The sequence below is a fragment of the Venturia canescens genome, chromosome 8, assembly GCF_019457755.1.
Source record: "Venturia canescens isolate UGA chromosome 8, ASM1945775v1, whole genome shotgun sequence".
In the NCBI taxonomy this organism is placed as follows: Eukaryota; Metazoa; Arthropoda; class Insecta; order Hymenoptera; family Ichneumonidae; genus Venturia; species Venturia canescens.
The window spans coordinates 18,991,375-20,125,413 of record NC_057428.1 but is presented as its reverse complement, the minus strand read 5'-3'; the positions used below and the strand labels follow the sequence as shown (position 1 = coordinate 20,125,413).

Sequence of the window (1,134,039 nt, the reverse complement as noted above, 5' to 3'; positions counted from 1 at the left end):
ACTGGAAATACACTCGAGGACTTTGGATCGATGTACCCGTGAATGATGAACTCGCGAGGTCTCCGGTATCAAAGGATTTCAAAAGTCGCAGAACGTTCGGCGCCCGGGGCGAGGAGCGATGAGAAGAAAGGGCAAAGAGGATGCAGCAATAAGGGCGAATAAATAAGGGCGACGTGAAAATGGCTATGGTTATTTCCCCGAGGAACAAAATAGTTACGATCGCCCTTCTTATTATCGTTGCCAGCTTGATCGCACTTGTTATAACGGGATTCATTGGGTTATGGCGGGATAGAGGGCACAACGAGTCGGACCCGAATGCCCCTATTCCGAAGACGATTAGCAGTAAACTCCGACAATTCACGGGATATACGGCTACGAAGCACGTGAGTAAAGAAAAATTCAATTCTCGAAATGAAATTCTCTTTGTGTCCCGGTGGCGAGTCATCGCCCCGCGTGGACGCTGCATTGAAACTTCCTCGCTACAGTAAAAAAACAAAAGTGTCTCAACGAGCGAGTTTTCGTCCGAGGAATTCAAACTTTCTCATGATTTTTCGGACCTCCGAGTTTCCTCCCTTTCAAAAGGTTTCGAGCTTGAAAAGTACGAAAAATAAAATATTCTCGAAGCATTTTTTTCTCATTCGAGTCCCATTAATAATAAAAAAGATTAATATCATCGCGACCTTGTTATTCCGAAAGAAGAATGTCGAATGAGCAATCGTGCAAAAATGCGCAATGCTGAATTTACAAAAAAGTAGGACAACGCGTGGCTGCACGTTGTTTACGAGCGACAGAAAATCGATCGCGCGTTGTCGATCAATTTTGACAGAAGGTGAACGAGAACCACGGAGCCATGAATGCGCGGATTTCCATGCGTGAATTAGAGGCGATTGTGAGCATTACAATTCGCCTCGTATAAGCAAACAGAGGCGTAAAGCTTTCTCGTTGTCGTATTTATATGGTGCATGCTCAGATGAACAAACCGATTGAATCGCGGCCCGTGGATGCGCCAGCGTGTCACGCCAGTTATGTATCCAGGTAAGGGAGAAGGGAATTCTCGTATCGTTGGACATGTAACACAATGAGAGTGGCGCGAATACGAAGGTTATACGCGTCAAGGAATACGTTCATAGATAGAGAGAAGCGAGTGCAAGCGAGCGGGTTAGTGTGGTGCCGGGAGCAGGGAGTCGGGGCTGTCAACGAGACAAGAGGAAGCCCGAGCGAGAGAGAGCGGCCTCCCCTCGCGACGGAGGCAAAGTACAAACAGGCTATGGGAGGAGAATAAAAGTCGAGGTAGGAATGGTCCACGGTTCTCATCTGAGTGTACGGTAAATGTGACCAAGTCTGAATGGGTCTCCGGTGCACGCTTTGTACGGGAGCGTGTCTCGCTTCGACCCAGTCGCATATCGCGTCGCTCGGCAGCACTCCACATATTTCGTGCTATTCTCTCTCTCCCTCTCGGTGCTCCGCAGGATGTGTACTACCGAGTTATACACAGAGTTGAATCACGGAGTAAGGTTTCTCGGCTACGAGTCCCCTACGTAGGAACAGTAGTGCACGGAGATCGAGAGGGAGCCGGGGAGGGTTGAAAGAGGTTACCAGGATACAAGAGAGCGCGGCTGCCGATAGAATCCCATTGGGAACGATGCCGCGTGCAAGAACGAGAGACAGAAACGAGAGACAAGCCTCGCGCGGAGAACTAGTTTTAGAAGAGCGACGAATCGAATTATCTATGCGAGCTTTTCTCACTGTCCGGCACGTCGGGCGAGCCCCAGAGCTCCATTATTATAATGGAGGAGGAAGCTCGCAGGACTCGGACGTCATTATAACAGAGAGAGAGAGAGAAAGTTGGAGGCGGAGAGTGAGAGCGAATGGGAAAGAAAGAAAAAAACGGAGAAATAAGTGTATGCGAGCGCGAAAGCGTCAAGTGGACGAGTCAAAGCTGTCCCCGTGGTGCAAATGCACGTTCCTGCGCACACGTATTTACCTGTATATGCCTACGCTTGTATTAATATCTAGAACCGTATGACAATTCTCCGCACTGCTTTTCCATTGCGAAGAATGTCCCTCGCGATTACTCTTCTTCCCGAACATTTGACTCTATTATATTCTCACATCGGAAAACGCATTAGCGTACCTCCGAATAATTCAACTCACTGACTTTCGTCCACAGGATAATTTTGTTCCGAATTAATACGTGCGCGCACTGCTCACGCGCCAACTTCGTCACTCAACCGACTCGCTTTTCCATTTTTCTTGCTGTTTTATATGAACGAACATGAAAAATTCCTTTCGAATATTATCCCCAGTTTTTCAATCAACGATACATTTTTTCTCGTTTATATTTTGAGTCATAATCAACCGAGCTGCAGCGCTGCTGCTCTTTTCGGAGCTAACTCAACGCCCGCGAAGATGATCCCTTCTCCGGATAAATAACCTGCTCGTCTTTGACAATTTTCTCACTCTCGTTATACGCCTTCCCTTTTTTACTAGAGAATTTCTTATAGATATGTATTTGCCGATATTTTTACTCGCAAATTGGCTCAAACGCCTGATGAGAAAGCCCCATCGAAATTATAATCAAGAGCGTCGTTAGTGGCTCACTCCAATCGGGCCGTTTTCAGCGTCGGTCCGGTCTCTCGAATATCAGTGAAAACTTTGGCTTCACTCGCTCGATTATTGATGGCTTTCGCATGGAGAGGGGAGGAAAGTGACCTGGCAGAACGCTCGATTATCCGTTTTGCGTACCGAATGCTGAGCGCTCCCCTTATCTTCGAAATCTCTTCACAATGCTCAATTATGCCAGAGTTGTAAATATTTCGTGGCGCCCAGGCTGTTGCACCCCCGGTTAACTGGGTCGCGCGAAATCGTCGCTTCGAATCGCCTTATTCCACTACGACTATTCCGTTATTTAGCAAAATTAATTCACATCGGAGTGCGCGGGGCCGTCGCCGAGGGGATTCCATTCGACGAGAAAAATCGAATTGTTTCTAACCGCCGTTGCCGCGATTGGGGAGCCAAGCGACGAATAGCCTCGTTTGACAACTGCCACAAACGCAATCGATACAAGCTCATCTGCAGGCTCGAAGTTGCACGTTTTTCAGGCATTTTTGGCCCTGCCCCGTAGCACACTTTACCGAGGCTTTTGGGAGCAGCCGATATACCACAGAAAACTTGGAAGAAGACATTCCTTCGTGCTAATTAAGATGCAGCAGAATACGCCCCGTGTCTATGGGAAAGAGGGCAAACTTTGTTTGATATTATTTGAACGGGGGTTCGACCGGAGGGTGCGGGCGTGCGGGCTCGATAACAGGCTACCGCGGAGTTTGTCGGATTTCGGGGCTGGGAGCAGAGAGGCCTTTGATTCGCCGTTGTGCATTACACGCGCGTGCATAGGATCGGGATATAAACACAGATATAGATCGGGGCGTAGACAGCCGTCGGTGTTCCCCAGGTGCATACTCGTTAAGCGGTATAACTGGCTGTCACTAACTTGTCGGATCTCGTGACGAGCCGTTGATTCACGAGTCAAATGTTGATGCACGCGAATGTGCCAAGAGATGCCTCGTCATCTCGTCTCCTTTCCTCCGCGCCGCGGAGAGCTCTCGTGTAGCGCGGACATGCACGAGCTCACGCGGAGCCCGACCGATACGTGGGCTTTTCACGAGTTCACAAATCTCCGCGCGCGCGCGCGCGCGAGCGAGCGCGCGGCATTCTTTTACTCGATGAAATATGCGACCCGATGTACACTCGGGATATGGAGAAAAATTGCTCCATTTCGCTCTAGCCCGTGAGCCTAGATCTTCGCTGAAGAAAACTCGCAGCTCCTTTCGCGGCGAGGTTTTCGTGGGAAAGAACGCGCGCGTTGATACGAGCAATTATAAGTTCGTTACGAAAATCGAGAATGAAACTGCCATAAATACTCGCCTTATCCTCCGCCCCGTTGTAATACGTACGTGAAATAAATATAATAAATAATGCTCGTGCGCATCGAACTAGTTTGTATGTGTAAACTCGTTCGGGCAAATGGAAGATAAGCGAGGAGCCGGATATTTATTGCACCGGTAGGACGTCTATTCATTGTTGTAGCCGGAGACAAATGCGCGACGGATCGAGAAAGAAATATATATTTTTTAATGCACCCCCACAAGTCTGAGCAGGTTATTTTTCGTCGGGGAGAAATCTGATGGGGAGATATTTTCTTTATTCAAATTGAATTATCGAATGCGTTGGAGCTCCCCGGTGCTGGAATTCCCGATGCGGCGGAGGCTCGCCAACGCGGCTAAATTCCTTCATCGCGGAGCTTGTCCGCGATGATTATTCCTGCGCTTCCGGAGGAATAAATTTGTATTAACGTGGGAATCGAGGGGCACTGATGTGAAATCCTTGATTATCATCGGACTCTATCGAACTTTTAATTTTATTAGTGAAGAAATGAAATATTCAGATGAAAACTCTCGGGCCGATATCGCGATGAATTAATGAATAATTCGCCGCAAGCACACTGCACGAAACAGAGAGATAATGGATAGTCGCGCGAAAGGTTTGTAGCACGCAGCACAGCAGCCAGACACCGGGGGCCTTTGAAATCAGCGTTCTTCCTAATCCCGTCTCGATCGAGCTGAAATTTCATTAAATGCTACTTGTTTCTTTGAAGGGTCTCGTTCAATCGTTGAAACTCTATCCGGGACATCCGCAGGATCTTGTCAGATGCACGACCGATTTCGAGGTGAGTTGCGTAAAACTTACGAATTACGTGTGCTCGAGAGAGTCGTTTCCCGGAGTGTGCTCGAAGCGCCCGGGGGAGGCGAGGCGTACCTATTAACGTTGCTTTTTTCAGCTTGAAATATTTCTATTGAGAATAAAGTGCGCGCGGTTTCGCTCAGGTTCTCGTTGGATAAGTTATGAAAAAAGGATAAAAATAGTTGGCCGATAGAGCGCCACGGATTTATGAAAATGCATCCGCACACGCAATTACGAATTTCCATCACTCTATTTTCGCATCCTCCCATTAGCTAGACTCTCCTCGCCACGATTTATGCGCGCATCGTGATCATCAAATTGGAAAATAAGCTCGAGAAAGCAGGGAGCGGGGATGCCCCGCGCGTTACTTTAAAAGAATAAAATAGAGCAATATGAGAAGGAACGAGGAAAATATAGGAGTCGAGCACACTCTCGCAGGAGTACGAAGATTGGAGCCCTCTTCTCCTTAATGGTATAATGGTACAGTATAGTACGGCTATAAAGAGTCGCACGTGCGCTGATTTCGTAATTTAAATAAGCTCCGCTTCGCACCACCGCGCTCCGGCTCCGGAGAAGATGCTCCTTCGTATAATTAGCCTTAAGAAAAGGTGCTAGAAGGTAAGAATCGCACGACCTTTCGCGAGAGCGTACCGCCACCCGACAATTTTTCGATCCAAATTTCCCGTTTGTGTGCACACACATTCGGGGGCTTTGTGTGTGCGTGCCCTTTTTCCCCTCGATGTAAAAATTACACTTATTTTCGTCCGCCGAGGATACTCGGGTCTGCGAAGCTCGATAATTCGCGAGAATTTAACCCGAAGTCGGAGCGTAAGTCGACGAAGCATTTAACCGGACGATCCGCATTATGCGGGGCCGCCTCGCGCGAAAACGTTCCGTGGCTTTCCTCCGTGACGCAGGAAACGCGAGTCTCCTTTAAACCGACACGTATTTTAGACGCTTCGCAAAATGGTCATACAATTTTTTGCAGTACTGCGTTTACTTTCAGTTCTTCCCAATAGAGTTTGGCTCGGGTGACGAGACCACGACACTCGACGCTGCTTCAGGATACATTGACTTTGACCAGGTAGAAAAGCTCTTCCGTCCTGGGATTTAATACTTTCTCGATATGTCAAAAACATCAATTAAAACGAAATAAAGAGAGGAATGCTTTATAAAAACGTGACACGGATGGGGCTCGCGCGCGGAGCCGTGCATCCCGGACGGCTTCTGTTCGTCGTCGCTTCTTTTTTTTTGTTTCTTTTTTCAACGACATTTTTCATACATCGCCAGCTAAAAGTTTGATCTGATGGAAATTCCGATGTTTTGTCACGCGATGAAAAAGTTATTGACGAATTGTTGAACGAACGCCGGATTTCCGTTGCTGCTTTCCAGCGAAACGGATTTCAAAACGGGATGCGAAACTGATGAAAAAAAAGGAAGAGTTCACATACGCTGGGCCTCAAAGCCACTGATTTCTTAATGAATTTTTTCAGAGCTCGAACAAACGAATTTCTCATCGTGCAATTACGTTTTCCTGCGATCGCAAACGTCTCTCTCATCTTCATTATTTATTGTTTCATACTTTTTTCGTTCGTCGAGACTGCTTACTGTAGCATTAATACACGCACTTTTTCACCCGGAGCAATTAACCTCGTGTGATTGGAGCGAACGTCCAACCGGCTATTCGCGTATGTTCCTTATTTTTTAATATCCCCGTAGGAAATGTGTCGATCCTTTTATTATTCCTACAGAAATCAATGTGCTGGCAGCAAACACGTGTTCTTTAACCAGCGTGTTCTCTCTTTGACCCTCTGACTTTTGACCCTTTGCTCCGATCCCCCTCTTCGACACTCGATGTTCAACCCCACGGAGAACAAACCTTGTACATACTTTGCATATTCGCCCATCACCCCTCCTCCCCGTTGGAGGAACCCAAATATAGCGGTTTTCATGTTCGATATTGTTGAGCAGTTCGGCCAAGAGGATAACGACGAATTGGATAAGGACGACGATGCTAATCCACCCCCGCTCATCACACCACCGCCTCCGAATACCGTCGGTGAGTATTTTGCCATAAAAGTTGATGGAAATATTAGAAAACAATGGAGAGAAAAAAACTAGAAAAATGATCTTGATATTTACAAAATTAATACTCAACGTATCGGCACAAGTTTGAGAGACTTTTAAATATGAAGATAAAAAGTGGCGCTAAGAGCGAGGAGCGTTGTTGATACGAACGCGCACTTCCATGTGTTTGTAAAAGCGAAAGGACCGAAAGGCGATAAAGGAGATAAGGGGGAAAGTGTTCGCGGACCACCGGGACCACCTGGACCACCGGGACCACCGGGTTCAACCGTGTACGATCCGGTCGAACCTCATCGGGTACGCGAAAATTGATTTCTCGCGTAGCTAAATATATAACGAAACGAAAAAAGATAAACGCTCGTTAAGATCACGCGAGAGAAATTTTTTAAACCGCTTCGGTTAAAAGACAAACTCGTTTTGGAACGCAGAACGGAAATGGCGAGGAACCAATTAGAGTTGGCCCGAAGGGGGAGCCTGGAGCATGCTCGTGCAACGCGACTGATCTACTGGCGAGTTTCACAATGCCGAAAATGATTCAAGGGCCGAAGGGAGAGCCGGGCTTGCCAGGGAAAGAGGGCAAGCAGGGCCAGATGGGATTGACGGTAAGGGAGCGTCACCGTCCCCTGGAAGCCCGAAAAATTCGATTTTTCATGAAAAATATTGAAGTTTCTCGACTTCTCGATCAACGAAGGATTCTCCTGAACGATTTTGTACTCGTTGGCTTCAGGGAGCGGCTGGAGCACCTGGCGAACGCGGGGGACCGGGACCTCCAGGGGAAAAAGGCGATCAAGGCAAAGTCGGCTCGCCGGGACTCGAAGGCGCTCAAGGTCAGAAAGGCGCTCCAGGAAGGGACGGGATTCCCGGTGAAAAAGGCGCCCAAGGACCGCCCGGACCTCCTGGCAAAGGCGAATTTTCTGTTCACGATGTGAGTCCAGAATTATTTCGTTGCGATGCAAAGCTTCTAATTCTTTTTCCTCCTTCAACAAACAAATTAAAGTTGACAACTTGCCTGGAAACTCATTTCTCGTGTCTTCTGTAAACGATATGAATTTGCGACTTCAGAATTCTCTCGAGAACGAACATTTTCTTATTTGCTCATGGAGAAAAAGCTGCTTGTTTTGGACAAATAGCGCTCGTGTAAATTTAATTAAAAATGCTTTTTTACCTCCTGCTTCAATACATTAATGAAGAACGAAAGTGACACGAGCTCGAGAGACATTCGTTCAGGACAAAATCCCTTTTCCTCTGAATTCGAAAGCTCGGAACGTTATTGCTTTTTCCTCGATCACAATGCGACGACAAATAAATTCATAAATTCGAACGCAGCCGAGTTGGACGCCGCGGGGTATTTCGAGGGTGAGTAAATCGGAACAAAAGATAAACGAATGAGCGAGTCTGTTTCTCGAGCTTTTACGGAGCTTCATCACTTTCATGAAATTAGTGTGGTTTACCGACGAGACGAAAATTCTTGTCTTTCGTAGTAATGCCAAGTTTTTTTTTCAACGTTCTTCGTCTCTGCAAATTAGATCGAACTTTTCGCCGAGTTTTCTCGCAAACTTTGGTTTCAGTGTCTAGGCTTCGTGAAAGAAAGCTCTAAAATTGGTAAGAGAGAAGAGAGTTATTGGCGAGAATTCGAAAGGGCTGAGCTTCGAAACGGTTCTTCGCGTTAAGCTCAAATATCTAAGTAAGCAGGGAATGTACAATATTCCTTTGTATATTGAAATCAGGATGGAATTACAATGAGGCCAGGATTACCGGGGCAGAAGGGAGAGCCCGGAACGAGCGGGAGCGTGGGCTCAAAGGGTGAGCCGGGAATTCCAGGTGATAAAGGTCAAAAGGGTGAGTTGGGTGGGAAAGGATCAAAGGGCGATCACGGCAAGGACGGTCCGCGTGGAAATCAGGGCTTCAAGGGCGAGCCTGGAGTTCCGGGAATTGCGGGAATCGCGGGCTCGCCCGGGGAAAATGGCCGGCCGGCTGAAAAGGGTTCCAAGGGTGACGCCGGCCCGGAGGGGAAACCGGGACCAGCGGGGCCTCCGGGACCCCCGGGTCCGGGAGGCGGCGACGCTAATTTTTCCCCGGATGCTGGAGCCTTCCGCAAAGGTATGAAAAAAACAGCTGATCGCGTGTTCTCCGGAAGATCGATTCGGGTCTTTGTCACCTTGAAATTACTTTCTCCTTTCTCCGCGTTTGTTCGATCGTTCGCCAGGCATCTTCGGAGCGAAGGGCGACAAGGGCGACCTCGGTTACAAGGGCGACGTGGGCCCGAAGGGCGAAAAAGGCGAGAGAGGCGAATTCGGCAACCCGGGCGTCCCTGGCATAAACGGCGTTCAAGGTCCCCTCGGGAACAAAGGCGAACCAGGCAGAGACGGGATCCCGGGAGACAAGGGTCACAAGGGAGACCGAGGCGAACGGGGCCCTGCGGGCGAAACCGTTTTCGCTGGATCCGGCGATTACATCGCTATCAAGGGCGAGAAGGGAACCGAGGGCAAGAGGGGCAGACGCGGACGTCCCGGACAAACCGGACCGATGGGACCACCTGGCATCGATGGAAAGCCTGGACCACCCGGCTGGAAGGTTGGATTTATCGATATTGAATTATTCTTCTGAGCATCAAATCTCGAAACTTTCGCCACTGAACGAATCTCTTGTCGACGCGTTACTCCAAAATTCCCACTTTCAGTGCATTACAAAATTTCTAAATGTCAAAAGTGATCGAGCAATTTGGAATTGATGAAAATTCAATAATTCCTTCAATTTGAAGGTAAAGTATCATTTTTATTTGGCATACGAACAGGGTCCCCAAGGAATCCCTGGTATACCCGGAACTCTGGGGCCCATAGGATTGAAGGGTGAAAAGGGCGAGCCTTGTGACACAAGCTCGATGGGCTCAGGTTTGGGGGTAAGTTTTGAGGAATTTTTTCAAAATCAATTTCAAAGTTTTTCTTTATTTTTACCAATTTTCACATTGATTTCGCCTCGTGCATGCACAGCCCATTTTTTCAATTATTGAATAAAGTTGGAAAAAATTTTCCAATAAATTGCATGGCGTGTGCGACTTGGCTTGAACCGCGAATCGACGCCGTTCGTTTGCACAGATTAAAGGAGAAAAAGGTTCGGACGGTTTCCCTGGGATTCCGGGACCACCCGGTAGGGACGGACAGCGAGGACCTCCCGGTCCTCCGGGACCGCCGGGTTTACCGTCTCAAGGTAATTACGTACCGGTTCCGGGGCCACCCGGACCTCCCGGTAATCCCGGCTCCCCTGGAATCTCGCTCATTCAACCTGGCGATCCGGGAATCGGGAGAAGTCGCATATTCGAAGATCGAGATTATTACGCCTCGAGACAGGGTAAGTCGACGCGTGAAGCTTGTCCAGAAACTTCATTCACCAATATGGTTACGTCACCGTCGAAATTTTTGAACGAAATTGCTTGAAAGCATGATTCTTGACGTTTCGATTGCGGCGGGCTCGAGTTGCCTTTTGTGATTGTCAGCGATCACAATTTTCACACAAATCTGTCAAATAAATTTTACGAAATTTGTAAAAAGCTCTGCTTTTTTTTTCTTGGATATTTCCAAAGTTGTGAAATCGATTGGTACGACGTTGCAAAGGTCGTTCGATCGAGACGATTTTTCGTCGTTAATTCGTTATAAAAAAATCAAAAGTCCCGTGACATTTCGACGTGTTCGTAAGCATATGAAAACTGTAACCACAAACATGTAAATATTTGCAATTCGTAAATTAACGGGAAACGTATAACACGCACAAAATGCTGCAAGGAGCAAGAATAAGTGAACTCAAAGCACTTCAAGAATTGAAACAATTGAAAGAGTTGAAGGAACATTTGGGTAAGCTCTTACATTGGTGTTTACTGTGTTCAACGAACGAAATTCGATGCGTCTTCGAGTCGAGTGTAAACTTAGTGCGAAGTTGAACAAAGGAGTTTCATAATTAGCAAGGATTTTGGTTGTTCGAACAGGGAGTGGTGGAGGAGCTTCTGGGGTCTCAGGCTCCAGGGCTATTACAGAGGCTTCAACGCGAATTGTACCCGGTGCTGTTACTTTCCAGAACACTGAAGCGATGACCAAAGTGCGTGAAAAATGTTCATTTCACACGAAAATACCTTAAATTCGGTGTAACCGAAAGTCACTTAAATTGCAATTTTCATTCAGATGTCAAGCGTCAGTCCGGTTGGTACGCTCGCTTATATCATAGACGAGGAAGCTTTGCTCGTTCGAGTCAACAATGGATGGCAATATATCGCGGTTTGTATTACGAAAAATCCAATTTTTCATTGCTTTTCGCGTCCCCTCTCTCTTCTCCAATTATTGAAATTCGATCATACGAATGTGGAGAAACCTTCCAAAAGTATTGGAGCAGCGCCGTTCATTCGGGCAAAATACTCCGTGCAATTGTAGCGTCCACGATTAATTCAACACGAAACGATCCTCAACTCCCATGACGTTATCAACCGCTTGATATCGACGAGGCTCTCCGCGTTGTTTACTCCACGAGTCACTGAATACTTATGAGAATATAAAACAGAATTTTGTGCACACGAAGAGTTCAATCGCGTTTTTCCCCTCTCACTGATCGATCGAGCCCATTTTTCCTACTCTTCGGCGATCAGCGTGGCATCAGGCTTAATTGAATTATTGTCTGCAGCTTGGATCACTTTTGCCCATAACGACACCAACACCACCGACGACAGTTCGGCCAGCCCCGAACCCTCCCTTCGAGGCTTCGAATTTGATCAATCAGATACCGATGAAGGCTGAAGGCACAGGGGTGAGTGGTGCTTCTCCCAATAACTGGATCTTTGGTAGAAAGAAATCGTCGAATAAATTTTAAAATTTTTTATCTTAATAATTCATTGAATTTGATGTTAATTTGTGTGAAAATGCATTAACCCGGCTGAATCGTCGATGCGATTACGGCAGTGGTATCCGAAGATGGTAATTTTCAAGTATTATACTCTAAAATAATATCCTCAATAACAAGATAACAGAAATGAGGAAACTAAAAAAAAAAACAAATTTTTAAATTAAAAATTGCATATCGACAGCTGAGAATGGCTGCTCTGAACGAACCATCGACTGGAGATACTCACGGTGTACGAGGAGCGGACTACGCCTGTTATCGACAAGCCCAGCGGGCCGGTCTTCGAGGAACTTTCAGAGCTTTTCTGAGTTCGAGAGTTCAAAACGTCGATAGTATAGTTCGCCTCAGTGACAGAGATCTGCCAATAGTCAACATCAAGGGTGACGTTCTCTTCAACTCTTGGAAAGATATGTTCGATGGCAGCGGTGCTTATTTTTCCCAAAATCCAAGGATCTACAGTTTCAATGGGAAAAATATCCTCACGGATTTCGGATGGTGAGTCCAAAAATCCCTCTTTTCATTCGGTATCTCGAACATCGGTTATAGAAAAGAAAAGTTTTTTCATTATATCGAAACCAAGAAATTGCTCTGTCAATCGAGATATTCATGAAAAGTTTCCGGACAATGTTCTCACGTAACGAACAAAATATTGAAAAATTTTCACACTTCAACGATTCCAGAAGAAATTTTAAAGGGTTTTTCCTTCAAAAAAAATTCTCTGTGAATCGAGGCAGGAAGCATCGATGAGAAACGTGTTTTCATGACGAGGCTTCGTAAAACGAAGCGTAAAAAATATTTTTCGATCGTTGAGACTTGAGAATGTTTATCCCAACAACGATCATAAGGAAAAATAATGGGAATGGAAAAATAGTGATCTCGAAAATCACAATCGTGTATTTTGCATCGCAAAATGATTGGAGTAGAATTTTAAATGAGTTTTTTTCAATGTTTCAACATTTCAACTGAATTGAGATGAATAAAATGAATAAAAGGACGTTTCGATCAACAGGCCTGACAAAATAGTATGGCACGGTTCGCACAAGTTGGGAGACCGTGCAATGGACACGTACTGTGATGCCTGGCACAGTGGTGGTTCCGATCGTTACGGTCTAGCCTCGCCGTTGACGGGTGGTCGACTTCTCGAGCAAGTTCGTTATTCGTGCGACAAGAAATTTGCTTTGTTGTGTATCGAAGTGACGAGCGAGACGTCCCGAAAGCGTAGAAGTTTGTCGGAGCAGGAGGAGGAGGAGGAGATGGACGAAAGTCGTGAATTGACGGAGGACGATTACGTGAGACATCTCGACAAATTAATGGCACACTGATCGATCGGGATGGATCGATTTTTTCAACCCAGTCATAAATTATTGTCGCACACTAAATTTTAATAATAATTAAGATGTTTGTTAATAATAGTCATAATCCTCGTTGTCACCGTCGTCGTCGCTAAACGATAAATGAAAATAATAAGAAAAACCGAAAAAAATGCACGTGTAACTGCACCGGAGCTGCTATAATTGTTCAATGTTCTATTGAAAAAGACTGACTGTGCGTTTGTCTCATATCGAATATAAATCTCGCTTCATTCAGCGAATTTCATCTCAGTCACTGTACAATATGCTCACTAATTCCCAAACAAGAAACGAATCAAATGTTTATCGTACTACTCTGAGAAATAATAGGATCAATCAATGACACCATTTTCGTCGTTCCAAATGTTAAGTCAACGCATTCTGTCTGTAGCTAGGAGCTAGTCGAACTTTTTGTTAATTTTCTCATGGACTCGAAGCTGAGAAATATGTAAAGAAAAAAAAGAAAAAAGAAAACACAAAAGGGAATCTAACGGTGTTGTAATTTGCAATGTTGAAATGCAATCAACTTTTTTTAGACACCGTTAAAGATCGGATCAATAGACCTTTTACAGTCTTATTTGAAGATCCAAAGATCGAATAAAAGAGAAAAAATGTTGAAAATACCTATTTTTTGCATTTCAATCATCCAAATTTCAATACTTCCTCGTGTTCCTCTTGATCATCGGACAGATCGATATATAATCGTTGATCGAATCGACATGTATCAAATATTGACATACACTGAACGTACTTTGCCGATAATAATCCGATTTATTTTTATTTACGACTTGAGTATCGCAAGAGCCTCGGTCAAGTTCAGACCTTCGAGAATATACATCAAATTCTCTACCGACGCGTCCTCATCCTCTTCCGCCCAAATTTCCAACGCGTTTTTACACTGCTCGTACGGCGTTGGTTTTCCTTCGAAAAATATAATCTGAAATAATAAAGATGCATTTTAGAGTACTGCTCAATTCAAATTCTCATCGTGGATCTCGAATAGCCAAATTTTCAGTGACGCCAATTATAATGGACTTGTGAACAACGGTATTAGGAATTTCAGATAATGGCAGAAAAATTATGATTAAATGATATTCTTTGAGTACCTCTTCCGGTGTGTAACCAAGTTTCGGTGCCAATTTTTGCCAATCGTCTTTAAGGACCTCGGATAATCGAGCTATCATATCCGGGGTCACGTGGTTAAGTTTACCAACTTTACTCTCAGCATTTTCGGAATCGACCTGTTCGGCTTCTTGTTTCAACACATCTTCGTTGAATTCTTGGTCGTTTGATTCTGGCGGTGGGGTTTCTTCGGTTTCAATTTTGGCGTCGGAATGAGCTTGCTGCAAAGTCAACCGTGCAAAGTACAGCCTTATAATTCTTATAAATTCTCTTTTGTTTGTAAAATCAGAAAACACCGATTTATTTGTTTCGGATTTCCTCTCCGAACGTCCGGAAAATGGTGTTCGTGTTTCAACATATCGAAAAATCTGTCAGCGTTACTTACTGGTCTGTCTTTCGCAATTTTTTTTATCATCGTTTCGAGATACTCGGGAAGTTTGTTTATAGGATAATTTCCGTGAACGAAAAAGTGCGGGCTCCGCCTCGCTAGCAATCTCAAAGCTCTCCAGCCAAAGTTACCGTCGTTCACTTTTCTAGACAAGTTCAACGCATCTTTAATATTTGAACAAAAGAAGAGAATAAAAACGGGTTTGTAAATATGCATAATAAAAACTTGCGTACTTATATTCGTCGTCCACCATCGCTGATGGATCTAATTGTTCTATGGCTTCTTCGAAATAAGTTTCCAAAGATGGAAGGAAATCTCGATCCTTGGATTTGCAGGCTTCGAGATTGTTTGGGCAAAGATTCCACAATTTTGTTAGTTCAGGGCTAAATTCATGAGAAACAAAAAAAAATTTTTAGATACAGCAACAAAATTGGAGATTTGTTGAATGAACACTCACTTTCCCATGTAGAATTTACCGACGCTCTCAGCGTCTTTGATCACGTCTCCCAGTCTTCGACGGGGCCTCTTTGTTCTTCGTGGTTCTTCGCTGGTATCTCCAGAAGCACTAATTTCTGATACTGGTCTTTTGAACGCTGGACAACCTTCGTTTTTCCAGGCGTTCCAGTGTTCCTCCCTCCTCAGAATATTTCTTACACTTTCCGAAAAGCTTGGTCCGTCGGGCGGCGTCTCTTCCAAAAGAGCATAAACTTGGCTCGTCGTTGACTTCACCCAATCAATTTGATCAGGTTTGAGCTCATGACTTTCGCTACAAAATAAAAATTTCCAAATACAATTGTTTCACAATTTTTCAAGGACAATATTCGATATGGAGGACTCGTAATACTCACGCTTTGAACTTGACAGTACTATTCAAGTACTGGAATATTATGAGGAATTGTAATAACACGTAACGACGGAAATTTGAGTCTGAAAGTTGGAGCTCAAGCAGCTTTTGATTGGTAAGATATTTGGCAAAGTAGTGAGTTTCTTTGCGAGTTGCATCCGGCGACAGAGTACATCCTCGCTGATCCTCTAACTTGAAAGACGAGAAGGCAGCCAAAACATTGCTCGCATGCTGAAGAAAATGAAATTAAAAAATCATTCAGGTGTCTTGCTTTGTGGAATTCTACGATCGATTCCTTATCAGATAATGTGCGAAAGCACGTTTTTGGCCATAGTGGAAATTTACTCACCGCAGAGAAGACTTTCCAGTGAACTTTGTTATAACACTGATTAGGATTTCTAAAAAAGTCTTGCAAGGCCCAAAACTTTCTATATAAATTATAGTCAATGAGTATTTTATTTTCAAGCGCTTGCTGTTCACGATTGCTTTCATTGAGGAGATCCTCATCCTGTGATTCATCATTGCCAAATTCTGTGCGGTTTTCCAGATTGAATTCACTGACAATATTCAACCCGGAACGTTCTGAGAATGGGAAGAACTTGGCAAGGAAAAGAAGAATTCTTCCACAGAATACTGTTCTTTGGGAACGTGACAAGCGTCTGAGAAGGTCGTTGCACATACGGAGTAAATTGTTTTTGCATGAACTGAAAAAAATGTCTTCTTTCCATACAGTGACGTTGCTTTCGACGAAAGCAAAGAGTAGTTCGCATCTATCCAGAGTCATTGCTGCAAATATGTCGCTTAGCAACATTACTGGCATACTCGCCGTTGCCAAATCCTTGCGGCACATTTCGATGGAAAATTTAATGTATGGCTCAGGATCTTGAACTCTGCCAGTTTTATCATCCCGTATTATTGTCAGCAAATGATCGCGCAGGGCCTGATCAACAGCTGCTTTTTTCTCCAATTCTCCTGCATTGCTGATTTGTGAACATTTTTTTTGGAACTTTGTTACGTCCGAGGCGTCACCGGTAAAACATTCTTTGAGATATTCCTGAGGAATTACAAAATTTGTGATATTCTGACTATTTGGCACAATTATGATGCTGCTGGATCGAATTGCCTTGATCGCCGGTAAGTTAACCCCAAAATTAAACGGAATTGACGAATACTTCTGCGATTGAATACTTACGCTGTATTGTTTCCTTAAATTCTCGAACAACGCCATGGTAAATAGACCGATTTCTGGTCGGATGGACTGTTTATCGAGGCAGAATATTTAGTTATTAATTAAAAATTATAAAATTAAAGATCAACACATCGACTGAGCACTGACCGACATTTTTGTTTTGCTTATGGGCGCACGGCGCATGCGCGCTGCACGTGAGTCTCTTCCCGCGCAAATTGGTGCTGCGACCTAGTGACCGGCGCGGAAATCCGTTCAGTCCGTGAACATGTCGAGCGGGCGGTATCCGGCAAGTTTGAGTCGACGAGTCAAAGTTTTTATAATTAAGTTTTAACAAGTATTTACCTTAAGTTTTAATATTACACCGTACGAATCATGTTGTCGAAAGTGAATATTTTTGTGTTAGTCGCGGGTGTGTTAGGCTCGGAGATCATGTGGCAAATTTGGAAATGCATACAGAACCGTAGTGTTGTGAAAAGTAACAAGTCGAACAATGTAATTCCAAACAAAGAAACTGTGACAGCTGATGACAATGAAATACTAATGTTTACCGAAAAAGGTAAATTGTGCCGCAGTCATGCGATTACGAGGATTCCGTGCAAGAAAAGCAACTGTCCAGTCGGTTATATAAAGTAAGTATGTGTTTATTATACTGCATGGAAAGAAAATGTAAGATGTACGGTCCGTTGCCGAATCGGCGCGATAATTTTTTCTCAATTTTCCTCGACTGTAAGCGAAGTAATCTTTCGGACCATAAGTATGACTATCCACTCGATGTAAAGCGAGTTATACACGCTTTTGCATGGCATAGCACAACGCAATATAATAGTAAACAGTATAAGAAATTTCATTTAATCACGTAGCACGTATTTCTATCAGCGTCCACGTATATCGTGCTATGTATGTGCGCATGCATCGAGTAACGTGATTGGTTCAAATCACTTATCCTGCGTGTGCCAGTATATAAAAGCGATTTTAATTGGCTGAAAATGCAAGGCTTCCTGGAATTAATCACGAGCTTTAGCGCGCATTACTTCCAATGAATGCCTACCCCAAAATAAATTTTTCAAAACAATAACGAGTTAGATCAGAAATTCGTCGAACTGGTCAGAGTCCGTCGCAGCCATATTCGTATGCACGTTTTATTCTTTTTATTCATGATAATTATCCTCTTTCGAGGAAGCGAGTTTCGTCATGTTTTCATCACATGTGTTTACTGAGCCGATATTTCAACGACGAATTGCCGCTGCCTCCACGCTATAAACAAGACCATCCACCAAAAAAACAAAAAAAAAACAATTGCATTAGATGTTCGGTCGAACCGTGTACTTTTTTTCCAGGAAGTTGGTATCGTATTTGAGCCGTGCTTCAAAAACATTGGACGTTTGCTTGTACATCATGACCTGCGATGATGTGACGAACGCCATTATAATGGCCCACAGACAAAGCGCACGCGTTAGGGTCATTGTTGATTCGGGAATGAGCGAAAATCCCGCCTGCAATAATCAAATATTACGGATGCGACGAGCTGGTTTGTTTTCATACAAATATATATATCCCCCATCCACGTAAATTTATGTATAACCACGTATTTAGAGATGTTTACTAATAATATAACGGTTCACTGATTCAGAATGTGTTTTTTCTATTTTTAAAATAGATAAATTAGAATCTATTTGAAATCCGATTAATGAGATATTCTACTTTTGGTTCAAAACCCCAGACGCTCGTTTTTCATCACATAAAATAGACGAATCGGATTAATTTAATTCAATTGAATGAATATTTCAAGTACCAAGTGCCGTAATAAATTAAATCATAACTAAATGAATCACGGAATAAATGAGAATTCTTGAAAGATGGATAATTAAGAATAATTCAGTCGATAGTTGACGAATAAATGAGTTGAAGAAAAGTAAAAAGAAAAAATGACAGAACGTTATAGAAATACGATTTTTCAATTAATTGATTTTATGACTATTTATAACAGGCATAGAAATTCGGATGAACGAATTTCAACCATCGAGTCTCATGCATCATAAATTTGCTGTAATGGACGATGAAATCGTTCTGTTTGGGAGCACCAATTGGACGATGCAAGCATTTTATGGAAACAACGATTCGATCGTCGTGACAAACAACAAAAAATGCGTTATTGCATATTCTAATGAATTCGACAATTTGTGGCGACACTTTTCCCCCTAAGCAGACTCTGGATTTTACGTAAGTTGAAACACACGAAAAATTTATTTATAAACATCAAAATATTTCGAAATATCGACGAATCTAGACAAGACGAAAATTCGACGAATTTTTATTATTTTTCAAACGCGCGTCATGAAGCGTTCGTCGATAAAAATCCTACCGAGAGTACACCGAAGGTCGGTATTCTTTCACGATTTACCATTCGAGTGACTTTTTTTTTACCAGGAGAGTCGAAATGTAGAAATAAGATTTGGAATTTTCATAATATCGTCGTCGTTGGTTTCAGTTCCTGGAAGATGGCGATTGCGATGAATCCTAGAAGCTATTTTTAAATTTTTATATGAAGTTAAGAATTACAAGAATTACATTGACTACTTTGTCGCGGAGTCAAGAGGATCGATCCAGTCGACGAACCTCACTTGGAATTTCCGAAATACGAAATTATTTGACACAGTTTGACCGATTAAAAAATTTTTTTAATGCCTTTTTTTAATAGGTCAAACTGTGTCAAATAATTTCGATTTGAATTTGAGATTTTTGTAAAAACTTTGTCAGACAAAGTTATCTCCAGTTTCCTTCGACTTCCTTGATGGCCAAACTCTTCAAAATTCTTGCATTAATTTTGCTTTCCAGTGCAAAGTTCGAACAAAAATTTTGTATTTTGCTCGAAAAAAAAAAATTAAAATAAGTCCAACTATAATTTTAATCCCCAATTTATTGCACTAATATTTCATTACATGACCGGTCTAGCATGCCTTGGTGGATGCAAAATTCCTATCTTTATAATATTTATCTTTATTCATTTTACAAAAACATTTAAACTGGGTAATAAAGAGAAAACGAATTTTTTTCGTTATCCTAAGCACTTATGTGGGAATAAAATTCCATTAAAATTTTCAAGTGTCGCTTGAAAATTGGACGAACTATGGATCATCCTGTTTTAACGGCCGAACGAAACGGTGAACAAATTTATATTGTTCGATGTGGTGATCATAGCGTAGAATGGACGATTCACGATGAAGTTCGGCAGTTTATTAGTCTTTGACTCATCCCGTATATGATTTGGTGCTACAATAAAAAACAAACATACTCTATCTTAACGAAATTGATCATTGAAACACGGGAAATGATAAGTTAGCTCGGCAATTGCATTGGCTGGTGTAAATTGTAGCGATCAATTCATTTTCAAGCTCACTTAAGTATCTAGAAGTGTAACGCGCGTCGAGCGAACCGAAAAAACCGTGTTTGAGGTTATCAGTATTGAAAATTCTTACCAGTCCATTGTGATTGTTTCCTTCGACGAACGGCATTGCATCCTGAGAAATGTACAAGAAAAATCGTGGAATAAAAAACATCGTTTTATCGAAAACGCATACGAAAAATTCTCACCTATCGCTGATACAGCCTCGACTCCTTCCTCGTCCACATAAAACACATTGGTTTGTTCCATATCATCGCTAAAAATAGCTCCTCCGCCCATATAATTCGTTCTACCAAGGAAGTCTTTTGCGTTCGGTTCGAACAAACCATTTAGGCCTAGCTGAAGAAAATGTTGAAGAAATACATTTATAAAGAATGAAGTACTGGATGAATCACAGTGAAAAAAACCTTGTGACGAAAAAGTAGCTGCGATCTAAAAGTGTACAGTGTACTTACTTTTTCTAAGGACTTTTTCAATGTACTTCTATATGGAATTACAAATCTCGGCAGTTCGATATTAATTTCTTCTTGAGCTGGTCGATTGGACACGTATTGACGCATGACTATTTTAAAAGTGCTTAAACTCATCTTATTTGTTGGAAACACGACAACCATGCTGATGTCTATGTTATGTCGTACGTCACGCTATGACCAAAAATGAAAAATCGTTTTTTTAAAGTAATGAATCGAGCCATCCTTCGTTTGATAATAAATATTCTAGCTTTTTAAGTGTCGAAGTACTTGTAGAATTTGGTTTCGCGCGAACGAAAATTGAACGATTTTTTATGCTATGATTTCAGACTAGTAATACGTACCTTTAATGGCAGTTCAACTATGGAGTACAATGGAGTCATTTTGGTACGGAATTTTCCCGAAATTCTCATGGTGGGCAGTTCCTTTACCGTTCCATTGTTGAAGTAAAAAGGACGGAGGCGGGTTTCTGTGATATCGAATTTTTGAAGCCATGTGCCCTCGAAGGACACAGCGTTCATCACTGAGAAATGTTTATTCAAGACAACGTCGGCTGAATCAAAGAAAAATCACTCGTTAGATTTCCCTTCTCGTATAAGTGGAAAAAGGAGGCATCAAAAATTTTACCTAGTTTCAAACGATTTGCTATTCGGCAGCCAGTATGTTTCTCGCACCACTTGTTCATTTTTTCGATCAATTTGACTGTATTTGCGAAACTGGTATTATGCACCTCTAAATGAAAAGCTTTCGGAATTGCACTAATGAATTTGAGTTTTAAATTTAGTGCTGAATCAACGAAAAAGCTGTTGGCTATCCGAAGCGCAGACTGTTCCTGGAATAAATTTTTTAGTCAAAGTCGTTCCTTACCCCATACGACGTCTGATTATTTTTTAAGTTCGAAAACGTCGATTTTATTCGTTATTTCAGCATTGTCTTCGCCGTCGTGAACGGTTCTTTCCTAGATCGTTTTGATATCGATATTCATCAATACTCACATTTAACTGATCTATGACATTGCCATATCCATTTTTATCAAGATTGTTGGGGTTACGGGATAACATGTAGTTTACCCTCGCTTTAAGATATCCATCCAATCCGAACGATATCAGAAACAAAACGAGATTAATGCCGAAAGGAGAAACAGCGAAACTGGACCGAGCGATATTACCGATTGTCTACACAAGAAAGAATATTTATTGGCATGATTTTATACTGTTTTCAGTTAAATTAGTCAAAGCGTTATGGCCTCTGTACACTGCGCACGATTAGTGATGAGCGGATCCGATGAGCTCTGGAAAAGCAGAGCTCTCATTGGCTATCGCTCGTCGCTCATCGCTAATCGCGCACAGCGAGCAGAGGCCATTAATCCTAAGAGTACGTCGTAGTTTTCGACTCTCGTAAGCTACTATGTCGTTTGTTCGACTTTAATAAGTTGTGTAATTGAAAAATGTTGCCATTTCTGAAAACCACTTTTTGAATAGACATTTTATCGAAATTCGATTGGCCGTTCACAAGATTCGGCGTAAACACAACAAACGACCTATGAACAGAATTCTTGAATGAGAAAAAAAATAGCGCGAGTTCGTCACCGGTTTGACATCGTCAACCATGGTAGTTTTTAGATTATTTTTATAGTTATACCTGGATATACTCATCCGCAAATTTAGATGAGTCTTTAAGAACGGCTTCCACAGCAGTTTGTTCACTTGTAACGGAATCCAATGATTTAGTAAAGACTGCGACGGATAGCAGGCTCACCATTCCCAGCAACGAAACTGAAACTGTTTTCCCCAATTCGGAGAGATCGAAATAAATTTATCTGACACATGAATAAATAATGAGAAAACATTGTTTTTTTGATGCTGCGACGATTGACAAAACTTCAAGCTCGATTTTTTTACTCACGGTGATACATTTTCGGTGTTTAGCTGAAGTCGTGACAGAAGGGAACGATCAATCGATGAGGATCAAATATTGAACACTTCTCACAGTCAGCAGCAGTTTCGTCGTCCAAACTCTTTAACGCTTGAGAGTCATCGATCTTACGTGGCAATTCAGCATCGAGGGTAACGTCTCTCTTTAAGAAAGTCTCAATTATTTTCGAATCGGCGCTAGCGTACATAGCTTATAGTAACCAGCATACATAGTAATTTTTTGTGAAGCATAAATTCGATGAAAATTGATGTGTGGTTGAAGCTCGAACGAAATTCTGCCGTAGTAAATTTCTCAACACTGGCGAATCATCGATGCTTGTGTTCAAGCTTCTCCTCAAATTTGACTGTGTTCAACCTCAAATTTCGATTGTGAAAACTTTTCTAACCATATCAAAACGGCATAATAATTCTACTTTACTGTTCATCATCGAGTCAACATTAATTTTACAATGTTTCCTCGGTGAACTAAGTAGGAAAAAATAGCACAACTTAAACTTTTGTCAGAGCAAAGTACACTATTTAGAAGTTTTAATTCGAAATTTGCTTGGAAATTGCAATGTTGTTGGTGAAAACCTCCCAAATGGGCGATATAGAATCCTAACGCTGTCATAGCAATCTTTACAATTTTTTTCTTCGTGTTCAAGCGCGAATGAAATTCTGCTATGTACCCTAGTAAATTTTCAAACATTTCGTCGGGTTGGCGATATTTGTATTCGAGCTCTTGGAATTTTACTAGGCTCAATTGTAAAATAAGCAATTGGAAATTTTAATTAGGAAACGACAGAGTGAAAAACGAATGTTGGTATGGCAGAATATTGGTTTTACCGCTGAGGCCAAATCCAATGTGGCGACTTTTTTCTTTAAGGAGGGTGGCTAGGGACGATACAATGTTGCCATGCTAAACCATGTAAAATACATTAAAAGTTTCAAAATGATAAGAATTTAATAAAATTTGGTGAACATATTCTTTAGAGTTAAATTTGAAAATACAAATTTTTAAAGATTTTTCTTCTGTACAGTTATCTAGTAATTGATCACTAAAGTTGACGTGTATAAGCATAGCGTTTCCATGTATATAGGTATACATTCCGGGCATAAGAAATCTGCTTTAATGCGTAATTACTCGATAACTAAGCAGAAGAAAATTTTGAAAAAAATTGTGTCTTCGCACTTGATGTTGAAGAACATTATCACCAAATTTGATCAATTTCTTATCAATTTGACGAACGTAGCGACCCTCCTTAAAGTCCGTGGATCTCTGATTTTTTTCAAAGTTTCACGATGTGCGTTTATAGATATACTCGTTTGAGTATCGAGACCTCGAGAAGTATTGCATTTGTATAGTTGCGATTGAGGAAAAGTATTGGAAGTCGTGGACAATGAGATCTAAGATTCTTTATACACTCTTCAATGAAAACAAACGGTTAGTAAAGTACAATAGTAGAATATGATGGAAGGATCTAGGATTCTCTATATATTCTTGATACAACGCAAGGTGTTAGTAAATTACAATAATGTGATATAACTTGGTATAATACGTGGTACGTTACCGGAGAGGTTTCTTCGAACTTTTCGATGCGCGGTCGTTGTTGAATTTCGTGATCGTCCAGAGTTTAAGTGTAAGACGACTAACCGAATGACAACCAAACTACTACGAACCGTACAAACGTGACTCTAGGTACGGATCGGAATGAGAGTTGTGCCGCATATCTCGGTCCTTTCGTAGGGCTCGATTTGGGTCGATCTGTATTTGTTTTCGTTACCTTGGGCACAAGTGTTCTGGGTTCTATTTATCGGGACTTATAAGGAAAAAACATCTGTGTTATCAATCGACGAATCCCCGAAATTTAGGGCAGTAGTGTTCGGTTCGAAGTTTTTGTGGAAACCAGAACACTTGCGTACACAACGTAAGTCGGGGCACGAGTATTTGGTAATGAGGTGACCAATATTTTCGATGTCTTGATTAGGTAATATGCGCACTTAGATCGAGATCGTTTTAGTTAAGTTGCAAATTGGAAAAATAAAATAATCAAAATTTAACGCCGGCTGTGACAACGTCATTCGATTCTGAATCAAATGGAACGTGTTTATGAACGATCGTGGGAGGACTTTTTCTTAGTTTTTTTCATTTTTCGAAAAATTTCAAAGCTCGCGGACCTCTGACTTTTTTCAAAGTCCCACGACTCCTCGGAAAATATATTTTCTTTTGTCATTACGATGCCCCATTCAATCGCATTGGAAATCGACTTTATTGCTGTTCTTTTCCTATTTTTTTCATGCAGTCTCAGCCAAAGTGACACGTGATACATTACCTAACTCTGGTATATCAATTTCGTAAAAGCACCCTACTTAGAAGCGTGTTTACTTAACAATAATTATCTTAACTCTTGCGTAAACCATATTTTATCGGATCTATGTATTTCTAGGGCAAACACAGAGGCAAACAGAGGAAAGATCATCGCTGTATACACGGTCGGAAGGAAGACGCAGGGGAGGCCGATTTACCCGTGAATATTACCGTGACAAAGTCCTCGCGCGTGTTCAACATGTAATCCCGTGGCGTCTTGCGTTCAATCTGAGAAGCGTATCGTGGACATAGCGACACGTTGCACGCAAACGACTGATCCTCCTCGCCTCTATTATTCCTGTCGCATCTTGGATAAAGATCCATATACATACGTTACACTGCTCGCCTCCGAATTTGCCTCTGAAGCTCATTTCCCGCTTCAGATTTCCCGCTTCGGAATGGACGGAGATCGTACAGGCTGTAGCAAAAGCTAATAACAAAACTGGCTCAACGGAATCGTGCGTGATTTCGAGAAGAGTTTTTTTTTCGTGTCCGTCTCAACATTCGTTGACTTTTTCTCGACACGACTTCATCGCCTAGGATTCAAATTTCTCCGAGTTTCGATCATTATCGTCTCGTACACGAATTAACATTTTTCGATTTTGTTATTCTCGATAATAGAACGGGAGCGAAGGGCACTGAAGAATATCGGAAAACGATTTATTCCGATGCAGTTAAAACCGACTGGAAGTGCAGTTACATTTAGTTCCAAACGGCACATTTGGATCGAAATGGCTCGATGGTAGGAACTGAGGATTACGAGATTTCGAAAAACTGGAGAACACACAATTGGTTTTTAATGATGGAAAACTCGAGAAATTAAGTTACTCGAACTTTTGCATTGTGCTGCTAATGATTTTGGACGAAGAATTTCTTACAGTTTAATGACGTGGATTTGAAAATTTTCGGGCTTGATAGAACATTTCGTATATAACGGTACGATTTATTTGTAACGTTGGTAGGCAACGTCAAAGGAAAATAATGATCAACAGTAGCAAAGCTTTCCTTCATAATAGATTTAAATAGCGGTGCATATCCAGAGAAGGCTTTCCGATCGACGTTTTACTTGTGCAAGTCGTAACAATCCCTCGAATTATCCGTTGGTGCAGCGTATATATAATCGGGTTACTTCATCAATTATCCGAGGTTGGTCGCGGCGTCAATTAACAAGTGTACGACGAGAGCGACTACAAATCGCTTTCGTGCCGTTAATTAAGCGAGCTACCGTCACGATTATAGAGGGTAGGATGGGAGTATAAGCGATGGATGAAGCCGGCGGTAGTAGCGAACCGTAAAGGGACGAGAACGAAGATGAGGAGGTTTAAAAAGAAGAAAAAGAAAAAAGGAAAAATTCCTCTCGAGTATATTGAAGCTCAAAGAGAGCGTACTGAGTTCTCGAGAACCTCAAATCCTCGAGTTATGGATCGTCACACTTTATCGAGTACAGCTCACAAATTTACTCCAAATCCGCATACTTTATCACATTACATTGGGGCTCTTATCGGTTCCCGGAAATTATCCGAATGAATTTTACGTTGCATTCTCACGTCAAAAATTGCCTTTAGAATTCGAATTATTACTTCGGACTCGATATTTCAATTTTTTATTTTCGCTTCGTAGACTCAGTTTTTTAATTTATCGTTCTGGGTATAAAAACAAGTTGACAATTATTCATTTGCAAGCACCGGGAAATTCGTATAATCGTTGGCAAATGCGCGCTAGATTTGGTGGTGACTTTTTTAACGAGGAAAATTCAGGACTATAAAACACGCTGGAGTCTTTGTTTCTCGTCAACTTATATATGAAGCGATCGCAATCAAAGTTCGTGAATACGAAATGAAGGAGAAACGCAGTCGCGTGAAACACGAAAAAACACTTGCTTCGTTCAGAAACATTTGCCACATTTCGAATTTTCCATTTTCCTCAATGGACTCTATCGCTCTTTTATTTCCTCAGCCGTTCCGGACGAGTTTTATATCGGTTAAATTTATATTCCGCTTGCAGCTCATTGTACGTTGGCCGCTTCGCTCACATCCATTTTCGCGAGGCTTACAAAAAGAAGAAATACTTTCACGACGCTTTCTCCCCACGGCAGGACACTTTTTGAGGTTTCAACGAGTATTCCCGATTATAAATCTCTACGGAAAAGTGCAAGAAGAGCAAGAAAGGCTGAATTTCATCAAAAATCAGCTTCGTTGAGAGTTACTTCTTCGAGAAATGCACGAAAACTGCCAATTTTTTATGGCAAAGTTAAGCGAGTACGCTAAAAAGTCTTCAATTTGACGGCTCAATTGAGGTTTTAAGTGATTTTCAAATTTCAAACCTAAAAGCTGTGCAAAATAAAAGTCAATTTCGCGAGTAATCGCCGTATTCGGAGCGTTTGCTGGGGCCCGTTAACCATTAAAGATCGCGTCGACGCTTGGTAAAACCGGAAGCAAATGGAATAAGCGAACAGCATTTGGTTCATCTCAATTGATGATTCATAAAGCCGGGTCGTTTCGTTCGCGAATAACACGAGGATTGATATAGAGCGTTTTCGTAGATATATGTCGTGAGATAGAGTAGCCAAGGGTTTAGGTTGTTGGTGCGTGCTCGGCCGTTCGGAGGGTGGCTTCGCCAGCAGGAAATTAATTCGCCGAGTTGGGAAGCATTTCCGTGTTTAGCCGAAATTGGTCCCCGTCGTCGCATTTCAACTTTGCCTCGAGCCAACACCTCGCATAGCGGTTTCGCATTCGTGCAAACCATAGAACACGGAGAGAAATTTCTCTCTCTCTCTCTCTCTATATATATATGACATTATGACATGGGATGGATGCTGGAACGCCTCTCTTCCAATGAACTGCGAATGTGTACAGTAAATATCTCATCTTGTGAGCAAACACGTGTTAAATATTATATGTATCATGCTAATTAGTTTTCGAGCGGGCAACGGAATCCGATAATTAGTCGATTCCGGGCATCCCTCGGTTTTGGGCCTAAAACCAAGATTTTTCGAGCCTTTCACTCCTTACATTCGCCAACCTCGCACGATTCTCATAGTCCCTTGATTCACGTGTTCACGTTTCACATGTTACGAACGTGATGAACGGTGTTTATTCGTCATAATTAGTATCGCGAGCAAGGAGCATGAGACAATGCCCGTGAGTTCACGACCGAACCTCCGGGGTAAGTGCTCACGATGTATAATCATTGCCAACGGACGTTTCCTCACTTTCTTCTCTCCTAACGACCATAACCGGCTTCCCTCTTTCTCTACTTCCTTCCCCATTATCTTCTTATGACGAGACCTCTCTTTATCTTCCTTTTTTTCGAGGCTTTTCATCTGATTATTTGTAGGATTATCGGGCGGATTTAGTGGATTCTGAGCTTTCTCTTGGTACGGGCACCGGTTACTCAGTACTTGGATCCGATGCCCGAGGCGGAAAGTCTTTTGATTTTTGGATATTCCGAGTTTCTTTCATCTCGGTTAAGCCCAAGGATCGTGCTCGTGTAAAAAAAATTAGGCGATTCGTTCCCACTCTTGACACTTTAGTTCAGGAATTTCATTGAAAACACTCGGCCTACTACGGTGCATTTGTTTTCGAGGCTAAACTACTGAGAACAGGTAGAAGCGGTCAAGAACTTTTTCGTAGGAAATTTCCTGCCCTGGAAAATTGGTCCTCCAGACTTTTCTCTATCTCCTTCGGGTCTGACGGTAGGATCGCTGAATACAAACAGATTCGGTCGTTTTTACTAATATCTCTCCCAACTCACTTGTTTTCGTTCGTGTTCATGATTTTTTGTATCCATTATCCAATGAACTTCCGGCTCTCCGGTAGAGCCGAAATTCGTATTATGATCATTGAATTATACAAAAGCTCCTTATGCACGCGATGCGATATTTGAAAATCGATATTCCTTCGTTTCGATGTACAAACTCATTTTTAACGCACGCGTGTATAGTCAACCTTTTGTTCAAGGCTACTGAAAATTGCGTGGTATCGAGCGAAATATAAACTCGTGCGAAGTGTTTTTTCAGTTCTTTTTTCCACGGGACGGATGAAAATAACTCATTCGATCTTCCCTCTCGAAGTGAGAGTCGTTAGTGAGTTTTTGCCCGAATTATTAGTCGGGTTTCAAAGTAGTTGAACCACGGTGAAGCTTTCGTTCGGTCGAATCATTCACTTTATCGTGAATTCCTGCCTCTTTTCTCTCATTTTATCGCCCTGCTCGTCAAGTTGGATTAATTAACTTATGAATAATTAAACTTGTGTATTTGCCAAAGAGATTTTGTCTTATAATTGATACGCCGACTGTACAGAGGAAATGGGGAGAAGCCACATCTTACTTTGATGCAGTGATGAGGTTGTAGGCGTGGGAGTAGGGAAGGGAAAGTGCTAGGGATAAGAAGAAGACAGAGCGAGAGAGAGAGAGAGAAGGAGGAAGGCATGTGCATGGCCCAATATATCTAGGAATTTGTGGAATTTGGGAATGCAGAGGAGGAGTCTCTCAACCGCATTATCTCGATTTCACAAGCAATTGTGGTGCAGACGTTGTGCTTATCGAGTGTAATTCGTGACTGAGACTCGCTGGTTCTCTCCGGTCTTGGGAGCTTTGTGCGTGGATATGTGCTCGGGGGAATAATTTACCATAATTAATAATCAGGTGGATGATGATAATTTGGGAAGAAAGAAAAAATCCCGAGAACGGAGGTACAGAGTGCCGAGAAAATCGTCTTCAAGAATGATTTTCGATTCAAGCGTACCCGGCGGAAGCGCAATATTTCGAGGTGGCAATGGGAGATTCGAGCGATGAATATGAGCGGACAGCTGAGCCGAGGAAAAGGCTGATTTTTTGAGTCCCCGACGACTCGTGATCGTGGCAGTCACCGATGCTCGATCGTTTTGCTCGTAGATGTGGCTAGTTTCATGCGAGATGGAACTCGGTAAGATACATTGGTGCGGAGGAGAATAATATTAGAAGATGGAGAAGGACACATTGCCGACATTGGCACGTCGCCCCTGGAGGCTTACAGTGTAAAAGCTTGGAACAACTCGAGAGCCAACGGGCGGGTTTTCTGCTCGGTTCTTCTCTGTCTATCTAAACTAAAGGGCTGTACATGCAGTGGCTGGAAGAAGGCGGCGACCAGGCTGAATAGGAGCGGGCAAGAGAGCGAGCGACAATTGAATCGACGAGAGTACGTGACCCGAATGTACTGGCTACCGCTGTCTGCTATTCGTTCTTAAATGTTTTTTTTCTCTCTCCTCTCTCTCTCTCTCTCTCTCTCTCTCTTTCTCTCCCTCGTTCTTCTTCCTCTTTTTGTCTTTTTATTGGCTTCTTCGTCGTTTTGGCCTTATCTTTTTCTTCCTTATTTCTCGTTGCCCGAGTGCTGGTGATGGTGGTCATGCACGTCCGTCGCGCGGGCTTTCGCGTCTCAAGTTCGGCTAGTATTCCGCGCGTCAAGGCATCTCTTTCCTTCGCTTCTTCTCCTCCTCCTCGGCTCTCGATCTTCAGGTAGGTCGATCCATTTATCCCCTGTACCGGGGGTGCGTTACGTGCGGCCTGATCGTGTGCCTGCAGCACGGCATTTTCCCTTCATTTCTTCTTTCACTATATATTTGTGTATGGACTTGCCTTGTATACAAATATAGCGTGAAGCTCCCGGCACAGAAAGATCGCGGCTACCGATGGAGGGTTGACGTGGTCGAAGCTGCTCGTGCAGAACCGTCCCGGCGATATATACGCTTCCTATTCGACTCTTTATACCTGTGTTTTCCTATCTTTTATATACATACACTAAGCCTCAAAAGTTTTGGGGAGCACCCTTATTAGATAACTCATTTGTTTTTATTCCTCGAACAATAGAATCTGAGCTTCTGTTATGCTCAGTAGGAAGTTTGGGTTTTCGATGAAATTTTGTTATTGTAAAGTTTTTCGTTGAAACTGGATCAATTGTGGTGTGATTTCAAGGCAACGTGTGTTCGTATCGTTTCGAAGGTTGGCGGATTATCGAAAATCGCTCGATTCGCTGCCTCGTAATATAAAATCTTCTTTACAAACTCGGAATGGTATTAAAAGTTAATGATTCCCTTTAATTAAGAGCCTCGAGGGATGCAGGAATATTCGTTGGTTAATAAAGCCCTCGTGCAGGCTTCTTTCCGATGGATTATTTCCACTTTTCTCTTGAGGCTGAAAAACTTTTGAACGTTAGTGTTTGTATATAGCGATTTATAGAATGCACAAAAGCCTGGACGACACGCGGCCAGGCCTCGTGCTTAAGCTCCTCTGTGAGCCCCGGCGTTTCGGCCTTCCTTGCAGTTTTATCATTCCGCTCCTTATATTCTCGAGATTCCGAGTACAGATTGGCGCTGCTAGACTTTAATCCCTTATCCCGCGCGGTATGGTGATTAATCGGATTCGCGATTAAACGTCGGGCCGGCGCGAGAGCCCCACCCTGCACCAAAGGAAGGATCGTACACTCGCACGATGGGCAAATCACGCGAACCTCCTCTTCTCTCCTTCGACAAAGCCTCCCGACCTGCTGCCTCGTCGCGGTTAATAAAGTCTTGAATCTTACTCGACTGATTTTACGTGTACGAACGCCCCTGTGCACAGCCCGCGTGCAGCTTCGCGTCAAGGGACTTTTTCTATGTGAATCGTATATGCATGAAAAATACACTACCGTTCAAAAGTGTGTAGAAAATTAATTTTTTCTTCGCGTTTGCAAATATCCGTATATCAACTTGTTCACCTTTTTAACGTTTCGTTGCACTGCTTCTTTCTTTCCCTGCGTCCTTCCTAAATCGATCCAGGACTCTTCGCGACCTCCTAACTCCAAGCAGAATCGGTATTTTTGGGAACATTAAAAAAAAAAAAAAAAAAAAAAAAAAATAAATAGATAAATCCACAATCCTTGAATTATGTATAACGACGTGAAATCCAAAAAGCGGTCAGATCCGTGTTGATTGCTCTTTAAATAAAGTCTCATTAGCTTTCCCCAAAAATGCGTTCGCAGCACACCTTTTGTGGAGCGAACCTCCCCGAGTATTGATTTCTATCTATAACTGAGCTGTAAACTTGCCTTATTAATACAATTCATCTTCTTTCATATAGAAGCGGAACGTTAAACCCGATGACGAAGCTGGCAGTGCTTTTCGAGTGATACAGTAAATACAATAGTTGTGGATTGGATTGTCGAGGACGTATTTTGTGCAACGTCACGCCACACACGAGACGACCGCGTATCGGTGAACGCATAACTGGCTCCGCATGGCTTGTTACTTCCCTACGATGGACTTTTTAGCGTGAAATTTTCAGCTCTTTAGAACGGTACATGAAATCCCTGTTTTTTTCCTCTTTTTTTTTATTTTTATTTTTATTTTTTTTTTTATTTATTCCAGCCCCTCTCTCCCGATGTTTCTGTCATGTACAATGGAACGAAACTGCGTGCGTGCATGCATTCACGCGCACTTAGTACGTTGTATACGGGGGAATATAAAGAGGCATGAGGCTACCGAACGTTGGGCTAAAATAAAAGAAGCTTTCCAAACCGCAGTCTCGCGTAGATATAGAAAAACAAAATGAAAAAAGAAAAAAAAAGAGAGAGAAGAAAAGGCAAAAATAAAAGAAAGAAAGAAAAAAATAAAACGGACAAAAATGCGTCAAAAGGCACCACTGAGGCGCGCGTGCGATACGCGCGACGTGTGGACGAATCCAAAACAATGCACGTCACGATATCTCGTCACTCAGTTGCAGTCTCTTGCAACAGGCATCGTCCCGCCACCGCTATCTCCCACTTCTTTTACTTTTTTCTCACCGCACCGGCGTGCGCGCCTTCCGTCGCGCCACCATGCCTTTTCGCAGGTTTTTCTCTTTCAGTTTCGCGCGTATACTCTTCTCCGCGATATGTCAAATTCGGCCCTTTTCACGTGAACACTCGGACACACGATGCCCGTTCGTCTATTCCAACTGAGGGGCCCGCATTGTTGAAACGAAAAATGAGAAAAAGTGGAAAAAACAAAGGATAGCAGGGAAAAACGTACGTTACTCACCGAGTTTCCCACTTTTTATGCTTTTCCCGACGTTTTTTCTTCCTCCTTCGCAAACCCTATCCGGCTTTGGCGATCCCGCGCTTCTAATGAGACCGGCGTAACATTGTGCATCGAGCCTACCACCAGCAAACGTCGGCAACCATCGCTTTTCCCACCCTCTCCCGTTACATCCTTTTACACACTATTGTCCAGAAAAATCTTCTCCCTCCTTGCCTCCCCTTTCATCCCATCAGACTCTGCAACCTTTGTGGAAATATTCTACTCTCTCGGATTGTGCGGTTAACTCGAGACATTCTCGAGAATTGAACTTGTTGAGCATGGAATAGCAAATTGAGCGGGCGATAGCCGAGATGATAAGATATTGCTTCGTGGCTGAAGCTTACGCCCCAATTCCAACTATTCAATAGTACATATGCAGCTCCTGAATATCTCCAACAACTGCAACAGCTCTTCCGAGTTTTCCCGCTACGATTCAATCCTGCGTACAGTCTCGCTCCCTTTACCTTTGTTTTCCGAGGGTCCAACTCTATCGTTGCTTCATGGCAAGGCTTTTCCAACGAGTTGTTCTAAGAAGGAGGATAAAATCAGGTTATAAATGGTTAAATACAGTAATCGATAATATTCGATCGTTTTTAGTCACTGATTCAATATTCCATCAACTTGTTTATCTTAAAATATCTCATGAAAATTTGCTTTTCTATTTGAAGGTGACTGTACACTGCTTCTTCGAGTGAATAGCCGAGAACAAGGCTCTCTCGTACGAGCTCGAAGCAACCTCCTCATCAATACGACGTGTTCTCATCGTCACGGGATTCCCTCGGCATCAAGTTCTTACAAATTACAAGAAATGCATGTAGACATGTACACCGTATGCTCTGAAGAGCATTATTCGCACCGGAATACGTAACAATTTCAGGAGAAATGTCTCGGGCACGAATCTACGTAATTTTTGAAATTCGCATTACATTTGGAGAATTGTGGCGTTGCTTCGTTCACTATTTCCACTGGGAAACGGGACAATATGTCATTTGGAGTAATTAGTAATAATTGCGTCATCGTTTTTAGCCAATTTTCATCAATTCGTATTTTCAAGAGTCTCTCATTACATTTGGCGAATTCGTGTATATTGAGCAAAGCCTTTTTCCGCTCAGTGTCGCAATTAATATACGATTTCCGACCTATTTTTTGAGATACGAAACTGTAACATTTACGAAATTCGTATGAGTTATCGATAATCGTTGCCACAGCGAATAATGAATTCTTTACGGCACAAACGTATTTGTATCGAATTATGAGAGCTCGATGGTCTAATTAAGGGTATCATTCCGTTCGGAACGAGGAATATTTATCGGCTTTCGAAGATAATAAATGGCGACCAACATCACCGAGTGTATATAGCTTGCGAGTTTATCGATCGGTTTTTTCGTCCGCTGGCGTTCAAGTGTGCTCATTATCGTCCAGAAAAAAGTCTACATTTACGAGGCAAACAAATCCTTTTTATTGTTAACCGCTATAAAAGTGGGATGGTCGACGTTGCAAACTCTCACGGACGCTGTCCAGTGTCGGAAAGTTTTTTCCTCAACGATTATTACCTCTGTTGACTGACCATTTTCTGGAAAATCACCGTCCAACTTTTTCTCCTGAAACATCGAAGCGTTTTATGTGTCTCGATGCTTTACCATTTTTTTATTAATCGTAAATCTAACCAATTTTTATATTCCCAGTCACGTTTTGTTTAGACAATTTTTTTTCATAACCTTTCGACATTGTTATCGTTGCAAATCGATATTTAAACGATCCCCGAGTCCGCTGAGTTTTCTCTTACTCTCATTCGATCAAAGTTTCAACGTGGAAGTGTTATGAATAACTTTGAAAATGGGGCTGATGAAAAATGCACGTTTTAATTGAATTGTTGAAAGTTGTCCTTGAGGTTGGACAACTCGCCCGCTCATCCTACTTTTTTAGATGCATATCGTCGACTATTGCTAGCCTCTCCGTTAATATAGTAGGCCAAGAGTCGACGTCGGCCATCAAGAGGAAGCCAAGACAAGTGCAGTCAGTTGTAAAACCCTCCAATTAGTAGGAGCTTCTATAAACGAGAATGCAAGTGGACCGTGCGATTCGTTTCCTTTTCTTTTTCCATTCTGTCTTTTTTTCCTCTCGCTCCCCTAGCGCGATTAGCAAGTGCGGAATTAAAAGAGTCGCTAAGAAAACCTATGTACGTCACTGCGCCTTTACACTGTGCCACGTACTTTTCTCTACCATAATTGTAGGAAATACCAAATTAGAACAAATTTTCTTCTTCCATTTACGTAACATTCAACTTTGAAAAATAAAACTCATTTTTTCTTCCGCACCCCCGAGTCCGCCAAATGGACTAGTCTCTTTTGCGGTCTTGCTCCGAGCTCAAAGTATTGCTCACAGCGAATATGCGACTAGTCAGAACACAAGGATTAAATGTAAAGAATTCTGTCAAAATTCGTCTTGTACTTTACCGTTTTTACCAGCACGCTGGAACCATCGTTTCTAGGAAACGTTCGTTACTCTTTGATACGTCAAATGGAAACTGCTGAAATATTCTCGGTAATCCGATTCCCTGGCGCTATCCAGCTAAATATTTATCTCACTGAAAATTCTTTGTCCTAAAAAAGTGCGTTCATTTCCTGTAAAATCTGAACGTTCCTCTCGCATCACGGCGATGTAAATTCGACGAGACTTTATTCCTGCGTTAGCGCAGAAACCGCGAATTTAAAAAATCCTGACGAAAATCTAAGAACAAATTGTTAAGTGCGTTGTATAATGCAGCAGGTAAAATCGCGTATTCCCACTATTTATTGATGCGATATCGTAAGACCAATACGAGCGAGCAATGAAATATTCAGTGTTGTTATAACTGTATGAAATTTTGGTCTATAACTATGGATTATGGCGGTTGTTGAAGTATCCAAGGAGAGTACAGTGGTCGGGTTGAATGTAACATTATTGTGTACACACTGGAGGCACTCTTACATGATGTGGACGGTAATAGGCGTGTACGTGCGCTGTACGCGTATCGTACGCACAGGAGAGGAAGAATTCGAGAACACATCGCGCAGTGGAGTTGAGTCTCTTGGTGGTGGCTGTTTAATTTAGGTGCTCTCGTTGGTTGTTAGGAGTTGCCTGCCACAAATATACTGGGTGTGCCTTTATGTACCCTGGAAACCATAAATTTGTAGTTGAAAGAAGGCTGACTCTGCTTTTTTTTTTTTTTTTCTTTTCTCAAGTCAGCTCAAGAGCTGCTTGTTAATTGAGAATTTTTCGGGCGTAGGAAGAGGTGGAAAAACGCACAGTATGCGACATATAAAACAGAATTGGGGTAACAGTTGGTCGATTTTCTCAAATTTCGTTACTCGATCAGTGATTTTTCGGTGTGTGTCTGCCATTGGAAATTTTGAGAGCATTTTCCACAAACGTAAAAAAAACAGAGAAAAAGCTCAGTTTAATTAAGCACTGAAGAACCAAAAGCTATTTAATTGCGTAGCTCCTCGCATTTGGACGACTTATTTATCGCTTTTTCCGTCATAAAGAGCACAAAATGAGTGTTAAGAGCGCGTTACAAAGATGAATGGAGTTTTTCGATCCTCTTGAGGCTCGCAGTGACTCATTTTCGATTAAAGCAAATTGCACTTGTGAAAATACCCGTGAAAGATTCAACCGTTGATGAAATTACAAATTAGGCCAGGTCACCCTGTACGTGGGAACATAACTCTCGTAAAATGTAGCTAGAGCGATGCTCATATACACGTATGCGCATGAAACGTATGTACACACGTATTTATGTACGTATATCTTGCAGAAAGGGTGTGCGCAAGTATTGAACTTGGTGGGACAAGGAGGGGTGAAGAAGGGAAGCGAAGGTAGAGCTAGATCGAGAGGCAGCCAGCACTACTGCCTACTTCTCGTAATTAAATGCCAGCACAGGCAATTTGGAAGCGGTATCGTGTCCGTTCGACCAAGCTTCCGCTCTCAACGCACGCCTCTTGCAAACTCAAAACATTCTTCGAATTTTAAGTCACACGGAAATTCTTTTTTTCCCCCCACCCAATTTCATCACTTCAAAAGACAACGGTTCCTGATTAAATCGTTAGAAATCATTGGAGGGTCAAGATTTTTTGGCAAAAATCGAAGTTTTTCTTTTTAGGCGAAATATCCCCACCAGATTTGGTGTGAACGTTCGAATGATTGGGCGAAGAGCAATCTTTTGGAAGATTTCATCGATCATAAATTTGTGCAAAACGCGAAGGGATTTATCGTGGAGCCGCTGTTGCGAGTGAGGGTTGTCTGGCGCGCTGAGCTTTTAGCCTACGCATCAATATCCGAGAGCGATGTGGGAGGACGGAACGTGTGTAGAGCGAGAGAGACGTTAGACGTAACGTTTGGTCGTGAATTGGACACGCACGATGTCCCATCCGTTTAAATGCATGGTGCGAGAGAGCGTCGCAGCCAAAGCCGAAATATGTACAGTGGAATATTGGAGAGATGAGAGGAGAGTTTATGAGTTGCTACGAAGACTGTTACGTTCGTATTAAGCTCGCGATATGTGTAATGCGATGTATGCTATACGTGCGACCTCTTCAAAGTGTTTCCTCGACTTGTCTCGAGAAGCTGAGGTGAGGGTTTTTATTTGTTGACTCCCGAGAGGGAGTGTGAGAAGTCTGCTGGGGAGGGCAACGAGTGTGCGAGGGAAGCTGATACAAAAGTGGAGAAAGGAAAAAGAGGGCGACGACGATGTGCTGCCCAAACGGAAAGAGTAGTCGAGAGTTACGTCGAAAGTTGTAGAGTCGCAAGCACACTTGTACGGATTCGCGTTAACTTCAAACTCTCTCTCTCTCTCTCTCTTTCTCTCGAACACACAAACACATAGATTTTGAGGTAAAATGAAGAATCAACTGGCAATGGGGACCCTGACGACAATCTCATCACCTCCCTCCGCGACACAGCGCTATGGACGATTTACAGAAAAGCTCATGGTTTGCTACTTTCGTACGAACGTGCGAGGAGGGAGCACGGGTAACCGCACATTATGTGATTTCTACAGGGAGCGAGCTAACTTTGCGATTGAATTGTCAAGCGACAATGGCAATCTGCCAGCTTTTCCACGATTTTCTACCACCTATATATAATGTATAGATCTGTACGTACTATATCTTCGATCGATTTTTCGTTTGTATATTTTCCTCCCGAGCATTTCCGCAGTGGAGAGTACACACGGATACGAATACTAACCCAGCGCGAATGTTTCTTTTCAGATATTCCACCGCTTCGCTCCGCACGTACTCGGGGAGAGCCAGGAATTCGGAATGGTCGATCTTCTCTCCGCTCGATCAATATATCGATGCAATTAATACGCGACTCCCATCGACGCTCATCAACGATGTTGTCTGAACAAACAGATTATCGTATAATTGAAATCCACTTGTGGAACAATGCATTACGAAGGACGACTCGTCGGAGGACTTCCGGGGAACGTTTTCGTCGAAATAACTCACTGGGAATCAAAGGACAAAGGTTTGAATCGAAGCACAATCATCAATCAAGTTTAATAGCAAAAAGTTGACGCAAGTTCTGCTTGACCGTCGAAGAAACCTGCGGCCTTACAGGGGACTTGTCAAGTCGATTTTTTGCACAGTTCTTTTCATTTCTAAGAGGATGAAATCGGTAATCGAGGGAATTCAGCCTGAAAAATCCAACATTTCTGATCCCGCGAGGGCCCTTTTCCCCTCATCTTGACGATCGCGTACACCGGTCCTCCTCTTATATTGCGGTCGCAGCACGGCGCGGCGGGCGGTTTCAAGAGGTAGGAATTACTCGAGGAACGCGAAACGGCCAAGTACGTTAAAGGGTGGAAGGGAAGTTGTGCCAACTTATCGGTGAAACGTGTATAATCGTACTGGTTCGCTCTCGACGTACGCTTCGTGAGGGAATCGATATACACTTGGCCCCTTGGCTCGATCGTTATTCGCGCGTATACGCTCCACGCGTATTTAGTGGTGCTGGTGTTGCTGGTTTTTCGCACAACCGCATCTACAGCAGCGCTTTGAGAATGACTCTACGTATATGCGGACGCCTCGCACACGCGAGCTCCACGCCAGGCGTACACATTAGAATTTCTAATGGCTCTTTGCCGCGTGCACTCGTTATTCTCCTCGCGAGCTGTACAACCACCATCTTTTTCGCATGTGCACACGCGTACGGACGCGCGAGACTCTCCTATGGCTACGGGCTTGTATCCATCAGGGCGAACCAACCGAGAGGATCGTAAATTAAAAACGCCTGCAAATTAAATTTGCACATCGCCCTCTCATTCTTCAGTATCGTAACCGAACTGGTATATATTCTTTAACGGAGAACCTCAATCAATTTTAACATCCCCATTGAGCCAACTGGAGCCGATGCCTTCCCTCGAAACTTGAGCTGCATTTCCTGGGCTCTCGAAGAACAAATTTCTATGAGGTTCCTTTCGGCTGGTTTTCTCCATTTTTTTTCGAGATTTTTGAGCTCATTACGAGTAGACATCCCCCGTCACATCGTCGATCGCAGAGTTTCGGATCGCTGGGAACAACAATGTGGTTTGCTCCTCGACCTCTTTTCGGGCCTGGATTAAGCTCGAAGACTCTTCATTTCTGCTGATTCCGACCTTGGAGTGCCCATAGAAATGTGGGCACGCGAAGGATGAGTGGGCAAATGGCATTCTTCGAATGCGCAGTTTTACATGTTCGTGGCGAACTCGAATTTCTATCGATTTTATTGATTCGCGGATAATTCAGCGACGACTATTCCGTCGACAGGAAATATCATGACTCGAACGATCGAACGAGGCAACGCGATTAACAGAAATTGAAGCTATCGCGAGAATGAATCCTACGACCCAGTTGAGCAGAAACTTGCCTCTTTGTGTACGTGCTTTTATTCCGAAATGCAGCGCGGCGAAGCACAGAAAGAATTGCGAAGTAAATTTCACGCTAGAAATTAGCGCGATACGTCGGAGCGTGCAGGAGACAAGCGCGTTAAAACTTTATTCGTTACTAATTATGAAGTTTTTTTCCTTCACCTCGAAGCATGCAAAAATTCGAACGTACTATCTCATTTTTATAGTTTCCACAGAAATAGCTATTCGAGGAATTTTTAACATGAAAGACAATAAAATTTATGTCTTGCGCCCCGTAAAAAATTCTATATTCGTATTGGTATTTTCATGGAAAACACGACATGCTCACCTTACATTTTTTATCGATACGACGTAACTCAGTCGACGATGAAATTTGACTTATATCGTGTGTGATTTACGGCGTTTAAACTCTCGACATTTTTTACCGTGCATCTGAATTCAATGGCTCTTCAAAAACCCTTTTTTTCCTTTTAATCAACGACCACAAAGTTTTGTTTAATTTCCACCCAACATCGAATCAGAATCGATACAGCATCAGAAGATTCGCAATGTTCCTCCCTGCTCGTGATTCCCACGCCAAATTTATCACTGGATTGGAGATTGAATGTTCAGGCAGAAAAAAAGTGGTAAACGCAGGTGAATGAAAAACTTAAGATCGGCTGTGAGGGTGACTTTTGGAGCTTCCAGACAAGGACTCCACTTTTCTTGGCGACGACGAAGGCCACGTTTCCCCCTTTCCCTGTCGTCTCTCTCTCTCTCTCTTTTCTAAACCGTACAGTACTTGAAGTATGCTTAGCGAAATATCGAGTGGGCTTTTATTTCGGGTCAAGTTGCACGAGCGTGCAGTATTTCCAATATGTAGGCTACGCGTGTGTATTGCGAGAGGTGAATGTGTGGTAGAGCGACGGCGGGGCCCGGGGACGAGCGGGGGACGTGGTGTTGGAGGGACGTTAATATTTTACTTTGGCCTCTTTTCCTGGTTCCTCGGTGTCGCTCTTCGGGCGCTGGCGCCACCATTCCCGAGGGAACTAACGCGGGAAGAGAGTGAAAGCTTGTTCTCTCTCCAATCGCGTATGCAAGTCCGTGTATATTTTCGCCTGTACGCGAGCCGGGCTGTGTGGGAGACTGAGAGAAGGAGACGAAGAGCGAGTGAGAGAGGATGGGGCGGAGGTGAAGAGAATACGAGAGATGAGGATCTACAAGGCGCCCAGATCTGGATGTATAGCAAAGTCTACCGAGAGGAATATAGCGGGGGTCATGGGCGTGCAGCAGCAGCAGCAGCAGTCTCTTGCTTCCTCGCTCGAATGCATTACGATTTAAAGAGAATAAGATAGAGAGAGAGAGAGAGGCCAAGCAGGATAGAAAAGAATAGAAAGAGACAGTGGAAAGGGGAGTAAGAGAGAGAACACCGATTGTTTCGGCGGCGTGAGCCAAGTGCAAACGAGCTGTTTCCGCCAGGCTCGAGCCATTGCCCTCCGCCCTATCGTCCTTCTTCGAAAGAGGCAGTGCTCCTCAAACATTTACGGACGTTCTTGAACTACTCTACGTAGTTGCCTGTTTCTTCCATTCCACTCCCTTCCTCTTCGCATATGTAGGTATTAGTGCTATCCAACACTGACAAATCGCTCCACTATTCGCGCTCCCTCATTTCGATCGATTCGCGTCCGAGTTCCCATATTCTTTCCTCCTTTCTCCACGCTACACCTCATGCATGGATAAGCTCACACCTTTCCGTCCGCACAGGCTTTAGACACTCGTACATCGAACGCGAGACATAAGTTTTCGCTCCGCGGCCAAACGTCACACTCGAGTCGTACCGCCTGCTACGTTACGTATGCAAAACGGCGTATATAGTCGTTGCCGAAAGTGTTGAAGCGTCCGGTTACTTCTCCTGACGAAATAACCTTCTAGAAACTCATCTTTTAGCTGCTTTTAAGCCCTTTGGAATATCTCCCGTTGTCTAGCCTCGTTTTCCAAAGTTCAACGAGTCGAATCGACTCGCCGGACTTGTGCTCCGGAGAGATATGATTTATAAAAGCAATTATAACTATTGCGTGGTTCAAGAATACTCGATTTCAGTTTTATTCGAATGCTTGTTATCATTGTTCAGTAATAATTAAATGGTAGTCTAGTCTGTGTCATTTGTACACAGCTCACATTGATTAACTATTGATAAAATATGTTTCGAGTCAACTACTATAATAGACAGCACATCCCTGCCTGCTCCTCTGCACAGTTGGTCACACCAGCATCGTTTCCAAAAGCGTCGTGTGTCTCGCTGGCATGCTTCTTTCTATATTTGTTTTTCGTTAAGCGAAATTGCTCGTCCTTGGGCACACGAGGGCATTCTTCAAGAGCTTGGCAAACTGTGCTAACCATCGACTGGCATAAACGTGTAGCTTAGGCCTTGTCGAGCTGCCATGAACCGTGTACCTCCTATGCTACACGGATGCATGCATAATTCCCCTCTCTATCAGATGCTATTTTTCTTTTTTCACTTTCTACATACAGACGCTCTCTCTCTCTTTCTCTCTCTCACACACACACACACAACTCTTACGTGCCCTAAATTAGATGGTGAATTCCAACCACGCGATCACGTACCATTCATTCTTCTAATACTATACCGCCGCGTTCGCGATAAAGGAGTTCGATTGATTTTTGATACGTGTACTTATTCCGAGCAACCTCCAGTTTCCGCAATTTCTACTAATTGCTATTTACACCCGCAGCTCCAATTTATCGCCTCTTCCACGCTTCCATTATCCAAGAATTTTCATCTTGGCACACCGCTTAATCGAACCTTTTATTCAATATCATTTTTTCATATATCCTCGTTCGATTTTCCATCGCGAACGGTTTTTTTTCCGGTTGGCGGAACAGGCTGAAAGAATGCTCGTCGAGCCGAAGCCCTATTTCTTTGGAGGAAAATTTAGTTGATGAACGGCAGATTTAGTTCTTTCGACTAAATCATCAAAATTTTCTCGTTGATGCCAAATGACTTGGTTCCAACAACCTCAGTTTTATCTCAGAAATATTTCGTTGGCATCCAAGTGAATATCGAGGTTAGAAGGAGGGATCCCGGAGGGTTTCGGTGAACAGAACTTTCTTCTCGATTCCAGAACGAATCCACTTACTGGTAGTGAACCCCCCGAATTTTTGGGCCAAAGAATTCCTCCCTGAATCAATGAAGCGAGAGCAGACTTATCACTGTTCCAAGAATCTCGTGCTCCTTTTCTCTCCCGCGTCTATCCATCGGCCTGTGTAAATGTATGCAGCTCTCACCGAAGCTTTCTCGCGGAGTCAAGTACCCCTCGGATAAAGCAAAGATCGCACCGGTGCATATACTTTGATTGTCGACACAAAAACCTCTGTATAACCGACGGTATATATTCGGGTTGTAAGCGCACGAAAAAGGGCGTCCCAGGGCATTCAACAATATCCGCAATTCGATGGGTATGACGCGGCGATCTTTTTATCGTTTTATCTTATTGTCGTCGACGTCGATGACGACGTCGCTGTCCCGTCGCACTTAACCATTCTATCCGCATCGCTGCCAACATCGTCGATCCTTAACTCCGTGCCCTGCGGCCGCCCTCGCGCCTTCGATCCACCGAGCCACCATCCTCCTGGCTCTTACATGCCCGGCTATATATGCCGACACTTCTTGAGAATCGAATCGCTACGGGGCCAAAAAATGTCCACCCTTTCATTCCGCATTTGCATTCATTGCTGACTCGGCGTAATCGTCTTTCAGTTTTTTTTTTTTTCATATTAATCCTTCGGTCAATTATCCTGTAACTTCATTCGTAAGTGACCAAGCCAATTTTTAATGTTTCATTCAAAAACCCGGCTTCGCAGGATCTGAATTAATAAACTCAGAATCACTGATAAATTCACGAAGGGCTTGTGCTGGTAAAGCAAAATCAGGATCAACAGATTTTCTGGGTTACACCCGGTCGTTAGTTTGCAGAGTTGTTACGAATTCGATGAGAGAGCTTAGAAGCCTCCAACTCTACGCAGTATCCGAGGAATAAATCATTTCAAATCTCTCCTTCATCCATGTCATTTTACAGTGAATCGTATGAAATAATAAAACCAGGGTGAAAATAGTCTCCGAAGAATTGCATTTTTGTCTCATCTTCAAGGAGTTAATACGTGAGAAAATCGATTCATTTCTACTGCACACTCCGACCTGTGATAATTCTTTTTTCAGTTGATCCGCGAATAATGATATGTTAAAAGGCTAAGTATTACGTGCTAACGAATACGGAGATAGCAGAATGAATGATGGTTGACGAGAATCCAATAAATGGATTAGACGAAAATAGCAGTTTTTATAATCTGACTCAGGTTGTGAAAATGTGAAATACCGGTGGCTGTAGATTCGTTTTCTTTTTATTCGGTAGCCTCACCAGACACGATTATGTATGGCCGAAGTACAGTCTTCTGGTTTATCCGCTCGTATCGCTTCTGTTACGGCGATCCCACACACGAGAATGTCCTTCGATGTGTGTGAATGTGCAGAGAAGAATGCGAGAGTGAGAGAGAGAGAGTCTAGGTCCTAACGTCGCCTCGAAAGCTCAATCTTCTTCGGCGTTCCAGGCGGGAGCGATGGTTTCGTATACTCCGGAAGTAGGATCGAAGAGTCTCGAGTTTTTGAGAGAACGTACCGGAGCAGAAGGCCAACTCTGGGCAAGCAGATCGAAAAAGCATGAAAAAAAGAAGGGGCAAAGGGACAACATCGTGGAGTGACTTTGTATCTGTATTCCCTGCTGAGACACTCGTCTCTCCTTACCTGCTGCATTTTCCATGTTATATTCTCCCTCGCCTTTCCTCTATCCTTTTGGCGCATTATCGTCGCAAAATACTGCCTAGCCGACGGGATACCTGATCCAGGCCTCCGTCGCATAGTGATTGCTCCGGACATCTTCCTCTTCCTTCTTCTCCTTCTCCTCCTGTCCTATCTTCTCTTTCTACCTTTTACCTGTGCTTACAGATATACTTTTATCTACACAGCTATAAGACGCTGACTATCTTCACCCATTATCAACAATGATATATTGCACGCTCGACCTGCTGTCAGAGTTCCATCGAACATGAGATCTAATGGCGCACTCTACGCTGGTGCAAAATATTTTCATATTTATTTTATCGAATTTCAATATCTTTCTTAAACTATTTTTCCTTGGCTTAAACGTGAAATACGTGTGTGAAAAAACCAACGGAACCATCCTCGTAATAGGATATTTCAAGAGTCTCTGGGACCAGTTTTTTGTATTCAGGCATTCCCTTTCTGGCTGATGAGGATCTTCGAACTTCTGGCCGAAAGAAATTTCGCTTTGAGATTCCTCCTCAAATTTGCTGCTTCCTCTCATCCTATTTCTATTTCCTGATTAATAACTTTTTCCTTTTTTTATTATGCCTGTACACTCTTCCGGGTCCCCACGAGTTCATCCAACTGCTCGAGAGTCTCTTTGCTCCCCTGACTTTACTGGTATTTTTACTGTTTCTGCAGAACTCTCCCAGCCACCACTCGACGCCTGATGTACTACTGCATTGCATTTGCACCACAGCCAAGAGAAACTAGAAAACTCGATCGATACAGACCGCATTTTGACTGTAATTCCAGCCGGTTGGGGGGGGGGGGGGGGCGGGCGGGCGATCAGAAACTCAGGAAAAGCGAAGGCCGAGCGGTCACCCATCCAAGTAACGACTTGCCCGAGGCTGCTTAACTTGTGGCATCGGCGAGACCACAGCAATTGCTCTCGATATTTTCCATGAATAAATAAACATTATCGAAGCTTGGAGTTATCGATGCTGCGTACTTCTTTGTATGAGATCCATTAAATTGATATTCCATGGAATATCAATTTAATCGTCGATCAACGTTTATACCACTATCGAGTTTATTTACTCGAACACATGTGTTGGAAATCGTGTACACATGATAAATACGAGTGAGGCGTTTTAGTCCGGAGTAAATTGGACGCTCGATCGTGTGATTCTTCGGCCGCGTATGGGCTCTTTTCGAAAGTCGCGTACGTCCGTAGCGTTGACCTGCTATAAAAGTTCATCCTGCGCGATTCGCTCTCGCACCTACATAGGCAACGCTTCAACACGAGGGAGCATCGATAACAGGCAGATTTAATTTAGGTGTAATTCAATTGCGAGACGCCGAGACCCAAGTACATTATTTCCAATCCGATTATTCGTCGAACGAGTTTCCGAGTTTGATACACCATGAATTATTCTTATACTCCGCATTGTCTTATAAGCGGAACAACAGAAGCTAAATAAACGAGCGAGTCTCCAATTATTATTGTAATATTTTGAATTTTGCAAAATACTCTGCTTCGTATCTTTGGACAGTTGGCAGCTTTATACAAATTTAACGACGGAAAAAGGGAAAAAAACGTAGAAACGTTCGACAGCTTTGCTGAAAGTTTCGTTAAATTTTTCACATACGAATATAATCTCTTTATTTATTCATTCGAATAGAATGGAGCCTGAATGAAACGAGATCTCTCAATTATACCGTCAAGATAATTGGATGACGAGTCCGGCGATTTGCACCCAAAAGTAGAATCGAATATCTCGGTACAATGTTTTCCATTGACACGAACCTTGACGAGAAAAATATGCTATTCGCATGAAGTTTCGTCGTAACTCAACGAAACAAGTTGAAATTTCATCGGATATATGAGAAAGAAAAAGTATCGATGCACCCTCAGCATAATAGAAATGGAAACGCACGTTCCCATCGTGATTGATACCATCCCAATTATAATTATCATCGAATCGAAAGTTGTGTCCGATCGACGGCATAACAATGGCAAGGGCGTTTCGAATATTTTTATGGAAAATCGGAGAATGGCACTTGCTTTTTATTATACACACATCCGAAACATGATACACGCTCATGCGAGCATTCAGCCGTTTAGGTTATTACGAGAAATGGATGTCCGCAAGGGGAGGAGAGCGGCGTCGTGTCTTTATCTGCTCGAAAAATTGATTACGGAAATTGAGTAGGCGATGTATGTTTCACGCGGTTGTACAACCTCGAGCTCTCGGGGCAACCACGGAGTAGTGCACACATGTAAGCACAAATGTATGGATTATGGTGATACACGAGGATTCAAAAGTCTGAAAATAATGAAATTTGCTTCCGGTCAATAACGAAGTGAATAATTAATCATCGATTTCGAAATGAGTGGGAAATTCTGTGACCCCTGATGACACTAATTCGATAAATACAATTAAAATCGTTGGATGCTTCGTTCAATCGAAATGCTGGTCTAGTTTCGAAAAGGCAGCAATCGAATTGGCAGCAGCGGTTAATTCAATGACTAATCAGCATTTATATTTTTTAGGTTTCCCCGAAGCAAAGAACTCGAGCAAACGAAGTGAAGAAAAGTTGAATGTAAATAGAGATTGAATTAACTAAAGCAATGAAAGTGCTGCGAAACTTTTGAACGGCATTGTACGAGTGTACGAACGAGGCACGAGCACACGTGTGTGCGTGTCTGCGTCTGAAGGTGTAACACGCTTGTAATATACGGAGGTGTACACATGCTGGAAACTCGCGAGGACCAACGCGGCAGGGCGCTCCTTCCATTCGCAGAGGAAAAGTGTTCTCGTGCTTGGGGTCAGCGGGACTTATTTACGAGGAGCAGGGTGTGGCTGGTGGTCCGTGAAGCGAGAGTGAGAACGAACGAACGACCGACTAAACGACCAAACGACCGAACGACCGACTTTCACACCCGCACGCTAATTCGAGAACCCTCTTGCCAAGCGTGAATGCCGCTTTCGTGTTCGGTATTCCACCTCCACGGTCTCCCTCGACTCCCCCATCCGCGACGTCCACCCACCACCATCGCTAGCACCATCAACTGCTGGGAGCCGCCATCGGCGCTGCCGGTGACTCTTAATCAGATTAGGCTGATCGATTTTTTTTCCACTCCACCACATGGCCCGGGTATACGTGCTTCCGCACCCACACCAATATCAACCCGTCCTCCTCCTCGCACTCAACACACCCTCCAAACCCCCTTTTTAGTTGCGCTGCTACACAAATTTCTCCAAAACTCTCGTTAATTGTCACTCGTCCGATATTCACGATATACAGATATGGATTATCCCCCTTTTGTACCTATGCGTTCCCAAAAATCCTCCATCATTTCACTCCCTTGCACAGGACACCCTCCGACCTCTTAATACTACCCGTCAATATCCACTATTTTCATACTTGGATTCTGGGAGTGGTCTCTCCCTCTCTCTCTCTCGAACAAAAAATATGAAGATTGTTAGCCCTTGGTAACGACACATTCGTCGAGCACGAGTGAACCGACCACGATCCGGCGATTCGAGGCTCCACACTTTTAAAGTCTCGCACGAATGATCGAGAAGTAAAGTAAATGCAAACGAATGTTTTTGGGAAACGTTATTTCGCTTGGTACGAATTCGCACTGACAACTATGCCGGAACATGAAGATTTTATGCGTCAAACTTGTGCAATGGGCGAATGCTGGAATGTCAATATTCTGGTAGCTGTGAAGGCTAATAAACAGGACCAATCAATCAGTTTTTCTCTTTGGACATTTTGAAAACTTATTTATTATCAGTGTGTCGATTTTTTATTCATTTAAATCGCGATAGCCCGTGAGGTTTGGTGGTTTACGTCGAGGTAGAGAATTTTGGATTTTGTGGAGCGCAGAACGAACTGGGGTCATTCCGATTGTTCTTCAATGGAAACATCTCGAATGGAGAATTGTTATAAATGCCGAATTAGTGGAATGTTGTGTAAAAAATGCTGGAAATTTCTTGGATTCCGTAGTCGAGATTGATTCCAACGTTATTTAATATCACAATGAATTGAATGAATTTCATAATATGAGGTTCGTATTACGAACTTCAATGACCTGTGAAAAAGGGAGGTTGAATGTACTCGTGCATTTTGGTTCTGGTACGAAAGATATTTGTCAAAGATTCAAAGGGTCCATAATTTGATTGACGTGTCTCAGCGAGGTTTGGAATTTTCGATATTTTGTTTTACGTTCAAGCGGATAAACAATAGAAACGGATGGTCGCTCGGAGTTCATTCCCGAGATAAATGAAAGTTGTTGGGTTGCGTAGTGAAAATTATAAAAATATTGCACTCGAATTCACGAGGGTTTGAAACAGTAAAAACCTCGGGGAGTCGTGAAAAGTAGACTCATTATACGGCGTCCGAAAGTTTCGTTCTGACAGAGTAATTTTCGCGCGGTGATTTCTAGCCGTAGCTAGAATAAAATAATCCCATAAAGAGGAAAGCTTTATTCGAACAAGTTGAGAGAGAGAGAGAGAGAGAGAAAAATGATGAAACACCGTCAAAAGGAGCTAACGAACGGAGGTGATTAGAAACACCGGGAATAAGGAGGCTCCGCGCGCGTTCTCCGTGAATCCGTGAGTTTCGTCCGAAATGCAGTGGTTGATGAGCCCCGGAGTCACACAAAGAGGCTGAAACACCCTTGGGGCTCGAATTCTCTAATGACTGGCTAATTTTCGGAATGTAAATAAATATTTCCCAGCTGGCCGTCCGGGAGACGGAGGGTCGGAGTTGCGGAGGCGGCAGAGAAGCGCGGCGTAGGATATGCGTGCGAGGCGTTTGTTCCCGGTGCGGCGGGATTGGTGGTGGGATCCGCAGCACGGTGGCTGGGGGCGATGCGACTCGTAGTCTGCATTCGGCCCTCCGGGAGAGCGAGAGCATACTCCGCGTGGTATGAAGATTTACCGTCTTTGGAGCATGCATTCGTACTCGAGTGGGCGAGCATATGATACAAACATAACGATACATTAGTATATCAGGAGCATTGTGTTGCGAGGATCTCTTTTCCAGGATCCATACACAGAGGTACATTTGCTGTGCGAATATTACGCTGAGAAAGCGACAAAGAGGATGAGAGCAGGAGAAGGAGGAGCAGCGACAACAGCGACAACGGAAAAGCGATAACAGTAACAGTAACGCGGTGACAAGGAGAGAATAAGCGTTGTCGAGGGGCGGGGGTGGGAGCAGGGCAAAGAAAAGAGGTAACTCTTTCTCAGGAGACTAACCGGGACGACCCTCTATTGGTTTCCTCGAGAATATGCCTGGTGGCAACGTGTCCGTTAGGTAATGAGAAAAAGTGATAGTCTCGAGAGTCTCATCGCTATGCATCAGCCTCGAATATTCTCCTACGGCTTTCCGGTTCAATTGGTGTTCATCATAGAGACGACATTGCGAAAAGCGTAAACTTTCCTATCGACTCGCCTCCGTTATTCGACTTATCGTCAATCCAAATATATTCTCTGTCCATTCTTCCACGTTTCTTCGCGAGGACGTTATCGGGTCTCTTGGAATGAATCAGAGTTTTATTATGCCACGGAAAAAACCAGGGGGCACAACAAAAACAAAAGGCCGAGGCAAGGCAAACGAGAGCACGATAAATGTTAGTAAGAAGCTATGAAACAATAAATAACAAGAAGGAAATAACAAGAATAACAACAAAAATATGAAAAATAAAATAGTAGGGAAATCCGTATTAAAACATCGAGGTTGAGGCGCAGCATTCGAGATTCTTCGCGGTCTCTATTCAGGAGAAAACGATTCTGGATTAGCGTACTGTAAAAATATAATTTGCTGCACCCTTTTCCAAGCGCTTCCGCATAATTCTCCTCATTTATTGTAAATCCGATGTTTACAGGCGTGCAAGCCAGATGTGTGTTTTTGTGCCCGGAGGAGCGCAGCAGCGAATGCGAGACGACGAAGCAGGAGCAATAGATTGCGCACGTATCGGGATGTCAAATGGGGAAATTTACCGGGTCTCGTTAGCTGCTCTCGTGCATAAACTAACGAACGCGGCGGGGGGATGCTTGTGTCGAATCTCGAATTATCGCGTACGCGAGCCTCTCTTTCTCCCCTGCAGCAGGGGGGCATAAATACGTGTGAGTTTACGTGGAACAGTGTCCTACATGGGGAGATGGACAAATGCGAGAGTCTCGTCCGAATTTATCCACGTACGGGTTGTGCTGTGTTTCGTACGTGTACGGAGAGTCTCGCGAATGGAGAACGGGGGTTGGCGTGGTTCGCGCAGTCCTGTGGCTGTCGCGCTCGGTCCGAGTCTCCACCGTTTGGAGTACCAGGTTGGCGAGCGCATTCGCCCTCGAGCTTGTACGTATACGAGTTGCTCGAGGTTGAATAGTCGATAGTGCGAACTTGAACGGGGGTTTGGGAGCCAAGTGGCAGGGCAGTTGACTGCTACTTTGGGTCAGTTTCACCCTGAACAGAGCTTCATCCTGACGTCGACGAGGCTGCGGTCTTTCGGGGAGCGTAGCGTCGTAACCGTTCGACTTGGAGGAAAGATGCTCAGGACTGATTTTTTAGAGGAGAAAATTTCCTAGAAAAAAGTCCCCGGAGCCCGGAGCGTATCTGGTGAAAATAAGGCGGCAGACCCCCCGGAATCCGGGTCAAAGTTTGTCGACACAAATGCCCATTAGAGGCGAGCTTCCAGCACGGATACTCTCACACACATGCACGCGTACACGGTATATCCGTGGCGAACGAGATGATGGACCAATTACTCGCTCCCCCGGTCCGGTATGCGCGCACCGTTCCCTTTTAACTCGGACACTTGGCCAAGCAGCTGGCATACCGTGCAGGCAGAGAAGAGGAGGACTCTCGCCTCGCGTCGGGACGATAGATGTCCTTGCTCCACGTAGATATATCCTCCTACAAGAGCGAATTGATTCCGCTCGATATCTCGCGGGACTGTCGATACGTCTCTCCGTGAGATAACGTTTGACTCGTGTACATGGAAGGCTGTTGTATCTCTGTATATGCGGGGCTAGCTATCGAAATAGAGGCGGCCCGATCTTGGTGGAATTCTGTGTACATCATCAACGGACCGCAGACCGACTATGCTCCCGTCCGAATCCCTGCTGTCTCGACGCGTCTCGTTGAGATCCTGTGTGCATGCGAATGCGTCAAAGTACCTATCGTCGAGCTGATACAGAGAGCATCATCCTCGTCCTCGACAAGTTCGTCCCCTAGAGTCGCGAAGTCAACGACGCGTATAAAGCCACATCGTTGTTGGAATCAAAGCAAACGTGAGACGGATGCTGCTCGGTGTGGGCGAGAGTCTCTCTCTCTCTCTCCACGTGTTTTCTCTGGCGATGCGTCATTGGCTTTAGGACACAAGACAAATTCCGTCATCCACCGTCCGGTCTATCGATATGCGTCTACGTTCCAAAGAAGCGTGTTCGATCCATAAAATTCAATCTCGCCGAGCAAAAAAGCGTTCCGCTCTCTCAATCCGACGTCATTCGACTCCGTCGGGTTCTTTGTACCTCGCCGAACTTTCCGATGATCAAAGCAGCCAGTTAAACGTCTGCCAGACTTCCTCTACGTTGCCTCTATTTTCTCGTGTCGTTTGTTTTTTACCCTCGAATCTCATTGACGCATATTTTGCTCTCGTCACGTAGACCTCGGCACACACAAAGCAAACGAGAAACGAGGAACGGACGGACGATCGTTTACCGTCTGCCACGTAGATGACGTCCATAGTTGTCCTCCCCCGAGTCACCCGCCACGTCACTCATCCTTCGTAATCGCATATCCGCGCGCGGTTTAAAACTATTCGAATAAATCAATTTCCATCTTTGACAAACCCTCGACGCTTCATCCACCTGTTTCCTCGAGTATTCATATCCCTGCTCGGTGTCCTCCAGCACATCGAGCTGCGAGGACATCCGCGTATATCGTTCATCCAGCACACAAAGTGGCATTTTCGTAACGTAACAGCACATGCAGCGAGGCACAGAGGAGTCAGTGACCTGCTCCTCTCTGTTGTGGTTTCGACGATGAGAGCCCCACCGGGTTCTCACGTCGCACACACGGAAATGTCGGCTATTCTATCGACATGCACACCGCACCAGGGTCGAAGCGAGACCGCGGTAAAGGCTCCCTCTCTGTTTTTGGTACATCGTCGTCCTCCACCACCTGCCCTTTTTCCTCCTCGCCCTCCTTCCATCTCCCCGCATTCGTGGCCGTGTATCAAACTCTTCTCGTTACTCGAGCTTTTTTTCTCCTGTCGATACCAGGCTAATTGCCGAGACCCTCGCGTTCTTAATTAGAGTCTCGCACCGGACCGTTTATCCTGCTGAGAAAACAATCGTTGCGTTCCGCCTTATTTATGAGCTCCCTTCTCCTTATCTAAGCAACCATTAGAATTTCATTGAACTTATTTAAAACTGCACGAGTTTCCCGAACCTTGGGTCGCTTGCAGTTGTCGGAATTTCGATTCCGGACCGCGACGTTTGGTTCCGCTGAAACTTCTTCCAAGTTTCCATCTAATTATTTCATTCCGAGTTATTCCCGGTTGCTTCTGCGGGCTCGTAATTTGACAGAAAAATCGAGCGAAACCCTCCGGAATCTTCCCTTCAGACGCCATTGTGCAAACGCGATCGCTTTTTTTTAAGCGAAGCAGCGCGCTCATCACTAACGAGCTTACGTCTGTCCGGAGAATCGCACTGTACTCGCGCGCTCATTTCTGCTCGAATGTGCTAATGGCTCCACCTATATCCGCGTTGTTCTCCTCAATTGTTGTGCCTCACTCGCAAAATCGCGAGCGAGCGACTATAAATATTCAACAAGGAGGCCGATAAAAATACCCGCATTTGTATAATGATCGTGTATACGTGCAAGGCGAATCCGTTCGTGTGTAGACCCACTCTGAAAACCTTGATGCACTACCGGGCGGCTGGATCGAGAAGAGAAAAATGCAGATGGATCGACGAACCGACGAGTACATGGATGAGGCTGCGTGCCTTCAGAACTCCCAAACTACACGATCCTCTCGCGCATTAACAACCTCTCTCGTTAGCCTTCGTCATTTTGGACTGTGTGCGAATATCCGGTATGCTGCAACTCTCCCGAAGGGTTTCCAGTCTCAATGACAAACAAGAAACCACCCACAAAACATTCTTTCTGTCCCTCCCTCCTGCTCCTTTTTTTCGATTCGTGTTACGGTCTCTGTTTCGTATACCGCCTCTCTTGCATTGAACCTCGACAAATTCCATGAAACCATTCTGTAACCCTCCGAATAACCCCGCGACCTGCAACATTCTGTGTAACTGCTCGGACCTGCGAGAGCAATTTTTATCGAACAAACGGGACCATCTTTTCCTCTCTGTGCTTCCCAACCGTCTCCGATCTCCGGGGTCTACATCGATCGTTGTCAACTTTGCAGCTCCGGAGTCCGATAGGCACGTCTCCGTGAAACGAATGACTTTTGTCAAGTTTTTTTTCCTACCCCAGAATCCATCATCGATCGTTTTCAATTTTGTAGCTCCAACGTTTGCTCCGAACTTTTCTATGAAACGAATCATGTAACTTTTGGTTTGTACACATTTTTGGGGAATCGATAACGTTGCTTTTGTCATCATCTTCTTGTAGGATCATTTTTGTAAAATTCCGATTTACCGTTAAATACTTGGCCTCGAATTGATATAATTTTTAATGCTGCACGTAACTCAAATGGAAAATTTTCTCAATTCATTTGCTTGTTAGAGAATAAGATGAGAAGAACGGGGCATTGGCTTCCAAAATGTTTTCAATCAAGCGTGATTCTTCGGTTCTTCATTTCTCATGTTCTATTTGAATTTTTTTTTTTCACTCTACAAAATAATTACAGATTCGTATTTTTTTTTTAATACAATGTTTTTTCTTGATTTGTTACATTTTTTCTGCATTCTTTTGTTCAAATTATTTGCAGTTGGTTTCACAATTTTTTTTTACACTTTTCGTGATATGATCAGGAAACAAGGGGCCATCGACTTGTCCCAACCTTTTTTTTTACCTACTGGAATTTTTGAGGTTTTTTCTTGCAGGACCATTTGTAAAATCGAAGTTGATTAGAATTTTTCTCAACTGCGAAAATTACGACAGTTTCATGTCGGTCAATGATCGGGGTTGAAAAAGCTTCCAGATCGTTGCAAACTTCTTGGCACTAAACTTTTCTACGGGCACGTTTGGCTTTATTCTCAGAAAAATAGCTAAACCAATCGGGTGCGGAGTACGCTGAGAAGAAAGTCAAAAGCCGTTGCGTTATTGCAATCATTTTACAATTTTTGTGCCAAAGAAATACGACTTTCGTTAAAATCGATCGAAGGGTTCGAAGACGGAATATAAAAAGGTGAAAAATGATGACGAGGATTTAGTCTTATCGACGCAGGAGACTGGCATTCACGCAGCTCTATTATTTTCGGTGAATATCACGAAGCTCGTGTGTATATCGACCCCACAAAACTGCGCGATGTTGCAACGAAAGTTTGGAAAGAGAAATATGTGGGAGAGCGCTACGTATAGAGATATATCGAGCGACTGTTGGCGCACTCAGAAAATTGTATATGTGTGTAATGTACTAAAAAATTGGAGCGTTTGGCGATGGAGATGTTGCAAGTATTGTAGTTTTTTTATAAAAAAACAAAAAAGGAGGAGAAAAGGAGCAGAGTTTTCCGCAGCCCGATGAAATATGTATGCATGTATACGGGAAGTCTCGAGTTGAATGATCTCGTGATAAAGTTGCATTCAAGACGAGAAATGCTTTCGGAGGGAAAGCGAAAATGTGCAGGCACAATGTTCTCGAGCACAAAATCCTCCGCGGAGCTTCGTCGATAGCTTTTTTTTAATTAAGTAATTCGTCCGATGATGAAAAAATAATTTTGAAGCTGGCTACTTTGTAGAGAGATTTTCAGGCGTGAACGCCCGAAAATGGAAAAAATCTGTTGGGGCCTTTTTCGTAGGAAATTTCGCGCTCTACGACATTGGTCCTGCGAACTTTGGCTCTATCTGCGAAAGTTCCGGCGATATTTTCAATCAAAGTGCGAGTGGAAATGTTGTCACATGCAATTCAACATAAAAAGGGCCGGAGAGCCTTCGGATTGGGATTGAAAGCTCGGCTGAAGTCCATTCCAGTGACTTTTTCAAGCCCGGGACACCTTTTATGTGAAAATGTGAATAAATGTATACGAAACTGCCGAATTTCTTATGCGGGTATTCTGCAGGGAAAGGAGAAGAAAAATTGTGCGACGTGCTGGCCGGCGCAAGGAAATTAAGTATGCAGCGTCACGCCACGCACCGTGGGAGGGATCGCGCCGTAGTGTGCTACAATACAAAATGAGGAGGAGGCAGACAGGGACAGAGAGAGAGGGAAAGAGCGAGGCTAGGCAGGAGGTTCAAGTGCCAATTCGGCGTGTAATAGGCGTGTGTTAATTAATACCGAAAGTTTTTCCTGCTTATCGAGACCCGACTTCCGCATTTCGTCTGCGTCGGGTAAATAAAATGTTTCGCGATAAAAAAAATAATAACGAAAAACGTGGTGTGGCCGGGTGATCGAAAAGCTATACGAGGGTGCGCGTACGCCACACCGCGAGTATCCGTTTAATGAATGTTCCAGACTCGTGAACTTCAGCCGGGTTCAAGAGGCGAGAACGCCCACGAGCGAGATGTTAATTTCTCTCAATTAAACGAATTTAAAGGTGTGCACGTTTATACATTTTTTTAGCCTCGATTTAACACGATTTTTATGTAACTTCCCGCGAGAAGGAAACGATACACGCCCTCGAAGCCTGATTTTTTTCATTCGATTATACCACGAAAATTCCTCTTCTGCGCAATAAACGATCCAATATGAATAAAACAAATTTTCATACATTATTCACGAGACTGTATCGATATGCTCTTTTTCCTTTTTTAAATCGCATCTCGTTTCTGATTCCACCAACGATCTATCCATTGCACCTGCTCGCCCTCGCCCCGAACCTCGAGATAAACGAAAGCATGGAAAGTCTATTTCGAGGCTCATCGGGCAGGGCGACGTTCTTGTCAACGAAAGTGATGCACTGAGGAACAAATCTTTGGAGAACAAAATCTCACTAAGCTGTACAAAAACGCAGAGGATCCGGGTCAATTTTTTCAGGCAAATCGTTATGTTCGGTAAAAAAAAGTGCTCGGATCCACCAGCAGATTTTCCTCGAACTGACTGAAATGTCGATGAACTAAATTTGTTTTTCAACGCGCGATAAAATAGCAAAGACAAAAGAAAAAAACGTTTTTACGTTTGAAAAGTTTATTCGATCGAGTTCTAATCGAGAATGCGATTTTACTGACGAGTTTATTGAAATCTATTTAAAGATTGGAGAACGTGCCAGTCGACTTCGATGGTCGATACTGCTCCACTGCGAACATGGGAATCAACTGGAGTCGAAGTTCGCGAAAGTTCAGAAGCTTCGGATATATTTTATTCACTCTCTGCGTGCCCATACGCTTTTTTTGTACAAAGTTTGCTGCATTGAAACTTTTCCAAATATTGACATTGCCCTTGCCCACTGAAAGAAAGTTTGCTCTGAATAAGGTTTACGCATTAACCGGGCGCGTTATGTTCTAATCATTTCGTCACGTTCACGGAGTTTTATTTCTGAAGAGGGTCAATTTGGAGGGTGACTCCTCGAAGAGAGTGGTTTTCGGGAAGGTGCGATGTAGGCGATAGAACTATTGCCACCTTCGTTCGTGACTGTCTTGACGAATCGAACAAACGCGAGAATAAAGCGGAGCGCGAAGTAGTTAATTTGATGAATGAATTTTCATATTCGAAACATTCATAGCTCGACTCGAAAGTAGTTGGAGAATTTCCATTCGGTGCCACGAAAATTCGAGTTTTTCGTATTACATTATTTTCATTACTTTTCTATTAATTCCGATGAGGGAACTCTGCGTGGCATCAGGTTTGGACGATAAATCAGTATTTACTTAGGCGCGGCTTTGCCCGGAGCTGCGGAGGCCCATAAAAAATGGAGGTTGAGAAAAAAAGCTGATTTCCGCGTGTAGCACAAAAAGGCGGTATCTGATTTGGTATTTGTGGGCGAAATGTCGAAAGAGTTTTCCATTGTCCGGTGAAAAAGTTTGCTTCCTTCGGGCTGATCGGGAGCCTCCGGGAAGGTGTGATTATTGTGGTTAATAATTGAGGGGCCGTGGGGGCGCGGAGAGCACGAGGCTTAATAATCAATCATAGCTACGAACTTTGATTTTGTGAGGCACGATTTATTTCGTAGTAATGTATGCGATGGAGAAGAATAGAGGAAAAAAATAGTGTTGGCCTGTCGTTGAGAGTAATTATTACGCCGGTTGAGTGGAGATCTCAATCAATGGTTGAGCGACGGTGAGGCGTGGGTGGTCCGCGATTCCCACTAGACAAAAGCCGCAGTAGCAGGGCGGGAGGGAGGTAGAAAATCGGTCGAGTCCTGATTTCTTCCTGGTCGTTTGTACTTCCCATTCCTTTTTTATTTAACGCTGCACCTGCGTCGAGGAAAGAGAGTTATTGCGGGGACAAAAAGAAAATCGCATGACTGATATTATCTGACTAAACGAAAAATTATGGTCGGTGCGGTTGCGGCGGAGGCGAAGGCGAAAGCGCGCCGGGGCCCGGACGATTGCGTCAGCTGACACTTGCTCCCGCGTTTTCCGTGTAATTTCGTCCCCACGCAATCCCGCCAGCCGCAACCAGGGGTACGTGAGCTTTGTGCAGTAAACACGCGTCCGTCAGACTGCCTCTCCAATCTTTATCGATGCGAGACGTGCCGCCCATTATTTTTATGATATTTATTAGCTACAATTCACTGGGCGCGCGCGAGAAGCCCCGATAGCGATCGAGGCTTCGAACTCCTTTTTACTTTTTTACTCGGACTTTTTGCTCGCTCATTCACTCGCCCCCATAGATACATATCTGTGCCGAGAACCAATAAAAAGATCGGGAGACTCCGACGACTGGATTGAAAACTGCTCGTTTATTCACTCACATTCGTATCCTCGATCGTGAGAACATTTTCACGTGGTCTTTCACCAAAATTCCTCGAAAAATAAACGAGAAAGAATCGCGAAGAACCTGCCGGCTCGGCGCACAGCTCATTTCGGATGATTAGCTTCTTTAAAGAGTTTTAGCGAGCTCAGGAACTCGTTGCGCCCTTCGCAAGCGTGTTTAGCCTTTGCATATCGAATTTGTCTATCCCGCATGGATCTCTTTCTTCCCGCACCGCGAGTCCGTATATTCGGCATGAAATTTTAGTACACACGACGCGGAGAATCGCGGGCGAGGAGTCGGAGGCTTTTCCGGGGGAGAAGGTACAATTTGTGCACGGTTGAGGTTACACGGGGATCTCGGGGAGGTGGATATAAAGAGAGTGATAGCGAGAGAGACTCGGCCGCACACAACAGCGAGTTGCATCGCGAGCGGATGAACCTTGAGATAACGTTTTATTTTATGCCAAGGCTGCAAACGCTGCCTGCACCTGTAACGGTACATTGCGCAAAGTCACGAATGCCGTAATTGAAAATCGATAGCACTCTTGGGCTGTTCGTGCGGTCGCGGAGCCCCGCGTACGAAACGACGCGGACTTTGCGTTGGAAACGCCGGGGGCCGGGGCCGATCGGAGGGTTGAAGAGGGAACAGAGAACCCCTTTGGCTCCTGCTGGTTGTTCTTCCACATCGGCTCGGAGCTTTTCCTTCTCGACGTAACCAGTCTCCCTTTTCGCTCTTTCCATGCTTCTCCCTCTCCGCGCACGTATTACTTTCGTTGCTCGAACCTTTTCGCAAGCCCGTCCCGCACCGCGCGCTGGCTCTCTTTCTCCTTTCGCGCGCGCGCGCGCGCGTGTGTGTGTGTGTGTGTGTGTGTGTGTGTGTACAGGAGCAGATAGGGGTGAGAAGGTTTTTGCAGGTTAGTCTCGACGTCGACCGATTCAAATCTCCCGTTGTGTTCCTGTACAAGCAATCCCCTCAAACTGTATTAATCCTCAAACTGCCCGATGTCACGAATATTTTTACCAGCACTTTTGTGTATACTTGCATGCTCTCCTCTCTCGCTCTGCGTATCACGACGATCTGATAAATATTAACGAATGCTGTATACACCGACGCACATCCCGGGGATGAACCGTCGCGATAGAAAAATTCAAAGTCAGCTTAGGCGAGCCTCGTAACGCACAGACTCGCTGGATTCGGAACAGAGTCGGACGAAAGCACAGTTTTTTCTCCTTCAAATCCTACCTCTTGTCCAGTCCCTCAACAGTCCGTTATGCCTGTATAAGAAATTAAAACTCTGCGTAGTGAAAGGCCTGCTCAGAAGTCACGATCGATTCTGTAACCGTGCAGCTCCGAGGAACGACAAATTGCACCATTGAATTTTCGATCCGAATTCGTTGATTTTTTGAAGAAAATTTCATTTCGTTGTTGCTCGGAAAGAGCGACGATTTTCGAAGGAATTGAATTAGTTAACAAGCGTATACACCGCTTGGCACAAAAATATTGTCTTACCTCGCGGTATCGAATGAGCGTTGAGTTTCGCATGTCTGGGAAAAACAATGAATAAAATTAGTGTCCATAATGTATTCGGGTTGCTCCGTGTCTGGGATATCGATTGGAATAAAAAAACGTTAAAATTGGGGAATTAGGGTGTGGGAAGATAGGAGGAAAAAATGCTGGATCGCCGAGGTCGACGTGCAATGGACTTGGGGGCTTGATACACCGTCGCGCGTTCGCGGATTTATACCTGATACGAAGTTGATGTAGCTGTTTCTTTTTGTAGGCATATATACATAAAGCTGCATACATTGAGATACATAACGAGTATACCGTGCCAGGGCTGTCTCTCGTTAGCGCACAACCATCAAGGTGAAAGCACGAGGGCGGGAGGGAGACAGAGAGGATGAATCCTGACCAGCGGGAGCTTGCCGCATGCACGCGACCCTCTCCCGTTTCCGGAGCACGGAACACGCGTATTCAGCGCACTCTCGATTTTCCTCGAAACACAATTAAACCACGTCGTGTTTATTTGCGTGTCTCGCGACAATCGGTGACTGGAATACCAAATGGAAGAGAGACATCCCCCCTCCCGCTCGAACCCGCTCCGCCGCCTCCCCGCCCCCGTGAAGCACCGCTGGAGCAGGCCGAGGGAAGGAAAAAGAACGAGTGCTGGGGCTCGCGCGGTCCTGTAGCTCTCGCTCCATACGCGCGTTCTCGCCTCGTAACCTAGGAGAGAAATGAGATTCGCGGGAAGCATGCGTTCCGCGGCGAGATATGGAGGTCGCTGGTTCTGCGTCGGCGGGGAAGACCGCATGCAATAGCGTCAATGCTGTCAATAGTGCTGCTGATTATCTGAACGCGTGCACATTTGGTTATCACGCGGAGCCTCCCCAGCCTGCGACGCAATTGTTTATTCACTCGCCTCCATAACTATAGCCATCGACGCGCTCGTTACCCACGCGCATTTGTACATCCCCGCGACCTCCGCTACGATAATACGTCGAAAACGTACGAAATCATCGCAAACATTGTCCTTTCAGTCAAGATTTCATAACGCGAGTACTCTCCGAACTCGCGGACGCAAATGTTTCTTCGTTCCCGTTCACCCAGCGGACTTTGCACTACCTCTTTTATTCACCTGCTCGCTTTTACTGCGCAGGAAGGCAAGGATCTTTATGTCGTTGAAATATGTTTTTAAAATTATCGATCCCTGCGAGCATGAATTATTCATTAGCCCGAAATTCTTTATTTCATCGAGTTTTTCATCGTCCCGACCTATTCGTGGGTCTTCGAATAGTCCGCGAGGTCACGAGAATAGAGCACAATTTCGAGGATCTCATATTACAATTTCGTTCTTGTTTCTGAAATACTCGTGCAATTGACAGTTATCAGCACTCGAGAGTGTTATCAATTAAACGTTCTGGCTAAAGGTTGAGAATACAAGAGTGTGACGTGACAGTTATAGTCTCCGTGATTGAAACGGAGGCTGATCGGACGAACGGCAAAAACTGAAATACAATTTCGAGGCTAATTCCACGTGGGGCGCCGGTTTGAACGATTTTTCCGAATAATTTTCGTCGCATCGAAAGCAGGTGCCGGAATAAAAGCTCGTAGACGAGCCCCTAAGAATTTATTGTTTTCTTTGAGCTACATTTACATTCATATAAACATTTTGCAGGGCACAAAAGTGGCTCGCGGCGGAAGGCAAGGAGCGGAGGCTTTGAAGGGTAAAGCATAATAAAGCTTACCAGCAAGGGGGAAGTATGATTTCGTGACCCTGTTTCGCGCAGCGTCTCTTTTTATCGCTGTCTTTGTCCGGGACATTAGAATAATTTTAATAACGCGAGGAGCGAGAAGCTCGGCGCGCGGTACAGCGAAGAGACGCGTCGCGCGACGTACCCCCCGGAAACGAAGCTGGGGGAAATAAAGGGCAGCATTCCTGGCAGAGAATAGTGGAAGATGGAAGAGTCGTGCGGAGGAAAACGAAGAAGCTTTTGCGCGTTTCCGCTCCCCCTCGCTTCACCCCCCCTTTTACCCGCAGGCATTTGAATACGCGACGCGTATACCGAGTTTTCGCGGAGTCCGCGTCCCAGAGTCTCCTCGCTGATATTAAAAAGAGTTCGTCACTCTCAGATTTTCAGCCCATTCTCGAGATTTTCATGGCTGCAATAACACACCATCCCGACGCGACCCCCGGCCTCCCTACACTCCGACATTCGAGTTCAGGACTTGCTTGAATCATTCCCAAGAATATACTTAAGTGAAGCCTCCCCCCCGTCTCTTTTTCACTGTCACATTCGCGCCTATCCTTCCTCATCCTTTGCGCAACGACCCGATGGAGCTTCCGCGTATACTCAACGCGTCCAACTGATCCTCTCGAATCTAATCAGTCACTGCGCGAGAGAGTTTTCGCTCTCGTGAAACGCGAGACTCGCACCAGCGAGGACAAAAAACGACCAGCTGGAAATCCTAGCTTCGCTCGACGTGCATTCTGAGCAGACGAAGCTACCAATTTAAGCATTTCTTCGCGCGACTGTCCTCGGCCAAAAACACCTTGAAATCCTCCTTGCGACGCTCCACAAAAAGTGGCAAAACAGATCCTCCTTTGTGCCCGAGTTTGTGCCATTCCGAGGCTCAGATTTCTACTGAAATTCGAACAACTCAAAAACATACGAGAGCCGACCGAACGATCTTTCGCCCCTTCCGCTCCCAATGACCGGAGACACAATCAAACAAGTTTCTCCTCTTCTCGACCGAATCATTCCTCGACGCACCAACAGCCTCGCAAGGGGTTCAGGTATCAAATAAACTTAGACGTAAAGCTCCAGTGATTTTCCTCTTTATTTTAGTCTCTCAACATCTCTTCATTTTTCTCTCTCATTTTTTTTAAAATCTTCATTCAATTTCACGGCGTTTTAATGTCTACTGTTCCAAACATTCATTCATCCCCCGCGAAACACCTCGAGTTATTATGGTACATTGTGACACTAAACTAGGAATAGGTCGTTCATATTATATACATTAGGCCACACAAAGTCAGCGTTACAGCGCATTTTCTCGAATAACATCAATACCCTAATACATCGCAGGCGAGACTTGCATTACCTTCGCCCGATTATTTTGCGGTTTTAATGTTGATTAGCTACTCGGGAATATGCGAGAGTATCAATTTTAGTCTCCGTCATATATATCGCGCCTACGAATACGTATACGGGTGGTTTAATCGCCATAGTTTCATAGATATACACGGATTTATATGTATATATGTACATTTCGTTTGGTTTTACACTTTTGTGTACGTACGCACGTACAGTGCGCGGCTCTGTGTGAGCGAGTGATAAGAAAAATGGTAACGATCAAAGAACAGCCATGAATTATTAAGGGTTTCGTGATAAGACGGATTTTTATCAGCCGCACTCCGTGGAGAAGGGCGAGACACGAATTTGGGGGTGAATTAGTCGTTGGTACCAAGGGAAATGGCAATAAAATGGGTTTTAATTGAATACGTAATGTTTCCATTTGTCGATAAGCAGCGATAATAAGTCGGCTGAAGTGCCCGTTTTTCGAAAGACTGAGAAAATCTGGGTTTGATTGTGAATTAAGTGTGTAACTTCGAGTGGGAAAAATCAGGATTTTTCTTCGACAGTGACGAAATTTTTCGGTTTTTGTTTTGTTTTTGATAAACGGATTCGAAGATCGGGAAAGCACGGAATCCCGGGGTTGGAAAATCCAATGTAAAATTGGATTTTTCCTCTTTCCAGTCTCTTCCTTCGTGCTGGGCTTCGTGAAGAAGCGGCAACGAGAGTGCGTGTTTTCAGCGCGGTTGCCATTTTAGCTGAACTCGCCCACCGCAGAGGAACGCACGTGTAAGTGGGCGAAAGCTCATAACCGTTGAAGAGGATCGCGGTGGGTTTATATATCGCGAGGAGTTTCATGCTCGGGATATACACACTTGCCGTATATTTTCAGTTCCTTCTCCGGACCGTGTACTGGCTTTTTTCGCTGCGCGTCCGTCGCCACGACTCCCTGCTTCTGCTCTCCGCGTTCTTGACCCACCTGCGTGGCTCAACTTTTCTCACTTACAGTTTACTTTTTCGGCAACACACTCCCACACGCACACGCGCACACACACACACACACACACGGCAAGCCCGACGCTCGTCGCACACGCCCACCCAAAAACCATTCACCGTATCTACAAAACACGCAACAGATTGCAACAAAAATATATCTCTCGATCGATATATACTTCGTTGGAAAACTTACTCGCTCCCTCGCTCGCTCACCGGCGTGCCAAACTTTTCACATCTGTACATGCCTGTATATCGAACGAACTTTCGAGTCGATCGCATCTTCGTGCTGCGGCTGCTTCAAGGCCCCCGTACATACGCCCCTTAATGATCGCTCGTACGTACGAATATCGCATGTACAAAACATGCGTACCGATGCGAGTGTAGCCGGAGCCTGGAACTTCAGAAGCACTCATCTCACGACTAAATAAATCATTTTATTTCAACAAACACCAGCAATATTCCGTTCTCATAGTTCCCGAACGCTCTTCATACAAATCCGAGTTTCTTCTTTAAGCCTTCTACCCTAGACGAACTACATTCGGGGCTGTAGACCGAGGGGTTGGAAAACAGGAACCGTACCAGAACGAAAACACAATTCTACCGAACGTAGAAGCTCATAAAACCGTAGGATCAATGAGGATTCGAATTTGGAACAGTTCCCGATAATCAACTCGTTAATTCTACGAACTAAAAGATTCGACTGCCCCGGAACTTTTGAGCGCGGCTGTACGCTTCCTCGCGCGATCCTTTCAAGTTCAGGGACGAGCTTACTTTGGAAGCGAATGAAAGTATATTAAGGGAGAACGAGGATGCACATTAATCAATTGGAAGTTGAACACACGGTTGGGGGGGAGGATGAGGCGAGTGGCTCGCGCGACGTTGGACGTTACTGAGCGATCCGCGCGGCTGACGAACTCCGGCTTTCGCGACATTCATAAAACAAGTACGCTCGCGCGTGTATGTACGTTTGCTTATGGAATGGCGAACAAACAGAAGAAGAACACACGAGGCGCGATAATGCTCGATCGCCACCGCGATTCAGAGACAAAAGCAGCGACGCGGGGACGACAGACTCGTAAAACGCGACTAAGCGGTAAGCTTATTCGTGCATTTTTCTCACAACGGCCTTTTAGTTTTCGCGTATTCGATACGCGGCCGCTTAATAACGATTAATTAACGTGTCTATATATATATATATATTTATATATTTATTATATAATATATTCATATTTATATTCGTATAGTTTAATATTGAATAACTATTCGACTTAAGGGCGTGCGCGCGTATTATTTCTCTGTGAAAATCGAGGGAAATTATCTCTTGACGGAAATTCAACTTCGATTGGATGGACGCGCGTAAACGCATTGAATTTTGGCAAATAGTTGTTCGGTATATTTAATTAAAAAAAGGAAGAGTTAAGGCCCAACGCGAGCGCTGCTGCGGCGATACGTGGGAAATCGATAATGAGATCATTCAAATGATAGAATTCATCTTTCCGGGATAATGCTCGCGATGCGGTTTAACGAGGCTCGCGAGAGCGATTCGATCGATGCCAGGATGGAGGGGGGCGGGGTGGTGGTGGTGGTTAAATGCTACATGATTGTCTCTTTGCCGAGAGGCGAGGGGGGTGAGAGGGTGTGGAAGGGGGGGATGGAGGGTTGTCCTTATTAGCTATTTACTGGGGTTGGTTAGCTCGCGTAGTTGGCTCCTTCATCGGCAGCAGATCCGCTGGATATCCGAGCGCGCGCGGCGTCGAATGTGAGCCGGAGATGAGAAGTCTTCGAGCTTTGTCCACGAGTTTTACTTACAGCAGTTTGATCGTTTTCTAACTCAGGGCGAGATGAGCTATTCGATTGACGAGGAACGCTGCGAGCAGACCCCACACATCCGGTCTCATGGTGCTCCCGTGACCTTGAACTTTGAGAAAAGCAAATTGATGATGAAAAATGTGAGGCGGACGAGAAAATGCAATTGGCGGGTGTCATTTCTCGTTTAAATTCTCAACCGAACGGTTTATCGACGTTTCAATTGTGCGTAATGAAAATCTCAATAGAACACCGAATGCCCCGGCCTCGCCGAACAGCGGCATCCTTAATCGAATAAAATGTGACCGCCGCGCGCGCGTCCAATTGCTCCGTCGAACGAGGGAATTTTATTTCGGGAGCTTGTTAAATTTTCACGTACTTACCCGGCGATGGTTTATTATTTTCAGACACAGCCGCGCGCGAGCCGGATTCTTATTCTGCGGCGACGGGATTAAAGGCTCGCGGAGAATGCATATAATAAATTATGTTAGCGCGTATGAGAGGCGATGGGCGGAGTGGCGAGGCCCAAGGGCGCAGGGGGTCGCGTAGGTTTGGTTTGGTTAATTGATAATCCCATTAGTGCATCGAGGCTGTAAACTCTGTTGGGTTGATTGAATTTACCGGTACCGATCGAAGCTTTGAACCGAATTCAGGCCGTTCCCACGAGTGTGTTCTCCAGCCTCCTCCCCCCTCGATCTCTCTTTTACTCCCTTGTTCTGTCTCGTTGCTATTCTCCAATTAGAGAATCGATCAGTAACGAGAAATGACAGGATCATTGCTCTCTCGGCATCGCTGTATGCACGTGACTCCTCATTTCGCATGCTCTCGACTGTGGCACAACGCTCAAAAGCACCGGAAACTACCCCCCGCACCCGCTCCTCAACCGCCCGCTGCTTCGTTTCCTCGACGATTTTGATTTCGCGCTAATTCATATCGCCTGTCGACAAGCCACCAGTTAATTCGATAGTTTTTATTGACTCACCGAACACTTGAGTGTCCCTCAAGTCCTTGAGCTTGTCGCTGCTCGAACCGCTCGTCTCGACGACCGCCTCGCACCTTTTGCCGATGAAAAATTATTAGATGGGAAGATGAAAAGGGTGAATGAGAAAACGAATTGGATGACGCGCGATAAGACAGTTTTTGAACAAAAAAGCACGAATTTATTACTTTCGGCGCGGCAACGTTCGAAGTCGCTCCTCGCGTTTTGCTCACCTGACGTTTATCCGACCAGCGGAGAGATGATGAGGCCCGAGCTCGAGCCGCAGACTCGATACCGTCGACAAAAGCTCATCGTGCTCGTTCGTTATTACACTGTCCGGTTCGACCTGAAAACAAAGGACCATCGTCCTCGTTCTTAGCCTTTTTTCGCCCCGCGTTCCCATCACCGAGTCCGAATGATCAACGCTTCTTTTTATATACGCACGATCGATTAATCAATGTTTCGAGAAAAAAAAAAAACATTTTCATGCCTCGTGTTATCACCTTTTGGCCGTTGATGAACCAGGTCAGTCGCGCTGCCGGGTACGACTTGTCGCTCGTACAATTCAACGTCAAAATGTCACCGCTCGCGTATATCTTTTCCTCCCCCGTTATTCGAGGACTCGTTCGCGGAGGCACTGCAATCATAAACGGTATTGAGACGAGGGCCATTCCGCTTACCCCCGAGAAAAGCACCCCCCCAATCTAAGAATGCATATTCAGCCTTTTATCACCGCCGCAGCACCGCAACGCTTATCGTTCAATTTATGAGTTCGGCACATCGACACACAATAATGCGAGATAATTATCGCCGAGGAAATAGCTATGGTTTACGAGAACGTTGATAAGGGGATGAAAAACGTATTCGTAAAGAATTTGCAGGTTTTTATTCCTTCTAAAATACCAAAACAAGGAAATGAGTTGAAATTTTATTGAAATTCAAATGCAATTTCATCGGCTTTTTCTTTAATCAATTTGACGCAACAAGTTCCTCACCCACAACCTCCATAAGCGCTTCCGCCTGAACGGAAGGGAAGTTGGAAGCATCTGCGATTACATCACACTTGTAAACGCCCCTGCTCTGGAGGTTGACGTCTTCGAGAATAACTTTCTGGCCGTCAGAAGCGTGATGCTGTAATAATCGAAAAATGGATTATCCAAAGGGGTCGCTCCGCGCCGAATACGCGCGCGTCTTACTTCTTTCTGTGCGCGCGAGGCTGCATTAAGGGCGCGCATAAAAGAGGCGATCGCGAGGACTCGCGGCAGCCTCGAATCATCGGAGGGGGAGGAGAAAAACGAGCGAAGGGGAGAAATAGTGAAAGACGAGAGAAAAGGGATAGGAACTGCGACAAGGAAACCCGCAATTCCCCATAGAGTAAGCCCATTAACGGAAACTGCAACTTGGCAACTTTGTTACCATTCTCGTTTCTCTCGTTCTCTCTCTCTCTCTCTCTCTCTCTCTCTCCCTTCCCTTGCCACTTCGTGTGTAATCTATTTCCCTTATTTTCTTTTTTTCCCTTTTTACTCTCTTTTCTGTCGCGCAAATTTACGCCCAAGAGGATTTTTTCCTGCTGGCGTATACTGAAAATATTTTTCAACTTGTTATGTAGCTCTGTAAGCTCTTCTATTTTCAAGAGAACTCAATGAAATATACGTTCTAGTAATTCAGACGCGGTTATAACGAGCGCCCTGCTTTTTGAGTCACTCCCGGCGACGCGAGCATCGTTCGACTTTTAATGTCTTTCGTTCCCGTCGTCGAGTTAATCCTCAACAACAAAAAAAGCTCGAGTGTCATCGAAACAATATTTCGAAAGCACTCGTTAAATTTCCCAGTCATTTCGCTTTCCGAGTCCTTACAATTTTAAACGATCATCCCCCCCCCCCTTCGCCCCGCTCATCAGTCGATGCTAACTTACGTTGAGTTTTACTCCTTCCACCGGATGACTTATCTGATTCTGCCTCGCCTTTGGCTCGTATTTGTAAAACTCTTCGTTATCCTTGTACCACGTAACCGAATAAAGCGTGTCCGATTCCAAATCGTACCTGGAAGCAATCCACGTCGTGCATGACTCCAATCATTTATTTTGTTCGCATTATAAAAGGATTCGGACGAATCGAATGAAAATTGAGATTTTTGGCTCGAACCGTATAGTCACCGGACTTCTTTTGAGGTCACACACTTACCACACTGGGGCAAATTTGCACTTGGACTTTTTAAAACGTTTTTATTTCGTCCATGAACGTGTGGAATTGATCTTACAACGAGACTTTTTCGGGGTCAAAATTCTTTAGTAATCGATTGCAATGATTTAAAAAATTGAAAAATTAAGTTTCGTTATAGAGATGGCCAAATCGAAGAAAGGAATTTAGTTCTGGGCACTTGAAATTTTCGTGGGTGCAAATTTACACTAGTGTAGTGTCTAAGGATTAAGGAAGTTGAGGCTGTACAGTCATTTTTTTTACCCAAAAGTTATGACCTGTACCTCTCAAAAGATAGGCCAGTTTACAGTTGGGCAATGTTGCATACAGTTTAAAGAAAAGTTGGGAAGATAAAGACGAAAAACTGGTGAAAGCTCAGTCGAAAACACGAACGGTGACGATCCTAGTCTCAAAAAACTGCACGGGAAACAGATTATTATTAATATAATCTCAACAAATCTCCTAATAAATCTGAAAAAAAAATTACATTATTCGGTAAGCCTTGCTCATGTTGCCCAAAAAATTTCATATTTTTAGCATCATTTTTAACGGAGATATCACTGAATGTGTCTTGACTTACATAAGATTACATGTTATTTGGCTCAAATTGTTATTGATTTTTCTCAGCAACGACGCTCCTAGACTGTCTGAAAATTTAACTCATTTTTTTTTATACTTCACTTTATAAGATGCAATCGGTTTAAAAGTGATGACATCATTTTCATTCTAATGCCTCAACTTCCTTAATATTGTCATCGACGGATTGGCGTTGGTTGTAAAAAAATGATATTTCGACATTTTTCAATTGAATTTTTCGTCCAAATTTGTAATCTTGGAAGAAAACATTTCGAGAAAATACTCGTTCCTTTCTCCGAGATGGGGTCAGTTCAGAAAAAATTGTGTTATCCATTGTTCGTTGGTTTTTATGGCGGTTTGTTTTTGCTTATTTAGCGTGGAAAATCAGGTTGAGAGATGTTCGGAAGAAGAAAGAGGGCTGTCGGCTAGTAACACGGAGGATAGCACACAATATGGGATCGTAAGCAAAATAGCGTGTTGCTGGAATATTATAGCGCGGTTACGACGAGGGCTTCAAAGGGCCGAGATTATAGAAAGCCAGCAGAAGCCAGATTGGATATAATATGCGTACTGTAACACAACTTTGTTCGCGTGTACTTTGCTCCAGCTACATGTTATAATTATTATTGAGGTTGTTGTTATTATTATCATGACTATTAACAAGATTGCCGAGTTCCGTGAGGCGCCTCGTGACTGATTGATCCAGCTGCACACGATAATCAATATTTTCTCTGACATTTGTCTGGTTGAATAACGCTTGAAACATTTCTGAGACGATTTCTTCGTCCAAATTCATAACGTTGTTACGACATTCCAATTGAGATTTTATTTACTTTTTTTCTGAATATTTTTTTTCAGTGGAATGAAATTCAATTCGATTCCGCGGCGAGCATCAAACTCTGGGAAAGCATATTCTCTGATGCGTGGATTTTGGCACAATTAGAATGCCCGTAAAAAAATGGTATTGAAATGTTTGAAATAAGGGGTTGAAAGTAAAGTGACTTGTTGAGCGAACGACATGTGTAATTACTAGAAAATCGTAGATTTTCACGTTTGATAAAGTTTCGATAGATTTCATCTTTGTATGAAAATTTGGATGAGTTGCTGGCAGTGGGATTCGCGGGATCGAGGGGTTGCTAGTGCGTTATAGAATTTCTATTCGGTGGAATTAAAGGACAAAGAGAGGAGGAGGTCGTTTACGTGCTCCGATCCTCTCTCGTGCTATATTTTCTGTCCACTCATTATTGTTACTGGAGCCCCTTTGACGCAGCTCTTTTCAGTCGCTTTCAAGTCCGCCTGCCTTCAACCCGACCCTCGCTACCCTCTTGATGATAAAAAAAGGCGAAAAAATAAATGATAAACAAATCGGATGAAATTGGCAGCGAGAGGGCGCTCCGAGGGTGGATTTTTACCTGCATTCCAAATGCGCCTTCTTGCTGCTGTAGGTGAACGTTGGAACGATCAACCGTCGGATTTTCAGCGCACCCACTGCAACATAAAACCAAAAAAGCAGTGATTTTGGAGGTCGGAATCGAGGGGAACGAAAAGCACTAAAAACCACGAGAAATCATGAATTTTTCTACCCCCCCTCCCATCGATCTCCACCCCGAAAAATCTGCATCGCAAAATCTCCGACAGTCGTTCCCCCAAAACCAGGAAACCCGCGCACCCCGACAGACTACAAAAAAGAATAAAATTTCGGCGAATCAACGACTCCCGATGGTATCGCCGCCCCTGCCGCAGACACTCACCAGTTCGTAAGAATAATCACGTGACATCATCAGCGAGTGTGTTTCTTACGAGAGCATGCACGAGGCAGATACATAAATATCAGGATTGGTGTTGTACCGGAAACTTTGGACGGTTTTTAAGTCGTTGTGAATGAGTCTCGAGCGAAAGCTTTACAGAGAGCTTTATCGCGTGTATAACGAGTATCGATTTTCTGCCAGAGCTCACAGGCCTCGTAAAGCCACTCCAGCATGGGATGGACTCCTGGTTCTCGGTATATACCTTTACCAAGAGCAGGCTTACTATTTCTACGGCGGCGTTCGCTACGTGCATGACGCACACCGTGTTCTCTCCTCATTGTCGTCGTTCGGCCTGCTGGTGTCTGCCGGCGTTCACTCACCCACACGTCGCTCGATCTCTATAATGCATAAGGGCACTCGTACGTGTGCCCTTACGCGAAAGGCAGAACCGAAACGCGGCGCGGCGCCTAATGAGAACAAGAATATCGGCAAAGGGCGGAGAATCGATGTTGGCGAAACGACGAGAGGTGACCGACGACGCCAGTGAGTCAGCCAAAACACGCCAACGTAACGCGACGGAGAAACATTAATATTAATTGGTGTACCACTCGACTGTTGAATTTATGTAGAGATAGAAAATTCATTGGCGAGTATTTATACTCGGTACGTGCGGCCACGATGCCGAAATCCACTCGCCCTGCTCTATCGGCCTGCTGTGCGCAAATGCGCGCACTCGTTCGCACACAAATATGCGTATTTACTGATGATACCAAAGCTTTTTAATGTTCACCAAGTGCGTATTAGCCCTGCATATGGATTTTATCGAGCAAGTTTGTACACATTTGTGGTCTTTCGTTCTGTCAGTGAGTTCTGGCTCAAATGTTGCAAAAATAACATTAACGATGAGTCGGGAATGCGCGGTGATTTTATTCGTCGAGTGATAGCATCGGTTTTCCATGAATTTTTATCCATTTTGTCTCTCATCGTGCGACGATTTTATTATCTTCATTATTTCTGCCATTGCGATGTGAATTACAAAACGATGGATTTATTCATGACGACGTTCTCGCGACGCTTGGAGCACGGGCGCGCTGATGAGTATTATTTGGTTTTTTTGATGTTTCGAATATCGTGAGTATTTGAGGGAAGTGCAACCGCTCGATGATCACTCGGAACAGCTTGAAAGGCTTTCGTTACATTTTACCTTCGAGGCAACAAAGCTCCTCGGTAATTTGAATTCTAAAACTCCCCGAACAGCGTTAGGGGCTTTGAAAACGCGCGAAAAGCAATTCCACTTGGACCAGGAAATTTCCTTTTTTCGAATAGCCTCAAAACGGAAAATCAATCTTGATACTTCTCACTCGTTATCGCAGCGCGCGGTCTATCGATTCGGAGGTAAAACGAGAATTGGCGACGAATGCGTTCGAACGAATGTGCACGGGGGGCCCGAAACCTCGAAATTCGTTAACTTTTCTCAGTGACGTTTGAAAAGTCGGAGAAAATTGTCCTCCCACGCAGGCCGATCCTCCGTTTTTTTCCCTCCGCATTCTTTTCATGTTTCCTTTTGCGAATATCTCATCGAATTCAAGCAGAGTCCAAGGCAGCGTGTACAGAGCCCGCTAATCGAGGGGGCGAATCTCGATGAAAAAATTATTCGAACCACGCGAAAAGACACGCGGAGACGGACATTTTTTTCGTTGTTTTCTTTCCCCTGAAATGTTTCCACCCCTTAAAATAAGCGTCGGCGAATACTTTCGGACCCTCCACCGTCCACGGTTACATCCCGCTATAATATCGTAATGACAATCTCTTGGGGTGATGCACTCGCAAAATATAAGCGGTTTATCGGTGCGCCAAGTTTCGTTTTGCGTTGCATAAAACATCACGGTTGATCGAACGTAGTCCATCACGCGGAGAAACACGCGATAGAGGGATTCTTGTCAAATTGATTCTAAATGGCGAATCCCGCGGTGATCCTAGTTGCCACAGGAAATTGAATAAAATCTAATATCGTTTTGGTACCGCAACTGCAGCACGCATAAATATCGATCGAGTGGAACCGCGCGCGCTCGAGAACATTTTATATAGGAGAGGCGACTCGAACGTTTCGCCGCAGAAACGCGAGCATACATTTAGCCGCTCCCACGAGCTCGCTCGTTCGCGTATAAATTCATCAGCGATATCGAGAAAAAGAACACGCCAATTATCGTGCGACTGAGGAAAAAGGGAGTAAAAATCGAGCACACTTTCTCGATTTGCGTCGGGAATGAAAACAATGGTTAATCGATTTCCTGGGATTATGTCATCCGAGTGCATTTGCGGAGAAAAAACGTCGAATAAAGGTTTCTTGAAAAGTTCCAGAATAATTCGATTCCCGATCCCAAATCGCGAGGGGCATTTTCGAAGAAATTCTTCCCCGAGATACCGAGCGATCCAACAGAGCCTCTTCTTGATCCAAACGCTGTAAAATTCGCGTTAAAAAAGAACCTCGCGTCCGTTTCCTTCGTGGGACGTATTCCCCGATATCCGAAAACCGTGAAACCCTTAATCGAGCATGATCTCGATTGCTGAAGTACCAAAAAGCGAGAGTCGAATAAATTAAAACCCAGCTGAAGCAGTTTTGCCCAACTTTCGGTCGATCAATTGACTCGATGAAATCCTCATGAAGGAAAAACCTTCCGAGATCACCGAGGAGTATTTAAGTCGAGGACGGTTGAAATTAGCAGTGGAACATCTCGCTGTGAATATTTTCATCGAAATCTTTTTGAATGCTGCACGAGCAGGATTCACGTGCCTTCTATTTTTACAGCTCGACCAGCAGGATTCCTGAGATAAATAGCTAATGCCGTGATCCCCGGAGAGGGTCATTTGTAAATGAGAATACCGGTGAGATCGCACAGTTTATTCGCATAAAGGGCGCGCTCATAAACCAATGCTTTCTTAGTCCCGAAGCATCGATACTCCCCACGAAAAATCCCCTTTCCGGTGCGCAAACTTTGAGAAACTCCCATTAATAAAACAGACAAAAATTCATAATGAGTTAAAAATGTTTAATATACAGAGAAAGCGAGAGGCGGATTGTGGGCTGAGCGTGTTTGAATAATGGCCGGGATCCCGTGTGGCTCGCGTAGACGACACTACATTACATGCAATATCCGGTGGTGCGCAATGGCCTTACGTTTATTTACGGCCACTTTATGAAATAATAAAAAGCTAACGAATGTTACGGCTAGTACGCAAAGTGCGAGTGGGCAAATATGAATGGCAATTCATAAAGTTAGAGGAGCGGAGTTTTTCGGATTAAGGGAGGTCCGAAGAGACGCTGGGGCGGGGGCGGCAGTGTCTTGGAAAACCAAAGCAAACTCCCGTCTGGGAGTTTACATACGGGACGAAAGTATCGAGGTTTATGCACACGAGTATATCAAAAGCGGATGTATAGTTGAAACGACAGACTCGTGTCGGGGACTTGCCAGCAGGATCGGCAAGAGTAGCAGCAGCAGCAGCAGCAGTTTGTGCTCGCTATATATGAGACTGAATGAAAAGCAACGGGGAACTTAATTAACCATGCCCGTAATAGAGCCTCCGGCAGGCGTTCGTTAAATTTTATTCAACGCTGCAATTACGTCGAGCTCGCGATTAAAGCGCGAGACGCGCACGGCCCAAGTTTCATTACGGGCAGGTTCTGCCGCCGCCGCCGCCGCCGCCGCCGTTTCGTCCTGTGTTGGTGCAACGCGAGTCGCGGATCTCGTACCCTCCGTGTGATAAAACCGAAGCGGCTTCTGAGCTCCTATATTTGTGATACACAAATAATACATGCTACGGATAACTGCGGCTATATGTACCTTCCAGCGGAGACGAACTTTCGAGAGGGAGAGAGAGAGAGAGAGGGGGGAAAAAAGGCGCAATAAAATTGAATAAAAAATTCCCGCCGCCCATCCACTCTCCAGTTCCTTTATGTACACCTGCGTTTTTCTTCATTTTACCTCTTTCACATCTCCCATTCCTTTACCCCTGAAATCCTTACTTCACTGCTCGCTACCTACGATCTTTCTGCTTGTACGCCTCCACCAGAAATCCCACTTTGTATTATTAAATTCTCCGATGTTATTAACAACGGAGAGCTCACCGCTGCGCACATTCCAGTTTTTCTTTTACAAAAGTCATCCCTACTCATTCGCAGTCGCAGGTTTCCCTTGCCTCCGTTGGAATATTCACTGAAGCTGTTCAAGTGGAAGAGACCCAGCAGCGTTGCGGAATACCTTGAAATTACATTTTAACTACGATCTTCACTGGCAAATCGATACTTTCGTGATTTTAACGGTTGTTTCTTAGAAGTTGGGAATATAAAGTTTGATAAACAATCGATACTGCCACTCGACACGGGGCTCTCGAGCTCACCAGCCTCTCCGGTGACCCCCAATATTTCTTGCTGTTATCTTGGAGCGTTGCGTTGCCAAATTGACATTTTTCCGATCGATACTTCAAAAGGTACGATGTGAAAAAGGGAGCACTGCGAGGGAAGGTATAAAGTACATTTTTAGTGGAGCGACTGAGTCGCCAACGAGCCAGAAAGGGGGCGAAGGTTATCGAACTTGTGCGAAGGCGAAATTCAGTTTTCGAGAGAATCGCACACTTTTTCGAATGCATTCACGTAATATCCTGCTGGGGTAAAAAAGCCTGAACGCTTTTTCACGAGCTCGGAATAGCGTCTGGAGAAAAGTGGGCGATTACGGAAGTGAATAAACTGGCAAACGCGAATCATATTTTGCGAGTTTCCAGGATGGCGGGGGGATGTCGATCTTCTGCACTTTCGTTTATCCTTCCAGTCGCTTGTGTCATGCTCTGAACGGTGCTAAGCAGAATGCACTCACCTTGCTGCTCTTGGACAAAAAGTAGCTGAAGCATCAGCAGCAGAATCACCGGCGAGATCGAAAAGTCCATTTTCAAAAGCGTGATAAACTCCTCCGGAGAATTAGCTCGGCGATGGAGCCTCGAGACAGAGGCAGAAGGTCGAGGAAGCCAGACTGAGAAACGTTGAAACTTGAAATCCTGTACGCCCAATATCGCGCAGCGTCACTATCATTGGCCCGCCCTGATCGGCTAGGAAAAAGCGCGAAATGACGCGTGACAACAGATAAACGTAACGCGATCGAATATCTTCGCGATCCGAGTGCTCCCCCGATCTCGTTTGGGATCCCGCGGGCGCATTTTCCCCGAGTCCTCGGAGCTCGTTAGCCAGCACCAATCTTTACATATACATATTTATGTGCAGACTTTTTCTCGTATTCTTCGGAGCTTCGATATCGATTATTCGATTATTCACCAGGCGCGCGGCAAGAAGAAGAAGAAGAAGGGAAGAAAAGCACGGCGAGGGAATACCGGGCGCACTGTGACCCTCCCCAACATCGGCTGCGTTTCTAAACCATGCCGATGCTTTCCTGCTACACGTACAGGCACACAAACGTGTACAAAAATGTACGAGCGTGTATGTCTGTGTAGGAGAGACGTAGCAACCCTCGCGAAACTTAATAGTCTACGTCATTGTTATTCTACTGTCAATTAAATTTAACGACTACCCGCTGAAGTTTCTCGTTGTATTTTCTTCCGCGGGTGATATTACAGATCGAAGCGTTTGACCCGGCGCGCACGAAACTCGACACCGCGAAGATGATCGTTTCGCTGTTCGAGCGTAGCGCGGGAGAATCTCGTAGCACGATCTTTGAGAACGTTTCGTTTATTTTTAATCACTTCAAAGTGCTGCTTTTATCTCTTTTGCTTCTTTCCAACTGCACTTTTCATTAGTTTTTAATCGGAATTTTATGCACCACAATTAAAGCGAATGCAACAGCATTCGCTCTAGTTCCAGAGCGACGCACACTCTCAACTCGGTGATCCGGTTGCTTCACGATTTATAAATAGCGCCGGGCACGAGGCTCCACTCATTTATTTCTCGACGCATCCGACCCCCGCTCTCATAATTCCACCATCACCAACACCGCCGACCCGGAGCAAACGGACTAGCCCACGAAGGAATTTCGAATGCAACTTGTTGCGAACTGGTCGGCAAACCGGCCTGCTGCTGCTGGCATACCGCGAGAGAATTCACGACGCGCCAACCCTTCGGCTCTATATGTATGCGCGGACATTTGTTCCCCAATGAGATAACTCTTCGCTTTCAATGCGCCGCGACTGATTCTCCCACGAGGTTTCCATTCCCCATTTATCGTAAGCGTATGAACAAACAGCACGTGTCGAGAGAGTCTCGCCTTTCCGCTCACTCGACGCGGATTAACACACTTTTTTATTCATCCCCTCAGCGTAGTTAGGCGCACGTTTATTTCTCCGCGTATCTTTTTTATACCAAAACGAATACACTTTCGATAAGAATTCGCGCGAATCGAGTCGTCGAATTCTTTCAAGTATTCCCATTAAACTCTTCTCCAAACGAAGCTTTCGGCTTCGAGGACCCTAGAAAGTGGCCACTTTCTTCCAAGTTCCTCGACCGCAAACCAGCATCGATGGAACGAGCAGCACGTCGAATCGTTCGTAGCAGCACGATTATTCGGCGGGAAAATTTTTGAAAGTTTGCAAAGAAAGCTGCGAGTTGCAGTCGATCGGAGATCGACTCGCGCTCGTTGCCTGCCACTTGCGACCGCTCAGCGCGTGGATTCGATCGTGAAGAGATCGAGCTGGTGGCGCGAGCGGCTGGTGCCGACTACGAAGCTCGAGGTCGCCGTCTTTTACGCTTACCTCGGTTAACACCTGGGCGCACGCGCTTACGAGCTTCATTCGCTCGACACACGCGGCTGCCCCTCTTCTCCGCGCTCGCTTATAAATACACACACGAACTGATACGTTTACACATGCGAGCTTCAGATGCCGCACACACGCACACCTCGAGTTATACATTGCTACGTATTCCCATATATCCTCGTACGTATTCGAGCTCACATAGCTCCGTGTGGCCATAAACAATCGTGCGGTGTTCCATACCATAATGCACTAAACTTTCCACATTAGTTATCCCCGGATTTCATGCTTTTTCTTTATTTTCTCCTAACGAACCTCCTCCTCCGGCCTGCTCTGCAGCTTGTTAATTATACTTTCGGGGCAAAAAAACGTTGGTTCTTCGAAAGCTGCTGCACCGTTGCTGGCTTCGTAGATTTGGCGATGTTCGAAGATATTTCGAGGGCTTCCTTTGGAGTCTGAGAATCGAACGTGTTGCTTCTTCGATGCAAAGTAAAAATCGTGTGGGAAGCAGTTCATTTTTGCTCTCGATTCAGTCGATGCTATCGCGGGCTCCGGATCATTTTAACGAGTTGAATAATCGCGGTGTGAACTAAAATTCTGCAACTTTCCTTCTAGCTTTATAATTATGCGAACGAAAACTATTTTTACACTCGTTTTCAACATGTTTCGTTGCAACGACGATTCTTTTATTCCCGCCCGGAATATTGACTTTTTAATTGTTTTTGCGTGAGCTCCGGAGTGCCAGCTCGGTTTTATATTGTTTCGTAGTTTTTACATCGCTTCGTTTTCAGCGACACGAGATGTGGAACGATAAATTTCAAAGAGTTCGAGTTTCATTTTTCCTCGACGATTTTGCGGTGCGAAATAATTATCGATCGTTGACCCGCGACGAGAAAATACGTTCGAGCTGGAATAGCGGTACACGAAAGTCCTTTTTTCCGAGTTCCTTTTACATCGATGGATTTCCATCAAACGGGGCTTGACAAAAGATAAAAATACAATGCGTCTTTGGCAGTGTTTCGAATTCTTTTTTTATTTCATTATTATTGTTAATAACGTCGTCGTTGTTGTTATTATTAACATTTTTTATCGGTAATACGATATACGAACCTTTACGAGGGACCGGAATAAATCCCTCTCGAGGCAGTAATGTCCACGAAGGGAAACGAGGATCGAGATCAAAGGTAAAGAGTTTCTCGCAGCGCGCGATGCCGGCAACTCTCGGCTCTGCGCTGCCTCCTTCTCCGCAATCCGGCGTCTCTACTAAATCTACATATCTCAGGGTATAATAACACGCGAGGAAAAGAGTAATAAAGTTTCCGATAGATGAGCGAAGTCGGATCGTTTGAGTTGGCTGAATTTCTCCTGGTTTCGATTTATTTTTCTTCGAATTTATCCGCAAGTACGTTTTCATGTCTGCTGGTCGGACATTTCTCGTTGGCTCTATTTTTAATATATTCATAATCGTATTTATGAGTATCGTGCTGGAAGAAATTATAATTACCGAAAATTACTTTTTCGTATTCGCAGCCATCGCACATTTCTTTCGCTCGATTCTATCGGCAATATTTATTCGCCCTTACGCGAGGTCGATTTGTCAAAGCACGCGCGGTGCTCTTATTTTTATTCGGAGAACTCGGGAATCGTGGATTTATTTTCATTTTGGAAATCTCTTTGCTCTCTATACGTTCCCGTGTATATTTACACATTTTCAATTACATTTACCTGATTCGCGCACCACGTGGATTTGATCCACGTCTCTATCCGTGCGCCGTTCATTCGCGTTGGAAAATATTACAGAATTTCGGTCCGATTTACTGAAAGGGAGATTTACGAAAAAAAAGAAGAAAAAAACGCGCGTCGGTACGCCCGATTGCTGGAAATCATGTGGCACGTAGCGAAGACGAAACTGCACAAAAAACGGTGCGGAATGATTCGCCGAATCAACAAAATCCTTTGAGTTACTTTGACTTTATCGAAGCGCAAGAGGTTCAGAGTCGAAAAATTCGAGCTTTGATGAAACCGCAGGAAAAGTAGGAGACGAAAAATGAGAAGAAAACGGCCGGACGGCAGAGAAAGTTTGAATGAATTGCGCGCATGCAATTAGCTTTCCGTTGAAATAAAGTGAAAAGAGACTCGCCGGTGTATTTGCTGGTCAGCACAAGAGAAATTTGCGGAAACAATGTTGTTGGAGCTACTAATGTCAGAGGGCTCTGGTTTTGAGAATGAAAGGAGCGAGAGCTCGTGTCGGGCATGACACCGCACAGAATAGAGAGGCCTCTGTAATATTATTGTGGTGGAATTGTGTCTGGGCGATATAGAAGAGCTTTATAACAACAGAGACTGTTGGCTGGCTTGCCAAACAGTCTTTAATCAATTATGTAAAACGCGGACGTACAGAATACGAGCATCTCGAGCTCCGGAGCCGGGACACGCTGCTGCCTTCCCACACCATCGATATCTTTCCATCGCCCTACGATTCTCAGAGTGTATGAATTTTCTCGTTCGGAGCAGAGCGCGCGACGCTGCTCTCGAAAAACTCACCGAATTTCTCGTTCGCTCAACCTGCTTCCCTTCACGAAACAAGCCTCACAGTTTCCTCCAAATTCAAGATATCAAATTTCCGCCAAACTCTCCAATCGTCCGAGGCTTCAACGCAACTTCGTTCTCTAATGAGCCTCGCTCTCATCGCTCTTCACTATGCACGACCGTCTGCTCCGGAGAGTTCGAGCACATCGAAAAATCCCAATACATCGAGCACTCCTTTGCGTTCTCGCAGCTGCTCTGTTTGTCGACTAATTACGAAAGAATGATCACCAAGTGCGAGGAAAGTGACACCGTTCAAAGCGCCACTGAAAAGTGCTTTCGATATCGAATTCGGTACTCGAATGTCGAACACCATTCTTGACGCGAAGCAGAGCATTGGAAAATTAAATTTACTTCGCTGCAGCGATAGAGACGGGAAAAGGCTTCGAATGTACGCAGCTTTTTACAGTGCGGATTTTTATATAAATTCAAATCCTTCGCTTATTCCTGGAAATTTTATTCCATATTCGTGAAAATTTGCTCTTCGCAGTGTCAAAATCGTGATAATTTCACTTTCTTCTCGCGGTTTCTATTGCCGTAACGACGGTAATTTTGAACTTTTTATTCTGTCGTTGGACCCAAAAAATTCGCAGGAAATTATTAATTCCTCCACTTATATAAGCGTCTTTTTGAATTTCTGACTGCTACGGAAAGTGAGCGCTGCTCTCACGTCACCGTCGATTGAAAATAGTCGCTCAATTTGGCGACTTCGAATACACGTGTTCAAGAAGTGCTGCGTGTGATGTGGAAAGCAATGAGATATTAATTAGCTTCGAGAGCCTCGAAATAGCGATAGTTGAGGATTGAGTTGGAAAATCGAGGGTGTTTTTCGGCGCAGTTTTCATTCCGGTGACTTCGATAACGGTCTCACGAGAGTTTGAAGCGGAGTGTGAAATATGCGCGGATAGGAAAAATGTGAGGGCGAGTAATAAGCGAACTGGGGATAGTTTTCTCCCGGTTTGCTCTTCGCTCGCGAGGAAACGAGTGTGGGAAGGCGTGGTGGAGAGGGTTTGCGAAGAAAAATAAAAACTCGGTGGATTGAAGTGTAGCGATTTCGCTGGCTCAATTTATACTCGCTCGAGATGAAAAAATGTGGGAAATTTTCTTGGGAGAGGTACCTGAGAACGGAAATGGGTGAAAGAAAAGCACGCTGAATATTTATGAGAGGCGAGAGGAGCCTCGTAATGGCATGTGACGCGTGGTTCGGGGATCGCGATATTGTGCGCGATATATTTTTGTTCTTCTCCTCTGCAGCACATGTTACTCCGCGGAAGGATTAAATTGTCCCCGGTAAAAGGAGGCGCACGCACGTGTGCCGAGCGTTCGTTCGGTCTGGAGAGGGCGCACATAAAATGATTAGCAGGGTTCGCGGTAATTCATTGAATTTCGGAGCTGATGCAATAAAGAATTTCTGATAATCTTGCCGGGCTTAATCGTTCGTTAGTGCGCGCATGATAAAAGAGGCAAAGGGATCCCGCTGGTGGGGAAAACGCTCGCGGTGATTGGTTTGCGCGAATGTTATAGCGTGTAAACGTTATGCGATTCGAAGGAGGTTGAATCTTGGTTGGTGGAAGAGAAGAGCTCGTCCTCGTTGGAGCCTCATTTCTTTGAATTATTCGGGTAATATCCCCTCCGTCTCGGTGAGAAATCAATGCGTCTGGCTGGCTGGGTGAATTATTCATGACGCTTTCGTGCTACACTCAGATGAGAAGATCGAGGATTAATAGCCACGATCCTGATCCAATAATACACCGCTGATCCAACACTTGGCTCTGCCCTATTTTTACTCCGTCGATGTACTTCTTGCTCTTCGTCCTCGCCCCGTGCAGCGCGATCCCTTAGACTCGAGGAGCGTGCACCGTGGCGAAGTAGAGCTGCTGCTGCTGCTGCTGGGACAAGATGAAATCGATAATCGATTATCGATAATTGAGCGCTTTTTCAATTATTTTCGAATCATCCGGGCCAATGTGATCAATAACACTCGATGCTGCTGCCGCTGGAATATATTTCGGAGCGTGTGACACGAAGTTAAGTCGATACCATCGATACGATGAACCAGAAAGCGTCGATCGTCATTCGTTTATAGAGAGCCCAAACCCAAATGGGGATCATAATCGACTTTCAAATACGAATCCGATATTTTCTCGTGTCACAGGAATCTCACTTCATTACAATAAGTTTCTGTTCCTGCCATTTGAAATAGACCTTCCTTCCATATCGCACCGTTAGAATTATTCTTGCATCTGTCATACTCGCTGTTCTAATGTATTCGAATGGCGCGTGTGTCGGCTGATTAGCGAAAAAATTCGTTTGATCGTATACGAAAAGGTCGGCTCGAAAGCTCTCTTTTACATTATTTCGGCGGAGTGAGAATCGACGCGAGTCGCGAAGGAATCGGATCATTTAAATATCCGTTGAGAAGCCTCTGACCCAGACACATCCCCCCATATCGCAAGGTCTCAACTTACAACAGTCCTGCGAGGCCTCATCAATAATAGAGCAGAATTAAGGGGTCGAAGCGCGGCGACAGGACTTGCCTCCCGTTCGGAAATCGAGGCCACGAGAAGATCTGTAAGCGCGCGATGAGTGAGCGAGATGAGAAAAATTAAAAAGAGCCGATGCGGCCGGCGATGAATAAATCATCCTCGGCTATTCGGAGCCGCAATAATTGCAGCTGCGCTCGTAGCAGGGGGCGACCTGGGCAGAAAGGGCGCTGCTTGCATCACCGCCATCGAGCGGATTCCTCAGGATATGTATGCACCGGTCGAGCAAACACGAGACACGGACGAAATGAATATGGAAGATCTGTCGAAGCGTCACAGGGAAACAAGCGGCCGCGCGGGAGCAGCAGAAGCGCGGCGAAGAATAAGCGAGGGATCGTCGCCTGGAGAAGCGGAAACGAGGCAAGAGCGCGGATAGGCTGATAGCACTTGTCGGACTCGTCGAGGACGGATAGAGACACCGCGACTAGACAACAGTATCTGCACGTGTGCGTATCTGCACATGCACGAACGGAGAGAGAGGAAGAGATAAAAAGAGGACGATGAAAGGGGGAGGGAGATAGGGCGTTGTATAATGGCCGGTATTACGGGCACTTGGTCACTTTTGTGCAACGCCCGGCATTGTTCCAAGACAAAAGATGGAGAATCCCTCGAGGCCAATTCGAGTCTGTCCCATACGAGGAAAACGGAACGAGGCTCTTGTGGAATAACCATGCATACTCGGCTTCGGGGGCTAAAATTAAGCCGAGTCCATTCACGTGCTCGGGACAACAGAGAGGAGGGAGGGCCGGGGCTGTGGGCGCGCGAATGCAATGCTCCTTTTACGCTACGCCACCGGCGATGTGAGCGGCTGAGCTTCCCTCTATCCTCTGTGCTCTGCGCACACCCTCCCATTACTTTTACCGTGCGTAATACACCGTGCCTCCCTCCCCGTGTGTACGGATGCATGATCACGGATCCCGCATCTGTACGCGTATTAGCTTCTATCTCCCTCATAAATCCAAGTACAGAGATTCTCCCGCTGCGCCTGGCTCTCGTCCTCCCAATCCGTTCGACGCCAAGCCCCGTTCAATTATTCCACCTCCCAAAATCTGATCTCGGTTTTATCACTTTTACCTTCTCCGGGAAAAACTGGATCAATCGTTGTCCCGCGTCCCGGCGATGTTCTCCGCAAAAAAAGAAGTCCGAAATCGCGACTCCTTTTTTTCGGATCTGCACCGCGATGAAGCCCACGCACTCCTGCGCGGTTCTTTGGCCATAAAATTGAGCAAACCTCCTCCAGGCTTGCGAACACCGAAATGACGAATCTCCGGTTGGAGCTCAATGGAGAACCGTTCCAACAATGGAACTTAATCACAGCTAATTTTAATCCGAGAGTCCGTGTGTTGCGAGGGTTTTACTTCGAGCACTCGCGCTGTCTACGGACGCATGTTAACGTTTGTACGCGGATATACGCACCGTACACACGTAACGGGTATTGTAGCGGAAACGCGTGTTGGGATGTAGCACTAAGTACATCTTAGCCGAGGCAGAAGCGTACAGGGCTTTACACAAACGAAGATGGAACGGGGAGGTTCGGGGAGGAAGGGAGACGCTGAAGCAAGCATCAAGCCTTTCGCGGATGCTGCAAACGCGCATTACGCACGCGCCTGCTTTCACATCGAGCTGATAGTCATTGTGCCATCCTTGTTAGCGGTATTCCTTTGTTGTTTTGTTCCATACTCGCGAAGCTTAAATTCACCGAGGGTGTGCTCTCTCTGGCTCATTCGAGTACTCGTGTCGTGTATTTATGAATATGCGGGCGTGTGTGCCCGCTCTCTGTAGGCTCGCATGCCTCCCTTTAACACCAGCCGGTGCGCTCTCCCCGAGACGCGCGACGAGGCTCCGTCAATGGTGTATTTGTACGTGGAGGAATTTACAATATACCGAGGAAAGTCGTTGCGACGACGAGTAAAGGCTGCGCCTCCGTTCCGAATCGCCCGCAGGCATCCAACTCCGTGATATAAACCGCGTGTACCCCACTCGCGGACTAACCGCTCGAGGATGCCCGCCACAGCCAATCGCTTTACACTCGAGAAAATCTGAATCTCTACGGAGAATATTAGACGAATGAAAAATCGCTTTCTATTCGTGTGGGCAGTGTTCGCGAATGACGGATTCTTCGAACGGGAGCTCTTGGAAGAATGCGTTGGTTTTGCGGAGCTTCGGAAATGTCCGTTTCTAACTCTCTGTTGATATGTCTCGAAATATTATTGGCTAAACGGAAATAAAGTCGTGTGCGGTGGCGAGGCATTGAATTACTTAAGGGCACGAAAACTTTTCAACCGAGTTGTTCCACATTCGGAGCTTAACTTTGCGCTCCTTTTTTTTTCTTCTCTACAAACGAAAAGTTCGCATCTAAGAATCGCATCGGTCCAGAAAATTTTCTCCAAAGTTGTTCAATTCCACGACTATAAAGTGAAGCAAATTTGTAAAAGAGGAAAAAGCATTCGACAAACGGATCTCCGCAGCTTCGCCTCTCTCTCTCTCTCTCTCGCTTTCTCTTCTTTCACTCCCTTTTTCTTTTTTATATACCCTTCGCTCTCCGGTTATATTCTCGACGAATTGGCCTCGAAGTATTGGCAAGGACGAGCGGGGTGCCGGGCACACGCCAAATCGAGCCGCGCTGCTCTCTTCGACTCGAGAAACGACTCTCCGTCGAGAGAGAGAGAGAGAGCCCTTTCATCTTGTACATAGAAAGGCAATTTGAAAAATTATGGTGATTTTTTCAAAGAGTTCAAGCAATTCGATCTTGAACCTCGTCCTCTTCGCGAACCCACGTGCGTACGTTTGCCCCCTCCTATGACGTCTCGACTCCCCCTGCTTTGTCGAACACAATCGAGTTACCTTTTATTCGCTTTATTACCGCGCTCTATCGCGTGTGTATACGAATGCTCCGCAGGAGGGCGGCAGCGCCCGCTCGAGCCTCCCTTTCCTCGAGTCCGCTGAGTCTCATCCTTAAAACGACGAAAGATCGATATGACGAATCTGATTTTGCCATCGATCGCAACGACTCGTTCTCTGCGAACGGAGCTCCGCAAAGTTTCACCGTTTCGCGATGATCTTGAGCCGTTTGTACGATATTAAAACAGCGATGAAAACTGTCGCTCTGAATGGGCTCCATTTTTCCACATTTTTTCCATTTTTGTGTCGTTTGCAGCTGTCAAAGGGATGATTATTGTTCCACAAGTTCCTCTGCTTCGGGCGTCTGCATCCGCGACGGTACAGTAATTTTCAATCTTTTTTTCGTTTATGTAGCAGGATAATTGCTCATTATTTCAGGCTCAGATCGGAGCATCTCGCTCCGTCTGCCATGTAAATTCGAGAGCACATGAGTTGATTCGTAAATAGAACGATAATGCGACGAGCGTTTGTTGCGCGAGACGAAAATGGGCAGCGTGACATTTCATCCGGCGACAAAATATACGCAGGACGAAAAACGTACTCGAGGCAGAAAATATATCCGCAATGCGAAGCATCCTTTATTCGTTTGGCACGTATTCCCATCGAAAATATACAATTATCCCTCAATTAAAGAATTATTTTAAACCACAAGTGTCCATATGAGGAGGCATGTTTACCATTCGATGTTCAATCTCCCCCAAAAACTCGTTTCAACGTCATGGAAGATCATCAGCAAAAGTCAGGACGCTCAGCATCGCTCAATACAACGCCGAGTTCCTTTGTTCCGTCGCAGCACTTTTTAGAAGAAAAGTTAACCACCGGGAAGCGAGGAATCTTTGAAGTATTTGTGAAAAAATGAATTTGGATGGCGCAGTGAAACGATTGGCATTGCACAGTCAATATTTTCGCTTTTTCCCCCAAAGCACTCCATTTCGCAGGTACCGAATGGAAGATCGATCGGACACAAGCCAATCGATCAGGAACGAATTACAACGAATACTCCATCTCAGGGCTGATTACACTCCTTTCGATATTCCTCCTCAGGATATGGGAAACCGAGTTACGAGAAAGTGGCATAACCCGTTAATCCAATAGCCTGGAAAATACATTAATTAGAATGCTCATTAGTTTTATTTAAAAATATATTTATTCAGTCTTCAGTCGTAGCGGGGGGAGGGAGGAGCATTAGCAGAAGGATTATTGATGGAGAGAGTTCGTTATGACAATAACTGCGAGCTGGATTCAAAGCTGGATAGATTGATGGGATACGGAGGAGATATAGGTGGATGCGCGCATAACATACATACGTATTTCGATAACGACGAGAATTCCTGTTGACTCGGAATAAGTGCGAGGCTGAGAGAGGCCTGGCTTGGCTACACAGCGAGGATCGTCAAGCCCTGAGTCAAACCACCTGAATCCACTCGCCTGGAACGAGAGATCCGTCCGCACGGGCCTCCTCGACTCCCCCCGGCAACCGGCAACCAGCTTGTCGTCTCGCGGATGCGCCAAAACCCGCTCCCGACCAATTAGTGTTAATCCTCGTTAATCCGCGTCCCTGCAATCTACATTCCTTTGTCTCTTGGTTGGGCCATCATTTCGAAGGGTAGATGGAAAGCCGTATGGATGCGCGTCGAGCTTATTCCTTTGCATCGACGGAACCGCGAGCGCCCTCTCTCCCTCTGACTCCCGGAATCCCGAAGCTTTTCCATCGCTTCGACACACCGTGTTCCAATCCATCCGCGCGATGTGCTAGAAACTACAATGACGATAACGTTGTTAATTCCTCGGCGCATCTAGCTTCGATTCCTGGCTGGAATATATTACGACTTTGCCTGTTGTACACTTATATTCCTGCAGCTTCCATCCGGCTATAGATTTCTCGTCGAAAATATACGTTTGCCTTAATTATCATAACGAACGGTGACAATCTCTGTTTTTGTTCGATCAACCCGATTCGCAATGATTCGTTAATCGTATTGCGGAGCAATCGATGCGTCGATTCACCGATGTCAACGTTTGGCAAACTTCCATTTTTTAATATTTCTATCAGTAATTGGATGTGCGAAATAAGGAATCGGAACTCGGCCTGCTGGCGTGCTCCGGTGGAGAATAATCAGAACGTCGCGACACTCACGATTTTAGGTTTTGTAACGACACTTCTGTATCCGGACACACCCAGCACAGTTTCAGAAATTCTTTTCAACCCGTAGACACGACACTCCCTTTGAGGTCACACGGTCATCGCGCCGGTGCAAATTTGCATTTGGACTTTTCAAAACGTTTTTATTTCGTCCACGAATGTGTGGAATTTATCTTACAACGAGACTTTTTAGGGGTACCAATTCCTCAGCAAACGAAAAATTGATAAATCGAGTTTTATTATAGAAAAATGGTCGAAAATTGAAGAAAGGAATTTTCAAGTTCCGGACACTCGAAATTGTCCTGTGCGTAAATTTGCACCGTGCGGTGTCTACGGGTTAACTACAATCTTATTATCGAAGAAAATGTAAAAATCTTCTTCACGATTGTACACCGCGACGAGTGCATTTCTCTCGTGCTCGAACCGAGGCTCTCGCGATTGCGAGAGCAAAAACTCGAGTGATTACATTCGACTATGAGAAAGGATTCGCAATGTCGTTTGATTAGCCAATTGCTCGAGATGAAATCGACGGCGGCGCATACCCTCGGAAATATTGGGGAGCTTGCAAAAAGATAAAACGTTGGCAATGGGATTGATGTTTTTTTTTCTCATTTTGATGTAGTGGAAGGAAGAAATGACATTTGTCGGATGACCTGTTTGCGGAACTCGGAGGTGAAAGATGCGCGGCTCGCGGGACGCGGAGAGGGAAGGAGCGAGGGGGCCGTAATCTGGAAGGGCAAAAGGGGTGGGATAAACAATGAGACTCGGTTATAGGGTTGATATAAAATATCGCGTGACGGGCTGGCCTCAGCCAAACTAAAGGTTTCTTTGGCATCTGTTTCAAATCGAATTAAATTATCAACAGGCACGCAATCCGTGGTGATCTAAGCGCGCAGAGGCGAAGGGAACGCAGCGGTATAAAAAGGGATGCTACTATTCGTGGAGTTCAAGTGAGTTGCGGAAAGCATTCCCCACCTAGGCACCGCGTCTCACTTCAAAGTATCGCAGTCCCAATAAGATAATATTCTCCTGGGTTAGATATTGCTTTGCCGGCGGTTTGGTGTATGATTAAACGGCCAATCGCAGCGAGAAACGAGCAAGCTTTGCTAACGAAAGACCAAATATTCGATTATACTTGAAAATCTATACGCGAAGCGTAATCGCGCCCATCGGATCCGAGGCAGTTTTTATATTTGCACTGCACTCTGCTCTCCGGCCCGTGGCTCGAGGGAACTTTGTACATACGAAAGAGAGGAAGGGACTCGCGGCCAACTCGAGCGCTCTTTATCACTGAAATAAAAAACCGAGACACGAGAGCATCGCGGAAGAAAGGGGAAAGGAGGAAGAGTCGCAAGACAAAATAACAGGATCAAGATGTACTTCAACGAAAGCACCCTCATCAGCCCGATGCAGGCCTTCGTCGGAGGAGTCGGAGGCGTTGGGTGGGTGCACTTGATTATTTCTTTGATAATCTCCCGTCATTGTGTCTCAGTAAGTACAGAGAGGCACGAGTGCTTAAGATTTTTCGATCTGTGCGCGCATATACGCTCCGTTTTTGCCAGCGGCACTGGAGAATGTTCCTCGAACCCACGGGGTGAGAAAGCAAGGGACAGGACGACAACGCGATGAAAGACATTGACGAGACGGAGAGTAGCTGAACGCGGAGGGGCTGAGGAGTCGCGATGTGGAAAAAAGAATGAGCCAACTATTCCGGCGTTGATGTCGAGGAAGCCTGCCATCGGAACACTGCTTTGATTCCAGCCTCTCCTCGTTGCTGTATCTATATTTTGAAGCGCGATCCGAACTAATCATTTCGTATTGTCAGCTCCGCAGGGAGGGGCAGGGACGAGCAGAATATTCTCTGGCGTTCTCATCACCCCTCGGCTCAGCCACTGCGACAGACATCAAGGACTCTCGTTCTTTCCTATCCCTAGCTTTCTCGCTCCCCCCCCTCGCTTCCGTGCTATTGACAATGATGCGTCAAGCGAACGCCGCGCACCGAGGGGCCTCGTTGTCCACCATCAATTTGCCATTCTACTTGAACCCCGATGAATTAATTAATACCGTCCGCGTTATTGCGGAACCATGCTCACTCAAACAAACTTCTCGCTTCCGATGATTCCACTAATTGCGTGTTGTCGATTGTATTATGGGATTGTGAAATTTTTGCACTTTTCTAACCCCTCGCCAGACCCGTCCAGGGGATGCAAGAACGCTTGTTGGGATGGAACATTCCACCGGAACACTCGGAACTCGTTCATCCACACTGGCGAGGCTTCCTTGCTCCAGGCAAATACTGGCACATTGGTCTCGCACTCCTCTACTTCATGCTCATGATACTTTCCGCCGTTGGAAATGGCTGCGTCGTCTGGATCTTCACGACGTAAGTTCACAAGCCAAACACACTTGCGGCCTCGCTCATTCAGTTTTCACTCATCACCACGAGGAATCGTCGCGCTTTTGACAGATCGAAGGCCCTCCGGACGCCCTCGAACCTCTTCGTCATCAATCTAGCGCTCTTCGATCTTGTCATGATGGTCGAAATGCCAATGCTCATTGTAAACAGCTTCCTCGAACGCGTCGTCGGCTGGGAACTCGGATGCGACATCTACGCAGCCCTCGGAAGCGTCTCCGGCATTGGATCGGCCATCAACAACGCCGCGATCGCCTTCGATCGCTACAAGTACGAGAGCCAACTTGGCACACGTCAAATTACAATTGCCACATATTTTCCATTCGCTTTTATCGACTTTTTCAACTTCCTCCGTGCAGAACCATTTCGTGCCCGATCGACGGAAGGCTCAACGGAAAACAAGCCGGCGTGATCGTGGCCTTGACGTGGTTCTGGTCAATGCCGTTCACCATCTTGCCCATGGCAAGGGTTTGGGGCCGCTACGTACCAGGTGAGTCTTGGCAGGAGCTCCGCGAACACTTTCACCTGCGCACCGCCTCAAATTTTCCGAGGTATTCTCACGTTCCGCCTTCCCTTTCAGAGGGCTTCCTGACGACGTGCAGTTTCGACTTCCTCTCCGATGATCAGGACACAAAAGTCTTCGTCGCTTGCATCTTCGTCTGGGCGTACGCCATCCCGATGATGCTCATCGTCTATTTCTATTCACAGCTCTTCAAATCCGTTCGCAGACACGAAAAAATGCTTCGTGATCAAGTGAGTTTGCTTGTTGGTCGAAAATCTCTGGAACCCCGGAGGGAATTAACGCTCGATTTTATATTTGGCTACAGGCCAAGAAAATGAATGTCAAATCCCTGTGCTCGAATCAAGACAAGGAAAGGAGCGTTGAAATGAGAATCGCCAAAGTGGCGTTCACCATCTTCTTCCTTTTCGTCTGCTCGTGGACACCTTACGCGATTGTCGCCATGACGGGAGCCTTCGGCAATCGGTAATTATCCACCTTTGCCCTCCTCGGCCTCCCGGATAATTGGAAATTACAGGCGACTCTCTTCTCTCTTTTAAACAGTGAATCGCTCACTCCGTTCTCGACGATGCTGCCAGCCGTCTTCGCCAAAACGGTCTCGTGCATCGATCCTTGGATCTATGCCATCAACCATCCGAGGTATTTCCACATTTTTCTTTCGCTGCTTCCCCCTCCCAAGAGAAAATCGATTTTCCGAGTTTGCAACTTCATTTTCCCTCTTCCTTCGAAGATACCGACAAGAGCTGCAGAAGCGTTGTCAATGGATGGGCATTCACGAGCCCGAAGCAACCGTCCACGACTCCACTTCGGCTACCACCGAAAAGGTCACCGGCGACGAGTCATAATTTACACATTCACATTTCTGAACTCGGTCAACGTGAGTTAAACTCATTTTCTTAATCCTCAAATTTACAGAAACTTTCAGCATTTTTCCAATTGTTCCAAAACAAAACGAGAAGGACGAAAGAATTTTGCTCTTTTTTCATATTTCGAGTAGATCACGGATTCGATAAAGAAATCTTTTGCATTTTGTGTAGAAAAATCTTTTGCAGAAAATTTTATAATAATTTCTGTTCGAGCAGAAAAGCGAATAAAATTTAACGACAATTTGAGGAATTTCGCTCGCAGCTTCAGACAACGGTTCTCGATCCATTCGTCTCCAGAACACCGAGTAATCTGAAGAATTTCTTTTCTCCGGTTTTAACGACATTTTTACCTTACAACTCTCATAAAATGGGAAATGTTTGAGCGAAATTCCGATCGTAGATGTCTCGTTAAGCTTATTGTTACAATAACAAAGAGTGTTTAACTGCTCGGTGGGATTAATGATCACGAGTTTAACAGAATGCAACCTGTTGAGCATCAATCACCGACACAGGAAGGTCGGGCGAGGCCTGCGCTATTGATCAAGACTACGCGATCACCACCACCGGCGGAGGCCTTGCCGTTCGCCGCTCGGTGTCGTATTTTATTTGATTTTTTTTCATTGTCCCTGGCAAATCGAGTTCACATACGAAGACGATTATTGGCTACTCTAAAATGAATAACGATATGCCGAAAAAGTGAAATGCCACGAATAAGATCGAAGCGATGTTAGGCTCGGCCGAGATCTGCTATTGGCCGAGCAATATTCTTGTATAAATCAAATGAAATAAAATTATTTTGAAGCAGTAAAAAGCGTTGGTATTTCGGTGCAATTCCCATCGGCTATTCGCGCACGGTGAAAAAGCCACGAATAGAGAAGCGACGACAATTTATCGTGGGGGCAGCTCGAAGCAAGTTTCTCGTCGAATTTTCTTCCGCAGACTTTTATCAGGTGTCGATGAAAGTTTATTCACAGTCGATGCCGTTGAGAACCTCGAACGCTGTCGCGTTCCGCGACTTTCTTTCTTATCGCTCGTGAATTCGGCTTCGTCACTTCCGGTGATCGGTTGCCGATAAAAAAGGGTAGTTTCGTAAGGGTAGTTCCGGGAAATTCCGGCGACCGGAGAAAAGCAGCATGTCGGGGAGAGCCAGCTGCGAAAAGCTCGGCGATCCATAAAGAAATTTCATTCGAACGTTCGAAAGCAATCGGATCGACTTTTTCGGAGTTTCGTTTGATTTGACTTTGCTTGGTTTTTTGTAACCGCTTGAATTAGCCATTCAACGCACGCGCTATTTTTTCGTCTTGCGTTATTTCAGCTCCGTGATATATCGCGGCAACTTTCCTCAACCTCGTGCTCCACTTCCGCTCCCTACGAGCAATAATTCTGTCCAACACATTGTACGTTCCTTGTAGGAAATAGTGGCCCATTACTCAAAAAAGGTTTCCGGCGTACGACGTTTCTGCACTCGTTTCTCCTGCACTTTTTAACCACCTCCCGTTACATTTTTCATTTGTTGTTAAAACAAGTTGATTGCCCTCTAAAAAGCTACGAAACACACTGATTGCGCTCTATGAAAATTAATGTTCCGTTCCTCCCTCCTTTTTTTTCTTGCATAAAGAAACCATCAAATTTTATGAAGACCTGCCTCGAAATTTCGGGCTCTCCGTTGTCAGCCTCCAGCTGCATGGATCTTTACGTCGATCAATGCAGCGAACTTGTTTGTCTTCAGTGCGCTCCAGGACTGATGAGATTTTTCAAATCACTCCAAAAACTTTCGTTCCATTCAAAAAGATTTTTCACGACGAGACCATTGAAAAATAAATTTCTCAATAACTTTATCCCGCACTCGCGTCCCAAGTCGGTTGAGAAATCAGTTCCGAAATACTCGAGTCCGAGAAAAGCTGATGGTATTCAGCAAAGAATCGCTTTCCCAACTCCAAACTTTCCATCTATTCGGGAATTTTTTATGGCGAGACCACTGAAAAGCAAATTTTCTTAAAAACTTTATCTACTTTCCGTCCCAACTCAATTCCAGAGTACTCGAGACGAAAAATCTCCAGAAATACAGGAAAAAATCGGTTCTCGCGTGACCCTGAAATATCCGTGATTTGCTGCCTCTCCCCCCAAAGACGAAAATTTCCAATCGTACTTTCGATGCAGCAAACACGCAACGAGAGAAACGCTCAGAGAAAAAAGCACGTGTAAACGGACCCAAGGGAGGGGATGAGATTATAGGATGATGGGTAGATCAGCGTAAGAAGTCCAAAAATGAGGGATGTGTAAAAAATACGAACAAAGAGGGTGCGAGATTCATCGAAGCTGGGGGGGCACGAAGGTGTGCTGGGGGATGATAAAGGGTGGTGCGAGTGACGGAAACGAGAGGCGAACGCATAGAGAAAAGAGGAGAGCATGCGCACCGGGTTATTGGACGTTGCTCGAGTCTCAGTTAAGCCCCGGCCTCACAAGGAGTTAGTCGGGTTTTTATGTTAGTTGGTGACAGCGTGCTTCTTCACCTCGTTCGACGTGGTTATGTAGAAAGTACGAGAGTGTTCGTGGCCAGAGAAAGAGAGGGTGGCGAGGGAGGAATCGAGGACAAGAAAAAAGCGTGCGAGGAGGCTCGTAAGTGAGAGAGGACGATGGAGGAAGAATCTCGGGATTCGGAGGGATGAGCATAAGAGCGTCAAAAGCCAAATAATTCGATCAAGTTCGCGGCCTCTATCGAAACGTTTCTTTGCCTTGCTCTCGGAGTCCAGGACGCATACCGCATCAAAGTACCGCATGGAAGTGTTGACGAACCGATGTTTTCGGGCTTGAGGAGAGTTCCGGGTGCGGAAAAAGTCGAGAAGCTCGATCGGGAGAGGGATGAGGCTGACTGGATAACGAGGAGAGACACGTGGTGCGGCTAATTGGAGTATTTTACATCGGAGCGAGCTCGCTGAGCCGCTTCCCGCGCGCATCTTTCGCTCTCGCTCCTGTAAACTCGTATTTTATCCTCTTGCACCGTGCCCAGAGACCGTGAGGACAGTTCTTACTAAATTTATAGCTCCGAATAAAAACGTATACACGAGAGAGCGAGAAAGAGAGAGAGAGAAAGAAAAAAATGAAGTTTGAGGAACTCGCTCGTAACATTCTGCAATGTTTCATGGCTGCTGCTGCTGCCGCTGCTTCGCTCAGCGAACATTTCGCGTGCGAATAACCCGTCACAAGGGAGATTCGTGAAAAGCATCTCGTTCGTCACGTGCTCCCAACGAGGAAACACCATGTGATACAGTATCCGCTCGCTCTCTGACTCTCGCTCTCTCTCTCTCTCGATATATCCTCTCACGGATTCTCAACAGCTTAGTCGGCACCCGCACACACACACATACACACACACCAACGGCTTCGGCCAACACCGGTGAGTCATGTCGTAATCCTCACCCACGTGTTTTTCTATTTATTTTTATCTCCAAAGCCTCCTCAATGTTCTCCATTTCATGTTGATTCGTCTCTCGCATTTCAATTGCTACGTTTTCATTAACTCTGCATTTACGCCTCCAACTTAATTTTTCCTTCTAAATCCGGCTAATTAACTCTCACTCGTAAATCTAATCTTAATGAGATTCCCCGCTACTTGCTGGCATTATGGGAGCTTACCAAGTCCTCGAATGCGTCTTATTTATTCGCTCGGGCTCTAGAGCATCCCTTGCATGATTTCGTGGAAAGATCATCCGCAGTGAGTTGCTTCCTGGATCTTCTTATTCCATCAAATTTTCGTCGAACATTGAATTTTTGGCTGTCTTCCATTCGCGTATTCGTTCGCAGAAGCGGAACTGTCGCGTTTATTATCGCAGGGATTTGGCACCAAACGAGGTTTTCGTTTGATTAAAAAGGGAGATTGATGCCAGCAATCGGAGGGCCCTCGATCACGAAATTTTTCTAATCGATGATTAATCCTCCGAACGCACGGGCCCGCTCCGCGTGTGCCACGAATCGGCCCACTTTTCATATCACGGGAAACAATGATTTTCACGAAAAATAGAACAAAAGAGCGCGAGAGCGCACCGGGGAGGATCGGGCTTATGACGAATTTCGTCTATTCGAGAGGCCTCCGCGAGCAGGACGGCACGAGGGTAATAAATAATTCCGATTAATACGGAAGTTTGTAGAGGGACTCGTACAGAGATTTCGTAAATCAATGGACAGGATTCGACAGGATGGGGGCGCGGAGGGTCGGAACGCGGCGACGAGGGCCGCGAGGCGACAGCAGGGACATTAATCTCATCGACACGGTTGGACGTATGCGCGGTGATTATGATTGCTCGATCCGAACACCCGCTGCGTCGCCGAGCACTCGCACCTACACCAGCACTATAACCTTTCGATTTCCCCTGCAGCATCGACTATACCTCTCGAACAAGCTATGACGCCGCGTCGACGCTCCTGTATAAAAGCACAGTGACCCACTGCTCTCGCTCTTTCGCGTGCAAATCCGTTTTTCTCTACTTTTTTCCCGCCCTCGGCCCGCCCTCTGGCTCGAACCGTGAACGACTCGTCGCTGCGGAAAAGCCAAACGAAATCTATTTTCTATTTACTCACAGCTACCAACTTCTCACGGAGTCGAAGCTTCAAAAGCTTCGAAGCAGTCTAATTCCATCGTGGAATAAAGACGAGCGCGTTTCTCTGCGCCGTTCAACTCGATTCCCTCAACGGAGTACCCGATAATCGGCCTGCCGGAATTCCTCATCGACTAATCGATCGAATTTACAAGTAAGTTTGCCCCTCCTCGCCCCCATTGAAGATTTAACCGAGCCATCGAGTTTTCGAACTAACGAAATATCTCGCGTCGATCGGAGTCGTTATTTTTCTCAAGGGACTTCTCAACTCGAGTATTTTCCTCGATCAAATAGAATTTTGACGACTGAATCGACCGCCCCCGCTCGGTCCTCGCCTTACCAGCGTTCTGATTGATTTGCTGTGACGTCCCGCGAAGCTCGCGGGTCGCGTCTCGTGTACGCGGAGTCCGAGTCGTCGGACGACGACTCCAAAGTCCTCTCGAACGTCGCGATATGACGCTTGAGAGCGAATTGGAAAAACGACGGGGTGGGACCGAGAAGCAAGAAGCAGCATAAATTGGTGCGCAATTTTTGTTTACTCATTAAAATTGCGTGTTGCGTCTTCCGAGAGCAGATCTCGAACAGGAAGCCTCGTCAACGGTAAACGTGCCCGAAGCCTCACAGAGAATTTCGTAGGAAGAGCATGAACTCGCGTTTTATTGCTTGCAGCCAACAGAAGTTATTAATCGAATAACGCGGTTAATGAAATATTTATTTTTCGATCTTGTATACGCGCGCGCAGCTTGGAAAAATCATGTTGAGCTCGAACGAATAAAGATCCGCGCGCGTATACTTGCTTCCCGTCGGGGTGGCCCTTCGTTATTCATGAAGCTGAAATCGGGTGAATTCTGTTTTGAATTGATGCCTCGGTAATGTGGAATCGCGCGAGTCGTCGGGCGTGTATTTCTTGGAGATTCGGATTTGGGGTAAAATGCTTTTGTCTTTTTCGGAAATGCTGCTGGGAAAGCGCGCCGCGACGGTGGCGGTGGTGCCTGCGGGTGAAGTTGCATCGGCGTTTGTCTGCGCGCGGGATCGCTGCGAGGGCGAAACTCCCGACTCTATAAACATGCTTGGGAATCGGAGCTCAGGCAACAGCTGTGCGTGCAACTAAAGTATGCATGAGCCGGCAATGTTTTGTATCGTGCTATACACTTTGTGGCGAAGTAGACAAAGAGTATATACATATAAAGGGGGGCAAGGCGGGGACGAGGGTGCGGGAAGCAGGAACGAAGAAGAAATCCATGCTCGTGCTGTGAGGCATGCACGAGCGAGAGCCAAGACCACAAGTGCAGCGAGGCATGCGCGCAACACTTGCGCATTTAATTGTTCACGTGGGTACGCTCAGCGCGAATGCTCCTTTTTTCACTGCTCTCGGCAATTATTACTTTTGACAATTCTTCTATAATTACGTCGCAAAGGATCGTCGGGCGAAGGGGCAATTCCAATGAAATTTCCAAGTTTCCCGCAGCCAGCATCCTCTCCCGCCGCTTTATCGAACGCATCGATCATTCTCGCTTAAAGTCCCGGACATGTAATTTCCGGAGCAGCACAGATTCGTTCGAAACGTATACCGACATTTGTCTTGAGACATTACCGCCGCCGTTTCCATCTCTCGCTCGCGCGATCCCCGCGCGTACATTTCGTCCGTCCGGTACTTTTAATTTATGGAGCGGCCGCAGCCTCAAAATATGAAGTCGTGCGGGAAAAGAAATGTTGCTCACAAATTTTCAAGATTACATACGCCCCGAAGGCAGTGGAAATTGTAGCTCCGCGGAGTCGGACAGCCAATTTTTTCCGGGAAAATCAATCTCGGGCGCCGCGCGGGAGCATCGAACTTTTTCGGCGTCTCTTCCAAACGGCGGTTTCACCCCCGCGACGCCTTTTTTTTTTGAAATAACGCCGCGCGCGTTCGATCTCGGAATAGAATCCGAAGGGGAATATAAAAATAGAGTAAATCAAATGACCCCGGAAACGTGCTCAAAAATCAGTGGAGCGTGTGACTAAAAAAACTCGATTTTTCGCCCCCAAGCCCCGCCGCCGTTTAATTGATTCGATCAATTCGGACGAGCGCCTCAAAACGAAGATCCCCGGGAATAATAAAAGCTTCCGATCCCAGCACCGGACCTATGGGATTATCCTATTAGTCATATTTGCGTGATAATAGAAGAGAAAAAAGCCACATCTGCTTACACGCTTTAGCGAGCTAGAACAGAGCCCCTCCCCCCGCGCTTAATGCGCAATAAAATCGCGTGTGAAAGCGGGATGTCGACGAGAGTTGCCCGAGAAAAAACGTACAAAGCGAAAAGCTGCATGAGCGTAATGTACGATATTGGTGGAATGTGTGAGATACGCGCACGCTGCAATCCGAGTAGAATCAGGCTTTTTTTGTCCCCGCGATTGTGGAATTTACCGCTGTGTTTTGTCCCTCGGCCCGCATGATAGAAAAAACTTGTGTAATTTTTCGATATTTTATCCCCTCGCGTTCGCGTTTGAGTTATAAATTGCAAAGAAAAAGCATTGAGAAATCGCGAGGAAAGGGCCGAGTCGAGGATGAAAAATATCGTGCATTCGGCGTGGAATTCCGCGTGTGAATTCACACAGTGAAAACAAACGCGTAGAACACACGAGAGCAGGGGCTCCCCGTATCGCGCACGTCAAAAAGTAAATGTTTTATTATCAGTCGACAATTATAATTGAAATTGATGCCCCGGTATCGAAGGCTTTTATCAGAACATGTCGTCGTTTTTTCATTCGTCTTCGAGAATTCCATAGAAACGTATGTGAACGTATCGACTGGCTTCTCGATATTTCGGATAATCGATACGAATCTTTTTCGTATACCGATGCTACTGCTAGCGATGAAGTAAGGCATTTTTTCCAGATCAAAAGCCCCAATCCTGGCTTCCTCGTCGCAATGTTATATAGCGTCGATACGCGTACCTCGATGGCGGACAGAAAATCTCATTCCCTAATTAAGGTAGCTCATGCACGAAACGATTTTCTTGAAAAACTCTTGAAATTTACACAGAGTTAAAGTACACAATAAAAATGAAGTTGGAACAAAATTTAGTAATAAATATTACGTTAAAGATTTAACGAAATTGATAAAATGAAAACTCGCGCGACCTCACATTTGCTTATACTTCAGCATTTTGTTTCTTCTTGGAGCCCATTCCTGTCGTAGCCTTCTGTCTTTTTATTAATGCATCTTATAAAGTGAAGTGTAAAAAAAAAATCAGTTAAATTTTCAGACAGTTTAGGAGCGTCGTTGCTGAGAAAAATCAATAACAATTTGGGCCAAATAACATGTAATCTTATGGAAGTCAAGACACATTCAGTGATATCTCCGTTAAAAATGATGCTAAAAATATGAAATTTTTTGGGCAACATGAGCAAGGCTTGCCGAATAATGTCAATTTTTTTCAGATTTATTAAGAGATTTGCTGAGATTATATTAATAATAATCTGTTTTCCGTGCAGTTTTTTGAGGCTAGGATCGTCACCGTTCGTGTTTTCGACTGAGCTTTCACCAGTTTTTCGTCTTTTTTCCCCCAACTTTTCTTTAAAGTGTATGCAACATTGCCAAATTGTAAACTGGCCTAACTTTTGAAAGGTACAGGTCATCACTTTTGGGTAAAAAAATGACTGTACAGCCTCAACTTCCTTAACACTTTTTTTCTTGATCCATTTCCCCTTGTGTTTTCCCTTTGCGCTCTCTAATGCGATTTTTAACATAAAAACTATAGTATTTCAGCAGCCAGGGACGAATAAAATTTGGGGTTCAGTCATGCAGTGATTGGATCCCCGTTTAAGGATATTTAGTACAATGTTGCCATGCTAGACCATGATAAAACCACAAAAAATTTCAAAATGATCAAAATTTTATAAAATTTGGTGAACATATTCTTTAGTGTCAAATTTGACAATACAAATTTTTGAAGATTTTTCTTCTGTACAGTTATCGAGTAATTATTTAATGCGTAATTACTCGATAACTAAGAAGAAAATTTTGAAAAAAATTGTGTTTCCGCACTTGATGTTGAAGAACATTATCACGAAATTTGATAAATTTCTAATTATTTAGACTTTTGTGCCAAACCTCCTTAATCAATGGCCTGTAATTCCATTCGCCAAGAGATAAGTTGAAAAAATGTATTTACAATTTTGAATTTATAACTCGAACGTTAATTTAGAATGATATAATATCAGCTTTAATAAGAAATTAAAAATCGAGCTACGAGCATGATCTACCTTAAATGCCGGCGAGCTTCGGGCCGTTTTTTCTTTTCCGATGACACAATAAAACACGGCGCTCTTCACAGTTCCAGACAAAAACGTCCCCGTTCTTTCTCACGCTTCCAAAAAAAAAAAAGTCGAAAATGTTCTGAGCATTAATTTAAATTCTCTCGCAATTCGCATGCGATGAGACAGCGATGAAGGAACGCGCGCGAGAAGCGTTCCGGAAATTCCTCCGTTTCAATACTTTCCGCATCTGCAAGTATCCTAAGATATCAATTTGTCCTATGCCACTGGCTATTATTCAAGATAATTAAGTGAGAAGTAACGTCATAGCTCTCGGTATCGCGATGGAGATATGTGACGTGTTCGAACGGCTCGGATAGCCACGAAAACGGAGGGAAAAAGGAGGAAAGATGATGTTTATATTCACGAGGTCGTGGCTGTGTGCTCCGCGTCCGTGCAGCGCGCCGCGGTGGAGCGAGAGCGAGTGAGAGAGAGACCGGATAACTTGACGGACCGCGAGTGTCGGTTGATAAATGTCGAGCGTGCCGAGGAGCCGGAGATAGCAGCGAAGCACACCAGCCAGCTAGAAAAGTCTTATCTTGTCTTGGTTGGATAGCCGCTCCACCGCCGCGAGGCTAGTTCATCCCAAGAGCCATCACCGCGAAACGAGTCCATGCAACCAGTCTATCTCTGTCTCGCGGGCTTTCTCCCCAAATTTATCTGCATACGTTTCTATATGGATGAGAGCCCTCGCGCGCCGCTATTCCTAAGCCTAAACAACCGCAGCCCGAGAGACCAGAAAACTTTGACTTTTAGCCATTTTTCCGCGAGGAAAGATCGAAAATTCCAAGTTTCGCGGTGGACTTTTCCGAGTCGAAAAATCACGTTTCAACTCGCAGAGCTTTCGCCCGAACTCTCTTTCGACGCAGCGCACTTTTGGGGTCGTGGTACCCTCGCGCGAGTCATTTCCAATGAAAATTCCACGCGCTATTTCCGTTAAAACCCCTAAAAAATTCAAAGTTCCGTTTTAATTGAAACGCAGCAAACTGCTCGGTGTCTATTCCGAGGTCCAAACTCGACGTTTGTCATTCGACGAAGCTCACGCCTCAAGAAATAACTGCGAAAATCGTGAGCAAGAAGCGATCCGAATGGGGAGGCTGGAAAACGTATAGAATAACTTGGGGAAGCTGCTTCACAAGATTTCGGGAAGAACCGGTGTCCGCGATAATTGTATCTCACGGATGAATTCTTATCTCGGATTAAAAGTTTGGAATAAGTAATGAAGTTCGAAACTGCATCGGTAAATGTGTCCGGTAATCGAGATGCGGCGAATGCTGAGACGGAAAGAAATGGAAACGTGCAAAAACGAAGGTGGAAAAGTTTCGTTCCCCAGTCTTTCGTCGCTGTTTTATTATTTATTTTTCTACCGGAGGAGATGAGTGGGTTGGAGGAGGCCGGGGGGAGGGCTGGATCTGTGATGAAAAATAAGAATTTCAAATCCAATTTCCCGAGGCATATTTAAAACAGTACGCGGGCGGTGAAGGTGGTGGCCGACGAAAACGCGAGCGCAGGCAACTCCATATATTCAGAGGAATACACGAGGGCGCATATATATATTCATAGCTCGACTTTGCCTCGGCGCGGCGGCGTTACCGGTATTCCGCAAACAAGTACAAACGTCTATGGAGAGGCTCGGTTTGTGTTCGTGAAATTTGACTGTGTGTATCAAACGCTCGAGCTTTTCTCGTGGGTTAGTGCGTTACCGGAAAATGAATAATTGAAGGATTCGTCGGGGGGCGGGGGGCGGGGGAGGGGGGGGGGGGGCACTTGCGGGGATGCGCGTATGTTAGAAGCTCGCTTTGTGTGTGACCGAAGAGTTTAGCATAACGGAATTTTAGTGGGATCCTCTTTGTTCCAAACGAAAAGATTTTTATATGCGCTCAATCGCTCAGGGCTGAATGAAAGCAGGATGATTTTAAAAAAACTGCGTCGATCTCCGCTTCGCCGCTCTCGTATCAATCGCGATACAATGAGCAATCGCTGCAATATTCATTCGTGCGTACTATTCGAACGCTTTTTTCCTGCTCCTTCCTTTTTCCCCACTAAATATTCCCCACGCTATTTCAACGGGTGAAATACCAGCCGGCTTCAAACTATGCTGATGAATGCCTCTCCCTTTATTTCGCCCTTTACATCGCGCCCGCCGCACAACCCATTAAGATACTTTTACGTTGCAATGCTCCAAAAGAAAAATAGCTCATAGAAATCGTGTCGCTCTTCAAAACATAATTGCTCCTCAACCTTTCAATACCCCAACCCGCTTTTTCCAGTGCTCCGGTACTGCGCGACTCTCTGTCCGCCACCCAACCGTTTTCTTTCGCTGATTTATCCGATTGCGACTCGACGCTCGTCACCATTTTTTAGGGGGAAATATCGGTGTGAAAAAAAGATAAAATCGACTTTTTTTTGCTTAAACGTGTTCTTCGACCTGGTTGACAGCATGAATCGGTCAAATTTTGTCCAATCGACTTCATTTGAAAAGCATTCTCTTTGGAAAAATTATCGATATCGTCGCGTCGTAGAGTTTTTTTAAAATTCTTTACTCTCTTATTTATCAACAATTTACTGCAAAATTTTTGTATGTGAAATTCGATTTTTTTAAAATCGCCGCCATTTCTTTTAATCAAAATTTTCAAATTTACAATTTAATAATGCCGTCAATCGTCGGGGAGTCTTTTTTGAGACGCCGTTTTGCGAGCGCTCCTCTGCTTAATAAAATGTAGATACTAAAATTAATAAAAAAAAAAATCCTCGTATACATCATTACTTGAATAATTGATACACAACATTTTAAATAATTTTGATCAAGCCATTTAAAAAAAAAATCCCAAAAAATACCTCATTTTTCAGCCCGTCACACTGATATTTCCCCTTAACGAGGTTTTTTCCCTTAGTATTTTGTAATTTCTTATAAACAATCCTGATTTATCGGTTGGGAAGCGTCGTCGAATATTCGGAAGCTGATCGGATCAGAGCAATTCGAGTTTCCGTAACCTAGAAGCATGCACAGACCTTTCGGAAGTTTTTCATCGCTCCGGTAAGCGAATCCCAAGCGCAAAGCGTTCCAATAGAAGTCGAATCATTCGAATCGAATGTCATGAATCTCGAGAAGTCATGGAACGCCGAGGTCGCGGAGAGACGTGAACGGGGACGAGAAATGGGAGAAAAAGTTCCAGAATAAATATTCGCTCTCTGACGAGGCTATAAAAGTGATAGAAGTGGCCGCCGGTTAACTATTGATGAAACGGTGGGAAATTCGATCATACGATTTATCAAGTTTCTCGTGGTAAGCGCGCGGCTTGTGCGACAGCCCAGCAGTTTCCATGGTTACCAGCAATTTCGATTCGCCCCTCATCCCTCCGAAGACATTGCTCAAGGATCGTGGCTCGCAACCTCGACCCCGCGGATTCAAACTGTAACTGTTCTCTCCTCTTCTGTTATCGCGCGATGTCGAATTCACTTTGTTGCTTGATGAAAAAATCCCTCGTAAGTCAGCCTGGAAAATATTGCAGCTTTTCCTCTTCCTCGCTGCTTATCTTTGAGTGCTTTTAAGGGCTCATCATTACTGCAGTAATGTTGTTGGAAAGTTCACCGTCTCGAGGCGCCCTTCTGCTCGACAAAGTCCTTTGATCATTGGCCAAAACAATCAGCCACGAGTCTTTCAGTGAATCCATTTAACTTTCAATGACTCGAACTTTAACGAGGATTTTATAACGATGGACAGCAACGACTCTGCCGGCGGGATCATGTCGCGAGTACCCGAAGCATAAAGAACGAGACAAAAGTCTGCATTACAAATTTTCCTTCAGCTTTTGTTTGTTTCTCAACTTTTCCCCGAGCTCGATCGTAATGATTATTGACGTCGCGCCCACCAGGTAAACTGTTTCGAAAACTAATAAAACATTCGGGAGATGCGAAGAGCGAAGTTGACGTTGAACTTGACCGTTCCTCCGCCCTCCCCGGGCAGCTTTTTCCCGAGCAGTCTCTCGATCCCGATGAAAATTTGAGTCACACGCGCGCCCCGTCGAATTTCAATCAAGCCTCGTCGCAGTTCGCCTACGATAAAAATTCGTCGGTTTCCGGACTAAAACGAAGAAATTCCGCGATCGAATACAAACGATTGTCCACGAATCTGCTCGCCCCGTCGATCGACAAACTCGCCTCGACCACGCGAACCCTCCAAATTTCCGTTCACATCGATCCGCCCCCCCCCCCCGAAAATTAATCGCACAACTATTTTTTGCCAATGATAATACCCGCGCTGCACACGCGTGCGGCCCATTAATAGAGCGACATGTTATTGTATTATAAGGAAATTAGATTTAGCGAGGTCGGTTACGTATTTAACCGGCGTGTACGACGAGAAGCGATGAATAAACGTCGCGCGAGCAGGGGTGTCCCTGAAATCGATACGTGCACCGGCACAAGCTTTGGCAAGCTTTTGTCAGCGTGTTTGGCGCACACACGCAGGGAGCTCGGTACACGCTTATATCCCTCGTTATCCACACGTACAATTGTCGTAGTTTACCAACAGATAAAGCCCATCGGCCTAAATGCAGGCATGGGGATCGCGGATGGATATTGTGTTTCACAAATTCGTGCGATTCGAGTATCTTCTATGCAGTTTAAACACGAACGTATTCAACATAATAAAACGAGCCGAGATATGTCGGCGGCGGGGCTCGCTCGCTCGAATTCCGTTTTATCAAAGAGCCCGCGCGCAATGAGCCCAAAGACCTCGCGAGCGGAGGCTTTCGCCGTTGATAATTTATCGATTCATTGAATTATTCGACCCTCCCCGAGTATCGGGGAGTGCAGCAGTCGCCTATCGACTCTGCGAAACGTCGTTATGGAGCGTTATCTTCTATTCTCGAATGAGCAAGCCAAAAGGATGCTTCGGCTCGTCCCTTTGCATAAGCTTCGCAGGTCCGAGCTCCATTTATCCCGGGGAAAATAACGCTCGGCCTCGCTGTGTGCTTTCCGAGCCAATCGAAACGAGACTTTTCTTACGGAATATCCCACGATTTTTATCTTTATTTTCAAAGCTGCGACTAAGACGAGCTTCTCTTCCGATACGGCGTCTCCCCCAATCGATTTTCTCTGAGTTATACGAAAAGCTCGCGCTCGCCTCCTCGTCGGATCTCTTTCTGTCGAACACCTCCTCCCCCAGAGTATGAGAAAACATGCGGACTTTCAGTCGCCCGGTACGAGGACGTCACGTAAGTGAATAAAATCAAAACTTCTCCAGCCTCGTCCGACCAAACCTCGCAATTGTTAACTCCCTTTTCATCTTAGACCAGCACTGCTGCATTTTTGATATTCCGACTGGCGCGTGTATCCTCGATAATATGGGATGCCAGCTGAATCGAATTTCCTCTAAATCGATTGCAGGTATCTATGCCGTCCCGTAGCGGAGGCCCCGCGAGCACGCACGTTTCGTTGCGCTAATTCCTCAGTCGGTAAATTCTCCGCGCAGCCATAAAAAAAGTTGTTCTCCACTTTCATTACGTTCCTAATCCGGCTCTCGACGTTCTTCAACACTTCGCTGCTTAAACGTCTCGAAACTTTCTACTTTCGTTGTATAATTCATGAAAAAATCTTTTTCTTCGACTCAAATATATTCCAAATAGTTTTCACCCCGTCGAACACGCATGAATTTCATGAATTACTCAATAATAATGTATTTATTTCAAGCTCTGATCGAGCCGACAATTATCGCTCTATTATTCACGACAACTGCCATTTTCGGCGAACCAAAACTCGCTTACGACATTAATTTACATACATTACATACGCGACTCGAAGATCTTGAGGTATTTTAACTGTGGCTACGAATTTTCTCAATTTTCGAATCATTCATTCCAATATGAACGATAAAAAGCAGTCTCTCTAACTCGATAAACTTAAACTGACTAAAATAGCTATTTTTCATTGGACAATTTGCTTCGTTACCTGAAAAACGCACTGAGAAACAAAAAATAACATTTTTTTCAACAATTTGATATTTTTTTTCTACGAAAAATTACGGAAAAATGAAAAAAAAACGCCATAGGGCCAATGTACAACCCTTAAAAAAATGTAATTTTCGTGAAAAGTTGGAATTTTCGATTCCCATTAAATTCGCGTGAACTTCCTTAAAAAAAGAAATATGAAAAAAATGAGAATAATATTTTTGTTATTTTCTAACGATATATTTGAACGAAGAATCGAATTACCACTTATATTTGATTGAAATCTTATATGCTAATGTCATCTGTTACCCCAGTGGCTTCGCAGAGTTATGTAAAGTGAAATGAGAAAGCAAAAGGAATGCCCAGATCGATAATATTGATTAAGATGAAGGCAGGGAAACCTCAGTTAATAGGATTTCCGATTGTGTTCGCGCGGTTACGATTCCCGGCTGAATCAATTTCCCAGATATATATTGGAGTTAATAAAATTATTATGATGGCGAGGAACTCTCATTATATTTGATTATCGAAAAATTAAAGAATATAGTAAGCGCAGTTTTATTATAAAAACTTATAATTTTATTGGTGTCGGATTAATGCGAGGTGGGCTAATGAATTCGATGATGATAAGTCGATTTGATTCTTATGGTAAAACGAGAGAAAGATTTCTTGCATATCGACTGGATAGCGGTTGCGTCGAAGGGGGGTGAGAGCGTGTAGTTGGCGAAGAGTGTGTCGCAGATGCCGCTGGGATCGCTCCGTCTTCGTTACAACATGGCCGCCCAGTGGCTCCTCCTGTCATGGATATTTTCCTCTGACTTTCCGAAAGATTGAAATATTTATAAAATAAAGTTGGAGCTAATAAAAAGGAGTTTGATAAGCCGCGTGAGTTAGTTAGCTCGTGAATCGAGGGCTGTTGAGTGTTGTAAATTGGCAAACGAGATGAGAGGAAACTCGAGAATAACCGTTTAACGCGTACGTTTTGCGGCCAATAAAAGCTTCGGCAGAACGAGGGGTGAGTACCGAGTGTCATTTGGCGTTGTCCGATTCTGCCTTCCTTCACCAGTGTGCGTGAGTGTTTTTTTTCTGCCTCGTGTGTGTCCTGGGGAATAATCCTTCGAGGATTTGACAGATTGTGTTCCGAGGAAGCCGCGTATTTCCCGTTGATTCGGCGGACGATTTATTCCCCACGCAGCGCTTCCCGAAAGCACTTTTTCCTTCGTTTTCGTCGGTTTCTTTTTCATCTTTTGTGAATTAAACGTTTCGCGACAGGGTTGTCTCCCGATCGAATCCCATGCTAACACGACCCACCGCGAGAGTTGTGTCACAGAGACACACGCGCCTACATTTTTTCTCTCGCACAAAATATATCGTGGCTCCTCGCATCAACGATCTTTCGATCGCCCGTCGAATAATCAACAGTTTCGTGTCTCGTGCATATACACAAGTCTTCGATTCTTATTTGGCGATTGTGTGTTTTGACATATCGAACGTGGATGGCTTGCAGCAGCATCAATGTTTTTGCTTTCTCTCCAACGTTATTGGTTATTCCCGTACTGTCCTCCCTCTCTTCACGTTTCTCGATAACTCCCACATTTTCTCCGGCATCTCGCCGCCGCTCACCGTCGCACACACACACACACATCTTTCAATGAAGTTTTGTATACGTACATACTCGACCCAGGGCTACGTGTGCGTGGCTCTCTGTACAAGTTCTCAGTCGAGTCTCACAGTGAAATTTATCCGCGAAAGAAGCAGGCCGAGTGACCCTTATATCCAAAAGCGAATCTACGCTCCCTTTTTTCTCTCTCTCTCTTTTTATTCTTTTTCCTCGCAGCCATAACTCCCGAAGCCCTGACGTAACGCATCGAGCCGCAATTTTGCCGGCAAATCTATACGCTATTTTCTTCTCTCGGCGCTGTTAAATCCACACACGGACGTGACCTCCTCGCTCGCGAGTGTTTGTCGCTGTGAGGGATTCATCATACGCGGGAAAGAGATGTTGGCGCATCGTCTCCTTCCCTCTATATCTGTATACGTTAACAAGACAAGTTGCTGCTGCTGCTGCTGCTGCTGCACCCTTCCTACCTCGTGGACTCCTATGTTTATATACCTCCGCGAGTCTCCGTGTGTCTGGGCCTCTGTTTATGATTATGCATGGATATAAACGCATGCACGGACCTACTGCCGTGCCCATGTGTGGGCGTCTCTCCTCGGCGTGTGCGTTTCGTATGCAAACCAGAGCCGACTTATCGCACTGTAAACGAGAGCGAGAGAGAGAGAGAGCAAAAGAGATCGGCGGTGCTAACGATTCATTAGAGAGGCCAACGAACACAGCTTTTCCGTGCATCACCAACCGCCAATATTTTCTCCCTCCCAATCGACTCGAACGCTCTTTTCATCTTTGGATTATCTGCGAGCTCAACAGATTTTTTTCTTTTCTTTTTCACCTATTTATATACGCTTTGAATATTTCCGACGAAATCCATTTTTTTCCTATCTCGATCATTGTCGCTCTCCTCCTCACTCCGCTGGACTCTGCGGACGATTCTGGGCCCGTGGAATAAGACGCGCGAAATTTTTACATTTTTCTCAAAAATATTCAAATTTATTCACATTTTTTGACATTCTCAGCTTCCGGTCAATATGACAATGCTTTTTCTGGTTGAAACGAAGTAACCGTTTTATTTTTTTCGTTTTTTGTTACAGAGGGACACTCGGACGAGGCGCTATTCTTGAGAATATTTTCAGGTATGTACGATCGAGTATTCAATTATTATTCACTTAATTTATTGCAATTTCCTGTTATTTTCATTCTGCTAACAACATTCACGAATTAATTGATTATTCTGCTCTTGTGCCTCAAGCCGCTAGATATCTCGTCATAAATTCGTGCGATATTTTTGGCTTACTGGAAAAACCGTGAAACTGAATGTCACTGGAGGCACAATCCATGAATAATTTTATTCTTATCTATTGGTTTCAATTTATCGACAAATCGTTCATCTGCGTTGGATTTTGCATTCGAATAACGTAAAATATTCAACGTCCATCTAATTTTTTTCATTCAACGAACGAATGTCAAGAATCCAACGTTAAATTTTCGTTTCATCAAGTATACAAATAATCCCTCGACAACACGGAGCACTAAAAATACCATTTTTTCAAATAAAATATTCTATTCAACGTTTCTTCGTCACGCACACTTTGGAAAAAGGTTTTTTCCTCTAAAACCGGTGGACATGCCCACCGATTCTCATAGAATTTCTTCAAAACGTTTCGAACTTGATTTCAAATGTTAGTGTTCAAGAAAAATGATTGTTTGAAGTGACATGAATTTTTACTCCGATCTCAGATTCCGTTTCACTCCGCAGGATGTAATAAAATAATGAAAGTTGCCCGTAGAAATGTTCGATCGTCGCTCCCATAATTCATCACCGCCGCAGAATTAATGTGCGTAATTAGCGAACGCGTTGCAAAGAAATGTCGTTGAAAATTCAACGAGTGAACGGAGGCGAGCAAACAGTGCGGATTTTCTGTCCATTTTCTACCGCTGCAAACTCGGCAATCTCTCACGAGCAAAAGCTTGCCGCGAAGGCTCCGCGCTCTACTTCACCGACTGACGGAAACCACTCGGAGCTTTCTCGGTCCACGGTACGTCTCTCGACATGGTAACCGACCGCTTACCATCGGGGGTGGAGCTTCGCTCCTCGAGCTTTTTACCCTCTGCCGAGGACCGTTCGGCCGAGGGTAAATTGCTGAACTCCCGTTCTACCGCCTTCAGATTCGGGTAGCTGGAGCTCCCGGTCTCGTTTCCGAGTCCCGAAACGCACCGAGAACCATATTTTTGAGCTCATTTTCCCAACTTTCTTAAAGTTTCGACCGAAACTCGCGAATTTCGAGTTCGAGTCGGAGAAGTTCGTGAAATATGAAAAAATTTCGGCGGCCCTCAACGACGACGGAAAATGCAGGAAAAGGGAGTTAAAATATTGCGAAATTTTCAATATTTTTCTATCGTTACAATTATTTAAACGAAACTTCGATATGCTGCGTCTTCGATCTTCGAATCCTCGGCTCCGTGTCCCCGGAAACTGTGGACAAAATCGCCCTGGCTTTAGTCCGCATTTACGTTGAGCGTGAACCATGAATCTTCGAATGACACGCATCTGAAAACTCACCGCGTTCAACGACCTCGTCGGTCGCGTTTTAATTTCTATGATTTCTCTCCATTTTTCCTCTCCTCGATGTACATTGCTCGTTCCGCGAATCTAAAACAGTAGAGGAAGGGATAACGAGTCGATCGAGACGACTCCAATTTCGCTCGAGTGCATTTACTTTTGTTCGCCAGGAAATCGAAGACTCGATCGATCGACTATTATTTCGAGTAATTAGTTCCAGCAGATGAAGATGGAAAAAATAAATAAATCCGGCGAATCATGGGTCAAAACAACGTTGAATTTCAGGGGAGAAATTAAATTTCCAATAGCTACGAATCCAAGCGAAATTGCACGAGGAATTCGATCGAAAATCGATGTTAATTGAACGCTCCAATTTTATTTATCTTGCATCCCAGGAAATCTCACTTTGCAGTAGATTTCGGTAGCTCATTTTCGTACATCCGTTTGCCCAATTGACGAAACCGACAAGCGGCTCTCGCGGTTCGAATCTCCGGCATTTTCTAGTCCGGAGACTGAGGTTGGCCACCTGCAAAAAAGTAATACGAAAAAGTGATTTTTCTTCTCCGGAAATGCAGACAAAAAATGGAAATTAGTTTTTCTTGTCGAAAACAGAGCAAAACCGATCGCGATGAAATTCGTCGTATTTTTGACAGCAAGACTTGGGTGAAACGTGAGCTCATTAATACGATTTTTCTGCTACAATCAAACAGTGAGTGACTATTTATCGCACAAAGGGTACGTTGAAACGGAGAGAAGAAGCTAACGGAAGTATGGAAATTGGGGGAACACGTGGTTTTGAGTTTCCATCGCCGAGAGCGTTCGCCCGGAGGGCGAATGATCAAATTTGTATACACATCGAGAGCGCGAGCAGAGCTCTGTTCGACATGGTTCCCAGTGATTAGTTTGTCCCGAGCGTGCATTCGCGTACGCGCGGGGCGCGACGGTTTATTTACAAAAAAAGCGTATTTTTCGCGCATACCGAGTCGTCGGAAGCTTGCATTTCGGACCGCGCGCACCGCGCCGGAAAGACGAGGGTCGTGCGTTTGACGCGATCACTCGATTTTCAAGATGTTTCAGAGCTCGATATTTGCAAAAAAGAGAAACAAAATGCCTGCGCCGAATCCCGAGCGTGGATTGGTCTCGCTGAAAAAACTGTTGACGCGATTTCGTTTCACGGGAGCAAATAGAAATCACCCGCTTTAGCGCTTTTTAGGTAAACGATCGAGAATTTAAAGAGAGAGAAAAAACAAACGATAGAATTTAAATGTAGAAAGGGAAAAAAGTTTTGTGCGACGCCAAAACGTCGAGAGAGGACACCGAAAAAGTGTCGTTCGTCGAACATGCGCGCACTGCAAAAGTAAAGGCCGCCCAATCACGAATCTTGAGCCCCGACGGCAGGGGAGCTCCACAAAAAAAACGTTCATTCTTTGTCGAGCCCATGAAAAAAAGCATTTGAGCAGCATTAATCAGCCGGTTTTAGCACGTCATTTGAACCGCCGATAAATTTCAAAGCAACACCGAGATTACGCGCGAATGATAATCATTCACGAATTTGTTCGACGGCGAATAAATACTGTCAAGGCTCTGGTAAGTAGGGAGTCGAGTGTGCTCAACGAAGAGAGAAAGAGCAAAAAAGCAGAGAGGATGAGGCTCGAGTCGCGTGTGCGTGATGTACACGCAACGGTATATTTTCTTCGAGCACGGCACACCGAGTACGTAAGTCCGGGGGCGTGGATATGGACATACACAAATATACGTACGTCCTCGGCCAAGAGAAATGCCGGGAAGGGGGTGATAGAACGATAATTGCACATCGACTGTAACGTGGCGGTTGCTCGGGCGTTTCTTCGAGTTGTGCTCGCGGTAACGAGAGCCACCTTATTGCTTGCTTTTAACGCGAATATACGCGCGGTCTGTATTATTAGGTGCGGGACGTCGGGGGCCGAGTTTGTAGTGCGGGATAAAGCACACGCGGCCGTTTAATGCGGTGCGGCATCAACGTGTGCGCGGAGTCGCGCAGGGCGGGGTGGGCGCTTCGAGGGAGACTGCGGGCCGGAGTTACAAATCGGGAATTTCGCGTATGGAGAGTGTGCATGCGAAAACATGGGAAAAAGTGTGCGCGAGCGAATGTGAAGGAGAAATAATGCGGCGATCACGTTTCTGACGAGACGTCGCGCGTGTCTTATTCCCGATAAGTGGCTCTCGTCGGCAAATTTATTTTCGTTGCTGTCAGACCTCTTTGTTATATTTGTCTGTTAGTTTTTCCGGGAATTTTGTGAGCGCTCGCGCGCGCCGGATGAAGTTGAGAGCACGCTCCGCCCGCGGCTGAGCTTCCTGACGATCGGAAACCCTCCGCCGAGTTTCAAGCGGCCCGCAATCTCATCCGAGGCTGCTGTCCTTGATATATAGCTGTGAACGAGTCGACCTGTGCAACCGCTAATTACCAGAGTTTCACGAATTGAGGAAATCGTCTAATTAAGATAGCAAAGGTCGGCGGCACGGGCGCTCCTCCCCCGGCCCTGCCCCCGCTTCTTCTCCTTCGCGCACTTGATCGCGCCGCCTCCTCGAGTCTGCTCCATATCCTCATAGTTAATATCCGTCTAACTCAACGACTAATTAAATTTATTCGTTCCCGAGGCCTCGCGATTGCGATACAAATACAAACTCTTACGCCCCCGCCCCCCCTTAACGTCGCGTAATCTTATCCTGGCAACTCTCGTCAATTGGAGGAGCCTCCTTCCTCGGTTCGTGTTATATCCCGCGACGAATTCATTATCGCGTACACGCCTCGACGGCACATACTTTCAATCGCGCGTTTCTATACACATTTTATTGACTCTTTGATCCGTTAATGGCCCTCGCTCCGTTCATGAAAGACTCGAGTTTTCCTCGATATTCAATCCCCGTGTATTTCAATGCCAGTTAGACGCCAAGAGGATTTCCAATCGACTGAAAGTTCGGCTGTCGAGTTGTCGAACGACCACGGAAAAAAAATAGCGACTCGATTGATTTACGGGCGAGTAATAGCCCGCGCAGCTATTACGAGTTATAAACATTTCTCATTCGTCTCAAATTTCCCGTGCGCGCAATTCGTTACTTTTTTTTTGTTTTGCTTTGTTTTACCCGCGACAGGAAACCACTGGAGAGAAATTAACGTCGTTAAGCTCATTGTGATTTTCGTGCGTGGGCGCCTGTTGGCAAAAACCTTAAACGTCCGTTCGGATTTACATCGGGCATGACGTTTATCATTCGAACCTTTTTTGTTCCAACGCGTGAAACATCGAACTGCAGGACGAAACGATACTGCGAAATTTTCTAGGGATTTTCCAACTTTGCGTTGTTCGCGTTTTCAACCAAATGAACTCTCGTTCGACCCTCGGAATTGATCGTGATTCACGCAGTCAACTCGATTCCTCGTTATCGAACTCGAAATTTAACACCCTTTCGGAATTCCCCTTCGTCCAAACTGCGCATTCGACCCACAGCGTTGAACCGAAATTTTCGTATTTATACCCAACCATCAATTTAAAAGCGCAAAAGTAAACTGTGCTGGCAAAGGGATAGTCCGCGAGCGTCCAAGCGACACGATCGTTCGACGCCGAAGGAGCTGACGGAGACTGCGAGATCGCCGGCGATCCGTGCAAAGCGCGGAATATCCAGTGGTTCGATCTCCCTTGTACAGATATACGTCAAATGTAAGGCAACCGTTGAGCAGAGATGAGCGATGCCGGGTTTCTACGTACGGAGATAGGGCTTCGAGCATACATAAGCGGCGTGACGATTTAATATAGTATTTTGAGAGGTTGGAGCGCGGGCCGTAAATCTCTGGGATTTTCTCGAGTTACACGACCCATCTTTCTGACGGAACATCATTTAATCCGAGATCCATAATTCTCTGAGAAGTTTCTCCGAAGGGAGAGAGCTCGCGCAGGGAATCTCCTTTGAGGGGAATCCTGTGGAGCTCGGCGACGACGCAAAATACATTTTTCATATTGCCAAATGAATCATGGACGTTCCTCGAGTTTACGGTGACATTTGTATCGACGAGGAGAGAGTGCGGGGGAGGCGGATTGAAACACGCGCTTAACACTAATCGTGTGCGATCGTCAAACTATCGGTTTGCACTCGAATGATTTTCCCGGAAGTCACAAGAGCGATGATAGTGCCCTTTCGGGCTTAATGTGTGTTCAACGTACAGAAAGAGGGAGAGGAGCCATTGAGCGGGAATGAAAGGCGAGGGAGGCAGAGAGAGAGAGAGAGAGAGAGAGAGAGGCGTAGAATGGCGTGATCGAAATTACTCTCAAGCTGCACTAGCGCCGACCCCACGCCAGCAAACTCGTTTTTTTTTCAAACGAGTCGCCAAGCCTCGCGCGTCACGCGTTTACTTTTATTTCCTCGGAGTTCTCCGATTACGAGCGTATCTCTGTGCACGCAGCTACTGCTGCTAATGCTCGTGTACATTTCTCGGAAGTGACGCGATTTCCCTCTAGCATCGCGCCGCCCATTTTCATGTGCATATTATTCGGCTGCGTGTTATCGTCGCTGCGCTTCGTGTCTTGACCATCGTTCGACCACGCTTTTCTTACCCCTCGCCCCGCTCTCTTCGCCCACCCACACTTTTTCTTCGTCCTTTCAACCTCATTTGTGACATCGAATTGCCTCGTAATCGTACGACGAGGAGCTCATCGACTGCGTTCGACGACGACGTTTCTCAATTATCTGAATGCAACGCGACGTTCCGATGGAATCGCTATTTCTTGGATTTAACGCCCGTCTACCATTTTTTGGCTCCATAAAAATCGGAAAACTCGATAATTCGTGACTCGTCCATCACTGTTTTCGATTACGAAAAAATGAGCAAACTGTCGATCGTCAAAAGTACTTGATTCAAGGCCTCGTGTCTATTTGCAGCGGGGAAAAAACGTGATTTTTCTTGATTTTTTTTCGACAAGAGAATAAACTATGAACGTTTTTCATTAGTGTTCGTGTAAATTTATACCACTTTTTTATTACAATAATAGCTCGGGCCTGAACGAAGGATTTGTAAAAGTTTTGATTTTAAAAAATCAGTTTTGACAAAAGTCATTTTTCGAGGTGCTAAATTTTCGTTCTTTTTTGTTACAATTTTTTTCTCCAACAAAATACGAAATCCTTCGTCCAGGCCTTAGCAACAATTACAATAAATAAGTGGTATAAATTTGACATGGATCGGATTAACAGTTTTTCAGTAATCGTGATTTTTCGATACGAATCTAACGTTACGCTCTTTATGAAATTTGGTGAGAATATTCTTCAAACTATTTTTCCTTCAGTCCTTGCATTCTTGATTCCATCCCGCGAAAACTCGCCGTCGAAAAGTCTGAGAGAAGCCTGACAGGTGGAATTCACACGAGAGCGGTATGCAAAATCGGAGAAATCTCGTTGAATTTTTATCAACGAGAAGATGAAAGTCTTTAAGCCGGTGCACGCGAAACGGAAGAAACAAATGCGATCGTAAGGCTACAAAATCGCAGAGTCCCTCGGTCTCTCTCTCCGTTGGTAACAAAATGTTTCGTGGCGAGCGTTCATTCGAGCGTTCTTTCTTCAGTGTAGTTTATCGCAAGAAATCGCATAATTTTGACGACACGAGTCGTTTGTTGGGTTCCTGGACGGCCCATTACAGTCGTCTCGCGTCGGAAAAAGCCTTTCATCATCTCCGACGGAGTAAATAACTCTACGGGATGTAATCCGCGATGGTCCGAGCCGGGGGAGGCTTCTTTTCATACGCAATTCTAGCCTTCTTCGTCGCAGGTCTCTGTGTAAGCTTTACCTTTACGGCGTACGTGTGAATACACATGGATAGAAAGCGAGAGGCGAAAATATTCGTGTGCGTTCGGTGAACGGGCGGGGGATGGGGTGGCTACGAAATAGCCACGACCGCTGAGCACCCCTCCGAGTTGGCTTTATATTCTTGCGCCCTCTTGAGGCGTGACGTCATCTCTGAAATACGTGAGATGCGTCTAGGATCTCTGGTCTTTCTTTGCTCGCTCAGCAACCGGATAAAAACGAGGCATTCGCTTCGAACCACGCTTCGCCATCCCTGGGATCCTCCTCCTCGGCTATTTTCCCATTCCGCTCTTTCATTTCTCGCTTCCTGTGTATAACCTCCCCGTACACATATTTTACTCGTGTATACTCGCACCCACATTCGCACCCTCCTATAGTCGCTGCGTACCTATCAATACACGATTCCTGAGTCCATGCTGATCGAACGATTCTTTGTGAAACGCCCATTATATCGTACCGAACTCAGATTTTACTAGCTCTCAATCTCCTGCTTTCGTTTCTCCATGCTTCGTGATACTTTTAACTCGGACCTGATTCATGGGCGTTGTGTGGCCCAGTCATTTGTTTCAATTCGTTTTGTAGTGCTTCGAGGTTAAAACGAAAGTTTGGCATGTTCGAAAAGAATCTTTTCCTCTCGCGAAACTGCGAATTCTTCCCAATTCAAGTATTTAACTTATTCTTGAATTTGAACTTTATTTTTATTTCGTTTCGACCTCCATTCATTCCAGACCCAGCAGCATTCAGTGCTCTCAACTCTCGGCTGTATGTTTATAAAATGATTAGCATAACGAAAAAACTGTTGAATCGCATTGATTCGACCAATAGAACAGCAGGCGATGTCGTCGTCATTTATGCGTCTAGTAACAAACTTCATGCGGTTGCTGCTTTTTTCAAAATTTTATTCAATAACAGGTTACGTTGTTTTTTTCTTCGTATAAATGGAGAATTATTGGACTTGCTTTTAATAACAACCCAAAATGCTGCTACGCAGTTCATTTTTCCTCATATAAATGAAGAATCTCTGAATAAGAAAAGGAGCCGTCTTCTAAAAGTACAGCTTAATTCTATTGTAATTATTGTAACATTTATGAATTTTATGCTGTTTTTGTACAATTTTTTTTATCAACAAAATATGTTTTTTTTCAAGTAGATTTTCCAGCTATTTTTGTTGAGCGATTTGCTCGTATCAACTGAATGATTTTCACTCTTTTTGATGTGCTTTTCCAACATGTCACAGTCGTGAGTTTTTCTATGTTTTTTCAAACGCAATGTCGATGCTTTACTTTGGTATTAACAAAATCGAGTCGATTATTACTTGGATATGGGTGGTTGGAAATCTGTTTTTTAAGCGAGTACAAGGAAGAGTAATCTCACTGAAATTTAGCAAAGTCGGTTTCCTAATGGCCGAAGGCTCCTGGCAAGAGCGCGTATAAAAAATGAGATGAAAATCGATCGTTGTTTCGGAGCTACAAGTGCTGGGATCATATTTCCGGTAGAAGAGAGCCGAGAGCCCAAAATAGTGGCTGCATAATGTTGACAAGAGAAAAATAATGGATTTCGATATCTCAGGTGACAGGCGAACTCGCTCGTGAACTTGTTAAGCTTTACAGATTGTGTTGCCAAATCTCGGGCGCAAGTAAATCACGAAAGTTAACGTCATTGAGTGGAGTCTTGCGGTTGGATATATTTCACGCTTGTGGGGTTGAGCAGCGTGCGATGCTAAAGCCCGGTGGCCGCAGCATCCTCAGATCGCATCCGGCCCCTTCCAGGGTTATAGATATTTTGATAAATATTGCATGATCCTCAGTCGCGGTTATGTTTGGGGATTCAATCGTTACCGGGGCGAGGAAACTATCGTGTAAATCGGTCAGCCTCGATGTGTCTTCGGATTAACCGGGATAAAAACTTTTCCCCCGTGTTCAGAGAGCGTCGTCTTTAATCGAGTGCTTTATATGCGTCGGGCGAAGAATATTGTCATGCATTAAGGGGCCTGTCCGAGCGCTTGGCTCGATGGATGATGCGAAAACTTTTCGCTTCTTCATCAGTTGCTCAACTTTATATTCACTTTCCGGAGAAGAGTGACGTTTCCGTGTGGCTTTGCACTCGTCGTTGCTTCGAGCCGGGACGATTTTTCATTTTCCGTTACCCGAAGATCGCCCCCCCCCCCCCGTGTTGAAAAAGCAAGTTCGGCCGAAAGAAATAAGCGGATTCCGAGGGGGGAATAAGATCGTGTGTTTTTCAAATGAAACTAATATTCGCTCGCTAAGGGGCCAAGCTTCGTGGCACAGGAAACAAATTCCGAAGTAAGCTCTTTATTGATATATATTTGCAGAGGACTCGAGCTCGTGATTCTTTTCCCATTAGAAAGTTCGGCTCGCACGAGATTTTTCACTGGCGAAGGTGACTCCAAGTTCGTCGTATTTTCGTATCGGTTCTATGAGAACGAATGGAAATTGTGAGAGGAGCGATAGCTCAGCTTTAAGGCTCTCCGTCTCAATCTAAGCGACGGTTCTAGTGGCGGAGCAGGTAACTCAGTGATGGAATCATGTCCGGTGACACTCGCAATGTGCACAATCGTTGATGGAACGTCTGAAGTCTAGACGCGGGCTGTTGCTCTCGATCGAGTCACTAAATAAAGAGCGCGATTCCCTCAAAGATCTCGAGGGCCGAGCTTGACGTCGGATTCGTGTAAAGTTTCATGAAACGAGCGTCAAAGTAATGTATGCGCGTTTCTGCAAACAGTGTGTCGTACGCGAGCGCACGATATCTTCTGTGAAAGGCTTTGCCGAGGAGCAGCAACAGCAGCGAGCGCCGTTCTTACATCCCGTGTTCCGGGTGAGCCAAGGTTGGAATGTTCGCTTACGTCTGGAAACTCACTTTTCCAAAGGTAGAAATTCTCCGCCACGATGCATTACGGTTTACTATATCAAGCTTGTTTCCCTCTGCACCCGCCATATTTCTCCTCTCTTTCTCGCGTGTCTCTTGGCAACTCGCTTCAGAGAGTATCATCACCGACCGATTCTCCGGGATGCTGGGGCTCGTGCTCGAGGTGTGCAGTTCCAATTGGAGCTTCGCGTTTCCTCATATCCTTCCGCTTCTATGTCACCTGACAGTGCACTCGGTGTTTGAGGAGGTAACCCGACGTTCTATGAATTCGCGCAGGAAGAAGAAACTTCGTGCGAATATAGTGTGTGCGGTCGCGTTGCGAATTTAAACTGAAAATCGTTGCCGCTTCGTTCGCTACCGACTATCAATTACCGCTGAGAAACACAAGCGTCATGAAGCGAGCAAGGGGAGCTCTTTGGCATTGTTCCATTCACGAGGAGCCGAGACGGAGGAGGGAAGAGTGCTTCACTCCGAAATTCATTCGTTGAATGAAACATGACCGGGCGTTGCGAGGGGATTACATTGTTGGAAGGAAGGAGATCGAAGGCGCGAACCTCTCTTTTTTAATCACCGGATTAGTGAGAAAAGAACTCGAGAAGGAGAAAAAAGAGCGCGGCAAGGACGGTCAAGCACGTAATTGCTCTGATTGAGTTAATTGAGGAGCTCTGCCACGACGATACATCGAGGGATGCTTGGCAATCATTGACTAAAAGCAAAGTTGCTCAGTCGGAGAGAGCTCGGTACTTCAAACAACGTGGCGATAGAATCGAAATAATTGAAATGGCTCGGTCTTTGGCACGATCGTTGTTCGCACTCTCTTCCCCGGTGCACCAGAACATTTAATAATTTCGAGCAGCCCGGAGGCTAACTTTGATATTTCTCTTTATGAAGGATTTGTTGTTCGCTGTTTACCGAGAAGGTAACGTGCCTGCGACCAATATATTCGGCCCCGGGCTCCGCCAAACGTCACCGCAAGGATAATTGATAACGCGGAGCGGACGCGAGTCGTCCCGCAGCTACTGTGACAGCCTTTCTTACACGATACCCTCGTCTTGGTGTCCCCTCGAATAGTTTATAGTACGTCAGACATTTATACATCCGCAGATAAATAGATTGAGGCTCGTATGAGGCGAGGAGGTCGCCGCGGCGCTTTTCTGGCCAGTGTCACCGAAGCAAAACGTATGTGCAGGGCTGCGACTGTTCCCATATTTTATACGTTATTCATTAGCAAGCTTCTCGCTTGTCTTTCGAGCGACTTGTTTTGCAAACGATATTCCGTGGACTTGGAGATTCGGTGGACACAATCTCCGTTATTCATTTCGTTGTCGACGCCGGTCCATCCGCCACCTTCCTGTTTCTCTTGTCATTTAAAACGCCCGCGCGTCTCTGTGTACACAAATCGATGTACAACACACGCGAGCCGCACACATCTACGGGAGGAAGAGAAATTCGAGAGTTTAAATTTGCACGTGAGTGACGTTCCTGTGCGAATTCTTCTCGCGGATAAACCGATGGAATCAAATTTTAACGCTCCATGGAAATACATCGTGAACTTTTGACCCAACTGTACTCGCCATTCGTCCGCCTTTTTTCTCTCTCGTACATCCGCCGTTATATATTTACACTAAAATGGTTATTCCGTCCCGAGTCAAAGTTTCATTTCGCTCGCGAAAATCTCAAGAAAAATGATGCTTTTCTCCGATCCGTAATGCAATTACGGCGCGCACATGCCCAGTTACAGAAATCGCGAGGACCGCGTGGCCGTGCTTCGAGACTCTTTTTGTTTTCTTTTTCGAGCCTCCCTCCGAGCATCGGCTTTTTCTGATAAAAGACAACCAGCATATGCGCAGGCCGTCAATCGCTCTCGTAAAAGCTCTTTGTGTATCAAGCCCCCCCGCGTATGTACCCTCTCGCGGTGGTAATGAAGAAAAAATCCTGCGCAAGGAGTATACGGAGAGGAAGAAAGATTGGGAGAGAGTAGTCTGCGTGCAGCCAATATAAGCCAGGTCAGTTTATTAGACACCCAGAGTGGAGTTTATTAGCCACTAGGCGTTTAATACGAACATCGTGGACGGCGAGGTACCGAGCGAGCTATATTATGTGAGTAAAGTATCTCTTTGCCGGCACTATACCTCCGCGGGCATCGCACGAGGGCTTAATGTCACACGAGGAGCATGGAGCACGCTCCAGCCTCGGAGTTGTGCGAGCTATTTGACCTTTTAGTTGGCTCGTATAGTGGCGCGTCGGTGGATAACTTAATGATTCGAGCGTCGCCCGAAGCTTATCATTTTTCTTTTCATAATGACTATATTATGCAAATTAACAGTCTTTGGAAGTGTTTTTACTTGGAGGTTATTGAATCGTTAGTCTCTGTCGTTAGTCCCGAGAGCGAGGGTGCTCCGGGATGCGTTTTGAGGCTCCCTGCCAATCGGTCTGACGAAATTGATCGACTGTCCTCATTTCCAGGATAAATAGCAACATTATATTATTGCACAGTTATTCCGATAGATCGGTGGAGAAAGTCGGGGCTCGATTAGCCGCGAGGCCCCGGCAGAGCGACCTCCGGCGCACATCCGGCGAACTCATCCAAGCGTTCTCATTCAGTGCTTCCGCGGGCGGCCAGCTCCCCGGAGATTTATCAATAATTGATTCATCGGGCGAAAATCGTGGGTGCTCCGCGTACCCGCCTCCTCCGCTCCCTCGGTCTCGCAACTGACGTAAAATATCCGTTACCCTTTGGGAATATTGTTACCGATGAACGGAGAATTAATCGAAAGTACAGGTATGTATGCGCGACGTTCCCACGAGCATTTTTCTCTCCGATTCGGTGGCCCGCTCTCTCGTTCGCCTCTCTTCCGGTACAATTTAATTTCACTTGCCCGAACAGCTTCACGGCCATTTTACGAACCAACCGTGCACACGCCCACCAAACTCCCCGAATCTTCTCTTTCCCTCGAGCACGCACGCGGTGGAACACTGAAAAGTCGGCTAAAATTCGTCACCTGTGACTCTCCCCTTCCGGTCCAAAGGAAGTCCTTAAACGCCAGCGCGATGAGTTTATTCTGTTAAACGCTCGCTGCCTTTTCTGCACCCGCGTCATCCTCATTTTGTTAACGGCACTTTCGACTCCTCCCGCATTCGCAGCGACGCCGAGTTGGACAGCGCCAATCGGATCGTCATCGAGTATGGCCTGCCGAGACTTGCACCGGAATATCTTAATTCCTCCATGACACTCTCTCCCTTTGAGAATTACTGACACCGTACCATTCACCCTCGAGGCAAGGGAAACCCCAAATATTCCCGTCACAAGTGCATCGTGAACACTCGACGGTGGCTAAATAGTCATTAAGCCTGCTCTTACACCGTCAGCGCCCGAGCGCTTTGTAGCGTAAACTTTATTCCATCGATGATGCCACTCCAGGCTTACTTTGAGACGGTTTCGCCGATACATCCGACAAGAGTACGTACCGCGTTATATGCTCAAACGGTAGAAGATGGAAGTGATGTTATAGATGGCGAATACGAGGCGATCCTCATCACTGAGTCATGATGCTTTTATCCTTAGGACCCTGTCACCCTGCTCGCATCTTCCGAGGCGAGCCGACCTCGATCCTATAGATAGCTCGCATACCGCTATTCTATCCGGTTACCTAAGCTCGATATTGTCGTCCCACCGGGCTTTTTGAGGACCATCACCAAATTATATTGTAAATTCGAGCGAAGCTACGGTTAAGGTTTTGTCCCTCGGGTCTCATGCTTTGCCTTTTCTCCTCAACGCTCGTTCTTTCCTCCTGTGCGCGACGTTCGACTTTTCAAAAAAAAATAAACAACACGAAAATATCATTCATTATTAACATTGCACTTTTGAGCTTGTATTCGCGATACGAGCCGGCGTCCCGGCTGCACCTTTATCGAGTGAGCATTGTGCCTTTATATTTCACGGGGGAATGTGTATCTGCGAGGCTTTGAGACCGTTGGCATCTTCAACGTGCAGAGACGTCGATCTCTGGGGAAGGAAGAGCACAATTTTCCACTGTTTTATACTCTCGATTCGGTCGAAACTATAATGTGATTAGACCACAGTCCCCGGGAAGAAGGGGAATTGAGAGACGAAAGCGGTGAAAGAGAATCGGAAATGGATTCATGACCGTGCAACTTTGAACTTCCGTCGCGAGGCATCTGGCTCGCGCCCCAGCTCGAGTTCCGCCTCCCGCATCGGGGGTATTCGAAATCAAAAGATCGACAGGAGCTCGGGGGATCGGATGCGCGTTTTCTCGCGTCGTGGAGTTTTGTCCCATGTGATTGGATCGCAATGAGCGTGTTCGCGGAACTACAGGACGCCCCGAGTGTACGCTGTAGATTCGGTATCAACGCTCCACGGCAAAGGCGAGATCACGGCGCAGTGGTGACAGCGCGTTTCCGCGATATCGAGGAATCCAGCGTAATAGCGGGGATCGTGTATGGTGGTTGAGTACACGCGTATCCCGGTACAACTCCTCTATTCCCTCTATACGTTTCCAGGCAAGTAGTAATTGCCTGTTTAGACCGTAAGCTGGGTATCGTTGAAGCAGCATCTTTGATCTCTGTTGAACGAGGAGTCGGCAGCGGGAGACTGTAGACCAAAGGGACTCACAGATAGCCTGTGCTCTCTAGCCAAATACGACATCAGCCTTGCGCGCTGTCTCCTCCGTCGCGTATATACCTGCATCTAGATCGAGCCTGCGAGCTGTACACGCAAAGGTAGATTTTGTGTGGATGCTGAGAGCTGGGACCCTCTTGAATCAATCGACGCTGCGAGCGTCGCCTCTGTCTATCGATCGGCGTGGCGCCCCGGCCGTGTCTCGATGTCCTTGCTCCGACCTTCCACGGGAGAATCATCAGCCCCGAGAAATACGACGATGACGTAAGAAGGTGCTAAATTACCGTGTTATAAAGTTGCAGCCAGCGATCCTCCTTCGACCCTGCTCGTTCTCTCTTCCCTCCGACTCGAGCTTACTCCTACTTTCCTGCATTGGTCGGCGCCTCGTTTGATGACGCGACTGCTCGAACTAACGCACCCTGCCACGAGCTTTATGACACCTGCCCCATAAAATGGATACAAAGAGCTGCTATATTGCTACGGCATAAGCATAGCGTCGTGCCTCGGCTATAGAGACTCGCGAATCTGCATATGGAACGCGAGCATTAACTTTCTTCCTCATGCTTCATTTAATATCACGTCCCCGTACAATGCACGCGACAGCGCACCTCGGATAAACAGATGGCGGCCCCCGCGTCTCCCTCTTTCCATCCTTTCGCGCATCTTTTCTCCGCACTGTATTGTCAACTGCACACGTTTCTTGGGGTTTCGTTCATTAGCGAAATCCCTGCACTCTTCCACTTTTCACCTCCTCTCCCTGCTCCCTTCCCCGTCAGCCTATAAACCGCTAAACATCCTCCGGGATGGACAATTATTTGGGATAAAAGTTTTAAACGATCTTCAACTTTTCATCACATCGTATTCTCGAGCTCAGCTCGCTCGAACGATACCGAATAATAACGTTCTGTTTCGAGATTTACTCGCAGGGAATCGTGCATCACGAGAGTTTCGAAGCTCACTATTCAAATGAGCAGCAGTCATTGGGAGTTACGGTTCTATAAAGACGAAAATAATGCAAAGTTTCAACGGGAATTTTTGTTTCCGTCGAATGCGCCGTTTTGCCGAAAAATTCTCGAGGCGTGCACTCGATAATGTCACATTTGCCAGGCTTCAAACGAGCACGAATCCTCGAGCCCTTTTGCCCTTGTGCGCTGCTATTTTATACTCAAAGTCACGGAGTTGTAACACATGCACAGAGTTCTAATCGATTAAATACTTACGCCGTTGGCAGGATGCGTCAGAGGAAGTCTATTAGTACATTCTCTCTGCTGGCTCTCTGTCTCGCGTCTAAAACATCAGCACGTATGACATAAAGCCCTGCACGTATTCAGAGGGTATGTTCTCTGTCACTTTAAGCTCGGAATTTCATCGAATTTCGAGCTCATATTGCAACGGTACGAGAGAAGGAGTGATACGGAAAAGCTAGAAAATGAAATAGGTCGAAAGCTTTGTACGTCGAGCATTTGCCATTTTGTATTTTCGTAGTTTGTCTTCTCCTGCGCGCACGTGAAATTCGCCTCGGAATTTAGAAGCGAATCCCTCCGAGTGGAGCGTGATCCTAGGGCTGGAAGGAAAACACGGGAAGAAAGAATACAAAGAAAAAGAAGGAGAAGCGAGGGAGCGCATCGAAAGTAATGGACAAGTGGAAATGCGTGCAAAATGCATAGAAGCGTAACGCAGAGGAAGTGGAAGAAGCACATCGAAAGGGATGAGGCGGAGCGGAGCCGATGCGAGGTTTTGTCTCAGGCGTTTTCGGTTCTCCGTAATTCTCAATGACGGAACAAAGAAAAATTGGATCTCGAGCGAGCTTTAAAGGCGAAATACCTTTCAGCGCGCAACGGTAGTGCAACTTTACAGTTTTTATCTTTTCCCCTTTTCTCTCGTTCCTTCTTGCCTCGACTGGCTCACCCCGATAGCCCGTAATATCGTATGATTTAGTGTTCGAAGTAACAACGCTTTCGAATCCGGGGGTGCTTCATCGTGGGAGGGAGCTGGGTGCGGGAAAGCGTGAAGGCGGGGGTCGCCCCGATGCACCAACGCGAAATTAAACTGCTTCGGGACGAAACTGCATCTTCATATTCCTCGGTGTTTACCTGCTTTTGTTCGAGACTTATTGCCCTCCTTTCTCAAAGTCCTTTTGCCCCCGTTTTTCAAAAGCTTTCCTTCATCGTTTTGACATCTTATCCGAAGACACATAATATCGAGCCTCGTATTAATGGGAGCAGATGATTTTCCTGATAAATCATCGTTCACTCGAGCCGCGTTGTTTCGAGTTTCCGAGGCGCCCTCCTTAGTCACTGAATAATTGGCCATTTTCGATGAGATATCGGCGAGCTCTTTCGCGTTACGAGTTCAAACAAAGCGGCCTCTTCCTTCATCAAACTCGCAGCTCATTTGTTTGCCTCGTCTCATCAAAAATGCGACGTTGTCGCGCGGCTAAACGGCATCGAGTATGTAAACGTAAAAGTTTGGATGACGCGAGTGTTTTTCGCGGATAATAAAAGGGCCGGGGGGAGGGAGGAGGACCGAAAAGCGATGAGAGAGTGACTGGCAGGAGGAAAAAAAGGAGCATTCGAATAGCCTCGTTTGTCAGGGGCGGGGACGGCATCCATTACGCTGAAAAATCGAGGCTGGTGGGCAGCCCATAAACAAACGGAATTATACCGCGCGGGCTAACACGCGGCTGGCTGTGCTCGTCCACTTGATTCTTGTACAACCTGTCGCCTGTTTCGCCCGAACGCATACATCCTCCGGCTGCTTCGCTTCCTTTATCGATCGGCGGCGATAATTATGCGTCGTAGTTAGTTTACATTTCGGTGACGCGTCACCGTGCTAAATCCTCTTGGAGCATCCTCGACCAAAATGACTTGGCGAACGAATTGAAAGTTTCTCGAAAACCCCGAGCGATTTCGCGGCCTCACTGCGCCGGCGTTAACTCCAACTATATTTTCGATTCAATAACCGATCAATTTCCAGGTCACGAAATTCTTTCGCTAAATGTGTAACAAAGGAAGAACGAGGAGCCCTTGACTCGATTGGATATTCGACTAGAAGCAGCCATTTCTCTCTCCTCGTAAGAGACACCAAAAGTGTGCGGTATTTGTCTTTCTTAAAGAGCGAATAAACTCGAGAATCTTCATAGCTTATTTATGCTCTTTACGGGGGTATCCAGATGCCGAGCTATATGACATTTGTAACAAGAGAAAGAGAGACAGAGTTGGAGGGGGGAAGCGGATAATCGTACGCTTATAATAGATTCAGTATAACTTTGGACATTGTTGAAGAAGAGCGAAGGATAATGCGCGGTTGAAAACAAATATCGTGCAAGATTGCGCAGGAACCCACCGTAGCGGAGATTACAAGTTTTACGCTATGAAAGAGCCCCAGCACCAAAGGGGCAAAGCTGTCGGTCCTGTATGCTTACGATTTTACGATCTCCCCTTCCCATCTCGAAACACGGAGAAAGATCCCTCGGCCTCCGAGCCCTTCTCCTCGGCCTTTTTTCCCCCAAGGCCTCCCTCGCTTCACCCCCTCCTGGGAAGTAACTCGATGAAGAAGCTGGATAAGTAATGCACACGTTGGATATATTCGTGTGTATAATACACGTCGTCCGCGATGGAGACGCGCGCAGCATCCGCGCGAACACCCTCCCGCTGTCCTCGCTTTCTTCCTACACGGGAATCCTCATTTCGTCCCATTTATTCTCTCGCCTTCTCTCTTTATTTGCTCGCCCGTGAGCGCTTCCGATATATCCGAGTATATACTTTATCAGATATAAAGCTCGCCCGGCCTCGCAGCCTCGCTTCCTTCTTTCTTTTTTCTCCCTCTCTTCTCGTATGAGTTAAACTCACACCCGAACTCTCGTATACGCTCTATTAACTGGGTGTTGTTGCAACCTGTGCGCGGCTCCGCGTGTAATTTTGCGAATGTGGTTTCCTCCCCCCCCGTTGCCGCAGACAGTGGCTCCAGCCCCCGACGAATTATCGACGCTGTTTTACTTCCAATATTCTTCGAAATATTTTATCCGCATTTGGGAAAGTGTTTTATTTTATTGGACTCTGGTTCGCGCAGTCGGAAAAGAGCCTCCTCGCAACGCTTTTGTTTCGTACACTCGAAGCAGGTCTCCTGAACTCCCAACGTCTTCTCTAGTAATGACTGCAATCAGTCGAGTTTTTACTCCTCCCTTGGAAATACATCTTGCCTCCAGAATGGGAGAATTGACTTTTGCCGAGTTTTTCAACGTTTCGCAGCGAAGCGCGAGCTCTGGGAGGCTCTACCCCGGCGCAAAACCAGCAACTCGGAAATGGTTATTTGAGTATTTGACGGGGTAGAAATGACGAGATGCGAGAAGATTGAATTAGTTCGGTGAACGCTTTCGTTGATGAGTCTCTTTGACAAATACACGTTCGCGGCGGCAGAGTTCGTTCAGCCAAGTCAAACGACGAGAGTTTTCTTGTTTTCGCCTTGCCTTCGTTACAATGATGAAAATAACGAGATTAAGCGTATGCTTGTTTACACGTGAATTCACATTTTTTCCTCTCCTTGAGACATTTCGAAGCCTCCGGGACGCACGCGCGCCGCAAGCGAGCAGGGCGCTCTTCAACGACGCCCTCTTTCCAATCATTTTTATCGGAGCTTTCTCTCTCCCGCGGTTCCTAAACACCCTGCTGCTCCGACCTACGACCTGCTTACACCGCAGACGAGCAGAGAAACAATTTCCGCTAAAAGGCTGATTAAATATCGTCAAGTGTATGTAAGGAGAGAAAAGTTTTCCACCTCACTTTGAATATAACGGGACTGCGCCAGGGCGGACAATACTCGCGCGCTCTTTCTCTCCCACCCCCCCCACGCTCGTCTCTCAGGCTTCGTGTAACTTATATTTAATTACCGTCAGTAATATATTAGATTTAAAGACTTTGCTGTGAAATATCGCGACATTAAGAAAACGGAGGTCGCGCGCTCCAGCCTGGAAAAAGGGTGCAATGTGTATATCGATTCTCCCAGGATCGCAGCATGCACCGAAGCTCCGCGTCCCCCCCTCCGCACAGTTTATTCATGTCTCTATCTTGCGCCGTTGAAAAAGTGCCCTCTTCCTCGAACGTTGTTGCATTCGAAGCGTCCAGTGACTTTTCATTAGAAATACGGGGGCTTAAAAATATGAAAATATACCGGAGATTAATGTTCCCAGGGATTTTAAAAGTTGTATTGAAAATTCGAGCATTGAAATGCAGCCCGAGATTCTTTATTCCCATCCAATTTCTTCATCCTTCCTATCTGCTTTTCTTAACGTCATTCACTATTTTCGTGGCCGCTGAAAACTCGAGAAAATCCTATTTATACCTCAAATCGATATTTATACTGCGAATGTGTGTTTCGCTTCCTGACCTCGGGAAATATATGAGTTTAAGTGAAAATGATAAATGCTTTCCGAAGCAAAATGACGTTATCAGTCCGCCCAATCAGGGCGAGCGATCCCGAGCTTTTTCTCTCCTCAACTCCCATTTTCGTAGGGGGAATATGTCCGATGAATTTTCCGGAAGCTTGTACACCGAGAGCAAGCCTGCTGGGAGACTCGAATAATCCTTCCGTTGGTTATTGAATATTCGAATCGTCGCGTCACCGCGTCCTATGCATGCAACTTTCTATGAATTCTCCGGCTATAATTAACGTTCGATTTTAAGGTATTGACGACTTTTATTCCCTTCAATTGTGTCGACGTGCTGCTGCGAGGGTAAAAACGAGGGGATGGAAAACGATTGACCGGCCTCATAAAAAAAATGGAGTTTTCCTATTTCCAATGAGCCTCGATCCCGCCCGGTATCGAGGGAATGCAACAAAAGTAACCCCCGGCAAGTTGCAATTTTGATGATCAACGTCGAGCTTCGTCAAGCCTCCGAGCTGGGTTTTCAGCACCGACAAATAAACAGTGAAATCTTGGTCCGTCTGATTTGAATGAATTTTCAGCTTCGCAGACGTCTCCGAATGATTGAGTTACGACGGTCCTTCGTACGATCGAACAATGAAGAGGGGGACTCGTCGGTCGTCGTACTCCCTGGAGCGTAACGTCGGATATTCGGACACGATAAGTCCGACGAAATAAAAGTTTTAAAAGGGTAGCAACGATACGCTGAAATTTCGGGCTCGTATAGATCGAAAAACGGAGCTCTGTGCTTCGCGGGGAGAGCGTAATACTGCTGCTTTTTTTTCCTCGCTTTTTGTTTTTCATTCAGCCGACGAAGCTGAGAAGCAGACAGGGGGTTCGGGCTATTGAAAGCGTAGCCTGGTGCAGCGTTTGAGACTCGACGCCATATAGCGAGGAACGTTGAACGTTGGAGATTCTCACTTTTTTATAAATTATTCATTGTATAGGAAGACTCGGTAGGGTGGTCGCGCGTCGTTGCCGCTACTGAAAGCCTCCGCTCTGCCGCGAGAGTACAAGAGTCCTTCCTCCCTCGTTCCCCCCTCGATTTTTCGCTTTCTCTTTCCCTCCTCCTTCCGCCCGCTCGCTCATAGTCTCTTTTCAACGTGCGCCTCTCTGTATGGATTTCATAATCCCCGATGAAAACGAAGCAAGCGAGCGAGAGGAGCGACAGCCTTTTCATCGGTCGCTTACCACAAATGTGTTTATCCAACGCGAGGTGGCGGCGCGGGGGGGCGAGTTGGCCGGTGGGTGACGGGACCTCGCACAGGTACGTGCCAACATGCGCACCCTCGCGACACCGGCCCCCACCCCGAGCCGGCTCTGCTCTCCCTTTTTTTATTTTTCTCGTGTACTACCGTGCGCGGAGTAAGATAAATCTTTGTCATTGAGGCAAGACGAAGTGCACTGGTTTGGCCTCCCTCATCGACTCTGCGAGCTTCCTTCCTCTCGCTCCACCAGGTTCGTCCTATTGGAAAAACGAGTCAGACAACGATATGCGTCGCCCCACTTCCCCCCGGCTGCTTCCCTTTCAGGCTATTCTCGTCAACGGATTCACTGACTCTCAGCTCTCTACCCTCTCCGCGCTGTATTATTCAAAATAAGATTTGACGTTTCCGCTCTTTTCACCTTATCAACTCGGCATTTAGTCGCCCCGCGTAATGCCCTCGAGAAACCTTTTCCCCTGTTGTGTGCCCATTCGAACGCGATAGGACCGAATGAAAATTATGAATGTTCCTATATCAACGCGCTCGTGCAGACTCCGCTTTATGACTTTTTCAACTTTTCGTTCGAGCCAACCGCTCTTCTCAATGTCGATTCTCAATTGCCGGCGACTCCCTCCCTCCTGCTCTTCTCATACAGCGTTGTAAGGTTCTGGGGCAAATTTATCCATCGAGCTGTAAAAACATCGTATTGTGCCGAGTTTCAACGCTTGCAAACCACACGCTAATGGAAAGTCTTTAAACTTATTTTCCGCTCGATGAAAACAAGTACATGTAGGGGGGGGGAGGCGTATTTTTGACACAGTTTTTCAATCATCGTATTCTGACGGAACGTTTTCATCGCGCGATGAAAAAAAAGGGAGCCTGGAAAATTGCCTGGTTTTTCTTACGAAGCCTTTCAATGCTTTTTTTCCTAACAAACGTTCGCTATTATTCTCCATTTTGTATGAAAATTCATTTCACTTTAGAGGATTCGAGTTATTCGATTTTTTATCACTTATTGATCGTTAGCTCGTAATGGTTAGGGTAAATATCTGTCGAAGGATAAGCGAGAAAAAATAGTAACGTGAGCGAAGGTGAAAATGTAACGTATAGCGAGCAGGACGATGGAAAAACGAGAGAAGCCGGGGGGAGGACGAGGGCGGGTTGCCGAGATAGCTATAAATCTTCACTTCGCTCTGTTCTGAGCTAGGTCGCTATCGCGGCCGCAATAATGATAATACCTTTGAAAGGTACGCCCATTTTGTCCCCCTCGCGTTCTTAGTACGTTTGCCTCTTATTTCGTGGAACAATTCTCTTCTCTTGACTTCGTATCTTTTTTCGCTCGTGATATCCGCAGCATCCTTCATCTTTAGGCTTTTATTTCTGATCCAGAGAGAGGGAGAGAGAGGGCGGGGGGGATGTGAGTCGGCAGGAAAGGGAAGGGAGAGTTGTGTAAGAATTTAATTGCGATGATTTTGCATCGTCGTTATTTCTGCCCACAAGCCGTAGTAGTTGAAGCCCGGAATATCGCACTGGCGCAGAATCCGCGTCAGGTCGATGATGAAATCTTTTCTCTTTTCATACATTCCCCATGTATTTCTTGAGCTCTTCTTTTTATATATTTGCCTCCCCATTTTTTTCATCTTTATTTCCATCTTCTTTCTGGCCGCTCGCAGGGATCCTCGCGCGGATGATACGCGGTCTGGCAGAATTCTTTCAAGCCCCGAGCTTTGGATATCGCTCCTGCTTCGAGGTTGGCTCCCGGGTTAAAGGCTGGGGATGGAAAAGCGCGAGGAGCGGGAACGTCTCTCCCTCTTCGCTTTTCGCTTTTTCTTCTTTCCCGTCGTGGCAATACGGTGGCTCAAGTTTCCCAAGCTCCTCGCATCACAGGGAGCCGACGGCGCCCCCACCCCAGCGCTAAAGGCTTTGCACACCTCCAGTCCCTCTCGCACGACGTGTGTATACGATGAAAGAATTAATAGACGTGCAGAAACGGAAAAGCGTCAGCGAATTCCACTTTCAAACTCCCCGGCCCGTCCTTCCTTCGCGTCAAGCGATCAAGCGACAATCTCCTCCTGGTCTATGCCCCGAGGCCCCCGCTTCCATCTCCTCTTCGCTTCTTCTTCTTCTTCTTCCTTCGCGGATGTCTCATCTTTCCTCCTCTCCCATCGACAAATTCTATCGACGCGCTGCTCATGGCTTCCTCGAGCTTTGTTTCTTCTCGTCTTCATCCCACCCGCTCGCATCCTCTTTTTCTCCTTCGCCTTCGCTTTTCGTTATCTTCGCATGTCCATGGACACGAAAATTAATCGTGTCCCCGCGCCGGGACTCTTCTCACCCGCGGTTCAAATATCCTCCAATCATATGTTTTCCTTCTCGGCATTCTCCTCGCGTTAGAGTTTTTCGTTTCACGCGCGCTTTACTTAAAAAATGATCCCCATTTGAGCACCGAGCCAAAGGATTTTTCCCATTTTTTTTTTTTCATATCACGATCCCTCGGGCACCTTTTCGCTCTCGTGGCTCTTCAACGAAAACCTCAAAATCATCCCCTCCCCGCGAGGACTTGAATATGAGCACAAAAATTGGCCAACAAAAGAAAACAAAATGAGCGATACAAAGTCAAATAATCCCTCGGCTTTTGCAGCATCGTTCGACGGATTTTTCCCCGCGCTTTCTCCTACCGCGGTCTATCTTGAAAAATAATTCGACGCTGAAAACGCATGAAAAGGAAAAAAACGAAGGAAAACATAGTTCCATAGATATTCAGAAGAATATTTTAACTGCTCCGAAAGAATGGCTGAAAGGGGGAACGAAAACAGTGCAAATATCATGAAACTGGAGGTAGAGCAGCCATGTTTTGAGAAAGAACAAACTCCGTTGGAAGAATTTTCTGTCAAATGTAGTAATCGTCGAAGAATGAAAGGACTGTTTGCGTAATTGTTCCTCGGTATTATCATTGTAGTTTGGAACGGTTATACAAATCGGTGTATAAATTAACCACGGTAAAAAGCCGAACACAGAGTTTTGCAAGTTTGGTAGCCCGTCGACAAAAGTCGATTTACGGAAAACTTTTAATTAATACGGAAAACAAGGTTAACAATGGGCGAAGGAAGTGTAAAGAATTTGGGGACAAAGGGGACTCGATGGTGGAGAAGCCGAGTGGAGAAAGAGGAATTAGCGGAGGCGAGAATTGTCGACGGTCCTTGTTATTACGAGTGTCGTACCGGGAGAGACGAGAGAGTACTATTCGTAGCCCGAACGTACGTACAGTGTGGAGTACCGCACCGGCTTCGTGACAGTCGGAAACCTTAAGGAGCGGGATGAACCGTGAGAGGGGAACATAACAATAGTTTAAGTATCAGATCTTGAAAACGTCGGGCGAGTTACGAAAATTATATCTTCCCTCGAGTTTTTTACGTGTACGTACAAAGGACGTTTCTATTGTGTCTTTCTCCAGTGGCTTATTTTGTTACGAACGAGCGGGAGCAACTTCTAACGACACGTTTCTCGAGTACCAATGTTGTTTAATATTCGGGCTAAAATATAACGAAAATTCGAGTCAACGTATCCGGGATGCGGGGGTACGAGAAAACACTCGAATGATGAATATTATTGCGGATTAATGTATTCTGCGCGATCCCTTTCTTGAAACAATAATACACGTTTCGAGACATTAAAAAACAGAGCGACGTGAACGTTGCCATGCCACTTTGTGGAATACCAAGGCTTCCTTTTCATCGAGTGACACAAAAACATCTCGAATTATTAAAGAACGAACGATGATTTGTGCGAGGACAAAAGAAATCGTCGTGTATCCAAACTTTTTTCTACTCGAATCACGTTTTCTGTCAAATATATATTGAAAAAAAATCAATCGAATGTTCGAGAAATCCTTTCGCAGGTACAGAGAGCGAGAGAGAGAGAGAGAGAAACTGCGGGTAGGTCTGATACGAGTCTGTCTCTTCGTTGTTGGGTTCTCACGCTCAAAAGATTTCGAGGGAAACTCCAGGGACGGAGCAGTAGCTGGCTGGCCTCTGACAATTGGATTGCCCGTGCGCGCTACTCTCGGCGAGTTACAGATTTTCTTTTCCTTTTCCTGAATTTATATCGTACCTTTGAAGTCTCGCACGGCATGGTTTGCCTCTCGGTGCAAAACTCGCTTCTAACGAAAGCTCCTTATATACCACTTCGAGACCTATTGCCAAAGGTTGCTTTTCTGGCTACGAATAACCTCCTCAGCTTTCTCTCCCTTTCTCTCCTCATTGCCATTCTATTTTATGGCTCCCTCCCCGCCTCGCTCGCTCTGTATAACTCGCATATTTTTTACTTTATTCCTCCCGCGCGGTAAACAAATAATATTTGCCCGGGCCGCCAATTAAAGTGTTTGAGACATCGCGGACCTCGGTAACCAAAACCTTTTCCCTTCACTCTTTTTCTTGCCTCTCCTCTGGCCTCTCGGCTTCGTTAAAATTCGCGCATGAATTACGATCGACCGCGTAGCTCTTATGCCCCGACAATAGTGATTGACTAATGAGCATGAACAAAGAAAACTTTGAGGAGGTTAAATATACGTGTGTGCGGGGCTGCTGGGCATAGACGTCTATTATTTCCCCGAGCGTTGAGTATCGTCGTGTTTCATCCTTTGGCTAGCACCTGTGCTAATATGCTTTGGATACACTTTACGCGGAGGCCCTCCCATTCGCCTATTATTAGAAGCCAGCAGCACCACCGCCACCAGCAGAGCGGCAACAGTCAAGACGATTTTTAACTATGTTTTCGTGATGGAAGACATTAGGGTGGCGGCGAAAAGTCGAGTGGGTGTTCGAGGTCCGGGATCGGGGGGAGGGTTAAAACACTGTGTGTATATACACGCGGGCTAACCGTAGCGAGAGAAAAGAGGGAGTTTATGCCCTCTTCGTGTTCCAACTTTGGCGCTCTCGGTGTACGTACGCGGGAGGGAGCAGGGAGCTCGAGTGAGCTTGAGCTACGAATATTTACCGAGCTACCGACGAGAATAATGTTATAAATAAAAAACGATCTTTGTTGGTCTTGTCAAAACTGTGCGCTGCTCCCTTAACGACCTTACGATCGAGGAGCATGCTTGAAATATGATATTGTGCGCATCGGTCGTCGATTCAATACAATTTTACACTCGTTTCAACGCTCCTTCGGACGCCAGTCCCAGAGTTTTAACTTCTCCTCGGTAATTCCTTGCATCGCGGCCTCTTCCAAGCCGACCAATTAAACCCCGAGCATCGAGATATCTAACGCCCGAGTCCGGAATTCCCGGAAGCACACAAAATGCAAATCGGTCGTGATGCGAGGAGCGACGTAAACTTGGAGTAAGCATGTAATAGCAGGTGAAACGTTACACGGTGAGAGGCGGGCTTGTAAACGTTATTAGAAATTTGCTTTCATGAGCCCTCAAGTGGGGAGCAATCATCCGATACACGAATGTCGTTTCGCATTGTAACGGTCCGTCGAGAAGGGCGAGCAACGAGGAGCAGAGCCGCAGCAAGGGGCGAGAGAAGTTCAGCTCGAACACACAATAACTCGTGAATTCCAGGGCGCGTTTGAGCATACGCTTGAGTTCGTAAGTCACGCGTGTGTACATGCAAAAACGTCTGAATTCCGCAAGCTCGGAAAATGAAGAGAAGAAGATAACAGCGCGGTGGAACAGCGGCTGAAGAAGACGGAGGCGGGGAAGGGCTGGCTCGTGGGGAAAATCGGCGAGTTGGTTTTGCTCCGAACTCCCGCGAGTTCCCTTCATTTCTACTTCTCTTCTTTGCTCCTCCGGGCAAACCAAACGGGAGAGAGTTCAACCGCCAAGCACACTATGCACACAATGTATATGCGGCACGACTAGGAAAGCCAAACCTCGCGCAGCAGCATACTTCTCGTTCCCTCCTCGCGCGTACACGTTGCATATCTACAAGCTTCTTGTATTTCCACCGGTGTAATTTTCCGCCGGCTTGTCCCGGCGAATGTTTATTCATAAGTCGGACGAATGCACCTCGCCAGAGCCGATTGTCCAACGAGCAGAGCCCCACCGCGCCAACTGACCTCTGCCATCCTCCTCCCCCGCCCAACCGCGCCTCGACCGTTTCGTCCCTCACAGATACGCTGCTCCACTTTCCCTCGCGTGTCGCTGATCGTCCGTTAACCCTTTATCGTATCTACGCGATATTGTCGTAAGAGAAGAGAGAGAGAGAGAGGGAGAACAAAAAACACAGGTGAAAGCGTTTTCTGTGTTTCGAGTTGTCGAAAAACGAGCCTTCCATATTTATGCTTCCGAACTTTCGATCGTTCCCGTTTAAAGAGACCTTTTTTCTTTATTCCCCGATCACGTAAGCCTCGAAAGCGGGGCACTCGACTACGAAAACTCATCGATTTTTGCTCCTATTTATCTAAGACGAGCCAAACAGGTTGGTTCATTGAGAAATTAGGTGAAAAAGCAGCGAAAGGAATTTCGTTGCACTCGGAGCCTTTCGCTCCAATTTCACTGGGTAGACGCTACTTCGGGAAGAGTAGAAACTTCTGTGGGCGAATGAGCGCGATTACGTCAGAGCTTAGTGGGGGATGAAAAAAGCTTTTAGCTCCCCCCCGCGTACACGGAGCATCATAATCGTCTACTTCTTTGTACGCTTCATGAAGATTATCAGACTCTGATTCAAGATTTTGCCAGGCTTTTTCTCCGAGGCTGGAGAGCGATAAGGATCGAGAGGGGTCGAGAGGAAGAAAAAGAGAGAAAGAGAAATGAGAAGAAAATTATTATCAGTTATCGTACGTTGTTATCTTTTGTTCAACTTGAGAATATGAGAAAAAGGGAATAGCGGAGGCTGGCGCAGGAGGGCCAGAAGAGTGAGATAGAAAAGTCAACGTGGAGTTAAAATAGAGAGAAATATGCGAGAATTTATCATCGGCGGACAGCCTGCTGCTCGCTCATGCCCATTCGCTGCGTTATTAAATTAAGTTACCTGCACCTTGGAATTTTTCCTCATTACACAGTGAGGGGAACAAACCAATGTGAACTTTTCCAGTATTTTCGTTGCCTCTGGCGTATACCGTTACTATGTACTTCCTATCGTAGCCTGCTCTTTTTTTTTTCTTTCGTTTATTCCCTTTTTACAAGTTCGTTACTTCCTCTCTCTCTCTCTCTCTCTATTTTTTACTTTTTTTTTAGTTTCCACGAAACCCAAGTGCGTTTCGGCTGTGTAGAAATTACGAAATAATACTAGAACGATACTCCTGCATGGAAAGAGCACGAGAAAGAGAGACGAGAAAAAGAAACGAGGAGGGCCGAGGGGGGAGGCGGCGGTATAGCGTTACAGCCGTTCTGGTAATTGCAACGGGGCTTGCAATACAACCGTGTAAAACGAAACAGGTTTTAGAGGACCGTTACCGACCACCTCTGCTCTTTGCTCTGCCCTTGCATATCTGTTCTTCCTTCTCTCTCCCCCGTTCTCATCTCCGTTCCCTCCGCGATGATTCTCCCCCTAAAAATTTAGCAATCGCCGTTTCGGTTCACGCGGGAAACCCTTTAATTTCTCAGTCTCACAGTTTTTCCTTGGTTCATGTAAATTCGCGTGGGAATATTGTAGCTACAAAACCGACAATAATTTCTGGCAGGTCGAGCCTTCAGAAGGCACGCGGGACTCGTGAATGAAACTCCCCGGGACTACTCTCGCATGTGTCAGGCCAGCACAACTGGGGCAAGGGTGCAACGGAAAAGTCAAAGAGTCGGAACAACACGTAGGGAAAACGTGATTAAAATAATTCGGCCGGGAAAGCCTCGAGGAAAGGAGGCCAAGCTGTAAACTTTGCTCTAAGCAGACACACACGCGGGCGCGATTTCATTGTTATTTTCAAATGCTAATGATAGCTCATGCCCCGTTTGGATGTTTATGGAGAATTCATGGGGCGGAACAAAGCTCCGAGTGCGCTGCTGTTATGATTCGGAATTAATGTTGGAAGGATCGTTCCGTATTGCCTGGATTGTAAACAAAATCATGTTATTTCTGGTCCCTTGAAAGTTATTGCACGCGGGAGTGAGGCAGGACGCAGAAACGGGGACAAATGTGATGAGGTTAAAAGAGCGATAATAAATATTGACGCGGATGTGGTGGATCGGGAAAGAGACACAACTGGCCTATATAATAATCGCGAATAACCGACTGAATGTTTGAATAATACTGCTTTTCGAAAGGTTGCTCTCGCATTTTGTTTGAGTTATGCGATTCGACGAAGCGTTATGCGCCAGAAAGGAGGGAGGGAGAATTATTTTGTGTCCGGAATAATGCGGACACGTGTGTTATTTTGACGTTTGTTCGGAGGTCCGCTGACAGCCTCGTAATGGGCATGTTTCTCGTTCCGCATTTGCAAACGAGCGAGAGTGTGTTCGGTTTATTAGTACGGTCGTATGTGCGGAAGCTCGAGTGGGTGCCGGTGTTCGCAGTGATCGTCGTGTGTGTCGAGGGCGCGGGAGTGGGAAGAGAGAGTGCGACAGATAAATTTATTCTCAGAAGACTCACCGTTCGTGAAGGAGAGAGGAGTTTGAGTTCGGTAGTCGGGTCGGTCCCCTCGCGCGTAGCTGGTTCAACCAGGAGGCTCTCACTCGGCAAAAGAGAAAAATCGGGCCGCGTTCGGTCGCGATCCGAATCCGCGAGTCTCGCGATCCCTCGGAAAAGAGCGGAGCGATGAGAGAGGCTCCGAAAACTCGTAAAATAAGCGGCGCTGGTGAGCCTCTCGCGTGTTCACCACGCCGCCGGGACTAGCGATCCTGGAAGAGAGTCGTACGCGGACAAACATCGGACCAGTAACTGCGATACGTCGAGCAGTGAGAGCGGCTTTGCCCCCGAACAACCGCCTGTCGTGCTCGCTCTGCTCCCTCCGCTCGCGGCGAGCGCATGCTCCGAGTATATTTCACCGCCGAAACGAAAACCCCTTTTCATCCCCTTCGCTCCTCGCGAGCCCGAGGACCTCCTGCCTCTCTCCCATTCCGTCCTATAAACCACCGCTGCTTCCCTTAACCTCTCTATCTTTCTTCACTTACGTACAAACACGCGGGGATAAAGGCTGCACGCGCACACAAACGGATCATCCTTTTAGAAGCTATGACCTCGAGGGATTCATTCCAGTCTATTAGCGCGAGCCTTAGTTCGCGTCGCTCTCGCAGCAGGATCAATGCGTACATCCTGTTAGTCAAAGGAGCTACAAAAATAGTGGAAAACAACGTATTAAGCGACATTTACAAAGCGACCCGAGTCGCTGGGCCGGGAGGCGAACGGCAAGGGAGGGGGAGTGAGTCCAAAGCCAGCAGCAGCGTGATGAGAGTCGAAGATGTAATAAATATAATAGCGGTACGCTGATAGGAATTCGAAGGGGTTCTGCGTTGAGGGAAGCCAAAGGACTCGCGGGCGCTTGCGCGAACCGGCTGAAAACGTGGGGGTGCACGGGGGTGAGTCAGTCAGGCCGCAGCGCGCGCTCAGAAAAGTACCCTTACGCGGCTGCAGGATACCGCCGGCACGGGACGGCGGCACACAGTACCGGCACGGTAAAACGCGGGGCGGTGCGGCGCGGCCAGGCTATTTTCACCCTTCTCTCTCTCTCTGTCTCTCTCTCTCTCCCTCGCTCCCGTGCTCACGCGTTGCCCACTCTCATGTGTATATACATATAAATACGTACACGTAGCCGTAAGTGCGTAAACATTTGTATGCGTGAGCCTCACGCATCTGTGTATATGTAAATACGAGAAAGAGCCTACGGGTGCTTGCTTCGAGCGAACGAGACGGAAATCGCGCTTTCTTGGCTCCCACTCGAGCCACCGATCGCACCAAAGCAATGCGGGCTCTTATCACGAGCTGACTCCGGTCAGAGACTCCCTTAAAACAGTGTTTCCACTTGGACGACCTCGACGCTCCGGAGACTCGAGAGTCCCTTCGAAAGCCTCGTCCCGGCAACGTCGCGAACGCGCTCAGTTCACCAAGTTCGAGTGTTCCTTACGGATTCGCGGGAAGAACGTCGCGCGCGGCTGTTGACCTTAAGCAAAGCTCCGAATATACTCGACTCCGCGGGCGAAGACGAGATTGGGACTCGCCGCACGCAGTGGGTCACGACTCTTGGGCCAAGTTTCACTCACACCGGAGTGAAGCTTCCCACTCGCTGTGCGAACGGTCGCTACCACTCCTGGGATTTAGTGCAGTGGCGATTTTCAAACATACTTTTGCCGCGTACAAACTCTGATTGATTTACACCCCGGAAAGCCAACTGGCTATCCAACACTCTCGATAAAACTCGCTATTATCGGAACACCCCAGTGTCCTCGTACCAACGTCAAACCCTATCGCGATTCACTCCTAATCGCGATGTGCTACGATTGATCCGCTTGCAAACGAGTGGAGGAATACGGAATATGAGATAACGAACAACGAGAGTGCGTTTGTGCGGGTACGCAGGCAGGGACGAAATGCAGCGAATGCCCGAATCCATTAATCGTTAGTCGGCTCTGACTAACGTTTTTTCAACGCGAGCGTCTCAGACGCGAATTATCTTCGAATATATTTCAGTACCTGATTCTCGAACTCGCGATCAGACACTGGGAAAATATGGAATGGTCGTGGAATCACAGGAAAAAAGCTCATACGTTGCTGCTTCGTAATGTTACGCTGAATTTTCACTCGAATCTCTCACGAAAATCGAGATAAAATAACATTTCGTCGCCCCCCGCCCACCACCCCACCCCCCTACAGGCACAGACGATTTTACGGTTATTCCGCGAGAGTATATGCGAACGGTCCGGCTCTGTGCAGTGAAAATAGATATCGAAAAGGGGCGTTAAGAGGGAGAGGGAACGATAGGGAGCCACGGGTTGGGAGATCGAGAGGGAAAAAGCAGATTTATGAGAGTGAGAATTAATCAAGTTTCCCAATTATCCAATTGCTTATCATAATATGGGAAATAATTTGGTGAACGATAATCACGATGATACAATGCTTTTAACGTAAACGTGATTTCCGTACGAGGTTTCATTGAATAATTATATTTTGACACGTTTACAACGCACCGGACGAGATATTCGCGCGAACGTTAGTATTTCGAGGTGAACGAAAAGAGAAGGAAACTTTGAAATCGTCGTTTAACAGGATTAAATCGAGGCCGGGGAATCAGGAAGAAAAACATCGAGCATCGTCCGACGGGCTACAGCGATTCGTCTAAAAACAACAGAGAAGATTTATCTTGCAACGTTATAGTGTGTTTCTTCGTTTCTTCGTCCGGCAGAGCCCGGAAAAGTGCGAATTTCGTGTGCTTCTTTTATTCCTCCTTCTGTTCCATCTGACATTCGTGATTTCTTTTTGTTCTATAGGGGACGAGAAAGGAAGCCAGAAGCTGGCTAAAGTTCGCGGTGAGAGAGAAGTGCGGTGAAGGTCGACGAGGACTGAGATAGGCGACGGAGGAAGAGGGTGGTCAATATGACTCCCATCTTTCTCCTCCTGTTGGTGGCGATCGACTCGATTATCGCCCAGAATCATGTTGGTGAGTAAACGATCGGTTAATATATCAAATGAAGCGTGCACGATGCAAGAAGACGTGAAATTACGCAACGATAACCAGAGAAAGTCGACCAAGTGCTGATCCAAAGTGGCGACCTTTTAACTTGGACGAGAGACACTGAGTGAACGAACTTTAGTTTTTACGAGTGTTGCGATGATCAGTATTCAAGAACGATTTATCGGTGTCAATTGTTCGGGTCCGTCACGACTCGATAGCGATCGGAGCTTCGTTTAACCTCGTTTTTTCCTTTCCCTGGATATCATCTCGTCAATTAAAGAGCGTAGTTTCGTTGATTAATCCTTTACCGTAAAACTCTCGAGCCAGCACTTCCGGGAATTTGTTTTTTTAATATGTAACAACAAAGTGCTGTCGCAGCCAGATTTCGCGAACGATTTTCCCGACCGAATGAAGCTCGCAGAGCCCGATCGCACATTTTCCAATAATGCGCGACGATAATCCACATTTTTTTCGCGATCAGTGCGATAGAGGATTAATTAACTGTATAACGAGCCTCTGAGCAGAGAAAATCTGCATTCCCGCGTTTGCTTTCGCCCGGGAAGCCCCGACGCTATCGAAGCGTGTTTCGGACACCGTCAAAATCTCAACTTACAAAACGCACACGTTTGGCTCGTTACGCGAGAAAAAGCGTATCGTGACACGAGGGCGTGTGTTCGTTGAACGACCAGCGGCATTCTCAGTGGCACGAATCCCTCGACGAACTGAATATAACTCGCCCGCTTTGTCGAGCATCGTGTAACGCGTGTACAGATAATCGTCGTATTTCCAACCCCCCGAAACAGGACAGACCGCAGCTTGAATCCATCGACGAGGAGCCACGATCCCCGCGGGCTTCCGCGCCCTTTTCCTCCTTCCTGAAAATTCTTCCCAATTCCTGCTCGTGATCTGATTGAAATAGAAATTTAGAGAGTGCGTCGTAGCCCCGGACACATCTCGTCGTCGTCGCGGTGAATCTTCGTCGAACATTTCAGGAAGCCATTTATATCGGAGCGTTATGATTCTGCCATTACGTAGCACCGCATTAAACCCATTGAGCCTTATTACCCAGGCTTCGGTCTCGTAACGATGATGTATTCTCGGAATTTCAGTTTAGTTAATTACGTCGTACTCCCTCCCTCCGAATAATAATCCTAATTCCGCGCTCGGATATTCGGCTTGGATTAGGCCGGGAATAATGCCCTGGACCGAGAGCTAACTCTCTTTCTCATTGTATACACGTAGTAGCTATAGGCGCGAGGTGTCCAGGGATAGAGGAGCTTGCATCTCGGCCTGTAGCTAGAGCATTCTGTTCTGCTGTTTCGTCCCCGTTCTACCAGCAGCAGTAGCAGCAGCATCCTATACAAACGAGTACCACAAACATCGGTTCCCTGCAAATGGGACCAGTGTCTCTGCCCCTGTACCCGATACATAAAGACCAACATCGCCGGAGTACCGAAACTCGATAAATATCAATTTCAGGGCTTCAATAAATATGTACACAAACAGACATTTCCGGATGCTTCGTTCGTCCGGAGTTGCTCCGGACTCTCCGTTCTCCTGCTCGAATTTCTCCAATAAATTCATCACTTTTCCTGCGCGCGTCTGCGAGGGCTGTGTCAAATGAGACGAATAAAATGTGAGAGCGTTGATGAAAATTCGTTGGATCGACAAGCCACCGGTTCGATGTTTATCTCTGAACGATGCGAGCACATATACCCCGGAGCTTAAATTACGTCGTGAATTTCAACGCGGTGTACACGCCCCGAGACAGCGTCGAATCGCGTACATTAAATTGGTTATTCTATTCTAATATTGTTACGGTTAATTAGGTATTTCAATCGATCGTGTCTTTCCCTCCAATGAACTGGCTAATAACGGGCGTGCGTGGAACGGTGTATTTTTGATTGTGCCGCATCCGTACTGGCTCGCGCGCGCGCGATCGGGCACCTAAAATAATGAAGTATTCATTCATCGAGGCGTGCGCCTTTGTCGAGGGAGTTTGTACTTGTCAATGAAATTGATATGCGATTCTCTTTTCATTGACAAAACGCTTTGAGCGTTTCAGTTCATATTATCCAGGAACGTTTGCAATTAATTATATAAAAGGAGGCGCGTAATTGTAGGTGCAACTATATTCTCGACGAAGCTGACTGTTGACGCGAGGTCGAACGCAGCATAATTACACTCGCAAGTCTCGAGATCCAGCCCGAGCGTATATCTGTAGATTTTCTTATCTCCAAACGGTTATGTCTGTACAGACTTCTTTATAAATATGTATTTATACCCGCACGCACACACGTAAAAACATCGTATATGAGCGTATATAGCCGGATTCCTTTTCATAGTCGATGCAAATTTTTTTCTCACGCCTTTCTCCTGTCAGGTCGCACGTTGCACGTTCCGCAGTGTGCCGCTCGAGCTCCCGGGGGCGTCACGGAGATTTCCTTGGAGCTTTCCGCACACCGACGTAAAAACATAAAAACAACGAGGGTGAAAAAAAGTGAGGAGAGAAGGAGAAGAAAAAAAACGACATTTCGGATCTATCAAGCGAGCTGCTCGGCGCTCGAGACTTCAACCGTGTTTATACACGCTTTTTTCTCTGCTCCCTTACACGCTTCTTTATTTTTCCCTTCTTTTTAATCGGACCTAAGATTCGCACGTTAAAACCCTGCTTATCCGATCACTCTACGGAGACCCGCGAAATTCCATGTTTTCCATATTGTCAGCCAACGCCCATTTCCCGTCTGTTTTTCAATGCTTTTTTCGCATCGCCTGTTCTTTTTTCTTTTTATTATTATTATTATTATTATTGTTTTTTTATATTTTTTTCATCTCCCGTTTTCATGTTTTTAGAACAATAACTAACCGGCAAAGTGATACGTTCGTATCCACAGCCATGGCTGCTGCTTTTCATTATGAAAAACTTCAATCCTTTTTGTATTGTTGAGAAAATGACGAAAAATAGTATTATACCTGTGAAGGATATACGGCTGTAATTAGAAATTCCATGTTTCTCGCTTTTTTGTCTCGTTCCACTTTGCTGATGGGCTCCTTTTTGTCTCACTTCTTCCGCGTGAATCTCCCAGATTTAATCAGCGTTTTACTCCCCTCGGCCAACGTATCGCCTCGTCAACGAGTCAGTTTCGGTCTTTGTTCAATCGAAGAAACTTTCGTGGCCCGTAACTCCGATCAAAATCCAGCCGCCACGAGCTACGGGAATATTTTTCCCTGCCTGCTCCAACTCAATTTAGAAAGTCGCTCCGTATATACGAAAGGGGGGCACAAAAAAGAAGCTTGAAACAGCCCAATCTTCGGGACACTTGACGCAGCCTTTTCTCGACAATCTCTCTCGCCGATGATACGAACTACACCAGGCCTCCGAGGTATTTTTTTATTATTAAACATCGCCTTAATGCATACCTAATACTTTCAAATCCACACCGCATTTTACGCTCCCTTCTCTCACCCGAAGCTTCCTTCCTCGCTCCGCTGTGTGTGCGATGCGCCGCATGAATCTCTCGGCTTTTTCAACGCTCTCGCGCAGCCCGCAGGAGAAGAAAAGAAATTGTTTTACACCCTTTTGCCGCTGCTGGTCGTGCTGCTGGAAAAATCGTAAAAACCAACCAGAGATTGTACCTCGATGAAAAATACACGCGTGTATACTTTACGCTTTCGACATACTTCTCGTGCCAATCTCTCGCGTTTTATTTATTCGCTAACTTAATGAATTTATAACGTTATGTTCACAACAATAACGCATTATCGCTTGTGAAACTCTAAAATCATCGACTCTTCTGGCCTTTCGAGTCCCAAGACATAAAAAAATTGCAACGACAGCTTTGGATTTCGATCCAACAAAACCCTGAAAATTCTCCATTTGTTTTGCAACGACAAAATGTTGTTCCAGGGGAATTTCAGAAACCACTTTTTTGCGGTGAACGATAGTTTAAGGTCCCCTGATAACGATAATGAGCACACGATTTCAGACTCACGTGCTTTCATTCGTCCAGTAGCTTCGCTTTTTATTTTTTAATGAATCGACCATTATTTTTTGTCGGTGTCATTAGACCGATATAAACTTTCTTCCGCACGCTAAAAATGTTCCCTAGATTGTGTGTATTTAAAGTGTCGAACTCAATCATTAACTGGTCAAGTTGAAGTATAAATTTCATCTTTTATGACATTTTTAAAGCGTCTTATTACACTCGTGTGATAAAAATATTCTCAATGTAAGTGTTTATTAATTTTATTAATAATTTAGACTTGAATTTAATCAACATAAAGTATATTTGCAGACTTGATTAGGCACACAGAGCGGCCGAACTACTTTAAAAAGGTTGAAAAGCAGAGGAATAAAATACTTCAAAGCGAGTTTCTCGATATGTCAAATCGAGATGAAACGACACGACTTTGATCACCTGCTGTTCCCCTTTGTTCCCATGCTCGCAGTATTCTCCGTAGGTATCATTTGTATTTCGTTTGTCCCCGAGCCAGTATTTCTCTTAGCGTTTTTCCATTGCTTTATTTTTTCCTTCAGTTTTTCCCCTCTCGCGGTTCTTCATAGCGTTCCGATCACAAGGTAACGCGTTCGCGTCGGTGGAACATTCGACGTTATTTATCGTCATTCTCCAGCCCCGAGAGATCGAATAATTTACATATCTCCGTGTATATACGCGCGGGGGTTCTGTCTATGGATATTGGGCCTCGGGGGACTCGCTTTTTTACTCGTGTTCGAACCGTCTCTCCCTATTTTTATTTATTTCGTTTGCTCATCGTTTTTTTCTGGCGGCTCCGGGGAGGGGCCGGGGCGCAATAATTAACAAAGTGGACAGATAGTGCTCGCGATGGGAGGCTTGATATCGAGCGTCGATGATGGAAACCGGTGGCAAGTATCCACAAATGGGTGATACATTGAGCCGCAGAGGCGAGCACACATCTGAGCCGCGGCGCATTTCCATAAATATATACATGTATAGAGATTTCGTGAGGTTAAAATGTGAGCTATCAAATCTTTGGGGTTGTGCCACCGCGACAGATAAAACCGAGCGTGTATCGCGATTGCTCGCAACTGCTTGAGGGAGCGGGGCATTTGAGGGCGCGAAAGGAAAAAGTAGCATGAATTATTGTCATTGGGAGGGTAACGAGCGAGGATTCGTTGATTAAAAAATGATGGGAACAGAGGGTTGCTGGGCAGAGCCACGTTCTCGGAGTAGCAGGAAAAGAGTGAAGAAATTCAAAGCGTACGATTGAACGGGGCTCGGGGGGGTGAAGAAAACGTTCGATATTTAAACAATAACTGTATAAGCTGACACGGGGAAGGGGGGAGTCTCTTGAAATTGGAGAACCGTGCACCGAGGCTCGAACGAGAGCCAAAATTTATGAAACGTAAGTGCAGTTCAGTGTTTCGGGGCGGGGCAGGGCAATTTTTATTCGACATGCACTCTAATGCTCGAGCGCTGACCGATAAACGTACACGAGTGGAACAGAGACACACGCACACCCACACACTGGCATGCACTCCGGGTAATTCGGGAATTTTATTGAGTTTTGACAGTTGAAAAGGTTTCCGTAGTCGCGGTTAATCGCGGTTAACTCTTCTCGGCTGCACAGTTTCAATGAGCGGGAAATTTCGACGGGGAAGACGCAGGGGAGCTTGAAATATGGCGAGCATCGCGGAATGTTAGGAGCGAGGAGGAGGAGGCCGCACAGTAAAAATGAATCGCACGACCATTCGGTTTTTCCGTTCAAAAGAATTTGCTTATCGATGTCCCCACTACGATTGCGGCAAGGAGTAAATTACTTTGAGAATTTAGCGGAAGCTCGTGCTGTTTAGTCCGAGAATTATATAGACACGCTTATCTCGCCATCGCGCTTTTCTCCCTAGTTTTCTCGCTCACGCAGTATTGCCTTTCAGCGAGAGAGAGAGAGAGAGAGAGAAAGAGAGAGAGAGAGAGAGGGAGAAAGGAGTCCTCTCTACTTTCTTATCTTAACAGTCGATCTACATTGTCTCGGGAACGTTATTCCTCTCCGGCTCCATCCCCCGACGAGTTTATCGTTAACGTAAACAATGCGTTTCTCTTTTTCTTCTTACGTGTGTGTCTACGTTTTTTCTTTTGTTTTTTTTTTTGTTTTTTTTTAATTTATTCGGGCTAGTAGTAAAGGCAGCAAGAGAAAAAGGGGGGAGAAGGAACGAGTGAACGGAGAACTGCATGGAACACTCGGTAAGGGGCACGTCGCCCGGTACTGCGAAGGTTAGGAGGGCGATTTTCACCTGGAATGCCGATAAGAACTCCGAATCGTCCGAGCAACGGGGGCCTTTACACCATCATCAGTCTCGCAAGCTAATGTACCTCTCTTTTCTTACAACACTTTTATATACATGACTCGCTTCTGTTTGAACAGGCGATCATTCTCTCGAGGTGACAGTTTTTTCTCGACTTTCCTCTTTCTTCGTCTCTCTCTCTCTCTCTTGCCTCGATCTCTCCCGGTCGTTCACGCTCATTACTGAGCTTTTTATTATATGTGTACAAGTCTTTCTATCTGTGGCCACAAAAACACATACGCGATTGAAGCCACCGAGATACTCGCCCGGTCACTGCTCCATATAAAATCAAGCGAGAGGCCCTGATACGCACGTGGCCCGACATACGTGCTCCCGCGTCACTTACGAATTTCTTAAGCTCATTGTCCCGGAGAATTCGGAGAGTCAAGGAATACCGAAATTTCGCTCCCGCCTAGCGAAACCCGAATAACGCCGAAGACGTTCCTTCCCCAGGGAACGTACCCTCGACCTCGAGACCCGAAAGTGACCGCAAGGAGAAAGGACCCCCCCCCGTAACTCCTGACGATAAAAATTCCTCGCTACCAACGTGTTTTGACCTTTCTTGCCCATCTACAAACGAGGGAAGGTGATGCTTTATTCTACCCAACATTGAGTGCCGAATTTGTATTCCTTTTTTACCCAACTGACACACGACTTTCCACCTTATTTTTATTCTCTCCCGTGCCGCTCGCCCTTTTTCCTTTTTATCGCGTGTATGGGATTCACACATTCCAATTAAACGTAGCCTGGTCCTCCGGAATTCTTGAATAAATCTCCATTCGCCCCGGCATTCGTATAAGTAGCGTGTATAACGAGGTCTACGCTTGTGGAAAAATCGACAAAATTCATGGTAAGGTGCTTCGGGTTTTCTAATCGTTGGACACTCCGATCGTGGAACGTGCTCCAACCAGTTCGAGGAAACTCGACCCTCAGGGGCTATTCGAATACTCCGATTTGTTGGTCAGTCAAAATATCGAATTCCCACGAAAAATAGTGGCGCGAGCGACGGCATTTTCGAAAGTCCCCATAAAAATTTCAACCCCCCTCATCGTCGAGTTTCTGAACGACCAAAATTAGCACGAAAAGCGATTTTTCTATGCAGCTCGACAGGCAGGCTCGATTCGTCAGTGTTTCGCAAACCATACTCAAAAGGAAAAGCGCACGATCGATCATTCGATGAACGTCGATGAAATCGTCACGGATGTTTGAGGAAGACAAAGGCATTGAGAGCGAAGGGTAGAAAACAAGGGGTTCTGGTATGGGCAAGGGCGAAACGAGCTTATTGTAAGTAGAGACAGAGAGCGTGTATGCTGGGCAACGCTCGAATCGTATCTGATATAATTGTCGGTTGGAACATTGTGCCCGAGATGGTGGAAGCGAGTTTTGCTATACACGTACGCTCGTTGGAGTGGGGACATCCGCAGATTGCCGGCAATAATAACATTAATAATGGGAGTTACCTCCGAGACGTTATATCGGGATTATTGAACAAGTGTTTGGCCGTGTATAGCGAGGAGGGCAACTCTCGGCGAATTACGTATCGAGAGAAATTGCATGCAGAATACGCGCGGTTGTGTGCGAAGTTTCCTACACGAGGGAGCGTACACGGACGACATTATAATCATGCACGTTGATCGTGCGGGGGGTGGAGGGAGCGTTGGCCTCGCCACTGTCCGTGTCAACCCTTAACATGCGCTCTATATAGTCGGTTTCTCAGTCAAACTTCCGGTAATGGCTGGCTCAGCTTTGCCACTGTGGGCGAGAAGAGGATCGCCGCAAGATACTCGGATTGGAAGGTGGTTCTCGGTGATTAGGAAATCTGCATTGTTCGAACGCGTCGAAATTCTTCGAGTACTTTTCGGAGGGGGATTTATCGGGGTGAGGATCGATGCTGGGAGCTTCGGAGCAGCTGGGAATTCGGATCGCGGTTGTGAGTAAATAATAAAGGCGACAAAAAGGAAAATTCGTGGAGGTTGCCGGGGGTGGAGGTCGAGAGGACCATTTCCGTCGGTCCACAAATTCTCCTGCTGGTGAAGGGTGCAGTTCAGGAGGAGCCGCAGTCGCGACTGGCTTTGTTTGCTGGTTCATTTTTTCGTCCGGTTCTTTGCCGCGTCCTCTCGTCTTACGTACTGCGCTATCAACTATTACGACGCTCGGTTCTCCCCGGCGATAGATGTCTCTGGAGAGCACGGGCCATTCCACTCGGCAATCGAGCTTGGAACGTCCGCGCCGTCAAGTTCGTTTTTATCTCTCGTTCTGGTCGTCACGGGGGCGCGCGCGTATCCGTTCGCATTTCTCGAGCTTCTCAAGGGAACGCGTAACCGGCCTCTCCGATCAATTCCTTTCTTGCGCTTCTTTCCTCACTTTTCTTCGTTCCTCGGCTCCTTTTTTCCACCGGTTTTGACCGCTCCGCACTTATCCGCCCTCGCTCCATCTCACTTTCTCGCTTTCTACCGACTCCCTGATAGATTTCCAGGCTCAAGAGCACCGGGAGCCGGAGAACGCTCTCAAAAACGCGTGATTTTTCTTCGATCAATAAATCAACGCGATTTTATTCGCTCTTGATTTATCCTCACAGCTTGAGAAAGCCTCTGGAAACTATTATTGTTAGCCTCGAATATATTTTACTTCTGGAGAGCCTCCCTCCGGGCGTATCGCCACGAGAAATTTATTTCACACGGTCATCAATTAGCATCAAACGTTATTGGAGGTACGCCCGTACGTGAGTACGTCGGGGGCTGCGGCTGAAAAAGAGCTGAGGTGAAGCGATAACTTGGAATCCCCACCGTCTCGGGCTTGTTCTCGCCCAGTTCTTTTCTCCATTTTATACGGCGTGAGGGCACAATAAAAGTGGCGGTTTTACCAGTCGCTGTGTGTGCTCACCGACGATTCTGCGGGGCGACCCGTCGTGTCGCGCACGCGGTAGCTTACCTTAAACACTGTTAAACCGCCGTCGCCGCTGCCGCTGCCATTGCCGCTACCAAAAGCACTCGTTCTACTATCGCTGTGGGGCTTGACACGCGAACGCGCTTGTTGTTGAGAATCGCGTGTCGAACCATTATATCGAAAGCACACAAAGTTCACATCGAACCTCCCGCTCCGTACCCAACAACTGAATTACCCCTTTTCTATCTATTCATTCGTATTACCCATTTCTTATCCTCCGTTCGCCAATGACCCAGCAACCGAGGCTGCTCGAGAATCGATACCAATTAATTTGCGTTTTACTCCTCGAAATTAACGCTCGATCGCGGGAGTCGATCGACCATTTCGGACTTGTTTTCGTAAGCACGAAAAAGAAGAAGAAAAAAAAAAAACGTCAACTTGCAGTATTTTCTGAAATATTGTAATTAATTAATTATTAAGGAAACAAATTTTGATAATTTTTTAATTCGAAACCCCAACGCTCCGCGTAAGGACTCCCTGCGGCAGCGACTCTCGTCATGACATAAATGTACTCACAGTCGCTGCCGCGATTTTACACATTCAATCATAAAAGTTACTGCGAAAGTATGAAAATCATAATTTTTCCTTGCCCTTTTGTGACCGGCGGGTTTGTATTATTAATTTCGTTCACTTAAAGCGAGTCATATTAAAAGCTGAAAAGGTTTTTAAATGAAATGAATTCGCGATATGCTCTTGTAGGCCCCTTCTCCTCGCAGTACTTTTTCTCAGTAGAATTTTCATTTACTCCGAGAATATTCGAGTGTTTTATTTGATGTTTTTCCTGCGAGATTTATACACGAATTTGGCCCGTTGGTACTCTTCACTGTACGGGATTAATAATCTCTGGCCACGTATCTTGCCGGCCACGAGGATCCGCCTTCTCTTCTTTGCTTCGGCGAGATAGTTTCGGTGCGGCGACTACTGTATTATACATATAGAGAGTCTCGTATTGTACAGTTTGGTAACACTGTATAAGTAGAGGGCGGTGAGCGCGAGCTCGGGCAAACTTCTGCGGAGGAGCGACAACGGGACAGTTATTAATTAATATGGCGTGTACCCACAGTATGCTCATATTCCCGGCTTGCAAACCGCTCTTACTCACCGCTCTCGTGCCTCCTCTTGCTTTCTCTTTAGTCCTGCGCGCCTCCCTTTGATTAATTTTCTTTTTCCCCGCGCGCGCGTACTACACTTTGTGCTGTTTCGTATGTGCAACTCCGGGATCAGATTCGTTCGCGGTTCCACTCGAATTACTCCGAACCCACCACCCTACATAACTTACAACACTTTTTTTCATTTCTTTTTTGAACCTTATGAAAAACTCGTTTCCGACGCGGTACGAAAGCCCCGAATCACGAATATTATGGGCTCGCGTGGATCAAACATTCATGATAATGAATTATCAGGAAATCACTCGTATTTTTACCTATTTTTACTCACTCCATACCCGGTACGAACAGGGCGAATATTAAAAACGTTGCTCCAATTCACGCTCTATGAATTCGCAATGGTATCAGTCTGGAACAAAAACGATCTCGTTACTCTTAAACTCCTTAATTCGCTTCACTTATCAATGAAACACGTTGCCAAACTCCCGCACATAGTTATTCGTGTACGAATCACAAAAGCGGCAGAGTGGCTCGTCGACTCCCCTTTCAAGTTTCGAGCCGGAGTACGCGAGGGTCCAAAAGACCCCTTCGCATTTGTTTCGCTGAACAAAATCGCGCTGTTACAAATATCACAAACGGAACCACATTGGTGTGTACGAACAATGACATTCGTTGAACAATTATTCGAATTCGTTTCGCGTGCGTGCTCATTTATGCGAGTGCATTATAATTTCTATGAATCGCTTGATAATTGGAGGGCTCGGAATCACAACGGCGAATTTAACAGTCAATTGCATCGGGTTACCTTTTTTCCTCAAAAGTGTGGTTACCGGCTGAATATTGTTATCGGAAACAACGTTGTTTTGTTTCGGATTCATTGGATTGATTTTGTATCGCGATGTAAAAAATGTGAATGCGGTATTCAGGGGTGATTTTCCGAGCCGATTGTTCGTTCTCAATACACGAAGCACAATGAAAGTTTGATACGTTTTCCCCATTGACGTTTACAAATAAAGCGATGACGTTCACCGTGGAATTTCGATCGCGATTATGGCTCGACGCGAGCCTGAAATTGGAGCAGGGAGAACTTTGATTCAGCCTTGAAACGATATAAATCGAGTGCACGTTCCGGATCGTTAGTTCTGGAGGAGCGTGAGATAGTGCATTAGGGTGCATGAATGCTTCGGAGTCGGGGAGCAGCCCTCGGGCTTCTGTCGATAAGTATGAAAATATAAAAGCCCCATAGCAGTTTGCCCTAGGCTAATATGAATCCGTGTTTTGATAATTTGAAATTACATATTTTTTCTTCGTCCTTCCAATCTGGTCTAATTTTCCAGAAAAGTAACGAAGAGGACATTCAAAAAATTCGAAAAACAATAAAAAATAAATAAATATGAGAAATTCTGGGGGGAATGAAGAGCGAAAAAAATGACAAATTTGAAAGAAATATCATTTTTTGACAACTTTCTAAAAGAAGCAATCAAGATGCAAAGGACGAAGTTTCAAAGGCTCCTCTAAAAAGCGGAATATTCCCTTCGGTAGTCCGTTTTGCCCCCTTCTCCTCTATGGATGGTTCGTTGAAAACGTATAGGCTATTTGGCCGTTAGCCAAACGCGAGCACTCCGCGTTCACAGACCTTGGTGGATCGTCTTCTCCGTCCGGGCTGCGTGCTGTACCGAGAGTTTCTCTTTCCCGTTGGCTCTCTTCTCCGGCGAGGGAGCGGTTCTCTTCATTGTCGAATGCATGACCAATACGCGGGGGTGCTCGCAGGTGGCTGTAAACTCGCCTCGAACGAGGGAGCGTATACGGGGGTTTGCCAAAAGTTGAACACGTCGAGGGGGTCAATCGCTGCGAGTGTGCACACACACACACACACAGGCAAGATCCTGCTCGAGTGCTTTGACCCTTGGGAGCGGGACTTGCCGCGCGGTTATAATTCTTCGGGGGAGCAGCGAGAGGAGGTTTATGTGTGTTTCGTATCGGAGATAGAGGCCGGCCACAAACCACCAAATCAAAACGTTCGAGGCTCGGACACGGCGGGGACGATTCTTCCCTGGATTCGTTGACTCTTCGTTGAAAGTTATCGTTTGACGTTCATTCGGCTAATACAGCGAAGCTGTGCGGAATCGACGTGTATACTCGCGTGCGTGGGCATGCATGGAAAACTTATTGCAATATATTATTACGTATGGTACAAAGTTGCAATAAAAATCCAGTCGGAATGTCACGTGGAGTAATTGAATGGTATTCGTAAAGCGGGAGAATATGGTGGAGAGGTTAGCCGATAGGGAAATGTATTGTTCGGCGCGAGCGGAGTGGGCGGCGAGGGGCCGGTGGTTATAGGGACGTTTTTCTCCTGTGCTCGGGCCGGGAGAGCGAGAGAGCGAGAGCCCGACGCGGGGAATCGTCGGAGTGAGGGTAGAACCGCACACCATTCACCGAGCAGCCCGAGTTGATTTATCGGTGGGTAGCGTGACACCGTGAATAAATAGAAAGGTGATCGAAAACAAAATCCCACGGAAATGGGTATAAATGGCTGGCGAGAACGGGGATCGAACCTCGTCGCCAGCCGGCCCGGGGTTGCCCCTGCAAAAAGGCAAAAACGAATCAAGCTGAAGCAAGTAAAATAAATAAATAAAGCTCTACTGAAAAAAGGCGGAAGAAAAACAGCGATAACAACAACGGCGAGGGGGGGACTCGGCTCTGCGAAGACACCGTTCGACCGGACCATTTTTCCTTTCGTTTCGCAAAATAATTGGCTTTTTATATGCATTAGCTGCTCCGATAGGATGCGCGCGAGTGCTACACTTGATTTGTGTCAATTAACGACAGTAGCGCTCCCGAATCGAGTTCTCGCGGGGAATATGTGTTATTTAAACAAGTCTTGTGAATATGCTGGACGCGGAACGTCTGATGGGCTTGTTGAAGATCGATTGGGAGGAGCGCTCGACTCGGAGGAACGATATCACTCGACGATAAAATCTTGATGAAAAATGTTTGTTTGAACGAATGTCATAGTGGATGAAATAATTTCATACTCAATTACATTAGGTAACTGAGGAGAGAGGCTCTCTCCGTGCACTCTCGAGGATGGATGCGGGAGGAGGAAGGATTGCGAGTGGTGTGTGAGTGGCTCTTTCAGCAGCGCACGGAGCCGTTACAGTCGAGACCGGTAGGCGGGTTGGCTGGCGGTTAGTATAGTTTCGTAGGTAACCGACCTACGTAGCACCGATGTGGGGGGAGAGCATACCGAGTGCACGAATGAAGCAGCAGGAATAGAGCGGAGTGAGAAAGAGACGGTTTTGGAGCGAGGGAACCGCACCCGGGGCGCCCAAGACTCAACAACCCAACAGCCGAAGAAGAGACCCACCTTCATAAATATTCACGATGAAATCTACCCCTCGATAATAACGGTCTGGCCGCTCTTTCCACCTGACTCTGAAATATACGCGATAAGTGTGCGGCGGCGAGGACGCGCGGCGGGGCGGGGAGGCGAGACAACGCGCGACGTGGATGCCAAGCATTTCTCGGCAAATATATTCACCTTTGAAAATTCCGCGGTGATAAATATCGAGGGAGCGAGGAGACTGTGCGATTGTGAGTGATCCTGCGATCGCGCAACGGAGACGGGAACTTTTGGCTTCGGCTTATATTCGGCTTGGCATGGAAACGAGATCTTTGAGTACGCGACGTTTCGTTCCTTACGCGTGTGCGTCCAGACTGAAAGATCGTGCGAAGCCTCGCGGCTCGATTGGCCGGAGGGAGGAGAGTAAAGTACGACAAGAAACGAGAGGCTGCTGGATGGACAACCCTCTTGAAGCAAGAGTGGGAATTGCTTATATGTAACTATAATGAATCTCGCGAAGAAAGAATCCCTCGGTGGCTCTCACAGTGCCAGGTGGATTTAGTGTGGTAAACGGAAGACAGCCCGAGCCGAGCGAGGGATGGAGATACACATACGAAGAATAGAAGACAGAGCCGGCGCTGCTACCGCTGGCAGTGCACGGCTCGGTTCACGATGCTGTCCAGCAAAGGAGTAAATTGGTAAAAATGTCTGGAGGTTGTTTGGGGAATGGCAAACACGAGCGAACTATCCTTCGTGGTCTGTCTTCCTGACTGTAGCTGCTGCCACGAGCCACTCTCTTTCTCCCTCGCTCATTCCCTCTCCCTTCATTCGCTTCGCTCGCGCCATAGCCGAGCGATAGCAAGCCCAGCCGGCTGGTTCGCTCTCTCTCCAGTGCTGGCAGCTCGAGAGCAACCTCGAGCCCTGGGCGTCCCCGACCCACCCGTATAGGTGAGCCGAACCACACCGCATCTTCCAACGCTGCTTCCTCTATCCGCTCGCTCCACGAGGACCAGCGCTGCAAACTGGCGACGACGACGACGCTTTATTCCATTCTCTTCCTGCTCCCTCTTTTTTCTCTTCCAGAGCTTCGTACTTTTCTCTCCATTCTTTTGCCCTCTCTCTCTCTCTCTCTCTCTTCTCTGCTACCACTCTATTTCCACATTTCTGTCTTACTCGCCGGATACCATCCCGCGCTGCACCCCTCGCGAGCCTTCTCTATGCTGGGCGTATTTCGCTGGCAATGGTTCTTCTCACGAGCAACCTACACACGATCCCACCACCCTCCGACTGTCTGCGCTAGTTTTTCTTTTCTCCTCGACCCTTTTCCTGCGTTACCTCCATTTTTACACACTAACGCTGGAGCACTATTCGCCCAGAAAATAGAGTGTTCCAGAGCCCACACGCCGAAAAACACACACACACACACACACGCTCAACGATCTTTGTTGCGTCTTATCCAACCGAAATTCTTTAACGCCAACTGTCGAGTAGACTCTCCTTATTGTCTAACATCGTTGTTTTCAGCCCTGAAACACGACGCCGCTATTGACTTGCCACTATTTTAACGAATTGACTGGCAACTTGGATCCTCCTCGGCAGCTTCATGGCTATACGAGATATATCCTTGATAACGAAAGTGATTACGACAAAAAGCCTTTTGTTCTTATCACGAATACGGAGCCCGCCTAGTTCCAGCCTCCCTCCGGGTCTCGACTCTCTCTCTCTCTCTCTCTCAAAGACGCGCTTCCTCTTTCTCCTTTGCTCCGCGCGCGTACTTTGTCACCGTGCCCGCTGACCCATTTCGTATCCTTTTCACCTCCAACTTTGGATTTTATTTTAAAGCCAATCCGATAATAGCCGTGCGCCGCGAATATCGACGCGAGTATCGGCTTCGCTGTTACATTTCTGGGACGCGGAATTATTGATATTTTATTTTTACTGCCCTAGTGGGGAAGCGTGTCAATTCTCCTTACAAGAAAATCTCTCGCGTTACTGCAGAGCTCCATAAAACTTTACTCGCTTCCCGGCTCGTTAATTCCACCGGATTTTTCGGTGAATTCACCCGGCACCGAATCTATGTGAGATACGAAATGAAAACTACTACCTCGCATTTGTACATCCGAGCTGGAACAAAGTGTGCCCTCGTGGACCGAGCGCCGCGACGTTGCATGAGAAACAATTGACGCGAGCTCGAAAACGTACAATCCTTCGCGAGTGGACAAACCCCAGGAATTCAATCTCGACACAATGCACTTTTTCAAGGGCTGCTGACACTCTCCTCCCACCGAGCTGCACCGCTGCACACACGCTCTGACGTTCTCCCATCTTGGGGATGAGGCTCTCGACGTGTCACGTGTCTAAGGCTTTTGAAGCATTTCCTCATTCGTGTCGAGTGCAATCCCGTATCTTGCCTAGTACCTCTCGCTTGAATTAGATACCTCTGGGTACATCTTGCCTTGGGACATCATTACACAATGCGAGAACCGGATTATTTGGCGTTCCAACCACATGCTCAAGACCGCTCGTTCAAACGGTTCCGCACGAGCTTCCTCCGCCCCCAGCTCCCGCCGAACGATCGAGGCAAGTGTGAGCCCCCAACCCCTCGCGTATAACCAGCACCATTGCAATTCCGTTCGTACGTAGCCGAGTGCGGAGAGGGAATGCGCGGAATAAAAGCAAATAGAGCATCCTGATGTTTTGTTTCGAAGGGACGAGGCGAGAGCTATACACGAAGCTACATAACGGACCGGATAATTATGTCGAAAATAACGTCGCCGCGTGACGCGGTGCTCCTGAGACTTTGAGCCATTAAAAGTCGCACGACCAAGCCCCTCTTTTTCCCACTGCGCGCGCTTTTATCTCTTGTCATACAAGTCTCTCGTTTTTCGCTCATTCGGTAAAGCCAGTGAAGCGGCGGGTTATGCGCTCGGTGCGCGGAGTGCAATTTTGGCATTGATTATTTGTAACGTGTGTACCTCCCGAAAGTGCCTCTCGGAGGAAAACCTCGTTTTTCTGTGACTTCGAAAATCACGGAGTTTGTTTAATCGTTCGAAACGATAGCTCGCAAATTAATACAAAGAAATGTAACAACATCGATAAAGCTACAGTTTTTTCTCGTTCGGCTAATACGAATCGTGATCGGACGGAATGAAAACGGATCAATTGAACGGACACTCCCCCCCCCTCCCGGCCCTCGAGAACTCGCCCGCGTGCTTTCAATACTTGCACGTAATCGATAAACACTATCGAGATTTTAGTTTGTGTACGTTATTACGAAGCCCCGAGGAAAATAGTCGCGCGACTAGCCGCGATGGAAAAGATTGGCCGTACGTGTGCTCGTGGCATTCGCTCCGCGCTCCTCTATACGTACTAATTAACTCTCGTCGATTCGGGAATGCGAATGGCCGGGGAGGGGGGGCTCCGTTTCGTTATCACCAGCCAGCAATGGGATGCGGTTCGTGTGGCCCCACCCTCCCTTATTGTCCGCTGTGTTTAATTTTAACGGTATGAAGGTGCAACTAGACTTGGGAGAATTCGGAAAATCGATCGGCGCTCTCGTCAACAGGGGAAGGGAAGTCGGCCGTTGTGTGTTTTGGAATAGTTGTACGAAACCGTAGCTCGACACAGGACTCGGGGCCGGGGATTACGGTTACGCGAGGCCTGATAAACACGTCGACCCTATCTCCGTTTCCGACGACTTATCAAATCAATACGTTCGCTTTCCAACTTCATATCTAAAGCTAAATTTTCCTGTATCATTAAATTAAACGCGGGCGCTTGCCTACGAGTGAGTCTCGAGCCTATAATTTCTGAGATAGGAATCGAAAAGGGTATCGAGTCCTTTCCACTTCGAGTCATTCGTATGGAAATGAGGAAAATTAAAAGCTGCTCGCGCCCCCCCTCATTTTGATCCCCTCGACTCTGGAAAGCTCAAATGTTCCTTCCGCTCGCTCTCACACTGGTATCATAACTTTCAGCACATCGAAGAAGAAGAAATTTCCAAGTTCGGTGGATGAAAGTTACGATGAAAATGTTCAATATGTAGGTTGTGTAGACTCGAAGAGAAAAATAAAGTGATTTTCGCTCGATCCTATAGCTCCTCGCTTAATTTTACCGGGCTCATCCATTGCACAGAGATATTTTTATGGCTGTTTCCTTTTCATGGGGGATACCGATCGTGGAATCATTTCAATTATATGTACGTACCAATGCTCTCCTCCCTCACTTCATTCTCGCTCGCTCGCCCTCGCCGCTTCCATTGCCTCACTCTACTTTTCCTCCGAGAACATCGCTATACATGGAAAGCTTGTAAAACGCAGAGAAACGAGGGCAGGAGGGATAGAAATGGGAGATGGATAGAGATAGGGAAGCTTGGCAGTCCCAATCGCATTGGCACGGCGCATTTTATCGTGCCGTAACTCGAAATTGCTTGTCTTCGAACGTTATAAAATCCGAGGGAGTTGCTTCGGCGGACGGAGGTAAAAAAATCGATTCGATCCTTGGCGGGCTCGACGCGACCGCGGACCTCCTGCATGTTGAATCACCTCCGCAGACAACATTCGACGCTTGTAGCTGCGTTCACGTATTAGCGAGTGTGGCTTACGGTTGAGCGGGGATCTCGGTGAGTTAATTCGTCGTAAATGATGTCGGGAGAGTAATTCTGCAAGTCGAATAAACGCGTTGGCGAATCTTGCTACAAAAGTCGTCCCGCGTCATTCCTCGGAATGAGAAACACACAAAATTCCTCCGGACGAGGCAGTTTCGTCGATAATTTCTGGTAAAAGAGTTTTTCCCGAACTTTAACGATTCACGGCCCGACAATCCGACGCCATTTCTTCGCACAGGCTCTCCCCCGGAAGCTCGTAATACCTGACGAGTAGACGCGCGGCTGACAAAGGCACGGAGAGCGAAAGATCGTTGAAGCAGAAGAGAGCAAAAGGATACGCGGATATGACGACAGGGCTTGTGCTCGCTCTCGGCACAGCGTTGCCCAGCGGAGTATTGCGCCTTTGCGAACATATATCGCTGTCAGTCATCCCTCCGTCCGTGCGGATAGGTGGGCGTTGATATTGGGCACTTGCAACCAGAGATGGTTACGTGCGCAAAGCCGAAGCCTGGGAGTGGGACTGTGGGAGTTGAGGCCGGACGGAGATTCTCGACGGATTGCTCGCCCGGACTGCTCAAGGGACACGAGAGCCCTGGAACATGTCGTACATACGGACGAACGATTCGCGTGGTCACTTGAGGGGCCGAGGGAAAGCTTGTTCATTTCATGGGCCGTCAGCTCGTGCCAATCCAATGGACCATGATGTGTGATTTTTTTTCCTGCCGTATTTCCTCCTGTTTAATAGGAAGCGACAAAACAACTGTTGCAAAATGAACAATCCGAGGGCGAATCCGCTCTCTGGCTGCTTTTCTATGTCGTTGGTACGCGTTACGGGAGCTTCGAGGACGGAACGAGAGACGCGCCCCTCCGTCGGGTAATGCCGCTCGAATTTTCTCCGTCCGGTGTCCGACTTTTCTAGGAATATTCGAGCGAGCACCCGCTCGAGAATCCCAGCCGTCAATCGTCTCTTGTCCCCCTGCGCCGCGATGCTCCCCGCGCTAATAGATATTGCGTTCTGTCCATCACGGAACCGCGCCGGCTTTGGCTTGGATTAGTTCGGAAACGTCGGGACGTTCGACGCGTCAGACGACCGCCTTTCTTCGTGGCGGATAAGATGTGAGCGCGTTTTATTTTATGAAGCGTAGCGATAAACCCCCGGTCATGAAGAAATGGAGGATCGCCACACAAAACGCGGCGCTGTACGTAGCCGGATTTCATCTCGCATTCTCCTTCTCTCTCTCTCTCTATCTCCTCGCGCTTCGCTTCGAGAAAGAAATAAGTAAGTGCGAGGCGGGACGTCGGGCGCGGCGAGCAGCTCGGAAAGGTTACGCCACTAGCACTCGGCCGAGGCGGGCGTGCGAGCGAAATAGAAAATCGAAGGCACTTAAAAAGTGGCAGATACTCAGTGTACAAAACTCCACTTGGATGTAGACATTCTGAGAAGAATGCTTTCGTGCCGAGGCACTTTCCGCCCAACTTCCAACTTCCTACCTTCCCCTCCGCCTGCTCCTCGCCCGCACACGCTTCTCCCTATTTTCACTCCTTTTCTCCCGCTCCCATGAAATCCCGTTCGAACAACATACCCAGCGACGTCGATGAGTTCATATACCGCATCCAGAAACACTCGACAGCTTCGCCCAAAAAAAGGGACCGACTCAATCTTAGCCACGATCCAATCGAACCGCCGGTTTTTCCCTCGCGAATATTTAAGGCGGCAGCCTCTCCCGTTTTTGGATGCCGTGGAGAATGTGCTCGAGCAAACAGACATGCTGGGAATAAATTCAGTTGCGTTATTAACGATCTATATCCATATATACATAATAAGCGTAATGACTTGACGTGGAAAAGTCTTGAGTTATGTTGTGAGTTTTCGCTGATGTAGGCGGTAGTTTAGGTAGCCAGGTACTTAATAATACTTTGGTGAACCGCTAATCCACAGTCTCGAGGAACCAAAGTTTTCTCTATAAACCTCTCGTTATTCCGGCGTACGGAGCGGCGCCCGGGGAGGATAGCGAAGCGTACAAGGGCCGGGGGGCTGGCGGTGTTGAAAGAACTGGGAACACCGGCACTCTTAAGCTCAACGAAGCTACGGCCCTATCGTACTTAGCGCGCTAAGAGAGAAGCCAGCGCTCGCTACCCTTCCACGGCCGAGAGCCTTCCATCGAGTATTAAAAGTTCAACAAACCTAACGCTGCAGTAAAACGAAAGAAAGAATCCTTGGCACTTGCAATGAGATTCCGTACCATTATAAATGAGGAATAGCGGTAACTGCTACTGTTACAGCCACTGTTGCTCGAATGATTGCACCGAGCAAACTCTCTTCTTTTTTCTCATTCTTACCTTTCTTTCCTTTTTTGATGCCTTATATCCGAAGGCTAATCCCAAAGCCCCGGGTGCGACACGCGATCCGAGAATTATGGGCCGCACCATTTTTTCCCCTCGCTCGCTCCCTCCCTCACTTTTTTAACTTCCTCGTAGTAACTTTGTTTTCGTCGGAGAAGAAAAAAAACGAGGCGATGAAGAGAGGAAGAAAAATCGAGATCTCCATGGGGTTTGGGGGCCCTCAAAATGTTTTATGAATTGCCGGAAAGTCAATGGGAACGAGGAGAATGTACGTGCTAAGTACAAAACCCCGAGGTTTTCCTCCTCGCCCTCGATCCGTACGAGTTTATTGAATATATACGTGCCCCGTACACGAGTGAATCTATCAAGCCGGGGAGATTACCGAGCAAAGATCTGACGCTCGCTTCAGGGCGTTGGTCAGTGACGAACCTCGGCAGAAAAGTACTTCGTCTTTATTGCCCTCGAGTCTCCTGCGCGCAAGTTGCTCATATCGGCATTTCCAATCCCATCTCGTCCTCTGCTTCTTCTTCTTCTTCTTCTGCTTCTTCTTTTTCTTATTTCTCCTCATTCTCCTCCACCTCGCGCTCCATACGACCGAGAAAACTTCAACCACCAGCCCCCTACAAATCCTCTCAAGTTTCACATTTTATCGCTGTTGCAAAGATATTTAATTTTTGTTCTGGGAGCGCCTTTATGACGATCGCTATTTCGCGGACGCCTTAAACCACCGCTTCCTATCATGGAATCCCGACTCGCCTCGCCTCCAGACAGCCAATTAATTCTCCATTCGTATAAAAACAGCTGAGAAATCGAAAACCATTGGTATTTTCTTATTACCGATGTCATCGCTCTACTACTTTTTATCGTTCACCGGAGACCCGTCCAGTGAGAAAACAAACATGCTTCTCTGCTCCCTCCCTCCCTCTGCGAATTTCTGCTTCCACTAACGCCGAGAATTAAAATATGCTAAAATCCTCGCACCGAGAACTTTCGGTTTTAAAAATAAGTCAATGCAATACTGTTGAATTAAACTCCGGATTTATTCGCCTCATTACCACCAACGATCTAGCCACGGAGTCCAGCTCTCGAGGCCGGCTCTTTTTATTCTTTCCAAGCGACCCTTTTATTTACCACATTCGCCAAAAAGTGACGAAACTATTGATGAAAAAAGTTTATTTAGTAAACTCGCTATTGATAATTGGTAATTTTCTTCAGCGCTTGCATATTTATTGTCTCGATGGCGAATAGTTTATATTTCCCAGCGGCTGCTCTCGCGGAACGAACCCTTTTCACGGAAAGTCGGAGTCGCGATTCGCTTCGCGCAATTTCCCTAAAACAAAGTTTTCGACCATCCAGCAGTGGTGCGTCGGTATATCGAAATATCGAAACTTCGATCAAAACGATTCTCAGATCCTCGCGACTACTGTGCCTGCCGCTCGCACGATCGAGCATCGCTTATTTTCTTCGGCTGCGTCGCCCCGGCGCGTACACCGTGAAGAAAATCAATAGAAAGTCCTTGACATCGCGTGCACCCAAGTGCCTGAGAAATTAATATCTTGATGTGCCGGTCTCTCGAGGATGGAGCGCTCGAATGGGAATATATGGGGGAAGGAAAAAATGAGAGGGTTTGGGCTCATATCGCCTCGTTTTACGTAACGCATATATTTTCGCCTCGATTTGACATTCGACGAGGCGTGTGCTCGGTTTAATTATGCCTACGGTGTCCTGATTACTCGCTCCGGGCAATATAACTGGATCTGATTACCGTCCGCCCGGTGATATATATACTCGACTTCATCCGTGCTCGTTTCCGGTACGAATGGGGAGACGTCGGGCGTGTTTGTCGCGCAGCAGCAGCGCCAATTTTTCGCGATTGATGTCTGCGGCGATGGAAAATCGACGTTGGAGCATATTTTCTGAGGTCGAATCGCGTCCCGTTGTCCGGAGGCACTTTTCACCCGGTGGCATGGTTAAGCGAGAGGGAGGAACAAATAAGCTGAGAATTTCTCGTGTATTGTTTGTGGTCGAGGGGATATGAAGCGAGGGAAAAGAGAAGCGTCGTCGCGACGATTGGTTCGGTCGAAAGTAAAATGATTCCTCGGTGTTGCGCAGCGGTTCCTTGCGGGTCTGGGTAAGCTCACGGCAGCCAGCGACGAGGAAGCTGACAGAATACTCTCGTTGGCAAAGAGCGGAGAGACGAGCTTACGCTCCGGTAATCCTCTCTCTTGGAATAAACCGAAAGGAAATATAAAGCAAACGAATCGAGCGAGAGACCTTTGACGGGGGAGATGAATTGGGACGTCGATTGAAGAATCCCCACAACAAATTTTCCATTGTAAGACCGTGTCCGGCAGTAAAAATAAATAGACTCGGAACCAAGGAAGCGATGACGGGAAAGCGGAAGAAGGAGAAAAAAGGTGGAGCGATGCACGGAAGATGAAAAAACGAGAAGAAAACGAGCGAAAAGGTATGCAAGCCCGTAACTCGGAGGAGGGCAGGAATCAACAAACACATCGGGATTATCTTCTTGTCTAGCTCGCCTCGCCCGGGTCGCCTTCCGCTCCCGTTCTTTCGCCTACGCGGTATTCCCTCGACACCGAGTTGGGACTTGGCGCGGGACAGAAACGAGGCTGGAACCCCGGAGCGACGCTCGCAATTTAGTGGCAATCAACGGGTTGAAGGTTTTGTAGCTACCAAGGGAGATTCAAGATGCACCATTCATTTCTTGTCATAGAAGAATTATAATAGTCCCAGGTTGCTTGGTGAGCGGCTTCGGTTATGCGGATCCCACCAATTCTCTACCGCTCCGCCGCGTAATCTTGTATTCGTTAAATTTATTTACCTCTGCGCTAGCAAGAGAATGAAAAGGAAAAAACGAAAAGGTTAAAACCGAGCAAAAGTTCCATTCAAATTTACATCCTCGAAACACCCTGAATTTTCTTTAATGTCTTCGTCTACTTCGTTAGACGAACAATCCCGCGAAATGTTGCTCGCTCCAAAGAAATAAAAACTTCGTTTTCTTCCGACAGGCTTGCACCTCGGAGAAATATTTTGTCATTAAACGCAGAGAGCTGTAGCTCCCTTCGTAGCTGTTGAACCGCTCGCCAAAATTCCTGCGAATCGTCTGTCCGTGTTCGCTCTTAACGAGTTTTATAAACAAGCCCACGAATTATAACTTCTCATTGTTTTCGTGGCTTTATTCTCGGAACGCTGATTGCGTATTCCCGGTACAATAGCCTTGGTCCAAGTGGATTCGTGTTACCAAAGATATTGAATGTCGCGTCGCATTGTTAGGAGGCAGTGCGAGCAACGCCTTGGCTTTGCATTCGCGCATATTATCCCCCGTTTAACCAAAATGTAGTTCGAACAACGCCATGCAGTTGAAGAGTATTCAATTTCGAAATTGAAAAAGCACAGAGCGAAGCAAAAGTCGGTTGTCGCAAACGATCGTTTCCGTTCATCAGCCCCAAGAAGGAATCCCGCGTCGTCGAACCCGCGGTGCTTAAACCCCTCACAATCTTGTTGTCCCGCTGCCTTTGCGGAAGCGATTCCTTGTCTGGAATAAAACTCATCGAAAATACTTAGCGAGAAAAGATAAGAGAAGATCGAATTGCGGTTGCGGAGAGGATTGTGCGAGGCTTGGCCTCGCTTGACGAGGGTGAGAGCCAAGGATAAAGAGTAGAGAGAAGAGAGCCTCGAAGGGTTGATGATCGTTAGCCCGGCTCCAATACTTGAGATGGCGAATATATAGGCAGGCGAGGAGACAAAGGGGCTATCAATCTGGCGGTAAGGGCCTTCATAGAATCGTGGTGCATATGAAACCGGTGGCCAGAGCTCCGGGCGTACGACCTCGGCCTGCACCTCGAATCCCCGGGCAACCGGCACACACCGTATAAATGGTAGTATTATAGCCCAGCCGTCGCACACGGGACGAGGGGAGAAAACGGTCGCCTACAGCGTTGGGCTCTGTAACCTGCTCTCGGGCTCCCTCGTCGTCGTTGCCGCCGCCGCCGCCGCCGCTTTCGCTTTGCCTCGCGCGATCCTCCTCCACCTTTTGCCCTTCCGCCCCTTCTCTCCGCTCCTTGCACCCCGCCTCTTCTCGCTCGCGCTTCAGCTTTCAATATTTCAAACACTTATCGTCCGCGGGAGCTTCGCGGAGAGAAGTCAGCGGGAGAGAGAGCAGACGAGGGCGTACGGGTGAAAACGGGGTGACCCAGAGGATGCCGTGCGGTGAGAACTCCTCCCCCGGCCGCCCGCCCTTCCACCGTATAATACTCGCATTTATATCATCTCCGCGGGCTCCGATGGTTTTGACTTTATAATTTAATGTCGGGTACCTGAAAGGGTTGCGAGTCCACCGCGTACCACCGCCGCCCTCGTCGCTGTACCGCGTCCCAGATGAATTATGCGCAATCGTATCTGATTTCGGCTGCCTCCTGCGAACTCTCTTTCTCTCTGGCTCGCTCTCTTCACGGATGAACGAAGCCGCACAATATTATAGCGTTATTGAGACGCTAATAAAAAATTGCTCGTGCGCTTCTGGCATCACAACAATCGAAGAATATTTCAAGAGCACACGCAATAAACGTTCGAACGGTACACTGACTTTGGGAGATTCATACGCCCGGGAGATACCGCGCGGAGAAAGAACGCTCCCGGGCTCACGGAGACCGATGTAGTACGTCGCGCTGCGGTTATCGTAATTTCACTTTCCATCCTTCGAATTCAAAGTTTGAAGGAATATTGCTCGCTCGCGCGCTCTTACGACGCACTGATAAGTCATGCTCGACTTTGAAGACGCGCGGATAAGGTGGAAATACGTGCGCCACCGCGGCTCCCTTATCGCGAACTTTTCTCTTACCCCCCGCCTGCGAAAAAGCCATCTTTAACCCACGATGCTTGTTCTTTTCGCAGTCTTACTTTCTTGTTATGTGAATAACAATGAGCTTCGGTTAAGCGATTTAACGCTAACCGATCGTTTCTATGCATTGTGGAACGTTGCTTATTTCAAACGCTTTTTTTCCACTTTCCCGCTCCTCGTACGCAGACGCGCGAGCACCAATAAATCTTGAGGAAACCTATTCCGTGGGAAGCTACATCGGATTTTCTTCAGATTTATTCGCCTTATCGATGAATAAAAGATTATTTCACTCGAAATTCTCTGTTACGTTGATTTCACTTGGACACTAAGAACTCGAGACACTCCGTTAACATCGCGAACAACGCTGAGACCCATCGAAACCTCCTGAAAAAATCGTCCCCACAAAATGCACCGGTTTTATCGACGCTGCCGAAGAATTCGGCTCTCTTTTCTTCGAAATGTACGGATCCAATTTGGAACTGAAAATCGAGAGGTTTCTATCAGCTCAGGTGGGAAGAAGAAATCTCGATGAAAAAAAAATCTCAGAAAGAGAGAGAGAGAGAAGCGTAGATTTGAATCTGTGCGTCGTTCCACCTTGAGGATAGACCACTGAAAGAACAGCCGAGAGTTTACGACGGCGGTGGACGCCGCGGATACGCTGCTCCTCGATCTGAGGAATTCGATCAGAAAACCTGAAAGACGCGTATTGTATCCAGCGAAAGAATGTAAAGGTAGTTTGCTCGAGGTTGCCGTGGAGAGTTGCTGCTGCGGGCTCGAGGAAAAAGCTTTCGATTTTTCTTAAGACGCGAGGGAAAAACCGAGCCAGTCGCGCTTCACCTGCGGAGCACATTCGCCCGCTCCTAAAGCAGATTAACCCTTTAACAGAGGGAAATCGGATCGCGGAACGAATATTCCATTACTCTCGGATGAGTGGAGAAAACCTTTTCCACTTACATTTTGCGTGAAGGTGAAAAAACTTTTTGTTTCTTTACTAAAACGAAACAGGAGAGGCACGCAATACTCGTCGCAAGATTACTTCGCTCGTCGAAGCTCTCGAAATTTCTTAGTTTCCTAGCTCTGCAAAGTAACGTCTCGAAATCCATTTTTTCAGGACATTTTATCCGTAAATTGCAATTGATGATCTCGAGCACGGCTTTCTATGACTAGTCAAGTTTGCAGCTAACTTTATTTTGATTAAATCGATTAAAGAGTGATTGAATCAAAAACTAAAGTTTTTTCATGTTTTTATGTTTTTTTTTTTTTTTTTTTTTTTTTTTTGAAGAAACGGAATCTGTGGTAAATTTTTTTCGCGGTATAAACTTTCCCAAAGCTCGAACACCGTACAATTGTTTCACAATTAATATTATTGTAAGTTCTCTCATGAGATACCATGTAAAAAGCTCAAAATTGTGAGTGTAAATTCAAAATTTTGCTCCGTAAGAGGTCTCGGAAACTGCGCTTATCGTTATCGGGGGACCTTGAACTATCGTGTACCGCAACGAAAATTGCGGACCTTCACCTTACCTTATTGAACCGATGAAAAGTGAGTTCAATGTGTTCCCAGAAACAGTATACACTAAACTTTGAAGAAAATCAGGAAAAAGTATGTTGTAAGTTTTCCGAAAAGGACGTCAAGAAAGTAGCCAAAATGGCGTTCTTCGGATAACTCTTCATTACACATGTAAAAAAGGATTAAAGTAATGTTGCTAACGCAACGTGAGGTAGTGTGTGTACTTAACGAGGATATTCAGTAGAATTGAGGACAGGAGCTAATTACGAACTGTGGAAGGTACAAATCGTCGCATTCGTATATTCCCATCGAGTGTATCATTATAGTGCGGGCAAGTTGTAAAGTCTGCCTTTACAGTAGTATGTACAGTGGCGCGTTATATTAGCGTGCGTATTTACTCTAAAGGGAGAAAGCGCCAAGCGATGCGTTGATAAACAGATAAACGCATACGAGCGTTTCAGCTGGACGTATTGGCTTGTGTGAGTGTGTCGAGCAGCGGCAGGAGGGGAAGGGGTTGAGACGCGTGTGTTGCTTCGGCGTCGAACACTCGTGTGTATGCCCGGGGCAAGCTGGCTGCATGAAATTGCCTCCTAAAGCCCGTTTCATTCGTTCATCCACTGTACTAACACCAGTTCAATCGCTAATTACGATTTTAGTCGAAGCAACAAACAACAGGAGTAAATGAGTAATAATGTAACGTAGGTTGGGTGTCGGCGTTGCTCTCGGAAGGAGAGAAAAAGGGAGGAATATACGCGCTCGGAGGGGGATGCTCGGTGGAGGTGTAATATCGGAGTCAAAGGGAGCGTGACCGGGGGGAAAGGAGGGTGCGAGATACGCGAGAGCGATATCGCCCTAGACGAGTGGCGGCTCGTGGTGCCTCGTCGCCGAGTCCCTCATAATTCGAAGGGGTGAGTTTGGCCTGCGGCCAGCCGGTTACCCGGCTCGCTCGGCGGCCTTGAGCACGCCGCCTGCCGCTGCTGCTCGAGATACTCTAGATCTTCGGAGAGAGCGCGCGCGACGCGCAGCCGACCCGGGGGAGTTTACGTGGGGTAGCCCTCTCGTAACACCACCTCGGTATTTACGATCATTTTTATGGTCAACTCTGGCCCGCCATATAATTGCTCGTTGTGGGTAACCCCCTCCAGGTTCTGGCGCCTTGGCGTATATCACGCTACGCTCCCCCGGGTAGGCTACTCCGGGCGAGCCTCGACGCCGTTGCTTATTCTCGCCCTCCGAAACTCCTTCTGCCCTCGCAGAATCGCCCTGGAATTGAACTCTTCATTTCTCTCTGCCCAATGTCAGCCGAAGCTTTCTACTTGGAGAGTGAAAAACTGCGCGAAACACACACACGCGCGCGCGCGCGCGCGCGACTGGGAAGCACCTACGTGCTTAATCGCTACAGGGCCGTTACGCCTTAAGTAGTTTTCAACTATTTCCAGCTTATTTCGAATTTACTCGCGCTCTCTCACATCCGTAAACTCGCGTACTTCGTTCACTTTCGCCGCTGCTATACTCTTATCTCCCTTTACAACCTTCCTCGCTCTACACGAGCCTGCGACTAACCTCGAGCGTTTGAAAACTCGTGCGAAAAGAAACAGTGCCTGGGACTTCAAAGTCTGGCCGATACGAGCTTGCTCCACTTCGATTGGTCAGCTCTGTGAACTGCTGCGAAAGTAATTGCAATGGGAAATAAAAGAGACTCGAAAATTCATCACATTTTACTGAAATGTCCGAAAAACTATGGCTTGTCATCGCGGGCCCTCGTGGGAGATGACGAAATCGCGAGTGGAAACGAATTGAATAAAAACAAATGTAAGCTCTCCCGGCTCTGATGCTAATCGCCGGGGAGCGAGGTGTTCGTCGAACCGGGCTGTGGGGAAAGAGGCGAGTAACGAAGTCAATCGTGTCATACAATGGACGAGCATACTCGTCAAATATTGATATCGTTTCAATATTGGGAATTACGATTGTTTCCACGCGAGCGCGGGGGCTCGTACGTGGATGAGCAATCGTTCTAATTCTTACGTCGTAGCTCGACCCCATTAGCTTCGTGGTTTTTTTTTCACGTGCGGTTTTACCCGTTGAATTGTCCCGCGGCTCAAATATTCGTTGCCAAACGCTTTAGTTCAGAGCAGAGAAAAGAAAATGCGGACGAAACTCGTGTCCGCTCGATAAGAATCGCGAATGCGTTTTCCTCCCCCCGAGTACGATACCTAAGCTCGACCGAGCTCATTGCGATTAGCGTGGAAAAAAAATGTTTGATAATCCCGTTGGGTTGTTTCCACTCCGTTAGTAACTGCGAGTATATTTACACGCCGCTAATCACACTCCCGGGGTATTCCAGTCGTAAAAATCAATGTTTGCAAAAAGGCCTCGCATGTCCAGGAGAAATCGATATTTATCTCGAAGACCGCATGCGGAAAGGGCTCTTTTTATGCACGTCCACCCGAGCTGCTAATCCGAAGGGAAAGGAACCGTTCCGGACTAATTCGAGTTCTCATCGCCGCAGAAGCATGGCGATGAAGAACCCGTCGTTGGATCCTCAAGGAAATAATTGCTGAGCGAGAATCGCTCGACCGAGCCCGATGAATATTCGTCATTAATGACGCGCAATACTCAACTCCGTCGCGCCTCCCTTTGTGTCTTTCTTATTTAATTTGCTGATGCGACAAGCGCCCGGGGAAAGCAGGAAAACGGTTAACGCAGGCACACCAGGGTTTAGCGAGACCGGCAACACTAACCGGCTGTTTTCCAAGCAATTTCATTAGCCCGCGATCGGCAAACTCGGCGCTCGTTCTCTCATATTATTTTATGCGAGCAGCCGCTCATCGGCGAGGGTAGCAATCTTACTAATGGCCGCAGCACGTAACTCACGCATATACCTACCCCTGGCATCCTCGACCGATGCTGATGCCACCACTCGAACTTCGTAATATACCTGTCCGCTATACGTGCGCGGCCTATATTGACGCGAGTTATACACACGCTTTTTCTCTCTCGCTTGTCGCTCCTCCGTCACAAAGTACGTGCCGGCTTGGTACACACATGTCGCGCATCATGCGGCGCACATGCTTCACCGATATTTTGCCTCTATTACCTCCCTAAAAATGAAACATTGTTCGACTGGCTAGTGCGGCGGGCGTGGAAAATTGGGAGTCTCTGGTGGGGGGTTAAAACTTGGAAAAAGCGAGTCTCGATCGGTATCGACGCCAGGCTCCGAGTTCGGAGGGGTTTTAGGATAGTAATCGAGCTACGGTAGGGCGATGAAGATGCGGCGTTGCGAATGCCCGTAGCAAGCAGGTTGAGCTTGAAAAAGGAAACTCTGAATCGCCGTCGAAGCCATGCTCCGAGGTATTTTAAGATCGCAGTTGGGCCACGAAGGTGCGGTGAATAAGATGCAAAATTGCGAATGCCCGCAAAGAGGTTGAGCCTGAAAAAATAAAGTTTTAAGTATCGAAGCCGTGCTCCAAGCTCGTAGGTATTTTGAGATCGTAGCTCGGGGTCATGCTGGTGCAGGGAAAATGCGAAATTGCGAATGCCTGCAAAAAAGTTGGAGCTTCTTCGAAAACGCGATGCTGGATCATCGTCCAAGGTATAGAATTGCCGATGGTTGCAGGAAGGTAGAAGCTTCGAAAAGGGACCCTCGATCGCGGTACCAAAGCGACGATGATTTTGGACCGTTTCATTCGAGTTTTCACTAGTTTGCAAACTTCAATAACTCGCATCAAGAATGCTTGGTCTCGCGTTGAAATAGCGCACACGCGCGCGCCCCCGTTGCATGTACAGGGGCATAGCGTGATTGCGATGCTCGGAGCTCGGTTACACACAACCTCAAATGTAAACAAGTCAAACCCCAAGGATCATATTTTCTCGAGCAATTACAGTGTTATTACGATCGACCAAGTGCCTGGGATGCATTGCCAACGTCGATAACAAATTTAATAATGGTTTTAGTGCTCCGCACGAAACGTCCCGGCTCCGTCCGACCGATTGAACAATTCGTCGGAACGCTATTCCCGGAAGTGGCAGCGGGTACACTCTCCCCTCGACAGGCTTCATTCACGTATTTTATTTGTAATCGCGTAATGAATACGAGAACGTAATTGGAGTCGATATTCGAACTCGGAGGCTCGGGGGCCGAAACTTTGGCCCGAAAACGTCAGCAGCGAGGGGCCGCACTGGGACGTTTAATTGACGTTAAAAATCCTGATAAATTACACTCTGGCCGCGTGGGTTGAGCTGCGAGAAGCCGAGAGCGACACGAATGAAAACAACGCTGGAAGACTGGAGGCTCCGCATTGACTTGATTAAAGAGCAATAAAGTTGAAGAAAATCCTGAAGATAAAGAGGAGCACGAGATCGAAATGGAGGCTTATGCATTTGTAGATAACCGAGGCCAGGTTGATAGAAATTGGCCGGATGATTCGTGAAAAAGCACGTGCCCGAGGACATAAGTCGCGTGGGCGGAGGCTGCCTCGAGGATGTCCAATAACCACGATAGCGAGAGAAGCGGTGCAACAATCCTTCAAAAAGTTTTCCACGTTGGGTGGGCTGCTCGTGCGAGTTTCGAGTATACGGCTGGTTCTCGCATTTCCGGTGTGCGGCCATCGGCCCCATTTTTTCTTTATTCCTTTCTTTATGTCTTCGCTTCATCATTCGGGGGAGGGGAGTCTCGTGCCCCGGTTTTAAGTTGTCCCCGATGTTGTCGTTCCGCTCGAGCGGTTCTCCGCGTCGATAAGTCGAATATAAATCTCGGTGTCGAATTCGATTACCGTAGTAGGAGCGTCTAGCGAAGACATTGGAATGGAAGCGGCTTCGAAATAAGTTGAACCCCCGGGTTCGCGTGGAGGTCTGTGATCGTTTGTGTTTACAATGCTCGAGAAGGCGGAGGATTCCTCGGAGCGCGGGTGTAACGCTCATTGTACTTTATCGTCGCGTATCGGACTTGAGGACTGTTCGGTGCCCAATCTAGCCCCGCCGATAAATAAGGCGGCCAGGATCCTTGAATTTCTCGTTTTAATCGTTGGAGCGTTCTGTGCAAGAAAAGTTGTCAAGTTAAAAGTGTGAGAGGGAAAGAGAAAGAGCGCGGTGGAATGAAAAGCCGGGATTTTGTGTAGCGACAACGTGGCTAGAAAGCAGCCAGCAGCCTCCCCGTAGAATAAGTTTGCGTGCGACGACAGCGGGCGATGCCGAGAGGGTGGGCATCCCCGCACAATAGCTAGTTACGGGACAATGGACGGGGTGGGAGAAATTTGGCCGAATTTAATTATGAGACGCCTTGGGGAGCGCGGAGCGATGTGCCGTCGGCCGTTAAAGTCTCTCTGTCGGTAGGAGCACGTTGGCCTAGCTCGCTTATACGTATAGTCACGTCATCCCGCCTCAGCGTGCGCCCCCCTTTATCCTCGTTCCCCCCTCGCTCTCTCACCCCCGGGAGATATTCAATACGGACTAATTTTCACCACGATACCGCCCTATAGCGATACATCCGCCAACTTTCTCGCGTCTTCTTTGCTCGCTTCCCTCGCGACTCTCGTTTCCAGGCATCATTTTTCGACCCGGTAACACAATACGCCCGCAGTCCGATTCTCCTTGTTAAAACACAACATCTCATCAATTTTACAAAACAAACTTCCTATAAGCCAATTCAGGGCATAACGTAAACACTGTTTATCAAGTGTACTTGTTACCTCAGCTCGCTTTGAACGTACTCTGCGACGGCATGTTCTCTCCCGATCAACGGTTTCCCGGAACCTCTCTGTGACCGAAAGGGAGCCAGAGAGAGAGAGAGAGAGTATTTGATTAATTAAACTAATACCACCAGCTGAGGCTCTTATATTTTGTATTTACAGCACACATCGTTTGGGTTCGCCAAATAGTTTACGCTCGTGCAGTTAACCTCGATCGAGTGACGACCTTCGAGGAAGAAAGTCTCGGTATTTCGCTTGAAATACGATGAAAAATGGCGAGGAATTGGCATTGTGTGCTGATGAATAGCCGACAAATCGACAATAGAATCAAAAGATACGAAGCTGAATCGTTTATTGGCGTAGCGCCGTATTTCTTATGGATATATAGAAGGAGTGAGAGACGAAGAGAAACTATTCATTTATACCTTTGTCGCTGTAGCTCTCTCGCCTTTAACGATCCCTCGCCCATCTCACAATTTCCCGCTCCGAAGATATGAGCAGCAAACCCAACTTCAAGTCACTCTATTATAGTTGGCAAGTCTGCAGTAATCGTGTTAGATATTTTAATAAGCGAGAGACCTCGCACCAGGAAGAAACCGGATCTTCCGCTGTCTTGCTTCGGCCCTTGTTTTCCACCAGTCCTTCTCTTTATTATCTTGGACCACCCCGTGCTCCTCTTCGCCTGAGTTTCTTCCCGGTACCTCGTCCGCCTCTTCCTCTTCCCTCGACATTCCCTCCCCCCTTTACATTTACATTTATATCGCAACTCATCTCGTAATCCTGTTAGCCCTTTGTTCGAACAGTCAAGGCTCCTAGAAATACATCTTACGTGCTCGCCTGAATTGTAAATGCGCCAGCGGTGCACGTATTCCTGGTCCCTCTTCAATCTCGTCATTCGAGACGCGATCGCTTTCCGTTGTGTGGCATAAAAAGTTTTCGAGCCCCGCAGATGATCGCAAATTGCGATCGCCGCGGGACGAAGGCACCTGATCAATCGGGCTCATTTTATTTCGGATTTGCTACAATTTAGATTTCAAATGGTCGGGGGCTGCCGGAAGATTCACTCGTCGGTTATTCGAGCTTAATAGAAATAGTGAAAAGCACAACATTGAGAAATGTTCGTGAGGATCGGACGACGGCTGTCGGGAGGTACGAGACCGATTGGATGTCCTTTCGAATGCTAAGATGCTGCTGAGAGTGTAGTTGCCGTCCTTCACTCGGGTGGATTGACGTCGCGTGCTGGGCTCTCCGGCTCTTCGCACATGTATTCGAAAATCTACAGAATAGAAATGCTCAGTCGATAGCAAGCAGCCCCGAGCCCTGAGCAATCTCGAAAAGCTGCAAGATTTCTTGGTGTAGCTTCCTCGGAGGGATCACGGGGCTATTCATCTTGGATCCCGTGCCGAGTGCTATCACTGCTGCGAAGACGCTACGGCGGAGTCTGCAAGGCACACGCGGAAAGGTCGCGGGTTTAAAAGGAGCAAAGCAGCGGAGGCGGAGGGGCGGGGTGGGGGGCTGAGTTACACGAAGAAAGAAAGTGCAATGGGCGGACGCGCAAAGAGTAGAAAAAGAACGGCACGACCGGAGGGCGCGGAGTGCTGGTGCAGCGAGCTGGAAGAAGAGAAACAGAGAAAGAGAGCCCGGCCGAGAGAGAAAGGACGCTGCGTAACATCCCTGCTCAGACAGCAAAGCTCAACCGCGGCATTTCCTATTTATAAGAAAATACGAACCTCGCGATATTCCCGCGGGAATCGCTCGCGGAACGAGTCACCCCGGCTATGTGTGTTTGTCTCGTATACTTTCCGCTATCTGAATCTTTCGTTCGTAGAAAAAACGAGCTCGAGCCGCCCCCGTGGAACGAGGGACACATAAAAGGGGGGTGCGCCGTACACGAGAAGAATGCAACAAAGTTATGCTTCAGTTTCCTATCTGCACCTGCTTCTTTCTACTCTTGTTCGTGCGGCTTTCAAATGATTAGAAATCCTGGTAGCAGTACTCCGGGGCAAACTGGGAAATGATTCTGCCCTTCGTACATCGCTCATCCGCCGCTCGATTATAAAATTCACTCGGCCATCGTGGGACTCGAGCAAATAGAGAGGAAAAGAGAGCGAGAGCGTGGAAAAACGAAAGATGTAAATGACGAGGGGAAAGTTCGAACGAGTTTAAATAACGGCACGTAAATGGCAGGCTGCTCCATTGAGGAATATCGTAATATCATGACGGCCTCTCGCGCTATATATATTTAATGAATTTAAAATACCAACTCGACGAGGCCTCGGACCCGAGGTCGGGCAATTTTTCATCGTCAAGCGCTAATTGAGGCCGGCCCTTCGGTGAAGTTGGACCGGTCGGGGAGGCTCTTGTACGTGTTACGTGGCTTGTGTGTTATACCGCCACCACCCACAGCTAATATCGTATAGGATAAACTTTGAGGAACCTATTGGAAGTTACGAGGACTATACACAGAGTGGCGGCTTCCCTCCCGCGACCCTCCTTCGCCCTCGGGCTTTTGTTACCCTTTTACCCGGCTCCTGCACAGCCATTCGATCCGTTTTCATTTCCGTACGTTCTCGGGATGCTCCTGGTGATCTCTACTATCCTTAAAAGCTTCTACTCTCTTTGATAATGTGTCTCGCCCCCCCCTGAAGCTGAGGGCATCTGTTCGTTGGGGAAAAGCGTTGGGAGAAACCGGAATCTCTTATTTCTATGGCCAGGTTCGATTTCCGCGTTACTTATCCTCGCATTTTCCACGTGCTTTTCCATCTCCCCTCGACATTCCCGTCACCAGGAATGTCCAGGTTCACTGCGAACAACAGTCCTCATCGATAGTGCCGAACGGACGATCAATCGTCGTGAACGAGTTGTCGCTCCTCACGAAAATCTCGCCCGCGAATGCTCCTCGAGCAGCAATCAACGTCTGACTAATGACTCGCGTCCTCCACTGGGAAATACATCGGCGGCTAATTTTTTGCCGCAATCTCGAGCACGGACACGGACTCGCCGCTCGCCGGTAAAAGGCCGTTGAGCTTCCGATCCGCGGCGTGATAAATGAGAGCTAATGGATATACCCAGGCCTGTTGTAACGCTCGCCAACGACTCTACTCATATTCTTCTACGCCTCTTTCGATCAACGAAAACGAACTTTGTATAGGGTCAAGCCTTTTTTCAGCAAAACCGCCTCGTTCTTCGCCCCGCGTTTTCAATGAATATCGAAAAAACGACTCGAAGCTCCTCGCCAGACAACCGTGTACTCGCGGAGATCCAGTTAAGGCCGATTTTAACAGTCGACGAATCTGAATGATTACAGAGCACGCGAAAAGGGCTTGTTTCGAGATGAGAGCCAAGCACGAAGTAGCATTCCCGAAGAGTCAAGTCCCTCTTATATTCCTTGGGAGTTTCTCTTGTGCGATTGACGTCGGTAGTGGTGCCCTGTGCCGAGCCTTGGACGTTGGGTGTCCTCCAATTTCAAGTTCGCACGGAGAGACGAGCGAACTTTGCCATCTAGTTGCAGTAGCTTGCGGGACAACTTTCCTTTGCCGATTGTCTCGCGAGGGTGTGAGAGCATCCTGGGTTCGGCTGATGCTGGGAGTAGCAACTTTGGCCGGTAGAACAAGAGCCAAGTCCTAGGAAGCTTGTCCTCTCGCGCGACTCTCACCCGGCTCCTTCAATAATGTATTTTTTCACCTGAATCTATATTTTTCAGGGTGCACGAGCATCGACGTGGCACTTCCATTTTCGACTCGCAGTTCCATTGGCTTTTAAACCGCGAACAGATTCCATTGATGTCAGACCAATGACTGATTCTCCAATTATGTCGCAAGCCCTATTTTCCGAGCGACATGTGCCATGAGGTCACACCGCACGTGCCTTTCTCTTGTTTAAATCCGTCAAAGGTAGATCGACATATAAAATGAACGAATTGGCTTTACGTCAGGTGCCTGGTTTCTCAGCCCGCCGGACTTTCGAACTTTCATATTTGATTCGTCAAACAACGAAACTCCCTTTCATACGCGGTTTGTCGTTCCCCGCTTTCCTGAAAGCCCCAACCGTTTGAAGATAACGTTTAATTCCAGCCTGCTGTTTCACGTGTACGCTAAATATCCGTTGTGTGTTCGAGCCTATTCCGCAGCGTTTCTATTATTGATACATGCGCGGACGAGGAGGAACGACAGAAGGAGCGAACCGCCGCGAGAACGGTGTCGTGGTTCCACCACACGAGCTCTGGCTAATATAAAGTGCTCGGAAGGAAACGGATCTACCAGGAATGTAAGCGTTAACACAGAGCTAGTGAGTTAGAGAGAGAGAGAGCCGTGGAGACCTGCGCAGGAGGCACCATCGACAGAAGCTCTTCTCGTATTCCTGGAGGCATAAACCAGCCTTACGATCGGCCCTTAATCAGACTTCGTTAGTTAAGCCACGTTTTTAACGAGGGTATTTCGCCCGAGTATTACGTCTCCGTATCACCTCTCGGAACCATTCGCGAATGCTTCTATGACGTGTCACTGAAAGCTATCTCGCTATCTCGTACCATTTCCGCACTCGACACTCGTCCACTATTTTCGTACTCGAGCTTTTTCCAACTCATCTATATTCCGCTGTTATTCTCGATCTTCCAACCATAAAGATTTTTTATCTCTGTCCCCCTGCCACTTTTTACATAATGGGATTGACGTGAAGATTGGAATGAAAAATGTTTAAGATCAATATTATTAGATTACTAGCGATGCATTTAGTGAATTGAGGCGACTGCTCGATTTCCAAATTGAGCCATCAGCGATCGATGGAGGCAGCCTGCAAATCTAACGCTGCTCCAGCTTCCACCGCCAAGTAATCATTCGAGCCTTGATGAATCGAGGACTCCATTTAACCAACGTCCTCGACGCACCGTGCCCGCAAGCCGCAACAGAACGATCGGTGGTTTGGTGGACACGGTTACCGGACATGTCCGCGGAGAAATTGTCTCCAAAGGTCAGCACGAGTTGCCCCATCTTGCCGTGCCACTTTGTGTTTTAATTTTTTCTGAGTAAACAAGCACGTGGGGGTGGGGCACTCGTGATGGAAAAACTTTGCAAGAAACGAGAAATCTTCCGGTTTCTTCCTCCCAATTTTTCCTTCCCATTGATGCGTAATATGATGGAATTTCTTGGAAGGAACGAAAAAAAAACTTTCGTAAAACAGCAATCGACGTGTTCCCCCCAATCAGGTTATTCCTCGAATGAAAAGTTGCGGCTTCTTGAAAGCGGACTTTTGACCCGCGCTCCGGTCAAGTTACCCGCTAACTGGTGAAAGTTGGATTGAAATGAGTTATGCTTCCAGTTAATTTTCTACAGCAATGCCAGTATTTCCTGGAACCGAATCGATTTGCATATCGACTGAAGGGCATACGAGCTAACAGAGGTTCGGCGTTCCCTCGCTCCCATTTCCCTGCCCGGCGAGTTTTTTCCTATCCCACGTACATCCGGAGGAGCCTCGTGTCATCCGAAAAATCAATACCGAACTAATTGCTCGATCCGCGATAAGATCGGAGCCGCGGTTCCTCGAGCGATTCTTCGAACAATACGCGTGTGACCTCGATACATGCGAAGATAAGAGTGCCCGCGAAGGAGCTGTAATACCGCGACTCATTATCGGATCAAACGAAATGCAAATGAGAATGCGGAGCTTCGAAAGTAAAGGTAGAAACTCGAAGAGGAGGAAGCATCTCAATTGAGATACGGCTCAATATAAGATACGGAGGTCTGGGGATCGCTGCTGGATACGAGAGTGCCTCGTGGTTGGTAGAGTGAACGAGAGAATGCGCCGCGACGTATGTCTGTATTTAGAGGGAAGCAGAGCACATGATGCCGCAGGGCCAAGGGGTCATCTTCTTCCTGATTTACTATACACAGTAATCTCTGTACCCGGGCTCTCCCTCTCTCTTTCATTGCTCTTTCTCCTCCTCCTCCTGCTCGTTCGCTCTAATAAACATCTGTTTAACCGGCTGCCCGGCCTCTCGCCTCTCCCTCGCTCTCTCGGCCCTACTCGGTTGCTCTGACCGCGCGAACGATGCCCTTTCCGGCACTGTAAAATCTCGTACACCCCTTTGCCACGTTTTGCGAGCTCGGGGGGAGTTTCTACGAGAGCATATGGTTGAGCCGTAATACCTGCATACCAGGAGAGCCGTACACGGGTGATATATTAAAGCCAGGAAAGTTCGGTAGCGGTCTCGGCTTCCCTAGTCTCACTCCCGCCCCGGCGCAGCCAGTAGAAATGTGTATTAGCTATCAGTGGAGTAGCTAACGTAGGAATTGCTGGTGTTCCGTCCTCTTCCTCTAGGCTTTTCCTCCCGCAGCCAGCACCGAGATGATGGCGGGGAAATCGCCCTAGACACGTATCCACGCTGAATATCTATACGAAATACACGCGCGTATCGATATATAGATACGAGAAGAGTCAAAAGCAACTCGCTCCGTCTCCGGTGTGATGGTGGAACATGCACGCCCGAGAAACCCGACGATGCTACTCCTCCACCAGCTACCCGGATCGGCTGGGACGGGCGTGCCTCGCATAAGTTTACATTATCTTACCATCAGATAGGGTCTACTCGCCGACCGCACCGCCAGCCCTGTTCACCGACGGAGAGAACACTTACACGGGGTTTTCGCGCCAAGCTCAACTACCCGATGACGTTCGGTATACCTCCGTACTGAGCAGTTTACCTGGGTACGCACCATCGCGATATCCTCGACACTGCTGTTGCGATATGCTGGATCTTAGCCCCCCGTTTCTCCTCCCGGAACTTCTCCTCTCCCTGCTCCCTGTGTCTAATATAAATACTACATGCGCCCTCGTACGGGAGCAACCGCGCGCAGACGGTATCGAATTCACGATCTTACGCTTCCTCCGCACACCCCATTAACGTTGTTGAAGAAACATTTCCTAGGAAATGTACGAGCTCCTGTTTGCTTAATAAGTGTTGGGAAAATAAAGGACTATTCGATGAGGAATCTTACGCGAAGATGCTCGAGGGTTCGTCTTGGAAAAGGGGGATGCACAGGGAAGTTGGATAAACACTTTTTTTTAATAAAAGTTTGAATTTTCGCGAGATTAGTATAATGGAGTTGTTTGGGAGACTGCGTCGTGATGCTGCAGTTGGTTGTTGCGGTGCACGGGACGTAAAGTGAGGGGAACACGAATCACGGGCGCCGAATACTTTATCGGCGCTCTCAATTTATTTAGTAGAATGTTCGTTAATGTGATCGAAGCACTCGAAAGAGACGCCATCGCATCTTGGAAAGATGCGAGCTATTTGCTCGAGCTTCAGACCGGAGATTCTCAAAGAGCAAAAGCTGCATCGCTAATCGTTTATCCATCGGGAATCGTTTCGTATTCGTCTCAATGGTAACTGCGCGAATTCCGAACGAAATTATCCACTGAAATGGAAACTCGGTCCGTTCGAGAGCCGGCGAAACTTGGTGCTAAGCCAAATATTCTTAATGCAGATTTCGAAAAGCCCTCTTGGCTGCGAGGCAGGTGGGCTGACAAATCGATTTATCGGGGGTAAAGTCGTCCTTGATAACGGGGCAAAAGGAAACGAGAGAGAACAAAAAAAAAAACAAAAAAATATCGAAATCAGATAAAATTGCCAAAAGAGGATCAGAGCTCCGATCGATATATTTAAAAATTAACTAGCCAAACTCGCTCCAAGAAAGTTCGATGAAATATGCAAAGCGGCTTAAAACATTAATTTTCATGGTAATACCACATCCCCGCGTTGAATTATTCGTTTCCGTAAAAAAATGTATTTTTTTCGTGCGCTCATGCGCGAATTGGAACGTCGAAAAGTTTGTCAGCAGACACTGTTGATACTGAAAACTGGCTTTTTATCAAAAGGAATAGCGGTTTCGTCTTGGCGTAAATAGTTCGACGACCGCGTATACACGGACTCGTGGACTTTGGTCAACGAGCCATTAGCCAGAGTAAGCTCATTTTCGGATTTATCCTTCTCCACAACACTATCAGCATCGTTTACAGCGTAATATTCAAACTCGTTATAGCTATTTTAGCAGGTGTCGATACACAACGTAGCCAGGAATATGTAATTTCGTCGTATACAACGAAACAATATAACAGCACACGCGAATATTCAAAAGTAAATTTGACAGAGTGAACACGACGACCGCGCGCAAACCGGATGTCGAATAGTCACTGGGATCAAGCTCTGAAAACGTGTTAATATCGGAGCTTAATGGCGAGCCTGACGAAAACAACACGCTATTGAGTAATTAGCTCTCCTCGTTAGCAAATAATGCTATTCGACGAAGTCACACGTAGATCGAGTGGTGGTAGGGCTCCTCAATGACAGGCGGGATATCCAACGATGGTAAAATTTTTGTGGAGGCAGCAATTTCGTGGATCGAGGCCACGGGGCGCGAGTGACTTAAATTCGGGATGTTCTCGCTGTCGTATGACTTTTTTGATAACGTGACAATATTCAGAGACACGGTACGCGATGCTCTCTGTTTTTAATACGATTTAAATAGAAGGAGGGAAAGCTCGAGTCGGATGTTTCGTCGCGGGGAGGAGGGTGATCGGGGCTAAGCGAAAGTAAAACGTCGATAACGCAAAGTGACAGAAATCGCGAGTACAGAGGTATAGAGGGATTCCGGGGATCCTCGTATTTTTGGTTTTCACGCGGAGACAAACTGAAGAAAGAGTGAAGGCGTGCCAGCGAGCGAGGGAGCGTTTGCTTCGAGGAGTAGCGAAGCATAATTTCTTGGTGACAGCGTGGCGCCGGCTTTTCAACCCTTATAATATCTTCAACGCCCGCGCCCCGCTCCCCCGTCGCTTTGGCCTGTAACTCTGAGCATTCTGCGCGTCCCGAGATTCTCCTGTCCCTCTATCCCTCTTGGGAATACATTTCCATGCATTTTCCTGAGGCAAGTTCTCTTTGGCAGAAGCCAACGTTCTCTCTATCCCGGCCCCACCTCCTTACGACTCTCCCTACTACTTTCGTTCCCGGGTACTATGAACTAGCCCCCGCCCTCCCGCTCCCTTGACTGATCCCGTTCCCCAGCGCTCGTTCCAATGCCCCTTCGTTCCCTCGCGATGCTCTTACGCGCCCGCGCGTTTACTCCTCTTCCGCGCCCCGGTGGAGCTTTAATTACCAACTTTTCCCTGTTTTCCGGAAATTCGAGGGTGAGGCCGACCAGATTTTTCTCGCCGACAGGCCTCTGCTCTTGCTTTTAGTTCTTCATCCGCGGTAATTCGCCCTCTTTTTCCTTTGGACACCACACGGACTCGGGCGGTATTCTTGTTTCACCGGGCACGACCGCGAGTTTCATTCATTTCCTTCGTCCGCCCTTGACTCGACGTTTATATTCAAAATGGGTGATCGTAACACCGATCGTCGGGGGATGAAACATCCTCGGAAAGCCTCGGGGACGATCCTTTGTAATGTGATTCACATGGCGAGTCCAGCGAGTTAGGAATTCAAAGCCCGACGATCTTGGAGGACTCTCGAGTGCCATGTTCGCCGTAGTTTCGTCCGAGCATTGATTGTCGAAGCGATAAAAACTCGCCCGAGCCTCCCGCAACCGCCAGAGCATTGTTTCCGTAACGAGATATCTCGGAGTTCTAATGAAATTACCATCCGCGCGATCCAGCACCTCTCGATCCATAAGTTTCATCGTACCGCTCGTGCGAGCAGCTCACAGAATTCGTATAGGTATTTATATTTATCGCATACAAAGCACGGGGGAGGATTGACCGTGAGGTATGCGGTGTCTGGATAGCTGTGTAGTGGGGCGTTGGGGCGAAACAGGTGCAGTCCAGCGCGCTGTACACGGAAATTGCAAGCTCACGTCCCGCAGGTGCTCTTCGTCATCATAAAGCCTATCCTAGTAGCGTGTACTGTATTAAACCCGAGCTTGCCGCACTCTCCCCCGCGCTGTTTCTGCCGGAGAGCCTTTAGCTCGGTTAACCCCTCTGCGGGGGGCGGGCTGGACCATCCTCGACGAGAGTTTCACGTACAAACATTTTCCCCGCACATTTACTCGGCATCCAGTTTCGCATGCCCTAAACCTCTCTTCTTCGGTGCACCGGGCGTCAGAGCCCAACACAAAAGCGTTCAGCAAACAACCTCCCCTCTATTTAATAATCAGCATTTACGTCAAAAAGTTAGAAATTAGATGGGGAGTGGGAGCTTCGGGGAAAAGCTGAATTCGTGTTTTCTTCTACTCCGAAGGGCCCACTTCATTAGGAGCCATAAATGAAAATTTATTGCCCGTTATATTTCCAGCGCGTGCAATGATTCTCGCTGAAACACGAAAAAAGCCTCCGTAAGAAGCCAAGAATAAGTCGTTACCGCTTAATTCCCTTTTCCCAATGAAAATGGGCCGGGGGTTACGAAGCATGAAAAATGAGGCGGCCGTAGACACACGTCGATTATAATGATTTCTTACGCGAGTCAATGTAAGCACCGATCACCCCGCGCGCCCGACTCTCGAGAACTCTGCCATTGTTTTTCTCAGGAGTACTACTTCGGCGAACACGCGAAGAAGCGGATCCTCTATTACCGGGCTTGTACGTCGCCGACCTCACTTGCAAATATGTATACAGAGCGTAGAGAGTCTCGAGTCGCGGGTGAACTAGCTCGCGTGTACATCGATCCGCTCGCGGTCCGACCCCCTCCCTCCTGCCAAGCCTTCCCTCCCTTTCGCTCTCTCTCTCGTTCTTCTTTCCCTAACACACTCCCGTGGCCCATGGTGTGCCACTCTCGCTGCTTCCCGCATGCTACCACTTTCAATCCTCACCTCGATTCCCCCTCATTCGCTGCTCTCTCTCTCTCTCTCTCTACCTCTCGCTTGCTCCTCATTCCCAGCGGATTTAGCCAACATCACGCACCACTTTTCTTAAAGACTCGAACACGCTATGTGTACCTACAGCCTGCAGACGATAGTAACACCAATTGCTATGCGCGCCCGGTCTCCCTGCAATCTTCTACAAGTCCCCGCCGTTACCGTGCTGCGCGATCGCTACGAGAAGAAAAAAAGAGGAGGAAAAAAGAAAACGCCAAACGAAAATAAATAAATGTTGAATAAAACTCTACGTCGAGTGTAACAACCGGGAATCGGGGCTTTCGCGCTCGTTCCGAGGGCTCGCACAGCCCTCGGACTCTCTTCAAACGGTCGCACTTTCAAAGAGCAGCTCATTGAATGACCGTTTCGCGGGGTTTGAAAGGGTGTGCGAGGCTCGAACGGGCTTTTCATGCGCGTGATTTACCGTAAGCGTCTTTCTCCCCGATTAGCGTCAAAGACATTGCTACGTCAATGCGCGGCGCCCGGGGATGACGCCGATCCGTAAGCGGTCCCGGAAACTCGTTGCGCTTACTCCTCGCAACTTTTTTCCCTCGTGACTCTCGCAGCGGGCTAAGCGAAACTTGAATCTGTAAATAAGGAGACTCGTGGACAAAAGTGCGGGGCGTGGTGTCAAAGACTTACAGTTATTCCTGCAGAGACAGCGGAGAGCTCGGCCCTCGGCGATCCAACGAGCCCGGCTAGCAATCCTTGCATATAACGACTGTATTTCGAAACACGAGCGGGCCATTACCCGCAGGCGGCGTCACGCGGAACTCGCGGCTTTCGGGTCCCCTCTATTTGTCCGCCTCTTCCTGCGAGAAGCCCTTTGCGTTCGGAGTTATTGCTACGTCACTCAAGCGTCCACTAAATGCTGGGGGATCACGTCAAAAGAATCCCTATTTTCTCGAAGATTCCTCGACTCGACTTTAATCAAATCTCCGTCTCTCCGCAAGTTTTTGAGGGCAGCGAGATTTTTCGCTTTCCATTAACGCGCACTGCGCTATTCCCTTTCCATTCGATCGATTCTCGCCGCCGAGCTCTCCACGCCTCTTCATTATTCGTTCCATCCAGTTGATGGAAAATTCAGCGAGATGAATTGCGGTCGCAGACCTCGAAAACCACACACACGCGCGGTATCTGCGAAATTCTCGGATCTACGGAACACGCATTGAGTACGCGCACTCTCCCTCGAAGAGAAACTATGAAACACTCCGGCCAAAGACCGGCGGCTGGTTGATGGTGCGCTTCACTGAATGGCTACATGACACCCGCCGCCAATTATTGTTCCCGGCATCATCATCGCGGAAACCAATGCCTTGGGTCAAATAGTCAATTCATGCCTTTCGTCATTACGACCCCGTTACAGCGCACCGACGCTCCTGCTGCTACTCCGCCGCTTCCTACCGCGTGCATTCGCACCGATACAATCTCCGGGCAAAATACATGATGATCGCTATAAACTGGCTCATGTACTGTCGCCTTCTCTCTCTCTCTCTCGCTCGCTCCGCTGAGTGCATTCTCCCTCGTATATTACCTTCGTTCCCCCCGAGTACAACACCCGTCCGAGGCCGTGTACGCGCGGCCATCAAACGCGGCGCATGGACTACAATACACGCGTTATGCGAAGGATCATTGCCGAGGACTCGCCACACTGGCCGGGCGCCGGTATTATAACGCGAAACTTACATACCTTTGGCCTTAATGATACCACAAACCTCTGGAGGTGTTCCGCGCTCGGTTCGGTGACCGTTGGCCCGGAATGATTCAGTGCTAGGTGGACCAATGGCACGGAATATGGACTCGTAAAAATGACGCATTGAATTAACTGCTGACTGGGTTGGAGTCTGGGAAAATATGCCGAGTGTGCTATTCAAATGAGCGAGGAACGAGGGACCGAATATTCCTACGAGCGAGCTATTCTTGACGCATTTTTTGCCTCCGTTCCCAGACACTGGATTCACGATTTTTATTTTTTTTCGTCGCATCGTTTTTTTTTAGTCATCTTTCTTCCAACTGCGGGAGGAAAAACAATTTCGTGTACTTTTCTCAAAACTTGATGAGCACGGCGCGAGTAGTTCGACAAAGTGCGAGAACTCACGGTCATTACTTAGTCCGGGTTGAAAGTCCCTATTGGAGGAGCAAGAAAAAACGGAAAATTCCGAGCTGAATGCTTTACAAGTTCTCGCCGGGCGCGGGGCGAAACCTCGGGAAATAAAGCTACGAGGGATCGAGGTCAGTCGAAAACCCTCGGAGTACAATCTTGTGAATTTTCCTTATTATTAACTCGGGGTATCAAAGTTTGCTTCGCCACAAAACTGCCTCGGGTGCAGCTGAAATTGTTCCTCTGATTGCGGCGAATGTAACTCGTGTCTGTGACCAGTTCATCCAACTCTATTTTTGTCCACTCGCGAAACTCGGCGGAACGGGGCTGGAGAAAAAAGTTTCGTTCCCATTTTGACGAGGGGACAGCAGTGTTGAAAATCTTGGGAAGCAAATATTTCGATGTCGCGTATTTTGCTCCCGTTGCGAAGAGACGAATGAAAACATACGAAACGCAAATGGCGGGAATTCGTGCCTCGATAATAGCCCTCGATAAATTCTTCCCCAACGAGATTCGTTCGGTGAACTTCTAAATTCTATTTCTGACTTGAACGGAATTTCAATAATTATGAAGGAAGGATGAAGCGGTCGATAGTTGATTTGTCAGAAGAGCTCGTTTTATTTCTTCACTCGCGCGTTTCTCTTCTTGTTTTTCTGCTTCCGCCTCTTCTTGAGAAAGTCCCGAGAGAAAAGGCGCCTAGACCGGGGGCCTCGATCGCTCCCTCGTAATACTCGGCTTCGACAAGCACATTTTCAGCCCTCTTTCCCCAATCAAAGCCATTATTAAGCCGTCTAGTGCCCCCAGCCTGTGGCTCTCGCGCCACTTTGTTCATAGCGCGTGAAACCGGAGTAGACGCCGGAGGGGCTAAAGGCCCATTCTGGCGCGGGATCGTTCTCTGCTCCGAAGGACTCGGGGGCTTGGTCGTTGGCGCTGCGCCAGCGTATTCATTCCAGAAACTAGAGCCCAATCTAAGGGGCCAATTATTTAATCAATTCCACCCTCTTAGCGGTCCTGACGGCGGTGAGTCTGCGAGGGTTAGACTCTGTGCGAGTCCGCACGAGTTGCTACCTCCGAACCTGGGGCTCTCGCCACAGTCGACGACAATTGAAATCGCTTTTCCTTCTCTACTCCGAGTTCAAATCGTTGTCCTTTACTGTGCCAATTCTATACGTCCGATGGAATTCTCTTTCGCACAGAAGACTCCCCCGCCGGAGCTCGGAGCAGCCAGACCGATTAAATAGAGACTGTAATCGCGTACGATCCTGTTGCAGTCGCGCCGGGTTATTCCGCATATCTACATTTATACTCTCAACTTTTAGCCAAATATATTCGCGATCTCTCGTTACCCTCTTCAGGGACAGCGCATTTCGAAATGGTAAACGCGACTTTTGTCCAACCCCTTCTCGATTCTCTATCAAATGCAGGTGCGATGCTTATCGCGCGGTTGTTTCGTCGTGGAGTTCGAATATCAATGTGGCCACAAACAGCTCCGAGCGGAGGGATGAACTTTGATACATTTATCAAGTAACTTTTCAATCGAGTAGTTTAGTCAAGTCGAGGAGAGAACTAAAGCGACTTCTCTCCGCTCGTAAATCGCCGTTTACCAGCCAATCCCGCAGAGGCTTTCATATCTCGCCGCGCAGCGATGACCAACATCCGGTTTTATATCATTTTACATCGCTATCCCGCAGTCTCGTACAATCCTCGGCCTGTGAGCCTAGCAAACGACATTTCCGCTCAATTTCCCATAGCCACGGCTCCGAAGAACCGTACAACGCGAGCATCGGAAGCTGCTCGTGGAATTTGCCGACGTGCCTCCTCCCTCGTATCTGCACAGCCGCAGAAACGAATCGCACAACGTGCGAAACCCTCCGGAAACTTGCTTCCTTCCACGTAATTTCCTTTCGTCCGTCGTCTTGCATGATCTCTGCTCGAAGCCCGCGCGAGTTTATTTATGAGCATCGCATACACGCGCGGATGGGCTCAAATTACGGGATTCCTCAAGGCGTGTCGTCGAACGACGCTCCAAGGATTCATCGGCTAATTCGTCGTTCGTAAAAATCGCTAAATTGCTTTTGAAATTTCATTCCTTTCGAAACCCCAGTACTCCAAAGCTCCTCCTTTGACATCTTGCATAAATAAGCATCGCATCGGAAAACCGGGCTTATAAAAGCGTACGCCGGCGCTACGCCGCACACCCAAGTCTCGCAGCAGCTTCAGGGACGTTCGTTTGCATAGATAGGGAGAAGATGACATACGAGCGGCAACCGCAGCGAGTCTTGTGACGATTATTACAGGCGCAGATATATATGCGAGAATATAAGCCTTCTCGAGCGAGCGAGGCATCTCCATCTCGACGAGATCTGCCTAATAGGAAGCAGCTCAGGTCTGGTGTTCCTCTCGAGGTAGGCGGAGAGGCTTGGCGAAGGTCGAGTGATCAGCATAGCAGACCGCACCCGAGCGAAGGACAAATTTGTGTGGGGTACAGGGAAACTCTGTGTCTGCCGGTTAACCTCGGCGTACAAAATCAGCGAGCGTACACCCGGCAAATTCTGAGGGCGCATTCGTAGCAGATGACACGAATCGTGATTTTCCACTCTCCAAGTTCGACCTCGCCCCCGGCGCATCATCCGCTCTCCTTTGTACAGGCGATACACGAGCGAGCGGTCATATCGATCGCGCGCGCGCGCGCGCTCTGCCAAAGTAGCAGCAAAAACATAAGCGTTTCGCATCAATAGAAAAGTCGAGTGAAGCATCGTCCGAACGGTTGGGAATAAAAAATAATATTCCCCAGCTGGAAAATAAGTGCTCGCCGCGCGACGTTGGTTACCGCCGTTGGTAAGGCACCGAAGCACGCTTCTCCCACAGATCACAATCACTTGACTTTATGAGGCAATCACGCCGCGGGCTCCATATAGCTTTCAACACCCCCTCGGACTCGTCCGCGCACCTATATACGCCCTCGCAAATGTGCATATACCCATTTGGGCTATACACTTTCTGTAAGTGCTGGTACGTACAAAGGCGCCTCTCCCTGGGAGAGAGCGAACCGCGTCATTCGCACCACGACTTTCCAGGTGGACATTACGCCTCGGCTCCTTCTGTGATAAGTACCGTAATTTTCCTCGCCATTCCCAGTAAAATGGCTCCGCAACACGTATGCCCGTTCGTGAATAGTCAAGATGGCACCGCAACCGGCTGGCGAAAGATACAGCGATAAATTATTCCTCGCGTCGCGTTATACTTCATAAAATCTGTGCCCGCTGCCGCTCCCCGTGTCCGGATGAAAGCCGCTGGATTTTTTCGTGTCTTTTTTCCTTTTAAACTTATTGTCACAGGGCACAGCGTTGCTGCGGCAGACCGAGCGCCGCCTTTCTCCGCGATCCTTTTCGTGTTCTCCAGAAATGAAAATTTGTGTGTTGAATATTCCTCGAGGGTCCGGATCCCTCGGACGAGTCCGGGTCAACATGCCCTCCTCGCGTAAAAGCTTGCCGAAGCTGCGTGCCCTCGACATTCGCACGAGAGAATTAAACGTGTGCACATATGCGAGAGAGAGTCGACATACTGCGGTAGCACAACGTGCTAACGAGACATATAGCTCCAGCCTGTGAGTAATAGATCCACATTACCGCGAGTCTCAAGCCCCTCAGTTGTTCTGGCAACTCGTGACGTATTGCGCCACGATACCCTCGCCGACCATACGCGTTCGCCCTGGCCAACCCCTGGCCTCCTGTAATGAGCCAACATTATGCTTTATCTTGGCACTATTGCCTCGGCTACGCGGAAAGAAAACTTCCTTCCCTCCGCTCCACTCCCGCGCGAATAAATCCACATCGAAACTGCGAGATTCTCCTCGTGGATGATTAAGCTGCGGCCTGTCAGGGCTGGAAAGCCTTCGGCGGGTTCGAACGTCGCGCGGCACCCGTACGAGCAAACTCGAATCTCATCATTTCAGGAAACATCAGCGACTCACAGTTCATCACGTACATGACAAGTAAGTGCTACTACCAAAATACGATGAAATACAAGAAAATTCAATTTTTAAGCTCGTTCTTTCGTAATGTGATTTCGTACACTATTTTATTCTGTATTTCCTCTTGAATTTTTCATGCTCTCAGTGTCCACAGGAAATGAGCCACTTTCCACGATGCTGCCGATGTAATATATGTCACTCGTTTAACACGATATCGTTTCTGTTAATTACATATTATTTATTTGTAACGTTATTCACAGGGAAATATCAGTAATTTGATAGCTAATTGATAATAAGCTATCATTAATTCTTAATGTTATTAATTCACTTGCTAACACGATAAAACTCGAGGCATATTTTTATTTATAATCTTTCATCTGTTGGAGAAATGTTTAAAGTTTAGTCCTCGGAGTGTGTGTGTGTGTGTGTTTCAACGTTACAACTGTCTCGCCGATTCGTCCTGTTCCGATCGTAATCTTAATAAACATGCAAGTATACAATTGGAGAATGAGAGACACGCGACGTGCGCAAATTCGGGACATTCGCAGCGCTCTTTACCATCGAAATGAGATGTAAATGAGTACGTCACGAAATCCTCCCATAATCTACAAACTTTGCTGCGCCGGGCCATTATATCCTTCAAATTCCGTAATACATCACCGGTTTAAAGTCATATTTAAACAAAATCTCGATGCGAATACGTGCAAGTATATAAATTGCAAGGCAAGCCCTCTCTCTTTCACTCTCTTCGTTCGTTCGAGCGTGAGATTTTTTTCCAGCCAGCAGAGAAGGGGCTGCAAGAAAGCGGGGATGAAAAATAAAGTTAAAAATTCGTTGCGCTCTAATATACGTGTTAAATCGAAAAATTTTATGGGAGCTATTTTTCTGCCGAAGCTCGCATGAATTCTTTCATAATCGGATTGCGCGACTCGTAGAGAGTAAAGCGGATAAGAGGATCGATGAAAGTAGGTGGGAGGACGAAACAGAGAGTGAGCGGGATGGAAGAAGCGAGAAAAAACGGGGGTGGGAGCGATAGAATTGCGAGCGCAAATAATCGAGAGGGCAAAGAGGGCGCGGCGATAATTGGAACGTACAAAGCTTTGTTTCGTACCAACAAGTGAGAGTGCAACATATTCGTGAGCGAGGAGCAGAAGGTGACGAAGGGCCATGAGCAAACTTTATTTTTCCTTCTGTATTATTCTTCGGCTATGAGAAGGGAAGAAAGATTAGAGAAATAAAGAGAAATGGAATAAGAATTGTTCGTTTCTGGAGTAGATTCCTTTGGGGACTTTGCGCGATGGTTAGAGCTGCAGAAATAGCGAGATCCTGGTGTGGCAAATCGCGTACCTAATACATCTTCACCGCCAGAGTGGATGGATATAGGTAGTAAGTACCTGTCCCATCCTCCTCTCTTTCTCTCCCTCTGTTGCTATTACGAACGTCGAGTGGTATAGTGCCGTCGCGGCTGAGCTCGCCTGGAGGCTCTTCCTCGCTGTGCTCGGTCCTTCCTATAGCACTCCGCGACTACTTATTTAGAATATTGCCAGCATACATCTGCATAAATTGAGTGCAGGCCCGCTAGCATTCTTGTTTCGCGTCGCTCCCGACTGTCCTATTATATACTCTATGCAGCTATTTCTCCGGGCGCGCGCGCGCGCACGCGGCGTCGGTGTTGGCTCTGGTTGAACGATGCAGAAAGGCCTATATTTTGATACGAAGCTCGCGCACATTTGGCTTCGTCATCACACCGTGCCAGTTGCTGAACCAGTAATGCTCTTTTTACTCGTTCTATATAAACACAGAGCTCGCGGCACAGCCTCCGGGGTATCAATGCCGCGAGGGGTTGTGCAAGAACACACCCTGTTTCGAACACCGCGTTAAACACGACCGACGCGGGCGGGCTTCGTCATCGCTCAGGATTCTGACATTCCACTTTTTCCCTCGAGCAGCAGAGCATCGAACCTCACAAATTCATTTTTTCTTCTCTCTCTCCCTTCTCCATTCTTTCTTTTTTCTTCTTCCTGTTTTCAGCTATTTTGTAAAGCTAATCCAGAGAGCTAGTTAAAGTGAGTTTCTTCATAATGAAAAAGATGCATGGCGGAGCCACGAATAATCGAGCCGGCCACGCGTAGCATAAGGCTCTTCAAGCTGCCAGAGTGGGATTTCTCACAATGCTGAAATACATATTCAAATTGAATTATCCGGGCTACCAGACACGTTGATTCAAAATGATTCGACGGGCCGGCCCCTGTCGCACCCTTCTACCGCTTCAATCCTCCGCTCCTGGCTTATCAAGCCACACGAGCCTCTCTTTCTCTCTCTCTCTCTCTCTCTCTCTCTCGTCCACGTATCTGTATGCATATACATTTATTTTAGTGCTCACCTGACTGATGGAAATTCCAGGTTCAACCAGAAGTTGGTTAAACGCAATTGCTTTGCATACGTATCGAAGTCGACATGATTCCGTGGGAAGTGTTGGCCTGTCCCATCGACGCGGTTATCTGCCGAGTTTATCGTAGCTATAGTTTTCTCGCGCGTCATCTGGCGTTTCTATTCCATTTTGGATTTGGGCTTGTGCCGCTGTGGGCGCGAGGCGCGCGGCACACGCACACACCGATCTTGCAGTACCTCCAAGCGCAAGATCAATTATTAGCTTCCTTGCCGAATGGTATTCCGATTGGATTGCATTAATTGAATCGTCAATAGAGGAGAGTACAACAATATGGGGATTCGTACAAAAACAGATGCGGCAGAGGATTTGTGTGCGTTAACGGGGATCGAAAATCCATTTAAATTAAATGAATGTTTGACATATGAGTAGACGCGCTCGTTCAGCGGAGGCTTCCCTTCCGCGTGTGCATATCCACATCCGTGAATGTGTCCGCACGCCCGCCCTTTTATTTACGCCAGAGTGTAAGTTGGCGCGCGCCCGCGTCGCAAAGCTCCGTTGCCGATAGCAGGGGCATATCGCTAACAAATAAGCATTGCTCTCGCCTCCCTTCGCTTTCCGGCAATCGACGTATAACTGCGCGATCAAGCCTCGCATTATGACGCCTCCCTGTATACAACGCATTCAAGTTGCACTCGCTCGAGCAGCGATCCGCGTTACCGCTCCAACGACTGAAATACGAATAAGGTAGCAGTGCAATTATTTATGATAAATCGAGTGCTGCTGTCGCAGTGCACACTCTCTCGCAGTGACGTTGCGAAAACGGCGAATTGCGCGTCCCACGTTTCACATGACTGGCAAGCCAACCGAGACGATCCCAGTTTGCTGACGCAGCGAGCTCATCATACGTAACGGGAGGGGGGACGAGATAGCCACGTTTACAATCAGCAATGCACCTCTGCGGTGCAACGTGTGCGAGAGAGCTTGCGGACTCGTGCCAACCGAAGCCTATTGCCGATCGAATATTTCACGCCTCCGTCTCCCTCCCGCGTCGCTGTCCATCCTGCTCTCGCTCTCCTTCTCCACCCCTGAAAACAAGCCTATATCGTTTACCATCGTCGCCCTCGAATTTCGATTAAAATCAAACGAGTCCCTCGTACACGCGCAAACGGGGGCGGCTGTTCCGCATGCGAAATGAAGTCTCGCAAACGCGGTGAGAAAATTCTCGGTAGGTGTATATGCCGTTGGTACACAAATACCGGAGCTACTCTCCATTCCGTACGGTCCAATGCTATAAATAATCGCGCGGAGGGGCCGTTTTTTCTCGCTGCCGGACGCACGAAGCAGCGGAGCATATTTGAAGACAGACCGGACGATTGAATCGAGTGAAATTCCTCACCGCGAAATTGCAAACTGCGACGAAGCCGGGGCGTTACAAACTCAATGATTCAATCGATAACGAGCGAAACTGCGCGATTAAAAAACGCTCGGGCCGCTTTCTCCGGAGTCCACAATCGCGTAGCTTAACCCGCGCAAGCTTATTTGCCTTGCGGAACGAGGCGTTTTCCACCGACCGAATACACGAACGTCCGAATTAACGAGGCTTGTCTCCGGTCTACCGTGCGCACAATAATTCCATTAAAAAGTAAACTAGTAACCAAAGAGAACCCCCTTTTCCCGGGTGTTGTTGTCTCGAGCATAAAGCATGTGCGAATGCGTCAAGCGCTTATGAATAACGTTGTTAGGATGATGCTAAATGATGAAACATCGCTCGGACGGATCTCTCGTCGCGAATATCATTTGTACGGGTGAGGAGAAAAGAAAGCGAGAAAGAGTCTGGCCCGGGAAGCTCGAGGAGGATGGGAAGGGAGCTAAAGAAAAAGAGACGAAGCGAGTGGCCCGCGTATAGATCCGAGTCTCTGCCGAGAGCGCTTGTTGCACTCGACGAGCACGCTTTTACACACATCGGAACGAGACTCGGGACATTCATTTTGCACGCAGCTCCGCGCTCTGTTTGTTCTGGCTCGGCATCGCACTCGCAATCTAATTTTCACCGGCGTTTAATCTTTGTGTGCCGGTTTTCCCGGCACCCCTCCGTACCCTCCTCGCCGCGGTACTCCCTGGAACACTCGTGGCTCGCCTCCGCCCCCGCTGGGCTGCCACCCTTCTCATACCTTTCCGGCACGCGCACGGCCTTTTTTTGAATGCCTCGCTCCCTTTGGACTCTCGTCGTGTGCGCCCGGCGCCTCGCACGCCCACGTGTGTTACTTCCCCTTCGAAAGCAGTTTCTCTCTCTCTCTCTCTGTCAATGCCCGAGTCTGCGTGCCTCGCACTAATGCACGAAACTCTCTCGCGGTCTTTTTCTCTTCCACTCCGCGTGCAAACCTGCATAGGTATGTATTCCTGGTCCCGCAGGAGTTGGCTCGTTTCCTTTCTCACGCACGATTCCGAATGCCGCGCGTGTGGCAGCTCGTTGCAATTATTTCCATCCTGTTTGCCGTTTGTCCCGCGCTCCTGCCTTCGCTATGTATTCCAACGTTTGTAACCCCCTCGCACAAACGCTCGGCCCGTTAATGCCGGCCGGTTGTCTGCGCCCCCGCCTCGGCGCTGCCCTTTTTCCCCCAGTTTTATTTTATTCTATTTTATTTTTTTCTTTCACTTCTCTCCACCGGCCCGGCACTCCTATTCTTTGATTTAACAGAGACCGTTGCGGGGGATGCACAGTTGCGTATAAACAATTTGATTTCATCCTACGATCGTCCCGCGCCCACCCTTTGTTCGAGCCCGCGACTCGTCACGAGAGCCACAGACCGTTTTTTTTACAAGCTCCACCGTTACGAGCCCACTAATGTGGATTCTTATGGCCTCGTGTGTGATTAAAATTTTTCACTTTTTTCAACGGAAAGGGCTCGGTCACCGTTTTTTCAGCATACGTGCCACGTTCCACAAACCCTTTTTGCCTTCTCACGCCTAATTTATCTAGTTATTCTAAAAATCTCTTGGAAAATTTTAATCGATCCCACTTCGGTGACCAGAATTCGACGCATTATTGGGCTCCATACAGATCGATAACTCGCTCATTAATTAATCACTCATTATTGCAACGCTCCGCGCGAGCCTCCTGAAGGATTATTATGTTTCTTCTTTCAGTTCAAGGGCTCGCTTATACCTCGCACTAATGAAAATAACGAGTATACTTGGCAAGTGAAGCAGTATCTGGTTAACTTGGCATTTCAACATTTCACATGCGCTGCTAGCTCGTTCTCGAAATATATTCAAAATGAAGCTTATTTAAACTGCTGATTATAGCGTTACGGAAATATTCCTCGCTTGCAAGCAGGTAGTTTTGACATACGGTGTACATTCGTGGGGCACACGCGTGCGGGGGTCGGTTCATAAACGCTACAGCTATAAACGAAGAACATATTATTTGGGAAGCGCCGTACGGATAAACTGAATTCCGTATATTATCGTATTAAACGAAGGCGAGCATATAATTATCGAGGAACTCTTGTTTTTTCGGAACTTTCGACAGGGGTTTTCGCAGCTCGCGTTCGAATAGGTGGAAGCTCTTTAATTCGTCGATAAATTATAATGGAGAGCGGCCGCGGCAGGTGCGGTTGATCCGTCGAACGGCCGCTTCGCCGAAATAAATATTCTATATTTCGTAGTACTTTAGCGGATGAATCACCGGTTGATAATCGCCTGGTATATAATGTAGAACGACGAGAGCCCCGCAATCCAGGCATTCCGTTAGCTCGTACGGTCCTCTCTCTCTCTCTCTCTCTCTCTCTCTCTCTCTCTCTCCTACGAGGGATGCTAATTTTCCCTCATTTTCGGGAGCATGCTTTTCGCTTAATCCCGAAATCCCATTGGCGGTCGCGCGTTACATTTTCCACTTGCTCGCATCAGCAACAAGCCTCGGTGTATCGATGCTCGAATTTTCTATAGAGTTGCAGCCCCGAATCGATTGGCTAAACACTCCGCGTTTCGGTATCCCCGATTAATAATACTATCTGGCCTACTATTTTCAATGTACCTAATTACATTCGCCGAACTTTTACAACTTTGCGTCCACGCGACTCATTTCACATCGATTTTCTCTCACGCTCGTACATTCGCTCTGATGAGTTTTGAATTAACGCTATTAACTCATGCTCGTGGATAACAGTTTGTAATTTCACGCGGTTCGTTGCGCGATTTTCAATCGTGAGAAGAAATAAACGCTCGGGATCGCGAGCAGGACTATCGGTGATGATTGTGGGAAGGATTCGATCGCGATCTCGATGCTGGATCGGGATCGAGTCCCGATCTTCGGCGAGGACAAACTTGCATTTGGGACGCCCGAAAAAAGCTTTGTCGAAACTTTCTTTCAGGCGATTACGCAAATACGGCGAGAATCTGTTGGCGAATCCGAGATGCGAATTAACCGAAGTGACGTTTCGCTCGTTTATTTGTGCCACCAGGTCCACCGAAGATTCTCGTGAGGCCTCGTTCGCAGGAGGTCAAGGCCGGGGGGATCGCCAGTTTTTATTGCAGTTCCCACGGGACTCCGTCGCCTCAAATTCATTGGCGGAAGAACGGCAAGAAATTTTCTGGTGAGTTGTTGAAACTTTGGATCTCCGCGATCCAAGTTGAATTTCGATCGAGAGTCTTTTGCCGCTCTCGCTACAAGCTGAATCGGGGATGATACATTTAATTGGATAACTTTAATGCTCCATGAAGCATCGCAGTCACGATACTTGACGCAAACGTATCCGAACGGAGCTCTGCTCAGGATCAATCCAGTGAGATCGGGCAGGGACTCGACAAATTGGGAGTGCGTGGCTGAAAATGGAGTCGGGGATCCAGTCACGGCAACTGCTCAGCTCACCGTCTACGAAGGTAAGTTTTTACTTTTTTCTTCCTTCGACAACGTTACTTTTTCTCTTGTGCGTGCGTGTGTGTGTGTGTGTGTGTGTCAGCTCTGTTAGCTCGTGGGACCACGTGAATCTCTGCGACTCAACAGAGTCGACAAATCTTCTGGGAGGGGAGGGGAGGGGGGGGGGGGGGAAATGCGAAAGAAAAAAGGAAACGTAGCAGCTGGTAGTGTCATCGAGGCGCGAGTTTCACGTATCACGTTCTCTCCTCGCGAATCTCGCCAGCGAGTTTCCCTAACTTTTTCAAGTTTCTTTCTCGAGAGTTATCGCGCATAAGCCTCGAGAAGAAGCGATCTTTTTTGCCACCCTCTGTGAATATGATCGTGATCGACCATTTCTCTCTCTCTCTCTCTCTTTACTTTCCTCCCGCCTTTTTTATATCGTTCTATAGATAAACTCATCTCGCCGAAACCCTCCCCGCTGGCGTCGCACTCTATTTTAACGGATGGACGAGCAGGTTAATGGTGCCCAGTCGGGCGACCAAACGGAAAGCAGTTTAATGGAAAAGAAGTAGCCCGGATTCCGTAAGGATTCGTCCGAGAGCTGCCAGCCGTCCTGTACATATATACGCGTCCCGGTTTATATACATATAAGCATCGCAGCTATTCTCCGGGCGTTTCGCGCGGATTCACATTCGCGGAGAAATTTTGTGGCGTGGCTTAATTGCTTTCTCCGACTTTTCATTCAAATTAAGGCGATAGGTCATGCTTAAGTGTAAAAGAGAATAAAAAAGGCGATTGTATATAACGGCAGGCGGGGGCGGGAGGAGGAGCCACAAAGAAATAGGGCAAAGCCCGTTCTAATTAATTTTCACTCTTCGCGCCTCGTTCTCGCTTTCTTTTTCAGCGTCTATGAAACACTTTTCATAAGATTTTTGTTTTTTCTCCATGAAAAACTTGTCCCGGCCGATGTCCGCGTGAAAATGTTGCTCCGCCGAAACGTTCGGAGCTTCCAATCTGCCGAATATCCTCGGCGCATAAAGCTCGTCATAAGAATTTAATTTTTATGGAGTAGAACGACGCGAATGAGGGATGCCAGTTGATGGGTAATTGCAGTAAAAGTGACAGTGGGAAGCTCGTGACGCTTGATAACGAAACACTGTATCGTTGGCTGAATACGCGGCCGGGAGGGGGGCTGAAGGAGAGCGGGATGCTTCATTTTCAAATCTATATGTACATGTTTGGGTAGATCGGAGTTGCCACGAGGCCGATTGATCGGAGTTACTACCGGCTGTTTTGTCTTTCGGTCTGGCGTTTCCCCTTCAGCACCGTTTTCGCATTGGCGTTCGACGATCCACGTTCGCATTCATCGGCATTCGGGCCATTAACCGGACGAAACGTAAATTGAAACTCATGCAGCCGGCGCGCGTTTCCTCCCTTTTCTCCACCTCTGCTCTATGTAATCTGCCTCGCTGGCGAGGTGCCCTGAAAATCGGTCACCCTCCCTCCCTCCCTCCCCTGCAAGCTCGGTCACGCTGTTGCTGCTACTGGTTTTAATTAATCCGAGGGATCCGTAATTCGACGTCTATTCCTAATTATTCACCACGTGAATTGCCTAACGGAAATTCTACACAAGCATTTGGGCTCTTCCCTCATTCCTGCACGAAATATACACGCGATTTTACCTTACCGAATCCGTTCATTAATCGACATATTCCTAAAATAATCTCTCGAACCCTCGTCAACCACGAACGTTTCGTGCGATTCCGCGTAAGAAATAAACCAGGCAATGCCTCCACAGTCCGATTTATTCTCATCCGACACGGAATTCTCGGAATATTTTTCAATTTTTTGTGCTCAACGTTGTTTTGCATTATGAACTAAGACTACAATAATAGAAAGTGGGTCATTGATTTTGAGCGGCAGGATCGACCGCGTCCCCGAACGACCCGATGACGGAAATACTCTCGTAAAAACGTCGTTCCCTTATAGTTTTTACAGATGAGGCGAATTATGAATAATTCGTGAGGCTTTTCTGTCATCGATTGACGTCAATTTCCCGAGACGCTTTAGTGGCTGCTGTTAATCGTTGCTTTCCGTCTAAGGGTCCGAGTGCCTTTGAATTTACGACGAGAAGTAGCTATTTCTGGTGAGATTACCGAGACAGAAATGAAGAAAAGATGTTTCGTTTGGTTTTGTGTCGGGGAAAAAACGTCCAATGTAAGGATTCGCGGACGCGCATTCCATTTGACGCTCTCACTAATGAGAAAGGCAATAATTCGTGAGCGTTGCATTGTGATTAAACGAACTAATGGTGGAATGATTGAGAAATATCTCATGGCATCGGCGCCCGTTTCTTTTGCCAAGTCGAGGCTATGGAGTCACTGTAAACGAAGAAGAAGAAGAAGAAGAAGAAGAAGGATGAAGAGGAGGAAGGAAGTCGACAGCGACGAGGCCGAGGCGAGCTAAGGCGGAGAAAAACAAGTTCGACGAACCGTTAATATTAACAGCAGCGTAGTAATGCGAAAGTAAACCGTTGATGGTGCGAGGGGACAATATTTATCCAGGAGAGTGAAGTTGAGTCAGCCGAGCTAAGAGGGGCGAAGGGGCATTGAGGGATTTCTGTTTCAAGCTTGAACTCTTTTGTTTCGAGCTGGGGCGCTTTCTTTAGGAAAAGCAGGGCGAATCTCCTTTCGCCTGGCTTTCTCCTTGGTTGTAATATAAGTCCGTCTCACCCTTGCTTTCGTACAGTCTCGGCCACGAACCTGCCCCACCCGCCGCTTGCCTCGCGCTCGCTCGGGCTCGGTGCACGTCAGCGCGCGGGGTCCGCCGCCACCGCCGCGCGTCAGCCGTTGTTTGTTTTCTGCTTTTCCTCTCTCGGACCACTCAACCGACGCTCGTTGCTTCAGAGACCCCGCTGTTCCTTCGTCCGTTCCGCCCCCCTCTCGCGCTACTTTGATGCAGGCTGCGCGCTCTCCGCGAGTCTTCTTTACGGCCGAATTTCTACCTCGGAATGGCGAGAGCATCCGCGGCCCTGTCGCGCTTCCTCCGAACCGCAACGCACTGCTGAGGGGAGGAAAAAGAGACGTTTGTAGCGATTGACAGAAGGCGATCGTAGCTCGACGCTCAAATCCTTGCCGCCACTGATTTAACAACAAGAACGAAAAGAAGGAAAAAAGCCACCACGACGGAGTCGCAGATCCCAGTGAAACAGGAAGGAAAAACGACGACGAGAAACCGGGGACGATTAAAGGCAGACTCGGTAGCAGATAGAAAGAAAAGGGAGGCCAAAAGTTTCGAGTCTTCGAAGAAGTAGCGTCGAACGATCACGTCGAGTCTCCGGGGCTCTGAGATTCTCTCTCACAAGTTGAGCCAAGTACGAGCGAACGCGTGAGAGGAGAGAAGGAGAGGAAGCGATACCGAACCAGCAAGACCAAGAGCAGATGACTGCAAGAAAGAAGGACATTCCGGATGACCCAAGAGAGAAAGAGAGAGAGAGAGAGAGAGAGGAAAAAAAAGTATGAGGGCCGAGAGAAAAAATGGGTAAAAAAAATAAAAAGTAGTAGAAGAAGAAGAGTCAACTTGGGAGAAAAGTTGCTTGTTCGAGGAACGAGGCAGGGGGGCGAAAGCAGTGAGCCCGACTCGGCTGGATGGGACCCTCTCGCAGCGCACAAAGTATAAAGGAGGAAGGAGAATTTAATTTGGCCGAAAAAGCGCCGCCTTAATTAGCAATTAATTGGCACATAAATTAGCCGCGATTTTTCGGCTACCGGGAAAGAGTTTTTGCCGCAGATACCGCAGGAAGCCGAGAGATAGTTGCTTCCCCCCCGAAGTTCGGATGCCGCGCCACTTCCCGAATCTTCTCTTCCCCCGTTGCCGCGGAGCGAGCAACATGACTAACAGCGGTTCTGGCTCGTCCCCCGATAAGAAAGCCGCTCTATGGAGTCGACAACTATTTCAGCAATTTAACTTTTGCACCGAAGCCTCGCGCCAGCATCAACGCCGCGCGACGTAACTCTCTTCCTTCTCATCGCTGCAGAAGGCGCCCCGACGACGTTACCCAAGAGCCTTCTCACTGCCGCCAAACTCCCCGCAACGACATCCGAAAGCTATCTCTTCCTCGAAGACGGACAAGCCGCGGGGTGATAAAGTGTCGCAGGAGGCGCCTTCAACGAATGCTAAGTCCTTCGGCAAACACTACTTCACCACGCCGCCAGACTTTTCTTCTCTCACTTTTTTTCCTACTCCACTTCTACTTCTTATTTTCGCAGCTCGCAGTAAGCGTGACATCTAGACAGCCGATCCCTTATTCATCGACCCAATATTGAAATACCCGATCCTCCGGCACTGATTCTCCTGGGCCAACCTGTGGATTCTCAAGGCTTCGAGAGCGTCTCTCTTTCACCAGTCACTCACCCCCTTGTTCTCCTCTCTTTACGTCTGTCAAGGCGAAGAAAAATCTGCCCCGAAAAAATCGATTTGGTGAAAAACGTCTCTCACTTCGTTCCCGCCTCAATCATACGTGGCACGGACGACTGGGGAAAATGGTTATTCCCACTCCGCGTGAAAAACTCGCTCCCTTCAGCAGCTCCATAAAACGTCTGCTTATAAACTTATTATGCATGAGAAAGAAAATATTCAGCGTCCTCGCACTGGCCCACGAACTCGAGACCTCCAACCAAAGTTTCCTTCAGTGATGAATTCACTCGGCGAATAAACTCTCCCAGCTCCTTTTTCCTCTCGTAATCATACGAGAATTTAATAATGGATGTTCCACCTCCCAGTTGGACAAAGCCCTAAAACTGTGCCAGACTCGAGATGACCGATCTCCCGAACAATCATTCCGCTCCCAAAAGTCTCCAAAGGCTTGAAATATGATCGAAAAAACACCGAGTCGATTTACCAACCGGTCGGGAATTCAGTCCGGTGCTGTCTACCGCACGGCAGCACCATTTTCTCTGGGGGTTTTCATCTCCGAGCTCGAGTAGCGCCTCCGAAGCTCCTTCCCCCCTCGCCCGGCCTCTCGGCCCCTCGCAAGCTCTTTTATTCAGCCCGACGATATTCCCTCCTGCTGCCAGAGCTACGATTCCTCACCTCGTTCCAACGAAAACGTGTTTCTACCTCGGTGCCGTCCGGTGCACGAAATTTCAGGACGTCCTCCTCGCTCTCTCTCTCTCTCTCTCTGTCTGTATCCGTGCATCTTGAATGAGTGGAAAAAATACTTTTTTCTCCGATCTCTCACGTGGGAATGAAAAACAGAAGATTCGGATGACGAAAAGCGAGTATCAGCATGAAAACAATAGCGGATTTGGGTGGATATTCCAGCCTCGCCACAATCCCTTCGAATAAAATGAACATCTCCGTTAGTTTACGATCAATCCAACCAACAAATATCCACACGAAGATCCTCGAGCTTTGCATCATCGCACCGCGACTACCAGCATCGCTCGGTTTCCCTAGATCAAAGAAAACCCGAGAATTCCCTTTCCAATTTGCCTGAAACGCTCGCGGACCATCGATTTTCCCAGATGCTCGAATATTCTTTTATTTTTCTTTCCACAACCAAACAACATCCCCTCAGTGCTTTTTGCCATCGATTAATTATATTCCCTCGTTCCCTCGGTTCGCGTAGGCTGCTCCCATTACGCCCAATCGTCATCACTGTTCGTCACATCGACATGAGATAGTTTTCGGTTCGATGGAGCTCTACGTGCTCCCTCGGTTCACCCGACCGGGCACTTCTCGAGATTCCGTACTTTACTATGCCATCTCTATGTTTGCACATGTATAATTATAGAGCTCCACAGTGTGGAACACGAGTTCATTATAATCAAGAGCAAATTCACTAGAGAGCCCCATGGTCTGATGTAGTCCGCATAAATCTGAGGCGGAAGTACACGCCGACCACGTTTCTCTCTGTAACGAAAATTCATGTTCCAAGGATCGACGTGATTTTTGAGTAATTCAATATTTTTCGAATTCCGGACAATCCGAAGGCGCGCTTCCTGCTTCGAAATCAGATAGGTTTTCCATGCCGCTCATTGGCGCAAGTTTCATTAGGAAAATGGGCGAAAAATCATGCGAAAAATGTCATTTTTTTTTTATTTAACTTCGAAAACCGATGTTTTCGATCCAGAGCACATTAGCATTCACTTTTTAGGAGTCCACTGACCCCCCGGCTGGCTCAGCACACAGTAATATCGAGTCTGAGGGCGATGCGCTCCATCAGACTTGGTAATCTCAATCAAAGTTCGACCACCGGACGGCAAATAGTGACCAGAGGTATGAGAGACGTGGCTTTGGCACGGAGTACACGTACTACCAGCCAATACCTGTCGTGACAGGGCGTCAAGAGATCGTTGACGCGATTCCAGAGACCACGATATTACGCTTTCCTATCATCGATTAGCCGGCGTCCTCTGATCCGTAGAATGTGTATTTTTCACTGGCTCGTTATCCGTGAGATGGAAATATGATAATTCGGGCCGAGCGGGTTCGCGGGGCTGTGCTTTTGACGCATAGAAATGTTGAACGAGTCGCGATATCGACTGACGGAAAAATAACGAGAGTCTCTCCATCGCCAGTTGAAAATTTCAGAGCCCACTTTCGATTCCTGACACGTTGATAATTTCATTCGTAAAGGCATATCCGCGAAGACGCTGGAGCTACAAAAGAAAATGTTCGACGTGCTCGTGGATGACGACGAGCGAGGGGGGTGCGCGGCCGAACGGCCGATGAAGTGGGTGGATAATCATATTCGATTAGGATCATCTTCGTGGTCGGAGCCTTTGTCCCGGACGAATGTTGGGGGTGGTGCGGAAGATCCGAGGGTGGTTAGCTTAACGCTTTCAAGCCTCGTCCTCTCCAGAGGCATTCGAGAGATCCTCTTCTCGTCTCTAACTCTCCTACGTAGATACTATTCTAGTGAGGTTGCCGCTATCACCCTCGCACTCTCGCCCCCATTCTAGCTCGCTTAATCTGAATCACGTTCCTCTACGTTGCTGGGCTCCTCGGTGGCGTCCTCTGCTCGCGCAATTCACATCGATCTCTCGGTGGTGCGGAGCCGAGAGCTCGAGACCAGGGGAGACTGTGTCATAACCACTTAAATTCGACTAATTGTAATCCAGTGGATGCGGACGCGTTGATTCGGATCTTGATTCGTTGGGTGTACGCGCGATCTCTGATCAGAGGCAATTCTCAAAACTTCCGGTCGCCCCGCGCTCGCGGTGTCAATGTTTTTAGACCGCCGGGCGTCTGGCCGCCGTTGGGTCGATGCGGAATGTGAGTGACGGAAGGAAACACGCTGCCATTGACGAGCCTTCCGAGTGGAATTGAACCGCTGTAAATTAGCGAATGTTTGCGGCTCTCATTTGCTTGGAAATAGACCCGGAGAAAAAGGAAACTCGATGGTTTTTAAAAAACCTCGTAGTTACAGGCTGCGAGCTCGCGTCCGTCGCAGTACGAAGAACGGCAGACACAGGCGAACCATTTGCCGGTGAACCGCGGGGAAATTCAATGGACTCACGGGGCTACCGATACTGTCAGTCTTCTCGCGGAGTCGTCCTGAATAGCCCGCTTGACAAGGAGCCGTCATAACGTCGGGCGATAAATTTGTTCGTGGAAAGTTGTACACGGCAAGGTACTCCCTCGAGAAAATATTTATTCAACGGGACCTCGGACCGTGGGCATACCCGAGCGGCGCACACGTGTGTTATCTCTCACTCCGCTCTGCATTGAGCTGAACTTACTACCACGATTCATTCGTATTGCTATAGAAATCGTTGTTGGCATTTGGAAACTTGCGGAGAATTCCAACTGCAGTTTCACTCTCTCATACTCTCTTTCGCCGCTCGGTAATACACAAGTATACATTGAGCACATAAAACTGTGTGCTTAATGTGCCAGTTCGTACGTATTTTGAGTCGAAGAAACTCGTGCCACGTTTTTTACTGCGGAGGCATTTCACAGAGTGTACTTGGCAAAAAGATGGAGAGAGAGAAAATAAAAGAGAGTAGAAAGAGGGAAATGGAGGAAGAAAAAAATGTTGGAATTGGAAACGTTCGATGGGATAGGGACAGATAAGATGGTGAGAGAGGAAACTCGAAATAAGTAGCAATGTAAGAGAGCATCGTACTTTATACGGTTGCTCGTCGAGCCCGCATCTGCCACGACTCTCAAGATACGGGTAGTTCTCCGGCATCAATTATACTAATGGAGATCGGGTGGTCGGAGAAACTTGGTACAGCAGCAGCAGCAGCAGCAGCAGCAGCAGCGCCTGCAGAACCGGGCCAGGAAGGAACGCCTGGCGCCGGAGTACCAGCGCGGGGGGGCCACGAGTTGAAGGTGGCTGCTGGCATCAGAGGTGAAAATAAAGAAAAGGGCGAGCAGCCGAGCGAGCAGCCGAACGAGCTTGAAGGAATGAAAGATACAGAAAAACTGAGAGAGAGAGAGAGAGAGAGAGAGACGGGAAATAGACAGCAAAGTCCAAGGGTGAGCGAGGAGGATGCTTTCAGGGTTAGATTTGGTAAAAGGAGTGGGCTTACACAGACTATTCCACGAATACGCCCGGAAAGAGCCGCTAGCTTCGGCAGGTCTTTCGAGTGGTTGGCCGTGTCAGTCCGCGGTTCCAGGTTCAGTCTCCCGAAAATAAGAAGAGCATTAATGAATGAAGCTGGAAGGGACATCAGACAACTCGGAATAGTAAGAAACCCTACTCCACCGAGAGTTCAAGTACGCCAATAGCATTCAAGGCTTGCCCGCACATTTCTCTTTCTCTCTCCCCGTCTATGTGCGTTATCCCCTAATGAAAGAACCTACTCAACCGCGACTTTGATCTTTTGTCCTGAAAAGAGGATGTGGAACAGCCATCTTTCAAAATGTCTATTATCCTGGGAAGATGCTCGCGCCCTTTTCCAACCTGGAGCATCGACGAGTGGATCATTAAATATTTATATTGTAAATCAGAGCTTTTGTTTTTTCCCCCATCTCGGTGCTCGGGGACCGAACAAAAGTATGTAAATCTTCTTACGGGAGCCATGCGGGTTTAGCTCCGTGGCATCCACCACTTTCCGGCGTTGAAAAATCCCTCCCGACTCGAGCCAAGTGAAATCTGCGATAAGTGCAGGATAAACGATTAAAATTTATTTGTTCTCTGCTCGCGCCTATTACGAATAATGTTACCAGGAGAACGAGCACTCCGGGCATAAAGCATGCTCGAGTTTCCTCGATTCTCGATGTGCATCAACGACGCCAGTTACGTATCCGAGCAGCTCGCATGCCACGTGTAAATCCTTCACGCGTGTATGCACTCGGTCTAATGAGCCGGAACAAGCCGATGTCCCGTCGAACCTCGACCGAAGCGTGTTTGCGCATTAAGCCCAACCCCAATGGGATACCACCTACGAGCTGACTTCACCACCCTCCGACAAGCCCAGCCTGTTCCCCGGCCCCGAGCACAGCTCCCTTTCGACAATCCCATATCCAGCGCTGTGCGCGGCTCGCTCTCTCTCTCTCTCTCTCGTCTATTTACATCTGTTACACCGGAAGAATTATTAACTTGATTTAACGCTCAAACGGAGGTTCGAAATGTCCGTTGCACTCGAGAAAGTAGGCCCGGATATAACGATCCTTCGAGAGCATAGCTCTAAATAATTGTACTATTCGAACGATCTCTCCCTCGGCGTTTCTATTTCGAGGCTCGCTGTCAGACGAGTGGCCATCTAACCAGCATTTCTCGATGCAGAATCCTCCATTTTTAAGGTGACCCCGATCGCATATATATCCGGTGAGAATCTCACTTTGTTCCAGTTCGAAAATCAATAGTTCATCGAGTGTGTAAACGAGTAGTGCGCGATCGTGATCACCTGGGCTGCAGATCGCCGTGCACGTTACACTGGAAAGTGGCCTATTTATCGAGAGGCTCGATGTTTCATCAGAGCAGCCCCGTAAAAATGACAAGTTGATTTATAGACACATTGAGCCCCCGTCTGGGTATTGCCACATATTGAAAAATATGACAGACGCCGCGGTACATGCATTTTGTATTCACATTGATATTTATACAGGTAGCCCCGGTGCTTCTCGTACTCCGCATAGCGAGCGAGCTTTTACACTTTATGTTGCGAGAGTCTACAGAGATATAGATCCGGTGGGGGGCGTTCGCCACGGCGGTATAAGTCAAAAGCTACTCTCCCTAATGGCGCACTTACGCCCTATCGCTCGAGGTTAAACCTCCCGAGAATATAGAGAGGAAATGTTGTATCTTCAGCATCAGCTGGAGGAGGCGTTATGGAAAAAAGTCTCGCGCGTATCGCGCACTCGACACGCCATCCTATGACATCTGACGTCGGGCCTGTCTCTTCGACTTTGCCAGCTCGTAATCTTCCTCCTTTTCGTGTCAATATTAGCAGCGATCGAAACTGAGAAACCCCATTAAGTGCAACCGCAAGGTCACCTCCCTCCAGGCCAAACTCGCGGCTCGCAGTTTCTCCCTTCGCATAAATACACGCCTGTAATATTAAGTGTTGCAAGTAGACAGGGGTGGTGCTCCTTTACGACTGTGCGCTAAGGCCACCGCCCCCTGCACTCGGCTTTGGCCACGCTCCTCCCTGCATAAACAGCTGCACCCCTTTGAGCTCGTTCGCCTCTCAAGGGCCACTTCAGAAGTAACCCCTGTGCGCTTATTACTTCAAAACTCTCGATCACGCTCAATAACTCGTTCGATTTATGGCGGTGCCGTGCATGGAACGATATTTGCTGGTGCCACTCTCCCAATACCGGCGGAGCAGTCACTTGTCAAAAGCATTTGTTGAAAGTTTCCGTCTGTGGAAATTCGTGTACCGAATGCGAGGGAAAATTCTAACAGTTTTTTTCACTCCGTTACTCAACTGTGCCAACCTCTCGGTCATTCATGCCGGTTTTAATAGCGAAGGTAGATTGAAATTTGATCGATGCTGATACAACGATCCAGCCAACAACAATTAACTCCGCGTTCCAACTACGTCGATTTTACCCCGATGCTCACAAAGTTTCAGCCCCGAATGCACTTGTACGGAGTGAAAGGCGAACGGCGTATTTGTCGGTATCGCGTTGCACCGTTGCACCACTGGAGTGTATCGAGGCGCGGTTCGTTTAGCGATAATGCTCGAAGGGGGACAAAATAGCTATAATCGTTGCGAGGTTGTTTAGCCTTAACTGCGATTAGAGAGTATCGCGCAGGCGGCGGAGAGGACGAGGGCGAATGTTTGTTTTCGCTCAGGGTGTCCCATGCTAGATAGTAAATTTAGTCTCCCCTCGGACGAGGGGGGAAAGAGAGAGAGAGCGTGCCGGAAGGCGGTGGCAGGCGGAGAGCGTTCCGGAGGGACAAACGAGGGAGAGAAGCGTGCCGTGGCCGCTGCAGCTGCCACGAGAACCCCCGCAGAGTCAAATACACTCGTCCGCCCCGTCGCTAGTCTCGCACGAGACTCGCACACCACGTTTTACCCAATTGGGGAACCAACATAATTGCATAGCCACGATTAATAATTAGACGTGCAATTGGGCGTCAACCGGCGGTACGCGTGATTCGATTTATCGAAACGCTCGTTGCGCCGCTTCACCTCACCCCCGGAATATCGATTCCAGCGCGCCACCTTCGCCCTCCAGGAAACAACACGAGCGTTCCCTCGTGTTATATGGAGTCTCGAATCAACTTGCCAGCCAGATTCGTGATGCAACTTTGGGCTCCCGCGCCCTCACCACACGAAATACGGCGCTCCGCAACATCCTCCAACTTCTCAACCTCGACGTCCCTTGCGCCTTGACCCTTCCGCAATCATCTTTAATATCGCCCGGAAGGCCCGGGCGTCCATTTTTCTCATAAAAATTCTCAGAATCTGAACGGGGCAAATATTGAGAAACACTTCGAGATTCAAACAACTTCGTTTTACTCAAATAATTAGGTAGAGGAGCCTGCATATTTTTTCAGGAGCCTTCAACCGTGAGATAAGGCAAAATAATATTGGCAAAGGGATAGAAAAGGGTTTGATCGCGCATCTTCGAGGTAAGTACGCAGTTACGGTAATTCCAGTGACTGCACACTTTTTTATTTCGAGCAATTCGTTGAGCAAACATTGGCCTTTTAGTCAGCATATCGTTCTTTTGAGGGGGTTTAATCACTGAAATAGCTAAAGCCGCGGATCGGGAGCTCATTGATTTTGTGAAAGGCTCGATTCTGCGGCGAGGATCTGCGGCGAAGGCCGGGGGGGGTTGTTGCTCACAAGTTTTGCTCCACAGGTTTGTGTATTTCACATTCTCTATCGCATCCCACATTTTTATTCATTCGTACTCTTTCAATGGACACTTTTCCATCAACGGCAAATACACCGCGAGGAAAGAGAGATTTCTCATCTCTGCGAATATACCGCTCTCGTATAAAGGTCGAGCTGGTGGGCGATGATCGAGGTGAGCTTTTACACGAGAGATGCATAATAACTTGGGAAAGCGGCGCGGTGAGCTCTGAATCGTCGCGAGAGTGTGCGTGAGATCGAAAGTCGAATAGACTCTCGGCAATGACGCTCGACGAGGTACATACTCGGCGAATATATGCCCGGAGAATCGCAAATACGTACATAAAACGCGGAGGGGGGAGGCGCAGTCTGGGCGTCTTGGAAGAAAGTTTAAGCTCCAAATACTCGTCGAAGCTGGAGGATCCCGAAGCCGCGACTGAATATTTGCCAGCCTCCTGTACGAGAAAACTCTGCTAAGGTGTTTGTGTGCTTATGTATAAGTTTCGAAAGGGGATGATCGTGTGCCCTGGCGCGTCGGGTGCGCGGTGTCTTTCCACTCGATCGAGTAAGGGTCACCCGCCGCCGCGCGTTCGTGCTAAAACTTTGGCGAAACTTGTTGGGTCAATCTCCTCCACCGCGGTGACGTGGCCCCACATGGGAAGATACTTGGATATAAAGATCGATCGTTTCACTGTTTTTTCGCAACATCGAACCTCCGGAGAATCTCTCCGAGATGCTCCCCAACTATATTCTTCGTTTATATATACGTGGAATTTGATATGGTTGATATATAAGCTGAAAATATAGTGGATCTTGGTGACCGGATGATACGAGTGCCTTCCAACCGAGTAGCTTCGACGTTGAGATTTTTCTTGCCTCCCAAATTACCGAGATCTCATTTCACCGTAATCTTATATTCCGGGATGTTTGTAACCTCGTGGATGTTGGTTGGTGGAGGCGAGGATCGAAATCCGAAAAACCATGACGACGTATATCGAGTTTAGTTGGATAAAAAGAGGCAACGAAACACACACGAACTCAATTCCATTTGGATCGAGAGAGCTTTTCGAGAGAGGCAAAGAAAGGATATTCCAGCGCTGTGCCACTCTTCTTATATTATCCGGGTTATTTACTTTTTATTGTTCCCGATAAACACCATTATCCATTTGGAAGTGGATAATGAATGGATCGGTTCTTCGGTCTTGTCACGCCGGCGAGTCTCTCTCAGAGACAAGCACTGAAATGGATGTCTTATTGGTTTATCCGCTGGTTTCATTGAGTACAGTAGCCTGATCCGACAGCCTGTAAGCATGGAGAAGCTTCTACCTTTTCTCGTGGGCGGCGGTGCTGGTCTCGTCTGCTTGCTTTTATTGATATACAGTTATAACACGATCCCCCGTTCATCCGCAGAGGCGATATTATTTTTTTATGTCTCGGTGAGCAGCCAGCCTCTGATTCGATCTTGTCCCAATCCGCCAGGCTGCATTTCTCTCAACGTCTCCTCCAGCGTAGCCTGGCGGCCCTCTTCTCTTCGCAGGATGAAAGAAAATGAGGGAATTACGATTGACCGCGACACTTGTTTATAAATAATTCGATGTTTGAGAAAGAGATGGATTTTCTCATGTAATTTATTTCATCCTTCAATCCCCCCGCCCTCCTCGGCGTGTAATTTATTGATAATGGAAGATAAAATAATGGGAATTACGTTAAGTGCTCGGCTCCTGCAGTGCCGCCGACCTGCTTTCTATCCTGGGCACACTAGCCCTAAAGAGTTTTGTTCGCGCCATGTGCAGCCTCTTTCTCCCCTTGTTTACAATGATTGGACTATTGTCGGGAATAGCACGCCCGAGAATTAGCGTAATGCCGTAGAAAGTGTGTGCTTGGATTCCGCGAGGGGAAGGGCGAAAGTAGTACTGGAAGTGAGACGCGCGCGACCTCGCCGCGCGCTCTTCCGGCAATAGCAAAATCGTACGATCTCAATTTCCAAGTTGCTCCCCTCGGAAGCTCTCGTGGGAGAGAGTGAGAAAGAGTGAAGGAGGGTTTTGCGAAATAAAATATAAGTTCGGTGGGCCTGTTTGAAATTCTCTCGCTCCTTTCATACCTCTCAATGCCTTATCTCGCTTCCCTGCCTCTCGACTTTGCCAGCGCGCTCTCCGCGCCCCCGCCCCCGAGCCAACTCTTTCCCTTTTACGTTCCTCGTTCGATTGCCCCCTCCTCCGGGCTTCCCTATTTTTCTCGTTTTCTCTCATCGCTCTCCTTATTCCCGCACGGCTTCCAACTCGGGCAATAACCTTTATAATCAGGAGTTTTGCTCTCAAGTACGCTGGGCCTGCTTCTCCCGAGTCTGCGTGCCCTCCATCCGACTTGCAGTGCAATTCACTCGAGGCTTCCGGCCATTACGAGACGGCACTGGGACCTCGGAGTATCGGTGATGCTGGCGGAAAGGTTTAACCCTCCCATCTACATCCCCGCCACCAGCCTGCTGCCTCTCCCTTTCTCTCTCGTTACCCTGCCAAATTACCGAAGCCAGCGATAAAAAGTTTATCGCCCGTTGCAACGATGGAATAGCGAACATCCGGGCGATTCGTCGAGTTCCGAGGAAGACGGTGAGCTCCGTCGATCCAACGAGGAACAATTATATCCTGTATAAAATTCGTGTACGACTCCTGAATCTTTGCCATCATTTTTCGCGTCGTACCGAGCGTGTACCTCTGCGAGGCAAAAGAGCCTCAATGAAGAATTCTGCAATAACTACGAGTTAGACTGTAGTACGAAACGAGCAGAGTTTCTCCACGTTGATATTATTACTACTCATATAACCGATAGGAAGTTTAATCTGCCCGGAGAAAAGTAGAAGGGTTGCCGCCCCCTCCCCCCCCCCCCCCCCCACTCCTCGCGTCTGCCCCGGAGCCTCGCGGAGCCGTGATAATTATTTGTTTCGAAGATTGAATAAAAAATTCAAATGAGTTCTGAAAGAAAAGTTTTAACATGCCTCTGGACAAGAATTGCGTTGAGCTGCTCTGCGGTGAAAAGCGAGGCTTTTCAAAGCCAACTGAAAGCTCTTCGTCAAGACGAAGATCCCAAGTGCTCCTCTCCTCCGTCTCCTTTTCCTTCCTCCCGTGGTACACAAAACTTTGATCTCGCGTTATTGCAATCTGCAGAATTATGGAGGTCAGGCAAACGTATTACCTTCTTTTAATCGAATATCTCCAGACTCGTGGCAATATCGCGCGCTCTGAATGAAAAAATCTACTTCTCGTAACGCCCGAATTCATAAAAAAAGTTATTGAGCAAGGGCGTGCAATTGTATATTTAGCGAATGGCAGGAAACAAGAAACGTACAATAATCTGCCTTTCCAAGCATTTCTTCGCCCAACGATCCCCAAATTTCCTCGTCCTTACGAGCCAAAAGAAAAACCAAAATTACACCTTAAAGCCAGAGCTCGGTTGTCCGGCGGAGGAAATTATTTCCTTCGTCTTCCGCGCCAACGAGCACCGAGGTAACATCTTCGGTGCCGAGAGAAGTGTGCTTTTCACGGATTAATTAAATCGTTCCCGGAATACCCACCGAACAAATAATGCCACTCGAGCCAGTCTCTTTTCTCTCTCCCTTCGGCCCTCGAACTGTTTGAGTAAGACCAAGAGCAAAGATGCTGGCGAAACGGCGTGGCCCATTCCTCTTCGAGCCTCGCAGAGATAAAGCTTCGCCTGCGCCCCCCTCCGGTAGGACTAGATGGTCAAGTAATCTGAAAATCATGGACTGTGAAGCAATTTAGCACATACACAGTCGAAAGGCAATGTTATAAAAGATCCACCGTAGAAGAACACGAAAATTAAACAGTTTTTAGTTTGTTTGGCTTTGGCTCACAGTTCGCGGACGGAATGTTCCGTCGTCTCGAGTTTCACGGAGCTTAATTCCTCGAGTAATTGCTCAAGATCGTTTCGTCCCTTTTCCTCGCTGGTTAAGCTGACGAAACGGGAGCAAAAGCGTTTTTAAATTCGAATCGATATTCCTGTTCGTGCGTCCCTCTCTTTCTTCTTTTCATGGCACAGCCTTAAATAGTAAGAAGCATTTGGAGCAAGTTCGAGCGACTTTTTTCTCGCTCCTTGCCAATTATTTTCACATTCGTCTCTCTTAAACTCCTTGATCCCTTATATATGTTTAATATATGAGAGAGAAAAGAAAAAATAAAAGAGAGCTGACAGAGCACAGATGCAAGGAATATGCAAGCTCGACACACCAGCGGAGGCTGAAATCGAGGCTGCTCCGCGAGCTGTGAGCTCGTCCTGTAAATAAAATACGACAGGGCCATAGAGAGGGCAGCGCGTAGGTGCTAGGAGCCAAAAGAGGGTGGTTCGTAATGGTCCGGGGAACGGGTAATGGCTACTGCACTCTGGCATCACCGGAGATAAATGTAAATGAAGCCGAATGGCTCGCGGAGAATGGCCGCGCGTCAAGAGCTCCGACAGAGAAGTATGTATATAGACTATCGAGACGCGTACATTTTTACCGAACAAACCAGCTCCATGAATAACGGAGTGGGCTTCTATTTGCGCATTTTCCAGCTGTAATAGGAAGGTACACGTCGTTTTCTTTTCAGCATCACTTTTCCCCCCTTAGTTCGACTTCTATTTAAGTTTTTCCTCTATCCGCATCTCTTAGTCGGAGGGATGCCTTTTATCAATGGTAGATACTCATCGATCAATAAAAAAGAGGAACGGATGCGAAACACACACACACACACACACACGTGAAACTTCTTATTTTGCGGGAGTCAAATTGCGTTTAACGTGGAGCTTTCATGAGCTCCGCGAGCCGCTCCGTTTCGCTTTCAGACTTGGGCTCTGCAAATATTAATATTTTATGTCCGCGCGCGGCGAGTCTCGAGCGAACAATTTTTCATTTTGAATTTCTTTTTCGCGTGTTTCTGTCAGTCCCCTTTTATTTTGATGCATGTAAGCATAAGCGTATCAGATTAAATTCGTTATTATTGATGTTATTATTATCGCTTTTGAGTACCCCTGGAAGCCAGCCAGCCAGCCAGCATTTCCCCAACGTGTTATTCCCCCCTGTGTGGATTCGCGCGCATGTTTCCGTCGATCCCATTTCTATGGAAAAATAGCACCGTCACTAGGTCCGTACAAGCGAGCGTTGGGATCGAAGGAAGCTGCTCGATCGATCGACGTCTTGACGCGTAACGATGCTTCAAGCCCGCTACATTGTCCTGTCCATCGGTCATAATTCGATTATCCACCGATAAAAAAGCACACACAAACTTGATAACGAGTCGTTTTCCTCTTTCTCGCTCCGATCGATACCACCAACCAAAAGTTACAAAGTCATTAGAATTCGAGGTTATTTGAGTCTATGCGAGTTTAATTAACGATGTGCTCAAATGCGTTAGTTTACATCGGCTCGTGTGTAACGTGTCAGGGCGTTGTATATCGTTCTGATATTATTTTTGTTCAAGCCATTTGTTATCGAAGCCGTAATAATACCCCTACTGTTTTCTATGATAGTGATCATTAGACTCCAGGTAGACTCGTTGCACGATACGGCCAAGAATTCCAATAACAATGATTAACGTTCCGGACGAGGTGGAGGACGAGAAAGAGAAAGAGTAAGGGCGAGGGGGGGGGGGGCGGTAGGTGGAGAACGAGGAGGGTGAGAGTGAGCGTAGTTTTGAGGTTCGGTGTATGGCGCATCGGTGGTGGTCTTACTGCACGAACGTGTCGTGGCGTGCGGAGAATGGGGTAAGGGTGAGTCAAGTGTGCCACGAGAGACCGACAAGACCCTGTACATACACATGCCCACGGTAAGGTCTTGAAATAGCTGCTAGGCTCCGGAGTCGTCTTGGTGCTGCGTGGTGCACTACGACGACGACGACGACAACGACGACGGCGACAACGAGGAGAACAACCAGTGTAATATTCGAGTAGTACGTGTGGGAGAGACGAAGGAGTTGGGCGGAGGAGGAGGAGGAGAGGTAAGGGGTCCCGAATCGATCGGCCATTCGTATGGTAATGTAAGCAAGCAAGCAACTACCGGACCGAACTGCTTGCGGTGGGATAGAGGCTCTCTCGCGCGCCCGCCAAGAGAGCCCGGTGTTCGTGGGAACCGGGACGAACAACTGCTCGGTTGCCAGCACCGGCTGGGCTCCGAGAACCCGGGCGAACCGGAGGAGCGGACCAACCGGCGAGCTGCCTGGCTGATGACCGGACAACCAAAACGCCGAGATGCCAAGAGAATCAGGAAACCGAATGATATGATCTACCGAGCTGACAGGGCGATAATTTAACCCCAGCTCGGATAAATCAGCCACGAATGAGTGGTGCGCTGACTCCTCGTATGGAAATTCACCGGGGGAGCCTCTACCGTTAATCACCAAGCATCTATGCCTCCGTATCGATCCTTTCTTACTCACCGAACTCAAGCCAATCTCTGACCTTGAATATACTCGAGCCGAAACGACTCGCACTTTGGATTATCAACTCGGATCAAATGTCCTTGTTTCCGAGATTTTAATGACTCGATCCAACAGCGAACAAAGGACGTTTAACTCGGACTATAAACCCGGAGGATTATCGGTCAATGGGCATACGATCATACAGAATATCTCAAGATTCTACTAAATCATTCAACCCACCCGTCTTATCCTTGTAATACGCTCGATCCCTCCGCAGCTAGCCCATCAGCACGCCCCTCCTTCCAGCCTCCTAATCTCACGAGCACATCCGCGTATGCGTGTCTTCGTGAATAAGCGACCACCACCACCCATATTGGCTAGTTTGTCTGGCAATATAGTCGGAGCAGCGTAGTTCGTCGGCGATGAGCTTACTGCATACAAGAGACAAGCTGGATGGTTAGGCGGAAAGAGCTGACCGGCAGTGACCTCGACGGAAGTCTCTCTGCTGGCTGCTGGTGAGCGCGCAGATCCACGCTTCTGGACGAGCTCGGAGCTACTGCTGCACGAGGAGATTCGAACCCCGCTGGAATAGAGTTATCGTGGCAAAGTGCACGGTAACGCAGTTACCGTTCACAAAGCGACCCACTCCCCCGCGCGTCGAGCAACGACCACAACAACCTCCATGGAGCATGTACTCCCACCACCGCCGGCGCCACTCTTCTCTGGCTTGTTCTCGATCCTGGGAGAGAGCCGGCTTCTACTTCTCACCGCTTTTCCCAAATCCCATGGGTCGCCTGATTGCCGACCAACAATACCTCGCTGCTATCGTGCCGCCTGCTTCGTTGTCACTTCTTCTCTCATTCTCCAATCTCGTTGCCACCGCCGCCACCGCTCTTCTGACCATCAATACACTATGAAAACACTCGAGTTGTTACAACATTACGAACAAATATGAACTTTTATCCTCGCAGCGACGATCCCTCGTCGAATCTTCATTGGAGATAATTCAACTTGCCTCTTCCACGCGTCTCGGCCTCGGGATCCGACTTCCCACTTACTTTTATCATCATCACAATGCTCCACGAAAACTCTCAGCAATCCTCTTACCCGCGGTGACTGAATGTAATTACGGCAAATATGCCTACGTCCATAGGTTTATGAGCCAGCCCCCCCCGAGGCAGCTTCCCAGTACATCCCTCGGTGTCATCAGAGATGTGTAAGACTTCGGAACAATCCCTGCCAATTTCGGTAGGAAACCTGATTACGCGCCACATGCCCGCTTGTAAACTGGATACGTGAAATTAATTATCAGAGCAGCATCGCAACGAGGGCGATGCGCTGCTCCGGCGCTCGACGCGCGAGAGCATTCGCAAACGGCTCCAACCTGTCGGTGATGAGGCCATCTTGTTTTGGGACTCGGCTCGCCTGCTGCTCCTTCGATGAACCACGTGGAAACGAGACTCCGCGTTTCCTCTCTATTCTCTCCAAATTATACCGTTAGATGAGCTTCCGTGATGTAACGTCTCTCGCTTCCCCCGCGCGCGCTCTTCATTCCTCTTTCTCCCGAGACAGCTCCGCGTCTCTGGATTTTAGCTGTGGTTTTGGACTAATGATGCAAATACTCGAGGCAGACGTCACCCTCGAAGATTACGGAGGGAACCCCCCCGGCCTCCTCGCCTCCCGCTGCGCGCCGCTCCGAATAACTATCTCGGTCCTACACTCTCCGCCTCGATAATTCTCTTCCCCTCCCTCGCCCGTTAGCCTCATTATACAATTCGGCGTGTTACAACGCTCCAGTAATATTATCAATTTCTTCAAGCGCCTTCCCTCTTCGTCATTAATCTAAGGCTGGCATGCATTGTTGCGCGATCCCGCGCGATAGCCCTCAAATAAATGGACAGGTTTATTGCGCCCTCGCGAGCTCATTCTCGGCCGATATGAAAGTCCATTTGTTCTAAAGTCAAAGATGAAAAGCCCGTACGACGGCAATTATTGTTATTGCTATTGATGAAGATGAAAAAAAATAAGCTTGTCGATAAGAAATACCGACGTCCTTCATCGTTATATAAATTACGAGCCGTTCGATCTCACCTGTATTCTCTACATTTATCTGGAGCGAAGAACAATACTGTGTGGAAGTTTGCACTCGGCCGACAAAAGTTTCTTCGTGAGCATTGATGCCGCGACGAATGCGGAGGCACGCGGAGGGATGCGGCCTGACTCGGCGAAACGTTTGTTTTCTCGCACCTTCTATACTCTCTCGTTCATTTCCTTTTGAGATTTCATAATGAAGATTTTTTCTACTGCGCGTCAAACCAATGTGTGAATATCAATGTTTCAACGCTCCGGCGTAATTGCTATTTGCTTGCCTCGCACAAAGCCTTTTTCCTCGATACACGCCGCCTGAAAGGCCGATAATTAAATTCTTTATTCGGTGCTTCAAAAAGAAAATGATCGTCCCGGACTCGTTTGATTTAATGCACGCGATGTTCGAGTCCGACATTCATTGGACGAGCTCCTGGCTAAATTGATGGAGAGAAAGGAAGACTTTTCCGTTATTTTTCAATTCAGTGCCATTTTCATCAAGGCTTCAGGGTTTTTTTTCAAATTTATCTCTTTCTCTTTTTTTTCGCTTTCACCCCACTCGCCGTAATGCCATCGTATCCATTAAAGCGTCTGCGTTATTCGAGAGCCGAATTCATCATGGCTAAATGGATTATTTTGAATATCGGCTCGTTTGTGCAGTTCACTTTAGTGTCAGTGACGACAGCTCGGGATCGCGCGGATGAACGGATCGCGCGGTGTATTCCACAACGGGCCAGCCAGAAACAACCTCCGTGCCGGCGCGGACAATTCGATATCACACATCTGCATTAAGTCCTAATCTCCGGCTGCAATCATCAGCTTTCCTCACTCACATTTACGCGGAGGCATAGTGCAGCCGATAAATGACCGAGTGAACGAGCAAAGCGCCGAAACAAACCTGACAAATAGAGCTCCGGAGTGAGAGGCGATAAGTGATATCGCACGAGGCTGGGCGGCGGAGCGAGGACGGAAGAACCTTTTTATTTTTTATTCCCCAGCACTTCCCGTCGCTTATTTAAGCCACGAGAATGCATCAGCGAGGATTGTTCTGCGGAGATCCAGGCTCTGAAGTACGGATTTCACAGTCGTCGACCAATCGAGGAGCAAAGAAAGGAGAATTCCTTTTGAATTCGTACAACGTGAAACTCTATACGGGAACGACTTTTATGGAGTGGTGCCTCTCGACGTCTATGAAAATTACAGTGAAATGATCAGGTGTGTTTACAACCTCGATTCGTTGACGAATTTCTACTTGGCCGGGCACGCCGATCCCTCCCGCGACAAAGAGAAATGGAAGCTCTGTGAACAATTCGACAAAAGAGACGACATGGATTCTCAGGCGAAAGCAGCAGCAGCAGCAAAAAAGCGGAAAAAATGAGAGCTCAGTCGAGTCATCGTTCGGAGAATATGGTACGGGATTGGAGAAAATAGCGTGGGATGAGAGGCGAGCGCGGTAACCCGGCGGCTCGAGAGTGAGGAATAAATAAATATTCTCTCGTAGCGCATTTCTGCAAGCATGCCCTTATATTAGTACACAGAAGATCTGTCTCGGTTCTCCAACTGTGGCCGGGCGCCTCTCTCGAACCTTTCACAGACGTCTCGCCAAGCTTCAGACTCCATATAAAGGCTCCAGAGAGAGAGAGAGAGAGAGAGAGTCTTTCTCTACCCTCCCCGATATTAGTTTCACCCTCGCTTCTTCCTTTTTTACTTTGTTTTCTTCTTCTTCCTCTTCTCTTCTTCTTTTTTGCCTCTTTCCTCTCCCCCGCTCCTCTTTCACTCTCAGGTTTTATTCGCTTCAACCCATCCCTCAGCGCGTGTTCCTATCACGACGCATCAAGCCAGTACGATTCGTCAGAGCCAAGAGTAAAAATATTACGGCGATGTAGAAGCGGAAAGCAATTCGAGAACTCGAGCGGCTTTCTCTTCTATTCTCTCCCCTGCGCTGGACCCACTATATCATCGCGCTCCCCCATTTTCATCTCCTCGCTCAACACACTCCTTTGATTTACACATTCTTACGCTCTGAGAAAAGGAACAAGAAACTCTGGATTCTTCCGCTCTTTTCATCGCACTCATTTTAGCTCAGGTATGAAATTCAATTTTATTTCGGATTATCAGCTCATCGAATTTTCGACGCACTCGAAATTGGGGAAAAAAATGAGAGTCGATTTCTCCCTTTTTCGACGGCTCTGCTCTGGCGACTTTTCAAAGCTCGGACTCGTCCCCCAATGGACTTTTCGAGTCCCGGGAATCCTTCAATATCATTGAACAGTTAGGCTTTTTAATCGATTTAAAATGGTGAATTTGGTGGAACGTTAGCGAGGGAAAACCGCACGGGAATGGATCGCGAGCGGAAATCAGAATCGTCGGTTAAATCATTGAAAAATGTATCGATAAAACAGAAGATGAGTGCGCGCGTAGGTACGTAGCGGGACAAAAGCTTTTTGCGCTTTCATGAATAATAAAGAGGGCAAAGTGCTCGACCGGCCTCTGACGTGCCACGATCGTTTCCCCCGGAAGCGGCGTGTTTTTCATCTCGTCAAAATGTGCTAGCCTCAGGGCGAGCCGATCCTCGAGCCTTGCCGGAGAGCAAGCACACACAATCTCGATGACTCATCCCCTTCTCGGCCGCGGATCATATCGTGCACGATCCACTGTTGAACCAGCCGAGCGACCGCCCGCTCGACGTACCGACGAAGAACTTTCTCGCCCTCGCCCCCGAATCTACCAGAGTTTCAAAAGCTTCTCACATCATCGGTCTTCGCGAGCGAAAGGAGTTGCTTCAACTTGTTCGACATTCCCGTACAAATAACTTGCCGAAATGACACTTTTCTCGCTTCCCTTTATTAATTCAAGAATATGTATGAAGCGGAAAAAAGCTTCCTAAAATCCGATTTTCCTACTCGCTACGTCGCTTCGCAAGAGCGCCTAAAAACATATAAAAAATCCAAAATCCTCGGCTCGAGCTGCCTTTTTTCGATCCTCGACATCAGAGTTGCCGCTGCTCTCCATTAATAAAAGTTTCAATAATTCATTAAACACAACGAAGAATGTTTTTTTTAGCGACTTTAAGCGTTCATTTTTATTCTACGTAAACGAGAAATCGATGAGCTAAAATAGCAAATTGGATCAGAGAACGAACGTTAAAGATCCGTTAATATGTGATTGTTCGTTTAATAATGTACGAGTATTGTCTCGGTAAGAATTTCCGTCAAATTGGATAGCGATGGCAAGTTGTATCGGGTCGGTGAGATTGGTGCGCGATGCTGGCGACACGAACCGAGGTCTAACAGCTCTGTGTATTTTCGTCTTTTTTTCTTCTCCTTTTCGACTGGAATGGCGGCATGTTCGAGACATCTCGGAGGGTTTTCCTTATCACGAAATTCGCCTCTCACGAGGCCATTACAGGTGGATCGAGGGTGAGTCGATTCGGTTGGCGTGGTAGTTCGCCTCGTTACCGGACTTGTAAGAGAAAATCTAAGAGACAGGAGGAGGATTGGAAGGCGTAGGCGGGAGTGTTGCAGGACGAAAGGAGGACAATTTCAATTTGTACTCGTGCTTGCTTCTGCTCGAAATAAAAGACTTTTTTTCGGAGAGGAGAAAACCGGGGGAGTTTGTGTGCGAGGAGGTCTGTTTAAACTGGAAGGTGGTTTGATTAATTCGAGTATAAAGTGACTGGGTTCGTCGTTTGATACGTCGAGCGAAAGCGGAAAATACTGAGAGAGAGAGAGGGCGGACCGAGGCAGGGAAAGACGAAGGCCGACGAGCTAGTTCGCTTTTACCGAAGCGACTGCTTTCTCGATTAGAATACTCTTGAAATCTGTTTAACGCCGGGAGGACGGAGCTCTCGCGGCGACCGCTGGCCCCGGCTGATGGCCAATGTACTTTCCTCCCTGCGTATACGTGCACAGACTTTTCCTCTCGCACGTATACACGTTCGCGGACATTTGAATTTCGTCGAGGGGAAAGAGAGGCTTCGGTCCCGAGGCGGCGGCGGTGGCGGCGGCCTTCCAATGGAAACTGGAAGGACGAGCCCAGCGCATCCACCAGGCCAGTAGTTCGCCTCTGGTACTGTAGAAATGACCGGTGTATGAGAGCTTGAACGAGTGACGCTGTTATCAACGGACCCCGGTCCGGAGTCATGGAGCAGCGGCAGCAGCAACGGGGCGACGGCGCCGTTTCGACGTGTTACATTCACACGCGCATACACACAGCCCCATGCGCACACACTCAATTGACCGTTCTCGAGGGAGCATGGAAAAGCTACGACCCGCAAATTTCATTAACACGTACACCGCCCGAGATATCGTTGTCCATAACTCGTTGAGCCGCAATTCCGCGAGCACCCATTAAATAGTCTACCAGGTTCCCTCGGCTTCTTCTTTTTCATCTTTGCCCACTCTCGCTCCGGAGCTTCAACCAAAACAACGAAAAAACCCTCGCCTTCGTCATTCCACGTTTTATTGATGGAAAATACAAGCAATTACCGTCTCGCTACTTTATTCTATTTCATTACTTATGTTCCAACAACTTTCCCAACCATTCGTTTTCGTCTATGAAAACGTCTCCCTATTTTTATCGAGGATTCTTCGCCGTTTAAATTCGAACTCGCCTGCCCCCCTATGGACAACGAACATTCGTCCGCGGACTCGTGCTATTCTCAATCCGAGCAGGGAATCTCCGTTAAAGAGACTTTAGTCAAAATGCTGATGGATTAACGGAAGAGAGCAACGAACGGCGCTCATATGAAAAAGATAACAATTCGTATGTGGGTTATTTATCATGAAAATACCCGAAATACCGGATGTCCATTAATACGTAATGCGAACACCAGAGCTTCGTAAGCCTGCTGAAAAGCTTCCCTCCCATTGTACCGAGTGCACCTGTGTGCTCGTGCGCTCGAGTGTGCATGTGCAGGATGAACCCTACGAGTGAATACTCCCTGCTCGAACCCCCTCCCCCGCGCCTCTCGCCCAACCGTTAATGCATGCTCTCCTCTCACCGAAATCCAACATGCGAGAGCTCTCTCCTTCCATCTCATCTCACGTTCGGTATTGTATCAGCTCGAACATATTTTCAATCAATTTACTGATGGACTAATGAATTTATGGTCGAGATATTACAGCAGTTTCGAGTGAATCGCGCCGTTCAATATTTGGCTACACTATCAATGGCTTTCACCATCGCCGCACCGGCTAAGAGGAACCGTTTATGTGTCAAAAGTGTGTGCGCGTGTGAGAGAGAGAAAGGGAGAGAGAAAAAGGAAAAAGGGAGCCGAAAAACGGGGGATTTGTCGCGCGATAATCGCGGGCCAGCTTTTAACCTTTTAATACCATTTAAAATGACGAATCTCCTCAACGACGTTCGATCATTATTTTAGAAGCAAACGAAGCGCACGTCCGCACACGTACACTTTGGTCGAAAACTCTGAATCTGGAGCACCGGATCTCATCGTTTAGTGAAAACGCGGTTACATCATATACTATTGAAAAGTAATCCATTCGCCGGTTCATAGCCTCCACGAGAGAATCGACAAAATGGTTCGTTCGCTTAATTCGTGGAGAGCGATTCCCCTGTACAAGATATAGAAAATTCGAAGTTTCGCGTAACCCCCCGGCTCGACCGGAGCGAGCGCTCTTCGCGTCGATGACCGTTCGACACGATTCGCTCGATAGCCTCCGCGTCCAAAGGCTTTTTTCGTAATTGCGATAATTAATGAGTCTCAACGAGTCTTTCGAGCTTATTCACAATCGGTACACTGGCGAACGTCGAACTCGTGACGCGATGCGACGATTTTCCTCTCTCTCTCTCTCTCCGCTCCACGGAACACTGCTCCGAAAGCTCAAGAGTAAAAGCTTCCTATCGCACGAAACGGTATGTATCCGCGCGTCGAACAGCCCCATCCGTTCTCCCCTCAAAGTTTCCTTTTGACGATATTATCGGTCCTAGATTCTCCGATGTAAAGGCACCAACCCAAGCCGCTCTCTCGAGTTTCCATCCATTGACCATGAATCCATTTACGAACCGGAGCACTCCCTCGGACAAACTTTCCACCAGGACCAAAGCTCCGGAACAGTTGATGAACGGAGACGAAGTGCAGAGAGACACCGACCCTCCGAGCATCCGCTAGATATGTTTGTCCAACGTCATAAATGCTCGAGTTTCTTTTCCTCGTGAGTTCATCCCTTTTTGTCCCTTTAAAAGGGAATTTCTTGTTCCAACTATTCGACTCTGGCACATCGAAATGTCACTGATTTTCTCCTGACGATGAATTATTCAAAGAAACGAGAATTCGATCGTGGCTCGTACTGCCAAGATTTCCGCAGTCGCTTCCGAAAATCCCGATCCACAAAGCCGCTGCCTATCGATTAATTAACGGGGCTCTAAAACATTTGCGAAATTTCGCTTTCCGGCAATAGAAGCTTCCATTAAGTTCGTTCTTTACGCAAACACACACACCGTCGAGTCGCCTTTATCGCAGTGATTTTCTCCTTGCCAATTAGAATATAATTATTTAAATGGCATGGTGTGCCAAGACAGTGCGGCGTGATTCCTCGACGACAGCGAGAGAAAAGAATGCACTTTAGTTAGGAGCGAAGGAGATTGAGGATAATTTAGGTTAAATAAAATATGCGTCTGGGATCCGAGATCGCGAGCGTGTCACTCGTCATTATACGTTTCTCCCGTGATACGACGACCGAGGGAGGTTAAGGGGGAGGAAAGAAGAAAACGAGGAAATTGTAACACGAACGCACCGCGGGATGAAGGAGTATATTAAATTACGGGGTCGCCTGCAGTCGAGCGATGCTACAGCGTCCCGAAAGCCGCCGGACCTAATTATGTAATTAAGATGGGGAAACTTGAATGCGGTCTTTTATTCGAGTTTCATACGAAGGCTGCACACGGTGAGGAAGAGAGGGGCAGCCAGGGCCTTGGGAGTGCATCACATTCGCGAATCCATTGAAACTAAGCTCACGACATGCGCCTAGTGGAATGAAGAAAATGTTAAAAAAGCACGTAGACAAACCGCGACCAAGACCGTTTCGTCTTTTCAAGGATTAGCGCGCGCGTGTGCGTGTTTTATATGAATAAAATAGGAAAGTTTTCGCACCCGTGTGCCAGGGCAGATTTGAGTTTCGTTAATAATGAGCTTCCAGAGAGGAGGGGGAGGGAAGCACGCTTATCCCTTCAAAGAATAGACCTCCGAAGGCTCTCTGACCCCAATCGTCGAGCCCTTAAAGCCTTAATTTGAAGCCTCCTGCTCTCCTGCGCTCGTTGATATCGACAGATCGCGTCTCGAGATAGCCACCCAGCAAGCCTTCATGTGTAAATTGCTGCTAGGATTCTCTGGCACCTCCGCGAGTATCAACTCACGACCATCTCATAATTATTATGTATTAGCTCACCATGCGCGAATTATGACGAGACCCGAGCTCGGAGGAGAGCGAGTGTATGGAGATTAAGCCGCGGCCCCGGCGCCCCGCGCGCTCCCGCCGCGTCTATTTTCTCACTCGACGTCATTTGGAAAATCAATATTATTTCTCCGTATGCATCCGGCGGGAGACCCCTGGGATAGCGAAGCGAGAAAACGAGACGAAGCAGAGCGGAGACAGCGCGTTCTTGGATATGTTTAAAACCGCTTTTTTTCTCCTCTTCCGCTGTTCTCTCCATTTTCGCAGCTTTTACGATATTTATTATTCACTCCTTTTTTCCTCTATCTTCACCGAGACGTGTCCCCCGGAATGGATGCAACGACTGAATGCAGAAGTGAACACCGGTAGAACGAAACAAAAGGAGATAAGTAACCCGCTGCAGATTCGCGCTCTTTCCCAGCTCAACTTAACTTCCTCCCAGAAAAAATGCTCTCGCATAATAATTCACGAACGAGCCTTGGCTCTCCACGATTCAATGCTTCCTTCCGCGAATTTCCAGTGCGATCTTTCCTCCCAGAAACTCTGACGCGTGCCTCCTTTGGCTCCATCGCCCCCGCGGCGATCTCCCCCAAAATCTATCAGCGAATGTTGTCCACAAAAACAAATGCGCTCGAGAAAATGAATGGAAGACAGAGTTCACAGTTGTTTCGAGCCCGATAACATTGTCGGAACGAGGCTGCCTCTGCGGCTCCGACTCCCCATTATATGCCGCGTATCTATAAACTTTGTTAAAAGTCACGAGTTAAAGTGTTCCCTGTATACGTTGTTGAATAATCGTAGGCGCGGCGAATTCCGATGCGAGGGATGGACACACGTCCATCCGTGGGTCGCCGCCATGCCAAGAGGGTTCGGTGTCTCGTATCACTATTATTATTGAGAATTTTTGTCGCGAGTACTCGCTGGTGCTTCAGTCCGCTCGTACAGTTGAGGCTGATAAAGGAGTCGGGCCACGGAGGGGGGAAGCGGCGACGATGAAAGAGCAAAGTGCACAGGGTAACTCGTGTAACCGGCTAGAGGTAATACAGCTCGTTGCCGTAGCGGAGAAAGCTCGTACGGGAAAAGAGAAGTACCGCGCGTCATATATGCTCTCCCGTACACAGCAGCGGCACCAACACCAGACCGTGGTGGTAGTACGTACGAGTTCATAGCCGAAGAGGTAAAGGACATACACGGTGTTACAGCTGACGGCAAAGCTCCGTTTATATAGACGAAAGAGAAAAGGGAGGAAAAGGGAGGGGGGGGGGGGGGGAATCCCTGTCGGGCTCTCGTGTACACGTATTCGTACGTACAAGAAATTCCTCGTTGCATGTCCATCTCTTTCTCCCTCTTGCTCTCTCTCTCTCTCTCTGTCTCGCTGTACGGACACGCTTTTGCTTCATCCCTCGAAAAGTTTGGAGCAAGCTCCCACGGATGTGTGTCTCTGTACGTGTACTTGGAGGTACAACGCACCCACGTGGCTTCGCTCTCTCTCCCCGAGGTCGCCAAAGGTCGCAGAAAGGTCGGAGCTACGAGAGTACTTGCCTGCTGCCTCTATCTCTCGTATGGAAACTAGCCTACAGGTAGTCGCGCATCAAGTTTGCAAGTATCATCTAACCGGAGTCAAAAACCGGAGTAACATTCACGGCTACGATCGCTCACTTCGGCCCTCTTGCGCACGATACTTGACAAGTTAAATGCGCGAGTGCAGACTGCTTTTGGACGCTGACAGTGTGTCGTGCGTCGCAGTTGCCTTGGGATCAGCGGAGGCTTTCCAAAGAGGCATTTTTTATATTTTCATGAAATTCGCCTTATTTTTGTGACGAGAACAGAAACGTGCTTTGATTTTCATGGTTTTTGGTACAAACTGTCAATCATTTTGGGGTAGCAAATTGATAAAGCGTTGGCCAGAGGAAAAGTTGTAATCCAGAGCCCATTGCGAGTGGCTGGACGCTAAAAGCTTTTGTTCGTAATATAATTTGGAAGGTAGGATTGGCTGCTACAGGCGAAAATGTTAGCTGTCACATGAGCCGACGAAATTTGAATGGAATATTTCATGTTATTTGAGCAGGGAAAAGGAAAAAGTGTAGAACGAGCATTGAAATAACCGGCCGATGCGTCGACAAATCTTTGTTAAATGGAGCCGTCCGCTTTTCGTGCTGCTAATGTCAGCATTCTCTCGGGGCAGGGCCGCGAGCAGTGCGGCGAGAGGATTGAAATTTGAGCCAGCATGAGCCATAATCAGGCCGGACTATCCGACGAGCTTTTGACGGGTCGGCCGACACGTGAATCAATTCACATTAGGATGAATCCATTCGGCTGGCGGCAAGCCGACGTTCCATTTTTTGCCGTTGAGCGCAGCATTTTTGCCAAATCCGAATTCGATTTGGTGAAAAGTATTTGCGGAGCCGTACCGCGCGCACCCGTCGCGGCTTATCTGCGCTCTTCGCTGCGAGAAACGTGATAGATAAAGCCGCGAGGCGGTGCGCCCCACTGCTCGCGGGAAAGACTCGAGGTAAACGCCGACTTATTTCTTCCCTCGGAAACATCCTCGTGCCCCCCTTCTTCCTCGAGGGCAACGCCAGGGACTCGGAGGAAAATAGCTCCGGACGAGAGCCCTTTACCTTGCTTCGCTTCGCCTTGGAACGAACGAGTCGAAATGATCCGTAGCGTCGTACTAAAAACTGATCTCTGCTCCCACCTGCGCTGGCAACCACGATTCTGTTGCTTCCTCCTCATCCCGAACGAAGGAAAATCGTTTTGAACTCTCCCTATTATTTCCCTATGACTTTAAATTCCGACGCGTTCGGAAGACCCGACGCACACAAAACGCTCAGCTTTCTTTTAAGAGCCTTTCTCATCCCCTCGCTTCTCCTCCCCTCCGGGCCGCCCGCCGACGAGAGCAAAAGGCTTTACCGGCAGGGGGAGGCCCCGGAGGATGGAAAAGCATAGCTCTTCCTCTATACGCCGATCTATACGTTCTCTCCCTATATGTAACCGGACCATATTTCAAGGGGTTCCTCCTATTTCTCTACATACACCGGGAGCGTTGGCCCTCCCAATTCGCGCCGTAGAAGCATCGCCAACGGGCCAGTCAGCCAGCCAGAAACGAAGCCACAGCCGCAGGCTAGCATAGCAAAATACGAGAGTCTGGGATTTGGCCGGTCTCGTAGCGTTTTTTTAGTTGCCTACATACGCGCGCGGGACGGTGAATCGAGCTCGTATACCACATCAAACCGGCGCTCTGCATCCTCGAATATCGATTTTTCTGCTCCACCGTCCACTGCGAGTGACCGAGCTTCCCCGAGTCGTCCCGAGTCTGAGATATATAAAGCAACGAGGCTAATACGAGCTGAAATAATCAGGACCAAATGTGATGAACGCACTGGAGAATCCGGACCGAAATTGGCGGACGCTCGGGCGTATCGTGCGGCGTCGAGATCCTCGGTAAAAAGCAGCTTTCCCCGACGAGATTTCGTGATGATATCTCCTCGTCGAGAACAACACGGGAAAGCCGGAATTGTAAAGAGCCCCGGGACAAAATGCACGACTTCAAAGAATCAACGAACATGCACGAGTCCGGTATTGATTCGCTGTCACAAATGCTATGCTCATGATGAAAAGATTAAGGATTGAGAGAAAGGTAGAGTGAAAAAGGAGGAACAAGAGCCCGTTACTCCTGCCGGTTTATCTACATTTTCGTTTCGGTATATGACGAGGAGCAGGGTGTACGCAGGTGGGCCATCACGTATACGTACGGAGAGCATAGACCGCCAGGAAATATCCCGGGAAAATAGATAGAGACACAAGGGGAGTATGCGTCCATGGGGAACGGTTAGTAATTTCAGGAAGCACATATATTTCATGACTGGGCAAACTCGGGAAGTCGACCCTCCGCGAATACTAATGGAAAAATGAACGTTCAAAGTTTTTCTCCAACAGACTGCCGAAATCCCTCAGGCATCGCTCTCCCCCGCGTTCCTTTTCCATTCTCACTCTCCCCCCGCACCTTTCTCCCCGTTTGCACGCGTATATTCATTTTTTCTCGCTCCCTCGCCTGCTCACCTTTTCTTCCGTATACCGGAGCGCGACCCGGAGCCCCGAGCTCGGCGTGATTCTTATTGTCGAACGTGGATTTAACTCGACCGAAGGGCGAGAGTTCATCCGAGTGGGGGTCGCGACTGCGGAGGAACGGCGTGCCTGGTTGGGAAGTAACGAGTGGAGCTTAAACTCGTTATTCAATAGGCCCCGCACATGCGAGAGGCGCGTGAAGCGAAAAGCTCGAATTCTTAATCCCGAGACGCGCACGTTTTTACGGTTTTGTCACAGCCCCTCGAATATGTGGATTAATACGGGAAATTAATAGCACTGGAATTTCGTTATGATTCGAGCTTTCGTCCACGCACCATCGACGTTAATAAGCGCAGGAAAACAAAAGCGCAGCAGGGGGCCGAATTCACATTCGGCCACCTATACGATTCTCATGTACCGGAACGCTCGGACGAATACAAATTCCCCTTGATTTTCACCCTCAACATGATATTATTCGTAGAAAAACCGAGAACTCTGTCAAAGCTACCCATTCGCTGAGCATTCCACGGATTCTCGACTGCTACACACGTGGGCTCTGTTCCGCGACGTTTTTTTCACGTTGATTAAAAGCCACGCGAAATCGAGCTTCACGATTCCATCAGGAGCCTCGGGTGAAATAATTTTCAAAAAGGTCGATTCCAATAAACATTCGATCATGCGCAGGCTCCTATATAGAGATAAACGCGAAACTTCGATCTCTACTAAACGACGCGCGCGCGCCATATTTATGTGTACATAATGCGATTTGTGTTCCAGTGGAAGATTTGCCGAGGGGTTTTCCAATGATAACTCAATCGCCGACGACAAAAGTGGTGGAGAAAGGTCACAAGGCGTTGCTCCAGTGTGCGGCGATAGGTTCACCGCCGCCGATAATATCCTGGATCCGGGATATGGTGCCCATCAATACCTCGAATCCTCGGTATACGGTTCTCGAATCCGGTAAGTATTCGTTCTCGTTTTCGCGATATCATATTCCCAATGCAAATGAAAGAGTTCTTTTGTGAAGGGAGGAGAGGTGGATGCACGGAGTGTAGATAAATGGGAAGGCGAGGGGGTTTTGTGGAACGGATCGAGGATGGAAGTTCGCTCTGGTGCAGCGAGCGAAGAGGGTGCGCTGCAGCTCTCGTGAGCGAGCTGCTCGCCCCGCGGAGCAGAGTAGTCCCAGCTACGAGCGGGGGATTGCGAGGGGGAGGAGTTAGGCAAGCAGCCAGCAGGTGCGCGTAATATCTCTACGAGTACCAGGGCGGCGGGACGTGCGTAAGTCACTGTCAGCCGCGGCAAGCGTTGATCGAGTGGTCACGCGATATGGCAGCGTTCTCCATATCTATCTCGCGTTTATATTCACGTCCTCCCTCGTCATCTCTTGTTCTCCCCCTCGGGCCCTGCCCGCTCTATCTTTTGCCTCGGCGATGCGCTGCCTCGTCGCCTGGGCGTTCGATTTCTCGCCTCCGCTGCATCATTCGGAGTGAACTCTTCGCGTTGTTCGTCATTGCCACTCTCGCCGAATTTCCGACTGTCGAATTATCCTGGAGTTTGTACTTCGATCCGCTCCGTGTTGCATTTCCCGACTCAGGAGCAAACTCCGATTACTCGTTCTTACGAGTTTCACTGTAACTCTCGAAACGCCGATGATACCATGGAAAATGCAACGGTCCGCGGTAAACTGCTCGGTGAATCGGTAACGCAGCATCGGAGTGTACATAAAGCACTTTAATTAATGGATCGTCCGCGGAATCGTGGATTTTCATTCGTAAACGCACTTATGAACATAATGAAATTTGACAATTAATAATACAATATGATAAGCGTAACAAAATAGGGGCAAATGTATGGGATTCCCACGGCTCTTTCGCCCCGTCGGAATATCCACGTTTCGTGATCATAAATATTCATCGGGGCCATTACTACTCGCTATTTATTTACGATCTTGAAACGCGTTTTGATCATAACGCCGATGTTTTGTCGGTAATAATTGGGTATATGCGCGTGTACAACGGAATAGAATTGCGTGTGCGGTTCGAAGATAGAGTTTTGTTTTTGTTATTACGCTCTCTCCGTTCGAGCGAGTGCGGCTCGTTTTGTTTCAACAATCGTGCAATAGCGGAATGCAGACGAGCATGGATCATAGAAATTACGTGAATTTTCGCTCTCGCTGCTGCCCCCTGCTCCCGAAGCAGGTTGCTGGGTAAACGTTGTGTATCATTCCTAACGTTATCGCGAGGTTCGGGTACGTTGCTCGTTCCTCGTTGCCGCATATATATGCAGTTGGGAACATCAACGTGTCCAACGACGCGCGTACGGTTCACGCCTCATCGTGATTAACATGACGCATCGACGACAGTTTCGTCGTCGTCCATGCGCGCATTTGTTCTTTTTTTTTCCACCCCCTCTCGTCGGCCTATCGCGCGTTTATCGTCCTATACAAGTGTGTGTAACGATGATGCAGAGATTCATCAGAGTATAAGAGCCGACGCGTGATGTCGAGGAGGGAGCGTGCGAGGGGCACGAACTCCGAGCTCTCGCAACGTTTTGTCGAGTGCACTAGACTGTTGAACTATTCACGAGGTCCCTCCTATTTATGTATTATTCACGTTCCGGATACGGTAGGGAGGGGGGGGGGGGAGATTTGAGAAAAGAAAGAAATGAAAGACGAGAGGAGGAGGGGCAGGAGAGCCCAACGAAGTAAGAGGAAAGTTGAGGAAAAATTCGACAAGCAACTCACGCAGCTAGCGGGACGAGAGAAAATCGTGTCCTTCGTTTTTCTTTCTCGTACTCTTAACCCCCGCCCCCCCCCCCCCCCCCTCTCGCTTTTTCTTCACCGAGAACATACTCTTTCCACCCAGCTCGCGACTACCAGGACCTCTGCTTCTGTACGCCATACTCACTCAGTCATTCTCCCTGTGTCAGCATGTGGAGAGATACTCGTGTACTCGCCTCCTAACTTTATTCGGCCGTCTCCCTCGCTGATGTGCCGCGGAGAGAAGCTCGCAGGAGCCTTTCTCTTCGTCTCCACTCTCTTTCGCTATCAGTTACTTTGTCTTTCTTCGCCTCGCCCCCTGCCTGCCTCCGTCTAACTTACTCTCTCGCCGACTTCTCTCGGTGCATGCGAGGAGGGAACACGCTCGTAACTGCACCAGCGCCCTGTCTCTGTGTGCGAAGGAGAAAAAGAGGAGGCGAAATCCTGCTGGTGTGCGCTCCGCGCGCGTTCGCAGTGCCGACGTCTAATACGTAAAAGCAGCACATATCCGACGTGTGCCATAAAGTATATGACGTGTAATGTATTGCAAAAAGAACGTAGGAATATCCTCCGTGCGGAGCAGGACACGGGAGACGAGAGTGCTGCACCGCGGGCCGGTGAAAACGTGGCGAAAACGCCCCAAAAACTCGGACTCTTTTTGTCGCGCGGCGTAAAAAGTACCTGCACCGACGCGCCAGACAAGAATAAGAATAAACTACGTCTCGCACGAGCGCCGAGAAAGAGAACAATGCGGGGAACACCCCTGCACGGAACAAAGTAAGGAATAAAAAACGAGCGTGAGAGGGGCTCGAATAAAAAGTAGGGACGGACGAATTCAGCCGCGTGCGAACTCCCCGCGCTGCCTCCTCTCGCTACGTAACGCTCTCGCGTCCTCTCCGACAACAAGCGCGACACGCTGCAACGGAAGTTGCGGAAAAATTCTCAAAAGACTCGGGAATCTGCGCGCCATCCAGCCTCCCCGGAGTCGTGCGTCCTTGGCGCACGACCTCATCCGCGCTCCTACACTTTTCTTCATTCTCCACTCTTTCGGTTAATCCCTCGCGTGGGGCCACTTTCCCTTCTCTCGTCAAGATTTTATGCCTATGTACGCGTATTTATGTTCTCGTCTCCTCGTGTCCTGTGCGTTTCTCCGATTACGTATATTTCGCAGTGTCGCGGGTACCCTCGGGAGCCAGCGGAAAATCGTCTCTATTTTCATTTCATCAGCTCGCAGACTCCGCGTTATCTTTTCCACGTATATTCTCGTCCCACATTAGCGACTACACCGGTGGATTTGACCTCTCGAAGCTGGGCTTTCGAGGGCGGGACACTTCCAAGAGAATTTTCTCTTTTACTTTTCGGGGAAAAAATGTCGTCGAGAGGTGCGAACGGATTTCAAGCTCCGGGAGGAAAGAAAATGGGATCCGGAAGAGCGTACGAATCGAGGAAATTTTGCGAGAATATTTTCAATGATCCCGAGGGGGCGAGCATCGATCAAATAAATACGAGTCGATATTATTCTGACGCATGCGAACGATAAAAATGAAAGTACGAGCGCGAAGTACGGGCTCGTAAAATTTCGTCCATTAAGCTTTCGGCGAAAGTTTGAAAGAGCGCGAAGGCGATCTGGGGGCGAGAGAGGCGCGGAGCTCGACACCTGGGGACTCGTAGAGGTATCGGCGAGGGCTCAAATTCTCAGCGTTGCTTCTCCTCGGGTCTATCAGGTTTCGGGGCCGTCTACCGGTCTCCTAGATGTACAGAAATACAGCGAAAAAGAGGGAGAGAGAAGTACGCGTGGTTTGGTACACACGCGAGGTGCTGTTGGCTCGCGAACGAGAGTATTGGTGTTATAACATATACAACGGTGGGTTCCGCTCACCTACCGCCTCTCGGTTTTCCGAGCCAGCTCTCAAGGACCATTAGACCATTCTCTCCCGGGATGTACGCTACGTTGACTCATGCTCCTCTCTTTTCCTCATTCTCGCTTTCTCTCTCAGTTTCTCCGTGTACGAAGGGAGAGCCTGAGTGAGTTACTTTACGGGGCTGAAAGCGAGGACCTTCTTTAGCCTTCTCCGACTCGCACCGCGCCTCGCTTATCCTCCTTCTTCTCGCTTTTTCATCTGTCCATCCATCCCTCTCTCGCTCGCCCTCTTTCTCCGGAGCCAGCAGACTCCTCTTCTTTTTCTTTCCTCTTCCCAGGTCTCTCCGTCCTCTAGAGCCCGTTATCCGATATATACCAGAATCCCGCAGCTCTTATGTACCTCACGGAGGGACACATCGCGTCAAAGCTCCGATCCAACCTCCGCCCTTCTCGTTTAGTCTTTACTTTCCCGAGACCGCTGCGCGCACCACCTCCGCGCGAAAGCTTTCTTATCTTAAACGCTGTCTCTCGTCGTCCTCCGCATCGCCGATATCTATATATTTATACACGTACATATATTTCCGTGCTACAAAAGCTCGGATAGATTTTTCAAGCCTCCTCGCTCGCTCCTTCTCAACTTCTCTACCAGACTTCCCAGCTCCTCCCATGTAGTCATCCTTCTGCTCATCCTCCACACAACCGCGTGAGGTCAACATTCCGCATTTGTTCCACCTTCGCCTCGGCCCCCCCGCAGCACTATCAACAGGGCCATATACTTAAGGATTTATATATTTATATACATCGACGCGTCTCTGTGTGTTTACACATGATATACTCGTGTACCCTTCGTCATTCCCCCCCCTCACCCATCCCTCGCTCCTCTCGCGATCTTTCACCGTGTACGCGTCGTATCGCAATTTATCATCGTTTTCCAGAGCCCTCTCTCGATACGAGATAAATAATCTTTCGCCGTTTTTCCCTACACACTTTTATGTTTCTCTCCGTCTCTCTCCGTTTTTGAAGAGCGCTTCTAACCGCGATTATCAAACAAAGATGCAATTCGTCAGTTTGTAAGTATAAAGGGAACGAGGGCTCTTGATACCGAGGGACTTTGGGGAGGATGAAAGGAGGTTAATTTTTGATCCTCTTTGAATATTCGATGCAGCAAAGATTTATTTTTTATTCAATCAATCGATTTATCGATTCTCGAGTTTAATGTGTATATGGGTTGCTGGCCGATCGGCAGGTCGACAAAGAATGCGCATTAATGCGTCGCGGGAGTGCAGGGAAAATGTTGGCGGTGTTTTAACGCCGAGGGACCCGTCGCCATAGCAATGTGGGAGGAAAACTCTTTGCCTTTGGTAATAGGGACAACGATTTATGCCTCGATTGGAAAAGATGGTGTGCGGTAAAGCGAATCCGAGGGAGCAGGAATCGAATTAGTGGAATTGTGTGATACTCGTGCAAGTGGGCGATGATATTCTCGCGTCGGAAGTGTCTCGCGACTCGCCTCCCTCCTCGAAAAATGTCGCGTGTGTGCGACAAGTAAACGCGACACCGAAAAATGTAATACACGTTATTTAGACGATACACGATACGCGTATATATTCGCCGAGGCGGGTTTATTTACATATTTCGATCGAGAGCGAATCTCGCCGGCTGGTGTGCGGTAGCCAAAAGCGGAGGGAATGGAAACAAACAAAAAGTCGAGGATTTTTTCGATTCTGTTTCGGTGGCCGATGTTGTCACCGGGGCCAGAGGGAAATGGAGCGGGTTCGGTAAACATATTTTCTATTTGTATTCTATTTGTACGAAATCCTCACGCTCCGCGAGAGCGAGAACGCGCTTCGCGGCCTCCTCTCCTCTCGCTTCGGTGCAGCATCCTTCGTTCATCTCTCGCACTCTCTCTCTCTCTCTCTCCCCCCCTCCGTTTCCAATCTCCCTTTAGCTCCTTGTTGCCTCTTACCGCGCATCATCCTCGGTGCCCATGCGACGAGCTTGCGCGCGGCAGCTTTCGTCCAACCACACCCTCGCGGAGCTCTCCACATCGAAGCGACTCGCCTTTGAAGCTCCGATACGCGCATACACGCACGTGCTGCTTTGCACTCATTAATACGAGCTCTCGTGTATCCAGCAGCCACGGATTCGGAGAGTCGAAAAGTCTCGTATCGCTTTTCCATCAGGCATTCGCCTCTTCGAACGAGTTATTAAATGTCAAGGTTTTACTCCCGATCCCCCAGTTTACTATGCGCGTTACCTCCAAACCGGCGCGGCTTTCCAAACGCTACGACAAACTCTATTTTGTAGAGCATGAAATTTACTACAAATGCGTCTCTCCGCAGAATTTTTCTATCTTTGGTGCGCGGTTTAGTTCTCAGAGCCGCTGAATAAGCGACCCGTTTTCGGAGCAGCTCCGCGAGCCTCTTTTCAAGATTCTATTGAAGCGCGCGCCCGCCCGTTCTCAGGAGCGAGAGCTCCTGAAAACATGGAAATATACGAGCGCCACGTATTTCCTCGAATATTTCGTCCCGTGCAAAATGAGTAGCCCCGTGCATTTTCCCTCGATCTCCAAACGTCCGGACGATCCGAGCGCTACCCCGCAGCGGTTCAATTCCGATACCGAGGAATCGCGCTTACCGAAACGCGGTTCCAGCAAAAAACAGCACCAGACATTCGCTCCCGAAAGTCTCTCCCCTCCCCGACTCGCCTCCCAAGGCATCTCGAGCCACGATCTTGAGTTACAGCGACCCCGCAGAGTGTCCGCGTCCGAGGCGCGACACAGAGGGAGGAGGAAAAAAGCCGCGAGCGACGCTCGACACCCCGCGAGCTCGTCTTCCTCCCCCTCCAAAGATCCCAACATTTTTATCATCGTTCCGCGAATACCTCGAAGACGCAGCCGAGATGGAAAATGCCGAAGGAAGGAAAAAGAAAAGAAACACGCGAAACGGAGAAAACAAACACGAATGACCCCCGACGCGAGGCTGTTTTACATGCGCGCCCCGGCGCACTCGATGCGATATTAAATATGAGGGAACGCGCCCCCATATATATTTCAATGTAGAATCGGTTCGCGACATTGCTGAAGCCACGTATTCGTACACGCGCCCATACATGTACGAACTTTATACCGTTGTATCGTCATACACGCTCCACTATATTACACACAGATAGATAGAGAGTAGACCGAGATCTCGTGTTTGCGAGAGTGCTCTTTCCCTCCGCCCCTCTCCCTCCCGTTACCGACATCTTTGCATTATACTCGGGCGTCATCCTCCAGAGATACGGGTCTTGGCATGCTGGCACACTCGGTACTTCGAGAGCACGTGTATGTACATGCATATTGAGATAAATATAAGGAAGAGAGAGAGAGAGAGAGAGAAGATCTCGGCACTCGAGAGAAGAGAAACATGTTTGTCAATCTTCCTCTCCGCTGCTCGGATGATTACATCCCCTCATGCCAGAATTTATAGCCGCCACGCTACCAAAGCCGAGCCCCTTCTTCTTCTCCTTATGATAAAACCATTTGTCTCAAAACTCAACATTTGCACTCGCATGAATATCAAAGGATTCCGCAACGCAGGAAATCCGCAAAGAATAATCTACTGCGCCCTCGGCCTCCTCGCCAGGCCGGCGCGTTCTCCATCGAGAAACATATTCTCACGGTGCTTTACGAAGTTATCCAAATCCCAATTCTCGAGAGACCAACTTTTCGATCTTATCGCCACCGCACCAAGGAGAATCCGAGCTTCGTCGGGGCTCGTTTTTCGAATTTCTTATGCGAGCGGAACTCCCGCGGAAAAAACAAGGCGCGATTCTATTCATCTCGGGCGATCTCGACTCGATTCTTTTTTGATGAGTTCGATTCTCGTTTTATCCAATATCGAATGAAATCGTCGGGCCGCCGAACCCCTCCCCAGCTGTCACCGGGTAAACGCATCTTCGAGAAATCCGTTTGCTTGTACAAGCACGGGACAATGTGTGCACAGAGATTGTTGTCTATAGTGTGACCTCTTTTCCGGGAATTATTGGGTCGGAGACGAGGCTTCGGTTGATCGTCGCACAGTTCATCCGAACGTGAAATTTATTATGTATGAGGGAAGCCGTACACCAGCACGGTGGCCCATTCCACCATGCCAAATCTTCCCACGTAGAGACTCCTAATATCAACAGATATATTGATTAATGGGTTATGCAACGGGTATAGCATTGCGACCGATCGAAGCTACGGAGAAATGCGATCTTGCAGCTCTGCTCTCTAGCCATCGATGGCAGCAACGACTCTTCGAGCTCTTGACATCGTTCCAACGCTTATTTCTATCTCCCCAGATATTCCTTCATTTATTTAGCTATTGCCTCATATTTAATGCAGCATCTAATCGAAAAGAGTTATTTTCGGGCTCGAGAAGCCTCGTATGCGAGACCGATTCTCCTTTTCTTTACTCATAAATCAATTTTTCTCGTCGTAAAGGGGCTCTGCAAATTGAAGCGTCTGATGTCGACGATCAGGGACAGTACGAGTGCGTCGCGAACAACACCGTTGGCACGGAATACTCCAAATCAACCACACTTTATGTCAGAGGTGAGTGTGTCTAAAGTTTGTGAATTCTCGGAGTTTTGAGAAGAGACTAAATCTCGTTGGAAGAAGCTTTGTGGAGCTCGTCAGGAGTCAAAGGAAACGAGAATTTTTTAGTTTCGCAGAAACGTTACGTTCCCTTCGAATTTTCCTACACCGAGACAAACTCACGAGCTCGATAAATAATTCATCACCGAATCGGATCAGCAACATTGACAAACCACTGAGAGCAGCTCTTCTAATTTTTACGACGTCTTTTCTTTTCTTTGCTCCCCTCCGTAACAAGATCGACAGCAAGCCAATAAAATAACTATAAAAAACGCTCGTATTTTCGAGAGGACCTGATACATAAATATTTCAGTACGCCGGGTCGCGCCAACTTTCTCGATTCTACCGCCGGCAGTGAGCCAAGTGACTCTCGGCGATTCGTTGAACCTCACGTGCGTCGCTGTTGGCTCTCCCATGCCATTCGTCAAATGGCGAAAGGAACCGGCCACGGATTTAACTTCCGAATCTAATATACCCATTGGCAAAAATATACTCATGCTCACCGACATTCAAGAATCGGCGAATTATACGTGCATCGCATCCAGCGAAATTCGAGTCATCGAGACCGTATCCATGGTCAAAGTTCAATGTGAGTCAACGCTTCAAATTTCAATTCAATCGCCGCTTTCTTGCTTTTTGGATATAACGAATAATTTCGTGTCTTATCGCATTTTGAAAATATTTGAGAAAAAAAAAACTTGAAAAAATGTACATTCAAAGTATTTTGCAAAAAAAGTCCCGATTTCGGCTCCACGATTTTTAAAATTAAATAAAATCCTTCGACCCTTCCCACCATCCAGAAAACCAGTTTGGCCGATACTTTTCTGCATTTTTGCGTCTCGTTTTACTGTTTAATTGACGTGAATAATTACGCTTGGTCGGTACGTTTGTTCAGCTCTTCCACTGGCACCCGAGAACATAGAAGTCTTAGAAATAACGGCAGAGACGGTGAAGCTCATGTGGTCTTACAAGGGCTCCGACGAGATCCAGTACTACGTGATACACTACAAGCCGAAGCAAGCGAATCAAGCGCCGACTGAAATATCAGGAATAACGACCATGTTTTACTATGTCAGGAATCTCAGCCCTTACACAGAATACGAGATGTACGTGACCGCGGTCAACGCTATTGGACGTGGCCCTCAGAGTCTCCCGGTCATCGTGACCACAGGCGAAACCAGTCAGTATTATTATTTTTTCCAACCTTCTAAACCAATAACAGAAAGCGAGTGAACGAATGAGCGGAAGTGCGCAAGTATACGTGAGCGGGAAATTGTTTGAAAGCGAATTTCACAAAGTCCGAACGCGTCGCGAGAGGGTCGCGCATAAACAAATGACGTTGATTCGTGCATCGTTGAAATTCCGCACAAGTTTTTTCCGTATCAATCGAATCCGGCTGTGAACGATGGCAAAATCGTCGAGCGACTTTTGTTGCAAAATCTCTAAAATCTTTGACAATCGATCATGAAAGTTGAACGAATCCTGGAATGGCACATTCGGGTCCTCGGAGTTTCGTCTAGCTTTTCAATAATTGCCTTTACATTTTCCATTTTCGTTGATTCTTCTTTTTCAACAATTTCCATTTCCAACAGAACGAAATTCGATTCCCCAAGGAAACGAATGTTTGCAATTCCTTCATAAATTATTCTTCAAAATTAGCATTTTTCGAAAATTATCATCTTTACTATTTTGATTGATCAACGTTCCTTAAATACATTTCCAAACGATTGAATAGGCGGTAAAGGGAGGATAAAACAATAAAAGAAAAAGAATGTGCCATTTCACGTTGATAATATGACGCTACGTCATCCGAATTTTTTTTTCTCTTCTTTTTTTTTGTTATCATACTCGTCGTTATTTATTTTATTGTCCATAAATAATTGATCGACATGGTCGTACCGTCTCGTCGACTTACGGACCGACAGGGGTTTATAACTCTTTTATGTACTTTATATTCTTTATGCACGGTATTACCGTGTACTTCGTCGAGTCGCGCGCGATAATCTTCGATCACTAACGATCGTTCAGCCGAATGCAAAATGGGGCGAGCGAGGCTGCAAAGATTTTTTTGTCGGCAACTACATTTTTTTACACCCCTGAAAATGGGGTTCCATTTTTTCGCACCGTTTTTTGAGGAAAATTTTCTACTTGTTTTTTTTTCATGCTGTCCGTCTTGGACACGTTTGTCACATGTAAGTGGAAAAAGAACCAAAAAATCAACAACAACGAAAACCATATTTTCACACAGATTATGTCGTCCCCTCACGCTCCTCCTGTCTCTCTCTCTTTCTCTCTCTCGACTTTTATCCTCTACCACTTTTTCCTCATATTCGAACGGTGAAAAATGTGCAATATTGCATTAGGAAATGACACAAATTTGTCTTGAGCTTCAATTGACTCTAAAAATGCAAAAAAAGTCGCTTTTCCTGTTTTTTGTAATATTTCCGAAGAGATAAAAAATGTTAAAACTCCACGACATGGAAAAACAGCATAAAAATAGCCTCGAGTTTCGTCTGCAAGCATTCGAGTTTCATCGCAAGCTGTAAAAGCTTTGATCAATTTTTAATGAGCATCGATACAGCGTACAAAGCTTCAACTTTTCATCATAGCTGTCAAATATATTTCATAACGAAAGACCCATTACAACGGTGGTTTTTAAAGCTTTATTCCAATTTTCACATGAATTCGTCAGCATCCTCATCACCATGCATCGTACTTTTCCATCATTTTCATTCTTCACCCAAAACATCCTACATCCCTTCCCACTGTGTGTGTTGCACTCGATGAATATGTTTTTTTTTCTGTCCCTCTTTGATTCTCGCTACGATTTTTCGCATAGTTTCTCTCTCTCCCCCCCCCCCCCCCCTGCCCGACCCCTCCGGCCTGCCCCCTGAAAATGTATGCATACGTAAATGTTAACGCGCGTGTGTATGTATCTCTCGTACAGGAGCACTGGAGCATATCGCGATTTCGTATTGTATCACCGATGGCACCTTTTTTTTCCTCCAATTGCAGCCGCACACAATAACACAAATTCACAGACTCATAGAGTTTTCTATGTCAAAACACCACCTCACAAATATCAATATTTATGTGCATCATACGTTTTTACAAAATGTATTACATACAATATTCAATGTATATTTATATTAATATATTTATGTATTTATATATTTATACATTTACAAGTGTATCTTGCACATGAATGAACGAGAGACGAAAAAATTTCGAGAAAAAGCACTTGTTATTGTTCACCAGTAGATTACGTGTATATGGATTTTGAAAAGAAATTTCGCTCGAAAATCGATAATAATTGACTCGTTTCTCCCATAGCGGAATCATCAAATGGAGGTTCCAGTAAGTCGATAAATACATTACAAAGGATTGATGCAGTAGCTCGTAGCGTCGTAGACACTTTGATTCTCAATGGTCTTCATCACTACTTTTCCAGCACTCGTTTCAGTTTCATCATTTTCCGCATCGGCGTATATAGAAATTTTTTCAGTAAATTTTGCAGAATTATGTAGTTCGTCTGTTTCGAAAGTCGCTCGTAGTCGCTCTTTTATATCGTTATTATTGAATTCATCAGTTTTTTTTATTTTCATTATTATTATTTCAATGTAGAAGGGACGAAACTTCGTTCCGGGCACACGGTTCGTACACGGTAGATTTGCTATACATACGTTTTGTTTACAAATTTGCACAACGATATTTCGCATGGATGTGCGCTTTGTGCGACGAATAATTTTCGAAACAGCGTATTTTTATTTTTTTTTGTTTTTTTTTTATTTGTTTTTTTTTTGTAATGTTTTTTTTTTTATTGATGGGAAAACGAATAGAATATTCATCGACAAAAAGCCGGTGGACGAACGAAAACGAGCTTCCCCGAGCGATGAATTATTAAGTTGGACAAAACGACGGGAGAGAAAGAGAAAAGCTCATCGGATTTGAAAGAGCGTGTATTTAACTTTGTTTCGAACGATCTATCACGCGTTAAATCGAACGATTTTTACTCGTCGATGAAGTTTTTATTTCACATCGTCAAGATGAGTAAAAGCATGGCATAAAAAACGAAGCTATGGACGCGCGGCATATAAAAATGGGCGGGAAAACCTTTTCGGTAAATGGACTAGGGAGAGTTTTGTGGAACGTGAAAAAAATGGAGATAACTGTATTAAAGTCTCTATCACGTGTACAATGTTCCCGAGCAAAATTCACTTCACCAGCGAACCTTTTTACCTTTTGTTCTTCTCTCTCGGTGCGTCTCTAAACCATTAAATGAAAATTACTCGAAAATCGACGGTAAACTGGTAATCGAAGTTATCAAAACACATGAATTTTCATAAAAATATTATGAATTCTCTAACGGGAAAATGAAAGACAAAAATTTTTCGAAAATATTGTTGTTGTTGTTATTATTATTATTATTTTCGCTATCCAAGAGACTCGAAATTATTGCTGTAACTCTTCAATCATTATATTCAAATGGCCATCATAAATTTCGGGTTAAAGCTTCACCAGGAATAATGAATTTTTATTATGATTGATTTTTAACGTTTAAACCACCAAATTGCCGAATTTTATACCGTTTTTAGCCTCTGTCTGTACATATACGAGCAACATTATACGCTTAAACGTATGCACTCATAGGCGGAGCGCAAATTTGTCCTGTGGCAATGATTGACGCTGGGTCAACTGTGCATTAGCTTTGTTATCGAAAACCGTATATTCAAGTGCAATGCAAAACACACGTACACGTAAATCTCGTTGTCGAACGAGCCTAGATCTATTATTAGACGTCACCCTGTTGACAGCACGTACACGCGGTACAGCACAATGAAAAAAAAAACACACCCACACACACGAAACAACGTGAATTGCAGCTTCGTCATGTTGGGACGAAGCACATATCAAAATTATATTCGAATATTTGCTTCATGAGAAGGTCGCAATGTTGCAGCAGTGGTTTGCACGAATGAAGAATTGAAGTATGAAGTATGACAAAAAATATCGTACCATTAGCGACCGAAAATGAGTCAAAAATTCTCTTGTATCATGAAGCGAAAATTGTTTTTTTTTTGTGTGTGTTTTACTGTTTTCCTGTCGAAGTTTTTATTGAAATTTGGGTCGTTGAAACGTAACGAAAAATCCCTCTGGTCGCTGCATTATTTATCGGATGATTTTTTTTCGAGAATGACCGCAGCTCATCTCCATTTCGAATTCTTTTTGAGAATGAATTTTCGTTAGCATTTCAACGATTCGGCCTCCAGCACCGGTTGATTCGATCATTTTTATTCACCGACTGACTCGAAATCGAGGATTCATTTGGAGACACTGAAATATTCTGATGCAACTATTTGTGTTTGTGCAGAACCTGGTTCTGCGCCACGCCAGGTCCAGGTCCGACCACTGAGCTCGAGCACGATGGTGATACAGTGGGACGAGCCTGAAACACCGAATGGTCAAGTCACGGTAAGATCGACGGTCCCTCCGATCTTAATTATCCGATGGAAGTGCGCGAATGGAACGCAAAAAGCTGGAAATATTCGATTCACTGGATTTTTCACTCGATTGAATCCATTCAAACTTTTCATCCAATAATTATAAAAGTTTTTCCAATCAAGCGACTCAAGCTTTACGACTCAAGGATGAACGAATTTTTATTTTTTCATTGCACAGGGCTACAAAGTTTATTACACGACCGATCCTAACCAACAAATGCAATCGTGGCAGTCACAAATGGTCGATAATAACAAACTCACGACAATCATGGAACTTACGCCACACACGATCTACACCATTCGGGTACAAGCTCTAACGAGCGTTGGTCCAGGACCTCTCAGCCCTCCGATCCAAGTCAAAACCCAACCTGGCGCACCGAGCCAACCGGAAAACCTTTCGGCTATTGACATTGGGGAGACCGAGGTGACGCTCCAATGGAGCAAACCGGCTCATGGCGCTGAAAATATTATCAGCTACGAGCTCTACTGGAACGATACTTATGCTCGGGTATGTACATCCATACGAGATTATCTCTTTGCCATTCTCTTAATCGCAACTTGCATAGGAAAGCTCCGGAAAATTACAAGAACCCTAAATCATTCGTATTCTCCTCACAAAATTATTAAATTCGTTGGCATTCCAGGAGAATAAAGTTATTATTAATCGAAAATAGTGCTCCGTTCAAGGAACTACTGAAAATGTGATTTCGAACTGTCGCAAATGTATGAAGTAATGATAAGACGTTGATCGATTTTTCGAATACGATATTTCTCGCTTAATTCGATTGTTCAATCTCAGCGCTATTCCCGGAATTCAATCTTCAAAATGCATCGAATCGATTGCTCACGCCAATTTTGAGTGTTCGTTAATTGAGAGATTGAACATTTTCGATGTAAAATTTTGATCGAACTGTATTCCGCATCAAATTCTTCGCTCGCTCGAATGAGTATGCTCGAATTACCAGAACGTATGGATTTATTTAATCGACGTGATGCCTGACACTCGTTTGTTTATTCACGAAATTCTGTATTATCGGAACAATACTTTTCTCATATTTCCATCAAATGATTGAATCGCCCCATTGAAAATATTCATGTCGAACGAGTTTCCAGCATCTGTTGGACTCTGATGAAAAAAAAAAAAAAAACTCAATTAATCAATAAATGGCAGATTATTATAATAACAGGTGAATCAACAAACTCTTTCATTATTCAATTACCGATCGGTCACAATCGGACAAAAAGATTCTCGCAGTAATTAGACCGCGTGTGAACTTTCGAAGGGTATTGTATACACGAGAGCTACGAATATTGCGTATACGTATCGATAATAAGCGAACGGACAGTTTTCCGATACTGAGCACTCGATCAATCAAAAATCCCAGGAACGAAAATCCGTTAATGCCTTTGGCTTCCTCTCATCAAACTTATTCGTTGTTTTCCCTATCGTTTGTTTTCCGATGGACGAAAAAACCAAAACGTAACGGTTCGAAAAACATCAACGATCTCGGAAAAAAAAAAAACAAAAAAAAAACAAAAACGATGAATATGGAAAATGGAAAATTCAGGAGAAGCATCACCGGAGGTTACCGGTTACGGAGAATTATACGTTGACGTCACTGTACCCGAACACTCTGTATTACGTGTGGTTGGCAGCGAGGAGTCAGAGAGGTGAAGGAGCGACGACGATGCCTTATCCGGTTCGGACGAAGCAGTTCGGTAAGCAAAAACGTACACGAGACACTAAGAAAAGAAGGGAAAAGAAAGAAAGGGATGAAAAATGCCTAAAGTTAAAAAGCAGCGAGGAGAGTGCCATATAAAAGAAATAACACGAATACACGAGCATCGAGATGCTTTTCGCTCGAATAATTCTCGCTCGTCGCTCCTCATGTGCGATCGTAGAATGTTCGCCTTGAGCAAAAGCAAAACGAAAACATACATGAAATATTAAATAAGACAAATGGGCACCGCAGGTAAGGACAGTTAAACGAAAGCCCCTGAGAAAGGGACCTTGTCTTTTTCTTTTGTTTTAATTAAAACAAAATTTTTTAAAAAAGTGCCCGCGTAGCGCTAGATACTCCCGCAAAGTAGATTAAGCTGGAAATAAAGTGCCCTTTGCACCTTAATACCGAGTACAGTAAAACCAGTGAAAGCAAAAAGAAAAAGAACAAAAAATTACGGTATCAAACGTAAAAAAAGACAAGTCGCGATGACGTCCCGACGGTAAATGCGATTTTTTGACATTTTTGTTTTGTCGATTTGGGGATATCGTATCGATACGACTCGAATGATGGTTAAAGTGTATCGTTCACATCGTTACAAACGTTACCACGTCTGGGAGAGTGAGAATGGCTGCATGCGTTGAGACAAAAAAACCGTTTTTGGATGCCAATATATATATTTATATATAAATTTATATATTTATATATATATATATAAACTCATATATATATTTATCAAAATGTATATTCAAAATATATATATATATATATAAATATAAATTTATTTATATATACGTATATAAGTACATATATAATACATATAAATTGCACTAAGCACTGCATCATCGATATATGTGTGCATTTTGAGCACCTCTCTTTTATAATTCTCGATAATCTATATTATTATAGTCCGTTATTCATTTGGATTATTGAAATTTTTTTCATTTTTTTCATTTATAATATCTCGAGGGAAATACTCTCTGTAACATACTCAATATGCTCGAACGTCCTTTCGAGCTCCAGGTACTATTTGAGACTACGTATCCAAGGACGTATCGCTATATATCTAACGTACCACGATATATATTTTCATGTCTCACGAGCGACTCCACCAAACGCTCGTATTATTCGACGATAGAAAAAAAAGCGAGCTGTGTGTACATGTTTCTTTTAGTTTTTAGTTTTTCGTTTGTTGTTTTTTTTTCTTTTTTTTTTTTCGTTTTACTTTTCGCCCCTTTTACAACGCGCTCAATGACGGTTCTGTGCATGCGACGACCCAAGTTCCTTGAATAATGAAATTTAGCGATGTGTCTCGCGCAGTATCGCCAACTTTCTTCTATTTAAACGGTTTGTTTTTCCATTTTTTTTTTTTTTTTTTATCTGTTTTGTTCGAATTCGTAACTGTAGTTGGAAGAACTTTTCGTAATCAGAAGGAATATGAAACTCGGTGAATGGTTTTTTAATGAAATCGATAACGAAGCTTCGATGATGAAATGCTCGAATTGGAGTGCGGATTTTAATGGACCGTCATTAGGCGCTTCGCCAAAACGAACTTGATTCCTCTTCAGGTCCTGTTTTAGTTTGTTTCCTTCATTCTTTTTTTTCGTTTTTTTTTTTTTTTTAATTTTTATTTCTTTCGTTCCTTGTTTTGGTTTTTTCCTCGTCAATAATTGAGTGTTATACAGTACCCGGGGCTCCGCCTCGAAACATAACTGGCCGAGCGATCAGCCCCACCTCGATTGAGGTTACCTGGGCACCTCCACCAACGGAAAGCTCCAACGGCAAGATCATTTACTACAAACTACATGTCGTCGAGCATGGACGCTCTGACTCTGAGGCAAGGGTCGTCAAACTAAACGACACAAGATTCGTGTTGGACGAGCTCAAAAAGTGGTGCGCTTATCGGATTTGGGTGGAGGCAGGGACCAGCGTAGGTGACGGCCCACCGAGTTATCCTATCAATGTCAGAACTTCCGAGGACGGTATGTATCCACTGAACACAGCCTGCAATTTTATCTGTGTGTTCGAGCTTTCCAAAACTTGCCACCTGACCCACTCAACCCCCGACCCCCCCTTGCACCGATTCTATAAGCCCCCGCTTCTTTCGTACGAGGGCATCCACGCCGAAGTGCTGCATGAATATTTATTCGTGGTCCTCATACCAAAACCCAAAAATTTCTTTCGACCAACGTAACTGGATCACCAGACTTTTCGACATTCACGTCGTGCTCGTCGTGTAAAATATTGAAAAAAAAGCATTCGGCTTACAAATATCAATTGGGAAGGTTGCGAATGTTTTAATTATTTGGTGAATATGCAATTTAATGAGAGGAATAAGTGTTCTGGAATTTTGTAACGCAGTTGGAAGAACAGAAACACGATAAAATGGACAAGCTTGATGGGAAAGGTGATACGAAATGATGAAAGGCGTTAAAATTGATACAAGTTTGTACTCCAGTTACGGTGATCTAATCAGTTGGAAGAACGTTGAAAAACGATCTCAGGATGATTATTCGTTGAATAGTTTGAGTTGAAAGATGCCTAATTCCACGAGAAGCTTCGTGACATTTTGCCCTCGTACAAAAAGCGAGAATAACTCGTTCGACGAGGAAATGTCTGAACGAGGATGAATCGTATCTGTTAAGCTGTTTTGAGATGAAGGCGTCGAGGTGAAAAATAACAAAAAGCTTCCGATCAAAGAGCCCAAAAATATAAAAGCCCGCCAAGCAAATATCTGGGACTGCACGCGAGGTAGCCGAATGTAAAAAAAAACGCGTGAGGCGATGCTCAAAAGCTCGATTATCTTTGTCAAGCAGGACTTTGGATAATGAAAAAAAAAAAAAAAAAAAAAAACGGACCAAAAGAGCGGCCATAAAGTACTTCGATCGTCCGCAAAACCGCTGCTATTAATTCCTGTGTTACGAGATTTCCGTTTCAGACTCGATGTTCAATTTAAAAAAACGGTCGGTTATCCGAATCATTGTAAACTTATTAACAACAATAACGGAATACCGAAAGAAAAAAATAAAATTCGACCGACTCTCGCCTCTTTTCCTTCCTCATTAGATTTCCATTCGTCTCGAACCGACGTTTCGATCCCTCCTCCAATATTCTCCCATCAAAGTATTTTTCGTACCATACGCGATTGGTAGTCATTAACACTCAAACAGTTTTCAAGACACACAAACAAATGCGAAAGCAGGTGAACAGATCGTCGAAAAATCCCGTTGCAAAGTGCCCCCCAAAAAAATGAAAAATAAAATAAAAACAAGACATTTGACTCCTGAAGTTGTAACCCACAAAAATTCACACTTTCAGTCCACTCAAACCCTCTCTGTGTATCATTATGATTTTCCAACGTTCCCGCGACCGCGATTTTTTCGATCGAGTCAAAAAAAACGATAAATAATCGGGAGGAAAAAGATTTTTTGAAGAGGTGAAAAAACGGCCGCACGTGTTGCCCGATAGTTCGTTTTTTCTAAATATTTTTATCCTCCGAATCCGGGTCGATTAAACGATCATTTTTGGCTGGCGAGATTTTATATTTTTGGAATTTTTGTAACCCAGCAGCAGCATGAGCGAGGAAAAGAAAGCTTCAAAAAGCTAAATTAATCGGAAGAAGATGAAGAACAAAAGATAAATAAAAAAAATAACCGAATAATGTGTTCTTTCATGCAACTCACTCAATTGTCGCACCTTCTCGGTGTGTGCGTGTGTGTCTTTTGTGTGTGTTCGTGCACGCGGGCCGCCGCGTGCGTGCTACACGCGCAACGTTTTTTTTTCAGGTGCAATCGCAGCCACGGATTTTTCGGACGCTGATAACTATTTTTGAAGTCAGCTGTTGTCTTTTTACTCTCACCGTATTTTACATTCTATTTATCACTTTATTTTATTTTTTCTTTTCTTCATTTTCCCACAGAATCTATGGGAGAGAGATTGACATTGTCGTCGGACACGTTTTTTTCTCCAACAACGATATATCGACGTTTTTCTTCTCTCCATCGTGTTTGATCACAGCTCCCGCGCAGTGTATGAATTTCTCTCTCCCATATGAGCTTTTGTTTCGCCGCTGTTCTCGTCAACAGCGATCTCTGCTAATCGACATTTTTCTATTGTTTGTTCGCCCTCCATTCTTCTCCATCATCGTTTCTATCATTTTTATATTCATCATCATCATTATTATTATTATTATTATTATTATTCTTGTTGTTTATTATCTTCATAGCTCGGAAAACAATTTCGTATTACACCCAATGAAATTCATACCTGATACTCACTCAACTGTTTTTTATCTTTTTCCTTGAAGCATTTGCAGGAGGATGTGTCCAGGTTTTCAAACAGCTATTAGTACTTAAGAATATTTTCATTAACGCTACGTTAATTGTATTATTAACAAGCCGTAATAATATGTATATCCCATATATTAATAATCAATGTTATATTTGATGGTGGTTAACGTGGTTCAGTAAAACATCAACGTCTTCAATTTATTATTATTATTATTATTATTATTATTATTATTAGTTTCATTTCGATTTTATTATCGGCACTTTGACTCCATCGTTTTTACTATACAAACACATGAATCCACTGTTTACAAGCATTCATATTTAACGACACTCGTCACAGACATGAGCGTAACGTTAAAAAGTGTGAAATCAACGGGGCAGTCGACCGGGTCGCTGGTCTCTGTCGAGCGGATCCAAAATCCAGCAAATCTTGGCAGAGCTGACTCGAGTGCTCGTGAAGAATTTTATTTGAAAAAAACAATATTTTAATGGAACTTTGGCTGTTCGGAGAGCACGAGTATGAAAGGAAACCGCTCGAAAGTGATCGGCAATCGCGGGCTCCCTGAACACACGAATTTAAAAAACAACTTGGCCAAGGATTATTGCACAAATGTTTGGAACCACGGCTCACATTAATCGAATAAACATTCTCAACGCGAACTCTCACCCACGAACAAACGCACACATTCTCAACAATCAATATACAAATATACGACACGATATAACACGAACTCTCATGATCACACGAATATTATAAAGCACTTGAATCTTTTTTATTATTCGAATTATATTACATAATATATATTTCTATATCTCTGATATATAAGGCTCTATACTGTCTTTAGTTGAGATTTAGTTTTATCGTTTGCACATGTTAGAGCATGCACTCAGTTTGTTTAAAATTATTTCCTTAAAAAGCAGCCCTGCCAAAAGTCCCCAGTCCCAGGAGCACTCCGTCCATGCATTCGCATATATGAATGAATCTACTGAAAATCTCGAGGAACTTTGACTCCGAGGACTCGTGGAATTTCGGATCGAGTTGTTTTCGAATCGAGGGTTCTCCGAGCGCAAAATCTCGAGCTCGACTATTCATCGTTTGATTAAAATACCAATAAAAATGGAGCGACGAAGCCACGGAAAGGGCGCATGGTAAAACTCGAGGTTTTGCACGCTCGAGATTTTGTGCCCGTGGCTCTTTCGGGCCAATCTTCTTCTTATTCTCCGTACATTCATATACATATATACGCGGGAGAAAACCCTCGGGGAAACTCTGGAGTTTGCCGGAGTAACCGCACCTCGGAAAGACCTAATAGCCTCGCCTCGCCGATCACCCATTGTACTACTAATACGCGACACGCTTGCTACCGGCCGCACCGCACCGCACATACACGGCATATCTGTATTGCTATGCTCTTGTGCACATGTACGTGTGTATGTACGTCGTGTATATTCGATGACGAGCCCCGGCGAGTGCAAACTCGCGTAGCCGAGTCTGCAGAAACAAAGTCATCGGTCGCTGCTCCGTTTTCAAAGGATCGCGAACCCGTTTCTCCCTCTCCCGACATTCCGCAACATTAATAAAGTCCTTTCAATCTCTCAGTATCTCTTTCCGTCTCTCTTTTTATATTTCACTCGCTCTCGATCTTCGCCTCGATCTCTCGCTCTTTCTTCCGACTTATCGACGCCCGGATTATTCACGATCCCCGTTATATTTTGTCCGTTTGATCCGATGAATGGCATGCCGATGCATGGGACGATTCAGCCTCCGATTTCGTTCTTCTCCTTCAACTTTCATCCCTTCGTTCATCTTCTCGCGCCACCGAATCCCCGCCGCCCGATCCTCGCTCCGAGCCCCGAATGCCCAGCACGCGGACCCTGGCCATAAGACACTCGTACGCGCCCAATAATTCCGAGTTTCCCACCGAACGCTCAGTCTCAAATAAAAGTCTGAGTCTCAAGAGTCACGATTGTCGCGCGAAATCCCGAGGTTCCTTCCCGAAGCAGACTCGGCGAGTCGACGCGACCGACCACTTTCCTCACTCGTAGATAAAATTCCAAAAGTTGCACTCTAGAGAACGTCACACCTGAATATAAGGGCGCACACAATAATCACTGTCTCTCGCTCTCACGCCTGCGATATCGACAACTTTCCGTCTACGAGCATCATCGTAGGTATTCGAAAAACTATAATAAACGACGAATGACAAACGTCGAGAGGAAAGGAACGGTATAAAACGAAGGTAATTGTCCCGCAGTGCGACATTTGTATCATCTACGTGCACCTCAGTCACTAATATCTCGTTAGCACCGCACATTATAATATTTCTATCTCACTTTCTCTATATATATGAACGCACATAACACTCGAATTTCACGCCACTTTCCGCATGCACGTAAACGCATATCCATGGAACGCGGCGAACCGCGCGCATCTGTACGGCTACGACGGAGCCTCTAATTTCCCTCGAGTCAAACGGGGATTCACGAGTAAGAGATTAACACTTGAAGAATTAAACGTTCCCTCAAAACGTTCATCCACAGCCGCGCCAAGAGGGTTTGTTTTGATTTTAATCATTTTTTTCGCATTTTCCCCGTTTAATGCGTTACGTTGAGCGCTGCATCTTTGTTCACGAGTTCACCGTTATGCATTGAAAGCACATTTTAATCAAGTGCCAAAAGCACCGCGAGCACACCGTAAGCACCGTATATAAAGCACCCTCACGGCCACCCACTTAACGCCTGTTTCGCTATTTCGTCTGTGTGCGCGACTCCGACTGTGTGTGTGCGTGTGACTCTGTGATTATATAAATGTTTATTCACGTACATACAAATATGAATTTACTTCTCTTTGTACGTATGTTTGTAGAGGATTTATATAAAAATTGGACTCGCCATCGCCTGACGTTTCGCCAACATCGTTCAATGATAATCATTTTAAATTATCGGAGAAAGCGCGCGCGAAATCAGCGACCCGCAATCTTCTCGTCCGGATCGACGGACGTCCGTCGATTTCGCTCGGAGACGAGAACGTCAAAGTTGCAACGATCGAGGAGATTCGTCAGGTGAAACGAGCCCACAAAATTAGTGTGTGCGACTCCGGATGACGGTCTCAAGGACGTAGGTTATCGCTGGGGGGACACGATACAACGCTTCGGAAAGTTTCTTGACGAGCTTCGTGAACGTCGAAAATTTTCTTGGGCCCTTTATTTCGAATCGGACGGGGGGAATGGAAAATACACGCGGATAATCGTCCACCACTCGAAAGCAAAGAGATTATCCGCGCGACCGGGTTACCGTCGATTCGATATTGCCACAGGGCTTCGATGCTCGCATTAGAAATAAGAAAACGCCGGTTATTATGAAGGGAATTAGGAGGAAATAGGAATGAAGGTAAATTGAAGAATGTAAAGGGTGCGAAACGCTGCGGAAAGGAAGCGTAAGCGAGGCAGGAAAAAGTTTTTTTTCTTGTGGATAAAGAGCTTTTTACATACATTTGAATACCAATACAATCTATTTATTCGCATTAATCTCATTATTTTATATAACCTCGAGCGACGTTTTTACGTCTGCATCCAAGGCGAGCTCTGTGCGTCTGTATACACAACACACATTCGCACGTGCACACCAACAATTATCGTCTTTCTACACATTTATGCACCGATGAAGACGACTCGGCACCGACGGTTCAAATATTCGAGCCCCACTGGGCTATGAGATCATCCAAAAAGGGAGAAACCTCCGACCTCGTTTTTCAAAGTTATTTAAATTTTCACAAATTCCATTATCCCTGCTCGCGTTTTATGTTAAACTTCGTTTTTCATGGATTTTGTACTTTACTGATGCACTCCTTGATACCAATTTTCAAATATTCAACAGCGCCAAGCAACCAAGCTACGGTCCAAACTCTCGTTGTTCTTTATTCTCCAATTATTTAGTTCCACGCTAATTATTCTTATTCAAACGAATCCGATGTTCGCGTACATGCAACCAAAGTTTTCGTGTATTTATTCAAAAAGCTCTTGACGTCACTGCTCAATTCCAATGCTGAATAAAATATGCTGAAAACAAACTCACCAAATCATATATTTTTCGAGACGAAATTTGAACATGCACTTCGTCGTGCCACCGTTGCAGGGCACAAAATCGATGAACAAAGCCATGCTTTAAATAATCCTAATTAAAAACGAATGTTATATTTTCATGGAATATTTCTTTCTCATTTATCTGGAAAATTATACGCTAAAATAGATGAATTTTCCAGGAGAAACGAAACTCCTGATTGACGAGTCGAAAGGCTTTTGCTTCGAAATGCGATGGAATAAAATTGCAGAATCGACGTTGAATCCGTACACTGAAAAGGTCGACGATCGGGGTTTCTCCCAAGGGGTGAACAAAAAGTGGCGTAGAAAACGAAATAGAGAAAGAACATTCGCGCACGCAACTTTTGCAGTATCGTCAATAATCGAGGAAATCTTACGAAGCTACATTTGTGAGTGCGAAAGAAAAATTTACCGTTTGGACCTGCTGCCGTTCCATTCAAACGTACGTGCACCAGCCCCACACATATATATTAATACATGAATATACATTCGGAAAATATTGTTATATACGTTGCAGTTCGCTCTCTGCATGCGACTCCGACCTCTTTTCAACTTTTGTACGTAAGTCTTGTCACACATTTGTATACACACACACACACACACATGTATATTTAACTATCTAGTTTTCATAAATCATTTCTTTCGTATTCGTCTCTGTGCGACTAGAGTAAAGATGTGCAACGCCTTTTTAAAACTTATTCGAACCAATTTTGCCCCCTTTATCGTCGCAATCCATGTTAATACAGACTCGTGAAAAAAACGCATTTTTAGAGCTGTTTACTCGGGGTAGTTTGTCACACGATTTTCCCCGAATAAAGTGCAGTGTCTCTCGAGCTAATTTCGTGCGTAACTCCAAATTTTTCTGGATCGGTTTCGTTTGTATAACGAGAATAAAATTGCCCCCGGTTCCCTCGCTTTGCGGATGTGTCGAACGGTTTTTTGACTGATACATCATTTCAAGTACGCTTTCAATGTTTCATTCGAAACTTAATCGAATTTGAGTACGATTAAAATGAGAATAGTTTGATGGACGAGTCTCGCTGGTTCTTATTAATTTATCGCGGTGCCAGACCATTCAGGAGGGTTAATAATGGAGATGGAGCGTTAATTTGAGCTGAAAATCGATGTTACACGAAGATTCGTCCGTAATTGTTTGCAAAGCATTCCTTTAGTTTTTGGAAGAGAAAAGAAGTAGAGAAAATCGAACGAGCTTTAAAATGTGAAGCACCACGAACAAAAATGCGAATTATTTTGTCGTCAGGATCTCGCACAGTCCCTGAAATGCATGCGGATACCATAATTTTCGCATTCTTTTCGTCCCTTCAACGCCGATCGTGGTGCAGCTTCAACAACGAAAATTCCGCAACTTCGTGAAGAAACTTCTCCATGAAGTTGATAAATATGCACAAATATATGTGTGCAGCGATCGTAGCCTCGATTTCTGGCGTATTTATGCCAGAAAGCAGAACAAGCCCAAGTTACTCGCGACACTAATTTCAAGCCGGAATCCAAAAGAAGATAAAACAAAAGCAGAATCTTTGACAGGCGCGAACAGAGCGTGAAGGGAAAACGGATTTTTGACTTCCCGCAAAGTGATTTTTGGTGTCGCTCCTTTTCGGGTCGCGAACACCGGACGTATCCTCCCAAAATCCTCGGCATTTTCCCGAGCGACATTTTTTCAAGCAGTCCGGCAACACAGAGAACAATAATAATGAACAAAAAACTCCTCTTCATTGGCTCACTCGTTACTCACGATTCACATTATCGAGAACACTTTCCCAGCCCCGTTTCGCTCCGGAAGCAGGATCTCAGTAGCTTTCAACCCCCTGCCCCGAGCCCTTAACTTATTTTCAATCCTCTTCAATCATTTCTTATTTATCATTTATATTTTATTCCATTTCGTAAGCATATATTACATAGGTCTTTCTTTTCTGGTCGTCAAGGATTTTGGGCGTTTCGTATAAAGCGTGATTCGGCTACGAGAGCAATAAAAAGAGAGTTTTGCCAGGATAATAATTGGAATAAATGAATATTACTCGCGAAGCAACGAGATTTGAGCTCGTTTCCCAGAATCCGTGACGCTTGGACATGAGCCTTTAGTTATTTCATATTTGGAGTAGTGATTGAGCATGCACAAAGATGAAAAAAAAAAAAAAAAAAAGAAAAAAAAGAAAAGAAAAAAACGAATATTCTCACGTCTCCCGCCTCTCTGCGATAATGAAGCGAACGCGAGAGAACCATGCGAATAACCGATCAAGTATAGAGAAAAAAATAATCGATCAGAAAATAATGAAATGCGTCGCCGACGATCGTGCGCATTAGTGGCGAATAAATGAATGTTCGTGGGAGTGTGATTGAGAGATATCGATTGGTGAGACATCGCGAGACCAAATAAAGTGAAAGAGCAACAAAGTTGTGAAATTTATAGAGAAATAACGGATGTTTTAATCGGAGCTAAAAGTACGAAAAAACCGCGATGAAAAGCGGAGTCAAATGGGATGTTTCGAGAGTATTTAAAGGGGATGATTTTCTCGACGCTTGGAAAGTCGGCAAAAAGAAATTGCTGTTTTTTTCACTCGCTGATATACCGAAACCAGGCAATTTCCATGAAACTACCCTTCGAATATTCTCGCTGCAGTTGATCGAAAAACCTCCGTGGCTCCCCGTGTAAATATGAATATTTGTGCAAAATCTCAAGATTTTTAAATCCCACAACCGTTGCTCAATAATTGCATTTTTTCAAAGAGATTATTCCATTTTAATGACAATCATAAACGCAGATATTTTCCTATTGAAGATTGCGAGAATGAGTGCGAGAGTGGAATATCGAATGCGAGGAAAGGCCACACGATCGTGTCGACCGATACGTCGACGAATACGTTAATAATCATTTTGAAAAATGCGTTTTTTTGTTTAAACAATACGATTTTACTAAAGAATAACATTGATGAAAAAGAGGGAGAGAAATTAAATGCTAAACAAACAAACGAAACACGTCACTCTCTGTATTTTTAACTCAATGTACGGGTGAAGATGACACGAATTTTTACGAGACTTTTTTTCCCACTTTTTGGCGACTTTTGGGGCGCAGCAGAAATACTAAGTGAGTATTCAATTTTAGCTCGATTAATCGAGCTCTGAAGCGATTTTTCATAACTCCCAATCCGCATTTTTTACTTTTTTGTCGTCTCGAAAGGAAAATACAAAAAATATCGTTTTTTCTCGCTCTCTCTCTCTCTCTCTCTCTCTCCACTATTTTATATTTTTACTCTCGTTTCCCGGGGTTTCGAGAGTCCGCCAAATTTTTCGATACATTTTTCTTTTTGTTTTTCTCTCATTTTCGTTTATTTTTACCGCGATTCACACGAGCTCTACACTTTTTCAATTCCTCCTACCTCAATCTCTCTGTACAAAGTATTTCTATACATGCGAATATTACAAAAGTAGCTAAGCAGTGTGCTCTCAATTTGGTTTACCGTTTATTTTATCCTTATCTCGTTTCCATCGTCGATTTAATTTCCGACCAATCGTATTTGCCCTGTGCATAATATTTGAGTTTCTGTATTCAGATTAAACGAAAGAGTTCACTAGAAATATTTTCCCTTCTCACGATGAATCCTCGACTCTTGTTTTTTTTCGTTGCTTCTCATTTTTCCCTCCTCCTCTTCCTCCTCACCTCGTTTTATCTTTCCTATCGTTTGCTGTTTTACGAATAATCATGAAATAACACACCCACTGATTGCCGTAGTAGCTTATCGTTGATAACAAATTTTTAAATATACAAAAACTTGTTGTTCTCCTTACAAGTAGTAGGTAGGGCAGTTATCATTTTCCAAACGTTTCCTCAATCCAGTCAATCAATATTTACATCGAAAAGTGTATATTTTGAGTTAAATCATTTTCTCGTTTCTCAACCACCGGATGTTGGACCGTCCATGGCGAGAAAAAACGTAGATTATTATCAAATAATTATAAAAAAAAAAAAAAAAAAAAAAAAAAAAAACAATTAAAAATGAAACACTCGATGATGTTGCGACGAATACGAACCCCTCGAAAGCACTGCTCTTCTCATTCCTTTTTCAAACCCATGGACTTTCCTGCAACCACATGCTACTGTCGAAATAATAGTAAACCGTGCGCACCCGGATTTGTTGATACACGCATAGTATACAAAATCGATAACGCCTAAAGAGAAAAGCAATGCAACTAATGAATTATTGGTATTCAAATGGAGGATATATATTTATATATTATACAAACGATGGATATAGCGACAGGGGTAAATCACTCGGTTTATTAATTGGGTATGACACGACGTGTACACGCCCCCTGGGAATAGTTTAAACGTCGTCTCGTCTGAGTGTGAATGATTTTAATTTTTTAATACTTTTTCATTTAATTTTATTAACGAAAATTATGATTTATTAAATCGCTTGGAGTGGCGAAAAAGTTTATTTTCAGTTTCCATTATCTTCTGAAATTATTGGTTTTTTATAATAATTTTTCAGCCTTTCAGTCACCCGGCCCAGTAGCAGTTGAACGTTTATTTCGTTTCGTTACCATTTTATTTCGATTTCTTGTGATTTTGTTTTTGTTATTTCTCAAGTTTTGTCGTCCTCCTGCCCATTCGATGGGGATTATTGCTCTTGTTTTATGATTTGTGTTTCGTTATATTACGAACGGTACGAATGCTGGGGAATCTGTGAGCGTGATTAAGGTGGGCGAAGGGTTCACAAATTAATACGAGTTTGCGTTACAGTGCCGGGAGATCCACAAAACGTGAATGTCACGGCCATCAATTCAACGACTATTCACGTCGAGTGGGCGCCGCCCGGAGCGAACGAACAAAACGGCGTTATACGAGGTTATCATGTTCACGTGCAGGAAGTCAGGGAAGAGGTTCGTACCAGCATTATCCGTGAGATTATTGACAACGCAGATTTGAGACATCAAATATGTTTAGAGGAGTTGGCGCGTGTTTGGATGAACCGTTAATTTTTCATTGGTCACTCGTTCCTGGGAATCTCGATTCGAAGGCCTGGAGAGAAGTCGAAAAGGGCTGAAAAAGTTCTTGCGGTTTACGCTGGATTTGAAAATTGAAGGATTTTTTTAAATCCTCCATTTTCGTTGAGATATTTTCGACTCGAAAGTTCGTCGATCTTTCACTCGATTCATCGAAGCCTATCCCTGATGCGGGGCATTTGTAAAATGACACAAATTTGTGTTTCCCGTTGTTGTAAAATTCGAATTAACGAGTGCAGAGAATTCGAAACGAATTTGAAAGGTTCTGCGGAGGCTGCGAAACCGGCCGATCAATCGATGGGACCCGAGCATTTTGATTATTCATCGCTGTTAATCGAGTCAGAGTGGAATTAAAGTGAACTGGGTCGCCGACCTTTGACCACTTCTCTCGCACCGCTAATGATTTTCCACTCGAAGGAAAATTTGTGGCGAATGAAAAATCCATGTTCGATCGCCTATATTTGAATCGCGGTCATTGTAATTTAATTAACGTCACGCCAAAAAATGACTCGACTTTCTAGTTAATGTTTCAGTTCGATGAATCTATAAAGCCGCTATTTGAAGCGAGATTCTTTCGGCTCGAGTGGTCCGGAAGTGAAAAAAAAATCGAAATTTCACCAACCGCAATTTACTTATTCAAACACGTGCCACTGCGCTTCTGCGGAGATGAAAGAGTGAAGCAAAACTGGTGCAGCTTAAAAATAATCTAAAAATTCCAAATTAACGATTCTGCATCTTTGAATTTTCATTTTTCATCGAATTTTTCTCAATAAAAATTCCAAATTTCTCAAATTCCAATGTAACAAATCAAATGAAATCCCTCTGCATTTCTCGGGCCAAGTGTTCGTCAATAATCCATTTTTCATCGTCAGGGCAAGGCGCTATTGAACGATCCAATCCGGCGAGATGCCCTGGAGGGAGTTCTGTCATTGAACGTCACTGGCTTACAACCGGACACGAAATATGCGGTGCAAGTTGCAGCCCTGACGAGAAAAGGCGATGGGGATCGTTCGCCTCCTGTGCATATAAGAACTCCGGGTGGCGTGCCGAACCGGCCCCAGGTCAACGTCAAGTAGGCGATTTTTCATAAATTTTCGTGGAACTTTACCGAAACCTTGGTCATTTCAAAAAATGACGTTTAATCCATTGCTCCAGGGTTATAAACCAAGATCCCATAGTTTTGGAACTCGAGTGGGCGAAACCGAGCTCCACGCAGGGACAATTGACTGGCTACAGGATAAAATATGGTATCAAGAATGAGACTCTCCTCGAAGAATTCATCGCTGACACGAATCAAAATACTTACAAAATCCAGAACGTTGGTGAGTTCGATTTTCATACGATTCTCTTTATTCGCGATACTGAAAAAGCCTTAACTGTTCAAAAACCAAAAATCCTTATTAATTACCATGGAAATAATGGATCGAGATTTTGTCCAAATTTTTGCTCCTGCAACGAAAATCACACGAGCCAGTGTGGCCTTCGAGTTTATTATTTCACGATGGATCCTAACGAAAATTTGTCTCTTCTGTTTCTGCGAACCTGGGGGAAAAAGAGCGCGGTGTATATTACGAATTCAGAGTAGCTGGCGAGAACGAGAACGGCGTTGGCCAGGAATCAGTCCATTATTGGGAGAGTCCGGAGAGCGAGCCATCGGGGCCACCGACCAATTTATCCTATCACTTCCAAACGCCTGATACAGTTTGTGTGACGTGGGATCAGCCGTTGGAGCGTCACAGGAACGGCAAGATAATTCTGTACGACGTGCAGTTCCACAAGAAGAACGATCACAGTAGTTCCGAGGACAGAAGTACGAACTTGACGAGAGCAGTTTTTACGAACCTGGAGGAACACACGGAGTACGTATTTCACGTGAAAGCGTATACGTCAAGAGGGAGCGGTCCGTTTTCGGAGAAAATAACGATACTGACGGAGAAGGATATCGGGCGTGCACCGATGTCAGTAAAGGCGGTCGCGACCTCTGAATCCAGTGTCGAGGTTTGGTGGGAGGCTGTGCCCAACCGGGACAAAATAATCGGCTATCAAATTTTTTATACAATGACAGCCGTCGAAGATCTCGACACGTGGAAACAGAAGACTGTGGGACTTACGGAATCAGCGGACTTGACGAACTTGGAGCGAGACACCGCTTACGCGATCGCTGTCGCTGCCAGATACAAAACCACGCTTGGTCGACTGAGCCAAAAAGTCACTGTCAAAGTCAAGCCCGAAGACGTGCCTCTGAATCTGAGAGCAACGGATTTGTCCACTCACTCAATGATTCTCACGTGGGACGCACCCCTGCGCTTGAATCCGACCAATTATCGCGTTTCTTTCGACGCGATCAAGGAATTCGTCGACTCCCAAGGAATCACTCAGATCCAAATCGTCCCGAGAAGAACTCTGCTCCTCGATCCGCAAACCAGCTCGACCACCATTCACGAACTCCAACCTTTCACTTCGTACAACGTTAACGTCAGCGCCGTTCCTCCCGATGGCCAGTACAGACCACCTGCCAAAATAAAAGTCACCACCCAAATGGCCGCTCCAAAACCCATGGTCAAACCCGATTTCTACGGAGTCGTCAAGAGCGAAGAGATTCATGTCATTCTGCCGCAAGCCTCCGAAGAGTACGGACCCATCGCTTATTACTACTTGATCGTTGTGCCCGAAGATAAATCTACAGCTAATAAACAACCGGACGAACTCACCGAAGACATGATCACCGGGAACGGGGGAAAACAGGAAAGAGAAAACGCTCCTTACATCGCAGCCAAATTCTCTCATCGCAATATCCCTTACACTTTCCATCTTGGCAGTGGAGATACGTACGAAGGTTATGAGAATCGGAAACTCGAAGGGAACAAACGGTACAGAATTTTCGTCAGAGCCGTCGTCGATACACCTAAAAAGGTAATTCATCCTTTCGTCGCTCAATCACTTTGGATTAATCGACCATCGATAGAATATCCTTATTCGATATTGACGCGTTGAGGCTGTGATTCAGGCAACCTGGAGTCTCAAAACTGCCGCAGAATCTGAAAAACTACGTTTGACGATCACGAATAACAAAAATCAACAACCGTTTTAACCGTTTCTCACTATTTCATCATCCAAAAATAAACTCGCGCTTAATGTTTTTTACATAGCTTCTGTTATGAGGCAACCGTCACCGGGAGAGATACCGAGACGTCCGAATCCAGACCAGCTTGAATCCCATAGAAAATATAAGAGTCGAAACTGACCGATGATCAGATACTTGATAATACTTTTCTCGAGGTCTCGCCACAGTACTTTCATATAAGAATCTTTTCCAACGTTGACACGTTCATAATTCTGTTACGTCGAAACGTGCAAATTTTTTTCGGCTATTGAAAGCCAAAAAATATTGCCTTCCACAGCTACATATACGACAATGTTTTTGAAAAAATTTCAACAATTATAACGGCTACGCTTGAGCAGTTTGGATTCATGGCGAAGCTTTTCCCTGCGAGTTCGTACGTTTTTAGTGCTTATTTTCGAACGTGACTGTGGCGAGACTCTTACCTTAATATTGAACAAATATTTTGTAATGCTTGATTAGTGGAAACTGGTAATTTTTAATGTCCCAGTCTATGTAGTTTCTATTTTTTTTGTCGTTTCCCTACTCGAAACGGAAAGTTGAAAGGAGAATCTCTCAAAATTCCTCCCCAAAAAGGCACTGGGACGCCAGGTTTGGAGCTCTGTAAACTTTCTTTATTTCGTGGGTTATTTTGCCAAAGAATGTTTTCAAGCTTCGATGGGATGAGACGTACTTAAGAGTGATCAGAACGATATTGATTTGCTAATCAAACTAACCAGGGAGAAAGAAACAGCGAGATTTTTTGACACTAGCTGAGTGAGGCAAATAATAACTGCGCAGAATTACGATTTAGTCCCTCCCTCTCTAGGAACGTGGCAAAATTGTGAAGAAGCATCAAAATTAATATTCGAATAAAATAAGTTGCAACCAAATCGATCGATCGAAAATTTGATTTGGCATGAAACGACGAGAGCCAAATCCTCGTTTATTTCACTTGAAATAAACAAAAATCTGTGTGCTTTCATAGTCTTTTTCAAAGCTTAGTGTTTTAATAAGCAAAAATTGAATTTAATGGTATTTGCGTACTGAAAAAAGTGCCGAAAATAAGTGCAGGAGTGCGGTGGTAAACATTAAAAAAAATTGTTTTTTCATCCTTCCCCACTTTATTGATTTAACAACCGATACTAAATTCGTAATTTATTCGTGTTTCACGCAGCATCTGTACACATCGTCACCGTTCTCGGAGTATTTGTCACTCGACATGAGGGAGGTGCCACCGGGTGACCCGCCGAGTCGTCCAAACCCGAACAACCCCGTTGACGGGAATCCAGAAGTCTCGGTTACAAACAGCGGCCAAGAACCCGGCATGGTTTGGGTCGTTGGTCCAATAATAGCGGTTCTCATGGTGTGCGTTTGCCTCGTTCTCTTGTCCGTCATAAAAAAGTGAGTATACAGACAGCGTACTTGGATTTAAGGATCTTTCCGAGGCTACGAAAGGAAATAATATCGTCGGACTGATCCAAGATCGCTTGGAATTCTAATACGAGAACACAGAGACTGCGGCTGTCAGACATGAGAAGCTCTCGGGTGGGGAGGCACTCGTACATTACTATTCAAAAGTTTCGAAACTTTTTCAAATTTTCTCACAACTAACGTTTTCACTCGCTCATTATTTTTCCAAACTTCCTCGTATTACGCTTGCCATCCCCAACTGAATCGAATTCTCCCATTATTTTCTAGTATTCGAAAAAACTTGACGAGTTTGATAAAAATTTGAGAGAATTTCTCGAGGCCATAAAATGTTTTGAAAGTCAATGAATTTCGCTGTTATGATCAAGTTTATAAAGTAAATGAAAAATTTGAAAAGAACCGAGGATTAATCGTTGAAAGTAGATTCGATTTAATGATGCGGCATTATTTACATCTATCGAATGATTCGTTCGATGGGTGAGCGTCGAAACTTTTGAGAGTTAGTGTATGTATGTGTTTTGGGGAGAGAATACGAATAAGATGTGACCGCGAAAAGTCGAGAAATGCTGAGAAGATGGAAGGGTGAAAGAATAGGGAGAGAGAGAGAGAAGAAAGGATGAGAGTTTGAAGAATCTATTATTCATGATCTCGCAACACAATGTTGGTAAAACTAAGTTTCCTCTTTCTCTGTTGCAGACGCAGACAGCCGTGTAAAGCACCGGATCAGGCAGCCGTGACAAGGCCTCTGATGGCAGCCGACATAAGTTCGAACCATGCACCGTTGGATCCGGTTGAGATGCGACGTATGAACTTTCAAACGCCCGGGATGATATCGCACCCACCAATACCGATAAGCGAACTGGGCAATCACATAGAGCGTCTAAAAGCCAATGACAATCTGAAGTTTAGCCAGGAGTACGAATCGATTGAACCGGGCCAGCAATTCACGTGGGATCATTCGAACATGGAAGTGAACACGTCGAAGAATCGTTACGCAAACGTCATAGCGTACGATCATTCTCGAGTTATTTTACAGACGATCGACGGTATCCCGGGCTCGGATTACATAAACGCGAATTATTGCGACGGTTACCGAAAACAAAACGCTTACGTCGCGACCCAGGGACCGCTGCAAGAAACGTTCGCTGATTTTTGGCGGATGTGCTGGGAATTGAGAACGAGCACGATCGTAATGATGACAAAATTGGAAGAGAGAACGAGAATAAAGTGCGATCAATACTGGCCAACCCGCGGGGCTGAGACTTACGGTCAAATGACCGTAACTATAAGCGACGTTCAAGAACTCGCGACTTATTGTATACGCACCTTCCAAGTCTGTCGCAACGGTTATTCGGAGCGACGGGAAATAAAACAGTTGCAATTCACCGCTTGGCCCGATCACGGTGTCCCGGAACATCCAGCTCCTTTCTTGCAGTTCTTGCGACGCGTTAGAACTCTCAATTTACCGGATTGCGGACCGTTGGTCGTTCACTGTAGCGCCGGTGTCGGTAGAACCGGTTGTTTCATCGTCATCGACTCGATGCTCGAGAGAATAAAACACGAAAAAATGATCGATATTTACGGTCACGTAACTTGTCTCAGGGCACAAAGAAATTACATGGTACAGACCGAGGATCAATACATATTTATTCACGATGCACTTTTCGAGGCTGTTTTATGCGGTAACACCGAAGTACCAGCGAGAAATTTACATTCTCACATCCAAAAACTCATGCAACCAGAATTGGATAACATCACGGGTATGGAACTGGAGTTCAAAAAATTATCCAACATTAAGGCTGACTCGACGAGATTCATATCTGCTAATTTACCCTGCAACAAGCACAAGAATCGTCTCGTTCATATTCTGCCTTACGAGTGCACCAGAGTCTGTCTACAACCGCAACGCAATATCGAAGGCTCCGATTATATTAACGCCAGTCTCATCGACGGCTATCGTTATCGGGCTGCTTACATCGCCACCCAAGGCCCTCTCAACGATACGACCGATGACTTTTGGCGCATGCTCTGGGAACACAATTCTACGATAGTCGTTATGCTTACTAAACTGAAAGAGATGGGGCGTGAGAAGTGCCATCAATACTGGCCTTCTGATCGCTCGATACGCTATCAGTGCTTCGTCGTTGATCCTATCGCCGAATATAATATGCCACAATATATTCTACGTGAATTCAAAGTGACGGACGCTCGGGACGGTGCCAGCCGTACCGTCAGACAATTTCAATTCATCGATTGGCCCGAACAAGGCGTACCCAAATCCGGCGACGGTTTTATCGACTTCATCGGCCAGGTACACAAAACTAAGGAACAGTTCGGACAGGATGGACCAATCACTGTTCATTGCAGCGCCGGCGTTGGACGCACCGGCGTTTTCATTACTCTCAGTATCGTTCTCGAGAGAATGCAGTACGAGGGCGTCGTTGATATCTTCCAAACTGTTCGGATACTCCGGACTCAGCGTCCTGCTATGGTTCAAACTGAGGTCAGAGCCAATTCTCTTGCCAAATATTTTCTATCTAATTATATCGTTGAAAATACAATTTCATAATAATGTTTTCATTATTTATACTTTTTCAGGATCAATATCAATTCTGTTACCGAGCGAGTTTGGAATATTTAGGCTCGTTCGATCATTACGCCAACTGACAAGCGGAAACTCGCGAGCCGAGAGAACAACAACAACCTTCTACGAGGGACCGAGGAGATCGTCAACACGGCACAAGAATGAGAGACAGCGGTGAACGAGCCAAAGTCCGACGAGTTTAACGAGGCTTAAACGAAAATATCGAATATCGTGTACGATTTCTCGGTCTGAATCTCGAAACTATCGAAGTGAGTATTCAAGGGGAACGATTTTTTCTCGAGAAGGCCGCGCGTTTTCGTTGTGTCTGTGTGTCACGAGCTCGCAACGACAATACTAAAATCACACTCTTGCCCGCGATACATATATAATGATAATAGTATATGTAAAAAACCATTGATGAAACAAACAAAAGCGAATGGAAGGAAGAAAACAAAAAGAAGAATCTAGGAGCGATATAGATTCGTCGTTTCACCGTAAAAGATACAAACGTCTATCGTTAATTAATTAGCTTTTACCGCGATGATTAATCAAGGAATCGAACGGTGTAGATTTTGACTTAGCGTATACGGTGTTGTTATATAACGAGAAATAATTATAGTGATAATTATAGGTAACGAAAAAATTCACGATCGCTTCGTTCGATCTTCAATGACGGAGTAAGACTGCCATTTGTATTAGGCAACGTATCCTCCTTTTTATCCTCATCCTCATTTATTTCTCATTCCACAATGTCATCAAATTTGTTTCGTTGCAATTCAAGGAAATTTCTTCCTTCTTTTCTTCAACGATAGCCCATTATTTTGGTGTAAATTTGAAGTACAAAAGTTGTACGAACGTTGGATTCCTGAGGGCACCCCAGAACATTTTTCTGGTTTGGGGAAAATCTGCCACGACGAATTCGTGGGCATTTTGCCGAGCAGAAAACGTGTCGGAGGGGAAGAATTTTCATTGCATTCCAAAGATTCGAAATTCCAGTGTCATCCCATTCCCCACATCGTCGCGTCGAGTTTCTTTTGAAACGAAGCCTTAAATGAATCATCGTTAGACGCGAAAGATGCGACGAAAGATTGAGAATTTTTTGCACCCGTGTTCTCAGACCTTTTCGGCGAAGGTTTGACCTTCGTTTATCTCGTAAAAGCAACGAGATGCCAATCGAGTATAAATTCAATGCTGAGGACGTATGATGTGCAACGAATTTTCAAACCAGGATCTCACGAATTGTCCATTACAAATGAACCAAGGTAAAATCCATCCAGGATTACCTCTCGACATTTGCCGAATGTCGCATCGCGTTTCAAATCGAATTCGCTGAAGAAAAAAAAAGAGAGAGAGAGGGATAAAAAATGAATGAAAATAAGGACAACGTTTCGGACGCACTCATGACTCATTGAATCGAAACACATATCTGTGAGTGCGACGAAATCGTTTGATCTTGAGCCTCCTTCGAAATATAAAAAAGAACTTTTTGAAATACTTTTTAAACACACACACGTACACACAAACATGCATACACGTAAAGCAAACGTAAAACGTTTTTTCCACCGTTGTTGTTTTTTTAATGGACTTTTTCTTCTTTTTTAATCTCGCTAGCCTAACTCTAAGATAGACTGACGTTGATATTACGTATATATAAATTGTTACCATGACCTTAACTTTTTTATTCTCTCTATTCCAACGAAAACAGAGAAAACTACTAATCCTCGACGTTGCCTCTCGGTTCTCTCTCTCTCTCTCTCTCTCTCTCTGTCTCTGCCTTTGTCTCTCCCAAACTCTCGGGCATATTCCTCAGATACTTAAGGGCTGATTAATTATAAAAATCATCATTACTGTCATAAGTCTGACGATAAAAGTTACTGAGATAATGCTCGATCAACGTTCTACCAGAAATTTGCAAAACGGGTTTCATCCTCAAACACCACACTCGTCGTTTTATGAGTAAAATCATGAAATAAAATAAGATTGTTTTTCTTTTTTACAATCAAATTTACACTTTCTAGATATTGCTAGAAAAATATTCAATGCAATGGATGATTCAGAAGCGTTCGAAATCAAATTGCAACATCACGAAATACGTATTTCTAGATTTTTTTTAAAACTCAATAACTTTTTCTGCATTATTGCAATCAACTAGATACATTTCTCAACGAGGAGTTGAGAGTACAACAAAAATTCAAGCTCGTTCGAAAATGTTCCTCCAATTAATTCGTTTGGAGATTCTTTTTATAAAACTTATTGAAACACTAGAAAACTATAACAATTTCTGATTATTTTAGATTGAAATATAGGAAAAAAACGTTCGCATAATTTTGAACAAGGTACTGTCCTGGGACATTGCTAGTATTTATTCTAGTGTTAGACGATTCTCTTCCTCCTCGTCCGATGTATCGATTATCAACAAATCGATAAAATTGCCGAATTATAGGGAAATAAATGAGTAATAAAGAATATGGCTAAAATAGTGTGGTGTTCAGGGGTCAAGAATGCTTCAAAAATTCGTTCCCAAGCAAAAATTCATTTCATATAAATTTTAGTAGGTTGCTGCATAGCAAAAATCCAAAAAAAATCACGTAAAAGACGAACGAAATGATGCTTTATTAAAAAGAAGTCTATTGATTTCAAAAAAAAACTGCCAAAAAGTATATTAATAAATTAATTTCAACGTGAAAGAGCATTAGAATGAATTTCGTTGATTCGAACGTATCATCGTCGTGTTAAGTGAACCGACCTATGAAAATGAATTTTTATAAGAACCATCAATTTTTTACATGTGTACAAGTTCCACGTGAAGTTAGAGAGCGAAATTCCGCCTTACCGATAACGTTGCTCGATCGCGATAGTGTGAAAGGCTGCGGAATGAGCATTTGCATTTACGATCATAAAAATCCTTCACGAATGTATTTTTTGCCGGATTCATACGCGATTTCAAAGTACTTGAAAACCCCTCCAATTTCCAGGTGAAACGTATACGCGAGGCATTCTCAAAAGAAACATCAACCGAATGAGAGCTTGTATCGAAATTTCGAGCGAAAGCCAGAGTCTGAGAGAATATGAATGAGGATGAGAAAGAGTAGTAGAGAATAACTAAAGAAATGGGATAAAATAAACGAAAAAATAAAGCATATGAAAAGAAACAAATGAAATCAGCTCACTGACAAGCAAATTGCCATACTGCCAAAATCGACAATTATATCAATGCTGTGTACCAATTACGCACGACTGGGGGTGGATCTTCTAATAATATCCTACCGTGAATTTAATTAAATTTTAAGCGAGAAAAACAAACATTAACCTTGTAAACTTAGTCGTAAGGGAGCCCTTAGGTAAATTATAAAAACTATTCATTTCGATGAAACGAAAATCGAAGTTTCGAGCCACGGACCTCTGAAACTTGTGTATACATAGATGCGTGTGCGTGTGTAATGTGAGTGTGCGCGTTAATGCGCTCGCAACTAATATTGTTGTAAAGACTCGAAAAACCGTGTGGTGTACATTTCGAGCGTTTGACCGAGCGAGAAAGAGATTGCGAATTATGATTATTACTATCATTATCATTATTATTATTATTATTATTATGTATGAAATAGAAAAGCACTGTACGTTGAAATTCACGCAATGATATATCCCGCGCCCTCGAGCTTGAATATTCTCATTTATAATGCGCATATGTACAAAGTTTTCGATCCAACAAACCCCATTCTATCCGCGCGATAAACCCGTACGTACAAACTTTTACACCTTATTTTATCGACATCATTACTGAATGTCGAATAAACTTTCCTCCCCTGGCCCCCTCCATGACTCCCCAACGGCCCTCTCAGCAGTCAGACCGACACGAGTGACCTACGAAAATAAACATATGAAAATTAGTGGTTCGAAGTTTTTAAAATACAATGCCGATCGCAATTGGTAGTACAAACATTTTGCTCGACTTCTCTTCGATGAGGTCATCGTCGTTATTGTGTTGCGTTCGAAGATTAGTGTATATTTGTAAAATCAGTATTACAACGTTTTTCTTTTTGTTTATGTAATCATTAGAAATTTTAATAATGTACGATGAATCGTTTGGAACGCGGATTTATTGCTGATTTGACGTTTCACAATCGTCACGGAGAACTCAACGTTCTTTTCTTAGTTCAGGTACAATCCTATATGCGCGAAATCGGGTCCTGAGTTGCAGAGGACTCGAGGCTAGAAGAGCAGCTTATATTTTGTGAGGCAGCAGGCAAAATATTGCGAAGAAAATCGATCAAGATTATTGAAATATTTAGTAAGAGGTCTGAAAACGTGAGCGCAAGACTAAAAGGGCAGCTTGAATTGGGTGAACGCGACACAGTCGTCAAAAAAGTCTCGGAAGGAAATCAATAGAGATTTTTTATATTTAGCAGCTATTTCGAAGTAGCTTTTAATTCATTTGAACACTACTGAAAGTCGGAGAGTATTAATCACTGTGAAAAAGGCAGGGTAAATGAGAAAATAGTCAAATTATAATGCAGTGGAAGGGTAACGTTGAAAAAAAAAATCGAAACAAGAAAACCACCAATGGTCATCCTACGAAATAGCAAAAATGCAGGGTTTATTTAGCAATTAGTTTTAGTTTTTATTTTGGCACATATAATTTATAGCACCAAGAATATAAACGAATTAGCGGAAGCTTCCAATATAAAAACGCGTTGAATGCTATTTATTTTTGTAAACATTTCCTCGTTGCTTCGAACGCCCAATACGACGAACGAATCATTGATAAACTAAACGTCGGTTGAATGAATAAGAAAAGGCAAAAAAAAAAAAATCTCTTATAGCGACTGTGTAAATGACAATAAGCGAGCGTTTATTTACAGCGTCTCGCTTTTCGTACGTCAGCATCGTACAAATCGTCACTCGTGTCCTTAGCTGTGCCACAAAGTCCCTTAAACGTAAAGACTTTTGAAAAGAATACAAAAAAAGATTTTACGCGATGCTAAAATCCTGATTTATCTTATTACATATTTCTAAACTTTTTTCTCTTCCTCATTACGTTCATTTTGACCGAGATAAATATCTATATCTATTGCCGTCCATATGCGTTTATTACCACACTATTTCGCTAGCGATCGATCTTCTCGTACTAATTTAAATCATTTTCACGCTCTATACTCTTACATCATCCATTTAGCACCAAACGAAACTTCACTTGGAGCGCGCGTATATCTGACAATATGTGAACAAACAATGCCTTCGTACGATGTCCATGTTAATATTTCATTTATAGTTATACGAACCCATTTTTGGACACTGTGTGTCTCCGATTATGCGCTATGATGAGGCAAATAAGCCAAGTGAGGGGGCCGGGAATATTCACGACTATGTGTACATAAATGCACCGTCTGTCATTGATAGCATTATATAAATATATATACTTTATACATAAGAAACTTAAAAAAATAATATATATATATATATATAAATATAAAGAATAATTAAAAAAATTAGTTTTAAGTATAATTCTAAAGCGAAGAAGAAGAGGAGGGCGATTTTACGAACAATTTCAACGTTCCGATCTAAAATTTGCCCACATTATCCAGGATAATAAGCGTTGCAATATAAAAACAAAAAAAATAACACTTAAAAGATGATAAAAAAAAATGGCGGATGGATAATATTCGCAAGCGTAAACCGAATCTATTTGTACATTTAACAGCCATATATTTTAATGCGTTTCGACTTCGTTTGTTCTTTATACTTATCTGTTTAAACATTTGAACATGTTTTTTGTTTTTTTTTTTTTTCCTATCCATACGTTCATTTTTTTACATTTTTTTACGGACTGAATAATCAAGCAGTGTACGTGTTTTTAAGGATATCGTTTAGATTTAAACAGCCGGTTAACAGACGCGTTGTTGCATGTGATAATGTTTTGATTTTTCACTTTGAAATGAAAAAAAAGAAACGTTTCATTCTTTTCGATGTACACTTTTGGCAGATTTTCGAAAGCAGACTAAAAATGTCTCTTATTAGATTTATTACGTAGGATTTTACAATTTTTATTGTAACGAGGAGAACGACTTTTAGGACGTAAAGAAACTCGTCGGTCTCACGAACCCACTTTTCTTTTCCAATTGATCATGTGTCTTTTTGGTCTAATACTCGCAAACACGATGAACAATCTTCTCTCGTAGAGACACATACGCTCGAGGGAAAATGAAAATAAGAAACAACCGGGCCAAAGCCTACTTAAAACTCGTGCGGTTTACTTATAATTATTATACGTTTTTCACATTCCGAGATTCGATTATTTCTTCGTATTATATAAATATAAATATAAATGTAGTATGTAACACACGTACGCGCAATTGCCGCATTTATCATCTCTATTGTTAAGGAGCTATACTTTTACCCAAATACCCTTGATATGAGAGAAACAAAAAAAAAGGAAGAAGAACACACTAAAATCACTTACAATACGTTGATCGACTTTTCGCAAATTTCTGGCTGCTCCATTTCTCAACGGATCTGTCTGATTACCAATATTTCATGATATACAAGCGAAAAACAATTCTTACTCACTACTGAATTCAGGGACACTCGTCACTCTTTCGAATCACACTTACTTTTTCTGTACTCTTCATTTTTCAAATTATCAAACGAAAATCTTGTACTTTTTGGATCGAAATAATCCGTAATCAATTCTTCAATCGTGTATTTCGTGTCGTCACTGCGTATAATTGAACATTGGAACAGTAGAGTCATTTCTTTCATGGATTAATCGGTTAGCTGAAACAAAACAAAACCAGTTTTTGAAAAACCAATTGAATTTAATGAAAATCGAAAGAAGATTTCGACAAATTTTGCTTGTTCAAATGGAAGAAAAACATCTTCCACGGGGTCATGAATAATGGTATGCAGTGACGAATGCATTAAAAAAATATTTAGAAGAAAACATTCTTCCAATTCGAATTTACGTTGAACAAGTAACAAGTTTATTGAAAGAATTTTGTCTACAACTTAAAACTTCTAAAATAATGGAAAAAGATAAATGAAAAAATTTGACTGGGCTTTGAAATCGTAACGAAATGGAAAAATAATCTCGTGTGCAAAAAAAAATGTCAATAACCGAGATTAATCCGCGAAACAGAGGATTGGAAAACTATAAAGTTGGTATTGATCTTGACTCGGTCGAAGGGATAGAGTTTAAATTGTACACATTTATACACGAAGAATAAAAGAATTTTAAAAAACAAGCAAATGACACACACACACAGAGTGCGAGACGCCGAGGAGGAAAGAGGAGAAAAAGGGGCGGAGTCAAATACTAAATAACGTTGAGATAATGGTAAATTATTTTGTGATACTTTCTTGCCAGAAAGAATACAACAGGCTGAGGCGAAAATAATAGTAAATACGATGTTACTGATTATAATAAAAATAATTGAAAAAAAATGATGAAAAAAAAAAACAAAAGAAAACAAAAAATATACATAAATTAATTATTGTGTAATAGGACGAATATGTGAACAAGGAGAAATACCATGTACATTATGTATTGCCCAATGGCATCAAATATAGTAGCGACTGACAGTGTATGATTGACATTTCTTGTTTTCATTAAATCCATTCAATTTTTCCATCTCAACGGGGAAGATCTTTCTCAATCGAGAACACGGAGATACTTCGAAAATGCAATCGAGATACGCTTCCAGCTTTCGTACCGTCAAATCGAACCACTGACGTTCAGCTCACCATCAATGAGCTAGAGATATTCGTGCATTCGTATTTTTCCTGTGACACAAGAAAAAGTAAGAAAAAGGGAGTTGGGAAATTGTTCAAGTCGCTGTCTTTTCAAATCAACGGACTGATGTTTTATTCACTTTCAATGGGTTGAGATATTCATAAAGACGTATTTTGACTCCATGATAAAAAAATAAAAAGACGTAGATGACAAATTATCGAGTTTTTGTGTTTTAATCGACAGAGATCGATGTTCAATTTACATTTACATAGTTAAGAATATTTATACACACGTATATTAGCGTTGAGGAATGACGTAATGACTTTGGAAGGATTATATTACATTCATGGAAAGTATGCTCCAAATTTAAATTATATTTGCTTGTTGACTCGGCGTTGTAGTGGGCGGACTCTTCGCCATCATCGATGCCATGACCTGCGAATTCAACGACGAAGCATATATGGAATAAAAATTTCTCAGCATTGAGATCGCAAGAAAAAGAAAAAACTTTTAATCAGCAACGATATAAAGATTCATGGTTGTTTCTGTATTTGAAATGAATTAAAAAGTTGAAAATCCAATTCTCTATGTCTTTGAGAATCAAAAAATGTTGAATTTGAATCCATCAAAAATTCTCTTCCATTCAACAACCTTTGTTTGCACTTTTTTATTAATTGTTGAAATTTTACTCACGTTTTGCATCACTTGTTTACGCAGGAAATCTTTTGTAGCTGTTGAAATGTTCTGATCATTGCCCATTTTGCATTTGACATATCCGTAAAGATTTGCACCGCTCAGAAGGATGGCGATGCACACGAGAAGCAACCATTTGAACTTGATACTGAGAAGAGCAACAATGAAGAAAACGGACCAGAGGAGGGGGCAGAGAATGAGAGCCAGCCAAAAGATTCGTGATTCTGAAGGGTTTATACGATTCTGTTGAGAGCCCTGGAACAAAGGGCTTATAGCAGCTTCGACTTAAAGGGACAAAAATGCTACCCAACGTGTTGAGCTTCGAATACACTATTTTCTTTCTGAAAATGTGCTAACTCATTTCTTGAACAAAATCAATCTAACCTTTCTTGATTCAAAGACCCAGTGACTTTTGCCATTATCATCAACGTAGTTCCACCATCTGAGGCCGACCATTAATCTTCCAGTTATGTTTTTAACCGTCCAAAAGTCCATGGACAGCAACAAAACGACAGTGACAAAACTTGCTATAAAACTATTAGAAAACCAGCCACAGAACATGTAAACAACTATGGCGGAAACTCTGAATAGCAAATGAAACAGCGTGACGTATGGATGCCTGTAAAAAATCAACCGTTTGTGAGTAAAAAACTAAAATTATATTTTTAGGAATTGGAGTAGGAATTTGGGATTGTGTTATATAAAAATTAATTCCAATAATATCAATCGAAAATCATAATGGAAAAATAATAATGGATGTGTGATTATTATACTTGAGTTTGCCAGATTGATTAACTTCATCTTCTTCACCAAAAGCAATGGTATCGTCATCCATCAGTAGAGGAACCTGTAAATAACACAACCATCATCTCGAAAAGAAAATTTAGGCTTCAGGCATGAAGAGGTCGACTTTTAAACGTAGATACACGAAATATGTTAAAAAATATTAATTTCTCGATGAACGATAACTTTTGGCTTTGGTAAACATTTTACTATTGGAGACGTTGATTCCGATGTTTCTTTTTGGTTATCTTCGTGTTTATTCGATCGTCTATGAACGTTTCGCATATGAATTATTGGTTATCATAAATCCTTATAAATAATCAAATAGATTATAATATAAAAATAAACAGATATTGATCGGATAAACGAGTGAATTTATAGGAATTCTTACAACACCAAAAAAGAATCGGCCGCGTGTCTGCGGAGCTGTCTCAAATACGCGGTAACTCAGGAAATGCAAGGGAAAAATATATATTCAAATAGCAAAATGAAGCCGCAAACCCTCGTAAATACTCTACGCCATTGTCAAACTTAAATTATAATGATGAAAAAGCTGTCAATCTTGTAAAAAAAAACTTACCGAAGCCGAGGCCATTTTTGACACTTGGCCGATAAACACGTACACTCACGATCGCTGCCAGCGCCGCACAGCTGTTGATACTTGATATACCAGCGCCACAAACGGCCACCGCCAGAACTTCGTCCGTAATCTTTTTCACGAATTTCACGTAGGCCGCGTTATCGTATATTTTTCATTATAAGACTTGTCAATTAAATAATTCAGTATTCAATCAAATATTCGTAGAATTGAAATTCTTTTTTAGTGATCTCCAGAACCGGACGGCGCAATTTTATTAAAAAACGTCATGTAATTATTTTTCTAAGAACAAAGTGTTGAAAGTGTGCTTCGATAAATGCCGCATTCATCTTTTTCCATTATCGCAATAAATTTCGTTATCAAATGAATGTAAAATTGATAGAAAGTCGATTTATGCTGGTAAATAATTTTGTGAAGTGTAGTTTCGTCAAAGATGCATCTTTTTTAGGTTAGCCACGAATACGTTGCTATTTAATACACCTCATCATCAATAATAATACACAGGTATAGAAGTTACGTGGCATTCGTACAAGCGTCAATATCTCCTCGCTGCATATAAGCGCTTTGTGTGAACGCGTACACGTCAATGACCAATCACCGCAGGCCGTTCGTTTCAACCATAATACATATAGGAAAAATAAAAAGTGATAAAGCTGAATAAAATAAATAGGAAGCGCGTGCAGTGGGGTGTGTGTTAGTGCAAATAAGTGGAAATGGAAGTTGCTTGAGATAAGCGCGGGGAACTGAACCCAGCGAGAGACCGGCGTGACTTTTTCGTCCTTTCTATATCTATACACCGAACGTCAAAGCAAACTCTCAGTTCGTTCAAAGACTTCATACAAGTTGGCTACATTTCCATACACGCATGTCGCTCTTCTACTGTTCTCCGAACATTTCTTCATTTGTTTTTCAATTATTATATCAATAAAAAAAAAAGTCCAAAATGATCAAGGAATATTCACCGATTGCGCAAACTCTGCTCGGCACATTACTCACATGGGCCTTGACAGCCGCCGGTGCCGCTCTTGTCATTGTCATACGAGGCAAACAAGTGAGTTTTATTAGTATTTCATGTTTTGTTTTTTTCGCATACAATATTGTTACTTTGTTTGCCGGAAGCGAATCAAGAGATTTGACTTTTCCTTTCATAAATTCAAATTCGATTTTCTGAATCCGCGCGCGGAAAAATAGCAGACGCGTGTCACTCGTTCCATCAAACATACGAATGCGAAAAACTTTGTCATTGATTAATAATGAGCTGTCATAGTGACAGTTGAGAATAGCAAAATTTTTTATTTACGTCACTGAATTGCCATTTTTATTCCATAATATTTTTCATCGTCGAAAGTATTTCTTTGCATTCTCTGACCCGCACGTGTGTCGAAAAAATCTTCAAAACAAATTCGACAGTTTCATAGACTGTGTCGAAGAAAATCACATTACAATAATATAAATCAAAGAAATTCTGTTGTATCACAGTGAACTTTAACTGCAGTCTGATTATCTTGTTTATGAAGCGACAGAAACATCTACTAATAGCAGAAAATGTTCATGATCCCAAAGTTTGCTCGATGGGAATGCAACAAAATTCGTTTTTATTTTTCAGAGCCTGAAATTAATGGAGTGTTGGGATTTGGTGATCGTACAATGTTTTATTTCGCTCAATGAAAATAGATCCCACTTGTAAAATCCAATCGATAGAAAAATGATAAAATAATCATTGATGAAAATGTCATTCGCTGCTTCGCCCTCAAACAAATTACAAATCCAAAAAATCTTAATTCGAACATAATCTAATCAGCTTCTTCATTGTTTCAGAGAAAATTATTAGATGTGAGCCTCGGCTTTGCGGCAGGTGTGATGATAGCGGCAAGTTATTGGTCGCTTTTGGCACCGGCGATAGAAATGGCATCGGAGAGCAAGATTTATGGTGAAGAAGGAGAATACGCATTTCTGCCAGTGGCAATGGGATTTCTGGTAGGAGCAGCGTTTGTGTATGGAACGGACATATTGATAACCTCCCTGGGAATTCAGTCCCCGAATGTGCTGTTAGCTATGCAGTCAGTCGGTACGAAAAACAGACGAAGAATCCATGAAAAATTAAAAAGTGACGAGGATGTAGACAATAAAGACGCAATTAGTGGTGTTAAAATAGCCGGTGGAAAGATGTATACTAATATTGAGTCAACTACCATCGATGGTACTTTGGCTTTTAGTTTTCATTCGTTTAATTTTCTTCGCACAAATTATGGCAGAGACGATAACACTGGTCAATTTTCATTTTTGTCCCATGAAAATGATTCTGCGATTTCAATTATGACGAACCAAAACAAAATCTGAAGTTTTCATTGTTACAAGTACAGCGACAAAAAGCGATGACAGTACAATTTCACTGATTAGAAGCATGGTTGAAACTTTCGAAACTCACCAAGGCTTCCTTACAAAATCCATTGACAACATAAAATGAATTGACAGAAAAAACATTCATGCGACAAAATAGAAGATTATGAAGCAGTGTTACAAAATCAGCGTACATTTTACGGGATTATAGGATCAGAGGATCATTTCCTGGTTGAAAAACCAACAAAATCACAACTCTTTAGTTCGAAGGCTCATATTTCTTGTTTTCCATAAATGAAAAAATTCTTGAACGATTCGAGGTCTTTCCCCGTCGTTTTTTTTCTTTTCAAATATAATACACAGACACAAACAATGAAATACTATAATTGACATCTTTCTAGCTGGAGTATTGTGATGTAACAGCGTTTTTCGTTCCTCGCTCCTTTACTCCAGCTTGGCATTGCTGTAACGTTTGCTCTTATAATCAGCAGCAATTAACCAATAGTTTATAAACTCCGATGATTTTCATCCCTCTCTCTCTCTCATTTTCTCTCTAACGGAATTGACCATTATAATTGCAGCAATGTCACGAGCACGCAAACCCACAATATCGTTTTAACATTCTGTGTGTGCCTGTGCGAGTGTCTGAGAGTAAATAACTCGAACGTGTGTGTGCTAGACTCGAATGCATGTACTTGGGCTCCAATGAAAGAAAACTCGACGATTGTTAAACCGTGAGAGACGATAAAAAACAAAACTGCGTTTAAACGAATCGGTGCCTTGGACAAATGGCCTAAAACCTATCGGTAAAAATCCACAGGAAAAATCTCTATTTTTCCCTCGCCTCGTTATAAATAAACCTTGGAAATGCGTAAACGGTGAAACCAACTAAATATATTATAACTACGGCGACGTTCGCGTAAATACCGACTCCGTTACATTCGAACAATTAAAAACAATACATTCGAACTAAATCTCTACTGGTGCGCGAAAATCTTTAAATAGAATAAATCACGAGCACCAAGTATTTGCAGGAAGTCAAACACCTTTGTACGTTCGACTGATCCAATTCTTTAAGAACGCCAATCGCAGATGGACTGAAGTTGTTGTTCAATCTTTTGTCTTCTCTTCGAAAATATTCTTGCTCCTTTTGCGTTGGACCAATTTTTCATTTTCATTCGTTATTTTACAATTTGAAATAATTATTACCGATCAGATCTTTCGCTGGACAATATTATTCGGAATTATTGACATTTTAATAATTTATCTTCAATCGTTGTTTATTGTTAAGAGAAAAATGTAAAAATTCGATCTTTCAATTGTTTTCGTGTCCAGAGCATGAGCTCTCTATTTTGGCGACAGTCGCGAAAAGGAGAGTCGACGAAAGTGCCTGATCAATCATGCATGCCTCGAGAACCAATTAGCGACGAAGATAATTGAATAATTATACGTAAAATAATTTGAATTTTTTGCAATATTTGTAAAGAATGCTTGTCTTATAACAAATGAAAAAAGCAAGGCCCTTCCAGCCACCGATTAATGCACCCGGTAATTAGCCTTGTCTAATAAGCAGTAGAACAGCGAAATAAAAAAGAGCCAAGCGAATATTATTTATGGCTGGATTGAAATGCGTTTATTGGAACACGAGAAAAGGGAAAGCTGCGTTTAAATAATCGTGTGACCCTCGTGGGGACACTTGGCCTTTGATTTTTTTTCTTACAGGTTTTTACGAACAAAATGCTCGAAGAAGGCCGGGCGGTGTTGGAATGGTGAGATCGACCGAGATCGATGACGCTGGAACGATGTACGAGGACCCGGTCAACGAGGAGAAAAATAATCAGTGGAGGCGAATTTTGCTTCTCGTTGTTGCGATCACGGTGAGTTCCCAGTTTCGATTGACGCCCTTATCAACTTCGATTCTCAACGCAGATCTTTTCTACCCTTTCTCGAATCGAGTCCGAGTCGCCGCAATCTTATTAGGCCTGAGTCCTCAATGCCAAGGGTCTCTGGGACCCGAAGAATTAGCTCTCTCATAACTTCCGAACGAGTTCAGATTTTTTAACACATTTTTTTTTCAAACGATCGTACCAATTCTGGCTGAGCGACTGGCACAAAATTCGATGTCGAGAAAAGTTTCGTCGCACCGCTACCGAAGTTTGGAAAAGCAGAAATAAAATTAATCGAGCCAAATTCGAAGAATTCCGTTTGAGCGCTTAATAAAATTAAAATTCATCTCATTCTCATCGGGAATAGTAAAAGTGAAAGAAATTCCGTTGCATTCGAGTGGCGTAAGCTTTGAAATCCCACGATTGCACAACGACTAACCCGCAGCAATAAATCCAACTTTATCTCTCGGCGTATCTTCGATTTAACTGTAAATGCCTATCGATTGATATCCATGATTTCTCTTCCTATTTCGTGGAATAAAAACCAACACGTTCTCAAACAGGTGCACAACATACCCGAAGGTCTTGCCGTTGGTGTGGGTTTCGCTGCCGTAGGCAGCAGCGCGTCAGCGACGTTTGAAAACGCAAGGTAAATTGGTTGTTTCTTTTCGCACAACATTCCTCGGCATTCTTGAAGCTCAAATTACGAATAAGCAAAACTCTTTTCTTCGTAGCATCGTAGTACGAATTTTTGAAATTGCGCTCCTCGAGAGCAAATTTAATCTGCGATATTGTTGGAAATATTTTTTCACTTGGCTTCCAACGTGACATCAAATCTTGAGAAGCCTTGACAGAGCGATAGCGAAATTAGATAAGACTCTCGCATTAAACGTAATTCAAAATTCAAAACATATTGCGCACGCGAATACAATTTGCAATGCAGAATTCACTTAATTACTTTTTACATGGTATTTTCGTATGTTTTTTTGCATTTTTATCGCTATTTCTTTCAACGCTTTTTTCATTCATTGACGGAGTCACAGAATATTTTGAGCCGCGTTGTTAAAGAACGCGAAAAAATGCTTTTTTTCGTTCTTTCGAAAGTCTGTCAAGAAACCCAGTCAAATCACCTTGCGCATTAAATGTATTCCCAAATTCGCGTGAAACGGAGATGGCAAAAACTTTGGAAAAACCGGAGAAAAGGTTGTTTTTCTCCCGAAGACGAGCGAGATCGAGGCCAAAAAGTGGGGAAACTTATTGTGTCGAGAAGTGAGGAAAATCCATTTCTTCGTTATCGGCGAAATTCTGCCGAACCCACAGCGCCGAAGGACGAAAACTTTGTGTCGGAAGCCGCGAGATGGCTTCGGACCGGCCCGGAGATCCGCCGATTCGGTGGCGCTCCTGCCAGCGGAGAATCTTGCTATGACGGGAAGCCCGACCGAGGGCGGCGCGGGGGGAGCGCGGGGCTCGTATGAATGAGTTTCACGGTGGTCGCATGCGGTAACCGACCGAAGGCAAAGTTTATTGGCGCGACTGGCCCGAGGGTAGCCGACGTTGCTTTGTACAGGCTCGGCGAAGATTCCGCGGGACGCGAGGGGTCGAAGGGAGGAGAGGCACGTGTGGCCCTGGAATCCAACGAACCTTAGGCGCCTCGCATTCCATCCCTACCCGCCGCGCGGCCTCCTCGCTACCTCTCTTTCCAAACTCGGTGTATCTCTCCGAAATTCGAAGCTTCTTTTCTACGGAGAGCCGCATTTTTGGGCTCGTCGCGTCGATACGATTTCTCTCCTCGTTCCCTAAGCTCGCGCGACTCTTTCCCGTCCTCCTCGCAGCGTCCAAAGTCTAATTGCTTGTTCGCCAGCTCCGAGAGGTTCTCGCACATTCCTCCTCCTCGTCGTCCACTTTCTGGAGTCGAACAATTGTTCGCAGCCAGTGACCACGGACTTACACGGGGCTGGAATGCCGCAGCAAAACTGAGCGAAAAATCGAGCCCGATGATTCGGAGCAACGCTTCCAAGGCTCGAATCCCCGGTCGAGGATCCCTCGCTCCGATCGCTCGAGTCGAGAATCCGAGGCTGTGGAGCAGGTTTCGAAATTCGTCTAAATTCTAAAAGTCTCTGTCGAATGTGCGCGCACGTTTGTCGAAGCTGACGCGAGGATGCTCCAACTGGTGGTTGGCATTGAAACTATTTATAATAATAATCTCGCTCTCCCTCGTCTCGATTTGTTAGGTGATTCGTTTCGGTGTAAGTGCTCCTCTCCAGCGTAGCTCGTGTCGCGAGAGACCAACACTCCTTTGAGAAGTGATAATTCCGCGGACCACGTGATCCCCGCGCCATTACAGATTGCCGTGAGTTTACAACGCGCCGAAGGGGGACCTACATATTTTTCAATGACCGAGGAGCCCCCGAACGCGCTTAGAAAACTTCGTTGTGACGCTCACGCTGGCGCCACGTTTCTCGAACCGACCCATATCGGATCGCTCGATTCGTAGAATCCCGACGATCTTCTTTCACGACATCCCGAAGGTATCTCCTCTCAATTTTTGCCTCACTGACCTCCTTTTTCTCCATTTTTCAACGCAACGACCTCGAATTTCCGTCACCAAGTCCAGCTCCGTTGGCAACCGAGGCGGAATCTCGTTCCTGCTCTTTCCTCCCGGAATATTCATCAGAATCTACATGAAAAGTGATGAAAAGCTGCTATTTCGTCAACTAAAAATGCCCGAAATTTTCGTGCAGACTTCGGCAGACTTATCCCGAGGGATTTTCTCGAAGAAGAGAAAATCTCGAGAAATTCTTTGGGACGATGAGGCCGATGGGTTGAAAAACGATGAAATTTTTCGTAGTTTTGGAGCATTTGTTATAAGAGTGAAAAAAAAGTGATTAGCTCGGTTTTCGCGTTGATAATTCAGCCCCGATTCTCTTACGCAGGGCCCAAAGGTTGGGCTCCCTGGAACGTTTGGTGAGCGCGCAAAGTCTGCGAGCTCTTTTGCCTGTTGGCCTGTTCGCTCCGGGTCCGGCGTAGCGGCATTCCAGCGTGGCTACAAGCACAGTGAAGAACGCGTTCCTTCGCTGCTTCGTATCTGTGGCGCGGGCAATGTCGGTGGCCCATTAAGAATCTTTGGAATGAATGGACCGCGCGATCTCTCTCTCTCGTTCCATCTCCCCCCTTTCTTTCTATTTATCTATGTATCGAGCCCATCGCTATAATTGAGAAATTGTGTAGAAAGTATACGCTCGCATAGTAAAGCCCTCGTTTCTCCGTCGCCGTCAGCATCACTCGTCGTACGAGGTCGTCGCGGTGGGCTGCGTCACCGCGCTGCTGCTTAACGGCTTGTTATAAAAGAGGGCGAGATAGGAGCTCAAAAAATCACGAACTCTTTTCTGCGGTGTTCCTCGGTTTGGCAACATCGGTTGCTGATAGCCGCGGAGCGATATCGGCCCCGAAATCGCCGTCTTCAGATCGAACATTTGTTCGGATTATTTTTTCCGTCGTTTCTTCGAGCATTGCTCCCCTCGAAACTTGGGGATAAGCGTTCATTCATTTTGTTCATCCCGTTATCTCGGGACTGTACATTGTGGGGGGAGCGTTTGACCTTTGGGAGTGCAAAAACAGTGGATTTCGTCACCAAGCAAGACGCTTACTTCTCGAGACTCGATTCTGGATCCGCGTCGTTGTTTTTCGCTTCGGTTCTCGATGCTGTTGAAATATCCGCTTTGGAGTTGAGAATAAATATTTCTTCGAGACTCCCCATCCGCTTCCCGTCGACTTATTCGACTCCTCGCGACTCCGCGTTTGTTTAACGGACTGCCGAAGAATCCGAGAACCAACGCCCATTGGAGCGACGTCATTTAACGCGATTCACCGATGCGTCACGCTGCAACGACTTCTGACGGACGTGCGTCATCTTTGCATCAGGATTCCCCTGGCGCGGGTCACGTTTTTCCACTCCTCGCTCGCTCCGCGGGATCCGCTCGAACGTGTAATTCGACAAATATGTTGACAGTGTCGCCGCGCGAGACTGGCGAGTGCAATCGTTCGCCAGGTTCCCGGAGGAATTCGTCTCGATCTTTCAATCCATTCGAACCCTCGTAGAAGGATCGATCGACGCGCACGCACTTGTCGTTTTCGTTGAAAACGGTCCCCGAGAATTTTTATCGTCGTGCCAGCCAGTACCACGCTTCGAATTGCATGCCACTCGCTGTGCGTACGAGCTTCGTCACATTTATATGCGTTTATTTACACGAGCCTTTGTGTCGCGAGGAGCGAAGAGGCGCTCGCCGCACTTTTATCGTTTCCGCACGAGGAAAATTCGATTTTCAGGAAATCCCCGAAGCGACCTTATCGGAAGAGAGTTTCGTAAAAAAAAGTGTAATTCGCCGGTTGATATTTTCTGAGGATTTTCGTACGATTTTTCGAGGCTCCCAGGATATTTTAGAGTTTTTGACTGTCAAATCGTCTGTATGAGAGTTTTTGGATGATCGATGTAAAAAGGCTCGAAAAGATCGACGAAAACGGTTCAGTTTCGAACGAAGGAAGCGCTAGATCGTAACGAGTGATAGCAGCGACTGATTTTTCGTGACGAAAGGAGGCCAACGACCGTGAGAGCGAGGGCTCTTACAGCGAGGCACATAGCGGGCAGGATTTCCCTGTCGCGTAGCTTCATTTCGTACGCGTTTTCGAGAGTTCCGGTCGCGAGCCTCGGTACAAAGTCCGAAAGAATTATCAATGAATAGGTTTTGCATTCTCCAGCAATTGGAGCGTGCTGGCAAGAGAGAAAGAGAGAGAGGGGGGGGGGAGAACGAAGGACGAGAAGGCAGAGCAGCGTGCCGAGAGTCGTCCGTCTCTGTCGCGCCCGCGCGCGTTCACCCATCGAGTAAAAGCTCAAGGAGATCCAGTAGTGAGTCAGCCTTAGCGCTATGCCATTTTTTCTTCCTTCAAATCTCAAAGCATTGATTTTAAAAAAGTTTTCATTATGATTATTCGTAGCTCGGTGTGTCTCCGCGCTGTGTGAGATCACTTTTCCGCCCAGCTGCAAAGGCGCTCTGGGCGAAGGCGAGCGCGCGCGCGCGCGCTCGTCGCTACGTAACACAGACTCGACTCTCGGAGCGCGTACTTGTACGATAATCGTAAACGAGTATAGCGTGAGAATCCAATTGAACAAAACAGCCGGTATCGAAGCGCCCCGGGTCGTCGGGTGCAAAGGTTGGCTGAAAAATAAAAAAAGGGAAAATTCAAGAGAACGAGGAGCGCTCTCATCCTCTTTGTATTATAAAAGAGGAGGAGAGAAAAGAAGAAAGAGAGAAGGCGAGAGTGTACCCGAACACCGGTTTTGTTGGGCGACGTAGACGAGGCAGAGCCCGTGTTAAACACGCTGTAGCATTGAGGACAAAGCTCCCGATAAAACCATCTCATTTTCAGCCCTTTCCTCGCCTCCTCCTTTATTTTTTTCCCATTTAACCAAAGTGTTAGCTCTCCAGCTACTTTTTATTCGTCTCTCTCTCTCTCTCTCTCTCTCTCTTGCAACGCGCGTGTCTGCGTTTGGTGTACACGCGTGTGACAAACTTCGCCGGTCCAGCTTCCACTTCTCCTTGGCCATTTGGGTCTGGTTGCTCCTCGCGCGTAGCTCTCGCGGGAGAAGCAGAAGCTCGACCGAGCGATTACCCGGCCTGCAAGGCCGCCTCTGCGCGGAGCAGCGTTCGCGCACATCCCCGCGCACACTTGCTAACTTCGTCAAGTACGACGAAGGACTGCTGGGGAACGCGCATATGAGGCAACCGTCGCGCCTCTTTCCTGCGCGAATAATCCAAAGGCCTCCCGAGTGCACAGGATCGCCCGGCGACCGCCTGAGAAATTTCTGCTCTCGCTGCGAGAGAACCACGGACAAAATATTTCTCCACTTTTTCCATCGCAGCCTCCCATTCACGAGCGAAGAATCATTGAACTTTTCCAACGATTCCCTCCCCACGACACTCCGCGCTCGAGCTCCTGCAGACTTCGCGGAGTCTGTAGATCCTTTGCCAACGCTCGCGAACCGTCTTCGCTACGCGGACGCCTAGATACGCTTCGCCGATGAGAGAAAGAGAGAGAGAGAAGGACGCGAAGGAATGCGAAAGCCGTAGGAGGCACACCGAGCGAAGAAACGATGTTGCTGGCCGCGGCTGCGCGAGCGAGCCAGCCAGAGACGGAAGGCTTCTTCTCTCGCAACGTGTTGCCATCCTGGGGAGAGACGGAGAGAAGATGCCGGCCTCAGGTTCTCTCGGAGTAGTATTACCTAGAAGGCGAAGTCGACTCGGGAGATCGCTGCCTCGGTGAAGCGGCAGATATAGCACAGCATCCGCACTATCGTCTTCCACGTCCTGCGCGCTCTCTCGCACCAGCTACCAAGCACCGCGCGAGAGCCCGATCGCGGACAAGGCCGAGAATAACGAGCCGACTCGGACGAGACGGAGAAAGAGCGCAGAGTTATACGTGCTTTTACATGTTGCCTCCGCGAACACGCCGGGGCTAAGAACCGAGTTATCGGCAGATGGGAACGAACGAGAGAGAAACGAGCAGCCTGGAATGCGACCTCGAGGTGCGTACTCGCGACCAAACAATAATCCCTGCAAGCGAATTTTACTCGGCGTGCTCCCAATTGCTTATTCACCGGGGATCTCTTATTTTTATGGAAGAATTTAAAGCCCCCGCCCCTCGTTTTCCCGTCTCGCGACTGGAACTTCGAACGCGACCTTTTGGTAGCTCAGCAGGAACCGGGATCGAGCTTCGACTCGAAGAGTCACTTGATTTTTTATCTCGAGTAAAACCAGCTGAAATTTTCATTAGCGGTTCTCAGTTTTGCGATCCGTCGCTCGAGCCTTCTCCAGGGGAGGCATTTTCGTGGATTTTTTCGCTTCCCGAGGCGAGCTCGGTCCCGCAGGAGTTTCCGTAGCAACGAAAAATCGACGCAAACATCGCTCAACTGGGCTAAAAGTCGTTGCGGGCTCTTCGGACGCGTAGAAACAAAGTTTCGTCTGAGCGTCGAAGTTGAGGCCGCGCTCGTGTGTGGGTCGCGGAGGTTGCGGCGGGCCGATCTGCGTATCGCACGCAGAGAGCGCGTACACGAGACGGTGCGAGAGTACGAGAGCACGGACTTTATAATCATTGAGGCGAAGCGCGCGGGCCCGAGAGAACGTCGAGTTCTGAGAACTCGACCCTTGAGACGCGCGCGCGTTCTCCAAGCGCTAGTGACATTCCATGCCGATATGTACATGCGCGCGGACAGAGGCACACATGTATTTTCTCATCTCATATTACTCGCGCGCTGGCCGGCTGGCTGGCTCGCGCGAACCTATCGCGTCGCGTTCGATTCGCGAGGGGAGAGCTCGGGATCGCTTTTTATTGCAATTGAAACCGAATAATCGATCGGTCGCGACGTTGGTGCGATTGCTACCACGGAATTTCTCCATTTTCGCGAATTCGGAATGAGCCAGAGAGAGAGAGAGAGAGAGAGACGTCGTCGAACGACTAATTCGTTCGAGATAAAAAGAGAGAGGAAGAGAGAACGAAAAAATATGAGCTTCGGCACAGATGCTGTCCGCGTTGGAATGTAGCTGACATTACGCATGCGTCGTACGTATCTTACTCGGAAGAGATTGGTCGAGCTCCGTTATACGTCCTAACGCGACACGGGCAAGCTTGCCCGATCGCGAGCTCGGGCAGCACACACGCGCGAGTCTCTTAACTCGTCTGCCGCCACACTTGTGAAAATGTATTCCACCTAGCGTGCACGCTGTCCGAGAAAATCATTATTTCATGCGCGTCTAATACGAATACAAAGATAAACACCTATAGGTAAAACCGTTGCTTCGTGTCCCGAGGAATTTACCGATGGGCATAAACAAATCCACGAAAGAGACGAGAGAGCGGAATAAAGCAGAGGAATTTCGAGCTGCGCTCGCGAGCGCGAACAAATACCAAATAATGTACTCCGTTAATGGCTTAGACGAGCGTAACCTCGCGAATTCTGCATCCCCGCGTGATCCCGAGAAAGCAAACTTTATATATATTTACGAAGAGCTATAGAAAGAAAGAGAGAGAGGCGACTTCCTATCTAGCTCGTCGCCATTTGTAGATGCGCTAGCGTTGCCGGCCAGTGCAAGTCGATGACCTCATCTCTCCTCTCTTGTTGCGGCAGCGAGTCGTCGCCGAGGGTTTCTCGGTTCTCTTTCTCCCGATGAGCAGCAGCAGCGGCGGCGGCGGCGGCTGGTTCGTTCGCCCGCGCGCGAGATGCCATCGTCGTCAGCGGTGCTTCTGGCCCCGGCGAGAGAGAGCGCTCTCTCAATGCGATCTCGCGCCGCGGCATTTGATCGGCCCTTTCGCATCGCGGAGGATCCGCGACGGTTCGCCCGCGTGGCCGTTCCCCGGCGTCGAAGAATTTGCGGGAGGAGTCCTCGCCCCGTGCGGGCACGGGGAGCGTTCGGATTGTCGCGAATCGCGCCTCCGCCGCGCAGCTCCGACCTTATTTTTCTTCCTTCCATGCCCGTTCAGTCCGCACAACTATTCATCCGTAAGAATTTACACGCGCGTATAAATCACCGGGAAACAGACGGAGCCAGCCACGCGCCCCCGGTCTCGGTGCAGCTCTAGCGCATTGCTTCATTCCGGCTTGATGCCGCAAGGTCGGCTGGTGACCCCGAAGACGGCCGCGGCGCTCGCCGCGGCTTGCCTTTCTCGCGCTCCCCCTCCCCGCCTCTCTCTCTCTTTCACCTTCCAGTTCTCCGGGCCTCGCGAATCCTGCTTCTCTTCCCTTCGACTTTGCTCGCATCTTTTTATCTCGGGAGCCTCTCGATTCGTCGTCACTGGACCCTCGACGCTCCTGAGACATCCGTAGTCCAAATCCCCCGGCTCTATGACGAGCTTGAAACAACCCCGCGAGAATTCTCCACAACCGCGTATAGACTCGCTTTCGCCTCAAACGAAGGAAAGCCGCGACCGAACATCGCCGAATGCGCATTCGCAAAGAAACCCCGTAATCTCGCTAATAAGACTGACAGCCCCGGTCGCTCCTCCTGTCCCACCTCCGCGAGGATATTAATTCGAGAAACGAACGAAGGCCGCAGGAGGAAGAAACGACGCGGGGGCTGTTGGTCTTTCAACCCCGCAGGACGCGAGCGAATGGGGCGCGAGACCGGAGAACGACGGCGAGGAAGCGGCAGGGGGGCGCCTCTATCTCGAGGCGGTCCACGCGAAGAGTGCGAGAGTTCTCTGGAGGATATACACCGCGCGGTGGCGATGTGGCACGACGAGAAGCACGGCAATGAGGAGATAGAAAATGAAGAAAGAGGAGGAGGAGGAGGCGAGCGAAGACGTCGCTCCGGTAGAGAGAGGCTCTTGAGGTGGCGCGGAGGAAAGAGCGGCGCGGGGGCGAAACGGCGAAAGAGACGTGGCGATGTTAACCGGTGGGGGTAAGGAATGCATGGGAACGAGGCACAAGCGGTCCGACCGCGATTTGCCCGTCCCGCATTCCACTACAACGCCGTCCGCGCACCAGCGGAGCCTCGATCTTTCCCGAGAGTCCTCTTTCTCTCTCTCTCTCTCTCCCCCCGGGGCCACCGACCACCGCTGTATAATATAACGCCATGGAAATCACCCGAGAAACCCACAAGAGAACATCCTTGTCGTCGTTTGGTCCCCTATCGCTCTTCGATATACGGACATATGTCTATTTGCATAATGCTACACTCCCATTTAACCTCATCCTCCTCCTTCGCCTCTTCTTCGTACCCGTTCACATTTCTTCCACTTTTCGCTGACACATATATCATACGATTTTTTTCCTACGCACTGGCAGCCCCCCGCGTTCGTTTATTCAATCAAAAATTCCTCGCAGACACCGCATCACCCTGATCTTTTCCTTTCGAAATTATATTGATGTATATAATAAACACGTCATTGGCCAAAAGCCCGAGGACTCGTTTCCACTCGCTTTTTTTTACTCTCTTCCCTCCCTTCCCCTTTCTCTCTCTCTCTCTCTCTTCGTTTGATTTTTTTTCTTTCAACCGAGACAGAAATCTCTCACCAAGTTTTCGAACTCGTGAGACTGCTCGACGCCGCTCGCCTTTTTTCTCCTTCTCCTCTCCTTAATAACGTCACTCTCACAGATCCGTGTCAATTTGGCATCTTCCCCTGTCGTGACCTCTCCTACAAACTTCACTCCCAGACTCGAAACGCTTCGGCATGATTTTCACTCCGACGATCAACTAACTGTACATCCGCTTATGTACTCAAAGTTTCTCTCCCTCCCTCCCGCTTTTGCCTCTCTCGCAGACTTTATTGGAATGCACGAACTGCTCGAGCAACCGATTCGACGAATCGGCCGTGCATCAAACGGTACGCCCGGAGCTTCGCCACCGATTATTTTATCACTCTATAAAACCAGTGCCTTCGTCTATCGGGTTTTTAAAGGCTACGGTTAGCCCCAATTGATAACGGAGCGATCAACGGGCTCTCGAAACTTTCTCGTTTTTTTTTTAGGATTCGTCGATTTTTCAATATCGAATCGAAGAAAAGTCTTCGATGATATTTCTTTTTTTCTCACTTTACACTTTTCTTTCTCGTTTACAGAAACTTGGCCATCGGCATCGGGATACAAAACTTTCCGGAGGGTCTCGCTGTCTCGCTGCCTCTTCAAGCTGCCGGCTTCAGCACCCTCAAGAGCTTTTGGTATGGCCAATTATCGGGAATGGTCGAACCCGTCGCCGGTGTATTGGGAGCTGCCGGCGTCAGTCTCGCTGCTCCGGCCCTCCCCTACGCTCTCGCCTTCGCCGCTGGAGCGATGATCTACGTCGTAATCGATGACATTATTCCGGAAGCTCATCAAAGGTTGGTCGGGTCTCGGGGATGCGATTTTTTCAACGAACTTTGCAGGCTTTTCTCGATCCGGGAAAGCCAGCAATTTTTTTCGCTCTTCACGCCTGAAACCGATCGCCGAATTCTCAGGAATCCGGACTCGCCGTCCCTCGTCACTAATTCGAATAAATTTGTTTCGAAATTTATACGCGTATATACTCGAGTGTGAAAAGTTGCTCGGATTTCTCGGAACAAAAAAATTCCTCGCATTCAATTTTTCCTCCGATGGAAGCTCGCATGGGAACTTTTTATTTCTCAAACGTGAGTTTTGCTTTTTTCAACTGCGCGTTACTTTCTCAAGTATGTGGCGCAGACGCAGAGCAGACGAAGCCGTGAATTTATTTGTTCCCAGAGTTTGCCTCTAGCGCTAACAAGCATTGTCATTATAATTGGCTCCTTCTGCGTATTTCACGCGGGATGAATACTAGTAACGATACCAGTCCACGGGCTCCTTTCTCGCACTCACGTCCTTCTCTTTACGTTTCACTTCCCTCCGTTTTTTAATCCTTAAGTAACTGGGGCTTCACAAACGAAATCTTTTTTCCTCGTTCAATGTATTGTTCGTTTCATTTTCACTCTCCAACCAGCCCTCAGCTTAAACCGAATCGTAGTATCGTCTCACTGGATTTAAATCTTGACGGAGATCGATCTCGTCGACTCGTTCGATCAAAATTTTCCTCAAATTTCGAACGAAGAAGAACAAGAAGAGTTGAAAATTATTTTGATTTTTGAACAAACTGAACAGCGGCTCGACTATACTCGGATGCTTTTTCTTACATGGAAAGTTTTTTAAAATCATAGCAATTTCGCGAGGCTCATAATAATTTGAAAAATATTCGATTTTCGAGACGAAGATTGAGGAAAAAATGGCCGAATTCCCCTCCGCAATATCGAAATTTTGTGATTTTTCTATTCCAGTGGTAACGGCAAATTGGCGAGCTGGGGGGCGATGTTGGGTTTCCTCATCATGATGTCGCTGGACGTGGGTCTAGGATAATGGGACCTAGAAAATAGGACATCAATAGTGCGCAAAGAAAAAAGACAAAAACTGAGAGAGACGGAACGAGCGCAAAGCAGCGCACACATTGGATCCGTCGAGAGACCGACGGATGTCTCATCGTAGTTGCCAATTTTAACATTATTTTTTTATCCACTGGATCGACGATCGATACGACGTTGACGAATAAGATTTAAAATAGGAAATGAGCCCGCGAGGCTGAGAACAGCGAGGAAAAAACATTTCGTGAGACGTAATTTTGTTCTCGGAACTCTTTGACTCGTCTTTAGCGAACTTTATTTTATTTTCCCACTTTTCAGACAAATTACTTTTTTCCGTTTCATCATTCAATACCGATTAAATGTACAATCATTGACGCGGTTGATCGCGATAATATTGTAAATTACAAGAAGAAACTTCATCGAGTATCTCGATACACCGCGTAGCTCTTTCCGAGATGCGAAGACCTCGAAATTCGCATCGTTGGGGGGGCACCGAAATGAACGTTTTTCAAATCGACTTTTAGGGGATCGAGAAACTCGGTGAAGATGAAAAAAATTGGGACAATTTTGAAAACTACAGAAAATCTGTGAAAAACGTTTTTTTCGTTCGGTTACAACGATGCGAAATTCGATACCTTGAGACCATACGTACATTCGGCAAGAAACGCCGATCAGCGACGACGGTTTATATTAAACCATAGCTAACTTACGAGGATTTAAAAAAAAACTTAATTAAATTTAACGTTCAGACTGCAGCGTACTTTTTGATAAGATTCGCGAAAAAAGCGATCAATCATTGTCGAGAAAAAAGAGCTGGAAAATTTCTACACTTTTGGAAAGCAAACGTCAAAGTTGTGGACGAATTTTCTCATGAAAATTCTTCTTTCAACGCAAGACTTTACTTAATCTTACAAATCGCCTTGAAACGTACTAATAAAAAGTGGTGAATTCCTTCATTCCCAGAGCCAATATCGAAGCCGGTCTCGTAATTTTATCGTCCTTGAGTAAATTTCCTCAGAGTACACTTTCCGAAGAGTTTCTTCCGAATAAACTATTTTCTACGACACGAGCAGATTCGATTAAATTCACATCGGAATAACGTCAATTTCAGAGCGATCTTTGCAGCCGACTCAAACTCGAAATACGAAAAAAAGGCGATTTCGATCTTCCTCCACAACTGAATAATATTTCTGTGCCTGAGAAAATCCAAGACGAATTTCTGTAAATAAAAATCATGTGATTCTCACTGCTGGCTCAGACTCAAAGACGCGAGCTTCTCCAGGCTTCTTCTCGTCTTATTTATTCGCCCTTCCCACAATCCGGTGAACCCGTCCAAGTGAAAAAGTCCTCAGTTCCAAAGAATATTTACACACACCCGAAAAACTCGAAATTTCATTGATTTCCTCTTGCCACCAAGAAGGTCTCAGTCGTCGAACTTTTTTCAATAGTTTGCTCGAAAATGCGATATCAAGGAATAAAGTTTATTTCGAGGCCCCTCGAAACTTTCGTGAAAAATTGATTTTTCGATGCATAAACTGAAAAAATTCATCGAAAATGTCCTCCTCCCCAAAAGCCATCGTAGACCCGATAAAAAAACTCGAAAATTCAAAAGAATATTCGCCTCGAAAGAATAACTGAAACGTATGTTTCTGTACATGGGCAACGAGTAGAAGGAATTCAAGGTAACACGCATAACAGAGCTGCAGACAAGCTCGAAGCTGCATCGCACACTCCGTATATTCTCGGGTCTGCATTATCGGTGGGTTCTCCAGGGTCCCGAGTTGCATAAGCGAGAAGTGCCGAGCGTGGCATGAATGGAGCCGAGAGCGCAACGGCGAGACGATGGAATGAGAGAGAGAAAGAAATAAAGCGAGCGAGAGAGAGAGAGAGAGGGCGGGAGGGAGAAGGGGAAAGACTTTCCGGCCATGCAACGGACAAAGGCCAAAGCTCGTCGAGCTGCGAGAGAGAGAGAGAGAGAAATGGAGACGAATAAAAGAAGAAAAAGAGAGCTGAATAGACAAGGAGGCTGATGAATTCCAGCGCTCGTCACGAGAGGCGTAAAACAATTCGAAGCAGGAATAAAAATGTATCAAACATGCAAAATGGAATACGAAAAAAGCGAGCAAAAGGGAGGCACAAAGCGTAAGATTAAAAATACACGAGGAGAAAAGAAACGAATCGTGGCAAGGGAGTAACGGGGGAAATAGACGAATCGGAACGCAATAGAAAAAGAGGGGGATAGGAGACGATAGGGAGTGTATAGAAAAGTCGACCGTACCGGGCCATGACGACTGCACGACGTCGGAACGCCACCAGTCATTCGATGCAGTTCGAACCGATCGCTCCGTCACTCTTTTTTATCGCTTCGCTCGCATCTCATCTTCTTCATCAAAATAATCCGTCGAATTATTTCACTATTGCGTTCCGTTTGGATGGACTTGTTTCGGGAAAAGTGGAGGAAAGAATACGTATTCGTGGCGATTTCGTCAACGTCGAAAACGCTCGTTTTTATTGGACGTCAAAATTCAATGCTCGAATCCATGAAATTTTGCTTCATTTTCATGAAATTACGACTTTGTTCGAGTTCTCGTCCATTCGGTATTCGGTGGTAGAGTCATTTTTTAAGGGGCGCTTTTTTTCCGCGTGGGAAAAGCGTTTTTCACAGTTCGCTTGATCCGCGTTCCTCTTCATCTGGCAAAACAATTACCGCCAGCTCGGCTTCTCTTCGCTCTTCAAAATCGTCCATCAGGATCACGGATCGGTTCGACTTTCCCGCATTCCAACGCCCCGCCAGTCGTGCCAAGTGCTGCGCGCCCCGCTCTATCCGCCAAACTCAGTGCACAAGTGTTTTTCCGTGCTTTTCCTTTGCGCAGTCTTATCCCCCCGTCCTCTGGAACACGAGAATCGACGGTCGGAAACGGATCCGTCGAACAGGGTCGACCGGAAGTGGAGAAACGGACTTTCCGAGCCCACGTGCGTCGAAGCTCCGACCTCGTGAGTATGCCCATGCAATTCATCGAACCCTGAGCCTCAAACACCTTCGAATTCTTGTTCAACCGACTCGGTGGCACGTAAAATAAAAAAAAAAAACTCAATATTAATTTCACCAATACCAAAAACCATTAAACCCCTTGCACAAAGATAAATTTTCAAACGAAATAAGTCTGAAAAGCTATAAAAATAATGTTCTCAAAAGTGCCAAACCGCTCAAGAGTCAAAGCGGCACAAAAAATCGTAGAATTTTATTCCCCCCTCCCCAATGCCGATTCGGATGATTTCAAGGTGACGAAAACACCGAAAAAACGTTGAATATCAGCGCCCTACGGTCCAGATATCTCCGGGAGTATTTACGTCGAGTCTGACGGAGATACAAATTGACGTAATATCGTATACTTGGAACGTAAGACAGAGAGAGAGAGAGAGTATTACACCGGACACAGTGTACTTTGCAGCTCTCTCGAGTCATGAGCAAATGAGGCGAGAGGAGAGCGGCAAGGGGGCGGTGTGGGAGGAGGGCGCGGGGGGGGGGGGGGGCAATATTGAAGTTTGTATCTATAGTTAGTCTTTCCTCGCGTCCATATATCTATGTATATAAATGTAAGTTAATGCATGTAACGTAGGCGTACAAAAATAGCCGTGGCGGAACAGCACCGGAAGCGAACGAGTTCCGCCCAGGGCTAGCTCAAGGGTCACCGTCCTCTTGGCTAGGGAAAGAGCAAGATTATTTGAGGATCGCCGCGCCTCGCGTACTTTCCATTGTCTCCTCAGGAGAATCCTTAAAATTTGACTTTCTCGCTCGTTCAAGCATTTCGGGGATCGTGTCGAGCGGTAGAAATTCGAATAAAGCGAAAAATCACGTTGCTCGATCGCTAGCTGAGAATAGTGTAGAAAAGTCACCGCAATTTTAGCGGTTTTTTCACAAATTTCAGTGCACTCGCTGAAGAAGAGCTGAAAGAGGATTTTCGACGTTTCGTAACTACGGAAATCGGGTTAAATGGAGATCGAGTCGGAATTTGGAAAATTAGGAAAGCTTCGTTGCGTAGAAAAATGTTCGCGATGGGCAGGGATAGCGACGGAGTCGGCGGTCGCGGTGCACTTTATGAATGAACTACTACCGGTCATGCGTCGGCGAGAAGCGTGTACGCGTGTTTTCACACACGCGCGCACACGCAAAGGAGCTACGGAGGAGCATGTGCAGAGAGGAAAAATGGAAGCTCGTGTGTAGTATTTTATTGAGTATGTTGGTATACGACGGAGTTGGGGGTTTGCCTCGGTGGCTTGTTCGCTTGCTCGATCGTTCCAGAGCACAGCGTCGAGATAGGAAGGAAGTTACTAGCTCGTTCAAGTATTGTCCCTTGACACGATACTCGTCCGTAGCTTCCGCATTAGTCGTTACTAGTCAACACTTGACCGGCAGGAAGCTTCGTTCGAGGAAGTATAACTCGCATGTTCCTCTCCCGCTCCTTCCCCTCTCTGCCTCTTTCTCTCGCATCAACCCTCTAATAGTGGCGATGCATCCTGCATTATTCATCGTTCAATTAAAATGGTGCTTCGATCCCCATTTGGCGTCCCTTCCTTCAGCTATTTTAATCGTCGAATATCGCCTTCGTTGTTTTTTCGTATAAATACTCTTGACTCGGATCGATCGATTCGGAGCCTCGTTCAAGGCGGATTCGGAAGTTTCTGGAAATTTTTCAAATGATTTTCGAGTGAATTTGTAACAACGAAGACACCGAATCGATCTCGACTTTTCAGTCTCGCTGCGCGTCGACGAATATTTGTTTTGAATTTTTGTTTCGTCTCTCTCTCTCTCTCTCTCTCTCGAGCGAGAATGAAAAACTCCGAAATAGCGAGACGCTGGATTCCTGGGACGCATTCGACGAGCTTGTCAACACTTGAACTCTCGCCCGAGTTATCTCACAACGAAATAAACGAGGGCGAGAGAGCAGCAGGAGGAGGGAGCGAGGTGCGAAGAGTGTACGCGGCGCGCTTATCTGCGACACTTGCGCGTATGTTAGCCGACGCGTGTACAGTCCCGACGCCGTAATAAAGCAAAGTAGCGAAGACAATCGCGCGCGACGGTTCGACGAAGGATTCAGTTCGAAATATATTTTTCATGCCTGAAAATAATATTCGGCGAGCACACCGAACAGCGGTGCGGAGACGTCGAAACTTCGATCTCCAGCGCTATTTTCTCATCGAGTTTGAACCTTTCGAATACTGGCCCATCGGGGTTTTCTATTTATATCAAAACTCGACCCGCGCTCGTCTGCGTGTCACCGCAATTTTATTCGTCTACGATATTTCGAGACTGTGCCACGATCGCACAGGCGCGAGTCGAAAGAGTCCCGTTCGACTGGTGTGTCGAATCACACCGACCGAGAGGATGCGACCGTCCGAAGGCTTCGTTACGTGTTTTTATTCCTTCAACAAAGCCCCACGAAATACCGACTTCCGGTCCGCGCTCCTCGTTCCTCAATAATCTCGGGCGAGTAAACAAAAAGTTTGTTTTCTCTTCGGAGGAGTTCGCCGGACGATAAAAGGAAGAATCTTCGTGATCGAAGGAAGCGCGAATTCCTTGGAGGAAAAGGTGAAAAGCTCGAATTTCCAGCTCGATTCGCGGCGCTCCTCGGCCCCGCTGGCAGCGCGCCGCGACGCCAGGGATTCCCCTTCCTCGCCTCCTCCTTCCTCCTCCTCTTCCTCTCGCGCATTCTCTCATTCTTATTCTTCTTTTCCACACGCAAGAAGCAGCGAACAGTGAGCAGAAAGCTGAGTAAGCAAGGAACAACAGAACGGCAGCAAAGCCACCAGAGCTCCCTGTCACGAAGTCGCGAGACGAGAAGGTACTTGGGACGTGGCGAGGGGTTTTTCGACCGCTCGGGAGGGATTCGCGCGAGTTTCGTGCCGATCCTCCTCGTCTATTCAGTCCTCGCTCACCAGCCAGCCTCGTTCGAGCTTGTCTAATGTTCTCGAGGATCGTTCGTTCGATATCCAGCCCTGAAGACCCGTCGACAGTGTTTTTTCCTCTCGAATCATAAATTCATTAAAAATCCTCTAAACTCGTTCATTCACTTGCTAATTCGGAGCTTTTTCGCTCCCCTTTTTTCCCACGGTCGAAATCGTTCTCTCCTCGTAACAGTGAGCGTTGAATACATTCGGCAGATCGGTGATATAATCCGAGTTTCCATTCACTCCATTTCCGCCGAGCGATAAACACACACGTGCCGGATCATTTGGCTCTCGCATACACTTATAAGCGCATATTCGCGCGTACGTCATCGAGTTAAGTGAGTGTGACCATCGCAATATTTTATTTCTTACATGCCGAACTGAAAGTTTCATCAATTTCGTTGCTTCGATCCCGTTCCTATATTATGCGCGCGAGTTTCATTCAAACCAGCATTTTTCAAACTCTTTCGGAAGCTCGTGCTCCGAGTACCGTCGAGTTTGTCCCGTTCGTAGACTCCTGCGAGTGTGAAAGTTCCTTCGAAAACAGGACGCTCAGTTTTTCGATCGCACCTTCCATAATATTTGGCTACGAGCTCGAAGATCACAACGAATTCGTCGAGGCTCCGAGAGTTCGAAATCGAGGTACGTTGAAGTTTGACTTTCTCCCTCGAAACATTTTTTTCTGTTTACTTTTACCGTGGAATTTTCGTTCCTCGCTTTAAAAATATGTGGCTCGAGGCTATTGAAATATTTGAAGTATTGAGTTATAAAAGGCTAAGAATTTTCACGAGCGATCAAGGAGTTCGAAGAAAATGAAATCGAGCCACGCTCTCGTCTCGTGTGCTCGCTTATCAGCTCGCCCCCGACCGCGCCGTTGCCGCGTTCTTTTTCTACTTATCAATTCTCCTACGGGTATGATAATAATTATCTTTCGAAAATCGCGTGGTATGCGGGAGGCGTGAGCGAGTACGTACCACACACACACACACCCGAAGAAACACCGAGCCGCGTGCACGCGCGCACACGAAACCCGAGAACTTTGTACATAAACGAAGCATTCTCTATGAATTTCGTCGTGTTTTTTCCATCCGATCTCGCTCATGGGAACATTTTAACAGTCGCCTCAAACTCGCTCGGAAGACCTTGGTTACTCGGAGTCTTTTATATTTCCCAGGCCAACCATATGGGATTCGAATTTTCTCCGATCGCCTCACAACTCTTTTCATTTTCAAGCTTCCTCGTCGGAATTTTCATTAGGGGAATGGAAAACATATTTTTCTCGCATTTTTTCCCATTTTTTTGGTCGATAAATATTTTCCGGGAACAAATTCTTTGGGGGGAACTTGAAAACCTGCGATTTCGGGGCGAATTTAAAGTTTCTATGAGCCTCAACTTTCAAATGGGAATTTTTACACAAGTTTCGAATAAAAATAATCGTAATTATGAGTAAAAGCAACTTTCAAGCCCTTTTTTGCTGGAAATATACTAGGGAATTCTCCCTCGTAGCTGCGCCTGCAAAAAAAAGGATTTTTCTATTAATTTGAATTAACACGACGATAGCAAGTGGCACAGAGAAGTGGGAGGTATTACGACTGGCCGCGTTCCAACGTGGCTAGCCGGAGAGTTCTCGCGCGAAAGGGGCCGCCGTCTATTTTCGTTAATTATTCGCATCTACGTGAAAGCTTGATCTCTGTGATACTTACAAAGTCTGTTGCACCACTCGTCGTGGCCTCTGAGTAAATGCATTGCAATTTATAACGAAGAATAAAATTGAAACGCGCGTTTCGCGTTAGCACGCGTTATAAAAGCTTTCAATGCAATCGACTCGCTGGGAAACGTGCAAGTTCATTGGTAGCTGAAACCGGAGATTCAATTTTTTATTCCTTGCTGGAGCGAACTTTTTTTTCGTTCCAAATTTCCATCGAAAATTTCGAATCGAAATCCTCGCTTGCGATTTTCTGCGCTCCGAAAGCAGAAGCGAGGAAAAGCTCGAGAAAATAACGAGCGTAAAAATGGCGTGGCTTTTGAAAGAGTAAAAAAATGCTTACAGGGATAAAAAAATCCTCTCGCAATTTTCGATAATGAATAATCTCGTTTATAAGATTGGCTTCGAAACGTCGTTCGAACGAGGTTGCCCCTTCGTAGTACGGTGGACTCTTCGCGACGCGTGTTTCACGTAACTCGTTTCTCGTGTACGCGCGTACAGCGATGGAATTTAATCGCTGAGCTCGCGTTAAACTGAATAAACAAAAGGAGAATTCGAGCGCGACAAAAGTGCGAAGGAAAGGATCGATTGGAGGGAGGCTCGTTTCACATTTTTGTATAAACCATTAAAAGCCACACAAAACAAATGCACAAAAAATCACCAAAAAACGAATTCCTCGATCGAAATAACTGAAAAACTTAACGAATAATCGTCGAACAATTCCAACGACGAAATCCCCCGGATACGATCGCGAGTCCAACGAAACGAAAATTCCCAAGTTGCTGCCCCGATTGAGAACCTCTGCGGCGAGAGCCTACATCGAGAAGGAGTCGCACACGCGGGCGAACCTCTGCTTCGCGGCTCTTTAAAGTTTAAAAGCCGGACGGAGGCGACAACGATGTTGTATAGAGCTCTCGCGATCTCTGATGTATTACCAGACGCCGTAGCTCGGCTTTTCTTTACTGATACTGCTCGTAAAACTATTGACTCTTGAATAATATATATGCAGACAGAGGAGCGTGGATGTGTGCGAGAATTTGTGTTGTTCGCGACACACGAGCGGCGGGCGAGGAAGAATTTCGGTAATTTTGACGGTGTCGAGCTCGCGATCGTTCCACGAGCGAGGTACATCGCCGCGGTGGCTCTCTCTCTCTCTTTCTCTCGATTATGCAAAATAATTATGGTGGAATGCGGCCACCTGACGTCACCGCTGTAAAAGAGCTGCCCTGCTCGCGGTTCGTAAATTATTATCAGTGGATACGCGAGATTATTACTTTTCACAGACAGCAAAACACATTTCTAATCTTTCTTATCGCGGAATCGTGATCGCGGAGCGCTGGTTTTACCATTTTTCGTTTCTTCTCTCTCTCTCTCTCTTTCTCTCCTCTTTTCAATATAAAAAAACGAATCAAAAGCGTTTAATCTCGAGTTGCCTGCAGACGGTATTTGAATACCTTTATATACATCGATACATCAGCGGAGATAGCGAGACAAGCACGGTGGGAGTGAAAACGCGTTACACGAGACCTTTAAAAAAGAAAAAAAACGAAGAAAAATTAGCGAACTCGCTTCGCCGGGCGCGTGGGTTCGTTCAACTTTGACCGTGTCTCTCGCAATTCCCTCTCTTTTTCGCCTTTCTTTACCCCGCGCCCGAGCTATTTTATAGTTAAAAAATAGCCCTGGGAGTCGTCGAGGCTCGCTCGACCGTCGTTTTTCCGATTTTTCCGAAATCCAAGTTTTTCACGTTGGACATATTTTCGCGTCCGTCCTATTCGACCTTTCGCATTTTGAACGTTCGAAAGCAGCGCGATTTCTCTCCGGTTTAGCGAAGCCTCGCACTATCAATTTCGAATTAATCGCGATCAGTGTTCGTTCGCTTCTCGTTCCGTTCGAGCGCACGCGAACACAGATAAACTGAAACTCGAACGACTTTGTACCACTTTGAAAAGAGTGACATTTGTCGCCTCGCGCATTAATTATCCGCCGTGCTTTATGGGACTCGGATATGACGAAAATGTTTAGCACCACCGCGCGCGATCCCCTTCGAATGATTTATCAGTACATGTCGTCGTGTTCCAGTCCCTCCAAGACATGTAAGCCCCCGCCTCAGAACATGTCTGCTTCTCTCCTCGAATGATACACGTCGCTATATGTATATCAGCAGGAACGAGCACCGCGGCGTGGGAAACACGTTTGTGATTCAGCGACTCTCAATTCGCGCTTTCTACTTCACTTTATGGGTGCATCGAGGGCCTTTTTTCTCGTTATTTTGCTCCTTTATCGCTCGCCAAAGCGTTTTTTACTCGACAATAATTAGCGTTGATCAATTATCTCGATCAATAATTTCGACGATGATTTTTCATTGACTTCCCATCGTCGCCGCCGCTCGCCCGACCGGAGCACTGACTCGATCGTTATCTCGGCGCCACGAAAAAATTCCGATTATCTTACGAGCCGCGTGAAAAGTTTCCTCGTCTTGGAAGACGTGGCTAGATTCCCGGCCAAGATTAGCGGACCCCGCGCCTCTCTTATCGCGTGTTCGACTCTTTTTTTCGCGCATCGCTCTTTCGGTGTCACCGGGCCTTTTTCACCGCGGCGAAGAGTCCGCTTACGTCAGAGCGCCACCTGCGTATATGGACGCGCACATGCACAATTGACCCGTTGCGCAAATACATTTTTGTATAACGTCATCTCCCAACGCGCGTCGCGACGCTTCGCTACCGTCAAGTCGGAGCTTCGTTGGAACTATGGAATTTTAATGGACAATTTTACCACTTTTTTGCTACCGTCGAAACGAGAATTCGGTGGGACAAAAATCTGCGATTCGACGCTTCAATTTTCTGTCGACTCGAATATTGAAACTTCTTTTCGCTCTGAACGACTCGAACGAGATGCGTTGAGCGGGTTGACATTATGGTAAAACGGAAGCGTCTTCGGATTTTATAAGCGTAGACAGGTCGTCGCGACGCGAAGATACGTAATATTGGACACAAAGAACAATAACACGCTCGGTCGATCCGCAAATAACGGGGCGCGAGGAGAGAGAGCACGAAGCGTGTATGGATCGAGATCCATAGAGGCGCATATATGAATAAATAAATTTCGCAGCTTCAACGTGATCGTCGAGAACGCATAAATTGAGTGCGGAGCGTAGCGCGCGTGTGTCGCTCTGTCCATGTGTGCGTTTTTATATCGTTTTCAAAGGAACGGAAGCGATGATAAAACATTAGTCGATAAAAGTGAAACGGATATTTGCATATTTTCTTTTTGTTCGCTCGGGCTGCTCCCCGGCGAAGCTGCTATTCGCTTTTTCTTTCCAACTCCGCTTCGCGAATGCTGCTCGAAACGTGTGTGCTCGTATCGCGTTCCGATAGTGTGCAGTTGCTGAATGAAGGCGTCACAATTATTATCGCGTGACAACGTTCTTACGTCATTTCGCTCCTCGTTGCTAAACTCTTGACCGCTCAATACGAAACCAACGACAATTCATCTACCGCCGCAGAAACCATCCAGTGTAGAAGTTCTTTCATGCGGACGCTGAAAACTTGAAAATACTGCTCGGTGCGACGAGCAGAAAATCAGAGAAATTCTAATGAAACAGCCTTCAAGCCACGTTTTCGTATCGATTTAATCGCATTGAATTCATCGACTTTCTCACAGAATTGTCAACGTCCTTTCGCATATCCAGGAATAACTCACGTTTTCGTTAAAAAAATCGGTTCGACTCCCATCGGGGGTCGGGCACGAGCGGAAAAGGTCGCAAATTCAAAAAAATATCGAGTGCCTTGCGTCCGATGGAATTTCCGGTCTCATTCGCATCGATCGAGCAACTGAAAAAAGTGGCGAAAATAGTGTTTGAAAAACGAAGGAACTGCGAACAACGACGCGACGATACGGTTTTGCGGCGTATTAACGAGGCCGCAAAAACGCATGAAATATCCGGCAAGATGGCAGAAAAACGTGGCCGGATTCATTGAGAAGTTTAGCTGCGGTGCGGTGCGGAATATGCGGAGGTAGGAGAGCGTGGATGTACGTGTCCAGAGGTCGGAGCGTGGCATCGCCGCGCGCCAACCAGCACCGACGATTCGTACTAATGAATGGATTGAACGAACCTGACGTCACAGCAGGATGGATTATATGAGAGTCTCGCCGGTGCTCCGGGCACCGTGTGCGCTGAATCCGCAGCGCGTGACATCGTACTAGGAAGGAAGCTCGTTTCCTTTATTCTTTCATAGATACCTTTGCCTACGCGAAGTACACTCGTTGCTAAAACCATTAGAAACTGTAATTAGGCAGCCTGCTCGTTAAGGAAAAATGAGGTCTTGAGAATCGTCTGGCAATTTTGAGCTCCCCGAGAAAAAATGAGTCTCAATCGCATCGTTTCTGTTGCCGTTGCTCAAGTTCCGCGACGCATTCGCCATCTTCGAGTTACAAAAGCCACATTTTTTGGGAATCTCGTCCGGATTGGAAAGCTGAAAAATGGGCGAATTCGCCGAACTTTCTGTCTCGAGTTCCCGGTCGAAAGAAACTGGAGGAGGAGCCAGTTGGTGGAGAATTTTCCGTACTTTTGGGCCACCCTGTATGAGCGAGCGTGCGTATCCGCTCGAGCCGCGTGCACGAGTTCACGCTCACGAGCCTATACTCGCGCTGCAACGTAACAATTTTAACAATTGCGTCACGTACAGACTGTTGCTTCGGGCTGGCCATTTCCTCTGGCAACTTCATGACACATTTTCCTTCGAAGTACGAGGACGAAAGTCCATCGAGTAATGGCTTCGATCGCGCAACGCGAAAATCGCAATTTTCGCGAGGGCTTCGGCCGACGATGAAACGACGCTGCTAAAACGAGCTGAACTTTTCGTATCGAAGTAATGCCAAGTTTCTCGAAGAAGACGATCAACCAGGAAACGCCGAAAATTCGCGGTGCCGGACGTTCTCCGCAAACGTGGCCCGAAGCGTCGAGTGATCTCGGCCCGTAGTCTGGGGCACGTCTGTAGGTCGACGCCCGTCCAGAAATAGCGAAGATGGTCGCGGAGGTCTCTCGGGCGTGTCATCTCCGTGGTAGGTGAACGTGTCTCAATGCTTTGTCTCCCTCGCCGAGGCGCTCGCGGCAAAGTGAAATAATAAAAAGCGCTCGAAAGTGCAGGGAACGGTCCGAGGATAGTGGCGAATCCAGTATCTCGATGGAGGCTTCCTCCCGGCGCATTGTACTCGCGGCGCAAGAGGCAGGTGTACATCTCTGTAAGGAGGCGAACTCCGTACGGTACATTAGCAGCTGCTAGCCGCAGCGAGCTGGCAACTTCTCCTCGCGACATGCATAACGATTAAAAGCGTGTAGACTCGGTCGAGAGAGACGGAGGGAAAAAGACGACGAAGATCCGAGAGGTCCGAGGTCGCCTTTGACGCGAGCGAGAAATAGTCGATTGAAGCGAGTCTCTGTTAGCCGGATCCCAAGGTAAACGCGATATAATAGAAGGGCTTTGAGGAGGAGAGCAGATGTCCGCTGACGGCGGGCACGAGACCCGCCGAATCTCTGCCTTCGCGTTCTTCTCTCCGCATGCTTATGATTACACTGGCGTTCAAAAGTTGGATCAACTTTTGACGTTTATGTGAGTCTGGTGAAGCGAAGCTCGAGCAAGGGACGAGGGATCGGTTGAAGAGGAGAGCGATATGCAAATAACTGACGTTCTTTTTTCCTTGGGGTTTTTTCAAAGTCACTTTCGTTCGTTTCTGATGAGACTTTTCGCCGGTTTCAATGAAACGCGAATAAAGGGTGATCCGTGTGAGGGACTCGCTCACTTTTGAGCAGAAGTGTATACTCTGCGGCGTGTTTCCTCTCTTAGGAAACACGCCATCGTCCTGAAACGCGCGTACACGTCTCTGCGCTCGTATATCCGCGCCACGAGGATTGCTAAACAGAAATAGCGGTGAGCGAGACGGGGAATACACATCGAGCGGAATAGGTGTGCACGGACGCGAGTGTGTGCGACGATCGGGGCGGCGACGCGGGGATGGAAGAGAAGCCTAAGCTCTCGCTCCCACTTCCGGTTCTTCCGACTGGTTCTTTTCGCTTCCTCTTTCTCTCTCGCGGCCACGCGCCTTCATTTCCACGAGGGAATTGCATCTGCTCTCGTTTCTCTCTCGTACATAGAATTTTCAACAATTGGCCGCACGGCTCCCAGCATTCACGCGATCCGCGATCTCTCGCATGCGTCCTCGAGAAAGCCTCCGCCAATGCGATCGACGAGCGGTGGCCCCGCACGAGGCGCCGCTCAAAAGCTTTTCCTCTCCTGCAAATTTACCTTCTTTTCCTTCTTTATTCATCGATACGCGTAGAGCCCTGCGCGACCGCGGATTCAACGATATCGTGCACGAAACAGCAGCGCGGCGACTCTGAAGACGATTGAGAACCGCTGCGCCCCGTGCGACTTTTTGAGTTGCTCTGGTCCCACGCTGACTGTGGACGCTGCACGTCGCTTTATATAGATATATATTTATATATTTATATACACGTCTACTTGTGTGTGCCTCTCTTTCTCTCTATACGAGTATAGATTCACCGGTACATACCGCGACTATAGCACCAACACGAGCTGCCTCCTCGCCGGACTCTCTTCTTGTACTCACCTTGGAATGCGCAACGTCTTTATAGGTACGCGATATCAACACATACTTACGACACAAAAAGTGCGTTTACCTGTTCCTCAAACATCCACTTCTTTTCACCTTATTTGGTCGGAAATGTGATTTATGCATGGAAAGAGCTACGCACGGGACGGAGTCTCGTGCGGTGTGATGCTCGCCCCGTGAAAATCAAACGTAAACGTTGAGTGTGCGATGATGGATTGAGATCGTAACGGAGCTTGATCGACGTTCCATTTTAATTGTTTCGTGATCGCTGCAACTTCGTCGAAGGCTCGCGATCAATCGATGCCGAAGTTCGCGCGAGCCGCGATGAAGCGGTTATTTATTTCGGGTTAATTCCAAAGCAGGCTTTTCGTCGCGCGAAACATCGGGTGATGAGAGCCGCGAAAGAAAAAACTACGGGTGACCGAAGTACTGGAACAGGGAACAAGAGAATGATGAAAAATTCAGGAACAATGGTATAAACGAGGGTACGAGAACGGGGAGAACGCGACGAGGCTCGAGTCTCGCGTCAGGCTTTTACATTATTGAACGATTCCCAGGGATTTAAACTGCTTAGATTGACAATGAGACAGTGCACAGCGACGATCGATCTCTCCATTATTCATCGAGATTAGCGATAAATTATCATATCGTAATGGCGCCATCGATAAGTTTACCTTGAAACAGTCCCCGATGGAGGATAGGTTCTCAACGATTGTTGACAGCGACGAAGCCTGTGGAAACTATGATAAAAACAGAGGGCGCTTCGACAACGTCGAATATAAAAGTTTCTTCATTTATAAAATCGCTCATTGAAAGAGCAATGAAAAATAAAAAGAGCGATGCGCGATCGAGGCACAAAAATAGAAGGTAAAAAGCTCTCGAGAGAGGAATGGGAACGCCGTTTACTCAGCTCGAGCCTCGGTGAGAGGCTCGTCCACAGGAAAGCACTCGACGAGAGCCGATAAAGTGGAAGAAGCTCACGCCGAGCTTGAGCTCGCGAAAAGCTGAGCCGAGGAAGGAGACCGAGAGAGAGAAAGTAGCAGATGAGACTCGGACTGCGGTACCTGCATTCCGTTCCCACTGCGAGCCTCCAGGTCCTTGTATAGAGAGCCGGGGCATCCTCCTCCGCGCTGTTACCGGCGAAAGAGGCTTCCCCGCTCGCGTTTACTCGCCGCAGAGAGCAGCTCACTTGCTTACTTAGTCGTTTCGTGCGCGATCGCGGCTTCCTTCTGACCGCATGTGTACGTCTGCGATGCGAGAGGAGACGACGAACAAACGACGAGGAAGAAGAAAGAGATGCTGCGGAGCGAGAGGGCCACCGCAGCCAGTCGCGCGATCCTCCGTGTGTGCTCTCTTCTTCGATGCCAACACGACATCCGCGGCCCCCTCGCTTTACACGTACGGCTCCACAAAACTCGTTTAACGCTCGTCTTAACTAAACGCGCACATTCTTCCTCCATCCGCGGCCCCCAAACTTATACCCACTACCAATTGCTGTATACAGACAAATCACGAGAATTTACGCCGTTACCCGGAGCCCGGAGCACAGCTCCGATAAATTCTACGCAACAACTTTCAGGACAATTTACCTCTAAATTCGAAGCGAATGTTCGACTCGGGGATGCCAATCTGAGGATCGATTTTTCCAAGAATCGATTATTAATCGAAGAATTATCGATTTTTCAGATCGATTCTCTCCCGCTAATTAATTAACCGAATCAATCTTTCAGTTGTGAGATCAATTTTTTTGTGTTTTATAAACTTATGATTCGGGAATAAATTTTACGAAATACACATCCGCGTCGTCTTTTCGTGAATTTCTCTGCTATTTTTTAAATCTGTCATTATTCGTTTGGGTTTTTCATTGAAATTCACGGAATCGATTCTCGAACGATCTCTGGCTACTCGATTTATTAAAATTGATTCGTTGTGTACCTCAATTCGATTCGATTTAATGAATCGGTCTTTAAGAATTCGACATGCCTGGACCGACTCGTGCGACTGCGCTCCCCATAGTCTCAAATCCTTTTTTCGTCCTCCAATTCAACGGTACATTTTAGCCTGACTTCCGGTTATCGATTCGACTGCAAAGTACAATTTTTTTACACGAAAGTCTAGTTCCCCGATGACCAGGTTTCCGGCGTACCTCCAGTGATTTCCTTTCCTGCGTCGTCGATGAAGATTTTTCGTGGAAATGTGCTCGTAGCAATGTTGCAGGGACGAAGGAGGAGAGCGGCATATACGATTCGTGTTCTGGCCCCCTCCGATGCAGAGATTCACACTCTTTTTATCGCGGAAGCTACACGTCGCCCAGCGGGGTATCGTATTACGTCGGCGTCTGCGTCGACAATGAGCGAGGGCGGCTTAAAAATAGCGCTCTCGAGAGTTTGCTCGGAGAGAAGAAGAGAGAGAGAGAGAGAGAGAGTGAGAGGAAAGAGAAGCGCGCTCGAATAAGCGCCCGACACAGATACAAACTCGCGAGCGGCTCATTCCGAAGCTGCGATCTCCTTAATTAGAACAATTAACCGCTTCAAGAATCAACTCAGATGACAGAATTTCGAGTCTCTTCCTCGCTCCAATTCGCTCACTCACTCTCCTTCGGCATTTGAAGAATTCGCTAAAAATGATCGTTTCCATTAAGAGCGTTTATTCGAAGTTTAAAAATAACTCATATTTTCAGCAATTATTGCTCTCCCGTCTCACTCGCTCGGCCGCGTATCGCGATCGAGCTCCGCCGCGCGAGCACTCAATGTACACAGCATCCGCTACATCGTCGACCGATCGCGTCATACGCACCAATCTACAGACTCTTCTCGCGTCGCGCACCACTCGCCTTATTCATTCAACCGAGAGCATCGTCGTTCTACGAAACGTCCACCCTCCATCCGTCACCCGTACTAACAGTTGACCTCGCCTCCGTATCGATGCTTCATTTCGGCCTCGTGTGCGATCTCGATTGTTCGTGTACAGGCTCTCCCGCCGTCGATCAGCCGCGCCGCGTAAGCTCTCGTTCAGCGTACAATCTCGAGATAAATCCTTTACTCTTTCACCAAATTCTTACCTGGCTGACACCGGCCGAGTAAGAACGAGTTTCCGGTCCACCGTTGACGACGTAAAACAACAGAAAACACTCTAAAAGAGTTTCCTGTCTGCTCTCGATAACTGAAAAAAAAAGCTGGAAAAGTTTCAAGAATTTTCGAAAAGTTGACACATTTCCACGTTTTTATATCGAACAATGTTCCCCTTCGATGGATCAGCAACGAAAAGTTTATTCAGACGAAAATTTGTGTTGAAACGCCCTGTACGAGTCTGGCCGCGTTCCATTTGTCGCAGATTGCTACATTTTTCGCTCGCACGACATTTGAATTAGACAGAATGCCTCGGTACGAACTCTGTGTTCTTCGAGAGTGCAGGAGAGCGTCATCTGCTCCCGTTACGTGTTGGATTTTTCCTCGATCGCGTGTAGGATCGTTACAATATAATTGAAAATAATCGAAATTACGTTGAATTGTCAGGGAATGAGAAAAAAAAAATTGGTTTTTCGAGGGCTCAATTCTGCATATGAGAACACAATTTTTTGGGTACACTTTCCGGAAACGGCAGTCGGCAACGAAAGAACCTCGCCTTTGGGCAACTGAGAGAAAACTACGGTCGGTAAAAGCGAAAATTGTGTTCACAGACTCCGCGAACTTGTCGGGCAACTGGGAAGAGGCACATCCGGTAAGCACGAAAACTTCGGTCCTGGAATCCACGGCTGCATCTGCAGCCTGTCGACATACCGATCTTGGAGGTAAGAAGAAATCTGTCGCGACCGTACCGGCCGGTGATAAGTTTCCCGAGCGTGGCTCCGATCGACAAAGCGGATTTCTAGTCGTCGGTGACACCAGAGGACATCGGCAACGAAGATCTTCGCCTGATCTTTCGTCGATGGGCACAGAGGGAATCTTCCGAGACCAACTTGTTCGTCTTCTTCGAGGATATTTTAACGAAAGTCAATAAAATGAGCTGCGCCTAATGAATGCTGGGTCGACGATAAGTCCTCTGATATTTTCCAGGTTCGGAAGCGACATTCTATTAATCCTGCGATAATTAAATTTAACGATTCTCGTGTTAAATAAACGTTCGGGCTTATCGGCGGTCGCGCGATTGCTGGCGTTAATTAGATGAAGATAAATTCTCGATTCCGGGAATACATACGGGGTCCGAGAGGGCTTCGCATGGAGCGTAGATAGAGTTGGTATCTCGGGATGAGATTGCTTTTATAAGGCAGCGAGTTTAAAAGTGGTGATTTGGAGCCAGCACGGAGATGACAGTGACTGTCATTCAGTCGCGAGTTTCTTTATCCCTCTTTCGTGCTCTTTCCCTTTTCGTGCGTTCGTAGATATCCGCGAGGTATATTCGCCCGGAATTGAGCGCGATGGAAATATCTCGGGAAGCCTCCGGCCGCGGGTGCGATCTTCGATGGGGAGACGAAACGGAGAGAAAGAGTTTATGGAAGGAAATGGTGCTCCGAACGGATCACCATAAGGTCATAAGTCACTCCGTATCTTTATCGCGGCCCCCATGTATTGCCGCCAGGCCTTGCCATCGCTCTATCTTCGCCTCACATACGCGCACGATAACGCACGTGCAAAATATCGTTTTATACGACCCTCTCGCGCGTCTCGTTAACCGATTCCTAATTCAAGGGTCGCTTCGATATTTTAATCGTTTTTTTTTACATCATTTCCTTTCTTCTTGGATTTTATTGTCCTCGCGATTCGTTCGAAGCGAAACGAAATTCTGCGCTCAAAGTCGATTGAAATTTTCACTTGACAAGCCACTCGACAGCTTCTGTTAAGGTAGCTTGTGCACGAAACGATTTTCTTAAGAAAGTCTTGACATTTACGCAGAGTTTGAACGAGTGAACGACTGACACGCGTATCAAATTTTAAAGACTTCGTCTTATTGGTTATTTAGATAAACGAGCGCAAAAAGTCGTTTATCTTTCCATCTAACGAATGAACGCTTCTCACGAAGTTTATAAAAAAACGTGCACAATGACCAATGACAATGAAGTATATGATGAAGGTTTGGAAAAAAATTCGAGACGATTGTATTATTAGTAATAAAAATATATTACCTTACTCGCAACCTCACATTTGCTTTTCAGCATTTTGTTTCTTCTTGGCTTGGCCCATTCCTGCCATAGCCTTCTGTCTTTTTATTAACACTTCTTTCATTTCCCTTCGTACTCTCTAAAGCGGTTTTTAACATAAAAAACTGTTATATTTTCGCCAGGGACGAATAAAATTTCGGGCTCAGTCAGTGGTGGATCCCCGATCAATCAACGGCTTGTAATTTCATTCGCTAAAAAATAAAAGTTTGAAAAATTTATTTACAATTTTGACTGAATAACTCTAACATTAATTTAGAGTGATAATATCTTTAATTAGGAAGTAAGAATCGAGCCAATTTAGACACCCATAAAATACGATCCTGGAGAGCTCTGGAGAACGTGCTTTTGTCGTTTTTCTCGTAGTTCCCTCTTGAAAGTTTTCGTAAGTGAAGTTTCTTATATTTGATTTCGCAGGAGCGTCGCCGCGCAAAGTTGCGCTTCCGGATCAACGTTAATAGACGAAACTGGTTTTCACAATGATTTGACAGATATATATGATTCTGAGATCATTGTGAAAGCTGATTTTGTTCGGAATTCGACGATACACGGAGCCTTCGAAATGACGATCGAGGGAGGAACGAATTCGGCGGATAATCGCGAACGCGTGTGCGAGGTGAGTGAAACGCACAATCGGCTGATGGAAGAGGTTCGACGGTGAATCACTGCGGGGACGACCGCCGAGAAAATCACTGACGCTTGATTAATAATTAATCAATGAATGACGTTTCTTTCGTTGATTTTTATTATTTTTATTGAAATTCCGCTCGGCAAGTTTCTTGTACCCGCAGGCGCATACGAGCCGGTGTAATTGTTGACAGATAAATAAATAGGCCGAACAAAGACGGCTCTGTGAGATCCGCGGAGTGAGAAAGAGAGAGAGAGCGAGCGAGGGAGAAAGATGGGAGAAGATTCTTCTCTCTTTCTGTCTTGACGCGCGTTTACGCGGACGAGCCGCCAAGGGCAACTCGCGCGTATTTTCGCCCTCGCGGCCCGTCGCGAAAAACTCTTGCCTTCACAATTTTTCGCGAGGTTTCCCCATCGTCGCGCGGAGACGCTCCGGTTTTTGTCTCTCGCTTCACGGATTTTCGTAATAACAAACCCAGAAATCCTCCGCTGCGCATTGGATCGATCAAATCTCCGGTTTTGTGTACTCACGTGCACGCGCGCGCGCACGAGCAAAAAGATAACTCGGCGATCATCTGGCGCAAAGGTCCAGCAGCGAAACGAGCAGGGGAAGGGCGAGATCACCGAGCTCGCGCTAATTAAACATCTAGACCGCGAGCTGGAACGAAAGATGAGGCCTTTTTTGTCGGAATTTCCGGTAGTGATTTATCATACGGGAAAGATCGTATCTGAGTTTTCTGCCGGAGCAAAAAAGGAGGGAGCCTCTCAACGCTTTATGACAGCGAGTCGAGATCCGAATTCGATGGAATAACTCGGAGAACGGCGCGCGAGCTTCTGCTGGCCCTTTGCCTCTCCCTCTTTTCTCAACTCTCCGGAAAAACTTTTTTCAGGAACTTTCGGATTGGGATTCTCGTGCATCGGAGCCTGAAACTTTCCACCCTTCACTCGCTGCTTCTGCTTATTTCAGCTCGCGTTTTGTCTCCGCCTCGCATGCGCTTCGAATCATCATGGAATTACGAGCTCGAAGAGACTCGAAATAAAGAATGAAGGAATGAGAAAGAGTATCGAGCGAACGCTATCAAGTGTCAAACGAACCGAACCCCCCGTATAAGAAGAAACGAAAATGCGCAGCAGCTCCCCCGAGGGCTCTTTTGAAGAAATCCAGCGGCCGAGCCGCGAGGGCCAAGAAACTCTAGATGCTGTCCATGCTCTTCGCGACGTTTGGGCAAGAGCTTTTCGACTCGTCTATCGTTGGCCTGCACAAAGAGTCAGAGAGAGAGAGAGAGAGAGACGAGTGAGCTCTCGCGGAGCCATCTCGGTCCCGTCAACTCTCGTGACAGCTCGAAGAGAGCTGAGCTCTTCGAAAGCCATCGAGCCAACACTTTTTTCGTGCCTCATGGACGATGCGACGTTCTCCGGATTGAAATTAATCTTCGATTGCCTCTCTGGACGAAAAATCTTCGTGCAATTGGAATGATCGAGGTTCTCCGAACCGCGAATCATTCGCCGTGGATTTGAAGCACGTTAGTCGTGAAAAAAAAAACGCAGGCGGGATGAAAAATGAAGTTTCTTGTAATGAAACGAAAAACGTTGGCAAATTGAAGTCAGGCATGATATACGGCACGTTCTCGCGTTACCGGCCGCTCAAACCGGCTCGAAAGTCACTCAGTAAGAAACCACCGATTTTTACCTGCGTACACTAAACTGTCAAACTCTATTTTGACAAGCTGAGCGGGGATTTAACGGACACGGAACTGAGAAACTCGAGCGTGCGTGGACTCTCGCGGGCATTTTTTTCTGCTCTTTCCCCCCTCCGGCCCACCGCCGCTCGCGGCTCTGTTTTGTTTGTTAAATTTCTTATTCCAATGCATATTATTTCATTGAGTCCGAGCGATATTTAGCCACCCGAAGGGCTGTGGGTGGAACGTAAATATTTTGAGCTATTAGACGAAACAAGGTGGTCCGGGAGAGCAGCTCGGTGGAGCGCGAAGAGCCTGAAATTTGGCTCGCGGCGGGGTGTAAAGCGCCTCGATTTTAACGCGAGCTGTGCGTGCTGGCTCAATCCTAAATCATTTTCAAACGTGAAACGATGTTTCAGCTCCGATTTCTTGTCCGGCCGCGAGAGAAAAACACGTGCGGAAACGTCGCGAGCCAGCTCGAATCGAGAAGAAAACTTGGCGCTAACTGGGTCGCGATGGTCCAGTGACGACACTCCGAAGTTTCGTCGAAAATTTTTCTACGAAAATCTCCTCGACTTTCGAAGGAATCTCGATAGAGAGAAAGGCCCATTTTTACGATCGCGCTTCGATACGACCGGCGCGAGTGCCCGCGCTCGAAGAGCCTCGTAAAATGTAAGAAGAAACAGAGAGGGAAAGAGAAACTCGTAAATCCTCAAACTCGAGCGGTGTATATTAGCCACTTGAAACGAAGAAACTCGTTAAATGAAAAATTATGATAAACCGTACGATTTTTCGGTTAAATATCTTAAAACTCGACATCGCTGCGACGAGTGAATCGCTCAAGAGGTCACAACTTGGTTCGCGCGTTTGACATTTTCTCACGAATCTCGATTCCAGTAGCGTCACGCATTGACTTTAGACGAAAAATGTAAAACCGCTGAACGTTTCAGTGGCAAAATTCACAGGAAAAGTGAGGGAAACTCTGAAATTTCAATCGAACCAAAATACTTTGAAAAAAATTACAGTTCTTTTGGCTTCGACGATTCCTATACGGCAACTTCTCCATCTTCGCATACGCGTACGGATGAAGGTATTTGCGTAATTCACATAAGATGGTCGCGCTCTCGAGTATACGGATGTCCGCGCCATCGCACTTTCGATTCGCTCAAGTTGCGGGCCGAGCTCGCGTTTTCTCCCCGCATCCTATGCCTCGTTTTTCTCGTTATTATTATGATTATTCATCTCCGTTGGCCGAATGCGAATGGCCAGTCTTATCGCTGAAGAATCGCGCCGCTGACCGAGCACATGTGCACTTTGCAAAAACGTCCCGGTTGAAAGCATCGAGATTTAAGGGTCTCGAGCGTTGCTCTTACGCCTCGCCAGTGCTCTTTCGCGATACTCGCTTTATGTATCGCCGTACATACACGCGTTCGTCCCTTTGCGTCGTAGCCACGCACTTGCTGCGGCTGCAAGAGGTTTGAAATACCGCGCTGGCCAACTGCGGGTGGCCTCCGCTCCGTTTTTCTCCTCCGGGAATGCTTCGGGGAGGCGTTTTTTCAAAATTCGATCAAATGTCCACGGAGTCAAGTTTAACGGCAATAAAAAGCGTCGCTTGAGGGGAATCTTTGGAAAATGTATTGGTCGATGTTGTCAGGATGTGTTTGGAGCCTCCGAAAACGGCCTTTTGAGTTCGGCCACGCGACGGCCCGGAAAATCTCCTCGGATTCCATTCGATCTCGTGGAAAACTAAATTTCCATCGCAGATACAGGGCCCTTGGTTCGCCAATTAAAGTTCAAAGTTTACTCAAACTCGTTACCATCAACAAAGTCTCCGACGCGAGCGTGCTCGCTATCTTATCGGACTTCTATTATTGTAAAGCGATTCTTTGCGTGCTTTCTCTCGCTCTTGCCACTGCGGACGTAATTTCTACGTCGTCATCCGGGAAACTCGCGCAAGAAGAGCGACCGTCTTCGGGATCGAGAATCTGATCGAACGAATTGAATTTTCGTCGCTCCCGAACCGCGGCGACGAGCGGATTCCCCCAGCGAACTCGAAATTTCGGGAGCGACGATCGAAGTCGAAAAGAATTAAAAAAAGTGTCGGCGACTGACGATCGGACGATTTCAACGAAAAAAATCGGGCCAAATTGAAATTTCGATGAACAGAATCGAACGAAGCTAGTAGAAGAGAGAAAGAGGCATAAAAGTCCACAACAATGGATATCGTGAGACAATAAATCGTAATAATAGCCGAGCGAGGACGTTGTAATCGAAGCTGCAATTAGTCTCAGTCGGTACCGCGCGCTCGCGCGAGTCGACCGTCATTTTTTTCACATAACCCCGTCGTAAGTGCTTTAATTAACATGCATATAGATATTCCTTGTCTCGGAGAGTTTCAGGGGGTTATCGCGTGACAATTTTTCTACTACGCTCCGAGTTTTCAGATAAAGAGCCAGCGCATATTTCGAAAGAGCTCTCAATGGAGCTCCTCGCGCCAAGTTGATTCAAATCGTCGCCCCGCGCGAGCTTTTCTTCTCCCGAAACTTCAATTGTTTCGCCCCGATCTGGTGAAAATTTGTTGTGCTTTTCAAACGAGACGCCTGCTCGAGAAGCTCGTGCCTCTTCGCGTATATCAGTGCTTCGTGATAAATACGCGTTTATGCCAGCCGTCACTCATCTCTCGTGTAACATACACATCGAATGACGAGAGTTAGACGCGCGGAGGGAAGAAGACCGAGAGAGAGGGACGCTCTTGAGAATACGCAGAAGGCCCTGCGAGAGCAGGGTTCGACTCTCTCGATCTCTCGTGCCCGCGAACACGCTCGTATCTGTCTCGTCGAGTCTCCTATTTTTTCCCTCCTCTTCCCACCCCCTTCGCAACGCGGTTTCTTTAGCTTCGTATCGGAGACCGGGGAACGACGAGCGGTTAGCTTCGTCCCCGAGTACGGGACGAGCAATCGGAATGGGAATGGCGATCGGTTGGGACGACACTGGGTCAGGGAGACCCGGGCGAATGAAAGAAGTTTCGTGCTTCAGGATTTTTTGAGACACGAAAATTCCGGGGGATGAAATTCGCTGTGCAAGAGAGCGAAGAGAGCGAACTTGTGGTGCAGGATTTTGGGAAAATGAATGAATTTCAATGAGAGAATTCGCAGGCTTTTTGTTGGAATTGAGTCCTGAAGGAAAATTTAGCTCTTGATTCAGGGATCTCGAGGCTGTGGAGAGTGCCGAGAAAGAAGAAAGTCTGGAAAAGATAGGCAATCGGGCACGTCGATTGAGGCGGGATACACGCGAGGTTTGCTTCTGTGCGTAACTGCATCCGAACGCGCACGTATACAAACGTCTCGCAGACGGCGTCACGGGACGCGCGTATATCTACGATCGCTCCGCGAATCTTCGGGAACCAAAAGCTTGAACGTACCACCCAAAACGTACAAACCGAATATATTCCTCTTCCAAGAAACTCTTTTCGCTGGGCTCTCACAGGCTAATTATTTCTCGACAGTCTTGCCCAATTAAATTCTTCCCTTCTAGCTTCTCGTCTCTTTGTATCGACGAGGCTCTTGCCCTCTCTCTCCCTTCTTTTCCCTCCGTCTCTTGCTTTTGTGCCCCAGCATCAAACTCCGTTTCATCTCATCATTTTTCCATGCCGCAGCTCCAAAACTCTCCGATTCTCGGCCAAATTTCTTCGTCCGCGTTGTCCCTTGGAATCAAAACTGTCCCTGCGGCGTAACGAAAGAGCAAAAAACCGCGATGCTAGCCTCCAACTATCCGAGAACGTTTTCTCCGATGCGTGCGCATTCCTCCCCGTGCCGCGGAAGAATCGAATAAATGGCTATTCGCTTGAGAAAATATGCCCGAAAGATAAGAAAGTGTCCTCGTAATTACCATGGTAACGGGACGATAAACCGGCTACTTGTATTTGAACTGGTATTGAGCGTCCTGCGAGCTTTGTGCGCGCCGGATCAGAGCCCGGTAGTTTTATTTTCCATTTTTTAAATCGACGGATATCGAGTACGGGTATGCGGTCACCCCACAATCAGTTTCACACGTGGTGACCCCTTTACGGATACAAGTGAGGAGCGCGAGCAAGCAAGCAAGGAGGGCGGGGGGGGGTTTTGAGATTAGATTGGCTCGTCGATGTCGTCTGCATCGTTAGGTAAACTGAAAACTAGGTAAGATCTGATCGTTCGGTTATTTCAGGAGAACGGACTTTGAGAGTGTCTGGTAAGTCTGCCTTTTTCGGAGCTTTATTTTCGAGCATATATTTGAGTGGCCCCAAGGCCAGAGAGAAAGAGTACACAAGCGGATTTCTTGTGCACAAAAAGTTGGAAACTCGCGTCCATGATATAACTCGGTTTTATAGTTACGGAGAATTTCGTGAGGATACGAAATTGATGGAGGGAAAGTGGAGGGGGCCGCGTCTGAATGGCTGAATTGTCGGAATTTATCGAGCAAATCGGCTCAAATATTGTCATCGAGCAAACGAATAAAAAATCATAAAAAAACGGATACGCCGCGCGAGGATCGAACTGCGCAGGAGAGAAAGGCTGCATGAGATAATAGAATTTTTACCACAGTCACGTGGAGACTCGCTGCGATCCAGACCCATCCGAGGCCTTCGGGGAACGAATTTATTGCGCGTTGGAACGAACGATCGATTGGGAAATTTATTGACTTATTTATTGGTGATAAGATTTTGAGGGGGGATTCGTGGAGAATTTGAATGGAAAATCCTCGAGGATTTTAGAGACTCGCGCACCCTTCGCAGGAGCGATTCTCGGTCCCATATCGAACCGGGAACTTCTTCAGTGACCGGAAAAAAAAAACAGCGCAACTGCGGCAACGTACGTTTTTCAGCATCGGTGTATCGGCGAACGATCTCCGCCACCATTTTTCTTCTTCGCTCTTAATGAAGAGAAAAAAACTGCTGCCGCGCGGAGAGATCGAATTTTAGACAGCCGACAAATGGACGATACGAACGTGCGATTGAGAAATCGCTTTCTTCGCAGCAGCGTAATACCAGCGTCCCTTTTCCTCTCCCATATTTCTCACGTCTCGTTGAACACGAATTCCACAGCACACATCGCGCACGTTTGATGGTTGCGCGCAATTAAACGACACGCTCATTCTCCGGAGATCTCGCTCCAACGCAGGCGCGCCTCACAATGCGCGTAAAAAAGCTTTTCGTCTAGGCTGCTGCGGTAGATCGTGCCACGTTTCCACCGAGTCTGCTCCCATCTCGATCTACGAACCGCACTTATTCGTTACAATTTGAACCCTCACACTTTCGCGAGTCACGCTCTTTCTCAATCGTGCCAACGCGATACTCCGACAAATTCATTGCGCTAACCGCTTCTCGCATATACTTATTCGTTTTCAAGCTGACTTTCAACGATTTCAGCTCAGGAGAGCCGCTCCTTGGAGGGAAATGAAATGAATTTTTCCGAAATCTCATTCCGGAAAACTTTTCCACTTCTCGACAGAAAACATCGCGAAGCTCCGGAGAACCTCCCTCAATTTTCCACAGTTTTTACCGACTCCTCCGCCCTTTCGAGTAAAACGTACGAAAAGAGAATCGCGAGTCCATATTAGCACGAATTTTTTAGCATACCCAGAGATTGGAGAGCGCGGTATCACGCGCCGGAGCGCACCGCGCGCGGGAGCAAAAGCCCAGTATATCTTCACCCTTTAATCTCGAGACAGGCATAAGTGGCATAAAAGCTGTGACATTCCCACGTTTATAACGCGGGCGGTTTTGGAGCGTGTGATAAGTGTGTTTACTCGGCGGTGATCCTAGAACGGTCCATCTCGAGGGTTCTTTTCCTCTTTCGATTATGCCCCGCGAGCACGCTGCAAAGAAGGATAAAATAATGGACAAAGCCACGTAAGACATTCGGTCGTAATTCTTTCTCATTTATTTCTTTATTTTTATGGAGAAAAAGGGGGGTTACGTGTATTTGTAAATACATAGATCCGAGCTCGTGCACGCCCGTGTGTTTGTTCGCTCACACTGACTGCGTATAAAGCCATTTGGTGGGACCTCCAAACATTTTTTCTATCTCGTTTGTATTTGATCGAAACACACCTTGTACTCAATCTTCGTCTCGCCGGCTAAATAAATATAAATCTATAAGTACACAATAGCTCGAGGGCTTCGCCAAAACAATTTTTCGCTCGCTCGAGTCGCGCACAGAGCCGTACTTTTCGCACGGCAAAAAATCTTCGTGACTCTCCGAAACTATTTTTCGAGCTTGAAATTCGCTTTCGAATAATTGAGATCGGCAAGTCACTAGAGAAAGTTCACGGCTGCTGAGGTCACTCGTGCCACCAGATTTTTTTGCTCTGCGATTTCCAACGCTTTACTAGACGTAACTCAACAGCTGTCTCGCTCTCTCTCTCTCTCGCTCGCTTCCTCCGGAATTTTAATAATCGCCTCGAAGCTTACGAAAGCAAAATAAATCAATGGGAAATAAAAAGGAAATAAGAATCCCCGAGCCCACATCGATCCCGATGTTTGGAGCGTCACTCTCTCGGTTTTTCTACGTTTTCTACGATCCCCGTGACGCGGTGTACGACGATCGAATTTCAACGCGGGGCTGTGTTTATTTGAACGTCGAACTGGTTACTCGAGGCACGTATAATAAGCCCCCCGTTGCTCTCTCTCTTTCTCTGTACTACTAAACTCGAGTTCTCTTCGACAGCGAACCCGCGAAGCTTACAGTTAAGGCTTATATTATTAGAACGTTACTGAGACGAGGAAGTGAGCGAGAGCAAGAGAGAGAGAGAGAGAGAGAGCGAGAGAAAATATATGTCGAGCGTGCCAGTTTGTTTGGCTGAAATTGTGCTGCTTTGGAATGGGAATTGGATCGAAGGAAGGGACACGAGGCTGTCATGGAATGATGTCATGGAGTTTCTGGACTGTTTTCGCCACGGAACGTCTCGAAAGATGGCGAGTCCGACGGACAACCTCGCTGAGAGGTCTCGAGGCTTTTGTTCGACGAGGCAGGTACGAGTTTTGCCCTAACAAAAATATGAAAATTGCAGCGTTTCCGGTGGCGTGGAAAGCTGAAATAAACACAACTGAAGAAAACTCCAAATATCGAGACATTGGCAAAGGAGAAAAATCTTTCTTGGATGTAACGCCTCCGACTGCTTTTTCCCTCGTGTCGTCGACGCTCAGTCTCAGTGTCGAGAAGTTCGTCGTTCAAAGGATCGTATATAAAAGTAAGATATTTATTTGGCTATCTCGTCATCTTAAAAAGTGTTTGTAAAATTATCTTTATATCCTTATATTCTTGTGTTAGATTCTCTCGAGTTTAATCCTCGCTGCACTCCCGTCTCACATGTAACTCGACCAAGTGTCGATACCAGTCAAGTACCGATGGTACGGTGCGTACGACGAGGAAACGTGCGAATGTCCGTTTATCTGAGATCCTCCGTGAGACTGATGCTGCGTCGAGATGTACTGGACCGGCGGGAGGGGCTGGAGGTCGTGGTATCGCGCCGTTTCTTGCGGCCTCTCTTCCCACGTCTCCAGCATCGTCGTCGCGCCCGTTTCCGCGCAGTGGCGCTTGCTCGGTCTCTCTGTTTCTTCGTCAAATCTGCACAGCGAACGGAACTTGCACGTTTTAGAGGACGTTTTCGGGGGATGCTTTTGAGAAATCGGGAAGCAAAGGGTCGCGGAAGGGAACGAATAATCGAAGCGGAAACCGAGGTCTGGAGAGGGAAAACCGAGAAAAAAACGAGGCTTACCGCGACGCTGCGATCCACTGATGGCCGACGGTTGCGCTCCCCGTTCCAACGTGATACTGATGATGATGCACAGGATGCATTACCTGGGCGGGTAGATACTGATCCAATTCGCTGCTCTCGATCTCGAGGTTGAGACCGATCGAGCTGAGATTGCCTAACGTGCTTAAAGGTAGACCCTCCTCCCCTGGGAGGCCTTCTCCGACCTCGATGTACCGGAGATCCACACCGGAGCCTGGGTGCTGATGATGGTGAGCGCAGTCGACCGAGGCGTCGTCCGCCGAGAGTTCCTGTTGGTGATAATTCTGCTGGTGATGATGCTGCGCCTGGTGGAAGGATTCTCAAAATTAAGTTTTCCCAATATTCTCGCTTTATCGGCGAATCGGTGACGGAAGAATGTTCACCTGGTGGTGCTGGGCCACGAAGTGCTGGCCCCTCGGCGTCGTCGGCGGCGTGGGAGGCGACAGTCCTTGGTTCCCGGTCGGAGTGCTCGGCGGCGAGGAGCTGACTCTGCTGCTGTGCGGCGAGTTGGGCAAAAGGTTGCCGCGCGGACTGTTCGTATCTTCCTGTTTGAGGGAGCCGGAAACGCTGAAGGAGACGTTGCTCTGGTTCCGGGAGGGCGAACTCTCGCGAGCGCTCCCAGGCCCGTTTTGTTTTCTCCTCCGCGGCTGGTACTTGTAATCGGGGTGCTCACGTTTGTGAATCACCCGAAGTCTGTCCGCCTCTTCGACGAATGGCTTTTTGTCGTTGTCCGAAAGAAGTCTGCAACAGACGAAATTCACGTTTATCTCGTGTTTATACGACGCGAGGCGAGCTCGCGAGTTCCACGGAGCGATACTTCAGAACCGCAGCTGATTCGAGATATTCTGAAGAGTCGCCGCGCGAACAGCGCTCCTCGGATTCGAGAGCGTGAGCGACCGACTCTCGCCGTAATGACGAAGCAATGAGAAACTTCTGGTTAATATTATTTCTTGAAACCTTTTTTTACCACGGCCAGAGAAAAGCGGCTCGTGAACTCGAGGACTTGACACGAGAAATCGGAGCTCTGTGGGTCAACATCAGCGTCGAGATGTTGAACAACCGAAAAATGAAACATATTCCACTGACACCATCGCGGAGCCTTCCGCAGGCCTCGTTAATCTCGCTCTCCTCGCGTTACTCAACCCGAAATTTCTTGGACAACGATCGCGCCAACTTTGTACGCGAGAATCCGCGTTCGAAAGTTCGAACTCACGCGGGCCCGGCGTTTGACCGAGCCTCGACATCTCATTTCGATGTTTACCTAATCGAGGACCGAGATAGCTTAACTAAAACCAGAAGCCCGTTCGAGCCCGATTGGAGCAGCGACGAAGATGCGGGAGCGAGCAAAAGGGGAGAAGAGTCCGAATGCCCATATGGCCAAGAGCCCGGGCTCGAGTTTCGTGTTTCTCCGTCCTGACGAGAGCTCCCTCGTCCGCGTCGACCCGAGACTCGCCGGGCTAAAAACTCTTCATCTTTACCGAGTATCCCTCGGCACAAGGTCCACGAACTATTTATAGTTTTGACGAGGAGCCCCGTTCGAAAAGGCCCCTTTAAAAGTTTTCTCGATCCTGCGGAATCTCGGGGCTTTTGTCAACAACGAAACTCTCACTTCTTACTAAGCGTGGCGACTTTCTGCGCGAATTTAATCCTCGCCGAGGATTTACCTGTTCGTCGCAGTTCCACTGCGCTCCCCTCCGGTGCGAACTATCGCGAGGGCGGGCAAAGACTCGCGCAGGTTCGGAAAAATTCACCTGACCGTGGACAAGGAGCTTATTGTCGCGATGGTTTTTTCCCTCGCCTAAACTCTCTATCTCGGACAGGAACCAGCCAGGGCAGCTGCGAGCACGCGTCAAAGACCAAGTCTCGCGCCGATATCACCTTTTTCATGGCAAACATCGCGCAATATCAAGCCCGAAGCGATAAGCGCAGGCGACGTCGCCGCGAGAGCACCTGGTCCTTTGTATCTCGTGTTTTGCCCCATTCACGTTTCCGGGACGACGAAAAATTGTGACGAATCTCGAGAGACGTCAATCGGTGTTGGGTCCGATTTAGCCGGGGATGGGAAGCCTTTTTCAGCTCTTCGACGGAGCTCAATTTCGTTCGGTAAATATCGAAGAGGAACGATCCGAGAGTTTCACGATTCTGTGATCCGACGAGCGACATTCGCCCGTCAATTTTGATGCTCGGACCCCGATCGATACCGATCTTCAGATCGCCCGGAAGGACTTCGAACAAAACAAAGAGAGCGGTGACACGCGCATGTAGCGCGAGGTCAAAAGCTCGAACATCGATACGAGAAAACGCTGATGCTCTTGCGGCAAGGAGATCGAGAACTCGATTGAATGATTCGCAGCGGGATACAAAGTCGGCGAGTTTTAATATGCCCGCATGGGGCGCTTCTCGTTAGGCGACCCGCGCCGGTTTTATATAAGCAACCGAACGAACGAAATCTTCGACGAGGCTTCTCTCCGAGATCGCGCACTCCGACTTGCATTCCTCGACTCCCGCTATCTCTTTTTCTCTCTTACACTTTTTTATCATCGCCGCCCGCGGTCATCGATTGGAGGATAGCGCGCCCTCTTTCCACAATCTCCGCGGCTCTCGTTCCCCTAATGACTCTCAATATTTCGACGATCCATGTCATTTTAAAACCAAAACAATGTGCATGCGAATAATCGCGCGTTCGAACGGCTTTCCATTCGAATTCCGCTGCTGCCATTTGTCGTCATTTGCTCCAACGTTTAAACAAAGTAAACATCACTCTCGTCGAGTTTTTTTCCAGCAGCTTTATCGAAAATAACTCTCGCAATTGAATTTTTCAATAAAATCGGAAAACTTCGAAGAAGAGTGCTGGCAGCGCGAACGAAACTGCGTTAGAAAGTGAATAATTCTTGCCTGGATTTTCGGGCTGATTTTTCTCGAGCAATTCTCAAGGAATCGGCTCGACTTTTGATACGCGGAATTCGGAAAACCCGAAGATTCGTGGGATCCGAAGCGATGTGGAAACGTCCGCATGCCGTTAGGATCCCGATGGACGAGCGCGCAGTGAGAATCGAGCTTATCTGATGGTCTCTCGCGACTCTTCTTTCCGCCTCTCTGCGGGCTCTGATCGAAGACACGTGCTCCATATTTTTAATAGCGGATCTATCGAAACGCGCCGGCGTTTCTTTTCTGTTCTTACACGCACTCACGAAGCAGGATGATGCAAAAGATACGCGCGCGGCTGCTCCGCTTGTTTTTTTCTCGGGGGAAAAAAAGCACGCAAATGGCTACGGATACGGGGACTTCTGACGTCTCAATTCTCGAGTGCCTTGAGCGAATGTTGCGCGGACCTGCGGAGCGATTGATTTCAAGGGAGCAGAAGCGTCGCCGTAGCATTTTCCCACGCCCGGTCGGGATTTTCCCAACTGCAAAGTACGCAAAAAAGTACTCACCGCCACAGTTTTCCGAGGGTTTTCGAGAGCTCGGCGTTGTGGAGCTGGGGATACTGGTCGGCGAGTCTTCTCCTGGCAGCTTGAGCCCAAACCATGAACGCGTTCATCGGCCTTTTCACGTGTGCGGCTCTCTTGTCGCTGGAGTTTCTGCGAATGAGGAATAAAACGATTTTTTAGTTATCGACGCTACACGAGGGAGCGAAGATTCCGATTCTTCGCCGGTTTCGCCGTCCCGGTTAAATCCCCGAGGAAAAAGGAACAAGGAGCCCGGATTCGCGACGCCTCGGAGGGCTCCACTAAACAACGCTCCAAGTGCTGGCAAAAGGTAAAGAGCTCTCGCGTCATTCAATCGTGCCACGTTCGAGTCGTCGTGCTACACACTCGTAGGCAGTTGTAAAATATACAGCCAAATATTGCCTCGGGCAGGGAAGGACCCAGCGCCCCATCCCGGGCGGACCCAAGCCATCGGACTTGCGCCCTTCCCCCTCTCAGCTTCGATCATACTGTAGAAAAAGGCTCACGAGTCTCGGCAACGAATCACGAAACTCACGACGAGAGTGACTCGACAAACGTAATTTATGCCGGACAAGCATCATCGGAGGATCGCAGAGGAGTCTTCAGCCCGGGCAACCCCTCTCGAGTCTATCCCTCGCTTGGACAGCTCGAGAAACAGAGAAAGAAAGATGGAGAGACTCTTCCTTAAAATAACACATGCCGGATCTCTGATGAGGTAGCTTTCCTTCCTCGGAGATGACTCGATCGAACTTTCTCTCGAGCGTCTCCCATCTCCGTCGCGAGCATCCCATTTGTGTCCGCTCAAACCCCGTGACGTTATGGCTATTCGCTCGCTGTCGCCTCTCCAGACTCCCCTTTCTCCCGAGCTTTATCCTCTCCTTTTGAAAGCACTTCGGGCAACGTTCGAGCACGGATATCGAACTGTCGGGCGCGGCAAGCGGCGGATAAGTCGAGAAAAAGGTGCGTGGATTCTGAAGAAGAAATGGGGAGAGAGGGAGCGAGAGGGACGGGGAATGTTGAGGGCGGGTGTTAAGTGAGTGAGCAAGCGGTCGGAGCCACGCGTAATTAGCGCCGAGTCACTAACGAGGTCCTCGCGTAGGTGAGCGATGTCCATCGCTTTGGCTAAGCGTATCGCAACGTTCGCTGCCCTCGCCCCTCGTCGATTGCGGAAGATCGAACTGCGCTGCAATCGCGTTCGGTCTCGAGAGAATTCGGCGAATATCAGAGTGCGGAAAAGCCCGATGATCCGAGGGACAAACGCGAGCCCTGGCCTGGGAACACGGAAGCACCATTCGGAGGCTCCGCGAGGGAATTCCCCAGGTCTGGACAGATTCGAGGGTGGGAACGTACGAGGGTTCTCGAGCTCCGCGATAACGCTGATCGGCGTCGATCGAGCCTCGGAACGGGATTCGAAACGATTTACAAACAACGGGAAGGAGATAGGCGCGGACGCGACTTAGCCGTCGACCGGATGGGACGCTTCAATCACACACATCATTCTCGTATCTGGTAAACGTCCGAAGTCGTGTAGTATTTTTATTCGCGGTAATATTCTCGGGGGAGAATAAAAAGCCGAGCGATAGCTCGGTTTATCGGAAAGGGGCGAGGGGCCACGGCAAGTATGTGCGTTTTTTCTCTCCGTCACTTTTTCTCTCTCTCTCTCTCCCTCTCTCTTTGAATCGTACGTGCCGCTCGAGGGTGTGACAAGTGACGATGTTCCCACGGGCTCGAAAGGCATGCGTTACATATGTACTTGGAGCATGCGGCGGCGAAACGCTCTCGCTCGACGAAAACGTCTGTTTTGAAAACTCGGGGCCGAAGCGACGATGGAGCATTAATTATCTAATTGGCGCTAATTGACAACCGAAGGACATTTTTCCACGCGCGTTTCCCAGGCTGAGGAAACGAGTGCGTCATAATTGAGTTAGCGCTTAATTTTTTCCTCCTTTCGAAGCTGCGCAGCCGTGCATAATGCGCGGATCTCATGCCGCACTGCTGCCTCCTTTTTCCCCGTTTTCATACTTCTCTAAGAATTTTCGCTAACCAACGATTCGTGTCGCAACGAAATTTCAATTTTCGCAAGCGCTCTCGGAGAGCGCTCGCTCCCCCGAGGAAAAATCTTTTCGGAGCATTCGTCCGTGGGCCGGATTCCCTTAAAACGCGAAATGATATCGTCCGGACACTCGCTCCGGGGGATTCGGCTCGAAAGAAACGTCAACTTACTTCGTGGCAACGGGAACCAGCGTCCAATCGTATCCCTGCAGAACTTTGGCGACGGCTGCACTGATCCCTTCGCCACCGTTCGCCTCCATCCCCGCTGAGCCCGGATTCCCCACGCTGCTTTTGTTGTTGTTGACAACCGTCGTGTTGTTATTGTTTATGCTATTGTCGGCGATCGCTCCGCTCGTCGGGAGCATTCCCGATGGAATTATTCCCGAGGAGTCCGCCAATGGAATGTCGCTCATCATCCTTCCGCACTTACTAATAAAAACGATTTTTTCCAATCGTCCGATCGCCCACACTTTTCGATCATTCGAACATTCTTTTCTCCTTTTTTATTTCATCTACAGCGAATGATGGAATCTCGAGAGACAAAATCGACTGCAGGCTGCCTCCGACTGCGGCTCTTTATCATCCAACGACACTTCCACGTAAGTCACTGATTATCGGCCTCCTCGATCCGTGAATAATTATCCTCGATTGGTCAAACACAGCAGGCGCATTCCTCCAAATTATCCGATCGAATTGTCGTTACGAACACTTGTCACTGATTTCGCTGGCACATTCGCCGGACCCTTTTTACGAGGGCCACTTGTACGGGCGCGGAGCCACGAGAGCGGAATCGCGAACTGGAGCGAAAGTTGCTTTCGAGGATAGTTTGGAAAAGATTTGAGAAAACTCAACGAAAGCGAAAAATTGATGGAAAAATTGAAAAAGCGACGACCATTCCTGGCGAAAATGGAAATGAGCTCGCGACTCGATCGCAGATTCGTAAAAAAAAGTTGAAAAAACGACGCGGTTGGTTGGAAAAATGACCAAGGAAGGAACCAGCGAAATTGGAGCACCGAAACACGAGGACGAGCAACAGGTCGCCCCGTCGAACTCGAGGGAGCCGCGCGATCAAACGTCAAAATTGTTTTGAACCGGTCGAGAGGGAGATTCGTCGGAGTTGGTGCGGGAGCGCGATCGGCGCAGAAGTGAGGTGGTTGCATCGCCCCGGGGCACTTGACACGGAACATCCGCGAGAACAGCGCCGCTCTCGATGCCGCGTATAGGTCCGAGGGGCGGAGCGTAACGCGTACGCGAGTCTCCCGCACTCCGCCATTCCCGCACCACGGACACTTGTTGCTCCCTCGCTGCTTCTACGTTTGCCTACTCTACTCTCGTGCGCTATGAACCAGCCGTGATAGCGGCAGGGTCCAAAATCTTCGCAGGAAAACCCGTTTTTTTCACAAAAAACTCGATTCCGCGACCCAGCTCCGAATCCTCGGGAAAGGAGGCGACATTTTGTCGGCGAGTTTTCGAAAAGCCTCCATCCAGAATCGGGGGCGAAGAAAAATCTCCAGAAAATTTGAAATGTTGCACAAAGCGCCAGGAAAATAAGGATCTTCGTTGAAAAAATGTGGAAAAACTCTTCGAAATGGTTCCCTGAAAACGGATGCGAAATTTCGCATTCATTTTCGCAATTTTTGTTGGGAGTCGTTCCGCGGGGGGCGGAAAGTACCTGAAAATTCTTTGAAGCAAAATTTCCGGAGATTCGAGACTGTCGCAAAGACAGAGAATCCAAAATTGGAGTAGAAACCAAAAAGTGAGAAAAATCATGAAAATTTCATGGCTCAAACCGAATGATTCTGAGCGTACGAACTCTCTGGAGAGTTTAAATGTACCAAAGTCCAAATTCTTCGGTTCTATATCCGTAAAAGTAGGCGCACGTGGCGGAGCCTGAGTTGGCGCGTGTTAATAGAACCTCTGAAGAAAAGCGGTATCTATAACAGAGTTGATGTTTCCATGGATACGATGTTCGCTGGTAAGATGACCAATAAAGATTTCGTTCGCTCCTCCCACCTCGGCTGAGTCGGTCTCCTTCGCACTTGCATTTCTCTGTTCGACGAGTCAGCCGATTGGTCGGCACGCGGCCAATAATCGTGACGTCAGGCGTGTGTACCTACGAAGAGCAGAGATACGAAGGAGCTACCGTCGTCGACGTGTTTCGAATGCATCGCATCGCGGGGACCGCAGTTTCCGAGATTCTCCGTCGATAGCCTCCAAAGTTGCTTTTATTTTTTTCACTCGAATGATCGTGAGAGAGGTCAAAGTTGAGCTGAAAGCGTACGATAATGGAACGTCAACGCGGTTGAAAGGCTCGGACAACAATTGAATCGAGAATTTTCAGGGGTTTGTTGGAAAAATTGGCAATTCTTCCGCCCTCGTCAACACTCGAGGACGAAGCGAGCTCGTAAAGAGTCTCAGGAGCCCCCACTCGAGTTTTCATGGCAGATTCATACGCGTGGTCCGTTCCACGAAGTCCGATAGCGAAGCGTTATCTAATGCTAATCCTAATTATGATTAATTACTGCGAGACCCGGGATGACCCGGAAAACTTAAAAGTCTCGTCGGTCGTCGTGAATGTGGCTCGAGCGCGCTTCACTCAATTCGTAAAACTAATAAATATCTTAACGACGCAGATTAGGAGAACGAGAGATGCGCTCATGTGAGGACGAAACGACCAAAATGAAATAGCGTTACGCGGAAGACGCGTTAAAAACGCAGACGAGAATCGGGCAAAGATAGCCACGCTCGATGATGCATTTTATAACCCTTGCAATGGATCGTATCTAATGATTTTCATACTTTTTCAGCCTCGAGACGATCAAAATATCGTGCCGCGTGGGGACCGGTAAATTCCTGCTTCTTCAACTCTTTGCTTTGAATTTGGAATACTTTTTCCTTCTTTTAACGTCATTTTAAGGTAGATCATGCCCGTGGAATCGATTTTTACTTCCTATTAAAGATATTATCACTCTAAATTAATGTAAGAGTTATTCATTCAAAATTGTTAATACATTTTTCCAACTTATTTATTAGAGAATAAAATTACAAGCCATTAATTAAACGGGGATCGATGACTATGACTGAACCCCACATTTTATTCGTCCCTGGCTGAAATACTACAGTTTTTTATGTAAAAAATCGCTTCAGAGAGCGCAGAAGGAAAACTCAAAGAATCAAGAAAAAAGAAGTGTTAATGAAAAGACAGAAGGCTGTGACAGGAATGGGGCAAGTCAAGAAGAAACAAAATACTGAAATAAACAAATGTGAGGTTACGAGTGCTCATTTTACCAATTTTTACCATCGAACTTCCGAGCTTCAGTTTCGACCTTTTGCATGGGATTCGAAATGTGATTGACCTTGCGGAGTCTCCAGTTTGGCTCCGTTTCGAATCGTTTTTTAAGGAGGGTGGCTACGTTAGTCAAATTGATAAGAAATTGATCAAATTTGGTGATAATGTTCTTCAACATCAAGTGCGAAGACACAATTTTTTTCAAAATTTTCTTCTGCTTAGTTATCGAGTAATTACGCATTAAAGCAGATTTCTTATGCCCGGAATGTATACCTATATATATGGAAACGCTATGCTTATACACTTGAACTTTAGTGATCAATTATTCGATAACTGTACAGAAGAAAAATCTTAAAAAATTAGTATTGTCAAATTTGGCCCTAAAGAATATGTTCACCAAATTTTATTAAATTCTTATCATTCTGAAATTTTTAATGTATTTAACATGGTTTAGCATGGCAACATTGTATCGTCGGTAGCCACCCTCCTTAAAGCTTTTTCCGAGATTTCTGGTTAATCGGAGTAATTTTCCAGGCGTTCAGGCCCACTCGGAGTACGAGCATCGATCGAGTACGACTCGGGAGAGAAGAAAACCCGAAACGGTCGACGAAGCATCGGTGCGCGTGTCTGACAAGCTCTGTGGTCATCGATGACGGTGCAGAATGTTCCGAGACTCGTACTCACTCCGTTGGGGGTCCGAGTCACGGAGACCACCGCGAACCGGGGTTACATGTGTCGGCACACCGAGGCTCGCCCCCGCTGACTGTGCTCCGCAACATCGCGATCGCGGGGTTTCTCTTTAAAGTGCCGCGTGACCCCCGGCCAGGGATTTCGGAGTATCCGCGGCGATTGAAATCATCGCCAGTCCGCGTATACTTTCGCCCTTTCATTTTTCAACCCTTTGCAGAAAAAATGAGAAGATTTGACGCGCGGTCTCGAATTTCCAAGTCTCAGAAAAATCGTGACCGGTTTTTCGCTCGAATCGATATAAACTTTCGTCCGTAAACAAACGGGGCGTTGATGCCCGGAGCAGTAAAAACAAACGATGCGTCCGAGCAGAATCGCAAATCTCGAAAATATCGATAAGAAGTGGAGAAAAAATCAAATCGGAGATGAAACCGTGCGAATTCGTTTGGGGAATTCGCGATAAAGGCGGCGAGCGGGTGCGCGAGGAAAGGCACATATTGGGGCCACGTGGGAGCGAGACTGAATGTTTATCAGAGTCGAGAAACTGAATTCTCCCCTGAGGAAATCGCGATGTTATTGTTCGACGAGAAAGTTATTTCGAGACATATTTGAAAACGTGGTGAATCCTCGTTGGGCGATGATCGAAGGCAGCGATCGGTGCTGCTCGGATCTTGACGAGCGCATCCGCCTCGATTCACCTCCCTTTTTTCGTCACTCTCGCTCACTTCGTCGGTCTCTCGACGATCGATCTCCGCGGTTATCGAAGGACGCTCTTTTCGAGCGGAGAAGCCAACTCGTTCCCCGAAAAACACGAAAATAAATGCACCCACGAGGACGAAGTGACGAGACGACGCGAGGAACGAACTCGCATCGCTCAAACGTGTACGGAGGAAAAAAGCAACGAAAAAGGGCGGCACCGCGCTCTCCGCTGGCCCGAGAAAACGAGCGCCCTCCTCTTTGATCTATTCTACAAAAGCCGCCACACGGCATTGACCGTGGTTTGATGCGCTCACATCCCTATGTGCCTCACTGTACTTCGCTAAGTTCGCTCATTCATTAAATTTGTTGTATATAATTAGGCGGTACGTGAATCGCGAGAGCGAGACGTCGCGGCGTCGCGTGCGCGTGTGCTCCTTCAATAAGCCCTTTCGTTCTCTGCCAACGAATCGTAAAGATTTGTGGAGATTCCTGAAATTGCATCGTGATTAATTATTTCTACTTTTCCACCCTCCAAAAGCCTTTTTATCCCTGTTCAAGCCTCGTACGAAACTCGAGATTCGTGCGCAATTAAGTTTTTTTCGGAGCGAGATCCGTGACGGACAACGGTCATTTCGATCGAAACTATTTCGACGCTGGTTTTGGGGGCTGTGGGAACTGGCGAACGCAGATTTTTTCGTTGCCGACCGATCGATGGCGTTCCGGTTCGACTTCGAGCTCCGAATTTTGAGTCGCTGAAAGAAAAGCTGCGCTCGCGACGATCGTTGATCGTTAATTTTTTCAGTCCACGAAAGCGCAATAACGAAGCGGATGAGCCCCGAGCCGGTTGCTCCATTCTCAAAGCACCGCGAGAATCTCAACATTTCGCGTATAAATACAGGAGTCGAGGAGGCCGCGCGCGCGCGGCGTTAATGGCGGTGAAATTGAACAAAGTGGCTCTGTCTCGCGAGTGAAATACTGCAGTGCGTAGCTGAGACACGCGTCGCGGGAGTGAGCTCCCGGCTTTTCTGCCTCGATGCGCGGAGGCTCCGTTGCGGGGCCATACCTATGGAAAATGCTTGAGTTTGTGCCTCCACGTCGAGGGCCATAAAATTAATTGGTAGGTGTGGGCGCGGCGATAAAATAGTACAAATTCGTCTCGATCTGCTCGCGCGCGTGGAACGAGACTGGAAGAGAAGCGTCGAGGTACCGGGAAGCGGAGGAAAACGTGATGAAATCTCGTCGATTCGGAATCCAATGACGAAGTCAATGGAGTCGAACCTTGGAGCGTCGCAGCTCAGGAAAAGCGGACAAGAAATTCCTCCAGAAACGAGCAAACGTCCGGTCTCGGGGGTCCGAAATTCGGAGAAACACTTGTCGGAGAAATGCGGAGCAAAAGGTAGAAATAGAGAAAAACTTTTCGAGAGAATAATAATGGAGATGAGCCCCCACCCGCGCTGCGCGAGCCTCCTCTACGGAGAGGTTAGCGAGAGGTGGTGCTGGTCCACGCCGGGACCGCCTCTCCTCCATCCTCTTCCGTCTATCTTTGTCATCGCGCGCTGGTCTTGCGTCGCGTTCAACGGAACCTGTGCTCGTTATATTTATATAGAGATATAAGCGCGAGCGTGTACGACAAGTTACGGAATCCTTCTTGGTCCCCCTTTCGCTGATATTCTCTTTCCTTGCTTCATCTCGCTCTCTCCCTGACTATTTCGTCTCGGGGATGTCCCTTCAGTGCTCGTTCGGAGTCCGCATCCCCGCGAAGCGTTCGCAAGCTCTCCCGGTTAGTCCGTTATCTCGCTCACGTAAGTAGCCACGAAACTCTGGGCGCGCTTGATCGCGAGGCTCGCGGTTGCTCGTGGATTCGATTTCAGTACGGGATGAATCCGGGGGCTGGATCGATCGGGGAAAGGGAGTGATCGATCGGGTCGGAATCTCAGAAGTGTTCGCGACGAGCGATTCGATCGTTGCGGAAAGTACGAAGTGACGGAGGCGAGAGGCTCGATCCAGAGTTCAAAGTGCGCGCGACCCCCAGCGAGTTACGCAACGCTCGTGTCGCAGCTCGCCGAGTGCATGCTCAAGTCTGCGCACCCGAACGCCATGGAGACGCATGGAAACGTCGGTTTGGGGGCGGCACCGATCGCCGAGAAACCTGGAGCATCGAGTCGGGAATCGAACCCGCTGGACGACGCTGTCGGGAAGCTGCTTCAAGGTGTTTATCCACGTTCCTCCGAAGCTTTACAGTTTCGAAGGAACTGCGAATTCTTTTCTTCCTCAAAAAGTGCGTTTTCTTTTTGGAAAATCTCGTCGATCGAGGAAACCGCGTTAATTGTCTCGTCAGCGCGCATTGGGTCGTTTAGCAGGGACGTTTTAATTGGTGTTGAAAGCTCCGAGCCCTCCGACCATCGCTCTTGCTCGTTTCACGGATTCGTACGAGATGAAGTTCCCCAGTGGGCAACTTTTCGCGCACGCACACACGTGCGCGGAGAGCGAGCTCAGAGGGAGAGCTTTCCACCGTCGAATCCGCCTTTCCGAACGCTCTCGCGAGAGAAGCTGCTAAGATTTGCTCGCGACAGGTGCTGCGAGCCGAGCGGAACCGCGAGTTCTAGAACACTAATTACGCCCGTACCGAATTAAATCCGACACATCTCGGAGACGTTAGCGCTCCTCTTCGTCTCTCCATCTCGCATCGAACGCGATGCTCGTCCCCAGCCACCGGCCAAAAGTCATTTATCGCTGACAGTATCGCGACGTCGATACCGCGCGACGAGGAAGCCTCCCGAAAAGCCTGCATTTTCCATTCCCAGTTTCGAAACTACCTCGAATTTCCGATTACCAAATTCGTTCTACGATCTCCTCGAATCCATTCGATTTTCAATTCCACCAATTCTACATGCAGCCAATAAAAAAGCCCCGCCTCAATCGAGAGCAGCGATCATTCGATCGTACTTGGAGAGCAAAGTTCTCAGCATTTTCAAAGGAAAAGGTGAGAAGCCGATTAACGTCTGAACAACGCCCTTTCAGCGACAATCCCAACATTGTTAAGAAGCTAATTTACCGAAAGATGATGATGAAAAGCGCGGGAGGGAGGGGGCAGTCGGATAGGAAGGGAGGAGAGATCGACGACAGGTCGGCATTGACGGACCGTTATTTAAGGTAGACGCGGTGAGTCCAGGAACAAGGGTTTATTGTACAGCGACGCGAGAGGACAGATCTCTCGGTATGCTTCGCTCGTGGCTGTCGGCTAATAAGCGAACTCTCATCAGACTCCTCGCAGACGCGGGGAAACACGCGCCCCATTATGTTCTCCCACGCGAAAACATCAATCAATCAATTAATTAATTAATTGACCGATGAATCAATGATCTCAGGCTATAAATATCGTTCGGAGTTGCCAAAAGTGCGACGGCACTTGTCATAATCGCGGCAAACTCGAGGATTTCTCATGGATCGACCTTCCCAGCCACATTTAAAATCCCCTTTTTTCATTCTCCTTTTTTTGCCCCTTCCGACACACCCGATCCGAGGAAGACCGAGCTATTCCTGGCTGAATTCTCGCGACCACAAATCTCTCGTGCGATTTCCTGTATAAAAGCCCTCCTTCGACGACTCACTTTATCGCAAGGATACGCAAGGGGACCCGCCGCCCGGCCCCCAGATATGCGGACCTCCTGCACGCCGAGGCCTCCGAAAAGGCCAACGTGGCCACGATTCAGAAGAGCCGCGCATGTGAACCGTGTCACCCTGATAATTAGCTCCTGCTTACTCTCCACTTCGCACTCGACAGCGCTTCGATCTTTTGCTATTTTGTTTTTTTTTGCGAGAACGAAAAAAGCTCGTTTGACGCTAAACTATTTTGTAAAATGATTCCTTCCATTATTCGATTTAATGTAGATTCTTCTCATCAATTGTCTCATGATTTATTGCGGTTATCTCAAAACTGAAAACACGATTCGAGTGCAATTTCGTTTCTCGTAATGCCTCAAATGACACACGTAGCTTTGAGCTTTTCGGGCCGATTGAAAAAACGACCCTCACTTCGGGAGAGCTAAAATTCGAATGAAAAAATTAAGCGGTCTGACGAAAAGCTTTTCTGAATTTCGTTTCAAAGGGACGTGCGCCACCCGGCCACTTTGTGCTCAAACTTTCGATGAAACCTCGCGCACGAATTGCTCTTCAGAGTTCGAGACGAAGAAAAATATTGCTGAATGCACCCGAAAAAAATGCGACTAAAATTGTGAATAAATTGAACGACGAGCTTCCTTGAATTCTGGCATGCGGAACTTTCGAACTCAAGTTCGAAATATTCGAGCATCGAGTGGTGTTGCTGGGAGCCTCCGGAGTGAGAGACGGAAGCCTCCTCCGGGGCGAGTCGGAAACAGGTGAAACGGTCGTTTTATCTTCGGAGTGTTAACATCGCCAGGTTTTTTCGTGGGCCCCCTTCCTCGTCGTATAATTTTGAGTGATATTTATTTGGCTGGGTCGAGCGAGCGGGGCTTCCGGTTATATAAATACGAATGTACATAATATGAATTCTTATCTAGAATGCATGGGCTCGCGTGCTCTTTCGGCGCAGTATATTGCTCGTTGGCCAATATCGGGAGGCAAACTTCCTCAAAGCGATTTATTCTCTTGCCCGCAACGAACAGGATACGATTGGACTCTTTTGCCTGTGACTTCGCGGGCGGGCGGTCGGAGGAGCGCTCACGTAAAGCGTCCGATGAACGCTTTCATGGTGTGGGCGCAAGCCGCGAGGAGGAAACTCGCCGATCAATATCCGCAGCTGCACAACGCCGAGTTGTCGAAAACCCTTGGGAAACTGTGGCGGATTCTCAGCGAGGGTGAGAAGCGGCCGTTCGTCGAGGAGGCTGAGAGGCTGCGGAACGTTCACAAGAAGCAGCACCCTCATTACAAGGTTATTCCTCGCTTTTGCTGGCGAGCCTTTTCGTTATAGAAATTTTGTACTTTACATAAAAACCAGAAGGATCGATTCTCCAATTTTTCAGTACCAACCACGACGAAGAAAGCCCAAAACCGAGGATCAGCCGTCGGGCTCGGCGAGTCAAGAACGCGGCTCGGTGCCGTCGACCGGCAGCTCCCTGGACTCGCTCGATTCGAACTACGGGAACAAGCTCTACCAGCACGAGACGACGAGCAAGTACGACCGTCATCTGTCCTACCACGATGAAATCGGAGTGAAAGGCTTCGAGCTGGGAAAGCTGAGGCAGCTCGAGCCGAGCAAGAGGCCAGGAACGGTGGAGGGCCACGAGCCCCCGAGGAGCTGCGAGGCTCTCTCGAACAAGTACAACTTGACGCCACCGTTGACCCCTGCCTCGAGCCTCGTGACGAAAGCTTACGTCGAGACGAAGTCGAGCCTCCATCAGCACCACCATCACTACCATCAAATGACCTCGGCCCCAAGGTACTCGCATCAGCACACCAACAAACCTTACGAACAATCGGCCTCCCCGAGGTACTCGGAGAGCTTCAAGTACCCGGAGGTCGTCAGCCCTCCCGGCAAGTCTTACGCCTGCGTTCACGCTCAGTATTACCCGGCACCGGAAGTGTACCCGAGCCTCCACGAGGAAAACAACTACCAGGCGCAGCCGATGTCGCCGCACTCTTTCTATCCTTACATCGCAGCCGGCTCGGTGCCCCAGTCCCCGTATTACATGGGGCCTCGATAAGCAACCGCCTTTTCACTTAGTCTACTTCATTCTCCGATCTGAAATTTCAAAAAGTTAGTTCTACGGAAAATTTTTCATCTTTTCAATAAACAAAGCACACTTTGACGCGTCAGCCTTTGGCGAGGCGAAGATGGGAGCAAATTTCCAAAGGAACTTCCACCACGATGTTTGGCACGAAATTATTTTCGTAAATAAACTAATTTACGTGTCGAGGGGCTCAACGATGCAGCAAAATGGGAATAAAAAATTTACGAATCGAAAGTTTCTCGTGGCTACGAGGAAATTTGCTCCGATGGAAAGCCTTCGAGAGAACAATCTTCTTCCAAAGAGACAAAAATCGTCTGCAAATATGGGGTGGATTTTCGCAGAAGATTGTTACGAATCGATGCTGTTAAATTATTGTAATTACAATCCAATCTATTATTGTTACATAAAAACTCCACGAATGCGCTATCAACAGTTTTCTCAATGACTTTCATGTATGTAAATTTTTGTTTTTTCTTCCAATCGAGACGTTAGTTTATTAAATACGTGTATTCAGCGAGCCCAGCGCGTATACATTGTACAATATTCGTTTCAACGCGTCCACAACTACTACATCGAGGCACTAAAAGTAAGACTTGAGATAAACGTCGAGCCTGGACCCCTCGAGTCGATTTTTTCGAACGTCGACTGGACAAGGGAGCGGAAAATGACAATAAACTCGAGGACTTGAGGACAAGACACATTTGATGCAGTAAAAGAATCAAATTCTCAACCATTTTTTACATTTTTATGGATGGGAAGAAAATAGGAAAGTTGCGAAAAAAAAAACAGAAAAAAGAATGTTTTGCTGAAAAAATGGAAGTTGTTTTCGACCCTGTTGCAGGGGTCCGAGGTCGAACGCGACGAGGTAAAAGTTTAAAATGATATATTTCAACGTTTCTTCATAATTACTCGAATCTTGCTATGAATTTACTAAATATAAAGTGATTTCTGAGAAGTTTTGTGTAAAAGAAAAATCATAAAAATGATAGAAAATATAATATTTGTCTATGCGTAACCTGCCACATATGACGAGCCATTGAAAACATCGAGAATTCACTAATTTCCTAATTCGAGTACATAATTACAGCCACGTAACTAATAAACTACGATTTTCTTCATTTTTTCAATAGATTTTCCTCCCAAGACAGACAATCACAGGTTCTAACTAAATGCGATTGTCAGAAATCACTTTTCACAAAGATTATCGCCTCGAACGATGAAAATTCAAAAAGTATTTGACCCAATTCACCGAGTATTTTTCTTTTGCCTATTATCGAAAATCTCATTCTTCAACATCAAGATATTTATTTTCCAATCTTTCAAATTCAACGATCAAACAATCGAATATTGTTAATAAGAAAAAAAAACGACAAAAAAATAACTGAGATCTATCTACTTGGTATCGAAACTCCCCGGGATGAAAAATAATTATCACATGAGAATGAAAATAGAGAAATGTTGAGAATGTGAAAAACTAGTTTTGTCTATTAACTTGAAATTCGATTGTAAGCTTCATGAAACGTCAACGACAGTTCAACCAGCGATATGCTAAACATGTGCGTTGTATTATTTTCGATAAATTAGACGCTTTTGGATCCTCTAAAAATAATTGGACCGAATTTACGTGGCTGTTTCGTAAAGTCTTTGCATAACGGCCGCAAGTTCCATCACCTGATCACGATTAGCGTGCATCGATGCTTTCGCCGTCCAAATCATTTCCGCCAGGACTTTATCGTTCTTCTCGTCCATGGCGACCTCTTGAGAGAGCTGTGGATTGAAGCGGTAGTAAGGGACGCCGATCATGGAGCACCAAGTCCTGGCGCGATCGACGACTCGCCCGTCGCAAGCTGTGGCTTGATCGACGAGGAGGTTTCCGAGTGCGGAAATTCCCATGCCGAGACGAACCGTGTCCCACAAGCTTTCCGGACGAAAAACGTCGATGTCTTTCAAAGGGGAAACCGGAATGAGCCCCGTGCCGATTGAAACGACCAAGGACAACGGTTTCACTTCGGCCTCGCGCCCCGTCGCCACGAGCGCGAGATTGTACTCGTGAATCTCCGTCATCGCGTCGAGGGTCGGATTGTTGGCGATCAAACCACCGTCGAGGAACCTTCCAAAAGCCCGGAAATAGGAGGGAGCTGCGCCCGTGGCTCTGGCAGCTTTCCACAACAATTGCTCTTCTGGACCAAGCGTTGGCTTGAACTTGGTGCAAAGTGGAATCTTCAAGATATCACTGGGTGATTGGTAGTTCCTGAAAAGATGAAGATCTACGGGTTTCCGATCGGCGAGCACTCCCGTTATCATTAATTTAGGTTTTTTTATGGATGCCATGGTGGTGTCAGTGCCGAGAGCATTCTTGAGAATTTTTTCAAGATTCTCACTCATGTAAGGCCGCGAAGGCACGAAAGCATCTTGCTTTATTCGGAAGTAAATTGCTTGGCACTCGCGCAGGGATTTTCCAGCTGCTAGGCCCAGAGCCAATATCCCTCCGGTCGAAGTTCCAGCTATCCAGTCAAAACACTCGATAACAGGTATTCCGATTATTTCCTCGATTTCTATGAGAGTCTGGACGAGAACCAGACCGCGAATACCGCCTCCGTCGAGACACAACAATCTTCCTCCTCTCCGTTTCTTGGATGACTTCTCTGTGTCCATTGCCAATTTTTCCATACTAGCGACGTAGAGCATCTGGTCGAGAACCGTTCGTGGTACCGATGAGGGAGGTTCTGGCGGAGCAATGCCACAGAAATCTTCGTTGTGTTTGCAGCCGATGGAGCAATCTGTCATTTCGGGACCACAGCGCTTTGCACCGACGGCGTGTAAGAAATATAGAATTTTGTTGCCCTCGTTGCTCTTGGAATCGACCAAATGGCGAGGAGTCTCTGATTTGCAGTTTTTTGCATCTACGTTCGCACCGAAACCTATCAACAACTGAACAATCGGTGGAGAACCATTTGGGATGGCGAGATGCAAAGGAGTGTTGCCTTCGTTGTCCACCTCGTTGACATAAGCCATGTGACTGAGAAGTGCGGAGACGCACTCCAGCCTCTTCCTCATTACCATTATGTGCAATGCCGTACGCCCATCAAAGTTTCGTGCATCAATGTCGCAATTCATTTCTATCAGGGCGTCGATAACTTCTCGACTGCACGACCAGTGCAACGGCGTTCCACCAAACTTCATGTCATCCGCATGGAGAGAATTTGGCTGGGTGTGCAAAAAATCTCCTACGTAACCAGGACTCGAAGGCTGCCCTTCGCTCGCCGAAATATTCACGTCCGCTCCTATCAACAACAGAGCCTTTACGCACTCCGGCTTGTCGTTCAAACATGCCACGTGCATCGGCGTGTGTCCGCTACTGTTTCGACTATTTAAACTATTCGGCAAGCCAGCTCCAAGCGCTAATATAATCTCCTTGGTTGACGTCGCTGCATAATGAAATACCGAATTCGCGTTGAAATCTAAATGCTCCAGCGAACTTTTTGCTGCTATCAACGTTTGGACCATTCGTAAATTGTTCGTTTGGATCGCCACTTGCAACGGCGATACTCCTGTGTCTGCGTCGCTACTGTTCAACTGACTTATCACAGTTACATCATTGAACGCCTCGTACAGAGACAAATGCGCTGCTAGATGGGCCAGTGTCCATGTCGGATGATCCGCAAGGGTGTCGCACAGCTTTTGAATCTTGCCCACATTGGATAACTGTATAAAATGTTAATAGAAATATTATTCGATTGAATATCATTGTTATCAATGATTTTATGAAAATACCTCTTTGCATATCTGCACCAAGATTGGTATCTTATCCTTGTAAACAACGAACCGAACTTCCGCCACTTCCAAATTGTCGGATCGAAATAAACTGAAAAATATTGAAATTTGGAAATGAGGTTATATTTCTTTAAATTGGAAAAATTTCTCATTAGTATCATACCTGTAGGCCTGATCGTGAGCTTCCGTACATGGTCGATGAAGTACAATATCATATTTTTCTCCTTTTTCTGTACCAGGACAATATAGAATCACACCATCCTCCCGACTGTGTATTCGCCTGTTGCTGTATTGTTCAGGTTTCAGGGCAAGTACGACATTTGGAGGGGAGTCGGGAAAAATAATGTTGCGGAAAACATTATTTGCGATTGTGCCGAGCCATGACATTTTTGATTCCTACCATTCGACAAATGACAGATGAGTATTTTTCCTTTTGATTTGTACCTTTAATTATTCTGTAATAAAATTTATCTCGAAATAGACAAATACCCTACTGCAAGTTTATTATTTCTGACAAATTCACAGTCAAAATGAATCCCAAAATCTTGCCACTTCACATTACATTAAATTCCCGTACACGATTGAACTTCAAAAACTTTCCCAAATGATATTAAAATCAGCTTTGTCAAACTCGTTAAAAGAGTGACGTTAACAAAATTGAGAAACATCTTTTCGTATCATGCAAACGATACAATTTTCGAATAACAAACTGACTTTGAATTAAGTACGAATTCAGGGCCAATGTCAAATTAACAATGACAAAACCTACCTGCATTCTCGTTTTTTTAATCTAAGCTGTCAAGTCTCCAGTTTACCGTTAGAAGAGACGCAATTAGTTAACTAATTATTCATGATCAGTAACGTAAGTGCTATACGTAAACTTAAAGACTTGAATCGGATAATCGGCGAACTTTAGAATCATCAAAAAAACGTCAAACGTCAAGTTATAAAAAATGCCAATAGCAGAAACCTAAAACAGCGCTTTTCTCAGCATGCAACTTATAGAGTTACAGCTGCATACATTTCTACTCAGTCCGCAGTCGAGCATACAGTGCGATTGCATTACCATCTGAAATGGCATGATGCGAAGGATTGCCGATAGAGCGATAGTAGTCATCGCAGTGATGCAATAACCACCTCCATGAACTTGAATACTGATGAAAGCGCGATCGTTTTATCAGTTACGAATTTTATAATTGAAAAAAGATTTGCTTATCGTACGGTAAAAACAGTTGTCAAATTTTCGTTGTGTGAAGATCGATTAAAAACAAGTACATAACTTTTTAACGCCTCAATCGTTAAGAAAAACAATCATATATGACAAATATAAACCGTCAAGTTCATAAAGGTGTAATAACCTCAAATCATTGACTTCGTAGACAGTTATGCGCGATCAAATCTAAAAGATACGCACCCACGCGATCAACACCACTTTTTAAACGGACTGTACTTTTCCTTTTTAGCAAAGCAAATATTTTTTCCATTATGCTTTTGTGATTGTCCGAGTGTGCATGTCCGCGCACTTGATCGTGATAAGCACGCTCGAACAAGCTCACGCCGGTCATATCACGAAGCATAAGTTTACTTTGTTTAGCCCACGACAAGATAATTTCTTATACTCTCTCAAGAAGGACGGAAAAAAATAAAAAGAAAGGACGAATAAGCAAAGCAATAAAAATGTAGAGGAAAAAGAAACTTCCATTCTCGGTAAAAAAGCGTACTGCATTTAACATACAGTAGCCCATGATAAAAAAAAATGAATGAATAGTTTAAATATGTACCAAAAGTACGAAAGGAAAAGAGTATTTTTGATGGTTCCACGAGTTTGTATAAAAATTTTATATTTTCTCCCGCGAATAAAGTAACAGGTTCCGATTGGCTAGCGAAATAACGAATGGAGTGTAGCCTTGACGCGAAACAGCCAATAAGGAATGTCCGTACTTCGGAGCTCGCACACTCTTACTACGGTGCATGGCTGGGGCGTCTGGGGGTCGCAAACACGCTCTCTGGCCCTCGCGCGTACGATATACACCTAAATAATATCTAAACTGCTCGGATTGTGTCAGTCGGTGGGCAGGAACCGTACCATCATCAAATATCACAATCCCAAATTCGCGCTTATATCTCACCAAATACACAACACACAAACACACATACACACACACTCACACACGACACACATCACACCAACACAAAATAAGTATCCAGTGCATCACATCCTCGATCGTATATGTAATAATATATAATAGAATACATAAGACAGAGAGAGAAAAAAAGAGACAGAGATCGCAAAACGAAAATACACAAAACAGAGCTTACACACTCATATGCGCACAAATACGATCGGACCGCGAAGATAAGTGCATTTTGGGGTGAATTATAAGAAAAGAACGAAGTTTTTTTATGCAAAGTTTTGCTCAAAACGTGGACATATTGACGCAAGGACTAAAATACGGTTTAACAGGACTCATGAACCTCGCAAATCCGGCTGCCGATCCTCAGAGTGGTGTTTTCTATGTTAACTTCAATCAGGACTGCACGTAAGTGTCTTTGGATGTACGAACAAAAAGTGGGATAAAAAATAAAAAAATAATCTCTGCGATCGTATCATACATCGTGACATTAAAATTGGACACTAAAAATACGCGGATTGGATTTAAAAATGGAAATTGACGGATGATGCATTCTCGTACATCTCGTAATAACGCAATTTGTTACGAAATGAAACTCGTACGAAACGATGTTTTTTCTTCTCTTCATTTTTCCTTTGTCCGTGAATGCGGATCGCTGCTTCAAGCGGACGAGAAACGTCATTTACACGAGCGTGTTTAGCTCTGTGGTGCGTGGTGCCCCCTTCCCCTGCCGCCCCTCCCTCATCAATGTCCCGCGTAAAATGGTATGTTTTGCTTCGTTATGCTGGCCCCCTCTTCTACTTATTGCAAGTGTCACGATATCTGTGTACGGGAGACAGGGTGACTCGTCCATCCCCTTGAAATGCGTCTCTGCATGAAATCGCTCAACTTTTATTTTCTTTCCCTGTTCAGTGTGTTTTTTCGTCGTCGCTTGCGTGTTTTTTAAAACATACGATCTTCACCTCCCTCTCTTTTCTCTTCCTCCTCGTCTCCCACTTTTTCTTATATTTTCTTCTCGTTTGCATCTGCGTTAATTGCGTGTTAACGAAGTGAGCCAGTTGACGATGAATTTCGTTGAGAGAGAGAGAGAGAAAGAAGGATTACGATTGTTGCGTCTTTGTCTCGCTACGTTTCCCCTCTGCCCCTCGGCTCTGCTTACCTTTTCCTCTTTTTTCTTTTCCCATCTCCCTCGGTCACTATCGTTTCCCTCTGTCTCGCTATTCGCTCCCTCTACATGTAACCCCACTACCACTCACTTTACTTCGAGACGTCGTCATTGCACGCGCGCGCACGCTCGCACAAATATCCAACCGTCACTCTTTTGCCTTCGATTGCCTTTCTAAAATTTTTTATTCTTATCCTCCTTTTTTTTCTTTCGCTCAATTTTTTCAATTGATATTCCTAACGCACATCGCAACATGTACACACGTGCGACCCTCGCACCAATGTTTAATTGCCCAACACATGCCTTTAAATCTCTGACATTTGTTATTCTATACTCGAGCAAAAAATACACACTTCTCTAAGCAATCACACTCTGCCTGCAGTGAATATATATCATACGGTGATAATTGACTGACCTTCTCTCTTTCTCTCTCACTCTATCTCGTTGCAACACACCGAACGCGCCTATCTAATACGAATCATCGTAGGAAGTATGGAGAGGGGAGAAATCGAGATGCGAGATTTGATTGGCAACCTTGCTCCTGTTACAACATTCATTTTTATGCATTTCAAACAGTCACCTTTTGTTGTCGTTTCTTTTCTCCACATCCCCATATTCACCTGCTCGTTCACTTTTATGCTACGATCAACAAATCCGTAGAACTGTCTAGTCGAAAATGTTCGTAGATCGACATTTCGATACTGGATGAGTCTAATATATAGGTATAGCAATGTAGTTTCGGAGAATCAGCTGATAGCTTTCCAAACAATGGCAAATTGAGACCAAACACAGAAATAACAAGCAGACAATTTTGTAAACTCATTTTTATATAGAAATCAATTCGTGGCAAAATCATTGACACAAAATGAATTGGTGGACATGAAAGTACTGAAAAAATCATCGATAGCTGGAAAGTTGAAGTCAAAAAATTAGCAAAGCAAGCCAAGAACATGCGTTTGCCATTTTCATTTTTTTTTCAGTCACTCAGAATTCGTCCTTTACAAACTAATTCCATCGATTACTGATTCTGATGTGACAAAAATCACTTGAGATTCCCTGCGACGACGGATAGTATTATTTGAAAAATTTCACTGTGAACAATGACGTTATCGAATGGTTGAATATAAAGAAAAGAAACAATAAGTTTTTTAATTAATCCAGAAATTCATAAAGTAAGGGAAAAATGAATGAATTCGTATAACAATTCATGTTGTTCTTTATTATTTCAGATCCTTGGCTGTGGGCTCTAAGACTGGCTACAAACTCTTCTCTCTCAACTCGGTTAACCACCTAGAAAAGATCTTCGAAAATGGTACGTCGAGTAGCTGCAAATGCTGAGAAAAGAGCTTTGCGTTATGCGCAGCATGGAATATCAGTGAGAGTGTTATCAAGTTGGATTAGAAGGACGAAGAGAAACCTCGATTTCTTATGGAAAGTGTGACATTCGTTGAATTTGTGCACTTTTTGATTCTCAATGAATAAATAATAACGAAAATGGGATCGATGAGACACGAAGAGACGAAAAATAATATAAGAAAATTGAACAGAATCGTGTACCTCGAAAAATTAACTCGAGTCGTTTTACGAATGAGAAAATGTATGGAAAATTTTTCATGCGTAAATCCCGCCCGTGAAAAACAGCTGTTCCCAAGAACAGCTGTGGCTCTCCAGCGACGAATGTTTGGGGGCTTGTGGCAAGTTTGACCTGATGCAATCGTTGGCTCCGGTTTCACGCGAAGAATCGTGACTCATTTCGACTAACAATAATTTCAAAATCCGACTTTAATCCTGCCCATGTTTCGAGTACTTCCGTGACGATAAGATAAGCCTACGAATATTATTTTCATTAAATATTCTCGGGCCCATAAATTCTCTGTAAGCTTAGATGAAAAGGGTTGAAAAATTGTAGTTAAACGATGATTGTTTTTATGGAAATGACGGTAATCTCAATTGTTTTTATTCACAGACACGGAAGACATATGTATTGTGGAAAGGTTGTTCAGCAGCAGCCTTGTGGCGGTCGTCAACGTATCATCACCCCGTAAGCTCAAAGTGTGTCATTTCCGAAAGGGCACCGAGATATGCAATTACAGTTACTCGAATACGATATTGGCTGTGAAGCTCAACAGATCGGTGAGTTGAAAGTTTTTGCCTTGCGTCGATTTTCATGTGAAATTGCAATGATCTTTGTATTCCACATTCAAAGCAAGTCTTCTAAATTAATTTTCCACAACATTCTCGGAAATACTTTGAAAAATCGCAACTGAACGCGACTCATTTTTCATTGGAGCCTCTTGACGTTTGTTTTCCGAAAATAATCTCTTTCAGAGCAATTTACAGGAAATAAAGCAACTGGTAACAGTGAACTCTGACGGTAGTAAAAATAAGTCATCCAAGCTCCTCGTATCTCTTTGAAAACAAGAATTAATCGTGTTCACACTTGACGAATCGAGAGAGAGAGAGAAAGGGAGTGAAAATGAAAGAGCATGGAATTCGCTCTGATAGGCACTCTCTTCAGTAATCTTGACCTCTCGTTCTATTTTTTCTTACCCAGAGATTGGTTGTATGCCTTGAAGAATCTCTGTATATCCACAATATACGGGACATGAAGGTGTTGCACACGATACGGGACACGCCGCCGAACGTATCCGGTCTTTGCATATTATCGGCTCACAATGCCTCTTACGTCGCATATCCAGGCTCAAACACCATTGGAGAGGTGCAAATATTTGATGCCATCAATTTCGTGAGTATTTTTGTACTTCGTTTCCAAGGAAAACGAGAAAATTATCGACCCCGTTGATGCGAGGCTTGTTTTTCTTCCCACGTCTTTGTAGCAAGCTAAAACCATGATACCTGCGCATGACAGTCCGTTGGCAGCCCTCGCTTTTAACCTGGAGGGTACCAAAGTCGCGACAGCTTCGGAAAAAGGCACCGTCATAAGAGTTTTTCAGGTAAATTTGATTGTTTAAATCATCGTTGGTTTATTTCTGTCCTTTTTTTGCTCCTCCCAATATTTTGTGTAATTCATTAACGTTTTTTTATCACACACAGATACACGATGGAACGAAACTTTTCGAGTTTCGTCGAGGCGTCAAAAGATACGTTTCGATAAGCAGTCTTGCATTTTGTATGGACTCCATGTTCCTATGTTGCTCGAGCAATACGGAAACTGTTCACATCTTCAAACTCGAGGAACCCAAGGAAGCGTGAGTTGGAACTATTTCAAGGATAGTTTATGGCAATCTTGTAAAAAGGACAACGTCAATCTCGTTGATGAGGAATGTCGATTTCATTACAAGTTTTTTCAAGTATTGCGACAAAGAAGTGAATCTGGAGTTTAGCAATTGGAGTTCAATCAACTTTTCAGAGTATCTTTTTTCAATTTGAACACTGAAATAATTGGAAAGAAATTTACCGAAAATAAATTACATTTGCCGAGGAAAGTTTAGCTATAATTTTCCCATAACGATTTTCGAATGATTTAATTAAATATGGGATTTGAAAAACGAATAAACTTTCAGCCCGAAACAAGCGCCGGAGGAACCACAGAGCTGGATGGGTTTTCTGTCAAAAGCTGTTTCAGCCTCCGCGAATTACTTGCCATCACAAGTCACTGACGTATTCTATCAGGGGCGAGCTTTTGCGAGCGTTCATTTGCCGTTTCAAGGATTGAAGAACGTTTGTGCCATAACTGAGTAAGTCAGTCAACCTTTTCGTTGCATTACGTCCAAATTCTTTACAGACTGTTTTTGAACTCTTTCGTTTTCCTTCAAGTCATTTATTTTCATGATTTATTCTAGAATTCAAAAAGTTCTGAGGCTGCTGGTGGCCAGTGCGGACGGATATCTCTACGTCTACAATTTAGATATGACCGAAGGTGGCGATTGCACACTGCTGAAACAACACAGGTTCGTCTCGATGAGGAGAAGCTACAAATATCGAATAAAAAATGAAGAGAAATCGATAAAAATACCGAAAAAAGTTAATTGAGAGCTAAAGAATGGGAGATTCGTCAATTTCTAATTGTCGTTCGTTGCGTCATACAGATTAGACGGTAAGCAAGACGAGGTGGATTGTGCCGGCGTGTCGAGCGCAGGTACAGGATCCGGCGAGCCCGGTGCCTCGGTCACACCCGCCGCTCCGATAGTACAAAACCCAGGTACACTATCTTTATTTTTTTCCCATCAAATTTGCCTTCATTTTATCTCTCGTCGTGTGATACATTATATTTTTTATTTTCTTTTATGAGATATACGATAAAGCGTAGAGTACGCGTCGCATCGGGTCGAGAATGAGTCAATCGCGACTGAATATCGCGCTCACGTTTACAGAAACTAACAAACGAATTGGAACGAATGTTCGAGACTTTCGAGACAATCCTGCAAGCTTTATATTCTTGAGTGTTGAAGGAAAAATCAACAAGTTTTTCAAACATTTTTTGCTTTTTAGAACTATTCTCAATTGAAATCACAGTCTTCTTTATTTTTAATGGTTTTTCATTTACTCTTGAAGATACCTGGCATGACTAAAAATTATTCCAAGGAAATGCTCGAATGTATCGAATGTTAAACGAATAGTGTGAACAATTCAGTATCTTCGACTCGTGTCATTTCGCTTTTGTTTTTGCCACACACGCACACGCGGTGGATGAAGCGCGGATCACTCTAAATTTTTCGTCGGTCTCGCGATCGTTTGACGAAGATTTATTTTATATTTTTTTTTTTTCATGACTATCGCAGGTGTAAGACCTCAAGAAAAATGTGATGTCGACGACGATCGGTACGCGTAGCTAAGTATTTTCCGCGCATTAAAAAAACTTTATTCGTCGTAAACTTTTTTCGTTTTTCTGTTTCTATTCCTGTTTTTTTTTTTTCGTCTTATTTTTTGCTCGGGATACGCATGATTCAGTCACGTTTGAAAGAGCGAATTTCCTATCTGTTTTTTTATTTATTTTTATTTTCTCTTAACATTTCCGTGTTTCCGTTTATCTGTATTCATAAAAATGGTTTTACTTCCAATCTCTAGAGAATGCAGTTTAAATTGTTTTGAATGTGGAAAAGGTTTTTGGTGCTGAGGAATTGCATTTTCGATGATTCATCAACGCGAGCGATGTTGCACATCGAACCAAGCCGGAATTCTTTCTGTTTTGATGAAACAATTTCAAAATTGATAAAAATTTAATTTCATCAAGATTATCGAGGTTACTGCACCGAATTTTATTTCCTAAAGCTTGGCTGCAACGATAAATCATTGAAAATGGTAAAAAGCGCCATAAAAAACTGCGCTGTTTCAAATTTCGACGTGTGGCAGTGAAAAAAAAGAATGGAAAATCCATTCCGATGAATAATTCGAAAGAAATGAATCGTTGCATCGATGCAAATGTTTTGTTGTAAGTCGTAAACGATGCGTATGTTGCTCTTTAAAGTTTTTAGTTTATAAATTAATATTTGCCGCCAGAAATCTGTCGAAATAGATGCTGTGCACTGAATATGCAGATTGTTCCAGGTTGAGAAACGAATATTTGTGAAATCGAGTTCCCGACGACCGGATTTCGAACCTGAATCAGTTTCGATCAGACTTTCTTCTTATGAATGATTTTGATGATTGAATCTGACGAATTCCTGCATTGAGGATGAAATTTCGGGCCAGCGGTTGCCTGCGTTTCGCGATCTTCAGTAGTTTCGTTCTTACAAAGTGAATTGAACGAGACGGAGAGACTCGAAGATCAATTTTGTCTCCCAAAGGCTTCGGGGAGTAAGCTACCGAAGATAGAGAAGCATCGGCAAGTGAAAAATGGCAAATTCGTCGATTTTAATGATCACTCATTGATCGGACGAGCTTCGCATCGATCGAAGAAAGTAAAAGCAAACTTTTGTCTCGAAATCCGTTCGGAAACTAAAATTTCCAAGAAAGTACGTTCGCTCTGGAGCTCGCTGTGTATGATTATTTCATATGTAAGCAGTATTATAGATAATTGATTTGAATGCACTCGAAAAGCACAAATACAGTTGAAAAAAGGGGAGGGAAAAAGCAAGTTGCAATCTCGTGGGTAGCATGACCCCGGAGTTCGCCGCGGGGAAGAGTTTGTGATTACAAAAGCGTGAAAACACAGAGCATTACACAGAGAGGAGGGTGGGGTGAGGGAGTAACAGTTGTCAAACTGCGAGCGTTGAATATTTGTGGTAGGATTTTGCGCCTCAAGAATATTCGATGCTCCATTTACGCTTGGTTTCGTTTCTCTATTTATTTATTCAAAGACACACGGGTTAAATTGCTACTCTTTATTCTCTGCTCTTTCCGATTAATTTTGATCTCTGTGCGGGGGTGCGTGTGTGCGCTCGTCGTTTGATCCCGCGATGGATAAAGAGATAAAAGGAAAACAGTTCTCGGATTTTGTACAGCTCGCGAGGGAGGACACGAAAAAGCATCCAACTTTATACTCGCTTCTCTTCTCGCTTCTTTAACCCTCCGAAATACAAAGCCCTCCTCGCCCCCCGAACACCCCTCCTTGACCGTCCCTTACTCGGACTGCCGAAAAGACATTATCGCCCCCGTATACAGAGGGCGACATTATCGCCCGATTATACTGATTGACCTCACGATGTATTTTTTTTCTTTTTAATATCCGCTGAAGCCTGCATAAATAGCTACGCGGGTGCGTTGCGCGGCCGTTCGCCAGACTCCATGTCAGGTACTGGTATGTCCTCTATTCAAGTCCCAACTTTTTTTTTTTCTTTTTTTCTCACTTCTCTCTTACGCTCTCATCTCTCTCTCTTTCTCTCTCTCTCTCTCTCTTTCTACTTATTATTTGACTCTTTTTTCAATTATTTTTATTTATAACAAAGACCCGCGCAATTTCCATTCAACCATACAGTCGTCCGCTTGATCAGGAATTACCGTCCATTCGCGAGGCCTTTCTCATCATGTAAAATACACTCATTCGCACAGTTCTTTTTTTTTTTGTATTTTTTTTTTCTAGAACAATCCTTTATTCGGATTTGTCGAATTTTCACGAACGCATTCGGTTAAATCCATGCAAATGGACCCGAGCTTAGGAATATTCGTGCTAAAATAGGCCACTACATCAGTTTTGCTTTCTGGAAACGTCTAATAATCATACACGTAATCTATTCGATTGCAGGAAACACGTAAGAATCGCAGACCCAGCACAGCTGTCGGATGAAAGTAATTACTGCGATGAGCAAGCCAATTACCGAGCCTCGATTCTCAGTCCATATGAAAAATTCATCTTATCGAGCTCTCGATCGCTCAAAATTTATTGCTCAAAAAAAACTCGATTTGGAATCTCTTCGAAAACTCACTCGCTTAGAAACGAAAGTTTTTGCGAAGCTCGGATTCTGAAAGAGCACGAACGAAGCCGGAAGCTCGTTTCAAGCCTCGCGATTTTCTTTCAATCGAGTTGGAAATACTCGTCAGATAAATATCCAGATTTTCATGAAACTTTGGACAATGATTATCGAATTTTTACTCCACTTTTCGAGCTCGGAGGTGCTCACGAGCGGAAAAAGTGCTCAGAATAATTGAGAGTCACGATAACGGGAAACGCTTTGCACACGAACATTTTAATTGGCGATTAACACTTGCTGTGATCGGTGAAAACGTTTAGGAAAATTGATACTTGCGTAAAAACGATAAAATCGCAGAACCACCGGAGCTGAATTAACATTGTACAGAAAAACGATTCACCAGCATTAACTACACAACCAGATTGGCATTTAATCTTGTGACACGTTCCGCTAAATCGTACAGAGCCTTGAGATAATCCTTCGGTGTAATCGAGAGTCGGAGTAGCCGGATAAACAATGATTTTTATGAAATTCAATCGCAGAAGGAAGATGGAAAGTTTCAGTGTGAAAAACACTGATGGACGAGTTTTAGGTCTCATTTCTAACGCTCCCTCAACTTCAGTCTGATCCTCTTTGATCCCTGGACAAGAATTGTCTCGACGTTCATCCATTTATGCACGGTCGAACGAAACTCTCGCGACTAACGAGACTCTAATGACAATTGAAGAAGAAATCGAACGGTGAACCACTCGGTCCCGTAGAATCATCAGTAACGATTTACCCTAGAAACGAATTATCCCGATTGGCATCCTCGCAACCGCAAATCCAGAATCTATCTCGTCCTCCGTGCTGACTCGTCACAGTTCGTTAAACCGCACGATTGTTCGTTTATGTTTTCTGGTGAAGGCTCGACGCACGCATGATCGTCATTGTCACCGTCCCGTCGATGTAGCTCGCTTTATTAAACGGTTCCTCTCTCACTCTCTCCTTCTTTCTCTCGTCACACCCTTTCGGCATTCTCCCTCCAAGGGACTGCACCACACTCTCTGTACTTCTCAATACTCTACTCAAGTCATTTATCAACTCCCCGACTCCGCTCACCGCCCAAACGTGAGTCAAGATCGAGGAATCCCCCGAATCATCGTTCAGCATCACACCGTAGAAATAAATCCAAACTTTCCATCAATTTTTTCACCCCCCTAACTCGGTGGGACCCGAAAATACCGGGGCGGCAGGAACCTCCGGACGGCGAGGTTTCCCGAACGAGATCTGGACAGGAATCGATTCGAAAGCCTCGCAAAGGTCCTCTGGACTTTGCAGACTTGTCGATGATTCGAGCCGAGTTTTTCTCACTCGCGCCATCCGGAGCTGCCCTCCCCGGTTGATCGAGCCACCGAAGACAAAAAACATCGATTCATTGCTAGCTGGAGTCCGCTTTCATAAGTTTGATCAACATTTCGTTCCGCGTCGACAGTAACAGTCGCCACTCTATCAGCTTCGTCAATATTATCGCGAGAGCATAGAATCGATAATGTGAGATAACGGAAAGGGGAACGAGACGGGCGTAAAAATAGGTGCGAGTTTTCCTCCGGTGAACATTATCGAGGATTGAGTAACAACTTGGGTACGAATCAGTGGAAACGAAGCTTTTTTCAGTGCTTTGATAATCGATTTTCGAATACCGTCAAATTCTTTCGGGCCTGAACCCTCAATTTTTAGCTTTGATACAGCTCGAAGAAATACGGAGTCATTAACGCTCGATGCTTACCATTTTGTTTTTCTAAAACGCGCAACCATCCGACGATTGATTGTTCGTTGATAAGATTTTAATGGGCGCAGGAAATAATGAAATTTTGATTGAACAGTAACGAGCTTCAATGTCGTGGAATGTCCCCCGAGAGACAACATTTTTCCTCGTAATAATGTTGAGCTCGTGAAAAGTAATGTTAAAATTAGATGTAATCGGTGTTGGCTAGTTTGTTGAATGTTCGTTGACCAGATTTCACTTGGCTTAATAGGCTTGAGTAAACGGGGATCCGGGTGGAGGATCTCTGGGTGTATCGTCATCATTGTTAACCCACATAAATGTTCACTAACAAAGCTCATTCGCAACTGTGTAATTACGTTCGAAAGGAGGGTTCGAGGGTGGGGAGGAGAGGGGATTACAAAAGTCCAGAGCATTTTCTCATAACCGACCTCCGAACGGCTCTGTTCCTCCACAGTGTGTATTTCCCCGTGAAAGGCAAACGTGGACCGTCGAACAGCCGTTTAAGCGGGATTTAATTAATGACGAAAGCGAAAAATCGTGAAATGCTGTTTTTAGAGTCGGAAAAGTATCACGAGATGATAGCAGCGACGGAGAGTCCGCCGAAGGAAGGAGGCACCTTTCGGCTTAACGACGACACGGAATTCCCACCGGTCACCCAGAGGACCGATTGAGCCGTCGGGCGACCGAACCATATCAAAATCGAAGACAAATCAACAGCTTTCATTCGACGAAGGAGCTGCGAATTCCCTTCGATTAATTCAACGGATGAATCGGTGGAAGAGAGACACCCACGAGATTTGAGGGGCGAGGCGAGCGGACGAGGAAGGCCGGAAGGAGCACCGAAAACCACGTCGGAGCTGCGACGAGGCCGAGTCGACGTCGCTCGACGCACGAGCATCGTCGCCGAGTCCGGAAACTAAACATATTTACCCCGATTTGCAATCATTTTTTATTCGAATTCTACGCGAAACTGGATTTTTGCGCGAACCATCGCTTTTTTATTCCTCGAACTGCTCCAAGGCCAGGGAGCTCGGGAAAAAGAGGGCAGAATCCATGTCGCGATGAGTTCTAGCTGAAATATAATATTTATAGAGAAAAGATGAATGGAAATGATGAAAAACGAGAACACACAGACACGCCAAGTGTTCGCTTACTCCTCATCGTACATCGTTAGACCAATTTTTTGTTATTATCACTGCTTCGCAAGTTTTCGAAGGAATTGGTGCCACGCAATGATGCGGCCACTTCTCTTTAGCAATTTTCTCTTTTTTCTTTCACTTGCGACCGAATTATTCATGAATTTTACAATTTTCGACTGTAGAATAATTTACTCTCCATTCTCTTATCGTTTCCCCCAACTTATTATTCCATACGTCGATGTCAGTGTGTCGCGGACTGATGCAAACTCCACTTTAAACTCCCCGCGAATCATTTCGAGCTTAAAAACTTTCGGAAATCCCCGTTACTTCGAGATACCAAATTTTTGCACTTTCAGAGCAGCCAAAATAGCCAAGAAATCGCGTTCCGTCTCATTCGACTTTACCCCCACTGGATCATCGAGTTTTTCAAAAAAATTAATATCGACCGAAACACCACCTGGTATTTTTCCACTGTAACAGGTGCTGCCGAAGTCATTTGTTGGAGGGATCCCGATCGAGGGCCGGGGAGACATTGTAAATACGAGCGTTTTTTCAATTAATTTATAAAACGCCATTCGAATACTTTGAGCGCTGTTCGAAGCCAAGAGCTTTTCAAATGTCCAAAAATCAGGGCAAAAAAATCCAAGTGTCATTTCGTTTGTAATTTTTCCTGAGAAAGGAAAATTTGAATATTTTTATTTTCATTGCGAAACAATAAATACGAATACGCTCTATTTTGTCAATATTTTTGTTTTTTTTTTCATATTGCAAATCTCTTGCATTTGGGACGAGAAAAAAATGTACATAACGGGCACGAGCTTCGTTTTTTGTACTGTTCCATGAGCTGTGCACCGCGAGCCCAGCCTTCGAACGATGGAAATCTCGATCCAGCGATGACTCGTTCATAAATACAAATTAGACGTACTCCCATTTCATTCTTCGAAGAAACAATGAGCACGATACAATTGTGCATTGTCAGGGATTCTGTTCTCGTGCTCTAGCCTCAAGTGCGATTCTTCTTCGAGGTTCGTCGATTATTTGCACATTATTCGCTGCTCGCTGATTCGCTTGATTTCTCGAACGAGTTCAATTCGCTCAGTCCTGTGAGACGATTTTTTAAATACGAAGCCCGTGATTATTTGAACAGGTTATTGCTCGAGGTAGTGAAATAGAATGGATGATAAGATTCACGAAAATATCTAATTTTTCAAGAACAAAGTTGTTAAGTTTGTCCCAATAAAACACGGTCATTTATAGAACGAAAGAACAAAACGAAAATTGTAAAAATAAAATGTTCAAAAAAGTCTTTCAAGTCCCGATACACGCGAATTTGAGAAAACTATATTCTCAATGAAATTTGATGTTTAGAATTGATTGTAAAAACAAATGATTTTGGGCGTAGCTGAAGTAACGTCGTCGAACCCTGGAAACGAAACGTTTCTCAAATATTCAAAAAATCCCCCAAGTGTTACTGTTTCGACACTCTAATCGTCTTGCACACCTTTGTAGACAAGTTTTGGTAAAGCAAACAGGAAAAAAAATATTTCTCTTCATCCCCCCATACTCGCCGCATAAACCAAACAAAAGGAAATATATTTCGAAGAAACAGAGCATAAAAAACAACAAAAAAAAATTTTTAAATACGCCGACGATAGACCCACACGTGTCCTTTGACAGTTTTATACTAACTCGTCTTGTTTAGTGAATAGTGTTACTTTTATAAAAATGAAGTTGCAAAAGAGAAAGAAAAACAGATAAAAACTCTATAATAATAATAATGATAATATTAATAATTAATAATCCATTGTAAATATACACGAAATGCTTGTGCATTGGCGTTATTGCGAATATATCCATACATATATTTCGTATCGAATATGTATGGATATATCGATAGTGTACAATCGGTACACGAGAACGTGCTGATGCATTGAAACAAAAAAACGAATAAATAAAAATAAAAAGAAAAAAACATTCGTGCGGGGATTAATTTCTTCCGTAAATTCCGTTTTATTCAAGTTTTACAACTCTTTTGTCTTCTTCAAATTAACTCTCCTTATCGTTTTCGATACGCAAGTCACAATGGAATCGTCGCTATATAATGAGCGATTTATCGGAGGCGAAAAGCGATTCACGATCGTCGTAATATCTGCGTCGATATAATATTCCAACGAAAAAATATGATGAAAAAGTAATGAGTAATGTGCGCCCGAGTGGAAAGTCTGAGCGAGCGAACACAGAATCTCGATGTGACTAATTGTTGCTTCGATTACAGTTCACAAATCCGCCTGCATCGATCGTACGAGCGAAAAAGTGGATAATTTTTTCAGCAGGAAATACACAGATAATTGCGAAAAACGATAGTTTCGTCATTTTTTTTCTACCTATTATTATGAGTAATCAAAGTCTCTCCGTACGATCCAAATACCATTTTCGATGTAATTTTGAGAGCGGTCAAAAAAAATATTAATACAATAGGGTTGCTCGTTGCTCGGCTTCGCGTATGCTTTTATAGTCGCACAAATTCTCTCGTTGAAATACGAGCGATACGACTTTTCGGCGTTGCTTACTCAGCGACCACGGTATGCAAATGACGAGTTTCGCTCCATTTATGGGACTCGATTTATAATTAATGACACGAGGAAATATTCGTGTCGTTATGAAACGAATGTGGGACTTTGGCGATGGGAAATTGGTGGTACTCGTGGACGAAGGAAAATTCGCAAGAATCGATGTGACGATTCTCGCGACGGTACAAAACGATTGCGACTCGATACATTTTCGTTTCTTTATCCCACGAACGATATCAATGTTGCACAAAAAAATTCACAATTCTTCAATGTATTCAAATTCTTCCTACGGTTTTTATAATATGCGAGAATGAAAAATGGAGAATATCGCGTTGGTTACGAAGGATTCGTAACAATAAGATCTCATTATTGGTGTTTTCCCTCTTTTTTTTTTCATACGGCTTAAAATGAGAGCGAGTGGTTTCATGTGTTATATTGTCGATATTCATTCACGACGTTCAGCTCGGTTTCAATTGTAAACGAGCGACGGTAAATTGTTGAAAGAGTTTGTGCAAATCTCACCAACTCGATGTAAAAAAATGTTTTCATTCAATTTGATTTATTTCATTTCTTTAGTCGACTCTGGGTCCGTGTGAAAATTCGTTCATTTCTTTAACTTGTTTGCTTCATTATCGCGCTCCACCATTCAATCGAAATATCGAAAGAAAAACTCATGGTTTTGTGAAAAATCGTATAGATGAACGAAATAAATGTATTGAAGGCCCTTTGTCTTATGCTCACTGCTGATTGGGCTCTCACAAGAGGGAAAACGAAAAAGGCTTAACTATAGAGATCGTCGTCACCGTCGTCTTGGAACGGCTGATCGCCCTGCGTCGTGTCCTGTGGCCCTCCGGCCGCATTTTGAGGAAATCTAAACAATTGACAGAATGATATTTAGTCCTGAAGTCAAGTTCGATTTTTTTCTCATATTCTTTACGATATTAAATCTTTATGCGACTCACCTAAAGTTCGTTCCGAATCCTCGTGACTGTTGGAGAGTCTGGGCAAACATTTCGTACTTTCTTATATCGTTGTCGGACACTGAACGACGTGCGAACCTCATTGCCTCCTCGAAATGAGCACGCGTTATTTCTGGGACGGGGTCATCCTCATCCATCTTTGTTTAACATTGAAATATTCATTATAAATGGTGTTCCAATAACTATTGAAGAGTCATAAGGAGAATAGAAAGAACTCACATCCATCGATACTGAAGGATTTGCCATACGCTCCTTTTCTCTGCGAATTTCGCTCTCGATACACTGCCTAATAGCGAGCTTACACGCACGCTGACAGATCTCTGTCAAATCGGCACCCGAAAAACCGTGAGTCACTTTAGCGATGTAAGTTAAATCGACTTCCTGAAAAGCATTTTACAAATTGAGCTCGAATATCGATCAATTTTTCCCAACTTATAAATTCGCAGTTTCGCGACTGGAAAAATTTAGATGAAAAAAAAAAAAAACAAAAAAACAATTTTAACTAGAAGTTTCGATGCTAACCTTTGCTACGGGGGATTTCCGCAAATTTGCCTTGAAAATAGCCTCGCGAGATTTTTCATCTGGCAACGGGATGTAAATTAGCTGATCAAGACGACCGGGTCGTAGGATAGCGGGATCGATGATGTCTGGACGATTGGTCGCTCCAATTATGAATACGTTCTTTTTCGCTCCCATACCGTCCATCTCCGTGAGAATTTGGTTGATGACACGATCAGCGGATCCACCGCCATCGCCTACGGAACCACCGCGTGATTTTGCAATCGAATCTAATTCGTCGAAAAATAGTACACAAGGAGCCGCTGATCTTGCCTGTAAAATATCACAACAATTAAGCCCCCGAATCATTTTTTTCATTATTCTTATAGTATTTAAATTGAAAAGTTGTAAAAACCTTGTCGAAAACGTCGCGGACGTTGGCTTCGGATTCACCGAACCACATTGTCAAAAGTTCCGGACCCTTGACAGAGATGAAATTCGCCTGGCACTCATTCGCAATTGCTTTGGCTAAAAGCGTCTTACCGCAACCAGGAGGACCGTAAAACAGAACGCCTCTCGATGGTTGCATACCAAATTTCAAAAATTTGTCCGGATGCTCGACCGGATACTGAAGAAACAATTGTTACGTTTTTACAATGAATCAGGTGATTTCGACATTGAAAATTGGCAATTGATAACTCGACGAAAGAAATTTACCTGAACCAATTCCTGAAGTTCTTTCTTGACGTTTTGAAGACCTCCAACATCCTCCCAAGTAACCGTGGGAACTTCGACGATCGTTTCACGAAGCGCGCTGGGACTGCTCTTGCCCATTGCGTACTGTAATCAGAAATTATGTTACGTGCCAATTCTACGAGCTCCGCATAAAGTTAGAAGGAGACTCGAGGATTAATCACCTTGAAATTTTCCATCGTAACGGCCAGTGAGGCTAAGACTTCGGCGTCGATTTGATCGTCCTCCAAATCAATAAGATCCATTTTTTCACGAATTTGTTGAAGGGCAGCCTCGGAACAGAGGGAAGCTAAATCAGCACCAACGTGACCGTGACTCTCCCCAGCGATCTGTTTCCCGATAAGAAACGAAATCAGTGTAAATATGGCAAAAGAATGATCAAATATTACATTTTTTCTGACCGTAAAATAAAAATCTTACCGCCTCGAGCTCGACGTCATCGGCAAGTTTCATGTTCTTCGTGTGAATACGCAAAATTTCTAAACGTCCAGTCGCATCGGGAATTCCAATGTCGATCTCTCGATCGAATCGCCCAAAACGACGGAGAGCACCATCAATGCTGTTCGGCCGATTCGTCGCCGCCATTACAATCACGTGGGAACTTTGCTTCATGCCGTCCATAAGGGTCAACAACTGCGACACTATACGCCTCTCGACTTCACCGTGAGTCTGCAAATGAAAAAAAAGAAATCACTCCAAAAATTATTTTTAGATCATTTTAAGAATACTCGGATTTTCCTCTTCTTTGGAAATCAAAATTACTTGTAAAATGTAGTGACTACGAAAAACTCACCTTTTCCCTCTTCGGTGCAATGGCGTCGAGCTCGTCGATGAAAATAATGGCCGGTGAATTTTTCTCAGCCTCTTCGAAAGCTTTACGCAAATTACTTTCAGATTCACCGGCAAGTTTACTCATGATTTCAGGACCTTTGCGGTAAAAATGGAATATTTAGTAAATTATAAGAGAAAACTATCAAGCTTAATTGATCAACAAAAGTTTAATTTTTGGCTTCGTTTCACAAAATAGAAACGAATGAGAATTTTTCAAAGAGTATGAGAACGATAGAGGAGTAATGAATTTACGAAAACTTTCGTTTACCATTGATAAGAAAGAAGAAAGCTCCAGTTTCGTTGGCGACTGCACGTGCAATAAGAGTCTTTCCAGTTCCTGGAGGACCGTACAGAAGAATACCACGAGGTGGTTTAACTCCGATAGCTTTGAATAAAGATGGATGCCGCAAGGGCAATTCAACCATTTCCTTGATTTGTGCGAGCTGCTTGCGCACGCCACCGATATCGTCGTAACCAACCGCGTTCAGAGCTTCCTCCTCTTCCTAGTCATTTATAAAACCATACATTTACATTACCCTGGATAAAATGAGGTCGACGATATAAAGCAAAAAATATTTGTAACATGAGACTTTAAATCAAGTTACCTCTCGCTTGATGGGATCACCTTCACAGTGAATCACAGTATCAGGAGCAACGATGCAGAAAGGACCAGGATCAGTCTCTACAACTTTGAATTCAACAGCTCGCATACCTCCACGAACAATGAAGTTGTCGTCTTTGTGTATCGGACGGTAGGCTTCAAGGAAGTACGGCTTAAGATATACCTCGAAGATGTTTCTGTTTATACAATTTCAAATAAATTTGTAAATGACTATAGTATGAAAATTAATTTGGAAAGTATTTCAATTCTAAAATTAAAAAATTCATGAAATTACCCTGTAAGTCCTTCCACTGTATCGTCCATAGGTAGTACATGAATACGTTTTCCGTATTTCACATCTGGGCAAGCCTGGACGGACACAACGTCACTGAGACGAACACGTAGATTGTTTCTGACAACTCTGTTCATACGTATTTTCTCATTGGGGCAAGTTTCGTCGGACAGTACAATGCATACAGTTTCTTTGCGCCTCTTGCCTTTGAGCAACACTGTGTCGCCTCGAAATAGCTGCAATTCATCCATTTTTGCTTGAGATAGGGCAACGACGGAGTTGTCATCATTGATTGCCTCTTCGACCAAAAGTCTGTTTGGCCTGTCCTTCTTACGTAAAATCGCAGTTGCTAGATCCTCACTGAAAGCCCAATGTTTCAAATAAATGAACAAATAAGAATTTTGAACTTTTAATGTGCTTGATTTTTATCATTTTTTCGTTCTTTCTTTAATTTTTCATTCGACTGTGCCGAAAATTTATTAGTTTTGTCTTTTGATGTTCGTTCAGTAGAAAATTCGAGAAGACAAACAAAAGATGACAAACGCGAGGATTAAATTGCAAGAATTCACCAGTTTCCTTAAATTTTCGAACGAATTAGATGAAAACAAAGTTATTTGAGTTTACTTTGTAAAATTGAAAAAAAAACGTTAAAAACGAATACAATAAAGGGGAAAATGAACGAGTTCCGCTCCGTCCATGACGTGGCTGTTTCGTGCGTATACAACGCGATGGACGCTTTGTCGATCTATCAACCGATTATCAACATTTCCAAAGTAACATTTTGAAAAATGACAAAGAACATTGAATAAAATTGAATTGATGATCCGCGGGAGAGTGTAATGTATGCTTCTGGCGTTACGGCCATGTTTATATTTGCGAGAAAAATAATGAAATAGACAAAACATTTCGCAATGAGTTAACAAAGTAGAAGAAAATAATTTCGATACTGAATTAGCGGAAAAGTGGAATATTTATGGCCATTTCTCGAAGTATTTTCGACAATTGCTCAATATTCTATTTAGAAGAGGTTGATTTTTTTTGTTTCTCCCATAGAAAACAAAGCGGCTGGGGTCGACATGATGACAACGTAAAATTGAGGGGGCACTGCCGTAGTGTTTCGTTGTGTAAAGGATGCGGCTATCTCTGACGGAGCAAAAAGCTTCCGACCAAAAATTTACCATTGTAAACGGTTGCGATTGTGGAAACCGGGATAGTACTCTAAGACATCGCGTTAAAAAACTTTATCTTACCTTTTTCCATCACCCATCTTAGTTCACGACAAATTGAAGAAATTGACGGTAGTTTACACAAAAGAGTATTAAAATTCTACCGATTCCGACTGCTTTTCGCTCAAGTCCGCATACGACAGAGAACACAGTCACAGAATAGAATCGAGCAGTCTAATCACACTGAATTTAGCCGTTATTCCTTTATAACCAAACCGCCATGGCGGACTTGTCAGAACAGGCAAAGATGATAAGCTCGCCAACCTCACAACAATAAACTTTTTGTGAGTCGACTATTTTGTAACGCGTTAAGTTAGCTGACTACTTTTTCTTATTTTTCATTCAGGATGAAGAAAAGTGACCGCGTACACCAACCGAATTGCAATATGTGTCAAAGGAATACAAATATATATATTTACAGACTAAAATTTTTTATTGAACTGTCATCCGGTCTCGAAAAATTGAGAACAGACAGCCGATGTCATCTGTCAGAACATGCTCCGCACTCGATTCAATTTCGCCGTACCGTTGGTTGGATACTATACATCTCTGAATTATATTATAACTTTAGATACACCGACAATTTTTTAGCGGTAAATCATAATGCAGTACTGACTTTTTTTCATTCAATACTTTCGTGCCGAACCGGTTCCGGCGATTCTTCTACTCTCGATACTAAATATTAATTCACGCTTGTGACCAATAGAAAATTGTTAGGGTGTTTTTTCAATTCGGTTTCTACAGTGTTCTAGTTGTATTTTTGCTATGAATGAATTTTTATTTATTTAAGAGTTATTTAGAATTTTATAATATGTAAAATTAGCTCATTTGACAAAAAAAGATCGCGCCGCTTTGATCAGGATTCAAAAAATGTATAACTATTACAATTCGATAAAATATATTTGCTGACGTCATGCAAACTGATTTTTTCATATTTTTGTGATGAACAGACATCGACAAACTTCTTATCCACGAAATTCGTGACCAAAAAATGATTGCACTTTGACCATGATACTTTTAAAACAGAAAAAAATTGGTTAATTCACACGGATGTTTGTTATTGATTATTCTAATTAAATTATTTCCAACAAGCCTCGATTTTGATCCGACATCCCGACATCTCTGATTTTCAAAAAAATAGATATCCACAACATCCAGTCGGCAAAGTTCAGGGAGGTAAAAAAATGCGTTCGAACACGAATATATTATTCGGCTACTACGTAGCAGCGCAGCTCAAGACGTGCTCAAGACCGGGGCCAGTGTGCGCAGAGTTCGGATGGCGTTGGCGTTCCCCGACGCCCGCACCCCGCAACTTCGACAGGTAGTGCGAGTTGGCACATGGCTGCACGTTCTGGCGCGCGCAGTCTCGAGTTGACCGAGCAGACGACAGTGGTATGGAGATACGGTGCTCCGTATAACGTGCTTGTATACGAGTAAAAATAAAAAAATCGAATAAGAAATCATGTGAATCCGCGTTTTGTAACTGAAAAAATCTATTAAACCCCAAAGAAGCGCCTTATCGCTCGTCCGTGAGTTGGAATTATTATAATATAAAAACATATTATTTCATTCGATTGTTGAAATATTGGAAAATATCGACCGCATTGGCGCTTCGTCGTTCCATTCCCTCTCGCAATATCGTATACATCCATCGCTCGGCCCTTCCGTTCGATTATCTCAAATTCTACCGGCACTTCAATCTGCAAATATGGTCCGTGTGTGAACATCCACGAGGTTATGCGCGAACGATTTCCCTCGGAAATCAGTATTTCGTTATTATTTATAAGACCTCTCTCAATTGCTTCGAAACTTTTTAATAATGGACTTAAAAGTTCTATTCATAGAAGATCAAAGGAGAGAAAACAGACTTTTTTCATTGCGACATAATTATATATTTATCGCCCAACAGTGCAATCTGCCAAGGCAAAATACGCGGTTTACTCGCTGTTGGTAAACGCGATAAACCACGTACCGGTACGTTCAGTTTTTCATTTCAAAAACTATATTTACATACGTCGCATTTTAAAGCATAATTCGTTTATTATAGAAAACGTCCAGTTTCCGTCTCAATCAGGAAAATCACTGCGCGAAAACCACGATATAACACAGCTTTTATTTGTTTCTATGATCCGACATTTTGAACACATTATCAAATAAAATAACCCCATTAGAAATTGCTTTAAAAAAAATGAAAAAAAGATAAACCACGTACGAGAGTTTGAGAAATGTCTAAAAAATAATTGATAGATCTGGACGGTCTGTGAGTACGAACGACAAAAATTTTTCGATATCTTTTTGCGTTTTCGGAAAGGTTCATTTTCATGGGGAGGGGGGGTTAGAAATACTGACAAAAAAACAACTCGAGATAAGAACTCGGAATTGCAAAACTAAATTAGCCTGTCATTGTTGAATTTTGAACGATTTGTTTTCCGTTTGAAAACCCGTTACAACGAATAACCGATATTTCCTCGTGTTGCTCAGTTGCGGTGTATAGCGTGTGTTCGGATATATAATTTCACGTTGGAGTGAAATACGAGACGGTTTCATCGGTTCAACGGTGTGAAGTTTTCCGCCTAGTTTGAAAGTTTGATGCGGTAATTACATCGAGGACACTTCGCGTGTTATCATTTGTCACGAGCGGTCCACTTTCCCCCTGGTTTCCCCGCCAAGGTCACGGGTGTTGCAGTCCGTTAATTCTTAGCTCATCTCAATCAATTGTCAACTTCATTTGTTCCGCCAGCTTTCATATGGACACGTGTGTCTATGTACGTAATGACAGATGAATGTACTTTGCTGCGTTATATGCACGTTACGTTCGGGCAAAAATATAGATTTTTTTCTCGGAGGCCAGCAGCAGTTGGCCTAGATTTTATTTTCGATCGATAACAACAATTTTTGAGACTAGGCGGAAAGATGCGTTTATAACCTCAACTGTAACTTTTTTGGCATTACGATTATTGAAAACTGTACGAATCGCAAAAAGAAAAACGTCAAAATTATATTATCATTGTAACAAGCGAATAAAGCGATATTTTTCTTGAAATTATCATAAACCGGTGAACGGTTTCGTGTTTGGCGAAAAAACAGATTTTTTGAGTTTATTCGTCGTCGGAAAAAAAACATGTACGTGGTAAGAATGGCGTGCGTAAAGTCCGTGGCCGTTTCGTGGGACGGAGCGTGTTGTTTGGAAAAATATGAAGCCGGTCGGGCTTGTTTGGGTTTGTCGTACACCAGTGCAATAAAACGAAGCCGAATAATGAACCGTGATAAAAAGAGGCAAAAACGAGGATGCAGAATTGCTGAAAGTCTCGTCCGTCCAGTTCGAAGTTGGAAGGCGCAATAGAAACGGTCGAAGCTTCTCGGCTCGGCCGCTAGGGCCGAGCTCGCGCATATATTTGTGCACTTCGCGTGCAGCGTATCTCAACATTGGCAAAAAATAAGGAATTTTTTTTTAATTTTTCAATTAACCTTCGTCACCTGTCACGAGGGCTAAAAATTGAACGAGCCACTCCCGCAAACGCAGCTATTTTTGTTTTTCCGATCCGCGTAGTCGTTGAGCCGTCACATGCAATTTTGCACTTTCTCGTAAATGGTTCGTTTACTACTCGATCAGTATATAAACTCGGAGAAACGTTGCTTCTGTCGGGTAGTCCGACTCCCCTCAGGGACCCACGCCCTTTGACCAGACCTACTCGAGTTCGGCATCGGGAAAAACTACAAATCACGAAAAATACCGGCGATTCCAAATCACCAACCAAATCCCTGCAGTGAAAGCCCGCGACTACCTTTTGACCCTTTTTCTCCCGAATACATCAAAATTGTCGGATTCTCTTAAAAATATTTTTCAAAGTTCTAAAATCTCGAATAAAAAAGGTCATTAAAAAAATAAATCGAAATTTGATACTTTGAAAAATCATTTTACGAGGGCTTCGCGAGCCTCTCATTGTTTCGGGCTTTCTCACTTGCGCCCGACTAAATCTAGTCGAGATTTTGTTTTATCACTCCGATAAGCATGTGTTAAAGCCGAGGTCAAAGTTACTTACTCCTTGGAGCAGGAATTCATGAATTATGCAAACAAAAAAGGAACCGAAATATGTTGATTTTGCGTTGAAAAGAGTTTTCGACGTTTCACCCAAGAAGGAACGAAATCTTGCATTATTTTTTTTCAGCACGAATGAATAATTGCTCGTTGACAAATCTTACCGTCGAATTCGCAAATATTTCAGTTTTTAAAATCCGCATAATTTTCACAATTAGTTGATCACACTTTCGCCGTTTATGCGCGTGCGGGTATGCGAGAGTTAAAAAAAACATTACGAAAGTCGACGAGCTCGCCATCCCTTTTGCATCATTTCCAAAATGTCTTCTAATCATTCGAATTTCAATCATACGAGAATTACGACAGAGGGATTTCGAAAAATAACGAATTTATCCGCTCTTTAAGGGCGCACGAAGCACGCTTCGTCGTTTTTCGTGTAGCACACTGTCGCTAAGCAGGGGCGTGGCCTAATTTTCTTTTATCTTTGGCGTAGCAGATAATAATTGGAGAAAAAAAATATTGCTCGAAAAAAACGTTCGCGAGCGCATACGCTCTCGTTCGCTATATAATTCATCGAGGAAATGACTAACTTTAGACTTGGCCGTGAAGTCCCCAGGGGAGCATCGAAAGATAGCGATCTGAGTACCCACGTGCCAAATGTTACTTCAGAGTTTTGTATGTTCGTCTGTGAGAAAATACAAAAAAAAAGTAATTGCGGGAGGGAAAGCAATTTCGATTTTTCTATGGTAACGATAATTCGACGGATTTTTGAGTATTCGGCTCGGTATCCTTTTTGGAAGCGCGACAGAGTTATTCGCAACGTACTTTTCGATTGGTTCCTTTGTTGTCTCAGTTCGTCATCTGCCGACGAAGTACACGGTCGTTGTTATGCAGCGTACGGATCATCGATTTGCCCTTGAATAATTGCGAAAAGAGAAATAATAATTCAGGCGTTTAGCCATTTTTGCCAGACGATTTATTCGCCCACGTAAATTTCCGACGCGGTTACATACTGAACACGATCACTTCTGTTTATTGTGTATTTTTTCGGCTCGGTATACGAAAGTTCGAAAAAGTGACGCAACTCTTATTGTCGCTCGCAGTCACTCGCTGCACCAAGCGACTTATTTATTTCTCCTCTCCATTTATCCTCGTTTTATGACGCTTTTTTGTTCGTAATCGTCGAATACAGAGTGCTGAAGTAAATCATTAAAATGAATAACGGTATGGAGGAAGGTGTCGAAGAAGACACGTTTAACGAGGATATTTCGTCGTCGTTGCCGCTCATCCCCGAGGAACAAGATGTTCAGGATATGAAGAGAAAAACTAGTATTTTCAAGCTTTATTCTCAAAAGCCTGGAGGTAAGGATCGTCGCGAGTCACCGAGGCTTCGCGCTCGTTTCTCTCTCATTGTGTGTCAATTGTTTTTATTCGAAACGGGATTGACGGTGGTGTTAAAGTTTGCTTCGTTTCAATAGCGAAGAGGAGACGATAAGATAACACGAAAGTGACATTTTTTGTGGTCTTTATTGTATTAACTAAATTCAAAATATAACGAAAATCATTTACGACATATAAATGTGATTTTTTCTTTTACTTTTTCATCCTTCAGCTTCTTTTCTCTTCTCAAATTTTTATTTTACTTCTCTTGATGTTTTCGGGGCTTCCGTGGAATCTCCTCTCGATTCATCATCGATTTAACCCTCTTCGTTTTTCTTTTTGTTGGTTTTGGTTCTTTCCTCTCCTTCGATAACTGCGCTTCTTTGCTTCGATTTCTCGGAGTGACGATCAAAGTTTTTTGTTTTTATTTAACTCAATGTTTGTTTTACAATTGTTTTTTCGTTTTGCTTGAAAATGTTCACACTACGAAAAATTTGGTGTTTATATTTCTTATACGGTTTCTCCCCCCCCCCCCCCCCCCCGCCCCTCGCCACACACGCACACACGATTCTACTTTCCCCACTTCATTATTTCGGGAATCACCTGCAAGGTCAACACGGAATAACGGTCGTTTTTTGAATTCGTGTATACATGCTAATCTCTTACTGTAGTTGTGTAATTCGAGACGGGATCAAAGTCTGTTCAGGTTCAACAAAAATTGTCGTCACTCGCGTCCGAAGTTCCCCTCTCGATAAGCGGATAACGCGATTACGGGAAGTCGATTTTTTTCTGATTATTTACAAAAAGTAAACACGTATCCAAGAAAGTATACAATTAGCGATGCTGTGTCTTCGCGAGTCTGTCACAATCGACGTCATTTTCTTTCCCAATCATACATTTAATGACACAAAAGAACGACAGAAGTCATTCGCCCTAAATACATCGATTTCACCGAAAAATTCGATAACAGTCGAGACGTCCGAGACGACCAGTCGGCCGGCCGCACCGCGTCAGTTCGCACCCAAACTCGCGCCCCCTATCGCCACTTTTGTGCCCACTCAATGCTCCCGAAAACTGAGAATTCATCATTTTTTTTTAACCCGAATTACACACTGACAACTCTAGATACTTTTCTTGAGTTTTTCGATACCTTTGCCCTCAACACAATGGCCGAGAACGATGTATCAGCCTCCTCGCACCAACCCACCAGAATAAGCACTAAACTCGACTCGATGATCAAACTCTCTCTTGCTTAAAAAATTGTTAGTATCGATGGAATTATTTTCGAGTTTTTTATTCATCAAGTTCATCAGTTAAATCTGCACCGGCGCAAAAATGTTACGTCGATGTTCGAAGTGAACATAACCCTACCGCTGACAGGTTGATTGAGTGAATAGTAACATTGAACTTTTCCATGTAAAAGAATGCCTGAAAATTCCTTGAGATCGACGGGTAGGAGCGCGCAGTGCGTTCTTACACGAAAACAATTGAATTTTTTATGAATTTTTCCGAGGAAAATGCACATTTTCATGACAACAAAATAGAAGCGTAAAGAACGATAGAAAATTAAAATTTGAACAAAAATCTATTGAAAAACGTCGTAATAATCCTCCATTTTGTGAATAAATTGGATTGTCGATCGTTCACATATTTCTCTCGTAGCTTCTTCGCACCAAAAAATATTGAAATTCATCGCGTCGCGATCAGACTTTAAAATCACTTGTTCAAAGGTTAAAATAGGCGTGTCTATACAAAATGAGGTCAGCGTAGTTGACAAAAAAATTCAAAACGTCGGGCTTTCCCTCACAACTGTAACTTCCATGCTTGCCAATAAAATATTCAGCTCGATGAAAATCGTGAATGGATGAATTACAATGACGTACGAAAATAGAAAAAAAACGACTGAGATTAAAAAAGGAGGAAGAATTTAAAAAAAGTCGTCTCCTTGTTAGCACTCATTTGTTTATGCGTCAAGAGCAGAAAAGTAAAAAAAAAAGAGCGAGAAAAAAGAAATAATCGACTCAGGAATAATCAATGTTGAACGGCGTGGCGAGATTTTCGAATGGACTCATCTACACATACATCGCGTAAAGTTGAGTCAGCCGACCACGAAGAGACTGCACGACGGTCAGCGTACCTTGCACTTATTTTAGTACTCTCAATTAAATTAGAGCCTGAATTCAAGGCTGTACCAAATAGGACTAGGGTATATTTTCGTAAATGAGCGTCGATAACTATGACGAGACGGATCACCCGACCACCTTAAGTCACATGCCAAACAATCATTTCCTACTGTCATTATTTTTTCTACTCGTTGCATGACTTTGTTGCTGTTTTTTTGGCCTGTCATAATAATAGGGTACGATTGAATTGATGAATTCGAAAAATTCATGAATAGGTTATGTTTTCGTGAAAGCGAAAGTATAAATACCATTCGAATGTTTTTAAACTTTTGAATACTCACACGAATCGCATTTATTCAATTTTCGATTCGAACAACTCAGCTGAATCCTCTTCTGTCGATGATAACGTATCAATATGAAACCGGGGAAAACCGGGTCGTCTATTTATTAGTACGATAATTAGCGACATTCGTCGTCCATCACGATTGTTGCAGAAAAAAGTATGCCGAGCGCGACGAAGAAAGGGGGACCACTTGTTGGTGCGATAGACGTCGGCACGCGAACAGTACGATTCTCGGTAAGATTTTATGCATCGTCTGTCTACCATTATTAAAACTTGCGTTCAGTTTCGTTTTCGATTAGGAGCATCTATTTTATGCGGATTATCAGGGACTAGTGTGGAAGTCGAAATGATGCTTGGATCGTATTCCGACGACTTTTTTCTCCGCTTCGAAACAATCCATTTCTCTTTCTGTTTTTTTTTTCTTTTTTCTCGGAATTTGAAGATATTTTATTAATTTTTTCTCAGAAACTGATTTTCGTGCATTCGAATGTACCAGCATTTCGAGGTACTCGTAGGAAAATACATTTGAAAAAATTAGCGAATGAAAGAAAAAGTACGATTGTGTGACAGGTATTCAACGCTAAGCACGTTGCGGAAGTCGCCTCACATTCGATTGACATTGAACAACACACGCCACGAGAAGGTTGGGTCGAGCAAGATCCCAAAGAAGTTTTATTCGCGGTAAGAGCTTGCATCAAAGATGTAACTAAGAAATTAGAAATCTCTGGTCACAAAGTCAAAGAAATTGTGACCATTGGTATGACGAATCAACGCGAAACAACAGTTGCCTGGGACGCGCTCACTGGGGAGCCACTGTACAAAGCAATCGGTAAGAACTTCAGGTTGCGCCAGAGATCACGAGCCTCCTGATTTGTTGACAAACATATCGATGCTTCATAAATACATTTCTCTTTCAGTCTGGTCTGATATAAGAACGGTCGAAGTCGTCGATCAAATCATAGCCAAATTTCCTGATCAAAACAAAAATCATTTGAAACCGCTTTGCGGTTTGCCAGTCAGCCCGTATTTCTCAGCCCTCAAAATACGATGGATGAGAGACAACGTTTTGGCTGTGAGAAAAGCCATGAGAGAAAAACGATGCAGAGTCGGCACCATGGACACGTGGATTATTTGGGTATCGAAAGAGTTTATCAAAGACAGTTATTTTTTCTTACTCTGCTTAAAAAATGACTTTTTGACATATCCATTAAAAAACTTGAAACACTAAAAATGCTGAATGATAAAATTAAATGGTCCAAGTAATCAGCGATGTCATTTGGACGAATTTAATAGCCTCTCAAAGTAGGATAGTTTGAAGATAAGGTTGATCTTTTTTACAGAACTTGAGTGGCGGGGTGGAGGATGGTCTTTACATAACTGATGTCACAAACGCATCGAGAACGATGCTCATGAATATCGAAACTCTCAACTGGGATCCAACTTTGTGCAGATATTTTGACATTCCTATGAAGTTACTGCCAGACATAAAAAGCAGTTCAGAAATATATGGAAATATCAGCGTCGGACCTCTGAAAGGCATTCCCATATCTGGTGTAAGTTTTTTCATTAAAAATTCTCTTTTTACAGTTCACTTTTTTTGAAAATTTATCTTCATTGAGTTTCTTACAAGTAATTCTCAAAATCCGTTATACACGGAGTATGAAGAAAAATTTAGTTGTATTTATTCCCAGCAACTGAGTTTGATTCCAACGTCCTCTCTAATAGCCAATTTGAAATTTAATTTATTTATGTTGAAAAATAGATTCTAGGCAATCAACAAGCTGCACTTGTGGGCCAAAATTGTTTGCAACAAGGTCAAGCGAAAAACACCTACAGAAGCGGATGCTTCCTGTTGTGCAATACAGGAACTACTGTAAGTATAATGTTTTCTCAACCAGTATAAAAAAAACCACGATTCATTACAAGTCAGATTTTCTAGTACTCAAATAAAAAGTCTTCATTGTCACCGAAAGGGAGATAAAAAAGAATTTAGAACAAACGACAAGAAAACTCCATTTCCAAATTTTCCATTATTTGTGTAATACTTTTGTGTTTGTCGTTTGTACAAAATTTGGGGATATTTTGTAGAATTGTTTAAACAATGGACCGAAAACATGGACAAATTTGATTGAATCGTTAATATTTTTTCAGAGAGTGTATTCGTCTCACGGTCTCGTAACGACAGTTGCTTATCAATTAGGTCCAAATAGTCCTGCTGTTTATGCCTTGGAAGGCTCCGTCGCTGTGGCTGGGGCGGCTATTAAATGGCTTCGTGATAACGTCAAACTAATTAAGGACGTTCACGAGAGCGAGGATCTTGCTCAAAGTGTATTCAGCACCGGTGACGTTTATTTTGTCCCCGCTTTCACCGGTCTCTATGCTCCATATTGGAGAAAAGATGCGAGAGGGTAAAACATTTATCAAAGTTTATTCACATTTTTTTTGTCAAAACGAAGACTTCATGTCGACTGAACAAATTTTCCATATTCAAACGTCATTTGTGTGAAATTTTTTTTTTGTAAATTTTTTCCCGAGAACTTCGATGCACAGTTCAACGCTTTACAATGGGAATTCGATTTCCCGTTCGTCACGAATTATGAAAATGAGATTTCTTTAATGTACAGGATAATCTGTGGCTTGACCGCCTTCACGACGAAGCAGCATATCATAAGAGCGTCTCTGGAGGCGGTTTGTTTCCAGACCCGAGATATTCTCGAGGCGATGTACAAAGACTGTGGTTTTCCATTAACAAAGCTCCATACCGATGGAAAAATGTCAACGAATAATCTCCTCATGCAACTGCAAGCTGATCTTGTTGGTATACCAGTATGTAAGTATGCCAAGAATGATGTTTTTTTTTTTTTTTAAGAATTGGCCCATGAGACTTGACAGAAAAGCATAAAAATGAAAAAATTAATCATTTTTCAAAGTTAGAGCAAGTATGCCGGACATCACGACCTTGGGAGCAGCGATGGCTGCTGGACATGCTGAGGGAATCGATGTTTGGGATCTCGACGGTGAAGATGTCGAGACCGTACCGAACGACACGTTTTTACCGACCACGACGCCCGAAGGTGGGGTCGAATTATTCGCATCACTTCGATTCTTATTTATAGAATCTTTTCTTTGTCGTGTTTTTTCGTGACTAATTCATATTGCATCTATCCTTAGGGAGAGATGGAAGGTACAAAAAGTGGAAAATGGCCGTACAGAGGAGCATGGGATGGGCTGAGGTGAAAATGTCCGATCGGATGACAGGTGAAGTTCACATTTCCAATTGGGTTGACAACCCTCGATGAATCTTATTTATGTTTTTTCAATTTCGTTCATCTTCATTCCTTCAGAACGAAATGAAGATCATTTTTCGATGTAACCACTCAAATATAATTTATAACTGTAAATATTTATGGATTTCAGACGAAAGATACAGGGTGCTGGCCTCGATACCAGCGAGTTGGTTCCTAATGACGAGTTTTATTCTCCTCCGATTGAGTCAACACTTGCAAAACCGGTGACGAACCGACACCGATTACGACAGCGTCGAAAATATTTATCTAGACGACAGATAGCAAAATTTCTTCGATATTTTCATGATATTAGGCACTCGAGGTGCGAAACGTCAGTTGAGAGCGTATACAGTCGAAGCGCACGTTAAATGCTCTCTCCATTCGAAACGAGCCTGTCAAATGTTTATTCGGGCGATAGACAAATTTAAAAACAATGCGAAATTCAATGCGTGACTGATATGCGCGTGTAAGACTTTGACGAATCCTCTGAATGTTTTCTCGCTTCAGTCAAAACCCTTGATGAAAGTCTAATTAATACGCACATTTGTCCCTCTTATTTGCCGATTGAAAATTGGCTTTAATTTTAATGTTGACATTTTTCCTTTATCACGAAAAACCCTTACCTAGTATTCGTCGTTGTTTGATTAACTTCTATTTATGTTCATTTACATTTTGGTGTGTGATTCACTAGCATGATTAATTCATTTTATTTTTAATGAAGTTTTATTCGTCCGAGTGAATTTTGCTCAATAATGATTACTCTCTACCCAGTAATCGATATTCTTTATCATCGAAAATTATTAGCAAGCGAAGAACGTAGCGATTATTCAAGAATCCTTTCGTCTCAAATCTCGAATTAGCGCAAAGGAGCAAATTAAGAAGAAATCTTTTTGTTTACTCAAATTACGTATGGAAAAATGACCGTCGCGAAATTTTGTAAGACTATGCGAAAAGCCTTCTATTTTCATTTATGAATTGATGCGGCCAAATTATGAATCTGAACAAACGAATGAAACCTGTATCCGACTGTGTGCGAATGGATTGTTTTCTTCTGTTTTGTTTGGACCGAATGGCAGTAAATTGATTTACGAATATTTATCACCCTTTCAAAAAATCGGTTGATGTTGGAAAAAGTTGACAAAAGAATGTGTGGTTCGCGTCATGCTACTGTCGTACGAATATTCCGCAACGTTTCGCGTTGCAATATTCTTTGTAACAATGTGACACGTATACGAATCGAGAATTTTTTCGAAAATGTGTAAAAAACCGTACGAAGAATTAAAACCGTCGACACAAATGAGGGACGCAGATTTACCTCTGAGATTTAATCAAGTCGACGAAAATAAAGCGCTATTTCAAAATCAACGGTTCCGAGGTTTTCATTTGCATTTTTTCCACTCTCCATTTCATCCTCTGTCATTTTCGCAACCCTAAACTCTGTTACGAGGCGACGAAGCAATATAAAAAATGAATAAATTTTTGGAAAATTCTGCGTGGTCGTCCGAGTCCGTCGAGGCTACAGATCGGTTACTTTACCGACCGAGCTTTCAAGAAATGCTATAGAAAAAGACGGTTGCTGTGACAAAAATGATTAAACATCACTCGAGCAATGGGCATGAAAATAAATAAGTTATTACTGAAAAGAAAAAACATGAAAATGAATAATAGTTTTTGCATTTCAATCAACTAAACGAGGCAAGAGATATTTCAATTTCGAAATTTTGGTATGATAACTGACAACAAGGGAGCGTTACTATCGACTCTCGATTGAAGAATCGAGATACACTAGATCGAGATATTATGCGAGGAAATGGCGCTGCGGCAGGAGAGAGGGGAGCAAACACGTGGCGAACTTCAAAGAGCTTGCAGAGCATTGTTGAAGGAAAAATCCCTCTCGCGGAGGAGGATCGCGGTGGTTTGGTGGATTTTATCGGGGCTACGGGCTACGGGAGTTCAGTTTATGAACAGGATGCGGTAATGCGTGATCTTTTGGCTTGCGTCTCGTCGGGGCAGACGAGAGCCCTCGCGTGAGAGAACGTCAACGTTGATACTCGTGATCGGTTTAACAAAACGCGTCGTGTGTATTCCTCGTGTTAGTATATATGCCGTTTGAGCCGAAGTTTCGCTTTTGTACTGTCGTTCGATCATATTTTTCGTGTATTCGTTATTATTTTATCCGATATCGAAACTTGGACAGAATTGAATAAAATGTATCTGCGTCCGAGTGGCGTTGTAACGCGGTTAAAAACGCAACACTCGTAAATAATAAATAAACGTGACGCTTTGGGTAAATTTTGCGCGAGCACTCGCGCCAAAGAGGTGTCTCGAGCGGAACAACTCCGATAGCGGGATAAAGAGCGAGAGAGTTGGAGAGGGAACTTGAGACTCCGAGAAAGAAGGAGAGAAAAGTATCGAGACAACAAGGTTTTGTGAAGAGCGAACGAGAGAGACGGATAAAGCGATATCGGCGTTGTTTGGAGCGCGGCTGGAGGGGCAGAGAGGGATCCGGAAGTTAAGTCCGGAAATAATTCATACGTATATCAATACAGAGATATACGTGTACATATGAAAATAGTACAGAAATATCGTGCTCGGATAGTTGAATAGGATTTTGGCCCAAGATGTCGTCGAGCGGTCACAGCAGTCGTACCCGTTCGGTGCACATAAGTTCGATATTTCAAAAGATACAGGGACGTTTCGCGGACGCAATGACACCGCCAAAGCTCTCAACCGACAAGCGTATGCTCGACAAAACGTGGAAACTCATGGACAAAGTTGTCAAACTTTGTCAGCATCAACGTATGAATTTGAAAAATTCACCGCCCTTCATTCTCGACATATTACCCGATACTTATCAACGTTTGCGTCTTATATACAGCAAATATGAGGATCGCATGCAAATATTGCACAGTAACGAGCACTTCTGCGTATTTATAAACAATCTTATGAGAAAGTGCAAACAGGCGATAAAACTATTTAAAGAGGGCAAAGAAAAGATGTTCGATGAGACCTCGCATTACAGGCGCAATTTAACTAAATTGAGCCTCGTGTTTAGTCACATGCTCTCCGAATTAAAAGCTATTTTTCCCAACGGTGAATTCGCCGGCGATCAATTTCGCATCACCAAATCCGACGCTGCTGAATTTTGGAAGGAACGCTTCGGTAACAGGTAATATTTACTTTTTCAAGTGTTCTATTAATTCTGTCATCCTTTGCTCGTTTTTCATTCGACGAAACATACTAACCGTTATGCGTACAGTTGTTCCTTAACCTTAAGTGTAGAAAAAAATACATGAAATTGATGCGAATTTTTTCATTGCTCTTGACATCTGAAAACGCGTGTTAAGAATCATCAATTATTTCGAAGGCTTTTTAGCTTCTCAAAGTAATTGAATGACGATTGAACAGGAATTTTATTTTCTAGTCGCTCGAGGTTTCGCCAATCGAACAGCTTCGATTCCTGCGATTGTCAGGGCTCCCAAAATCTATAGTCGCGAGGTTTTTGGGGCTTCCCCCGCCCCCTGTCTACGTTTTCGTTTCATTGTTGTCGCCGCCGAGAAAAGCGACGCTTTTTCGCGGGGCTAGCGTTGTAAATTGCTTTTATTTATTGAAGCGTGTGGCCGTTTTTTCGCGAGGGTCAACCAGAGTTCCATGAATAGGTGCGTGAATAACGCAGTTAAACGAGTCCGGGAAAGGTGTCACGGTAAATGAAGAAAATATGCCCGAAACGTCGACGAACCTAACCTCAAATTCTCAGTTTTCGTTGCCCGACACTTGTGCACGATTTTTCCGTTACCAAACGTCTTTCGAGCCCATTATATGTTAATTGAAACCAACAAATAACGAAATAGTCAGCAATTATGCGATTTGAATGAACGTAAAAAGTGAAATGACGAAGAAAATAAGATTTTATTATGAAAATCTCTCGAGATTCTCTTCAATCAGCAAGTGTCGCGTGAATTTTCAAGTGGTTAAGCAATCCTTAAGCACTCTCTTCGCCTCGTCGTACTCGACTGCTATTTTTCCTTCCTGTATAAAAAGCAGGAGCCACGTAGTCGCGTTGATTTTGACGAATCGAACGGGTTCTCGATCGACGTGACCGGCAGCGCGTCAAATTGCATCAATGAAAAAAGAGGAAAAAAGCATCGAAGGATGAGCGTCGTCGAGGCTTTTCTGCGCTCGAGCGAAATTCATCGAATTAAGTTCGTTCAACTCGGGCTTGTTTATCGAGTTCCCCTCGTGTTTATTCAAGCGCTTTCATTTTCTTCATTATAAAGAGGAAATTATAGCAGAAAGTTTCAATCGAATTGGCGGAGCGACGTCTCATCATTTTTTCCCATCTTTAAGTTACGAAATTGAATCGGCCAGAGGCCGAAACATAATTCATGAAATATTATGAGACCGCTGAATTTTCACGTGCGCGTTACGGGGCCCGTCGCGCCGGAACAACGTCGAAAAAACGAAGCAGAAAAATCCTTGAGCGTTTTATTAATAAAACATCGTGACCTCCACTCCACGCGAACTCGTTTCATGAATGGGCGGCTCATAGGAGATAAAAAACGCGAGAAAATGAAAAAAACACGCATGAATGTTGCACGATTCGAGGTAGAACAAACATTGAACTAAGCGGAGAAGAGCGCGAAGAGAACATTCCTCGTCATCATGGAAAAAAACCTGCGGCATTGAAATCCACGTGCGCCTCCCGACTCGCGATCCGGAAAGTTTTTGTTTTTGTTTTGTTTTTTTTTTTCTTTTCTTCATTTTTTATTCCGACACACAATGCCGGCGGCTCAGCTCGTGCGGGGGTCGAATAAAAGCGGCAAAATTCGCCTTCTCGGTCCCCCGAACTCTCCGTACTTCGATCGAACGCGAGACAAATTTTTGCTTCATAAAAATTTGACTTTTGGACAACGATGGCTCGAAAATTGTCGCGAGCCGTCGGGGAGCCACCGGACTCGGAAAAATATCATTTTAATAGCCTCGTTTCTCATTCGACCTTCCCTTTGAGAGCTCCGACACGAAATTGAACGTAAAGTGGCAACAAATGGAAAAATAATAAAACGAACGCGCCTTCGACGCTCTCGGTAACTCCACACGAGACTGAGGAAAAATATTTCATTTGAGATAATCAGGATCGCGCTTCGCGAATGAAACGAAAAGCGTCTGCTGCTCCGGGCACCGGAGCCGAGCGGATGAAAAACAAACATTTGCGGCGGGGGCGCGCGAGGCGTTCGTAGATCTCGAAACTCACTTTTTCCCTCATATTTTCAAGCTAAACAAACTGTAATTAAAATTTTTTTCAATCGATCCTCATGAATCCGGTTTATTTAACTCGACTGCATCCCCGAATACGTTTTACCGGAAATTCTCAAATAACTTTCGTCCCTTTGAACTTTCAATCTCGCTCTCTCAACATCGGGGGATTAATATTTTGATGAAAACCGAGCGAATCATTCCCAGTCTCCTTTTCCACTTGACGAGAAACTAATATTTCTCCTCCAAGGTCTCTCCCCGTCGATTTTTCTCGAGGTAAATCCTCCGGGGAGCTGGAAATCCTGCCTCATCTTCTCTCCCCCATGAAATCTCGTGCATCCCAGGTAACGAGGTTTAATTATGCTCCTTTTTTTCGTTTTTCCATAACCAAGAAAACGCGCTCCACGGCCGAGTCTCGTTCGGTGCATACGAAATATTTCATCCCCGGAAAGGCTTCGAGGCAATCGAAGAAACGAGAATTTCCTGCGAAAAGTAACTCGAGGCTCGGGGCAGACGAATTTCTTCGCTCTGATCTTTCTCAAGAATAGTAAAATTGACCTATTTGTTAAACGAGTGAAAAGCGAGCGATACTCAAACGAGATCCGAGCCGGTTGATCAGCCGCGTTTCGTAAGTGCGCCTTATCAAAAGTGTTGTAACTTTCGTAACACGTTGATAGCGTCCGGAGGAGCGTTGCGTAACCGAAGAGCGCTTCGATCTTGATACCGTTCGGTTGCCGATGAGGGGAATAACAATAATTTCATTGACTTTTTCATCGCGCCTGAAACGATCAGCTGCGTTGTCGCAGAGAGCAAACAGCTTCGGGGAGCGAATTCTCCGCATTTTACGAATATTTTACAACTTTGTTTACGAATAAATCGTGTTTATCCTCGCCCCTCGCTCCGCGCGCAACCGAACAAACATTATATTCGTTTGTTCCAGCCGCACTCCGCATTTGAGCGCTCCGAGTGGGCTCGGAGGTTGCGCCATCGAAACTATATCGACAAAAATCCTTTCCGAGTAGTTTTCCAATGGTCCGCGAAACTCGGACAGAATTTTATCAAAATCTTGGCGATCCCGGACCAAGTTTTCTTCTTCCAAAGTATCCCGGGATCACGGGGGTTCGAACGACGCTGAACTTCCCGACGTTCGAGTCCATCGAAGTGATGTAAAAAAAAAACTCTCGATTGACACCAGAAAGTCTCCAATATTTCGGTCATTCGCGGAATAAATAATTGCTCAACAACCAATGTGATCGGAGATGGAAACGCGTTGAGGAGAATCTCACGATAAAACTCTGCGATCGCGAGCAACACACTCGGCTCAGCAGCTTTGCAGTGCCAAAGCTCCTCCTGCGAGGCAAATCCGCAAGCCCCGGAGCGTTGAATAGATTCTGCGAAAGCTTACAAACGTTCTTTCGATACTTCGTTCACCGGTAGAAGCTCCTTTCCAAACAGTTTGTCGATGCTACCGAGTTTTATGGATACTCGGGGAGGATAAGCGCGGAAATTCATAAAGGATCGTTTCTCCTTCGGAAATCGGTTTTTACCGATTTTTTTTAAAACGTCTCGTGCCCGGAGCTCGAAATGCTGGCCGGGGATTTGGTCGATGTTGCTATCGGTTCGCGGAGAAGCTCGGCCGGACCGAGGCTCGTTGCCACGGACTCGACGAACGAAAAGCCTTAAGAAAGCGTTTTGTAGGAGCACGGAGATAGCTCGATGGGTAGGAAAAGATAATGACAAGTGCACATGCACGTGCGCACCGTTTTCGACAGAGATAAGGCTCAGCGCGGGTTGTGGGATGTGGTAAAAGGCAGGCGGCGAGTGGGCGATTAGCGAGCGCTGTTTTTAACAGCAGGAATAATGAGCGAAGTGTGTACGCAGCACTGGCTTTCTCGATGGCTCGGTTGCGATCCTCGATCCTCGGCGAGCCTCCAGTTTCCGTCGTTTCCGGTCAAACGATCCGCGGACATCCGTTCCCCTCCCTCGCCGCGCCTCCACCCCGCTCGATTTTATTAATTTACTTGGCGAGGCCCTCGCCAAGTTTTCCCTCGTGGCTGGTGGGAGGCCCGAAGGAGCGCGGATCCGAGTACGCGATCGCGGAAGTCGAACTGAACTCGCGAGGAAAGTTGGGGAAATAAAAAGGCGGAAAAGAAATTTCGGGGTTTTTTAATCTTCTTCCAAGGAAAGTTCCCGATTTTGAGATTTTCGGGCCGTTTCCGTATCGCCGATCTTTATCGCGGCGATATATCAACGAGCCATTCGAAATTCGAACACACGTGAAAACGCCCTCGAGAGTCGGCAAACAGGAAATGAGATTATCCGGTGCCGAGAACTTACATTGACCGCTGGGGAGGAAGCTCCGCTCCATTCATCATTTACAATGAATCCGAATACACAGTGGAATCTAATAACGAGACAAAAGCCACCTGAGGCTGCGTCCACGCCACGCGTGGAGACCCCGCGCTCACTCAATCAACCAGATTTCACATTTTTTTTATCAACTCGAACGAGCTTACTCCTTCTCAGCCAACGCTCCGGCGAGTCAAACTTACGCTGTGTTAATATCACCGAACTTTGCTCAGATGCCACACGTGTGTGCCCACTTTTCCTCGGAGCTCTAACTCCGAGGTTTATTCAATGGAAAAGCCTCGAACATCGTGCACCATTTTCTTCCTCGTTCTCCCGATTGTTTGGCAAAGAATTGAAAAATTCGTTGACCACTTTGAAAGTCCAACGTTGCACGGAGAGAAAAAAATAGTAAGAGTTACTATGCTGCCATGGTATCGGGGTTCTGTATCGCCCATTTGGGTGGGGATCAAATGTTGGAACGAATAAAATTTCGAACAGCTAAGATCTCGAGTTTATAAACTTCGAATGATAATATGGAGACGGATAGACTCGACTAGAATGCCGAAAATAAATAAAGCAGAAACTGCAAGGTTCGAAGAACGTTTACATCGAAAATAGAATGCAACAATCGCCCATAGGACGATTACTGAAATATCGAGATTTTTCGAAAATTCGACTATCACTCTTTCGATTCATAAATTACTACAGCAGTCAGCGATACTGTGAAAATTCGCAATTTTGAAAATATAATAACGAAAGAGCAAATATAACTGAGGTTGAAATACTGAAACACCAAAAAGTCGAACAGTCAAAATGGCGAAACGTTAGAAAGTCGATCGATCGAAATAAAGAAATGCAGTGGAGTTTTGACTTTCGCCTTTTCGAGCTATCGCTATTCTGCATATATAAGTTTTATAGGCTCGAAAAATTCACTTTCGATTTTTTCCTACTCTATATTCTGCTGGTCTGTCTGTAAAACAATTACTCTCCATTTTTAATTCGAAAATATGAAATTTTGACATTCGGGTGGTCTGTTAAAATTCCATTCGAAATGAAAAATATTGAAATATATATTTTCCAGTAAATACGAATTCAAACAAAGAATATTCGATTAAAAACGTAATCTGTTGAATAGTCGATCGGGAATAAGAATTTCGAATTTTTCTCCAAACTGATATCACAACTTTTAAAATTTCGAAATATCGACCGTTCTATAATTCAGTTATTCGACATATCGAATCCCACCCGACTCGATGATGGCAAGTAGAATTATTATGCCGTTTTGCTATACTTAGTACTGTTTTAACAATTGAAATTTACAGTTCAACACGGTAAAATTTGAGCAGCTCGAACACGAGCATCGATCATACGCCAAAGTGTTTAGAAATTTATTTTGGTAAATAGCAGAATTTCATTGGCGATTGTACGATAATATAGCGGTATACATGCGTGTACCGATGTATTTATTTTGACATCACTCATCAATTTTCATGGAGTCGCTTCACAAAAAATGACTGTGTATGTTCGTAAGAATTAATAAATATTACCGATATAGAAGCCTACTTCTATGGCACCGTGGTAGTTTTTAGTGAAATTTTCTCTCCGCATGGAGTCTCTAACGAAATGAGCTGTAAAACCTGCGAATTGCAAATTGGGCAGGGAATGAAATTGAAAAATGACTGGAAATATTGGAGAGTATTTTCACATAATTTCGTTGGACTTCGACGTTCCGAAGCTCGGCGTCGTCCATTTTCGAGGGTCGTTGCCTAGCAGTCCCGTGAGCAGGTTTCCCATCCATTAATAAAGAGGAAAAACGATAAAAATGAAAAAATGGCGGAGGTATGAGTCGTCGAGTTATCGAGCAATCCCCGTGGATGGTAGAACGGTTTTTCCCGTGAAAAAATCGCTGTAAAAATTCTCCAAAAGATGTTTCTCCTCGAACGATGTGAAATTCGTTTTGCTGCGGAGGCTTTTCCACAATTTTGCGAAGCTCGCAAAGATAAATGAAAATGTGTATGAAAATTGGGCTACCGGTTAAAAACCTAACGGATTCAACGGTCCCAGATATTTTGAGCCGGATTAGGGCGCGGGGTCAGGCACGACCGACGAGCAGTGAGTTAAACCGACATCCGGAGGATCGGGAGCTCTCTGTGCTGTCGGTAACGGAAGGAAGGGGGTCGTGACGTCAGGATTGAAGTGAATTAAAAGCTGGCGAACGCGGGTTTGGCTCGTCGGCCGGCTGAAGCAGCCAGCGGGCTTCAGTCGCACAGGCCCACGTTCGTTCCGTCGTACACAGTCTCTAAATTCCATATCGGTTTGTGGAACGCGCGCGCTTTGTCTATTAGGAGAGGCGGCTGAGTCAATGCCACGCGGTAACTGGTTCTCTGATACGCAATTCAGCAAAGCACACACACCGCAGAGGCGAGCGTGCTTTTTGTATCTGCCTTTCGATCAAACCGTACGAAAGGAGCGTTTGCGATTGGCCGGAGGAAACTCGACCGACGATTAGATCGTCTGTGAGTCTCCGGAGAAAAGCCCCGAACTTCATCCGCTCCGACGCATCCGGGGAAATTAATTAGCGACGGCGAATCCGGCGCGTCGACGAAAAACAGAGAGCGGAGAAAGCCCGGCGAGCAAAGTTCCCGGGGCCGCTTTACCTCGGCTCTTCCCTCTTCCCCGATTCCCTGTCAGCCTCCTGTCGATTCACATCCGTTTGTTTATGCCTCCGAATAAATAAGAGCCGGGAGCTATTTAGCGCTGTCAAAACTGCACGGAACGTCGATCTTGATATTCGCTTGTGCTAGCTTCCAACTAAATGTTCATCGGACGGATTTCATTTTTTCTGATAATATATTCAACCATTCGATACTCGATCCCCATATAATAATTTAGCTTCCTCATGTTTGGGTTTAGCGAAACTCGAAAATTAGTTGACGGTTTGACATGAAATTTCAACGCCGAAATCCCTCCATTGAAATTTCCATTTCAATCGCTACGAGGCTTTCGAACGGAAAATCAAGAGCCTCGATGAAAAGTTGCAATGATAACAAGCTCGTATGGGAATCATCGCGAACGAAGATTGACGTACGTTGATTACGAATTCGTACCCGTGACAACTGAAATGAACAATTTTCAGTGAAAAACATTTCACATTTCGTAAACCTTGAAATTTACACAGAATTTAAATGGCAAGTCGACTGACACGGATAACAAATTTTAAGGAGGGTGGCTACCGACGATACAATGTTGCCATGCTAAAGCATGTTAAATACATGAAAAATTTCAAAATTGTAAGAATTTAATAAAATTTGGTGAACATATTCTTTAGGGCCAAATTTGACAATACAAATTTTTTAAGATTTTTCTTCTGTACAGTTATCGAGTAATTGATCACTAAAGGTTCAAGTGTATAAGCATACCGTTTCCATATATATAGGTATACATTCCGGGCATAAGAAATCTGCTTTAATGCGTAATTACTCGATAACTAAGCAGAAGAAAATTTTGAAAAAAATGATGTCTTCGCACTTGATGTTGAAGAACATTATCACCAAATTTGATAAATTTCTTATCATTTTGACGAGTGTAGCCACCCTTCTTAAAGGATTCGTCTTCTTGATTATTGAGATAAACGTGTAAACGTGAAGAAAAATACACAGCATTACAGGGACTGAGCGTAAAAAATCGTTTATCGTTCCATGTATGACGCTCAAGTTTGCAACGTTGGAGTCCGACGAAATGACCTAAAAAAACTCTCGAATAATTCCGTGAATCTCCAATTTTGTTCCCTGCAGCTAAATTTGCAATTTGAAATTTTTCAACCCACATCAATCATTCGTAAAAAAAAAATGATGGTTTACAAATCTTTTTTTCTTCATACCTCGGTCGAAAGTACGCACTTTCGGCCCCGATTTCAAGGCCGAAAGTTCAACATTCCTGCATTGGTAAAAAAAAACACGCTCACTGTGACAGCGGGCGCAAAAATTTTTTTTCTGCACATCTCGGTCGAAAGTATAACATTTCTGCGCTGTCAAAACTGCACGCGCTTCATTCGTCACAGTGGGAGCAAAAACTTTTTTCTACATTCCGAAAGGTTTGACGTAATTATTTTTTTTACTTTTGACGTTTGACGTTTGAACCGATATTGCTTACGTGTTTTTTGAAAGGTTGTGTCTGGTCATCCGCAAACCGTACGAATAAGGTTATATTATTCATTCGGAAAAATGTTATGGAAATGCCATATTATTTCCAAGCACTATTATCAAAACAGTACTATACTGCTACAAATCCGAACGAATAACATACATTTATCCTTCCAGATAAAATCAATGTGAAAGCCAAAAATGAAGTGACCAGACTGATAAAATTAATATAGTCGTTCGGAATAATGATCTATTTTCAGGTTCATAGGAATGCAAATATTCATATTAATTATCTTTGCTAATCTTGTTTTTTTGATTCCTGCCCCCCCCGACTAGCAGCACTCGCTTCACTCGTGCAGCAAATGTCGGGGCAGGCATCAAAACATCTTCTATCGATAGATGCATATTTCAGAAGAAACGTACTTTCGACCGGCTATGAAGAAAAATAGTATACACCACACGCGCAGTGCAGGAATATCAAACTTTCTGCCCTTATAGTGTAATATACTATTTCGTTCGTATCGTTGGACTCCAACGTTGCAAACTCCAGTGTCGTGTTCCATATAAAGATTGAACGCTTCTTACGAAGCTTGTGAAAAAGTACACAATAACAATGAAGTACACGACGAAGGTTTGGGAAAAAATTCGAGACGATTGTCTTACTGGTAATGAAGATATATTGCGTTAAAAGTTGAACGAAATTGGTAACGAGCACTCGTGTAACCTAACATCAAGAGACTCCGTAGAGTCTCGGGACAAGTACACATTGACAGCTCTGTCGTCTGCTGGCCTGAGGCTCTCGGCTAGACTATCTTTTCTCTGATTTGCTTATTTCGGCATTCTGTTTCTTCTTGGCTTGCCCCATTCCTGTCATAGCTTTTTATTAAATACTTATTAATATTTGACTTAATTAAAATTAAGTCAAAGTCTTTTTATTCATACTTTTTCTCGATTAATTTCCCTTGTGTTTTTCCTTTGCGCTCTCTAATGCGATTTTTAACATGAAAAACTACAGTAGAATAGAATAGAGTTTATCAACGCGCCGCAGGAGTTTGTTGTACGGTTAGCTAAGTCATTTATATACAAAAATAAAAATTTTAATACAATTGTCGAAGTTGAATGATTGTACGAAGAATTAAAGTGGTAATAAAAAAAATGTAATCTCACAGAAAAGTAAAATATATTGTAAACATAATCGAATACAATTTTCGTCGGGAGAAGTCTCTAATCGAATGATTGAATTGGAACTAGAAGTCCATTTATTCGAAGATAAATCATTTTCTGGAAACACATATTTTTTACAATGTTGTTTTTTTCCATAATTTTTTCTTTGACTTTATTTTATTTTCAATACGCTATATGATTTTTCATTCGGGAGTTTTTTTAAATGTTTTTTTAAAACATTTTTTTTAAATGTTCTGGGAGTGAATTTCACAGATAGGCCCCGGTTGCACTGAAGCTTCTTATATTCTGTTCGAAATTGAGGAACTTCCAAAAATTCTCTTTTCTCGTTGTCCCCTTTCCCTGTTTCTTCGTACAGTGAGAGTAAATTTCTGAGGCCTTCCTGTACACAAAACATCGTGAATTCTGTCTGATACTTCTTCTTTCATCGAATCTCATCGATTTGAAGTTTTGCCAGTGCAGCAGTGAAGCGTGGCCAGGTCGTTTAGTTCGTGTAGGAAAGGCACTTGATTCCCTGGATTTGGGTACAGCCTGACGGGTTCCGTTGGTCAAACGAAATGTTTCCACCAGCGCGACTCTCCGGACACTGCGTATGATTCTGAAGTTTGCATCGATGGAAGAAAACGAAAATTGAAATTTCAAATAACCAGGTTTTTTAATTCGGGAATCACTCTTGGAGGCTAACAGAAGTATGTAGCCAAAGTTTTAAGGTATTCGAAGTTCCGGAATACACCCGAGCAGGGGTTGGAAAGTTGGAATCGTGAAAAAATCCTGGAATTTTTCCTATGGATATAACCAGTTTTTTTATTTCGGAAATCAGTATTGAAGGCTAATAGGATAAGGTATGCAAAATTTCAAGGCGGTTGGTGCTCCGGAACACACCCTTAGCGGAGGTTGGAATGTTGTAAAACTACTATAATTTTTCCTATGGATATAACTGGGTTTTTTATTTCGCGAATCTCTTTAGGAGGCTACTAAAAGTATGTCGTCAAAATTTCAAGATGGTTGGAATTCCGGAACACACCCTTAGCGGGGGTTGTAAAGATACTATAATTTTATCTATGGATATAACCAGATTTTTTATTTCGCACATCTCTTTAGGAGACAAATAAAAGTACGTAATCAAAATTTCAAGATGGTTGAAGTTCCGGAACATACCCTTAGCGGGGGTTGAAATGTTGTAAAGATACTATAATTTTATCTACGGAGATAACCAGCTTTTTTATTTCGGGAATCTCTTTTGAATGCTAACAGGAGTATGTAGCCAAAATGTCAAGGTGTTCAAAGTTTCGGAACACACCCTTAGCGGGGCTTGTAATCTTGGCAAAACCCTGGAGCTTTTGGTAAGAATATAGCAAAACTTTTTTTTCTGCGAATCAGTCTTCTAGGCTCGTAGAATAAGGTAGCCGCGTAGAAGGCTACCTCGAGTAAGGCTCGTAGAATGAGGTCGTCGATGCTCCGGAACGCAGCCTTAGCGAGGGTAGAGAAATTGTAAAAATCTTACAAAAATCGTGGAATCTGTCCGATGGATATAACCACGTTTTTTCTTTCGGTAATCAGTATTGCAGGCTGACACAACGAGGGTTCCGGAACTTGAACCACCTTGAAATAGAATATTTTACAGCATGTAAAAAAATATATAAAAATGCACGTTTATGATAGATTTCGTAAAAAGTTATTGGATTATGGAAGCAGGTTTTGAAATAAATGGCACAAAGTTTAAGCAGAGCAATTATATATTTTATTCAATGAACTTTACTCTAAGAGATCTATCGATTAACTGAGCGTTGCAGTGGTCGAAAAAGTGACTCTGACTCTAACGACAAAGGGCCTCGTGTCGACCTCTTTCTTGATCTGTATATTCGTTATATAAACAAACTTAGCAGGACTGCGAGCACGCTCTCATGTGTATTGTTTAATATCAAGTTTTATTACTATGATGACTTTTTGCTCATATTCCAATACTCCCACTCAAAAATAGTCCATCATGATATATATCAAATTTTGCTCTTTTGCTTTTAATCTTATTCAATTTTATTTTACTTCGGGGAATATATAGACATGGTCCAACATTTGTTGCATGGATTGGGAAAAACCCCTCGTTAATAAAAACCCAATCAGACCAGTAATGATTAACATTGTTGTATTAACACTGCTGGTAGTGGTTTCGTAAATACATCCGCTAGTTGTTGACCTGTTGGAATATATTTCAGAGTTATTACCTTCTGTTCAACCTTTTCTCTTGAAAAGTGATATTTTACATCGATATGCTTTGATCGTTTATGATCCGTGGGGTTGTTGGCTATTGCAATACACCCATTATTGTCTTCGTAAATGACGATTAGAGAGGGCATATCTAAATGAATACTATTTAATAAAAATTTTAACCAGCACGCTTCTTTCACTCCTTCATAGAGAGCCATGTATTCGGCTTCTGTAGAGGATGTAGCAACTGAATTTTGTCTTCTCGTATTCCAAGATATAGTATTTTGATCAAATAATTTGAATAAAAATCCAGATGTACTTTTACGATCAAGTTCATTGCCTGCCCAATCGGAATCGACAAACCCAGTCAGCATATCTTTGTAATCATTTCTTTTATAAATCAATTTCAGTTTCAGCGATCCTTTAACATATCTTAAAACTCTTTTCAAGCATTGCCATAATTCCTGATTATTTTTGTTTTGGAATCTTGATAGCAAATTGAGAGCTAAGCTTAAATCAGGTCGCGTACACAACATTGCATACATCAAACATCCTATGAGATTTTTACATGGTGCTTCGTAAGTCACCTCTGAATTCAATGCAGTGTAATCTAATTTTACTGGTAAAGGAGTACTAACTGCATTGCAATCATTCATGTTGAATTTTTTTGAGAACTCTTTCGAGATATGCACTTTGATCTAGAGTCATTATATTGTTCTTTCTTTCAATATTTATTCCCAAGAAAAACTTTGCTTCGTTCATGTCTACCATTGAGAATTGATTCATTAAATATCGTTTGAAATTTTTAATTCTGTTTTCTTCGAATGTAATTATCAAAATGTCATCAACGTACAAAATGACATAAATGTTTTTGTTTATATGACCTCTGTCAAGAAAATACAAACAATAGTCTACTGAGGAATTCTTGAATCCTTGTTCTTTGAGAATTTTATCGAAATGTTGAAACCAGCACCGAGCTGATTGCTTCAAATCATATATGGCTTTATTTAGTTTACAAACACGATTTTTATCGGTTTTCATTCCTTCTGGTACTTGCATGTATATTTCCTCTTTTAATAGACCATTCAAAAAGGCTGTTTTTACATCCATCTGATGAATTAATAAATTGTTTTGATTTGCAAAAGCTAAGAGAACTCGAAACATCGTGATTCGAGCTACAGGTGCGAACGTCTCATTGTAGTCTGATAAATATTGTTGACTAAAACCTTTGGCTACAAGTCTTGCTTTATATTTTGTTAGGTTTTCATAAATATCATTTTTTATTACAAATACCCATTTGCAACCTACAATATTTTTATTAGTCGGACAGGTCACTATATCCCAAGTTTTTATTTTTATAAGGGAAGCAATTTCATCTTTCATTGCTTTCTCCCACTCAAGTCTATCACCCCGATTTTAAATTTCTTCAAATGTTTTGGGAATGTCAGAGACGGTCGACTGTACACTTAAATAGGAACAATGCTCTTCATTATAAGAAATAGTAGGCATGTTTTTAAGACGTACACTTCGTCGTAGTTCGTTTCTTTTCAAACTTTCTTGAGAGATAGTTTCGTCTTCGAATGACGCTTTATTAACTTTATCTGTTTGATAATCAGATTTGTTAATTTCACTCTCTTCCCTTTCATTTGTTTCAGAACTTTGGCCAATTTCTAGTTTTTGCCTTTTAATGACACTAGAATTTTCGTTAAGATCGGATTCTTTGACTTGTTTTTCAATATTGGAATTTTCATTTTTAATCCCTTTACTTTGTACGAGAGGACGCGAATTTTTGAAATTTATTTCATCAAAAATAACATGGCGAGCAATGATAAATTTATTTGTTTCTGTGTTCAGTACTTTATAGCCATTTGTCTCATAGCCTATAAGTATTCCTTTGAATGAACGTTTATCGAATTTACTCTTTCGATTTTTATCATGAACATACACGGTACTACCGAAAATCTTTAAATGATTGACGCTTGGCTTTTTATTGTGCCACAGTTCGTACGGGATCTTGTTTGCTGGAAGAACTTTCGTCGGGCATAAGTTTAGTAAATAAGCTGCGGTTAAAATCGCTTCTCCCCAAAATTCTTTGCTCAACTCTGCCCCGTGTATCATAGCACGTGCTTTCTCTGTCAATGACTTGGTCATACGTTCTGCTACGGAATTTTGTTGAGGCGTATACGGTACTGTTAAGTGGTATTGTATTCCCTTCTCCGTACAGAAAGATTTAAATTCATTTGAGAGATACTCTTTTCCATTATCACAATACAAGTGAGCTACTTTTAAATTGAAATGTGCTTCACTTTTAGCAACATAATCTTGAAACCGTTTTAAAACATCGGATTTATGACTCAATAAATAAACAACAGTGTAATGAGTAAATTCATCTATGAAAGTTACAAAGTATCTTCTCTCGTCAATTGTAGGAGGTGTGATTGGTCCACACACATCTGAATGTCTTGTTACACGTGATCTGTCCTTTTCTTTTGAAAAGCTGAAACGTGCTTGTTTTCCGTAAACACAAGCTTCACAAATGTCATTCGTGGGATTTATAGCTTCTAATTCTTTGCGATCGAAAAGCAAATTATTCCCTTTCAATTCTAGGAATTTTGACTTGCCCATATGACCTAAACGCTCATGCCAAAGTTTATATGAGCTTGAATTTGCATTTGCATTATTACACATTTTCTTGTGAATGATTAAGTCAATACATATCAAATTACAAACTGACTTACCATTTGCGATGATTTTGTCACCTCTTTCAATGGATGTTTTGCCATTTTTATGAAAAATAACTGTCATACCAGAGTTTTGAATTTGTCGTACTGATAATAAGTTATACGGAATTTCCGGAGCGTATAGCACGTTCTCAAGGATTCCTGATACTCCCTGATCTGTCGTCACTTCTATGGTTCCTCTCTTCGTCGCCATGATAACTTCGTTCTTCTTTGCCACTGTTATCTCCACTGGTACTGGCAAATTCCATACCGTCGAAAAGGCATCATCTCGATTAGTCAAATGATGAGTTGCTCCAGAATCAAGAATAAAAGTCAACTTATCTTCTGTGTCAATCGGCTTATTAGATGATACTCGAGCTCCAGTCATGAAATCGAAACCTTCAGTATCTTGAATTTGCACTGTCTGGATTGTTCGTTGACGGTCCTCCGAGTTTTGCTTTCTTTGCTTATAATAGCAATCTTTTTCCTCGTGGTTTCTTCGTCCGCAGAAATCACACCTTTTGTTATTATCATTCTTTAAGTTGTGATTATTTTTCTTGTATTTCGTGTTTTGCTGATATTGTTGAAAGTTGGATCCTCGGGCAAATTTATTGATTGATTTTTGTTTAAAATTCCGTCGACGGTCGTTGAATTTTTTTCCATTTCTGTTTTGTTTTTGTGATTTATATTGATGTTGAACTTCTGTTTTTAACACTTTCCCACTTGTGTCGTTTCCCTCATTTTGTATTTTTATCTCGTAGTCTAGGAGTCTTGTTTTCACAAACGTAAGATTCACTTTATCATCGGCCATCGTTTGAATTGCTGTTGTCACTGGATCGTAGCTTGTCGGCATAGTTAGAAGGAGTCTAGCAATTTTACTTGTTTCTTGTAGTTTTACTCCGGCGGCTTCAAGTTCGACAATCGTTTCATCAAATAGAATAAAATGTTTTGTCAAGGAAATATCTTCTTTAAATTTGAGAGTAATCAATTTCTTCTCCATAGTCAGCTGAGATGCCAAACTCTGTCTTGCATATAGAGAATCTAATTTTCTGAATATTTCACGCGCGGTATCATCGTCTTTCGCGAGTGCGGAATCACTCAAATGTTCAATTATGGCACCTTTCGCAAATCTTTCCTTACTTTCCCAATCTTCTGTCATTTTTTCTGGTGGATCACTTTTAAGTACACATGACGCATTTCCTTCCGCGATCAAAGCAAACATTCGCATTTTCCATATACTGTATTTTTCACCGTTAAACGGCGTAATGTTTCTTTTTGTCTTTTTATCAATATTGTCTCTCATGATCACTATTTGAACTTCACTATAGTTTCAATTACCACGACCAATATTTCACCATCAATAAATGTAGATTATTTTATCGTAAATCAATATTCATTATTTTCAAGTAAAACTTTTAAATGTATCTTATTATGTGCCTGGGCCCATAACCTATTGGATTATGGAAGCAGGTTTTGAAATAAATGGCACAAAGTTTAAGCAGAGCAATTATATATTTTATTCAATGAACTTTACTCTAAGAGATCTATCGATTAACTGAGCGTTGCAGTGGTCGAAAAAGTGACTCTGACTCTAACGACAAAGGGCCTCGTGGCGACCTCTTTCTTGATCTGTATATTCGTTATATAAACAAACTTATAGGACTGCGAGCACGCTCTCATGTGTATTGTTTAATATCAAGTTTTATTAATATGCTGATGGATTATTTTTGCTCATATTCCAATAAAAGTAAACGAGAAACGTCAATATTTATTCATAAAAATGCAATGTAAATGTTTATAATTCAATTTCAAAAATCGTCCTTATTCATCTGTTTTTCAAATGTCTAAAACGCCATCCGCCATTTGAATTCCAACGTGACGTCACTCCGATAGTAAACAGTCTAGATTTTTATTGTCCGCTCTGTGTTATTTTGAAATTTTACAAGTTATTATGTACGTTTGTGGACTTTTATCATTAATTTTATTAAAATCGCATCATGGAAGCCGGTTTTGTGAAAGCAAAAAGTACAAATCTACCAATGATAAATATGTTGATGGTGGCGATGAATCCACAATTTTTGTGGCATTTTTACACCTGAATAATCGCATTCAGGCACGAGACACCAATGATATACTATTATAACTCATTATATTCACAAATCTTGTTGCTTGCTCTTTCGCAATCGTATTGTTTACTAACGGAGTGACGTCACAAACCGCAAGAACACGGCGGCTAGCGTTTCCGCGCGAAAATTCAAAATTATAAATAAAAAATAGTTTTTAAGACACTTTTCGGTCTTATAAAATTTAAATAAAAATTCCACTGGTTTATTACGATCTCAGGATTATTTTGAAAGAGTTTTCAAAAAAAGGTGTAATACCCTATTTTGGCTACATATTGCTGTTAGCCTCCAAAAGTGATTCCCGAAAAGAAGCCTGAATATTTGAAATTTCAATTTTCGTTTTTTTCCATCGATGCAAACTTCAGAATCATACACCGCGTACACGTGTCGGTTACATAATAAAGGTTAATAAAAGTGCATCTGAAAGTGCGCGTTCGTGATGAACGTGCGACGCGCATATTTACTCGAGATGATTTAGTGTCACGAGCCGTTTGTAAGAGAATTGCACATATTTTTAATTGTTCGTTAGTTTTCCAGTCGCATTTGCGTCGAGGGCCGAGGCGAGTCTGCTGACGCGTCGAGCAACGCTGGCCTCCGGGGAAACACGCGGAGAACGCTTCGGACGATGGAACTAAAAGAGTTTCCGTTCGGGATAAGAATGTTTGCTCAATTGAGGAGCTCGGGACGGATGAGCGAGCGTGGAAATTAATCGGATGGTAATGGAGATGGAAATTTGAGAAATTCTGCATAATCAGTCGGATCGGAGGTTCTCGTTGGACGGGGAAAAGCACTCGGGAAATGTGACGCTTCCATCGGATCAGGATCTTTGTTCGCTCGCGGTTTATGCGCCCCGGGGGAGAGGGGCCCTGGCGCCCGTGCGAAATCTTCGTTTTTCCAGCGCCTTAAGCAAACATCCGGCGTTGCTCGATCCGGATCCGTTCTGATGACGCAATTAGATGGAAAAATTCGTTTTACTTATTCGTTTCTTGTTCGGGGCATAAAGTGCGCGTGCACTTTCCCGTTGGTTTTAATGCTCGACTCGTTCGAGGCTCGAGCCCTCTTCGCCGCCCCGCGAATCCACTCGAATAATCGATTCCATCAGCGTTTTCATTCGGCGCTTTTTTCCATTGAATAATTATCGGTAAACGGATAAATTTCGTGGGAAATACACCGACGCGGTATCGGGACGCTTCGACGAGCTCTCCAATGCTCGACGCTCCCTTCCGCTTCGTTTTCATAATCCTCGCTTATCGCTCCACGCGCTTAAAATTGCTATCTCCAGCGTGTGTAAGATAATGGAAAAATCGTCTGCTATCCTGGGAGCAGCAAAGTTCGCGGAGCCGACGATCAGCGACGGAGGAAAAATCAGTTCGAATAAACTTTCTCAATTTCAGTTTCTAAAATTCATTTTCATTTGTCTTTCCCTTATAAAAATGCTTCCCATCGAAAAAGTACTCCCGAAAAAAAATCCATTTTTTTGCCCCAATTCGAGTAAACTCGACGATTGATCGAATTGTCCGACCAACGAGCATCGTTTGTTCGCTTTGACGAGTTAATTCGATGACGAATTGTTGTCCCGCCACTGATTAGTTGCGAGCTTCCCCAAAGCTCTGTGGTTCGAGGATCCTCGAGGTGTTTGAGCCCCCACAAAGGAGAGTGTTTTGGTTCATAGAAGCACGGTGGCTTCGGACGATTGGAATTTCGATGCGGTGCCGTCGATATTATTTGCAGGAGACGAAAGAGCGTCGAGTTCTCGAGGATTAATTGGAGAAGCTGCTGCTGGGAAGGAGGGAGAGCTCTCGGGACGAGTTGGCTCGGGGAATCCTCGCAGAGGGGAAAGAAGAATTAATTGGAGGAGGTCGAGAGGAAAAAGTGGATCGATGAATCCTCGGAGGTTCGTATCCGGAGGGCGAATGACGAGGAATAATCGAGAGCGCAATTGGCCCGCGACACGAGCGCGTAATAAAAAGCACCTGAGGAGGCACCGGGCTCTCGCGAGGCTGCGAGAGCCGCCACTCATAACGGGGAGTTTTCATTAGAGCCGAAAAGGAAGAGGCGTCGTCGCGGGGCTCTTACCTTAATGAGAAAAGTGGGCGAGGTCAACGATACGCGTCAGGATTGCTGGCAGACCGACTAAAAACAACGTCGTGTCAGCTGGCCCGTGGCGAAGGGGATAGGTCATGTCAGGGATGCACCACGTTCGAGGAGAGGGCCCGGGGAAGTCTCCGGGGTGCGTGGTCACCTCGCCGCGCCTCCCGTGCGACAAAGAAGACTCGCACCGTCGTTCGACATTCCCTTTCCTCCGTTTCGACCTCTCAAGACGAAATAAAATCTGGAACGCCGACCGGTTCTGGGTCACATTTAACGAAACGTTCCCGCACGTTCGAGCCGCCGTTGCTCGGAGCCCCCGAGGTCGAAAGGTCGCGGAAATCCTGAAATTCCACCGAGCAACTGGATCAACCGTTGAATCCTTTTCTTTGCATTCTGTTTCCAAGAATTTACGAAATCGCGGGGTATTGAGTCGCGGGAACCGCAGTCCCGGTTGGAAGGTTCGTATCATTTCCGTCCAGAATGATTCGGGAAGAAAAATGAAAACTTGGAATCGCGGAGATCAACATTCTTCACATTTCCCTCGACTCTCGTCGTCCCAATTTCCCAAATTCTCTTATTCCCCGCACCTACGAAGTCTGACCCAGAAACTTCCCTCCTGTTGGCAAGTTTTCACAGGTTAAACAAAAAAACTGGGCCACCGTCAAAAGAAACTAAATTCCTTTGCACTCCGACCCCAGGAGTTCCAGCGTCGTAGGATTTTGACGATTCCACGTCATTCGGAAGTTCGCACCGTTCGGTGCGAGTTTCCCAGAAACGTCAGCGTCCCAGAATCGCGATAATTCTGAGGCTCCTCGAGAATAGTGGATCGTTGGATATCACCGAGCGCCTGTTTTTCAGCCCTCTCGATCCAAGATCCTCAAAATTCGAGCCAAAAGGCCACCGGATTTCGCGACGAATCGTCGCAGATTGAACAGCCAGCAAGAATGGGGTCAGAGTCCCTCGAATGGCAGATTTCACACAAAGTCGCCCATACGCACTTGTTACTATGTACTCAGCGATAGCAGGGGTATGACATATATACGAGTCCGTGTGTTGTGCCTGGTATTCCGGAGCTCGTTGTGTGCTATCGCTGGTACGTCGTTGCGCCGTTCTATGAATGGAGGCGGGTGGCATACGAGTTTAGATGAGCGACGTGCAAGCAAGGACGACTAATTATAGTTCGAGAGAGGCGAGGAAGGGCGGGGAGGGGCGAGTATCTTTTACGTATTCTCTCGGGGGCCAGTAACTCTCGTCTGCGTACGTGGCAGAGCCGTTCGCTGCGTTTTTATTCCCATTTTCTTCGTTTCTCATTACAAACAGTTTCATTTTCCCCCCGCCGTAGCTTACTCTGTTTATTTATCTCGCGCGCTCATGAATTATTATTCCCACTTTTAAGTCTCTCCGGGTTTTCGTGGCCTGGCATTTTCCCGCCCCTGGCAAACCCACGCAGCCACCCTGGCTCCATTTTCATCGCGTCTCTGATCCAATAATAAACACATTTCCGGTGCACAATGAGAAAATAGAAAACACTTTGCTGAACGGTAACCAAAGTGGCTCTCCTCGCGATGCTACGAGCTAAAACGCCTCGTGCCCGCTGTTCCACTTCAAGCAGATACGTGAGAAGATCACCACTCCCGGGAAAACATGCCAATCGCTCACTTAACCTTCTCCATTTACTCCACGCGCTCACCTTCCCAAAGGGATTCGAGTTTGTGCTTTTTTCCTTCTTTCTGCAACATTCAAAATGCAGTGACAAAAATGTGCTCATCAATTTCCCAGTTTTTTTTCCTCCTCGTAATTCTCGGCCGGGGAAAATGCTCGGAACGTGAAAAAGTGCTTCTGAACGATTCCTAACGACCGAAAAATCGATGCGGACACCCACACGGAGATTATCGAAAGGTAAAAATTACCGTTACACTCGGGCACTCGGACAGCCCTAGATGCTTGGAAATTTTTACAGTGTTAAGCCTTAGTTTTCATGGAGAATAACATTTCCTCTAATCTGAAGGATTTTTTTTTTATTTTTATGAAAATTCACATGCAATTTAATGTAAATTCACATTTTATGTTAATTTACATGAAAACAAATAAAATTCTTCAAACGTCACAGAAAATGTGCGTTCTTCCACGAGGATTTTATATAATTTACATGAAAATTTACACTTTAAACTTATTTTGTGAATTTATGAAAATTTACGCTCCGCACTCCAAAAATGTTCAAACATTCGAGGCTCTCTCCAGTTTTTATTTCTCTGACGGTAATTTTTACTTTTTAATTCCCGTGTACGAAATGGCTCAAAAACATTTCAGGAGGCTGGGATTTAACGAACTTTCGGCTTGGCTCCCGTGTCTGTGACGACCTTGAGAAAGAATCTATGAAAGCGGTTCAATCACCGATATTTTTAGATAACATTTTTTTTCTCGAGCGTACACGAAGTGTCTCCATGACGAGGTTCGACTTTCCATACGGATTTGTCCGATACCCGATTTTTTATCTCCATCTCTTGGGCACTTCCGCTTCTCCGTTCGCGCGTGGTATGCGTCGCTGCGTGTGCGTACGATTTTCCGTGTATCGCGTGCATGTTATCGCACCTATATACTCGCTTAGTCACCGAATTATGTAGGCGTTGAGCGATCATCGGGTTATTCGAAGAATCTCTTTTCCATGCGTAACGAAACTCCGTCCATAAACGGAAAGTGCGACGAAAATGGGAAGCCGATGCGAGGTGCCTCCGCTCCAAAAGTTGACGTTTCAGCTGCTTCGATCTGCGACGTTCCGTTCGAAAGGAAAAGAAAAAATTATGAAAGGACCGAGAATTTTTCTCAATTTACAGAATTCGTATGGATTTTTAGCTTCTGCTCTCATTACTTCGGGTCTCGATGACCCAGGCCTTCGACTCTCCTACGAATTTCTATTTCCCAACGGACTGCGCATTAGGATAATAATAATAATAATAATAATAATAAAAACGAGTCATAAATGAGGGAATTTCGAGAGGATTTTTCTCCGGGTCAGGAAGACCCGATTCGTTAGCGTAGGATTCAGGGTTAATTTGATTTTCTAGGACAGCGCATCACGGCTAAGCCTTCGAGACTTTCCTCTCAATTTTGTTTTCATTTCGTTCCTTTCCTGCAGCTGGGACGTGATTTTTTTATGAAAAAAATTCGTTTTACTTCTCATTTTCGTGCTGTTTAAATTTACGTCCTAAAAATTTTTATTGACACACTCGGCATCAATCTGCAAGGATGGAAATCAGCAACACAATTACTTCGGGATTACAAATCTGTTTCAGGAGAAAAATCGAATGAATTAATGTTGATTATTCGAATGTTCACGAGATTAAAAGAAAATCGCTGATTCCAAAGAACTTCGCCGAAAACGAAATTTCCTTTCGGTACTAAAAAGCTTTTTCGCGATACTCTCAATAGCCTTAAAAAAAAATTTGTCCAGTGCGTACAAACATTTGAAAATTTCAACACAAAATTTCGTCTCCAGTCTTCCAGGAATCGCTTATCTTCTAAACTATAATAATTTACTCATGACGAATGGACTCGTTGAGACAATATTATTTATTAAATACGTAATTCATCACGAGATAGTACATGGTCCCCATTATACACGTACGCGTGAAAGATTCCCTATGCAGACTATCGATTAACTTAAAAAAGCATTTTTTACGTAACAAAATATATTTGTTTTCCAACTTAAAGAATTTCGCTTGGTACACGAAGTGTCGTGAGTTCTTACGAATTAATAAGCGTATATTGGAAAAAACTGTACGAATTGAGATATTTTTCGAGTAGTAAAAAACAAAAATTGTATTAAAAAAAATCAAGATCGAAAAAGTTTGTTTCAAGGACTACGACAGTTGCTACAACTGAGAAAATCGCAGAGGTAATTTAACAAGCATGACAGTAAGCGCTACGATGTGAATGATTGAGCGAAATTAATAGAGTGCGTAATAATTTGATTCAGTTGTTGTTGTTTTTGGTTCTTTCACAAATGCGCTTTTGGGATAATCTGAGATTTGCTCGTCTCAAAAGTACTTCTCGAGATGAGATTCCAACTGGCTGGGATCAACGTTTGGTCCGTGGCGCTCAACTACTTTGCCCTCTTTGTCGACGATGAATTTCGTGAAATTCCACTTGATGAAGTTGCCCAGGATTCCACCCTGTTCCTTCTTCAAGTACTTCCATAGTGGATGCGTGTTCTCACCGTTAACGTCAATCTTCTCGAAAAGGTCGAATTTCACCTTTTGACGATCGGCGAAACTGCAAATGTCCTCCGGTGTTCCTGGCTCTTGGCCGTTGAATTGGTTGCATGGGAATGCCAAAATTTTCAAACCTGAAGATCAATGGAATTGTGTAAAACTTCGTTCCCAAGATTTCATTTCACTTTTACGATTTTTTCAGGCATTCCAATAAATTTGCTTGAAAATAATGTTTTTTACCCTTCGAATCTGCATATTTGTCGTAAAGCTCGTTGAGCTCCTTGTAATTGGTGGCTGTGAGACCACATTTCGATGCCACATTAACGATCAAGCAAACGTGGTCTTTGTAACTGAAATTTGAATAAATGTCGGTGCAATCAGTTTTGTGTTTGAAAGATAAACTTAGTGGATAATCGTAATCACTAATTCATTAGAGTACGAATAACTCGTAAACGTACTTTGACAAAGGTACGACATCGCCCTTTATCGAGTTCGCCTCAAAGTCGTAAATCGACTTGGCCGATTTGTAATCCTGATTTCCGCTCATAACTGCCAAAATATAACCAGTCGATTAATCGTCGAGAACAAAACAAAACTTTATTTTTCCTTGTTTACTTGTTTTTATCAGCGATTGGGAATGGTTGGGGAAACAAACACACTCGCTATTCGCTCTCACTCTTTCTCGCTGCAATCAGTTTTTATCGTGTATTTTCGTATTTCAAAAAATCACGTCTATAAATACTAAAATGTACGTGCACTTGTTTGCATTCAGAAGTTAACGGCTGTCATCGTTAGCAGTTCAAAGAACCTATAAACGAGGTTACAGGAAACTCATTAAAGGAAAGTCTTTTTTTAGTTCGGTGGAAGCGACTTAAAAATGATAAAAATGTCGACAGGAAATAACTTGAACGAAAGCTCACTTCTCTTAATTAATTTGAGTTTAAAAAAAATTTCTGACGAAAATGTCAATTCTTCGAAAAAGGCATGCACGAAAATTCAGTGATTTATTTAACCTCGAAAATACGCGGGAGATAGAAACACTCGAGCTCAGGACAAGCGGGTAAAATTATGATTTTTTTCGTGCGAGTGTACGTGCCTGCGAAATTGCGAGAAATTTGATGTAGCCCCCCCGGAATTAAATATCCCAAAATGCGCATTCTCGATTTTCTGTTCTTTTTTTTCTCTTCCTAATTCGAAAGTAGTGCAATTTTCGTGAATCCTGAAACGAGCATTTTTGTCAATTCATTTAGCCAGAAATTCTGCAGCGCTATACTCGAGCCAGATTCTAAGAAAATCGATCAATTTTCCGAACCGATTTTTTTTCGTGCACGTGCGGCACACCGCGATCGATGCTCGGAGATTATCGTGGATGAAAACAAAATATTGCTACCATATTCGTCCTTGAATGTACTCATTGAGAAAGAGAATTGAGTTATAAAAAGAAAAAAGGTCGTGTTATCGGAGAATATTCAAATATTTAAACTAAGTCGTTTTAGGAGGTCGTGAAGGATGGTTGGAAGAGTACGTTGAGAGCTGAGTAGCTCTCGCGCGGCACGTACGGAATCGAGTAGGCAAGTACAGACATCTGTCGGCGAGACATTCAATTCGCAAGATGCGCCATTGGGGCTCGTACTACGGAATAGAGGATGCTAGGCGGAAGCAATATTTACGAAATAAAAATGCAAGTAGTACGAAGCTTCTGAGAAGATTCCAATCTTCCATTTTTTCAGATTCACTGACACGCGCGACAAGGAATTTTTACAGATTTTTTCGCCCCGGTGTTTTTTCGCGAAAAACCAAAAATTTCACAATTTTCCGGCGATAACAAGCGTGACATAAGAGATGAAAGAACAATTAATCGTCTAATTTTCAAGCGTCTCAATCAATCTTCTGACTTACCCAAGTACTCGATATAACTTTCCAATAAAATAAAAGTTTATCGAGAAAAAAGTTGCACAAGATGAGTCAGGGGATTTGCGATACGAGCAGCTCGCAGGGAGACAGCGCAATCGTTCACGTTCGGACCGGCACTGAAGTGTTTCGAGTTTCGAGAGCAGGCTCGGCGGGTCACACGACCAACGGTAGAGAAGTGGAGACCTAACCTAACTGCAACGTTCTTTCATTCTCTCTATATACCTGTATTCACCAGTTTTTCTTGTCGATGTTTCACAAATTTTTCTTCATAATCGTGACAAAGCACTTATTATCCGAAGCATGATTTATAGAATTGAAAACCTCATTCGAAAATAGATTTATTTAAATCCGTCGATATACTGATGCACTTCTCGCAACATTTATTACTCACACGAAACTTTTTCAAGCCCATCATTCCCAATCGTTTGAAAATCAGAAGAAACGTATAAATACGTGATCAAAGATTGAGAAATTACTCAAAACCAAATATTGACGTCTTTCACACCACGCTTCCTGAAGTTTCTACCCAATCGACCTTGCTCTCTTGTATATATCTATACATTGATGCATATTCGAGTTTGCTGTGCCGCTGTTCGCTAAGCAACCACACTTTCTATTAAATATGTATTATATTTCGAATCGATAGGTATATACTTTTGACACGTACGCAATGAACATTCATATATATGCAAATTTATATATATCTATATAATTGTTCAATTGTTATACGTCAACGGGAAGTAGTGCACGATAAGTGCTCTGCGAGGTTAACCGTAACACGATAATAACGATTTTTATTCAGTCAAATAAAACCAACTCCGTAACTCCCTCCCAATTAGCTGTTTAACTTGACTTTTTCTATTACTCTAATCTATAACTGTCTACGACAATGAAAGCTCGGAAATCTTCTTTTTCCGGATATGTTCGTATAATTAAACTTTTTCCGAGGGTTATCATTTTCGTATAGGCTTTTTGAACCTTAACCTATAGAATAAAACACTGACTGAATCCCAGCCCCCATCCTCCGGCACTAAACTAATTCGAAAAATGTTTGCACGTCAAATGCATGGGAGCGAAAATACTTCCAAGGGCCGGACACTTTTACAGATGTCTCTGACCTCTGAGTGACCGACATCCAATGTTTTGATACACGAACTCGTGAAATAACTTGGAAAAAAAAGTTTTGTTTTTGGAATTTGAGTGTCGTTCGGTCGATTTGAGTCATTTTTCATTGTTCTTTTTTTTCGAACTCAATAGAATGACCGTTGATTCGGGTGTTTGTGCTTTGTTATCGTTTTTTTCTTCGCGTTTTCAACGAGATCGTTCGAAATATTCTTATTTTCTTGTGCTCTCCCGTCAAACTATTTATCGCATGCCAGTTTTTTGGCATACATTCGTAGCGCTCAAACGAAAATTATTCGACAATGAAACGAACGATTTTATTCCTTTATTATTCAATTCGCTATAAAGTCGTTTTGTATCGAAAAAACGTTGACGGAGATTGCGAAAAAATATCTGTTTTACCGACAAATGAAAAGAAGGAAAATTTTGAAGGGAATTCGCTTGAGTTTCACCGTCGTTCCAATTTCCATTGACGCATTCATTTGATTTCGCTTCTTTCGATTTATTTAATTGCATCTTGTTAGAAACTCTTGTTAGATTATCGCGTCGAAGTCGCATTCGGAAACTTGTTTTCTCCGTGAATAATTAATGAAAATAGGAATTATGAGATTCCGAACTCATCGGGATCCTTCGCGTACACGATGAAAATGTGAGAGAAACGGAATTTCACTGCTCAGAGACGACGATGCTCATCGTTAAAATTGCAATTATCACGGACTTGTGAAACTGTTTGTGACAGCTGTTTCCGACTCGACGCGGCAGCTCCATCGACTGGCGCGTAGGATGGGGAGATTTGTTTCGATGCGAAGAAAGCATTCGTAGTTTTTTCTCTTTAAAATGCATCAGCATACGATGAAACTCTGTTAGTTGAAAGTTTAGCAAAGTGATAATGAGCATCGAAATAGAAGCTTTTCACCAAACTTTAAACGACCTGCAAACTGTTAACTGATTTTCAACTTCCCGAGTTTATATTCCCACCCCCTCAATTGCAAATTATTTCGTTAATTGGGACTAACTCGCTTTGTTCTCTTCGTTTTAGCACCCTCGTTCCATGGAAAATATTTAGACACGAGCTTAATCAAGTGCATCCAATTAGCTCGGGGCTGCAAGCTATGGCATTGAAATCCACGATAGATCTCACCTGCAACGATTATATTTCTAACTTCGAATTCGACGTCTTCACGAGGTGAGAGTTGCTCGAGTTTCGCATTTATATAAAATTGCAAATCCAGCCTCCAATCTCATCATCATTATTCCGAGCAACGAATATTCTCAACGTTTTGTCAAACAATAAAATTGCTCAAAGTTTTCCTAATTATTCGACTGATCGATTAACTTTTTCGAAATGTTTATTTTTTTTAAATCAAGCTCGATAAAAAAACATGAGAAATATTAAGTCTCGAAGAATTTTATTCATATCGTTGTTTCAATGTCCTCGACAATTTCTCATCGAATGGAAATGTAATTTCAGGTTGTTTCAACCGTGGTCGACGTTGCTTCGAAATTGGAAAATCCTCGCGGTGACGCATCCAGGCTACGTGGCTTTCCTCACGTACGACGAGGTCAAGGCACGTCTGCAAAAATACTGCATAACTATACCAGGAAGCTACGTATTTCGATTGAGTTGCACGAGATTGGGACAGTGGGCGATCGGATATGTCACGTCCGACGGTGACATACTCCAAACTATACCGCACAATAAGAGCCTTTGTCAGGCCCTTCTCGACGGTTATCGAGAAGGATTGTGAGTATTATCGAAAAAGCTTCCTCGAGAACTCGAAGTTCATGGGAAGGAAAGAATCGTAATTTTCTCGCCTCACAGTTCCTCGCGAATGTGACGAAAATTGTTAATTTAGTGGGAATTATTGATTCTCGAAGGAAAGCCACGATTTTTTGGATCATTTCGAAAATTTCGAGTCGTTAGAATCAACGAATAATCGTCTCGATGATTTGTTGCTGCTTTTGAGAGCTTTTAAAAGTTTGAGACAGCTTTACAATAGTCGAAAAGCAAAAAATAAAGTTAGTTGGAGAGTTTCGGTGCTGAATGATTGAAAACTGACAGAAACACGTGAACATCCTCGGTCGAGAGTCGCTCCGAAGTTCCCACCGTGATGAGGGTCCATTAAAATAATATTTTGAAATGACGCAGCTACCTTTATCCTGATGGACGGAACGTTAATCCGGATTTGACGTGGGCAGTTCAGCCAACTCCGGAGGAGCACATCAAAGTAACTGCGGAGCAGTACGAACTGTACTGTGAGATGGGGAGCACGTTTCAATTGTGCAAAATATGTGCGGAGCACGACAAGGATGTGAGGATAGAACCTTGCGGTCATCTCCTTTGTACGCCGTGTCTCACGGCTTGGCAGGTAGCAGTGCTTACTCCATTTTTTATCGGCGCTCACGAAGCATGTGAAGCAGTGCTTGAAAAGTGTGGAAAACCCTGAAAAATCGATGAAAAACTTCCGTTCCCGTTGCTTGGGTGACGACGACGATGGAAGTTTGCTTTTCAACCGGTTAAATTTCGCCTCGAAAAACCTTCGAAAACGGATTCGCGTGCGAAAGACTCAATATTCTGGGGAAAACGATAAAAATTCATGGGGTGTGATGAAAAACAAAATTTTGTGAGTTGTCCTGACGATGTTACATCACGGTAAATTTGACGCCGAGTGGAACGGCAACAGGGTTGGGAAGCGGGTGTTTCTCACGAGCGCGAGAGCAAGCGCGATGAAATGGAGCACAGCAATTCTCCACTCACTCGACCAGTGTCGCGAATATAGCACACGGAAAATCGCATGTTTGAATATGAATTTATATCTATGTATATATCGATGTACGGAGGAGAGAGAGGAGAAAAGGAGTCTCGCGAATAAGGCCAACAATTTTACATCTCTTGAACCACCTCGGTGAATCTAGGTTGCTTCTAGCGTCATTAAAGTTTGTACAAATAGAGGTACGAGTGTTCGCCTTTATCCCGAACCTCTGATACTCAACGTTCGTCTCTCTTTTTCCTCTTGCTCTCTTTCTCTAGTGTAAATATCGTGGCGGTATTGTTTCAACGAAAGCTCAGCGATTCGAATTTACGAACCTGTCAATTTCGTCGAACACGTGATTTAAATAACTTCACTCGACTTGGAGTCGTTTCAATATGCAACAGCAAAACTAATCGAATCTTTTGACAAGTCGTAGTTAAAAAATCTAAATTCTAAAACATTTTTCTACTCACAGTTGTCGATATTGGCAGTACGAGAATTTTTAATCTTTGAAAAATGGAGCTCCACCTCCATTTTTTTTTTTTTTTTTTTTTTTTTTTTGTAGAGAGGGCACGAATATTCCGGTTGATGAAAAAAAATATAAGAGCGTCGACCGATGAAATATTAACGTTGAAATGTTGTTTTCCAGGATTCGGAGGGACAGGGTTGTCCGTTTTGTCGAGCTGAAATCAAGGGAACGGAACAAATAGTGGTCGATCCGTTTGATCCTCAAAGAACTCATCGGCCCGGTGCGCAATCGGCATCGGCGAGCAACGCTTCGACCCCTACGCGGGATCTTGACCCTGACACCGAGGTATCCGACTAGGAGTAGCATCTACTAGCCTCCTCCATTATTAAAAACAGAATCACGTGCCCTATGTATAGTGTACCTCATAGGTATATGTGCCTCATAAGTTTTTTTGTTTCTTTTTTTTCGATAACGCCTCATTACCAATTTTGCCCACACTACTGAATTTTTGTTCGTTTTGCTGCATTATTCACCGGCCGACAAATCTTCATCTTCGTCAGGGTCGAATTTTGATCTGATCTCTTCCTGACACTAGATTTTTTCTCATTAAATGAAAACGGAAACGTTTTTTTTTGTTGTTTCGTCATCGTCGTGATCCGCGAAATCCTTCATTTTCAAACTCACGTCTTTTCGTTCTTGCGATTTTATCAATTGCTCCATTTTTATATGAAAATTCACCGTTCAGTATGTCACGAGATTGTCGGGCCCATAATGGATTAAGGTAGGTTTTGCTCTTGTGCATTCCAAGCTATTTCAGCATCGGCTTGTATGAGCTATCGTTCGCAATTGTTTTTACCTTTTTTTTTCTCACCTTAACGATTTTCGAGTTTTCTCACGGGCTTGATTGTCATTCAGGATCATGATTAGCAGCTTTAAGGGCGTCTCGACTCGCCAATCGTTCGAAAAATTAACGTTTTCGCAGTTCAGTTTGAATACATTTTATCGAGAGCCACCTACATGATTTGAGAGCTGGAAACGGTCTTTGTTTAAAGCGATCCTTGAAAAATGTTTTGTCGAGTTAATTCGTCCTTAAGGATGTTTTACACGGAAGAACCCCCACAGCCAAATATTTTATTCTTGCATACACAACAAATGCTTTCTACGAGTTCTGAAAGAACCGTTGAATTTAATTGCGTTTTCGTAACAGCAAATATCGAAATTTTGATGAAAATTTAAAATCATTGGCTGGAAACCGGATGTGTGAATAATCGTGGAACCGTTATCCCTGACTTTTGTTTAAGGTGTAAATTTCGTTCGTTTCTATGATGCACCAAGTAGCGGCAAGTGGAAAAAATATAAATGATTATTATTTCGTTGCGAGAAAGCGAGAGAAAAGAGTGAGCGAGAGAGAGAGAGAGAGAGTGAGAGAGAAAGTTGAGATTGTAAAGGATTCCGAAATTTGCATAACGAAGCTTGCGTTACGATAAGTGTGTATATAGAAATATGCATAGATTATTGGACGCCTTTTGCTTTTGCTCGGTGAAAAATATCTTCCGTTGTTTCAACTTGGCATATAGAGAGTGTGATCGTCGATTGAGGGATCGAGTAATTCGCCTAACTCAGCATTGGGCCTGCATAATATTATAAATAGCGATGAACGATCCTGTTCGTTTCCTTAGTCGATAATAACGCATAAATCATTGCGGCAATAAAATTAAATAGTTAATTCATTTATTTATTAGACATACTGAAATAAAGTATTACCCAGGGGATAGGACGAAGGTGAAAAAGAAGGAAGAAAGAAAGTGAGAGAAAACGATAAATAAGCGAAGCGATTTTACAACTGGAGTCTAACTCTGCGTATAAATGTTATATTATTTTTATGCCAGTATAAAGCTGTATAAGAGGGGACGGCGATTTATTATTCGTAGAAATACCGAAATGCCAACACACACACGACGTTACTGAGTGTTTTACAGCTCAAATTATTTCATTTTATTGTCATACCGTACTCGATTATGTGCTATGTGGATTAACTTATTCGGGAATGAAAAGTCTCGCCTCCGACATCCTAAGCTTTCATTTCGAGTTACTTTCTTTTAGCTAACATTATTATTTTAGAATTTTTAATCAATCCCAATCCACGCGTTAAGAATATTTTCTACCCTAAATATACATTTCGGCTATGAACAACTTTCGGATTTATCCTTTTTTCGTTTACAAACTGTCGTGAGAATGAGACTGAGTTACCCGTTGTCGTACTTTGTACCGTTTTCAAAACAACGAATTGTCGTAACCATCTTGGCGTTAAATTCAACTGGCGATAATTTTCAATGAAATATTATCATCTGGCACCGACACTTGCAATCGAATTTTCGAAAAACAGTAGCCAGACGATCTTTTTTATGTTTTATGCCAAAGCTTTCAGACCTCTGGAATAAAAATATGTGCAAATTGATACAATTGAGAGGTCAATCACTCTCAAACTTTGATAAATCGTTGTTTCGATCACGAATCTAACGGGACCACTAACTTTCTTTATATAAGAAGAAAAAGCCAATAGATACATTAGGAATGGAAGTATTTGGAAAGGGCTTTGAACGAAACTTCGGAAATCTTAGTTCGCTTATCTTATTGCAATTGACTTTCGTACAAGAGAGTCAATATTTCCTTGATTTTCGATAACTCTATTTAAAAATGTGATAAAATATTATATGCATTCTTCCAATATTATCATCTCGGAAGCTTGAAGGAAAAAAACGAATGAAAATCAGAAAAATTTGATTGCTTGACGCGAGAAGTTTCGATTTTCCGAATTTTCGAATCTCACTTTCTCCGGACCAAGTCCGATTGTGCTTGAACAACCGAGACTCTAATGTATCTCAAAATACGATTATTCCATTGAAACATTTGCATTAAATGTCACTTGTAACAATGTAGTTACGAAGGAACGACGTGAATCTTGGTAGCATTCTCATGTACGAATAGTTTACATATCACTGCGTATTATAGTTGATAAAATAAGAAAGGGAAGAAAAAATTGAAGAGAGAGAACAAAAAAGTATTGAACTTTTCATAGCGATGAGAGAAAAATAAGAAAAAATAAATTTTCAAGACAAAAGTGTGATTCAAAACTGTGAAACGATAAGTGCATAATAAGCTGCGTGTGACCCGCCATTATTTTTTCTCAAATCAACGGTTATTTCGTTAGAAATTTGTATTAAAAGATCGAGAGAGCGAATTGTTAGTATTATTTGAAAAAAGTGGGTCGACCGATCGAGCGGTGAAATTCTTGGCGAAACCGTGATTCCAAAATTGGCAATTTTTTATTATTGAAGTTCGCATCGTTAAATATAACGAGAGGGCGATGAAGTGCTGTACAAAATGTCGAATTTCCGATCCTCGTTTCAAGTGAAACGCAACTGTTGAAATATTGAGTTATTTGAAAAACGAGGATGGAAAAGTAAAGCATTTTCATCATCGTTCGACTCTGCAAACTTCAATATTATTATTTTATATTCAATGAGATGAATTATCATGGGAAAAAACGATCGAATTGCCGCTTATATCGTCTCAGGTTCTTCCTTATAGGTGGTCGTGGCGTATTAGATAGATTTATTGAACTTTATTTTTAGTGTACATGATTTTTTCTCTCTTTTTTTTTTACTCATTGTAAAATATTAGGTATTCGAAGAGAATTTTTTGAAATAAAATTATATTATCTTATGATTACATTGAGTTGGTTCTGCACTTTCTGTACACGCTCCTTATTAATTGCCGATTGTATTAAAACGTACGAATTTTTGCGTATTTCATACTTTCTCTTTTTATTTTTCTATTCGATTATTTGCGATTGGGAAATTGTTGAGCGCCCTTTTCTTGACCGAATCGTCAGTATTTTTGTTACTGGCATACGAAAATTGTACATTTTTCCGACGGTGTTTTTCGTACTGCCCGCATGAATCAACATTTTTTCGTGTTTATTTGATTACTCTTTTTTTTTGTGCAACAACAACGACAACAAATCATTTCATAAATATCTCATCATCTGGGTCGTATGCTCTGCCCGTTGCATGATTATTGAGAAACTAATAATAATTCGGTTATGTAAATAATGTGATTACTGTCCATAATTTTTGGTTTTATTTTTATTTTTATTTTATTTTTTCTTGAGACGAATTCGTATTCTCGGTGGATGACAGGTAAGTAAATATACAGACTGCATTATGGCTTTTTCGCTTCTGTGTGCTTTTTTTTGCTGCCTATGCTTCTGCTATTAATAGTGGGATTTTTTTGTTTTTTCATAGAACAAAATAAAACGGGACTCGTCCATCACGTTTTGCTCGTTCTTATTTTTCGGTTCATGCTGGATTTTCGTGTCACCACTCTCGTAACCAGAATTTTTTCGATCAGATCTTTGATTCTTGAAGTTTCGATGGAAATACACAAAAAGTAAATTTCATTCAGTAATAATCATTGTGCCGAGAAACTTGATGTGCAAAGATTTCAGCTTTGAAACGATAGAAGAATTGCTCGAAAGTACCAAAACTTGGAAAACATTTGACAGAATTTCAGAAAATGTGGTCAAAATGTCGATTTGATTGCATTTGAAAGTGTTGTTGATTTTGCTCAATGAAATTTCCTCAATAATGTTCCTCAATAATTCGTGGGCATTGTTGATCAGTGCAGAAAAATAAAAATTCCCATGGAAGCTTGTTAAGTTAGTTTCAAGAGTATTTAAAAAAGTGATAAAACGTAACTAAAACGAAAAAAAATGTGGAAAAAAAGTACTGACCACCGGAGAAATCGAAATGAAAAGAGCTTATTTGTGAATGTTTTATGATGACGATGTTTTAGGAGGACATAATGGAGGTTTGCAATGGGAATTGTGGCTTGATATGCGACGATTCGGACGACGAGGACGATTTGAGCCCGGTAAACTCGCCGGTTCCACCGCGGGTGCCAAGAATCGTTCCAACTTTGCCACCGAGGCGACCCTCTCCATCGCCAACCCCACCGAACAGCCACACGAGAAACAGTCGTCATTTGACAGTCCCCAAAGAAAATGCACCTCCCCCCCCGCCTGCAGTCACTGTCATTTTATCATCCAGTGAAAGTCATCAGAATAACAAAGGTATTCTCAATCCTCTTTTCACGTATTTGAAAAATGCAGAAAAAATGTGTAAAAAAAGGTTTTTCCGAACTTTTCGAACGTTCCAGAATCTCTGCGCATTCGTCTGATGGATTTTCCAAGTTTTTGTAACGGAGAATGTGCAAAATTTAAATTTCGTTTTTTAGAAGAAAAATTATTGCATAATTCACTAATTTTCTGTCGTTTTATTGACTCGTGGGTGAAAAAAAACAGCCAGCATAGAAGCGAGGTACGACATGCTGCACAGAGCGTCATCCCCGTCGCCGGTGCCTCCGGCAATCGTGAGACCGCACGTACGAGTACAGCGAACCCCGCCAGCATTGCCGGAAAAGTCGAGTCGTCAATTATCGATTCAGTCATCAGGAATGAGAGTTCCACCGGTTCCACCTCCACTCTCAGCTCCGAGGCCTCCGAAAACGATAAAAGAATCCTCGAGGCAAGATCACCATTATGAGAACACGATAATAATTCAAGGCACGAAACAGCACGTCGTGAAAAACATTAATTTTGAAATGAATCGTGCTCGTCTGAGCGCCCTCATGAGGGAAAGGGGAGAGGCTGGTGGATCCGTCCCAAAGTCCGAAACAGCCGCGTATGAAAACGTCAACGTTGAACACATCGCTCGATTAACCGCCCTCGGCTTCGAAAGGGACGCTGTTGTCAGAGCCCTCGGTATCACGAGGAACGATCTCGAAATGGCTTGCGATATTCTCCACGAATTTGTCACAAAGTCCTATTGACCAGGTGGGGAAAACCCAATTTTTTATTCATTTGAAAATTTTTAAAGAAGAATATTTTGACTATTTTTCCCGATCCTCTTCAATCAAATCGATAACACAAAGACCTTGTGGAATTCGTTTGAAAAAAGTGAGGCTTAAAATGTTACTCGGAATGCTGAAAAATAAAATGCTGATATCACTCGTATAATCGTCAGATAACGGTTTCAAGTAGTTTTTCCAAAAGCGTTAGGGACAAACAGACTCATTATGTTCGTTGATTAGATTGGGTCAAATTTAGCCATCACCTGTTTATTTCGTGACGATAAATTTAATTGATTTTTTGAAGTATTTGTCTCGATTGAGAGGAGAAAAAAGTTTATTCGAAACTAAAAGTATGTTGAGCTCGAATATTTCGCTTATCCTGTCAAATGAAATTTCAATTATTCTCGTTGTTACAAAAACAATGGTAAAAATGTATTTGAATTGTTTTACAGACGAGCACACAGATGTTCTGTGACCACCAATACCGCCGCGGCGATATCTCTAATGAAAATGACGAGGAACGATAAGGAAAAATGTAGAGGAAAGCAAACGATTCTTGAAGATTGTTTTCGAAAAATAAGTCCAAGTCCCCAGCATTTCTCTCCGCACTGACCACTCATGATGACATCTTACAAAGTATAACGAGAAAGATTATTATCCAGAATAATCGATAGAGATCGTTCGATTGAAAAACAATTTCATCAAACGATTTAAAATGGGCCAAACCTGACGACGAGAAGAGTGGGTAAAACCGATTGATTGACAAACGAAACGAACAACAGGTGTTACGATTCGAAGGGCTAGCCGCATTCTTTTGGGAAACTTTATCAGTCGATTGTCACTTTTATCTCGATCAATCGAGATCATTCGATTATTTAAACAATTGTGTCGTTATGGGAAGCCCGAAAATGCACATCTTTTCAAATTAAATGTACACTTGGCGAATTTCAAACCAAGTTCATGGATCGTCGTGACCTTTCACAATTGTATCTTCTTCGTGTAAATTCAAACTACATCGTTTGACCACGAAATTATGAATGTTTCGACTTTTTAGACATAATTATCAATGTCTTGTTGGTCAATGTACTCAAAAAAAAAAAAAAGTAAAAAAAAATCATCGATAAATTCCGCTCAAAAGTAGACAATCAAGATATTCACTGGAAGAAAAAACACCAATATTTCGTTCAATGTAGCTGAAAATTGGCTTTCGTTTTTCGAAACTACAAATAAGCCAAATTTTCGATTCGCTAATCTAACCGAAAATACGAATGACATAAAAATAGATAAATGTTTCAACTCATCTCATAATGACGATAAGAAAATGTTATTGTCGATCGATTTGGCTTGGAAATCCCAGTGTAAATGTGTGTATACGAAAACAGGAATTCGCTCTAATCATTTATTTACGGAGACTATAATCAATACCTGAGTGTTTCATTCGTTTATCACGCTAAGTATGTGTTCATTTGCGCAATCCTGAACGCTAGTGAAGCGTGAGCGTTGCATCGGCGTGTCGAGTCTTTTTATGTCAAAAATAATTTTCATTTAATTTAATTTCGAGCACGGAGTCGTATAAAAAAATATATTGCGCCTTGTTTTTTGCTCTTCCATCATTTGGCCGGTTGGATCGTCCGAACCGAGCACTTTTCTTTCCTGTGACTAGTCGAATATCGTGTGATGCGATATAAAATGCGTTAATCAACATAAGAATTCATGTCTAGGAGGGACGAAAAAGTTCATTCGTGCTGATATAACTCGTAACGTCATGTTTATAGTATTTATTTATTTTAGCATATTCGTCAAATGTGATATTTATTTTTAACAGACGCGTACGTATAAAATAGCTGATGCTCGTCTCCATATCCCCCGTGTTACGTGTTCAATCGATGTTCGATTAGAAAATTAAAGATAAATTAATTGACGATATTTGTGAATTTGAAAATAAGGTAACCCGAACGAATGCTGGTGATTTCTGAAATCTAAAAGAACAAAAAAATTAAATACTATTTTATGCCTCTTCACGTTGAACTCTGGTAAACCGTGATTTTTGCACAATTTTTTCACTCTACTATTTTAACGCCGATTCCACGATTATACATTTACGTATAACACGTCATTCACAATTGTTTGGCGCGAAAGATAAAATCTCGATGAGCCAAATCGATTAGTTGTATATCCGGCTAATTATATCCATAGAAACAAAAATATTCGATGGCACACGTATATTCGTTTCACAATTAATGTAACTGAAATGAAAAACAAAGAAACTAAGAGAGAATCAATGGAGATACGAACCTTCGTCCCTGTCTAACACTGTACATACAGAAACTAATTTATTTCAAATATAAAAAAACTTCGTTTTTCTTTCTTTCGTTCGTTTATTTGTTTAGTCATTAGAAAAATCCAGTTGACATCAGTACTGTATAGATTCGAGTTGTTTCAATCGACATTTGGGCCAACGAACACGAAATTGAGAGTAACATTTGTTCTATGATTTTTCGATACTCGTGTGAACTTGAAGAAATATCATTGAAGCGTAGAGAAAAAACGTTCGTAAAATTCGTTTATTTTTTCGTCGTTGGAAAATGGAACAATTTATGAATAATAAGTTCTCATAGAAATCGAATCTAGCGACGAAGCGCTGAAAGGGCGAGAAAATATTGAAAATCATTCACTTTTACCTCTATATGCCTGTTTGTCTAATGCAACAAAATAAAAGCGAAAGAAGGAATGAAAATGCGATCAATTCGTATCGTAGGTCGACAGAGAGTTGCAATATTTCGTAATGTGGCTTCATCCTCGCCAATGGCGTCGAATTTTCTCGATAAATGAAATATAACGATAAACAATTTGTGTCAATAGAATGCCACATTGCGAACGAGTGAAGGAAAGACAAATATTAAGGAATCCTCGAATCTTAAATATTTCATCTGTACACATTTATAATAGCTATCCTATTTTTCTACATTTAATAATTGTATTAGTGTACCCTCCCTCCCCCGTGCGCGTTGTACATGCGTCGTAGAAAAAGAAATTTTGAAATTAAGTCCAAACGATAGGTGGTCAGCATCACGAGCTGGCAGAGAATCACGCGATGGACCTTAATCTCGTTCATCCTGTGAACAACGGTAGCGTATTACACTGAAGAATCGACAAAAAAAAAAACAAACGAAAAGAACCTATCAATGTCGTGCAATACATAGTCTAAATACTTTCTCATTTGTTTCGACGTCCATTCTCTGTAAACATTATTTTCAATAAAATAATGAACATTTAATGTAGCACGCTTGGATTTTCATGTCGTACGAAGAGCCTTTTCTCATCCTAAGCTTTTTTCCCGTCACCAAACATTTTTGTATGGTTTGTATTCCTCATTGTATATCAAGGATTAAATGAATTTTTTTTTATTAATTCGGTTATTCGTCTGTCAAATACTTGAAGAAAATTTTTTTTCGATTCGAGGCATATTTTGTCCGGAAAAAATAGCACTCTGTTGAAAACAAAGTGGGTTTGATCCTTCTGCGTTGACTCGTAGAGAAAAAATAGAATTATCAGAAATGACAGAAGTGGAAATTGGCACAAAGATGTGATAGCGGATTGAGGAGCACGAAAGTTTTTTCTTTTTTGATACAAATTTGAAGTACCGATTGGAATAATCGTCGAAAAAAAAGTATGCAAGTGCGAAGTATGTTTCGATAAATAAAATTTCCAGTCACAACAGAGAACGTGAAGTTATTTTTGTTATTCTCACTCGATGCTAATTACGTGGGATCACGTTTCTCATATCAAGTCTATTTTTTTCTCTCCTTTTTATTTTTCTCTTTTTTTAACAGAATGTCAAAACAACGTGATACCGTTGGAAGGTGAATCCAGACAGCGGGGCGCATTATTAATCAAATGAAAAAAAAAAAAAAAAAAAAAACATTTCATAATCAGTGGACAAGGTGATACTCCAAATTTGGTGATCCAGCAAACAATATTATTCCAAAAGCAAATCGGGTGATTTTCCATTCCCCCAAAAGAGTCTGTAACGACAATTTTCAAGGCTCGTACTCGTTTCGTTATTGTCGATGGATTTTTTGACAGGAATTCAAATTTTCCAATTAAGTTTCATTTCGTCAATTTTGAAGCTCCAAAAGATCAAGGCTTCCATCTGAAAAAAACTACAAATTCATTACTCCGATAAAATGTCAATCAATCATCAATTGTCAACAAGATAATCAATAATTACAAAAAATGATGAGTAACATTTGAAAATTCCTCGATAACTTCGAGTAGGTCGATCGAAGATCATCACTTTTTTCTAAATAATATCGACCAACGATTCAATCGAAATGGCAATTTTGATTGGACTCGATAGGAGCAGTGCACGGTGAAAAAAAACGATTGCACAATTTTATTAATGATTCGATGAGGCATCCAGATGTTATTTAACGTGGAAGCGAGATTACGCAAAGGAACAACGGCCAGACAACTGATAGACACTCGTCCTGGGACTTTGTAACATTGCTCATCGCCATTGCCACCGACGCCACCGCATATTCGTTTTCGATTTCTAGAAGCGTGCGAACTCACGATTAGATTGATGAAAGCTTCGTAAACAATGTGGGGTAGGGGGTACATATATAACAAACTCGATTTATCCCTGTACGATTGGAAAGAGAGAAAAAAAATAAGAAGAAGAAGAAGTAATCTAGATTAGTCTATATAACAGTAAACTGTAACAGTGTTACGAGTTCAGTAGATCGTTTGCTCCACGTTTAATAAGATCGTTTTATTCACGAATCTTATGTAAAAATCAATTTCAGTATCTCAGGATGCAATCTAAATTTCGATTGGTATGTGGCTTTGAAAAATTTCTTAAAAAAATAAAAAAAAAAAAAGCACTCAAAAGCTTGAAAAATCGAGCATTGTCGACTTTGCTTTATTTTTTCTCTTCCTGCAAGCCAATAACTTACATTTTTCATTTTCATTGAGTCAAAAATTCAAATGAAATGATTCAAATAGATGAAGAATCTAATGTCGTGCAATAAAAATGAAAAATTGAATAAAAAATGCCATCAGGAGCAAAAGGAGCGATCTTTGCTCGAGAATAAAAATAAATTTTGTCTCTGTGCAGACGATTCTCAAATGGACGATATTCGTGGTCCTGTTTACACTACTAGAAGTGAAGGGAAAACCAACGATAGACTCGATAGCGCTGCTAGATCCGAAGAAATTAATTTGCAGTGTAGAGGTAAAAAATTTCTTAAATTCTCGATTGTAAATGTGCCGATTTTTGTGAACGCTCGAAATGACTAAAAATACTTTGTTTTTCAGACGACAAATCTGTGTCAACAATGCGCAAAACATACGAAGAGCGACGATGTTTATCCATGGTGTTGTGCGAATCATGAGGGTGTACGAGATTGGTGCGGGCACTATTTGCACTTTGGATTGCCATAAACGTCCAGAGATCGGGAGGGAAAGCGATAAAGTGATATTTTTGTTAGCGACGAGAGTGGACGAATCGATGCTACCTTGATCCCCACGACCGGAGCAATTGTTCTTTTCTTAAAACATAAATATTTATCAAAACGATTAATTACAAACGAGAGCGAAAAAGAAGAAAGAAACGGCAAACGTCCCCAATCTCGATGCGAGAATCCCGTAGCCCGTTAAGTGTATCACTGAACTCTGCTAATCTAAACTTTTGTTGTTCTCTCTTGAGCAATTGTTGCCTGAGAATGACTCCTTGTGACTAAATATATAACTGCACGTTATTTAGTATTGTATACTGTGACTACTGTTAAACATAATCTCGATTTTTTAATGATAATAAAAACGTAATTATTTATTTTACAATATCGGACCGATCGACCATCTTTCTTTATCCCACTCGCTCCAGATAACAATTTATATAAAATATTAAAATACCTTCCGCAACATTCATACGAGAGGAGAGAAACTGAGCATGAAAATCCGAAAATAATTGCTCGAAATATTGACTTGGAACGATGGAAAATTGACTGTATTCATACATAAACAGTTTAGCTGCCTTTTTGTGCTTTCTCATTTGCGTTTCGTGAAAAAATTGTTAAAAAATTCATTGGTTCAATTGGCACGTTGAGAAGAGGCTAAAAAATTGTCAAAGTATCGGTTCAATGAGGCAAATTCGCTTCAACGTTCTGCTCTCTTAATTCTTAAAGTTTGATTGCTCAGTTCTCGATTCATCCTAGATTTTTCTACATAAGTATGACAAAAGTTTTGACAGTTATGATTGATCTTCAAAAAGTACGACCTTCTCCTTTTACGATACCGCAATACATTTTTATCGTTCAAAATATTATCAGTTAATCATTTGAAAGCCACTTATCGACGTCGTCGATTGAAATCGCAGAGAAATATCACAAAAAAATCAAATAATTATCCGAAAATATCCGGCGACTGAAGATCAACATCGGATAGTTTTATTTTTCAAGTGGAACCGGGATTTTCCAACGAGTGGTTGAAAGAAAATCCCGTCCTCGTGGATGAGTGGAAAACGCTTTTTGATAAAAAAAGGAGAAAAAGCGATGAATTAATTTGATATTTCCGTGTATAATAACGGCGATTCGGCAATCATTAAATTTCAGAGCATACGAAGCATGCTGTTTTTAACTGCGTTTCATGTTTTTACCGTGAAAAATATATCCGTGTATCGTTGAGCACGATCACGTGCAAAAGCGACAGGACTTGTGACATTACAAATCTAAAGATAGAGAAGGTCCGGCTCAATCGATACTGTAAGATTAAAAAAAACGTAACAACTTTTATAATCAGTCATTCAAAGTTCACATGTTGGATTGCGGTATCGCGAGGATTGAGAACGACGATTTCTCAGTCAAATGGAAAATTATTGGATTCTCCCTGAGCGAGCTTTCAAGAAGAAAATTGTTGCGGCATACTGGGCAATACTTTTTCCGATTTTCTTTATATTTATCGTTGCTGATATTGTTAATAACGCCGCTGTCGTTATCTGGCCGAAGAAAATTCCATTCCGAGTTTTTCGTAGTGCGCCAATTCTGCGGCGCTTAAAGAGGGGGCAAGATTTTTTGCAGCATCCAAGAAATCCTCGAGCTCGACGATTACACCATTTCTGCAGCCATCCTCAGCGAGCTCTTGCTTCGCAATCTCATCGGTGTCGACGCTTTCAAGATTTTTGAAGTATCGACGCACCGCTAAGAGCCATGCGTCCGAACAAACAGCGTAGAGATCAGCTCCGGTCAAATTTTTCGGCAATTTATCAACGATCTCTTCTAATTCGTCCCCGTTATTTTTCAGCCGAAAACGACGGGTCACCGCCCGCAGTACACTCAGCTGGGAATCCCGATCGTTATAAACACCGACGTAAAGCATTTTGTCGAATCTACCCGGCCTCAGCAACGCCGGGTCTATCAAATCGAAACGATTCGTCGCCCCGATTATGAATATGCTTCCCGCGCTCTCCAAACCGTCCATTTCGGCGAGTAACTGCGATACGACTCGATCCATCACGCCGCCGCTGTCACCGCTCCGACCACGATTTGGAGCTAGCGAATCCAATTCGTCGAAAAATATTACGCAAGGAGCCGCGGCTCGAGCTCTCTCGAAAACTGTCACGATACAATGCTCCATTATTATGTTGACAAATCGAGGGAACCATATTTTCTACGGTAATTTTCACACTTTTACAAAAACGAAATAAACTTTCTTTCAAAAAAAAAAAATAATAAAACTGTTCATTTTCGTTATTATCATCATAAAAACTCGCAAAATTGTGATTCGATCGAGCTGCTGGATTTTTAGAATTCAGGAGTCAAAATCTTGCTCCAAAGTTGCCACTGATCGTCAGAAAAACAAACTACGGAAACGTACCTTGTCTGATATTTTTCTCGCTTTGGCCAACGTACATGTTCAATAATTCGGGTCCTTTGACAGACATGAAATGAAGTTGACATTCCGTGGCGACGGCTTTGGCCAGTAGAGTTTTTCCTGTGCCGGGAGGACCGTGCAATAAAATGCCGGATCTTCCAAGGCCCATTGTGTTCAACATCGGTAATTCGATTCGACGTTTTATCTCGTGTTTCAAATTGGCCAAACCTCCGATATCCTCCCAATAAACTTTCGGTATTCGTGGAGCACCGACTCGGTCGGAAAACGCGCTTTGCATCAATTCTGTTGGAAAGAAAATTTGATTACAGCAAATCTCACATTTTCATGGAATTCAGTAGTTTTAAACGGCTTGGTAACAATAGAAGTGATTTTTTCTGTTAAATTTTGAAGAATCTAATAGTGGGGTAAAAATTGATTTTATTATTCGCACTCGTACCGCAAGCTTGAAGAAAATGATCTTCGTTCAAAGTCAAACGGCTGCCTCGCTCTTCCACTGGCAAAGATTGATACGCAATTTTCACACTTTGCAAAACAAGTGCTTCGAGATCAGCGAACTCAAAATCCGATACTGATCCTGCAATTGTAATTAAATTTCCTTGGTACAAAAGTCCTTTGGTTTTGAGCAACCAGGATAGCATTTCAGCTCTTTCCATTTTGTTCGGATGTTCAATGCTAATTGTTTCGATGAACAATCTTTCGACATCGGCCTCGAGCTCATCATTTTCCAATGTCGCGATAATGATGACTGGAAACTCCGATTCAGAATCGGCCAACTTCTCAAGCTCTAAGGCAAACGCGCTGATGATTCTCTCGTCTTTTTTGCCTTCCGCATTTTTCCCGAAAATCTGAAATACGTCTCGAGTTAAAACGATTTTTCAATAGTCTTTTCAAGATTTACTATCCCATAGAGATTTTTGATACTCGTTGCCTTACCTGAATGTTGCTCAATCTCAAAATACAAGGCACGCTTGATCGAGCATTTTGTAAAACGATGCGGAGCTTTGCTTCCGTTTGGGCTGCTGATGAACATTGTATTTCTGAGAAATCTACGTTCACGAGATTAAAACCGTTCCTTTTTGCCATACATTCGATGAGCTTGAATTTCCCGCTCCCTGGGGCACCCTTGACAAGAAAAACAGGACGAATCTTCAATTTCTTATCTGCAATTGTGAAGTTTTTTTAATCATATTTTTCAAAAATAATTTCAACGATTCAACACTTGATCGTTTTTAGTAATACACGCTTTTGGGATTGTAAGAGATGGAGATTTGCAAGAATCTTTTTCGTGAGCTTGAATTATGTCTGAATTGCTATAAATATTTTATTTCAAAAATGATGCAGAGTCTTATACAAATTAAAGGTTTTACTTGAATGTAAAATCAAAATTTACCTTTCTGAATGAACGGCAAAGTACATTCGGAGAGAACTTTGAGTTTCGTTTGCAAAAATGGTGGACAATTGGCAGCGGAAGAAATTTCTATACAAAGATCAACAGGCAAGCCTGACTGAAATTTAGGACGTTCTAAAACTTCCCGAGGACGATAAGAGAAAGCGTTTGGTGATTGCATAAGGGTGGTATTCTCCTGGACTAGATAAGCTTCGTGAATTCTTTCCACGGTGTTTCCATTTTTAACCTTCAGAGCATTGACCCTGAAGTGGACTTTGAAAGGATAATTTTTGCCTGAATAAAAATCATCTGGTGCATATTTTTTTGAGTCCACGACAAATAGATCCCCAATTTTCATATATCGAGGAACTTTGAAGTACGTCTTTAGCAGAGAATCCACAAATTCTGTGGAATTTCCATGCACATCAGAAACTAACGAAACATTTGCCTCTGTTGCAATAAGAATCGTTTCATCTTTAATCGGCACTGAAAAGTAAAGGAATAATTAGATTGTGGAATTTTGTGCGGTTCCGGTTAACCTGAGTACTCACTTACAAAATATGATTGCTCTTTGAGCTTGTGCCCCAATTTTTGTTCTATGTTGTGTTTCATTGTTTCAGATACAAAAACTCCTTTGTTCGGCCAATTGTCACAAGGAATGACAAAGATTTTGTACTTTTTTTGAGATACATTGGAACAAATGATTTGCCAACCTTTTATTGCAATATCTGTACAACTTGCCAATGCACAACACTCGTAACCTGGATTGTCATTGTCATTATTTTGCTCAACGACTCTTTCGAGAATTTCGTCAGGCACGGGGCTAATGAGTTGTTGATTGTTCATTAATCTATCAAATTTTCGTCGCGCGTATTTCATGAATAGCCATACTATTTTGTAGTAAGGGTTATTTCGTAATAAAGATTTCGTTAATGAGAGTAGAAAAATGAGGTTACGTGTTTGTTGATTCATTATATCACAATCGTTATTACAACGAATAAATATTGTTGTATAATTAGAGGGAACGTGCGTTGTAATTGTTTTTTACATCACGATTGTAACACGCACTGCAGGTGCAGATCCGATAGAATTTATATAACGCTGCCTGCAAGAGTCGTTCTTTGCAGTCAGCTTTTTATTTTTGGTTTCCTTCGTTCTTTATCTGTATTCTGTCTTTTATCGTACATGGCTTTTATCATAAAAAATATGTAAATAAATAATAATGATGTGCATAATCAGTGATCGTCGCGACTCGTAACTCGTGTCAAATCGAAAAAGCACGAGGGGCGAGGATGAGCATAGAACGTTTCTAATTGGCGGCATTAGCGCCTGCTCTCTTTAATCTTCAATACACGTAACCTCACGGATCACGGACCACGGATTTCTCACGTATCTCACATCTCACTCAACATCCTCCTCACACTCAACCACGCTGGTTATATTTGTTACTGGAAGCAAGGGAGTCGAGTTCTCTTAAATTGTCGTGAGTATACACGTGCTTAGAAGATGAATTGAAGAAAAACAAAATATGACAGTAGCACGAAAAGAAAAGCCGGCTAATGAGGAAATCGAGGATCCGGTCGATCGTATGCTCAAAAAAACTGGTTGCATAGACTTGCATTACAAAGTTGCGGTATGAATAAGTATCATCAAATAAATTTGCCAACAATCATAAAAACATAAACAGTAAATTTGGATGCAAAAAATAACAATGAAAAATTCCATGCAGGAGTGCATCGCTGAAACGCAAGATTGGCGAAAATGTCAGGACGTAGTAACCAAATTTAGGGAATGTATGGATGTCTATCAACAAAAACAAGCACAAGCACACCAAAAGTAACCAATAATTGAATGTAAATAGAATATTAAAGACAAAGTTGTTATGAGTTCATTAATAAGAGGAATCAAAGCACTGTTCGTTAGTTCCTCATACTTTGGCGAGTATAAAATGATATTGGTTGTAAGATCAGATCTTCCAATGACAAAGGGGAAAATTGGAGCTCAGTGTGCACATGCTGCGCTCGAATGTTATCGTAGAGCTTCTTCCAGCAAAAGTGGGAATGAAATATTAAGAGTTTGGTTAAGTTCAGGGCAACCCAAAATAGTTGTACGAATACCAAATGAAAAAGAACTTTTGACGCTGGCTAACGAAGCAACCAATGTTGGTCTTTTTACCGCAGTCATAAGAGATGCTGGGAGAACGCAATTGCAAGCTGGTACAATATCTGTACTCGGGATTGGACCTGCACCAACAACTGTCCTTGATAATTTAACTTCAAAACTAAAGTTGTTATGAAATTCCAGCGGAACTCCAAGTTTTCACAGTGAATAAAGATTTTATTAAATAAAAAACATTTTTTTTCCATTCATATGTATATACACGCTGATACTGTATCAATTATCGCATCGTTTTTATTGAAATTGATGAAAAAACAGATGAAATAAACGCTCGTGAATGTTTGTTTGTCTCCCGCTAAGAAGACTACTCTGTTATTCTACAGCAGAAATTCATTTCATTATCTTTTGGCTAATTGTTGGCTATAAACTAGTGAGGTTTCGTACAAAGACACATTACATAATAATAAAACCCATTTGTTATTTCAAACGGGCAATCACGAATTTAATCTCAAAAACTTCCATGCGTATCACATAAGAGTGTGATCCTGCATCGAAGAGGTTTTACCTTTTGTTATTCCAGTTCTCATCATATAGCTACTTTAACATAGGATAAACTCTTCACCCCAGGTAATTTACATTAGGTAATATATAAAACTATATCATTAATTAATATCTATATTTATCAGTAATTCTAGTTAATTGTTCATCAGGTCTACACTCCCCTTCTTTGCTTTGCTTTAAAATTCATGCTACCATGTCGATGCATATTTTTAACCCTTATTCAAAGAAACCCCGTCAAACCCACGACACTGCTCTTCTTTATTGCCGTCAACTACTCTTTTATCTACCATGAAATTGTTTCTCGATCAACTGTATACTGTTAACACTGTGCAAAGCTTTTTTCTGTGTCATTTCTATTTCCAGATTTGAGGGTCCAGCAGCTCACACAACTTGTTCTTCACATTGCAGTTTTTCAAACTCGCACGAATAAACAAGTTCAAGTCTTATCGCAACTTGAAAAAAAAAACAGTATTTTATATAGAAAAAAGACATTTTTTTACATCTCGATGATGTAAACTTTACCATGATTAATACGGGAATTGGAAATACTGTACTCGTCTTATTTTATGTGTACAACGTGTATATTAGAGTGGTCCGTTTTTAAGTTTGTTTTTGTGTTTGATGGTATATTCGAACAAAATATCTTGCTCGACTGGTAATCATTATTTTTAAATTATTCATTGAAAAAATCAATCAACAAGTTCCTAAATCATTTTGTTCAAAAATGAGAGATTTGATCTTCTTGCACCTTCAATTGCCTCACTAATTGTTGCGACGTACAAGAAAACAGACAAAAAAGTGAATTCGACTGTTACATTGCTTTTCTCATTTGCCACAAATATTAAATATTTCATTGCACAAAGAAAAGTGAGAAATAATGCATCTCGCTGCAGTGTAAATGTGAAATATAAATTTGTATTGTTGCCTTTGTTACTCTGTAAGATCGATCTCTGAACGAAGCAATATCAACATGTTTTCATTATTTTTATTTTCAATATAAATATGTTATCCTGCTTTCATTATTTTTGTTTTTTCCACGTTTTGGGGCTAAAATCTTATTTCGTAAAAGTTTGAGCAACAGCTTTGTAGGAAAAAGAAAAATAGTTTCGTACAAAGGTAATAAGGCTGGGATTTTTTTGGTTTTCCGTTTGATCGATAATGTCTCTGATGAGCAAGAGTGTTTTGTGTGAAGATGATAGGGCTAATGGAAAAGTCACAGAATAAAATTGACATTGCACATTAAATGTAGAAATTGGCGGAAAACTGATAGAATTTATGGAATCGCAGTGTTTACGAGATTTTTGTTTCAAGCAAAACTGAATTTTGAATTAAAATTTTTTTTGTAACTGAACACATTTTCTATTGTATAAACCTAGCGTTGATGTCAGTTCCTGAGTCTTAGAGGACTAAATGCCCGGACACTTGGCTCGTTCGTAATTTTTGTATAAGGGAATATTTTCAATAAATATTAAAAATTACCAAGCGGTAGTGACTATCTGATAAATTGACATTGAGATTTTCTGGGCTATTGCGGCGAGAAATTTCCCTGCTTTATAAACCGATAATACAAATGAGCAAATATTCCTGCAAAGATGCGAGTGATAAAGCTTTCATATAAAAAAAAAAACGATGAATAGAAACACACACTGGCACACTCACACAAGTTTATCGATGAAGAACAACGTACTCAAAAAACTGGGATAGTTATCAAAGAGTATAAATTTTGAGGGATTCGAGTAATGTTTTCTGTCGATGGGTGTATGTGATCGGGATCTTAATATAGACAAAAATAAAAAATTCTACACGTGTCGAGATTGAAACCTACGGAGCATATGACGGCTTATTTGAGAGTGCGTGTGTACAGGGTGCTTCAGTCTCAATTAACACGTCAGAGTATTTTTCGTTAAACGAATTAAACCATTTGGCAAACATAGATCACATCGTTCGTTTCCATTGTTGCTTTCTTCCTCTTTTTACGTTTTTTTCGTTTCTTTCTTCTGTTTTTTTTTTCACTATCGATCGCATAGTTCTCATTCAATTCACGATCCCAATAACTCGTACACACTAAGCGACAACTTTGTCCTCGGATGGTTCCACGTAATTATTTAATACGTGTGGCGCCTCGTTAAACTCGTCCAATTCGTCACCATTATCCGCACCTTGTGCTAAAAGGAAATACTGCTCGCTTCGCGTTGGCCAAAGTAAATGAGCCATTACGCAATATGCGTAACAATCGGCTGAATAAGTTATACCTGCAAAGTCAAGCATTTTTCAGTTGATGAAAGTTGTTTGTCATTGGATAAAAATGGTATTCGCAAGCAAATTTCTTTTTGCTCCATTCACTTTTGTTGAAGAAATAAAATAATGATTCTCACCAAGTAAAAGCTTGAACCTCCAGAGTGCACTGACAGGAAGTGCGATGAGAGCTATGATTGGTAAATAGATGAACCAAACGAGTGCCGATGCACCAAAGTGAAGCAAAAAATTGAGCTTCTGTGTATTATGTTCATACGTCATGGTATTACGAAGTTCGAACAGGAACCAAATCATAATGGCACTACGAAACAAGAGGATAAACCATCCTGGCCACGTCTGATACTCGTCGATATCTTCGATTATGTCGACTTCGGTCTACAATCGAAATAAAGAATATTAAAATCGTATTTCAATCACAATATTGTTAAAAATCGTTTGAAAAATAGCATGAACCCAATGTTTCAAATTCTTGCATAATAAGTTTGTTTTCAATTTTAACATTTCAAGATTGAGTTAATTCTGGGAATTCCCCAGAATAGATATTGCCTGAAAAGTCTATAGCGTTACGTGAATAGTTTTTGTTTTCAACGTTCAAGTGAATGTTCCGGACGAATGATCCAGCGATTGAGTGATGCTGAGTGATCGTACCATATTCCAGACGTATAGAAGAATGTGTACGACTCCATAACAGAACCATATGAGAAAAACAAGAGGTTTCCATGTTAGTTCCATTCGGGTTACGGCCCAACCCTTGGCAAGAAGTAGTAAAAGTAGCATAAAAGTTGTCTAAAAACAAAAAAAGTAAGGAAAGACGTTAGAAAATCATAGAATGAATGAAAATCAATTGACAAACACAGAGAAAAGTTGAACTATCGGAGGAAAGAAAGTGAGAAATTCTTACGCGTGACAGAATATCGAAAATATCTCCTGCGACTTCAAGCTGAGTGTATCCAACGCCGTCAAAAGCAAATTTCAAAACGTGTATAAGAATCAGACATATGGCTATGAATTCGAGCAACAAACTTGCTGTGAAGAGTCTGGTAACTGGATGTTTTTGCAATCTAGCTGCGTACAGTTGCAGGGGAACAAGTATGATATAACAAATAAAGAACAGTAGATAGAGCTCGACAGTGTTTTGTCGATCACAGGAAAATTGATAAGTCAGACTGTTCAATCCACTTGTGTTTGGATTTCCATTCACTAGCCATATGTCATAATCCAGTTCTAACGATTCGTTGAAGTGTTCCCACTGGCAAGTTGTCTCGTTTCTGTAACAAGCTACTAGGCTCATGTACCAAAAACGTGGTTGCCACAAATCCTGAATGACGTATGTAAACTGATGGCCTTTTATGACATTCCATTTGGAGTCCTCGTCGCTGCATAGTTCTCCTTTCGGACAGGGCACTCGTCTGTGAAAAATCATGCGATTGAGCTTTCGAAAGATTTTAAATGCTCTAAGAAATTTCGAACGTTGTTTTAGAATATGATTTGAACTATTTCTGTACGATAATGGTGCTGGGAGAAATTCAAAGCAGTTTGAGTTAATCAAAAAATAAAAGAACCACGGCTGGACTACCTGAGAAAATCTTGGCCATTGTCATTGCATCGAGCATCGTAGGAGCTCTGGTTGAGAGCATCGAACATCCTGGCACAAGCCAAGCTGCGATCTCTGACAGTACGATTGCCGTAATATTCGAGGAAGTGTCCTCGATCAAGGACAGCGAGGTTTATCGGTTGTGAAAAATTTTTTTTCGACGTGATATTACCGAAAATATAGCCATAAGATTCACGTTGGCGGTGACGATCTGTTTGTTGAAATCCAAATTTCATGAGAAATCGAAAGAACTCATTTGTGTTGAAGGTGCCGGTAATGTGGGTGGACTCGACTACGGTAAAATCGCTCTGGAGTACGAAAAGTATTTGGAGTCCGATGAAAATCCGAAAGATTCCCAGCTGGAGCGACATTTTACTAGGTTTATTTTTACTCCGAGTGTCATGTAAACAGTTTAGAGATGAAAAATGGTGAAAAGAGATGAATTCTGTGTCCTAGTAGTACGAAAATTTATTCGCTCGCACGTTCCACCGCTGAATTTCAGTATGTCAACGAGACAAAGTATAAATAATCACGGAGGATTATAGAGCATCGAACAACAACTGTTCACACACAATTAATTACGGATATGAGAAACACGTTTTGTCCGACGTATCGTCATTGTTGAAGATAATGGGCGGAGGGGAAGAACAATTAAAAAAAACGAGAGTTTATCAAGGGGAAATTTAATTGATACACGCAAGGTCACTCACTAACACCGAGTTTTATCTTGCACGAGCATGTGGTGCCACGGTGCATTCCAATAGATATGGTAAACAGCGGAAGAGTTTATTTTTATTATGTTTCTTGTTACAAACATTTGTAAAATGACAAGTTCCGCTCCAATGTTCACTAGGGATCTCCGAAGCACCGTTTCATATTGATTTTTTCCACACCCCCGCCGCGCTTTCCTCGTTATCTTCTCTTCGACCAACTGTTTGCACACGAATTTTTCCAGTTGCTCTCACTTTTTTGTCACTCGCGGTTCGTGATCGCGCGTCACGCACGGGGAGTCGTCTTTCACTCGATCCAGCGAGCATCATCCACTCTCACCCGACTGCTCCCGCGGACCCACAGATCCATCGAAATGTCTAAGTCAAACAATGCCTCTGTACAGTATGACAACCAGTTTATGTATAGATTTTATGTATACTGTAGGATAACAATGTGTAATGTGTATCGGAAGGTAAGGAACTCTATGGTTCGTCTGATTGTTATGTTGCCAGCATAACCATCAGCGATTGAGTGGTTAGATGACCAGCATGACCGATCCTTCTTGGTACTGGCAACGTACTGGTACTGGTAGTAGGTAGTAGGAAACCGAAAACGGGTTTCTCGAGGTTCTGTAAAAAGAGCGCTTTTTCGTAGCGACTAAACTACGAACCTTAAGTATGTCGCACGAAACTCGGCCAATTTTGTATCTACAGAGCAGTTGATATCGCGCGGGTTCACCGCGTACAGACTTTACAAAAATGAAAAGTGCAAAATTTGTGCCTCACTGTGCACTTTTACCTTTTTCAGATTTATAATGGTTTTATAAAAAAACGATATTATTCTTTGACAATACATACATATTTCCTAAATTGCCATGATCCGTCAAAGCAGTGACGATAACCTCGGTAAAACATCGTGGGTGGTGAATAAGCGGAAACTCTAACCTACCGATCAACCATCCGTAGTAGTACACATCAAGCAGTTTTTTAACACAGCCATCATACGGGTTGATGGTAGACATTTCAAATTTGCTTGGAAAATATGTGATTTCCTTAAACTTTCATAATCGATCGAAACGAATAAATTATTGTCAGTTATGACCAATTTTCTAAACGTCGAAATAATTTTTAAATATTTTACAATCGAGTAATTTTTTTTCACATATTTTCTTGTAAATAATTGAGGTTGGAACGAAATAGTTAAAATACACACGAATAGAAGAGAATAAAAAATCGATGGCGCAGCCGTATGAAAAGAACACAACGTTTTCTCAAAACGAGGATCCTTTAAAAATGAAAATCACTGAACCATTTATTCAAGCGACCTCGGGATTTCGAAATACTTCATTAAAATAATAAAACCTACGAGAATAGAGCACAAACGAAGTATTCAATAATTCAACGCATTTCTGAGTCTGTCTAAGCTAGCTCAAAATGATAAAAAGTTGAAAAGCCGCTGGAAAAAAAACGAAAAAAAATGCATGAAATTATAAATCCTCGGCTTTGGCATATACATGCATGGGCTGGGGAAAGGCTGGCTGGTTGCGAGACATAAATACGATATCGAGAAAAATAGCTAGAAAAAAGGAGGTTAAAACAACAGTGTAAGCTTTGGAAAAACGTGACTGTTATCAAATTACCACATCGCGTGGTCATAACCCTTCGTGCGACGGTATTATATTGAAATGGTCGATAAATTACTCATCCTTGCCGCGAGAAGAGATGGCGGAGGGAGCGGGAATCGGGTCTGGAGCAAGAGTAGTTAGTGCACGCTCTCCGCGTACAGATAGCGCTCGGAGAGAGAAAAAGAAGATAGAATTCGCGAGAGTGAAAGAGGAAAAAGAGGGAAAGAGTAAAATAGGAAGGGAGAAAAAGCGATAAAAGGAGAGAGGTTAAGGGTAACGTGACCCGAATTTAATAGAGGCTGTTGAATCGCTCGGTTGCAGGCTTCTCTATCAGCGGTTATGACGGTAGCAGTACTACGAAAATACCAACGGAAATGCAGTATCAGTGACTCCGAGACACTCACGTGTAATCGCCGTAGATTTATCCGTTAAAAAAGCAAATAAAAATTACCTAAAATATAGCCTATGAAAAAAAATCTATCAACTCTATACGTATGATACGTATGAAAAATGTTTCAACCCTGCCCCTGTCGTCCCTCGACTTATCAGATGTGCTTTCGAAATGGTGTACACCATAACCTATATTTTTTATTTTATCTAACAAAAACTTTCCGACGATTTCAGAGATACTGGGATCTTTTAAGGGAGTAAATAAAAGACTCGTGATTTCGACGATCAAATATGTTTATTTTATTATTTCGATAAAACTCTATTTCTATTCTCCATCATCCAGTGAATCGCAGTTTTTATTTTAGGTTCGTTTTTTAGTTTAGATCGATGTGCGCGTCCGCATTTCATTTTTTTTGTTTAAAACTTTTTTTTCCTTGACACAAGTTTTTCATAACTTGATAACCATCGAACGTGAATTTTTCATGGACGATTCATAAAAAAAAGAATAAAATAGTCTGTAATTTATCGGTATTATCACCTATGGAAAAAACTGGCGTGATTGTTTTCCCTCGCGCAGAATTTCGGGCTACAGAAAATTAATTGTAGACTTTGGAGATTAAGTTTCCAAAGTTGATGTGCATTATAGTGGTAAAAAAACAGTGTTCCGTCCTCCGATAAGTACAAGTGTTTGTTGTTTCGGGGAAGTTTGACGAAGAGATCGAACGATGATTCGAAGTAGCGAAAGCGAACGAAGTTTGTCGTTGAGACGCGTGTGCCTGTGTTATTGTTTATGGAGTGGGAGGCCGCGCGTGAGAGGGAACTAGCAGGCTGTGATTGACGCAGCACTCGGTTCTCCTCTGTTTTGTAGGTTTTGTCAGTTTGGTTTATTTTCTCGTGATCGCGATATTTCATTGTTTTCGCTGCGGGAGCTGCTATTACCATTGTTATACGAAGGGAATGTTGACGCATTCATTTAATGCTTGTTGTAACGCAGCAAACCAATTATGCACTGTGCATATCATGAATTCCCGTTTTTTTCGTATCTCGTTTTTTTTACGATTCGCACAAAATGCACTTTGCAAGATTTCCCTTGGGGTTGTAACGAATACGGTTAAGTATTTTTTTTTTTTGCAAAAATATCATTTCACTGAACTCACCAACTCAAATAACAAGCTGAAATCAACGCCCGACTTTTCCTACTGAACAAACGCGACATAACCTCTGTAAATTACTGAAATTAAAACCGCTTTAAATGGAAGTCCACTTCATTTCCAATTTTGGAAGTCCGCCAAAATCTCATGCTTTTCGACAAACTTCCACGATTCTGAATCACGTAGCGACTCTTCGGTTGGCCGCGTTCTGAAAAATATACTCGACGACCGTGCGTGCAAAGTTTTCGAATTTTTTTCAAGCCAAAACCTTCCGCTTGAATTTCGTCATTGTGCAATAACTTTTCTCAACGATAATATTTAGATGCAGAGATATAAATAAGAGCTTCTTAACACCAAATATTGAAAAGGAAAAGTGGAAAGTTGGATTCGACGATTCACTCCGTCTACACGAGAACGGTCTCTCTATTCGGTTACTTTTCAACTCGCAACGTTCGTACACACTTCTAAGCCCTCTCCGTACGTTTCCGATCGCGATGGAAGATGGTGTATTTCTATTGGCTACAGATACACAACAGACAAACCTTGCTCGTGTCTCTACAGCGAGAGATCAGCAACTTTTTGAATAAACCGTGTATTCTCAGACTTAAGCGACACGCTCGAAAACATTTCTATTCCGAATCGTAGAAACGTAAAATATTTCACTGCTTCATACACACATTTTTAATATTGCTCGAAACGATTAGAAATTCCGTTGCTCGCGATGGTTCAGTAGATCGAAAATAACCTCAAAATTCGATGCTTCTATTCGACCATTTTTTTCCGATGCTGATGTATTCAAACCACTTTTTAAACAAAAAATCGTTTATTTGATTTTAAATGATTCTTCAAACACTCGTAGGCACAAAAGAGAATAGAAACGGTAGAAACGAAGCAGGAGAACTAAGAAAGGTTATAAGAAGCGTTCGAACGATTGTTCCTCAAGTCGGCCATTTTGAATTGAGGAACTGTATAGTCAATTTTTCGTTTAGCGATCCGAAGAGCCTGTAGATTCAAAATTTGCAGAAAATTCTACGAGAAACATCGTAAGCATAAAATATTCGATTGGTAACGTACTTTATGTACATATTACGCTGATTAACGTAACCGTTGGCGATAGCTGCACGGTCAGCGCGTAGCTTCGGTGTTCCCTCGCACGTAAGCAGCCTCCAGCGGGGTCAGTACTTGGTTTGATGACCGCTTGGTCGCGCATTAAACTGTGATCGATTCCGGAGCTGGTGAGATTTTTTCTGAGTTTCCGATGATGTGCTAACAAGTGGAACATCAGTAAAAATAAAATCGCCTTAAATGGATCAAGTTTTTAACCAGTTTTTCTCGATTTTGATGTTACAATACAGAGGCCATGATTCGGAAAAATATTTCAGGCTCGCAAAAGCTGCCGATGCATATAGAGACATCGAAAAAAAAGATTCCAGCGAGAAACATCCAAGTGGGATATTACTTTGGAGCGAAGAAACATCATAGCCAGTATAAATAAAAAAGTAGTTTTATTTTAACGAGCGTTCGGAAATATGCAAGACTTTTTATGCGTTGGAGGATAGAACGAAGCAGTAAAAACAAAAACAGTATACATTTGCGTAACTTATTATTGGGAGACGACCCATCCCTGTTTATGGTGCAGTTACGATGCGTAATCCTTGTGTGACTGGTGGCCAAAGTTGTATCTCTAATTACCAGTACGTACTATGAAATGTAATTCAGGATGAGAATCCACGAATGCGCAAAGTTGGCAAAAGTCTTGAATTTTCCATTGAGGTTAACCGTGCATATTTCGCACGGAATAAACACGTACGATTTGCATATACGTTTACGAGGGCAACACTGCCCGGCGTTTTTGTTACAAAGGTCGAGCCCCCGGGGCTGAAAGTGTCGAGAGTAAACAAACGTCAACTTTCGCGGAAACACTAATTGTTAAGATCCTGTATCGTACGAAAAATAAACAGGATATATGCGGAGTGCGGGAGCGCGACGTTTGCGGGAGAAGCTGGAACTAAAAAGCAAGCGGCGTGAAACAAGACCTGTCGTTATTATCTTTGAAAAAGAAAGGCGTGAATTTAGGTGGCAACGAAGGTAGAGAAGTTTTCTCTCGTGACATGAGAATCAGTCTGTATCAGAGTTCAGACGCTCTCGTAATATGTTACACAAAGGGATGGTCTTTGCTCGGTCAATGGTCCATCGGAGTTATATACAATCCCCTTCGCTTCATCTCTTTGCCCGTATATAAAAGAGGGGTTGTTCGGGATGCTGTGGATTTGCTCGTGTGCGCGGACTCGGTGGCCCTCGGTTGTTCTCGTGTCTCTACGTCGATCTCTGCGGGGGCAGTAGCAGATCCTCGAGGATATAGAATCTCTCCGCGCTGCCCTCCTCCCTCCTCCCCCCCCCGCCCCTGGCCCTCTCGCGCTCACTCGCTCGCTCCGCTCATCCTAATACCCCCACCAGCCGCTCCGTTGCGCGGCACTTGCCGCAAGGCGCGCGCGCGCCAGTACCGCGCCGGACGCACACAAACACGTACACACGCACGCGTCACTCCCCTCCAGCCGCCTGTTCTCGATGCGCGGACAAGTATACGCTCACCACCCTGTTCATTAGCTCAGCACGCACTCGCGGCGCACACACGCGTTTGCTCCGTCGTCGAACGAGGTTCACCGTGAATCTTTTACTCGGGTTTGCCATTATTATTTTATAAATAATCATACAAACAACAAGACACTCGTTTACAGTGACTTTTCTCGTCGATTTTCGGACTGTAAACAATCACGAGTATCAAGACCTCTTGCGCTCTATCACTCGCGGTATAAATTCATTTAATATTCATACACGAATATTAAAACGCGGAAGGATCAAACGTCGCGTGGTTTCACATTTATTGCTAATCATGCACGAAAATTAGTGTCGTCGGTGCTTTTTCGTTACGGTTCGTTGCTTTCGGTCTAGTGCCTGTGTCTGTGGCTCGATTCAGTGTTCAACGAGGAATTTTAGTGACTATTACACATGCAGCAGTATAATATTGATATTAGCTGTCAAATAAGTGGAATTGAGTGATAATAGAAAAAATTTATAATTGTAAAAAAATACATGAAATACGTGTACGTGAATTTGTAATCATGCAGTCGAATTCATTCGGCTCTTGGAGCCTCGAAGTTGTCACGTTGTAAATTGACAGATTTTTCGTGTTTTCGAACAGTGTGCCGTGTGATTATCCCACCGCAGAATCCTTCGATCATTCGGCTCCTTTTTTGTTCGATTTTTAGTCGATTAAAAACTCGTACGTAATACGATCTCGGACTGGTGCGGAAAGTAAACGATATTGAAGGGGAACAAACACGAGGAGTGTAATAGTGACGTTTTTTGAAGTGCCAACACGTGAAGCTCTTCGCCGATCGATTGACGTGTACGGCGTGCGAAAGTTTGCCCCTTTTCCACCGCTCAAGAGCACCTTTCTTCACCCTTCGAGTTTTTCGTCACTGTCTTAGCTTATCGGAGTTTTCTCAAACTTTAATGGAATTTATGATCGTAATCGCACCATAAAACGCAGTCGTTATCAGGCCGATCGACATTTACGCGTGTGCGTGTGTTTATGTTTATTTTCTCAATTTCTCGCCTGAGATCAAGTACCCGGCGATTCTTCACATCGAGTGACAATTTTTTTGTTCCGTTTGCTTTTTTTTTGATACCCCCTGGAATTCGGGTACTTGGCCGTTCGTGGCGCTACTTGACGCCCACCTCCCACGTCGCCGGCTCGCCGACAATTTTTCCCTCGGAAAAAATTCGATCCACGTGATTATCCCTCGTCTGTTGTGTGTTTTGGTTTCGTGAAAAGCTTTCCGTCACGAATAAATATCGAGTTTGTACGTGTTTTGTACTTTTAACAACGTCTGACGAGTTTGTTTATGTCGAAAATTCGGGCAATCCGTAAATATACGAGGACTAAACCGGCGATTCGGTGACTCCGTCGTTCTTCTTTTGTTTTTCGTTGCGTTTGATTTTTCAATTGAAAACGCAACAGCGGGCGAGCGAATGACTTTTTTAAAATCACGCAATTCCGTCGCTACGACGACAAACGTCAATGCGTGGACGGTACGAAAGTGTTTTTAGCCGGGTGGCGATATTTCGAATGTTTTCCATCAATTATAACCGGGAATCGAACGACAGGTTCGCGGATGGTCGGTATCGCTGGATCGACCAAACGAAAATGTGCTAATACGCCCAATCCGGGGGGGCACTCGTGACGTCAACCGAACCCATTTTATTTATCTTTCTTTTACCTTCGCTCCCGCCACAACGGTCGTTTGTTCGGGTGGAAAAGGCATTTTTCATTCTCTAATTCTCGTGGTTAAACTCTATTGAAGAAGCGAGACTGGAACGGTGAAAAATAATCGCTTTAATACGATCGAAGCGAGTCTCGGTGTCGCGTTTGTGGATTATTCGTGCGTCGATTCAAACACGTTATTCATGTTTTTGTGCTTCCTCTTGAGTGCTCGCGCGTGACAGTGCATCTCCGACTAACCAATTGCCGATTTTCGTGCCCGAACAAAGCTAAGAAATAGGGAACAGTGCTTCGACGAACGAACAACTAAAATTCTCTTTTTCCTTCGTTATTGTGGATAATCGTGTGAATAATGCTGGCTACGAGGACGATCAACTCCCGAGACCGGTTGTCCAACGTTTTCAATATGGAAAGGCTGCTCGTGATCGCAATCCTCTTCGTCTCCTCAGCTCAAGGTAAGACTTTTGTCAATCGAATATATATAATAATCGTATTCGATGTTACTCTATCGATAGAGCCGGGCCGGTTTTTTTTAAATCGACGTCGACGCAAGCACATTTTCCTTCACGGTGGAACGAGCTTTTTCGCCGATTTTCGTTCCTTTTACGTAACGATTATTAAGCATGTAACATACGAGTGCATATTATATTTCAAAGCAGATACGTTGATGGGGAATTTCGATTAATCTTTTCCAAGTGTCATGGGTCCCGCGCTAATTAGACATCGGTCAGTGAAATTAATAACTTATTCAAAGGAAATTAATTTTCGTTATAAAATCGGATAATTAATTAATTGGAAAGTGAATAAATCATTAAAAGTGTATTTGTGAATAGTCGTTCAGGACAAGCGATAATTTTCTTCCTTCCAATTAAAATAAAATTAATATTCTCGCTCGTTCTCTCGAGTAGTGATTTTCTTGTACGAAATATGGAAAAAATAAGCGTCCCCGCTCCGGCGTCTCGTTCGGTTACGAAATAAACGTCGTTTCTCGTTGTTTCTTTCGTTTTATTCGCTCGTGTCGGACCTGTTGAAAAAATGAAAAAGTCATTTCGGGCGTAAAGCGGTGCTCGCTCCTGGCACACGGACTCCGCGTACAGTCTCGTGAGTTATCGGGGTGTAAAGAAAGTGGAGAAAGTAAAAAGGGAGAAAGAAAAAGGGCGCGCGCGAGGAGTGCGAACGCGGCGGGGGGAGCACGGGAAAAATTGTGTGTACACCGGCGGTGAAGCGACCGACAAACTTTACGACTCGATCCTATCACCTGTAATAAAAATAATATTGAAAAAAAGCACACACAAGTTCCCGTGAAAAAGTAAAACAAATTTACGCCTCCGCGACGATAAAATTTCTGCGCCCAGGTGACCCGTCATCCCTCCCTACTTTCCCGGTGAATTACGTCAGGATAAAATGAAATTTTCTTCTAAACTTATGCGATCGAGCGAGCCGACGAGTTGACACAAAAAATTCATCATTTCGTGTCTTTTCTTTCGTTTACAAATTATATTTTCACGACAAATCGTTGATAAAAACAATTGCGCGTTCGATTGCACTTTGACTTAATCGTTTTTCATTTTGACGTTTACGAATTTTTATTTATTACATTGAATTTTATTGATTTTTCAATTATTTTGTTCTTTGAGTGAATTTTATTGTTTTTTTTTTTTTTTTTTTTTTTCCCCCCAAGGAAATTAATAATTTGCCGAAAATAGATTTTTATGGTGGGATTTTTGCTCGCGTCGGCAACATCTTTTCGAATTTTGAGCATTTTAATATTTTTTACGAGTTATTAAACATGGAACTGGACGTGGGCACGTCGAAACGACCACGACGATTCAAGCACAAATTGGACACGATTTCGCACAGTGCTGAGTACCGAAATTTGCGAAAAACAGCCAGATTTTTTCGTCCTCGACGCACGAATATTGGACGCGAATTTAACACAAAAAGCTGATTTGATATTAACCGCCGTAAAAACGACTCGAAAAATCGTGCGGCAGGAAATTTGACAGGAAACTACAAACAATGAGAAAAAACCGACTCCCAGTGGTGCTCGGATGGAAAAATTTCATTTTCTACCTTTCCAGTCGACTTTTTTCAACGCTCTTGCTTATTATGAAATATTGCAGTATCGCGCCTCGCACTGCAAAAATACGAACACGCTGGATTTGTGTCTGGTCGCCGCTCGATGACTAATGTCTCGGCTATTCGAGAATAGTTTCCTCATTTCTGGCTCCGAATGGCAAATGAGCCGGAAATGAGGGTTTTTCGTTTCGAGGGACGACGACGAGTATTTCTCAATGAATCGTGAATCTTTTGAACTTTCTCAAGACTTGATAATTTTTTAAAATCTGCCATTCTTTCTCCGACGTTTTTTCTTGCAGTTCGCCTTCGGAAAATAGTTTTTAAAACAAAAGTTTCGACGGAGATTCGAAATTGTGAGTAAAAATACTGGATTCGAGAATTTCGCGCTTTTTCCTTTTGTTCCAACGACAAAAGACAACTTTGCTGGTATCGGGGACAAAAGACGATTCTCCGCTGCACGTCGAGCGGTAATTCTGTGCCACGTTTCGCTCCGACAAATAATAATTAATCAACCTTTGATGGCAATTATCTCCGATAATTAGTTCTAGCTGGGAGTGATTTATTCTCAATTACTAATTCGAACTCGGGCGGCGTGCGCTCTCTCGTTTATTCTAATGCTCATGCGAACTGGATCGGTTCACAATCTACTGGCGTCGCGTCCTTGAGTCGGGTGTTTCATACCGCATCCTGTTAAACCCGGACCTTTGAGAGACTAATTTTCCTTTATTCTCGAACGAGCTATTACCAGAAACGAAGCAACACGCCGAGCTGAATATAAATCGTATTATTTTTTCGTCATTTCGACGCTCCCTCTTCGCATTTTTTCCTCGATTCTCACTCCTTGATGTTTCAAATGATTTTCGCTTGTCACGACGCTTTTATTTCTTTATTCGATTGCAGTCAACGCTCCGGACGCGATTCATCAAACTCGTTTGTCCCAATCGCGCTCCCGATGCTCAAAATGCTATTCCTCGGTCTACGCAGATCGTCGAGGAAGCTCGTGGGCGCCTCCGGTTTCGTCACCTTCGCGGATGTCGTGTGTAAAACCTGATTTTCTTTCTTCCATCAGACTTTGTTCGTTCTCTGCTGATTTTTAGCTGCTGCTAGCCAAATTTCGGGTTTTATTTATCGGTGCAAAATTCTCGGGTGGGGATCAAATGTTGGAATGACTAAAATTTCGAACAGCTAAAATATCTCGAATTTATAAACTTCGAATGATAATATGGAGACGGATAGATTCGACTAGAGCTTTGAATGCCGAAAATAAATAAAGCAGAAACTGCAAGGTTCGAAGAACGTTTACATCGAAAATAGAATGTAACAATCGCCCATAGGACGATGATTAAAATATCGATTTTTCGAAAATTCGACTATCACTCTTTCGGTTCATAAATTACTACAGTCAGCGATACTGTGAAAATTCACAATTTTGAAAATATAACAACGAAATACGAAATATTACTGAGGTCGAAATACTGAAACACCAAAAAGTCGAACAGTCAAAATAGCGAAACGTTAGAAAGTCTATCGATCAAAATAAAGAAATGCAGCGGAGCTCCAAATACACGCGTCTCACTCACTCACTTACTCAGACCGGTGATCTCCCGTTTTAAACATCGCCGCATTTTGACTTTCGCCTTTTCGAGCCATCGCTATTCTGCATATCCAAGTTTTATAGGCTCGAAAAATTCACTTTCGACTTTTTGCTACTCTATATTCTGGTCTGTCTGTAAAACAATTACTGTCCATTTTGAATTCGAAAATATGAACTTTTGACATTCGGATGGTCTGTTAAAATTGCATTCGAAATGAAAACTATCGAAATATATATTTTCGGGTAAATATAAATTCAAAGAAGGAATTTTTGATAAAACGCGCAATCTGCTGAATAGTTGATCGGGAATAAGAATTTCGAATAACTTATTTTTCTCCAAACTGATATGACAACTTTTAAAATTTCGAAATATCGACCGTTCTACAATTCAGTTATTCGACATATTGAACCCCACCCAAATTCTCATTGGTTTTCGAAAAAAGTTTTATACTGCCTTTAAGCACCGTTTGTAGAGTGATTTCAAAGCATGTTCGAGTATTTTTTTAACGTGTCGCAGCCGTCCTTTCCAACGAATTCCAACGAAATGAAGAAAAAAAACATTCGTAATTGACGAATTTTTTATCCGGCGGAGCATCCCCGTGCAGCTTGAAAACCCGCGAATTGTAAATTCGGCAGGGAACGAAATTGCAAGGTTACTGGAATTTCGGAGGGTTTTTAACATCGTTTCGTTGGACTCCGACGCTGCGAACTTCAGCGTCGTCCCCACGCATTGTTTTTTTCTTTCAACGTTATTCTCACACTTACAGCCATTTCGGATTTTATTTATGGCGAGCTTTTCTCTTCTCGCACCGAACCACTCGAATATTAAATCGTTTTAATTGCTTTATGGAGCGTTCCCAGACGCTTATAAATATCTAATCAATTAATCGATCTCTGCCGCGTCGCGAAGCCGCGCTCTCTTTCTCCGACTATTTTTACACTTGTTTCTACTCGCTTTGCTATGCATGCGCGCGCCCGCGCATCTGTCTCTTTTGACGAGAAAGTACGACGCTGAATACGAAAGTATTGCGTGCGCAAGGTGAATGCACTTGTCCATCGGCGGACGTCCACATCAGCGTTCCCGTGTGGCTCGCACCTCGCGGCGTCGAGAGATTTTTTCGTGTTTTTCGAGCGAGCTCTCCCGCACCTTCGGCGGGCAGCCTTGGACCAGCAGCGCGACGGTGCCGGGAAAACGGTCTCGAGAGCGAAAGTTCGTCGCGCGTGCCGCTTCCCAACGCGGAATCGGGAATGAAGAGCTCGCGGAAAGTGGATCGCTTTGGAAGTTTCTTGGGCACACACAACGGTCCGGAAATTTCGCACGTTTCGTTATAAAGCCGCGCGGAAAAGCGCGGTGCAACGACTCCGACATATTCGCACTCGCACGTGCGCGCTCCGCGCGGACGATGAATAAACGGATGTACGTATGCAAATAGATCGGAGCGATCCTCTAATACTCAATCCGGACAGATCGCACTACGAGAGCATGTTGCGCCCTTCCGCCGAGAATTTCTAACGATTAATTCGCCATCGACGCGTCTCCCCGCGCGGGCACGTTCGAATACGAATGAGGCTTGAAAATATTATGTGCATAAATGCATACGCGCGCCGGGGGGCCGTATTAATGCTTCATGGAAATCCGGCCTCGAGACCAAATCGTAATTGCGGTTGCTTCGGATCGAAGAAGCCTTAAAAACCGCCTCCTCAGCGTGGAAACCCTCGTTTTTCCTTCTCCCGGGCAACGCCGCTGTGATAAATGCGAGAAACACCAACCGGAAGTGTAATTAGATGATGATTCACGAGCAAAGTTTCGATTAAAAAGCGAATGAATTGTCGCTTCGCGCGAGCTTTTAATTGCCCCGCTTTTCCACGCTAAAAATCTCCCGCCGCGACGCGATTTCTGATCGGATTATCGGACATTTTCACACATTCGAGAGAGCGATCTCGGGCGAGCTCCAGACGAGGAAATTCTTTCGGAGCCTTGCCCAGGATCCGAGGAGAGTTGCGAGGGACGCGACGACGATGAAGTCGGAACCCCACAAATCGAGATTTTTCACTTGTTTCAAGAAAATTTGCTCGTCCGAAAAGCTTCGCCGGCTTCCGCTCTACTAGTCGAGGCTCCCTGCCGATTTGGCGCGGCCACCGATGCAGGCTTATTTGGTCAACGCTCGATCGTCCAACGAGGCCTGCCGGATGGCGACATACTTAAACGGATGTCTGCGGAAGCTTCGCCGGCTCTCGTACGCATGCATATATAAATTGTAGGCTTTGCTTCTGATGCGTCAGAGACCGGACGGCCGGGGTGAAGGTTTACTCGGGCGGAAACTCCCGAGAGGTCTTTATTCCTGTCACCTGTCTCGTAAATCAGGTGCACAACGGACGGGACGTTCTCCGTTGTTCTCTTGAAGCCGCGAGTGCGTGGTTACGTGCGGTGGGAAGAAAAAATGTTTATCCGAGCGCTTTGGGGGACGAAGAGATTCGATTCGTTTGGCAAATTTCTTTCTCGGACGACAGAAACGGCCGGTTCATCGAATCGTGGACATTTCTTGAGATCAATCCACCGAATGGCCCAAGGCAAATGAGTATTTGTTCAAAGTGGTATTACCGGGCCGATTTCGCCTTTTTGCTTCTACACGAGTATTGGATCGCTACGACGAAATGGAGCGAGGGCTTATCGAACGACGAATCGGCATTTATTTCGATAGTTTTTTAGCAGCAGCTTCGCCTCCAGTCCGCGATAAGTTCCGTTTCGAGGTTCCGAGGTCTTCGCTCTCCTCGTAGGAATATTTGGTTACTCGCATCGAGCAGGGTTCTCGGGTCGCGATCGAGGAAATTGCTTTCGATCAAGAGGAATCCTTGAGAACCTTTCGATTAGGATTTTTTGGAGGTTCCCTTCCGCTGGCCCGCTGCGCGCACATTCGTCCTCCTTATTATTCATTCGTGTTAACCGTATCGTGAAAAAAGTGGAGTGAGCGAAAAAAGGAGTACAACGGAAGAAAAATGAGAAAATGAAATAAGAAAAAGCGGAGCTTCGCGTACGCTGGTTCGTGCCCGCAAAACATAAGATTGGAAAAGTAGGAAGTTGCTGGTCCCTCGGCATGGGCCACCGCCTTCGACGTATACGCGGATTGGGGAAAGACGCCGGGCGCGCCGGGGCGGGGGGCGAAATCGTGGCTGAGCTTACTGTTGCCGTTGCTCCGATTCGGCAACCGCCTCGAAAACTCCTTTGGATCCAAGCCAGACGCGATTGTCGGGAAATTCGCCGAGGCTGGGGCCAGGGCGACGGGGAGGCCGGGGTCGAGAAACCCGGGACCGCACCAAAAGAGGGCTGCGATGCAAGAGCCAGGCTGGTTTAACGTAGGGTCGAAGGACCACGCTCCGGGCTCCGGGGTATCGCGAGAGATGTTCTGGTTCATCTCTTTTCCTCCCTCTCCCTCTCGCTCTCTCTCTCTCTCTCTCTCTCTCGCTTCCCGCCTGCGTCTCTTTTCTTCTTGTTCTCTTGTTCTTTTCTCTGCAAAGTTCGCTCTGCATCGCGGCGACGTGGTAGACATAGTAGCCAAGGGAGTACACTTGACTCTCTTCTTCTCTCTTTACCTCTTTCCGTAGCCATAGTTTATACAGCGACCGATGGAGGCTGGCGAGGATCTCGTTTATTTTCTACGAGAGAAGAAAAAAACGGTGCGGCGGGACGGCCAGGGGGGGGGGGAGAAGAAAACTGTTGGAAAGTAAAAACCCTCCGATATTTGACTAACTCGGGAGCGATGTGAGCGATTTTATTCGATTTGTGACCCGACGAAATTCCTCCTAATTTTCACCCGCTAATTTTCCAAAGGCCCGCGCACGCCTTTCACTATTTTCCGAATCACACGAACCAACCGCACGAGCTATTTTTATTCCGCTCTTTGAACAACGCCCCCCAATTGCGGCTCGATCTCGTTTTTTTACAAGTTTACTTCCCAACGAAATTTCCTCTTTTGCCTCACTCATTTTTTTTCCCTCCCCGACCTTTCCCGTGTCCTCGCTCGTTAACCGATCATGAAAAACTAAATCCTCGCAACATTTGAGCTCCGGTCCGACGATTTTATGGCTCCGGAGCTTCCTGATTTATCGATGAAAATATGCTCCGCTCTGCATCAGGAGAAATATAAATAAACAAACGCCCACGCATTGTCGACGGGCGTAAAACTCCACCGAACCTTTGACCGAATCGCGGACGAACCGGCAGAATAAAACATTTCGAAACTCCATTCAATTTTCACGATGTTCTCGAATCCTCCAACTTTTTAATAGTTAATCAAGCTAAAGCAGGCCACTCCGAGCACACGCTTAATCCCCGATTCAATCTCATATTTATCAGTAATCGTATTTCTAATTGATAATTTACGTTTTTGAGCGCGCGAGAGCTCCATACCCGAAGAATAATCGCTTATAACGACACGCCGGATCTGCTGATCGAACCCGGCGCCCAGCCAAAGAGGCTTGACAACCCTGCTGAGCGCGCGGGAGAGAAAGAGTTTCGTCGATATAGGAGGAGAAAATGAGAGGAAAACCGGAGCTCGGGCTCCTAGTTTTAGGCACAGAGCGTTGCAGAGAGAGAGAGAGGCAGGCAGGATCGCGGGCTCGTCGGAAAATTTCATTCGCAATTTCACGCTCGCGGACTCGAACCCGGAATCTCATTAAGTTCGTACAGGGGGCTCTCTTTGGAGGGATCCGCCACTATTCCGGGCTTCGGAAACCATGGCATGGAATTGGGAAATGCCCAATCTGTCTCCTTCTCTTTTTCTCGCAGCTTTCGATGCCGCGCCGGCCAAATCTCTCTCTCTCTCTCTCTCTTTTTTATGCCATACCACCGCAAATTTATCGCTGCTCTCGGTTCTCTGCTTTTTTACACGGGGAGCAGTGCAGATATGTAAAAAAATGGTTCGGGGTATCGGTCTCTTTGGCGATTTTTCCGCATTCATTATTTCGGTCCTTTCGCCGGATATTTGCGGACATTTTTTTTCGATACCACGACTCGGAGAGCTGGTGAAAAATTGGAGAGTTTTTGCATCGAAATGTGTGTTTTTAGTTGATCCCCGACGAGCCAATGACGGAGGTTCGCATCCGGGTGAAGAATTCTTGAAAATGTATTAATTTACTCGTCGAATTTTTGTGGTTAACGTGCATTTGTCCGAATGAAAAACCAACGAATGAAGCTCCTCCGACATGCTTTCCGGACGCTTTGAGTACGCGGAGCGAAAAGGATTTATTTGCCCTCGGAAAGTTTGACGGGAGCGAGAGTTGCACGAGTTTCGAAGGTACGCATGAGCGCGGGCACATTTGGCGAAATGTTTGAGGCGTCCTTCGCCCGCCGTTATAATAAATGCTTGCTTTGTTTCGAACGTGTAAATCTCCCCGGTCAGGGCAGCGGCGCGGCGAGACTGAAATTCATTAGAAAACCTTACGCGCGAGCCATTATTTAATAGTTCGCATGGAAATTCGTGCGCGCTTCCTTCTCTTCGTTAAAAGTTCGTGATAATCGTCGGGGCTGTTCCAACATTTCGGCGATTAATTTATCGAATTTTCATTCCGTTTTCATTCCGTACGAGCACGCGAACGGAGCTGATGCGAAAACGTTGAGCGCAATTACGCTCCTTTGCCTCCGTATTTTCCGTTGCCTCGACCGCGCGCGGCTTTTCGATTCTCCTAAATTCACATTCATCGATCAGCATCGACGCCCGAACGCGGCGCCATATTTAAACGCTTTTCGACGTTAAAAATTACTCACGTGGTGAGAAAATCGTAGAAAAAACAATTCGCACGACGTTCTCCGGCGATGCGAACTCCGACGTCGTTACTCGGAACGTATTCATTGTGTACTTTTAAGGCCCCGCGACGAAGCGGACGCGCGTTCACGCTCACATGGTTTCTCGAGGCGCGAGCGACGTGTGAGAAAACCGACAGTCTCGATCTTGTAATTCCCTCCTCAAAATGCCTGGAAATGATGTTTTTAACGATGAGTGTGTACGCGGGAACGAGCACCGGGGCGAATAAACAGAGTTTCTCCGTCCCCCTCCCTCCTCCTCCTCGATTCTACTCTAAAGAATACGAAATTAGTTGTTTTCTAATGTTCTCGAGCTTCGAATATCTCGAGGAGGTCACGCTTCGCGTTACCTTATACTTGTTACGTCTGCACACGCCATTTTCTTACTCCCTTTCCCATCGCACCGACACCTTTTTATGTAAGGAGCGCAGGCGACCTCGTAACAGGTGCACAGGTGCACTCTTTTACTCATATCCGCGTAATATACAATGCGATCCCCCGGCCGGTGGCGTAGCTCGCTCCGTGTGCGTGCGCGACTGCGTGCTTGGTAATGAATGCGCGGCGGGCCATTTAGGAACGTTGGGCCACTCTGCGGTCCCACGTAAATGATTCTCGGCGTTTCGTTCTTCCTTCTTCCTTCAATCGTGCTGGCTTTTCTATACTTTGTTCCTCTCGTTCCCTCCTCCCGATCAAGGTCCGCGATCGAAACCGACGTTCGTTCTATAATTACGTCGATTTTGCGTTGCACACCCGAATCTCTCGATTTCGGAGTATTTTTTCTCGATTTTTATTACGAAATTGTACGAAAATTTAGCTTTTCGAGTTTTCGGAGACTCTCGGCCATTTGAGCGTCGTTTTTCCTTTGCTACTCGAGTGCTTTTGGACTTGAGTCGCTCTGGGCAGCTGCTCGGGATCGATACATCGAGCGAGGGTGGCGCAGGGGCCTGGAAATTAAATGGGAAGATTGTATGATTGATATCGGTGCTCGGTCCGACGTTTCGATACTCTCGGAGCGCCTTATTCGGCGAACGCTGTAATCGCGCGGAGCGGCTCTCTCTCTCTCTCTCTCACTCGCTGCTTCTTATTTCAATTATTTTTTCTAGAACGAGGCTGGGCGCGCTAGTTTTCTCGCACTTTATTTTTTTTCGTTCCCCAATTGAATTTACTGAAATGCCAATACGTGCGCGCCAACTTTTTCTGCGCGCGAGGATGGAAAATTATTTCTTATATCGGAGCGACGAAAGAGGATGCTGAAAGGGGGAAAAACGCGCGGGAACCGGGACAAAAGTAGTCGCGCGCGCGCGCGCGCGCGCCTTCTTTCTGATTCATCTTCTTGATGGATGGAAACTTTTAGTCTCTCGATCCCTTTCTTTTACTTTTCGTCGCTTTGTCCCCACCCAGTTCCTTCGATTCAAACCCCGCAGATGCATGCTTTTCGCGAATGTTTTAAAAAAAGGAACACAAACGTTTTTTTCCCGACTCTCAAGGTTTCGGGAACCGAATTTGGGTCGTTGGCGAATTATTCGAAACGACGATTCCGCTTTGATAAATTTGAAAAATTACTTTCCAATCGACGATAGTGCAGTGACGAGCTGCACTTCACCATATTATTATGGAAAAAAATTGAATTTTTCTATCAAAACATTCATTGCTAACAGTAGCAACTTTTGTCAGAATATTTAGTAAATCTTATCGCGTTCTTTGTTGAAGCGTGTAAATCACCGTTTGAGTGTGTTACGAAATTCGGAAAAGAAATTTGAAAAATTTTACGCTGATGCAGCGTAAAATTGACTAAACTTTTTGTAAATTTTAGTATCTGCGTGCCGTACATTAAACTATCTGCAATATAAACTATTATAAAACTGAAAATTCTGTAAAATATTGAAAATTTTACGGTGAATTTCAGGCTAAATATTACCGTTTAGTTTTCTCCGTCTACCGCTGCCGTCTCGTTCCCTTCTCTGCGCCTCTCGTTTTAATGCGTCTCAACCCGCGAACAGCAGCAGGAGCAGGATCATTCCTTTCGCATTAATATTCCTCTCTCAGCTTAAATAATCTTCTCGTAAATATCGAAGGACTCTGTTTGCTCAACGTTTTCTTTTATTTATTCGTATGAAGTATTTAACTTTTGCTTCTCTCTCGGGGGACGCTTGTGTGCCGGAGCTGGAACGTAAATAGGAATGATGAAGTTTCGAAATAATAACTCGGGCCGCTCGCGGAACGCGAATGTCCCTGAAACAAAACGAAATACGGGAATGATATAAGTGAAAAGGAAGAGTTTGATAAATCGACTGTCGAAAGATAGTCGCGAAGAAACGGGAATAAAAACGTCGAGGCGGATGAATAATTGAGGAATGTACGAGCATTAAGAAAGTAATGGCTGCTTTTTAAATGGGCCTGAAAAGCCGATAACAAACGGCTATCAAGTATTGATGTATAAATCCTCGCTGCGGCGTACGCACGCCCTCTCATATTTGCTCGCTCTCTCTCTCTCTGGAGAGCAAAGGACGAAAAAGGCTGAGTGGAAGAAGCGAATTGCTGATGGGTCTCGTGCGATATGAGATTAAAAACACGTCGACCACTCGGCGAACGTTCACAATTAACGGTGCGCGAGAGCAGCAGTGACGAGTCCGTCCAATACGAGGGACGAGTGTGCGGGTGGCAATGAGCGAGTGAGAGCGAGTCGGAGCAATGACAAAAGTCAGGAGGTAAAGGGACGCCGGGGAGAGAGCGCGAATGACGCTGCGGAGAAAGACGCTCATTTTTTTTCTCCGCCTTCTCTCGTCCTCCCTCGTTCTTTATCCACCGACGCAGTACGCCTTGGATTTGGAGAATGGGAATCGAAGGAAGGAACTCGGAGGAGGAAGCTCGCGAGAAGTACGAAAAGCAAAAATACTCTTTTATTGTGGAGCCACGTAGGGTACGTGCCAGAAAAAAAGCGGATTGATCGTCGCTTCCTTCCCCCTTTATTTCTGTCTCCATCCCTCTCTGTGCCTTTTTCCCTTTTTCTTTTCACCGGTACTCTTTCCTCGTGTACGTTTCGTAACGAACGTAGAATCTGGAACATTGCCAAGCCCAATCTATTACGCTATTAGATGTAAGAGAGGGTGGGGGAGACATCCGAGGACGCCTTATTAAGGAAGCCACCGGAACATTTACTAATTGCTTCCCACATAAATATGAAATGTTTCTATCCGACCCTCGCCTGTTTTCGAGCTCGTCCCTCCTTCGTTTTTTTCCACTCCCATCCTTCATTTTTCCTCCTCGCGGTTATATTCTCAAGACCATTGGATTCTCACCTGCGTCTCAAGTATCCTATTTTTTTCGCACGATTTCGAGGCTCCTCCTCCGCACTCGGCACCGCGAACGGAGCGAAGAACCGTCTCTTTTCGAAACACTCGCAAAATCTTCCGGACCCTTCCCTCGCTCCGCATTCGAGTCCCGCAATTCGACGAAATTCTAACTCCCGCGTGCTCCGCGACAAAAACTGAGCGCGCAGCTCGTAGAAGAGGCCAAGAGGCTCCGCGCGTGAAAAAAACTGTGATGAACTCGCTCCCAATTGCTGCCCGATCTTCAACCTCGTTTCGTTCTTACCCGCCGAGATAATCCCGATTCGTTTCCGATGCTATTCACGAGAGACACGCGATACGAGAGAGTTCAGCCCGGTCTCATATCGCGCGCGCGCGCGCGATGTGCGAAGTGCGCGGGAGCGTAATTTAATACGAAAGCACGTAGTTTGATGGGGGCACACGAGAAATCATAATCGTACTCCGTATTTATGAGCTCGTTAACGAGCGTAACACTGGAAGGCGATTATTTTTTCGTCTTTCTTCTTTTTTTATTCCATTGAATATCGTGTGAATGGGAGGCCTCTACGAGCGCGTATCCAGGAGCCTGAATCCTTCGGTTGCCGAGCGGGGAGTGGGAAAAGCGAGGAAATCAACGGGGAGGGACTGCTCGCTCCTTGTTTTTGTTTTTGTTCTATCCCCCCCCCCCCTTTTCTGTCTCTGACGCAGGAGGCGATATGGAAGAGCCCCGGAGTGGAATGCCCGACAAACGCGTAGTGCGAGCGGGCTCTCAGCCCAAATTGAGTTAGACTATTTCACCCCGACGTCCCTCCAATACCGGCGATAGCCGGAGCTTAATCTGATATCGATGATGAAGTTCTCGCTCGCGCTCCGCTGCGCCGCCGCTTGGTCCTCACCAATTTTCGCAAAGTGACAGCGCCTATGCTCGCCGCGTGATTTCTCACTTGCCGGGGATACACGCACGCAGGAAATATACACGGCGGAAGCTTTTTCTCGTGCTTTTTTAAATCGACGCGCTCCCTGGAGCTCCGTCAATTGCTTTAATTGACTCTGATTTCGTCTCGGACTCTTCGATCCCTCTCGACGCATCTCCCCTCAGGCTCCGACGAAGCGCATCCCGTACAAGTCGATCCCTCTCACGCGTACACGATACATAGACGCACACGACGGAGAATCTGAACAAGTCGAAGCCCGATAAGCCCCAGAAATCCTCCGTAAGTCGGAAAGAACGTCCGCTTCTTTCCAATAACATTTCTAATTCGAAACCCCTTGAACTCCAATTTCCTACTGTCTTCTTTTCGAGTCCCCTGCTCGCACGACCCCGCCACTGAATGCGCGCGCGACTCGCACACTTGATTTTCTTCGCTGAACAAAGCCCCGCTTCGTCTTTCCCATAATATCGCGACTTTTGTCGCTTCTTCTTCTTCTTCTTCTTCTTCTTCTTCTTCTCTTGCGTCAAAATCTTTGTTTCATTCGCTCATAAAAGTTTGACAAAGTTTCGGTGTTTCTTCGACACCGAAAAAGTGCTCGCGTCGTCCTCATTATTATTGGCGCGGCTCGATGATTTCAGTGGTTTACGAAAATCATGAGATTCTCCTGTCCTCAGGTCAGGTGCGAACAATCTCGATGTAGCCGGAGAGTTCGGGTGAAGCTCGCGCGGACGAAATATCGTTTAAAATCGGGAAAATTGCGAGTCGCGATCTCGGACCTGATCCGAGGACCTCGCACCCTAAGTCCAGCCTTTTATTCCTCGGCGTTTGAAACAGCGAGCGCTTCGATCGCTGGAAAGCGAGGCGCGTACCGAGAGCTTCAATGGCGAAGCGCCTTCGCTGTTTATTTGCTTCGGATATTTCGTGTGTGTATTATCGGAGTGTGTTCGATCGAGTACAATGCGAACGGCGATATTCTCGCGTCCCAGCAGCAGGATCCGCACACTGGAGAGCGAGCTATTTTGTTTCGCAGGAATACGTGTGTGGATATTATATTTGTACAATGATGTTTTGCATTGACACGACGAGAGGAGCTCGAGTCGACGCGTTCATAGTTCTCGAACCGTTGAAACACCCTCTTCGCTTTCCCGCGAGCCTCGGCTGCCCCTTCGCGCCCGCCACACCTGACATATGCACCGTTCACTCTCCCCTCGATTCAGTTTCTCTTCGTCCCTGTGTGCGGGCCTCTCTCGGTGCGTGGGTGTGAATGGGAGCGCGCGAGTGAGCCGCCGCTCCGTATACGTGCATTTTCAATCCTCGCCGGCTACGATCCCCCCGCGATCCCATACACTCCCCTTTCTGCACAATGCGCTGTACCAAACTCTCAACGACATTCGATATTTAAAGGTTCGCCTCCCCCCCCCCCCCCCCGGTTGCCGTACACGCTGTGGATTTGCCTTTCAATAGCGTCCTCTTGCCCTTCTCCCTCTCTTTCGCTCTTTCCTCTCGCGCCCCGCCATTCCTTGAACTTGCGAAGGAAACAATGAGCCAACAACGGGCAACAAACAGCGTGTAAAACGATTGTATTTCGCATCTCGCGTGTCAATGAGAATTTTGTGATTACGTCGAGATATTGTTTGCCGAGGGCGGGATAGCGGAGAGCTCTCTCGTTTCGTCTTCTTTTCGGGCTGCATTCCCGGCAACTGTAGCCCCGACCCGATGACTAAAGCTTTCCATTGCTACGAGCTTTTATTTTGTTTTGCTTTCGGATACTCTGGCATTGTTTCGAGGGGGGCTTTTGGTCACGAAACGGGGTAAAAGGGAGAACAGAGAGAGCGGGTTTGACGGAGGACACCGCGGCGGGTATTTCAATCCTTGCGTCCACGTGCCTCGTTTTTTTCTTCCTTTGTCGGCTTTTTTTATTAGCCTCCCCTGATATTAATGCCTGTTGGCTCGTTTCGTCAGTCGCGTTCGCTCGTTTTCCGAGGTAAAGTGAAATTAACGGGAATTCATTTGGGAGAATGTTGAAAAATGCTGATCGCCGAGGCGCGGCTCTCGCTTTTTCTATTTCAATGGCTTTTGACTTATTCGCTGCGAAATCGATTCCCCCGTCGTGCTACTCTCGGACTTCCATCAGGTTCAGTGACACTCGCTGCGTGCGTACGTTTGTTTGCCTCGGTGTCCCGCACTTGCGCGAACCCATCGATTTTTTTTTCTCGCCCTCTATTACAGCCGGACAGTTGCATTTTTATTTACTCTCATTCGCCCTGCTGCTCACGATCGTTTACGAACAACCAGCAGCCTCGGGGGACGCGAACCGCTTTCTCGGAGGTGCTTAAATCTTTGGCTGACGAAAAGCACGTTAATGTGGAATGGAAATAATAAAATGGTCCTCTGTCCTTCGGCCGATTCGGCGAATCACACATTTTTCTCATTTTTCTCGCCGCGTTTTGTAACCGTGTCTCCCCAACAGAATCAAAAGGCAGAGGCTTCTTGTGCTGCCAGTTTTTTCATGATGAAGCGACACACGCGCGCGCGCGCGCGCGCTGATAGAAATGACAAAGCGTAAGATTCGGGACGGGAGAGGTCATCGATTTTCGCCGGCTCGATGATTTCGAATGATTGCTGCGGTGGCTTTGGGAGGCGAAGGCGTCCGCGCGTGCTCACTTCCCTCGCGTCTCCGCATCTCATTTTTTCCCGTCCTCTTTTTGCTCTCCCCCCCGCGCCGCCAGCACCGCCGCGAGATTCCTTCAACGAAAGCCTGCGGGAAAGGAAAGATGAAAAAAATGAAAAACAAGCGTTAACGAAAAGAAGAAAAAGAAATGACGAGTTCTGCTCCCATTGGCGTTGGGAGTGCACGACCTACATGCCGCCGCAAGAAAATCATCTCTTCGTCGAGCTCCCGCACTCGCCCCTTAATTTTTCTTCCTCCTCAATCTCCCTGTAACAGACTGTCTGTGTGCGTGTTTTTCTTCATTTTCAACGGTAGGCTGCCGCTTGGCTTGCTCCCTTTTTAGTCGCACCTTGACAAAAGCCCTCGCGTCGTTTCTTCACCGCGGAGTTTATGAGACCCTGAGCCCCCTCCTCCTCGGTCCATCGCACTACGAATCGCATGCACTCTGGCACTGACACTTTACAGAAACAATGCGAGACTCGGCGGTGGATGCTCGCCCGCGCCGATTCACAGTCGTGAGAGAAGCTCCGGAGTCTGTTTTCTCGCGCTCGTATTCGCGTGCGCCGATCTTGATTCAATCAAGATCCTCCATTCATCATTCGGAGCACGATCGTACGAAAAAGAAGTTTGGCGCTCGATGCGCTCCGTCAGCAGGAGGAGAAGGAGCCTCATGAAACGTGATCTCAAAATATTTGGGATCACGGTAAAATCGATTTATCGAAGCCCCCCCCCCCCCCCCCCGCCCTCCCCCCCCACTTTCTCGCTCTCCGCCCATGAATTTTTCATTCCTCGAATATACTTGAAAGTAGATTCTCATTTTATCACCGCGATCCTTCTCTCGCTCGAGGAATGGGGAAAACTGGTGCTCCTCGGGGTCGTTAACGCGCGCCCTGCACACGCGGAGCTTTCGTCGTTACACTTGACTCTCTCCCACCGCGCCTCGTCCCCTGTGTTTTATCGATCGGGAGGGCGATTTATCAAACTCAAAAGGAGAGTAGCGGGAGTCGAGAGACGACGTATAAACTCGTCTATTATGTACCTGTAACAGGCCCGAGGTCTCGGCCCCCGATGCTTCCAGCGAAAGTAGTGGAAGGCGGGACTCGCTGACTAAACCGCGCATATATCTATAGCCAGTTTTCTCCTCGCCGTCCTCCGTCCAAATGAATGGAGAGCGCGCGCTCTCTTCTCTCGCGCTTCCTCCCCCGCAGCGTGGACTGTCGCCCTCTTTTTATTCCTCGCTTCTCAATATTCCCTCGCGGAACTCCTTTTCTTCTCGGCAGGGCACTCTCCCGAGTACGAGCGAATCGTTGGGTACGTTGCTCCCGGGTTTTCGCGAGTGCTCGCCCAGAGCGGAGCACCGGAGCGAGCGAGAGAGAGAGAGAGAGCCCCGGCTCTCCGGCGTATCGGCCAGAGTGGCGCCGTCACGAGCCCGAGTGATTAATCGCCTCTCTTCTCTCTACCACAACGACAAGAAGTCCTCGCCCCGCGCTTGTAAAATATACGCCCGGCAGCACTCGAGCCGCGAGAGTCTAGCTGTTCTCCGTCTGCGGATTCCCCGCGCTTCCGCATGCACGTGGGTCCGCAGTCTCGCACACTTTTGATGCTGCGCCTGTGATGGCGCTGCACACGCGGTAGGCTCGCGCGCTCCCGAAGGACCCTCTTCCGTGCGGAGCTTCTCGCGGCTCCGGAACTCCCGGCCGTTATGTCTCGTATCGACTTTTCCGTTTGGACGCCTCCCGCACGAGACGAAACTCTCGTGTGTTATTAGGTTCCCCGAGTCATTGCGCGGCCGAGAGAGCTTCTGCTCCAAAAACAATACTGAATTCGTACATTCGACTCGGCCAAAGTGTCCACGCGGTGGTTCGGCAAACAGAAAACCCCGATAAAAACTCACCCTGGATCGAGCATTCGAGTGTTTACTTTTATCGCCCTATTTTCCCTCTGCTCTCACAACGATAAATATACTCCGCGGCTCTCGTCGATTTTGCCATAAAAAATACTTCCGAGGCGCGGGCGGGACGGGCGCGTGCGTCTAAAACTCGCCATCGCGCACTGCAATTGTGCCAGGTGGATTATTAAAATGGAACGATTCACTCGCCTGTACAGGCAATAAAATAATGGCGAGGGGGGCGCGAGAAATAACAGAAAATTGCGCTCGTTAGCAGAAACCGAGCGATCTCGGTATTTTGGAACTCGAGTACCTCGGCATTCGACAGTCACGTCGTCGTGGTGGCAACTTCGACCCGAATTTGGTGAAAAGACACGTCGAGAAACGTGAAAATCTCGGGGCAGGCGATGATCCTCGCGATATATTAATTACACGATTTTGTTCGCCGCGAGGCGGATCGAGCGCTCCTCGATTTTGGAGCGCACTGTAAATGCGAATTCGTGCTGGTTTCCGGCAAAGTGCATTCGTCATCGCGTTATCGTGGCTCCTGTCGTTCCGCCTCTCTCTTTTCCTCTCTTCTCTACGTTCCACATGTTTGGCGCATTACGAGTGTATTACCGTATGTAATCAGATTCCCGACGAGAGAGAGAGAGAGAGCGGGTCAGCGAGCGGTCAGTTTCGTCTGCGCGGTGCTTTCACGCGTGAAACTGGCGCGTGTGTGCGCCCGGGCTGACGTGTGTCTTTGTGCGTTTTCCCGTGCGCGTGTGTCCCCTCGCGCGGCCCGGGGTGGGTGCACGAACGCTGCGTTTCGCGGTGGCACTCCTGCGGGAAACATGAACCACATTAACATTCCATTTCGCTGGGGCGCGAAATTATTTCCGTATCTCGTTTCTCCTGCTTCGTAGTTTGCCTTTCTTTTCCCCTCGTTTCTCTATTTCTATTTATATTATCATCCCGCGGCTCTGCGTGTCCCTTCGCAATCGGATTGTCGGAAAGGAGCAGCGAACCTCTTGGGAATATCGTCCTGCTGTTTTTGTACATTATCTCACATCCGCGCGCAACGCGGATTAAAAATCCGATAATTAGTGGAAGAAAAATCCAAGTTTTTTCGCTCCGAATTTCCGGACGAACGACTGCGAGAAGCTCCCCTTTCTTCTTCGCCCTACAGCCCATGTTTCGATATTTTTCATCGATATTCAGGGGGAAAAGCGACTTTCGGAAAATCCAGTTTGGTCGAGCGCCCGAAAAGGCTCTTGGAAAAGTGGCGCGTGCCAAGGCAGGCAGAAATTGTGTCGAGTGGCCAGCTCTCTCTGTGCCTCGACACATTTATTCCCTTTTGCATGATTAATGAGGTTACACGATAATTGTACTTGGTTTTAGCATTATTACGATTTCAATGGGAAATGCAGCAGCGCGCGAATCCACCAAACGGAAAAGGGCACCAAAGTGCACGGAAAGCGTATGCGGGCTTGTTCAAGCTTATATATGCGCCCTCAAATACGCTCGAGGATTATTTGTTTGCGCGATCGTACGAGGTGGAAGCACAAGCAGCTTGCCTCAACTTTCCGATCCACTGTTACAGACCGAAACGTCTTTTGTGTGTGCTTCCCTACGAATAATGCGCATATTCAACGCGAGTGCTTCGATATCATTTCCTCAACTTAGGATATTCGCTTCCCCCTCCGCTCTTACTCCCTTCGCGAACTTCCCCAGCCCCTTAATTCGTTACTCATCCACTCGTTCGATGCTGCCAACGATTACGAGCGGCGTCCAAAGTACACGCAGCGAGAGTACGAACAAGCGCAGAGCGAGGCACCGATCCACGGAATTGCCTCCTGAAACAATTCTTTCTCCAGCGCTGTTACGAGCCTGCTTCCCCCTGCGCCTCGTGCCTCACTCCATCCTAATAATGACAGAATCGTTCTTCATATGCCAAACGCAACATTGCTCTTTCTGCTGCGAATTCACAGAATTAGCTCTCTCTCTCTCATCGAATCGACGCGGGGAATTTCGCTTCCCTTGTCGAGTCGGAACGTCACTCGAGGCGTTTTACATATTTCCAGGCAACGTCCGCGCCAGAAAAAACCTCTTTTTTCGATACAACTCCCCACTATCCTCGCCTTTTCCAACCTTTTCATTATTCGTTTTCAATTTTGACGTATCGCTGCACACGAAGCGTTTTGTTGTTTTTTTTAATTTTTTTTTCGTGGCCCTGCTCGCGAAGGCGGAAATACGAACATGCGAATCCGTTGGCTCCGATTTAAAAACTTTTTTCTCTGATCCTCACGTCCCGCTGCGCGCACCTTCGAATAAAAATTTTATCCTTCATAACGATTCTCTACCGCTTCAGTCAAATTATCGTGGCTGATGCTTCATCCATTTTATCTCGTTTTGCAACTCTCTCTCTCTCTCTCTCGCAATGCTCGATCTTAAATGAAAAAGTTGGGATTGCGCAGCTGCTTTGAAGGAATGCACATCGTTCGGATTTCCCTGATCCCCCCGCCCATTCAACCCTAAGTCGATTTTCTCTTGGCCAGAAGTTTTAGATTTCGCTGTAAAACACACGTTTATCAGGCTGTATCTCGTCGGAGAGATGAAATAGAGAAAAGAGAAGAGGAGCAAACGGAGGGAGGAAGGAAGACAAAAAGCTTGGTAGATGTGAAGATTCTCCTTAATGGGAAATGAAGAAAAGTTGACCCCAATGACCAGCTGCTGTGGATTCTCCCTCGGAAGCAATTTAACAGGAACGACCTGAGAGCCGGATGAAAAAGCCAGGAGAGCACGCCGTCCGTGTGTGCGAGTGTGCGGATGTGCGTGCGTGGCGGAGTATCTCCTCGATGAAAACAGCGATTTGATGGAAAAGGGAGAATCAACAAAAAATCTTTTGAGACTCTCGCTTACGGAGAGTGACTCGATAGGGGATGTTTTTAACGAGGATAAAGCCCGAGGATCGCGCACACGGGCTCGTCGAAAAAGGACGGTTTAGCGACGCGTGTGCGGGGGATGTTAGAAAATGAGGCGATCAAAAAACGAGCCGTGGGCGGTGAAAAATAAGCGTAAAAAATTCCTTTACTCCGCTCCGTTTTCCAATGCACATATATTCGGACCTCGGAGGACAAAAATGATGAATAGAAGATGAGCGAATTGAGTAAACAAACTTGACGCTCAACTCCCCCGTATCGTTTTACAGTGACTGAACGAGCAGGGAGAAACAAAACGAAAAGCTTTCGGATAAACACATGTTTTTACATCGCGATATTTACTCGGTACACACGTTATCATATTTTATCAACGAAAATGAGTTTTATGTCCTGGGACATAAAAAAAAAAAGAGCACATAAAAAGCCGTGCTCGCAACGGATAGAAAATGTGTCGCGTTGCATCTCGAGTTATTTGGATAATGGGAGAGAGCGCGGCGGAACCGGGATCGCGAAATATTAGTTCCTGAAGGAATACGCGAGTCGAGAAGTTGGCGAAAAAAATGAGGGTGCCGGTGCGAGCGAGGGGCGCGGCGACCGGGAGAAAGAAAGAGAGTCGCTGCGAGTCCGCCGAGAAAGAAGCGAGGAAGAGGAAAACGAAGCCGCTGTTACCATTTCGTACGTCATAACGTAATGGAAGAGGAGCCTTGGGGCTTGCTTTTCTCGTTCTTGTACTACATACTCTCCAGAATTCTCCGCTGCTGTGGAAACACGAGAGAGATAAAGCGAGAGAGCAAGAGCGAGTTGGGACGTGACATGCGAGCGCAGAGTCAAGAGTTCCGATGCCTCACAGCGCTACACATTTTCCGTGTATCCGTTTTCCATGCGAGACCGGAAGATACTCGACGCACGAGAGAGACTCTCTTTTCTGGCGAATAAGAAACAGCAGCATCGTCCCGGCTTACAGTGCGCCCTCGATTAAGTCCACTTCGAATCGAGCCTCCAACGGGCCTCCGACACCAAACCGCGTATCGATCTCTTTGCCAGTCAAAGGGGGAGAAAGGTCCTGGGGGTGGGGGAAGCGGGCGCCTATCCTCGGGCTCCCTCGACACGGGGTCACCTGCGTCGCTCAAAGTGCGCAACCCTTCGTCGCTCACCGTCAACCGAAGCGGCTCTCGCGCGGCCGTTCGAATATTCTCGTCAATCGGGAGCCCACTGTACCCGCTTAACAGCCCCGGTACGGGAACTTCGCTTACGACGTTCCGAAAGCAAATCAACTCGATTTTAGTACTCGAATCATGCTCTCGCGGCGAGTTACGATATTTTTTTCGGCTTTCATTGAATCGAGGCTCGAGGAGGCCGCGGACTCGTAAATTATTCGAAGATTCGCGGATCCGATGCGTTCAACTCCGGGGACGTCGGAACCCCCCGCTACGCATTTGACGAGTGCGTCAAACCCTCGACTTTTGTCTCCGTTCTCGTCCAATTATCGAGGAACAACAAAAGTCCACTCGAAACTTCACTCTTTTATCGAAGTTTCCTCCGCGAGAAAGAAAATCGTCGGAATATTTCCGAGATTCGCCATCGATTTAACTCCCTTTCGGCTTGAGCCTCAATAATTACGGGATTTGAGTAAATTGTACGAGCTCGTATGACGTCACGAGGGACGTTGCCTCCCCGGGGTCGGATTCATTTGCGCAGGCATAAGAAAAGCGCCCCCGCTCTCCGTCTGCTTCCGTTGCTCCCTCGCTCGCTCCTCGTTTGACGAAACTTTTAGAATATGTCGAGGAAACAAAAAGTATTAAACAAATTGGTAAGTACGGGGAAAAGTTGCTCGGTAAAGGAGCGAACCGGAACAGGAGCGCAGCACAGGGACAAGGACGGAAAAGCGGCAGAGGAAGCGAGAGGAAGCTCGCGTTGTGACGTCTCGGCCCCGCGAGAGATCGATCCGGCATCCGAGAGGTCTGGAAGCTGGGGCTGGGTGTTGCTCGCACTGGTGAGGTTCAAGCACACTCGATATACCTCACTCTTTTCCTCTCTTTCTCCCTCGCTCTCTGCCCTTACTCGCTCTCTCTCCCTTCTCTCGGTTTCCTTGTGTTGTACAGTGCCCGACGGCGTCCTCGTCGCCGCGTAAGTACGTGCATGCACACGAGCTCTCTCTCTCTCTCTCTCTCTCTCTCTCTCTCTCTTCGTATAACGCCTGTTATACGTGCATTATTACGTTATACGTGGTTATGGCTCCACTGTAGATGGACACGAAGAATAAAAGGCGATATATAACACACTGGAAAAGAGATTTTCACTCCTCTGCTTGATTTAAAATACCATTTGATCGTTCGCGAAACCTCTTTTTCTCTTCTTCTTCTCCTCTCTCTCTCTCGCTTCCTTTTCTCATCGGTTTTATCGATACCGACATACACGGCGCTTCGGATGAATCGATTCTTCTAGTGGCCCTCGCTGAATATGGATGCTGCTTCGTGTATGGCTCTCGCTCGTAATATTTTTCGATTCGCGATGTACAAGTAATGAGCGTCAGGCTGCACGAGGATTTGCATAATTAGGGAGCCTCGTCGCGCGAGGCTTCGACTTTCGGTGTCCTGCCTTCCTGGTAGCATTTTTTTCTCCTTGTTTTTATTAGCGTAAACTCATAAAACTGGAAATAAACAATCGCCTCGTTTTTCCCAGCGGCCGCACCACTCGAATGGGCCCAGTCATTCGAATAAATGCAATTTTGCTCTCCTCGTTTTGATTTGAGGCTCGAAAAATACGGTGATAACTTTGAAATCAAGATATTTGATCTCTCGTACAACACCGCATGGCCCGGTGCCTCGGGCCAATGCCGACTCGCTCAAATATCCCCCCCGCGATATTGCTTGCGGTTAACGGTATTGTTAGCAGTCATATACGCTCTCCGGATCTCGAAATATAACTTTTGTTGCATGTATCGAAATCACTAAATTTTATCGAGCCACCAGCACCCCACCGCATGTAAATACTGCCGGAATAAAGCTCGGGGTGGTTCTTATCGCGAGGGAAAATCTCATCACCGAGAACGAAAAAGCAGGGACGCGGGATCGAAGTTTCGTGCGGGAATAAATCGCTGAAATTCTGGGCTTCGCCGGGTCTTTTGGAATAAGCGAAAAGGAGGAAAAAACTATGGGAGAGGACCGAGTTGAAGGTACACCGGGGGATTGAAATTGTTTATTGAGCCAACTAGTCACATTTCGATCGACGAACTTTGACTGTATCAACTATTTGCTTGTTGCATTAAAAATAATTCGATTTATTTGAACAAATCGTGAAAATATCTCGTGAATCAAATGACCGAATCGTCGAAACGAAATCGCTTTGATTCAATAATTGATATTTGCTTACGCATACTTTCAATTTTTCGAATCAATATTTGCTCGAATTACAATAACGAAATAAACCGAAATTCCCGATCGGTTGGACGATTAAGTATAATTTTTTGTTCGCTCAGCTTTGTTTTTGCCGGAACTGCAGCTTTGTTGGTTTGACAAACAAATTCTCGATGTTTCATTCCCAAACGATTTTGTTTTAGGGCAGAATCATTTAATGGGCTGAGTAAAATTGGATATTTTGCTTGAGAAATACGAAAATTCATTTGTTTTGGGTTCGAAAGACAGGCCCGAGAAGTCTCAGCGTCTCAGGACTTTCCACTCGATCCACAATTATCCAGTCTCATTATCTTCCAGGGCTTCGGGTTTAGGTACACACATTCGAACGGATGATCTCTCGCGTCGAGAGCTTTTACACCGAATTTATCACTCGTCGGAGTTATACGTCGGCCTCATCCCGATGGATCGAGGCTCCGAAGAGCCCAAAGCCCTCGAAACATTAGGGATTGAGAGGGAATGATGATTGGAGGTCGGCCGCACTGCAGCCGATGCCTGCAGTTCGGTGATTTTCGTTGGAGGCTGCGAAACCAGGGGAGAATCGCGGCCCGGGGTGGGTGCGGTTGTGCAAAGGGTTGAATGGCTCGGGATCCTGGTTTGGGCACTGTCACATCCAGGAAAAAACGAAATTCCAGCGTAATCTCTGGCTGACACGCTGACGACATTTTATGCTCTGGCACGCGTGTGTTTTTCGATTTTTCCTTCATTTTTCATTTTTCCAGTTTTTCCGTCATTAATGCCTCGAGCATTGTTTTCCCTCGGAGTGTTTTCGCTCGATTCTTTCCCGACGTGAACTGTCATTTCAGTTGCACACGGGGCCTCTGAAATTTATCGAGCTTCGCGTGAGAAAAATTCGTTTCAGTAATTGCCAATAATTGTTGAGAATTCTCTGTTTTGTTTTTCCCTCTTTTCTCTCTCTCTCTCTGTTTCCTACCAGAGCGATTTTTAATTGTCGTTAATTAATGGGGAAACGTACGAAGAGCTTCCTCCCCGTTCTTCCTTTGTTTCCGCGCATCTGTTTTCCCTCCGTCCTCGTTCAACGATCCTTTTTTCTCTCCTTTTTGAGCCATCGCTCCTTCAAGTTTATCGGGCTCAACGTGGAACGCGAAACCCTACGCCCCCAATCCTCCGCACCGTCGAGCGAGACGGCGCTTCACAGACATCCCCCCCGATCGTTACAGCCCGCGACTCGTACCCGCTCCTAATTGCTTACCATTTCGGACGCCGATTTTAATGTTAATTTTGCCGCAGAAGGGACACTCTACAGTCATTTTTTATTCATCTCGGTGCGTTACGCTCGAGCTCATGGCCAAATCTCCTCACGGATTATACAATCGAAATTATTCATTTATCTCCGCCCGAGTTTTCTCGCTTTCTACGACCTTCGCAACCGTAACGTCAAAAGACGAATATTTTCGTGAAAAATTTTGGCGCGACGAGGGACGAGATAATTGTTAATAAAATAACGAAAAAAATCAATTCCGAAGATTCGTGAAGAGAAATTTGATCAGTTTTCAAAATTCTTTGTGCACGGACCCAGAGTTTAAATTACTTTGACTTTTGGAGTGCGCAATACACGAGCGAGCTCTGTGATTTTCGTGCTTTTTCTCTCCTCCCTCTCGTGTTCTGCGAGTATGAAAAAGGTGCGAGCTTTATTCCATTGTTGGTCTAGAGCCGCTCTCACGTATCTCCTCAAAACAAGGACCATTTTCCATTTTCGTTTGGTAGTTAAAACACCTGGAGGTGCGGCCGGGGCAGCACACCGGGGGGGTCAAAAACTGAGGCATTTGTAACGGCAGAAGATTCGTCCTCGTTTGAAGTTTAATCGAGGACACTTTTGCTTTTTTTTTTTTTTTCATTCGCTGCGAGGATGTACGAAAGCGAAAAGAGCGAGGGGCGACCGAGCCTCAAATGTTTATACAGAGAGTTCATCGTTTTTGCCGGAGTTGAACGAGAGCGCGCGCACTTTCATCCCGAAAAATAAATACTCTTTGTAATTTCTTGACTTTTATCTTTCCCTCTGTCTCTCTCTCTCTCACTCGCTCGCTCGCTCTTCCGCTCCTGCTCGCGCTCGCTTTCCACAGTTACTTCTAACAGCAAAAGCGCGATTTTTGTCCACAGGAAATACATATCTCAGGTTGACCCGTTGCCGTTGGAATTTCCCTTGCAATTAACAAGTTGCTTCCGAAAGCTCTGAAAACTAGGAACGTTCGCGGAAAACTTGGAGGCCCATTAGAAAATGACTTTTCCCGTGATCCCCTGCTCGACCAAGCTACGCCGCCGAGGAATCAGTTTCGGCGCCGCCTTCCCAAAGTCGCGAAGATAAAAACGCACTCCGCGGTTGCGCACCGGTTCCTCGCGAATATAACTTGTCCTCGTTACCCTTTTCACGTCATCTCCCGCGAGAAGCCGTTGCGAACTTCGATAATGGACTCGCCTCGAGATTTCGGTGAGTACGAGCGACTCGGTCTCTCCCGAAAACTCGTTATTCCAAGTCATCAGAAACATAATGTTTCTGGCCGGAGGCTGCGGAACTACGTCGGAGCAGCTCACATGCGACGGATAAAAAAAAAAGGCGCAAACGTCCCGCTCCACTGCGACGTTTTTCTTCCCCAATTGTTTAGTCGTTTTGCCAATTAATTTCAAAGTCCATCACAGTTTTCTCATCCTCCTCCGAAGAGCGGCCCAGAAGGCCCGGAGAGAGAGGAGAAAGAACGATTCACCGACGCTCTTTGGCAATCGTGCGGAGCTCGGGCACATGGGATTAGAGCGTGCTGCAACAGCTTTCAGAACTATGGAAGGATATTTTCTCCGCCGTACTCTCTCTCTCTCTCTCTCTCGCTCCCTTGTCTGCCTCGCTCTCGCAATATTATCTCTTCTCGAGCTCTCCACCGCATCATACGACCGATCCGCGGACCCATCATCCTCCAGTTATACCATACCGTGTATCTATAACCAGCTAACCTACAACAACTTCGATTAAAGCAGAATCCGCAGTCGGAAATAGCACTTGGGAAAACTTTGATGGCCAAAGTTACAAAGGGGGTTTTCGGTCTCGCGCTCTCTCATTCTCTCGCTGCTCCCTCCCCCTTTAATTCTCCCCCGCAATTTCTGTACATGCATATTTGAGTCTTGTCAAAAGGTTTGAGCCCTCGCGGTGGGCCGGACGACGTACGGCGAGGGCTTGGCGACTTAAAATGTGGGTCAGACCGTTAAATAACACATTTTTCGAAGCGCGGTCTCCCACAAACTTTGCCCATTTCGTTAACGTCTCTTCGTTCCGATCGACCAATCCGACGAGTTAAAAACAATACGAAATCCTCTGAATTCCTCCGGGTTTTAACTCCCCCCAATATATTTTAGCCTTGCGCCCAGCAATGATCGGCAAACGCGCATTCGCTCCGAGTATTGCTCCCGTAACCCACATTCCCCGCTGACTTATCGCTCCTACTGTAATGAGTTTCGGTTTTTCTTTGAAATTTTGCCGCCCCCCGCCCGCGCCCTCCCGTATAGCGTCGCCCGCGCGTACTGCTTCCGAAGCCGCACCTTCCTCCTTGCGCCTAGGGGAATGAGCGCGAAAAAAATGCCTGCGAACAGGTCACGCTCCGCGTACTCGTATTACGAGTATATTCCGACGAATATATCTATACGCGCGCGCCCAGTGGGTACGGATGTTGTCAGACGACTACGAGCCACAGCCGCGAGAGGTTATGGCGACAGGTGCACCAGATGGGCTTACCCAAGTCACGTTCGCCTCCGAGAACAGCACCGGAATACCTCAAATTAAGAATCGCGAGTGTTTGTATGGAGGTACACGCTTGATATTGTTCCGCGACGTGGCGAGAGGGTTGACTCTAGGCCCCCAGCTCCGGCGAGCATCCCCGAGAAAACTTTCCATGTTTTTATATGATGGTTAATTAATTAAGATCCTTGCAGGACTCGACTTTTGTGACGGCGTCTTTCCACAGCCTGCACGAGCACATGCTCGTTTTATCGAGGTTCGAACCCTCGCTGCGAACGACGTTCAACGGATTCTTTACCCTCCTGCGGTCCCTTAATTGCTCCGATCATCTTTCCTTGCCCTTTTCTCCAACGTTTTTCTTGGAGGGTCACTGGGGAGGGAAGAGCGAGGGAAAAGTACGTTGGAACTTTGACCAACACCGTTTGCGCGCTGATACGAAAGTTTGAATGATATTCTGCGTGGACATTCGTGGAAATTGTTTTTGCGGCGAGACAGCCGCATCCATCGTCGAAGCGCCCCCGCGGAGGGATGATTGATCGGGAAATCATCGGATTGGTCGACTTTTGGTTATATTCGCCACGAAGAGAGGCAAAGAAGTGTTGAATTTTGCATTCAATTTTGCTCTCTCTTTCTTTCTCGATACTGGAAGAGCAGAGTCTCGAAATGGATGGAGCCGACAAGTTGCGACACCGCGACGATGCGGAGGTCTAAAAGACCTGGAATTTAGCGCGTCCCTGATCAGCCGAACCTCGCCGCGGGGATCCCTTTTCGCATCTGAATATTTTAGAAGCCCCCGGAACCCGGGGCTTCAAAGCCCGGAAGCCTTTTTTCTCTCCGGGGAGTAAAACCGGTTAATACGTAATTAGGAATATTCCCAAAAGGTCATTCCTTCTTGTCTCGTGCCTGTTTCTTCCCAATATATTCGAATTTAGATTAAAGAACGTTGGTCCGGAGAGGGGGCAGGTGCAAGCGCCGAAAAGAGGGTACAAGGAAGAGGAAAATAGCGAGTGGAACGTCGAGTAAATGGCGATTGGCCGGAGGCTTTCAGAGGTTGGGGGAGCAATTTGTCATTCCCGCGAGTAAGAGAGAGAGAGAGCGGAGTTTCTGGCCTCGGTGAAAATCTCCTCCCTCGCATCGGGAGAAAACGGGTCAAAGAGAGGGAGCGAGAGTTCACCGCTGTCCTTGGGACTCGTAGGGAAAGAGCGAAGGAAAATAAAAAGAAGATATAAAAAATAAGAAGAGGGAGAGAAAATAGGCCTGAAACACGAGAGAGTTGGCCTCTGGAGACCCGCGCCCGACGTGGGATGTTATTTATCGAAACTCGTTTTTAGAGATAGATACGCGTACGCAAGAATGGGGTCGTCTAACGTCCGGACGAAAAAACTCCGCAAAGAAAATGAAGCTTTTTTGATTTTGTTTTTTTCCTCTCCGTTTTGTTCCCTCAGCATCCCTCTCCTCGGACAATCCGGAATGTTTGCGACTCGAATAAAGGGAAAATAAGCTGAACGAGCAGGGAGAATATGCGACGGCGAAGCAGTGTATGCCTCGCTTTTTCTATCTCTTTTCATCCCCCGACTCTCGTCCCTCGTGCTCGTTGAAAACGCCGAATGAGTTTCACCCAAGAAATATGAGATACTCGCTCCATATCTGTCTCGTGCGCTGAATATATTATGAACTCTCCGTCGCCGTGCGCGCGCGGAAGGACCAGTCGCTGAAACAAGCTTTGAAATCAGTGTCAAACTCAGACTACTCTCGCTGTCACTGAATGATAAAAATCGTCAGACATTTGTTTCCCTTTTCAGAGCTCGACTCGCCTTCCACGAGATTTTCAGCGGGGATTACCCATCAAGAGAATTTTTGTTTAACAATTCTCGCTCCCCCGTCCCTGCGCACTCGACACGAAAAATTGGTCTATTAAGCTCCGAGTAGGGGCTGAAACGCTTCTTGAGGGGCGCGACTATATCAATCGGATTGATGCTCGTATTTATCATACTTTTGATTTTCAATGTTTCTGCACGCGTTTCTATGCAGGCTTTCTTGCTCCGCCTTATCGGCGGTTCGCACGATATTGTAATGCCTCCGCGGGGCGAGGGGCGAAGCTCGGATGCAACCGAAATTTCTTCTCCGAAATGGACTTTTTTCAATGAATGAAAATCCACTGGTTGGAGGGCTGGAAATTCAACTTTTTTATTGGCCAAATGAAATTTTTGGTTCGAACGATCATTGGACAATCCACAATTTGCCCCCCCCCCCCCCCCCCCCGGCCCTCTCGTTCCAACAAAATTAATGCGATTCCATTTGCATGAATTTCACTCCGATGATGGCGCGCTCGCCAGACGTGGCAAGGCGCTTTTGAGCCGCGGTGCTGCTCCAACTTATTCAATACTTGCTCCATTTGCATTTGCTTCTTTTTTCCACTCCCCCGGGCCTTCTTCCTTCGGCATCCTTTATCCGGGCGGATCCCTTCGCGCTTTTCTGTTTATTTATTTTCGCGCTTTCTTCCTCTTTTCCTCGTTTACACGTCGCGGATTGTCCTCATTTCCATATCGGCCGGGCTCGCAACGATGGAATGAGAGTTAACAAGTAACCGCGCGACAAATTTTTCCGCAAACTTAGCACCCGAACGATCCGGACACTCGCCGGATTATTGAACAACTTTGTCGCCGCTCCTCGTTCGCTAACGAACGCACTCGCGACTGCGGAAGCGAGTCATTATTTTTAAACTGTTTTAACACGCTCATTAGCGTGCGCGGCTCTTTTGATGCAAATTCTCCTCCGCGAAGCTCGCTCTTACGCCGCCTCCGATTTTTCAACTTCGTTGCTGTAAATCTATCGAGAGGCTCCGAAGTGCCCGAAATATTTAGAGACCGAAAGTTTTTCGTCCAATTGCGCCCCCTCAGGCCTGTCGAAGGTCTCAGTCTTCCAGCTCAATTCTCCTCCTAACTTAATTTTGTCGTTGGAGCAAAATCGGGGGATGGAAGGTGATAATCGCCAGCGAAGCGATTCCCCGTCAACTCGAAATATTCGTCAAATTTTTAATATTCTCCATGCACAGGGGAATCTCGAGGTTGAAACTTTTAGGTTAATTGGTACAAGTTGATTACGCTCGAGAACGTTTTAAGGCTGCAGTGGCAAATTTCATAGCGGCCAAGATGGCAGGCTCATCGATCCGATTAGTCCTGAATTATTAGGGCGTTGGACACGCCTCGTTTATCCATATTACATAAGTTGTTCCAGGCGACGGCGAGAGGCCCGAACAGTTTGCGCTTCCTAAAGTGGATTATTAATGAAGGACGTTGATGCACTACTATGCGGAGGAATATTCGAGAAGCGATCAAAGATTCGCCGAGTGTAAACGAGACTCGAGCTGCGACGCGCGTTCCCCAACCGCCTTTTGCAAAGGATTAAACATTGAAGGATTCTTCTTCGAGTTGCTGCATATATTTACGATCCTCGCAACCGAATCGACTGTGTTTGCGCTACGACGGACGCTGGATCAGGAAATGGGGGCCGGTTGGCCGGCTCTCCGGTGTGAAAAGGGGACGAAAAAGTTTTGCGAAATACGAATTTCCGAGGACGAAGACTCCGGGACGAACCGAGACGCTTTTTGCTCAGTTTTTCGAAAACCTTTTCTTATTCTCTTCAACTTTCTCGAGAGTTTTGGGATCGCGTCAGGCGCGCGATTATGAGACTAAATTCCGAGGGCGAGCGTGTTCTCTTCCGGCTTGATTCAGAAGTTTTATGTACGCGACGAGAGACTCGCAACGAGAGCCTCCCCGTTTTGACAAACTGATTTGAATATTTCGTTCCCTCACAGTCGTACCATCTGTTTCCGTCTGTTGCCGCATTCTTTCCTTTTCCACTTGGTGTAAAAGCTGCTGCCCTCAAGCACGTTGGGTTGCCGAGACGAAACGAAACGGTCTGCGGTTTTATACAGAAAAAAAGCTCCAAGGAAAGCTCCCCCCCCCCCCCCCCGAGGATGAGCCAGCAGTTGTCGATGTTTTATTTAAGTTTTTTGGCTATCGGGCTACTTCGAAAGTTGGACGATTTCGGAAGCGTTGAATAATCCACGAGGATTGAGAAATCGCTCCGCGGTCACGGAGATGCTCGGCGACTCGTTCGATTCTCGATAAAACAAAGAGGAAGAAAAACAATTTAACCTCGCCGCAGTGATTCACACTCTCCGCTTCGGAACTAGTTCGAGTTCGTTTTTTTTTGCCCTCCCCCCGCGCGTGTATCCCGCTCTACGAAAGTGCCAGCAAAAATTTCGCGGGCGTTGTACCAGCGAAGAGGAAAAAAGACTGTCAATTTCGCGAGAACGCGATCGTCACCCGGAGAGTGCGACAACAGAGCGTATTGTCGATGACGTTGCTAACAGTGTCACGAGAAACATCACAAACAAAATCCGTGCCGCCGCGGGGTACTTTGGCGAGGGGCATGAAAAGCCCCGGCGTATTCACGCACCCTGCGCTGCTGCCTGCCTGCCTGCCTGCCCGACGAGAACGTCACATCCCCGCGAGTTAACGAGTTTGTTGAACAAGCGCCATCCGTCCTCACAGAGATGCGTTTCACACTCGCGCGCTTTCTGTATCTCCTGTTTCGACGGTGGCTTTTCCTCCTCCACCCGCCCCCTCAGCGGGGGACGCACCCTTATTTTCCTATTCCGTCATGACGTTCTTCCCGCTGCAACGCTCGCTCGCGAGTTCGATGTTTTACACGCTGCGATAGGGGCGCGGGTGAGAAAAGCTTTGGTATCCCGGGCGACTGTGACGGCTTTTCGTGTAACACGGAGGCAGCCTAGAATTTTCCAATTTTTATCCATTTTTTTTTCTCCTGACAGCGTATCCGGAGTCCGCGCATTATTCCGTTATTTGCGCGTTCTCTCGCCTCGTGGAATTTCGATATTTTTTGGCGAAATTCGTCAAACTTGCGTGGTCTCCCGGCTGGGGATGAATTCGCGTTTTGTCTTGTGAAAATGGCGAAAAGTCTCGAGCATTTTTCCACGCTTTTCTTCGACACTCGTAGAAATGAGTGTCACGCACTTTAACGGCATCGCGTTACGTCGACGAAGCCGCGCGCGGCTCCGTGGGAGCTAACCGCGTGCGGTTTTATGCCGGGGAAGAAAACGAAGGCGAACACGTAGCAGTGCAGCAGGCTCTTGCGGAAAACAAAAGCACGAAAGCGTCGCACGTTTTGTTGCCACGTAAACGCCCGTCACGAGCCTCCCCGCGCTCCCTCCGCGGTGCACTTTCCTCATGTTTTTCTTCGCTTTTCTCCACTTCTCAAAACTTTACTTTCTTCCTTTTATGCCAAACGTTTACGAGTCTCTTACTGCCAGTGACAGTTTCCCCGAGCTCGGTTCACCTCGCTGGCACCCTCGGAATTTCGATCGAATCGTTACCTCCGCAATCCTACGAGATTATTATTCCGAATTTTCGTTATCTCGAGCCCCCCTCAAAGTCCACGCACTCATTGTTTACCCGCAGATACGAAACTCGCTCGGCGAGAGACGACGAAGCTCTTAGCGGTCGGTTCGAACGAGTAAATTTTCAATTTCGAGGCCCGCGGAGATATTCCAATACGCAATGCGGGCCACCGTCCCACTCGTTTTTGGCGGATCGCGCTTCCCGGGGTTGCCACGAAGCGTTAAAGGCTCCGACGAAGAAAGGACCGTCGCTGGTGCAAGTCGAAGTGCAGCACGCCCGGCGAGGGAGAAGCTCGCTCGCGTGCTTTTCGTTTCCCTGCTGCGCCCGGTTCTCGTCTCACGGACCTCATGAAAATTCACTTCCGCACCCTCCGACTCGCCCTTCCTCCATCTCCCTTTCATCCACTCCCCCATTTTTCTCATTTTATTATTTGTCTCCCGTCTTTCAGCTGTTCCTTCCCCTCCCAGACTCGCCTCCCTTCCGACTCCTCGCGCACCGTGTCTCTTCTTCGAATTTTCCACTGTGGGAGTCGTCTCGCTTATACCAGAGAGACAAGCTCGTGCTGGCATTCACCAATTTCGTTATATCGCCCCGCGAATATTGAGAGCGAGAAAGAGAAGATCGCGGCATGCCGTAATCCGAATATTGATCTAGGCGAAGGTCTCTCTTCGCGACACCATCGACTCGATCCTTCCATCCGCCCTCCTCCCTCCCACGATCCATAATGGTATGAACCAATATACCGCGCGCGTCGTTATTCTCGCTACTAAGCTCCGCGATGAAAAGCCGCTCTCATCCTCGTGCTTCTTTCGTCACGCTTCCTCCTTCGCGGTTTGGCAACTCGCCCGGCTCTGATCGCTCTCGCTGTCTTCTCTCTCGAGTTCTCTTATTCAAATATTCGCCTTCTCACGTTGAAACTGCGCTTCTCTCGATTGCCGAACTGATATCGTACTCAGATTCTCTCTCTTCCTCTTCTCGTCATCCATAAACGTATGTTATTTTTACTTCTCCATCTTTTCCTCACTTTACTGATTCTTCTGCTGCCCTGCGGTGGGGCTGAGCACTGGGAAACTCGCGGACCCGCATTTCTTGCGGCGAACACGCAATCCTTTAATTCGAGATCGGAAAATCCGGGAGCTGTTTTGCCCTTGGAGCATTATCGATGGGTAGCTGCGATCACGAAAATAAAAGTTTTCATGATTCTTGCGAGTCTGTGAGCTCGAACGCGGGTAACGAACTTTGGGAGGGACTCGAAATTATGGCAAATGGGCACCGAAGTTTTTCGGGATTTTGATGCAGCCTCGTTTTTCCCGCAGAAGCTGTGATATGGCCAGCAATTAAAAGGCTTTTGAAAAAACCATATTTACGAATAAAATAAACGTGTTTGCATAGATTTTTTCGATTCGCCGAAAATCCCGCTTTGATCTCTGCGACGATTTGTAACGAAAAGTGCGCGTGTCGCAGCACTTTTGCGTGCGGTTCGTCGTCAATGAAATTACGAATATAAGCACGATTACGAAAAGGCAAACAAATGTGGAAAAGAAACGCTGGTAATCGGATCGCGGTTATATCTGGAGATAAATCACGTCGAACAGAGCGAGCAGGTGGATTTTCATGGAGCGAGATAGTTTGGCTCTCGGGATCGGGCGTATAAATCGGAGTGAAAATTTCCATCACTCTCCCGCGACGTTGCGTTCATATTATAGACAAATAACTCGGCAAACATGTGTACACATTTGGGAACGTATAAAATGTACAGAGCGATGTATATTTGTATAGATCGGCTCGCGTGAATCGTCGGGCTCTTGTGTCTCGATTCAATGTTGTATACCAATTAGCGATGGTCAACAGGGATAGAAGCTCTTCCAATCGATATATTGAATTGTCGATGTTACAAGGGGACAAGTATTCCTGCCGCGTCCTCTTCCCGCCCCTGGCTCGCTCCCAGGACAATTAACTTTGCATCAGCTTTCCCTCCTCGTCCGATGCTTCGCGGCCACCTGTCAACGCGTGTAACGCGTGTTTCGAAAGCATTTTATTTGCTTCTTTCGCTCTCGCACTCGGGCCTCATTATACACGAAGAAATTTCATGAGTTTTCCTTTATTCACAATCTTCCTTTCAAACTCGACGTTCTCCTTTCGGTTCGTTGCGACATTTTGCTCTCTCGAACCGGTTCCCTTGTAACTTGCCTGTTGTAATCAATCCCTACCGGGGCGCCGGCGGGCCGGGAGGAAAAACGAGCGAGTCGTCCTCGTTACGCCCGGAAATATTGAAATCCGATATTTAACACGTCTCTCCAAAGACTTTCTCACCTCGCGGATACAGAATTTCCCCTTGTTTTTATTCTCCAAATACTTTTCCCGCTCGCTCGCCGAGGAAACCCGAAAAATGCAGGATCCCGAGGCTCAGGGATCCCGGTTTCGTCTAACTAGCTCTGAATTTCGGTCACGGTGTATATGTAGTATACGCCGATGTGTATGGGGCTCCAATCAATCATTCGACGTGTGCGACTACTCGATTGGTAATCCAGAACGTCTATAGATAGGCTTCCCTCGCGGGCGAGATGGAAGGGCTCGAGATGCGGGAGGCTGCACAAATTATACGGATTCGACGTGTGTTTCGGTGCGCGGCGCTACGAAGTACTCGCGGGTGTCAATTAGCGTTTGCGGTTCGTGCATGGATGCAATCAGTACGCGGTAGATCTTGGCGCTCATCCTCTTCAAAGCTCTTTCCCTTTCTCCCTCGCTCTCTCGCTCTTCCTTTCGCTGTCGATGCCTCTCGACAAGTTGCGCAGAGAAGCTTTGCGAGGGAATCGTGAAGCAGCACCGCGAGGCTTGCTCCACGGATCGATAGGCCGGATATCGCTCGATTCACACCCTCCTCGCGTACCTTCCTTCCATCTTCGCAGTTCCGCTTTGCCTCGCCTGCCTTTTCTAAATCGCAACAATAATCACGAGCTCTTCAATTCCGGGCTTTTTCACCTGCTTTGCGGATGACCGATTCTTGTGCGAATGCAACGTTGGGGTCTAACGATATATTTTATTTCACGAATCATATCGGTGTAGACTGAAAATCTGCGAGTTGCAAATTAGGCAGGTAACAGAATTTAAGAATTATTGCAATTGTTGGAGAGTTTTTCAGATCATTTCGTTGGACTCGAGCGTTGCGGAAACTTCAGTGTCATGGGATCCGAGGCTGCTGGGAGCCTCTTCCGGTTGAGCGGAGTAATTTTTCCTCCTGAAGAGGATCTCTGCCTTCATCGTCGCTTCCTTAACCTCGCGCGTTGCTCCAACATTCCCTCAGTGTAGCAAAGAGCATCCTCATCGGATATGCCCCGCCACCTGCTACTCGCATCGGTATCCTCTCATTATAAATTTCTAATGAGAACACCGAACGTTTGCCTCTCGGTTTTCATGTCGCTGAGAATGATCCTTTGATGCATTTCTTTGCAGCTTTTCGATCGCGCCGCGCGCGGCGTCGGGCGAGCTGCAAAAGCACGTCGAACTCATTTGCAATTATTTCATATACGAATTTGCAAAGTTTCCAGGATTTTTCTGCGATCTGGAATTTTTTGCCGTGTGCGATCTTCGATTTTCCCCTCCCTCGAGAGATGCCCACGAAGCGTCGAAAATAGTAGCGGCGAGAAGAATCGACGAGCCCAAAAAAAGAATGCGGTGCGCGCAAAGATCCGCGATTGCGGAAAGCTCCACTCCCGACGCACGGACTCGCAGCAGCCCGTGCAGTTACCATGCCAGCGTTCTAACGTACGGCTCCGTTAATGGGCCGGGGGAGGAGAAACTCTTTGCTCGTTTGCCGGGCTCGCTTCGCACAGTGAAGTTGTCGCGACGACGACAACGTCCTCGTACCCGCGGCAGTAGTTGACGCCGGGATATGAGCAGCCAGAAAAGCTTTGTGTGCCTCCACTTTGTGCGCTCGACTTTTTCACTGGCTACATACATGCAAACAGCCCGAGCCTGAACGAGCGAGCAAAGTGGCCTCGCCGTTCACAGCCACCGAGTCTCTTTCGAACGTACACAAACTGCACGCGCGCCCGTGCGGACGCGAACGCTCCTGGATATTGGCAAAACCAGACGAGGATTTCTCTCTTTGAATGGCCGCCTGCGAAACGTCCCTCCAAAATGTGTCTCTCGGCATGAAATATTCAAAGTTTTTATCCCGCGAGCGAGCCCTCCGAGGCTTATCGAGGGAACGAAGGGCTCGACGTTGAAGGGAATTGGCGCGAGATAACGAAAATCCGAAAGCTTTTATTCGGCGAGCGCCGATTACGGGGTCGTCGACAGACCGGAGGCTCGTTTAATTTCTTCGGGATTCGAATAAACGTCGGAAAATATGAAACTACTCGAGGCACGATTTTTTTTGGTGAACCGAGTCGGAACAGATCGCCCGTGATAATTGACGAATTTTCTCGAATTCCCAAGCCCCGGGAGCGCGTCCCCCGCCTCAGAATATATGAAGAAACGCGTACGCTGAGTCGAATGCGCCAGTTTTCACGTTTTGTGCAACGCTCCCATTTTTTTATTCCTTATTTTCACGAGTCTGGTAATTATTCGTGGCAAATGAAGTCGAGGCTCGTCTGTTTATCTACATTTCCTTTATTTTTATTTCGCTCACGAATAATTGTTTCGTATTGTTCGGTGGAGGTAGCACATTTTATTCGTGATAATGGGATTCCCAGCTCGTAAGCGTTTTTTTTACATTTTCACACAGGCCCGTTTTACAGGCAGAGTTTAGCGTTCGTGTACGCCGCTTTCGAGAGGAAAACGTGTGCGAGGAGGCGGGCGGAATTGCAGGACGCCTGCAGGAAAGGCTCTGCCGCGGCGAGGTGAGCGTTGCGGTAGTTTCAGTCATTCGGTAACTTATTCCGCGAACTCTCGTTGCACAACAAGGGTGAGAAGTTAATTTATAAAGCCGGGCAAGTACGGAGCGCGGCGCGGAGCACGGCTCACCCTGCGGTAACATCAGCGACGCATCACTCGCGCGCGTACATGCATCCCCCGAAATCCACTGCTTCGCTTCATAAACTTTTAACCACTCGCGCTATTATTTCAACTTAATTCACGGACTACCGTCGCTTTTTATATCGCTCCCGTGCGCCGCTGGGCGCGTGTTACTCCGAGGAAAAGTTTTTAAAGCGCGATGGATCGAAAGTTACGGCGACGCGCGTTCCTCCACCGCGGCTCCAGCCAGCCGTCCAATCCCCCTTTAATCTTCTCCGTTCTCCGTCTCATTGTGCCTACATTTGCACACCGAATAACAATCGTTCATTCCTTTTTCATTATTCCTCCCACACCTTATCCCATTTTATCTATCCCCCGAGCTCTCGCTCCACTCGCTCCTCTCTCACTCTTTACGGACAAGAGGGAAAAGTAAATGAAGAGTAATAGCGAACGCGCACAGGATCAAGAAAACTTGACACGGGGCCGAGGGAATCGCGTCGTCGAATCGGAGCCACCGATAATCTCCAATAAATACGTTAAATACTCGCTCTCTCGCGATCTTTCTCTCGCTCAATCGCGAACACAATTCAAACAGTTTTACCCTCATTTTCCGAGCTCTTTTTCCACCCATGATTTTCCCTGCTTTTACTTTCCTCCTGCCCACCCTTCGGCGGCCTCACCAGCCCGTAATTGGGTATCCACGGAGCTCGAGTGGCAATTTTATTTTTTACCTCCACTGCTCAAGTAGCTACGCATATTATGACGGTGAATAAATCTCGGTTATTAAAATGAATTTGAAAAATAGTTGTAATTTATGCCTCTCATGGGAGCGAACTCTGAGACTTTTTCTTTCTTTCTTTCTTTCGTTTTTTTTTCCACTTTTTCATCATTGAACAATGCTAATTGTATGTAGATATATTTAAAATAAACTCTCTTTTCAATACGTCAAATATTTCGAAATGCGCTCGGCCAATGGGACGACGATCCCCTGGGAAATTATGCTAAACGATGAATATTCACTTTCCGGATACTTCATTTACGAGTTTCTCATTTTCTCGATGAAACTACTCCATAAAACTGCCAGCGCACGCAGAGACTTGATTAATATTTCATAATAATGATTAATTTCAATGTATTATTGGAACAATTGATCTCTCGCGTATGAATTGAGAATCGTAATTAGAGTTTAAAGGAAATCGGAGCTTTTTCGTCATCGAATATTCAGCTCGCGATCATTCGGTTCGTTCAGAATCGCGAGTGCACACTCGAGAGCTCCTCCTCGCTTCTTCCATCCAAATCCAGATGGTCAATTGAGCACGGGCCTGGAATAAAACAACAGAAAACAAAAACAAACAGAAAAATATACGAGACGCGAGCGCGCAGGAGATGTAAGAACACAAAAAATAAGGCCTCCGAGTCTCTCAGGGGCAGCTTGCAGGCAGGTGAATCTTCACCTGTCTCGCACCTGGCATTGGTACGCGCGCGCGCGCCCACAGTTTAGCTCGCGACTCTTGTTCGTCCCATTATCTTATCTCCTCTTTGGAGCTGCAAACGATATTATGATTTGTATTCGCATCTTGAAGCGCGTATATGAGAAGAAAAAACGGTGGACAATGGCAATAAATGAGAAAATTCGAGCCCCGGGCGAGTTGCCGACTCTCCTCGCATTCCATGAGGAACTTGAAGCCTTAATTAGGGATTTGGCGACGATTTGCTTCTCGCTGCGATTATTTTGAGAACGAACTTTGGCTTCTTTCGCTAATTAAAGTAGTTCGGCTACTGTTCTATGGCCATCAAAGTTTGCAACTACTTTATCATGGTTCATTTTAAGTCTTTTAAATCACAAGAATTTAATAAAATGTTTGCAAAATATCGTAAAAGATTTATACTTCAACTTGACTAGTCAATAATTCAGTCCGACACTTTGAGTACACATATAACCCAGGGAACATTTTTATCGCGCGAAAGAAAGTTTATATTGGTGTAATGCAACCGAGAAAAAAGAATTGAAAAAAAGCGAAGCTACCAGAGGCGAATGAAAGCACGCGAGTCAGTCTCAAAAATAAATTTGATGAAAGTCTCACGATTCCCGAATTTGCCCGAAGTTCAATCAGCAGTCCAACGCAATTACTGACATCCGCTTTTCGACACGTCAAAAACTAATGCTTTTTCATGTCTTCTTTCTTAAAAGCCCCGTAAGCTAATGTTTTTTTTTAAAGAAACGAAATCCGTGATATATTTTCTTGACGACATAAACGCTTTCCGAAGCTCGAACACCGTACAATTTTTTCCACATTTAATATTATTGCGAGTTCTCTCACAGGGCACCGCGTGTCGAAAACTCAAAATTGTAAGTGAAGTAATTGCAAATTTTGCCCCGTAAGAGGCCCCGGAACTGCGCTTATCGCATGAGGCGAGACCTTAAACTATCATTAACCGCAAAAAAAAGTGCCTGAAATAGTTCGTTGATCTCCGTCTGTCTAATCTAATGATTGCTCCCTTGATTTTTGTTCCAGGTAAGTCGACATTGAAATCCAAAAGCCCGAGGGATCCGTTGCGAGACTCCAAAGTCCGAATGCCTTTGTGATATTTTACCCAACGGGGGACTATGCGAAGCGACAACAAAACTGGAGAATCGCGAGGTAAAAGTGCATTCGAAGCTCGTTCGAGTACAATTGACTCTGATAAAATTCATTAGCCCCCGACTAATGCAGGCGTTACGAGAGCAAAGCTCGACACTCCAATAACAGCGATCAATCGCAGTTTAACGAATGTTCCTGTACATTTGAGTGCTCGGAATGAATAAAATATGCCCTTTTATTCGGAATATTACGATCGCCCGAACAATGGGGAGAAACTCATCGCGAAACTCACGAATTCTGTCCTTTTGTTGATAGCTTTATGACTTAATGATTTTGCCATTATGGATTATCGTTCGCATTGTCACGCGCGCTCTGCGCTCGTACACGCCCGCCTCCCCCGAGTTAAATGATGGACACGCGAATTTGTCAAATGCGGTATCGCGCATCTAATTATACATGCGAGCCGAGATTGTCGGACGTAGAGTCATCGGACTGAGTGAGCGAGACGTCCGACGAGGGGAGGGGGTGGCGAGAGAGAGAGAGAACTGAAGGGAACGTGTAAATTAATTGATTTCAATTATATCAAGGTGGAGCAATTAGTTCGAAAGCAATTAGCGGAGCCTCCGGGCTTGTTAATTCCCCGGTCTTCTGTCACTTTCCCTCTCCCTTTGGAGCGCGGAGTGACGGAGCCCCGTCGATATCGAATCGTCGGACAAAAACTTATTCGAAATATTTTGAACAGTGGAGGAGCATAATGAAACCGCGCGCATTCGCGGTCCAGCGCACCGGACAGAAGCAGGTTTAACTCATTCGGCACGTTAATGTTACCGAGAGTAAAATCTCGTGCATAAAAAGAAGTGCAAATAAGTACGGTAAGAATTGCACCGAATCCCGAAAATTCGTCCCCCGCGCCGCCGTCTTTCGTATTCAAAGAAATGTCAAACTTTCCAAGGCTTTTTTACCTCCGTTTCTCTTCCATTATTCCTCATAGTATTTCGCTTTCCTCTCCCGCCCCCCTCCCATCTTATTTTCCCATCCCCGAATTGCATAATTCTATTTTACAGCTTTCTTTGCTACGAGATTGTCGCTTCTTTCTTCTTACCAGCCGCCCGAGCATTATTCGCAGGGCCGACGAGACACTCCCCCCCGCGGCCCTCGCTCTCTCGTACACATTCAAACCTCCTCACCCATATCTATACATGCGAGTATGAAGATCGTCTGTACAGCGAGAAACTCAAACTATAATACCATGAGCTTTGGAGCCGCGCGCCAAGACTTTCCAACACCTCTGGAACAAACTTTCTCGTGGAAAGACCCGCCCGGCAACACGCGGCGTATAGCTGCACGCTTCTCCGAGCGAGAGTTGCCTGTGCTCCCTCGTTTGCTCGCATTTCACGCCGACGATTACTCTTACGTCTGTACACCTATTTGTAACTCTGTTCTACGAGTCTCTTCCTCTCACTAGGCCCCTCTATATATTCATATTTATATTAATGTTTATGTACGAAAGCTGCATTCGCTTGTGCCATTTCTCTTCATGCGTGCGCCTTTTAACGCGTCCTCTCAACGTCTCCGTGACTTTAAATGTGTTTACAAACGAATATGCTCAATCTCTGCCAGAGATATTGCGCAAATTACGACTTGACGCGGGCGAATCTCGCGCGTTTTTTCTCACCGAAGTAGCCGAGATTTTCACCTGATAATCGTAGGGCGAAAGTCAAATTTGATCGCGATTTCTGAGGATTTTTAAGGGGGCTCGAAGGCAAATTGGAGTTTCGGGCTCAATTTGAGTGGCCCGTCGTTCGTAAATGAGCTTACCGAGTATTGTTGAACCCGCGCAGGAGGACAGTGGTTGGGCAAAGTTTCGGTGACTCCGAGTGAAAATATTGATTACGAAAACGATATTTGCGAGCGGGATATGAATATAAAATGCATAAATATTGATATCGATGAACAAACATTCGCGTACGTTTCGTTAGGCGCCATTGGGTGATGAATTATTTTCGAGGTAATTAAAAATATTTGCAATTCAGCCTCCTCCGGTGCGCGCGGACTCATTATTCCCGATGCTTTATCCGCACATTATATCCTCGAAGAGATTGTCCGCGAATCGATCCCCAGCATCATTATTTTCTTCGAGTCATTTGTACCACTCGGAGAAATAAGGGGAGAGAGAAGAAGAGAAAACTCGACAAAGTTCTGCATGCACCGAAGCAGAAGTAATTCTTGCATATTTGCTGTCCTCTGCCCCGCTCATCTTGCCCCTCTCGTAAGACGCTGCCGAGAGACTCCGCGCTGCAGTTAATGCATGCGCGATCCACAATTAATCTGTGCAACCGGTGAGCCTATTAATATTCCATAATTGATTATTTTTACTTAACGAACGGAAGCCTCGATACGCTGAGATAATTCGCAGCATGATTGCATGTCCTATGAGATGAAAAAATCATGAAAACGCATCCGAAGAATTTTTCTGTGGGATCGAGCACCTTTTTTTCTCTCCGCGCCGAGCAAGATTTTCTGCCGGTAGGCAAATATCCTTCCGCTCTTCTCTTCCATATAACTTTCGAGCCACTGCATTCGTTACCCCCCACCCCCACCTCGTTCATTATTATTCACATCTGTTGAATTGAAATATTGTTGAAATATGTTTGCGGAGTCGCTCGATTTCATCGTGCTTCAAATGAAAAATATTATTTTCCTTCCGCCCCAACGAATCTCAACGTATTTCCTCTCTCGCCAGTTTTCAATAACATCGCATTTGCTCTCATTCGATCACAATTCCCCCCCCCCGTGCATGCTTCACTCGATCAGGTCGGTCCGCGACTTTGGCTCGATCTCGACTCCGCTTCTTATACCCGCTACCTTTTGTTTTATTTTTTACTTTTTGCGCCTGAATGCCCGCTCGAGCTTCCATCACAAGTCCCTCTTTTTCCTCCCTCAATTTGCCTCCCTCCGTGCATGTTTCTCCGCCCTCAGCTATACGTATGTTTGCTCACGAGCGCACACTCGCGCGCTTTAACTGCTGAGGACGTATAATCCCTTTCACGATGTACACACTCGTCCAGCCAAGTTGTTATGGCCAACTTCTGCGTAACCAGCAATAGGGATCTCATCCGAGCTAGGCTCGCTCCCCGCCATATTGCAGAAACGAGCGACTCGCCCGGCCCGCGTCCGCCCTTTCTTCCAAGGCCGCCGCGACGCACCGACTTTAACGATTTTTCCACAAAATGCTGCTACAGGCCCTCCTAAAAATGAGGCCCGCGACGGGGCTCGACTCGAAATCCAGAAATAATCCGGGTGCCTGAAGAGCTGCACGAATGGTTGGGACACTCGTCACCGAATTGTGACCGTCGCGAAGCGAGCTTCCGGGTCCGGACATTGGCAGGAAATCTCCGCGAGATATTTATTCCGAGGAACCGCCTGAATCGAAGGGAGCGCGGGGAAAAGAACCTGGAAACTCTCCCCGTCGATGCGAGTCCTCGCGGCGGACTTTTTCGCCGAACCCGACCAGCCGAATCTCACCTGCCCTGCCGCCCCCCCCCCCCCCCCCCTCTTTTCTCCGGCCCATTTCCCGTCTCCCGGAATTCGCACATAGCCATACAGAGTCATGAGTGAAATAGCGGTGTCGGCATTTTCGCTCGGGTGTTGAGTAAACGTCGAGTTTTGCCTCGCAACACACGCGAGGCGGTGGAAACGCGCCGATGAGCTGCTTATGTGTACGGGCCGGAGCGTACAAACGCGCAGCTACGAGAATCTACCTTGGCCATTGAAGACTCGCTAGGGAGAGCACACACGAGGAGCTCCCGCGAACACGGATATCCCCGCGCAGCGGTGTGAACGAAGCTCCGTACAAACTGGTGTGTGCTGGCTGATCGAGCTCGGGGAAACTTTGCTCCAATTGGAAGTTGGAGCTGCTGCGATGTTCTTGGGGCTCTCAGCTGCCGAGTGTACGACTGGGAAAACGGGCGAGGCGAAGTCTCTCTCTTTGCTGGACTCGGACCTGGCGCCTCGTCGGAGCACATCGACACCGTTTCGTTTTTAGCGATATATAATCCCTCCAAGTTTATGCGACTCCCTGCACGTGTGTGTGCGCGCGCGCAAGTGTGCGTTTCGACGATGTACGTACAGCGATGAACAAGTTGAAATCTGCTAGCCGAACGGACAAGCTTCCGCTCAGTTTCCTTGGAACGTTGAGAGTGAAATGGAAACTCGGTTACACATACACGAGCCATTCCATGCGAAATTGTACGAGCGAGGGAGCTACGATAAAGTCCAATTGAATTAGAACGTTTGACTTTTCACTCGGATTTTCAAAGTCTCCTTCGCTCGGAGATTCCCGATGTTTGCATGCCCCCCGGACACGTAACGCTGCCGTGGAAACGTACCTGCTCGGAGACTATTTGCTTTTTATTACCCTGAAAATTAATTGATTCTCGCTGTTACAACGAGGGAACAAAAATCGAGGCAAAGAAGTCGTCGGAATTGCAACTTGGGATGGTGCTTTCGCTTACGGCGCTTCGAATCATCGGTTGAGGACCCCAAAAAGTGGGGGGGGGGGGGGGGGGAAACCAAAAAACTTGACACTCGAAAGATCGGAAGCTGATTTTCGCCTCGAAATTTTCGTGATTTTCTGCTGATAAACGGTCCTGTGAATCGGATGATTTAAACAGATTCGAAAATCAGGTGAATTTCAAACTCGAAAATGGATCAATGGGATGGAACTGGGGACTAGGAAATGTGCGGAGACTCCATGCACTTGTTAAGGCAGGCTTCACACTGGCTGACAAGCGCTTCTCTCTTTTTCCTCGCGCTTCACGAGTCCTTGCTTGCCAGACACGAAGGTGGGAACGGGGGAGGCGAGTCGGTTGTCCCCGAAAGGGCATTGCGCTACATTTTTATCCCGCTTGTTCCTTCCCGGACGATTCGAGCCCTCTGGCGACGACTCGCTCCCCTCTTTCTCACTCTTCAGGAGCTTTTCGTCGGTATTCTCTCTTATTTTCAGAGCGAGTTTCCTCCTCGCAGTCCCATGGCATATTGTACACGTCGAGGAAAGTGAAGCAGCAGCAGCAGCAGCCGCCGCGAACTCTTGGAGGAGTTTTCGCAGCGGACGACTCTCAGCTCGTTTTTTCTCGGTGGAAGTGCGCTCGAGCAAAAACTCACACGCGCCCATCCAAACACAACTGCGCGTTCCAAGCGCGCGCTCCGAGCTCCCCGAGAACAACCGCGGCGATGGGACAAACGACGTTTCGCTATTAAATTAAAAAAGTTGCTCACCGCGCCTCGCGAGGCACTTTTTCAGCCGCGGATTTACCAAGCCCAAGGGGATGAAGAGCCCTCCCGAGAACCGGCGCTCTCCCTCCCCCGCGAGGGAAAATACTCTCCGCGGCAGCGGGGCGACAAACGCGACAAGAAGAGCCGACTCGCGGCTCGTTCGGCTGTAACTTATCGCTCGTCCTCGGCATTAAAATCCTCCTCGCCTCGTTTTTTTCAGCCCCTCGTTCTACAGCAAATTGACAATGATTTATACATTACCACGGAATCGCCCTTCCCCTCTGCCTCTTCTTGCTCCCGTGCGCGCCTCGCCTCTCGCTTTCTTCTTCCTCCAGACCCTTTTTTCCCGTTCACCCCCTCGAGCGACGAGATGGTAAACGAGACCGTGTACCAAGAGACAGCGAGGCATAAAAAACGGCGGGGACCACCGGCAGCAGGGGCATCAGTCGACCCGTAAATTCCTATGAAAAAACTCCTGTTTTTCCCGCCGTTTTCTTCTCCCCGAACCCACTCTTTTTTTACTCCTTCGAATATAAGAATGATTGCTCATTCAAAGTCTCCGCGGGCGATATTCACTCGCCAAATGAAAGAAGTACGCGATTACGAGAGCTCTCGGCGAGGGCCGGGCTCCTTCGCGCAGATACCGCAAAAATCCTTTCAGCTTCCGTCACCCCGACGCCTGTCAGCCCTGTCGAAGCCTCATAACTCCCACAGCCTTTCGAATATCAAAATATATTTCACCGCGCTCCGCGAGCGACGTGAAATAACCTCGAAGAAAAAGGTCTTCCCGCACTGTCGCAGCTGCGGAAGAGTGCGAATTCCAATCTCTCACTCGCCGGGAAAATGGCCCGAAACATGAAAATACACGTTACGACACTCGCAAGTACACGGAAAAACACTTTTTTCTCTTCCATCTTTTCGACTACTTCATTGCCCTCGTGTTTATTGGTATTTCGGACTCTCCTCTCAATCTGGGAGATTGGATTCCACTTTTACGTGGTCGAAGCACATCCCCCCGTAACTTGAAAAAATTTTCAGACCCGTTGACTCGCTGCGGCTCGCCGCGCCGTTTCCGCAAGTTTTCTGGACGACTCTGCTGCCGCCGTACAATTACAAAGGGTGTCCGTTATGAATAATATTGAGACTGCTTAATCAGGGGTTTTGCATTGACAGATATCAAAGCAACGTGTATCCGGTTCACGCGGCTCTCTCTCGCCCCGCGCATTAAAGTGTCGTTATATTCTCGTTGTTTTATCCCGGCTTGATCGTAAGCGACGAATAACGTTAGTCACTCCCTTCCGCGCACTTGCCTCCGCTCCCCCTTTTTCCTTTTCATCTTTTTACGCGATCGATCTTTCGGTAAATACAGAGTAGAATCTCATCGAACGGAATTATCGAGAAAACGTATTGCTGTTTCGCTTAGATGGAAACCGGAGGAAACTGTACCGCCGAGATTGAACGGCCAACGCGGCGAGATATGCGAAAAAACGAAAATGAAATATTGAAAAAAAAGGGAAAGAAAATGATGCGCCGCGCAGAAAATGGAAGCAACGGCTGCACGTACGCAGCCCCCTGCCCGCCGATCAACCGGTTCCTCCTCTAATTGGGCTTCAAGGGCGGATGAGTTTTCTTTGCTCCTTATATTAAATAGCACACGAGAGCGACTAGGATTCTCAGTGTCACCGGTACTTAGCGGACCAGCCTGTCTTCTTCAACGTGAATGCACGCGCAAGCGTCTCGGACGCTCTTTTCTAGCAGTTTCCCCGCCCCTCGATCTTCCGTCGAAACTCGACTCGCCTGACGCTCATAACCGTTAGTTTTTAATTAAACGATCCTACATGTTGATCCGGCACGTGACACAAAACCCGGGAGCCCGTCATTCCGCTTGACTCTCGCGACGTACAAGAAATCATTTTATTAAATTCGTGTAAAAGTCCGAATGATTCATGCGAGCAGGCTTCACGATCGATCGAGATTTCTTCACTCGCCTCTCAATCTCGAAGGAAATGCTTCAATTAGCCTGATTCCATTCCTCGGGCTGGCCGATCTACAAAAATGCCGGGGGCAAAGTCGCTCGCGAATAAAATAAACAAACTTATTGAGCAATGGCTCATTTTTTTCATTGAGTATTAATATTATCGATTACCGTTGGCAGTGAAGATATGGTCACACTAAAAGAGAGAAAAAAAAACGTTTGCTTACTCGGAGACTGTTTTTTCTTCGACGAACGGTGAAAAAGGACAAAGTTCGTGCCATGGAAATATTCAATTAGTTTATCTAATATCGATACTTTGTGTTGTAATTACGTCTTCACCGTTAAAATTGTACTCGAGTTGCCAAAGAACGAGAGGATTTTTTGACGCGACGAAATTTACGTCTGTGCGATCAAAAAATCGAGTGATGGAGATTTATTAATAGAGCACATTTTTTTATTCACTTGAATTACAGTTAATGGGGATTGCGCCAGGTAATTTACTAAAGTTTCTTTATAATTTACACTTTTATTGGAATAATTATATTTTGTATTATATAAATCCTCAAAAACTATTCCATCGATAGCCTCAATTCTATAGTTATGTCTGATCAAGCAATTCTCAAATTTTCAAACTGGAGCAAGACACAGTGCATGATTGTTTCAAACGAGTCTCGTGAAAATTCTCTTCTCGTGTGAATTAGTCATGCTCCGAATCAATTATCATAATATTTCGAACAGAAAGGTGTCCATTTTAAGATCCCTTCGAGGATTTTCACATTCATACAACGTTTTTGAAACTTTAAATTCCGTCCGGGCGACTCTCTAATTGAGACTTTTATTGGAATTTAAAAATGAATTATTATCTCATCGCGATAGCAGCAACTCGATAATTGTTCGAATTAGTGGGGGAATATCGAGGCGAAAGAATGTGGGAAATACAGATATATGCGAGAGTATGATACGAAACGCGCGCGGGCGGATTTCAGCACGTTGAACGAGTCAAAGAAAAGCTGGTTATGAAATGGGGTGAATAACCCGCGGCCAGCAACCTCGTGAGTTCGTGAATCGGAAAAACGATCGATCAAGGTCGCTCCACCGTTCCCACCAGTCATAAGCTTGACCTACAATTTATTTTTCGTGGATAGGCCTCTCTTCGGGAGCTTCGTTCCAGCTGAGCGAACCGAGTAAATCGAGTTGTGCCGAACGTATGAACGTTTGTTGTATAGAAATACAATCGAATTATCGATAAAAAAACTCTGTTTTTACTGTCAACAATATGGATGCAATTTTTTTCATCGCAGGAGAAAAAAAACTTTCGAAAATCTAGCAAAATTGTAAATTCGACAAAAAATTAGATTTTTCATTATCGCTGAGTTTTTAATCGTGAATTTAAAAACTAAAGTTTTTCAGGGGTCTACCCTAATTAGAAGCCCAAAAAAGACTACTTTCACGATTTTTTTTGGCTGGTACAAATTATAAATATGGATATAAAAAGTGTTGGGCCTAAAAAATGCACTCTTAAAATACACAACAGTTTTTTTTTATATATTTATTTTACTCAGTTTTCGTACAGAATAATGGAGGAGAAGACAAGTCCAAAATAAATATAAAATTCCTGAAACTGATGATCGGAGAAAAAAAAATAAAAATGGTTTGAGATTCAATAGGCTATAGCGCGTATCATGGCGATTTTTGATTTTTTCAAAAATGACAAACGCCGGCCATTTTTGCAAAACCTACGAAAAAGCACGTTTTTTTTCACCGTTTTTTGCAAAAAAAAAAAATAGTTCCGCTAAAAATTTCAAAATTCGTGTGATACTGCAGTCCTAAAAAACATGTGGTAAAATTTTGGTGACGATCGGTTGAATAGTTTCGAAGATTTTATCAACGAGCCGCGTGCACAAACGTAATTTTGAGAAAAACTCGGACTGCTCAGATCTTTATAAAATTTTAGTATAATCCTTTTAAATATGCGAATTTTCGAAAAATGCAATAAAAAACAAAACAAAACGATTTTTTGAACATCCTACCGTTTTGGGAATCGTTTCCATACATATTTTATGACCGAGAAAAACGTTTCAATGTTTATTTGAAAAACGCTCAATCGTTGGTCGGAATGAATAATTTCATATGAATAAAGTACAAAATAAGGTATAATTGAGTGCGTTAATTAAAGCGTAAGAAGTATATATGAGTTTGGTCGAAAGATCGTAGATAATAATGAGAAGAAATGCGTGCTGGCGCACCGGGTTATATATTGCTTGAAAGCAGAAGCTTATATTTGCTCGGTAACGCACGTGAGTAACGTAAAACGCCCGTCCAGGCCACTTTCATCGCAATATACACATATCGGTAAACGCCCTCGTTCTACGCCCCCCATGGAACTTGGTAAAATCAGCCGAGAAACAGGAGCTATGCTTTGCATCATAGCGAGCCTTTCCATCGGGCGTTCCGCGCTGAATCGTTGAGGGGGAGGATAATAAAAAAAAGTGGAAAAAGCTCTCGTTATCTCGAGTCGAAAATTGTCCCATAATTGGTCGAGCAGGAAAGTTTTTGTTTTTCTCGGAAATTCTCCAAAAAATTGGTGTTTTTTTTCGTGGAATAGCTCCACGAATTACTCTCATCCATGCCCGGCCTTTGAACTCGCTCCCCGAGCTCCCGCTTCGGCTGACGAAACCTCGTCGAGCAGCGAAAAGCGATCGGGAAGCTTCGCGTACGCGAAGCGATGGACGCTCGAGTAAAAAAGCCCCGTTTTGCAGGGGAGATTGGTGGGTGATTCGACGCGGAAATTCCCATACAAAGTCGGTATAGATTCTGTGCACGGTGTGCGAGGCGGCGGGAAGCGCTTAACACGCGCGGCAATATTGTACCGCGCACGAACTCTGATAAACCGTAGCAGTCTCTTGATCTATGCGTCCGTGAATGTGCACATTCGTGATGATGCTGGCGCGGTGCATTCGCTCGGCAGGCAGCGTCCGTGTGCGCGCTGTGCACGTGTGGAGCTTCGGACACTCGACTTTTCCTACGATATTGCGTGCATGCTGCGCGCTTAGGGCAACTTCTGCACGGTGCGCCACTCTGCTGCTTTTTCCGGCACCCTTTACAATGAATCCTGGAAAATGGGGTGCGCGAGAGGGGCGCGAGGAGTGGAAAAACTGAGGGCGAAACAGCTCCATTTTCTCTTCATCTTTCACAACAGTTTTCTCCTCTCGCTTTCCCTCTATTTCCGGGCCGTGGTGTGCAGCTCCCTCGGTCTCGCGTACTTTCCTGCTCTGGCAAAATATGCAACCATTTATACGTGCGCGCATATGCGGCCATTCGAGACGAGGAAATTTCCTTTTTATTCATGATACTCGAACCGGCGAAATGGATTCGATAAAACATTAAGACTCGAGTGAGAAATTTAAGGAATTCCGAAAACGAGCTCTTCGCCAAGAGGAAAATCAAAGTCGCTTACGCGATTGACGTCAATGCCGATTGGAATCGGCGGTTGTAAAACGCTTTGGACGCGAGCAGGAAACGCGGCTCTCTGTAACGCCCCCCGAGCTCGCACAACTATTTCCGGCATTTCATTCAACTTTGACTGCTCTCCTCACGAATACGCGGCGGCGGCTCTCACTCGGGATTCGGCCAATATTTTTTATACCGCGTGAACATCGAGAGGCCGCCCCTTTGTGCTGCGGCGGATTTCGAGACACGCTTAGTAACTTTCAGTCGGACAAGATCACCAGGTACTCTCGCAGCCTCTTTATCTCCGTCCTCTCCCAACGCGAGAGGCGATCTCTCGCTCTCTTCTCCTTTTGATCTTTCCAATCGGAACACTTTGGAATCGGACTTTCGGCTGGAGCGAAGCTCAATCGCGGAATTCCTCATCGTGCCGCCACACTTGCCTTCGCCCCCCCGTCCCCGCTCTCCTCTCGCCCCTTTGTCGCCCCGCTACTGAGCTCCAATCGCCATTTCGCCGTCGATTTTCACGGCTCTACTTTAACGATTACTTTCCCGGCAGACGGTCGGTTCCTGCATCAGTTTAGAAAGAAAATTAGACGAGTTACCAGCATTTTCGTGCTTGACGTTTCCCCGTGGCTCGGCGTTCACCGCGAGCCCGAGAAACCGAGCATAAAATATCGCGAGTTCGAATCCCCCCTGCTGCTCCCTCTCCAGGACTTTCAACAATTGGCGATTCCGTGAGAATTCATAAAAACGTGAGAATCTCGTGTGCGTATGAACAGGAAATGATTTAATTGTCGAATGCTCGCCTCCGCGCGCGGGAGTCCCGCGGAAGCGAGCCGCGTTTCATTGAATATTCAGCAAAGTCTCGAAGTATCCTCAGCATGGGAATCATCCATTCGTGTTAATTGTCTTAACAAAATGCGACGGAGCCAAAGTCTTTTAGCAAAATTCGAGGACCGATAAAAGCGACGCGCGCGACCAAGCCAGTCAACGGCGTATAAATGAGGTGGAAGCGCGCGACGAAAGAGCAGGAAAATAATGTGAAATATAATTGTGCGAGAGTGCGAAGCTTTGCAAGTTGGCAACAGCGAATAAAAGCAATGTATCCCGGACATAACGCGCTTGCCGCTCGAATTAATTTCATCATATTTCATTAAATTCCACCGCCCCTCGCCGCGTGCCCTCTGGTCAGAGCTTCCTGGATTTTTCCACTGTTATTTTTCCTCTACCTTGAGGGATACCGACTTCGTTTTTCTCGTTTCTCTCTTCAGCCGTACACAATAGATAGCCCGAGCATTGTACCGCGCGCGCGCGCGCGCGCGCGAGCGAGCGAGCGAGCGATGTGTGGGTCAACGCCACAGAAAAAGTCTTTATTACGTTGGCGCTCGCTCTATATCGCAGCATGCATATCCGCGCGCTTCCATCCGAGAATCCAATTGCAAATAAAAGCGTTGAGCGAAATATAATTGAGAAGGAGAAGAAGAGAAAGAGAAAAACGAAGGTTGCGAGAGGGGGGGGGGGGGGCGACGCCGCTCAAAATACACTTTCGAAGCGGTGTGTTTTACTCTTGCATTTTATCGATTCGACATTGAAGAACGAGAAAAGCGTGTCTCGTACGTTTTTGCTGTCGGCGGTAGAGATCGCGATTGTTTTATTAGTTTAAAATCTGGATTAGGTGATGGAAGAAAGATTCGATTGAAGCGAGAAGAGCGGCTCGATGAAAATGACGCTTCCGCGAATCGACGATGCGAATAATCTTTTTTTACTCGACTCAACTGTCGGTACGCGCGCTCGTTTGCGATCGAACGCATCGATCTTCCGCGACGCGCGCGACTTTGAAGCGCAACGACGACGAAGGGCTCGTTGATCGAGGTTTTAGATTCTACCAAAGCTGGCGCTGAGTTGTCTCCTTATCCTCGCTTTTCCGGTTTGGAGATAAAATTTTTCGGAGAATTTAGCAGCCATCGACATCGCGGTGAGCGCTCGCCGCGTGCGTGTGCTACTTTGAGGAGCAGAATTTCAGAGGCTCGCCCACCCGGCCAACGACGCTGCTTTTTGTTTATCGCTATAACAGCGTAATATAATTTGAACGTACGAGCACAGAGCGAGGAGGAGAACCAATCGTGGTCATATTCGCGTTAGCAGCACCGTCAGCGAAAACTGGGCTGTCCGTCTCTCGGATCCGGTAGTGCGGAGCGAGGAGCGTAAGGAACGCTGGTCATTACGAGACAAGTTGCGGCAGCCTCGAGAGCTAGAGACAAAGAGAGCGAGAGAGGGAGAAAGGGCGTTGTTAGTCGTGGATCACATCGAGGAAAATAGAGGCTCGAGCGCGTTGTGCATCGCAGCTGCAGGAACAGGTAGCGCGCGGCATCGCGCCGGGCAGGCAGGGAGAGTCGTCGGTTTTAGAAGAGTAGCGAGTCTAAAGCGACGAGAGAAATATACAAGATTGAGAGACGGAGGGAGCCGCGGAGGGAATGAGAGAGCGAAAAGGAGGAAAGAGATGAAAAGTGTTCTGCGCGAGCAGTTCGGAACAGGTCTGACTGGTTCCCTCCGGTGCGGAAGGGACATTAAGGACGCGAGGAGGAGGAAAGAGATACGAGATATGAAAAAAGTAAAGAGGAAAATAAAGAGAATTTGAGAATCGGAGGAAGCGAGAGGGCCGAGGCTGAACGCGCCACGTTCCCTCGCTTCCTCCGCCGCACTCGCCCCCCTCCCGCTCTCCCTCTCTCTTTATCTATCGCTCGAGGAAGCTGAAGGAGAGAAAATAAGATTAAATATAGGTGGGACAAGGGGAAGAAGTAAGAGTTGTGCCGACGGTGCCGCGCGCTGTGTTGTTGCTCCTGCGGTGTGCTCTGGGTGCTGCTTCTGCTCCCCGGGAGATTGCGAAAGAGCAGGCCAGGCAGGTGGGAGAGCGAGGGAGACGGACGAGCGTCGGAGGCGCGAGGGGGCGCTATTGCGGCTGAGGAGCGTCGACCGTCCGAGGAACGGCGCGGGGAGGTGAGAGAGGAAAGGATTTCTCGAAGGAGAGAGAGAGAGCCACGCGGAGGGGCTCGAAACATACGCGCTCCTCTGCGAATTCTCTTCCCTGTCGCTGTTCTCTACCCTCGACTCTTCTTCTTCTTCTTCTTCTTCCCCTCCCGGTCCCTTTCTCGGCCGCGCGGATCCCATCGGCCATCTCCTGGTACACTGACGGCCGTCCGGCGCTGCCGAGTTTCCGGTGAATGGCGAGCGCCGGCCACGAGCCGCCGTCCAATCAGGGCAGGAAACGACCAAGAAGCCACGCGTGATGCCTCGAGCGTGCGCGCACTCGCTCTCTCTCTCTTTCTCTTCCTCCCTCCGCCCCCCTTGCCGGGCCCGCTCCCTCCTTGCCCCTGGGACGTCCGAGAGAACTGCCGGCTACCAAACAACGTCAGCGAGCAGGTACACTCGGCTACACCGTTCCCGAGCACCACAGCCACCAACTTCTCTGTGTATCTTTGCTGGCTGCTCGCCTCTCTTTCTTACTCCGTCATCGTGGTCTGCCGCGCGCACAAGCGGAACAGAAATAGCCAGACAGGTATTTTGCTTTTCTTACCTTCCTCGTGGTACTCGCTTTATTGGTGAATGAGGGAGACGAGAAACGCCGAGGATACTGGCTCGTTTCTCTACGCGTGAGAGCAGTCTCTAAGGCCCTTTGTGTCTCTCCAACAGGAAGCCAACCAGCCCATGCAATATTAACGTATCCTAGTTTCTCCCCGTCCGTGCCCGTTCATTTTCCGTACACTTGATTATGCGCGATGTCTTATTAGCTCCTGTTCTCAGGCCCTCACCACCCGGATTAACAACGTCGAAACGAGGAGTCCGCCGCGATAATAGAAATGTTTTGTAATAAATTTATGATCGTAAGTTCTCGAATGCAGCTTACGCTCTTAGGCTCTTCTTTATCGAAGACGTAAATTATGGATCATCCGCAGAGCTCCCGTGACAATCTGGCGGTTTGATCTCTACCGGAGGGAAGAGAGAGAGCTAAAAAAATGATCGATTCGGTCGCCTCGATCCAGTTTATCCGGCGAGCTGCTCCCCGTAAAACCAGCCGGCTGCGGTGAAGGCGAGTTTTGTATCGACGCCGGGCGTGCTGGAACGCGTGAACGCGAAACGAGCGCGCTCCAATTATTGTCCGTACTCAAGTGCCGAACGCGTTACTTCTAATTGATTGCTGCATGAAAAGAGCCTCCGACGCTGGAAGCTTGCTCGAATATATCAAGCGCATTCGAGCTCTCAAGTTTGCCGTACTTTATTTTCCAAGCCCAGCGCACCAGGCGCGAGCGACAAAGTTGTTTCGGCCGTTCCTCGTGTTTGATTTTCTCAGCTTTTTGGGGACTTGCTGGGGAAACAGGGCTCCGCAAGCATAATCCACTAAGCCAGCGAGGCTTTTGCTGCTCGAGTCGACTAAGTGGGGAGACTGCGCCTTTCTAGTTTGTCTCCCTTTTACGAAGATGAGATTAGAGGCAATAAGAAGCGGAGTGTTCTCCGCTCAGAGGCAAATTATTAAGCGCCTCGCTTAGGGACGCACGCGATGGAAGAATAGCCCAGTTTATCTTTTGACGATGAAGCATTTTGGTAGCTCCCGAGGAGCAAATACGATACGTTATTCGTTACCTCGCGGTGCATAAAGGAGAGCTGCCGCACGCGGAAGAGCTTCCGGATATTGCGAGGAGCGTTGGAAACTCGGAGAGGAGCGAGAGACCGCGCCGAGTGACCCAATCTCCTGCTCACGACCCTCCGAAACGTACGGCCACCGCCCTCCGGGGATGACCTCGGGCTTCCCCATATGGGGAGACACGCGGCGAAAGAGAGATCGAGAAACCCTCGAGAAATGCTGGAAACGTTAGCAGGTGCGGATATATGCTCAGGCGTATTAATTCCGCTACTCCACTTAACCGCACAATAACGTAACCCAAATTGGTGAACTTGCCCTCGCTCAACTGACGTCCAACAGCTGTCGAGCGTTCTCGATTCTTATGCACAAACACTCCCTCACCCGTCGTTACAGGTGCAGGCATGTGGAGGATCATCGGGATGAAGAAAAGCCCATAAACCACAGTGCTCGAGGCTTCTTTCTCGATGTTTGCCCAATCGAACAATTTTGTATAATCGCTTGCTCGCAATAAAAGCAGAAAAGTTGTGGCACCGCGGAGCATCGGACGATCCCTCCAGGAGACGAGTTTCTTGTCGAAGAAACTCTGCGCTTACGAAATGACGGGTGGATACGAAAGCATTGACGAAGCGAAACTCGAGTTGTTTTAATCTTCTCCGAGTCCTTTTTCTCGCTGCGGCCGAGCCTCGGGAAATGTTGTTCCTCCGGCTGATCCTCGCCCTCGTGCAATTCTCTCGTTCTACGACTCCTTAGCGTCCGCGCACTCTCTCCGTCGCTTCATTTATCTCTTTTGCACATCGTTTCGTAGCTTTGTGCTCCTTGTATACACTGCAGAACGGAGCAGCTCGTTGTAGGTACACGCGAGGGGTTCCTCGCAGCCCATTCACCTACGTGCCAGCGCTCCGTCGGAGGACACCAGCGCAGACCTTTATGTCGCAGTGCACAATATATTATGCTACCCTTCGTGTATGCGTCCAGGGCCGGTATTACTCCGGCCATGCAACTAGTTTGATACGAGCTCTCGTCTGATCCCAATGCTCTGTTACTTCTGGTAGTGCGGTGTGATGCTGCCGCTGTAGGAACCTTCTGGCATCTCGCTCCCGCTCTATCTCGCTCTTCCACGCGTCCCTGCAGAGCCTGGCACACATCGCTACAGTCTCTGATAGGATTCACACCGACGCAGGAAAGCGGGATCGTTCCTTCCGGAGGGCGCATAGTTTATCTTTTGCCTGCGCGAGGATACATCGCATTTCTGTCGGAATAAGTTATATGTAACGGCTGTTGCATCGTCATCCATCGTTTTTCGCACCTCGTGTCTCACTCGCTCCGCGCGATGGCTCAACGTCCTTTGCGATTATTCAAATCCCCGGCCCATTCCATTAGCCGACATATACTCCGTCGACTGCGAGCGAGCCCTCGCTCGCTTTTCATCTCCCATTTTTCTCGCCACCCCAGCCATTCGTTCTCCCTCGTTTCTCTCTCCCCTGGGCTATTTATGTGCGTGGAACATGCACGATTCTCCGGCCCCTCGAGGGGGGCCGATGCGGCGAGATTTCTAGGCCAGATCTCGCAGCTCCGAATTCTCCTCGCGAGGACGCGGCGAGAGAAATTGTTGCGACGGCCTCCCATCGTTGTTGCGCCGCCGCCGCCGCCATAATCCAATTTCCTCAGGAAAACGATCTTGAAAAGCCACTTAATTAGTTTGAAGCGAGCAACAGCAAGCTCTTGGCGGTAATGCGTAAGAAGAAGCGGATGCTGATGAGTTGGACCCGATGACCCCCAAGCTTCGCGCGGCTTCGCAAATTAAGTCTCGAGGATGCTACTAGCGCAGACGGAGTATCGCAGCGCACACAGTCGAGGAGGATGAATGTCGGAGGGGGGCGAGGCCTCTGCAGAGCCTGCACCACAGAACCACGGTGTAAGGTGCGCTCTCAGCTACCATCCGTTTTCCTAATTAAGCTTTCACTCCTCGCCAATTTATCTTTTCGCTAGTGCCTTCTCCTTTATCAGGCCCGCTTGACCGTGACTTGTTATCTCGAGGGTTGTTTCCCATACCGAAAGTCCTTTGAGGACTCAGTTTCGCCGGTGTTTTATGGATGCACGTTTCGTGATGGACCGCGAGCAGTCTGAATTGGAGAAAGGTGGAAATAGGAACGATCAGAAATTCTAGATTTTCTGACGATTCGCAAGTTGCCGCGGGCGAAAATCCTGCACTTGCCCCAATCGCGTTTGTCCCTCAAACGAGTCAATTCCCCTTTGCCCAGTGTGCCCGGCCACCGATGTTGTTTGATGCCTCCTGTTGTCGGCCATTCCTCGCCAGAGATAAATGAGTAATGGCCTAATTGTGAGCTGCAGCATGTACGCTGATAGGCTGACTTGTGACGAGGCGAGGAAGAGCGTTTGGGGCTCTCTGTGTCAAAGGGCAAACGCGAATGGCACTGTGCTCTCCGCTCCGTTTTCATCTACAGATATATACAAGCGCGCACGTACATTACGTAAGTATATTATTTATACATGTATATAAGCAACGTGGGGCGTTATGAAGTGAGTACGAACGCATGGATCGTGGTCACGACACATTTCGCCACGAGTCCAAGTATATTATACGACGCAATGTCTGCACGCTTGGGCTCGTGTGTGTTTGTAGCATCGCTCGAGTTTCTCGTCGCGCCGCGTGTCCAAACAGCCTCAACCGGAGAGAGCGAGAGAGAGAGTAACGGGCTGTACCGGAGCACAAAGCGAGGTCAACTCTCCGTGTCAATTGCTGCTTCTGTTCTGATGCTGGGAAGCCCCAACAGGCCGAGAGAATATTAGTATTTCGCCCAATTTACGTTTGTGCCGATCCCTCTGCCTCCGCCCTCGCCCTCGCCGCTCCCTTCCTCTTCTTTGTTCTCCTGGCTCCTATTAATGCGGCGTGTATGTACGTATTAACTCTGTGACACGCACAGATGCCCAAGATGAATTATAATGTGATTATTAGAATGACGAGATAGCGCTGCGCGCTCTCCTCCCCAATACAAATTCAATTTGTCTCTTCGCGATCTTTTGCTTTTTCAGTTTCTACGGCACCGAGCTCCCTCTTCGGTTCCTGGAACAAGACATTTTCGGCGATGCTCCGGAGTTGCTCGACGCTCTCGTCGCTAGTTTTTTTATTCAAATATTCACCTGCGTCGTTACAAAATGATGCAGAGTGCAGATCTCGAAATCCCGGAAATCCGGAACTTTCTGGCCCTTTTTTCAACTTTCTCGATTCATTTTCTTACTGATTTTCCATCGCGAATCACTGGCGTACGAAGCACATTCGATGTACTGACACGAAACACGTGATTAACTGCTGCAATCCCGCTGATTGAAACCGCACGATTGAAGTTACTCGGAATTTCGATTTTCACGAAAATTTGGCAATTTTCGTAGCGTGAAACCGCACGATTTTCGCACTTTTTTTCCCGTATAATGATTACAGTTTGTCACTAAAAATTACGAACGAATCGACGAAAATATAATTGAATCTATCGAACCGCAATTTGTTCGCTGGCAATTAAAATTTATCGCGGTAGAAGATAACGAGAAAAGTGATGAAAAGGGAAACAAGATTAATAGTGGCAACTGCTGCGATACTTTGCCACGTATTTGGTACAAACGAAAGAATCCTGTTAGCTTTATAACAAGTTCAAATGGGGGGTTATATTTTGCACAGATAGCGCTCGTCGTGCCCGAGCCGATGGATAATTGGTATACGTGCTAATTCGATTCTCCTCTCGTGTGTCTCCCAATCGTTCCCAATTGACTCGTTTAAAGCGGCCGAGAGAACGATCGTGATTCCCCCGTGTGCACAGAGGCTGCTTCCCAGCAGACATTCGAGAGCGTAGGAGTCGCTCGACCGCGGCAGAGTGCCGCGATAAGAAGTAGACAATGAGAGAAAACGAGAAAGAACAAAACGAAAGCAGCGAATAGAAGATTCTCCGAGCTCAACGGTCTTCGCCAGCGGCGCCGCGGCCGCCGATGATGGTTCGTTCGAACCTCCAATCCGGCCGGTCCATTCGTGCTCTCGAAGCACCGATCGAATGGGGCCAAAAACAACTCGCTAATACACCAAACATTTAACAGCATCACTAAAACTCGCTCGTGTTCACCACCGAAAAACTTGCGGCCCCTCGCCTCAATGGATTCTCATCATTACCACCTCTCCAAATTCACTTTTTTCTCCCCTCATTATTTAACTCGTTGAACAACTGGCCCTAAATCCCCAACGATTCCGTGCTCGAATTCACCTTCATTGGTTTTCACCCTTTCCTCAAATTCGCATTGTTTTTCCGATCAATTTTTGTCCCCGCTTGATTTTTCTTGAATAATTTATCTCATTGCGAATGCCTGACCGGCGCTGAGGAGCACCGGATTCAAATTTAATGGTGAAAATGTATTTTTTTCCTATACACAAACTCGCCGCGTGCAGCAACGAGTAACGAAATAGGAAATTGCGACGGTATTCATGCGAGAATTCGGTTAATCTGAATTTCATATAGTCGCTGAAAATGGCTATTTTCGAAAGGAAACACTGAGAGTTAAGGCCCGACATGCGGTGGGAGCTCGCGCGCGCGCACGCGTGCTCGAAATGAATTTTCCCTTCGGCGATGCAAATGATATGTTTAATCGTCGAAAATGAATGGTATTTTGAGATTGGTATGATAAACGAGGGGCGTTGCTTCAATAGCGAATAAAGTCTCCGCGTGTCCGTTTCAATATTTGTAAATGGTTAACTGGATCAAATATTCATGGCGTTGAATCCCGAATTCTCTGGTGCCCGGAGAGCCCCGCAGCGGGGCTGGCCGGACGCGATCTCGTGTGTTTCTGCGTGAGAGCAAGCGTTGCTTTTTTTTTTTATCGTGAATATACGAAATGTGAAGAGTGCAACGGTCTGAACGAGCCGTCGTTGCCGCTGAAGAGTTGAAAAAGCAAAGTGCTGGGATTGTGGGAAATAAGTTGTGTAATTGATCGTAAGCGGACATCGCGCCGCCGTGGTTTATTCAATTTTGGTTCAAGTTTCAATATCGAGGAATACGCGTTCGAATATGTGTCCGCGTGCTCTCACGACATGTGCGAGCTCTCTCAGACGCGCTCTCTCGCTTCTTCTCTTATCTCGTTGTCCAGGCGTTTGTAACCACAGATGTTTTACTCTGCGGGAGCGGGTTAGCTTACGAGCCCCCGGCGGTGCTCCGTATTTTTCTTCCCCACACGAGCCGCCCTCCCCGCGCCGCCCCCCTTTTCGGCCGCCGCCTCAGACCGTCGTCGATGTAGCTGGCGCGGAGGCTGCGTCCGGGCTTCCGAACCGTTGGCCAGCAGCACTGGACCATCTTGTTCGGCGAGTGAACGAGAGAAACCCTACTGTGGAGCGATGAGCGAGGCACACTGTGACCACATGTGTGTCATTCACTCTCGCTCCCTTTATCCCCCCCCCCCCCACCCCCCCTCGCTCTCCGCGCTCCCGTTCTCGCATCTTCTTTCCTCCTTCTTCTCCTCCTCGGAGTAAAAGCCCGCGGTAATCGTGGCTCCGGAGTTATCGTTACGATAAACGGCTGTACGAGGGCCGCGAAACGTGTGCGTTGAGAAATGCGCCTCTTCGCACAGTTTCGCGACGAGACGCACATACGCGCGTCGGTCTGCCCCCAGGAGCGCTGCTCTTTCGTTCGGCGTGTGTCCTTCAACTTTAATGGGAGCTCCGGGAACGCGATTTTTGCAGCTGAGCGATTATCGGACGATCCGATTCGCGATTATTTCGTCGGGTTTCTTCGCGACCTCTTTTTTTCGAGGGACACGATCCATGCGGGCGAAGGTTGAAGGTTTGAAGACCAGCTCGAATTCCATTGCGCAGAGGATCACAAGCGTCCTGGTGGAAATCTCCTGATGGAAATCCTCCAAATTCACTGAGCCCCGCGCAATGGCACCAAGCTCGCACCTAATACTTTTTCCTAACCAGAGTTTTCATTATTTTTGCGGCGGATAGCTTAACAATGTTATCGATCGAGGTGCGCTTTACGTTTGACCGATTACGCGGTATTTTGGCGGATAAAAGCTTGACACAAACACTGATTCATGCTGACTCGCTGCTCGTAATCAGATTATACTCGAGGGGACTATTCCAGCCGATTGAATATCGCTTGGATTTAATGTTTAATTAAATGTACGCCGCGGAGCAGCGTAAATAATATCCAATCAGATTTCACATGAGGAGCGGAGTTGCCTGATGGGCTCGAAAATAACGGAAGACTCCCTCCCTCTCGCGCTCTGGAATTGTAAAATTTACGCTAGTGGCAAAAGTGTGTTCGATCGCGTAGGCGATAATCTGTGATTCTGGGTGTCGAGACAAATTTTCAATCACTGCGGCCATTGCCAATTCCGCTGTCCGGAGTATCATTTTTTGTTGGATCGGGCATGAAAGCAGCGTTATCTGTGAGCCCAGATGGTTATCTATACTCGAATGGGCTTCGAGCATAGAAAGTTGTTTGAAAAAAACGTGCGTTTGTTTTATCACCAGGGAGCTTTTCCTCGCTAATTTCCTATCCGCTGCGTTCCGTCATTGTGTTTCCTCCCGTGCGATTAAGTATTAAAAGCCCCTTTCAGCATCCTCGGCAACGTTGCGGAGAGCCACAAATGCTCATACGGCGATGCTCCGCGCGGGGAGTGGGGCGATATCACGTCATTATTTTCGTCGTACCGTGCAGGCGAAATTTAAACCAGAACAGTTCCTCCGCGCACTCTCGTGATTATTGTAAGCGTACTTGGATCTCGGTTACGACGCGCCTCTCCGAGCTCCCCCCCCCCCCCTCCTCGAATTTATGCCGGTAAAACTCGTTTTACGAGTAGCATGGCGCGACTGGACCCAAGTACAAGTGCACGGGGAGAGAGACGCACGCCGCGCGCGGACGGGACGAACCTCTTTCTATATATCGTCGTGTTAATCCTGGCGCACCAGCTTCAGGGATACAAAGAATCTCGATGTTTGCGTGCGTACCATCCTACCTTCGTGCGTGTCTTCCCTTGCTCTCCCCCCCCCCCCCCTTAACTCCTGTGTGCTTATGTAGAATGAAAAAACAAGAACGCTCTCCGTGCGTATAGCACAGAAAACCCCATCGCTCGGACACTTCATGGCCGCCTGCGTACCATCACTTGTCCCCGAGTAACAACCCTTCCACACACATGAACCTACCGGTAGCTCGCTCGCTCCACGACTCAATGTCATTTTCCTCTTCGTCTCGTGAAATGTCACAGCCTGGAGATAAAACATTAATATGCTATTATGGCTTACATTGTTGGAAAACAACGGACGAATTGGTACTGAAAATACAGCGAGTTTAACTCGGTTTTGGTGAAGAATTTGTTGATATTCTTTATTTTTCAAAGGATTTGCTCGAGGAATTTAAGGGAAAATGAACGACATCGGATTTCTTTGACAGTGTTTTACCGATTTTAAGGGATTCCTTTCGCGAACTCGATTATTCTGGAAAGAAATGTGATTTTTTAGTACAGTTAAGTAAACATGCATGAGGAATAGATTGGCGAAGTTTCAGGTCGGATTATCGAACGTTTGATGAAGAATTGAAACTTGAAAAGTCGCACTATTTACATGGGAGCTTATGGAGATTCCGTCATCAGTACATTTATGTTCAATAATTCTTATACTAAATAATTATATATTTCTGATACAAACTGTCTTACAGATAGACAATAATTTAAAGAATCCTTAGCGACGATAAATATAACGGGTTGGCGAATGCTTAAAAGAAATATCAACGATAGAAGTTGGAAAAATGACAGAAGCTTTTTTCTATATAACCGCGACTTCTCGGAGATTATCGAAGTGTCGAAGAATTTCGATTTCGAAATTTGCAGCTATCTCTCTCGCACTCACGGTTGCGATATTATGCCGACTGATCCCATCCTCTTAAGGGCGTTTGAACAGTTTTTTCATACTCAGGATCCTCACGGTACATTTTCGAAAGCACTTTCAACTTCATTCCTGCTCGTCGAGTTCGATATAATCTTAATGGTGGGCTTATGAAATGTGGGAAATGCTAATGCTTTGATGGAGATTATTGAAAAAATCTTTTTACAGCGTGCAAGATGCTTGGGGAGGATTAATTTTAATGGGTTTGTTGATGGCGGGTTAGTGTTGGGCGAAGCGAAAATTTTGTGAAAAAATCATGTTTTTTCCCTCACACGTGTTATTCGTTGGGAAAAAATTTGATTTTAGTAGGACTTTTGTAGGATTTTTGTTCAAAATTCCCTTCGAAGCGGAGGGAATTGTCGAATTTATTTAAAATTCATGGCGTGTTGAAAAAAATGGAAAAATGAGAGGACGAAGATTAGAAAAAGCGAGAAAGGAAGGAGAGGAGAAATCTTATGGACTTTTTTCGTGACAGCATTCTCCCGAAGGAGTCTCTCGGGTTGTGCTGTTCGTCGGTGATGCTCGCGTACTTGTGCTCCTGCTTTTTTTTATCTTCTCCTCGTACAATATAACGAGTGGCTGGTGGCTCACGCGCCTCTGGCGTCCATATGCTTGGCATTTTCGCTGGATTAATTTTGACAAATTAAAAACTGCTTCTCCAAGCGCGGCGAGTACATTTTCGAAGGGAAATAATGGGGCGAGGGGATTGCGTGTGCGAGCGTGGGACGGAAGAAAATGAACATGTTGAGCAACGATTTTCACTCTCGCGCTCACATCTAATTACCTCGCCGTCTCCATATATTCTGTCAAAAGTCGAAGGCTCGTTCGAATTCCAATAGGAACGTTAAAACTAACCGAACGCCGAATATATACGAAACAGCTGAAAAGTATCGCGCCCCGCGGACGAGTCTGATTCGCTCGGAACTGCTGCTAACCATCGAGCCGCGGTAATAAAACGTTCGGGGAGGCAAAAACACAGCGACGCTCCGTATTTACTATAAAAAGACGAATAAAAACGCCGTTTCCTCGTACATAGGTCCGAGGGCGAGCCGGCACATGTGCATCGGGTCTGCGATCCGCAGGGGCTCGCTTTCCCCTCGCGTCGATTTGTCGCACGTCGACGCGACCTCGAGGGATCATCTCGACTCTCCGACTCGACTTTGCCCTCCTGCTGCTTAGAATCTCTTCAACAAACAAAGACCTCCCACACACTTGGGCCCACGGACTCGTCAATTACGACTCGTAAACTGCGCTTAACAAATATTTACAGGGACGCTTGCGCTCGCTAGGCAACTTCACTATTTTTGCAGGCAGAAATTTTTAGCAAAATCCCTCCCAACGACGATCCGCATCGGCTGCTGGGAATAAAGAAATTTTCTTTCACTTATTTTTTCCCTCGTAAAAGCAAACAAAAAGGAATTTTTTCCTTGCTGATTCGTTCTCGTTCGAGGAAGTGCGCATTTTACGATGATTTTCAAAACCTTGACCGATTTCACGGTCCGGAATTTGCAATAATACTCATTCGCGGGATTGTTTTCAACTGGAATTCCGATATGAAAGTTTCGCAGAAAAATCTATTACACCGGAATTCATACTGGATTAATGGGGTACTCTGCTGGATATCACTATAGATTACGAATCGAGGATGAAAAGGAAGGGCGCGCGAGAGGAAAGAAAAAGCTTATTTAATTCCATAATGGCAAATGCTCTCGTAGCTATAAATGAATTGATGGTAAATGAGAGCACACTCTCGGAGGAATGATCGAGCTCGAATTGTACTCCATCCCTCTGTGTTCCTTCAACGCTATTTTTATCGCAGAGCCGACAAAAAAATGTTGAAAAAGCCAGTGAAAGGTGAAGCGATATAATAAAACATTCCCCATTCGCACGTCGATGCATTTCACTCGTTTTTATGCCGAAAACATCGTCGGAATTAAGCACTTCCACGAGTATAGGAATCCGATCCAATTTAACTCGATTTTTATCATTTTTTCGGCCCCTTAAAGCAAACGAACTATTTCGCCTGATCGCGACTGTCCATCCTCCATAATGGATCTCGATTCGAGATATACTTTGCTGACGATTCGAGGTAGCCGGCTAATCAACGAAGTTACAAAATACCCTGGAAGCCTTAAAACTGTCGCGATTAATATTTCGCTCGAAGAAACCGAATCGCTGATTGGGCCGCAAGGAAAAGCCGCGCGGTCGATTCGACTCGACGAGCGATGCAACGATCCGAGAATTATTCGTTGATGTTTTTACGGTGGCGCTCGAAGTTTCTTCCTCCGCAGTGTTAGCCCGGGTCGTTCCTCGCCCGGATCACCTGCGATGATACAAATCTGGACGTGTTTTCGTGCCCCTCGCGCTCGTATGAATTCATATTCGTTAATGTATATGTATACATGAATTTGAGAGCCGTGGGAATCGAAGGAAGGAGTTTAAGCACCCGTCCGGGAACAACCTGTGGTTTGTTCATGGCTCGGTGATGCCGGCTTGACTACCAGAAGCGTTAATTATCCCCCGAGGAAGCGCAACGACTCGGACGACGACAACGACAAGGACGGAGGCTAAAACGATGGGGCGCAGTGGGGAGAAACTCGATTCGTTATCTTAATACGTGTGTATTATACATTTAAGCCAGGCATATAGGATTCAAAGTGGCTACGCGAGAGCGAAGCGGGAGAAGCTCCCCGAGAAGTTGGTACCGCCGGATTTCTCGCTCTGCCGGAGTCTCTTTCATTTTTCTAGGAGTCTCGAGCCAAATGACGCAGAGGAGAATAGAGGAATCGTCGAGATTCTATCTGGCCAGTGCTCTCAAATGTGTTTACACGCGTTCCAAAGCGCCCTGCATCTGGACGAGGCTCCTTAACTTATCGAGCTTTTCATGAATATCATTTTCTCGTGTCTCCCTGCTTCTTATCTCGCGTTATTCATGGGGCTCGCGCCGGAAGCTCAACCTCCTGGAGGGCCAGCCACCGGCTTCCGGGGCATGGAAAATTTTTATTACGAAATTGGAAATTGAATGCACCGCGCAGCCAACTCCGCATATGCGTTTCCATCCGGGCACTCTTCTCGTTGGGTTTATCTTCCTGGTAATGTACTCGGAGTAGCGATCCAACGGGGAAATCTAGAATCGCGGAACGCGGAGGACAAGAGAGAGGGTCAAAGCTCCCCGCGGCGTCGCCTTTACTTGCCTCAACTGCGCTCACGTTTTCTCTACTCCCTTCTTAATTTCGCGTCTACGAATTCGCGATGCGATTCTCCGACAATCGCGACGCGTACCTCATCCAGCGAACACGCTTTGATATCGAGTTACAAAAAGCAATAGCAAAGCCAATCGATCCCCGAGTCGCGACAACCCTGCGATATGTTTACGGCCAATATTTCTTCGATCCGAATGTCAGCGAACAGCATTGACGATAATTATCCTCGCAATCCAATTATCCCCGACTGCGACGTTTCCTCCTCAATTCCTTCGTATTTTCCTCTCGCCGAGTCTGACGCGACACGCGCTCGCCTTTTCGTCCTCAACCTACGTAGCCTCTGCACATCTGTACACGGTGCCGGGGCCTCTGCAGTATCAGATGGCGTGAAACTTTATCGGTGCCTCGTACCTGAGGGGGCTGGGATTGAAGAAGAGCAGAAGGTAACAGGATAAAAGGAAACGCGGAGGGAGCGAGAAGGAGGCAGGGCGGGGGGAGTGAAAGAGAAACGGAATATACTATTACGAGTGGAAACTTGATCACGGTTCGTGAAACGCTCAGCATTGCAATGTAGAGATTGAGCAGGGAAGATACTTCGGTGTGCACTTGTCGAGTGTCTCATTCTTCCTGTAGTTATACATACGTACGTCAATTCCGTAGTAAAACTTTGGCACAAACTCGCCCCGGACTCCCGTCCTCGGAGTTGCTCGGTCGGTGTCCCTTTCGCCGGAATCTCTTCCTCGCACTTTCGCCTTTTCCTATCCCGAGCTCCGGCCTGCTCGCTCGACACTCTCGTAAACGTTTTCCGAAAGCTCCGTCGCGTCCAGTTTTCCGTGATCCAATCGCCTCGATTCACCAATCTCGGGCGCCCTCGCTCGCGCTCCTCTCTTCACAATAATCAATCAAGCAGCTCGCGATTATAACTGCGCAAAGGATTTGAGAAACTCGCTAACGACTTTGTCAACTGTCCCGTCGACGCTTGCCCGCGCAGGGCCCCCGCGACTGAAGAAACGCTCGGAAACGTTACACAAATCGATGCCAATTTTGACGAGAGTGTTCGGAATTTCGGTTCCGGCGGCTCCCTTCGACGCGGTCGCATCGCTAACTCGAAATGCAGAAGGAAAATCGTCAAACGTCGCTTATTCCACGCCCTCGCGCGATCCTCGAGTACCGCGAAGCCTCGTTCCTTCATTCGCGCCAAAACAATAAACGATTTAATTATAATCAAGGGAGGAAAAGTGGCGAGGGGACGAGACGAGGATTCCCGTCACAATCACGATAATTGTCCAACGCACGTTTTCATCGCGTACACTTTTCGCACGTCCACGCGACCGTTTCCAAGGGCTGGTGCACAATTTTTTATTTCCACATGCTACACCGGATCGCGGTATTAATTGGAACATCGAATCGTGAGAACGCTCGAAGCCTCGATATTCCTTCCCTTTTACGTACTTTTTCCAACCTCTCTCCTTCTCTTATCTCGCGTACTTTGGAAAACTGCGGCGCAGTATCGCGATTATTCGTAGAAAAGATTGAGGAAAAGTGACAACTCGTATGTGTGTCACGGCATGGGCGATGGCTCTCGCCAGGAGCAAAAGAAACGTAATTATACCGCGTGATTTGTACATCCTTGGCTCTATGCAGTACTGGAGCGTTTATAGACACACGTGTGTTGATGACGCTGATGATGATGATGATGATGAAGGATCGAGCGTACGTGACCTTGGCACCAGAAAGAATCGCCATCATCGTCGCGGGGACTTAATTGGCGCGTGATCTCGCGAATACTCGCCTTTCTCGCTCGTTCCTCCCCGCGGTAATCGGCTCTACTCGTTCTTCACTCCACTTTTCATCTTTGTATATAAAGGAGCATGCGATCGCAGCAGAGTTCCAAGGCTCTTGAGCGAAGTCGAACGCGCGGTCACGTGGTCGCGGCTGTAAACTCGGAGCAGGAGCAATGCAACAATTGATAGATTCATCGAGAGGATGGAAAATCTGAAAGGCAAAGGTTGATGAAGGGAAATGGAGGCTTGAGAGCGGCCGATTAGCGGGGGAATAAAAACCTGCGGTTGGGGCTCGGTGCATCATCGATTTTCTGACGATCTTACAATTAAATAATGAAGGGAGCTCGATTCTCTTTATGCTTGAAATTGTTCGAGTTGAACACGGGGCGTTAAGCAAAGTGGCTCTCGAATCCCCGAGATGAGTCTCAGGTATGCAGAAGGATCGCGCTGTATTTTTGTTTCCTCGGATTTCGTTAGCGGGAAAGGAAAAGCTGTGGCGCGGCGACCCCCCGCGCCCGGGAATCGAGGGAGCTGCTCATCGGAGTGGAACGAATGTGACAAGTGCCAGCGACTCGGAGGGATCCTGCAGCAGCTCGGTTTCGTCGCTCTGCTCTCGAGTCGCCGGGGACGGGGATCATTCCCTCGCGAATATTCTCACAACGATCAATCTCCAACTTCACACGGTGTCTTACTTACACACGCTCGCATACTACCCTTTTGCTCTCGCACTGTCTGTACAAACTCATAAACGTACATGCACACGTAAGTAGCCACGTATAATTCGAGTCCGGAGACGCGGTTATACGAGCGCTGCCAACGTCGACGCGATACTCTCTCCCGCCGTAGCAGGTTGCCGGACAAGAGCGATGGAGCGAGAGGGCGAATTGTTCGTACGAGACGCGCGGAGTGACCGCATCCTGCGGGTGCTGCTGCTCTCTTCTCAAAGAGCAAAATATAGAGAGAAATAACGCGGGCGTACACAAGAGAGAGTTGTTCACAGGCTCTCTGATATTAAACCGCAAGAGAAGCGTGAGTCAAACGGTGTTGCCTCAATTCGACGCCGCAAACTTCTCGTATGTGTCCGCATATTTTATGTCTATCAGCAGCGTGTACACCGTGCGTGAGTCGAACACGGGGGAGACTCCAGGTTGCGGAGTTTCGTGTGAAAATTTATCGAGCCAACACGGTCTTGGTTGTTGACATTTTTTTGTGATGCTTTCGAGGCGGACGAGCTCCGTACTAATTTGGAAGGCACTTTTAACGGGCTCGTTTTCATAAGTTTTTTAGTGGCTCCGTGGGACGAGCGACGGAGTGTAGCGCCGAGGGGGGGTTCGGGGGAGAGCGGAGGCTGATGAGTCTCGAGATTTCGCAGCGGAGCTGAAAACGCGTCTAAACTCATTTGAACGCTTCCGGAACCGTGTGTGATTCGCTCGTCGATACCATTTGTGCTGCGAATCGTTATCGAGTTCGTTCCTCTTAAGAACGAGTTGCACGCCCTGACCTTAACTACACACAACTACTCTGGCAGATATTCTCTCCTCGCGCCCCGCGATGGAATCCCGTTTCGAGGAGGAAAAGAGAGCATTAAATCGAAGCGATTCGCTCGCGAGCGTGGCCGGGAGTCCGCAGCAAACTGCGCTTCCCTCGTTTTTTGTCTCCCCCCCCCCCTCTCTTTTTCCTCTCAGCTTGTGGTGTCGTTCATTTTTGGACGTAGGTTCCTACTCCTTAATTATCCGAGTTTGAGCAGCGAGGGCCTCTTCGTCGTGTCGCTTCCTCCTCATTTTCTCGTCCTCGTAGACGTCGTAAAATTTCAGTGCCCGCATGCTCGGAATAAATATCGTTGAGCGAGCCTTCGACGAGGCTGCGCTGGCCCAGCGTGATATTGTATCTCAAAGTTTTATTGACCCTCGAGAGAGCAGAACATCGGATCGATCTTTAATTTCTCTGTCATAAACCCCTCCGTTCCAAGGAGCTTGGCAGGGCTTCAATTTTATCCACTTTTTTTCTCCACTATTTTCTCTGAGGGGCGCAGCAGCATTCGTGAAAACTGCTTTTAACACGTAAAACAACTCGAATAAAGTGCAAATTGTAACGCGCACGATATTGATCTCGGATACGATATCGGCCTCGGCGTGTGTGCCGCGAAGCACAAAATACTCAATGTTTCAGCGCAGCATCACTATTTGCAAATCTCGATTCACCAGGAGACCGGACGTTGCAGCAAAAGGGAAAATGAAACTCCAGAGAGAGAGAGAGAGCGAGGGATAACAAAAAGTACTGGTAAAATAATGACGCTGCGGCTATACGTATATGATAAGTTGAGGAGAGAAGCCAAGGAAGAGCAGAAAGGAGATGAAAGCAGCGAGTGAGAGAAGCCGCGGGGGGGGGGGGGGGGGGGGGGGGGGTAGCGTGAGACGAAACGAGCGAGGAAGAGAGCCGAAGCGGCGAAGGAGAAAGAGTGAGCAATGCCCGATCGGAAACCGGTTATTCCCCGAGTTTTCTGTCTTCGTTAGGAGCGAGGTCATTGGTACGTTTCCGTCCTTGTTCAGCGCCACGCGAACGACGAGTGACCGAGCTGCGAGCGCGCTCCTTCACCGGGGCCTCGCTCCTCTCCTCTAGCTATAAGTGCACCTGCAGTTTGTGCACAGGCACACACCGTACAGTCGACCGTTACACAAGCGCGCAGGGAGCAGGGCGATCCTTCGTGCTCTTCTTTTAGTCTACTCGCCCGACTCGCTCTCCGTCCCTCTCGTTCTTCTTCCTCTTCCTTCTTGCACCGAAGATTCTCGAGCCCGAGTTTTCTCGTCTCTCTTGCGCCCCGTCTCCGTCATGATGCCGCGTCTCGGTTGTTACGTTGCCCGCGATCTCGCGAGCGAGCGAGACCCATTCCACGACGAGTGGAACTTGTTCATAACGCTCGGGGGGCTATCATCCGCTCGGAAGCCAATCTTACACAGCGTCACAATGTGCTTGCTGCCACGCGCATACGAACCACCTGAGAAACAAAAGGCTCTCGGCCGGTAGCCTGCGCCCGGCGAGTCCTCCGAGGTCGTGCCCTTCTGCCTCTCGGCCCCTGAATATACGCCGCTTTGTCAGCGTCTCCTTCGCAATCTAATCCTTTCAATTGCACGCTGTGTGTATCCTCCTCGGTGTATAAGAACGAACGATATTTTCGTTTCGTGCATTATCCCGAGCGTCGCGGAGTAAACCGCTGCGATGGAATATCCTCGTCTCCGCTGCGTGCTTTAACCAACTCGCGAGTTGAACGCTTTAAGAACTCGCTCACTCAATCCCGCATTCTATTTTCCACATTCTTCCCTACCTTCGACGCGCTCTCAATCCATTTATTTTATGCTCGAGAGCCGCAATCTTTGCGTCTTCTCAGCTCCAGCGATCTCTACTCAATGGGACCCTCTGCTCCGCAGTCGAAGTTGCGCATACGCTTTATTCTTTCAACGAGGCGGACGATTCGTGCGAACAGGTTTCCCGAATATCCCTCAACTCGGTAGAAACAAACGCGCGTCTCGACGCACTGTTCATTCGTTTCGTCTTAGCTCCACAATATTTATGCGCTCGTGCGAAGTTCCTCGGCGATCGGTACTCCAGGTAGCTCTGCAGTTTTATAAGGACGCGGATGTAGACCGAGAGAGCCGCGTGCGCGTATCTTCCGAGGGATCTCATGCCCACCTCCTCGAACGTCATTAAATTCCCACTCGAGATTCTCCATCTGGCCTGCAGCCTGCTGAACACCAAGGAAACCAACATTTCACGTGCACATTTGTACGAGTTTATGAGCAGCGGGGTGGGGGGGGGGGGGCTTATTGCTTTCACGGTCGCTCTCTGACGGTGAGAACGAGGCGGCGAGACTCGGCAAGGGCAGAGAGAGGGAGGCAGGATGTGAATGAAAATCTTACGCGAATCGAAGGTTTAAGTGAGCCTGCTTATATAGTGGCGAATGACGTGCAGCCGAGAAATAAAGAAGCAACGAAAAGTGGGCGGTTTAGTTTTGCAATGGGGCTGAATGAAGAGAGCGTCGTCCACGGGCCGCCGCGAGAGGGAGCCACGATTCCCCTTGAAATTTATGACGCGGAGGTGAAAAATGATGAATCGAACCGGGCCTGACGACACGTCAGCGTTTTATCTCTCAATTGCCACCGGATGAACGGGCCATCGAAGCTTCTGACGCTATTGCCAGCCTCATTTCGGGAGTTTTCGTTTTAAAACGATCCGAATCTTGACGAGTTGACGCGCGTCAGTCCCCCCGACGTAACATTTATGCAAATATGAAAGTAAGTTCCCGTGCTCTTGCCTCTGTTCGGAGCCTCGATATTTTTCCAACAATTCAATACCGAAGCATATGCGAGCTTGAACAATAAAATATCCAATACTTTCGCCCGCGATGAATATTCATCCCGTAAGGGCCATTCATCACACGAGTCATATGTAACTTCGTATATCGAGTCGCATGAATATTCATCATTGCGATGGATACTCGACGTATGTACTCAAGTTTTAGCATGATCTGTAACTGATACGTTTTCTTGTAGCTACTCGTGCTCTATTCGTTTAATAAAATACAACGTAGCCACTCCAAAGCCAAACACGTAATTCGAGGAGGCTCTTATCCGTTTTTCATATTGTACACGCAGACAACACGTTGGAACTGACGGGATCGTTGTCAAAGTATTATCATAAGCGTCGTTAATCGCTGAAGGATTAATCCCGAAGAGGAGATACTCGCGCTCTCTGTAAATGCTAAACGAATGAATGAAGGCTTTTGAATGAGCTCTGTTGAGAGATATTTCGATGTGGAAAGGAAAGAAAAAAAGGAATAACGCCTCGTGATTGAAGTAGCCACGGGGTCAGAGACTCAAAGTAGGAGCGCGGCTCTTTAGCGCGCGAGGAACCGGTTTGACCGGATTAAGTTGTGTTTTAACGCTACATCCTATAAGTCTATCCAAAAATGAATACATCCTCGTGTGCACCAACACGCGCGCGTGGAGACGAAGTAACAGTATAAATTGACCCGAAATGGCGGGGCAGCGATGTTGAGCCATTAGCAGTAACGCGATGACCATTTGGCACGATAATCCTCCGTCCGCGTACACACACGCGCGCGCGCTCATAAACCCTCCTCCGGACTCCGGATATTTTGAAGCGCTTATAAAGCTTCTCTTTGATGGCGAACGTCCGCCCCCTCGGGGAGTCCTGCCGGCAGCTTCCGCGAGCGGACGTAATCTCTGTCGGATTCGATGTCACCCTTTGGCTTGGAAGCTTCGATAATTTCGGCCGCGTCAATCCGAGGTGGTAAAACGTGGCGTCATTCCGCAGCGACCCTCGTCTCCGAGGCGAGCACTGATAGATCGCGAGCGGAGGGAGAAGAGCAACGATTGAATTCTGATCTATCATTTACTCCCGGGCCACAAAAACACATCAGCCGCTCCCGTGTCGCAGCCTTTTTGTGCTGAAACCCAACTTCGGGCGTACGAACAAGCGTCGGTTAAGACCGCACGATGACTTGCAGCTCGAGCCGCGCTCCTGGCCCCTTCGGAAAGCCCGGCGGCCTAATAGTCTTGTTGGTACAACGGATTTCTTGTCCTCCAATTTCCCTCGGAATTGCTCCATAACTTGCAATAGTTTTCACGGATCTTGCTGCTCATCGCGCGCCCGAAAAAACCACTCGATCGAACGATCCTGCTTGGTTTTGTTCACCAGCAACAAACTCCCACTTTTTACCACTTTACTTCATCTTCTGGCTCGAAGACTCGGTCACGCTGTGTTAATCCGGTTTGTGAGAAAGACCGCGCGCGCCCGCGCCCCTTCCCCACCGTAAAACCCATACACCGAAGCTCCCGTGTGCTCCCATGTAGAAGCTCCTTCCTTCAAGATTCCTCTGATTATAAGCGACACTGTACGAGGTCGGAATAAAGGATGGAACCGGCGGAGCGAGCAAGATGGATCGATCAACAACGTGGGAAGAGCTGCTGACGCGCTCTTTCTCTTTGCCAATCAACCTGCCATTGAATCTACTCATTTACGCGGTCTGTACACACACGCGGACTGATTTGAGCATTTCCCAATCAGTGGGGAGGAAACTCGTCGATTTTTCGGCCTCTCGAGGATCCGCGCGGGAGCAAAGTTCAAGGAACACCAGCATTGAAGCGGGGATTCCGCAAGATTCCGCAAGAGGTTCCATATCCACAGTTAAATGATCTTTCTTATCAGACAGATTCGAATCTCCGTAACGATTTGCCTCGTTAAGTATTTTCAATGACTAGCCAAATCCGGGCGATCGCGTCTTGGACGGAATTTCTTGTAGCTATCGCTCCGCACGAGAAATTCCCGTGGCAATCGCCCGATCTCGGCGGGTTAAAGTCACGAAGATTCTGTGGATTCTCCGGGTACGTACGCAAGAAGAGGCGATTTGGATGCATCGTCTTGGGCCGCGGGGACGATCAGCCTCTCCGAAGTTGCCCCTCGCTCCCCAGCTTTTTCCTTCCCCGAGGCGTGCAATCGCCTCTCGCGCGGGCGAGGTTCCATTTTCAGGGGTTTTATGGATCATAACGCTCGCGAGTTAACTTGGAATTCTGTCAAATCGATTTGCAGCGATCGGTCATTCTTTATCATTCGCAAATCCTCGCACGCTCGGCTGTAACCTTTATTTAACGTCGCCTTATAAGCACAAGCCTCGATCCGGAACATAAATCAGGAACGATCACACAGGACGAGGGAGCGCGGGGCGCGGTTCTCGCGGTGCGCTCATCCCATCCAGCCATAAACGAAGCCAGAAGTTGTAATTGAACTTCTACTACGTGTACACACAGAAACGCACGATTCTCGCAGGGCTCCCGATGCACGCGCACTCGTATTAATCCCTGTCGAGTGAGTCTCCTCATCGCTTTTGACTGAAGATCCAGCAACTTCGAGCAGCTTTCCAATTAGCCTCCCGATGAATAATTACGTCTGTGCTCAACCTGTCCTCGTTCGCCTTGAGTTGCGAGGATTCGGTTGGATCTTTACTGAAGATGGCGCGTCGTCGGATAAATTACGTAATTTTTCCCCTCCTCATAAGCAGCAGCCTCGCCAGTTAATTAAGGACTCCTCTCAACGTCTGCAGACTCTTGTAGCTAATCGATAACATTCGGATACTTGGGTGATTGCTGCTCGTACCAAATGCCATTTGTTGTACAGACGAGCTGAACGGGCGAGCTGCTTTGCGACAGTGCTCTGTGGCTCTCTCCCATCGACCAGCTAACGAACGTTGGAAGCGATGATTCCTATCTTACCGAAAGATTCGTTCTAGTTTATCCGTGCCCGGTATCCGTGGATGTTGAGGCCTCTCGAGTTTCCGGATGCTCGGGAATTCTGTTCGTCATTAAAAGGGCAAGTTTCGATTAGGATTAAAACTGAACAGGTTCGTGCCCAGCATCGTTGAGGCGCTGTGCAGATCATTTTGACGCGTTTCCATCCGCTTTTGCGAGGCCTCCGGCGCGCTGACGCATCGGCTAAAATGTCAGGTAAATTGACACAAAGTAGACTCGTAGCAGATTTGGCAGAATATGTTTGAAGATCGATGAACCGGAATCGCGGGCTGTCTCCGAGGAGTTTTTGGCCCACCGCTGTGTGGGCGAGCTCCGCCGCGTATTCGAGTTTCCCACTTGCTACTTAACGCTTCGTGCTACTTTCCGTTTGCCACTCTCTCAACAGCCTGCGCACTTATCCCCCGTCCCCCTTCTTCGCGGCTCGGCATAAGCGTGGCTGGTGCCCCCACCGCGCAGCGATTCGTACCTTTTGTGGCTCGAGATCGTCGGATGTCGGGGGGATGCTGGAAGAGCGATTTTCGCTCAATCAACGAGGGGACTATCGGCATTCAGGTTTTCTCATTCTTTCCTTTTATTGTTTGCCCCCCCCCCCCCCCCCCCCCCCCCTCGGGCAAGCTTCCACTTCACTTTCCTTCGTTATTTTATCGCGAGCGACTTGCACAAATCCCCTTTTTATTCCGCGTCTTTCGCCACTGCTTTTCTTTTGTAACGCAATTACTCGCTCGTTATTTCCGTCTCTTAAACCTCGTGGCACTTTAACAACCCCGACCGGACCTTGTTCCGATGCTGAGGGGACGCTTTCTTTTTTATCTACTCTAGACTCTCGATCGTTAAACCAATTGGACCTTTTCGATCTTTCCTCCGCTGAGAGCTGCAACGTAACACCGCGACTATTGTTAAGCGGAGATTCCGGTTGCTTCACGACCACCCTTTATATCAATGTTTTCCAATCGATTCGCTACAATCACTCCATTCACCACTCCGCGCGCTCCGTCACAAACACGCCACTCGACCGTCATTCCCTCAATATAATCGCGTTCTCGTAACCTGTTGGATAACACCATTGGAAACTGCGGTGCTTAATTTGTCTCCCGCGCGAGATCGGAGGCTCGAAAAATAATTGATCAAAGCCAAGAGGCCTCGGGAGGCGAATTTCGTAAACGCTAGCAGCGCAGCTGCTCTTCCCGGTGGAGCACGCGAGGAAGATTACGCGCGGAATCGGGCTCGCTCGCACCCGGTGTTGGCGCGGCCCTTGAGTCTATTTCCATTGTGGGGTTAAGTGACGTCGTTGTTTTGTTGTCCGTTGTTGGCTTCCTTTTTATTCGGTAAGAGGCGCACGCAGCAACGCGAGGCGCGATAAAAATGTTTTCCTTCTCGTCCGGATGCCTCGTGGAAAGGGGAGGCTGTTGCGCGAACGCAATTTCCGCGGTAACAAGAAAATTTATGCTAAAAAACATGCGGGAAAAGAGAGCGAGTGATGACGGGAGACAAAGAACGCGGTCTATTAACGTTTTCACGTACAGCGGACGCGTGCGTGCCTCTCTCCCGCTGCTAAACGGAAGCTGTTATGTCACAGGAAAATATATACAATCTTTCCGGCTGAGTGGAAAAAAAAACACGGTGAGATTGACAGTTGCTCTGCTCGCTGCTCATCATCTGAAAATGTCCCTCACAGAAGCTAATTCACCTTTGTCTCATCAAATAATTGCATCCGCTCTCGAGCACGATGATTGTCCAGCTTGAATAATCGCTTCCATGCACAGGCCCGGACCGTTAGAAAAGCTGTCGGTTATCCGCGGCCATAAATGACTCGATGAAAGAACTTTGTCTTTAAACACCCTCGAAACCCTTTCTCGCATCGTCCCGCCCTTTATCTCGTCTACATCGTCCACCCCCCGCGTGATTCATCCGCCCTTCCGAGAAGAGCTTTCCGGAGGAGTCTCTCCCCGTGTAATAACAACGGTTTCATGGCCTCAGGCTCGCGCCTTGAAGCGTCTACTGGCCTGTAATATTTTCTCGATTAGCTGGATGTACTCCTGAATGCAGTGTCGCCGCGGGGAGGGCGAAAGCATCTCCGATCCGACGTCAGCGGAGCTATCAAAGGGGTGGCACAGAGGCCAGGAGAAAATCTTCGTTCCCGACGTCACTCGAATGAGAGATTGAGGAGCTGAAGTGGAAGGGGGAAGGCCGGGATCGTCCCGAAGAGCCACTCAACTTTTAATAACTTTAACGCTACGCTTCGAGATCCTTGTTCCGGCTTAGCGCGATGGTGAAAAAGCTTCCATTTTTCTTGCCCGTCTTCGATATCGTTGGTGCTCTCGAGCGCGGGGAGCCTCTCCCATTTGTGCCCGGGCGGAAAAGCTCATCGATGAGAACGATCGTCCCCGCAATAACGACTGGTTTTCCCATTAAACATTTTCCCCCTCCGATTCCAATGTCCCCGCGATAACCGCGCTTCTCGCTCTCCCCGCCTCCGTTCTTTCAGAGCCCTTAAACGTTTGTTTGCGATCGCCCGTTGCGGCGCGAGCACACGCAAAAACAGCGGTAAAGAAAGGCCTCCTGAATTGGTCGATCGTCGCTAATGAACTTGCCCGCGACTTTGTGCCTGGCGGTAATGTCCTCCGCGTGAGAAAAGAGACACTCCCCGAGCACTTTGCTCTCCGAGGTGTACAAAGATGTGAGCAAAACATCGCTCGCGGATGTATTCAACGTGCGAGATAAACTCGCGAATGTGCAGACTGGTGCGCGCGCCCGCGACCCGATACGTACGTAGTAAGTTATAAAGCATAAAGCGAAGTATGCTTCGATGCAGTTTAATGAGGAGGAAATGACCGCATTGCCTACCACAAGAGGATGTTCCAATGGGATTTTAACTCCGTCATTCCCACGAGTATAGGACACGCACACAGGCGCGTGTAATATCGATGTGTACGAAGCAGGGTCTTTAATAGCAGTTTCAGGTTGATTCTCGAACGAGTTATTACCCGAGTCTGGCCTGCCGCCTCTCGTTTCTTTTGCGTCCCAAAAACCCCTCGTCTTCGTATCCCGAGACCTTGGCGCACGCACACACGCGCGCGTTGCTCTCACGAGGGCGCGAGGAGGCGGACTTTTGTGAAAGGAAGTGCCCGCACGAGGAGTGGATATTAACGCGCGGCATTTTCGCCAATAAATATCGACTCGCGGTCTCGTGTCAGAGCTTCAAGGTTCGCGCGTCCCGAAAGTCCCAACATTTTGACGGCTCCGAAGTTACGAGATCGAGGATGCGTGACCGCGGTCATTTGCGCCGTAACAGCTCACCCGCGGGAGGAGGAAACTCGAAGCGAAAACGCGGATTATTTCACGAGGCTGAAGCCGGCTCGAAAAACTCTTGAACTGCAACCACAATGCTCCGGAAAATGAGCGCGCGTGATGGATCAACCTGCTCGGGGAAGCAACTCCGTGCCCTGCTATCCGGTGAATTATTCGAAAGCGAAAGGTGCGCGCGGGCTCCGGGAGGAGGACTCGAGGTCAAAGGAGAGGGGACAATACCTGGGGGGCAAAATACAAAGGAAAGGCGTGTTTACCGTTCGGCTACACGGTGCACCTCGTGCACGCAGTCAAACCCGGGCTATATCCAGACCTGGTGGTGCAATCTACATCTTAAACAGTGTGCGCGGGCCCGGAGGTGGAACGACGTAGCTCGAGAAGCAGCTCCCGGTGAGCTTTGCCTCGCTCCCATTTTGTTTGGAGCACCTAAAGAGCTGTTCCTTCGCTTCCGGCTCTCACATCGCGTGCTAAACCACCGTCTCACCCCTTGCAACCCCCTTTTCTCACCCTCGCCGCTGCGCTACCGACGAGCGTAGCCTGTTTTCGTACGTCTCCCATAGTTTTCTCATTCGCATGAACGAATATATCTTGGGATCCGTGCGTATATATGTGCGATTCGGAGCGAGAGACAGAGAGCGGCTTGGCTTTTGGAGAACACCGAAAGCAGTCTTCCCTGTTATCCTTCTCTTCCTGCTCCACGAAATTAAACTCTGAATTGTTTAACGACGAGAAAATTGAGTCTCCGGGCCATGCATATCGTATGCGCATGATGGCTTCGCGTCTGTGTACGTGTGCCTCCGCAGCCTGCTCTCCTTCGTGTCTCAATGCGCTTGTACGAGTATTCGGCGGTGTGCGGATGGAACGATATCGGCACATCGTCAAGACTCTCCCTCGTGTACTAGACTCGAGTACAGGTGTGCTCTGCTTTTCACTTTGCGAAGTCATTCGTTGGTTTAGCCCCGAGGATTATCCAGCGGGATGGCTCCAACTCACTCCATTACGCGCGCTCTCTTTCTCCGTCTTTTCGTCGAAACCGCACACACGAGCTGTTGATCCAAGTTCGATTTAATGTCGTATGTACTAATGCCTGTGTACGTTAGCGGCGAAGCATGCGCGGAATCAAGCACGGGCTGTATTTAATGCGCGCCATGACGCAATAAGTTACGAAGTAACAAATTTTCATGAGCTTCCATCCTCCCCGATGTTCAAAACTTCGTACCGATACAATAGGGCGTAACGCTTTATGCGAAACATAACTGAACAAACATCGTCGGGATTAAAACTTTAGCGAAGCTGCAGCTAACGCGAGCCAATGAAAGCTCTTTCATATTACGCCATTTCCAACGTTTCATCCACCGTCCCTGCGTATCTCTACCCTCGTGTCCGAGGATTACTCTTTTAATTAGGTTGCGAGATGCTCCCCGCGTCAAAGCCTCTGAACGAGGGGGATATTTCATTGGGAATTTTCTTGCGCGCAGAATATTCGCGGTCGAGGAAACAACTCTTCTCTACCGCCTGTTCCGTATTGATTCGATTGTCTTTCGCCTGCTCCTCCGCGGAACGTAAGAAGGTTCTTTGATCAAGTGTGTCTCGGGGGGGAAAAAAACTTGGGAAAAGCGAGGCCGGAGGAGGAGGGAGAGGCGAAAACAAACGCGGCGAAAGCTCGTCTCGTATTTGCTGGGCTGGTACTCGGCGGAGCCGCGCCGTTCGCAAACAATATCAATTCGCAACACACACTATTTAGAGTGCGAAAGCGTAGCTGTTTCGACGGGTTGGCTCAACTGATTGGAGCCCTTTTGCTTGTAACTGATACGACTCGCGAGAAATTTCCTTTTACTTTTTCGCGCCTTCAAGCCCCCTCGAGAATCTTCTTTATTGGAGGCTCTTACAGGAGAAAAAATAAAACAGAACTCGTCGGTAGTTGCGTTTCCATTAACCACGCCTAGCTTTTTACTCGAGGCTGGCGAACCCCTCGCGATCCCTTCGCACCAACCTCGCGCTCCTTTTTCTTCGCCCCCTCCTCAAAACCTATATCAAGGTCTGGGTCGAGCAGAACTTTGCCTTCAATAATAAATTCTCTTCGGGCGAGCTTCAGTCAGCAATTTCATTCGCGCGCTATCAAATTCAACTCGATTATCCGGTTAAGGGAGCGAGGATATTAAGTCTCGCAATTAAGACGCGGTTCGAGAAAAACTTGCTCAAGCACTTGCATGAAAAATCGTAATCGCGTTCAAGCACTTTTGTAACAAATTCCGACCCCGCTTCGTATAGAAACTCACCGTTTCTCGCAATCCGCGTCGAAAATTTTCCGTCCCTTTGCCAACGAACATGCGCCTGTGGGAGTCGCTAACGAAGAGAGTGTATTTTGAAACTTCCGCTCTCAGCAGCCCCCCCCCCCCCCGCGATCGATACACGCAACTTTGAAAAGTTCACGTTAGCGCGAGAACTTGTACTCGGCGTGCGTGTACACACAGCCTCCGTTGTTTCTCCTTTCCGTCGAAGTGAAGCCTCCGCAAGTGCACGAATATACGCGCACACTCGTCAATCTCACGTACTCCCTCTCGCGCTCCCAGTAATATCCATTCCCAGAGCTCGGAGAGTTTGCGAGTACGAGGACGCTGCGCGCTTTGCCTCCGTGTGTCGCGTTCGCTTTTAATTTTTCTCCTCCTCACGAAATAATCGCGAGTCTGGACTAGATCAAACGATAAAATTCTCCGGTACGACGTGCTTCCTCTTGTGATCTATCCGCGCTTTTTCGCTCTTTCATTCTCTGTATCAGGGCATGTACCTGTGAAGAAAAAGTACAAACGTCCTCGTCGTCGTCGTCGTCGTCGTCGTCGCCATTTCCGTTGCTGCTCTCCGGTTTGCTAAAGCTCGCCCGAACCATCCACTTTTGACGGATTCCTATCTCCGCCTTCGTCTCTCCCTCTCTCCATTTTTCCATGTGGCAACCACGAAGATAAAGCTCGCTGCTTTTCCCTGTAGTCCGACTCGCGAGGCTCCCTCGTTTCATCTCCTTCGCTCCCCCACACGTTTTTCCCGTTTCTCCGTTCACTCTTCGCCGACTCTTTTGTCTCTCTTGCCCGATAATGCAGGCTTACCTCTTTATTATCTTTCTCTCATCGCGAGTTCTCCAAAGTGTGCTTTCTGTGCGCGCCTGCTGCGCGGCAGTCTCCGTGTCTCTTATTTTTTATCTCCGTCGGTGCATCGGATGCGCCGCGAGTTTCTGCTTTCAGTGTCCCGTCGGGATCGACGACGCGCCATCGTTCTCCTCCCTCTTTGCTTTTTCTTATCTCGAATCCTCTCTCATCGATCTCCGTAATGATGATTGGTCTGCGAGCTTCTTTGATCCGCTCCCTCAGCTCTCGTATCTCTCGCGAGTGCGCACTTGTTCGAAAAATCTTTTCCTATACTTTCACAAGCATCCAGCCATTTGGGCACTTTTTTTTCGAGCGAATCTCCCTTTTCCGATAAACCCAACGCAAAGGGGAACCAACAATCACCGCTATCTGCGTAATCGACGTTCGTGCACCAGCAAAAAGAACTCGGCTAGCTTTTCTCGATTTTAATCCTCGAAAAGAAGCGTTCCGAGGCGTCGTCTCCCTCGACGAGACTGCCCTGACAGAATTCCCGTTGCGAGGGCCCTCCTCACGAGAGGTCACTGTTAATTTATCGCTGGAATCTTACGCGATATTCCAGAATCAAACTCTCATCGCCAGATTCTCGAGTGCAGAGTGCGCACACAGCCAAGAATTTGCACATTGTGCGCATTCGGTAGACTCGGCAGGTTCGTTCAACTCCGAAACGGCTGGTGCTGTCACCGGATTGAATAAACACAAGAAGCTACGAAGATTCAGTAAGAGGAAGAGACTCCTCATTCGGCCCCGGAGTTGCGCTAAGATGCTAAGATACACGAGAGCGCGGAGTATGACGGTGAAACGCACGGGGTGACATATGGCCGTGTATAATCGGTAAATCTCTGTTCCCGCTCGCTCCTCGCTTCCCTAGCCCCGATTCCGTCGAGTATCAGCGTCACATACCAACTTCCCGGAGAGACACATTGCGCAATATCTCTCAATTATACACAATTCAACGCCCATACGTGCTGCTCCCCTGATCTCGTTTGCATTCGCGGAGGATGATGGGCGCAACCCCCTCGAAGGAGAAATTGTTGTTTCCTGAGAGAGTCATTCGCCCGATCCCGAGCATAAATAACGGGAGCGCTCCGACCGGCTCCGACTCTTGAGGTTTGAGTAATTAAAAAAAAGAAGCTCCGGTTATTGAGATTTACTGGGGGTTTGCTCGTGGAGCCGCGGAGATGCGAACGATTCACTCTCTCTTGGTAGAGAATCTTCTAATAAAGCAACTTGGGCTTTCCGTTTTTTATCGTTTGTCCGATTCTTCTCGCTTTCGGGGGACTAAAATTCGCTTCGAACTATCAATTCCGATCGCTCATGCGTTTTCGTTTGCACGGAATTGAGAAGCGCCTCTGTTTACGCAGCCGAAATTCGGACGGAGAGGCAAAAGTTCAACATAATTGCGTCCCAGGGAGAAAATGCATGCGTACACAGGGCCGCATACATATTTAGAGAAACACACGCGGAGGGGCCTTGCCGCAGGATCCTGCTTGATAAAATGGAACAGCGAACGTTTACATTCCGTCAGCGTTGAACGCGAAAGCGTTATTGCGTGCCAACCGTGAATCCACGCTTCGTGTTGACGCAGACGAATGAAAAAATAGGCGAGCCCGCGCTGCTCTCGGTAGCACGTTCGGGAAAACGCACCGAGATCGAGCTCCGCGCCGCGCACACATCGGCCCTATGTTAATAGGGGATGAAAGAGCAAACTTATGCTAGCAAATATCACGGAAAGCAAGCGACCTCGGAAAACTACGTGTGTGCTGAATTTCGCGTTCGCGACGATTTTGAGACTCGACGAGGGAGCAGCACCTTCGCTTTTCTAACGATCCTCCAAGCTGCCCTGATCACGTAAAACTTTGAACTTTGCAACGTCGGAGTCCAATGAAACAAACGAAAAACAAACATATTTGTAATTCAACTATTTTTTGTTTCACGAAGTATCGATGAAAAAATACGCATTGAAAATTCGACAGGGAACAACATTTTTCTCATCATTTCGTTGGACTCGAACGTTGCAAAAGCTAACTAATATTGCAATCTTCCCCCATCGCACTGGAGTCTCCAAAAACGCTTCTTTCATTTCCATCCTTAGGAAACGTCTCACAAACGTCTTTCTATGTAACCTACCGCCTCCGTAAACAGCGTCCTGGATCCTCTGATATGTTCTGCATCTCCGCATGTGGAAGGTCCGCGTACGTCTGGCGAATCATTTCCAATGGAGCTCGTGTGTCCGATTGGCCACATACCAGGGGCCTAGGCAGCAGCCAAAGTTGCTCTCACCGTAGCATTCTCTTTGATAGCGCGAGCAGGAGGAACTACGGTGAAAGCAAGATGGAAACTCGATATGTGTATAAACGCAGGCAAACACACACACGCGCGCGCGCGCGCGCGCATGGACGCACACCTTGTTACGTCGCTCGCACTGTTTGCTCTGCGAGAATGTCCGTGGTCAGAATATTCAATGCTTTACAAGCTATTTCTCATCAGAGGCTGAGCACACTCATGGGAATGCTCGACGAAGCTAGAACGTCTGTAGTGTGTCAGACGATATCGCATGCTTCGGTGAGTGCTACTGTTTCACTCGTACGTGGAAAAGCCCGTTTCACGAGGCCCGAACGATCTCGCACAGTAAATTAAAAAAACGTCAACGTTATTCGAGGCTTTGAAGCAGGGGAAGAAGGAAACTTTGCGACTGCTCGGTGTCTCGAGGATGGTGACTGGGTCAGGGAGCACTGTCGATTCAACGTACGTGATTAATCGATTTTTCTTTATGCGGGGCCTTTGAGAAGCGAGTCGCGACGACGACTCCTCGAAACTTGTGTGTATTCCCAAGCTAATTCGTTCTCATTCGCTACCACTCTGTTTTAATCCGGGCGAATACTCCCTCGACACTTTCTTGTTCAATAAGCTCCCTCTGATAGAACAATTCGAGAGCATTCAAGTTACTTCGGAAATGGGGATTCCTCGGCGTGCACGCGAGGCAAGGGAGCCGGGCAGGAGCAGATAGAGAGACGAGGACAAAGTAGTGCAACTAACTATACTTGCCCGCAGTGTCTCCGAGTTAAATGTTCTTGGTGCGGTTTTCCGGGGCGGTGAAAACTTTTAAAACAATTCATCTAAAAGTGAGTGTAGCATTCGAGAGAGTTCCTGACGAATGGAAACTGCTCGAGCCAATACGTCGCGCGCGGTTTACGGAAATTGTTAGAAATTTTGCAAACTCTCGTACGAAGAAGGTTGAATTAAGCACGAGGACGCGATCGTGCTGGCCAAGCGAATCTTCAATCGCGGCGCACATTTGCGTTTGTAAAAACTTGATACGTTATATTTGGTCGACGCGCCGCGAGGTCCAGGCCACTCGCCCGGAGGTGAAAGTTAGGAAACTACGTTGGTTTTAACTGCGACAGAAGATGGCACCGGTGTGTGTGTTGATCCTTAATTCGCGGAGCTAAGCTTGTTTCCAACTTTGAATATTTCTTGCGTACATTCAGGCGGTGTGACCAAGTATAACATACCGTTTCGTACCGAGAGTTTTGAGTTACATAAACGAGATTATATAAAGGCGAGCGCGCACGTGCCATAAGTATAACCTTGTGAATAGGCTTAGATAGGAGGGTCGCGCTCGACGCTATGCTGAGCAATTCGCACGGAGATGACCTAGATTTATGGGAGGCGATATGTGAGCCGAATGGGAGGGGGGAGGCGAAGAAAGGAAAATGATGATCCCTCGGGGCTCTGGCTGAAGAAACAACCCTGGCCGTTCCCTAAACTCGGCTCCCCAGCGCCGGGAGTCTCCGTGTGTTTCGCGTGATCGCTATTTTGTCTCAAATTTCCATATAAATTATAAGTACATTTGAAAGTTTGGTGACCGTCGGGTTTTCATATTGATTGTAATTACAATCTCGGAGCTAATTAATCTCGATTGAGGGTTGTTCCATATCGCAGTGGCGACGACGGCGTTGAGCCATTCAATAGCGCCAACGATATGTTGTGACCTGAACTTTCTTGCCTGCCGCCGAGCTTTTTGTCCGTTTTCTTTAGCTCGTTAGCTTCGTCTATCAGCGGAAGAGGGTCGAGTGGCCATTGCCATTATCGAACGGGAGCAGGAGCGGCCTCGCATCTCCGGTCCGCCTCATTCATCCTCTTTTTCCATTGTCTTGTGGTTAGAGGCCGCGGCGCGGTGGTGGCGAGCTCGGTTAATTGCATATTTCGCTCGGTTCTAAGTGTCTTTCAATCTTACCCAGCTCCCTCCCCCCTCCCCGTACAAATGCGGTGCACTTTGCAAATATTACATTTTTACCAGCTTGTATACTCGTTGATTAAAGTGAACGCGCGCTCGCCTCATGAGCATCGTTCGTCATCTGGTCCGCACAACGCGCGGAGGAGTCGCCGCACTTTATGACATCCGTTAAACCGAGAAAGAAAGAAACGACGGAGAGAGGAAAAGCTTTCTGTTTGCCAGCGTAATATCAACAGGAAACGCAAACCTGACGGGGAGATCTCTCGACTCGCGCTTACAAACACGCGGAATTTCGTGTCGAACGTAAATAAAAGCACATCGATTTCGCTCAACTCGACATATCTTCAATCCACGCCCTCCTCTGTTGCACACTCCCACCCCTTCCCTGACAAAGTGTCCTAATAAGAAGCGCGTTTATGCTCTCTCATGCATATGGAACAGCCGCGCGCGAGCTGACGCATGTGAATATTTGGGTCATGAGAACCGTGCAGCTTTGCTGCGAATTACATCCCCGGCGCGTAGTTCAATCTCGCTTGAAAGTACTAATCAACAAATAATTCGCCGGATCCCATGTAAGCAGCTTTCATATCTGTGAACGCTCAAACAGATACAGCAGCAGCAGCAGCAGCAGCTCAACGGAGTGTGACTCGTGAGCCAGTCCGCATACTTTTCGCCGCGTCTGGTGCAGTGTCACGTTCCAAATGATATACGAACATTTGCCGAGTTAAAACGAGGCCCAAAGGATACAGTTGTTGATGAGAAATTGACACCGGCCATTCGCCCAGGGCTCGCGTCCGCGTCAAAGTGCTTTGACATCGCGTTACATGGCCGCACATTCACACGCGGTTTTCTATACGCTGCGGGAAGCGACGCGGCTGCGGGAGGGGGATGCATTTGGAGCGCGGAATCCATAGATCGATAGAGCGACGTGGAGAATATTGGTGCAGAACGGTAAGCCACGCAGCAGGGGGCTCCGGTTACGTTATACTCTGCGGAGAGTTTAGCAGTGTTACTCCTGGATTGAGCGAGATTTGTTCGCTCGCTTCGTTAATTCCGAGCGAGCGAACCCATCGAACTATGTCCTGGTCCCGGCGGCCAACCAGCGAAACGAGACGAGACTCATCGAAAATTGATCTTGCAGTAATGGCTCGACGGTAGCCGGCGCAGCCGAATTGTGGCTGCGCTATGACGAGGTCAACCCACTCTCGTTTACCTGGTAACACTCGTCCTTTTACAACTATCAATAGCGTTGGAAGGCGAAATTTCCCGAGGATATTTGGAAATGGGCGTGAAAATGGGTTCGAGGCTTTCAGGGAGCCTCGAACCGCGTTTTTCCGTCGATGAGGAATCATTGAATCGATCTTTCCGACCGCGAAGCTTCGGCCTCGAGTCGTTGGACCTTGATCACCCGTCAAGGTGTCGCCAGCAAAGCTCCATCTTCCAATAATACACCAAGCCTTTCACTTCCTCTCCTCTTATTTCATGATCGTGTTTTCCCCGTTACCTCCTTTAAGTCTCTCGTAGAATTCGTTTATCCTCAGTCATCTCTTCTCTCCTTCTCTCCTCGCTGTATCAAGTCTCATGTTTGTTTAGTCTCAAGGGTTTCCGGAGGACGCAGAGGTTATCCAATCGAAATTGCGTCGGCTAGACACAGAACGTGCCATCAGCATCACTGTTACCGCGCGCTGTTTCCAATATGATACCGCATTCGGGGTATACAGACCGCGTTTCGCCAGAGTACATCATGGCAAGAGAGGAAACCGACGACGTACCAACTCGATGCTACTGGCGATCAATACGACCCCACTTTCCACCGCTTCTCCTCCCTCATTCCGGCTTTCCGTCGCTTTCTCTCTCTCTCTCTCTCTCTCGCACACACGCACACCCAGTTTCTCTGAATTCCTGGCCTTCTTTCTGCCTCGTTTTCTCACATGTCCGTTCCGTTGTCTTCTCTCGTTTCGTGGACGACGCGCTCCCAGTAGCACGGGTCAGCGTGTTGTCCGGCTGTCTCGTGCACGCTCCCGCAGCAGCGTATCGCTCGCGTCTTTCTCTGTCGCCGGAGTCCTCATGCAGTGTGTTAAGCGAATTTAAAGCCGGCAGTAAGCCAACTACAGCCTCGATGCCTGATTCGACAGAAAACGAAGTCTCGCAGCGCTGCTTTCGCGCACTCGAGCGAGGTCGTAGGTGACCGCGTTACTTACGACCCGACGGCTCGAGAGCGTGACCGTGAAGCATGGCACGAACTTCTGCACTCGCTCGAAGGCTCGCCGGATTTTGTTTGGGAGGACCGTTACAAAGTGAGGGTTTCATACAAATTCGATGGAGAGCTTGCCGGAAGGCAGCATCGCTCGTTAATGGCCATTTGTCGCCCGGAATTCCTGCGGTGATCCGCGCAATCGGCAAAAAATGTCGAATCCGGCCTCCGGCTACAGGTTTTGTGGGCTACGGAAAGAATTTCCCGTGCAACGATACAGTGGAAAGACAGCTCGATTTTACCACTGCGATGCCCACCGTTCGATTCACCACGTCGAATGACCACGAGGAGTCCGCGATGGCCGAGTTATTCCGACCCGAATCGCATCACCAGCTCGCCGTTGAATCGCCTCGCGCGAACCTTGGAATATTATTCCGTTCGCCAGGGCGACGGCACACTTGAAACCGAGCACTCGCATTGAGTGAGAATCCGAAGTCTGTGAACGAACAAACCCGTTGTTTTCTCTGCATCCAACGCTAGTAATTATGTGCGTGTGCCGAGCTTCGCTGCGTTCATCGGTCTGCAAGCCATGCAGACCGATTGCCCAGGAAGGGACACGAAATTCTGATGGTCATGCTGCATCTGGGTTCACGGTTTCCGAGTGGAGAAGGCGCCCAAACATTGGAATCAACGGAATCAAAAGCATCGAGTGGGCTCCAGCACGAGCTCCAATGACAACGGAGAAAGTTTGAATTCGCTCGGAGCTCGTGAGTGATCTTTTGATTAAGTGCAATTACCGAGGACAATTGGCCAGCTGCTTTATTTCTCAGTCGGTGGCGCTGTGCCGTGGCAAGATGAATTTCTGGGCTTTCCTTCTCTGCTCGGGGCTCGCAAGAAAAGCCTCTTGTCGATGTCTTTTGTCCTCGCTTCGTTTTAGATTTCTCTCTCTCTCTCCACTTGGCCCTTATACATAACCATGCACGTAGAACAGCAGCGTATTCGTAGCACTATGGTCAGGGGCGTGACTTGACTCAGGGCCCTGTGCGTTGCATCAATCTGCAGGTTAGTGCTCGACGCGCCTTTGTCCTTTGACTATTCGAGCCAGCCAATTAGAGGCGATGGACAAATTGCTCTGCGCCTGAATTACCCCTTTCGTATTGCACGTACTTAATGTTACGGAGCGATAAGTGAGTCCCGGAAAATCACCGGTGAGGGGCTGTTGTCGCAGCGAATTTTCGGACGTTTCATTATTCCTCTGGCTCCGTGCACGGCACGCTCTCTCGCATTCTCCATTCACTTTCCTCGCAGTCATGCAGTTTACTCTCAACATTATTCTGCGGGGGTGCGAGATGCGCACGAGCTTCGTCCCAGCGAAATGGGGGATGCCACGAAATATATTTCGTTTTACTACAAATACATGGAGCAGGCGGCCCGGCGGTGCTGACAAAGTTGTCAAGTTTTATGTCCGTCATTAGTCCACCCCCGGGATGCCTCCGGGTTCCGGCGCGTCCGCCGCATCGCCGAATAACGATGTTCCAAGCGCTCGAGTACGAATTTTAAAACCTGTTTTATTCCCCCCCCCCCCCCCCCTTTGTGCATATTCCGTTTGTTACATTATGAAGAAGAAAGCGCGCGGGGCTTGAAACATGTGTCGTTACGCGTGGCCTCGCGATTGAAGCATCGCGCGCAGTTTGCCATGCGTACGTCAAACTTTTTAATGCTCTGCTCCAACACATTTTTATCTCCCTAAATTTCCCCCCCGACGACACACGAGCATGAGCGCGTGTTCTCACCGACGAGGATTCGTGCGCTCGTATGCGTGTTCCACCGAGCCCCGAGCCTTTTCAGGGCTCGAGATCGCACCGGACGCGAGTGCGTGCATGCGCTCATGAATCCTCTCGAACCGAGTTGCTGGATGCGGGCCGCGAGTCGATTCGCGTGTTTTAAAAGAGAGACGGAAAGAGCCGGAGGCTCGAAAGCGCGGGCGGAGGAGCGGGCAGATGCGTTAAAACGTACGCTCAAGTTGCACACTATTTGACAATTACAGCTCGGTGTTATTACCTCCGAACGTTCACCCCCCCCTCGCGGCCCCACCGCCATCGCCAACCACTGTTATCCGATTCGCTTGGTAACTATAAATCGGACTCTGGTGCTCTGTGGCCAGGTGAATGTTGCGCGAGAGAGTTTTACCCTTTGGATTATCGGGCAAAGGCGCATTCGTGTATGTTCGTACGCGCGCTTGTCCACCAGACGCATCGACGATTTGCGAGAGCAGATAGCTCGCAGCTCGGTTACCTAACCATCGACTCGATTTTACGCCGGAACTTCTGCCCCCTGCCTCCTCCTCCAAGCTTATTCGAAATCGATGAAAACTCATAAAAATCCTCGTTACTCTTCGACGCTTGATCATCCGACCGCTCGATATTGAGGCTCGCGGTTCAAAGCCTGCGAATGTAGGAGTCCTGGTGCACGCGGAAGCTCGCCGGGGCTCGTCGTCGTGCAACAAAGAACGTCGAAATGAAGTAGTAACGTCGAGGAAGAGAATGATGGCGCGAGGCTTTTAAATCAGTCTGGAAATCTCGATTCCTTCCCTGCAAGGAATTGCACGAATGCGAGCGAGAACCCGGAGCGCAGTCCGAAGCTCAATGTCATTTACCGCCGAATTAACAGTCTTCTCGGGATCCTGATAAACGAATTATTAGACTTACGCTGCTTGTATTTTCGAGGTGGAAATTCCGCCGGAAGATTGAGGCGCCTCTCTCATTTGAACGAGTTAATTTAAAGCCGAGCAGCAGCGCATTCCCTTTTTTCTCTCTTTGTTTTGGCGTCACTAATGCGCGCGTGCCTCCCTCGCTCCAGTCGCTTCTCGTCTCTTAATAACCGCAGGATTTCATTGGAGCGACTCGAGAGGTCGACCTCGCCTGCACGTATTGCATCTTAATTATTACATTTATTCTCAATTGAAAATTCACAACGGGGCTGCGTCTTTCGCTCCGCTGATTTCTGGAACAAGTCAAAACCGCAATGACGTTTTTTAACGTGGAATCAAACTCGCTAATTATTTATTTTCAGCCAATAAGTTTCTTGGCTTTACTATTATAGAACGGAGTTTAGTTCCGCACCGTCATCGTGCTCCCCGACTCCCGATCATTCTTCACCGGCTGTTCGGACCGGCTCCGCTTATCGCTCATTTCCGCAACGTAACTGTGAAAAGCGAGCCAGCCGACTTTTCCGGTTTCCTTAAGGTGCAAAATCAAGTGGAAGATGGATAGCCGAAAAGCTGGGGGGGCTCCGACACCATCCGTTGGGAAGTAGCCTCGTCCGGGCGTGTACACTCAATATCGAGCTATTGAACCGAATGATTTGACAAAGGAAATGGCCGGATGATAATGACGGAGGTCGAAGATCTACTTTCTTCCTCCGCGGCGACTTTCGAGCTCATTTTTTCTCCCTTTTTACGGAGCTTTTTCTCCCACGATCCTGGTATTTCTCTCGAGCGATTACACCCTCGTATCATTCGACAAAAAACAACTCGATTTATACGATCGAAAGCTGCTTTGAACACGGAAACAAAAGAGCTCGGACGAACTTCGGGGTTTAAGCGTTTACGTTCGAAGCTTCGAAATGCAGCTGTAACGTGTAATTTTCCACCGGAAACCGAGACACGTGTGTCGTTACTTCCGTAAGTCAAAACCCCGATGGGCAGAATCCGTCACGGAGCTTTGCAATTCAACGTCAAAGTCTCGGTGCATGATCTCGTTATCGGGGCGTTGCTCCCGCCGTTGTTGCAACTGACAAATTCAATCTGAACAGCATGATTTTTGCCGAAGGCATTCCCGTCACGTTCACGGACTTCAATTAACACGGTTCAATCGGACAAATTTTATAGTTCGATGACTCTTGAACCGTTGCAACTTCTCGCTCAGACTATTCGGCTTCGTTTAAATTGCTTTCGAGCGAGCTTTCGCTTCGAACAATCAACAAGGAAAACAACAAAAACAATAAAAACTTTGATGAAAGTGGCTCGCACGAGAGTGACTCGAGTTTCCGGAGCGATTATTCGCTCGCATTTTTCATGCACAAATTTACAAACACCGAACTGACGACCGCGGAGGCTCGTCTGCCCAAATGGAAACTCGACCGTATGCCGCGCTCGTCACAGATAAAAAGACTTTCCAACGCGGAGGGTTACACTCGGTATTACGAAGATCGCGGGCGTTGAAAGATAAAACGTGAGAACTGCGAAAGTCAATATACGAAGGAGCTTATATCTGTAGATGAGATAGTTTCCTAGGTACGTACATAAGGGACTGAAGAAGTAGGAAACGGTAGCCAGGCAAAAAAGCTCGGGAGCGTATCCCAGCTTTTTTCCGTGACGACGTTGATTGGACATTGATAAACGACGCGGGCTAGTCACGCGGGCCTGTCTCTTGTCGCGTATAAAACAAACGTTATCGACCCATTTGCTATGAGGTTGGGAATAAAAAAAATCTTCTCTCCCCCCTCCCCTCTCTCTCTCTCTCTCTCTCTCTTTCTGTCTCTTCTCGAGTTTACCTCGAGTTTCTCGTTTGTCCTTTCACCCAAAGGAAACCCGCCGTCCAAGTCCTCAACCCTCAACAACCTTCTTCGACTTCGGAAACACACGAGCAACGTTTTCTTCCATGAACTCCTTATCCGTTGTTTTGCCTGTCGGAAATTTCCCCCTCGTCTCTGGCCACCCTCTTTTCTTACTCGTACTTGTCGACATCGGGAATTTTTTAAATCTTGCACATAACGCGTCACTCGAATCTTTCATTTTGGAATGGATAAAAGTGCGTATTTGTAAAATATTTTTTTTCCTTTTGTTGCAGGTACGTACGACCTGGTGACGACGAACGTTCGGCGCCCGGACGAAGGTTGCGGTAAAGGATTAAAGAATTTTTTGTTTTTCGGAAGAAAAATCTTTCGTTGGTTTTCCCGTGAATCAGGATTTGCCTTTTTACGAATATTCGAATGGATAAAAAATTGAGCCGAATTGGAACTCCGGACTCACTTGTCCTTTGAAAAGCGATGAAATTCGACCGCGTCGCTGAATTTTGCATGAAGTATCGAGGACGAAAAGTTTTTAGGGACTCGCACTCGTACCTCGTTGTAGCGTTTCTTCGTTCGATGTACTACTCCGAATCAATCGGAGCTCGTGGAAAGTACAGCGAGGATCAGCCACCGAAGTACGTTTTGCGACAACTTTGTGTCAAGTCTTTGACGAACTAGGCAGTAGCGCATTAACTCTCGGATTCATAACCGCCGAACCGGGGAGCAGGGCGGAGTAGCGCAAGGTATCCGGGGGACGAAAAAAAGCAGTAGAAAAGAGAGAAAAAGGAAATAACGATCGGCGCTAAAGAGAGAAACGGAGCGTAGCTGCTTGAGAAAAAGGGCCGAGATGCGGCTGCTCAGCATTGAAATCGTCAAAGTCATGAAAGCAGCATCTCCAACTCGTTGCCAGTCGCTTTCTCTCCGTAGCTGAATCCATTTGCGGCTCAAAGCGTTACGGACGAGTGAGAAAGAGCAAGAGCGAGGGAGAGACCCGAAGAGTTAAAAAATAAAGTATCCCATCGAAAGAGGTAACTATAAAGCAAATTTCCATCCCTCTATGCAGATGGCGACTATATATCTTCGCCCTATTTTGTCGTTCATGGCCCCGTGCACTCTCAACCGTCCTTGAATAGCTAATCTAAGAAGAGGAGCTGGACGAGAGGACGCGGTGAGGGAGGTGGCGCGCGAGTACGTTGCTGAAAGTGGAGTGAGCGATGGAAAAAAAAGAGAGCGATGACGGATTAGCCGCCACGTAACTCTTCTAATCGGATTATTCAAATTCACCCCCGAAGCCTGCGGAAACGAGACGCTCTCTCTTTCTCTCTCTCTCTCTCGAGTACGTGAAGTCAGGAGGTTGGACAACTGGTTAATTTAACTTCTGGCCTGCGTTTGGCCTCTCGTCGTCGCCTTCTCCTTTCGGCCTTATTCGACCAGCCGCTATAAACGCCCGAGTCTGACGCGGTTTTTGTAAATTAAAAAATAAAAGAGCGAGAGATAAAGCATGAGAGAAATACGTCGTGCATGGAGCCTCGCATCCGAGGCAGAGCCAGAAGACGACGATTCCTCTAACTAAGGATTTTTCTTATCTCTGCCTTCTCGCAACCTCGCTTCAATCTCTCCCCTCCCCGTGTCTATTTTTTCTCCACTTTGTGAGCGCTCTTTTCCTCGTTGGAGGCGAACTCGATTGGGACGAGACACGCCAGAAACAGGAAGCGAGCGAGCGAGCGCGAGGGCCCGGACGACCGAGATGTGCTTCCTGATTACTCAATTTTTCTGTGAACGACGACGGATGATTCAGGTGTAATAACATTGAGCTTCCCGCTGCACATCGAGACCGAGCCCTCGCAACGCCCGGAAACTTAGCCGGCTGTCATGCTCGTAACTGCCTTACGATAACAACGAAGAGAAGGCCAAATCAAATGAACGCTGAGGAAGGAATCATATAAAAAAGGTTTATACGGCTGGAAAGCGGAATAAAATGGAGTAAAAAGATTCGATGAAACTCACTGCCGCTGTGGAAATCGAATTTTTTCCTGAGCTCTTGAAACTCTGCGATTGCAAATGGAAGAAAAAGTACAAACTTCCGCGGTACGAAAGCATTGATATTGCTAGTTTTTTTTTTTTCCTGTGGGAAATCCGCCGGAGGTGCGTCGCGGTGTCTCCGACGCCACAGTCAGGATCATCCTGGCCATGGACGCGCAGTGTCAAAGCGACGCTTCTACTCCGGCCCTGCTCGTATGCTCCGCAGCTAATTCGTTTTCGTTTTCGGAGTTGCAAAGTGTCTAAGGAGAATTGGGAATAGCCTGAGGAGGCGCGCGATCTTGTGCGACTCGCGCGAGGCAAAGACACGGAAACTGCGAGGCCATCGCGTATCGGGCGCGAGGGAACAGGAGCAGCAGCGGCGAATAAGGGTTTCCAGTATTAGCTCCGGAATTAACAAACTTGGCTAATCTTCCAACTAATTTCGAGTTTAACTTTCGGAAGCAGGTAAGGCCTGTGTGTCGCACCTCCGCAAGTGTGCGCTCTTGCTCCACCTGCAAGAAGCATAATAATCGTACTCCAGCGTTGGCTCGTAGATCAGCGATGATTATGGAAAAGGAAGAAGGCGCGGCGGGAGGCTCGTTTGAAAATTCAAGCCGCTGGCTCGGAGCTCTTACGCGGAGCGCATTAAAATAATCTCTTTGTACTCTCTCTATTTCCCTCCTCGTTCTCGCCGCCTCACCTGCATTCGAACTGCACCCCTGGCGCCGCCGCCCTTCCCTCCGACCTCCAAAGACCCCGATACCACCATTTTGGTGAACAATGAGGTCCAACGAAACTGCGCGCACGCCCTGCGGAGTTTGCTTCTCGGATAATAATAGAAACGAAATCAGGAAACCGCGCGAGCACTGCGAGGTGGCCATACGATAAATGTTTTTGAAGCGAGCACGCTCCGCGTACGCACCAGCAAATATGCTCTTGCTCTATACTGTTGAATGCATAGTTTAACGAGCCGTCGAATTCGCGGCAGCATCGACCACCGAGGCACAAAATCCCTTGCGTACTCCCCGCATTACAGTACATGCGGACGCGCACCAATGTACATAATTATACGACGCCGACCACACGCCAATTCCCTTTATTCGAGTAGCATTTTTCGAAGCGACGTCGAAAATTGGGGCCGAGTCCACCAGCCTCGTGATGGAAGAACGACGAATGTGCAATGCTTCGCGCACGCGCGCACCGACCAAAACCTCAAATTCACTGTCTCCTGGGCGATTCTCGTTCTCGAAGAAAATGCCTCTGATAAACCCGCGGCAGCGAAAATTAAATGATGTTTGCGCTCACTGCCCCGGGAGTTTTTACAAGCGAAATGAGCGCAGGAGCAAACAAATCGGGGCGGGGGGGGAGGCCGTTTACGCCGAGCTTAATCGGCTTGTTTAGTAGGTTAATTAAACTCCGCGGTGCAGGATTCGGAACCGTAGGATTCTGGTGTTTATAGATTTCAGGGAACGTGCAAAGCTCCCAGGGACGCGATACCCTTTCGAAAGTTCAGAGACTCACGATCCGAGTGTCGGCCCCACTCGCCACTGAATTTTGACCTCCGTCTCGGTGCACTTGACCCCCCGACCGATTCAACTCCTTCCCATTACTTTTCGTATCGACTCCAGAACTGGGGGGGGGGGACTCGATAGAAGCCACTAAACTCAATCCCTTTCATCCCCACAAAAGCTCCACTCGGAACGATACTCTCCGAGGTCGGAGCAGAGTCAATCTCGGTATTCGGGGAACAAGTAAAATATGCTTGTCGCAGGGCACGAGAAGAGACAAGCCCACGGAAGATGGGAGAAGCACGCTGGATTAACGCGCGACGATGCCACGAGGGATTCTGCAATTATCGATGAAACGCTTCTGCCCGCTTAATTACTAATCCGAAATCCCGCAGTAACCCGCCCCCGCACCATCGCCGTACACATATTACCGTAAACGTTGTATCAGGATTTAGTAGTGGGAATATTAGTGGTAATATGGCTTGATCCGGGAGAGAACTGTCGATAGTTGGATCAATGCCAGCCCCCTGCTCTCTGTTATGCCCCAGACTCCATCGAGCACGCTCTATAACAATGAATGTGGAAAGGCATCTCCACTCTATAACCGATGCGTACGAGCGCCCGCGTACAGTCGTTAGTTGACGAATACCCCGCAGGCGACTTCCGGACAACCCTCAATCAGGGTGTCTATACATCCTCTCGAATATTGGGGCTATCGGGGCATTATCCTACTGCTCACCTTCTATCGTACACACACACACACTCACACACGTCCATCTAATGCACAATCTCACTTATTGGTTCGATTCAACGAGCTGATCTTCCGATCGTACATCGAGAATAAAACAGTCATTGGAACAACGGAATTTGGAATTATGGGGTGCGAATGAAATGTATTTTTAACTTGGCATCATCAACATTTGATGGTGGGAAGTTAAACGTTATTGGCGAATGAAATAGTTTCGGGGCAAACTGCAGATTCGTTCTCTCCGAAAACGTTGCAGTTAATAGGGTAGTTCGATGGTTGAGTGCGTGCCGTATAAAAAATAGGGTGCAGCCCAGTTGCTGCGTGAACATTATTCGTTGTGAAATATGTGCTGCAAAAATCATTCGAATCATCGTTAATGATGAGCAGTAAAATATATATGGTTACGATGATATTTTAATAAAATTTCGTAATTGCTCGTGATTTTGGAATTTTTATATTTTTTCTTTTGCCTGCGACCCTGCTATTCATCTTCATGGAGAATGCGCACGCATACGAGCATAGAAATGAACGCTCTGGAGCGCGTGAATCGTGACAACTCTGTGCACAGGCAACTGACTGAGACGAACGCAGCGTCCTAAAGTATGGTGATTATCATGGCTTGTGTCACGCGACAGTGTTGCCAGGTCGCGAACCTTGAAATTCTCCCGCACAGTTTCTCTTACGGTTTTTATTACAATAATTGTTTCTCGAAAACTAGAAGGTGAATCGTGCTCTTTTTTTGAATTTTTTCTTCAGAAGATACTCTAACACTGTGTTTTTTAAAATCGAAATCGTTGAAACCGTTATCGAATTATTTCGATACACATTTTTGGTTGACCATTATCATGTGTTCAGATGGAGAAACCGTAGAACTTTAACCTCCAATATCCGAAAAATTATACGGTGTAACTACTTTCTTTTAAATCAATTTGTTAGGTTTTTCTGCGCGATATAAATTTCTTCAAAATTTTTCTTGAGAAATTGGGTTTTGCTATTGAACAACGTTAAATTGAGAAAAACTCTTCGAATAAAAAATTTCTGTTGAATTGAACCTTTTTTCTCAGTGTGTACCAGCGTGCATCGCCCTATTTCTCTCTTCCAAATTCAGTGGTTTTCGAGATTCACTCCCAAAGGAATTGTTCACGTAAGTTTGAATCTCTGGCTTCGGGAGAGTCTTCCGGAGGTGAATCTTCGATTTGATTAGGAATATTTGAGAGCACTTTTGGTCTCTCGACTTTGATCGTGGCCCGAGAAGCTGATAAATGCGATTGGAAAGATCGTAGGAATGATGAGTGACGAGGGCGGCGGATGGTAAGTGCGGCGCCGAATCGTTGTACCGACAAGCGCCCTTGTCGGGCTTGTTTTGGGTTTTGAATTGGACGCGAGTTTTTTAGGGTTCGTTTCCATGGTTTCTGATCGCAGCTTTCGGTGAGCTCGAGCTTTCCAGAATAACAGAAAGTTTGTAATTCCATTGTGCGTTTTATTAATTCATCATTTATGATGTCGCCTCGGATCGTTGTCAGCTTTGATGTCAGTTCATCGTGCGATCGTGTCAATGCCGGTGGATTTTTGTGGGAACGGGGAATGCCTGCGAGGCTGCCGCAGTTCACAGGCACGCGCTCGGGGGCTCATTTCGTTTCAAATATTAATTCAGCATCAACGGGTGGTGTCGTACCGTTTCGTACAACTTTGACACACGGCGAAGCTTTATCTCGCGGCGTAATAAATCGATAAGCGTACGCGGGAATGTGATTGAAAGTTCGTTCGGTATTCTCGTTACACCGATGAAATTTTCACTTGCTCATGAAACTGTTTGCGTTCCACTGACAGCGCTTCTCCCCCACGCCATTTAGCGAACTGTGTTAACAAACTCGACGATAGCAACACGTGTTGCTATCCAAAAAAATCAAAACATTCTTACTAAATTTTCGCTCACGTCGTCCAGACTCTTCGGTTGACGCCGACGACTCTTCCGCTCTCAAAGTCCATGCACTGAGAAAAAAAATCGTTGTAGCAACTAAATGTCTTCGGTTGATATTCTTGTTGCTTGATCCAACATCCGCTTGCGATAAATAAGAAGTAGTTCATTTATGCGAATCACTAAATTTTCGTTTATGCGAATTAACTAAACGAGTGAAACCAAATCTTTTGTTCGAAGAACTCGAAACATATTTGTTTATTTCTACTTTTATGACGTATTTATTTAAATATAAAGTACTGAAGTATCTAAACGGTTTTGTTGAGAATGATAAACATTTTGTACATCGAATCATACTGGTCAGTTCAACATAACCCAAAATTTCTTGAAATGTGTATGTTAGTCAACACACGCTTTGTGTAAAATAACAAATAGTTTTGATAGTCGGATTTTTTCTTCGTGTAGCTTAACTAAATCTTGACGATAATGAACCAAATCAATTGTCCATACAAATATCTACCTCGAAAGAAAGTTTCGGATGCGTTAAGCAACAAAATATGACGTTAGAGTGGCCCAAATATCCTCACAACCCTCAATTTCGTTAATCCAAATCTGCTCGAGTCACTAAGTAAATATTTCGTGAAATTTAGTAATATTTTGTCGTGCATATGGGACTAGAAGATATTTGAGTTAAATTGTTCATATTTCTCAAGAATTCAACCAAATTTTTTTCTCAGCGTGAGACTAAACTCCTCCTCGAGTGTGGCCTCGCGATCCCGAGGCGATTCAAGCTCCTCGTCCATCACCGTGATTATCCAAAGCTTAACGATCGAATAGCAAACAAAAGTAGGAGGCGAGAGCCGATGCGCGATTAAAAACAAGCGAAATTCACTCGAGTGCAAAAAACCGTGTTTATTTCCCGGGTAAAAGTAGCCCCGTGCTTAGCGAGCGATAAACGCCGATTTTTCATTCTGACAGGTGCAATAAATTAAAAGAAGAAATATCCATTCGAAATATGTTTCATGGAAAATGTAGCGTTACCTATCGGCACAGAGGGCGTTTGTTCGGGCACAAAAAGTCGGTGAGAGCCGTTTTGTTGGGTCGCCAGGGCGGGGAGGGCGCACCGAGGCAATACCAATGACTCCAGGTTCGCTCTAACTGCGCATACGAAGCAGCGGATTAGCACCACTGTGCAGAGTGGCATGTGGTATGTGTCCATCAACGCCGCAGAATATACATGCTGTTTCGAGGGGCTTGTTCCGCACACTAGCCCCGAGCGAGCTAGCGAGCGAGAGCGCGCATTTCGTCCTGATGCTCACTATCGGAATAGCACAGATACCTCTTGCAGCTTGTGTTATTTAGCCAACTATATAGCTCCGTTTGTAATACGTGTGTGTGAATACCTTCTGTGTAATGAGTTTCATTCCCAAATCCCGTGTGTCTTGTATACTCCGTGGCAGCCCCTTCCTCCCCCCCCCCTGCCCCGAACGCTATCTGAAACCAATTACGTTGCCTCTCATATCACTAACCGAATTATCAGACTCTTCTCATTAAAATCATTATCACTAACATTATTATTATCCACACGACCGCCGTCACCGGTCCGATTATTATTTCGTAATAACAAAACTGGGATTGGCCAAGGTTCGCTAATCAACGCGTTTGGAGAGAGTTTCGTTGCGAGGGATTCAGCGGTGATTGAGAGTCCGAAAACGGTTCTGCTTCCAAAGCGCGTCATTTTGCTGGTGGGAATTCGAGTTGGGAAAAACTTGCGTTTCGTAATCGGAGGAAAGAAATTCGTGGTTTGTCGAATCCTCCAAATGGCGAGGTTCCTTTTTACTACGTATCTTCGATGAATTTACAGGCTCGGAGATGGCAAATTTATTCTCACGAATGAAAGTCATATCCGGACGGTAGTAATATCGCTGTAATATTCACCGGCTTCCTCGCCCATTCGTTCCAGCCTTCTTGTACTATTTGTACACTCACGTACCGGATAACGCAAATTTCCGAGCGCTGTTCCCTGCTCCCAGGCATTAGCTGGATCGTTCTCGCATCGGAAAAGAAGCTGGCACGGGTGGAGCGGCCCCGGTGATCGAAAGACCGTTATTATGCATTGTGCTCTCGTCTTCGTAACTCGAGCTCCACCAACGCTCGCGCGACCATCGACGAAGAGAGCCTCTCGCGTCCATTTAATTTAAGTTAAATCAAAGGAAACGAGCGTTGTCCGAACGAGCGCGCACTCCCCCAAAGACGGAGTAAAAGTCTCGCGAGAACCTTCGCTCCCTTTCGATACGCATTCTCATTAACGAATATTAATCACGCCCTCGTAAACTTAACGTCCGATCCCCTCGGGGATGCATGTCTATTTGTGAACACACTTAATGGCAAATTGAAGGAAGCGTGCTCGAGTGTGGTGAAATAAACAAAAGAACGTAGCATAACTGTAATCCGGGGCATAAAAAGACGCGGGCTTAGCTCTCCCTGCTTTCGTGTAGCCCCGGTGAACTCGACATCCACGTGCATAAGCAGCAGGCGTATACGGCGGGTAAGAAGGCGTTAAAATTTTATGACTAAGTGCCGAGGCAAGTTCTCTCTTAGGAGATGCAGGTATAGAGATACCGATGGCAATTTTAGCGGGGCTCGCGAACGCTCTCGACTCGTAACGGAGCTTTTGCCTCTACGCGTATCATCGTTCTTAGAGGAGCGCGCGCGAGGCGGCATCATGGTCGAAATACTCATCGCTCTCAGCCTTCTTAATACATCCTGAAACGTTTAGCACCCGAGTTGTTGCTCCTGTTACCGAGTATACGGTTATTCCAGGACGTTTATCACGCCATCCTGAATACGGTGCACGCCTACCGATGCTTCCCTGCAAAGATCGAACCGAGGCTGATACACACACGCGCCGATCGGCGCACGCGTCCTCACCGATTCCAAGAATCCTCTTTCTCTCCGTGTGTTGGTATCTAAGTACAGACTCTTCGCTTATCCGGAGCCCCGGTCGCTTCCAATCGCGCATCAAGACTCCCATTCAACCTCGATTCCAATTTATATTCAGACTTTTATATCGGCTTTTAAGAGAGCGCTTCCTGCTCGAAGATCCGAGGGAAAATGGGCTACGCCGAGGGCAAATGCACCCTCGCACTTGCGCTGCGCTTCTACGTGCGGTTAAGGCGAGCTTCGGACTTTGGGACACACGGCCGCGGGGGAAATATGAACGCGGAGTGCAGGGATTTTGTAACTTGCGGGGCATGCCAACAGGCCTGGGATCGGTGACGCTTTCCGCGCGGGCTTCTCTCATTCGTTGTTTTATCTTCTCGTCTAGTTTTGCCAGGGAAATTCCAGTGGAAGGGTACTGCATCGATGAGTTTTCGTGATCATCGTTCTTTGTCGGGGTTTTGACAGGGAAAAAACGACGGTTCGAGAGATCGCGCGCGCGCGCGGGTCCGCTGGATACGCGCGAGCCCGGATTCAGCATCGGTATTCGACGCTCAAAGCTCAGAGTTAGCTCTCGATATTATTTGCCGGTTTTTCGAAACTGATTTGATTAGCCTTTGTTGGTGGAAGTGGAGTTTCGCTGGTTTTTCAAATCGGATTCGTCTCCGTTCTCGCTCGCCCGCATTCTCTCGCGTTCATCGAATTAGGGGAATAATCGCTCGCGGATTGCGAGCCCCGGTAACGAGGTACGTTTTCACGCAACATAAAATTTGAGCAATGACGTATGAGACAGTGGAACGGTCGCTTTGAAAGCGTGTTTTTTCACGCTGTTCATTCCCCCGCGTGGATTGATCAGGAAATTGAGTATTTTTCCCATGTCCGGAGGTGCCGGTTGATTCGAGAGCAGAGAGACGCGGGTCGCGTGTAGAGTTGCCCGAAATATGAGCAATTTCGCTGGATGACTCGTCATTCCGTTCGTTTGTCGAGGCTCGCGAAATCTCGTTGCGAGAAATTCGAGCTTCCCCAGCGCCCCGAACGCACTCTCGCCACATTGGATTTCGAGTGCGAGCGCAGCGGAGTCTCTTTTTTGGCGCACGAATAAATGAGATCGTAGGGGTAGGAACTCGGGACACGATTGAAAGCAGAATTTGAGGAGGCGCCCGCGTGGACGAAAAGTTGGACGAGCCGAGTCCACACACGAAACGAGAAAAGGATTCATCAGAATAATTGTTCGTGAATAGAAACGAGATGATGATGCTGCAGCAGCACGCGGGCGCACTCCCCGTGTAGCACCACGAGAAGAAAAATAGCAGTGCAAGCAGCAGCCCTCGCTCGTTACAGAGATGTCCCATTAATTAATTAAAAAATATACTCATTACTGTGTACGAAAAAAGAAAAATTGTATATAACTCTGTATGCAGTTGCTGTCAAAAGCGTACTGTATTATACATATTTGCCTGGTAAATACATACGGATGGGCTTTTCGAGTACCCAGAGAAAAAAGCCCGTGTGTGTAAATCCGTGTGTATTTTGTGTGCGTGGCAGTGTGTACGCGAGTGCTTGTATGTTTGCTTCTGTGGGAGAGAAAGAGAGAGAGAGAGGGAGATCGAGGATGGAGCCGAGCGAGTTTCCCGCTTCGTTGCCACGACCGCAATTTCGTTGAACTCGTGGCTGACTGGGTTGCTGGCTTGCTGGTCTGAAACGGGTCAAGCTGGGACACACACGGCTAAAGCTCACTCGCTCGCTCCTTCCGAGCTCGCGCTGCTTCCACTCCGCATCCAGCCCATATAGAACAGCCTGTATCCGGTTGCCGTGCAACCGAATGTCCTGCCGCGCTCTGCTTATCCTCCTGGATTGTCGATTTTCCATTGAGCGCAACCAACACCTCGATGTGCTCTCCTAAATCCCTGGCCTCCTCCGCTCCGGCCCCTGCTCCCGAGCCTCGCCAATGCTCCTCGCACTCCGGAGCTTCTTTCGCTCGGCGAGCTCGAGCCTCGATCGAATTCTCGATCTTCGAATCGATCAACCTCCCAAACTACGAATTTATATTAAAACGCGCCCCGAGAGCCACGTCCGACGTCCACTGCGCGTCGTATTTATTTACAAATCGTATGTAGTACACCGAGCCCCCCGTCAGGACGGAGAGCGCACGAGAATTCCTTCGGATCCTCGCCCGCACTGGCTCGGAACGCACACACACACACACACACACAATTCTCTCCAGCCTCCTCGATGCACGCCCAATTCCTATACGAACAGAGCTCCTCCCAACCTCATGAAAAAGTAAAGGAGAAGGAAACGAGAAAAGAAGATACGAAATTGAGGCAATAAATTGTACGCCCCGGAGAAGGAGCGAGAGGAAAAGAGATTGAGAGTGTGGGAGCCAACCCAGGGCCACCAAATTGGGAAAAAGAGGTGAAAATCCTCTGATACGTTAACAAGAGAAGTCTCTCTCGCCGCTCCAAGTATTACCGACTTTAACGGAACACCGAGACTCTAGAAAGCCGAAAGAGAATCGCCCCCGCCAATGCGCCCCTGATAAGAAATTCCTACCAAATTCTCCCGGCCAAGGGCTCCTCCATTACCAATGCAATTCGCGATGGCTTATCGAAATTTCATTCCCCATCCAAACCTGCTCCTATCAAACTTTCTTTTTCTATCCAACTTCGATTATCCTCCCGCAGCAAAAGCTAACAAAAACTTAAAAAAAAATACTGCCTTTAGAATTACCGCGTTATCGGCGACCCGATCGCAGACCGAAGTGGCGGTGCCGTGTATTCGTCATGAAAATTCGAGCGGAAAAGCTTGGAAAAAAACCTGTTGAACGTGCCTCGAAATCGACGCAATGCCACTGCGGAAGGAAACGCGTTTTCGCATCGTTCGCACTGCAAAGTTCCTTTAATCAATTCCAAATAGGATTGAAAACTGAGAGATTTCGATGTTCACCAAAGTGGCGGAAAATCGTTGTAAAATAAGTTGATTTTCGATGCTTATTTCGTCAACGAGCTCATTTCCAAAGCCCTCATTCTTCGGAAACTCGCTTCCCTCATTTTCCTCGTTTTTCATCCTATTTGCCATCCTCACAGGTATTTCCCCGACATAAATAAGAAAAGTAGGAAACACGAAGTATGAGAATAAGTGACATCCATCGTGGATGTACAGCATTGGGATAAAGGAATGATTTTTGTTCTCCGAGAAATGGAGAAAGGCGCGAGACGAAAAAGAAGAATAAAGTTTTCGGCTGGAATTGCAAAACTTGGAGGATCTTTCAGATAGCAGACTCTGACGTATCGATATACCAGGAGATGGATGAGAGTATAGCTATGGGAGCAGAGGATTCGTACATAAAATACCATATCGTTGGATGACGGAAACTATTCGTGGCTCTCCGGTACGATCTATTGAAGTGATCTGATGAAGTCTTCTCCGGAATTTTTCTCTTTGCGTGGATCAATGTCGAGCACGGGGAGGTGGGTATATTCTTGGATAAAACTTTTTCTTTATTCCCCTGCTCCGGCGATATCGATCAAGTGCCGATGTCGTATTTCAAACCCTCGCTATATATCTCGGAATCCGTGATGTATTCGAAGATTCTTTTGCTTCTTCATTTTTTGTTTTTCTTCCTTATTTTTTGTCAAGCGTCGCGTATGCGCGTATCGCGAGGCTGGTGCTGTCGCTTTTGGACGGAGATTCGATCGCTCTTTATGCAAGCAAGGCGGCGGGTGCTACGGAGCTCCGGGTTTTCCTGTCGGATGTCCACAGGATTCGGAGTCCTGTGTCCTGCTTGTTACCGCGCGCGTCCTCATGCGTAGGTTCCGGCACTTTAATCCGCGCCAAAACGGCGGCCCGGGGCGAGCGCATATTCAGCCGCACTTCCGGGTATTTTCGGATGAAGCTCTCATATACTCGAGAGATCGAAGGAGGCGCAGAAGCTTCGGGAGATCGAGGGACACGGAGACTCCGCGAAGGAGGAAGGAGAGCTCCGAAAGCGGTGGGTGCGAGAGCCGAGAATAATGCACATGCGGTTGGCGACGGCCCGGAGGGCAACCGGATTCTCTTTCCTCCGGGCCTCGCACCGAAAACTCGCTCTTGCAGGGTTTCGCTGTTGCCTCACCCACACCTTTTTCACCAGGTGTCCACCATACGCGCAATCCGACGCGAGGTTTCGCCGGATTAGAAGCGCGGTCGACTGAACTCTGGGTCCGTGGCTCGCTCTTTCCTTAAAGACGCGTTGAGCCGGCACGAACGACGGAAGAGCATCCGATCGCGGAGCGCCGCATGTGCGTCCGCGTCTTGGCTTCTTTTCGATTTCTTTTATCAACGTTTGGTCATCCTCGCGGCACCGCGAGGACCAGCCACCCACGATGGATCCGGGGATTCGCCGGCTCACGCGGTCAAAGGGAACGAATCGATGCTGGCAACTCTCAGCGAGAGATTATTGCTGCAACTGTTCAAAGACCGAGCGTGCAAATCGCTCCGGAATATCGTCAGCAACTCGGTCCCCGGGGACCTTGGAAACGGAAATTAAACCGTCGCGCTGTTCTACCTTTTGTCACCGCCCGACTCACCTCAATCTTCGTCAAGAGGTGTAAACAGTTACGGTCAAACAACTTAACGAGAGCGTTCGAATTTCGCGCTTCAAGCCCGTCCTCGAAGGATCTCCCTGCCGGTCACGTTAACGAGGAGGGTGAACGTTGAAAAGCGACGCGAGAGAGGCCGAGACTGCCGCAGAGAAAGAGAGAAACCGGGAGGCTGTTTGATTATCATTGTTGGGATCGAGGAGCTCCCAACTCCCGAGGGTGGTAAGTAGAGTTTCGATGGGGTCGCGATTACGCTCTTCCTGTGCCCTCGGCTAGTTCGTTCCGAGCTAATAATCCTTCCTTGCTGTTTAAAGTGCGGATACGTAGCGTTGAATTTGTACTGGGCGAGAGAATTCGACATCTGCTCCGAGGGAAAAATACTCGCTGTTTCTCTTCGAATGACTTTGTATTAGTGAGCAGAAGTGTGCTGTACGTGTGTGTGTGTGTGTGGATTGAGCAGCTTGTGGTCCGAGCCAATGGGAAGGGGGAAGCTCAATTAAACGTCGCACAATTACTATCAATTAATTCCGACCCGATTTTTTGTGCCTCAACGAGTTTCAGCCTCCGGATAATTCATCATCGAATAAAATCATTGGGATTTTGACAGTAATGAGACAAAGTTAATCAATCAAAATCGGGTTATTTTGATCCTCGCTTCTGGCGCGTCCCCTCCGGCCTCGAGAAAAGTCAATTAATTCCGAATTAGCGTTGAAATTCGAGTCCCCAGATCCCCGCCACAAATCGGTAGCGCTCCGAAAACTTTCGAAACGAATTAGCTCTGTTCCTCCCGTATTTTCGCTGCTACTCGTTACCCGCCCAAAAAACAATATTGGGGCGTGAGAAACTCGAACTTTGCACGAGTCACGTCCCCGACTCGCGGGTTGTTTAATTTTCATTGGATTTCACACTTTTTTCTTCGGTTTTATCCTCCGAGGCCTCTCTCGTTAAAACTGAGCTCTCCGTTCGCCCGCGCGTTCTCAGACAGTTTGACGAACTCAGAGTCACGAAAACGTGAGCAGCGCGCACCGGAACAGTCATTTTGAATCCTGCTCGTCTGCCCGAGGAAAACCGTCCGTTTGCGGGAAATTATTAAAGCGACTCGAAATGAAAGATGTCGAAAGATAGAGCAGCGCCAAAGAAGGGGCTCGCTCCACAAGGAAACACGCGGCAGCGCGAACCAACATCTTTCGAGCTCGATTTATTCCCTCCTCTTTCCCTCAGCAACGCCATGTAAAGAGGTTTCGCCCCAGGCAAATACCGCCTTAAGAGGAAAAGACAGGGAAAAAGCTCTCGTCAAAATGCATCATGGATGATTCCCAGACACTGTGAAAGAACCGAGAAACCCGGAGAAGAGACACTCGCCTCTCTCGCTGGCTTTTCCCTCGGTGGTAATCCAGACCTCGTGCACAATTCATGCTCCCTCTTGCCACGTATAACTTCCGATACACTCGCATATCGATGATTCATGAGCGAGCGAAAAATTGATGCTCCGGCGATACGCGCGACAGTGCGAGATTCAATAATCCATAACCGCGCGTGTGTTGTCGCTCTGGGAAAGCCGATCTTGGTCTCAGACCTCGCCAACATTCGTTTACCAATTATTCACTCGGTCACACTTTTTTGACTGTCGCTTGGACGATTGGTCGTCTTTTTAACAAAAAATCTTTGCGGACCGCAGTATTCGGTGTCCGAATCCTCAATTTTTCGATGCTCGTAAAGTTTTCATCGTCAAAACGCGACGATAAATTCGATTCTCTTAATTTACATGGGCCAGAAAGTAACGAGCATGAGAGAAATAAATCGATCCGACGTTCGAATCTCAGTGTTAGCATTCCACGGAGGTCGGGGGCTCGAATTGTTTGAATGAAAAATATATGGAAATGCGAAGGCATTTCTCACATCTCAGCGGACGAATTAAGGTAGCTCGTGCACGAAACCATTCTGACTGACACGCATATCAAATTTTAGAGGGTTATCGTATCATGTACGTAAAAAATTGTTTATCGTTCCATATAACGAATGAACGTTTCTTACGAAATTTACGAAAAATGTGCACAATAACGATGAAATGTACAATGAAGGTTTGGACATAATTCGAGACGATTGTCTTACTAGTAACAAAAATATATTACGTTAAAGATTGAACGAAATTGCGGTAAAGAGCACTCGTATAACCTCGCATTTGCTTATTTCGGCATTTTGTTTCTTCTTGGCTTGGCCCATTCCTGTCACAGCCTTCTGTCTTTTTATTAACACTTTTTTCTTGATTCATTTCCCTTTGCGCCCTCTAATGCGATTTTCAGCATAAAAAACTGTAGTATTTTAGCCAGGGACTACTGAAATTTCGGGTCCAGTCAGTGATGGATTTCATTCGCCAAAAGATATAATTAGTTGAAAAAATTTATTTACAATATCGAATTAATAACTCTGTCGTGAATTTAAAGTGATTATATCTTTAATTAGGAAGTAACGATCGGTCCAATTTAGACACCGATAAAATGCGATACTACGGGCTACCTTAATTCGCTTTTAATCTCGTCATAGACGCGGAGATGATCGCAATGAGAAAGTCAGTTGAGGTGTAATTAACCGGAGTTTTGCTCGTGAGGCGAGGGTTCCCACGTGCGATGAAAAATCTAAATAAATGCGCGTTTGATAAATCGCAAATGAATAAGCTGCTATCTCGATTTCCTGCGAGCCCATGGAAGCGCGAGCATCCGATGAGTCGTGGAGTGAGTGTATAGCAGCAAAAAATAGGCGTTCTCCGCTGTATGGCTGGAGATTGTTGCGGTTGCAAGAAATAATGCTCGAGGAATTTACGATTCGGTTTATCGGCCGAGAGTCTCCCATGGGTGCGTGCGTACGTGAGACCTTTTGATAGGTTCGACGTGGCGAGGCGCTCGTCATCAAGATGTCGGGGTGTGAGGAATCGGAAGTCGCGAGACCTCGTGCTCGGATAATCAAGTGCAAAACAGGTTCAAAGCTAGCACACACGCGGGCGCGGTAGCAGGCAGAGAAAGAAAGAGAGGCGAGCGAGCTTTGTGATTACAATAATTAATACCGAAGGGAAGAGTCCGTGAGTACTTGGAGCGAGGCTTCATTGTACGCCGTTTCGCCCTTCGTGTCGTTGAATCCAAGGCGAAGGTGCGCCACGCCAGCAAAGTCCACATCATCATCGGCCTAATATAATGATTCAAATTGCGTATGCGTACAGCAAGTATGTACACGAACTCGGTTTCAAATCCGAGGGATTCGTCGCTCGGACGTAGCTCCAAGTGCCAAAGCACAGCGCCCGGGCCCTTACGAGTCTGAGCGACGCAGTATCGTCGAGCGAGTACAGTTTGTTCCCCCTGCGAGCAGCGTCATGGCAATTAAATCGTTGTAAGGGTAGCCCGGAGAGGTGCCCGAGACCCCCTCTCCCCTCGCACTCTCTTCCAGCGCCTCTTTCTTTTAGGCTGCTACTACACCAGGCAAGCGTTTGAGGGCAAAAAACTTGGTTGAATAGCAGGATGTGAGCGTAAGAGCCGTGAGTTTTCAGACTCCCGGCTAGAGCCTGAGTGCAGGTTGAATGAGGGATCGCTGGCTCTATGGCGGGGCCGGTTGTTGCCGCGCGAGAGCGTGGGATTATTAGGATACACCTTGCCACGTCGGATACCGTGGCCATTTTCTTCACTCGCCCTCCGTTTATGCATGTACATTTATGCCGCGCTGAATGCGCTCCCTGGTGGGAGGTCATGCTCTCGCCTCTCGCACAACGCGATTTCAAAGATACAAATACCGCAAAAATGACGTGCCACCTTTTTCACTCTCCCGCAGTTTGCTCCGCTCTCTCGTAATAACTCCCTCTCGCACGCCCTAGATACACATGCCATCCTCAATCCCACGGGAATTTAACATCTGCATTTATAGTGTATGCACACGGATGCTCGAGCGCGAAAACTCTTGCAAAAAGCTCCTCGCTGCGGATTCCCCCGACGCTCACTATGCCTGTGTAATCTTATGCAGACGCTCACCGTCCTCCTCCTGCTTCTTTCCCTCGACTATTCTTCTCCCTCTTCTAGCTCTTCCGCCCCAGTAAGAAAGTTTAAACGTTCGCTCTTCCACCCACCCCCTGCTGCACATCTCAGCCGTTCGAATAATGACAGCTAAACTATCCGAATTGAAGCTTCCAAACCTGCGCGCCGAGGCTTCGACTACTTTCGACTTGGCATCAGTCAACCTCCTCTGGTCTCTAACCTCGATCCCCAGTCACGAAGGGCAACGCTGCGAGATAAGAAATTTGCTGATTCGACTAGATTTTTGTTGGAATTACAAGTCCTCGGGAACAAAATGATGCTCGTTCGAAGCCTGCAGTTGATGCTGATTCAAAGGGATACTTATTTTCATTAGAACATGGTGGAATTACTTTTGCAGGCCGCCTCCTCTGATGAACTTGTTTCCGAGCCTGATCACACGGATCACGAGATACGCGGTGCAGAAACATTTATGTTGCCAATTAATCGGAGCCGTTAAAAGACCGATCGAGTCAGAAGAAAGAGTATTATTGTGGCAAGCCGTATTTTTCGACACTTAAAATAGTAGCTGCCCCGCCGAAACAGCGACAATCCCTCGTTACACTTGCGAACGCGAGGATGCGCAACCCAGAGAGGAAATATACTGCTCGCTGTTATTGATTAAACACTGAAACAAAACACGAGAAAAATCATTTGTTGTCGAACAAGCCAGATGGGCAAACAGCGGCTCGCAGTACTTATGCGTCACTGTATAATTAATTGGACAAATTTAAACAACCCCCGTGGATAAATCGCACTGTTCGACGGAATAACTATATTTGCGAAACGTTTTACAAACGTTGCGCTTTCGTTGCATGAATAAATACGTTGTTGCTATATTAATCATTTGGGAAAACACTATTTCTTCAGGCTCTCTCAATTAAATAAACATATTTGAATCTACGTCCAATCCTGCGTGCATTTATTTGCACGGGCAAATTCACAATTGTCCGAAATCAACAATTTTTCATAAATATTCGTAACTTATAAATTTCATTCGTTCGATTTAAATTGATTGAAGTCTTCGAGCTCATTTGATGCGAAATCCCATCAAATTTTCTAATGCATTTAATAAATTAAATTAAAATTGACTCGAAATTCATTAAAGTTTGCAAATTGTCTGGTGAACTTGAAAAAATGTTGAAAAATTTTCAATTTTTTACTTCCTTTCTGCTGTCAGAGATGAAATTTAGTGCTTAATTACGGAGATCTTAAAAACACGTAGTTTCAGTGGGTCTGTCGAAGCTGCTGGAAAACTTGCATCATTAGATAATAGTACGGCCCCTTAATACGATGTTTCCAATATTGAATCGATGTTTCACGTTAACAAAAGATAGCAGAGAAAAGCTTGATAGTTGCAACGATCGAGTTTGCGTTTACTCCTCGTTGGTGTTATGATATCGCAACGTGAAACGAAAATATCTTGAGCCTCGTAATGAGCGTGTGGAGTATGAAGAGCACCCTCATCATTGTCCCGTGAATAATTCCACCACGTTTTTCACGTAACACGCATGTTGGAAGAGAGAAACTCTTGGAAAAGAACAAAAGCGTGAGAGTACGAAGGCCGTAAAGTTTGTCCATTAAGGGGAATTACATACTAATAAAGTTATAGTTACTTGCGCGGTGGGAGATGTCGGTAAATAAAGATCTAATGACTCTCGCTCAATTAGAAACTTCTCACTGTGGCCCCACCGAATGATGATGCGAGGCAAGTTTTATTGGGGATCGTTTGATGACACGGGCTTTTGGCCACGAGGATTTATATCCTGTTTAACAACGGCTTTGGTATTATTACTTTTGTACGAGCCAAAGATCAGCGAATTGCTTCGCTCTCAATTTGACGAGTTTTTCTTGGGACGAACCTGTTCGAACCCGAACGAGCCCGAACAAGCCCAAATGGACCGAGACGAATCGGAACGAATCCAAACACGGACTCAAACGAACCTGACCAGGTTTTTGAGAAAGCTGGACCGAGTTGTGTGTCGACAAAACATGGTAGTTTTGCAGGCTTCATATTGATCAGGGATTCCGCGGATCCGCGCGGAGTATCCATTTTAATGAGTTTTTATTTCGTACTGCGAAGCTGTGTCGATTGTACAGTCCCGTGGAGCGTCGGACGTGAGAAGATAAAAAAATATCGAATTGCCAATTTCTCTTTTTTTCTTCCCATCCTTGAGAGGCAACTGTTTCGTTATTTTTTCCATCAAATGAGTTTTCTGACAGTTATTTTTAGCAAGTAATTATCGGTTTTGGGGTGAAAATATGGTCGGTGGGTCGTCCAGGAGGCGGGGGGGGGGGGGGGGGGGGGGGCAGGAAGTGGCGATGGTTCGAGAGTAAATCGTTCGAATCCATCAATCCTGCGTGAACCGTTGGACATCGGAGATAGGAGAGAGCGCGTATAGCATAACGATAATCGAGTATCCGATCACCGCTCCATCGAAAAAGAAACAAACGCGCGTTTGCTTTGTGTGTATTTCAGGGCGACGTGCGTGAAAAGTAACCGCAAGTGAGTGGCTCGTGTGGGAACGGAGATGCGTTGATAAAAACGCCCGAATGTTCCGACAATTACAATCGACGTAGATAGCAGCCCGGCCCCGCGTATGTAACACATCGGCGATCTCGAAACCTGCTTTTATCCATTTATCCGTCATTTTTGTCGTTCGTTTCGTTGATTCTCGGCAGTCTCCGTAAAAATGTGTTGCGCATCGTAGAAACGCGTGGGTATTTCGCCCATGAATTTAGTCAATTCGATCAAAGTTTCTTCCAGCTCCAATGATTTCCTCAGCGACGAATCGCCCTCGAGCCCAAATCCGCGGCCTCAAATCGTCATCCCCACACCCCGCGCTCGTAAGTGACAACGAAATTCAGCCCTCGGTGCGGGTCCCTTCGTGCCAGAATGTTACGAATTTTCTCAATTTACTTACTTCCCAATTACAATATAAACGCTCTAATTGTTCAAAGGACTCGCTCGCGCGACGAGCACGCCGTTCGCACCCATGACTAACCTGGTTAGGGCCAATCGCACAGGCTCACTCATCCCTTTCCAATTTGGAGCGAGTGTGTGCATAAGCTGAGGAAATTGGGAGAGGCCCCGGCGATAGTGCGGTGAAGAAAAGAGAGAATGCGAGGCTCGGAGAGGGAGCGCGCAGAGGAGTGATACAGAGAGCTCAACCGGCTGGGACTGTTTGCACACGAATTACTCGCTGTTACGTAACAACCGATACACGTTTTTATTGGCATTGTACGACTCGCGCGGAGGGCCTCCATTGTCAGACTCCCCTTCTGCTCTGCCGACTCACACCGGGAAGAGTGCGCCGCGCATGAAATATGCACTGTTCAGCCAATAAAAACTGGCGTGTGTGCCCCTGCCGTGTGTGCGAATACGTACGCGCCGAGGGCCAAGTGCGCGTATGTGTGCACAATGATACATAAAGTTGAGCGATCGCGTCGTCCCAGACGACGTCTGCGCAAGGTAAACAAAATGTGCTTACTCGATCCTCTCTCACGATACTCCACACTCCAAAGAGTTGCCTGCACAGAGCCTGAGATCGCGAGCCAAACACGAGTACACAGCTCTTCCTTGCTGAGCACGAGTAGAGAGCACTCCAAGGAGAAGGAGGGAGGGAAAGGGCGCATGGAAAACTGTGAAGGGTCTCAACAATTGCTGCATCCACTTGATATTTATGTTGATTTCAATGTCGATCCAAATGTTCCCGTCGCTTCTGACGTTCGGAACAGCGATAAGAAGGATTTTTGATACTCTTTCACTCGTTGCTCGTCACGGCGAGTGAATCGCGCCGAATTATTCGCGATCGTCTCCAGTCGACACGGCGCAGGGTTATGGGAAATTTAGGGAGGAACATTTTGAAAGCTGGTTTCTCGGGATTACGATCGTAAGCGGAGACTCGGGACAACTCGCTTCGATGATTAATCGAAAGGCCGTGCACACCAAAGCCGCCAATATTTCGATCGGGATTTGCGAGAAAGTAAATTATAAAAAACCGTCAAAACTCGCCGGCTCGCCGGGATCAATGGGGGAGAAAACAAGGAATTGTGATTGAGCGGCGACGGCTCGAGCGGGAGGCGAAAGGATAAAAAAATGAAGAGGGAAATAGAGAAAGAGGAAATGGAGGACGCAGAGCGGAAGCGAAACTATCCCTCGGCGCTCAGCCGAGCGCATGAACGCGAGAAAGGAAGGGGATGTTACTGCAGTGTGGTACAGGCTGGATCGACGAGAATCGCTCACCAGCACCTAACTATCCTCCAACAATGGAGAATTCGAGGGGATTAAATACCCGGACCATTGGAACAGAGTCCGAGCGCATAATCTTCGATTTTCGATCGATCCAAATCGCCCCATTCCCTTTTCATATTCACGTTGCTCCTGAGAAACGAGATTCGAATAATCTGCTCGTTCGAAAATGTAGTTTTTGGAAATAATTTACTTGAAAAAGTCTGAATTTCGAATTCTAATGAGGTCTAAGCCAATTCGGCGGACTGTACCGGTGCGAGGGATTAGTTTCGTTGCTTTTTCACTATCTCTGGCCTGCGGGAGAGAGTATAGAGAATCCGAGAAACCGAAAAAGAAGCAGAGTCGCGGGAGCGGGAACGCGACGCCCGGTGGATTCTCGAGGGGCAACGTCGACCCGTCGTTGCGCATCGCCGGTTAAATCCCGGCGTCTGTTGGTTTAATCTTCGCACGGCAGAAGCTGGCACGAGGCCAACGCAGCGGCAAGAGCGCAAGAGATCGCTGGACCGAGCCAGGAGAGACGGAAAGGGAAGAGCGAGAGTGGAAGAAAATTGAAAATCATTTTTCATTTCTCACTTTTTCAGTTTATTTTTTATCTCGCTCGGTAAAGAGCAGCGAAGTGGAAACGACAGTACTTGTTAATTTTTTTGTCCCTCGCGCGCTCCCCGCTCGCTAAGCTCGTATCTGTCATCGTATTTCGTTTAGCCGGGATAGAACAATGTCGAGGCAGATAGCGCAGCAGCGAAGCTCGTTTTCGAATCAGGCTCTAATAGAACGTGAATCTTGGCGAAATAAAATCTCACCGCGATGATTAATGACAGGAGGCGTCGCGCTCCGAGCTCACCGAGACTGCAAACTCGTGATGGACTCAACTCGAGGAGGTTATAAATCTCGTTGGCTAAAGTGCAAAAGCCCTTGAAAATAAAGACGCAAAGAATTTAGGATTGTTGGACCAATGTTTGCCGAAACGATTTTATTCGCCTGCCAGGAATATTTCGTTCCTTCGCTTTTCGCGTGAGCCTTTTAGTCTCTCTCAACGCTCGTTGTTTACAGGTTACTGCTAATTAGTAACAAAGGGCTTTGGAGGTCCAGCGCGAGGCAACGGTTAACAAGCTGTCACGAACAGAGTCGACGATTCGCTTAAACGCGATCGCTTTTGAAAAATCTAAAAGAACAGCATCGAAATTGACTTTGTGGGAGGGAGTCACGAGTCGTGGAAAACGTTCACAAAGCGATCAGGGAAGGTGGCTGTCGTTTGGAAATATGAATTATTCAGAAACATCACTTTTGTTAGAAGAAAATAAATATTCGCCAAATTTGCATTTTAATTCACTAAAACTCATTATCAGGCTTGAATAATCGATTAATTATACACAAGCTTTCATTAATTCGAGTGCTCGAGATCTCTGAAGCGGGGGGCGACACGCGGCGAAGATAAGAAGTTGAAACAACACGCACCAGGCCGTGTATAATTCCATCGAATGCTGGCAATTGTTGAATTTTGTGCTCGACACGATTTCGGGACAAAAATTGAGTGAATTAATTTAGACGGATATTCATGAATTCGAGCTGATAAACACGCTTTGAATAATGAAAGGCATAAATAGTGGTAAATTAGCCGGCGAGGATAAGCCGTTGTCGGATGATTATCCGGGGGAGTTCCTTTGCCCGGGGAGCAACGTCCTTGCGCGGCGCGAAGCCCCCAGTGTTTTTAGTCCTCAAGAGTATCGAGACTATGAGGGCAAAATTGCTCTCATTATTTTTTGAAAGAAGGCAAAATGAACGATTAATGGTTGAAAATAAATGTGGTATAAAAGTAACCCTGGAGGAGGCGTACTCCAGAGGAGTTGGCTAACGTTAAGGTAACTCGAATGCTGCTCTTGGTTATTATCGAACAAAAGCAAGCCTCGCTGCTCTCGCTCTCTTATTCTTTCGCTCTATAATCTCTCTTGGCTCGTCCTGTTCTCTCTAATGGCGTGCTGAAAAATGTAGATAATGAAAAGGTAAATATAAACGACGACGACGACGACGACGACGACGAGGAGGAGGTGGAGGCGAAAAAAAGAGGTTTGCCTAGTTTTCCGGGACGAAAAGCGGCGGGGAGTCTCGTATAATGCATTGTCTTTTTTTATCTTCCTTTTTCCAACTGCACGAGGCACCGTCCGACAAAGCATCGAGATCAGAGGGCAGGGGTGTGTAAAGGCCATGTTGGTGGTTTTTGTTTTCTTCATTTTTGTCCCCTTTTGTCTACTATTCGTCGCATCTCCTCCTCTCTGCTTCTCTCGCTGTCCTGCTTTCCTTGCTACCTTTCTCGCGTCCAGATCAATTTTTTTTGGCTACATTGCACGCAAAGCGCTTTTTTTACTGTTGTGAAACACGAGACATGCGAGCAACGAACGATGCAAAGCGACATGCAAAAGCAGGCTGCGGCGCGCGCTATCGTCCTCGGAAATGAGTGGGCAGGGAGAGACCTCGAGAGGCAGCAGCACGATTCAAACGATTATCAACAAAATGCCAAAGAAAAATACTTCCCGTTGGATAACAACATTTATTTTAGCGTGCCTTTCGAGTTGAAAATTCGTCCCCTGATCATCCCCCGCGTGGGAAAATGAATCCTATATAATATTCCTTAAAATCTTGGTAAGTTTTCACCATTTCTCGAATCATTTCGACGATATAATTACAGGCCCCGGATAAAGGCAAAGTAGAAACAGCCTAAACGCTAAAAACGAGCAGTAAAAACTCGAAAACAGCGATTCCTTGTGCTAATAAATGTATTTATGCACTCCGAGAGTTTCGTCGTCGAAACGAAGAGGTTGACACAGCAGGAGGAGCAGCGGTCGCATAGAGGAAAGTTTGTTATTTAAGGCATTAATAAAGAGGCGGAGGAAGGGCTTCGGGACGGGGCCGGAGGAGGGGGCAAAAGGCTCCTGCGAGGAGCGTATATTCCGGTGCAAATGGTGCTTTTCCCCGGCACGGGAATGGCCGCGCACTCGGACTATTCTCCATTTGGTATATAAAGTAGATGAGTCGACAGATAAGACGGGGGCGAAAGCAGCGTCGGGGGCCCTCGAGAACAAGGATCGCTCCCGTGGGAGAGTCCCACACGGGGCACGCACCGGAACACTCGTTGCCCTCCTTTATCTTTCTATCATTCTCCTTCAGCCGTCATCCTCGTTCTTGAAATTCTCTCGCATAAGAAAGCCCGCACGGAAGCGTCTTAGGCCCCGCTCACGTACTCCAGGAAGGTCGCCATTTTCTTCCTCCCCCTCCCGCCGCCGTTTTTTCATCGGTTCATTTTTTATTTCAACTTTGTTCTTCTTGCTCGCAGCCCGAGCTCGCGCAGTCCCAACATAATGGCGCACTCCAATTTCACGCATTGGCTCTCATTCCTTTTCAATTCTTTAGCCTCAAATCCCATTACGAGGAGAGCATATGCGATCGATATCGAAGAGTATTCGTAACGGGAACACCGCCGCATGGAAATTACGAAAATTATCATTATTCTCGATATTTCTCATTTAGAATACTTGCCGCGGGTATATAAGAGCGCGAAACTTTCGAGCCGATTAATTCGACTGGAGCATCGCTCCTCCAGGCTTTTTTTCTCTACAAAATAGAATCTCAAAAGTCTCCGGATAAGTTTAAGAGCTCCCCGAACTGAGATGTCTGTGCGAAGAGCACTCGAGTGCTCTCCGAGTTTCGTGAAAATGTGCGATCCTCCAAGAAAAAAGGGGCGTAAAATTCTCATCAATGGGCCGCGGCGCGCAGTAAACAATAATCATATTTTTGCTGTCCGCATAGAAAAGTACAGTGAGTTTCGTCTGGCTTCTCAAAAATTCAGGCACACACAAATAACACACGCCGCTTCGAGCCTCGATGTCTTTCGTTATATTGCTCCCGGAGTTTTATTTTCTCACCCGAGGGCGGGCCCGCGCGGGGCCATAAAAAAGAGGCTTAAAAAATCGTATCTCGATCGTTTTATATCTAGGCTGTGTACGGTATACAGCAGGCGAGATGAACAATTTGGAATTCTCTCGGCGCGTCATCCGCGAGTGTGCAAACGTACACCGCGAAAGTGCGAGGTCCTAGCGAGATCTCTCTTCGACACCCTTTTCGTTTATTGCTCGAGGAGGAGAAGAAGAATAAGAAGAAGAAGGGGAAGAAAAAAACACGAGCGCTTGGGCGCTGCTTGGGAAAAGAGATCTTTGTGACACTCGAAAGGATTGTCCCCTTCACTTGTACAGAAAGTAAAACGTGCCTTTGGGGGATGCTGCCACGAGAGATATAAAAATACATCTGCGAGGGCGAGGATACAACTCGCTTTTATTTCTTTCTTCAATCCTCGAATTCTACGATCGATAAATATATAACGTGCAAAGCCAGCCTCCGATATCAAAGACCTTATTCCTCCGGCGCGGGCTCGCAGACCCGAGCCCGACGTATAAATCTCCAAGATTTTTGCCTACTTTCATCGATACTTGATACACACCGCTTCTCCTCCGATGTTTATTATATCGTTCTTCGCTGTACGCGGATGCTTCCCCGCCTGCATCCTCAGCAAATTACAATCCTTTTCTCAAAACTTAAATTGCAAATGCCCCTCGACACCGGCTCTGCGAGTATCGCCGACGAATTTCCATCGACCGACTCGTTTCGTCACCTTTCGCGACAGCTTTAATCTTTTCCTTGTTTCTTCGTCCCCCTTGTCTCAAGATTCCGGCATGAATTACGGATGAACTCGTTAATAAACACTGCCAAAGAATATATCTCCCTCGGAGCTCCTTTTCCCAAAAGACTTTTCTCCAAGATTTTCGCACTTCTCGTCGTTTCCTCCACATTTTTCTCGACCCCCACCCCCTTCCCCCCCGTAGATAACCCGTGTCGAGTAATAACAAAAGCCTGTTTTGTCAAGGATCGAAGTGCATTACACGCACTTATAACGGAGGGAGGGTTGTGATAATGACAATTTATCTTGGTCGATGCATAATATTATCCGCAGTGCTTTTCAAATAAACGGATCGAAATAGGCAGCAGCGCACTCGATCATTGGAATATTAACGCGCGTTACCGGAACGACTGTTTGGTAATTATCGTTGCGTATTGCAGGATCAACTAAATTTCTGTATAATTATATGTGTATGCGCGAGGATAGGTAGGTGGTATTCGTGTAAAATAGAGATAGAGGAAGCGCGGGCGGTGTCGTTTAATCCAATTGACAATAGCGGGGGAGCGCGGGCTAGCGGGCACAGTCAGCATGCTCTCGAATCTCCTAGTTTATAATTCTTGCTAACGCTTGCAACATCTCGTTCCGTTTTGTGTGTATAACAAGCTGCATTTTGTATTATGTATTGCGGATGTGTACGCGTCGGATGCGGCAAGCGATTTGCCTGGGAAACTATTCGCTCTCGGGAGCCGGATGATTGTTATCAATATTCCTGGAGCGACGATAAAAAAAGTGCGAGGACTGAATCAGCGGTGGAAGCGCACGCTCGATTATTCGGGATGATAAGCGAGCTCGATCGTTTCATTGAGTGTCTAAATAGGGAAGCGAACGGGGGATCGATATAAACCTGCTTAAATTGATGCGAGGAGGTTGTAAGCCGTTGGGAAAAAGATGATCCAAGTTGAGTGTCAACGCAACTGCGCGGGATCGAGGAGGATAATCGAGGACTCGGAATCGTCGGTGTTTATAATGCTCTTGGATCGGGCTTCGAGCACTCCCGATTTTGCGGTGGCCTCAGTCATTATCGGGGCTGCATGCGTAAGCCTGACGAGCCACCGGAGGCTTCGCACGCTCTCTCGCGTACATTTACCGCGCAGCGGGGGAAACCGAGAGAAAAGGCTTTTTTCGGAGCCTTTTATATTGTAAAACGTTCTTACTTTCTATGGAACGAGAGGGCGCGCTCTCGAGATGACGTCGTTGGCAACTTTTAATTTCGCGCGATAATGCACGACGCAGGTTGACGCCGAGATGAGGAAGGAGAATAAGAAAAAGTGGAAAACGAAGGCACTCGAGAGAGGCAAAATAGGAGAGCTTAACGAGAAAAAGAAAGAACGCGCGGTGTGCTGCGCGAGAAAGAGAGCGAAGAAGAAACGTGGCGTCAGAGGATATTCTTTATTACTCCATTCTGGCTCGTATAAAGTTTCCGAAAGCCAGACTGCCCTCCAGCTCCCTCCCCCTCTCTCTCTCTCTCTCTCTTTCGTAGGCTATTCTTCTATAGATATTTCATCGTCTTCACTAAATGTGCGACAAAGATGCAGCCAAAGAACAAAGATAAATGACGAAGAAAAAAGAAGGCAGGTTTTTTTTCGTTCAGACTCCTTGTCCCTCCTCGCTGGCTCTCTCTCTCTCTCTCTCTTTGTTTTTCTCTCTTCACCGTTCTTTCACTGTGGCGTGGATAGTATTTGCCCGTTCTCGAGGTTTTCCGAGGGAAAGTCGAGTTTTGCTGGTGGCACGAGGAGCAAAAGAGGGAAAACGAGATAGAAGGGAAGAAAGCAGCAGCGCCACCACCATCCCCTGAAACTCTAGCATCACAAGGAGAAACGGAGTCTAAGCGAGAAGAGAATTCGTGGTTCTCTCGCGAACCAAGCCCGGGGTTAATCACGCCTTTGCCCGAAGTGCTTGCCACCGACAGCGTCGAGCTGTGCGCCGCACTTTTTCCTCTCTCTTTTCCACCTCTCTTACGCTCCCTTTTCTTTGCTACTTTTCCTTTTTCCAATGCGCCACACCCGCCGTTCTCCTCGACTCTCTTTCTCTGGCCGGTTTCATTTGCAATCGGCCAAGTTTTCCTGGCCTTCGACGCTTCCACTTTTCCATTACTCCTTGCTCTCTTTTACTCCCCGTGTGCCCTCTGCTTCCCGTTTTCCCTCTTTCTCTCCCTCGCCACTGATCCCCCTGTTCGTCGATCGGTAAACTCGAGAATTGTCGCGCGTCTCGTGCACAAGAGTAAAAAGGGCAAAACGAGGACGAGCCACAGGCCAAACGCGCTGCTGCCCCCGACCGGATAAAATCTTCGTTAACGAATTTTTCGTATTCGCGCCATTGACAAAAAAGCCAACAAAAATGGAAAGGGAGGAAAAAGCATCGAAACTTTTTCCCTTCACACTCCTCAAATCGAGGAGCATCGTAATGTCGCTTTTTTCATTAAACACCCAGTAACATCCGATACTCAACTAATGGCTTTGACTAACTTTTCGAAACACTCTCCCGCCGCCGCCGCCGCCGTACAACCGCAATAAGAATTAAACGAATCCCATGAATCATTGCGATCGGATTAAGCCCGAATTCCCATCATCATCGCGTTCTCCAATGTTGACAATTCAGCACATTCCCTAAAACATATTCGCCACAATTATAACCCCCCAACGCGTTTTCACGCCGCGTGAATTCGTTTAAAAGCCCAAAAGTACTCTTGACACTCAAAAGCCTCGACACGAATTCTCCTCGAATTTAACAGTCGCGCATACCGCCCTGTTTTTCCACCATATACAAGTCCCGATATTAAAGCGCCCATCAACTACGAACAGTAGCGGAATATTCGCGCGAGCTATTAAAAGCGATGAATCATGAGGCGCGGAGAGCGAGAGGAGAGCATCGTGCGGCGTTTCTCCCGCTATCGCACAAGCCCCGTTCCCCGGCACAATTCGCTGTACATGCATGCACAAAAACACGTAAACATGTGTACAGAGAGCGATACATCTCGTGCATTTATACATAATACACAGTCGGAGGCGATAATCGGGATTGCGGTTTCGCACATAAATTACAGTGGGGAGCAGCGAGCACCTTTAACCCTTCAGCTTTCGCGAGAAGTTTCCTCCGACGTTGCGCCGCAGACGAATTGCCTCGAAGAATCTTTCACGCGTGTTCGCCACGAAGCGGCTGTCGAGTTTCTCGATCAGATACATACTTCAATAGTAAAGGGTTGGAAAGTTCGTTCGAGCGCGGCGTGTATACGTGCTCGCAGTGCGCAAACTTGGCGCACCGCGGCCCCCCCCCGTCATTACTCGACTCGGTGTAGTTCACCTCGCTGCGCGAGGGTAATTGACAGCATCCGCGCCGCTCTTATCCAGCCCCGATAATGTCTCTCGCTGTATCCCCCGAGGATTTTGATATACGGGCGGGCTAACGTCGTTAAGGTATTTACGAGGCGATCGCGATTGCGGCCCGTGATGCGGCAGCGCGAGAACACGCCGGTGACAAAGAGCTTTCATTTCTTACGTGTCCAGTCCCCCCCCCCCCCCCCTGCCGCAAATAAAGCCCCCATTTTTATACTCTTTTTATGATTTATGAAGAGACTATTTGTCGGAATGGTGGACGCTGCGGAAGCAGGTATTTTGTTATACGCAGAACATACGTCGCCCCGGGGCGACGTCCCTGTTAATCGAAGTGATACTTTTAGTTTCAGACCCGGGAGCGCAGTTACACTCGTCCGAACTTTATCGTCAGATTCTTTCGCTTTTCTACCTCGCGCGCGATCCTTCGGGAGAGCAGGCGAGGCGGGGAGAGTTATGGATCGGGCTGCTTCGGAGCAGAGAGCCACGCGGTGTCTCGAGCGAAGGGGCAAATAATTCTGTACTTTTCTAATAATGCGCGGGAGCTGACCGTTGAGAAATTCCCTTGGCGAAGCGGCATATTGCAAACGAGGCGAAATCCTTTTTCCTTCTTCCGTCACAGTCTGTACAAGATTTGGCTGGAACGTGGACGAGCGTCCACGAGTGCGGGGGGAAGTACGTCGAGGGGGGAGACGGAAGCGAGTGTTCGCGGCACTTTGTGCAAAGTCGACGTTTTCACGCGCTCCTTCACTCCGGCGTGGCGGCTGCGAGAGCTCGCCTCCGCATTGTTCTCGCGTGTAAGAAGAATCGACGGGGTCGCTCGATCGCGTCGACGAGCATTTTCCTCGTGAGGAAACCCTCGAAATATTACGCCGGAGGGGATTAATCGAAGCGATTAAAAATGCAAGGATAATTCGCAAGCAGCTCGTTCCCACGACTCGTAATGAAATTGTCACGCGAGCGCACGCGCCTCGTTCAACGAGCCGCTGAAAAGCTACGACGCCTCGTTTTTCAAACGTGACAACACTTTGTTTACATTCGTCGAAAGATTGCTCCGCATCAGATATTATTGAAGCGGTAAGCGTGACGAGCGAGCTTCAGCCGGTGTGCACGTCGACCCCTTTTTACTTCTGGTATACACGCATTAAGGTGGCGAGCATATGGAAAGAACAAGTTTCAAAGTAACTCAAGCAACTCTTTTCATGCTACTTACCTGCCCAGCGGGCCTGAAATCTCGCGTGTATGTCGTCCCGCGCGTAACACACGGGCTGCGGAATTGCAGTTTTCTTCGTAGTTGCGAAATAGACTCGTTGGAGGGGACTTTAAGACCGTTGAATCGTGAAATATCGGGAGTAGCCAGCCCCGGGAATGAGCCGGATGGATAACGGGGCCGAGAATTTGAGCGTGACCCTCGGATAATGAGATTACTGTAGTTGGCAAAACGCCGGAAATTAGCAGGTACGAGGAACAATCGTCGGCTTGTATTGTCCTCGAAGTGCTGGCTCTCAGCAGATTCCATTCACCAGGATCTTCGTCGGTTCTTCCTCTTCTTCTTCGTTCTCCGCGGCATTGAGCACCTCCCGCTTCTTCGCGTCTTGCTCCTTCGCCCACGCATTCATTCGAGCCTCGCCGCCCTGCCTCCCAGCTCCGGAGAAAGCCTCGGGCCCGGCGCACGACAAGACGTCGAAATTTCAAAGCGCATCGTCCCTCGAAGATCCGCGGCGGGGGAGAAAGCTTCCAAGTATTCCCAGGAACCGTCCTCGTAACGGAGACGTCCAGGGAGAGAGGCGCGGGGCGAGCGCTCCACAGTAAACTTACTCGCTAACGAGGGCTCGCCGGCACAATGAGTATTATGAGCCTAAACTTTGGCGAATCGCGGCGCGAGCACGAGCAAGGCTAAGAGTCGAAGCGTGATAAAGACGCGGAGTTCTGTGAGAATGTTCGGAGGCTCCCTGCGTCACCTCGTACACGGAGGTCGCTTCGACTTTCGGGACTCTGAAGCAAAAGCACCAGGAACCAGGCTCCCGAGCTTCCACGGCGCCATTCAAACTCCGAGGCACTTATTCCCTCCCTGCGAACGGGTACGTGTCGCCCCCGCCCCTTTCGCGACTCCGGCGTAGGCGTCTCGAATCTCTTGGGTGCGCCGCGCCGAGGCAGTACGAACGTGAGAGAAAGCGAGTGACGCGGAAACACTGCCAACAATCTAACGACCCGAGCCACTTGGAGTACGCACTAATTGCCGAGGCTGCTACGCGACCTCCTAAAAGTCATACGAGCAGTTACGCACCCGCCTCCACCGGGGAATCCCGTTTCGCTGTCTTCAGGTTTATTAGAGGTTCTCTACTGGTACGAGGAACGAGGAGTTTGGGCCAGTACGATCGGGGTGGGTGTTGAGGTCGCGAACGGCGTTCCTCGTCGGATTATAGCACAATCTTTCGAGTCTCTCATTACGTCGGACTTGGGATCCTGCGAATATAATTCGCAGCTCGCATTTCCGAGGCAACTTTTAACTCTGAATCTCAAATCCGATCAAACTGCGGTTGGGAATGCGGAGATTCCGGTCGAGCGGAGGCGGAAGAATGTATATTCTGGTGAATAAACGCGCGCGTCGTTCACGGCGAAATTTTCCATCTAATATCCCACCAGCTTTTGGAACATGTTGAAAGCCTCCTACGCAGCGAATGATAAATAGATTCGTCGGTAAAAGCTCTGATTCCGAGGCTCTTGAGCCTGGCGAGCATGCACTTTAGCCTCGTAAATAGACCGGGAAATTCGGAGGTCCGCAAAATCCGGAGAGCAATGCGAGGAGATTTTTGGTTGAATCATAAGTGAAGGGCTGCTTCTAACCCCGGGATGAATGAGGCCAAAAAGCCATGTCGGAAGGAATCCCCTTCGGAGCAGCAGTCAAGTCCGAAAAAACCCACATCCTCGCGTGCACCGGTCCGAGGAGCGGAAAAAATATAAGATAAAAATAAATGAATATGGTCCCGGTCAGTTGCTCCGCCGCGCGGGCCGCTCCTTCAAACGCTTTCATCCGCTTTCCTGTCTCTGCATTCAAGCATGGCTAAAGATATCTCCCGCCAACAAATTTTCAGAATAAAAACGAGCGAGCGAGAGCCAAATGAAAGTTGAATGCTGCTGGCTGCCGGAGCCCGCGCCGGATATGGGAAGAGGATGAGCGCACTATCGTCCTCCAACTCGAGCTCTGACCTCGCATGACTTCCCTTTATCCCATTTCTATAAGGGTACCTGGAATATCTGTTCACTCAGGGCCCTTGAAAAGCTTTCCTGTGCTTCTTCGGTATTGTGTATCGTCCCGTGCTCGCCCTGGAGCAGTGCGAGTCCGTGCTTTTTACCCTCCGCATGTACCGGCCGTCCTGGAAGTCGAGCCCGGGCTGCGAGCGAAGTTGAGATACCTCGGGAGATTTTCAAAAGTCGTCGATTTTTTAGCTTCCGGCGCTGGCCTCATCGTGGCCGGATCGAGGAAACTGAGCTCGACCCGGAGCTCTAATTTTCAATGAAACTGCCCAGAACCGGGTGATGTTGGTAGCGAATTTCGGAGCAAACTTTCCGGACACTCTGTACGAGAAGGGTAAGCATTTATGAATACAAGTATACACGCGGAATTGCACGAGTGTGCGCTCCCTCCTCGAGGACTTGCTTCTCGTCATCTTCAGACCTTTGACGCAGCCTTTTTTCGAGCTCCTCGCTCTCCGAACCTTTGGCTGAAACTGTCCGGTTCATATAATCCGAAAAATGTACTCGTAGATAAAAAAGATAACGTAGAAAGTTGGAGGAGGAGCAGAGGAATAGGAAATAAAATCGCTGCCCGACGTGAACTTGCGAGGGGAGCGGATTTTCTCTTGCGCTGCGCGCAAGCTTTCCGCATTCGAATGCTGCTGCTCCCCGGACTTTGCGTCTTTATAGCCGGAGTACTGGCCTCTCGACAAAAGCAGCTTGGCTTCCATGCTTCTCATACTTTCCTCCCAACGCTGCTACTCAACATTTCCTACTTATTTATTCTACCTCCCCGAAAGCTTTGTAGCCCGAGCGATTACCTTTTGAACGCCTCGCGCCCACGCCCCGCAAAGCTTCGCATGTGGCCAAATAAATTGGCGAAAATCCCGCGCGTCTCGGAATATCCCGGACTCATCGAGTCTAACGCTTTTTCTCGTGCCACTTCCGAGCGCTTGGCTCACTACTGTAAATATTCAAGTAGACGGAAGATTACCAAGACGAAAAGCATTTTTCTGGCTTCATTAGATGATGAACGTTGCGCACGGGATGCACACTCGCGAGCTCCGCTGAAAAAGTGGCAACGTCTCGACGAAGAAATACAGTCGCGTTTCGCCGCGCTCCGCGCGCGGTGACCTCGTTTTAATTTGTCCAAACTTTTCACCAGCATTTTTTTTCATAAACAATTCATTCGCCTCATGAATTGCCTGCTCTCCTTCGCTGCTCTCGCAGCTCCGGATATTAACGAATACTCGCGCCCTCGCAGTATCCCCGTTTCGCGATATCGCCGCTCACGAAACTCAGAAATAAATGATTGCTCCCCAGACGGAAAAGTTCGACGTTAAGAACGAAAGTACAACTACGGAGAAAGTCATTTCGTTGTTGTAACTCTGAAACTTAACTGGGCACAGGATTTACTCGCTTTATCATCGCTCAAATTCACCGCCCGCGAGGGTCAAGGAAATACCAGCTGATTCTGTCGGTCGTCGCTCCGTTCGTCAAGCTTCGTTAAAATGAATTTTTCTCGCCCACATTACGTGGCTGGACCACGAGAAAGACTTCTTTTCATTCGATTGCTTCGATGCCTCAGCATGATTCCAGGCAGCATGGCCAAATGAAATGACAAAATTCCGAAAGAAAATGCAAAAATCATGCGAAATACAAAATGTGTATAATTCAGCAGAAAAGATCGGGCTCGGAAAAAAAAGAATAACGAGAAGGTAAAAGTGCTTGGAAACACGTAGAAAAAAGTCGTAACACCGAGTCCGAGGCAGAAGTTTGAACGAAGAAAATGAAAAAGGTGCGTTCGGTTACCGGAAAGTTATCAAATATTTCATGGATGCTTCGATATACAGCGAAACGGACGCCGCGAACTTATCTCGATTCAGTTTCGCATCACGTGTTTCTTTCTTATTTATCCGAACAGGAAAATGCGAATTTCTGAAATCAACATCCAGAGAGCAGGAAAAAAAGCAGGAGAGAAAGAGAGAATTGTGTAGAAAAAAAGATTTTTTAAATATTTTTGAATGCAGTACAAGGGAAAGAGAGAAACGAGAGGATTTTTAAGCCTTTTGCTTTTTCTTCAGCACCGACGACTCGAGGCCTTTCTTCCTGTTCCCTCCGTATTTTCTCCTCCCCCGCGGCTTTTCGTCAACGCCCGCGTCTTCGGCTCGAGGTGAAAAGCGCGAGTGAAATTGTGCCTTTTGTCGGCGTGATACAGCGACACGTCGACGCCAAAGAAAATTTAGCTTTGCCGAGATTGACCAAGACGAGCCGCAGTTTTCCGGGTCCTTAACGTGCCAAATTCTCCTCCGAATATTCGAGCCTTTTTATACGCGGTGGACGCGGATCAATTGAGAAAAGCGAGGAGCAAGCACCGGCCGAGGGAGTGAGAAAAGAAATTTCGCTGAGCAGCTTTCGGACGCGACGTCGACAATGCTGTCGCAGCTCTTGGAACATCACGAACGCCCCGCTCCTGTCCGAGCAATAAATTTTAACGATCTTCCCTCAATCTCCCTCGTTTCTTCTTTGCCATGCGCGAAATCGTCGATCTTTTCGTCGCCCGAATCGATTCACGAAGTCCCGTCGAACGCGGAGACACTGCCCCGAATCTCAGCGCGCCGAGTTGCCTCGAATAGCGTCATTTTCACGATTCCAATCGATTGCGCGATCGTGTCATTCGAAAATAACGTCACGCAGAGATCTGCGCGCCGTTTTTTTAAATGGAATTATATACAAAGTCGCGTTCCAGCTCATTGAATTCGAGCGCGGTAATTTTGGCCTCCGGAAAGGCACGGACGCAGCCCAGCAATTCTACTTTCTTACGAATATCGTTATTCCTCGCTCTCGCAATCTTTCTAAGGCTGCCAAAATCGGGATTTCGTAATGTCCGCGATATTATGTAAATATATGAAATAAATCGTCGGATGTGTTTTATTCGTGAATTCACCCTGTTGTATAGCGAACAGTCGGTTGCATCGTGTGCCAGAAATTCAATTCTCCTGAAGCGAAACATTGTGCTGCTGTAATAAAAGTAGATACGGACATCTAAGTTTGTGCATCCACGCTGTGATAACCATTATATTTGTTTCTCTCTCTTTTCCCGGCTTTGTTTTTTGCCAGGCTGCTGGCATTCTCGTATTTTCTTGTTCACGGCCTGACTGGCGGTTCGCTAAGAAAAACATTTTACAAACTTTAAAGGACTTTCCTCGCTCTCCCCTCGCTTTCTCGCAAGAATCTACCGCAGTTCGTCTGCGAGTAAATTTCCGGCCAACTTGACGCGCCCGTAACTTGTCCCTTTTCCGTTGTGTCGAACAAAAACCAAGCAATTTAACTGACGCCAATGCTTTCTTCGGCAACATTAAATTTTCTTCGTTCACTTCGAATATATATTTAACGAGTTTAACCATGCAGCAGAGTCATTAATTTACTGGATCGAGGAGCACCGAATTTATCGTGAAAATTCTTCCCCGCCCGTGGAATTATGCGAACTTTCGAAAATGTTCCTTTTAAGTTAGCCGCGCCTCGATGTTTTTCCGCGTCCCTCGAGCCGGCTCACCCGAAGCTCGTGCCCCGAATCTTAGTTGAAAACGAAAGTGTCGAACTCTTGCTTTCTCTGAGCCCCGATCGAAATCGTCTCTGCGAGCTCCTCGTCGCGAGATTTCACCCATCTTTTTATCCCCTTTATTCCAAATTTAGCCGGACAAAAGTCTCGAGTGTATCTCTTTTGTGAAAATAAGTGAATGCGCTCGTGGAGGGGCTAAAAACAGCGACGAAGCGCTTTTCCCCTTTCAACGTTTTTTCTCCGTAGCACAGGTTCGACGAGAGGAAAAGGCTTGCACACGCGTCAGCGAGTAAAATTCGACAGAGACGAGCTCGGTGCACCGAGCAGAGGGAAACTCTCCACACAGGCAACGCCGCAGCGTCGCTTTACCTCCGATGTCACTGATTTGCCAATGCGTTCGGTGTGCGCGCGTCAAATTACGCGCGCCAATTCACCAGCAAATGCGAGGGAGAAACTTCGGACTGCAGAATTTCTTTCTCAGCTTTCCGCCAACGTTTTTTCGTTCTTACGATGGTTATTGATCCCTTTCCTTCTCGCTCTTTTTCTCTGTCCGCCAGTCAGCTTCCCTCGTTCTCCGTCGAGATTATACAATTTCATACCGGATGGTAAACGCGCGGCTTCGATTTAGCACAACCGTTTCGACCTGCGCGGTGTCCGTCACCTTTAAACGGTTTGTCGCGGTTAGGCAACAAGCTCCGAACTATTTATTGGAATAGCTGCGATTGATGCGGCGATGCAATGCCAGTGGGATGTACTCCAACGAAATTGCTCGTTTCCACAACGCGATTTCGATCCTGTAGAGATTATCGAAAAACCATTTTACCGGAGGGATTTAGCCGATCGAAGTACTCCGTCAACTCGAGACTTGTGCGAGGGGAAACACTCCCAATTGAATTCAGAGCGTCTCTATAACCTCCCAAAGCCCCAAATTAACGTTTCGGGGGAGTCACGCGAGCGCGCGCAGAAGCGGTTATTCCGAGGAGCTGCGCGAATCGTTGATGAACTTTTTTTAAACTTGGATCGCACACGCACAAAACCTCCGAGTTTTTCTCCGAATAATAAATTCTATTTGAGAACGAAAAGACACACTCGAGAATCGAAATTTCATCGCCTTTGATCCCACAATTACGAGCTTCAGCCTCAATACTAATAAAAACCAATTCACGGACGTCGAACAAGAGCAAAAAATATCATTCGTTTTCCTTTGAAAACTGATGTGTATCATAGATGAAAAGGGCTTACGAAGAGGGTCTAAACGTACTCAAGAAGCGCGATATTGCCCCCGGTACAAAAGCTCCATTCTCCGAATCACGCGCTCCCGTATAAAGTATTAAACACAATAGAGAAATTTCAAGTGGCTCGGGAAGCGAGCGTGTACGCCGAAAATGGGGCTTTCAAAAGTACAACACACCCGAGAAGTTTACCGAGGCTGTAGACACTCTCGTGAAAGAACAAGCGACGCTTATAAGACGAATAACTTCGGATGAATTCTCATCCATATATATGTATATATACGCGCCTACGAAAATGAGAGTCCGAATAGCAAACCGGCTCGTGTGTTTTATCAGCGGAGCCAAATGAAATTTCGTATTTGCCAATCTCCTCAAACGTTGTTCAACGTTCCCAAATTTTTTGACCAATTACCTCGAACGAAAACTACGTTTTAGAAATACTCACGGAATCCGCGAGCAATAAATTTGACTGAATAACAAATTTGAAAGTTTGCTCACGAAACACTGCCAATTCATACTCGTTCCACTGCAATTTCATTCCCCGAATAATTATTTCGCGATCGGAGAAAAAGCTTTCCGCTTTAATAAGTTCTTGAATTATTAAACAGACACACCGAATGTTCTATTTTCACGTGATTAAACGAAGAATCGTATAATCAACGATTCGATTCCCACAGAAGCGTAAGACGCTCGATCCCTTCGAGAATTTCCGTTGCTCAAGTTCCTTTCGAACCCTCGAATCTGACAGTTACGCGGTAATCTAGATTGAAGGAATTTCAGATTGATACTCCCGCGACTGCGACGAAGTTTTCCATTCTCTTTCGCGAGTGTGCTCGTTGCGAGGATCGAGAAAATCAGGATTTTATAATCGGGTCGAAAGCGATAGAAGCAACCGATATACAAGCAGACACGAGTTCTTTCCCCTCGTTCAAATAACTGATGGAGCGGAGAAGCTTCACCTTCGATGCGGAGCAGGCCAGCACATACACGGACGAAACGGTATCCCGAGCCCCATCGTCGCTGTCTTTGATACACCCTACTCGGTTTTACGTGCTGTTCTATCCAATCTCAAGGAGGCCCGTTTCGATGCTCACGATCCTCATAACCCTGTCAAGTTATATATTCATACGAGACATTCCAGGCCGAATTTACTCGGCATTATCGCAGCTTTTTCTTCCCTCCGAACTCATCTTGTCCCGCGACATAAAACGTCGTGCATAATAAAAGAAGATTACTTTGGTTCGAATGCCTCGGCGGGGTCGTGACAAAAAACCGGGGATCGAATGTCATTGGAAATTATATCAGGGTCGCGACTCTCGATGGAATTTTCTCGAAATCCAAAGTTCTAGAGGCTTGTGCAAGTGTGAAAAAATGAAGAGTTCGAAGGCTGGATTTCAGCTCGGAATTATTGGACGACTGCGAGCGCCGGTGACTCGACGTTTCGAGAGTCGCTAAATAGATCGTATTATGTTTTGTGTTGCAGGAGAGACGAGGCAGTACTTCAGAGTAAAGCCTGTCAACAGTTCGGTCCAGGAAGGCGACGACGTCATGATCCCCTGTGTCGTCGGCGATCGCGCTGGAATAGTCCAGTGGGTCAAGGACGGTTTCGCTTACGTCGTTCAAAACGGTGAGTTTTTAAGAGAGAGAGAGCAAGCTCCTCGAACGAGGTTTTCTCCTGCGGCGCGATGCTGGTATTCGAGAGCAAACGCAGCGTGAGCATGTTCGGGAAGAAATTAAAGAGAAAATGGGGAAAAGTTTGCATTGTAGTGGGGAAAAAGTGCTCAGCGCAAGCCCGCGGAATATTTTCAAAATCATTCTTGCGATTCCCTCGTTTCAACGTGCGCGTAAAATCTTCTGTTTTTCCGCGATTATTCATAGGCATTATTATCGAGACTCGCCTCGAGGTTTCGATTCATCGTTCGACGCTTGCAGCGATTTTTTTTCCGCGCGCGTATCCATCCGCCTCGAATAAAGAGTCGGTGCGCGAGCGTGCCTTCGAAAATGATCGTTGGCTGAATATTCAGGCCGCAGAAATTATTCGATGTGCAGGGCGGAGAGTTGAAAATTCTTTTGAAAAATCGTCTTATCATATGTGCGAATGTCCCGGGATAAAAACAACTCGAACGGTCATTTACAACCTGCTGGCGATTGCTCCGGGGATACAATCTCAATTGTACTTTCATCATCCGAGTTACGAGGCTTTGAGCAAACGCCCGTAAAGCCTGTTTCGAGCTGATCGTTTAAATCCACTCATCGGTAAGCCCCTAATTGCCTTTGTGAAGTTTAAGAAGCTCGGGCCCGCACGGGCGATAAGCTATCGCTCGATTCGTCGCCCAACCTCTGCCGTACGTTGAGAACATGCACGCGTCATCAACGCCGCAGGCTCCGGGTCTCGGGGCCTGAGAATCTCCCACGAACGCGTCCGTACTTTTCTCAAAAGATTCTCTTCCCCGGGGAAAAATGTACTCGAATTTCCGGGATCCCATTGCACCCTCGAACACTCTCGATAAATGTTCAGAGTCGCTTCAAAACGTCGAGTTTTTTCGAACATAAAAAAAACGGGCCGATAATCGCCGGGCTTTCGCAGCCCATTTTCCCAGCCCCGACTCCTCGCCGTCGTGTTTGCAAAAACGATCGATTTGTTTATTCCGTTTTTATTACAGATGGGACGATCGCCGGACACCAGCGACTGCGACTGGTTGGTGACCAAAACACAGGTGTTTACAATCTCACGATATCGAACGCGTCGCTGACCGACGACGGCGAATATCAGTGTCAGGTTGGACCGCTGCTCCGCATCAAAGCAATCCGAGCCAATGCCCATCTCGTCGTCATATGTAAGTCAATATTAACTCTCAAAACATATATCAACATTTTGGTGGGTTTACCAATTCCGCTTAATTCGACACTGCGTCGCACAAGATGCGGCGATAAAAGCGCGCCCGCCCGACATCGAGACTCCGCCGAATTCTCGATTCCGTGGTATTTCCAATCCCCGAATCGTACGGGCTTCATAAAAGGCTACTGCGCTCCTTCGAAAGCCCCATAAATACTCGACTTTTTCCGCTTCCAACGTCCCTGCACGTTTTCTACGATCGAGTGAAAAAAGCAGGTGCTGGATAAACCTCCGGCAACGGTTAACCGCCGATTGATCGATTCCAACCCTAACCTTTCCCCTGCTCCCTTTGTCAAGAATGTAACGCGCGCTGCTACGCGGAGGTCAATAAAAAACGAAAGTCTCGCGACATTCGATACCTCGAAGCGTCCTCGGAGTTGCCGCACGTCGGGCGGTCAATTTTCCAGAAACATTTTATCCCCCCTTCTCGCCGAAAATCTCCACCAAAAACTTCGCGATTGCGCCAGTTTGGCGAGTCTCCCCGAATGCGAAGCTGCCTGCGCGCATTGGGGTGGGTCGGAAACGCGAGCATCGAGAACGAAATTCAATTTCAACTGTACGAAAATCGATTCAATTTTCGTTTACGATATTAATTATCAACGAATGCAATGAGAAGCCATGGAAACGTTACGAATGCGTTCGACTAATTTTCTAGTATTTCAATATAATTTTAAGAATCCAGCAATTTCCAATCCCGCGGAGATACGAGATCCGCTGAAAAATGGCATGAAATGATCGGAGCGTTGAGATTTTCAAGCGAAATTACAGAGTTCGAGGGCCAGTTTTATCAGCTTCGAATCATACGAGGAATATCTCATGCATGATTTCCACACGGATCTAATTACAGGAATACTCGGATGCAGGATATTGAGGTAAATTTGATTGAATCGCGTGGATGTGGAAAAAGAGAAAGCGACTGCGAAAGGGGGGGAATCGGGAAAGAAAAAGTCCGCAGAAAATCATATCGAAACTCGAAACCCTCGAAAGCTCCCGCGTGTACAGCCCCCGATGCGATTTCATTCGGAGAACGTGGTAGAATCCTTTTAATTGCTGATCTCGTTTTATCAAGTCCACCGACTCGCGACGAGCTGCTTTCCATTGCTCTCCTTTTTTCGTCTCTTGTTTAGCGATTTTCGCGTTCCCCAAAAGAGTATAAAAGGAGAGAAAAAGTTTTGAAAAACCGCCGAATCGCGTAGCGGGAAAGCGACCCCGGGGTGTAACGAGATAGGAGCAAACGAGACCGAGTCCGGAGGTCAGAGGGAGCTCCCGAAATGATATTACTTGGAGTTTTTACTCGGCGTTGACGCACTTTTTGCCATTATTTAGCTCGAAGCATTCCGTTCGGAGAGCTCCCGAATAGATTGTTTTCAGCAATTTTCTCAAAATAAGCAAGCCGCGTTGGCGTTAGCGCCCCGAAAAAGTCTCCGTAACATGAATTATATATTTGAAAATAGCGCGCGTGTTTTTGCAGTGGAACATTCTCGAAAGAGAATTCGGAGAGGAAAAATCGAAATGGAAATCGCGTGGCGTGTCTTTACTCTCTGGCCATGAAACGTGAAATTTGTGAGAGCCCGGGAGCTGCTCGAGTAAGTGCGAGAGAAAAAAAGTGGAATTTAATTTGTGGAAAAGCACGTCCGTTTCGAGCTCTTCTCTACGCTACCGCCATTTTCATGGGGTTCTGTACTCCCCCATTCCGAGTGCATCTTCGCTCCATCCGGTGTGTTTTCTTGCGAAAAAACGGCATGGCCCATTGCGAGGACAGGTTAGGGGAAGAAAAGGCGCACTTGGGCGCCGTTCGTACGAGCGTGCACGCGGATATCTACGAGGCAATCGACGCAAAACCGTCTTATAGCCGTTGTTCGCCTTTTTCTTGGCAGTATTTCATGTTCCGTTGATGTTTATCGGCCCGATACTCACTCGGATTCCGAATAAACCGGACTCCTCATCGGAACAATGCGAATCGTTCGTTGAACTAAAAATTTTGAACAATTTGGTAAATTCTCACGTGAAAAATAGCCGGCCAACGCTGGCAGGGTCGTCGAAAAATAGTGAAAAATCGGCTGAGAAATGGAAGAAGATTCGCGACATCGAGAGAGGTCGGTTTCCCGAGCAAAGGTCGATTCGACGTCGAGTGTGTCGTGGAAAAATAGAAGCGCGTGTATCTCGCACGAGGTCTTATTATTCCCAGCAGCTCGCTTCTGAAAGTGAGTATACGCTTCTGTGCAGCGTAAAGCAGTCTCGCCCGCTGTACGAGGAGAAACAGGAGGAGGACGGTTCTCTTTTGCATGCTCGCTCGCGTTGCCTCAATATTTTAGGGAAAACGAGGAGGAGGTATGGCTCCCGTGGGCATAATTTGGGATCCCAAAACGGCTGAGAGTCGACAGGCTTGTGCGAGAGCGCGGTGCCGTCTGTTGGCAGTGTCCTCTTCCGCGCACGGATCCTTCTTTCCGTAGCCCCCGAATCGCCATCTTTGCTCACCGGCGTCTCGCTTTTTGGACGTTGAGACTGGCGGAGCCCATCCCGCGTTCCTTAGCACGTACATTAAATATGGAGGAGTTCGTCCGCAATATCCGCCAAGTAACTCGTCCGATGCGACAAATACTTTTTCCTTTTTATTTTCCTCTCTGCTCCGCGGAGTCGCTTTCTCCCGAGACAAAAACAGCCACTTGAAGAGCTCGAAAGTTCAGTTTTCTTCTCCCGTGCGATTTTCCCTCGTATCGCTATCATAACATCGCTTTTGACTAGCCTCGCAAACAATTTTCCCCTCGTCGCTACTCCGGAGCTTAAATTGACCTGCTCGATATATTCGCACCTTCCGCGCGGAACGAGGTTGAATACGAAACACTATAAATATTTGCACACTGGGAAAATCCTCTTGCACGGCCACGCGGTTTCCCGGCGTCGTTCTCGACGACCTCCTTCCACATCGAATCCAATCTCCCTTTCTACTATTTCCTTCTTCCAAACACTATTCCTTATTCATTCGGTCAACATTCTTCCATATTGGCTGCAATCGGAATCGAAGTTTCTATATGCATCGAACGCTTTCCTTAAGCTCGATTCTAGCTATTTTCCGACGGTATGCCGTCCTCCTTTCTCTCAATTATACACACTCGAATTTCCAGAATATCAAACAATCCAAGTGTATCGAAGAACAAACGATTTCCAGCTCCCTTATTTCCGTACTTGTTCGCTCTTTTACGCCCGAGGAGATCGTCGAGCATTTTTTGCGGCTCTTCGCCTCGTGTTTCCTCGTCGATTTCTCGCCGTGGGTTCGCCGCTGTCAGCGGCTTCGCTCCTCTTCGCTGAAGCGCTCGCTGCGGACTTGCGGGCATCGTTGTGGAGAGGGCAAAAATGCACGTAGGAATGAAGAGGGTGCGAGGAGGGGGCGTCTGGAGGAGCTCTGCGGGAGTCTTGACTAACGTGTAAAACGAGCTACCTTCGCTCTTCCGGAAGTTGAATGCTCCTTTCCTGCGAGTTACCCTCCTCGCATCCTGTGCTAGCTCCCCCCCGTGCCTACAACCTTTCACGCCACTTTCCACCGAGCTTATGCCGTCTGCGAGCTGCATCCGAGTACTTTTAGTCGGAAGAAAAACGTCTGAATAAAAAACATTGCGTTTCCGTCGTCATTTGCCAACTTGAGGGGTTTTGTGCATGCGAAGCAAATTATGCACTCGCGGGCCCTGATCACAGTTCCTCGGTGAATGCGGCGGCGCTCTCGCGCAATTGTAGGAGCAAATAGAACAAGCGGAGCGGAGGGGCTCGTTGGGCATGAATTTCGTTAAAATCCCTCCGATCGTAGAGCACCGCTCCCTGATAATAGAACAAAATAAACGAGTTCATCGGAGTTTGAAAGGTCGACGATTCGCTCGCGCAGCCTAATTAAATAATTCATTTGATTATTCATTGGAACGTAGATTGAGGCGAATGCGAGTAAATGAGCTGCGATTTCAAAAGCGTAATAACAATCTCGGCCTGATGCAATGAAACTTGACGATGAAAATGTGAAATATGGATGCAGAGAGAGAGAGGGGAGTTTCCGGTGGCACGTTAACTGGCAATTATTCCTCCGAAATATGTTGTGCCCCCGCGTATATATTTTCTCTTCTTGTACTTCGAAACACATAATTTCGAATGGTTTAACAATTCTGAAGGTAGTTCGGAGATTAATGAATCGGTTTGGGGGTCTCGGGGGGTGCGTTGCGGTGTGTTTTAGGACGGCAAGTAAAACGTGTCGGGAGGGGGTGGTGGTGTCTCGCGTTTGTTCGAAAATGCATCAGTGAAACGTTTTCGCGGCGAGGTGCGAGTTGGGCAAACATTAAAACGCGAGTGCGAGGGGGCGCGCAAAAAACGAGTCAACTGAATAAAAAAACGTTATTCTTGCACCGGAGGTATTATACGTGTGTCGTTGGAGGTGCGCGGAGTTCGTTGCTCCCGCGAATAATCGTCTGTAAACGCATGCATCTTCGTTGGTTTTTTTTTTTCTCGTCCGCCGTAGCCTTTTTTTACTCGGGCAGTGTTTTTCTCCCAGCAGGAGTAAATTCAACGGGGAATTCGCTTTCATTCCGCGGTCGTGAAAAATACAAAAAAAAAATAAAAAATAAAAAAAAAATAAAACGAATAAAAAAAACACTAAATGCTAGGGGTCCTTGCGCCAGCGTGAATTCTCCATTTTTCGTGGTCTAGCCAAGCCCTTCCGCCCTCGCCTCGCGCCCCTCGGACTCTCATCCCTTCGGCATATACACGTACGAGCGAAGCAACGAGTCTGCTATTGCAGACTTTAATTTGCACCTTATGGATGCACGTTGAAAAAAAAGGCTTCTCTATAAACCCTCGCGCGCATTATACGCCGCGGCATCAGTGGGAAGCTCGCGTTCTTCTTTTTTGCCTCGGAACTTCGAAAGCCTCTACTAAAACCGGAGTTCTTCTGCCGAAGCGACGCATTCCTGGCTTTCATCCGCATCCAAACGCTCTTGGAAGTTGATGCTAAAAGAGGGAATATTTTAGAGCGACACGCGCTCGTTTCTGCTCGAAATATTCGTCCGATAGACGTCTCGCTTCGTCGTCGTGAATCAAAAATATATTTCAATACGCCCCGGCACGGGGAGAAACGCGGAAACGAAAAAACGTATTTTATTTCAAAGGGGCGAGGCCGCGATGTAATTTAAATGTGCTACTACGAATGCACCGCACTCGAGGCGCGTCGCTCTAACAAAATGCTTGTCACACCGCGCTCTCCTGCACTGTTACCAACGTGTGAACATTTCATTCGCCCTTTTTGCGCTGTCTCCAGGCCTGTTCGGAAATATATATGCTCCGCGCTTTTTCAAGGCTCCCCGCATTTTTCTCCGCTTCTCTTCAACTATTTTCTACAATAATTATCAGTTACATCCTCGCCCTCAAACTTTTTACTCTTCCTCCGAGACACGCCCACTTTTTTTTGCCCGCTTCCTCTTCATTTTTGTCCGGGCAGTTTCATTTGGAATTATTCAAATTTCAAACTCGACCGACTGTTATTTATTCATCGATGTGAAAGGACCAAGAAAATACGATCGTCGCTCATAATTAAGTTCGTTTTCCAATATCATTCAGACCATATTACTCGGATATATTATTCACCGGGTCTCGAGGGCTTTATTCCATGAATTCGCGTTATTAATTAAATATCGATATATTCGCGCTTTGACCGATGCTCCCAGGCTTTTTTACCTTCGCGGCGGGTGCCGGAAAGAGAAAAGCACCCGGAGACCAGAGAGAAATGTTTTACATTCAATTACTCAAAGTTCCAGCAAGTATACTGAAATGAATGAGAGAGAATAATAATAACAATAAAAGGCTACAATACTCGCAGTTAATCCTACGTCGATCTCCGCATATGTGCCAGGGAATGCTTTCAAAGCTCTCCGGGATATTCAACGCTTTTCCCATCGTGCACTCTCCCGACTCATGGAGTGTTAAGCAAAGATACCTAGCTTCGGAAAAACGTTAATTAATTAACGTCTTTTCCTCGATAATAAAAACATTAGAGAGTCGATTTAGGAGTTTTCCTGTGGACAGAAGACTCCATCGGTCCAGAAGGACCGTCGATCGACCTCCATCCAATTGGCTCCGGCAACGGGCCTGGAATACATTCGATCGTTTCGGTGCCGCAGCGGAATATTGGAGAGAAAAATCGGCTTCGAGCACCGCCGCGATGGGGAGCGAGTGACTCTTCGGAAGGCACACACTGTGAAAACGGGAGCAACGTCGAGGCGATCCTCTCAATGATTCTTCCAACATGATCATTAGCAGCGGAGCGAGCCCGATATACATTTGACACGTTGAACAATGTGCGAAACAATCGTGGAGCACGGAGGCGAAATATATAGCGATAGGAAAAGCGAGGAGAGAGAAGACCGATACGTCACAGCGCGGAGGATGCTTTTCCATCGGATTCGAAGTCGCAGGTGGAATCAGAGCGAGCACGAATGGCATAAAGGATCGATGTTCACCGTCGCGCATGTACTGGCCAAAGGACACACGCGCGCACAGCACACATCGCGAGCCCGCACGTGTGTATGGAAAGCGAGAGAATAGGAAGCGCGAGGGTATTACGTGACGCGCGTTTTTAAAGCTCGCCGATCGCTTTGTCGGGGGCTGGATAGGACGGCTGATGGGGTGGCCAATGTTCGTGTACACGTCTACGAATGAATGACAAACTGATACGCGAGAGCCTGTACTTGGGAGAAAAGAGCGAGAGCCGGGGGAGAGACGAAATGAACGGGGGGAAAAGGAGCTTCGGGAAAACGAGGAAAAGAGAGAGAGAGAGAGGCAGGAAAAACGTGAGGGATCCTGTGGACGGCGGAATTCGCTATGACACGCGTTATTTATGACCAGCGGAACGACTCGATGCGCGCGATCCAGAGGGTAGAATTTACCTTTCCGAATAGAGGGATCGTGACTGTTCGATCCGAATATCGGGCCTCTTTCGCGCGATAGTCACGTGCGTACGCGGAGCCCGGCGCGCGATCGAGCTCAGCAAATAAAAAAACAGCAACAATTGACAAGACAAGCACGAAATTTTTAATTCATCTTTCGGGATTTATCTTAAATGTATCAATAAACTTTTTTACGAACTAGTGCAACTCGGGGATCAACGCGTCAATGAAAATTGAGGCACTTTTGGCACAATGGACCGCGATGATACGCGCGATGCGCGAATTCATTCGACGGGCAACGCGACCGCTTTTCGTATTATTTCATGAACCTCATCGGCGGTGTGAGCAGCCCACGAAATGGTAAATTCGCGCTCGCGGCTCCTCACATTTCCTGCTATTTCTAACTCATTTGAAATCACACGCGAGCTTACCTAAACGGACAAAAAGTCACAACGAAAAAGTTCGCATTCCCATTTTTTTTTTGGGGGGGGGGGGGGGTTTTGACGGGCAGGAAAAAACGAAGCTTTTTTCGAATGTGGAGAAAAAAATTAATTGAATAATAAAACTGCATCGACTTTTTTCATTCCTCCTTTCATCCTCTTCATTATTCACTCGCGTATTGTCCGCGGGATTCGCGGAATCGCGCGCAAGGGCGAACACGCACATGCCGCAAAAGCCTACAGCTCGCTGGTAAATTTGTAAGAAGAAAAGAGAATCCGAAATTTGATGGACGTAAATTAAAATTGATTGAAGTCTCCGCGCTCGCGCCCGCGTCAGACCCGCATAAAGACAATCCGCTCGGGCGAATTCACCGGCCGCATATTCTCGAGTGCGTGTGAATTATTCATTACACGCAAAGTGGATATTGTACTCGCGTACAGAACGCACGGCTCCATCACTATTCCCGTACATTCACCTAGGCAAGCGTATCACCCTCCCAGGGCATTACACCCGAATCGATATAAGGAGAAGCATGCATGCTTCCAAGTGCACACAGTTAGCTCGTTCATGGCTTCGTTACAGCAACCCTCAATCCGGTATGACAACTGTGGAGGAGTTTCTCCTTGCGCTGGGATCAATCGATAACGATATTTCCGTGTGACCAACATTCTCCGGGTGTTTACTGTCCACGAAGGTGCTGGAATTTTCGATGTTTCTTGCTCTCCGACGGTTCGACAGTTTTTGTTTCTGCAAAGCACATATTTTTTCGAGCTTTTTTATTTCGGAGACTGACGGCTGTGCGGGCAGGGTTTAATATTTCAAGTAACCAAATTGTGGGACGGTCAGTATTTCGAAATTTTTCAAGTTGTAAAAAAAATAAGTAATTGGAAATTTATATTTGCAATCGACTATTTAGTAGATTACGTTTTTAATCGAATATTTACTGGAAAATATATATTTCGATAGTTTTCATTTCGAATGCTATTTTAACAGACCATACGAATGTCAAAGCTTCATATTTTCCAATTCAAAATGGAGAGTTTTATAGACTGACCAGAATCTAGAGTAGCAAAAAATCGAAAGTGAATTTTTCGAACCCATAAAACTTGGATATGCGCGGAATTGCGATGCCTCGAAAAGGCGAGCGATGTTTGAAATTATGGAGATAAAAGTGAGTGAGACGCGTGTATTTTGAGCTCCGCTGCGTTTCTTTACTTTGACCGCTCGACTTTTTGGTGTTTCAATATATTTCAACCTCAGTAACATTTAGTCTTTCGTTATTATATTTTCGAAATTGTGAATATTCACAGTATTGCTGATCGTATTAGTAATTTATGATTCCGAAAGAGTGATAATCGAATATTCGGAAAATCGATATTTTAGTCGTCATCCTATGAGCGATTGTTCCATTCTATTTTCGACGTGCATGTTTCGAACCTTGAAGTTTCAACTTTATTTATTTCGTCATTCAAAGCTCTAGTCGAATCGATCCCTCTCCGTATTATCATTTCAAGTTAATAAACTCGAGATTTTAGTTCTTCGTAATTTCAGTCCTTTTAACATTTGATCCCCACCCGCGGCTGCGCGAAGATTTCTCGACGATCCTCAATCATTTTTTCATCGAAAGTTGGAATATTCTCTGCAAAAGTTGTTTTCCGCTCGCTCGATCAGAGGCTTCGATCAGCTCCGCATTTACGTATGCAAAGTTCTTTCACCGTGACGAGGAATTTATAAGCGCGATGCCGAATGCACTCGCCAGCGTCCTCCGCAGCCGCTACACCCGATGAACTCGTTCGAGCGTTGGTGCTTTTAATTCAACTACGACGGAGTGTCTTCCCAATACGCACGCGGCTTCGCCAATATTTGCGCGTCGGACAGCAGCGTATCGCGGATCGATCACTCTCATGCAGTGAAGAGATTCGTAGGGAGATAAAAGAGGGAGAGCGAAGGAGGGAGAAAGTGAGAGAAAGGTTGAGCGCGAGGCTTGCGTGATCCGGAAATAGAAGGGGGTGGTGAAGCAGGCTGAGTGAGTTTTCCGCGTTCGTGACGATCGACCGGGCGGAGACAGAAGGTTCAGAGCGTAAGAGCGAAGTATGCGTGACTTTGCCGAGAGGCAGAGAATCAACTCGAAAGTTGGAGTGAAACGTCGGAGGACTCGGCGCGATCATCCGCGACGCTAAACAGCATCGATTACGGCGTTCCACCCGCAACTTCCAGTAGGCGCCCGCGCGTCAAACTTAACCGTACAAAATCCGATTACCCAACTGATTTATAATCCGAGATATGAAATTTATCGGCAAGTGTTCCCGGGGATGGGGATTTTACGAAAACAAAAGTGCCGCGTCACATATTTTTCCTGGGTAGCATACCAAAACGTATTCGCCACAAGCAAAAGTTCGCCCCATCAAAATCCTGGGTCGCGTGGCGACCAACAACTTTTTATTGCTCCTTCAAAAGGGATCTAGAAAAACGTGATATTCGAGGTGGAAAAAGAAAAATGTGAAAAGCTCCCATTCGAATGACGTTCATCTCCTGTGTATGATTCCGTCGAATACAGTCAGCCGTTGCGATACAGCCCATCATTTCTATTTCCTGTCCGCAGTACTGCACCGTGCGCTCCGCCATTCGAGGGAGGATTGAGGGGGCGCGAGGGTTTCGATATAACCGGCTCTTCCCTCGCGCCTCCGACCCCTCGGCGTGCGGAACGGTACTGTGTGCGGAGCACAGCATATTCCCAGGGCTCGTGTATAGTAACTCTCGGGTATCGTCCCCACCGGAATGATAAATAATTCTCGATTGTACGCTTGCCAACGAACTCGCGGCGTCTCCCTCGGCCGCGTTCACTTCTGCAGCTTCGCGCTGTTCTCTCTCTCTCTCTCTCTCTCTCTCTCTCTCTCTCTCTGTATAAACACACGGAGATAGCGATGCGCTCGGGTCGCGGAGACACGAGAGCGAGAAGCACTCGTACGCAGAGTTAGACAGAGCTAAGAGGAAAGTGAGTGCCGCGGGTGAATGTTGGGCCAGACGTTATCGCGCCCTCGCGCGAAACGAGAACTGGTAGGAAAACGAGGCTGTAGAATATCCCGCGTGTGTGCAGGGGGCCGAAAATCGAGCTCGAAATTTGCACGGTCGATCGATCGGGGCGGGCTTCCGCTTTGAAAAATTCGTGTGCGACGTTTCTCCGTTTTTTCAAAAGCTCGGGGGCTCTCGTTGGTAGATGAGCGATTGTGAGGGCGCTTCGTGCGAGCTGTGACGAGGATGTTACACGGTGGGAAGGGGCAGGAGTTCGGGGTCGTCGGCGCTCCGGAAGCCGCATTTCCCAGGTCTCAGAACCGTCGGTTTTTCCTCCCGATCGAAAGCAGAGCCTGATTCGAGAGCATAATCGATCGACAGTTTTGCGCGAAGCGACGGGCCACCGCGAAAAAGGGTGGAAGAAATTCTGGCACTTTGGGTCTGGCCGCGAGATAAGAATCGAGAATATAGTCGAGCTTGCATTTTCCGAGTGGAGCCGGAGAGCCCCAGCCCGAAGAAGAATAAGGCGAAGAAGACAATGCCGCGAGGGAAGGGCTAAATCGAGCCGAAATTCAAACCTCTCGAGCGATATTCTCCCGATTCCCTTTTCTCGCCTTCCCTCTTCCTCCCAGCCGCCGTAAGCGTCAGCCATGCACTCGTAACGGTGATAACAGTAGCAGAGACGACGGTGGCAAAGAAGCTGCCGGCTTGCGAACAGAGCAAGTACGATGAATAATGGCAAGTTGGCTACCAGCCGGGGGGGTGTGAGGCTCCTCCAACCAGAAAGGAGAAATTACGGAGAAATTATGGGTGGGATTGTCACAACGACCTCTGCTACCATCAGACATCCGCGCGCACCATCCTCGCCTCAATTTTCCCCGGTAAACCCACCCAGCCCTCCTCTCCCCACGGCCGCTGCTGTTTTACCTATTATTGTACATCACCTTACGTGCTAGTTTATATAACCTACCACATTTCCTATACACACGTATATATTTGCATAGAAACACAAATACGAATAGCTAACGGTATAGTCCCATAAACGAGAGTGCAGGTGACAGGATATCCTTGCATCGCACCTTCCTTCGCCAGCTTTTCCATGTATAACCCTTCCCATTCACATATATATATACATTTACATATTTACATTGATATTTAGGAAGGAAAGGCCGCCCCCTGGCTCGCAGGGAATCGGGTCGACGCGTTACAAAATGTAAATCGTTGTACCACGTAGCGCTCTGTGCTCTTGTATTTGAAGGTCGTTTAAAATAGCATTATTAAGGACAATACACGCGACGGAGGAGCAGCTTACATGCGTCTTTTGAATCGGAGATGCTGGGGAGGGAGAGGAAAATCCGTGGAACAGGAGACTCGATCGGAAGTGCTGACGATCTGCTTCCAATGGGTTCGAAAACGAGTCACGTGGACTTTGATTTCTCATGTAAGAGGGCACGATCCGAGTTGTGTCCGAGGAATGATGTTTGTCGAGGGGTTCTCGTCGATTTTGCATCACTTTTCGGAAGACCGGAAGCGACCGGATCGCTTCGGATGATTCGCGTTTTACTGTCCTTCCGGCAGCTCGATTTTTCTGACGAGCGCACTCGAGTGGTCGATTCTTTAGGAATCTAAACTATCGAGCGAATTCTCAAAATTCTTTGGACTTTTTAAAACTCGTGCAGAGGATTTCGAGCTTGCGGTATTCTGCACTCGACGCGGCCAATGCCGCGTGTCGATAAGAATCGGAGATCGCGCGCGTATGGGAGCTTATATTGGCGCGACGTACTGCGAGAAAATCTTCTCGTTTCTCCGGCGCATAATCGAAGTTCGCTGACGTGGTGGACGTACAGGGTGGTCCGACGTGTGCTCGCGTAACCTCGAGGCTTGCAGCGCCATCTTCGAGGGCCCGGCGGGCCCGCTCGTCCGTTGGCCTTTTAATTGACTGAGGGCGCGAATCCTGTCAAAAGTGTTGGAGAATAAACAATCTGGAAATGCTGCAGCCGAAAGTTCCCATCGGAGAACTCCGGGAAACGTATGCATAGAGACGAAAATTGGAAAATCTTTCGAGCTGACTGACGAAGCTCGAGCAGGAGGATCGTCAGGAAGCTTTTTCTCCATTTTATATTCTCCGCAAAATCATGCTCGTCCGAAGGATACGCGCAGCTTCGTCGGATTGACGTTTATGAAAAAGTTATTAGGCAGGAGTAAAATAAAGGGGCGGCGAGTCCTGGATTTTTCGACTCGCCGTGTTCGAGCTCCGCGTCGAGCATCCTGACCGACTGTTATTGGCGCACACCCCGTATACACGGAAACACATCCAGGGAGCATGTACATAGCTAAAAAGCCATATAAATTTCGCACGAAAATAGGAATCCGCATGATCCCTCTTCTCTTGGCCTCGGAGGCTATAAAATGACGGGCGAATCGGATGGGAAAGGGTGAAAAAGAATAAACATGCAATGTCCATATAGATTTTTCGATTCGAGCCAGCGTTCTCGGGGTTGCATTGAAAAAAAAAAAAAACAACAACGAAAAAAAAACGAACAAAAAATCAAACCGACAGTTGTATCAAAGACTTTTAAAAACGATACTACATTTATGGAGTTGCGAAAAGATTTTATCGATACTGTCACACCGAAAGGCGTTACTACTTTTTTTTTACAATGTCGAAAAAATCTCGTCAATGGTGGTATTTCAAATGGTTTCGCGGACGCATTTTCCTCTAGCTTATTTCACAAATATCGAAAAAAAGAATACAAGCTTTTCGCACTTTCGTGGGGGGTTTTGAAGCGAGTAACCAAATTATGCCGTCGTTGTACTCGAGTTTTTCGTTTCGCCTGTTTCTCAAACAACATTTAAATCCCATTGAACTAGAAAGTTGCAACGCCAATCCCGAGCGTTCCTCTCGCTTAGCGGTGAAGTTCAACGTTCGCAGTTTCTCACGCTACGAATTGAATGAAATTTCAAGTTTGCGAACTCGAGGCACCGAAACACACAAAATTTTCGGCTTTTTTGGCAGCTCCGGAATTACACAGTTGCATCAGTACTTTGAATCGTCCCTCTCTCTCTCTCTCTCTCCCTTTCCTCGTTCATTCTCATGTTTATCTCTCCCCTGTCTGCCTTCTCGCTCTTTCTCTCTCCCTCTTGATTCTTGGCGAAGCAAACACCGCGGTAGAATCCAGAACTGCTCTTTATACGTACACCATTCAGCCTTTGCCTACTGCTGTACCATTGTATACCTCGAGTAAACGCTGCTTAGCTACCCTAGGATTAACGATTACGCGCGCCTCGTAAAGTTTGCCGGTTCGAAGGATTAAGTCGAGGCGCACAAGCAGCATCCAGTAGATACAGAGGAACTCTGCTGGTCTATCAATTCCTACTACGCTGTCGCGCATTCGTCCCTGCGCGCCTTCCCTTCTTCCTTTCACAATGCGAACCTTCGCTTTGTAACATCCGCGTTTTTCCGACGTTCCTTTACCATATTTTCTTTGCGCTCGTCTACCGAGTCCTGATCTTAAATATCGCGTGTCGCAATGCGGTTCTTCCGAATTCGAACGAGTATCGTTCCCGAGGCGCGTTCCATAACCTTATTCGTTTCCAGCATATTTTTTGTGTGCGCGCGGAGACAACGAAGTTTGAGGAGAATCGTAGCGCCGAGAGGCCGAAACCAGCTGGGAGAATTCCAGCCGACTTTTCGGCGGCTCAAAGTCCCTTGAGACGGTGAAATTAAGTTGAGACAGTACAAAATGGCGAGACCGAGAGAGACGGAGGCCGGAAAAAGTGCGTGGACGCTACGAAAAGATATTTATGGTTGAAACCGGTAGGGGATTTTAATGGAAATATTTGTGAGAACAAATGCGGTTGTTGGAAGCAGTGGAAAAGGATCGTTCGCGTGAATAAAGCCCCGCATCGAATGGAGCTTTTCAATGGGAAATAAAAATAGTAGAAAGAAAAAAGAAAAAGCGGCTGGAATGACAGAGACGAGGGTCTTTGAGAGCGCGCGGAGAGAATTTAGCTCGAGGACGAGGGTAACCAGGAGCAAGTAACACAAGCCGATTGGCCCGTCGAGCCTTTCGCAAGCTCCCGAAGAGAGGCCGCTCGAGGCTCGAAGAGGAAAGGGGAACAGGGCGAGTTTGCATTCCGCACGGAGCTCATGAAAATTCACCGGAATCGTCACGACAGGGCGTATAGGTAGTTTGTCTCGGCGGTCTGGCACAGGGTAGAAAAGCGTGCTATAATCTACGGAATTCATAGGGAAACGAGGCTGGCGAGAGGGACTGAAGCGGAGGTTATAAGGGAGCTACGTGCACAATGTTTCTATTACGCTCGTTTATCCAGTTGTATTTACTTCGCAGCCGCGCGCATTTCCGGCTTTCCGTTATATGTCGGTGCTCCTCGCCTCCGCGCTTATTCCTACAGGTCCTTGAGCGCTAAAATTGTCCACGTCCGCGTGCAAGGGCTCGTTCACTCTTTTTCTCGCGCTTCTCGCTCTCTTCGGTTCGCTGTCACGTGTGTGTGTCGCAGCGAAAAGTTCCTACGTGCTTCAAACCGATATTTTGCCCGTGCCATTTGAGCCTCGCGGCCTCTCCTCTTGCTCTCGATTCTCCCGAGCCTTTTTCAACTGGCCTGCGCGCTCTGTCACCGGATAGGCGCACTTGCTCTCTTGTTCATTCGAAACCGCGTTTGTTTACTCTTAAAGCCGTTTCGTCATCGCGAGGATCGCATTAAATTAATGCGAAAGTAGCCCATCGGTTTTTCTGCTCTTGTAAACTCCGGGGATTCGAATAAAAATACCGCTAACTTTCGGCGTGTTCGTCGGCCCGAAAGACAATGAGATAACCTCGATAAGGAAAGAGGCGAAAGAAGAACGAGGCCCACGACTCCCATCCGAGGCGCCGGCTCAACGCTGATAAAGCAACTCCGTTCCTTCTTTCTTGCCGGTTTTTGTATGTGCGACGTGGAAATTATAACAGGAAGTGAGAAACCGGAGAAAATCACACTCGAGTCTCGTATTCCCGAAGAACACGCAGAGCCTCTTGCTCCAGGAGTTGGCTACGTGAGTTAGTCGTTTCCGAGTGCTGTTGCACACAGCTTTCATTTGCTCTCTCTCTCTCTTTCCTCCGAGACTAGACCACGTTTTATTAATCTTACCGCTAACTTCCTATGGCCGAGACGCACGCCATCGTACAGAACTGAAGCAACGAGTGTAACAACCTGCCCACAAAATGCCTGACGCTCCGCTATAATCTTAACTACTCCGTGGTTTTCCGACGTCACGCAGTCCGGCTGCTCATACGTTAACTCGCGCTACTTGCTCCATTTTCTTGCCGCGCCACGACGCCCCATCGGGTCTGCTGCCTTTGACAGCGTTTGTTAACACACGGAATACTTAATCCCAGCACCGCTGTTCCCATTCGACTACCTTCATCGAGAAATAATCGAGTGCTCGTATTCGCTTACGCTCGATCCTCGATAAATACGAGCATTTGTTACGAAACGATGTGAAAAAGTGAACTTTTGAGGCGAACAGGGCGCCTTCAAGAAAGCGTTAACTTTCCTGACCCCATAAAACGAGACGTGGAAGAAATTTTCCATCATTTTCACACAAATTTCCATTACGCACTCAAAAAAGGTCAGATGCGTCGTCCGAGGATCGGGAACAAATGTGGGATCTGAAAATGTTTATCATCGCGCGCGATTACGCCTGTGTACCAACAGTTTAAAGTGGCCGAGGCTTGAGTATACATTTGTGATGCGAGCGGGGGCTTTCGGCTTGATCCCGATGTTAGGATACTCCAAGGATGATCCAAGGAGGACGGAAGGAGCGACGACGGCGGGGGAGGGCGAAAGGGTAAACTATTTAGGCGTCCTGAAACGCGTCCTTCAAACTCTCGGGCGTGGCTGTACGTGACGTGTAATGTAAGCCGGTGGGGCGGGCGGGCGCGCGCGCATAATACACACAGAAAAGCTCTGTGGTTTTCTTGTAAAGCTCGCTGGCATATCTCGTGGTGTGGCATCGAACGGAGAGCTCACCGAGCATATTCGTGGCTTATGATATTTTCCAAATACAAGCTTCGCTACGTAGCCCCTTATATTTCCTCTTTTACCCGTAATATAGCGTAATAATACAGTGTAATATAGCAGCGAACGAGTGTACGCCGCTATATATCCACGTGTCCCCATATATGTATATATACAAAGTGTGGCGAGACGCGCACATTCGTATAACTATAGGCGCGCCGAGGTGCGGAGAAACTATTCCCGCTTTTACGTGATCCTATAAAATGAGACAAGATCAGGGAGCAACGAGAGAGCGAAGCAGCAACGAAACCATTAACGAAACGTCGTTTTCCTCTCGCGTGGGAAAAAAAACGCCTGCTGAGAAAAGTATATGGGCGAGAAAAAGATTGGAGAGGCCCGGGGAGCAGAGAGAAAACAGAGACAGATTTCTGTCTTTTGCTGGGAGGAAAGACGTCGATAACTCACGAGCAGAGAAGCAGCTTTTCCCTCAAGAGCCCAAAACCCCTGGGCGCACCTATCTAATACCGTTCAGGGTCCCAATTACAATTTCGTCTGCCCGGCGCGCAGTGTGCGCCGGGGGAAAAAGAATAATTGGTAGAGGAAAAAGAAAGAAAGGGGGAACGGGGCAAGAACGCGGGGCATAAATCCTCGGTAAATAGCTTTGCAAAATAGTAGCTTGTTAATATCGGATCTCGGGGAGGTTCCGCAGTCGCAGAAACACCCTGTTCGAACCTCCCTCGGCCTGCTCCTTCCCACCGGCTAACACGGAATCGATTTTTTTCACTCAATAATCAAACTAAATGGCTTTGTTTCAGTCGAACAATATTAATACGATAACAGCTAGCATTTGACGCTAACGAATATCTTTTATCAGAAGCGACGTAACTCATAGCCGAATACACAACTTTCCCAATCCCCGGCCCACCGCGCCCCGCCCCGCCCCGCGCCGCGACCCGATCCCATTGTTTTCGGTGCTGGTAAACACGCTCGAATAACGGCCAATCGAAATCATTTTTTATTCCTTTAATTTCGACTCGATGAACTCCCGGGGCAAAACCAGCTTCCAGACGCATTTTTTTCATATCGCCCACGCTCTCGATATATTCAACAATATCTCGAGGCCAGAGCTACTTTCGCCGGAAGTCGCCCCTCGCTCGCCTGCGCATACGATGATATTCACCCTCGCTTTTCAGGTAACTTTGTTATCCAATTTATTGTTATGCTGTTGTCGCTGAATTGATGAAATTTTCGACGAGCATCCCCTCGACGCGCGGAGCCTCGCGCGACACACTACTTTTTCGTCCGTTTTTACCCGCACCCTCGAACTACCCCTATTTCAATAAATACTCCCATCCACTTTGTCCTCGCTCTTTCGACATTCATCGCAAACAGCTTCGTGTTACACATTACGAAAATAATAAATCTCTCATAAATCGCTCCCCGCGAGCAAACAACTTTTCAATCGTTCACTCAACCACCGGAAAATGACATTAGAGCTGGTAAAACCGGCTCGCGCAACCCTTGATATTCATCAACATTGGACACCACGAGTCGAGATTGAACCGAGCGAGGTTACGTGCGGCGGCCCTCACCCAAAACGATATCAAGTTTCAAGCACCTTCGAGGAATTTGTAAACTAACCAGACTACTTAATAGCTACTCCTCAAATTCTCCGGTCAAAATACTCGGTCTCAGCATATCTCGAGAAAACTTTCAACAATGTACACGGGCCGAGGAAAAAACTTAATTTCTTGGCCCTGCTCCCTCATCATTTCGAGTGTAACGAGAACTCTCATTTGGCAATTAGTATAAACGTCGCATCAGTTTAAACTCGTTACGGGCATTAAAAGATTATCGGGGAATCGTGCGCGTTTCGATGAAACTTTGATCGCATCGGGCGAGCACAGAACTTGGGAATTTGGCGATTTTTTTTATCACTGAAACTCCCTCGACGCACCGCTTCCCTCGAACAATCATTCGCAGTTTAGTTTCGAAACGAGCCTGTCGTTGTGACGGCGGCGGAGAGTCGAGATTTGGGAGGGAAAAGTTCGCAGGCTCGTATGACTCGGGAAAATATTGACGATGCAGATTTGCAGCTGCTTCGCAGGGAATGTTTTTGCGCGCGAGGGGGGGAACGGCGAGATGGGATTATCCCCAGGATTCTGGGGTAGTTTAATAATTCGTAGAGGGAACATAAGTTTAGTTGTCGGTTAGTTAAGAGCGTGATGAAGCGGGCTGAGATGCTGGGAGATGCTTCTCCGAAGGATTTGTGGCTTAAGCAACGGTCTCGCACTAAAGTCAACGATCCTCGACCCGGGACGGGGTTAACTGATGCCGCGCACGTATCGATCCTTGTTAGGTTAGGTCTCACGAAGCGTCCTCTCGTCAAAATCGCTCGTTCGTGCATACTCTCGATGCCAAAGGGTCGTGAATGTCTCAGCCTCGAAATAGGCCAGTGCAAAAAGGGCGATAGAAGTGCAGTACATTTTCAAACTTTCTTAAACATATTGAATCGCGCGTTTTCACTCCTATCAGCCATCTCGTCAAAATGACTCTTCCATGCGTGTGCTCGAGCCCTGATTGCTCGTGGATGGAGAGCTCTCAGCCTCGAAATGGGCCAGTGCAAAAAGGGCGCTAGAAGTGCAGAACATTTTCAAAGTTTCTTAAACAGATTGAATCGCGCGTTTTCACTCCTATCAGCCATCTCGTCAAAATGACTCTTCCATGCGTGTGCTCGAGCCCTGATTGCTCGTGGATTGGAGAGCTCTGAGCCTCGAAATCGGCCAGTGCAAAGGGCATGAACAGTGCGAATGCGAAGAGCTTTTTCTAACATGTTCAACTACTTTTTGAGGATTCATGAAGAAAGTTTCTCTATCGGAGCGGTCATCGGATGAAAAACCACCAAGCAAACGACAAAAATTGAACTTCCGGGGGAAATTCGAATCCTCAAAATCGGCAGAGAGGCCAGAAAATCGGATCGTTTTTAATTTCTAGAACCATGAAGTTGCCAAACGTGTTTTGCTTCGATTAACGACGGGCTCAAATCCACGCGCACTCAATTTCATGCCAACGTCACTGACTGAGCTGCGTAACTAACTTCGTAATTGTTTCGAATAATTATTTAGAGGTGAAGTCGCGATGCGAAACGATTCTCACAAAGTTTCACAAACTTCTCGTTCTGTTTTCCAAATGCTGGAATCAGCGGGAGCGTATTTCATCAGAGTTGATTGAAAAAATTGAATCATTAGGTTCTCTAATTTCCGGAACGTTGCGGAGCACATCGGAAACAGTCCATCAGCGTTATTCCGAATGTAGAATTTTGAAGTAATGACGAACATTAATTGATATCATGTTTCAAAATAGTTATGATACCGTACGATCGTCACAATTCGTTTCTGATTCAATTTCGACTTAACAAGCAAAGCCCAGTAAACATTAAATCAATAGAATCCGAAGGTAACATCGCTTCGAAACCTCAATCATTCGTATATTCGATCAGAGTTTCATCAGGTTACAATGGAACGTGGAGAATTGAGATGAATGAACCGAAAAGAGTGCACGAGCCTCGCGAAAGAAGTTGCAAATCAATGAAACTGTGGGGCGAGTCACGAGTCAGGTGTGCAAATGGCACGAGTTTGTAAGTGTTCAGAAGCTATATTGGGACAATGCGTCAAGGTATATCCGGAGTGTTTCACGAGCGGAAGATGGAGATGGAAAAAGGAAGCGATGGAAAATGGCTCTTCTCGGCAGTAAATTCAAGTTGTTCGATATACCGCGTGCTCCCGGGCGCATCAACGCTGTAACTTCCACAGGGCGGTGTATCGTCTTGGTTGTAATCGTCGAATCATATATAATCGTAGATAACTGACGTTTAAATTTGTTCGCCTCGAAGATATGAGCGGGTGGTGAGACACTAAATTTTCATGTTATTCCCGATGACAATTTGGTTTGATGCTTCGCGTTGTTACGGTTCGATGCATAAACTTCGGTATCGCGAATTTCTCATCGGAACAATAACGTTCGTTCCCTTCGCACACGAGCTGCACATCCGGTGCGCGAGAAATCTCTGTATCATCGAGGATATTTCATCCCATCAACGTTCCTACGAGGCAGTAACAAACGCTTTTTTTATTATCTTTATGGCGGGGGGAATCGCGAAGAAAAATATGCTCCATTATATTTATTCAAGGATCGACCGCAGCGGATATGCGGTTCGTGTAAACTCCTGGGGGGAACCTTCGATTTCAGAGTAAATAAAGCGAATTAAAAATCCATTGTTTTTTCAAGGGAGCTCAAATGTTGGAGCGTTTGTGGCCTGAGCTCGATTCCGCAGGATCGAAAATGCCGAGGCTCTCGCTTGCACAGGCCAAATCAAGGTTTAATTACAAGCAGGAACGGTTCGACGGGGGATCTACATGGGCGAATTCCCGAGGCGCTTTCGAGGTTCGAGGTCGTATCTGACGTTTGGAGAATCGATGATGTTATCACTGACAGAGATTGTTGAGACCGTTCCCCTCCCCCCAGCCCCGTGCTCTCCGATGGCCCGGGTCGTGTACGATTAAGGCCGAACGCGCGAAAACGAGCCCGAAATATCCTCTCAAGGATCTCCTGTCGCGAGGAACATCCCTCAATCTGTCTATCACTGTGCCGTGCCCGAAGCTACACGTCTGGCTCGCTAAAGTACTCGGACCAATGGGAATATAGGCGTTTAGCGTCGGAAACTTGTCTCCGACAAGCCTACGTGACCCCGATGGGCTTGCCACATTCCCGGAGGAAAAAGAGAGCGAGGGAGGGGCAGCGGGGCGATGAAAGCGGAGTGAGAATCCTGAGAAAAAGGGCGATCGACAATGTTGGCCGAATTGGAGTAAACCAGAGCTGGCTTTCGTCTTTCATTCTCTCTCCTCGTCTACAGGGTGTTCGGAAATTCGAGTATTTCGTTAAGCTCCTTAATCACGTTGCCCCGAGCGGCTCTCGGAGCTTTAAAGTCTCCGAATTTGAGGATCGTGACTTTTGGATCGACGCGTACGTCCGCATCCACACGCTCCAATTTCCTCCGAAGGTTGTTAAATCTCTTCCCTTCCTTATTGCGTCGGTGGTTTCAACACTTTTTCCCTGCCCCTTCTTCCGCTCCGTTTTCTTCGCCGTCCACTGCAATGCCGGGACAACAACACCGGCGAATCAGGCTTCGAGTGAAAATAAACCTATTTCAAGACTGTATTTTCCTTTCTTTCGCTCGCTGCACAATGGATGATGAAGTTCTGTGTACGCGCTCCAACATCTTCGCGTCTACTGGCTCCGGCTGCTGGCTGTGCGCGTGTGTGTGTGTGTGTGGGTGACAAGAAGGTACAGAATTGTACACAATTCTGACTCGAGGGAGCCGCATCTTCGTCCGCATTTGTACCGAGCACCGTACACGTGTGCACGTGCTTTTTTCTGGCTTTTGGAGCTTCGCGGATGTTGATGCGCGGGTATTTTGCTATTCGAATCTTCATCGGTCTCCAATAACCGTCCTGAGCGATTTCAATTGGCTCGCGGTGAGTTTTACCGCCGCGGTGCTATCGTGGAAAAAAAGTTTCTACTCCGAGCGAAGGACCAGCGTGAACTATCGACTTGCGTATGCGCGCGGGGACGAGAAAAAAATCTATAAAACGAGTTTATTGTCCATCGAGAGTGTACGTACAGCGAGCGTATTACGCCGTATAATCAGAGACGTTTCCGGCCTCTTTACGAACGATGACATCCCCGATAGCGGCTAAAAGATACGGGACAAGATAGAAGGACCTCGAGTGCCGGAGTGACGGTTATTGTAGAAGCGAACGAGAGCGCACTGGCAAAGCGAAAAGGAAAGAAAATAAGGACGGAGCTAGAGAGAAAATGTACTTCCCTTCGAGCGCTCTCTGATTCTTCAAATTCCCCGGTACGAGGGCGGCTTGAAAATAAATAGCGTCATTCCTATCGCTCTTCGGTCTCGTCCTCGCCTCAAATTCTATTTTCTTCCGATATACCCCCGTGGCTGAAGCATCGATAAACATATTATCATTATTTCATTTATTTCGCTTCTTTTGTTCGGAAAGTAGGAAGAAAAAAAGTCGATTTACCTGCTTTCCAATTGCCCTCCGCATCCGCACGTTTATGACTTGCGTCGAGATGAATTTATTTTATGAACGAGGAGAAACTCCCGGCTGTTCGGGACGCAGCGGCGGGTCGATGCGAATTTTCCTTATTCGTAGACAAATAAATATGTAGGAAATAAAGTTGCCTCGCCTGCTTCGATCCTTCCTGCCACATTGTGCTCGCTCTTCAACGTCGCATCGCGACTAACGCGACAGCTCATCTTCCCCCGCGTTTTCGCGCCACTTTCACTTTTAAATTAAAAACGAGCCATCAATCCTCCGCCGCTCTTCGCTTCCTGCGCGGATTCTTTTATCCAGTTGGGCGCCCGCGCGCGCGCGTTCCCATTGTTCAGAAGCTCGGGAGCCGCGTTCCGAGTGTACAGCCTCCGGGAACAACGTTATTCGTGAAAGCTCTCGCACCTACCGGCAGTATTAATATTCCAATAATTCCGACAATCGTAAAATAACTTCATCTCCGGCGTGCCCAGCAGCCCCGAGTTGCCCCAAATTCAAATTCCTAAGTAGCCTCCCCGGCCCTCGCGCGCGCGCGCGCGCGTTGTCTCTCCATGTCACGAGCGAATGACGCACGAAACAAGAGCGGAGAATATCGCGCCTGGGAGCAGGCTGACAACAGCGCCTCGCAGCGTCCCTGAAACATGCCGGGCTCCTCTGGCGTACACATACGCGCGCATGCATCATTGAGCTTGATATAACGAGCAGAATGGATAAGAGAAGACAAAGTGAAGGGTTGAATCGTCCAACGTTTAGTGTAATTGGAGATCTCGAGACCAAAAGCCTCTTCACCTCCCGGCTACGAGGATCTCCGACGAGCAGCTCGTGCGCGCGCGGTACGAGCGCCAAATCCTTTTCATCGGCGAGCCGCCGCCCGCGTGCATTTCACTCATTATCCGACTGCCAGCAACAGCTACGAGCAGGGCCGGTTCGTTCTCTTGAAACACCACCGGATTCAACTCAATTAGAAGAATCGATTTTAATGAACGAGATTAATGGGGAAGCGCCACCGCGATATGTGCCTCGATAAGTCAATTCATTTTCGAGCCCTCTTTTCCTATACCCGGAAGCCTTGCACAGGCACGCACGCAAACATCCCCAGCTCCCAGGAGCTTATTGGGCCAATCAACAATCGGTGCTCCGCGAGCGAACGCCGGCTTGGCCATGGCCAAGCTGATTTTAACACAGCGAACGTAATCCCGAGCGAATGTATTTATTGCTCGAAACCGAGGTGAATTAAAAGGCGTTCAACGCGATCCATCGGAAAACTTCACTCCCGATAACCGTTCGCTCCTTTTGTCTTATTCCTCTCGCTTTCCGCCGGGAAAACAGCGCTTCTCTTCCCCCCAGCGTCGTACGAGCTTCAACACCGGAAACCGTGGCTTTTTGATGAGCGAACCGAGAGCGTTGCTTCGGAGACCGCGCCCAGATCTCCAAACTCGAGAATATCCCCGATTCGCGAGTCCGCGAAAAAACTGAGCGGAACGGCAACCTTCGGGGATTTCACGGACGAATGAAAATTAGCGAATCCGGGGATGGTAATCGGCGCGGGGCGACGGGAGATCGTAAAAACCGAGAGTGTGTCCGCGAGCGAAAAAACAAAAACGGAAAAAAACCGGAAGGATCCTCGCGTCGAACCGGCTCCATCAACGTGAAAAGTTAGTGAAATGGAGCTAAAAACAAAGTCGGAGTAATCGGATGGGATCGTAAAGCCGGAAACGAAACAAGCGGGAGCGCGCGAACGGAGATAAAAAGCAAAAAAAAAACGGTGTACGAGTCAGCGGGTATCGCAACGCATCAAGATATAAAGATCCCGAGTGACAGATTAGAAGTGAATCTCCCTATGGATGCAAGAAAATGGGCTGTAATAAAGCAGCGGCTTATTGACATATCGGTCGAAGCGGTGACAAGCCCGAAATACCGCATTGATGCCGTGGCAGGCCAAAAATTCGGGTGCCCTTCCCTCGGCCCCGCCGCGGGCTGCTCTCCTCGGGGTGGAATAATTCCGCGCGCGAGCAATGGACCGTGCGTGTTGGCTCGGCTCTGTCACGTGTGTCCTTCTCATGCGCGTAGATAATTTATGTCGATGTGAACGTATGTGCGGCCACGCCGGAGTATGCGGGTTTATGGGTGTCCCGATATAGGTACACGCCGGGGGTGGAGTCGAAGCCGCAGTCTCTCACGATCACGGAGGCTTGACTGCGGGAGGAATTCTCGTTCCCGAGCAGCCGATATGTGTGTCGAGGTCGAAGGTTTGGAGGGTCGCGAGCTATCGCACCTCCAAAACGGTCCACTAATTTCGCAATTGACAAATTAAGAGGGGGGGGGCGCAAACAGCGCCAGAGTTGGCTGTGTCTCTCTGATGAACGAGCGCCGCAGTTGTAGGAGCCTCGATTCTCATTACGCCGGGAAAAACATTCGTTTTTTAACTCGCGGTAAAGCTTTTTTGGCCCGCTCCTCGCCTCTTCGCTCTCCCTCCGCGGCTGTCCGTGTTCCTGACACCTTTCCTCCGAGTCTTACGTCAAACTGTTTTTCATCCACTTTTCAGCCACACTTTTACAATTAACTTGGCCCCGATCCTTTTTCGCGAAACCTACGCCCCCGAGGAGAGCGCTCCTCGAGCTGCTTAAGCGCGACAAATCGCTCCTGTTACCCCGAACCCCAGGCCCCGGCGCTCCACGTGGAAAAACAAAAGTAACGAGACTGCGATTATGCGAGTGCACGAAACGCCGAGTCGGGAGAAATGATCTCTAAACAGTTGCTCTCCGCGCGCCCCCCCAACGGACGCAGATCCGAATCTACTGCGAGGGAGAAAAAGAGGAGAGCACTGACTCCCCGCGCGCGTGACTCTCAGCCTCACTTATCTTTACTTATACACCGCTAAATAAGCGCCCTCGCGCAGTCTCCTGATTAATGCGCGCATACACCAAGCACGGAAAGGCGAATATCCGAGCATTCGCGTCGCCTCCGCTGCTGCTGCGTTGTTTTATCAAATGCTAAGTAGTGCATTAGCATTGTACAAGCTCATTCGCGATTGAGAATATGTGTGCGTTTAGCCCGCCGCCACTTACGATCTACATTTCGTGGACGCATTTATTTGTATCCACAAATATGCTGAGCCCCCGCGGAGACCGAGTTCGTCTGCATCAGCATCGCGCTCTCGAATCTCCATTAAAAAGGAGCCTTTTCCATGAAGGAGGTGCGCTCACTCGTCGCACGCTTTTTCAGGGAGCCAGCAGACATCCCAGGAATACTTGGATTGATGCTCGATCCACGATCGACTTCCTAAAAACGCGATTCATCTCACCTCGAGGTACAAAAAGCCGCTTTTTCAAGGCTAAAAGAGAATGCCGCAAGTAACAGAGAACCGTTTTCATGCGGTTTTTCACAGCTCTCGGAAAGTCGCTCGCTAAAACCGGAGCCACAGATGTGTCAACTCCCTTAAAAATTGCGCCGATACGTCAAAGTTATTGGTTCTCATGGCACCGACCAAAGAAAAGGCGGGGCCGTCGCGCAGTGAAGCATCTTGAAAAAGTACGACAGCTCCCAGACTCCCCCCTCCTCTCCTCTCTCCATGTATCTGTCGCACCAAGGAAATGTATTTCTCCTCTCGCACGAGGCAAATACAGCCCCTTTTCCAGCTCGCAGCCCCGCTATTTTGTCCTGCGGACATTATCATTAGAACCGAGGGACAAGAAGCCTCCTCCTCCCACCTTCGTACAACTTTAAATTACTTTCGGAATCTCCGAGGCATTTGACTATTCTTCAACTCCAAGGAACATTGCTAAGTAAATTTTATGCGGAATTCTACGCTTCAAATTACCCACGTACCGATCCCGGCTTGGCTAGGCGAATAAACATTGTATTTATTACGAACCTGCTACTCATTTTTTTCTCTCTGATTCGTGCAAACATTCAAGTTTTTACTGTGAAAATTTCAACCGCACCGAGTCACTCCTGCAGAATTTTCGTTCGCGTTCTCTCGCCCAAACCCAACGAAAATCATGCCTCATTTTCATAAACGAATTCGCTTCAAAAATATTCGAATTTTTCATCTTCTCCGCCTCATTTCGTTGATTCAAGGAGTTGTTTTCCTACTTTTTATTTCTAGCTTTATCTCCTGCCTTTTTTTTCAATCTTTCCAGAAAAATCCTGGTAGTTTCAGAGGTTCTCGTCACTGAAAGGAGCACCGATTTGGCTTTTCCATTTTTAAGCACCCACCAGCCCTGCATATTCGTTATTCAACCTGGAACATATGGCAAAATGTCATTATTTCGTTCGAGTTTCCTCGAAGCTCGAAGTTGCTTAAAAGCACCAGTGATTGTGCGATTTTATGAGAGCTGCTTTTATAAGTAAACGCGTGGTGATCGGATGGAAGAGCTTGAAGGTCCATTAGTCGACTCGTACATTTTAGAATGAGGGACGCGAGCCCGTCCATTTGACCGAACGAAAAATTCATGGAGCTTCGACCACGGAACGAACTCATTGAGCTTTGATCATTCGCTGCTCCATTCTTACGAATGTTTTTTTTCCGCGTAAGAGCTCGAGCAGGTAACGAAGCAAAGGGCGCTCCGAGCGAGTTCTCGTCTCGATCAAACAACATAAAACTGCTCTCAATTCGCTAGTTCTCGACGCGTTAAGCCACAAAGTAGATTTACAAAGGGATCGTCCGACTCGTTCTTCTAACCTCGTAAACTTCTTTCACTGTTTCTTTGTCTCTCTTTTCTCTCGCTCCACATTGTTACATCGCTGAATACGAAATGCCTCGGTGAATCGTCGAGTAACACGGTCGGCTCGTGTGCTCGCGTGGCTCGGAATTTCTATGCATTTATCTGCACAAATATTAACGTTGCGTGTCTTCTCCTCTTTCCCCCTAAATATGCAAAGCGCTCACTCGTATGATTTTGTACAAGCTCAATCCAAAGTCTGTCTCATTTTTCGAGGCAACTGAGGAGATAAAGGCTGAAAAACGAGCCTAAATCCACTGACGTTTCGAATCCGCACGATTCGTTTCCGCCCCCGCACGCGCAGGCTCCGTTACCTCGGAAAATATTGAAAATTCAATCGCCTCTCGAAATTCGCTCATTTTTCTCAAGCCCGTAGCCGGAGTGTGGCTGGATGCGACATTTCTTTTAGACGCTGCTGACGAAGCTCCGTCGAGAGAGTTGATGGACTTGTAGGGATCACGGTAGAAAAATTCAGGAGACAAACTGCCCTCGCACCGGAGGGCAGAGTTCAATGTTTCAAATAACCGAATAACCAAATGTCAAAAGTTCATATTTTCGAATTCAAAATGGAGAGTAGTCGTTTTATAGATAGACCGCAGAATCTAGAGTAGCAAAAATCTAAAGTGGATTTTTCTCAGGATTTTTCGAGCCTATAAAACTTAGATATGCGGAATAGCGATGGCCCGAAAAGGCAAAAGTCAAAATGACGATATTTAAAATTGAAGAGCACCAGTTTGAGTAAGCGAGTGAGTGAGACGCGTGTATTTTCAGCTCCGCTGTGTTTCTTTATTTTGATCGTTCGACTTTCTAACGTTTCACCATTTTGACCGTTCGTCTTATTTTTGGTGTTTCAGTATTTCAACCTCAGCAATATATTTCGTCTTTCGTTATTATATTTTCGAAATTGTGAACATTCGCAGTATTGCTGACCGTAATAGTAATTTATGATTCCAAAGAGTCTTTATATGATCGTTCGAAGTTTCTAAATTCAAGATTTAGCTGTTCGAAATTTCAGTCATTCCAGCATTTTATCCCCACCCGCATCGAGATGCGACGAATGTTTCTTCGTGAGTAAAACACGAAAAGTCGTTTTCCCTCCGTCCCATTATTCGGTCGCTGTGCACTCGTCATTTTGCAAACGGACAGAAAATGGCCACGGCGAAACGAGAAAAAAGTCTCTTAAAAATCGAAACAGAGCAGGAGGCGTTAGAAAACGAATGAGATTCGTGAGGAGTGTTGCACAGGAACATTACAAAGTAAAGTACAAACGCGGGCGCGGTGCTGGTGCTGGCTCGCGGTAGGATCGTGCAAAGGGCGCGATACGATTCGGATGACGTGTTATAAAATCGTGTGTGTTTCTCCGGTCGCGGTGAATATGAGTCTGGATCGTTGGTACCTTTTATTTGAAAGTTCCTCGGAACATGTACACACGTAGACACGTTTTCACCGACATTTAGGGATGCGGATACGAGGCGAGGGGGGCGCGAGCAGAGTCTATATATTCACGCGTTTGGCTAGTGATAGTAGAGGCTTCATGGGGCGAGAGGAGAGTTGCGAGGGGCGAGAGAGGGAGCGCGGAGTACAGATTTACGAGCGTTCTTGAACGACCTGTAAATTTGCCGCGGCACCCGAACTAACGGGCGCCCGCCCGCCCTCTCGGACCATTTTTATTTTCGATTCGCCGTCTCTCTCGTGGTAGTTGTTTTTTTGCCATCATTATTTCGCCTCCGTGCGCAGTCCACGTTTTTGCCATCCCGCTCAAACTTTACCGTGCTAAAACTTCACTTTCTCCGTGCGGAGGCTCTCGCTCCTGCTGCTATTTTATGCCCTTTTTTCTTCTCTTTCGCGCCATCACCTCTCTGTACGTGTATGCCGATCTCGCTCGGCTCGTCTCGCATTTTCTATTAAACTTTGCAATGTGAGCCACGATCAGAGCAGCTGATGCCACGGGGCGCGCTCGCGCGCCCCAGTAGCCAGCACCGAGGCCAAAAGAAGAGGAGAAAAATAATATTGTTTTCCCGCGCGCGCGGTTACGATCGACAATGAGTCGTTTCCGGTGATGCCGAGATTTCTCGTACACACTCTCTTGCTCCAGTGAGTGCCATCTCCCTCGCGCGCCCTCCGCGCGCGCGCGCCTTTTTTTTTCCTTCTCCCTTCTTTTATGCGAGTGCACGAGGCTCCCTCGCTCGCACTCTCCTTCGTCCTACCAGTTTCCTATTTTTTCAAAGGCTTTACGTACAGCGATCCTCCGATATATATTTATACGTGGATGGCTGTGCGTTCGCGAGTCCCTACTCGCTCAGCCTTATCCGAGAAACAGTTTTCTCAGACTATGCTTTAACTTTATCGTTATACCAGTCGTGTGCTCTCGAGCTTATTTTTCTTCCTCTTTTTTCGCTTCTCTTTTAAATCATCTTCTTCTCGAATCGATTTCCTTCGGTGCTACTGCTTCGACGATAAGGCGAGGCATGCAGCTCGACCGTAATTGATATATGGTAGCGTTCGCCACACATTTTATTCCGCTCTCTGCTTCATCAATATTTATTTCCATCCGAATGTGATTCCCCCGATTTCCAATCTCATTATCCCGATAAGCATATTCCGTTGGAATCCGAGGCAATTAAATGATTAGCGGGCGAGAGCTGGATGCGCGCGTCTCGCTGCGGGAACGACGTCGCGGATAAAAACGAGTCGAGACTCTGTGTGCGAATGACCGAAGCGCTTGTGTTTCCTCGCGTGTTGAAAGGGGAGACAAAGAGCGGCTCTCCGCGGGGACAAAAGTCTCTTTTCCTCGTGTGTCTTTTTCCCCGACGTACGTAAATTGGCGACTTCCGTCACGCCCTCTCGGCCGAACGTCTCCAGAATTAATGACACGTGTATTTTCTTCTCGGCCTTTGTTTACTTCGCGATCGTTTATTTTCGTCAGGATTTCGCTCGGAAACGAAGAGACAAAGCGCGCGACGTACGTCCCCCGTCGAGCCGAGACTCGGTGCTCCGAGGCCTGCGGAGAGAAGCTGATCATTCTCGCGTCTCCAGGCTCGTCTCGATATTTCTCGATTCCCCACCGTCCCCGCCACCTTCAACCCGCAATGTCTCGCTTTTACCGTTTTATCCTCTCGGAGTGTCCGTTCGTTCGCTCATAAAAAGTATGAGGTTAGAATAATAAAGAAGAAAACGGCGAGACGCGCACGGGGCCCCGTGACTCGTCGGATTATAATAGGGAATCTCAAGTTTTCGTGTCATCCGAGAGAATGAAAGGTTGTGGCCGTGGGCGTCGGTGGCGTCGGTCACGGCCGCGCTCGCCTCTCTTCTTTCTCCGCGTCTCATTCACGATCGTGGGCGAAGTTTTCGTCGCTGATTAAACCCGCGCGCGACACGCACGGTACAGTTCTTCCATAAAGGTCAAAAGGTATGCGTGCCGCGATGCTCTCGACTCGTTCGCGTCGTCGAGTCTTCGGCTGTCTAGCTCTAAAAGGAGCTAAAAGAAGCGAGGAGTCCTTGAGCCTCAACGTCGAAGATTCAACGATCAAGAAACCTCGCGTTTTTTTTTCAATTTTAAAAACGATACGATTTTACTGAAAAAAAACGTCGCCCAAGTGCAAACCGGGTGACGAGGTACAAAGAGCAGGTCGTAACGATGATCTCGCAGCAGCCTGCCGGAGGAGGTAAACTACGCGAGAACTATAAAACGGAGATACGTGTGTGCGAGGTGAAATAAAGTTGCAGGGAAGCTAGTAAATTGCGCGAAAAAGGAGAAGCGAGCGAGCTGGATCCTCGCGAGGATGAAAAAGAGTTTCAAAAAACACACAAAAAAGACAATAATGACGTTATCACGGACAGATGGAAAATACTGGCGTCCATTATTTGCTAAATACCTTTTGGTCGACGGAGGCGGAAGCGCGACGAATGCAAGCAGCCCAGAAGCTCCGGCGCTTAGTTTCCTCGATCTCGGTGCGCACTACTTGTTGGTCGGGGCCCCTTTACCCTCGTTCTTTCTTCCCTCCGTCCATATTTTCTCTTCCCCAGGTTTCTTTCGCCCCGGGAGGTGGCCGCCACTCCATTTCCGCTGTTTATTTTCCGAGTTATCTTCCCGAGAAACGTTTAATGTAATCGCGATACGAGTCTACAGCCAACATCCCAGATAATTAACAAAGAACGGAGCACCGGGTCCGAGGCTATCGCTCGAGAACGTATATTTTGTCAACTCCTTTTTCCCTCGCTGAGAGAACAGGCGAAACACCCCCTCGCGCGCCTTCCAGCTCCTCGTCGTGCTCCTCCGGAGCACCTTCGACTATTCCACCTTCTCGAGCAGACTCCAATATTTATAGGACGCTTGTACCATAGCACTCAACCACCCAAACCCCTCGAGCACCTCGTGTTTTTAATATACTATGCAGCTTCAATATCCGAGACACCCCCCCCCCTCCCCCCCGCGTGCATGCATTTTATTTTAATAAACCTCCGATCCCCTCCCCCTCGCCCTTCTTGCCATAATATATTAACTCGACTCGGCGAAACTCCGCCCTCCCGTCATTTGATACTCTTGAACACTCGAGATTAATACTGCGGAGGAAGGAATTAAAGATGCATTGTAGCTCTGAACAGACGATGAAGAAAATGGGATTATTCATTCACGGGGTATACTTCGCGATTGGATGGATCGTTGGGACTGTAAACGTCGAGTACACCGCGACCAAGGCATCGTTCAACTTTGTTTGAACATTCGTTGGAAACTTATATTCTCGTGAGTAGAAAAAAGGGAGATAAATTCGTCGAGTGCGAAGGTCTTTTGAGGTATTCTAGCATATTTTTGAAATATCATTCCAATATGTTTTTCGAGCATTTGTCACTGAAAACGCGGCTGTTTCGTCGTGTACCTTTGAAAGTACGGGCCTGTGGAATCGTGCGAAAGCAAAGGGTCCAAGGGGAAAGAGGAATTTTGACGAACGGCCAAAGCGTGTGCGAATAATTCGGAGAAAAAGTTTTGGGAATAAGAGACGAAAAGAGGTACGAAGAGTGCCAGGGCCGGGAACGGGATCGAGGCACTCAAGATTTTGATTCTTCGCGCGGATTATGAGCGAGCTGGATTCGAGGGCGGGCCGGGGGAGCGGGCGACGGCGACGAAGAGGGATGAAGAAAGATTGCGAGTGCAGCTGTGTAGCTGCTAGCAGAAGTACCAGCATCGCACGAGACTTACTGCGCTATCGCGCAGTTAAACTTAACGATCGCGTTCTCGTTTCGCCGCTCCGTGTCGTCGTATCCTGGGAGGGAGGGGCGGTACGACGGGGTCGCTCAGGAGCCTCCGAGCTCTCGTATGCAGCCTTCCCGAAATGGCGAGAAATTTGAGGAGCGCGCTCCTCCCTAAAATCCAAAGGGTTTTTGTCCTCGTAGATTTTTCTCCTGGACGCGCACATTGACGAGATTACAGCGCAATTACTCGGCGATGGCGAATCTGACGAGCCGTTAAACCGGCCGAAGTAGGCCGACCTCGTAAGCGGCTCACCGCGACCGCCTCCCACTCCCCCTCGAAAGCTCGATCGAAAATTCTAAAATAATCAGAAGACTTTGTGCAGGAATAATTCATCGCGGCATCGAATCTAACGCGGTTGCCGGACCTCCCTGCTCGCACGTGATCGGCACAACCGTCGACCTTCCCCAATCCCGTTTCCGCTCGAGCTCTCCTCCTCACCCCCTCAAACTCCCTCCTCGCGTCACCGGATAAGAGACCGGAGCACCGAGCTTGACGGTGAACGAGTGTCACTCCCTCGCACACGAGATAGGACGTTGATAGAGATCTTCACAGCGAACATGAAAGCCGTTACGGACGGGAAAAGAGTTTTGGAAAAACACGTACATCGAGTGCACGCCTCGTGAAATACCGAACCAGATGAGAAAATAACTCACCAACGACTCGATTTTTTTTCATTTCGCATGTATTTCAACGGAGTGCGAGCGCCAACGGGAGAAATATTGTCAGCCAATTTTCACCACTCACTTGTCAAAAGGACTGCTGATTTTCATTTGTTCCGCTGTGTGTGTGTTTTTTTTTCTTTTTTTTTTTTTTGCGAGCGGTGCAGTTCACCGAAACGCTCGGGGAATCGAAAAATCTGGATCCGAGAGAAGCGCTTCGAAGGGGGTAGAGAGAATTTTGGAAAATAAATTATCGAAAAAATGCGCTTTTTTTGAGCACGAATGCATTGGGCTTTTGCATCGAAATCGCTATGCATGGGAATATTTGAGCCCGAAAAATTCTGCGTCGCTTCAAAGCCGGGGGTTTTTTAAGGCCGACGAAGGCCAATGCGCGGGGTTGAAGGGTTCGCCCTCGAACCGTAGTAACGCGCCGCAGGGCGAGACTTTTATCTGCGACTCCGATAAAAACGAAAACACATAACGCGGCAGTGTAACGCGCACACAGAGACGCGAGAGGATAATACGAACGAACGAGATATCGCTCTGAATTTTTCATCCCTTTGTAGGGCATAGCCAAGGTGAAAAAAAAAAAACAGAGACGCGACGACGACTTTTTCAAGGCGGGCAGGGAAGAAAAACACCGGGTGACTCTTCGCTCGAGTTTACGAGCCAAAATCCATATGTTGTCGGAAACATTCTCGTGCTTCAAAGTCTTTGCTCTCAGCGCTTTTCTTCCCACAGAAACCATGGCATTCCATCCCTTTTACTTTCCTCGAGAAACGAATGGAAGTGGTACGAATACTTCACGCGCCTTTTATTCTCGTTTTACGTCGTATTGACACTTATTCATCGTTTACTTAAAATTCTAGCAAATCAAGGTAGTTCATGGACAAAACGATTTTCTTAAGAAAGTGTTGAAATTTACACAGAGTTTAAATGGCTAGTCGACTGATACTCGTCAAATTTTAAAGGGCTCGTCTCATTGGTTTTTGAGATAAACGTATTTCTTACGAAGTTTATGAAAATAACGCACACAATAACCATGAAGGTTTGGAAAAAATTCGAGACGATTGTCTTACTAGTAACAAAGATATGTTACGTTAAAGATTGAACGAAATTGGTAAAGAGCACTCGTATAACCTCGCATTTGTGTATTTCGGCATTTTGTTTCTTCTTGGCTTGGCCCATTCCTGTCAAGTCACACTTTTTTCTTGATTCATTTCCCTTTGTGTTTTCTCTTTGCGCTCTCTAAAGCAGTTTTTAACATAAAAACTACAGTATTTTAGCCAGGGACGAATGAAATTCGGAGTTCAGTGAGTGATGCGTCCCTGAATAATGGCTTGTAATTTCATTCGCCAAAGGATAAGTTGAAATATTTACAATTTTGAATTAATAACTCTGAAATTAATTTAGAGCGATTATATATTTAATGAGCAAGTCAAAATCGATCCAATTTAGGCATAAAATACGACACTTCGGGGATGATCTACCTTAATTTGAGCGCCTTATAAGCACGATAACACACGACGATACTACGAAGCCAATCGAATTTTTGCTCGCCGTCGAGCGCTGCGCGAATGAGCCCAAACCGATAATCTCTCTCGATGCAACATTTTCATGATCCCTATTCTCATAATTATTAAGCAATAAATTTCACGCTAACTCAGTTTCGTAGGCATTGCGGAAATCCGTGAAATACTCTCGCCAGGTTTGCTCACGCAGTACCGTGAGCACTTCTCTCTTGTATTTTCTTTTGTAAATCTCAACGGTCGTTTGACCAACGATTTTGCCGAGGAGGCTAAATAATCGGAGTAAATTCCGCTCCCTTCCTCCCCCAGCTGCAGAATCTCATGAAAATATTCACGCTACGATCGATCGGCCGTTATCATTGCGATTTTAATAAAGTGTACACAGAGCCTGCATTATTGAGGCCCCCGCAGCGAAATGAGGATCAAATTCCGTAGTTTTAACATCTGGAAACGAAAGCGTGTGTGTGTGTGTGTGGGGAAGGCGTGCGCAAAATGTACGCCAAACTATAGATGTGCGTCGAATGGCGCGTGGCAGAATAATCCGGATATTTGTGAAGATTAATTGTTTCCAGACACATAGCGTTATTAAACCCTCATTTTACGTGCGCGTTTTCGCTGAACTCAATCGAGCCGAAAACGTTTTTTTGCCTCGCGACTCCTAAAATGATAACACCTGTTTTTGAAAACTGTTTTAAATTAATCCTGTTGTAAATTAAAAACTATTTTTTTATTTACGATTTCGAATTTTCGCGCGGAAACTCGAGCGCGAATTGTCAGAAATCAAGAAAATTGTGGATTCTTCGCCACCATCAACGTGTTTAGCATCGGTAGATTTGTACCTTCTGCTTTCACAAAACAGACGAAAAAAGGCAATTTTTAAAATTGAGTTATAAAATTTACGTTGCATTTTGGTCAATAAATATTGATTTTCCTATTTTTTTTTTTTTTTTTTTCACATCGTGTAAAATACCCTGCAAAGCAGCGTATCAAATCTAGCGGATTCCTCTTTATGGGTAAAATCCGTCCGAGAGCAGCAGGCCCGAAATTTCCCTCCTAATTATTTCGTTCGCGACAAGAAAAAGGCACTTTAGTAGTCGAATTGGTACGTGGACGCAGAGAGGGACTCGCGGGGCTGCCCACGCTGGCTAATTATTATTCCAGCTCGCAACAAATTGCCCTCGAAATGACTCCAATCATTTCAGACTGTAAAAACGTGTGGAAGAAGCGACTGAACCGGAAAACACGTGCGTGTGAGGCGGCATTTCACCTTGCACGCTCGCGTTGCGAAACGCTCCGCGAATTATTTTCATTCGGGCAAATTTATGTGGAGATTCGTCCATGCAAAGAAAAGATAATCGAGTGCATCGAGGTGGCTTCGCCCGGTCGATTCGTCTTTCGATTTTTCCACCCGGTCGAGTCCTTCGAGCATGTGTTTTTTCATCGTACTGCTAAAGTAAATGAACAATAAAATCAAAGAAAAAAAAAAAAAAAAGCATTAAAATATCTAAAAGAGTCTACCGTTGGGCAGAAAACACGATAAAATGTTTGACGAGATGAACAAAAGTCGAGGTTTTTCAATGGAAGAGTCACGCGAAATGACTCATATGTATGGAAATAAAAAGAGGGAAAAATAGAGGGAAAGGCAAAAGGTACGCGCCGCCGTTATTTGATCTCATATGGATGTATTTTTTGTTCACAGCGCCGCCTCAAAAGGTCGAGATCAGCAGCCACCCGGACAAGGCAAAAATCGAGGTTAACGTGGGCGAGTCGCTACGTCTCGACTGTGCAGTGAGATATGCCAAACCCGCAGCCACGATAGTCTGGTATCGTGGAAACTCGCAGATCAAAGGAGGCGACACAAGCGTCACGCCAATTTCCATTGAAGATGGTGAGCATTTGGGAGCCTCTATGTATGTACATATATATGGAAGATTTCATGCCAACTGCGAGCAAGGAAACTTCGATCGAGGTGGCTCCGGATCCACTGATTTTTCTCTTTTTTTTTATTTATCTCTCGTACCAACTTTTCTATATCTCGCTTTGTATTTCTCGTCGATGTTATCGCATTTTTTTCTCTTCGGAGGGCGAACTACGATCTATGAGATTTGCGAGCATGCGTTTTGTTTCTGCATTAAGGGGTTCACCGCGCCTGGCAGCCGCATTTTTTGGGGTTTTTTCGCCATTTTTTTGCGGCAAGGAAAAAAAAGATAGAATTTTGAAATTTGAAGGGTTTATTCATCGATGTTTCAACTCTACGCGATGCCATTTTTTTATCATGATATCGCGGGTAGATTCGGTGTAAAACTAATCCACAGGAACCCAGAATGCGTTTCTCCATGGTCTCCACGATTCTGGGGATTCGGATGATCTGAGATGAGAAAACTAAAGAGCTTTTTTATTTGTAAAACAGTGGCTGTCGCCTGAATTAATATCATGAACAGAAATGTTGAGAATTTAAGGATTTTCGCGCTTTGAAGCATTTTTGAGAATTGAAGTTTTGTGTATATTACATGCACTTCGTTTACAATAAACAAGTCCTTCAAATTTCAAAAATCTGTGTTTCTTCAGCGCAAACAAAATCGGGAAAAACCCCCAAAAAATTCGGCTCCCATAAATATCGTCGAGAATTTAATCGAAGTCGACGAAGCGAATAACGGTTTTCGAGAAGCTCAAACGAAAATCGTACCGACGGAAAAAAGTTGTGCGATTTTTGCTTCTCGAGTTAATTTATCCTTCCCGTGCAAATTTGTCAACTTCGTTTTTCCACCCGGAAGCATTTACCTTACGAAAACATCGCAGAATTTTATTCCGGAGGAAAATTTGAAAAAACGCTCCCAACTATCTCGTTTAATTTTCCACCTTTTTACAAAGCAAACGAGAATTTCCGTCAGCAAATAATTTCATTAAATTAAAATCGCGTACGCGTATTGATTCTAGCCTTCTTCAATTAGCAGCGGGAAATCCGAGAGGAAAATTCATAGACGAGTGTGACAAAGTCCGATATTTAGTCGATGGTTCCCGCGCGGAGCTCAGTTTCGTGTTGCCAATCCACATTCGCGTTTCTTGCTCTCTCTCTCTCTCCACTCGGAAATAAAAGGAGTGCACAAAAATATTGGCGGTAATGGAGCAGACTGAGGGGAGTGGTGGTACAGGTTGTTTTAAAAATCGAACCGAAAATAGCGCTCTTTCCGTTCGGACGAGTGCGACGAGACACGGGGAAAACAGGCGTCTGACCGATATCAGAAGTTTCTACTTGCGTCGGTACGTTGGCCGATGAGCTGGCTCTGTTTTTCTCCCATTCACAGCCGCGCGCGCGGGGCCGGTTTTGCCTGCGCTTTTCGAATCTGCGCTCCGAGGCTGCACGCTCGGCTCGGGTTGCACGTTCGCGTTTCCTTTTGTTTTATTCATTGTGAGGCTGACGTGCATGCGTGCGTGCAAAATTTAAGGTAACAAAATGGATATTGAGTCGAGCAATGGGACGGCTGCGTGCTCAAATTTGGCAGCTTTGTTCGCGCGTTGCCTTAACGAGAAACGGGAGTTGTAAATGAGTGAGGAAGCATTCATTTCCCAAGTTCGTCAAGTGTCCAAAAGTTTTTTTTTCTACTCTCGAATATCCAAAATTACAAAAGCTTTGATCCCTCCGCGAGCGCGTCACGCATTGGAACGCTAATCCCCCAACCGAATTTCCTCTCATTTTCCACGTCAAATTCGCCCGCTCGGATACACAAAAGGAGTATGTGAGCTTTTATGATTCCGGAAACAGAGGGTTTAGGGGGAAACGGTGCGCGGGAGCTTTCCGCAAGTGATATTCTGCTATCTTCGAAACTTCGCCGTTGCTCAGAACTGCATAAAAAAATGAGAGAAAAGAAAGAAGGAGGATGAAGAATTCTTTACAAAGTCAAAGCTGCTTTCTCTCCGAGAGAGGGGAAGCGGGGGGAGTAAAAAAGGAGAATCGATAACCGATCGCTACGATATTCAAACTCGAGATATATTGGCCTCGCTACCGGAGTAACACTCAAAGAAAATTTGCAATCCTCGCCCCCCCCCCCCCCACCTTCCTCGTTCGCTCCTCTTCGCCCCTTTGTCTCTTCCTTTCTGTCTTTTTGCCTCATCGTCGTTCGCGTCCGTTTGCACCGGTAATAATCCGAGGAATCCTTCTTCCCCGTTGCCACAAAGATTCGGAGGAGCGATGCGCGACCGCGGGGAGCAGGGTGCTGTTTGAGCGTTCTTCGGGAGTTTCGCTCGAGAAGGAGGAAGAGAAAGAGAGAGAAAGGCTGAAGGGAGAGCGAGGGAGGTTAAACCGTATAGAAAATGCCGTAGCTGGAGGATTGCCCGGTTAAATTTTCGTCGTGCCACGGATACGAAACGAAGAGGTTTATATCCACTAAACTTGATACTAATAGATGGAAAGGCGTATCTTCGAAGATTTCGAAGGAAGAGTATAGCTCGGATAAGATTCTTTTGATTTGAGGGTACAAAAGCGCGGGGTACGCGGCGGGATTTCGGTTCGCAAAGGCGCTTTCGCGGCCTCCCTGGGACTGAACTCGACGCCCTTCTGTCCTCGAGTCGTCTTGAAACGTATACACAGACAAATATATATATGTAAAATCGTGGAAAGCTCAACTTTATTCGAGAATGAAAATGAGCGAGAGAATGAGAGAAAAACTAGCAGCTCGGCTGTATATAGAACGAGGTAAAAAGTATAAGGGCGATGAAAAGAGAGATGAAAAAGGGAGAAAAATGGTACGAGAGTGCAAGAGAGAGAGAGAGAGAGAGAGAGAGAGCGAAGGAAGCGGTAAGCCCGGCGATCCGAGAACGCGAAACGCTTTCGACGACGAAGCTGCTTCTGGCTCGTCGCAGAGAGTGATTTTCCCGCGCTCGGTATATATCCCGGGCTATCGATTCGCAACCCTCCCACACACCGGCCTCGGGTAGCATCGTCAAGCGCAGCGGGGCAAAAGCTGAACCGCGCCCCTGCCACGTCCAGCATCCTTCCGTCCGAAAGTAAAAAGGATCACTCTATTCCCAAACTTTCTCTCTCTCTCTCTCTCTCTCTCTCCTCTCGGTCCCTTTGATTTTCTCTCGTGCTGCTCCCAATACATCATGCGATATTCTGGAAAAGTCATTTTCCGGATATCCTCGCAACTGCTTGCCCGCAACGGATCTCTTCTTCTCCTTTATTCATTTTATTCCTCCTGCGCTGTGCTGGTTGCTTATCTCTCTCTTTTTTTTTTTATTTTTTTATTTTTATTTTTTTCATTTTTTTATTTTTTTATTTTTCTCCTCTATTTTTACTCGAGGCTTTATCCCTCGTGTTCCGTTTGTTCAAAGTATTATAGGTATATGCCTGGTGCGCCCGGAGTCATGTAAACGCACGACTCGCCGGGGCTGCTGAGCATTACGGAGGCGTACGATTCAAGTTCCACTGAGAAACGACCTATTTGCCATACGACTTTTTCATTTTCAACCATAAATCCAACAGATACGTACCTTCTATCGGTGTATGCTCCTCCGCGCGTGTATTGCATGGATAAACGTACGAAAGTATATCAACGAACAAAAGAACACTTGAGTCGTTGGGGAGGGGGGGGGGCAGGGGGGGGGGGGGCAGGAAAACAATGAAAACGAATAAAAAGCAAGCTTTTCAGTTTTGTTTTTCATCTTTGCGTTCGCGAACCTCGCCCCTTGCCCCTTGAGCCTCGCCGATTTGTCTCGTTCCCCTCCGCGCCCTTTACTTTTCCTGCTCCCTTCTCAATTTCATCTCACTTATTTATCCTTGCGGGCTTATCTCCTTGGTCCATTGGACGAGGACGATACACACGGCTCTGGCTGCGCTCCAATTTGAAAAATCAACCGTTTTCTCTCCCCTTCCCTCTCCCCGGGATCTCTCTATGAAAAGCTCTCGAACTTATATCCGGCGCACCGCGAGCCGTTTCCCTGTTCGCGATCTTACAGCGCCCGACTCGTTTTTTGCTGGCCCTCGGAGCACCGAGCTTTCCCGCTTCCGGTGGCTGCACAAGTTCCTCTTCGCTTTCTTCGCTTTCTTCCCTCCTCCCCCCCATTGCCCCCTTTTATTTCGGAGTCCGCTGCGCACTCCCGCGAGTGCGTGTACTCTTCGGATTACCGCGCGAAACTCCACCAAAGTGTAAATCTCCGCGTCAGCTGAGAGGCTTTACGTGCGATGAGGTAAAATGCTCCGCGAGCGAAAGCGCCCGGAGAAAAATCTTGGCCCCGGATCCCGTCATCCGTGTCCCCGTGTCCACCGGGACTCGCGGAAAACCGCGGAGAACGCCTGTCTCCCCGGACCTCCGTTTCCAAAATAAAATACGAGCGTACACTCTCCTCTGCACAAACATACCGGTGCGGAGGGAGCATCAAAAAGAGGATGCTGCCAGTGCTTGTCCAGTAAAAGCCCGCTTGCCCTCTCGCCCTTATTCCTCTTTTGTTATTTATCCAAAGTCTTCGTACTTCTCGGCCCCCCTCTGGCCGGAAGCCTCGGAGCTTTCAGCTCGAGATTTCATCCAAACTCCCCGACGAATGTTTCGCTCTGGAACGACTCGAACGATCCTGCTTGCGTACACTCGGGCTCCCAGCACAGAGTAGTACGCGATCCTATAAAAATAGAGGAAGAAACAAAATGTGAATACGCGATTCTACGATTCGCTATTGTACCGAACCTGATACATGGGGCTTGGCCAATCCCGGAGCTCGAATGCCACAAATTGTTTTTCCGATTTTTATATACCCCTCTCGCCCATTCGCTCTTTCCGGGAACGGCCAAATTTCATATTACATATTATTTATCCTTTTCGTGAATATTCGTAGATTTCGTTTTTACTCCTCGCAAATATTACTTAGGGGAACGAGACTCAACTGTCCAATGGTTTTTACGACTGAGAGCTCCCTCCTGACAGTATGCCGGGGGATCTTCGGTGCGGGCTTTCGAAACAATGAAATACTGTTTTATTTTCTTCCTCGGGAATTTCGGCTCGAACATTTTTTCGTTGACTTTCCCCGTCGCCATTGTTACGAATATTCCTTTTTACACCTTCGTTTCAATGTTTTCTTTCTCATTTTCGTTCGTTTTTAAAACTCCTTTTCATTCCTGCTCGATCCGGATGATAATCACAGGACGAAAGTCGCGAAAAACATCGCTGCTGGGTCTCGAGGCCAAAAGTTGTCTTATTTTTCATCCGATCGCCTCGTAAATTGTAAAAAATAAAATAAATAATACAAAAGAAGGAAAGGGGCGAAGCGCGTCGGGATTGTATGCAAAATTTAATGCGCCATCCGATGTAACGGTTTTTGAGCTGTAGCTTGACGTTTATTATGGCGAAGCAGCACACGAATGAGCCTGAAAACCATCAAGTTTAAACGGCTTTATCGATCGTCACTCGAGGCCATATGGCATATCCGTAAAATCTAGATAATTTGTGCTGAAAATTGGACTAACCTGCGCGAAGCTCGAACGGTAATAAAGCATGCGCTCGCGGGCGGTTCGCACTAAATATGTCAGATTCCATAAGATGGTAAATCACGAATCGGCGGAATATACCGCGGCGGGTTTCACCTCGAATCATTCGTTGAAAAAATGAGGATTCGAATGAACGCGGAGGGGCTCGGAGGTCGGAGTCAAACGACGATTTAAATGAAAATTAAATGAAAAATGAAGAAGAAAAAATGGATTTTTCCGCCGAATTTTGGAGTGAAATTTTGCAGAAATTTGAGAAGCATTAATCACGAAGCGAAATATCCGGAGAGCGCGTGTATAGTTTCGCAGAGAAATTACCTCGCGAAAGCTCCATTTTTCCTGCTTTCTTTGCTCCTCTTTCAAGCCCCTTTTTTTAATGCCTCATGGGCTCGTGTAATCCGCAGCGAAGCACCGAGCACGCGGTTCGCCAATCTCACAGCAGGGACTGAAAAACCCTCGACCTCTCCTATATGTGTGAGCTTTTAATCCGTTGAGGGATAGGCCTTCCCCATTCACCCGAGATTCCCGACAACGTTGAGAACCGCGAGCACGTTACGGTCATTAGCCCCGCTGCCAAAACTCTTCCCGTTAACGAAGACCAAAAATCTGCTCCTTCGGGGCGGGGCGGTGCAGCATCCGATTAAAAAACAAAAACGATATCACAACCTCCGGCGCTCTTATCGGGCTGCTGCTGCCAGAGTTTACGAATATACTTGAGACGAAATCAAGAGCAATTCGCTGTTGAAACAACTCCGAAAATCCGATATATTCTGCCGTCTTTGAAAGCCTTTTTCTCCCCGAGTGCCACAACGATCGTTAGCAACGTTACGAATCTTTTGAAACGTTGCTTCTTCACACGTGGAAACGAATGACTGGAAAGCGAACGTTTCCTCTCAAAATAGCGATAAATTGAAAGAATAACTTTGGTCGACTTGAATTCAACGATTTCGTGTCTCGCGATCTCAGCGAAAGGCCAATGTCCGGTGTAAAAATACATAACTGAAAACTTCGATCGCGCGCACTTAAGTAATTTCGTTCCCGTGCCCTCTTTTTTTCCAGACAAAGAACTGGTCAAGCCAGGCGAGCTGAGGAAAACATTGCTCAAATACGACACCCATGGATCGATTACGATAACGCCAACGCAGGACGACGACGAGACTGATTACACCTGCGATGCTAGACATCCCGCGATTAAAGTTGGAAGGCCCATGAGAGCGACGGTCAAACTCTCAGTTTTCTGTGAGTCGAATCGTCTTGAATTTTTGTCAAATTTTCCATTATCCATCATTTTTTAAATGTTTCTTCGAGAAGCCACCAACGTCGCGTTCGATAAACGATTGAGCGACGAAAATCGACGGGTTTTCATTTCTTGCCGCCATTTCCGAGCCCTCGTTCAACTTCGTTCGACTTACAGATCCCCCCGGAACTCCCTACATCGAGGGATACACGGAAGGCGAAGTTATTCAGCGCGGACATCAGGTCGAGTTGGTTTGCAGATCGAGGGGCGGGAACCCCCCGGCTCAGATAGTCTGGTTCCGTAACTCGGAGAGCCTCAACACCGTTTATCGTACCGAGGGCAGACTATCCGAAAGTACGTTGTCTTTTACGGCGCGCGCCGAGGACGATAAAGCCAGATACAGATGCGAGGTCTCGAATGTCATGACCCTGTCGCCGATGAATGTGCACGTGGATCTGACCGTTTTGTGTGAGTATTTCAGCACCAACGGAAACAATGATTTATCGTTGGTTTGGAATTGCACTGGAAAGGGGTCCAAAAAAAATCGTTCTTTTCGACTGATTCAAAGCCTCGCGAATTGTTTTTTTCGTCGTTTTTTTTTTCGTTTTTTTTTTTTTTTATCTGTGATTTTATAAAAATCACTCACCGCTGTAAAGTTTCGGGTTTCCCGAGGCTGACACATTTCCCATTGACACTCGATTTGTTTTTCGTTCGAACGAGAATTATTATTTTTATTTATAAAATTAGAGGGAATTTCAATTTCCAGGTTTTATCCTCGCTCTTTATTTTTTGTGTTAAATAAAATTTACTTCTTTCATATCCGCGGTGAATTTGATGCCAAAGTTAATATTTACGTATCATTCGGATGAAAATATTCGTTATTTGTCAGAAAGTCTCGCTTCCCACAGTGGTTTTAATTTTGTTTTTATTTTGCCTTTTTCCCGTGTATGGATTTCATTTTGATATTACATATTTCAACTTCGTATTTCCATTTGTGCTTTTAACCGAAAAATTTCGATTCATTTCTCCCGGTTGTACCCGCCGATTTGAATTTTTTTCGCAAACATTCGTTTTTATGACGCGCTCAATTGGAAATTTTCCATTTTCAGTCTCACCGGTCGATGTTAAAATAACCGGAGCGTCCGAGGCGAAAGCCGAGCAGGAAGTAACGACCGTTTGCACCACTGCCAAGTCGAATCCACCTGCGGACATCAAGTGGACCGTCGGTGGCGTTAATTTCAGTAACAGCACGCAGAGAACTGTGCCGGCGACCAACGGCGGCTGGATCACAACGTCGAACGTCACGTTCACGATAAGCAAGGAAGTACGACGCGTCGTTGTTATTTGTCACGCGATGAACGCGAGAATCGGCACTACCGTCACCGGCACGCACATCGTTAACGTTATTTGTACGTATTTTTCCATTTCAAGCTCTTGCCGATCGATTTTCAACGGGATTTATAAACATTTTCACGCAGAGCCTGAAAAACGGTGAAACGAGCTTAAAGCATCGTTCGAAAAGCACCTCGACACCGGATTATCAGCGCGAATTCATTTTCATCCATCCTCGTCCCCCAACAAAGCCAATTTCGAAAAAAAAAAAAAGAACTATGGAAAATACTGAATTCAAATTTACTTTTCTTTCTCGTCACAGATCCGCCTACTGCTCTCGACATAATTGGGTTTGATCAGCACACAAACATCGACGCCGGTGCTATTTTGAGACTGACGTGCACTGCCATCGCTGGAAATCCTCCTGCGTCACTCACCTGGTACAAGAACGACAGAAACGTAAGATATTTACCAGCATTTCCTCCTCGACGAGAAAATAATCGGTGGAATTGACAGCGATGCATGGTTGGGTGATGAGAAGACATGTTTAACGATAAACGTCAAGTTTTTATGGTAAAATTTTCATTCGTCGGATTCTGCTGTCTCGATAAAAATCTTAGACTCCCTTCGAAACACTGATTTCAATGAATTTTTATGAACTTTCAAAAGATGCATAAAAATCGAAGCGATCGTAAATGAAGCGATCGCACGAAGAACGAGGCAACGGAATAAACAATGGGCAAGCGTGAGGACGTTGGAAAACGTGCGGAATATATTAACTCAAATTGATGGGAGCATAATAAAAGTAAACAGTACGAAGTTAGAGGTGAAAAATAAGAATGCCAGGTGAAACAGAATGAAACGTTAAAAAGTATGAAGGAAAGAATGACTTTGAGAGAATGTAGATTAAAAAGTAAAATGTTGATATTATACGGTACCGAATAGAAATTCAAGTGTAAGGGCGCAGGAAGTACCGAACAAAGTGTTAAAAGTAAAAAAAAAAAAAGAAAAAAAGAAAACAAGGTGAAAATACGAGCGCGATGAGCAAAGAACGACGGGTCTAATATATACGTAGTTGAGACTGAAGAATTCTGAGCGAAGAATATCGAGTTAAGACTTGAAAAGCACAATGTAATTCATAAAGGGCAAAAGATTCAGATCGAAAATGTAAAAGCGAATAAGAGTGAAGAAAGAAGGTAAATTGACTTGCAGAAAGTATCAAAGGCGAGGTAAACAACAATTTGCATAGTCCTGAATTAAAAAAATATTTCAAGAATGGAGAGCTAAAAAGCGAAAAATTCAATCGACCAATATTTTCGTTGCCTTTGAAAATTGCCCCCAATTAGGGCAATTTTATGTTGGGAAAATATTGCAACGATTCCTTTAGATGATAAATTGAATGAAAATTCAGAATAAAGCAGCATATTCTCGTCGGAGAATTTTCATCAGAATTCATCGTTATGCTTACAGATTTCTGGGACAACGAAATTTCGAGACGAAGTTGCCTCGAACGAAGTGGAAATTCTCGTAAATGCGTCGGACAACAATGCGAAAGTTAGATGCGAGGCGGTCAATTCTGCCACTGTTGTTCCAATGAGCCGTGAACTCGTGCTCCGCGTGAATTGTAAGTAAATTCGACCATTTTATTATCTCGACGGAGCATTAATTTTGACTCGAGCCTGTGAATTAATAGATTTGCTTTTCAGTCCCACCAGCCAAAGTTAAAATAACTCACGAGCCAAAGGAATTTCGGGCTGGCCAAGTCGGCCGAATAATCTGTGAATCGAGCAGCAGCAATCCACCGGCTCACATGACATGGTTCAACCATGGACAGGCGCTCGAGAGCACGAGGAATAGCACCAAAGTCGCTGAACACGGGGGTGCCATTTCGAGAGTCGAATTAAGGTTGGACTTGACCGAAAATATGAACGGTGACATTTACACGTGTGAAGCCAAGAATATCCAGATGCAGAGGGCGAGCCTCGACGCCACGACGCTCAATGTTCTCTGTGAGTTTCGTAATTGTTCACTCTTTCAAAATCTCCATTTTTTGAGAAATTCTCAAAACATATATCCAGGAAAGCGACGAGTCATTTCCATTTGATTTCGATCACAGTGAAAAAAAAAAGTGGACCGATAAATTTTGTTTTTTGACCTTCTCACAGACAAACCGAAATTCGAGACGTTGGAGGCGAACGAGTTGATAGGGATGGAAGGTGAGCCCTACGTCATATCAGTTTCGGCCAAGGCGAATCCGTCGGACGTAAATTACACGTGGACGAGGGATGGTTTGCCGTTGAGCACCGATAAAAACATACGAATAACGGCGCGTAGCGCGACTCTCAATATAACGAGATTGGTTCGCACCGATGCCGGAACTTACATTTGCGAGGCAACCAACAAAGAGGGAACAACATTTTATCAACTAAATTTGACGGTGCAATGTGAGTTTACCTTCGAGCTTTCGCACAAGTCTTCCCACACCGTTTTAAGTTTCAATGCAATTATTTCTTCCTTGTCGTTTTTTTGTCGCTACAGACGCTGCCGAAATAAAAAGAACATCGAAAAGCGATTTGGTGTACCCACCAAACCAGGAGGCCAAATTGTTCTGCGAAATAGACGGCAGCCCGATCGGTGACGAATACGTCACCTGGTTCAAAGATGGCACTAACTCCGAACTCGCTGTTCGATATTCAACCTCCTTCGCCAACAAAACCTCCTACCTTCATATTGAAAATCCTGGACAAGAGGACGTCGGCCAATATCGCTGCAATGTCAACAATGGAATTGGAAACGTTACCTCAGAGCCTATTCTCTTCATAACTAATTGTACGTACAAAATCAAGTAGAAGGTGATTGATTATTTTTCTCGATTTTCATATAAATCAAACGAGAATTTCCATTTTGGTGATCTAAAAGCTGAGCTTCCAACCACTAAATCAATTTTGGCAATTATTCAAGACCAAATTTTTTATATCAGAAACATTTCTACTCCAATTATTGCATGACAATGGAAAAAGCGTAAATTGCTTAAAGCGTTCTACGGTCACTGCGTCAGGATTCACCTTCCTTCCAATCTTCTGAGGCTGTGAAATAGCATGAAAGAACATTCTGACGTATTTTTATGAAGGAACAATCGCTAGTAAAACCGTAAGGGAAACATAGTATCCGATAATTGGACAAACATACTGCAAAGTTGTTGGTTCTGGCGACGTTTATACCCGACTTATGCGTTTGAAGCATGATTGGTTTTTGAAAGCAAACAAGGATTTTGAGCTTTGAAGAAAAGCTGGATAAAAAGCTCGTGAAAAACTCGGAGAAATCGATAATTTCATACTTTTTATAAAATTTCATTTTCATCAACAGTTGAGCCTGTGATGATGAACACGCCCCTGACGAGAAAAGCTGCGGCCACCAAAGGGGACAGTGTCAAGCTCTACTGTAAAGCACGAGGTTCTCCAATGCCGAAGTTCATTTGGATGTTCGGTTCGAAAACGTTGTCTAACGTAGGGACCCAGAAATACGAGATCGTCTACAGCAACGTAAGTGATAATTTGGAAAAAACAAACATTTGAAAGACAAAATATCTCGATTCGAATTGAAAAATTTGAGGTACTAAATCCCATGAATGAGAATATTATGGAATCGAAAGATTATCATTTGCCTGACATTTCGAATGACTGATGCCCAACAGATATCGAAGCTCGAAGCTCAATCGACGATGACGGTGCATCACGTGAACTCGAAAGATTACGGGAAATACGTTTGTCAAGCTCGAAACAAAATGGGACACTCGAGCGACGAAATACATTTGAACGTAACTTCGCCCCCCGATCAACCGAGCGATCTCGAGGTTTTCAATGTGACCCACGATTCGGTTACGCTCATATGGAAGCGTGGTTTCGACGGCGGTTTGAATACCTCCCATCAAATTCGCTGGCGACAAGCACTCGATAACGAAGACCGTTACTATTACATGGACATCAGTCCTGGAAATTATACGGCTCTCGTTTCCGGCCTGAAACTCGGAACGTATTATGTTTTCAGTATAAAAGCCATCAACGCCAAAGGCGAAAGTCGTTTTCTACCGGATGTGGTCAAGGTCCAAACGTTACGTAAGTTTCAACCATTTTCAATATGCTTCGGGATAATAAACAAACGTAAAGTCACGTAGAAGCTTCATTGGAATGCAACAAAATCATTCGATGAAAAAATCGATGAAAATGCCACCGATAAATAACAAAATTGCATTCCAACGATGTAAACTCAGATCTACTGGGTATGAGAATGAGTTTTAATCGTTTCGTCTTTTTTTTTCCCCCATTCAAAACGATTAAATCTCATGTCGATACCCGATAATTGTGGAAAGTGCAGCGACAGGCTTTCTTTTTTGTCAAAAATGTTTCTCCACATCAATGACGATGACTCGTCCATGACACAAATCGCTCACTTCATGCTCATTGATCGTCAGTTTTTAACATCGCGAATTTTCGATAAACCTTGCGGTTATTGAGGAACGTATTTTTTTCGTGACCCCGTGTGTTTTTATCTGTATTCCAGACTCTTTGTTTTCATTGACAAAACGATAATGAATCGGATAATCCGCACTTTCGCACGGACAAAACGAGTATCATTCTTTCAGTATTTTATTGAAAAAAATTTGTCAGTTTTTATTTCAAATATCGACAATGGAATTAAATATTAATTATTCGGAATACGGTTCCGGCTAATCTCCGATAAATTTTAACAACAAATTCACGCTTCGATGAATCCTCAACCGAATGAATATTTTATTAACGTCACGCTCGAAAAATTAATAGATTTCCGTATCAAATTCGTTCCTCAATACGTAAATTATTCAACGGGGTTCATTCGTAAAACAAATAGCTCGGAGTATGTGTAACGATGGCAAAAAAATAACTGGCTAAATGCAGATAACTTGTATGCATGGGCTTAATTAAAGCGATTAATTCGCGAATGATTCTACGGAGCTTAAAAATATAAAACGTTCGGCTTTTTTAAAAATCGACGTTGAATTTTCGACGTTTCGTAGAATATATAAAAATGGATGAAAATTACGACGTTGTTATACGTCGATGAATTTTGTAACAGCATTACGGTGTAAAATCCTCGTTGAATAAACATTGTTTGAGCTCGGGTTTTGTGGTAAAGGTGCGATTGCGGTAGTAGGAGTAATAGTTTTAAAAATATTCGAAAATATTGTAAACCTTGCAGCGATAAGCGATTAGCGACGGTTGGCAGAGTCTTGAGAATACTTTGAACGCTGTATTCCGTCAGTTTCCATAAATTTGAAAAGTAGGAAATAGACTAAAATTCGAGAATTAGAAGGCGACTCAAGAATCTTGAAAAATTGAAAGAAAATTCAATTTGCATGGATTAATTAGATAATTGGTGAAATCGCTGCTTGGAAAATGTTGCTTGAATATAAAATAGACTGAAATGGAAAGGAGCTTCCACCAAGTATAATTAAATAAAACAAAAAATTCGCCTTAATTATTTCCGATACTGTTCGGTCGTTCTGCGAGGAGTAAAATAATCGAAAACTAACACGTTCGCTGCATGTTCAACGGTCCGGGGTGACGGGTTATTGGCTTGGGTTACAGGCGAGGCGCCACCAACACAGTTACCGACGAGCGAGATTAACTCATCATACATCATCGTCATAATCATCGCTGTATCTGCCTGCGCTTGTCTCCTCATTGCTACGCCCATTGTCTATGCCACATTAAAGTCGATAAAGAAGGCCCAGCGCTCTGGTAAATATCGTTCGCTAATAAGGATATTCCTTTTCTCTTTTTTTTTCTGTTCATTTTTGGACCCCTCCCCAACCCCCGACTGCAATACCAGGACCGAATAACGAGGTGAACCTGCCGGACGTGCTCTCCGAAAAAGGCGACTCACCGATGAATTATGTCTATACTGTCATTGCCACTTCCGTCGTCTTTTTTATCGTTAATCTCTTCGTCTTGTTGTGGTACATTGTGAGAAAGAGAAATAAGGCCCGTAAGTGTCGAACCGTCAAATCTCATGTCACCTTTATTTCCTCGTATTATACGAATCAACCTCCGTTATTCCATTAATTCATTGCTGTTTGTACTTTTATTTGAGTTTTTTTTTTTTTTTCTCGTGTTTTACCAATTTTGGAGGTAACAAAATTAAGATTATCTCATCCACTTTTGAGCTGATTCTTTTCCAACTCTTTTGTTTTGTTATTCATTCAATTTTTTAGCTGTGTAAGCGTATAAAAACTCGTTGAGTCATTTATTGATCAAATTTTCTACATTTTTTTAACTCACGTACGAAAATCGTGGCACTGAAGTTTCCTGGGGGTATAAAATTGGAGAAAACAGTTTATAACAGTGATTGAAATAGTGAAAAAATGCTTCTCAGTTTTCTATATTTCCTGTTTGGAAAAAAAATCATTTTTTTCTCATGGAAAATTTTATAATCCAAATTGTTTGAAAGCTATAAAAAAAAATCCATATTTTTCAATCCACAGAGAATAAATTGATCGAAATAAAGTCACTACTTTGAATAAATTTATTGTTTCTATGGTCAGAATTCTCCGTGGATTAATATTCACAAAAAAAAGTATTGTTTGAAGCAATAATAATTGCCGATTTTTGGCCACCACCAAATTGTCCTAATTCGTCATAAATTCATTGATATTTTGGCAGGCATAAATAAATCACAGACTGCGGACATGTACGCGCCATCAACCGTCAACGGGGACACGATGACCGGTGAATTAAGTTCAGTCTCGGACGAGAAGAGCGACGTTAACTTCGACGCAAACGATTACGTGGTCAGTGCGATCAGTCAATATGTTCTTAGTAACAAGTAATGTCGGAGGGTAGGTTTGAGTTCTGTTAACACATTTTCTTTGGCCCATTTTCGACTTAGTTTCTTCGCCCGTACCTTTATTCCCGCCTTTTGCTTCCGTCTCCTCGCCCGTTTACGCTAAACTTGCACCTCCATTAATCTTCATTTTTTCCCGTTTTCTGTCTCAATGAAACTTGAATTGCCCGACGCTCTCTGACACTACATTGATATTTGGATGTTATTTATTTCGTTGTTTTACAATCGCAGCGATTTTTTTCGGTCTTGACTTCGCTCACCAGGAATATTGAATCTTCAATCAAAGTTTCTCGTTCGAAATTTTTCATTTTAAAACGAATAATTGAACGCCTGGCTCAGTACCGAAGTCAGAATCAATGAAGATTTTTAAAAATTAACATCCGAAGCTTCGCTTCGAAGCTCGGTCTTGAACTCGATCCCAGAAAGTGGGTCATTCCTACCCAAACATAATATCTCGGAGTGAATTGACTCGAATTGTTTTTTTTCAATACTCGCATTGCAACGAATTCTTCTTGAACATTGATTTTGTACCGTTCTAACGAAAGTAGCACGATTAAGCAATGAAAATACATTCCGAAAGTAGAAAAATTGTTTAAACTCTAAAAACCAATGAAAATAAGTGGAATGACCGAGCTTCCGGTTTTGATTTTTCACTCATCAATGAGCGTTGCCCAGTAACATTCGATATTTCATGGTAAAATCGTCGATTTTTTAAACAAATGATTTCATTGAAAAAAAATAAGCATAACGAATGAAATATTTGGTGAAAAATAAGTAAACAAAATATTCTCTGTATGGTGATTAGGACGAGGGAAGGAAGACAGCGGCCAGTACATATTTAATAGATCAGAGTATACAGGACTTTGGTAAAAGTAGCCTCGAGATGCAGGTTCATCATCAGGGCACGCTTGGCCGCCGGAGTAATCACGTTCCTGGTGTTATAAATATGGATTCGCCACCCCAAAGGACCACAGCCAGTGGGACACTCTCTGGTGCGTCACCCACAACTGCTACTCGCCTCGAGACTCTGCCTAGGTGCCAAACCTCTCAAGTTTATCGCTCTTGGTGTCTTCTCGTAACACTGGTCAGACTCGCAGCGAACAACATTATTTATTCACACGATCGATCATTACCAGAACAAACGAAATTTCAGTCGCTGCAGATGCGGTGACTCAATGTCTCTCCTGTCCGACCCTCCGGAGTGCTTTCATCTTTGCTAGTCGAATTAAACGGAAGTGTAAAGTCGAAGAAGATTTTCGGTAAAACAGTTGACAGTCGTTCAGGATGATTGGGAAGAAAATTTGTAACTTTTTTTCACCATTTTTAAGAATTCCGTGGCTGAATTTCTATCGAGCTTTTCGAAGATTTTTGAATAAGCTTTTTGCTTTCCCGAACTAATTTTCAATGTACGCATCGTTTTCATTAATCGTTCGATTAATCATTAATTAATCGTTTAAATTATAGATCGCTAATTTCTGATGGAAATATTGAAAAGTTTATTAAACCTCGACGAACTGAACTGTTCTACCGAATCATAATAATCGAATAATCGGGCGCCGATATCGAAAGGCTCGCCGGAAACAAGGAAACGATTGCAATGAGATTCCAGCATTAAAATTCGATTGTGTCCGTTCCTGGGACGGAGACATTGCTCGATTCGGTCTATTCATTACGAAACAATTGATCGAAATTCCAATTAATTATTTACCATTTGATTTCACTGCTGAGTACGATTTAACAATAGTAATTGTTCCGAAACTATTACAATAAATAGCAAATGTCATGAGAAAATTTCTCGTTTTCGTCAAGTCGCTAATGAACAAAAGAATGAAATTTTCCTGTACAAATATTGTCATAGCTCAGCCATCGTTACGTTGCATCCGAGTAAAATAATTGTCAATATCTGCAATCGCATGACTTTCGTTTCCATACCGAGAAGCAAATAAAAAAAAAAAAACGCAAAATTTCTTGAGCCTTTGAATCAACGAACACGCATTTTTATCGCACTTTCATTTAAGAATCTTCGGCACGAGATAACCCCGAAGATTGCGTTGAATCGAGAGACATTCGTCACTAAATCACAGTCTGGCCAGTGCGTCCATCGTCTTGCCCACAAATGTAACGTCCTTCATCCGAACAAAATGTTGAAAACTTTCAACGAATCATTCCGACGAGAAAACAATTTCGAGTCGATCATTTTCAAGCGATCTCACTCATCATCATGTAAAAGTAGCATGAGACTAGACTCATCAGCTTGCTTGATACAGAGATTCGCGTGTTTCACAGGCTCTAATTTAACGATCGTTTGCATCGTGACTGTCAGTGAAAACTAAGAGAAAATCAAGTTTTAATAAACCCTGATTAACAAATGAAAGAAACGGCGAGGAGGAGGCACGCGAGCTGATAATACACTTGTGAGGTTTTCGTATATACATGCATGAATCGTCTGTGTCACACGCATTCATTGTGCATTGTTCATTCGTTCGGCACTCATCGAATTTGTGAACACTCGATCGGAACGCTTTTTATCCCGGAATTCGCGGAGAACGGAAAATACTTGATGAAAAAAAAATCAAAGCATTTGAGGAAAAATGCCAAAAATTCTACTAAAGTCCAATGAAAAGGGACGAAGCGTGTTGGAATGCTGGCGAGGAATATTCGATGCAATTCACATTGAAAATGAGTTTTACAATATACGATGAAAATTGCAATTCTTTAAAATTACATAAAAATTTATCAAATTTCCACCAAATCAATATGCAAATACTTAATTTGTCCAAAACACTCATCCGTTTGACGTGCAGTTTCATATTTCGAGGAACTCTTCTAAAAATCGAATTTCCATTTTAACGAAATGCCACAACAGAGAAGTAGACTGAAGAGGAAAATTTGATTTCCTCCATCAAAAAATTCCGATCGAAAGTCCACAAATTTCGATGCTCAATCAGAGTTAGCCAGATTGTTTCGTTCATTCGATACGTTAATTGTGTTTGAAGCTTTGAGAGAAAAAAAGAAGAAAATAAAAAAAAAAATAAGAATAAATAAGCAAAAATGTTTGAATGTGAAAAAATGATTTTTTTTTGTTGTTGCTCCAAAACAGTTTCGAAATCGAGTTACATCGGGAATCCCAGTCCGGCCCCACCGACAGACGTAAACTTTTACAGTGTGGAGATGGACAGTGGTCGCTATATGGGATATGAGGGAAACCCAAGCCCGGCACCGGTGATGATGGATCCCGGTCCGGGCGCGTACTATCCATCGTTGGTAGTGGGACACCAGGGGGGAGTGGTACAGCAGCAGCAGCAGCATCACGTTGGTCAGCATCAGGGGATTACGGGAGGCGGAACATTGACGAGAAATCGGACGTTACCGCGTCCTGTGCCCCCCCCAGACGTCACTGTTATGACTGCCGGAACAAAGTCACCGATACCACCATCGGTACCCCCCCCGCCAGTTACATTTGCACGTGCGGGCCCCATCCCCGTACATTCCCACGGGCATCCATTGTCAACTTTCACCTCGACGCCGACGTACTCCGACATTGACGGACATCTCGTTTGAGCCGGGCCTGCTGGAGTTTGCGTCGTCGAATCGCCGTCGATACGTGACCTCGTCGATACCTCGAGAGTTCACGGTGTAACGAGAATCGAGAAAACAACCCGTTTGTAAATTACCGCTCGATCATATTCGCAAAGCCATTTGTGGATTGGGTAGAAAGCTTAAAATGGCATTGAGGCTCGATAATCGACGATAAAACTGTGCAATTTTCGGCTGGCCCATTGGCGAGGTTCTCGGAGCGGAGCAGAGAGAGGAAAGAGAGAAAGAAAGTTCGAGAAGACAATCCTTATCGGTGAATCTCCTGATCGGAGCACGGTCGATCCAAAGCCTGAGCACAAGCGACGAAGGGAAATAAAAAGTTTGGAAATAACTGAAACGAAAGAAGGGAGAAGAACAGGGTGCGTGGATCGAGCCAGCTCGCTCTTTCTATTTCGTATCTCATTCTTTTTGTATTTTTTATTTCAATATTTGCAACGGTGATACGTGAAAACTCCTACGATACTCAGCCCCAAGAGGGGATTTAAAAACGTTTTAATTGTACATATTAATCATAATAGACGTCAATAATATGTAAATAAAGTACACGAACTTAACCGTCTGCGTGTAATAATCATTGAAATAAAGCATCTTCGAAACGGAGCGAGGACGATACCTTCGAGCGCGGTTTCGTTAAAGCGTCGCTGAGGCCCCCGAAATCGAGACAATCACGATATTCCACGTACGCGTCTGACTCCCGTGGACAGAGTGACTAGTGCTTTTTTTGTTATTCGTGATGTTCTAAGGGCCCTTTTAAAATATAATATGTGAGTGCGTCAACGTTTCAAGGAGGACGAACGACGATTATGAGAAAACGCACAATCAGCGCCCCCGTGAGGCTCACGAGTGCGACAGAATATTCGAAATCTCCTTGAATCGTCAACCGAGTACGAGCGCGTTATTCCTGTAACGTTATGCCAATGAAAATAGAGACAAATTTTAGATTTAACGTGACACATTTGCGTGAGCGATTTATCGAAAATATTTATTGCGTTTTAGTTTACATCTTTGAAATGCTACGAACACACGTTTCTTTGCTTTGCTCTACGAAATTCGATGCTTGGAGGATCAGGCAACACGAGAATCTCAGACAGAAATTCTGCGTTCAATCGATTGCTCCGAAAGAACGAAATAAAAACACGTGTGACCCCGCAAAAGGGACGTTTCATCGATGCAAGCTTGAGCGTCATAAATATTTTCGTTTCTCTTCGTTCCAGTGCTTCTAAGGGTTTCATCTCTCACTGATTTTGTATTATTGCAATTGATTTACGATCATTGCTTCTGATATGATTTTTCACGAGGGTGCGAGGATTAAATAATGAAATATTTATACGTCCCGTACTGTATATTCTCGGCACTCCAAAAGTAAATTCATATATGGATCATATGAGGGTCTCACTATTATGTACGAATAGGTTTAAAACGGTAAAACAAAATGAGTGAAGGGAAAGGAAGAGAGCAAGTGAAAGGGAGAGAAAAAATTGGAAGGAAAAAAAGAAGGAGACGAACGCGATGAAATATAGTAGGGCATCTAAAAAAAAAATACCACTGTAATGTACGTGTACATTCGAGAATTATTCGCGTTATTGGAATGAGACGTGTTTCCGTTTTGTCGAAAGCCTAAGTAGTTGAACGTATATTTTTGCAACTAAATGCAACCAAAAACACACTCAAATGGAAAAAAAAAAAGAAAGAAATGAAAAAAAAAAACCAAGAAACAAAAGCGTGAACGCGCGCGAAGACGAAACGTAGAGCAAACGGAGGGACACTAATGCGTCATCGAATCATCAATATACACTGACACATCCACACGCACACGCTCACACGTACATGTTTCGTCTATTATACGAATACTCTCGACGCTTCGAATGAAAAAACGAATTGTTCGCCTCGATTATTTCAAACATTAGAAAATTAAATTCCAAGCAATTTTGTATTTCCCCCTGCAAGAATCCTCGTGAAATATTCACAAAGATTTCAAGTTTGTGCATTTTTTCCAAATTTCCCAATTTCCACGATACTTGAGAAAAAAGAAAAAGAAAAAAATCCCGAACAAGAGAAAAAATAATAATTTAATCAGAGACCTCTGTTTAATGCCGAACGAAAACCATGCTTTCTCGAATGCGTTGAGGCAAAATTAGCAAAATACCAGCAAATTCGTATTATCCGAGGCTCGAGAGTATTGTTGGAAAGTTTTAATCGATATAATGTTTACGTAGCGTATGCCATTGTTATTTGATTATTGCAATGATTTGTTAAATTAGAAAGAGAAACAGAAAAATAAGATCTACAAGCTTATGAACGCCGTATATTGTTAAAAAATAATAATAATTAATAATAATAATAATTATTATAATAATGCTGTTGTGTGTGGAGCCGCACAGATCGGCTTAGACTGATATGATGATAAAAGAAATTCACGTATGCTCAATTAGAGAACATGTTCGCGCATAATTAAGAATTCTATTTACATATACATGTTTTATATTTGTAATTAAAAAATTACCTATACCTATTGGATTAGCACATGTGTATATATAAATATACATAAATATCTATACACACGTACACACACACACACACACACGCACACAAACCCACACATAAAATTCGAGGGAAAAAGATCGGTAGGAAAAAAAGTAATGAGAAAGATCGAGAAGAAGCTCGAGGAAGCACATACAAAGATAAGAAAAAATAAAACAAAACGAAACATTATTAGATTATGTAATCTCCAAAGTATTTGCTCATCAAAGTGGTAGACACGTTAAGACGGACAGATATTCGTCCTGGATGAAGAAATAAGAATGCAGGACGGGGGGGGGAAGATAAAAAAGACAAAAACAAGAAAAAATTATATATGGTACCTCGGAGATGGACATAGCATCTGGAGTGGCACGATATTTGGATATTTTACAATGATAACGAATATTAAAAAAGACAAAAAAAAAAAAAACAAACAACTCATAAATTCCGTTGATTATTCTAAGGCATAGTCAATCCTAATTATACAATCATTAAAAATATGGGAAATAATGATATATAAGAAGAAAAATTAAAAAGAACAAAAAATGGAAAAAAAATAAATAAATAAATCAATAAAGATAATCGTTTGAAATGTATATAGTGTAAATATACATTTAGATAGATATGGAAATTGAATTTAACGAAAATGAGGGGGATGTAAGAATGACGTTGGAAAAAATGATAACGAAGTAGAGAAATGATTTTGGATCGAGAGAGTGGTGATGAGGGGGGGGGGGGGGGAGGAAGGGGGAAAGAGATAAGGAATAAGAGAATAAAAAGACACGTGAAACAGACACAAATGACGAATTATATCAAGCTAACGAGAGAATATATAAATTAACGAGAGCTTTTTGTAAAACGAGTGAATGCGTTCGTATCACGTTCGTAGGTGTCGTTGTTGTTTATCGGAGCATTATTTTCCTTTCTATCATCATTCCGTTCCATTGTTTTCTCTCTTTCTCTCTCTCTCTCTCTCTCTCTCTCTCACACACACATTCTCCCGCCCTTCTTCTTTACAGTATCGAGGGCGGTGCTGGTTTATTGTGTGAAAATGATGTAACTGAGATCGTGTGTCCGCATACCGAAGTAGATGAATGAAAAGAAAATTGTTGTCGCTGTACACTTGTTTGAGAGAGAGAGAGAGAGAAAAAAAAAATATTGCTAATGAAAATTTCGATATTGAGACATGGAATTCGTAAAAAATGGAGAAAGTGAATGTACGATTGTGAAATTTGTTGGACGTTTGTTCGTGTTGTTTCATCCAATCATTATTCACTGTTCATCCGTTTTCTCACGCTTTAAAAATCCCGTGCGCAAGTGTGTTTGTGCTCATGTATGCAAGAGAGAGAGAGAGAGAGAGAAGAAGAGCGAAACGGCGAGGACACGTCAACACGCATTTTGAAAAATTGGTCTAATAACGAAGCCCCGAATGAGCCATCATCGACTTTCGGTTACTCGATTATTATAAACGACTTACCGCTTCCACATCGTGTGCCAATCACCCTCGTGTTTTTAACGATTTCATCAATATTTCCAATAACGAGAGACACTTCAAAATTTCGACTCGAGAAGAGAAAACGAAATATTTTGCGAACCGCTAATTTACCAATGTTCAGTTAAACAGACATTTTCAAAAATAAATCTTTCGATTCTGACCAAAAAAAACTTTTTTTCTAAATTTTGAATCTCAACGACCCGTAAAATCACGCATTACCGAGTAAAAATCATTATTTTCGTATTATTTTCCGAAGGGTAAAAAACATTTAAAAAAAAAAAAAAAAATGAGAATGAAATATGAAAAGCGTATGAAAAATAAAAAAGTAAAATATTAAAAAACGCATGTTGACGAAGCTCTCCGATCGGACCGATGTAACGTGAACTGAATAATGCAGCATCGGGTTATAATTAATTATTGTACATATATATAGTATTTTTACATTCTAATTCTAAATTCCATTTTCCGATTCTAAATGGTACCATTATTCTGTGTGCTTCGCCTCTGTCATCTCTTTCATCACTCGTAAAAATCAACTTGAGTGTTCGCGTCTCGATATAACTGTATGCATGTTTTACTTTACAAAGTGAGAAGGATTCAGGTGAAAAACAAGAAGAAGGAAGAAGAAAATAATAATAATCATAATAATAATAATAATAATAATAAAAACGATCAAACGTGTGGATAAGTCGACTTGAAAAACTCACGCGAACACTGACCCACAGAAACACGCATTTAAAAACACGAGAATTTTATTGCGACAGCGGCGTTATGAAAAAGGGAAAAAGTATAGAGACAAAGAAAGTGTGAAGAAAAATTTGTGTTTCGTCATGTTTTTCACGACGATAATATTTGATAGTTCGATCAATTTATATACGAACCCGGAGGGCACTGTAAGAGAATTCAACGAGAGTGCGTCGCATCAATCGAGAGGTCCATTTTTTTATGAACAAACAAAACGAAACGAAAATAATGAAAAAAAAATAAATAAATAAAAACAAAACAAAAATTAACCATACGAATAATAAGGATAAACAAAGAAACAAACGACAAACACAGCCTGAGAATTAAAATGTTTTTTCTAAACGTTAAATACTTTCCAAACTGCCAATTAATTCCTGCCTCGTTTATCTTTTTGTAAAAACACTCGAGAAGCATTTAATAATACTACAAGATTTGAGATACATGTGGCGCCGGTAGCAGGACGGCGGGGCGGGGGGGGGGGGGGGGGGGAGAGAGGTGCGACAGCTGTTCGCAAATCGATTAAAATGTTTCATCCACTGATTTCCTGCCTGTGTGAATTCCTTCGCGCGGATTTTTAATATTTACGGAAGCGAAACGTCGCGTCGTGGTACGTTTGTAAAAGGAGCATAAAAGCGAATAAAAAAAGAGGAGACGCCAGAGACGAGAACGAAGAGCGGAAAGAAACGTAGCGAACGGATGATTTCGGGATATGTCGAGAACCCAACCGCGGCAAAAATTAATAAGCGACAAAAGAGAAACGAATTTTTTCGTGTGAATTTACGAACGCCTGGAGACAGAGTGAAGCTCAGCACACTAGTCCTTAATAATATTTAAAAACGACGACAAAAATAAATTTAAAAAAATAATAATTACGAAAGAAAGAATACGAAGAAAAAACCAAAGGGAGACGAGAGCAAATGACGTAGCGTTTAAGGGATCTCCATCACATGTACACACACGATTGCGTGTCTCTATAAGGACATTAAAAACCCACACACACACACACACACACACACACACACACACACACACACACACACACGCACACACACCCACACACAAGTACATTAATGATTCAATCATTGTAAATTAGGTAAAAGGAAAAAAAACAAAAAACGATTAAGCATTAAACGGATAGGTAAGAAGTAAGGACACTCATCACATTAAATGTATTATTTTTATCATCGTTCGATTATATATATATATATATATGAAAGCAAAAAAGTAAAGAAACATTTCTTCATTCATTACTTCCTCAATTCTTCAGTTCGTTTTTTTTTTACAGCCATAATATTAATCATAGAGACATTTTGTCGGTTAGCGAACATGCAATTATGTATATGTATATTATTTACGTTTTGCAACTATTAAACGTGATTGTAAACTTAAAACGAATGTTTATAAAGTGTTTTACGACTCTTGTGTACTTCGGCTAACCGAAGCGCTCGCAACGGTCTCAAAAATCCACGCGAGCCGATCCTCATCCCGATTGATTTGGTTACTCTCTTACTTTTTACGTATATTCGAGAAGAAAACTTTCCTTCAAAGACTGAAAATTCATTCGTATTCCGCAAGAGTACGCTACGCTCGCGCGCCTCCTTTGTTCGAAGTTGTCTGCATGTATACGATGATACACACGAAAAAAAAAGGAATAAACAAGAAGTCGAGAAAATACGATCCACACGCGATAGTCTAACTCTCCGATCAGCTACATACGCTGTCCATAACGTTCTACTATCTTGAATAATCGTGAATATTATACTCATTTGTTATTCTAAACGGGAGCTCACGAAATATGCTCTAATGGACGCGCATCGCTCCGCCAAGCTCGACTCGCATGCAAACAGTTCCAATTTTTGCCACCGAATTAACTCTCCCACGCGATTGTTTTTGATGAAACACCAAACCATGGGAATTTAGTGATCTACTTTTCATCAGATTTTATAAAACTACCAAATCGATATGCCACGATAAAGGCAATTCTCATCTTGACATTCCACTGGACCATCCGAAACTGACGTGTGCGACATGTGACTGCGAGAAATTTCGTTCGGGTCGCCATTGAAGCGTGTTTACAAGGGAACTTTCCAAATTCTCGAATTAAAATTTTTGTGTTAAAAAAAGGCTCGAACCTATGTTTTTAGGCCTTTCATCTTCGGACGCAGGTGAGAAAATTTATTTTTATTAAATCGAATGATAGAGTTTATTGAAGTGCTCACATTTGAACGAAAGTTTAAATGTGAAATAGAATTTCTACATTCATCGGAAGCCATCAATTTAATCGAGACATTGGTATGCACTTTAATGAGAGAATGAGATTTTCTTGATCATTCGATTAAAATGCAGTAATTCAACGAAACGTTTTTAATTTCATGAAATTGTTATGATTTCGTAGCGAAGGCATATAAGATTTTTTTCTGAGAAAGATACGAAGGTGGAGAGCTCAACGGATTCTTGATTTATAATTTATTGGTAAAACAAAACGAACGAATGTTTATTCATTGAATTTTGCCGTTTTATAGAGAAAGTATTTGGACAAAGTAAGTGAAAAAGAAAGTGGAATGAATTTAATTGACGTTTATTATGAGGAGGACGTGTGTGTCGAATTTGTGTGTTTTGTGTCCCGATCGTGCACAAAGTTCTCTCATTACAGCGTTTCGACAATAAATCGTGGCAAATTCCCTTTCACTAAAATTTGGAGCTCGCAACGTGGAGTTCATAGGAGAGTGTTTTCAAGTGGGACGAAAAAAGTTTCAGTTTATTCCGCACTTGCTGCTTCACCGATGAATAAAAAGAGGAGTCGGACTGAGCCGGAACCTCGTTAAATAGACACGAGGCGTCTGGGTTATTCATACTCAAGAGGGAGAAAAAATAAGCGAGTAAATAAAAAGTTGCTCGTTAAAAATTTCATTGAATTCGTAATTGCGACGTCGCGTGTATTCGAGTCTCGTCGCGGACCCGTTCTATTATGAATCTTTTCGTCCCCGAATATTTGGCGCTTTTCGTTTTGTTTCGCTTTTCGGCCGCTGCACGAAAGCCGTCAAAACATATGTACGAGGGTGGTGGCGCGGCGGTTCGCCTAGTTTCGATTCTCCCAGTAACGAAAGTTTTCCTTTCGCTCAAAGTCACACTCGCTTGGATCCTGGCCATGGGCCATGACTGCGAGAAAATAAATAAACATCCGCGCGGTAAGAATATCAAACTTTTACTCTTATCGAGGAATCGAATCGCAGGAAAAAGCCATCGACTTTTCAACACTTGGCTGACTCAAGTAGTTTCGTTTCTGAATCGACTGATTTGACACTAATTTTTTTTTCCTTGAGCGATCGAAGAGAAAAGTTGTCTCGTCGGATTTGGAATACCGGCGGCTAGAAAAAGTCTGAGAGTAAAAAAAATATCGATCAAACTGAAAAAGAGCTCGAACTCGCTCCAACGTTTCACGTAAACAATATTGATGGAAACGTATGACTGCTCGGAAAGAAATTATGGAGAATGAAAGAGCTCTCGTTGCTTTCCCCGTTCGAGTGAATGAGAGACTACGAAATCCGGTCTTTCTCCGTGGCCGCATCGCTGTGGTCAAATGTCAGCCAACGTCCCGTGCGCGGCCTCTCCGTTGATTTTGTGAACGAGAAGGGATTTCTTCGGGAGTATAAAGCCACGAGGAGATCAGACTCGGTGATCAGTTCGTGGCTTAAACTCGAGCCGCGATCGACGCCCGACCTAACCTTTTTCATCGACAAACGAAAAACGCCAAGTTCTTCCCATAAAGTGACATTGTTTTCGTGAAATCCTCATTAAATAATTATAAACAATAAACAATAATGTTGAGTGTAAGTATTTCAGCAGTTTTCATTGTACGCAAAGGAATATTTAAAAAAAAAAAGCAACTCAAAACTATAATTATGTCGAGGCGTCCAAAGAATAAAAAAACGATTGACGTTTCAGATTTTCTGTATCGCCGGGTGCGTTCTAATATTATGTACGGGGCCTCCTGTGAGTGGTAAGCATTTTTTTAAAAATTCCATTTCAAATTTCGATTCTCTTGATTCATAACAACTAAAAGTCGATCATCTTTGGATATTTACGCGTCGAAAGCCGAAAATTTTTCCAAAATTTTATTCCATATCACTCACGAATTATTTAGCGAAAACATTTAACGAATACGATCGAAAGGAAAATATCACTTTAGTCCCTCGAGTCGTAAAATTCCAAAAAAATCAATTAACGATTAATCGTCTCCGTTCAAATACGCCTAACTTCCCGAATTTTCAACGAATTTACAATAAAAATGTCAAACATCTCGCAACTTGCTAAACTACTTTCGACAAAATATTTACCGCTTAAAAAATGCGAAAAAAGTTCAACATTTCTCTCAACACATCCGCATAAATTTTGACCAACGAATGACTCGATCAATGACGACCTGTCAGCAAAGTGGCATCGCTGAGTATCGATCGTTCGTTTAAACAATAGCTCGGACGAGTTCCGTCCGAGGAGGAATAAATGCGGGTGGCGATAGGGCAAAAAAAACAGTTGGGGAACAGTACCGTAAGGATTTGATAAACGTTAGCCCAGTTAATGGGCAAGATGCAACTGGTAGAACAAGTGTTCCACTTTCTTCAAAGAATATGCAGTTATGCATGACACACATGCTCAATAGTCCGTGTACCAGGTGTTTTGTGCTGGATAAAAAAGGCACAGCGATAGCCACACAAATCGTAGTCGCTGGTGTTATTGGTGTGCGGGGGGAGCAGCTCATCAAAGGCTACGAGGAAGAGATAAAAAGTGCACGTCGGAGAGGATGGGGGCAGTGAGCAGAACAATAACTGAAGCGCGATCATTGCCAAGAGCGCGTTGTACTTTCTCCTCAAACTGCATCGGCGATCGCGAGCGAGCGAGCGCGCGCGCGCGCGCGCGCGCTTCGTAACACGTACTTTTAGTTTAAGTGGAAACTGGCTTGACCTAGAGTGAGTTTTTCATGGTCAGTGATGCTTATACGCACTTAGGATGTTCGTCGACTTTCATATGCGTATAAGAGCCGAGTCATTAACTTTCTTATCGAGGCAGATTCTTCCAGAGCTCCTCGATTAATGTCCATTTGAGTTATTATTTATTTACGCGTTTTTTAATGGACTAATCAACATCCTGAATGTAGTTAAATCGTCGGATCGAAGGAGACTGTATTTCTCATGGTTGGAGCGAGGTCAGCCGGATGGGGGGAGCTTCGAAGTCGCTTTTTCTTAGGAGGAAAGTTTTAAGGGGCCCGGAAGCCCACGGGGCTGAGGGCGCGGAGTATTTGAAATTGAATTTTCCTCGGAATAGTAAAAAATATTGGATTTTTCTTGCAGGATACACGGTCTCGACGGCGAGTGGGAGTCGAGGTCAGGATTACAGCGGAAGTTACAGGACGACGGGGGGCTTCGTCGGTGTGAAAGATTCGCAGGGTGACTACAGCGAGAATCTGAGTTCTCATCGGTACTCGGGGATTGGTTCGGGGGGAGGAGGGGGCTCGGGGTACTCGTCGACGACGGGGAGTAGTTACGGCAGCGATTCCGGTGGCTACGGTGACCCCGGGCTCGTCGGGAGTCACGTGAGCTACCAAGCTAGTGGAAATTCGGGGGGCAGTCAGGCCCTGGGCTCGTCTTATTCGTCGGATCTCGGAAGCCAGGGCGGCAGCACTTCTGAGCTGGTTGGAGCGAGTTATACGACCGGAGGCTCGTCTTCTGGGAGTCTGAGCGGTTACGCGTCGGCAGGAACGTCCGGAAGCGGTGTGAGCCAGCACGGGGCGTCGAGCTTGCCGGAGTACTCGGATTCTTCCCTGGGAGGACACGGCTCCGGAGGATTTTCGTTGGGAGGGGAACGCGGCGAGTACTCTTCCCCGGGATCCTCGCGGCCGGGCAACTCGTACGTTTCGTATGGGATTTCCGGCCCGAAAGCGGCCGCTTACACCTCTTCCGGAGGGACTCATCCAACTCAGGGGCAAATCCAAGCCCATGGAGCGGGCTCTTACTCGTCGAGCCCCGGAATCAGCTTCTCTGGGGGCAACCACCGTCCGATTTCTTCTCCACTATCCTCTTCTTCCTCTTATCCTTCGGAAATGAACCAACATCCCGGTATTTCATCGGGACCGGCCAACTACCCATCGGCTCAATCCCTGAAGAGCTTCCTCGCGAACATGCACGGCCCGAGCAATTATATTCCGCACGGACCTCACCGGGGCTCCCCGAACCATCACATCTTCACCTCCGGTTCTAACCACCTTCCGGCATACACCTCTCGAGGACCCTCCCCTCCCGGATATTTCCCTGGCAGCAGCCCTTATCCTCGAGGCAGCGGCGGACCCAGTGGAAAAATCATCTTCGTCAAAGAATCCAGCGGCGGCGGCGGACACCACTCGCCTCATATGTTCGCCTCCGGCGACCATCACAGCTTCCCCAACCTCATGTTTGGCTCGTCCAACTCTGGATACAAAATGAGAAACCTCGCCGCATCGGCCAGTAGCCACGGGCCACCGAGCTTCGCCGGCGGCTACTCTTCCCCGAATAGTTACAGCAGTCCTTCTTCCGCTTCCTCCAATTCCAACAGCAATCTCGCTTCCTCTATTTTCAGTTTTCTGTGAATATCTCGTTTCCTCTCATTTTCGTGGACGTTGAACGTACCGTGTGATCTTTCCATCTCCCACTTTTCGTATTTATTTATTTGGTTCATGTTTATTTCTAATTGTAGGTGTTGAGTGATTTTTTATACTTGGAAATATATGATGAGCTCGAGACCCAAAACATTCCAAGGTTTCATGTACTTTCAAAGGAAACTCGAGTTTCTGCGAGCGTTGAGAGAGCCGCTTGATATTCAGCGTTATCGATGGGATTGAAAAATAAAAATTATTTATATTTCGACGGTCTTTCTCATTCCCAGTTATAAATATTTGGATAAAAGTAGATTGAGACCTGAAATTAGTTGACACCGCGTCAAGAAAAGTGTCCCATTTTTATTGGATTGAAAAGGCACTCGTTAGGTATTTACAAGATGAAAGTTCATTAACTTTCGTAATCTTTACTTTCCATGGTGACTTCATAGGAAGGTCTGAAATTTCTTATCACAGCTGAATGCGGTGGAGTCCTTGTGATCCGAGGCTTCGAAACGAAAGCGTCGTCTTCGTCATTCTGCTCAACTTTTTCCCTCAATTTTGATTCTTCGTTTGTATCGCTCACTCCAGACTTTTCGGCACTTCTGTAAATACGAAAAAATCGAAATATTTTTATCCCCGGAAAGAACATAAAATTGGTAGAAAGAACTAAACGCACGACAGAAAAAAAAAAACTCACAAAACAAGCGCTGAAATTTTGAGCCAGACACCAGTCAACAGTTTATTGCAAATCCATGCAGCAACGAAACCAAAAATAAGGACTAGCGCAATGAAAAATTTGGACACTCACAGCGAAGCTATACTGCTCGTCTTATCGTCGACTGAAAAATAAATATGAAATTTATCAATTTTCTCCAAGAGACAAAACTTTTCACGACAATTTTTCATCTACGCTCTGCAGCACTTTTTCGTGACTCGACGTACCTTCCGGGCTGTTTTCATAGGCAGAAATCCAAGTCGTCGCGGATTTGACTGCAGTCGCTTCGCCATCCCTGTACAAAAATCGATAAATTACTTGAACTTTGAAAAACGTAACATTAATGATTTTGGACGATTCCATGGGAATCAATGATTTTACGAACTTGAATCGCTCGTTCATATAAGAATGGACAGAACTGGCTCGAGTGCTGTGGGAAATACGTGAATCTTCGGTACCAACATCCATTTCGGATTCCGAAGAATTTTCGTAACCGTAAATAGTTTCTACGCTCTGGTCCACCGTCATTTCCGATTGATCTTTCATATTCTCAAGTTTCTCAGAACACTCAACGACTTTCAAGGGCTTCGTGTTTTTGCGCGTTAAATTTCGACTCGCTGGAGTCATTCTCGTCAAATGCATGCTAAATTTCGACATCATTGTTAATCGTAATGACTATTTTTTATTTTCATTTCTAAAAATCTACCGCTGAATTGGAAAAATTGGAAAATAAAGATTTTCGCCGTTTCATGAGTTCGATACCGCTCAGAAGAATCTTCAATTAATGAAAAATCCTCACTTCGAGATGGAATGAGAAAGTTTATTCGTACCTCGGCGACATGATTTTCTCCTGAGTTGAAGACTCGAAAGATGCTTTGGAAACTTCGTCAGACTGCGGATGACTAGATTCTGGAAGTTCACCGTTCGACAATCTCGATAAGCTCGTAATAAGATGATCGTCGCGTGTGGATAGAACATTCGTGATATTGGGAGAGACTGAATAACAAGTTGCGAGCAAAGCTTCTCCGAATAATTCGCCAGCGTGTACTTTAACCGGATCCAAATCGTCCAATTCGTTTTCTAAAACGTCCAATTGTTCCTGCACATAAAAATCAACAGTTTTTCCAGGCATTTTCTAGCAGAAAGTTCATTGGAAGCGAATTCAAAATTGAATTCTTACTTTGTCGTCATCCTCCATTACGTTATTGTCCTCGATAGAATCCTCGGAATGACGCCTCAGTCTGTTCAAAATGTAATCCAAATGTCGTCGAATTTCCCCCGAGTTACGTTTCCTGTGGTACTCGAGCACGGCATCGAGACCCATTTTTTTGGCTTCCTCGTTGATCGTTCGATTCGCAAGGAAATTGTTCAAAGTTCCGTTGATGTAAGGTAGAGCCTGAATATTGTTCCTCGATTAAGTGTTTGTTAAAATGTTGCTTATTTTTATATCGAAACTGGAAAATTTTCATTTCTGAAGTATTTTCGTTGAAAGCATTACAAAAATTACAATTCTAATATTCTGTCAGTATTTTGATACGAAATTCAAACTTACAGGTACGTGGGACGAAGACAAAAGTTCAGTCAAAGTGGAAAGAACGAGAGTAGTCATGGTCGAAGCTCGCACTTGGGCCTCACGATGCAACGACAAATTCATTAAAAGTGCAGTCGTGTATTCGAGCCTGTAAGTTCCAATACTTTTACTCTCGGCTCGCAGATGATAAATCAGCCATTCGACGAGGCCCATTGAAATCATGTACAATCTTTGCTGCCGGCGGAGAGACATTTTTTGTAACATGGCGAGAATCATATCGCACGTAAACGCGTCAACGGTCTCAGCTTTTGCGGTGTCTAAACACTGAATTACCTGAAGCAATGGAAATCTCATTATTCATTTTTTGCAAACGTCAGTTTGACTGAAGTAACAAAAATTTAATGCGATCGACTGTAATTGTCGAAACAAAAATTCGTAAAATGACAAAAGTGAAAAATCCCAATTTCTTTGGAACTTCTTAATCAAAATTATATTTTTTCTTACCACATTCAACACCGCAGGACCAACTGATAAATAATCTCGACCACAGCGAAGCGAAGCCAGGGTGTTGAGCAACCTTGCCGTAGACTGTTGCAGTGGATGGGGCAAAACAACATCGAGAGGAATAAGCAAATAAGGCAAAATTGATTTCCCACTGTCGTTCGCAATTTGCCCATGAATTCCCATCAAATCACTGCTCGTATATTCGTGGACTGCTTCGTCCCTCTCAGCTGGTTGACTCAAAGTTATTTTCTGTAGGAATATTCAAAATTTCAATCACTCAGTGAGAACGTCATAGGGGATATTCAGAATATCAATTTTTTGTTGTTCAACGAATAAATCATTTTACCCATCGTAGAGCCTGTAGGAGCAATAATTTCGTTTTGACGTTGGCGTTGATGAGATGCAGCTTTATTTTTTTGAAATCCAATTGTTTCGATGAAACTGGCGCAATTCCGAGGATTGGCTGCTTCGATGCTGTTAGATCGTGCTGCTGCAATTCGATCTCTGATTTTATAGATTTTATCTGTAATCCAATAAATTTCTTGAGTCAAACAAATTTTTTTGAATATTAGATTCTACAGGATTGTTCAAACTTTTTGTATATTTTTCTGGATGAAAAAATACAAACCTCTGTATTATCGTCACGAACATTGTTATGAAAGAGATCAGGATAAATATTCATGCAAGATTTGAGTGTGCTGGGCAAGTCGACGTGGTGACCACGGGCTGAATTATCCAATGCCATTGTCAATTCACCGGTAACTCGCAACAGCTTGTAATAATCTTGATGCAACTTGTGAAAACGTGATTTCAATTTTTCATAGTTACAATGGACGTTGTACAAATGAGATCGTGTTAAAATCAGTTCCGAACTGTAGGAGATACACGAGGATGGATCTCTAGGAGTCATCGAAGGATTCATCACCGTCACCGGATGCCCAAAATCATTGGTGTACAAAATGTTGGAAATCGTTCGAACTCCACTGATCCGAGTTTGTACTCCTCTGTAGATGACAATAGAAACACAATGAAACCTAAATATTTCTGCTGCTCGCAAGAAATTTGTTGTATATCAATGCATACAGATAATTTGAATTTCCAAAGAAAACATAAAGTTACTAACTTCGATTGAAAGCTGGAAGGTTTATCCGAATGAGAAATACCGAGCACTTCTTCCAAATCATCTTGCAAAAACCTTGGAATTTCACGGTCGGTGGGTGCTGCGTCGATTATGTCCTTTGTCAACCTGCTCTGCCTTGCGTTGAGAAGTCTATTTTGATTAGTTTCAGACAATTCAATGGAAGCTCCGTTCTTAGGGATTGATGGATCCTGAAATATGTTGCAGGTGATGAAGGCGTGAGAAGTATTCACATGTGAATTTTTCCCTCCAAACTATGTGGTATTGTAATATTAACAGTAATATAATTAGGAATTTGTAGAATAAGTACCTGCACGTGATCCATAGTAATGTTTCGTATCAATTCATTTGCTAGTACCTTACGAAGCAATTACGTGTATGAAGGGACTCTGAAATTCGATCATATCTGTACGATCGAACTTGAATTAATTATCCCCTTCTACCTTTTATCAAAACACGAACACAACATACCCCCAGTCAATCAATAAACTTTCGTCCGAGTGAAGAAAACTATTCATTAGATCCACTACAATGCTGTAAAAACCAATTGAATTTTTCAACTAGTTTACTAATTTATATTCTATTTTATTATCATGATTTAAATTTTTGTCAGGACAGAACGTGTCAAAAGAACGTATTTTAAATAAAAAAATATATACAGAAAAAAATGTTTGACGTTTGTCCGGTTTGATCGGTGAGGGAGACGGCGCTGAACTGAAATCAACAAAGGCTCCGATTGGCTGCGGCAGACAACGATATGGAACCCCTCCCTAACCTCCCATAAACTACGTCGTTGTACAGGGTGGGACGATGAGGCAATGTACGGTAGCCAAAAAAATACTGTTTTTTTATTGGATCGAGTAAAATACATTCGTTTTTATAAACCTAAATTAAAAAATTCGGATATAATTTAATCAAAATAAAAATATCTTCGTTTTATTTACGTTATTCATTCCATTGCATCCCGGCCATTAAAATATTTCTCAAAATGTATTTAACTGAGTATTTTCCATAATTATCAATATACTAGTGCAATTAACATTCACTTCTGAACCCAAAACATATTTTTATGAGGATATACTCGAGGGTTCTCGACGCTCTTCGGGAACTTGGTCCAAAGTTCAGTCATCGGTTAATTTTTAGCGGATGATAAACAAACTGCTATATTGACGAACTACCCACTCAATCGAGCTATGCGATGGTCCAGTCGACTGAACAAGCAAGACAGAGTGCATGCGTCGGAAAAAAACATCAAAAGACCTTATGTAATCGAAGCCTAGAGCTACAGTGCCGTCACAGATAAAAATATTCAGGCGTGCGACGTAATATAACTTTGTAGCATGCGAATCCTCCGCGGATAAATATGCGTAAATGCTCACGTAAAAAAATCGAATCAGGAGTGGGCGCGAGCGAGGCTAAAATTGTCATGGAAGGGAAGGAAGGATAAATTTTTGAAAAATCGTCCAACAGATTTTTTTTATTCAAGTTGAAATAATGTGATGAAAAAGTGAAAAAAAAAAAACAATTTTTACGAAAGTGTTCTCTCCGCGAATTCATTGACGCGCTTCCAATCTCGTCCAAAATCCTCTTTCAGGATTCAAATCAAACGACTTTTTCGAAAAAGTGATGTCTTTGGTAGTTTTTTCGGACGGTTTCAATACAAAATGCCGCAAGAGTTGGACAATAAGAATCTTTATTTCCATGAGAGCAAATCTCTCGCCGATGCACTTTCTCGGTCCCAATCCAAACGGCATGTAAGTGTAGGGTACTATGTTGTTTTTGTTTTCTTCGCTGAATCGTTCAGGATCGAATGTTTCGGGATTTGGAAAATAATTGGGATCGTGATGAAAGCCGTAAATATTCATCCAAATAATAGTTTTCGGTTGAACGACGAACGGTTTAGAATTTTTGGCGGAAGGTGCCGGGAGTTCATAGGGTTTAACACAAACTCGATCCATTATAGGCGTCGGTGGAAAAAGTCTGAGACTTTCCGAAAGTACCATATCCAGGTAGGTCATTTGCGCGAGCGATTCATAAGTCACGTTTCCTTCTTCTCCCCCGAGAACGCTATCGATTTCTGTCCTCAATCGATCTTGAATTTCGGGGTGATACGACAGCAAATGTGAGGTTAAACACATGACGCGAGAGGTGGTTTCGAATCCAGCAAAAAAGAAGATGAATGCTTGGGCTGTGATATCATCGGTTGTTACATCGATGCCGCGTTCGTTGTCTCTGGCTTGCATCAACAAGTGTATCATGTCGGGTCGAACAATGCCCTTTTCATCGCGCGTTTTCACCGTATCGTAAACCAAAGTCTTGAAGAATTTGTCAGCTTTAGGGGAGAGAAAAGTTAGCCCGAGAAAGCGCAATAATTTCGGGAATAATCTGCCCCCGATAACCCTGATGAATTTACCCAGACCATCGAAGCTGCTGGCATCTTTACCGTTGAGATAAAACTCATTGTCGCGATTCTCCAACGAGTTCACACTGACGCCGAACGCTGCGGTCGCTATAACGTCGTTCGTGTATCTCGTGTAAACGTCTTTGAGATCCAAATCTTCCATTGTCATTTCGGGATGTTTTTTTATGTACTGTATAAAATCGAGCGAGCATTGGCACACCAATTGAAACATGAATTTCATTTTGCTAGCAGTGAATGCCGGGCTCAACGTACTTCTCATTTCCCGCCAACGGTCGTCTTTCAACGAGAATATATTCTTCGACAACAAAGGATCGAATTCGGGCTCGACGAAAGAGCGATGATTTAAAAAATAATCGAAACTCTTGACCGTTATTTCCTTCAGAATTTCAGGATCTTTTATCATCAATGTCGGCTCATTAAAATCCATCATACCATAATATTTCGATCCTGGACACAAGTGATAATAATAATCTGCCAATTCGACCAACGATTTACGCCGGAAAAACAGTGGTCCGAACATTCCGATCACTGGGTAAACGTCGACGTAAGGAATCTCCCGCAAACGCCAATAGATTATTTGACGTCCAATCATTACGAGAAGACCGATTATCACGAGGGCCAAGCCCCACAACAGCAGGCTTAGCAAAACCATTATGCTTCACGAAAATTTTGTATTTTATCCAAATTTATTTGTTTATTAAAATTTTACTCGTCAACAATCACCGAACTTCCCAGCACTGATCGTACGGTTGCGTTACCGACCGTTTTATTTATTTTTTTCGTGCTCCACTCCCATTCCAATTTGCTCAACTGTCGGATCAACACACGTTTTAAAAACTATTATTCGATCGCAGCGCGCGGTGTCGCGTTCGCAAAGTACAGTAGAATTTCTGCTCTAATGGCGCGACTAATTGCTTTTTTCCTGTCTCATCGACGTTTATTTAAACTGAGAATTTTCAGACGAGAGAATACATCGAATGAAGGAATATGCGTTAACGTTGACGTTTATCCCATTCGCTCCGTAAGGAGCGCTGCGATAACGATGCTGGCGTTGAACTAATGTCAACCAAGGTCAAAATGGCGACCGCTAAACTCACTGAAGTATAACGTCCTCCCCCCACTCTCCCGCGTCCGCACTGTTGCTAGAGGGAGGCCTGAGCGGAGCGGGATACCGAAACAAAATTCGTAGCAGCATTTATTTCAATCAACATCACATGGCCCTCAAAGTGCACACTGGATCGTTTTGACCCCATAAGCATATGGATGACGCAATAAGTGTGCACTCGAAGGGTTAAAACCGATCAAACCACAAACAAAAAAGAAGACTTTAATCAACGTTGCACAATGACATGAATTTATAATTCTTTGTTAGATTCTTTGTCTAGCTGTGGCAAAGTCAAATGAAGAACTCTGAATTTCGAAATCTTGATGGTTGTACATCGAACATAAAATCACGTGAGATGCAGTGTGTGTGAAAATAAAAGTGAGGTGAAAGTGGTAGAGGATAGGTTAGAAAATAAAAATAAAAACAAACAATTTTGCTAATGAATTTTGAAAATTTCTGACAACATTGTCAAATAAATGTGAATAAAGAGCATCCGGGATAATAGAAACAATCGGTCCGAGACGACGGGCTTGTGCGCGATCGAACTTGACGTTTTTTTATTTTACTCGCGTTTTTCCAATCTCATCCAGAATCCGCTTTCAGGGACCATGTCGAATGACTTTTTCGAAAAGTTAAAATATTTCGTAGTTTTATCGGAGGCTTTGAAAACGAAATGACGCAAAAGTTGAACGATAAGAATTTTGGTTTCCATAAGCGCGAATCTCTCGCCGATGCACTTCCTCGGTCCCAATCCGAACGGCATGTAAGTATAGGGTTTTATATTATTTTTGTTTTCGTCGTTGAAACGTTCGGGATCGAATACGTCAGGATTCGGAAAGTAATTGGGATCGCGATGGAAGCCAAAAATATTAACCCAAAGAATGGTTTTCGGTTGAACGACGAAAGGCTCAGAATTTTCGGCGAAAGGTGCGGGAAGTTCGTAGGGTTTTATGCAAACTCGATCGGTCAGGGGTGTCGGTGGGTAAAGTCTGAGGGTTTCCGAGATGACCATGTCCAGGTACTTCATCCGCGAGAGCGAGTCGTAAGTGATGTTTCCTTGTTCTTCCTCCAAGACGCAATCGATTTCTGTCTTGAGTCGATCTTGAATTTCCGGGTGATGAGACAGCAAGTGCGAAGTCAAGCACATGAGAGTAGCGGACGTTTCGAATCCGGCGAAGAAAAATATAAATGCTTGGGCTGTTATATCGTCTGTCGTCATTTCGACGCCATGTTCGTTGTCTCTGGCTTGCATCAACAAATTAATCATATCGGGTCGGACGATGCCCTTTTCGTCGCGCGTTTTCACCGTATCGGAAACCAAAGTCTTGAAAAATTTGTCAGCTTTGGGCGAGAGAAAGGTTAGTCCCATGGAGCGCATGAGCTTCGGGAACAGTCTGCCCCCGATGAACTTGATGCTTCTACCCAAACCATCGAAACTTGTGGCGTCTTTGCCGTTCAAATAAAACTCGTTATCACGGTCCTCCAACGAGTTAACGCTGACGCCGAAGGCTGCCGTTGCAATCACGTCGTTCGTGTATCTCGTGTACACGTCTTTGAGATCGACATCTTCGATAATAATCTCAGGATGTTTTGTCAAGTACTGTACAAAATCAGTCGAACATTTGGACACGAGTTGAAACATATATTTCATTTTGCTGGCAGTGAATGCCGGGCTCAAAGTACTTCTCATTTCACGCCAACGATCGTCTGTCAATGAGAAAACATTTTTCGATAGCAAAGGATCGAAGTCGGGGTCAACGAAACTTTGATGATTTAAAAAATAATCGAAACTCTTGACCGTTATTTCTCTCACAATTTCCGGATCCTTTATTATCAATACGGCATCATTGAAATCCATCGCACCAACATATTTGGAACCTGGACACGAATTATAACAATATTGGGCCACGTCGTTCATGGATTTATGCCCGAAAAATATCGGCCCGAGAATTCCAAAACCGGGATAACCGTCGATGTACGGAATTTTCCGCAAACGCCAATAGATTTTTTGACGTCCTATCATCACGAGGATCCCGATTATCACGAGGGCCAAACCCCACAATAATAAGTTCAATAACACCATTTTGCTTTATGATAGTATTTATCTTTTTCAAATCTATTCGTTTATCAATATAACTTTCACTCATTCGTAACTGCGTTAACTTGTCGGAATGACCGCACGGCTGCGCGATGCACGGCGACGGTACATCACAATACCACCTCCTCCGGCATCCCTACTACTCTTGCCACGAATGATAACAGCGAGAGAATCGTCTGCGTCTGCAAAGTGGCGGCTCGAAATGAGTTTATAAAAAAAGTGCTGGAATCAAAGTTAGAGGGCATGTAAGAATCAGACCTCCGTGAATTGGATCGATTGATTTTGTATTCCTGACTTTTTCAGTGTTAATAAGTGTCGATCTCTTGTCAGTATTCGTCGGATCAAAATCAATGCTTATGTTGGAAAATTAGTCAAATAGAAAAATAAAAAATAAAAATCCGTGTGTAGATGGCTAATTTTTAGTTGAATTTTGTTATATCATGAATTTTTAAATTTGTGAGAGCGTATAGCGAACGAAAAAAAAAATATAAAGCGCGGCTCCTCGAATGTAAGCACACTTGCCCAAAGAGCTAACGAAAAATATGAATATATATTTACGATCACGAACTTATTGCGAATGCATGGTGATTTTTGTTTGCCAACTTCAAAAAATCGCTATAAGTTCTGGAAACTAGTGGTTAATTTTTATTTAAAAATGTCTATTAATTATTATTATTTAACGATTTATCGTAATTATGGTGAATTATTGAGAGAATTTGATTTTTTTCAAAAGCAGTTTCTGGTTGCGACGGATTTTTAAAGAACTTTTTAATCGTTAAATTCGTAAGTACTGATAAAGGACGGACTGCTTAAAAATTCAGAGGTTCAAAATTAGTCGGTTAGGTTCACGGAGGTGCGAAATTGGGTATCCATCTGATTTCAATCGCCAGATTTGTAGACCGAAACCAAACAAACCAGCTCCTCCAGCTGTAATCTACGGTCATTGTTAACCTCAAAATTCACTGATTTACGTCCACTGTTTGTTTACTTTCTACAATGCTCATCGAAAAGGTCAATTTATGTTACTTTTTTCATCCAAAATCCTTTTCTTTCGCATTGAATAATTTTTTATTCACAGGTTCCACCTTCAGCTCGATACATTCCGAACTTCATAACCGAAGAGGAGGAACGAGATATTATAAAAAGAGTGAATGATGCACCTCAACCTAAATGGACGCAATTAAGCCACCGGAGACTGCAAAATTGGGGTGGAATACCCCATCCTAAGGGCATGATAGCCGAACAAATACCGAATGTATGAAATGAATTTTTCATCTTCGCTTTACTTCTCCAAACTTCATGCTTCAAGAAAAGTGTGAATACTTGATGAAAAAAATTGTTTTTCTATAATCTGGATTTTGGACTTCTAACGAAGAAAGTTTCTTACTTCAGTGGCTCCAAACATACGTGGACAAAATAGGAAGACTGAATATTTTTGAGAGTACAAAATTGCCAAATCATGTGTTGATAAATGAATATTTACCAGGTCAAGGAATAATGGTAAGAATAAATTGTATTTTTGTAAGTCGCTTATAAATACTTATTAATTACAATGAAACATGGGTTCTTGTTTGCAAAGGGACATTCGGATGGGCCTCTTTTCCATCCAATAGTAACAACGATCAGCTGCGGATCGCATACGCTACTGGAATTCGTCAAACGTTTGGAAACAGAAGATGTGAGATTTTCTGAAATCACATGAAAATTTGAAAATGATCAAATAAGCAATTATTCCTTTTTTTTCTTTCAGGAACACAAGAAAGTCACAGAGCCAGAATTTAGTTTTTTATTGGAACCCAGAAGTCTTTTGGTCTTGCAGGAAAATCTGTATCACGATTATTTACATTCAATAGCTGAACGTGACACCGATATCATTTCAAGTCAAAAGACAAAAAATTTAAACCTTTGTTCCGGCAATTACCACAATGGGGATGTCCTTGAACGAGGGACGAGACTTTCTCTAACTATCAGACATGTGCCAAAGACTAGCAAACTTAAGATCAAGTTGGGAAGATGACCAAATTAATATTAAGAATTTTATATTTCATTTTTTTATGTTTTACAAATAAAATTTAATGAATGACTGTATTATTAATGAAAAATGAAGCCAATAAATGAATTTGATTGGAGGTAATTGGCTGGGTAGAAATTAATGTGTAAAATATAATCGACAGGTGAGAAAAGCAATTTCTGGAAAAGATGGTACTATGCGGAAAGATATAGAGAAAACGCAAATGTTGAAACAATACCTGTCAATTATTCAACCATTTTTGGTGACATAGCTGTATCATTTTCTTCATAATTCTCAAGACTGACGTCCATTATCTCCTCATCCGATTCGTCTAACATTCCTTGCAACGAGTGAATAGAGGATATAAGAACATGGAATTGTTTTCTTCGCATAGTCAATTTGTGTTCCAATTGTTCAGATTTTTCCTTCAGGCTATCAAGTTCTTGCCGGAGAGTTTCTAATTTCAAATTGGTTTTTTTTCTGTCCGGCTGTTCATTAATTACTTTTGCAAGAACGTCGTATTCAATCCTATTTTTACGTATTTGTTTAGCTTCCTGCAATTCGATTTTGGTCAATTCAATATCTTTGATGGCTTCTTTAATTTCTACATCAATTTGATTAGACATTATTTCGTAGTTTCTGAGCTCTTCGTTACTCATTGTCGATACGAATCTTGATTTTCTCTGTGCGAATTCACATTGCGCCAATTGAGACAACATTCGCTCGTGAGTATTGTGATCTGGCTCCGAACTTGTTGACCATTTTACAAAAGATTTAAGCAGCACGTTTATCCTACGGTCGTCACCCGTACCATCTCCGTCTATCAGCAATCTTCTTCTTATCACTTCCTCTGTCGAATATTCGAAAAACAATGTTATGAATTAATACGCGAATAACATATTCGATGTTGATACTGACAGCGCTGGCACACATATTTTCACACCCGTTTCAAATTCTAACTTGTTCAAATGGAAGATAGAAACATTCATCAACTTACCATCTGACATTTTGGTCAACGATTTATCCGAGATAACTTTTTGTACGACGAAACGAAGTAATTGTCATTCGGTTCCGTATTCTAACCTCGAAACTTTCATAAACAACGCGCGCTAGCAAGTGTACGGAATCCGGGGGGGGAGGGGGGGGGGGAATTGTCCGAAAGGAAAAAATACTAGGACTCAACCTAGCTTAACGTTAGGTTCTAGTTCCGTAGCACAGATGTTGCTACGTTCGTTTTCTTTGATAAAGAAAGATTCGACGACAGAACAGAGGTTCTCAATTTTGTTGACAATCGAGTACAGTTTCGTGAAATGGCAAATGCATTTCTACCAAAAATCAATTCTATCAAAAACATCTGTACCAAAATTTAATTGCACAACTATACCACATATCAACTCTACCAAAACATTTTTATTCATAAATGTAAAAATCGTAATGACTGTCCATGAAAATAAATATTTAAGAGAATGTCTACCAGAAGACATTTCTACCACTTATTTTTGGCCACATTTTGCCACATAATTATTTAGCAAAATTGTACAGTGCGCCCCCTTGTTGACCCTCACACTTTTCGATAATGGCCGTATTGACTTTTTTCTTTTCAAATTGTAAACGGTTCATTGTTAAAAAAAAAAAAAATACTTCAATGAAATATCAAAATGTCAACCAGACGTTCATCTTGAACATTCAAATAGACTATAGATAGCACTTATTTGTGAAAAAAAATCGTTGGTGTAGTTACTCACTCTGACAGGAACGGTCTTCGATCTTCTTCCTACCTTTTTCCTCCGCGATCTTCGCGCTCTCAATCTTCTTCCACGATCCTCTCGCTGTTTCTCTTCCTCTACGATTCTCTTGTGCCCTGCTCCATGGTTCCAATCATAAAGAACTTTCCACATATCTCCAACGCACTTTTTTTCCATGTTTCTTCGTGCTCCCATGTTTTGAACTTATCACTTCACTTTAAGAGGATGGCTCAGTCGGTATATCGCAACCGTGAGTGCCAGAGAGATAGCTGCAAATTTCGAAATAAAAATTCTTTGACACAGTTTGACCGATTAAAAAAAGGCTCTGTCAGTCGATTTTTGCCATCGTTCTGCGTAGGCTGACAGAGCCTATTTTTAATCGGTCGAACCGTGTCAGAGAATTTCAATTTCAAAAATTCCAAGTGAGGTTAGTCGACTGATCCATACTCTTAAACTTGTTATCACTTCACCGCATCTCAGAAATAAATCGTAATCGATTTATTATCACAAATTCATATTTTCGTTGGTCTTTTTTTTGATAACGAAATTGGATTTTTATTCACCAAAAATTTAATTTTATACCGGCGCGAGAGAAAGAGCTCGTTATTTAATTGTACGACAGATTGAAAATGAAAATTAACAACGAAAAAATATGTCCACGTTTTCGGGGAGAGCTCTCCTTTGCCCACTCGTCTCTACGTTTTTTTTTCCTCAGAAAACCGTTTTTGCGCAAATGGATAAGCCAATGTCGAGTAACAGAAACAATTGTAGCGACAACCTGTACCATCGTTTCCTGGAGAGTCGAGTGTGCCCGCGTGGATGCACGCGTGCTCGGTTGCTCGCGTCCTATTGTTAGCATTTGACTAGTAAAAACTATTCGTAATGCTGTACATAGCTGCGGTTATACGCGTTGCGTGCGTTGCTCAGCGTGCAGCGTTTGCAACTCCGACTTATCTGCATGGAATCTTGCCTGCGCGACTTCAAAGTGATACAGAAACTGCATCGAGCTCGGAACTGTGTCTAACTAACAATATATTGAGTAGATTTACAGACTTGTCCGTCTTCGCTTGCCGACAACCCCATGGCTTTAGGACCGTGCGTTAGGTGCTTTGCTTTGCGTTGCGTTGCTCGGGGTATGCTTGCATCTTAGCTCGCTTGCGAACACACGCGCGTGCGAGCATACACACGACTCTCGACGCTGCGTGTGACAGGCGTCACTAAAGTGTTTCTGTTACTGGCCCATGCCTCGATACTATTTTCGAATCACCAAAATTTTGGAATCATTCACTCACGAGTAAGTGTTGTGACGACAATAACGTCGAGTGCGAAAGACTTCCCGATCGGCTTATTCATTTATAGCGTCAAAAAAAGGGACTCTCAGAAATCAAAAGAAAAAAATTGTATATTAATAACGAACGAATTGTTATTTTTCATTAAATTTGAACTCTAATATTTATCACGTTGTGTTTTCGTGCTTTTTATCGATTCGCACGATCCTACGTTCTTTTACTTTGTAATTTAGGTGATCGATCAGTTGCTTCGGCGAGAGTGAAACTATTGTTAAAGTCTATTTTAGTAGACTAAGTCTATGTTTCTATTTTATTTGTTTACCGGTTGGTTGATAAAAAAAATTGTGGTTAAAGATTATTTTAGTCATCTAGGATAAAGTAGAATTCCACGTGTCATATTTTGTGCCCCGTTTTTTCAATGCACTGGAATCTACACACGCAGCGTTAACCGGCCGAACCGACACACGCTCCGCGCTAGTCCTCGCCCCACGCCGGGCGAGCGGTGAGTGAAGCGAAACATATTGCGCTCTCTCTCCTGTCCTGCGTTCGGGCCGGAGTCTCCCCACTCTCCCCCCTCCCCGTGCGCGGCAGCGAGCGCCGAGCGAAGCGAAACATGCCTGCGCCGCTCCGCCCAGCATTCGCCCCTCCCTCTTTCTCTCCTGTTAGCTGGCCGTACGCCTCTATCCCCACTCCACTGCCGGTACTGTGCTACGAAGCGATTTCTCCGGCCAGAGTCCAAACAGACCAAGCGTGAAAGCGTGAAACGTAAACACGTGGTGAACGTAACTAAACCGAAGAAACTATCCAATATCCATTCGGAGTTATTCAAATATCACTTTTTTCTACACCGATCGATTACCATAATTTTATCAGTGCACAAACATGTATGCACCGAACCGTAAAAAAAATTAAAATTCAATAAAATTATACAATATATATTTATGGTGTTCTAATTGAGATTAATATTGTTTTATTCTTAATAAAAGTTGTTAACCTGGAAAGCTTATTTTACCAACGAAAGTGAGGTAGTGAGGTAATCATCTATTTTATTTTATTTGAATTGGATACAACAGCAAGACACAACGGCAGGATGTCAAATATAGAACGAACATCTATGAACGCAATAGAGGAAAAGAAAATAAAGTGGGAACAGTGTTTCAGGGGAAGGAAAAATAACACGAACGAAAGAAGACTGTCATCGAAAAAGTTAACGAGGATTTCTGAAATTTTCTTCATTTTTTACTTATATTTACATCGGTTTTCACCCTGAAAATATGAACACGAAACTAAGCCCTGTACTCGATTGTCAACAAAGTTGAGAATCTCTGTCGTCGAATTCTTTTTATCGAAGAAAACGACTGCGGCGTCATCTGTGCTTAACATCTGGACTAGACCCTGACGTTAGGCTAGGTTCGGTGTCTTTTCATTCGTGTTGCTACTACGTTGTACACATTGAAATGAAATTTTTACGTTGGTAAACGTGGGTGGAGCATGAATCTTTGGTTTCGGAATACTCGAGTCCTAAAAATCATGCAAACACTTTTTGGAATTTTTGTGTCCAAGTGAAACATAGAATACACTGCTTTACTCGTTCAATAAAATGAAATAGGAGATATCGAAGCTGGCACTTATAAATTACGTTTGGAGTTGCGCACAGGTGTTTCATCCGTCAGCTCAAATTTTGTGCGAAAGTATATGCAACAATTGAGCACTGCGAGCATGCGTTAACTGGAAGGGATGTTTTTCTCATAATTTTGTGTTACTTCATCATTTGATCAGAGTATAGTGGCTAGTGATCTGTCATTGTTCATTCGCGAAAAAATATGATATTCATGAATTTAGCACCCTTTTTATTGGCAGTGGAGCAAAATAATAATTAAATCAAAACGTACGCTCCAATTGGTCCTCATAATTGCACGGATTTCAACGGACCAATGGCAAAATATAACGAAAGCTTTTGCTGATAAGTAACATATAAGTCCGGATACGGTTGCCTGGATTGGGTATCAAGTTGACCTCCCTCCCGTTGAACCGGCACTCATTAAACCCTCTCAGTCGTGTGTGTGAAGAGCAGATGGAGACTCCGATGCAATTTTTTAGTGGCGGCCCAGTCGTTGAGTGAGCACAGTGTTCGAGCTAAATTTTTCGGAGTGGGGCGGACTGAGCTTTAGCGAAAGCTTCTGTATAGAGGCTCCAGAACAAAAGTTTATTTTCTTCGAGAACGATTTCATAACAATAGGAGTTGAATCATGTTTATCGACGATGTTATCTACGTTGGGTTATTACTCATCAGCGTCGCGTTTGGATCGTTTTTTCGTGAAATAAAAAATCCTGCTACGAAGCAGTGGGTGAGCACCGCTTTGGGTCTGACTATTGCTTTTATTGTCTCTGGACGTCACGTGGCTCACCCTTTGATTTGTACCTTGGTCAACGCACTCATTCTAACGCAATGCCCGATGCGGTAATTTCATTAATTACGTTTAAACATTCGTAAATATTCTTTATCGTTGAATTTTTTTTTCAACGAAAGCTGTTCCAACGTTTTTGTTCAAATATCTGGAAAATTTCGTTCGAACCTTTCAAAGTTTTTTTTCTTTCCGAGACTCGATACAATTCTTCATGCGCTATTATCATATTGTTGCAGAAAACGGCACGTCGCATCCTTTTTCTTCTCATTTTTTTATCTCCTCGTCATTTTTCGACTGGCAAGCTGGTTCGGGCTTCCAGATGCACCGGCTCACACGAATCTCGTACAAATGTTACTTACCCTCAGACTCGTTGGTCTCGGCTTCGAAATCGACGCGGCTAAGCGGGAGCCCAATGAAAAATCTGAAAGTTGTAAAGCTCTACTCAAAACCGATTTTCTCGATGTTTTTCATTATGGCTTCAGCTACATGGGACTCTTGACCGGTGAGTACGACTTTTTGCCTCATTAACATCGCGCCTATTCATAAGCACGGACGCGTTCGAAGAATATGTTGTTTCCCAATTGAACTTCACTAAACTTAACTAAATTGGCACTTAACTAAAAAAAAATCGTTATTAATTCTTTGAGGATTCGATTATTTCTTGCTTTTACCCTCGGATATTTTGGAATTCTGATCACTTTGAACTTCGCATACGATACTTTTTATTACGAAAAACTTGAATTGATTCTTGCATCTTATCCGGTGTTCGGGGTTGTTTTTTTGCTTCCTCATAGAGGAAGCTTTGTGACGACGAAACATTTTTTTTCCCCAGTTTTCAATGTCAATGTGCTCAAAATCATCCAAAACATCGAAAAATCATATCTAGAAAAAATGTCCGGATGTGTGTGTGTGTATGTTATGGCACTGCAAAATTCAAACGCCTATAATTCGGAAACGGTTTGAGATACAGGGCTGCCTTTTTGCACAGATGTTAATCCATACAAGCTCTTCATTCTCTGATAATTTTGTCAGAATTTGTAAAAAATTACGAATCCTACGACGTTTTGAAATTTTCATAAAAAGGGTGTCGACGCTCTAACTTTCGAAAATTTTAAGATTTATTGATCATTTCTTTTTTTTATAAATATACTATCATAATAGGAAGGTTGGTATTGAATTTGGGGAATATCGGTTGAGCGGTTTAAATTTTATGATTTTTTGAATTTTACGAAAATATGAGTTTTTCAAAAAATCGTCTAACCGCTTCAATATTTGAAAATTTTGTAGGATATTGTGTATAAGTATGTACTTCCTCTATACTTTCCAGCAAAGTTGTCGGAATCATTTAATTTCAATGTAAATAGAAAAACGATGAACATTGAAAGTTGCAAACTGTTTTTTCTGATGGCTCGTCATTCAGTTTTTTTATGGATTTAAACAAAGAGATAAATTAAAGTTCGTAAAAGAAGGTAGAGAAAATACATTATTTCCTTGTATACAAAAAAAAATTCTGCAAATTGCTTCCTCAAGATGGTCAAGATGCACGATGCTCAAAGCTCCCTCTATGAGGAAGCTAAAATGAAAAATATAGCACCTCATAGAGTAAGCTTTGAGCATCGTGCATCTTATTGAGGAAGCAATTTGCAAATTTTAATTTACAGCATTTTTTTCAATGTTTCTTCGTGCGACTCTTAATCGAGCTCTCAACGGGTGAATTATCCGAATCGATAACATTTTTCCGAGCTTTTAAACGTGTCGATTTTGTATTAACAGAAAAATATTTTTTTGTCGTTCGTCGTTGATCAAGGGCCTTATTACCGGTACCGGACCTACTGGGATTGCATCAACCGTCCATTCAGCAAATACGCAAATAGTTGGAAAGCGACAGAGGACAAGCTAAAGTTGATCGGAGTTTTGATAGTTCTGCATCTCGTCTCAGGATACCTGTTCCCAACGAACGTAAGAATCGTCTCGTTTATCTGTAGCAAAGTTTTTCTAACTTTCCACCCAATCGGATATTTCTTACTCTGATTTCTCATCAATTTTTTCCGCAGTATGTTCTCACCGAGGAATTTCGAGCTCGATCTTTCCTCTACAGATTCTGGTACACCTATCCGACATTTTTCACATTCAGAATGCGCATTTTCGCGGGTATGGCGCTCTCAGAGTGCGTTTGTCAAATGGCCGGATTGGGAGCTTATCCGACGAGCTGCGAAACCGTTTCGGGCAATGGCCCTCGAAACTACGAGGCTGCTGAAGCACTGTAAGTTCGACGAAATTTGACCCAATCGCTAGAAAAACCTCGCGCAATTAGGAATTTTTATTTTCATCAATGATCAATGAAACTTCCATTTTTAAGGGCTGCCGACGAGGACAATCTCAAGGCTCAAACGATGGACTTTGAAACAATACGAAACATCGACGTATTCGGTGTCGAGACTTGCTATCAAGTGAGAAAAGCAATGAAAATGTGGAACACGACGGTGCAATATTGGATGGCGGTTTACGTTTACAAGCAATTTCCAAGCAAATTACTGCGAACACCGGCGACTCTGATACTTTCCTCACTTTGGCACGGTTACTCGATCGGGTATCACATTTGTATCGTGTCCGTAACTGGATATTTACCTTTCGAGGACATTTACATGAAGTTTTACAATCAAATGAAGGAGGACAGCATGGTAAGCATAACTGAAAACTTGTTCCGAATCGCGTTGAAAATTGAAGCTTTCAGGCTTCCGATTGTGCTATAATTGTAAATTGTATAGAATTATTTCTTCACTTTCCGACTCAATCACCTCTTGCAGGTTTTAACGAACTCGAAAGCCTTCAGATAAGGATAAGTGGATGTTTCATTCTAATCATTGATTTTTAGGGGCAAAGAGCATTTTGCGCATTTTTGTTTTTCATCCGGCTGACGTGGATGTCGTATTTGGGTCTCGGTTTCCAAATACTCACGTTCGACGACGTCTACGGATTTTACCGGGACCTTTATTGGGCTGGACACGTGTTCGTCGGCGTCATGTGGATCGTTGGATGCTTATTGAAGCCTTATTTGATCCGGAGGGAAAAGAAAACCGAGGAGATTGTAAAAGAACGCAAAGTTCAGTGAATCGTTGAATTTTCACGAGCGATTGAAACTTCTTCGTGTTTATTATCATAATTTATGAAAAAGAGAATCTTTTTCGTCGTTTTACAATCTAAGAACGTACCGTTTTCATGACTGAATTGAACTTTTAGAATTCAGTGCGTTCGAGCTCGAAGATTTTTTAATCCAGTTGCCGAGTCCAATGTTCAATTTGGACTCGGCAAATTCGCCCGAAGCATCGTTGACCTCAAGTATGTTTCACACATTAATCCAGCCTGAGACTCGAACGTTAAGTGAATCTGTTTATATTTTCTAGCAATATTTCACTCGCCACGTTTCGTGGATAGTAGATATTTGGAAATGGACGTTTCTGTACGTTCTCGTTTGTTTTTAGAGTTATACTGTTGTTTTGTTAAATTAATATTTACGAATATCAGTGTCTTCGAACATGTAGAATATGAAAAAAATAGAAGTGACGTTATTTCGAAGTAAATGGCCTTTCTGTACGAGTATCCACAAACTGGGAATGATGTAACGATTCGATTCGATGACTCGAAGTCTTGTATCAAGCTCGAGCGAGACTAGAAAGAAAAAAAAACAAACACAATAAAGTGATATTTTGTTATAAATTTATTGAACTTTTCGTCACACAAATCTTGTCTTTGATGCCATTCCGATGAACTTGATTCCCGCAATGTTTTCAAGCAGGCACCTGATCACTCCTGAATTCATTGATGGAAAAACAATACAGAATCTGCTCTCGATGACTTTGGAGAGCAGGTTTTTTGAACAAAAGAATATGAAACCGAAGTACTTTTTTTCCGGAGTCGTGAATGAGAAATATTCAAATTTTGCGACTCACGCAACGAGCTCTCCAGAAACGTTCCCAGCCCAAGGAAGAATTTGGGCACAATTCATTTCCGTTGAATAAAAAAATGTAGAAAATCTCTTACCTCTGATACTTACTCGTGCGATCACAATAATGTTGCGACTGTGAAAGAATAAACAATTAATTCCGTCAAAAGAATGTGCGTTCGCGATGCCACGTATCAGTTTGTTCGATCGTGCAGCGATGCGGAGCGATAGAAGCTAACTTGAGATGAAATAAGACAAAAACAAGGCTAAAAAAAGTTTGGTACGAAGGTAATCTGACACGCGAAACGGAATCTCGTTTTTGCCTCGATTGGAGGCAAAGTTCGCAAAGAGATAAAAATAAAACAAGTTTGCAACGAGAATCGAGATAAAATAGACCTTTGGAACCGACGGGTGAAGCTCTGCGGAGTGGAAAACAAAACGACGAGAAAAAAGACCGGTAACGATACTCTCCCGAGGAGGTGGGTTTGTCAGTTCCGAAGCACTCGCGGTCTTTGAGAATCCGAAACACACTTTTCGCGCGCGAATACCCAGAAAAATGATCGTACGGATAATCCATCGAAAAAAGCAAAAATAGTGTGGGATAAATTCATGTATCCCTGACGAAATTTGGCACGTTTACTGTAGCGATAATAAGCAATTCCGATAAATTTATACTATTTTTTTGCAAACGCTTAAACCCGATTGAAATTAGTAGTTATCCTTTTGCTTTTTTCTCTCGTCACGTAGAAATAGTCGACCGCGAGATGTCTCTGCGCCGATGATCAATGTGAGTCTGTGCCGGTTTCACAGCTTTTCCGAAGTTTCCCTCTCGCACACGATCATCGCTGCTTCCTTCCCGGACATCGGTCGATATATTCGTTTTTTTTATTGCCCTTTACTTCAATTCTTTTTCTCGATCTTTCTTTCCTTGACGTTTTCTCTCGCTTTCCCTTTTTTCTTTTAACGCTTTCGTTTTCTCTTCCGCATGGACGAACTTTAAGATCCGCTTAATCTCGTCTCCACGACACCACCCCCCTTGGCCCCAACACACAGAGCTTCGCGCGAACCTGCTTTTTTCACCAGACCAGAACACCAACACCGCATCGTATACTGCAAACTGCATAGAGCCCCTGGCAAACATCCGCTTTACTCTGCTTACTCTCAGCTACCCCCATCATCCGCTACCAACCGCCACGCCACTCCATTACACCGCCTGTGGCACCATAAAATTCATAGTCTTTAGTTACGTCGGCGTTATCATAATCACATCCGTGTGTAGTTGCATTTTCGCTTATTTATTTCGTAAGACACACTAATTTTACGTTCTTCTCTTTTTATTTTTATTTTTGGAATTTTGGCTTTTTTTTCAATTCCATTTTCAAACAGAACGATCCTTGGGGAAATTCATCGATAATTATTGAGGACACGAGAAAAATGTCAACGCTCATTTTACACCAAAATTACCGTGACATACAAAAATTTGGAGAATACACGATAATTGCAACAATTGCTGACAAGGTGAATTTTTTCATTGGCAAGTTTATTCTAGCTCAAGCCACATTGAAATTATAGTGCAACATTCAATTTGGAGGATTAATTCACGATACATATTACATTTTCGTGAACAATGCGTCACTTTCTCCATTTTTTCTCAATCAATTGCAGTCTGCATCATGAAATCTTTTTATTTTTGAATATCGCCTCGTGATTACAGCTTCGGACTTCAAGGGTATTTCTCGAAATCAAAATGTGCATGGGAAAAAATCGGAATATTATTGAAAATGTTACCTGCGTTTATTTCACTACTTTTAGAGAGTAAAATTTACGTTTTTTACTGTTATTGAAGCTGTAGAGATATTTGAAAATTCAGAGCCGAAATGTTAAAAAATTTGGAGTAAATCGATGAACAATTTATTAGGAAAAACATGAATAAAAACGATGGAGAATTTTGGGGCGTAATGAGAATCATGATATTTGAGAAACTGTGAAGAAATCGAGGATTGTTATTAACAAATATAAGATGCTATCAGAGCTGGATATGAGGGGAACAAGGGTTGAATTCAATGGAATGAATGTCTAATGAGATGTCAAACAACAATCCAAATGCCGAAACATTGATTTGAAATCCGCCTAAAACTCGTAATATCAATAGTCATTACGGAGGAGTCCGAAAAACTGACCAACTCTGACTTATTCGTTCAACGAACGACGAGAGCTCAAAGAATTACCGGTCGAAAAGGCATGTGGAAATGAGTAATATCAAAAACGGATGTATTTTCATTAACGAAATTCGACTGAACTTCACAACTCCATAATAAATGGACGAGTCAAGGAGTTCGATGAGGATTTTATCGAAATTTACTAACAAACACGAAAACAATGAAAAACCATAATGAATGTTTTATTCTACACCTAATTTTATGATGGAAATATGAATTTACAAAATTTCAGAAAATAACATCGTTCCTGTGTTAATTATTCGCACATTCCTAACGACAAGAGTGATGATGCTCATGTTTTTATCTTATTTCCAGTCATTATTATCATCATTATTGTTTTTTTTTTATCTCGTCATATATTCAATCTCAATTACACTTTATTATAAATGGCAGACTTACATAAATAAACCTGCAAATGTAGTTACACAAACGCAAAACTTATCGTCTAACGAATTCTACACATTATCAACTCTATATATTTCGAGCCATACGATTTTTTTCCCAAGTTTTTCCTTTTTTCCGTTAACGTGTCTATTTGAAAGGGGAACGCAAAAGATCGTACGTTTCTTTGAAAAAAAACCGCGTACGACGATCCTGAGTGAAAATTCATACGGCGAAAGGCTGTGCATGTTAAATCTCTCACGACTAAATTAACGACGCGCCAGGAGAGCTATACTGTTAAATAGAATAGCCGGGAGACGATTCTGTGCAATCATGTGTTTGTGTTTTTTTCTTTCCAATAACCAGGAAGTTAGGAAAAAGTGAAAATGGAGGCAAATCATATTACAATTCTACCGGAAGCTCCGAGGACTTGATTTCGAAGGGGGGAAAAAAAAACAGGCGAAAATCCTCGCCAGAATAGTGTTTACGATCAGAAGAGTGAAAGTAGCACGAAAAGTACGATTTTTATCAAAGAGAAGTTGCCTCCGGCTCATTGACTGAAGCAAAGTTCCCAATTCCACGTTATTATATTTGTTTTTGTTAAAAGCATTATTACTTTCGGTCTCTAAACATCGAATCGGTACTAAAAACTAGATCGGGGCTTTTTTTTTCTCGGTCATTTGTCAATTTTGAATGTAAAGTGCATCACCGTGATTAATATGAAAATGAGAGAGGATGCGTGCTAATGCGTGGGACGTTTTTGTCTGTTTTATTGTTGTTGTCGATTCTTTTGTTGACGTTTGTTTTTTTTTTCTAAGGTATGAAGAGTATTGGAATACCTTTTTCGCTTTTCTGAATGTCAGAAACAATCTGCTCTAGCTTTTCTTGGGCCATCCCGTGGACGACGATCTCTCACGCTTGCACGCGTTCGGCCCTTCAGTCTCTGCGCAATGGGGAAAAAACAAAGTACACGATCATCATTAGTATCAGAGATAGAGCATAAATTAAAAAAAAAAGAAAACTTGAAATTCATTAAATTGATCGAAAATTTGCGAAATGTTGGACCAGTATGATTCAAACTGCAGTTGACAACACTAAATGGAAATTTGGAGTCGTGCCATTGAGTTTTTGATGCAAAGGGAAATAGCTTCGATGACATGAAGAACTGAGAGATGCTGCTTATGAAGTGCTTCAAGGTAGGCGTCAAAAATCTGATTAATCGCTCAAGTCTTGTTACCTCGATTTGGAGCGACTATCCTTCTGTCTATCCGCTGACTTGCTACGTGAACGTGACTTTCCACGCGAACTCTTGCTGTCTGATCTTGAACGGCTGTGACTTCTACTGTACGAACGCCTGCTGCGATCCCTGTCACGACTCCTCGACCTTGAGCGAGATCTGGAACGAGAGCGTCGGCGATCTCGGCTGCGGCTTCCCGATCTATAAAAATGACTTTTTATTTTTCTTTTTCTCAAAATATAACTGAAATTCATATGGGCAATTAAATCAGTGGGAAAGCAATTTTGATTCATAATTCGTCTAATTGTAACTAAAAGTTTTAGTATTTTACGCCCACCGTTCAGCACTTTTTTTTACCTTCCACGGCGACGGCTTCCACGACTTCGATGAGGAGATGTTGGTCTTCCGTAACGAGCCATTTGCACTCTGAGCTCCCTGCCATCTAACAAACGACCGTCCATAGCATCGAGCGCGTCTTCTGCATCACGCTTGTCATAAAATCTGAAAAAATGACATATGTTCTGGTCAGATTACTCGGATCGTTAATGCTGGGAAATAAGTTTTGGAACACTATTAAAATTAACTATTTACACGTTTTTGAGTTTTGGGGAAAACTATCGTTTTCATTTTAATAGATGCAACTTTCCCTATTGTCCACACATATTGAACAAGTTTAAGAACTACAAGGATCTAATTTCCAGCAGTTTTTCTACTTGAGTATGTTACTCGAGTAACTTGGAGTGCCTCAATAGTTGTAACACCCTTCTTGACATGTACGAATTTGGATGCACAAAAAAATTGGTGCAATAAGTAAAAAATAATGTAGAATTGAATATTATTTGAAAATTGCGAAACTGAACTTTGGAGATAAAAATGAGAAATTTTCAGTATTGCTATGGCATTGCCAAGAAATCTTTCAACATCCCAATAAATTTCATGCATTCGGATGAATTAGTTACTTTGATAATCACGACGAAAAAAGATACAGGAGGTGAAAGCACTAACCTGACGAATGCGAAGCCTCGACTTTCGCGGCTGAAACGATCACGGGGTATGTAAATATCGCCGACTTCGCCGCACCTTTCGAAAACCCGACGTAAATCCTCCGGTGTTGTTCTATACGTCAAATTATCGACTTTGAGGGAAACCATCCCGTCGATCCGTGGGGGCGGTCGACCGTAGCTCATTTTTCTGACGGTAAAGCCACGAAGGACTTTTTCGTCAAAATAACGCAAATCTTGTAGTTTTCAGGCCTCGTCTACTTTATTTACGCCTCGGGCTCAATTTTTTGTGCACGAGTTATTTACCAATCGTTTCAGAAACAAAACGGTGCCAAATTAAGTTCATGAACGGAAGATGTCCCGAATTTATCATGAAACTGTTCAGCAGCTAACGCACCGTCGACACTCGACACGCGAACGAAACAAGATGGCGATTAATGGCGATATTTCTCCCTCGACGCGTGGGCTGCGGAACGGAAATGACGCTCGCGCCTCTGACGACGAAAACCACACTCACTACGTAGTTCAAGAATACTGTATTCTCTGAAAACAAATAAACATTTGAATGACACAATGTTTAAACAAAATACTTCATTCATGCGTTTCTCTCAATGAAAAAAAAAACGATAGGCTGCATTTCAAAATGCGCGTCTGATTGTACGGTGCTCGAAATTGAAACCAAAGTCAAAACGGAAGTTGTTACTACACCTCCTACCGGTACTTTCCGTCTTCCCGCGTGAAACACACTGTCTACCCAAACTCGTGTGCCTCTACATTATTTGCTTTGTTATTGTACTTGCGGCTTGGTTGTTATTCTCTAATAAACAGTTTTTTTGTGGTACAGTGACGGCATGATCACTGCCTACCACGGTACCCTTCATGCCGACTGTACGAAATTCTATATGGATTGTCACTCAATGTCATGCACAGTTGTAAGCTTTTAGAAATAAGGATTAAATTTGCGACAACCGGGTCCGAGGAATAATTTTTTTTTTCGAACTTGACCTTTCGTCTGTAAACCTGGATCGATCGTTTCCGAGCAAAAACACCTTTGACACATGTGTCTGAACGATATTGAAAATTCATGATTATGCCAGGGCAAAGCTCGTTCCTAATTTCCAGTTTCCCGCTTTTCTGTGGAAGCAAAATCCAAATTCTCCATGTATCTGAACTTAGATTTTCTTGACATAATAATTGTCACACTGAAACAAAAAACAATCGAAATCTCCACGACGTAATGATTAGCTGAAGCATATGCCAAGGAATTCAAAATTAACCAAATCAATAATCACGAAAGCGTTGTTTCGTTGATTTTGTTATCTCAACTTTTATCGTTATTTTTCGCGAATATCCGAAAATGGCAATGTCACTAAGAGACATGTGTCTTCTGTACGACGAGCAATTCAACCGAAAAATGAAGATTGCGAAATTTCTGGTGAAACATCTCGAAGATAAAAACGGTTTGCGTCCAATTATATTTTCATATTAAACATTTTATTTCATTTCGCGATTTTGCAAGAATTTCATGAACTCTGGTTTTTAAAAATGACAGAAATGAATTTGGCAAAAAAGTGGCTATTACGAGTGAGCAACATCAAATCTCCGGTGCTTCAGGTGAAAAAAAATCGCAATGCCTTTTTATCGTACATGGTAAAAGTACTCAGTGACGGAGTTTTAACGGGCTGCATAGATTCCGAGCCTCATTCAGTCTGCGATCCAGATAATGCTCTTGCTTTTCTCCAAAATCCGGTAATGTTGGCTTTTTTTTATTCAATTGATTGAACTTTCATTTGACCCATGAGACCCCATTCTTCAATTCAGCACACAACTATTGTTGCGATAATGAGAATTGATTATGCACCATTCTTTTCGTTTTTCGCTGACGAAGAGAACGACATAATGCGCCACTCTGCACTTGCTGAATATTTCACAATGTAAACTGTGTCGAACAAAAAGTTTCGTAAATGTTGAAAAATACGTTTTTTTTTTAAAGAAATTAATTTTTCTCATTTTTTTCAGATAAAAATTAATATTATAATTTCAATAGCTAATTTTCATTGGAAATCGTATTGCTAATCGTTTCGTCTCAATTATTTAAATATCAGGACGAAATTTCAGATATCCTATCGCGAGATGAGGACCTTCCAAAAGAGATGAATAAAGAAGCGAAGCCAATTAAGTTTCACAAGAGATGGTCGAAGGATCACAAGACGTACGTTGCGGTGAAGCCGATTCCTGGACGAGGCGCTTTGGTCTACCTCGCAACCTCGAAAGTTCCTGGTCTCGAGAGCTGGGATTTTCCGAACATCAAACATAAAAACTGAAAGAAAAAAATGAATTTTGAGTTTTCATTTACATAGAAAATCAAAATCGCATTGGATTGTCAAGAAAAAAGAAGGAGTTGGCCAGTTGGAGGAAAAACAGAAAAAGAAAACTTAAAAATCGTATCAAAAATACAATTTTAATCGTTTTTTTTAATTATTATTTTTTATTGAAGATTCAATGAAGCTGCGTCTGTGGTATCACAACAATGCCCCTGCACATGATGCCCTCTCCCGCCCCAGGTTTTGCTCAATTTTGTAAATTCCTCGATTCGTTCTTTTTATCGTATTATCGTTTCTCGTTTTTTTTTCTTTCCTTTACAAATTACATAATCGTCTCTTTGTTTTTTCTTCTACTAACAAACTGTCAACGTTTGATTTTCATTAGAATTCCTAGCTCGCTCGGAGCTTCACATTATCGTCGGGTTTGGTGTCTCGTTTTGCTTAATTATTTGTTTTTTTTTGTTATATTTATTTGTTATTTTGTATAAAAATTGAATTGTGCCAACCCTCTTGACCGGTCGAATATTTCTGTAGTTTATCTATATGTATAGATATATATATATAATTTTTTTGGTCCTTTGACGTTTCGTGGTTTTCGAAATTTAACAATAATTTTTGATTGGAGGGACGAAGCGCGATGGAGAAACATCACTGTCGATTATGAGAATTACTCTCTTTTTCTTTCATTTGAAGTATATCAATGAAAATATATTGAAAATGTCGAAAAACACGAAACGACACTTGCCTCAACAATATCGTGAACGTTAATCTCGCAGAATACACAAAACCGTCTCGTCGTCGAAGCAGCAATGTTGCTGTTTTGGATTTTGTGTATGTTTTTTTCTTCTTCAGATAATTTAGAATGCTTTTTATTGTTACGTACGACCCTTTCGAGACGATTTTTCAACGACTCTTTTTAAAAGTGGATTTGTGAGGATTTTTTTCGTTCAAACATTTCATTTCTATTGACAAATTAAGTTTGAAGAAAGAAATTCGACTTGAATGGCTCCAAAATTGTAAAAATATCGATCAGAAGGGAGAAAAGAATCGCTAAAAAATGTTCTATTTGAAAAAATGGCAAAATTATTTTTTCGTGAATTCAACGAATGATAATGATAAAAAATGATTGAGGACAAAATCTAAAAAGCGCAGCAGATGTGGAGAGAATTGAGAATCGCGTGAACAACGACGATTCGTTTGTATAATATTGTAAAATTTTGTTCCTCATAAATCGTGCATAATGCAAAGATGCTGGCGTTGAATAAAATCAACGAAAGTACGTCGTACGTCACAATATTTCGGAATATCTGCGTTAATTGTAATCCGTTGTTTACTGTTTTTTGTCTATCCATTACTCGATCTGTTTTTTTTTTTAATTTTCGTCGTACTTATAGACTAATTACTATTCAACAATTCAAAATACTTATAACGATACGCACAACCTTGAATAATCTCAACAGCTGCTGGCCTTAGCCCGAACTAACTTATCTCGTAATTTCCTTGTTACAAAAGTAAATTTTATTTTCTCTTCGTCATCATCATTTTCTTTTTATTTTCTTCGTGTTATTGAACTTCCATTTTGTTTGCTTTCTTATTGCTATTATTTCATTTGTTTCGCAACGACGAGAATGTCCTCAACAATATCCGCTCAATGACGCTTTCATCTCTGGCGACTTCATATTCTCATTCTCACTCACGCTCTTTCACACTCTTTTTCGTTCAGCCATTCTCGCCTATCAAGTACAATTGAAATCGTCCATTCAGTGGCCGATATAAAGATTTTCGTATCATCTTCATTCTTGTATACAAAATACGTCTGGGCACTCGTAGTATTTTTTTTCTTTTCTTTACACAATATTCGTGAATTCATTTCACTGGAGCTTGGTGTTGACGGAAACGGACGGTTAGACGCGAATTTTCACAATTTATTTTCTTTCCCATTTTCAGAGACCTTTCTCACGTTTCAGTATTCCAATGCTTAGGATTCTACGATGAGTCTCTTTCAGAAGCGTTACAATCGTACAGTCGTTCGGACGAGCCTTAGAACAAAATCGAAAAGTAGAAATGAGCATTTCAAGAACCCCAAAGAACTCTGCGATGCATGCTTACAGGCATTTTCAATCTAATAAAAATCCAAATTTCAACAATCAGATACTACAAAGTCTTATTGAGTTACAATTCTCAGACTCGACTGTACGACACCGTACGCCCTTAAATTCGTTCTCAAAGTTTGAAAAAACTTAGCACAGAGACAGAGAGAGAAAGAGTCGAGATTCTTTTTCAATATTTTCCTTTGTTTATTACAATTTGTTTTATCATTATTCAATATAAGTATATATTCGATATAAAAATAATACTCAGTCAATTAGTTCGGATTAATACTCGTACGTGACGGGGAGACGGGGTTTCTTTTCTTCAGCGCTGCGAAAGCGTGTATACATTATTCAATAGTGTATATTCCAACTATTTTACGCATGTATTTGTATATCTTTATAAATATACCACTTTTCACGTGTCTAGTCGCGCGTATTACGTAAATATATGTATCCTCGTTTAACAATATGTTTTTGCATGTACACCGCTCTCGGTGAGCTCGGTTAGACTCGAAAAACTTTCAGGCAGAGAGTAGACGAACATAAAGTAGTGCCCTCGGTGGTCTCCTAACTTAGATTTCCCATCCAAACACCAATGAATTGTCCAAAAAATGCAACGACTTTGATTATTCTTTAGAGAATGATTGACACACGATTTTCTGCCGATGAGTTTCACCAAAACTTCAGTTCTTTGTAAAAAACAAAGAAAAATCTTTAAAACTTCAGCCGTCTTTGAGCGAAAGTTCAAATTTACTGGCAGAATTGACAAAGCTCTGTGAACGAGCTGCTCGAGAAATAATTTTTCGAATATTTTCCATTTTTTTCTTGTCAAACAATATTTTCTTTGCAGAGCTTTGTAAAGACGGCTGAAAGCAGAGTAGATTCGAGTGCGCGATTTCTTCCTGTTGAAATTCTCATTCAACGAAATAGGCTGTGAAAATTTTGCTCAACACACACCTCTGTACTCGCTCATTGAACAATACGCTTCGAAAAGAAAATAACAACGACATAATGCCAAACGTAAATCGTACAAAACACGCGAAGACGTAATCTGTACAGTTTGATAAATGATACTTAAAACCAAATGTACATTAAATATATGAAAAAAGGAAGGTAAAACTGGACGAAAAGCCTCGAGGCTGAAGGATGTGATCGAAAAACGGGATGGATTCGGAGATAAGATGGATGATCGTTCACACGGAATTTTATTATGAGAATTCTGATGAACGAATAAAGAAAAACAGTGACGGGAAGAACGATAAAAATAGAAGAAAAAATCTCAAATAAACGAGACGAAATCGTTATGGGAAATAATAGTACAATAAATTAAGCCACTTTAAGGCTACTACGAGCCGCGTTAAAACGTGAAACCTTGTCGCGATGACACTTGCGAGCGGAGAGGACAACAATAAGTTACTCGATTAAATTATTATAAAAAAAGGGATAGTTGGATCGGGTTCGAGGAGGGGGGAAAAATATCATAGGAATTGGCGCGAGGAGGAGGGGGGATTGTAAAAATACATGTAAAAAAGAACTAAATAATTTAATAATTAAGTAAGTGATTTACGTAGCGTATCGTTTTTTTGTTGTTTTTAAGTAAGGCTCAATGAAGTCTTAGTTTCTAGCGCAAAAAAAAACATAAAAAAAAGGAAGTACAATAAAATAAAATAAAACAAAGTTGTGGAATACTGATATAAAAAAAAAACGTTCTACAAGAAAGCCTCGGCGTGAACCATTGCCAAAACACCTCCGACAAATAAACATTCCCAATTGGCGCTCGGTTTTAGCAATCCACAAAATTCTCTCTAATACTCGATCGTAAGACACTTGTAGTTTCGTTATCAATTCTTTTGCTCTTATTTTTCTTCTTCTCTTCCTTCTCAACTTTTTTTTTAACTTTTCCTTTCGTACTCATTTTTCTGTCATATGTTTTTAAGTAATATCAATCGTAAAATAGCAATACCCGCCGTTCGATTGGTGATACCGTTATTGTAAAAAAATATCATCTAAAATTCGCAGCATTAGTATTTATATATATGTATATAGAGAGCTCGCCAAATCTACTCTTAACAATAAAGCCTACGATTTAAATGGGGGGAATAAAAAGGAGGGGAGACTCGGGAGCGTTGAATATAATATCGTATGAATATCGCAATAAAATAATCGATGTATAAACCGCGACGATTTATCGATAAATAAAAACGTAACGCGCGCAAACCTATCGTTGTAATGTTAAACGTGAGATGGTAATAAGGAGAGAAAGAAAAAAAAACAAAGTGAAATGAAAATATAAGTTTGAATAAAATGCCAAAAAAAATAACTGTCCATTCTTCAGCGGATGAGTCAGCCCTTAATATCATATTTCATTTGATCTCCCAGAAGAGATCTTAAAAAGAGGAAAAAATAATATTGTCACACATTTACGAATGCATTTATCACGATAAACAAAACGCGACAATAAATTTTTGCAACACGTCGATATTTGTGTTCTTATTTTATCTCCATTTTGAATGCCAACATTTTTCTGTTGTTGCTGGGATTTGAATATTTGACGGAAAGTGCACAGAGGAAGAATCTCACGTCAATTTTCATAAGTAAAATCTCATGGTTTTGTCTAAAATCAATTGTTATTTACGTAATTCTCGAAATGAAGTTACTCAAGATTCGAAAAGCGAATGGAGCATTTAATACTGTTTATTTATAAATATAAAATTCTTTCAGATTCCCCAAAATAATTGTCACTCTAGTGGGCCAATTTTTTTCTGCAGAGTGTGAAGTCCAGGGAACTCGGTGTCCCGACTGTGACACTCTTTTGTTGCGTCGCTCGTTAGAATCTTTCAAATAACTTTGATTCTGTTCCCAAGTAAAAATTAATGTAAACTATTTATGTGAAAATCTAATCGATTTGAAAAATTCGTGACTCAAAATTGATTGTCTCTTTGCATTGAGATCCACGTTCATCTGTTGGGATGCTTTGGAATTCAAGTACATTTTACTTTTGATGTAGAAATAAAAGATTTTTAATATCAGGTTGGAGGTAACATGATTGTGTTTGTACAAAGTGGATAAATAATAATAAAAAACTTTTCCACTTGAAAAAATTGCCCACTCGAAAGAAAATTTGCTCCGACCACGTTCGTTCGAACTTTTCCAATCTTATTGAATGATTTTCCGCTGCAGACTCATTCTCCAGAGGGATATTTTTGTTTTCGTACGAAAGAAGCGATTCGGGATGACGCAGTTGAAAAATAGTTTGGCGGAGACGCGTTCAGAGAAATCAGAAAACTGAGAGAAAACAAAGTTGAGATATTCGTGAAAATTTGTTTTGTTATATGCCCTTAACTATATTCTATGTAACAAAGACTAAATCTATTTTTGGCAAAGTTTGTTTAGGTATATATGACATTAGACACATAAACGATACACGTAGTAAGATGCACTGGCCGTAAGTATTATGCGCTATACTGAGGTTGCTTAATACTTTTTTCTTTATCGATTATTTCGTTATCTGTACAAAATTGGAAAAAGAGAAACGAACAGCAAAAATATGTATAAATATTTATATTAAAAACGAAGTCGAGAGGGTGGTTTGTGAGTCGGGATGTGAAGTTTTGTTAATAAAGTCACGTCGATGGATATTATTTTTGAATGTTGTCACCCATCGTAAATGTGGGAGGCAGAGTGGAAAAATTGGCGCTTGATTTGCGAGCCTAGAGAGAGAGAGGGAGAGAGACAGAGAGACAGAGAGACAGAGAAAGAGAAACAGCTTTATGGCCTTTGGAAAAGTTCTGAACGCAGAGGTCCCAGGAGCAATATAATTTTATTACGTATACTTGCAATAGATTTTAAAATTGAAATTTTACGGGTTGTTCATTCGGGGAATTGGTCGAATAATAAGCTTCCTGAATCTGTTAAATCCTAAATAAGCTCCTGAATGATCCTATAGTTTACTATCATCGTTATTTCTGTCGTACGAATGGTGTTTTGTATCGCTCAAGAGAAAAAAGGCGCTATCTTCGAGGCACTTGGATCGACGTTTGAGATTCTTCCAATTAGGGTCAACTTCATCATTCCACCTTGAAATTCCCTTAAGTACTTGATTCAATCGTATTTTCCCTCACGTCACGTGTGGTTTTCGGTTGGAAAAATCGAGAAATTTCCACCCTTTTGGTTGCTGGAGGAGACGCGAACTTGAGAAAAAGCAAAACACAATTATCATTCGCGACCGAAGGCGTTAAGTCGAGTGGGATAAAAGACGAAGGAGAAAGCAAACAAATTATCGTACTCAATCCGCTATGTCATTAAATCTACGTTTGTAAGTAAATTCTCCGCGATACGTTGTCTAATAGACAAAAAGAAGTCAGAGCCTGTACTGATTCGACGGTAAGATCGGTATTCGTACCTTTATCGGAGTGATATTAAAAAGAGAGAGGGAAAACAAAATAATATTCGAACAAAAATACGATGAGTGGTACAGATAGGATACTGGCAATCGTCTGACTGACTGCGGGCTTCGCAATTTTCTTTTCCGGACTCTCGCATCTTACTCGGCGCTTTTTTCCCCCGCAAATTGACGCGTCAAGGCAATTTAGCGAAAGGGAGAAAACAGAAATACATTTGCACGGTGAAAATGACCGTTCGATTGATTTTGTACGCGTTACAACTCGGACGAGCGGATGACACTGAAGTTTTCCCATCGCGTCGGCGTGATAAAGTTTAGGTGCAAAATTTCTCATTTTTTCTACGCGGATCAACTGTTTTTTTTTTCACCACAAAATTCAGTAAAGTTTCTAAATAGTTGGGAAAAAACAAACTGGAAGTTGTTATTGCGAAAGAATGAAAAAATATTGTTGCTCGCGAACGTTGGAAAAATTCGGGGTCATGATCAGTTATCTTCCCGCATTTCGTCAGTTTCGAGTTTGCGATTGATTCTCGTACACCGACGCAAAAATTAATATAAATAAAATATTTATATCGATGTGTGCGCCTGTGTACGATAAAATCAATTTTTTCTTTTTTCTTCTCAATAGACGAAAAAAAAAGACATTTTTCTCTTCAATCACTAGATTACTTGTAAACTGTGGAGGGGTGAGAATAGCGCGCGATAGCTTAAATACTATTAAAATGTAAAATAAGAGTATTATGATCGTTTTTTCCTCCCTCGTTACGCACATCTCGGGAGCTAAGAAGCCCGTGGAACAAAACACACGGTGTAAGAGCAGCTCATACCATTTTTATAATTCATTCATCATTAAATTCTTCATTGCTTGTTTTTCTTTTTGTGAATATTCGAGCGATAATACGCGTTTGTTTTGATCTATCACGTTTTGCCAGTCTCGGCGTAGTCGAGAGCGAACTTTTGTAAATTTATAATACATTGAAACGTATTTTAGCCCCCTTTTCGTTTATTTCGTAAATAAAAAGTCCCGGACAAAGAAGACACACGTAAAAAGTAAGTGAATAACAATTTGAACATTGAAGATAGAACAATAACGTACGATTGAACAATTTGTAAAGAGAAGAATAGAGAACAAACAGCCAAAGAAAAAGGTAAAATGACAAGAAAAATGAAGAATTTTCACGTATTTACAAGTCACGTTTCGGTCGCGCCTTTCAATGCGATTGTAGAAAAAATTTCGTATAAAAATATCCTCCCCGTATTATTTATCACGGTGCGCGAGAGCGTTTGTTTGTATACGTGAGCCACAAACCCCGCGCACGCCCGAACCTTCTGAACCTCCAATGTGTTTGTTTATCGCTTGTTACCGCCCCTCGTTGTACAAGTTAATAGTTAATACTGCGTTATAATATCAATTCTTAGTATACTGCTCTGCACCACGGGCCAGATAGCTTAAAAACAGTTACGAATTAAGAATAAGAAATAATAATATAATTTATAAAATAAAAAATAAACTGGCGACAAAAGAGAGGCGGCAATTGATTGCGCTAATCTCTTACGAGAAACAAAAAAAAAACATCTTCGTCACTTAAAACTCGCTCCTGTACAAACTCGATAATCGCCTTAAATTTTCACGTCATTCGATCACTATATGTACACATTTGTACGTATATATGAAAGAAAACGTATACATTAAATAGAGAGCTAATAAGGCATCGATTATTGAAGAACATGAGAATCGGTGATGCGTTGAAAATGGTGGCGATTCGACGTTGTAATTGGCCAGTATTCATCTTGTTTTCACTGCCCTTATTCTCGGATATAAAAACGCATATCCTGTCACCTGAGATTCTTCGTAAAGGTTACCACGGGCCCTTCCTTCGACGAGCTCGTGGATACTCTTTCGTTTTCTTCAGTTCCTCCTACATTTGTTCGTCGATTCGTGTTTCACTCATTTAGTGTGTGTATGTGTGTGCTCGTTAAATCGAACGTGCTGTTCAATGTGCCTCTTCCGAGAGCGAAGTGGCCACGAGATTGAGCGGTAAGTCGGAGATATTCTCCTCGTCACCGTCATCCGGTTCCTCGTCGGAGGGACGACGGCTCGCCGAGTTTTCCCTCGCCTCGTTCTTCACGTGCTGCGCAAAGTTTACAGCTTGATGACTCGTGTTCGTCGAATTTCCGCTCGGCGATTTCCGCGCCAAACGACTAACAAGATCTATCGAATACGTCTGCGGCGTACTCACGTGTGACATCATGTATGTCGACAAGGGTAACGAATAATTGAGCTGGGCTGGCGAGGCCGCCGGATGACCGCCTGACAAATGCGGTGGAGTCAATGCCGCCAGCATCAAGTGAGGCTGGATCTGACGTCGAAGAGCTGCCAACATGTCCGCGCTTTCAGAGTCCATTTGCTCTGGCTGCGTTTGCAATAACGAGGCGTCTTTCTCTGTAAAGTACACAAAAGAATCAATCAAATTCTCATCTTTCCTTCGAGGCTTTAATCGCGTACGATTACGAAACCTTGGAAAATTATCATTAAGACACAGCCTCTGTATTCTTTGCGTCTCTCAAAAACAAAAGCATTTGAATTAAGAAGCACAACACTTTTGTGCATAGGATAAAAAGAGACTAAAGTTTCGTGAGCCTTCAACATATTTTCGAGCACGAAAATGCTGTTCCTCAAATGATTACAGTACGAATTTAACCATTAAATTTAACTCTAGTACACGAGAAAATTCCTTGGATTTATCGGTAGTTCCTGAAATATTTCAATGGACTCGGTGCGCCTCGTTTCTTCGAGTCGTGGGCATTACTATCGGATATTTTTGACCGAAGGAAATAAGGCTCATTTTTGGGGGAGGGGGACGAGGGTTAAGATGGCATTGCAGAAAGGTATCGTGCTGTGAATAAAAGTTCCAAGAATTCGGAAGAACGGCGCACGATTGTGTACCCAAGCGCACGTGTATACGTATAGACTTACTTCTGTGCCGGGTGGGCTTTTCACCTTTTGGTCGGCGTCTACGGGTATGTATAGTGTCCCTTCTCATGGTTACCGGTCTGTTAACACCGTGAAGCTTGTAATAAAGCCCACAAGCGTTACAAACCATTTCTCCCTTCATGTTTCGTCGCCATATTGTCGTTGTCATAGTGCCACAATTGGTGCACGACATGTCGACCTTTTTCGTCGAATTACCACCGTGTTGATCATAATTTTGTTGTTTATTATCGTCTATTTTCCTCTTCATTTTGCTCGACCATGCTGTAAAATCCTGGGCCTGCTGTTCTTCGCTCGATTCCTGCTGATAATTCATAAGCTCCGGACTCGTTGGTGCTTTGCTCGGATAGCTTTGCTTTCTTCTTCCTTTTGTTTCTTTCCGACCGATACTTGCGGGGCTCGAGGGATTGCTGTCCATAGAGACGCTCTGAAAAGTTGACCAATCGGTATGATAAACGAATAAATAAATAAATCGAGCAGTGATTGAATGATAAAAAAAAAATTGGGTATAATCCAAGATAATCGGGAGGACTAAAAGAGAGAGTGTCAAGAAGACAATTTTTACGACATACGATCGAAAAGGATTTGCGTTAAGCTTGTGAAAACAGCGAGGGAATTTCGTGGGGATTTTTAGTTAACAATCGCTCAGAAAAATCCTGTTTAATGGCTAATACAGTATTTTTATTTCCTCTCGTATTTTCTTGGCGGTAAAAATGGAGATTTTCCGCAGTGATCGGAACGGTTTTCTTCAACGGGTACCCGAGGCTGTGAAGCAGGTATATAAATACGTAGGCAAAGGCCAAAAGGCTCTGACGATTCTTTTACTGCCCCCGAAAAACCGCTCCAATCCTCGCCCCCGAAAGAACCGAAAAGTAGACGGCGAAAAAGAGAGAGAGAGAGCGAACTGGAAAATCTGTACCTGTTATCGCACAGAGATCCTCTGTAATGGAAAAGATCTTCGAACAAAGAAACGTGCGGGAAGGAACATTCCTCTCTTTCTCTCTCTTCCTCCTCGGCTTATTCTTCGACTACTCCATCACGATCGGAAAACTCTCCAATGAGGGAGTAGTAGAAGACCTCTCTCCCTCCACCACCCTCTTATTACCTCCGGGGACTCGGAGAATCGAGAATTTCCTCGATATACACGAACAATGGACAAGAGTCCAAGAGTCTTTGAAAAATCCATTGTGACCCCCACCAGAGGCTAAGGGCTTATCTGAACATCTGTTAACAGCGGGTTGACACGTTAAGGTATTGCCCGTAAGTTCAAGAGATCGCCAAAAGGCCAAAATGAAATGGAAAAATGGAAGAAGAAAGCGAGAGGGGGAGAGTTCTTTTCCCGGTAGTTATCTATTATCTGTCGAAGGAAGCTTCTCGGATCCTTATGAAAAAGTTCATAGAGGCTTCGATACCTGAAGGGCAGGTGGGACCTAAATAGCGCCCCGAGGGATCCTTTGACACCAAGGGTCACCTGACCTGCCTCTAGAGTTTTGTTAGCCTCGCAGTTATATACTAACGTTTGTATACCTGCTGCTAGCGGCTTGCCCGATAGCTCTGCAGAGCTTCTTTTTCCTATTCGTTCGAAACCAGAGCCAAGCAGTTATATTTGCATCGTGCAAACAGCCCCTCCACTTTTTCCTTTTCTTACAATGTTTTTTTTCTCTTTTCCCCACGCGAAAGCAGCTTCTAGCTAAAATTTTATTTGCACACGAACAAATGCTTTTCGGACTCGAATTTTTTCGACTGTCAAATCCCGATCTCAACTCCTGGGCAATTCCCAATTCGTGTTTTCACCCTCGCCCCCCCCCCCCCACCGCTCTCGCTCCTCGTTCCTTTTCCTTCAGCTCGAACATTCGTTCCGAAAATGCTTCTCTTTCATCCCTTTCCCAGTGTTAATGATTCACAAATATTTGGTATCTATCCGCCTCAAAAATACAAGAGCTCCAATCACTTTTTCAAAGCCACAAGAATTCTCTTGTTCGTTAACGAAGCTCGAGCTCGATTTTCCCCTAATTTCAATCATCGCGTCGTTCTTCAGGTTTTTCTCCTCCATCGTCTCTGCTCACTGTTATTCGAGAACTATTCTACGTTTTCTGAATCAAGTTTCGCGTCGAGATACGTTTTTCAACACATTCAAATGAAACGTGTCGAAACAACCTTTTCATTTCTCGGTCTGAAGATTGTCCAAAAACTAGCATTACCAAGAAGCCACTTCGAAAGACTTTTCAACCGAATCACTTTTCAGATTCTTCTTTACCATAAAGCTCCCTCGTACCTTGCTCTCCAAACATGGCATGTTCGTTCGGTTGCCAAGTATCGAGCAATCCGGTGCCGTTCGTTCCATCGTCGTACCCTGTGTATCCCTGTAGAATCTTATTTGGGGCGACGCTCGATCTCCGTCAACAGCGGTTATTCCAATTTGTCGATTGTTTATCAACGATCGGAGTAAATTTGTAGCCTCACCGGTAAAACCATTGTTCAATTTATCTCCATTCGTTCGTGTTATTTCCAGGCTCCTGTTGCTGTTGATCAAAAATTCACACGTTCATTAGTATTTTTTTTATCGAGGACAAGCCTCTCGGCACGATTTACAAAGGAAAACAATCTGATAACCGTAATGGATGGCGGAAGTTTTTGAAAACTCTAAATCAAACTTCGATAACTCGAAATTATTCTCGATCGTACACGAGAAAATGGTATTTCGTTGGGAATTATCAATAATCACAACACAGGAAATGTTCTAAAATATTAAAATTCTCGAAAAAAAATATTCTCATTAACCTCAAAAAATTACTGATTGCCGACAAATGTTTGATCAACTTGAAATAACGATTGTATTTGCTTGGCACGAAGCTTTCAAGATTATTTCGTCGAGTGCTGATATATCGTGTGATATTTTTCAATGCTCGAAATCCAATGAGTGAAGAGAAAGCCGAAGGTGTGTCGCTTTGTGACGGAGCCGCACAAAACGTGCGTTAAGAATAGAACGATAAGGCGAGGTACATATTTACAAGGGCAAACAAAGACTACCGGCTGTGGCTTCTGGTGGCAGGTAAAACCATTCGGATAGTCATATCTTCTTGGTGATAACGCGAATCAACACTAAAACGCAAATACTCAGGAGATTACAATTTTTCACGCATTAGTCAAAGTCACATCAATATTTATCTTCGCTTTAGTAAATTCGGTAAAAGTTTACAAACGTCTGACGTTTCAAATTGCTTCGAGCGATCGTTTGAGTATCGAGTGAACTAGAAAAATCAGTGACGAAAGTTTTTTACGGTTTGAAAGACGTCAACAAAAAAATTAAGGCATTTTTCACAGGTTTAGGAGCCTGAAAATTTTCCAAATAAAGAAAAAAACAAAGCGCAGCTAAGTGAATTGTCGATGGCAACAGTAAGTAAAGATTTTTTACCTCCATTCGAAAAGGAAAGGGACTGAGACTCAAATGTAATAAGCATGGAGAATTGTCTCGTCGTTATTTCACGTTTCGATAATACTATGACTTAATTGTGAATGTCCAGAGGGACACACAAAGAAGAGAGAAGAAAAAACGACTTGGCAATGAAACGAGTGATATCACTATGCGCGATTCATTATTATTCAATCTTGATTTACGATCATGGCTAATAATAGACCTTCAAATGGTCTCACATATGAAAAACCATAGAAAGCTTAGACGCTTTGAACGACGGTTTTATCACTCGCTGTGATTGTCTCTTCTGTATTTTATTTGTGCTTAGGTAATTAAAGGTTCGATGAGCAATATTGCTCGATAAATGTCGAAACTAATGACATTTTGACAGTTTATTGCCTGCACTTTCGTTACGTTACTTTCAAACTGTTGAAATTTATTTAAAAATCTCATATCCGAATCGCAAATTTTATTTAAATACGGTTTTCTGTTCTCTCTTTTTGAACCAAAGAATTGAACTCTTCGTCTCAGTTGACTATTATCGATGAAATGCTTACTTAGCAAGTGCCTGCCACAATTTAGTGGTTTCCTGATCTATGTGAGTATCTGAGCAGTTGCTCTCGGGTGTGTCCATTCTGTTGACAGGGCTGCCAGCGTTGGGGGAACTTCTTTTGGAGCTGGTCTCATAACTGTTCTCGAGTTTGATACGTTTGTTTACAGTCATATCGTAACCGTTTTCCTCGCCGTCGCTCTCGTGTTCGCCCTCTCGATCCTCGATCTCCAATCTGTCCGGATCCGAGCTATTCGAGCACGTGTCATCCTCGGGCTCGCACTTTATACTTCCAACCATTTCTTCCTGGTTGGCTTCGGCCTCCTCGTCTCGCGTCTCGTCCGATTCTTCCGTCTGAGGTATTACGTTTTGATTTATGCTGATTGGAGAATTTGCGTCCTCGTTGAACAATGTTTTGTTTAATTGTAAAAACGACTGCGTCGGAGACTCGTCCTTTATTTTGGCAGTGGAGAAAGATTTTTCCTGAAAACAAAAAAACCATCTTTCGTTACCATTTTTTAAACTCAAATTTTGCTAACGAGAACGAATTATTCTGCGGGTGGGCGAGCCGAAATTACGATTCTTTGAAAATTACATTTTTGACGTTTCTCATCGAACGACCCGAACTTCGGCGCTACCTGGGGTCGATATTTGCAAAATTTTCAACGAATTTCTTCTTTCGAGGATTCTGAGTTGCAGTCACGTGTCCGCCTGCGACTCACAGACACACACACCGAATATTGATTTTTGTTTATACTACTGTGCTTATAGCGGAATCTCATTCGCACCAGAGCGAACTTGCAACAGCGTTTTCTCTCGAATACGTCGGCAGCGACGAGCTGCCGGTCGCCACACGTGTTTCATTGTTTACTCCAGCGCGTCAACCTTTCTCGCGAACAATTCGGCACTCCATTTCGTCAGTTTTTTATCCGTTAATTAAATCCTCGATCGGTCAAAAAAACGATGCGAATTAACTTTGGTCCGTGACAAATGAAACTTAAATGCAGAAAGCTTGTGCATCGAACTGTCAAAAAAGCCTGAAAACTGTGAACCCTGCTACGAAAATTCGAACCACTTTTTTCGATATGGAATCAACGATCTGGATTTTCAATTGCTAAAAAAACTGTAAAATTGAAGGAACGAAAGTTTATCTGAAAATTCGATTTTCACTCAGACTTTTCGTGGCAAACAACCTCAAAAAAGCGACTCGCTCGTCGAAGAATTACAACCGACGTTCCCGTCCTTAAGTACTTGATTTTAAGGTGTATTTCCATCCGCTTCGAACCGTTATCGCTATTTACACATTTTATCTCGTTTTTTCTAGGTCAGAGCGATAAGGTCGAGGCTCGGAAGGAATAGGCGACCTTGAGACGCCTTGCGCAACGCAAGCAAGCTACACGCATCAAACTGCATCCAGATTAAAAAGAAACAGCTTTACAAATATAACTGTGATTCCTGAGCCTGAAATACGCGAAGCTTTTCTGCAAACGTGTTTACTCAGTAAATCATTATGAAACTTAGTACGTGTTTACACGAGAAGTGGACATTTGCATCGTTGACATCTCAACAGCTGTCCACTTTTTGCACCGACTCCCAGCAGTTTTAGACTTTGACGTATCACTTTATCAGGACACGAGAAATCAATGATTTGTTGCGTTTCTGTGACGCAACGACGGTTACGGTTCTCTGTTTCCGTCTACGCCATTTCGATATTTTCTTCCCCACACGCGTCTCCCCGTGCAAGCTTTCCTGACAAATTCCATCCCCCCCAACGCCGTTTTTCCTCCACTTCAAAACTCAATCGAATTCGATGATTTTTCTGAAGAATTTTCTTCTCGAAATCCTTTGCATCGAGACTCGGAAATATTCGTGAATCTGTTCAGTGTTCTGGCTCGATCGGAATGAAAGATTTGCATCTCTTCGAGCCTCCGAAGTCAGCCTCGTGTCAAAATCCAACGAAAAAGCGTTTCCCGACAATGAAAGCTTCAACGTCGATTTAAAGGAGTGAGTCAAAGCGAGAATCCCGATGAGTCTGAACGATGGAAACTGTCGTTGAATTTATAATGGGAAATGGTCCGGATAAAAGCTGGTCAGAAGCCATGGAAATCTCATTCGCACTGCGAAGCAAGTGACTCGGAAATTTTTTGATGTACAGCGCGGATGTACGAGCGTACGAAGGAGAATTCTTATCTACAATCAGATTGCACATGTTGCACATTCCTGGTTTCATCGTTACTCGGAATTGTATGACTGTTGGTAACTGTCAGCGGTTTGGGTCAACTTTAAACGAGGCTTTACCAGCCTCGTAACTCCCTCAATTTATGCTCGAGCTGTCAGCTTATTTCCGCTTATGTTTTTTCATTTTTTACTATCGCGACGCTCGAAGAATCGTCCGGTTAAAATGGACGGAGGATCGGAGCAGGTGGGGCTCGAAAAAGCGGACTTACCTGGCTGTCCTGCGAGGACAATTGCTTCGCGCAGTCCAGGTATTGTTTGAGTATAATGTCAGATTTTCGCGAGACCTCGCGAAAGTTGTGTAGAATGTCCAATTTGTACACGCAACGGTGACAGATGATCGGTGGCAAACAGTCGCCATCTTTGACCTGAAAAATTCAAAAATTCAGGCTCTCATTTACTCGAGAAAAAGTGTCATAGCTTATTTTTGTCTATGAAAAATATTCGCTTGGCAGATCGCCAGCAATGCCTGCTTGTTTCGGGAGAAAAATCGTCCCCGATTTTTTGACACTTATTTTTCGGAATTAAAATTGTTTTTTGATTCGATGCTTTTTTTATTGAGAATCGAGCCAAGACGGTTCTTATTTCCTCGGTTGTGCTATTTTTTCAATAAACGAGCTGCCATGTTTTGTTGAAAACGTAACATTTTTCGGGGAACAATCGTTTCGACAGATAGTGCAACGATTTAATATCACACAGTTTTGGGTGTTACGTGGTAAGCGATTGGCGAAAGTATCACGAATAAAATAACTCTTCGAGAGACACGTGGGAGTTGAGGAGAGTTTACTATTTATAGGCCAAATGTAATGCTCCATTGTGTATTCCTCCCTCGAGTGACTCATTTTTCGAAGCGAATTTACCGAAAACTCGTTTCCATAACCGCAATAAAATAACGTGTGTGCATTTAATAAATACGGCTGTTGAGTACGCGGAGTTACGCGGATTTATTTAGACCCCCGAGATTTCGAAGTTTATCATTTTCGCGTATCTCTTGGCGGATCAAAAGATTCAGCGAATTAAATTCGTATGCAAAAGTTTCATGAGGTTTTCTGTCGAATTTTTTTGCTTTACGGCTTGTAGTGCCGCAGCGGTGAAAAATGGGGGAAAAAACAACAGGACTAATGTTGTAGAGGATAAAATTTCCTACGAAAAAGTCCCGAGAGATAATTTCGTAGCTCCGGTAGTTCGTTTCTGAGAGCGAGTCGTAGAAGTGCTCAGTTTTTCCGTGAGTTCCGCGAACGCGAATCTCTTTCGAGGAATATCGTTCGGGGAACTGACCCGCGGTAAGTACGAAAACGCCATCAGGAGTCTTTTCGAAGAAAGTTTTCGTCCCGACAAAACTGCACCTATTCGATGCCGCTTAATTTCCAATAACTTTGCCAAATGTGTGACAGAAGAGCGCGCGATTTTTTTTCACAACGATTGATAGCAGCCACAATAAAAAATGGTGTCCCAAGAAAAAGTATTGCGAGATATTTCGAGGCCGAGTTTTCGTGCTGAACTGACGATTTTCGGTGGAGCAACGACCCTGGGAGACCCTCGACGTAAACAAAAATAATCAACAATCAAATTCTAGCAAATCGAAACGGAGAGGGCGAAAAAAGTGTGTAAATCGAAGCGAAAACGCGAGATTCCCGAACGAAGGAGTCGAGGGCCTCGATCACGTAACCGAAAAACAATTGAGACGAATAAAAGTCCGAAATTATTTGAAAAAAGCCAGCTGTCCTAGTCAAATTGACTAGACATTTTTTCAGTGTAGGCCAACGTACTTGACGGGGGGGTTTGGGGGGGATCGAGCAGTGCGAGCCAATATATACCCACGCCGCTTTCTGACAAGACTTCCGAGAGTGTGTGTTCGGCCGCGTGTACGTGTGCGCGCTGTTGTGTGCGAGGGTACGCGTGTGAAACCTGATAAGAGGGCGGTCCAAATAAGGAGGCACGATTTATGCGAGCGGGGCTCACCGGAACGATATATTCGATGAGAAACGGGAATAAAAAATAAAACAAAATATAAATAATCCTCCTGAATAGTGATGCAGGAATGATGGACAAGAAATGTTCGAATGGCCAGTTTACAGCTGCCGAATGAACGTGCTCGGAATAATATTAGGCTGCGAGAAGAATGAAAGACGGAACACGAGCGTTATCACTGCCATTTTAAAATATTTCGTTAGTTTATATATATATATATACGCGTGTATCGATGTACGTGCATACGTAGATTCGTAAGTATATGTAGTGAAGGAGCCGCGAGTCTTATCTCCCGGACACATCTCTTGCCAAACTTTCTCCCCGTGCCACGCGCACCAATACGAATATAACGACGATATCACGAATACCGCACACACATACACACACACACACACGTGTGGCACATAAAACATATCCCTGATACACTCACTCACTCACTCACACGTGAACGAGAGGCACATGGATATATAGGCCTATAAAGAAATATAAAACTACGAGAGACAGTAGAGTACAGTCGCCAAAGGTATGCCCCTCTCTTTGCCTCTCTCTCTCACTTTTTTGCTGAACGATAGATAAAGAGGGAAAGACTAGGGAACCAGGATATTAAAAAGGTGTACGGGCACTCTCGATTATTCTCCCGAGGTATAAAATTCAGAGCAAGAGTGTGTGAGAGACCGAGAGAGAGAGAGAGAGAGAGAGAGAGTGGGGAGAGAGATAAAGAGATATCAAAAAGATTGTGTGTGAGCCTGAGCGAACGCACGGATATCCCAACGCGAGGAGAGACCCGCGGGCTCCCCAGATGTTGCGTCTATTTTCGATGAGACGACGACAACGAACGAAACTCAAGAAAGACGAAAACGAATGAGATAAATGATAAAGGAAAAACAAAAAAGACAAGGGTAAAGAGTATCGTTTGAGGGGAGGCTTTCATTTTTTCTTGTAGGTAATCCGGTGAACGTTATTGTCGCACTATCCAAATGAATATGGGTTTTCCGGTTTGGTGTGTACGCTTACCGCTATCGAGAGGCACGTAAGTATCTTGTCGGCAAAGTTACGCTGCAATCCCTCGTCATCGAAAATCGGCAGCTTAGAGCCGTCCGATGATAAACAAAGGCGACAAAGCTCGTAAAACTTGGGCGGTACATTGAACATAATTAATAATGGATTTTTATACGGCGAACCGAATGCCACCACACGAAAAAACGAGTCATCAAGTTGACTCTCGTTTTTTTTTATTACGAACTCACTATACACCCGGATCCTTTTCCTCTCTTTGCTTTTCTTTTTTTTTATTTTTTTTTATTTTTTTATTTTTTTTATTTAGTACGGAAACACACTCGCACGCACCGAAACGCTCCCGAATCCACACCAGCGACGATTTAATACTTTTATCGTTACTATTACTATTATTATGATTATTATCGTAATCCTTTTTGTCGTGCTGAAATTATTTTACGATTCTTTCTCCACTGCCAAAAAAAACACGCGGAGCACGAATACACACAACACACACTCTCTCTCTACCACCTTTCTTTGACTTGGTTATCTTTCCGTTATATTTTTAACAATTAAGAAAAAAAAAAGATAAAATAAAATATAAAATAACGAACGAAACACACACTACGCGAATCTTTTGCGGTGTTAGCAGACCGTGCTCTCTCTCCCGCTGTCTCTCACTTATCACAGTCACCGCCGCGGCTCATTGTCAGAAGAGAGGCACACACACACTAATCCGTTGTACACGCTCCCAATCCTGCGCGCACACTATCAAACCGTCTCTTTCTCCTATACCTTCTATTCCCCTCTCCCCCTCGCCGCCCCTCCCGTCTTCTCTCCGGGGCTTCCATACGCCCCTCTTCCGGCCTTTTCTCCAACCCTCTCCCTTCTTTGCACGTATCCCAATGAATATCTGTCTCTCTTTCGCTCTATCGCCGCGAGCCCTCACTTCGTTCAAACGCACACAACCGTAAATAGGCTTAGCGGCCTCTTCCCCCTCCACTGCGCCCTTTTGCCGTCCTGACAGAGATTACGAGAGGGCGCGCTTCGTAGTGTGTCATGTAAAAAAATTTCAGCTTCCAACTTTTCACCACTCGCGGCACCAGCTGTCAAACCCTCCAGAGACATCTATATTCTCGCCTAAGAGCCGCCATTTCGAGCGGCAAATATTTAAATTCTTCCGATTAGTAAACTGAAATATGTTTTCACCTGGTCCAAAATATTATTTTCGTTCTATATTTTTCCCAGAGCGAAATTCTAAGATTTTTTCCCTGTTTCTTTTGAATTATTTATTTTTTACTCTGCATAACGAGAATTTGACACAATCCTGATGTCGGGATTGTTCGTATAGCTGCGGACTTGTGTAAAGCTTGAATCGTTTCTTTCACAATTAACATTTTTGTGCGTCGAGTTTCAGGATTAATGAGTTTTATTCCGTTATCACCAATCTCTTCGGAAAAAGTGATAGTTTTGTTTCCGTTCGGCTTGTACACGATCTCCGCTAGTTTTCATTATGCCGGATAATAATATTCACTCCAAATTTTACAGTTATTCTCCTCACGGACATAGAACGGCATGTAGCAAAAAAGGATTTGGCGTTGCCAAAAATTCTCTCAGTCCCGTAATTCTCTGAATTGTCGCTTCCACACATTTGATTTTGTTGTTAGCATATACAATAAAAGAACCGAGAACAATAAAAATTGAATGTAGAATCAAGAACACGCCATCTTTTTCCGAGATGAACATAACCTCAAGAAATTTGTGCGAGCGAAAATAACGATTCTGGGTTATTCGTCAAAACCGTAAACTTCTCTTAATCGTGCCCGGGTCTCCGGTTTTTTCCTCGAAGAATCAGTATCTTAAAGTCCTTTTCCACCCTACGAATACCAAAATTCCAAGGTTGTTCCGAGAGATTTTTATCTCGATCGAAAACTTTGTAACGATTCCCAGAACACAGTGGAAAAGTCGACAGACTTCTACACGCGACGAAATTACAGAAAAAATCTACCAGATTGTAGGAAAATTGAGATCCGTTTCATCAGATTTAGCAATAAAGATGAAAATGGAAAAACTGTAATTACGAGATAAATGAAACGTTCGCATCATTCAACGAAGATTGGTGTCTCGAGCTGAACACGGTCAATCGGGATGTCGGTAGTACAAAACCGCTTTCTTATCACGCGTCATTTTTCTCGGAACTTTAATTACGACGAATAAGTAGCCCAACCCATAAATATATAAAACGGTCGAAAGATGGAGGAAGAGAAGAGAAGGGGAAGAGGGAATGACTAACGCTTGGTATTGCGCTATAATCCATCGACCACTTTCGACCCACGCTCCGGTTTTATCACACGAGACATCGTTTCCTACTACCTTTGGATTTAACGTGTACACACACTCGTATCCTTAGATTCGCTTCTTCGTACATACGTCACGTTTTTTCTACACGCACACATGCCTTTCAAATGAATTCGTATGGAAGCGCAACAGTCCGAACGATTACGCATATCCCACGTATTATCTCGCGCTGTCATACACCTTTTATCATCTGGAAATTCCTCTCGAATGCCAATGAGGCGCGCGATCGCTTAGGAAGAGGATGATAAAAATGGGACGAACAGAAAACACTTGACGTTCAACACATAAAATAACAATTATTATTATTGTATTTACATAAATTTACAGCAACAGCACTCTTTCTTTTCTCTCCATTCGAACCACATTTTTTTACGCTGTACACTGAATTCATTTGAAATAAACATAAAATATATATTTTAAATAAATAAATATACGTTTTCTTATTATATATACTTAGTAGTTTCCGAGTTAAGATTCGTCGGCTCGTGTCAATGAACAGTGCAAATAATCATCAGCCGTGTTTTTTCCACTTGTAAAAAATTGAGAAAACCTTTGTTTTCGAAGGTGCGAATTCGTTATCGTGTCGATACTCAGTAGCTTCGGCGCTGCGGTCGCATCGACTCCTGCCATTACAAACAGAGGAAAAATGCACTCGCTACAAAAATATAACTTTTTCCTTCAATTTTTCTCCCATTTGTCGTTCGAATAATTTTCGTAATTAGGCTCCTCCGTTTGTAAATTAAAGTTCAACCGCATCGGTGTATCGGACGACAAAATTTTTGTGCCCTTTAGAATTTACATAATTGAATGTTCCACGAACGCTTCGGGGCTCAATTTTTTGTTCAAAATCATTGTACTTATTCTCAGTTGAAAAAAAAATTCTCAGTAACATGATTCGATGGCAGATCAGTGAGAAAGTAAAAAAATTGACATTCGAACAAAATTTAGTACGTTATCATTGGAAAATAATAACGCCGTAGAATTTCTGTCGAATTTGAGACTTTCAGCTTTTTTTAACCTCGAAATCTTGAGTCGATGAATTATCATAACGGAAATTATTTTTTCATTCTGTCTATTCAACGACAGAAAAATCGAATAAAAAGTTGAACGAATTCTCGTTTCACGATTGAATGGAGAAACAGATTTATCAGATTAATGACAAGTGTCAGTCTCCGAGAAGCAGTTACGATTCTTCTCGTTCGAATATCATTTTCATACATTAATAAGAAGTTTCTCAGATGACTAATAACTGTACAGTTTGTACACCGTTTCCTCTCACACTCATCAATTGAAATATAGACAATTTACAATTTGCAGCGTAAAACAAAACCTCCGACGTTCACACCCATAAACGAACTCGTACTCGCATACACGTACTCTGATACACGATAGTATCACTTATTATTATTATTATTATTATTATTATTGAGTCTCGCACCGTTCAGCCTCGCCTATTGAGCGAATTATTCAAACTTCTCATAGAAATTGACTAATCACGTATTTTCACTAACTAACGTCTTTTTATCACCACCAAAATAATCGTATACAGCTTTATTTTATCGTAATGATTTCATCAACGCGTCAAAAAATATTCATGCCGAGCTAAAAATTCTCAAGAAGCAGTGGAAATTTCCTTGGTTTTTTTATCACATCAACCATAAATTTAGAATTCGCAATTCGCTAGATTTTCGACGCGGTTTCTCTTTCGATTTTCACTTTGATCATTTTATAACCTATAATTTCATTGAAAATTCATCAAAAATACCAATCTATGATGGAAGATTCCAGTGGAACTATTGAAAAGCAAAATAAATACGAGAATACAATGGAGCTATTACAATATTAGGAACGATCAATGTTTCTGTTGGTTTCGCGTGCGATCGATAAAAAAAAAGATAAATCACACACTAAACTGATGGAAACCCAAACTGATCGTTGTGCCTCAATTCATCATGATTTGAATGTCGTTCATTGAAATAATATTATTCAAATAAATTACGTGAACGTTTGAGATTTCTTCGAATTTGTTAATTTTTTTAACAGCTGTACGTTCATACGAAAAATTGTCGAACAATTATCGGTTTCGATGGAATGATTTTGAGCTGTTTTATTAAAAATTGATTAAAAACTGATTTCACGAGTAAGCCAGAGTTGCGAGAGGAATCGAATCGATTGTGAAGGAATCGTTCGAAGGAAACAAAAGAAATGCTTAAACCTCGGGCAATTCTCGTATTTTCGAACAGAGTAAAAAATATTGCACTCAATTCCAGCCTCCGGCATTCGGGCGATAAAAATCGATCGTTAGATCAATGCACGACTAGGTAATATTACTCATTCCCTTTGCTGGATGTGACGCTTTTGGTTCGAATAAATTCGCGAAATTCACAATAACCGTCAAAGCAATGCCAACGAGTGAGACTAAATTTATGACGGTGAAAAAATACTCCTGTCCACACAGGAAAAAGATGCGTGCTGAGCCAAACTCGTGACTTGCACGCAGGAAAAATCCTTTTCGGATCGCGTAAAAAAGTTGTGGTGAAAAATTCATCTCGGCTATACGAGAATCGTTTCTTGAATATCTGACGAATCAGTTGAAACACGAGTCTCGTATTCACCGAAATTGATTGGGGGAATTAACGTTTGAGTATGGAAAATAGCGATGTCCAAATCGCAGTGCGGTGTCGATAAAACGACCGATCACGTATCACAATTCGTCTTTAAGATTTTTGTCTTCTTTTCTCTGTGACTCAACTATCACAGCGTTTCCGGCTTTATCCTTTGATGGCGAGTGACTCTTCTTATAACTGTGTTTTCCAAGGGCAGCGAGATTTTTGTAATAAGTCTTGAACTTCTGCCTAATTTGCTCCAATTTACCATCCTCCGTCCGAAGATTATCCACCGAGCCGAGGATCAAATGCACTTCTCTCATGTGCTCCAGTTTCAATAATATTTCTCGTCGCACGTGGCTCGCACGCTTTTTCGATAACGACTCGCGGCTGCGCCTCGATCTACGATAATTCATCAATAATTTGTCTATTATCTCCAGACACAGACGACGCGTTCGTGCTACACAGTCTTGAGGTGGCTCTCCGGAACCGTAACTACAAATATTAACCAACGCCTCCACGTGCGAATCACCTTCCAGGTTTGCCAATACGTAGTTCAATAGATTTCGTATTGTTATCGGTAACGCGAAAGGATACACGGTGCTGTCCTCTTTCCTAAAATTATCATCAGCAAAAAACACTCTCATAATCACGATTGTTCTTCCACTCATTTACTCTCAACGAATGAATGTTGGAGCGAAGATCAAATGTTTAGAACAGTTTTCCAAGCGCGTATTTCAAACTAATAAAAACTGAGCCTCACCGTTTTGCTGGAAAAAACAAAATCGAGGGATAACGATCCATGCTGTATTCCCAGGGCAAATCGTTGTTGTCGCCGTCAATTCTCACGAAAGTTAAATGATCCATTTTCGAGAGATATTTAGCAACGGTCAGATACACGTAAGCGATTGCACTGCAGAACGCGCAGTAAGGTGAATGATACATCACAACGACATCCTGTGAATTATAGTTTGAATGAGCAATAACGTTAATTTGGAGCCGTCGATTTTTCAAGAAATCTTGTGCACATTTCTACTAATTTTTGAAATAACATTTTTTTCTTAAGAAGTCGAATAATTCTTACCATTTTGGGGTCTAAAACTGCGTCCAAAAATGTCTCTGCATTTAATTCTCGAATGCAAATCTCAGTTTCCTTAATATTTTCACATCCCCGCCGGCTCTTGAAGTCGTGCGCGAATCTTTTGGAGCTCTCAGAACGTAAGGTTCGTTGTAACACACCCTCGGTATATTGGTTGATGAAGTTTATCAATGATTCGCGGTTGTATGGTTGTTTCATCAGGTACTGACTTTCTTGCTGCAAGAGTAAGAAAAAAAATCGTTTCGATACTCATCTCAGCAGCCTCCATAGCATGTTCGTTTTGGCGGATAGTTTTCAATGCAAGTTCAAACTTATTGACATGAAATCTTCACGATGACTGGGCTCATTGAAGCAATTGGAATGATCAAATTCGTGATCGGGTTAAACTCACATCAGCATCTAAAATAACGACGGCGGTCTTATCTTTCATTTTCAAAATATCAATGCCGAGTCCCTCGGCAAAATGGAAGTACTGAACACTGTCTATGGCTATGAGTGCCAAAGTCTTGTTCATTCTGCAAGCCGAAGCTGTAACTTTCGATTGGTGGGTGTCTCCTGTTACTTTCGGAAAAATAGGATAGTGATATTTATTTCCTGCCAAGAATTTGATGCACTGATCCTTGAAAAACGTTGCTTTTACGCCCAGTGCCGACCGTGGATCTTTTTCGTTAGTTGGTACCGAGGATTTGTAATTCTCTCTGGATAATAATGGGACAAACAAGCATGGCGTTGAAAAGTGATTTTTTCGAAATGTTCCTTTTGTGGAGTTTTCATGACTAAAACTTACCGAGAATCGGAAGATTCTTCGTTCAAATTAGCGTTCCAGTTTCGATCGCCACCACAACAAAATTGGTGCTTTTCGAACTCCTCCCCGTTTTCCGCAGCTTTAAAAACGTCCAAGCCTTTGCAAATTTCTTGAATGCTACCCTCGGACATGCTGCAAACACCAGATTCCACGTTCGAATTGGTACCGAGTGTTTTCTTGCACGACAAACATTTGTTCATCACTACTCTGGCGCAACAACTGTCGTTTATCCATCGTTGAATGAACACGCTTACAGTAGGTGCGTCACTTCTCGAATTTCTTTCCTTCAAAACTTCCGCACATTTCTGACTTGCCTGGCGATGCTTTGCGGCTCCCTGACGAATATTTTCTCTCAACCGCTCAACCAAATTCTCAGTTAATAAAATGTCGTCACAACTGTAATATTGCAACGCGACTTCTCTCAGCTGAAATCAAATTTTTATACATGAGTTATTAATCACATTCCGCACAAGTCTTTAATCATTTTCGTCATCGGTAAAGTCAGCCAGTCAAATGTTAAAGAACATTTGACGTTGGAGACAATGTCAGAGTCGATTCGATCCTCTATAAAAAAAAACTCACCAATTTGAAATTGTAATTTGAATCGTGAAGAGGATTTCGCGGTGTGAACAGAAAAAGTACAGGACCATCCCGCATATAGGGAGCCAGAGTCAAAGATTTAACACCCGGTGGTTGAAGCCACAGTGCAACTTTGTGCATCGAGCCACCAATCCAATTTAGCAAATTTTGGGTTGTCCACATTTTCTCTGTTGAAAAGATCTGTTCGCAATGAAACATAAAAAATGAATAAACGCTTCCTATCTCATCTAAAAACCAACAACTTTTTCAAGCTTTTTTAAAAGCTTGAACAACTCACCAATGTTTCATTCCACATTGACAATATCGCAGATGGGAAGTTATAAATGCCAAATTCCTTGCTGGCTGTTTGAACATCCGTAACGAGTGCAAAAGTCACATCTCTGTTCGGATCTCGCCCCAAAAATCGCGTTGCTGTTCTGTAAAATTCTTTGTATCCCGGACTAATGGATAAACCCTTAAAATCGATAAATCCAACCACTACTGCCTGGCAAAAGACAAGAAAACCTGATATGAACATTTTGTCTGGTTACTTGTTTTCACAATCCACCAATTTTCAGTCATTTTCTTAAAGTCACTCCACGAATATTCATGATACTTCTAAAATCAATAGTGAATCATCATTTTTATATATTATATTGCGGTGTAAATGATTAAAATTGTAACTCTAAAAATATTTACTATTTGAGTGATATAAAAATTTGAAAACTTACATCACTTTCCACAAGAAGTTGAGCAAGCTCTTCTCTTTTGGTTATTCTATTTATCGGATGTATGAACGATTCCAAAAATCGTATCATGTACGGAGCTGTATTTATTCCTCTGTACTCAATAGGGGTATCTCTGGAAGGATAAAGTATGAGGACTGGATAACTCTGAATTTTATTGTATTGAGCCCTGCATTGGGATCCGGGATGCCAGCAATTGATGGCAGCAAAAAAAATCTGTAAAAAGAACTCCGGATAATAAACTCAGTTTTTCCTCTGTTTGCATGTTTCTCTGTGATTTCATCTATACCTTGGAATAATAGTATTGGGCGACAGTTTCAAATTCATGTCTGACAGCCTGACTTTCGGCGTCCCAAGGAGCATAGTACATGACAAAACTCAAATCTGCGTCGGACGTACGCTTTACCATTGCTTCTAAATGTCCTTTATAAAAATCCAATATTACTGAGCTCTGGTTGAAAAAAGGTTGGGCTGCAGGAGGTTTGGATATTCTTGGAGGCCTGCGAAGCATCATATTCAATTTTTTCAAATTTAAATTACCGTAAAAATTGGAAAAGGTAAAAAATAATCATTTCGAAATTTAGCGAAACTATTCGATCGGCAGATTTTTGTATTTGTAAAACTATTGTTTGTAACGTAGTAGAAAAAATACTAGTGATACCTAAGCAAGTTTTAAGAAATTGGACGATAAAATGAATTGTTTGTTTTTTCCATTTCTTTATATAACCTGAAAACTCACGCGCTATGAATCGCAGCAAAACCAAGAGTGAGTGTGACAGCAACATAGAGACAAATAATTTCCCTCGAATATGAAAACATCTTGCTCGCGAGTCTTTCTTCTATTGATGAGCGTCGTGTTCTGGCCACGTCGGAATTCTCTGATTGCGTGGCCGGTTGTTCACTATCATCAACATTTCGTGGAGTACTGGAATCCTCTTCCACGCTCAACATTATCCGCCCGATAAAAAATTCACTTAGTTTTCTTCTCGAGACTCGATATTCACGCTAAAGTTTTAAACAGTAGATTACACATAATCAACGCTGCGGTCATGAGGAGACGCTGCCTTTTAGATCTCCTTTTCCTTTCATACGTCAACATTAAATTTAATATGGTGTGTTACTGGTGTCCAAATTTCATTAGCCGAACGAACGTTTCAGGCTTCTCGCGCGCGCGTGTCCCGGCCTGTCCCAATCGACACTACACTGCTGCTTATTCCTGCGTTCGTTCTGACGTTCTTGTTCTCTCAACGTTTGTCTCCTCCTTTGCTTAATTTGTTCATGGCTCAAAAACAACAGCTGATCGAATGTCAGCAGCACATCACCTGTGTTTACTTTTCACCTGAAGTTATCAACACGATAAAAAGCTTATTGTTTTTCATGTTAGATATTTGCCTCTAAATTCATGTCGTACATTCAGATTTTGAAGTGAGTGATATTTTTTTGGAATGCTCGATGGCATAATTTTTTTTATGTGATGTGATATTTATATGATTTATCACCATTTTCTGTGATCCACTATTTCTCAGTGGTTAACTCCTATAAAAGAACGCCCCTTTATGAAAAATTTGATTTCCTGACCGACATCGATCGATAGGACAATCGATCTACTGAATAATTTATTTGAATAAACCGCTATTACTCAGTCAAAAATGAAAATACGTTTGTAATTTTCGAGTATTCCGGAACAGGCATGAACTCAAGCGATTCAGTAAAACGCTTAGACACTAATATGGGATACTCATTTGTGCATTTTGATGGACAATAAACTCGAACTTAAATTATAACAATATATATTATTAGGCTTAGAGAATAATGAGTTTCTTCCAATAATTCAAATGTATCCCGCGAACTGTTTTACTGTCGAACCGACCGCAACGAGAATACAAACATTTACGAATGGTACAATTGTGATTTTCAATACCGATTGAAGGTCCGGTCGGGTCACGATATTCTCATGTGACGTTTTCTGAGGGACACGTATCGCCTGTTGCCTTTCGCAGCGTATAGAACCAAAGAACGACGTGCCTACTGCCGTATCGAAACAGAAGTCGCACATTGCGTTAAATATTTCCAATATTCAATTCTGCTCAACAACAAAATGTACACTTAGAAGGAGCAGGTTAAATGATTTTCATCTTCCGAAATTCTCAATGATACAATCACTGTATTTTGGGAACTTTCAATTTGATACTCGCTCGTTGACAACTCGTGAGCCCTCGACATTGTTGTTATACACTCAATTTGTTTGTTAAGTTGAAATAGAACGGTTGAATAGTACTGTATATTAACTGAGAAATTCGAACAAACATTATTGATACAAAGAGAAAGATGGCTAGGACAAAAGCTGGAAAAAAAATAGTGAGCGCGTTATGGAAACGGAGCAATTCGTTGGGACGTCCGATTGGAAGGTCCGCAAAACCGACGGAGAAAAGGTGAGTTTTTCGTTTTTTCAACGAACCTAATTCAAGTCCAAGAAAAATTACGATAAAAATGTAAAAAAAAGAAACATTTCAAATCAAAGTGAATTCGGAATATTGATGCAGGAAAAAGAAAAAACAAGCATTGGATAGCAATGGAGATTCTTCCAACTCAACTCCGGATACTTCTCCAAAATCAGAAAATCCTGACACATCTCAAAATGCAGCCTCACCGATAGTAGCCAGTTCTCCTTCCGTTGTGACAGTTCCTAGCGATCGGTCTTCCTCGAGTCCTAAAACTCTCATTGGCTCTGCCCCATCCTCGTCGCAGATTAACGGAACGCTCGATAATAACTTGCCGATGACGAGAAATGCCAGCGTCCTATTCCACAGCCTCTGCTATTCCGAAGATGTTTTATCATCTCTTCCCAACCGCACATGGGCCATACACTGCACAGATACCCCAGCGAAACGCATAGTTGTTAGTGCCGTGTCAATGCACGAATCTCAGGAGACAGGACTTGCTCCTTATTACGTTAAACAGGTATGAAATCTGAACTCTTTCAATTGGAACCTTTTGAAAATGAGTGAATGAATTTTTTAATAAAATGTATTTCTTCTCAAAAAATTGCTGCATTTTTTATCTGGATATTGTGTATTTTTCAGATAATATTTGATGAGAGGTTAAACTTTGAAATTCTACTGGTGAATTCCCGGATAGTATTAAAGGACAAACCGTCGTGTATATCGACGATGGACGAGTTCGAAGACTTGCTGGATTATGTGGACGGTCTGAAGGTTTGCGGAGGTGGACCCTCGGTCAGTCAGTATAGCCGAGTGAATCCGGAGTGTGCTTACAGAGATGGGATGAACAATTGGAGGCACAATTTATGTAGTATCGAAATATCGAACGGAGAAGTTTGCGAATCGTGTAACTCGTTGGACGAGATATTACGTAGGTATGCTCAACGGACGAGAATAACGATGAAATCAGCGAGCAAGCGAAAGCGATGAAAGAATTTAGATTCATCGAAGTTCGATGAAAAGAGAGTGAAAAAGCAACAAAAACACGATAACGATGTTCCTTAGTGTGGTAATCGCCCTAGTCCGTAATAACGTTGAAATACTGTTGAAGTGATCAATATATTTTGTTAACAATTGCGCTCGTTTCGGTTTTTCTTCCGCGTCTTCGACCGTCCGAAAACTCGAAACTAATTCTAATCATAGATTTTTTTTTAATATTTCGACGTCATCCAAGGGCTCGTGTTTAAAAAAGTGTTGGCCAACTGTCGGTGCTATCGATGCCTAGCGTCGAAACTCGGATAATATTTGTTACGAAAGTTTAACGAATAAACCCAATTACTCAAAGACTATAAACTATAATGAGTCTGTGAATAAACAAATTTCAACAAATGAAATTGTTCTCATCTCACTGGCCCCCCGAGTCCATGGAAAACATGAATGAATTCTTCTGTTTCTTCTTTCTATCTTATAATTTATTTTTCGCATTGTTTGTTTGTTCGTTTTTCTTTATAAACATTTGATACAGTTTTGTTTGTTCGTTAAATTGTATGGTTTTTTTTCTTCATAGAGCTTAAAATTTAGAGCGGTACAGTATTTATTCAATGAAATTGTTTTTTTATTTTTCTTTTATTGATGAATCGAATATTCTGGACATACACAATTGGATCGACTGACCAAGATTTTTCGTTTTAACGGTTTGGCATGATATGATACAATATTATTATTTATTTTTCTTTATCTAAATTGTAAATACAATATGAAGGGTATCAAATAAATACATTCGCGTGAATTAGTTAAGGAATAGTGATTCGTTTCTTATTTATTTATTTTATTTTATTTTTTTGTATTTTTTTTTCTTTTCATCATTTCGTCATATCTTTTGTGGAATTATTGGAAAGATAAAGATATTAATGATATGTCGTAAAACACCAACGAACGAGCGCTTCTGTTTCTTCCTCATTTTACATTTGATTCGATTTATGTTAATTGATCTGTTTAACCGTAAATATTTCGATGTAACAGTGACACGACACATTCGATTTTCGGAGGAGATAATCGCGCAGGATTTTTTTTTAGCACGATCTCTTACGGATAATTGCAGTAGATAAAAACATTTTTCACTCCCAGGATCGGCCTCGTTTTACAACTTCTGCACCAACGACGGATGAGCCTCGAAACGAAAGCTCCGGAATTTCTTCGTTTTTTTTCATTCATTTTTCAATAACTCCTGGACAGTGGGAATACGCGGAAATTTTCATTCGACTGAACTATTGTTGAAACAAACTTCGATTTAATACGTTTTTGTTTGAATCGTGCAAAATTTCGATGTGAAAAGTATTTTTTATTCCGGGACTCTTCAATTGTGATGAGGGATTTGGTTGGGAGGAACTGACATCGTTGCTTTTTTCCTTATTTTTAAAAAATCAATCCTCGTATCCAAGAGGCAGCAAATATTACAATCGGAAGTGATGCTTGAAAATTCGTTAAAAAATTGGGAAACATTTATCTTCCGGAATATCGATCGATTCCATTGATTATTTTGAGAGAAATATGTATATAGAGATAGAGAGAGAGAGAGAGCGCAAGAAAAACAAAAACGGTATCAGATTAATTCTTAACTAACAGCTTTTTGCTATATATATATTGATATAATGAATATACAAAGAAATATACATTTATGCTTAAACTGTGAAAACGTCATCGCATTGGAAGTATGCTCTCGTCTTGATTCATTATTATTTTCATTTACTTTAACTAGGGCGTTTGGACCGAACGAAATAATCGTCGTACTTGTCGCCCCCCACACATACACACATGAGTCGTGAAAAAAGCTAAAAAATACTCGTGCGGCTGATCACACCATAAAATCTTGGTGGCTGAACACTTTCTCATTTTTTATATTTTTTATTTTGGAAACGCGAAGGGCATTGTCACAGTGAAAGCATGTGGTATCTACGAAATTCGCATTATACATGGACTAGACTCGATTTCTTATCGTTAATAGTAGTTTTTTTAAAATTGCAATGCTGCTTGAAAACGAGCAAAATAAACAAATATAAAACAGATAATAAAATGAGGCGCCGAGAGAAGTACTGAAGTGAGCCTGATTCGTCGCTCTCATGCTTCTTACAATCTACTTTTCCAATTATCTTCGATAAAATTTTATTCTCTCTCGACTCAGCAGCCAATGAAAATGAATTTCGATTCGTTTTCCACCCTCTTGGCTCGTCCCATGGAAGGCTCGTCCGTACAAAACATTTTCTTCTTGACCGAAAAAAAAACACATGAAAACCCAACTTGTTACATGCATAAATAGTGTATAAATTAATTAAGTACAAAAATTACAAACTTATTAACAAAATATTGGCAAGACTGGGTTCTCATCGGCCAAAATCAACCTCACCAATCGACATTTTTATTTCGCTCGCATATCTTACACGTTTATTCAACGATATTGAAACAAAACAATAAAACAATGACTCGATCCGATGCGCTTAAATGTTCTACTATACCTCGCGTTTTTCTCGTCAACCGTATCGAATGGAACCGAAAATAAGTTTATCTCGATCCTACGATAACGCCCGCACGACTTTTCGACCCTTTCCAATCGAACTATTCGCATTCACTTGATTCTTTTATTGCTTTTCACGCTAATAAATTATTATAGTTTTATTTATATCGTATATATATATATAATCGATGTACGTCTCTGACGATTATTGTGTTTTTTCAATTCACTTAACACATATCACAGAATACGTATGTTTTCTTTCCTGTAGAAAATTATAACAAGCATAATTATCATACAATGAAAATGGGACTAAAGGAAGGTGGGGCTTGGGCAGCGAAGGAACGGGGGGAATGAGAACTAGAGAAAGAGGAAAAGGAGAGCAGGAGAGTCCTCGCTTCTGAAGGATTTTCATTCGCGATAATCGAGGAAGGGGGCTTGAAGAAAAGTGTGTGCTGAGCACGATCAAATTCTTGAAAAAATCGAGCATCTCGATTGATCAATATTCAGAAAACGTTTGCACTCAAAACTTTTAAGGTCCGAGTTTATGTGACGGAAAGAATTCTCGTTTTGTTCATTTTTTGTGCTTCCCCTGGGCTATATTGCCTATTAATTCACGATCCACCATCAATTTTTCAGAGCGCAGTTTCCACCGGGGCAGAAAAATTGAGAAAAGTTCCTCAAGAACTTTTCCTCCGGACATTCTCGCCTCCGGTACAGTTGATCCTTTCGCATCGAAGGTTTTTCTCCGTGCGATAAAAACCGGTTGATCCAGCGAGCAGGAGCTAATGACAGTCGGTAAAAGAGCCTCGATCCCGGCGGCATTTATAATGCAAAACCGCCTCGTAGACGAACTTGCTCTCCGAGCAAAATTTCGGCCGTCTTCGTTCGTAGCTCAAATCAATCGAAGCGAATAACATATTTTGGGATCATCGCTCGTTGCAAGTGAGAACAACCGGTTGAACATCGATGACTCGCCGCTGATGATAGCTCTGATGATAGTGATGATAATGATTTATTTCCTCCAAACGAATTGGCGTTTCTATGACGTTCGTCGAGCTACTGGTTGAGCAGGGTGTTGGTCACCTGAGAGATGGACAGCAGAGGACTCCCGGCGTCCGGTTCGTTATCTGTGGGGCAGATGACATTACTGCAACTCCCGACGAGCCCACCGTTCCGTGATGAAGATGATGGTGATGATGATGATGGTGTGCCGGATGATATAAGCCGCTGGTGGTGGTGTTGGTGTTGCTGCTGCTGCTGCTGTTGTTGTTGTTGTTGTTGTTGTTGCTGTGGTTGTTGTTGGTGGTGGTGCTGTCGTTGTTGTTGTTGTTGTTGTTGCTGTTGCTGCTGCTGGTGCTGTTGTTGCTGCTGCTGCTGCTGCTGTTGTTGTTGTTGTTGTTGTTGTTGGTGCTGGTGTTGTTGTTGTTGTTGTTGTTGTTGTGACTGCTGTCCATGCCCATGCCCATGTTCATGCCCATGACTATTCCCGACCCCGTCTCTGTGCCCCCCGGCGACGGTGACGTGCTGCAACCAAAAGTACGTCACAACGTTAACCAAGGCTAACCGTCGCGAAATTTTTTCCAATTAAATACATCAAATTATTATATTTTTTGCTCATTCATTAAAATTGACTCGTGTCGTTCCTCGTGAGGACGCTGGAGCAAAGATCGGAATCGTTTTCAACCCCCCCCCCCCCCCCCTTGAGACGTGGGGTTTCAAGAATCGCATTGAAACGTAAGCCATAAAAATAACTAGAGAATCGGATTGATCGTCTGTACTCTCTTCACCCAACTCATGGGATTTCATGCAGTGCTATGGGGAATTATAATCTCTTTGTAAACGTCAGTTTTTACCGATTTTGACGTAACTTTGAAAATCTCAATCGAATTGATCACTAAATTGACTAAAAATCAAGAATAAGATAGCGAAAACGAGGAGAAAAGGGAAGTTCAATGACCGTCGAAAAAAATTGCATCAAATACTCGGATTTTTCGTCGCAAGATTACTTCCCAGGTCCGTTACTTTTCCAAATGTCAATCCTCACGAAAGAGACGAAAGGAAGGCAGGAAGCGAAAAAGTGAAATTTTTTCAAATACGCGTCGTAAGACAAAGCGCCGAAATGGCAGGCACCCGGGAAAACGAGTTACAGCGAAACAATAATATTTGAGCAAACGAAATAAAACTCGACGACACGAATAGACGGTCATACAAAAAGAAAAATCGAATCAGTTGCAACGAAAAAGAGCAAAAGAAAACAAACGTGAAGGTAGCGTGAACACTCACTGGGGCGTGTGCCTTGGTGGTGCGGGGTGGTGATGGTGGTAAGGATAGTACTGGTAGTGATGGTGGTGTTGAACTCCCTGCCATACCTCGGAGCCTACACTGTCGCCGTGTCCTGGATGAGTGTGATGCGATTGTGAATAACCGGTTGTTGGCACAGTTCCGTAATGTGAGCTGGTCACAGGATATTGTTGTTGCTGTTGGTGCTGCTGGTGCTGGTGCTGCTGTTGCTGATTTTTGTTTTTCGAAGGGCTCGGAGCGTTGGATTGTCCGGTGGGCGAGGTTTGTTTCCATTTGTTGCAGTCTCCATTGATGGATCCCATGTCAGCGAGTGATTTGAGGGGATCGTTGGAGACGTTCGAAGTTGTACCGGGATTGCCAGGGTGGGTCGCGTGCGGAGTCGGAGGGCTGTAGCTTCCGTTGTTTCTGGGAGGAGTTCTGGACGGCGGAGGGCCCCACATGAGGACGGTTTGTCTGGGAACTTCGCTCCCGTAGACCTCGGGCTTGACGTCTTCCATCTTGGGGGTTCTTATGCCATTAGCCGTTGTGACGGGGGAGCTTCCGGCCGAGTTGCTCGACGAGGCGCCTTCGAGGCTGTGTCTGCTTCCGGTGCGAACGACGTTTATGTCTCCGCCGGTTGGATGGAGCGGCACGGAGCCCGTTACCGGCGAAGACGCGTAGGGGGAGCCACTGACGCTGTTCGGATGTCGCGTATCGACGTAACTGTACTTCGGCGATTCTGCCAACTGCTGACAGTACAAACGCTCCTCGGTCTTACTCGCTAACTGGTGAGTGTCGTACGTCGGCAAACTCACGTCTATAAAACCGTTGTAAGCGGTTGTCGTGTGGTACTCGGGATAATACGAGCCCAACGGACGATACTGAAAGAGATTCTCAGTCGCCGTCAGATAACGATTGTCCAACGCCGTTCCCGGGTACAATGTTTGGTGGTAATTTCCCGTGTGCCCGATGTACGTCGTCAGAGACGGGTCCGTCGTTGCCGCCACCGCCGCCGGCGCGTACGGCGTCGGGTACATCGTATTCAGGTTACTGTAAGCCGCCGCCACCGCTGCCGCGGCGCTGCTGTCCGCCGCTGTCAAATAATCCACCGACGCCACCGTTGGTGCCGCCGGCGGTGACGCCGGCGATTGCGTCGACATCTTCGTCCTCTTGCTCCTACACGTCGACAAAAAATCACGCAACTGCGTCTTGTAGCGCCTGTTGACACGCTGCGGCGCCGGCTGCGCTGGCAACGTCGGCGTTATCGACGAACCTGTCAAACTCTCGTTGTCCGAAAAATAACTGTTCGTCAAACCCGCGTCCAGGTACGACACTTTGAAATCCATCGTTCTCTTACCCAACAGGTCACGGCCTTCTTCCTCCCTGTGAACACAAAAACGAGGGTGAAGAGTCAATTGAAGTCGAAAACGAATAACGGTTTTAAGGTAATTCTATCGCTTCAGTCTAGTCATACCACTGCTAATAGTTGAGACTTATAGTAATTAATATTATTGACATACGGAAAAAAATTATTTCTTATAAGTAAAATTTTCCATATGTAATCCTTTAAACGAATGTTCGTACTGAATTATAAAAATTAAAAAAAAGTTAGTCCAACGATTCGCGTAGTATCCCCAGGTTTACGTTTGGCAACACCGGTTCTCTTCGTCTTTTTCTACTTGACCACTCGTGAGTGTTTAACCTCTTTTCTGCTGATCTGTCAAATTGAGGTTAGGACTACACTCAGCTGATGCCTTACTGTCATGTCTCTTTATCATAGCGAGTCGTAGAAAATCCAATGCCGGAAGTTCAAATTAAACTTAATATTCCGTAAAAAATAGGCCGATAAGGGCAACTTTTTTTGGGAGTATTAGATTACTACAAGTGTTAAGTATACGAATTGCAGTTTTTTTCCAGAATTTTATGGATTTCTAGGCAAATATACCCTTTTGTAGCAACCGGACGTTAGGTTTTTGTATGCTGTTTTGAAATTCCATCGCGAAAACCACCAATTTTAATAATTAATTTCTCTGAAATTAGGTCGATAACCGACCCTGAAATTTTACACAGCCCTTTATTAAAGGTTCAAGTTCAGCATAAAAATTTTTTTTTTAAATCTTATGAACTAAGCCTGGCGATAGAATTACCTTAAACTAGTTTTCTCTACAGTCGATTGTTCCGCAACTTTTTTCTGTCGAATCATTTTTCTTCGCGACTCAATCGAGTTTTTTCGGTTACTGAGAGCTTTAAATTTTGAATATAATGTACTCACATCAATGGTCTGTGCGTGCTGATTACGAAATCTGGCTTGGAATTTTTGTAAACGAGGCGAGAGCTCGTCTGCAACCACTGCCATCCGCCATCTTTCATTTGGTACCTATAGGCTATCATACCCGAGGCTCCAGTTTTCAAAACTGTATAAAACAGAGGAAAAAAGGAATTTTTTATAGACTCGTTAATCGTTTAACTCGCAGAGCTTGTTTCAGGGTCCTCGTTCGAAAAAAACTTCATTTGCAACAGTTGTAGGTTAGAAAATGAGGAATTTTCAGTGGGCTTTTTAAAAATATAAATAACCGAGGATAATTACGTTCTTGATGAGCACTCGCGACGTAAGCAAGGTCGTCGTAATGTACGAGATCGTAGCCACCGAGATTGGCGAGTTCGGCGTCAGCGTAACCGAGCAACATTTTGCCACGCTGATCCATCGAGACTAGTGCCAAATCCAGCTTGTGCTTGCTCTTGAACATTACTTCTTTTTGGGGAACTTCCAGCAACGAGGGCGGACCGAACGGTGTGCAGAGGGCGAACAAAGCCAGCGGTGGGTCTTCGGTTTTTCTGTTCTGGCCGTGAAGCACTTTTACTCTACCCCTGATGTCCAATCTCTGCAAACGGAAAAAATGTTTTTTAAATTTTTGTCGCTGGAACACATTTTTATCGTCATAGGGAAAGAAAATTGTGGCAAAATTGCGCGGCTTGGGGAGGGCAAAAAATGTAGCACCGGCGGTCCCCGAGTTTCGAGACGATTTTATTTTTTTCCTTAAATTAATAACGCGGGGACACGTATGATAATAGTCGAAGCTCGTAAAAGCCATGTTCAACTTATACAAAGTTCACCGAAAGAGGAAACTAATGCAGAATAATTAAAATAGATTATCCACGGGATGGAAGATACACGCGCGGTGGAGCGGGCATAAAAAACTAGCGTTCGCTCTCGCGGACGTGGAAAGAGAGTGGAAAAGAGAATTTCGCCGTTGTGTGCTCGGAGGACGATGGGGGCGGGAACGGAGGACGGAGAGTGAGAGCCGCCGTGCCGTAAACCTTTTACGATTACAGTTTCATTTTCATAAACGTCAAAGCGGTCTGGTTTTTTGTCACAGTGACACCACGCGAGGCCTCGCTCACACGGCTTTAGTTGTACGACGCTGCCGCACTCGTCGCCACAGTCAGAGGCGCCTGCGCACTCTGCAATCGCATCCTTTCGCGGCGCGCACCGTATTCAACGTTTTTTACTCTTGCGATCTCTTTCTCTCTCTCTACCGGCCAGAAGGATTGTTCGAAACACCGCAGACGTCGCCCTCGTCGGCTTCGCCGCAAGATAATTAGTGTTTTGCACAGCCACCACGTGGCCAGGTTTTGTTCAACAATTGATTTATACACTCCCGACCATTTCTCCCTCGTGAACCCTCTTTTTTACTTTTTCGCTCAAACTTCTTTATCCCGGAAGACGGCGCTCGCGGCTTTCGACTCGGACTCCGACAAACGAACGAGGAAAGTGGACCCGAAAACAGCGAATTCGCCACTTCGTTTCCAGCTCTTAACATTTTCACTCTTTTTTCAATAAATACCTCGAGCACATTTTTCATTTACGTGGACTTATTCCATCCGATCGGATCTTGCGATATTTATGACTCGAAACATAAATTTGACTTTGGATTATTCAAAAATCGTAATAAATTACGTACACAAACGTGAAAATAATTTGAAGCATTTCGAAGGTACATTTGGAACAGATTTTTTTTTAAATGTTGGACATCGCGAGCGATTCGTCCGCGACTCGGTGCAGGGCGAGCGGTCGCCATCCGAGTACTGACCAACGATTCGGATTTTTATGAATGATAGTGAGGAATGCGAAACTTACCAGAAAACCGGAAGTGTTGTCTAGCAGACAACGGAAGCGGACGGTGAAGCTGCGCTCGAGTAGGTGACCGTGCTGTACCGTGAGGGCGTCGTGAAGCGGAAGATTCGCACTTTCGGCAGGTAGAAAGCTGTTCCACATCAGCTGTCGTTGAAGCTCTTCGCGATCCTCGCTGTGCACCAACTCGTAGACACTTTGATGAACGATGTCGGACTGTAAAATTGTCAAATAAAAATCGATGCTGTAGTCAGCGGTACCAGAAATTCTTAAAATTTTTATTCGAGTGACTAATGAGAAATATAATCGGTAGAGAACCAACGTTTTTATACAATTTTATTATTAAAAAAAAAAAAAAAAAAAAGTTTGAAGAGTTCATTTTGACTAGCGTGGTGCAGCAGCTGTCGCTGCTGTCGACGTCAAGCTGTCAGTTTCCTTTACAAATTTTATAGGTTATGAAATGGTGAGTTTACCGTCCAAAGTAGTTTTGCAGTCGAGGAAAATGAAAAAATGAACGATTAAAAAGTTTACGGGGATAAAAATGATCGTTTTTATGTAAAAAGTGTCAAAAAAAACGTCACGAAGCAAACGAACGACAAAATACGACGAAAAGGTCGAATTGACGTCACGTGTGGACATATATTGAACGCAGCGTTGCCAAACGTTACCAATCCATTTGTCGTGTAATCTGAATAATTTTTCATCAGACATTTTTCCACATTTCAGTCGATTTTTAACGGTAAGGTTCGAAAATTAAAATACGTATGTATTCTTTAATATCCGCGAAATACAACGATCGATTTTTTTTTTGCGAAATCTTGGATTTCGCAAATGAAAAAATTCTATAACTTTCCATGTACGTACAACTTTCGTGTGCTGGAGTGACACGTGTCAGAGAAAAGTCGATATTCGCTAATTAATTTGCTGCTAAACTACGTGGTAACTAGCGTCCAAATTTTGCAAATCTATCCAGTACGTGTTCATTTTTGCCTACAAAAAATATCATCGCATATCAGTCTACCTTAAATCGAAAGAACATTCGATATTTTTGACGTTTTATGATCTTCAAATATTCCATAAGGACCTGCCGCGAAATTTTCGCAAGGATCTCAACAAGAGCAGAGTGGCGCAGTGGAAGCGTGCTGGGCCCATAACCCAGAGGTCCGTGGATCGAAACCACGCTCTGCTAGCTCAGTTTTTTTTCTTTATATTTCTTCAATATTGGTTCTGGACTGCTGAGATTTTGAATTTGTTCTTCGATGAACGAGTTTCGAAGGTGTGTTGTATTAAGGATTCGTAAATTTCGGGAACCCTAAATTTATTGAACCTGTTAAAACGAACTTCGAGACTCTGTGACGTTTTCGTAAATTTAATAAATTACAAATTATTCAATGAATCTATAAAAATTTATAGAAATAATGACGTTTTATCAATTTTGTAAATGAGCGCTCGAAAATGATTTATCAAATATTTAAATTCAGAGCAAGGCTCGAGTAATTCAGGAAAATCAAATAAAAATAGAATATTTTTATCAACCAAGCAGCCAATGAGGTTTCAAAAGCCTTTCACACTGGCTGTGACTGAATGTTTTCGAAATCCTAAAATTTTGAAATTATACAAACCGAAAGAGTTAATAATAATTGTCAAAAATAATAAAATCACAGTGAATTTCAATTGAGAAATTCGTTTTGAAAAAATAACAGAAAACTCTGAATCTCAGAAAACTCTGAATCTTAGAAAATTCTGAATTGTAAGGCATTCGGTCAGTAATAAAAAATAGTGAAATAATTTTTTCCACAATTTTTCTATTCAGCTAAAACATTGACTTCTTGATAACAAATAATTCGATGACTCGATATTCTCATGCTGGATCGTCCTGATTTTTCAGATGTCATTAATCATTAACCACTTTAAACTCTGTAGGTGAGAGAGTCCTCATAGCATTAAGGATAATTGGTACAGGCGATACGATGTTGCCATGCTAAAAACATAAAAAATTTCAAAATGATCAGAATTCTATAAAATTTGTTGAACATATTCTTTAGTGCCAAATTTGACAATACAAATTTTTAAAGATTTTTCTTCTGTACAGTTATCGAGTAATTGATCACTAAATTTCACGTGTACAAGCACAGCGTTTCCAATGCATTCCGGGCATAAGAAATCTGCTTTAATGCATAATTACTCGATAACCAAGGAGAAGAAAATTTTGAAAAAAATACTCTTTTCGCACTTGATGTCGAATAACATTGTCACCAAATTTGGCAAATTTCAAATTATTTAGACTTTTGTACCAAGCATCCTCAAATCTCTGTGCCGTAGGGCACGAGTCCTCCGTTAGGGTGAGACGAACCCTCGCAGTGAAATACTTGTTCACCCCCTTTAGAAGTAAGAGGAGCAGAGTGGCGCAGTGGAAGCGTGCTGGGCCCATAACCCAGAGGTCCGTGGATCGAAACCACGCTCTGCTAAAGTTTTTTTTTCCATTGCTGCAGGGGTTGAAAGAATAGTAAAGTGAAAAGGGGGTAGGAAGCCTCGTAAGGCAAGGAAGAGCAGAGTGGCGCAGTGGAAGCGTGCTGGGCCCATAACCCAGAGGTCCGTGGATCGAAACCACGCTCTGCTAATTAAACTTTTTTCTTTCCCCATTCAGCACTAAATTTCCCATAGATATTTACTTTTATATCCAGCCTTCGTGCGATTAGGAGAAACGATCGTTTACGAGGGTGAGATTCGCGTCAAAGGTAGGATCGTTTCTGCGTATATAATTTTCAAGGGAAACTCGTGTCTTCGTTGTACACATAATACGTCGAGTCATTCTATAGCCTCGTCAGACTCGAGTAGCTCGGCTTCAACTCCACTGAGCTTAATATCGAGGAGGCTATAAGAAGAAGCACTTGGAGGGGAGGGGGGGGCTGGGGGGTGTGTGCATGCACCTGTAGAAGTGGGTAAAAATCCACAAAGGTGAATAATTGATGAAAAAGAGTTTCTGCGAGTCAGCGAGAGTGAGCAGGCATGCAGAGGCGGATAATAGTCCGCTATAGCGAGGGCGCCGTTGGAAACGCTTATTTACCGCAAGCTTCTCTCCAACTCCATAATGCATCCGATATATCGATCGTCGAGTGGCCAGTAAGGGCGTAACTCTCCTCGTCGTGTAGGTTAAGTGACGCGGTGTTCTCGGAGCGCTGCTGTTTTGATTGGGGCATTAGATACTCGAGTGTATTTCGCCTTATTCTCAGGGGATATCTCGTGTAAAAGCATTATACGTGTATAGAAAGCAGCGAACCGAAGAAAATACGTCCTCCACACGACATTACCATTTACCTATTGGCACTTCCGTAAACGAGATGTAACAGCGCTCATAATAAATGCTGCGGCAAGGCGGGGAGGGGGGGGGGGGGAGGGGGGTGTGGGCTCCGGGTACGGTACCGGAATGGCAGCGACGCGATTCAGTGTGAAATATATCAAGTGTCTATTGATATGCATGTATATATTTGGATCGTATAATAGCCGAGGGAACATGAGAGTCGTGATGGTTGTGCTCCTGATACGAGGAGAGTGAGTGTAAGAGGTCGCGCGTCGGACCAACCTCTCCTTTCGGCTCTAAAACTCTATCTCTATATGCGGAGGCGCGCTCGAGTTAAATGTACGTAAGGGCTCAACCTACATCAGACTGCGCATTAAATCTTCCGTTGCGAGTCTCTCCGTAGCCCGGTGTTTGATCTATACGTGCATAGATGTCGCTGCGAAGACACAACAACGCCCGGGGTGAAGCTCTTCGTATCGTGATTTATTATTATTCATAGCCGCGCACGCGGCTAGTACAATCCAGCTCCGTCGCGCGGCGCTATCCTCTAAGTGCAATGCACACGGTTAACATACGCGACAAGGAGCATGCGACCGCAACGTAATGGTCGCGCGGGAGTCTGCAATTCGATCTATTCTCAGTCGTTTATTTTTCTTTCATCTTTCCCTCCTTCTTTTTCACCTTGTTTCTTTCTCCCCGTTCGCGTTCCCTACGGAGGGAAGCGAACTCTTTCCATGCTCGTTCTGCATACAACGCTCGCCTTCGGTTCATATCCACGGACGGCTCGGACCGACTCGGTGAGAAACTCCCGACTCTCCCCCCCCAACTCCGCGCGGTGCGTGGAGATTATCTCTCGAATGAACATTGCGAAATAGCCCATTCTCTTACCCTCTCCGCTAACGGACGACGCTTATTTTTCATCGCGGAAATACTCGCTTCGCACTCAAACGACACGGAATAACCTCACTTTTCGATACCTCCTGCTACTCTCGGCAATAAGAAAATAACACTCAACCTCACTCGTCCCGTCAACTGTCAACTAACCTCCAGAGACGCTGGCCGACACTCACCAATCGATGCCGTTACAAAAACTGCGTCGACGATATTCTGACGGGACGAATTTTCAAGAAAATCGAGAATTGCTTGCCTGATTAAAATTCACAATAATTTATCAGATAATTAAGTTACACTTTCGTTGCCACTGTTGTGACAAGTTACATCACGGTTCACTTCAGTTTCTCTACAGGTTATAGGCTTTGTTTATTACCAAAGAAAGTATAGTTTATATAGTTGAACATCGATTGATAAAAGTGTGCGCTTTAACATAGCCATTACAAGGCTTCTTTCCGAGTCAATTTTCTCGACTATAATGCACGATGCTCAAAGTACATTTCCCCTTGATAAAGAAAAAAAAGCCACGAGCATGAGCGCGCTCTGCCGGGACAAATGCGAACTATTCCGCCATCTTTGTTTCGATGCAGTTCGCGTCAATCAACGGACTGTTTTAACCAAGAAACGAGCATCGATTCAGTGCCGAGTCTCTCGCGAGAGAATAAATATCGAAAAATTCGAGCCCAATTTTCTTGCACCAATCGCACGGAAACTCGACCAGTATTTATTGCGATGTGAGAAAAGTTGCGAATGGCTTGTGGGTGAAATATTTAGCAAGGTGTCGGCGGGTTATAACGCTAAGTCTGGCTGACTTTACGACCCGACTACCGGCCGCATTAAATCTTTCATAAAAGATTCATGCGTCGATAAATAATTGAGTGTATATTGTGTGAGAGGTGAACGGAGAATGTATCGCGAGTTTTCTGTTGGGGGAGCTCGAGGATTGCGCGTAACTATATCTCCTCGTTTTCTATACGTATTGAAACGCGTACGCGTGGAGGAGGCACACGGAGGTGTGTTGGTAATACGATTTGAAACGTCTTCTCTCGCCATGCGGGCTGCTTCAATGAATTCTGGAAGGTTTTTCGTTATTATATATCCACACATATTTCCCCTCGGATCTCGGCATACTATACGTGTGGATACGCGGCCAGAAATCATCTTCTCTCGTCTCTTCGATACCGCACTCCTGTCTCTCCCGCTGTGCGGATGAATCCCGGTATATGCAGGGGGTTTTTCAGTCCCCGACAACGAACGATACTTGAGGGCGTACACCCTGCCGCTGCCGCCGCCGCGACTCCTTCTTTTTTCTTCGCCCCAATTTTAATTAATCTCAATAGCACGCTAGTTAATACGCCTTCGACGTTCTCATCGACCGCTCCGTACTCGGATAATCATATATTTTAAGTGAGAATCCTCATAATCGAGGTTGCAAAATATGGAGATTATTTTGAAAAATGAATTTTTTTATTCAAAGAAATTTTTCAAAGATACAATTCTACCGAAAAAAAATGACGTTCGTTAACTGGGCCACTCGAATATTCCTCGCTCAACAAAAATTCCATTTATCGCCACAATTTTTTGACTGTACGAAATTCTTTGACGGCCAAATATTTCTTAAAGTTCATTTTCATCGCCAGCAGCACGTCGAGTCGACTCCCCTGATTGGTCGATCCGATATTCGCCTCGTGTTCCACAAATGAAAACTTTTCACACGGAATTCGTTGTTTCTTTTATCGAACCTCGGCATCGTCACAAAAAAAGCTCGGAAGCAAAAGCGATCCCGCGACTGGCGTGTCCCCGCGCCTTCCAAACGGGAACAAAGGTCCAACGCTGCGTAAAGTTTCAATTTTTAAAGTAAGCTGATAAAAAAAAATGCAGCGAGTGTACTGTAACATTAGCGCGTGAGCCGAGCGATGCAAATAATCATAGATGGCGGCTCACTCGGCACGTAATACCTGAAATATTAAACACGCATATTCGCATATAAACGGACGAATGTGTGCGAGAGTTTACTTATTATAAAAAGCATAATAACGCTTGTGTACTCGAATCTGAGCGCCCGCTCTCATTAGCCAAGTTAATCACAAATTATATTTTAATTACCGGCGCGATATAGAAGGCGTACAAGGCCGCAGGGTCGACTTGACGAGCATATAATTGCACAGTCACGTGGTTCCTACTTTTACGTCCGTAACTGTGTGTGTGTGTGTGTGTGTGCGCGTGGCATGTCATCGGAAAATAAATCATTGCGAATGAAAACGACAAAAAGTGATAATGAAGACGTCATTCGAAGGAATCATTTCACGAGATGCAGTGAAAACGCAGAGGACGGGACGGCGGATGGAAATTCTGAGGAAATTTTTATTTACAGTATTTTTCGTAAAACGTGCCTCGTGCGACATGGAATTTATGAAAAAAAACTTTTTCGAGCATTTTTGTTTTTTGGTTTTTACAAGGGAGCCTCGCCCGCTCGCTCGCCCGTGTTTGGCCGTGTGCGTCTTTTAACATTGCTCGTTTAAATAATGTTGAAACATGCACTCGGGGCGCGGACGAAGCGGGGCAGCGAGTACGAGAGAGCGCGCGCGCGCGCGCTCATGGATGGTTTTACGATCGGCTCTCGTCGTTAATTAAGAGCTTGTAATTATTTAGCGGAGACGCGCTATATAGCGCACCCCCGCCGGCATCCAACAGCGGTCCATGGCCTCTCTCCCTCTCTCTTCTTACCTCCTCTCCATATGCTTTACGCTCGAGCCTCTGACTTGATTTACACTCTGGCTAAGACCGCGCGTAGGCTCACTTTGCTCCATTTTCTTTTTCGCGATCCCCTCCCCCCCTCACTTTTCGCCGAGACTCGAGCGTTTTAATGAAAAAATGTTTTACAATCGAAATCTCAAGACGAACAAATAATTCGACGGATTTTCGTGTTCTTGGGGAAGCAGATAATTATTCGATCTCCGTTTCTGCGCGTGCGTTCGCGCCTTTCAATTCATTCCGGGCGAGTGATAAAAAAAGACAAACTGGTCACGGGTTCTTGGAATTTTGGACGAGAGTAGCGAAGAACCGTTCCGATAAACTCATCGCGGACGTACGCGATAGTGCTCGGAACAAAATTTTTAAAACGCAACGGTTTTCGGGGAGCCTCGTACGTTCGGGATATTCCGTAACTTCGGCCGGAGGAGTGGGGGGCTTTGAACATGCGCAGAGCACGAAAAAATGGCGCACCGTCGTCGGACGTCGGGAGAGGGCGCGCGGACCGCGGACCGTGCACAATACGGTGAAAACACGGTTCGGCGGGATCAAAGAATTAGTGAGTTTCGCGTGCACGCGGTCGACTATGGGGATGCTGCTGGGGCAAAAGATTCGATGTACATTATCGCACAAGATTTCATTTCTTGCCGACAAATTGAAACAAATCAGCGTGGTAATAATAATTAATCCGTAGCGGGCATTAATATCGAGCTGCGGCCACATATCACTGCGAGTCTCGTCTCTCCGTCTCTCTTTCCACCTTCGCTGCTTTTTTGCTTTATCTCTCGGTATGGAGCAAGGGAAAAGGGTGAAGTGAGTTTACCGCCGTGAGCTCACGGTACCTATTCATATATACACGTATACAAGGGCGAGCACGAGGTTGAGCTCTCAATTACGTGGAAGAATTATGAACGCCGATGGTTAAGAGCGAGAGAGGAAACCGATCGGCACGCGGTCTGCGCAGCGAAGCGCACGGAGACGTCCCCCGCGAGAAGCTCCATCACGATGAACCGAACGTTATGGTGTAACGCAACAGTCAAACTCCTGGAGGCTTCGCTCTCCCGACTCGCTGAGTTAATCAGCTGTTTAGTTTATCGTTCGATTAAAACCGACGGGGAAATATCCAATTTGAGAATCGTCGAGACAGACCTTCGATCACCGGACAATTTTTCGTCTGATTTTCAGTCCGATATTTTCACGGTATCGAATTAAATATATTTATGGAATTCGAACACCCGTTGGAGCCGCCGACCGCATCGAAACGTTACACGAATCAGGTAAATCGAAAATATCACGAGTTCGTGACAGAGTGAGGTTATGTTCGCTTCAATACTTTCAAAATGTCCCGTACCACGAAGCCTCGTTGTTTTATATTTTTCAAAAAGACATGAGAAGAAAGTCGCAGGTCAGAAAGACTGCTTCAAGGCACATAAACCGATTGTGTCTTCATTAGCGAGCTATTAATTGCCGAAATGTGCCACATTATTCAATGCCCCTCGAGGGGGGAGGCTCCATTGAATTTCTTCCTCCTATTCGAGTCCTTATTACGATATGGCTTTTGTTTTATGGTCCCGGCGTTCGAAGTAACGGGATAAAGGAGAGAACGTCACTGGCGGGTCGTTGAGCTCGTCACATGAAAATCGTAATATATATATTTCACCCTCTGACCTCAAGCTTTTTGTTCGGCTCTTTTCGCTCGAGCATTCCCACTCTCTTCAATTCCCATCATCGTACACACCACTACTTCTCGCGTGAGATATAAAACCGAAAGAGTGCGCGATGAGCCCGTGAGTCATTTATACGAATTGAGTGAATTTAACCGATCGAATTATCTTTTTACGATTCTCGATGTATAAAAACGCCATTATTCTCATGACAAGTCGCAACTAACACCTTTTGACGTCTTTTCCTACTTTGATTTATACTTCTGCGTACAAAAAACACTTGCCAACGAAATAAACATGTCTGGAAGCTCGAGATCGAAGCCAATAAAAAAGTCACGAGAGCAGTCTAGTTGTTTGTAAGAGCGACAATAGCGAGAACAAAGCAAAGAAAAACGGACAGAAAAGGTCGACACGCCGGTGGCGACTGGTGCGTCCGTTCGACGCACTACTCCCCCCCCCCCCCCCCCACCTGCTCCGTGGCCGTTTTTCAACGTGTAGAGATTTGAAAGATTCAGTCGTTGATCAGTTCGCGAGTTGATGACGAGACTTGGACGCGAGTCAACGTTTTTCCTCCCGTTCGATATTCAGTTTTTTATATTTATTCCCAAATGGATTTGATGACAATAATTGTGAATTTTATTTTTGTGATTAAACTGTAATTTCGTAATACCGTGCGCAACGCTATTCCTTTCACGAATTTTTCGACGATGTTGGGCTAATGGTAATCGGTAAACAAAAAAAGAAACTTTCCCTCAGTTCTCCCAGCCAGACTCGTATATTTTACGTAATATGAATAATATGCAAATTCGAAATAACTCTCGAAAGCACGGCTGAAAAATCCGACTTATTATTCCTCGAGAAAGCTTTTTTGCTCATTCTTCGTCCGTGTGCGAAGACGCCGCGCGAGGTAAGTTTTGATAAGGTCCTGGTTGAAAGCCTCGCTCTATCTGTACAACGTTGTCATTAACGTTACGACCAGCTGTGATATATCTCTGCGTAAAGCACGGGGTGGGCTCGAAGAAAGCTCGGTATAATTAAAATTCAGAATATTCTCTGGCTCGGGTGGCGAGGTGGCAAATAAATAGCAGGGAGCAAACGGGCAGGATAAATATAAAACAATTCTTAATTCCCGGTGCACAACGAAGTTGGCTAATTCTTTGGAGCTATTTACTCTTGAAAGTCGGCGAACTATTCGAGCGCGTAAAAAAATATTAAAGCGTGAATGAAATTTTGCCTAAAAGGGTTTTGCGTCTATGTTTATTCGAAGGGATTAGAGACAGTGAGAGAATGGGAGAGGAATATTAAAGGGCAGAATAGAGAGAAGAGTGATCCTGGCACGGAGTGACGCGCGTGTAAAAGCTCCGCGAGCTTACAATATATACACGGTAAACTTGACAAACATGGCGTGACTGAACGCTGTTGGGTGTGAACACAGAAAGAGAAAGAAAGAGAGAGCAGAGGGAGAAGACAGACTCGCTGTAAAATACGGGGGCATATAATCCACCGGCAAAAGCTCGCTTGAAATCACGTTGAAGGCCGGATAGTGAACAAACCCTCGGCTAACTCTGTGAAATCAAGGCACACCTCTTTCCTTCTCTCTCAACCTTTTCCATCATCCTTCCTTAACCCCCCCTCCGCCGCCATTTTTCTCTCTCTGCGTTCCTGTCACTTTGTATCTCTTTGCATTGCACAATCGATCTACCGATTCAATCTATGTAAATGTGCCAATGAGAAAATCTTTAAATTTCGACTCCCTCCCTGTACATTACACTTTGCAAAGCGTTTGAAGTTTGACGAAGGAATATTTCATGCATTATCAACCGAGCTGAGCGCGACGATTCTCGTCGAGCCAAAACACCGCGTCAGTCTAAACTGCCATCGATAAACCCGATTGTTTTGCGAATAAAATATAACGATGATTTTCCTTTCAAATTTCTGCAAACAAAATTCCTCGACACACGAGAATGATTCGATCAAGGAAAATCGAATTGTTCGCACTTGTCACAATTTTCGACTGCTTTTCAATGAATTTTTCGAAAACGAGTCGAAAGATGGGCGAGTCAACCGGAAAAGTGGCTGTCAAGTTTTTTTTCCAATTCCGTCAAACCACGTTCACTCGCTTTTACTCGTCTCCGCAATAAATTGAGATTTATTTCGTATTCAGTGGACATAAGAGGTGAGTTTTCTACAATGGCTGCTCGTTTATCTAGATAAATTGATTGTTGAGTGTAAAACTCACCTGATGGAAGCCAAGGTAGCTCTCTATACTGTGGGTAGCGAAGAAAACCTCCCCGTCGCAGGTCAGTATTAATAGGAACCCGTTCAGTGCCTGTAACACACACAAAACAACAAGATTGCGTGACATCGGATAACTTGTTCAACGACGGAGTGTTATCGAATTACCTCCGATGGAAATATACCGTACGTGTGCATATAATGTGCGTATACACAACACACGTAACAGGGATGCGATTTTATGAGATTGTTATTGTAAATTATTGTTTTTCAATGAGAAATATGAATAAAGAAGATGGTATTGATGTGTCAAATGCAATAATTTTGTACTACGATAACGAGTGTCTAATTTCCGGGTACTTTCTGAAATTTCGGAAGATTTTATTGAAGATAAATATTTGAGGTTAGATTCGGGGACGAAAAACGTATTTTTTCGTCTTTTTCTCGCGAGAGTGCGCTCGCTCTTTCTCTCTCTCTCTCGTTCTCTCGCCGAGTCAGAAAACGATTTTGCGGCTAAAAGTTTTCTCATTTATCGCGAGTACCGATACGGTCGAATGTTTCTCGTCGTCCTCATTGTTTCCAAATGGACTCGTACGATTAGCCTGCTTAACCTAAAGCGTTTTCGGTTTCTGGCAGTTTAACCTCTAAATTATCATCCGCGCCGCGAAACGAGCCGTGTTTATTTGTGTTTGTGTGTTTACGCGAGATTTGTGGAACCCGAGGAGATCGTTGATGAGCCAGAGTTCCGAGGCAAAAGTACCCAAAATATCCGTTCTAGTTTTAACAGCCTTCGGAGCACTATGTCGGACGTAAAACCGTTTCTCCTCCCGTCGGCTACAATAAGCTCGTACGGCAACCGGAGCCTCGAATCCTCGTCTCACCCTCTCGTCGAAATACATCCCGCTCGAACAAGCCTAAATGTATATTGTTTTGTTTTATTACGCCCGTAGTTTCGCGTACCAGGCCGCACGAGCTTACCCCCGAGTCACACACCCGAGCACACCGGTTAATGTACGTGTATTTTTATTGAGAACTCGGTTCTTTTTATTGGTTTGAAATATTGCGAAAAGCCCTGTCAACTCGAGCACACACACGGTCTCGATGGCTGCGTCATTCTTTCTGGGTACGCGTTCTTTTTACGAGTCAAATGAAGCGTTCTTCGAGTAGAAATATGCACGAAAGGGTGTAAACAACGGAAATAAATATGGGGATTGACATTTCCAAAGATTTATATCCAACCAGCGAAAATTTTCCTACCTCCCTTCACGTTTTATCTCCATCTTTTTTTATTATTGTCCGTTATTCCGTTCAATCTCTCGCGACTCTCGTGAAAAGCGCATGCGTCCGGATGCTGTGCCGGGATTGGTTAACGAGAAGTTACAAAAATCGCCGAGAGGAAGGCGCGTTTGAAGGGGGATGCGCGCGACACCGAAACCCTCCCTTGAACATTGTTACAGTTCTCTCATCACTCCCGTTGGCTGCTCTGATCCCCCGACTCTCAATTGCGATCGCACTGCGCTCTGGGAGATCAGGAATCGGTGGACGCGATTGCATCACTCCCCTATACTCGATGACAGGAAAAATGGCCGTTTCGCGGAGCCCATCGTTGCTGATGGAAAACTGTCGCTGCAACTTTTGACAGGTGCGGAAAAAGGTGAGAAAAGTGGCAGAGAAAAAAGTGAAGAGCGATAAAAGGCAATAATTGCGTTCACGACAAACGTTTCTCGAAAATCTCTACCGCCTTCACGGACATCGGTGTCTCCGCACAATTGTTTCTCAATGCCCGTCCGTTCGATCGTTTCCCATTCGAAGGCCTTTTATCCACATAGCAATCTTAAAAACCTGACAAATGTCAGAGACACCTTTCTTATTGCGTATGAGAAGCTAAAACGGACGGAGAAGATAAAGAAGAGTAAAAGCGAAAGCTTTCGTCTTGCACGCTCCGGCACATCGCATGACACATCGCTTGCTCGTCGTACGCGTGGACTTACGCGAAGACTTATCGCGCCCAACGATTGCTCCAACGATGAGGCGGATTGGCACGCGAAGCTTTGATCCGTGCACCTTTCCGTCTTTTTTTCTCCCGTCATTCTCCTTCGTCTTTTGTCTTTTGCTTCATTACGCAGATCTCTGCCAACGGACGGATATCTACAATGTTCGAGCGTTCGGAGTCACAGGTGGGAAACTCGTTACGTTTATTTATTCGTATCACTGTCAGCGGCGTTTTTCACTCGGAAATTTATCATGAAAATCTGACAATATCAACTTCAATTTATGCATTTTTTTAATTTTCTGTTATTATACACTTAATATTTTTCACTCAAGTTTAGTGACATTTGAACTATTTTTTTCTCGCCGAGTCAAACGATCACGTTCAATAACCTTTCACTGACGAATTAAGGTGCGAAACTAATGCGTTAATCCTGTTAGCAAAACTTGCTAAATACGTTCGCATGTTGGCTGCAAGGGTGCGTGGTGCATCCGTCGTGACAGCTTCACCTGCGGACCTGTCATTATTTTTCCCCGGCCCGGTCGTCTTCTCGGCTTAAAGGTCGTGCCGATATATCGCGGTACGAAGCTGCTCATGCGTGTTACCGGCCGATAACGATTTTTTTTCATACAGACTATCGCACATGAATATAAGCGTCAAAACTTGACACCGCGTTTTTTTAACGTCAACGCTTTACCGTCTCGCTGAGAAAAATAATAACGCTTCACGTATCTTTCTCCACGAGTTACCACTCGTTTCGATTACTCCTCGAGCCTGCATTTGTTCAATTAACGACTCGGTGAATGCTCCTCGAATGTGCACGCATGCTTAATTAGATTTATCAGCTCACAGCTTTCGCCCGATCTCGCACGATCGAGATATCGCACTGTCGTACATCCAGATCGCATCTCCACTTCAATAAGCCAGAAAATTTAAAGCGTTACCTCTCGCCTTGCCGTTAGCCTTAACTGGCTTTTAATTCATTTGAGATAATCCGTGAACAAAGTGACTCGAATTTTCACTTCATAAAAAACCTTGAGTTCGCGAGCGAAACGTTTAGTCGCGACTTTTTATCGTTTCTGTTCATTGCAAACGTTTGATGTAAAACTGTTGAACGAATATAAAAATCCAAATTTCTGTGGACTCGACGATTGGTGCGCCGGTCCATACAAGGCCCCGCGATTGGTGCGCCGGTCCGTACAAGGTCTCGCGATTGGTGCGCTAGTCAGTACAAGGCTCCTGATTCGTGCGCCGGTCCGTACGAGGCTCAGCGGTCACCCATCCAAGTATGACCTGCTCTTAACTTCGTTTTTTTTCAATTATTCCATTCTGGATTCAGTCATTCAGCGTCGAAAATTCAATCTTTTCTGCTTGCACTTTTGCGCGAGAGTTCGACAACCGTAATTTTTATTTTTACTTCGCCATGAAAATATTGAACAAGTTTAATAAATTTTTCCATCCGCCCGAAATCACGCGAATTGCCAAAAATTTCTGAACTTTGTCAAAATTCGCCGTAAATGCCTGAAAACTGTTGGAAACTTTCGAATTTTTTTTTTTCATCGTCTCACAATTTGTAGAATCGAAGCCCAAAATGGAATTTCTTCCCCCGGGACGAGGCAGACGAACGAGATTCTTAGATTTACTTCGTCCGATCGAGATCCCAAACACAATTTGACGAAGCCCTGATAATTTAGGGATCGAAGTCGCGAAATTGAGTTTCGCCTGGATAGACAGACGAAAGCTTATTGTCGTATGAGGTTATAGGAGTTTAGCTCAGTGTGGTATGAGTATAAAAGAGGGTGGAGGGTCGTAATAGTCTCGGTAGGTTAGTACGTATCTACGACGAGGTAGGAAAGGAGCCGGACGACCGAGTGCGATCAATACGGGAAGGACTAGTGGTGCCAGCAGCACAAGCAGAAGCAGCAACCACTACCAACGGAGAACACACCAAGTGACGGGGAAAGGAAGCAAAACTAAAGGCACGGAGCGGAGGTAGACCAAGGCGAGTCCGTTAACCAACCTAACCCCGTATCATCCCTGATCCACTCTCTTTTTCCCTCTCTCTCTCTCTTCTTTTGTACGAACGTGAACCAACCCTCGGGGGCTTTGAGGGAAGGACAGGCCGACGTTGTTCATGGGCAGGGTTCCTATTCAAGGTACACGAATTAAAATTCACGAGCTGTATAAAAAATGAGCTCAAGCCACCCCCCTTGATAAGAAAAGTGCTCGATTCACTTGTGTATTTATGGGAGAATGGAAATTGGAAAAACCTTCATTTCGCGTTCCGTTGATCCGCAGGAGTCCGCGACTTCTTTAATGAGAGTGCCGACACCGAATTCCTCATTCGTCGGGGCCCGAAGCTCCGTTCGGAATTTCAATTCTTCCCGCTGCTTCCCCGTTTCCCATTTGTAGAATGCTCGTTGAAATTTTTCGAAAAGCGAATCGAGCGAATTTGGTCGATGGTCATGACAGATTTGAAAAAGTCGATAAAACGGTACAAAGCCATTGGAAAATCGTTTCAGGATCGTCGCTTCCGAAAGGTTACTGCCACGAGAAATTTGGGAAGTAGCGTTAAAACTCCGAAGTATCGCGGGCTCCCATCGGACTCGTTCGCCCGAGGAATTTGTCGATTTTCTGGTGGCCTGCGCTCAAGTGCCCGAAGGAAAAGGCACACAGCCCCGCGGATCTCGAGATAGAGTCGCCGCGTTCGCGAGAGTAGACATGCAACCGCATCAGCAACAAGTAAGACCTTCGAAGCAGAGCTGCACGAGAGCAGCGCACTTCACGGAACACACATACAAACATGAAACTCTCACGGTTTTGGGCGTGTGCCTTCTGATGGTTCAGTTTTCTGGATTCACTCACGGTTCTCTCCCAAGTCCGATTGGTCCTAGCCCCCCCCCCCCCCCCCCCCTCCATTCGGCTCACCCTCTGTACTCGGCGAATTTCCTATCTAAATTGCTCGACTCACGGAATCTCTTCTCCTTCTTGACTTGCCCTCGTCGAAACCGGGAACAAAACGATAAGTTCTTTGGTGTGTACACTTTTTGGCTGTTCGGTTTTAGCTCGCGATTGTTTTAATTTAAGAATCGTGCTACATTACCAACACCACGCCCACCGAATTTATTTCATACGCGAGGTAAATTAGTCTGCACGAGCAAGGCTAGCGAGCTGTGCCGAGAAGAGAGAATTTCTCCTTTGTCTCCTTTATTTAAGAAAAGAATTGAAGTTTGATGAAATTTGAGGAAAAATTTCGATCGAAGCGCGGCTTCCGAAGGTTCAGCGTGTTAAAACGTTGAAATCGGAAAAGAATAAATTGATGAAAATTTTGAAGCTGAGATGAAAAGAGTGGGAAATAATGGTTATAATTCGGCTGAGGGTTCCTCTTGGTGACGATAGGTCGATGGAGTGAGGCCGTAATTTCGCGGACCGTGTTGGCAATTTGTAAGGAAAATGCATATGAGGCACGATCCATCACGAGTCGTGAAAGAGAGAAAAGGGAGAGAGAGGGCGGGGAGGGCTGAAGAGGAAGATCGGTAACGACCGAGCGCCGAAAGAGCGCGGCTAAAAGACCGCCGCAGAGAGTGTAGGTGGAGGGAAAGGGCTCGATGTACGTACCCTCCTCGCAGGCCGAGCTTATTGATTTATGGAAATCAAGGCACGGTCGGAGTTCGGCTCTCGCGGTTCGATTCTTGGTATAAATAATTCGCGTTCCCCGAATGCCCTGCCTCCTCTTGCTTTTCTTTCCCGGAGCACTCGCCCCCCTCCTTCTCGCCCCTTTTATTCTCCAATCTTTCTCTCTTCGCTTCTCTTTTTTCTTAATCAAATCCTTTTTTTCTCCTTCTCTCCCTCCTCTCTCTTTTTTCTCCCACGCAGCGCCCGCGCGGCTCTCCGCCGATCCTCGTAAAGTCCGTAAAGCCCGAAAATAAATTTTCTCGACGACAAGCGACGACAAGAACATCGCTGGAGGAGGAGAAATCAAAAAATCATGTTTTATTACCGTTTAATATCGTTCCTTTGTATACTCTCTATAATGCTCGGTTCTCGGCCTTTTTCACTCGGTCAAATATGTCAATCACTCTTCACAGGTACAAGCGAACGAATCTCTCCCTGTCCGATACAAACGGCCATGTTTTTACTCGGTTTCAACTCCACCAGGGATAAAGAAACTCAGAGAAGCTCTTTCTCGCTCAGCGATTGGTGCGCTGGTCACTACGAAGCTCCGCGATTGGTGCGCTGGTCCGTGCGAAGCCAGCGATTGGTGCGCTAGTCACTGCGAAGCTCGGCGGTCACCCATCCGAGTATTGGCGGTGAAGCAACTCCGTCACGTTCGTGGTTGTTTTCAATTATTATTATTTTTCATTCAGCACGTGAAACGATTATTTGAGTCAAAATTGCAATTTTTCCTGCGTCCACGTTCGCGCGTGAGTTTGACAACCGTAATTTTCGAGTCCAATGAACATTTTTTCACAACTTTTCAATTCCGATGAAAAAAAAAGGAAAAAAATAATATTTGAGAGACACGACACGCTCGTGCCCATTGAGGATATCGCTGGCTCATGCGTGGGAGTCTTCATCAATGAGACATCGCGATGATACGTGAATCGGCTCGAGCATGCGGATCAAGCCGAGTCGACGAGGACGTTGCGTAATTAACAAGCCGACAATTAATAACCGGAGGTTGTTATAGATGAGGCGTGCGCGAGTTTTCTCGCAGTCTCTTTCCTTTTTCACCGTGCGCGATAGCAATCTTCCGATCGCATGTGTTTCTGTTCCGAGAGTTCGGGATTTACGTGCGGCATTTACGTTTACGTGAGAGCACAATGGGGCAACGTCGAGATCGCTTAACGGCAAATTCTTACACATCTCATTCACGAACGAGAGCAAAAAGCTTCGAATCGATTCGCGCGGACGAATAATAATTTCAAGTGTAGCCCCGAACGTTCCGAATTTCATATCCAAATCGACGGACTTTTTAATCTAACGACAAATTCTGATGAGAACCCAAAGACAACATTTTTCCGCCAATATCGATTTTCCGCTTCCATCTCAAAGTCCGATTTCATTAAAATTATAATTTTTAGAAGCCTAAAGAGCGTTAAACAAAAATCCTAAAAACTAGTGTGAATCGTAAAAAATAACTGAGTGAGCGAATCGAGTTCGGAAGAAATGGACTTTTACTCTTGGAATCAGTGGAAAAGGGATGACCGTGATTCACCCTCGATCATTATTATCCGAGCCTGTGTAGGTAAATGTATGGGTGAATGCGATTCATAAATAGGTACGTTCCACGACGTATGTTACACCTGAAACGTGCGACTATAGAGCGATAGGCGTAATAGCATATCGCATGATACACGACCATTAATCTCTGGCATAGACTCGTATATGTATACACATCCTTCGGAGGAATAGACACCTCTCCTCTCGCGTACACCACACTTGGGTTTCACAGTCGCGCGTTGGTTCATCAACCGGATATCGTTCGCCCTTAACGCTCGTGCGTTCTCCCTCTTTCCCTTCGTCTCCGCGTGTCCTCTGTCTTTTTTCACCTGTACGTTTTCTCGCTCGAGTCTCCTTCCCCAATGTCCCGTGTATTCTTCAATTAATCTTTCGCTTGTCCCGTGAAAAACGATTTTACACGTTACATTCAATATGAATACGGATTCGGCACGCATTTATGCTCGGAAACTTGCGTTTCATTTGACTCGACAATTGAAATCGACTCGGTTTTATTTGCAATCTTCAACTTTGAAAGTGTCGTTACGAAAAAAAAATGAAGACAAGCCGTTGGTCAAACTCGATCGACGCGCCTCTCACCTCCCCTCTTTTCAATTTTCGAACTTGGAACGATTCGCGTCGAGTGCCAGTTCTAGCCGAGACTCAAATGCGTGCGCACGGTCTTTGGTTTTGTGATCGAACAATTATTTTTTCTTAACGTAGAAAAAACGAGTGAATTTCATACGGAAAAGTAAAGCAGCAGAGTGGCAGTTTTTCATTTCGAATTCGAATGCCAAATTTACCTGTAAAAACATTTCTCCGTCGAGGTGGTGGTGATCGTAAGCAGCGAGTGCGGCCAACTCCCGGGCTCGGTAGTGCGAATCGTGATGAGAATTGTCCTCCTTGTCTTTGTGCATCACAACTGGAACAAGAAAGCGATATTTGGGAATAATAAATCGTTAAAATCCCAAACCAAATCAGATGAAATGTAATTTTTTCAACTAAATGGTGCGCAACTCGGTTTAAACGAAAATAAACGAAACTCGATGAAGCAATCCGAAAAATTATCGAATTAAAAATTCACGTGTAGAAAAGTAAAACCGATTCAAATAAATCGGGGGTCGAAGTTTGATGCCGAGTTCTCGTGAAGTGCCTCACATACGCATAGTGCGGAGTCCTCGTGCAGAGTGTTTTACCCGCGGGTGCCGCTCGCATCGCCTTGCAACGAAGTGCAAGGTCACTTTATGCCAGTTGCTCCCTCGACTTGATGTAGCCGCGCCAAGATTACAGGCATTATTTCCCCTCTGTATTACACTCTCTTTCTCAAACTCCTTGCACACTAACATTTGTCCGTGCATCGACAGGAGAAAGAAGCTCCCTCGCCGCGTACAAAAGTTGTATCTCGCTTCCGTTCCCCGATGCATCGCAATTTACAGGGATTTGAATAAAAGTTAGGCCGACTTTATTGACCTCTCGTATGTACTTTGAAAAAGGAATGTCAGGGATTTCAAACAGCTGCGGAAAAAGGAGAAACTCAATAATTTCGGTTCGTCGTAACTGCTCAATTAACTCAACTCGCGTTAAAAAAAAAAAAAAAAATCAACGATTCTTAGTTTCTGTGCCAAGAGGAAAATTGCAATCTCCGCAGAACGTCAACGTCCACGAAAGAGTGAATTTCATCATCAATCGAGCTTGTCATCCCACAATTAATCTGTCCCGAAGGAGCATATTTCCGAGCGTTTACAGCGCCATTTACACCGGAAGGATTGAGAACTACGCCCGGCTTACTTTTCCGCGCGTATATTAGTCGCGCCCGAGGGGACATCGTTTCGGGAAATTGGTTCCGACTAAATTGACTGTCGTTGCAGAGCGGTTTGAAAGGGATGCATCGCTGGGGACGTTCGACCAGCGGCAAAACATCGTTTTTCTGTCCTTTTCTCTCCCGCTGTATCGCACCTCGCTGTTCTTTTTCCCTCCATTGTCCGATTTGTGGCGCACGATGTTTGTCGACCAATATAACCGAGAACACGTTTCAGCCGCGTACGCACGTACTAGAAAAGCTTGATGGACGGGCGCGGTCGCGTGGCACACGCGTGCACAGAAGCCTCGTCGCGTGCGACTCTCGTTTACGATCTCACCGTAAAACGGGCAGTGAGCCGTGTTCAACATCGATACGTAAGTGTACACGGACTTGCGTATGTTCCTCTTCAAATATATGCCTACACTGAGGCAAAGTGAAGTGCAAAATACCGTCTACACACCGAGAGTCCATCTTTGACACACGCATCGATGCTCCTTCGAGTCGCATACCAACGCGTCCGCGCGACATCGTGTGTGTGAACTTTACGAGCGACGCAAGCGCCAAACGCGCTCAATCGCCCGTGGCGAAAAGTGGCACTCGACTCCCGAGGCTCCTGCTCTACTCGACGGCGGTGTTTGGAGGTTATGGGGCGTTGGACTCAGGATTTTTCTCGATTAAGTCTATTTTATATAATTCTCAATCGAACAGTGACATTTTCGTGAGCAGTTGGAAATGAGGCTTGTAACCGAAGGAAAATTCTCGAGTTTGTTGCGACATGCGCGTCACAAAACGGTTGTCGAGTCTTGGCGTAATTTATATATTTTTTCGCTCATTAGCAACTTTTAATTCGTCGACAGAACTCCGCGTTCTTCGCATTACTGACGATAATATTCGCAGGACGTAAGCGCCCTGGGATCGTTCGAGTGAAAGAAAGTTATAGCGAACGTAAAAAGTGAGCATTGAAATGTCGAGTGTGCGGTTTACGCGCGGGCCGCTGTTTATGCGATGTATTCGAGTACCAGCACACAAGGAATTCTCTTCTTTGCGGATGTGTGTACCGTTTATCTAGAACGAGCGAGAAAATTTGAGCGACATTTCCTCTCCCCTGTCCGCCAGTTACCCATAAAATACAAATATATGTATACGTTCGTGCATAAGAATGTGCATATTTCTGTAAGGGAACAAAGTTCGGTCGATGAACGTTGGCCGATCTGTTGGGGAAAAAGTGTGCGCGCTGAACGAGGAGAGACACGGGGCCAACACCTGCCGCCCTCCTGCTTTATATGCACGACCGTAATTAGACCATACGGGACCAACGCTCCTGCCACACTAAATAATAAGCTGGTCGCATTAAAAGACTCTTTCTTATTTCTTTTCATTTTTCCCTGCGATACTCGGGCTCTTTGAAAAACCTCGCTCTGTCTCCGTAACACGTAATCGTGCATCGCAACTCTCCTCCTGTGACTCGCGTTTCGAGAGCATTTACATCAAAGACATTCAAAGGACTTTTATCATCAGCTTTAGAAATCTCCTTCGATTGTGTTTTTGGCGCTTTTTTCGGGCTCGGGCGACTCTCCGTGTGCATGCGAGATTGAATTTTTTCGTTAGAGCATTTGTTTCGCGCAGATGAGAGAAGGACTCCCAATTTTACAGGCAGTTCGGTGGGTCAAACCGAGCTGTCACTCGCAATGACGGAGCGTGCGCTGGATTCAATTTATTTCGTAATAATTATAACGCCGGTGGTGATTATCGAACTTAATTTTATTTAAGTGATGAACGATGAGTGGATATTCTCGAAGCGAATTATTTCCTCGATTTTTCATCCTCGATCGCGTGACAACCGGCAACGTTGTAACGTTACAGAAATCGAGTTAATCGAAGATCTGCGTAGACACGAATTAATGATTAACGTCGGGTAATATTGTCCCTTTGCTTTATTTCCTGGCTCGAAAGCTTAATAACGCGTTAACAGGATGATACACCAAACACCGAACGTATTAATCATCGTTCGATCATCCCTCCCACTTTTTCCATTTGCTCGCAAGCGCCATCTCGCTTTTTCTCTTGTTTTTTCCCTCTCTCGGGGCTGGTACATAATCACGTGAGATAATCATTTAATTGACCATTCAATCAAGAGTGCCGGGCAGCAGAAGCGATCGCTCTCGCAGGAGTCCTTCGCGGCGATGACCGCGCGTGCAAGAAGCGAGAGGGAAACGAGCGTACGCGGCTTTAGGCTCTCGCGCGGCCTCTCCGAGCGAGAGGAAAAAAACAACGGAAAGTCGCGAGTCATTCTTGTTGGGGCTACGTGACGGGGAGAATATTAGGGTAAAGCGGGAGGCGCCGCGGGCCACGCGCTCTTCGCACAGTCATTATTTGCACACGGGCGCGATGTCTAAATAAACGACGAAAGTGAAAGGGGGGCGCGACGAGATGGGATTGACGTTTAACTTAATGGAAGAACGACCGATTCGTTGGGCATTAACCGGGCCTCGAGATTCACATTTTTCCGCAACAATGAACCACTTCACATTAAAAAATCATCGCAAACCGACGACACTGAGATGAAAAAATAAAAAATCCATTTCCGATCACAAAAATTCGATAAAAAACGTCAAAACTCCGAGCGAGTCGGGCCGTTTTTCAGGGTCCCGGAAGTCGCGCCCACACCATCCTTTCTCCGGGTTAGCCAGGTTCGAACGAGCTCGTCAGAGTCCAGTTGCAGACGAAACAGCGACCAGGCATCTCGGTACTTGGTTCACGAAAAAAGCAAGACGAATAAGAACGCGAAAGGAGTGGAAGAAAGCCGAGTTTCTCGTCGTGTTGCCGCTCTGGGCTGGCAATGAAAAGGATTCGTATTGTGCTACAGCGAGGGAGGCCACGTGCGCCGGCCTGATGATGATGGATGTCTGCATTTGTATGCGTCGTATCTCGCGCATACCAAGATTACCAGCGACGTGGAGGCTACGGAGCTATGCACGTACGACAGTGCAGAGTAGCGGAACAGAAAAGAAAATTCAGCATGGCACGAGCCCTAGACTCGCGCCCGTATATTAGCCCCGGAGCGCACGGAGACCGAGCGCTTTTCTCACTCTCTCTCTCGCTCTTCGCTTTGCAACACACTGCAATCTTGTATTTGCATGAAACGTTCTTCCTCGAGCCGTTATCCGCGTACCGCGACTACGAATATCGATTCCGAACGAAAGGGCTCGAGTTGGATGGTTCACTGGGGAGAACCGGGGCGTATGCGCCTCTCTTTTTACTCTCATTCGCTACGAAGCTTCGCAGTGGTCCGGACAAGACTGATAGATTTAACGCTATCCGCACCCAATCACGATCGATCAATCGACGTAATGTGGAATGAGCATCTCGGGGCAGCTGTGAATCGCTAATAAAGGATTCCATTAATCTTATTCGTCTCCCGCCGCAGGGCCGCGGAACTCGACTGGCGCGGTTTATTTATTTCTTGCACTTCTTTTTTTAGGAGAGTTTCCAGTGCGAATTTGTGATCGTAATAAATTGATTATCGGCGTGCTCGCGCTCGGGGTCGGGGCTGGACTTTGGGAACGTTTGGAAGAATCATTGATGTGAGATTTTTCATTAATTTCACTCGCGACACTTTCATTATTCACAGGCGGCCGGGGAACGAAAAAATGGGCTTTTGACTCGTCACTATTTTCTAGTTGCGCGAACTCGCAATTCATCACTTTTGTTCGCCTCACTCTCAACACTTTTACAGCCACTCGTATCTCCCTCATTGTTTCACGGTTTTTGTCTACGCTACAATTTGTCTAATGAGTCCGTCGAGTAATCCAATTATGGTTTTTTAGGTTATGTTGCGGAACACGGATTTGAGGTGAGGCCGAGGAGACACACGGCTTATCGTTATTTTTCGTAAATCACGTCGAGTCACTGATCTTCGTGAAAAACGCAAATCCTTCGAGAGAAAATCACTTCGATTGACACTCGAACAAAACGGTCGCCTCGTCGACTATATAGCAGTTTTCAAAAATGTAACTGAACGATGCGGCTCAAACGGTCACTGCGCTACTCTCGCAGAGTACCGCGAGAGGCGCTAGAACTCGCTCGAGACATACGAGCGTGTCGTTGAAGCCCGTGGGCATTAAATTTGCAAGATTAATCTGCACTTCCATTAGCCTCGCTATCTCGGTGGTCGTCGTAGTGCGCAATCTTCTCCTCCTCGACGTCTCGTCCTCGCAGCCTATGCTCTCCGCGATTTAGCGGGTTTGATCAGCAGGCCGACAGAGGCGCCACGTTACATCCCGTACGTTCGAGTTACGAAAGGGGCCGCGGATCGCGAGTGTGGCGCCCTCGTCGTTGTTTCCAGCTTTGGCTTATCACGCGGCCATCAAAGAAAATAGCATCGAAAAGGGGCTCCCGGTACAATTTTACATTCGGGGACGTGCCCAGTCTTCATTTTCATTGGGATACGAGAATGTGAGTGAACATGAGAAAGGCCCGTGCGAGGCGGAACATGTCAGTGATTTTGGTACTTGTATTTGATGCCAAAAGTGTTGGCTGTTAAATTTGTTGAAGCTTATCAAACGAGGGTGGATTTAAGATCGCAGTCTTTGCTGGAGAAGAGGTTGAAAATAGTTTTAACGATATGCCATAGTTGAGTTGTACGCTTTGTCGTGCGGGGGCGCGATCCGTGCTCGATGCCAAAAGCCGAACGACTTTAAAGGGTTCGTTTGTCGGGTTGAAAAGTGGCGGTAAGAGGGAGAGCGGAATGAGCCTGAAGAGGGCGGCGAGGGAGAAATGAGGAGGGGGGGGGGGGGGGGGTAAAAGTTGCGAAATCGTACGTGCTCAAAGCTCGCGAGGATTTTGGCTCGAGTGAGGAAGGTACAAGCAAAGTACATTACTCCTGTTGACTTTCCCTGACTCTGTGTAACTAGCTACACTAATAAAATGTGCAGTCAGCTCCTCGCTTTATCTCTTTCTCTCGTTTTCTCATTCGCTCTGCCAAATGTTGAGATTTCTCGCTGAAAATGCAAAGTGGCCAACTTCTCCAGTCCACGCGATATTTCGAGTTCACAACACACTTTATCTACCGATTATTTTCACTCGAATTCTTATCGCTGCTCACTTGTTCTCACACATACACAATGTGCTTACGAAATCTGCGAATTTCCAAAAATAGACCGAAACTGAGCGTAGCTCAATGAAATAATTGTAAATAAATAAACGAATATTTATAGTACTATTTTCAAAACGCAAGTTCGTAGAAATTCCGAGCTTGAAATTCGAAAGTTGGGGAAAAAATTGTTTCATTGTGACTTGTGAACTCAGATTAATTTTATGAATTTCGAAAGCTCAGAGGTTAGATTTGAGGAAACCGTTGAAAGGATCGAATGGACGATTCAAACGACGTTTTTGGTTATGTTTCCGAATCGTGCTTTCGTGCGTAAATACTGAAATAGCTAATCACACCAAAAATTCGTGCGCCACGTTCGTGGATGAAGGTCGACCGGAAAAGTTGAGTGCACATTTCGAAAAAATACTGTGACGCATGTGAAGAGAAGCGCGCGTGAGCAGAGAGGATTTTTGCCCCCACGGCGAGTCTCTCGAGCTCGCAGCCGCCATCGCGGGGCCGGGCGAGCTTCATCCGCTAATTAAATTCGATAAAATCAGGAGCCAGCTCGGTACGTCGCTCGAGGACGTGGCATATACCGAACTCTGACACACGTACGCAGTGCTCCAGGCATGTATCAAAGCTCAGCGTACACGCTTACATGTGTATATAAAAGTACGAGCGAGCTGGTCTCGCCTTCGAATCCGCGCGGAAGATCATATTGCTCCGATCACCGCTGTCCAACAAAGAGGCGGATGTAACACGCGACAGTGTCGCCTCTCCAGGGGTCGTGAGCACCGTCCAAGGTCCAAGCGCCTCTCCAATTACACTTTTTCATTTGAAAGCATGGCTATTTTCAACCGAACGAACAAAACGAATTTTTCAATTCTCGAATCACCGGTAACATTATTTGAGGTTAAACGGACGGAAGAGCAAAAATGGCTTGTCGCGAATTTTTCGCGAACGACGCCCTCTTTGGATTGACAAGTGAGAATTCGACTCGACGACAGCGCCACGGTACTCGAAACGTTTTGGTCGAGAATCCAGTAGTACATCGGATGCCGAGAGTAATATTTAGTTGTAGGAAAGGCCGTTGGAGGGCGAGAATATCGGCTGTGGCTTGGATGGGTTTCGTTTCTTACCTCCTTCGCGGAAGCTAATCATCGTTTTTCTCGAGTCGGATCTCTTCGCTTCGTTCTCAGGGACGTTGAATATGTGCGTACCTCTCTATTTCCATTCGCATCTAACTAGAATGTATCGTCGTAATTTTTCAAGCCGGAGAGAGAAAGAGCCTGTAACAGCATTCTGTGTCTGCCTCTTCGTATTCGCCGGAGCAAACGAGCTTGACAAAATACGGAAGGAGGTTTCGTAGTGCGCGTTCGGTGTGTATCGAGGTATAAATTATTTCAGGATCCCCGGGGTAAGGTGAGTTTTTTCGTCGTTATAGAGCCGCGATTACGTGTTTTCCATCGCGCCATTTTCCCGCTTTTTCTCTCGAGTGGATCGGCTCGTTCATCTCTTAATAACAAACCGGATAAGCGATTTGGAAAAGAATGACAATGAAGGGAGGAGCAAAAAAGCAGGAGCGCAATCTTCTCCGGAGCGATTTGGTCTTGTTTCACTTTGCAGAGGACTCTCTCCGAGTGTGTGTGTGTTTTTTTTTCTGGTGACCACTGCGGAGCGAGGATCGCCGAGGTCTCCCGGGTGCAAATGAAGTCACATCGGTCGAACGAAGACGACAGAGGGGAGGGCACGGGGCACCGGTCACGGGGAGGAGCGGGGTTGTAATCATTACTTCACAAGTTTACCCAGCGCCCGTCCCGAGCTATTAATCTCGCAGTTAGTTTGTTAGTGCATCACACATAACACACGGAGCATCAATACTCTCGGAAAGTATGCACACACGTCCGTATAAATTCATATATGTATATAAATATGTATGCCGGGAGCACAAGAGTGTGGACGCTTCTCCGCGACGATAAATAATCCACGTGAGCGCCATTTTTACAACGCTCTTGCGCTAATTGTTATTTACGAGTGGTTATAAACTATATCATGGCTTTATTAAGCACACGTATGGATAGTTAGGGGGGAGGCAGAGTGGAGGGAGAGCGAAAAGAAAAGAGCGGCGAATCACGGGGGTCGTTGGCGCGCACTGCACTCTGGCCCGAGTATTCGCGATTGCAGCGCCGGCTACAGCCGAATTCGAGTATTAATTTTTTCGTCCGTTACCGGGAAACGACTGAAGGGGGCCTGGAAGGCTCAAAACGTTTAGGAGGGTCACGTGATTCTCGAGTGAACCGAGTAAACATAGAGTTTTCGAAGAGCCTTCGAAAGTGTTTTTCTTTTCGTTATTTCTTCATTGAATGATCGCGAGTGCGGACAGATTGAGGGGAAACTCGCGAGCATCTTCGCTCTTCGGGATACCCGTCGTATTATCCTTGCTAAGAGTTTATTCAATTAAATGTAATTAACGATGATTAATATCCGTTATTACTCGACGTGACCGCTTGTAATGAGATACGTTTAAGTAATGAAAGCTCCGCTAATTATCTTGAGACAAATGAGACTACGATAATGGTAATAACAATAATAACAATAGTGATTATAATAAACAGAGGAGATTGTGAAGAAATGAGCTCGCAACCGCCGAGAGTTCGGAAGGGAGAAGACACCGTCCGCGGAAATAAACGTAATTAAATATCGAGCCGAGCGCTCCTCGCTGCGGCCTTTTCGAGTACTTTGTTCTCCTCCACGTTTGATTTACTGCAAATGGCCGAGACTCCGATCATTTATTTTCGAGTGTACGACTGAGACTGTGCGAGCAAACGAAGCAGAGAAAAATTGCAGGGAGAATGCTCGAGTTTTTTTTAACTTCAAATAAAAATAACAAAAACTACTGCACTTTAGTTAAGTGAGTTTGTATCTTTACGGCCAAATTGGCGCTTGAATCTTCGTCAAATCTAAACTAACCTCAATCGAGTGAAACCTAACCTAAATAGAGTTCAAGAACTTTGAATAATTGTAAATGAACCTGAAACTCGCCGAATAAAATCTGAATAAATATAAATGAAAAAACTCTTTACGAATTATTTTTAACTCCGTTGGATTTTACAAATTTCGTTGTGTTTGCGTCGGAAATTTTTATCTCCAACGTACGCGTCTTCCGTCTCTATGAGTGGGGAAAAAATTCAGGGCTAGGGGGTTGGCTTTGCTCGTTGTCGAGAAGGGTGGTTGGCCGTTATCGCGAGCATAAATCAGGGCGTAATTAGCCGAGCGCGAGGGTGTAAGAGGTGAAGTTGGCGAGAGTGCCAGAGAGAGAGAGAGAAACTGGAAGAACGAGACGGTGAACGCAACGCGAAGGCGAAAGGGGCGCGTGCGCTCTCGGACCGACGTCACGGAGACCTCGAATTCCCGTTAATTAATACCAAAACTACACATTCGCGTTTGTGTACGTTTATGGGATAAGGCCTAACCACCATTTTGGTGAGAAACGAGCTCCAGAAATAACGTTCTCTCTAAATAATTAGACCCGAGAAACACACCCGATCAAAGCGCAAGCTGAAAGTCTTTTCACACCGGAGCATCGAAAATTGCGCGTTTTACGGCATAATTTTGAAAAATTTCCACTTGGAGGCTCGTCGAGAGAACAAAAACCAAAATACGGCATTTTTCAATAGAAGGAATTGGAGGTTCGACATAAAACAAACATTAAAACTTTCTTCCGCAAAATATTTTCACTTTTATTGTCATTTTTCAAGACCGTTTTGCTGGAATGTTTTTTTTACTACCCGCGAGTATTTTTATCGTTTTTTTTCGTCCCTTCTCGAATAACATACTGCGTCGATGATTTTTCCTGGTGCGATGTTCACCCTCATTTTTCCTTGCACTCCTTTTTAACGATCTTTTTTTCCTCCTCTCACCCTGGAAGGAGAATCGGGCGCGGCCAGAGCATAAAAGAGACGAGAATTTTTGTAATATCGCGCGAGCTCTCTTTCGCATATTTACCGTCTCCCTCGCTCACCCGTCGCTTAATCCACCTGTGGTATCCGGTGTCGAATATACACTCTCTTCGGTGTCGAATTACTTCGAACGCTACGAAGGTAACGAATCGTGACGATCGATTCGCGAGATCTCTCGTTCCTTGTCTCCGTCTCGCAAATGTCCTTTTCAAATTCTCAGCACTTTGTACACACTCGATGACTCGGCTCTGCGTCCCCCGGAGAGAATATTTTGCCTCGGCCAAGTGTTGCGATGGGCAACTATTTTATTAGTGAGAATTTCACTTTTGCTCAGAGTTTCAAAACAATAGTGAAAACGAGTCTCGGAACCGTCGACGAATCGTCGAAAAAAATCACTCGCAAAAGCTAACGAAAGTCGATGACTTTCGAGCTCGATAAATCCGGTGGTTAACCAAGCGAGAGGAACTCTCGAAAAATAAGTAGGAAAAGAGGGAAGACTGCGAGTTGACGGAGGTCAATAGTTTCGCGGTGGGGGGACTGCGGCGCTGGTGTCGCCGGCGGGTTCGGCGCGTCGTGAATCTCTGCGACACCGGGGGGGTCAGTGCGAGAATTCGCGTGGCTCCTCATTAGCATCATAATAACGAGCCCCTATGTCTTTGCGATGGTATTTACGATGGCGCGTTGCGAAGTTGATGCGTATTGGTGGTGCGTATAATATCGCGGGACTCGTGTCCCTCCGCCGGTTTCTCGATCGTTTTCTTCCTCTGGGGTATGAGCGCGGGAGAACGAGGATCGGGGAAGGCGCATGCGCGCGCGCGCCTTCCGAGAGGTGTAAGGTAACAACTATCGCGTTCCGCGCGAGCAACACTCGTTGGACCACCCCGAAGTATCGCGAAGAAAAAGAGCGAGAGCGAGTCGCCAGGGGGAGGAGGAGAGACAAAAAGGAGAAACGCAGCATCTCCGTAACTTCGATTTAGCACATCCAAAGCCCTGTTTTATACGACGAATCGGTAATAAAGCGCCCGGTAAACCGCAGTGCGAAGCTCTATCACTGGCCTCGTAAACAAGAGCCTAACTTGGTCGGATGCTCTCCTGTGTGTGGCGCGCAAGCACAAATATGACAAGGTAACGTCCACTCGTTTCTACAACGGCTCTATGTCATTCTCGAGTTATATCTCTCCGGATATTTACATCGCGCGTACGTACAGCGAGCCTCTTCCCCCCGCCGCTTCTCCTTCGTGTCGCTGCCAGCGCCAGAACCGTCTCGACTCTCGATACGTTCTCTCCTCGGCGCTGCCTCGCTTTTCGCTTCTTTCTCTTCTGTCACATTATACCGGATTAAGGGTGTTGCATTCGGTGAGAGTGAAAACAAGTCCCTGCGTCGATCTTTCCCGGGCGCGTATTTATTTTGGTATTTTTATTGCGGGAGAGAGAGAGAAAGAAGCTGCTCTCTTGGCTCGATGCGAGGCGCGCACGTCGAGATGGGAGATTAGAGCGAAGCGAAAAGGATATTTTTGCCGAGAGGACGAGATCCGATTATTCGAATCGGGTACTCATGAGAGATCCAACCTGCTTTTTTACTTTTCCGTGCTCAACGCGGATCGGCGGCTTCGAGAATTCTTCGGGGCACAGCGAGAAGACTCGAAGGTATCTTTCGGTGTTTTGACACTGGAAATGAGTCCCGACAAATCTCGACGCGGCTTGCTCGCGCGTATGAATATTCATCTATGCACGGGCTACGGGCTCGAGGTATATTCGCGCCGAAACAGATGGCGCTGGGGCAAGCGCGTACCGCGGTCCGCAGCCGCGTAATTATGCGGCTTCTCCCCACTTGCGATGTTTCCCTTTCATCCCCCTGGCTTACATGACCTCTGACTACCCTCCACCCACGACGGCCAAACAACTCGGCTACGATGCTTTTTTTGCTCCTTTCAATTCTCTCGCGAAGCGCAATCGCTTCCGTCACGAGGCTCCAATTCGATTGGCCGATTCTGCGAGGACGATGAACATCGGAGATTCGGCGATGCTGTTCTTCGCGCCACTACTATCATCGAGGATCGCGCCGATTAATTCGCCCGGAAAGAGTTCCGCTCCGTACTCACGGAGCTCGAAGGAATGCCTCGCCGTTCGTAATTTATCGGGTCGTGAATTTATCTAAAATGGAAATCGCTCCGGGATCTTCGACAGCGAACTCCCTTCCAAGCTCATTCGCCGCAACAGCCAGGCGTTAAAAGCTTTCGAAAGAAAAGGCGAAGCGGACCGGAGCACCGTGGACGCACGCGCCACTCACCGATGCCCCGGTCACCAGCGCCGTCCCCTCCACAACCGGAAATACTTAAATCCGTCATGGCGCCGAACGGAAACGGGCCTGAGTCATCGTTGTAATCGCCGTGGAGCTCTGCACCTTCTTCCCTCTTCCGAAACTATCTCCGCTTGGACCTTTGACTTGTCTGCTTCCTCCAAACTCGAGTGGGCATCGTCTTGACGTTTTTTCTTTCGAACTTTATTTTTTCCAGTTGCGTAAGAATCAGGAATGGAGGAACGAAAATTCTGCGGTGGAACCGAGGGCTTGGAATTTTTTAAAATAATTCCCATCGACCGGTCGCTTTTTGGATCGAATTTACGGAAAATATTTCTTTCTCGGTTATCGGATGGTTACCCAAGCGAGGTTGATCTCGGCCAATGCTACTGTGGAAGGAGGAGCCGGCGACTCGAGGCACCCGGACGGCGAGTAAACACGGTTGTTCGAACCGACTCGGCCAATCGATAAACTGCTGGTGTCTGCCATCAGCGAGAACTTCAGGCTTTGCCGGGGCTGCTCTCCTAACGTGTAAACCGTCTTACAACCCGATTCTCTCGTCGTTTTTGAGTCGCTGCTCTTCTCGTTTACCGGGCGACACGGTGGGTCAGTTACTTCGACGGAGGTGCTGCTTTTTACAAGAAATGCTCCGAGGTTCGATCGCGCGGTTTGAGCTCGATGCGAACACCTTCCGATCCCCATTTTCGAAGAGCTTTTCGATCGACTTTTCTCTGAGCGAAGTACTTTCTTCTCGAAACTCGTGACTCCTCGGCACAAAATCGCGACTCTGACGTGCACGGATTTTCGACTCTACCGAACCCGCACACACGTCGCTCGAAGCGCTCGAGTTTCACGTGCGGCCAACTGCCGAACCGAGTGGCCAGTCTGTGCGGAATCCACGGAACTCACTCGACTGGGGTCAGAAAACATTTTTTATCACATTTCTATCCACAGCACGTGTACGTGAGTCAGAAGTACAAGATTTATAAATCGTTCGACTCCCGCACGGTTCCCCCCATACCTGCGAGGATCAAACTCCAGATTGGAACGATCTCTCTCGCCTTTTCGGTGCAGGGATCGAGAAAGGCTCGTGGCTCAACACGCCAACACGGATCAATCGAGAGGTTCATTCTTCTTCCACGTTTCTCGCTCTCCCTCGTCGCCCGGCTCCTTTCCATATCTCTCATCTATGTGGCTATATTGAAATTAATGATAGCCGGGTTCTCCTGGGCTACCGGTCTTTTCTGTGAGGCTCAATAAATTGCCCGTTTTCTCTCAATTCCTTCCGTTCGAAAACGTCAAAAACCGTGCTCGCAATATTTTTTTTCCCGGACCGTGAAAAGAGTTGGTTTTTCGAGGTCAAATACGAGAACCGTAGAAGCCGAGAGTCTTAAAAAAAAAATGAACTGATCGTTCATCGATTGAGTGCACAAACATTTGTCATCTCGTGCCAAGTTGTACAAAAAGATCGAGCACGAAGTTGCTACAAAAGTGAAACGTCAAAAGTTAGCATTTTGTTTATCGTTTTCATAATTTTTAACATAAAAGCATAATCGTTACGAAATCTCGTTAAGATTCCGCGACGTTTAATTCGCTTTGACTTAAAAAGCCATTTTCAACGAGGATCAAACGAGTCCGAAGTAAAGCAGTTTATTGATCCGATTAAGCCCGTCAGATGGAGCGAATCACTGTGTTATCGAACGCATTAAGCATAAAGTGAGGAATAACAATATAAAACACGAAGAGTGACAGGCTGGCGGCGGGGGGTATCTGATGTGAAAAGTCGTGTAGCTCAATATCCTCCCGAGCACATTTTATTTTTTCCCTCATAAATTCCGTTAACTACTATTTTTAATGAAATATTTCAAGTGAATTATTCTGATTGTACGTAACAGGAGTCTCGCCCGAGTAGTTCGTGATTAATAGGCCACTCAACACTCAGTGAGATTGCTGTAAAAAATTATAATAATTATGAAAAAGAGGAGAGTGAGGGAGCCGCAGAAAAATGTATAAATTCGTGACGGAGAGTCGTATGCTCTGACCTCCTTAATTCTGGTCTGTAAGGTTTTTATTCGGAGATACTGTTTTATTACTCTGCCCCCCCCCCCCCCCCTCGCCCAGCTAGGAGCTAGAGCGAGGAAAAAAATGTGACGAAAAACAAAGAAATGGTCAGTTTTATACACAAAAGTAGAGCTTCGCGGCTGGCTTAATATAATTTAAGTCTGTCAAGGGGTGAAAATTTGGCTTCGGAAAGCAAGGGGTGCCTGTCTCTGCCTATCGTAGATATAGCCATTTATAAATATAAGCCTGCATGCGTTTAGGCTGGGAGTAAAAAGGGCGTAAGTCGACAGGACAGCCTCGGGTTTCAGTCCTTTTGCTCAATCCCTCGAATACACACATCTGGGTTCATATTCGTGAATATTCGTATGTTCAATTGTGAGCGTGCCTGTATAACTGTATGTAGCGCAGGCTCCCGCCCTTTTCGTATAATTGCTTTGTTTATCGTCCCCAATAAAAACTCCGCTGCCTGGTCCTTCGCATTTGCATATACGGAGAACACACAGCTAGAAACGTTTCCTGATGTGTGTCCATGGAGGTATATTCTCGAATTTGTAACTACGAACGACGCGGAGGGGAAGAGCAGCGTATCAGCGACCACCTCGCTCAACGACACTCTCCTTCCAACTGATTTGACTTGACGTGTCACTTTTGCAGATAGATTGTCTTTGCTTTCTAAATTCATGAAAGTTTGGAAACTGAGTTCCGCTGAGCGATTGGTGCGCTGGTGCTAACGGCTCAACAATCGTGTGCGAGTCGGTGACAGCTCCACGATTGGTGCGCTGGTGCTAACGGCTCAATAATCGTGCGCGAGTCGGTGACAGCTCCACGATTGGTGCGCTGGTCGGTGACAGCCTCACGATTGGTGCGCTGGTGCTAACGGCTCAACAATTCGTGTGCGCGAGTCGGTGATAGCTCAACAATTCGTGTGTGAGTCGGTGACAGCTCCACGATTGGTGCGCTGGTCGGTGACAGCGCAACGGTCGCCCGTCGAAGCCCGAAGATACTCTTGTGCGATCTTTGTATTTTTTCCACTGTGATCGAATTTACAATTTACTTTTCTGTATAGCAAGACAGTAAAAAAACGAAGAAAAAGCGTTTTTTTCGCTTCTCCTGATTCGGTGGTTAAAGTCTCAATGTTCGAAAGTTGGAACGATTATCATTCGTTGCCGCAAGATTCTTCACATCAAAATTCCGAAAACATGAAGATTATTATTACAACTCCGAGACCCAGCTGCTAATGCGACTCTTAATAAAACGTAGAATCCACGCGTCTCGTACATGTGTAGCCATCTCATAGAATGCGATGTCGCAGTGCGTACACGAGAGTACGAGAGAGACACTCCGCGAAGGAATCTCTCCCACTTACCCTCGACTCTTTCCCCTTTGCTCGACGATTGAGCGAACGATCCTCCACCCTTCGCCAATAAAACTTGGCTATAGAGAGTACACATCCTCAGTCTCATATTCCCGGGACTTGGCGTTCGCGATCCAAGAAGTAATTAACATTTTTATGCGCCGCTCGCCCCCGTGTTTGTATCGAGAGAAATTTATCATATTTCTCGGTTGTTTCATGGTATATATGTCGCAGCGTAGCATGCTCAACTTGTACGAAGCAGTTCACTCGTTAATTCTCCAGTTTTATTATACTCGTATAAGTTAAACGCACATACATGCATATTTGTTTCTGTATGGCTATGCATGGATTTATATATAAAGCGGATTGTTCAGAAACGAGGGAAAATGAGACCGAACATAAACAGTGTCCCAAAGTCGTCGTTTCTCTCCGCTAGAGGGCCGCGGATTGCTCGGTGCGTCCTGGCACTGTCAGTACGAAAGACAGCGAGAGAGAGGGACGAGTGTTGCGAATTTTTTCGACATTATTTCACCAAATACTTTTCAAAAGCTTCGTCAGTTGAGTTCCGTTATCTTTCTGTGTGGCGAGGTGACAAAATTTATTTTCAAATCGGTTAAACGGTGTGGAGAAAGTTAAACTTCGGAAATTCGATTTGAGGTTATGTGACTCGTTCGTGTATTCTTGAGCATACAGCAGCAGCAAGATTGGAATACTTTTGTGGTTGATCTTTTTGAAAAGTCAAGCAAGTGAATCCGGAGAGGCACCAGGGAGCATCTTCGATCGAGTGATTCGGTGTTTGTAACACTTTCCTAGAAATAAGTTCGAAAAATGAAGGTGAGACGTGCGGCGGAAAATCACGCAGCTGTTATCGGACAGTGGAAAATCGTTAAACGCGTTCGATGGGATCGTAATTAATGTATTTACAGCGATAATCGTTGAGTCATTTCTTGACGTAATAATCTATGGGGCGCAGCTGCGATTGCTCGTTCTCAGCGGGACCATCGATACCTGCCGGGAAGTTTAGTTCCTTTTGTGCGTGTGTCTTGATTGCCGAACGTTTATTGACGTATCGATCTCATCGCGAGCTGCTGACATGTACTTAATGGAGCGTTCAATAAAGTTGGAGCGAGGAAAATCGAGTTTTGCTTGGCACGGAGCACTCGCTAATTCATATTTGTGATGTGTTTTTTTTTCATTTCCATTTTTCAACGCGTTTTAACAATTCTCAGTGAATGAAAATTTCTGAAATAACAGCGAGGAAAGAGTATTTCCGTCGAGCATATTTTAGTTGAAAACCATTTGCGAAAAAAATCATTGAAAAATCGACAAAGATTTTGGAACGAAAAAAGTATCGAAATTTCATTCTCCCACCTGATCATCACAATTACGAGAAAATAACTCAATTATGCGGATAATCGATAGAATACGATACCGAACTTTCCGATTAATAGAGTAAAGCTTCCACTCATCACGATTCGTCGATTACGTAATAAGTCAAAAAGTACTTATCGAAAGGAGAATTTGGGCGAAAATGGAGTCGTCAGCGCAGGTGATACCGAGAATAATTAAGCGATGAGATCGCCGAGTCTTTCGACCGCCAGCATGAGCCGAGCGCCTCGATCTACTTTATTTTTCCATATTTTTATCGCTCGTAATTATAGCTCCATAAATTATACAAAGGAAAATGATGAAATTAAGACCGGAAGTAAACTTCTTATTCCCGTCGTCATTCGCCTCTCTCCGCCATCTCGTCTCCGAACCATCGACAGACCGCGAATCTCGTTTTTATTTATCTCGTCAATGCATTGAATCGAACGGAGCAATCCGTTCCGTCGACCCTCCACTTTTTGACGTTCCATATTCGAATTTAAGCACACAATACAATCGCCCGGTTAATGATACAGGCACGAGCCCTAAAGAGGCTTTATATGCCTATACAGAGGATTTTACGAGTGCATTAGATACTCGGGCATATTATAGGCTCGCGATGCGCCACACTTTTTGCCTCTCTCACTTTGCCGTGAGTCATTCAACGCTCGGTAAATTTCAACAAAACCTTGTGCTCGGGCCACAGCAGCGCAGCACCCATCAACGCATCAAGCGATGCTCGCTCCGTTGGCCGCTGCCCATTACATGCTGCCATCATTATAGGCCTACGTTGAGTTATGTGCGTAAATACCGGATAGTCCCCGGGGGATGAACGACTTTCTTATTGCCCAGCACGTACGAACGGGCTCGCACGAATTTTTATAAATATTCGGCTGAAAAAATGGGGATTAAAAACTCGAGAAAAAAGTGCGTCTAACGAGCTTTTTCTCCGGTTGAATTTTCTGCTAATCTTTCTCCTTTCCCGGACGCAGCGAGGACTGACAGCGCCTTGAAGAGTCAACGGAATTTTATAAAAATTTATCGACGCACCCACGTTCGGGAGAGCAACGAAAAAAATGGCTTTTCTGAGAGCCTCAAGCTTTTCGATCTCGCAATTGATCCGGTCCTCGAATATACGAGCCGAGATAAAGAGAAAGAATATCAAAGTTCCTCCCCCTTATTTCAAACGCACATTGTTATTTTGTGAGATAGAGCCAGGTGCGAGTGGCACGTCGAAGAGGAGCCTCGGACGGACTGGAGAACAGAGGGAAAACTGCAAGAGGGTGGAAGCTATGGAAGCAGTCTTCCGCGGGATAGATTTACAGCTAATCATTTTACACGCCTATTTCTGAGCCCTTTTCGTGCCCTCAGCTTCGTGATATATTGGGAGCGTTAACGCGCTGCGTTTTCATGAAATACAGAGAGCAGCCCTCCAGCCAATATCAAAATCATCCGCTGAGCCCCCCTCAATGGCTATTTCTTTCCAATCGAATATACCCGTACGTCTCTCAAGAGAAATTGCTATTCGAAACGGACCGTCCGAGAAATGTAATAAAAGAAAAATGCACACGGGAACACGAAGAAATAAAAACCGCACTCGACTTTACGTCAACTTTTATCGACTCGGAGCCTCATTATCGTCGCCATCTGGTGGCAGATTCACGAAGCAGCACTCGCAACGCGGTAAGTTCGTCAAGGAGTTGTGCGTCGCTTCGCCATTCGAAAATCTACCACGATCGGCAGCGTTTTTCAAGCTCCGCACAGGAACGAGGAAATGGACAAAGAAATTGTTTGTTCCGAGCGCCGAAATGAAGCGACTCAAAAGTGCAATCTCGGCGATATTTTCACGAGATATTGGGAGCAGCTCGAGCAAGAGGCAAGGGAACCGGAGGGCCGAAAGGTTTTCGTGGAACTCGTCCGTGCTATTTGAATATCCGAGAGGAGAATCAGGTCGAGGTAAACAAAAATAAAAATGATATTCGCGCAAAAGTGAAAAAAAGCAGATATGTAAAAAGAGAATGAGAAGAGGGTGGGGAGTTTGAGAAAGGCAAACACAGTCTTCTTCGCGCTCCGATATCTCTCGGGCCTTTTGCGGATTGTACTCTGCTGCTCTCGTGGTCGAGACGGCGGGCGTCGATCGCATGAAAGTTGAGCCGCCTTTGAGTGTGCCTGCGTGCTCGCTTGTTTGCCTTCATAATAAAATATCTATATCGATGAGTAAAAAACGAAAAGTCCGGAGCTGCGGGATTCGAGGCTCGATACAATGAAAGTTGAGGCCTTTTCACACCAAGCTCGTAATATCTTCTTCGCTTTTGGTCCGCCGTTCCTCGGCTACTGCTTTCTTGCTGCCGGAGTTACGCTCTCGCGGTAGTCGCCTCCCGTTTCGCGGTCCTTCTCGCGAAATCCTTTCGCGCATATATACCTGTCCGATATCTTGAGCACCGAACAAACCCATCGAACCGTGACGGGCTTACTTCGACACTCGAGACACGCGTTTGCCCCCTTCACTTTTATTCTCCTCACTCTTTTTCCCTTTCTTCCCATCGCGTCTCCTGTCGTCATTTTTTCTTTCGCTTCTCCTCGTTGTTTACAACGAGTTCTTCCCGCCCCAAGGAAGCTTTTTTGGGATTCGAATGCGGCTCGAGAATGGTCGAGGAATCGCGTCGATTTTGCTTCGTAAAATTGTCACTTTTAGCAGCATCGAATTTCTCAACAAATCGAATGTTTTCCCATCGAGAAATGCCTTGAAACGTTGCACTTTGCGGCTCACACCGCGAGCTTCACGGATTTTTATATGAATCTTCAAAAACGCAACACTGCTTAATAATAATAATGCGAATAAAAAGATATTCAGAGGCACGTGAAGAGAAATTCCGCTGCTTATTTGACGTTTTTCTCGTCATTTTAATGGCCACTGAAACATCACGGAGGCGGACACTCGGTTGGATTTATTCGCGGCATTCGTCACTCTGCCTTTTTCCAATTTCACAAGTTCGCTAGCTGAGTAACACGCGCGTGAAAATAAACCGGAGAATAATTCTTCGATCTCTTAGTAAATGAAAGGCGCGCGAGTCTCGCCTATCATCATACTTCAACTTGATATCCGGTGATTTAGCGAAGTCGGCTCGCATCAAGTGGCGGCGATTTCGAGTCAATCTCTGCGGGTTAAATCGATTTTCTCTCTTGTCCGGGAGCACGGTGGTTGCACAAATTTGACAAAAACGTTGCACACCCGAGCCACGCTTTTCATGTTCTTTGTAGTACTTTCATCAAAGCGCCTAACGATTTACGCAACAGCGAAATGCTCAGTGTGGAAATTCACCACGAGAGTGAGCACCGAGCGCGCGAGCTGTGGCCATCCAAGTACTTCACGCCGCATCCGCTACGAGGCTACAACTTTCTCGTTAACGCTTCAACAGGCTAGCGTTCATATATATCATCGTAGGATCGCGGACCTTAATATTCAGCCCCAATAGGGAGAAACACAGCCGTGGCGAACATTATAAAATTACAAACCCTGCAAAACTTATACTTGGAACGCGATAAGCAACGCGCTCGCTGGCGTAAAACGAATGAAGATGTTAGAAATAAAATTTACATCTACGAGGATATTTTATGATGCAACAAAAATATTCTACGAAATAAGAATCAAAGCGCCGCACAACATACTTAAGGTAATTCTATTGCCAGGCTTAGTTCATAAGATTTAAAAAAAAAAAAATGTATGCTGTACTTAAACCTTTAATAAAGGGCTGTGTCAAATTTCAGGGTCGGTTATCGACCTAATTTCAGAGAAATTGATTATTAAAATTGGTGGTTTTTGTAAAGGAATTTCAAAATAGGATATACAAAAACCTAACTTCCGGTTACTACAAAAGGGTATATTTGCCTAGAAATCCATAAAATTCCGGAAAAAAACTGCAATTCATATACTTAACACTTGTAGTAATCTAATACTCCCAAAAAAAGTTGCCCTTATCGGCCTATTTTTTACGGAATATTAAGTTTAATTTTAACTTCCGGCGCAGCCGAGTGTAGTCCTAGCCTCAATTTGACAGATCAACAGAAAAGAGGCTAAACACTCTTGGACTGATTTTTTTTTCATTTTTATAATTCAGTGTGCGAACATTCATTTAAAGGATTACACATGGAAAATTGTACTTATTAGAAATATTTTTTTTCCATATGTCAATAATATTGATTACTTCAAGTTTCACTATATTAGCAGTGGTATGACTAGACTGAAAAACAAAAAACGCGCGTACCAAAATGAAATTACATTTGGTTAGTCCCCCAGAGACGGGGACAACACTGTGTAAAAAAAGAGCTACGATACATGTAATCATCTAAAAAGACAAATAAATAAATTTTAAAATGCAAAATGCGGACCTTTATATTCAGAATCTGTAATTTGTGATGACGTGTCCGTCATATAATATGATTTGCAGGTTCCGAAAATTTTGCCGGTCACGGTGAGGCTGTTGCAAATTTTGCTTTGCGACGAAAAATTGCAGCCTCGTAGCGGATGTTACGTGAAGTACTGAAACTCCACAGAAGCGGGGCGAGAAAGCGCCCTCTCGTTGCCATAACCGGCGCCAGCCTCGGACGCAGTAATATCAGAGTAGATTTTTATACGCGAAATTGCGGATGTATGTTTGTGTGTGTGGAAAACTGAGGCCAGAATGCAAAAGTGACCTCGGGTGTTCACCGAACGATGCACGTAATAATTAACTTCATTAATTTTTATTTCTCCGTTAAATACGCTCCGAGCTATAAATATAGATATGCCCGAGTCTCTTGTGTTTGTGTTTTTATACGCGGGAGCGATCGCTGCAGATATATATTATGAGCAATAGTGCCAGTTGGGAATAGATTCGTCCGGTATCACAGTTGCATGCGTATACAAACCCAACGGCGCAATCTCGTACGCAATTATTGCGCGCAGATTATTTTTATCTTTCCTCCCTTAAGGTGTCTCGACGGAAATTCAAGAAACAGGATCCTCTTCGGTCGACACTGCGGACGCACGTGGAGTGCTTCCAACCCAAGATCCATCTTCGGGGACTGAATCTTTTGCGCCGACTTAAAGTTCAGCCGAATTTTGGGAGTCTCGAAGAAAAGTTGAGAGTGCTGCTTAATAAAGTGAGTCGAATTGCCTCGAGTCTTCCAGTACAAATTCAAGGGCTCGCGTTTCGAAGATTATCCTTAAATTTCAATAAACCAATTCTCCGAACGAGATCCGGCAAAGGAAATACGAAATTCCGGTTTCTTTCCCGGAGTCTTCTCGCTCAGAGGCGAGCGGAGTTTTGACATTCGAATGCGGAACAGTCCGCGCACGCATATAAACGCGAGTAATTCCCATGCTTCTTGAAGCCTCGAGGGAGATGTTCGCGTCGTAAAAGAGCATCGTTCAATCTGTTCGCGAGGAGCAGCCTCGCCTGACTTTTGTGAGCTTGTGCCGTAATTAAAAGTTCGCGCATCAAGAACTCTCGGTGCTCCGTAGACAGCGAAACGCTTGCGAGTCCATATACAGTGTGTGTGTGTGTGTGTGTGGGGCTACTTGCACACAACAAATCCTACAGAAACGTACGAGACGTGCATGCATTGACAGCTGATATAAAAGAGGGCTCGAGTCACGTGATTCTCGAGGCTGCGCAACGTGCGAGATAAGCGCCGACGACTCGCGCCACTGAATTTCGCACGCCAGTGCTGCTGGACACAAATACGCGTAAATTACGACTCGATTCGTCTACACACGTTTCATTCAGAATTAATCACGAGGCCTGAGTCTGATCAGCAGGCTCTCACGTAAAACCAATTCTTTTTCATTCCCCTTTCGAAACATCCGTGAAAGCCGCAAAGAACTTGAACCCGTTACCCTCGACCTTGGCGCGGTAGAAATTTCGTTGCTCAACAGATGAAAATGAGCATCGTCCAGTCCCACTCATTTCGCATACGATTCCGAGCCTACCGAACTTGATGAATGCGCGCATTAAGGAATGAGAAAAAAAATCCGGCACTGTTATTTCCCATGTTTTTTGCACAAAATAATAATTTTGAATTTTGCAACTCGGCAATTAGGAATTAAATCAACTGTGAGTCAGCTTAACCCTACACCTCATGTGCCTTTTTTCATACCCTCAACCTCATGACCGGGGTTCGAACGCACCCCACTTTTTTTCTGCTTATAAATCCGGTCCTACGATGCTAAACTGACTTTATCCTACACCATTTTCTTCGTTTTTTTATAACGAAAAGAATGATGTACGATAAAACTAATTTCAATTGAATTTATATATAAAAAAATCCGTCGATAATCATTCGATAATGTCGCTTGTTGGGACAGGAGCGTAGTTTGAAGTTCGCGTGGGGTGTGCTCACACCCCAGTCATGCGTTCTAGGGTTAAAAAAATTCAATTTCAACAGTTCACCAAATTTTTGCTGTCACTTTGTCAGATCAACGGCATCGAAGCTTTGCAACTAAAGGAGTAGACCCAATTAGCAGTCCAGACCATAAAAAAAAAAAATACTTTCATAAGTTCGCTAAATTATTAACAAAAAAAATGGAAGAATATTAGGAGATGAGGGACACGCGAAGGGTACAGGGAAAAACGAATGTAGAAAATGTGAGAGAGGAGAAAACAGATTCGTTTAGTATAGTGAGAAATATACGATTTTTCCAACAATTTTCGAAGCACTTATCCACCGATTACAAAGAGCGTAGTAATTTTTTAATTTTTTCATTATTCGTGCCTCGAGTTCTCAACAGCTTTATGTCCACATAAAAAAGTGATGCACGTGAGAACTATATTTCGTGTTGTTTCCGAGTGTTCCTCGTCACGTCAGACTAGCACTTGGCGATAAGTTTATAAAAACGTGTTTCTAAGCAGCGAGTTAAAAAAAAGTGTCTCTACCAAGAGACAAAGAGTCACGACGCGTGTAAACCAGACTAGAATCGATCGTTCCGTTGATCGACGGATCGCGAGAGACAATGGTTTTGGAGAGCTGGACATCATCTGGTTGTAGGTGTGGTAGGGCACATGTGTCAGCGGAACGAGCGAAATGGTGAAAAGGCCCGGTCGTGTGTCTGGCAGTGAAGTAACCCACATTCGAGAAAGCCTGTATTTTTCTGTGCTTTCGTCGTCGGACCCACCCACGAGCAGGCATAGGCACCTCGTTGAAGGGAGAAAGTAGCCAGGTGGTGAGAGGGCTGATGACGATGATGCGATCGTGCCATATGCTCCTGACTTCTCTCTCTCCCTGGCCGGTTGTTGTCGGGGGTGCCTCTTGGCAGGGCAACTAAAATGTATCGGAGCGAACCGCTGACACGGGGGGGGCAATACAGAGCGCTGGCTAATTAATTCCCCCCTGGAGTTCTTTGTTCTAGAGGAAAAGCCTTCGACCACAAATAATAATGCAAGCTGGGAGAGGGGAGGGAGCGAGAGCCGCTGACGCACTCCGGCAGATTGGTTAGTTCGAACGATGGTTGTTCCGTCGTCGGAGACACTGGGAGGCCCCCCCCCCCGCTCGACGAGTTCGGGCCGATGCGTCTTGGGAAAGTAAAGGTTGTAAAATAGTAGCGAATAACGATCGATCGAAGCGCACTAAATTAGCGAGCGACGTCGAAGCTGGTATTAACTCGTTCCCTTTCCCCGGCTACTGGAGGTCCTGCGCCGAAGAAAAGAGACAGGAGCCGTCGTCGGTACACACGTTCGCGGCGCCCCGGTGCCACCGGCGTTAAGGGCTACTATTTTTACCTTCGGTTCGGCGCGCACCGACCAAGCGAGTACAAACAAGACGGTGAAAGAACGAGAGAGAGAGAGAGAGAGAGAGAGGAATAATATAAACACGGTGTGCCAGCCCGTGTAACCGACACCGCGCGGTCATTCGTTTCCCCTATTTTGCAACCACGCTCCGTCCCCCCCTCTCCGTACGAGAACCAAGAGTTACCCTCCACTCCGTTACAAGCGGCGCGACCCTCCGATCATCCCCGCTCGCTCGTTTGCTCCTTGATTCGTAATGAATAAACTGTATCTCGATGTATATTGCCCCCCAGCGAGGCCGGCTCACCACCGGCCATTGAAAACGATATGTTTGCTTTTCCCCGTGATACTACTTGCCCCCGCAGAATGTACTTTCGATTGGTATTTAATCGTCTGTGACCTTAAAAGACATTTGACCTGTGAAATCCTCGTGGGGGACGGGGAAAACGTTTCTGTGCGCCGCCACTTCGATTCTAACCCCACTTTATCCATATTTATTTTATTGTGTCATACCGCACTTTTGATCACATAATACTCCGGTCAATAATCCACGAGACGGCTGCTTCGGCGAGTCGAATAATCATCGGTTCTCAAGCTCTTTCTGTTCCGAGTTTTCACTCGTTTTTATCGCCGTATAATTCGAAAAATCGAGAAAGTGTCATATGGCCAGCGGACACGGACTTTTGTCACGATAAAATTGTCTCGGGAGTTCGGTCCATTTCGTCGGGTCAGTAGAACGATGAGATGACGAAACGGTTAATCAAGAACAGTGTGTCCAGCTTTGAGTCGTCGTTTTTCAAGGAGTTTGACACTGTCTTTGCAGCAATAATCAGCGCTCCTCGAGTGCTTTGATATCGGGATGAGATTTGAATGAGTTTACATTATTCGAGTTGTTGCGTTTCTTGTTTTTCATGTAATTGTAATGCTCGGCTAAACGCGCTCGTTATTCGTGGCAAAGGCGAGCGAGGAGATATTTAAGAGCGTTCTTTTGTGGCGGCTCCTCGCTCGGGCTGATGTACAAGGCCCAACGGGCTCTCGCAGGGGCCCAACGGCCCGGGTGACTAATAACGCCATCAATCACGGTGTACCGCGCGTGTATTCGCGAGAGCCCTCTCGTGCGGCCACTCCGCGTACTAACGTACACGAAGACACGCGCGGCGGACATAGAAAAACAATGTTCGGGGGGACTCGAGCGAGAAATACCGCTCGCGCGCCCCAGCCTGTCTCATGATACGCGGGCTCGATACGTTCCGCACTCTCTCAGAGGTCACGCGGGACGACCGACTTCAAAATATTAACGAAATTCACCATTATCCTCTCGCACCATCGGCCCGGAGGAACTCGTTTTGTCAACTTCGCGGCACTCTCTCTCGACCCGTGTCGTGCGAATGTTCTCGCTTGTGAAATTTTCGTCTCGGATTCTCTCGCGAGATCGAATTAGCTTCGGACTGGAGAATGCCCATGAAGGATTCGCTCTCGAGAGCTCATTTCTAGTTCACTTCAATTTCATGGGATTCCACTTCTTTTATAAACTCGAATTTCTAGCAGTCGAACCGAGTTTTCAAGTTTTTTAGTCCATCACCGTCGAACGGAGCTCCGAATGTCGAGTGCATGCTATAAAATTTCATTTTTTTACGATTTCACTTGTTTCCGCACTTTTCTCCAGTCGAGTCTCCCCGCAGCACACGTCGGCGAATCAATCGGTTTTCGTGTCCCCGTCCAAGAGGAGTGCGTGCCGCGGACAAACTCGAACCGGTTCATCTGTCAACGCGGACTGCCCGAGGGAGTGACACACGAGGACGTGGGTCAAGAAGATCGACAAATAAACGGGCAAATGTGTCTTGTTCAGTGGGTCAGGAGTGCAGAGAGAAGAAAGCCCTGTGTTCCTCCAGCCGATGGTGTGCCGGGGCGCCAGAGCTTGGCGTGTTGGCGTGATGCGTGCAGCGAGCCTGCCGGCTCATCGAGCACCACCAACAGAAGCTCATACCTTGTACCTTCATGCGAGATATGCATGTGTATATATATCTATATGTGTACGTAACTTGAGGTTCGAGTAGGTAGCATCAATTTTCGCACACAGCATTTACGAGTTAAGGCATCAGCTTCTGCGGGTGTCGTGCGTGCTCCATCACGAAAGCCCATTCTCTTGAACGTTTTTGTGTACACACGACGACCATTTTTCTCACTACTTTCGATGGGTTCTTAAATTCAAGGTCACTCTCAAGTTTTCACTAAAAACACTCGGCCAACGGTCTCGTTTCGCTTTGATTTTCGAGTTTTTAATCCTCTTTTATTCCTCGAGCACAGGGTCACTGGAGCGAGGATCGTAATGGTTCGTAATTGACCGTTGGCTTGATTTAGCCCGCCGTCGATTCTTCTTTTATTGCGTCAATTTAAAAAAAAAAACACTGTTATCATAATTACGGCGCTTTATTAGCGTACTGATGGACTGGTGGCGATTGGACGTTCACGCCCGCGCCGATACGGTGCTGCAACGGACTCACAAGTGTTCTCACTCGCGCGTGTACGTGTACGCGCTCTTGCTCGAGTTGTTTTTGCGCGTATGAGTTACTAGATACACGAGTAATTAGACGAGGGGTGATCCATGTTTCATGGTTACGCGCCGATATTATCTCGCAAATTAACATATATTTATACACTATTCACGTTGAATTCTCGTCCATTCGGAGCTCGTGCACCGCTCGACAAACGCCGGGGAGCTTCGAGAGCACGAACATCTCGGTTTTTCGAATCCTCATCCAACGGATTTATGAATATACTTGAGCACAAAACCACTGACGGACTTGGGGCGCTAGCGTCGATTCGCGGAAGAGTCGAAACGACGGTGGCGCTGCTGCGCCTCGCGACTGAAATACCGTTACGGATCGTACGACGCGACCAAATCATATCGATGTCTTCGCTTGACACGAAAACACTGCAGTCAAATAAACCGCAAATCGATTCACCGTCGCCTCTATTTCCAACTGTATTCAATGTGAATAAATGTGTTTACGCGTATAAAAGTAGATCATTCCAATAGAATAAACCCGAGCAGGTAAGATGGCGAGAAGTGATCGTGGTCACGGGATCCGATCAGTTTAATAACCGCCGCATCCAACTCTTTTTCTAACAGAACAACTCGCGATTTTTCCCCCGTCCATTCACCCACTTTCCGTCCTCACATTTTTTTCTATACGCACATTCACTCACTCGTGTGAAATCCGGAAAACTCGGAACCCAACAGTCTCATAAAAATCTTTGCGATAAAAGAGTGCTGCGGAGGAGAGGTGGACGAACGTATTATTACACGGGACGTCAGTCTCGAGGCGCGATACTTCAATGTTCCTTCCGTTACGGCCGCGCTTTCGCGATTCATAATCCACGGCCTGAATGCTGTATGAATAAAAATATCAATTAAGCCGGTGTGTGAATGGAGTACACGCTGCCTCGTGGAATTCGCGTTTAATTCGGGTGTTTGTATTCTAATGGCGCCTGTAATGTTGAGTTTGCTTATTAGCATCTAACGATAATTTCGTTTTCTTTTTTTTTTTTCCAATGTTTACAGTATTTTTTTTAAACCGTTGAGTTTTTGCGATGACGAACGAAACGAACTCGTGTAAAAATTATGCCTTCGGAAAAAACGTTGCAGCGGCAACGTTAGAAAAAGTGGCGCGTTTTCAAGGCTCTCGGTATTGATCAACATTTTTATGAACTTTTTCACGGTGAGCTTACCGAGGAGCGGAGTGCACATAAAAATAAAAGATGCGTGACCGAAATTCTCCTTCGAAGTAATAATTCCTCCCCGAGTTGCTCGATTCGGCGTTAAATTGAATCACTGACACGTCGCATTATTCCAATTTGTTCTTAATTTAACGGACGCTCTTCTTTATAACGTCAATGTCAATACTCACCGCCGCGTAGCCTCATTTTGCGACAAAGCAGCCTTGAATCGTCAGAAAAAGGAAATACAGGTTAGTTAGTGAGAACCGCGCGAATTCAACGAGAAACCGAGTTAATGACGAACCGGTGTCGCTTAATTACCTTCCGGCCCTCACCTGCCTGCATCGCGCCGCTCCACACCCGACAAAACTGTGCGATCAATCGATCGATCGATCGATAATGCAGCCGAGAAGACTCGAGTCTCATGAAAACAAACAGCTTCGGGGGAATAAATAAATGAATTTTTTCCTTTCAGACTGACCAATCGTTTTCACAGAACGCTCAAAATGTAACAACCATTAAGCAAAAAAATAAAACAAAATGCTCATTTCTGTACTCCGTTTTGAATATTCTCCAGAATTTTTTTCAGGTGTTTTCACTGAATCAGTTGAGTACACAATTATCAGTGCGTTTATTGTCCGAGAAATGGCACAAAAGTGGCGTTCTCGAGTGTGCAGAAGAGGAAACAAGGAGAAACGAAGGCGAATGAAGGGCTGATTTTTAATTTGAATGATTGCTGACATTACGGGGCTAAACTCTGGCAATTATTAATGCTCCCCTCGAACAACGATGTCGGAGGATCTCGCTCCTTTCTTAGCAAGAAAATACTGCTCGGTTGTCTACTGGTGTTCGGTGCATATTGTACATACTTTCGACTATAATAATAGCCTTTCGCCCTCGCGAGCGAGCGCGCGCACCGAGAGCGCTTTCTTATCCGAGTCCGCATCGTTTCCGAGCACATCGAAAGGCCCTAACTCCGGCTATCATTCTATCTTTCTCCCTATTTTTTTATCTCCTTTTGTCCCTTCGCCAATTCCTCCGGTTATTTCCCACCCTCGCACCAGCAACAACAAGCTTTTATGGAAAATTTTCATTAACGCTAAACGAGCCTACCAATTACTCAAAATGATGTTTACCTCGGTTAATGGCAGTCTTCGAATTCCCATCGACTCTTAGAAATATTTATACCGCCTTTGTGCCGACCTCCTAATTGTATTCCGTCAACAAAGTGCTCAGACATTCACTCAGTTATGCAAATTGCTCAATGTCAAGTAACCTCGAAATATCTCGTCCAATTTCCAGCGTCGAATAACCTCAAAACTGTCATCGATAGAAATCGCCGTTCGCTTCCTCCCCTCCTGAGACGAAAACTTCGTTAGTCATAAAACTGCCGTCCATCGTCCATTTTCGACTCAAGTAGTTCGGCTAATCAGTTGAACGACGAAACAGGGGGCGCGCGCGGCGCTTTACAACAGTCGTGAGTCGGTGACGGCGCCACCGGCGATACAACACAACGGAGAAGAACGCGCGAGAGGTTAGAACCGTTGGGACACGTGATTGGTAAGAAAAGGCAGAAGAAAAGTGACGTGGGAGCGAGGCAAAGAAAAAGAGCGTGTATTCGACCAGGTGCTACTGGTCTACAGTATCCTTCAAAGTTTAAAGCAACTACAAGAGTTGAGAAGAATATAGTTATAGACGACAGCGGCAGGGCAGCCGCGCAGACTGTATATTCACGAAATGGGAAAAATGCAAATAAGACGAGAGTAATAACGAGAGGAGGTGAGCGTATCTCCGGCTCGTATCTCCGCCGCTTGTATGTGAATGCAGACATGCGTGTGCTCTCCGTTGCTTGGGCGCGACTCTATGGCATCCCGACTTTTATGATGTATTCATGGGGGATATATTGAGCGGTCAAGCAGTCACTTACCGCCGCATCAACGTGAAAAAGGGAAATAAAAAGCGAAGGCTCACCGGCGCGCTGTATGCCGAAGATACGACGCCGTTACCACCTTATATTTATTCCGCATTTATCCGAGAATAAGAAGCGACGGCGAGGTGCTTCCGTCGAAAACGATGTCTGAGCGAGTGTGCACACATAAACCCCGAGTTTTCGCTCGACCAAGAGCATCTCACGGGCGCAGATGACAGCACAGTTGTAAAAGGATTAATGACAATTGTAAATTTCAAGACCCCCTGGGAATGGACGATCAGGTAAGAGCTCTTTGATCCAATTATTTCGACCCGGACAATAAAAACTGTCGAACTGCTTGTTCGTCCAATGAAATATCGTTCTTACTCGATTCTTTTATTTCGGCTGTTGACGTCGTTTTGGTCGAAGAGTCGAACAAACGAATGTGAAAAATTCGAAGTTTCGCGTCGATCTTTTCTCCTTTGGAATCTTGAAAGCATGCGAAAAAATTCTCCGGGCAAGATTTTTGACGAATTTTTGATAAAAGTACCGTTGGAAGTGGCGTACGAACGAAAGTGAGCGGGTTTTCTGTGATTCGGCGAGGCTCGGGGTTCGACTCTCGCGTTAATTCATTAGCTTGCTTCGTTTTAGATTGAAACGTCGGAGGGTGACGAATCGTCCGAGCGGGATTTGACGCCGTACGAGTTTGCCGGCGTCGCTGTAGTTAATTAAAGCGAGACGCACGGGTTATTAATGATTCGGAGGGGCGACCGGAGCGCGGAGAGAGGATGGCATGGGAGACACACGTGTTGTCGGGAGCGTGAGTGCGGCCCGGACGGTTAAGGATCTCGCAGGATTCTCGTGTGATCGAGAGAGAGTGCGAGAGTGAAACTTTGTCTTTTATACGATCGAGATTTATCGTACGACGAATTATATTCAGCGTCGACGAGCCCGAACTCGCTCCTTCCCTCCTCGGTCCCGCTTTACACGACTTTCTGTGACGATGAGAAAACGGGCCGAGAGCGAGGGCTCGAGTTCTGCGGTATATTTCAGCGCGAATAAACGGAGCTCGATCGAGCGAAAAAACGTTTGAGCTCGTAAAACAATTCCTCGGAGCACGGTTCGTCAATTTTCACTGAATTTACGACGGGACTGAAAGGTCAGAGGGTCGAGGAATGCCAAAAAGGTTGGAAGCCGCACACTCCACGGTTCGAGCCCAACGAAAGCCTCCCGGAAAGGTCAAAACTACACGAGAATGTGGGAAAACCGAATGGAGAATGAGGGCACTGGAAAAACTTGGCCCGAAAATTCCGGTGGTTGAAGAAGAAAAAGGAAGAATTACGGCTGGAGGTAAAAATGGTGGAAGGAAAAATAAACAAACGGCTAAGTGGATTCACGGTTAATTGCTAAGAATCTTCTCGCCAGTCGCGACCTTACTCCGGGAGAGAGATAAGCCTCCCACCTTCGCCAGGTCCGTTTATATACGTATATAGAAGCAGAATGCCCATGCGATATGAGACACGGAGGGAGAAGCCTGCATGTGCCTCGGGTCCCCGGTGCGACGAGAAAGAGAGCGAGAGAGGAGAAAGGGCGCGAATAAAAGTGTTACAAGAGCGTGTGTGCAACTGGAAGTTGGAGGGAACGAAACGGTCCGGCGCGCGAGAGTCCAAGATCCGTTATCGTTTCCAAGGGAATTGTGGCTAAAAGCCACACGAGCAGGTCTCCAGGAGGCATCTCTTGGCTTCACACCAGCTACCGGACGGCCCAGGACGACTCTAGGGCCCTCGGAAGATGTCCGAGCAGCTTCGTCGATACCCGCACGATCGCGGAGCCTCGTTTCTCTCAGGGGCCCGTGCATCGAACGCTGACGTTCAAAAGGGCTCGAGAGCTCTCCCAAAGCCCACTTTTGACGTCCCTCTCGCTTGTCGCTGCGCTCTCGTACTCCGGTGTACTTTTCCCGGGCGAAAAATCAGCTCAAACAGCCCGGGATACCGAGGTGCTAATTAATTTGCATGCGAGAATGCGAGCCAGCGGGAAAAGCTCGAATCCTTGTCCTCCGTCTCCGAAAATTCAAGTCCCATTCGTCCCAGTTCGTTAATTCTCCGATGAAATTTTGATAAACATTCCACTTTTTTCGTTTTCAGACCTCGGGCTCCCGGGACCCTGACTGCCACCACCGACTTCGGGGGCCGATGACCCCTCGACCGAAATCTGGGATTTCCTATCGAAAATTGCCAGTCATCGGTAGGCACACAGGGCCAGCGAGTAGTTGGCCGAACAAAGAGCAAAACGAGTCCGCGCTCTTCGTCGACAAAAATCGTTGTTCCCGATGCCAGATGCTTCTCGTTATAATGCCGATGAAAAAGGAGGAAACGGGGAGTGAAAGGAGGAGAAAAAGGAAGGGAAAGATCGCGATCTGCAGTGATCGGTCCACACCGCAGAAGCAGCCAACGAATATGTGTGCGAGCAGGTAGAGAAGAGGAGGATGGAGCAAGAGATTCTCGCGATGGTGTTTCCCTTTGGTTCTCAACTCTCGTTAACCGATCTGTGTGGGAGCCAAGAAGGGGTTAAACATTAGTCCGGGCTGGTTGCGCGGTGAGAGATCTCGTGGCCTCGCGACCCCCGTGTACCCTCGACGATTCCACGTGCCGATACGGGTGTTCCCGACGTCCTCGTCGTCGGTTTCGTCGTTCCCGTTGTCGCATTCGCGACGACCGATAGGCCCGATACTCTCGAATTCTCAGGGGCCCCTGAGACGGGAGCGAGTGTAAGAACGAGAGAGAAATCCCCGGGGGGATCGGAAGAGGCGAGGTGCGGGGGGGGCTTTCAATCCGAGAATCGGAAATCGTGAAACTGCGCGGGGTGTAACGAGACAACGCTTTGGGGATAAACGTAGAGAGGGTAAGGGCCCATCGACCGGACGACAATCTTCCAGATTCCACCGTTCTTCCATCTTATCGCGACGAAAAAAACAACCGCCCCGCACCCCCCACGGACACAAAGTCCCATTAAAACCGCGTGAACAATCCTCGCGATCCTTTCTCCGACCTTTTCTCACTCCCTGCTCGAGGGCGACCCGAAAAAAGGTCCGGCAAGCCGGAAAATCGCTCGCATCTGCCCCTCCCGAAACGATCTTCTGGCAGGATCGATTCGACGTCGAATCCCTTTGGGACTCGACTCCCCCGGGGGGGGGGGGGGGGGGGGACAAAAAATCATGAAATATAAAAAAATTGAATTTTCCGTCATCTCGCTTCCTGGTTACTGTCAAACCACCTCCCAGGACCGTGAAAATTCCCTTGAAAATCGTCGCTCCACTCGCCAAAATCTCATTCCGCAGCGGCCTGCATAGGTAACCACGTTCCTCCCCGGCTAGGCTCGTCCTCTCCGACGTGTTGTGTGCGTGTGTCCTCCCGCTCGAACTCTCGGTGATATATACGCCGAGATTCGTGATAGGAATGGACTGCTATGCGAGCGGGACGTGTCCGTACTTAAATACGAGTAAAAATGGTAGGAACATACTCGAGTGTTTATAAGGGGAGGCTGCTCCGCGTCGTGGAGCCTCTGAGGAGAGAATTTTTAAAGATCCGTCGACGTATTACGTAGAGAGCCGCGGTGTTGTCGGGCGTCGTGAACGAGAGCGATACACTCGGCTGTTTTCTCCGGTGCTATTATTACTGTCGCCAGGTAGTAACACCTCTGCAGAAGCTTCGTTTATTCCTGTTTTCTCCTTCACACTCGCCCTTTTTATATTTATTTTGCGCTTCCTCCTCCACGTCCATTTTTTCTTCGAGTCGATTCTCGGATTCCCGGCAGGGAATAAACCTCTCGGGGATGCGCGCTACACTCCCCGGCCTCGGGAAGGTCTATCAGCGATCTACTAGCAATAGACTCACTCGGGGCCTCTATCCTCGCCTCCGCTCACCGAGGAACTATTTAACGCTCGGTGTCGTTGACTCGCTTCTCGGAAATTACTTGTCTCTCGCAAATAATAAGGGTGTGGTGGACTTAATCCCCGCGCACGATGCTTCCTCGGGAACGGAGCGCGGTCTCGGCCCACAATCGATCGGGAGATCGCGCCATAGTCGCTCTCCGGACGCTCAACTAACGATTTCGTTTTGTTCGCAGGTGAATGTTCCACTGGAAAATGTTGCCTCGAGACGGAGTTTCCGGGTCCGAGGATTCTCGAGGCCACTGACATTTTGGCTGGTTTTTCAGTCCCGACGTTGCCGCGGTGCACCGAAGAAAACGCTCAGTTTTTCGAGATCGATTGCGCTCGTTCGGAGAGGAACGACGGAAAGGAGGATAGTGGCCTGGAAAAGCTGGAGGTTTTGTGAAAGAGGGAACAACAGGGAGGAGGCAAGCCCATAAAGTATTTATTGTTCCTCCTTTTCATTGTTTTCGTATCTCGTTATAACGAGTGCATTGCGTGCTCGTGGAAACTTAGTGGAATCGTAGAGATCCCCGTCCCGTTGGTATCTATATTCGAGAGAGTTTGCGCCGGCTTAACATCTCGAAACTCTAACCCTTTTTTCGATTCGTCCAGTTCCCTTCGTTTTGTGCAACGAGCGAGGCCTTCTGCTGGAGTTTTTCCTCAGTTTCTCAATCCCTCGATTCGGAAATCACTCCACGGGAGGGAATTCGCGTTCAGAAAGTATTTTGACAGACAATTGACAGATTTTTACGAATAGCGGTATATTGGCGTAAAACTCACCTTGGAAGTAGCTCTTGGTTCTCAGGTAACTGACACTGAGCCTCAAGATGCTCAGGCGGTCGAGTTTGCTCAGGATATTCTGTTCGAATGGAAGCAGCGACGCGAGCGTGTCAAGCTCCGCGTTTAATCTCTCGCGATGACGTTTGCTCGGGTTGGATTTCGTCACGCCATCTTTTTGCGGTGGTTTTAAGCTGTGAACAGTAATAGAAAATGCTCGTTACTCGGGGTCATTATTCCTCGGAAAATTTGAGGTCGCAAACTGGGAATCGATCGCGAAGGAGGCCGTGACGAATTTTTTGGGATTTTTCCTGAATGCCCCTGGCAATCCGAGCCCCCGAAACGAGGCCGTTGAACTCCCGGAGCCAGCGGAATCGGAGCTGCACCCGTGAAGCTCGAGGGGCTAAGTGCGATGAGCGTTTCTCAAGAAATAGGCGAGGCTGGATGTCCGACCGTACGAAATTATTTAATTAATATATGCGAAATCGAAATTTAACGGATTTAAACTGAGAGTGTTTATCTAATTGAAGCGTTACCGTGGAGGCACACACTGCGAGAGACACTCGCTCATAAACACACATTTACGAGTACGCGATGCTGCGCGGAAACGGTTTACCGTGGACGGACTAGGGGAGAGAGGCGTGTGTCGAGAAGGGAGAAGCAAAGTCAAAGAGACACCGACACCCTGACGCGCCGCCTCGCCATTTCCAGCCCTATACTTACGGAATAATTATTATTCTTGCGCGTGTACACATTTAACGGCAGAGCCGCTAACACTGCCACACTCTTCTCGCCGTATCCTGTGTGCGAGCGATGTTTCCTGCTCCGACATTTAAGACGCGGGTGACCTGACCGCTTGGACATCCGCGAGAAAAGGAGTTCCTCCAGGTACACGCGGTTCGCCCTCTTCTACAAGATCTTTCAGGCCGAATGATCGTGCAGGGACACGAAGAGGATCGAATTCGTCGAGGACCTCCGCCCGGAGAGTCGCTCGCTTGAGCAACCGAGGATCGAGAGACAACGACGAATATCGATGACCTCCAATAATGCCTTTTAGATCAGATTCCGACAAAACTAGGGAAGACGTTGCGGAAAGAGAAAATTCACGAGTTGTAGGAAAAACGATCAAGGGCTCGGAACTTCCCGGTTGAAAATTAGGTGCAAAACGAGCTTACGGTACCAACGGTTCGACTCGAGACATCCTGTAGAAGGTACGCGTACCTGTTGGAAAATAAGCAGGCTGCTGAGCCGTTCAAAACCAGTTCTTATCGCGGGTTATTAAGAAAATAGTGTTAATGAGATATGTTATACGTCTGCATGGCTGTAGGTCCGGCAAAGAGAGCAGCGGAAGGTGGCCTGGGGAGGAAGGGAGAAGATTTTATCGAGAGTTCTGCTCTCGGGGTTTTGCTGTATGGATAGTTTCGCACCAAGGCGGTAGCAATGTCTTTTGTAAACCGAGAGGAAGAGCCTCGCCTTCCCTTCGTCCCGCTCCTCTTTTTATCCACTTTTCGCCCTGGCTGCTTTCTTTCGGAAGAATAATTAGCTCGAGGTTTTGCATCGGTAGCTCTCTCCCTCCGTTTTTCATCTCTTTTTCTCACTTTCAGCTCGAACCAGAGAAGATTGAAGGACGGAAGAGGAACGAGGAGCCTTCGCAGCAGGTCAGACGCAGCTTCTGATGGTCCAGCGGAGGAGAGAGAAATGCCCACCGGAGCATAGGCAACGATGACTCCACGCAGGAGCAACGCTCCACGCCTTTTTTCTCGCTCATTCCCGGATAATGGATTTTGTGTCATCCTAATTATTAATAGAGTTCTCTGGACCAAGAACCTCCTGATAATCTACTCTCGATACCGCGAATATCTCCATCTCCGTAAGTCTCAAGCTAATAACAAGTGTATACGAGTCCGGAGAACGCTCATTCATCACGCTTTCTAACTCTAAACTATTTTAATTAAATGCCACTATTTTAGCGCTCTTTCGACGCGAGCTGCTGCGCGATGAGCGAGCTCTTTTTCCTCTCCACGATCCACGCACGCGTGTCTCATCATTTTCATCATAATATTATTATTTCAGTATCCACCGTGTGTGTTAATTAACATGGCAAATAGAATTTTATGAATTAGTTTAGAGAAGTGTGCACCAGCGGGAAACAATAACAGCGAGAAATGCTTGTGTTTCAGTTTTTCCAAGCGAATAACGCGAGAGCCTCGATCGTATTAAAATAGATTCTTAACAAATCGTGTGTGCGTGACTTTAAAGATCCTCTATCGTGAACGAAACGAGGAAAACCAAAGCATTGCGAACCAAACGAGGTTTGGCTCGTCATCAAATTGTCGAATCGTCGAATTCGTTTTCTCAGTGTAATCGATTCTCGTTTTTCAGCTTATTTTTCGTCCTGCACCAGTAGCAGGATTTCCGATGACACAAAATTGTCGCCACAGGAGCAAGCTCGTTGGATTACAAAGTTAACAAAAGCTACATGGTTCCGGAGTCCACCTGGCGATAGACTCGGATGCCAGGTGATGACGTTTGCAGCAAGTTGAGAGCTCTACTGCACCCCGTTTTTCAGTTGGCTGTGCTCCAGTTGCGTACTTTAATGCACTTCGATTTATATATTTATAAGGGGTAAAACGCCGGTTTGGGTTCATGGGAGGCGTTGCGATAGTCCACTTTGGTATAACGCAGTTGTTCGCAGATGGATATCAGCTAGGCGAAGCGTGAATAAGCCTCGTTCTCGAAGCAGCTCGAGTACACGGAGAAACACACGCGTCAGCCTTACTGTCATTCGATCGCGTACTTTTGTCACACTTTACGGAGCGGCTACGCGAAATCCCACGTGTGAATATTTGATCGGATACCGACGTCGAAAGCTGGAGGGTGCGGAGCGGAAAGCTTGAAAATCGAAGAAATCTGCGCGGAAAAGCCTCCGAACTCATTGGTGTTTTCAACAACGAGACCGAATCAGTGACACGTTGAAAAATGTTCATTTTCCAGTTAAACGTGTAATTGACCGGGGATTAGAATTGTGTAACGAGAGGGTGGCGAGCATGTCCTGCAGGTTTTGAGGGAACACGCACGTTTCTTCCCAGCGTATTACGTCGGAGTTCGCTCAAGCGTCGTAAGGCTCGCGCGGGGAGTAGGGCAGACGAAAAGAGGGAAAGGACAGAGAGGGCTGAGCACGCCATGCTCGAATCCATCAGAAGGGCGAGTCGCAGTCAAGGTTATCCTGCCCCGGTCTCGTATTCCAATATTATTACCCTCGTTCCGTGTCTATACACACCGAACTCGAATCTCTGTAGACTGACGAATTGAACTTGATTTAATATTTTTACCCTCAGGACGAAGCGAGCCAAATGGACGTCGATGATCGGACTTTTGGGGCTGGTTCAACCCATCGGAACTCGATTGGCCCTCTCTCAACGTTTCGATCCAAAAAGCGCCTCGAAAAACTACTGAAAATCTTGGCTGTCAATTTGAGGTTCGTTTTGGGCGAATTTTTGAGGATCCTCGATCGACGAAACGGTTTTTTTTTTGTAAACCACGTTGATTGAACAAGAAATTCCATTCCGAGGAACAATAAGCGCGAGACCTCGTGGAAGCTCGGGCTTCTGACTCCCCGCGTTGAGAGGTTGGGCGTCATCGAGTGGTGGGACCTTGGCAGAGTTTCGCCATCTTGCAGAGAGATGAGTGTGGATTACAAATGGGATTAGGAGAGTGAGCTAATCCGATAAAAAATGAGGAGCCACGTCCACCATTTTGTTCTTTGGAGCTTCGTTCGGGTTGGAGAGAAAGAGCAAAAGTGGGAAATGGGAAAAGGGAAGCAGAGAAAGAGATGAAGAGCGCATTTCGTCTCTGGAGAGACTCGTGCGCACTGGGGACGGATGCGAGCGGCGGGATCGCGGGTTGGGGGAACGGCCGGGGTTCATTCCGGCCTCTCTTCCCCCTCGTCGCCACCGCCGCCCTTGGCGCCCTCTCTAACCCCTCTTCTGACGGAGCTTAAGTTAAAGCACACACGAGTCGAGCCAACGCCACCATGAACGGAGCCACGAAGACAACGGAGCTCGCTGAGGGGATGCTCGGTTACGCGCAAGCGCCGACCCCAAGGGTGGGTCCACTATGGATTTTCGAGGGTAGATACCACAACCACGACGAGTTCCGGGGTGGCAGACACCACCGTTATATATACCTCGAAACCGTCCTTCTGTAGAGCCGAGGAAAGCATTTTCTGCTCGAACCATGCAGCTCTCAACCTTCGAAATCCTTTTTCATTGCAAATTGATCGTTCTGGTGAAAACTTGAAATAACATTTCCACGATTCACGTCGCAGGATCCTTCTGAATGCGAGTTTTACCATTTTCTATCACCAGTTAAATGGCCACTTAAAAAAATTGAGTTGGCCGACCACATTCGAGTCCCAACACGAAGGTTTTGAGCTTGCCCACCCCGGAAGCAGCCTCTTCGTCGTTCAGACCAGTAGGAAAAGAAGCTGCTCGAAAGGTGCGGACTGGAAAGCCTCCCCAATCGAGCGGGGACTTATTTGCCGGTGTACGAAACTCCAATTTCGGTGTGCGACTGCAGGATTCGTTGAGTGACGTAAGACCGAATAAATGATAATCCAGTCACACTGACGAAGGCTCATAAAAAGGTTGCCGCACGAGGAAAAACAGAGAAAAGTCAAATCTTGTGGGGCACATGATTAATCGTATATATAGCCAATTGTAATATTGGAGCAAAAGCCAAAGAGGAAGGGGGGAGAGAGAGAGAGAAATGGGAGATTTTATCGTACGAATTATACGGGAACAGCGGTTGTTCTCATAGATATCGCAGTAGGTGAAAAAGGGAGTAACGTATGATGACTGCGAGGTGTCCAAGGGGCTCAGCTCCTTATCGTTCGAGATCCATCGAAACGATAATCCTTACGTATATAAACATACATGGTTCTATGAAATTGGACTTGCGCAAGCCACGTGACCGAAGAATTATGACTTATTTTACGAAAAGATAATGCAGGCTTGGCGTACGCTTCGGTAAGAAGGGAGCGAGTCGGCTGGGTCCTGTTTTTCAGGGCGCAACTCGCTGTTCCGGGATCCCAGGGGGGTGGAAGTGCTTTCGGTAATTACGGCGCAGGAACGAACTGCCCGAAAAGTGATAATACTCCGACCACAGGATCGAAGGCCTTCGTCACGTGTCCACCGGAAGTTCAATGACCATGCTAAGTGCTCAACACTCGCATTAATATGCATCAGGAACTGGCCGTGCCAGCTCTCACCGGCCTGAGTCTACCCCGGTTCCGGAGCAGTGACGACACTCCGGAGTTTCGAATGTTCGGTCCAAAGTCGCCTCGAAGGTAATTTGACTCGAAAATTCTCACTTTCCTTCAATGTTCAATCTCGTTCGACTGTCTTTCAGGATCCCTTCGATTTCTGCAGAACTCTCGATTAGCGTCACACGAACTTCAGTCAAAACGCGAGGATCGAGCAAAAACGGGGGGTCAAGAAGCGCCAGGAACAATTGAACCATCGATTATTCACTCCCGAGCGAATCCCGGAGTCGAAGCTCGTCCAAAAGTACGACAATAGGAGCGCAGAAGAGAATTCTCGAGTTCCGAAACGATTGTTGGGATGTAGGACACGAGCAGTGTTCCACTGCTCTCCAAAGAGCGAAGGAACTCAAAATGTAATTTCGAACCGAGGAACCTTAGGACGCACGTGGATCGTTGAATCAGCGATTCACCGAGAATGCATAATTGTTTATTCATACTATTCAAAGGTACGAAATACGACGTGAGGAATAATTTAATTGCATAAATCTCGGTGCGATACAAGCGTACGGAGCTGTGGGCACAGGCACAGGGAGGCAGGCACAGAAGCACGAATACGTTTATACGTGGATATAGAAATATCGATGTACGAGAGCGTATCATAGACACGCGATGGCGCTTATTTTTCCGCTTCCACTGGCACTGTTCAATCCTCCCGGGCCTCTTCTCCGGCTCTCAACATCATTATATAATTATATAATTACTAGGGAAAAAAACGGTTCTTCCGGTGTAGCACGCAGAGAGGAGAGTGTCTCCTCTCCTCCTCTTGCTGCCAGACCTCCTAGAACGCCTCTGCTTTCCTCCTCCTTCTACGTACACTTAACAATGTCTGAAAATGTACGTACTACGAATAATCTTCTCCGCATGCTCCACTAATAAGGTCAAAGCCATAAATCGTCCATTAACCCTGGGCTGAATGTTTGAGCCTCGAGCCTTTCGTTCGAGCGCTAAAAAATCGTTAGTTTTACGTGCATGTTTACTCGAGACGTTCTTTCCTCGACCAGCCATCGAGTTGACGGATGAGTCGACTCGAGTGCTGGGCAACTGTGGAAGGAAGAGGAGGGAAGCATCGAAAAATTTGCAGCGCATCTCGAAGTAACAGAAAAATGTTGATATTTTCAGAGATTTTGCCGAGTCCCAATTCATCGAGAGGTTTGTGTATCGGGGGAAATTGGAGGCGGAAGTCAAGAACGAACGGCTGGTGTCCGCATTAGTGTGCATTTGGATTAAGCGCATGGCATAAATGGCGAATGTGTCATGCGCTATATGTAGCGGGTAATTGGCGGAGGATGCTATTGCCGTTCGGCACGCACGTATCGCGTCCTATTTGCTGGAAAACGCATTTTCATGTGCGATAACACTCGCGCGGACGTTTGTTTAGAATATTATTGGCCGTGAGGCCGAGGCAAAGCGGCTGCTTGATGAAGCCGTTTTCGAATGCCAGAGGATCGGGGCTCGTTGAGTGATCGGAAGAAAGGTCCTCGAGGATTCGGAATTTTTGAGGAAGCGCGAGCCTTTTGCGGGGGCAAAAGAAATGAGAAAGTCGGAGCGGAGTTGTGCCCGCGGGAGCAACTGCTGTCGCACGCTCGCGATCCTCGTTCCTTGGGAGCTTCTTTCTACTAATTTTTTGAAAGAAAATATATTCTTGATGCACACACGGGCTGACGAATGTATGGGAGAGCCTTCGCATCGAGGAGCATTCGGAAGAAACGAGCGGTTTGTGTCAGCGTTCGAAACCACTAATTTTTCCGTGGTCACACCACAAAAACTCGCCCTCGACATCTGGTCGATTGTTCTCACCGCTGCGCCCTTCGCGTCCCTCCAAGTTTTGTTCTTCCTCGCTACAGGATGTTCGAAATAATATTCGCAGCCGAATTCGATTGCGATTCCGTTGCCCCATGCCCCCGCTTCGCCTTTTCTCTCTTTCCAAATCCCATCAAAAGTCTTCCCCTTCGCTCCATCGGCGCATTGTCGTTATTAGCGGAATATCTGAGAAAAGGAAAAAGAAAGTACACACGACGCAGCCACGTCCGGGCGCGTCACAAAAAGCCTCCAATTGCCTGCTTTCTCCGACTCGATACGGCCGCGCGTGTGCCTCTTTCCGGCTTCCGGAACTTTTTTTCTTTTCCGACTTCTAGACCACTCGAAACTGAAAAGTCGACGAAGGAGAACGAAGCTCTCGGAAACCCGGGAGAAAAACACTCGCGAAGAAAACTCCAGAGAGGATCGAGACTTCCGGAGATTTGTCGCCTAAGATTGCTCAACCGCGAAATAATTTTCTTAGAAAAGTCTTGAAATTTACACACAGTTTAAATGGCTAGTCGACTGACGCGCATATCAAATTTTAAAGGGCTACGGAGACTATGCGTAAAAAATCGTTTATCTTTCCATATAACGAATGAACGCTTCTTACGGAGTTTACGAAAAGGTACACAATAACAGTGAAGTACACGATGAGGGTCTGGAAAAAAATTCGAGACGACTGTCTCACTAGTAACAAAGATTTAACGAAATTGGTCAAATGAGCACTCGTAACCTCACATTTGTTTATTTTGACATTTTGTTTCTTCCTGGCTTGGTCCATTCCTGTCACAACCTTTTGACTTTTAGCTAATACTTTTTTCTCGATCCATTTCCCGTTGCGTTTTTTCCTGTGCGCTCTCTAAACCGATTTTTTACATAAAAACCTGTATTCAGGGGTCCAGTCAGTGACGGATCTCCGATTAATCAATGGCTTGTAATTTCATTCGCCAAAAGATAAGTTGACAAAGTGTGTTTACGATTTCGAATGAAAACTCTGACATTAATTTAAAGTAATTATATTTTTAATTGGGGAGTAAAAATCGATCCAACTTGGACACCCATAAAATACGATCCTACGAACGTGATCTACCTTGAAACGAAAGCCGGATAACGAAACGTCGATTTCGGATCAATCGAACTTTTTTATTCGTAACAATGAAAATAAAGGAGAATAAAATTATCCGAATAGAAGAGAAAATCGTCAGTAATTTAAATGGAAAAAGACGATTCGCAAACGCGTGTCCCGCTCAGCCGGATGAGCTTCGAGTTTCGCGATCTTTTTTTCCGAGTAGACGTCCCACTTCGGTCTTCTCGTTGTTCGACGTGCATTGTACATCATAGTCGATGCACACGCTCGATATCGATCGCCTCGAACGGAGTGTGTTTATCAGTAACCAGCGTAAGAGCTCTCGTGAGTTATCATAATAGAGATGGAAAAGCGAGATCAACGGACAGTTTATCCGAAGAGGAATTTCCGTATCTCTGTCGATAAAAATAGTGGAGAAGCAGGAGAGTGAAAGAGAGAGAGAGAAAACTCATTCACCGGGACTGCCGGGTCTCCAGCGTTCCCAAATGTGGTCGAGAGCTGTTTGTGGTTGGGTAGCGCCAAAGGACTCAAATTAAAATCGGGTTAGACGAGAGAGAGAGACGAAAGGTGGCGTCCCAAATACCTGTCTCCTCGCAAGACGGTACGCGAGTTCTCTGTGTGCGAGCAACGAAACTTTCCTGGTGGAAAATCACTTAAAAACTCGTTAGCCGAGCCGATGAGAGTCGGAAGGTGTTTGGCGCTCTCCCACAACCATAAATTACTCATGAACCATACGCCAAATATCTCTTTACAACACACACGTGCACACGCTCTATATACGAATGAAAGTAATACCCGCACGTATCTGATAGCTAGTTTTGTCCTTCTTCTTCGCCGTGTTAACCCCTGTCTGCCGGGAGATTTAACGTTTCGGGCCAACCGGATGGGGACACCGTCGAAAACGTAATTTCGCCAATGTTTTTTATCCAGAGTACGTTTATACCTGGAGCAAGAGAGAATCCGCTCTCTTGTCCCTCGGCCCCCAGGCCGAATCCTTAACGCTGTAAACTTGGCTCAAACTCTGTTTTTGCTATTTTAATTCACAATTTCGTGGTCAGATCCCTCCACGCGTCGTTGGTTACTCAATTCGAACTCCTCCCTGACTTTGATCGCTCGTACTCGGAGAACCGTCGTTGATAGCGCAAAAGTACTGAGGACCAATTTTGTAGGGCGTTAAATTTCCTACAAAAAAGCTCCCGACGACTTTTTTCCATCTCCAGGAACTCGGGCCCTAGCGCCCCTAGGAAAAGCCTCGTTTTCCAGAGCCGAGTCAGCCCAGTTCCTCCGCAAAAATTCACTTCGAAATTCCATATTTCGTGATTAAGTCGTGAACAGACGCGATTATCGAAAGCTGATAGAGACAAATGTGTAATCGGAGAGCTGCACAGTCGCCTGTACGCGGACTCAGGAGTGGGCAAAAATTGGCTTTTGGTGTCTAAAGATTAAAATATAAAAAGGAGAGGAAACGAGGAGAGTGACAAGTCGAGGGAGGGAGCGGCAGCACGGCACCGCGATGATGGAAACATTTTAATATAAACGCGTCGTATAATAATGTAATAAGCATCGATGCCCAAGTCGTTGGGCGATCGAGTAGCAGAAGTAGCAACAGCAGAAGCAGCAGCAGGTGGACATTCGTGAAGAGATACGAGCGGTGGATTGCTCCTGCTCACGCACGACGCATAATACGCCGTGTGATGCACGCGCCGGCCGCTAAGTTCGTCGGATTTCTACATCCCGTTGTTTATGGCAGTGCAATAACAATAAAATCATCATCAGGTAGGTGATTTCGTGAGGTGTCAAAGGAGCCGCTGTGAGGAATCAGCCACGTTTTTGTTTCTCCCGGCGCCCGCGCTCTTATCTGATAACTTTAAGGGGCTGCCGCGTCGAGCTACCGTTTTTTCGTCTTCTCCTTTTAATGCATTATACAAATGGGAGCCGCTGCCAGCAAACATCGCCGTTTGTGTCGCGCGAATTCGCGCGGCATCGGGAGAATCCGCGATGAGAACGATTATCGATTAGCGAACAAGGAGGAACGGGGACGGACCGCGCGACAGGAATTTGTAATCCGTGCTCGACGGCTTGCCAAAACTTTCCAAATTTATTCATCCTCGTCCATTCCCCCGTTATCAGTTATTCACATGTCACAATATATTACCGCTATTCCAACCAGAAACCCGGGCCTGCTCTCGATAAGAGACGAGTTCTCCGAGGAATGCCCACGGCGGACTATTCTCGTTGCGCAGCGAGGATCCAAAACTCGATTCGTTATTGCACTCAACACTGCAAACTTCGTTTCACCGATGAGCTCCTGCGATCAGGACTGTCGTCGACTTGAGACATTTTGGCCATAAGTAGATCGAGAGTCCGGAGGCATCCGTGGCAAGAAAGTTCACAAAAAGCTGCAACGGAGCCTCGCAGCTGACACTGCGACGTTGAAAATCCGTCAAAGTTCCATTTGATCTCGGCGTGCAAGGACACGGGAATGGATCGAAGGAGAAAAGCTGTTTTTTCACGGAGAGCATCCGTGAAATAAAGTAGAGCAGTCCGACGAGGAGGAAAAAGGGTGTAAAAAGCTCCTGGAATTGCGGCGAGTGGGTCGACGTTATCGATTTAACGATAAATTTTGCACAGTTGGTTATTGGCGGTATGAGGGAGCGCGAGGAGGATCGTCGTAACCCTCGTGCCTCGTATCGTAACTCGAGGAGAAAAGCGGCGATCACATACGTTTTTGCAAACATGTGCCGATGGTGTCGGGACAATTACGATTTTCTAGGAAAGAGAGCTTGTGTCGAGAGCTGCGTATTGGCTTCGGAGTGTTAAAACGTCGGAGGGAGACGGAGCGAGAGATAACGAGGGAGTACGAAAAGAGATGGAGTTACGAAACAGGGTTTTACTGCTGCGACGCCGCGAGAAGTACCGCGCGCTTCTCGCGGATCGTTCGCGATACGACGAAAGTTAAGAGTGACGAGAAAGTGGCGAGCTTTCTTTCTCTCTCGCGCTCGCTCGCAATATCGACGAGGAGCCAAGCGAGGAGAGGATTACGCGCATGATTGGCGAGACACTCGCGGCACTCCTGGCTCATTTCATTAAAGAGATCCCCAGAGCTATCGGCGACTGGAGATCGCGGGGGTTTCGTCTCGCCTCCCGGGCCGAGATATCGGAGCCGTAGGTGCAATTACGCCGAGAAATCTCAGAGTTTAGCCGCGTCACGTGCGGATGATCCATCCTGGAAGTGTGTTCGGCCCACGTTTCCTCCGAAGTGAGAGCCTGAGCAGTGGCTCGTCGCCCGGGTCCCGATGGGAAGAAGGCGGTTCGGGAGCGTTTCCACAATAATTTTCGGGCGGATCGATTTGCTTTAAAATTCGAAACGAGCGGATGCACCGCGAGTGCGGAATGGAGGAGCTCGTAAAATTATTTGCCAGCTGCCTCGTCGTCCGCGCGTGCGATTCTCCACGAGGCAAACCATGCAGCACTTCTGAGAGAGTCGATAAAAGCAAACGAGCTTGCGCAACATAACTCTTCTTCGACCTTTCATACGCGTTTGCGAATATATGTGTGCACAGGGGAGAGAATATAAGCGGTGTTCATGCTGCTTGATTGCGACGGAAGTCCGAACCCTCGGCGTAGGCGTCCTCGTCGTCGCGAATTTATAAGTGACTTTCGTTTTCTTTCTTCCTCGCTCTCCCCCCGTCGCTCGGTCCCGCGTGCTCTCGCAGAGTGGAAGCCAGCGAGAGAGAAACGCTCGCGCCGGTAGCGCCTTCTTTCCCGAGCAACCGTCGTGATTTATTATCTCCTTAGTTATTCCCATTCGGAAAAGAGAAATAATAAAAATGCTTCTTCGGCGAGGAGCGCGTTTTCCATTTGAATTTGTCGACGACCAAGGCCCGCTCTTCGCTCATTTTCATTCCGAATTGACTCGTTTTCGTCAACGGCTTCCGTGCGCCATTACGTATGCAATCGCCGATCAATATTAACGCTAATTCGTATGTATTTCTCGATGGACTTGTCCACTTTGCTCGGGCACTCGAGCTCCTCGGGGATCTCCGCCCCGCCTCATTCCCCGGGCCGAACAAGCGTCGGTGCGTTTGATCTCCTGTCGAATCTTCCTCGCGTCTCAATCAAGCCGCTCGCGCGATACCCGCTCGACGGAAGCCAAAGAAGCGTATCTGTGTCTGCCCGGAGATACTTTCCATCGAATATGCGCGAAGGCTCGCGAGACAACCGGCCGATTCTATCGCTCGGCCTAATCACTTTGCGGGAGCCTCGATAAATCTATCGTTTAACGTCCCCTCCCCCCCCCGCCGTCCTCCCGGTTATGGTCAAACGAGTGTGCGGTCGCGGCTGAGTGCGCAGGTAAAAAATCAATCGTTCGATGATAACGAAGAGAAATAAGGCCCTCGAGCTCCCACACGAACGCCGGGCTTGATGACTTAATCCTTCTCCCGGCACGGAAGAATAAGGAGCCTCTGGAAGTTTCGCTCCATCGGGCCGGGGAGCCAAACGCTCGATGGTCCTCGGCGAGTCTATTTTTCTGCGTCCACCGAAGAACCGCAGGCCTCGCGATCGGCTTCGAAATCCTTGTTCCTTCCTCGAGAGTCATTCGCTCAGGAACATCTCAATCCGGGGATTCGAGTGTTTGTGCACGACAGTCCAAATGGAAGGTTTCGTGGTCACACAAATCTTCTGCGAGAAGGCGAGGTGCGACGTCGAGAATCCTCGAGACAAAAAGGTCCCGCGAGGAGCCGATAAAAAAGCATCTCCGGGAGAGCTACCGTGCGCGGGTTTCTGCTCCGACGCGGAGCCCGAGCCAGGATCAAGAGCGCAACACAATATTTATGTAACAGAGAGAGAGAGAGAGTATCCCGGTGTCGAGAGGAACTCGAGTGCGTGTGTGCGCGCGGGGAAGGCGATGCTCGAGGAACGGACGGCGCGGTCCGGGAGGAAACTCTCCCGAGGACGATAAATTCTCATCGGGAATTCGAAATTCGCAACACGAACGCGAAATAACATAATGGCGAGCGCGGTTGCCGCGCGCCCGGCACGGGGCTACTGTTCGACGCTCCACCCCCCCCCCTCCCCCTGCCCGCGAGAACATCGCGTAGGAAGAACGAGAATCGAGATTTAATGAGAATCGGGACACGGTCATCGGGTTTTTCAGAAGATATATTCAGCCCGCGCGCCACCTCCGAATCAGATTGTTGCCTCTGAATAATCGATCAATAGGATTGAAACCTCCGTCACTTTCTTTCACTTTGAATTTATTATTCGATCCCGTTTAACGACCCTTACGAGCCATTACGATGCGGAGATCACCGCGAGGCAGGTCTCGGCAGGGTCCCCCAAAAAAGCTTCCCGATTTTCTCGTCCCGGTGCGGCTTCGCGAGAGCCGAGCGCGCTCGAAGCTTCCGAAGATTGTTGCAAATTTGAAAACTCGATGAAAAAAGAGGCAGGAAAACGACCGACGATTCGATTGGATTTGCGATTTTGTAGTTCGAAGTATTTTTAAGCATTTTCCAATGTCTCAGGAGCCTTGGACGCTGCGCGAGAGCGAGCGCACACGGAAAGTCGGCCAACGAGTGAGCGTCCGAGTTTAATAGAAGCATCGCGGAGTGTCCTGCGAGGCTGATCCATAGACGATTAATTAGCGAGGTAATTAGGGCGTGCCGTGGCCGAAACACGTACGCGCGGAGGAAAAGATTTATAAATACGAGGCGGGGGCGAGTGAGGCGCTGCGAGAGCGTTCGCCCGTGGCGGATTGTCTCTCTTCGTCTCGCCGGGCTATCTCGAAACGCGCCTTGTCAGATAGAAAGGTCCGCGAGCAGGCCGGACGAGTTCTATATGTTTAATGCATATTCCGGCTGAAATTAAGACATCGCGATGTCGCGCGTGGGTCTGCGGCCGCAGGGGCGATCGAGGCTCTTCCCCCGCTCGCCCCCGGCCCGGATCGCTCGGTTTCCCTGTCCCGGTTGGCTTCTCTTTCGAGGTGGTTAACGAAGCTGCTTCACCGTTCGAATACTTTAGACCGCGAGACGATTTCGCATCCGGAAACTTGCCGATCGAGCGTTAAGTCGTAGAACATCGTCGGCGCTCGTTCCTGTCGAGTGGACGAGGGCGCGAGCGTATTTATGAGGACGCGAGATCAGCTGGGGAGACTCAAAAGTCTTATCGGTTGCTCGGAGGAGAAACGAGGCAGGAAAAGCTCGAGAAATTTCGCCTCGGAGCGCGCCGCTCCAGCGATCCGGCCAATGCTGTAACACGAGCCCTCCGCGAACAAAAGATAAAAAAGCGCGTCTCCCTCTCCGAGACGACGTCGACGTTTTAATTCATTCGCAATGTAATCGAGAGTCGCGCGCGCGCGCGGCGCATCGTGATTTACGAATACAAGAGTCGCCGGCCGTTGGACTCTATCGCGGATTCCGAGTACTGGCAAACGAGCACCAGCTCCGCGGACTTGATTCAAGTAGGTAAAATGCAAATGTGCGTAGAATAACGAGACGCTGGCTTCTTCTTAGTTTCTCAGGCTTTTTTATGCCCCGCCCTGCCCTCCCGGCCCTTCTCTCTCCCTCCGAGTCGATAGTTGAACAAAGAAATGTTCGTTCTATAGCACGGACGTGGCTACGTAACGTTTGATCCACAGCTCGGAAAGTCCATTCGCGTGGATGAGAAAAAACGCGGCGTGATATACGCTCGGAGAAGGCGAGCTGCGGCGCAACAGTGTTTTTCGCTTTTTTCTTCGCACCCCCCGTTTTTAGGCCTCGAGCGCGCGGCCAGTGGGCAACGAAAGTTCGCTATAAAAATGGTTTTCGGAGAAATTACGGGCACGCGGAGCGTTGCCTGCTCCGGCTTTTCATAAATGTTTGAAACGCTTCGCCTGCGTTTGCGCTGCTTCTTTTGGTGTATTCCGTAGTTAGAAGTCGAGTGCAAAAAGCCACACGGTTTGGTGCCCGCGAGGCGCGCGCTCTCTCTTTTCTTCGCTGGCTCTCCGTCGCCGTTTCGGACTCCGGTTTATCGAAAAACCCACTAAATTGTTATTCCGCTCGCGCTGACCACTGCTCGACGATGTTCCCCGACCCGAGCCCCGGGTACGCACACCTCCACGGGGAAAAGCACGCAGGCATGCCTCGCGAGGCTCGAGTGAACACGAGATCGCGAGAGAACGTGGCGAGAAGTCGCGCGCGGGGCCCCCGCGTGATTTAGGAAGGCTAGTCGTTAATCAAGCAGCGGAGCTAGAAGTCAACAGGTGCCGAGAGCACTGCGCCGCCTAGCACGACCAGCCGGATGACGGGCGCGAGCCCCTCGAGCACATTCGCACACGGACTTGTATTTGTCCTCCTCGCATCGTTGAGGCGTTTTCGCGTTCGCCTCCCCGGGGGCAGCACGCGTATTCGTACTCGCGGGGTTGCACGCGTTTCGTTTAATTCTTAACACAATCGTGTCTCCGGTGAGTACGTTCGAAACTGGATTACCGGAGAGGAAAGGGGGGGAGCGAGTGGATGCGAGAACGGGACGTCGAGCACCCGGACTTTGATTCATCGGTGCAATGAAATGATCGGGGAGTTAATGAGCGCTCGATCCTAGCGAATAACGAAGCCAGTGAATAATGATCCCGATGATGAATCGCCGCTCCTCGATAAGGAGACTCATTAATTCATATTTTTAGGTTCGCGTGACGAGAAGATCGCGAGATCCAGGGTGCCGAGGCGTCGGCATCGGAATCTTGGGTTTTGTGACTTTCCGCCTCTCCCCGCGGTGATCGAAGAAACTCCGGATTTCGAGCGCACCCTTCCCGATCGATTCTCCACAGCTCCGGGCTCGAAGCCATCGGAGTTGCGCCTCGCTCGCCGCAGAGTCCCATACTCGGCAAACTCCTCGGGGACGGGCCGAGGGAGAGGGGACAAAAAAGTGAGTACGAATGTGCGGAATGGTAAGAAAAAAGGGAGTCTGTGCTACGTTCCGTTGGCTCGAGAGCGCGGAGACTTAGAGGAGCAATTATCCTAATGGATGCAAAGTCGCGCCCTGCTCCCTGCTCGGGGAATGGTAATGAGTCGATATCAGCGCATACCGGACTCTTGTATCCTTCTATCTCTCTCCCGTCCGGAGCGTCCGAGGCCTCTCGCGCCGTAAGAGACTGAATCCGCGCCGCGAGTCCCCGTGCCCGCGTGAACGATCGAGAAACGAGTAATAAAAAGTAGAATTCGAATACGAGAAAAGAAAATGAGACGAAGCCGGGCGGCGGGGCAGCAAGGAAGTGCAGAGACTCGGAGGAGCGGAGAGGGGAGAAACCGAGGGAAAAAAACAAGACGAAATCCCCGTCGCCGGCCCCGCGACGAGGTCGTCGAACACGTCGCCCCCCTCGCGCGCCGCGCGCCTTCCAATCTACTACCGATCTCCATTCCGCGCTCTCGCGCCTCGAATATATTCACACTCTCGTATCGCCGATTTACACGAGCTCCGTTCCGCTCCGGACCGCGTATTTTCGATGATCCGCGCGCCCCGCCAGCCGGAAGGTTCGAGTTCTTCGTCATTGCGGGCAAGTCGAACAAAAAGAATCGGAGCAATTTCGAGTGGAGTGCGTTTCAGTCAGCCGATTATCGTGTCCCGGTTGCTCAAGCTGCTCTCAAGCACTCGGGCCGAAGGGCGAACAGTCGCGCGCTTTTCTCAGCCGTGGAATGGACCGGAGCGGGGGCAAGGCTCGAGGGGAGAACAAGAAGCGAAAGATTCCAGCGAATCGTGCCCGAGCAATCGGGATATTGCGAGCGAGGATGTTGTTCGTTGGCGCGAAGCCCGGCTGAGCACAAGCAGCAGGTTGTATTCTCGGCTGAACAGCAGGAACAAGCAGGACGCGAAGGAAAGAAGAAGAAGCGCGGGCCCCGGAGAGCGACACTACGAGAGCACGGGTCGTGCCACTCCGATGTCGATTCTTAAGCACCGAGCTCTCTCTCTCTCTCTCTCTCTCTGTGTAAGAGAGCCGCGGAGATGCTCGGAGTGAGAAAGAGGCTTCCAGGAACCGAAGTCGAAGCTTCTCACGTCGCGGATACAAGGCCCGAGTCCCGCTCGCTCCGCTCCCGACTCGCGGGATGACACAAGCCAAACACGACGAGCCGAATGAGCCCCGGAGATCATGTGCACAAGTCGAACGTTGTCATACCGACCAATTAAGGGGAAGTTGACGGAGCGCTGCGTCGACTGTCCGAAGACGAATCTCCGTCATCCGCAGGCTCTCGACGATCGGCCTCGACGGGCGATTTTTACACTCCGAAATCGTCGACGCTCGCGAAGACAATTTCAAACACACAAATCGCTGCTCCTGTAATCTAATAAACCGAGGCTTCTAGGCACTCCGTCGCAGGGGATTCGTGTCCCTTCGAACATCGCGTTTTGTTGCCCCGGCGAATATGAGCGTGCACTCGAAGGGGGTAGACGAGCGCCCGAACCCCTCCGATGGCTCCGTTATTCGAAGCCGTCGCGCCATCGATTCCTCGTTTTGGCTCGACATCCGTTGAAAAAGCGAGCTCGAGTCCGCTTTCCTCCAAAGCCGAGTTCGGCTCCCGACGAAAGAGCGAATCGTTTTTGTTTCGATTTAACGCAAGCTCTTTACTCACTTGACAGAGATTATTATATCCTCCGGATTGAGGTACCTACCAGAGTCGTGAAAATCCCACAGTTTCAGGACTGCCACGGAGCATTCGCACCGTCCGACAACGTCGAGAGTACTGATCTCCGGATAGCACGAGGCCGGCTTTATATGCTCGCAGAGCTCAACGAAATGTACGCGAGATCGTATGGCATAACACCATCCGGCATGGTGCATTGATTGAAACGTGAACCAGCGACAAAAAAGGGGTGCAACCTTATCTGGTGAGGGTCCTCGAGAATTCTATACCCTCGACCACAATCTGCGTGATTTTTTCGCATGGCTGAGGCTCGTTTGGTTACGGAAAGTGGAGTACTTATCGATCACCAAATCGTGACAGTATTTTGAGTCGAGAGAGAGAGAGAGAGAGAGAGATGATGATGATGATGATGATGATTTGTTTATTTGCCTTAGAACTTCTGTTAGGCAATAAGTAGAAAAAGAAGTAAAGTTCAGTTCGGTTACAATATGCCGAGCTGGACATTCGGATTACATTTAGTGTATAAAATTAACTTAAAATTAAACTAAACTAATATAAAATAGAATAGAAAATTTACATAGATAGCGCAATATTAGTACAGCTAAGCAAATGTTTATTTATATTTATGTGCCGGAATCGCAAGAGAAAAGATATTCTCGAAAGCGGCCTTGAAGGTAGAGAGAGAGAGTGCAGCGATGTGATGTGCGGAGGGAGTGAATGCCAAAACTTAATTGCTGATAGGCTGAAGGAATTCTCGAAGGTGGTAGTCCGTCGTGCTGGTACAAGGGAAGTTAAAGGTCGCGAAGAGCGGACTGGTCGATTCGATGGTGGAGCAAGAGAAAAAAGTTCAGATAGACATGATTACGATTCAAAATATTATGAGTGATAATACCGAGGAAATAGAGTCTACGGGATTTCACTGTTAACCAGCTTAGTTGTCTGCCAAATGGAGTGATATGTGCATCGTAGCGTAAATCGAAGATGTAGCGAATAGTGCAATTTATTAAACGTTCGAGGGTGGTGTTCAATTCGTCAGTGAGGTCATTATATACTAATGAACAGTAATCAAGAATAGGAAGAATAAGAGCTTCAACAAGCTGCGTACGAAGCTCTGGGGATAGCGCACGCCTATGGTATTTAAGAGAGATGATGATGATGATGATGATGTAATTTATTTGCCTTAGAAACCTGTTAGGCAAAAGAGAATGAAACCTAGCTCGGTTACAAATAATCCGAACTAGGGATCTATATAAGGCGATAAAAACAATAAGTATAAAACTTAAAAATAAAGTATAACTTAAAAATAAATGACATAATTATGGCGCGGTGATACATAAAAGTACAATAGAAAATAATAATAACAGTATAATATAGAATAAAATAGAGTAGACTAAAATAGAGAGAGAGAGAGAGAACTAGGCTAAGCTTTTGTCGAGCAATTAGCGAGTGAGAAGAGCATCGAAACTTCGGAGGCTTTGAATTTCCTTGAGATTCGAGAGTTTTCCTTTCTTTTCTGAATCCTCGATCCCGTAGCTCGCTCGGGCCTTGGTATTCCGAGCAGCGTGTAAAAAACCGTGGCTTCGAGACGCTCCGGAAAGAGGCGTCGTTGACGATAAGTGACAGGAGCCCTGAACAGCTGTCGGAGCTTCCCAGCGCCGGGTTCCTCGTCATATCAGGCGGTTGTCGATCCAAGAGGCACGCAGCTGCCTAGCTGCGAGAACGGGAGCGGGAAGGAAGGTGGACGATCCGCAGCGACCGTTCGATCGGGACCCAATTTGCTTGCAGTTCGAACGTGCAGCACGCGTCGAGCGCGCAGATCGGAAGTCGATCGGATCGCCGGCTCTCCCCGGGGATTCGATGCCTGCGACGCGACTGCCGTCGATCGTCGCCGCGGTGTCATTATTTCGGAATTGCTTCGACGCATTTTCGACAGCCTTTTCTTCCCGGTCCGCGACGTCGAGCCTTCCCATGCCGAAGAAATTTTAGCCGCGTACAATCGAGTTACTTCGCCAACTTCTGGGAGAACCTCCCGGCCGAGTGGACCCGTCGAACGATCTTCCTCCTTCCCGCGAAGACGCCTCGAGCCTCGGAAGCTCGTCAATCGCGCCATGCGAATGGAGACCGAAGAGCTCGAAGTCTCCAGCAGTTTTCGCCTTCCCGGTCGCGACAAGCGAGCTTGCTTGCAACGACACTGGTTAGGAAGCTCAGTGAGGCAGTAAACCCGAGTGTGAGTGAGGAAGCTCGTGTAATCCAAAGCCGATGTGCATTAGCCGGGAGTTCGCACGTGGGGAATACACGCTCGAAGCGCGGCCCGGTGAGACCGTAAGAAAACCCGCACATACGCGGATACAGCGAGTTCAAATGAGATAGGCCTCGGTCATCTATTGGATTATTCCCCGTTGTATATCGAGGCTGCGGAACCGAGGTTCGGTCTTTCCTGAGTGAGAAAGCGAGCGGCGGCGACGGTTTGAAAAACCGCTAGCGCGGTTAGCGGGTATCGCTCGGCGGCGGCTCAGAGTTTGTTGGATTCGGGATCAGAGAGTTAATCTCATTTGGCATCCCTGACCACCCCCCGATCAGCCTATCCTCGCATACTAGGGGTGAGCAAACCACGCCCTGCAACGACGTACAGCGGAGTGAGCGCGATAATGGGACGCGGATGTTGCGGGTCCGGGCCTCCGTTGACCCGTGGCGTGAAAAAACATGCCCAAAATTCCGGGGCCAAGTTTCTATCGGCGGAATTAAAAAGAAGCGCTCGATTCGATGGGGCTGTGCGAAGGCGTGAAGCGGAGCCTCGACCGCAGTGGAGAACGCGCCTGGAAACTTCATCCCCTGCCGACCCTTTTTCCCGCCTTTCGCGGCAACCGTGAAGCGCCGAATTGAGACAAAGCCAACGAAAAGTCTTCGGCATCCTTCGAAGCTTCCAAATCTCCACATTTTTATCAATAGTCTTCCGAATTTTTGGCCTTTTTAACCAACGAATTAACAGGCTTCCTCTGCTCCTGAGATCGTCGGAATACGATTTTTTCGCTGGATTTCAAGAGCACATCTATCCGTAGAAGGTTGGACACCCCTGTGTTGAGCCACCAAGCGTGTGATGTGATTAAGCCACCTCTAGGGTGGATTTTTGCCCTCGGGTCGCCGTTCCCGTAAACATACTCCAAGATATCATCGTCCGAGCTCTCAAATACACGTACGCACTCTTAATCCAACGGACTAAATCCTGCTTTATATCCCTTTCGTACGTGGTGTAAATCGAGTAATCAGCTGGGCATGCATCGAGTTGCAATCTGCATGGGAACGTGTCGGAAGTCGTGTCTAGACTGCGGCGTTGCGAAGCTCGATCCCTCGAAGAGGCACCGCTCGAGATAAAACGTGCGAGAACAAAATTCTGCAACGACGATGAGAAAATTCGAGGAGTTGGAGCTCCGACCGGAGCCGGAGAAGCCGAGTCTCCGTCTAGCTTCCAAAAAGGGGGTTCCTGAACTTCCTTCTCGAAGTTTTCGGTACGTTTTTCCCCTCGCTCGTCCGCGAAGGATAATTGTATGTTTACTTTATCGAGAAATAAAGATCGACAGGAGCGGGCCACACTCGAGCCCTTTCGTAATCTAAATAACTTGGAACATGAACGCACCAGTTCGCGAGATCCGGCCACTCGCTTCTGGTGCACCTATCCCCGGGTCCAATAAACGCGCTCCGGTATACGGATGTGTATCAGGAACAGCACACCCGCGGTTAATTCCCTACTCGCCCGATCAGATGCTCGTGTACTCGAACGCGCAGTTTTCATCGCGAGCGAGCCTCGCTCTTTTCGATTCGCTCTCGCCGGCCTCTTGGCTCGTTTCGCCAAAAACCCCACCGGGAATACCGCGTCCAGAGCAGCTGCTGCGCACTCGGCTGTCCTTTTCCCTCTCGCTAATTCTCCGATTATCGAGCACGTTCTCTCTTGCTTTTTTTCCAAACTTGCTCTCTCCCTGCTTTTACGCGAACCAATATTCCGTTCAGCGTATCTCTGCTACGGGATATTCGCTGTAATACCCGCTTTTAACGGACCTCGAAAATTCGCCAACACGAAGATGGAAAACTCGCCGAGGTCTCTCTCGTTTCATCGCCAATCCTCGATGTTCGCTCGTCGTCTTTTCAAATATCTGACATTCGTCGACTTTCGTACGTCGAAATCTGGAAGTCGCTTCTGAAACGTTGAACCCACGAGCTGCCTTGCCCTCGAATCTTCTTTAAAATCCCTTTTGACGATTTTCTTTTGCGCAGTTAACCTCCAGGCCTCCCAGGCCCCATAAAACTGCGTCGGTCGGTAAACTCGCGGTTCTGACTGCCTAGGTCCATCAAGCAAGGTCAGATTGCACCGTAGATACTCCCAAACCAAGAGATAAACTGCCTTAATTCATCGAAATATCGATACGAGTTGGCGCTGTGTGAAAACGTGCTTCAGTTATCGCAAAAGAAAAGTGAGCACACATTTGGATTTCATTTTCCATACGTTGAATCCTTCCAGAGGGAAGCTACGATGTATTCAAGGTGTCAGGTGCTAGATTCATTCGCAAATATTACGGTGCTCCACCCCGCATTAAAAAATTCGTATTTCCCACCAAGAAAACTAAAATCTCACAGTGGATTCGTAAACTAGAAAGTATTTTGTGATAAAATAATGAAGCGAGTTCAGGCTTCCTGATAAAGTTCACTCATTCGTTGCTCACCGCAGCAGCAATTTAAAATCCAAAGGACCGTCAAAAATGAGGACCGAACGAGTCGTTCTATCGCGCGAGTGTTTTCTCGACTGATGCGCCAGTTCGAGTCCCTTCCGAAAGCGAGGCTGAATTAAAACCTCCGAGCTGGTTGATACTTTCATTGAGAGCAGCAGCGCGCACCACCCTCGCGTGGTCCATCCTCGCGGCCATCGGCGTAAGCCGCACCAGGGCCGAGGATCCCAGCGTACGTTTAACTGTACGAGTGTTTATGTACGTTCACGAATGAGCAGGCGGCACACAAAGTACAGCTTGAGCGCACGCACGATGACGTGATTACGTGACCGTTAAAAACCTGACCTAACCGACTGCGGTGTGTGTGTGTGTGTGTGCTCGGAGGCTCTCGCGGCGCGATGTGTCTGATGGTGGTATGTAGAGCTGATGCCACGCGGAAGGCACCGGGGCACGGGGCCCTGACGGCACGCCATCATCATCCTACTCTATATCTATACACGGCGGGAGTGTTGCCACTTTCAAGTGGCATAACGTGCAGAGCTAGCGATCAGCGAAACCTACTTATCAATGAATGAAACGAGACGAGACTTTTATTTTTCTAACCCTCTTGCCAGCAGCCCCGCACTCCCAAACTCATTCTTGAGCGGGCGTGAAGTTTAAACGAAAGTTTTAGCTACGTGCATGGGTAGTTCGTTTGGGTTGACACGGGAGCTCTGGATTCGCGGCGAGTCCTCAAGGATTGACGCGAAAATGAGAAAAAGCGAGCGGCGGTTTTGAGCTTCCGAAATTTTCGGGGCAAAAGGACACGAGCGAGTCGAGGAAAGCGCTCGCTCGAGCTACGAATCGCCTCGTCGCGAGATAGAACGGCCAGCAAAAAACGAGGCGACGTCTGTGCCCTCGGGGACCGAGGGAACGCTCACTCTAACGATATAATTTCGTGACTTAAGGACTTGGGGCTTCGAGAGCCGAGAATCGTTTGAGAGGGAAAGTCGCATTTCCAGCTCGTCACCGATCCTCTTGCGTACGGTCGTCGTAACTCGATCTTCCGACTTATCGGTCGATCGAATGATCGCGTTTTCAGTCAAGACGATTCACGTTTTTGATGCAATCGTTCCAAGTCATCAGCTGAAAGAGCGAAGGATCTAAAGGACGAAGGAAATTAAAATGAAGAAAGATTCATTGTTGCGTTGCGGCAAAGTGTTTACCGAGGATATCGACGAGGCAGTAATTCTCGTCAGTTAAGTACGATGGATTTTTCAAAATCGTTTAATATCTTCCGAGAATAAAACGAGCTGTTTTATGCTTTGGGTAAAAAGTGGAGGAACGCGAGGATAAAAATAAAAGCTGGCGCGGTCAATAGGAGACGAGAAAGTTTCCGGGAAGGATCGCGATTCCCCCGGGTTTCTTCCGGTGCGATTGCTCTCGTCGGTTGCACTCCGCCGCGAGGTAAACTACCGTGCGCGGAAGAGCGTCTGACTGATGAAGAAGTAACAATTATTTAGCTCGGGGGGCGCACGGCCACAGCGACGGTGGGTTATAAAAACAATGAAATATTTTCCCAGCGGGCGAACTGCGAGAAAGAAATTCGTGATCCTCCTTCGCGGACGGGAATAATTCGCTTTGTTGCTGCTTTCGAAAAAGCAATAGCTATTTTACAGTATTGAAGAAAGAGGAGAAAAAACGCTCGGAGTCAAGTAAGAGAAAAAGACGCGGAGGCCGAGGGGGGAGCTTCACCGAGAGACCGTTTAATTTTATTACCGAGGATTCGAAGCAGTCACGACCTCTCGGTATGCCTCTGGAGCCTCTCCTCGTCGTTACACTCCTTTTATCTCCGCGCGCACTGCCTGCTTTTGCTCTACTAACGAGACACCGAGCGACGAGGCGACTCCGGAGGAATAAAAAGGGTGTGCAAATTATAAATCCGAGTCATTCCCTTCGGACAGCTCAATAAAATTTCATTTTTTCCCCATCGATCTCCCCCCAATCGACTCGTAAAGTTCCCTCGGATCCAGCCTCATTTTTTTTTCACGAGCTCAATGTTTGTTCAGGCAATTACATTAACAAGAGTCTTCAACGGTTTCTAGAAACTGAGATTATTCCCTCGCGCAGAAAGACTCACCAAAAGCATTGGATGCCTCCATAAACCGGATTTTCGCGTATCTTCCTGGTATCCGAGTCGTCGCTTCGTTGTTTCCGGATCACGTGAACCGATAGCTCATTATACATCTGAAAAGCGGAGAGAAGCTCGGAAAACGGAGTAAAAAAAGGCTCGCGTTTCACGAAGCAGCCGAGTCCGGTTCCTCTCGTCCCGAGGGAACATATTTATCCCTGAACAGAGTCCATCACGAACGCAAACAATCAAGTTCCCTCCGACCGCAATCTTCACAATTATATAAAAGCAGATAGAGAGGGAGAGTGAAAAATGATAAACTCCGAAGTAACGTAGCCCGAGAACCGGAAGTGAGGAGATTGGGATTCTCGATTATTCGATCACGTGTAGCGCGCATACACTGACATTGAGAAAGACGTGGAATCAGATACAGAAAGCGAGAGCGGAGGGGGGGACCGAGAGGGCGAAACGAGGCAGAAATCCAGTGGTATGGAAGCCCGATTGGAAAGGGCAGATGGAACTCGAGGTGCGTTATTCGATTTCGATCTTATTCGCGCAGGACGTGGACGTTAAATTCACGATCGATCTGCACATAAATATCTGTCGGGATACGAGTACGCGTATGGATTCTATCGGAGGTTACGTTGAGTTCGCCCGGAGATAATTGCGTCGATGGGGCTCTGGCAAATATCGCGGGCACGGGGCGGGGCGGAGTACGCACCGAAGGAATTGTGGATCGGAGCTAAAGTTGAGAGAGAGAGAGAGAGATGGAGATTAAAAGAGACGGCGAAGAAGAGGAAGGCGCGGGGAGTTGAAGAATAAAAGTTCGATATCCGCAGCGGGGTGTAAGCGCGTTGCGTAGTCGTAGCACGCCTGACCCTTTGACTCCTTAATATAATTGTTGCACTCGCGCGCAGCCGCATTCGCACACACTCGGAGGATCGCTCGCGCATTTCCTTTCTCTCTCTCTCTCTCCCCGCGCCTGCCGTTGCGTTTCCTCGCATCTCTTGCCGGAGTACGTGGCCATTAGCGGCTATAACTATTAGCCGCGATTCGACAAACTATTGGTTCGATCGAGGCCTCGATATTTTAGTGCGTTCTGAGCGGGAGAGGAATCATGCTCGGGAATCGTCGACTCTGCTGCTGGGCCCATCGCGAGTAGCGAAGAGCACGAGAACGGAGGGAAGACACCCCTGGATGCTCGGGCATGGTTCGGGAGAAGCGGAAACTTTTGCAGCGAGAAGCCAAAAAGCCTCGTTGTTTTTGCCTAGCCCAGGGAGCCTTGTGAAAAAGGAAATTATAGGAAGTATGAAAGAGCGCAATTTTTTCTCTGCACTCGGGCTGCTTTTTACGTTACATTGGTAATTCGAGCGCGGTCGCAGGTTTACCAAAAAGCATGAGCGCAGCGGGGATGATGGCTTGAGCCAAGTTCCGGCGAAGGAATTTGCCCCGAGGAATAATTGAACGGCAATTCTCGTTTGCGGAATACACTGACAAAACGCGGCCAGCAGACGTACGGGAGAGCTGCTGGCCTCGAGCGATTTGAGGGAACAAATATACGCGAAAGCGGCAAGAGCCCCGAGCTCGGGAACTCTCCGGACGCTGCGATTACTCCTCGAGTTTCTGTTAAAACGGAAGGTAAACACGAAGAGACTCGCGCACTCGACCGCGCGCGGCAACCGACGAGAAACGAGGCTTTTCGCGGGGTAAGAAATTGTCGAGTTAGTTCCCGAGAGCTCAACCCTCACCGCCATTTTTTATCCTTATGACTCTATGTACGAAGAAACTCTCCCGACATTTATACACGGGACCGGCGAGACTGGTCCTCCTCGTAAAACTAATTGACTCGTATTTTCCGTCTTAGTTGTCTTCCCGCCAAATCGAGCGGTTTCAAGGTCTCTATTTTTCTCCAACGCACGCCCGCGGCCTGAGCACGCCTCTCGATTCGACGCTAATATTCTCCGATCGTTATGCCGGGACGAGCTAACTCCGGGGTTCGGTGGCCCGCGGAATTGGGAAACTTTGTCAACGCGGATCGAGCAGCGGATAAATAATCAACGAAATGCGAGAGCCCCGAGATCCAATTGGATCTAAATACACTAAAATCCCATTTTTCATCGCTAATAGAAACGAGGCGGTGTAAATAATACGAAAATTTTACAACCTCGCGTATCCCCGGACGCCGAACGCTCGCCGGCCACGGAACGAGGGTATAAAAATTCTAAGAGCAATCATCGCTCGAGCCGCCTCTGCGCATCTCTCTCCCCCTCGTAATGAGATTAACCGTGCATTTCCACTCCGGGCAGACACCCGGCGCCGATCATCTTCTCCCGCGTCCATAAATACGCGTCCATCGCCCGGGCGTGTATAATTAAACGGACGGATTATGAAGCGTGTCTGATTAACGGTATCATTGATACGTCGATTTCGCGGTTCGTGTTCCTCCCGATGAGCCCTCTTCCCTGGGACCACCTGCGAAATATTTTTTTACGAGCATATCCATGCTCCACCTGTGTGCATGGAGCGGGCCTGGCAGCTTTTTTTCGAGTTCTCTAAGCCGAAAGTTCCTGCGCAACGGGGCAGGAATATCGACGAATCTCGCGCGAGGAAAAAATTCGAATCGTATGGAGCCTCCGGAGCAGATTCTCCGCATATTTTATCTCCGCGTAACGAAAGAGAAACATGGAAAGTGAAAGAGTCGCGGAATTGCGGGAAAGCATGAAACAGTGTTGCAAATGCTCGGCAAAAGTATCGGGCGAAGAGCCGCGGCATGTGGGAGGTTAGGAAAGGAGAATAAAATGATGAGTGCATTACAGCTCGTGAGCAGTGCGCGAGTGCGTTATTGAGAAATCGTACGAAGCGCGCTTTGTACATATAATTCATAATAATTATGCGGCGCGCAATATGCCCTCGGTGCGTGCGTGTGTGTGTGCGTACCGCGGTAAAAAGGGGCAAGAGGCTTCTGTGCTAAGGATGGAGGGGAAGCGGCCGCGGTAACGTACGAAATAAATAAGCATATACGCACAGGCCAGTGATGGGGCTAATACGTTTGTGACGCAATACCGAGGCCCGGGGCACGGGAAAGTGGCTCGCGAATCGACGCATCGAGTGTCCGGAGTGCCGAGTCGCGTAAAGATCGTTTGATTCTGAGGGAAAAAGTTTTTGAGATTTTTCCCTGGAGAAGCGCCGTTCGGGAGACGACGAAGGATCGGGACGCTCGATCTTATCGCGGCGGCTTTTCGATCGATTTATTCCCGGAGCCATTCGTCCCAGGGGAAAATGCCTGGGGAATTTTCTCCTTGAAACATCCTCAGGCACTCGTTTCCGTTGAGATTCGCCTAGAGTTTCCGGACATCCGGTATGCACAGCGACGAATCCCGCGATCGTATCGCGCGCACTAGATCGGAAGCCAGAGAATACGGGGCTGGGGGAGCGCACGGCAGGAGGAACGTTGCCGTTCGGAGCGACAGCCGAATGCATATGGCGTGCAATCGGCATAACGCGTAATGCGTAACATTGCTTCGCTTCTTCGATGCCCTGTGCTCGTAAACCGGAGGAAGGAGCAGCCCGCTTTTGCGGGTTCTTTTCTCTCGCGGCTGCGATTGAGCGTGCCCTCGCCTCGCGAACCAGGCCCTACGAAAGCATTGAAAACAATTATCATGACGTGATTGAGCGAACGAATGAGCTGCGGGACCGAACGCTCCGGCGAACCGGCCGCGGGAGGGGACCGATGGAAATTAACGCTCGACGATCACCTGGCACAATCCCACGTTTTATCTTCCGAGATGCTTGTTCCGCTCCGTTCTTCCCTCCCGGACTCCACACTTTCGTTCCATCATCTCCAGCATTCTGCATCGTGCAATTTTCATATTTCGCTCTCTCGCAGCTCTGCCCCCCCGTGTAACTGATACTATTGGCTCTCTTTAATACACGATTGAGACACAAAGCAGGGGCTTTCGATTAATGACACCGATGAACCCTCGGATCCTTGATGGATCTATCAATCACGCACTCCCACAGCGTCCGTTAATATCCTTCTTGGCTAGAAAATGCAGCGACGATATGCTCAGCCACGCTGTCTTCGGGGAACTGTCTCTCGCTTCACCTTTTTTTGCGTCCAACCAAGATTTTCTTATGTTCTAATGAAATATCGAGCAGAGTGAACTCGCAGGTCGAAACACATTGAATTTTCATGTGTTTAAAAGATGTTATAAAATAAGAAACTCGTTGTTTGACAATTCTTTGAATTGAGTATCAATATTATCGATTGGTTTTGACAATGAAGACGGTCACGCTGTCTTTTACTAGTTCGTGTAGATAAATATAGAAATAAAGGAGAAATAAGGAACCAACGAAGTAAAGACGTTTGTTCGCTTGGTTCTTGTTTTCTGATGAAAGATTAAAAAGAACGTAAAGTTTGCATCATTGGGATGTTCAATCGGTTCATCTAATATCGATATTTTGCGTTATAATTACGTCTTCACCCTTAAAATTGTACTCGAGTTGCCAAAGAACAAGATTTTTCTTAACGTGATGAAATTTACACGCGCATGTGGTTAAACGAACGAGTGACGGATTTTTTCATTCACTTGAATTACAGCTGATCGGAATTCAGAATATTTCTAGTCGAGTGTCGGACGAGTTGTTTTGAATAAAAAGAAGCGTTTGGGAATGTCGGCTTGAATGACGAAAAGACGTGTCGATTGAAATTGTGTTCTGTTTCTCTTATATTTTCAAATTAACAAAGATTAATTCGTTGCTTTCTCATAATTCACCCTTTTCCTCTTAATTCAATAAAGGTAGTAGCCTCAAAAATGTGTAATAATTTACACTTTAATGAAGTAATCATATTGTATTTGTGTGTGATAATATCTATGCTCGATTCGACTGCTCACTCGTCTTTCTTCTCTGATTAAACGAAGTTCATCTTCAAAAACTACCAGATCGATCTCAACTCCACAGTTATATTTCCTCAATAAATTCTCCAACTCTCAAATGTGAGCGAGACACAGTGTCTGGCTCCGAATCAATTACATTTTGTTTTCAACTTAATCACTGAATCCTAATCGAGCATGGCTTTTCGGAAATCACAAATTTCGTTGAAGCAAAAGGGGCTCATTTTAACGTCATTTTTCTTTTTGGGTTCAAAGACTCCGAGCATCGAATGACTGACGTCGATGACAGCGGGGATTAGAAACGAGCGAGAATCCCCGTGAGAACACCAGAATCCTCTCGACGGCGGATTCTGGGTTTTTCTTGTATTTTTTAACGAGTTATTTTATATTGCGCGATGGTTTGAACGGCCGAGTTCACCGAGTGATAATAACCGACAAACAAGATTCTAGTTAGGTTCGATTTGTCGAGGGAATTGCATGGTCGAGGAGGGCGGCGGGGGGAATGTTTCGGTGGCAAGAAAGTTGCGAAGCGCCGTTAAATGCTCGCGAAGCTTCTCGGAGCCGGAATAAGCAGAGAAATAACGATAATGACGATGATGATAAGAAAAAAAAGGTGATAAAAAATATGAATCGGGAGAGGAGGGAGCGCACCGATGAAGCAAAGCTCGGGCACGGAGGGGAGAGAAAGAGCGAGGAGCAGAAAAGGTGGAACTAATGCGCGGGGACGAGTGAGAAGGACGTGTCGAGGTTTCTTCTTCGAGTTAGCCTCCAGCAACACAAAAGGCATTAACCCCACCAGCTATTTAATTACAGAGCTCCGAAGACCGCGGTCCGGACCCTTCTGCTCTTCTTCTCATCGCTCTCCCTCCCTCTCTTTCTCTCTTTCTCATCTCTTTTACGAACTCGGACAAGGATATCGCAGCAGTACTGCTCCAGCACCCAACGCGCTCCGGGTTGATGCTTTGACGCTGGAGAAATTGAGAAATAATAATCATTGACCAGCTGGCCTCTTCGAATTAGCTCCTTGCACGCGCAACTACAGAAACCGCAGCAAAACTTATCTCCCACTGCCCCCGGCCCCCTCCTTCTTTCCTTTCTTTCTTCCACTCTCCCTCCGTTGAATCACGATCCTCGTCTTAATTCTATAATACGATAACTCACTGCTCACGTACACGTATCATTCCACGATCGTTCAAGCGCACGTACGATGCAGCCTGGTACTCGCAACTCTCTGGATATATGTGCGCGAGCAGCTTCACATTTGGAAATCGCGAGGGTTGCAACATCGAGAGAATAATTCGCGGGTGGTCCCCGCTCATTTATCGTGCCACTACACCGCCGAGCGATGGGAACGTTCATTTACACCCGTTTCTAGAATTATACACATTTTTTTTCAACCAAACGCTTTCGATAATCCTAACTGCGGTTATAAAACGTCTCAGGATTCGTAAACTAATCGAATCTCTCCACGTTCCGATTTCTTACTTTCGATTTTCATCAGAATTAAAAAATTCATTTTACCATTGAACGAATTTTTTGTTCGATCGATAAATCAACACAAAGACATGAAATTCGTTAAGGTAGCTCACGCACCAAACGATTTTCTTATGAAAATCTGGAAATTTACACAGTATTTAAACGGGCAGTCGACTGACACGCTTTTCTAATTTTAAAGGGCTCGTCTTATCGGTTATTGAGATAAACGTGTTTGAATACTTTCCATTCAACGAATGAACGCTTCTTACGAAATTTGTGAAAAAGTACACAATAACAGTGAAGTATATAATGAAGGTTTGGGAAAAAATTCGAGACGATTGTCTTAACAGTAATAAAAATAATTTAGGTTAAAGATTGAACGTATAACTTCACATTTGCTCATGTCAGCATTTTGTTTCTTCTTGGTTTGGGTCATTCCTGTCACAGTCTTCTGTCTTTTTATTAATACTAAAGCAATTTTTAACATAAAAAACAGCATTTTCGTGCTGTCCGTTTCGGACGAATGAAATTTGGGGTTCAGTCAGTGATGGATCCCCGATTAATAAATGGCTTGTGATTTCATTTGCCAAAAGATGACTTGAAAAAATGTGTATTTACAATTTCGAATAAATAACTCTGACATTAATTTAGAGTGATTATATTTTTAATTGGGAAGTAAAAATCGGTCCAATTTAGACACCCATAAAATACGATCCTTCGAGCATGATCTGCCTTAATACTTCCAAAAAATGAGTTTCTTCAAACGCCCAATTTGGTGGCTCAAACGAGTCTTTCCCACTTCAACAAAAGCAGCCAAGTCAAAAGTTTCTTCGAAGAAAAATTCACGCTATCCGGGGGTCACAAAAATAGTTTCCCAAGATTTTAATTCCCTCCGCGTGCAACACATACGCATACGAGGCCTAGAAGTCGACGTTGCAACGAAGACGGTCGTATTCCATATTTATAAAATGCAAATTTAAATTGCGGTAATAGAAGAACGGGGTATTGATAATTGCAGTTGAAATACGCTTTCATCAGGGCTACGATGATTATATTTTTTCCACCTCTCAGCGCGCGAGAATACAAAGAGAGAGAGAGAGAGAGAGAGAGAGAGAGAGAGCGAGATGTGTATGAATATTGTAGGAAAGAGAAATATATGCTCGGTAATACGTTTCAGATCGCGAGCATGCACAATCCATAGGCATACACGAAGGTACGTTGATTATCCTTGTTCTTCGAAAGTCTCTCTATGCATCGAGGAATAGCTAATAAATATTAGATGGATACTCGATGAAGATTATACGAGAGGCAAATACGCGCGCGGCGCGGTGTATTATAGCGCCCGTCCGAGTTTATACGATCGTCGGGAGTGTTCTCTCTCCCTCTCGACGATCCTAAACTGCAGGGGCCATTAATCCGAGACGTTCTTCGCCGGCCGCGCGCAAACAGCCGCTTCATCGCGCCGCAATAATTATGCATTCCTAATTAGCGTAATTAACGATGCAATTGATATTCACGAAAGAGAGTTTTAAAGGGGAGCGAACGGCGGAAGGCGGGGGGGGGGGGAGGAGGAGGAGGAGAAGGGAGAAAAAAAACGTGGCTCGTATGTGCGCCCGATCGAGATCTAACGAGATCCTCCCAATATTTCCTCCTCGGTCGTTTTTCACTCATTTTTTTCGTCTTTACTCCAAGAAAGTATTTATACGCAGCGACGATAATAGTAACGGCCCATTCGCCTTTATTTATAGGCTCTCGGGGTCGCTTTGTGCCCGGTTCCGGATCCAGGATTCTTCATCCTGGCGACTCTATGCCAGGGGCTTTTCGCCGATTGTTTCCAGCCGGCGAAATGACACTGATTTTTCGAACTTTGCTTCATCGCCCAAAGTCTCGTTTTAGGAGATTGCGATTCTACCTTTTTTCTCTCAGTTTTCAGCGCCGCATTCGCGGCCTCGTGCCAACCTCGAGGCTGCAGTTCTGCCTTGTTGAGCAGCGTCTCCCGGGCTCATCCGCACACATACCTGGCGTCGATGTCCGCTTCTCGGATTAACATCTGCAGCGTACGAAGTTGCGCTAATTAGCGTTAATCGAGGGGAAGAGAGAAAGCGCACGAATATTTGGAGGGAGCGGGTCGAGAGCCGGCGAGTCCCGGGCCTTAACGACCTCGCCTCGAGACCGCTCCGGAGGTGGGGACGAAAAAAATGCTCGCGGATGATACCCTGTGCGTCGGGAGGCTGAGTGCGCGCGCGTTCAACTCGTCATTAGAGGTCGGAGCTGAACGCTGCGTGAAAAAAATGACATCGTAATCGTGGCGGGGCCATCGAGAGCGGCCTCGGAGATGACGTGGGTCGAGGGAGGTGCGCGACGACGACATCGCGAATGGGAAGCCCTGCAAAGGGCTTCCGAGGGAGGGGTGGCCGCCGATAATCAGCAAGAAGCTACGATCGCTGCCGCGGGTTCTCCCCGCCCGGGGAATCCGAAGTTTACTTATTCCGGGGGGTTGCCAAACGGGGGAAGCGGGGATAAAAAACGTGCGATACCGTTCGGATACGGGGGACGGGAGGAGTCGTTATCGAAGACGCGGAAAGAGGGCAAATTGGAAGCAGGTGAAGAATCCACTGACGGGTCCGTCCGCGCGGAGATAGCGTCGGTGCGATAGTCCGGGTGCGCGTATCGATGATGAAAACGGCTGTTTTTCGAGCGGCCCACTCCCGGCGGAGTCGCTGCGTAACCGGGTAACGCGAGTGCACGAGCTCTTCGGAGCTTTCTGCTCGTTTGCTTCTCCATATAATTAACGGAGGGGAGGGAGCGGGGGGGATTGAAGGAGGCTAAGAGATCTCGCGATCGCGCGAATAAATCAAACATCGGACAGTAATGAAAGACGCGAGAGACAGTTCGGCTCGACTCGCTGCGGCTGCGGAATGATTTTCAGCTCCAAACACCTTTGGCAATTGACTCTCGTACAGCGACGTACATAAATACTCGGATCCGAGCACCTCCAAAAGACGTGCAACACGTCCCCGTTGAGGAACCACCGGGAAGTCGTCCCCGGGAGAATATCGAGGGCTGGAGATACCGCGAGTACGAATTGCGCGCTAAACGGGCGTGTTTCGTTTGACGTACAGATATTTTATAGTACGCGCAGGCTCCGCGGAGCCACGTACGTGCGGCAGGTGCTGGAAAAACGCGCGGGACCCGCCAGACTCTCGCGTGCTGAACGCCTCACGCGCCTTGTTATTGCCAAAGGACTTTTGTCCGCGCATCGATGCGAAATTCATACAAATAACGTCGTCGGGGCGTCACTTTGTTTAAAAAAACATTTGAGGCGTGTAAAAAGTGAAATTGTGGTGGAACATTCGAGTTTCGACGCTTTTGCGTTGTCTGATTCAAGAGTCTGGTCAGCCTGCTAAGTAGCCGTGCGGGCACGCGCAGAAATTTCGTCAAGCGCAATCTCCTGAAAGCTCGACAGGCCGAAGCTCTACATTCGTCCCCGCAGAATGCAGGCATTCCGGAACATTCGTCAACCTTCAAACTTGGGCGCAAATGATTTTTTCAGACTCCATTTTTAATCGTTCTTCGCCTATAATGTTGAGCCCTAAAAGCTAAAGGCACGAGAAACCGAGTACCGCAGCCCCTAAAAAAGCGAGAGGATCATAAGAGAGAAGGAGAATGTTTTGACAGGGGCGAGAAGCGGTGAGAGATCCGAAATTAATACAACGTAGATTTACGACGCTTCGCCGAGTCCCCGGTGCCTTATACACGGCGGCGCGGTGGAAAAAACAGAAATAATAAGAGCAAGAAAATGAGGGCGGGGGAGGGGGACAAGGAAAAGGGAAAAGGAGGAAAGAAAGCGGAAGAAAGTGGCGAGGGTGGCTTCCCTCGCCGGAGAGCCAGGGATTGTATATCAAGCTCTGATATGCGCGCGCGCGCGCCCCCACGACCGAGCGTCGCCCCGCTTTCTGAATATATCAGCCCTACCCGTGGCTGGGACTAGTACCAGTCCGTGCTACGCACCCCCAACCCCATTCCCTGAAGCCTCCTCCTTCCACCCGGGCTATCCTTGCCCGCTTCTGTTTCTCTGCTCCTCGTGCATAGGTGAACCATTAGACAACACGATTTCTCCACTCGTAGACAACAACGGACTCTGTGTCTCGGTCCCAACACAACCGTTCCTACGAGAAATACGATACAATGAACCTATTCAACTATTCCGGATTGTCCTATCGCCCCATCGCACCAACGGATTCACATTCGAACATCAAACCCGGATCGAGATAATTTCACGCATACCACCACCTCATTCCTTATCAACAAATTTGTTCGATTAAGGGAGATGGCTGAATATTCGCTATCCAAGATTACGCGATGATATTTTTTGTCGATAGATTTGCAAAACTTGGACGCTGGTTACCACGCTGTTTAGCAGCAAATTAATTGTCGACTTTTCTCTGGGACTTGTCACTCCAGCATACAAAAGTCGTACGCACATTAAGAGTTATTGAATTTTCTTGTTATTTCCGAAAAAACAAATCGATCGTTGTACTTTTTGAAGCTTACCGCTGAAAATCGGCTGAAATATGGGAAAATATCTGATGAGAAATCATTCGGATTAGACGACAATCGTCAGTTTTTAAAAAACGACCATTTTTATCCCGAACTTTTTAATCGTTCATTTTTTTATTCTCTTCGTAACCTATATATAATTTGTAAACAAAACTGACAGCGTGACATCAAGAGCAGCGGCAGCTGTTGCACGACGCTAGTCAAAATGAGCTCTTCAGACGTTTTTTTATAATAAAATTATATAAAAATGTTGTAAAATTATATAAAAGTAATAAAATTATTATTTTAAAGGTTCGTCTTTTGAAATTTTCGAAAAATATAGTTGGCGCAAAGATCACGTGGCCGACGCTTGTCGAACTAAATTCCATTGAGTTGGACCAAAATTTACCGAATTCTATTGTCTTTATTGTTGGAAACACTCAACGTTTTTTTCAGATATTGACTGAGAAATGGGCTCGTAATTACGTTTGAACAAAGATCGAGAGAGAAGCTTAAAAATTCGAATTTTCAATGGCAAAATAAAATGATATAAAAATATAAAATACAATGAAATGAAAAATAAAAAGAAAATAACCAAAAATCGTTTTTTTTTAAATAAATTAATAATGAAACAACGCGTCCAGCAGTTGCTGGAACATTTCAATCGGAATATATGATCGCTTCAGCAATTTCGAAGTGCTTTTATCTATAAAATATGTGAACAATGAAATTCACATGAAGAAATACAAAAGTAGTGAAGGCCGCATGGGAATTGATTGAATCGAATCGAGTTCCGTGAAAATCCTTCGACATTTCTCAGTACAATGTAAGGGTGTTGCGTGAGTTTCGATTGGATTAGAATAACGAGGGGCGTTTCGTCGTATCTCATGCTCCTTTGGGGATGCGAGAGGCCGAATGACACAGCGATTTAATATTCCCTCCTATCGTTTCGCCCCATTGGGCCAAAAGGGGAGTCTGCAGTTGGCCAAGGGGCTGAAATCGAACCAATTGAGGGTCGAGTCGGTCTCGGATGCCAATTGTTTTCATCGCTCACTCGGTCCAGCCTCGAATTCCTTCGCTGCAATTCCGAACGCTACTCTCACAACAAAGCCTGATTAAAACCGCGCAGAAAAGGTCGTGATCGGGGTCATAACGAAAGTCGAATGAGCTCCCGATAAAAATTGGAAAAATTAGCCCGAAGCGCACCGCAAAAGCCGGACTGCGAACTTCCCAACGAGGATCGTTGCCCGCTCTGTAAACGCCGCGATTCGCAACGCGCTTTCTTAATTATCGTTGCGGCTTCGATATTTTCATGAATAAATAAAAGCTCGACGCGCTCGACGGGAATGAACCGAGTCACGCGAATGATCAATGCGGTTTCATTCTAAATGGCATTTCAGGCTCCAACGGAGGGGTGTATTCGGAGCAATTCGGCGCTCTTTACTAATTCCTTCTGTACTGCGGTTTTTTCTACTGGGTGCGGTCTCGCCGCGCGTTCTACCTTTCCTCATTTTACGTCAGCATAAAAGTCTTTGTGTGCGTCTATGTGTGCGTGCGCCCGGTTGTGTGAATGTGCGAGAAGAGAAAACGGCGCGCGTACGGTACTCCCTCGAGGATCGTGCGTTAAAAGCCACTCTCGTTTTCTCGTACCGCGTTACGGCCGCGCGTATACCGAGCAATATTACTACTCGGTGAATGGATGGCGCGTTGCTCTTCGTCCCGTACTCGCAGGCCCCTGCACGAGTGTCCCGCTCGAGTATGGGCAATTCCTTCTTCCGGATGCGAGCATTTTTTCAGAATCCTCTCAAATTTCCTACCGATTTTCTCGACTCGACAAACGCCAGGCTCATCGAGTCGCGGAGACCGTGCGTCCATGAAAGTTGGAACGCGCTCGCGATTCCTCAACGGGGACCGAAGTTTTGATGGAACATTCACTTCTGCGGATTTCGTCAAAGCATTTCAACCACGCAACAACATTTTTCGATCGCGTTTCAATAAAAAAACTTTTGTTTCGGTACAAAATCGTTTGGGGCTAAAAATTATTTGAATATTTCACGAAAATTTTCACCTGGTTCAAGAAATGAATAATTTCGAGCTCAAGGATTCAATATTATGGAAAAGTAATGGAAAAACCATGGAAAACTTCTCGCTCGAATATCGCGACTCCGAGACCAGAATGAAAAAGAAACTCTTCCTTCGGGGTTCGAATCCGAGCTGGGGAAGCTTCAAAGTTTCGGCCGCTGATCGAAAATGTGTAATTTTCTGAAGCGACTGGCTCCCACGGAATGGCCCATGGATGGGAAGGTATATAAAATTCCGGGGATAGAGTACACGGTCGTACGCGAATAAGGGACTTTACGGCGGCAACGGTCGAGCTAATTCTCATTTTCTGTCTTTTTCTCTGGATGATGGCTTTGCGGGGAGAGAGAGAGAGAGCTCGGAGCAGCCGTGGGCCGCGTATAAACTTGACTAATGAGAACGAGGCAGCTGTCACGGGGGGCGCGCCCTCTCGGGTCACTGGTAAGTAAGTAAAACGGAATTATTTCGCGGCGATTAGACCCCCTGCGAATTCCCTGTACACTCTACTTTCCTCTCTCTCTCTCTTTCTCTCCCGCTCACTCGCCCTCTTCCTTCCGTGGCCGGTGAATAATGAAGAGTCGGGAAAAAAATATGTTTGATAAATTAACCGATGTATAATTACGCCGCGACTCTACGGGCAATTGCGATTAGAATGGTTCGCTGAAAGAGCTGCGAAAAGTTTCGAATCGCCATAAATGAGTGAGAGCAAAAGAAATTTAGTGAAAACTCGAGCAAAAACATGCCTGGAACACCCAAAGCCTGGAAGAATCGCAACAAAAGTCGATAAAAACGAGCGAAAAGAGCGACTTTCGTGCACATTTTTGCTCCGGAGCACGCGGAAGTAAGAGACAACGAAGGGACGAAACAAATTACGTGAATAAGGACAAAAGTCCGGGCAGGAGAGAGGCCGCGAGAGGGAGCGCGCGAGGGGGCCATTACGGAATCTCTCGCGCAATTACGTGTCCGGATTAAATTAGTGCCCCGAGGTTTCGCGTGCTCGCTAATGGCTGTAACTGTTTGTAAATGTAATCGTGCGGAATCGTACTCGCGTATATATGCATCTATTCGTTTCTATGCTCGGCGCGATCGTACACTCGGCTTAAGGCTCCGTGTGGAAACACACACGCGTATGGGGCGCAAGAGCAATCGCGAGTGCCGGCGTTGCGGCCTCGCCTCGACTCAGCTCGATTTTTCCACTCTTGTTTACCCGGAATCGCTCATTCAGCAACGAGCGGTACCGTAAAAACGTTGAATTTTGTCAAGAAATGGGAAAGTTATTGGCAGCAGAGCAGTCGTGGGAATTAACATTGTCGTACGTCACTTTATCGCGTCGTTCGGTGATCGACGAAGCGTGCAATTAGCATCCATCATTCAGTAGGACTCACCTGAAACAGAAGAAACGAGAAAAGCACTGAATAAAGAGCGCTGCTCGAATAAAAGAGGGGCGAGCGGTGCTCCGCGCCTCTTTGCGTATTCATAAATTCATAAAACAATTCGATTTTTTTTCAGTAATAACACACGTTGGGTAATTAGAAATTTCCATAAGTGGAGTAATCCATCACGACGCATCAGAGATCCCGTGGATAAAAAGCTCCGATTTTTAAGCCGGCGCCAGGGCACCCGGCACCGCGGAGACTTTTGACAGAAGGAGAAAAAAACGTGGGCGCGAAGGGTTTTCGGCAACGGAGCACCGGCGAGGAACGTTATACTTTCTTGCTTTTATTCCCACCTCATTTTTCTCTTGTCCCATTACGTAAAGTACATCCCGGCGTATCGCGTCATTATATCGCGAGGTGATGCTGCGCGACGCGCGCGAGAAAGCTCGCGCCGAAAGTCCGTCGGCGTTTACAGGGTGTCCGGGAAGTCTTCGGGACTCTGTAGCCGCATTCTCGCATCGCGCGATCGCGAGGGAAAAACAAACGCGAAGCAAAAACGTAAAACGGGCTCGAGCGATCATTTGCCAGGAGCGTGAATAGCCCGGGCCGGCCGCGCGCGTTTCTCGTGTGCTCGCGCTCATCGCGCCCAGCGAATCTCCAACACAGACTCCGCGCTCGTACTTGCGATTAATCGGCCAGATTATAATTCAGACCGGGGGCGCACGTAACGACGCGTTCATTAAAATCAGATTTATACCCGGATGAAATTTTAGCGAGAGAACTCGCGCGCTCTCCTCCGGATTTCGCAACCTGTCGGACACGTCACCGACACTCCCGCCGATCTCCGACGAGACTCTTCTTCGTGTGCGCTCAACACAAGCGCGCGCGCGCGCGCGCTCGACAACACGAACCGAGCTGAGCACGGGAAGAATATGCGCGCGGACGGTAACGAGCCGAGCTATTTCGTCGCGAGAACTTCGGGGAGGGAAACAAACGACGATCGAGAATCCGCCTGAAAGAGACTCAAAACCTTCCCGACGACGGAGTATAGCAAAAAGGCATTCGAAGCTCTCAATTTATCCATCGAAACAACAGAAAAACGACCAAATTCCAAATCCTGCACGGAGAAAAGGAGGCCTAAATTCTAGAGGAAAGTACTGAAATATAGCATCTCGGGTTTGCAGCACTAATTCGAAGAGCAGTAATAAGAATTGTTCTATCCACCATAGTAAAAAAGACCAACACCCAAGCCTTTTATTCAAAGGTCTTGAAAATCTTTTTCTAAGCATAGTAAAAAATGCTTTCAATCACTTCAAATATTTGCGTTGTAAAGTATACTGCTCGGGCAACCCTGAAATTATGTCTATGCTAAAATGTCACACGTATTCGGTGTGTATTCGTGTATTTATCATAGAATTTATTATGCTGACAGTGAAAATGTGTGATTTACAATAAATTACCACTTACTGTAAGTGCTAGTCTGACTCGATGAGTAACACTCGAAAACAAAACGAAATAAACGTGCATCACTTTTTGCTACCGACATAAAGCTGTTTAGAATCGAAGGGACGAAAAATGTAAAAATTCAAAAAACACTATGCTCTTTGTAACCGGTGGCTAAATACTTTGAAAATTCTTGAAGAATAATGTATTCCTCAGTGTACAAATCGAACCCGTTTTTTTCGTGTGTCAGATTTGCATGAAAGCTCGGGAAAAGAGTGACGTGCCAATCGATAAAGGTCGCGCATAGCCTTCGATGATTTATCGGATCTGCGATAATTGGGTATGAATCGGTTGAACGACGGATCTAATGGCGCAGGCGTAGTTAGGCCGGTGGCAGGTACATAATGCGAAGTGGAGCGCCCGGGGAGGCAAGGGAGGAAAGATTCGAGTGTACATTAGCACTAGGTTTTCGCGCGCGATATCGCAGAAATATGGAAATTGTACGCGGCGATAAGGAGGAAAAAAGGAGGAGAATGTCGAGGCGATAGAGTGGGGCGCGGTGATGTTGGAAGCGGCGCCTCAGGAATAAGCCGGCAATCTCGAGAGTGCATGCGTGTGTTCGTAGTTGGAAAGTTCTCACACGGGGGCTCGCACACGGACGCGCGGGGACGATAAGCGGCTGGAGTCACCTCTCTCCTGGATATTAAGTAACATTAGGCTATTATTTCTAGAGTCAGCAGTGCTCCTGAACGTAATCGCCGAGGCCTCGTGCTCCTTTTTCCACGGAACGAGAGCGAAGGGGGTGCGGAGGCTCTCCGGGACGCAGCGTTCGCCGGACTCTCGTCCGGCAGGAGACTCTTCAAGTTGTTCGAGCTCCCTGGTCACGGAGGGGAGGACGACGGGACGCGAGTCCTCCGTCACCGCCGGCCTGAATCGACGTTTTTCGCATGTTTCCGTTGACTCGGATAACGCGGGGGCTATCATTATACCTGGCTCGAACATCGAAGACGAACGGGGCTCTTAGTCATATGCAGATTAGTCATGGCAGCACGCTCGAGCGCATTTTCCGTCGTAATGATTAATCAGGAGGCTTGGGATACTCGCTGACGTAGAAACTGAGACTGCGAAATGAGTGGAAGAAGAAATTTGACGGATGAAAAGCTGCGGAGGGGTCTCGAGTCCCGGCTCTTTTCTGGTTGCAAGGAATGAGGACGAGGACGCAGATTTTTGCGAGGACGCGTGGGCCCAGGAGCCTCGCGGTTTCTCTCGAGCACCCGGGGACGCCTTTTCGTTCGAGTTCGGTAGACTTTTTGCTCCCTTTCTCATCTGAGGGAGGATGTGCGCAGGCGAGACAACATTTGCCTACAGAAGAGGCTTTCCAGGATAAAGAGAAGGAAGAAAGGGAACGAGGAGAATGAAACGTAGGCAAGAGCGGGACGAGGATGGTGTCGAGTCTGGCAGGTGGCACGGGGTGCCTACAACGCTTTGCATATTCATAGAATTCGCTTTTATCGATCTCATATTATCGGGGTGTGCTTTAATTGACTTTGGATTCCCTCATTAGTGCTAATGGGTCAATTCTCTGCTGGGTATGCCGCATAAACTCGTCGCTTCGCTCCTCCTCCTCCTCCTCCTCGTTGTCGACGTCCAAGAGACACGAAACATTAAGCGTCCCGCGGACAGTTATACACAGTGGAATCGCTGTTGAGTTTATTCATTCGCGCGAGGGAATCAGCATCGGGAGAGTTCGACGTCGATTGGAAACGAAGAAAAAACGGATCGCGGGCTCTCTCCGTCGCTCGCGGCGCGAAATTAATGAAATCAATCGGGCTCGAGAAGCATTTTTCTCCCGATGCTTCGTGGGCGGAGGAACCGAGAGGGGGATCGAAGGGGGGTGCGATCGAGCATATTTTTCCTCGTCTTTTTTCGTCTTTCGACGCCGCGAGCCTGGCGTAATTGCGCCAAGATTTCGAGTCGTCGAAACGTGTCTTTCTATGCGAAAATAGCGCACGGACCCAAAGAAAAAGCTTTCGGAGGGTGCGCCCGTGCGCATTTTCTTTGTGTGCTCTCAGCTCGATCGCGCAAGTCGAAAGTGATGACCGGAGCTCCGCCGTCCATCCGAACTTTCATCCTCCGTTGCCGAAGGTCTCGATTCTCGATCGCGATGATTTCCGCCGCGAAAGCCCCGCGGCCCGACCGGGAGCCGCCGCGCGGGTGCGTATTTTATACACGCACGCGATCGGAAGCGCGCGCCTTCGATGGATATTTATGTGCCTGTCTCCTCACAATACGACGCGTCTCTGTGGCCACTCGTCCGTGCGCATTTCCAATGTAATGTACGCGAACGAGCAGCTTTTGTCGGACTCGAGCTTTCTCAATCCGCCGCGATTCTTATCCGAGATTTCTTCTCCTCGCGAACGATTCGTCTGTATCTTTTCGTCGACGCGCCTGCTCGCTTCCCCAGACCGTTGACAGCTACTGAGAGAAACTCAACAGTCGATTCCCCGATTGTTCTTCAAACCACTGAATAAAATACCTTAAAACTGATCCGGCGACGAGATTCCCGATACCTCAGCTCCCTAGATTTTAGTTCAACGATTCGATCTTCCGAGCAGGTTATCAGAAATTAAGGTAGAACGGTGCCTCTTTTGCGGGGCAGGCGCTGAGAGGGGTGCTCCTATGCTTCAACATCGAAAGCCTCTCGTCTTACGAACTGCACGTGAAATTACTTTCTGCTTTTCAATTTACATGAAAAAATGATAACTGTGTTTTTTTAGATGATAAAATAACTATTTCAAGCACAATGTTCCTAATTTTGGCGAAAAAAGCTTCTTTTTTTATATTTCAAAATATGAACCATTCGCTTTGACAGCAGCAATGCAGGGTTGTGGTCTCAGTTTTTGGCTGTTGGCTGCTCTGCTCAAGCTTCACTGCAAAAATGGCCTTTTGCACAAAAATCCTTCTTTTTTGATGTAAGCTACCGTTCCACCTTAAAGTCCACGAGTACAAAAACCAAGTTCTATACTCAATCGATAATTCCGAGCTCGATGTTTCAGTTCAGATTCGAAAGAACTCGATCTATCTGCTGAGAATTTCGGGTCCAAAAGTCTACGATTTTCTCACTCTCAAGTTCCTCCATTTTCTCCAATTCATCTATTTTCCAACGACGAAAATCTCGTCGTTTTTTCACAACGCCCGTCATCTCGAAGCGGCACGGGGTAATGAAAAATCATGCTTTTCCTTTCTCTGCCGTTTCTCCCTGCCTGTAATCACGTACTGTAAATTGTATCTCCACCTGTACGGAAGGACGGACGGAGAGAGGAAAAAGTGAGTTGAGCGAGAGAGAGCCAGCTCATCATCCTCTTCTCAATCAATTCGAAGCAGATTGACCGTAAGCAGTGTCATTACTGGATTCATAACGTGGATTTGTTTCATACTCGCAGCCGCGGACTCCTTTCCTCTCGGTGGATTCCAGCTCACTTTTATGGAACGTAGAATTGTGGAGTATTAAACGATTACACGCCAGCAAATGTATGCGAGACTCTGGGGTAGCTTGCACGTGAGGAAAATATCAAGAAGAGCGAATAATAAGGAGAGAGAAAAAGACCAAATCTGTTGAACGTGTCATCATTCACTTTGAGTAAGGACGCAAATGTCGTTTCGCATCGGAGCAAAACCAATGAGAACAGTGCATTGGACGAAAGCCTTAAAAACTCATGAATTTCGATAAAAAACCGCTCCTTGGCTCACTTTCCGAAGGCGAATTCCAAATTTTCGTTTCAGTGGAACGTCACCAGGAAGCGGGAACTTTGATAAATGATGACGCAGAAGTTTGCAGCGTTGGAGTCCAACGAAACGCTGTAAAAAAGCCTCCAACAATTCCTCAATTCCCCAGTTACCTGCCGAATTTGCAATTTGTAGTTTTTCAACCTCCCCGATACTTCGTGAAATGAAAAATCGGAGAATGACAAATGGTCTTTTCCTTCGTCTCGTTGGACTCCAATGTTGCAAACTTCCTCGTGATGGATTCGCCGTTTTCGCGTACCCGGAGCAGAGGAGCCGAAAGCCGACGGAAACGGAGCCTGAAAACTTATCGATTTACGGAACATCATCGAGAGCACGAAGTAGCACCAGAAGGTGGAAGCTCGTACGGAAAGCAAAGAGAAAAAGAAAAATGCATAGAACCGCGACGTTTCTACGGCCGACTCGGTATTCCCGGTCCCTCAGCAGTCTGTGACTGGGCTGACGTCTGATTCTCTTACAAATTCAAGAGTTAGTTCGGCTCAAGTGAGCGCTGAACCCGCGGAGGCCCGATGCAGACGTGTAATCTTCGGAGCTAGCCACTGGGCGGGGTAATGATACAGGGGAAATCCACTGGTTGGTAGTCGCATTTTACACATGCACAAAACGCATACGCGCCTCTTCCGAAGGGCTCGTATGTACACTGTACTCGCGTTATGTGTTGCACACGGGATCGCAATACGCGTGAGGAACGAATGAAAATGCGAGCTTTACTGGTAGAGCGCACACGTCGCTCGCTGCAACAAACCGTCCGTGCGTTATGACGCATCGAGCGGTATCAAATGTTGCCGCATCAAACTTATCTTATCTGCATGTTTATATAACTTTGGGACCACGGGATTGAGGGAGTTCAAGTAGCTTTTTCGAGCTCTGATCAAGGTCGTCGGGAGGCGACGACTGCGCTCGTGATTTCTTTTGTTGGAGTTTGAGGATGTTCGTTGGTGGAAATTCGTTGAAAAGGAAGGTTTTTGGGGAACATGGTCTCCCGTTCGGTGTTTTAAGGAGGAAGAGAGAGTTTTTGGGCGATTCCGTATCGAAGCGTTGCTTCGAGTTCGTCGTGCGCTCGATGCCGCTGAGATTTTTAGATGCGCTCGTTTCGCAACGGATTATTTACGAGTTTCGTTCGATTTCAAAGCCCAGCAATTTTTTATTCGGATGCAACGCGCTGAAGCCCTCCGGAGGGTGCGCGCTGGGCGGCAGCGGGAGCATATTCACCGAGCAGCGGCCGCGGCACTCTCCGGGAGCAATATTAGGCGTTCCGGAGATCCTGCAAAGTCGTTTGCATGCGATCGGCGGCGAAATCGATTTTGGGCGTCGCGGAGGTGCCGGAAGACGAGGGGAAAAGCTTTTCGGGCGGTATAATTCGGGCCTGGGATATACGCGAGCAATACCGGGGAACGGGCACGGGAATAAGGCTCAACAGAAGCAGAAATGAGATAAAGAGGGCGAAAACCTCGAACGAGAGGGCGCTAACGTTCCCGTTTCGCGAGGAGATACACCGCGAAAGCAAAGATGCATAATGAGCCTCCACGCACACGCTCGAGCAGCATTCGGATAACCTGTATTTACAGAGAGTGCTTATAAAACGCCCGCCCATTTCTCCTCCGTTATTTCTCCGGGTTCTCTATCTTCTCTTCCTTTTATATTGGTACGCTCGAGTTTTGTGAGATCGAGTTCAAATTCGGCACCACAAAACATGCAAATTTCGTTATACCTGCTGCGAGTCTCTTCTCGCACTAATCGCGCCTTCCCGCTAGCCGCGCGCGTCTGCGTATTTGTGCTCGAGAAATGATGGGAAATCGAGCGAAAGATCGCGCTCCGGTTGAGCAACGAAAAGAACGGCGACTGCGCCCTTCGCTATTGTAGGAATCGCCCAAGCGGATGATGCTTCGGAGGCTTTTTTCGCCCTATTTTACGAGCACAAACAAACCCACCATTGACAGGGGGCCGGTGAGCTTTGTTGGTCGGAAACCAGCCCAGAATCGGGGTCGAATATTCCGAAGAAAAATTACTCCATCGATTAATTATTCTGACTCTTTTACCGGAGTTCAAAAAACCCCGGATCTTGGCGTCGATTTTTCGTGGAAACTGGCGATGGACGAGCCTCGCGACGCCGCAAGGAAGCCTGCCAATGTGCGAGGAAGCCTCCTGCCTACGAAGAGAGCCATTAATTAATCAATTTAGCGGACCCGCGGTTATTAAATAATAATTACAGACTCGGAGGAAACGGGCGGGGAGGAACGCGCTGGAAACGCGCCCGGAGATTTGGTTCTCTCGCGAGCGACGTATGTGGAGCGCAACCAACGAGGAAAGCCTCGCGGTTGCGAGCGCTCCTCAAGGGAGTTCACGCGAATCTAATGGAAATCGGAAATTCCAACTTTGATAGTTGAAATTTGGAAATATACAGCGTTCGTCTATTCCTAGAATTATTAAAAAATCTGGCCGAAAAAAGAAGAAGATTAAAGACTCTCAAAAGCGAGAATAAGAAAATATAATGTTTTTAGGTAACAATGATTTGAGAAAGCCTTGTTACCGCGGTGAAAATCGCATTTGGGAATGGAAAAAGAAAAACACTTGTTTGAGGCTAACGAGTAATATAGTGACACAAACGGTGGAAGGTTTAACAGCATGAGCCAGCCGCGGTCTAAAATACAGATATGCATACGCATATGAACAGAAAATGGCCACTGTCGCATTTTCCTTGATGATTTTACTACGAAAGTATTTAAACCGCTGTCATTATATTAAAAATTGATAAATCACAACAATAAATTTTAATCGTTTCGCAAGATCTGTAAAATACTTGCAAAAAAATTTTCCAGTTATTTTCGTCTGAAAGTCGTCATCGAGGGTCCTTCGAGCTTGGGAAATTTGGTCCAAGCTCTGTGGAAGGCTCGGGTTTTCTTGCCCTTTCAAACATCTTCGAAGCAATCGCGGACGATCTCGAGTCCGAAGAAAAATAAAGAATTAAGCAACATTTCGAGTCTCCCGCGCGCGATATACTCGCGAAAAAACGTCACCGAAGAAAGAATGAACGAAAAATCACGCTTCGACGAATCGAGACAATGAGGACGGTGCATTGCTATGAAGCAAAGTAGAGAAAGAGGGAGAGAGAGGACACTCTCGACGGGAATCGTCGGGCGTCGGCATACACTATACGTTCGCGTGGGCAGCCAAACAAATCGTGGCTAATAAGCGGTTGATGCATGGCAACCACAATATATATATATATATACGCAAATAAACGCGTGTATAAATATATATATAAAGCTTATTTATTCTCTATATATACGTACGACACTTGGAGGGGCGCCAATACATAAAAATAAGATAAATTTTCCTCGCTCCAACGGTGATGAATGGCTGGATGAATTATTGAATAGTTAAACACACAGCGGCGTGCCAGCAGCCTCCACCCGAGGAGTAAGGCGCGCAGCGACAGAGAATGAGAAAAGAGAGGAGACGAAGGAGGAGGAAAGGAGCGAGGATAGCGCGGACCTTCTGCGAAAGGTCGGACGATAAGCCACGACGATACGAACTCGCTCTTTCAACGCCTCGTCTTCCTTCTATTTTTTTCTCTCTTCGGTCCTTTTTCGAATTCATTATTAAGGAGGTGAATTTCTGCGAAGGCCTCGAAAGCCTTATTTTGGATTAGGAAAAATAGTCGATTGGATGGAGAAAATGTCGTGGGGTTGAATGAAGGGGGGGTCGTTGCGAGAAAAATGTTTGAGGAAATCCCTCGGCTCGGATTTTGTGAAATGTGCAACGATCGTGCGTTCCATGAAGACACACTTGGCCCCGCGGTCGCGGTTGTTTAGATCGTAAAAATTCTTTGAGTCTTTTTCTTGAGCTCGCTCCCGAGCTTTGCTTTCGTCCGTTTTCTCCGCGGCATAAATAATTCTTCGGGACCCGCGCGTCCCGGGCGTTTGCCTCGTTATGGCTCAATCCACCGGTGAGATATGTTTTGCGCAACGTCCTCATTCTCCCTTTCCTCTCCTTTCGAATCCTCGGCGTGTCCCTCGAGGAAGTTGCGGAGCGGGGGCGAGACCAACCGTGCAAAAAATGTGCGGCGCTGGGCCACTCGAGTCTCGCGGGAAGATACTCGACTTCTTTGGGGCTCGAAAATTTCTCTCTCCCCGCAGAACAGCGGGATCAGAGGATTTCTTGGTTCGGAAACTCTCGTCGAATCAGCTTCGGGAAAGAGGCTCGGAAAAATGACGAAAACAGGGGACGCGACGAGCGCCCGACTCTGGGAAGCGATTAAACGAACTGGGCCACGAGAAAAGAGACTCCCGAAAAGCCAGATCGCTGAAAAGGCAATTCTTTGAGTAGAAACTCAGTTCCCGGGCCGGTAGAAGCTTCCAGCAATGTATTTTCGAGCTGCTTTTATGAGTGTAAACATAACAGCGATGATCGTTAAATCGGCGAATGAATTTATAGCGAAATTTTGATATTTTTATTCGCCTTTATCGAGCGGTTGACCGAGACAGCTCTATTCGTGTGGGGAGAGCTCCGCGCGATCCCCTTCGGGATAACGGAGGTGCGCATTCGATCGTCGAGAATTTTTATTCGTCCTGACCAACTTAATGCAAAAAATATATACCGCTGCGTGCGCCAGAGGGTCAGAGGGAAAGCGCGTTTCGTCGTCGCTTTACAAGCCGACTCTGCTTCATCACAAAGTCATAAACTCACTTTATAAGGCCATAAGGAGAGTCAGTGCGTACGCGGCGGCCGCGAGGACGGGAATCCTCGCCAATTAGTTAACAACTAATCAGCCCAAAGCCGGCAGGAATCGCGAAAACGTCTGCGGGCTCCTCGCAGAAGCGTCGACCTTGAGCCTGTCGGACGAGAGTCCGCCGAAAAACGTCGTTTTTATTCCCTCCCAAAAATGGGTTACGAGTGTCGCTTTTTACGGGGGGGGGGGTCTCACTCGCCGAAGCTGCGCACTCGCTTAGGTCAGAAACGAGGAGATTACGACTTTCCCAAAGCTCTGTCAGTTCTGATGATTCGACCGCGTCCAACGAGAACGAAACAGAAAAAACCAAGCGAGATTCAAATCGATCCTTCTTACAAAATGCTCGTAAACGGTGTCTGGAAATTTGTTAAAAAATGTCGAAAAAAATCTCGATCGCGAGGGAACCCGCGAAAAAGTTGGTCGACGCAGGCGCCGAGGTACAAGGACCAGTCGAACGTCGAAGGACCCGAAAGTCAGACTTTGGTCGAGGAATAAAAATGTGAGAGAAAAGATTAAAAAATGTTGATACCTCCCCTATGCAGCTTCTGCCATTACTTTTCCTCCTTTTTGCGCGTTTACGAAGGTTTTTTTTCAGCCAGGATTTCTCGATTTCTTATCCGTTTGTGTAGGCGATATACACGTGTAAGAGGAATCGAGACGACTCGATCTCGCCTCGATCGTCGATGTTTTAGTGATTATTGCCAAACTTTTATGTCAACGCCATAAAATTAATAGGTTTCGATGACGGATGAGGTGATAGAGGAGTACAGCGTCGCGGATTTGGAATGTAGAATTTACGAGGGTCGTTGAGGCCTCGAAAAATTGGTCGAAAGAGCGAAACACTGTCATCGTTGCCGCAGAAGCGCAGACGTGGCGTTGTAAAAGCATCATTATGTGCAGACCCGTGTAAATTCGCCGCGTTTTTTTCCCTTTCTTCCTCTTTTATGCGCGGTGATCGTTAAAAAATTTGCGCCATGACTTTTATTCGAGGAGGAGAGGGACGAGAAGATTTTATAGAAAAAATATGGCTCGATGGGAATTTCGCTCTTCCGACGCCGTAAGGACGAATCGCGAATCCACTTACCCACAATGATAAATACACGTTATTAGACCACCGTTTTCCCTCGAACGAATAACAATGTTACGATTGTGATGAAAACATAGAAAAATCCATAGAACGCACGAGAATTGCGTAACGAGAACAATCACGACTGTAATAACAGAATCGTTTTGCCTTGCCTCACTCTCCTTTCATTCACGAGCAAAAAATGGGGAAAAAAGGTTTTGCCGGCGACTCTAGCGCGGCAGGTGACCCGAGAACGTCGCGATAATCTTAGTAAAAGTCATCGCGAGTTATTTACTATTGAAAAACGTTGCGTGAATAGTCATTCTAGAATCGTAAGCATAGTAATAAGCGATTTCTTTAAGACCCCGAATATTGCCAGAAACAGCGAATACTTTCTTCGAAAAATAGATTTCTTTCATTTCTCAAACTTGTTTTGCCCAGCAACAAATTTTATTTTGATCCAGACATTTACCCGAATCGATCATTGAAATTAAGACAAAAATTGAGTCGATTGCGCACGAAATCATTCGACTTTGGTCATTCGTTTGCTTCGTCAATAACAAAAAACCCCCAAAATTCTCGTAGGGAAAATATAACGAAAAATGAAAAAAAAAAATCCATTAAAAAGTTTTGCTTCGTCAATAAGAAATTTTCGAGCTGGTAAATCTTTTTCCACTAAATTTCAAATTTTCCTTCAAATGAATTTCGTTGTCGACAAAATAGTTTTTTCCTCGTCAGAATAAACTTGAAAAACCAAGTGAAAACGTCGATTTCGCGAATGAAATTGTCGAAGGCAATTAGCCGGTTGTTTTCATATCCCGGTTGCCGCAGAGCGTCAAACGTCCGGAGGCAAAATGCGGGGATAAAAAAAAGGAAGGAGGGAGGGTGGTGAGTATGCCGAAAAGGAGGTCGAGAGGGTGCAAAGTGAAGATGGCACGTTTGAGTGAACAAGATGCGGGTACAGAAACGAGCTGAAAAACCTCTCGTCGCTCTCGAGCTGACAGTCGCTCGGGACGAGTCGAGAGATACTGACTAAAGTATAATCAGAATCGAGCGCGAGTCCCGAGGAGAGTCGAGTGTAATAACAGTAATCCCTCCATTCGCCAGCAATTTCGCCGTTCGCTCAAAAACTCCAAATTATAGAAGCTGCTGTCATTAGTCGGACGAATTCTCGTGCGAGAGACAGAGAAAGATCGAGCGGCCGGAGCGCAACGCGAGCGGCCTCGTATCTTAGATACGCCCTGGCTTCCTCGAAACTCTTTCAGAATTTTTCGGGAAACTCTCGCGCCTCGTATACGGATATACGAGCAGCCGACCAGAATCCATTTCGGAGCGTAAATATCATTCCAATTTGCATACATATTTTCATGTTGCGATATATTGATATTCCGCTCGGAGGCTCCATAAAAATCAATGTTCTCGTCGTTTGTTGTGCCGAGTTAGACGCGGGCGAGCGCGTCTTTTCGAGTTTCGGGAAGAAATTGAATTTCTGGAGTTGCGATTCTCCGCGATCGGTTGTCTCGTTATATATTCGAGGAGCCTCGCTCCCCGTCTCGGCAGAAAATCGAAATCGAAACTGCGACCTTCGTCCGCGGGCATAAAATAACACATCGGTTTGTCCATAACTGCAGCGTGATCGATCGATTAAAGTCTGAAGCGTCCGTTTTTCTATTTCTCGGGAAGATTCGCTCGAACGCTCCGGAGGCGGCTGGAGGTGAAAAAAATTTGACGGTTCGCTAAACGCACGTTGGGCGATGGTGATTTCCGAAGTCGGCGGGGAGGGCAACTAAATTTTGTCATAAAAGACAAAATTTAGTTGTCATTGGAGTCGGGAGGAAAAGTATCACCGCGAACTCTAACGGCGACGGAATCACAGTGATTTTGTTAAACCGCGTTAGTTGCCATTTTACTTTGCGACGACTTTACCAGCGCCAAGTCGATCTCTACTTGGAGAGCCTTTTACCAATTTCTCGGAGGTCTTTATAAGGCGATAAAAGTCTCGAAGATTTCTGCAAATGCGTTCTTCGATGACATAATCGCCGTGGAACGTCCAGAACTGCGTCGGAACTTTTAAAACTCGCGAACCCGACGTGTTCGCGGGCCACCGAAAAATCCGCTGCACCACACACATTTTGCCACGAGATGAAAGAAGCGGAAAAATGTTTGTAATACTTCGTCAAAACTGTTCCAAGGTCCGTCCTAAGCGTTCCCAAAATGTTTCAAAATATGAATAGATTCCAGGGAATTGAAGAGCTTAAAAAACTCAAGTTTCGGCCTATTTTATGACGAAAAATCGCACGAACAATCGCGAAGAATTCGTTCTCCTTTTCTGCATTTCGGGCCGCCCTGCACAGTGAATTTTTTCAAAGATTTCACTCCACCATTCGCTGGAGCATCTCTCGACTAGGCGCAGCAGTGGCGAGGAGTGCACCGCAGCAAAGAAAAAGGTCGTAACTGTGATATTTGAGCGAGTAAAACCGTGTGAACAAGGCCTTTAAGTCCGTCAAAAGGCGCGATAGCCCGAGGCTGTAATCGCATCTCTTTTCCTCCGCGTTCGCTCTGCAGATTTCTGCTCTCGAGTTCAAACACAGACGCGAAGCGAGATGTGCAACGCAAAACTCGGAAGAAGTCGGACGTTCCAAGAGCATCGCGGGGAGAGAAACGATGATTCTTTTCGACCCTCTAATTAACCTTATTCGTTTATACCTCGGGCATTCTCTTCATTTTTTTACGCCCAAAGTACACAAACACGCGTTTTTGGAAGAAAAAGAAGCGTTTCTACCGACTTTTTACTCGCCCTGGTTCATAGACGCGACTCTGTCTTCAGTTCGAACTTCACTGAAATTTTCCATGCTTTTTGCTCTGAGCTTCCATTTTCGATTTTTTTTAACTCGAAAAATTCAGTCGTCAACAAGTAAATTTCTCTTCGCTAGCTCAGAGACGGTTTTTCGTGTAAATTGATTTTTCGTATCCTTGACAAACGAAGACTGCTTGAGCAATTTAAAAAATAATAATGTCGCTTTCGTGAAGAATCCACTAACAAAAGTATTCCCGTGCACTGAAAATTGTGGATTTCATGCAAAGATTAGTTAATCGATGCGAGCTTTCGCTCAAGGATATCCGATATTGACGACTTAAAACCTGCTATTTATTGCTGTGCACCACTCTCACATTAAAAATAATGAAACTTAATAACGATAATGCGCGAGAACGAGAGTGAGGAAAAAACTGAAAATATATCTTACGTTGAATGAAATCAATGACGTTTTATCGATCTGTTTCGGAGTGGTTTCCAGTTACAAAAGCTTTCAAGATACTCATCTACCTTCGTAAATATCGTTGGAATACGGCGCTTTTCATTCGCAGCGAAATTCATCGTCGTCCCTGATCTGTTCGTCCAACAGTCGGCTCTTTTATTCATAATTATTAAAAATTCGATCTCATTTCGTGGGGATAAAAGCGACGATTCAAGCTCGAATTTCCCCTCATTAGAAAATCAGTGGAACCTCCGAAAAGACGGAAGTTCGTTATAGGAACGATATTCGAGCTCGTTATTGTTTCCTCAAGTTTTTTTCGGAACAATCGATCGGGCGATTGCACATTGAACGACTCATGCAGCCTCGCTCGAGCTAAGAGAGATGTGAAATTTAGATCGGGCAATCTTGCACCTCGCTCGCTCTAGAATACACACACACGAGATCAAAGCTGGCTCTGGTTTTCCACGTCTGGCCAATCAGTCCGGTGCTCCGTCTCTGTCGACTTAGTAAATGCTCGTCTTGTACGACGAGCCAACCGACCGACTAAAAAAACGTCTCAAACCTTCGTGTACTGTTTCTTTATCTGACTGCCGTGAGTATATCAATGACTGGCGCACAGAAGGGCGTCGGAGGCACGGCGGGTCGGCTGGAAGCTCGAGCTGAGCGCGCCCTTTTTTCGCCGGCGATCGCGCTTCGTATACCTATACGTTCAGGTGCTCCTGTGAGAGCAAATGTATTCAAAATGTACGGCAAAAATTGGACAGAGTCGTTAACACATTTCTACCGGTGGCCTACACCGCCGCGAACGCGGGCTGGGAGAGAGTTTTAAATTTCATTATGGAAAGTGCATTGATTTTTAGAATATTCATATTCATGCGGGACTCATTGGAATCTCCATTTTCTCGTTTTACAGTGTTCCAGACTGGTTTCTAGCGCCATTTCTGTGCTTGCGGAGCCTCGGGAAAATTTCTGGACGAGCAGAAGACAATTGGAGCTTGAAACTTGCTTTTTATTCAAAAAATTCGATAGTTCGTTGCGGACTGCGGGATACTCGAGATTTTCTTAAAACTGGAAGGCCCCAGCGATTTTGGAAAAACGTCACAACCACGCCCAGGAAGCCTCCGCTCGTGAGCGGGCGTTTGGTTTTGATAAATCTAATGAGCAGTCCGTAATCCGGACCTGGCGAGTCGATAGCGAATAAATAAGCGCGGTCCGGGTTCCGTGCGCAAACAATTATCGGGAAGCGACGTCCCCCGCTAATTTGTGATGTCAACGCTCGAGTGATAATTCTTTTTTCAAGAGGTGTGAATAAAATAAATCGAAAATCAGATGGAAATGCGTTCGATACGAAACATCCTTTTCTTTCTCATGCATCAACATTTTCCACTCGATATTCGTGCTGTTTTCATTCAGAAAATCTGCGATTTCATCGTCAAATTGTCTCAAAAATCATTTTTTCATCGAAATTTTGAGCCTCGAAGATCGAAACGTTCTCGGGGATTCCGGTGAATGGAAATTCGTTTTTTTTTTTAATCCAGTAAATATTTGTACGATCGAATATCCCCGGGAGAGCCAGAAAAGATCGACGACGATGAATTCTCGCGAGTTGGATGTGACTGGAGCACGAATTGAAGTAAGCGTGTAAAAGTACGTTGGCGAATATGCGCGGTGCAATAGCTAACGCAACTGGTTCTCGGTCATTTTCATAAAGACTGTCGAAGAGTTGCGTATGCGAGTGAGAGCGAGAGAGAGAGAAAGAAAAAGAAGAAAATCTGGCCGCGTATATTCTCCGTTGGAGTGAAACAGCCGTAACACGTTGTGCTGGGCTATTAAACTGACTCGAAACGACGAAACAACGCGGTTTCTTAGCGCCCGAGTGCTTCGTGAAACTACGAATTATCCGGACTAAGCGCGTATTACTTATATTTTCATTACGATTTGTCGATTATCGGGATTTACGATTGAGCGAAGCAGCCTTCGAGAGATTTATCTCCTATTTATTTTCATTTTATTTCACGTTTTTTTATTGCTCTAATAGACATTTATATGTGCACTTGGACAGAGAACTCGCTGTCATTATTTTATTTGCAATGTGTTTCGATCGCTAATCGAAGCCACGATAATGACAGAGGCGACTGAGATAATCGCGGGGATCGATAATTCGATCGATCCCACAAGCTTTTTGCAGTTGCATCGATACTTCATAAATCATCGGAAAAGTAATTGGATCGATAAAAAATGAGGGAGGAGATTGAAAATTCCGTTGGAACGAAAATTCTAAGGAGTCATTTAATCTCGCTTGGAATTTTATTTCGTTCCAGAGTCACTTCCAAAAGAGTCTCCTGAGTCACGAAGCTAATTCACGATTACGAACGAATTTTCGAAAACTCTTGAGACTCCTGGAAAGTTTCGGGCAATTACGCCCCATTTTTGCATCGCGCTCACAATAGCGAAGCGCGGAATGCACTTTGTACCCGTGCGACAAAGATTTACATTGCGTAAGGTTTAATAATAACGGAGGAACGGTCACAATGAGAAATATTAATCATTGGCTCCAGAACAATTGAATTCAACGACGGAGTACGAAACAAAAACACTCGTAGGAGCGCTGTGTAGCAAGATAATAACGTTGTTGCATAAGAATATGGAGCGAGCCCACTTGGGAGCTGCGATCCAATTAAAAAGCAGCGATAGAAAGTGCGCGGAGACTCGATAAATTGCTGTCGACTCGCGTCGTTGATTGGTCGATCGAAAATTTTCGTTTGCCGTCAGCTAGAAAGAGACGAAAAAGTGTGAAACGATCCTACCGACTTTCCTCAATATCTCAATATTCTAAAGTTCAAAACGTCCTCTCGCCACGGTCGAAAAGTCATTTCAATAACACCAGTTGTTGGCACCTTGAAAAACGGGACGATGAAATATTCTTCTGGCAAAAAAATGCCTGACGAAAAATGAAAGTTGATAAAAATGAATAAAAAGGCTAATGAAAAGGTAAGAAATATCGGTTCGCTCGAAAGCGCCTTAATTGCTCGTTTCTGCGTCGAAAATTCCTCACAATTGATCCTCGAAGAATGAATATTTTTTGTAAAAAATATATCCGCGCCGTTGGAAGTTTTTGTCGCGCACCTTCTCAACAGCGCAAAGTATCGTCTGCCCGGATTTTCATTTGCTTAACTAATGTTATCTCTCCCACGGTGGCGACACACGCTTCTTCGTTATCGCTATAAACGCGAGGGCAGAACCTCGACGGAGCTTTCGCTTCGAGTGGGGAAAAGCAGTCTCCATAGAAAAAGGCTTTCCCGGCACTGGCGAAGCAGGAAGTTCGTTGGACAACAAAATTTCTAGTTCGCATGAACCCCGGAACGTCGCTTCGCGCGTCGCAGTGGAAAAATATTTTAGCCAACTAATCGAACTTTCGAGCCGACCGAATTTTCCTCCAACCAACGAATTTCGTTTTGCTCCCACGATTCGTCGACTCCAACAGAAATTCCGTCGAATACGACGCTTCCGTTTTGAAATTGATCTCACTCGACCAGGCAATTCCACCACTCGCCCTTAACGTACAGTGAATCTCGTCAGTGCTCAAAACAACGACGATAATTGAGCCACAATTTTCAAAGCACTTTGACCAACGACCCAGTTTCCGGCGGGAGAATCAGCCGCTTCCAGCTCTAAAGCTCGTAACCCGCTCGTCGCAGGGTTAGAAGCGGTGTTTCGAAAACAACGAGAAGCTGGTTGTTGGTGCAAGTTCACTTGGGAGTCCAATATCAAGAAGGTTGACCAGGCGCACCGGGTTAAGAAAGAAAGAGGAGCAAATAGGAGGTGATAATGAGAAGTAAGAAGACTGACCTCTTGCCGTTCCGTCTCCGTCTTTTGGTGGCATAAACGGTGCCGAGTTGACTCATAGCGATGGAGTTATTGGGTCCGTTAGCGTTGGTCGGTGGGGCTGGGGCTGAGGTCGGTGTCATAGCGAGGGGATGGTGTTCGCCGATGCCGATGGGGTGAGTTTGTTGGCCGGTGGGAAGTTGGTGAGAGTTATTGATGGGGCTTATCGAGGCTGCAACAGGGTTGTTAGTCGCAGGATGAGATTGAGACAAAGAGTGAGAAGGTGGAGGAAGAGGAGGCGGCTGCGTCGGTTGTGGATAACCGCATGCCGCAGCAGCGACGCTAACGTAATCCGTCGGCGTGAGGGATACCGTAGGTGGCGGCGGCCCACAGATGCCAACCACCCCCGGACCACCCCCACCGACAACACCCCCGACCACCCCCAGCCCCGAAGCGCTCCTGTCCAGCGCGTACACTTTGCAGACCGCCGTGACAGCCCTCTCAGCGTGACCCGTTGGTGCGTTCTAACTCGCTACATTATTCCTCGGCATTGTCGAGCGAAAGGCCACACCGACCGACTGACAAGGACGAGAGTCCGAGGGCGCCAATGCTTCGGAGAGGTCTCAACGGTTTCCCGGGGACCGGGGGAGCTTCTTCGGGGAGTCTCGATGGGTTCTGCTCGCAAATGCAAAAGCCCTCGGGGGGAGATTTCTGCGGATGAGCTCCCGCGGTCGTGCGTCACTGTCACTCGAGGATCACCCCCGGATCGTCTCACCGAGCACTTTGTTACTCGAGTCTAACCAGAGCGCAATAAAAACTGGAGTGTGTCTTTATAATGCACGGTCAGACATCGATTCGAGCGCTGTCACTTAGCGCCTCGCGTGGAGACCTCAACGCGAAGTTTAATACACTGGCCAATGAAATATTCACGCGCACTTCGAGTCTCACTCGCGCTCCATCGTACGGCACACGGATATACTCGGAGTCAATTCACTGTCACTCAAATTCACTGTTAAAAACCAACGATCCGGAGCTAACGAGCCACCCGGAGGAGGGAGTCACTTCGTTTCGCAGATTATCCGAGGCTATTCCGAGCCCGTGAATTCACTATATTCGTTCCCACGATATTCCGCTTGAGGATTGTGCGCGCGTGTTTTCACCGCGCAAGAGTGTCGCGCGCCGTTGACATCGCGCTCATCCGAGGAGCCACGAAAACAGCGAAAGTGCACTTTCTCGAGCGAACCGAGGGCAAAGTACCCACGAAAAGTTATTCCGATCGATCCAGTTTTAAATCCACTCGCAGCTCGCCGCGAATCGCGGCAAAGTCGAAAACAACACTCGGCAGAGCCCCGGCAAAGATCGGTTCGTCCGATGCTTCGCGACGATTTAAACGATAATCATTGACGAGGGGGACAAACTCCCGCTCAATTATTCCAAGTTTAGTACCACTTTTCCAAGCGTATCGTCCAGGCGCAAAAGGAGCGAGCGGCGTTGCGGCGGGCGCCAAGTGTCGTCACGTGTCCGCGAAAACTGGCAGGCCAGGATCTTCCCACTCCGGCTGGGACTCGACTCGCTCGGCTCGGACTCCCACTCCTCCGACTTCCCCTATTCCCTCCGGGTGTTGGATCCGCCACAACCACCACCCCTCGCTGCCACCTCTACGCGCACTACCACCACCGCGAGCCCCGCACTCTTTCAGTGGCGAATGCTCCACGGCAACCGCGCGCGTATGCATGCACGCCGAGGACTCGCTCGTTGGCTAGAGAGAGTCGGAGATCGCCGCTTTCTCGCTCACACCGCCTCTGCGTCCTCTGTGCCGAGACGCGTCTTCCCCGTCGCCGAGCCTCGGAGAGTCCACCTCTTCCTTGTCCACTCCGGAGCCCCGACGAGCTTCTCCCTGCGCCGGCCCTCTTTCTCGGGCTGCAGCCACCAGGATCTTCCGACGCGACGATAATCGCCTCCCACCACTTTAAACCTTCCTTCTCGACGATCAAGCTCGTACTCTCGTCCCGAGTGGATCAAACGCGGCTCACCGGGCGCGTGCTTCAGCCCAGGCAAGGACAACTTCAAACGAGGAGCTCGAAAGACGAGCTTCGTTCCGATCAATTCGACGCAGTCACTGACTCTCTCCTCAGGCGGGATTTCCTGCAGCTTTCCTGGCCGGGAATCGAGCCGCTTCGAGACTGGGCACTCCGCGTTGGACCGGGATGAGCGACGGTGTGCTCGCAGCGTCGATTTCATTCTGGGAACGCCAGCGGGGTTGAGAGGATCGAAGAACCTGGTCAGGGCTCGAGGGCTCCTGGCGTCCTGGTGGATTCATTTCCGACGCAGCGTCAAAACGTCTCCTGGACGGGGGGTTCGATCGTGCTCAGGATGGCTGATTTCCAGGGTACGTTTCCACGCGGATCAGCAATCGCCTGGCATCCTGGCACGGGCTTGTTCACGCTGCGGATGCGAAGCGGGTGGAAAATAACTTTCTCAAAAGCAGCGCATGTTCGAGGGCGCGCGAGGAAGCGTCGCTCAGACCAGGCAGCCGAAAGGCTCTCAAGGCTCTCGCTGTGTTCTCGCCTCCGGAGTGTGCTCGCCTCTAATGCTGACATCTGCCGCGGCAGCGTTTCCCCCAGATATCGACCACCGCGCCCCACCCGCGCTACGCGCGTTTTCCCCACCACGCTCGCCAGGGCCCGCCCTCGGTGACGCCGCGGCCACCAATCGCAGGGCCAGCATGGCGCCACCGGCGCGAACGCGAGAAAGAGCGAGAGGCTTTATCCCTGCTGATAGCGATCGACGCAGCTTGCCACACGGAGCAGGCGATTCTACGAGCGGGAATATTCGACGGTGGGAGTCGATCTGCCCACTCCTACCCTCGAGATATTTCTTCATCAAACCGCCCGCTCCACTCGCAATCTTTATCAACGATTCTGCCCGATCATCTTCGCCTTCACCGCGGAAGGTCATTTCTCTCCTCGCACTTACCGCGGCAATCCGACCTTCTTCGGGACGTTTAATGAGAGAAAAACCTTCGACTCCACCCCAGCAGGTACTCCTGTGCAGCTTCCAACCGAGGACTTCGCAATTGAGGAAAGTCCGGCGAAGGAATCCACCGAGTTCCGAGCAGCCAGCAAACGCCCAGGTCCAAATACCGAAATAAAATTCGAGCTTCCAGTCCCCGAACGAGCCCTTCTTCCCCGGAGTTCAAATCCTCCGAAGCTTGCACTCATAACCAGAGAAATGCGACGTCAGCATCTCGATCACGGCTCCCCTCGACGACGAGGGTTCAAAGGTCGTGCACAGGCGAGCGAAGAATGTTGGATCCCGAGGATACTCGCGAGCTCCTTCATACCCACGACACCCAATCGCAGGATCCTTGAACTCGATCGTTTTAACAAGAATTTCTTGTCTTCCGATGCAAATAGCTGAACTCGGCTTCGTCTGCTGCAGCGTCTCGATTCTTTTCGATCAATGTGGCAATCGGCCTTCCATGGACACGTTTGCATCAGGGATTCGTGCGGTTCCACGGAGCCTGAGGATGCCCGCACACCGATCGCCACTTACCACCGAGTCGTCACGTTTTCTCTTATCTCTAAGCTATTATATAGTCGCGCTTCGTGAGCCTTATCGGATCGCTCGTGTCTTCCGATATCCGCTACACGAACGAGAAACGCTTCGCTAACCGTCCACGTGATTCCCAATACATGGGCAGGCACCTCGATTCTCATCGCTGTTTTGAAGTCATTTCTCATTGTAATTACGCCACGATACATCCGGAAAATGGATCCGAAGGAGTTGGAGAGTTCAAAAATCATCGTTGGCGCGGAGGGCGCGGGCTCTCGTACGAGCCTTCATCTCGACGCAGGGAATTCGGAGATGCTCTGGACAGTGCGCTCGAATTTACTGGGCCGAGAGAAAATTATTTCGAATCGTTTTACTCCCTCGGGGAAGCGAATTGACAAGAGAATCTGAAGTTTCTGGAATCCTGGAGTTTTTCGAAGCTTGGAAGAAGCTCGAGGTTCAAATCTTTGGATGTTTATTGAAGGTCTGAAGAATTTGGCGCTGAGAAAGGAATTGGGGAAATTCTGAGCACTTTTTAGGGAGATTTTATTGAATTTTTGTGAGCACGAAAGATTTTTTGATATGTTTGTCAATGGAGAGGACTCTGGGGAAACTTTTACGACGGAGCGAGCAGACTGGAACGTTGGTAAACGAAAACAAGTTTAGAAAATCGTAGTTTTTCGATGTTTCGGTAAACACTTAATCCGAGAAAAAAAGAAGTCCGTCGTTCAATGGGTTTTGATAAAATTTAATAGTTTTCTTGTGTTCAAGGCGTTAAACGGTATTGCGTTTCTCAGATCTCTTTTTATAATCGTGTTTTAGACACAAATTGGCTCAACCGAATTCGCATTCGTGTTTAAAAGTCATTTTATGCATGCACCGCTAGCCCGAGATCGGCGTCAAGTCCAGAGTGTGATGCGACCGCTACCGGGCACCGCGAGTTGCATTCTGTACGCACGCGAGCCATTCTCCGCTCTTTTTTCGCTCTTCCTTCGTCCTCCCTTCGGCCACTCCAATCCCGTATCGCTCTTTTTCGCTCTCTCGAATTCGCGCTCCTCCACTCGACCAGTCTCGCACTGGCCAAGGCAAATTAGTTTACGAAAACTGTCGTGACCTTCTCTCTTAACGAACCTGGACCTCGCTCGCGCACGCGGAGCAGCAGCGGATTGTCCTTTTTCTGCTGCTCTTACGTTTCCAGCCCGCCGAGGGGGGCCGAGCTACTTTTTAGTACTTTTAGCGCGCTTTTGCCAGGGAACTGAGACAATTTTGGTGAAACTCGTCGAAAAACCTTCGCTGGAGTTGTTTTGCAGGCGACGAGCTTCTTCCGGAGCGTTTGGAGCTGAATTTCAGGAGGCAGAGCGTCCGAAAAACTTAGAATGGAGGAAAAGCGTGCGGAAAATCGAAGCCACGCTCGTTTCGCTTCGTGCACCAACGCGGCTGGCATTCGTTGACAACATTGATCGTTGGAGCAATACCGGATATTACGGAAAACCGGCGGCCACTTTCCACATCCGTGAATATCAATATTTTATATTCTCCGCGAGCGGAGCCTCGCGGCTTCGATATTTTCCACTGGGAATATCGATCCTCTGAAGCTCCGGCTCCGTTCGCGCTTTTCATCGCTATAATAAAAGTGAAAAAGTGTATTTTTATGGATAAACATGCGGATGGCTGTTACGACGAGGCCGCTAATCGATGTTTACAAAGACGCGGTGCGCGTTATCGAGCGTCCCAGTTGAGAAACTCATCGCCGCACTGCTCCCGCAGCGGTTCAGCTTCCGCTGCGAGCCTGATATTTTCGAGCGACATGAAAATCGCGTTCGAGAGCACACGAATCCCAACTCAGCGAAATCCTTTAGGACTGAAAACCTCCGAAATTCTTGGCGATCCAATGATGCCAGATAAAAAGAGGATTATCTCGGCTGAGAAGACGGGTTCGCAGTGAACACGCCCGCTTTTGCCATCTATCGGCTCGAGCATGAACCGCGCTGCTGACTCGCCGGCCACCAGGCAAGGCTGGAATTACCTACAGCTATCTGGAAGAGGTAACGACGGTTCGATATCAGACTCCGTTCAACTTACCTTCGTTCAAATTCAGTTTGATCCCGACTGCTCCGGGTCAGAATGTAAATAACCGGAAGGATTTTCGTCGCGGGGATTTGGAGTCGCGTCCCTTCCATCCCGACCCTTCGCAACGTCTCTTGCGAATTTCGAGCTTCGCGGAACCCATTCAGCCGAACGGATCCTGCGACTCCGCGACAGGAGAACTGTCCCCGTTCCAGACAGCGGAGAAGGACGGAGACGCTCTTCGTGCGCGCACGAGTGCGAGGTCGAACGCGAGATACTTTGGATGTAGCTTAGCGAGTGAAAAAACTCGAGTTCTAATTAGTTAGATCATTGTTTTGAAATGTGCGCTACGCTGGGCAGGTACAACAGGGCAATCAGGAGCGCAACAACTGGTGCTGCAATTGTCAGATGCAACGAGACGATAGCGCGGAGAAGTTAAGTGTGCGGGCGTCCGCAGGACGTATCTGCAGTTACATATAAATGTGTGCTCGTATATTTATGTATTTATGAATACGTGTATAAATATATCCGTGTGTGCATATATAGAGAGATCTCGACGAGCTCGCTTCGGCACCGCTTATAATTGCGTGCTACGAATAATTACTCGATATACGAAGTGGACGTTCGCAGGGGTAGCCAACTGTACGCTATTCCTCAACTATAGACACGAATTATTTTCAAGCACGTTACATTCATTTATTTATACATAATGGCTCGTGTACACGGCGCTGTGTGCACGAGGAAATGCATCGCCGTGTGTGTGAGAGAGAGAAAAAAAAGAGAGAAAGAAAATAACTGCGAATATTTACTAAATAAATTTCCCGTACGAGCCCCGATACTGGGCTGGATTCGAACGAGCCACCAATTACAATAACTTTATGCATGGAGAAACAATTATAAATAATTGCTATGGAAACTCGAAAATTAAAGACTTTTAACGCGCTGAGATTTCATTGGAGGAATATGTTTCTGTTGCAATAATCATTTCCGTTTTGTTTTTCATTCTCTGCGTTGTCGTAACGAGGAATTTTAATATATCGAAGCGGCGGAGGCTACGGTAGAATTCATCGGCGTCAGCGTCGACGACGATCGGTATTTCAACGCGAAGAAACGCACATTCGTCGTCGTCGAGTTATTAAATAAACGACGGTTGTTCCCGAGCTCAAGATTTAATGCGCTTTTTCCCATGGAGTCGCGGGGACGATTACGCGAAATAATTGGCATTCGACAACTCGATGCCTCTATTTAAAAATATTTACATGCGATTGGCCTGCAGAAAAAACGGCTCTGAGAGGCTCGTCGAAACGCCTCGATGTTTTCTTACGTCTCTGTCGCTATCGCAGACACTTTCAACGAGAACAATGACGACGTGCATTATTCAAGGAATAACTTGCTATCAACGTGTCCTGCCTTCGTATGAGCTGATCGATGCTGCGCGCGGAATCGATCGAATAATTCTGCTGATTGCGTGTAATTGGAAGGACGTAGGATCTCGGATGTTTTTTTTATGACTACCACGGGCGGCCACCATCGCGTTGCTCGGTATTTATTGTAATGAAAGAAAAAATGAGGGAATCGTCCCTGCCGCTGTCGGTGGTGTCCCCGGAACTACGTTGCCTGCATTCGCCTACACACTAATGCAATGTTTCTGTCTCATTTTTTCATTCATTCCTCGTCATTATTCCGGCATTCGTACGAGTTTCCGATACTGTTATTGTTCACTGGAATCATCTACTTTCGTAATTGAAATATCAATTATTCATTTCCTGGGCAAGAGAACTGAATGCGATTATGAATATCACGGTAATTAAAACGGTACGCGATCGCAGGCTCCGCGAGCGATCCGGGAACGCGATTTTTGCATTGTGCGAAACCACTCGATTGTCCGGAGCTTCGTCGTATTTTTTTCATTGCTCAGCGTTTCGAGCCACTTTTATCCTCGAATCCGTCGAACTTGCCTCGTCTTTCAATCGATCAATTCACTCAGGAATGTCCAAACGAAAAATAATGGAAACGTAAACGCCGCGAAGACTGGAAATGAGCTTCCGATCGACGGAAACCCACTCGAGTCACGCAAGACAAATGGTCCATTCGATCCCATTCAGCCCCACCAAGCCACGTGGCCTTTTCTCTTCCGCGATGCACGATGAAAACTCGACGATCGACCGCAACATATTGTGACTCCGATGCTCCGGCAGGTCTCCCATTGTTCCTCTCGATACGACCATCCAGCCGCCCCTACAATAATCTCCTGGTCACGGGATGTTGAACCCCGCAGAGACCCTTCGAATCAACCCTCTTTTCGTACGAAATTGAACCTCCTTTTCCGAATGAAAAGCCAAACACGACAGCGATGGTTTTACGGCTTACTTCTTCAGCGATCCACTTCAAAGTCAGTGCGAACGATTCAGCGGGAGGATGATGATTTTCTGACTGGATTTTTACTCTTTTCTGGACTCTCGTTCATCTCAATCGTCGTGGCTCCTGAGTCGGAGGATTGCCATCAAATTTACCTGGATCGTGGCAAGATTTTTATGATCCAAGCCCCATCGGAGCCTGGTTTTGGCCACGCACTGAATTAGTATATTACGCCACAAGGGCAGAAAGTTTTTAATTATTGCACTGCGCGTCATAATGCCCGAAGCGAAGCCGAGGGCATTTGACTATTTTTCCCTCTTTCTTTACAGCCGGTCGAAAGCACCCGACCTTTCGCTTCGCTCGTGCAGCTGGTCGGGAGCAGCCATCAAATACACGAGATTAGCAAAGATAATTTACATGAATTGTCTCTATTTCTAGAATAATTTCTATGAACTTGTCTCTATCAAAAAAATAATGACGTCAAAACTTCTCGTGAGTCATGACGCACGGGCAGTTTTGACGGTGCACAAATCTTAGACTTCCAGCTTTGAAATCGGTGCCGGAAATACGTACTTTCGACCGAGGTGTAAAGAAAAAGAAAATTTTGTTCATGGACCAAAATCCATTTGTTTGGACCAAAAAGAGTGAACTCGACTACAAGTTTTATTGAAATGGCAAATAACACGACTCTACAAAAAGAAATTTTCTTTACACCTCGGTCGAAAGTACGCAGTTTTGCACCAATTTTAGTATCTAAAGTACAACATTTCTGCACTGTCAAAACTGCACGCGCGTCATTTGTCTCAGCGGGAGCAAACAATTTTGTCTGCATTCCGAAAGGTTTGACATAGTTTTATTGACGTGATTTTTTTGACGTTTGACGTTTAAATCGATATTGCCTACACAGTTTTTGAGAAAGACCTTGACCTTCCAGATTAAATCGATGCGACGACAAAAAATAATGTAATCGAATTGATGAAAAGTCCGAAACAATGGTCTATTTTCAGGTGCATAGGAAAGCAAATTTTCATATAAAGTATCAAGTATAGTAGCGGGAAATATTCATAGAGAAATTGTTAACTGCATGTAGCGAAAAATGAAAGTGCGTGGAATAAATTTAACAAAAGCAGTGACACATTACGAAAGTACACACTCTTCTTTAAACGCATTGTCTGATCGTCCGGTTAGCGCATATATTTAGCATTAGCCTATTCGTCCGGATTATATATTTTGCTGCTGAGAACTTTTGTCGTGTGTACTTTCGTAATCCGTAGTCCGGACCATCCGGACTTGTATAGCAGTTTAGCGCTGTTTTGATAACATAACCTTATTCATACGATTTCCAGACGACTAGACACAGCCTTCTTTAAACTATAATAATTGTATCGTTCGATTATTTATACTTGTTCCGTTATTTATAACCTAAAATTAAAAAATGGCATAAGTTTGACTCATAATTGTTGTTTTTTTACTCTAATTATATTTGCTGTTTTTTGTATTGATGCCTGCCCCCGACCAGCTGGCACTCGCTTCGCTCGTGCCGCAAATGTCTTCTATCGATAGATGAACATTTCGGAAGAAACGTACTTTCGACCGGCTGTAAAGAAAAATAGTATACACCACACGGACAGACGTTTGGAAGCCCTGAACCGCGCGTCATTATGACGCGCAGTGCAGGAATTTCAAACCTTCTGCTCTTGTAGTGTAATATACTATTGTATGTCCTAAAGTTTATTTCATGATTTGCTGGTTAATTGTGCACAAAAACGAAGAAAAAATACCCTTATTTAATACAAAGTTTGCTCTTGTGATGTTTATACTAATAATACTCATTTTCAGGTTTTCATAAGAATTTTCATTAGTTTTAATACACTCAAAAATACATCGCGATAAAAGTTGGGTTCTCCAGATGGTACTCGATAAATGACAATATTATGAACTTCGAACAACGTTATTAAGGCCAATACAACGAAAATATGATGGAACATTTTTCATTTGAGATTTATTAAGAGAAATTAAAGAGACTGAAGATAAAATATGTGCATTTTTAAATCATTTTCCACTTTTTTGTAAGCCAGTTTGCCAGTCCAAATGAATCGAAATAATGTACAATAAATAATTAATATCTCTTCAACGCGTCAACCTACAGAGTTCGATGAGGTCGCAATCGAAAGAAAAAAAATAATAAAAAATATGTCAACGTATAATATTCTCCGAAATGATATAGTTAATTAATTATTGAAGAAACAAATTTTGAAAATTTTCGAAAACAATTGGAAACGCTATCGCTCCGGTAAAGAGTCTCTGGCAGCAACTCGTCATATCTTATAAATGTACTTGTCTCAGAGTCGCTGCCGCGACTCTAGATTATTTTTTATGGTTTTATTGCAAAATAAAAATTTAAATCACTGATTTTAAAAAGTATCAATTCAGTCAACAAGAAACACTTGGAACGATCATTTTCTCGTCAAATTTACCGGAATTTTGGTCGATGAACATTTTTTTCTAGATGCAAAAATTCGACGTCGGTGAACGTTCGCATCGTCGTTGTTTTCATCAGAATTTCGAATTCGAAACGGCCCCGATGTTGACGAAAGTTTCGAAATAAAGAGCTCGCACTTCGAACGAAGATATTCGAGCGAGTTCCATTTTGTCGAGTCTCGAACGACGTCTCGAGTTTCGGTGCATAAGTATAAATAATGAGGAGCGCACGTAAGGAGAGGACAAAATGGGCGGAGAATAGAACTGCACGCCAGTCACTCGATCATCGTTAACTCTTTTTCGTCTCCACGACAATCTCGCGATATTTTATTTCTCTCGACTTTCTTGCCTAATAACGAGGATTATAACGTTATCACGTGTGAAGTTTGCTCGAACAAGAGCGACAAGCTCCGAGTGCGCTATTGGGAAAACGCTCTTTTGTGCTCGCGGTGTTCGCCGAGTGCAACTTTCTTATCGCGTTTTCACAATCTACCACGAATTACGTTTAACAAGAACAAAAAATGGCGGCTTCATTATATTTTACATTCTGGGTGCAAACTTTGTCGTGCGCGCGAACTTTATTCGCATCGGCGATCCCACAGAATTTCCTAAACATCGACAATTCGAGCTCGAATTAAAAGAAAATAGTCAAATAAATTCAGATCCCCCTTCCCAGACCTGAACCGATCGAGTCCATTTTTCATCAACGAAATCGCTCCAAAATCTGCTCCGCCATCGTTTGACATTCCTCGCGTCGTCTCTGCGGAACGAGAAAGCATTTAAAAACACGCGGTTGGCCCCAAAGTCGTGCAAATGCCCGCGCCAATATCTATTCTCGTAAAATGAAATTGAGGAAAAAATAGTAACCGAGACTCAAGAGATAGACTGAAATATCAGTTGTCTGAGGAAAGAAGAGTTTGGACTTCGGTGCCGAGGGTATTGGTTCGCTGCAATAATACGCGGGCGGTTGATTCGAAAAGAGGAAGGTCGAGGGGCGGCCGGGAGGGGGGGGGAGGAGAGAGAGAGAGAGAGAGAGAGAAATATAAGAAATAACAGCAAACGGGCGTTACATTGTTATTATAATTCGAGCACGGATAAATAGGAAGCCGGAGGTAAACGTGATCGGCGCAATTACCGGTCTTGTAATAATTTCGGGGTGAGACGTCGGCATATAATCGGAAAAAGAGAGGATCCCGAGAGCAGGCGAAAGGGAGCAATAAAGAGAGAATAACTCAGGTCGATGGAAAAAAGATGCAGAAGATTATTTCTCGGGTTCTTCAGCAAAGCGGTGTACAAAAATTATCAGAAATTATGAGATGCCGGGAGAGAGAGAGAGAACGGAGGAGAAGAATTGGTAGTCTAGCCCGGGGATGATTGACAGGCGCGTCTGCTGGCCACAGCAGGACGGTCCCTCGCCTCTTGCTCCTTTTTCCCCATTTTTTTCTTCCTCGAACTCCGCGTTTTTTTCTCCGTTCGAACTCTCTTTCCCTCTTTCCTTCGAGTGCGGTATTTCGTCAGGTATTTCGACACGACCGAGCCACGTGACGCGCGGCGACTCGATTGTCCCGGTCGTCCGCCATGCATAATCCTATGATTGTAACGGCCGCTCCGCGTCTGCGGGGTTCGCGACCCCCGAGAACCGACCCCGGCAACTTTGACTTTTCTTTTCAAACCTTTCGATTTACTTTCTCACGAAACGAATGAAACTGAAGGAGAAGGAAGTAGAAAGCGAGAAATTTCGTGCGGTCGGTCGCAATGCTTCGGGAACTCGGTGGATTTGCTCGTCCAATTTTCCTCGTTTCACATATCAACTCGCTTCCGAATCTTCATTCGATTCCAAACCGCGACGATTAATCGCTCGAAAACGCGGCGAAAAAGATGGAAATAAGGTTAAACGAGTTTGCGGAGCGATGCGCTCCGCTCTCGGGGGTTCTCGTGTAGCTACCATAATGGCGGCGCCCGCGTGGCCTTTCGTGCGCCCGGCAATACTCCCGGTACATACAGACGGCGAGCCCGATCCGAGAGGAGCCGCGAACGATCGAGGGCTCATCCGAGTGTTCTTATTGCAGCGAACGCGCGATTGCTGCGGAGTGCAGGAGGTGCCATAATGAGAAAATTGACGCTGGAAATAAGCGCACGATTCTATGCGGGAAAGGAAGGAACACGGCGTCAAGGGCATTCGAAAAATATGAGAGGATCCGGCGCCGCGCGGATGAGTGCGAGAAACGCCGCTCGCCAGCGAATATATTCCGAGCGAATTATTCTTGTTATTTCATGATTATTGTTAATACTCTCATTATTAATACACGGCGAGTGGATTCTAGCGCGGTGCACCGCGGTGACTCCGGATCTCTCACGGCCTTCTTGCGCCGCGCGAGCACGTGCAATTATGGCGTTCGCGTCGATGGCAGCCGAGAGGATCGTTCTCCCCGGAGGAGCGCGTTCGAAAACCGACCGATTTTTTCCTCGAGTAGCGAATCTTGAGAAGCTGCTCATTGGACCGTGATTCTTTCCAGTCCCCGATGATCTCGGATCGAAAAAATCATCGAAACTCGGCGTAAGGTCGGCCCGGGGAGCAGGGAATCGTGAAATTTCACTCGAGGCAGCGGATCTCTTCGCTTTCGCGGAGGTCGCTCGGGCCTTTCTATATCCCGACTACGAAACTCGGAGGCCGATTTGATTTCACGGTTTGAGAGAAAAGTGCCACCGCCCACCGGTCTCGCTCCGTTTTCCTCCGTTCTCTATTGAGCGTCTTCCCCGCGAGGGATTTTCAGCGCAGTGAAATCCGCTCGACCCGGAGAACCGACGCGAGCACTGTTGGGATATTCGGAGCTAAAGAAACCCGATTCCTCGGACCGCTTGTTGTCACGTGGGTTTTGATCACTTCCAAAAAAAGCAAGCGAGGCCGCGATAATTCGTCGGAAATTAGTTTATTGAGAGCGCGCGGCGGCGGTACGATCCCGAGGCAGTTCGGGGGTCCTGGTTTCTTCAAAGCCATCGCGGAGGGCGAGACGCGCGGTAAGAAACGTTTGGCAAATTATTGGAGGCGCCGGAAGGGAGAAGAGGGCTCGATTTCCTGTCTGCCTTCTTAAATACTCCTTAAATGAGGCTACGTATAGAAATATAATGGGGAGTTTATCCGATCGATAGTTGTCCGTGGAGGATGCTAATGTTCGATGAAGCGAGGAAGGAGGAAAAAATGTGAGAGCCTCGCTCTCGCGATAATCTCAACGGTAGTTATTTCCCTGTCAAACCGAGATCACTTCTCCCGACCTCGCTCTCTCCGTCTCGCTAGTCTGCTCCTCGAGGGCTTCCTCTTCCTCGTCCTCAGCGAAATCACGACTCTCTTGCTCGCTGGTCGCATCGAATCTCTTTCATCCGCCGGAAAGATCGTCCCGAGGCGTTTTTCTCTCTCGTCGCAGCGCGACGACTCGTCCCCGCTTTCTATTCACCTTCCTTCTCCTCTCTATTCTGCCGCTTTTATGACGCTACTATTTAACGAGGAGAAGAAAACGAGCTCGAGCGTACGGAGCGCGGGCAAAAGCAACGGAAACAAAACTCCGTCGATCCGGACCTCGACTAGGCTCCAAGAAACGACGGAGGCGCGGGGCTGCTTCGCGACCGGAGCTCGTATAACGCCGGATAACACCCCACCGACTCTCCTCTCGTATCCGCGCAACATCCGAAGAGCAACCCTTCGTTTTATGCCTGCCAATTGGGCTGTTAAACGATTAAACTTCGCCACGGGGACCTCGCTCGCCTCGTCGCACTGGCGCCTGGCCTCTCATTCGCTTCTCCGGAAAAGAGTCATCCGCGAAACCCTCTTCGATCCTAAAGCGAGCCAAAAGCACCGAAAAATTCGCGCTTTCAGATTCGGCACCGATTTTCACGCGGCGTCGCCATCTTGACTTCGATTCTGCGCTTTCGTTCGTTGGTGGGAAACTTCTTGGTCACGATTTAGAATCGAATGACCAACGCTCAAGCGCGATCGATTTCCACCGCCATTTACCGACCTTCGTTTCCTCAAAACGTTGATTTGTGCTCTGTTAAAACTGGAGAATGCGGAGGCCCTCGGAGTCACCAGGGACGAGTTCTTCTGAGTTTTCTCGGCGGCACAAAAGCCGGAGTGACGTAACGATCGGTGAGAAGAAGCCTCGATCGCATCTCGCGAGCAGCCTGTCGTCTCTCGTATTCAGTGCGACGCCATTACGAGTGTGGGAAAAAAGGCTGTTCGCGTATATGACTCGCGTTCCCTCGTAGGCCGAGTCGTTCGGAGATGATGCGAGTCATGTGCACACTCGCGTCCAGTAACGCTGGAATTAAGTTGTGTTATAACGATCGCGGTGCGGCGCGGTCTCCCTTTGATAGCCTAGAAATAGCGTCGCAATGTTTAACGAGTGCTGATGTCACGCGGTGACCCAGTTCTCAAACGATTGACAAATCGTTCTCGCGCGCGTTCGTTGCTGTCCGCAGGAGCGCAAGATACGCAACGAACGAGTCTGCGGAACTTTCGTCACCACGAAAGCTTCGTCAGCGACTCGCGCATTCGAAGCAACGTTGATTTTCCAGTTTTCTAGTATAAATGGACTCCGAGAATGTGCGCGGAATCCAAAGAGCACGAAAGAGTCTCGAGAGGCCGCGATGGAAAATAAAAACAGCACGAAAGCTCGGTTCCCTTCGACTGCGAGAGCGATTCTATTTTTCTTCAATCCCTTATATTCGAGTCCCATCCTTTGCACCAATTAACCGCACATTACGCGAGGGAAAGAAGAAGGCGGCGCGCCTCGTATGTTCTCGAATCCGATCTATCGTGCGGTTTAATGGCGAGAATCCTGAGGTTTTCATATGTTTTAAAAAAAGCTGCAGGGGAGAAAGAATAGAATATGAAAAATGCAGAATCCTCGAAGCTGTTGAATAAAACATCGAGCCGAGAGAGACGGGGGAGCAATTCCGCAGCGCGCATCTTTGCGGTTGCGTTGCATCGGGCTCTTTTTTTTCCGCATTCGTAATATATCTGCGGATGAATATAATAATCTCTCACGACGTGGCGGCGGCGTAACGTGAGCGATGTTGAGGCCGCATCGTCTCACGTGGGCATGTCTGCGTATAGGCAAGAATATGCGGCTGAGCTCTCGTATCACGCCATGGCTCAAGAAATTTTCTGCGTTTCTCCGCCACCATTTTAGTTTCCATCGTTTATCTATTTATTCCGCAAAATGGAGATAGAAAACGGGCCCTCGGGGGATGTAACGAGGCTGGGCCGGTAGCCGAGCGGATTCCCGGCTCCTCGGCGTCGTCTCCGAGAGGGGACGCGACCCGGAGACAGAGAAGGTTAACAATTAGGCTAGAAGCGGGTCCCCGATCGTCCCTTTTCGGCTCCAGGGCCCTTGTCCCAAAATCAAACGATCCTCGACACGCAACCGCGGTCCGAGTCCGAGGAATCGGAAGCTCTGGAAGCTCCCGCGCGTCCTCCCGAAACGAGAGCGATTTTCGGCCGGCGCATCAAGATGGCGGACCCGAGTTCTGCAACGAGCAGAGTCTAAGACTCTCGACGCTACCCTCTCCAACGATTTTCTCTCCCTCGCCTCATCCCGCCCCGGCTGCATGCCTCGAACGCCCTGTGCCTCCGTCGCTTCCACACGCGGATGGGGGTAATTGCGTTGGCAATGCGCTAAGCTCCTCCTCCGTTTGGTAACCGCCGGTAGCGCCTTTGTACACACACGGCTTGTGTGTACGACGACGTGTACGCTTCAATGCACGTTCTCATTTACGGCAGCAGGGAACCTGGAAGCAGAAGGACTCGGGATTCGGGGAGGGAACTGGCCGGGACGGGCCTTTCTCGACGGCGAGGGTACAAAGAGCGCAGGAAAATATACGCGGAAAGAGCGACTCCCGGAGACGGAGATTGCAGCGAGTCCTCGGAGGCCCAATCATTTCGGAGCGAAACCCACGAAGCGGTCCCGAGCAGACGGCGTCCACGAGGTGTGAACGTCTCTTGAACCGTGCCAGCGAGCACCGAAGCCGTTCGAAATTGCTTGAGAATACTCGACGACAACTCCGCGATCGTCGGATCCCAGCGACGCAGAGAGAGCGGACAAAAACAAACTCTCGCGGTGACGGAGGAAGATCCGAGATGAAGGGAGTCCGGAGCGAGTTTGCGCGAACGACTCCGCCACCGAGAGCTGCCAACCGGTGATTATTTGCCTCCGCCTACTGCAACCAGCGACCCGGAGGCTCGGCCTCGAGCACCGGTAATCGCCGGCTACTGCAGCCGAACGCGTTCCACAAAAATGTCGTTTCCTTTTCAACTTTTCTAAGCATCTCGTCTTCGCGGCCCGCTCGGAAGACTGTTCGTTGACGGTTCCTGGCCATAGGAACCGGAGCACGGCGAAATTTCACTCGCCGTAGCTTAAGGTGGATCGGTAAATATTATACGAGATTACGCGATCATATTTTTTGTAGGCAAAAATGAATATGTGCTTTTTATGCAAAAAAGATTCGCAAAAAACGAATCGACCGTTGTATTTCGTGGATATTCAAGAATACATACGGATTTTAGTTTTTTAACCTTACCGTTTAAAATCGGCTGAAATATGAATAAATATCTGATGAGAAATCATTCGGATTGCGCACGACAAATGGATTGGTAACGTTTGGCAACGCTGCGTTCAATGTATGTTCACGCATGTGACGTCAGTTCGACCTTTTGCTCAGATATTTTGTCGTTTATCCTTTGTTTCGCGACGTTTTTTTGTCAGTTCTTACAAACCGACCATTTTTATCCCGGTAAACTTTTTCACCGTTCATTTTTTCATTTTCTTCGTGTCCTATAAAATTTGTAAACAATGCTGAGAGCGTGACACGAAGAGCAGCGGCAGCTGTTGCACGACGCTACTCAAAATGAGCTCTTCAAACGTTTCTTTAGTAACAAAATTGTATTAAAATGTTGGTTCTCTACCGATGATATTTCTAGAATAATAAAATTATTATTTGAAAATAAATTTCGTTTATTGAAATTTTCGAAAAATCTAGTTCGTGCGAAGATCGCGTAGTCGTCGCCCATCTGCCTTAAAACGTTCCCTCAGCTCCTTCAATCGATAGCAGCTTCGTCGAGTTTCAATCGAAATTCGATCGAATCGACGTCGTTATCCGGCGTCCTGAGCTCTTTTCTCACGCTTTTCATCGCCTTCTCCAAAGCGAGCTCCCCGCACGCGTCTGTCTCGCGGCGCGATATCAAACCCACAAAAGCATTCTACAATCACGAGATCGGCGAATGCTCGAGCTGCCGTCTTCGTGTTCGGGGCGGTGGGTAAATATTGGTGAAAGAGTAGCGCGAATTTTATTCGAGCGTGGCTACAATATCCCCGTCGCGTAATTAGTTACACCTCCCTGCTCGACTTTGCCCAGCAGCGCGTTCCGTTCCTCCCGCAAATGCAAATACAACGGACACTCTGCTCGAACGCGGGGAAGCTTCGTTTCACTTTTTCGTGACGAACAATTTGCTATCGCATTATCGGTCGCTGTCGAGGCAGGTACTTGCGCCGCGTCTCTCTTCCACCGGACAATTACACAGTGTAACGCTTCGGCTTTATATCCAACGTTATATCACGCTCATTGCCACAGTCGCTCTCCGGAGACACGAAGACCCGAGCGATCGAGCCCGCCTAAGCGATTAACGCTTTTCCAGCTCTCCACCCGCTCGCGTATATATCCACGGCAAATATGAATGGATAAACAGAGATCGATCAGTACAACAGGCCGCTGGATATATAACTCGTTACACCGTAACCGCGACGGCTTATTCTCCCGATCGGTTCCGACGATATCGCCAAACATTTCCCGTATCTGCTCGACGTGTGGCGTGCAAGCTCTCCATACCTCGCAGTATCCGATCTCCGTGCCACAGCGACTCGAACAATGATAAAAATTGTTGAATTAACAGAAAAGGGGGAGAGAGTCGAAGCGGGAGGGACGGGGGGAGGAAAAACGGCTCACGGACGTGCGGACACGTGGAAAACGAGTACACAATCGCACTGGCATCTCAATTTTCATACATGAAACTTGTGCACACGATTCTTATCGACTCACAATTCTGTGGCATAACATTTTCACCCTGCCCTCCCCCCTCTCCTTTTCCGCCCACTTTCGTTCGCTCTTTTTATTTGCAAGTCTTTCATAATTCCACCTTTTTCGAGTTTCACTCTGGAAAAGCGAACTCACGAATATTTCGCTATTTCGAAAGTTTCCACTTCAAGTTACGCGCGGAGCGATTGGGATCGCGGTTAACCTGGCTCGTTATTACTCGCTACATTGGAAAACGAGCTGGCTTATCAAGTTACTTCGTTTGTTCGGATGTAATCATTTGCGCTAGCCTTTTAGATGCATCACTCGCTTCTTTCCTGCTCAACGCGATTCGCTCCTTTTGAACTTTGAGCGAGAAGCGCGATGGGTTTGAACTCGTCGCTACGGCCGCTTCCTCCGGGTCGTCTCGACCCGGGATCAGTGACAGTGCGACAGATTGAAATTTACTTTGAAAACTTTGGATCGGTGCGAGGCGAGACTTGAGTCGGCAAAAAAGTTGGCAATTGAGGGAAAACGTAATAAAATGGAAGGATTTTTCGACGCTTTTCTCATGCTGAAGTTTTTCTGAATTCAGGATCGCGGAATTCGATTACGCAGGCTTCGAGTCGTTGTCCCGCGGGGCTCCGGATTCTTTCGGCCGAGCAAGCAACAAAAAGCTCTCGGCAGTGTTGCAGATAAGGCTGGTTGACATTTCTCACGATTTTCTCAGCGGTGACTGGTGGAAAAATGGAGCTTTACGACGTCGTTATCGATTGGGGCGAGGGGTTGGTAGTTGACGGGAATAAATGCGCCGTTTTCATGCGTCCGGAGGGCCTTGACGTCCGCTAATTCGAGGGAGCGCCCTCTCGAGATCGCGACATAAATTTTCCTCTGGAAGTTGCGTCGGGGAAAATGTAAATTAATTGAATGCAGAGGTGAGCCGTAGTGAAAGCAGCGGTTCGTTCGAGCTTGCGGCAGCAACTTTCGCTGGTTCCCGGCACACCTTCGGAGATTGATTTTCGTGCACGACGCGCCAAGGAACATGCGAAATTTCAATTCTCGTGGGCTGCGCAACGCGCGATAATGTATTCGAGCTGTTCAACCTCCGAGGTCGTTAAAAATCGTGATAAACGAAAAAACGGAATGGAGCAAAGCTCCGCGGGCTCGTCTCAGCCTCCGAATCTCGATTCCTTTCTTTCCAACGGTCGCGCGAGCGAACGCAACTGCTGGCCAGACGCGTCCGCGGGACACCGAACAATTGGGTCAAACAATGTGGCTAAATGAGGCTTCGTGATGCCGCGTTTATCCTCAAATGTGCGAATACTCGATGATTATTCTCGATTGGAAGCGCAGTACTCGGCGAGGCATGTCGTGCGAGGACGATAATTCCATTGGTCCTTTAGCGGGCTGCTTTTTGACGCGCGATAGTTTATTCGCGCGAGGCGATGATTAAAGGAAATATTCGAGGAGGGAGCAGCGCGCGATCGAGGTAAATCGATATGCGTGATCGTCGAGCGAGTTCCGTCGCGGCGCACCCAGCATCCGATCCTCATTTTTTCTCCTTAATTAAACGATTTGACCGTGCGCGCGGGATTCTTTCGAAAATGATATGTTATTTTGTCGAAATGAGAAGAAAATAAATGAGGCCGAAAAAGTGGAGGGAAAAGAGAATATCGACGAGGATTCGAGCGCTAGGATTGCGCGCGCGCGAATTCGCCAGGAAGCTTCGGAGGAATTAAAAGTTTCGAAGCATCAACGTCGCGCGGCAATATGCGGAGCGAATAGGACGCTCCGGCCTCCTTCTTTTTGGCCTTTTCGAAGCAAAACCACCGAGAGCCTGACTCAAATAAAACGTTTCCGAGAAATCCTTCTTCTTTCAAGTTATTTTGTAAAAGAGAGAAGAAAAAATGAGCCTCGACGAACGGTCGCCGCCATCGCTGCTCCCGCTGCCGCTTCGGTTACCAAACCCTCCCTCCCCGCCTGCCCCCCGCGCCTCCTCCCGCTTCTCACCACATGAACGCAAAACTCTTGCATGCCTTTTTGCCCTTTACTCAGAATCGCACGAAGATTATGAACGATTTAGCAGGAATTCGTTTCTTCTATTCACCCGCTCTCGCCTCCGTTCCTACAATTTGCCATTTTCAAATGCACTTTTCTCAACCAACAATTAACCTCGAATGGAGATCCGCATTTTCTTTGTCCTTTTGTTGGCGTACGCCGCGATCCACCTTCACCGCGCGTACTCGCCAATCCGCTTCACTTTCGAGCACGGTTTTGCGAGAGCTTCTGGAGTGTCGCTCCTCGTTTTTTTCTTACGATTCCATCGAGTCCCCAGCCTCCTGCCGAACCTTTTCTGGGCCTGTTCAAAAGTGAAGGGTGAAGGGCGAAGGGTCAGGAAGACCCGCGGCAATCGCGACCGAAACTCGCCAAAACTCTACTGACCCAGAGCCGTACGAGCCTGTCGCGACGTCCGAAAAATCGGGATCCTTCTCGATGCGAATCTCGCGCTCATTGGCGACCGGAATCGGAGGAACGAGAGGCAGGAATCTGAGGATTATCGAACGCGAGGTTCCACCGAATTCAAAAGGATCCAAGACGATGAAGCTTTGCCATTCCACTCGGTGAATGGATCAGCCAAAAAAAATGTCGCACTCGGAGCTCATCACGAGAATGATCTAAAACTTTCTTTTACCCTCATCTTCGAAAATTCTACTCCCCTGAAATCCGAATGGGGTTACGAGACATTTGGTCCCAGGACAAAATATCCTGAGGCACGATATCCTTTATCATTTTATTCAATGCTTTTTGTTTTTTTATTCTTTTACACTCTTTTATTGCTACAAACACTGGCACACAACCCAAACAAACATTCAAACAAAAAGGCACACAAAAAAACAAACACGCAAACAGCAATGTTTTTATAATATTACTTAGAATATTATTTTTATTATTCATAAATATTACGCATGAAAATATCCAAGAAATTCAGTCTTACAAGTGTAGGATTTTTTGTCCCGGATATTTATCCCAAGAATATTTTGTCCGAAGATATTTTTCCTCGGATATTTCGTCTCGGGATCTTTGGACCGTCCGAATCGTTCCAATTCCGTCAAACCTCGACCATGCAGAAGTTCGACTACGAAGTTTTCGGCAGAGCTTTTTGATAGAGGTCAAAAAGCAGCGAACTTCGCGTCGTCGGGAGCTCCAGCACGATCGAGCTAAAACGAAAACGCGTTTTCCTCGCACTCCGTCTCTTTTCTTAATTAGTTTTTCGCGGACTGTGCGAAAAATTGATAAAGAATGTAATCGTCGGTGACTCGGAGGAACAAATGCGAAAAAGCGTCAGGCAAAAACTGGGAAATAGCGAAAAGCACAATTCCTCATTAGTCTCGTAAATTCAACGGTGCATTAGACGAGAGCAATAACGTTGCATAACGGATGGGACGATCCGAAGGCCTGTCAATTTGTCAAATGACAAAATGCCAGCGTATAGAGCACGCGGAGGAGCGTCTCGAGACCGCGATTTCCAACAATTGACGGAGAACGAGGACGAGAAGCGGCGAGGCCGGTGGTGGGGGCAGAAGAGGTGGAAGACGAAGAGCAGAAGAAGAGCGAGCTCAAACTATGAGCGATGCGGAGTTCGAACCGTGGGAGTTAGCGAAGAATAATATTCGCCGCGGGTCGGAGTCGCGAGCGGCCGAGCAAAAGGACGAGCGCACCAACCACGCGGTATATTCTCTTTATACCTCGTCGCTGGATTATAACGAGGCGGAATTACACAAAAGGAAGCTCGTATATCAAGTATAGACAAGAGCGACGATAGCACACGCTCTGCCTCGACGATGCACATATTTTACACGTCCTTCGCGCATTAGACCAGCTAATGTGCATTTTACTGAGCCCCAAGATCTTTCGCAATGACCGACAAAGGAGGCACGTATAAATCATTACTTCGAATTTCGTCGCGAGTCCTTCAATCCTATCAATCGTACAACGCCGTGTTGACAAACGTTTCCAAGGTCGAGAGCATCCGCAGCTCGGAGCCTTTCTCGCACTCATTTCTCAATCGATTCACCATTTTTAGGGGAGCGTGGGGTAACTCCGGACGCAGGCTACATACGCGCATCCCAAGATCTTTATATTTCGAAACTTTCACGCACTTCAACTCAGGCTTGCTCGAGGCGCGAAGCGATTTATATTCTTCGAGGTAAAACCGATCATTAAATTTCGTACATTTTCTATCATTTTTGCCTGTACATTAAATCGATGGAACTGCGAAATAAACGGTTTCAATGTTATTTAATAAATTTTTTAAATGATTAATTAATTCGTGAAATTTCGCAGTTTGGGGGAATTCTGGACGTTCTGATCTTACGCCAAATTGATTGATTTTTTAGTTACTTTTGTTTTGAAAAATATGAAAATTCACCATCAGAAGACTGGATTACGTGAATCGAGGATGAAGTGTGGGCTCGCAGAGTTGCACAAGCGAAAGTACGAGTCGAAAATACGTTTGCGATGTGTGTAGCAATTGCTAATGCAATTTTTTCATCTATTTGGTAAAATTTACATCGAAAATCGTAAACAAGATAAGAAGGAATAAAATAGATGGAAAATTTATTTTCTCATTTCATCATGTGGTTGATGGTTATTAACCCTAGAACGCATGACTGGGGTGTGAGCACACCCCACGCGAACTTCAAACTACGCTCCCGTCCTAACAAGCGACATTATCGAATGATTATCGACGGATTTTTTTATATATAAATTCAATTGAAATTAGTTTTATCGTACATCATTCTTTTCGTTATAAAAAAACGAAGAAAATGGTGTAAGATAAAGTCAGTTTAGCATCGTAGGACCGGATTTATAAGCAGAAAAAGAGTGGGGTGCGTTCAAACCCCGGTCATGAGGTTGAGGGTATGAAAAAAGGCACATGAGGTGTAGGGTTAATCGATTTCTCGAAGGAGCTTCGCACTGAATCGCTTTGAAATCATTTCGAGGATCGGGCAACCAGAAACTCGGAGATTCAAACTTTTTAGTTTCCAGGAAACTAACGATCGTAAAATCTTTTCTGATCGGAAATATTTGGCTCGCGAAATTACGCACTTCCCGGTCTTAGACTCTCCCGCAGCGGAGGATTCGTAACCGGAAGCGGGTTGAGGGGAAACTCGCGCTCCGGAGCAGTTCGTTTCCGAGCAGGTTCTCAAATATCTCAAATTTTCGGAACGCACGCAAATGTCTTGACTGCATCTCAGAAAAGAATCCAGAGAATGGTGAAAGCCTGTTAAAAAATACTTCAACGAGGAATAAATCAATGTAGGAGCGGTGGTGACATAGAAAGTTTCTCGAAGCGATTAGCAAGGAGGGAGAGCAGTTGAAACATTTAAGCTCGAGGCTGAAACCCACACTTCGTGAATGTAAATCGAGTCGTTTTCCCCCCGGCGCTTCTAATTCATGTCTTCATTCTCGGTCCGGAGCAATCCATTTGACCCTTCGGTCAACCGGGCTCTGCATAAGCAGAGCCCCGCAAAATCCTTCACGAATAATGATGATGCTGGGCCATCAGCTCGCTCTCTCCCTCTCCCTCTCTTTCTTTTAGAGACGAGCTTTTAACCTCTTTGCATAATAACGCGATAGGCACGCCGGCACGCGTGCACCGCTCGACGGCTGTTCAATAAGCAGGCTTTGCTAAGGTCAGCGTGTACCGCTACGACGTCTCGACATTTCGCTCCTGAGGAAAGTCAGACTCAGGGTTCGAGCGATTTGAAACCTTCCGCAGAGACTTCGATGCAGTTTTTCGTCCAATTTTTCCAATACACGTTTTCATAAAAGTTCTAAATATTATTAGCACTTTCTAGATCCAATAATTCTTTTGTTCGACGACAAATGATCGGGTTCGGTGACCCGTTTTGGATCATCATCGAAAAACTTGTTCGCCTCTACGTTACCACGAAGTTTTATTCCATTTTGAAGATTTTTGGAGAACACACTAGTTCGGCAAAATCCGCAATAAATGTAAAGGGGGGTACTGAAAGGGTACAAAGTTTCATCGAGTCTGTTGCGGGTGTGGCCGAAGGCTCGGGGGTGTCATTAAGCTTTATGATTGAGGCTCGAGCTCGCACACGAGGTGGATCGACTCTCCCTCGATTAATAATTCCCCCTTCAAACCGCAGGATTGCACACAAAAGCTCTATTCAGCGTTGGTGTCTTTTAATAATGCGAGCACCACGCCTGCGAGCCGCCTCGTTCCGAGGCCTCCCTCGAGACTGCTAATATTTTAGGAGGCCGCACACGTACCCGGTGCGTTGAAAAAGACCTGTAGATCTTATTATAGGACTGACACGCACATTTTTTCTCCCGCGTTCGCCGGCCGCTACTGCGGCAGCAAGCGAGTGAAGCCGCGCCGCGGTTTTTCATTGAGGTTTTTATATCCTCAATTATCGGGCCTATTCGTACATTGCAGGAATATCGTGTTTAAGCTTAAATTCATGCAACGCTTTGCCGCGTTCACTCGCACGCGGTTTTTCAGCTTCGTATAAATCGCGGCCGGTGCCGCGACTCGCTTTTTCAAAAATGAACCGACGCGGTCCTAAGAGCCCACCGCGAGGACGAGAGAAAAGCTATTGGTGCGGAGGTCGAAAAATCGGAGTAATTTTTGTCTCCGAAAGTCTCGATCGAGACGCGATTCATCAACGATCGAAGTCTCCGCGTCGAACGCCCCTCACCTGGCATCGCGAAACGAATAAATCAAGGTGCCAGCTGCCCTCGCTCTCGTCCACGTGAAGCTGCGCGTCCACTCGACCTGCATGCACATTCATATTTGTAACACATTTGCCTCCCGATCTCTGCCTCCGATACGATCGCGATCTCGTCGAATTCCCTCGGCGTATAACTCACTCACCGAAACGCGCGAGGCGCTCCGTCCTTTCTTCCTATCGCGCCTCCCTGACGCAAAACTCTCGATTGAGGAACGCCGAGTCTCCGTACACGGAAGTCGCGTCTCCTAATACGCCAGTTTATCGACGATTTCGTCGATCTCCATTTTCATGAGGAATTTGTCCGTTTCAGGCGAACGTAACGAGAGACGTCGGTCGGTGAATGTGGACCAGAAAATTATTGGGGTGAAAAACGTTCGAAGCTGGACAGACCGAGAAATGAGACTGGCCGAGAAATTTTTTCTTTCTGGACGAACGAATCGTGGGAAAATTAAAATGATCGATCCAAAAGAGCTTTTGGCGATTCACCGAGTTTTTCGTCGTTGTAGAAGTTTTCGGTTGAGGTCGAAAAATTGCGTCTTTTATTTCCTACGATTCGTCGATCCAGCAAGAAGTTTTGTTGAATCAGTAAATTTCTGTTTCCCTGTCTCCGGAGTGATACGAATTTCGGTAAAATTAGTATCACTCATCGGTGAATATTGGAAAGAAAGGAGGGCAGGCGAAGGTACGAAAAGTTTTTGGAGCTCGGAGAGCAACAGGCCAAAAAAAGGGATCGACAATTAGCAGATCTTTTATCGAGCAAACCTCCGTCGTCTGTGGATTAGCATTAATGGATGTAACCGTCGATCGGGAGGATCGTTCGATTTGTACTTTTTTGCATCCGTGCCACCCTTCGCCAGTCCATTCGCCTTCGGGAAGGATCGCTGCTGAGTTAGAAGGTCGTTTCTCTGTGTGGCTAACCCGGGAGTTGCACTCGCCTCGGGGCAGGTGCGTACCGAATGTGTTTTTCGACCCGGAGAGAAAGAGAGCAATCGAAACAAGAGTCGGCACACGATCCAAAATGGGTGCAAACACATCAACGGGGCTCGATCGAGGGTTCGATCTTCGAGGCTAATCGCAAGACTCGCGATCGCGAGTCGATTTTTCGTAAACAATCGAGAGTGGTCGGTGGCTCAAATAATTGTTGGAGAAGGTCAAATTATCGCGTAATCAGGAGCCGCGACTCGAACATGCGCGAACGAGCGCAATTCCAGACCGGAAGTTCCACCGACTCGAGTTTTACGACGTCGCTGAGCTTCCGAGATAAGCCGCGTGCTCGAGGCGCTCTCAAGTCCGATGGCGTAACATTCTGGAGAAAGTCGAGCATGAGAAAAACCGCAGAAATCTTGGTCACCCGATCCAGAGTCCAGCGACGATTTCGCAATCTCGGAATTACGTCGCAATTCGTTTCATTCGCACTCTTCGAGATCTCTAGCAACGATCCCTCCGTAGGAATGTGACCCTTGGCCGGCCCGCGATCCCGGGGCCTTTGAAGCCTCGACGCGATCACCGCGGCCGCGATTTCCTGAGATTTTCCTCATCGTTCCCAAGTCTCCCAACGAGTCTCGACGAATTTGGCCCGGATGCTCGGGAGTCTTGAGCGAAACAGAGATCGAAACATGGAGCAAGACGACGAAAATTTGAGAAATCTGCGAACGAAGTGCTCGAAAACGAAAGCCCCATTAGCAGCCCCGATCTCAAGTTCATTTCGAGCGAACAGCGGAGTGCGAATGAGCAAAGAAAGTGTAAATTAGCCGAGACGAAAGGCTCGCAGTCCGAGGACAGCTCCCGGTCAACTCCGCACAAGCCTCGAGTCAGTGGTCGGGGACTACCGGCGTCATTTTCAGTTTCATTATGCGAGGGAAACGATGCCGGGCGTGGTCCCGAATACACGCACGAACAATAACTTCCGAAGTCGCATAAACCAGCCCGGGCAACGTCTCACTTAATGAGTGGCTTGATCACCGCTCCCCCCGCCTCGCTCCCTTCACCGTAACTCTTTTTTACATAACATACATGAATGCAGGATAAAAAACTGTGAGTAGACAGGACGTCGAGGACGGAGAGCCCCGTCGCATGGCTTCGTACTGCACCGTGAAACGCATTATTTAGCGATGGATTTACGAGCGAGGATCACCCTCTCGCGCGAATAAACTTACGCTCCGATGTCACCGCCGCAACTTTATATCTCCGTGCACCTCATCGACGTCTCAATTTCCCTCCATTTTTTCGCTTATCGCAAATTTAGTGAGAAATTCCAATGAAAAAATAAATTGGAGGGCATTCGTCGGAATGAGGCTCAAAAAACCGCATTTTTAAGGCACTCGTTCTTGACTCGAATCTTCCTGGGCTGGAGACAAACGGCAATGAAGTTTGTCTCGAAAAGGCTCGAAATATCGCGCACTCGGTTAACGGTTGCGGCCGAGATTGCGTTGAGCTTCATCGAGAGTCAGTTTTCAGGAAGTTATTTTTGCGAGTTTCTGCCGAATTTGGAATCCGAGTCCTTCCTTTTGCCTAATGCCACTGGGAATGGGTGAACATTAAGGGGAAATAACGACGCGGGTTCCTCGGGCTCCGCGTCAATTGAAACAGTGCCAGGGAGGCTCGAATTGGGCGAACGACGACGGTGAAATACGAGAGGTCAAAGTGACAAGGTTTTTAAGAGCTCCTGAGAGGTCGTCCCGATGTCCCGCACGGATATCGATGCTCCAGCCGTATTTCATCGCCTTTACGATGATTGTCTCTGTCACGTCGTAACACTCGCTCTAAAACTGGCACGACTGGTCGTTAAAATATGTGGCGGGTCTCGTGTGCATGTGTACGAGCCCAGGAATCAGTTGGGTGACCAAGCACGGAGCGATGAGTGCGGAGTGTTCGGTAAGAACTTCGTTATTCTTTTACTTTTCCGACTCCCACAAGAATGGGGATTAAAAAATACGAGATTTCGAGTCAATTTTTCGAAGACGGGGGAATAAAAGTGGGAGATCCGTTGACAAAATGAGTTTGACGAAGCGCCAAATTCGTCTTACGTTTGGGCCCGTCGACGTGCACTTGGTATCTGCTGGTTCGCGCGACCCCTGACTTTCGCGGAGACCCGAAGCGATACGCGGTATCGGACGTTGCTAAAACGCTCGTTCGCGGTCGATGCTGACGAGATTCGAAGGCTCAGAAATCAGCCAATTTTTTCGTAATCGAATGACATCGAAGAATCGCGCAGAGGAAGCTCTTCGCTCAACACAGAATGCAAAAAATCGCAAGTGCGATTGCTTCGGCTGATAAAAACTGTTTCGACTGTACTAAAAAAAAGAAAAAACGTTCCTTCGAGCCGGATTTGAACCAGCGACCTATGGATGTCTCTTTTTTCGACGCAGCCAACTACAGTCCACCGCTCTACCAACTGAGCTATCGAAGGCGCTGGTACTTTCACGTTAATTACGAGCCGATTATTTCAAATTCGATAAATTTATTGAAACGTTGAAAAAAAAGTTCCTTCGAGCCGGATTTGAACCAGCGACCTATGGATGTCTCTTTTTTTCGACGCAGCCAACTACAGTCCACCGCTCTACCAACTGAGCTATCGAAGGCTCTTTAACAATTGAATGTCAAACGAAAGATGAATGTTGAATTTCGAAGAAATTCTTTGAATTATGGGAAGAGGAAAAGAGTGACTTTGAAGATAAATCATTTTTGAAAACTCTTCAATCTTCCATTATGTGTTTGAAAATGTGTTTGCTAGCATAACCGTCGCTATGTTTCGACGCGGTTTGGAATAATCGATATGACGATAGAATTGCCTTCCTTCGATCCACTACCGCGATTGATGTGCACACGCTCAAGCATTTCGACGTCCAAGAGACGGATGACTCAATATCCGCAAAGTTTGAACACCGATAATTCTTCTTTGTTATTTCTGCTATTACGTATTGCGAATGAAATATGAATGAAAATAAAAAGACACGTGGAGCCAACTGTAGACCGTTCTCGTACCCGACGTCGCATTACGAAAGTGAGAATGGCATGGGAGCGATTTATGTACCGTGTCTATCGCACCGGTGACAATGGCATTAGACATGGTGCGTGGAGTCGGGTGTATATAAACATGCCGACCGATCGGTGAGCAAAGTGAGCGACCACCTTCTGAGTGGAGTCAAAAAATTACAGAGTTCGACGGGAAAGTTGGTAAAATGAATTTTACTCTGTATTTTCTCGTTTTGGGGGCAACCCTCGTGGTTGTGCAGTCGAACTCCGTACTGCAACTGCCTAATGACGGACGAATTAATCGGATAATTCTACAAAGGTACGATCCAGAACACGGTTGGAAAACGTTCGAACCACTGTCCGGTCTGAAATGGCAGTGCCCCCAGCCCGGTCGACAACCGCAAGACCCACGATCCGGTCAAGGACGGCAGCGCCCCCAGACCGGACGAGAACCGCAGGACCCACGATCCGGTCAAGGACGGCAGCGCCCCCAGCCCGGACAACAACCACAGGACCCACGATCCGGTCAAGGTTGGCAGCGCCCCCAGCCCGGACGGGAACCGCAGGACCCACGATCCGGTCAAGGACGGCAGCGCCCCCAGCCCGGACGACAACCGCAGGACCCACGATCCGGTCAAGGTTGGCAGCGCCCCCAGACCGGACGAGAACCGCAGGACCCACGATCCGGTCAAGGACGGCAGCGCCCCCAGACCGGACGAGAACCGCAGGACCCACGATTCGGACAACAACCAAACCGAGAAGAAACGAGCGGCAGCAAAACCGATTACTGCAGTTTGAAAACTTGCTCTTCTCCAAAGTCACACTCTCTCTGCCGGTTCTCTGTAAGTTTCTGAAGTTCAGATTCTATTTTTAAATTCACATTTATTCATCATTGGCCTGATCATTAGAGAAATATGATCGAAAATGTTCCACTCGTCGATGTTCGCGCCCTTAAAAAATGTTGTTGTGAGGCGGAGAAGCTGACTAGAACGTGACGATAAACTTATTTGCTCTTCCTCTCAAGCCTCAATCGACCGGACCCAACTGCGGTAAAGTAGAATCTTCAGCGATGACCAGTAGGGAAATCATGGAAGTTCTGAACAAGCACAACGAGTTGAGAGCTAAAGTAGCGAGGGGCGAAGAGCGACGTGGCAACCCCGGGCCCCAACCGGCCTCTACTAACATAGGACCATTGGTAAACGTCTTACTCCTTCGTTACCCAAAATTTCGTCGAATAAATTGAATTTTAAATTATTTCGGTGGTACCCAAAAATATAGAGATGGAATCTGGAGCTCGCTGAGATAGCACAAGCTTGGGCCAATCAGTGCATTGATGATCACGACGAGTGTCACGACATCGGTAAAATCCCTTTTTTCAATTCGAGGTCCAATAAAAATTAGCAACGTTTTCAACACTTGTTTCCTTTATTTCACAGAGAACGCTCAAGTTGGTCAAAACCTCGCTTATGATTCAGATTACAATATCAAGCTTTCGGAGCTCGTTCAACGCTGGTATGATGAAGTTAAAGACTTCAATAATCGGGAGGTTAAAGCTTTCGAGTAAGTAACGAACGTGAACCGAAAAATTATAAAAATTCGTTTCTAACAGTTGAAGAATCTTGGAAATTTTTCAATGCGTTGTTAAAAGAGAAGCCAAAATTTCCGAATCGACTTTTCGTCCTCGGATCACTTCTTGAACGTTTTTTTCTCATTCTCTCATTGCAGAGGCGTCGGATTCGTTCTGCACTATACCCAATTAGTTTGGGCGACGACAACAGAAGTTGGTTGCGGCGTGGTACGTTTCAATCACGAAACTTGGAGTAGAGGATTCAACAGAACTCAGCTCGTCTGCAATTATGCTCCCAGGGGCAACATGGGCGGACAGCCCGTTTATCAAACGCGATGATGTTTCCAGAAAACTACGAAATGCTCTGTATGCATCCGGATCGATAACACGACAAATGAGCTCGCTTATTGATGTAGAAAAATGGTAAACGAATCCGGAATATTGACCAAAGAATCAGACCCAGAAGTATAAATATTCAGGTCGAAAGAATGTATTTTAAATTCATTGAGCTAATAACTTTCCTGAAATATATCGAAATTCTGCAAAAACTTATTTCAGCAAATAATTTCACAATATCTTTTGTCTCTTGAAATACTTTTACAAGTTTATCGTGTTTCATTACGAGCTACGAGTACCGAGGTGTCAAAGATTTTTGCACTTTTGCGTCGACGGGGCTACCCGATGATTCGATTTCAAGGGAATTTTTTAAATAATCAAAAAAAATGTTCCTTCGAGCCGGATTTGAACCAGCGACCTATGGATGTCTCTTTTTTTCGACGCAGCCAACTACAGTCCACCGCTCTACCAACTGAGCTATCGAAGGCGCTGGTACTTTCACGTTAATTACGAGCCGATTATTTCAAATTCGAGAAATTTATTGAAACGCTGAAAAAAAAGTTCCTTCGAGCCGGATTTGAACCAGCGACCTATGGATGTCTCTTTTTTAAATGAAACGACCAACTACAGTCCACCGCTCTACCAACTGAGCTATCGAAGGCTTCGAAGACCGAAAGGAGATCCGTGGCCCCTTGAATCGATAAGTGACTTTCGAACGAGCTCAATCTCCCCCAGGGCACTCGATGCAATCTCCGCTCACGAATGTGAACGGACCCAAAGATTTGGGAAACCTTATCAAGAGTCGAGAGTCGTTCCAGAACCCGAAAAGTCCTCGCCCCACCAAAAGTCGATTTCCAATCACGATTCTTGCATATTTCGAATCCGTCGCATCGCTCCATTTCTCAAACTCCCGCCGATGACGAATCACCTCCAAAAACCGGCCGCGACCTTTACAGGCGAACGAACCAATTTAATCTCAAACTGATTCTCTAGCGACTAATATTCCCGAGCTGAGGACAAATTTAATAATTACAAACATCAATTTTCGCTCGTTATTTACTTCCCGTTGGAACAACAAAGATTAGCTTAATTAAGGAGCGATTAGCGAAAGATAAGAAATTGAAACTGGTGGATATCGTTGCCTCGCTGCTGACGAGGGCCACTCGCACGCGCTCGAGTCGCGGCGGCGAGGTGAGGGGATGAAAGATGTACGGAATAGCGCGAGCGACGAGATCGCCGACAAACCGAGAGAGGCACGTGTGTCTCGCGCCAGGGAATACACGCTTTGATAGGAGGCCTCGAAAAAGAGAGAAATACGAGCGTCCCCTATGCACGGAACACGATCGAGTTGCTTTCTTGCCCGAAAAAATTATATCGACAGTACATTAATCACTCCCCTTGTCCGACTTTTATTTTTCTCACGACTTATTATTCGTTGAGAAAATGATTAACAACCAGTAATAACAGACGATTACTACACGAGTTATGCGACCAGCACCATCGACCGAGGCTTTCTGAAGATAACATCGCATTTGGACCAAAGACAAAGACAGTCCGCGGAAATATCGAATTCGGAACTGCGCTGGGGCGAGAAATTTGACGACGAACATTGGCGAGTCGTTGATCCGACGAAACTTTTGGTGACCCGACGACCTTTTCGTCGCAGTGTGACGTGCTTAGCTGCGCCAACGAATCAAGTTTCTGAATCAACAAATATTTAGTTCGGTCAGCAAATTCATTTTCTCACAATTTCAATTTTTTTACAAATCATCCGTTTTGGTCAATTTGAAAAAAAATTCTTAGCTTCCAATCAGCAAAAGAGCTAAAATTTACGCGTAAATTGTGAAAATATTCCCTGTGAGAGTCGCTGGCTAGTGGATAGAAACTGGAAAATTGTAGCGGTGGGACGATTGTCACCGCTCGGGCCCCGGTGGTGTTTCAGCGAGAAAACTTGAAGGACGAGCCTCCGCGATAATAATCAATATCGAACATTAAAAGTGCGCTGTATAATTAGAAGCCGGGTAATATCAGCGGGGACGGATGACGAGACCGGCACATCGGGGCATGCACTGAGGCATACGAATATACGAAGGAGGAGAGGAAGGGTAAGAAAAAGAGGAGAAGTGGAGGGAGGACATAGCTGGACGTGCGTGGCACGAAGAGGACGAAGCTGGGCCCGGGAGCACGTCCGGCTCGGACGGGACTGCCCAGCGCGTCGGCAGATGCGTCACACGGAATCGACGTTCGTCGTCCAACTGCTTTTTACAAATACAACGAAGAAAAGGCGTCCCGTTCTCTTCCCTCGTTCCCTGGCGCGCTTGGATTTCCTGCAGCATTGTGCTGCGTCGATTCTGATTTGCTGGACTCCGCAGGCAGCGCTCTGACGACGCGTTTTCGAGTCGTTTTCCTCTGGATTTGTGCAATCGTGCAAAAGTGACGGATTCAAGGATCGTATTATAGTCAAACTTTCTTCGAATGCCACGAAGCGTTGCTCGTGGAGGCAGAAAAACGGGCCTAAAAATCAGACACCAGCTGACGAAGCTCCGGCTACCGAAGAAACATTTTTTCGTCATTCGACGCCGCTAAAAGTTTGCAGGAACTTTTTACTCGTCTCCGGTCGAGGGTAACGTTTATCAAAGTATGCGTCGCCCCGAGAGGAGTGTATCAGTCCCCATAAATAAGGTTGCCAATGATAATTGAGTTATTAAAGAAGGATAATTGACATTCGTACATTCGCCGATGCTTCTGCGCGGATCGTTATTTTCGTGCGTCCGATGATCGCGCGGCTCAGAAAACATGTTTTTTTCAACACGTTAAATTCCCGGAGGAATTGGGCCTCGTCGATGGCAAACGATGAAAAAACGGCACGCGTAAACCGCGAGCAGTGCGTTCGCGTCGCCCGTCGAAGCCTCCGCAGCCGCGGTGCGATCTCGAACGGTATGGAATGATATTTATTCTCGCCACGCCCGATTAAACCTGACGAAGACGCGTGCTATCCACTGTCGGTAACTCCGGACCGACTTAAACAAGCTCGGAAAAAACAAACACGAAAGCTGAAACATGGCTTTGTTGAGCAGGTGATAAAACCACCTCGCCTTCCCCGCTCGCCCCTTCTTCCTTTTATTCGACTCCGCGAATGACGCGATCCGGAGGGTCGGAGGGAAATAAATATTTGTGTGTATACGCACACGGCCGGGCGGTACGAGCTGACAAGCATTCGCGGCCACGTCGATCCCTCAAAGGCCTCTTTCTTCGACGCTTACGACTACTCGCTGCATCCACCTATGTCCCTATAAATGTATCATCGGACGAGAGCCACATGTGAGCAAACTCTATGGACGATTCCATGACAATGAGATCAGATCTTCGTTGAGGAGAACGCAGACGAATTTGATCGGCTCCCGAAGCGGGCGAAGCGCATCGAGAGCTGATGAGAATACTTTGGATCTGATCCGCTTCCAAAAAGCTTCGAATCCGTGGAGCCAGTTTTTTAACTATTCATTAAAAATCGGAAGCAGCAAGAGAGCAAAGTCTTTTCGAATTTTAATTCGATTTCATTCGAACCGAATTCAATGAGATTTGATTTAATTAATATTAATTTGATTGAAAGAGCGTCGATTCGCTGGAGCAATCATCGACGTTGGGGAAAAGCTCAAAACTGATGAGCTGTGATTCCTTGGCGTGGAAGGTCCCATACCGAGGCTCGTATATGTTACGCCCTGTGTCTCTGGCGAGTCGGGCGAGGACGCGGTCCCTTCTCGGGAGAGTGCCCGTATACGCGATCCTAATTGTTATGGCTCTGCGGTGCAATAACCCGGTGCTTTATGATGGTGTCCGTTGCGCCGGAGTGCGATTCACCGACCTGTCTCACCTCAGGCACGGTAATTGTTATGTTTGCAAAAAAAAAAAAAGAACAACGACACGCGTTATAAAAAGAGGAAAGTTATATCGAGTCAACTCCCTTCTTCATCGTGGAATCCGTGGCAGCGAATCGCCCTCGATGCTGGACGAGGGAACCCTCGCTTTATGCGAATCGGATTAAATTCATTTGACTTTAAGTGAGCGCGTAACCGCCGAATATTTCGATCGCGAGACGCGATTTTCCAACCTTCTTTTCCTCCGATCAAAAAAACGAGGCGATCGCCAAATTTTCTTGCGCAAGCATCGAATCGATTGCAACGAGGATTCACACGATCGAAGCGAAATAATGAAAAGCAGCGTCGAAACGCAACGACGAGAGCGAATCCAGACCTCCAGGAATCTCCGTCAATAACGCGCTCCAACCAACCCAAGTTTTTCTTCTCCCATCGGAGAGCAAAACCAAGAAGCGAAGTAAACGAAAGGAATAAAAGTTGGTAAAGCCGAAGTATCATTGCCTAAGTCCGGGCTTGACATCGCGCGAGCATTTCCATCCCCGGGTATGGGATAATTAACGCGCAATTTACGGAAGTAACGAGGCGGCGAGTCGCTCGCGCGCGCGAGCGACTCGCCGCAAAAAACTCGAGTTGTTCGCAGGTGCCTACAAGTCTACCACGTGGACAGGAGTCACTTCGTCCGCGAGTGTGTGCACAGAGCATGCGTCTGTATAAAAATATGTACGAAATACACGTAAATAAAATTTTATAGTATATTTTAGGTTGAAAGAACGAGAGAAGCGGCGTGTAAGTAACGCAAATGGAGAGGCGGACGCGGAGGCAAAAAACAACGGTGCGTTGGGGCGAGCACACACAGTGGCCAACTTAATTGTGAGCTCGACTTCATGCTCTCGTAACATGATATTTACATCGAATACACTTCGCGATAAAAGCGGCTTCACTTTTTTCCACCTCTCTCTCTCTCTCTCTTTCGTCGTTTCAAAGTCCACGTACGTACAGAAAGCGAGAGGAGGAGAGGATGAGAATTCCAGAGATGCGTCGAGAGCTCGGAGTTTTTTGCTTGTAAAAGTAACTCTTAGCAATGATCACACGCCTCTTTATTGTTATCTGCGTCGAAGGCACGTGTGCGCGTTACGACTTGAGGAAGTTGACGCGAATCTAATGGAAATCGAAAGATCCAACTTGAAGAGTTGAAATTTGGAAATATACAGCGTTTCATCTATTCCCGGAGTTGTTACGGAATCTGGCGTCTAGTTGTCGAGAAAACAATTAACGAAAATCACATTTTTCGAAGGGCTGTACCCAGGCTCTTGTGGCAGGCACACTTTATGTGCGATCATTTGGATTTCGTGAAATACGATCCTCCCAACTTTAGAGAGCCGAAAACGAGAATAAGAAAATAAAATAGAATGGAAAAAGACGGACACTTATTTGAGGTTAACGAGTAATAACGACACAAAAAGCATGAACCAGCTGGTTTAAAATCTAGATATTCATACCCATTTTTCCTTGACGATTTTACTACGAAAGTATTTAAACGATTATTTTTATAATTGGGAGAATAAATTGGAATCGTTGATCGTTGATTATGAAAAGATCGAAAAAGTTCAGCTGCTTTTTTCAATCGCATGATCTTCCTTAAGAGAGTTATTGTCCGCTATAAGTGGTTAATGAAAGGAGAATAATTCGGGGGGTGCAAGTGAATTGGAATTGAGGGAGTTACAGATTTGGAGTATTTTTCGGAGCTGCTCGATGGCGCTGAATTATCGATCGTCATCCGCGGATGCGTTCAAGGAGCGATTGAATCCCGAATGAGCGCTCGCTTGCTATTAAAAGGCTCGTAACAATTAGTCGATTTGCATAATTCATCGGGGGTCGCTTCGTTCGCAGAAGTGTCATTGTTCCTCGAGAGTTATTCCCGGTTTCCCTGCTCTTTCATCCGCCGGAATGAGAGTCCTTTATTTACAGAGAGTGAAAGTTACGTTCGAGAGGAGAAGACTCGAGGAAGTTATTAATCAGGATCCGAAGCGGTATCGTACGACTCGGCGGCGGCGGCGGATGGCCCTCGGGGAACGGAGACTCGGGAAGGGAGGAGGGGCAGGTAAAATAAGATGAAAATGAAAGAACGGTGCCAAGGATCGAGGAAGCTAGTGCGAGAGAAGGGGATCTCAGCACGAGCCGGGTTCATCCACTTTCTGGGATCCCCCGGTCTTTCGCACCCCTGGAATGACGTACGAGTCTGAGCCAGCGTGGGGCACGCTTTCGCGGTCCTTTCGCCGCAGCTTCTCCAACCCTCAACATTCCCGTACAACCGCGAGCATGTGTGCTCGGATGATGCACCGCGATGGAACCGCGCTCCTGCTGATGATGCACCCCCCGATCGAGCCTATGAATTCCCGTAAGATTGTAAACCAGGACCAAACGAGAGCCGATACGAATAAATATTTGAATTACAATCTGTGCCGCTCGTAAAAACGTCGTCACTCGTAACGTATTGCGAACCAACGGCTCGAGACTGCGAGCGTGCGCTCGTGCAGCTCTCTTTCTCTCTCTCTCTACTCGCTTCCTTTCTCTTTCCCGAGGAGCTCGGGTTATCGTATGCACCGGAGACTGCACCGTGGGTGCGCTCCTTCTCGATGCGAGGCGAAAAAATAATCGAGTTTCCAGGCTTCAACGCGCCGCGACGGAGATTCACTCTGAGCGGATACTTTCGTTATTTTCGGAATGAATTTTCAGGAGCTTCTTCATCGAAGCTCAATTTTCTTGCAAAGGGACTCGGGCTCGTAAAGAATTTCCGTTCGTTTTAACCCGTAGAGACGACACTGGTGCGAATTTGCACCCGCACAATTCAACAACTTACGAATTCCTCTCTTCAATTTCCCCACTATTCTACAATAAAACTTGATTTTTCAATTTTTCAATCATTGTTATCGATTACTAAGGAATCGTTACCCCTCTAAAAAGTCTGAGATTAATTCCATACATTCGTGGACGAAATAAAAACGTTTTGAAAAGTCCAAGTGCAAATTTGCACCGGCCTCGTGAGTGCGGTGTCTACGGGTTAATGATTCAGCAACGTCTTCATTTTTTTCCACCAACATGCTGTCCGCTTCTCCCGGATTTATCGCGCTCTTATTGGCATTACGTTTAAGTCGATCCCAATCTCTCTCTCGCGCGCTCTCCGTCCGCTTTTTTCTCGTACGTATTTTGCATCACGTCCCAACACCATCGTTATACATGGCCCCTTAATTTCGACATTATGTTCCTCCCGATAAGGAATACTTATGGAAGCAGGTGACATTAGCACATGAACGCTGAGCGAACGTACTCACAGATATTAACAACACACCTACAAACTCCGTACGCGACTTTTTAATGGCCTGCTTTTTCTCTATACGGGAATACCGTTCGATCGATTTCTTCGTCGTTTTTTACCCTTTTTACGCGTAATATACTCACTCCTTGTTCCAGCCTCTTAATCATGCCCTCCCCTTTACCAATGAGGATAAAAAATTGTTCCAAGAGTCAATTTATTTAGGGGCACACGCTCCACTTAATATCTTGCGGCGAAGAAAATTATTTTGTCATTTCAACGACGCTCCGTTTGTTCCTTCGTTGAGTGAAAAACTCTTTGTTATTCGTGGCTAAATAATTCATCTTCCGAACAGCATTTTTCCGAGTGCACGCACAGGTGAAAAGTTCGTTCCCTAAGCGAACCTAAACTCTCTCGTCTTCGTAGAAAACGAGTGCAAAACTTGTCCGTCGATCGTTCCCGGTCGCCGGATGCAACGCCTCATCATTGAAAGAATCTCTGCGCCTCGTCGAAGTTGCCGAGGTTCCAGTGCAGCGATTAGAGCCTCGTTGGATTATCGAGTTTCAATCTACTATGATTTATTGAATTGGAAACAAGGAGCTCAGAAAATGTGAAGTGCATCGCGAGTCGTCCGTCAGATTTGCGACGAGCTGACAAACCTCGATTCGTCGTTTATCCGTTCGACAGCGACGAGGACATCGTCGATTAGGCAGCAACACAAAAACGAGCGGAAGAACGCGGTTACAACTGGAAATAAATGGTTGCAGCACCGAAACGATGTATTTTTTGAATAATTAAATCGAGTACATCCGAGTTAATGACTGCGCGGCGGCAGGTGGCGTTTTCTCGAGTCTTATGATATCTCACGGAGATTCGAGCAACGCTGCAAGATACTTAGACGCCAGCTGATCAATCTTCTTCTCGTATTTCTTACGTCTGATTTTCGCCTCGAGCGCGTCGCGCTTGTACACTGACCGCGCCGAATCGTGGATGCTACTTTGCTCAAGAGGCCTCTTTATAATCGCTTGATTTAACCAACACCGAGAAACGCAGGCAACGCTGAACTGAGCCGCGGGAGGAAAGCACCAGAAAAGAGTGGAGCGATGTGCTCGATTTAATCAGAAGACACGCTCCGCATTATTTGGCAGCGTCTGATATCGACCTTCAAATTTTCGTGCCATTTCCAGCTTCTGTTTTTAGAATCGAATTCTTCGGGGATGGTCTGAAGTTTAAGGAAGTTAAGCAGGAAATAGTATATCAATAGACAGAAAAATATAAAACTTTACAGAATGTTTAATTGTGATGTAAAAGTCATTCGTACAAATTTTTGACGCCCGCAGTAGGTTGTAACGCGAAATGTCTGTAATTTATTTTCTGCCTCGACAAGCCAGCACGTTGACATTGCCACTTGTGAGAAATATCCTCGTTATTGATGGATAGGATGGAACTAAATTTGAACAGTAGAAAGATTCAATATTTCCAATGATTTATCCAACTTGAAATTTATCGAAGGTGACTTATGACAGGAGTTATTACTAAAATGAGGCATGACACTCGCTTCTTTCCAGAGCATCACTAAACATCTTCCAACGTCTCATATTCGAGGTTATGTGCTCGTAATTTCAAATTTGAGTGTATCAGCAACGTGTGTTGTGCAGACCCGCAAACACGTTCGAAAACTTTTTTTTGCTAAAAAGTCAGAATGACGATCAATGTAATAAATTTAAAAACAAATTGAGAAGTACTCTTTTATTTCGATACATATTCTCGTAAACGCAAAGTCTTTTTCTTGAGAACTGATGTATTTCACGCAGCTGATGAACTGTTTTGATGACATATGATCTGTTTTCGAACACACATAAACGAAAAGCGACGTTGTCGGATGAACTGCTACTCAGATCGAAGGATGGTCTAATATTTTTATGACTAGTTGGGTAACTGAGTAGCTTCCTTAATTGGAGGGAAAGGCCGAAAACGAGGGCGACGAAACACGACTTTACTGGCTTCCCGCGCTCTCGGCATTTCGGAAAAATCAATTTTCTGATGCAAAGTTTTGAAAAACTTGTGTAAGTCGAAGCCTCCCAATTGCGTAGTTCGAAAAATTCCAAATTTTCAATGGAAGTACGCCGCGGATCGAAGCGATCGCGCAGTAGCCCTCGAGGGCCAGGGGAGGGCTTGCAAAATTGCATTTAATTTCGTATACTCGTCTCCCTGCTCTTCCGCAGTGTCGTTATGATTATCCGCGCCCAATTTGTGCGCCGGGCGCGATCCGATCGCTGCATAAAAGCATCGGTGCCACTGGACTTGGTCGCCGCATCTAATTAGCCGTCGAATTCCCTTGCGAAGTTCCTCGGCCTGCCAAATTCTCACTTTTCTTCGAATTTCTGCGCTCAAGCTCCTTCCCGAGATCGTCGTCATCGTTTTCGGAGTTGAAGTTCCCGATGAGTGTATCGGGGGAGCGGATAATGAGCATAAATTGCCAAAAGTCTTGCATTCGGAGAGGAAGAAGTCTCCGAAAACGTGCAAACGGGTTTTGGGACCGGAATCTGCGAGCCTTCCCATCATTTTTCATCCGATTGACGTCCGTCTATAATCCTCGCGATGAGCTTTCCATCGACGAATCGATTACGAACGCCGTTCGGAGGAAATTTCTCGCTCGTTCAACCGCCACACCCCTCGATGCAGTTAATCGACGCGGCGAGAGTTGAACCGGCAGATTTATCGATTAATCGGGAGCCGATTCAGTCCCTTTTGTGCAGACGCTTTTATACTCGCGATCAAGTTCTTGCTCATTAACGATATACGACGAGGGGCGAAGTACGAGGAGAAGAAAAGGAGGATTATCGGGAGCGATATTATACGAGGGAAGAGATAGGGCGAGGCCTGCATTTTTTTCGCGCACATACGACGCGACTCTCCAACGCCGTCGCACCTGCTCCCTTTGCCTTTGCACCTTCCGACGCGCCGCTGTACTTTCGACGACAGTTCGACCACCACCCCGTCACTTTTTTCTCCCGGCTCGCTGCCGGCTCCCCGCTCCTCCTCTTCCGTGCGGAAATAACTCTAAAATTTCTCCTCGCTCTCACAAATATTTCGACTTTGTTGGTTTTTCACTGATATCGGACGGAGTGATTCGTTCCGTGGGATTTCCCGGTGGGAAACGCTCGTTCGGGGGCTTCGGAGCTCGAATTTCCCGTGCGCGGAACGCATCGGCGAGGATTTCGGCCTCCGGAGAAACCGTGCACCGCGACGATCTCGCTCGATTTTGTCTCTCGAATTCGCTTCGCGAGTTCCTCATCCTCTCGATTCCTCTTCCTCCTCCGATGCCAAGATTCTCGATGAAAAATTACGCGAAAATTGACGCTCCATGCGGCCGTGCGGCCTCGAGTCTGACGACGCCGCACGGACAGGCCCGCGTCGCTTAGCGTTTAGCCGATGCTCAGCTGAGATCGGCATGTAATTGAGGAGCGGAGCGAGGGGAATTCGGACGAAACGCATCAAGAACAGCCGGTGTAGCCAGATTCCAGCGGCAAACCCGTTCCGGAATAGTCCGCTCGCATGTGCATCTCGATCAGGAGAGAGCGAGAGAGAGAGAGAGAGAGAGAGAGAGAGGAGGAGGGAAGGATATCAAAAGAGACCACGCACGCCGGCACGATGAGAAACGCGATCCTTATTCCCGGCAAATCTCTTGCCTCGTGTAGTCGCGATTCTCCACTTTCCGTACGTCTCGTTACTCCGTGTCACACTTTGTCAAGCATCCTCGCGTTTAAAGTTTCAAGTTGCTTGTTTTTTCCCCCCAGTTTTGTGTATTGTGCGTTTCATTCGCGAGCTTCTCGGCGGACGAAGAGATTTCCTAGGGACTCTGGTACGCCGAATAATTAATCGCGTACCGCTCGATTTTACGGAGGCGACGAAACCGAATTTTCGACAAAGAAGGTAAAGCTCGAAGCGTCGCTCCGGGGATCGCCGCATCGCTCAATTTGCATCTCCGTTCTCTCTCATCGACGCGAGGAATAAGTCAAACTTCGAGAGCTGCGATGAGCGTTTCGATAAAACGCCGGAAATCGCTCAACGAATCGAGCAAGCGCGATTCCCCAAGAGACAAATTTCAATTTCGTTGCCAATAAAACATTAACGAATTCCAATTAAAACGTGAATTCATACGGAAGAAAATGTCAAAGTCTCATTACCGGGCTCATGCGATCCCCACAAATCGATGGGCCCGAGCTCCCTCGTCACGTGGACTCAAAATACTCGTTTTTACTCCCTCCCCGTTAACTGACGAAGCTCCATTTATTTTCCCTCCATAATCCGCACTATCGACGAAAATCGTGCGAGTTATCAGAAAAGCTTCCAGAGGCTCCTTGGACAGATTCAAACGCGTCTGGCTCTCATAAAACAAACTTCCCCTCTCCGAAGCACCGAGCACGAACTGCCCGATCCAATGTAACGCGTTAACCTCCAATATTTCTGGTCACAAAAATGCAAAGGATTTGGAAACTCGGGCGATAAATCAAATTTTCAGAGTACTTTCCATCCGAGAGAAAAATAAGAGAGTTTCAATCGAATTGATTTATTGGAGCGAGTGGCAGGTTGCACAAATTTCAGTGGCTATCGCAAAGGTGTCCTTGTTAAATTCGCAACACCCTCATTAAGTAGCACCCTCGGTACATGAAAGGACTAATATCCATATGCATGCGTATCGAACAGTTGGCCACGCGGTTTCAAATCGTTTCTGATCTCTCACGTGGTAGCGCGAACTTTGAAAAGCCGAGATACCGATGTCCGTATATGCGCGAATGAAACGCACACACACACACACACACACGTGTAGCGACATGGACTGCTTAGATCAGGCAATGAGTTTCGCCTCACGCTACAGACATAAATTCATCAACGAGGCTATCAGTCGTGACTGCATTTTCTCGCGCACGCTTCGGCTCGTTTTTTTATCATTTCTAGCTTCATGCTTCGCTCTGTATCTGATACGTTTATGAATCCAACGCACGTTTTCATACCCGTACTGAGGGACCAGTTTATAAATCGAGACGAATGCATTCTGCAAACGAGACTCTCGCAGCGGCGTGCCTGGGAGTGTTGACACGCATGAGCATCGCGCTCGTATTTAGTCGATCGAAGAATCGAGCAAGCATCGTTGTTCGGGCGAACGGAAATTGGGGCTCGTGGCAGATTCGAAATCGACGGTGTTCTCCGTTACTGGACCAGTTGAGCGGGCGACCTCGGAGTCTTCGACGAGGACTCGTGGCGGGGTGAATTTCGAAAGCTTTTCGTATCGGGTTCCTGGAGAAAACGAGCCTTCAAAGTCGTGGGAACGTCGAAGGATTTTTTACTCAAGCTTTTCCGGCTCCTCGAACGATTTTGGGAACTTTACAGTGCGTCGATGGTTGAGAGCCATCGGCGTCGGGATCTCGAAGCTGCTGATGGGAGACCGCTCGAAAAGCTCGGAGGTTCGGTGTCGCGAAGAGTGCATCAAGTGACGAGGACGCGATGCGACGCCAGCGTCGCTGTCGTCGACGCTTCAGCGAGGCGTGCATGCAATAATGCAGCTCCCGCGGCATGCACATACGCGACAACTTGGCGGTGTACGAATGGAGTGCAGACCCGGGGATATCGCATCGTCGGCGATCGCTCCCGGACCTTCATAATTTAGTTGTGAAAGCATGAAATATTTTATGGCAATGTGAGATAGCGCGCGGGAGAACCGACTGAAAAAGGTACGATCGCGTTGATGGATTGGTCGCTCCGTGGCTTTTTCTCCGTGTCTAGGCTCGCTGCGTTCAAGCGCACCTTCAAAGGACCAACTTTTTACTCGCTCTCCGTATCTTGACAATAAACTAAACACCGTTTATCGCGATTCCCTTTCACAGAAAAACATTCCATTTCATATCTTTTCGCTCCATCCACAGCGACGATACTCCCCGATTTTTCATTCCAACTTTTCGTCGGCGGCGCCGCGGGGAGAAAAAGATCGCGGAACCCTGCCAAGTTCGTGGCGTCGTCGACGACGAAAAAAATATCGACACTCCGCTCCGGATCTCCGTCTCCGAAGGACCGGGATCGAGCTCCAGCGAGAATGTGATCCCCGAAAAACCTGTTTGCGATCTTGTGCTTCCCAGTGCTTCGAATTTCTCCGTTTTCCGAGCCGAGTCCCAGCAACTCGTCGTCCGGATTAATCCGCAGCCAGAGTTTTCATTGTTCCTACTCGAAAACGCCTCGTTTTCAAGGTTTTGCATCGTTGTCGCGGTTCGAAGCTGTCGTTCCCCTCATTAAGGGAGTCTTCGGGCGATACGCAAATGCAGAAAGTGTCTGGTGATGGGCACGCGAGTGCAGCCTATGGGGACGAGGGCCGGGAGTCCAACCCCGGAAATCAGCAGCCCCTCCGCGTTGCTTTGTCCTTCGGAGCCTTTCTCGTCGATAGGGTCACACCGCAGTGCTACAAATTCTTCCGGAAGTGGGGAACAAGAGGGCGGGAAATATTCCGGTGCCACCCATTCACGGGCCGCATCGATCGCGATGGAAACTCGTGAGGGAGCCCCGAACAACGCGTTAACGCTGTGATACTTACGATCTTGTGATTCTCACCGCAATTCGAGCGAGCAATTCACCCCGGCGCAATGCCTCGCACACATGCACACCCGAGCAGCACTGCGCCGGGATTATTTGCACGTATTTTGTGCCGAGCTTTCGCGTATATATCCATGCACCGGACTAAAATGCACACGAGATTACCGCTTGGCTCTGTGTGCACGCCTGACGCAGATTTTCGCTCGGCCCGACCCCACCTTCCGAAGCTATTGACATCGATTTTTTGTCCTCGCCACACTCCCTCGGAATCTTGTATATGACACGGTTCCCTTTTTCTACGATTCAAACCTCGCCCGTTACTTCGAAATTGACATTTTACTCGATTCACTACGTTATTGATCGAGTAAAATGATATTCCACTGGATTTTACTCTGGAAATAGCGAATTTTTCAAAATTTTCTCAACTCCCTCGTTGCTCTACGAAATTCGAATCTGGAGGGATATTCGGCCAGGCATAATCCTCAACATATGCTGGGAGGGGATAAAATGTTAGAATTACTCAAATTTCTAACAGCTAAAATCTCGAGTTTTTAAACTTCGAATGACAATTTGGAGACAGTCGATTCGACTAGAGCTTTGAATGTCGAAAATAAATAAAGTAGGAACTTTAAGGTTCTAAGCACGTTTACATCGAAAAATAGAATTTAACAATAATCCATAAAACGACGAGTGAAATATCAATTTACCGAAAATTCGACCATCACTTTTTCCATTTATAAATTACTGCAATCAGCAATACTGCGAATATTCATAATTTCGAAAATATAATAATGAAAGACTAAATATTGTTGAGGTTGAAATACTGAAACACCAAAAACTCGAACGGTCACAATAGTAAAACGTTAAAAAATCGACCGATCAAAATAGAGAAATGCAACAGAGCTCAAAATACACGCGTCGCAAATACACTCACTTACTCAAACCGGTGATCTCCAGTTTCAAACTCGCCTTTTCGAGTCGTCACTATTCTGCATATAAATTTTATAGGCTCGAAAAATTCTCTTTCGACTTTTTGCTACTCCATATATTTTGGTCCGTCTATAAAACCACTCTCCATTTTGAATTCGAAAATATGAACTTTTGACATTTGTATGGTCTGTTAAAGTTGCATTCGAAATGAAAACTATTTCCTCGAAATATATATTTTCGAGGAAATAGGATTTCAAGAAGGAATATATATTTTCGAGGAAATAGGATTTCAAGAAGGAATATTCGGTTAAACAGATAATCTGCTAAATAGTCGATAAGAAATAAGAATTTCGAATTACTTATTTTCCTCTAATCTGATATTACAATTTTTTTAATTTCGAAATATCGACCGTTCTACAATTTGGTCATTTGACATATTGAACCCTGCCTAACATGTTTGGGAACGATACGAGGCTCTTTCAAAGCTGTAAAAAAAAATGTTTCGTGAGGAAAGCGACAAAAAGTGAGGAGCGAATCCCGCAGTTTCCCCATAGTGGAGGTTCCTCGGGCGCCAGTTTCGTATCGAGCCGCTCTAGCTCGGTGCGGCAAAATTGAAGAGTATTCCAAAGCGACAACTTCGATGTTTACTCGTAATTGCAGAGGAGTTAGCCGTCACTGAGTAAAAAACGAGAATAAGCCTTTGTTTCGCATCGAAGGAAGGGAAGGAGCGAGCGTCAGCGGATTCCCGCATTAATATGCAGGTGCTGAAGAGGAAAGTGGGAGAGCAGGGGGAATAGGGGCGAAGGAAAATGAATAGAATAATGATGAAAAGCAGCAGTTGGAATGATTGGCGATGGCTGCGATCATCGCGGATTCCACCTCGTTTTCCAGTCGTCTCTCTCTCTCTCTCTCTCTCTCTCTCTCTCTCTCTCTCTCTCTCTCTCTCTCTCTCTCTCTCTCACGGCGCGCCGGACACTCGCCTCTATATATGGCCCGGCACCACCACACAAGATCATATCTTGATTTTAATAACCGGTTATACGCCCACTACGAATGCATTTCAGACGACATAAACGCTCTCGGTCTCTTTTCTCCGCGGCGTAAGATAGGCCGGGGCCGATAGGCCCCCGGCGTGTCCACTTGCTCCTGGCTGTGTACACATTATTTATATTTACCACATTTCCACCTATGTCAAGTCGGCATGAACTCCGCGGACGGATTCCGCACGCCCCGACTGGCGAAGCCAGCTCCGTCCGGCTCTAATGTCCATTATTCCAATGTTCACTTTGCTGCTTTTACCTGCTTTTTCACAGTATCTGATAAAAAAAACGCTTCGGAGATGGAATGTACGGGGATTCCAATGAGTCTGACTCATGCGTACGATTTCAGTTGCGAGGCTCGCGCGGTCATCGGCGCTTTGGAGGCAGGTCGAGCCTCCCGGGTGCGAGGCGACGTCTCGACTCGGAATTCCCCTCGCGCCTGCTCTCGCTCCTCCGCGATGAGGAGCCACTGTTCAAAGGACTCTGGGGAAAAGCTGGTTTTACCCTATTTTTGTAAATACGAAGAAAAACCCTCGAAGGTTTTTCAACGAGTGCGAGAACCGACGAAATCTTGCCAGGAAGATCGCTTACGTCAACGACTCGAGGAAAAGGTGATCCACGCGGTTGACGGGCACTGCGAGGAAGCTTCTAGAAGTGAAAGTGGTGACTTTTGACATACAAGTGGAAAAGCGCCCTCTCCCGTGTACGAGAATAGAAGCAAGCTAGTCAGGTATACGCACCTCGTTCGGGATATAATTACCAAACCGATCAAACTGTCAGGTGCTAAAGTTCGAACTGTGTGTTCGCTGTTGCTCGTGTCCATAAACGGGGCCCGTGTGTTAAACTCGACCGGGATATTATAAACTCTACTTCGCTGTTTGCCCCTGTTCTATAAACTGTTTACCAAACTTTGCCACCCTAACTAGTTCTAACGTCAACGGGCCACGAATAATCTTGCACTGAACCGACCTCCCTCAATACAACATTTGCGTACGCCTCCGACATCGTGAACTCGATAATTGCATGTGCGATCGCCTCCCTCACCTTCTCCCATAGTAATAATTCTAACACGCGTCACTCTCGAATCACTATTTTGTACGGTTTTAAGTGTCGAACCGGATCCTCGATCCTGTGATTTCTAGAAAACCGAGCCCAAATGCGGGGGCGAACGAAACTCGAGAAAATCGATAAACAAAGGTGCTTAAAATGACTGAAAACTCGATGAAAAATTCGAGAAAAATAATGCAGATCAGAAAATTGTGAACGAAAACTTCGTCAATTAGTTGGTCTCGTATGTTATTAACGTCTCGAGACGTCGTTGCGTCGAGAGGCTTCGGAGTGGGGCCGACTGTGGATTTTCTGGTCTTGGGGATGACAAAATTGTTGGTGATTTGTGCAAGCCTTAATTGAAAGACACAATTTGATGATCTTTCGCGATTACCGAATGAAAAGTAGCCAGAAGAGAAGCAAGTTCCAGAGGTTAAGAAGGTGGAAATTGGAAGCGAGCAACAAAACCGCAAAACTGTGCGAGTTCTCGAGCGGGAGGGAGAGCAAGCGTGTTTTACGGGGCCTCATTAGAGTTTTATAGGTGCTTGAAAAAAAAGTGGAGAAAGAGGAGAGCCGGGCGGACGACAACGGAGACCGCCCTCGGTAACACGACGATGGAGAATGACGGAGATAATAATGTAAATGGGTGCATTGGGAGATTGTGTTTACTGTCATATATTTTATGTGCGAATGTCCTTACAGGCTCGGCCAAAAGTATCGAGCACGCGAGTTTCCAGTCCGCACGAAACGAGCCTAAAAGGATTCAGCGAAAAGATTTTTCAAGGAGAGAAATTCGGTTACACTTTGCTCCAGAATTTTTATTTCCCTTCGATCTTTTCAGTCAGCTCGAAAGTCTCCCGTTTTCAGGGACTAAAATCCAGCAGAGGAACAGCGTTGGATTCAACGGACTCAAAGACCCCACGCTTACCACGCTCCCGATAATTCCTTGGCGAAATATTAGATTCTTGATCGTGTAGAAAACCATCGAGACTCGTGGCCCTCTCGGCGAAGGTCGTAGACGCTTTTTTAGTCCTTCAGAGCACACGGTTGTGTGAGGAATAAAATACTTGGATGCTCGCATTTCACAGACTAAGCCAGCGCCCCGCGTGCTGGTATCATAAACCGTATTATGCGGTGCAATAAAAAAAATCTATATACGTTCATAATACGGGCTGTAAAACGGTGAATATCTTGCACATTATGCGCTCATTATCGTAATCTCAATCTGACAGGTACGCAGTTTAAATAGTTTCAAAGCTGAAAGTCCATTAAAACATATTCATATGTTTGGCTGCGCGCGCGCGCGCGCGCGGGGTATGAAAGATGCGCGCTTCGCTTCTACGCTTTTTGGATGATTATTCATCGGGCGCAGAGCTCCGCTATAAAAGCGCGCGAAATGTGCGTCGTTATCGTGATCGCATGTAGGCGCTTCCGGCTCGTGCATTTGCGCGGCTCACTCGACGTTGTCTCGCTCGGGCTCATTCCGTTTATCGGCTTTGTTCACTGTGCTAATTCTTTTCTCGACCATTTCTACGATTTTTTCAACGATTTCACCACCGTTTTAAGGCTCTGCAAATTTCGCAGATTTTACTCCAAATCTCTTCCGAATCCAACGTTTTTCAGGTTTTTTGCTTTAATTTTAAGGATTCCGAAGGTTTTTCGGAGATTTCATGGGTGCTGGATTCTCCTGGGCTGGGTCTTGGAGACCCGGAGAACGTCCGGTGCCCAAGACCGAAAGCGAATCGTGTTTTTGGTTGCCGGAATTCAGGATTTTGTGACCCCGCCTTTTTTTTCAATTCATTTCCATAATTTTTTGGAATTTAAGTTTTCATTTGTTCATTGAGATAAAAAGAAATAAATCGCCGGCTTCGGGTCGTTCAAATTGATCGAATGTCACGTTTCGCTATTGGATCGTCGTAACGACGAACTTGGACGCTTCCATTCACGTTTTCTTATCTTCTCCGGCGACAACGTTATCGGAAGAGTTCAATTGACGAGAGCGCTGACGCGTAATAATCGGCGCGCGATAACCAGAAAATAAACTATAATCCCAAACTCAAAATTCGATTATGTTAGTTAAATAAAAAGAAACGAAATGAAAAAAGTCTGAGGAAAGGGTAAGAAAAGGTTTCGAATTTAAATTTATTCATAAAGAAGCCCCGAACTCGAATTTTCCGGTTTTTTTCATCTGCTCGCAGTTTTACGTTAATTTTATACCGTGACACTAATGTTGGGAGAAATTCTATACTCGAACGACGATTTTTGACGTTTACGGTAAAAAAAAAATCATAGCGAATTCAAACAAATTATGAATATTCCAAGAAAATGTGGATTTGAAAAATATTAACAAAACCATCGCGTTCAGACCGTAAATTCTTATTTATTCGGATTTCTTATTCGATTATTTGTGACAGGAACTGAGCTGTGGTTCAAGAGTGTTATTTTGCCGAGTTGACCGTAAGCCTTCGATAGCTCAGTTGGTAGAGCGGTGGACTGTAGTTGGCAAGGAACGTAAGAGACATCCATAGGTCGCTGGTTCAAATCCGGCTCGAAGGAAAAACTTTTTTTTTGTTGAAAAAAAAATTTGAACAAAAGTATTATTTTGTTATGAATAATTATTGATGGTAGGAACGAAAGACTGCGAAATAACATTTTTTTTTCAAACAGTTTTCAAGGACTTTTGGCCTCGAGCATCCGGCAATTTCTTATGGCGTATCGAAACCGAATCTTTTTGCTTAAAGTACAATGAAGCGCAAAAAACTTGTTGAACGAATGGTTAATATACGAGCATTGTCAATTTAATCAACGATCGAGGGGCGAGAATGATGTTTGCAAGATTATAGCCATGACCACCCGGAATGAAAGATAAGAACATCTGCCCTCTCTCGTTCCTCGGTCTCGCACCTCTCACGAATAATTAATTTTCAAAGAATTTGCAAATACTTATGTCTCATTAAGAGCGATCAGCTGCAGCGTAATTAAAAGTGAAGTATCGCAGACTATGAGCCCTGGAAATGTCGCACTGAATCAAAAAACACCATACGGAAAGATATTTTAACTAAAAATTGAAATAAAATCAAGAAAGTTGCATTTTCTATTATTCCTCATCGACTTTCTCGCATAAACGTTTTTCAATCCGTTCGAAAGCGTCTCGAAAACTTATTTTTAGGATGTTAGACACGAAATGGAAGAAAAGCCTCACATTCGTCAATGGAAAAAGCAATTATGGGTCCCTCAGACCCACGAGTAGCGAAATGCCCCTTCCAAGGTCGAAAATCACCCAAGAATAATGGAGCTCTAAACTCGAAAAAACGAACGAAGCAGCTCCGCGCCCATAACGCTCAAGGGATTGCGGAGAAGCGAGAAGGAAGCTTAAAAAAAGCAGAGAGAAGCAGGAGTATAAGGCACGACGAAAAGAAAAAGGAAGAAGTGGAAAAAAATTCGTTGTGAGATGCCCGCGCGGGCACCACGGACCATAGGATTGGAGGTGCACATTTCTGTTTGGGCCGAGCTCACAGCCCGGCTGACAGTGCCCATTCACTAGCTTTCGCGTCGGACAGCACAATGAGGCCAATTACTTTAATTGCAGTTCAGCCCGTTGGATGCGAAAACTCCCAGCCAACCACGGACCAGCCGGAAGTCGAAATAAACGGCGCAATACAATCACCCATTTTCCGCAACTCTTATAATACGATTCTTCCGCCAATTTTTGGCCAATTATAACACGAGGCGCGAGTCTCTTACATTGTATTATGCTTTTCGAAAAGAAATAAAAATAAACGAATGCATTGTTTTCAAGCAAATTCGATTTTCTGCAGTGATTTTAATTTATCGATTCTCAAAGTCGACTCCGCTCCGTTGGGACTCTCGTCGTTGCTGCTCCGGGTCTCCGGGACCCGGAGAACTCTGTCTGGGTTTTTCAAGCTCTCGATTGGAATTCATTTTTTCAATTAAAATCCACCCAAATTCCATAAAAAATCTCATCAATTCCCATTTTTAATTATAAAGAGCAAAGAAAATGTCGAAAATCGAAATAATGACGAATAAGAAAACACGTGGTCGAAGTTAAACAAATAACTGCTCAACAAAATGTTGCTCCACCATCGAGTGTTCATCGACATGATGACACAGTGGATAAGTTATCCTCGACGCCGAAATAGCTCAGTTGGGAGAGCGTTAGACTGAAGATCTAAATGTCCCCGGTTCAATCCCGGGTTTCGGCAGGGCGTGTTATTTTTTTTCGTTTTTTTTTTCATTATAACGTTTAAGCAATTTTCTAATAATGAGAGTCATGAAAACGAAATAAATAATCATTTTTAACGAATTACAAAAATATAAATATTCTTATACGTTCGATGAGCTTCCAATTTGAATAACTGATTTTTGGAAATTTGTGTTTGTAAGCCGAGATTTTTCGCTATCGAAATCTTGGGCAGGATGTCGAAGAGTTTCGATCACCAATTTTTTTCTGTTTACGGTGCGAGTACACCGAAGGAGCCGAGCTCTTTGATGAACTCCCGAAATAAGCCGAACCCCCGGTTTGTTGTCCACAATCGACGCACGTACGCGACGGTATGAATCCACGCACGACAAAGGTCATTGCGCAACAGAAAAAAACTACTAAAGTACCTAGGAAAGCGGCGATCTGAAAAGTCCTGGATCGTTGAGGAAAATGATCGGAATCAATAGTTATTCGATTAAATTAATTAAAAATTAAAAGAATTTTATGAACTGAGTTGAATGATTGCAAATATTCTCTTGGTTCGAAGTATTTCATTCTAATATATCATTTTGTTGTCGCCCCCCCCCCCCCCCCCCGTAAGGAGTACTCGCGCTTTCCGTCAATATTCGGAATATCGATTGAAAGGAGGACGCAAAGAAAAAAGAGCGGAAGCACGATTTTGGTTTTTTCGTCGATTGAAACCCGTCGGTCCCATGGTGTAATGGTTAGCACTCTGGACTTTGAATCCAGCGATCCGAGTTCAAATCTCGGTGGGACCTTTTTGAAAAAAGCATTTTTTTTTCTTGAAAAGATTGAAGAGGAGGGGCCGGAAAGCCGGTCGATTATTTAATGGATGAGCGACAACGGTCCCATGGTGTAATGGTTAGCACTCTGGACTTTGAATCCAGCGATCCGAGTTCAAATCTCGGTGGGACCTGCATCTATTTTTGCTTTCGTTAAACTTTTTTTCATAATAAATATTTTGACGAAGTAACCCAGAATTTTGTCGAATGTCAACGGAAACGAAAGGATACAACGATGAGCAGAATCTCAACCGGATGCCCGTGGAGATTCGGGAATCGATTCAAACGGACATTGCACATGTGAATATACTCGTTCGTCGGCTCGATATTCTTCAACTGTTGCGACGTCCATCCGTCCTCGCAAATGCAAAAACCTGTTACGTTGTCATTGTACCCGCGATGACAGTACATGTTCTGCAATCATGGTTTTTATGTTACTCGAACGTTTATCCAACTGTCACTTTTGTAAGCTATTATTACAAGGCGATTCTCCTCGTTAGTCAGCGATTCCGTTGTGTTGAATTGCATGAAAAAATCTAAGCACATTTCCAAGCCAGTGAAGCAAATGCGAATGCTTTTTTCCCTTAGGTTTCATCGTGATTTTCAATTCAATTATTTTTTATGGACTACCGAGATCAGAAATTTTAAAGAATGTGAAAAAAAAACGATTTAACTTCGAATTGAATATTTTGTTATTCTATCGAAAATCACCCCATCAAGGGGAATCTTAAATTTGTTAAAAAAAATTGCTAGCTGAATGGTTGAAGAGCCCGAATAGAAATCGATGCCGATCGATTGATCTTTGTTGGTGGAAATAATAATTTACATTTTGTACTGACCAGAAGTCGAGGTGCAGCTTCAGAGGCCCAAGCTGGTTCAGCCTCGCCACGTTTGAGCGCGCGAATTTCCATCTCGTTCACGGCATTCTCCAAATCGCGACAGGTGTTGCTCACGGGTACATAAGCCTGCGTTCGAATAATTATCGTGCCTAAATCTCCTGCTTTTTCGTTATTTTCTTCGCAAAGCTTCGAATTAACGGGCATGTTGATTCCGGCCGGCGGAATCGTTGGGACGAGGAATCTTGGGAAGAATCGGCCGGTCGAACTTACCGAATTGGGAGTTTCTCGCGAGCGTGTGGCGGCGCTTTTCAATGAGACGTAACGCGGGTTTGTACATTCATACGGGATTGGAGCTCGGTGAGTTTTATCGGCAAACTGGCTGCCATCCGTCATCACTAACCCCGCTAAATAGTGAGTGCAGCGCTCCCTCGTTTGAGCGGCAATCCGGCAAGGTCCGGAACTGCTCCCGCCATTATATTCCTCGACTCGCAAAATCGTTTCCGAGAGCGACAAAGAGGGAGAAAGTGGCAACGAAAGGGGGAGCGAGACAAAGAGAGGCCCCGTGAGACGAGTCATGTCCGGGGCCACGCGACCTCTGCGGGATCGAAGCTTCAGTTTCCTCGCGCCCACTCACTCAACGAACGACAAGTCCGGAAGCCCCAACGCCCCCCAACTTCATTCGGCACTTCTAATCGCCCTTTTCGAGCTCTGCTGCTGAAGGTGAAACTAATTCAACGGTCGCCTGCGTTCGGTGTACGAAATATTGAAGAACTCAGTTTGGGAAACTGATCTTCCGTCGAGATGCAAAGAAACGTAATGAGTCGATAACAAACTGGAAGTTATTGAGGATCATCGACGCGGAATAATCGTTCGTAATCGTGCACACACGCTTCCGAAGCTTCCACACTGCGCACGGATGTAAGCGCGTGTACAAACGATTCCGAGCCTACAGAAGGGTGTGCGTGCCCATGTGTGTGTGAGTGCGTGTGTACATAACCTAACACCGAGCCGTCATTAATTCGCGAAGCAAGGCGTTGAAATTAAATCGTTGTGGGTCATAAATTAAATTGGATAAATAATCGCGGGTTAGCGAAGAAAAAAAGAAACGAAGCGAGAAGAGAGGGGGGCCGGCGATAAGGAACGCGGGCGATTTACCGAACTGGATCGTGCATCTCTCATGTGTGCAAAGCTTTATTACGAAGGAGGATCGGAGGAGGCGCAAAACGGGCACGAAACATCGCATGCCAACGACGTATATCAATCCAACAGTGAGAGAAAATCGTCCTCACCGGATCACCAGTGATTCGAGGCCAAGATTCGCGCTTTAATTTCAACACATCGCACATCGCGGGTACTTTTTTACTTACGGGGAGAAAAACTGGCTGGCCGATCCGGAATTGCCTTAGAAACATATGGCACAACGGGATCTTGCAGCATTTGACCATAAACGAGTTTAATTTATTTTCGAACCGGCACAACGCGCGAAAAAATACTCTTGCGAAACGGAATTCTCGCGTATTATAGGATTACGCATCAAAGCATCGCTTATACGCGAGGAAAATGCATACATTTACATAATCAAGCCAACGCAACAGGGGCTTCCACACTTTTCCAACATCTCGTCAATTAATACCTCTTCAAACACCGATTCATAATTGCGATATTAATATCGTTTGTCACGCGCGCGTGCACTTTTCGAATTCATTATCTCAGATGCTCTCAAAAAAATAATCTTGTCATATGATCTTACTCTTGAATTTTCTGCTACAATGCGATGCGTCCGCGAATTAGCGAATACGAGGAAAGACGAATCCGACTTTTGGCAGTCGAACCGATGCCGGCACGTTGCGCGTCATCGTCGGAATATGTTTTTTCGGAAAAATTTAAATTTTATCGTTTTTTATCGTAGGGACAAATATTTTTTGAGAATTTTGTCGCAATTTTGTTTTCGAAAATTTCAACATTTTCGTTTGTTTCAATTCGACTAGCGGCCTAGAAATTCGAGCGATGGAAAAACGGTCGTGAGAGTACTTACAACGTCTGGGAGATCCTTGCGCGAGTCCGCGATGCAAATTGGCACTGGTTGGCAACGCTGCAACTTCCTATTGTAGAAATTCCTTTTTCCATTGTACTTGACGTGACAGTTTATGGGTCGACAGTGATCGAGCGGGTCGAGATCGACGCTCGGACATTTCTTGACGTTCATGAGCTGGTAGTATCCTAGGATGGCGAAATAATCGCGGGGCTTGTGTTTCTCACCAGTTTTTCGTTTATTCACTTCATTTTATTAGTTTTTTTACACCACTGACGTCAAATAAAATGGGTTTCGCGACGAAGCGTTTACCTTCGAGAACCGCAGGAACTTTGTAGTGAAAAATCGTCGTGTCGAACTGCACTTTTGCTTGAACTTCGTCAGTCTGATTGTTTTTACATGCGTTGATCGCAATGTTGCATTCGCCCTTACGATTGTGAAGGTACTAAGACAGTTTCAATATGGAAAAATTATTACACACAGAAAACGAAATGACACGATTCGTTAAAACGCGATTCGAATCCGACTGATCGCACCGGTTGAGGTTAACACGTAACGTACTTTCGACAATATTTTAATGAATTATTAATTATGCACACTTCGTTGCAGCTTCAACCGAAGCTCTTAGCTCTGTGCGAGGTCACAGAATAACTCAGTCCACCTGAAATATCAACGCTCATTTTCGAGACACGAAAATCTTGAGAAAACAAAGCTTTGTTGACATCGGGACAAAGATGGCGCGACGGACGGTGGCGCTGGTGGCGCGGCGGGCGGGGGGGAGTCCAGAAATGCGAATAACCGTTGGCAGCAGTGAAAATATTACGAAAAAGTGTGGATCGCATCACCTTTGTGAACGTTATGCAATACATTTTTTTTCAATTGATTTTGTGCACATTGGAATTATGAGGGCTGACTTTGAAGTGATCCGGGATATTCAATGACAATGGCGAGTTAAAGAGTCCGTTCTTTTACCGCGATATGTATTGTCGGTCTGCAAAAAGCAATTTAGTATTCTCGAAATGAGCTTTTTCCTTCATGGAGAACGAAGTAAAACCGAACAAATTGATTCCGGAGAATAGCGATTGACGGAAAAGACGCAGAATAAAGCAAAGTCTCGTAATTCGGTGTGTTCACGAAAGAGTTTTATATAGGCTGCAGGGCGATTATACTAATTCGATACGTATACGTAAATAAAAAGAGAAAATAATTGAGTTACATGATTGGCTTACATGACCGCGTAAGTAGTTAGCTGTAAACGCAATTGTACGAATCTTAGAAAATCAAACAAGAGAAAATACGATTCTGCGAAATCACTGCTCGGATTGAAGCTGTGATTAGAGTGAAGTTGGCTGGACGTATTAGTAAGAAAAAAGCAAGAGAGAGAGAGAGCGCGCGAAAAGGAGGCAAAAAAGGATCTGAACGGAAATGATGAAAGAGATTCGAGTCGCGAGGGCGAACATTCGAGTTCAGTTACAACTTAATTTAAGCTGCGCATACACTCGCACCTTTCGGAAGCCCATTCTTTCTCGCACTCTCGTTTGGCTCGTAGTTGCAAATAAATATGGATATATATATAGACGGGTAAGCGATGTCTGGGAGAATGAGCATGGTGGAAAAAGAGGAGAAGGGCGTCGCGGGAGAAAGAGAGAAAGAATAAAAATGGAAAGGAGCCGTTAGCTTAAAAACACTCATAAATCATGATGGCGGCGAGAGACTCGGTGGCGTGTGAGAGTGGGGCTAACGTGCAACTCCGCGACGACGAGAAATATGTATGTGTATATGACGTTTGTGTGGTGTTTAGTGATAATATGCCGAGGGGAAGGGGCCTCATGGTGGTGGCAGCAATACACGGCTCGACTTTGCTGGTTGGTGCATGTCGGCTCCGCCCCGTCAGGATCACGATAACGACCACGATTATATTGCTCCCACGCGACAAACAGGGGCACCCGAGAACACACTCGGAAGCACAAAACCCGCGGCTCCAGAACCTTCAAAGACCCACCATAGCTTTTTCTCTCACTCCGTTCTTTTCGAGACGACTTCGCCAAATACGTTCCTTTCCTTTATCTTCTCTTTTTAACCCTGCTCTTTCTCTCACTCGCTCCCCCCCCCCCCCCCCCCGCCATATTTTTTCTCGTTACAGCTCCTCGTAGCCACCTTATCGCTCAGAACGATCGTATAAAAGTATTAACCACCCCCGTCGTTCGAACCGCGCTCTTCCTTTAATGTATACACAGATATACACCCGCGTCTACAAGTTTATGGCTTTCGAGAGGTTTTACAAGTCGTAAGAATGATAAGGAGGAGATCAAAGACAAGACGATTTGGGGGCGAGCTCGACGTACTTACGAGACTTGGCCATATCAGCGTTAGATTCCTTATTTCCCGAGGTTTTATTATCCCCATATCACCACCGATCAATTGGATGTGCTGCAAAAATTCGAGCACTTTTTTACGACATGAATCAGCTGTTTGAGCTCGATTATTCAGAGTGCGATCGAAGGATTTTTCGATGTTTGCTCGAACAATAAAGATATACTCGTTACGAAATTTATTGTTTGTTGAATAATTATTACGAGATAAGGTAAGAACGGAAGCATTCAATGAACACGTTTCGTTAGGAAAGTTTACAAGATTCCGATCGACTGACCTCGCAATCAATATCGCTGGGTGTGACATTTTCACAGCAATTTATCATTCGGGTGGAAACGGCCACGATGTGCTGGCACGCGTTTTCAATCTCGATGACTGCAAATTAAAAACCGTTGAGAAACATTATGCCGAGTCTACACTTGTTTTTTCATCCCTTCCGATCTCCTCGTCATCCCTAACCTCAAAGTTACGTAAATTATCGAGGGATGCTATTTATTCGCGTCACAATCATAATCTCGCTTCGGTACACTCATAAATACTTTTCTTGGTAGCTCAAAGTCTATCGGATTTCGAGGCGAACGAATTCCGTTCGTCACTCATCGGGCCGAACCTAAACTCTTCAAGTTCCGGACAATAATTACTGCATTAAATGAAAGCCGACTATTCCCAAGAGGCAGAACACGAGGACAACACATTCACGTTCGCACGCACACGAGAAGAGCTCGGCATGTCGGAGCTTAAATATCACCTGCTTCTCCCTGTCATTCGACTGTCTCTCTGCCTTTTTTTTTTTTATATCACTCGTTATATACCTGTTTACATCAAGAACTCTTGCAAAGTGGAAAGGAGACGACGAGAACTACAGCACGGATTCAAGGGGTTTCCGGACTATGATTAATAATTCGGAGACGAGACGCATGCCCGCGAGTTCACTATTTTCAACTAACATCGCATTCACATCTCGCTAAAAACTCGTATTGCGAGTGCAGCTAACGATAACTTGAGATTTGTTTCGATAAATGGAAATCGAGACTTCTATTGTTTGATTTCTGTACGATTCGTTAAATCTGTCTACGTGTACGTGCGTGCAACGCCGGAGAGAGGGCGTGCGCGTCTTGATAAATGCTTCGCGCGAAACAATGCTTTAGTACTCGCCATAACCACCGATGGCAGTGCGAACGGATCAAAAATCCATCTGAATGTTTTCTTACTGTACGAATAAGCAGTCTCTACGCTGGATCACCAATCTGTTAATCTGAAATGAACGAAAAAGCCGCAACTGGAAAAAGTGGGTGCTGAATTAATTTAGAAAGCGCGGAAAACAAAGCGGAGTGAGACGCTCGATCCAAATGAAATTCCGAATCGAAGTTTTGGCAACGGTCGAACCCTGGACCCAAGGACTCTACAAAGTCACGAGAAAGCTCCAATCGCCGCTTCCATCGCACCTGAAGTCAATAGACTCGTGAGATCGCACGAATTTCTTCGCGCAGCTGGAATTTTGGAAACCGAACACAGACTAATTTCACTAATGATTTTGAAGCGCGCGGCACACACCGTTCGAGCAGCGAAACAAAACTGGCGTTTGGCCATGTTTACCAGTCTGGTATAACCTACACAATTCGCGGAGAGCTATAATATGCTTACGGAGGATGGATTGCGTGTTATATAGGATTGCAACGAGGCTTGTTCGCGGGGCCACTATTCATTCCCTGTAAATGCTTCTGCTTGTCTGTTCTGCCGTTCCGTGTGCGTCGTGATCAACCCGAACCTCTCCCAGGCTTTGCTTCTCTCGTGTCCGCGTGCACACTCTTGTTTCTTTCTCATTATCGTGTGATCTGTCGTGACTTGTCCTACGCTCTTTGCACATACTCAGAGTCCAATATTTTCTGCTCGTCTCATCTTTATCTACGAGAAAACCTGCACAAAGCAAACCAGCTCGAGCCTCTTTTGATTTCGCGAATTCCTAAAAGTTCGACGAATGCGAATCGGACCATTGTGCTTGCTGCTCATCAAGCCAGCCACGTCGTTTTTTGACCTCCCGATACTTTTTTGCTTCACCAACATTTTTGGATCCAGTGGCATCGGCCTTCGAGGCTTCCGCTCACCGCCAAGCGGCAGTTTCACGCACTTCGGTGAGGGCAGAAAATGTTCGACGTCGCGTGGTCGCGTCTACCAGTGAAATCACAGAATCTTATCGAAATTCGCTTCGAGTCGCATATTTTGAGATTGCTATCGTTTTTGAACTGACGCTGTTACTATCGTGATTTTCTATGACCAATAAAACTTGACGTGTTCATGACACGAAAAAAATTAGCATCATTCGAAATTCTATTCTTTCGTCCGAAGAAAAGCAAAACTTTTGGCGCAATTTTGATACAGCCTCGAGAAATTTTCATAACCTACAAATATAGTGCTGAATCGAAGTTTCGTGACGTGTGATAAAATAGTGTTGTTTATAAATTTAATTGAAAAGGGATATACTTACAGAAAACCATGCCGACATCGAGACGATCAATATGACCGATACCGGTGTTCTAGAAATGATGGAAAAAAAGGAAGGAATAATTGAAACCCGTTCGGTGAAAAAAGATCAATCTACGAATAGTCCGCCGGGCAATTTTTGTTTTCTCATTTATTTTTCAATGAATGTTTTTTGCCCGATTCCAGACAAAGCCGAGGGCTTTTTCGTCTCCGAGAAATTTAGTAAGAAATTGGTGTATACGCGCGGGATATGTGTGAGTAGTGGAAAGCAAGGAGAGAGACCCGATCACGGTCGAAGGCGCGTTGTCGACCGGATAATTCGTAACACCCGGTATAGATAAGTCCGCGGGTACGATATACCAATTTACGTGTCAGCTTGTCAGCCTGTAATTTGACTGATAGAGGCTCTACTCGGTTGAAACGCGATCGAGACACACAAAAGCGTCAGGAGGGCACTCCCCCCTCTTTTTTTTCCACTTTCATCCCGTGTATTCCCTTTCGCCCTTCCACGACCGCGGCTGCGATAATTGCGTCCGAAAACAACAAAAAATCGCTGACAAGTCAAAAAAACTCCTCGATTTCGAAATATCGGCATTTTAATACTGCCCGAAAGAGCCCGAGGCTTCTTTGCATCCCCAAAAATACGTGTGTATATACTTTAACCTCCAAAAGTTTATCGAAAGTTTTCGCCGCGATTTACCCTGTGCGATTTCAACGCTCCCAGATAACTCACACACTTTTTAAAATCTCGAAAAACTCACCCTCACGTGCAATTCAGCTATAACTCCCGTTATAAAAGTGCAAATACATGAAAAACTTAAAACTACGAGAAACATCCTCACAACATTTCGCCGATGCATACTCTGAAGTAGGCTTACCGAATGTTGACATTTACAGAAAAACAGTCGACGACGATCGTCGAAACGAAATTCTGAATCTTTGTGGAAAATAACAGCATTTTGAAAATTGTACAATTATTGATTTTTAGCAATAATAATTCAAAATATTGTTGTTTATTGATTGAAAAAAATTATTTACGTATTTTCGATTATTTCATTGTTGCAATTTTGTCTTTTTCCGAAGCATAATCAAATTTTTCGAGAGATTCATTTCAGGCCCATAACTACTGACGTTCCAATGAATGAAACTTGATGATTTTTCCAATCGTATTCTGTTATTAACATGCTTCAATATGGCCTTGAAAACAAATTATGCCATAAGATATCACGTGCGATGGTGGTGTAATGGTCAGCATAGTTGCCTTCCAAGCAGTTGATCCGGGTTCGATTCCCGGCCATCGCACATTTCTTTTGTTTCTGTTATCTACTATTCCATTATATATTTTCGATCGTTAAGCGAAAAATAAAAAAAATTTATTATTCGATTATCAGTATTTAATTACTATTTGCTTTTAATTGTTTTATTTTTTATTGCTAGACAGATTTCTTAATAAGGCCCGCTATACGCACGGTCAATAATATTGCGCAATATAGGTGAGATTGAACATGTAGATGTAGTATTGAAACATTGCGCAATCATTGAACAGAAGTTTGAGCGATCTTAAATTTATGACGCACTACACATCATACAAACTTATTGTGCAATATTATTGACCGTGTGTAGCGAGCCTAATTCTCATTCGCTCAAGTGTACTCATGCTCGTCCGCGCTTACCATATGCTGGCAATCATCATAATAATTTTATATTTACGTTCCAAAGGAAGTTTACAATATGACAGTTCCTAGATTGCTATAATGAACAAAAATAATAAAGCTGCTTCCGGCCAGTGTCGGTTGTGTTTATGCGAATACGATAAACGTGATCTCATATCGGTTTTTTCAACTGGGGATACTATTGAAATGTCATTAGCCTCAAAGATAATGATTTGTCTCTCTCTTCCGGTATTTATAACCTCAAATAAATTGCATATCTGAATATTACGATCTTCTTCATTCTTTTCTTTCGCCTGTTGATTTTTCTTTCTTTCCTTTTAATTGCTAGCAGTTGTTTCATTCTATTTTGTATTTGTTTAAGTAATTGAAATAGCTTGTCAAATTTTAATTTTTATAGAATATCAGACTAATTGACATAAACTTTTTTGTGACTTTCAGGTAGAAGTCAAAGATTCTTTTTCCAACTCTGTGTGCAAAAATTGTGAGGACCGACTAGTGCAATTTTATGCGTTCAGAGAAGATTGCTTAAACGCTCATTATTCTCTGCTGGATTATCGTTCGACTGCTTTCTGCAATGAGAAGAAAAAAAGTTGTGAAAGAGATTCAATTTCCGAAGAAAAGGTGATTGCCCCATGCATCGGATTGGTCGAGGCAGAATCACCTGGTTGTGAGCAGTATTTGAAGGAGAATACCTCTGAAAATGATGCCATTTATCTAAACCGCAGCACGGCTGAAAATTGCAAGAAAAAATCTGCCAACGACACAAATTTGGACCCTGACTTTGAAGAAATATCATCTCACGAGCAAGTTATCTACAAAATCCAACATAAAAGTGTTTCGGCACAACGTTCAGAAACTGACTTTTCTGCTCATAAATATTCTCTCGATTCTGATAACCGAACAATCAAAGATGTCACAGAAGAAGGAAAAGCGTATCAGGAGGCTGCTGACGAATCCGGTGAAATGGTCAAATACAAATGTTTACGTTGTAGCAACCTGTTTTCTGATTTCGATAAAGCTTCCATCCACTGGGCGCAGTGTGCGCAAGTGGATTCCAGTGAATTTCTGGAGAACGTAGCTGAGACTGAGGCTGAAGATGTGGCTGAGCAATTGCAAGGGAAAAGAAAAAATCGTAACCAAGTCAAGGAAGCACTGATAACTCAACCAGCAAAATCTTTGGATGAAAGCTGCAATTTGGAAACTCAGTGTGATCTAAAAAATTTGACGTATGAGAAGGATTCTAGGATGCTTTCTACAAAGTCGTCTTCGATAGCTGCGAGGAGAAAGATTAGTCAGCCAAAAATGAGGCACTCTTGTCAAGTCTGCGTCAGGGTATTTTCCAGTGCAGCTTTACTGAGACGACATTCGGTCGTTCATACCGGCGAACGTCCGTACGAGTGTCCAGTATGTAAAAAGCGTTTCTCTCAAGTAGGACAACTGAATTTTCACAAAAATTTTCACGAAAATCCTCGATATCGTTGCGAGATATGTACGAAACCATTTTTGCGACCAAGCGACATAGAGAAACACATGAGAACGCACACCGGTGAAAAACCTTACAGTTGTAAAGTTTGCTCCAAGTCGTTCGCTCAGTTGGTTGCTTTGCAGCAGCACGAAAGAATCCACACGGGTGATAAACCTTACGTATGTGAAATTTGTGGCAAGAGGTTTTCCCAAAAAGCTAATAAAACGAAACATGTGAAGATACACAAGGAAGGAGCGAAGCCCCACACTTGTGGTATTTGTGGCAGAAGCTTTTCCGACCTGGAAGAAATGAATCTTCATCGTGCTGGCCACGGGGGCGGTAAGCCAAGAAAATGTAGTTATTGCGACGAGAGTTTTCGAAAAAAGTCCGAATTGTCACTGCACACGTCGCGTTGTCACACATTTGAGAAACTCCATAAATGTGCTTTCTGCCAAAAAGCATTCCATTCTCTCTACAATCTTAAGCAACACGTGATGGTTCACACGGGTCAGAAGCCATACGCTTGTTCCGGCTGTGATCTTAGATTCACACAAAAAAGCAATTTGACCAAACATTTCGAGCGAAAGCATGCCGATCGCACGAACAAACAAGATAACAATTATTACATCGTTAAATTGGAAGATCGTTGTGACCAGGGCAGAGAACAAGAAATCTGGACGCTGGCCAACGATTTGTTAAAAAATTCCAACGATTCGTTGGTTATAGAACGCGAAGAGACGGTGGAAATTGAAACGTTAGATAATTGCGACTCGTGAATCTGCTAAACTGACAATGAAATCTGTTTTTCAGATTTTTCATTAATTATTTATTTACAAAAATTCTTTGTACATATGTCCAATCCAATGTGCGCATTGGCACTCTCTTGTGTACAAAACTTAAATCTACAACTGAATATTTAACAATTTATAACAATAGAAAAGGAATTTCGTAATTGCATCGTTGGAACTTGTTTTGTACCTTTGATGAGAAAAGAAAATAAAGAAAAATATGGATAGATGGATTCTAAATGGAGTGAGTTATTCTTTACGACTCGTGAGAGCTGAAAGTTTTATTGCTAATCCCGAATAAGCTATTTGTGCATCTATATAAATTGCTCCATGAATGTAATGAATTGTAAAAAAGAAAAAAAATGTCAAAACCTGAAGTTCTGTTGCGAGCTATGCAAGGTACTCCCATCTATGCACAAGTATGAAGTTTTCCAAAACAAATGCAAGGGACTAGGACGATTCAAATTCTTTGTGAACCGAATTTTAATCATTTGATATTTATACAGAAACTTGGACGAAATATTCTCATGCGTAGGAAATTTCGCTTGGAGTTGTCATTATTGTCAAGCTATAAAAAAATAAACTGGCTGCATATTGACAATTCTGACAACTGAAAACGCTTTTTTGACAACTGTTTGACCATGAAGTTTTTGGATTTGTGAACGATTTCTTCCGAAAATATAAATAAATATCGGATTCTGCGTAAGAGAAAAAAAAATAAATTTTATGGCACCTCCGTAACTCAAACTCTAAAACCATTGTTATTGAACTTTGACTTAATTTCTCCAAGTTTACGTATCTAAATCACTGAAAAAGGATTCTAGCCATTCTTCATTAAGGTTCGCCGTAGCGTTTTGGTAACCGTCTATCAAAAGATCATCCAGAACGCTGAGATTGAAATTTTCAGCGATAGAGTCGTCACCTAATGTTTTTAAGTTGGTTGGATCGACGTTGCTCAAATCGACCATTTCGACGGGTTGGCTCGATGCACGAGAAATTCCGTCGTCCACCAATTCAGCTAGAGCACCAATCGAACAATTTTCATCCTTAACGATTTCTATTTCTTCTAATTTTTCTACTTTATTCGACGAAATGATCATGTCGCTTGATCTGTCGCAGTCTTTTATACTTCTTTTCTTTTCGCATTTTTTTAACGCACCGAAACTGAATTTTTCGTAGCACTTGCCAGTCGACGCTGCTCGACGTTTGATCGGTGGTCGGATTCGCTTTGTTACTAATTCAACGGGCAAATCCGCAGACGTCTTTCGCTCCTCTTCCTGAGAATTATTCATCGCATTTTCATCAATTGGCTTGATCACGTCAGGGATTCTGACTGCGGGTTTTTCCTCAAAATCCGTCAAATCGTAGGTCAACGTAATCGGAAGTGATCCATCAACGGTAATAGTGGTTGTGTGTTTGACAATTTGTGTATTCTCTAAAGTTTGTTGCTTCGTTAAGACGTCAGCTTTCTGATCTTTGCTGTCGATTTGTATCGGCGAATCTTTCGTTTTTAACCTTTCAACTACTTTTTCTTCGATCTTTTTTGGTCCATCTTTTTCTTCAGTCTCTACCGATCTTCTCACAGCCATGATTCTTCGACGATCAATCATGTGCAAATCAATATTCGCTTTTGAGATTTTTTTTACTTGAGGCATTGTTTTCGTCACATCGCTATCTCTCTCCACTCCCACGTCGAGTGCTTCCGTCTTTACTTTGAGTTTTAAATCCTCCGAGTTGACTTTATTACCAAACTTTTCTAATACTGTAGGTACAGGTTTTTGAAAATCTTCTATGTCTGGCGTTTTCAATAAAGCTAATTGAAGATCCGACTTAATTAGCTTACTGAAAGAATCCTCAATCTTAAACTCGTCGCTTAGTAAATCATTACTGTCTATGTCAAATATACTCTGTGCTATCGGAGGTTTCTGAGATGCTGCACATATATTTGTGATCTGATTTTCAACATAAGCGTTCAACGCTTGCGTCCCTATTTTGTTTTCATCAACTGTATGATCTTCACGAAGATTTGATTTTGGGGCGTACGAATCATCTGTGCATCCCAAAATGTTTCCCAATTGACTCATGTGCTCATTAATATTTGTTTCTCCTGAAAAATCTGACTTTATGGATTCCTTTATTGTAGTATCCGAGCTCGGAGTTACGGGTGGTGTGTAAAGAGATAGTTCTGTTGATATTGGAATTGGTCCAACACGTTTTTGTACTTTTTTATAAACTTCCCATTCGCTTGAGTGCTTGACACCCACTTTTCGAGGCAAAAAAACTGGTGTTTCATATCCAAAAGGCCAAGGACACTGAAAGAAATGATATGATAAAAAATTCTCTGAAAAGATGCCAGAGGCTGTAAAACTTTGATTAATGAATTAAATTTCTTTATCTAATAATTTTATTTTCTCATTGATTTTTTTATAAGAAATTTGTCTTTATGATCCTCAGTATGCAAATAAAAAATGACCAGTATTTTGGGACTGGAATTAAAGAAGTAATAAAATGCTGTTGTTTCCTAATTTATAAGTTCAAGAGCTCTCGAGCCCTATTCTGATCTCTTTCTGGCAAGATATAGTTTGAAAATGTCTGGCTAGTCCAAATCCCATATATAAAGGGTCACTATAAAGGAATAAATAATCGAAACCAGAATTTAAAACTTCTAGAGGATATGTTGAAGTATTTAAGAATTTGTTCTCTGAGGTACTAACAAGAAAATGGGTTCTTCGTTAAAATGAGTGATGAAAATATAAGTTCTATCCTTGCAACCGTAGTTTATGATATGAAGAATCGAATGATTTCGTAAAATGGTAAAAGGAGAGAAAACAAAAGACAAAAAAAACACAAGTACAATAATGTTTGATATTTACTCCTTCATTTTCGCACGTCCAGACAGCTTCCTCTAAATTAATTTGTATAGCCTTAATCCTTTTGTTATTCCCCATTTTTAAGCACAACGGGCAGAGCTCATCCATTCTGGAAAGAAAAGAAAAAAAAATTGTCAAATTCGTAGTAAAAACGTTGAGAACGTGAACTTTTGTGGTTATGACAAGCGTAGTGTTTACGTTGAATTGCTGAGAGAAAAAAACTTACGTTCTTAGGGCGACAAAGCGCGCCAAACCACCGTTGCACACCTGCGAATGATTCATTTTTATTTGTTGCAACTACATTGTAATATTAATAAATGTTTACCGTGCACGTGGGAAAAACTTACTTTACCGGTGAAACCGCATATTTCGACAACACACAGTGCTGTAAATAAAGATTGAAAATACCACAGCATTCCGAAGACTTGCAACGCTACTATTGGCTAAAATGCGAACCATGCAGTCAATCTCGATCGGTAAGATAAACTTTTTTTTACATAACCTGGAAAATTTGGTAGAATAATCAGTGGACGGATAACCTCCGTGAACCTGGCTGACTGATGTTGGATTCCGGACGTTTTTCTTTTAAATCGTTTGTTGGGCTCAAATGCAAATGTAATTTAAAAAAAAAATTTATCATCGTTATAAAAAGTTGTCATCCAATAATGACTCGATTAAAATAATAATTATGCGAACCGCAAATATATCCACAAATTTCCAAAAAATCGTCTAATGGCCGTATTCTCCAACGCAGTTTAACTTTTAAACTGAGATTAAACTTAGCTCATTTTATTTTTCGTTTCCTGCTCCAACACAACCAAGACGCAATAATCGCTAAATGATCGCCGTTGAACGCCGGATTTCGACCGTTCCAGGGTGTCTAATTTTGACCAGAACAGAAATTTCATGACTTTTAAGGCTTTTTAAGTCAAGGAACAGGAATTTTTCATGACTTTTCTTATGGTTCTGATACTTTTTATTCATCTTTTAATTATAAAAAAATTCAATAAAAATAACAAAGAAATGATATTTTATTTTGAAATAAAGAATCTTTTTTTTCTTACAAACTATTCATTCGATATTCGTTTTTATATCGATGATGAGTATTGACGAACCAGACATTGTCGCCACCCCGCGAATTTTGAAATTATGTTGAAGAAAACCAAAAAATCGGCAATGACAATGAGCGTTGCAGAGATCTTAAAAAATCAGGTTGTTTGGTAATTTTTCATGACATTTAATGATTTTTTCAGGTCCAAGTGTAATTTCATGACATTTAAGAATTTTCATGACTTTTCAGGTCGTTAGACACCCTGCGTTCATCGTATTCAACTTGGTTCAAAGTATAATATTGTGTTGTATTCGTGTGTTGAGAAATGGTGAGGGTTCGACGCGCGTGTGTCAAGTGACATAACTAAACTTTCAACATTATAGAGGAATCGGAGCAGGAATATCAATATGGCTTTTTATTATGATATTCTGAGCTCTTCCGATGACTCTAAGACCTAGTTCACGCGATTAATAGGCGAGAAAAAGTATTCAAGCCCCAACGCAATTACTTTGCTTATTTTCCAATAAATGTTCATTTTCTGACACCAAATGAACGGGAAGCGTTTTTTCGGCTTTTGTAAAATAATCCGATCTTTTTTTCTCAAAACTTTCTCCATATCGTCCATTGTGTAGAAATTCTTACACACAAATGAACCAATTTACTATATCTTGGTTAAAAACAAAAGCTTTCATTGTTGTCGACTGATGGACTGACGTCAGATTGACCAATCACAGATGAAGATCAATGTACGATTCCGATTTATTTCGAATAAGGTATGGGTTCAGTTGGACAAACCTCCTTAATGCTTGGAGAAACGTACCATCTGTTTAACTAATAAACCGAGTTTTGATTTGAACGCCATTTAACTGAACGTTGAGTTGATCGGCTTCGGAGAAACGGGCGTTAGAATGAATTGAGTTTAACTTGGATTAATGCCGGAGAAAACGGGCACATAAACGGGAAAGCACATGGTAAACACGAAGTCGGGCCAGTCGGGCCTCGGTTTCAGTAAAAAAATGAGCATCCATTAATGGTCGTTTTCTCCGACGCGGTTCAAACTCAGTTCAATTTTTTTCATGTAGTTTCGAGATAGCATGAACCGAGTTTAAACTCAGATTAACGTTGGAGAAAACAGGCATTATTCGTCCTCGCATTGAAATTTTATTTGGAAATGAAACCACGTCCACGTTTTTCTCTTACCAAATATGCTTATTATCAATCTACTTTCCACTCAATGTTCATTTACCGAAACTGCGTCGACATTATTTTTCGTGCCGCCGCCGTTGGACAAAATACAGGGAAAAAAATAAATGATCAAAGTCTCGTTACATCTAGTAACGGGTCGCCGACGATAGTAACAGAATCGTGTAACCTTCAACGTTTTCATAAAAATGTTTTGCATAGTGGAGTTAGTACAGGTGGTTCGCAAATGGTTATATTGACAATGTTCAAGAAAACGTTCTCGTTATCTTTATTTTTCATACCAGACACAATTTCACGTAGTCCAAAAAAGCACTGTTATAAAAGCAAGCCTAATCTACACTCGACATCCAGTCTGAAATCTACTCGGTTACGAAAAATAATAACACAACGAAAATGTCGGAGCTCCCACTTATTTTGTGTGTCCTCGGTTTCTTCGCGGCGGTAAGCACACTCGATCGTTTATCGATCCCGCTTCTTTTAATTCCGCATTATTTCGGTAAAATACTTTCTTCCGAATTGCCGTTGTTGAATTCGACAGTTGACAACAATAACAGCATTCTTCACGAAATATTTGTAGGGGGCGATCGCGAAACCCGAGAGCGCAGGTCCGCTCGAAATAGTTACTGACCGGCCAGCGGTCGACATACTGCCCGATATCGTTCGCAAAGTACAGGACGCCATCATGAAGCGCTCCTATGAAATAATCCAGATAGTTCTGAAACTGCCGTCGCTGGGCTCTGAGGGCGCACTCCCTATATCGAACGTCAAAGAATTTAGATTCGAAACCCTCGAAAATTTTATTTCCTGGGTACGTATAAGACGTGAAGATCCGAATTCTCATTTGACATTGGACCATTATTATAATCACAATTACATTTTTTTTCAATTTTATAATACAGTTTAATCGAGGCGTCGAACAACGCCATTTATCAGCCTCGTCAAAACCGAAAGTCGAAGAATGCCGAAAAAATATCACCGAGTTTGAAAAAAAACTCAGAACCGTCGCTCAGTCCACGTACCGGACTGCAATCTTGAACATAATGAAACTGTCGCGAAAAAAAAATAAAAAACTGGCAGATTTGAACGTTTTGGCAGCTAAGGCATTAGAGCCTTCCGGAGAAACAAAGGACAAAGTATGTATACGTGATGCAGATCATGAAGACCACCAAGAGGGAGAATATTCATTTCGAAAAAAATGACCCCTTGCCCCACGCTTTGCCAACGACATTGAGATTTTGCTATTTAACATTAGTACGTAAAATGTCCGCTCGCTCGGTGAGAACGCTCGTTTCGCGTTGGTTTCGGACCGTCGTCCCTCGCACTCACGCACTCGCAGAAATACTAGAATTTGTGTACTTTTTATTTTCAGATCGCAACAGCTGCGTGGAAAATGCAAAAAGAATTCTTGGACTACGCTGATCGGATTGCAAACTTTTACGAGAGTGTCGCCGAAGGATCGGCTATTGGAAACAAGTTTCGTAAGACTTACAATGCTGAGTTATGGAACAGTATAAGTAATATGATTTACCACTGCACTGAGTATTCGCCACGCGACAGCAATGCGTGTTTGTCTTGTGGACATACTGAAGGGTGAACGACAACTAATTTCGTCAAACATATCTTGCAACTTTCGTCATCGAACACCCTCGAAAATGTGAAAAATTCTTAAAATGCATCAGTGTATTGAGTAACATTATTTTAGTAAAATAGAAAAATAAGCAATCATCAATAAAAAGAATGAACTTTATTCGGATCCACGAAAAGCCTGTTATTTTATTCCTCTCACATTCCCATCGAAGTTCGGTAACCGCGGACTTTCCTTTTCGCATAATGCATGGGTGCGTTTCATGGACGCTCACACGCTGTGAGCGTGCTTGTTTCTTTTGGCGATGTAAGCGCTCATGATCGCTATCATGACGTCATAACTCGGGCTTCCAAACGCTCACAAACGCTTATTTTATTGGGGTATACATGGGTGGGTTTAAAATTTTTTTAAATGAATGTCAAACTTCTCTAAACAATCCTTATTTACGAGTTTATTAGTCGGTCTTTTATGTGTTTATATGTCGGTTTCATTTCACTAATGAATTTTTTCTCATTCTCTTGGAAATTTCATAAGAAATTATCGAAGTAGTTGTTCGTTTTGTGGAATTGCTCGAAAAGTAAAATAATTGAATAATTGAACGATTCTATACGATAAAAAAACAAATTTTTGAAATTTGTGTAACCATTTTTTAGTGATGAAAAGAATACGGTACAGCAGAAAAATTTAACGCCAATCGGCGCTTCAAATTCAAGATCTTAAGAAAAAACCTCAATGCGATATAACCATCAACCAATCTCAAATATTAAAAACGTTAAAAACGATCGGTTAAAAAAAGTAACCTTATCAATATACACGGAAGCTCACTCGATAGGCTAGTAAACTTCTAAGAAATGCTCGGTGGTGTTATCTACGTTAGCTGCTTTCGGTAATACGTAAAGTTTTGAGGGACTCCACTATATATATACATAATTATTTATTTCAGTATGCTTCGGTGTGCTTCGGTATCATCCGGCAATTCGAATTCCAGTGGCGAGAGCAGACATAACCTAAATGAAAGTTCTATTAACCATATAATAATGCTCGTTTCAAAACTGTTAACGAATGTAAATATCTCATCGCTCGTCAGCGCTAAATTACGAGTGCCGTTATCAATAGCTACTAGAAAGATAACCAGATTGACACCGCCAACTAGTGATGAAGAAGTAAATAAACCACCTGAACGAAAATTGAAAGAATGGCGCAATGTACCTGAAGTAGCACCAGCAGATAAACCTTGGTGGCAGATGTTCGATTCAAATACAAAGAAGAAGAAAAAATACGTTTTAATAGGAACAAGAATGAAAGTTGGACCGATAGATTTTGGAAGGTGGTGGAAACAGCAAAAAATTAATTATATCAAACACGAGCAACAATTTGTCGAAGAGAGGCACAGAATTCTTGGCTGTGAATTGGCTGCTGCTCATTTTCTCGTACATCGTGGAGGGAAAGTAAAATTTCTTGGTGCGGAGCAGTGGACTCAACGAAACAAGGACGGTCTATACGAATTGCCTGAGACTTATGATCCCAAATACCAGATAACCCATTTGGATGCCAGCGGGATGCCTTTGTATTACGAGGGCATAGAAAACTTTCAAAATCTGATCAAATGTACCTGGGCAAACTTCAGCAACAATCCCAATTTCGACGATTGGTGTGTCGATAGATTAATTCCCCATTTGCCCAATGTAAAGTACTTGGATATCTCAGAATGTAAAAATATTAGCGAGCGAGCATTACAAGCCATTTACAAACTGGATCATCTTAAAGTTTTGGTGATCACTGATTTCAACAGAAAACCATCGTTCGAACTCTCCTGTAGTATGCTGGAAGAATGTATGCCCAATTTGTTTGTGGATATAAGGGAACCTCAAGCTAACATTATAAAAGATAACCCCAAATAAATACAAAGTCATTAACCAATTTATTGTCATTAAATTATTTGTTATTAGATAAACAACACCTATTACAATACTACTTTCTTTTATTTTTTTCCCTTATTCTCTTTATGAAGTGTAATTCCGTTCGGTTACTTATACCATAATTTTTTATATTTGCCGAATCATCACTAAGAATACTGTCATTGAAGGACAATTGATATTTTTTCCAGACGTGCTTCCAGCTGATTTTCGTTTTCACTCTTTCTCTCTTCAAAGCCAAATCTGTGTATCTTCTTATGGCTTTTTTCAAATCAAGAACGGTAGTTGTGTGCGGGGCAACCTGCGCAAACAGAAATTCATTGATAAATGAATTAGAAGTTGAAATATCATGTAAACTCGAATCATATATATTTTCAGAAATGCATTAACAGTAGAAATTTAAAAAATACAAGTATAAGAAAAACCGACGTGCTTTTTTTGTTTAAAAAAGGGAAATTTGACAATATTTGTTCACAGAGATCGTAAAATGTTATCGGAGATGTGATAATGCGCAAAAAACTTTTTTCATTAACTTATAAATTCGAGTTCGAAAAGGTTTGAACGAATAAATACCACGATAGGAAGTATAGGACGTTCGCCACGATTCAAATAAAGCGTAATCGCTTGACCCTGGGCGACTGCGGTTTGCGAACGGATTTCTTCGGCGGTGGTATCCGATAGTAGACCATTCAATAATGGATCACTTTCGATCAGTTTATCAATAGCCTCTTTTGTTAATTTAACAAGTTCTTCGTGACTGAATTGAACTCTACCAAATTTCTCTTCAACATTATCTTTTTTCGTTTCGTCCTTGCCATCACTCATGTTTACCAAACAAACACTTTCTGTTTTCATGCAACAGATGGCGTGTTACAGAAGGAAAAAATCCAGCAACGGCGGCGCGGGTATCGACTATCGAAAAGTTGTGATCGATATTTTCGTTTCGTTTTTTTTAATTATGCCGTTGTCGCGTTATTATTATTTTGTACAATAATAATAATGATAATAATAATAACAATAACAATATCGCTCTCGGAGATTCTCCCGCCAATGTTTCTAGACAACATATATTTATATATATATAAATATACGCCGCAAAAGTTTTCTACGAGTGATTCATCGGGAAGAGTTTTGCAGACTGAGATAATAATCTCAGATTATCTGAATTTGGCGCACGCTCAAATACTTATTAACTTATCAGCCCCTCGCTTTCTTCCCTTTTGTTTTATTTTTCGTGAATTATTGTCATGGGTGAAGGATTTTCAGTCTGAACCGAACTTTTACCCACACCCATCGTCCTTGCAAAACTGGCCCGAAGGACTGCTCGGGACCTTCGTTCCGAGACCTCTTGTGCGAAGAAAACCGGGCCTCTAGCGAAAGAATGACACGGGGCCCGTCGTGTTTCATCGGTCGATCGCCTGCCCCCCATGTTTTGTGTGCGCAAGAATGTGCGCACTACCCGGTGCTATTACACCAGGAGCGGATTACGTTTTGTGCGCGTTTCAAGGGACAACAATTTTTTGCCAATTTCACCGAATAATTATTATCAGCATCGCGATAATAATTATTCTTCTCCACTCCACAAGTTTTTTATATCGTAAAAAATATTTCTGTTCATATTTCTAACCTCCTTTATCAACAAATAAAAATGTCATTCGTGTTATATTTACAGAAATTCATGAAAAATTGAATTTTATATTTTATGCTTTTTTTTTTAATTTTATAATAGCATTTGCACGAACTTGTGAAATCTCGCTGTAATGGTTGAAGGTTACGAAGTAATAAAAATGTAGAAACCTCCGATTGGTTGAGCGAGGTGAAAAATACGATACTGGATTCGTTGAAAATACTTTTTACAGGGAGGAGGGATTGCTCGCACCAATCTTGTCTAATTTCGCATTTGCTCAAGTTTTTTCGTATCCCATAATTATGATTTGCCGGTCGTAGAAAAAGCGGTGATATTTATACTTGAAGTTGATTAAATAAATTACGCGCCGTACAATATATTTTCTTTTTCGTAAAATATATCCAGCAATTCTATTTTGTTTTTGAATTCGATAAGTTGTACAAAAAAATTTTCGTTGCAAATTATCGGGAACAGTAAGATTCAATTTTTTCTAAACTAATGTCAATGCAGCAATGAATATAAACAATCTTGTTAACGTGACAATCGCGTATATGATAAGACATTGATATGCTCAATCTTTAAAAACAGGTCTATCCGTACCTGTACGACTAGCTGGAGTATATCACGAACCCGAGGGAAAGTGGTAAATGTACGTGTATAATATAGGTATAGGTATAAGTAGTACTTGTAAGAAAAAATAAAACAAATAACACAAAAGTTGTGAGGGAATAAACTGTAGCTCATTATCTCATCATGATGGCGGCGTCCAGGGAGTATCGATGGCCTCGTACTTCGTGTACTCTTTCTTACGCTGTCCCTCTCTCTCTCTCTCTCTCTCTCTCTCTCTCTCTCTCTCTCTCTCTCTCTCTTTCCCATTTCAATAACGCGGACAATAAATTTTCGCGTGGTAACGTTGGATAGAAATAAATTTGAGAAAAGTGCAGATTGTATGGTTCGAAACGAGTGTTCGACATGTGATCAAATTGAATAAAACATTTGATTGTTTTTCAATGGAATATGTGTCGTAAGTTGTTTGGAGGGTTTTTTTGACAGAACGCGCGTATTTCGCGGTCTCGGGAGATCGGAACGAGCCGGGTACGAACGGAATTGACCGAACATTGTTGGGTTATATACCGCGCAGCACTTTTCGTTCGTGAGAAAGTCTCTCGCTGGTGTTGGTGTGAAATTGTTGGTTAGTGTTATATATATCGCGGCATTATAGTGTGTGCAGGATTTCGGAGTGTAAGAGAAAAAAAAGAGTGAGAGACGACGAAAATTCGCCGTAAAATGGAAACGAAATTACGTTTTGAGGTGGAAGTCGATCGTTGAGTAAACCATCTGAACATGGGAAGGTCCAAGTTTCCCGGCAAACCGCCGAAGACGGTAACGAGAAAACGTATCAAGGTTCTCGGACGGCCTGAGGCGAATCAAAGCGATTCCGTAACCGTCGCCGAGAACATTTATTACGGACTTTCCCTGTTCAACGAAACATTCGGTGACAATGAGAAGGTATCGCTTATATGTATCCTTCAAATATTCACCCTTTTTCACGAGATCCTCTCGTCGTATCTCCCTTCTTCTTACATCGCTCCATATCTATCCCTCTCTCTCGCTCCCCTTCGTTCCTGCGTGCTGTTTAGCCTGTGTTGTGATTGTCGTATGTGACGCTTATAGCGCGCCGAATTTTTACGTCGAACTTTTTTTACAACTATCCGCGGCATTCTCATATTTCCGGGCAATAAAATAAAATATAACAGCCCTTACTTATCCTAGGCATCGATCGGAATTGAAAAATTTTAAATGTAACAATCGCGTACTCCCAAGTTTACTATCAATATTATTTTTACTCCAGTTATTGTCATTATTATTTTAACTGTGTCAAATGACACGAACTCCAATTGAAATGTTTCCTGTTCCTTCGGCTTTCCGTATATTCGAGAATATATCTTATTCCATTACTTAACCTAACCGGATCATACTTTAAACTTTTTAAATGCAGATTTCAAACACATTGTTATACCATGCGTCTTGTATGATTAATTTTGAAAAAAAGATCAACAAACAACAGTAACTGCCAACAATTTGCATGTAAAAATTGATAATATCGCACTGTGCAAATTCATGGACAGAACTTGAATGTTTCAAGTTTCAAGTTAATGTGAGATTTGTTTTTTGTACATCGATGAGACTAAGATGTATTTAATTCCTTCAGGAACATCCACCTTTTCATGGATTTAGTACTAACGAGGCAAAGCTATCTGTGTCTTATGTCAAGACGCAGCAGCGAGATGTTGCAAGTACACAGACCTCGGTGCAAAAAGTTGCCATGGGAAAAAAAGAAGAAGAAAAAATATCCTGCGAAATTGAGAACATCGACAGTGACAAGAAGGAAAGAAGTGAGAACTCGGAGACGAAGCCATTGGTGGAGAGAGTGACAGTTATTGAGAAGGAAAGAGCTGAGATGGAGGAGGCTTCCGGAAAACAAAAATGTTCGATGAAAGATGTAAAGTTTGACAATATGATGAAGGTGCCAGTGTTGAAATCAGTGAACAATATATTGGATCGTCATCAACGCACGAGACAGTTGCGCAACAGTACGGCAAAGCGGCTTTTACAGAGAGCAAAAACTAACAACGGGATTGGTGGCACGAGAGCGGTGACTATTCAGTGCGGTGACAAAACGAATTCAGTGAGAAAATTCGTTTTGCCTGTTCGCAGCGTACATTCGTCCAGGGTAATAAAGCCCAACAAGAGATTTATTGAGGAATTGGAAGATTCGCTTAGCAACGATCATTGCGAGAACGAAACAGGTAAAAATTTAAAAAAAGCAAAAATTATTCAAGGGAAAAACAAAGCTGCGAGTGAAACAACTGCGAAAGAAAGTCCTGCTCAGATGGATGATAAGGAAACAAAAAACAAATTGAAAAGGGTGAGCTACGGTGAGAGCTGTGATAAGAAAACTGAGAACGAAGCTTCCAGGCTTTCACAAGATGCCCCAACGTCAAAAGACTCACAAAACGAAGTTAAGAAGAGTCAAGTTAAAGTAACGAGCAAAACTTGGTGCAATACGACGAGTTTTGTTCAAGACTCGTTCAACAGGACAGCCGATTTGGTTGGTAAAATCGACGAGGCTGCGAAATTGTCGGACAAACAAATATCTGTTCCTAGTAAAGTTCTTCCGGATTGCAATGTTCCAAACTTCGAGTCTTCCAGAGTTCAGACGAGATCGGGAACTCTCAGTGAGACGTCCAACGTGTCCCATCTGAAACCTGATCCTCCGTGCGAACCCAACGAAGAACGAGCGAACGAGGATCTCGGTAATTGTACGAGAACGAGCGAGAAAAACGCTGCCACTGCGAGCAAAGAGAACGAAAGCGAAGTTGTGGGTATTGTCAGTAAGAGCAAATGTTCTCATGGTTCCGAATCTGAAAGCTCGCTCTCGGAAAGCGGCAGTGAACACGACGATCACAGCGAGGATGAACAATCCGAATGGACCGGCATGAAAATGAACGGAGGCAAAGTGATATTGCGAAAAGCGAGATTGAAACTCGATAACAAAACTCCTAGTGGAACCGAGGGACCTTTTTCGACAACAAATAATAACGTCAATGCCACTGGCAACTCGAATCAAGGTATTCTATGATAAGATCTTTAAACATTTTTCAAATCAATCAATTAAAATAGATCAAAATTATGAAAATGAAATGAATTGCTGTTTTCAGGCCCAACAGCAACAGTCAAATGTGGAGTTTGCGGAGCAGTACGTTTCTATCGTTTCGTAAAACAAGCTCGTAAATTTGGTATCTACAGTTGCGAGTCGTGTAGAAAATTCATCAGTAAAATGATAAAGCGACAGGCTTGTGCAAAATCATCAAACAATACGCTTCCTATCCTCCAATGCCACAAAGGTGATGGACTCTGTCTGGTGCCTCCAGTCGTCAGAAGTCAACAGTGGAATCTTATGAGATGTGTTTACAAAGCTCGTTGTCCCGCCTGTTGGTTGAAAATGTGCTTAAAGTGTTACAACATACCGTCCTCATTGAGAACGGGTTTGTACAGTCTTCTTCCACCCCTCATGAGGGATCCGGTTATTTCTCTTTCTCTTGGCCCGGACGATTGTGACGTTCTTGCCAATAACAAATCAATCGGTGGAAAAATTTGTTGGCCCGCGGAGGATTGTTTGGAAAAGAATCTTTTCAAATCAGCCATGAGTTGGAGTAACATAGAAATTGGCAGGAAACCGTCGTATCACGATGGGAATGTTGGTGGATTGTTGGCGAAAAAGTCTGACAAATGTAAGTCTTTAGCGAACCTCGCTACATTCACGTTTCCCTCGACTTTGAGGATGTTCCATTCACTTTTTTTGATTCATTGCTGATTTTTTATATTCTCTGGAAATTTTTGGAACATTGCATAATTTGTTTTCTTTCAGTTGATTATCCAACATCGATTTCACCGACGAGAAAAAGGAAAAATGACAACAGAATAAAAGTTCGGAAGAAAATGAAAAATCCTTTGTTACCTCCATCGGCGATTAATCAGAGTCCTCAATCTCCTCGGCAGAGGATCAATTTGAAAGGACCACGAGTCAAGCACGTATGTAGAAGCGCAAGTGTTGCTCTGGGTCAACCACTCGCGACTTTTCCTTCGGTCGACGGAAAAGATGCGGATAATGAGTGCTCCGGTAAAGTCGTCGCAAAAGTAGCGAAGGATGAAGGGAAATTCGAGAAAAAGAGTGACGAAGCACCGAAAGAGAAGGAAAATAATTCACAGAAAAGCAATCAGGAAAACGTTTGTGCAATCAGTACGAACATCAGTGTGCAAACATCTTGTGGAAAGAGAACGAAATCTCATCAAAGTGTTTTGGCACCGAACCATCAAGTTGTGAGTTGGAATATAATTTCTAAATCTATCCCAAGGTATTTGCTATAGCAACTGACGTTTATTTCAAATTCCCAAAAGGTGCGCTCTCTACCAAAGCCAAGGATAGACGCGGTTCATACGATATCGATAGATTTCTGGGAACAATACGATCCGGTTGAAGTTGGAAGCAAGGGTTTCGCTCTCATCGCTTCCGAACCATTCCACATTCCTGCTGTTTGTTTTCTTTGTGGGAGCGGTGGAAGGGAGCCTGTAAGTTTCATCACTATGAAAAACTATTTTTCATCAGTCAAATGAAATGAATACGAAATAACCGAAGTTTGTATAGTTCGAAGAAGGCAAAATTCGAATATGATTTTTTCTACAAATACAGACACGTGAATTTTGCCAATTCGTTAGTTTTCATGGATTCATGTTTAGAGTTTGACAAAAAAAAAACATCATTAACGATTAATTAATCCGTTATAAGAAAGCTTCACCTCCGCGTACCTCGTTTTTCGTTGAGCCCAATTATTTTCCCCCAGTTCGAGTATGAGCATGAATTAAACATGTTGATTTAATGGAAATTTCGATGCATTTGCAACCCCAACAGCTTATTCATTGCCAGTGCTGTTGCGAGCCGTATCACGCCTTCTGTCTCGAACCCAGTGAGTGGAACGCTTGCGCTCAACCCAGCTGGTGTTGTCCCCGTTGCACCATATGTCAGAACTGCAGGCTAAGATCCGGTCCAAAATTATCTTGCATACGTTGCCGTCAATCTTTTCATCACTCGTGCTTATCGAAATCAGGGGTCAGCGCGAGATTACTTTACAGTCCTGATCGCCCTTATGTGTGTCAAAGTTGCATTAAGTGCAAGAGCTGCGGCAGCGAGGGAGTCAACGTCCACGTAGGAAATTTACCTCTTTGCTCCATGTGCTTCAAACTCAGACAACGGGGCAATTACTGTCCGCTTTGTCAGCGATGTTACAACGAAAATGATTTCGATACTAAGGTCAGGCCCTTTAATTATCATTCCTAACATTTATCAAAAGGTTTTCAGGAATCAACGAACCGAATAATTAACATGAAGATTTAGGAAAATTATCATTTTTTTCAAGTTGCTGTAGCGAGCTAGTTTATTATTTGAAAAACGACATTGACGTTTAGTGGAAAATGGAAAAATACCTGTCAGTCAATATAAAAAGTAATTTTTTCGTAATTGTAGAAGAAAAAAAATTGTGCAAACATTTGAAATCGATGTTTTGTAATGATCACTGTAAGACGGAAGTTAAAACGGGTTGTAAGAATTTGCGAATTTTCTAGATGATGGAGTGCAACGAGTGTTCGTGCTGGGTCCACGCGCGTTGCGAGGGTTTATCGGCCGAGTCGTACCAGATATTGAGTTACTTGCCGGATTCGATAGAGTTTACGTGCAGCCAGTGTTCGCCGCAGCCAAATTCAGTTTGGCGTACGGCGATAGAGAGTGAGTTGAAAGCCGGTTTGAACGCGGTGATAAAGGCGCTGAGTCGAAATCGTAAAGCATGTGCAGCTCTGAAGTGGAGTCCGAGAAAGGAATGTCATTGTCGGCCAGTCGGGAGTGCGAGAAAATTGGAATTCAGTGATTTGGAGCGTTATAAAAATGAGGAAGAGTCGGAAGATTGTAGCAGCGACAAATCGACGGACACTAGCGGGACGGTGTTGGATTCAAAGTCCGATGGATCCTCGAGAACGCGATCGGAATGCGACCCGGAGGACCAAACGAGCGAAGTACCGCGTCGAGGTTTGCGAAGGTTGAGACAAAAGTTTCATTCGAAAGAGTGCTCGGTGAGAATAAACAAAAACGGCAACTCTCGAGAGGCTCAAGACCCGGGGACCCAAGATTCGAGCGATAGCAGAGAGTGTCGATGCTCCGAGCAACAAATCGTCGCTCGTCCTTCGCCGAGCCTCATGTCGATCAAGCGAAAAGTAAACAGCAACGAGTACACTTCTCTAGTGCAATTCTACTGCGATATGGAGCACGTGGTGAGTCGAGTGGGAGGCCAAGAGCTCGTCGATGCTCTGCACAAATCTTTGCAAGAGATTTTTCCCTGGTTCGATCCGAAATCCGTCGAATTCGGCTCGTCGAGCAACGGCGAAGGAGCCAAAGACGGAACGAAGAAACTCGCGGATCTTTCGCCGACGAAACTCGACGATTCGATTCTCGAAACCTGGAGAGAAGAAGTACTCAAAGCTCCCAAAGCTATAGCCGCGAAAACAGGCAATTTGTACGGGAATCTCCATTCCGAAGACAGCAGGTCTTGCTGCCTCTGCAAAGGCTTGTCCGACGGTCAAGAAACTAAGGAAGGTCGTTTGCTCTATTGCGGACAAAACGAGTGGGTTCACTCGAACTGCGCTCTCTGGTCGAACGAAGTTTTCGAGGAAATCGACGGCTCGTTGCAGAACGTGCACAGCGCGATATCTCGCAGTCGTCTGATACGGTGCACCGAGTGCGGAAAGAAAGGGGCGAGCATAGGTTGTTGCTCGAAAAACTGTAACAACACGTTTCACTTTCCTTGCGCGCGAAGCATCGGTCTTGCCTTCAACGACGATAAAACTGTTTTTTGTATCCTGCACCTGGCGAATTGTACCGACAAAACAGCTCAGAACGAGGCGGATTTCGATCTGCGAAGAAACGTTTACGTCGAGCTCGATCGAAAGAAGAAAAAATACGCCGAACCCGACAAAGTCAAAGTGATGATCGGCTCGCTGACCGTCGATTGCCTCGGCAGCATAGTCCCCGAGTTTTCTGACACTCGGGACAAAATTCTTCCTACGAATTATCGTTGCTCGAGGCTCTACTGGTCGACGGTAAACCCCATGAAAATCGTTCGTTACTACATCAGAACGTACGTGCAAATGTACGTGCCGGACACGTGCGTAGAGGCCGAGAATAATGTGACGATCGATCATTCCCGAGAGCGTGAAAAGGAGGAAGAGCGTGCAATGATGGACAACGAGAAACGTGAAAAACTGGCGGTAAAGCAGACCCTCGAGTCGCTCATCGACGCGGTTTGCAATCGCGAGGTCGACGAGAACCTCGCCGAGCAGAACAACACCGACCTCTTACCGCCCGAGATAAAAGACGCTATTTTCGAGGATTTGCCGCACGATTTGCTCGACGGTATCTCGATGCAAGATATTTTTCCGAAAATGACATACGAGGATTTCCTGGCGATGGATTTGAAGAGCGACGGGGTTTTCGGCCAGGATTTGTTGAAGGACGAGATCCTGCAGGCCGAAGTCGAGGATATAATGAAGCCACCGGAGAGCAAAATCTCGAAAGTGGACGTGCCAATATCGGAGTCCGTTGGACAGAATGATTTCTGGTTTCACCTCGAAGCGAAAGGTTCCGTTCAAGATTTCATGGACGATTTATTGAGCGCCAAGAGTAAAAAAATCGGGGGTCGAGAACTGAAGAGTCAGAAAATCGGAGGCCGCGAATTGAAGAGATCAAAGTCCGAGGTAATGACGAACAATCCGTTGGTCGTCGGAGGCCAGCGACACCATCAACGCTCGTGCAGTTTAACGTGGAGTTGCAAACTCGACGGGACTTACGGGCCGACGATGAAACGGAGGAAACTGCCGAGGCCAACGGCGACGACGAGATCGGGCGAGGCGAACGTCATGCTCGTCGACCCTGCGAACGTCGAGAGAGCTTCGTTGTTTCACGAATTGCGAATCCCCGAAAGTATTATGGTCACCGTCGGCCGAGCTAGCACGCCGAGTATTTTGTCAGAAACTTACAGAGTCCCATCGCCCCGGGACGAGAGCAAGGATCACAAGAGACTTTTGTGGCAACACACGAGACAACAGCCACGAATACTCCAAGTCGACGGCCCCGCTGATCCGAGCAGCGCGAGCGAGTGCAGTTCCCCGGAGTACAACATCGAAGAGAGGATCGGGACGATCGGAACGGGCCTGATCCCTCAGGTCGACGGGACGAACGACGAGTCCTCCTGCGAAAATTCCGAATGGTATTCCTACAAAGAGCGTCTCCGTTCATTGAGCACGGACAGTGCAAGCAGCTCCGAAACAGCTGACAAGTCCAGAAATTCGGATCATTCTTTTGCCGAGAACGAGGATTCGGAAGACGGAATAAGAATACCGCAGCTGGACGGGGCCGACGACATTTCCAGCGACGAGGAGAGCCTCTCGCCCCGAGCAATCGAGAGCGAAACCTCCCCGTCGACTTCCGTGCCTATTTCCGATCCGATCGATCGTCCGGTAACCTGTAAACGTTGCAAATGTACATACAGAACGCGCGACAGTTACGACAGGCACCTGTCGAACTGCGACATCGTAACGACGAGCGACAGCGACTCCGAGACGATGGACAACAAAGGTGCGTCCCCCGACTCCCGATTTTCTCCGAGCATCGGAGCGATGTCACCGCAGTTTGTGATAATGTCGCCGTCCGAGGGTCACACCATGTCATCGGAGTATCCCGACACCCAAGTCACCTCGCCCCTCGAAGCATCCGTCGCGTCGCCTCATCCGGCGATCCATCAAATCGAGCCGATAGCTCAGGCGATTATAACCCCGCAGATTCACACCCACGCGACCGTCGAAACGCTTCATCGAACAGTATTAACGTCCAACGACATGATCGTCCAGACTCAGTATACGAGGACAACGACCACATTGCCCAATCCAGTATTACCGCAAGAGAGCACGGTCCGGATAACCGAGATCCCTGACTCTCCGCCGCCTCCCAGTGAAACGAGCAGCAGCGCCTCCCCGGACTCGCTACAAACCTCCCTGGAGCGTTGCGCGCCCCAAACGACTCAGAATTCTCGCGTAATTGGGCAGAATTGTTCGGCAATGCCGAGCAGCGAGTCCGCGCCTCAAGCCAACTTGGTTCCAACGGTGAGAACGAGCAAGCCAAAATCCCCGAGGGTCACCAGACCCAGAGCTAAGGTAATAAAACCGAACGTGAGAAATGCTTTGCCTCCGCAGCAGCATACGAATCAGCAGATGCGATATCAGCCGATGCAAACGACGCCTCCGGTTCTCCAGCTCCAGCAGCAAAGAGCCAGCGGACCTACGGTAATTCTACAGCAAGTTCCAGCTCCGGGAATGATGTCCGCTTACGTGGAAACGTTGCAGCAACAGACCGGACAAAATGTACAGTACATCACCGCTTTACCCGGCCAACAGGAGGCCTCTTACAAGCCCCAATTCATCGCCACCAATCAGCTCGTTCCCGGCGCATACATTCAAACCGCCTCGGACAATTTACTGGCGTTACAAAACGGCGGGATTTCCGTATTGCCCGGAGTTCAAATCGCTCCCCAGCAGCAGCCGACCGTTCTGGGCACGATAATACAGCAGCAACCGAGCGCGATACAGTGCGGCGTCATATCCTCGGAGCAGCTCGTCCTCAGCTCGACTCCGACCCTCGAAATGTTCTCCGATTCGACCGGAAGCATGTTCGTTTCCAGTCAGCCGATGTACTACGGCCTCGAAACCATCGTCAGCAATACCGTTATGTCGTCCAGCCAGTTTATGACCGGGGCCGTGCCCCAGGTGCTCGCCAGTAGTTATCAAACGACCACTCAGGTCTTTCAAGCTTCGAAGCTCATGGAGCCGATGCTCGACGTACAAACTTTGCAGAACACCGTTCCCGCCGTTCAGGCCGTCCAGGGCGTGCCCCACGGCAGCTACGTCGTCATGAACCAAAGTGCACCAGCTCCCGAACCCATGCCTCGTCCACCGCCCCCCAATCCCCAGCCCCCGCCGCCTCCCCCGCCGCTCCCGCCCTCCAGAATCAACCTCCCCTCGACCGGCGTCCCCGACAGCACGAGCTTCGTCATCCCACCCTGCGATAATATTCCCCAGCACAATCCCTCTCATCCCGGCATCGAAGCGACGAGGTCTCCGACGATGATCGACATCCGACCGATACAACAATTGCCTTACGTCGAATCAACTCAGAATGTCGCGAACCCAGCGAAACCGATGCAGCAAACTATCTCGAGCATTCCTCGCGTCGCCGTCAAACCGAGCCCCGCTACTCACAACGTCAATCAGATGAATCACGCCCAGTGGAAGGTCAACGAACCCAGTTACGCCGAACAAAGCGTCGACAAAACGAGCAGGCCCTACTTCGACTCTAAACACGTTTCTGAAAACACGAGCATGATCAAATCAAGCGTCAATACGAAAATTCCACCGCTGCAAAATATCATGCAGAGAAACGCGATCGTCAGTAATAAATTGAGCTGTGAGCCGGACAGTGGCTGCAACAATTACATCAATGGCATCACCAACGTCTGCAACAATGTTGTCGTCAGTCCTGGCATCAATAATCTCAACAGCGTCGTACCCAGTGGACAAAACAAACTGACGATACCACCGACCAGTGCAGCACCTCCGTGCAGACCCATGAATCGAGTCTTGCCCATGCAAGCCGTCGTGCCCAAACTCGAGAGTGTTAAACCAGTGGAAAAGCGAGAAATCGTTATCGAAGAACCGACCAAACCGGTGATCAAGTCTCCGACCCCCGAGCCCGAAGAGTCCGTCAAATCGGTCGTCAAAATCGACCCACCGACTGAGAGCATCGAGCCGGTTAAGGAGAAGAAAGATATTGAAAAGGCTGAAATAATCGAACCGGTTGTCGAATCACCGGAACCGCTGAAAGAAGAAATGATCGTGCCGGTTGAACCCCCCAAAGAAAATGTCAAACTGGATCTTCCGGAGGAAAAGGAACCCGAGAAGAGCGAAAGCACACCCTTGAAAATGGTGTTACAGAAACAAGTCGAAGACGGTTCGTACAAAATCGCACAGAACATGAAACCACCGGCGGCGGCCTGTCAAAATAAAAATCCACCGAAAATCACGTCGGTTGAGATACTGACGGCGAAGCAAGCTCCCCAAATAGCATCGCTCCAGTTGTTGCCGATCAAAACGTTCACTCTGAAGGCGAATAAAACCGAGGAGCCGGCGAGTGTGACTCTGCCGAAAGCGAGGCCACCACCCATCGCCGTCAAAAAGCCTCGTTTCGTTGCGAAAACCGGCGCAGCAAATACATTGGCCAAAAAAGATCCTCCGGTTGAAAAAACGACGAAGAAAACATTGACCGGACCGAGCCTCATGTACGAAATCAAATCCCAGGATGGCTTCACTCACACCGCTTCGTCGATGGCCGAAGTTTGGGAAACCGTATTTCAAGCCGTACAAAATGCACGCAAAGCTCACAATCTACCACCACTCGCTCATAATCCACTCACCGAAGGCCTCGGACTCGATAACAACGCGACGATTTACCTCGTCGAACAACTTGCCGGAGTCAATCGCTGCACCAAGTACAAACCAAAGTTCCACGACCTCAAACCCCCCAACAAAACTCGTGACCTCGACAGTGAATCCTTCGCGGAATGCGAGAGCGGAGCTGCTCGCGCCGAACCTTTCAAAGGACGAAAAGTTCACGATGTTTTCAGTTGGTTGGCTTCCAGGCATCGACGACAGCCCAAAATGATCGCCATCTCCGAGACTGAAATGAGGTGAGTTTCTTGATGAACAAAATTTAAAAAAAAAAAAAAAAAGCATCAAAGCTCAAAAATTGAATTTTCCTTAAGAATCTCTCACGAAACGTTTTTTTTTCTCGCTTCCAGGAGAGCTGCGAGCACGAATCTTCCGATGGCGATGAGATTCCGGGTACTTAAAGAAACATCGAAGGAATCGGTCGGGGTCTATCACTCGCACATTCACGGTCGAGGCTTGTTTTGCCTGAGGGATATCGAGGCTGGGGAAATGGTTATCGAGTACGCCGGAGAGGTAAAATAAAAATTTTCATCAATATTTTACGCGAGAAAAAGATCAAACGTTATTTGTTTCTCGCTATTTTAAGAAATCTTAGATAATCGTACCAATAATCATAGCAGAATGGTCGATTCATTTCATCACTCAATTTTCAGGTTATTCGTGCATCTCTAACTGACAAAAGGGAAAAGTATTACGACAGCAAAAACATCGGATGTTACATGTTCAAAATTGACGATCATCTCGTCGTCGATGCTACGATGAAAGGGAACGCAGCGAGGTTTATCAATCATTCCTGCGAGGTAACAAATTCATTGGAACCGCCACGGATTCTTGCGCGATCTCAAAGACCTGAAGTTCCCTTTTCGATTTTTATTTTGAATATCGACCCTGCTCAATAAATCTTTATTTGCCCGACAATCTAAAGAACTACGATCAACAATATTTCTTGGTTCTGTTTCACAGCCGAACTGTTATTCGAGGGTCGTTGACATCTTGGGAAAGAAGCACATATTAATATTCGCTCTGCGACGAATAGTCCAAGGAGAGGAGTTGACGTACGACTACAAATTTCCATTCGAGGACATCAAAATCCCGTGCACCTGCGGTTCGCGTAGGTGTCGGAAATACCTCAACTGAGACTGCGTCAACGGTAACCGTAATCGACGACAAACTTTTTCCCGATAAAAGTTAAGGAGGAGAAGAAGAGGAGGGAAGAAGAGACAAACGAAGCATATAAAAATATGCTATAGTCACGCGTGCTTTAGTGCTGGGCTCATTTAATCGAATGTTATCGATTTCCATTATCAGTCTATTTTCAGATATCATAGATTTTCTTTTTTCTAACGCAAAGTTACTGAAAAAAGAGAATAGTTGGGCTCTGCTGAGTAGCCGGAGTATCGTGTAAAGGTCAAACGGATTTAGTGCAGTGTTTCGCATCCGATAACCCATTGATTTTTCTCTTTTTTTTCACCGTCTTTAGTCGAGCTGTAGCGAAAAAAAACAGCAACTTCGATAGCAGTTAACCAAGTCAACGTCACACTTTTCACGCTCTTTAGAGCGGATTTCGCCATGACACGCGATTTGAACACGTAATAGCGTAAGATTTTCGAGTCCACGATCGTCGCATCTTTTTAAACTAAAACCGCCTCTTCAAGAGTCTCGCTCTATGCTTTACACTAAATATGGATTGTCCTTTGAGCTTCCCTCAACCCCTTTCTAATTGAGCACATTTGACACACTCGCAACCGAAAATACAGCTCAATCAAAATTTTGGGTCTTGGACATTATACAGTGGGAATCAACGAACTTGGCTCGTTCGAGAAACGAAGCCTTCTCCGATTTACTTCGTAACTCGAAATTCTTTCAGATTCCCATGAAATTTCCGAACTCTGAAATTCTGACTGAACGTTATTTGATTTTGGAAAGCATGTGTCAAATATGTTAAAGCACGATGTAGAAATAATTGTAGAAATCTCGTGACAAATTGCGAATTCATGACAACCGATTACAAAAAAAAAGTCGGTAATTCACACGTAACCGTACGGAGACGAAGGTATTTTGAAAGAAAATGGACAAGCACCTTATGATGATTGTAGATAGCATTTAATTGTAAATTTCTCATAATATTCTGTTTCACATACGCTTCGTTCGTCCGAAGTATCTTATAATCCAGATTTAGTGTACAGTGTAAAAATTAACATTGTGTATTATATAATTACCTCTGCTTTTCCGATATGATATAAAAAAGTACGAAACTCTCTTGTAAAATATCAAATATTTCATAAAGATAAGAGAGTGGAGAGTGGAAAAAATGGTGAAGGAGGAAAAGAGAGTACAGTCTTCGGTATAAGAAAACGAAAAAATTTAATCATTTTTGCTGTAAGATAATATAAAAATAGGCATTAAGGGAGGGAGGGAGAGAGAGAGAGAGAAAGAGAGAGAGAGAGATACATAATGGCAGGAACAGACAGAAGTTTTCGAGGAGAAAAAACTGTCAGGAGGAATAGCTACTTTGGCAGAAATTGATGAAAATCAATATTATCGAATTTGTATATTGAAAAATCCAACGAAATCTTTTCCTCGTAGATTGTCCGAGACGTTGGCGAGTTGGAGCCACGATAATTGGCTCTTGCGTTAGCTGACAAATGGGAAGGAAAACATCGTGTTATTCTGTAATCGTAAATCGTACAAATTCGATAGATAAATGGGGAAAGAATACACGAGGAAATGATATTTCGATGCGTTTCAACAATGCAGATTAAAATGTCATTAAAATTCTCGGGTCTGAATGATATATATTTGTAAATAGACACATAAATAACGAATATCCTAAAGCTTGCAATATGAACGAACGTAAAGAAGAAAAGTAAAAAACGAGGAGTAATAGGAGAGTGAGAAAAGGGCTCGGGTATAGAAACCGGTGACGTGAGCTTTTGTGTTGTGGTGTGCTTGACCTTGGTGCAAATTACGACTGGGCATTTTCAAAACTTTATAAACGAATTTTTTTAAGGTCCTTTCTTCAGTGAATATCTCTTCTCGTCTATTGTCGTGCTTCCAATTAAAAACGAACGAGACAAAATGCGGGACGCTTTAAGCCCGTCACGATGTTTCTTCAATCCGCGATTTATATTTCCAATTATTATATATATATCATATACATAAATATTTATCTATATTGAATACGAAACTCTTTTGCGAATAGTCTTCGAGTAGGGCACACGACTCGTAGCAATGCTGTATAATTCTCAATTTTATAATCCTTTAATTTTGCCTCAAGTAAGTCGAGCTGCTACGCGCTTCGATTCATTCGATCAACATATTTTTTAGTTTTTTTTTTTTTTTTTTTTTTTTTTTTTTTTTTTTTTTTTTTAATTATTTTTCTCTCCTTTATCATCTCGTTTGTTCGAGAATTCAAAGGGAGCCTTCGAGAATTCAGTCTTTGCGAGGGCCAATTTCCCTTACAATTTTATCATATTCTCTTTTATTATCTACAGACCCCCTTAACTCAGACTCGAGTCAGTTGGAAACGACGTCGAGTCGAGAAGGAGCTAAGATTTCAAGGTTCATGAGATCGAAGGGAGGAAAAAGGATGAGAAGGAATACGGGAGAGAAGCAAGTATTTTGATGAGGTGGGGTTGTTGATCGATCAATATCTGCCGAGGTAGACATCCCTTAAATTTGGTGCTCCACGGACACCGTCAAGTGCACTTTTAATGAAAGAAAGAATTAAGTGAAGGGAGAATTTTTAAAAATGAGTAGAAGAAAAAGGAAACAAAAAAAAGTGAGAGCGAATGGGAATGAAGCATGAGAAATGGCCTAGAGATATAGAAAACTGTAGAATGGAGCAAGTCTGCGATTGGAACGGTGATAGGAAGCGAAAAGGAAAAAAAAACGAAAAAAAAAAAAAACACTATTATTTCAAATGAAAGAACAAAAAAAACGAAGAGCGTGGAAATGCGAATGAAGGAGACGAATAAGCATTATAAACGAAGATTATTGATTGCGAATTATTTAACGAAGTAATATAAAGGACAAATGATGGCAGGAACATTATTTTCAGCGAGGCAAATTGAGTGTCTCGAAGCGCTGCTAACGTTTTAATCGGCCTGGTTTGGTACAAAATATGTATGAAGAGTTGTAAAAAGTTTGCGTGAAGACGAGAGAGAGAGAGAGAGAGGAAAGAAAAGTGAGGAAACGTGGAGAGAGACGGAGATGGAGAGATCGAGTGAGGAGGAGAGGGGAGAAGGTAAAAAATGGAAACTTGTTCTGGTCACGAGAAATTGCCATTTTTTTAGGTACTTTACAATTAATTTTTGTCTCCTTACTTCTCTTTATTTTAATATAGTAGCGTTGTAACTATTCGGTAATGAATATTAGTTTTAAACGGAGAAGAATATTGTTAATATAATGATCATTTGTAATTGTAAAAAAAGGAAACAACAAAAGCAAGCCAGAAGGTGAAAAAATTTCAATCGAAGAGGACGAAACAACGACGTGAAATAGTAACGAACGATTGTGAATTTTAAAAAAAACACGATACACAAAACCTTAAAAATGAATTAGTACGAAAAATTATGTGTAGATTGATTTCAAATCAGACGAAGAAAAAAAAAAACAAACAATTATTAATAGCAATGTTAGATATTTTATTGATATTTATTGATTACAAATGACGGTTTTTTTGATCGAACGAGCAAAGTACTAATTGAATTAATTCTTGTATTAATGCTACATATATATATATATATATATATATACACACACACACATATATATATATTTGAGAAAGCAGTTGATCCAACTGCTCGTTGAAGAGAAGAAAAAACTATATATGTATATCGAACTAACAACTTTTTGCTTTACCGAGCCAGAACATGTGCGAGAATTTTTGGTGTCTTTCACCAAAACGACGAAGTGAGTTCGTTGATAAATTATATATATATATATATGTTATATATATTATACATATACGATAAACGCGCTATATTTTCAAATTATTGTGGAACAAGGTATGCATATATAACTTGAAAAAGCAACATCACATTGAATAAAAATATGAGGAAAGAGAAAGGAAAATGTGAAAAAAGGCAACGCGTAAGATACGAGCATAATGGCTTTTGCTGAACCGATGTTAGGTAGAATCATCGTTTGTGTATTGTACATCACTCGTCCGTTAAGGGACTATTATATTTTTTATTTCATTTTATCTATTTTTTTCCTCCTAACGCATGATTTTATTTCGCCCGGTTTTACGATCATTTTATTCTCCACGATTACTTTGCCCGATGAACAAATATAGTTCGTCAATTAAAGAATGTTTTACTCGTGCGAAGAATAAGAGGAGGAACGAACGAGGGGAATAAAAAAAATTGAAAAAAAAAAAAAAAAAACAAAAAAAAAACAAAAAAAAACAAATAATAATAACGAAAAGAAAAATACAAATATTCACGCTCCGAAACAGCAGCCCTCTTGCCACTAAGTAGTGGATTTATAACTCCGTATTAGTATTACGAATAATGAAAAGAGATGGGAAAAAAGGATGAGGGAAAGTGAAGGATAAGAAGAAGAAGAAGAAAAGTAAACGAACGAATATTGCAATTATAATTCATTGTATTTGCGCTCTCTCGCACGTACACCGCCGACAAATATGTACACCGATAAAAACGATGAAGAAAAAAAAATGTGCAAACATACAAATACCTACACACCTTAAGAGTCTTGTAATTATTACACTGGCGCGCAGTCACTCGTGTTACTTGGTCACTCTCAGCACCGCTTGTGTGTGTGCGTGTGTGTGTGCGTTTCATTTTTCGGTTGTTTCTTCTGTCGTTTATCGTCCGCCATTGTAATTTCTTTTGTTTCGTTTTGTTTTGTTTTGTTTTGTTTTTTTTTTTCCGTGTTTCTTCATTCCCGTCTCTCTGCGAAGAGTTTCGAGATGAGAAGAAAAAGCAGCGCGCAACGTTCTAGCATTATCTTCGTGTCGGAATATTCATGGCGAGGCTATCGTAACAATTATAACTATGCGTATATATATGATAATGAGATAAAGTGAGAAAAAGCATTAAAAATGTGTGTAAACGTAAAAGAAAATACGACACGCGCGCAAAAAAATGAGAAAAGATGAAAAAATGCGAAACAAAATTGGCGAGGAAGGATTGAGGGATGTAATGGTGAGAAAAAAAGGATAAAAATTGTCTGTGATTATCAGTCATAATAATCTCTAGGTCGACATATTTTTTAGACAATATTTTTTAGAAAAATTACAAAATTTACGAATATACCCCTATTATTGATATAGACTATTGGATCAAACGATGTGCTACTGAGTACGCATTACAAAAATAAGAGTTAAAAGGAAAAAGGAAAAAAAAAAAAACAAGTTAACGAAAGAAAGAAAGAATAATAATGATAAGTCTAAATGGATTTAAAAAAGAAAAGAAAAAACAAAGGAATTAAGAGGATACGAATGCGAAACGGTGAAGGAGTGTGAGGAGAAAAAAAAACGGAAAATATGTAAAATTATGGGAGAAGGACAAAAAACGTTGTCAACTGTGTTTTGATACAGGATATTGAAGAGTTGGGGATCGATGGCTGTTGTAAAATATTCAGTGTTTGGACAAATAATTATCAAAATGAAACAAAAAAATCGAGAGCGCGAGAGAGAGAGAGAGAGAGAGAGAAAAATTCTAATAATTATTGAGGTAAATAATAAGAGTGCGAAATTTGAGGATGTGCCGGTAGCATTTTTTAACCCCTTTGCGATTGCGTAAATGATGAAGAAAAAACTTAGCCATTATCATCGAATTATAAAAGAAAGAAAATGAAAATGAAGTTTATTAAAATAATGGAGAGTGTAATTCCCGTCTTCGAATACAACCGATGTGTATTGTACAGTGTGACACGGAGAAATAAGAAAAAAGTTGATCGAGAGGCATTTACAATAACAACAAGAACAAAAGAAAACGAAAAACGAAATCACATACGAAAAAACAACTCAGACAACACATATGAAGATACGCGAATTTTGCGCGTTGAACCGTCGTTATAAATCCATCTACTAAACCGTAGAGAATTATTGAATAATCGTATTACATACATTAGCCAGAAGATATTATGCGTAATGCAATAGCAACAAACAAAATAATAATAAACAAAAAAAAATTAAAAAAAAAAAACACGTAGTCGCTTTTCATCACACTGAATAAAAAACATAATGATAATTAAAAAGAATTTAAAAAAATACGAACATGTCGTCTATACACCACTCACAAACATATACCGATGTTTTTTCTAATTAAATGTTTTGTTAGTATTATAATATGAGCAAAAGAATTAACACAATAAACACACACGAATATAAAATACGTTGAGAACGTTTCATTGTTACTCCGGTCTCATCCGCATGTAGCCCGCCCTCATTCCCAAAAAATAACCTCAATTTTACGTTACGCTGTGTACTGAAAACGAACGCCGAGCAAACTGCAAAAAAATAACCTCCAAATCATTAACGTCCTTTTTTTCCAAAGCGAATTCGAATACTTTTTTTTTTTCATGCTCGTTCTATTGTATTGAATACAACGGCATCGCGAAAAACAACTGGGCCATCGACAAACCTCGGAGCAGTGGCGAGTCGAGAGCTGGCGAAAAATACGTTGTAAATTCAATTTCCCAGAACTCCGGTACGAACCTTTTGACCGATTGCGTCGAAAAAATCATTGATTCAAAGAATTTTTTGTGACCTGGGAGAAAAAAGCTGAATTTCCCGAAGTATATAAAATTAACGTTTTATTGTTTACAGACAATAAAAGTCACGTTTCACTGTTTACAAACAATATTAGTGTGCTCCCCCCCCCCTCTCTCTCTCTATCGTTAAGAGTCTCATATTTCCCCATAATGAACGTAAAATAAGGCGAATTCCCCTGCCCCTTGGCTTGTGGATTCCTCTTATTGCCGAGAACATTTGAAATATCGCCACTTCGCAATTAGTTTTCAGTACAAAGCAATATCTTATCTCCCTTTGTCCGTTCCCACACTCGCATAGCGCAAGCAATGTGTTGTAATTAGTTGTTACTACTCTCACTCCGCGCATATTGTGGAAGCAGAGACGAAAAAAAGTAATGAAGAGAATTGAAAAAAAAGAAGAGCAGCATGCGTCAGGCCATGCGTCCAGCATGTGTGCGCGAATTTGCGCGTATTCGACGGATGGAAGAGTGGAAGAGACGCTTCGAAGAGCCCCGTTGACTCATCGACTTGTTAGTTGACTCCTTACCCTTCCGCCCCGATGAATATCGCTTGTTTCTCAAAAAAAAAAAAAAGCAACAAGCAGGATTCTCAGAAGAGGATTACTAATTGTCCAATTGTTAACCGAAAAAATTTGTTGCGAGAAGTGGGAAAGGAATCACGATTCAATTTAATTTGGCACTCGATCAAAAAATACTTGACAGATATCCAAAAATTCTGTTCCAATGATAGGATTGTTAATGAAAAGAAACATTTGGTATTTGGCATTGTGTGAACAACAATCGTGACGTAGCTTCGTAGCCTGCGTCTATTAAAAACGTAAATATAACGAAAAAAAAAAAAAATGCATGGTCGGTTGAAAGTGACTTTTTGTTGCGTTACTCAAATCGGATTCAGTGGAATAAAAAAGTGTGATGAAATAACTGTACGGGATTAATTGTGGATTCAATGAAAATACATCCTTTTTAAAGTACAGTAAAAAGGAAGCAACAGGATCGCAGCAGAACGCACAGCACAAAGACACGGTCAATCAGTTCACATTTCGAAGAATTAGCATAACTATATGTCGTAAATATAATACACGAAACGTATACAAAGCGAGGCACCGCAACAGCAGAGAGTCGTGCAAAGAACGAGAAAAGAGAGGGCGCGGGAAGGAGGCAAGGAGCGGGAAAGAACGCGTCGTGGGCGAGCTCTCGGGTCTTATCGGTGAACTTTCTAAACGCTCGGATCTCGCGTGTGTGTATTACGATTATCGTTCGCACCTTGCTACTCTTTATCCCTTCATTATACAAGTATTAATACGTCAGTGTGCATCGTGTATCACATTTTTGTTACGAATGAACATTTTTATACAAAAATAGTGCGGTTGATAGGAAAAATTGAGGAGAAAGTACAGAGTTTTGAAAAAATCACTTTAAGGATCACGACCAATGTGCGAAACCATCGAACGTAAGTCTTTCTTCATATCTGTAATAGAAAAAAAAAGTGAAAAAATAGAGATCCGTAATGGCGGGCTGTTTCGATATTGCTCACAAGTTCCGCGCGCCACCGCTGTTTCTCATTCGAATATTCGCCGCCACTGCGAATTAGATTGATGAAAAAAAAATCGAGATTCGACATTCGATACCATATTGTGGAGTGAATTTGTTTTATTCAATTTCTCATTCAAAAAGTATTCTTGCGTGATTTTTTTAAAATCAACGTTCAATTCGCGAGATGGTACTTTTTAACTCGCTATCGAATTTTTAGTTTCATCCTGGAATATCACGCGAGCTATTCTTTTATATTGGATTGGGTAAAAAACAATTATCACAAAGCTATATTACGAAGGAGAAAAATATTTTAACATTTTTTTCTCTCCACGGGCATCATCGAGTCCATTTTCACAAAGTGTAAGTTTTTCGAAATTTTGGCCCATTGTTCCTTTCTTACGTATTTTTTTTTGTGAGCAGAGACAACTCTCTGTGAGAAAAACAACTTCGAGCGCCACCATCGGTAATTTTTTTCCCCGACATCCATACTCCCCCTCCTCCCTTGGCGCCCCTCCACAAGTGACAGAGAATGCATCCCTCTCGCGTCTGTTTTTTACCGTCGAACGTTGGTTAGTCACCTCAAGGACGTTGGTGGCTGTGTAATTGGGATAGGTCGTACCGGGGAGTAGAGATGAAACGACGTGCGCTTGCCTGTTTCGCCGGTCGTGTGCGTGAGCTACTTTTTTCATTATTTTTCTTGTAAATGGCGCCTGACTGGGAGCCGAGCTGCGTTGCGCGACACTCGTCGTACTCAACTTCGCGTTGTGTCAAAAGACTTTGACCGAAAAGCTTACAGTTTCCTGACCGCACGAGGGGAGACGACGTCAAAAAAAAAAAAAAACAACAAACGATTGGTTAACATTTCGCTCGGAGGGCAAGTGTGCTATATACGCCGGTTCGCGCGATAGTTCTCGTACGTGGCGGCTGCCACAACTCGATTTTTTTTACGATATTCGCGAATTTTATTCTCCGCTCGTCCACGAATCGAATCCGGCAAATTCGTCAGTGTTAAACAGTGCTTTGTGACTGCGTGATCGACCAAAAAATTTTCGACACCCAACAATTACGTGTACGCCACCAACAAATGTTGGGTTAAGATACACGCGGTTTTTCAACCAATCACGAACACAGCGCTCACGGATAACACCGGAATGATACGAAGCAATTCAGGCTTCGGGTTTTTGCGAGAAATCAACTGTTCGAGTTACCCCGGTAAGCCACTCACGTATATTCGCGTAAGAACACGCTTTTTTGTTTATATTTCGAGGATTTGCCCGGAAAGACTTTCGTCCACTGACCACAGCTCGTCAGGCCTGTGTCTAACCACGAACCGGGCCCCGTCGTTTCGAACCCTTCACATCTATATTAGAACTCGATCTATATTTAGGAAATACATTATACTTATTGCCGTGGCGCTGTAGTCGTCGAAGCATTCGAGCTCAAATTTTCTTCAGTCCGCAAACTTTGCAGCGATGTTTTTTCTCGTTTTCAATATTTTTTTGCGTTTCACCATATTTTTTCATGTTTCTCCGTAACAATATTTCTTTCGTTACGACAAATTCGTGTTTCCTATAAAGAGATTAAATAATCTAACTGCCTATCCCGGAAACGCGACCATTGTTAACGACTCTTCCCCGCGAAAGTGGTTTATAAAATCTTGGATAAATCGTCTAATCGCCCCATGTCCGGATCGGCGAGGTAATCAGTGACTGTGAATACTTACAAAATGAGGAAAAAACTCATTCGCGATGACGGAACAGCTGTCACGGCTGGAAGTGAATCGAATAAAAGTGTGATCCCATAAAAATTCGAGGTTCCGTTCTCGAAAAGAAGAAGCACGCTATATCTGACAAGTGGGAAAAATGTGTTACGATTCAAACAAAAAATGAGCTTCCCCATTTGAGCGAAGTAAAATATACAAAAGGTGGGACAAGGAGGCATAATTGAGCCATAAATTCGCACGGCTGGCATTAATCCGATTAAGGTCCAAATGCCTTTCTCGTGCGTAAATGAATAGCCGCTCGAGCTGCATTAACGTTATTTCATGAAAAACTTGTTGGCAAACAAGCTTAGAGCCGAGTGAGCGAAGCACGCGTCGCGTTACTCGCGTTTCGTCATGAAAATGCGCGGGAAGTGCATCGGCGCTATTCTCGTAGCGTTTGCGAAAAAATGCAATTAGTAAGTTGGTCTCGGGTGCGTGCGTGTGTGAGGATGTTGAACGGGCGTGTGCGTAGGTCTCGGTTGGCTGACGCGACAACAAAAGTTCGAGCGCGTTCGCTTACGTTACCACGTAACGTAAATATTGTTACGAGTTACGGAGATGCGTAATAAATGTGCGAGTGCAATCGCATTTGAGGAGAGCGAGGTTATTTTTATTTCAGCTAATTTATTTGCTCCTTTTTATTCTCAGCTCCGTTGTTCGTGAATTTTTCGTTGACGTTTCCCACGACGACGATATAGTGACGAAGCTCGAGTTTTTAAAGTCTCTGACAAAATTACGAGGACTCCAGCACGATTTTCCCGTTCCGCGGATTTTCCTCCGAGTCTCCGAGACGAGTTTTGAGCTTCGGTGAAAAGTGACGGATGCGCGGACACCGAAACGGCGAGCGGTCCGATATACGCTCGAAATAAATTTGACAGATCGAAGCAAGTCTCGAATAGGACTAAAGCTTTGAGCACGAAATATTGACGTTTCTCGCGCCTCCGGATCTTCGAAGTCGATAGTTACAACACGAATTTGAGTTGGCAGGTGAGTCAACGCGATTTTGATAACTCGAGGCAACGATCCGGACGATGAAGGCGCGTTACGTGCGCCGACGGAGGCGAGAGCGCGGAGAGCCACGACTCGGTGACGTCACGAGAGCGGATGATCGTTAATCGTACATATATAAATAGACGGAGATATTAATTCGATTACCGAGACCGTGTACGCGACCTTAGTCGTTGGCCTTGCGTACAACGGTAGTTACACTGGTGGTGCGTCCTATCAGCCACCGGGCGTTGAGAGCCCCGCGTTATCTCGAAGCTGCCAGACTCAACGGGGCCTCGGTGGCTCGTCGGTTCCTTTTTTTCCCTCCATTCTTCGGTTGCCAGGGAACATCGTCTTATCTTTATTTCTCGCTCATTTTTTCTCCCGTAAAAAGAACAAAAAATGTCTAAAAGCTTTTCAAGAGTCGTTCTTCCCAGGTACAGCCCCGCGGGACGGTTGAATATTCGACGACGTATACGGAGGGTCCGTTGAAACCGGAAGTCGGTAGATCGCGTCGAGCCTGAAGGTCGAGTATCGCCGACGATCGCGCTCGCCGTGGGTGTCGTTGACACCGCATCGTCGGCGGCTCGCGCGTACGCACTTTTAGCGCACTCTCGAGCGGCCTCGAAGCACCGCATCCACGAGAGAATTCCGCGAGCGAAAAGCTCCGGTGGAACTTGCCCGTATCCGGAGCCGTTTCGATTCTACGGGCCCCGGAGCCGGGGCGCTCGATTTTAACGGGAGTAAAACCTTCCCGAGAGAAAAGCCGAGGACGCGAGGGCGTCGAGTGCTCCTCGGATTGGAAACGGGGCGCCCGAATCTCGCTCGGGGTAACGACCGTACGCGGATGAGGCGCCGGAGAGGGGCTCCTCGCGCTGCTCAACGCGTGCAGAGCCTCGCGTGTGTATGCCTCGGCGGTAGATCTCCGAGAACGTAAAAACCTGTTCGTCGGAGGTCTCGCTCGCGCGCGGCAAGCCGATTGGGTCGGAGCCGGGAGGATTTTTTGTTTCTCCTCTCGGTCCCTCGCCCCTTTCTCTTCCCTCGGCGAGGAGCGGAGCCCGAATCGGGCCGGTGAATGACGAATTTTCTTCGTTGCGCGGGGAGCTTTTCCGTGCGGCGATCCCTGCCTCGAATAGCGCACTTTCGTTGGCGGAGCGAGCGCGAACGTCGCGCGAAGAGGCTCGACGCACACAAAATCCTGTCTTACGGTACTCGAGCAAACGCACGCCGGAAGCCCAATGAATTTTAATATCTCTCAAGGCCTCTGGAGGCCGCGCGGTGCTTTCCCAACCTTATAAAGCCCCCTTTATTCCTTTCATTTCGTTTCCCCAATATTATTACAGCGCGTACGCGCGCGACCGTCAACAGACGCGCGTCTCCGCGTGAAACAACACAGCGAGCGGGCCTCCTCGCCTCCCAGGTTTGACGAACTCTCTCCCGCGGCCCGCGCGCAACAATAATTAGCGGAGTTTGCCGCTGCGATTAAATTAGCATGAAAATAATGAGAGAGAGAGAGAAAAGAAGGCCTCTCGAGGAGCAGGGAATCTTCGTCTCGATTGCGCTCTACGAGTGCGAAATAGTACGCGCGATTTCGTAAGAACTCGTACGCCATCGAGGCCCCCCTCTGTATGCAGACATAAACGAGAGTCGGCCGCGCGCGCCTCGCTCCGCGAGCACGTACACACAAAGAAACCTCTGTTCGATACGCGGCCATGCGCGTGTGAGCGCCCATGTCGAATGTGCGCGCCCGGCCACGGACACACGCTCGCGGATCTTGATTCCCGCAGATGGAAACAAAAGAAACTTTCGCCGCATGGGTCAACGGAGGACGCGTGGTTTGTGAGTAAGCGAATCGCGAGAGCGCGCGGGGCGGGGGGAGCGAGCGAGAGCTCGAGACTCGACGTTCACGCACGCCGCGTCTCCGTGTGTCTCCGCGTCTATAGGTATACACCTGCGCGTGTAGCGAGCACACGCTGCGCTCACTCGCGCGTCGAGCGTAGAGTGGAAAAAAGGAAGGGAAAAAACGCATTACTCTCGCTTGAACCATATTCATTCTGCGTCGAGGAAAAAGCTACCGCTGCTGCTGCTGCTGCAGAAAAACTCGACGTTCGAGTCGCTCGCCCGCATGCTTGAACTTTCAATCGCGGAATATAATGAAATTCGTAACAGCTTATGAAATTAAAAGCCCGAGGGCTCGATGTCATTGAGGCTCGAAGCTGCCCGATACTGATTCAATAAACTTCCGGCTCGCCCGAGAATCCTCCGCGGTCAATTTCATTCCGGATTAATCAGCGTCGAGTGATCCGGGGGATTGCGGTGTCGGGAAGCGGCCGGAACGCACGGCGCGCAAACGAGATTAATTTTTCACGTGGAAAATTAACGATGCAAGCTCGATACTGGAATCCTGATTAAATGTGAATTATTAACGAGCCAGAGCGAGAGAAATTTTGAAAAATCAGGCCTGAATATTCCATCGTACATTTCCGATGGAAAACCCCCCGATAAAATAATCGCGGCCAACATAATGAGACCCCGAACCGCCGAGACGAGCCCCAAAAGCTCGACTCCTGCACAAAGCACGCCCGCCTCCAAAGAAAAAGAGCGTGAAAGACAGAGCGCTCGCCGGGGGAAGGATGAAAATGAAATGTCCGAGTCGGCGGTCCGTGTCAAATGCAAAGTGCCGCGACGAGTCGGACGGTGGCTCCCCCACAGTCCGCACCTTCCACACACACGTGCCACTCGCTACGATCCTGATCAAATCTGTTGCTAACCGCCGCTGCTTCTCTGCGCCTTCGGGAGACGACGACGACGACGACGACGACGACGACGGCGGCGGCGACGGCGAAGCGAGTCGGAGCTCGGCTGCTTATCCCACACGAAACAACGCACGCTTGTCCTCCTCTGTTTTCATCGACGATGCGTGCGTCGTTGGACTCTTCTTATTTCCCCTCGCGACTGTTGCCAGTCGCCTCCCTCGCTCTCTGCATCAAAACTAGCTCCGATTTTCCATGCAACCCATTTAAGAGATCGCGCCACCGAGAGAGAGAGAGAGAGAGGCGAAAACGAGCGCGTTCGCAATAGACGAGAGCCAGACACCTCCGTCGTCCAGCGCTCAGTCCTTGGGACGTGTTGCAATTATTCTTCCCGAGACTCGTCTCGCGCGGATGAATGAAACGCCCGTTTTTTACCGCGACGTCGATTCCACGATGCTTTTTACTCGCACTCTTTTCTCGCGGAGCGACTCTCCCACCTTTTGCCTCATTCCCTCAATATTCCTCCCTCGCTCCAGTTTTTCGGGGCTCGACGTTATTCGCTATGCACTCTCGCCAGGCGCTTACGCGCTCATTTACACTGCACAAAGACCGAGCGAGCTTCCACGGTGTGCCAAATGCAAATGCAATTAATTAGTTTGAGCTTTCCACGGATGAAAAAGTCCCGGCTAATCCGATTTACTCAGGCTCCACGGAGCCCGATGGGAGAGTCATAAAAATTAGTAACTCGCTCCATATTTAACTCGAATTCGAAATACTCCGGTACTGTCTACTCGTTACGCGTTCCCTCCCCCCTCACGGACCGCCAGAACTTTCCGAATTACTGTCAAATCATTTTACATCGGAAAACTCTCGCCCCTGTACTCGGAACTCCTCCAGAAATTAAATCGAAACTTTTGGGTGCGAATCCTCGCGGAGCTCTCGCTTATTTTATTACATGCACGAGGATAGCTCGTTCCTCACAATTTGCGGAGGAAGAAATTCGATTGCCTCGTAACCGACTCGGTGCACGCCTCGGGCCACGGGACGCGCTGCTGTTTGCACACAATTTTCAAAATTCTCCTCGCTTCTTCGCAATTTCGTTGGATAATTGAGGATTTGGAAATTCAAATAATTCATTGTAACTTGATGTCGTATGCGAGTGCACGGAGAAAAATGTTTTGCAAAACTATCCAGAAATGCTGGACAAATTTACTGTTTTTTTGTAATACGTGCGTGCGATAAAAAATGCTGGTCTAAGCACAGACAAATTCGCCGATCTTCGTGGCAAAGTTTCTTTTCCGATTTAGAACATTTTGCGCACAATTTATTGTTACTATTATTTTTCTCATCGCCCATTATTATTATTATTTCTGATATCATTTTAGCGATAAATAAATTCTTATCATTCATTAGAGTGCAAGTAATTTTGCGGTGGCTTCTTCATTTCCTTATTGCCAAGTTTTATTTCGGGAATCCGTATAATAGGCCAATGGAATAAGGCAGCCAGAATTAGTTCTTGAATTTTTTAGGATTCCAACCTCCGCTAAGGAGAAACGAAACGCGAAAGAGGATCTCCGTCTCATCGTTATTCCGTAATAAACAAATTGGTTACAGAATTACATGCTCGAATTCATGCTATTCTTTAATTATTCTTATTCCCTTGCTTCTCTCCTTTAGATTCACTCTAACCTGGCAATTTCCTCAATCACATTAAACAACTGTCATCGAGTGACACGAAAAAAAGACTACGAGAGCATACGAACTGTGATTTATTGATTTGATTCTACAAATAAAAGTCACAGCTCGTTTAAGGGTTGGGGCGAGCAAAAAATACCAGATGGCACAGTAAAAATGTTAATCTCATAAAGATTCACACCCAACTGTCATTTAATGATCGGGTGGTCGCGAGGGCAGAATAACGACCGTCCTCTTTTTGGCTCTACTCAAAAACAACGCTGCTCCTAACAGCTCTACTCTCAGATTCGAAAATCAATATGTCTCCTCTTTTGATTAAGGAAGTTGAGGCATTAGAATGAAAATGATGTCACCGCTTTTAAACCGATTGCATCTTATAAAGTGAAGTGTAAAAAAAAATCAGTTAAATTTTCAGACAGTTTAGGAGCGTCGTTGCTGAGAAAAATCAATAACAATTTGGGCCAAATAACATGTAATCTTATGGAAGTCAAGACACATTCGGTGATATCTCCGTTAAAAATGATGCTAAAAATATGAAATTTTTTGGGCAACATGAGCAAGGCTTGCCGAATAATGTCAATTTTTTTCAGATTTATTAGGAGATTTGCTGAGATTATATTAATAATAATCTGTTTTCCGTGCAGTTTTTTGAGGCTAGGATCGTCACTGTTCGTGTTTTCGACTGAGCTTTCACCAGTTTTTCGTCTTTTTTTCCCCAACTTTTCTTTAAAGTGTATGCAACATTGCCAAACTGTAAACTGGCCTAACTTTTGAAAGGTACAGGTCATAACTTTTGGGTAAAAAAAATGACTGTACAGCCTCAACTTCCTTAATGAATCTTCTTATGTATTATCCGCTAGAAATGTTAAAGAGCAGAGACGTGATTCATACATAAAATAAAAATCTTCGGAGTGGAAATGTTACCGAGTAGATTTTTAAGAGTCGAGTTGTGTTGCAGCAAGTCAACAATTCTACTCTCAGTAATGTATTGAATAACAGTTCTCCTCTAAATACATGCTCTCAAAGAGCGGAGTTACGCTGTCGTGTAGAGCTGTGATGATATAGCTGCTAGTTAACAACTCTATCGATAGTTATTCTACGACGCTGAAGTTTCCAACGTTGGAGTCCAACGAAATGAACGAAAAAAACGTTTTTAATTGACCAATTTTTTATTTCACGAATCGTTGGTGCAGCTTGAAAAGCTACGAATCGCAAATTTGGCAGGGAACAAAATAGGAGAATAATTGGAGAGTTTTTTTCGATCATTTCGTTAAGGACTCCAACGTTGGAAACTTCAGCGTCACAGTTATTCTCGATAAAAACTCGGCTCCTTAACAACTGCGGATCCGAGTAGAGAGCGTCTCCGGTGTGATATTTAATCCCCAATATCTCTACTCATGATAATTTCAGATCATGGATTGTACATGAGTAGACGGAGAGATGTTACGAATTTCGGAGTAAAGATTTTAAGAGGAGAGAGCTCTTCGAATAGAGCCATTGTTATTCTGGCGTCGTAAGTTTTTATTTTTCGTCCAAGGACGTCGAATTTCGATAAAGGGCTCGTTTTTTTCTGGCACACCAGAAATTCGACCGCGTTACAACACAAATATTAACATTCGCAATTCGAAGCTTATAAAATAATGATGATTTTTGAGTTCGTTTGCAGTGCTCGGCACAGTAATTTCGATAAAACGTTTTTATGAGGTGGACAAAATATTTGAATTAATTTGTTTCAGTAGACATCGAAGACTCGGTTCATTCAAGAGAGCAGCCATTATCCGAATGAAACAAATCCATTTTCTCCGCTTCTTCAGCGACTCGCCGAGGTTTCTTTCTCCTCCTGCTCCCGGGGCTGCTCCTCTTTCTTCTTTTTTCCGAGCTTCTCGAGGCATTCCGCATCGAGTCTTGGGACGGGAGAAAAGAAGAGATTTGGAAAAGTCGCGCGGTCACGTTATTTACTGCTGGGTCAGCGCCCCTCTCGTCTCCTTTCTTTCTCGCAGTCTCCTCGGCACTATTCTCCTCCTTTTTTTCGTCGAGACGTTGCAAAAGGCCTGGCAAGCCTCGAGCGTATTACCTGACTCGGTGCTCTCTCTGTTCTAGCGAGAACACACATTCCGAAACTGGAAAAACCAATTTCCTCGACTGCTTCGCCCATTGAGTGCGAACCTTCTGTGAATAATCGCGTAAGCACGTCGATCTTCGTGCACCGCGTTCCCTCCGCTGTCTCGCTTCTTTCCTCGCTCCGAACAACTGGCTTGGCTACCAGGGTGATTACTCATTCAAACAAAGAGAACCGAAGACTCCCATTTCCAACGGATTCTTGATAAAAATTCAAAATTTCCTCCATTTTTTTTCGAAATAAAGGCTTTCAGCGACGAAATTAGTTTCCATCGGAAAGCCTCGAGGAAATTCCATCTCCCTCTGGCAATTCCACGCGGGAAAACTCCATCTCCGAGTAATCTCGTAATCGACATAAAAGTCGAATTCGTTGCGGTGAACTACTTTATTCGCTAGTATTTGAGTCCACTCGAGTGTGCGATGAATTAACGTAGCCGCACGGGAGAGCCGGCGCTTCTTTCGTCATTGAGTGCCTCGAGCGCGACGAACGGGACTCGAAGGGAAAAGTATCGGCGGAAATGACGCGCGATAAGAGAATAGAAAACGAGGATTCGCTGCGGTTTGTCTCGCGATCGCGACGTCGATTCTCTCCCCCCGGAAAAAGCTTCGGAATCTTCGTTTTTTGAATTGTTAAACTCCCGAGTATTCTCGAACATCGACGACGATTGGGGCTTCGTTTTATCCGAGTTTCATTAGCTCGGGATATTTCTGCGGCTAAATTTGATTTCGAGGAACAATAATAGTTTGGATTTCATGATAATTGACGAGAATTTTCATCGCTCTGGCAATTTCACGAGGCATCCGCATCGATGCTAATCGATTAATAACTGTCCGAGTGTATCGAGAGCTGGTTTATTAGTCATTCGGTAAAATCTATATTCGCACCAATAAACACAAACCGCATCCACAAAGGGAGTGAATGCTCGGGACACGCGTGACGTCCATTTCCCTGCGATATTTCATTAACGAGTAACATATTGATTGACCCAAAGCTCAGGAATCAATGACTCTGCGTGCGTCTCTCTCTCTATCTCTCCCGAGCGGGTTTCCCCTCCGGCGATGTTGACGATACAAACACCGCTGGCCGAGCGTGAATCGGCCTCTGTGCGGAGTGCACAAAGGAGGAGAGCGAGACAACCGGATCGAAAAGTTTGTTTGCACGGATTGGATAGACGCGAAATGCTCGTCGAGGCGTTTGCGAGTGACACACGTTTGCGGAGTAAGCATGCCTCAGGACCTCGCTGCACAAGTTGCTTACATTTTTGCACCTCTCACGTAGCGGGCGGTGTATAAACGCGTCTCGGGGAAACTCGGTCAGAGAGGCGCCGAGCCGGCGGGGCCCGAAGGTCCGAAATGTTGGATAAAAATCGAGGAAAAGCTCCTTAATATCGAAGCTCCGGTTAAAGCTCGCGAATAATCCGTTTATTCTCGAAGCCGCATGCGCCCTGGGATCGGGAGGATTTCGCAGACACTGAGAACTCGCCTGGCTAATGGATGAAATAATTCATCGTTAAATGCACGGCCGTTTATAGGCTCTCGGGAGAGCGAGCTAGATTCGAGCTCGTGCATGCCATCCTATCCCGATATCCTGCACCCTGCGCTGTCTCTCCACCGATTCCGTAGCAACGAGAGAGACGGGGAAAGGGAAAAGCGACGGAGAGCGAGGTAAATTGACTGTTCTCAAGCCATAGGCAGATCGGATCGATCTGATGGATTTGAAACGTCACAAATGTTATTTTAGAGCAAGGCGGTGTGCGAGAAGGGAAAAGAGAACGGCGAGAGGATCGCTGGGGTTGGAAAAGGAGCGCAAGGCATCTCCACGCTCGGTTGTACGTGTGCCAGTGGCATGCGTCATTCGATACACAACTAATGGGCTCGTACTACGCCACCTATGCACACACCTATATATATTACTCGTGTGAATCTAGATACGCTTGTATATTGGAAGCTCGCGATCGCCGTGGGCTCGGCCCCCGGCGTATTTATGCATCCACGCTATTACTGAGTCAATATGAAACGGAGGGGATCGCTTTTACTCACACGTGTACTCGCCCGCAGTGTAAACTTCGGTGGTATTCGTACGGTGCATCGCCGATGGGAAATCGAGCGCGGATCTTCCCTGCGGTAAAGTGTAATGAGTTCATCTACAATTTCCAACTTCTCGGTTATATTTTCGTGTGGTTAATACGAATGGGGAAATCTCGATTCGGGTTGTTCGTCGTTCGTTGGATTTCTGGACGGCGGAGATCGCTCGGTCTCGGTTTCTCCTTCTCGACCTCGTCGGTTTTGCGGCTTTCGCGGCGCAATTCATTCCTCGCTCTCATTGCATTTTTATTTCTCCAGGATTCTCGAAATGTGAGGCACCCTTCCACACATTTTCTTTTATTCCTCTTTTCGCTTACAAGCTTCCAGCAAATTCGATCCTCGTTTGCGAAAAAAATACTCATTTACAACTCGTTCAGCACGATTTTTTCCACTCGATTCCCAACGACGACACTTTTTTATTTTCAACTCGAATGACCCTCGCACGCGGGCTTCGCACACACTGCACTTTCCTCGTCAACGTTTTTTTTTATCAAATTTCATTTGCTTCGTTTTTTCTTCTTGCCGCGAGATCGAAATTCAAAGTTTTTCTGCTCATGGACGTCGAATGCGTCACATTTTTCGACGGGAATAACAAATTTCTTCGTTTTTTAAACGCACTTTTTTGTGAATTTTACGATAAATTAGGATTTCAGGGTCCAGCGTATATTCGAAGAAGAAAATTTCTTCATTTTTTCTGTTTTTCACGAGGTGTTTTCCTAACCCCGAAAACCCTTTGGTTCAAAGGTCATTTCCCGTTTACTTTTCATCGTAGTTTCGAGGTCTGAGAGTCCGCGCGCGAAATTATAGGTCGAGAGGGAAACGGTGAGTAGGATAGTGGCTTTGAGGGAGTCCAATTGCAATTTGGGTTGTTTGAGCAGGCGTCCGATGATTGGTTGTCGGAGAGTCAAGTCCGAAGCGCAATTTCCTGCGGCGTTCGGCGAACGGGAGAGAAAAAGTACTTTTTTTAGAGGCATCTTCTCCGGAGAGGCTTCGCACGGAGTCGCGTTCGCTGGGCATTGTTTGAATCGTCCTCGTGACTGCGGGCTCGGCGAGTTGCAGCAGCACGTGTTCGGTGTTCCGGCGAGAGCTGCGAGGCCCCCCGCGCGTCCGACCTCGGCGTTCCGCCGAGCGTTAGACTCCTCGGTCATAAACTTGACCGAGCTTTTTCGTTTTCAAACAATTCACAAATCATCGTCCCCCTCCCTAATCCAAAACGCTCAACTCCGCCGTGCTCGCGTCGCCGGGGACGGTGAAATTGCGCATCGATTTTCAATATAACCTTCAATTATTCAATCATCGATTGAGCGAGGCTCGCTCTCCCGATTCAAGGCCCGAATTATTAATCCGGCATTTTCGTCTCGTACTCCTCGCCGCGAGGTGTCTATTCAATAATTATTTTCATTCCGTCATGCAATGCGTCGCTGATAAAAATACGAGAACGGAGGGAGGGGAGCGAAGGCTGTTTAAGAGGATGGATCAGTTGGTATATCGCAACCGTTAGTGCGAGAGAGATAGCTGCAAATTTCGAAATCGAAATTCTTTGACAAAGTTTGACCGATTAAAAAAAGGCTCTGTCAGTCGATTTTTGCCATCGTTCTGCGTAGGCTGACAGAGCCTTTTTTTAATCGGTCAAACCGTGTCAGAGAATTTCAATTTCAAAAATTTCAAGCGAGATTAGTCGACTGATCCATACTCTTAAATTGCCTGGAATTTGGTCGCAGCGAGGCTCGAGGCTCAACTTTTTCACAGTAAACTTATCAAAACACTTGCGCACTCCCGGGAGAACGGAAATAATAGAGCTTTCGATACTCTCCGAAGCGAGCAACTCGAGCGATTAATATTTATGCCAATTTTTTAACAATTTCGCGTAGACAAAGGTTTATCTAATGTTTGTCCATTCCGATGGGTTCTTACTGTCTTATATTATCGCGTTATCGTTCATTATTTATTTATCAACATTAGTACAACTCTTTTGAAGCATTTATTGCGCAATCGAAAACGAGTGAGCGCGGCGATGTTTTTTTCTTAGAAAAGCGCGGTGTGCGTGCGCGCTCCGCAAGTTGGTTGGTCTCGTATCATCGTCAATTTACCTACGCTCGAAATAGTCGCGCAGTAGAGTAGTTTTGCGCTGAAAATGAGCTTGAAACTGTATCGGGCTGTAAAGGAGGCTTGACTAATGACAAAAATGCGAACAAAGCGGTTGAACGAGTTTGGAAATTCGGCTCGATGTTAATTCGAGCGTTTACATTAGTCAAATGCGCGTGAAAATTCGAGCGTAATCTGTGCACATGGGAGCTCGTGAATAAAGCGTGTTTTTTCGGAATATTTGCAGGCCGAAATGGCGAGGAAAGGCGGGAGGGTGATTGGCGGAAAATTGGAGGCGATAAATTTCGAGGGATTTAGCTGGCAATTTGAAAAATGTGTTTCGTCCCTCGCGACGATTCGATGCGATAACGTGTTTCGAAGGAAAAATGCTTAGAGCGTAAGCCCCCACGGGGCGGTGGGTCGTAACGCGTGTGCGTGCTGCCGGGGAGGCTCGCCTATATATCGAGCGTGTTTTGCGAGTTCTGTGGCTGCTTCGGATCCGTATGAGCGGGCTATCCGGCGAGCTGTGCGCGGGGCGATGAGGATTGTTAAATTTTTATTCACCGGTGAGCGGTCGTCGTTGTCGGTCGAGAGGACACGGGGGGGGAGGAGTGCGGTCGCCGCAAAGCGTGGCAACGACGAGTAACGCGACGCGACTGCACGGCTCGTGTGCGCTCGAAAAATCAGGCCCGTAACACCTCCGAGTTTCTCCCAAGTTTTGAGAGGCTCGCGTCTCAATGGGGAAAGGAAGGAGCGACGTAGAAGCAAGGAGAGCTCGAAGGGGCCGGAGAATTTGAGGAATTTTGAGAAATTCCTGGGGGAATCGATGTCGGGATAACTGTGACTCGGGGAACAAGAGCCGAGCGCCGATAGCAGCAATAGTCGAGCTCTCCTCGGCGAAATAAGTTTTCAAACTTGCCGCTAGAGAGCTCAGGCTCTCTCCCTCTCTCGGCGAGAGAGAGACGCGACACCCCCACACACACGATGAGAGGAGCAGTGCTCGACGTGAGAGGGCTAGTATGAATGGCGCTAGTCGGCAGCGCCTCCACCGAGAGAGTACCGAGCCCCTCTCTTCTTCTATCCGTACTCATTCATCCTTTGTTCTGCACGAGTCCGCGGGTGGATCTCGAGCCGAATATTCGCGGTATTCGAGTGCAAATGTCAGTGGCTTTGTTCGTCGGGATGGTTGAACAATCGGGGGGAGTTAAATAGGGAAGAGAAACGCCCACAGGTACGCGGAATAAAGTCGCGCGACGAGCCAGTTTCGAAGTTGAGCGGAGGAGGAACGTTTGAAAATAAGTGAATTTCCGTCGATCCGGAGGGGGCCGCGAGGCCGAGGGGACACGGGAAGAACGAAACGCCTGGTGTGTACGCTCCTGAAGCGAGCACGAAGACCGGTGCGTTCGCGCGTCCGTGCACACACGTTGACACGTTTTTTTGCCTGCTCGTTCATGCTCCTCCGTCCACTTTTATTTTCTCTCCGTGTATATACGGAGAAGGAGCGTGCATGTGAGGCGGTAGCGTAGGCGCCCCGGATACCCGGCGTGTATCAACACCGACTCAGCTGATCCTCGTTGCTGCGTGCACGCACACGCGCCTTCGGGCTCGAGTTTCTCCGTGTGGGTTCGTGCGTGCGAGGGAACTGCGAGAGAAAAAGAGGGAAAGAGCGACGGGGCACCGCGAGTGTTGCGGGCTCACGCGAACGAGGCGCAAGTCTCGAGCGAGCGAGCGAGCGAGGCCACCGAAAGAGCCAGTCCAAGTTTCTCCCTCTCCCTCTCTCTCTCTCTTTCTCTCTCGTTCGCTCACTCCCACTCGGGGCTCTCCCTCTCTCGAAAAAGGTGTGCTGCGCGAAGCAGAGAAAGAGAAGCTCTCGCGCGGAGCCTCATACATACTTGAAGAAGCGCCTCTTGGAGGGGGCCGTGCCAGCGCGGTGGCAGCAGCGTCGACACTGCGAGACTCGAGAAATACCAGCACCAGCGCGAGAGAGCAACGGAGACGGGGAAAGCGAGCGAGCGAGCGAGAACGAGCCAGGAATAAAAAGAGCGAGCGAGGGGAAGAGACGGCGAATGCACGCGTGTGATTTTCTCTCGAGCGTTGGTGAGTGAGCGCACAACTCGGCGGTGGTGGAAGCCAACAGAGAAAAAGAGAGAGACCGAAAGAAGGAAAAAGAGAGAAAGATAATGCGAGAGGAGCAGCAGCGCGGAGCGCGTTTCGAGGCGGCGAGCCCCGCAAGTCTCGCCAGTAAACCTCGCAGTCGAGGATGTCAATAATTCCGAGTGCCGGTGATGGCGTTTTTCCTCGCTCTTAGCCACCTTAATAAACATACCTTTTTTTCTGCTCAATCACCACCGTAGACAACTGAAAAGCCAGAGAGAGTGAGAGAGACGCCGAGCGAGCGAGAAAAAAAATAAACGGGAGAACGTCAAAACTCGAGAAGGAAGAGCAGAACGAAAAAATCGAGCGAAGAAGACTAAAAGTGATACTTACGTATTTATATCTATATAACTATACAACATTCTCGGCGATCGCTCCCCGCTGCCGTTGTAACGCGTCGCGCTCTCTGTCGTACGTACGTAGTATTTCGTATTGCTACATGTATTTATAAGTGTTTAGTGTAATATTGTCGTGAACGGTTTTCTCGCGATGCATGTATAAAATCGTGAGCACACGAGCGTAAGCGAGCGACACGCGTGCACAAGTGTATTAATACGGGTGTTGAAGGAGTCCGAAGCCCAGGCACGTAAGTTGACGAAAGTGTTGGATTCGCCACGAGTTGAAACTCGGCGAGAAGAAGCGAGCGAGCGAGCGAGAGAGAGAGAAAGAGAGAGAGAGAGCGAGCATTGGCGGCGGGTGACATCGAGAGCGACGTCGTCGGTTCTTGACGAGCTGACACACCGCCGCGCACAAAACAACAACAATAATAAAAATAAATAGAAAATAAAAACGGCCGTGCGCGCTCCTCCGCCAGTGTCCGTGCAACGTCGAGTTCCCCGTTGTTCTCTCTCGATTTCAATTTCATTATTTCCCACGAAACGAGCTCGAAAACTTTTCGATCGTCGTCGTCGTCGTCCGAGTCGAGCGTGCGGTTCCGCGGCTGCGGTTTCCAGCCGGAAGGTGTAACGCCACCGGTTGTGCGGGGGCGAGAGAGAGAGAGAGAGAGAGAGGATTCTCTCCCGTCGAAATTCCGAACGGTTCATCTCTCCGATCGAGATCGGTATTTTCACTTTGGTTCGAAGGAACCGGGCGGCGAGAAAGGGGGGCGGGGGGAGAGGAGCGAGTAAAAAATGCGGATGTGAGCTCGGCGCGATACTTTTGCCCGGTGGATCCCGGACGTGCCGGAGCCCAAAGTGAAAGAAGGCGATTCGAAGGCGCTGGGCTCCTGGCTCGCCTCGCGAAAAACGTCCTCGTTATCAGTCGTTGATCGGGACATCGGGAGGAGAGGTTCGAAGGAGCTGCTAAATAAATAGCCGAAGAACCGCGTAATAATCGAGCCGAGGAGGAGATTAAACGTCTCAGGTGTGTACGAGGAAGCGTTGCGGTGGTGTTCGGTGCGTGTGTGCGCGCGTATCTCTCTCCTAGTGTCCCCGGCTGTGGGTGTTTTGCGGTTGTGCCGCGCGCGCGGTGTTTATTTACTCGTTGCCCTCTGTTGCGGAGGGCAAAACACCCTGGGTTCGGGAGCACCTCCCCCGGACGCTCTCCTCCTGGCCCCCTCCTCGCAGCATGCTCGGCGAGACCGCAAGCGCATGGAGTACGCGGCGAGAGCATTCGTCTCAGTCTTCTTCTCGCAGCTCGTTCTCCTTCTTATTCTTCTCCTCCGTCGTCCTCCCGTCGCCCCGCCGCGCTCGTGCATATCGTTTCGTCGAGTGATTTCTCCGAGCGTTTCTTCGTCGTCGGACTGCCGGGGAACGAGCGCGAGCAAGCAGCAACAGCTCCACTCGTTTCGATGTACGTATACACTTACACTTGTTTCATTATCAAGGGAGAACGGAGCGAGAGCGCGGCCCGCTCGGCTCCTCTCCCTCGCTCTTTCTTTCACGCTTTTTCATTCTATTCGTAGCGAGGGCCCGGGGCCAGGGGGGGGGCGGACTCAAAGAAGGGGAACACTCACACCGAAAGGATCCTCGTACACCCACTCGAATGCGATACCTTCCCGAGTCTCTCCCTCTTCGCGGAGCTTTCGTCTCTGTGTGCCTGCTGGCTTGCTTGCCTGTGACGGAAGAGAAGAGTTTAGAGAGGGACGGGGCGCCGGGGAAGATGGATCGTGCGGCTGAGCTCGCGGCTTCGTCCACTGAGCCTCGACCCAAGCGGGAGGGCACACACATAACTTGCCTTCCCCCTCGATTCTCTCTCTCTCTCTCTCTCTCTCTCTCTCTCTCTCTCTGTCGTCTCGTCTATTTATACGGCGGCCATACGCGACTCGTATTTTCCTCCTCTCTCTCTCTCTCTCTCTCGCGGCATTCTCGATCGAGCTTCCCTCGCTATATATGGCTGATCCGCCGTCTCCCCACCGCAGGCCGCGATTCGACTCTCATTTTTCACGCGGCACAGCGCGCTGCATGTTACTCGAAAGAAAATAACCTCCAAAATGCGACTCGATTGTTCCTCAACCTGGCTCGAGTACATCGACCGTTTCATGAATGAAAATATGCTTTTTATCGCGGCGTCTCATGTCCGAATCAACATCTCCGCCTTTTTCGTATAATTCCCCCTCCGCGCACTCCGGGAGGAAAACCTGACCCGAAAATCCAATGAAGGTCGATCGGAGTGTTTGCTCCACTCCCGGAGATTCCTCGAAGAGCGCGAAATCAATAAAAATCCTCAGAGCTCTTCGGACTCGTGTCAAGAGCTCGTGGAATCGCTCGTACAGCGATCCACGCACAACGATCTTCCTTCACCCGTCTTTGTCTCCCCCATTTTCGTCCTGCACCAACCTCCCGCTCTCGCTTCCCCTCCGTCCTTCCGTGGCGGCGTCTCTCTCCCGCCGAGGGACGCTGCTACTATCGCGTATCGTACTCGCTACGAGACCGACTCGTGCTATTATAGTATTTCTCGCTCGCCCCGCGCTCCCCCACTCCCCGGCTCTATCTCCGTTCCTCTTTTATCTCTCTTTCATGCTCGCCTCACTCGTGGCCCGTACGCTCGCGCGCAGTTCGCGGACTCTCTCGCGCCGCGTGACGACATCGCGCGCTCAGCGAAACGAAACGAGTCGCCAGTCGCTTCGACAGACACCGACCGGCCTCACTCTCCGCGCGATTCTCTCAAAAGAGTTCTCTCGCCAATAGCGAAACCGAGGGGACGAGGAGAGCCGCCAAAAGAGCGACGATAAGAGAGCAAAAGGGAGGGAGAGAGACGAAAATTGGGGGGAAGGGGGGACGAGATAGCCTCGCGGAAAGACACTCGCGTACGGCGCTCTCCACAAAACCACCCACCGATCCGTCAACCCCCTCCATTTTTGCCCTCCACACGAGTCTATCTACCGCGCGAGGCAACGCTCAGCTGTCTCGCTAGTTTGTATATATTTATTCGCGTCTGTTCTCCCCGTGCCGGGCTCTCCGGCTCCTAATGCTCTTCTCCCATTATATTTATACGCTTTCCGTACGCGCATCGCCGCACATTTGCAAGCGTATTTGCAATTTACGTGTACACAGCGAAGGAGCAAATGCAGCGAAGGAATTTTCTCACAATGGATTGATCGTGTTGGTGCGCGCGAGAGCGCCCCGCGTCTAGCCATTGCCAGAATCCATCCGTCCTGCGAGCGCGAGGGGCGAAAAATTATTCGCCTCGCCTCGTCGCTTCTCACTTATTTCTGCTGTGTCCCACCAATTTCGTTAAACGAAGGAAAACGCACTTTCGGCGCCCAGGAATCTCTTGCTCCGCCGCGGGACACGGCTCGAGACGACATTTTCGACAAGATTTTTTTCCCGAGGTCTCGTTATACACCCGGGATCGCGATGCTCTCAATCTCGATCCGACTCGAGCAGGGGCAGTTCTCAATTTCGCGACGTTTCACCGTCCCAGGAATAATTCCCCGAACGGCCTGCTCCTGCGGCGGTAAATTCGTTCGAGATCTCGGGGAATTTTCGATTGGGAAAGTTTCAAAGTTCGCGGATACGCGCGCACACGTTTCCCGACGGTACTGGACTTGGCTCATTTCCATGCAAAATAGCCGCGCGCTCGGAGCCCCTGTGAAGGATAGAAGAGCTAAGAACAGCGGGGAACAATCATTGATAAAAATTCAAAAAATGTGTGGAATCAGCTTGAACGTGGTTTGAACAGGTGGCGAGAATTTGCGTCACGTTTGTCTCTCTAGCGTTACGCACACGCCGTTACCGTTTTTTATCCTTCGGAGCTCTAATCAATTGTTTCTCCGAGGCTTTTTCAGCTCCAGTTTTTATCCTCAGGCCAAGCGATTCAAGAATAACAACAATGTTACCGAGCCTCGTTCTGAATACATTAAAAGCCCACACTTTTTTCCCTCGAGTTCCTTTTTTCATACGCTTTTTATCGCTCGCCATTTGTATATATAGAGACACACGGAGGCGAGGCGGATAGCGCGTGCACGAGTAGTAGCCCGGCAACACCGTCCTGCATTCCGCGTCAGCTGCGCCCCCAACCCGGCCCCGTCGCCACCCTTGCGGCCCGATGCTCTGACGTCCGAACGGCTCCCAACCCTTTTTTCCTCATTTCCTTTCCATCGGGAGCAAATCCTTTTCCACCGTTTGAAATATCCCTCCGTCGAAATCCCGAGCGCGAACCAACGACTTCTTTGCTACTGTTACGAAATAATTTACACCGCGATCAGATAACGGACTCGAAGGAGCGTCGAAAAAGCAACGAAACACGTTCAGCTGCTTGACGCCGAACCGGTGACGATTATTCTGCTTGCCTCCCCCCTCCGGTTGACGCAACTATCGAACCGAACTAATTCCCAGCTGTTTTTATCATTCCGAAGTTTGCATAGATGGGAAAAAACGAGAATTGAAATTTCCCATAAGCAGGCTTTTCATTTCGGGCATCACTTTTGGAGGATAACTATAAAGTACGTAGCCAGCATTTCAAGGTGACCCAAGTCCCCGAACCCTCGTTGGGCGAGCCTGCAACACTGCTGATTACCGAAATAAAAAACGTGGTTATATCCATCGGACGGAATCCACGATTTTTGTAAGATTTTTACAACTTCTCTACCCTCGCTAAGGCTACGTTCGACGACCTTGGCTACCTTCTTGTATGAGCCTAGAAGACTGATTCGCAGGGAAAAAAGTTTTGCTATATTCTTACCAAAAGTTCCAGGGTTTAGCCAAGATTACAACCCCCCCTGAGGCTGTGTTCCGGAACTTTGAACACCTTGGAATTTGGGCTACGTACTTCTGTGGTGGGCCTCCAAAAGTGATTCCCGAAATACTAGTAATGGTATTTATTTAGGCTTGTGCCTTTACAAAGCAGAACGTGTCAAGTGGTTTTACATTATGCTTACAAAAATATTCGAAATAGTAAGGATATTCGTATCAGGGTGTGCTCAAAAATCTAATTGTGCGTCCAATACAGAACTGTTTCAACAAAAACTTATTTCTAATTCGTACATTTGCACATTATCTAGTGCTCATACCTCTGATAACTATTTCTTTATTTATGATTAAATGCATGCTCATGTAACTTTACATACATCGAAGTTTCAAACTTCATATGTCATCGGTACGACTAGCTCGGTATTTTGGTTTATCCGTTTCCTGTCATAAAAGCCCGAATTTTACAAACTTCGAGTATTCATCAAGATTCATCAAGGTTATTCAATGCTGTTGTTGGATGTGCAATAGGGAGATACTTTTCTCTTATTGGTGCATAAATCGGGCCATCGCACAAAATGTGCTCAATAGTCTCGCGTTGAAATCTGTTACATACTTACTTTTTTACTTTTTTGATAAGGTTTCATTGAAAGATCGCGTCTCGCTAGGCGCAATCGTGCTGCCAACCTTATGAGTGTAACGGCATTGGTGCCTTAAGGATATATTGCACAGGCGATACAATGTTGCCATGCTAAACCATGCTAAAAACATAAAAAAATTCAAAATGATCAGAATTTTATAAAATTTGGTGAACATATTTAGTGCCAAATTTGACAATACAAATTTTTTAAGATTTTTCTTCGGTACAGTTATCGAGTAATTGATCACTAAAGTTCACGTGTATAAGCATAGCGTTTCCATATATATATAGGTATACATTCCAGGCATAAGAAATCTGCTTTAATGCGTAATTACTCGATAACCTCAACAGAAGAAAATTTTGAAAAAATTTGTGTTTTCGCACTTGATGTTGAAGCACATTATCACCAAATTTGATCAATTTCTAATTATTTCGACTTTTGTATCATTCACCCTTAAGAGGATGGATCAGTCGGTATATCGCAACCGTGAGTGCGAGAGAGATAGCTGCAAATTTCGAAATCGAAATTCTTTGACACAGTTTGACCGATTAAAAAAAGGCTCTGTCAGTCGATTTTTGCCATCCTTCTGCGTAGGCTGACAGAGCCTTTTTTTAATCAGTCAAACCGTGTCAAAGAATTTCAATTTAAAAAATTCCAAGTGAGGTTGTCGACTGATCCATACTCTTAAGATACTCTTCACATTTGAATTCATTCAATTGTTTCACATTCTTGTACAATGGGCTATACCTTGACAGCAGGGATCGGATCACATCATCTGCTCTGAATTGTTTGTCTTTAAGGAGTTTCGGTACAGGCGATACAATGTTGCCATGCTAAACCATGCTAAAAACATAAAAAATTTCAAAAAGTTTAGAATTTTATAAAATTTGGTGAACATATTCTTTAGTGCCAAATTTGACAATACAAATTTTTTAAGATTTTTCTTCTACACAGTTGTCGAGTAATTGATCACTAAAGTTTACGTGTATAAGCATAGCGTTTCCATATATATAGGTATACATTCCGGGCATAAGAAATCTGCTTTAATACGTAATTACTCGATAACTAAGTAGAAGAAAATTTTGAAAAAATTTGTGTCTTCGCACTTGATGTTGAAGAACATTATCACCAAATTTGATCAATTTCTTAATATTTTGACTTTTGTACCGAAACTCCTTAATATTTGCCAGTAATGGTTCAATTTGCATATTTATGTTATTCGCTGCATCTAGCGCTACAAGCTGGTCAAAAGCAGTTTTTGGAAAGCGAGTAGGACCCATTTCCAAGAGTTTTTTAACGTACGACAATGTTTTTTTTAATTACTCTAATCGTGTTATTTGGTGTGCACTCCGCGGAACTGCAAGCACGCTTTTGTAGAAGCGGAGTTGTATTTTATCTGTTTCATCAAAATGGCGCAGTCCCCAAACGTTCGCAGAATACAGGAGGGTCGATTTAACTACTGCTGCGTCCAATGATTCCCGAAATAAAAAAAACCTGGTTATTTGAGATTTCAATTTTCGTTTATTTCCATCGATGCAAACTTCAGAATCGTGCTGTTTTTCGGGTCCTCGTTGATAGAAGACGTACTCGCGAGATGAATTCTCGCAGCGACGGAGCCCCGAAACGCAAAATTTTTATGGAAATTTCCATGCGAATGACGCATTCCGGAGCAAATCGACCCCTTCGGTTTGGCGGAAAGGTTTTTCATCCTTTTCTCATTTACCAAAGAAATTTTTCAGAGTTTGGAAAAGTTGAAATTAATGCTGATTAATTCTACTTGAAAATTTTTAAGAGCTCATAGTTTCACCAAACATTGGCCAAATCATAAATTTTATTCCATTTTCTTCGTTTTCAAATGTAATTTAGAGAAATACAGAAGATATTAAGGCTTGTCGCTAATTTTTTCTGATTTTTTTTTAAATTGAAATTTTTTCAACGATTCTCGATTTTTTAAGTTCTCGGTGTATATCCTAGAAGATTTTCAAAGTGGTGTCACTAGAAACAAGCTGAATTGGTAAAAAGTCTTTTTTGTAATGAAAAAATGAGTAGAAAGGGGTGGGGATCAAATTTTGGAATGACTAAAATTTCGAACAGCTAAAATCTCGAGTTTATAAAATTCGAATGATAATATGGAGACAAATAGATTCGACTGGAGCTTTGAATGCCGAAAATAAATAAAGCAGAAACTGCAAGGTTCGAAGCACGTTTACATCGAAAATAGAATGTAACAATCGCCCATAGGACGACGACTAAAATATCGATTTTTCGAAAATTCGACTATCACTCTTTCGATTCATAAATCACTACGGTCAGCGATACTGTGAAAATTCACAATTTTGAAAATATAATAACGAAAGACCAAATATTACTGAGGTTGAAATACTGAAACACCAAAAAGTCGAACAGTCAAAATAGCGAAACGTTAGAAAGTCGATCGATCAAAATAAAGAAACGCAGCGGAGCTCCAAATATATACACGCGTCTCACTCACTCACTTACTCAGACCGGTGATTTCCAATTTTAAACATCGTCATTTTGACTTTCGCCTTTTTGAGCTATCGCTATTCCGCATATCTAAGTTTCATAGGCTCGAAAAATTCACTTTCGATTTTTTGCTACTCTATATTCAGGTCTGTCTGTAAAACAATTACTCTCCATTTTGAATTCGAAAATATGAACTTTTGACATTCGGATGGTCTGTTAAAATTGCATTCTAAATGAAAACTATTGAAATATATATTTTCGGGTAAATACGAATGCAAAGAAGGAATTTTTAATTAAACACGCAGTCTGCTGAATAGTCGATCGGGAATAAGAATTTCAAATTACTTATTTTTCTCCAAACTGATATGACAACTTTTAAAATTTCGAAATATCGACCGTTCTACAATTCAGTTATTCGTCATATTGAACCCCACCCGTAGAAAGCGGAAAGATGTCGCTTTGAAAATTTGGGAGAGCTTGTAGAATATGCCAAAGTTTCTTAAGAAGAAGAGAACAAAATAAACAATGCCAATAATCTCAAAATTTTCGTATTTTATCTAAATTCTAAAAAAAAAAACGTCCCGATCAGTCAATTTTCGAAAGCATTGTGTCACTGAACAAAAATAACGCCTTTTTTGAAAAACTTCACAACCATTTTTGGGTCGGGGAGGAAAAATTGGTAAAAATTTGGAAAAATGTCTCTGGTGCAGTAGAAAACGTTTCCGCCAAATGGAATTTGGCCTGCAATGTCCCAAATGTAGGGAGAAGAGTCCAAAACGAAAGAACTGAGGATCCGAAAATGCGGATCCTCGGGAGAACGAAGAGTTTTCGAGCAGTGAAAAAGAATTTCGTGCGATTTTCATCGACGTCCAATCAATGAAAAGCGGCAATTCGCGGTCGACAGAGGCTCGAGTAGCGAATGAGTAGAAAACGCGACGATAACGAAGAAGGAAAAGCAGCAGGATGATGCGAAGGAGACACACGAGACGTTACGGTGCGAAGAATAGATTCGCCTCATTGACTATTCATGAATGGGATTCTCGGTGGACGATGCAGGTTGCTAAATCCTACAGCGATGATTGGTCTGCCAAGTTCGAGCCTCCCTGTGGCGCCGTCCACCCGCTGACCCTCGATAAGGCGCCTCGAGTATCGAAAATCCGAAAAATCACGTTTTTCAAAGAAAATTTTCCACGCTCACTTCGAGCACGGCCGCACCGGCGTTCCCACTCGAGAATCTTATGCTAATGAAGCAGCGCCGTCGGTGCTCCGAGGCCTCAAAACACACGCGCTGTTTTCGCGTCAACTTGTGAATATCGAATTTAGGAAGAAAAACGTGCCTTTTGACGACTCGCTCTTCCGAGGCGAATGCTTCGATCTTTCTCCTCGAAGAATTGGCGAAAGAAACGCGAGCGAGTCCATGGAAATAGAGGTACGAGGAGGTTTCCGCGAGAGCCCCTGAAAAGCTTGGTCTCTCGTCTCGTAGGAGCGAGCGCAGCTCCCTGCGAATGGCCTGAAAAAAAAATGATAATTTCATAAACCAGCGTCTACCGATTGATCTGCAATTAACATGTCTCGCGCGAGTATGCGGTAACGCGAGAGTGCATTTTGCTTAGCGAAGCAGCAGCAGCAGTACTTTGTCTCGGTTTCCCACTCCGCGCTATTCCGGTTTTACTATTACGACGTCGGCTTGGAGCGAGCGCGTAAGAGCGCGAGCCTCCCAGACCCCGTACCCGTCGTCGGCGTTGTCTGTGCTCAGACGACTCTCGTATATAGCGCGTATCGCGGAGCATACTCGGAGTAACGCTTTTGCCGCGATGTATAATAGCGAGGCTGACTCAAGTGCGTATAAATCGGCCGGGGCGGGCGCGCGTGCTTTCGAGCGAGCGTCTGCGTCTCGATGGTCCACGCTGCCGCGGCGTTAATCATCGCAGCGACGGAGGAGTTTTTTCTCCATTCGGTCGCGTCTCTATTCATAGAAAGCATCGTGCAAATTCGCCGTTTCGATAGCCCGCTCGCGGTCGCCATTTTTCGAGTGTACTTTTTGTCCGGTGGGCTCTCGGCTGTGCGCAAATGGTCGCCGCGTCTCGAGACGGTACTCCGAAGCTCGGAAGCGAGGACGGAACGAGCGTCGGGAAGAATCGAACTCTTCTCCTGCCCCCGTCGCGCCCCCCAATCCAATTAGCTTCGTTATTGTCTGCCGGAATGCTCGGCTATTAATTTGAATTGTTTACATGCGGCTCGAGTTTATGCACAGTCCATTATAGTCGGGGCGCACGAGGTTAATGTACAATTTAGTGCTGAACCCCGGCACTGGCGGCTCCCCGGCGTACGCGTACGCCGCGCGCATTATATCATTTCTGCGTACGGTTATTATACCACAGACGGGAAGTTTCCTGATGCACTCGTTGACGGAGCGGAGTCGCGAGAGGCGCGGCTCCTCATTCTTCGTCGTAAATGGACGGAGAGAGAGAGAGCGAGAGAGCGCCGGGCGCGAACGCAAAGTGCGCGAGGGCTCTTCGTGCACTTTGGGGAGCCCGGATAGGTAACTCGATAAAATGGTGAGCCGCGCGTCTCGCGAGCGGCACACATACGCGCCGTCCTCGACTTTTCGCGCTCGGTGTTCGCCTCTTTCCGAGACACTGCGAAGGGCTCCCTTTAAATTCGTCAGCGCGAGGACGTCGTACGAAACTCGATTCAACTCGATTCGGGTTGCACGCCCTCTCGGAACTGACAGCGGCGGAGATGCTAATGGAATCGGGGCTTCAACGTTGAGTTTCATCTCGGACGGGGACGCCGCAAAGAATTCACTTTCGTACGTCAATTTTTTGAAGCCCGATAACCGGCGAAAGTGACTCGACGGTTTCCGGCTTATTCTAGGGAGCCACCGAATGGAAATCACGCGGAATCTCGATCCGAAATATGTCATCGCGTCGTTTCGTTCCTCCAAGCTCGTCACACTCCTCCGATAGCGGCTTATCGCGAAATTTTTTGTCCGCATGTGCCCATCGATAGAGTTTGAGTGCCTGAAAAAAGGAACTTATCGCAGCCAAAGTTGTACAATTGTGTTTAATCGCACGGGTCAGGGAGTTGGCGATAGCCCCCCTCCGCTCCCTCGATTCTCGCTTCTCATTTTTTTCATTTTTTCTAACGTTTTCAACTAAATCTTCGAGCCTCGCGACTCGCGTGCCCTCTCCACCGTCGATTCGGGAAACCGGCTTAACGAAGCGCTCCGATTCTCGCTTCATCGATGTTTAATTCACTCCGATTTCTAACGTGCTTCGAACCTCTATTATTGCTCCTCGACATTTATTATTCAGGCAATCAATTGGGTCGTCTCGTCTCTCTCGTTCGCTGCGCGAGCACTCGATTCATCCGAATTTCCTCGGTCCGAAGAGCAGAAGCAGGGTTTCGGGAGGGGGGACGCTCAATCGGCCCGGGAAAACGATGATTTTTTGCGTCGTCTCGGGAACCAACATTTTCCACTGCACTGGCAAACTCGCACGAACACAAAGACCGCAATTTCCTACGTTTAATCAGCGCCGGTCAAATTACCGGGCTCATCGCTCGCGCGCGCGCGCGCACCGTTTCGGACGAATTTTTCGAAATTCATCAGATATTTTTAACCAGGCCAAAGGGAGCTCTTTTCTCTCATCGCACACTTTTGTTCCTTCGGCGAGCGCGATAGTCGGAGATGAAAAAATATCGATCGACTCGAATCCAGCGATTAATCCCCGAGAGCGCGCCGAATTCCCTGAACGATTTCACAGAAAATCGCGAAAGTGTCGAGCCAGTGGGGTCGCACCGAACGAACTTGTGTGCAATCGAGTCTTTTATTTTAAAACGAAAAAAATTCGCTCAAACCTGCCCTCCGGAATTAGAACGATTTTATCGCTTATTTGTTGCGAGGAATTATTGAAAAAGGTTTATCGAGCGTGCCTCCAATCCCATTGTCCTCTCCAGCGTACCGATTCGACTCCCATTTTTTGTCAAACTCCAAAAAAATATATGAAGCTCACACTCGCTTGTTTCCAAGTCTCGCGAGCCAAAGAAAGCCTTCGATCCCCCGTAGATTGAGTTTTTTCCATTTACTCTCCCGCCCCTGCGCGTCGCAACGGTCTCCATCGTGAAAGGATCGCGAAATTCATTTTGCATCTATTTTCGTACGGCTTTGGAGCACGTGAATATACGAAGGTGTCACGGATCTCGTTCAGAGCACGTAGTAATACTGCAGGATTGAAATAATCGCGTGTTTCTCTACGTCAATCTGTTTATGAATTAGTCTCCTGCTAACTCGATTTCGACTCGTCATCCTCGATATCCACCAACCCCTGAATTCGCCGGCTCCTATGTTTAGCTTTTTCGATACTTTCAATTCTTTGGCTCCGCAACGCCAACGAACTCTCGGTTGGGAGGGAGCAGAAAAAAAACTCGACAAAATTACCAAATTTTCCTGCACCCTCGCCGATTCATTATTTCCGTCTATTTTCGGCCATGTTTTTCATCTGCTTCAATAGATTTTTTGACTCCGCTGGCTTCGAGCTCTCTTACAAACCTCGGTAATTCGATCAAGGTTTTATCACTCGACGCAGCGTCGTCCAGGAACTCGTAAAAACTCGTTTTAATCTCTCGTTTTTACAGAGAAAATTCTTCCTGGAGTTCTCCCTCGAATTTTTCGATCTTCATTAAAACGGGGGAAAAAAAATTCTCGCTCTCCACCGACGATTTAATCTCGCTTTCGAAAAAAATTGAATTTTATATAATTCTGTAATAAAACGATCGATTTTCCCGTTGTTTTTCACCGACACAATCGCATTCTCGTTACAGAGAGACGTTTCAGCATGGAATAACGTATCGTAAAAAATGCAAATTCCCTAGTTTTCATTCCATTTCAACGTGCTGGCTCAACGACCATTATTTTAGTCTCTAAAGTAAAATATGCTATCGGAGTGCGACGCTTGTCCGGGGATTTAAATCGGTCTAATAATAAAAGCTCATTAAAAATGTCCGATTAGCTGGAATCTCATTAACGAGAAATTTCATCCGTTTTTAAATATTACATTTCCACATGCTCGTCGAGCGGATCGTTTCGACTGGCACACTTACATCAGCGGAGAAAAAATTCCAGTAAAAATTACTTTTTGGTGTAGTAGGCTCCGACGTCGTAATATTTATTAATTCTTACGAGGATCCATGGTGATTTTTTGGGAAGCGAGAACTCGATGAAAAAATGAAATTCTGCCACGTACCATAGTAAATTTCTAAACACTTGAGCGGATCATCGATGCTCGAGTTCGAGCTCCTCAAATTATATTACGAGGCTGAATTTGCAGCGTCGGGGTCCAACGAAACGATCTAAAAAAAAAGTCTCGAATAATTCCAGTAACTCTCCAATTTTGTTCCCCGTCGAATTTCCAATTTGTAGTTTTTCAACCCACACCGAACGATTCGTGAAATAAAAAATTGGTCACTTGCAGATCTTTTTTCGTTTATTTCATTGGACGCAACGTTGCAAATAACTTGGTCCATTTTTGCGGATCGCCGATACTTTTATTCGAGCCCTTGGAATTTGTCTGTGCTCAACTGTAAACTAAGCAATAGAGAAATTTGAATTTTAAAACGACGCGGAAATTACAATGTTTTTCCAAAATTAGTGATAAAGAAGCTTAACACTATTTTATCTCCCGGTGTTCTCGGGAGAGAATTTTTCGAAAGGAAATTTCTTCTCCGGATGATATCGAGGCTCGTAATTAAGACGAATAGCAAGGATCTGTGATCGAAATTCCGTATTCGCTGTTCACGTTACTCTCGATCTGACAGGAAGTGGAAAAATGTGAGAAGAGGCGGGAAGGGAATTTCTTCCGGTTCGCTGCTGCTCGGTTGACTCAATTTCCACCAACTTTTATTGAATTCTCAAGTCCTCGGAGCGAGAGGGAGCTCCGTTGATTCTGTGCGGAGAACTTTTCCTGTGTACGTAGTAGTACGCACGAGTTCTCCGGCAGGGAGGAAATTATTTTTAGTGGCGGTAAAAAAAAAACCGGAGAAAAAAGTGTTCGTTTTCCCGGGAAATGGCATCGCAGAAATTTGCATGCAGGATTCGAAAGCGGAGGGAAAAAGCGCGTTGCTCGATGACATTATCTCCGGAGAGCGATAAGACTCGATTTTTTTTTGTAATCTCAACGAAAAATCGTGCATTTCTTCTACAAATGAGCTCCGAGAGTGCATTTCGTCGGATAACAAAAAAACAACTTTTTTATCTGACTTCCCTGCGTGTGCGGATGGCAAATAATGATTCGAAGGAAAAAACAGCGACACCGTTGTGCTCGTAACTCGCTTTGTACACAGGCGTGGATACGAGCACTTTGATTCATTGATCATTTCCATGCACGCGTGGCTCACTCGAGCTGAAGAATCGGCGATTTACGAGCTGCGTAACTGCGTACGGATCAATGCAGATTCATCGCTTCGCACTTTCCACCGGCTCCTCCCCTCGGCGCTTCTTCCTTTTTATCTCCCTCCGCGGCGGGTCTCCGTGATAATAACTCTTGTTTACTCTCCGGAAGATTATACTTTCATCGTATTATCGGAGGTATTTACGTGAATTTTCATTATCCGGAGACTCTCTTCGCATGGCAAGTTTTTCCTTTGCTAATTGGACGTCAAACTCATCAATGGGAAAACGAGGCTTCGATCCACCCACGCGGGAAATTCATTATTTTTTGTCTCTTCCGCCGTCGGATCGAAGCGAATATTAAATGTGAATTTTAACGAAATTTCCTTTTTTATAATGCGGAAGCTCCTCGAGTTTGGTTGAATTTCGAAAGATGGAAGGCGTCGGAGCGATAAATTCGGAGCGAGATGTGGTCGCGCGCAAATATGTTGCCACGACTCCGCGAGCGAGGCTCGTGCGAGCCCGCAGTGTTTTCGACCTTAGATTTTCGTAGCTTCGATAAAAATCGAGGGAAAACGTGATCGTTGGAATATTTATGATTAGATAAGCAGCCAAGCAGCCGCCAGTCGAAACTCCGAGAGAGAAAAAAGAGAGCGAGAATTTCGGATGCTGAAATTCGCACGAGTCGTTCGGCGCAGTTCGAGTTTGACTTTACGTCAATGGAATACATCCGAATAATTTTTCTTTCGCAGCCATCACCGCGCGGTTTTCCCTGAGAATGGAGAAGCGATTTTGACCAGGACCCGAGGCCGCATCGCGGATCTCCGCTCCCCGAAAGAGACTCCGTCGAGCTTCGAGCTTCGAAGTTGGTCGAAAGTGATGAAAACCTTCGCATTTTAATCTCACCGAGTATCCCCACGAGCAACAACTTTTCCCCTCTAATTTATGTAATGAGAAATTGCACACTGTCTCGTTGGCTCTAGTCTTTTCTCGTCTCTTTCCTTGCCCTCCATTGTTTTCGTCCCTCCGTGAAAGTTGACGCTCATCCACGGGCGTCTATTCTCGTATACGGCGGGGGAGTGTAGGTTAGTACACCCTGCGAGGGTTCGAGTTCGAACTCGGGGAGGTTCTTCCTCCCGGGTTCTTTGAACGGGAGTGAGCGAGCGGGAAGAGGCTCGAGGGTCGATTGACGTTTCGCGTAACCGAGCCCTTTCATTGATTCGCTCCGAAGACCTTCGTGGGTGTACGCACGTCGAAGGAGGAACGAGAGAAAAAAGAGCAGAGCTTGCCAGCGAGAGGGAGAGAGGCGACGACGAAGCTGACGCGGAGCGCCCCGTAGTAAAAGAATCGTCCTCGTTGAAAGTGAGAATCCATATAGACCGTAAACGGTGTTGGTAACGTTGGTAAAAGAGAAGAGTCCTCGGCAGGTGCATCTCCATTGTGTATTTACCGTGGCAGGGGTAGCTTACGAGCCCCAGGTACAGCCCGGACCGCGAGAGGAAGCGAGAGGCCCGCAGTTCTCTCAGGTCTTTCATCTCGCTCGTTCTTTTCGCACTGTAGCCAAGATCTGTTGTTTCGTCCGTTGAAGGGAAAATGAAAGCGAGAGAATGCGCCCTGGCGTAGTTATTACCTGACGGAGAATCGAGCGAGCCCTGCTCGAAGCATTCTCCGCTTGCCAGCAGCTTCTGTCCTTTCGCCATTCCGCGAGCCTGAATTCCTGATTTACGGCGGTGTATCGTAGCTCGGAAAAACTCTCAATGCTTCCCTCCTTAAGGAACGATACCGAAAGGCCCATCCGAGATCCTTCCGCGCCTCCCTCTCTCTCTCGCTCTCGCTCGACGGACCAAGACTCCGTGACCCCCCGAGTCGAGACTCCATAGAATATATTCGCGCGACTGTTTCGACTCCACCCCCCTTAAAAGGGCCTGCATTCACTCGGTTTATATGCACCGAAAGTGCCTCAGGCGCAGGTATCGGTTACAAGCTGTTAACGGCACGTTAAGCGAACACACCGACGAGGATCCGCGCAGGTGCCTTTCCGCGAGGCTGCGACAACGACGATTCCGATCTGTGGACGGACCGAGGATCCTTGCTCCTACTGTGGGGTATCAATTTTCTCCTCGTCGCGGGGGCTCTCTCGAGGGCGTGTGATTTCTCACAACTCTCGATACGGAGCTCGTTCCCCCGAGAAAAGAGCCTCATTTCCGTCTCCGCCCATACGGCCAACTTTCTCGCGATGTTTTTAGCGAGCTTTCGTCGATCGCGATCCGTTGATGGACGGAGATTCAATAGACGAAGTTCGAGGATGCACGATCGCGCCGTTATCTTCGTCCCGAATCGATCGTCGATCGCGTTTTTCGGCTCGCTATTTTTCCGAAGAGCGAGGCTTGCGCTTCATTTTGTGTGATTGTTCCTAAATTATCGACAACCCTCGCCCCTTCCACTCTTCCCCACCGCTCAAACGAACTGTCACTAAATTAGCAAAGTTACTCCGAAGGAATCGAATAAAAAACGTTGAACGATTCTTGAAAAAAATGGGGTTCCTCGTTAAACGACGAAATTTATAAGTGCGGCGAGAATAATTTGTGGACAGAACGCGAAATCCGCACAGCGGAAGATCCCCAAAGGCATCGCGATTGAATTCTCGTTAAAATAGACATTCCCGAGTACTTAGAGACCGGTGGGTGCGAGTCCCCATAGAAAAACGTTGGTACGCGAGGGAAGGCTGGTCACAGGGATCGTCGGACTACAGGCGCAGGTATCGGTTACAGGTTGTTGAGGCACCCCGCTGTTAGGAGATGAGAGGAGACGCGAGAGCAACGGAGAGAGAGGCAAAGGGGCGAATGGGACTATGAACGGATCCGCAGGTGCGTTGGCAGTATAAGTATCACTGCGTTTTACCATGGGCTTGTGCGTGACACTCGAGAACAACGAAGCGAGGCTCTCTTTGCACATTATTACAATATCGATCCGTGCATACAAATATTTCGTTTATGGTTTATGGTTGTCCCGGAGCTGCTCGTCGCAGCCCCTTGAAAATCCGATGAACCTGTCGGCGAGTTGTGCTCGTTGAGAATATTGCGTGCGTCGAGTGTTGAAACTTTTCAAAATAAAACTTCGTTCCTCTGCATCGAAACATTCTGATCTCCTCGCTTTTTCCTCCTCTTTTGTGTGTCAAGCTGCTCGATCTCAGTGGCGAGGCATTCGGAGGATTCTCCGGATGCGCGAAACGCCACGGTCACAATTCCACGTGGCTTTTCTTATCGACGAGTTATGAAAAAGTCACAAAAGTCCTCGATTCGAAAGCCTTAGTGCTGGGTTATGCACGAAACGATTTTATCAAGAATGTCTTGTTATTTACACAGTTCAAGTGGCCTGCATATCAAATTTTTAAGGGTTCGTCTTATTGGTTATTGAGATAAACGTGTTTGAATACGAAGAAAAATGTGCAAGGGACTACGCGTAAAAAATCGTTCATCTTTCCGTATTACGAATGAACGCTTCTTACCAAGTTTATGAAAAACGTACACAATAACAATCAAGTATGTAACGAAGGTCTGGCAAAAAATTCGAGCCGATTGTCTTGCTAGTAATAAAAATATATTACGTTAAAGATTTAAAAAAAATTGGTAAAATAATGAGCGCTCGTCATCTCACATTTATACTTATTTCGGGATTTTTTGGTTCTTCTTGGCTCGGGCCATCCTTGTCACAGCCTTCTGTCTTTTTATTAAGGATCGCGACGATACATTGTTGCCATGCTAAACCACGTTAAAAATATTAAGAATTTTAAAACGATAAGAATTTCATAAAATTTGGTAAATGTCAAAATATATAAGACAATATAAACTTTTTTAGATTTTTCTACCACATAGCTCTCGAGTAATTGAACACTAAAGTTCACGTGTGCGAGCATAGAATTTACACAGTTGCACACTCGTGCATAAGAAGTTCGATTTAACGCTCAATTATGCGATAACCATGTGGTAAAAAAATTTGAAAAAAATGGTATTTGTATACTCGATGCCAAAGAATGTTATGACCAAATTTTATCAAATTTTCATTATTTTGATTTCGTGATCGACCCTCCTTAACGCTTTTTTCTTGATTCATTTCCCTTTGCGATTTTTCAAGTGAATTTTGACATAAAAAATTATATTATTTTGGCCAGGGACGAATGGAATTTTGGGTTCAGCCAGTGATGGATGCCCGTTTAATTAATGGCTTGTAATTTAATTCAGCAGAAGATGAAAAAGTGTATTGACAATTTTGAATGAATAACTCTGACATTAATTTGGAGTGATTATATCTTTGATTAGGACGACGCTGAAGTTTGGAACGTCCGAGTCCAATGAAATGGAGGAAAAAAACCTTCGTAATTCATCGATTTTTAACATCACGAAGTATCGATGCAGCCTGAAAAACTAATAATTGGAAATTCGGCAAGGAACGAAATTGTAGAATTACTGGAATCGTTGGAGGGCTTTTTTCAGATAATTTCGTCGGACTCGGTTGCAAACTTCAGCGTCGTTAATTAGGAGGTAAAAATCAGGCGAATTTGTACAGCCATAAAATGCGATCCCGCGGGTATGATCTTCCTCGAATGAATTGCGTGCATAATCTCGCGGGAGCTCGTTCGACGGAGCGCTTCCCCGACCCCGAACAATATCGCCCTTTCTTAATCTCCGGGAAAGAGAGAAAAATTGTTGGTTAATCGGGGAGCTCGAGTTCGCACTCTGCACATGCTCAAACATATGCGGCATTCGCTCGAATGCTCACAGGAACGAGTTTCGATGTACTTGTGTTAAGGAGCGATAAAATCGTCCACATCAATTGATATCGTCGTAGGTAGACTCGTGCATGGGATGCGAATACGAGAGTGAGAAGATCGCGCTAGCAGAGGGAATGCAAACTGGCACAATGGCGAAAAGGAGGAGCCTCTCGGGTGGCGCGTCTCTGGACGGGCGAGAGAGCACACAGAGCCGATCGCTCCCGAGGCCGTCCGTGACTCACGGACGACGTCCTCGTCGTCGGTGGTGAACTGGTGGCGAGAGCGCGCGAGGGAGGGAGAATGAGAAGAGCGGATTCTCCGGGGGAGAGAGAGCGAGAGTTCGCCCGCTCGCGGACTCTCACTCTGCTCGATCATTCCCGCGCGCGCTCACTCCCTCTCGCTCTTTCTCACTCTATAAAGCCTCACCCGCGCCCCCGGTCCTTGTTTTCTTCAGGGCCCGGGCCACGGGACGGGACAACGCTCAGTGTCAGTGCAGCGCTCGTGCCGAATGTGCCGGAGCGCTCTTCGGTCTCTGCGGTTGTATTCAACCCTCCCGAGCGTGTTTAACTTGCGCGATGTTCCTCGGTCAGGCTTGGTGCTCGAAACGCTGCTTCTTTTCCGACGAATTCGTCCCCGTCGCACCTCTGACGTTTGACTCGTTTACAAAGACACTCGCGTCCCGCGTGGCCCCTCAAAATCTCGTGATTTCTCGTGGCGATCGTGAGAAATAATTTAACGAGTGCGCGGCCTCTTCGCGCGTGCTTTGCCTCCTTCTCAAGACTCTGGAAAACGCGTTACGTGAGAGTTGTTTGCACCTGACTTACCGAGCCGATCGGCGCGACGATACGGTCAAACGGAAAATCATCGTCGCTCGCGATCCTACGATTTTTCCGTCTCTCTTCGCGCTCCTCTGTTTTCACGATTGTTTTTCGATCGACGAAGCTCCCGTGTCGAACCGTCGCGCTCGAGCGCTACTTTTCGCTTTTATTTTTCATCAATAAGTGTACAAGTGTAGCCTGCCGTTTTATCATTCGGCAAAGCGAGCAACCTGATTATTAACAAGAGACAGAAAGATCTTCAGTCTTTTTATTCATTTCTCGTGTTAAACCCGCACGAACACACGGCTCGTGTTACCGCTGGCGCTTCACTCCGCTAGCATCTTCTCTCGACACGAGTTGAATGTACGACTTTTTCCAGTCCCAGTGTGCGTGAGAGTGCTTTTTATTTTTTATTCTCTCGTCGTGTACGCCGCCGAGGATCGAGCCTCCGATCACGTCCGAACTGAGCCGAGCTCACGAGATCCAGGATCCACGAGATCGAGAACCTCCTCCGAATGAGATAGACCCGACGAGCGACCGTCTCTCTCTCTCTCTCTCTCTCTCTCTCTCTCTCCTCGAGAGGGAGAGACTCAGTCTCTGCATGTGTCGATGTACACGATCAGCTCGGTAAGATTTGTTCTCGAATACTTTAGAGCATCGATCATCAAGCGTTCCCCGTAGATCGATAAACCCAGGCTCGATTCCACATCCTCGAAATCCGTGCCACGGAGAACGACCAGCGGATGAAAAATTCGCGTCGAATTCGTCAGATATTGGGAAAAAAACTCTCCCGTTTTCGCCCATTTTTTACTTGTTGTTTTCCATCGAAGATTAAAATGGAATCCAAATTTTGTCGTTTGAATGAATTTTTTCGATGAAAATTCGACAATTTTGGAAATATTTTGTTCCTTGGATTTGCTCGTTTCGCGACGACTCGAATGATCCGTATATTTTTACAATCAAATTTCCACCAAATCAGAAGCGTTCTCGTAATCGCTGCACGTTAATAATTAGCATTTTTTAAACAATCTACAGGTGTCAACATCTGTGTGCGCATAAGTTTGTTTAATTATCCCGTATGCCAAGGGGAAAAAGTGACATTGGATACGGATTTACTGCAATAACTGGCCCGGCGTTGAGTCAATCAATATGTATCTCGACATCGATCAATGAAATCTCCGAGATTTTGTTTACAATTTAGCACCTTGATTGACTAAATTTCAACGTTAAATATGGCACGCCTCGTCTCATTGATTCCGCAATTATTCGAGTTATTTTAGAGCCGAGTGTGATTCACAGCGACCGTAATGTTCTTAGAAGAGAAAAATCGTAGGATTTTTTCTGCTTTAGAATGAATTTTTTTCCAAACAAAATAATTACTTTCGTTTCGTTCAAAATGCTCGTTCAGGTCGAAGCAAAAAATGGTGTATTTCGACAAAAAATGTAATTTTTCGTTATTTCTCTTTGTTACAGAATAAAAGCAGCGCCAGAAAAAAGGAAAAATAAAAATAGAAAGGTGGATAAGATAAAGAGGAGAAAGGTGTCGCACTAAGAGTGGACACGGTCGGAGGAGGATGCTCGACAGTTCGACCCGTGAAGAAGAATTGGAGTTAGGCGAGGGTCGTGAGACGCCAAAGTCGGAATCGTATCTGTGCTCGAATAACGAGAGAAGAGAACATCTTACGAGCTCGAGTCATCCGTTCGGAGAGAGCCGGGTGCTGAGGTATGCACCCAGCCGTTGTCGTCATTCTTTCTCCTTCGAGTCGCCACACTCCGGCCATCAGCAGCCTCCTCTCGTCTTTATGGATTGTGAGTTAGCCCCTCGATATCAATTACCAATGGTAGAGAAACAAAAGTACAAAATTCATCAATTGTTGGGGGGGAATAAAATTAAAAAGCAAATTATTCGACGATGATCAGTGGAGAAAATTAATTGACTGAATAATTGTGTTAAAAAAATCCACAACTATTCTGAAGCGAACGGTTTTTATTGGCTAAAGATAAATATTGCATCAGTCGCAGAACAAACAAAAGTGGAAATAACTTATGAAAATACTCGTGTGTTTATTTTGAAGGCGTACGGAATAACTCAGCAATGAGGAAAAATTGGAAAAAATACAGCTCTACTACAGCCGAAGAGTCGTTCGGTTTAATAGGAATAAAAGAACATTGAAACTTTGATGAGAGGACGTTAACCTCGGAATAATTAATGCAATATGTCGTATTTACGAAGAAAACACATGCAATAATTCGCAATGAAAAATATGCGAGAAAAACAGCCCTACGGCCGGTTGGGTTTTGTCGGGGGAGGGGGAAAAATGAAAATATGAAGAGCAACGTGCGTTCGAGGATTGTTTTAACAACGATAATAACACGTTATATTCTTACGTTGTTTGCAGAGCAGCGTGAGAGAGGCGAGATGCTGACGGCACATCCGGAGATGCACGAGAAACGGGAAAGCCTGAGAGGCGGCGGCCAGTACGGGACAGGCGGGGGTGGCGGTGCGGCCACGATGGATGATAAATCGGAGCAACAACCACCCCCGCCACCTCCGCCACAGCGCGATCCTACAGATCCGAGCATAAGCGCTAAAAAACTTCCAAAGAAACGAAAGTTCGATCCGTCGGAACTCGAGGATATGGACATCACTAGTAACGTTGTTAGCAACGTTTCCAATATCGTCGGTAACGTTGGTGGCATTAGGACGAATCCTCCTCCTCCACCACCCGTGCAAACGGTCAATCAGTCTCCTCTCGTTCAACACTCGAACATACCGATCCTCCAGCCGCAAGCTTCGCCCCATCAACAGCAACAACAACAACAACAACAACAACAACCAACGGAGTGTTATCAGGTACTCGTCTCTTGACATTTTTATTGAAAGGTATCTCCGAGAGCAAATTGTATCGGTCGCACAACATTTTTCATCGAGTTCTATGCCACCGGTAATAAATCTCAAGTTCGATGATAAGTAGCAAGTTTTTTTATTGAGAGCAAGAGGAGGAATATCGAACTCGTAGGAAAGGTTTCATATAAATTGAGGTAAATCACATTGCTGGGTATATCGAATCAAAAAGCGACGATTCCATCGAGTATGAAAGCGAGATATTTCTCTAGTCGTCGCGGAAAAACACTCCATCGACCGTTCAGTATTGGAAGCATCCGATTGATTTTCATTCCGTTTCCAATATTGTCTCATTTCGTCGATTCTAGTTGGAGGAATTTTCAGTAAATATGAAGTTGCAAGTGTTTCTGAGACGTGGTCACAGGACTGGAAGATTTTCAATTTCAATATTCTTCGGATTGGATTTATAACGATGAATTTCAATCGAACAAGACCGAAAGCAATCATTTCCCCATTCGAATATTCCTGAAAGGATGAAACCGCTTTATCAATAGTTGCTTTAATCGATCAAGATTGAAGCTTTTTTAAAAAGTTTTCCACAAAGGATGAAAAATAACTTTTTTGCTATTTACAATAAATGATTGACTCCTTCCTCATTTGATAATTGTTTCATTGCATTGTTTTATTTGACAGCAGGCATCTCCGGTGCAATCGGTAGTGGTTCTTCCCCCGCAGAGTACCGCGGTCGATTATTCGTTACGAGAGGAGCCGCAACGCCTGCGACCGCGTCAATCGACGGTGGCGATGGTTGATCTCGGCGAGTGGTGCGGAACAAGAGTTTTGGCGCTCAGGGATTCTCGTTATTATCCAGGTGTAATAAGAAATGCCTCGCACGGTGAAGTTTTTATCGAGTTCGACGGCGAGGGTAAATTAGTCAAGTATACGGATGTGTTTGGTGCGGGTAAATACGACGTGATAGGTGACGCGATACCGTCCCTGGAACAAGTGACTTTGGACGCGAAGGTCTGCTTCAAGTGTCCGACACCCAATGGTCACATCGATGCAATGACGAATGTTTTCGTTCGCGGGACTGTGTGCAAAATATTCGCCCCGACTAAACGTTTTTCGGTCAAAATACCGACGGACGGTGATCAAAGTGATAGTTATGTTGTTAAACGAGCCGATCTTAGACTCTTGCAACCACCCTGGGTAGATGAGTTGGAAGATGTGCTCAAAGAATCGGAGCCTATGAGGCCTGAATCCGTTGGTAAGATTTTCGTCTTCACAAAGAAAAAAAAACCTTTTTGCCTCGAACTCCTTTCAGCCCCGAGTTACATCGCGTTTCTTCAAAAATCTTTATTTCCGCTCCAAGTCAAAATTATAATTCATGGCAAATAAATTGATGCCACGAATTCTTGAGAGTTTATTCATTTGTCTGTTATTTCAAGATCACGGATATAGAAATACTCTCGAAGGGCCGGTACCGGGGCCAATACTTCAGCAACAGCTTCATCATCCACCCCACATGTCGGCTCACGAGACGAGCGCATATTACAGAACTGCTAGTACGAGTCCGTTAATGACACTCGGAACAACGGCGCACTCGGCAAACACGACACCGTGCAACGGTAGCCGGCCTTACGACGATTTGGACAGCGACGATGACTTAGGGAGGGAAGATATTACGTTTCCGTCGGACGCAGGTTCGTTTATCGCCTTCGTTGAGGGTGTACAAAGACTTTTACTGCCCTCGGTGATGTAAAAACAGGAGGGAAATGTGCACCGTGTGTTTCACGCATATTTAACTGACAGATGGAAAATTTTGCAGGGAGCAGTAAGAGAAGTAGTATGCAGAGCCGAGGAAGTACCAGTAGCCTAGTTGAGCAGCGTAGCATAACTCCTCGTTCTCAGGCAGCCACACCCAGGTAATATTTCTTTCATTTTATCCCTGTTTCTTCTTCACACATGAAATTTATCTCATTATTCTTTTGCTGCCACAGTTCTTCTTCCTCAAGTCGCGACTGACCACTCAATTTTCCTTTATTTTCTGCAGATCTCAGGCGGCAACGCCACACAAATATAACAAGGGTGACGTAGTGACAGCCGCGAGTGGTATTAGGAAGAAATTTAATGGAAAACAATGGCGTAGATTGTGTAGCAAAGAAGGTTGTTCCAAAGAGAGTCAACGGCGTGGCTATTGCTCTCGCCATCTTAGCTCCAAAGGTTCGGGATTTCGTGGTCCCACCGGCAATTTTCAGAGGTCAGTCGATCTTTCCTTATCCTATAAATACATTAGAAGCCTACCATTTCCGGACTGTTTTTATATTTATATTCTTTTTCTTCAACACATTTTTTACAGTGGGAAAGTCGATGGAGAAGAGACCTCAAGGGATTCCGACACTTCGCCCAATTATGTGGATCGAAGAATAGCTGGAAGATTCGATCAGGACGAAACTGAAGCTGCTAATATGTTAGGTAAAACGACGCGTTATGAAATACAACTACGATCATCTTTCTTCGTGCATTCGACACATCCGTAACAATAAAAACTTTGCTGACATTTTTTTCGATTAAATACATTTTTCATCAAATTTATAATTTGCGTTGATAAATTTCAGTTCAATTCATTTACCCATAAATTCACAAGCACACTTATTAACGATACGAATTTTTCTTTTCGTTCCGATGTCTTCGATAGAGACAATAGTTCCGTCGAATGTTTCAGTGTCTCTGGGTAGTTCGAGATCGGCAACTCCAGCGTTTTCCTCACCAACGGCTCACTCCTCGATATCGCCGTGTATAAACCAATCGCCGGTGCCGCCTCTGGGTCTCAACCAGAACAACGTTTTCATGCCGATCTCCAGTCCGGCGCACCACGCAACCTCCCTGATACCACCAGGGGCAAAATGGACTCAACCGACACAGCCAAATTTTGTCCCTCAGTATCAACAGCAAGTGATAAAACCCGAACCAAATCGTATGATACGACCGGCTAGGCCTGCGCCCACGGCTCCTACAACACCGGCGAGTATTGGCACTAGTGTTATACGAATTTCCCCTGTTGGACGAGGAATGCCGGTTCATTCCACTGTCTCGAATCCTTGGTCCGAGCAGAGTCCACCCCCAAGACATCCTTCGGTTGTCACTTCCATGGCACAACAACAGCAGCAGCAACAGCAGCAGCAGCAACAACAGCAGCACCAGCAGCAGCAGCAGCAAGTACAACAACAGCATCAGCAACAACAACAACAACAACAACAACAACAACAACAACAACAACAACAACAACAACAACAACACCAACAACTCCAACAACAAGGAATCCTTCTACAACACGCCCTTACATCCAACAACGGTTTTCCTAATCCTGTAGAATTACAAGAACAAAATTCCCAGCTGTTAAAACCACCTCACTCGCCCCATGTACCACTCGCGGCTCCTCCACCTCAAACTTTAACTCATCTTCACAAAACACAGGAGCAACCGGTCGACTACGCTCAACCACAACAAACCCAGCCGATTTATCTGATGCATCATTCACATCAGCCAGACAAAAAGTATTTGGTTATAAAAAATAGCATGGACGTTTCCCCATCGTCGCATGTAAGCAGTCCCGATGACAAGTACAGACAGGGATTGATCAATCATCTCGGACAATTGCCACAGTTACATCCGAGTCAGTGTCAGCCTCCTCAATCACCCGTTGTTGTTCCGTCCGCGCATGTTGACAACAAGATGTCCGTTGTTCCACAAGTAAGAAACCCTCGACGTTAGTTCGTATGATGTTGGCTGAAATCACAACACTCAAACAGTTTTATATGGATCATTGATGTTTATTTCTGACTGGCGGACAACACGATATTGCTTTCAATTGTTGTTGAGCTATATTTAATTTTTAATGGAAGTGGAATAAAACACTTTTTATTTTTGTTTGATATGAAAAAACTTCCCCGATTCAATTGTGATGTCCTGTTAAATATTTCGAACTATAATCTTTATGGACTGGTTATCGTCGGCCATCTTCAATGATGGTAACAAATATTTTATAAAGTTTCTCATTTTTTTTTTCTAGAGTGATTTTCAAAATACCAAAATTGGTCTAAACGTCTCAACCCACACTGACCTACAGAGGAATCAAATCCAGCAGCAACAGCAGCAGCAACAACAATTACAACAGCCTCCACCTCCGCCTCTATCCTTACCGCCGCCCCCTTCAACGAGCGTCGTTATCTCCGCTACAACCGCCGTCACGAGTACCGCTCCGACCAGTGTCTTCCAACATGTTATTGTCCAACCAAGTCACATGGTTCAAATACCAAAACCCGTGCCACCGAGAGAAGACATTGTCAAGAGCAACGGCGTACTTTGTAAGTTGAAATCGTTTGATTTTCTCTTCTTTACGCTTGCGCTCGTAAATGTGTATAAAAATTGGGTCGAGTCAGCGAGAAGATTTCAAACTCAACGAATATTGCGGCTCGTTACATCAGAAATGCCTTCTGTATTTTTATTTCGCTTTCATACATGTTTTCGTTAATTTCCAAGTATTATAAGAGAAATTGTGTCGAATTTCGTGCTGTTGATATCCTAGGAATCTTCCATTTTGGTTCGAAATTTTTATTCGAATTCCTGGGCAATAGAAAAAAAAAGGAGCCACCTTGCGATGATGCAAATCTAGTGAATTTTTGAATCCGTGGTCCCAATAGTTTAGAAATATCGCGAGTATTTTCATAAAATTATTGATTTGACAGTAGACATTTTTTGATCCTTGTTCCTAAAGGATTCCCATCAGAAAAATGAAACTTCTAGATCAATCCAACTAATGAATAAATTTGTAATTAAAGTCAAAACTTTGTTAAGTCGTTAAGGATTTAAACAGTGCTTTTGACGAAACGCTAATAACGAACATTAAACTGCCCATTAATTGTTAAAAAATTTATAACTAAATGGTAAGGATTTCACAGATGGGAGCCACGATGTATCTCCTGCATACCAGCCCCACCCCCCGTCATTACTCAGCAGTACAGTTCGCAACTGGAAAAAAGGTTTGAAAGACCACTGACCTTTTTTTCTCTTTCTCTCTCTCTTTCTTTCTACGATCGAAAAATTGCATCAGTTTATTGGGATCCTTGCTTAGCCTCTTATCCCTGATACCTCATTTTACAAGTTACCACTTCTAGGCATACGTGCTCGGGTTATTTTGACAGGGGAAAAGGTGTTGATGTTGACTAACTCGCATTGTTCGATCATGGAAATAAAAATCGTCCTTGTACCATTCGACGGGATGACCAGAAGATTTCTATTTATTGTATATTTATTTATAATAAATGGTCGACGAAATTCGCAATCGAACAAAAAACCGATGTTAAAGTTTGTGTTTATCGAGTGCAACGAAGTATCACATATTTGACAATGAAAAAAATATTTAAAATATCAAAATAACACAAGTCTTTGATGCATCTCGATCGACCAAACTTTGATAACAAACAATAGCAATAATATTTATCGAGCATACGCACTAACTCATTGTATTCTCTAGGAGCAGTAGCAGCGTTTTCTCAGCTCACAATAATCAATTTCCCAGATGAAATATTTGATTATTAATTTCTTCTTCAATTAACCCGTGCTCTTCATACCCCATTCATATTTCTCGGTGGCTGCTATTCCCATGCTTCTCTACTAACCACATTCATCGCCACTAACCCAAGCATTTCATTGCAGCTTTTTCCTGGCAGCCGACAGTCCTGGAACAACCGGATGTGAGTCCACCACCCTCGGCATTGAGTCCTCCCCTGAGCGCACCCCCGATACCTCTGAGCATGGGAAACATTGGTGACGATACGCCTGGGCCCGGTCCTGATCCTATAACCCCAGCTGAAGAAGAGGACGACGATGTTTTCGAATCTGAACCAACTACACCCGCCGAAATTGAAGCCAGCTCTAACAAGAGGCGCAGCCAATCACTCAGCGCTTTACACACCAAAGATCCTCAGAGTCCCTTGAAGGTAATAAAATATATAAATACGCACTGAAAGAATTATACTCGAAATATTATTCCAAATTGCATAGGAGATTGAAGGCAGGACAAATTTTTTTTAGAGTATCGTTGAAATTTCGAATTTCAAGGAGAACAAAATTACTCCGTTATGAGAAGTTTTTTAGTACATTATTCCAACTATGGGAAAATAAAATTTGAGGATCACATGTAAATTTTCGATGGAAAAAAATGATTTTGTATTTTATAATTCTTTCCGTGTTTTCATTCCTGTGACGTAGATTGCTCCTCTCCTTTTTTATTTTCATTGCACTGGTCAACATAATTATTCTTACGTGAAAACTACTTTGGGATCTTAGGAACAGTAACAATGCGGGTGTAAGGTTTGGGTTGCTATTTATAAATTAACAAAATTACTGGCCGCTTGAAAGGGACCGCACTGGTGTTAAATGCTCGAGAATATCCTTTAAAAATAGCACTTGAATGTTTCATCGGTTCGTGGCAAATGCGTCGTACCAATTAGGCTCACAAAAAAGCGAAACGGCCACAGAAAAATGGACGTTTTATTTACACCAAAAAATAAAAGAATAGAAAAATGAACATGGAATAAATTTTTTTTTTTTTTTCAATACTCCAATCGGTAAAAAACAGAACATTTTTAATATTGAAATTTTGTACCGACCAGTGTTACTGCTGCACGAGAAACTTTCTGCGTACCGAGTATTAAGCGATCATAGTAAAATCTGTAAAACCATAATTCTGTTCTCTTGCTACCTTCCTCACGTAGCAAACTGTGAAAAGAACTGCGATGTTGCAGACCAAGGACCCCCGAATAAGACGACCGATGAATGCATTTATGATATTTTCGAAACGTCATCGCGCGGTTGTGCATCAACGACATCCGAATCAGGACAATCGTACAGTCTCGAAGATACTCGGTGAATGGTGGTACGCTCTTGGACCCGATGAGAAGAAAAAATATCACAATCTCGCCTCGGAAGTTAAGGAAGCACATTTCAAGGCTCATCCTGACTGGAAATGGTGTAGCAAAGATCGAAGAAAATCATCGACTACCAGTTTCAAAGGTGGCGAACCTAGAGGCAAATTAAACAGTGCTGGTGAAGAAATGGATATGGGTCCACCTATGGACGATGTACCTCTCACGCCGAGAACAACCGAAGAAATTTATGTACCTGCTACTGCCGTCTACAATGATGTTTCCACTCCGGAGGTTAATATTTTTTTTTACTTGTCAATTTAGACGAAAAGTGATTATAATTCAATTTTTTTATAACTTAAAGTTACTTTTGTATTTTTGCATGAACCCGGGAAATGTAAATTAACCAAAAAATATTTTGATCATTAGAGAAGCTTGACAAACTGATCAAATAATTGACGAATTGATTAATGCGGTGTCTCAAAACGATTGGTTTTTGAATTTCAGCAAACCGTTAACCAAATTTCGCACCCTCTTCACCGAGTTCCCGAAACATCAGCGCAAAACGAGCCTCAAGACTCGACGGTAAAGCAGGAGGAAGACGCAGCTGGATCGGACGACGACCAGATGGTCATTTGCGAAGATCCCCAACCGGAAATTGATCTCAAATGCAAGGACAAAATGGCAGACAGCGATAACGACGTTCCTCAGGAGGAAGACGGAGAGAAAAAAAATTATACGCAAGGAAGGTTTTCACCAACGAACGGTCAAAACGTTAAAAACGATTTGACTTGCCGTCCGAAGCCGATTAAAGGTTAGCGGAAAATACCGAATACGTAATAATTTCTTAAGCGACCGAAATTTTCGCGAAATTTTGTATGAAATACGAATGTTGAATTGTATTCTCTCAGCATTACTTCCATCGACGGGAATAGAAACAACGACCAAGTATCACCACACTTCCATGGACAAAGGGGGTACGGTTTCTGTCCTTTCAACGACTTATCCTTATCACAGTCCGGTTAATCCAACGGGAGTTTCGGGTTTTCAACCGAAAGGAGGAGCCTTTATAACAATGCCAATATCGCCAAAAGTCATAAAGCCGGAGCCGGTTAAAAGTGAACAACAACAATACAGCACACAGTACAGCGTGAATAATTTAGTGTCCAGCGTTCATACAGAAAACGGACGGAATATTCCAAAATTCACATCCGCTCCTGTTCTCCATACGGTAAATATTTCCTCGAGCTTTTTCGTCGTTTCCTTCTCTTCGTATTGTTGTCCCGACGAAACTTTTCTACTCGCGAATTCGCTTGACCCACTCACCCTCAAATATTCCGGAAATATCCAAACCAGAGACAAATTTTCCATAGTAGAAATTTATCTCCTGTTTCGGTCGTTCCAGTTGGGGGGAAAAAAAAAGCTCTCGTGGCTAAAAGTTGAGTAACAAATATTGTAACGGTACTAACAGATTGGAACAAAACCGATGATGGCTCTTTTGAAACAGCAGCAACCCTTGCAGACTTTGAGCACTGTACATCGTAACCCAACTTCAGCCGTTCCCTATCAACCCCCGCTCACTCTTACGTTGCTTGATACTGATTTGGTGGCTATTCCCAAGCAACAGCAGCAGGCCTCGCCGTATCTTGGCCCGAACACTCAGCACCCAAGGATGTACTGCGGTTTTCACATCCCCATATCCGGTTAGTACTTTTATTTATTACTATTATATATATTTTTTATCAATTATATATATATTTTATTTATTACGAATATATTTTTTCATTCGAATTTACCAGATCGTGATTCAATATCTTTCGTTACAGAGACTGGGAATCGTAATTTATCGATGCAGAACTTAGTTGCTGGCAACAAAGCTGAAACACCAAGTGTGATAGTTGCGAAATCGTACCCAGTCACGACCTCTAATCCGAGTACACCCACTCATCGAGGAATCGGTCACTCTATAGCGCGACTTGCGGAAACGGACAAGAAGGAGCCTCTGATTGCAAATCACGTCCAATTCTACGGTAAGAATCGTCGTAAGAACTCACGAGATGAACCGCCGATTAAAATCGCCTTGAAAAATTGATCGTATTTTCATAATCCTCAGCGAATAACCCAAAAGTCGAGCAAGACAGAAAAGAAACGATGTTATCAACGCCGTTGGACAAACTTAAACAACCGTTGACACCTCACACGCCCCACAACAATCAGATCAACAACGATTCTTCTTCGAATATGACCTATTGCGTGGAAGATCAAACGATTGGGAGAAGTAATGATTCTGGGCCGAACAAAGGTACGTTTATGCTCGCACCAACCCCGGCGCAACTTGGTCGGGCACCTCTGCAAAGGAGACAATCATTGGGTGAGTTTATTTCTTTTCGCCAGCAAAAATTAATTGCGAATTCGTCGTAAAATTTGTTCAACTTTCTTAAACACCTTGAAAAACTATTTTAACTAATGAATTTTTTCAACAGCAATGCCTCCCACATCAAGTGCAGGAGACCATGGGTCCATGATGTGTCAACATTTCGATAATCGAGCACAATCGAATCAGTCGCAAAACTCTGAACAACCATCTCAACAGCAACAACAACAGCAGCAACAGGAGCAGCAACGACAACAGCAGCAACAGGAGCAGCAACGACAACAGCAGCAACAGCAACAACAGCAGCAGCAGCAGCAACAACAACAACAACAACAACAACAACAACAACAACAACAACAACAACAACAACAACCGCAAACACCCTGTCACCCTGAACCCATGGCTTCACCTTCTCCATCGACGAAAAAAGGCTCCTTCTTCAAGAAAAATGTCGAGGACGGAATGGACAGAGTTCTCGAGCAGGTCAACTTTCAGGAGAAGTTTTCTTCCCTGCCGGAATTCAAACCCGAAGACATACAAAGTCCAAGTGCTATCAGCTTGAACACTCCGGCCGGGACCTCGGTTCATACACCCGGAGCTCCAATTCATCATGCCTCAAACTTACACGGTTACCGTAAAAAATCTGGTCCCGGTCCTCATAGATCCACAAGTAAGTTATTTTTTCAATTCAATTTTCTGAATTTGAAGATTTAAAAGAAGCTTCTTCTTGAAAAATATTTCTACCTTTTTCATTTTTTTTTGTTAAAAGCACAATAATCGTATCGTTATAATCCTCATGATGCGAAATTAACAATTCTTTAGGATGACGCGAATCCGAGAGAGAGTCCTTGAGTCGCGAGTTGATTGAATTAAATCCTCGCTGATTCGGACAATGAGGTTGTTTTGATCTTATCTGACTAAAGAATTTTTTCAATCATCTATTCAACCCAAATTGTCATGATTTTTATTTTAGTAATTTTTCAAAATCTTGTTATTTCATCTTGACGTGATTCTTTCCGAATATTTCAAATTCCTCCGATGAATCGTAAGATCCATGATCGAAATAACATAACAACGATGATTTTTTGGCAAACAGTGAATGAGGAGGATACGGAGTCAGAAGTATCAGCATCCGCAACACCGAAGTCAACAGCAAGTGTGAAATTAACGGGAAACTCATTTTTCCCCCCTGATTTCAACGTGGACGCGTTCAGATTGAATGCGGAGGCGAGTGTCGACGCTGAGACGAATTCGCCCCGAACGCCAAAGACACCGGGTGGCGGGGTGGTCAGTTCGGCCGGAATCGCGCGGGCTGATAACGAGCGAGGGCCAAGAAAAGTATTGGAACAAAGAAGGCAACTAGTGATGCAACTGTTTCAGGACCACGGTTATTTTCCATCGACCCAGGCGACGTCAACCTTTCAAGCGAAACATTCAGACATTTTCCCAAACAAGACGAGCCTGCAGCTTAAGATCCGTGAAGTACGTCAAAAGTTGAAAGCGAACTCGACACCGATGAGCGCCAGCAGCCTAGTTAGCCCTCTACCCGTCTCGGAGTCGTCTCCAAACGTTGCTGGTAAAATCCCATTTCCAGTCTATCCGTTTCAAGGGGGAGGAGTAGTGGGGGGTGTCGCCCAATACATGGATCATCATTCTATATCGTATGATATTGATTCCAGGACCCTTGACCGCTCCTCCTACGTCAATGGGAGCTCCGCTTTCACTGCCCGTAAGCAGTAGTGGCAGCTAGCGCCCATGTGCCAACTGTGATACTTTGCATCCCCTTACTCCACAACACGAGTACATCATAATCCTTTGAAGAGGATATATAAATATATAAATATAAATACATACATGAATATATATATATATATACATCTACATGCATATATATAAATAGTGCTTATTCGGTTTAAGTTTTAAAAAGACATTTCTCTCTTTTTTTATTTTAATTATCGTTGATGTACAGTTTCCTTGCAAGGCGTAAGCGTTAAAATGTTTTGTGAGGCATCAGTGCAATTTGGAATCTTGGTACATAAGCCTTCTCGAGGGCATAAGCAATTTGAGTCGAGGACTCCAAGGCGTGAACGCGATATACGATAATCGGTTATAATCTTATTTGACAGAAAAATGCCTCTTTGTAATATTATCGTTTAACTCTTCTACTTCTTCTTATTATTGAAAGATGTTTTTTTTTTTTTTTTATTTTATTTTATTTTATTTTTTTCAATTTCTTATCGAGAATGCTCTCGCGGGAAACGATAGTAAAGCCAAGTTGCGAAGAAGACGTGTGTTCAAGATGATGTGTTCCATTGAGACGGGGAAAGTTCCGGGTCGTTTATTGCAACGTTTCTTCGTTATAAACGGCGCGGAAAGTGAAATGAAATTGAAGGCGGGGTTGAAGCTTGTAACTTTGGAGTGCAGCGGGTAATTTATGTTTTTGTATCATTGACCGTCGTTACAGCTACGAAAATTTGTCGATCTTTTTGGGTCTTCGTTATCCAAGAATTGAAGGAAAAAAATTGGTCTGGAAAATTTTAACCGAGGAATATGAGAAAAATATTTTTTTTAAATAGCGTTGCATTCGAAATTTTCAAAGTTCAACAACGCCATCGATTTATCGTATTGTCATTATTTGTCCATATGATCTGTATGCGTGCGTGCGTGTAAGTGCGTGAACGAGTATGATTATCACGCGCGCCTCTGTACGTGCAATCAACGAGTAACAAAGCGCTGTTTAAACTCCAGAATATATTTTTCGAAAAATGTGAGCCTTCTCTCTCGTCGCGACTGCTAAAGTAAATATATTCGCGTTAAACGAATATCGAAGGACAAATCTTAGACTCTCTAAGATTTGAGTGCAGCTGTACATAGTATAAAACGAAAAAAGAAAGAAAAAAATTCATTGTATCGCGCTGTAGCTCGCAATGAATCCGTTTTTTCGAAGCACCGATCAATCGGTGTAACTGATGGTTGTAAATTGATGCTCCAAGCTGGGCGACGCGGAGAGTTAAGGGGGCAAGGGTAGATGAATGCTGAAGGAAAGAAGAAAGGCCTATGCTATTGTTACTTATTGTTAAAAAAAAAAAAAAAAAAAAAAAAAAATACAGTGAGATTGGTGGGGTATAGTGAAAGAAAAGAAATCGTAATTAGAGAATATTAGAATTAATGAGAAAATTATAAAATTTAAATCAGAGTTTATATGCTTTAGTTATACTTATATAAATATATACATACATATTTATGTATGGGTATATAAATGATACGAAAAACAGCGAGAGTGAGCAAAGAGAAACGTCTATTGAAATTGAGTCGAAGAGTAAACAAAGATGTAGTTGAAAATTGCACAAAAGTTATAACAATAACGAGAAACGTATTTCGCGTTTCACGTCAGCATTATTTACGCGAAACGCGATGTTGCTTCGTCGTACCGTCGAAATTCGATAGTTATCCAGAGAATTTAACATCCGGCGCATCCGGAGTTATCAGGATTCGCGACAATTCTTTCGTTTTTTTCCTCCACCCCCACCCTCCGAGACAGAGAGAGACACAGGCGACGATAAATCGTAAATTATTCATTCACGAGAGAGTGAGAAATAACAGGAAAGAAAAAATAAAAAGAAAATAAGAAAACGTGCCATCGTGCAGCGCCAAGCGAGGGAAGGCATGCGTTATTATTCGCTAGTTAGTAATTAATCATCCGATAGGAGAAACATTATATAGTTGAAAGAAAGATAAAAAAGCACACAACAAAATATCACGTAACACGTTTCCAATATTCTCGAAAGTACTTATCGACTGTTTTTTAGAGCTTTGCTAAAATTCAACCAATTTAGAGTCACACACGCTGCACGCAGCTCGAAACTCCCGCTTCGATTGTTTTATCATCAATTTTTTTTTCGTTTTTTCATTCTCGACCTCACGGTATTGACGGTTTTATAAGCAGGTCCCATTTTTTTTCGCTTTTTTGGCCCCGCAACGACAAATTTTACTTCCCCATTTCTATGGCACTTCGGAGTTCCCGCATCTGGGATCGAAATTCCGCTGTTTTATTATTCTATATTATTATTATTATTATTATTGCCATTCTTATTATGTTCGTATGGGAACGAATCTCGATTCTTCGTGTTATCCGTTTGCACGGCATATCATCAAACTCTAAACGGGAAGTTGATAAAAGATAAAAACCACTGAATAAATCGTCCGTCTCGGTACGATATGTGCAATAAATTAATATTTGATGAAATAACCAAAACGCTTTGACATTTGAAACGAGAATCGAGGATTCTGGGACACCGTTTCGCCGGCCCTCCAATATTGCATGCATCTCTGTTGTATAGGGAACATTTTAACGGATTTAAACCCTGCTATCCTTGAGTTTTAATTTCCGTTTGTCTTTTAAAGGTATCGTTTTTTTTTTTCTATTTTTTTTTTTTGTTCATTACCGATCGATCCTCCCCCTCGAGTCGTTTTAGTTCGCGAATTGTGACAGTTGCGAAGTGTCGAATGAGTTGAATTTTAGCAAGGATTGTTGAATTTGGCTGTAAAGTAGATAATATTAATTAGTCGAATGCTCATCACCCACAATGACGAGCAAAAGTGAAAGGAAAAACTTTCAGAGATTTTCAAATCGAAGTCTCTCGCGCTACGGCACGCGACGAAAAAACACTTGTAGTTAGGATAGAAACAATGTTTATTCGACACATTTTTGTAAATAGTTTATCGTATAATAAACTCACTAAACACGGTAGTTACTACGGTGAATATGAAGATGAATACAACCAGAAATAAACGAATATGATTATATATAAATGATATATATATATATATATATCTGTATATATGCATATACATACAGGAGAGAAAGAGAGGAAGAGAGGTAACAAGTCAGCATGCGTGTCGTTGCGATCGACTAAATAATGACTTTGTGAATTCGCGTATAATAAAGAACAAGATACTGGCAGGATTAGAACGAATAAACTGTAGATGATGGGCCTTTATACGTCGCGGACTCTTCGTGCTCGGGATCGTATCTTATCCCACAATATACACATACACTCACGTATATATATAAAAATATATATTTACATCCAAAGTAAAAGAAAAACCCCTCCAAAAGTGTTGTTCCACTTTGATTTGTATATATAATATACGTATTATATTATAGCCTCAACACTCAAGTTATTATTTTTAATGCAATATGTAAAGGATGTTACGAGCGTATATATATATATATATAGGCAAGCTGGAAGGAGGATCCTTCCGAGCCAGCTATCGAATTCTTTTATTAATACTACAAATGCACACTATTAAAGCGATGAAAAGTTTATAACAGAATATTGTACGAGGATGTTTTTAATTTTGTTTGTTTCTTTTTTGCCTCTTTTTTTTTTTTTTCTTTTTTTTTTTTTTAAATTATTGTCAAACTTATACGATGAATAGGAAACCTCGAATTCGAAACTATCTTCGCTTTGAATCGACGTTCAACAGAGTGATTTGCAATTTCAATTGGAATATTAACACAGCATGGGAATGAAGTTTTTGTTTTTTCATACCTTTTGTCTGCTTAACACGAGAACTGCATTCCTGCATCGATTATCAATCATCGACGATTGGACTTTAAAACGACGCTGGAACGCGATCCTCCTTCCGGCATCTTACAGACTCCTGCCCGGAACGAAATACGCCTCTCTTACTTGCCCTGCTCAAAAGAAAATTTAAGACCGAAGTTCCCGAGGCTGCAATGCAACGAGATTCGTTTTTTTTTTCGAAAGCTTCTTCGTAACGGTATTTCATTGCTCATTGCCCAAAATGAAAACTACGAAAAATGAATTGTTCGAAAATCACTCAATTGCGAATGAGCGGAACAATTTTTCGATGCATTGCCACCATCCGAACTTCAATATTGTAAGAAAATCGAATACCAGACATATTTTGTACTCGTGCAAACTTTTAGACTACTTTTTTCCAGTATTTTTAGATTTTTCCATATTCTTCGGTTTCCCCTTCGTCTCTTTCTCTCTCTCTCTCTCTCTCTCTCTCCTACTTTGATTTTCAATTCCAAAATGTCCTCTGTCACACAGTCGCAACGGTGATGAAATACGTTTCATAATTAAGCAGCCATACGAATGACTGTGATCTAGAAGAAAAAGGAGAAGTTAAATGTACATGGCGGCTATTACTGATCGCAATTTTGTCACCAAACATTTCAGTGATTTTGAATCTTCATTATTTCCTTGTCCGACGCTTTAAAAAACGGTGGACAAAAAAAGAGAATTTATTTCCAACTCACAATCCTCATGTTTTATCATCATTTATCAACTTTCGTTATTGTATTTTCATTGTGCTATTAATTCTTATCTATTATTATCATGATTATTGTAATTATTATTATCTCATGTTCACTTTTGAAATATTTTTAAAACTGTTACATAAATATATATATAAATATGTTAATCGAAGTATAATGTTACGAAAAAGGTTGCAAAAACATATTACAACACACTCTATAGAAGAAGATGATGATGATGATGACGGAGAAGGAAAAACAATTCAGTGTCTATATTAATCACGCAGTAAAACAAATTCTTCTATATTATGAGAGAGGGAGAGATAAGAAAAAAAAAATAAGAAAAAAAAACAGTAACGGAACAACGGAATCGATGTAATTGAGACGATGAATACGCATACGTACATGTATATCAGTGAACCAGCAGTATAAAGGACCAAATTGCCTCATCGGCATTTATAACGTACACGTGTTGTGGTAGGTTTTATAAAGTAACTGGGATATAGAGGAAAGGAAGGAAAGAGGGTGGTCTCGGAGGGTAAGGAAAAAGGGTTCGTGAAATCGCTGCTAATGATTGGTTAGGCAAGCTTTTCTGGGATTAACGCACGACGATTTTTATTCTATAAACAAAGAAACAAAGAAAAATAACAGTAACAACGTGGTTTACATTTCCTACCAAAGTAACGCTGATGATTATTTCGATCGGTCAGCCTGAACAGTCTTTTCCTATTTCGCAATAAAAATTTCCACGATAAAAAACAAAAACCATCGTAGACAATCGTCCGCTGTAATAAACGAATCGGAGCCACACTTTTGTCTCATCTTTTTCGTTTTTTCAAAGCTCGTACAAATTAACCGAGCTGTCGAATCGATCGCGTTGGTTTTACGAAAAGAAGATTTAGCGGGAGAGCAACAAAAACGAATCTGTATTTCGAGTAGAATAAATAAGATGATGATAAATAAAATATTGCGCGACACATTAAAGCGGAGTCGGTTCGAACTGCGTAGTTGGAACACACTTTCGATATGTTGACATTGACAACAATTTCATGCCTTATTAAACACGATAATAAGGATTGCACATTTTTTCGATTAGAGCCACCCACGAGCGGTGTCTTTACTCCAACAATACTTTAAATCGCCCGAGCGAACGTTATTTCTAGGAGAATAAACGCGAAAAGAGAGAAAAAGAAAATAACACAAAGAGAGAGAGAGTTTTCGAAATTTAATCATGTTGCAGAGGAAATACTGTATTTTCGATATACCTGAAATTAATAATGATACAAATTTATAACTGAAATGAAAATGGGAAAAAAAATTGATGAGAAAAAAATAACAAATCTTAGACAGCAGTGCACACGCTGTGTATTTTAAATTGTAGGATTAAACTTTCGGCAAAGTCCTCTTACACCTCCGTTCGGTTTTTATGAACAAACTCATTCTCGGAGAAACGTTTGTTAAGGGCCTCTGTACACACCTAGCATTATCATCAATAAATACAGGTGTTTGAAAAAACAAAATGATTAAGAAATAACGATGATGGTAAAAGACGATAAAAAGAGAAAAGATAAGACGAGAAATTTTAACATTTCAAGTATTGAGTTTAATACGAGAAACGGATTGGATATACACACGAGAAGATGAGCAAACGAAAATATAATGAATGATGAAGAAATATACTTAATCAGATGTATATTGAGAAAACATATATATTATATACCGATGTCTAATTATTAAGTATTGAACGAGTGTTACTGAATAAAAGAAAGAAAAAAAACGAAAGAAAACGTTGTAATCTGTGTTGACAATCGCTCATGTTCTAAGCTCCGTATTGTCGCGACGTTGGACACACTCGCACACACACACACACGCTCACCATCGTATGCCTTCAAGGGTGCGAAATGAATTTTTTTTTGCCATATTAATATTGTAAGTTTGTCATAGTTATACATGTATACGCATAGGCCAAATAGACGTCGAGATTGTTGATTTTATGGTGAAACACGAATCAATTGACTTGTCAAGAATTTATCAAAATTATTGATCTACCGAAGATGAGCGTTTCAATCAGGCACACTTGCGTTCAGACTCGAATATTATCGCCTCAAAGGTCCATCCACTTTGGTTTTTTTCCTTTTCACTTTCTATCTGATTATTTTCTTCTTCCACTGTCAACCTTCCATTGAAAATGCTTTTATCGCGACTAATTTTCACCGAGCACCAACTACGCTCTATCAGAACATGTAAATGTCCTGGCTCGATGGTTTATTCGATAAGGAACGATGCTATTTGTATTTCGAGCAGGCTTTCACGACGCCTCCCCGTCAACGAAATTTCATGCTGATTTCTGCATCGTGGCTCCCGAATAAATTTCATGCTTTTTTTCCAATTTGCTTCAAACCACTCGAACAGTGATAGTTGCTCAAATACTTCCTGCTTCTTCTCCGTCAAAAATACTTAATTTTTACAAACAAGAATCAATTTTCCACCGACGATGCAAAATTCATCATAAAAATTGCACATTATGTCTGGTTATTTGCTGCTTTTTTTTCCTCATTTACAACTTCGCGACTGAAGCCATATAACTATCAAATTTGTAAATAGTACACTGGCTATAGTGATGATCGAATTGTGACTACAATGCAAATGAACTTTTGAGTTTATTGTAGATCGTTTTATTACTCATAAGAATAGAGGAACTCAACGTATTCATATATATATAAATATATATATCTATTTATATATATATATCGAGAGTGCACGCAAAAGTAGCATCATGTATAACCCACGAGATTGTTGCTTGAGAATATTTTTTCAATGCCAAACAACGTAATAACTCCATATGTAAAGATATTGATGTAATAAATTCAAAATGCACAATTATAAATATCTCGTGTGTGTGTGTGTGTGTGTGTTTTGCGTTTAATATCGATGATGTATCGTCGATCGATAATTCGATAACGAAATCTTCTTTGCACTTTAAGTTATTGGACGAATTAGCTTGGTTATTGATTTCTCGTTTTAAATACTTGGACTAGCGAATACCAGCTTTTTTCTTTAGTACAAAAAATTATACTCCTCGTTTATGTACAAAGCGTAGGATCCTCGAAGGAGCTCTGGCGATGGATTCATTTACAAATGACTTTCGCACGTTTTAAATCACGACTGACGCCAGCGCAGGTAAGTCTATTTTCATTGAGCGACTATTTTAATGAGCGAGCCAAAACGCTGCATGCTTTTTTCAAGCTAAAAATTTATAACGATATAAATTACAGCCGTTTATTTGTAAAGCCATGTCTAAAACGCGAATATAAACTGCAGGCGATCACTTCATTGAGCTTGCAGCTTTGGAATGCAACTATATTTGTTTTTTGCTTAAATTTTCGCCTACTGAACGTACGCGAATCAGTCGAGCTCTTTTATTTCGAATGTTCTCTCAAGATCCAACGAAATAAATTCGTTGCATGACAAAGCTGAAAACTTTGAATAGCATACGTATGTTTCTTCACCGAGACTTTGGATGGAAATTCCAGAGTGCTTTTGCACAAATTGCCTTACACGGCAGAAGCGGCTTGAAAAAAAGGTTCCAGTCGAAAAGAATCGCCATGAATTTAGCTTTATGTCAGACTCGAACTTTAACGTCACTTGGCTCGCTGAATTTTTTCCATTTCGTCTGGAGTGAACCGAAGGACCGTCGATATGGCGTTCAACATGTGTCGCTTACTCCCGGAATCATTGTTCGTTAGAAAATTAACGAATACGTTTTTCAAGTACTCCAAATTTGCTCCTTCTCGAGATTTGCAAGCTTCCAATCTGTCAAATAATTGCATCGATTAATTTGAGCTGATTTTTCAATCGCATTACGAGTTTAAGAATGATTTTTATCGAATTCACGACCAACCTCGTGATCTTAGATTGAAGAGCGGCTATTTCGTCCTTGTGCTTTTCGGCAGCGTGCAATTGTTCTCTGTGAATTTCTCTAACGGAAGTTTCCAATTCGCTATTCTTTTTTCTCAATCCCGAAACTTGTTTATCTCGACGTGCCAATTCTTGAGAATAATGAAGCATCGGAGAGCTGTCTACAGACAGTAAAGCGGTGACGTAGTCGGCACTCGGCTCGACCGTTTGATCCGAGACTGACAATTTGCGACCAACATCCGAAGATCCGATAGCACCTTTTTTCGTGAGGATCGTATGGAACGAAGCCTTTAAGGTCGAGATTTCTTGGTCTTTTTCTTCGACGAGGGCCAGAGACCGTTCTCGCTGTCGCAGAAGTTGATGTTCCAAAGCAGCAACCTTGCCTCGGTACTCGTTATCTTTTTGTGCCAACATGCGCTCAAACTTGACACGTTCTTCCTGAAATTGCGCCTGCTGCTGCTCCAATTTTACCTTCAAATCTTTTTCCTTGCTTATCGCTTCACGATTCAAGCTTCGTATTCTTTCCTCCAAATTTCTACTGTACGTTTTCGCTAAATTCAGTTCCGTCGTGTCTGACTTCGACTTGTGAGATTCTATCAGACTCGTTCGGTTCGACGGATTCGATTGGTTATTGCTCGCAGACAGGCTTTCTAATTTCAACGTCATTTGCTGCTTGTACGTCTCGAACTCTTGTTCCAATGACTCGTATTTTTCCTTGTACTCGAGGTCGCGATTCTCATCGCATAAGTTCAGACTCTTCAACAATGCTGCGAAAAAAATTAAAAATTTTTCATCATCCCAGAAATCCAAAATTCTCGGAATTGCCTCAAGGGAAATGAAAATCGAATGACGGACGCTCTCAATAAACTCTGGAAAATATTTTACCTTGAACATTTTCCGAGTTACTAGATTTTTTGTTATCCATATCCAATAATTGTGCATATAACTCTCGTATTTTTGTCGTAAGCCTGGTAGCGTCTTGAACAGTTTCACAATTTCCAAATTCTTTTCGTCCCGAGTCCTCCAACCCGGCTAATTGATCTTTCAGTTTTTGTATAGCGTGCTGATCTTGCTGACGGAGTCGATCATAACCACCGACCGTCTCAGAAAGTTCTGCGAGTCGGGCCTCCAATCCTGCGACTCGAGTTTCATGAGCCATTTCCAAAGCTTTTGCCTGCTGCTCTGCTGCAGCGACTCGTTTTCTTTCCTGCATAACCATAATGGTTAGAATGTGGGAAGAAGAGCAAAGAATATTAGGAAATTACGTCTTTACTGAATGAAATAATTTATTATTTTTTTTTTAGTTTTTTTCAAAGATTCAAACCTCATGAATGGCATGACGATGTTGCTTTTTCAAAGCAGATATTTCCGACTGCAGGGACAACAAGACCGGTGGAGTTTCTTTGACAGCGGCTTCTGCCTGCTTCAACTTATTATTTGCCATTTCAAGCTCCGCTTCGAGTATCTTGTTCTGTGTTTTACTCGCGGATTGATTTTTCAGCTCCTTAACTTGCTGCTCAAAGTTTTCTTTGGCTCGTCTTTCATCTGTGATCAACCTCTGAAGTTCTCTGACAAAATTGTATTTAAAATAATAATGATAAGGAAAAATCTTGACTTTAATTGACATAAGCGCAATAGATATACTTTATCATTGCAGAATTGTCCGCCTGCTCTTTTTCTCTCTCATGACGCTCCATTATTAGCCTGTATTTGATATGTTCCACTTCCGAATGTGTGTGATTCTGAGATCGCTTCAATTTATCCTTCAGTTCTCTCAACTGCTTTTCGCACTGCGTATTGCAATGGAAAATTTGATTGAATGTGAAAAAGTATTAAACCGTTTGGAATTTGTATCAAAGTATTATTTCTAGAATGTTACCTCGTCTCTTTCAGTTCTCATCTGTTTTTTATCAGCCAAAAAATTGGCTTCCATCCTTGATTTTTCTGCGGACAAGGTTGCCAAGGAATTCATCAGTACATTGAGCTGCACTTTTAATTCTTCTGCTGTTTCTGCTCGTCTGGAACCTTCGGATCTCTAGAAAGAATGTTTTCAAATGATATTTCTTGCTCCAGATAGACAAACATGAATTGAGTCAATGTTTGAAAATAAAAACGAAAAAGTTAAAAAAATCAAAATCAAAGGATATTTACATTTTTTCCTTTCCCATCAACATTATTTTTGTTTGTACCAGAAACGTCCTTGCTCGGAGAATTCTCTGTATGGAAAGAATTGTGAATGTTGAATAGTTGAACATTATTTAGAAACACGAGAAATTCAAAAACCCCGCGTAAAAAAACGTCAAATTATTTACCTGGACTGTCAACAACCAAAGATTCGTTACGTTGATTCGATTGAATCTTTTCCCTTTGCTTATCCGCGGCCTCTTTCCTCGTCATTTTTTCCATGATTTTGTAGGCTATTACGACCGAAATAAATTACTAAATAAACCGCGTGTTTGGGCGCGAAGTTTTTTTCACAAGCTTTAGCGTAAAATGTGACATCTGTCGTTCCGCACTTCACACGTTTATCAGTCAGCTGTTACGACACGATCATCGAATATAATTATTAATCCGTTGTCATTCACCGACTATTTTTTTCAACGGAAAAATCCATTTTCTACGAATCGGATATTTCTTTTATACTATTAAATGATGTTGCAAAATTAATTGTACCAGCACATTAGAAAAATGGGAAATCCCAATTTTATCGTCGCCTGTCACGTCCACGCGTATATACGAAACACCGCAACCTTATCATATCTCATCCGCTCTCACTGTTCGGCTCCCCCTCCCGGAAAGCCGCGAAATTTCAATAACACCTACGTTTTTTTGGTAACGCCTAAAAATTTTTTCTTAAAACTCTAGAAAAAACTGCAAGCTTTTAAATTTTCAAATGCTTCAAATCCTTTTACATTTGCACAAGTTCATGCATTCGAGCTCGCGGGAAACCCTGAAAATATCTATTGGATAATTCAGGCGTACAAGGAAATGGAAAAAGCCTTTATGCGTCTTGTAAGCTCTTTATTAGTATCTCATTATTTCGCATCGTTGCTCACATCGGTCTCAGCCTTTGCAGGCGATTCTATTTCCAATGTCACCGGACCATCATTTTCTATGTGGACTTTCATCATTGCCCCGAATTTGCCATCTGTAAAATTACAGTTTTATTACTATTGGCCATTATTAAAAATATTTGTAATTGTTATCGTTTATTCCAGTGATTATTACCTTTTATACATTCTGGATTATATTTTTGTTTGAGATCAGCAAGGATTTGATTGTAAAATGATTCAGCCTCTTGAGCTGGCATTGACCGATGAAAATCCAATTTGTTTCCTTTCATTACATGATACAACGTGAATTGACTAACGCACAGTATTTCGTATTTTTTGTCCATTACACTAGCCGACCATCGTTTGCCATTTTCACCATCGAAAATTTTCGTGTTCAGGATTTTACGTACTCTGAAGAAAGAATGACATTCCTGATTGCATTGTTGAAACGAAATAATGTGGAAAATTTTCAATTAGTATTTGTGTAATGTTTACATGTATTGAGCATCTTTTGGCGTGTCGTCTCTTTTGATTCCTATTAATACGCATAAACCATTGCCAATGCTGCTGACGATTTTTCCATCGACTGAAATTCATGTTCATGAAAAACAATTATGGTATAGTTCCTACTCTCTGCTTTCTTATATGATATATGTATATTTCAGAATATCGTTTACACGTGTTCCCGAGATAATAATCAAATGTGTTCGATAGAATTTACCCACGCTCTCACTCGCTCTCTCTCTCTCTCTTTTATTCTTCCCCTCTCTCTCTCTTTCTCTCTCTCTCTCTCTCTCTCTCGAGACAATACACAGTGCAAACTTCGTTCACGAACATGTGTGTCGCGCGTTAATTCACGCGCGAGTGTGTGTTGAGACATAAATGACGCATGCGCACAAGTGAGCGTGGCTCTAAAAAACTTGTAATGAATAATAAACTATAGAAAGTTGAACAGAAGATTTTACTTCAAAAGCATAAAAAACAATGAATAAAATAAGAAAGCAAGTGTACTAAGGGGATTAATAAAAATTGTCCACGCATCAAAAGTATAATCAATGAAAAATGAATTTCGAAGAAAGACGCGATCACAGCAATAATCATAATAGTCAAAAGAGCATCCGTATAACCTCAACCGATAACAAAACCTGAAACAGATGCCTCGGTGACTCTTTGTATCACGGCTCTCATATTTGCGAGAATCAATCGAATTATCGAATAAAATTCTCGGAAAGACAATTCAATACTGTTTTTTAAAATCACTCTTATGAATAATATAGTGAAAAGTTTTGTGTGTTTGTGAAAGACGATTTTAGAAATTAATGGTGGTTACTGACACAATCGCAATCGCGCGACTAGAGCCAATAAGAATTCGAGGTATATCCCGGAAAACTCGACTTCCCGCGTGTGACCACTTCCTCATGATGCTTGTTTGACTTTTCAAAGATTGTTTACAAGCAATTTTCGGAGTGCGTAGTTGTGACAATTTGGTATCTTAAGGACTACAACCCTCGCGAATTTCAGTTTGAATGTTTGAAATAATATCAAGTATGAGTTTTTTAATGTTCATTAATGCTACATTTGCCAGATGAAACGAACTTTCGATGACCCACTTGTTGCTTCGAGGTTATGACGTTATAAACAAAGATATGTTGCGCGTTATATTATACTTTGAGTGAGGATCGTTTTATTCGTTTGAGATCCTTGGGGAGGTATGGAGGCTCCTGGATTGAGCCTCTTCCAGGGCTCCGATAGTATTCAGTTGAATTCAAATACTCAGCGACAGCAAGAGGAAGAAGAACAAGAGGATCTTAAACGGCGTAATGAAGAGGTAAAAATTCTGTGTTTGTTAGGTCGTTTCTCTCAACTTTTTTTTTTTGACAAATATATTGCAATTTTTTCTTCACCAAAATCCACTTGATACAACTCTAGCACTGTAGAAATATTGTTTTGATATATTCGAGTATAAAGCTGTACAGACCAATGAGGGTTTCTTACTAGCTCTTTCTAGCCTGAAGAAATACCAAAAATTTGTTGTTTCAATTTATTTTCTGTCATTTTTAATTACATACCTTCGTACCACAGCTCTACTAAAATACTATATTCAAAAAATAACTGGATAAATTATCTGTACCAAAGAATCAATATTAAAGAATCAATAGTATAATGAAATCTCAGCAGTGGTAAAGTCGTTTAATTATACTATTGGAATGCAAAAAATTCGATCATTGATGTCTGTCTATTTTTCTTTCATTAGATCAAAGATCTGCTAGCAAACGCATTTGATGATTTGGAGGATGAAGATGACGCAAGTTCAGTGAACAGTAGTCACTTCCAAGACGTAACTAGAGATGTGGAGAGTTCTAGCATAATAGAAAATTCTTCAGGACATTTGATACAAAATGACAAAGGCCCAACGATTTCTCACTATCAGAATGAGTTTGGAATATATGGACAAAACGAGAGTAACAATTACAATCAAAATTCTCTGTTGAGTGAACCAGAGGCTGAAAAGGGGCCAACCATATCAGATATTCAAAGAGAGTACGGCTTGTACCCAAGCGATGGCACACCTTGCAGTAACAATAACAAAGGCGGGCCGACAACAGAGCGAAGCGTCGATAGTCCTTACGAACTGCCAAGGCCACCAAACTCTAACTTTGGACTTGATCGTACTGGCCAAGTTAACGAATTTTATGTATCCCATGACAATTATCCATTCAATTACGAAACACCTTCGAATCATTATGACGCCAAGGGAAAAACCTGTAGGAACAATGGGTACATTTCACCCTACGAAAATAATGTTCAGGGCAAAGACTATGGCGGAGGTGGTGACAATGATGCTAATTCTGAACACTTTAATCATTGCTTTAAAACCAGTCCGAATGGACAACCACTCAACGATAATAACGCTTACAAAGCAGCCGAGTATAACAGCAAAGAACAACTTGAAGTCTTATATTCTGTGAGAATGAGAGAAATTCAACAACTCACTGAGGAATTGCAACAGCTTTATACTGAAAAGGAAAATGAGAAAGATCAAATGGGCAGGAAATTGGCACTGGCCCAAGCTGAAATTGAAAGATCTAACTTATCAAGGAATCAAGCACAAAACGCCCTTGGTAAGAGTTTCTCCCAAAACAATTCACTTAGCTTGTTCTTACAAGATTATCAAATATTCGAAATTTCTTTCAATTTTCTATTTTAGTGGATGCAAAGGCTGAAATTGTGGACTTACAAACTCAAGTAACGTCATTAAAGGAAAACGTTGCTGTCCTAGAAAAAACCAATCAAAACGTGAGTTTTTCACGAAACCTTTTCGTGTGTAAATAATTATTCTCGATGTTAAAATATTTTATTATTCTCCCAGCTGTCGCACGAATTGACGGTCGCGAGAGATTCCGTAATAGATCTTCAGCAAAAAATTGCAGTTCTCGAAAGAGTACAAACGCTACATGCGAATGACAAAACTCAAGAAAAGTTTTTGAAACAAGCTCAAGAGAAACATGGCATTGAGATTAGAAATATGCAGACCCAAATTGATTTGCTGACAGACAAATTGAACGTCAAGGTACGTAGAAATATTTCTAAAATAATTACATGAATACGAAATATGATGAAAAACTTTTGATCAAATTTACTGCAGCATCCGAACGTGGATATTAGCAATCAATGCATTTGGGCAAGTTTTTTCCAGTCTATGTTATGCGTTGGCTTGCAATTGTTTTGACGATTTCATCGTTTAATTCTATTGGGGCAACTGTAGAAAGAAAAACTATAAACATTGTTTATCAACATCTTCGAAGCCGGAATAATATTGATAAAGAAGAAATATTTCGTCCACAGTTGTTTAAATCTTTCTCATTCTATGGATGCCCACTTTTTATTGTTTATTGTCCCATGTATAAATCAAGTGCTATTTTGACGTATATTAAATCTTCAGGAATCTTCATACGTATCATTGGAGCAAAAATTAGCAGACGTGAGAAGAGCTCACGAGACGTTGATGGTTGAAAAAGCGGACACGGTAAACCGTTTGTCGCAAGCTTTGGAGGACAGTCAAACACAATGTCGGAATCTGATGGCGAGTAATCAAGCCCAAGAAATGATGCAGTTGCAAGCTCGAGTGAAGATTTTAACGCGAGAAAAGGAAGAATTGCAGAGCAGCGTGCACGATTTGCAGCACAAATTGGAAGCGGCAAAAAATGACGCAATGCAATACGACTCATTGCTGGCTACGAGTTTGGAGGATGAATCAGATTCGATAAGGCAATTGAAATTGGGAGATCCGCAAAATCGATCTCGGGGAAAAGGGTCTGATGATGTTGCAAACAAATTGAGGGGAGAACTGCAAAGGTGCTTGGCGGGACAAGCTGTGAAAAGAAAAGAAATCCATCGGCTGGAAAATACTCTCTCACAGAAGGATAAAGAGCTTAGCAAGGCGATGGAAATGGCAGCTACTTGCCAACAAGAAGCCGCTCGTTACGCGAAACGCGTTAGTGAATTAGAACACGAGCTCAAAGCTGTTTTGACCGAACACACCGTTAACGCTAACGCACAGATACAAAAACTATCGGATCACTTGACCGAAGTAAAAACTCACTACGGAGAACTTCGAGAAGAGAAACTCGTACTCGAAAAAAAATTGGAAGAAACGCTGAATAACCAACAAGAAACTCTCCGTAAACTGCATCAGGAGTCAATGGCCGAACAGCAGAAAGAAATGATCGACGAGTACAACAAAGAATATCTGGATATTCATGAGAAAGCTGTTGAGAGAGTTCGCCAGGAAGCTCAGCTTGAAATCGTGCAATTGACGTAAGTACTTCGAGCGTGACTGCGAACTTGATGTCATTAGAAAAAAAATCTTTGTCAACTTCGTTGATTAATTTCTGACTTAATTACAGAGTGCAATTGGAACAGACCCAAAAAGAATTGGATCGTGTCAAAGAATTGTATATAGAAGTATGCGGTACAAAGGAACAGCTTATAAGTGACCACAGGAACGAGATAAGACTGTTGAAAGAGGAGTATGCCAATTTAGAGTCTCAAAAGGAATTCATGGATAAAATGAAAAATGATCTGGAGGTACAGGTGAAAATTGTATCGAGGCTTACGAAAGAGTCCGAATCTTATAAGGCCCAAATAATCGAACTAGAAAAAGATCTGAACATGGAACGAAAGAAAAAAGAAGAGTATACGAAAAAAATACACGACGAAATTGAAAGAGGTATGCAAAAACATTAACCTACCAAAAAGTAAAATAATTTTGTATGTTTTACAAATGCATCATTGTTTTTCATAACAGCAAAAGAAGAAGCACTAGCGGAGCTTAGAAGCGCACATCCCGATCAACAAATAAGCGTCGTGTTACCGGACTATTGCTCGGAACACTCGGATAAAATAGCGCGCCTCGAGAACGACTGCAAGCGTCTGGAAGAAAAATTATCGTTAGCTGTTGAGGAGCAACGAGAAATGTCGGATTTACAAACGAAACTCGACGATACCAAACTCAAGGTTGCACAGATGGAAATAGCCCAAGAAAGTTTGAGGAAAAAATACGACAACGTTGTTAGTGAGAGAAACGACCTGCTCTCGAGAATTTCAACCTTGGAAATGAAATTGTCCGAGACGAAAAACAGCGAGCGACGAGATTCGGAGGATATTAAGTCGAAAATTTCTCGAATACAATTGGACAACGATACATTGCGGCAGAAATGTGAGAGCCTGTTGAAAGAGAAAATCGAATATAAGGAAAAAATTTCGAAGTTGCGGCTTGATATCGCGGAGAAGAAAAAAACGATTGGAAGTTTGGAAAGCATCTTGAACAGATCCGGCGAAAAAAGATCGTCTGATCAGTTGGAGAATACGAGAAAAGAATTGAGCAGGTACAAGGAACTGGTCGAGCAATTATCTTCGAAAACGAATGAGGGCAAGGACAAGGGAACTTCGAGTTTGTTTCTCGAAGAGCGTGTGAAACAGTTGGAAATGGATCTTGCAGCGAAGGAGTTAAAGCTTCAGAAGTTAAAAGACATGGAAAAAATCAAAGAAGAGAGAAATCAGTTGTTAATAAAATTGAAAAACCAGGCCAAGCAGTTCGAGCAGTACGTAAAAAGTCAAAAACGAATGTCAGCCGAGTTGAATTTGTCACCTCGCAGTTCTGCCGATGGTACGGAAATGCAGAGATTGCGTGAAATCGCAACGAGAGAGGTCCGCGAAGAGATGGAGCAAAAAGTGGCTAAGGAGTTGCGACTCATCGAGGACCAGCATCGAGAAAAACAAAAGAGTTTGGAGGAGAAGTACAAAAGTGCCTTGATCGAGTTGCATACGCGATGCAATGAGAAAACGAAAGAAATCGAAAGTCTCAGAGAAGCTGTGCACATGGATAAAGTGAAGCTTCACACGTCGCTCAAAGCACAAGAAAAAATCGTCGCACAAATGATAGACGCGAAACTCGACAGTTTTAATCGTGAATTGGCCGCAAGAAAATTGAAAATCGAAGAGTTGCAGGAAAAATTGCAACAGAAGGAAAACGACACTGAGGAAGAGCGCAACGTCTGGGCCCAACAAATGTCCGAGTGGCTCGTAGAAATTCGCGATATCAAATCGAATGAAGAAAAAATGACTGAAGAAATAAAAACACTCAAAGAGGTAGAAAAATGCTTGACCCAAAAAATCAAAACGATGATGGAGAAGGAAGTTACTTTGAACAGCAGATTGAAATCTGCGAAAAAAACTGCTCTAAATTGGAAAGTACGTAAATTTTGTATTCTACGAAAACTGTGTTGGAATGAGCTTTATCTCAATGATTCAATTTGTGTATTTGCAGGAACGCGCGGAGAAGACTGACAAATTCTTGTCCATCGAGAGAAAGCGTATAGAAGAGAATTACGAGAGAGCCATGAAGCTTGCACAAGAGAAAATCGAGGCGATAATAAGCGCAGCGGAGGAGCATGTTGCGGTTAAGTTAAAAGAGGTCGAAGTTCAGTACGAAGAACAGCTGGAACAAATGCGACTTAAAATGAAGTACAAAAACAAATGTTGAAGTATGTATTACACAAAAAAATATGATTTAGTTTGCAATATAGCTTCGATAGTACATAGGATAAGCTGTAGTTAGAAGAGGCTAGTTATTTTTTTAATTCAAAGCACTTTATTGTACAACACTTTTTGTTAGGGAAAGTTTACTTGGAAACCATCGAGTTTTATAAAAAAAAAAGCATAGAATGTTTCAATCATTTGTGTAAATTTTCTGTGAGAGGGCACTCGCTCAATATGCCAAGTTAAAAAAAAATCGTATGAAAATTATAAATTAACGACCGTCACGAATCTTTTAATCTTACCAGAATAAATCTGCTGGATTTTCATATGTTTTCAATTCTTAAGACATATTTTTCTAAAATAACGAGAGCAAAGCACGAATCTCACAATCTTCTTCAAAAAAATCTAATTTTCTCACGAAAGCACGTAAAAAATTTGAATAATCGCTTTTTCGACAACTCGAATAAAATTATATTTACCGAATAGAAAAAAAAGACTATTCATATAAACGATATATTAAATGTAACGTAAAACTATCTTTGATAAAATTGACCTTCGATTCGATCGATTTCGTTATTAAATTGCGTGAGCAGTGTCAATCAAATTTGCAATCTCGGGACCCTATTCCAAATTATACACAATTTAGTTGCCAAAGCGAGAGAATTTTCCGCTCGTTGCAAGCTGACATAATATCTTTAAATAAGAATAGATGTAGCTCGGCCCTGTAATACAAGGGGATAAACAAAAGTATAGGATCAATTTAATACTGAAATATTTACGAAATTGTCTGCGTTGTTAATTTTCTCGTGGTAGCCACAGAACTTCCACAACGTTATAGAGAAAGAAAAAAAACAAACCCCTAGAAGCTTGCCAAATTCATCACATAATTACCGCACTCGACTGGATCATTTGACAATGTCGACAACCAGAGTATTAATTTAAAGAACAAAAGTTTCATTTTCTTAGCAATGAGAATAACAGCGAAAGTTTTATGTACAGTATTCAGTTTTAATTAGTGAGAGAGGTTCAACGATTTCACTACGCAATAGTGATACATCGTTCCTCCAAAGTATTTTTTACAACATGACAAAAAATGGTAAAACTCTCTAACTCATAACTCATTTTGACAAAAACAGAACAATTGAACTTAAGAATTTATTATTAAATTTGTATAAAGGATATATATATTATATTATATTATATTATATTATATTATATTATATTATATTATATATTATTATTACATGTACTTTCTATTCTTTGTATAGAATCTTATAGTACAATGTGCAAGTTTGACCAGCCATAATGTAACAAATACGTCATAACATAATATATTAGACGCAGAACTGATAAAGTATATTGAAATTAGTCTTGTTAAAATAAGTGTGTACTACCGTTAAATGTGGTCCACGAGGTTGATGGTACCAATTTCAAGACACTATAGATATTACATTTCGAAAAATTATGCTCCACATTGATCATTCTCATGAATTGAACAATGCTGGGCTACAATTTTATCGTATTTCGCCATTATTGTCTTGGTTTTCTTGACATATGTGTACTTTTAAATCATTAAAGGAAAAAAAAAGGAGAAGAGAAAATGAACAAATAAACTCATCTCGTGCTTGACGAATAAGGATTCTGAATACCATAACAATAATTATTAAAGAGAAAAAATCATCACTGAATAGAGAGTATTATTAATATTAATTAATTCTGTATTTTTGTATGTAGAGCGAATTAATTTATTTTTTGTAATAAAGATTTTATGTCACCTTCGTAAAATCTTCAATCTCTCGTTCAGTTATGTTACTAATTGTCCTCATCCGATCCAATGAGTCTTTGGCCTTTGACAAAATGGAAACCAAAAAAATTTCACCTTGTAATTTTTTTTCTACATAAATAAACATTTTCCTGTTTTTTCATTCATTTAAAAAAATATCCCTCATTCTTCCTCTCCATATCGAATAAAAATGTCAATAATACCATTTAAAAAAACAATTTCTTTCCCTTGTATTTTCGGCAATTATAAATCACTCTTATTTTCTATAACTCAGTTAAAATGCGAAAACATTTTTTGACCAAATATTCCTTCCAACTGGTTGAAACGCAATCCAATATTTTTTTGAAAAAATCACAGCTTACTAAATACACCACTACGAAAAAAGTGCCATTTAAAAAATTCACTAGGCAATTCCCACCTCCGAGAACTTTTATGTTCATGGTCAACAACAGCAGCGTCGACCGGAAGATAGCCGTATGTCATAAATCAAAATGGCGGATCTCAGTGATACAAATTCGCATGAAATGACAGAGAATAATGTTTCAAAACGGTGTAATAATCAGTGGGTCAGACTCAATGTTGGTGGAACGTACTTTTTAACAGCCAAGACAACATTAGCGAGAGATCCAAACTCGTTTCTCTATCGACTCTGTCAAGAGGACTCGGATTTAATATCGGACAGGGTTAGTCGATGTCTGTATTATTACCGCGTAGTTTGAATCTTTCCTTTTATTTCATGATAATTATAATAACATTTGCATATTAATTACAAATTAAACATATCAAGGAGTCTATTGAAACATGAAACTATGAAATACTTAACGATTTCGAAGATTTTTCACATATAAACAATTGTACCAACGCCACTGGACTAAAAATTTGAATGTATCATTCTCAGGATGACACAGGAGCTTATCTCATAGATCGTGACCCGAAATACTTCAGTCCCGTATTAAATTACCTGCGTCATGGGAAACTTGTTATTAACAAAGACCTCGCTGAAGAGGGTGTCCTTGAAGAAGCTGAATTCTACAACATCACTGAACTCATTCGTCTTGTTAATGAGAGAATCATGTTGAGGGACACTCGACCGCAGCGAGACTCAAAGAAGCACGTATACAGAGTAATTCAATGTCACGAGGACGAAATTACTCAAATGGTCTCGACAATGTCCGATGGATGGAAATTCGAGCAGGTTTGTACTTTTCCATAACTTTTTTAAAGCATAACTTTGAACTCCAACCCCAATCAAATTCAGTGGCTTACGGTGCTCAAAGCTGTTCAAATTTTGAGCTATCAAAAACAAAGACAAGCATTGAATTTTTAATGAATCAATGGATTGAACTTCATTAAAATTTGTTAATTGTTTGTTTTCATCACAGCTCATTAATATTGGATCTCAATACAATTATGCCAATGACGATCATGCAGAATTTTTGTGCGTGGTGAGCAGAGAGTACGGAGCGAGTCAATTGAGCTGTAAGGAGCAAGAATCAACGGACCGAGTCAAGGTACCCATATACCATTCGCATCATTCGCACTCCCACCCCAGCCAAAGTAGTCGCGATTAAGGATATTATTCATTTCCTTTGACATTCTAGTTTATTTGTAACAAGCCTAGTACGAACTTTGGTGATCGCTAATACAGTATTGACAACGTGCCTTTTTATCACATAATCCATTAATCGCGGGTGTCTGGTTTTTTGTGTGTATATTCGTACGACATTCTTACAACAGTATTATAATTTTGTCTTAAAACCAAATAAATGTCATTGGGTTACGCGTTTGAAGCATAACTTTAACTGTGTTTAATTAAACGCTGCGCAAGGGTGCGTTGAAGAAAAAACTCGCTAATGTTGATATTTTAATAATAATATATTATATTATTATTAATAATTTGATATTAAGTCCGTCAGATTTTACAAGGTGGTTCAACCAAACAAAGCATAGAATAATGACATCGAAGCTAACATCAATGGAGTGCAACAAAGATTTCTATCAACAAAACTACATTTTTAACAAGTGCTAAATGGTAGACTGAGCAAATTTATAGAAATACTTTTGGGGCTTCTCAAAAACCCTCAAACGATATTAGCAGAGATAAATTGATAATTCAGACCAATCGAATGAATTGGATAAATAAACTTTTGTTGTTTTCCAACTGTGCAAGCTCCAATGCCAAATAAAAATTGATATCTATAATAAAATCAATCGTTCAACACTACAATCGTAAGAAGAATCTCTGATACTCGTGTCGTACCATCTTTTATTACTGTGGACTAATCCATTGGTCATCGTGCATGGGCATGTGTTTTAAGTCATCGACATTTGTCCGTTGGGCGTTGTATTGAGAACGATAATTATTGTAAAGCATGCTGCGTTTCTTTTTTTCTGTTCATTTGAAAATAAAGATTATTTCTCGTTCGAATTTGGATTTTGTTCATTTTCGTCCTGCACGCTTCGGTGTATTTTTTGCCTGTCTGCTGTGTTTTCACCGATAACTTATTTTGTTATCGGCATAGTGTTTACCAAAGCAGGGTGATGGTTGTTAGCTGCTGAATAATTAAGTTTATGATATTTACAACATCGAATAATGGTGCTTAGAATTAAGGGGCTGGGGTGTATTTATTAGACAATGCAGCCAAGTTCACGATGCACAAATACTAAGCTGGAGTCGTTGGGTTGTATTTTAGGTCCTGCAGCAGAAGGGTTCGCGCATGTAATCACTTTCCTGCCCAGTCCCTTCCTCTACCTCTCCTGAAAATCTAGACCGACTACGCAGCAACAAGATGAAGACTGTTTTACCTTATCCAATTCTTTCTCTCTTCGTTTCCGTTTTTTTTTCTCTCAATCTTTATTTCAAAGTTTTATCGAGTAAGAATTATTCACCCAAGTAAAAAAGAAGAATCCACGCGAAGAATCGATGTTGACGAGTACATGGGTGAATGTACAAAACCAGAAGTGTAAGAGATCAGAGCGACATGTGAAACATTAAGTTGGAACGAGAGATAAAGAGTATTTTTTATTCGTTAAACATTATTTAGTATTGAATAAATACATGACATTGTATACCGAAGGCTATGAAAAAAAAAAAAACATTTAATACGGTTGTACTTGGCGGTTCACTGTGTTTTTGATCTTTCTCTCTCTCTCTCTTTCTCTCACCATCGACCTATTTATAGATTCACAAAAACAAAGACCATGGAGTCTCAACAAATTTATCGAATTCTGCCTTAACACCATTTATAATCAATCAAAAGGAGCATTCTTTGTCCAACGACCAATACTCATTCGAAACATCATAGGGATTTGCATCTCTACAAAATAATTTGAAAACGACAATAGCATTTACGAAAATGTAAAAAACAAAAAAGAACGAAAAAAAACGATGTCTTGAATACAAATGTCTATACAATTATACGATTACGAATTTCCGGTTGTGTATAGATAATTGTTTTTGTACGAAATTATATGTACAGGGTTAATTGTTATTGTTGTTTTTCTTTTAATTGAATTTTTTTTTTTTTTCCAATTCCAATTTGATTTATCGTTTAATTTGCATTCTTTACGTAAGGGGATATCTAAATTACTTACCTTCGCACTGCCGCATACGAAAGAGGGATATAAAATAATGTAACATTTGTAATATTTAGACCAATGCCTTGCATAGTCAGGGTTCTTCTTGTTTAATTGTTTTTTCTTTTTTTTCGTCAAAAGAAATAACAAATACGAGACAAGAGCCGTGATCGTCGATTATATATTACATGTAATATACATTATATATAAATATATATGTAACGTTCACCCAACAATGACACTATAGAAAATATATATATATGAACTTAATCGTTAGCCCAACGAGGATCAATAAAAACTATATAAATAAAACTATCACGTAGAGGAGATTAAATGTTATTTGTAATAATTGAAAGTGTTCTCATGATAAAAGATCATCATTGAATTTTGTTAATTGTTATTGAAGGAATGAGCAACATTGAGAATGAAAAAGAAACGATGTTGATGGTGTTAGAGTCTGCATCGTTCGAGCGTAACGAAATTTCGCACTGTGTCGAACTTTTAGGTTAACGAAATTTTTCTAAATTGACATTTCAACGTTGTTACTGTCGGTGGGTTTGTAACTACTACTTTAGACTACATTTGCATCGAAATAATATGTAGGGATATAGTGCAGAAATTTTATTACATGTCATCGATGCAGATTTTAACGTCATGTAATATAAAAAACGAACGTCGTTGTAAGAGTACTTTGGTCTTCGATATTCATCGTATTTGCCGATAAATTTAGCTTCATTCACGAGTTTTATCGGTGTTCTTGTGATACGAACGAATATTGGAACGTTCGAGCGATTGGAGAAAAATCTGTGACAAGATTTTTGGTCAATTGTCATAGGCCTACGGTATAATGAGCCCAGGACAATATACGTCATATTATAGATGAATCATAATTATAGTTTGTACGTTGGAAACAGCAGGCACACACGAATATCTCAACGTATGAGAAAACAAATAAATGTAAATCAAGTGCCGGAATGACGCGTCCGAGGAGCTACGATTTTCTGCAGAGTACAACATCATCGATCAACGCCATCGTCGAATAATAATAATAATAATAATAATAATAATAATAATTCGCAATCATATGTTACGAAGGTTCAAACAGAACGAGCGAGAACAAAAGGGGAACGATTTTTGCACGCGGCTGTAACGATATGTAACAATATTTTGCAAATTGTTCATATAGAACTGCGGATTTTGTATCTCACTATTTGTGCAACAATCTTGCACGTCCCCTTCCTAAAGGAAAAGAAAATCCCTTCCACCCTAAAAACATATTTTTAACGATTCACTCATTAGGTCAAAAATAAGGGTGAATTTATCAATAACGATATATTGATATTCGCTCACTTTATTCATACATAAAACGATATTCAAGTCATACGTTATTTGTTTTTATGTTTTCTCATTAATAAACGAGCATTTGTACTTTCATAGACATTTTTAAAGATCTTTGACTATACTTGATGTTTTTTCGCTAGGCGTAAAACAATTGTATTTTTACCTTTTGAGAAAATCTTTTAATACGAAGAGGAAAGAAAAAATATAAAAAATTTATCTTAAGACGGTTTAGAATCGTTCTCGACTAAATTTTGATCTGTATACAATCATTTGGATCAGGCTAAAAAAAAATCTTTTTCATTTGGTGGAGGAGAGGATCCGTCCTCTTGTCTTCTATAGTGAAAAATAATATAAATAGCGATAGATTCAAGACAAAACCTACAATAGAGAAAACAGTGTTCAACACTGATATTACACGAATAATCACAATTATTAGAAACCTCACACTTATCCTGTAAAACAACCACCTACGAAATAATCACAACAAAAGTAAAAAAAAAATCTTCAACTAATCAACTTACAATGAAGTGTTTGCTATTGAATAATGCGCTCACATGACGGCGAAACACGGATAATATTAGTATTGTATGAGTAAAAGAAAAAAAAACTGAAAAAGTTAACAGAGCTCTTTGGAGTTTGCTATATTTAGTAAGTGCAACTTTTGGTTTCTCTTTTTTCTTTTAATTCTCACAATATTTACCATTTTAGTCTACGATTAGAATAATTGGTCCACCATTTTATGGGAAACTCTTGCGAGAATAAAACAATATGTTTCCATCAGTTGTAACTTAAAGTAAATAAAGACTTTATTGTACAACTTTGATAGCCTTGGTGTTTCACCAACTGATAATCATTTTCATTAGCTTAATCGATAAGTATATTTTATTTACAATCTTTGTAAAAATGATTTATTACAACAACGTGAAAAGATGTCAAAAGTATTGCTATTTCAGGGCATGCTCGCTATTGTTTTCAACGGCTGATCCAAATATTTTGCCAATGCTTGAGCCTTCTCTTTTAGCAAACCAAAACCAACGTTTTCTCTCGCGTATAGACACAGAAGCAGATTAGCAACTTCTGTGATTACAACTTTGCCTTCCTGAAAATAAAATATAGTTTATATTGTATCGAATAAGATCATTTTTCAAATGTAAAGAAATTTTGTTAATGTTCTTCTCACGAAACATGGGCTGTCTTTTAAAAACCACTTGAATGATTTTTCTTATTTTTTATGATTATTCCGTGGTTCTGAACCATTCATTTCAAAGTAAAAAAATGTTAAGAGCTTTTGAGATGGAGTTTCTAATAGAGAACAACTTTCAATCGGTTAAATTCACAAAATAATTTCAATACTGTTTGATATTTGAACGTGATGTCTTAAACAGCAAGTTATAAAATAATAGTGTAGGACTCTACCAAGCAATCCATGAGGACAAATTGTAGCTCATCTTCTTTGAAGGCGTTTCCACCGTTTTTTTCATAGGCCGACCAAATATTACTTGTAATTGCTGCTGTTACTCTTGCATCCTTATCTCCATAACCACTGTATGCTAAAAGGCCACCATCTCTGCTCAATAATCTGTCGAATGCATAGTTACAGAGAGTGATTAAACATATCGTTAATCCATTAACGAAATATTACACCACGAAGGATGTGATACATTGTGTCGCAAATATCAAAAGTGGAATTTTCACTGTCAAAAACAATGTATTTTGTTGGTTATTCGTACAAACGACTTACAATGTATTTTCTACTCCGCCAGTATTGGCTTGGCTTAAGACTTGTGTGAGAGCTTTCGGCTTCAACATTTTTCTCGATTTATTTGAAAACTACAAATTATGAGAAATTTTTACAAAACTTTGACATTAACAACGGAGATGGGGTCATTAACATAAGAATTTAGGCAAACATCAAACATTGCACATTGAATACGGGTTCTCAAAATTTTCATTCTCATTTAGCGGCGGATATTGATTCAAGCCGCAAGGTTTCCGATCTAAAAAGAGATCTTTCTCTAAAATAACGTTTTCATTGGTTCAGGGATTTTCAAATTCCGCACTAACCCAATGAAAGCTTAAGAGTAGAAATTCGCAAAAGTTTCATTGGTAGCATGGTCACATCGGATACGCGGTCACACTACGCTACACACGCATTTTGCAACCTATATGTACAGGATAAACACACATATATCATTCGACTATGAATGCGCGGCTTGGCGCTTCGATATAGCATCCCTCGTCTCTTGTTTGTACTTGGTGTATTGCGTGCTGCGTGTTTCACGTTCGAGCTAGAAAAAAGTTAAAAACGTTGTAAAAAAAAGTACTCTACTTTCGTTTAATTCGAGTTTTGCACACGAAATGCAAGTATTCATTGCGAAACAGTGTCGTCACTTATGGAACATGGAAACTTTGTTCGCGCTAAAAATTCCAAAATGATATTTCCAGTGGAACAACAACCTGTGATGGGTCGAATTCCCAGGTGAATGCATATATTTTTATTTATCCCTCACAGTTCTATAATTGTTTGTTCTCAGCACATTCCTCGAGTATTTTTGTTTAAAATTAATTACAAACAATTCCTTATCTCCCCAACATCTTTTACTCGATGAAAAGAGATTATAATAAGTCAAGTGATATCTCGATATCTTTTCTTTTACTATTATTTACGCCAAAAAAGATAAGATTTTTTGCTTCAGTATTGCATTTACGGAATTCGGAGCCAAAATATCATAACCTCCAAAATTGTAATAACCCAAATATCTGCTATGATTTGAATGTGTATTTATCTCTGAGACGAATTTCCAGCCCAATTCCTGGTTCATCAGAAGCAACGTGTGAAATGGATAGCGATCTCGGATCTTCTGGATACAAACACAAAGACAAGCAACAAAACAAATGCAGGGATAATTTTAGCCCTGTTCCTGGTTCGACAAAAGCAATGAACGATTGCTCTAGTGCTTCTGAACCTTGGCACAAGGATGAAATTGAAGGCCTCAATGATAAACTTTTGGAATTACTCTCTTTGCACAATGTTTCGACTCCGCCAAAACCGATACTGTCTCAAAGACCAAGAACTTTGTCCAGTACACTTTCTGACACAGATACAGATAATCCAAATGAAGCTATTGGATCAAGACAAAACCCTATGGCCCACTACAAATACGATTATGCTTTTATTCATCACGGCAGTCCTATGAATTCTAAAAATCCACCCAACTGGCTCCCTCCTATTGGAGTTTTTTGGGATATCGAAAATTGTCAGGTAAAAATGAACACAGTTTTTTATCTCAAAGAAAATATAGGAGTATGCAATTTCACTGTCCATAGAGATTTTGATCTTCAACATCTGTACTCTAGAATATGAAACAAGATGAAACGTGTTGATGAGCAACGATTCTTTAAAGCAAAATTACAGAATAAAGAAGTCCAGGGCAGAGTTTGTGCAGCCAGAAAATTAAATCCTGCTATCTCCGGTTTATACTTTAGTAACATTTGCTTAAAATTTATTTCTCATTGAAAACATTGAAACAGGTGCCCAAAGGTCGATCGGCTGCAGCTATCGCTCAAGTAATAAGGGATACATTTTTTCACGGCTATAGAGAGGCTGAATTCATTGTGGTGTGTGACGTTCAAAAGGAAAATAAACAAGTTATGCAAGAGCTTAACAATGCTCAAGTAAGTGAATTTCCAGGCATAAAAATCAGCTTTATCAAGGCATGAAAAACAATACACTTTGAGTAATAATCCTGGAGGACAAAAAAACTTTGCTGCTGAACAGCAAAAATGTTCGATTCTCAAGTTTGATATTCTGAAAAAAACATTGATTTCAAAAATAAATTCAAAACAATGAATTCTATGTGACAGGTAAACTTGATTCACGTAGCAGCAACTTATAAAAACGCTGCCGATGAGAAGCTGAAACAGTCAATCAGGAGGTTTGCCGACATACATGGAAGTCCGGCATGCATAATATTAATATCAAGCGATATTAATTTCGCGGCCGATTTGAGTGATATTCGGCATAGAAAAAAAATCCACGTTATTTTATTACACAATGAGAATTCTTCAGAAGCTCTCATATTGTGTGCGAACGAACACTTTATTTTTACAGAACTCATGGAGAGTTTACCAGTTAGGACACCTTTGAAGGTAAAAAATCAAAGTAACATCTATGGTAATATTTCAAATGAGCGCATAGATCGGACAATAAATATTTTGCACAAAAAAACAACTTATTTTCAAAGTCATATTCATTTGTTCGAAATTCGTTATTTTGTTTTATTCCATTTTTTGTCTCCAAAATCTGTGTTCGTTTTTGTCAATTTAACTGTGCCCAATTTCACGTGGATTCTGTTATATTGCCTGTCAATTTGTATCGTCAATCCCTACTGATATATCGATAATATCAATCCGAGTGTTTTTACTAACGAACCTCAGGTGTCGGTATCCGTTTATCTGTATTGGTAAAATCCTTAAAAAAAAACCTTTCAGGTTCCCGAGTATTGTGATCTTCTAGTTAGTAATCTTCCCAAGGATAAGGATCTTAACTCTATAAAACGTCGTCTGAAACGTCTTTCGGACAATTGTGGCGGTCGGGTGATAGGGATCAATTCAAATGTCGCCACTATTCGTTTCCGTTCACAGGACAGTGCGGACAGGTAATTATTCGTCTTGTAATAACGATGTCCTTCCTATCTCAATACACCAGACTCGAAAGACCCGCCTCCTTTATTTGCTCCAATTCGTACCACCTTCCAGCTACGAAAAATCCTTCGTTCCACCAGTACAAATCCTCTATACCTCACGAGTGACCGATTGGAACGACGTTTCGGTGGGGACGAAGCTTATAAATAAGAGAGAATTTGAAGGAAGAGCAGCAATGTAACGAATTTAACTTGGCCGAACGATCATCTTTATTCTGTATGAATAGTAATCAAAATAATTGAAACTAGCCGGTTAAAAAAAAGATAAAACTGAACTAAAAACAGTTTCGAATACAGTGTCGTAAACGGAGTCGACATTTTATTTGTGTATTTGTCTATTTATTTATTTATTTATTTGTCGAAGTGTCATAGTCATAATTGTTTTTTCGGAAGAATATTGAAGATACGCTCCGATCAATTCTTATGGTTCCAGCAACCGTTATATTTGTCGGTGAGTATCGAGAAAAAATCCGACTAAGAGAATAGTGAGAAAAAAAAACAAGTATTTTGAAATGAAAATCGGTTCGGAATTTATTGTAAAACATCCAGATGGTTTTGTTATCACGGAAATAGTCGTTGAGACAGTTCGATTTAAAGGTCATACACGAGCCGACGCTCTCCCGAGACTATCCCTCGACACAGCTGAACATGTTTATCAAAACATTTTTTTTCCACAGGGCCCAGAAGCGTATGGATGGCGAGAACGTTTTCGACTTCAATATTGTCGTGAAATTTCTCAAGGAAAAGGAGACTCGTTCGAGCAAAATCCAAGGTGTGTGCGCGTGTGTGCCTGTGTTTTCTCGTGTTCGTGTATAATTTATATTTGAAATTCGACTACGGTTGGCGAATCGCTCAGTAAATAGCGATCATCGCGCGGCGAGTTTTCTAATCTGTGTTTTAATTATTTCAATCGTTTCAATGCTTAGAAAATACTGCTCCGGTCGAACTGGTGAGTGATTCTGGAACGGCTATTAGTTCACCGATACAAATGTACAGCGCAAATGCCACGATTACCGGCGCTAGAAGTCTGCCCGGAACACCCCACTACAATTCATCATCTCCGGTTATCGGGAATTTCTCTGGTTGGAATGGAGTCCATTGCGGACCGATGAACGCTCCGCCTGGGTAAAACTCTCACTACCCTTTCTTTCCGACGTCAACCAAGCCAAATTCACTCTAATTTCTTGCCAAAATTCTATCATGTAATTCCGTTTCGTTCAATTATAAAATTCCTCGGCGTTTGACCTTCGAATTTAAATGTGGAACATCAAAAGGCTGTTTTGAAATTTGAATTACAAGAATAGATGAACCAAATTGAAAAAAATGGCAACAATCCGGTGGCTCTGAGATCGCGACGAAGTAGAAGAAATTCCTGAAATTACATAATTTTTGAGAGTGAAACTGAAACGAAAATTCTTTAGAATGACGCGAATCCGAGAAAGAGTCTTTGAGTCGCGAGTTGATTGAATAAAATCCTCGCAGAATTCGGACAATGAGGTTATTTGATCTTATCTGACTAAAGAAAATGTACGGAGTCGAGATTTTCGCGCAGCTCAAAATTTCTCGTCACTAATGAAGTGTGTAAAATCAATGTCGACAGAATGATGCCGCCGCCGCCAATGTTCGTGGGAAGATCCTTCAGCAGCAACGGCGAAGTTATTTATAACAACAGAACGTATGGCGAAATGCCACGGGTTAATTCTCCGGTGGTTTGGCCGGCCGGAGGTTCGCAACAATACGGACGATGGGAGGAGCAACAACAGTATAAGGTCGATAGAGGAAAGCCATTTGGAAAACGCGTGCCAATCTCGCAGGTTCGGGACAACGGCGCGATCAATGGAGGTGGTTGTCGAACGCCCGATGGTATGAGACGAATGCGAGGAGCTCATGCTCTTATGAACCATCATCATCAAGAATGGAACATGCAGCGACCTCCTTACTGTCCATTGCCACTTCCTGCCGGAGGATACAATGGCAACGGTAAAATTGAAGCCCATCGAAAAATTCTTCAATGTGTTGAAAAAACGATTTTCTTTATTCTTTTATATTTGTACAGGGTTTGGGCAACCGAACAATTTCAAAAGACGAAGCCCCTCTCCTATGTACGCGGGACAAATGAGGGATCACCAATGGAACGGGCATCCCATGCAACTTCGCAGTGCTCGGACACCATCTCCTTACGAAAGTTGCTCCGTCCAAACCCTCAATCAACCACCGAACAGGAACTCACCTTATCCGCATAGCGAGCCGGATAACGAAGAAGTCGAGGTATGTGTAGATTATGTATTTCTTAAATAATTGACACAGCATAGACGATATGCGAAAAAAATTGTCTTTTTCGCATTTTACTTAACGAATCTTTATATTTTACAGCATTTTTTCAATCCTATAAATAATCGTACCTGCTCGGGAAGAGAGAACAACACATACACACCAGTTGAACTTCAAGTTACTAATCTCGATCAAAATATCGAACCCAAAGAAATGAAGCGTGTACTTTCGTCGATTTTCATGGAACACGTGATGGTAAAAATCACCGGAAATTAATGATAAACTCGTTGATTACGGAAATCAAAGTCCTTGCTCTATTCTGATATTTTTTTTATTACAGGTACTGCATGTATCAGTTTTCATGCAATCGGATGGAAATTTTGCGGCAAACGTAAAAGTACCTTCGTTGCCGGACGCTCAGTACGCGATTTCTCAGCTGCACCGTCGTAAAGTCGGTTACAAGAGAATACTCATAGCGTATGCGCACTCCGGAGGCTCGAATCCGCAGCTCATTCGATCACAGATCGTCATTTTACTTCAAGAAGTGCCAGGACACAAATTACCACTTTTCAAATTTCGCGAAATGTACGAAAGTCGTTTCCTCATCTCCGTTAGCGTCTCGGACTTGTACAAAATGAAAGACGTTTGCATCATCACCGAAGACCCTGGCGGTCGTATGGTTTCTCTGAATCCCGATCACAGAAATACTCCGTCTCCCTGTCTCAGCAACATGTCACAAGTAATTTTCCTTTATTATACTTTACACGAGACCCTCATAATCTATTCTTTTAATATGATGAATAACATACAGCCGAGTCTGAGTATTCGTAGCAAGAGTTGAGCTCTCTCGTTCCTCTCGCTGTTTGAGTTACGTTGATCATTAGTCGGAGCGATAATTATTGAATCTGATATTAATCTGGTGAAAAAATTCTTTCCCAACATTCGATATTGCATATTTTTAATAAATAATTCATTTCCAGGAGGGCCATCTCGATTTACCGTATTGTACGATTCATACTCCGAAACCTTGGCCCGACAAAGGCTGGGCCGAGCAAGAAATGGCCGAATTACCTAATGTTAGAATTCCGCTAAAAGTTCTGAGCTCACGAGTACACCAATTACTGACCACGCACAATGGTGGTTTACCGTTGCCAAGGTAATGGATTTTATTACAAAAAAGATATTGATTCTGGAAGATTAAATGACAATATAATTAAATTTCTCATTATTTTTTGTTTTTCATGACATTTCGGGATTCCTTAGTCTTCCAACTTGCTACGAGGCGGAATTCACACAACAATTGGAAATCGACGAGGATGGTGTGCCTCTGGAACATCTTATCGCATGTTTGCCATCGGTGGATTTGAAACAGGGCGTTGGTAGTGTCAAATATATTGTTTGGGTCGGAACCAAAGTCCACGATGATAATCACGAAGGTAATAACATGCGTTCAACTCTACCACGTTCGAAGATTCAGTCGAAGCACTCGGAAGTAGATTTTCGAGTTTTCATAACAAGAAATTGAATTTTTATTTGTGCTTTCGTTACAGAAAGCAAGTGTGTGAGTCCGGCCTTGGCGAGTCAATTGGCACTCTTCAGCAGAGAATTAGTGGATTTACTGAAAACTGCTCCGCACTGCCAGTTGTCATTCAATCGATTTATTCCTGCGTATCATCATCACTTCGGAAGACAATGCCGAGTAGCGGATTACGGTTTCACAAAACTGATCGATCTCCTCGAAGCACTGACTCACACTGTGCAAGTGATGGGTGAAGGAAACAAACGCACCGTAACGCTTTCGCATCGTGCACAAATACGACGCTTTACCTCCGACCTGCTGCGCGTGCTCAAAGCTCAGGCTAGCAAACAGATTACCCTTTCGGAATTTCCGAACGTTTACGCCAGAGTCATAGGTAATATGGACTTTACACTTTAATCTGAAATTAAAAGACCTGCATGGATGGAGCCCAATTGTTGTTATTTCCTTGCGGGAGTATTTTGAAAAAATGAAAAATTTGCAGGAAAACCTTGGGACGTTGTCGACTATGGAGTTTGCGAGATTGGCGATATTCTGAACGAAGTATCCGAGAACACGGTCGTCGTAACATCGTACAACGGCAACGACAAATTGATTGCGATACCAAAACGCGAACAAACGGCTGACGAAATCGAAAGAACGAAGCAGTTCGCAGTTGAAGTTATAGAATTGTTGGGTCACGCGCCCCAATGTAGCATGCTCTTTAACAAATTCGTTCCATCGTATCATCACCATTTCGGTCATCAATGTCGAGTCTCTGATTACGGATTCACAAAGCTCATAGAACTGTTCGAGTCGATACCTAACATCGTGAAAATCGAAGATGCGCCCGGTGGTGAGAGGAAAATAACTCTCACTGAGAAAGAAGCTCTTCGGGTTTTAGGCGAACAGATTGGAAAACTGGTGTCACGCTCTCGGGGTGGACTGAGCATTTCAAACGTTGCCGAAGCATTTCTACGACAATTCGGTTACGTTTTGCGTCCAGAGTTCTTCCAGTGCAGTTCGATTTCAAGCTTATTGGAAAAACTGTCTGGCAACGTGAAAGTCGTACCGTCACCGAATGGACCGATGGTCACACTCGTCGACAAGTCTCATTTGCAACAACTCGGTCTTCAGTGCCGCAGAATTCTCATGGACGAATCGAACAATTGCTTGCCAGTGAAACAATTCCAAAAGGCTTACAATCATTATTATGGCAGTTCTTGCGATATCAATGAAATACAACAAGATCTCTCGAGAATTGTCAAATTCGTGGGTGCCGGTGACGAGCAATTTATCGAGTTAACGCCGTTGCAACGTTTTGCCTGCAACGTTTATCGCGTGATGATGAATTACGGTGGAAAAATGAACGTGACACAGTTCGAATCAGCTTACCTGAAAATAATTGGCGTCGCTTGCAAAGTCGCTGAGTATGGATTCCCCACACTCCAAGCTCTCTTGCAAGCTTTGCCTTGCACAATTATTCTCCAAGATGCTCGTCCGAAGAAAAAGCAGTTGATGTTTCTCAACAAGAAACTCGCAGCTGTCGGTATACCGCTGCCTTCGACTTTGGCTTCGCCATATCGAGGCCGGGACTCCAGCAACGATTCCCTCGAGAGCGAAAAATCTTCTCGTCTCACCGCAGCCAACACATCGGGCACTCAGAAAGAACGCGAACAATGGAAAAAAGGAGAAAATGCTTGGGGACAAAACGTGAACAAAGTAACATGGCAAACGAAAAACAACGATCATTGGTCCATCGACCCAAGCACGTCCGAGGCGCAACCTCACGATTGGCCATCCGAAACCGGTCGTGACACTTTGCTCAAGAGCTTGAAACGAGTCCCGGTCGTTCCTAAATCATTCCCACCGCCAAAGCCCGATTCGCCACCCGAAGACACTCCCAACGGGGACAAAACTTGGAAATCTTCGATCTGGGCTACCCCCCCAAAGTACAATTACCCACCGGATGCCCAAACGCACGTCGACGTTCCACCCCTGACTCTGCCACCTTGGAATCCCATGTCTCCCCCCGATGGCTCCTCCAACTTGCTTTCACCAGCCAAAAACTTATTACCAGCTGCAGCGAATCCTCTCAATCCACGCACTTCGCCCTATTTCTCATCGAAACGTAATGTCGTGATTGCTCCTCATCCTTCGGAACTGCCACTGCCATCAATGAACCTGGCACCAAGGCGTGGCAATCTTTCAAGCGATAACGAATCACCGAGCGGATTGAAAGAGCTTGAAACAATGAAATTCGGCAATTCTTTGGAAGATACCAGTCGCACGGACTCTGAGACCGGAAGCACTTCCGGTAACGATACTCTCGATCAAGTCAGCTCGACACCTAGTAAACGATGTACGCAGATAAATTCACTATCGTTTCGTAACTTGAAATTTTAGAATTTTTGTTTTTATTCGTAATTCATAGTTTTTTCCTTTCGGTATATTTTTAAACCGCGGACTAAGGTTTATCTTCAATCTTTCATTTTTACAGTATTCGCAGGCAAACGACGTTTGGCTGCTCAGTTTAATCAACGGCTCGATCAATGAATGTCGAAGGCTGTTTTAAAGCGAAAATAAATCGGACGTCGCAGATGGTATCTCGATCATCAAAAACGTTTTTATCCTGGATTCATCATATCCGAGCGAGTACCGAAGGAGTCCACAGCAAAAGAGTCTCGGTAGGCCATCAATGGGTCAATTCTCTACTGCAATGTGGATCGTGCAGTAGGTAATTCCCATTTCGATCATATCAACGAACACACAAAAAGCCTTGTGAACATTTTAGGGCGCATAAAAGCGCTCAGGAACCGGAGCATTTTAACATTTTCATTCCTCCATTATTGCTCGTTATTTATTTTGAAAAATGCGTTAATACGATACATTGCACATGCTGTACATGGTTTTTCAGACATGAATATGTACCATAAATAATCCTCGGTTTTTTAAAATACCGAGAACAAAACCCAATATATCTGCGAAACAACAAACAAATCTAATGGAGAGACAACGTTACATTTTCCAAGACTGTGATAATAAGAAAGAACGATAGGTACAAAGAGTCCAATCAGTTTTTAGCATTCGTAGGTATATCTTACCGAATTTCGGGCCATTTATCAACAGTTTTGTTGAAACTTGACTTTGACATCGAGTTGACACGAGGCAAAAAAAAAAGAAATAGAAAAAATAACACTCAAATGGCCCGAAAAGTATGCTCGAGCTATTCGTAGTCAGGATTTTTTCGTTTTTCTTTTAGAGTTCACATGTATACTTAGTGTAAGTATTAAACGTACGCGCATTTGTTTTTCTCGCAACGTTCACAATGCACATTAACGATTTATTCAACAATTTGTGCATTCTTTTGCCTATTTTTTTTTCTTTTTTTTTTCTTTTTTAATTCTACTTTATTCCCGTACGTCTGAAAATATACTCTTGATAGATCCATTAATCATCGACTGTATTCTTTCGTTTGTCAGCATATACCTAATTTTTTGTTGCTCATTTGTTTTATACCACACACCGATTATATATTTTATATGAATATTTCGTAGACAGATAATTTCCTAGTCTTGCCTTGAAATGGACGTGGCATATCGAGAACTGTCTCTCCCTCCGATGTGATGGGAAAACCTTTGCAAACAAATTGCGAGAGTGATGGAAGGATGATATTTTAAAAAATTCTGCAGAAATGATAACCATTCGAAATATTAACAGCATGGTGGGTAATGTCATGAAATCGAACACTTTCGCGACTTTCGAAAACACCTGAAAACTCGTAATTGTTTAATTTCATTTTTTACCGAGACTCCTGAACAACGTGAATCGAGTATCTCTCAAGTTTTTCAATGGTTTTCAATTCAATTCTGCATTTTATTGGGGAGGAAAAAACAAACAAACAAAAAGAAAAAAAAACGACATACGAGCGTATAAAGAAATGGGAATCATGTCTTATGGGATGTTTATTTCAATACGATAAACGATATAAATTCGAAGGCGATATGCAAAGAAATGAGAACAACTTGGAGACAAGCATCTATGCTCTGTCCGATACCGTGTCTATACATATATTTATATATGATCTCAAATTTTTATTTTAATACTTGCGAATGGTATTTTACTAGCGAATAAGTACATTTAAGTTGATGGTGAGGAATGAGTGTTGCAACGAGCGAGAGAAAAAAAGAGTCGCTGTGATGGATAAATGATTTATAAATTATAAGTGAGTCGTACGGATCGACCTGATGCATTGTCCACTCAATATTTTCTATTTATATTCGGATACATTGCTCATTATATACTTACCGTGTGTACATTCGAAATAGAAAGGAAAAAAAATATGATTATATTGAAATCTGATGAATACGTACGCGAGAGAACTTGTCACTTGCGACGCGAGCAAGACTTCTAGCTCCTACGATTGCAATCAACGGTTAAGTTTGATTTATTTATTTTTATTGCAATATGCTAATTTATCGTATATATCATCACATAACTTGTATATTTATTTCCGTATTGCCCGAGTGTATCGTATATTCGTTGGAGTTTTCACAAAACGCGAACAAAATGGTAAAAATTATAAATCTCACATTCCATTGAAACGAAACTGAATCCATACATTTTTGTTGAATTTATTGCGATTAGATGCGCAGAATTCGATAAGATTTTGCGAATGGTGAAATTCGTCGAAATTACACGTTCCCCAACGCTCCTTTCGTGCACTGAACAAACTGGTTGTATAATGTAATACGGAACAGAGCAATCCTCCCCCTCCCCCTCGAACATGCAATTATTCGAGCGTTCAAATTTTATTGTCATAACGAGCAATAAGATATTGTAGTTGTAAATTATAAAACAAAATCGGTGGTTTCCTCCAAAAAAAAAAACAAGTATTTAATAAAAAAAAATAATTTTGTATACGTGTTAATTAGAGTAGAATTCTCGTCATTTCTTTTTGTACATACTCCAGTGAGAATATCATTCTTACCTCGCGTGCAACGACTTAAAATTGCTCGTCAAGACGGAACATGTGCAACGAATTGTTCACGAAAGAACGAATAAAATCGTGAAATTTGAGCAAAAAGAAAATCGTTTGGTTCTTTGCAAACATAAGTAACAGTAACCAAAATGTTTATTTTGTTTTTTTTTTTTAATTCTTTTTTTTTAAGCCAACCCATTCATGATTAGTATGCATCAACACAAACAACATGATTTTCAATTGTAACTTTACTTTCTGTTCTCTTTTCCTTTTGGCGATCTTCGTTTATATTTATCTACAGAATTATTCTTACGATATTTCTACGTATTTGTAAAATCTCATTCCTCGGTCTTCATGCCTGAACCAATCGGACCGTGCCTTCGTTCCCAGATCATTCTATGCTTTTGCTTCATATAAACTGCTCGTGAATTCGGTTTCGGTCCCTGATCACCGTCTGTTTAGAATGACAATTGAAAATTAATTATATTTTTTATCTTATCTCTTAATTCGATATCACACACTGCAAATACAAATTCAAATCAAAGTTCAAATTGTTCTTTGGTAAGGTATTCCTAGAGTGGAATTTTTGTCGACTTTGAGCATTAAATAATTCAGCGACATTGGAAAATGTTATAAAATTCTTTCAGATACATTAGATTGTTCAATTAAAAACTAATTTTCAAAAGACTTTATGGTAAACTTTGCAACATCATGCGAATGAAGTCTCGTTGATAACTTTCAAATTTTGTCATTTTCAAGAGCACATTTTTGCTATCTTGCTTTCTCAATACTCATTCAAAGTAGAAATATTTTTGATGAGCCTACGTTTAGAAAACCAATTGGCAGCTGCAACTTCATAAGCTTCTTTGAGATCTAGACACATATCTCTGTCAGGATTATTGTACATGAGACACATCTCGGCACGATTTCTCAGGATAGAGATTATCTCATCATCTCTTAATCTGAAAAAAAATGTTTTGCAAATTAATTGTCAGATCAAATTAAATACTAAGTACAATAATTGGTTATTACGCTAGATAGTTGAAACTGAACAATATTATTAACAATACTAATATGTAGCGACTCCACATCAAGGTTCTTTGTAGTTATCCATTGCCTTCAGCAAATTTGAATGTGCCATTTAGCTAGTCATGAGGAAGAGACAACAGCTGGAAGACAGGGATAAGGATTAAAGGAGGATGAAATTGGGAGTAATTATGGGAGGCCAAAGACAATTTAAAACAATTTTGTTTAGAGTATCTCATAGAAAATAATTACCTGTCTCTTGCGTACTGCTGGTCAGCTTCATAAATACATACAAGATCGTCGGAATAACATTCGTCGACTGTGGGAACTCGACGAAATTTCTGATGATACCAAGGGTAGTGTTGTTGATTCGGTTCGACGATCTTTTCTGCGAAACAATAAATAAACAAGAAAAAACAAACAGACAGGGAGCTGTCGTGACTTAGCCTTACAAACTCATATACATAACCTCAAAGAAAAAAATGTCTACGATTAGATAATACCTCGGAAAAGCGTGACAGGTTTATCTATGAAGTTGTACATAGCACTGAGAAAAGCTTCGACAAAATTTTTAGATGGATCCATTTTAAAAGATTTTTCTTTCTGCCGATTAATTCGATGGAATTGTTAATTATAAAATGAGAAATATGAGTAAAATGGCAGTGCTTCGCAAGTTTCGCAACCTGCGAGCCGAAAGCACCGAAAGATCAAGTCGATGGCAGTTGGTAACACTGAAATAACCAAGAATTGTTGGGGGATAAACAATAACGATTGGCAATCGTGAGTCCGCCATCTTGATGGTATAAAAGGGAGCTTCCCATCGGTTTGGCCTCCATTTTCACCGAAGAGCGCAGTATGGTAAGTAGTCGTGGTGCTCTCTTCTTTTAAATCCGTTTTGCGTGCAACCATCCTTAAATATTCTGATTAAATTTTAAGCTCATTAGTATCACCAAATATTGCATTTATCCGAAATACTAATATTTCACTGACTTATTTACGAAATTACAATACTTTCCATCTCGAAATTTCATTATGTTTCACCTCTCGACACGAACAAACATGGCCGGTGGCCACGCGGCCCCAATATATAATGATGATTTAGATATTAATGTTTATGGTTTAAACTGATTAACCATGAAGATATCATTCTAGGGCGGTCTGAAAATCATTCCCATTCATCCAATGAAGTGTTTAAATTTTACTCCGCTTTCTCACGATGCAATCTCGTTTGATTATTTCAGTCTCACAGAAAATTCAGTGCGCCCCGTCACGGGTCTATGGGATTCTATCCCAAGAAAAGATCCCAACGTCATCGTGGTAAAGTAAAGGCTTTCCCCAAGGATGACCCCAGCAAACCTGTACATTTGACCGCGTTTATTGGTTACAAGGCTGGTATGACTCACGTTGTTCGTGAAGCTGACCGACCTGGTTCAAGTAAGTCTCATTCTATTCATTTAATCTTATCTTTAAAAATCCTATATCCATCAAAGTTTCACTGAAGCACTTATGTCTCAATAGTTTTACAAAAGATCTAAATGATATAGAATTTAGTAGTTCTAAGCTTTACCGACGCTTTTACTGTCACAGGATAGGCGTAGCAATACGCTAGTCCGGTGGCAGTAGTGGTTCTGAGCTGTTTGATCTTGTGCAGTATATTCTAAACCACAGCGTCGAAAATAATCTCTGTCCCCTACTTTGTAGGAGTGTACGGAGGCACGGCATATTCCATAAACTCTTTGTAGCCCATTGGGCAATGACCATTGAGATAAACCATGCTTGGTACAGTTCAATATCAGATTTGAACAAAAATGTGTGGAGATCTGGATACAATTGTTGTATATTAAATTTTCATCTTAATGGTTGTGAGATTAATGAGTTCTGTTACTTTACAGAGGTGAACAAGAAGGAAATCGTTGAAGCTGTAACGATTTTGGAAACTCCGCCAATGGTTGTTGTCGGTGTAGTTGGTTACATTGAAACTCCTCATGGTCTTCGTGCTCTCACTACTGTTTGGGCCGAGCATCTGTCCGAGGACTGCCGTCGTCGTTTCTACAAGAACTGGTGAGAAAAATTTTGAATTGTAGGTTAGAACAAAGTCAAGTAAAAATGTTGTCAACTATTTGAAGTTTGTGGAGAAAAATCACAACCGATTATTAAACAAATAAACGAAACGTCAGCTCTCCGCTCGAAAGATGAGAGAATAAACTTGGAATTAGCCTATGAGGCGTGAATACTAAGCTCCCATAACGGCTGATCTGAGAATGTGTCTGATCTCCTCTCGTTACGATGAGGTCAGCACGTTACAGACGCAGATATTGAACAACCAGGTAGCCACACACAGAACGGAATACTCCATTGATTCTGTATAGGTTCAAGAGTAAGAAGAAGGCTTTCACCAAGGCCTCTAAGAAATGGCAAGACGATCTTGGACGCAAATCCATTGAGAAGGATCTTAAGAAAATCGTCAAGTACTGCAAAGTCGTTCGCATCATTGCTCACACTCAGGTGATTATTAAAAGTCATTAAAATTATAATAAAAATTCACGATTACTATAGAATTTACTCAATACCTAATTTGCTGTTCAATTTCACAGATGAAGCTCTTGAGACAACGCCAAAAGAAGGCCAATATCATGGAAATCCAACTCAACGGTGGAACCATAGAACAGAAAGTCCAATGGGCTAGAGAACATCTTGAAAAACCTGTACCCGTTACAAATGTATTTGGTCCTGATGAGATGATCGATGTGATCGGTGTCACCAAAGGAAAGGGATACAAAGGTAAATTGAAAAAACGATCAAAATCAACCCAAAAACTAACGTGAAATATTCCTTACAACTTCGAAGCTAGCAGCATTGAACAACTCTATGTAATAACACTGAAAAGACATAAAACGACAAAATTTCAAAAATGTTGTTTCAAGATGTTAATTCGACTATGAGAGTTTTAGAATCGATTATATGATGAAAGCATGTATGTGCCTTAACGGATTAAGCTGACGATACAACCATGCTGCCTTCCTACTGAATTATTTTTTAAAAAATTACCATTTTTACGGTTTGTAATAACTAAGAGACTAATGAATGAATGAATATGTTGACCAGGTGTAACATCGCGTTGGCACACAAAGAAACTTCCTCGCAAGACGCACAAGGGTCTGAGGAAAGTCGCGTGTATCGGAGCATGGCATCCAAGTCGAGTTTCCTTCACGGTCGCGCGTGCCGGTCAGAAGGGTTACCATCACAGAACCGAGATGAACAAGAAGATCTACAGAATTGGACAGGGAATTCATACCAAGGATGGAAAGGTAATTTTCGTTGTGAAACTCCATCGTCGCTTTTTCCACAAGCCTCTTTTGCTTGAAATTGAACTTTCCTATAAATGGAAAGATTAGTTTTTTTTTTTGAGGGGCCAGATAAAAATGGCTTGCTCATAGTGCCCAGTGCAAAAATCATTTTCCTATTGGGTTCTCCTCAGCAAGCGACATTTCACGATTCGATTCAAATCCCATTTTTTTCCAAATTTTTCTGATTTTCCTAACAGTTTAATTTCATTCCAGGTCGTTAAAAATAACGCTTCCACGGAGTACGATCTTACCGAAAAGACCATCACACCCATGGGAGGTTTCCCCCATTACGGTGAAGTTAACAACGACTACGTCATGCTCAAGGGATGTTGCATGGGACCCAAGAAACGTGTCATTACCCTTCGTAAGGTAATCAACTTGAATTTCTATTATACAAACTCGAACTTCGAAATTTTCGATGCACTAATTCTATGATGAAAAATGAATAGAGCCTAAAGTATTCACTATGAAAACCACGTGATATTTAATGATAGGACTGAGAAATTGAATGGAATAAAAAAATAGTTTTGACTAATTTAGAAAACACGTTTTAATTCCTATGTTCGTTTGATTTATTTATAGTCGCTGTTGGTGCACACGAAACGTGCTGCTCTCGAGAAGATCAACTTGAAGTTCATCGACACGAGCTCCAAGTTTGGTCATGGTCGTTTCCAAACCGCCGCAGACAAGGCTTCCTTCATGGGACAACTCAAGAAGGACCGAATTCGCGAGGAACAGGCACAGACCGCTGCAGCATCAGCTGCACCTACGACCGCAGCTCCTTCGGCAACTACTGCTGCTGCTGCTCAGTAAACATTTTTTTACTGTGTATGATCAAAACAAAAATAAAGAAAAACTAAAAGAATTAATATTTTAGTATTATATTGAATTTTCCTTCAATCCTCAATAGTTGTATGAAATTTTAGTATTTTCCTTTTTTTCGAGAACATTGTACAATAATTTACTTGAAATTGAGTAGTAATAATAATTGAAAAAGTTCAATTTTAACCCGAATCATCGACATTCTGAGTCGATAAAAACATGATAAAAATTTTCCGGCAAAAAAGTGAAACGTCTTAAAATTCTCAAATTTCGAAGAATCTCATGCATGCAAATATTTTCCGATGTGACCAAAAATGAATTAAATTAAAATAGTACATTACACTACAAGAGCAAAAAGTTTGATATTCCTGCACCGCGCGTCACGATGCCCGAGGCTATTTTTCTTTACAGCGGGCCAGTCGCAAGTACGTTTCTTCCGAAACATGCATCTATCGATAGAAGATGTTTTGATGCCTGCCCCGACATTTGCTACTGGTCGGGGGCGCAGGCATCAAAAAAATAAGATTAGCAAAAATAATTTATAGGAATATTTGCATTCCTATGAACCTGAAAATAGATTAAACGTCCTGTTAATATCACTTGTTCAGTCGGTAAAAATCCTGTTGCACGGTTTATTCCGAGAGTAGCTTGATATTTGGAAGAAAATATGAGTTACACGCTATTCTCATTTTATCAGAGAATAAGGTGTAACCTTTATTTTTCTCAAAAAATCAAGGGTGCCGAGTTAACCGTGCAACCATTTTGCAGTTATCTCTCTCGCACTCGCGCAAGTGATAGATCATCCACAACCGCGAGTGCGAGAGAGATAACTGCAAATTTCGAAATCGAAATTCTTTGACACAGTTTGACCGATTCAAAAAAGGCTCTGTCAGTCGATTTTTGCCATCGTTCTGCGGACAGAGCCTTTTTAATCGGTTAAACTCGGAGAATTTTGATTTTGGAATTTGCAGCTATCTCGCTCGCACTGACGCGGTTGCGATATACCGACTGATCCCTCTTAAGGTAATCTATCACTCGCGTAAGTGCGAGAGAGATGGGTGTACGGTTTACTCGGATATTAATAATAATCCACGATTTTTCAAGTTTCAATGGATTGAACGATATTCAAATGATGATGTATGCATGTCAACGCTTTTTTACAAAACAGACACGTAAATTAGAAACAAGTTTGCGCGCGCGATCGAATGACTAACAGTGTGTGGACTTCCGGTTTCGAAGAACCGTTTCGTTTTTTGTCCGTTAGGTGGTCGCCATTTTGTGATACCCAAATACACCTACACATGTGTACATACGACGTACCTGTTCTCCGCATACGTTTTGACAATTTCAATTGATGCGTGTGCGGAAACTTTCGCTGCTGTAATCATTCGTTTCGCGTATGGAACGAAAGTATTTCATGTACGCCGGGCTCACAAAATAATAATTTACATCGAGTGTTTTACGCGATAATTCTGGGTGCTTTAATTTTTAAATATATATATCCTCTTTACGTATATGTATCCACTTCTTAGCCTTCGATCGTTAACGTTTCGCGAGTGAGTCACACACGATTTGATTTGTTTTGGTCGACACATATCGTCAAGATTTCGTTTCTTCCGTGAACATATACCTGTCTCAACATCACGCAATTACTCACACATCGTTATTTTTTTGGCAATCTCGTTTCGTTCGCGTTTCTCCCGGCCTTGAAACCATTGACATTTTTTTCATCGCTTCTATTGATAAAATAATACACCAGTCCATCGACGATCAAGAAAGTTATGGTGTCTGAAGCGCCTGAGTGATTATTTCGCAACCGATCGTAACAAAAGTTCAATTTTCTGCTTCGTTCACCCCCTCGATGTTTGACACTCTCTGTACACGGAAATGAAAGTTTGTTTCCAAATGCGATTATGAAATACGTCTGAGCCCACGAAATTTGTCCCATTCCAAATCTTTTAACGATTCTTTGGCCTCGATACTAAAAATTTATCAAACCCCCTTCAAAATGATGGAAGTCGAAGTGCCAGAATTCAAATCCAAAGATGACGAAATCCAGTATTGGATGAATCTTGCCCAAGAAATGTACCAGCGGTAAGGAAACAACATGTTATTCTGAACAGTATTACATTGCATCTGACAATTTTCAGAGTCTCTCTGTGTCGTTATGCATTTTGAATCACTATTCACTAAATAATCAAATCGAAGTCATCTGTGAATAAAATTATGTTATATTGTTCACTAGAAGTCAACAAGAATAGCCAACTAAATCATCAAATTCAATTTCTTACAAATTGATTACTCAAAATGAATTTTTAATATTGAAATGTATCACAGGAAGGACGATGTTGAAAGAGAATTGGAAGAATTTCAAGAAAATTCGCAGATGTTGGAAAAAGAGTTGGAAAATTCATTGGAACAAGCAGAGAAATTAAACAGAGATCTGAGGCAGAGAAATGCCAGATTATCTTCAGAAGTCGATCAATTGAGATCCAGGCTGGATCAACAAACTTCAGATTGTTCAGTATTTCAGAACAGAGCGCAAGAGTTGGAAGGCCAGCACGAAGCGTTATTGAAGTATATTAGAGAACTAGAGCAGAAAAATGACGATTTAGAAAGAGCCCAAAGGTATGCTCATTTAATATATAGAAAAAAAATAAAAAAATTTGAATTTTAGATAAGAATATCAGTCATATCCTTATTTTAGTAAATCTGCCAAAAATTTATTCATTGTTGAGCTGAATTATCTAAAACAATCATCCGTTACTAAAAATCCTGAAATGTTAAAATTCCTCATTCCATTGGGAAAGTTTTGTGTAAATCATCGATTAATCTTTCCATACAGAATAAATATAGCAACGGAGGAGGAAATAGAAGCCAAATTCAATTCCGCGATTGAAAAGAATGCTTTGTTGGAATCCGAGCTTGACGAAAAAGAGAGCCTAAAAATGATTGTTCAAAGATTAATGGACGAGATTAGAGGTGAGCTAATACCTTATGAATATGAAAAATCTCTGTAGACAATGATCGCAAAGTTTTGAGAGTGAGACTAACAATAAATTGAAATTGCAGATTTGAAACAAGAAATAAATGTTTTGAAACGACATCATCCTGACAACGATAAATCAGCAGCGGAGAGAGTTCGGAGTCTCATAGACAGCAATAAGCTTCAGGTTGAGTTGGAATCGCACGCTTCACCGGCAATCAGTCCATTGCCGCAGAGCATACCTCCCATGGTGCACAACCCTTCTCAACCGCTCAAAAGTAAGATCTACCGTGCATTTAGTAAAACAAAACGTTTAACTTGGTTCACTAGGCGGAGTTATTCGTTAACGAAATGATACGGCTGAGCGTTTATTCACAAAATCTGCTTGAACCTGCTGAAAATAATTTGACGCTTTTTTATATAACTTCTCTTATCAATTAACCATGTTCCATTGGAATTAATCATTTATGTTGATTACGCTATCGGTGCCATATTTTCTCCTCTTTGGCTTTTAACCTTTTGCTTTTTAGTAAAGATCTTGTCAAAACCATTGAGTATTATTATCTTTATCTGACTATTTTAATAAGAAAATGTCTAACAGCATTCACGAAATGTTTGCTCTCTATCGAAGCAAAGAAAAATCGTAAACAATTCTGCGATTAATTTTGTAATTAATTTGCACCTAAAAAAATTCTTCGATTGATCGTACAACGTTTGTAAACAGAATTTCAGTATTGTAACGAAATAAATATTTTTACCTACAATAAAAAATTTTTTTTTTCATTTTTTAATGTCAAAAAATCATTCTTCAACTAAAAATCAGCATGTGGGTTTTTTCTGTTTGGTTGATACATATAATCGTAGATATTAATTTGTGATGTATATTAACAAGACCGGATTATTCCTGTTTGTCAGTTGGGAACGGAGTTGTGGGGGGTGTGATCGGCAACAACAATAACAACAACAACATGAACGTGCCACTCACGCCATCGACAAGGATACTCGCGATGAACATGATCGGAGACCTCATGAGAAAAGTCGGCGTGAGTAAAGAAAAAAAGCATGAAGAAGATGAAGAATTTATACACTTGATGTACAGAATATCGAGCTTCTATTTGCACGAGTAGTCATTGTATATGTCTGTTCACAAAACTTATTGTTTCCTCAATATTTTGCATCTCTTTTGTATCCCTTTTTTTTTTATTTACCTTCGGATAAGCTTCTCCTCAAAAAGTTTTACACACTCCACGTAAATATTTTATCCACGAATCCTTCACGTCTCCCGTTCCTGAAAGAAAACTAGATTTTTAGGGTCGATTCGTTAATTGATCCGATTTTTCATTCCGAAATGAATAGATAAAGTCGTTTAACGCCAGTTTTTAAAAACATTTTCCATTCAGTTTCAAGTTTATATTTATTGTGCCATTCGTTTTCATATAAATATTAATTTGTAAATAAAACCGCCATTTTTAAGTACTGACGATCATTTTTCTTCATTTCGAAAATCACTCGAATTCGAGTCGGTAAAAATAATGAAAAAATATAAACAACAAATTAAGAACAAAAGAAACCAAACGCGAGAGTACAAATATTTAAAATTAACAATTCCATGAGTTTCAGTTCTGGAATCACGAGATTTTGGTAGAAAATTTGAAGAAACGTCAAGTGACTGTGCGAAAAAAAACCAAAAAATAGCTCTTGCCAGATTTCAAGATGAATTAACGAGTTACTCTGAAGCATCGCAGATTAGTGTGACGTAGTCGGTGTTTTGGTAGCTTGACAGGTGGGTCTGCATGGACTGTAGGAGGGTCAAGTGTTCGTGTCCGGGTGGGCGAAAGACCGCTGACAGCGGATCTCGCATTCCGGTATCACCTTCGGTTCAATGTATTAGCCAACAACCCAAGCCAACCAAGTGCTGACACAGAGACTCCAAACCCTCGACAAATGATTCCTCGTTGTTCCCGCTCGTCTCTTTTTTAAAAATCAGGTCTTATTTTGGTTTTTTTTTTCGTTTCGTTTTGTCGTTTGCTTGCACGTCACCACTGAGCTTGAGCATCCTTAAAAAAGAATATTTTTCGCCGAAAGTTTCCATCAACCACGAAATACCACCCAATAAAGCTTATCTGCCGACTTTTGCAGAATAACTTGAGGCATTTACTCTGGAAGAATTATTCGTGAAAAGTGAACGTAGAAAATTAGTGAACCAGATTCGAATTTCACTGGCCTTCATTCAAATTTTAGTTCACAAGAAAATTCCAATCGCTCCTCGGTCATTTGTACCGTGAATTTCAATTCGAAGCTTCATAATTCTTCCATTGTACCATGGAGCTGTACTGACCCTTAAACTCTAAAATACTTTCAATAAAGCGCATTTTCGTTGTTTGACTTCACAGGCTTTGGAGAATAAACTGAACGCTCGTCGCAATGCGTCACGAGAGGAACAAGCTGTACGGGATTTGTACAGGTAACGGAACTTGAATGAACAATTGAACGTTGTCTCTCGTCTGTCACCGTTTTTTTCGTCGTACCATGTGTTTCGCACAAATATTATTTTGTTTTCACGAAGATACCATGTACCTGCGATTCTCGAGGATTTTAATCCAATCGACTTGGAAGCGAAGCGCCGTTGACGTAAAGGTCCGAGAATCGGATCGTTCCATCGAGATTAGCACGGTACACGCTATCGTCTCGATGTTCACTTCGTACTTAGAAAAACATCCTGGTTGTGCTTCCACTTTCGTGATAATTTTCATGTTCTCCGCCCTCTGAATGATACCAGTTTCGTTATCCCTTAGTTATTATTTACACTTTCGTCGAAGTTATTTTTGTGTATTCGCGAAGAAAAAATGTTGTCGCTCCTTATCATCAGCATCATCATCGATAGTAGGATACTGAAATTGAAATTTGCATCGGAATGCAGGAAAAAGGATCAATTTTTAATTTAACGAATCAAATCGATTGTTAAAAACGATTGTCTTGAAGGTTTTTCAAGAATCCACTGATCGAATCAGCAAATAAAAGCCACAATTTTGAGCATCAACAAACTAAAAAATTACGAACATAATATTTTGTAGAATTACAAAGATGCAAATTTTAATACCTCAAAACTTCATGATCCATGCTCAATTGTCGTTCCACATTACATAAAATGAAAAAAAAAAAAAAAAAAAAAAAACATCGTTCCTTCATCCTGGCATTATTTAAAACGTCGAAAACCATAGGATATTACAACGTACAAGCGTTTTTCTATTAGACGGAATTTCTAATTTATTGTAACTCTCATAAAAAAATCCCTTTCTCGTTATTTTTCATTCGATATTTAAATTGTAATATTAACTTAAATTATATCGGTTTAATTGAACGATCGATCGATCAATTTCGCTGAATTCCCCCGTAGATCACGTAGAATGTACATTGACCAATCACGGACCAACTAATCATTGTTTTATCTTTTGTACATAATCTACGTGTCGCTCAGGCTTAGAACGAAATAATTTTTAATTTTAGTACGTAGCGTCGTTATTGTTTAATATTTGTAAACTGAAAAATTGGCCAAGTGTCCCCGTGTTTTAAAAACAGTACAAATCCCCTTGTCATTATTGAGGGTTCATTTCTCATAGCCAAAATGTGTGTTTCGAGCATGCAAAGCTTTGGTTATCCATGTGCCGTAACTATGATTTCTGTTTATTTTTTTTTTTGAAAGATTGACTCTTCAAAAATTGCTTAAAATAAAGAACCGCAGGAACATTATCGTTCGAACGAAAAATCACGAATTCAAACAGGCTAATTCCTTTGAACAATTTTGAAGAAGAGTCAAGTCTTCGTTAAATGTGTAGCAGAAACATTAGATCGTTTCTCTATTGTAGAAAAAAAAACACACACACACAATCTGAATCCTCGATAGAGATTTGATTGTAACAAAAAACTGTTAACTCTGTTCGACTTAGGACTAGAAGACAAGTGAGAGGTCTCGCCACCGGCAACAACAATCACAATCGATTGTAAATTAATCCCCAAGTTGGGATTGAAAAAGAGAAAAAAGAAGAAAAAAACCAAATCATAAAATCAGCTTTGTTCCACAATAATTCGCGTGCGTTTAACGAATAATATAAAATCGAATAATTTATCTTCGTACAACTTGGTAGCACCGGAGAAGAAAAAAGGCGATGAAAAAAATGACAGGAAGTCATTTGAACCTGTTCGAGACTGTAAACGCGGCAAGACGTTTTGTAAATATATTTAATTTATCCATCGATACATTAATTGATGATATGTAAAATATAAAATTGTCTTTGCGATAATTTGGTAGAAATTTTGTAGATAAACAATCGTTAATGTCGTGACAAAACTGTAGAGACATTGAGACTTCTTGCAAGTAGTCCGTATATTCCTTCGAAACGTACAGACGAGGTATTTTGTTACTGCAGTATAATTAATAAATAATCAACTTTGACACTTAATAATACAGGAAAAAAATTATAACGGAACATACAGTCAACAGAATGGTCTAAAGTACTACGATATTTAGTAAGATCCCGCATTATAACTGTGCTATTTAAATCAAATTCCGATGAATCGATGCCGCTCATTATAGTACGATCGAATTGTAATCAGTAACGACTATATTCTCACTAATATTTATAATCATCGTAATTTTAATCTCATTTATATATATCCGGCTAGATTATTAATTTGTTAAACATTGGCAACCGCATATCATTGGTTTTTTCGCTCATTCCTCAAATAAAACACGTGGCACACTATTCCGTCTTTATTAAAATTATTTTTATTACTCATCAACGCCCCTTCCCTCCTTTACATCTCGATCTTGGCTGATGTCATCGACGCTTTCAGGTGCGTAATTTGGTAACGTTAATATTCGTATTACCATTCAGAATTTCTGAGCAACTCTCACCAGATTGTGCTCGTTTCAATCGGTCATGCAAGTGATGAAAATCTAGATTCTTGGAACCGAATTGTTCGTGTGAAATAATCTATTCCACAGTTCTATTAGTACGATTTTTCCATAACAATTATGAAAAATGTTATACCTCCACGAAAACGACATTTTGATTGCAACTTTTTTTCTACGCTTTACTTTTTATATCAAGACAATTTTCAATGGACCTTTCGAAGATCCTGCAATTTGTTATTTCTTAGAGAAAAAAAAATTCTTTTTTGCTATACGATTGAAATTCTTTTTTAACATTATTTCAAATAAATTTGTCAAGGAAACTGAAATTCTAATTCATATTAATGAGCTCAAAGCAAGCATCAAATGTACGCAACTCTGTCTTCCCTCCAAATATGCAAAGAAATTACTATTTTTAGCAGGTTCGAAAAACTTCACATCGAAAACAATACAAAGACTACAATTTGTTGTCAAAACGAAGAATGAAAAGTTGAAAGGATGAGGAAACTGATTGGTAAAAATTATGAACTCTCGAGGCCTCTACAATTTATCAGTATTTTATTTATGAAACGTTCTCCACACAGAAGATACTGAATACTTGCGATCCGATTACGTTTATGTCAGTACAACCAAAAAAGCCAGTCTGACGCACAGACCATCCTTACATGGATCACTATAGAAAAAGAGTCGCTTATTTTTCTAATGCACGTAAATTCTACGGTGCGTAGAGCTAATACATATTTGTATTGCATATTGATGATGATTTATTGATGATGATGATGACGACGATCGTCAAAGATTTTGACGATGTCTTACAAAATATTTCTAAAGACAAAGAGACGCGATTGGTTGGATTATCTTCAATTTTTTGTTCACGCTTGTCCGAGCAACGATGTTCAAATGAGCGCAAATTATCAGTCACGGATAAGAATCTACGGTTTTGCATTTTTTCGTGATAATTTGGTACACAAATTCGACAGAATTGACAAGTATCATTGCACCAGGGTTTTAAATCGTTGTGGAAACGTCGAGAGTGTTATTTCCGTCACTAAACATTGGCGTTTGATAATAAACGTTCATGAAAACATGGTATCGCTCGGACGTTAGAAAAATTTGGCATAATACAGCCAATCGAGAAAAACAATAAAAAATGCAGCTGCCATCCAAGTAGAAAGTTAAACAAAACAAAAACGACGTCGCAGACATGCATACGTTGAGACCGTTTACATCGAGACGTGATCGGCTACCGCATGGAAGCTTTCTCGCCGCGAGTTGTATCATGAAAGATGTGAAAACACATCTTTGAAACGGAATAAAATAAGGTGAAAACGATGAATTAATGCGTGTCTCTTTGATGTTGAACACAGTGACTTACGAAAATAAAGAGAAAAAACGATAAAGAATAATGACCGGAATGAAAGTTATTCATTCGTACAATGAGTTCATTGTTATCATCATTACGGACAACTATACTTATAAGTAATAATAGTAAATGGTATGTATGTGGGGAAAGGAAATAGAGGAAATTATGTGTTAGTTGCTTAAGCGCGCTCTCCACGGATTCGCCGAGCCAATTGAATATCCTTGGGCATGATTGTTACGCGCTTGGCGTGGATAGCGCACAAGTTGGTGTCTTCGAAAAGACCGACCAAGTAGGCTTCGGATGCTTCCTGAAGAGCTCCAATCGCCGCGCTCTGGAAACGCAAATCGGTCTTGAAATCCTGTGCGATTTCACGAACGAGTCGTTGGAACGGCAACTTTCGGATCAACAATTCTGTGCTCTTCTGGTATCTTCTGATTTCACGAAGAGCTACGGTACCCGGCCTGTAACATCGAACCATCACTTTTCAGCTTTTATCCACAATTTCTAATGGTCAATTTTCATCGCCAAATTTTTTCTCCCCCCATTTTTTTTCTTTTCTTAGGAAACAAATAGACGAAAAGTAGACTCGCCTGTAACGGTGAGGTTTCTTGACTCCTCCCGTGGAAGGAGCACTCTTACGAGCTGCCTTCGTGGCGAGCTGTTTCCTGGGAGCCTTTCCTCCCGTCGATTTACGTGCGGTCTGCTTGGTACGAGCCATTTTTCAATCTGCAATTTTAAAAATCGTAAATTATGAATTTCATATATAAAAGCGGATAAAAATTTGGGTGGAAAAATCGCGGGGATTGTTCTGCTGTCACACGTTCTTAATAAATCGATTACGTCACTCCACGATGATTCATCTAATCAATTACGAGAAATTCAATTAATCATTTAAGTCGTGCATGGAGTAACTTTGTTAAACAATTTAATTGTTTCGAAACTCCCGAATTAAATCGATTATAAAATCTAGCAAATACTTTGATCACCGATCAATTGTTTGGCAAAAATAATTACGCCTCATTTTTTTTGTTGAATGTAACAAACATTTCGTACAAGTCGCGTTATGCACGATATTTTATATTAAAAATATTCAAATGTAGCGTTCCACATTGCTTTTGTATTCTTCCTTATAAAATGATTTGTCAAATAAAAACTTATCGAAAAAGAATAATTATTAAATACAGAAACTGTACGTTCAAGTTTAATTACAATGAAGAAGTTTCCGTCGAATATATACAGCTCAATGTACAGCGCGGGCTACGAACGAAGTGGGAGATTTTCGGGAGAGAGGGAGCATGTATAACAAGTTAATGGGGTAGGAGTGGGGATATTGATAATATGATTTGCCAGAAGAGTGCAACAAAAGATCACACAAATGCATGGATGAATACACACATAGGAGCGGACCGCTCTCTCACGGGGAAAACTCGGAGTTGCGCAATGGACAAAGTCGCGTTCACGTCCTGTCCATACAGGCAAGAGACACGGAGAGGAGCAAACAAAATTCTCTCGCGAACTATTCCCCGTTCCCTCGAGTCCGAGAGTCGCGTTTATCAAGATCTCGTATCGGCGAGTAACTCATCAAAACGTACAAGATTGAACCGCGGAAATGTTCTGACGTATGGAAATGGGTGTTTATCACGAAAAAACAATTGACAGAAATGGTAGAGATTGATAGAGAGAGAGAGCGCGGTAAGCGATGAAACAGTATAAATCCACGGCGATTCCCTCCAAACGACAATTACAAAATGGTGGATAAGCAGCACAACACAACGGCCCCCGCGAAAGCGACCCAAATTTTCCGCACGTTTTCCCGGTGATCGAGACGTTTCCTGATTTCGTTAGTTACGTTCAAATTCATTGTAATCGCGTTGCGAACACGGTCATCCAATTTTTGTAATTAAAAACTCACCTCTAACGCGTGGTAGAAAACGTTTTTTTCACAAGAATAAACAGAGCTCTCTAGGTACTACGGGGCTCCTTGTACTTTCGATGGCAGTGGACGCTCTTCTGAGAGCAGCCGTCCTGTGGTGTGTACGAGACTCCCTTGTCCCTACCCCCTGACACTCTCCGCTATACGAATTCAATCGAGAGGAGCACCGTGTAAGCCCGCGGAAGGTTTCGACCAATCGTACTTCGACTATCTTTCTCTATTCTTGAAACGAAAGACATCATTGGTCTTTTATGTACAAACCCGCTAAGTACAATATCTAGAGAACCTCGTACTAACTCATACACTCGAAATGTACTTCCAACTATTATCATTTTGCATCTCCTGGCTGCGAATGTATGTGTATCAACATTTTCATATGCAGGAGACCCACAGAGACGCGTTTGATCGTGTAGCTACTCGGAAATCTTCACGCACTTGTCATTTGTAACAACATTGTGCAACACCCCAATATGGAATTCGTTAAAAAATAATGAAGAAGCAGATTATAACTTGCAACTATATGCAACACTTTGTAACCGCTTTCTTGGCCTTATCATTTTATTTGTTTCTTGACGACAAAAATCGTCGTAGCTACTTACCAACCGTTAGAACAGGTAAAAGTAGGTGACGCGATTATTTCTCCACCGTTGACTCTCTCGAGCGACTCTGGAGCAAAAAAAATAACCGACGCGGCGTACACACCTACATTGTTCGTTATTGTTATTATTGTTACTTCGACGAGTTCGTGGTATTGCAAATGGCGGAAATTTTATCTACGCAGATTTTCCAAACTTACTGAACGAGATGATTTATGAGTCACGTTTCGGTCATCACCCGTGCTTATCTTTATCCCGATTTATTACAAAGCGTTCATTTCGCTCGATGAGGTTAGAGAGGTTAGAATCGATCTGTATCGAACTAACACAAACTTCTTCCCCCAGCTGTGACATTAATTCATGAATTTCTGACAGACCGAGGACGCGATCTGTTGATGTATAAACGGAACATATACTCGAAACGAGATCCGAACGTTGACGTTTACATTTTGAAAATTTTGCTTTTTCATGTCCGGAATTCTATGTTTAGCGACGAAAAGGATGCTTCTTTTTTCTATCAAAATATTTACGAATCGAACGCGGACGTTTGTTTGTGAGTCGATCTAAGACGATACCGAGATACAAAAATTATTCGTATTTTAAGGAGGAAAAATTGAAAATTTTAACCGTTTATTCAACAAATTCAAATATGAATATCTGAAATACAAGTTCTCGAGTTACTTTTATGAATTCGTTTCCAAAGGATGAGGGACCGTTTTTATATTGACCCTTAAAACGTTCCCTTGAGTACGAAGAGGCGAGCCTGCATGCGTCCCGACTACCCCAGTCGCTTATGACTGTTGCTAAGCCAAAAGCTTACAATGAATAGAAGGGCTTAGGGAAATTTGCGTGCGTTTTCCAAGTAGGGTAAAACATCCAGTGGTCGGCTATATATTAGTACTCGGCCTAGTATGAGGGGAGCAAAATATCTTCGACACTCTTCCCACTCACAAAGCACAGACAACGGTCGACTTTTTTTCAGGAAATTTTTTGTTGAATTTTTCAAAAAATACGATTCAGAATTTTGAGCCATTTTTCGAATACTTTGAAAAAACTAGTTCAAATTTGACTCGAGGCATTCTGGACTTTGTGTATCTAAAAAATCGATTTTTCGAAAAACGTGAATCCTCCAGATTCGGTTGGCATGTAAAGTCGACTGACGTGACGCTGTTTACATACGAGCTCAAACGTTATCGGAACAATTCTCGACGAAAAATGTTTCATGGTGCGGTGAATAAAATCCAAACACGTTCGTGGTTATGTTGACATATTTATATTTTCGTTTCTTCTCTCTACAGAGTATACAATGTAGATATCGTTACATTATTTACGTTTACATGGATTTTGTACGGGAGTAACAGTCATTTGGATCGATTTCTACGGACACATCGACGGAAATATTGATATTTTGTTCTTATGCAATGTTACTTCGTACACGATATAGAAAAGCGAAGATTGAATTACGATTAGCAAGAATTTTGACTCGATACAATGAATCGTTATCGATTGGAGCGTTCTAATAAGATATAGCTGTAATCCTAAGTTCCATTTTTCTTGGATTTTATTCGAGTGAGCGGTACACGTGTTTCGTTATCGAATTCGATAATTGGAATGAATGATTACGAATCTCTAAAGTCTAAAATTCTAAGTAATCTACCAACACACATGTATACAATAAAGTTGTGTTTCTGTCGATTGAAAGTTCGAGAACAAGAACGAAGAAACGAAAAATATATATATAATTTTCAGGGTAGTATTATTCATGTCGAAATATATAATTATAAGTTATGTTCTTAAACTAATTTAGCTTCTATAAAAATTACATAGTACTTAAGTATACTCCAACATTTGTACACAAGAATCTTTTTTCCAATGGGAATCAGAGATTTTTTAATTCTGGCTCCCGTTCCAAAAACGATTCTTCAATGCCAAAATAGACGCGATCTTTAACACAACGATTCAACGCTCTAGTTCGTGAACAAAGTTAAGTTGTTTTTTTTCGAGATTTATTCAGAAACATCGCATTTCTTTTATTTCGTCATTGACATAACGAAATTTCGCATGTTTGTCTTCATTCGCGAATCATTTCGAAACGCGTGTTTGTGTTCTTCAACGTCAGAAGTGGTGAGAGAAAAACGAAAAAAAGAACGAAAAATAAGGACAGATTCTTGTACTCCCAGATGCGAGAGGTTTACTCGGATGTGCCGGTTATGTGCATGGCAGTGATAACTATTTCTTTTTTTTCGTTTGTATTCGATATTTTTGTTATAAATTCATGTTTTCTTGTATATAAAGAGTGCAGCAAACGTGCTGCGAGATTTTAAATAATGTTGTTCGAAAAATGATACAAGATTTGATAAATGAAGATAACGATGTGGCTTTCGTGTGGAAAATGAAATAAAGAGAGATTTAAGCTCGCTCGCCACGAATTCGTCGTGCCAACTGGATATCTTTCGGCATAATGGTTACACGCTTAGCATGAATCGCGCACAAGTTGGTGTCCTCAAACAGACCGACTAAGTAGGCTTCGGAAGCTTCTTGGAGGGCTCCGATTGCGGCGCTTTGAAAACGCAAATCAGTCTTGAAATCCTGTGCGATTTCACGAACGAGTCGTTGGAAAGGCAATTTTCGGATCAACAACTCTGTACTCTTCTGGTATCTTCTGATTTCACGAAGAGCTACAGTACCAGGCCTGAAATTTCAAATTCATTTTTCGTTAGTATTCGTAGGTTTGGTATACTGCAAATATCAATGAAATCAATATTCTTTGGAAGCTTTTAACGCTCATTCTTTCATACGAACCTTTGCAAGACTTTTATTTTTTAGCGCAAACTTGATTTTTGTTTGTAAAATAGGAATCGGCAAATAAAATTCATTTGATATCTCGAGGAAATGATTAGCGGAGTTTCCAAATTTTGTGTTCAGTTGTAAACACTGATGCGTGAACGGAGATTTAGTTTTATTTCAAAATTTATCATTTTATTATGAAAATATGCAATTTTCCATACAGGAATGAAAGTATTGAAAGTTTTACCTGTAACGATGGGGCTTCTTGACACCTCCCGTAGACGGTGCGCTCTTACGAGCAGCTTTGGTAGCCAACTGCTTCCTCGGAGCTTTACCTCCGGTGGATTTACGGGCTGTCTGCTTAGTACGCGCCATTTCTGAAATTGAGTGAAATAATTATTGATTACACAATGTTTCAAAAAATGCAATAGGAATGTAACAAAAAATTCACAGCAACGATTTGATTTTTTTGCATGACAAATTGGAATGATTTCGTGAGAATATTCTAGAATTCTCGAGAAGTGCGGGTGGATAAGTGGGGGTAATTTTAATAACAATATAAAAAGACACGGTTGAAAAAAAATTTAGGCAACGTGAATTCTTTCACGCTGTCAATGGCAGTTAACGTAAATGAAAATCGAAGTGAGGAAAAAAGCGTTATGTTGAGAATATTGATAAAGTGTCGCGTCTCGTGAACAATTTCCCTCCAAAAGCAAGTAAACGCATAAAATGGCGGCCGTGATACAACATGTATTTTCCCCATTGCGTGGGAGACGCTGCCGGAAATTTTTTTCGTTTTCTGACCGAGTTATACTATTTTATGAAAAAAATATTGCACAAAAGTGTTCACGGATTCTTTGAAAACGCGTTTTTCATATTTTTACTTTGAAAATGGCAAAAATTTCATTACCTTATGATCAAACGTTGAAACGTAAATTTCACTGACACAAGTCACTTGCGAACAACGACGTGCAACTGATGTTTTCTGAAAGCTGAAAGCAGTAGAGGACCGCGAACAACGAGCATGGACGTGAATGGCGTTACGTCCGTGACGTCGCTGCCTGCCCCTTGGTAGGGAATATATTTTGTGATGTTCCCCCGCCGCGACGACGTGTCTGAACGGTTAGAGGTATGGCGGTAAACAGATTGAGAGAGAGAGAGAGAGAGAGAGAGAGAGAAACAGAGTGCGGAGCTTATGAAACGGCTCTTTCGATTGGTCGATCATAATTGATTCTTCTAAAACGTGCTTTTCAATTGGTCAATCGATCGGTTAATACTTTTTTTTTGACCATTTCTCATTTCTCGTCATTTCCCTCAATGTTTTCGTGCTTTCCTTGTTAAACTCTCGATCGAATATCCTCTCACTCCCCCTGCCCCTTTTCACCGTACTAAATATTCCTCGATGCAAACAAGGGTGATAGAAGCTCTCGATTCTCGGAAACGGTACTCGAAGGACCACGAACGTTCAATACATTCATCGTGTAATACAAAATATCAAGAATTTAATAACAAAGATAGCGCCTGCGCATAGAAATGATGACGCAGTAGGTAAAAATGGTTTATTTTTGTTTACCATTCGTGATCAATTAAAATCGAGCGCGGAGCAAAAATAACGAAGTGTCAGCGTGCATTTAAATTGGTTTTTCAATTTATTGATTGACAATATCTATATTATAATACATTTCCTAATTAATTAATTATAGCAGTAAGAAGCAATAATGAAAATTCGTTCTACGAATTACGTATTTCGTACAAGATAATTATTATCATTATTAATTTGTTTAAACTTTCAGTCGTCGAGAAAATGATAGAAAAATAATAATAAACGAAATAAGAAACAAACGAAAAAGAAACAAATGCAATATTGGTTATCCAACATCGTTCACGTCAACTATTCATTAGTTTATCGCGTACTATACGAGTTTATCTTTTCTGTATTGCCAAAAATACGGGTTTGTCAATATTCCTTGCCACTTTTTTCTCTCCTTCCAAGCCCAATAGATTATGTTTCCCATCAGTTTCTTTTTTTTATTATTCAATTTGTACTGACATTCATTAGAATTTACTACAGTCATTTTTCGTCGATTATTTAAAAAAACAAAAAAAAACGGATTTTCCTGCAACTCCTGCTACACAGTCCTTTATCCGTATGCCAGACAAATACATATGCTTTTTTCTTTATTTTCATATAAATTTAAAAATAAGAGTAAAAGTCACGAAGCAATGCTTACTTTTGAGTAACATTTTGTTATTTTTTTTGTGTTTTATACGATAAAATATTTTTAGACAAAATAAAAGCTCCGAAATGTAAACTTTGTAAATAATCGAGGGATACTCGAATGAAAAATTATTTCAAGTCACAAAATAGACATCTAAATATTCTGGCAAATGCCTTTTCACTCACACACCTAATGACACTTGGTTAAAACAATAAATACTAAGTCGCAATTACTGAAACACGAAAAGAAAAATATGATTTTGCATAATTTTCCATTCGAACGAAGCTGATTGAAAAAGTCAATGATATTGAAGTCTGTATCGTCGAATTGTTAAAAAAATTGAATTTTTTCAGCGTCGAAAATTCGCAGCAAATGCGACGTCGCCGTTTTTTGACGTAAAAGCGTATCCGCCATGATGGAAACCTCAGAAAAATGATGGTCAATAGTAAATGATTTGACAGTGAATTTAGAACGATACAAACTTCGACGTCATTTCGATCAGTCAACCCTCTCTCGTCCTTTATTACCCGGTTTGTTCCACCATTTAAAAAACATTTTGTCAAACGTACTCGAAAATACGAAATTCGTGATATGAGTTTCAAGGATTCATTAAAGGTGTGAAAACGGTGAGTGTAGCAGATAAACCACAACCAGAACGATAAACCACCTTGGAATTCGAAAAAAATTTGTTACAGACTATTATCATTAATATTGCATAATAACTAGACTATCTCGTACGTAATTTATTGTATCTTGTTGTTTTCCCGGGTGGTTGACGAACAGTGGGTCCATAAAAATCTTTTTATATATTATTTTATATTGAAATTCGTCAATAATAATCTCATAGATAACAAAAGAAAAGATAATCACGATACTTTTTTTTAATCTTTTGGAATATTATTGTAAATCGTTGCAGTAAATCTCCATAATGAATGAATGTAAAAATGAAAAATAATCCACTGTTCTGCCAACCAACCCTACGGATTTTTTGTTTCTTTTTCACTTATTTACGACCTTGTTGTACGAGCAAAGTATGTTTCGTGTTGTGTCAGTTACCCTCAAATGTCATGACGCTTGTGTTTCGTAGTTTTGGAACTCGAAATGTTGACAGACTGCGCCACCTGCTCGCACAACAAAGCCCACAATATTAATATATTCTTTTACAATATATAGCACATTGCTTTCAACACCGCAAGCTAAATGGTTTAACGGATATAGTTATCTTTGTTCATCTTCACTTTTCGTTTTTATCTTCATCAATCTCTCTATGCCAAATAAGTGTGTTATCTTCATCTCGTTTGCTCGCACAATGGGCAAAAACCTAACCTCCTTTTTCCGTGTTGTGTCGCAATTGTGTGTCGTTTTCGTGTATCCCTTCAAGCTTACCGATTACATTTATAAATATTCAATCTTGTCTTTTACTTAGTGTGTTGTGTTCGTGTGTGTATGTGTGTTATCATGAAAATTTATTTTCTACACCGCGCTTTTTAGGCTACACAGACAATCTTCATCGTATAATCGTCATCATAATTATTGTTCCGGAAGACGGTTTTGTCGATAATATCGTAAAAATAGTTGTCATGATGAGTGTTTCCATTGAGTCCTGCAATCTCGTTATTTTATTATTTGTCTTCGTGCGTCTTCCTTACGAAAGAATGACTTCGATCGAGGAATATTTTTGTTTTCAACATCGAAACGACATACATATAATTACGGGTTTTTCCATTGAAAAAAGGGATTATTGGTACAAAGAGAATGCAGACTCCCAATAGACATATCGAAAAAACGTTCGACAGAACTTTTTCATTCTTCCCATCAAGGAGGGCGCTGCTGCGCTTACCCTCGTACGCACAATCCTATTACTTTCGATAATCGTTTTATAATCGTTGAATAAATTGAAGAATAAAAAAAACTATCGCGACACACGGAGGGGCACCGTTGCGCGATACTATATTTTCATTCTATTCTCTACTTCTCGCAAAAGTGTTCAGGTCCAATCTCATCGTATAGCCAAATTCTCAATTGTGTCAGATACATCCACAGAGAAACGACGGTATAAAATGTATTTCTTCAGCACAAATTTCCAATCACAAAGTTTTCTGTTTTTTCATTTCTTTCTTAATTTTTTTTTTTTCCTTTTTCTGTTGCTGTCTATTCTCAAAGCTACCGTATAACAATTTTAATTTATATCCATAAATACACAAACGAGAGATTCGCAAAAACATTGAGATTTTATTGATTTTCTTTGGAAATATTCAAATTTTCGCTCATTCGCTTAGTCACACCGGGTTAATTAAGGTAGCTAATGATCCTCGGAGCTAGTTTCATTCCACGCGAAGGTTAAGAACGATTTTTGACAGTAATGTTAAAAAAAAGAGTAACTTTTAACGACGATAAAAATAAAAACGAGAAAAAATCTATCGAACGGTTGGAAAAATCTATGAAAAATCGTACAAAATATGATTACAAAAGACTTGGCATTGTTCGGACCGTGCACGAGACGCAGTAGCTACCTTATCGAGCGCTTGAAATTGTCCTTTCTCATTATTTTTCTGCCCTGTATTTGGCACAAACGACAAGGTTTACCGATGGGCCACGTTAAATCTCAAGTATATTATTCTCACGACGATTCGGGGGACAATATTTGATGAAAATTTTATTTGAGAGCTTAATTGCGGTGTTGTTTTATCAGTACTATTATCGACAACACCGATTCCCTGTCGATCAGGTACAAGCAAAAAGCCCCTATATATTAATTATACCATTGAAAAAAAAAAAAAAAAAAAAAGTTTCTTACGATAGGATTTTTTCTCTGTGAACGTACGTATATTGTCACACGTAGTAACAATTATCATATCTTATCATCCAAATATCAAAACTTCGATTGATTAATAATAACATTGGTTTGTCTTATTAACTTATTTTTCCTTTCTTTTATCTCCAATCATACAGAGTATAACCGATGATGAATTTAATCGTCATACATATGTTCGTGTGTTATTATTTCCATTTATCCGATAGTGGTTTTATAATACTATATACCTTCGTCACATAATTCATTCATTGTACATAATAGCCTAGTGATTATGTGTAGATCTTTTGCTCGAAGCGTGGGAATAATTGTTGGCTCGTTATGGCAAAATTTTTCGTCGTCGTTTCTCTTCAATTTTTAAATATCCATAATCGCTGTTCTTTCGTCGTTAAACGCACATGCATTTATTGTTCATTAAAAAAAAACGTTTTTACCTCAGTGGAACGAATATCAATAGTCGGTTATTCTTGATCACATAAAATATTGTAACGAGCCCCAACGATCGTTCCCACCAATCGAGCAATTCGACATTTTGTATATTTTCATTCTCTTTTTATTCATTCATTTTCGTTTGCTTTTTTGTTGTTGAATGCGTCTTATTTGTCAAAAATATAGTATATTGTTTTTGTAATTTGGCCTGCCCTATTGTTGGTTTACTTTGTGCAACCCTTAATGAAATGGCATTTACAGGTAATCGCGTAGTATCGAATAAAACATTCTTTTTTCTCTTGAATTTTCTAGAAGTTGGTCGTTAGCATTTCGAAACCTTTTTGTTTTCTTCAACGATTTTTTTCTCACAATTATTCTTGAATTTGTTTCTTTACAATACGTATTTACGATAATTAGGCTATCGAGTAGAAAAATGTTTTATGAAAGACGAAACGCATGTCGGTGCTCAATTCAAATTCGACAGAGTCTTGTGCATCACTCTTGGCTTCGAGTGTTTTTCATTCGAGAGAATTCTATATTTGCAATTTTCATGAGAGTCAAACGTTGGCAATGAGGAAATGCTTCTTGACCGATAGTTTGAAATTATCGTTTAATCGGAAGCAGCAAAATTCATTCGAAAGCAAGTGATTTTAAATTGAGTCGATGACAAAACGAAGAAAATAGTGGAAACCAACAATTTGGGCAGTTGGTATAGAAATATTTTTGGGTACGTGTAATATTTCGTGGCTTACAATGCCACATTATAATCCGCCACTTTCGTTACTCTCTCCTATTACCCTATTCGTATCTAAATTTGTTGCTTTTACAATAATTTAATTTCATATTATCATTAATTATCAATTAATATTCATTATTATTGTATTTACCAGTACAAGTAAAATAACAGTATAAGTTTTTTTGTTTCTTTGTTACTTTTTTCCTTTTCATTTTATTGTTTGTTATATTCATTAATAATAATATACCAGAGAGTATCTCTCTGCCTCTCTCTCGACCCTAAAACTTGTTTTTCTTTTTCGTATCTCCAGCTCGACGTAATCTCGTCACTTTATTTTTTTTTTATTTCTTCTTTCGTTTATTTTCTCTTTAGTAGGCCAATGCGAGTGAAATTATTTTTCATTCACTTTTCACTCAACAAACTTCTAATTGATTTTCCCCAAGTAATTATTATTCACAAATCTTACAGAATAATTATTCTTGTTTTTTGCATTTGACAGTTATCCAAGATCCTAACTATTAAAAAAAAAAAAAAAACGTGTACAACGTCAAACTAGATCGAAAGAGTACGGAGAGTCCTTGATCACGACGAGCTTGGGTGAATGTTTTTTGTCTCTTCCACCCCCGAGTTAACAGGGATTTCAAAACTTATTCAGAACATACACAATATTGACGCATTTGACGCAATGCATTTCTGTTGTTGTTACAGCATTAAATTCATTAAATCCTAGATAGTCCTTCGTAGACACTCATACTATGGTATTCACGGTGTTGGTAATTCGTAAATAAAATTTTTTCTTCTTTTTTTTTTCAATTTTTTTTCTCATTTTTTCATTCTGTTTTACTTTTGTTTATTCATTAAGACGATCAGGTTGCGACTTGTGCTGCAGTACAAAAATCCGTGAAATGATATAAAAGGTATATATCTTTGAATATATATTTATATATATGTATTTTTCATTTGTTCTCTCCATAACAAATCGCACAACTGCCGTTTATACCATAGAGCAGGATAATTATTATTTCTTTTCATTATCAATATACTTCATATTTTTTTTATTTTTTTATTTTTTTTTTTTTTAATAAAAACTGACCTAATAAAACTTTTCTTTTTACGTTTTTCTTTATTATTCTCTTTTTTTTTTGGCCTCACTGTTTTCATATTGAACTATGATACTAAACAGAAAATGGGAGGCGAACGATTCGAATAATAAGAGTTGGAGCAAATTCATGTTGAAGTGTATGTACTCGTTTGGGGAAAATAGAAAGCATAGTAATGAGAAGGAAAAAAATGGTAATTTTCAAAAATACTAAGGAAAAACGATGGCTGGAAACTTGAATTGACATTTAAAAAATTTTCTATACAACGATTCTATTCTTATGCTGGGCGCGCGCACTTTCTGTTACCAACTAAAAAGACATTAGTTTAGTATAGTCGTGAAATTCAAATAGTTTTACTGCTTTCGTTTGGGTTTCATTTTTTTAAAAAAATCTCGTTTCTCGTAAAACTCTATATTTCTAAAAGGAAAAAATTTCATAACGTTGTCCTATCTATGCTAGTCTTTTTTTTTTGCGGGTTTTCTCTCGTTTTTCGTATTTTTCTTATTCAACTCTTATACACGCGTTCACTTTATCATGAAATTCTCATAATTTTTCATTCTTCTTACACTTTATAATGTCGTTATTAACAACTCTATCTTTTTAAAATCAGGGGTAAGAGGTTTGTAGAGCCGATTACTTAGTACGATTATATGCTTTCAGACACACCAGTCTGCATTTCAATATTTTTAAAATGCTTCTCCCTTCACCTTCTGAGCAATGAATATCTCCTCGGCCTTAGCGAATAAATAAGTCAGTTTTATCCTCGCCTCTCCCTTTCCTATAATCTACCTTTTGATTAAATTGAAAAATAATAATCGAAAATTCTTCGACGTTGCTGTTCCTTGCGATCTTTCTTATGGTTCAGTATCACTATTCATTCGTTACGATCTCGAGTCGCTAAAAATGCTGGATCGTACAGTTAGACCCTTGATTTATTCAGATCATTGAATTCATGATCTACGTCTTTTCTGAAGTAAATACGGTTTTTAATTGTCTGCTCAATGGAAATGAATTCCGGACCGATGAAATCCTTGGGCTCGTGGATCTTTAAAGCCCTGAAGATAATCTTGCATGCCAATGGGATTGTCTTCAATGAACTTTCTTTTCGCATACAAAAAAGTATTTGCGCACACCATTTCTAAAAATCGGTCCGAAACTGATTTCACGGGGAATTAATAGCCGCATCTCTTCGACACTCGAATCTTTTTTGTCCCCAACGATTCACCGTGAAGTCTTGAAAAAAAAATGCATACGTTTCATTCGAGTTTGATAAATAGAGAGAAACATTCATTGCGCAGATAGTGTTGATCCGAATTTTAAAAAACGAGCCATGAATCGTAGATTCGTGGAATAAATTTGTTGCGTTTACTTATATACTGTATCTCATTAAGTTTTTCAGTTTTCTTTTGAAACATCTCGCACATTGATAATTCGCAAATGACATCAACTTTTTTGCGCATAAACTACCCTACAATATTTCATTTTGAACGAGGAATTTGTGTGACTCGAGGCAGCCTCGGGGTCTCAAATACGATAGAAAAAAAAAAACAAAACAAAAATAGAAAAAGATTAATATAAAAATTGGTTTTCTTCTTTTCTTTTTTCATATCATATTTCGGAGATAATGGTGACGATGTTGATGTTATTTCGAGGAAGAATAAAGTCACGGGTATGTTGTGTTTAGTCGACGACGATGGAAAGATTAGATAGAAGAGAAACATCGGAACAATTCACAAATGTTTCGCTTATTTCTTCAGATTTCTTTGTTTTTTTGTTTTTTTTTCGCGTTCAACTTCTTGATCGCTGGGCCTCCAAGACTGATATCTTGTTAGTCCTTGCTCGCTGATGTTTAGCCCGAAGACAACACACCTCGATTTCCTCTCGTCAGTTTTCCATCCGTGCTGTCGTTGTTGTTGCTCTTGTTGTTGTTGTTGTTGAGCAGCGATTAATAATCGCTTAGCGACATAGCACACGTCAAATGTCATTGATACCTAGCTGGTTGAGGCAACCGGTGTCTGGCAGTAGGGACATTCGCGTTGATTCGGTGCGCACGTCGAGCATACCACGTAATGATTGCACGGTGACAGTGTCACTGCGCGTTTCTGTTCCTCGCACGACATGCACTTTGCTGCGGTTTCCCTGTACAGCACCTAGAATCCCAACAACTCAGCTAGGCTACAGTGTTATCCTAACTCACAGCTGATTCGCTATTTCTTCAGCTGTTTTCTTTACTTTCTTCCCTTCCCCCTCCCGTCTTCACTCGTGCACGCTTTTTCGTTTTATTTTCATTTGTTTTAATATGCATTTTTTAATATTCGTTTATTTTTTCTTTAGCATTGTGATCTCGCTACGGTGAACGTGTTAGAAGTAGTTTGAAAATCGTTGTATGTACCAGCTGTTCAAGCCCGAGTGAGAACTTTGCTTTACCTTTTCAACCTCTTCGAGATCGAGACGGAGCTGCGACTGTATCGACTTTAGGGTCGCTATCGACAGTGATCTCAGCTCGCTCGTTCTTCGGAGCGTGTGAAGATACGGACCGCCGCTCGATGCCTCGTTTTCCACTCTTAAAGCCTTCATTTGAAGCAATGCCTGAAAAAAAAAAATAAATTCCGCATGAAGTGGCTGTGTAACCGCTTTGTTTTCATTTTTTTTCCTTTTCCTCCATTATTTCGTGGAAAACTCGCTGTAGCACAGTAGAGTGGATTCCGTGAACGAAGAATTATTTTTAAGGGTTTCCTCTCAGTCATCCAGGACTTTTGAGATAAAATAAAAAGTATCTCGTCGTACTCAACTCACCTCATCTCGTTGCTGTTCAGCGATCGATGCTTTGCGCTTCGCTTCCTCGCTCTCCAAATGCCACGCGGCGCAAGCAGCCCGAGCTTGATTTATTCGCTCGTCCCAGGTTGCGAGCTGAGCTCTGCTGGACGTTAGCTCTTCGCGCAATCTCTGCACCTGTAACTTATTATTAAAGAAGCGTTTACATTCAGAAAATGCAGTGGTAGGAATTGATGCGAAGCGAAGAAATATTTCATTTAATTTGCATCATTATAATGAAGAATTAACAAAAGTTGCAACATTTTTCAACTTTACTTTCATGTCTAATGAAAATTTACAGACATCAGACAAAAACTGTCGAACAGAAATCTCCCCGTCGTGATAAAAGTCACACTTAGAATTCATTAATTTAAATAAAAATAAAGTCCAACCTCCGAAAGAGATCCGGTATTGCTGGGACTGAGGGAGAAGGCATTGACGAGAGGCGAGGCCGGAAGAGGTTGCGTCCGGGACGGAGACATTCCTTGGTTCGCGAAATCGAATAAGCTACTGTTGAACCCGCTTAATTTTGAAGCGGAACTGCTCAGTTGAGAGATGTGATTGCTAAATGGATCCGAAACTTGGTTCATGAACGACATCGTCTTAAAAAAAGGAGAAAAACCAGAAATTATTAGTTAACTCTTTCCACCAATATCTCCACGCAGGTTTTGCGGGCGTCGAGGAACTTACTGATTCGATGGGATCTTGATGAGAGAATCTCGAACCGGTGAGAAAGCCGGCTGATTGTAAATGCTGAAGAGGACTGGAAGTCGAGGGTGAAAAATTCGACAATACGGAACGCTCAGCGATTCCTGGTATGTTGACGGGCGCAGAACTCCCGAGTAATCCAGAGCTCGCGAGACCCGCAGAAATTGAATTGCTTATCGGCGAATTTGTTTCCCTATGAATTGAATCTACTAAGCTAAGAGGATCGTCCAGATGCAAGTCGTCCAACGCGTTTCCTGAAGCAGCAAAAACAATTTGATCAACAAAAATTCATCGTTTCACAAATGAAACGAAAATTTACAAAATTTCGAGACTTCTCAATTTCGTATGAACCCTCCGAACAGAGACGCGCGCACTCACCGACAACGGATTCGACGGTGTCGTTGGGATAAAAAGAGTTGGAAAGAGGCGAAACCGCCGTGCCTAACGAATGTCCGCTCAGAGAACCGTTCAAATTGTAAGCTATGTAAAGACTCTGTTTTCTTTGCGCTTTCTCCGATTTCGTTAAAAGAGGATCGTTCTCTATCGCCACCATTTGTTTACGTATATCACTCTGTAACAAAAAGAAAAAACCCCATTGAATTTGTACGAGTCAGGTAGCGGGGTAATAAGAGAAAAAAATTGTCTCAACTTACAACATGAAGCAGAGAACCCGGATTGTACAGCATACTGGTGAGTTTTTGTTGAGCGTTCGAGCTCGAGTTTGCATTCGAGTTATGAAGTTGAGCCCCGGGTGCTTTGCTATGCGAACTGTTGCTGCCTAAGCTGCTTGTGCTCGCAGATTCCGAAACTTCACCGCTTCCGTTCTGTAACGCGGTAAACTAATGACTTGAATCATTACGATTGTTTCTTTCCATGTTTGAGGTGGGTATTTGTCAAGTTATCGATAAAATTGGAAATAAGCAAACACGAAATATTGATACTCACACTGCTGTCGCCGAGAGGCTTTTCCTTATCGTGAGCTCGCTTGTCAGGAGGCAAAGCGTTGCTCAGAAGATCCGCCAAATTAGTGCCACAATCTATGGGAACCGCCATGTCTCTCGCCAGGCTCATTTCTTCTGTTGGCAAGACTGCTCCATCAGCACACCATAACCAAGAGGTTTCGAACATATATCAATTTTTTGCAGTACGGAGACAAATTATTTGCAACTTAAAATTGTTTCATTTTCAATTTTTTTCAATGGAATATTTATTGCTCAAAATCATAAGTTTTAGTGAGCTCAACTGAGAGCGAATTCTGTCTTCCATTCAAAAGAAACGCGACACAAAGAACTGGAGTTTTACTCTTGACACATTTACATACGAACAAAAAGATTATCTTTTAGCGCGGAAGTTCAGGATTCGTTTCCTCTCGTCACACTAGCACTTACGTAATCGAGTTTATCTCTGCGGGAATGATTTTACGAGCGAGAAAATCATAGGGTCGATATTGGTCTGGGTAATGGATGGACGGAAAGAAACGGGTCACGAGCTCTACCGTTAAAGGAGAAAAATTCTTAGCATTGCAGAGACAACGCAAGTGCTCTAAACTGCTCGTATTTTGCATGAAATTTTTCGACCACGTCGAAATACTAATTTTATTCTTAACACAATAATGGATGTATAAAGACTGTTTTTACGTACGATTGATGAGGGTAAACTCACGGTCGACATGCGCAAACGCGCAGAAGACTCCGCGGGGACAATAACCGGCCTGTTGCACGTCGTTGCATTTTGTTGATTTATATATTTCAGGATGAAATTGTTGTTCGGTACGCGTATGACAATAAGTGCACGCGTCACCCTGCTCGCAGTTGCCCGGTTCGCCCCATTCTTCGCCATGCTTTACATTTGGGCATGGCGTCGAGCTACAATATGAAATAACATTCGTCAGAAATTATCATCCAATCGAAAACGCTCAAAATCATTGCCACCCATTTTAAAAAATAATGAAACAGAAAAAAATCCCGCAGGAGCGTCGGATCAACAGAAACAATTAAAATGATAAAATTCAGCTGGACCCGAATGAATTTATAACTCGAACAAGCTTAAACGACGGTCCGAATTTAAATTGGAATCAAATGAGTGAGTTTCGTACGAGGTGAGTTAATTGGAAATGGAAAAACGAAGCTCACCGGTATTTATATTTGCGAGGACTGCGTCGTTTGTCTTTGCTATTATGATACTGGGGGCAAGCATATCCCTGTCTGCACAATCTCGGTGGTCGTTTGCACGGTTCGGTTTTATAATTGCTCAGAACGTAATTAGTGTCCTGCCACTTGGGGTCTTCGTTCATGAGATTTCTCTCTTTGTCGAGGATGTTCGGACCGTTGGACGAAGAATTGGGATCCGAGTCCGGGTTCTCGAGCGCCTGAATCTCTTTGATGTCGTAGACCGGCGGTCGTAGATCGTGATTACCGTGGGCGAATGCACAATGGGGACCATTCTTAACGCAAAATCCACGTGTGTCGGTGTCGTGGACGCACATACAAGTTTTATAGTATCGTAAATGATAACGTCGCTCCGTATCACCGGCTGTCCGATGCAGATAGGGACATCTGAAAAACAAAATTGATATTGAATTTACGATTCTAATGAAAATCACTTTTTTTACATTATTGAATATTTTTTATGGCAACAACTCGATGGAAAATTTGCGATTTGACATGACACAAATTTTTACATACAAGTTTTACCGTGATATAACGAAACTAATGAATTATTCAATAAATCCTTTGGAATAATATTTTTTAAAATTCTTTTGCCCGATTTGTCCATCCGTAGAACAAAAGCACTTTATTGAAAATTGTCAGGCTTTGTATACGTCAAAAATTTATACATTTTTTTCGAGGTAAACAACTCGGTTCGTTTCTCGTTCACAGACACTTTTATCAATGCACCGAATATGCATTATTCACGAAGTAAATCTCGAAAAATATAACTCGCTTCTTGTTTACTGTGTTAATATTTGAGGGACACGGATGAACGTGCTCCGGGCTATGGAGCATTTCAATTATTGAATAATCACGAAATCGGAGTTCGCATCCGTCGGAAGCTCAGTGCTTGTTTTAGTGACCATTTTAACAGTTAGATGAATCCGAATGTTTATCAACGTGGTTAAGGACGAAACGTCATTTCCGAAATGCAACAATGTCGAAACGAGAAAAATTGAAAAAAATGAGCGTTTTAATACGAAAGTTGACTGGACGAATGAACAAGTTTTTGTCAAGTGGAACGTTGTTCCTGCAACTTGGCGTTCTCAATTCACTTCGCTGAAGATTCGACAAAATGTTTAAGAGCCGAAACATAAAAAAATCTGGCGAATGGAAAGGGGCATGAAAGTAGGAGGTTAAAAAGTGCACAATTCTGCGCTACGGTTGTACGATTCGGCAACACGTAAAGAGAGGAGAACCTCATGATTCTTTGTTGCCAGCGTGCCAAGAGAAAATCAATAACAGCAGGGTTCTTTGTTTGGCCCTAGCCCTCGTTGTGCCGGCAGCTACGAGTATTTTGGAGGGAAAACAGATGCTCCAAACTGGTTGTCGCTCTTTCTCTCTTCTTTTTCTTTGTGCATGTGTTCTCTACGAATGCACACGTATTTAGATTTTTTGTGAGCGTTCGGGACACCTTTTTTCCTCGATTACATCGCTACGGTTATAGTACACGATTCTCGTGAGCTCGAAAACGGTTTGTTTATCCGCTTCAATAACCGAGATACGATTTCACGAAAGAATTCGACATCGTTCACAGCGACGTTTGCTTTTTCGTCTGCAGTTATTCGAGAGATTGAAACATGACGTCGAATTTTCATGTTTTCCTTCGTTATATTTTTGCCTTCCAGCATTTCTGTCGAAAGCGCAAATAAAATCGATGAAAAATTTCATACACTTGCTCAGTTACGTCGGTCATTTGATTCGAGCTCGAAATGGGTCGGCGGAGAAGAAAATCACATTCGTGACGTCGAAACACACAAAGGGAAAGCCCGAACCGGGGAAGGGGGCGGGACAACAGGTGAGAATTTCTCAAACGAAAATAAATATTCCCTCCCACCGTTGTGACGGGTGCTTCGCAGGTAATTTTATGCATCGCGAGAGGAAAATTGTTTGGAGGACTCTGAATAGCTCGGCAATTCCCATCGGAAAATAAAATGAAAAATGTGAGTGAAGTTCCCATCGCGGGATCTCGATAAAAATGATATTAAAAATTCCCCAATTTCCAATTTAATAAATCCTCTTGAATCATTGAATGAGGAAAATATCTTCCCGAGCGAAAGCTCAGCTGTGAATTTGAATCCTTTGAATTCCAACGAATACGAGTGTCCATAGAATATGCATTTTCACTAGACACGCTGCCTCGGCGTGACCAAATCATTCGAATAACCGAGAAAGAGGAACGACTGAATTTTCAGCTTGAAAGCAGTAGTTTGAAAACGAGAGAGGGAGGGAGATCCACGGGATGTTGAGCGATACGAAAATACAGAAGTGCGCTCCGTCCGTATTTGAAAGAGACGGGCAATGGAATCGCAATTTAATTAATAGTGACAAGAGAGAGAGAGAGAGGGGAGAACGTAATTTGTGAAGAGTCGCGAAGCAAAGAATAAAGGCTCTCATTAATTGACGTTTCTTAGTGCAGAACATTCGTCAAGAGCGAATCTCTATCTCATTTCTCGCTCTCGTCTCCTATCGGTCCTTGAATCCTTTCATGTGCAACGTCGAGTCAGAAAATAGTAGTCGAAAGGGAAAGAAAGAAAAAACGAGAGAGAAAATGGTGACTCGACTGAGTTAATTCGTTTCACGACCACTTTGCGACAGAAGCCGATTATCTCGTAACAAACTAACGACTGTCTGAGATAAATGTGCTTGGATTTTCAAAAGTCCGGGGGATAAAGAAGATCAACATGAAATAGTAACTCGATCAATAATAAAATGCCTCAAATTCAGTTTTACGTTGAAATATTCTCTCGTTCAATCTAGCCAGGAATTAACGAATGTTTTATTCATCGAAAAAATTTTTGTTGTGTGCACTAGTAAAAGCTCGTTTCACTAATAGCTCGGAAAATCCATCTCTGCCATTTATTTCTCTCTTTTAAATCTGCGCTACTCAATCTCCACCTCCTGTCGACTATCGCTGCCTGGGCAAAACTTTTTTTTCCCTCCCCCCCGCACATTTTTATTTCCTTTTTTAGACGTTCGTATGAAATATCGATTTTCCTCTCGTGTTTCCTGTTTGGCAGGTATTGCCGGGACGAGCGTTTCGCCTAAACGAGTAATGCAACTTTGAACGAGGAAAGAGTGACAGAGAAAAGCACTCGCGTGGACTAGAAACGCGATGCAAAGAGAGAAAGAGAGAGGGGAAAGACGACGGGGCATTGCCACCGTGGTTTATCAACGTTTACCCTACAAGACCGAGGCCAATTTTGTTCACTGAATTTTTCAACCTCCTTATCCTCCTCGCAATCTTTACCCTCCTCGAACAATTGTTGTTCATCCATCACGTTGGTAAACGAAAAGATTTTGTTATCGAGATAAAAGACGAGCAAATATTCTCAACCAATATTCGTGAAATCTCGTTTCAGCCTTTGTCACCACTGTTCATGTTTTCGTATGAAAATAAAAATAAAACAAGAGGGAATTTTACGACTGGAAGGATATTTCGATGTGTCTTCGACCCTTTGCGAGCCCTTTCGGTCCATTTATTTTAAAAAAAAGTACCCATGAACAGCCAATTGCGTTTTTCAGCTTTTGTTATCCCGATGAAAACCCAATAAAACAACCCGGTCATGTCGTAATACAGAAAGGAACCATTCAACGTTTAATTGCTCGATATATACTCGAAAAACGATAATCCTGGGTCAGGAAGCTGCAAGCTGTAAAGGGGATCCCTCGGCTCCTATTTCAATAGCCGGAAAAACAAATTCCTATGGACAATCCCACTCGAGGGATTACCGAGCGTGCTGGGAAGTTCTGTTCTTTGTCTACTTCGATCGAAAATCCGAGAGAAACGAGGAGATTTCTTTTATCGAGGATCTAAGTTATCGAAAAAATTACCATTTTCAATTCAGTTTGTTGAGACTCGAATATTTTGTCGAAGAAAGTCTAGCGAAGGAAACAATGATGGTGAAAGAGGCGGCAGAAAAATACGGTTTAAAAATGACGCTGAAGTTTGCAACGTTGGAGTCCAACGAAATGACCTAAAAAAACTCGAATAATTCCGTGAATCTCCAATTTTGTTCCCTGCAGCTAAATTTGCAATTTGTAATTTTTCGTTGGACTCCAACGTTGCAAACTCCAGTGTCGTGTTTAAAAAGATTCGACGAAAATGTTTAATCTCAGAAATCAAACGTTTCGAATCACACGAAAGCCTTAAGGGGATTCAGCGAAATAAAAAGGAGAAATAAGTGAGCGACGATAAAGAAGCACCGACAAGACATTTCTCTGGACTCCCGAGGATGAAAGCTGAGCCCGAAGAAGGCAATCAGCAATAAAAGATGAATATCCGAGTAACTCGGATAACTCGAGGAAGCACATGAGAACGATGTATCGGTGAGTCGTATGGAGGTTTAAGACAAACGGTGTAGTGGATCATGGGGGAACGAAGAGACAACAAAACAACGCGTACGCGCAACAGTGGGCGCAGATATAGAATTTCCACTGTAACGTCGTCGTCGTCGTCGTCGTCGTCACTATTTCGTGTCGTGGTTCGCCGAAACGACGCGCCTCTCTTTTTCTCCCCTTGTCTGTGGCATCGAGCTCCGTGTGCTGCCCCCGTGAACGTGTCGAGTCTCTTGAACACAAAGGAAAAAGGCCGAACACGAAAGAGCTTTTCCCCTTGGGCGCGAAACAAGGCTCGTGTCTCTCGTGAGTTTCCGTCGCTCCTACCGCCTCTGAAGCCACCACCGCCACCGACGATTTTTATTTTTCCCTCCTCTTTTTCATGTTTCCTTGATTTTTTCTTCTCCCCTCCTCCTCTCCGTCGCGCTCTCTCTCTCTCTCTCTTTTCCTCCTTTTCGTCGAGCCTCAGAGAATCGCACGAAATTCAGAAAACCTCTCACGTATGGATGAGAGAACCGGGAGCGAGCGAAGGTACGAGTAGCTTGTAAACACGTGTTCTCTCTCGTATCGCTCCAAGCCACTTCTTCAACAAAGAAGAAAAATTTGCGAGTGCTCTCTCCTCTTGTTTAAAGGACACTTCACGTAGTTTCATATTCCACGCCACATTCTCGCACTCGTCCACGTCAATAAGACCCTGCCACCTGAGAAACGTAGAATAGAATATCATTTTCTGAGCCAAATTCCACAAGACAAATAATTCTGGCAATTGAGATTTTCCGAGAGTTTCCCCGTGGGGAATGCAGAATAAATAATCCTCGTCTCTCTTCCACACGGGACGAGACAAAAACAGTGTTCCGTGCAAAACGAAATATCGTTGTTTCGAGCGAAGAAAAAAGCAGTGGAGCTGGCCACCGTCATCCCCAGCGTCCCGTTCCTTTGCTTGCTTTCCTCTGTGTCCATCCAGCACCGGTCGTGGAAAGTGATAGTCTACTTTGTCCGAGTTCCCGTTCTCACTTTCGTACACCGATCCCCTCGCTGTCTCACTCTCGAGCACCCACTCGGCTCAAGGCTCACCAAAATGCGTGTCCAATCGATACACCCACCGGAGCTTAACGAGGAAATGACGCAAAAGCTCATAGCTTCGATGTTTAACGGAATCCGATCCTCTATCGGAATCCTCCGTACGAAAAAGCGCAGTTGTGCTTCCAATTATGCTTTGAATTTCCCGAATTATTTCACGTCCCAGCGAAGACAATTTTCGCTGTAAAAAATCTAAAATAGGTCATTAAAAAAGTAAGAGAAAATATAATCCAACGCGACGATGAATCTTCGATCAGCTTTCGCGCAGCTTTCGAAAGTGCCCACGATGAGGAATAATCTTTCGCAAAACAGGCTGCACGTAAGAAAACCCCTCGCGATCCATCGTAATAAAATTTTATCTCGAAACATCATCACCGTCAAATCCAGCGACACGAAGTGAACAGCAAAAGAATAAAAATAAAACCAATAAAAAGAGAATTTTATCAACGAAGCTACGGAACGTGCTTTGTTTACATTTTTTGGAATCGTCCGCTCAACTTATCGGCGGCGTGCTCGTTCCTCGTAGAAAAAGAATTGCTTTTCCTGCGCTGCTTTTATCCTCTCGCGTCTGCAGAGCAGAGAATTCGGTGATAAAATCGATTTTCCAAAATATCGTAAAATGCTGTAAACGAAGGTGAGAATAAATCGTGCTGAAACTGAATTCCGTTTAACTTTTATTGGCATAATAAAGCAAGTGGATTTGCTGGCTCCGTGGATCCTCGTTTCAATGTCCCTTTTGTGAATCAAATGGAAACAAAGTAGCCGAAATTGGCGGTGTCGTCGCGAGCTCCGTGGCTGATCCGAGCCGACGAAGAGGGCGAGAAAATGCTTAGGAAAGGAAGAGAAACGATAACAAGACTGTGTGAAAGGGCACGAACCTAATTCGCGAGGATTAGAAAGGATTGGATGTGCATTCTCCACACAAAGGGCATTCCGAAAACCTCGGCTCTCCTTTAATCCCTTTCTCCGAGTGATTACATCCCGAATTTGAGAAGTTAGTAAGTCTGTGAATACGGGAAAGTGCCTTAAACGGCTTCGAGCAGTTCATGCGTTTCGTGGTTACTTTCCGGTCCGATCGAGCCTCCTGGGAGCTGTGACATTCGCTGAGCAGCGCGACGTTTAATCCCGTCTCACCGAAAACTCAATTTATTTGACGTTTCGTTAGTTTTTCTTTCATTTTTCAAAGGAAACCTGGAAAAATGTGTTTTCGTCGTCGACTCGAAGAGAAACGAACGAGCCTGGCTTCGAATTTCGTTTGACGACAAAACCTGTCAATTTTTCGTTAAAAAAAATCTTTCCAAATCTCGGCTCGTTGGCCCATTAATAATATCACGAACGAACAATATTTTCGCAAACGACGCGAGCTCGAAATGACAGAAAAGAGGAAAAAGATACTCACTCGTCGCCGTCGGGACAAATGCCGGTCGTTTCGTCGTATTTGGTGCAATAATTATCGGCGCTATAGTTGAAGGTGCGGTCCCTTTTTCTGACGGGTCTTCTTCTCCTTTGATTCATGAAGTGCCAATTGAAGCAGGTGAAGGGCCGATGCTGGGTGCATTTTCGCTGTATAAATAGGGGACATTGTTCGACGCGAAATTCTTTCAAGTATCTGGAATGTGAATTTACAGAAGGAGACATTATGGCATCATTTATTTGTTTTATGTGCGGTTGGATCACGCGCTTTGTCTCTTTGTAGAGTAGACACAGTTGTGCACTTTTTCTGTCTCTTTCTCCCTCGCGCTCCCTCCCCCCCCCCCCCCCCCACTCGGGGAATGAGAATGTACGAAACTATACGGATATATAGCTATAATGGCATGTCATTTTTTTCGTCTCCGGTTGCCCGGCACACACTCTCTATGACGGTTGCTTTCCCTCTCTCACTTTCAGGCCTCTCAAGCGTTCGGAGATAACTTCATTTTTCTTCTAAGTTTCACACACGTAAATAATATTTCAGTCTCTGGTGGTGTATTCCATCTATAAACGAAGGAGGTCCGAGGGAATGTCTCGAAACGAAAAATGGTAACAAAAGAGCGAGGTTATAATGACGTGTATCTGACGAGATCTCGTGCAGAGCGGAAAAACACGTTCCTCTCTTATTTTTTGTTTGTTTTATCTTTCTATTTTTTAAATAGTTTTCTTCACGTTCGGTTTTTTCTCCCGCTCCGCGCGCGATTGAACGGGAGACTTGATTTTTAGTGTGTGAGAGAGAGAGACGGAGAGAGTGAAAGATCGCGAGAGAGGAAAAGAACGAGGGACAGCGAGATCGAGCGAGAAAGAAAGGGCCACTTGGATTAACGTCGGAGCAACGTTTCGTTGTTCTCTCTTTGTACACCCGGTAAGACAATATCGCAAGAGAACGACCGGCAAAGTACACGCATTCAACTTACGTGTAATGATTCGCTTTTTCCGCCTGAGCTGTCAACAAAGGTTTCGAGTCGGACTTCATCTTGGACAACACCGCGTTGAAAAACACATATACGTACACCCGCGCGCACACGGGCGCTTGCACAAGCGCTACTAAACTCGCTCGTGTATGTGTGAGAGGATTTACACGAGCGGCGAATCCAGCGACCGAGGCGCCAGCTGCGGCGCTTCTAAAAAACTAATTTACCGAGGCTGTTGTTCCAGTTTTTTGGTACAGTACTATTATTCGCGTTTAAACAAGCGGCGGTTATAGATCGGCGAGTAAAAGTCGAGTTTTTAATCGGTTGAGGACAAAAAATTCACTGGCAACTACAGAGAAACGAGAATCTTTCACTTTCGAAGGAAAACACACGCACACTTACAAGACGGCGACACCAACGCTCTCTGGCGCATGAACACGAAGAAAAGAAACGATGGAGAGAATATACGTATATATGTATATAATAATTGTATATCACGGCGCAGTTTGCCAGTGTCCCACGACTCCCTTACACACCAATCCGATGGGCTTTGCGCGGTCACGTGACCGCTGTACTTTCAAGGTCATCGATGTTATGGTCGACGGACGTAAACACGCGGACGCCCCTTCGTAAAGAAGAAAGAAATGTTGCACGCTATCCCTCACTCGTATATCGTGCTTTCTCTCCTGTACGCACAGCTGGGTCTTTTTCTAGTATGTTCTCGCCGGCTATTATTTTTACTCTGATTCCACGAGAGCAAGGCTGTGAAACTTTGTTGCTCGGAGAATACTTGACGTGCTAGACGCAGGTTGAGAAACTCGGCGACACTTTGGTCGAGATTTATCGAAAGAGAGATGAGAGATCGAAAGGGAAAAGCACCGTAAGCTTCGTTTCTTCTCAATTTTTTTTGTGGCATCAGCGGCTAGATTTCGAGAGATTAGGGCGGAGACTCGTCGTCTTCCAGCTGCGAGACTTTCGAGAAGGTCGTCGAATGAAAGATAAAATGGTGTCTCCGGCACTCAAAGCCTCTTTTTTTATTCTATTCTCGACGCACGAATCTGTCAATCGAAATTCAGACACAACGATGTAACGTCAATTCTTAAAGATGTCTTTCGAACTTAGGACGCCACGAGGTTAGATACCGGCATTACGTGTACGTATGTTTTTTGATGTTTTTTTTTCCAGTTACATACTTTCACTGTAACGCCTTCCCGTCGTATTTACATTGTTCCACGCAATTTTTTACTGGTGGGCGTAAAATAAATTCTCAACGATTGTTACGCACTGTTTTGTCATTTTCCACTGAACGTTTATTTTTGCTTTTGATGATAAGCAACGCACTCGGCGTCTTCAAAAGCGCAATCTATCGTTGTTATCATGAAAAAAGTATTTTCAAACCGGCTGTTCGAAATCGTAATGTTTTCGTACGGTCGCCTTCCCATTTATTATTTTATAGCGCTACATTTTCGCTGCTGTTTCGTATTTATTAATCACTACTCGCCAACATCATTATCAACCCATTTATATTCGTATTGTTTACAACAATAATAAGAACGCGAACGTTACGTTGTCTCTTCTTGCGGCGTTGACGCAACACTGAATACAATCCACTTTCCACTTTATTCACTACGTGAATGAACGCATGAGTCAACGCAGCGTCTATTGGTTATCAAGCTGCGTCGTATTTCTCTCCGGCCTCCGGCCGATTCCTGGATGCGCTCGGAGTAATGATTTTGTAAAATGGACGCTCGGTCGTGCGCAGCTGCGGCTAGACAAAGGAAAAAAGAACCTCGAAATATTCCTTCAATATTTAGAGTGTCGAGCCGGTTAAATGACGTGACATGATCATCACTTCCCCAATTATCAAGCACACATCGGAAAAATTTTCAAACCCAAAACATGTTTTAAATTTTATTTGTAAACGAGTGGTTACAATGGTACTGGAAATATCCCTTTGTTCATCTCACGGTTTTACATGACCATGGTTCTCTTAGACTCCGTTAGTAAAAACAGTGTCCGACATTACTTGATACTGGTAATGGCGATTTCTGCAATAGTCGAATACATAAATAAATAAGATGTCGCTACTCTATCGGAAATGAGCCTTTGTTTAAATGTGTCAGCGATGTAAACGAAGCAGGAAAATTTATTACGATTACGAATGTTCCGAATCCATCTGAAAGCCATTTTGAAAGCCATTCGAAATCGGGCCCCAGCTTCTAATTCTTCGAACTCGATTTGTGATTTTCAGGGATTGAAATATTTCATGTGTCCATATCGAACAAAAAATAATTGGGTATTGATTGATTTAGGGGACCGGGTACAAGCAAATGAAATACACAAATATATCATCACATTCACATTTAATGCGTACAAAAACGTAAGTATAATTGAGATACAATGATTTTGTTTTCATCAGCGGTACAGAGTACGAGGTCGTACGTTAGCGGACCGATTCAGCAATGTTTACAAACAATATGTTTACATCGTGAAAAGTCGAGGTGATCATTTGTTTTTCACGCTTTGTCCACTCGACTGTAAATAATATTGTTTCATATTTCGTTGAACCGAAGGAGAAAAATGTGGTTACTAGGATCAAATTCTATCAGTATTTATATATATATCCAATTTCGGAATTTCAAAGACGTGTAATTCTTGTTTTTTTTCCTGTTTTCCTCTGCGTTCTCGTACACTCTACAATATATCGTTCGTATAATTTCGAATAGACAATGATCATAGAAGACGTGTTAGTTTTTAGCGGATAGACTGTATACACTTTTTTGTTTTATCTCTTGGCAGCGGTAATTACGATTTTTTTTTCCGAAACCGCAACGTTTTGCGATTCCTTCCGAATCGCGAAAAAAATGAACATTCATAAAAATTTTTGCTCTTACTAATTAGAGAGCTCGTATCATATGTCAAATCGCTCGATGCATTTTCATGCAGTTTCTTATTTCCAAAGATCATTTAATGTAAAGCTTGACGAACAACCGTCAATTTAAAACGACGAAATAAAAAATAATATTCGTTTTTAACCTTGTGACTCGTTCTTCTCGAACATATACACTGGATATATATTCTTGCTCTATTATAATTATATAGTCTATAACATCTAATACATTTGATATAAATGGCCTCTTTTCAATGTATTTTTGATTCTCACCTATCGCTTTTTTCACTCCCTCTCTCTCTCTCTCTCTCTCTTGCTCTGATTTTCTTAAATAATCTGCTATTCTCATCAAAACGGTCCAAATATTCCAATTATTTTCATCAACATACTTAACATCGTCATTTATTGGATGGAGACAGCACTCAATTTTTTTGTTTGCTCTGCGACGTAACGATTTCACTAAATTCTCTCTCTTGGGTGACTCTTCTCTGATTTTGGATGGATTAAATATTCGGCAATCGAACTATACAAATTGATGGTAAGTAAACAAAAAACTGTAAAAGCATATCGTTTGCTTTCAGGAATAAGATACAATAATATATTATATCCACGGCCGTTACTATAAACACCATCGTCGTTTCACTCGCACATTATTCACCGGTGGCAAAAATTTAATAATTCTCATGTTCCTCGTTGTCAATATTCCTTTACATTTATAAAATACTTCTTCACGAAACTGTACACAGCCGATTTGTTTTTATTTCTGTCTAAATCTTCGATTGAATTGATTTTTGGGTATATGAGCAAAGATTCATCTTCGCAGACTTTTTGTTGAGAGGAGAAATATTGAAAGTCTATAGTGTGTGTATAATATAACAGTCGCCTGTGCTAATTACCATTTTTCTTGCCCCAGCTCGCTCTAACGACCGAAACAATGCGACTCAAATTGCAGAATTGGACATCGATACACTCCCCTCTGGGCAATAACTATTCCTTATACATTGTACCAAGCGTATATCCTTGCAATATACATTTATAATATGCGTTCTCTTTTATTTCTGTTGTTTTTTATAATCGTATCGTATAGTACGTGAATTTTATAAATGCACAAACGTCGACACAACTTCTTCTCATCTCATTATCTAAATTAAATTCACGGGGTCGTTTAATCGCTCTCGTTTTGTACTCTATCTACAATATTCTTAAAACCCTACCGATATTATAACGTCCAGTTGAGATTCCGTACTGGGTATCTCGTGCTGCGAATCAAAAAGTTTTTTCGAAACGATTCAATACTTTTTTTTCTCAATCCAGAACATCCAGAAGAATCCCCAGTCGTGTTCGCGTCGAGTTTTATAAATTAAATTTACGAGATGAGGAAGAAGAGAGAGCATTTTCTCAAAATCATTGTTTCGTTTTTCTCCGTTTTTTTTTTTTTTTTTTCATTTTTTGGTATAATATTGTTTCCAACGTATTTTTAATCCCCGTATAATGTCGCTGGATTTTCGAATCTTCGGACATCGGTCACTTAACTATATACACTATAGTCAGAGAACAGTGAAAATGTGAAACACTGGAGATTGTTCTCCTCGGCGTTAAATCGTTTTAATAATTATTCATATTATTATCGTTATTAATAAAAATCGATGGTGCGCATTCATGTATTTTGATTTCGTTATTCCGTAAATAATAATATTTCACAGGAGAAAGAGACACTTGATTGATAATAAAAGTTAAATACTCTTGGGGGGAAAAAGAAGTAAAGAATCTCGTGTAAAATTTGAAAACGCCGAATAATGAAAAGTGGCTTTTCTTCGGTTTTTCATTCTGGCTTCTTAAAATAGCGCATATCTACTAATTGATCTCCGCTTCTAATAAACAATTAACACGTAAATACGCATGGTTCTTGTTATTGTTTTCTTATATATTTGTCGTGCCGTAATTGCGTTTCGTTGATACGATTTCTTGAAGAATCTCTCAGTCTCTGACGATAATAAAATAAGGAAACCCGTTCCCCGTACCATCGTTCGCTCTATCTCTCTTTATCTTACTCTCGTTTTCTCGAGTCACGCGTCCGTCGCGTCCGTGTCTCTCTTTTCGCCAAACTTCGTCGCAGCCTTCGTCGGCTTTCACGAATGCGATTGTCGCGAGAGAGATTATTCTTTTATTTCTAAAATAGAAAAAGGATTATCCTCGAGGAGTATGTACGGAGGTACTGATTACACATAGACCGTGTTCGCTAAATCGTGGATCAAAAGAAATCAGATGGCGAACATGGGCATTGAACATTTTCATAGAAAAGCAAAAAATCTCGATCAATTTTCTCAATCTTTAGATCCCGCGACATTTCCTGTAGATTTCGAGGATTCGGATCTCAAGAAAAGATTGAATCTGCAATGGGATCTCGAAACTATCGAAGAAAAAACGGAAATTCTTTTCCTGGCGACACCAATTTTCAGTTTTATCTCTCTGATCTCACTTCATTTGATCGACGATTCGTCAGACGTTCTGTATGGAAATGTATGCACGTTGAAAAACACAATACGTATATGTACAAATACATATATCATTTAGATCGAATGAATCGTTAAATGTGGGTGAAGGAAGGGGTCGGACTTTGACTTAGACGGTGGTACCGTAAGTGCTGAACATTACCCTGGTAGTGTCTGTGTCCAGTGTAACGTCCTCGGGCGATGCAAGATCGACCTTGATCGATCCTGAATTGTTTCTTCTTCTTGCCATACCACCGCCCCAATTAGACAACGTCCAGTGATAAGTTTCGCCCTCTTTTTCCTCAACGGTATCCTCGGTATCGTCCTTGTCCAAACCAGTTTCAATTGAAACTGAGGATTGCGACGCGACCGAATCGAAACTTGAATCACCTCCCTCTCCTCCACCCCGATAACGATTGACGCTTTCAATAGCCATTTCACCCGGCGATTCTTCGATGGCTCGTAATATATTCTGACATATCTCAGAGTCTAATGGTATCGGATCTTCCGAGTCACGATTGTGAATCGTTACTGCTATATGAGCCGGATGCGGTATCGGCAATGGTATCAATAACTTTTCTGCACTGTATGGACGCATTTGACGCTTCCAAGGCTGCCAGCGTCCTTCGCCTGTCCCATTACCCGATATCGTTCGTCTTCGTGTTCTCGTCGATGTCAACAGCCCACCGGTATCGCTATTAATATAAAAATACTCGTTTTATTTCTCTATAAGTTTGTCAACTCACATTACACGACGAAAATTCTATTTGATCAATTCTTCGATAATGAGATAAACAAATGAGTTAGCCGAAGAATGAAATTCAATATCGAGCATTGATCGAGCATACCATCGTTTCTCGGACTTTCTGCTGTTGCAAGGTTGTTTGGCTCGTGGATTGAAAGCGGAAACTTCGAGATAGGGACTGTGAACTTGGATATTTCCTCTCGGAGCGTAAATTGCACCGAGAAGATCGGGGCCATTGATTCCACCGAGTTCTGTGCTGTGAACCATTTCCGAGTATCGGGAAAGATCGACACCGGGATGAGGCTCGAGTTTAAATTTAGTGTCCGCTTCGTCGAGCGGCTGGAGAAAATCGAGACTGAATATGTCGGCGTACATGAGGCCGGCTAAACCGGCCCAATCGCCCACGCCGAGGCCTTTGTTCTCCCAAAAATCGTCCTCGCTTCCGGAAAAACGAGCAAACACGTGGGAAGGGTAAAGACGCTCGAGCATTAGAGCTGCTTGTTGAATGACGACCTGAAATTTGAAAAAAATCGTCGGAATTGGCGAAAATATCGTTTCTGAGGTTACAATAGACGATTTCAGTGAAAATAATTGCCTTCAAGTCGAAAGTGGTGAGTTTTATTTTACTCCTAACAGCAACTCCGAGACCCGTCTGTAAATCTTTCCGGCGGCGATCAAGTTTCTCGTGAAGTACAGCGACAAGGTCACGAGCCTCTTTCTCGAGTGATTTGTAAGGATCACGAGTCTTGGCAAGGCTCGTGGCAAACGGGCTGAAACAAGCTTCGACGAATTGGGCAAAGTCACGCTGCGGCTGCGTGATTAATCGTTCGGTCTCCTGTTGAAAAGCGAGAAGCTCGTCGAGCTCCAGTTTCGCCTCGAACGCTGCCAACGCCTGTTCCGGTCTTATCTGAAAGTTATTCAAGGATATCAAGATGAAAAACACCCCAAAAACTTGCATGCATTTATATCTGGCCCGGGAGAACCGCAGATTTCGAGTTTCTTCGAAAATTTTACCTGATAATAATAATCTGAGGCCAAACCCGGTCCAGCTATTCTTTTCACCACGAAACTATCGCTGGCGGGAATCCTTCCACGATTTTTTATCACCAGATGAAACATCGCCGTGTCCCACACGACTCTGATCCAGTAGCGAATAACGGAGACTGAAAAATTATACAATATTTTACATCTTTAGAAAAAGTAAATTACAAAAAATCACCTTCCCATTCGAAAGTCGATTTATTTTTTGCTTATTTTTCCCTAAAGAATTCTCACCAGTCACTACCAAAAATGCGATGATGGGACAAAAAACAACCGCAACGATTACCGCTGCTATAGGTTGCAAACAGCCCTGAACCCCGATATTCCACACGAGAGCTTCCATAACAACCAAGTAACGATTCCGACTCGATTCTGGACTATCGAGGTCCATTACCAGAGCCATGAAAGCGTGGAGCATCATCGTCACAATTGGCATCCTGGAAATTAAATGAAGAATGATTTTCCTCCAACAATTTGAATTGCCAACGAGTTGCACAAAAACCTTGCTTCTATTTCAACGATCCTCATTAAAAAATTTTTCGATTTTACTTCCAGGAACGAAATCTCAACTCACCAGATGAATGCGGAGAGTGCAATAATTAGGGAACCGAAACTGGCGATGAGACAGACTATCGGGAAAATGAAAAGGATCGTGAGGGTTCCCAAGAGACCTTTGAATCCATAATTCCACAGTCTGTTGATGTGCCTCGTCATTCCTTTTCCAATAAAGCCTAAAATTAACGAAATTCTCTATTAAAATAATTTCTCCGATAATCTGAATTCGGAATCCTCACAAAAATTAACTCGAAAGTGGCTTGATCAGCGATTGAGCATTGCAATTGATTTTTACATTGAAAATTTGGACAAATCTCACCTGTATCTGGCTCAGTCTCAAAATGCGTTCGACTTTTACTAATATGTCGCCATAGCGACGTTAGCCTTGAGCACAAGGTGGGAGTTTGAGTTGATTTTCGTGGGAACAACGTTCCATTGAGCTGACTAAGTTCCAAATCCGGGGTGAATGGTTGCACGAGGAGCAAAGCTCGGAGAGAGACTCTGCTGCACCAGGGAACTGCAACGCCGAGAAGGAACATCGCGTTCCAGGTCCAACACCACGTCCTCGCGACGTAATTGATCCAACGCCACATTGGCCATCTTCAGCAAGGAAAAATTATGGTAAAAAGAATTTTGTCAATTTTGTGTTACAGAGAAAAATAATAACCTTGTTGTAGTCGTGTGTAATATTTCTCTCTCGACAAGAAAAACTGGCTGACTCGGATCAGCCCGTGGAGTCGTTATCGAAGTTGGCGTGTTACTCAATACTGTAGGAATAACTTCGGACATCCCTTGAAAACTTCGTTTCACTATCCAATTTCTCGGAAGCCAGATTTGCGTCGGCCACTGAAAGTTTCTCGTCGGGGTTTTCACTTTACGTAACTCCTTCAAAAGCACGGGTTCTCGCTGAAAAATTCGAACAAGTTTTTTTTCTTACTCTCATGAATAGTTATGAAGCATTAGCCTTAGAAATATTGATATTCATGATAAAACTATATTATTCATGAAACTCATTCTCTGTCAGTAGCAGAATTATTTAGAATACTTTTTTCAGGTACGAAGCACGCTGATTGGATCGACAAATGTAAATTTTCTTCGGCAACAGAAGTGTAAAGAATGGAAATTCATTGGAGCGAGAAAGCACTGGAAAGTCTGTCCACTTAAAAATGAGGTGATAAAAAAATGCAAAGGGATCCAAGCAACTCCTGGAAGTTCAAAGTTCAATCGTTTTTAAATCCATCGCGAGAGTTTCGTTCGATGATTTTGGTGGCTATAAAGACTCCTGAGACCAAAGCTATCGAGGGTTGAGCCGAAGATACAACTTGGAGGTAAAATTTGTAAAATTCTTTGGTTTTCGCACCTCTCTCATGAACGTAAGATCGCGATTGAGGAAATATACGGTTTGCTGTAAATTTTGTAGGCTGCATAAGGAAAGAGCTTCTTCGTGAGCGCTCCATTCGCACTCCTCGATGAAATTGGCCTCAGCTTCGCGCATACGATCCCGCATCCAGGGTCCGATACGCGACAAAACCGGATGTTCGTTCTCCATGCGGATTCTCAAAGATTCTTTCGTCTGGGATAGTTTTCTTTGAACGTTTTCGACGGCGCGATGCATGAGGACAACGGATTGTGCTTGTTGAACCAAAAGCTGAGCAATGCCTTCGCCGAGGCTGCGAATATCCGGATGTGAGAGTATGCTCGAGTAAACTCTTTGGAGATATTCTCGCATGACTGCCTCGTTAACTTGTTGCTCGATCTCGTCATCCGGTTTCTTTTGGGCTCGCAATTCCGAGATCAATCTCTCACGGAAGTGAAGAAACCATCCTCTCGTTTCACGCTCGAGTATCGAGACCAATATCGGCAGAGCTTTTCTTATGATGTCTCGACTAAAGAGACGGAGATCGACCGCACCTCCGCTCGGTGTGCCAAATACAAATGGCACTGGTACTGGCAACAATTGCGACGACTCACGCTCAACCTCGAATTTTTCCATTGTTGCTCGTCGCAATTGTTTCCGTACGAAACCGCACAGCAATTCCAACGAGTCTTCGTACTCTGGCTATTTTTTGAAAATATGAAAACAACGAAAAAGTAGAGGAACGATTATTTCAAGCTTTTTTCGAGTGAAAAAAAAGATTTTTCAATTGAACAATCGAAAAACTTTCATTTTTCAACGAGACGAATTTCATGTGCTTTTACTTTTTTGATCTGAAGATTATTGGAGCAAGAAGAAAAAATGAAAAAAATCGTAAGAAAAGCTCACCCTGCAAACGAGCTCTGCGACAAGGTGACGACAGCGTTCTTCCCGAATTTTTCCATCGAGATTTTGGGCTTGTAACGATGGAACGCCGATAATAATGTCTGCAGCAAGGAAACGAAACCGTAAACAAGAGTTTTTATATCCAGTTCTCGTTCACAGCTTCAAATAATTGAGCATGAAATTGAAATAATAATCTTGCGGGCGTTAATTAAATAGTCCGTTTGACAAGGCTCATTATTTATGCAAAATAAGATGAGAATAATGAATAAAATCTTGCCAATTACGATGATTGTGTTCTTAATTACCGAGGAGTCTTAACAGACCGGTTAGCAATGCCTTAAGAGATTGCGAGATGCTGAAACAGTGCGAGACGAGTCTCGCTCGGGCTGTGACTACGAGAAATCTCGTCGCTAGAGCCAAGTCTCTTAGCAACGCTTCTCTTCTTCTGTCTCGTCCTCGTTGCAACAGTGCGCTCAGTCGCCAGCGATGGGTCTGCCCGGCGAAGTTGATCGAATCCACTTCGAATTCCCTGGAAAATTATTGTTTGTATAAAAACTTAAAGAATGCACGAAAATGGGTCGGACTCGAGTGGAAAATCATGAAAAAATTTCCTTCTTTTCCAGCCTCACAATTTTTCATCCAATGAAATTATCAATTTATCGATAATTCATTTTCTCTAAAAGCGTTTTTGGAAAATAGGCATTTCATTGAATTATCCAGTCCCCAATATCGGTGGCCCGATCCACGACTTTCGTCGTTGCCAATAATTTTTTCATCATTTTTCATTCCGGTGCTGTCCACCTTTAAGCAGAAAAGCATTTTATCGAGGTTTTTCCAGAGTTCTCAAAGTGTTTGGCGGAGTTTATTTAACAAAAGTAATCAAATATAGTGAGTATCACTATAATCCGAACGTAAGAGGATTAAAGAAAAACAGAATGGAGCACTAGAAATATAAAAATTTGAAAAATTCACATGTCCATAGAAAAGTAGGCAAAAAATTCTAGACGCTAATGGAGAAAAGCACATCGCTTGAGATCTAGATGCAAATGAAAATTCTAGTGCAGAGTCGTACTTCCGACGCACAACGCGAACAATTGCTCGTAATAAACCCGAAAATTCCGGACGTTCTAGAGCCGTTAATTGGAGTTTATTTATCGCAAGTGTAAAAAAGTCGACCGATACGAACGTAGAACCTGGCAGAGCTTGATTAAATTGAGATATAAAAACACTCAACTTTCACTCTCTAAAGTTATAAAAAAAGCTCTTCTACGTGAGACTAAATACAGTTTATAAGCCATTAAAAAAACTGTGGCTCAGCCTCGTACTAAAACCTCAGGAGAAATATGTACAGCGAAAAGTATGCTATAAAAATAATTGTGACATAATAAAGGGTCAATATAATTAGCTTGAGACTTAATTATACGAGTATTTTGTGAATCCCACACCAGTAAGTCCTCCCTTATTAAAACACACAGGAAGAAAACCATGCCGAGAGATTGTCGATTAATGAAATAAAAAAAAAAAATTAAAAAAAAATAAAAAAAACATTTGGACGTTTAGTCGTTTTATTTGCTTGTACGTGATGGAACATTATTGAAAAATAAAATAAACGAAAAAGAAGATAAAACGTATGTACAAAGTGATGGAGTGTCGGGATTGTGTGTGACGTACCCGCATCTCCGAATGCTCTCCAACTGAGTGGCATTCAGCTTCTTCGGTTTTCCATACTTATCCTTGTGCAAGCTTTACAAAAATCGTTACAAAATCAGGTTGATTATAAACACGATTTGCACACGTTTCTCGTTTCATCTCTTCTAAGCTAAAAAGTAATATTGACTCGATTCTGTGAAAAATATTGTTTTATCAAGTTCCAACGAACACTGTCGACGTGAAAAGTCCATTGAAAAGTGTACTCTGATATATTGCCAGCCTAATTATTGCTCTAATGGCGTTCCTCAGTGGAAACGTGGCGCACTATTCGAGCACTCATTCGTGACAAAACCGCAGCAAAATTAATTTCCATTATCGTCATTTACTTGTCGTCCTCTCTCTCTCGTTGCCAGCCTTCGAACGCGGTTGAGCAAATCTATGAAAATCTATAACTATGTAATGCAATGATGTCTACTGATCCAATGGTATATGAAAAGCTTGACGAATGACCAGAGAATACGAAAAAGAAATAGTAGCTATACGTAGCCAGCTACGATCGACGATGAGAAAAAATCTACGTCGTAAAACGTGAAGAAACAAATAAAAATCGTCTAAATTCGCAGCTTGGGAGTTCGCACTTGACGAGCCCACGAATTTATTGTTGAAATTCATTTCTCTAGGAAAAACACGTCGAAACTATTCGTTCCATTTACGGGCGACGAGTGTGAATGCAAACTTTATTTCCGCTCGAATTTTTCCAACGAAACCATCCAATTTTCCCAAGCTCCCTGCCGACTCACCCCCTCTCTCTGATACTCTCTAATTGTTTGTTCGTAAGCCTCCTCGGCTCCCCTTTACTGTCGACAGCGACCGCGTCCAGCTCGTCGAAACTCGGGGCCACGAAGAGGTCGCGCAAATGGTGCTTTTTTCGGACGAGCGTGTCCTCCCCGTCGGTGCACGTCGAGAGCGGCGGTGGCAGGACGATCGGGAACGTACGCCAGTGGTACAAAAATTGTTGGGCAACGTCCTTGATGCTGTGGACCAGAGACTCGACCTCCGCAGGTGCTCCGCGCAAATGCGACACGTCGAACTCCACCGGTTCTTTCTGAACGTTGGAAAAACAATAAAAATACAAAATTACCATTAAATCTTCCATTTCGTCGTTATTCCAATAACCCGGGGATAAAACTTTCCATCGAAATTCTCGATGACGAAAAGATCAATACGAAAACCATTTTCGAGTGGTAAAAGACACTTGTTTACTCAGAAAATCCACGTTTTGAGGGTTTAGACACGTCGAAATTACAAATGCAGATTTTACGACGAACGAGAGAAAAAAAATGGTTGAAGAGTGTTTTGACAGCAGCAGAACGTGGCGAAAGTGGACGAGGATTTTTCTATCTGTTTTTCAAGGCCACTTCGTCAACTGGGACGTGAACTGATGAGGAAAATTGAGAAAATTGAAATCTCCGTTCAATTAAATATTCAATTAATTAAATGAATTTGAAAAAGTCGATAAACAACGAACCTCTGGTTGAAAAGCATCTCCATTGATGTGGTGATAGGGCTGCGGTGGAGGGTAGGCCTGATGGTTTGGCCCCGTATTTGCCGAGTTTGCGGAGGTCGAGTTTAAATTGTGGGGCATTTCGCGCGTAAATAAAGTGCGCGGGGGCTGGGGTCAGCTGCCCCGAACTCCGACGATTTCTTCATACACCATGCTGCTGGTAGCAACCATTTGCCATTCCTCGCTAAGGGAGCGTGAAACAAAAATAAACATTGAAATAATTGTGTTATGAATAATCGATATTGGAGGACACGTGGCGTGTCCTTTGTTGGAAATAACCGGCGCGTGTATCGTTGAACGAGAAAAACTTTTGTTCCGGTGAGGAGAGAAAACAGCGAAATTTTTTCACTTCGATGCGTTTGTTTCGAATAACCTAAAAATAGGATCGAAATTGACAAGCGTCGAGTTTGGAAAACTACTGCAGAATTTCCGTCGACGATGCTCGACCGCATCGAAGCGGCGGTCACACTTTTATTTATTTTTTTCTATCGCGATCCTCCGAATCTTGATCGTCGACGTCGCGGAGTCCTCGATTTTTGAATAGTTTATGAACGAAACGAATGTGTTAAAAAGGGAGTTGCAGGAAATGCGCGGGTTTATTTCAGCCTATCGACGGGAGCAGGTCACTGAAAAAGTATGCCGACAGATCGCGTGACTAATTGCGAATGAGTCCGTCGCCCCGACGCCCTTTTACGATCACGAGCTTTTATAATTGAACCCTTTTTACGAGTGCTTTATCGATTGGTGGTCTTCACACTGAATATTTATTTTCGAGCTTCTCTCGAGCTCTCGAACATCTGTTTTAATTGTAGTACTCGGGATTGTACTCGAGAGGGAAACATAACCAACAAATTTCTCGTGAATTCGAACGGGAACTGTAGAGACATCTGAAACGCGAATAATACTCGTGCGGTTGTTGCGGTAGCCTCAACCAGGTGTGAGTTCCATTAGAAGATTATCTCCCATCCACAACTATTTCTCTTTTGTGTTCAGCAGTGGCAGGATATTGCGAACGAGAATGCGAGGATCGGGTCGTACGCTCGCCATGATTTCACGTGTTTGTCTCTAGGTTAGCTCCTTTTAGAGCCGAACTTAGCGTCGTCAAAAAGCGATGAAAATCATTTATGTTGTTCTTCAGTTTCGTCGCTTTTCAATCGACGAATATTCGAGTGGATTTTCTCAGTGGTTTTGTGTCGCGGTACAATGAAATGCTCGTTGAATTCGAGTGCAACATCCATCGAGCGATGGAAACGTCGCGGCGTGACAGTCGTTGGAATTAATTTTTCGAAAGTGTAACGAACTAGTGACTGTTGGCAAGCGGGGGGGATTCGTGAAATTTCGTCTGTTTGTACGATAGATTGACAAAGGAAACTTGTCTCACACAACTCTCGTAATGAATTTGAGAGATCGGATTGAGCCGGAATCGTGCTTTCTCGTTCTTTCTCTATAGGAAGCATTGTCCTCGTAGCGCGCGAGCGTGCAAGAAATGCGAGAGCGGCATTTAATTCCACTTCCTGAGGGGAGAAAATCCAAGCAGACCAGAAAGAACGAGAGAAAAGAGAGAGACAAAAAAGGGTCATTGTGTGGCTCGAATTACGTTTTTTCAAATGGACTTTCCGACACGTTCTCGCACCGTCAACATTTCTATCGGGCTCGAGGCAATTGTTGAAAAAAACGACTCGAGACTCTCGTCTCTATCGGTTTTTCTTTCTCGATATCTTCATACCTGCTAACGATTTTAGGAGCGCTATAAATAAATCTCTACAAGAAAACCCGAGAGAGAGAGACGGAAAGAGAGCTCAGAGATGAATGACCCGCAGCTCGGGAGCTAAACAAATTTTCGTAAATGGGTCAGTGCGCGTTACTAATAGCGCAAAGAGAGCCCGCGAGAAAACTGACGAAGTAACAAAACCTTTTCATGTCGAGGTTAAATGGCAGCGAATCGAAGACCATTCAGGTGGGAAATAATGAAAGACGCAATAATAAAACTCATGGCAAGTTGAAGAATTTTTTCAGTGACAGTTTTATGAATCGTCAGTGAATTTTTCTAACCAAACGGTGCGCGAGTGACGAAAAGAGTGTTGAAAAAGATGGAGGAAAGTTGAATGCACTTTTTGTTCTTTTGATACTTTAAGTGGTTCTCACGAGGATTTGATGGTGTTTTAAAGAAACATTAAAGGCCGCTTTTTCGTTAGTGGAACGTTCGAATTTATTATCAACTGTTTACGATCGCGTGATATTAAATGTTTTATGACATTGACAAACGACGGAAGAAAATTCGTCGTCGAGCGGAGAGTGAGGGGAGGGAGGGGCGAGGGAATTTCCTCAGGGTAAATAGAGCGATTAACTTTTGACAGAAGTATTTAAAAATCGACACGACGTCGACGGCGATAAATCTCGGTTCACGATCGCGCGAGCGATTGGTTCGAGTGTCAACAAAAAGCGAAGAAAATTCAATTGTCTCCGGGTGTTGGTTTTCCCAGCGTTCCCAACTTTCCCTCGCAATTGAGTAAAAATCATTCTCGTCCTCGCCCACGACAGTCGGTGTGTTCTAAGCTTCCGCAAATCCGTTCTCACCACCGCGTGGAAATAATATGCAAAATTATTCTCGGCGATGAAATAATTCGTGACGGGAGTCTGACGCGGAGCGAGAGAGACCGCGCGACGCTCGTGAGACTGGAATCGGCCCGAGCTCGCGGACGGAGAATTCGCGTTGACACACACACACACACACAGACACACACAATTAGTATTAAAAAGAAAATTGGACGACGAGCCCCGGTGAGTTTTGCCGCATTCGCACCGTCCCGAGTTCGCCTTTTTTCAAACTTTTTGTATTAACGATTATTTTTTAAGTTCCAGGGCAAACAAATCGCCAGTTTTTCATCGATTTTTTTTTTTCATCCTTCCCTGGATCCCCGCTCCAGACGACGACAGGCGACGAGCTTCCTAATCGACCAAGGAATTGTTTGCGGACACGCCGCGACGAAACTGATCAGCACAAACGCCGCGTCGCGTTTCGGTCGACGTTTCTTTATATTAGCCACACACTCCTCCCAGCGCACGCTTCCGATATGCGATGGAAGACACGAGAGAGCGGCCGAGAGAAGAAAATAATTCTACTGAGAGCACGGGGGACAGCCGGTGGTTACACAGACGAGAAAATCGATCGAGGTTTTACCCCCCAACGGACGTCGCATAAAATTCGTCTCTCGTCATAGACGTTAGACACCAGGGACGCTCAACTATACCCGGAGCATTCCTTATCGCCAGGTGGACCTTCAACGGGCACGCACGAGTTCGTCAGCGCCCGAGATTCGTCCTTCGATCTTGAGCTCGAAAATTTTTTCTTCTTTTCAGAAAACTGTCAGCAGAGTCTGTCAAAAAAATCGAGTTTTTTTGCACACTCGCTGAGTTCGATTATTTCGTGTGTTCGCGACTGAAAACTCGCCTCCGGTTTTCTTGATCGACAAGAAATTCGCCATTTTATTGGAGCATCGGAACAAGCGTTTTGCTCCATTCCCAAGTGGAGTAAACACTAGCTCGAGGTTTCTGCATTCGGAAAATTCGAGTCGAACGCTTACTCGGCGCGTTTTATTCTGCAAAAGGCGGTCTCCGGTCAGACTAAAGTTTATCGACGCCGAATGCGCCGCGTACAAAGTGTATAATGGCGCGAGGGAACGTTGCCACCTGAGAGCTCTCCTCGCGTGGACAGAGCTCTTGTACTACACCCGAAGATACGAGTATATTTGCGGAAGCCGAAGAAAAATATCGCGTGGAATGGAAAAATGTGCTCGGAGGAGACCGAAGCGAAATGGGGCTTGAAAAATTGCGAATTTTTTTTTTTTCATTGCAGTTTTTTGTATTATTTCAGAAAAATGAAGAAATAGGATTCTTTGAAAATGCTCAACAAGACAATTTCAGAAAGAAATTTTGATAAAAAAAATGAAAATTCGAAGGAGGCGAAATTTTCCTCCGATTTTTTCTTCTTTCGACTACTTCTTCGAAGAGGTTGTCAAGTGACGTTGGGTGAAATTGCGCTTGAGGACTATGAACGGTGTAAACGTTGGAATTTCAGGTGCTTTTTGTTTATTTTGTAAACAAAAATTGGTTGGGTGGATTTACGTAAAGCCTTGTACACGTTTTTTACATACTCGGAAGTGCTGGAAAAAATTTTTAAAAATGTTTTTTTAATGGTAAACTCTTGTAGAATGGTGTGTTGAAAATGGCACCCCTTGAATCGGCGTTGACAGCAAAACGAAAATGATAACTTTGTTGTTTTTATTTTACAAACAATTTTCTACTGAGAAATCCACAAAAATTGTCATCATTTTCCTTCAAATGGTCGCCTTTTTTTTCTAAACAATATTTTGAAAATCCCCTACGTCGTGCGACAGCTAATAACAAATATTTTAAGAATCTTTCTGGTTTTCTGGCCTGAGATGTTGCGTTTTTAAGATTTGCTGTCAACGCGCCGATTCAAGGAGTGCCACACACGACTGTACAAAAAATACCATGAAAATATTAGAAAAAAATGTTTCCAGTACTTCCGAGTACGTAAAAAAAGTGTGCAAGGTTCTATTTAAATTCATCCAACCAATTTTGCTTCCTCATAGAGGAAGCTATGTGATGATGAACATTTTTTTTCCAGTTTTCAATGTCAATGTGTGCTCAAAATGTACCAAAACATCGAAAAACCATATCTAGAAAAAATGTTCGGATGTGTGTGTGTGTGTGTTGTGGCACTGCAAAATTAAAACGCTTATAACTCGGAAACGGTTTGAGATACAGGGCTACCGTTTTGCACAGATGTTAATCTATACAAGCTCTTCATTCTCTGATAATTTTGTCAGAATTTGTTAAAAATTACGAATCCTACGACGTTTTGAAATTTTCATAAAAAGGGTGTCGACCCTATAACTTTCGAAAATTTTAAGATTTATTGATAATTTTTTTTTTATAAATAGACTATCATAATAGGAAGATTGGTATTGAATTTGTGGAATATCGGTTGAGCGGTTTAAATTTTATGATTTTTTGAATTTTACGAAATAATGAGTTTTTCAAAAAATCGTCCAACCGCTTCAATATTTGGAAATTTTGTAAGATATTGTGTATAAGTCTGTACCTTCCTCTATAATTTTCAGCAAAGTTGACGGAATTATTTAATTTCAATGTAAATAGAAAAACGATGAAAATTGAAAGTTGCAAACTGTTTTTTCTGATGGCTCGTCATTCAGTTTTTTTTTATGAATTTAAACAAAGAGACAAATTAAAGTTCGTTAAAGAAGGTAGGGAAAATACATTATTTCTTCGTATACAAAAAAAATGCTGCAAATTAAAATTTGCAAATTGCTTCCTCAAGATGGTCAAGATGCACGATGCTCGAAGCTTTCTCCATGAGGAAGCCAAAACGAAAAATATAGCACCTCATAGAGTAAGCTTTGAGCACCGTGCATCTTGACCATCCTGAGGAAGCAATTTGCAAATTTTTTATTTATAAAATAAAGAAAAAACATCTGAAATTCCAAATTTCCAAATTTTCGAGAACTAACCAATTCTGGTAGAAAAAATCTCTTTTTTAGGAACTTGCAAAAAATAGCAAAACGTTTCTTGGTGTTCGGGATTAAGGAATATAAAGTTTTTCAAACTTTTCTTTTTCTTGGATCCAATATTTTCTGAGAGAGGCGAGGCCGATGGTCGAGCTTCCTTCCTCGTAGCGGATTACCCAGCAGGGAGCCATTTCCCCCAGGTTTTATAATCGATTCTCAATAATCGTCCAAGTTTTTTTTCTCCTCGATTAGAAATGAAATAATCTCCGTTGCCGCGAGTAAATTCATCGAGAGTCGCGATAGTGCTAATTTTATTTGGATTCAGCTTGGCAAAGGCTTCTCCGTCCAAGTGATTCGAGATCCTGCTCCAAGTCGACTGTGTTCCCGATCCAGGAAGCATGAAAAGGAAAAAAATTGGCGGGGCGAACGGAAGCGATGGGACTGAGCGGAAGCTCCGATCGCTTTATTCAACGTCCGATCTTCCGGGGTCGAAAGAAACGCACAAAACTTGTGAGCATCCCTCGATCCTCAATTTCAAGTTGTCAAAGCAATTTCCTTTCTCTATTGGCTCCTCGGAGAGGGCCGAAAAGACAAATTTCTTGTGACAGATCGACGAAAACGTTTGAGCGTCGTGTGTACAGTGGCGTCGCGGGCCTGCGATGTTTGACCCACTTGGAAAAGCTCGGGCAAGCTCTCGGTGTTCGTGGCCTTAAAACCTCCCTCGATTCCAGGTCGCGGGCAGGTCGGGCTTAATACCTACGTACGAATATACCCGACGGAGGAATTTTGCTCGAAAGGTGAGCGAGGAAATGGCAGGGGGTTTTGAAAACGATCGGAGTCGATTGAAATATTGACGAGGTTCGAGATTTTTATATTTTAAGGAAAATAAACACGCGAAGTTTCGCTAAGGTGGATCATGCCCGAAGAATCGTATTTTATGAGTGTTCTAAATTCGGTCGATTTTTACTTCCTAACTAAAAATATAATCACTCCAAATTAATGTCAGAGTTATTTATTCAAAATTGTGAATAAATTTGTTCAACTTATCTTTTGGTGAATGAAATTACAAGCCATTAATTGAACGGGGATCCATCAATGACTGAATGACAAATTTCATTCGTCCCTAACTAAAATATTAAGGAGGGTGGATCACGAAATCAAAATAATCAGAATTTGTAAAATTTGGTGATAACATTCTTTGGCATCGAGTATACAAATACAATTTTTTTCAAATTTTTTTACCACATGGTTATCGCATAATTGATCGTTAAATCGAACTCCTTATGCACGAGATGTACAACTGTATATACGTAAACCCTATGCTTATAGGCGTCAACTTTAGTGTTGAATTACTCGAGAGCTGTGGTAGAAAAATCTAAAAAAATTTACACTGTTTTATATATTTTTAAAGAATACATTTTTTTTTGGGTCAAGAAAAAAGTGTTAATAAAAAGACAGAAGGCTGTGACAGGAATGAGCCGAGCCAAGAAGAAACAAAAAGCCGAAATGCTCTTTACCAATTTCGTTCAATCTTTAAGGCAATATGTCTTTATTACTGGTAAGAAAATCGTCTCGAATTTTTCCCCAAACCTTCATTCGATACTTCTTCGTTATTGTGTACGTTTTTCATAAACTTTGTAAGAAGCGTTCGTTCGTATAGAAAGATAAACGATTTTCACGCACAGTCCCTAAAATCCTGTGTATTTATCTTCATATTTAAGGTAGATGGGTGAATATTCGCTATCCAAGATTACGCGATGATATTTTTGGCAGGCAAAAATGAACACGTACTGGATAGATTTGCAAAATTTCGACGCTAGTTACCGTGCGTAGTTTAGCAGCAAATTAATTACTGAATATCGACTTTTCTCTGACACTTATCACTCCGGCATATGTGAGCCGTACACACATGAAAAGTTTTTGAATTTTTTCGTTAGTTATATCCAAGATTTCGCAAAAAAAATGCGAATACATGAGTATTTTAGTTTTTAAACCTTACCATTGAAAATCGGCTGAAATATGAAAAAATATCTGATGAGAAATTATTCGGGTTACACACGACGCTGAAGTTTGCAACGTTGGAGTTGAACGAAATGAACGAAAAAAATATTTATAATTCATTATTTTTTTATTTCACGAATTATTGATGTGGCTTGAAATATGACGAATTGGAAATTCGGCAGGGAACAAAATTGGAGATTTACTGGAATTATTTGAGAGTTTTTTTAGACCATTTCGTTGGACTCCAACGTTGGAAACTTCAGCGTCATGGATTACACGACAAATGGATCAGTAACGTTTGACAACGCTGCGCATTCAATATACGCTCGCATGTGACGTCAGTTCGACCTTTTGGTCATATTTTGTCGTTCGTTAGCTTCGCCACGTTTTTTTGTAAATTTTTACAAAACGACGATTTTTATCCCGGTAAACATTTTGATCGTTCATTTTTTCATTTTTCTCCACTGCAATACTACTTTGGACAGTAAACTCGCTTCACAATCTATAAAATTTGTGAATAAAACTGACAGCGTGATATCAAGCTGCACCACCCTAGTCAAAATGAACTCTTCAAACGTCTTTTAAATAATAAAATTGTATAAAAATGTTGGTTCTTTACCAATTAAATTTCTAAAATAATAAAATAATTGTTTTCAAGCAAGTTTCGTCTTTTGAAATTTTCGAAAAATATAGTTGTTGCAAAAATCGCGCTTATGTCAATAACCAATAAGCCGAACCCCTTAAAATTTGACACGCGTGTCAGTCGACCATCCGTTAAAACTCTACAAATTTAAAGACTTTCTTAAGGTCGATCCCCTACGACAGCCCCAACCAAAAGTTATGTACCGTCTGCATTTTAAAAGGGTTGATAATTCGTTCGGATCGTAATCAATAACTTTGTAAAGAGCCTATATACGTACTCGGTGTCAGCAGATATACAACAAATATCATTTGCTTTCGTAAAATTTATTCTAAAAGTATTTTTGATCTGACATCGTGAGTAAATTTTTTGACGGAACTATCCGGGCTACGCTTCAACACACAGAAAAGGTTGCCCATACAGACGACATTCGCTTGTTCGCTTGCAAAATAAATCGTATGCAGCCTAAACCTTTGTACTTCTCGCGACTATATCTGTCAAACTAGATGGTCAATCGCCTTGATTTTTTTTCACAATATCTGTGATATCCTGCTCTAGCTTCTCCTCGTTTTTTATAAACTTCCTAATTTTAGTACTAGCGGTAGAATTAATAATGTGCTGTTTGCCTATACATGGTCCATATGTTACGTGCTAATTGAGTCAACTTCAATTACATATATCTCGGGTTCGGGATGGTGAAACTTGTTAAAATTTTATAGAGGTGTTGTTCATATGTTAAACAATATGTATGCCAAATTTAAATAATTTCCTAATTTAACTGTCTCGTGAAGGAACCACCTTAAGAAAATCGTTTCGTCCATGAACGAGCTGAGATCCGAAAATTTCGCGTTGGGTTTAAAAAACAAGAACGACGAAGCCGAGAAGAAGATTTTGCGAACAATGCGCTGTTCCGCGGACATTCGTTAAATGCCAAGTAGCTCGCGTCGCACTCCCGCGACTCTCCTCCGCTTCCTCAAAGTCCATCCATTAGCCTCGGGTGGCGAGTGTGCAGTGAGGATTCCGCGAGGAATTTGTAGCGAGGTGCAATCCGGCGAGACGAAAGTTTTTCGCTACCGGGAGGAGGGAGGGATCCGAGGATTCCTCGGTGCCGAGGTTCGCCCGTTTCCCATGAGCGGAAGCATATGGAGCAGTAGGTCGAAGATCCACTGGGGCATCCTCGAAGCGCGGACGAATATTCCGCGGGATCTTCACCAGCGTTCCGAGTGAATGGCTCCTGCGGGGGGATCCAAGAGCAAATACGGCGAAGACTGCGAGAGCGTCGTCCAAAGCTGCTCTGCGTTCGTCGCCGAATCGCTCGGGACGAGGCCAGGGTGCGAATAAATCGATGAAATAACGAATCTGATTTGAGAATTAGCGTTCGAGAACAGCAGTCAATTGGACGGATTTGATTCATGCGAATGATTTATCGCCCGAGCAACTGGCCTCCCTGGGAGCGTGCACCGAAGCAGGGCGCGGAGAGGCGAATCGAGATCCGAGCAATTCAGCTCGCGCGCCCAGGTCAAATCAATCGGGATATTCAACGGGGACGATTTTTATTTTTTAATTAACGAATTAGCAAATCGCGCCCACGAGCCTGGGGACACGTGATCGGCGTAGTGGCCTCCGCCACTCGCCACCGATGATAAATATAAACGAGAACAAGCACGGACAGGCCGACCGCGATCGAGTGGGAACAAGAGAGAAGGTTTATTTGAGAGGCGGGTCATCGATCTCTCGGAAGTTTCTTGGCTTGTAGAGCGAGGTCAGTGATTCTGCAGCTCCTCCTTCTCTCTTCCGCTCTCTCATTTATCAGAGAGAGAGAGAGAGAGAGAGAGAGCGTCGAGAGCCGGAGTGATTAGTGGAGACTCGGATGCGGCGGATCAGTGGCTGCTCGTATGCTTCGGCCGTCGTCTCATCGTCAGGTAGTTCGTCCAAGCGAACCGGTGTTCCGAGTTTATGAATGCGAGGCATTCAACTAACCCGGCGACGGGAGCGATCCCCGCCGGAGGAAAACTCGCGGGAAAACTATCGCGGAGTCGCGATCCCACGAGAGATAAAGCCGCGCGCTCCTTCCACGGGGCAATACTCTCGTCGTTAGGTTTTATATACAGACTCGCGGAGAGTGCACTTTTGACACAATTATTGTGGAATAATGATCGACGCTGCCAGCAGCTTGTGCCGCGTAATCAGAGGCACTGATTCATCGGGATACGCGATCATCCACCTCTCCGTGGGAACTCCCGTTCGAGTATCGAGTTACCTTCGTTTTCCTCATTCCCAAACCCAATGAAATTTCATTCTGTTATATACACACGCGCGGAGCACAATACGAAATTGTACGTTTTACTGTTACTTTAATTCGCATCGCTTTCCTCCGAACTAGGCGACTCGAACGCTCAGCGCGTCCGATGGGGCCTCGAGCCTGAAGCTTTTTCGAACGAAATACACGGGGAAAAATGGTTTGTAAAGCTGCCTAGAAGTTCTGGCTAAATTTACTGTTTTTGCAAAGCGTGTGCGACTTTCAGGCAGCATAAAAAACGAGCAGCGCCTCACAAAGTTTCACACCCAATTATAGTTTAACGCGCGCGCGCTCGGGTCGTCGTGAGCTTTTATTTTGTGTCCAAGAACTCCGAATTTCGATAAAGGCCACTTTTTTCTGCCATACCAGAATTTTAACTCTGCAGCAACGTAAATATTAACATTAACTATTTGAAATATATAAAATAGTTATCACTTTCTCCAATATCGCGTGATATTTTCGTCGCTAAAGGCGATTTGCTCCTCGTCTGCAGTCCTAAGCACAATTTTCATAAAAAAATGTTCTTCAGCTATTTTTTCTCATCTTTCGAACGGACACGAAGTCGTCACTGTGGCGTTTGGGAGCTCGAGTGATTTCGCAGTGAGAATTCGACTCGAGCCCTCCAGCTACGTGTAACGTCCTCCGAGCCAACAAGAATCAAGTAAAAACGATGTCAAGGGACACGCGGAATTTACGATTATACTTTATGAATGGAATCCCACCCTGAATTTGTTCCAAGAGCTGCTCGTAACTCCAGGAGCATCTTTCTCCAAGCGAGATTGTAACGAAATAATCTCGAGTTCGAAGCCCGATCGGGCTTTGGCCTTCGGCCACGGATTTGCGGAGTGAATATTTTCGCCAAGTTCCATCGAATAAGTTGAAATGAATAGGATTTAATTGGAAGCGTGGATAAGCCACGGGGGAGTTTCCGCTCGTTGAATAAACACGGAGAGTGCGCGCAGGGCAGCAATAAAAGTAGGTTGTTCGCGTAGAAACTTCGTTATTGAAAGGATTGAAATAGAATTTGAAAGGGAGTTAATTCGATCGGTGACCGTGTCTGCTCGCGAGGAGAGAGCTCCATTTAACCACGCGATTGTGAAAAAGGGCAAGAGCGAGAGAGCGCCGTAGACGGGAGGTTACTCTCCCGATGAGAAACTCAATAAAGCCCAGACAAGTTGGTTCTTCGATAAAGTTGTCGCGAGCTCAATGCTCTTCGGTCTCTCGAGCGAGTTTGCGTCGTTAAATGTGTGCTCCGGCGACTCGAGCAGCTGCTACTCCATTCAACTCGGCGCCCATCCCGAAGAATACTCTTCACTTTTCACCTGCTCCGCAGCCGAGTGCCGCACGACTCACGCTTCAATCCGGCCAATTTCCGACCCACGGATGAGGAATTATTCCCCGTACATATACGAGGGCGGGATCAAGTTCTGCGGCGGAGTTCGCCGGAGTTTGAGAGCGACAAAGAGCGCGGGGGATCGTCGCGAAATGAGAAACTGGCGAGCCGAGTTTCCTCGAATGCGTCGCGCACTCGAGTCTCTTTCCATTATTACTTTTTACCCCGCGCGGAGAAACTTCTCGCTCCTTCCTTTTCCGGACGAGGCCAGCAAGGACCGTTTGCCCGGTGACTCGAGCGGAAATCTTGCCGCGCCGATTCGCCAATTCGGTCGCAGCAGACGCGGGACTTCCGGAGAAGAAAACGGGGAAATGTTCGCGGGGAAATAAGTGCCGTAAATAAGCACTTGGGACGGGGAGGTTTCAAAGTCTGAGGAAATTGCGCTTTCGATTGAGCAATCGCGGGCTTTGGCCCACGCAAAGTGTCCCCGCGTCGTTGATCAACGGCAGGGGGCGAGAGGAAACAATGTTTCGAAAGAACGAAAGGAAAAAAGCTCGTAAACAGAGCACGATTTAACGGGGCTATTACGGCGCCCGAGCCACAGCTCGACTCGACGAGCGAGCAGCGAGAAGTCTCGCTTCGAGTCCCCCGTGCACGCGAGTCGGTCGACAAAAATCGGCGAATATTATCCGGAGCGTCCTCTTCGTCAAATGCTCAAAGGCCCCGGCTCCGCGGGAACGGGGAAATCGATTGATGAGGAAAACGGAAAAAAAGCTCGACGAAATATGAGCGAATGCAAAACTAATCGAATCGCAGGACGAATGGGAACGGGGAATGGAAAAAAATGAAAAGAAAATTCCGATGAAATTTATTTTCTGAGGAAATAAAAGGAACAAAGAAAAACCAGTGGATAAGCAGCCAGCATTCGTATAAAAATATCTCCTCAAGCGTATTCTCTTCTCAAAGAACTCTCGCGAACGAGAATTCTGCATTTTGTATCAAAGCCATTCGGAAATGGCTTTGCCAGTGGAAAACTACCAACCGGCAAAATTTTATCCCCTTTATACACCGGCAATACCCCTGGGCATCGTCGCAAACGGTTTCTTTCATCCAATACATCTATCCACATAAATCTCCGAGAGAAAAAAAGTTTGTCGACGTTCTGTTTGACTACTTATGACACGAGAAGTACGCAAAGGAACCGAATACATTTCTCGAATACTCGCATCCACGGGGTGGATGGAAATCGAAGAATTCAGCGCCCCGATTCAACGTTTTCTCATTTTCTTTCATCCCCGATGAGGAAAAAGCCAAATTTTTGATCAAGCCAACTTCAAATCGCATTAGGAGAACCCCGTTGAGGAAGAAAGTCTTTTGATACTTTTCCAAAACCCCGATAATTCTCGGATCGACTCCGAACTGGGGCAGAAAATAATGCCTCGGACCGAGGCCTGTTCACGTTGAAGCAAAATTATTCCCTGCATAAATTTATCTCGAAATACTTTCTAGTTTACGAATCCATTGTAAAATTTTAGTTTTTTTCTCCGGAAATACGAATTTTTGAATGTTGCGTGCACGCAACACTTTCGGATAAAATCAGGAAAATTTACGATCGAATCCAGCATCTAACATCTCAAATACGTCTTATTAGCTTCCCTTTGAAAGGACACAACGTTTGGAGTATGAAAAACAAATGTTTTTCACTTTTATTAGGCGATAACGAAAGCACGTTTTCACACAGCATTAACGCAACACGAAACGCCGGATTCGTATTGATATTTCGATGGGTTAAGGCAGTTTATCTCTTGCTTTAGGATTATCTATGATGCAATCTAACCTTGCTTGATGGAACGAGGCAGTTCTTATCTCCGAGCTTATTGACCGATGCAGTTTTGTGGGGCCTGGAAGCGCGTGTTGCGTAGAAGCAACATACGGTCCGAGAGGGTTTTAAAAAAATGGTAACACAATTTTTCGAGAATTTCGATGAATCGATTGATAAAATTTCTGAAAACTGATCCAAAAAGGTAGAAAATGGCGAGAAATTTTGATTTTGGGACAAATAGTCCGGCGTCGATGGCCGTTGAAAGTGTTCAGCTCTTCAACAAATTGTTGGTTGAAAACCGTGTCACGCGGCTCGCGTCCGATGCTAAAAATAGCGATTCGAGTTAAACCAGAGCAATTTGACGTTGTGATTGGACCCGGAAATTGATAAAGTTGAAAAAATCTGTGGTTCCATGGTCGTTGCGGGTCTTTGAGGTCAGAAGGAGCAGCGAGTGGTTAAAGGGTTCTTCGAAAAAAAGTGATTGATCGATCGGAGGCTGGGGAAGGAGCGTTGAGGGGCGCAGCAGCCGCGAAAGCTCGTGTAAAAGGGTCAAAGGCTTAGCAATGCTGTGCAGAATAACTGGAGGTCGTGCACACAGCTACGAATGACGTCATCGGAACCCGGGTGTGACCCGTATATTTACGTGACGAGTCTGAGGGTGGCTGGTGGGCTGCTCGTTCCTGGGCTCGGTATCCGACGAGAGAGCGAGAGAGGCAGAGGGAAACGGTGTACGCACGGCTCTCGAGAGCCTCGAAGCGGGTTGAACCGAATTCAATTGCCGATGTAAATTTTCCGCAAGAGCAGCAACACACGCGTACGTGCTTAAAATTGATTCGTTTATCGGGCAATCGGTGTCAGGGAGCTCGAGCAAACGGGGGTGGCAGATTTTCGGGGTGGAAAAACGAGGCGACAACCTTTGGGAACGGGCAGACTCGCGGAGAAAGCAGGTCAGCGGGATTTTCGTGGCGGACCTCGCGGTCCACTGTCCTCTTTAGGTTTTCCGTCCGATTCTCGTCGCCGTTGGTAGCGGGGAAGGAGCGAGCGCGGTAGGAAAAGCAGGAAATGAGGTCGCGCGATGAGCTACGAGGATCGGGAGTCTGCCAGAAAATAAAGGGGAAGAAAAAGACGCGGGAGGAGCGAGGCGCGAGGGGGGCTCAAGAGAGACGGAAAAGGGTTGCTTTTTCAATGACTCCAGTCGGCTGAGCATCCTCGAGGGCTCGAGTCGACGCTACCGGGCTATTTGTCACAGTCACGGGTTTCATAACTTCTCTGCGTCTCTTTTCCTCGCTCCCCAGCATCGCATCGTTGGCGCGCGGAGGAAGCTGCTTTCGGGCCGCGATCGAAACATCTCCGGGAAGGTATAATATCGACGTGCATTTGCCCCGGCGGCACGTGTCACTTCCGCCCATTGGAAAAGTGCGCCAAGAGCTTTCTCCACTTTCCATAATGAAGAGGTCCGCCCACTTTTTCTTCCGTTATCGAAGATACGCGACTAATCAAGCCCGAAGATGGGGAAGCATCGCGCGGTCGGGGCGAAGGAACGTGTTCGGGGAGACTCGGAAGTGGGTCATCGCGCGAGGCTTCCGAACGGAGGCTCGCGCCGTGGAAAAATGAAAAACCGGCGGAAGTCGGGGGAGCGACTCGCGAAGGCTCCTCTCGGAAAAACACTCGAGCTATCCAAACATCCGCACGAGAACTCTCGACGGGAATTCACCTCCGAGGCGAAGGGAACTGATGAACGAAAGGGCAAGTTGTGTGCGAAAATATAATGGGAAAATAAGCCCAGGCGAAGTTAACCAACTGAGTCGCCGCCGCCTCCGAGCTCCGGCGCGCTTTCTCGTGTTCACGGATCTCCGCAAGCACACGGATCTCTCAGTGCTGGTGGAACGATCTGGGTCAGCCGCAAGCAGCTTCGGTCCCTGTGCTCGCTTTCTGACTCCCGTGCCCCCTCCGCCCCGCCCCGCCCTCCGAACCTCTCTGCATGCATGCTCATATAATAATGATAACAACTGGGGCTCTCATTCGAAAGAGCAAAAGCTCTCCCTTTACCAGAGACTTCATAACTCTGCATGCGCACATGTACTTTGGGGGAGAACGAGGCGTAACGGAACCGCCGCGATGTTTTTTCTCTTATTTCCCCTTCAAGGACATTTTTTCATCCGATTTTTACAGCTTTTTAAGTTCGAAGGTCACTGGGATGAAGAAGCTCGACCTTTAAGGTCCCGGAGGATCGTATTTTGTGGGTGAAATCGGTAGATTTTAACTTTCGATTAATGTCAGAGTCGTTAATTCGAAATAGTAAATGCATTTTCTCAATTCATCTTTTGGCGAATGAAAAAAAAAAAAAAACGAAAAGAATGATGTTCGATAAAACTAATTTCAATTGAATTTATATATAAAAAAATCCGTCGATAATCAGTCGATAATGTCGCTTGTTAGGACGGGAGCGTAGTTTGAAGTTCGCATGGGGTGTGCTCACACCCCAGTCATGCGTTCTAGGGTTATGTTAAAAAACGCTTCGGAGAGCGCAAAGGTAAATGGACGAAGAAAAAAGTGTTAATAAAAAGACGGAAAGCTGTGACAGGAATGGCCCGAGCCAAGAAGAAACAAAACGCCGAAATAAGCAAATGTCTCTTTACCAATTTCGTTCAATCTTTAAGGCAACATGTCTTTATTACTGGTAAGAAAATCGTCTCGAATTTTTCCCCAAACCTTCGCTCGATACTTCACCGTTGCTGTGTACGTTTTTCATAAACTTCCTGAGAAGCGTTCGTATGCAAAGATAACCGTTTTTTACGCACAGTCTCTAAAATCCTGTGTATTTTTCTTCATACTTAAAGACGTTTATCTCAATAACTGATAAGAGGAATCCCTTAAAATTTGATGCGCGCCTCAGTCGACTAGTCACTTAAACTCTGCGTAAATTTCAAGACTTCCTTAAGACAATCGTTTCGTGGATGAGCTACCTTAAAAAAGGGCGAAATTGATAATTTGTTTGACACAAGAGGCCACATACGTGCTCGGGCTCGGAAAGGTCGAGGTTCGTTTTGTCCCGAGCTCTTGAAACTCCCGGAGATAGGCGAGTATCTTTTGAACGAAGAGCGAACGCGTATCTCTCAAAAGCCTAAAATTAAAAAGCTATCGGACGAGCAGCTCGCGTTCTCGCGCTTCCTGCGCTGCCTCCCGCTCCGGATCGTCGCTCGATCCTCGATTACACCCTGTTTGATAGAGCGAGACAAACATCCGGAAGCGCTTGAATACTCGCGTGAAAAATAATCGAATAAAGGCAGATCAAATGGAGAGAAGATCGAGTGATTTTTTACTGTGGAGCCGTCGATTTTTACCTCTTTTTTACTGCGTTTTCACTACCCTTTTGTAGCAGCCACTCGAAGCTACCGAGAATCGTATTTTTAGTGGAAATATTTTTCCTACGAGCCGCGATATTGAAAACTGCAAACGGCTTTTCAGGAATGATGTTCATAACCGGTTTTTTCAATGGATCGGAGCTCGCGATCGCGATATTGAAGTTTTAGCGAGTGAAAATTGAAAGTAAATCATTTTCGTGCGCTCCGAATGCCTCGAATTTTTTCCAACGTCGGAGTTTTCAGCTCCCGATTTAAAAGAGACTCCGAAACTTTGGTCCGCAGTGAAACGCCCAAAAAATTGGCGCAAAGAGTCAAGAAAATCGAGGACTTGTTCGTCCTTTGTTTCCTCTCGCAGCTTCCATTGTCTCGTAAGTAACTTTTGGGCGACATTGTACGAGGGCATTTTTCGCCATTGAATTTTGAACTCCGATGAATGCCGTCACGACCCCGCGCAGTCGGGGTGAAAAAGGGGGGTCGAAGCGGCATTCGCGGGCCTGTAAAATCCCCTCTGTTGCAGCCCTTTATCTCCGGACAGAGAATCAAGCCTTCGTCACAACTCTTTACTTTTTGTCTCCGCGTTTTTGTTAGGAGGAATCGTCATCACGGCATCTCCGACGCTTCCATTCACTCCTCGCCAACGTAATATCAAACGGCTTTTCAATCTCTGATGAATTCTATGGCCGGAAAATTCGCACGCGTTTTTTTTCAGACTGCTCCAAAGGAGCCAGTTTGCATTCGGTGTTCCGAGTGAAATTTTATTTTTTCATAAGAAAAAACATCGTTGATGTTGGAGCTCAGTTGAATATTTTGTTCTCGCTTTTCCGAGGGAATTTTTTACTTAATTAAAACGCGCGCATCCGACTCGACGAAATGAACAATTTCGCTGGTATTCGAGTCGGAAAAACTGGAGATAAATTTTCAACTGATCTTTTAGCGAATTAAATTACAAGCCATTAATTAAACGAGGATCCATCACTGACCGGTCCCCAAATTTCATTCGTCCCTGGCCAAAATACAGTTTTTTATGTCAAAAATTACATTAAAGAGCGCAGGGGAAAACACAGAGGGACATGAATCAGGAAAAAACGTGTTAATTAAAAGACAGAAGGCCCGAGGCAAGAAGAAACGAAATTCCGAAATAAACAAATGTTTATTATGCAAATACGAGTGCTCATTACCAATTTCGTTGAATTTTCAAAGAGGGTGGATCACGAAATCAAAATAACCAGAATTTTATAAAATTTGGTGATAACATTCTTTGGCATCGAGTACACAAATACAATTTTTTTCAAATTTTTTTATCACATGGTTATCGAATAATTGAGCGTTAAATCGAACTTCTTATGCACGAGATGTACAACTGTATGTACGTAAACTCTGTGCTTATACGCGTCAACTTTAGTGTTGAATTACTCGAGAGCTGTGGTAGAAAAATCTAAAAAAATTTACACTGTTTTATATATTTTTAAAGAATACATTTAGCAAATTTTATTAAATTCTTATCATTTTGAAGTTCTTAATATTTTTAACATTGTTTAGCATGGCAGCATTGCAAATGGTCTAAAAAGACTCTCGAATAATTTCAGCAACTCTCCAATTTTGCTCTCTGTCGAATTTGCAATTCGTAGTTTTTAAACCTCCACCAAATGATCCGTGGAGTAAAAAATTGATGAATTACAAATCTTTTTTTCGTTCATTTCGTTGGACGTTGCAGACTTCAGCGTCGTCACTGTGTACGTTTATCATAAACTTCGTAAGAAGCGTTCATTCGTATGCAAAGATGAACGTTTTTTTCTTCATATTTGAAGACGTTTATCTCAATAACCGATAAGACGAACCCCTTAAAATTCGAGGTGCGTGTCAGTCGACTAGCCATTTAAACTCTGCGAATTTCAAGACTTAAGAAAATCGTTTCGTGCATGAAGCACCTTAACGGAAACGTTCCGAAAGAGGAAACGAATCGGCGGCTCGTCCGGATGAATTTTCGACTCCGTTCGCTCTTTTCTCACTAATTTTCCTATTTAATGAGGTTACGTACGACGGCGAGTCCCTGGAGCGCGGGAGAGCCTCGAAACACACTTTTCCTGGCGTAATTATCGAGGAAACGAACCGCTGCCCCGGAGCCGGTTTCCCCATCCGTTTCTGCTTTCATCGTTCCTCGATTTCGCGCCTCCTGCGACGAGTTCGTCTCTCCATCATCGGGGCACTTGGGAGGGTAGAAAAACACTAATCCGCAAGATTAGACTCGATTTTCGATTGGGTGCGACCCCGTTTCCGGTTCTCGCCCTCGCGGTTCTCCCGTCGAACGAGTGCGAGAACGTGTCTGAGTGCGGGGATCGCGGCAGCAGGTTGCTCGAGCGAACTACCCTTTTCGCGTTGAGCTCCGCGGATATCGCGCGGCTCGATTCGATCCGAGGATGACGAGGCACGTGCCGGCGGCTTTTCAGGCTCTCCCGATCATTTTTTATCACGTTTTTAATAAAAATGCAACGCTCCGAGAAAGAAAGATGAAAAACTGAGGAATCCGGTTACTTTGATGGAAAGTATGAAGAAACAAAGCTCCCTCCTCGCTCTCCACAACTCGAAAGCACTAACTTGTAATATTCGCTTTAAAATAGACCGCTTCGTTCGACTTTTCATCATCTGCCCGCGAGAGCCAAAGTTTCATAAATTATTCACGAGATAAAAGCCAGAGGGGATGAAAAATTCTCCCCCCTCGGCTCCCTCGAGGCGCTCTGAAGTTTTCGAGAGCTCGAAACCTGCCCGTCGAGCGAGTGACGTCAAACCGAGAGCCCGCGTGTGTACGCGGGGATAAAATGGAAGGGCCGGAGACGCATCAGCCTCGTATCAGTCTCCAGAAAGCTACAAGGACACTCATCCAGTCTGCTCCTCTCCCTCGCGCTGCACTCGACACGTCGTTATTCTTTGCCTTCCCTCCGAGCTCCCCGTCGAAGCTCCGCGGGTGCCCGGAGCCCATTTAGCCGCCTGGAAAATCCTCGAACTCGAGAAAAACTTGAATTCCAACAAAAATCCCAATTTCGTCGATTCTCGTGGCACATTTGATCGATAAATTCATGAAACCATACTTTCCCAGGTACGTCGCCGCGGAAAGTCCGTACCGATCGCCTAATTACGCGCATCTCCCCCAGGAATCGTGGCGAAAAACGCGTCGGAGATGAAAACTAGGAAAAAATAGTTTGGTAAGCCCGCTCGTGCGGAATCCCGGTTCGAATAACCTCGCCTGGGAATATGTCGAATGAAATGTGCGGTTCCGACTCGTGTGCCCCGTGCTCCGGCGAGAAAGCGACGAATGTTGCATCAAATGAGAGAGTCAAGTGGAAAAGGAAAAGGAAAAGGAAGCAGAGGAAGACCGTACAACGATGAACGACTGTTGGAAGTTTGCGAAGAGCTTCGCAACTCCGAGAGAAGCAAACGACGATTCACGAGCAAGTTTTGTTTGCTCACATAACTCCCGTCCACCGAGCTCACGACTCGTGTTTTCTGTGCGAAATCGAGAGGAGAACTTGCAGCAAATACGGAATCCATGATAATTAATCCCCCGGTGAACGCGCCGGAGAGCGAGAGGGAAGGAATATTTCTTACATTACTTTACTGCTCGAAGGCACGAACGGAAGACGCGAATAAGCGAGAGCTCACGCGGCGAAGAGCTCTCTCCAATTCTCAATGCTGAAAATCTCGTTTGATCACATACGCCCGAGGTTCAAGGTTCCTCCCCCTCCTCAGCCAAGATATTGGAGTATCCGACAAACGGACTCGCTCTGAATATCAAATAATCCGTCGGGATTGAAGAATTCCTTGGCAGAAGGCGTTTGAGCATCGAATGGGGACAAACTCGTTGCCTCACATTCCTAGTCATTTCGTCTAATCAAGGCTCTCACGCGTCATTTAACTCGAACGAGAATCCCAACACGAATCCACCGGAAATCATTGAAACTATTATTTCGAGCAATAAAATCCTAAAACTAACCATTTTTTCCGATCTTCAGTCGAAAAGAACTTCGAACTTGTGAAATTTTATGGCGTAGACAAAAAGTGGGACAGCTCCAGAAACTACTTGAAATCTTCACCGAAAAATGGGCGAAAAACTGAAAACCGGAGATTTTCGAGACTCGGTTGAGCCGTCGAATCGCGGGAAATCGTTCGAGAGTCCCACCAGATTTTTGGTCAAACAAACAACCCGATTTCCAGATTTCCCGAAATTCATCGCAGCCTGTAAAAAACGAGGAATCGGAATAAAATCGTTGGGTGAGAATTCACTTAAATTTGATCTCCCAACCTTGAGGGTCGACGTGCAAAATCTCTAAAAATCAACGCAGCGGAAGGTCTCACAAAATTGCAACGCATTAGACGAAGAATCGAGTGATATTAAAAAATCCTCGAGTTTCGCGTGAAATTTTAGGAGATCGTTGAATAATGAAAAGTATTTTGTAACTTCCCAGGCTCGTTCGAGGCGGAAATCGTAAAAGTATAATAAAATGAGGTTTAATTGTTTCGCTCGATAGGCGAGTAGCTTCTTGAATGGTCGTAAAAGCTTTTTTCTGTCAGTTTTGTTGAGCGGGACGCACACTCCGCGCAAGAAAGTAAGAATAAGATGAATGGAGAGAACAGGATTGTCGAGCTCGACGTGTTTCGTTGTCTTTTCTCTCTCTCCCTTATTTTCCCTTTTTGTCTCTCTCACTCTCCCTCCTCCGTTGGCTCGTTCCGGTTATGCACCGCGTCATTATGCAGTTAGACTCTAATCCGTCTTCATTTCACGAGGATACACGCCTGCTACGAGTGACACACAACACTTGCATACAAAATGCAATAATACCCAGTCAAAGTAGAAACAAACCGCAAAACTTTGCAGCAGACGTACGATCAAATTTGTCCACATGCATGCGATCTGTGGCAGTAGCTTTCCAGCTCGGAGGCTTCTCTACTCGTTACGTCGACGTTCCATTGTTCCACTGCTACCGAAGATCTCTCGATTCTTCATTCTCTGACGTTTCTCGCATTTCCAATGTTTTTTTTTCGTAAAATTGGGACGAGAAACAATTTTTTTGTTCGAATCGCTAAAAAGTTTGCGTTTGTCGACAGTTTTGGAATTTTTTGACATTTCGGAATGAAAAAGTTTCTGGGATTTTCCATTTTTGGCGGAGGGAATGTTTTTTTTATAAAGTTGCTCCAAGGGAACGATTATTCTGGTGAAATGTCAAAATTTCGGATTGTGGACCGTTTTATGGAGTCCTTTGGGAAAAAAGGTCCCTCGGCTTTGCCATTTTTAGCAATTTTTTCGTGAACCGAACGTAATTTCCGTAAGCTTGGTCGGGAGGGAACGATTTTTTGGTTGAAATCCTGAAAAGTTTGATTTCGGGGACATTTTGGAGGAAAAATCATTCGCAAAAGCTTTTTGTGCGCGTTTCTCCAATGTTTTAATTCACCGAGTATCGGTGCAGGTTGAAAAACTACGAATTGCGAATTCGGCAGGCAACGAAATTGGAGAATTACTGGAATTAGTGGAGGCTTTTTTACATCATTTTGTTCGACTCCAACGTCGCAAACTGCAGCGACGTGAAAATTGGAGCTTCCGTTTTCTGATTGCTCGACTGTTCAGCGTGCTGTTTTATACAAATTGTGAAATTCTAATTCTGACAATATTTCTGCAGAGTTGTTGGAACAGCAACGAGGAGACTGGGAAATATACACAAGTTTGGGGAAGCTCGACGCGAAGCTGGTGCAACGGGTAGCTCTAACAGAGCGACGTGCAAGACCGTAGTAAAATTCTCATAAAGCATTTGTCGCGTACGTACAAAAGCTTCTCTCCCCGCGCACGGGCGAGTCTCTTTTGGCGAAACGAACAAACAAATGGGCGAGTCAACGGAAATGTATAGCAGTCCCGTTGAAATACAGTCTCCACGTTTCCCACTCGTTTTTTCACGGCTCAGACATCCCTTCGTCTCTCATCACAACGAGCTTCCCCAACAACTTGCTTTTCCATGTAAACAATCACGTATTTCGAGCAATCCCAACAGGATTTTCGGCTCCCAGTTCCATCCCGAATTCGAGGCTCCGAAAAAAGCTGATCACCGGAAAATTTGACGTTAACAAATTTTAAGGGGTTCCTCTCATTCGTTATTTGCACAAACGTCTTTAAATGTGAAGATAAAAGCACAGGATTTTAGGAACTGGGCGCGAAAAATCGTTTATCCTTCCGTACGAATGAACGCTTCTCGCGAAGTTTATGAAAAACGTACACAATAACGATGGAGTATCGAATGAAGGTTTGGGGAAAAATTCGAGACGATTGTCTCACCAGTAAAAGACACGTTGCCTTAAAGATGGAACGAAATTGGTAAAGAGCACTGAGATGACCTCACATTTTCTTATTTCCGTATTCTTCATTTCCCTTTGCGCTCTCCAAAGCGATTTTTGACATAACAAACTTTAATATTTTAGTTAGGGACGAGTGAAATTCGGGACTCAGTCATTGACGGATCCCCGTTCAATGAATGGCTCGTAATTTCATTCGCCGAAAGGTGAGTTGAAAAAACGTATTTCCAATTTCGATTTAACAACTCCGACATTAATTTAAAGTCGTAATATTTTCAATTTGGGAGTAAAAATCGATCCTCCGAGCACGATCTGCCTTAAAAATCAACCTTTCGTGAAAACTTTTAGAAATTTTCTTCCCAAACGTCAAGATTCCCCGGAAACTTCAAACCTGCGTGCTTCACAAAAGTTTTTAGACAAATTCAACGATTTTTGCCCTTTCCCGCCCCAATTCGGCCCGGAAGCTCCCAATTTCGTCGCAGATTCCTCGACTAAAACTCCCACGATTTTTCTCGAGTTCCCGATCCCGCAACGCACCGAAACCACGAGCACATCGACTCACGGAATTCGAAGGTGTCGCGGAAGTTCTTCCAAATTCTGATACGCGGCATCGGAACAATGCAAACTCCGCGGCGATGATGGGAGCCGACGAAGAGAGCGAATTTTAATAATGGCGAATCCGGTAGCGAGGTTCCAAGAGGGAAACAATGGGAGGAGCATGGCGGAGGTGTCTCGCGGTTATAACCGCGAATAATACTCTCGCTCACACTGTTAAACGTGTGTACATTTATGCGGATATAAACCTCGCGGAGTATAATAACGGAATCCAATAATTCGTACAGCCACGGGCTTCGATTGCCGTTACGCGTAATTAGTCGAACTAATAACAATGCGCGAGGGTCCGGAGCGGGAGGAAAAGGGGGGCAAAGTGATGCTACTACAATGGGGCTCTTCCGAGAGTCTCGGCTCGGCATCGACGAGTGAATTTTCCTGCGCCAAATCCCGCTCATTTCCCACCGTCGGATGCCTCGACTTTTCGCTCCCCCGACCTTTGGCTCGTTCGGGAGCGCGGCGAAAAGGCTGCGGTTTTGTGCGCGTGCGGAAATGTCGCGAAAAAAAAGGCCAGAGTCCGAAAACGCGCAGTTTTCGTCTCCGCGCCCGCACATCGGTAATGCAATTCATTTTCACTCGAATTCTCGAGGAAAATTCCGCTCCGGTTTCCACGGTCACGCGCTCCGCGCAACTTCGTTACTCCGCGGAGGGGACGAAAGCCGGAAAAGCGGGGCCGAGGTCCGAGCTGGTGCGGCGAAATTCAAAAGGTACAAACCCATTTTTACTTTGATGCACTTTCGTGCCCGGTGCTCGGGAGTTCGCGGAGTTTTCTCGCGGGATTTCGGCGCGCACGGGCCCCGGAGCGGGGTTGAGTGAACTGCGGTTTTCCCGCGGGCGCGCGAGACCTCGAGGAGTCTCCGGCCCAGAAGACGAAGTTCCTGTCGCCCAGCGATCGTCGAAAGTTGGAGAAGTCTTTTGCGCCCGAAAGAGCTCGAAATATTTGAAGCAAGTGTCTCAGGGCCGCGCGGGGGTGATTGCACACCTCCTTAAAATCAGAGTCGCCCTCGGCGAAGCGGAGTTGCGTGCCGAAGGTGTGGAGAATCAAGGAAAATCCGTTGCTTTCGAGAAAACAAACGAGTCGAGAAGGAATTTGGCGCGGCGGGAGTGCTAAACCGTTTTCTCGATCAAAGACGTGCCGTGAATTTCTTCTCTCGGGTTCGCATGCATCACGATCAGTCGGGCTGGCCGGCCGCGCGTGTGAGGAAGCCCAGCGAGCAGAAATTTCGCCCCACGCGTCGTTCGTGCGCGCGGAATAATGAAGCGAGCGAGCCTCGAGAAGACTCGAAAAAGCCGTGGCGAAAAGAGAACGCAAAAAGGGGCCGAGAGTCGCGGATGACGTCGGGAGCTCCCGATTTTATCACCGACCTCCGGGCGATGCTCCCAGTTTTTATGCGAAACGCTCCTCCGCCGTGCGGAGCGATCGTTTCATTCGCAGGCTCCGAACGAATCGACGAAAGAGCGAGCAGGTCGCGACGAGCCGGAAGCAACATCGTCTCGTTTCCACAAACTGATTAAAAAACGAGGAAAAAAGGACTCTTGGACTCAAAGAAATTACTTATTTCGGACACGCTCCAGTTGTGTACACTCGCTTTGTCACGGTCACCGAATTATCGTTCGTGTGGAAGAAGAACGCCCAAACGTCAGGTTGCAAATGATCCACTCGCTGGCCCAGTTGCATCGCATTATTCGAGACTCCGAGCAGCGCGGTGCAGATTCTATGCAGACGTAATGCATAAACAGGCGGAGGGAGTGCTCCGAGGTTGTCAGTCGAGTGAATTTTGTACTATCGGGAAAAGGCTCGCTTTCATAAATCGAATCTTACGTTTCCTATTCGTCTTAACGACGTCAGGTCTCGTGGTGTGTCTCGGAAATTGAAAATAAAAATAAAGTGGAAGAAAGGAAGGGGGGAAGAACTGAAACGTTGCTAAACGATGGGAATGGGAAAATAGAGAGGTAAGAGGACCTCGATATTTTGTATCGGGATATGCAAACGTTGGAGCCGATCGATCGGAAAAGCGATGAGGCTGCCAGCCGAAAATGAAACAAAACTTGATACATTTTAGTGGAAAGTTTATTTGCAATGTCGGGATTAATTTGGACATTTTTATCTTTAATTGAAAAAGGATTTTTTGTTTTTTTTTTTTGCTTCCGAGATTGTTTATCAACTTTCGGGGTCCTTGGAACCAATTTTTTGCATGCTGGCACCAGCATTTTGTGGTTTTTACCATTTGGAATGACGCTGAAGTTTCCAACGTTGGAGCCCAACGAAATGATCGAAAAAAACTCTCCAATAATTCTCCTATTTTGTTCCCTGGCAAATTTGCGATTCGTAGTTTTTCAAGCTCCACCAACGGGTGGGGATCAAATGTTGGAATGACTAAAATTTCGAACAGCTAAAATCTCGAGTTTATAAACTTCGAATGATGATACGGAGACAGATCAATTCTACTAGAACTTTGAATGTCGAAAATAAATAAAGTAAAAACTGCAAGGTTCGAAACACGTTTACATCGAAAATAGAATGTAACGATCGCCCATAGGACGATGACTAAAATATCGATTTTTCGAAAATCCGACTATTAATGTTTCGATTCATAAATTACTACAGTCAGCGATACTGTGAAAATTCACAATTTTGAAAATATAATAACGAAAGATCAAATATTACTGAGATTGAAATAATGAAACACCAAAAAGTCGAACAGTCAAAATAGCGAAACGATAGAAAGTCGATCGATCAAAATAAAGAAACGCAGCGGAGCTCCAAATACACGCGTCTCACTCACTCGCTTACTCAGACCGGTGATCTCCAATTTTAAACATCGCCATTTTGACTTTCGCCTTTTCGAGTCACCGCTATTCCGCATATCTAAGTTTTATTGGCTCGAAAAATTCACTATCGATTTTTTGCTACTCTATATTCTGGTCTGTCTGTAAAACAATTACTCTCCATTTTGAATTCGAAAATATGAACTTTTGACATTCGGATGGTCTGTTAAAATTGCATTCGAAATGAAAACTATTGAAATATATATTTTCGGGTAAACACGAATTCAAAGAAGGAATTTTTGATTAAGCACGCAATCTGTTGAATAGTCGATCGGGAATAAGAATTTCGAATAACTTATTTTTCTCCAAACTGATATGACAACTTTTAAAATTTCGAAATATCGACCGTTCTAAAATTCAGTTATTCGACATATCGAACCCCGCACCCGCACCAACGATTCGTGAAATAAAAAATTGGTGAATTAAAAACGTTTTTTTCGTTCATTTCGTTGGACTCCAACGTTGAAAACTTCAGCGTCGTCCATTTGGATGAAAAGTAATAATTTTTTATGTTTTGTGTCTCTGAAATAGTCGGTTGATTGAGTTTCAGGGTCTGGAAGGCTCGTTTTTACAAACTGGCAACCTGCGTCACGGTGATTGCTGCTAAATTTCAATAGGTATTTTAATTCAGAGGGCAGGAGTCAATATGGCCTTAAAGAGCCGATTAAAGAGGCACTCGAGAACCGAGCGACTCGTATACATAGATCTCCGCTGATTACAAACGACCCAGAATATAAGAGAGAGAGAAAAGCAGCGGGGAGAGCAGCTTAATCGATTTTCCTTGGAATAAAAGCTCCGTGTCCGATCGATCTCCTCGGGTCAAGCCTCCGTAAACAGCTTTACAAAACAACAACAACATAGTCGCATCTGTGCAAGTGCACATCTGTGGGAAGTCTCGTTGTTCCTCTTTTTGCTTTTTATTCGTCGACTAACGACATCGCGTTTTCTCCCTCCACTTTTTCTTAGCGAAATTTGTGCCACGAGGGCTGCACGATGACGATGAAATTCCGCAAAGTTTCTCAAACGCGTCTCTATAGAGAAAATGGAACGAACGCTGCTCGAAGCTGGGACTGTCATCTGTCAGAATGACTCTTCGATGCTCATTTTTCTCGCCATTTTCACCAAGTATTCAATCGCGTTTCATAAAAATCATGAAAATGGATATTTCGTGATTTTCTGAAAGAATAAGATCGCGGAAACGTCAAAAACCGTGACGAGATCGAGTGAAAAATAAAAGGAATTATCGGAAAAAAGATAATAATGGGAAAATGGGAGCGAACGATAAATTTTGGGGAGTAGAAATAATTTGATGTTGTTAACAAAAGAGAAATGCTCACTGACATTTTTCCGTATCGAATTTCTCCGCTTCCTCTTTGAAGCGGAGATAATAATGACGGAAAAACAATGCGGGATCGTCGATCTCGTGGTAATTCGAGAAAAAAGGAATTTTTAATGATTCCGAGGAATTCGAGGAGTCGAGAACGATTTTATTCGGGTGTATATTGAGAGGCTGTAGGGTTCGAGGGGAACACGACACGAGACGGCGTACCAAGCGAGTGATGAGCGGCTCGTGCAACGAGATATCGCCAGAGAAACGTAAACGAAAGAGCGAGAGAGAAAAATTTACCCACGCCAAATGGGAGCGACTTTTTCGGGTCAAATTATAAGGCTGCGTGTGATGATCGGTCGAGCGGAGATGATTTCGAAAGAAAGATTTTTCCAGGAAGCGTTTCCGAGCCTTTGTCAAGACTCGATAATTTTTTATCTCCAAATCAGCATTGAAAAAACTAAAAATACAATTTTTCATGATTTTTTTGGAAGAAAATGATTTTTGTGTAGTAAATTGAAGTTATAAACAAATTCGGAGCTATCGCTGCTTCGTCAGCGCTCGAATATTCCTCCAATATATTTGAGGTCCCTTGCGGTTACGAGAAAGGTCATAGTGTGACGCTGGATGATTGACTCCAATGGCGATAGATACAAGTACGAGAGAGAGAGAGTGAAAAAAGTTAAAAAAACGAGAGTCCAATGCCACGAGGGGCGAGTGCACTCAAACTCAATTAGACTAAATGTTCGTTCGTTTGAACGTCGGTGTGTATCTCCGCTAAAAATTACCCGCGAGAATGCTCGTGGACCTTTTTTGTTCGCTGACAAGGCCCACTCCAAGATTAACGAACCGTTTGGCTTGTGAAATCGCTTGGGAGCGTAAATGTGTGTGCTCTCTGGTGTATTTACGGGTATGCAAAACGAACGAGTCTCCTAAAAACTCAATCAAGCCGGGGCTTGGACGCAGTCGCATTTTTCGAATCCTCTTGACAGTAAATGTCAAAATGTTGTGGGTTTTCGTATGACGGGATTTAGACGGAAATTTATTCGACTAATTATCGATTTGTTTCGAGAAGGAATTACATTCTTTCGAGCCACAGAAATTTCACGACTGTCAATGTTACGGGGAAATGGAAGTTTTCCTGGTTCAGAGTATCACCGAATAACCTGTCAACGCGTCAATATTAGAACGATTTCGGGACTCGTTTCACGTTGTAACACGACGAGGCTCGAAATCATTTTGAAAATGTTGTAAGATTATGAAAAATTTAAGCTGTTCCGGGGCTCTAATATCGCTGACTTAACATCGATGTCCCGCCCCAAACGTTCCGAGCCTCGAAGTGTGCATTTATAAAGAAAACGAGGCGTCGAATATCGTGGTTTTATCCGCAGGCTATAACCTTGGCCTTCGTGAAAGAGGATCGAAGATATTTCGTTTCGTTCAGCCCGTTTCAACTTCTCGTGGAAACCGTACGCGAGACACACGGCCTGCAGAGATTACATTATTTTGCTATCCTGAAGCTGAACGAGCGCCAAAGCTTTTTTACTTTTCTGGGTCATAACGAGAAGCTGCCAGGACTTAAACCGTCACACAGCTGATCCTGCAGACTTCACGTTACATTTTTTCCCACATTCCAATTATCTTTTCTATTCTACTTTTGGCAAACATATTTCCTTCCTTCTTTCCTCTTTCAAATCACTACAAATATACAGTAAACTTATCTAATGTTGTTTGAAATTACTTACCGCGATTGATCACCGAAATTCACCCTGTATTTGACACCCGCGATCACACGATGCGCGTTCGACTCACGACCGGAGCAACTGAAGAGCAGATGAGCAGAAATGGAGGCACGAAGAGTGGGAAAAATAGTTCTTTGTTTAACCACGCGCGGCGCCTTGGAACGTTTTACGGCCGGGCGCCCGAACTGCCTCTCGTGGTCACTTTCCTAGGTGTCCATTTTAATTTTAAATTCGTACGACTGTTACTTTTGATGGCATAAATACGAGAATAAAACTGAGTTTTTGGTGAAAATGACATTTTATTGATTGCGAATACCATAATAATTTTGCATTTGATAAAATTTGGATATGACGAAAAATCTATGCATCGCCGAGCTTCAAACTCGATATTTTCAACGTGTGATCGTAAAACGAACATGTCGCTACTAAAACGATATTTTTTGGTGATTCGCCAAGAATTTTAGAGCTCAGACAAGTATCATTTAAAAACGACCAGTCGCAGCCGTAAGCTATGCTCTCGTGCTCGTTATATTCGGCGAGAATTTGCGGTGCAGATTCGTCGGAACAATCGATTCCACGAAATCCACCATACATACAAGCTGCCAATAAATATTTATGATTATGAGGGTCCCATTTTAGCCGCCATATTCCACCTTGAAGATTTGTCTCCGAAATCGGAGCACGAAGATTCCGCGTATCCCACAGTCTCAGTATTTCGTCGTAACTGCAAACATAAAAGTTTATTTACAATGAATGTGTATTCATTTTACTCGAAAAATCGAGAATTCACCTTCCAGTCGCTAAAGAGAATTCTCTCGTAGCGTTCGAATGTATGCTCGTTACTCCTGCTCCATGCTTTTTGTTTGAGGCCGTTGACTCGAGTCCCATTCTAGAATCGAGTCGATGAAATTTGCTGTCATCACCTCCTGGAATTTTCGAATATTTTTTTACTCAGTGTTTTCAAATAATTTTCGCAAATTTATTTAAATAATCTTGCGAAAATACCTGAATAAATAACGTTTGTAGACCAGTAATCAAAAGCAGTGATCCATGCTTCGAATTCATGTAATTTCTTGACAGCGCAAAGTTCAAGTTTTTGGCCATCGAATGAATAAAGGGAAATGGCACCTTTGGAATCGCTCACAGCAATTTGAATATTTTCAGTTGAATTTTCAATCCATCGGGCTGTATTCCAGTCCAGGGAAAGAGCTAAAATTTCGTCCTCGCACTCGCGAATCCGAATCTCTGTTATTAATTTTATTTCTGGAGTACAGTCAGAACTCAAACGAAATATTTGCAAAAATCCAATAGAATTAACAACGCCGAGCAGAATTTCCCCATGAAAATGTCTGTGCGCCCATTTCATGTCGAGCACTGCTGCAGTTTCTAAAGTTTGTTCCAACTGCAACTTGCCATCAAGGATTACACGAAACAAATAAATTTTCCCAAGACGTGTCTGGATTTTTTGGGATTTTGAGCCACTGCTGTTGTCTTCTTCACCCGGAACCAGTTGGTAAGTTCCGCATACAAACAAATCTTTAAAACCTTCCGCCGGACACCATTCTACAGAATCGGCTGAGTATTCTGTATCAAAGCTATCCAATGTCGTAAACATTGTCTGCAACCCAAAAACATAATAAATACATTGCAAAGTGGAGAAATATTTTTAAGTTACATATTTTTTAAAAATAATGAAAGGAGTATTGGATCGATGGAAATGGTTGCCGTGCTTATTCATATTGATTCATGAAATGCTGTAAGAAATAGTAAAAAATAAAAATAAACAACTCATTTTGTTCCAATTCAGAAATAATCGTCTTTATTAAACCTATCAGGATTACAATAAGTTAACGGTACAATTGTACACGGAGTGGTTCGTTAAACCTTGTTTTGGTACTGAGAAAATACTTTGGTCCAGTCTTGTATCATTGTCATTCCACAATTTTTTTCTTTTTTCCCACTATCATAAAAGTTTCTTTAAAAATTAGATACGCTCGATATCTATTTACAAATTGGCGAAGTAGAGTCTCTGGCACACTAGACAATAGTTATTTTAATAATAGTAATAAAGTAAATAGGAACATACGAACGCCTTGATCAATCTGTCTTTCTGTTGGTCAAATGATTATTCATCGTTAGTCAGTTCAAAGGGGAATGTTGACTCAATTCTTTGCAGTGTTCTAACAGTCTTAATCTATTGATATTTTCAATAATCTTGTGCTTCACAGAATTGCAATATTTGTACTTTTTCACATTCGGCTAATTATAGTTCGTGGTAAGGCGTTTTTTTTCTTACATTCTACGGTTCCACGATTTCTCTATTTACTAGCATTCTTGGATTCAACAATAAGTTACTGACACACTTCTCAAACCTTAATTCACCACATTCTAGCTTAAAAATATCATGGCGCTTTGACAGTGACATTCTTTACTTTTCTATCAATTATATCATTAATGACTTTTAAGTATCGTTACTTCAACGTGTCAATAATTATCAATGGCACGCACATTAAAACATTCTCTTTGTACTTCAGTTCCGTAGCGATAAAATTTTCTAGTGAATGGTAAAAACTTGTTACACTAAATTTATATTAAAATGGGAATGTTCGTTGAGCAGTTTTTGATGTAAAAGTTGAAAAATATGAGTTCCGTTTCTGAGATAAACATTGAGGTAGATGTTGAGATATGTTTTTGCTTAATTTGTCTGTATCGAAACGAACTTTGGCTCTTATTTCTACCACGCAAGAAGCCAATCTTGAGCTCTAAAAAAGACACTTTTGAATTAATCCTTAGAATAAATTCCAGAATTTGTCATTTTCACAAACCGTGGATTTGGCTCTTTTTATGGAATTATAAACTTTGAAAAGGAACATGTCATTGTAGTTTATTGACGAGCACTTTTTTCAGTTTCGACCAAGCACTCCCTGACTAGAATTCTAGCGTGAACGATTCCACGTTTGATCCTTTCGGCAGAGCTTTTGCTCCCAGCGTAACTAGGTCTAATGTCTCGTCCAAGTTCTTCGATGACGTTGAGTAGTTGGACGTATTTCGATTGTCCTGGTACGGTAGTAACAGTGACTTGAGCGACGGCGTTGGATTGATAGGCTTTTGGATTTGGTACTGTGATGAGTGGCTCATTGATTTTCGTCGCCACTTCGGTGTTTCTTCGTTCGTCCTCCATCTTCTATTATTTACTTATCAATATGCCCTGACAAATGAAGCAACGTAAATTCCTTTGTTGTTCAACGCTTTTTCTGTACTCCAGATTCGGAGTTATTCGTCATAACGAATTTCGTTGCTCCTTCACCGCGAAAATAAGAGTATTATTCAAAATTTGAGAAAAAAGAACTCACCGGATCTTGTGGCTATTGACAATTGTTGTTGCAGATCGAGCGACGTGCGTCCAAAACACGTCCAAGTCCAAGCTCTCCGTTTTGAATGCAATCTTTGGTTATGTTCGCTACCCGCCTACCGCCTACAATTATTATTTTTGTCATTTACTGTCGGTATTTAGGAATGTTTTAGTTTAGGTAATTACCGCTAGGTGCATAACTCGATATCTCGATGCGGGCTCCGGCGCTACACGCGCGACTAGCGCGCAGAGCGTCGGTTCGATTCGATCATGTTATCTATTTTACCGATTGTAAATTCCAGTGCATTAAGAGAAATCCTACTTTATCCTTAATGACTAAAATAATCTTTTCCTACGATTTTTTTTTCAATAAATCGAAAAAGTCAATGGAATAAATAATGGACGGTTAAATAGAATAGAAACCAATAAAAATTGATTACGTTTTTGATGAAACCGAATAGGAACATGAAAATGGTGGCGGCCACAATAATTTTAGGACGATAAAATGAAATGGTAACGCATATTTATTACAAAACCGGTATTTTATTTAACTATGCATCTAGTTTCAGTTATATCAATTTTTCTTCTTCGTAGCAATATAATTAACTAGTTACACTGGTAAATGACTAAAATAGTGCCTTACTCAGGTATCAAATAATCTATAAAGTAGACGAAAAACACGTCAATCCCGGTTTTCTTTGAAATTGACATTGAAGATGAGAAACGAAAAGTTGTTTTTTTTTTCACGGTCGTAGAAAAAGTCTAAGGTTTACATTCTTCTCGTAAATAAGTGTGTTTATTCTCCAGCGTATTCGTGTGAAAATGTTCAACGTTATATTTGAATATTCTTAAAAAATAATGTAAATACTAGTTGATTTATATAATCCGAATATCTCAATTTAAAAAAAACAACGATTATTATCGATCCCGAATGCCTCAAATCCGCTATTCTAGCTCCAAAGTCTTCGTTTTAAAAAAGTCAAAATTTGTCTCAAACTTAATCGCTCCAAAATTCGCAACCTTTCAAGTAAATATCCGTATTCTGTTTCTCTATTTGAAAATAAGTACGGCAATGTATACCTGGCAACTCTTCACAATGATTTATCTCCGCCTGTATGAAACGACAAGCAAAAAAAAGAGCGAAAATACAGCTTTTAAGGTCTCATTACTCGTGGTGAAAAAATGATGACACTTTAACGTTGTTTTTTTAAGAAAATATAGCGCCGTCAAATAATTTTACGACAGGATTGAAAATCGCATCGTTGAATCTCAAAGAAAATGAGTTTTTACAAATTTCTCTTTCAAATGGTGCAAATACTTATTTTTTGCAGATTCTCATCCATCTAATAGGAACCCACTTTTGTAGCTCAAAGCTGCAAAAAAATCGGAGGCACTAGAGAAAAAAGGCATTTCAGTGTGTTCCAACGATGCGAAATTCAGCACCGTGCTGCTTTCTTCAGTTTCACTGTACCCTGGATCGTGTTATCGTGAAAGAAAAATGGGCTACGAATTAATAATAGTAATAATAATCTAAATAGCTAAATAGTATCGACAGATCATTGTCGAGCATTGTGCTCGGTCTCGAGAAGACACTCGCGAACGAGAATCCTTGCGTGTTGAATTCCCATTTTGAGACGTTCGGCAGCGCTGCGACTACCGGCGTATGAAAGACGAATGTCGCGTCCAAGTTCCTCGATGATAACGAGCAACTGAGCGTATTTGCCTTGGCCAGGCACAGACGGAAAGTTGATGGTACTCGAGGGGCTCGCTTGAGCGGCTTGTACGGTTTGTACATTCTGTAAATTTCTCGGGTTTGGCACGGTGATAACTGGTTCGGGGATTCTCTGGATTTCCTGCTGTTGTTTCGGAGCGGGCGGCGGCGGGGGTGGAGGCGGTGGGTCGTTGAGCTTCGTGATGGTGATTTCATTGAGCTTGGCGAGTTCTGTGAGTTTCGCCATTTCCGCCATTTTCGAATATTCCGGCATTTTTGTAATGTCGTTTTGCATATTGGCCATTTTTATCATTTCGTTCATTTTTGTTTTCTCATTCATTTTAACTATTTCCTTGGCCATCTCGTTGATCTGAGCAATGTCACTGTTGTACTTGGCCATCTCTGACATTTTGACCATTTCGTTGAGTTTAGCGATCTCGTTCATACGCTGAACTTCGTTCATTTTAACCATTTGTGACATTTTCATCATTTCATTCATTTTGGCAATTTCGTTCATTTTATTCATATCGTTGTATTTGGCCATTTCTGACAATTTCACCATCTCGTTCATCTTCGCGATCTCCGACATTTTTGCGATTTCTTGCATCTTCATGTACTCTGTGTTCTTGGCGTATTCCGCCATCTTTTCCATCTCGTATCTCTTCGCCATGTCCTGACTCATTTTATTGAACTCTGTCATTTTACTGAACTCTGCGAGTTGGGCCATTTGTACAATGTGCTCCGGCACCTTGCCTCGCTCCATCATCTGCTTCAGCTCTGCCGATATTTTGTTCATGTTCATTTCACTCATTTGTGCAAACGTCGCAGCGTCCGGCTTTTTTGAGAGTTCTGCTATTTTTGATATCTCGCGTGCCAAATTCTCGTCCAGGCAACGCTTCTTCTTGGCTCGGTGCCTCGCCATCCTCTGAGCTTCTTGCATTCTTCTGAGGGCTGCTTGTTCTTCCGTCTCTTTAGCCCTCACGTTTTTCATCCTCTCCGCAGACGTGTAAAGTCTAAGTGCACGTTCTTCCGCCGTTTCAGACATTAGTTTTTGTCTTCTGTAATCTCGCATTTCCTTCACCTTCTGCAGATATGATTTTTTCTTGACCTTTGGCATAACACGAGGCAAGAGCTGCTTTCTTCAGGGACGCTCATCTTAAATCAGTTTCAAAAAATAGTTGTTCACAAATCTTTTCCTATACCTTCCGACTACGAAAAGGCACAATCTTCGGGGACTCCTTATCCTCCCCGACCACTTTGACAGAAGTCTGTTTTCGTTCCCTGTAAACAAATTAAAATTTTGAAAATTGGAGATTTTTGTTAGTGATGAAAGTCAGCCTCAATATCATTGCATCATTGGAACATTACAATAATTTGTTTTGTTCTCAATGCTTGGAAATCATTCAATTTTCAAAAAGTTGGATTCAATCGTAAGTTTTAGAATTTTTCCATTCATCGTTGCTCTTACACAATAGAAACTACACAATTTTTTCTTTTGTCTGTGCATCATAATGAAACTTTAAAAATAGAGAAATATTCAATTAATATTAATACTCGAGGGGTTTTCATTTTTTGGAGAGAAGTTTCACAAAATTTCAAGCTCTCAAGTATGAAAGGAATCTGCAGAAATTCTTTTTAATACTTTCAAACTGACATTTGAAAGTCACAATTAGTTTTTTTGGAAAAATTTTGAAATTTGTGTTTGTCGGCGACGAAAATGAGTGTTTATCACGAAAACAATAAATTTCAAGAACTGTCAGTATTTTCTGCTCCTGAAATTAGTTGAATGGATAACCGCATTTGCGCGTTACTATTCGATTGTCACAATATGAAAGTGAATCAAAGGGTGAAACTCACTGAATAAATGAGATTCGTTAACAAATAATTACAACACCGTTTTTCTTGCAGGTTTTCTTAAAATTTTGAATGAAGAATACGTTTTTGACAACAGGCGCATGCGCCAACGATATAAGAACGCCGTCTTTACTGAAACGTTGGTGTCTCTCGCCAATCACAACAATGGCCGACGAAATTCGGTCAATTTACCGAAAATGGGGATAAATTAAGATAGCGTTTGATTAAAAATACGGATTAAAACCGTTTTACATACGTGGAATCTTAGTTGTACGAAGTTATCGGAACGATCAGCTGTTTCACGTGAGAACCGTTATTTCTCGAGTTATTCGGCAGACAAACGCACAACGCTTTTCATATCGGCCGACATGTAAGATTTTCGTTCGCTGAAGCAAGTTTAAGGGGTAAAGTAGGGGGTATCCGATAGGCTGGTTGTTCGTGTGACGTGGTCGCGTTTATTGACCATAACCCCTTCCTTGGAGCGCCTTTGCGCGGACCTAGACTGCAACTTCACGTCTAACGACGGACAGGTGCAGACAGAGACAAACAAAAACTCCTCTCGGCCGACTAACGTCTCCTTCTTTCCTCTTTCTTTTCTTATTCTCATACTTTTCCATCTCTTTTCTTTTCTCTCTCCGATTCCGTTCAACTTGAAATAATTATCGTTCCGATCTATCCCCTCCGATACAACGCTTTCTTACCCGTCGCTTTTCTCTCCCATTTCTTATTGAACCTACCGGAATGTAGAATAATACCTGAGACGCTCGTTTGGAAGAATGAGAATATTTATATACAGGATTCACTTTACTACAGAATAACGAGTTTATCCATGTTAATTAATGAAATAAACTATTTTTGATTAGATTATTCAATGATATTCCACAAAACTCGTGAACATTTTTCGAATTATTTTCTAGAAAAAAACATTTTTCACTGTAAGTATAAAAATGATTCAGTTCAAAGCGTCTCGATCACTTAAAAATTCATTTTTCCTGAGTCATCATCATATAATTATTTATTCATGATTATAAATGTATTGTTCGACATCGAGGGAGATTTCGGAGAAATGAGTGAGTTCGTAAATCTGAGAATTTTTTTTTACAATCTGTTAAGCATTTTATTTGAAATACAACAATGTTAGTCTTCTTAAAAATAAAACTCGAAGACTTATTAAAATATCTCGTCTTTTACGTATTTATACTAGCACAAAATTTATTGCACAGTGTAAACATATTGAGCATATCATCTCTCAGCAAACATTACAGACACTTTTGTGTATTCTCTCGTTATTCGTAATTTGTACTTGGTCTAACATACATTTCGATGGATTATATAAGGTACGCATTATTTTGAGGAAGTCTTGTACGTTGGGTGGGAAATATCGATTTTCTTCAGTGTTTATCAGAATTTCTGCTCTCTAAAATTCAACGTATTATTCTATGGCTTCTGGGGAGCTTGGAAGAAAAATCGAATTTGTATATTTTCTCTTACATTTTATCACTAAGGAAAAAAAATATATTTTATGAATTTTTCGTATGTAAAATACATTTTTGTTAGTGTTTTATTTTTTGGTCGTCGAGGTAGAAAGTTTTACTTCACTCTGATTGAGTTTGAAGAGCCAAAAATCGTGATTGAAAAATCGACATTTTAGAGTTGTATGATGAAAATAGTTTTTTTTCTCTATATTTTTCAGCTCAGTTTGTTGTGTTTCTTTGGTGAACTGTCATACGTTAAATTTTATTCCTACGGTTTGTGTTTGGCGTGGAAAAATATATATTCGAGTGGTTCGAGACTTTTAACGATAATTTCACAGTGTGAGCAGCGGAACATCGTTTTTGTACTTCTCTGTGTGGTAAACGTAATAAAAGTACTGGCTCGCAGGAGTTCGTAAATAATGTAAACGACGAATAAAAATGGGCGGAAGTAATTATTGTCGGGAATTGACTTCTGTCTCTAAAAGGCAATCTCTGACTAGCGTTCTCGCTTGGACGATGCCCATTTTTAATTTTTCAGCGGAACTTTTACTCCCGGCATAAGACAACTTGATGTCTCTCCCGAGTTCTTCGATGACCGACAACAGCTGTGAATATTTGCTTTTACCGTTGACCAGTGAAATAGTGGCGAGTGAAGTTTCTCTTTTTATGGGTTCCTGAGTTTTTGGTTTGTTTTGATATGGCGTGGAAACTGGGGTTTTGGTGATTTGGAAGGCGACGTTGCGTCTCTTCAGTTCGGAGATCAAAGCGATTTCTGACAATTTCGAAGCGTCCATGGCCTTCGCCTCTTCCACTGCTTTCCTCTTTTTGGCTCGAAATTTCGCCATTCTTTGAGCATCGTGGAATCTCCTTATGATGGCTTCTTCCTCGGTCTCGTGAGGTCTGGTCGATCCTCTCCTTCCTCTTTTTCTATTGTCCACGGGATAAACGTTGCTCGTGCCGTTCGTCACTCCTTCGGACTCTTCGCACCTTGTCCACCGCGTGCTCTCGTTCATGCTTCTTTCTCCTTCTCACAGAGCACTCTTCAAACACGATTACCGAAGCTCCCGCCCCAAGGAAATATTTTTCTGTCAATTTCGTCATTCAATCGATCGACCTTCCGTGCATCAAGATTTAGATCCACTGAATTCAACGTAGAAATTACTATTTCTTATTAAAAACATGTTTTTGTTGACCGAGACGAAAAAACCTTTTCAAATTTCCCGCCGTCTGAGCCCCTCGCCAGAGCGCATGGCGAATCACGTCTCTTGTTTTTTATTTCACTCGCGCCACCAATCACAACAATGGCCGACGATTTTATCGTGATGTAGAAAGCGAAGAATCACGTGTGGATGAGAAAAAAAACGTCACACACACTTCTCGCCGAGTAATTTGATAACGTCTCGATCGAAACAATATTTCTGAATATTTTTATCACCCCACGTTCGAAAGAGAAATTCGTGGAGACTCGACTCAACCAGGACTCTCTCGTAACTCTGAGGTCCACGTTGAGACACACACGCACCGACGTAAGACTTTTGGCTCGTGGCACTTTTTTTTAACACTGGTGGTACAGTTTAGCGGAAAAAACTCTAAGGTCTTGCTTTATTGGAGATTAGAGGGAGAAGGTCCCACCACGCTCGAGAGCGAGAAAGAGAGAGACGAGCATAGAGATTGTCGCCTCTTCCGTAAGTGTCAACTTATACGCATCTCTGACTCAAGGTGATTCACTCCCGAAATAGAAACTCGAGATTAATTGACCATGTATTTTCGTATACGAATTAAGACTTTCGATCCATTCGATCTTCGTCACCAAAAAATTAACCTCCAGTCACATGTATCAACTGTGGGTCCGAGAAAAAATTACACGTCATTGCAAATTTAAATGCCTCGCAACAAATTTGTTACATATTGTAAATTGTATTGAAAACTATCAAATTTTCAAGAAATTCAAGCGAAATGAATGAAGTTCTGAGTTTTTTCTGCTAGCTTAACCTTCAAAATACTTCTGTTTTGGCTTTGTCTATAAATTTGACTCAAAAAGAGTAATTTTGTCAACGATTCTTGAAGTATAAAGTTCCTGTAGTAAAATTTTGACATGATTTTCAAGTTTGATCTTGAAATTGGGGTATCATAGACTTCAACTGTCCTTTGAGGGTTGAAAACAGAAAGTAGAACCCATGAATTATTTAGACAAGTGATCAAAAAAATATCCAAATCTTAGACAGTATTTTCAAAACTTTTTCAGACATTTTGTTCACCAAATTGAATACGACGTGCAACCTGAAATGACATGAATTCATGGAACATTACAGCTGGGAGTAAAACAAATCATCGATCATGTACATTTCGAACTATGAGTATTATTTTCTTCTCTCAATAGTAATAATTCCAGTCTATTTGTTTTTTCGACTGTGGTCCTGGCTGGGTTGGGAATTATTTGTAAATAATTAGTACCACAAATCCATGGAATAAATATTTTATTCACAATAAAAAAATTCTTTGGAAGTATTAGAATTTTTGAAAAATATAAATGAGAAACAAACGATATGTTTTTGATACAAAAAGATAATGTCGTTTGAGCGGGCAGTTGATATATTAATGAGATTTGTAAAAAGTTATTCTAAACGTGTGAATTATTTGAACATGTACATGCTTGTATAACGACAATGAATGTTCAAGACAAGCTACTCCATAAAATATACAAGTTTAACTTATACGTATTTTGTACAGTTGGAATTGGAAGGTAACTTAATAAATTTGAGACTCAACAATTCTTTACGCTTTGTTGGTCGTTAACAATTCATCCAAACCCATTTTCCCACAGTGTCTCCAAATTCTATATCTTGCCACGTCTTTACGAGTGATCATTCCAATTACCTGAAATTCACAATTTTTTCATTGTCGAATCAATATTTTTGATATTTTTGGAAAAACAGTGAATCAATCGGAAATCTTACCTCGTTAATGTCATTGACCACTGGCAAATGACGCAGACCCAAAGCTCGGAAAAGCCGAAAGGCACGTGGAAGAGTTGCAGACTACAAACCATGAATTCGTATTTATGAAATAATTTGAGAAAATTCGTCAGAGAAATTTTCTCAATAGAAATTCTTCTACTCACGTGTTGCAGCGTATATGGCGAAGGATTCATGAACGGACGTAGCTCAACCGTATACGTTTTTTCCTCTTCCGTTATATTGATTTCATCGACCGTAGGATATCGTGGATATTCGTTCCTAAAAGTTTCTATATCGAAAGAAGCTTGTCTGGCATCGTCGTTCTCATTGAATATTTTATTTTTTATTAGTACGATCAGCTGCGATCGTAGGATGAGTCCTCGTAAGCGACCGTACGATTTTATTTCGTCCTGAAATAATTGTTACGTGTTACGCGATATTTTGATTCCAATTCCGAGTAACTTTGAGTTGAAATCCTCAGGAAAATGGGAACTCAAAAATAAACTCAGGATGAAACATTTAATCTGGACTGATGATTAAATTTGTAAAAAATAAAAATAAATACCCCGTCAGCAGACGGTGGATCGACCACAGGAAATCCGTTGAACGTAACGCATCTCAGGAGCTCGAGTATGTGACCAACGTTTTCCGTTGTTTTGAGCGTTACCACCGGGTGACTCATAATCTCACTTGCGTAAATATTGTTCGATAGTGGCGGTGCTTCCCAAGGAAGCAGGGGAACTCCAGCCATTTGTGTGTGTATCTCGTAAATTCCCTGGAAATACATTGAATATTCGTTCGTGTCAATGAATTCGAATGAACTCCAATCGCTAGACTAAAAAAAGTATTTCAGAAAATAGACGAACCTCGTTGAAAAAGTCTCCGACCCATTTCGCCATAATCAGAACGATTATGAGGGGTAAACCGAAAGAAATTCCTTGAGTAGTTTCGATAAGAATAACAGTTAAACTTATGGTCATCCTGACAACTCCACCGAGCTGCGCAGCAGCTCCAAGCAGAGCGTATTTCCCAGGAACGAAAAAAGGCTACAAAATTGCAAAATGTAGATCAGTATTTTACAGCTAATTTTTGTATTAAATTTCTCTTTTACAATGCTAATGATAGATTCTCTTACACAAGTGGGAATCATTTTTGACAACCCGGATCCAAACAGCCTTCCCCAGGCAGAGCCGATCAAAAGGGTGGGAATGAAAAGCCCACTAGACATCGAGAGACCAAAAGTTGAAGTAGCCAGGAAAAAATAAAGAATTACGAAGACCACGAGTGTCACGTCGTTGTGGGAACCTACAGAGTAAAATTATTTGTGATTTAGAAGATAATTTACTTCGGTTAATTGAAATGAAGTCAATTATTTCAAAATCCTTTTTTCTTTGAGCAGCTTTTACAAATTCGAACATAAAACTTTTGTCAATCGTTTCCTCACCTTTTGGATCGTGGAAAAGTGAGCGAACGGTAGTTTCAGGCGTTTGAAACCATAAGGCAGCAGCAGCGCTATATTCTCCCTCCTTGCAATACAATTTGATGGGAAACTTAGTGGGATCTTTTCCGAGTGGTTGACAATCGTTTGAAAAATAAATCATCATGAAACCCATAGTAGCTGACACCACGGCAATTACTATGACATCGATGAGCTTTAGCCATTTTGGTTTCATATATCTCATCCGGAAACATGTCATTTTATAATTCAAATGATTCCACAATGCTCCCAACGAACCGCCGATTGTTCCAACTAGCATGAACAATGGAATCTCGTATACTTGATACGGAATTGTCTCGAATTTACCCAAATTCAGGAGACCCGGATAGGAAAGGTCTCCGGGATGACCGTGATAAGCGCTCAGTATTATGTTCAACGTAAATGTCGATATCATGCTGGCACAAAATGTTCTCCATGTTAGAGACTGGTTGAAAAAGCTTGTACCTTCCTCAATACTGAAAAGTACTCCACCTGTCAAAAAAGAATAATTGAAAGAGTTTCAGTATCACCACGAAGTCTAAAAACAATAGTCAGTGATTGGAACGAATGAGATGAACAAAATTACCTATCGGTGCTCCAAAAGCAGCCGATACGCCAGCAGCCGCTCCACCAGAAACAAAATCTCTTTTTTCATGATCTTCCCTAAAATATTTGAATATCCGAAGATCCCAATTATTGAAAGTTGTGCTTTTGCCTTGTGAAATTCCAGCTGCAACTACAGCTCCAGCATGAATCATGGGCCCTTCCTGTGAGGGAAAACCCATGGATTTTTTCAATGTTTATATATTTTCAAATAAAGTGAATCAATTTTTAGTTTCAATTTTTACCTTTCCTCCTGCGAGTCCTCCGACAACGGTACTAATAACTCCCAGAATTTTAACGACCAGCGTTTTGATTCTGACAACCCTTGGTACTTTAATACCATTTAGGTAAGCTTTGACCTGAGGAATCCCACTCCCAGCTGCAATAGGTTCAACATAAGCAACAAGCACAGCTCCCACTAATGATGGCCCAACGTTCAATAAGACCCATGCAATATACGGTAGCCACAGGCAATGATCATCCACGCACTGATCGACCACTGATCAACGTTGTAAGGAAAATACAATTTTCATGATAATTTTCTGCTAGCAAACTCTCGGCTTCTTATATTCGTTTAGAAAAAGGATACGTTTTTTAAGGTAATCGTATTTGAGGTCACACAATTGTTCTATTGATATATCTGCGAAGCAAGCTAGCATGGCTGTGAAAATCCCGATCAACAGGAATATAAACCATCGTGAAAAATTCTTTCTAACTATAAATTTGTATCCTTTTTTCCTCTCCTCATCCTGGACAAGGTTATTCTCGCAAGGATCGTAGTCGAGACTCTGAAAATTGATTTTAAAAAGTAGCGACACTTTTATCTCCAGTGTGATGTGTATATAGCACATCAAACTCAACCAGCCGTAGAACAGATAATTTTTTATCTTGAGTTATGGAGCTGGGAGCACTCTCTCATTCGCTGTGACTAATTAGTCAGACACGCTGATATCGTTAGATATTTATTTACACAGAATTTCTGTTTGATGTAAGATCACAAAAATTGGATAATTTGACTGAAATTACCTCATATTTTGTGGACAAAAAATTTGTTGATCCAGGTTCGATCTCTTCTGAGGATAATCTGCTGGACTGCCTGTGCGACACACTTTCAAGAAGTTTGCTAAAAGTTGTGGGAGCAAAGCTGATCCTCTACAATATAAAAGTTTAAATACATAAAAATTTATTATCCATCAAGTGTGATATCAATTTTATGATTCAATATTGTTGAATATCGATTATTTGCTGATGTTCATATGCTAATAATAGTTTCAACAGTGAAAGTTTTTATTTTATTTGTTGACGTGAAAAAAATTTTACAAAATTGAAATCAAGTTTATTTTGACAACTGACGGTGTGAGGTTAACTATTATTTCCATTTATGGAAACGTGCGACACGAAAAATTTAATACCAATAAAATTACAGCAAAAAATTCTTACCCTAAATCTAACGTTGACATCTTCGTTCGAATACGACGGAAAATTATTTCTCGGTTTGTAAGATTTCCTTAAAAGTCTCTCATCGTCTGTCGTAACTTCGGATTCTTGTTGGTCATCATCGATAGACGTGTTAATCAAAACATTGATATGATTTTCCGGTTCACTCATTTTATGAAAGCACTTTTAATGTCCACTTTTCACATGCTCCGTTCTTTTATTTTTCCCAATTTTCGAAACGGTCGAAAATCCTTTGTTTTGATATTGTTTTTACTTTGTACCGTTGGGAGGGGAGAGGAGTAACCTCTCTCTACAGAGCTAAAACACAGACTGATATTCCCAGTATTCCCGCGAGGCACAGAGCAGAGACTGTATACAATTTACGTGTTATTTACGATTTCGCTGTGAGAATATACATCGCCGCTGCCATCATGGTTGTCATATCTGTGAAATAGACTTTCATTCCCCTCACCCTTCAGGCTTCACCCCCCTAGGCTAGGACCAGTCCATGGTTACTTGAACGAATCACGTGATACTCAAACGTTGCTGCTGCTGATTCATATCAACGATCAACGAAGCAACGACAAAGCACTCGTTCGCTCGACTGTGGAATACACGATTGTTTCAGTAATAACTGCTTAATCTTAACTCGATATATATTAGACGATTCTCGTACGAAATTATCACGGAATAATTTTATTGCTGCTTCGAACAATTCGAGAATCTTCCCCTTTATCTCAGCTATATTCTCATGCTCATAGTTCAATATTTCGTCAATTCTCCTTCAGTATTCGCTATTTTTGTTTTTATCTTGAATTTACGAATTCGGAATACGAATCCAAGGATTTGTTTTGCCCTCGAAATCTTAATTGCTTCGCCAAGCATGTTTTGTTTTCGTTGAATTTTATATCCACGATTCCTAAATACTCTTTGTTACACCGTTTTTTTTTGTACTAAAGTCTGTGCAGTAAGTTTTACTGTATTTCGTCATTTTTCACGGTTTTAAAAATTTTTCGAACGAAGAAAACGACAAACGACAATCGCTGGACGAGATCGGTTAAAAAAAATCAGTTGAACGGAGAAATTCCGGTGAATAGCTGTCATGAACTCCGAGAGGGTTAAACCGATGATTACATGAGCTGCCATTATGGAATAATCGTTCGAAGCGCATCCTGCTTCGATATACAAAAAATGTTTTCAATTTGGCTTCTCTTCTTTTTGGCCTTGTCGTCAGTGGGGAATGACAGGGCGCTCAGTAAGAATAGAAAATTAAATAACATCTGTATTTATTGATAATTACAATTGCTCAATAGATATTCTTATATTTACAAAAACTTGCAGTGAAAGAGTACGAAAATTCGACGAATAAGCGACAAGTTCGTTATTCGGAAAGAAAAATGTTGAAACAGTGGGAAATGGACGATTTGGATGACAATTGGGACGAGTATTTGGTCGCGTTGAAAAAGCTGAAATTGCACGAGTGAGTTTCGAAGGAAAACGGCGTAAAAATAATATCAATATTTCCGACCTTTCATTTCGCGAACTTCGAGAAAAAGTGTGAAAAGTGTGTGGAGCGATTCGATCCGAGAATCTCCGTGAACCGGAATGTCAAAGAGGTTACAAACGATGTCAACGAGCTCGGCCAAGCTGCAGTCGAGTTTGGCTAAATCGAGTCGCGTTTCGGTCAGTTTTTCCTCTATTTCCGGCGGCCATTCCTGCATCAACCCATCGATATCGGGCATCGGTTTGGTCAAATTAACCGTCGGCAAATTTTTGCTCCTGTGCAACTGGCCCATGTCTTCGATCCACTTGTCGAGCGCCTTCGGATGCTTTTCCGCATTTTCCACTCGCTTTATCAACGTTTGCTTTCGCGGATCCGCGCTCTTGCTCTGACTTCTCAACTGCAGGTGCAGCACCGCGGGGTCCGATTGATTCGCGCATGGCTCGTCCAGCACGGCGAGCCCGACCTTATCGGCCACCCCATCTGGACGTGGCACCTTTATGAATGCATCAATGTCTCCGACCGCCGGTATAAAATCCGGTATAAACGGTATCAGCTTGTACGTTGGTTCGATCTTTTGCGGAGTATATCTAAAAGGAAAAAAGAAACAAAATTTCGACAGATCTCAAAACCTCGAACGCAAATTCAACAATTTCATTAAAAATTAAATTACCAAAATAATTTTTTTATTTCGCCTTTTTTCAAATCGAATTTGCCAAAAATTTGTTAAAAATCCTAAAAAGAATTGTGCGGCAACAATTTTACGGGTCAGTTGAGAGCTGGGCGGTGGACAACCATTTTTTTCGGATTTGGTAAATATTCGGAAGTGCGGCTTTTCCCAAAAATGGTGATAAATTTTTTTTTTTCAATATTCAAATATACCATATTTCATCATATTTTTCCAACAACTTCAAAACCCCATAACTCATGGTTTTTATATTAAATGTCAGCCTCCCCCGACGAAATATCGTTAGTGCGGTGACCAATTGAAGCGTTCGCATGTAAAAAAAAAATCTAACTTCGATTTTCAGAAAAGCCGCACTTCCGACTATTTACCTCGGATTTTTCCTTCGACAAGGACTCGATTGAATTAGGGACGGAAGCAGACGCCTTCGGTTCGTAGTTCAGAGTCTGGCCGGAAATTGTTTTAGCTCCAAATAAACGTGTGAATAAAAGGTTAAAAATCGACGATAACGCAAAAGCGATTGAGCGTTGAATTTTTAATGACAAAATAAGAAAATAAATTAATCAATGAATAAAAAAAAATAAAAAATTCATTAATAAACCCGTCAATGGTCGCGCTACGAGACTTCCTCTCGCATTTTCACGCGATTAAGGTAGATCATGCCCGAAGGCTCGTATCTTATGGGTGTCTAAATTGGCTTGATTTTTACTTCCTAATTAAACGTATTATCACTCTAAATTAATGTCAGAGTTATTAATTCAAATTGTAAACAAATTTTTCCAATTTATCTTTTATTGGCCAATGAAATTACGAGCCATTAATTAATCTTCATTATCTTTATTACTGCTAAGACAATCGTCTCGAATTTTTCCCCGAACCTTCGTTATATACTTCGTCGTTGTTGTGTACATTTTTCATAAACTTCGTAAGAAGCGTTCATTCGTAATATGGAAAGATGAACGATATTTTACCCACAGTCCCTAAAATCCTGTGTACTTTTATTCATATTTAAAGACGTTTATCTCAATAACCAATGAAACGAACCCTTTAAGTTAAAAACATAAAGAATTTCAAAATTATAAGAATTTCACGACGCTGAAGTTTGCAACGTTCGAGTCCAACGAAATGAACGAAAAAAACATTTGTAATTGAGCATTTTTTAATTTCACGAAGCATCGGTGCAGGTTGAGAAACTACGAATTGCAAATTCAAGAGGGAACAAAATCGGAGAGTTTTGGAGAGTCTTTTTAGACCATTTCGTTGGACTCCAACGTTGCAAACTTCAGCGTCATAGAATTTCATTAAATTTGGCAAATGTATTCTTTTAAAATATATAAGACAATATACATTTCTTAGATTTCTCTGCCACTTAGCTCTCGACTAATTGAACACTAAAGTTCACGTGTATAAGCATAGAGTTTACATATATAGAGTTATAAATCTCGTGCATAAGAAGTTCGATTTAACGCTCAATTATTCGACAACCGCGTGGTAAAAAAATTTGAAAAAAATGCAATTTGTATACTCGATGCCAAAGAGTGTTATCACGAAATTTGATGAAATTCTCATTATTTTGATTTCGTGACCCACCCTCCTTAAAATTTGATACGCGTGTCAGTCGACTGGTCATTTAAACTTTGTGTAAATTTCGAGACTTTGCTAAGAAAATCGTTGGCGAGCTAGCGCGACTATTAAGGGGTTAAGTGAAAAAAAAAATAAAAATAAAAATAAAAAAAAATGAATAAAAAAATCAGAGAATCAAAAAAGAAACAAAAAAAATTGAAAAATGTGATAATATTCGCACAGACTGAGAGAGCTGACCTGGTGATATTTTGAAAAAGTTCTTTAACTTCGACGGAAACGTCCAAATCGTCGAATTTCGTGTGATCATAAAGTTCGATGCTGGTTTTGGGGTTTGTGGCTTGTATGTCATCGTCATCGGTTTCCTCGCTGTCGCTGGGATCGCTGCCGATAGCCATGACTTTATCGAAGGAGTGATCGTTCCCGGAATATCTGTCAAATTCTCGTTTGCCACGTGGCGAGTTGATTCGGAGGTTGTCGTTGCTGTCGACGGTCGAGTGTTTGCCGGCTCTTTTTTGCATCGTGCTCGGTCTACTGTTGACGGGGCTTTTGATATCTTCAGCATTCTTGACCTCGATGCTCTCGTCGAATTTACTAAAAGCCGAGATATTTTGTGTCTCTTCGTCCTCGCTGCTCTCCATCCCCGTGAAAACTCGAAAAAACTCACTCGATTTTCGATCCCGAGGTAACTAACGAGACCTCCTCCGCTCCGGAGTGCTCCGCTGGCCTCATTCTTGGGCCCGAACTATCCGACGATACGGAACTCGTGAAAAGCAACCCTGCCCAGCCGTGCGGTCATTGTTTTGCGATGGAACTCCAATCGCGAGACAATCATTAGCTCCCGACGAGCGAACCTCGCTCTCTGTTTGCCCCTACAATTCGACTCGTTTCTATGGTCACCTCCTCGGATCGATGCCAGAGCGTCAGCTGTTCCTCGACTTTGCCGCTTCGTTCAAAAGCCCTCCGCTTCCTCCGCGGCCGCCCCGCACCCTCTCAGCGACCGTTTCCCACTCGACTTTCCCCCTCGCTTTTAAATTTCAATCCAATTGCACCGGGCGCCCGATTAAGGCGGATTTTATTGACGTTCATTTTCTTTCGATCTCGTCAGGATGAAGAAGAGCATCAGGTCGAAGGTCCTCACCGAATTTATCTTTCCTTACTTCACCCTCGAAGATGTAATAACTTTTTCTTCAACCGCTTATTCTCTCACCCTCGAGCCGAAAAGCACGATCGAGCGCTCGATTTTACGCGAGACACAACTCTCACTCGCTCTCAATGTTCATCGACAAGATTCACAGGCGCATGGAACTCCTGAAAATTTACGATCCCGGCTACTTCGACGTGGGATACCTCCGAAATTCCTTCGGCACGGAGCCCGCTTATCGAACCTCTTCCGGCCAGGGCATTCTTTACGTCAAGATAAGTGGACCCGACCACCGGGATAGAAACCGAGAACACAATGAGATCAAAGTCTCGAGACCCGTCATTGTACTCGTGGCAGGTACGCGATGCGCCCGCGAATCAATCATCCTTCATTCGTTTAATGCACTTTAAGATATTGAATTATAATTGAGCCTCGCACTCTGATTTACGGGGGAAGTCGAAAGCCTCGGATCGCGACGCTCTTGCCAAAGTTTTTTCCTCCTTTTCCTGCTGGCTTTCTACTCCCTTTTTACTTCGAATCTCTCGGTCGAAGCATTGAAAACGACAACAACAGTTTCCGACTCTATTTTTCACCATTTTCGAGCGAGTGGCAACTTGGGTGGGGATCAAATGTTGGAATTACTTCGATTTCGAACAGCTAAAATCTCAAGTTTATAATCTTCGAATGATAATATCGAGACAGATAGATTCGACTAGAGCTTTCAATGCCGAAAATAAATAAAGCAGAAACTGCAAGGTTCGAAGCACGTTTACATCGAAAATAGAATGCAATAATCGCCCATAGGACGATGACTGAAATATCGATTTTTCAAAAATTCGACTGTCACTCTGTCGATTCATAAATCACTATAGACAGCGATACTGTGTGAAAATTCACAATTTTGAAAATATAATAACGAAAGACCAAATATTACTGAGGTTGAAATACTGAAACACCAAAAAGTCGAACAGTCAAAATAGCGAAACGTTAGAAAGTCGATCGAACAAAATAAAGAAACGCAGCGGAGCTCCAAATACACGCGTCTCACTCACTCGCTTACTCAGACCGGTGATCTCCAATTTTAAACATCGCCATTTTGACTTTCGCCTTTTCGAGCCATCGCTATTCCGCATATCTAAGTTTTATAGGCTCGAAAAATTTACTTTCGATTTTTTCCTACTCTATATTCTGGTCTGTCTGTAAAACAATTACTCTCCATTTTGAATTCGAAAATATGAACTTTTGACATTCGGATGGTCTGTTAAAATAGCATTCGAAATGAAAACTATTGAAATATATATTTTCGGGTAAATACGAATTCAAAGAAGAAATTTTTAATTAAACACGCAATCTGCTGAAGAGTCTATTGAGAATAAGAATTTCGAATTACTTATTTTTCTCCAAACTGATATTACAACTTAAAAAATTTCAAAATATCGACCGTTCTACAATTCAGTTATTCGACATATTGAACCCCGCCCCGACAACTTTTTAAATCAAGACAAATTCGGCGATCCAGCCAAATTTTTCGGTGGGCCAACGATTCTTGGAAAGTAAAAATTATATTTTTCGACGCAAGCGAAATTTTCTCACAGAGCACAAAATTAGTGAATAAAAATTGGAAAATAAGGAAAAGCGCTCGAGTTTTATCACTTTTATTTCGTTCAAATGCAACGATGACCGCGCGTCCATCCAGGAATGGGAGGAAGCGACTGGATAGCAGTGACGGTGACGATGCAGATCGTGACAAAATTGGTGACGAGTTACGAGCTTGGTAAATTATCGGGTTTCGATTGGTGGATTATTCCCGTGCTGAATCCGGACGGCTACATAAACTCGCAGGTGAATAAATTGTCGATTTGTTTCGGTCTAAATTGAAGGGATCACTAAAGTGCACTTTCCTGTGTAAGAGACGTCGAAATACGCTGCGTCACGAAGAGTGGCGTTTCGTGGTATCGGAAAATCAGTCGAATTATTTTCGCCATTCACAGGAATTGAGAAACTACAAAGCGAACGTGAATCCGAGCGGCGGATGCTGGGGCGTCAATCTGGACCGAAACTTCCTGCCGCAGCGAGACTCTTGTGAGATAAATAATTTCTTATCCATAACTGAAAATAGAAGCGAAAACGGTGACTTTGCGTTTGGGAATTCGGGCTCCAGGCGACTGCGAAAAACGGAGGACGAACTGCGCCGAGAATGCCGGGGAGCACCCGTTTTCCGAAATTGAGAGCTCCGCGTTGCGGGATTTTGTCAGCTCCGGAGCCGACCGTTGCCGAGTGTTCGTCGCGCTCAAGGAGGGAGCGAAAGTACGCGAGTTTTTCTCCATTTTTCAAAAACACGATTTTCCATTCGATTTTTCAACGAGCTCAATAATAAATATTAAAAAAATGTAAAATTCACGTACGAGGATCAACGGAAGAGTGAAAATCGGTGAAAAACCCGAACATTTTTCAGGCCCTCGTTTACCCTTTTGCTTCGAGCCTTTCGCCTGCTCCTGGCCCACAAACTGTCTTCCAAAACCTTCTCTGCGTCGAGGCTCTCGAGTCCTTCGACGAAATGCACAGCGGCGAGAAGGGGCTTTTCGAGTTTGGGAGCAGCGGCAGCGTTTTTGGTTAGAGTCCGCCAAAAAAGCATAAAAAATTGAGAAAGCGACTGGGGCTCGAAATATTTCATGAAAAATGATATTCTTTTCGTAAAATCAGGAGCGAGCGGCGGCTACGTCGAAGACTGGGCGAAAAGGCACATGGGAATCCCGCGATCCTTTGCCTTTTACGTCGCCGATCGCAGCGACCGATATTTGTCCCCGCCGAAGATCGAAGACTTTGGGAAAGGGACGTTGAAGCTCATCCAAGTTCTCGCGACCTCGAGACGAGTCGAGCCCTACGCCGAGAGCATCGACGAAATTATGACGAATCGTACGATCGTTCGGGGTCCATCGAAGCCTCGGGAAACTCGACCCGTTCCTTGGGGCAGGGAAACGATCGACGAAAGTCTACGCAGCAAAATACAGAGGGGAGCCGAGCTCGAAATACCCATCGAATTTATGCAGAGCTCGAGGAAAAGCGGATTCGACTATTTCCGTTCTGGCGACACGGAATGATCGGAATTACACTTTTTTTGTCACTTTCAGAATTTTCGTTTCGGCGGAGTTGAGAAAAAAAATGTTTTTGGTAAAGAAAATCGATTTTTTATTTCGGCTCAAAAAATTTGAGTGCTTTTTGAAACAGAGTAACAAACGAACCCGCACAAATTCATTGTTGTTGAGCAATTAAAAAAAGTCTGCAACTTCGTGCCGTTGGATCAAGACTTCCAAAAGTGACAAAACTTTTTCGGTTTTTTAAGCTTTTTTGTGAATTACGAAATATGTCCGAAAATACTGGCGCTCGTGAATTATATTTATTTTTCCTCTTGTTCTGTCTCCGGCTGAGTCTCGTCCTCGGCTCCACGTGTCCAGACCTCGGCGAATCGCTGCTCGCCGATAACTCCGAATTCGCATCCTTCAATTCCCAAATTTACAGTGCCAAGATCCCTAAACTTGGTTCTACAGGAACGAGCGTTGATTCCGAAAGTTCGTCTTTCGACGGAGAGTTTCTGAGGGCCGCGAAAAAATGGCTCGCTCATCGACACAAATTTCCTCCGTTCAATGACAATTCGAGGACTCGAGGCCTGTCAAAAACCGTGCAAAAGGTCGTGCTGGATTCTTACCAAAGGAATTTCGATCTCACGTACCCCCGAGGATCCAATTACTCAGAAATATTTCGAGATCAAGCTCCCCGGGAATTCTTATCGGCGGCTCGCGCTCCAGATCCCAAAAAACACGATTTCACCTCGTTTCCAAACCTCAAGGAGGTGAAAAAACGATTTTTTTTCATTTCGACAAATTTTGACGATAAAAAAGATATCAAATCAAAATTCAATGAATCCCGACGAGTTGCTTGATTCAAATTTTGGAAAACTCGTCGCTGACAGATTTACGAGCGTCTCGAATTTCTAGAAAAACAAGGAAAAGGTAGAGCGAGAATTTTCCCACTGAAATATCACAACGGAAGCTGGAACACGGTTCGCACGAATTTCCGAAACGAAATATTATCGATTCGTATTTCGTCGAGAACGTTTTATCAAGTACAAGCAGAAAATCCAATAATCGTCGTCGTAGCAGGTTCCCATTCGCAACGATCAGTAATTCATACTTCAACGCGTTAGTCCCCGTCGTGCTGGCGGATGCAATTACATAATTTCCTTCTTAAGGTATTCACGGCAGGGATTGGTACGCCGTACAGTCTGCAATTTTCCTAGCGACCGAATTAATAAGTAATCGTGATCGAACTAGTGGAGAAGATTTTGATTGGTGGATCGTTCCAGTCCTTAATCCTGACGGCTACGAGCTCAGCGGAATGGATGCAAAAGTAATGTTCCTTCGTCGAAACAATAATCCCTTAAAATTCTTTTTTTCTATCCCTTTGTTGAAGCATTTTTCCGATTCTCAGTGGCGAAATTGGAAAAAAAATCTTCACGGAGCTCACAGCGTCGACAGTCCCGAGTGTGCGGGCCTCGATTTGGATCTGGGCTTCGAGTACCAGTGGCTGGATTGTCGGTTTTCCAATTATTTAAAAAACCTCGAAAAAAGGCATTTTTTCAATATTTTTTTGACCTTTTTTCCAGGCGCAGCGAATCCTTGCGATCTCAATTATCCGGGAGAAGTTCCATTCCTCGCTCCGGAAGCTCAAGGGCTGAGGGACACTCTGGAAGCGTTCAGTGACCACGTCGACACTTTTATCGCCCTGAAAGAGGAAAAGCAGATGTTGGTTTACCCGTTTTCCGACACTTCCCAGAGGCCCCGGAACGTGGAGAAATTCGTAAGTTTCTCCAAAGTTGTAACCCCGAAAAAAAAACAATTTTTACGCTCATTTCCACGAGTGCAAACTTTCCACAGGAAAAAATATCGAAAAAGGCTGTGAAGGCTTTTGGCAAGTACGTCGAAGGAGTTTACGAGCACGGGCAGAGCAGTTGCCTGCTGAACGTGAGTGCAGGGTTCATCGAAGACTGGGCTAAAGTTCATTTGGGCGTGGAAAAAAGTTTCGCATTTTATCTCGGACCTGCGGACAAAGATCGACGTGACCTCAGGTCCCAACACCTCGAGAGCCACGTGAGAGGCACTTTTGATCTAATAAACGTCATAGCCCGTGAGAGGATTCGCGATCCGAGGAACTCCGGGCCGAAGAAACATTTTTCAGCCATTTATTTCGCTGTCACTATTCTCGTCGTTTTCTCATAAAAAAAAGCCGGTTCTACGACCTTCTGTATCCTTCGATGGGTATATTTTTCATAATAAAAAAATACAAATTCGCATAAAAAACCGACAGTCAACGGATGAGGACGTATAAAAATGAAAAGCAGCTTACAAAAAGGGGCTCGAACGAACCTCCTCAAAATCCGAGTCTCAAAAGCTTCTGTGGAATAAAATAATCGAGAAAATATAGAATGAGAAATGAAACGTGGCAAAAGTGGGTCGTGGATATTCTTGAGCTCGAAAACAATCGAAACTTGGTGTTGAAAAGTTGGTGGTGAGGGGGCCAGTGACGAGGAGAAACGAACGGTTATCAGAGGATTCTTCGTCGCTCGTCGCGCGACCCCGCAGCTCGGGGTCACTGACGTCTCTCGTGTGTGGAGAGCAACAATATTTTTGCTTCAGTATAAACTCGGCTGGAGAGATCAGTGATCGTTTCTCAACGACGCAGACTCACGAACCTGCCTGAATAGCAGCTCGAGAAAAAAAGTTCCTCGATGATTTCTGACACTTGAAGAATCACGTCGAAAATCTTACGAGATTGGATTACATCGGATATTTTCCATAAATGTGACCGCTTCGAGTTCTTCTTATTAACCAATCCCGTTTGTTCGTCACACGCTGCAGCAATCGCTCGTTCGTTTGTGTGCTCTGGGAATGCTGCGAGTGTGTCCCACGCAGCTCTATCATCGAGGGCTTCCCGTTACGTTTCTTCGACAAAAATGGCACTCTGCTGCGCCCACCAAATTTCTGACGTGATAGCGGTCTTTCCACGTCCAATTCACCCATCGTTGCGTCACCCCAGGCATTTTGATGCGACGATCCCACGGGCGTGTTGCAAATCGTGTACTCGTCGTCCTCCAACAGCTCCAACGGTTCGCTGCAATTCAATTAATTCACCCAGTTATTCCAGGAAACTAAAAAATGTTTCATTTCTATCACTAAAAATTGTATCAACGAAATTTTGGGCCAAAGAAACGGAAATTCGACGTCGAATAAAAATGCCCTTAAATCTGCACGCCCTTTTGAAGCTTTTCTGTAAATATTTTTGGTTGCGGAGTTGCTCCACATCCGTGATTCGTGATTCTGGACTTGAATGGAATAATCGAATGACGAACCCTTCGCTCTCCGCGCTCACGGGTCTCGGTGGATCGTAAGCACTTTGTTCCTCCTTGTTGCATTTCGTCGAGAATACGAAGAAGCTACCGAAGACGGCGCAGATGGTGAAAAAGGCGACGAAATCAGCGACAGCTTTTCTCGAGAAGGGGTGACCTCGTGCCTTCGCCTCGGAGGCGTCAATGTCGCCATTCTCGTCCGGGAACCACGACAATTCGTGGAGAATAATATCCTGTTGAAATCCACGAGAATCGTTAAAATTTCGCACATTTCCTCAAGCTTCATCCGAGAGACGAGAACACACTCACTCGTAAATAAACGAAAATTCTTCCAACTATGAAGCGAATGAGATAATACATGTCGCTGAGGTTCTCCATTTCGAGTTTAGTTTTCGCTCTGATAACCGTTTGCAAAATTGTTGAAATGAAAATGTCGAAATAAATAAACGAATAAAATCGTTGGGGTTAAAAAAACCGACGGAGAAACGAAAGTTTTCGAAATTTTATAACATATCGAGCCGAAAAAAACTCGCGTCTTATTCTGATCGATGCCCTGAATTTGACAGGGAGATCACGTTGACAGTCGCGAAGTATTGACTGAATCAGCAGACGCTCCTTTGTCTTTTTCTCGTTTTCGAGATTTTTTATTTTCCCCTCGATTATTCCAAATCAGCAAGCTTCCTTGTCGCATTCTGTTATGTACGGTTGTATACAAGGATTGTGCTTCATGCCAAATTTGAAGGAATATCTTTCCCTGTCTAAATCTTTCGGATAGTAAGCCGGGCCGGGGCTGCACTCTTCGGCTTCCGCTTCCGGTTTCATACGAAGTCCTATCGTGTATGCTGGTGCTCGTGGCTTTATTGGATCCACGCTGAACGGAGGCGACGGACCCGGGCCTCCCCCTTTAGTTTCGATTGGATCTTGCCTCGGTATTCTAAAACGAAAAAGTCGAATTTATTTATTGATCAATCGAGAAAGATTCAAAATTATAGCGCTGCTCGAATGAGATTCATCGAATCGTTTTTGACACGGTCAACGAAACGAGGAAAACTCGAAGCTCGAAAATCAAAGTACGCAAGGCCAAATGTTCCTGTTCAATTTTCTCAGCTCGAGATGAAAAATAAATTTAAGCTGATTCGAATGAAATTGTAGAATGGTGAGCTTCCCACATTGAGAAACAAGGACCGTTCAATCCACCCGGCAAGTCGTAAGGTCCTGCGCTCGTCACAACTTTTCTCAATGGACTTCTCCAGCTCATGGAAAATGCCGGATACCGCATTGGGTCGGGAAGCATGTACGGGCCGGGAGTACATTCCAGTTCCTCTGCAATCATGAAATTTCTTAATCTCACATTTTCAAAATTTTTTATTGAAAAATCCAAATATTTTTCACTGAGTTCGTGATAAAGAATCCTCGAGATCTCGCATCAACTTTCGAAGCATTGCGTAAAAAATTTTTTCCCAAATTCCTTGAATCTCACCCCCCCAGACTCGTGCAAAAGATTCAAAAATACCCCAATTAGTCAAAAAATCATTTTTTTTGTTTTTCCTTTCGACTTTTCGGTGGTAAACGTTCACCAGATTCGTTTATTGAAAAGCATTTTGAGCTGAAACATTGGACACGTTTTCGACCTCGTACGTAGAGTTTGAATTTTGAAAAGTAGTCAGCAGAGATCTGGGATTGGAAAAAAAAAACGTTTTGAGATTTGACTCGCCCTCCTTTCTTCCGAAGCCGGATGTAATAGAGAATCCTCCCTCTGTTTTCGGTGGTTGAGGATAGTAAATTGGCCCTGGACTATCGCTGTGCACGCCGAGTCCAGTCTGTTTGAAAGCGACCGAATAAGCTGGTCCTCTAAATTTCGAAAGGCAATGATCGATGTAGCCCACTACAGGTTTGAGCTTGTACTTTGGTCCGGTACCTGAAAAAATATCGATAAACGAATTAAGGGTGTAATGGAAAAGCTTTTATGGCTGGTGCACTCGGTTTTTCGTTACGAACCCCAATCGTGGCATAAAATAGCATCTTTTTGAAAAGCTGGTGGTTTATTTTTGTCTTCTGCCGTTTGGCTCTTCTTTTTTTTACCCTTTTTTGGAGGCATACTCGAAAAATTTTGATATTTCACCTTAGAATTTTGACAACGAAATAAAACTGAAATTTCCTTTTACTACATCAGTGTTTTGTTTTGTTTAAATAACGAACTTCGTGATTATAAAAAAAACAACGAATGAAGAGAAAAATATGAGGAAAAACAACTACGTTGAAAATCGTTGATTTTATCATTTCTTACTCCATTTAATGCCAATTCAAATTATGGCAATGTTGATGAGAAAAAAAATTTGAAAATTCGATAGTGAATCGGAGATAAAATGGAATTTTCTGAATTTCAACTTTTATTGCGAATACGACACTTTTATTCACTGGACAATGGACAATTATACCATAAAAAGAAATTTCGAGTAGAATTAATCGTCGAGATCGGTTATTGCGGGCGCTGCACATTCGCTGTGTCGTATACCAAAAGAATACATTGGTGGCCGCTTCGAAGCATTGAATTCCGGATAATAAATCGGCCCCGGACCTTCCGGTACACCAAAAATTCTTGTCCTCGATTTTAAACTGTAGGCTGGGTATCTTTTTTTTATTGCATCTAAATTTCCACTGCCATAATCCGCTGGTCCAGGTAAATTCGACATTTCTGACGACTCGTGACGTCCAGAGCTTCGAAAAATAGATTGGAGTAATAATTATTTACCTGCAGCCCTTCGTCACTTCAAAATTTCATATTTTGTGACGAAACAAGAATAATTTTCATTTTAAACTTCATCTGACATGCATTTTTGAATAGAATAAATGAATTTTGAAAATTCATCATTTTTTGTGTGTTTTGAACGTCGACTGCAAAATTATTACATTGTGAATGCTCCTTTTGCAGTTTTATGAGGTATATTCGGACCGAGACAAGGAGGAAGAATGTAAACGTTTGGTCCTGGGCCATCCCCCGTGAGTTTTATCATCGACCTCGATTTGATTGTAAAAGCTGGTGGTCTTGGGTAGTGATTCATCGGTGGAACATTTTCTGGATGATAAGCTCCGGGTCCGGGTCCAAAACCGATGGCTGCGAATCGTTGAAAGAATTTTCTAATATAAAATTAATTAAGAAAATTTTGAATGAAGAATTTTTAGTAAATTTATTGATTGAATGAACTTTGCAAAGTTTGAAATAAACTTGTTCTATTAAAAATTTCGGTTCATTGATTGGTGAATTATTAAAAAAAAAAAATGGGTGAAAAACCTTTGAAATTTTCTCGGCCCTTTAACGTGTAAGCCGGTGGATTGTCCACTCCACTTTTCGTCAATTTGGAAACATCATAGGCGGGTCCAGGGCTGGGAGTTTCGGCGTCATGTTCTCCTTGACGTCCAGGAATCGAATACGCAGGATTTCTATATCGCGAGGGATCATGACCGATATAACCTACGAGACCCGGCAATTTGTAGGCTGGTCCTGGTCCTTTGGACATGCAGGATGTCATTTGCTTCGGGCGATTTTCTTTGTCTTCCATTATAAATTTTCAGGTGTAAAAGAGAATATAAAAGTAAAAAATTCTATAAAAAATTAGAAATACTGCTAAAGGTTTGACGCTCGGAAAAAAAAAACGTTGTATAAATGAGGTTAAAAGAAAAAAATCTGAAGACTGTGAACAGTGTTCAGATCATTGAGAAAATCTACACCGAAATCGATTATTTACATTGTTGGGTTTATTAGTAATTCTAATATTTACACAACTAATCATCATCATCCTCATCTTCATCATCGGTGATATTTGCACCATCGAAATCACTGCCAAAATCATCATCATCATCTTCGTTTTTATTCCTTTTGCTGCTGATCATTAATGCATTGAGCTTTGCCAATAGATCGTCTCGGGTCAGAGGTTGCCTCGGGTCTTGAGACTCCTCTTCGCTGTCCGAACTATCAGCCTCCTCTGGCTCCTTAGCATTTGCGGTGGATTCGCCATTACTCGAAGCTTCTTTCCTAGCTGCTTTGACAGAAATAATTAAAAACGTCAAATATGATTTAAAAAATCTGCCGGCAATCGAAATTTCTGATAAAATTGCGGGTGTCGAGTCCATGAGTCGAGAGAAGAGGGTTCAAAAACTTGAGAAATGTAAAGAAAATTGATAAATCTGTTACTAGACAAACCTTTTCCGTTCATATAACGCATGAAAGTTCTTCTTTTTCTCTCAGGTAATTTTTTCAGAATCAATCTGAGTTCTCGGTCCAATTTCAAAGTTTCTTCTTTGGGTTCTTCCGGCACAACGTCTCCTTTCTCTCCGCACTTTGGGCAAACTTTGTTATGAAGAGCGCAGGGGCCGCACATGATGTGATAAGCGTGCTTGATGACTTTTTGTTCGCATTTTGTGCATTTCGCCGGCGCTTTGAGCGGCTTGTACTTCTTGTACTTGATTTTCCATTCTATGATTTTCTTGCACCTTTCGCACACATTCACTACTTGAATGTTATTGATGCGCTTTGTTTGATGGGACTTGTCATGCAAGTCGTTTTTGAAAGCGTGATTATTCTGATATTTCTGAGGCCTCGCGCGTTTCGTGTTTCCCTTTTGAGAACTCATTATCACACGGGGAATAACGAGTTATCAAACGTCGTGGATAACCTAAAAAAACATGAAAAATCGAATTATTTCAACTTTTACCGATGACTTTACCATTTTTCGTCAAGCGATTAATTCATTTCTAACTCACAACTATTTTTTTACCTTGATTATTAAATAATTCATAAAAAATTGTGAGAAAACTCGTGCTACCGATCACGCACGTGTGTTGTTGACAGAAATTTTCTGCCAGTAGCGTTCGATCCCGTTTCAAATTTCTCACCATAAGAATCGTCGACGTCCACGAGAGAGAGAGCTTGCAACGCCAATTTCCAAGTAGTGAGAAGCCAGAGAAACACGTTGATTGATCCAATCTCAGGATAAAGAAGCAGCTTCGTGCTCCCAAAATAAGTTTTCAAACATTCGAATGCTGTGTGAAACTGAATCGAATCCAAACCTATACGCGAGTCGTCACATGAAGGGAAATGCACTTTACGTTAATTAATTATCGTCGAACGAATGCAAATGAGATGAAGAACAGAATGAAACTCGAATTTCCATAAGAAATTTGTGACTCGATTTCTAATTTATTCAAATCATAGATCGGCGATGCAAGCTACTCCCAAGAATAGCCCCCAATTATATGCACGTTTTATGCTCGCATGTGCATTTGCACACATGTTTTCTGGGAGAACGAGATACGAAAAAGGAAGAAATCCTGCTTCTTGCGCCTGTGAACTGTACGCACGTCCCTTCACGAACGTAGTTTTATTTTACAAACCTGTTATTCCTGGTGTTCTCACCGAACACGTATGAAAGATTGCCTACGCTAAGGGATAAGATAACTCCGGTACTACAGAGCTCATATTTATCCGAACATGTGTGCTTATAAAATATATACGAATAATAAATAAATTACGGCTCTAATTGACTGACATTCCTTAACAATTTAACGAAACGTCTTTTACCAGAAATATATGAGCCAAAATAAATGAAAAGATTTGAGGTTAGAAAACAATAAAAATTCCAAAATAATCATTTTCGTTAAATTTTCGTATTTGTCTGGAATAAAATGGTCGTTCTTTCCTCTGACGTTTCTCGATTTAATCCAGCAGCACTGAATTTTACACAGGCAATTTTGAATTCAATCGAAAATGGGATTTGCTTGATACTTTTTTTTTTTTAATAAAATGGAAAATAGAATTTGAAATTTGGGCATTTTTGGCCTGAAATAAGAATGCGAAGAATTTCGCAGTTCTTTAAAAACATAATTCGAAGCTTGGAGCTTTTCGTATTGAATAATAAAAATGACATAAATTCGATAGTATTTTAAATAGAATTGCAAATAGAATTTGAAGCTTGGATATTCTTAGACAGAAGTGAGATTCGCTCTGTAGTATTTTTTACATAGAATTCGAAAACTCGGCATATTTATGGATCGAATCTAAAACGAGACATATCTCGACAGACGGTTGAGAGAGATAGAGAGCCCAAAAATAAGATTCGTATATCCGTTACATCTTCAGGTAGAACTCGCGCGTCACTCCATTGAACAGAAGCTTGAAAATTCCTAGAAAAAAGCTCGAGTCCCCGGCAAGTGAGATGGAAGCGGGCGGGCGCGTATTAAAAAATGCACATGATAATGAGATTTGAGAGGAGAAACTAAAAGCAGCCAGAGTCGATATCAGCCCATGAATACGCAATGATGCAATTAGCGATTTTTCACCGAAGAATAAATGACTGTGACATTTAAAAGAGACATATTCGAACGAATCGGGGCTAGAACGAGGCGGATTTTTTCCTCGATTCCGTCCTCACCACTCCCGCGGAACTAGCTTGATCGAGTTCCACTATTTTTACCCGATAATCCCGCCCTGCTCGGAGTGCCCTCGCGGTGGCTTGCTCCCCGAGTCGCATCTTCCGAGCGTCTCCCCTGCTGCAGCCGGACCTTGGTGCCCCCCCGTGCCACATTGCCCGGGCTCCCTTGACGCGCCAACATTTGCATATGTATGCGACGAGATGATCCATTCGGTCGCGTCGCCAGGGAGCGGGGGGATCGCCGACGAGTTATACGCCCCGGTGGAAAGTTCGCACAGGCCAAGCGAGCCCGGGAGAAGGCATCCCCGCGTCGGGGGCCCGGTGAGGCGACCAAATTAAGCAGGAACCGATCGAATTTGCCGGCAGGGCTGTCGCCCAGGGCCGGAGCTACGGAGGACGAGGAATCGGCTGCCGCAGGTGGTCTTTAAGGCGGCCTGGCGCACACGAGTGTAAAAACGGTCGAGCGAGGAGACCGAGGCGGCGGGAGGAGGGAGCGGGGTCACTCGAGGTCGAAAGTTCGCCAGGGCAAACTAAACATAGAGTCTCGCCTCTCCTGACAGGGCTTGAAACGAGCTGAAATATTCATCGGGCTTTCGGGCGACCGGCTGTCAATCTGTCAACTCTAAAGCAACGCGATTTCGCACTGTCTACCGATCCTTGTTTCCGTCTCCTCTTCCCAACCCCCCGCGCCCTTTCTCGCCGCGCTCGGTCTCCGCTTGGCAGCTTCGCGCTCTGCGAGACAGCGCGGAGCTCCGGCGCGCCTCGCGGATGTGCTCGCAGCGTTCTCGACGCGCTTTTCGAGCCCCGCGCCACGAAGAGCGAGCGAATTAACGGAAGTTTGAAAGGCTTTTAAAATTTTAATATTCCATGTCCGACCCACATCGACCTCACCCTTCCAGCATTATGGAAAAGAGCCTCCGCCAAAGTCCCGCGAACGTTCGAGCCGCGCGTCCACCCCGCGCACCTGTCGCGCGTTTGTTTTTCCTCAAAATCTCCTCAATTTCCATCTCTCGCGAGCTATTATTCATCCGGCGAGCCGCCCCGGCCCCGCGAAACCTTCGCTTGTTCCAGAAATTCGTCAAGCAGGCTCGCCCCGGCTTTCCGCTCCGAGGCGATGCGTGCGCGAATGTTATCGAACGAGCGTACTCTCCCGCGCGACAGGAGTTCTTTCGGATCTGTCAGCCTGCCATTTAAGGCGGCTGCGTACGTCAGCTCGACGATCAAACGCTAATCAAGCTTGTCAGACTGCTCCTACTCAATTAACGACGTCCCAGCAGCGAGCGGGCCCGCTCACCTGACGCTTTCGACGAATATTTCATTGCTAACGATCGACTAACCCGCCGGTTCGTTCAACTCCGTTGTTTTCGAGCTCAAATGTCCCTTTTCGCGACGCCTCCGCGCGGGCCATCGCACACGAGCCTCCTGCAGCTCCCTCCCCCCCGTTGGGCTGACTTCCCGTCAAATTCTCGGCCCCGCGACCCCGATCGTGTTTCCTTTTCCTCTGGGACCATCCTGCCCGCGCTCCCGACTCGGGCGAGGAACTCGCGGACGTCAACAAGTGACTCGTTGCCTACGAGTGTTAACAGCTCTCGGCTGAGGCCCGCTGCGAGATTTCGAGGCCAATTCGCGTTATCTCGCGTCTCCCTACTTTAATGGTTATTTTGAAAAATTCCCAACAAACGTTTTCTCGGCGCTTCGCAAGAGTCGGGCTCCCCCGCTCTCCGGAGCCTGGACAAAGGCCCTTCAAACTTCTCCCAACAATAATTCGACTCGGAGCCAAACTTTCTGGTACTTCGCCCGAGCCGCGGGACGAACTTCCCGGCTTATTTGCCTTCGATTCTACAGCGATTTCGAGAGACCGAGGACTTGGGAAACTGCTGTTTAACGGCCCGAGAGCAGATCGCGCTCCTGACAAGTTGCTTCCGGGGACGCGTCGAGGGGGTTTGAGCGAGACGAATAAAAGTCACAGACGCCTGGTCAAGTTTCATTTATTTCATTAAAATTCGAGTCAAACTCAAAAACATTGTTCAATAATCTTTCTCATCGAACCATTGGACGGGGATCGCGAAAAGTTTCGGCTCCAGAGCATCCTCGGGAAGGTTCACCTGATCGAATCATAATCGAAGACGAATAAATTTCGACATTTATTAAGCGCGCAGACACACGGTTGCACGGGAGAGATTCGCTGGGGACTGGCGCCTCTGCGAAGACCTGCGTTGAGGATCGTTTGGATCACTGAACCTTCGAAGGGGAGCCGGGGAGGAGCCGAGCGTCCGCCGAAGCGAATTAGAATCACAGGGAATTGGAAGCTCTTCGTTCGACTGACGCGGTCTTTGATGTCCGCGCGTGCAAAGGTGCTTTCAGGCTGTTCGGTTGATTTGCTACTCTTCTGTGATTATGATTATTGCCCGAAAGCCAGTATCGAAACAAGGCTTTCTGAGCAACAATCAAAAGCATGAAGAGTAAGCGATGCGAGTGGTTCGAGGGCTGCTGTTCGATCCTCGCTGCTCCTCCGTGGGGTCGTTGCTCCTCCCCGGGATCTGGAACAATCGAAAAAATTGGTCAGCTCGAATGGAAGAACGTTTGGTTTGTTCGAGGCCGGATGCTCGCGACGAGTGCTCGAGGTTTCAGAGTCCCCGAGGCGGAGCTCCGAAGATCGTACAAGTCCCGAGAGCTCGTTGTTTCGGTGGAACTCGAGGAAGCGGCGAGACGAGCGAAGAGAGGAAGCTGCTCGCTCGGAGGGGTCGTCCCTCGAGCGGCTCGCGGACGCGAATGATTCCCGAGTGGAATTGCATCTACCGAGAAGCATCCCCGGTTATATATAGAGAGAAATCCGGAGGGGTTGAAACGCGCGCGCCACCGCCGAGAGCGTGGGGGAAAATTGGAGTTTTGATAAGAGAGGGTTGCAGATCGGTGCTCGTGCGGTTGCATCTCCGAGGTCTTATGGTGGGGCAAGTTTTCATTGGCAGAATGCATTCGTCGTTTATGGGCAAATGCGCAGGGCCGGTGGCCGACGAAAGGGCAGTTTCAGGGCTCCCCGACCTCGGCGGATCCGCCCTTATTAGACTTCTCCGCTCTCGCACTCGTCTGCCGAGATTTTTTCATCTGCGATTGATCCTGCGCACTCCGGATCGAGCAGGTAGCATCGAATCGTCCTGGAAACACGCACGCACCGTCTCGAACCGAATGTTGCATCTCCGCACGGGTAAATTAGCGAGGGAGAGGGAGCCTCGGGCTCGAGGACGCTGGTGGGGAGAGGACATGCATTGTGCAAACTCTCCAAAGCGCGGGGACATGTTCCAGCCGTGAGAGAATTCGATCCTGTCCATGAGCCGAGGACGCCTGTTCTCCTTCCTGCACTGTCTCTTATCCGTCTGTCCATTAGTCTCCTCACTCTCCTCTAATTTCTGTAATTTCACAATTAGCGAGTCTCTGGCTGTGTTGCACACTATTTCGGAACCGGGAGAACCTGCGGCGAGAACATTCACCCCGAATTTCGAGGAGCGGGACGGAGCTCCACGGAACCGTGTCAATCACACTTGTATTCGCTTGTTTTTTTACTTTTCAATCCTCCGACTGAAAATAATGAGCTGGAAAACTGGCGTCAAAACTTAACGAACTTGGCTCGTTTCAACGCCACTTTTTCGATGCGATCGCATTTTCAATTTGCCTCATCTTCTCAGTGGAGCGGACTGGAAAAGCTGTCGGTTTACGGGATCAAGGTGCTTTATAGACGAAACGATTTTCTTCGGGAAGTCTCGAAATTTGGACAGAGTTTAAGCGCTTATTTGTAGATAAACGTCTTTAAATACGAAGAAAAATACACTGTTGAAGGGACTGTGCGAAAAATATCGTTTACCTTTCCACACGAATTCTCACGAAGTTCATGAAATACGTACGCAATAACGATGGAGTATGATGAAGGTCTGGCAAAAAATTCGAGACGATTGTCTTACCAGTAATAAAGATAATAAAGATAATAAAGATTGAACGAAATTGGTAACGAGCTCTCGGGAAATCTCGCATTTGCTCATTTCACCGTTTCGTTTCTTCCTGTCACAGCCTTCTGTCTTTTTATTATTCCCTCTGCGCGCGCTCTCTGATGCGATTTTTTACATAAAAAGATATTTTACCCAGGGACGAATGAAGTTTGGGATTCAGTCATTGATGGATCCCCGTTCAATTAACGGCTTGTAATTTCATCCGCCGATAAATAAGTTGGCAACATTTATTTACCATTTATAATTATTTGCCAGAAATCTTGGAAAATGGCGATAAGTTTTTAATTTAAAAAGAGAAAATTTTGTTGTGCGCACAAAAGTTTAATCCAATGACGAGCAAAGTTCGTGTAGAAACTTTCTCTCTCTCTCTCTCGTTCGCTCTCTATTGTGCCGAGTCCAGCGACAGCGACACCGCAACGTCGCGACACATTCACTTCCGTTTCTCTTCCTCGTCGCCCCTTCTCCTTGCAGATTCGCCTGATTAATTAATTTTATCAGTCTCGCAGCGTCCCTGGCAGGTGAAAATTCCTCGATCCGATATATACGCGATCGCATTCGCTGCCTAACACCCCCCGCACGAATTATTCTTCCCGCTTTCTCCTTTCCGATCTCTAACTAACTGACATTTTTTTCTCTCGCAGCGGCGCGTAATCCCATCCGATTGTCAATTACTTTCATACAGAAAAAACCATTTTCATCATCGCGACTATCCCAGGTTTATCTGGAAATGCAGTTTCAACCAAATTTTACTCGCCGGGAATCTCCATCGAGATGGAAAAATGGAATTGACTCGACAAAATTGCCTTTCGCTCGCTCCCGCACAAATGTTTTCCTGAAAAAGGTATTTCCGTATGGAAAAATCCGCCGAGGCTAAGTTCCAGTGCGGATTTTTCCACCTCTCGATCTTTTCATCCAGAAGCCTTTCCACAGTGATCCGCCGAATTATGCCAGCGGTTCTCAAGGGATTGTGAAAAAACGATCGAGGACCGAGCGTCCCTTTTGGTCCCCGTCCGCGGTCTCGGGAAGCCCGGAGCTTCGATCGGGTCCAGGAAGTGAGCTCCTCGCTCACGTTTTCCACCGCGCGTTTCAAGAGGCAAATTTTATTTATATTTTTAAATCTCGAATACAGAATTGGCATATATTCGCGATATAGCGAAGGCACGTGTCGCCGGAGCTTCCCGCGTCCCAAGGCCGCAGCTTCCCAGGGGCTGCTTCGTGAGTGCGTTGGTAATTGAGCCTCGCTTTCTCTCTTGCCGCTGCGACGTTGTTCCTGGATCTCAGAAGCTCGGGAGCTCCGATCGTCTTACGAGCTTCTCCATTTCGCCCGGGAATTCCTCCCCGTCGTCGTTTCCTCGTCCTCGTCTCCTCACGTTTCACTCGCTTGTCGCGCGCATTCGAGACGCATTCGATTGCACAATTGCGTCACTCGGATCGTGGCGAATGAAACGAGCTAAAGTCCCAACAGTTTTTATCCCCGAGGTCGCTCTGCCCGGGCGAGATTTCCGGTGACGAGGTCCCCAGGAATTCTGACCGAATGCGATGCGAAATTCGAATCGGGGGCCTCGAAAATATGCGCGTCAAAACGCTTCGAGGCTCTCCGAGAAGGTTCGAACCGCTGCGGAGAATGTTCTCCACAATTTCGATTCGACGATCGTGTGCTTTCTGGGAGTTTGAAAAACCGAAGAGAATTTTTCCAGATCACGGATCCGCGGCATTGTTTCGGCGAGATGATTTGCCTCGAATAAAATCTCGCTGGTCGATCGCGCAGCCACGGACCTCTCGGGTACCTTGACCCCGCGGAAGCCTCGTTTCTCGCGTTCGATGACTTTCAAATCGTGGAGCGCGAGCGAGGGAGAGAAAAAAGAGGAAAAATGAGGTGTATCGCGCATGTAAAGTATCGCCTCGTGATCTTCGTGTTTCGATTCAAATGTCAGTTTTATGTGGTACAAGGAGACGGAGCAGTAGCTAAATATCGGGAGATAGAGGTACCCGCGGTTGGATAAATAGACGAAAATAGAAAGAAAAAGGCGACGACGAGCGATGCGGCGAAGGCGATCGATGCGGCTTGCGAGGCTCGTTCCAAGATCGTCTCCAAAGCTACGTTAAAGCGTTCGCCCGGAGAGTGATAAATCGTATCGGGCAAACGTACCAACGCAGTCGCGACGAGCGCATAAACCGTTTTACAGGAAATCGATGAGCGCGCGGGGCCGATGGAGCCTGAAAAATTGTCGCGGGAGAACGACGCACAAGAAAAAAAGGACAAAGAGCTCCCAAATGGATTCGCGACTGCCGAGTACGAACTCGCCACTCAAAACTAATCGCCCAAACTTCTTTTTATCTGCCCCGAGTTCCTCGCCGGCTCGGAGCACAATGGGGCGTTTTTTCGCGCGAGTTTTCGATGGGAGTTCTCGATGACCTGGGAGCCGAGCACGTGTTTCGCCAGCGGACCGAAAATCGAGTGTTGCGCTGAGCGTTCTGGCGCTGGAAAAATCCCGAAACAGCAAATTCTGCGAGTTTCATCACACGCGGACGAGCTCTCTGTGGAAATTGACTTATCGAAGCGTTTCCTTGCATCTCATGAATTAGGCCGTGGCCTCTGAGAGCTTCGAGAGAGCCTCTGAACCGAGTTGCACGAGAAACCTCTCAGGCTACATTAGCCAGAAGTCAATTAAGGGTCTGTCATTAGCTCGGCGTCCCGAGGAACTCGAAGGTCGGAAGAATCCTCATTTTTGTCACCGTTCAATGCGTGGCGCGAGCTGAGGATGTCGGAAAAATGGTGTTTTATTCTCAGAAAATTCCTGCTCCTTCCCCAGTTTCGATCGAGCAGCTTTCTGGCCGAGGAACAGTTCCGGAAACACTTTTCCCACAATTCAAATCCCGAGGCAGCCTGCCCGTTGGCCGGAGCAAGAAATACGTACGAGAAGAAACGAGCGTTGCGCGAGGGATTTAAAGAATTTTCAATTTTAGTGCGCGCACCTCTCGAGAAATATTTCAAAGCCAAATGCGATCGGTGCCTTGCAATTACGCTCAATAATACTAATTTACAAGAGCGCTCTACTCGCGCTAAAAAAAGCGTGACGAGTGAAAGTAAATCTGGCGATTCTCCGGGGCAAGGAATAAAAAGCGGCGAGAGAGAGAGAGAGAGAGAGAGAGAGAAGAAATGAGCGCAGCATGAATGCGTTCGACGAGCCAAGAAGGACAATGAGTCCTGCGAAGCGAGAGATGATTTCGTGTAGCCGAGCAACGAGAGCAGTTTCGAGACAGCTTCGTATTTCGCTCTCTCCCGTTTTTTATTTTCTCGGGTGTGCAGCAAGACTGGTTCGCGAGTCCGGGGCGAAAAGAGACTGAGAGCAAAGTACATACATCGCTCGAGGGAGTTCTCATCGAGATCAGGATTTCGTGGATTCTTTTATCCCCCGTTCCCGCGTCCGTGTGTGTCTCGTCGCGCGGTCCCAGGCGAGAGAAGGTGTCGCGCTATTGTCCAGGCTCGTTTTCGTGCGGGGGTCGCTCGCCTTCCACTGGCAGCAGGAGGTCCCGCTGTCCGGAGTGGCCGCCGGCTCGATTGCGATTCCTTCGAGAGGGCGGCGTCGTGTGTGAAATTGGGTTCAATCTCATCCGCCGGAAAAAAGTATTTCGGTATCGATCCCAGCGAGCAGGAACGCCGAAACCCGGGTCAGTCCCCGCGCCGTTTCGCGCTCGCAACACTTCGGAATCCGCGAGCGAGGACTGCCGACTTTCCTCAATGACTCACGCCTCGGCGTTGCGAAGCATTAGAGAAAAAGTAGGAAAAAACCTCGGGAGCGAGGGGGGCAAAGCGCGGAAAAAGAGCTCGCGATCGCGGAGGAAAAAAACGTGTTTTCTCGAGAGAACACACAGTAGTCGAGGGCCGAGCGAAACGAGAGCGTTTCAAAGTGCACACGTACAGGGGGACCAACCGGTTTGTCTCCTCGAGAGAGTGTGTCTAAGCTACTGAAAGTGACGCATAAATACCGGAGGAGAACACCGAGCAAAGAACAATAAAAAAGGAGAGTGAAAATGGAGCAAAAAGGAGAAAAAGACACGTGTTCCTGGGATACTCCACCTGTGTGTCTCATTCGTTTCTCTCCTCGATTACATCGTCCCCTGCTTATAAAACATAACGCTCCGCTGTCGTCGTTTAATCTTATCGCAGGAAGTTCGGTCTCCCTGCCCCCGGCCTCGCAGCGACGGCGAGCATATACCTGTTGAGGCGTTTATAATACGAGTTTGAGCACGGGCTCGGGGCTCAGCAATTCGATTACAGTTCTTCGGGCGTGCTCGAGAGATTCTACTTTAATAATCCTTTCAATATTCCTGTTTGTTATTCCCGCGTTATGTTACGTCGATGTCGCGAATCATTTGTAATTATTATCAAGCACGATCGCCGCGTTTTGTTTAATTCGATTCGAAACAGCTTGTCGTAGCTCGGACGTTTCGGAAGCCTGGAAATTCAATAACCGGGCTCCGATGATCCTGGGCGCTTGCTGGTTCTCTCGGTTAATCCCCTAGGAACAAAGATTGGAAGGAGCGGGACGATAAATCGTGCGTAATTACGAATTATTTCTCTCAGCAGAGACTCGCCAGCTCGTTTCTTATCTCCTCATTTATTTCGACACTCGCGCGGCGGACGCGCAGCCGTTGATTCGCCTCCTTCCAGGCCACCGCGACCTTGCTTGTTTGCATTCTCAATCCCCCGTTTACGCTTCGGTTAATAACTCCCCGCGTGCATGCCGACGCGATTAATCACGCTGAAACTAATACGCGGATCCATTTGCTCGTCGTTTGCTCACTCGTGCTCGCATTTGCTCTCGTTCGACGACGCGCGCGGTGCAGCTGCAGGTGTCGCGGAGCAGCGGAGATGCACGGTTTCGCGATCCAATGTTTCCCGACGGATTTCGCGCTCGGGGCTTCCGAATATTGGACCTGAAATTTGGATAAATCCTCGGAAGCTACCTGCGAAACGATCCAGCGGGGAAAAAGACTCGGGAAACGGGAGCTCGACAGCGGAGCAGCGAGGGCGCAAAGTTTTCCTTGAGAAGAAAGTTTAAGGGGGGGGAATGAAGACACGAGGCTACCGCGGGGCCTGCAACAGGGTGGAAAATGAGAGCGGGAACGCTCCGGCTGGAATATCGAGTTACCGCTTCCTCCGCGGTGCTTTCCTCGGACTGGAGATCCGAGCTGTTGAACGTCAAGCAAACTCTGGAGAAGCTGATGGATGACAGCCATTCTTCCGGTCGGTAGTCAGGCCGAGGCTCTCCGCGAGGAGAGCGAAAAACGAGCTTTCCAAGCAGCACGGAAAAGTCTGAGGCGAGGAAAAGATGCAGGAAGCGAAGAAGGAGCCGAGCCGAAGGAGAAAAGGATGAAAAAGTCTGACGTCCGAAGCACCTCTTTCTTTTCCTCGCGCTAGACTTTTCAGGCTTTTGGCTTGCTCCGGCCGCGTCATCGACGCGATGGAAAGCCCCCACCCTCGCTCTCTTTCTCTTGTTCTCTCTCACGGTTTTATTCTCGGTGATGCGGCAGAAATCAGAGTCGGCTTCCATTATCTTTGAGAAATAATCGCTCGAGCACGAATACAACGCGAGCGCAGACTTCACACAGTCGAAATAGAAGGAACGGGCAGGAAAAGAGGGCGGTTCGAACATCTCTGCCCCCGGGGAAAAAAACGTCTCGCGCGATGCATTGAAAATTCTATACGACTACCAAACTCTTCTATAAACTTCGAGGCACTCTCCTGCCTTTACGGGGATTCGAAAACTGGTTCATACACTTTCTTCACTCGCAGCAGGTAGTGCCTTGCCACGATTAATGGTCCGGGCGAGCCTCACTTTGTTGAGGCTTTTCAAACTTCATTCAAACGAGCTTCTCTCGCAAACTCCTGGGATTGAATCATCCCAGCAGGCTGGGAGCAGAGCGGTTGAATATTCAAAAATTAAATGATATCTCGGCATTTTTTGGCATCTGCTTCGATCCGACAACGCTTTTGCTTCCTCTGCATTCTCGACGCTGAAACCTTTTTCAATTCACGAGGCTCGCACTGGATTCCGGGTTGAACAATCTTTCGGAGGCTGCGAGATGAATTTTCGTGATATTTTGAAAATGTGAGAAAGTCATGCGACTCGCGGCACTGTCCTGAGCCGATTCGCGAGAGGGAATCGTCGAAAGAACGTTCGCCACAAATAAGAAAAAGGTCGGCGTCGCGAGCAGCCAGGATGTAAATAATGTATCGCGTCGAGGGAAAATTTAATTGCGATTCTCGAGTTCGACAAGAAGCAATCTCGGGGTATTAGTTATTATTACGGAATCTCGGAGAATCTCGATGATGCAAAGTTCATTGAATGATTGAAAAAGCCTGATGAAAATACGAGGATTTATCCCCGTGATTATTCGCGACTGATAATTGCAGCTTTGGGACGAGGCGCATGGTCGATGACGAAAGAACAAGACGGTGAAAAGCGATGTTTCTTGTTGCCTCGCAGCCAGAGGGATTCAGGAAATTATTTATTGGAAAAGAGGTTTCACGATTTTCCAATTCTCCTCTCGAATATTTTTCTCCTGTTTGCTCATTTCTGACGAGCTCTTTTTTCATTTCACGATAAAAAAGAGCGAGGAGCCGAGCGCATGTGCAATCGAGCGAATTCCCAGTGTATTTTTAGCCAACGAAGCCTGTTGTTGGTACAAGTGCCCCACAGAGACGTCTAATCGTCAGCCAAAAATGCTCGCGACTCTCTTTCTGTCCCGGCGATCCTTTTTTTCGAGGAAAAGGGGAAAAATGTTGCGCAGAACCTCGATGGCTCCGATCGAGCGGAAGCTCCTCGAGGACAATAACGAAGAATCAATAGCTCGTCGATTGTTCCGGTTAAACAAAGCTGCGAGGAGCAAATTCAATCAATGCTTTTCCGCTCCCATTTTCGATGAAAAAGGAGATAAAAATCGGGGGGAAAATCGATCGGGATTACGCCCAAAAAACTCGCTGCTGGGGCGACAGTTTCACGCTGATTTTCGAGACGGACGATCCCGCGGCGTGAAGCGAACTCGGGAAGCTCGGGAGCGAAAAAAATGGTGGAGCGAGACTGATTAATCGTTGCCACCTTTTCGCTCTTCCTCGTGTAGGCAGAAGTGGTGAAATCATCGATTAAATATTTGCAAAAGATGAGCTGATCGCGTCTGGAAAGCTCGCGTGTATCGACATCTGGCAAAGTATGAGCGTGTGTGTCAGAGCCAATTACGAAATTCGATCGGACGAGCATTTGACTTCGCCACGTCGATCATCCTTGGCCCAGTTTCTCGGCTTTTTCACTTCTCCATTTATCTCGTACGGACGAAAAATCGGAGAAAAAAGTGGCCCTTCTTGGGGAGCAGGAAATTGAGGCGCTGATCGGAATTCCTCTCCGCGTCGATGTGGCGAGAAAAATACGAAACGTTTGGAGGCTCGAAAAAACGATCGAGTCACGCTCTTTAATCGATTCTTCTGCCTCGGAAATCTGGCGATCTTCTCAGATGAATTTCTCACTCTGCTCCTCCGTGCTTCGCTGCTCCTTTATGCGTTTATACTCGGACTCGATGTATTTCCCGGTTTGATTATGCATCCGCTCCAGCTCGCCAGTCGAAAGTACACATTCGACGTGTCGGGGGTCTTGAATCATCGCTTTTGATTGAATCGAATCTACCACACGCCTTCGCACACACACACACATACACACTCGTTGAACAAATATTGAAGCTCGCGAATAAATCGCTTCATTCTGCGGGAGATATTTGATATCGCTCGACAGACGTCCTCGAGCCTCGAGTTTCGAGGCATATCCAACGCTCCGCAAATTTGTGTCATCAAATCATTTGGTGTGAAATAAAAGCGCCCAAGTTTCGCGTTCGCCGCACCACTCTGCAGAATTCCTTTCCCACTCGCTATTTTATTTCTTCCACAAGTTTTTTACATCGACGTAGAGAGTCATCGGGGGGGCCAGTCGGGCGATAAAACTTTGAATATTTTTATCGCAGCTCGGGTATTTTTATTACGAAAACTCGAGTTTTCTTCAACGCTTTATGCGAATTTAGGCAGCGGCTTAATTACTCGGAAATGGAGCACACGCCCATCGATCCCTTTTTTCCTGAGGGAGCGAGTCGATAAGATATTTTTTCGTAATTATACTTATCTCATTGAAATTTCGAGAATAAAGCGAGCACGAGTGGGTGTTTTCGGTGGTCTTTCATGGAGGACCGGCGGAGCCAGAGAAAAGCGGAGAGAAATCGTGCAGCGATAGAGACGGGCAAGAGTATTGCGCCGATGAACACCGCGGCGAGCTGGAGCAGGCGAAGCACGGTGAAGAGCGAGTTGCAAATCCGAGGGAGATATTCCGCTTCCTCACAGAGGAGAAAATCCACCGAGGCAGCGGAGAGCAAAGGAGAAAGAGCGAGATTGGCGCACGGACAGAGACGGAACGAGGAGAGAGTGAAAGAGTCATAGAAACACGAGGAAAGCCGGGAACCTGCACTCCGGAGTAATAAACGCTCTTTCTCGGTCTCGGTGTGTGTGCGCGCGCGAGTAATATCTCTACGGATGGATTGCGAACACGAATCTCAAGGATTTACGATCGCTGGACCGCGAGAGCGAGCGAGTAGTTTGCGAAGACTCCTGTTGGAGCCATTCCCGTTTGAGAGGTGCGGGCCCACCTCGAGCATAATACGCGGACGATATGGCTCGACAATTTTATAACCGCGGGGACGACGCGTCGTTGAAAGGCAAAGATTATCATCGGGCCTTTCGCGAAGCAACATTTCAATTAGCAGGAGTTGAGACACGCGCCCGGGAGCTTCGTCTTCGAGGGGATCGAGCGCGGGAGGATGGGATTGGAATTAAGGGTGGGAGAGAAAAACCTTCGAACTGGATGCAACGATCGAGTGCGATTTTCCAGCGAATTTATTCGACTGGGGGAATTAAGGGGCCGCTGGAGGCTGCGCTCGAGCGATCGCGTTCCCCGCGAGCCGGATTTTGTCACGAAATCCTCCGAATCCAAACTCGCGTCTCAGTCTCGGACGAGAATTTTCATCCCTGACTTTCCTAATTAACGCCTCTCCCGCCAATTAATTAAAACGGTGCGCTCCAAAATGGCAAGCGAATTTCTTCGAGGCTTTGAACGAGCTCGGGCGAGCGCGATTAAAAGCCCCTCGAAGATGTCGCCCGGCCCGTCGCGAGGAGTTTTCTTTCTCGAGGCATGGCTAAAACGCGAGCGCAAACAAAATACGTCTCCCCGGCTCACTTTCCGTCCGGCAACTCGACGTCCTATCTCGCCTCGTTGCCTAAGGCAGCCGAGAGAACATTAGGACATTCCCTCCTTCTCTGTCTTCGTGCTCGCCAATGTTACGAGACTCGTTCCTCCGAGTAGATCTCACGTGCACGTACAGGGTGTCCTGCCGCCTGAAGACCTCGCTCCGCACGCTCATTCAGCCGCGAATTCGAAGCCGGAGCTGCCTTTCCGTTGAGCACTCTTTTCCATGAATTATTTATTAGCTGAATCGACGGACTTTCGCCTTTTGAAGGTTCCACGCTCAAAACGGCTGGAGTTGGAGCAAAAATGCACAGGACCGATTTTGTAGGGAATCGAATTTCCCAAAAAAAAGTTTTCTTCACTTTTTTCTGTAGCTGCCGCCATCGAGGCTCCGGAGCCCCCTGAATATTGGCTGTTTTGAGAGTCCTTCGCGTCAGCGTTCCTCCCGCAA

General features: G+C 44.6%; 65 protein-coding genes, 3 long non-coding RNA genes and 13 other non-coding genes across 172 annotated transcripts in view; 39 read left to right on the top strand and 42 right to left on the bottom strand.

Annotated features, from left to right (window-relative positions):
- Window positions 1–13,820, top strand: part of Mp (Multiplexin) — a 24,269-nt gene extending 10,449 nt beyond the window's left edge. For 2 of the 7 annotated variants that reach the window (XM_043426919.1, XM_043426918.1), the window contains exons 5-22: window positions 4,655–4,726; window positions 5,747–5,824; window positions 6,712–6,799; window positions 7,004–7,122; window positions 7,254–7,427; window positions 7,553–7,750; window positions 8,152–8,181; window positions 8,553–8,925; window positions 9,032–9,399; window positions 9,620–9,724; window positions 9,921–10,173; window positions 10,605–10,673; window positions 10,805–10,914; window positions 10,998–11,090; window positions 11,491–11,613; window positions 11,766–11,780; window positions 11,891–12,201; window positions 12,716–13,820. In XM_043426919.1, the coding sequence (XP_043282854.1) occupies window positions 4,655–4,726; window positions 5,747–5,824; window positions 6,712–6,799; window positions 7,004–7,122; window positions 7,254–7,427; window positions 7,553–7,750; window positions 8,152–8,181; window positions 8,553–8,925; window positions 9,032–9,399; window positions 9,620–9,724; window positions 9,921–10,173; window positions 10,605–10,673; window positions 10,805–10,914; window positions 10,998–11,090; window positions 11,491–11,613; window positions 11,766–11,780; window positions 11,891–12,201; window positions 12,716–13,028 (2,892 nt within the window). In that variant the 3' untranslated portion in view covers window positions 13,029–13,820. Of the gene's footprint in view, window positions 384–4,654; window positions 4,727–5,746; window positions 5,825–6,711; window positions 6,800–7,003; window positions 7,123–7,253; window positions 7,428–7,552; window positions 7,751–8,151; window positions 8,182–8,552; window positions 8,926–9,031; window positions 9,400–9,619; window positions 9,725–9,920; window positions 10,174–10,604; window positions 10,674–10,804; window positions 10,915–10,997; window positions 11,091–11,490; window positions 11,614–11,765; window positions 11,781–11,890; window positions 12,202–12,715 lie in introns of all 7 variants that reach the window. The other 5 variants (XM_043426924.1, XM_043426922.1, XM_043426923.1 and 2 more) reach the window with 5 other exon arrangements.
- Hpr1 (THO complex 1-like protein Hpr1) lies at window positions 13,804–16,839 on the bottom strand. Its single transcript, XM_043426930.1, has 9 exons — window positions 16,746–16,839; window positions 16,602–16,667; window positions 15,759–16,463; window positions 15,414–15,640; window positions 15,023–15,331; window positions 14,799–14,948; window positions 14,563–14,710; window positions 14,162–14,398; window positions 13,804–13,992 (listed from the first exon to the last, which is right to left on the bottom strand). Exons 1-9 carry the CDS (start codon window positions 16,779–16,781, stop codon window positions 13,837–13,839), a joined length of 2,034 nt encoding a protein of 677 aa, XP_043282865.1. The 5' UTR covers window positions 16,782–16,839; the 3' UTR covers window positions 13,804–13,836.
- A 10-nt stretch (window positions 16,840–16,849) lies between these two features.
- zuc (Mitochondrial cardiolipin hydrolase zuc) lies at window positions 16,850–21,326 on the top strand. 2 transcript variants are annotated; one of them, XR_006261858.1, is made up of 5 exons: window positions 16,850–17,227; window positions 17,936–18,126; window positions 18,586–18,818; window positions 18,939–18,976; window positions 19,087–19,500. XR_006261858.1 is itself a non-coding variant. In XM_043426938.1 (4 exons), the coding sequence occupies exons 1-3, from the start codon at window positions 16,971–16,973 to the stop codon at window positions 18,798–18,800; spliced, it is 663 nt and encodes a 220-aa protein (XP_043282873.1). In that variant the 5' UTR covers window positions 16,850–16,970; the 3' UTR covers window positions 18,801–18,818; window positions 20,801–21,326. The 2 variants fall into 2 exon arrangements, 1 of the variants encoding a protein (XP_043282873.1); XM_043426938.1 differs by lacking the exons at window positions 18,939–18,976; window positions 19,087–19,500 and adding an exon at window positions 20,801–21,326.
- On the bottom strand, window positions 19,496–24,089 carry LOC122415092 (neuroserpin-like). The gene is made up of 10 exons (XM_043426937.1): window positions 23,956–24,089; window positions 22,377–22,548; window positions 22,113–22,252; window positions 21,467–21,646; window positions 21,099–21,303; window positions 20,816–21,024; window positions 20,457–20,645; window positions 20,190–20,340; window positions 20,075–20,116; window positions 19,496–19,868 (listed from the first exon to the last, which is right to left on the bottom strand). The coding sequence occupies exons 2-10, from the start codon at window positions 22,384–22,386 to the stop codon at window positions 19,741–19,743; spliced, it is 1,254 nt and encodes a 417-aa protein (XP_043282872.1). The 5' UTR covers window positions 22,387–22,548; window positions 23,956–24,089; the 3' UTR covers window positions 19,496–19,740.
- Window positions 24,090–62,902: 38,813 nt separating this feature from the next.
- Window positions 62,903–78,161, bottom strand: LOC122414788 (uncharacterized). Of its 2 annotated transcripts, XM_043426375.1 has the most exons (9): window positions 76,474–78,161; window positions 76,331–76,443; window positions 71,124–71,199; window positions 68,853–68,979; window positions 67,933–68,068; window positions 67,441–67,574; window positions 67,171–67,283; window positions 66,941–67,014; window positions 62,903–66,070 (listed from the first exon to the last, which is right to left on the bottom strand). In XM_043426375.1, exons 2-9 carry the CDS (start codon window positions 76,398–76,400, stop codon window positions 65,979–65,981), a joined length of 822 nt encoding a protein of 273 aa, XP_043282310.1. In that variant the 5' UTR covers window positions 76,401–76,443; window positions 76,474–78,161; the 3' UTR covers window positions 62,903–65,978. The 2 variants fall into 2 exon arrangements, with proteins under 2 accessions (XP_043282310.1, XP_043282309.1); XM_043426374.1 differs by having other exon boundaries at window positions 76,331–78,161.
- Window positions 78,162–86,793: 8,632 nt separating this feature from the next.
- LOC122415056 (uncharacterized) lies at window positions 86,794–88,885 on the bottom strand. Its single transcript, XR_006261850.1, has 2 exons — window positions 87,547–88,885; window positions 86,794–87,335 (listed from the first exon to the last, which is right to left on the bottom strand). It is a non-coding gene; the product is annotated as an uncharacterized lncRNA (long non-coding RNA).
- A 438-nt stretch (window positions 88,886–89,323) lies between these two features.
- Rh5 (Rhodopsin 5) lies at window positions 89,324–92,992 on the top strand. Its single transcript, XM_043426857.1, has 9 exons — window positions 89,324–89,824; window positions 90,574–90,765; window positions 90,850–91,065; window positions 91,155–91,285; window positions 91,376–91,548; window positions 91,623–91,780; window positions 91,859–91,954; window positions 92,046–92,192; window positions 92,660–92,992. The coding sequence occupies exons 1-8, from the start codon at window positions 89,757–89,759 to the stop codon at window positions 92,158–92,160; spliced, it is 1,149 nt and encodes a 382-aa protein (XP_043282792.1). The 5' UTR covers window positions 89,324–89,756; the 3' UTR covers window positions 92,161–92,192; window positions 92,660–92,992.
- A 1,977-nt stretch (window positions 92,993–94,969) lies between these two features.
- On the top strand, window positions 94,970–276,421 carry Lar (tyrosine-protein phosphatase Lar). Of its 12 annotated transcripts, none has more exons than XM_043426845.1 (22): window positions 94,970–95,077; window positions 109,739–109,780; window positions 142,545–142,714; window positions 192,351–192,389; window positions 199,224–199,355; window positions 199,483–199,641; window positions 232,631–232,813; window positions 240,941–241,051; window positions 241,407–241,682; window positions 241,989–242,273; window positions 244,427–244,450; window positions 246,465–246,565; window positions 246,773–247,102; window positions 248,163–248,313; window positions 250,001–250,297; window positions 261,464–261,603; window positions 262,599–262,798; window positions 262,882–263,048; window positions 263,282–264,639; window positions 266,004–266,230; window positions 266,954–268,760; window positions 268,856–276,421. In XM_043426845.1, exons 3-22 carry the CDS (start codon window positions 142,651–142,653, stop codon window positions 268,922–268,924), a joined length of 6,120 nt encoding a protein of 2,039 aa, XP_043282780.1. In that variant the 5' UTR covers window positions 94,970–95,077; window positions 109,739–109,780; window positions 142,545–142,650; the 3' UTR covers window positions 268,925–276,421. The 12 variants fall into 12 exon arrangements, with proteins under 12 accessions (XP_043282780.1, XP_043282781.1, XP_043282782.1 ...); XM_043426846.1 differs by lacking the exon at window positions 94,970–95,077 and adding an exon at window positions 95,136–95,196; XM_043426847.1 differs by lacking the exon at window positions 94,970–95,077 and adding an exon at window positions 96,852–96,930.
- LOC122415057 (uncharacterized) lies at window positions 109,803–140,005 on the bottom strand. The gene is made up of 3 exons (XR_006261851.1): window positions 139,714–140,005; window positions 111,208–111,733; window positions 109,803–111,120 (listed from the first exon to the last, which is right to left on the bottom strand). It is a non-coding gene; the product is annotated as an uncharacterized lncRNA (long non-coding RNA).
- A 360-nt stretch (window positions 276,422–276,781) lies between the features above and the next one.
- Window positions 276,782–278,765, bottom strand: LOC122415055 (uncharacterized Golgi apparatus membrane protein-like protein CG5021). 4 transcript variants are annotated; one of them, XM_043426863.1, is made up of 5 exons: window positions 278,624–278,765; window positions 278,034–278,107; window positions 277,645–277,879; window positions 277,261–277,515; window positions 276,782–277,002 (listed from the first exon to the last, which is right to left on the bottom strand). In XM_043426863.1, exons 1-5 carry the CDS (start codon window positions 278,636–278,638, stop codon window positions 276,934–276,936), a joined length of 648 nt encoding a protein of 215 aa, XP_043282798.1. In that variant the 5' UTR covers window positions 278,639–278,765; the 3' UTR covers window positions 276,782–276,933. The 4 variants fall into 4 exon arrangements, with proteins under 4 accessions (XP_043282798.1, XP_043282799.1, XP_043282800.1 ...); XM_043426864.1 differs by having other exon boundaries at window positions 277,261–277,503; XM_043426865.1 differs by having other exon boundaries at window positions 278,034–278,095; window positions 278,624–278,705.
- A 1-nt stretch (window position 278,766) lies between these two features.
- On the top strand, window positions 278,767–296,005 carry Zip48C (Zinc/iron regulated transporter-related protein 48C). 4 transcript variants are annotated; one of them, XM_043426861.1, is made up of 7 exons: window positions 278,767–278,911; window positions 279,090–279,692; window positions 280,460–280,841; window positions 282,704–282,858; window positions 283,431–283,516; window positions 293,476–293,733; window positions 294,679–296,005. In XM_043426861.1, the coding sequence occupies exons 2-7, from the start codon at window positions 279,585–279,587 to the stop codon at window positions 294,755–294,757; spliced, it is 1,068 nt and encodes a 355-aa protein (XP_043282796.1). In that variant the 5' UTR covers window positions 278,767–278,911; window positions 279,090–279,584; the 3' UTR covers window positions 294,758–296,005. The 4 variants fall into 4 exon arrangements, with proteins under 4 accessions (XP_043282796.1, XP_043282797.1, XP_043282795.1 ...); XM_043426860.1 differs by having other exon boundaries at window positions 278,770–279,040; window positions 279,146–279,692; XM_043426862.1 differs by having other exon boundaries at window positions 278,769–279,692; window positions 280,460–280,709.
- A 1,095-nt stretch (window positions 296,006–297,100) lies between these two features.
- On the top strand, window positions 297,101–314,176 carry LOC122414451 (uncharacterized). 2 transcript variants are annotated; one of them, XR_006261762.1, is made up of 2 exons: window positions 297,101–297,753; window positions 312,723–314,176. XR_006261762.1 is itself a non-coding variant. In XM_043425725.1 (2 exons), exons 1-2 carry the CDS (start codon window positions 301,134–301,136, stop codon window positions 313,040–313,042), a joined length of 537 nt encoding a protein of 178 aa, XP_043281660.1. In that variant the 5' UTR covers window positions 300,630–301,133; the 3' UTR covers window positions 313,043–314,176. The 2 variants fall into 2 exon arrangements, 1 of the variants encoding a protein (XP_043281660.1); XM_043425725.1 differs by lacking the exon at window positions 297,101–297,753 and adding an exon at window positions 300,630–301,350.
- Window positions 314,177–322,399: 8,223 nt separating this feature from the next.
- LOC122414950 (transcription factor Sox-10-like) lies at window positions 322,400–331,321 on the bottom strand. The gene is made up of 5 exons (XM_043426650.1): window positions 329,950–331,321; window positions 327,712–327,858; window positions 324,661–325,018; window positions 324,260–324,582; window positions 322,400–324,108 (listed from the first exon to the last, which is right to left on the bottom strand). The coding sequence occupies exons 1-5, from the start codon at window positions 330,192–330,194 to the stop codon at window positions 323,847–323,849; spliced, it is 1,335 nt and encodes a 444-aa protein (XP_043282585.1). The 5' UTR covers window positions 330,195–331,321; the 3' UTR covers window positions 322,400–323,846.
- Window positions 331,322–335,443: 4,122 nt separating this feature from the next.
- On the top strand, window positions 335,444–340,596 carry LOC122414340 (transcription factor Sox-8-like). Of its 2 annotated transcripts, XM_043425516.1 has the most exons (3): window positions 336,212–336,662; window positions 339,100–339,365; window positions 339,457–340,596. In XM_043425516.1, exons 1-3 carry the CDS (start codon window positions 336,524–336,526, stop codon window positions 340,135–340,137), a joined length of 1,086 nt encoding a protein of 361 aa, XP_043281451.1. In that variant the 5' UTR covers window positions 336,212–336,523; the 3' UTR covers window positions 340,138–340,596. The 2 variants fall into 2 exon arrangements, 1 of the variants encoding a protein (XP_043281451.1); XR_006261741.1 differs by lacking the exons at window positions 336,212–336,662; window positions 339,457–340,596 and adding an exon at window positions 335,444–335,570 and having other exon boundaries at window positions 339,100–339,122.
- On the bottom strand, window positions 340,524–345,880 carry iPLA2-VIA (calcium-independent phospholipase A2 VIA). Of its 2 annotated transcripts, none has more exons than XM_043425498.1 (4): window positions 344,708–345,880; window positions 344,102–344,393; window positions 343,939–344,029; window positions 340,524–343,869 (listed from the first exon to the last, which is right to left on the bottom strand). In XM_043425498.1, exons 2-4 carry the CDS (start codon window positions 344,323–344,325, stop codon window positions 341,785–341,787), a joined length of 2,400 nt encoding a protein of 799 aa, XP_043281433.1. In that variant the 5' UTR covers window positions 344,326–344,393; window positions 344,708–345,880; the 3' UTR covers window positions 340,524–341,784. The 2 variants fall into 2 exon arrangements, with proteins under 2 accessions (XP_043281433.1, XP_043281432.1); XM_043425497.1 differs by having other exon boundaries at window positions 344,102–344,334.
- A 118-nt stretch (window positions 345,881–345,998) lies between these two features.
- Window positions 345,999–358,195, top strand: Atg18a (Autophagy-related 18a). Of its 8 annotated transcripts, none has more exons than XM_043425511.1 (12): window positions 345,999–346,478; window positions 348,465–348,547; window positions 349,202–349,368; window positions 349,790–349,981; window positions 350,073–350,189; window positions 350,290–350,444; window positions 350,760–350,933; window positions 351,039–351,146; window positions 351,285–351,397; window positions 353,873–353,929; window positions 354,380–354,386; window positions 356,869–358,195. In XM_043425511.1, exons 1-12 carry the CDS (start codon window positions 346,342–346,344, stop codon window positions 356,939–356,941), a joined length of 1,383 nt encoding a protein of 460 aa, XP_043281446.1. In that variant the 5' UTR covers window positions 345,999–346,341; the 3' UTR covers window positions 356,942–358,195. The 8 variants fall into 8 exon arrangements, 7 of the variants coding, with proteins under 7 accessions (XP_043281446.1, XP_043281444.1, XP_043281443.1 ...); XR_006261740.1 differs by lacking the exons at window positions 353,873–353,929; window positions 354,380–354,386 and adding exons at window positions 351,978–352,017; window positions 352,744–353,192 and having other exon boundaries at window positions 346,000–346,478; window positions 356,869–356,996; XM_043425509.1 differs by lacking the exon at window positions 354,380–354,386 and having other exon boundaries at window positions 346,000–346,478.
- Window positions 358,196–359,438: 1,243 nt separating this feature from the next.
- On the bottom strand, window positions 359,439–365,387 carry TER94 (Transitional endoplasmic reticulum ATPase TER94). The gene is made up of 13 exons (XM_043425499.1): window positions 365,228–365,387; window positions 363,981–364,337; window positions 363,690–363,882; window positions 363,353–363,587; window positions 363,047–363,180; window positions 362,674–362,922; window positions 362,418–362,582; window positions 362,218–362,340; window positions 361,916–362,128; window positions 361,525–361,833; window positions 361,222–361,383; window positions 360,985–361,139; window positions 359,439–360,893 (listed from the first exon to the last, which is right to left on the bottom strand). Exons 1-13 carry the CDS (start codon window positions 365,242–365,244, stop codon window positions 360,803–360,805), a joined length of 2,403 nt encoding a protein of 800 aa, XP_043281434.1. The 5' UTR covers window positions 365,245–365,387; the 3' UTR covers window positions 359,439–360,802.
- Window positions 365,388–366,539: 1,152 nt separating this feature from the next.
- Gk2 (Glycerol kinase 2) lies at window positions 366,540–377,740 on the top strand. Of its 5 annotated transcripts, none has more exons than XM_043425502.1 (12): window positions 366,540–366,732; window positions 370,435–370,604; window positions 373,240–373,322; window positions 373,659–373,917; window positions 374,006–374,223; window positions 374,429–374,641; window positions 374,851–374,961; window positions 375,240–375,496; window positions 375,713–375,918; window positions 376,019–376,162; window positions 376,260–376,346; window positions 376,506–377,740. In XM_043425502.1, exons 2-12 carry the CDS (start codon window positions 370,457–370,459, stop codon window positions 376,601–376,603), a joined length of 1,824 nt encoding a protein of 607 aa, XP_043281437.1. In that variant the 5' UTR covers window positions 366,540–366,732; window positions 370,435–370,456; the 3' UTR covers window positions 376,604–377,740. The 5 variants fall into 5 exon arrangements, with proteins under 5 accessions (XP_043281437.1, XP_043281441.1, XP_043281440.1 ...); XM_043425505.1 differs by lacking the exon at window positions 366,540–366,732 and adding an exon at window positions 367,161–367,177; XM_043425504.1 differs by lacking the exon at window positions 366,540–366,732 and adding an exon at window positions 367,264–367,463.
- A 522-nt stretch (window positions 377,741–378,262) lies between these two features.
- On the top strand, window positions 378,263–418,103 carry Cbl (E3 ubiquitin-protein ligase CBL). 2 transcript variants are annotated; one of them, XM_043425501.1, is made up of 8 exons: window positions 378,263–379,544; window positions 406,727–406,873; window positions 407,159–407,431; window positions 407,837–408,056; window positions 409,090–409,254; window positions 413,767–414,043; window positions 414,275–414,805; window positions 415,275–418,103. In XM_043425501.1, the coding sequence occupies exons 1-7, from the start codon at window positions 378,997–378,999 to the stop codon at window positions 414,799–414,801; spliced, it is 2,157 nt and encodes a 718-aa protein (XP_043281436.1). In that variant the 5' UTR covers window positions 378,263–378,996; the 3' UTR covers window positions 414,802–414,805; window positions 415,275–418,103. The 2 variants fall into 2 exon arrangements, with proteins under 2 accessions (XP_043281436.1, XP_043281435.1); XM_043425500.1 differs by having other exon boundaries at window positions 407,837–408,059.
- On the bottom strand, window positions 401,993–404,758 carry LOC122414341 (probable phospholipid hydroperoxide glutathione peroxidase). Of its 2 annotated transcripts, XM_043425518.1 has the most exons (5): window positions 404,551–404,758; window positions 403,748–403,870; window positions 403,110–403,200; window positions 402,892–403,001; window positions 401,993–402,785 (listed from the first exon to the last, which is right to left on the bottom strand). In XM_043425518.1, the coding sequence occupies exons 2-5, from the start codon at window positions 403,806–403,808 to the stop codon at window positions 402,478–402,480; spliced, it is 570 nt and encodes a 189-aa protein (XP_043281453.1). In that variant the 5' UTR covers window positions 403,809–403,870; window positions 404,551–404,758; the 3' UTR covers window positions 401,993–402,477. The 2 variants fall into 2 exon arrangements, with proteins under 2 accessions (XP_043281453.1, XP_043281454.1); XM_043425519.1 differs by lacking the exon at window positions 403,748–403,870 and having other exon boundaries at window positions 404,551–404,739.
- Window positions 418,104–419,507: 1,404 nt separating the features above from the next.
- LOC122414342 (uncharacterized) lies at window positions 419,508–420,668 on the top strand. Its single transcript, XM_043425520.1, has 3 exons — window positions 419,508–419,660; window positions 419,942–420,058; window positions 420,142–420,668. The coding sequence occupies exons 1-3, from the start codon at window positions 419,640–419,642 to the stop codon at window positions 420,265–420,267; spliced, it is 264 nt and encodes an 87-aa protein (XP_043281455.1). The 5' UTR covers window positions 419,508–419,639; the 3' UTR covers window positions 420,268–420,668.
- On the bottom strand, window positions 420,606–425,091 carry Pex6 (peroxin 6). The gene is made up of 6 exons (XM_043425495.1): window positions 424,654–425,091; window positions 424,106–424,588; window positions 423,649–423,875; window positions 423,152–423,560; window positions 422,698–422,997; window positions 420,606–422,435 (listed from the first exon to the last, which is right to left on the bottom strand). Exons 1-6 carry the CDS (start codon window positions 425,072–425,074, stop codon window positions 421,816–421,818), a joined length of 2,460 nt encoding a protein of 819 aa, XP_043281430.1. The 5' UTR covers window positions 425,075–425,091; the 3' UTR covers window positions 420,606–421,815.
- A 502-nt stretch (window positions 425,092–425,593) lies between these two features.
- On the top strand, window positions 425,594–426,034 carry LOC122414343 (uncharacterized). Its single transcript, XR_006261742.1, has 2 exons — window positions 425,594–425,735; window positions 425,832–426,034. It is a non-coding gene; the product is annotated as an uncharacterized lncRNA (long non-coding RNA).
- A 384-nt stretch (window positions 426,035–426,418) lies between these two features.
- LOC122414338 (transmembrane protein 145) lies at window positions 426,419–431,908 on the bottom strand. The gene is made up of 5 exons (XM_043425507.1): window positions 430,614–431,908; window positions 429,939–430,446; window positions 429,686–429,823; window positions 429,157–429,412; window positions 426,419–429,033 (listed from the first exon to the last, which is right to left on the bottom strand). The coding sequence occupies exons 1-5, from the start codon at window positions 431,000–431,002 to the stop codon at window positions 428,846–428,848; spliced, it is 1,479 nt and encodes a 492-aa protein (XP_043281442.1). The 5' UTR covers window positions 431,003–431,908; the 3' UTR covers window positions 426,419–428,845.
- Window positions 431,909–437,144: 5,236 nt separating this feature from the next.
- Window positions 437,145–635,489, top strand: sns (sticks and stones). Its single transcript, XM_043427271.1, has 18 exons — window positions 437,145–439,247; window positions 572,732–572,875; window positions 573,912–574,085; window positions 610,523–610,711; window positions 617,354–617,533; window positions 617,709–617,999; window positions 618,641–618,940; window positions 619,186–619,322; window positions 620,334–620,487; window positions 620,570–620,872; window positions 621,029–621,307; window positions 621,402–621,692; window positions 622,230–622,405; window positions 622,558–622,978; window positions 624,488–624,640; window positions 625,562–625,689; window positions 626,548–626,734; window positions 628,843–635,489. The coding sequence occupies exons 1-18, from the start codon at window positions 439,145–439,147 to the stop codon at window positions 629,301–629,303; spliced, it is 4,071 nt and encodes a 1,356-aa protein (XP_043283206.1). The 5' UTR covers window positions 437,145–439,144; the 3' UTR covers window positions 629,304–635,489.
- Window positions 635,490–638,738: 3,249 nt separating this feature from the next.
- Window positions 638,739–640,717, top strand: LOC122415265 (hornerin-like). The gene is made up of 2 exons (XM_043427250.1): window positions 638,739–638,835; window positions 639,447–640,717. Exons 1-2 carry the CDS (start codon window positions 638,739–638,741, stop codon window positions 640,715–640,717), a joined length of 1,368 nt encoding a protein of 455 aa, XP_043283185.1.
- Window positions 640,718–641,066: 349 nt separating this feature from the next.
- On the bottom strand, window positions 641,067–645,333 carry LOC122415290 (lisH domain-containing protein ARMC9-like). 4 transcript variants are annotated; one of them, XM_043427274.1, is made up of 13 exons: window positions 645,086–645,333; window positions 644,925–645,003; window positions 644,600–644,805; window positions 644,105–644,480; window positions 643,823–643,999; window positions 643,477–643,725; window positions 642,994–643,305; window positions 642,622–642,837; window positions 642,272–642,540; window positions 641,827–642,084; window positions 641,669–641,736; window positions 641,535–641,565; window positions 641,067–641,328 (listed from the first exon to the last, which is right to left on the bottom strand). In XM_043427274.1, the coding sequence occupies exons 2-13, from the start codon at window positions 644,937–644,939 to the stop codon at window positions 641,136–641,138; spliced, it is 2,370 nt and encodes a 789-aa protein (XP_043283209.1). In that variant the 5' UTR covers window positions 644,940–645,003; window positions 645,086–645,333; the 3' UTR covers window positions 641,067–641,135. The 4 variants fall into 4 exon arrangements, 3 of the variants coding, with proteins under 3 accessions (XP_043283209.1, XP_043283207.1, XP_043283210.1); XM_043427272.1 differs by having other exon boundaries at window positions 644,925–645,148; window positions 645,274–645,333; XR_006261891.1 differs by having other exon boundaries at window positions 641,188–641,328; window positions 641,424–641,565; window positions 644,925–645,333.
- A 114-nt stretch (window positions 645,334–645,447) lies between these two features.
- LOC122415291 (cytochrome P450 9e2-like) lies at window positions 645,448–648,437 on the bottom strand. Its single transcript, XM_043427276.1, has one exon. It carries the CDS (start codon window positions 647,686–647,688, stop codon window positions 646,168–646,170), a length of 1,521 nt encoding a protein of 506 aa, XP_043283211.1. The 5' UTR covers window positions 647,689–648,437; the 3' UTR covers window positions 645,448–646,167.
- Window positions 648,438–648,572: 135 nt separating this feature from the next.
- Window positions 648,573–650,362, bottom strand: LOC122415292 (cytochrome P450 9e2-like). Its single transcript, XM_043427277.1, has one exon. It carries the CDS (start codon window positions 650,222–650,224, stop codon window positions 648,704–648,706), a length of 1,521 nt encoding a protein of 506 aa, XP_043283212.1. The 5' UTR covers window positions 650,225–650,362; the 3' UTR covers window positions 648,573–648,703.
- Window positions 650,363–650,400: 38 nt separating this feature from the next.
- LOC122415293 (alpha-ketoglutarate-dependent dioxygenase alkB homolog 6) lies at window positions 650,401–652,373 on the top strand. Of its 3 annotated transcripts, none has more exons than XM_043427280.1 (5): window positions 650,401–650,484; window positions 651,318–651,552; window positions 651,632–651,739; window positions 651,819–651,917; window positions 651,990–652,373. In XM_043427280.1, the coding sequence occupies exons 2-5, from the start codon at window positions 651,493–651,495 to the stop codon at window positions 652,254–652,256; spliced, it is 534 nt and encodes a 177-aa protein (XP_043283215.1). In that variant the 5' UTR covers window positions 650,401–650,484; window positions 651,318–651,492; the 3' UTR covers window positions 652,257–652,373. The 3 variants fall into 3 exon arrangements, with proteins under 3 accessions (XP_043283215.1, XP_043283214.1, XP_043283213.1); XM_043427279.1 differs by lacking the exon at window positions 650,401–650,484 and adding an exon at window positions 650,495–650,747; XM_043427278.1 differs by lacking the exon at window positions 650,401–650,484 and adding an exon at window positions 651,034–651,250 and having other exon boundaries at window positions 651,318–651,494.
- thoc7 (THO complex 7) lies at window positions 651,735–653,376 on the bottom strand. The gene is made up of 3 exons (XM_043427282.1): window positions 653,248–653,376; window positions 652,489–653,100; window positions 651,735–651,927 (listed from the first exon to the last, which is right to left on the bottom strand). The coding sequence occupies exons 1-2, from the start codon at window positions 653,255–653,257 to the stop codon at window positions 652,496–652,498; spliced, it is 615 nt and encodes a 204-aa protein (XP_043283217.1). The 5' UTR covers window positions 653,258–653,376; the 3' UTR covers window positions 651,735–651,927; window positions 652,489–652,495.
- A 3,425-nt stretch (window positions 653,377–656,801) lies between these two features.
- frj (farjavit) lies at window positions 656,802–661,409 on the top strand. Its single transcript, XM_043427461.1, has 6 exons — window positions 656,802–657,745; window positions 657,929–658,194; window positions 659,500–659,651; window positions 659,747–659,955; window positions 660,052–660,373; window positions 660,568–661,409. Exons 1-6 carry the CDS (start codon window positions 657,534–657,536, stop codon window positions 660,802–660,804), a joined length of 1,398 nt encoding a protein of 465 aa, XP_043283396.1. The 5' UTR covers window positions 656,802–657,533; the 3' UTR covers window positions 660,805–661,409.
- SC35 (SR family splicing factor SC35) lies at window positions 661,393–666,936 on the bottom strand. Of its 2 annotated transcripts, XR_006261912.1 has the most exons (5): window positions 666,478–666,936; window positions 665,830–665,973; window positions 665,473–665,673; window positions 665,075–665,178; window positions 661,393–662,848 (listed from the first exon to the last, which is right to left on the bottom strand). XR_006261912.1 is itself a non-coding variant. In XM_043427462.1 (4 exons), exons 1-4 carry the CDS (start codon window positions 666,657–666,659, stop codon window positions 665,172–665,174), a joined length of 534 nt encoding a protein of 177 aa, XP_043283397.1. In that variant the 5' UTR covers window positions 666,660–666,936; the 3' UTR covers window positions 664,016–665,171. The 2 variants fall into 2 exon arrangements, 1 of the variants encoding a protein (XP_043283397.1); XM_043427462.1 differs by lacking the exon at window positions 661,393–662,848 and having other exon boundaries at window positions 664,016–665,178.
- A 495-nt stretch (window positions 666,937–667,431) lies between these two features.
- LOC122415374 (uncharacterized) lies at window positions 667,432–668,932 on the top strand. Its single transcript, XM_043427460.1, has 3 exons — window positions 667,432–667,933; window positions 668,026–668,222; window positions 668,579–668,932. Exons 1-3 carry the CDS (start codon window positions 667,831–667,833, stop codon window positions 668,795–668,797), a joined length of 519 nt encoding a protein of 172 aa, XP_043283395.1. The 5' UTR covers window positions 667,432–667,830; the 3' UTR covers window positions 668,798–668,932.
- Window positions 668,933–669,089: 157 nt separating this feature from the next.
- Window positions 669,090–688,495, bottom strand: LOC122415373 (GATA-type transcription factor sreA-like). Of its 2 annotated transcripts, XM_043427459.1 has the most exons (7): window positions 687,470–688,495; window positions 684,697–684,852; window positions 682,257–682,732; window positions 680,560–680,806; window positions 678,270–678,711; window positions 677,533–677,735; window positions 669,090–677,424 (listed from the first exon to the last, which is right to left on the bottom strand). In XM_043427459.1, exons 1-7 carry the CDS (start codon window positions 687,605–687,607, stop codon window positions 677,287–677,289), a joined length of 1,800 nt encoding a protein of 599 aa, XP_043283394.1. In that variant the 5' UTR covers window positions 687,608–688,495; the 3' UTR covers window positions 669,090–677,286. The 2 variants fall into 2 exon arrangements, with proteins under 2 accessions (XP_043283394.1, XP_043283393.1); XM_043427458.1 differs by having other exon boundaries at window positions 669,090–677,735.
- Window positions 688,496–690,085: 1,590 nt separating this feature from the next.
- LOC122414753 (thioredoxin domain-containing protein 11) lies at window positions 690,086–696,967 on the bottom strand. The gene is made up of 10 exons (XM_043426319.1): window positions 696,384–696,967; window positions 695,934–696,144; window positions 695,630–695,860; window positions 695,197–695,403; window positions 694,902–695,099; window positions 694,302–694,744; window positions 693,906–694,212; window positions 693,500–693,730; window positions 693,179–693,372; window positions 690,086–693,030 (listed from the first exon to the last, which is right to left on the bottom strand). Exons 1-10 carry the CDS (start codon window positions 696,593–696,595, stop codon window positions 692,514–692,516), a joined length of 2,751 nt encoding a protein of 916 aa, XP_043282254.1. The 5' UTR covers window positions 696,596–696,967; the 3' UTR covers window positions 690,086–692,513.
- Window positions 696,968–697,621: 654 nt separating this feature from the next.
- On the top strand, window positions 697,622–699,474 carry LOC122414424 (uncharacterized). Its single transcript, XM_043425695.1, has 3 exons — window positions 697,622–698,076; window positions 698,188–698,605; window positions 698,728–699,474. The coding sequence occupies exons 1-3, from the start codon at window positions 697,973–697,975 to the stop codon at window positions 699,073–699,075; spliced, it is 870 nt and encodes a 289-aa protein (XP_043281630.1). The 5' UTR covers window positions 697,622–697,972; the 3' UTR covers window positions 699,076–699,474.
- Window positions 699,475–699,539: 65 nt separating this feature from the next.
- On the bottom strand, window positions 699,540–879,011 carry ss (spineless). 7 transcript variants are annotated; one of them, XM_043425688.1, is made up of 11 exons: window positions 877,733–878,210; window positions 877,432–877,512; window positions 875,086–875,527; window positions 762,098–762,288; window positions 726,864–726,982; window positions 718,855–718,944; window positions 708,015–708,224; window positions 706,464–706,758; window positions 706,149–706,290; window positions 703,880–705,259; window positions 699,540–703,120 (listed from the first exon to the last, which is right to left on the bottom strand). In XM_043425688.1, exons 3-11 carry the CDS (start codon window positions 875,175–875,177, stop codon window positions 702,676–702,678), a joined length of 2,964 nt encoding a protein of 987 aa, XP_043281623.1. In that variant the 5' UTR covers window positions 875,178–875,527; window positions 877,432–877,512; window positions 877,733–878,210; the 3' UTR covers window positions 699,540–702,675. The 7 variants fall into 7 exon arrangements, with proteins under 7 accessions (XP_043281623.1, XP_043281621.1, XP_043281620.1 ...); XM_043425686.1 differs by lacking the exons at window positions 877,432–877,512; window positions 877,733–878,210 and adding an exon at window positions 878,901–879,011 and having other exon boundaries at window positions 875,086–875,743; XM_043425685.1 differs by lacking the exon at window positions 877,733–878,210 and having other exon boundaries at window positions 877,432–877,634.
- TRNAM-CAU (transfer RNA methionine (anticodon CAU)) lies at window positions 709,126–709,197 on the top strand. Its single transcript has one exon. It is a non-coding gene; the product is annotated as a tRNA-Met (tRNA).
- On the top strand, window positions 710,405–710,476 carry TRNAM-CAU (transfer RNA methionine (anticodon CAU)). The gene has a single exon. It is a non-coding gene; the product is annotated as a tRNA-Met (tRNA).
- Window positions 710,557–710,628, top strand: TRNAM-CAU (transfer RNA methionine (anticodon CAU)). The gene has a single exon. It is a non-coding gene; the product is annotated as a tRNA-Met (tRNA).
- On the bottom strand, window positions 847,832–847,927 carry TRNAY-GUA (transfer RNA tyrosine (anticodon GUA)). The gene is made up of 2 exons: window positions 847,891–847,927; window positions 847,832–847,867 (listed from the first exon to the last, which is right to left on the bottom strand). It is a non-coding gene; the product is annotated as a tRNA-Tyr (tRNA).
- Window positions 848,003–848,099, bottom strand: TRNAY-GUA (transfer RNA tyrosine (anticodon GUA)). The gene is made up of 2 exons: window positions 848,063–848,099; window positions 848,003–848,038 (listed from the first exon to the last, which is right to left on the bottom strand). It is a non-coding gene; the product is annotated as a tRNA-Tyr (tRNA).
- Window positions 850,787–850,883, bottom strand: TRNAY-GUA (transfer RNA tyrosine (anticodon GUA)). Its single transcript has 2 exons — window positions 850,847–850,883; window positions 850,787–850,822 (listed from the first exon to the last, which is right to left on the bottom strand). It is a non-coding gene; the product is annotated as a tRNA-Tyr (tRNA).
- TRNAY-GUA (transfer RNA tyrosine (anticodon GUA)) lies at window positions 850,959–851,057 on the bottom strand. The gene is made up of 2 exons: window positions 851,021–851,057; window positions 850,959–850,994 (listed from the first exon to the last, which is right to left on the bottom strand). It is a non-coding gene; the product is annotated as a tRNA-Tyr (tRNA).
- On the top strand, window positions 869,649–869,742 carry TRNAY-GUA (transfer RNA tyrosine (anticodon GUA)). Its single transcript has 2 exons — window positions 869,649–869,685; window positions 869,707–869,742. It is a non-coding gene; the product is annotated as a tRNA-Tyr (tRNA).
- Window positions 871,005–873,708, bottom strand: LOC122414425 (uncharacterized). Its single transcript, XM_043425696.1, has 4 exons — window positions 873,321–873,708; window positions 873,051–873,176; window positions 872,443–872,625; window positions 871,005–871,831 (listed from the first exon to the last, which is right to left on the bottom strand). Exons 1-4 carry the CDS (start codon window positions 873,624–873,626, stop codon window positions 871,604–871,606), a joined length of 843 nt encoding a protein of 280 aa, XP_043281631.1. The 5' UTR covers window positions 873,627–873,708; the 3' UTR covers window positions 871,005–871,603.
- On the top strand, window positions 871,337–871,409 carry TRNAF-GAA (transfer RNA phenylalanine (anticodon GAA)). The gene has a single exon. It is a non-coding gene; the product is annotated as a tRNA-Phe (tRNA).
- Window positions 872,116–872,187, top strand: TRNAQ-UUG (transfer RNA glutamine (anticodon UUG)). Its single transcript has one exon. It is a non-coding gene; the product is annotated as a tRNA-Gln (tRNA).
- On the top strand, window positions 872,274–872,345 carry TRNAQ-UUG (transfer RNA glutamine (anticodon UUG)). Its single transcript has one exon. It is a non-coding gene; the product is annotated as a tRNA-Gln (tRNA).
- Window positions 879,012–881,166: 2,155 nt separating the features above from the next.
- On the top strand, window positions 881,167–881,238 carry TRNAG-UCC (transfer RNA glycine (anticodon UCC)). The gene has a single exon. It is a non-coding gene; the product is annotated as a tRNA-Gly (tRNA).
- Window positions 881,239–881,449: 211 nt separating this feature from the next.
- Window positions 881,450–884,102, top strand: LOC122414422 (zinc finger protein 2 homolog). The gene is made up of 2 exons (XM_043425693.1): window positions 881,450–881,837; window positions 882,048–884,102. The coding sequence occupies exons 1-2, from the start codon at window positions 881,691–881,693 to the stop codon at window positions 883,848–883,850; spliced, it is 1,950 nt and encodes a 649-aa protein (XP_043281628.1). The 5' UTR covers window positions 881,450–881,690; the 3' UTR covers window positions 883,851–884,102.
- Window positions 884,103–884,336: 234 nt separating this feature from the next.
- Window positions 884,337–889,063, bottom strand: LOC122414423 (uncharacterized). Its single transcript, XM_043425694.1, has 5 exons — window positions 888,984–889,063; window positions 887,080–887,234; window positions 886,959–886,999; window positions 886,736–886,841; window positions 884,337–886,174 (listed from the first exon to the last, which is right to left on the bottom strand). Exons 2-5 carry the CDS (start codon window positions 887,146–887,148, stop codon window positions 884,654–884,656), a joined length of 1,737 nt encoding a protein of 578 aa, XP_043281629.1. The 5' UTR covers window positions 887,149–887,234; window positions 888,984–889,063; the 3' UTR covers window positions 884,337–884,653.
- Window positions 889,064–889,193: 130 nt separating this feature from the next.
- On the top strand, window positions 889,194–890,739 carry LOC122414426 (uncharacterized). The gene is made up of 4 exons (XM_043425698.1): window positions 889,194–889,427; window positions 889,564–889,794; window positions 889,886–890,119; window positions 890,356–890,739. Exons 1-4 carry the CDS (start codon window positions 889,380–889,382, stop codon window positions 890,578–890,580), a joined length of 738 nt encoding a protein of 245 aa, XP_043281633.1. The 5' UTR covers window positions 889,194–889,379; the 3' UTR covers window positions 890,581–890,739.
- Window positions 890,740–891,517: 778 nt separating this feature from the next.
- LOC122414680 (distal membrane-arm assembly complex protein 2) lies at window positions 891,518–892,542 on the top strand. The gene has a single exon (XM_043426210.1). The coding sequence runs from the start codon at window positions 891,609–891,611 to the stop codon at window positions 892,470–892,472; it is 864 nt and encodes a 287-aa protein (XP_043282145.1). The 5' UTR covers window positions 891,518–891,608; the 3' UTR covers window positions 892,473–892,542.
- LOC122414682 (U11/U12 small nuclear ribonucleoprotein 25 kDa protein) lies at window positions 892,474–893,651 on the bottom strand. The gene is made up of 2 exons (XM_043426213.1): window positions 893,061–893,651; window positions 892,474–892,788 (listed from the first exon to the last, which is right to left on the bottom strand). Exons 1-2 carry the CDS (start codon window positions 893,340–893,342, stop codon window positions 892,543–892,545), a joined length of 528 nt encoding a protein of 175 aa, XP_043282148.1. The 5' UTR covers window positions 893,343–893,651; the 3' UTR covers window positions 892,474–892,542.
- A 1,423-nt stretch (window positions 893,652–895,074) lies between these two features.
- On the top strand, window positions 895,075–913,640 carry trx (trithorax). Its single transcript, XM_043426170.1, has 10 exons — window positions 895,075–895,623; window positions 896,327–897,746; window positions 897,837–898,409; window positions 898,547–898,998; window positions 899,077–899,247; window positions 899,588–899,986; window positions 900,298–906,515; window positions 906,627–906,789; window positions 906,930–907,076; window positions 907,240–913,640. The coding sequence occupies exons 1-10, from the start codon at window positions 895,459–895,461 to the stop codon at window positions 907,411–907,413; spliced, it is 9,882 nt and encodes a 3,293-aa protein (XP_043282105.1). The 5' UTR covers window positions 895,075–895,458; the 3' UTR covers window positions 907,414–913,640.
- A 2,649-nt stretch (window positions 913,641–916,289) lies between these two features.
- cic (Putative transcription factor capicua) lies at window positions 916,290–968,906 on the top strand. Of its 18 annotated transcripts, none has more exons than XM_043426176.1 (21): window positions 916,290–916,763; window positions 952,895–953,230; window positions 953,826–954,275; window positions 954,960–955,533; window positions 955,715–955,969; window positions 956,095–956,191; window positions 956,320–956,526; window positions 956,626–956,741; window positions 956,992–958,019; window positions 958,339–958,633; window positions 959,228–959,308; window positions 959,985–960,268; window positions 961,046–961,489; window positions 961,703–962,009; window positions 962,107–962,426; window positions 962,667–962,898; window positions 963,022–963,225; window positions 963,309–963,566; window positions 963,679–964,239; window positions 964,666–965,145; window positions 965,249–968,906. In XM_043426176.1, exons 2-21 carry the CDS (start codon window positions 953,147–953,149, stop codon window positions 965,317–965,319), a joined length of 6,348 nt encoding a protein of 2,115 aa, XP_043282111.1. In that variant the 5' UTR covers window positions 916,290–916,763; window positions 952,895–953,146; the 3' UTR covers window positions 965,320–968,906. The 18 variants fall into 18 exon arrangements, with proteins under 18 accessions (XP_043282111.1, XP_043282123.1, XP_043282122.1 ...); XM_043426188.1 differs by lacking the exon at window positions 916,290–916,763 and adding an exon at window positions 929,947–932,981 and having other exon boundaries at window positions 962,823–962,898; XM_043426187.1 differs by lacking the exon at window positions 916,290–916,763 and adding an exon at window positions 929,947–932,981 and having other exon boundaries at window positions 962,817–962,898.
- Window positions 968,907–970,446: 1,540 nt separating this feature from the next.
- On the bottom strand, window positions 970,447–976,711 carry GCC88 (GRIP and coiled-coil domain containing 88 kDa). Of its 2 annotated transcripts, XM_043426206.1 has the most exons (9): window positions 976,450–976,711; window positions 976,089–976,312; window positions 975,928–975,992; window positions 975,656–975,811; window positions 975,421–975,566; window positions 975,101–975,344; window positions 974,662–974,983; window positions 973,760–974,543; window positions 970,447–973,671 (listed from the first exon to the last, which is right to left on the bottom strand). In XM_043426206.1, the coding sequence occupies exons 2-9, from the start codon at window positions 976,180–976,182 to the stop codon at window positions 973,500–973,502; spliced, it is 1,983 nt and encodes a 660-aa protein (XP_043282141.1). In that variant the 5' UTR covers window positions 976,183–976,312; window positions 976,450–976,711; the 3' UTR covers window positions 970,447–973,499. The 2 variants fall into 2 exon arrangements, with proteins under 2 accessions (XP_043282141.1, XP_043282140.1); XM_043426205.1 differs by having other exon boundaries at window positions 976,089–976,711.
- Window positions 976,712–976,780: 69 nt separating this feature from the next.
- On the bottom strand, window positions 976,781–978,157 carry Dtd (D-aminoacyl-tRNA deacylase). The gene is made up of 4 exons (XM_043426214.1): window positions 977,975–978,157; window positions 977,325–977,415; window positions 977,005–977,240; window positions 976,781–976,924 (listed from the first exon to the last, which is right to left on the bottom strand). The coding sequence occupies exons 1-4, from the start codon at window positions 978,015–978,017 to the stop codon at window positions 976,812–976,814; spliced, it is 483 nt and encodes a 160-aa protein (XP_043282149.1). The 5' UTR covers window positions 978,018–978,157; the 3' UTR covers window positions 976,781–976,811.
- asl (asterless) lies at window positions 978,129–985,745 on the top strand. 2 transcript variants are annotated; one of them, XM_043426193.1, is made up of 9 exons: window positions 978,129–978,657; window positions 979,084–979,951; window positions 980,038–980,126; window positions 980,200–980,400; window positions 980,476–980,511; window positions 980,773–981,647; window positions 981,737–982,059; window positions 982,138–983,582; window positions 983,659–985,745. In XM_043426193.1, exons 1-9 carry the CDS (start codon window positions 978,541–978,543, stop codon window positions 983,872–983,874), a joined length of 4,170 nt encoding a protein of 1,389 aa, XP_043282128.1. In that variant the 5' UTR covers window positions 978,129–978,540; the 3' UTR covers window positions 983,875–985,745. The 2 variants fall into 2 exon arrangements, with proteins under 2 accessions (XP_043282128.1, XP_043282129.1); XM_043426194.1 differs by lacking the exon at window positions 980,476–980,511.
- inc (BTB/POZ domain-containing protein inc) lies at window positions 983,744–991,391 on the top strand. Of its 2 annotated transcripts, XM_043426212.1 has the most exons (5): window positions 983,744–983,875; window positions 986,061–986,336; window positions 986,552–986,848; window positions 987,036–987,164; window positions 988,347–991,391. In XM_043426212.1, the coding sequence occupies exons 2-5, from the start codon at window positions 986,145–986,147 to the stop codon at window positions 988,374–988,376; spliced, it is 648 nt and encodes a 215-aa protein (XP_043282147.1). In that variant the 5' UTR covers window positions 983,744–983,875; window positions 986,061–986,144; the 3' UTR covers window positions 988,377–991,391. The 2 variants fall into 2 exon arrangements, with proteins under 2 accessions (XP_043282147.1, XP_043282146.1); XM_043426211.1 differs by lacking the exon at window positions 988,347–991,391 and having other exon boundaries at window positions 987,036–988,081.
- Window positions 991,355–992,517, bottom strand: Lamtor2 (Late endosomal/lysosomal adaptor, MAPK and MTOR activator 2). Its single transcript, XM_043426216.1, has 3 exons — window positions 992,312–992,517; window positions 991,987–992,149; window positions 991,355–991,669 (listed from the first exon to the last, which is right to left on the bottom strand). Exons 1-3 carry the CDS (start codon window positions 992,377–992,379, stop codon window positions 991,520–991,522), a joined length of 381 nt encoding a protein of 126 aa, XP_043282151.1. The 5' UTR covers window positions 992,380–992,517; the 3' UTR covers window positions 991,355–991,519.
- A 280-nt stretch (window positions 992,518–992,797) lies between these two features.
- On the top strand, window positions 992,798–1,004,146 carry Marf1 (meiosis regulator and mRNA stability factor 1-like protein). 2 transcript variants are annotated; one of them, XM_043426192.1, is made up of 16 exons: window positions 992,798–993,049; window positions 993,376–993,832; window positions 994,102–994,245; window positions 994,435–994,719; window positions 995,062–995,228; window positions 995,951–996,045; window positions 996,200–996,398; window positions 996,874–997,253; window positions 997,330–997,541; window positions 997,647–997,799; window positions 997,885–998,283; window positions 998,525–998,700; window positions 998,808–998,980; window positions 999,095–999,457; window positions 999,566–1,001,377; window positions 1,001,561–1,004,146. In XM_043426192.1, the coding sequence occupies exons 1-16, from the start codon at window positions 992,964–992,966 to the stop codon at window positions 1,001,614–1,001,616; spliced, it is 5,157 nt and encodes a 1,718-aa protein (XP_043282127.1). In that variant the 5' UTR covers window positions 992,798–992,963; the 3' UTR covers window positions 1,001,617–1,004,146. The 2 variants fall into 2 exon arrangements, with proteins under 2 accessions (XP_043282127.1, XP_043282126.1); XM_043426191.1 differs by having other exon boundaries at window positions 992,800–993,049; window positions 999,566–1,001,422.
- Window positions 1,004,147–1,004,271: 125 nt separating this feature from the next.
- Window positions 1,004,272–1,005,786, bottom strand: ND-PDSW (NADH dehydrogenase (ubiquinone) PDSW subunit). Its single transcript, XM_043426215.1, has 4 exons — window positions 1,005,571–1,005,786; window positions 1,005,320–1,005,455; window positions 1,004,867–1,005,003; window positions 1,004,272–1,004,495 (listed from the first exon to the last, which is right to left on the bottom strand). Exons 1-4 carry the CDS (start codon window positions 1,005,650–1,005,652, stop codon window positions 1,004,380–1,004,382), a joined length of 471 nt encoding a protein of 156 aa, XP_043282150.1. The 5' UTR covers window positions 1,005,653–1,005,786; the 3' UTR covers window positions 1,004,272–1,004,379.
- A 95-nt stretch (window positions 1,005,787–1,005,881) lies between these two features.
- On the top strand, window positions 1,005,882–1,009,283 carry RpL3 (ribosomal protein L3). The gene is made up of 8 exons (XM_043426207.1): window positions 1,005,882–1,005,925; window positions 1,006,309–1,006,501; window positions 1,006,960–1,007,128; window positions 1,007,437–1,007,572; window positions 1,007,662–1,007,848; window positions 1,008,173–1,008,375; window positions 1,008,628–1,008,783; window positions 1,008,997–1,009,283. Exons 1-8 carry the CDS (start codon window positions 1,005,923–1,005,925, stop codon window positions 1,009,225–1,009,227), a joined length of 1,278 nt encoding a protein of 425 aa, XP_043282142.1. The 5' UTR covers window positions 1,005,882–1,005,922; the 3' UTR covers window positions 1,009,228–1,009,283.
- LOC122415466 (small nucleolar RNA U43) lies at window positions 1,006,158–1,006,233 on the top strand. Its single transcript, XR_006261934.1, has one exon. It is a non-coding gene; the product is annotated as a small nucleolar RNA U43 (small nucleolar RNA).
- Window positions 1,009,284–1,010,565: 1,282 nt separating the features above from the next.
- LOC122414679 (Nuclear distribution protein nudE) lies at window positions 1,010,566–1,016,985 on the top strand. Of its 3 annotated transcripts, XR_006261798.1 has the most exons (8): window positions 1,010,566–1,011,330; window positions 1,011,574–1,011,864; window positions 1,012,082–1,012,218; window positions 1,012,309–1,012,500; window positions 1,013,138–1,013,265; window positions 1,013,998–1,014,209; window positions 1,014,616–1,014,686; window positions 1,016,170–1,016,190. XR_006261798.1 is itself a non-coding variant. In XM_043426208.1 (7 exons), the coding sequence occupies exons 1-7, from the start codon at window positions 1,011,245–1,011,247 to the stop codon at window positions 1,014,850–1,014,852; spliced, it is 969 nt and encodes a 322-aa protein (XP_043282143.1). In that variant the 5' UTR covers window positions 1,010,569–1,011,244; the 3' UTR covers window positions 1,014,853–1,016,985. The 3 variants fall into 3 exon arrangements, 2 of the variants coding, with proteins under 2 accessions (XP_043282143.1, XP_043282144.1); XM_043426208.1 differs by lacking the exon at window positions 1,013,998–1,014,209 and having other exon boundaries at window positions 1,010,569–1,011,330; window positions 1,014,789–1,016,985; XM_043426209.1 differs by lacking the exon at window positions 1,013,998–1,014,209 and having other exon boundaries at window positions 1,010,573–1,011,330; window positions 1,016,170–1,016,985.
- A 690-nt stretch (window positions 1,016,986–1,017,675) lies between these two features.
- Window positions 1,017,676–1,024,891, bottom strand: LOC122415264 (histone H3.3A-like). Its single transcript, XM_043427249.1, has 5 exons — window positions 1,024,724–1,024,891; window positions 1,024,061–1,024,190; window positions 1,023,442–1,023,718; window positions 1,019,088–1,019,218; window positions 1,017,676–1,018,958 (listed from the first exon to the last, which is right to left on the bottom strand). Exons 2-5 carry the CDS (start codon window positions 1,024,186–1,024,188, stop codon window positions 1,018,676–1,018,678), a joined length of 819 nt encoding a protein of 272 aa, XP_043283184.1. The 5' UTR covers window positions 1,024,189–1,024,190; window positions 1,024,724–1,024,891; the 3' UTR covers window positions 1,017,676–1,018,675.
- A 552-nt stretch (window positions 1,024,892–1,025,443) lies between these two features.
- Window positions 1,025,444–1,046,342, bottom strand: unk (RING finger protein unk). Of its 10 annotated transcripts, none has more exons than XM_043426199.1 (12): window positions 1,044,647–1,046,342; window positions 1,043,659–1,043,868; window positions 1,036,764–1,037,186; window positions 1,036,273–1,036,496; window positions 1,035,577–1,035,719; window positions 1,035,285–1,035,455; window positions 1,035,010–1,035,202; window positions 1,034,614–1,034,885; window positions 1,034,316–1,034,525; window positions 1,033,906–1,034,061; window positions 1,033,537–1,033,698; window positions 1,025,444–1,033,259 (listed from the first exon to the last, which is right to left on the bottom strand). In XM_043426199.1, exons 1-12 carry the CDS (start codon window positions 1,044,703–1,044,705, stop codon window positions 1,033,101–1,033,103), a joined length of 2,382 nt encoding a protein of 793 aa, XP_043282134.1. In that variant the 5' UTR covers window positions 1,044,706–1,046,342; the 3' UTR covers window positions 1,025,444–1,033,100. The 10 variants fall into 10 exon arrangements, with proteins under 10 accessions (XP_043282134.1, XP_043282136.1, XP_043282139.1 ...); XM_043426201.1 differs by having other exon boundaries at window positions 1,035,285–1,035,470; window positions 1,036,294–1,036,496; window positions 1,044,647–1,046,341; XM_043426204.1 differs by having other exon boundaries at window positions 1,033,906–1,034,067; window positions 1,035,577–1,035,707; window positions 1,036,294–1,036,496; window positions 1,044,647–1,046,341.
- A 647-nt stretch (window positions 1,046,343–1,046,989) lies between these two features.
- LOC122414503 (uncharacterized) lies at window positions 1,046,990–1,087,787 on the bottom strand. Of its 3 annotated transcripts, XM_043425827.1 has the most exons (16): window positions 1,087,699–1,087,787; window positions 1,057,805–1,058,024; window positions 1,057,077–1,057,381; window positions 1,056,298–1,056,369; window positions 1,054,932–1,055,155; window positions 1,054,630–1,054,727; window positions 1,053,727–1,054,425; window positions 1,053,034–1,053,272; window positions 1,052,686–1,052,966; window positions 1,052,386–1,052,542; window positions 1,052,046–1,052,248; window positions 1,051,785–1,051,933; window positions 1,051,366–1,051,677; window positions 1,050,874–1,051,283; window positions 1,050,189–1,050,720; window positions 1,046,990–1,049,703 (listed from the first exon to the last, which is right to left on the bottom strand). In XM_043425827.1, exons 2-16 carry the CDS (start codon window positions 1,057,919–1,057,921, stop codon window positions 1,049,698–1,049,700), a joined length of 3,804 nt encoding a protein of 1,267 aa, XP_043281762.1. In that variant the 5' UTR covers window positions 1,057,922–1,058,024; window positions 1,087,699–1,087,787; the 3' UTR covers window positions 1,046,990–1,049,697. The 3 variants fall into 3 exon arrangements, with proteins under 3 accessions (XP_043281762.1, XP_043281761.1, XP_043281763.1); XM_043425826.1 differs by having other exon boundaries at window positions 1,046,990–1,050,720; XM_043425828.1 differs by lacking the exon at window positions 1,056,298–1,056,369 and having other exon boundaries at window positions 1,046,990–1,050,720.
- A 197-nt stretch (window positions 1,087,788–1,087,984) lies between these two features.
- LOC122414921 (diphthine methyltransferase) lies at window positions 1,087,985–1,091,163 on the bottom strand. The gene is made up of 4 exons (XM_043426594.1): window positions 1,091,049–1,091,163; window positions 1,088,701–1,089,313; window positions 1,088,486–1,088,621; window positions 1,087,985–1,088,419 (listed from the first exon to the last, which is right to left on the bottom strand). The coding sequence occupies exons 2-4, from the start codon at window positions 1,089,308–1,089,310 to the stop codon at window positions 1,088,056–1,088,058; spliced, it is 1,110 nt and encodes a 369-aa protein (XP_043282529.1). The 5' UTR covers window positions 1,089,311–1,089,313; window positions 1,091,049–1,091,163; the 3' UTR covers window positions 1,087,985–1,088,055.
- A 407-nt stretch (window positions 1,091,164–1,091,570) lies between these two features.
- LOC122414373 (shootin-1-like) lies at window positions 1,091,571–1,095,236 on the bottom strand. The gene is made up of 2 exons (XM_043425591.1): window positions 1,094,869–1,095,236; window positions 1,091,571–1,094,039 (listed from the first exon to the last, which is right to left on the bottom strand). Exon 2 carries the CDS (start codon window positions 1,093,873–1,093,875, stop codon window positions 1,092,604–1,092,606), a length of 1,272 nt encoding a protein of 423 aa, XP_043281526.1. The 5' UTR covers window positions 1,093,876–1,094,039; window positions 1,094,869–1,095,236; the 3' UTR covers window positions 1,091,571–1,092,603.
- Window positions 1,095,237–1,095,589: 353 nt separating this feature from the next.
- Window positions 1,095,590–1,097,788, bottom strand: LOC122414377 (uncharacterized). Its single transcript, XM_043425599.1, has one exon. The coding sequence runs from the start codon at window positions 1,097,098–1,097,100 to the stop codon at window positions 1,096,540–1,096,542; it is 561 nt and encodes a 186-aa protein (XP_043281534.1). The 5' UTR covers window positions 1,097,101–1,097,788; the 3' UTR covers window positions 1,095,590–1,096,539.
- A 759-nt stretch (window positions 1,097,789–1,098,547) lies between these two features.
- Window positions 1,098,548–1,102,941, bottom strand: ClC-b (chloride channel protein 7). Its single transcript, XM_043425589.1, has 12 exons — window positions 1,102,565–1,102,941; window positions 1,102,151–1,102,276; window positions 1,101,714–1,101,912; window positions 1,101,370–1,101,623; window positions 1,101,108–1,101,288; window positions 1,100,489–1,101,013; window positions 1,100,180–1,100,349; window positions 1,099,911–1,100,090; window positions 1,099,610–1,099,819; window positions 1,099,209–1,099,454; window positions 1,099,045–1,099,125; window positions 1,098,548–1,098,964 (listed from the first exon to the last, which is right to left on the bottom strand). The coding sequence occupies exons 1-12, from the start codon at window positions 1,102,730–1,102,732 to the stop codon at window positions 1,098,863–1,098,865; spliced, it is 2,442 nt and encodes an 813-aa protein (XP_043281524.1). The 5' UTR covers window positions 1,102,733–1,102,941; the 3' UTR covers window positions 1,098,548–1,098,862.
- A 155-nt stretch (window positions 1,102,942–1,103,096) lies between these two features.
- On the top strand, window positions 1,103,097–1,117,074 carry LOC122414372 (putative carboxypeptidase suro-1). Its single transcript, XM_043425590.1, has 8 exons — window positions 1,103,097–1,103,188; window positions 1,107,437–1,107,829; window positions 1,109,169–1,109,314; window positions 1,109,464–1,109,554; window positions 1,111,722–1,112,063; window positions 1,112,136–1,112,329; window positions 1,112,407–1,112,619; window positions 1,116,808–1,117,074. Exons 2-8 carry the CDS (start codon window positions 1,107,604–1,107,606, stop codon window positions 1,116,877–1,116,879), a joined length of 1,284 nt encoding a protein of 427 aa, XP_043281525.1. The 5' UTR covers window positions 1,103,097–1,103,188; window positions 1,107,437–1,107,603; the 3' UTR covers window positions 1,116,880–1,117,074.
- IFT46 (intraflagellar transport 46) lies at window positions 1,103,831–1,107,286 on the bottom strand. 2 transcript variants are annotated; one of them, XM_043425592.1, is made up of 3 exons: window positions 1,106,996–1,107,286; window positions 1,106,569–1,106,922; window positions 1,103,831–1,104,652 (listed from the first exon to the last, which is right to left on the bottom strand). In XM_043425592.1, exons 1-3 carry the CDS (start codon window positions 1,107,058–1,107,060, stop codon window positions 1,104,076–1,104,078), a joined length of 996 nt encoding a protein of 331 aa, XP_043281527.1. In that variant the 5' UTR covers window positions 1,107,061–1,107,286; the 3' UTR covers window positions 1,103,831–1,104,075. The 2 variants fall into 2 exon arrangements, with proteins under 2 accessions (XP_043281527.1, XP_043281528.1); XM_043425593.1 differs by having other exon boundaries at window positions 1,106,569–1,107,286.
- Window positions 1,109,961–1,111,063, top strand: LOC122414378 (uncharacterized). Its single transcript, XM_043425600.1, has 2 exons — window positions 1,109,961–1,110,084; window positions 1,110,176–1,111,063. Exons 1-2 carry the CDS (start codon window positions 1,110,030–1,110,032, stop codon window positions 1,110,571–1,110,573), a joined length of 453 nt encoding a protein of 150 aa, XP_043281535.1. The 5' UTR covers window positions 1,109,961–1,110,029; the 3' UTR covers window positions 1,110,574–1,111,063.
- Window positions 1,112,807–1,114,308, bottom strand: LOC122414376 (uncharacterized). Its single transcript, XM_043425598.1, has 3 exons — window positions 1,114,185–1,114,308; window positions 1,113,879–1,114,108; window positions 1,112,807–1,113,640 (listed from the first exon to the last, which is right to left on the bottom strand). Exons 1-3 carry the CDS (start codon window positions 1,114,251–1,114,253, stop codon window positions 1,113,307–1,113,309), a joined length of 633 nt encoding a protein of 210 aa, XP_043281533.1. The 5' UTR covers window positions 1,114,254–1,114,308; the 3' UTR covers window positions 1,112,807–1,113,306.
- Window positions 1,114,534–1,115,430, bottom strand: LOC122414379 (uncharacterized). Its single transcript, XM_043425601.1, has 2 exons — window positions 1,115,045–1,115,430; window positions 1,114,534–1,114,809 (listed from the first exon to the last, which is right to left on the bottom strand). Exons 1-2 carry the CDS (start codon window positions 1,115,206–1,115,208, stop codon window positions 1,114,545–1,114,547), a joined length of 429 nt encoding a protein of 142 aa, XP_043281536.1. The 5' UTR covers window positions 1,115,209–1,115,430; the 3' UTR covers window positions 1,114,534–1,114,544.
- Window positions 1,117,075–1,117,609: 535 nt separating the features above from the next.
- Window positions 1,117,610–1,118,919, bottom strand: LOC122414375 (uncharacterized protein C9orf85 homolog). Of its 3 annotated transcripts, none has more exons than XM_043425596.1 (3): window positions 1,118,637–1,118,919; window positions 1,118,077–1,118,548; window positions 1,117,610–1,117,915 (listed from the first exon to the last, which is right to left on the bottom strand). In XM_043425596.1, the coding sequence occupies exons 2-3, from the start codon at window positions 1,118,504–1,118,506 to the stop codon at window positions 1,117,659–1,117,661; spliced, it is 687 nt and encodes a 228-aa protein (XP_043281531.1). In that variant the 5' UTR covers window positions 1,118,507–1,118,548; window positions 1,118,637–1,118,919; the 3' UTR covers window positions 1,117,610–1,117,658. The 3 variants fall into 3 exon arrangements, with proteins under 3 accessions (XP_043281531.1, XP_043281530.1, XP_043281532.1); XM_043425595.1 differs by having other exon boundaries at window positions 1,118,651–1,118,913; XM_043425597.1 differs by having other exon boundaries at window positions 1,117,610–1,117,912; window positions 1,118,651–1,118,898.
- Between the last annotated feature and the right edge of the window lie 15,120 nt (window positions 1,118,920–1,134,039).

Coding starts and splice junctions, on each gene's coding strand:
- TER94 (XM_043425499.1), bottom strand. Junction 361,384..361,524: donor GGAAATCCCCCGTAGCAAAG/GTTAGCATCGAA, acceptor AATGCTTTTCAG/GAAGTCGATTTAACTTACAT. Junction 360,894..360,984: donor GGATTCGGAACGAACTTTAG/GTGAGTCGCATA, acceptor TCAATTGTTTAG/ATTTCCTCAAAATGCGGCCG.
- RpL3 (XM_043426207.1), top strand. Junction 1,006,502..1,006,959: donor AGCTGACCGACCTGGTTCAA/GTAAGTCTCATT, acceptor GTTACTTTACAG/AGGTGAACAAGAAGGAAATC. Junction 1,007,129..1,007,436: donor CGTCGTTTCTACAAGAACTG/GTGAGAAAAATT, acceptor GATTCTGTATAG/GTTCAAGAGTAAGAAGAAGG.
- LOC122414423 (XM_043425694.1), bottom strand. CDS start 887,148: ATGCTGTGGTATTTTCAATCTTTATTTACAGCACTGTGTGTTGTCGAA. Junction 886,842..886,958: donor CGCTTTGTCGCCCTAAGAAC/GTAAGTTTTTTT, acceptor TTTTCTTTCCAG/AATGGATGAGCTCTGCCCGT. Junction 886,175..886,735: donor GGACGTGCGAAAATGAAGGA/GTAAATATCAAA, acceptor CATTTCTTTCAG/TGTCCTTGGCCTTTTGGATA.
- Lamtor2 (XM_043426216.1), bottom strand. CDS start 992,379: ATGTTGAAGCCGAAAGCTCTCACACAAGTCTTAAGCCAAGCCAATACT. Junction 992,150..992,311: donor GGCGGAGTAGAAAATACATT/GTAAGTCGTTTG, acceptor TGCATTCGACAG/ATTATTGAGCAGAGATGGTG. Junction 991,670..991,986: donor TTGTCCTCATGGATTGCTTG/GTAGAGTCCTAC, acceptor TTTTATTTTCAG/GAAGGCAAAGTTGTAATCAC.
- Dtd (XM_043426214.1), bottom strand. CDS start 978,017: ATGAGAGCCGTGATACAAAGAGTCACCGAGGCATCTGTTTCAG. Junction 977,416..977,974: donor CACCGAGGCATCTGTTTCAG/GTTTTGTTATCG, acceptor CATGAATTTCAG/TCGATGGAAAAATCGTCAGC. Junction 977,241..977,324: donor CCAAAAGATGCTCAATACAT/GTAAACATTACA, acceptor TTCTTTCTTCAG/AGTACGTAAAATCCTGAACA.
- zuc (XM_043426938.1), top strand. CDS start 16,971: ATGTTGTCGAAAGTGAATATTTTTGTGTTAGTCGCGGGTGTGTTAGGC. Junction 17,228..17,935: donor TGTCCAGTCGGTTATATAAA/GTAAGTATGTGT, acceptor CTTTTTTTCCAG/GAAGTTGGTATCGTATTTGA. Junction 18,127..18,585: donor ATTACGGATGCGACGAGCTG/GTTTGTTTTCAT, acceptor TATTTATAACAG/GCATAGAAATTCGGATGAAC.
- LOC122414377 (XM_043425599.1), bottom strand. CDS start 1,097,100: ATGAACGAGAGCACGCGGTGGACAAGGTGCGAAGAGTCCGAAGGAGTG.
- LOC122415264 (XM_043427249.1), bottom strand. CDS start 1,024,188: ATGGCGCGTACTAAGCAGACAGCCCGTAAATCCACCGGAGGTAAAGCT. Junction 1,023,719..1,024,060: donor AAGAAGCCCCATCGTTACAG/GTAAAACTTTCA, acceptor TTGAAATTTCAG/GCCTGGTACTGTAGCTCTTC. Junction 1,018,959..1,019,087: donor AAGAAACCTCACCGTTACAG/GCGAGTCTACTT, acceptor TCGATGTTACAG/GCCGGGTACCGTAGCTCTTC.
- IFT46 (XM_043425592.1), bottom strand. CDS start 1,107,060: ATGAGGCCAGCGGAGCACTCCGGAGCGGAGGAGGTCTCGTTAGTTACC. Junction 1,106,923..1,106,995: donor ACCTCGGGATCGAAAATCGA/GTGAGTTTTTTC, acceptor CTCGGCTTTTAG/TAAATTCGACGAGAGCATCG. Junction 1,104,653..1,106,568: donor CTTTTTCAAAATATCACCAG/GTCAGCTCTCTC, acceptor TTTTCCTTTTAG/ATATACTCCGCAAAAGATCG.
- SC35 (XM_043427462.1), bottom strand. CDS start 666,659: ATGAGCTACGGTCGACCGCCCCCACGGATCGACGGGATGGTTTCCCTC. Junction 665,974..666,477: donor CGAGGCTTCGCATTCGTCAG/GTTAGTGCTTTC, acceptor TCATTTTTTCAG/ATTTTATGACAAGCGTGATG. Junction 665,674..665,829: donor GGAAGCCGTCGCCGTGGAAG/GTAAAAAAAAGT, acceptor TCATTTTTATAG/ATCGGGAAGCCGCAGCCGAG.
- Lar (XM_043426845.1), top strand. CDS start 142,651: ATGACTCCCATCTTTCTCCTCCTGTTGGTGGCGATCGACTCGATTATC. Junction 199,642..232,630: donor TCAGCTCACCGTCTACGAAG/GTAAGTTTTTAC, acceptor TTTGTGTTCCAG/TGGAAGATTTGCCGAGGGGT. Junction 250,298..261,463: donor TGTCAGAACTTCCGAGGACG/GTATGTATCCAC, acceptor TTTGCGTTACAG/TGCCGGGAGATCCACAAAAC.
- LOC122414753 (XM_043426319.1), bottom strand. CDS start 696,595: ATGTTGAGCGTGGAAGAGGATTCCAGTACTCCACGAAATGTTGATGAT. Junction 695,861..695,933: donor CCCAATACTATTATTCCAAG/GTATAGATGAAA, acceptor TTCTTTTTACAG/ATTTTTTTTGCTGCCATCAA. Junction 694,745..694,901: donor CAAATTACAATTTCAAATTG/GTGAGTTTTTTT, acceptor ATTTGATTTCAG/CTGAGAGAAGTCGCGTTGCA.
- LOC122415092 (XM_043426937.1), bottom strand. Junction 21,647..22,112: donor TTGCGGATGAGTATATCCAG/GTATAACTATAA, acceptor TTTCTTGTGTAG/ACAATCGGTAATATCGCTCG. Junction 20,117..20,189: donor CGAGGCTGTATCAGCGATAG/GTGAGAATTTTT, acceptor TACATTTCTCAG/GATGCAATGCCGTTCGTCGA.
- LOC122415265 (XM_043427250.1), top strand. CDS start 638,739: ATGACACACATGCTCAATAGTCCGTGTACCAGGTGTTTTGTGCTGGAT. Junction 638,836..639,446: donor CGTAGTCGCTGGTGTTATTG/GTGTGCGGGGGG, acceptor TTTTTCTTGCAG/GATACACGGTCTCGACGGCG.
- LOC122415293 (XM_043427278.1), top strand. Junction 651,495..651,631: donor TAGCCGAACAAATACCGAAT/GTATGAAATGAA, acceptor TTCTTACTTCAG/TGGCTCCAAACATACGTGGA. Junction 651,740..651,818: donor TACCAGGTCAAGGAATAATG/GTAAGAATAAAT, acceptor TTGTTTGCAAAG/GGACATTCGGATGGGCCTCT.
- LOC122414373 (XM_043425591.1), bottom strand. CDS start 1,093,875: ATGCCAAAGGTCAAGAAAAAATCATATCTGCAGAAGGTGAAGGAAATG.
- LOC122414788 (XM_043426374.1), bottom strand. CDS start 76,400: ATGGACTTTTCGATCTCGCCGGTGATTCTGCTGCTGATGCTTCAGCTA. Junction 67,015..67,170: donor GCTGGTCGGATAAACGTCAG/GTGAGCAAAACG, acceptor CATCGGCAAAAG/GTGCGAGGCGGTCGTCGAGA. Junction 66,071..66,940: donor GAGGGACACTCAAGTGTTCG/GTGAGTCAATAA, acceptor CTTTTCTCAAAG/TTCAAGGTCACGGGAGCACC.
- LOC122414424 (XM_043425695.1), top strand. CDS start 697,973: ATGGCTAGGACAAAAGCTGGAAAAAAAATAGTGAGCGCGTTATGGAAA. Junction 698,077..698,187: donor GCAAAACCGACGGAGAAAAG/GTGAGTTTTTCG, acceptor ATATTGATGCAG/GAAAAAGAAAAAACAAGCAT. Junction 698,606..698,727: donor CTCCTTATTACGTTAAACAG/GTATGAAATCTG, acceptor TGTATTTTTCAG/ATAATATTTGATGAGAGGTT.
- LOC122415290 (XM_043427274.1), bottom strand. Junction 643,726..643,822: donor TCCTACAGGCTCTACGATGG/GTAAAATGATTT, acceptor ATATTCCTACAG/AAAATAACTTTGAGTCAACC. Junction 641,329..641,534: donor ACGAGCAGTATAGCTTCGCT/GTGAGTGTCCAA, acceptor TCGTATTTACAG/AAGTGCCGAAAAGTCTGGAG.
- LOC122414682 (XM_043426213.1), bottom strand. CDS start 893,342: ATGAAAACAGAAAGTGTTTGTTTGGTAAACATGAGTGATGGCAAGGAC. Junction 892,789..893,060: donor GTCCTATACTTCCTATCGTG/GTATTTATTCGT, acceptor CTGTTTGCGCAG/GTTGCCCCGCACACAACTAC.
- LOC122414341 (XM_043425518.1), bottom strand. CDS start 403,808: ATGCGCATTTTGGGATATTTAATTCCGGGGGGGCTACATCAAATTTCT. Junction 403,002..403,109: donor GATGTCGTACCTTTGTCAAA/GTACGTTTACGA, acceptor TTCAAATTTCAG/TTACAAAGACCACGTTTGCT. Junction 402,786..402,891: donor CAAATATGCAGATTCGAAGG/GTAAAAAACATT, acceptor ATTGATCTTCAG/GTTTGAAAATTTTGGCATTC.
- Cbl (XM_043425500.1), top strand. CDS start 378,997: ATGTCGTCGAGCGGTCACAGCAGTCGTACCCGTTCGGTGCACATAAGT. Junction 379,545..406,726: donor AAGGAACGCTTCGGTAACAG/GTAATATTTACT, acceptor TCTTCGTTTTAG/CACCCTCGTTCCATGGAAAA. Junction 414,044..414,274: donor AAGTCATCAGAATAACAAAG/GTATTCTCAATC, acceptor GAAAAAAAACAG/CCAGCATAGAAGCGAGGTAC.
- ND-PDSW (XM_043426215.1), bottom strand. CDS start 1,005,652: ATGGATCCATCTAAAAATTTTGTCGAAGCTTTTCTCAGTGCTATGTAC. Junction 1,005,456..1,005,570: donor ACCTGTCACGCTTTTCCGAG/GTATTATCTAAT, acceptor ATTGTTTCGCAG/AAAAGATCGTCGAACCGAAT. Junction 1,005,004..1,005,319: donor CAGCAGTACGCAAGAGACAG/GTAATTATTTTC, acceptor ATTTTTTTTCAG/ATTAAGAGATGATGAGATAA.
- trx (XM_043426170.1), top strand. CDS start 895,459: ATGGGAAGGTCCAAGTTTCCCGGCAAACCGCCGAAGACGGTAACGAGA. Junction 898,410..898,546: donor GGCGAAAAAGTCTGACAAAT/GTAAGTCTTTAG, acceptor GTTTTCTTTCAG/TTGATTATCCAACATCGATT. Junction 899,987..900,297: donor AAAATGATTTCGATACTAAG/GTCAGGCCCTTT, acceptor CGAATTTTCTAG/ATGATGGAGTGCAACGAGTG.
- LOC122414338 (XM_043425507.1), bottom strand. CDS start 431,002: ATGTCGCTCCAGCTGGGAATCTTTCGGATTTTCATCGGACTCCAAATA. Junction 429,824..429,938: donor TTTTCGATATTCTGTCACGC/GTAAGAATTTCT, acceptor TTTTGTTTTTAG/ACAACTTTTATGCTACTTTT. Junction 429,034..429,156: donor GAGGTTCAAGCTTTTACTTG/GTGAGAATCATT, acceptor TTGACTTTGCAG/GTATAACTTATTCAGCCGAT.
- Atg18a (XM_043425508.1), top strand. CDS start 346,342: ATGCAAAGTTTTGCTCAAAACGTGGACATATTGACGCAAGGACTAAAA. Junction 351,147..351,284: donor ACACTGCTGAAACAACACAG/GTTCGTCTCGAT, acceptor TGCGTCATACAG/ATTAGACGGTAAGCAAGACG. Junction 353,936..356,868: donor AGACTCCATGTCAGGTACTG/GTATGTCCTCTA, acceptor TGCTGTTTTTAG/AGTCGGAAAAGTATCACGAG.
- Pex6 (XM_043425495.1), bottom strand. CDS start 425,074: ATGAATCAACAAACACGTAACCTCATTTTTCTACTCTCATTAACGAAA. Junction 424,589..424,653: donor AGAGCAATCATATTTTGTAA/GTGAGTACTCAG, acceptor TTTACTTTTCAG/TGCCGATTAAAGATGAAACG. Junction 423,561..423,648: donor TGAGATTGAGCAACATTCAG/GTAAGGCAACGA, acceptor GACGTATTTCAG/ATTTTCGGGAAAAATGCGGA.
- LOC122414426 (XM_043425698.1), top strand. CDS start 889,380: ATGTCGGAGCTCCCACTTATTTTGTGTGTCCTCGGTTTCTTCGCGGCG. Junction 889,428..889,563: donor TCCTCGGTTTCTTCGCGGCG/GTAAGCACACTC, acceptor AAATATTTGTAG/GGGGCGATCGCGAAACCCGA. Junction 890,120..890,355: donor CCGGAGAAACAAAGGACAAA/GTATGTATACGT, acceptor TTTTATTTTCAG/ATCGCAACAGCTGCGTGGAA.
- LOC122414679 (XM_043426208.1), top strand. CDS start 1,011,245: ATGATGGAAGTCGAAGTGCCAGAATTCAAATCCAAAGATGACGAAATC. Junction 1,011,865..1,012,081: donor GATTTAGAAAGAGCCCAAAG/GTATGCTCATTT, acceptor CTTTCCATACAG/AATAAATATAGCAACGGAGG. Junction 1,012,501..1,013,137: donor CCCTTCTCAACCGCTCAAAA/GTAAGATCTACC, acceptor CCTGTTTGTCAG/TTGGGAACGGAGTTGTGGGG.
- LOC122414379 (XM_043425601.1), bottom strand. CDS start 1,115,208: ATGATTGCAGAGGAACTGGAATGTACTCCCGGCCCGTACATGCTTCCC. Junction 1,114,810..1,115,044: donor AACGGTCCTTGTTTCTCAAT/GTGGGAAGCTCA, acceptor TTTTCGTTTTAG/AATACCGAGGCAAGATCCAA.
- GCC88 (XM_043426205.1), bottom strand. CDS start 976,182: ATGGAAAAAATGACGAGGAAAGAGGCCGCGGATAAGCAAAGGGAAAAG. Junction 975,812..975,927: donor TTGATGGGAAAGGAAAAAAT/GTAAATATCCTT, acceptor CATTCTTTCTAG/AGATCCGAAGGTTCCAGACG. Junction 974,544..974,661: donor TAACTCGGAAAATGTTCAAG/GTAAAATATTTT, acceptor TTTTTTTCGCAG/CATTGTTGAAGAGTCTGAAC.
- LOC122414422 (XM_043425693.1), top strand. CDS start 881,691: ATGAACAAAAATAATAAAGCTGCTTCCGGCCAGTGTCGGTTGTGTTTA. Junction 881,838..882,047: donor TGATTTGTCTCTCTCTTCCG/GTATTTATAACC, acceptor TGTGACTTTCAG/GTAGAAGTCAAAGATTCTTT.
- LOC122414340 (XM_043425516.1), top strand. CDS start 336,524: ATGCTCAAGTCTGCGCACCCGAACGCCATGGAGACGCATGGAAACGTC. Junction 336,663..339,099: donor TGTCGGGAAGCTGCTTCAAG/GTGTTTATCCAC, acceptor CGCAACGAACAG/GATACGATTGGACTCTTTTG. Junction 339,366..339,456: donor AGCAGCACCCTCATTACAAG/GTTATTCCTCGC, acceptor CCAATTTTTCAG/TACCAACCACGACGAAGAAA.
- Rh5 (XM_043426857.1), top strand. CDS start 89,757: ATGTACTTCAACGAAAGCACCCTCATCAGCCCGATGCAGGCCTTCGTC. Junction 90,766..90,849: donor GTCGTCTGGATCTTCACGAC/GTAAGTTCACAA, acceptor CGCTTTTGACAG/ATCGAAGGCCCTCCGGACGC. Junction 91,066..91,154: donor ATCGCCTTCGATCGCTACAA/GTACGAGAGCCA, acceptor TCCTCCGTGCAG/AACCATTTCGTGCCCGATCG.
- iPLA2-VIA (XM_043425497.1), bottom strand. Junction 344,030..344,101: donor GCTCACGATCAGGCCTACAG/GTATGATACTAA, acceptor AATATTTTTCAG/TTTATTTCGATCCGACAATT. Junction 343,870..343,938: donor TGGTGCAGATATGCAAAGAG/GTATTTTCATAA, acceptor CATTTTATACAG/TTATCCAATGTGGGCAAGAT.
- cic (XM_043426176.1), top strand. CDS start 953,147: ATGCACCCAGCCGTTGTCGTCATTCTTTCTCCTTCGAGTCGCCACACT. Junction 953,231..953,825: donor TCCTCTCGTCTTTATGGATT/GTGAGTTAGCCC, acceptor TTTGCAGAGCAG/CGTGAGAGAGGCGAGATGCT. Junction 954,276..954,959: donor AACCAACGGAGTGTTATCAG/GTACTCGTCTCT, acceptor TTTATTTGACAG/CAGGCATCTCCGGTGCAATC.
- LOC122414680 (XM_043426210.1), top strand. CDS start 891,609: ATGCTCGTTTCAAAACTGTTAACGAATGTAAATATCTCATCGCTCGTC.
- LOC122414342 (XM_043425520.1), top strand. CDS start 419,640: ATGCAATCTAAATTTCGATTG. Junction 419,661..419,941: donor TGCAATCTAAATTTCGATTG/GTATGTGGCTTT, acceptor GTCTCTGTGCAG/ACGATTCTCAAATGGACGAT. Junction 420,059..420,141: donor AATTAATTTGCAGTGTAGAG/GTAAAAAATTTC, acceptor TTTGTTTTTCAG/ACGACAAATCTGTGTCAACA.
- LOC122415292 (XM_043427277.1), bottom strand. CDS start 650,224: ATGGTGTTATTGAACTTATTATTGTGGGGTTTGGCCCTCGTGATAATC.
- ClC-b (XM_043425589.1), bottom strand. CDS start 1,102,732: ATGAGTGAACCGGAAAATCATATCAATGTTTTGATTAACACGTCTATC. Junction 1,100,091..1,100,179: donor CAAAAATGATTCCCACTTGT/GTAAGAGAATCT, acceptor GCAATTTTGTAG/CCTTTTTTCGTTCCTGGGAA. Junction 1,099,455..1,099,609: donor ATCCACCGTCTGCTGACGGG/GTATTTATTTTT, acceptor CAATTATTTCAG/GACGAAATAAAATCGTACGG.
- LOC122414372 (XM_043425590.1), top strand. CDS start 1,107,604: ATGTTCATCGACAAGATTCACAGGCGCATGGAACTCCTGAAAATTTAC. Junction 1,107,830..1,109,168: donor CGTCATTGTACTCGTGGCAG/GTACGCGATGCG, acceptor GCGTCCATCCAG/GAATGGGAGGAAGCGACTGG. Junction 1,112,330..1,112,406: donor CCCGGAACGTGGAGAAATTC/GTAAGTTTCTCC, acceptor AACTTTCCACAG/GAAAAAATATCGAAAAAGGC.
- Hpr1 (XM_043426930.1), bottom strand. CDS start 16,781: ATGCGCCGTGCGCCCATAAGCAAAACAAAAATGTCG. Junction 14,949..15,022: donor GGTAAATTCTACATGGGAAA/GTGAGTGTTCAT, acceptor TCATGAATTTAG/CCCTGAACTAACAAAATTGT. Junction 14,399..14,562: donor AAATTGCGAAAGACAGACCA/GTAAGTAACGCT, acceptor TTGACTTTGCAG/CAAGCTCATTCCGACGCCAA.
- LOC122415055 (XM_043426863.1), bottom strand. Junction 277,516..277,644: donor GGGTCTTTGAATCAAGAAAG/GTTAGATTGATT, acceptor CCTTTGTTCCAG/GGCTCTCAACAGAATCGTAT. Junction 277,003..277,260: donor GTAAACAAGTGATGCAAAAC/GTGAGTAAAATT, acceptor TTGAATTCGCAG/GTCATGGCATCGATGATGGC.
- Zip48C (XM_043426861.1), top strand. CDS start 279,585: ATGATCAAGGAATATTCACCGATTGCGCAAACTCTGCTCGGCACATTA. Junction 279,693..280,459: donor TTGTCATACGAGGCAAACAA/GTGAGTTTTATT, acceptor TCATTGTTTCAG/AGAAAATTATTAGATGTGAG. Junction 283,517..293,475: donor GCGACGTTTGAAAACGCAAG/GTAAATTGGTTG, acceptor TCTCGTTTACAG/AAACTTGGCCATCGGCATCG.
- LOC122414378 (XM_043425600.1), top strand. CDS start 1,110,030: ATGCACAGCGGCGAGAAGGGGCTTTTCGAGTTTGGGAGCAGCGGCAGC. Junction 1,110,085..1,110,175: donor GAGCAGCGGCAGCGTTTTTG/GTTAGAGTCCGC, acceptor TCGTAAAATCAG/GAGCGAGCGGCGGCTACGTC.
- LOC122414425 (XM_043425696.1), bottom strand. CDS start 873,626: ATGACTCGTCTCACGGGGCCTCTCTTTGTCTCGCTCCCCCTTTCGTTG. Junction 873,177..873,320: donor CGCGAGAAACTCCCAATTCG/GTAAGTTCGACC, acceptor ATTCGAACGCAG/GCTTATGTACCCGTGAGCAA. Junction 872,626..873,050: donor AAGCTGCACCTCGACTTCTG/GTCAGTACAAAA, acceptor CCATGATTGCAG/AACATGTACTGTCATCGCGG.
- LOC122415373 (XM_043427458.1), bottom strand. CDS start 687,607: ATGTTCAATGTACCGCCCAAGTTTTACGAGCTTTGTCGCCTTTGTTTA. Junction 678,712..680,559: donor TGCCATGTTTGGAGAGCAAG/GTACGAGGGAGC, acceptor TCAACTTTTCAG/AGCGTCTCTATGGACAGCAA. Junction 677,736..678,269: donor AAAGCCCACCCGGCACAGAA/GTAAGTCTATAC, acceptor TGTACTTTACAG/AGAAAGACGCCTCGTTATTG.
- ss (XM_043425684.1), bottom strand. CDS start 819,381: ATGACACCGACCTCAGCCCCAGCCCCACCGACCAACGCTAACGGACCC. Junction 706,759..708,014: donor ACAACACTTCCGGTTTTCTG/GTAAGTTTCGCA, acceptor TTCCGTTTGCAG/AGATTGGACATCAGGGGTAG. Junction 706,291..706,463: donor CGCGAGTGCTCATCAAGAAC/GTAATTATCCTC, acceptor TGTTTTATACAG/TTTTGAAAACTGGAGCCTCG.
- LOC122414376 (XM_043425598.1), bottom strand. CDS start 1,114,253: ATGGAGAACCTCAGCGACATGTATTATCTCATTCGCTTCATAGTTGGA. Junction 1,114,109..1,114,184: donor GAATTTTCGTTTATTTACGA/GTGAGTGTGTTC, acceptor GGATTTCAACAG/GATATTATTCTCCACGAATT. Junction 1,113,641..1,113,878: donor GTGAGCGCGGAGAGCGAAGG/GTTCGTCATTCG, acceptor ATTGAATTGCAG/CGAACCGTTGGAGCTGTTGG.
- sns (XM_043427271.1), top strand. CDS start 439,145: ATGCTGGCTACGAGGACGATCAACTCCCGAGACCGGTTGTCCAACGTT. Junction 619,323..620,333: donor GGTACAAGAACGACAGAAAC/GTAAGATATTTA, acceptor TTATGCTTACAG/ATTTCTGGGACAACGAAATT. Junction 622,406..622,557: donor ACGAGATCGTCTACAGCAAC/GTAAGTGATAAT, acceptor GATGCCCAACAG/ATATCGAAGCTCGAAGCTCA.
- Marf1 (XM_043426191.1), top strand. CDS start 992,964: ATGGAACATGGAAACTTTGTTCGCGCTAAAAATTCCAAAATGATATTT. Junction 996,399..996,873: donor CCGATGAACGCTCCGCCTGG/GTAAAACTCTCA, acceptor CAATGTCGACAG/AATGATGCCGCCGCCGCCAA. Junction 997,542..997,646: donor CGGATAACGAAGAAGTCGAG/GTATGTGTAGAT, acceptor TATATTTTACAG/CATTTTTTCAATCCTATAAA.
- LOC122415291 (XM_043427276.1), bottom strand. CDS start 647,688: ATGGTTTTGCTAAGCCTGCTGTTGTGGGGCTTGGCCCTCGTGATAATC.
- unk (XM_043426195.1), bottom strand. CDS start 1,044,705: ATGAAGTCCGACTCGAAACCTTTGTTGACAGCTCAGGCGGAAAAAGCG. Junction 1,036,497..1,036,763: donor CCTCGCAAATATAAATACCG/GTGAGCTTCGTT, acceptor TTCATATTGTAG/CTCGACGCCATGCCCAAATG. Junction 1,034,526..1,034,613: donor ATCAAGATCCCATCGAATCA/GTAAGTTCCTCG, acceptor CCTTTTTTTAAG/ACGATGTCGTTCATGAACCA.
- LOC122414503 (XM_043425826.1), bottom strand. CDS start 1,057,921: ATGCCCCACAATTTAAACTCGACCTCCGCAAACTCGGCAAATACGGGG. Junction 1,056,370..1,057,076: donor GAGAGTATCAGAGAGAGGGG/GTGAGTCGGCAG, acceptor ATTTTTGTAAAG/CTTGCACAAGGATAAGTATG. Junction 1,050,721..1,050,873: donor AGAAAGTCCGAGAAACGATG/GTATGCTCGATC, acceptor TTATATTAATAG/CGATACCGGTGGGCTGTTGA.
- LOC122414451 (XM_043425725.1), top strand. CDS start 301,134: ATGCGCGCGAGTTTCATTCAAACCAGCATTTTTCAAACTCTTTCGGAA. Junction 301,351..312,722: donor TCCGAGAGTTCGAAATCGAG/GTACGTTGAAGT, acceptor TTGTGTTCACAG/ACTCCGCGAACTTGTCGGGC.
- LOC122414950 (XM_043426650.1), bottom strand. CDS start 330,194: ATGATGAGCGACATTCCATTGGCGGACTCCTCGGGAATAATTCCATCG. Junction 324,583..324,660: donor TCGTGGCCCAGCACCACCAG/GTGAACATTCTT, acceptor TCCTTCCACCAG/GCGCAGCATCATCACCAGCA. Junction 324,109..324,259: donor CAGTGGATCGCAGCGTCGCG/GTAAGCCTCGTT, acceptor TTCGCTGTGCAG/ATTTGACGAAGAAACAGAGA.
- Gk2 (XM_043425502.1), top strand. CDS start 370,457: ATGAATAACGGTATGGAGGAAGGTGTCGAAGAAGACACGTTTAACGAG. Junction 373,918..374,005: donor GCCACTGTACAAAGCAATCG/GTAAGAACTTCA, acceptor TTTCTCTTTCAG/TCTGGTCTGATATAAGAACG. Junction 376,163..376,259: donor ACCGACCACGACGCCCGAAG/GTGGGGTCGAAT, acceptor ATCTATCCTTAG/GGAGAGATGGAAGGTACAAA.
- LOC122414921 (XM_043426594.1), bottom strand. CDS start 1,089,310: ATGTTTACGACATTGGATAGCTTTGATACAGAATACTCAGCCGATTCT. Junction 1,088,622..1,088,700: donor TACAAACGTTATTTATTCAG/GTATTTTCGCAA, acceptor CGAAAATTCCAG/GAGGTGATGACAGCAAATTT. Junction 1,088,420..1,088,485: donor TTCTCTTTAGCGACTGGAAG/GTGAATTCTCGA, acceptor TTATGTTTGCAG/TTACGACGAAATACTGAGAC.
- LOC122414375 (XM_043425596.1), bottom strand. CDS start 1,118,506: ATGAGTTCTCAAAAGGGAAACACGAAACGCGCGAGGCCTCAGAAATAT. Junction 1,117,916..1,118,076: donor GCGTTATATGAACGGAAAAG/GTTTGTCTAGTA, acceptor TTTCTGTCAAAG/CAGCTAGGAAAGAAGCTTCG.
- inc (XM_043426211.1), top strand. CDS start 986,145: ATGGCGGATCTCAGTGATACAAATTCGCATGAAATGACAGAGAATAAT. Junction 986,337..986,551: donor CGGATTTAATATCGGACAGG/GTTAGTCGATGT, acceptor TATCATTCTCAG/GATGACACAGGAGCTTATCT. Junction 986,849..987,035: donor ATGGATGGAAATTCGAGCAG/GTTTGTACTTTT, acceptor TTTTCATCACAG/CTCATTAATATTGGATCTCA.
- frj (XM_043427461.1), top strand. CDS start 657,534: ATGTTTATCGACGATGTTATCTACGTTGGGTTATTACTCATCAGCGTC. Junction 657,746..657,928: donor CTAACGCAATGCCCGATGCG/GTAATTTCATTA, acceptor ATATTGTTGCAG/AAAACGGCACGTCGCATCCT. Junction 658,195..659,499: donor CTACATGGGACTCTTGACCG/GTGAGTACGACT, acceptor TCGTTGATCAAG/GGCCTTATTACCGGTACCGG.
- asl (XM_043426193.1), top strand. CDS start 978,541: ATGGAGGCTCCTGGATTGAGCCTCTTCCAGGGCTCCGATAGTATTCAG. Junction 978,658..979,083: donor TTAAACGGCGTAATGAAGAG/GTAAAAATTCTG, acceptor TTCTTTCATTAG/ATCAAAGATCTGCTAGCAAA. Junction 980,512..980,772: donor TTAGCAATCAATGCATTTGG/GCAAGTTTTTTC, acceptor TTAAATCTTCAG/GAATCTTCATACGTATCATT.
- LOC122415374 (XM_043427460.1), top strand. CDS start 667,831: ATGGCAATGTCACTAAGAGACATGTGTCTTCTGTACGACGAGCAATTC. Junction 667,934..668,025: donor ACATCTCGAAGATAAAAACG/GTTTGCGTCCAA, acceptor TAAAAATGACAG/AAATGAATTTGGCAAAAAAG. Junction 668,223..668,578: donor TTGCTTTTCTCCAAAATCCG/GTAATGTTGGCT, acceptor TTTAAATATCAG/GACGAAATTTCAGATATCCT.